The 1,153,433-nt window shown below is 43.7% G+C and overlaps 6 protein-coding genes across 80 annotated transcripts; 3 read left to right on the top strand and 3 right to left on the bottom strand.

Moving 5' to 3' along the window:
* The first annotated feature begins 164,003 nt into the window (after positions 1-164,003).
* CHD9 (chromodomain helicase DNA binding protein 9) lies at positions 164,004-252,739 on the top strand. 11 transcript variants are annotated; one of them, XM_084812917.1, is made up of 42 exons: positions 164,067-164,207; positions 179,841-179,913; positions 181,599-181,690; positions 183,581-183,767; positions 186,533-188,126; positions 200,440-200,777; positions 210,761-210,872; positions 211,010-211,156; positions 216,159-216,227; positions 216,319-216,374; positions 217,162-217,279; positions 217,641-217,727; positions 218,746-218,883; positions 220,842-220,963; positions 222,502-222,745; positions 223,336-223,512; positions 224,708-224,851; positions 225,742-225,997; positions 226,419-226,629; positions 229,084-229,279; positions 230,228-230,395; positions 231,017-231,196; positions 231,533-231,643; positions 232,416-232,612; positions 233,525-233,724; positions 234,297-234,456; positions 236,635-236,724; positions 238,550-238,653; positions 238,748-238,865; positions 239,705-239,762; positions 240,698-240,740; positions 241,519-241,738; positions 241,877-242,079; positions 242,506-243,405; positions 244,370-244,533; positions 245,588-245,860; positions 246,545-246,713; positions 247,791-247,930; positions 248,269-248,490; positions 249,141-249,269; positions 249,448-249,552; positions 250,304-252,739. In XM_084812917.1, exons 5-42 carry the CDS (start codon positions 186,696-186,698, stop codon positions 251,168-251,170), a joined length of 8,667 nt encoding a protein of 2,888 aa, XP_084669043.1. In that variant the 5' UTR covers positions 164,067-164,207; positions 179,841-179,913; positions 181,599-181,690; positions 183,581-183,767; positions 186,533-186,695; the 3' UTR covers positions 251,171-252,739. The 11 variants fall into 11 exon arrangements, with proteins under 11 accessions (XP_084669047.1, XP_084669044.1, XP_084669048.1 ...); XM_084812921.1 differs by lacking the exon at positions 183,581-183,767 and having other exon boundaries at positions 164,004-164,207; positions 244,373-244,533; positions 245,588-245,812; XM_084812918.1 differs by lacking the exon at positions 183,581-183,767 and having other exon boundaries at positions 164,004-164,207; positions 244,373-244,533.
* Positions 252,740-258,672: 5,933 nt separating this feature from the next.
* Positions 258,673-293,602, top strand: RBL2 (RB transcriptional corepressor like 2). Its single transcript, XM_084812928.1, has 22 exons — positions 258,673-259,209; positions 262,092-262,222; positions 263,117-263,317; positions 265,541-265,605; positions 268,882-269,010; positions 269,728-269,888; positions 269,974-270,038; positions 271,305-271,491; positions 272,490-272,656; positions 273,214-273,323; positions 273,704-273,807; positions 274,835-274,972; positions 275,074-275,238; positions 276,898-277,009; positions 278,717-278,992; positions 280,659-280,930; positions 282,586-282,762; positions 282,881-282,952; positions 284,276-284,366; positions 286,261-286,466; positions 290,885-291,049; positions 292,505-293,602. The coding sequence occupies exons 1-22, from the start codon at positions 258,868-258,870 to the stop codon at positions 292,673-292,675; spliced, it is 3,507 nt and encodes a 1,168-aa protein (XP_084669054.1). The 5' UTR covers positions 258,673-258,867; the 3' UTR covers positions 292,676-293,602.
* A 2,502-nt stretch (positions 293,603-296,104) lies between these two features.
* AKTIP (AKT interacting protein) lies at positions 296,105-319,935 on the bottom strand. Of its 50 annotated transcripts, XM_084812934.1 has the most exons (12): positions 319,861-319,935; positions 314,694-314,826; positions 312,794-312,910; positions 311,570-311,775; positions 308,927-308,991; positions 308,730-308,830; positions 306,482-306,570; positions 306,284-306,382; positions 302,298-302,405; positions 300,976-301,036; positions 299,529-299,694; positions 296,617-297,703 (listed from the first exon to the last, which is right to left on the bottom strand). In XM_084812934.1, the coding sequence occupies exons 3-11, from the start codon at positions 312,833-312,835 to the stop codon at positions 299,545-299,547; spliced, it is 921 nt and encodes a 306-aa protein (XP_084669060.1). In that variant the 5' UTR covers positions 312,836-312,910; positions 314,694-314,826; positions 319,861-319,935; the 3' UTR covers positions 296,617-297,703; positions 299,529-299,544. The 50 variants fall into 50 exon arrangements, with proteins under 50 accessions (XP_084669066.1, XP_084669077.1, XP_084669072.1 ...); XM_084812940.1 differs by lacking the exon at positions 299,529-299,694 and having other exon boundaries at positions 296,105-297,703; positions 311,570-311,778; XM_084812951.1 differs by lacking the exon at positions 299,529-299,694 and having other exon boundaries at positions 296,105-297,703.
* Positions 319,936-358,463: 38,528 nt separating this feature from the next.
* RPGRIP1L (RPGRIP1 like) lies at positions 358,464-466,919 on the bottom strand. Of its 16 annotated transcripts, none has more exons than XR_014784725.1 (27): positions 466,824-466,919; positions 455,553-455,635; positions 452,786-452,930; positions 450,324-450,700; positions 446,561-446,669; positions 441,192-441,335; positions 436,917-437,022; positions 433,752-433,898; positions 432,837-432,910; positions 425,170-425,309; positions 420,688-420,794; positions 420,388-420,438; positions 417,807-417,986; positions 415,595-415,712; positions 414,825-415,277; positions 412,370-412,506; positions 410,381-410,744; positions 405,521-405,717; positions 400,172-400,255; positions 399,688-399,725; positions 399,149-399,229; positions 397,711-397,873; positions 394,947-395,041; positions 385,682-385,862; positions 373,983-374,067; positions 365,963-366,096; positions 358,464-364,627 (listed from the first exon to the last, which is right to left on the bottom strand). XR_014784725.1 is itself a non-coding variant. In XM_084812906.1 (26 exons), exons 2-26 carry the CDS (start codon positions 455,626-455,628, stop codon positions 364,509-364,511), a joined length of 3,867 nt encoding a protein of 1,288 aa, XP_084669032.1. In that variant the 5' UTR covers positions 455,629-455,635; positions 466,812-466,919; the 3' UTR covers positions 358,464-364,508. The 16 variants fall into 16 exon arrangements, 11 of the variants coding, with proteins under 11 accessions (XP_084669032.1, XP_084669035.1, XP_084669030.1 ...); XR_014784722.1 differs by lacking the exon at positions 399,688-399,725 and adding an exon at positions 388,592-388,661; XM_084812906.1 differs by lacking the exon at positions 399,688-399,725 and having other exon boundaries at positions 466,812-466,919.
* FTO (FTO alpha-ketoglutarate dependent dioxygenase) lies at positions 466,442-833,206 on the top strand. The gene is made up of 13 exons (XM_084812875.1): positions 466,442-466,453; positions 466,572-467,265; positions 531,468-531,517; positions 531,991-532,068; positions 540,576-541,236; positions 558,802-558,930; positions 560,639-560,782; positions 567,678-567,757; positions 573,971-574,114; positions 579,966-580,109; positions 586,864-586,983; positions 636,818-636,942; positions 832,783-833,206. Exons 1-13 carry the CDS (start codon positions 466,442-466,444, stop codon positions 832,922-832,924), a joined length of 2,523 nt encoding a protein of 840 aa, XP_084669001.1. The 3' UTR covers positions 832,925-833,206.
* A 177,769-nt stretch (positions 833,207-1,010,975) lies between these two features.
* On the bottom strand, positions 1,010,976-1,018,275 carry IRX3 (iroquois homeobox 3). Its single transcript, XM_084812411.1, has 4 exons — positions 1,017,539-1,018,275; positions 1,014,400-1,015,588; positions 1,012,898-1,012,964; positions 1,010,976-1,011,350 (listed from the first exon to the last, which is right to left on the bottom strand). The coding sequence occupies exons 1-4, from the start codon at positions 1,017,758-1,017,760 to the stop codon at positions 1,011,296-1,011,298; spliced, it is 1,533 nt and encodes a 510-aa protein (XP_084668537.1). The 5' UTR covers positions 1,017,761-1,018,275; the 3' UTR covers positions 1,010,976-1,011,295.
* Positions 1,018,276-1,153,433: the final 135,158 nt, after the last annotated feature.

Below are 1,153,433 nucleotides of genomic sequence, written 5' to 3'. Positions count from 1 at the left end.
TGTCCGGCCGCTGGCGGAGCCGGCCGGCGGCTCCGCAGAATTCCTGCGGAGCGGACCCGGCCGGACAGAATTTTTGGGGGGAGGGACAGAGTGCCTCCCCCACCCCGGCCAGAATTTCAGGAGGGAGGGACGGAGCGCCTCCCCCCCGCCTCGAATCAATTTCACTAAAAATGATAAGATCTTCGGCTTAGAAATGGAGATGAGCACCAGACCCTAGAGTCAGACACGACTGGTTGGGGATACCTTTACCTTTTTTTTAATGAAGTGAAGACAAGTCAGGTGATGCTTGTCTTCTAAATGTATTCTGAACTGCCATGGTTGGGGGAGGGGGAAATATCAGGCTGGATTTGAGTTGAATGTAGTCATACTTAGAGTAGCCCCATTGAAATCAGGGCTAACTTAAATCCAGTTGGCTTGAATGGGTCTACTCTCTAGGTGTGACAAAATCCGGATCCAACCCATCACTTTTGAAGTGATGTAGAAGCCCTTTCTGGAGCTTGATGATCATGGCTGACTGGTGATCAATGGAAAAAGGATTGTTGGCTGGACTTGGGGCCTTGTCTTCATACCAGCAACACAGTAAATTGCTTTATACGAGGGATGACTCAGCATTGTCTACTCTGACTAACAACAGTTCTCCAAGGTCTCCAGCACAGGTCTTTCTCAGAGCCTGCTGCCTGATTCTTTTAACTGGCAATGCCAAAGACTGAACCCAGGGAATTCTGCCTACAAAGCACATGCTCTACTTTGGGATGTATGAGAAATTTGTTTCAGTTGATTTTTTAGCAGGATTTTACCCAGTTTGCACCTTCTGGACCAAACATAGACTCAGACGCAATCTGAGATCGAGGTCCATACATTTCCGAGCTTGCAATGTGATTTGCAATGTGACCAAAAAACATGCGTTTTAAAAAAAAGCATACTTTGGGGAAATGTGCACAAATATGACTGAAGCAATGGGAGAAGAATGCATACATTTCAAAGATGCACACAACTGATGCAGACATTTCAAAAATATGCATGAAAATGTGCACGGATTTTCACACAAAAAGAAAAACAACACCCTTCGCAAACTGGTGTGGACCTGAGTTGAAACGAGCTTCAAGATGGAATTTGGGGAACTTCAGGGAGGGTGAGTTTTGTCGATTTGCACATCCCTACTACCAAGCTATGTTCTGTGCCCTGAGAATTTTTGGAGGTACTACTATCTCTAGCTCCCTGACCTCACCTGGGATTGAATTAAAAAAAAACCCTCCCAATCAGCAGATGGAGCCAGAAGCACTCTGCCACCAAACTCAAAGTTAGAAAGATGCTTTGTACCTGGGTTATTTGTCCTTCTGATCAGTATTTTCTGCTCTGACTGACGCTAAAGCTATCAATGGCTACTTGTCATGATGGCTATGTCTTTCTTCTAGGCTAGCAACAGAAGCAGTATGCCTCTCAATACCAGTATCTGGAGAACATGAATGGGAGAATGCTATTGCATTCATGTGGTGCTTGTGGGCTTCCACTGGGCATCTGGTTGACCAGTGTCTACAATGCTGGACTAGATGCACCTTCAGTCTGATCCAGGGTGGCTCTTTTGTGTTCTTATAATCTTATCGAGTGGTTGTAGTTTAATGGATAATTGCTGTAGCTGTTCTAAATGTTGTCTGTTTTAATTCTATTTTAAGTGAATTTGACCCGTGGCCTCTAATCCCCTTGAAAAGCCATCAAAATTGTTGGCCATCAGTACAACTTGTGGTAGAGAATTCCATAGCATAACTATGCAGGCAAACTATATGCATTTGCAGATCATAATTTCTCCCTTTTGCCTTCAATTTCCCTTTTTCTTTTTTTACTTCTCTTTTTTGTGGGCTGGGCTGGAAGGCGTTGGTTTCTCTCCCCTAACCACAGTATTCAAGTCCTTATTGCTCTATCACATTTCAGCTGTGACAAAACCTAGGACCTTGCTTAGCAGGCATCCATCTAATAACTAGTCTTGGTGGCAGGTTGCACTCACATGCTGGCTCAGCATTAGAATTTCAAGTGCCCTGTTGAAAAGAAATTTGCATTCTTAAGTGTTCTGTTTAAATGGGCAACTATAATGAGCAAACAAACTACAAAAGAAAACATTGGGGGGGGGAATGAAGCATTTGCTCTTCAGGCTTTTAATAAATCTAAAGGGCTGACAATCTGAAAGTGGTTTCTGCTGACTCCACAATTAGTGTTCCAGATTAACACACATACCCACAGCCACACACACAGTGGCAATGCCAGCCAGAGGAGCCATGGGGAATGTTGCGCAAGCAACAGAACTTAAAGCCCAACCCATGAGTCCTTAGGAGAGGACACAAAAGAGTTGAAAGGAAATGCCTCCACAGATCTGCATGTGAAACAATCCTTGATGCTGCAACATAACCAGGCATCAGCTGCCGTGAGACTTGTCTGAACACCATTTTGGTCCTGTGAATGTGTGTCAGTTGTTCAGACCCCAGTGGGAGATAACCAGAGTCGTTCACCTTGGCTGTCATTCAAAAACAGCCAAGGTGTTTCACCTCTGAATAACCCTATTCCTCTTCCATAGTTCTTCCCCTCTGCCCTGACTTCAGCTCCACCATCAGCTTACCTTCCTTCTTGATTTCCCCTTCTGTCCTATATGGAGAGGCATTCTTACAACATTTCTGTCTTCCATTCATTCTCCCAGGGTCCCAGTGCCTGGCTTGTCTCCCTCTTGACTGGTGATCCCTCCACATATCTAATGCCAGCCATCATCCAGCAAGGTATGGCCACACCATAATCATATCTCAAACTTTTCTCCAAATGATCACATCCATGGGTATCTATCCTGTCACTATGAATAGGATCACCTCAAGAAATACATTGTTTCTACAGCTGTGGCAAGCATGACCATGGAAAGACCAGAGAACATACGAAGCTGCGTTATGCTGAGTCAGACCTCTGGTCCTCCTAGTTCAGTAATGTCTGCACTGACTGGCAGCAGCTCTACAGGGTTTTAGACTGGAGTCTTTCCCAACCATACCTAGGGATGCCAGAGATGGAACCTGGGACCTTCTGCTTGCAAAACATGTGCTCTACCATTGAGCTGTGTCCCCTCAGAAAGTGCAACTAGCATTCAACTAGCATGGACATATGTTCCTACCCATTGCTTTGCACAATACATTTCTCCATGGAATCCCAAACCCAACTGTGAGATTGCATCAAGGCACTGCTTTTTTTTTTACTTTGTGAATAGACCTTACAACATTTGGTTGTCTGCCCTAGAATATACACAATTTGAAAACAAATGCAAAGTTATCCATAGTACTCTGGTATAAAGCCTGTCATTCAGTGAGCTCTTTGAGAGCATGTGATTTTACACAACATTGTTGTGTTCCAGAAAAACATCTATTTCTGCTTCACTGACTATGCTAAAACCTTTGATTGTGTGGATCATAACAAACTGTGGCAAATTCTTAAAGTGATGGGAGTACCAGACCACCTTACCTGTCTCCTGAGAAACCTGTACGAGGGTAAAGAAGCAACAGTAAGAACCAGACATGGAACAACCGAGTGGTTCAAAATTGGGAAAGGAGAACGACAAGGCTGTATATTGTTACCCTGCTTATTTAACTTATATGCAGAGTACATCATGAGAAACGCCGGGTTGGATGAATCACAGGTCGGAATTAAGATTGCCGGGAGAATTATCAACAACCTCTGATATGCAGATGATACCACCCTAATGGCAGAAAGCGAAGAGGATCTAAAGAGCCTCTTGGTGAGGGTGAAAGAGGAGAGTAAAAAAGCTGGTTTGAAACTCAACATTAAAAAAACTAAGATCATGGCATCTGGCCCCATCACTTCCTGGCATATAGAAGGGGAAGAAATGGAAGCTGTGACAGATTTTATTTTCTTGGGCTCCAAGATCACCGCAGACGGTGACTATAGCCATGAAATTAAAAGACGCTTGCTCCTTGGGAGGAAAGCTATGGCAAACCTAGACAGCATAGTAAGAAGCAGAGACATCACCTTGCCGACAAAGATTAGTATAATCAAAGCTATGGTTTTCCCAGGAGCAATGTATGGCTGTGAGAGATGGACTATAAGGAAGGCTGAGCACCGAAGAATTGATGCTTTCAAACTGTGGTGCTGGAGAAGACTCTTACGAGTCCCCTGGACTGCAAGGAGGTCAAATCAGTCCATCCTAAAGGAAATCAACCCTGAGTGCTCATTGGAAGGACAGATACTGAAGCTGAAGCTCAAATATTTTGGCCACCTCCTAATGCAAAGAGAAAACTCTCTGGAAAAGACCCTGATGCTGGGAAAGACTGAAGGCAAAAGGAGAAGGGGACGGCAGAGATGGCTAGATAGCATCTCCGATGCAATAAATATGAACTTGAGCACGCTCCGGGAGAGAGCGCAGGACAGGAAGGCCTGGCGTGCTATGGTCCATGGGGTCACGAAGAGTCAGACATGACTGAACAACTGACAACAACAAAATTGTGTGTGGCAGTGCAGCGCATAGCTAGTCCCTTTAGTGCAGGACAGGGAGGTGGGGAAACAAATTCAGACATCAAGTTGGACAGGTTATATAATTGGCGATAACTTTATTGGTTATTTATAGAGTTGGCGGGGGCATAGGTCATGGATCCATTAATCGGACTACCCGCCTGCAGTCCAATCCCATCAACCTGGCCTGCCTGCCAGGTGCCTCATTGTGGGAGGCAGGTGTCAGAGGCACACCCCATAGTGCAGACTGTTGAAGTGAGACCCTTTCTGCCTCCCTGGGATGTGGCCCAAATTGCAGCCCCATACTGAGCTGTGTCTTAAAGCCACACTCCTCATGGTCCCTTAAGGGAGACCCCCTCTTGAAGGGGGAAATGGGGCACCCAATCCCCTTCCTAATGGATCCAGCCCGATGCCTTCCACACCTACACAGTTGAGACTTAGAACTGAAAGTTTTATAACCACCCTTACAGTTATACTTGTCAAGCCAAACAAATCACATTATCACTGTTAATATTCTTGCAATGGAGAAGGTGACAACCCTGCACACTAGTGCCAATCTGTGTGCAGGTAAAATTCCTTCCCAGCCCCATTGACCAGCAACTAACCGTAATCCATGGCAAGAAATTAGTTACCCTGGAATGGGTGGGTGGGTGGGTGGGTGGGGAAGATGACAATGCCAAAGCCACGTGGGAGGCCCCGCTCTGAACAGCCTCTGGCGGACTAGAGGGAGGGAAGCTTCCCCTCCAGTCCACCAACAAAGCCCTCTTCCCGCCAAGCCAATTTAGCCCTGATTGGCTCCCTGCCTCCCAGGGGTGCACACTTGGCGCTGCTGCCACGGCTCAGCTGCCCCTTCCCTGCCTCCCCATCGGGACTGCGTGCCACCACAACATCGCTCCCCGGGTAAGCTGGGAGCTGCATTTCTAGGAAGGTGGCTACATCACAGAGAAATGATGTGCTTCACACACACACACACACACACACACACCTATTCAAAATATTTCCAGCTAGAGAAACTTTTGGCAATACTGATTCGTTCATGATTTCCACCGTACATCTTCTATTCCTCCTAGGACTGGGGCTCTCCTCTTTTTCTTTTCTTTTTTATGAACCCAGTAGTAACATTTTCATTGTGCTGCCATTGGCTTTTGTCTTATATTTATTGCAGGTCTTCAATTTCATCTCTAATTTAGAGAGCCAGTACTTTTCAAAAGGCACAATGGCTGCCTGCTCAGTGGACTGTCTCCTGTCAGTTCTTGATTGTCTTGTGCCTTCTATTCATCACCGCTTCAATTTATCCTTTGTACACTGTTGCCAAAACCCAAAGGTGAGGAATAGAGGGAAACAGGAGAGAACCTATTTGCTGTTAACTCTTTACAGCACAAAAGCAAGCCATGGCAACTTGCTGTGTGTAAAGAAAATTAACCTTATCAGTTGAGATCAAAGATCTTTTTGGCCTCTTCAGCTTAGGAAACCAAAAAGGAAAGCAGAAAAAAGAGACAGGATACCATTATACAAACCTATTGGAGGTAGTAAAACAGAATGTATTTCTGTATTTAGGCCAATACATTTTGTGGGTACAAGAACAAACAAAATGGACAGTAATAAATGTAGATAAGAAATTAGAATAAGCCCGTTAACAGTTTGGGTTCATCTACATATTTACCTTCATCATTTTGGACAAGGATGGGTAACTTGTGACCCTCCAGATGTTATTGGACTCGTCTCAGCCCTAGTCAAAATAGCCAATGGTGAAGGATGATGAGAACTGCAGTCCAACAAATTGCCCACCCCTGATGTAGGGCAAGTGGTTGCAAACTGACTTCACATGTTTTCTGGCACCTGAATTTGATAAATGGCATAAGAACATAAGAGCCATGCTGGATCAGACCAAGGGTCCATCTAGTCCAGCATTCTGTTCACACAGTGGCCAACCAGCTGCACAGGAAACACACAAGCAGGATATGAGTGCAACAGCACCCTCCCACCCATGTTCCCCAGCAACTGGTGGACATCGGCATACTGCCTCTGATATTGGAAGTAGCATATAGCCATCAGGACTAGTAGCCAGTGATAGCCTTCTCCTCCAGGAATTTGTCTAACCCCCTTTTAAAGCCATCCAAATTGGTGGCCATCACCACATCTTGTGGCAGCGAATTCCATAGTTTGACAATGCACTGCATGAAGAAGTCCTTCCTTTTATCTGTCTTGAATCTCCCACAAATCAGCTTCATGGGATGACCCTGGGTTCTAGTATTATGAGAAAGGGAGAAAAATGTCACCCTATGCACTTTCTCCACACCATGCATAATTTGGTACACCTCTATCATGTCTCCGCTTACTCTCCTTTTTTCCCAAGCTAAACAATTCCAGCAGTTATAACCTTCCCTCACAGGGGAGTTGCTCCAGCCCCTTGATCATTTTAGTCACCCTTTTTGGCACCTCAAAATATTCTCCATTTCAGGCATTGAGTCTCACCAGAGTGTGGAAACCATGGGTGCAGCTAGAGGGGGGAGTGGAAGAGAAGGAGATGTAAATATTGATTCCTTAATTTGTTACTGCTTCTTTTAGCCACTGCCTTCTATTACTTAAATACTTCCCTCTTTCATACTATGTAATCTTGCCTCCTCTTCTTTCAACAGCTGGACATCAGGATTCTAACTTTCTCTAATGGGCTATGTTCTTGGAACTATACCTGTTAGTTCAGTCTGGAGAATCATGCACACAGCATGAAACTTTCCCAGCCACCTTTGGATATGTGTGCAGAAGACTGATTTCTAAACTGAGATAAAGCTTTTACAATAGCATCACAGAATTGGACTATTGGAGCTAAGTTCATATGTATTTCTCTTGCCACCAGATGTTTCTGCACTCAGAACAGCAGTGTCATAACCACCACATCTGTCAAGTTATCCAAAGATAAGGATGGATGAGAGTTTAATTTTAGTTCAGTTTTGATAAGAGTTTACCAACCTCACATGGTAATGCTGTAAGCTGCTGGGGTGGTGGGGATTGGAGTGGTGATACTGAACTTAGGCTCCCAGTGGTCAGGACCTGGAGCCTTGCTCCTGCATGCAAGGTGATCCATTTCCACAGCAAGCCTAGCAGCCTGCCTGAGCATTCTGTCAGTGGCCAATCCTTGGGCTTCTTCACACAGAGCTTTTATCCTGCTATTGAGATTGCTCACTCAGAAGTGTGTGGGTCCTTTTCATGATGTCGTCAACCTGCAGGGCACATCCAGAGGTATTTCCTGGTTATTCCATCTCAAAAAGCTCTGGAAAAAATGAACTATCTATTTAAGTCAGATTATTATGCTGTTAAAACAGCCACTAGATGGTGCTGAAAATTAAAATCTTCCCCTCTCAGCAATCATGTGGTCGCCATCTGGGAGTCTGCTGTGGAAAGACTCTGCAATGGGAGGTCTGCGGGGGGTTTCGTTAGTGCAAAGGCAGGCCTTGTCTACCAGGTTCTATAAATCAGCCCCAGCCACAGAACGTGCTCCTTACTGGTAGCAACTTGTCTCATGAACCTACCCCTGGGCTGGCAGATAGCTAGTCAACCAGCTCCCATAGATTCCAGTGCCTTTTTTGAACCTGGCTCTACAGATGCTCAGAAATGACATCACATCTTGATAGAGACCATTCATTGACATTGGATATGCCCTTGGACTTTAATATTGAATGCATCTGAAGAAATTTTGTCCAGAAGGCAGGTGTAGCCCAGTAGTAAGCCTGCTTCTGTGCGTAGCAGATCATCAGAAACCTGTGGAAGTTATGCCCCCCTCCTCAAAAATGTTGCTATTTCAACAATCAGATTACAGTGTGACAAGCCTGTTTTGAACCTTTTGTGGCACTGTGCTGAGTTAAATTCCTTTTCATGAACCCTCTCAAGCATTCCTGATTTTTCAAGTACTCCCCTGATTGTTCATTCAGAGTTATTTCAATCCACTTTCTCATCTGTGGTTTGTCTCATTAAAACCGGGCACTTCAGAAATGATATAAAAGTTTAAAACACATCCAAGAAGCCCTCAAATACACCACTTTCTGAGCCTTTATTCCTCCATTTCAAAAGATACCTCTAATTGTGGTCTTTTGTCCCTGGGGGAAAAAAAAAATTGGTATGGCTTTGCCTGAGCAATGCCGTCATATTGCTATTATGAGGGTTTTCTGTCCTGCTGATATTATGTATGGTCTCGTGCTGGAACACGATATGTATAATGATCAATCGCAAAACCATTCCATTTTTGTGTCATTAAAATCCCTTTGTAAGTCACCTTGTTCCTTCCCTTCCCCCCTTCCACACAACTTCCCAATTAAGTTGCAAGTTGTAGTTGAAAGTAATTGACATCTATTTATCTGTAGGACTGTGGCAGAAAGAGCTTTCAAATACTGGTTTGATTTAAAAAAAAATACTGAAAAGGTTAGTTGGTAAATCTACATTAAACTATTTACAGACAATTCTCAGTCAAAACCCAGAGTGTGGACCCAACGTTCCTGTAGTTGCCTAACACCAATTGGTATCCTTAGCTAGGAATAGGCAAATCTATCACTTTCTTCCTCACTCGTTTGTTTTTTTTTTAATCTCAAATTCTTTCTCTCCCGAGAACTCTCAAGCAGCGCCTTCCAGATGTTGTGTTCACTGTCACTGTATTACTACCTAGGGACAATTTTTCCAGGGATCTCCCCACCACCACCCCATCTCTATTCTTCAGGTGTCCGAGTTAATTATGAGAGTAATCTCCAGATTAAAGCAATCTTTGTCAATTCAATGTTGGATTAAATCTGCAAAAAATTACGCACGGATAAAAACAACAGCCAGTAGGGAAACAAGAAGCTTCTTTCCTTTGCTTTTACATGATGCACATATGTGCCATAGCAGGTATCACCTCAGAAAAGGCATTCCCCCTCATTTGAGGGGGGAAAGGATGAATACCTCAGTGAGAGGAATTGAACAGGGGTGTAGACACTGAGCAATATCCAGTGCTCTCGCAGTGCTGGCGCTGCTGACAATGACACGCCTTGTCCATTGCGTGGGCAATGGTAGACTTCAAAGCAAAGTGGTCTCAATAAACAGACCTAAGTTATATATGAATGGATAGCTAAAGCAAACATCACAAGAGCTGCTTCTGACTTGACATGTTGTATTCATGTCACTGAATTCATATCGGTGACACTGTGTTCACTGGATATTGCTCAGTGTGGTGTAGTGGTTTAAGTGATAGACTGAGACTAGGGAGTCCCAGGTTCTAGTCCCCACTCAGCGACTTTGGGCCAATCACGGACTCTCAGCCTAACCTACCTCACAGGGTTGTTGTGAGAATAAAATGGAGAGGAGGAGAACTATGTAAGCCACCTTGGGCCCCCCACAAGAGGGACCCGAGGTGGGATATAAATGTAATAATAAATAAAATAAATCATGTGTGGTTTTCTTCTGAACTGTTGTTTTTATCCATATACAAATTATGCAGATTTAAACAATTTTGTAACCGGTTAATTGATTCAAGCTGAGGTGATTAATCAGCTAAGATTTCTTGAATCAAATGTCAGACCCAGTCAGGAAGGGTGTCCTAGCAATCAGTGACTTGGGAGGTCCAGGTTCTAGTCCCCACTCAGTCATGAAGCTCACTGGGTGGCTTTGGGCCAGTCATGGACTCTCAGCGTAACCTACCTCACAGAGTTGTTGTGAGGATGAACTGAAGAGGAGGAGGACTGTGGAAGCCGCCTTGGGTACCTTGCAAGATGGGGAAAAGTGGGATATAAATAACTAAATCAAACAAGTAAAGGATAAAACAGGGTCCCCAATAGCATGAAATGTTCTACTCATGTTCAACTGAACGTGGGTAGAACTCCCCTTCAGACATTGCCATGCCAAGCAAAAAGGAAGTGGGTCCTGGCAGACACAGGTATCTGCAGTTTGGGACGGCATATACAGTCCCATCCCTCTCCCCACTTTTAGTTCTCATGCTTTCTCAATGAAATACAAATATCCTAACATTGCTTTTTCAGTGGTGGCACCCCAAGTGTGGAATGTTCTCCCTAAAGCAGCTCACCTGCCTCAGTGGCAGGTGAAAACTTTGGTATTCTTCCAGGCATTTTAAAAACTGTTTTTGGTGCTTTTAGATCACTGCACTTTTATTGCTCCGGGGTTTTCTTTGTTTTTTACAGGCTGGAGTATTTTTACTCTTTGCTGTTGATTTTATGTTGGTTTGATTATGTGCTGTTTTTATTCTTGTTTCGTTGTTTCTGTTTTTAATGTACTGTACACTGCCCAGAAAATGTGGGATGTTGGGCAGTTTAAAAGTAATATCCATACATACATACATACATACATACCTATCTCATAGTATTTAGCACTTCAGTACACAGGTTTGTTTATTATTTTATTTCATTTCATTTCATTTCATTTTATTTAGATCCTATCTTTCCTCTAAAATAGTGTTCAAGTCAGATAACCATAATAAAATTTTACATAATTAATTTAAAACATAATCACAGCAATTAAAACATGGGACTTAAAAACACATTCATAAAAACACATCAGTTAACAAGAAAGATGAACTAAACAGCACCCACCAGTTAAAACCTGCAGACCTGTTCAGCAAATAAGATGGCGTAATAACCCAAACCCTGCCTGAATGAAAATGTCTTTGCCTGGCTGCAGAAGGGCTATAGAGATGAACCTAGCCTTGCTTCCCTTAGCAGGGATTTCCAGAGCCTGGTAACAACCACAGCCATTTGTGCAGGAACTATTTCTGGAAATACAGCAAGTTGCAATTTTAACAATGGCAACTCCCTGGAACAGAGAGCTGCTGGCGCGTATCCCAAGGGCCCAGGAACTGGCAGCAGCAACAACTCCCTGGAGCAGGAAGATGGCTGCCAGCATGCGTCCCGAGGGCCCAGGAACTGGGGGCTCACGCGTCACAGCAGTGGGGGGGGGGCAAAGTGGAATTTGGCCATCCAACTCCTGCTTCAGCTCCAGAGGCTGAAGTGGGCTGGGGGCCCTGAAGCAGCCTGAAGTGAAGCAGGCCCATCTTGGAAGCCCTGAAGCAGCCTCCGAAGTGGATCGGGGGGTCCCTGCACAGTCCTTGTATCCATATCAGAAGGTTGCTGGAGAACAAGGGTGGGAGGGTGCTGTTGAGCTCATGTGCTGCTTGTGGTTTTCCTGTGCAGCTGGTCGGCCACTGTGTGAACAGAATGCTGGACTAGATGGACCCTTGGTCTGATCCAGCAGGGCTCTTCTTATGTTTTATTTATTTGTGATATTTATATACCGCTAAACATAATAAAATCCCTAAGTGGTTCACATATAAATATTAAAATCACATTTAAAATACAATATTAAAAACACAACAGAACAATTCCAATTTCAATAAGGGCAATGCAAGGAGCAGCAAGATGGAGCAGCATGATTAATTTAATTACAAGCCGGGGAAATTCTGGGTGAATAAGTGTGGTTTCAGGAAGCGTTTGAAGACACCACATTTTCTGTCTCCCGAACTGCACAAGGGAGGGCACTGCTACCGAGAAGGGCCTCTGTGGAGGTCAACATTTCATTAATTTCGGAATGACCAGCAAGGCCTCCTCTGATGATCTTAAAGGTCACCTGGATACGTATAAGAGAAGGCAGTCTGCTAGGTATCTTGGTCCCAAGTTGTCTGGGCATTGTATGACAATAACATAACCTTATACGTGGCTCGGTAGCGAACAGGCTGCTAGTGCAGTTCTTTTAACACAGATGTCATGGGAGCATAGCTGGGGGTCCCAGTGAATACCCCAGCTCCTGCATTCTGTTATTATGTTCTTATTCATGTGTCATTGTGGCCAGATCCAACAATTTCAGGAATGGATGCATTGATGCACTAGTCTTACCCTTGCAAATGCACTTCTGGACACCTCCAAAATTTGGACATCCAGGTTCAGGGCTGAATCCAGGAGTACACCTGAACTGTGAACTAGAATCTTCAAGGGGAGTGCAACCCTATCTATCACAGGCAAAGTCCCTATGCCCTGATTTGTCTTTTGACTGACCAGTTTGAACTTGCGCTGCCTATGCCCGGGAAAAAACCTGAGCAAGGGATGTCCAAGGCCAACTTGTTGTTTAAATAAAATATTCCAAAAAACAGATGACACAATGCAGAGCATTCATCAGAAAAGAGATTAAATTTAAAGTACCTATGACAAACAAAGACACCAGGGCTCAAACTAATCCACTAATGTATTTTTTTTTTCAAAAGCCAAAAGCCCTCCAAGGATTTTTATAAGCACTCATGATATCCCCATGTGCTAGTCTTTGCATTTGGATCACTATAGAGCCAGGAGATCTGTAAAATGCCATGTAACCAAAGTGCTTCCTATTTGTTATACAGGAGGAGGCTCCAGAGAGTAAATTAATCCATTCAAGGTCAAGTGTGTTTTATGTTCAGTAAATTGACTTGAGCTTTATTCTGATGCCACACTGAAGTTAAGCTTGCTGCTAAAAGCTTGCAGAAAGAGGCACGTCTCTGGACAACTTTTTCTCCACTTTGAAAGAACTGGCACCCCAAATCCAAGAATCAGGTGGAATAGCGCAAAACATTAATGACTTGTAAGGGGAAGAATGACAGACTTAATCTTCCCATTGAGACACTAATGCCTTTCAAAGAATCTGAAGATAAAAAATAAACATTCAGATAAAGTAAAGTTTTCTCTGACATATGCATCTCATAAATAATATGTCAAGAATTAGGCTGCAACATTTGGTTGATTAATATTTTAGATTAATTTATTCAAAACATTTTGGTTAATTTTAAACCGGTCCTGATGAATCAAGCAGCAGACTTTAATTTTTTAATTATATTTTTAATACAAGGACTAGCATAAATTAGGGATAGCAAATGCCACCATAGAAGGAGCATTCCTCCTTCTTTCCCACAGGAGATGGAAGGCCTCTTTTTAGATGGTGCCTACTGGAATGCATGCTGGGATCCTCTAACAACAATGGAGCCAGTGTGGTGCAGTGGTTAGAATGGTGGACCGGGACTCAGGATATCCGGGTTTTAGTCCCCACTCTAGCCATGAAGCTCACGGGATGACTTTGGGGCTGTCACTGACTCTCAGCCTAACCTATCTCTCAGGGTTGTTGTGACAATATAAATGTATATATAAATGTAATAATAAATAATAATAAATAAAATAAATTATGTGTGTTTTTCTTCTGAGCTGTTGTTTTTATCCCTATACAAATTATGCAGATTTACTCTATTGTGTAGCCAATTAATTGATTCAAGCTTAGATGATTAATCAACTAAGATTCCTTTAATCAAATGTCAGACCCAGTCACGAAGGGTGTCCTGGCAATCGGGCACAGGGTTGAATCCAATGTCAGTCTAACTTAAGTAAGTCCCATTCATTTCAATGGGTTTATTCTAAGTAGGGCTAACATTGGATACAGCTGATAGGAATCTTGGGTAATACATCAGTTTATCAGTCCCCTTGGGGATCCTTAGCTTCCATTAGGTTTTAGCTGTTCTATCCAACCATATATCATGGTTTTTATATATATCATAGAAAAGTCACATGACACACATGCATGTGTGAACTGACCCCAAGTGGCAAGTAGTGAACTGATAAGAAATCAAGTGATGGAGATGTGTGTGAAGCATCAGTCCATTGACTTAAAGTTGCATGTCATTGCTGCTGCCATATTCAGTTTTAAACAAGGTCTTTGGGGAAGAGGGAAATAAGTGGCATTTAAGCTGTGTTGCTGTTGAAGGGGGATTTCAACTGGTTGGGTGTCATTATTGCTTTTCAGTGATGTGTTTTAATTGCATTTTTAAACCTGTTTTTATGTTTTAATTGTATTTTTCTTTTCATTTGAATTTTACCATTGTTAACCACCTTGAATGTCATTTTTTGGTAGAAAGGTGAGATATAAATTTAATTAATAAATAAGGTTGTCAGGGTTCCCCGTATGACCTGGACCCCCCGAGCAACTCCTTAAGAATCTCTTGCCTCCTTGAGAGTCCCACCTTTCTTCTTTTAAACTTCCCCTTCCCAATAACATGTGGTTTAGGCTGTAGGTGTTGGCTGACTGACACTCCAGACACAGGGTTTAACCACAACAGTTTACTGGTAAATTAAAGCAAGCAAATCAAGACTAAATGTATTTACACAATAGAGCTGAGCGATACAAAAGGAATTAGGAAAAAATAAAAGTTGCAAAATGCAAGTTCCTTTACTCTAGCTGTCCTTAGACTCCTCAAGGCTGCTCCTTCCTGCTCCAGACTCTGCTCTCACTTCAGGATCTGGCTGTCTCTCTGCTCTTACTGGCTCTTTCGCTCTCTTTATATGCCTTCCTCCCTCGAAACCAAAAGTACTGCGTCAAACCTGAATAAATGAAACTTAACTGGAGAAATGGAACTACTCCTCTCAGGGATACCCCCTCCCCACAAAAAAAACTCCAGGCCTCTAAGCCTGACCTTTTTTCCCCTTTGCCTCTGTAGGCCTCAAACCTTCACAAAGCTCATTATAGGACTGGATGAGATTCTGAGCACAAAATGGTGAAAATATCACCAAGATAAAAATAGTACGAAAGCAGAGAACACCCATTATTGCCTGGCACTAAAAAAACCCTTCCGGGTTAAAAATAACATACAAGCAATTCAAAGTAAAATTGTGGATATAAGGGCCAAAACAGACATAATTATAACCTCACAATTAGTAACTGCATAATGTTTTTAAAAAAAAAGATAGCCAGAGCATTCTGGATTAGAACTACAGTGGAGGCAACGGGTTAAATACCCTCTTCCCCACCCCCATTATGTAGTCTTGATCTGATATGAATCCCTATCCACCATCACCACATACACACATACAAGCTATCAATGCCATTTGCTTTTTAAGAACAATCCCACAAATACTAATTGCATGTTTATCATCACATCTGTTTGGGCCTAAGACTGCTAGTAATTTCAGCAGCCTAGTCCCCTACAGCACGATTGCAAATCTTGAAAGCAATAATATTTTGAGCCAAAATCAGTTGCAACCTTAGCGATACACACCAAATGCTTGCAAATCTTGGACCTCAAGAAGAAGAGATTTAAAAAACAGTAAACATTCTCACGTATGCAGATGAAAACTGATTCATTTTCTAGACTCTCTCTTCAGATACTTTGCCTTGGTGCCAGCATATTTAAATCCACGCAGTATGTTTATTCCCAGACATAGAACTATCATGAAACATAGCCCAGCATAACTTATCAAAACATATTAGAAAACACTGAGATCTCCAAGTCTGCTGTTCAATCTGCATTTACTGCACGGTGAATGTTATTGCACATGCCTCTCCGAGTAAAAAGAAACCACTTTTCACTGTCCAAATGAATTGTTTCATTCAATGCATCTTTAGGCAGGTTTGATCAGTTACCTGAAATGCATAGGGCTCTCACCCTCTGACAAAGCGACATTGATTGGAAAGATGTAAAGGTTAAGAAAAGGCAGTTTGACTACACAAATCTCCAGCACACACTTGATACCGCTTCTGCACTTTCCCTGTTCATTGGCTAGCCAGATGTCAAAGAATGGCTGAAATGGGACAATGCCTAGAGCTGAACCAAAATGCCCCCCTTCATAAATAGCTAAAAACCAGCTGAAATAGCCACACCACCATTGGCGGCAGCAAAATGGAGTTGGCCATTTCAGCTATTTGTGGCGGCGGCGGGGGGGGGGGGATAGGTGAAATGTTTTAGGGGCAGCATGCCACTTACTTTACTGTTTTTAAAAGTAGTCCAAAAAAAGTAGTGGTGGATACTTCAGTGAAAATGTTGACCCAGTGTGCAGCTGCTGTGAAAAGGATGAATTTCATATTGGGCATATAATTAGAAAAAGAACCGGATATAAAACTGCCAATATTTATGGTCTCATAAATATATTGTATATACTTGGAATACGGTGTACTGTTCTGCTCACTGCAGCTAAAAAACGGTATTGCAGAGTTGAAAAAGGTGCAGAAAAGGGGCTACTAAAATGGTCAAGGGGCTGGAGCAACTCTCCTATAAGGAAAGGTTTCAATATCTGGGACTGTTTAGCTTAGAAAAAAGGTGAGTACAGGGAGACATGATAGAGGTGTACAAAATTATGCGTTGTGTGGAGAAAGTGGATAGGGAGACATTTTTCTCCCCTACTGTAATACTATGTAAGAATGTAAGAAGAGCCAACTTGGGGGAATCCCATAAAGCTGATTGGTGGGAGATCTGAGACAGATAAAAGGAAGTACTTCTTCAGACAATGCACAGTTCAACTATGGTATTCACTATCACAAAGATGTAGTGATGGCCACCTATTCAGATGGCTTTAAAGGGGGATTAGACAAGTGCATGGAGGATATGGAGAAGCCTATTGGCTGCCTAGGTCACCTGACTCATGCTGAGCAGTAGATGCAATTTCCTGCTTCCACAATGTTGGTACTGAGGAAGGGCAGCAGCTCCCTCCCTCTTCTGTTGAGCTATCACAGTGGCACAAGAGAGGGGCCCACTTCCTGTTGCCGGTTCCCATGTTTCCAGACTTCAGTTGCCTTACAACTGGTTAGCTAGGCAGTACCATATCCACCGAACACTCCACAGATGAAGGATTTGAATTCATGAGTGCAGGCATACTGGTGCTATCTTTGTGGATGATTACTTCCACCCAAGCACATACATATTACCCATGCATATGTTCACATGATGAAATCTAGTTCTCTAAAATGTGTCAGTACAGTCCTAACCCTAAACCCTTGCTTGTTCCCCAGCTTTTATCTAGGTGAGCCCATGCCTTGGACATCACTTAATCACTTAGGGTGCAATCCTATCGAGATAGGCAGCTGCCTCCAAACTAGGAGGTGACCGCCTATCCAATGCAGGGCAGGAGAAGCACAGATGGGATCATTCCCTCCTCACTCCTCCTGCCCTGCATTTTCGGCTAGACAGCCGATTGTGGCTGTCTGGCCACAGGAGGATGGAGCGGGTGAGGAGGCTGCTGTACGACACATAGGATGTGTCATACAGGCATTTCCGCCCTCCCCACCCCGGAATGCCCCCAGACACGCCCCCTTTAATCAGGTCCTTTTGCGAGTGCAGAGGACGGGGCTGTTCCATGCTGCCTAGGGATGTTGGAGAAATCTTCCACAGACTCCAGTGAGGCCGGATTCTATTGAATCCAGCCCCCCGAAGTCCGTGGAGGATTAGATCTCCTACCTTTTCTTCCAGCGTGAAGTCCTCACTGGCGGATCCTCCATGCCACCAGCTCCAAAGACCCAGCGATATGGCCGCCATGGCCATATCGCCGGACTGCGGACACAAATGGCGTCCGCTACGCCATTTGTGTCCCTGCACTTTAACATGATAGTCTATGTAAATCTTTACGTAGCCTATCATGGTAAAGTGCAGGGACGCAAATGGCATCCGCTACGCCAGATGCCATTTGTGGACGCAGACCGGCCACGGCCGGAAGTCCAGCAGCGGCCGGCCCTGGCTGGCGGCACTGTGGACTCGTCATGGAGTGGAGCTGGCCAGGGAGGATTCCAGGGGGAGGACCAGATTGCCCCCCTCCCGCGGACCCCCCAGCGGACCCAGGTAAGTGGGGTTCATACACACCTAGTGCTGCCTCTGAGGAAGCACGGAAATGGGGGGAGGTCGGTTCTCGGGGAAATGACCTCAGAGCATGGGCTCCTAGGTCGGTTCCCAGAAAACAAGATATCCTATGGCCGTCTAGCCGCTGTCTAGAGGCCATAGGATTGCTGCTTCCATCACTTAATAACTGGGCTTAAAGGACTGGTCAGTTAATCAATCTCTCCGTCCAGAAGGTTGACAATCATATGTATTTATTCTTTCGAAGACCATCCAAGTTTAAGTATAAAAGGAGGCATGGTCCCCCAGTGCATCCCTTTCTACCAATGCCATGGCTAAGAGTGATACATCATCCGTGCGCTAACATGCTGATGATGTGTTACACTAATACATCCTTACATTGGCAATGCTCTAATGATCTGTCTGGGCATTAAATCAGCACTGTGCTGTCAGCCTGATGATGTGTTACCTCAAGATACAGCTGTGATCAAAAGAAACTATCAGGAGACTCAACAATGGGAGAATTATATTTTTAGATTTCAAGAATTTGTTGGGTTTAGAAAGAAGAAGAAGAAAAGGACTTCTGTTTCAGAAAGTAGGAGGGGTGGAAATGAGGGCTGGTGTGTGTTTTCCCTACAAGTAGGTAGTTAGCTTCATGTTCATATTTAACATTTATTCCATTCTGTTGAAATGCCTTCTAAATTTCTCATACAGCCTGCATTCCTAGTAACATATGCCACTAATACTACATCTCCACAATCATTGAATTGATTAGATTGTATGTAATCTTAGAATCCCATCAATTAATACAATATTCAGTGGACTAGAAAGGATGTGCTAAAGACGCAACATTCAGTAAGGGTCTGAGGAAAGGAGACAGAAAGAGAAGGAATCTCTTAAAGGAAATAACCTCTTAGAGGTGTGTTCAGGTTCAAGAACCTCTTAAAAGTGATGCTCAGGCTTAAAATCAGGCTCAGAGAAATAAATAGCTAGCTTTATTTTGAGCCTAATTCTGAGGCAAATTGGATACTGTTGTGCCCTGACAATGACACCAATAGCACAACAGGGTTCAATCCCCTCCTGCTGTCCCTAGAGTGAGCTTCCAAAACCCCTCCCTCACATCCAGGGCCAGCATTAAAGGTAGGCATAGATCAGCACCTGCTGAGGGCCACACCCCAGCAGGGGCCCACTGATAAGAGCCCCCTGGAGTTGTTCCTCCTCTTCATCATTGCAACCTGCTTGTTCATCTGCCTCTTGCTTTGGCCTAGGCAATGGTAGTGAGGAGGAGAAGGAGGAGATGCTATTGTTTACTTGCTCCCTGGCTCTCTGCCTGACAAGCAAGCAAGTGGTAGCAACAATAAGAGGCTGAGGACCAATAGCAGCTGATGACAATCATAGAAAGGAGGTTAACTTACTGAGGGAGGAGCCCACTGAGGGTGTCTTGCCCAAGGGCCCATAGAAACCTGGAGCTGGCATTGTTCACACCCTACCTATGTACTTGACTCCTTCCCTCCCATTCATCTACCCGCTTGCCTGCTCTGGTGGAACGGAGGGTGAAAGAGAGGCTCCTGGCATGCTGCTATGGCTGTGAGCCAGGCACCAGGAGAGCTGGGAACTACAGTTTTCCAGCGCTACCAACAACTGTCAGTATGGCATGCAGGGAGGCGTTAAATTCTGGCTTGGATTTCACTCTGAGAGGGACTTTGGGGACTGCAATGTCCGTCCCTTCTCTACCCTGAGCCACGGTTTTGCACCTGGCTTTGCTTGGCAGGCCTTGAGTTTTAGTAAAGAACAACAACGTAGATCCTGCAAGCCTGAAGCCTGCTCACCATTGCCATTTAGAAAGTGCAAATAGGTGATCACTCAGTAACGTAGTTGTACATTCTGAAGTGCAGGCTTTCATCATGACAGTCCCCATAGCTACACCCCCAAGGGGAGTATCATTGTGAACCACCCAGAGAGCTTCGGCTATTGGGTGGTAGAGAAATGAAATAAATAAATAGATACACAGATGGGTGTGTTGCTCCATATCAACAAGCTAGTTCTAGCAGTTCTCATCTTTCTCAGGAGCAGTTGTTTTCTAAAGCATGGATCTTAAATCCCCATTCAAGACCGAGCCACCCCAAAATACCTTGAATTCAAACAGAGGTAGCTTACAACAATATATTGTTGCTGGAAAATCATTCCCCACACCCCACAGCTACTAAGTCCAAAGGGAAAAAGGGGAGAGGGATGGCAGATGATGTCAGTGTCCCTGCTAATCAAAAAGTCCTGGCACTTCAACCCTGCGAGCCCTGGCTCCATTACACCACTACGATCACTTGATTCGTGTTGCTAACAGAAGTCCTGTCCCTGTTTTGAACAGAGACGGTATGAAGGTTTGAGGCCTACAGAGGCAAAGGGGGAAAAGGTCAGGCTTAGAGGCCTGAAGTTTTCTGCTGGGAGGGGGTAACCCTAATAGGAGTAGTTTCATTTCCCCAGATTAGTGTCAGTTTCATTTCTCCACTTAAGTTTCATTTCTTCAGGTTTGAAGCAGTACTTTCAGTTTTGAGGAAGGAGGGCATATAAAGACAGCGAGACAGCCAGTGAGAGACAGACAGACAGAGCCTGAAAACAGAGCACGAAGAAGCAGCCTAGAAAAGTCTAAGGACAGCTAGGGTAAAGGAACTTGCATTTTGGTAATTTTATTTTATTTTCATGCCATTTGTATCACTGAGCTCTATTGTGCAAATACTTTTAGTTGTAAATTGCTTGTTTCAAATCTACTAAGTTAATCGTTGTGGTTAAACCCTGTGTCTAAGTGTCAGTCACCCCATGTCTACAGCCTAAACCCCATGTTACTGGGAAGGGGAAGTTTAAAAGAAGAAACGTGGGACTCTTAAGGAGGCAAAGATCCTTAAGGGCTTGCTTGGTGGATCCAGGTCATAAGTGAAACCATGATAGAAGGTATGTGGTGTAGTGGCTAGAGTGTTAGACTGGGAGCCAGGAGATCCGGGTTCTAGTCCCCACTCGGCCATGGAAGCTCACTGGGTGACTTTGGGCCAGTCACAGGCTCTCAGCCCAACCCACCTCACTGGGTTCTTGTTGTGAGGCTAAAATGGAGAGTAGGAGGGTTATGTACGCCACCTTGGGTTCCTCAAAAGAGGAAAAAAAGTGGGATATAAATGTAATAAATAAATAAAATAAAATAAATACTCTTCTCTATAGAGGAAGCCTTTCTCCTTTTCCTTTGGAGTGAGCTGATTGGCTCCTCCACTGAAATTAATGGGTCTCCTCAGATCTATTATTTTATCTATTAAAACATTTTTTAAAATGCCCTTCATCCGAGAGGTGGTGGTCTACAAATATAATTTAACTTATACAATACAATAAAATAAAAATTATGCAATAGAAAGACAATAAGCACATCATCATAATGAAGAAGGCAACAATGCAATACAACAGACAAACAGAGGCATCGTGTCAGTCCTGGACTTTAAATTGGGATGCATATGCTGCCACCACCACCCTTCCTCCCTATTTTTATCCACCCATCCTGATCCCAGACAGCAGTTTACACTTACAATTAAGACTTCCATTCAAGTCAGTTTTAGATTTTCAGAGTGAATGAAAAAATAAAAGGGACGTCAGGTGCAAAAATGAATATCCAATTAGATTATAATTGAAATGAATTGTGCATCTATATTGAAAAGCAACTCCTTCAAACCATTATCCCCATACTGGGGAAACTCTGCCCTATGAGCACACATACACCTCCCAGTTTTAGCCTCATCCCATTCTTGCTAACGTTCAGAAGATCAAATTCCTAACAACTACAAGAGGTTTTTTTAATGAAGTAATACACTGATAGATTAGAATCTGAATTTAGACTGGATACCTGGATTCAAATTTCCACTCAGTCATGATGCTCACTGGGTGACCTGGAGCCAGGCAACTATCTCTCAGCCTAACCTACCTCATAGGATTGTTGTGATGGTAAAAGGGGGAACACCATGTACACCACACTGAGCTCCTTAGAGGAACAGCGGGGTAAAAAGGAAATAAATCAATAACTGTATTTCATTTACCAAGCAATCCTAAGGGGTGAGGAGCCCCGTCATTTTTTGCCTTTCCGTCCTCCGAACAGGGGAATTCTGTTCGATAGGCCTTAGAGCCCATCTAACATCCCCTCTGTATCAAGGGTGTGATGGGAAGCTGGGAGAATATAGGATACCTTGGATCCTCAGCCACTCCCTACCCATCCATCGGTATGCCTGTGACGCTGCCATTATCAACCCTCTCTGAGGTCGGAGTTCCAACCTCATAGAAGAAACTGCTGCAGAAACCTCCATGGTGGCTAGGAGGAGCCCCTCCAAGGTCAGATATTTGTCTAAGACTGCAGAGAGGAACAATCCTATGGCCCCTGGGATACAATGGGATTCCCACCCCCCACTATTGCTGTCAGTGGTGGGAATTGTAAATACATGGATCTGCTGGGCTGAACAGCTAATTGATACGCCCCAAAATTTTTGTGCTGGCCAGGTGAGCCACTGGGGCTGGGGATAAGGTGATAGATCTACCTTGCCACTTTTCATTGCCCCCTACCCAAGATTGCTCTATTAATTGAGGGTTTCTTTCCCCCTCTGTTCACAGTTCTATGCTATTCTTTTAGAGAAGTTTGCTGCTTTTAGAAAGTTGTTTTAATGCTTTAACTGTTTTATTTTGTTTTGATTTGTTGCTGCTGAAAGCTGCTCTGAGATCTTGCTTGAAAGGCGAATTTCTATAATATGAAATAAATAAAACAAATAAACAAACTAGGCTTGAGAAACAGCTATCCCTTCACACAGCTCTGTGTTGAAAGTAAATTGAACACACAGAGGGACAATTCCGTATCTCTCAGGGCTTCTGTGTGCCCTATTTTAAACAACAAAGGCATGAGAGTTAAGAAAATATTGGAAAAGGGAACTGCTCATTTTGATTAGGCATATCTGTTTGATGTCAGCCACATCAAATTGGAAAGAACAGTCAGCACTGAAGCCATTCCACATGTGAACTTTGACAAATTATTGAAACTTACAGTGTCACACCAATTCTTCTTTTAAGATTCTTTATCTATAGCAAAAAGTAAAGACCGAGGTTAATAATAGCACTAATGGTAGCATCCAACAGGCTTTACAACTTGATTTATTGGATGGGGGGGTGAGGAAAGGGGAAGAAAAGTCTTTGGAAATGGAACAAAGAGAAGGTTGAATTCATATATATATATATATATATATATATACACATACATACATACAATGTTCCTTTAAAAAAAATTCTATGAAATTCTTAAGAAAATGTGTTTGTTTCATGTCAAGCCCTTTTGTGTAAAGGCTGGCTTTTTTCATAACTAGACTTTAGCTTTTGGAACAGGCTTTCACGTTCAGAACAAAAGGTAATTTTGCTTTCTTTCATACAAGGCCATTAAGAGCAAAACAAACAACAGACACACCCTTGGGTTGCTGAATTGCAGGTGCTGTATAGTATAAGAATTTCTTGGAGATATGCATACTAATAGTAACAATGAATATTTCAATTATTATCATTTTTTTGCCAGTACTGATTTTTTGCCAACTGTTTTTCTATTGGTGTACTTCTTTAGACTTACGAATACAATTATGAAAAGAGCACGCAGACAGGCCCATCCTGGGAGCTGCCTATATCAAGTCAGAGCATTGGTCCATCTAGTTTAATATTGTCTCCACTGACTGGCAGCGTCTCTCCGAGGCTTCAGGCAGGATTCTTTCCCAGCCCCACTTGGAGATGCTGCCTGGAATTGAACCTGGGCTGGGACATTCTGCGTGAAGGGGGTGGTCTTCTTTTACACAGGTCAGTCCACAGGTCAGAAAGACTGCCAGTGCCAGAGGATTATCTTCCATTTTGAAGGCAGCCTCCATTTGAAGGGCCGTCCAGGCCAAGGCCAGATCTACACCTTGCATCATATCGTTACGACCCCATCATAATAACACTGTCTCTCTTGCACAACTATACCTCGTAGGACACACAATGCCATTTGTTGTGGTATTTTGGATAATGTGGAATAAAAAGCAGGAAATAACACTACTATAGTAGTATATAGAAAGTGTAATGTGCCCCAACAATTATCAGTGCACTTCAATACCGCTACAAAGCAGTAGTGTAGATCTAGCCCAAGTCTGGTTTAAAGATGAAGAACCATGGGAAGGAATCGCTGGGCCTTGAAGTTGCCCATCAACAGACTGAGCAGGCAGACACAAAAGGTCAACCGGTAACAGTCTCCTACACTATGGTGAGATGTCCTGCATTTCTATTTAAATTATAATAGTTATTTCTAAATTTGCATCTATATATATTAGCATATGCAAATTTTATGCATGTGTCCTCTTCCATCCTCTTCATTGGGGGCTATTCGTAAGTGGCCACCCTATCTGTAACCCTCTGCAGTGCAGCCATCAGTTGGAAAGCCTAGAGCTCAACATTTTTTGGGGGGGAAGGTTTGGTTCTGAGAGGAGAGATAGGTTCTGAGGGGTCTGTGAAAAGGGAGGAGGAAAACATTCTGAGGAGACTGTGAGGAGAAAAAAGGAGACAGAGATCACAAAGGAAGTTTCTGAAGAAACTCTAAAGATGGAGAGACAGAAACAGAAAAGAGAGGTCCTGAGGAGGCTGAGAAAAAAACAAGGAGAACAGCAGCAGTAGCATTCTGCCCTCTGCTCCACAACCGACACTAACTGAGTCTACTGACACTGTGCCCGACAACCCACTGAGGCCTACTGACACTGTGCCAGACTGAAGTCTATGCTCCTGACTGAGGCCTGCTGAGGCTACATCTGACTCCTGGACTACACAGCTAGAGACACCTCTTAAGAAAGAGCCCTACATTTGAGGGCCATATAACTATTAGACTCTGTTCCTTCCATGTCATTGTTTAGAGACTTTACATTGTTTATTCATGAGAACGTTTATTTTGCTTCCCCGTTTTTCCCCTTTGCCTGATAAATAAATACTAGTTCTTGTTTCTTTATATATATCCCAATAATTTGTTCATTTATTTAAAATATTTATACCTCACCCTTCCTCCAAAAGGAGCATGGAGTGGCTTACAAGAGCTAGTCGGTCTCTAACGTGAGGGATCTGCCTAACCCCTCCATCTTTTCCCCCGATTTCTGCCTCAGATCTTTGGCCTTGACTAGTCTCGGCTAGGCCTCTGGCATTTGTTTGCTGCTCTAAGATTGACCCTCCCTGCCTTTTTTGGGCCACACACCTGCTCTTGACCCTCTTGGGCGGAGAGCCAACTCCCCTGGAAATTAATGGCTTGGATCCTGACCTGTGCCAAGACCTGGAAGTAATTCACACAGAAACATAGAGGCTGGACCTCTCTCACCAGGTCAGGTAGCTCATAATTTTAAATGCTCTACATGTTTGGAGGGGTTGAAAAATACCTCCAATTTTAGCTCAGAAAAGTGTGTGTGTGTTTCAGCTGTGAGACATTTGGGTGTGCACTAGTCTAGAATAACATGTCAATGAATGTATCACTCATATTGTAGTGAGACAGCAAAACCTGCAGTTCTCTCTCTCTCTCTCTCTCTTTGTTACCTACAATTTATTTGAGGTTCCATGGTCGTCCCACTTTGAAGATCAGGAAGAAAGATGTTGTGTTCAATGAAAACTATTTGAACTGCCCCTTTTCTTGCAGCTGCATCTTTTGTCAATACATGCAGTGAAGAAGGCAAACAAACCTCATTGTGAGGCTCATCTCGCAGCACCAGAATGCATCTGCACCCACCCGATCATTTCCCATGGTCTTCAATGTATTCTTTCTATTATTCATAGAACGCAATGTAAATGAAGCTATAAATTTTGCCACATACTAAATGTGGAAAGGAAATAATGGAAATGGTGAATTATGAATGAATCACGGGTTACTGTAATTCCTGAAGGGTTCTAATGGAAATGATTGCAGCCATGCAATGATACAATTGTCTAACTTATATATTGATCCGAGTGATTCCGAGAAAGCTATAATTAATAAACACAATTTATGCATTTAATTTTCATGCAGGTGCTGATGATTATAACGATCAAAGACAAGCACATGCCAAAGCTACCCAGGAGCCGGCGTATACCATTGCTTGGGGGAGTACTGAGTTGGGAAGAGGCATGTAATACCCTGAAAAAATATGTCTCCACCCATCCCCCCAAAATGTTCTTCCAAATTTTAACCGGCCTCAAGCAAACTGCATGGCATATTCTACAGCAAAAATTTTAGTCTGCAAAGAAATAATTTGCTCTGTCCTGTTTGTATAAATGGATGAAATAAAGACCAATTTTGGGAGGTTTCTTTTTCTCGATTTTAAAGGGGAAAGAAAAGTTTTGCTTAATTAAGATATGAAACATAATACACATATGAAAAAAAAAAACCCTGCTGTTCTGAGCAAAGGATTCTTGCTAGTAATTATGCACAGCTTCACAAAAGTGGAGTGGGAGAGGTGGCAACATACAGGTCTTCTGGGCGGAAGTTCCGGGCATAAAGGTAGCATTGGAGAATGGTTGAAGTTGCTTACAGCTGGACTCCTTTCCACACTTTTCTGGGAGTCGAACGCCATTGAACTCAATGGGACTTACTTATGAGTAGACTGCACTCCAATGCATACTTTCCTGGGAGTAAGCCTCATTTAACTCAATGAGACTAACTTCTGAGTAAACCAGTAGGTATAGGATAGCACAATTAAACATTCAAAATACAAGATAACTTAAATTTGGTGTCACAGAAAGAGAGAAATCCACCTCCAAGGCATGGTTAAGGAACTATGGCTTTCCAGCCATTGGTGGACTCTAACTCCTACCAGTCTCTGCCAGTATGGTGAATGATCAGGGATGATGGGAGTGGTAGTCCAACAACTTCTAGAGGGCCACAGGTTCCCCACCACTACTCTGTGGAGTGTATGCTCCTTGGGGCGGTGGACTGTATTTTTCTGGCTTCGGCAAAACAGTACGTGCATTGATTGTGCTGCATTAATCTTATTATTAATAACAATAATAGTAATAATAATAACAATAATTACAGTATGTGTGTGTGTGTGTGTGTGTGTATATATATATATCTATATATATATATATATATATATATATATATATATATATAATTTATTATATTTCTATACCGTTCCATAGTTGAAGCTCTCTGGGTACAATGTTGTTGTTCAGTCATTCAGTCGTGTCCGACTCTTTGTGACCCCATGGACCACAGCACGCCAGGCCTTCCTGTCCTCCACTCTCTCCCAGAGCGTGCTCAAGTTCATATTCATTGCATCGGTGATGCTATCTAGCCATCTCATCCTCTGCCGTCCCCTTCTCCTTTTGCCTTCAGTCTTTCCCAGCATCAGGGTCTTTTCCAGAGAGTTTTCTCTTTGCATTAGGTGGCCAAAATATTTGAGCTTCAGCTTCAGTATCTGTCCTTCCAATGAGCGCTCAGGGTTGATTTCCTTTAGGATGGACTGATTTGACCTCCTTGCAGTCCAGGGGACTCGTAAGAGTCTTCTCCAGCACCACAGTTCGAAAGCATCAATTCTTCGGCGCTCAGCCTTCCTTATAGTCCAGCTCTCACAGCCATACATTACTACTGGGAAAACCATAGCTTTGATTAGACGGACCTTTGTCGGTAAGGTGATGTCTCTGCTTCTTACTATGCTGTCTAGGTTGGCCATAGCTTTCCTCCCAAGGAGCAAGCATCTTTTAATTTCATGGCTACAGTCACCGTCTGCAGTGATCTTGGAGCCCAAGAAAATAAAATCTGTCACAGCTTCCATTTCTTCCCCTTCTATATGCCATGAAGTGATGGGGCCAGATGCCATGATCTTAGTTTTATTAATGTTGAGTTTCAAACCAGCTTTTGCACTCTCCTCTTTCACCCTCACCAAGAGGCTCTTCAGATCCTCTTCGCTTTCTGCCATTAGGGTGGTATCGTCTGCATATCGGAGGTTGTTGATAATTCTCCCGGCGATCTTAATTCCGACCTGTGATTCATCCAACCCGGCGTTTCTCATGATGTACTCTGCATATAAGTTAAATAAGCAGGGTGACAATATGCAGCCTTGTCGAACTCCTTTCCCAATTTGGAACCAATTGGTTGTTCCATGTCTGGTTCTTACTGCTGCTTCTTGACCCTCGTACAGGTTTCTCAGGAGACAGGTAAGGTGGTCTGGTACTCCCATCTCTTTCAGAATTTGCCACAGTTTGTTGTGATCCACACAATCAAAGGCTTTAGCGTAGTCAATGAAGCAGAAATAGACATTTTTCTGGAATTCTCTTGCTTTCTCCATGATCCAGCAAAGGTTGGCGATTTGATCTCTAGTTCCTCTGCATCTTCGAAACCCCACTTGTACTTCCGGTAGGTCTCGGTTCGCATACTGCTGAAACCTAGATTGTAGGATTTTGAGCATCACCTTGCTGGCATGTGAAATGAGCGCAATTGTGCAGTAGTTTGAACACTCTTTGGTGTTGCCCTTCTTTGGAATTGGAATGTAAACTGACCTTTTCCAGTCTTGCGGCCACTGTTGAGTGTTCCATATTTGTTGGCATATTGAGTGCAGCACTTTAACAGCATCATCTTTTAGGATTTTAAATAGCTCAGCTGGAAGACTGTCATCTCCTCTAGCTCTGTTGTTACTAATGCTTCCTAAGGCTCACTTGACTTCACTCTCTAGGATGTCCGGCTCAAGTTCAGTGACCGCACTATCATGGCTATCAGGGACATTCAGATCTTTCCTGTATAGTTCTTCTGTGTATTCTTGCCACCTCTTCTTAATCTCATCTGCTTCTGTTAGGTCCCTGCCTTCTTTGTCCTTTATCATGCCCGACTTTGCACAAAACGTTCCCTTGAGATCTCCGATTTTCTTGAAGAGATCTCTAGTCTTTCCCATTCTGTTGTTTTCCTCGATTTCTTTGCATTGTTCATTTAAGAAGGCCTTCTTGTCTCTCCTTGCTATTCTCTGGAACTCTGCATTCAGTTGGATATATCTTCCCCTTTCTCCCTTGCTTTTCGCTTCCCTTCATTCGTCAGCTACTTGTAAAGACTCATCAGACAGCCACTTGGCTTTCCTGCATTTCTTTTTCTTTAGGATGGATTTCGTTGCTGCCTCCTGAACAATGTTATGGACCTCCGTCCATAGTTCCTCAGGCACTCTGTCTATCAGGTCTAATCCCTGAAATCTATTCCTCACCTCCACTGTATATTCATAAGGGATATGATTTAGGTCATACCTGAATGGTTTAGTGGTTTTCCCTACGTTCTTCAATTTAAGCCGAAATTTTGCAACAAGCAGCTCATGATCTGAGCCACAGTCAGCTCCAGGTCTTGTTTTTACTGACTGTATAGAGCTTCTCCATGTTTGGCTGCAAAGGACATAATCAATCTGATTTCGATATTGACCATCTGGTGATGTCCATGTGTAGAGTCGTCTCTTGTGCTGTTGGAAAAGAGTGTTTGCTATGATCAGCGTGTTCTCTTGGCAAAACTCTATTAGCTTTTGTCCTGCTTCATTTTGTACACCAAGGCCATGCCTGCCTGTTATCCCGGTGATTTCTTGACTTCCTACTTTAGCATTCCAATCCCCTATGATGAAGAGGACATCTTTTTTTGGTGTTAGTTCTAGAAGGTGTTGTAGGTCTTCATAGAACCGATCAACCTCAGCTTCTTTGGCATCAGTGGTTGGGGCATAGACTTGAATTACTGTGATGTTGAATGGTTTGCCTTGGATTCGTACTGAGATCATTCTATCATTTTTAAGATTGTACCCCAGTACAATCCCACCCTTTTGTTGACTATGAGTGCTACTCCATTTCTTCTAAGGGATTCTTGCCCACAGTAGTAGATATGATGGTCACCTGAATTAAATTCGCCCATGCCTGTCCATTTTAGTTTGCTGATTCCCAAGATGTCGATGTTCAGTCTTGCCATCTCATGTTTGACCACCTCCAGCTTACCTTGATTCATTGATCTTACGTTCCAGGTTCCTAAACAATATTGTTCTTTACAGCATCGGATTTTCTTTTCACCACCAGACACATCCACAGCTGAGTGTCCTTTCAGCTTTGGCCCAGCCGCTTCACTCTTTCTGGCGCTACTTGGAAATACCCTCTGCTCTTCCCCAGTAGTATATTGGACACCTTCCGACCTGAGGGGCTCATCTTCCGGCGTCATATCTTTTAGCCTTGTGATATGTTCCATGGGGTTTTCTTGGCAAGAATACTGGAGTGGGTTGCCATTTCCTTCTCCAGTGGACCACATTTTGTCAGAACTCTCTGCCATGACCTGTCTGTCTTGGGTGGCCCTGCATGGCATAGCTTATGGCTTCATTGAGTTACGCAAGCCCCTTCGCCACAACAAGGCAGTGATCCTGGGTACAATATACAAAGTTTAAAAACCATTTACATAAAAACAATATATACAAACAGCATATAACTAAATATATACAAACAGCATATAACTAAAAGCAATTTTGAACTAAAAGCATTTTAAAAAAATACACATATACTGTACACACACACACACATGCACATTTGAAAGTTAAGCAAGAAGTATTGCATGGGAAAGTGTTACTTCATTCAGCCAAATGTCCATTTTTCCCTTCAAACAGTGTGTTCACAGCAATTGTAGCAGAGTTCAAAAGATATGAACCCAAAAGCATAGGGAACATTGCCACAGCCCAGAACTATTTCATTTTATACTTTGTTCAAAGTTCACTTACAAGGTGTGCTTGAGGAGGCTCTGTTCTATTACTGCCACTGGTACAGTGTGTTCTTTTAGTTTACATTTTTCCTCCATTTGTCCAGAGAAATCCATTTCGTCAAAACATACCGCCAGTCTTCTAAAATGTGATTTATGGTACCATTTAGCCACTTCTCACTGGTTGGTGTGTTTCCCTCTCTGCCCCCTCTCCATTCCAACATACCCAGCCGTATTTAACTCCAGGGCTGCAGCACAGTGGGTGTCTCAGCAAAGCAAACATTTTTAATTTACAGCCACCTTTGATTTTTTTCTTATAAAAATATGATGCTCCCTGCTTCCACATATATAAAAATCATAACACAAAAACGAAGAGGAAAGAAATAAAGAAAATGGCATTATTCACCAGAAATGTTCTCTCTTCAACATGGTTTCAGAAAAGACAGCGTTGCCACAGTACTATTGTAGGATTATTTGAGGGAGACAATAAGTGTGTAGGCCAGGGATGTTGAATATCTTTCAGTCCAGAGGCCAAATTTATTTTCAGAGAAGCTCTTGGGGGCCACATTGCAGACGTGGGCAGAGCCAGAGGCAAAGGGGAGGCAGGACCAAATTCCCAAAAATACCAGCATATTTTAGCTTAAAGCTCTTCCTGACATTAACTAAGCCTTAGGAGAGGCATTTCCACCTTTTAGAATTGAGTCTCCCAGTTGGGTTATGACAATTTTGGATATATGAGAAAAGAAACACATCTGGCTTCCTCTGCTTCTATAGGTGCTCTCTGCTTTTACCTTGATTTTAAAAAATTCTATCTAGACCATACAGGTCTGAGCAGGGAAGTACTTCACAGTATTCACACTAAGCATATAGTGAGCTTTATTTGAAGCAAAGCTAGTGGGAATTTGGTAAACAATGGGGAAATACTAGTAAAACCAACATTATTTCTTTCTCTTACCCCAATATGTCCTGACTGAAATTATTTATGACTTTGGATCCACATTGACGCAGACAACTGAAGTCCCGTAGATCTGCCACTGAGGAAGACTAGTCAAAACGCATCTGGCAAAGAATGTTAAGTTCCACAGATAACTTCTGGAATTTGATATCGTAACAGGATAGAGACACGATATGCCTGACTGTATAACTTCTGTAGGCTTTCAAGTAGTTGTCCTAAAATCGATTTTTATTCACACCTCTTGTACAATTTTAGTGATGTTTTTACGAATTCTTTTAAAAATCTCTTACGGGGTTTTACACTTTATAGTACTGCCTTTTACCTGCAATGTTTGTTGTGCAACTTTAAGTTATATTTTATAAGTTTGTATAATAATTGACAAATCTCGTTGTTATAGCTACTTGTGCGTAAAAACTTGCATACTGTCCTGACCTTTTATCTTTATCTGATCAGGGGCATTGAACCTCTTTCAGTCCAAGGGCCTAAATTCAATTTCATAGAAGCTCTCAGGGGCCACATTGCAGAGGTGGATGGGGCCTGAGGCAAAAGGAGGCAGGGCCATATTCCCCAAAATACCAGCAGAGTTTAGCTTAAAGCTCTTACTGACAATAACTAAGATTTAGGAAAGGCATTTCCATCTTTTAGAATGGGGAAAAATGTGCAAAATCCAGGAAACCACCAAATAATCAGCCATCAGGGGGACAGGGTGGAGCCGGGGGAAGGGGTGGAGTCAGGGGGTGTGGCCACCTCAAGATCCCCAGAAGGCTCAATTGGGACCCCAGGCATGCCAAATTTGGTCTGTGAGCTTGAGTTTCTGCAGCCCTGCTATATCTGCTCCATGTCAAGTTCTCATGTATTCTATCATAAATCTGTCACATACAATTTCTGCATCATTCCGCAATTTAAACTAGAGCTGTGCACAGATGGCCTCTCAAAATTCTCCAGCCTATTTGTGGGCAGAGAAACTGGGGACACAATTTCAGCAAATTTCTCCTAGGGGAGGAGAAATTCTCCAACCGTTTCTCACAGATAGGGCTCACTATTGGCAGGGGTTGTAGCACAGCTTCTTTCTTTTTTCCTCAGGGTTTTTGGTTTATTGCACTGGTTCTGTAGGTGGCAACAGCATCAACTGTGTTGAGGCTTCTACTTTTTTGAGGCAGAATTTTGAATTTATTTTTGAACTTAGCGAGTTGGCCGAGGGCACTGTGTGTGTTTTCTCTCTCTATCACACTTCTTTCCATTGCTCTGCAGCCTCCCAAGCCACCTGCCTTTCCTGAACTGAAAAAGGCCCATGGGAAGAATTGCCTCATGATGTCTTCTTCATGATGGCTTTAACTGAAGTGCAGAAAAGCAAGGAGGCTACAGGCTGCCACAGAGATTATTGTGCAGTGACAGACAGGACACTCAAGCATACTCCTCAGCAATCTCATAAGTAAGGTAAGCACAAGAACCCCAAACCCAACCTATGAGAATTTCTCTGAAATTTCTCCTCCTTTCAATTTCTTTTCAAAAGCAATTTCTTTTCTATCGAATGAGAATGGTCAAAAAAAGTGTGGGAGAAATTTTTGAAACAGCACTAATTTAAAGACACATATACAATCACATTGATTTTTCTATGCAATTTTCCCTAACAGATGCATCTTATATGCATTTCTCCCCCATATATACACATTTTTTGGCATGTATCTTTTCCTAATATATGCCTTCTTATATTCAGCTTTCCCCAAGGTACATCTTTCTGAATGCATTTTTGGAGCCAAAAACTGCAAAAAAATGGAGAAATGCAGAATCCAAAGGATAGCCATGTTCCAACCCACATATTAGTCCAGAAAGTCTGACTTAGGTCAGTTCACTTCAAATGTGGACCAAATGAAATTCTCCAAACTAATTAGGAGTAGTGGGTTTTCTAGTTTTATCACAACTTATTTGGCTTCCCTCAAAATTCCTCAGTAAGGGCACCACCCTATGCATGATTAGACAGAAAAAAAGCCCCACACCTCCCAGCATTTCCCAGCCAGCTATGCATGTTAACGCAGAAAAAAGTCATACAGCTCCAAGTATTCCTCAGCCATCTCTCCCTTTCTCTCCTCTAGCCTTGCTCTTTCTCTCTTTCTACCCCTTTGCCTTTCTATTTCTCCCTCCCTCCCAGCCTCTAGCCTCACAATTTCTCTCCCCCACCCTTCTTTAGCTCATTTTTGACTACCCAGGCCCCCATGGCAGCCATTATGTGATGAGCCGTATCCTCTGTGGGAGCCATTTTGTGGTGGTGCCCACAGCAGTTTATCAAATTCCCAAATGAGCATATGGGTCCAAAAAGGTTGGAGACCACTGCCCTAGTGGAAGAAAAGCAGAATAGACATTTTAAAAAATAAATTAATACACACACACACAAATGCAGCAGAGGCCACCCTAGATAAACATGTCAAGAGCATGGGGAACTTCTGTTCACCTTCAGAATTTGAACTAGGTGGGAAAAAAATTCTAGAGTGTATCTGTGTATCCTAAGGTGTGAGGGTTTTTTTTTTTCATTATTCACTTTATATTCCATTAAACTGAAGACAGGAGGGGCAATAGAGGCTGGAGACTGTGTTAATGAGCAGAGCAGAGTGTCAGTTACATCGCTAGATGAAAGAGTTCCCTGAGCCAACAAAAGAAAGAGCAGGGTTGAAAAAGAAAATGGATAAAAGTCCCAAGTCTCCTGGGCTTTAACTTCTAGACTGAGAGGTGGTTATTCTCTAAGATGAATCTGAGAGAAAGAGAGAGAGAATTAAAATGTCTACTTTATGTGCAAGTTTGTGTTTCATTCTGCCTGTATTTCATCTGTACCTAAAATAACTTGTTGACATCCAGAACTGTAACTCTGAAATAGACTTCTGACACCAATTGGTGCTCATTCTGTGGCATATTTACTGCCATTTTTCCCTTGGGATGCTTGCAAGGCAGCCTGGGAGAGTGGCGTGTTAACTGCTTCTGTCCTCTTAGATCAGAATCCCTGAACTGCACTCTATGAGAGACGTTCTGCTGTGGGCAGGGGGCGAAACTAATTGTATAATGGGAGTCCAAATGTACCTAACCAAAGAGGAGGCTCACGAAAGAGATCCAGTGGTCCATATCCATCTGTGAACTGCCATGACCTGAACCTCAAGCAGTAGCCAGGACATAAACACTGGGGAGTCAACCAAGTTGGGTGAGCTAGCAAGGGAATCACTACATTCAACCCCCAATGCCAAGCCTAAACCTGACAGTAAGATGGCCAGGTATCCTACTTTACAGAGGACATTGCTCTATTTGAAGCTCAGAGGGCTTTGAAGGTGTTCTCTATTTGAATGGTTGTCCGGTCCAAGTCCAGTTTAATGATAAAGGATGATAAGAAGGAACAGTGGAGGCCATCTATAGTTAGACAGCAGGCCAAACAAGCACACAGGTCACTTGTCACAGTCTTCCCCACTATGGGGAAATGTATTGCATTTCTAATTAAATTATAGTGATTATATCTATATTTGTGTTAGATATAAATTAGCATATGTAAATTTTATGCAACTCTCCTCTCTCTCTTTCTTTTGGTGATGCATTTCCTCTTTTAGGATGATGTGTACTGTAAGTGACCACTCCTACCTGACAGCCAGGGGCCCCTGGGACACCAACCCCCTGAACTAGGACACCCAGAACAGTATCCCCTGTCCTGAACTTCCTAGAGGTGCCAGAGCCCTCCTCGCCAGGTACCTCATACTTCCCAGTCCCATCCTACACAGCACACCAGGTGGGAGTGAATTGAAAGGCAATGGAATGCTTGGCTGAAGCAGAGGTGGTTCTATACTGAGGGGAAATGGAGCAGTGACCCTCCACCTGTTCCCCACCCACTTGTGGCAGAGAGATCCTCCCACAACCAGGTACATGTGGGAGTGCTACATATGATCTTCTCCTGTTCTGCTCCACTGCTGGAGGGTGTGGAATCTGGAAGTTGTGGACAGGGCCAAGAAGTATGCAAGAATTCAGCAGGAGCTTAGACTCCATTTGGGACAAGCAATCAACTCCCAATGCCCTGACCAGGCTCTTGAAGACCCTGTATCTCACCACCCTTGTCCTTGCACTACGTTCTAGACCAGAACCAAACTTTTCCCTGAAAATAATTTCCTCCCCCTCCTCGGAGCATATTCACTTAAAATACCTCCTCCACCAATTTTGCCATCCACAGACATGGTGGAGAATTTCAGACACAACTGTGAATCCAGTTTTAATATTGTTTAGTATCATTTTAGTGTTGTTGAAGGAAGCAATGGGCTGGGTTGCTACTCCTTCCAGCCCTCCTCTGTTAACAAAGCTGAAATTTCATAAGAGAATTTCCTTTTCCACCCATCCAAACATTTGGAGAATTCTGCCTCCCTCCACCTGAGAATATTCAGTGCGATAACCTCCCCCAACCCTCCATTTCATCACCCACAAATAGGGCAGAGAATCTGGGAAGGCTATTTTCATTAAACATAACATTCCACATTATCCAAAATACTGCAACAGATGTCATTGTATGTCCTATGAGGTATAAATACACAAGAGGGATAAAACATTACCATGATGGGATCTTAATGATATGACAAAAAGTGTAGATCTGGCCTGTATCATCTAGGGATGAGGGAGAAATTCATTCAATTCACATTTTAATGTACACTTACCTAATTTTACACTTTTGAACCAATATGTGAACCAACATTCGGCTATCCTTCAAAATTTGCAGTTCCCCAAATTTTGCTCCAATCAAAAGATGCATACACAAATGCATAAATTAGGGGAAAGTGCACATGAAAAATGCATATATTAGGGGAAATAACATTCAAATGCATTATATTAAAAATTGCTTGCAAAAATGTGCATATTAGGCAAAATTGAGTACATAAATATGTGCATTAGGAGAAACACAGACAAAAATAGATATGAATTTTCATGCAAACCTTTAAAAGAAATTCTCTAAGTTCAGGATGAACTGAACTTGAAACTGGAAAAATACTCAAATTTCAGGACTTAACAGATTTGTTAAAAAATTAACAGATTTGTTCATCCCTAGTATCATCTGCCTCCTGTAGACCAATATTCAGGACTGGGAAAGAATTCTGCCAAAAGAAGTTTGGCTTCCACTCCAGATGGTTTAGCTGTTGTTGTTGTTTTAAGATAAAATAAAATTCTGCTCTACTGTTCAGCTTGATTCACTTGCTTGCATAATTTGGCCCTCTCTGCTCTAAACCTCAAATGTTACACTTTTAGTGGATACATATTCAGTTGTGAATTATCAAGAGCTGGTTCACACATGATGGATACCAATTGATTATTCATTATTGTATCTTTGATGATGGGGAGATAAATGTGTGAGCTGACTCCAACTGCTGTGTTGGAGGCAATACAAGAATTTGACCTGTGGCATTATTACCTGTGAGGGTCCATTCACACATACATGTTTTCAAGCGATGAACGTGCTTGTGTGAATCGGCCTTCTGATGCAAATGAAACTCTTGTTTCCAAATTTCCACACAAAACTATATAGAGCAAATGAAAACAGAACAGTTCCCCACTGGTGCATTATATTGTCCTCCATCACACCCAAAGGGTTAACGAGAGAGTGACTTGGGTTTACTAGTATTAATCCTGTACTCTCTGAGATAGGCATGCTTTGAACTGTCCGGTGCATTAAGCATGGCAGGCTTCCAAATAAGCTTTTCAAGCTTATGAGCTCTTCTACCATTTACATACGCAACATAATTCAAGCTACATTAAGAACTGCTCAGCAGAAGAAGGTGAAATTTCAAAATCCTTGTTTTTCTTTCACTCCCTGTCCCAGCGGAATGTTAAGTACTTTTTTAAAAAATAATGTTGGAGGGATTGATTAAAATCCAGTAAAGCAATCCATTGCCACGCTGTTTAATTCTCTAAATTGCAATCAGGTACAAAGTATACATCATACTACCTAAATAGAAATACAAGACTAACTCCTCAGAGAGTAGATTAGATCCACAGTAACAGTGACGCTCTACGACGTAACACACATCTCAGCCAGAGAAGGATAAAATGGGACAAATATGGGCAAAGCTTATGAATCTTTATTTTACTTTGATGTTAAAAGCCTGATTCTAAATCCATGCCTTTTAATTGCGGGTACATTTTAAGAAAATACAAAAAGACCCTACATAAAACTGGTCTTCCCATGTAATTTGTTTCTCAGTAATCAGCAGTCTAATCTCCATCTCATCCAGATTAACCAAACAAAGCACATTTCGGAAAGATTCAGGACTACAAACCTTTACACCAACACATAGGGTTTCCCCAAGACATTTTTAAGCAAAGGAATAAAATGTCCCCCCTGCACTCTAGATACAAAAGCCATCCAAATTGCCAGTTGAATGAGACTGTGTCCTCCACTGCACTTGAGGGCAGTGGGCTAATTTACAGGACAAAGGCAGGCCATGTGGCACACACAACTCTATCCTCCAAACTCTACCCACCATGTTCCATCCCACAGCACCCACTGCCTGAGGCAACTGCTTCACTGCCTAATGGTAGGGCTGGCTCTGCACACACAATTCCTCTCTTTCCTAATCAATTCCTTTGTCTCTCTTTTGGCCAATGCCACAGAAACTTCTCACAAATCTCTGTGGAGGTATCCCCCCACCCCATGCTAAATCCACCTTTCATCTCTCCCAAGTGTTAGATAAAAAGTTCTTGCTTCCGGTTTAGAAGAAAAGGATGCCAGGCAGGCAGCAGTGGATCCAACACTATTTTATTGAAACGTTTTGCAAAACAGGTGCAGAGCAGTCTGGACCCCGAGACACGTATGCAAAAGCTTTTTATACCATATCATTTCTATTGTTCTTGCCAGTAACCAATGAAACAGTCAGTACATCAGCTTACCAAGTCAATAGCCAATAAACAGTCAGTATCAGCTTACCAAGCCGTTAGTCATGAGCGCGTCATTATGGTTCTCCTTTTTGCCCCGCCCACATTTTTCCCACCACTCGGGCTCCTACATAACTGAGGCGCCAACGGTTATGGAGTCTCTTTTTCTAACAATTCCCTCCTTTAAGTCTTTACTCACATCTTAAAGCGTTTAAAACGGAGCCTCTTTATTGGTACAATAAAGCAAGAGCATCTGTTTTGACAGAGAGCGGTTTCTATCAATCGCTGGGATAAGCCTCTAACACAGGGGATAATGCAGCAGCCAAATAATACCAGAACTCCTACTACCACTACAAGCGAGATAAGGATTGAGGCTGCTAGGTGTTTCCATTTTCCAAACCACTTTTCTAGCCAGGCAGTCAGGGGGTTGTTAATCCCTGAATTCTCGGCTAACTCCTCAGATAAGGTGGTGAGACCTTGTAATGCTTTTGTTACTGTGCCGTCTGGGGCAGTGTTGTTAGGGATGAAGGTGCAACACCGCCCACCTAACATAACGCATGCCCCTCCTCTTTCTGCTAACATCATATCAAGAACACGCCGATTTTCCTAGGCAATTTGGCTAGTGGCATCTAGCTGCTCAGCCAATCCTTTTACAGCATCACGGGTATAATTTATAAATCTTTGTTGATTATAATAAATGTAATTGATCCAATCTACATTTTTGTTAATGGTTGCCCACCAAAACAGGGTAGACTCAAATCCTGCAGCGATTTGATTTCTCCCTTTGAACTCATCTGGCACTCCCCTTGGCACCCCTATAGAGTCAATGTATATTCGATTATCAAAAGGGGTTACCGACCGTTTCTGTCGGGGTTGGCTAGTCTCCCTTGTTGGATGAAATGCGATTGAAAAGGGGACTGCCAACTGGACCAGTCCACAAACTCCTGACCAATTAAAGGGTAATACTTCATACAACTCTAGACCCCCACAATACCACCAGAGATCAGCCCGTGGGATTGGGAGGGAGTCATTTTTAAAGCTAGTGGAATTAACACATCTCCATTTGTTTGTCAGGTTCCCTACAGGCTCCCCTCCCCCTATAAGATTTTGGTATATCTTACCGATTTTCGGTATATCTTACACGATTTTCTAATTTGAGGGGAGGGTACAACTTATTGAGAGTCTGGCACTCCTCCTCTCCCCATGCGTTAGGGTGCTGGAACAAACGGATCACACAGGTGAGGAGGGAGGGAGTGTCCCATCCCAGAGGAAAAGGCAGTACCCTTGCTACCGATCTTCCTGCAGCACAAATAAAACAGTCAGACTTATTTAAGGAATTCGCGGTGTACTTTACCCATTCTAGCCACACATTATCAGTTTCTTCTGTTATTGGGACCCCTAATCTGGCTTTCCAGGGGCACTTCTCTATCTCTGGGAACTTTATTAAGGGGGGCAGACGTGGGGCTGCAGGGGATAGCCTGGCTTGCTGTACAACTTGCTTAATGGTCTGATGGACCCGCGGCGGGCTCCATCGATCTAATCCCCACTGCCCTCCCTTAGTGAGGCAGACTTTGGCCCCTTGTGGTAATTGGCTTTTCCGAGTACCAGTATAATAGGTGTAGGGTTTGATTAATTGTATCTCAAAAACCTTCTTTCCTAAGCAAGTGATAGACTTCATGGATTTGTAGTATTCTGTCCCTAGAAAAGTTCTGAAGACTGTGTTTTCCCCTTCTTGGCAACAAGATTGTTTTGATCCCATTACTCCATAGGTAAGCAATATTAGGATCCACAGCCACTTCATTTTAGCAAGAGTAGCTATTCTATCAAGCCCAATTAAGTCGGATCTTGGCCTTTTCTAGGTGCTGGGATTTATAGACAAGAGGCGATTGTGGCTCCTGGATGGCTTCTTCGCCTGTGTCCCTGGCAGCTTCCTGCGGGGTGCCAGGGAGCAGAGGACCGTTGCCCGTGTCCTCCTATTCTCTCCGGGTGACAGGAGGAGGCAGGGGTCGTCTAAATGGCTTCGACCGGCTGCAGTGTGTCCATTTGCTAGAACCTACAAGTTTTACACATGAATGGCTGGTTGGTCCCACTAGGTAGGGTCCTTCCCACCCTTCCTTTAAAGCTTCTTTATTCCATTTTTTCAGCAGTACTTCATCTCCCGGTTGGAAGAGATGGATGGGAGCATCTAGTGGCAATCTCTGGAATGGAACAGAGTAGGCTCGTAGCTGTGAAAGAACAGACTGTAGAGAAATCAACTGGCCCCTTAACATCTGATCTCCCATTTCCCATTTGACCTTCTCCCTCCTTCCGCAGTGTACCCGAGGCGGGAATCCAACCATTAGTTCAAAGGGGGACAGCTTTATGTCTTTTTTTGGCATTTTTCGAAGCTTTGTCAAAGCTATTGGCAGAGCCTCAAGTGAGTCTTACCCCTTGCTGGAGCTTGGTTAGAGTCTCCTTGAGACTCTGATTGGTTCTTTCAACATGCCCACTTGCCTGGGGTCTCCAGGGGCAGTGTAAGTGCCACTCTACCCCCAGAGCTCGTGCCAACCCTTGCGTAACAGCTGAAGTGAAATGTGAGCCCTGGTCGGATTCTATAACTTCAGGCAAGGAGAACCTGGGCACCACCTCCTGTAACAATTTAGCAACTACAGTTTTTGCTTGACAGTTCCTGCATGGGAACGCTTCTACCCACCCTGTCATTTGACACACTATTACAAGCAAATACCTGTAACCCCTACACGGTGGCATTTCAGCAAAATCAATCTGCACCCTCTGGAAGGGATAGTACGCCCATGGTCGCCCTCCTTTTAGTGGAGGGGGGGCTCTGAGGGAATTAGTTTTCTGACAGACCTTGCAGGTTGCGGCTAGTCGATGGGTGCGTACAGTTAGGCCAGGGGAGACAAATAGCCTTTTGCAATAGTCAGTCATGGCTGATGCCCCAGGGTGTCCAAGAAAGTGATGCACTTGTTCCAGGATAGCTCCCTGCAGGGTCTGTGGAAGAAGCAGTCTTCCATCCGTCATCTGGATCCATCCATTATTGCGAGGACTCACTTTGTGTTCTTGTGCCATTTGCAACTCAGAGGGGGAGTATGTGGGGCGCTCCCCCCTTCTGGGTTAGACAAGGAATGTTCCTTGGATTCCTTCCCTGGCTGCTCTCTTTGCAGCCTCATCAGCTCTTTGATTTCCTTGCCTCCACTTTTCCTCTTTTTCCTTTCCATGGGCTCAGACGTGGATAACTGCCACTTGTAAGGGTAACTGGAGGGCATCCAAGAGGTCTACGATTAAGCCGCCATTGGCAACTGGGGATCCATTTGCTGTAAGGAATCCCCTCTCTTTCCATAACTGTCCGTGAGCGTGCACAACAGCAAAAGCATTCTTGCTGTCAGTGTAAATATTTACCCGGCTTCCTTTGCCTGCCTGCAAAGCTCTTGTCAGGGCCACCAGTTCAGCGGATTGGGCGGAAAAATGAGGGGACAGTCGTTCTTCATGGACACTCTCACTATGGGTGACGACAGCCGCTCCTGTGTAACGCTTCCCGTCTAGCATATAACTGGACCCATCCACAAACAGATCTTCAGCCCCCTCCAGTGGTTCATCTTCAAGATCTGGCCGACCCTTGGTGTCCAAGTCTAGTACTTCAAGACAATCATGATCTGGGAGCCCCGGCCCACATGTGGCCTGTATTGCCGGTAACAGGGTGGCGATGTTGAAGCTAGAGCAGGCTTTGAAAGTGAGGCTTTCGTTCGTTAACAAGCCTATTTCATATCGGGAGTGCCGAGCCGGGTTGAGGAATTGCTTCCTCCCCCTGACCCTAGGATTTGCAGCACCCCATGTGGCACCCAGACCTCGATGGCCCCTCCCATTGTCATTTTTTCCACTTCAGTGCAGATCAAGGCTGTCGCTGCTACCGCTGTCAAGCAGCTCGGCCATCCTCGTGCTACAACATCAAGGACTTTGGAGTAGTAACCCACTGGCCTCCAGGAAGGGCCCGTCCATTGGGAGAGTACTCCCGAGGCTATGCCCTTATTCTCATGCACATAGAGTCTAAACGGTCGACTGGGATTTGGCATGGTGAGGGCCGGTGGTGACACAAGAGCAGCTTTAAGGCTGAGGAAAGACTTATTCATTTTTTTAGTCCATTTTCATTTGTCTAATTTATCCTTTTGCAGTGCCTCATATAGAGGTCGTGCTATTTCCCCATAGTTGGCTATCCACAGCCGACAGAATCCAGTCAATCCCAGGTAGGCCCTTAGCTCATGGGGGGACGTAGGGACAGGAGTGTCACGAATGACTTCGACTCTTTCTGATCCCAAGCTTTGGGTCCGCTTGTCTAAGTGGTAACCTAAGAATTTTACAGTTGGTCGGACTAGCTGCACCTTCTCCCTTGACACTTTATAGCCTCTCTCTGCTAGATGATTAAGGAGGGAAATTGTCCCATTTAGGCACATATCCTTAGCCTTGGCTGAGATCAAGAGGCCGTCACAATATTGGAGGAGATGCACCTCAAGGTGCTGATTGACCCAAGGCTCGAGGTCCTTTTGAAGTTGCTGACCCAAAACGACGGGTGAAAGATTGAGCCCCTGAGGGATCACTGTCCATGTTAGTTGAACCTTTGACTCACCCTCTGGGCTTTCCCACTCAAAGGCGAACAAAGGCCTCGAATCAGGGTGGAGTGGGATGCTAAAAAAAGCGTCTTTTAGGTCTATGACAGTAAACCATGCATGATCTTCTGGAATTCTTACGAGAAGGGTGTGTGGGTTAGGGGCCACAGGGTGGGGGGCCTCTATTTGCTGGTTAATGAGGCGGAGGTCTTGCACAATGCGAAACCCTTTGCCCCCCCTTTTGATACAGCAATAATGGGCGTGTTGTAGGGGGACATTATCTCGATGAGCCGGCCTTCCTCTCGGAACTTCGTTATTACTGGTTGTAGACCCAGCTTCCCTTGGCGGGAAAGGGGGTATTGTTTCATATGAACTGGTTTCGCCCCTTCCTTGAGAGGAATTTTGTATGGTGCCGCCGATTTGGCACGAGAGGCCCCTCCAACCCCAGCCCAAACCAGTGGGTTGACTCTGTTTTCTATTAAGCACCAGTGTTCATTTGCCTCTGAGGTGGGTTCCTCCATGGCTTTAAAAAGGGCCATTTGATAGTTGCTGCTCTGTTGCTTGGGGAGTCGTACTTCCATTCTTCCATCAGGGGTGAAAGTGATCTCAATTTGGAGCTTAGTCAATAAGTCCCTCCCTAACAATGCCACCGGACAGGAGGGGGTACAGACAAACGCGTGTACTAGGTGTGTTTCTCGCGTTGCCCTTTCCTCGACCCCCATTATGGTGGTAGTTCCCCCACTTCCCGTTGGTGGCTTGTTAAGGGGGAGTATGGACAAGGCAGCCTCTGTATCTACAAGGGCATCATAGGAGCGACCCCCAACTTTAATTTTGACCATGGGGTCCCGTCTTGCCTCGGAAACGGCCAAGAGGGGTCCGGGCCCCGGTCTGTCCTAATCTCTTTCTTGTTCATACAACACTCTTTGTTCTTCCCCCCTGCTTTCTTTCTCTTTCTGTTTCAGGGCTTCACAGTCTTGTTTCCAATGCCCAATCTTCCTACAGAAAGCGCACTGATCCTTTCCTAAGGGAAGCCTTTTTCTGTTCCCCTTTCCACCCTTCTTAGTCCCTCCTTTCTCTGGCTTGAGAACGGCAGCAAGTAGTTTTGCCTGCCTTTTATCTTTTTCTTTTTTCTCTTCTTCCTCTCGTCTTTCATAGACCTTCTGGGCTACCTCAACCAGGACTCCCAAATCAGCCGCCAGTCCTCCTTCGACTTTGTAACTTCTTTCTAATATCTTGGCAGCTATTTCCTACAAACTGCGTTGTGAGAATTCGTAGGTTATTTGGGTCATTCAGGTCGATGTCAGTATATTTAGCAAAGGCTTCTCTCAGCCTTTGGAGGAAGACGGCGGGGGGCTCGTTTTTGTCCTGTTTCAATGTCAAGACCTTTTGCAGATTGGGGGCCCTTCGAGCAGCCTGTTTCATGCCCGCTAAAACAAGCCGAAAGTATTCAGCATGTAATTGCCTTTGCGCTGCTGTGGCCACTCCCCAGTCAGGCCTCCCAATAGGCAAAACCTCTGCCATTTGCTCCTCAGTCGCCTGGGGGTTCTCTTCTCTAAATCTAGTTTGCGCCCCCGCAAGAATAGTTGGCTTTTGACTAAGGAAGCAAGTGTTTAACAGCATCTGTGTGTCATCCCAGGTAGGATTGTGTGTAAGCCTCACATTTTCCATTAGGGACAACAGCGGACCAGGGTCCTCTTCAAAGGGAGGATTGAACTGTTTCGAATTGTACAAATCAGATGTCGTAAAGGGAACGTAAACAAACAATGTCCCCTGTGGGTGTTGGGCGGTAGGATCGGGGACCTCTCTAATAGGGAAGGTCAATTTCACTAGTGGCTGAGGGTCCTTTCGTAAGTTGTAATTAGGCCCTCCTTTGGTTTCCCCCTCTTTATCAGGCACCTTTTCCTGGGTTCGAGGCCCCCAAGCACCCTTCATCTCTTTGAAATTTTTCTCGAGGCAGGGCATCCAAACGATCTTGGAGAGTGTCCTCGAACCCAGTCATAGACCCAATCTCTGGAATTTTTAACGGTTGCAACTCTTGGGCAGGCTCCCTTGCTTGGGCAGGCTCCCTTGGGGGGGTGGGGCCTGGGGCGGGCGTAGTCTCCCCGCGACAGTAGTCCCGTAGGGAGGAGGAAGCAACGGATCCTCAGGGGCCGTCGCTACCACCCTAGGTATTCCCTTCCTCGTCAATTTTTTTTTTAGTTATCACAGGGAGGGCCAAGGACATACATTTAACTACCCACGGGGCGGGCCTGCCACCGAGAGGTACACAAGTTGCCCATGAATCAATATAGGGAAACTGATCCCAACTACCCCTTTGCATTACTATTATGCGCACAGCAGATACCAGGGTTGGGTCAAAAGACCCCTTGGGTGGCCATTTGGGTTCTAATACCGGCCATTCCCGGGCTCAAAGAAGGACAAGTTGATCCTTCGTCATCTTAGTTCCATAATCCTGCTTAAAATGTGACCCGTTGCGCAAACAACACTCCAAGGGTGTATGGGACTCTTCCGTGAGCCTGGATTGGGACCCGCCCATGACGGTGGGATTTCACTCAACAAATCTCGTGCTTCGCCCTCCTCTGACCCAGCCCGTCGCCGAGACAAGGAAATGCAGATCGGGGCTCCTCACTCGCTTTGCCCGTAGGTGTCTCACACAATCACAAACACACCACCGTCCCGCGTGTATCCCCCAAAGTAAGCTGTTTCACTTACCCCGAGGCCTCCTCTGTCCCGCCCGCAGCCGCGTCCAGCTGCCTATTGATCCACTGCCGGTGCCAAAAAGGTGTGATCACGTCTCCCTCTCCCTCTGGCGTTGGTCCCCAAGCGCCTCCACCGCCCCCGTCGTGAGGAGAAGGCAGTGTAAAACAACCGCCTGTGGCCACTTCTCCTCCTCAGCCCCTCGGCTCAGCGTGAAGGGGACATGCCCCGAAGCAGGATCCAAGTCACAGCACCAAATTGTTAGATAAAAAGTTCTTGCTTCCGGTTTAGAAGAAAAGGATGCCAGGCAGGCAGCAGTGGATCCAACAGTATTTTATTGAAACGTTTTGCAAAACGGGTGCAGAGCAGTCTGGACCCCGAGACACGTGTGCAAAAGCTTTTTATACCATATCACTTCTATTGTTCTTGCCAGTAACCAATGAAACAGTCAGTACATCAGCTTACCAAGTCAACAGCCAATAAACAGTCAGTATCAGCTTACCAAGCTGTTAGTCATGAGCGCGTCATTATGGTTCTCCTTTTGGCTCCGCCCACATTTTTTCCGCCACCCGGGCTCCTATGTAACTGAGGCGCCAACAGTTATGGAGTCTCTTTTTCTAACACAAGGAAGCTTACATTTTATCAATGTTCTATGTCTTAGTGCTGGAATGTTCTCTGTACCAAGCCTTGAGGAAATTGTGCCCAGCAGCAAACGGGAGTGTAAGGCACTAAGTGGGTCAAACCTGTTATCCCTTTTCATGTCCCCCAAATCACGAAAATTCCCCCAATCTTTGTAGCCTGTGAATAGAGTAAAGGGGGGGATTTGAGGCCTTTTGACTCACTGTTACTATGACTAGGCCTTCTCCATCAGAAGTCAGAGTATTGATGAACATTCTGTGACCCAAAATAGATGAGCCATTGGCCAGGAGGTTGTGTTTACAACAGATTACGAGCAGGTACTTTTAGCCCTATATATATGTGTATATATGCAGAGACATCTGCACTCTACCCCTCTTTTTTTAAGCAAAGGGGTTTCTGCATTTGCTTTGCCTACCTAGGATAGCCCCCTTAAATTGTTTATAACAATAGCTACTCAGTGACTACAAACTAGCAAAACCGAGTCAATGGGACAATTTAGGGTCTACTCATTTAAAATCTTCATGGATTTCACAAATGATTTCACATCTCACTGATTTTCACAACTAGCTTTTGTATATCTGGACTAGTAGGTAGACCTTGCTAATAAATGTCAGAGCTCTTAAGGGAAAATCACATGTGATCCATAACCTGTGGGGGGAAATTGCACCCTTGTGCTGGAAGAGGTTATCCACATCCATCTGCTTATAAGAGATGACACCAAATTATTTAGGGTGGTTAAAACAAAAAGGGATTGTGAAGAGCTCCAAAAGGATCTCCAAACTGGGAGAATGGGCATCTAAACGGCAAATGTGGTTCAATGTAAGAAAGTGTAAAGTGATGCACGTTGTTGCACTGTTTTAAATCTGTATTTTAAATTCTTGCACTGCTGCTGGATTTTATGGTGGCTGTATTATTATATTGTGGTTTTAATGTTCTATATATTTTAAATTGTTTTATTGTGTGCTGTTTGGTTTTAATTTTTGTGAACCGCCCAGAGAGCTTCAGCTACTGGGAGGTATAGAAATCAAATAAATAAATAAATAAATAAATAAATAAATAAATGGGCTTTTGAGCCCATCTAGTGAGGGTGCTTTGGAGGGGGAGGGAAGGAGGCTGGAGGAGGCTCAGAATAACTCATATCCTGGCCTCTCTAGTCTCCTCCCCTTGCTGCCCACCAAACACCCCCTTTCCTGAGGCTCCAAGGTTACCTTTCCAACCTTGGCAAAGAGGCAGCCAGTGCAGTTATCTCTATGCTGGCTGTGAGGGGGAGGGGTCTGGGGTTGGATCTCCGCCTCCCCTTCTGAGGTCAGAGTGCTGTCTCCAACCACAGAGGGTTTTTATGAGCCATCCCCTGGTCCCTGGGACACTCTCCAGGAGACTATAGGGTTGTTCTGTTAGAGCTTTAAAGGTTAAAACCAACACCTTGGATTGAGGGCAGAAAAGAATTGGCAACCAGTGCAGATCTTTCAATATAGGGGTGATATATTCACAATACCGTGCACCAGTTAGCAGCCTAGCTGCCACATTTTGCACCAATGGAAGCTTCCAGACGCCCTTCAAGGGTAGCTCCATGTAGTACATATTGAAATTACCCACTTGCTCTTAAGTAAGCATGCATAGGATTGCAGCCTCCAGGTTCCATTGGAGCACCTCCTAGTACGAATCCAAACAGGGCTCTGGGTGAATTGAAATGGACACCTCTGGCAGCCCTAAAGTATTCTAGGGAAGTTTTATTGTATTAGTCATTTTTCCCTGTCATTTTGTATTAGTGTCATATTAGCCTAATGCAAGACTAACATGATACTGAAATGTTAGCATATTACAGATTACTCAGTGTGCCAAGTTCGTACCTGATCATATTATTCTGCAGTGTATATTTGTGGGCAAAGCTGAAAACTGGGGGTGAGGGGAAGCCGTCGTGATGCTGTGGCATGGATATTCTGTAAGGCAGAGCTTTCCAAACTGTGTGCCGCGACACATTAGTGTGTCGGCGGCAGTGAGTAGGTGTGTCGCGCGAAATGCAGAAAATGGTGCGGAAGGGCACCGCGGAGCTCCCTCACTCGCGTCTGCTTCCCTTGGCCCCTCCCCCGGAACTTCCTAAAGCAGCTAATGTTAAAGCAGCTACGGCTTAGCTGCTTTAACATTAGCTGCTTTAGGATCATGTGGCATCTTGACGTAGGATGCACGTGATTGGCGGTGTTGGAGCAGTACGGCGAGGTAGAGGCGTGGGGCAAAGAGAAGAGAGGGGAGGGGAGGCGCTGCCCTGGGAGCAGAGCTTGGCCGATACCGGTGTGGAGAAGTGGCAGTGGCCACCAGCCCTGCGAGATTTCGAGAGCGCCCTTCGTGGACTTCTGCACTGTGCTCCTGCGTGGCCAGGCCAGAGTAGCACGCAGGTGGAAACGCCGCCTGGGGCTGGGACTGCACCAAGCGGGCCGTCCGCCATCTTGGCCAGTCGGAACAGAGCTCAGGGGAGGCCAGAAGCCTCAGAATCGGCGTGCTCCAATCACCCGGGCGAGCGCAGCTGCAGGCTGTCACCCAGTCAACCCACCTGCTGCTGGCTGAAGGGAGGCCACCCTCCCAAACCCAATGTGGCAAACAGCAAGCCACCCACCACGTGGCACTTATGATTTGATTTCTGCCATTTATTTTTATTTTTACTCTGCTGTAATTGTGGATTAACCACCCAACGGCAGTGTACCACTGGAGAGTGCTCGAACTGGACTCTGGACATAGGCATTGCAAATATTTACAGCAGTATAGCCTTGTAGTGAGACATATATTTACACCATTTTTGTTGGACTTTTGCTTCTCTACTTCATGTGTTTTTGCAGCTGAGCTTCTACCTGGGCCGATGTGTCCTAATATGTATTGTAAATACTTTAGTTAATTTTGTTTATTTTTCACATTTTCTTGCACATATTTACATACTGTTACTCATAAATGACAACAATGTATGTTATTATCTTAAAAGGTAAAGGTAAAGGCGTCCCCAACCAGTCATGTCCGACTCTAGGGTGCGGTGCTCATCCCCGTTTCTAAGCCGAAGAGCCAGCGCTGTCCGAAGACGCTTCCGTGGTCATGTGGCCGGCATGACTGAACACCGAGGTGCACGGAACGCTGTTACCTTTCCCGCCGAGGCGGTACCTATTTATCTACCTGCAAGTTCTTGCTTTCGAACTGCTAGGTTGGCAGGAGCTGGGACTGAAGACGGGAGCTCACTCCATCACGCAGCACTCGGGTCTCGAACTGCTGTCCTGCCGACTTTCCAGTCTGCAGTTCAGCGTCTTAACCACTAAGCCACCACGGCCCCTTCTGTTATTATCTTATAAATCATATATTTTAAAAAATATAAATGAAAGGTTTTCATGAGATACATTCTATCCCCATACATTTCGTTATTACAATTTATGTGTGTGTCCGTATCTCTTATAACGGGTTAGTTTAACCTCCGGTTTGCTAGTAAAACTGAATTACCGTGTCACGAAATGATGCATGTCTAAAAAGCGTGTCACTAACATGAAAAGTTTGGAAAGCTCTGCTGTAAGGCTTCATAAGAGGCTTTAACCTTGGTTGCCAGACATGTAACCTGTTAATTGTTAAGAAGTTTTTGAAGGCGCTGAGTCCAAAGTATAGATTTCTTAGAATAAACAAAGCTTGAGTCTGCAGTGTGATGTACACAGCAAGCCTGCATACAAACAAAGGTAGCTTTTATAATGGCACTAAGGATTCCTGATTCAGAAAGAAAGTACTAGCATTCTGCTCAGTATCCAATTTCTGCAGTGAGAGCAGCCAGAACTGAAAGCAACATTTTCGAACAAGGACTCACTGCTCCCTGACGCCAGGCATGTAGGGATTGGCTCTGATAATTTTGTGTTAAAGGGAAAGCACTCTGTAAAACAGAGGTGTTGAAGATCAAGCCCCCAGGCCAAACCAGGCCCACTTGAGGTTCCCTAGATAACCCGGCCCACTTCCCTTGCCCCCGCCTCCTTTCCCTCACCTGCCTATCATTCGGCGTTTCCAAACTGTTGTGCAGTTTTACTTTCCCATTCTAAAAGGCTGAAATGCCTCTCCTAAGGCTTAATGACAGGCAGCCAAGAGCCTCGCTCTGCGTTACACTAATTGCATAGCGTGTTGCTGAAGTTTGTCTCTCTCCTTTACTCTACTTGTAAGCACGTGCTCTGAAAGGGAAGGGTTAAACAACCCTCTAGTTTCCTCCAAAATTCCCCCCCCCGCAAGTGCGTGTTGTTGTTGTTTTTAAGTAGCCACTGGAGTCAATGGAGCAGTTGAATTCTGTACTAGATGATGCTTCTGAACTGTTTTCAAACCGGTTTCGAGGCTAGCCCCACATAGAATGCATTGCAGCAGAGGTGGGAAACATTGGATGGTTGGGGGGCTACACCACTGGTAGAAGTGGCCATGCTGCCCAAATCCCAGCAGAATGGAGCTCCCAACAGCCCACCAAACAGCAGTCAGGAGCCCCATTCCGCAGGGAAACAAGGCACGTGATCTCCATGCATGGAAATACCCTACTGGCAAACAGGGTAAATGGGCGACAGCACCGTCTTTCGCAGCACAGTTGTGCCCTGACAGCCTGCCAAGCAGCTGTTTGATGGGCTGTTGTGAACCCCATTCTTCTGGGAAGCAACGCGCATGCTGCCCAAGCACCTTGTTTCCCAGCAGAATTTCTGGGACTTCATGAGCACGGGGACAGCTGTGGTGGTGGCAACCAAGGGGACGCACAAGTGTCTGTGGCAAACTGGATGAGGCCTGTGGGCCTCATGCTTGGTTTACTGGTTGGGGCCTTTCCTGGTGAGGAAAAGCTTGCCATGGCGATCCATGCTCTTGGGTTTCTAGTGGTAATGTTGGATCCAGGAGCACGCCCCAAGTTGCACACATATTCCTGCAGGGGGAGTGCAGCTCCATCTAGGACAGGTTGCACACCAACATTCTGGACCCAGGAACCATCTGCACATAGTGACCTGGTTTGCACAATCACTGCAGCCCACTGTGGCTCATTTAAGCCCTGGTGGGTTGCGTTGCCCATGGGTGCCAGGTTGCCAGTTCACGCTCCCACTGCAGCTTCTCATGTCGGCCAAAGCCAGCGAGGGTGGCTTGCCGAGGTGGTTAACAAACTGCTCCACAACCCTACAACAGGCCATGGGTTCTGGGTGGTTTGTTAATCACCCCAACAAGCCACTCTTGCCTGGTTCCCATGTCACAACAACCCGTGTCCAGCAAGGGTAATTAGGGAACTGAGCCAGCATGTGACTGGCATGTGCATGGGTGGTTAGCAAGCCACTGTGGCTTGTTAACCATCCTCGAGTCATGCAAATCCGGCCAGTGCCTCCATCACGCTGGATTCAGCTTTAGTGTATTACCATATGTTCAAACACGTTTCTTCGTATAGTTCTGCATGATATTGTGAGTGCAGTCAATGAAACCAGCTGAAAATAAAGTACGTCTATGAAGATGCTGCTGCTGGGAGATAGTTGTTTTCTGGAGCCATGGCTTATGCTTTTTGGGTGAAAGACTGCTGGCGTGAGATGGGTCGCACCTTATGAAGACTGGGAAAATATGTGTTTGCCTGAAGAATAGTGAGTTTAATCAGGAGAGCTTTAAACTGAATCCTGTGGGGGTGGAGATGAAAGCCTAAAGATAAGGGCTACAGAGAAGGGCTCATACACCGTAGCAGGACTCTGGAAGAGCAGCTGTAGTGGAGCCTGTTAAACATCTTAAGAAAAATGCAGGGAGGTCACTGGAGCATCAAGTTCATGGCTTCTGATGTCTTTACACTAATGTTCAGAGTATGGGGAATAAACTGGACAAGCTTGAGGTCTTGATCCAAGAAGATTAATATGACTTAATAGGTATAACTGAGGCTTGATGGGATGACTCCCATGAGTGAAATATAGCTATTGAAGGATATTGTTCAAAAGGAAATGAAGGCTAAAGTTCAAAAAGAACAGAAGCCATAGAAAGGTGGGAAGGAGTAGAACTATATGTTAAAAATGTACACGCCTGCACAGAAATTCAAGAGAATGAACATGGTGGCCCAGTTGAAGGCACCTGGGTTAAAATGCATGGAGGAAGGAATAAAACAGTGCTGTGGTTGGAGTCTACTACTGACCACATGACCAAGGAGAAGATATGGATGATGCCTTCCAAAAGCAAATTGCGGATATTTCAAGGAAGTATGAAGTAGTAGTAATGGGGGATTTTGATATATGTTGGGAGGTAAACTCTGCCAAACGTGGTCTCACCAGGAAATTCCTGACTTGCCTTGCTGACAGCTTTCTCCTTCAGAAGGTGGAGGAAGGAACAAGGGGATCAGCCATCCTTGACTTGATTCTGACCAATAGGGAAGAGTTAGCTGATGAGGTGAAGGTAGCAGGAACTTTGGAGGAAAGTGATCGTGTCATGCTCAAGTTCTTGATTTTACGGAAAACTAATGCTAAGCGTAGTCAAATGTGTACCTTGGACTTCAGGAAAGCTGACTTTAATAAACTCAGAGCAATAATAAGAAAGACTCCATGGCAGGAAAACCTAACAGGAAGAGGGTTCAAGAGATATGGAAGTTCCTGAACAAAGGAGATACTAAAGGCGCAATCAAAAACAATCCCAATGAGGAAAAAAAATGGGAAGACTACACAAGAAACTAATGTGGCTATACAAAAAGCATAGTGATCTAAAAATCAAAGGGGGCATATATAAAAGGTGGAAGGCGTTCAAAGTAAAAGGAGATCAAAAGTAATGGTAGACCCCCTGCTCAGCAAAGATGGCAAAATGGTGAGAGGTGACAAAGAAAAGGAAGAACTGCTCAATTCCTATTTTGGCTCAGTCTTCTCCCATGCCCCATCTGGCATATGTGACAAACAGGCTGAAGAGGTAGCAGTGCAGCTTGAGGTTGCCACATAGATGGACAGGGAATATCTAAGCACTTTAAATGAATTCAAGTCCCCAGGTCCAGATGAATTGCATCCTAGGGTGTGGAAGGAGCAAGGGGATGGACTCTGGGAACCTATATCTGTTATCTTTGAGGAATCCTGGGGAATGAGGGGAAGTACCGGAGAACTGGAGGTGGGCAAACATTATCCCTATCTTCACAAAGAGCAAAAGGGAAGAGCTGGGGAACTATGGACCAGTCAGTCTGACATCAATATCTGGGAAGATCCTAGAGCACATTCTAAAGCACTCAGCCTGTAGGCACCTTGCCACTAGTGCAGTGATCTCTGGAAGCCAGCACGGATTTGTCAAGAACAAGTCCTGCCAGACTAATCTTATTTCATTTTTCGATTAGGTACCTTCCTTAGTAGATTGTGGAAATGCTGCAGCAGGGCAGCCCTCCCATGAGGTGGGGGGAATTCCCCACATCAGGTGGCAGAGCAGGAGGGGCAGCAAATCGTGCAGTCCCTCCACCAGGAGGGCCTGCTGCCACCACCGCCACCTCCAGTGGCACTCTGGAAAGCCCTGCTGGGCACTCTCCTGCTCTGGCATTTGCTACAGTGTGAAAGGTGGGCCAGCGAGGCTCTCCAGAGCTACAACCCACCCAACAGCTCTACAGTGAGTGTTCCAGAGAGCCCACCAGTCCTGTTCTTCCGCTGTGGCGAATGCCACCTGCCCTCTGGCACAGCACAGCACATCCACAGCACAGGCAATCTTCTGGGACACCGCTCCAACAATGCCTGGCTCTGCCCCTCAAAGCCAGCCATTTTGGCCTGGCCAGTTCTCCGAAGAGTTGTGCTAGCTGCTTCCTCTGGCTGACATGCCTCTCCTGAAGGCAGGTGGCAGAGGCAAGGGGAAACGTCCTAATTGTCAGAGCTGTCAGACAATGGAACCAACTGCCTAGGGAGGTGGTGGGCTCTCCGTCACTGGAAACATTCAAGCAGAGAGTGGACAGCAACCTGTCAGGGATGCTTTAAACTGGATCCCTGCTCTGAGCAGGGGGTTGAGTTTGATGGGTTGAATGGCCCTTTCCAACTCCATGACTCTATGAATGTGAGTGGTCGCCATCTTGCCCTTTGCCTCAGGCAGGAAAATGTCTGGATTACAACCCACCACTGAGTTGTGGGTTGCTGGATTACAACCCACCTTCCCAAAGTCTCCTTATCATTAAATCTATGGCAAATCTATGGCACACCAGCCATGAAGGCTGCTCAATGCCAACAGACGATCCCAGTGAGCATTTTTAAACCAAGGTGTGATTGCTGTCATTGCCTTTGTAATTTGTTGTGTGCGTTTTTAGATTGACTGATATTATTGTTGATGACGTTTTTATGCTTATTGGTTTGTTAGCCGCCTTGAGTGAGTGAGTGATGTTTTCTTAGCTAACAGATGTCAAGAAAAATCATTTAAGCCAGCAGCATATGCTTTCACGTTATCCATATCTCATGCTGCTTTTATGGAATTGCAGGTTGTGAATTGCTCTCGGGACTCCTAGGATAGCTAATTCTGGTTGACACAAGCTTTGCCCATCAGTTGTATGGCAGGAGTTTTACCTATCATTGTATGTACTGTATTGTTAACACTTCTCTTATGGCCTGCGGCCAGTATGGAAATAAAACAGAACTGTTATCCTCCTTGGCTGTGTTTATAGAAAAGGGAGGAGGAGGAGGGATATGGGAAATAAATAATGTAAGTGGGAACAGCAACCAAATGTTGCAGAGTAGGGTGATCCCTGTTCAGGATTCCAGCCCCTCGATTCCATTCCCCCTGCCCATGCCCTGGTTTTCCGTTTTTTCCCCGCAACATTCAGTCAGCATTCCATTCCATCTGAGCATGCTCATAGGCTGGCCACCTAGACATTGCCAAAACGGAGGATAAAAGAGGACACTGATTTGCATAACAGATTCGCATAAAACATTTTAGTTTTTTGCTTTCTGTTTTACACTTGATACTGCATTTTAAATCTTCACACTGCTGCTAGTTTCTGTTTGGCTATTTTTTACTTTTTAAAATACTGTCGTTTTAAACGTTTATATTGTTATTCTATCGTCTTGTAGTTTATGGTTTTAATTGTTGCGAACTGCCCAGAGAGCTTCAGCTACTGGGTGGTACAGAAATGTAATAATAAATAAATACATACATACATACATACATACATGATTAAAATTTACATGTGCTAATTTATATGTATAGATGCATATTTAGAAAGAATGACTGTAATTTAAATAGGAATAGAATGCACCTGACCATAGCGAGTGAGCTGTGTGCCTTCTCAGGCAGCTGTTGTCTAGGGGCTAACTGTTGATGGGAAACTTCAAGGCCCTTACACTCCCTCCCTTCTTATGGCTCTTTGGACTGTACAGCCCTTCAAACAGATTACACCTTCAAACAGAGAACTCTCCTCTGTAGTGGGACACATGGCCACCCCACATGTTCTGTCGGGCTCAGTTGCTCTTTTCTCAAGTTCCTTTGCGCTTCTGCAAACCTTGGGGTTCCCCTGAGATGGCTGATACCCCCTTCCTCCTCTTGCCTAGGTGGTTACAGAGGAGGCTGGTGGCTCCAATTTCGGTGAGGCTATAAATCCATTCCAGGTTTCAGTCAGAACCAGCCAGAACCCTAAAAGAGCTATCCAAGGTGCTGAAGCTATTTGGGATTTTGGTTTCCTAAGCAATGGCACTCGGAGAACTGAGTTTGCAATGAGTGTGTTCTGCAACAAAATGTTGCAGTGCAGAGTGCTCCGGTTCAGGAGGCTCTATTCTATTCCCCCTCCCACCCCTTTTTCTGGGTTTTTTCCCCCAACAGTCAGTTTGCACTTTGTGGCACTGAAAATTCCTCATTGGACTATTTTGGAGAGCTTCCCACACATGCAAACAGATGCATGCACACACACGCACACAGATGCATGCACACACACGTGGCTTTTTCTTTCTTTTTTTAATATATATATTTTTTTATTTTATCTTTATAAACACTACCAAAATTACCAACAACCTACTCAGTACTTCAATTCTCAACCATACAATATTTTAGTTAGGACACCATAATAACAGAAAGAGAAGAAAGAAAGGAAAAAAGAAAAATAAACTCCAGCATCTCCCAACCTCCAATGGTATTCTATTTTAAAAAAACTATATCTATTATACAATCTTACAATTCAGTAAAACACTCTTTTATATCAATGCAACAGTTCTACACTTCATTCCCAAAAGCCTGAATATTACACGTGGCTTTTTCTAAATATTTGTTGTACTTCTGCAAACCTCAGGGTTCCCTTGCACCTGGTGATCCCTCCCTCTTGGGTATGTATGTTGCTGTTGTGGCAACATTAAGAGCGGGCACTCGCAGAACAGAGATCACTGTTAGTATATCTGACGATAAACAGATAAATTGTTTACATACAAGCAAGAGAGTTAAATGCCACCTATAGGAATACAATCATTCCATATTGAGTGCCATCAACAAAGCCTGCTAAAAATACATCATTTTAGGTTCTTAAAGGTATTCAGGAGATCTTTATAAGAGTTCCATGTTATCTGGGCTCTTTAAATGTTAAACGACAACAAAACACCTCTCAGCCCTACTCCTGGATTCCCTTGGCTAGCATCTCTTCCCCATTCTGTAATCACACAGCAATGGCAGCTGAGGTGTTCATACCATACCCACGTGTACTGCATGAGCAGTAAGTATGTCACTTGATGAAGAGAGCTTTATGGAATTTGGATAAATATTTAAAACTTTTTGGAGCAGAGGGGAAACCAAATGCATGCAACACAGATTTGATCAAGCTGCCACCTGCTGGTCAGCCCCGATATTCCTAAGAGGAAGGAGCGGGAAACAAAGCAGTAGACAAGTCAGCATTTGCTAAGCAGAATTGTGCAAACCCAAAGCCTAAAAGTAAATATGGGAGCCTGGATCATATTTGTATCCGATGGAGCTCAGATACAAGATGTGGTGACGGCCATTGGCTTGGGTGCAGGGCTGGCATCAAGGGTAGGTATGGTTGGGCACCTGCCAAGGGCCCATCTCCCAACAGGGGCTCACTGACAAGAGCCCCCTGGACTTGCTCCTCCTCTTCATCATTACAGCCCATTTCTTCACCACCCTCTTGCTCTGGCCAATGGTGGTAGTGTGGAGTAGATGCCACTGCCTAGTTGTTCATTGGCTCTCCACCTATCAAGCAAGAAATAGCTGATGACAATGGTGATGAGAAGGTAGACTAACTGAAAGTGGGTGCCGCTGAGGGTGCCTTACCCAAAGGCCCTCAAAAACCTGGAGCTGGAACTGTTTGGGTGACATTAGAAAAATCCATGCTCCATTGATGGCTGCTATAGCAATGTGCCACTGTTGCTGGGAGCAACAGGACAGGGGGGATATTGTCTCTATGCCCTACTGATGGGCTCTGCAGACATACATGGCTGACCATTGTGACAAATGCTGGCATTGGCCTTTAAAGGCCTAAATGGTTTGGGTCCAGGTAACTTGAAGGACCGCCTTCATCCATACCGACCTGCCTGCACAGATTAGCACAGGAGGCTCTGCTTCTGTGGAAGAGCAATTCGGCTTGCTGGCACAAGAGACAAGGCCTTCTAGTTGGTGGGCCCCCACTTCTGGAAGTCAGTTCCAATTGACATGTGCCAGGCCCCACCATTACAGGCCTTCAGACAGGGTCTAAGGACTTACCTGTTCACCTTGGCCTAGAACTCAGTTAGTTTATAGGGTGCCATTGTGTATATGGTGCTAGCTGCTTTTAATGGTTAAGGATTATATTTTATTTTTATTTTTATCATTGTTTTATTATGTCTTTATGGGTTGATTTTTGTATGCTGCCTTGGGAGGGGATAGCCTAAAAGCTGGTCTATAAATCTAATAAATAGATAGATAGATAGATAGATAGATAGATAGATAGATAGATAGATAGATAGATAGATATAGACAGACGGCCCTTGTTATGTTCTAGGTTCTTTTAAATAAATAAGTTACTGTGTTCTAGGTTCTGCATCCAGACATGACCAATGGACCAGAAAGACAGATTGTAGTTCAGGAATGAAAATCTGACAGCAATTTCTGCCTACCCATGAGAATTGGAAAAGTTTGGCCTATATCAATTTGCTCCTGCTGTAGTAATAAATTAGATGGTGAAAAAGGCAAATTCTGTCATTAGGAAAAGGATGGGAAATCATAGAATAGTAGGGTTGGAAGAGGCCTACAAGACCATCGAGTCCAACCCCTTGCTCAATGCAGGAATCTAAATCGGAGCATCCCTGACAGATGGCTGTCCAGCCTCATCTTGAACACCTCCAGTGTGGGAGAGCCCACCACCTCCTTAGGGAATTGGTTTCATTGTCATATTGCTCTAACAGTCAGGAAGTTTTTCCTGATGTTCAGCTGCAATCTGGCTTCCTGTAACTTGAGCCCATTATTCCGTTTCCTGCACTCTGGGATGATGGAGAATTGATCCTGGCCTTCCTCTGTGACAACCTTTCAAGTACTTGAAGAGCACTATCATATCTCCCCCTCAGTCTTCTCTTCTCAAGGCTAAACATGCCTAGTTCTTTCGGTCTCTCTTCACAGGGCTTTGTTTCCAGTCCCCCATCATCTTTGTTGCCCTCCTCTGAACCCTCTCCAGCTTGTCTGCATCCTTCTTAAAATGTGATGCCCAGAATTCGACACAGTACTCCAGATGAGGCCTAACCAGTGCTGAGTAGAGTGGAACTAGTACTTCCCGGGATTTGAAAGCTATGCTTCTATTAATGCACCCCCAAATAGCATTTGCCTTTTTTGCAGCCACATCACACTGTTGGCTCATATTCAGCTTGTGATCGACAGCAATTCCAAGATCCTTCTCGCTTGTAGTGTTGTTGAGCCACGTAACCCCCATCTTGTAACTGTGTATTTGGTTTCTTTTTCCTAGGTGCAGAACTTGGCAATTTATCCCTGTTAAATTTCATTCTGTTGTTTTCTGCCCAGCACTCCAGTCTATCAAGATCACTTTGAATTTTGTTTCTGTTTTCCAAAGTATTAGTTATCCCACCCAATTTTGTGTCATCTGCAAATTTGATCAGCATTCCTTGCACCTCCTCCTCCAAGTCATTAATAAAAATGTTGAAGAACACTGGGCCCAGGACTGAGCCCTGTGGTACCCCGCTCGTTACCTCTCCCCAGTTTGAGAAGATCCCATTGATAAGCACTCTTTGAGTCCGATTCTGTAGCCAACTGTGGACCCACCTGATCATTGCTTCATCTAGCCCATTTTGAGTTAGTTTGCTCATCAGGAGATCATGGGGCACTTTGTCGAAAGCTTTGCTGAAGTTGAGGTATATTATGTCCACAGCATTCCCACAGTCCACAAGGGAGGTTACTTGATCAAAACATGAGATCAGATACATCTCATCTGGATAGCCAGATCCTGATCTGCATACATCTGGCAGGATTTGTTCTTGACAAATCCATGATGGCTTTGAGTAATCACTGCATTGTTTTCAAGGTGCTTACAGATGGATTGCTTTATAATCTGCTCCAGAATTTTCCCAGGGATTGATGTCAGACTGTCTGGTCTGTAGTTCCCAGGTTCCTCCTTTTTTACCCTTTTTGAAGATAGGGACAACATTAGCCCTCCTCGAGTCATCTGGCACTTCACCCGTCCTCCATGATTTCTCAAAGATAATAGACAGTGGTTCTGAGAGTTCTTCTGTCAGTTCCTTTATTCTAGGGTGCAGTTCCTCTGGCCCTGGAGATTTGAACTCATTCAAAGTAATTAGGTGTTCCTTGACCATATGCCTATCGATCTCAAGCTGCAATCCTGCCCCTTCAGCCTGGACTTCGCCTTTGCCAGGGGGTCATAGACCCTCTTTTGGGAGAAAATAAAAGTGCTAGTGTCATAATGCTCTTATATAAATCTATCATGCAATCACACTTGGAATACTGTGTACAATTCAGGTCACTACATCTCAAAAAGGATATGGTAGAGCTGAAAAAGGTGCAGAGAAGGGCAACCAAATGACCAAGGGGCTGGAGCAACTCCCCTGTGAGGAAAGGAATTAGGGGAGAGAAGGTAGCTTAGAAAGAAATGTGAGTCAGGAGGACATAACAGAAATGTATAAAATTATGTATCATGTGGAGAAAGTTGGCAGGGTAATTCTGGACAGGGTTCTCATAATACTAGAAGCCAACAGAGTCATCCCATGAATCTGATTGGTGGGAGATTCAGGACACATAAAAGGAAGGGCTTCTTCACACAGCACCTAGTTAAACTCTGGAATTCGCTACCACAAGATGTAGCGATGGCCAACCACTTGGATGGCTTTAAGGGGGGATTAGACAAATTCATCGAGGATAAGGCTATCAGTGGCTGCTAGTCATGACATACCTCCTGTATAGGAGGCAGTATGCCTCTCAGCATCAGTTGCTAGGGTACACAAGCAGGATGTTGCTATTGCATTCATGTCGTACTTGTGGGCTTCCCATGGGTGGCTGGTTGGCTACTGTGTAAAGAAAATGCTAAACTAGATATGTCTTTGGTCTGATCCAGCATGGCTCCTCTTATGGTGTTGTGGTGAACAAGTTTTTGAAACCCAGCTATAATATGTTTCGAAACCCTGACTGGAGAATGTTCTAAGCATGAGAACTAAAGATGCTGTACTTTTTGGCTGCCTATGTGAGTTACATAAGTCCACTTTGTATTGTTTTGCTATGCCCCGAGAACAAAATAACGAACATGTCTGAGATCCAGGAGTTTGGGGTAGCAGGCGAGAAACTCTATCATTTCTGCAATACCTAGATCAGAGAGGCAGACGGTGTCCCAGCTATGAGATCTTGACATGTAGCAATCTCTGACTATCCATGATACCATCATACAGTCCCATGAACCTGGAGAGCCATCTGTCAGGGATGCTTTGACTTGGATTCCTGCATTGAGCAGGGGGTTGGACTTGGTGGTCTTATAGGCCCCTTCCAACCCTACTATTCTATGCTTCTATGATTCTGTACACTCCAGGGAGCACAGGGGAGTGTGGCTTGCAGGAGCAATGATATTATCTTCCAGAATGAGATGATAATGAGGCTTTCATGTTTTACTATGGTTTGTGATGGATCAGCATAGAGGAAGTCTGAGAATGAGGAACATAATCCACCAGACACTGGCTCCTTCTTTCCTTCCCCTTTATGAGGTTCCTATTTCACACTAGCGGTTTGAATGGCAACACTTCTTTGCCGGATTGTTTGCATTGCTCTGCAAGATGGTTTGCATTCTTAATTCAAAGCTAAAGGGTTGCATTTCAGTTGGCTGAAGATCTGTTCTTAAAGCTGAATGGGTTTTACAAGTTCAGCCTATGAAGTCAGAAGCAAGCATCACTGAGTTCTACAGAGCTTATTACAATCGTTAACCTTAAGCTTAACTGTGAGATTTTATTAGTAGTTTGTTCATTTTTGTTATCTGTATTTTATGACGGGGGGTTTAACCAGGGTTTTAGCTCCTTTGAGCATAAAGAATACAAATGCTCTCTCTGTGTGTAGTAGTAGTAGTTAGGGTGTTGGACTGGGACTGGGCGGATCTGGGTTCAGGTCCCCATTCAGGTCCCCATTCAGCTCACTGGGTGACTTTGGGCCAGTCACTGACTCTCAGCTTAACTTACCTCAGAGGGTTGTTGTGAGAATTTTATTTGATTTGTACCCCACCTTTCTGCCAAAAATGGCACTTAAGGCAGCATATAATCACTGATAGAAACAACAATAAGCAACTACATTAAAACACAAAAACAATTAAATAAATTTATAAATAAAAAAGGATAAAATGGGGAGGAGGCGGATAATGTATACTGCCTAGGGCTCCTTGGAGGTAATGGCTTTAGATGTAATAAATAAATAATAATAAATATGACTATAGACTAGGGGCAGGATTATGGATTCTCCTTTATGGATTATGGGGGCTGTGCTAATGAGCTTCCACACTTCAGAATTTACCAGTACACCACTAATAAGCACAGCCCGCATCATTTGGCCTCTCATAGAAACATAGGAAGCTGTCTTGGTTCATCTAGCCTGGTGTTGTCGACATCGACTGGCAGTGGCTCTCTAGGCTTTGAGATAGTAATTTTTCCAACCCTACCTGGAGACACCTAGGATTGAACCTGCGACCTTCTACATGCAAAGCAGGTGCTCTAACACTGAGCTAGGGCCCTCTCCGAAAGGGGAGAATGGGATTATGTATGTTGCCATCCCTGATGGTCACTGGCTCTGCAGTGTCTCCAACAAGGATACCTTCAGCTCTTGTTAGCAGTGATTACCTACCTGCACGTAATGAAGATTGATTGTATGCCATCAATACTAACTTCAAGAGATTGACATGCTGGAGACTGTCATGTTTGGATCCTGCCACTTCTCTCCGAGTTTCAGCTGAACCCAGATTTTGGAAAGTATGTTTCAGTAACTGTCGGAAAAGATCATTAGAGTTCTACTCACCTAGACCTTTCCTTTCTTGTTCAGTTTTTCGATCCACTACATCTTCAAAAGTGGCTGCCTCAAATAGATTCCCTTTTAACCTCAGAATCTATATGCTTGTCTGTAAAACAAAAAGGAGATAAACTACTCAATGCTCAAATTAAATGGAACTTGGCTCTTCTTTTCCTTTCTAAAAGGCTTTATTAAGATCCTCTGTGCTAATCCCTTCAGACTTGTTTTCCTAGTTACCTGCAGGCCAATGCACAACAACAAGCCTAGGCATGAGGAACCTGATAGGTTTACATTAATGTTATTGAAAACTAATAAACCATTTTAATAAAATAAAATATTGGTCCAGTTTTTTCTATGCCAGGTGATGGTGCAAAGAAAACTTCCCAAGGGAGGAATTTCCAAAGCTAGTTGTCCATAGATCCCCAATGCAGCTGATAACCATAAAAGGAAACAATTAAAATAATCATCCCATCAATAAAACTGAGAATAAGATATTAAACAAAATCCAATAAAAACAGCTAAGCAGTGCAAGGTAAGATAGGAATGAAAAAGAGTCATATAAAATGGCCTGTTCCCCGAAGACCTGGTGGAACAGGAAACCTTTAACTTGTTTCCTAAAGTTTCTTTAAAATCTTGCCTCGCAGGTATTTAAAGGCAGAGTTTCAAAATGAAGGTGCCACCACAGAGAAGGTCCCACTGCTGGTGGTTGCCAATCTAATTTCTGATAGAGACAGTGTAAGGTTCTTCATAGTCTCAGGAAAATAACTTTTGTTATTTGCAGCATTAAAGGCAAAAGGCATTTTTAATCAAAACAACTTTTAGTCCAAACACATATGACTCTGGCTTTCCAGAATCTTTCATGACTGCCTGACTAGGTGGATACATAAAATCCAGAACTAGTAGAAAGTATGGAGTCGACTCCTAAATGTTACAAAAGAGATCAGGAGCAGGTCCCTACCCAAAAATGTTAATATTCGGGGAGGTTAATAGGGGAGAAGATGTTCTTGGAGGTAGGTTTGGCCTTGGTGGACCAAAACAATGGAGGTCAAATCTTCACCATTCATCATTTGTCGCTGGTAAAAAATCCTTTTTCACAAGGTTTTTCAGGACAGAAGACAGGATAGAGCGTGTCTCCTCCACTTTTATTATCATCAGGAGTGCTGAAGCAATGGAGCCAGATTGTGTGAGTTTTCTCTCAGCTGTGTCTTTTTTCTCCCCACACAGTGTCTAAAACTGCACATTCAGGTCTCTCTAAAGAATTACAGAATAATCATCTTCTGACAGATGCTCACAAAATCTGCCGCCATTTTAGTCTGTGAGCAAGGGGCCATTAAATTTGTGGTGAACTGCAGGAGAGGAAAAGGAATGCACAAATTGAAACTTTAGGGAAAAAAAGAAAAAGCCATCTCAATAGAATTGGTGCACAAAGCTTCATCCATGCATACTGCGGTTATATATCACCGGACAGAATTAAGTGGTGTTATAGTTTTGCAGCCATAGAGCTTTATGAAACACTTGTGTAATTTTTCTTTAGGAGGAAGTCATCCATGACGGCAGAGGAAATCGTGCTGGTCCCAGTCAACTCCTGCTCTCCGTTCTCTTCTCTCTCTTCCAACTTTAGAAACATTCTTGGGGCAATATGGTGGGCTAAAATTCTGTAAATCAGTCTCCCTCAACTTGGTGCCGGGGTTTAATTTTGGTGGTGCACTAGGTAAGAAAGACTTTGGATGCCAAATTGTGAGTATCACCTTGGAGCTGGGGAATGGAACCCTCAGTGCAAAGGCCCTGTTCAGGTGGTGGAAAATCTTCCTCTGGCTTTGATAATATAAGGACTGTCCTGTTGCTCTGTAATTCCACTCTACGCCAACCCAGGTGTGTTTCACCCAAGGTGAGAGGCAAACCGGGGTTTATGTTTTCAGAAATGGGGAGCAGTAATTGCTTCTCTCTCCCAGAAGGGATTGCTAGGTGTGATCTCATACCTGCTACACCGGAGTGGGGGACCTCAGGCAAAATCCAGTCCTCCTTGGTTCCCACTGTGGCCCTCACAGGTTCCACACCCCTTCCTCTGGCTCCACCTGCTTTCCCCCAATCACCTATCGTTTGGTGGTTTCCCCACTTCTGTGCAGATTTTTTCCCATTCTAAAGGTTGAAAGACAGACTTCTCTTAAGGCTTAGTTTCTGGCAGGAAGAGCTTTAGGGTGCAGTCCTATGTCCCCTAGACAGTGTCTGGGAGACATAGGATATTTCGGTTTCTGGGATCCGACCTCGGAACCAGGGCTCTGACCTCAGAGCCCAGAAACCACATTCCCTGCCCCCTCTCCCACCTCCTCATAACCAGCATGGTTCTGTCCACACTGGCTACATCTCCACACTCGGAAACGGAGCACAGAGACGGAGAAAAGGGGTTGGTCCTGGGGAGGGGGAGGGGAGGAGACCACAGCAGCCCTTTACATAGCTTCCTTTGCATGTCCTGGTCTCCTTCCCTCCATCTCCCCAAAGCCAGGCCTAGACAGCCAAGATCACCTATCTAGGGAAAATGCAGGGCTACCAGAGCACGGAGGCAAGGATCGCCTCTGCATTCCAGCCACCCTGCACTGGATACTCGGCAGCCTTCAATGCCGAATATCAAAATGGGATTGCACCCTTAAGCTACAATATGCTGCCATTGGGGGGGCTTATCCTTGGCCCCACGCCTTTTGCCTTTAATCCCACCCATTGGAATGCACCTCCCTCCCCCAGAGAGCTTCTCTGAAACTGAATTCAGCCCTCGTTGGTAGGTCCCTGTGCAGCACCTACCAACAACAAAGGCATCCAGTCTGCAGTGCTCCATTTTGAAACTGGGTCTAAAAGGGGAGTCCTCATGGCTGCAACATCTGGCCAGCTGTGGGACTTTACTGTTTCTTCCCCCATCCCCTGCTTTTACAGTTCTGGATGAAGGGCTTTGATCAACCTACCAGGTGTTGCCTCCTGCCATGCAGGCTCCACTGCTATCCTGCTAAGGTTTGCCCTGACTCCAAGTCTCTGCTCCCAAGTCTCACGGCCTCAGGAGATTCTTCTACCATTTATTTATTCATTTGTTACATCTATATCCCACCTTTTTTCCTCTTGCAAGGAACCCAAGGTGGCTTACATTATCCTCCTCCTCTCCGTTTTATCCTCACAACAACCCTGTGAGGTAGGTTAGGCTGAGAGTCAGTGACTGGCCCAAAGTTGCTCAGTGAGCGTCATGGCCGAATGGGGACTAGAACCCAGATCTCCCAAGTCCCAGTCCAACACTCTGACCACTACACCACACCGGCTCTCTGTTTCATCATCCATGTGACCATCCTACCCAGCCACATGGCCGACAGGGGCCAGTGTGAGACAGGCAAGATAATTCCACACTCCAGGCTTGTTGGTGTTTCTTTGTGGTAGTTTTTTGTTTGTTTGTCTGCACTGAAATATGCAGGTTGATCAAAGTATAAGCACACCAAGACCCTTGTATATCGCAGTGCACTCACAATGGCGCACCGAATGTTAGGCAGTGTTGATAAAGTTTCTAGGCAAGAAGGATACCAGTTGTGTCAATATTTCCCAAGATGCTGTAGTAACACATATTCATCTTGTCATATCACTGAATAAATAGATGGGGAGGCAAAGCAACATGAGAGGCACAAAGTAGGTAAGGTGATACATGGCATTTGTTGTACTTCAATTACCTCCTTTGTATAATGTCAGGAGGTAAAAGCTAACAAACCATAACTTTTCCTGACATTTCCTCCCTCTGGTGACCAATGATGGATTTGCCTTGAAAAACATTCATCATTTTGCAGCATTGTAAAGCCTATTTAAAAAGGAGGCGGAGGAGGAGGAGGGGGAGGAAAAAGGTAAAGGAGAAGGAGGAAGAGTTAAATACAAAATCTCAACACTTATCTACAAAGATGACAAGTGTGATTCAAAAAGCCTTTTATGCATTCCCCACGATCTCTCCCCCCCCCTCACAAAAAAAGCAATGGCACGAAACCCTAAGTGGACAGATGGTTACTTTCGGCAAGCTTCTTTATCAGGCAAAGGTGATCACCATGGGAAGACAACAGTTATGGGACATGCCTCATCTTTCAGTGTTAAAGCCTGATCCACCCATGTAGCAGGAAAAGGTGAGAAGGGCCAAACTGCATACAAAACTCTAAATAGCAGGCACAAGAGGGTGAGGAAAATCAGGACTGGACTGTGGCATGTGGGGAGAGGTGCTAACCCTTTCCTTCCCCACTGCGATCCTCATGAGAATTCTCCCCAAGCTGCTGTCAGCCACGTATTCATATACAGTTATGAAGACTCACCAAAAACAGGATTCATCTGTAATGTCTATGTCTTTTTATCTACCCTTTTCTCTTTCTTCTTTTCTAAGGAGCAACATGGCTCCTTATTATTTATGTATTTACTTGTTTATTTGTTACATTTATATCCCACCTTTCCTCCAAGGAGGTCAAGGAGGCATATATGATCCTCCTGTTCTCATTTTAACCCCGCAACAGCCCTGTGCGGTAGGTTAGGCTGAGAGTCAGTGACTGGCCCAAAGGCACCCGGGGAGCTTTATAGCTGAGGACTAGAATGCAGGACTCCCGAGCCCCAGTCCAATGTTCTAACCACTACACACCACTTTCTCTGTCATTAAATCCTGTATGGCCAACTGCACAAACACTTAGTTCCACTAAACAATATTCCTCCCCTGCACATAATGTATCCAACTGCATATTAGAATGCACAGTCCGGGTACCACTTTTGAATGCTCCCCCAATTTTTATTTTATTTTTTAAAAAAAAAACTCCTTCCACATAGAAACTAGCACATAAAGTAATGGGCTGAGCTGGAATCTTTCGCTGTGATGTGCTGAAGTTGTTTTACTCGCAGAAATTGTGGTTATACCCTGGTGGAGTATTCAAACAAGGTATTCCCCCACCTGCACCCTGAACTCTGAAGTAGTAAACTGTTCTCTCCAGTGTACAGGTTCTGAGTGCCATAATGCAAATAATCCTCTCTATTTCTGATATTCCATCTCTGAGTGCCGATGTGTATGTAGCCAAAGCTGCCCCACCCATGCACAAATGGAAAGCATCGGCAGGTTTGGGGGACCCCAAGCTTTTTAGAAGTACAAAAATAATTTAGACAAAAAACAAAAGGGGGACCCCAAAAAACCACCCGATAAGGACTGAAGATGCTCAGTGGTCACAGTCTGCTGACTGGCTGTTGGGCATGGAACTGGAATAGAGTAGCTGTAATCCTGAAAACGAAGCGCTCAACCCTTCGGCACTTCGTTGCAGGTCCCACTTGTCTGCTCTACCATCTCAGGATCCTGCTATCACATCCCACTGCATGTGTAGATCAGACCTAATCCATAAACCCCAGCAGACTGGGTCAGTTAATGAGTTATTACAGAGCAAAAGGTCTGAACGTAGGAATGGCATCATCTGAACATAGTGCAGTAGACACAAGTTGACCTTGGAGATTAACCTGCAAGAAGGGACAGATATGATGATGGTGATGGTGATGGTGATGATGGAATTCGCTACTACAAGATGTAGTGATGGCCACCAATTTGGTTGGCTTTAAAAGGGGGTTAGACAAATTCCTGGAGGAGAAGGCTATCAATGGCTACTAGAACTGATGGCTATGTGCTACCTCCAGCATCAGAGGTAGTAAGCCTATGTACACCAGTTGCTGGGGAACATAGGTGGGAGGGTGCTGTTACACTCATGCTTGTGGATTTCCCATGGGCAGCTGGTTGGCCACTGTGTGAAGAGAATGCTGGACTAGATGGACCCTGGGTCTGATCCAGCATAGCTCTTCTTAAATTCTTACGTTGTGATGATGATGATGATGATGATATGTCAAGGAAACCAAATCCTCCTCCTGCGTAGTGAGGCAACAGAGACTTGCTGTGCAATCCACAAACTCTTTTATTCTGATAATATCACCTCTTCACTTGAAGAGTGACTTCAAATGCTGGGAGCTGTCCTCTGGACCTGATTAGCTAAATAGTTTTGTTAAGAGAGCTACTGAAAGCAGGGCAATTGACTTTCAACTAATGGACAGGTTTCCTGCCATGCTCTACAGGTTTTTTCTGGGCTCCTCCCTTCAGGGAGGATCCTCTCGACCTAACTTCTGATGGGCAGCCAATCTGGTCGGACTCCTCCCACCTCCTCTCAGCTCCACCCACTTAACTCGACGGCAGGCTCTGGCATCTGTCAGTTCCACTGCTTCCTCCACCTCTGACAGAGGCTGGGTTCCCACAGGGAGGGGGGAAGAGGGTCTCTGAGCCTGGCCCTCCTGCTCAATAAGCCCCTGGGAAAGTTCTTTGCTGCCTCCTGGAGAGTCTTGGGGAATTTTCTCTCCCACTCTTTGTGTCTGCTGGGCTTCTTCTAGCTCCATCTCTGAATCTGAATAGGAGTGAGAAACCAAACAAGAGAGCTTGGGCCCAATTCTGACATGATGATGATTAGATGAATGCAACCTGAGTGTCAACATAATCTGCAAATCAGTTACGATAGGATAACTTCTGTGTTCTGAGATACCAGGCACTTTAAATACGCTGCTTCTGTAAGAGCTAATTTGTGAGGGTGTTAGAGAAAGAACATCTACTGGTGTAAAGTGACTTCTTCCACAACCTGACAGATCTGGAAAGGAGCCCCATGGACAGTTAGCAAAGTTGCATCCAAAGTGTACGGAGGTGTCATCTCAGTGTTCTGTACTTCCCTTTCTGAAAAGTCCATTAGAGGTGCCCCAAACGTTCAAACCTAATGCTCGTGCATCACCATCACACCATTATAATGACTCACTCAAAAAGTTTTGACTCTCATGCAAATTTCACAAGATCGAAGTCTGGAAGTTTACCAGAAGTTAAAAATACTTTTAATAGAATAGGCTTTTTAAAAGCCTGCAGCAAAATAATCTCCGTAGCAGCTTTCCCCAATCTGGGGCCTTCCAGATATTTTGGACTACAATTCCCAGCATTCCTGGTAATTGGTCATGCTGGGGCTGATGGGAGTTAACAACCAACATATCCAGAGGCCACAATGTTGGGGAAGGCTGGGATACAGAAAGAAAATGAATGAAAAGGCTGGGGAACATATGTTGCTTTCAGATCTGTAACACAGAAATTGAATTTCTTGCTTGCCACTGGGAGCTTCTCTCTTGATACAAAAAGCAGCTTCACGGGGGTAATTTTCAGCAGGACCATGGCAGCAGAAGAAAGGATTACATTCCTCCTCCCTGTTCTCCACAGTCCTGATCCTGATCCTACCAACACAGATATATGTTATGACATTAAACCACAGGTTCATTGTCACACATGTAGTTTGACCCTAAGTCTATCTGTTCCCCCGCCCCCGCTGCCAACCTGCAAGCATTTGAAAATTGAGATGCAGTTCAAATTTGATACTGGGGGGTGAAAACAGGGTGGAAATCCTTTCCACTTCTATACAGCATGTGTCACATCTAAACTGAGTTGCTATGTTTACATAGGCACTGTTAGGATGCTTTTGTAGCATACTCTTGCACCATGGATGCCAGGCACGCAAAAGCTTCAGGCAACATCGACTGTGGGCCCAATTTAACCAGAAGGCAGCCCCACGGAACACTGCACATGTAAGATGGATGGGTGGTTGGTTGTTTTATTCACCCAGCATCACACTAAAATTAGAAGCAGTTCTGAGCAACAGGACTACGTTGTCTCAGCAGGAAACTAATGCTAACCGAAGCCTTGTGTAGGCTAACAAGTGGTCAGCTGTGGTCAGCAACTAGTGTGCTAACTGCTAAGCACCTCCTGGAGCTGCTGGCTGGATTGTTAAAGGGCCCTTGCCTGCTTTTGAAGCCTGAGACTTCTGCAAGGCTGTGGAGATGTGGGTTCTGTTGGGAACTCATCCTTTGATCCAGGGGATGATAGCAGGGCTGTCCACCCCAGGGTTCACCAGCTCTGGACTCCCAACTTCTGTAAATTTCCCAGAGAGCTTCAGATTGTTGTTCTTTATTCCGTCAGTCGCTTCCGACTCTTCATGACTTCATGGACCAGCCCACACCAGAGCTTCCTGTCGGCCGTCACCACCCCCAGCTCCCCCAAAGTCGAGTCCATCACCTCCAGAGCTTCAGATATGGGGCGGTATAGAAATGTAAATAACAACAACAGGAGATCCAAGATGACCGAGGGAGGAAGAAGGGTGTGACTTGAGAGATGCTAGGGCACGACAAAAAGCAAAGTGGGAAAACTTAGGGGCAGGGCTCAGACACTCCACCTGGATAGCCACTCTTGGAAGCCAATGTAGGAGGGAGCCACCCTAAAGGAGGGGCATCGCTGGGCAGCTAGCTTGGCTGGGAGGTTCATAACCTAAACTGCCAGCAACTTTCTCTCCCACTGGTTTGTCTCCTCTGCTTAGAGATAGTTGATAATTTGTTTAGAGCCTGGGGGCAGCCTGAGAATTTTCCTTGAATCTACATTTGTAGAAAGATTAGACTTTAGCAAAATGAAGTCGTATTAGCCTGAAGCTTTGTCTGTTTTGGTGTTGATTGTGAAGGGAAAGGATGATCCAATTCCGACAGCATGGCCATCTGAGAGCGGGGGGGGGGCTGATTTGGCCCTCAGGATTGAGATTTCCTAACCCTGACCTAAGCAAAAGAAACAGGGGTAACTGCCTTGTCTATCTAGAGAACAGAAATGTTGGCAACTTTCAGAAGTATTATGCGATGATGATGATGGTGCATCCTCAGCATCATATCCCCAACTAGATTTGGAATTTTTGGAAAGAATAATTTCCATCACTATGGAACAGGAGAGCCAAGAGAAAATTATTTATGTCTACAGACTGCAATATACTTTCACAAAATCTGATATGGAAGAAACATTTTTTTTTTCATTTTTTTGCCTCTCTGCCACCTCTTTTAATGTCCCCAGAAGAACTCTGTCTACCACAGCTATCAGTTACATAAAAAAAATTCTGACTTATGAAATGGTTTAAGACCGTTCTCAGAGGCAAAGATGCTGGAAGAATAACATTTTCAAATTCCACAAGCTGAAAACAAGGAAACTGTAGCTAACTATATTGGCAACTGTGAGCAAAACTAGACATTAACTCAGAAAACATTAGTTCCCAACCCTGTATGAATGTGTGAAGTCACCTCTTCTCTTAGTGTTCCACACTTTGACCTCCCCCATTCCCATTTTTTATCAAACCCATATGAGCTATTTGTTATTTATTTCCATGCGCTTAAAGTGACATACAACCAAAAAACCAAAACTACTTCTAAAGATGAAACTTCCTATTGCAAGTGAAATATGGACCATTTGAAGGGGACTATTGACGAGCAGGGGGGGATGCTTAATCCCAGTCACTCTCTCCTATCCTTTCCAGAAAATGATAGCGAAGGAGGCATGTTAATAGCTATTATTAGTGTGTGTATTTACACAAAAAGAACTGTAACCAAATACTTATCTATGAAATACAGGTGGATAGTGAAATGCGGAGACAATTAATAAACCGAGCGCTCCTAAAATGGTGGCATGAACCAAATGGTATATAAAGGTTCAGAATTATTCTGTGTCTTAAACACCAACAGTGGAAATGAAGCTATAGACGCATAGCTGTTCGTTAAGGCAAAGGTCATAACAGCCCACCATAGTGGCTTTCCTAAGTTTGATGCTTGCACACATTGTACTGATGAACCACAGTCTGTTTGGGGCCTAGAAATTAGAAAAATTGTTCTGATGCAAAAGTTGTTTGTGACTTAGAATTGTGTACAACACTGTGTTAAGAGGAACTGGGTGAGAAGCGTCTGTGCATTTTGCCCCATGAGGAAAGACTCAGACTGTAAAAACCACAGAGAACAAATTAAGACATGTGGGGAGTTTCCGTAGCGATATATACTATGTCACTTCATTATTCACAGGACAAGTGTCCCTAAAAATAGAGGAAGGGTCCGCCAAAAAGAGCTAGACCACCAGTAAGGGTCCAATGAGCTAGCTTAAAATATTAAGGTTCCCATATATAGTAGTGCGCCTGACTTTTAGGACATCTGGCAAAGAAAGAGAGTATAAAGTCTGACCTCATATTAGCTTCAAAGTCTATTTCTTCTTAAATCAAAGACAGATCAAACCCCACAGCCATGCATAGGGGATTGTTAAGGGAAGTAGTCCTTTGCTGGCAAATTGTGTGAAGTTGTCTTTTATAATTAATAAAAGCAAACTCTACTCTTTCTATCCAGTTGACTAATTGTGGGTCAGTTCTTTTTAATGCCAAAGACAAGCCACTTGCTAGAACCTTCAGCTAGACATAACAGGAAGGGTGTGGGAGAATGCAAAAACTCTAGGAAAGCTTCTTGATTAAGCAACGGTATTTAGAATATTTCAAATTGTTAAGTAGCATTATAATTGGGCAAGGGTAATACCTTTTGAATTGTGAGTAACATATTGAGCAAGGAACTTATTGGAAGGACAGATACTTTTGGCCACCTAATGCAAAGAGAAAATTCCCTGGAAAAGACCCTGATGCTGGGAAAGATTGAAGGCAAAAGGAGAAGGGGACAGCAGAGGATGAGATGGCTAGATAGCATCACGGATGCAATGAATATGGACTTGAGCACACTCTGGGAGAGAGCGCAGGACAGGAAGGCCTGGTGTGCTATGGTCCATGGGGTCACGAAGAGTCGGACACGACTGAACGACTGAACAACAACAACAACAACAAATTTTTTGGGCAAGGGATCTGTTTACGATCCTTTGAAATTAAACATTTGTATCAGTTGGGCAAGGATCTAAGTATCTTTCAAATCATTCCCATATAAGATCCAGTGTGGTGTACTGGTTAGGGTGTTGGACTGGAACTCAGGAGGTCCAGGTTCTAGTTCCCACTCAGCTATGAAGCTCATTGGATTAATTTGGGCCAGTCACTGACTCTCAGCGTAACCTACCTCACAGGGTTGTTGTGAGGATAAAATGGAGAAGAGGGGGACCATGTGAGCCACTTTGGGTTCCTTGCAAGAGGAAAAAAGGTGGGATGTAAATGTGATGATGGTGGTGATGATGGTGATGATATCCTACTTCCCCAACTCCGAAAATCCCTAGTATACGCAAACACTTCTGCACCTACAGTCTCCATGCTTTCCTACCTTGGATTTTTTCCCCCTACGTTCCCCACTCCCCACCCCAATGGGGAGTGGGGAATCAGAGCTGAGCTAGGAAAGGGACATAATAAGAAGAGTCCTGCTGGACCAAACCAAAAATCCATCAACTCCAGCATCCTGTTTCCCACAGTGACCAGTCAGATACCTCCAGCAAGCTCTGGGAATAGCCTTCTCCCATTGTTGCTCTAGCAGCTGGTACCTAGTACCTTGAAGGTTCCACATAGCCATTGCAACTAATATCCCAGTTCTGTCCTCTACAATGGGGGTGCAAACCTCAGCCCTGTGGCCCAGATCTGGCCTGCCTGGAGTCCCAATCCAGCCCTCCAGGGTTATCCACCAATTATTTGGCAGTTTTCTGGCTTTTGTTTTTAGAATTATGATGCTATTGGTGTGTGTGTGTGTGTGTGTGTGTGTGTGTGTGTGTGTGTGTGGTGTTTATGGAGGTCGTTAACTGCCCCGGGCACTTTGTGGGGAAGTGGGGGATAGAAATGAAATAAATAGTATGTACGCATATACACTTTATTCAATTTCTCATCATTTGGTGACTATACACATTACATTTGTGTACAGTCATCACATGTACAGGAGAATGGGTTTGCATCCACTTTCCCCCATTATATATGTTCAGCTTAACAGGGCTTATGCATGCACGGCTTTTATGCAGAATGCAAACAGAGAAGGCATGGCCCACAACTATTTGTTTGCTTGATTATTTAGGTATTTATAGCCCACTTTTTGTTCCCAAAGAGCCTTGTGTGGCGCAGAGTGGTAGGCGGCGGTATTGCAACTGAAACTCTCCCCACGACCTGAGTTCGATCCCAGCACAAGCTGGGTCTCGGGTAGGCGGCTCAGGTCGACTCAGCCTTCCATTCTTCTGAGGTCAGTAAAATGAGCTTGCTGGGGGAAAGGTCGCCACGACTGGGGAAGGCAATGGCAAACCACCTCCCTATAGTCTGCCATGAAAACGCCAGCGAAAGTGGCGTCCCTCTAGGGGTCAGTAATGACCCGGTGCTTGCACAGGAGGAACCTTTCCCTTTCCTTTCCTTTTGTGCTGAACAGGACTCCCAAGGTAATGTACAAAATAAAAAAGAACATTAAAACAAACTCAGACAAATTCAACACGAGCCTGTTGTTCATGACACATATGTTGACTTTGTGTACATATGCGTGTACATCTGCACAGTACTTTCATGAGTAGCAGAATTTGAATGCATTAATGTTGAAGAAGAGGTAAACGCTGAGAGCATATTTGACATGGGAAGGGTTAATATATGTGTCAACATGCAAAGGGAATGTGAGTTAGCTAAGACTCTCTGGGGATAGCGTGGCAGTATCTGCATGATGTTTGTTCATTTCAGGGGGTGAGGGGAGAGAGAGAGAGAGAGAGAGATGCAGTTTTAATCCTGCAAAAGTTACATTTTAAGAAAATATCAGCCTGTAAACTGGTGGCACGACAGCATAGTTCGACATATGTCCTCCTGGAGATTGTCAAAAGGAGAAACAGCTTGGTTAACACAAATGGTTTTGAACCACAAGTTGAATACCCCCCCCACGCCATTTTAATAACTCCCAAAATTGTAGAGGGATATTGAAACAGCATATTAGGGGGGGGGTTGTTTTCTTAAGTAAGAATGATGCCAATATTTCCCAAGTGTTTTTTTTTTTTTTACATTTTTCTAAGAAAAGAACCTTCTTCCCTCACTGCAGAAAACAATGCCAGTTTCTCTCCATGTCCCACATAACCAGAGTCTGTTAAGATGTACACATTTTCTGTAAGATGTGATTCTGCCTGCAGATAAATAGGGGGCACCGGTGCACTGCTGCTCTCTTTCACTTATTTTGCTTTCTTGTGAGAGGTGAGAAGCCAATTGTTTTGGATGTTGGAACCTGGCAAAACGTGTCCTAGAAATGTAGCAAGTTCTACACAGCCCATCATGACTTTCGCCCTTTGTTTCTACCCACATAAAAGCCAGCCACAGTGTTCCTACGAGCACTGGCTTTTTTCCTTGTCCTTTCTTTTTTAATTTGGCTGTTATTTAAGGGCAATTTCCACAGCAATGCTTGCTTCTTGTTTTTTTAAAAAAACTCTCCACAGGTCTCTTCAACTTGCCATGCTGTAAGCATAACCAATCACAAAAGGTTTAGTTCCCATGACAGTTTAAGAGAGGCAGAACTCTTCTCTATCTTTCTCGGATTTAATTAAGCCTGCTGGAGTGGAAAAAACCAATAGAAAAGGGGTCCAAATTCTCTCTCTCTCTCTCTCATCTTTGCAATAAAAGTGACCCTGGATTTATACCAAACAAATTGAGGACCGCAAAAACTAAACAAAATGGGATAAAAGAGACTGTTGGGGATCGGAGTAGTAGAAGAACAGCTCCAATGCAGCCTTTGTTTATACAATTTCATCTCCCACCCTTCAGCTTGGTTGTGTTCCTTGGCTGCCTTACAGTTTAAGAAATTAAAAACCAAACAATTGTTGTTGTTGTTCAGTCGTTCAGTCGTGTCCGACTCTTCGTGACCCCATGGACCATAGCACGCCAGGCCTTCCTGTCCTGCGCTCTCTCCCGGAGCGTGCTCAAGTTCATATTCATTGCATCCGTGATGCTATCTAGCCATCTCATCCTCTGCCGTCCCCTTCTCCTTTTGCCTTCGGTCTTTCCCAGCATCAGGGTCTTTTCCAGTGACTTTTCTCTTCACATGAGGTGGCCAAAATATTGGAGCTTCAGCTTCAGTATCTGTCCTTCCAATGAGCAGTCAGGGTTGATTTCCTTTAGGATGGACTGATTTGACCTCCTTGCAGTCCAGGGGACTCTTAAGTCTTCTCCAGCACCACAGTTCACCAAACAATACAAACATCAAAGAAGCACAGTGTGTAACTAAGTTCAGCAACACACTAAAATGGGAAGGGAGGATTTTCATTAACAGCTTAAAAGGTCTGGGACTTTTAAAATCTCTTAGACTGGTTCTGAGAAGACCAAAGACTCCGCACTAGGGCATGTCTCCTTAGGGACAGAGTTCTATAAATGAGTCGCCATCCCCACTTAAAAGTCCCTCTTTACGGTTACTGCCCACCTCACCCCAGAAGGTGAGGGCGCTTGGGAAAGGCCCTCTGATCACCTTAGTGCACATGCATGCAGCAGCGGAGGCTGGGGGCTCTGATGTCAGTGGAGCGGTGAGTCTGCTCTGGGTTTCAGTCACAGCCAGTCAGAACCAGTCAGAACTCTAAAGGAGCACCTTGGATAACTCCTTTAGAGTTCTGACTGAAGCCTGGAGCGGATCCACTGCCCCACTGACATCTTAGTACACCGGCATGCTCATCTGGCAGTAAACCAGGGGTGCTGAACCTCAGCCCTGTGGGCCAAATCTGCCCTGCCTGAGGTTCCAGCCCGTCCATCCAGGATTGCCCTGAAGGTCATGCCTCTTCCCTGCCCTGGTCCCACCCATTTCCCACAACCTCCAATCAGTCAATGGATTCCCAGCTTTGGGATGTTTTCCCCCCATCCCAAAAGGCTGAAGTGGCTCTTCGTACCGGCAGTAAGAAGTTGTAGCTAAAACATGCTGGTGTTTGGGGTAATTTTGGCCCTACCTTTGCCTTTGGTCCCACCGCCACTGGAATTTGGCCCTCGGGCTGAAAGAGGTGCAACACCCATGCAGTAAATCAACCCGCTGAGTATTCTCTTCCAGCATTTCACTGGTGGCACAACGTGCACATAAAGTGATGCTTGCTTGCAACAACCCCCCCTGCCCTGAGCAGAACCAGACCCAGATTTGGGGGGCCTGGGGCAAGGTGCCCTCAGTGGGCTCCCATCTCCTCTCCAAGGCATCACTGCCCCTCTCCCTCTGGACCCAATACATGAAACTGACCAGGGGGGTGCACAAGGCAAGTAGAGGAGGCTGTTCTTTCCTCCCACCACTGGCATTGCTGGCATGCTCAGAGAGGGCAGGTGGACAACCAGGGACAGCAAAGAGGAGGAGCTGCTGGGCTGGAAGGCTGCAGAGAGTGGCATTCCCACCCCCCACTCCTGCAGGGCCTCGGCAGGTGCCCAACAGTGCCCACCCAGGTCTTAATCCCGAACGTTATTCAAGGCAAAATAAATGCCTTTTCCTCACCTTCTGATTATTTGGGGATCTATTTTTTTCCTTTTTTGAAGGCAAATTACACTGCAGTCATATGAACCTCTGGGAAAAATGTGCATAAACTGCAATGATTTAACCAAATCATACTGGCTTCGTTAGCAAATGTGAAATAGAGGAAATGCCTCACTGGGTGATAATCCCCGGGCATGCTTGTTATAATAATGCAGCAGTTAACGCCATGTGACAGCATGGTGGTGGGGGGATTCTTCCCACCAAAAATCCTGCTTTCGGGTTATTTAGGATCAGCCTTATAGCTTTCCCTCTACACACTTTTTCTTGCCGTTGTTAATTAAGAATGTGTACCACACATTGTCCTGAAAGACTGGGGTACCTTGTGGTGATATGGAGAAAGGCTCTCCCAATCTACGTGGTGAACCCCTACCAGTGCCAGCTCTAGGCTTTTGAGGGCCCTCAGTGGGCCCCCTTCTTCAGTGAGCCTACCTTCCCACCACCATTGCCACCAGCCACTGTTTTGCCTCATCCTCTTTCTCATCATTGCTATGACATGCTTGCTTGACAGGCAGAGAACCAGTGAGCAAGTAGGCAGGGGCATCCACTGCTCCTCCTTCTCACTGTCATTGTTGTCTGGACCAGAATATGAGGCAGGTGAACAAGCAGGTTGCGATGGTGAAAAGGAGGAGCAGGTCTAAGGCGCTCTCATCAGTGGGCCCCTGCTGGGGTGTGGGCCTTCGGCAGGTGCCCAATCATGCCTACCCTTGACACCAGCCCTGACCACTACACATGACCACTCGACCCTTCCTACCACTCGACCCTTCCTAACACCTGCTGTAAGGAGCAATGTGCAGACCAATCCTATCCAGACAGGGTGGCCACTTATGCATCACCAAAGAAAGGGAAAACATATTGCCAAAGAGAGGACACAAGAGGGCACAGATTTGCATGAGTTAATTTACATGTATATAGGCAAATTTAGAAATAGTCACTACAATTTAGACAGAAATATAATAGCTCAGTGAGAAGTAGGGATGTCTGTCACGGGGGAATCCAGCCCTTTTTGGGCCCACCAGCGTTCTGAGACATCCCAAAATTGTCTTGCATTTGTGAACCAAGCCGTGGATTTTCCCTGAACTCTGGGGACATTTTACGTATTTTTTGTGTGCGTCGGTCATAATTTACACAAATTACAGGCACAATTTAAAGATTCTACCCTTAATCTTCAAACTGGATTTGGATTTGACAAGCCTTCAGATCAGTGGGGCCATCAACACAGGATTTGGGAGCAGACGTCTGAGGCCCTGCTCATCCAGACAAGCAGGAGGGCCCCCAATGCAGCATGCCTGGCTTACCACATTCTGAAGTAAGCAGTACACATTACCATCTAAAGAAGTGGCCCCCCATAAGAACATTATGTCCAGGGTCTGAAATAATCTAACCTCATCACTGCTTCATATAGAGGACCCCCTTCAAAGATAGGGCTGTCCTCTGTAAAGTAGGACACAGGACCACCTTCTACTGTCAACATACAAGGCACTTTACAACATAACTATGAGGAGGACAAGTCCCAGCCCTGACGTGATTAACAAATATCTAGTCCGGCCTTCCCTAACCTAGTGCCCCCCCGATGAGTTGGACTGCAACTCCCATCATGCCCTATGGCCATCTTGGCTGGGAATGATGGGAGTTATAATCCAGCACAATGGGAATAATGGAAGCTGCAGTCAGTGGTGTAGCAGTAGATTTCGAAATGCAGGCACTTCTCTTGACAGTCCCCATAGCCACGTCCCCAAGGAGGGTCCAGAAATTCAGGCAGCTGTGTTGAACCATATCAACAAACCAGTTCTACCAGTTTTCATCACCATCAGGAGCAGGTCTTTTGTAAAGCTATTGGGTATTCATTGACCATTCAAGACCAGGCCATCCCAAAATACTTTGCAATACAACCGGGAACAATATATTGTTGCTGGGAAATATTGTTTCACCCAGCTACTATGAAGATTGCAGCTAAGCTCAGAGGGAACAAGGACATCTGAGCAGGGTAGCAGATGATAATCCCTGCCAATTAAAAAATGCCAGCACTGCATCCCTGGGAGCCCTGGCTCCACTACACCACTGGTTGCAATCTCAAGATATAGCGATAACCAACAACTTGGGTGGCTTTAAAAGGGAATTAGACAAATGTATGGAAGATAAGGCTATCAATGGCTACTAGTCCAGATGGCTATATGCTACCTCACTACTACGGGAAGTACTAGTTCCCCTCTACTCAGCCCTGGTTAGGCCTCATCTGGAGTTCTGTTTCCAGTTCTGGGCACCACCGTTTAAGAAGGATGCAGACAAACCGGAGAGGGTTCAAAGGAGGGCAACGAAGATGATCAGGGGACTGGAAACAAAGCCCTATGAGGAGAGACTGAAAGAACAGGCATGTTTAGCCTTGAGAAGAGAAGACTGAGGGGAGATATGATAGCGCTCTTCAAGTACTTGAAAAGTTGTCTCAGAGAGGAAGGCCAAGATCTCTTCTCGATCATCCCGGAGTGCAGGACACGGAATAATGGGCACAGGTTACAGGAAGCCAGATTCTGGCTGAACATCAGGAGAAACTTCTTGACTGAGCAATATGACAATGGAACCAATGACCTGGGGAGGTGGTGGGCTCTCCCACACTGGAGGCGTTCAAGACGAGGCTGGACAGCCATCTGTCAGGGATGCTCTGACTTGGATTCCTGCATTGAGCAGGGGGTTGGACTCGATGGCCTTGTAGGCCCCTTCTAACCCTACTATTCTATGATTCTACCTCCAATATGAGAGGTGGTATGTCTACATACACCATTTGCTAGGGAACATGAGCAGGAGCATGCTGCTTACTGCACTCGGGTCCTGCTCATGGGTTTCCCGTGGGCAGCTGGTTGGCCGCTTGTGTGAACAGAATGCTGAACTAGATGGACCCTTGGTCTGATCTGCCATGGCTCTTCTTTACGTTCTTATGTTCTTAATACATCTGGAGGACCCAATCTAGCCAATCTTCAGTTTGAGTTAAATACCTTCCATCTGGGAATTAGCTCTTCTTTTTTCACACATTCAAAGCAGCCCTTTTGTTATATTATCTGTTTTCTGAAATGTATTCCCCGCATCCCCTTTGAATGCTCATGGTCTAAAAAGAATTCAGCCAGGAATGTTAAAAGTTCACTTTTGCCTTTCATTATGGCTGACACTTCTCCTGAAAATTCTGTTTTAAGTTTCTGCCTGTGCTTTCATTAAGTTTTAAAGGGGGGGGGGGTCCCCCTCACACACAAAAAAATGGTACATGCATTTGCTTTTTGTTCTGAAATGGAAAATGGTCTTAGAACACAGCTTTCTGGAAAACATGGTCAGTCTTTTGTTGTGCTGAAATGCTCTCATATTATCATGGGAGGCTTTATATCCTTCTATTTTACTTCATAAAAGTTAGTGAGGGGTGAATGAATATGGCTGAAATGAAACTGAAATTCCATCCATACATTAAGCTGTATATCTAAAGAGTATTTTTCTCTCTGTGTTATTGCTTTTTCGGTTCTGCACGGATCCCTTCAGGAGTATGTCACTGTACTTTAGTGGGGACTTGAATGTAAACAACAGGGCACAATGTTGCACCCAAAGATGGTGAACGGTTATTTTGCGTGGCAGCTTTACCATTGTTAGATTATAACATTGTGGCCTAGTTCTCACTGAGGGTGTAAACCTGTGTCTGCACCACTTTAGGGCCAAACTCTGTACTACTTCTATAAAAGAAGAGCATTTATCAACTACAAAAGAGGGCCTTCTCTGTGGTGGCATTTCCCTCCCCTACGGGTGTTACACTAATGCTGTACTCTTTTCCAGCTTTTTTATTTGCATGGGCATTTAAAACATTGTTTATCCTTAAAGCAATCCATTCAAATACAGATTTAAAATTAAAAATATAATATTTTTCCCCTTTGATAAAATACCTTGCATTTAGTTTAACTGACTAATTTTGGAAGGTTTCATGAAGAAATAGATGAGTAATAATTTCTGCCAGAGCTGGAATCAGTTTATTAACTTCTGGAACAGATGATGATATTATCAAAACATCATTCAGGATATATTAATTTCATAGCATGTACACTTTTGGAAATCTATGTTGAAGCTATTCACTATATAGCTTCTCTTTGTCTGAGAAATATATTATTATATCCTTGAGAATTCTTATTAGATTTAACATTGGTAAGGAACCAATATTTTAATAACTATTTGCTTAAAATGCTGGTACTGATTATAAACTCCGTGGTATAGTATTGTGTATTATTAACCCATCCATAATGCTTCCCTTGATTTTATTAATTTTCTAACTTTATCTGCTATGCATGGTTTTATCAAATCTTTATTACATTTTAATAACTTGATTAATTCTGTATCTGTTAGAAATGATAAGGTTACTGGTTATGTTAAAAAAATATTTTACAACACTGAGGAGTTGTACACATTTATATCAATATTATACTTTAAAACTTCCAAAATTCAATAAAAGGATGTCAAGTTCTAAGGAAAAAGAATCATAGAATCAATAGAATAGTAGGGTTGGAAGGGGCCTACAAGGCCATCGAGTCCAACCCCCTGCTCAGTGCAGGAATCCAAGTCAGAGCATCCCAAAAGAAGAAAAGAAAGAAACATCACAATAAAACATAAAAGCAAAGCACTGAAAACTGAAACAGTGCAACACAACTATCAACAAATATGAAAATCTGTCAGAACAGAAAAGTCTGAGGGTGAAACTGACATAAAAGGTGCAATCCTATGCATGTTTAGACAGAAAAAAGTCCTACAACTCCCACCATTCCCCAGCCAGCAGAGCTGTATTATTTATTTATTTATTTATTTATTTATTTATTTATTACATTTATTGGCTGCCTTTCAGGGCAGAAGCCCTCCCAAGGTGGCTTACAGCAATAAAATACATACAAACAGCTAAAATATTAAACACAATAAAAACAATAAAAACAACAATAAAAGCAAACAATAAAACCAGCAACAATGACAAGGCAACAACGGCAGTCGTATCAAGAGGACACAGTAAAGTAATATGTTTTCAAGGTCTTCTTAAAAGCCTGCAATGACAGAGCATGGCGGACTTCCAATGGCAATGTGTTCTAAAGGTGTGGGGCCACTGCAGAGAAGGCCCTTTCATATGTAATTTATTTATTTATTTCATTTCTATACCGCCCAATAGCCGAAGCTCTCTGACTGCTCTCTAATCACCCATCTGACTGCTCTCATGGGTGGGCAAATGAGAAGGGCCTCTGTTTCTGATCTTAAATTGTGCACAGGCTATGGGTGACAGTGATCCTTCAAGTAACTTGGTCCCAAACTATTTAAGGCTTTAAAGGTCAAAACCAGCACTTTGAATTGTGTTGTTGGGGGTGAGGATCTGTCTAAATCAGCTGGGGAAGTCATTAATGGGATCAGAGCAGGGCTGTAGGGGGAATTAAACTCTTCTTCTCTCTCTTCTCTCTCCTGCTGCCATCCTGAAAAGAAAAAATACACCCTCTTCTGAATTTAGCATCTGCTTTAGTGGGAAATCCCCCGTTGATGCCGATTGGCTCCAGAAGCTTGGGGGCTCTCAGGAAAATGTTGTCTTGGGCCCCCTCCTAACCCAGGCATCTAGATGACGGTCTCCTTGGCAGCCATCACTGCAGCCACAATCTTTGTTTTACCCAAATGCAAAGTGCTGAAGGTTCCCTTTCTGGCGTACTGTGGGTAAACAAGGCTGGCCACTGCCACACACACGCATGCACACACACACACACCCTCAGACGGAGTAGCCAATATTTTCTGGCACATTACAGTTCAAGAACATAAAGTGCAGCTTCCAAGTACAGCTTCCAAGGGGATTCATTCATTTCATTTCATTAATTTGTTTATTTATTATTTATTTCTTTACAGCATTCATATACCGCTCCATATCAAAACCAGATTTCAGAGCAGTGAACATAAAAGGTAAAACAGTAAAAGGATAACAAGATTAAAGCATCATGTTAGAATTATGCTTTTAAAAAAACAGAATACCCAAACAACTGTGGCATGTTCTGTCTAAATATGCACAATTCTATGCATGTTTAGGCAGAAAAAAAGTCCTACAACTCCCATCATGCCCCAGCCAGCATGGTTAGCTGAAAGGATGCTGGGAGTTGTAAGACTTTTTTCTGTCTAAACATGCATAGGATTTGCACCCTTGACTTCCTTAATGCCCTACAGCCAAAGCTCTCTGGGCGGTTCACAAAAATCACAACCCCAAAAACAAGAGAATAAAAACAGAGTAAACATAATATTAAATCTTTTACATAATTTTTTAAAAAAACAATTTAAAACAGCTAAAAAACAGAGATCAGACCAAGGGGCTCATGTAGCAGTGGGCTCACATAACACCTGTCCCGCACAGGCATCACCACCAGTATGGACTCGAATGGTGGCCATGTGTCCTCTTTTACAGAAGACAGCTTGAAGGGCTGTCAGAGGACTGTCCACTGTTTTGAAGGCATCCACTATTGGAAAGGTTCTCCTTTCCAAGTCTGGTTTGAAGATAAAGTACCCTAAAAAGGGAGAGCGGAAACCTTGAAGTTGATGAAGTTGAAGAACCCAGACAGCAGACTCAACAAGCAGGCACGCAGGTCACCTGGTCACAGTACTGTGATTCTATTTAAATTATACTAATAAGTTCTACATTTGCATTTATACATGTAAATAAGCACGTGAAAATCCTCTGCGCATCAGTGTTGGCTTTTGTCCTCTTTCGGCAACATTTAAGTGGCCACCCTATTCCAATATTTGCTTGACTATGCTGTGTGATGGTGGTGAGCCTGGTCCCTTCCCTCTCATCACTTGGCCTATTCATATTCATATCCATGCATCCTTTGGTTAGAGCTAATGAAGAATAGATGTCTTTACTCTCAGGATCTCAAACCAGCAACCTTGTGGTCAGAGGCAACAATGTTGCCTGGGACTCTGTTTGCCTGGGTGTAGAAGAGGGGCCGTAGCTCAGTTGTACAGCTTATGCTTGGCAAGCAGAATGTCCCAGATTCAAGCATCTCCAGTTAAAGGCATCAAGTAGCAGGCAATGAGACCCTGGAGAACGGCTGCCGATCAGTGTGGACCATGCTGGGCTAAATAGCTATAAAGTCTGACCTGGTATAAGGCAGCTTCAGATGTTTCACAGTGCCCTCTTCAGGCCCAGAAGGGAATATGCGTGTGTAACATCAGCCCCTACCATTGGTCGGCAGTATGAAGCCACGGTATTGGGCAAACCTAGAACAAAGACTAGAAACCAGGCCTTTCCTGCTGGTCAATGGTGCAGTATCTTCTGCCTCCTGTGTTTCCCAGTTCCTGGAGAACATGCAGTATATGCCTGCATTTGGGAGTGGCCTGCCCACTGCCCTGGCTTGGAGAGCTGGCAGTTGCTAATTATTCTTCACACCACGTCTATAAAAGTAGCCAGTATGAAAAGCAAATCACATCTTTCCAAAGCATTTAAAATTAGCATTAGGTGGAATCCAAAAAGTCTTAGATCAGAAATAAATTCCTCCTGATGGTTCAAATCTCTCTCTCTCTCGGAATATATGTTCATGTCCCATGTTACTGAATATTAAATTAACTTCTAGTTGAGCTAAAGATAACATTGGCTTTATAGAAACATTTCCTTCCAAATTTCCAGTCATGAAACCAACCATATAGAGACATATGCCCTCACCCGGCGCCAGCTTGTCTGGCTAAAAGGGGGGGGCATTGCAGGAGGGTGGGGTGACATGACGCAGGGGCCTTTGATTGGTGCACCCCAGTGGCACCACCATGCAAGGAGGGGCAGGCTGAGTTGCCTTAAACTCAGCCCCCTTCTCAAACTCAGCTCTCTGGCTCAACGCAGCTAGAGAGAACTACAGCTCCGCCAGAAACGACGAAGGACGCCGGCCTGCTGGAGACCGGCGTCGTCGCGCACGCTGAGGGCCCCGGCTCTTGAGGCTGCAGTGCGCGCGCCCCCTCCTTTCTCCTCGGTTCACGACGAGGGACTTTGGCCTGCTGGAGAACGGCTTCGTCCTCGTTCCAGCCGCCTGGACCCAGAATGCTTCTGCACGCCAAAATCTTCGCTTGGTGATACTGTTCGCCTCTCTCCCTCCTTCGCCGGCTCCTTTCCTCTCGCCCACCCGCTCGGTCTCCTCGTGTACTCTCTCTCCTGCCCGCTCGCCCGCCCGCGCGCTCGCTCAACCCGCCAGCCCGCCCACCCGCCCGCTCGCCCTGCCCACACACCCGCTCACTAGGCCTGCCCGCACGCCCAGCCGCTTGCCTGACCGGCCCGCCTGAGCCGAGTCGGGGCGTGTATATCACAGCCCAATTGGTCGCCTCCCATGGGCTTGGGACGTCTCCCCCCCACCCAAAAAAGTAATAAAAATAGCGTTGCCCTTATTTTCGCCGTAGTCTACGTAAATCTTTACGTAGACTACAGTGACCAAAAAAGGAACGGGAATGGCGGCTCCCTATGGGGGCCGCCATTATCCGTACGCGCTTTTTTTTTTTTTTAAGTCACCCGTGATAGGCTACGTTAATCGTCACGTAGCCTATCACGGGGGCATTTTTTTTTTCTTTTAGTGGAATGGCGGGGGCGGCAGCCAGTCGAAAGACCGGCTGCCGCTCCCGCCCCGGACGAACACCCGCCGAACCGCCGGCCGGACCCGCCGCCGGGAGGGACATTCGGCAAAGGTAAGTCCCGTCCCGGCGGGGGGGCGGAGAATTTCTCCCCGAAACTTGTTCGGGGGGCCGAACACGTTGGTGCTCGGCCCCCCGAAGTTTCGGGGAGAAATTCTCCGCCATCCCTACTGCCAAGGCCCGATTCTGACTCTGATGTGGACGCAGACCCGGTACTGGCATCAATTTTTTCTCATTTGGAAGCTGCTGAGCGTTCCTCGGACATCCCTCCTCCTCCCCTGGCCAGGCACAAAAATCCTTGGTGGTCCAGCACAAACGAACATGACAGCAGACCCAACGCTCGTTGCTCCTTTCTATTTCAGATCGCCTGGACGCTATTGAGGCATCCACCTCCTCTTCATCGGCTCTTCCAGAAGGCTCATCGCCTTCAGCGGAGCTCCTCCCTTCTGCTGCCTCATCTCCCCTGGGCGCACAAGCAACAACCTCGTTTTTTTCCAGCTGGGGATCAGAGTGTGCCCACGATTGGTACAGCTCATCTCTGGGTTCAGGGCACCCCGACGCCATTGAGGCCTCCATCTCGCCTTTGCAGGTTCACCATGGCAGCACCCCACCACTGTAGGCAGTCCACCTTCCTGCGGCATCTCCGTCAGCAGTGATCCAAGCAACATCCTCCTCCTTGGGGTTTCGCCCAGGTGACACAGCACACCTGAAGGCGGTCCGCCCTCATGAGGCATCTCCATCAGGAGCAATGCAAGTGGTACCGCCTCCCTTGGTCCCAGGGACCCAGACACGGCTGCCCTGGATATGGGTGAGATGACTGCACCTCACCCCAGTTGTACAGACGGGTGACCCTTAGGGCTGTGGGGTTGCTGCCTTAGCTTACCTACCTGGGGGTGGCTGTCCCTCCCAATGTCATCTCCCTATATGATGCCCGGGCCTCCTGCAGCTCCGTCAGTCACACCCCAGTAACCCCAGCCGCTTAATGCATCATCTTACAGGGTTTTTTCCTGGATTAATTAGTATCCCTTGCCTGCCCCCGCCCGTTTTGGGCATCCATGTAAGGGGCATATCAGATCCCTATGCTAATCTGGCGAGTTGTATTGTCACCAGGGCTACTCCTTCTCGTAATGTCTTTCACCCGAGGAGGTGTGCAAATGGCTTGTTGAGGCCTCTCGCAGGAGGGCCGCCATTGCCCTTCGCTGCGTAAGGACCTGTTTGACCAGGACCTTTCACTCCAATTTTGACTCCTTCCCAGCTGGGGTCAGCAACAGATCTGGCAGTGGCCACATTCACCAGGTGGTCTCCCGCACTGGCCCTCGGCTTATGGCAGGTCCACTGCTTCACCACTGCTATCTGTGCTGGGAGTAAAGCCCCAATGGGCACATGCTCCCAGGACGTTTTCATCGTGAATGCTCCCTTGTAGCAGTCAGCACTCATGCACCTCTTGTCCAATGCTTGGGGAGGGTAGGGTCCCCTTGGAAAAGCTGAGGCAGTAGGAAGCTCTGGATGGCCAATGCCTAGTAAGGTTGGCGCCAATACTCCGGCTTTAAGACACTACCCAACTGGGGGAACGCGTCTTAACTTGGAACACGGTTTATGCTGGGTTCTAGGGTCCCCTAGCATTTTTTCTTTAGGTCAACATAGACCATCCCTACCTCGTAAGCAACATTTCTCCTCGCTAGGCATTGACAGGTTCAGGAGAGGTTAACAATGCAGTACTGGCAGAAGGGTTTTAGCCCCCCCCCCTTTTTTCCACACCCCGTTAGCTATTCTAGGGATCTCCCTTCTCGAAATGGTGCCCAGGAAATCCTCTAGGGAGTTTATCCTGATTCGTAACCTCTTTTTCCTGAGGGCCAGTCAATTATCACGAGATCCCTGATCATCTCTGCTCAGTGTGTCACACCTCTTCGATGAGGCAGCTGTCTTTGTCTGGGAACCCGGCCACGGGTCCCTGATGGGCATGTGCTACATGGAGTCCAAAGATGGTGGTCAATGTTCTGGCCTAACGCAAGTATTGCTTCCCTTTTCTGTTACTTCGGTGCCCCTTAGCTCACAAAGGCTGAGGGCCTGTCTCCCACAGCAACCTTCGGTGAAGCCAATCCGATACCCTTAGGTGTTATTCTCACCTCCCTCAGGACAATTTTCAGGTCCGTTAGGCACAGCTCCAAGTAGTTATACATCAGGCATGGCTTCAACTTAGTAGGGCTTTAATGGCACCTCCTTCCGGAAGCGTGAGCCTCTCCTCAAAGCCGGACTGCGGACTCACATGGTTCCGCCCCTACCCCAAGGGGTTTCAGATTCTTAGGGCAGGTCCAATCGTGCAGTGGGTAAAGGCCTGTAGAGTGGAGGCTGCCGCCCCCGCCAATCACATTGAGGGATAACCTTATAGCCAAGTCAGTAACCCCCCCCCTTCGCTATGACAACATGACCACGTTATGCATTCTCTGTCCTCCTGAAATTGGAGGGTCATGTCATGTGTCAGTGTGTTTGAGCTCCAGAGTCAGTATTACAACATCTGGTTCTGGGTCCACCATGTGCCGGGTTAGGCAAACCCAATTGTCGATGCGTTGTCATGAAATTAGGTCAACATCTTCTGGGCCTTAGCCCCGTGGGTGCTCCATTCCCAGATCCCATCCTTGCAGTACTATGGGAGATCGGGATACTGAAGCCAGGCATGCCAGCCTGCATTCCATGGCTCTCTGTACAGGAGCTGCCTGCGACAGAGCAGGGTGTGCGTGCTGCGCATTATGCAAAACCTCAGCGATAGGATTCATGGCCCTTATCTATAGATCATGGGCCACAATTTCACGCCTCCTTAAGGAACAACAGACTATTGGGACCATAAGTCGCAAGCTGGCCATTTAGCCTTCCAGCCCACAAAGGTGGGTTTCACTGACTCCATGTCAGAATTTAGGTTTCGGCGTGCAGGATAGTGTTGGGCGCAGATGCTTGCCTGCATTAGTAAATTAACCACCCTCTCTCTCCGGATACCCCTTTCGGGCTCCGGGGGTCATGGCCCTCCATTGGAGCTTTCCAATAAGATGTTTCTCTGTTCCACGTAGCAGCCCTAACGGAATGCAGGGTCGGTCTGGGCTCACAAGGCCGCCTTGTCCCGGAGGGCCTTGATTTGCTGCAAGGTACAGGTCTGGCCCAAGGTAATCCATTTACATATTTGGTGATCAAATTGATCGGCATGGCAAGGGCACGGCAGTGGCCCATGGCCAAACGAAGTTAACGGATTATGCTCTGGCGGCACCTTATGGGCTTTTATGGCATGCCACGGGTCTGAGGAGGGGCCTCCTTCTTCTTTTTTTTATCACTTCAAAGGTTTGCTGTTGACTTAGGGGCAATTGTGTAGTCTCCCTTAATGTGCTTCTTCCTGAGACCAGCAGACTCGTCGTACGCCGGTACGGGTGCTCTGACATGGGCACGTTTTGATGTCTGGAGCTGCATGAAGAGCTCGTATGTCTTCTTCAGAATTCAGCTTCTGTCACCCTGTCACATTAATATCCAGTGGCTCCATAGACGTGGCATACGTTGGGAGTCCCCTCCTCACTCTGTCCCACCAAGTTTGTCAGTCTTCCTCCGCAGGTCCAGGTGCTGCACATTGGAGGGAATGACTTCGGCTGTAAGCCAGGTGAGGACCTGATGGAACAGGCCTTGGTTGAGATGCAGGTGGTCCGGCATACCTGGCCGGAAGTAGCCTATTGCAGCCCTCACTGCTCCCATGGATCAATGGGAAGGAATGGAATGACGTTGCCAGTGGCAGGGCACGTTGGAAAGTGCACAGAGAAATGGCTTATTGCCAGGTGAATGAGGTGATGGATGCACCACCCGCCAGGGAATTCTGTGGACATGGAGGGAGCGTTACAGGTAGGACGGTGTCCGCCTGTCTCATTTAGTGAATAACATATGTCTGTCTGATCTGCAAAGGGGCCTGCGGGAAGTTCTTCTGCACAGGTGGGGGGAGTTTCACAAGCTCTAGGCTTGTGACTCCTGTGGCAGCTAGGATGGGCAAAACAGGAAAGTAGGGATGGTGTGCATGCAGAGGCACCTTATGGTGACAGGTGACGCCTGAGGGCCCCCCGAATGGGTTGTGCGGCTCGGCGGGGGGATAAGGGTTGCCTGGGAGACCAACCCTACTCACTCACCCAGGTGTTTTGTGGCACCAGTTTGGGGGTGACACCGGAAGGTCTACCTCCCCCAGAAGGGGCAGTCCGGAGGGATGGCGAGATCACCGCCACCCCTCAGGCTGGGTATGTTTTCGCCCAAGAAGTGCCAGCTAGCCACTGACACAGTTAGATGCCCGTCCTACTTACCCCTTTGCAGCTATTTCAATAAATGTGGCCCAATTTTCAACCCAAGCTTGTTGTCTGCATCTTCTTTAACCCATCTCCGCTCGCAAACTCGCATGCACGCACACACAAACGTTGCATAATCCAAGGGCCTGTATTGACAAAAATAACTGCTTCCTTATACTTCCTAGCATTTCACTTGCTTTTAGGGTTGTTGTTGAGTTTTTCTTTTCTTTCCCCCTCCTCCCTCTATGATCATTTTTGGGCACATTTTCCTCCAATTATTATAACAAAAGCACCTTTCAGTCTACAGAAAATGATGCTATTTTCTTCTGGGAGCTGGCAGCTTTCTCTCTCTCTCTCTCTCTCTCTCTCTCATACACACACACACACAAGCAGTGATGCTAAACATTGCCCATGATTGTTATGGAAATCCATTTCTCTGTATGCTGTTGTCATGGCAGCTGAAGATCAAGAAAACGCATGTCACATACAGTAATTTATACTGATTTGAAAGAATGTTTGGGGAAAAACATTTAAATGCACTACCAATTTCATTTCAAAACCCCAGCCCAATTTAACTTCTTGTTGTTGTTGTTGTTGTTGTTGTTGTTTTAAATACACTCCCTTTAAAGTAAGATGCACTGTCTGGTTTGATCTAGGTTTATGCTATTATTTATGCTCACTGAGTTACTTTAATCGCCAGGGTACTGGCAATTTTATTACTTGGACATGGAGAATCTGCTTATAAGAGGAGGAGTTGTTCTTTTGGTTTTGTTAAATGCTGGTCGCAATTTAGTTGTAGCTCTGTTCCTGTCCACATCAAAGGCCATGCTTCTCCCTGCCCCATGTAGTACAAATTACAGGATACCAAATTACTCTCTTTTACTGAATCCACTATGATTCATAATCTGGTGTAGTGGTTCAGATTAGAATGTCCCCTTCCAAACACATGGAACCCATCTTCAAGTTCTGAATGAATTAAAGGCATTCAGTCTCTCCCGCAATTTCTGTTAGTATAACCACCATCGACAGCAAAGCAAATGCTATATTTCAAAATACTTTCAAGCAACAGTGCCTTCCAATAATAGCCTTTGTTTTTCTTCTCTTTTTCAAACAGGGAAACTGTCATTCCCACTGTAGTGCTGGGTACAACAAGCATGTTTTTCGCCATCTATATGTACTTTGTTGTTGTTGTAGAAATAGATATTCATGGTAGTATGCAATGCCATTCAGCGATGTGGAAATTTCTAAAATAGGATCCTATCGCATGAGCTGCTCTGCACCTGCATAAGGACAGTGCAGAAAATGACTTTTTAAAATGCAGACTTCTGACTGTTTTGTGCTCCAGTTTTTTGCGTTGGGGTTACCCAGTTCATTGGTTAGATCAGGGATGGGAAACCTCTTGCCCAAAGGCTAATTCAGCCCAGTGAGTTCTCCATTGAGTCCACAGAGGTTCTCTCCCAGGTCCTGCCCCCTCTCCCAGCACTAGAGAAAGGTTCTCCATTGAGTCCACAGAAGTCCTCTGCCAGGTCCTGCCTCCTTTCCCAGCCTTTCCCTGCTGTGGGGAGAGGAGAGGAAACCTCCGTTACTGTTTGCCACTACTGTTTGGAGGTAGGAGTGGGGTTCCCTCTCCCAGGGGTAGAAACAGGCTACATTTCTCTACCACTGAGAGGGGTTGCCCTTTTCTCTGTGCAGAGGAAGGCACAGAACCTCTCACTGCCTGGAGTAAAAGAGCTTCTCTGTGCAGAGTAAAGCAGGAGTGATTGCTCTTTGCCTTTCTCTGTACGGAGAAACTCCCCTATGTCAGGGGTGGAGCTTCAGGGGAAGAGGCAGTACTTCCGAAAGGAGGGTCCAATCCCTGACATCATCCAGACTGCAGGGGTGAGCTAAGCACCTCCCCACCCCTGCATTAGATGAATCAATGGCTTAAAACATTTTGGCCAACTGACAAAAGTGACCTTAATTAATCTGTCAACAGATATATAATTTGAAGACAGAATCATTGAAGGAGGGGAGCCATTGAGGGTGCCTTGCCCAAGGGCCCCCCAAAGCCTGGAGCCAGCACAGCCCAACTTAGTGCCCTCCAGAAGTTTTGGACTTCAGTGGTCAGAAATCCTGGGGGTTATGGTCCAAAAGACATCTGGAGGGCACCAGGTTGAGGAATGCTGCTGTAAGGCTTTGAGAAGCCCAACTATGAACTATAACATTTCCTATGCATTTACAAGAAAGGCAGATATTGCTCCAGATGTAAGCAATATATATATAGCATGCAATGATCGATGGCTATACTTAAGGGTGGCTCAAGCACATCACAATTAGTCATCAGTATCTCTTAAAAATGTGGCATTTCCAAAAGAGGCTTGCCCCCAAACTTGCCTTTGAAAAGCATCTCCCGAAGAGTGGAATTAAAATGGAGAGGTTGCTGTAACCTCAAACAATAATGGTATGTTAATAGCATTCTAATGAGAAGATCATAAATGAACATTAAAATCATTTTGGCATTTGCTAATTCGGGCTGTAATGGCTTCCAAATGATAATTCAATGGATTCCACTCTGCCCACCATTTAGCTGAAATTGTTTTGGCATTGTGATATTGTACCCTAAATGCACAGTAATTGGATCATATTATGTTCCCCATAATCCTGTATTGAAATTCTTTGACTGTTATAATTTCACAGAGATGACGTCCAAGGGTGAGTTGCCTTGAAAAGGAAAGACAGTCAGCCTAGACAAGAAAGTGAAAGGAAAACTTCCCTAGGAAACCACCACCATCCCCCCACCCCAATCAAAACCCAGGAACTATAATGTCAAAAATATATTTATATAGCATGAAGAAGAGGTTGGGAAGCTCCTTTGGTTTCAGCTAAAGGGAAGACACCCACACCCTCCACAGTGACCTCTTTCCTCTCTCTTTTATATGTGATTTTTCAACTGCATCAATTTCCTAGCCTCTTTGCCTTGCTCATCAGTAGGCTCTTACTCATGAGCAGGCCTTTACTTGGAGCAAAGGGAACCAGCCAGCAGGAGGATCCAACTGCCCACCACATCTAGAGGAAGACTGCTCCATCCTCCGTGATACCTTTCCGTGTTCAGCCTTTCACTTTCTTCTTCCTCTCCTGTCATGGAACCCGCTCACACATCAAGGGATTTCAGCGAAGGGTTTAAAGCAGAAGAGTTTTACACCAGGCATGGGGAACATCCAGTCCATGGGCCAAATATGGTCTGTGGAGGTTCCCCATCCAGCCTGCCCACTTCTTCCCCAGACCTCGCTACCAGAAACTGATCTCTGCAACCCATATGCTTGCCCTGCTCAAAACTGCTCTGCTGTGACTTTCAATATTCAAGAGGAAGAGAAATCAACCAGTTCATTTGGCACAAGACCCGAGTTGCATATCACTTCGGGTTGGCTGAAACCAGGCAAAAAGCAGCCAGAAGTAAAACAAGCACCGTGCATCTGTGGCTTTCGAAACTTCTTTTCCCACTACTCGGTATTATGCCAAAGGGGGTGGAGGGTGTTGTAGATTTGTCAGCTTCAAAATAACCAAAGGGCAAAGCCAAACAAGCAAACAAACAAATACCCACTTAACAATATTAAGATTTATTTAGGAAAAACTAAACATGAATTTGGATATACTGGCAGGGACATAAAACAGCATTCATTCTAATTCACTGACCCACAGCCAAATTCTGCAGACATTTACTCAGATGTAAGGGAGTTCAGTGGAACTTACTGCCAAGTTAAGGGAGGGTTGCAGGCTTAGCTTGAGATGTTGAAAACTATATGGCAGGGCGAATACCTGAAAGTTACTGAAGCCACTCAGTCAATTTACCAAGTAAGCTGCCCAGAATGCTGCCAACATACTCCTGCTCCCATCCTTTTCTTCTTTCTAACATCATCTTTTTAAAATTCTGAATTTCAGAGTCTTCATATTAGGGGTTGCGGTAGGCTTCAGGGGTGGGGAGGAGGAAATTACAAAGAGGGCTGAAGTGAGGAGGATATATTGCTTGTTTTGTTTTGTTTTTTGCAAGATGTTATAGATGTACAAAATATTCATTGGGCTGGATCCAAAGAACCATACATAGAAGAAAAACAACCATTTGTGCTGTTCTACAAACTCTTGTGCAAGAACTTCTGCAAGAACCTGGGTCCCAATCTGGCCCTATGGGGTTCTCCATGTGAACAAACATCCTTCCCCTGGCCCTACCCATTTTTCATCAACCACTGGTCATTTGGTGGTATCCCGGCATTTGTGCAGTTTTTTCTCCATTCTAAAAGGTTGAAATGCCTCTTCTAAGATTCAGTTACTGGCAGTATGACCTCAAAATATGCTGGGATTTTTAGCCCTGCCCCTTTTGCCTTTAGCCACACCCACCACTGGAATACAGGCCCTGAGAGCTTCTCCAAAATATAATTTGTCCCTCAGGTGGAAACAGGGTCAACACCCCTGATCTATAGTTATTCTCGCATTCCTGCAAGAGTTTTCTTTCACAGTCTCTTCCACAAACAGAATAATATTGTTGAATTAGTATCATTTTTCTTGCATGGCCCTCTAACACAAGGTGTAGAATAGCCCTTCTGAACCTGTGGCATTCCTGCCTATTCCCAGGGAGAATTCCTCTTCTTTAAGGCCTTTCTCACCCCAAGCAAGAAACACCTTCCCCACACATAATCATGCAGCCACCAGGGCCTTTAAGGGTCAGGATCAACCCACACCCAGTCCTCTATCTGCGAGGACACAGTCATTTATAATATCAACTGTATTGTCTCCTTTATTACTTTCCCCCTTCTGTAGCCAAGAGCAGAAGGCGTAGGTTTGGCTAAACCAATAAACTTTATTAATTATGGCAAATAAGTTATTGAACTGTAAATAAGCCACTGTAAATGGTTCTATTAATATATGTTCCTCATACACCATACACCAGATCACACTCTCAAATCAAACACTTCACAGTCACCACAGATTTCTCTCTCTCTCAGTTCTAAAATCTTAACACATCAATTCCCTATCTCTGAATAGCCCAATCTGAAGGGCCTGTTTGGATCCAACCCATTAAATATTACAAATTGTGGGGGTGTGGGAAGGCAGCAGCATAATGCCTTCCACTTAATGTATTTCCAGGATTTATTTTATTTTATTTTTTTATTATTTGTTTATTTATTTATTTATTTCATTTCTATACCTCCCAATAGCCAAAGCTCTCTGGGATTCTCCTCCAACAAAACAATCCCAGCTCTAGCAACTGGAGGTGCATGGGAGAATACCCTCTCAAGATCTAGAAGCAGGTATGGGTGCTTACGACTCTAGCCTGACCATGACAGCAGCCATTTCTCCATTGAGATTACAATCTCAGGTACCAGGGCTGGGCACCTTATGGCCCTTCAAATGTTTGGCCTGTAACACTCATCATTCTTTTCCACTGGCTGTGCTGACTAGGGCTGCTGGGAGTTTTAGGCCAAAACCTTTGGAGGGCCATAGGTTGCCCATCCCTGCTATAAACACTTACCCAGAAACAATTCCCATTCTTCGCAATGGGGCTTACTTCTGAGTAGACATGAATAGGATTGCACTGTGAAACATCCTTGCCCTGATGCTTACAACTGCACAAGGTGTATTACAAAACACATGAAAAACAATAATGGAAAATAATTAGTGGGAAACACCAGTCAGAAATGAGAATGATCATTGAGCCTAAATAAATGCATTCTGCACCTTTTGAAGACAGTAAACTTATGGGGGTGGGGGGGAGAGAGCCATTCCCCAAGTCTTGCTTCAATCACCATTTTCATTTATTACATTATTTAATGAGCTTCTTTAGGATTTATTCCTGGCTGTGATATGACTTCTTCCCCATTCATCCCAATTAACTCAAGCATTAACATTCATTTTATATGATTAGTCAAAGGAAAGATCAAAGCAAAGATTCACAGTGCCTGCGTTTACATAATACTCGATGGTTGTTGAAACTGATCCATTTAACAGCAGGGATACAAATTCATTTATGTCAATATTACGTAACAGAGACAGCCAGTATGGTATGTTAAGAGGATGGTTTTACAAAGATATTAGTTTGTGGACAACTCTAGTCTGGTCACCAGATAGTGACACTTTCTAAGCTCTTTATACTGGAAGGCTGCCATCTGACCCATTCTCCTGACCTATGGCAACACATGCCAAAGCAGATCATATTGATTTCCTTTGGAACACACTTTGGAATTCAAATCAGAGTACTTCTGGAGTGCTGATTCAAATTATTATTCTTTCCCCTTTTTAATTTCTTTGTGCAGCCTAGGATCATAGAATTTTAGAGCTGGAAGGGGTCTTGGAGGCAGGTCCAACATGAAAGGTAGGCATCGTTGGGCAGGGTTCCACCGACAAGAGTCCCCTGGAGTTGCTCCTCCTCTTCACCACTGCAACGTACTTGTTCAGTTGCCTCTCACTCTGGTCCATGCGACAGCGGTAGTGGGAAGGAGGGGCATAGATACCCCTGCCTCCTTGCTCACAGGCTCTCTGTCTATCAAGCAAGTGTGGTGGCAATGATGAGAAAGAGGATAAGGAGCAAGAGCAGCTGGTTAAAATGGTGGTGAGAAGGTGGACTCAGTGATGGAGGGGCCCACTGAGGGTGTCTTACCCAAGGGCCCTCAGAAACCTGGGTCTAGTACTGTGTAACATATGCACAGTCATGTACACGTTTTGTGTTTTGTGTTGTAAGATTTTATCCAGGTAAGTTAGGGTTAATGGAATATTATGGTGGGAGTGATAGGTGGGAGGGGCTTGTGAGTGAGGAGAATTCTAGGGGGCTTAAAATTGAGAGTCTTGACAGTTTAATGGTCAGATAGGGTTTAGGGATTCAGCTACTAAACATCTAGTGATAGGAGATTGGGTGGTGGTTTTAGAAGGGGTAGGTAGGTAGGATAGGACTAAGAATAAGATAATTAAATAATAACCTCTATATACCTTCCTGTATATAATAAAATTTTATATGTTTTATTATTTATGTATATTCCACATGGCAGCTTGGTTTGTTAACACTACCAAATAACAAAATCTATTTCCCTGCTATTACACCTACATCAGTCGAAGGAAACCAGTTAGCCAGTGTGTGCCTCCTTGGCACAAGGTAAAAGGACTGAAGTTTCGGGATTCACTGTGGACAACTAGCCAGAGCTGAGGTAGATGTCCTAGGGGTTTCCAGTTCCAAGCATGCGGCAACTGGGGAAAGAGTAACCCAGACAGGAACGTTATATACTGCATAGAGGTCATCCAGTCCAACCCTTTGCTCAATGCAGGAATCTTGCAGGTACAGCATCCCTGACAGACTGCTGTCCAGCCTTCACTTAAATACCTCCAGCAAAGGAGAGCCCAACACATGGAGCTGCCTTTGAAGATGGTTCAGAAGCTGCAGCTCATGCAAAATGCAGTGGCTAGATTGAAATCAGGGACAAGAAGGTCCGAACAGATAAGACCAACTCTGGCCCACTTGCACTGGCTGCCTGTATTTTCCCGAGCCCATTTCAAGGTGTTGGTTTTTTAAACATGGCTCAGAACTGATGGAGCGCCTCTCCTGACATGAACTGACCCGAACACTACACTCAGCATCTAAGACCCTCCCCACGTGCCTCCTCTGAGGGAGGCTCGGATGGCAGCAATAAGGGAGAAGGCCTTCTCCATGGGGCCCCTCAATTACGGAACAATCTCCCTGACAAGGCCTGCCTGACACCAACGTTGTTATCTTTTCAGCGCCAGGTTAAGACCTTTCTCTTTTCTCTGGCATTTGGCAGCATATGAGTTTTAATCAGGTCCTGGATTTATCTTGATAGCTTCAAGTTGTTTTTAGATCTATGTTGTCTCTGTGTGTACTGTCTGTTTATGTATTTTTATGTAAATGGCTTTTAAACTTTGTTACTATATTTTTAATGGTTTTTAATCTTGGTAAACTGCCCAGAGAGCTTTGGCTATGGGGCGGTATAGAATCGTAATAAATTATAATAGAATAATAACACCTCCCAAGGCAGTCCTCGATGACGTCAACATTGTTTTTTACCACTAGGAAATCTCCTTTCATGTTTAGCCAAAGCCTGCTTCTGTGCCATTTCCATTCACTGATTCTAGTCTTGCCCACTGCAGCAACAGAAAACACATCTGCTTCGTCCTCTGCTTAACAGCCCTTCAGATTTTTGAAGATCACTATCCTATCTCCCCTTAACCTTCTCTTCTCCAGGCTAAGCACACCCAGCTTTTTCCACCGTTCCTGTTAAGTATGGATGGGTGAACCCCCTGAAGTCCGATCCGAGGGGGTTCCGCTGCAGGGAAATCTGGGTCACTTGGGCTCACCAGATTTCCCCAGAGTCCTACACACGCACCCACCAGATTTCACAGGGCACATTTCCGATTTTAAAAAGACATGGTTGACTGCCGTTCTCAGACCTTGAGAAAATAATGGCTGTAAATGGCATATTTTACACCATTTCTGGCTGTAAAACACTTACATCTATGTAAATTGCAGCCATATAAGCCTTTCTATGGCAGCAATTATGTAGATATAAGTGCTTTACAGCTGCAAATGGCATAAAATATGCCATTTACAGCTGTGATTTTCCCAAGGTCTGCAAATGGCAGCTGTGGACCTTGTCTTTTTAAAACCTGGAAGCTGTCCTGCATGCAGGCCGGTGGGCGCTGAGGTAAGGGGATCCGGTCCACTGTAAACTCCACAGATCGGATTCTTGGGAATCCAGCCTTACCTTATTTGAGTCCACGGTGGATTTCTCCAGCATCTCTAATCTTCGGGCAGAGGTATTGAACCTCTTTCTGCTTGAGGACTGAATTCCATCTCAGAGAAGTTCTCCCGTGCCACATTCCAGTGGTGGGCAAGGAGGAAAACAAAAGAGGGATGGGCCAAAAATTCCACAAGAACCATCATATTTTAGTTTACAGCACTTACTGGGAGTAACTAAGCCTTAGGGGAGGCATTTCAACCTTTTTGGAATGGGAAGAAAACCATGCATCTGGTCACAGTCTTCTGCACTATGCTCCGATGTACTGCATTTCTGTTTAAATTATAAGAATTATTTATGAATTTGCACACATACATACATACATACGAATTAGCATATACACATTTTATGCAAATTGCTGTTCTCTTTTTTGGCTGTTCATAAGTGGCTATCCTAAATTTTGCACACTTCAAACCTTTTGGGAATGATGAGTGTGAAACCACAGCAAGGTTTTATCCAAACGGGAAAAGAGTGGTTGTGTGAATATCATCCTAAAACAAATGTCTGGTGGCTGCGTTATAGGTCTGGTGAGTAGGCGGAAGGAGCTTTCATTCAAAATATTACTATTCTTTAAAAAAAAAAAACCTTGACAGCCATGATATTTTTTTCACTACAATTGTCACGAAGCCTAATAAATCATTATGCAGAGTTTTATACAAGCACTTGTATTCCCGAAGCAGTGCTGATCTGGAGCACTGCTAATTTAAGCAGCCTCAATTCATCTCTGCTCTTTAGAGTACCAAATAAAGGGCATTCTCCAAAGGGAGGGGTGTAGAGGGCAGACGTAAGCAGATGATAAGTTATGGTTGAATAAAGGTGTCCCCTCCACAATTCAAACATGTTTTTGAAGCTTTATGTGACTTGTCTCAACAAGTCTGAGGCCTGATCCAGAGCAGGGCAGGTCACCAGCAGGCATTGCATGCTGGGAGCAAGAAAAAAGATACCTGAGCGAGCCTGGCCTCATACTTTCATATGCTTTCCTTATGCAACACTACAGCACAGTGATGGAGCACAGTGCATGGTTAAACTATGGAATTGCTAGCACAAGATGTAGTGATGGCCACCAATTTAGATAGCTTTAAAAGGGGCTTAGACAATTCCCTGGAGGAGAAGGCTATCAATGGCTACTGGTCCTGATGGCTATATGCTACCTCCAGTATCAGAGGCAGAATGCACATGTACATCATATGTACATCAGTTGCTGGGGAACATGGGCAGGAGGGTGCTGTTGCACTCATGTCCTGCTTGTGGGTTTCCCGTGGGCTGCTGGTTGGCCACGGTGTGAACAGGATGCTGGACTAGGTGGACCCTTGGTCTGATCCAACAGGGCTCTTCTTGTGTTCTTATACTTGGCATGCAAAAGATCCAGATCCACTCCCCGTTATCTCCAGGTAGGACTGGAAAAGACCCCCTGTCTGAAACCGTGGAGAGCCACTGTCAGTCAGTGTACACAGTACTGAGCTATATGAACCAATGGTCTGACATGTTACAAGGCAGCTGGCTATGTTCCATTGTCTTCTCTACTTAAGAGATGCTTAACTCAGCCTGGGCAAGGTCTCTTCTTGTGACTTTCACATGCTGGCACCAGGCTCACTAAACCAGGGATGCAATACCTCAGCCCTCAGGGTAAAATCCAGCCCATCCAGGGTCCCCCACCCTCCAGGGTTTCCCAGATGGCCCGATCCCCTTTCCCCAAATCACCTATTGTTTGGTGGTTTCCTGGATTTTGTGCAATTTTTTCCCCATTCTAAAAGGTTGAAATTAGAATAAGGCTTCGTGACTGGCAGGAAGAGCTTGAAGCTAAAACTGCTGGTATTTTTGGCCCCACCTTTTTTTCCTTTGGCTCCATCCACCACTGAAGTGTGGCTCCTGAAAGCTTCTCGAAAATGGAATTTGGCCCTTGGGCTGAAAGCGTTTCAACAGCCCTGTAGCAAATGGTTCTGGGCTAACTAGGTATAAGTCAGCCTCATCTGCTCATATAAACAAAATAAATAGTATTCATTAAGAACATAAGAACATGAGAAGAGCCATGCTGGATCAGACCAAGGGTCCATCTAGTCCAGCATTCTGTTTGTACAGTGGCCAAACAGTTTTCCACAGGAAACCCACAAGCAGGACATGAGTGCAACAGCACCCTCCTGCCCACATTCCCTAGCAACTGGTGTACATAGGCATACTGCCTCTGATACTGGAAGTAACACATAGCCATCAGGACTAGTAGCCATTGATAACCTCCTCCTCCAGGAATTTGTCTCACCCCCTTCTAAAGCCATCCAAATTGGTGGCCATCACTATGCCTTGTGGTAGCAAATTCCGTAGTTCAACTATGTGCTGTGTGAAGAATTGGCAACACAGATTTAAAAGAAGCAGCACTACTAGGTGTTTAAGGGTGTGATGGTCTGAAATACAATGAAGTCCCCCTGATATCATAAGAACACGAGGAAAGCCTTGCTGGACCAGACAGAACATCCATCTTGTCAAAGATTCCAGTCTACACAGTGCCATCCACTTGCCTCCAGGAAGCCCACAAGCAGGACTTGAAGGCAAGTTGTTGCTTCCTAGCAACTTGTTGTCAGTGGCATATTTATTTAAGAACTTTGTATCCTGCCCATCACCAAGAGATTCCATACTGTCTCCGAACATGGTTCAGTCATGATGAACAATCTTCTATAGATCTCTCCATGAATTGGTCCAATCCCTGTTTTAAAGCCATCTAAGCTAGTAGTCATGATCATCACATCTTGTGGCCATGGGTTCTGTAAATTAATTATCTGTTGTCTGAAGCAGCCTTCCCCAATCTGGTACCCTCCAGATGTTTTGGACTACAGCTCCCAGAATTCCTGACCATTGGCCATGATGGATACAAGGGAAAATGGAAGGGAAATGATCAATAGGAAAAAGATGAACATCATGGTTAAAGAATGGTTCAGCTGTACTTCTATATAACTATTCAGAGCAGCGGCGTCAAAAACAAAAATAGCTGTAAGGATAGCTAACCTCTGATAGGAGGTGGCACTTTAAAAAGAAGAAGGCCATGGTGACTGGGGCTGATGGGAGGTGAAGTCTAGAACATCCAGAGAACATCAGGCTGGGGAAAGTTGGTTTGAAGAATCCAGAGTCTTTGACTATTTTTATATCACGTTTTTCTGACATCTTCCAGAATCATAAAAAGGCCCCGGTCTTTGTGTTCAGGCTGAATTCTCAGTGACCATTCAATGGATATGCAGATGCAAGGTATTCTGAGATTGAGCAGGATTTTAGAAACCCATTGAAAGCTAACAGTGGTAAGAAACGGTAGCATTTGGTAAAGATAATAGAAGGCTGTAAAAACAGTTGAGTCTTATTGACTCTGGAGGTGGTCCCTAAGGAGGAAAAAAAAACCCATAATGAGTTTATGCCAAGTCATGGGGGGAAGTGTGCTAGTGATTATTTGGGCCCTTTGCAATAGTTTAGCAGCCTGAGCCTCACTAGATTAGATAAATGAGATCGTTAGAGATGGTTTGGAAACCTTGCTAATGACTGCAGACACTGAATGAGCTTTTTATTTACTGCATTAGCCTCAAAAAGCTATTGAGTGTGTATCATTTTAAACTACATGCCTTAAGCACATGTGAGCAAGCTACAGTCATAGTAGGTTCAAGGGTTCCAGTAGTACTGAGCCAAAGGCTATATTAAAACTGGTTGATCTGATGAATCCCAGGTGCCCTCTTTTCCATGTAGCATTTGGAGCAGGAGTCACCTGAAACACTACGGGCCACTTTTCATGTTTTTGTTGGATGCACACACATGATAAGGTTAAAAAATAAAATACTTCCTTATTGAGAAAGACTAGCTGTCTGTCCTGTCCTATACCCTGACAGTGTGATGGTGGTCTGACCAGATTGACTGAAGAAATTGCATCTTCTATAATAATGTCCCACATCTATCTGTCCACCTTCTCCTCCCAAATCAAGAGCGGGAAAGGTATTGTCACGAAGCTGAGAGAAAAGCTAATAAATCATGTTGAAGGACCATACTATCTTTCACTTAGGACACACACACACACACACACCAAAAATGCCCCTACCCCCTAGGAAGTGTCCAGGGGAATCGTTTTGCTCTCTCCTGTTTTAGGGATGGATCAGTGCCTTTGTGATATCAACAGCCATTACTACAATTCCCATGCTCATCTCAGACCTATTTGCCTGCTTAGCAACCAACACATCTCATACTAATGAGATCAACAAGTTTGAAAGCAAATCACCAAAGGGTGCATGGAGGCATACAGAGGTATTCAATAACCGTCACAGCTGCTTTCTAGAAACACAAGAGAATGATAGCACAAGACTTGGAGGTGGGGGAAGAATATAAACAAGGATTCTAAGGGATAAAGAAAGGGAGGAACAGAAGCCAAGAGAAAGGAGGGTAGAGTTAAGCCAACCGGAAAGGGAAGTTATGGCTTGCTCTAGTCCATCTCCATTTCTATATATATCCTTGCACTTGATAGACATGCAAACAAATGTTTCTAATGTCTTCACAATATCTACAGTACCATTTGCATACTGCCTACATGGATCATTTGCTTCAGTATTCCTAACTATGGTCAAATCTACACACATACATCAGGATGAGATAGGAATGGGGTAGTACTAAGAACTCTCCCACTCCAGAATGCAACTGTTTAAAATGTTCCCTTGCACAAAAATTCCCTGAGAGTAGAAAACTAGCACAGCAGATAGAGGGCTAGATTACAACCTTTCTCCCTGATGTGCCAGATGCCTACTAGCAGGGTGTTGGTTTTCTGTTGGGGGAACATTCAAAAATAGCATCCCTGCAACCTGAAGTGGTCCAATCCACTCTGGTACTTTATGACTTTACCACTGCCACCTGGTCCACTGCAAGTGGCAAAAATGCTTCAAGCTTTTCCATTGTGTCTCTGTCTGTGTTTTTATCCCTCGCCATGTTACTCATTTTCATGCTATTTTTCCCCCAGTTGACCCCATTTAGCAGGGTGGAAGTCAAGTTTACCGGCCTTATTAAAACTTCGATAAAAACCATCCATTCATAGTTAACCGAAATTGTACTCACATTTAGACCTGAATATTAATTGTCTGATAATGAGAAGATAAAGCTACTACTCTGTGCAGGTGCACCAATCAATTTTAGTGAAAATCGGAAACATCTGATGTGGGGGGGATGGTTTTTCCCTCTTATTGCATGTGAAATTAAAAAGTGATTTATATTTTCTAATAAAGTGCTTTTCATTGATCCCATTCTGCAAATGTATGGTTTCATTTGCGCTCTTTTAAATTACAACAGTTTTTGGTTTGTGTAAGAATGATTTTACCATTACAATTTTTGGCCTCCAATTGATTATTAGCTCTAAAGTGGCTTTGGAAGATTTATTTTTTTAAAAACCATCAATTTTTTTTTTTTACTTTTAATAAACTTTAAAATACATGATCAGCAAAATGATTCAGCTAATGTGCAATCAGATCAGACAGTTCTTTAAAACTTTAAACATTTAAAGAAATGTCTCTATCGGCATAGACATTTTCATCAGCATACCATGTTTTACTCTGTTATGACCCCTCACTCAGGATGATAAATTATTTACTTACATATAAGGAAATGCCTAAACTTTCTTTAGACATTTGAATTAGTCCAAAAGAGATGCACTGTGGTTGTGCTAACCAAGGTGGGGGATATCTATTTGGTGTCCCTCCATTAGGCTTTTGGTCTGATTCAGCAGGGCTCTTATGTTTGTATGTTAACCAAGCCTTAATTTGCTTGGCGTGGTATCCAACAGGTATCCCTCTGCTGATGGAAGTGGAACAGGGTGATTTTCAGTGATTTTCCCTCCTCCTTTAGCCCCCATCTAAAGGGTGAAGGCTAAAATGATTTTCCCCCATCTCCATGCTGTTCTGAAGGGTCCCCCAACTGTCCAAAAGCATATGGGAGGCTGCAAGGGGAGGAGGAGGAACTGCTGAAATTACCACATTTCACTGACAGATGCCTTCCATCAGCAGAGGGATACCTGTTGGATACCACCCTAAGCAAATTAAGCCTTGGTTAACATATGAGGGTTTTTTTTTTAAGTTCACATGAAAATTTGTGGGCATTTTTGTGTGCATTTCTCCTACTAGACACAGTTTTGTATGATATTTTGCCCAACATACACATTTTATAAGCAATTTTCCTACTATAATGCATTTTTGAACATTTTCCCTAATATACACATGTTTGTGTCAATTTTCCCCTCATATGTGCCTTTTTGTACCATTTGTTTTGTATTGGAGAACTTCATTGCAGAATTCAGAGAAGCACGAATTTCGAAGGATAACCGAGTTCCAGTTTGCACGTTGGTTCAAAAGTGTGAAATTAGCGGACGAATTTCTCCTCAATCCCATCCATCAAGCCGAGTATGGTCTACTCCAACTGGAAGTAGTTCTCCAAGGCCTCAAGCAGAGATTTCTTCCATCATCCTCAATCTCAGAACCTTCGAATGCAGGGGTAGGGAATGTGTGGCCCTCCAGATGTTGTCAGACACCAGCTCAATGAAGCCCAGCCAGCATGGCCAATAGCCAGGTGTGATGGTATTTTTACTGCAACACCTGGAGGGCCACAGGTTCCTCACCCCTATTTTAACAGATGTCAGGGATTGAACCTGGGACATTTTGCATAGAAAGCACAGACTCTACCACTGAGCTAAAACCATTCCCTTGACACTATGCTCCCTCACCTCCATGACACCACCACTACTTCCTACTTCAGTTTATTAGGCTCAAAAAGTGTTAAAGCGTCTTCTCTTCTGGCCAAAATATACCTCTACCTTTGAGGGTTAGTAACTTTGAGAGAGATCTCTAACCATACTTTAAAAATACTTATGAATAAGTCATCAGCATTTTTTTCCCTCCTCTGTGGTATAAATCTATTTCATACGAGGAATTTTTAGCTTCTTAATGATATAGTCTAGCCATACCATATTATTGCACATTTAGAAGTAATTAGTTTTCCAACTGCAGTAGAGGAAAGTAATGCATTTAAATTAAAATTGATTTTTTTTTCTTTTTAAAAAAACTTACTTGACATTTCTAATGGTGGGGAGGGAATCAAGCTTTCTTTTACAAGTTGAAAAGAAAAAAGTTATCTTTTTATTTTTTAAAAAATGGGGAAATGGGCTTTTTGTGCTTAGTTTTCATGCTAACTAAAACAGAGAAAACCAGCCATATTTTTTTTCTTATTGAAATGCAGGGGCAAGTAGATTCACAAACTGTTTATGTATGTTTGGTGCCATTTAAATTAAGTGGCCCATCAATCCTTTATCTATGACTCTATTGAAATCCAAGCAAAGGTCTGCATTCTTGAAAGTTTTTTTTTTTTTTTAAGATCAAGAAATGATTATAAGTAAGGGGAACAAAGGGGAATGCCTTATTAAAAACCCATATAAACAGTTACATACTGCTAGAATACTTAAGGGCACAATCCTATGGGGATGGCCGTAAGCCTCCAGACTTGGAGGCTTATTGCCATCCAGTGCAGAGCAGGAAGAGCTGTGCAGGTGATCTTCACCTCTGCACTCCTCCCATTGTGCATTTCAGCTAGACAGACTTTTTTGCTGCCTTGCTGATGTGTTGGGGAGGGGATGGGGAGGAGGCTGGGGAGGCTGGAGGATTCCTTGTAAGCCAGACTCCTCAATCCCCTCCCCTCCCTGCCCACAGGAACACCCCCTTTACCTTCCCACCAAGGTCGCTTTTGTGACCTTGGAGAGACAACCAGTGTGGTTCTCTCTGTGCTGGCTGCAAGGGGGAGGGGGTGCAGAGCTCAGACTTCTGGGTCCGAGGTTGGAGCACTGACTCTAACCTTCGGTCCAGGAATCCAAACTATTCTATGCCCCTCTCTGCCAGATTGCTCTCTAAGCTAATTTATCAAGAACAATTCACAAAAATATAAGCATGAATGCCATCTTCCAAGGGTGTTCTCCTACAGGCCCAATGAAGTATGAGATGGGAACAACCTGGGAGTGTTATTTATTTATTTATAACATTTATAGGTCTCTTTATTTGCTAAAAAAAAAATCCATCAAAGCAGTGTACAACAAGATAAAACAATAAAACCTAAAAGGTAATGGTATCTTCAAATGGGCCTCTCCTGCAGATCTTAATGTCCAGGTGGGTTCATGAAGAGACAGCCAGGTCCTTAGCTGTTTAGAGCTTTAAAGGTTAAAGCCATCACCTTGAATTGAGCCCAGAAAGTAATTGGCAACCCGTGCAGGTCTTTCAAGACAGTTATAATATGTTCCCTAAAACATGCACCAGTTAGCAACCTTGATGCCACATTTTGCAACAATGGCTCCCCAACACTTCATATGCTTAAACATGAACATAAAGAGCTATACCTATAACCTAGGTAGAAGTATGGCCACCACCCTTTGGAGCTCCGCCAGTGACAGCAACTAACCAACCATATTGGGGGGAAAGTTTTTACACCTTGTCTCCTAATTTGGGTAATGTCAAATTAGGATATTATCAAATTTCATGGTATTATGGTGCCACCTTCATGCATAGGCATGGGGTAGAAATCAATTCAGCTTGCATTTTAATGTGAAATTGCCTAATTTCATACTTTTTAACCACTATGCAAACTGAAATTCAGTTATCATTCAAAATTCGCACTTCTCCAAATTTTGCAAAGATGAGTGTACTTGGGAAAATAATGTCAAAAATGCATATGTACCTGCCCAGACCCTAAGATCATCTCCAGGGGTGGGAGCCCCTGCCAAAGGAAATGAGGCAAGTGGCTATCAGGAAGAGAGCCTTTTCTGCTGTGGCACCCCGATTGTGGAATGAGCACCCTAATGAGGTTCTCCTGGAACCTACGTTGGTGCCAGGTGAAGATCTTTTTATTTTCCAAGCATTTTAGTATTTTAGCATTCTAGTATTTTAGCTCTGCTCTTTTAAATCTGTATTTGAGATCTCTGCATTGCTGCTAGGTTTTATTCTGGTTGTATGTTTATATTGTAGTTTTAAGCTTTTATATTCTATATTGTTTTATGCTGTACTTCTGGTTTTAATTTTTGTGAACCACCCAGAGAGATTCAGCTATTGGGCCGTTATAGAAATGTAATCAATAAATAAATCACATTAAGAAATTTGCTTTCAAAAATGTATATATTAAGCAAAAATGCATACCAAAATATTTGTATTAGGAGAAATATGCACAGAAATGCTTAAGAATTTCATGCAAACTTTTATAAAGCAAATTCTCAACATTTGGGACGAACTGAATTGACGACTGGAGAAATTCTTGAAGTTTGAAATGAATTGAACTTAATATTGGAAAAATGAGAACCTGAGAGAAATTGACATATTTGTCCATCCCTAGTTATGGGGTCTTGGGACCTTACTAGAACCATTTCTTGATGTCCAGAGACCTTGTCCATTATCTCAACAGAGCCAGGCAAATAGATGCATCTTCTGCTGTGCTGTCCTGCCTGGCTGTGCTATGGACTTCTGTTTCCTAAGATGGCTCTTTGTTCCTTAATGGCTGAGACCTAGCCCTAAGTAGATATGCTGGCTGGGGCTGATGAAAGTTGTATTCCAACACATCTGGAAGGTAACAAGTTGGGAAGATTCCAAAAATGGGTATGTAGAGCTCCCCTCCCCTGCCCCATATGTATAAAAGGAAGGTTTCTTCAACATCACAGGGAGAGGAGGGGACAAGAGCTTCATTTTCAAAAAGATACACACTAGATAGCTTGTCAGCTAAAGTAGACATGACAGTGGCAGATACACTCCCATCAGGTAGGAACCAGTGGCATAGTGAGTCTCATTTTAGTAGCAAAAGGTATATGCAGGTCACAAGTGGGGGTTCAGAACCAATCCACTGCCTGCTGCTTAACCCCATGCATCCCCACTTTCTAAATCTCTTATTTTTCAGCAAAGCTGCCTGGAACAGATTGCGAGGAGGTAAGCTTGGAGGGGAGAGGTTTTGCACTCTTCACCTGCATGCCCCTTTTGCTGTTAAAAATTGGCAGCCACCACTGCTGCCTCCTCCTCCTCCACATGCTTGAGGTAGACCTGAGTTTAAATTGGATTTGTTGGATTGGATCCAGAATTAGTCATACTTTCAGTAGACCAATTATGAAATCAATCAGACATGTTAGTCATGTCTCGCATAAGTCCCACTGAATTCAGTGGGTTTACCTGAAGCATGATTAAGTCTGGATACAACTCATTGCATTTACCACATTCAACTTTCTTCCAGGAACAAGAATTAACCAATCATATACATCAGGGGTGGGCAACTTGTAGCCCTACAGATGTTTTGGCCTATATCTTCCATCAGCCTTAGCCAGTACAGCCAATTGAGAGGGAGCATGGGAGCTGTAGACCAAAACATCTGGAGGGCCACAAGTTGACCACCCCTGATATACATGTTTAAACATATAGATCAGTTGCCATCATGTGTGATTTGGTTCACAATGATATAAAGCCAAGTTTCATTGATGTCCATCAAGGATGGGGGAGAAATTTGTTTGGTTTGCTTTTTAATGTGAACTTACATAATTTCACACTTCTGAACCAATTGTTGTTCAGTTGTTCAGTCGTGTCCGACTCTTCGTGACCCCATGAACCATAGCACGCCAGGCCTTCCTGTCCTGCACTCTCTCCCGGAGTGTGCTCAAGTTCATATTCATTGCATCGGTGATGCTATCTAGCCATCTCATCCTCTGCCGTCCCCTTCTCCTTTTGCCTTCAGTCTTTCCCAGCGTCAGGGTCTTTTCCAGAGAGTTTTCTCGTCGCATTAGGTGGCCAAAATATTTGAGCTTCAGCTTACACTATCCAAAACTCAGTTATCCTTTGAAATTTGCACCTTTCCAAATATTATGATGGAATTCTCCAATCAAAAAATGCATGCAAAAATGATTATATCAGGCGAAAGTGAAAACAAAAATGTGTATTTTAGAGAAAAAAAAGTTTCATAAATCTATTGTATTAGGAAAATTATATATTAGGCAAAATTGTGTATAAAATGCATGCATGAGGAGAAATGCATGTATTAAGAGAAATGTGCACAAAATGCATATGAATTTTCATGCAAACTTTAAACTAAAATCTCAAAGTTCGAAATGAACCAGACTTAAGATTGGAACAATTTTTAAAGTTCAGGACAAACTGAACTTTGGAAAATGAGAAAGCAAAATTTATAGATTTGTCCATCCCCAGAGCCCATATACCAGGCTTCCATATAAGACAATAAATCTTCTTTAAAGGAAATATACACATTATCTGTAATGTCTGTCTATTATCATAGAATCATAGCATAGTAGGGTTGGAAGGGGCCTACAAGACCATCAAGTCCAACCCCCTGCTCAATGCAGGAATCCCTGACAAGTGGCTGTCCAGCTTCATCTTGAATGCCTCCAGTGTGGGAGAGCCCACCGCCTCCCTACGTCATTGGTTCCATTGTTGTATTGCTCTAACCGTCAGGAAGTTTTTCCTGATGTTCAGCTGGAATCTGGCTTCCTGTAACTAGAGCCCATTATTCTGTGTCCTGCACTCTGGGATGATCAAGAAGAGATCCTGGCCTTCCTCTCTGTGACAACCTTTCAAGTACTTGAAGAGCGCTATCATATCTCCCCTCAGTCTTCTTTTCTCAAGGGTAACTTGCCCAGTTCTTTCAGTCTCTTATGTGTGCTGCTTTCCAAATACCACCATAATGGATTGTTAACTGGAAAAGGCCATCCCTAAGATCTTGGCATTTGTTACAGATGCAGGGAACTCTAATAAGCACCTGGAGTTCTCATAGCCACAAATGCTAACCCAGTGATTTCAAGGGAAACGCAAGCTCACATCTTTCCATGCACAAATGTGCATCTCTATTGAATTGAATGGACAGCCTGAATGTGCACATAGAACACAGAACTGGGACTACTGACTCCACAAGCCACTATTACTGTGTAAAAGATCCCATTCTGTTAAAAACAAACAAACAAACAAAAACATTGTCAACATCTCTTTGATGTGCTGAAGCATTAGTAAGACATTATCCAGGCTCAGGTATTGAAACGCTTGCATGGTTAATTAAATTGGTTTTTATTTGAGCTCCTTTAATTCAGGACATCTTCTCATTCTGTTTCTCACAAAAAAGGTGACAGGGGGAACAGGGGGAGAGCTGAGTTTTTAAATGCTGAAAAGCTTGTACTCCAACATTACAGACTCATTTGAGTCCATTAAAAAAATAACTAGGGCTTCGCCATTTAGTTGATTAATCAGTTAAAATAATCAATCGAAAACATTTTGATGAACTAAAAGGGTGCCTCCAATTAGCGGAGAGGGACCATAGCTCAGCATGGCAGAGCCTGTGCTTTAGATGCAGAAGGTCCCATTTTTGATACCTACGATCTCCAGTTAAAAAATTATCAAGGAGCCGTTGGTGGAAAAGACCTCTGCCTGACAGAGCAGATGCCAGTCCAGATTAGAATAGAAGAGGACCAATGGTCTCATTCTGTATTCAGCAGCTTCATGGATTTCAAGGGGTCTATTCTAAGTATGGATAGGGCTGGATCCAATATTAGATGCAAATTTAGAAATAATGTTACTATGATTTAAATAACAACAAGAAGAGCACATGCCAGTCAAGAGTAGAGTAGGCAGTACTGGAGTAGAAGAGGACCCATGGTCTTGTTTGGTATAAGGCAGCTTCAGATGCTCACATGATTAGGTGAAGGGACCATAGCTTATTAGCAAAGCAGCTGCTTTGCATGGAGAAGGTTCCAGGTTCAATCACTGACATCTCCAATTAAACATGTGAAGGGATAGCAAGAATGTGTGGGTTAGAAGCCAGACACCATGTGGTCCATCACAGTTGCTGTTCATGTGCCAGATTCCTCTGTTGAGCAGGTTTCCCTCTCTTCACTTGGAATCAGCAAAACATAAAAATGCTTAGGCTTGTCTGAATCATTTTTAGAGATTTTAAACCTTTTACAGCTCAATCCTGTGCATGTTTACTCAGAAGTAAGCCCGGCTGTATCCAGAGGGGCTTACTTCCAAGAAACGTTTTGAATGGCAGCCTTGATTTCATTTGGCTTCATGAAATGATAGCAATATTCATATTGTTTTTCCTTGGAAAATGTACTCACTAACACAGCTTGGAAAATAAAATTATTTTTTTAAAGACTGGGATTTTTATATTTATATTGCAGTATGAATTTTAAGGGGACAATAGATGCAACTCTGAAAGAGCACCAATTTGTGTGTAGGGAGATAATGGAGGAGAACTTTCATGCATAACAATACATAGGGGTCTCATCATTGGGAGTTTAATTCCTTTTACATCACTGCCATCTAGCGTTGCTCTTCACAATCATCCTGAGCAGAAGGCCCATGATTTTGCTTCAATGAGTTAGAATATTGCCAATGGACTTGCAGGTTTGAATAGCTTTGTATTCAATGGATATTTCATAGCTCGGGGAGTGGGTGGGGGGGCAGATAAAAGCTGTTCAGAGGGTTAGCTGCCTGCCCATGACAACATGTTTACTTGGCAGGTTCACTAATGAAGTTTTCAAAATGAAACAGATTATTGAGATATGGCACATTGACTTCACCACCCAATCCAAACATATTAGATTGATTGGTTTCACTCACTAATAGCATGCCCCCAGACATGTCAAACAATGATTCTTGTTTTGCATTCCTTCACCTCTCCAAGGCTGAAACTCCATGTTATGCCAGCAAATGTGGGTTCTTGAGTCAACCCTATGTTTGTGGGAAAGGAGGCATTTGCAGAGGAGATCTCTACAGAAGCTTCCAGATCATCAAGGTGGCAACCCACTCCAGTATTCTTGCCAAGAGTGTTCAAACTACCGTACAATTGCGCTCATTTCACATGCCAGCAAGGTTATGCTCAAAATCCTACAAGCTAGGCTTCAGCAGCATGTGAACCGAGAACTACCAGAAGTACAGGCTGGGTTTCGAAGAGGCAAAGGAACTAGAGATCAAATCGCCAACATTCGCTGGATCATGGAGAAAGCAAGAGAATTCCAGAAAAACGTCTATTTCTGCTTCAGTGACTACGCTAAAGCCTTTGATTGTGTGGATCACAACAAACTGTGGCAAATTCTGAAAGAGATGGGAGTACCAGACCACCTTACCTGTCTCCTGAGAAACCTGTACAAGGGACAAGAAGCAACAGTAAGAACCGGACATGGAACAACCGATTGGTTCAAAATTGGGAAAGGAGTACGACAAGGCTGTATATTGTTGCCCTGCTTATTTAATTTATATGCAGAGTACATCATGAGAAACGCCGGGTTGGATGAATCACAGGTCGGAATTAAGATTGCTGGGAGAATTATCAACAGCCTCAGATACGCAGACGATACCACCCTAATGGCAGAAAGCGAAGAGGAACTAAAGAGCCTCTAGTTGAGGGTGAAAGTGGAGAGTGCAAAAGCTGGTTTGAAACTCAACATTTAAAAAACGAAGATCATGGCATCTGGCCCCATCACTTCCTGGCATATAGAAGGGGAAGAAATGGAAGCAGTGACAGATTTTACTTTCTTGGGCTCCAAGATCACTGCAGACAGTGACTGTAGCCATGAAATTAAAAGACGCTTGTTCCTTGGGAGGAAAGCTATGGCAAACCTAGACAGCATAGTAAGAAGCAGAGACATCAACTTGCCAAGAAAGATTCGTATAATCAAAGCTATGGTTTTCCCAGTAGCAACATATGGCTGTGAGAGCTGGACTATAAGGAAGGCTGAGCACCAAAGAATTGATGCTTTTGAACTGTGGTGCTGGAGAAGACTCTTACGAGTCCCCTGGACTGCAAGGAGGTCAAATCACTCCATCCTAAAGGAAATCAACCCTGAGTGCTCATTGGAAGGACAGATACTGAAGCTGAAGCTCCAATATTTTGGCCACCTAACGCGAAGAGAAAACTCCCTGGAAAAGACCCTGATGCTGGGAAAGACTGAAGGCAAAAGGAGAAGGGGACGGCAGAGGATGAGATGGCTAGATAGCATCACTGATGCAATGAATATGGACTTGAGCATGCTCCGGGAGAGAGCGCAGGACAGGAAGGCCTGGCGTGCTATGGTCCATGGGGTCACAAAGAGTCGGACATGACTTAATGACTGAACAACAACAAGGCATTTGCAGAGGAGATCTCTACAGAAGCTTCCAGATCATCAAGGTACATACTCATAACAACATAGGCCCATGTTATTTCTCCTTGTTTTGCCCTTCTTCATCTGTGTGCTTACTTGTGTTCCTCTTGGAAGTCTAATTGATTTCAATGGGTCTACTCAAAGTATGGCTAAATCTGGAACCTCTTGGAAGCATCTGGATGAAACCTATGGAAAGTAGGATGCTGGACTAGATGAATGGATGGGGGATAAATTTGTTAGCTTTGCATTTTAATGTGAACTTACCTAATTTCACACTTTTGAACCAATATGTGAACCAAAACGCAGTTATTCTTCGAAATTCACACTTCTCAGAATTTTGCAATGGAGTTCTCCCATCAAAGCATGCACACTAAAATCAGTTGGAGCCAGATTTAGCCATACTTCAAGTAGACCCATTGAAATCAGTTGGACTTAAGTTAATAATGACTAACTTGTTGATTTCAATGGGTTTAATCTAAATATGGCTAAATCTGGATCCAAGCCAATGTGCACATGAGTGAAAATCATGTTCAAAAATACATTATATTAAGAAAGTTGCTTGCAAAATAATGTGTATATTAGGTGTATATTAGGCATGGCTGTATACAAAAAGGCATGTATATGGAGAGATGTGCACAAAAAATATGTACCAATTCTCAAAATTCAGGACGGACTGAATGTAAGCTTGAAAAAGTGAGAAACTGAGAGAAACCAACATTGACAGATTCATCCATCAGACCTAATAGATGGAACTTCGGTCTGATCCAGCAGGTCTCTTCCTTTGTTCTTATGCTTTGCTTCTGCCTTGGTTAACCACACTGCACCTGGCTTTGCCTTGCCCTCAGTACTTTCCCCCCTCCACTCAAGGTGACAGGGCCTGTATCTGACACCAATTATGCAGTAAATATGAACATCAACCCTCCTCCCCACCTCTGTACACGATCAAGATCATGCTGTTTGTGAGTTTACCCCTAAGATTCCACCTTGTGTATAGTGCCATGCAAAGAGTTAATGTTTTCCTATAGGCCCTGGATGAGTAATCATTCAATGTTTTACTGGGGGGGGGGGAATGTGGGTGGATGCAAAATAAAAGCTAATATCACAGGCATGTTGAAACTTGCCTAGCTGGAACAAGTAGGAGATAGACAAAATGCCCAAATTAAGAGCCCGGGAAGTCTACGTGCATTGCCATGCATATTAATGAACCAGATCATCTACCCCCTGGCAGGTATATTGTTCAAAAAGAATGCTGGTGTAGTGGGTTGACTTAGGGCCAAACTATGCATGATGAATTCACCCTTGTTTGCTATTCAATATAAAAAGCAGTGGCCATTGAAAGGTGCATAGGGGTGAGGGTAGCTGTCCCATAGCTTGGTGTAAAATACATGCAGATGGTTCCAGGTTAAATCCTCTGGTAAAAAGGATCGGGTAGCAAGTGATCGAAACACCTGTCTCTCCCAGAGATCTGCTGTCTGTCAGAAAGACAGTGTTAGGGCATATGGACAATTGCCTGACGTGGTAGAAGGCAACTTCCTATGTTTCCAATAAAGGAGTACCTTTTCCCCCACGTCATGACCAGCAGAGTCCAGCAGTGATCTAGACATGGACTAAGAGGCTGAGGAATCAGTGGTGCCAACAGAGGAGGTCCTGGGCCCAAACACCAGTGGGGAATCAGAGAACCCTAAGCTCTAGTTGAATGTATTTTCTTAAATCCATTCTGTCTAAGTTTCATGGATTGTTAGTCGTCTTTCATTCTGTCGTCAGCTCATTGATAGAATCAGAATTTTTTTTTAGGGATGTACAAGAATTGAGTTTCCGTTTGCAAATGTTCACTTGTGTGAGTGCACATTTGCATGAATCTTCCCCCCCTCAAAGTTAAAAAAAACAACAACAACTGGTCTGCAAGTCCATAGAATTCATACAACTTGGAAAAAGTTCTGCTGCAGAATCTGTGGGTCGGATCCATAGAAATCTGAACTCATTGGAATCCATTGTGGATTTCTTCAACACCCCTACCCTGAACCCAAGGTGCCAGAGACCCCAGAACCAGTGGCCCTTGAGCCTCGATCGCCAAGTGGACCACAAGCCTAGGAAAGAGTGGAGTCTGAGAGGGGGCTTCTGAACTGACACTTCCAGACTGACACCCTAAACATCTTGGGATCAGGATATTTGAGGTAACGCCTCCTCTCTTACCAACCTGCCTGGTCACTGAGGTCATCAGATGAGGCATCCTGGTGGTTCTGTCTGGACCTGCAGTCTGTTTGGAGTCTACTTGGAGTAGGGGCTTTAGTGTATTGGCTCCCTCTCTATGGAACTCCCTGCCTGTTGATGTCAGACAGGCACCGGTATTGTTTTGTTTTCAGTGACTGCTGAAGACATTTTTATTTAAACAAGGCTTACCTGATTGACCACAGTTTTATTGGCATCATTGGATTTTACATGATTTAATTCTGTATTTTGATTCTTTCTTTCTTTCCTGCTCAGGAATCTTGTTAGATATCAAGCAGTATATAAATGTTGTAAGTAAGTAAGTAAGTAAGTAAGTAAGTAAGTAAAAATAAATGGCTTCAGTCAGATAGGGATGGGTGAACCACCCTGTGCCCACCCTGTGCGCAACTTGCCAGACCTCTGCCACTTACCCATCTCTGTTCAGCTCCCTGGTCGAGCCAGTGCGTGGTCCGCAGGCACACAGCAAGCAGTACACGGCCCACCAACTCCTCAGTGAGTGGCCATTTTGCGTAAAAATTGTAGCTCATTGTTTTATGTAAAAGACGTTTTATGTAAATGGCAGCCATAAAGTGGCTATTTACACAAGATTACAGGCATGAATAGACCATTCATGCCTGTAATCTTACATAATGGCCGCTTTACAGCTGCCATTTACATACAACTTTTTACGTAAAACGAGCGGCTATTTTTATGTGGACCGCCTGCCAGTTCAACCAGCGAACCAAAGATGACAGGTAAGTGGCAGAATGTGGATGGGAGTCTGGGGAGGCCAAGCAGGGGAAGGAGGGAGTCTGCTGGACTCCCCCCCCCGCCCCTCTGGGACTCATGCAACATCCCTAGTCTCAGACCTTGTTGGAGCAAGTTGCTCACTAAGACCTTTCCTAGGCGCTGAAACATCCAATTGGCCTTGCACCCCTGCTTCAGACCAGAACATGACACCCCATCAGAAGGATTATGTGTCATGAAGTCATGGGCTGGTGGGGGGATATACCCAAGTTCTCCTCTGTTTCGCTTTCTAGAGTGGAAGTAACTTGTCCCTGTACAATCACTGCCAGACTGACTGGATACAGATGCTTATAACATATAGTTTAAGTACATAGAATCATAGTATAGTAGACTTGGAAGGGGCCTATAAGACCATCGAGTCCAACCCCCTGCTCAATGCAGGAATCCAAGTCACACCATCCCTGACAGGTGGCTGACCAGCCTCGTCTTGAATGCCTCCAGTGTGGGAGAGCCCACCACCTCCCTAGGTTATTGGTTCCATTGTCGTATTGCTCTAACAGTCAGGAAGTTTTTCCTGATGTTCAGCTGGAATCTGGCTTCCGGTAACTTGAGCCCATTATTCCGTGTCCTGCACTCTGGGATGTTCGAGAAGAGATGCTGGCCTTCCTCTCTGTGACAACCTTTCAAGTACCTGAGAAGCGCTATCGTATCTCCCCTCAGTTTCTCTTCTCATGGCTAAACATGCCTGTTCTTTCATTCTCTCCTCATAGGGCTTTGTTTCCAGTCCCCTGGAAACATGACTAGGTAATACTCTTTAAAGAGAAGTTCATGCAAATCCAGTCTCCCCTTCACCCACCCACTCCTAAGGGTGGATAAATCTGTGAATTTTGGTGTTGCTCAATTGCTCATCTTTCCAACCTTAAGTTCATTTCCACATCAGTTATATCAACATGAATATTTGTATGCATTTTTGTCCACATTTTTCCTAATGCACATATATTCCCTAATATACACATTTTTGCAGGCATTTTACCCTAATATAGTGCATTTTTAGTGCATTTGTATGTTATTTTCACTCATAGATGCATTTTTCTGCACAACTTCCCTTAATGTATGCATTTTTGATTGGCACAGTGCATTACAAAATTTGGAAGTGTGACTATCAAAGTCTGTGTTTCAATTTGGGCATAGTTCAGTAAGTGCAAATTAGATAAGCCTGCATTAAAATGAGAACCAAACTAGTTTCTCCCCCACCCCTATTAGCATGTAGGGATTAACTGATACATACATTTAAACACAGGTTTTATTAGGATGCATGTTTTACAGAACTTGGCATGCCTGAGATGTGATGCATTTTGTATTTCAATTCTCTAAGATGCTTTTGGAAAAGAACATCTTCTCATTTGAGCATCACTTCCACTCATTTTAGAGGGATTTGGGCTGGAGTGAATTCTGCCAATGGTTTGCAGCAGAAGGGTGTCTCTTAGTCCCAGTGAAGCTCAAGTGCCTAGTATGCAGATGTCATGGATGGGGCCATGGCTCGTTGGTAGAGCACCTACTTGCATGCAGAAGGCCCAGGTTATATCCCCAGGTTCTCCAGGTAGGGCCAGGAAAAAAAATCCTGCCCGAAACCCCAGAGAGTCACTGCCAGTCAGTGTCGACAATACTGGGCTAGGTGGACCGATGGTCTGCCTCAGTATAAGGCAGCTTCCTATATTCGTATAAGTGGATTTAGCCTTTGTTCGTAGTTCTTTTTCTTTTTTACCAAAGTATCATTTTTACTATTAAAAATATAGGCTAATGTCAATTCAATTTGAATTCAGTTTTATTGTGTGTGTGTGTGTGTGTACCATCCACACACCAATTACACAAAGTCTACAGAGTTAACCAGAGCAATGTACAATCCTTCGAATGAGTCAGATAATTTGCTGTTGACTTGGAATGATTATATATTTCCTGCTAACAATGATTATATATTTCCTGCTAACAATTTGATGGGGAAAACATAGCTAAGTGTTGTTTTTTTTACCCCCTGTAACATAAAGCAGCATATGGGATGCTAACACATACACCTGTCATGACCGGGGGTGGGCATGTGGTTGGCATTAGTCTAAAGGGAGCCGTATGTATACACGTAGGTCTTCTACCCTAGGTATACAACTGTAGGAGCAGAGTGAACCAGAGGAGAAAGATAAGGGAAGGCAGCAGAGCAGTGAAGGCAAAGAAAAAGAGGCAAAAAGAGGCGCACCCAACCAAAAGGAAATAGCAAATTTCAGCAGCAAAGGTCCAAGAAACTGTGAAAGCATCTGTCACTCTCCTAATAACTGTAACACTGTATTTGTAAATAATGATGTTTAAGGATTAGTTTTTTTTTCTTATATTGTATTATATTTGGTGTTTAATATTACTACTCATCAAATATTTTAAAGCTAAGTAAATATATATAGATTCCTAAATGGTTGCCAATTTGATCTTCCTCATCCTGATAAGAGACTCCTGTGGTATTACACATAATTATGTAGGCTCCACTCAGATGGATGATCAGCATGTGTCAGCTGGGGCCATGACAGTGTGCGTGTTGACGCTAGCCCATACATTCTCAGTAGCTCTTTTATGGGTTCGGTACCCCCAGAATCATAGTTTATTCAGTCTGAAAATGTTACAGTGCCTGATATTGACAATGTTTTCTTAGTGTGTGTGCGCGCGTGCGTGCATGTGCATGAGAGATTGAGTGAGAGAAAAAGAGAGGAGGTTTAAAATCTGTGATCCCATCTCAGATTTAGGAAGCCATTGAACACCTGTTTATGATTTGTGGCTGTTAATTTGAACATAAAGTCCGGATTTTATCCACTGTATCCAAACATGATATTAAAGATTAGTAAAGCTTTCATTAGCATTCATACTTCATTAACAACATAACTGAACTATGGCATTACACTGCTTTTAAAAAAAGAAATCTGGTCAGACTTTTGCAAGACCACACACTCTTTAAACGCATCAAAATACAACTTAGCCTTCAGTGGTCATGTAAAATTAAACAGGTTAGAGAATTGAGATCAGAATACTGGCTGCCTTTGATCAAAGATGGTGACTTATATTTTATTTGCTCCTTTTTAAATCAAGTATGTTGTTTCAAACCTGGCCCAAAATGTCTGGAAAGAGCACTTTAAGGCATTTGAAATACCTCCCCACTCCACTGAGCAATTTCACTAGTTGTGTCATAACTTCTTTGGCCTCCACTGAAGTTCCTTAAATCTTTTGTCCAAAGACGAAACTCAAAATTATTTTTCTCTTTTCTTTTCTTTTCTTTTCTTTTCTTTTCTTTACTCTTCTCTTCTCTTTTCTTTGTGTGTGGGGGGGGATTTCATTTTGGATGAAATCCTGTGGCAACCAAGGCTACATGGAACCATTCTGAGACCATGGCTTGGCTTTTTTGAAATTCCCTTGGAAGTCCTCAGATCATCTGCCCAAGTGGGAACCTCAAAATTTGCTTTGAATTTCACATTGGGCAAAAATTAGGTGGCAACTCATGTGGGCTTGGCAGCAAAATTAGTCCATTTCTAGTGGTAGCCAAATCTCCTTTGGATTTCATTGCAGAAAGATGCCCGGCTCAAAATAACACATCTGAATGAAATAGCTACTTCCAGAAAGATCCCTTGAGCAGTCTTTGAGGAAAATGTCATTCATTGGGGAGTTTTTCTTTTTCCCCACAACCCGAATTTGGCAAGGAATAAAGGCATTCCACTTTGTCATCTGACATGCAAAGAAGGCCAAATAAATAAGTTCATCGATCCAGTCATGGCGGGACTAATTTTGGGGAGGAGATATCTTCCTTGCTTCAGCTTTCACAAGTCCCACCTTGGGCAGAGGAGTTTTGGTTGGAATCCACCTTTGCCTCTTCGCCCTGGTTATTTTCTTCTCCCTGAGTTTGGTCTTCTGGCTTTTCAGCGATCTCCACTACTTTAGCACTCTTGCTGACGGTGCACCCCATTGTGGTCTTCAGCGACCAAAGCCAAAGTCTTTTTCGGCAGACCTCTGAAACCCAGAAATGGCAGGATCTGAGGGCTGTGGGCATCTGAGTGTTTTCCTTTGTTGTTCAGAGCTAAATAGCCCTTCCAACTGGGAACTGCAGAGCTGAAGGATGTTTGAGTTTCTTTGACAACTTATAGATGTTGCCAGTCAAATCCTGCTGCATAAAGGCCGGTCGGTCTCTGCGTCTCCCACAAAGCAGGTTCACAAGCTAAGAAAAGAAGCTTTCTTTGTGACAGCAAATGTTCTAGCCCACTGGTTCACAATGGTTGCGCCCAAAAGAATTCTGTTTAATTTTAACTTTCGAAAAGCCCCGAGGCCTCGCTACTGACAAACATTGGCGGTTACAGTTAAAGAACCCTTGTTGCCACAGCAACACATTGTCCAGCCTTGTAAATATTTGCAGTATCTAATCTTGATACAATCTGTGGTGTGGCACAAATATTTCTGTCATAAAAGCACATAAGTCACAGTCAAGTAGAGGTTTACAATTTAGCAGGATTTCATCCCCTGCAGGGGGCAAAGACTATGACACTATTATATATATTGATTACATTTTTATCCTGCCCTTTTCCCAAGAAGCTCAGGGCAGGAGTTGCATATCAGGTTCCTTCTCCCATTTTATCCTCAAACAGCCCTGTGAGGTAGATGATGATGACGGCAGTGGTGGTGGAGGTGATGACCCAGTCTTTCAGAATAAAATCCTACCAAGGCAACTTACCAGTAAAACAATGATACATTAATTTAAAAACACACACATGAAAAACAACATGAAAACAAACTCATAAGGATCTGTTCCACAGTGTAGTTATCATCATCATCATATTTATATCCCCCCTTTTTCCTCTCACATGGAACCCAAGGTGGCTCACACAGTCCACCTCTCCATAGTATCCTCACAACAACCCTACGAGGTAGGTTAGGCTGAGAGTCAGTGACTAGCCTGAAGTCGCCCAGTGAGCTTCATGGCCAACTGGGGACAAGAATCCAGGCCACCTGAGTCCCAGTCTAACAGTCTAACCACTACACCACACTGACTCTTGCTGAAAGCAAATTTCACACACACACACACACAGTGTGGAGGGGTGGAATTCTGCCCAGCACGAATATAAATTGTCTTAATAAACAGACAAAATGTGGGCTGCGGACGCAGAAAATGTTGAACTCTACCATCGATGTGATGAATTTTGTAAACTGCCTTGGGAAGGGTTTCCCTAAAAGTTATAGTCGATTAATTTGCATCCTGCATTTTCCGTATTTCATTGTGCTCAAAACTGTTCCCAAAACAAACAAATATAACTGCCATTATTATAATGCAGTACAATACAAAATTAACTCAATTACAATTCACTTAAAACATATCAAAATTTAAATAACCACAAAACATACCAGCATTGTTAATGTACCATTATCAACATCCAATACCAATAATAACATATAATCATATTAAACAATTCACTGAACTGCTCTTGTTAAGAGACGCAACAATGACATACCTCATCAGCCTCGAACTCACAGCTAAAGAGGGAGCGTGGGAAACTGCCTTATACTGAGCCAGGCCGCTGCTCCATCTAACCTGATATTGTCGACACTGACTGGCAACACGTCTCCAGGAATTCAAGAACATAAGAGCCACCATGCTGGCCCAGACCCGGGGTCCATCTAGTCCAGCATTCTGTTCACACAGTGGCCGACCAGCCGCCCATGGGAAACCCACGAGCAGGACACGAGTGCAACAGCACCCTCCTGCCCACTTTCCCCAGCAACTGATACTCATAGGCGTGCTGCCTCTGATACTGAAGTTAGTATAGAGGCATCAGACCTAGTAGCCATTGATGGCCTTCGCCTCCACAAATTTGTCTAACTCCCTTTTAATCACTGTGCCATCACTATGTCTCGTGGTAGCAAATTCCATAGTTTAACTATGCACTGCATGAAGAAGTCCTTCCTTTTATCTGTCCTGGATTTCCCACCAATCAGCTTCATGGGATGACCCCGGGTTCTAGTATTATGAGAGAGGGAGAAAAATGTCTCCCTATCCACTCCACACCATGCATAATTATGTACACCTCTATCTTGTCTCACCTTATTCACCTTTTCTCCAAGCTAAACAATCCCAGATGTTGTAACCTTCCCTCATAGGGGAGTTGCTCCAGCCCATTCATCGTTTTGGTTGCCCTTTTCTTCACTTTTTCCAACTCTACAATATCTTTTTTTAGGTGTGATGACCAGAACTGTACACAGTATTCCAAGTGTGGTCGCGCTATAGATTTGTACAAGGGCAGTTTGATATTGGCAGTTTTATTCTCAATTCCTTTCCTAATTATGTCTAACATGGAATTTGGCTTTTTTCAGAACAGCTGCACACTGGATTGACATGGGGTTCAGGCAGATGTTTTTCCAGCCCTACCTGGAAATGCTGAGAATCGAACCTGGGACCTTCTGCATGCAAAGCAGGTGCTCTACTGTTGAGTCACAGCCCGTCCTCTAAAAGAACACCACAGGGCACTTTAAACGGCCCACCCTCAAGCAGCAGAAAGAGACCCTCCTCTCACCAGGGTCCCATGCCCCGAGCAAAGAAAGGGCACCTTCATTCTCATGGTATCTTCCCTCCTGGCGGTCTCTTGGCGGCTTATAAATTAGATAGATAGATAGATAGATAGATAGATAGATAGATAGATAGATAGAACCTCAGCGCTCCACCAGTGGAACTGTTCTGTCCCCTAACCTCTGACCATGCCAGGAACCAAACTCATCTATTGATTAATTAATTACATTTCTATACCCCCCCAATAGCCAAAGCTCCCAAAATATGTCAGTTTGCAACAACACACATCTGGAAATTCACGTTTTCCATGGGCTATTGTGCTGGCCCAAGACATTTTTCTGCCTGTTTCCCCACCCTCACCCTGTGCAAGGGCCAAACCTCTAAAAAGTCTTGCTGCACCAGTCACACATCAATACATGCTGTCATCTCCCCCTCAAAATTATGCAGCTTGGAGTAGCCCAGCCCTGATGGACTACCACCAAAGAAAAGGTAGGGTTGTGTTTTTTTTAAGTCATCCACGAGGCAAATAATGATTATAATAACAAAATGTTTGGGATGGTTTAAACCTGGCTAAACAGCACACTGAGCTTTGTTTGAGTAGGCATGTCTTTAGATTAGTTTACAGCAAGGGCAGATGAATCAAGAACTACAAACTAAATTTCAAGCTGATAATGATGCCTTGATGTAGAAGTGGTAGAATTTGGTTAGGAAATAACTGGCTTTACAGCAGGCTGTATTTTTCTATTGCATTGGGTAGCAGTAAAAGGTACAGAAGCCCTGTGGAACAACCACAGTGTCAGAGGCCTTGAGCCAAACAAGGGTTGGCTAGAGACATTTTGCTTCCTGAGGTGAAGGATAAGATCCCCCACCCCTGTTCTGCATACAGAAGTTGACCAGACTGGCAGCTGAATCGTATTTCATCACTGGTGTTGGGACATAGTTCTCCACCACACCTAGCTTAAGGGGAGAAGGGGAAGCCATGTAGAACACACAGTTCTGTCCTCCAACACTTTGCCACCAGTACCCACCCTGCAGCATTTGCCACCCGTGGCATCCGACTAACTGATGGCAGGGACGTCCCTGAGCCAAACACCAGACATGATATTAACTGCTTGACCATAGCAGCTCCAGATGCCATTTTATTTGCAATTCTTTTTTTTTTAAAGGGGGGCCCCATCAAATTTTGGAGGGAGGTTGGAGGTCATCTGTATAGCCCAATGTCATTTTCAGTAACAGAATGCCACTGTTGGATACAACCCATAGTAAGGTTGGCACCAGGCAAATGGCTTTGGGAAAGGCATTCCAAAGTTGGGGTGCACTGCAGAGAAGGCCCAAGCCTAAATCACCACCCAGCTCACCTCATTTGGCAGGGATACCCAGAGATTGTATAAAATAGTTCCCATGTCCTAAACGGGTGGGCAACATGCAGGCTGAATGTGCCCCCCCACCTTTTTTGAGGCCCCTACACCCCAGATGTTGCCCACTCCTCTTCTAACCCCATAGCCACCAATATGTACTACAATGATTCCCCACAAGATGGCCTCCAACCAACCAACCAACCCACCCACCCACCCACCTAAATCTCATTCTGTGGCCTACAATCTTTGTTATTTGGACATTTTGTGTCAAACCTCTTCTCCCACCACCACCACCCTACCGCCACACTTGCTATATATTATTTATGTTTATACCTGAGAAACAGCCTTTTGTGTACCAATGTGTTACAAACACTTCACATAGCAACAGCCAGCTTGAGCTGGCTCCAGCGAACCCCTGTTCCCATAGCAACACAACTCGCGTTTTTTTCTCTCCATCCTGCATTTCCAGTTCTCAGAGGAGAGACGCATAATAGCTCAACAAACGAGAATGCATATGGCGTGGTCAACTTTTTTAAAAAGCAGCTATACTAGTTACCTGTTTGGATACAGCTAATAACAAAAATAAACTCCTTCTATCTTTGTGCTGGCTCTTCAGACAATACATTGCATCTGTGCTTTACAAACACCAAAGGAAAGGAAAGGAAAGGAAAGGAAAGGAAAGGAAAGGAAAGGAAAGGAAAGGAAAGGAAAGGAAAGGAAAGGAAAGGAAAGGAAGAGAAATGGTAGCAGTTGCTTCTGATGAAGTTCTTAGCTGATGAGCACGTTTGTGTGGGAGAAGGAGGCTCTTCAGATACCACGGCCCCCAAGTAATTTAGGACAGGGGTGGACAGACTTCAGGTTTGCGAGATCTGTTTTGTTTTTTTACTAGAACATCGAGGTCTACCAACCAGAGCCAGGCACAAATGGTGGCTCGGGGCAAAGTCAAGTACCTATTGTCATAAACCACACACTGGGACAGTGGAGTCTGGTGGCTCTGGTTTCAGTGGGGCTGTGAATCCATTCTAGGTTTCAGTCAGAACCAGCCAGAAGTCTAAAGGAGCGATCCAAGGTGTTGAACCCATTTGGGGGATAGGGTTCAGCACTTTGGATAGCTCCTTTAGAATTCTGACTGAAACCCAGAATGGATCCACACCCTCACCGAAATCAGAGCCACCAGCCTCTGCTGCACTGGGATATATACACAAACTACATGTGAGTTACCAGATGGCATGCTAAAAGTGGCCAGCAGAGCTGAATAAATGCTTGGTCAAAAGCAACCAGTTAGTACTCCCATATTACAGATGAGGAACACTGAGGCTGAGAAAGAAGCCATTAGCTGAGACATAGGCAAAGGAGAGCTCACGTGCAGAGGACTCCTCAGGAGTAAAGACCTCCTTGTGAGCAAGGTCATCCTCACAAGTGGGACTTTTACTAGCTGGCACTCCTTCGCCTGGCCACGGTCTTAGCTTGTTCCTTCAGGTGCCAGCATTCTCAGGGGCTGGGTGGTGACTCAGGAGCAGAACTTCCCACCTTTCAAGGGCCCCAGAAACGTCTTGGTCAGCCCCAGGGCCTTATAGAATCATAGAATAGTAGGGTTGGAAGGGGCCTACAAGGCCATCGAGTCCAACCCCCTGCTCAATGCAGGAATCCAAGTCAGAGCATCCCTGACAAATGGCTGTCCAGCCTCGTCTTGAAGGCCTCCAGTGTGGGAGAGCCCACCGCCTCCCCAGGTAATTGAAGCCACAGGTTCCCTGGGGACACCTGGCACAGGAGGCTCCACATAATCTTCTGAAGAGGATTCCTCCAAGGAGGGAGTGACCTTGGCGGGTGTCAAAAAAGGTGTCCGGGGGCACATCAGTGTCTGCGAGCACCACGTTGCCTGCCCCTGTACTCCAAGATGGGGTGCAGCTGATGAAGCAGCCAAAGCTCATGGAAGGTGCTGTGAGATGCTGGTGCCACCTGAGCATCAGGTAGTAAAGCTGGATCAAGTGGCACCAAATCTGACTCTTGAGAGGGAGTGCGGCCCCGCCCGGGACAGACTCAATGCCACTTCCTTGTATTGATAAACCTGGTATTCAAAGACCCATTGTGCCTTTGTCTTACCTAGGGGGTGTCTCCATGAACAATTTACTCCGAACTGGCTGCATGTGGCGGTCATTAGGGATACATGGCCATCCAGCAGCTGCCCCAGAGTTTATCATGGAAAAAACGGATTTCCTGAGACTGCTTAAAGTCCGATTCTGTTCCTTAAGTCAGGCTCTCCCCGGTATAGTTGTTGTATCCCCCAACCCCTGCATTTGTATGCCCCAACCCTCTCTGGTATGCTACCCCTGCCCAGGGGTGTACCTTTCACCGTGACCCCAGTCAAGGGGTGCTTCCTCCCATTGTGCTGAATGAGGCTTGCCCTCTCAATGGCCACAGAAATAACAGAGAAGCCCCTCAACTGACACAGCACATATGAAAGTCCAATTCCTTAAATGCAGTTGAGTGCAATCTCGAGACTCCGATCCATTGCCTTAGGACATAACTCCTTCACAGCTTCATTATAGAGATCCTGTGTGTTAAAATGGGGGCTGGTTTTGGTCTCTTTCCCACAAAAAAAAGTTAGTGTCTCCTCAGAAGTAACTCCCATTGCGGTCAGTGAGGCTTGTCTTCGAATGCTCACATCAGAACTTACAGAGATTCCCCCTCAATTGAAATGGCACACTTTAAAGCCCAATTCCTTCAGTGTGATTAAGTGAACAAGCACGATCTCAAGGCTCTGATCCATTGCCTTAGGAAATACTTCACAGTTTCATAGATTTCTTGCGAGTTACAATGGGGGCTGGTTTCTGCTTTGGGTTTACTTGTCTCTTTCCCACAACAAACCCATTACTGTCTCCTTAGAAATAACTCAGTGAGGTCCTGTGGGATAAAATGGGGGCTGGTTTCTGTCTTTGTGTTCTCCCCCCCCCTTTCCCAGCACAAGCATATGTGTGTCTACTTGGAAGTAACTCCCATTGTGCTCAATGAGGCTTGCTCCTGAAATGCAGGTGCATCTGGACTTTCAAGGGAAAGCAGAAAGGGGGGAGAGAGGGGGGCGCCTCTCCTATTGGTTGAGCAGCCCCTGCCAGTCAGATGACGTTCACTCCAACCCCCACCCGCACCAGGAAGTATGTTCTGTGAAGCGATTTTTACTGCTGCAGAGAATCTGCTGGTAGAACTGTGCTCACAGAAAAGGCGATTCCTTTTAAAAATTCCAGTACTCCTCCATTAGCTTCTCCTTCCGTGGTTGTGGAAACATGGCCCAGGACCGAGCTTCAGTTTGTTAGTCCTCATCCAGCCCATTATTGCCCCAGAAACCTGGTCAGGGTATCCACAGGCACACCCAGGCCATGTCAAAGGCTCCTTGGAGGCCTCTCTCAGTCTAATCCAGTAGCCAAGCCCAGACACAGACAAAGGGATTCTTTTCAAAGCTTTATTCATCTTTTACAACTTAACAACTCTACTGTTAGCAACTAGATATAAGCAGCAGAGTACCTATGCCCTAAGTTGGAACAGTTGGTCCCCATTTGAAAGGGAATCACTGGCAGACCCTGAACTTATGGGCTAGGGAGAGTCCCTCCCCTTTTCCCTTGGATCCTCTGGGCACAACCGTTGTTTGCGCACCAACCGGGCACTACGCCTCCTTTCCGCACCCTCCATTTGGCGCCGCTCTCTGCGTCAGCGTCACGCGTCCAGCAAGTCTGCTTCCCGTGCTCTATCACTCCCAGGACTGCTATCTAAGCTAGGAATGCCGGTGGGAGGAATCCCTGCCAGCTGTTGGCCCTGGGAAGGATGAGCGCGCTCCTCTCCCAGGAGCGGCTGCTCTTCCTCAGAATCAGAACTACTCTGGGATTCTATGGGCTCAGTGTCCACCCTGACAGGCCAAATGTAAAGGAGAGCTAGAGATATGCAATAAAAAGCCACACTATTATTAGGAGGTCATAATTCAGCGGTAGTGCTGTCCATCCCTGTAGAGATGGTAATGTGTATTTCAGAGGTGTGGAATTGCCTGGGGTCCAAATCTGGTCATCCAGGGTTGGTGGTTTCCCAGCTTTTGTGCAGTTTTATCCCCCATTCTAAAAGGTTGAGGCCTCTCTGAAAGCTTTATTACTGGCAGTGAGAGCTTTAAGGTAACATGTGCTGGCATTTTCTCTTAAGTTTTTCTCTGTCCTTTTTGCCTTCGGCCCGACCCACCACTGGAATGCAGACCCTAGTAGCTTCCTCAAAGTGGAATCCAGCCCCCAGGCTGAAAGAGATCCTGCATCCCTTGTTCTAAACCAAGACTTGTTCTCCTGTTGCTTTATGCTTTCGTGCCACCATCTCTGAGACTCACTCCCCAACCCTAGTGCTGTCTGTGTTATCTTCTTGGCACCAGGTGAAGACTGGGGTTTTTTGGTCCATTCAGGCTTTTTAGGATGTTTAGTTTGAGTGATGGATTGATGTCCTTCTGTTTTATTATATTAAGTTTTATTGATGCTATATTGTTTTAGAAATTTTAGGGACTGCTTTGGGTGGAGATGGTACCTGAACCCCTGAATATAAATGCTTAGAAAGAAGTACATATTATATCACTACCACCTCACTCTTGTGGCTATGCAGTTTTCATTTTATGCCATATCACCTCTGTTGTACCTTTCAAAGACAGAATATTAAAATCTTCAGACAAATCCAGTGTCCCTGTTATTAAATTCTTTTTTTCACTCTCTCTCAGAGGTCAGATGGTTTTCCCTTTCCATCTATTTATTTCAAGCAACTTTGACTCATTTTATTCCCCTTCTGGATAATCCCCCTTTCTCATTATATATTTTGGGGTTCTTAATTACTTTCCCCGCTTTTCAATCCCTGAATCATCTCAATCCTTATTTCTTTTTTGCCTGTGTTTTATGATGTTTCATTGTACATGCAATATACATGTACAATGCTTTCATGGTTTTTTCGTCTACTTTTGGTGTGTCACCTTGGTGTGTCACCTTCCAACCTGCTACTTTTGCAATAATATTAAGTTTCATAAGAGCACATATTTCCTGTAACCCAATTTAATGAAGTATTAACTCCGCTCATCACACTGACCAATAGAAGCTCTTCGGGAGGTAATGCAAGAGCCCCCTCTGGTGGTCATCAATGAAACGGCTCATGCACATCGGGGAGACAAATTATTTCCATTCACTGCAAACACGCCGACTTGTGTAAATGCCATAAATAATACACACATAATTTGTGTGATTCTTTGAATGTGGATACAAAATATTTTCAGCAGAAGTAGCTACAATTTATTTGAGACAGCGCCATCCATAGATTAGGTATTCCATATCCACCTCCCCCAACAACACATTTAATTTCGGATTTCCTCTTGCCCCTAATAAGTTTAATTCCCCATCCACATCATTTGACCAAATGTATTGCTTTATTCACAGTATTTTTAATTTTTATCCTGCCCCTCAGCCAAAAAGGCTTGTGAAGTGGCTTAAATATAATCAGTAACATGGGCTTGCAATCTAAAAAGACACGACACATGAGGAAAAGGAATGCGGAGGGAAGAGAGCAGGAAATTAAATCTTTCAACAGGGCTGGTGGAATGGCCCTGAATTAGACATCTCTACAGACAACTCATCAAAGGAACAGGGTTGATTCAGCAGAGAGTAATTTTAGTCTCTAACACACCAATTTCCTTTTGTCCAATAAGCATGGTAAATAGCTGGGGGAGGGGTCATCTTCGTCTTTACAGCTGGCAGCATCCTTCTGCCTTGAAGCTTGACTCGTGAAAGAGCAATAATAAATAAAGATGCAATCCTACGCATGTTCAGACAGAAAAAAGCCCTACAACTCCCAGTATTCCCCAGTCAGCATGGTTGCCATTGTCATTGTTGCTGGTGATATTGTTTGCTTTTATTGTTGTTTTTATTGCTTTTAATATTTTAGGGTGCAGTCCTATCAGGATTCATGAGAAATGCCGGGTTGGATGAATCAGAGGTCGGAATTAAGATTGCTGGGAGAATTATCAACAACCTCCGATATGCAGACGATACCACCCTAATGGCAGAAAACGAAGAGGATCTCAAGAGCCTCTTGTTGAGGGTGAAAGAGGAGAGTGCAAAAGCTGGTTTGAAACTCAACATTAAAAAAACGAAGATCATGGCATCTGGCCCCATCACTTCCTGGCATATAGAAGGGGAAGAAATGGAAGCAGTGACAGATTTTACTTTCTTGGGCTCCAAGATCACCGCAGACGGTGACTGTAGCCATGAAATTAAAAGACGCTTGCTCCTTGGGAGGAAAGCTATGGCCAACCTAGACAGCATAGTAAGAAGCAGAGACATCACCTTGCCGACAAAGGTCCGTCTAATCCAAGCTTTGGTTTTCCCAGTAGTAATGTATGGCTGTGAGAGCTGGACTATAAGGAAGGCTGAGCGCCGAAGGATTGACGCTTTCGAACTGTGGTGCTGGAGAAGACTCTTACGAGTCCCCTGGACTGCAAGGAGGTCAAATCAGTCCATCCTAAAGGAAATCAACCCTGACTGCTCATTGGAAGGACAGATACTGAAGCTGAAGCTCCAATATTTTGGCCACCTAATGCGAAGAGAAAACTCCCTGGAAAAGACCCTGATGCTGGGAAAGACTGAAGGCAAAAGGAGAAGGGGACGGCAGAGGATGAGATGGCTAGATAGCATCACGGATGCAATGAATATGAACTTGAGCACGCTCTGGGAGAGAGCGCAGGACAGGAAGGCCTGGCGTGCTATGGTCCATGGGGTCACGAAGAGTCGGACACGACTGAACGACTGAACAACAACAACAACCTATCAGGATAGGCAGCTGCCTCCGAACTCGGAAGTGACCACCTATCAAATGCAGAGCAGAAGCAGCACGGGAGGGGATGGAGGTCAGTTCTCAGGGAACCGACCTGCGAGAGCAGGTTCCGAGGTCGGTTCCCAGGAACTGTCCTATCCTATGGCCATCTAGCCGCTGACTAGCTGCCATAGGATTGCGCCCGTAACTGTTTTTATGTATTTTATTGCTGTAAGCTGCCTTCGGAAGGCTTTTGCCCTAAAAAGCAGCCAAGAAATGTTTTAAATAAATAAATAAAATATAACTCTGCTGACTGGGGAATGCTGGGAGTTGTAGGGCTTTTTTCTGTCTGGACATGCATAGGATTGCACCTTTATTTATTACTACTCTTTCACGAGTCAAGCTTCAAGGCAGAAGGATGCTGCCAGCTGTAAAGACGAAGATGTCCCCTCCCCCAGCTGTTTACCACGCTTATTGGACATAAGGAAATTGGTGTGCTAGAGACTAAAATTACTCTCTGCTGAATCAGCCCCGTTCCTTTGATGAGTTGTCTGTAGAGATGTCTAATGATACTTACATTGACCTATATATAGAGAGAGAGGGAAAGGGCATATCTTTTCCATCTCATCTTCATCTTCACTAACAAACACTGCCTTTCTTGTATAGCATGTCCAACTGCCTTATATCGAAGGTATTCAGCCTCCTGTGATGCATCATGTCGATAGATTACTATACTATTCTATTATAGCAACAAAAATAAACTCTGCACCCATCCTCTGAATTGATGAAATTAGGATGGACTGCAATTCAGCGTTCTTCCAATTTAGATTACTCTGGGTTGGATCCAGACTAAGTGAGCTGCACGAACTAATCACAAACTAAGGGCTGATCTACACTTGTTTTTTCCCCCTCTTCCAATGAGGTTTCACCACCCGTCTTTCACACTACGCAGTACCCGCCTTGAATTGGAACCGGAACTTCCCACTTCCGTGCTACTGCTTTCAATACCCTGATATCCCGGTCTTTCCCCTTAATGTGCTCTGATTTTCCACGTTGGTCACCGTATCTGGTCGTAGTCCCCTCCCACACCTGTCCATATGCGGCGGTGTTTTTCCCTCCTATCTAATCACAGCTCTCGACGGCCCCATGTCATCTTCCGGCTACTGATTGCATAGCTTCCTCAGCACTCAACGTTTCCTCAGCAGCAAGCCAAGGGCTGGATGTGCGCGCGCTTGTCTGATCTCGGAAGCTAAGCAGGGTCAGCCCCACTTGGATGGGCGACTGCCTGGGAATCAGGCTTCCTGCACTGAGCAAGGGGTTGTTCTATCCTTTCAAATGAGACTAAGTTTTACCCCCTTCTATCCCCCGCTTCGGGGGGGGGGGTTTAAAAAAATTAAGGCGTTATCTTCAAATCTTCAAAGAAGTGAATCTTTGAAGAATCGTAGCTTCTCCAGCCCGATTGCTCCGCAAACTTGCTCAGGCAAGCCCAGGCAAGCGTAAATGTTTTCACAGTCCCATCCATGCTCGCTACACGGAAAGAAAAACACACACATATCCAGGCAGACAGTCCTCAGTGTCCATGGACTAACATCGATAAAAAAGTCCGTGGACAATTTTAATGTCATCTCAGGAGTGGGGGACAAACATAGCATGGTCTTCAAAGATTCGAAGCCGCTAGCAGCCCTCCCCGCAAACATGAGTGCTGGGTGCTGCTGCCACTGCCCCTCTTCCTTGCGCTGGTTGTCAAGGGCTGGCGCAGGGAAAAGAGCATTGGCAGACACCGCCCAGCCTCTCACCCTGGCCTCCAGCAGGTGGTGGGGGGGAAGAGGATAGGTGACTCCTTCTTCCCTTCACCCCCACCTGCTACAGTGGCAAGGGACAAGCTGGTCATTTCCCCTAAGGCCAGGAAAACGACCAGCTTCTCCCGTGCCACTGCTGCTGTAGCTATGATGGGGGGAGGATGAGAGGCGCTGCCTTCTTCCCCTCTTCTTGCTGAGGGAACTGGTGTGTGAGGGGGGGAGTGGTAAATTCTCACAGGGCTTTGAGCCCCAACAGGATGCTCGTGCAATCCCTACACACACACAGGGATAGAGGAAGAGAGGGACGGTGGGTGGGGAATCAGCAGAAACAGCAAGAGTTTCTGCTCCTCCAATGAGAGCCGCTGTCTTTAAGAGCAGGAAAACAGCACAGCGCTCGAGTGTGAACCGTGCTTGCGCATTTGATGAAGCACTGCAATGGGGAAACAGGGTGAGTGTGGATAATCATGTTTTAATGCAATGGCATTTACCTCACCAGTCTACTGAATTCGATGTGCTAGCAGACGCAATGTAGATTGGCCCTAAGTTAGGGTGCAACCGTATGCATGCTTAGACAGAAAAAAGTCCTACAACTCCGAGCATTCCCCATCCAGTATGGCTGGCTGGGGAATTCTGGGAGTTGAACTGTTTAAACATGCATACAATTGCGCCCTAAGTTGCATTAACTAGTCATTACACAAATTAAATTAAGTCCCATTGATTTCAATGGGAACAAAATGCCACCTTAGTCTAGATCCAAGCTTTCCAGGGGATTTCTGCGCCTCCGTATGTCAGTGTTGTACTGATGAAAACAGGGGTGGGATTCCAACCCAAAAAGAAGGTAGGCCCCCACAGATTATGGGTTGGGATTTAGTCACACTTAGTGTAGACTCATTGAAATCAATGAGACTAATGTTAGGTTCCAGAATTAGTCATATTTGGAGTAGACCCATTGAAATCAATGAGACTAATGTTAGGTTCCAGAATTAGTCATATTTGGAGTAGACCCATTGAAATCAATGGGACTTAAGTTTGGTTCCAGGTGAAGCCATATTTAGAGTAGACTCAATGAAATCAATGAGACTAAAGTTAGGTTCCTGATTTAGTTATATTTAGAGTAGACACACTGAAATCAGTGTAAAGTTAGGTTCCTGATTTAGTTATATTTAGAGTAAACCCTGGTGAAATGAACAATAGAACTAGCAACATTTGGGATCTTCAGGCAAAGATGTAGGTGAGCAAATTTCAAAAGCTCTCCAAAAGAAAGCATGGGAGGAGAGGCTGTACAGAGCTAGGATTCAGAAATAATGCTCATCCTTTTATGACAAACTTTGCAGCCCAACCCTGTGCATATATTCTCTCCATGTATACTCCTGAAGAAAAATCTGCTGTGTGAAATAGGGCTTGCATCCCAAGGATGCAATCATATACACCAGCTTTCTCCAACCTGGTGCCCTCCAGATGTGTTCAGACTACAACTCCTAGCACTCCTGAACATTGGCCTGCTGGCTGGGGTTGATAGATGTTGAAGTCCGAAACATCTGAAGGATGCCAGGTTGGGGAAGGCTGATTTACCCACTTCCGATGGAGCAAGTACCATTGAAATCAGTGGGACTTACTTCTGAGTAGGTATGCATGTATGAGTGGGCAGTGGCCTTTACAGAGGCCTGAACTCAAGTCTCCCGACAGCCAAGACATCACATTGTGTTCATGAATCCTGCTTCACATCCTTGTCTACAGGAACCAATCCGTACACTACACTCAGCATCTAAGGTCCCCGGCTCATAAGGTGGCACCAAGGCAGGGGGACTTCTCAGTGCCCCCTCCCCCACACACAATTATAACCACTTAAGACATATTTTTAAATATGGACAGCAGCGTATACCTATTTAATAAATAAATATGGAATGAACTCCACAGCAAGGCCTGCCTGGTACCAACATTGTTATCTTTTCAAGGCCAGGTTAAGACCTTCCTCTATTTCCAGGCATTTGGCAGCACAAGATTGGCTTTTAATCAGGTCTTGGGATAGTGTGTGTGTGTGTGTGTGTGTGTGCTGTCTGTTTGCAGCTAAACTGTTTTTATATTATGCACAATATTGTATTTTGTAAGGTTTTTAAACTGTGTAAACCACCCAGAGATTGGGCAGTATAGAAATGTAATTAATGGGATGGAATGAATAAAAGAATGAATAGCTGTTGACTTCAAATGGAAGGATCCAGAGTTTTCAAAGGCACAGAAGGATGGTTCTAGAACACTTCTGAAGACACTACATTTCCAGATTGTTTATGCTATAAACCATGCACTGAGGGTTGCCTTTATAGCTAACGGCAACGTTTGCCCTTGAAACATATTATATGGATTATGCAAACACATCCAGGTGCACAAGTACAAATAACCCTAACAAACCTTTAATGGAACAGTGCTTGCAATGGTCAAATCTTTACTTAACAGGTGTGTTAATAAATAAACTTCCATCAGTATCCAGGTGACATATTGTGTACAGAGAGAAAGAGACCTGCAGAAATTCAGGAAAGAAAAACAAGTCAGGTTTTCAAAATATTCAGTACCACCACAAGGGGGCATCCAGAACTCAGAGCTGAATGCTAGTGACTGACTGAGTGAACTAGATTTAGTTTCATTTTTGAAGGCACAGATATGGCACGATCCATTCCATGGAACACGTCTGAGCTTTCCATAGCCACAGGCCTTGTTCAAGTAGAAAAGAGAGTAGAATTCCATCTTGTTCATTTGATAGAAATAAATATTATTTATTTATTTAAAACATTTGCATCCCATCCTATATCATTAAGATCTCAGGGCGGCGTACAGACAAAATCAATTTAAACAGTATAAAAATAAATAACTTAAACAGCTAAAACATATTAAACCATTAAACAAGCTAATACCAATTAAAATCTAAAACAATAAAACAGTTAAAACAGTGTGCTACTTTAGGGAATAGAAACAGGACCTGGTTTGGATTAAGATGGCCTTAAACTGGATTGAACGTAGCTGTTATAAAAACATAAGATCCGTGCTGGATCAGACTAAAGTTCTCTGTTGTCCAGCACTCTGTTTGCACAGTAGACAACCAGATGCTTATGGAAAGCATGCAAGCTGGAACATGAGCACAATAGCATCGTCCTACTTGTGTTCTCCAGCAACTGGCATACAGAGGCATACAGCCTGTGATACTGGAGGTACTATATAGCCATTGTGGCTAGTAGCCATTGATAGTCTTCTCTTCCATGAATTAATCTAATCCCCAGCTGTCCAGGTTGGTGACCATCACTACATTTTATGATTGCAAATTCCATAGTTTATGCACTGTGTGAAGCCATAGTTCCTTTTATCTGTCCTGAATCTCCCACATTTTAGCTTCATGGGATGATTCCTGGCTCTGGTGTTATGAGAGAGGGAGAAAAACATCTCCCTATGCACTTTCTTCACATCATGCACAATTTTATACTCCTCTGTTATGTCCTCATTTAATCATCTGTTTTCTGCACTGAAGAGAGGAGCAAAGAATTCATTCATCTTCTCTGCAATCTCCTTATCCTCCTTTAATATTCCTTTAACTCTTTTGTCTTTCAGTGGTCCAACTGTCTCCCTAGTTGGGTTCCTGTTGCTGATATATTTAAAGAATTGTTTTTATTGTCGGCCTTAATGTTATTATTGATATGCTCCTCAAAATCTTTTTTTTTCTGCATCCCTTATTATCTGCTTGCATTTCCTTCATCCAAGTTTGTGTTCCTTTTTGTTTGCCTCATTTGGACAAGACTTCCATTTCCTGAAGGATGCCTTTTCTCTAATAGTTTTCTTGACAGTATTTGTTACCCATTCTGGCGACCAGTTGGACTTTGTGCTGCCTTTCCTGAATTGTGGTATACATTCTAGCTGAGCTTCTTTTATTGTGGTTTTGAATAACTCCCCAACCATCCTGGAGATATTTTGACCCTCTTGACATCTTGAAGTTTTCTCTTTTGAAGTCAAATAAGACTTTGTTAGACTTCCTTAGCAATTTTCCACTTACATATATGTACCTTAAATTTGACAGCACTGTGGTCAATTTCCAATCATTTCAACATGCACATCTTCCACTAAGTCCTGGGCACCACTTAGGATTAAGTCCAAGGTCGCCCTGCCCCTACTTGGTTTCATGACCAAGTGTTCAAGGGCACAGTTGTTTAGGGAATTAAGAAATGTTACCTCCCTGAGCATTTTAGGGTGCATGTTTAGACAGAAAAGAAGTCCTACAACTCCCAGCATTCTCCAGCCAGCCATGAAGGCCTTTTTTCTGTCTAAAAATGCGCAGGATTGCACCCTTAGTCAGGGGAACAATAGGCAGCCCCACATACAGCGCATTACAGTACTCCAGCCTGGGCATCACGCATGCATGGATGACTGAGGCAAGGCCCGTCCTCTCCAGATAGGCCTGCATACCAGTCTGAGCTGGTAAAACACACGCCTGGACATTGCAGCCACCTGGGCTTCCCCAGTTAGTTCAGAGTCCAGGAAGACTCCCAGACTGCGCACTTTAACCCCCATCGAAGACCACTTGTAAACCTCCATCCAGAGTAGTTATTTTCCCAACCCACAGTACCTCCATCTTGTCTGGATTAAGTTTCAACTTGTTCACCATCATCCATCCCAAAACAGCCTCCAGACACTGGTTCAAGGGATCCACATCCTTGGGAGTGGAGGGATGTCTCAGAAATGCCTGGCTAATCTTGGGGGCTGTAGCCCATTCTGTCCTCCCCACTTCTGGTGTCATATATATATATATATATATATATATACACACACACACACACACACACACACACATACATACACCACACACACACACATATATGGGTAATGTTTATGAACAAATAAAAAATAAAAGAATATTTGGGTGTGCTGAACAGGGCATAGGTCAGGCCTGTACAAGTAGTAACCCACTGAGCAGAATGGATTATGGTCTGCTAGGCTGTCAAGGGCCCCTACAGCAAGCAAAAACTGGAGGTTTATTAACCCCCTGGTGAGTCACTGTATATGATCAGTAGGCTGTGTCTTGCTTGTAAGCTGTGTTGGGTCACAATCTGTGCTGGTCTGACATCGGTTCTAGAGCAGGGGTGGGGACACTGTGCCCCTTCAGATGTTGTTGGACTCCAGATCCCATCAGACCCAGCCAATGGCCAGGGATTATGGGAGTTGTAGTTCAACAACTTCTGGAGGGCCACAGGTTTCCCCCTCCTGTTCTAGAGTGATGGTGAAGGAGGTGCAGTTACCAAGAACAAAGGTTCTCAAAGCAAGTATTTTTGGAGAATTTTGCAGTATTCGCTGGACATTGGCTAGTAAACATGTAAAGTTGGCTTTTGTTTGAGCACCAGGTAACTAACTAGCACCCACTCACCAATTTTGAAAGCACTCACTCACGTTATTATTATCATCATTATTTATATATTTGATTTGTACCCTATCTTTTAACCAAGGAAATGGTACTCAAGGTGGCTTATAATCATGAACTAAAATATATTAAAATAAAAACTTGATTAAAACACTAATAAAACAAATACATTAAAACACAATTAAAAACATAGCGGAATAAAAACAGAACCCAACCCAACAGATTAATTTATATATCTATGGCCTGCTTGAATAAAAATACCTTTGCCTGCTGACAGAAGGACTGCAGAGAAGGGGCCCACCTAGCCTTCCCCAGCAGGGAATTCCTCAGCCTGGGAGCAGCCACTGAGAAGGCCCTCTCTTGTATCAATGTCCAAAGAATAGGTGCAAGAGGAAGGAGAGGCAAATTACTTTTTAAAAAGCACTGGAACTGGAACTTCAGTCATTCATCCTTAACTAGCTCTGCAACTGAACTTTCAGGACCTAGTCACAACCTTAGCTTGCGTTTAAGGTACGTGAGACACACAATAGAAATTTTACCTGTGTACCCTCTTCATCCAAAATAATGGTGTATGCTGTTTCCTGTGAGTCAAGTCACTAAGCCCATAATATACAAGTATTTGAAAGTTACACCAGAAGTGATCTAATTTCAGTCCAGACGATTGAATTAAATCCACATAATTTGTTCCTCACCATTTATGCTTCAGGAAGCAAAAAATAAATAAAAATCCTAAACTGGCTCAGTGTTAAAATTATTTCCTGTCTGGTCTCAGCCATTTATGACTGCAAAACAGAAATGTCAGGGTAATATTCATTACCACATTTTGCTCCTCTATCCAAAAGCAAGCAAACAAAAATTAAAAAGCGTCGTGCACAGTACATAAGAAGAGCCAGGCTGGCTCAGATCAAGAGTCCATCTCGTTCAGCAGTGCCGGCCTATCCATATTAACCCTGAAGCAAAATCCTACTAAATTCATCTGGACTTACTCTTAAGTAACTGTGCATAGGATTACCACTTTAGGCTAATTCATACTAGTCCCCTGGCAGCTGTGCTCGCTCCTGCTTTTCAGGGCCCTTGGTGCCTCCCCCCTCCCCCAGCACTGAGTCCACCTTCTCACCACCATTGTCACCAGCTGCTATTGCTCCTCATCCTTTTTCCATCATTGCTGCCACTTGCTTGCACAAGACAGCATGTGAGCAACTAGACACTGCATCCACTGCTCCTCCTTCTCACCACCATTGTTGTCTGGGCCAGAGCAAGAGGCAGATGAACAAGCAGGTTGCCATGGTGAATGGGAGGAGCAAGTCCAAGGAGCTCTTGTCAGTGGGTCCCCATTGGGATGAGGGCCCTTGGCGGGTGCCCCACCATACCTACCCTTGACACTGGCCCTGCCTGGCATGACAGAGATAACATAGATAATTAATTTAGTGAATTAATCAGTTTGTTTATTTATATTTGTCATTACAACATCCTGCCTTTTTTCCTCTCGCAATGAACCCAAGGTGGCTTACGTGGTCCTCCTCCTCTCCATTTTATCCCCACTACAACCCTGTGAGGTAGGTTAGGCTGAGAGTCAGTGACTGGCCCAAAGTCACCCAGTGAACTTCATGGCCTAGTGGGGACTAGAACCCGGATCTCTCAAATCCCAGTCGAACACTCTAACCACTACACCACACTGGCATTGATTGAAAACATTTTGATCAATGACAAGAGTGACCCCAATTAATTGGTCATCAGTCTTTTGAGAATATAATTGTTACTTTAAGGACATATACAAATCTGCAGGTGGTAAGTGCCATCTTAAGATGCATTCTAGTCTGCACAACGGGAAATGAGGAACGTTTCTTGTAAAACGATGCCTGCAGGTACAACTCACATGTGCATGATCTTCCCCCCTTTAGGACTATTTTTTCCATTGCAGATTCATGGAGATCTATTTCATTTCATTTTTTACATTTCTTTATTGTCCAATAACCAAAGCTCTCTGGGCAGTTCACAAAGTGATAAAACATAATATAAAACCTTTAACATAAAAAATGCAAAACAATTTGAAACAGTTAAAAACAATTCACAATAAAACTACCAGGACCTGATAAAAAATAACATTTAAAAGCTCCATCATATGCCATCAAATGCCCGAGAGTAAAGTCTTAAGCTGGCACTAAAAAGATGACAATGTTGGCACCAGGCAGACCTCACTGGGGAGAGCATTCCCTTGTTGCCATCCTCCAAATTTCCCTGGGAGGAAGAACATAAGAACGTAAGAAGAGCCATGCTGGATCAGACCAAAGGTCCATCTATTCCAGCATTCTGTTCACACAGTGGCCAATCAGTGTCGAGCAGGAACCCACAAGCAGGACACGGGTGCAGCACTTGGAGGAGGCCCTCAGATGTTGATCGTAGATCTATCAGCTCAATTAATCAATTCAATTAAATTCATATGATTGATTGGCCAAGATTATTTAAGTGAGATATTATTTATATTGTAGACTGATAAGTAGCCACTCACCTGTTCACCTGTGGTGAATCAGAACTGCTTCCAAACGACCAAGTGGAAAAGCCTTTGTAAACTGGCCGAGAATAGGTTTCAGCCACAAACAATTAACACTGGAACGCATAGTCAGGCTCATTGGTGGTACAAATTGTTACGAGCTAGTAACTTTAAAGGGCTGATTTACAAGGCTGCTTTTATATGTATACGATGAGCTCAGGACAGCCACTTATACAGCTCCAAAAAAGAGCCCATGCATCACCAAAAAGGAAAAAAGAAGACACCTATTTGCACAACATTTGCATATGCCAATGTATATGTATAGATGCATGTTTAGAAATTGTTATAATTTAAAGAGAAACGTAGTACATCTCACCACAGCGCGGAAAACTGAGACCAGGTGTCCTGTGTGACTTGCTCAGTTTGATGTCCAGGTGCTGTTGATGGGCAACTTCAAGGCCCCCTCTAATTTCCCTTCTGATGGTTCTTTATCTTTAAACTGGATTTGGACTGAACAGCCCTTCCAATAGAGGCCACCTTCAAAATAGAGGGCAGTCCTCTATAAAAGAGGACACATTGCTACCACCATCATGCAAGCTGAAATTCTAGAAGAGATACCAGGACTCAAGTCTATCTGAAAGTTGCAGCCTCTTGTTTAGAAGCTGTTCAACGAACCACTCTTAGCAGGGGTGGGCGACCTTTTTGCACCCATGGGCCACCCGTGGTAATGGGTGGTGGGTGCACCTGAAGCTGGCAGTGGATGAGTCCTGGGCTGGCTGTGGATGTAGTCAGGGCCAACATACCTTTTGCCTCTCTCTCTCTCACACTCACACACACACACACACACACACACTCTCTCTCTCTCTCTCTCTTTCTCACACACACACACGCACACACACACAGCTTCCCCCTCGCTCACTCTGACTCAAATGGGCAGACAGGCACACACACTTTTCCACCCCCAAACATCTCAGCACATGGGGATAGGGGGAGTTCAAAACCTCTCCGCTGTGTGTGCTGAGATTGCATCACGCCTCTCCCCTTAGTGCCAATCATCTGGGCAGGTGGCGTAGAGGCACCATTTAAATGAGGAGGATGGCACAGAAGGAGAATACATACCCCATCTTCCTCATTTAAAGCACGTCCACCCACCTACCACCAAACAGTGGTGCAGTGGACCGGCCAGAGCACAATTGTGCTGAAGAGGATGGTGCACAGAGAGTCGTCCCCATGCACTGTCCTCCCCATTTAAATCACAGGAGTTTGATGGTACTGGAGAAGGTGGTGCACAGGGGTGGTTCTTTCTGCATATCATCCTCTCCAGCATAATTGTGGCAAAGCTGGCAACGTTTGGCAGCAGGGAAGGTTTGCCTGACCTGCCACAGGCCACTCCGAAGGCCTCTGTGCCTGCGTGCGGACCATATGCCAGAGGTTCCCATAGTGCTGACTCCATGTTCCTGTAAGCCCTTGGGCAAGACACCCTCACTGGGGCCCTTCCCTCAGTCAGTCTAGCACCATCATGTCACCAGCTGCTACTGCTCTGCATCCTTTCTCATCAACTTTCTCATCATGCTACTACCCGCTTGCTTGCCAGGCAGAGAGCTAGTGAGCGTCTGTTGTTCCTCCTTCTCACCACCACAGCTGTCTGGGCCAGAGTGAGAGGCAGGTGAACAAGCGGGGGGGGGGGGGTTCTCCTCGACAACAGAAGGAGAAGCGAATGGAGGATTACCCAGATTTTTTTCAAAGGATCAGATTTGGTGCGCTTTGGTCCACACAGGGCTCCACCACGAGTGCATCGCACCGGTATAAGTCGCTTCACAGAACATACTTCTGGGTGGGGTGGGGTGGGGTGGGGGTTGGAGTGAACATCCTCTGACTGGCAGGGACTGCTCAGCCAATAAGAGAGGCTTCCCCCCCACCATCCAGGCTCCCCCCTTTCTCCTTTGATAAGATCACTCTCCTCTCTCCTCTGGCAATACGGCAATGGCGGACGCCATTACCATATCATGGGAAAAAACACAGACGCAAATGGCGTATTGGACACCACTTGCAGCCATAAAGTGCTGTTTTTACCTAAATGGAGCTGTAAATGGCTGCAACTAGGTTAAACTAAGGGCTTTACGGTCGCAAGTGGTCGTATTTGAGGCTGTATTCCTCCCAGCAATACGGAACTGGTGTGCGGCTCCGCAGAATCATCCCGACGCGGAGCCACTCCGGAGGATTCCGGGAGGAAGGAATGGATTGCCTCCCCCCCAGGCGGATTCCCCTATGGACTGGAAGGTAGGGAATCCACCCATCCCTAGGTATGACTGGTATAATGATTAAGGTCATTTAGACTAAGGGCTTATTCACCCACAGCTTTTATCCTGCTATTGAGATTGCTCACTTACGGAAGTTTGGAGGTCCTTTTCATGACATTGTCAACATTTGGGGCACATCCAGAGGTATTTCCTGGTTATTCCATCTCAAAATATCTGGAAATAATGGCTGCCTTTACACCAAAGAAAATCCCCGCAGTCCTCCCGTTGTGCAACCTTTCCGCATTTACAGCCGCGACCACATGATCGCTGAGATGGAAAGCATTTAATTTACAAGGTTCCATAGAACTCAATGAAACAGCACCATCTAGTGCTTGCTTTAACGGCGTAACGATCCAACTTAAACAGATAGTTCATTAGTTCCAGATCTTTTTGAGATGGAATAACCAGGAAATACCTCTGGATGTGCCCTGGAGGTTGATGACATCATGAAAAGGGCCCACAAACTTTGTAAGTGAGCAATCTCAATAGCAAGATAAAAGCACCGGGTGAAGGAGACCAATGAACTCTCTAAGTTGGACTGTTACACTATTAAAACAGCCACTAGATAGAGATGTTTCAGTGATTTCTATGGAACTTGAAAATAAAAACTTCCCCTCGCAGCAAAACATGGTTGCCATCTGGAAAGGCTCCACAAAGGGACGACTATGGGTGTTTTCTTTAACGTAAAGGCAGCCCAAGAGTTCTGAATCTGTAGATCCAGAAGTTTTCCCTTTTGTCAACCATGTCAGTGTCTTTTGTTTATTCTATTGAAAGCAACTGTAAATCGGAAAGACTACGTGAAGGCGAGCTGAAATGTTTTGCAACAGGCTACTACAGTTTTTGGTAAGAATTGTAGATTTGTGGTTATGGAATCTTGTTCTTAGGTCCATTGTCGTTTTCCCTACATATTGCATATGACATCCATATATGAATTATACATAAACTTCAGCAAAAGCAGACCAAATATCCACATAAGTATCCATTCACAAGTGGCATCTCTATACCACCCACTGAGATGCTGAAAGCATTGTTAGGTCCTCAGTCCATTGCATTATAGCTAGCTTATTACATAGCATCCAGGGGAGATAAACAGGGCTCTTGTACAGGGCTTAAGTTGTGAAAGAAGAGATGCTGGGACTGACATCTGCCTAGAACAGTGTTCCCCAACCTGCTGTCCTCCAGAAGCGTTGGACTACAATTCCCATGGGAGTTGCAGCCCAAGTCCAACAAATCTGGAAGACACCTGGTTGGGGAATACTGGTCCAGAAGCTATACCATCTGGTAAGCAATCCTTGCCATCTAATCCCAGATCCATAAGGCCAAACATGAAACACTGTTCTACTATAATTTATCATATAATACTTGTTTCCAGAAAAAAGAAACTAGGCTATTTTGGAGGAGAACATGGCTTGTTCTGAATTTCTCCAAGTGTGTGTTTACAGAAGCTGCAGCTTGTGCAAAATGCTGCGGCCAGACTGATAACTGAAGGTCAGAATTCGGCCAGAAGGTCCGAACATGTAAGACCAACTCTGGCCCGCTTGCACTGGCTGCCTATATATCTTTGAGACTGATTAAAGGTGCTGGTTTTAACCTATAAAGCCTTACATGGCTTGGGACCACAACACCTGATGGAACACCTCTCCCGACACGGACCTACGTATACTACACTCAGCATCTAAGGCCCTCCTCCGGCTGTCTACACTGAGGGAAGCCCAGAAGATGGCGACAAGGGAGAGGGCTTTCTCAGTGGTGGCCCCCAAATTATGAAATGATCTCCCCAACGAGGCCTGCCTGGCACCAACATTATTATCTTTTCAGCTCCAGGTTAAGACCTTTCTCTTCTCCCAGGCATTCGGCAGCATATTAAGTTTTAATCAATCCTACAATGTCTTATCGTTATGGTTGTTTGCTTTTGAGATTGTTTGAAGTTGTTTTAGATATATATTTCTTTTGTCTGTTCATTTGTTTTTATGTAAATGATTTTACATAAATTTTACATATATCGTCTGTTCATGTGTTTTTATGTAAATGATTTTTAATCTCTGTATATTGTATTTTAAATGTTTTTAATCCTTGTAAACCGCCCAGAAAGCTTTGGCTATTGGGCAGTAGAGATGTAAATAACAACAACAACGACACTAAGGGAAAGACTGTACTGCTTTCAAATTTCAAAGAAACAGGTTCAGAAGCAATAGTTTGGGATTGTGGTTCTCAAACTGTCAGTCCCCTGTTGTCCCCCCGACCCCAAAGGGGGGTGGGGAAGAACCTCAGTTGGAGGGCAGTGGCAGCTGGTGCTCATTGGGGCTGGTGGGGCAGAGGGCAGACATTCAATATTGTACTGAGATTGTCGGAGGAGGGCAGGAGGGTATTGTGCGTGGCAATCAGCAATTGGAAATCAGCAATTGGAGCAAATGGAAATGGTTGTGGGGGATTTCTCTGCCACAAGTAGGTGGGGGACAGGCAGGGGGTCGCCCCCCCATTTGCCCCCAGTATAGAGCTGCCTCTGTTGGAGGGGGCATGAAGCTCCAGGGTGGAAAACAGCAGGCAAAGCTCCTCCAGCTTTGCAGCAGGCAAAGCTGGAGGAGGTGGTTTCCTCCTAGCAGCTGAGGCTTCACGTTACATCCAGCCCAACCTGCTGTGTTGATTGTGAAAGCTGCAGAGAGGCAGGGAGCATGTGGGAGCCTCCGTTTAGAGCAGCTCCTCCTTCCTAGTCCTGCCTCCTTCCCCGGCTGGGTGGCTTTTTAGAAGAAAGTTCTGAGCTGCCCTGTTCTCCTCTAATGCTAGTGTTGGATTTAGGTCAGAAGGCTTCAGACCAGGAATAGGCAATTTGTGTCCCTCCGGATGTTTTGGCCTACAACTTGCGTGATCCCTCACCATTAGCTATGCTGGCTAGGGCTGATGGAAGTTGTAGGCCAAAACATTGGGAGACCTACAAGTTGCCTATGCCTGGTCTGAAGCCTTCCCACCTAAATATGGGCCCTCTGCTTCAGACACATCAGTTTTAAGAACAGGAGCCCCCTGGTGGCCTGCACAGGTGGCGCAGCCCTGTGTGGGAATCCTGTATCCCCTGTTCAAGCAGGGGGCATCCACACGGGTGATGCCCTTCCACTGTCCAGGGCAAGGAAGGGTTCACGTGACCAGGCTTTTGCCTAGTCCCTCTGTCCTGGCTTCTCCTCTCTAGTCAGTTCCCTGCCTTCAGCCAAGAATGAGCTTTCCTTCATTGCTCTCCAGTCTCTGTTACTTACCTTACTAGACCTTTACTCTGCCAAACTCCATTACTTACTAGAGCTTTGGTCTTCCAGACTCTGTTATTTTTCTCTTTTCACTCTCCTTTAAAGAAGAAGGAGGAGGAAACAAAAAAAAGATTATACTCCTTTATCGTCTTTTCTGTCTTCTTTCTATCTGCTGCTCCTGGGCAGTTCTTCGCCTATGTGAGCAAGGGTTTCTGTGCTTGAAAAACAGAAAGGGGTGAGGCATATCCTCAAAAGCCAGCGTGGTGTAGTGGCAAGAGTGTTGGACTGAGAGTCAGGAGATCCGGGTTCTAGTCCCCACTCAGCCATGGAAGCTCACTGGGTGACTTTGGGCCAGTCACAGACTCTCAGCCCAACCCACCTCACAGGGTTGTTGTTATGAGGATAAAATGGAGGAGGAAGAGGAGGGCTATGTATGCCGCCTTGGGTTCCTTCAGGAGGAAAAAAGGTGGGATATAAATGTAATAAATACATACATACATAAAATGGGCCGGGGAAAAAACAGGATTTAAAACAGATCCCAACCCCGCCAAAGTAGCCAGGGTACTCCCTTATCATTCTAAGAGTCCTCAGGACCACCAGGGTAAAACCTTCGCTACTGGTGAAAGCCACCACGTCAGTGTCACCATGGAGGCACCAGGGTAACCCCCCTTCCTCCCAAGTGTCTGCCACCCATCCACCATTTTGAATCTCACCTGGAGATGCAGGATGATGTAGATAGCTTTGGAATCATACACGCCCATCTACCATAGCGAACTGCTGTTTACCAGTCACAGAAGCCACAAAGGGACCCCATAATGTCCGTAGAAGGGAAAGTGCTAGACAATGAAATAGGTGCTAGGCAAAACCACACCTTCTTCATGCTGTGAGAATTGGGTGGGAAAATTCATTCCACACAATAGAATTTCCACTCCTCCCCACAACCCCACCCAATTTTGCCCCCTGCACTGGTGCTGTCCTGCTGGTATAGGAGTTATGCTGGCACAACAGTGTCATTGCGTTGCCATAAATCCACCACACTGGTGTAATGTTTTGCTCCACAGGTGCAAGGGAATTTAATTGAGATCTGATGTTTTATCCTTGTCCAACTGGCATAAAAACACATATTTTGTGTAGAACTCTGCCATTTCTTTGGGGAATATTTTGCTTTCTACTTTCAAGAAAAAGGAACAATCTTTTTTCCCCCACTTAAGTAATAAAGTTTGCATTTTTCTTCTGGGAAAATTCCCAGTTACGTTTTGCCTCCTGATGGTTTCAGCATATGGTCTCCATTTTAACATACAGTCTCCAGACCTCTCAACATCTCGTTACACAGAATTGGGTTAAAAAGGCTGTACATTTTCATGCTTAAAGTAGTTTTATTTTAAACCTCCTTTCCTCCATAGGTTTCACTTGTGCTGAGTAAACTCTTGTTCTATAGCAGGTTGTAGCCTCCTCTATCCCACCATGGGGCTGCCTTTGAAAACAGTCTGCAAACTTCAGCTGGTCCAAAATAGGGCAGTGAGATTGTTAACGGGGACTGGCCAGCATGATCATATTATGTCAGTACTTCTTCATCTGCACTGGCTACCAGTCCATTTCTGCACCCAATTCATAGTGCTGGTATCAACCTACAAAGCCTTAGATGGCTTTGGGCCAGATTACCTGAAGGACTGTATCCTCCCATCTATACCTGCCCAGACCCTAAGATCTTCTTCAGAGGTCCTTCTCTGGGAGCCCTTACCAAATGAAGTGAGGTAGGTGGCTACTATGAAGAAGGACTTTTCAGTTGTGGAACCCTGGTTGTGGAATGAGCTCCCCAGAGAGGCTTGCCTGATGTCTAACACTGCAGTCTTTTCGGCTCCAGGTGAAGACCTTATTTTCCGAGGCATTTTTACTCTTTCAGTTTCTGTCATTTTTAAATACGTTACTGACTTTTAAAACTTTGCACTGCTGCTATGTTTTATTTTGGTTTTTATTTTGGTTTTATCCCATAGTTTTAAACTTGCATATTATGTTTTATGGTGTTGTATTTTTAATTTTAAAAATTGTTTAAATTGTTGTGAACCATTCAGAGATCTTCAGCTATTGGGTGATATAGAAATGTAATAAATAAACAAACAAACTTTAAGCTCTCAGAAAATGTTTCCTCTACCTACCTTCTAATAATGCGCTGAGGGGAAAAAGTGACATGCAGTTTTAAGTAGAATTTCTGTCCGGTAGGCACCTCCCCTAAAAAACAGACACTACCAGCATTACCTTCAGCAATTCTTGCTGCAGCAGCTTTCTAAAATGTTACCACCAAAGCAGCTTTTTAGCTGCAAGCAACATGGATTAATTTCTGCAAACAATACCAAAACATCAGCAGAATAAGCCAGGAACTCACAGAGAAAATGTATCACTAATAGATCCTACACCTCTTTTAGGCCTCACAGTGTTATACAATCTTTCTGTCATTTACCTGCACAGCAATGCTGTGAATTAAGTCATGGATATTGCTAAGATTGCAGTCATATATGCACATTTATGTGGTTGGCAGGAAATCCCACTGAATTTAGTAGGACCTGCTTCTTAGTAAGCATAGACAGGATGGGGCTGCAAAATCTGCTTTCTCTAGCAAAAAGGAACTGAGGATTTCCTAAACCAGTGGATGGAGTAAAGGTATCATTTTGTGTCATCTCTAAAAGGCAAACCAGGCTGGCAAAAGGTTGTGGAAAAATGCACTATAATTTTGCTGTTTTAAACATGCATGCCTCGCTCTTGACAGAATGTTGTTCATCAGTTGTTAAGTCGTGTCCGACTCTTTGTGACCCCATGGACCATAGCATGCCAGGCCTTCCTGTCCTCCGCTCTCTCCCAGAGTGTGCTCAAGTTCATATTCATTGCATCAGTGATGCTATCCAGCCATCTCATTCTCTGCCGTCCTCTTCTCCTTTTGCCTTCAGTCTTTCCCAGCATCAGGGTCTTTTCCAGGGAGTTTTCTCTTTGCATTAGGTGGCCAAAATATTTGAGCTTCAGCTTCAGTATCTGTCCTTCCAATGAGCACTCAGGGTTGATTTCCTTTAGAATGGACTGATTTGACCTCCTTGCAGTCCAGGGGACTCGTAGGAGTCTTCTCCAGCACCACAGTTCGAAAGCATCAATTCTTCGGCGCTCAGCCTTCCTTATAGTCCAGCTCTCACAGCCATACTGTGAGATGGGAAACTACTGGGAAAACCATAGCTTTGATTATACGGACCTTTGTCAGCAAGGTGATGTCTCTGCTTCTTACTATGCTGTCTAGGTTTGCCATAGCTTTCCTCCCAAGGAGCAAGCGTCTTTTAATTTCATGGCTACAGTCACTGTCTGCAGTGATCTTGGAGCCCAAGAAAATAAAATCTGTCACTGCTTCCATTTCTTCCCCTTCTATATGCCAGGAAGTGATGGGGCCAGATGCCATGATCTTCGTTTTTTTAATGTTGAGTTTCAAACCAGCTTTTGCACTCTCCTCTTTCACCCTCAACAAGAGGCTCTTTAGATCCTCTTCACTTTCTGCCATTAGGGTGGTATTGTCTGCGTATCTAAGGTTGTTGATAATCCTCCCGGCAATCTTAATTCCGACCTGTGATTCATCCAACCCGGTGTTTCCCATGATGTACTCTGCATATACGTTAAATAAGCTGGGCAACAATATACAGCCTTGTCGAACTCCTTTCCCAATTTTGAACCAATCAGTTGTTCCATGTCCGGTTCTTACTGTTGTTTCTTGACCCTCGTACAAGTTTCTCAGGAGACAGGTAAGGTGGTCTGGTACTCCCATCTCTTTCAGAATTTGCCACAGTTTGTTGTGATCCACACAATCAAAGGCTTTAGCGTAGTCACTGAAGCAGAAATAGACATTTTTCTGGAATTCTCTTGCTTTCTCCAAGATCCAGCGAATGTTGGCGATTTGATCTCTAGTTCCTCTGCCTCTTCGAAACCCCGCTTGTACTTCCGGTAGTTCTCGGTTCACATACTGCTGAAGCCTAGGATTTTGAGCATAACCTTGCTGGCATGTGAAATGAGCGCAATTGTACAGTAGTTTGAACACTCTTTGGCATTGCCCTTCTTTGGAATTGGAACGTAAACTGACCTTTTCCAGTCTTGTGGCCACTGTTGAGTGTTCCAAATTTGTTGGCATATTGAGTGCAGCACTTTAACAGCATCATCTTTTAGGATTTTAAATAGCTCAGCTGGAATACTGTCATCTCCGCTAGCTTTGTTAGTAATGCTTCCTAAGGCCCAATTGACTTCACTCTCTAGGATGTCCGGCTCAAGTTCAGTGACTGCACTATCATGGCTATCAAGGACATTCAGATCTTTCCTGTATAGTTCTTCTGTGTATTCTTGCCACCTCTTCTTAATCTCATCTGCTTCTGTTAGGTCCCTGCCTTCTTTGTCCTTTATCATGCCCGTCTTTGCGCAAAACGTTCCCTTGAGATCTCCGATTTTCTTGAAGAGATCCCTAGTCTTTCCCATTCTATTGTTTTCCTCGATTTCTTTGCATTGTTCATTTAAGAAGGCCTTCTTGTCTCTCCTTGCTATTCTCTGGAACTCTGCATTCGGTTAGATATATCTTCCCCTTTCTCCCTTGCTTTTCGCTTCCCTTCTTTCCTCAGCTACTTGTAAAGCCTCATCAGACAGCCACTTGGCTTTCTTGTATTTCTTTTTCTTTGGGATGGATTTCGTTGCTGCCTCCTGAACAATGTTACGGACCTCCGTCCATAGTTCCTCAGGCACTCTGTCTATCAGGTCTAATCCCTGAAATCTATTCCTCACCTCCACTGTATATTCATAAGGGATATGATTTAGGTTATACCTGAATGGTTTAGTGGTTTTCCCTACGTTCTTCAATTTAAGCCGAAATTTTGCAACAAGAAGCTCATGATCTGAGCCACAGTCAGCTCCAGGTCTTGTTTTTACTGACTGTATGGAGCTTCTCCATCTTTGGCTGCAATGTACATAATCAATCTGATTTCAATATTGACCATCTGGTGATGTCCATGTGTAAAGTCGCCTCTTGTGCTGTTGGAAAAGAGTGTTTGCTATGATCAGCATGTTCTCTGGGCAAAACTCTATTAGCCTTTGTCCTGCTTCATTTTGTACACCAAGGCCATGCTTGACTGTTATCCCGGTGATTTCTTGACTTCCTACTTTGGCATTCCAATCCCCTATGATGAAAAGGATATCTTTTTTGGGTGTTAGTTCTAGAAGGTGTTGTAGGTCTTCATAGAACCGATCAACCTCAGCTTCTTCGGCCTCAGTGGTTGGGGCATAGACTTGAATTATTGTGATGTTGAATGGTTTGCCTTGGATTCGTACTGAGATCATTCTATCATTTTCGAGATTGTAGCCCAGTACTGCTTTTCCCACCCTTTTATTGACTATGAGTGCTACTCCATTTCTTCTAAGGGATTCTTGCCCACAGTAGTAGATATAATGGTCACCTGAATTAAATTCGCCCATGCTTGTCCATTTTAGTTCGCTGATTCCCAAGATGTCGATGTTCAGTCTTGCCATCTCATGTTTGACCACCTCCAGCTTACCTTGATTCATTGATCTTACATTCCAGGTTCCTAAACATTATTGTTCTTTACAGCATTGGATTTTCTTTTCACCACCAGACACATCCACAGCTAAGTGTCCTTTCGGCTTTGGTCCAGCTGCTTCACTCTTTCTGGTACTACTTGGAAATACCCTCTGCTCTTCCCCAGTAGTATATTGAACACCTTCCAACCTGAGGGTCTCATCTTCCGGTGTCATATCTTTTAGCCTTGTGATACGTTCCATGGGGTTTTCTTGGCAAGAATACTGGAGTGGGTTGCCATTTCCTTCTCCAGTGGACCACATTTTGTCTGAACTCTCTGCCATGACTTGTCCGTCTTGGGTGGCTGTGCATGGCATAGCTTATGGCTTCACTGAGTTACGCAAGCCCCTTTGCCACAACAAGGCAGTGATCCATGAAGGGGTCTTGACAGAATGCATAGTCCTAAAGATAAAGTTATGTTGTGTAGGTAGAAGGAATGACTAAAGAATCAGCAGGCCTCAAACACAACTGTTCTTAAATTCAGCACACACAGAAGTGACAACTTAGCAGAAGTTAACTGTAGCTATGCCACTGTTGCTACGCCCAGCTCTACAGGAGCTGCCAAGGTTCAAAACAATAACTAAGCCAGAGTACCCACCCCCCAGGATACATAAGATTCCTCCCCCGTTAGCTATCATAGTCTTCCAACCAAAAAGGAGGTACCCTTTCAGTAGCTGCTGTAGGTAGGGAAGGAGTATTGCTCCCATCACTTAGTGGTTCTGTTGCTTCAGCTGGCGGTGAGAGAAACACATCAGTTCCAGATAAATCTTCAGCAGCTACCTCTGCTGATGACAACCCACGCTGGCCAGAATGCCTTCTCAACTGGTCAACATGGTGATACCACACTGACCCATCTCCACACTGCACCTTGTATGACACAGGTCCAGTGACCTCAATGATAGAGGAAGGAACCCACCTCAGTCCAGCACCATAGTTCCTAGCAAACACCTGATCTCGTGGGGCAAATGAACAGAGAGTAGGAGTTGAGAAGGCAGCAGCTAGAGCTTGCTCCCATTTGCTTTGTAAGTCTTCAGCTAATTCTGGGTGGAGACAGTCAAGGCAAGTTTTTAGATGTTGCCCCATAAGTAACTCTGCAGGACTGACTCCTGTTGTTGCCCAAGGAGTAACATGTTGAGCAATGAGAAACCTGGCAAGGTGTGTTGGCCAGCCTCCTCCCGCAATGTGCTTCAGGGCATCTTTTGTTGTCTGCACTATCTGTTCAGCTTGGCCATTTGCTTGGGGATGACGAGGTGCAATGGTGACAGCCTGAATAAAGTTCTTGTCCACAAATGTTTTAAATTCAGCAGATGTAAAAGCAGTCCCATTGTCTGAGACTATAGCATCAGGCAACCCATGGGTTGGAAATAAGTGGCGCAGTGCTGTGATGGTTGCAGCTGCTGTTTGTAAAGGTACTAAGACTATTTCAAGCCACTTTGAGTAAGAATCTGCCACAACCACGAGGTATTTTTTCCTTGAAATGGTCCTGCAAAATCAATATGGATTCTTGACCAAGACTTCTTGGTCACTTTCCATGGAAAGATAGGTTCCCTTGGTGGATTGTGCCTAGTGGCTTGAGAAGTACTGCACTCATTTATAGTTTTTTCAATATCTGAGTCAATCCCAAGCCACCAGACATAGCTCTTGGCCAATGCTTTCATGAAAATGATCCCTGGATGAGCTGCATGCAGCGTGGTCAAGATGGTTTGATGACACTTATCTGGAATAACAGCACAGTTTCCCCATAGCAGACATCCCTTATGGGCAGACATCTCATGCTGACATAGTTTGGATGGCTTACATTTCTCTGGCAGTTCCTCATCTGGCCATCCCCTCCATACCCAGTTTAAAACACCAGCCAGTACAGGATCTTGAGCAGTCAGCCTAGCAATTTGATCAGCCTGAAGAGGTGGGTCAGGAAGGACTTTGAGGACTTCCAGTGGAGGAGGTACAACAGAATCAGGAATTTGAAGTGGTACCCGGCTCAATCCATCGGCATTAGCTATTGCCTTTCCTGGCTTGTACCAAGCGTATAATCATAAGCATTGTGGACAATGCTGCAACACTGCATGCAGGGTGATAGTATGCAGGGAATAGGCTTACCACAAGAGAAGATTCCTAGAAGAGGCATGTGATCCATGCGTATTTCAAAAGCATGGCCATAGAGATCGTTGTGGAACTTTTTGACTCCTGCAACAAAAGCCAAGGCTTCTCTGTCAATGTGTGCAAAGTTCTTTTCAGTGGATGACATAGTCCTTGAATAATAAACAATGGGTGTCTCTGTACCATCTAGAAATTTGTGAATTAGCACAGCACCAACCCCATAAGAAGAAGCATCAGTAGTAAGGATTAATGGGTTTTTTTCATCATAATGTACAAGCACAGAATTTGAACTCAACAAAGGTTTGACATTCTGGAAAGCATTGTCATGCTGGCTGGTCCATTTCCATGGAACTCCTTTTCCCAGAAAGTGATGCAGTGGCTCAGCAACAGTAGCCTTTTGTGGAAGAAACACATGGTAGAAACTGAGAAGTCCCAAGAAGGCTTGAAGTTCCTGCTTTGTTTTTGGAGCAGGTGCATCATGAATTGCACGTATTTTTTCATCAATGGGGTGAATGCCAGAAGCATCAATACAAAAGCCCAAAAATGTTATGCTGGAGGTTCCAGTTTCACATTTCTTCTTTTTTACATGAATGCCAGATGTGTCAAAACAATGTAGGACTTCTTGAAATCATTCAGCAAGTTTTTCCTCTGTTGATCCCATGAGCAGAACATTGTCAAAATATGGTACAACACCTGGAATTCCAGAAAGTAGGGTTTCCATGAATGGTTGGAACAGTCCGGAGGCCACAGAAGTTCCGAATTGCAGATGCTTTACTCGGAATGCCCCTCAATGAGTGATTATTGTTTGGGCATCTGCTGTAGAATCATCAATGACCAACTGTTGATATGCTTGGGCCAGATCAAGTTTTGCAAAGACCTTCCCTCCACCAAGAACAGTGAAGAGTTGATTGACAGCAGGCACTGGGTATGTATGCTGCTTAACTGCCTTATTCACAGTGCGCTTGTAATCACACCACAGTCTCACCTTCCCATTAGGCTTTACTACTGGCACAATGGGCGTAGCCCACTGGGTCTGTGTAACTGGTTCTAGCACATGTTGCTTGATGAGATGCTCAAGCTCTTCTTCAATTTTTTTCCCGCAGTGCAAAAGGCACATTCCTGGCTTTCTTGTAAATTGGTGCAATAGATGGATCCAGATGGAGTGACAGTGGCTTCTCTTTGTATTCTCCCAGTTCTTCAGAAAATACCCTTGGAAATTTATTAACAATTGCTGCAAGCCAACCTCGGGCTTGAATTCCTTGAACACTAATCTCTATTGGTGAAAACTAGTTTCTCCCCAAGAGGTTTTTCCTCTGCCCCTCCACAATTATAAGTGGAAGCTTTCCTTGGAAGGCGCCATACTGTATATCTACAGTGTAGCATCCAACAATATTGACCTTCTTTGCATTGTAATCATGCAGAATGCATGATGGACTTGACAGCTTTGGAGCAAAGGTCCCAGAAAATAGGTACTTGAAGGTGTCTCTGTTCATTATGGATACCCCAGACCCCAAATCCACTTCCATTTTGCACTTCTGGCCATTGATTAATACTGTTGCATACAACACAGAATCAAGAAGTTCTTTACCACAGACCTTCTGAATGTGATATAGCTGCTGAGTTTCATCACCCTGTGGATAATCAACCCAATGAGACACTAGCTGGAGTGACTCTTTGTTACAGTTCCTTGGCCTTGTGCTGAAAGATGTAGAACAACAGACTCACTCAAGGTGACCCTTCTTGCAAAACCTGCACTCAGCATCCTTGAATCTGCACAGACAGTGCTGATGTGGTCCTCCACAGCCTGAGCAGGAATAGGTAAGCCAGGGCCTATCTGCAGATTTTATGGAGGGTGCATTTCTTGTGTTCTGTTGACCTTGCTGCCCAGAATTCTCAGCCTGCTTGCTCTGGATGGCATGTTCATCATCTGCATTTCTCTTGAGTTCTGTGACATATAGTGATGCAGTCTCACTGGCTAATGCCTTTTCTCGAGTCACGGCAAATGTCAAATTTGGCTCGGACAGGCTGCGTCGTTGCAGTGCTTCATCATATCCACAGACAAGGCGATCCCTCAACATATCCTGTAGAAAACCCCCAAAGTTGCAGTGTTAAGAAAGATGGCGCAGTTCTGCAATATAAGTAGCAATGCCCTCTCCAAGTTGCTGCATTCATTTGTTAAATTTAAATCTCTGCACAATAACTGAAGGATTTGGTGAGAAATGTATCTTCGGTAATCGTAAAAGTTCATCATGAACTTAGTTCACCTTAGTTTTGGGTGAGGCAGGAACAGTGAGGGATCTTATTATGGCAAACGCCTGTGGCCCATAAGCAGTTAAGAGAACAGCTCGCTTTTGTTCAGCATTGGCTATCTTATTTGCTTCAAGATAGAATGAACGCCATTCTGTATAACAATCCCAGGAAGCTGGCTGACTAACATCAAACTCTTCCATATGTCCAAGAGCAGCCATTTTGATTTTAATTATCTTTTTAAAAACAACGCAGGAGTTGCTCAAATTCTTAAGTGGGTCTAGCTGATTGCTTGCCAGGTAGCTATGTAAATAGATTCACAGTCCTTGCTGCCTGTGTAGCTCTCAGGATCCCACCTTCATCACCACAAAATGTTGTGTAGATAGAAAGAATGACTGCAGAATCAGCAGGCCTCAAACACAAGAGTTCTTTAATTCAGCACACACAGAACTGACAACTTAGCAGAAACCTGTTGCTACTCCCAGTTCCAGAGGAGCTGCCAAGGTTCAAAACAATAACGAAGCCAGGGCGCCCCCCCCCCCCGATACATAATAATATCAGACAGGGCTTATAAATGGAGGGAGATCAAGAGACAGGGGAATTGCTAGACAGCCAGGCAAGGGGGCAGAAAGATCCTGGCGGAGAAAACGCACATAGGGGTTTCACGCTGATGTGGAAAGCAGTTTCACTTGTTGGTTCAAAATAAGCAGCCAATTATTTACATGCACTGTCAATATAAATAAAAGTTCAAAATTATGGCCCCAGTTCAGATATATACTGCATATGCAGTGTACTATAGATAATGTGCATCTAGAGGCAGTTGTTGGGAACAAACACTGAAGTTAGGGTTCAGGTTCAAAGAGGACAGGGCTCCTGAACCTTTAAGAGTTGTGTGGAAGAGGGGATTTAATTCCCTCTTCTAAACAACTATTAAAGGTGCAAGAGCTCTGTCCTTTTTCTAATCTGGCCACGTTTATTTGCAATGTGGGTGCAAATGTATACTTGCATTCCCTGCCGTGTAATGCAAAGGTAGGAGACATTGGGTGCCTTCCATCTGAACTCATAATGTGCATTTGCATGTTCATCCACATACTCAATCAAAAAAGTTTGTTTATTTATTACATTTCTATGTCACCCAATAGCCAAAGCTCTCTGGACGGTTCACAATTAAACTCACAACCTGTTCATGATCCAGTGAGGGCATCTGCACATAGAAGCTGTTTCTGCATACCCATCTCCTTTATCAGATAAGGTCCCCCAGACTTACAAGAGATAACAAACAGTATACTGTATGTTAATTAAACCATTTATTTTTCATTCTGGCAGGCCAATTATGTGGAAATAAGCTCTAATTAAGCTAATTGGGCTTAACTTCCAAATGTATTAGTTTAAAACTGGGAGGTGCCTATGTTTGTTGCCAAGAGTGTTATGTATTTGCAGCACAATCCTATACATGTTTATTTGGAAGCAAGTCCCACTGAATTCCATAAAGTTTACTCCCAAGTAATTGTGCACAGGATTGCAGCTGTGCAGTGTGAAGTAAGTCCTGTTAAGTTCAATGAGACTTACTCTGGAGTAAGTTTGTTTGATTGCAGCCATGCAGTGCAATCCTATGCATGTCTGCTTGGAAATACATTCCACTTAGTACATTGGGACTTATTCCCAGGTTAAGCATGCATAAAACTGCAGTCTTAGGAGACTTCTAGACTGATGGCTACTAGAACTACCAATCAAAAGGCATTGTGCAGCTTTCCCATTTTTACATCCTTAACAGATTTCCTGTGGAAAGAGAACGGAAGAAGAGGTGGGAAAATGCGGGAGAGGTACAAAAGGAAGACGTTGTCCAGACCACCGTAAAATTCTGTGAATGGGGCAGGGCAATTGAAGAATAAAAGCGTCACCTAGAAGCATCCAAAGTCAGGGATTATTGCTGGAATGAACAGCTAGCTTATCTTTGTGTATTTTGTAAGGCGCTTCTTTTTTTTTACTTCAGACTAAGTTCAATAAGGCCTATTTTCGTAGTATGTAAACATGGAGCGGCAGGAGTAATACCCTTTTGAAAATATCCCTGCTTGCAAAGTCCTGCTAGCTAGTCAGGCATGCGAGAGAAGGTTTTCTCCTGTATTGCTCCCAGACTCTGGAACACACTCTCCTTAGAGTTGCAACTGCCCCCCCTCCCACTCTGTGTGCTCAGGATGGAGGTCAAGATGCATCTTTTCAACTTGGCTTTTTAATTATTATGGTTCTTAATGTTGCTTTTATTAATTTATTGTGTTATATCTGATTACTGTTTGGTTTTTAATTGTACACCGCCTTGGTTTGCTTCAGAAAGGCAGCATAAAAATATGCTAAATAAATAAACAAGCAATGCAATCCTAAATGTATTTACTAGGAAATAAGCACCACTGACATCAGTGGGGCTTCAGGATCAGGTTTTAAAGCATATCCCTACCACCAACATAAACTGGTGTAATAGTCATGAATAGTCAGAGAACCCTGGAAGTTGCAGTACTGAGGCTAGAGAGCTCTAACAGAGATTTCAGCTCCTCACTAAACTACAATTCCAGGTTTCTTTCGAGCAGGCGTATGTAACTTCAGTCCCAGGGCCAAATCCAGGTCTCCTGGGATCCCAAACTGACCCTCTGGGTTCCCCAGAAGGCCATGTCCCTTTCACCTGGTTGTGCCCCCTTTCCCCCAACCACCAATTGTTTGGTGATTTCCCAGCTTTTGTGCAGTTTTCTTCCCCACTCTAAAAGACTGAAATGCCTCTCTTAAGATTAAAAGGTAAAGGTGTCCCCAACCAGTCGTGTCCGACTCTAGGGTGCGGTGCTCATCCCCATTTCTAAGCCGAAGAGCCAGCGCTGTCCGAAGACGCTTCCGTGGGTCACGCGGCACTCAGGTCTTGAACTGCTGACCTGCCGACCTTCCAGTCTGCAGTTCAGCGTCTTAACCACTAAGCCACCGCAGCCCCTTCTCTTAAGATTAGTTACTGGCAATAAGAGCCTTAAGTTATAACATGCTGGTATGTTGTTGTTGTTTTGGCCCCACCCATTTGCCTTTGGCCCCACCCACCACTGAAATGTGGCCCCCGAGAGCTGCTCTGTAATTGAATCCGGCCCTTGGGCTAAAGAGATTCCACACTTCTGTTTTAAGGGAAGCCATGATAGTTAAAGTGGCATAAAAATCATATAAAGCCTGTAGAGTGGATAAAGGATGAACATTTCTGAAATTTTGACTTTACTAATGAAAGCGCATTCATTTCCAGGCATTTTTGTTTTTTTCTTTTCAGAGTTGACCTTTTAAATTGAATACCTTTGGGTAGGCAAGAGCATCTGCTCTTTTATTTATAAAACAAGAAGGGACTTTGGATTTTTAGATAAACATGCAAAGCTGTGTCAAGATCAATAAAACTAAAGGTATACCTTTTGAGTATGTTTTAAAATGAGGGGAATTACATAGCAGGGAGATAGGTAGGTTACACAGATATCTCCACCCAAACCAGACACGCACACACATACACAACATTTTCCTTTCTTCGAGAGAGAACCTCGGAAGGGATCTCTTTACTTGCCTCCCGCTCAGCTGCCACAGCTGGAAATGCAGCCTGTGAGAGAAAGAGCATCCACCATAGCTAATAAGGCAGCAGGAACTGTGGTCGATGTCAGCGTGAGAAAAAGGAGGAGTGGTGGTGCGTGAGTGTGTCAGGCAGGGGGAGAGAGCAGCATGGCTGCTAAGTGCTTGCAAGCAGAACACCACAGGCAAGCAGAACTGGCTCTCTCCTTGGCTCTTCTCCTCCAGCATCAGTACAACTTAGCCGTATCACCCCTGTCACACAAAACCCATATCCTATAGCTTTCCCATTTGAAGCCCCAAGCACAGCTAGAATAACACAAGCTGCTGGTTATAACACATCCACTTATAGAAAGAGTACTCTGGCCTCAGTGACACTTCTATTGAAATTATAGATTTCTTCGCCCTCCCCAAAATCACACCTTCCCTGTCCCACCGTTGCCCTGTACTCATCTGTTTTTTCATCCATTAAGGGGTGGTGGTGGTAAAAACACATTCTTATAAAAGGGTATTAGACAATTTCATGGAGGACAGGGCTATTCATGGCGATTACCATTGATACCAAAGTGGAACCTCCCTCTTCAGGGGCAGTATGCCTCTGAATACTGCCAGTTGCTGGAGGGTAAACAGGGGAGAGTGGAGTTGCTTTCACATCCCGTCCATGGTCTTCCAGGAGGCACCTGGCTGTACTAGATGGACCCTTAAAGCCCAGTCTTAATGCATGCTTGCCCAGATGTAAGTCCCACAGAGTTCAGCGGGACTCCCTTGAGCATGACTGTGCACAGGATTGCTGGCTTAATCCGATTCAGGATTTCTGGCTTAATCCGATTCAGCTACAGGAAGGCACCAGGTTGGGAAACTCTGTTCTTAGCCACAATAGCTAAATGGAGTCTCTATGTTAATTGGTGGTATATCTCTGCATCCCACAGACAGTGGGGACAAACAGAGAACGGCATCTCTCATCATGGCCTGTTTGGGGCTTCCCAGAAGCTTCAGTGGTTGGCTGCTGTGTGAATAGTGGCCTAGATGTGCCCTTCGGCTTTTAAGAACACAATCTTATGCATGTTTAGGCAGAAAAGTCCTACAGCTCCCCGCACTCCCCAGACAGCCGTGCATATTTAGACAGAAAAAAAGCCCTTCAATTCCCAGCAGTTCCCAGTCAGCACAGCTGACTGAGGCATGATGGAAGTTGTAGGATTTTTTCTGTCTGAACATGTATAGGATTGCACCCTAATAGTCTTAAAGGGCTGTCAGCTCCCCGGGCAAACTCTGCACCCTTTCCACCTTTAGTCAGCTTCCACTGTGGTATTGCAGTGCTTAGACTAGAACTGAAGAGATCCAGGTTCAAATCCCTCCTCAGATGAAAAGCAAAGGCAGCCACGATGGCCGTAAGAAAAATACCAAAATCGTATTTGTGAAACACCTTTATTAGGCCAATTCAAAAGATCACACACACAAAAAGCACACAAGGTCTTGAGCTCTCCAGTTCTCTTCATCAAGCAAGATGTTGCAAATACAGGCCGGCAAGGGTGGCTGGGCATTGTTGCCGGATGCCTGCCTAGTTGGGAGTCTCAAGATGATATGGAGGAAGAGGGATTGCAGACTTTTTTGTGATTTGGATTGGCCTAATAAGGGCGCAATCCCACGCATGTCTAGACAGAGAAAAGTCCTACAACCCCCAGCATGGCTGGCTGGCCGGGGGATGCTGGGAGTTGTAGGACTTTTCTCTGTCTGAACATGCATAGGATCGCACCCTGAAGATATTAAGATTATATGGATTCTGGAACTTCTCAGGTGAAACTCATGGGGTGCGCTTGGGCCAGTCGCCGCCTCTCAGCCTTGCCTACCTCGCAGGGTTGTTGTGAGGACAAAATGGGCGAAGGAAGAACCGTCTATGCCAGCTTGACCTCCTTGGAACGTAAACGTCGTAAAAAATAAACAATGACGCTCCCCCGACCCCTCCCCTTGCCTAACGATCGCGCTTCTCCCCTCAGCCATTCTCCCCCCCCCCCCCAGGTAGTCCCGGCCAGCAGCCCCTCCCAGCACCCCTTCAACTTTCCCCCCTGCCACCCGCCGCCTCACTCCGGCGGGGCCCCCCTCCTTCAGCCAATCGGCGAGCGGGTGACAAATATGCAAATCCGCCTCCCTCCTTCCCTCCGCCCTTCCAGCCTCCTCGCCCGCTCTTACCCGCCAACGCGGCCCAACCGCCCGCTCTTCTCCCCTTTCCTCCCCCGCCTCCTCAAACAACGCCGTTCCGCCCCTTCTCAAAATATGTCCCCTGCCCGGGTTGGCTGGGGTCGCGGAGGAGGAGGAGGAGGCGGCGGCGGTTGATGGCGCGAGCCGCGCGCTCTTCTGCCATGCCCCCTCCCCTCGCGAAAGGGAAGGCGCGCGCCCGCCCGTTAATGTGCGTGCGTGTGTGTGCGGAGGGAAACTTCGCCAATAGCCTCTACGCAGACGACGACGGGGCGGAGACGAGACGAGAGGAGAGGGGAGGGGAGGGGAGGGGAGGGGAGGGGAGGGGGCAGAGAGCGAATCACGCCGCGTCGCGCCCCGCCCCCCTTTCCCCTCAGCCGCCACCGCGCCACCTCCGGCCTCAGGCAGGGCCTTTGCCTGCCTGCCAGCCAGCCAGCCAGCCGCCCTCCTTCTCCACAGCCGCACCCGCCGCCGCCCGGTAAGCGCTGCCCTCTCGCCCTCAGGCAGGAAGCGCTGAGGGAAGGCGAAGCCTGGGTGGGCGGGAAATTTTAGAAGGGCTGAGTAGGGTGGTGGTGGTGGGGGGGAAGCGTGTGTGATAGAGATAGGGGGGGGATTCCCTGAGGAAGAGGGGAGTGGCCGCCGCCGCCGCCGCCTCTACTTCCACCTCTCCCCCCGTGCCGCCCTTTACCGCACGGAGGCCGCTGGCCCCTCTCAGGCCGGGTCGAGCTGTCAAGGCGAGGCGAGCGCGGGGCATCGCCTCAGACGCCACCCCCGCCTCACGCGCGCGCAAAAGAGAGAGAGAGAGAGAGAGAGAGAGGTGGGCTGGTGGCGGGGTTGGTGAGTACGTGAGAAGCCGCGGAGGCCTTGCTGCCGTGCCCCCCCCATCCATCTCCTTGGACCAACCGCCAGGCGTCTGGACCCTGGCTGTGCTGCGGCTGGTGCTGCTTCCCTCACATCCACACGAGGGGAGGGGAGGGGAGGCGCGGCTCAGGCCTACTGCTGCTGCCCTGTCACACCTTCCCCGGCTCGCGCTCTTTCTCTCTCACCACCTCTGTTTCTTCTCCCCCTGCCCGTCGCTTTCCGCGCTTTCCCCTCCTGCTTTGCCTTCGCACCTTTTCTCCCCGTCCCCCCCCCATCAATTTTGGCCTCGAAACGGTTCAGAAACCATTCTCGCTGGTGTGTGTGTGTGTGGGGGGGGGGTGATGAATGAGCAACGATGGCCACCCCTCTCACCACGTACCTTCACAGACTCCCTCCCTCCTTGCCCTTCATTCTCCTTTAAGATAAGCCCCCCCCCCACACACACACACAGTCATGGGGCATATGGGAATAATGAGCACACGGTTGCCACCCTCCCCATGCACACACCTCAGTTCTCCTTGTAGACGTTTTCTTCCCCCGCACACGTGGGGCGCCAAATAAGGGGAGGCAAAGGACATCTGTGTTGGATGTGGAGGTGGGAGGCTGATGCAGATGCACGGGGAAGGGAGAGATGGAACTTGCCATGTGCTTCATGTCAGATTGGGCGGGAAGGTGTTTTTCTCTTTAGGTCTGGGTATTTTACATGGCTGTATGGAAGCTCCAGGTTCAGAGGCAGTATGCCACCGCATGCCAGTTGTTGTGATGGGGTCAGGGAAGAGGACTTTATGCCCTTCTTGTGGGCTTCTTGGAGATACCTGGTTGGCCACTGTGAGAATCAGGATATTGGACTAGATGGATCTCTGGTCTGATCCAGCAGAGCTGCTTTTTTGTGTTTGCAGGGATATTTTTGGGTGGTGGGGAGACAGTTAGGATGGTATGGATCAGGTCGCTACCAGATTTTGTGTTGCTTTTGTGGTGGTGGTGGTAGTGGTAGTAGTAGTGGTGGATGTAGTTGGCTGCCTTTCCCAGTGGTTAGCAAACCTTGTGTTCAGGTTAACCCATCCTGTCCCGGAGCTGAAAGTCACACATGCGTTTTATATATCCTTGCATATGTCAGGGTGGACACTGAGCCCATAGAATCCCAGAGTAGTTCAGATTCTGAGGAAGAGCAGTCGCTCCTGGGAGAGGAGCGCGCTCCTCTTTCCCAGGGCCAACAGCTGACGGAGATTCCTCCCACCAGCATTCCTAGCTTAGATAGCAGTCCAGGGAGTGACAGAGTGCGGGAAGCAGACTTGATGGACGCGCGACGCCGACGCAAAGAGTGGCGCCAAATGGAGGGCGCAGAAAGGAGGTGTAGTGCCTGGTTGGTGCGCAAACAACGGCTGCGCCCAGAGGATCCAAGGGAAAAGGGAAGGGACTCTCCCTAGTCCTTAAGTTCAGGGGTCTGCCAGTAATTCCCTTTCAAACGGGGACCAACTGTTCCAACTTAGGGCATAGGTATTCTGCTGCTCATATCTAGTTGCTAACAGTAGAGTTGTTAAGTTGTAAAAGAGGAATAAAGCTTTGAAAATAATCCATTTGTCTGTGTCTGGGCTTGGCTACTGGATTAGACTGAGAGAGGCCTCCAAGGAGCCCTTGACAGCATACTCCTTAGCGCAGGGCTGGGGAACTTGTTGTCCTCCATATGTTTTGGCTTGCCGCTTCCATCAGCTCTAGCCAGCATAGCCAATTGTTGAAGGATCATAAGAGTTATAGGCCAAAGCATCTGGAAGGCCGCAAGTTGCCCACCTTCGTGCCTTATACTGCATTGGCCCTGAGTCATGTTTCTGGCAAATTGGCAGCTCCTTGTCCATAAACTATATTCATTATCCACTAGAGCAGTGGTCTTCAACTTGTCAAGACCCACCTGGAACCCCAATCTGTAACACAGGACACACTTCCAAGAGCCCATGCACTTGGGTGGTGGGGCTCATGCATCCCATGCACTGGGAGTGAAGCACATGCACCTGAAAGCAGAGTGGAATATTAAAGAAAAGCTGTGTTAAGGTGTACTGTTTGTCTGCATGCTTAAGTTGTCTGCCACCAAGCAATCAGAAGGTCTGGTCCCAGGTGGAAACCTCACACAGCAACTTCACTTCACACCTTCTGCTCTCTAGCCTGTCTGCTTGCCTCACTGGCCATCTGGTTCTGTAGCGTCATGTATATAGAGGAGGAGACTAGCCTGTGGAACCTCTGCTTGGTCCTGAAGCACTGTGCAGAGTCACCACCTCCTTTCTTCCTCAGTCATGACTATCCTTCAAGGACAGGGATCTAGAGATGCAGCCTTAGAACAATGAGTTAGAGGAGGCCTCTGCATATGTCTAGTGTGCCACACTTTGGCCTGCAGTTAAGGCTTGCACTGGGTGAAGGAAGGATGAAACCAGACGGAGTGCAGCTGAGGCTCAGTTTCAAAGCATACATGCAGAGATCCATCTTAGCCAAGATGTGGTCATTGCCTCATACTCCTCTTTTCCTGAGCAAGCACTGCTCTTCCAGGACAAGAGGACAGCTCACCAGCAACATGTGCTTGATTTTCAAGTTAGAATGGGAGGAACCTCTTGTCATAAAGTAAAATGGCAGTGGCAGCACTGCCATGACCCACCTGAGGTTGGGCCGAGACTGACTTTTGGGTCCTGTGCACCTGTTGGAAGACCAGGGCATTAGAGCATCCAGACACTGGGAATCATTGTTGTATTGGATAGGCAGAGAAAAGGAGAAAAGGTATACTGGTTTACTGGAAAGTTGGAATAAATTTAAGTTGCTCTCAAGTGGGAAAAGGCAGCAGTTGATAAGTTTAGTGCTGGATTCCTAGATAGCACATAGGGTTGGAACTAATTCCCAGAGATATGGGGAATAATAGCAGCATCAGATTTGAACTTAGCTCTGTAGAGGTTAGAGGTAACTTTTCAGCAGAACTGAAGGTAGGGCATATGTGGGATCAGCAGACTCCGTGCTCATTTAGACTATGAGAACTGTGGTGCTGGAATTGCTGCAGCACTCTAGATGGTAGACAATGTGGTTCAAGAAGGTGAATTCACTATAGTCTTCACACAGCGCATAGTTAAACTATGGAATTCACTTCCACAAGATGTAGTGATGGCCATCAATTTGGACAGCTTTAAAAGGGGGTTAGACAAATTCATGGAGGAGAAGACTATCAATGGCTATTAGTCCTGATGGCTATATGCTACCTCCAGTATCTGAGGCAGTATGCCTATGTACACCAGTTGCTGGGGAACATGGGTGGGAGGGTGCTGTTTCACTCATGTCCTACTTGTGGGTTTCCCATGGGCAGCTGGTTGGTCACTGTGTGAACAGAATGCTGGACTAGATGGACCCTTGGTCTGATCCAGCATGGCTCTTCTTATTCATTTTTATGTCCCTTAAGTGTGCTTTCCTGTCTTTTTTCCCTTCATTGAGTCTATGACCTCATAAGATTGATCCATCATTATTTGTACAAATGGGGAAATGCAATACTTCGTTGAATGTTACATGGCATCTCTGAACTGAGATTTCAATCTAGGTCTAGGTGCAGCATAGTAGTGAACAACCTAAACAGATAAAAAGGTAAGTACGTGATAGAAAGGTCTCATAGCAGGATACAAAATGTTTGCAAGATAAGAACATAAGGTCAGACCGAAAGCCTATCTAGTCTAGCATTCTGTTTCCACAGTGGTCAACCAGATACCTTTGGAAAGCCCACAAGTATGACATGAACACAATAGCACTCTCTTGCTTATGTTCCCAGCAAGCAGTGTTGAGTGACTGCCTCTGATACTGGAGGTAATGTACAGCCATCATGACTAGTAACCATGGATAGTCCTATTATCCATTAATTTGTCCAATCCCCTTTTAAAGCTGACTTAGTTGGTGGCCACGACCACCTTTGGAAATGATCCATAGTTTATGTGCTGCGTGTCACAGTACTTCCTTTTGTCTGTCCTGAATCTTCCACCATTCTGCTTCATGGATTATGTTTTTCATAGCTACTGTGCACTGGGTGATGCAAACGTCTCTTGCTTTGGGGAAAATGGGTGTAATAATGGGGCTTTCATAATAAGTAGTGTATATGATGGTAGGGAAAAAAATTGAAGCTGAGGAGTATTAGGGGAATATTGGAGAAGGCTTCTTGTCAGGTAAGCAGACCAATGCAATTTGATAAAAAAAATTCTTCTACAGAGAAAAGCTGGGGATGAGTGGCATAATCTTTAGCATATAGAAAGAATATCACATGGATGCGGCTGAAAATTGGAATGGGATTCCAGGTAGTCTTGCTTGCATGCCAGAGACTAGAATTTTAAAGGTTTTGGATCATGTATGGTTTTCCATTGGTAATGTGTAGTGGAGGTAGTTGGCTGATACCTTATTGAAATGATAAGGTTTGAAAAGGTCTGAAAGTTGATCATCCTTGGGAAAGGTAGGTGGATATTGTGCACCTCCCTGTCTTTCATAGTTGTAATGTTTGTTTGAAATTGATGTGCTTCATGTATGCCCATACTTCATGATCAAAAGTATGACTATGGGAGCCTGGACACTGAGCAGGTCAAAAAATATTGGAGAAGTATTCTAGAAGTATATGGCCATAATTCTGGGCAATTATGTTTATCTCTTTCCTTGGAGTCTTCTCATATTGCTGCTTTGTAGCTCCACCTGTTGTCACATCTGACTTTTTCCTCATCATTTTAGCCTGTATGGTTCTACATACAGTTGTAAACATGAATACTACTGACGTTGCTTACTTTACAGACTTACTGGCACAAATTTACTTTAAATCAAGATTGGGGGAACCTTTTTTGGGCTGGGAGCCGGATTACCCATTGGACCAAACCTGTGAGCCAGATGACATCAAGGGGGCAGGGCCACCCCCAATTCTTTCCCCAACATCATCTGCCCCCACCAATTTTCCTTGCTCCATGAATAGAGAGGTACAGAGCTCCGTGCCTCTCTGCATGAAGAAAGGGACTCAGCCAGCATTTGGAGGAGCTGCTCCTGCAAGCACTTGCCGAGTTCAGCACTGGTTGGGGTGGGGGCAGGACCCACAGAGGGTGTCCAAGTCTCTGCAGGCCAGATGGGGAACCTGCGTAGGCTGAAGGTTCTCTATTCCTGCTTTAAGTGGTAGATGAAATCTTTAAATATGATTTCATATTTAAATTAAAATACCAGAAATAATATCTGTCCCAGGTATATCCATATGACCTCCCAAAGAAGGACTGGAACAGTCCTTCTAGTCACCAAGTATTTGTTTTGCTTCCAGTATTGTCCGCAGCAGTGCTGACATTCTTTTTCATTTTAGATATAAGTATAGAAATTATTCTTATATTACTAGTAAATGGAAACCTACCTTGTCAAAACCTCTAATTAGCACTTAGTTTGTGGCTATTGGCCAGTTGTATTGGTTTCTTGTTTTTGCAAAAGTATTCTAATATGTATGTGTTTGAAATACATTTTGGATGATATTACATTAATACTTAGAATAGAGTCGGAAGTTAGACGGTCTTTATTTTTTCTAGAATAACTTAAATATTGCCCTATTTATTTTTAATATTTTTATTGCTTTCTACAAAAGTTACCAAATAGTTCAGAAGTCACCTTCAGTAGTTTGATACAAAATCATTCAAGATAATGTCTTATTGCCATTAATAAATATAAAAGTAGTGTCCTGCATTCTCATCCCATAAAAACAGTACTCCTTTTCAGGGCTGGAGCAGGAGCTTTGTAATATTGTTCAGGTTCTCAGCAGTCAACACTTGTGGTGGGTGGATTTTCAGGAAGGCGGAAAACGACTCTTTTGGACTTCCGGTTAAACCTGAGCACTCTATTGCTGAATATGTGGCGAGGGTGCTGGTGGTAGCGTTCTGGAGCATACAAAAGGTGTTCTTTTTTCCTGAACCATTCCTGTATAAGCTGTCAGGGGCTTCAGCAGGCCAATATCTTCTCTCCCCCTGCTCCCTGATTTCTCCCCCGCCCTTCAGCTTACACCCTAATATTCTGCGTCTCAGCTGCTCTTCATTAGACTTCACTAACACACATATTTTCCCTGACTTCTGGTTTGTTTGGCCCCCTTTTTATTCTCCCTAGTGCAAAAGTGAAAGCTGCCCTTAGAAGACAAAGATGAAATCCAGGATTTTAGCATCGTTGTGACTGGGCAGCAGTATGTGTCCATCCCCTACAAACATATCAAAGGCAGCAGCCAAGACAGTGATCCTGGAAGTTCCAACTCCAGATAATGGGGTGACTTAACCTAGTATTTCTTATCTCTATGGCAGGGGTGGGCCACTTGTGGCCCTCCAGATGTTTCAGCCTACAACCCCCATCATTCCTTGCCATTGGCTATACTGGCTAGGGCTAATGAGAGTTGTAGACCAAAACATCTGGAGGGCTACAAGTTGCCCACCTGTGCTCTATAAGCTTTGTATGCTGCCTCTGATCCTAGAGGAAGCATATAGCCATCTTGATTAGGAGCCATTGATAGCCTTATCCTCCTTGAATTTGTATAATCCCCTTTTAAAGCCGTCTAAGTTGCTGGCCATAGCTGTATCACCAGTCACCCTGTGATTTCAGAACTGAAAGGAAGAACGCTCTGGCCTCTACTATTGGCCATGGGACTAAGGACTACTGGGAGGCTGCACTTCCTGCCTCACAGGAAGAACACTGCAGCAAGGGGAAGATCTGTCTGATCCCATCCATCAACCAGATGACTAAGGGTGGTTGTATGTGAGGACGTTTTTATTATTACGTGTTCCTTGTAAGCTGCCTTATGATTAATTTGATTGAAAAGCAGGGTAGAAAACTTCAAATGAATCAATAAATTGCCATCAATGTTCTGTAAATTCTGGAAGCTCATACGTCTTTTTGGACAAACTAGGGCGAGTTTTTTTTTTAATGTTATTTAATTTATATACATTTGTACACAAGGAGTACTTTTTCTGCCTTAGTTTTGGGTGGCCCTGTTTGCTTCCAGACTGGTAGCACTCAACCACTCAAGTTTGCCATTAGAGAGAATGATGTACGAGAATGTCAGCAAATGTTATAGCTTCTAACTCTGTACAGTCAAATGTATAGTTCAACATACTTCTCTTATTTTCTGCTTTTTCTGTTTGTTGACATAAAACCACTGGTTTGAATTCAAAGGTGCATGCATGTAGTGTAAGTCCCATTAATGTCAAGGTCTTTGCTGTTCTAGAAATCTCATGACGTTGCTTAATGGATGAGAATTAGTAGGGGAAATGGATGTGGTGTAGCAGTATTATTTTTAAGACAACAGTTGCTTGAACCACCAGCAGAGATTGTGGAAATCTTAAATCTGACATTCTCTGCACCTTTCTGTAAGAGAGATACATTAACTGAAAAATGAAAAGGGAACTTGATATAGAGAATGCTGTATCCCTATGACGTAACCATGTTTAGTTTCCAGCCTTTTTTACCTCAATATATTTTGGGGGCATGCTCAAACAATTCCACATGCTATCCACTTATTGAGAGGTTTTACCATTTCATAATCTTAATTGACAGATAGCAAAATGACAAGGTCTAACTGGGAAGTCTTTATAAGCTTAGAGTTCTTTAATGCCTTGCTCTGTGAATTAACTCTGCTGTATCTCTTGGATGGTGATTTGAACCTGTGAAGTCTAGGTTTAATTCATGCTAGTCGACGAAAACCCTGGGTGGCCTTGGCCAAGTCACTCTCACTCAGCCTATCATGTTGCACAGGGTTGTTAGCCTAAATGGCGAGGTCCTTGGAGAAGTTTGGGCTATGCTTGTAACTAATAATAATAGCCATCTAAAGGGTCAGTGTTACTATTGAAAAATTAGGTTGTGTGTATAATTTCTATTTTACCTGTATAAAATTAAAAGTCTTGCGTTTAATTTATGTGTATGTAATCACTCTACTTACATACTGCCTTATATTGCCATCCTAAGCTTGTTTACACAGAAGAAAGTCCCATTAAAGTTCATTGGGGTTTAGGATCACAGTCTTAGTGTATGTGTCCTTTGAAGTATGGGTTCTTATTAATAAAAATTTTGTAAATAGCACATGCTATTTTAAATAAACATTTTTTTCAATGCTTTTCCTTTCTCTGAATTACTTCTGTTGGTTCTAATAAATCTCTTTATTTTTAAGAAATCATTCTGTTGGGAGTTGGATACTCTGGGGTTTTTTCCTCCCAAAATATAATTAATTAATTTAATTATTAAATTAAATATAATTAAGTGACAAGAGTTTAAATATGAGGATTCTGAGTGATTTTTTTAAAGTTTGCCAACTGCAGGATGACTTGTTTTTGAGATCAGTGTTTAAGAGACTTGTTATGTAGAGCCTGCCTTTTTTTCTTGAGTGTCAGATTAAAATCTCTTGATTTTCCATCTAATTTTTGTTGACATGTAATGCTAGTACTCATTGCTAATACTCAGTTCATGTGTATCTGGAGAGATACACACTAGATAGAAATATTATGAGCTGTTGGCAACCTTTACTTAACATCTTTCCTTTGAATATTAGTCAGCAGGTCATTTAGCTTTTCATTTACCTAAGTTTGCCTGTTCGGTTCTTTTGAGGAACCAGCACAGGATTACAAATATACATTATAAATAATTGTACCATGTGCAACATGGCAAATGAATGTATATCCTATTCAACTTATAAGCATTTACATTTGGGTGTGCCATGCATTCATCATGATGATTTTATAGCTAGTATATTTTCAGTATGGTATATTAGAGTTGTAATAGTTATTAAAGGTGTCTAGTTCAGAAATATTAGAAGCTGAAGGTTTTCAGATGACCCCAACAAACCCAAATTCGGAGGCAACAGATGTAGAGGATACAGCAAGGATATTAAACTCCAATGGGTCAAAGGGCTAAACAGATGCTCAGGGCCACTCATATCTTTCACCAGCTTGTGCAGGGGTGGGCACTTTGAGGTGGTCCAGATGTTTTGTCCTACAACTCCCATCAGCCCTAGCCAGGATAGCCAGTGGTGAGAGATCATGGGAGTTGTTGGCAAAAACATCTGGAGGACCACAAGTTGCCCACATCTGAGCTAGTAGTTAACGTCTCAAAATAAACACTAGAACATACAAAGAGCCTAAGGTCTATCTAGTCCAGCATTCTGTTTCCTCAGTGGCCAACCAGATCCCTTTGGGTACCCCACCACAGGGCATGAATATAATAGCATCTTCCTGTTTGTGTTCCTGAGCAACTATACAGAGACATGTCTCTGATACTGGAGGTAATACATAGCCATTATGACCAGTTGCCATTGGTAGCCTTATTCTCCATGAACTTGTCTAATCCCCTTTTACAGCTGTCCAAGTTAGTGGCCATCACTACATCTTGCGGTAGCTAATTTCATAGTTAATTATGCACTGTGTGAAGAAGTACTTCCTTTTATATGTCCTGAAATTCCCACCGTTCAGTTTCATTGGATGATCCTGGGTTTTAGTATTATGAAAGATGTAGAATAACATCTCCCTATCCACTTTCTCCATACCTTGCATAATTTAGAATTCAACCCCAATGTGCCTCCTTTTCACATCTTTGTTGTTAAAAGTCTTCACCAGCATGGATGCTGTCCCCCACCCCCACATTTCTGACTTCTCCCCTGACCCAGGTATGAACATTCTACAGTCTCCCATTGCCATCTAACTCCTACCTTCCATGTTACTTTGCTTAACCTCAAAAATCCTTTCACATTCCAAATTATCTCTTCCCTACACACCAGTCTAAGATTCCCTGCTGCCTGCATTACTTTTGGTACTGATTCCCCGACTATTCCTTCTTGTCTGCATATGCTGGCAAATAGTAAATGCCACCCTCTTTGAAACCTGGACTGCTAATTTAAATGAACTTGGAGAGGTTCATTGATTGAAGCAAGGAGTAGCAGCCATTGGTAAGTTGATCCTTCTGCCCTACTAAAAAGTACACTTTCCCACCTCTGCAGATGGTTTTGTAATTTGTGTGACGTATTGTAGAGATGCAATGGACCATACTGGAGATCCCAGAAATCCTGAAAAAGTTCCTGGGGTTTATGTTTTGATACCCTTGGCATAGAGAGTTCTTTGGTCCCCATTCTGACTCATATTGCCAACAAAGATAATCAGTTTGATGCAAGCACCTGTCACTACCAGGTTTCCAACTCAATTCACAGTTTCCATTTTGGGGCTAGCGGATTGTGGCAATTTATATTTCTACTGCTATATTAAAATTCTGAGTAAATTTTGGAACTTTAAACAATATTTTTTCCAAAATATTTTGTTTCAGAGTTTCTAACTATATTAGAAGTCACTGAGCAATGTTCAAGAATAAATTGTTATCGTGTGTATAGATAGTGAACTTATTTTCTGAGAATGGATTCTTCTGTTACCAAGATGGCACAATCCATACTCAAGAGGAAGGTATAAGTAGACTTGGGGAAATCCTAAGGTCTACAGAGGTACAAAAAAATCCTGAAGAGAACAATCCTTGGGGAGGGGACCCCAGGAACAGCCAAGTGAGGGCTGAGCATGCTCAGTCAGTACAGAATGCTGACTGACTGTTGGAGGCGGAAGATGGAAAATGGTGGGGAAGAGAAACAGAATAGAGTATTATGGAAAAGGGCAGGGCTGGTTGTCTGAAACCCTGAACAAGAGTCCTCTGCACTGCAACATTTTGTGGCAGGTCCCACCTGTTAAAAACCAAAGAGCAACTTCATCAGTGTGACAACATATATTTCAGATTACTAAAGCAATTTATTGTTTCTTTAAAAGCTTTAAAAATGTTTCTGTATTGTGACATATCAAGGGGTTCTAGGAAAGTATTCCAGAATTAATATTGGGTGTGTGGTTGTGTAATTGTTTGTGTAGGTCAGTGTGTAATATTGAAACTTGGGATTTTATCTGGGAGTTAGAAAATTCTGTAAATAAGAGCCCAATCCTATGAATGGCTGTGCTGGTAATATAAGTGTTCAGGATATGATACAACAGTTTCTGTCTTGGTGTGTTGTTATACACTATTGTGTTAGGATGGTGCTGAGATGAAATTCAGGATTTTGTGTCAAAATAAAAGCATGTATTAATGCTGCAGTGCTGGAGGTATTTCAGCGGCTACCACGTTGAGTGGAGAGCAAGTGGAGGGGAGGGAAGAAGTAGTTCCAGCATACTCCAGCCACTTGCCCTTTTGTTCACCCACATGCAGAGTCCGCAATTTGTCTTTGGGAAATTGAGAGTAAGTGCACCCAAAATACTTCAACAAAATGGCAGACACAACAGAACATTTTTGTGACTCTTCCTCAGAATGCATTGTGAAGGACCAGTGAATGTTGGTTAAATTAAATTATCATGTTAAGGGTCTGCATAATAGTAGAAGAGAAGCATTGTTGAAAAGAAGTTTAAAGAACATTAGCAGATTTCTTCGCTAGAACAAAAAGGCTGAGAAATAGGTTAATTTATTTGCCTTTATCACCCAAGGAAAAGTTGGACTAGAAAAAAATGTAGACTCCTTTACTATTTATCCAACACAGTGTCTGCACTCTTGATGAGAAATTATGAAATATGCATTTGATTTGTGAATAATCACCAATAAGAGGTTATGTGTAGAAACTAATCTGTTTGATTAGGTATTTGTGGAAGGAGCCACAACTCATTGGTAGAGTCCGTACTTTGCTTGCAGAAGTCCCATATTCAATTCTGGGGATCTCTAGCTCAAGGATTTTGGGTAGCAGGGCTTGGGGGTGGGGCGAGGAAACACTCTGTTTGAGAGCTTTGAAAGAGACTGCCAGTGAAAGGAAATAGTACTGTCCAAATAGACCAACAGTTTGTCTAGGTGTAAGGCAGCATAGTATATCATGTAATCAGTAATGGCTTTTCATTAAAACAATCTTAAAATACTCTCTGATGCAGGCAAGCATAATCCTATTTTTGAATTTAGGGGGTCCTTTGATTATTAAAAACAAATGAACTATTGATAATCATTAGAAAATAAAATAAAGACTTTCATCTACAACTTGGAAAAAAGAGAGAAAGTAGGCTCATCACATTGAGAACTGTAGGGAAGGTTATAAGCTTTTCTAGCTCAGTTCTAGAAATGCTAGGAACAATATCCTATGCAGTAGCAAATAAGGTAATTTTGCAGTCATAATGTTATAGAAACCCATGTTGTCTTGGTTTCTAAAGGGCAAATATATGTTAAGAAAGCTTTATTGGGTCAGCTCATTGGTCAGTTTGTTTCCAGTCATAGCTATTTCCTTTTATACTTTTAGGTTACATTTTTTATCAGTATAAGATACAAGTAGAATATTTCTACTCTGCTGATCATTCTTGACAGACTAATGTTGGGGAATCAGCTCCTACTTACCTGTTAGCCATTGAGGTTCCTTTCTTCAGTTAATTTATCTTCTTTTTTTAAGATTTAGGTATATTGTATAATGTTCAGTAATTTGGCAGTGTGAGTTCCATAGATCAGTTGTTTTCACTTTGGGGAAAAAAAGAATGCTTTATATTTAGTAACAATTATTGTTGATTTACAAAGGCTGTCTTAAAATGAGTCAGACTTTTGGTGCATTTAGGGTGCAATCCTATGCATGTTTCCCCATGCTGGCTGGGGAATGCTGGGAGTTGTGGGACTTTTTTCTCTCTAAACATGCATAGGATTGCACCCTTAGCCAGCACAGCCTACTTTGTGTTTATAATATGGCACACTATAGTTTTATATAAACTCCTACCCCGCCAACACCCACTTGAACTCATCTTATTTTTGTCTTGACACTTTGAGATATATATCACAGTATAGTTAAATTCAAGGAAGCTACAGTGGGTATCGGATTTTTTTTTATTACTGTTTGATTATATCTTGCCTTTTAAAAAAAAGATTGCAGAAAGAAAGCTTACAGTTCTTTTTAACAATATCATCATCATAAATATAACATGAAACCATTTCATCATCATGAAACCATTAAACTTAAAACTACAGTAAAAACGCAGGCTGCATATGGAAGTATCTAGTTACTATTAATTAAAAGCCTAAACAAATAATAAAAAGGCAATATTGGTCTGGTGCCTAAAACTCATTAAAGACGAAACCAGTTGAGCAAACCTGAGGAGAGCCAGGGGACGACTCCAGAAAAGGCCCTTTTCTTGGTTACCAGCCACTAGGGATGTATGTGACATTAGTTTCAGTTCATTTTTTATCAAAAATTACCCAGTGTGAACCTTCCAGCCTGAACATTGACTCAAACACAATATGAGGTCTAGGTCCATACATTACCAAGCTTGTAATGTGATTCATGGCCAAAAATAATGCATTCAACAGAATGTGTACATCTGACAAATGTGCATGAAAAATGCACACTTTTGAAAAATGTATACAAACATGCTTTAATTAGTAGCAGAGAAATGTGTACATTTTAAAGATGTGCCCAATTTATACAAACATTTGTGCATATTTTTGTGCATATTTCTCAAAATTTTCATGTGAAAACAAAAGATCACAATTTGATACAAACATGAAATCGAATGAGCTTTGAAGTGGACATTGGCAAACTTTGGAATGGAAGTTGGAAAACTTCAACAGACTCAAGTTTACTTGTACACACATCCCTGCCTACCCAGACTGTGAAGGTGGAGGTAGCTGAGAAGGGCCTCCAAACCTTTTAACAAATGAGCAGGTTACTATGTTTTACTAAATCTTTTACTAGTTCTGATAGATACTTCAAAATGTCTTCCAGCTATCAAATACAGCAACACTGTTTGTCAACAAGGCTATTTCTGCTAAGACTGTTTTTTGTTAAAGCAAATGCTTACCCCATCTTCCTTTAGCCAATAAATGTCTCCTTAAATTCAAGAAAGCAAAATCCTTTTTCTTTTCAATATTAGAATAATGGTTCTGTGTAACCAGTTACAAATGTATGCAGTTAGTAAAACTTGATCATTTTGAAGAGTTCATGTTTAGCATCTCTTGCATGTTTGGTGTACATTTGTGGAAACGGCTACATTTGGATGGTTTATTGTTACAACAACAAGCCTAGCCTCCATCCCCTGGGCTCATGTGACCACTCCCCTCTCCTCTGGTATGACTGTGAGGTGGAGTTTGGAAGCTTCTATTATACATAAACTGCAGTGTAGCATGTTTTCTGGATCCTAAACTGTGATTAATCTTAACTATTGTTTTTTGGCCCATGTTTGAAGTTGGCTTATTTCAGACAAACCATAGGTGAAATTAACTATAGTTTGTAAGTTTCAAAAGACACAACAATGCATAGTTAATTTAAAAAGTGGAAGAGAAATCTTCCAAACTACTCTGTCCACACTGAGGGAGGAGAGGGGATTACGTGAGCTCAAGTGGAGGCTAGGCTTATTCCCATCACAATAAATGATGGCATATCATGGTGTCCCAATGAAGTCTTTGTCTAAAGTGCTTGTACAGAAGTGTGTACCTATGTATTTGTTATTTTGCAAAAAAGATAGAGCAAATAGCCTCCAGATTTCCTAATCTCCTTTGTATTACTTCCCTGTTTTAAGAAGTGTGTGTTAAAAACAATCAAGTTTATTTTATCATCTCTTGGTCCAAAATTACAATTTACAAGAACCATGCTGGATCAGACCAAAGGCCTATTCTGTTCCTTCAGTAGCCAAGCAGATGCATATGGGAAGCCCACACACAGGACATGAGTGCAGTAGCAACCTCCCACATGTTCCCCAGCAACTGTTACTCAGCAGCATACCACCTCTGATACTGGAGATGATAGTCTTATCCTCCATAAATTTGTCTAATCCTCTTTTAAGGCTGTCCAAGTTGGTGACCATCACTAGATCTTTGGTTAGTGAATTCTATGGTTTAATTATGTGCTGCATAAAGAAGTACTTCCTTTTATCAGTCCTTAATCTCCCACCATAGCTTATAAGTGGCCAATAACATGAAGATTTCTAGATAAATGTGGATTATAGTATAAACAGCAGTGAAAATTGTGCTGGTTTTATTTTCATTGAGCTTGATTCATTTGAGATTATGCAAGTGTGTTTTATATTATACATAGATACAAAATTATCTGGCTAACATGTTGTGTACTTTGCCTACATTATACTCATTTTAGGTGTAACTAAAAAAAAAAATCAACAAAGATACCAGCACCTTTTAGCTTGTTTTGTGTCTGAAACTAGTTATATGATGGCGTTGTCCTAACCTGAATAATATTTCTTTTCTTTTTCTACTCCCACTTCTGCTGACAATATTGCTACAGGGAAGTGTTTCTGATAGACAGTAATGTGACAAGAGTGCACCTCACATAAAGCAACCAGTTGTTGCACCAAATGGTAAGTTTTCTGTTAAGGTGATTGTTCTGAAGCTATAATATGTTTATCTGCTATCTTAGAATAATTGACATAAGGTGTCTAAGGTGTAATCCTATGTATGTTTAGGCAGAAAAAATGCCTACAACTTCCAGCATGCCCCAACCAGCATGGCTGGCTGGAGCATGCTGGGAGTTGTAGGACCTTTTTTCTGTCTAAACATGCATAGGATTGTTCCCTTAATTACGGAGAAGACTTATGATGTTGCAGATGATCCATATTTTATCTCTGGTAATGTCAAATAATGGCTGTCATGTCTTTATTGCAATATGATGGGGGGGGGGGTCAACTGCCTGCTCTTCAGTTTCCTCCAAGCAATTGGCCAAATAGTGTCTCATAAAAACAGCTTTGTAGGAATTGGGCAGATTTTTTAACTGTTCACCTTTGACAAAACATAAAGATACTTTATACCGAATATACACCTTGTATGCACATAAATTTTATTTGTGAACCTTGCAGCTGAAAATGACTGGTTTTACTTGATGACTGAAAGAGCCCCTGGGATACATCCTGAGATATTCCCCTGTAACTTCTGAAAATAATCTGAGGGAGACAGAAACAGAAAGTCTGGATAATTTAACTAGTTCCCACTGTGCAGGGCCTTGCTGCACAGGGTTAGGCCAGTTTCCTAAATATATGTATTAAAAGCGGTGGTCATCAAATCTGGGGCTTAAAAGGAAGGGTAGATCTAGAGAAGTGTGAGTGTTGTTCTGCTGTCATAGTGGGGCTTTGAACTTTTCTCCTCCCTGCTGTAGCCATCTGCAACCCCTGATAATCTTCAGGGGGGTTGGACTCGATGGCCTTGTAGGCCCTTTCCTACCCTACTATTCTGTGGTTCTCTTGAGGGTTGGAGGAACCCTTTGGAACAGCATGGGGGGATGGACTGGGGAGTGGAAGCTGCAGAATTGTGGGGTGGACACCATGCCTGAGCACAAGGCACTTTTGGATGCAACCCAGTGTGTTCAGAACTGTGATATGAAAAGCTATGCTGGAAGAGTAACTGCTCAGAGAGAACTTTTCAGCATTAACTATAGTGTAGCATTATGTTGTACTGGGGTATTGTACTATGCTATGAGGTAGCATAATGTTATAATTAACATAGTTACTTTTAATCAGAATGTGCAAACCAGCTTCAAATCCTGGTTTTAAAGCTCTCAAGTGAGCAAGTGCACAAGCCCAATGGGCATTCTAAATCTCATAATCTTTCCTGATTTTGTTTTGTTTTGTTTTAAAATGAGCCATGGTGCTCAAGTATAGATTTTTCAAGAAGCAATACTTGCCTTGTTTAATTAAGATTTGCTTTTGGTATTTTTTAGAGTGATTTAAGATTTACAGTGACAGCACATGTGCTCTGAATGAGACTGAAATATAGCTGTTCCACCAGTGCCATATGATAAAACATGATGATATCTACTAGTACAAATATTTTGGATCAGAGTGTCAGTTCGCTGACAGTTACACTTTATACTTGCAGAAATGTGCAATATCTAGTTTGGGTATCCGAATTTTGTACTTTTAGACTGACATATTTCATGTAGCCTTCCTGAGCAAATGTATGGCATTTGAAAGCAATTAAAGGCAAAATTGTACAGTAAGCAATTATTCTGAGAATTGGTGGTTTGTCTCCAATACTGTAATTTGTCTTTCAGATCCCTAAAGCTAATGAACTATCTATCCGGGACCAGCTATTTCCCAGGGTTATGTAAAACATTTGCAACAGAAATGTGCTATGTATTGATGGGTAAGGATGCTTTTTTTGCTTGGTTGTGTCTATTCATCAAATGAAGTATCATCAAATTCTAATTTATCTGACCACTAACCATTTTATACAACTTTTGTTGTATAGTTTTATTGTGGATCTGCCATATAACTTTGTTGTCTAAATTTGGATGGATTCAGATTACCAATTTTTCTACTACGTGATTGACTTATGAACATTACATATAAGATTCCATGGGAATGAGGTAATTTGTGTTCCTGACCCCTTCACTTTTCTTCAGGGGAGTCATGCTTTTTGCTTTGCTAGATTAGGAGTTGATTTTGTATCTGATCCCTTCATGGAGCTTAGTTCATCTAGGATTCCTGCAAGGACTGAACTAAACAACTTGTGGACAACATCTCTTTTACACTACTTTCTTAAATACCGTGGTCAGGATTTTAAGAGCCCAGTGTGCATGCTCAGGCAGTTTTTTACACAGATACACACTTCCCAGATTTTTCCTTCTGAATTCAGCTCTTCACACTACATCAGAGGCTATTCCAAGGGGTCCCCCAAGTGTCCAGCAAAAGGTCACAAGGGCTGCAGTGGGAAGGAGTGGCCCCTTAACTGAGCCTCCAGAAATTCCACCTGAAGCTCACTGGAGTGTTAGTTGAAGAAAATGCCATTGATTTCAATAAATCTTCAATTTAAACTGCTTTGTGTTACTATTTACTTGGAAATAATTTACATTTAAAATCCCAGGAAAGATGTCCAGGATTATAGCGTGTACTTTTTTTAATAGGATGAAATGTTAAGCAACTTGAAATTCTGGGGAAGAGTATTGGAGTAGATGGCATTGATATTTTTTTTAGTATGTTGGATTTTGTGGATTAGTTTGTTGGACATGATTTAATCTTTTGAGTGAAGTGTCCAGTCTGGACCTCTTGTATAAATACTTGTGATTTGGGGACTTTAATGTTCATAGTGAGCTCCTGTTATCATTGCTCTATATTGCTAGGAACACTTTTGTTCTTTCACATTTCTGCAAACAGGAGTTGTATTACTTTCAGGTAACAATAAGTCTGTATTGATATTAGGATTTTGACAGAACTGTTTGAAATTTGCAACCATAGTTGTAGCACCTTTCAAGGGGATGAAGCCTGCCAAATTTCAGTCATATAGATGCAGGGGTGTTTGTGCAAGAGCAACCTTTTCAGTTTGGGGGTTTTCAAAAAGGGATTTGCTCTCCCACCCCCCACCCCGAGTGTTATGGGGCAATCTCTGTGAAAATGACAAATATCATAGGGATACCCTAGGGAAGAAAAGATTCAGAAGCATAGGTTATAGGTTTTTATGCTAGATGCCTTTAAAGTTGGGAGTAGGGGTGCTAAAAAGAGATTGGCTTTCCTCCACTGTGGTTTCTGGGCAAATTGTATACTCAGGTACCCCTGAGTAAGAAAGCTGCAAAATTTCTAATGGTCTGGTGTAGGATTTAGGGAGGTATGATTGAATGAAAAGTTGTTTTAGGGTTTTGTTTCTTTTTTTGTTTTATACTCAGTTGACAGAACCAAAGTCATAGAAATGTTTAAGTGCTTCATCCTTAATGGAGTAGATGAATGGATGGCACTTTTTGAGAAAATATATGGAAGTGTACACTGGCTGCAGACACTGTATAGTGCAAGGAGAACCTTCAAAGTTTGGGCTGTTTTTTATATGAATAACCTTCCCACTTCTGTAGGCAATTTGCTGCGTTTTTTCTGTGACTGTGTTTTACACACACACACATACACACACACACACACACACACACACAGAGTAGTGCATTATGAAACCTTAAATCCACTTGCTTGTAAAGCCCGCAGAGCATCCATACATCTATATTCTTTCAGGCACAAAGGGAGGATGTATCCTTCTCTCTTTTTTTTTCACCAGAGGCCTAGCTCATCACTGGATTTTACCTTAAGCAGTGGAAGAGGAGGCAACAGAGGGGGTAAGAAAGCTCTTCCCCCATCCCAGCTATGCTCCTGCACAGAATGCAAGGAACAAGAGCTGCCTGTGATATGTTCCTTCTACAGCCTTCGCCAAAGCATTGTGTTTGAAAGTGAAAAGGAGAGCTCTGGTAAGGTGTTCTGGTTGGAAGCTAGAGCTGTCCATCACAGAATTATGCCCACCCATCCCCAGTGTTTTCCTTGTTTGGAGAGCTTGGGGGAAAACGTATCAATTGTTGAAGACAACTGGGTGCTTCCAGACAGAGAGCTCCTGGTGCTAACATTCAAAAGGCAGTTATTCCTACTTTTTCCCCCCTTAACATATGGGGGGGCAGGGTGGGGATAAGAAAAAAGACAGAAGAAGGGGTGGGGAAACATGGAAGGACAATAAATGGAAGACGTCATTTTGATCTCCCATAAAATGCTTTGAATGAGGGAGTGCAATTGCACAGTAAAAGCATTGTCTAGAAGAACCTGCTGTCTGTGTCTCTGCATCCCTCCAAATTGCTCACAAAGGCCCAGATCCATTTTGAAGTGATTTGAAGGATCTTTGCTTTGGAATAATCTCTGATCTGCTTGAATCAGTTTGGGATTCAGCCAAATCCAAAGCACACCCCTAACTGATACGCATGAGGTATAGTAGGCAGCTTGCTATGTGTTAAGGGATGCTTCCATTGGAACAATTTCCAGAGAGGTAGTCATGTTAGTTTGTTGCAGCAAAACCAGCAGTCTTGTGGCACCTTAAGGACTAGCAAATTTATTGTGGCCTAATCTTTCATGGATTAGAGTCCACATCATTGGATAAAGTGTTGCCCAGCTGACAGGTAGAGAGAAAAAAATTCAAACAGTGACCTCAGATGGAAATTAAATGCCTATGTTGATAGTTTAAATATATGCAAAATAAGCAAGGTAACAATTTACAAAGGCAATTGCTTCTGTTGGCTTGATGTTTCTAGATTGACTTGGACTTTTGGATCAGATATACATTATTTTCTCTTTCTTATATATGATTAACTGAAATGTCCTAAAGAACAGTACTGAAGTCAAGGGACATTACATTATTGAGAGCTATAGAATGGACATATTGACATAGTTTCTGGTGGACATAGCTGGGGAGCTGCCACTGATAGTTAAATTAACTGATGTGGTTAGCTTTGTCTTCTACAATAGAAATCCTATTGCAAAAATGTTAGATAACCTGTAGAACGTATTGTGTGTCTCCTTGACATGAAAATTCTTCCTGAAGAATGTTGAATGATATTTTAAGTGTGTCTATACATACTTGGAATGTGAGTGGATGAACATAATAAGATTTCAAGTTTTTTGTATAAATCTGCTTGAAATTTCAGCAACTTGGTAGGGATTACACCACAATTAAAAAGTCTACTCATATTTAGAGAAAAACAAAGTTGTAACTTTGACAAGTGAAACCACAGCATTGTAAAAAGCAAATACTGATCCACATTATCTTGTAATTTCAATTCATTACAAATAAATTCCAGTTTTCCAGGCATTGGTTATAGTATCTCTGACAAAATTATCCATCTATGTGTCTTGGAATAGGCCAAGAAAATAACAAATTTCTGAAAGGCTTGTGTTTTATAACAGGAGCCTTTTGAGATAGAACTGATGTTGGGTTATAATACAACATGTGCTCAGCTCATGTGATAGGGCAGGTTACAAATCTAAATAAAACCATAAAGTATACTAAGGAAAAATCAAGATAGACATTGTTTTTCATTAATTCAACTTACATTGCTTACATTTTTATTTAACCCCTATGTAAAGGCTACTAAATTGCTGCAATTTACAACCCATTTATTTTAGAATGGTCCTGTTCAAATTAATGGAAGTGTTCCAGAGAGATTTTGTTGCAGATTGCAGTTTAAAAAAAAAAAAAATTCTACTAGAAGTCCTTTATATGATATGTACTATGGCGTGGCATGCAGATTTCACAGAAAACACTGTCAACTTGTCTGGCCCCATAAAACCAAGGTGAATAAAAATGATATTTTCAAAAACTGTTCTTTTTAATTGTCATATATATATTACATCTCCCTTTAAAATACCTAAATATAATACAAACATATAAAAATCTACACTTGCAACCTCTTAAAACTGAATCCATCTTCCTGTCAAACACATTGAGTCTAAGCCTGCTTCTTTGTCTAAAAGAATCAACCGGGCAAAACATTGAAGTCAAGTATTACAAATATGACACGGTCATTAACTGAATGTATTATTATGCAGACTATGAATATTTATGCTTTCAACCACAGAGTAGAGACGCTTATTTTCCATGTCATGGAGCAACTACCAGCCCTTGCTTCTGGAAAGTTCTGGGCACTGAGTATTCAAATAGGTGATCTTGCTTAGTGTCCTTACATGTGAATATTTATAGCCAAATAGAAATGCTTAATTTGGCAACTGCTCCCTAAACAGATATAAATTCTGTAATGCAGAAGGCATGTGGGCTGCATAACCAAAGATTTTGGATTATATTCCTGAATAGCTAAGCAAGTGTGCGTGTGTATCAGTCTATATCTATTTATTTATTTGTGCGTGTGCACACACACACGCACACACACACATATAAACACACATATGTGTATATGTGTGTGAGTGTATATATACACACATATAAATATGTATTGATTATTATAGCAACCAATTAATATGCATGCTTGTTCAGATAATATATGATTTAGAAAGTTGGAAACTTGGTTTAAATCACCATGATTAAAATCAATCCATCCTGTAACAACTTTTCAGTATTTAACGGTCACATGATAGGAGATAAAAATGGGGTATGGGTGATGATGGGGGTGATTAAAAACATATTCCATACATTAAAACTTAAAGTAACTGCTTAATTGCTTTTTCCCTTCTTGCCTAGGATATTTTAAACACTTCAAGACATTATTTCTTCAAAAGTGCTAGTGGATGTCAGCATGGCTTAGATAAGGTGTTAACCACTGCAAATTATCAGTTGCTGTGTGCTGCCTAGAGGCTAGCTGACTCCATTTGGAGTACTGTCAAAGTAGCACAGACATATCAAGATGACAGATCCTATGATGGACTTTTTCGATGAGGCCAACCTCTTTAGTGATACCTTAGAAGGTTTGTCAGATGATACCTTTGTGCAAACTGGACCTGTTTCACTCGTTGACGAACTGAACTTGGGTGCAGAGTTTGAGCCTTTACACATCGACACATTAAACCATGTGCAGGAAACACAAACTCAACAAAAGATGAATGAATTTGAACAACTAAATCAGTATGATTCACTGAAACTTCAAGTAAATCAATCCTTCAGCAGTCCAGGTGAAAATGTTTTATCACCGCACTCTGAGTTTAATTGCTCTCCCATTCATCCCCAAAGCCAAACCAATGGGATGTTTCCTGATGTGGCAGATGGAAGCCCAATGTGGGGACACCAAACTTCTAGCAGTGTTTCTAATCAGAATGGGTCCCCTTTTCACCATGGACGTTCACAGTCTATGCAGCAAAATAAAAGCTTTGTAGCACACCACGATTTTGCCTTATTTCAGGCCAGCGAACAGCACCTTCCGTGTGCCTCATTGCAGTCACAGCAAAACAGAAATGGCATTATTACAGGAGAAGACACTTGCAATCAGTCGGAAAACTTCATGGAGGTTAATACATCTGTTCCACGTAGAGCCAGTGTTCCCCATCCATCTCAAGCTACTAATCTGTCAAACTCACAACAGTCTATATCAGTTCAGTCATTTTCTCAAACCACAAGTGACTCGCCCCACTTTTGTGGGAATCAAGAAGGAAACTTTGATGGACATTCTCCTACTATAACACCGTGCTCTGTTGTTAATACACAGTTTTCTCCTCCTTTTTCCTACTCTAGTAACCACATCTCTCCTACCAGTCTTCTGCAATCTTCTACAGCTCTTTCAGTTAGTCAGCAAACTCATTCTCTGTCTGATTTTCCTGGGAATGATGCCTTTGTGCCACGAAGAGGGACCAAACAAGAAAATACGGATAACATCCTTAATTCAAGTACATCTTTGAGTTCAAATAATTTCCATGTATTGCATTCAGCACATCCTCAGGGCAACTTCAGTAGTTCAAAACTATCTGCAGTGAACATTAATTTTTCTACTCCTGCTGGCTCTGGTCCTCAGTTGAGCCATTTCAGTGATCCTACAGAAGGCAATGGTTTTTCGTCTTTGGATGAGAACTTGCTTCATCAAGTTGAGTCTCAAGCTGAATCATTTACAGGACTTGATCCTGAAGCTCTCCTTCAAGAAGATCTCCTTCCCCAATTTGATGAATCTGCATTTCAGGACAACTCAAGTAATGAGTTAGAACATCACCTAGAACACCGTGTTGTCCCACAAGTAACACAATCCTCTCAACTTGCCCGGACTCAGTCTCAAAACTGCAATCATCTTTGGTATCCTTCTGGTTCTAATCAACATTTGCAAGAGCGAAAGCGTATAAATGCTCAAGGGCAGGTATGTAATGCTTTTCTGGGAGGATTTTACTATTCTACAAATTTTTTGTTCTTTAGTTTGACCATTAGTCAAAAGTAATTAGTAGGTCAACCAACTTAAGGGCGCCAAACTGTATTTCCTCAGTGAGAAGAACCCCCAGCCTAAAATAAGTGTGTGTGTTTGTGCGTGTGTGTGTGAGAGAGAGAGAGAGAGAGAATATGTAGGATTGTGTAAGAAGAGTTTGGGGGAGTTTGGGTAACTTTTTAGCTATTTGAGATGGAATATGGAATACTAAATAGCATTATAAATCCTAACTCTAAAAATCTCACCATGTCCATTTAAAAAAATACAGCAATCTGCTGTATTCTGCAAAAATTGAGCACACATTTTCAGTTTGATCTGTGTGACTTGGCAGACTGCTGTTTGTATTTGTGCTTTCAGTTCTGCCAACTATTGAGCTTTCTGGTGTAAACTGGAAGAAAAAACAAACATCCCAAAAGTATTGAGAGTTAAGCTTTAGCATGCTGAGCTAAGCTTTAGAATTTCCCTGTTTCATATGTGTTGAAGTTATAAAAACACCTTCAGCATTTTCATACCTTTAGGTATGTCTCTAGCTATACCTTGCTATCATGAAGTCTTTATTTAGAGCTGTCAGTATTTAAAAGTTGAACTAGTTCAGTGTCTTAATCAAAATATGTAAAACAAATGCAGCAAAAGTCAATAATATATACTCTTGATGGAATGCTGGCTTCCTGATTATCCATTTATCTTCATGGCTTTAGCATTTTAATACTTTTTGCTGAAAAGCTAATATTTATTTTCAAAACACTTTGGTATAAATTGTGATGTAATTTATTTCTATTGATTATCAATAGCGATTACTATTTCAGCATAAACTTTCTAAAAAAGGAATCCTTTTTTGCACTTTTGTATGACCAGATAATAGATTTTCTTAGTTTACAGCTTGGATATATTCTTTATATAGAATGTGACTATTTTCTATTGGGCTACTGCATAGAATCCCTTTTCTTGAAATCTGAAGCAGGAAATCTTGATCCTAGGAGGATGTTCATCTTTTTCTGAGACAGCAGGTATAGATGGTAAGCAGTACTCCCAATTGCATAACAGTGGTTAATGGCACAGAAGTTAGATTTGGCAGGGGGACTCTGCTCCTGAGTCATGAAATCTTTAAAGTTACAATGATTAATATGTGTCTAATTTGCAAGATGACTGAATATCTGAACGTCTGCACAGGAAAACTTTTATAAGATCTGAAGTTATCTTGTAAGCATTACTTACCCATGCTGACAACTAAATCTTCTATTTAAATCCTATTAAAGGGGTCGTAGCAGCTTAAGTCCTTAAAAGTTTTTTACTATCCCACCTGCTCATTCACATCTAGGTTGGTTATGCGATAGCCTGAAAGGGATAAAAATTAACTCTCATTTACTTATTTATTTACCTACCTTCAGGATTTATACGCCACCCAATAACACAAGTTCTCTGCATGGCTTACAATAAAATTAAATACTTAAATATAAAAGTATTACCATAAAATCTAATGCAGCATAAAATCTGCAATTGAGGATGAAATAACACAACAAAGCCCACAGCAACACCAGAATAAATTTTAAACCTCCACAAATGTTCAAAAGATATATAAATCACTGAAAGGTTCACCTGGCACTGAAAATGTTACAATGTGGGCTCCAGGTGAGCCTCTTTGGGGGAGAGCATTCCATAAGTGACATCCCACCACTGAAAAAGCCCCTTCTCTCGTAGCCACCAACCTCATTTAGCAGAGAAACCCAGAAAAGGGCCTCAGAATATTATATCTTCCAAAAGCAATTCTTATTTGTCATTTGTGACCAGGTGAATTGTTACTTCGAACTTGCTTCTCACAAAGGTGTGTGTTAGGAATTATACCTGCTAGTGTAGGAAGGAAACAAGAAGTTTCCCCAGTAACCTGGTACAGGGTTGAGCAAGGTTTAGAATGTATATAGATTGTCACTGTATGTGAGACATGCAGAAGTACTGACATTGCTATTGCTTGAAATGCTACTGTCTTGATCAGGATGCGCCCTAGCTGCCTCTTACAGTCTACTCCAATAGCCAACTCAAGACACAGACAAAAGGATTCTTTTCAAGGCTTTAATCCTTTTACAACTTAATGACTCTTTCAGATGCTAATCACCAGCAACTAAGCAAGGAACAGTACTGGGGAAAGATAGCAGAGTAGCCTATGCTCTAGGTTAGGCAGTTGGTCCCCGTTTGAAGGAGAATCACGGGAAGACCCTGAACTTATGGGCTAGGGAGAGATCCTCCCTCTTTCCCTTGGGTCCTTGGGGCGCGACCGTTACTTGCGCGCCAAACGAGCACTATGCCTCCTTTCCGCACCCTCCATCTGTCGTTGCTCCCTGCGTCGGTGTTGAGCGTCCAGCAAGCCCCCCTCCAGCACTCTCTCGCTGCCAGGGTCACTATCTATCCCAGGAATGCTGGCAGGAGGAATCTCTGCCAGCTGCTGTGCCTGTGAGAGATGAGCGAGCTCCTCTCCCACAGATTGCTGTTCCTCCTCAGAATCAGAACTGCTCTGGGGTTCTATCAGCTCAGTTTCCACCCTGACACTTCTAGAGACTAGTTTCCAGCATGTTATAAAAGTCTGATAAACATTAAACAAGATGCATTAGATATGTGGAAGCATCTGTGAATGCTATAAAGTAGCATGCCTATGGAAATGATATCTTATGCAGAAAATCAATGGGAGCTATGATGGTTAATAGGTGTCTCTTTCTGAAATCACAAACAATATTTTAAAATCTACAGATACTGGTACAAGTTTTTAAAAAGCCAACATTTAGGTGGAGCTTGCCAAAAACTAAACAGTTCATTTTTCTTGTTAGCGTCAGTGGGGGAGAGGAAAATAACATTTTCTAAATATGTATGGAAATCGGTGACATTTAGCTTGTCCTCTTTTATAATTCAAAATAATAATTCCATGGCACCATGTATTTTTTTGCCATTTTTAAAAACACTGTTGCTTTACATTTCAGCCTGCATAAATTAAATCCTGCATCCATAATAGTATGACATACTTAAAAGTAAACAGATGCCAATTCCCCCGTTAATGCTCTTTCAAAACACTTCTGGTACATGGACACCTTTCTAAACCGTAGTGTATAGCATAGAAGTCAGCCATTATTACACTGTAAGTATATGACAGAAATGTTGATATGCATTTTTATTAATACAGCCCTTCTAAAGTCCAAAGATAATCTCTAGGGGTTGCTTGTTGTCTCTCCTGTCAATTCTTTGTTAGCAAAAAGCCTCTCTGTCCTGGTTTTGCATGGAATAGCAGCCAGCAGTGAAATATGATCCTAGCTATTACTTGGTGTACTGTACTGTACCTCAGAGGCTGCCTAGCATGCTGCCAAGAAACTAAGTAACAGAAAGCAGAGTTGTTAACAGTAGCTTTCGTGGGATTGGCCCCTTGTGTGCATAGGTAAGACAGAGGACAAACAGGAAGTGGATTTCAGGAAGCTGTTGGGGAGGGGAGAGAAATAGGGTGGAATTCATAGGTCACTGCAGTATATAAGGTGCACGTGGTGAGATCAAAGCCAGACTACACAGAACCGGAAGTTACTAAATACTGCACTCAGATCTTTTACAGAGTTTAACATTTAAAATAATTGAGTTGAAGAATAATATCCTGAAACAGACAGAGGTAGAAGATATTCCAATATCTAGACAGTAGGTTGGTTCCGATGTCCATGGTTTATCATGATGGGAGCAAGTAGCAACGAGCCTTGGGTTTGTATTCCCCCTCTCTGGTGTGGCCGCAAGGTCACAAGATTGGAAATTTTTTCTTCCATTTCTGATTTTTATTTATTTATTTAATTTATTTAAAACATTTCTTGGCTGCCTTTCAGAAGCTCTCCCAAGGTGGCTTACGGAAGTAAAATACATAAAAACAGTTAAAATATTAAAAGTGATAAAAACAAAAATAACAATAAAACCAGCAACAGTGATAACGGTAGTAACAGCAACAATAGCAGTCATATCAAGAGAAGGCCATGATAAAATAATATGTGTTAATGCCTTCTTAAAAGTCTGCAATAATGGAGCATGGCAGACCTTCAATGGCAACTTGTTCCAAAGGTGTGGGGCCACTGCAGAGAAGGCCCTCTCATGTATGATCACCCACCTGATAGCTCTCATGAGTGGGCAAATGAGAAGGGCCTTTGTTTCTGATTTTAAAGCGCAAGCAGGCTGATATGGGTGAAGGCAGTCCTTCAAATAACTTGGTACCAAATCATTTAAGGCTTTAAAGGTCAAAATCAGCACTTTGAATTGGGCTCGGAAACACACCAGTAACCAGTGCAGCTGGTGCAGTATAGGCATTATGTGATCGAATTGCCTTGCCCCCACCAGTACTTGGGTGGCCAAATTCTGCATGAGCTGGAGTTTCTGAATCTTCTTCAAAGACAGCCCACATATAGTGCATTACAGTAGTCCAGCCTGGACTGACTAGTGCATGGATAACTGAGGCAGGATCCGTCCTCTCCAGATAGGGCCGCAGTTGGCGTACCAGCCTAAGCTGGTAAATAGCACTCCTGGACACCGCAGCCACCTGGGCTTCCCCAGTTAGCTCAGAGTCCAGGAGAACTCCCAGACCGCGCACCACAGTTGTGCATTACCTCTGAACCCTGAACTGTGATTTATCTTAATCATAGTTTGTTGAAACAAGTCAGCTTCATAATCCACAGTTTGAAGTTGGCTTCTGTCAAACAAACTATATTTAAGATTAATAGTAACTTGTCAGGTTCAGATGCAATGGCAAGCTGTAGCTATTCTGGGGGAGGGGAGGGTGGTGCCTGTGAACCCAAAGCTTATAGCAGCCCATTCCCATAATGACAAACCATGGCTTTTTTTGACATACCAACCAGCTCACAATCATGTGTGTCCTATTTAACAAAGTTGCACTGATTCTTCACAGTTTTGCCTGTTAACATTGCTGATAAGTGAAACTTTTCTGATGTGTTCAACTTTTTTGGCTTGCGTTGTGTGAAGGTCTAGAATGTATAAATGAATTAATGTTTCCATATAACATTTCTTCCAAAATTAGTTGAAAGAGCTAAAAAAAAGCTAAGACTATGATCCTATGCACACTTACTAGTAAATCCCATTATATTCCATAGAAGTTACTTCTGAGTAAATACAGATATAATTGAACTGCATATGTATGTAAGTATACTGAAAATGTATTGAGCAAGCTGTGAAATGTAGAATTTCTATAGAATGGGGGGTTTAATAAAGATTTGATATTAGAAATATACTTTTTAAATATATAGTTGTGAATGTCAAAAGGTAACTTGTTTTTGACTCTCAAATTTGATGTAAATCGATGTAAATTTCTCTGAGTGATTATGTGATTTGATCAGTTCAAATCATGTTAAATCAGGGGTGTGGAACTCGTGGCCTTCCAGATGTTTTGGCCTACAACTCTTATCACCTCACACCATTGGCTATGCTGGCTAGGTCTGATGGTAGTTGTAGGCCAAAAGATATTGTAGGTCATATGTTGCCCAATCCTATGTTAAGTGAACTGGTGTAAAGGACACTATAAGCTTTACCAAACACATTTTTCTCTCTGAGACCCATTAGTAAAAATGCATTGTGACTTCAATACTTCTATTGGATTTGTGCATTATTTTTTTCTAATAAATACTGCCAAGTGGGTTGAATTTACATATAGGAACCTTTCCTTTCCTTTCCTTGTTTACTTTTAGGCATACCTTTTGTACACTAGACCATGTCCTTTATACTAGACCACTGAGGAAGACTTTTATGTCGAAACGTGTTTTGTTTATTAGGTATTGGCTATCTTTGGTATGGTTAGGCTTTTACAGCACAACAACATTGTATTCTCTCTTATTGTTTTGATGTATATTTTTAAACTACACAGATTAAAAAGAAATTATCATTAGATTTTGCTGTACATATTTATTATCACCGATAAGCCCAACCCAGTTGTTTCATTACTGTTAAGCACACCATGCAGAGAGGAAATCCATCCAGTGTAAGCAAGGGCATGGTTGCCCTGACATAGCTATTCTGGCATGCATGTAGTAGAGCTTTGATGCACATTGGGAGTTCTACATGATTGGAGGCTTTCCTATTCACTCTTGTATATCAGTAATGCTCTGTGTATATAATCCTTGTTTCCGGAGAGCATTCCATAACTATAAAGTGCCTGGGGAAATCCTTGCTAACACGAGGCTATGTGTGGACAGTGAAGCACTGAGTAGCTCTGGATTTGACAGTATTACTATTATGCATCTATATCACGTGTTGGTTTTGTTGTATACCTTCATTGTGTTACTGCTTTAGTTTTAGATCGTGAAAATATTCTGAGTAGTTCATTATAGCAACTATATTATAAATTTATTTTTGGATATTCAATCCACTATGTGAATAGGATCCACTTCCTGTTAACGGGAACGAAGTTAAATGAAAGTAAAGATAAATTGTAAACAGAGATAGAGATTAACTTCATCAATAATTAGTTAACTTGATAAAATAGAAAAATTATTTGGCCTGTGTTTAAGTAAAATATTTTAAACCCACGCTTCTTGAAACTTGGGTGTTTTCCAACAATTAACAATAGAAATAGAAATAAAAATGGTGCATTTAAAAATAATAAAATCACACAGTGAGCCAATTATTCAGTTAAAAGCTTTCATAAACAAAAATAGCTTAGCTTATTTCCTAAAAGCCAGCAGTGCCATCCCACCCTCCCAGGGTGGGAGCAACCACCCTGTTGCTCCCAGCTGATGGACTTTGTGGGAAAGTAACAGCTGGAGGAGGGCCTGTCTTCCATAGAAATAAATAATAATGATCTCATACTTAGGTGGGCTTTTATGGAAGAAGACCTTGTGAAGGCATGCCAAGTTTAAAACCTATTTTTTTCATTATAGTTTGTAATCAATACCATTATCTCTAAGTAGGTGTTATGTCTATGGCACCTCATCCCAGTTAAAAGATGGTCAGCTGCAGTTCCATATGCTTTTCAGGAGTAGCTCCATGTAAATTACATCATGCTAGTCAATGATAGTGGTTACAGAAGCATCCACAATGATTGCAAATCTTTATTCTCCCTCATTCCACAGCCACCAGATTGTGGTCCAGATTTTGGTCACCACTTGTAGATGTGGTGTAGAAGAAAAATTGAGCTGCATATTGTTAGCATACTTCAAACTGATCCTTCAGATAAACCAAAAGCTTGCTTGAATACTGCTTCTGAATATGGGGCTTTATTAATTATAATTTTATATAACCAGATTCCTGGCCAAACAAAAACAGGATATTGGGTAGGATACAGTATTGCACTACTGGAAGTGTGTTTGTGCAAGGGATTCCCCCCCCCCCCCATCTGCTCTGAACAGTTCCACAGCTTTCCGGATCAGATTTTGAGGGTGCGCAGGGAGGCAGAAATTACCGCTCCCGTAGCACTTATGGAAGCAGTTCCATCAGTGGGAAAACTTAAGGATACCATCCATTAAAAACATTAAAAAATTGCGTTACATTACAGTTCTCACTTACAATCATACAACACACTAAAACGCAGTAGACCCACACAGAGTGATAAAAGATTACAGCATCAAGCTCACATTGCTTAATATAGATGTGAAATATTAGGAGAGTAAGATGAAGCCACAATAAAGCACTCTTTAATTCTTGCATAATTACATTGTTGGAGCCACAGGATGTTTTTATCTTCTGTATCAAGAGCCAGAAGATAAAATCTGATAGATCCAGAAGGATCTGCATGGAGATATCCTGTTGACCTCCAAATGAAGATCATCAGCCAGGACTGCTAAAGCAGTCTTTGCTCCAGTACCAAGCCAAAAACTGCAGTGGAGTCTGTTTTTAAAACCTTGCATCTCTTAGGAATGTCTGAAGTTGCATTGTACCCCTTCTGACATGGAAACCAGAAATGTTGTAGCCAGAAATGTTATGGTGAAGGTGCTAAATGGTCAAGGAATCACTGCAAGTAAACCAGAACCTAAATATAGATGTACTGGTGTTTAAAGTTATTTAATTGTATTAAATATTAAAATAAGGTTCCACTGTTTGTATTTTTCCCAGTGTCTCTGGGATTTTATTTTGAAAAATAAAAAATAAATATTTAGGGAATGGATGAGCTACAATACCTGGAAGGGGCCAGACCCACACAGACCTCCTGTGGCCGTGGCCCTGAACACAAGTAAAAATGATACAAACAATTGCATCAAGAGCCTGCTTGAGACACCTCCAGTAGAGGAATTGTCTCAGAGGTAGGGGATATCCAAATCCAAATGAATCCTAGGCTGTAATCCTATATACGCACTTAGCCAGGAGTAAGTCCCATTGAACTCAATGGAACTTACTTCTCAGTAGACAGGTATAGGATTGCACTGTCAGGGCACAATCCTATGCATGTTTAGGCAGAAAAATGTCCCACAACTCCCAGCATTCCCCAGCTAGCCATGGCCAGCCAGAGTAGTTTATTACATCCATCAGAATTTTGGGAAACAGCTAGATCCATAAGTCTATGGACCAACTTAATTGGCTTCCCATCAGGGGTCCACAAATTCTGGCTGGCCATAGTAGCCAATCATTTTCTACTTTCCAGTGATGAAGTCCAATCCTGCTATGATATTGTATGCATTTTCAAAACAGATACAATTTTCACCGTTTTGAGTGAAGCTGTGTATGAATAAATTGGGCTTTATCTAGATTGATGAATACATGAAATGTTTTCTTTTTAAAAAGTTTACTTTTAATCTGTGATCCATTTCATGGCTTCTAACTATTTTTTTCCCTTTATAATAAATAACTGAGGTTGATTTCCCCTCTTCTCCCACAATTATATCATGTAATTGTTATTAAAACCAACAACACCATTACGCATTCTTGTACAGAACTGAAAATATTGGTTCATATGGATTTTGACCAGTATGATGCCTATTTTAATTCTTTTCTTGTCCCAAAAAAGTATTACAAAAATGGAGATGGAAGAATATTATAGATTAAAAGGGATTAAACCATGTCAACCATGGTTTTAAATACTACGGCAAAATACCGTCTGCTCACATCTTCTGTAGTTCTTTCCTAAAATATCAAGGAAGTGTTGCCATAAAAAAGTGAGACTCTAGATTTTGTTACAGCAAATATCTAGGTTTAGAATCTTTTGCAGTCCCTCAGCTTCTAGAGTTAAAGATTTGCGTTCCATCTACCTAGTAATAATAAGCTGCAGCAAAGATGCATTGAAATGAATAGTAGTCAGATTTTGGTGTGTTACTTTTGTGTACCGTACACTCAAGTATTATTTCAACTACTGCAGGAGATGGAAGAATAAGAGTTAACCACTGTACCACATGTAGGGAAGAGCAGTCCATTGAGGGTTAAATTGCAGAGTCTAATGGAATAATAACTGGTAGCACCATCTGCTGGCCTACTTCCGCAGAAGGAGTCAGTATTTTTAACGACATCTCTAATATTCATGCTGATGCATTTTGATGCTTTGTGCATTCATTTCTTTCTGTGTTTTGTTGGAATCTGGCTATCTGCTTACAGCTATTGTTGAAATTGTGCCGTTACGTGGAGGTTGACGGTTTTTCGTGTGGTAGATAAACCAGGAGACTCATGCTTGTCAAGGAAGGAATATGTTGATAAATCACAATGTGTATTTGTGGAAGGTTGTGTCTATCTTGGCTTTCGGCTTGCTAAATAGGCCATTTAGCAATCTTCTTTCAATGCTTTTCTCTTGAGCACTACCTCGGGTGGTGAAAAATCAGAGGGCAAGCCTTTGTCTAATGCCAAAAATGTCTTCAGTGAAGAGGCCAAGAGGAAGGGTAAGTGAAAGCTTGAATGAGTGGGAGGAGGAGGGGTTCTTTGGGCTAAAAGGCTAATGGGATTGAATAACCTTCCTTATTACTGGCTGCTGCTACGGGAGTCGTGCTGCATCGCCATCTTGAGCTTGTTGCTGTTTTCTCGAGTCTTGATGATTTGTTGTAGCCTGCAGGCCTTGGGGTGGCATTTACTTAGCTATCATAAACCCTGCTTTCTTCTTAGCGCTGCAGCACTGCTGTTAAGCTTTGATGAGGCACGTATAGAAAAATGTATCCAGTGAAGCGAACTGGATTTGGCCTGAAAATGTGTTTGGAAATACCTGGCTTTCCCCCATGCTGTAGTCAGAGGCACATTTATGGGTGAGAACATAACAGAATTGTTATCTGCTTTTCTTTTCTTTTTTGTCTGTTTGGATAGGAAATTCTTTCCATTCCTTACGTTGTTGTTTTTTTTAAATGTCCTCCATGAGATCGCAGAGAGGCTGCTATAATTGTTTATGCTAGAATCAGGAATTTCAATCTGCGTACAACAACCAAACAAAGGAACTGTTTAACTGTTTCCTGTGATCAGTTAAACATGAAATTCTAAACAAAGGGTATTTTTTTTGTAACTAATTGACTGAGATCATTTTAGTATAATAAGCACAGCTTTCCTGTGAAAGCCAATTCTGCTTAAATATCTTGCGTCTAACTATAAAACAACGCTTTATGTACAGATTATGTTATGACGTTAACTTTTATGTTATGTAAGTCTGTATAATTTGCTGTTGTTGCTTCGTCAGTACATGGTTTCTGTATCTTTGGCTATGTAGGCATTCAAGGTTGGTAAAGCAGAGTAAACCTACCTTTTTAAATATATAAATGTTCCTTTTACATGAGGGTTGTTTATAATTATTTGGGTCCTTGAATATTTTAAAAGATCTTTCTGCCATGAAGAAAACATTTTATTACATTTAAAAATGCAAGGGAGAAGATAGTGAGAATAACCAATAAGCAGCTGTATAAATAAAAACTCATTTAAATTATGCTGATATGTTTTATGTACAGTGATGTAGCATGAGTAGGCCTGTAAATGTAAATTCATTTACAACTGGAGTAAAATAGAACAGAAAATACAGGAGTAAATAAGGGAATAAAAAGTAAAATGGAGAATGTGAATAAATGCAGTTGGAGTAAGAGTGATATTATGGCCCACCCACATCAGTGCTTGAAGACTGGAAATTGGACCCTCCCCAAACATAGCTACTAATCTAGTGAGCTATGTATATGCACTCCCTTTTCTTCTTTTCTCTTTTTACAAGGTTGTAAACATTTCAGATCATGAAAATTATACGGTAGAGAATTTTCAGACTTGGGATAAAAGTTTTTAGAATTTTCTTTTTTAATACGAACAGCTGCCATCTCTTATAACAGAAAAAGCAACTCTGAATAGTTTTGATGTTTAACATTTAAATGTATGTTTCCTCTTCTGTCTTTTTATTACACAAGCAAAAACTGTCTGGCCTAATATTTAGTAATTTTGGTATGGCCAAAAGATATGGCTATAATAGGTACCACACATTTTTCTAAATATTGGTTATCATGAAGAATACAGAGAGAAGTTTTTTGGATTTTCCCCGTCAGTAATATAGCTTTAGCAAATGATGTTTTTATACTGGCTTCTTATGAATTTGTTACAAAATTTAAATGTTTAATTTTATTGCACTTGCTTGCAAATATCTAACTTTATTCTATATGAATAACTATATGACTAGATTTGGGGTCTAGGTTGCAATGAAAATATCCCTCTACCAGCTCCAACATGGGGCATGTCCACCTTGGCAACAACAATACATCCACAGAAACTCCACCGGTATAGATCTGCCGACAGCTGTATTAGCACCAGCAGTAGGACCCAAAACAGGGCATTCCAGGCATGGGGAGGAGGCAGACTCTGATCTGTTGGATCCAAGGGTTCTTCATTCCCCTGAGAGGCCCCAGGATTAGGCCTGTCACCTATGTCAGCCTGGAACTGGCACAGGTATTTTCCTTCCTTTTAAAAGCAACGGGAGTGATCATTTTAAAAAAAGAACCACCAGGGGAGAAAAAAGAAACAACACTCCCACCTGTTCTGGCTGGTATGAGCCTGTAGGGCTTTGGAAGTGGCAGACAATCCACCATTTCACTGCCCCACACACACACCTGCAATTAGGATTGTTCCATCTGGCTGCAATCCTAAACACGCTTACTAAGGAATAAGCTCCATAGAACACAGTGGGGCTTACTTCTGAATAAACACAATGGATTGCGCTGCCTGGCTGGAATTATATGCATATATACTTGGGAGTAATCTTCATTGAATACACTGGGATTTCTGGGTAAACATGTATAGGCTTGCACTGCAAATCTTCAGTATAAGACAATGTATTTGCCTTAGATTATTAACCTATTTTTTTTTCTTGCAGCCTCCTTCCACCAAGAAAACAGATGGTTCGGGGACATATTCTAAGTTGCAGAATACCCAGGTGAAGTCTATGTCTGAGAAGAAACAGAAAAAAAAAGTGGAATCTGAAAGTAAGCAGGAGAAAGCTAATCGCATAATATCGGAGGCAATAGCAAAAGCAAAAGAGAGAGGGGAGAGAAACATTCCACGAGTAATGAGTCCAGAAAACTTCCCAAGTGTTTCAGCAGAAGGAAGAGAAGAAAAGAAGGGCAGAAAAGTTAAATCCAAACCAAAAGACAAAGAAAGCAAAAAGCCCAAAACTGGTTCTTCTTCGAAAACTAAAGAGAGAGCAAAAATTGGGTAAGTAGGCTAACATTCTCTTTTATGAAAGCTTAACACCCTGACCCTAACCATGCCTATGTGGAGGTAACTCCCTTTGTTTTCAGTGGGACTTGAATCCAAGAAGGTATGCATGAGATTGTAGGCATTTGGAAGAGTTGAGATATTACAGTGAGGGTTCATGAGGGATTTACAAGGGTTCATGACGTAATTAGATAAATTCTATGAACATCTTGTTGTCTATATTTTTTCTTTGTCATTGGATGGCACTGCATGGATGCAAAAAGTCCTGGGGATACTTAAATTACCACAGCAAGTGTTGGAATCACTCATTTAAGTGGCACATTTGCTGCTGATTTAGTACTAATCAAGTCCTGATTGAGATAAAATACAGCATTTGTGTATTCATTCTTAAATGAAGCACATATAAAACAAAATCTCAGGTCTTGTGATATTTTCCAGTCACTATGGGTTTGCTGGTTGTTGGGGTTTTCTCCCCCTTCTAAAGAATGATGACACATTCAATTCTAGCATCTTCAGTCCATACAGAAGCTGCCATTCCTCAAGCTTCTAAATAATGATATATAATTTGGACATACCTTATTTTAAAAATCCAAATCTTCATTGCACTTTTTTCTGGGGCATTTCTTTTTAATAGCACATATAATGATTTATTATTTATTCAATAAATTTATATCCATATTTCCACCAAAAAGTGGCTTATTTAAAATCTGAAGTATTTTTAGACTTTTATAATTGCTCCTGGTTTCTAGATGTCTCCTAGATTCTCTCTACAGAGAAAAAAGGGATATTTCTTGATATAATTTGTTCTTCCCTCTCTGCCAGAGCTAGTGAGTGTTGCCAGGATTATAGCCAAAATGGGGCTACTGAGAAACAGAGAAGTAACAATGTGCTTGGGGGAATCCTGAATCTTATAGAAGTACCAATATATATAAACACCTAAGGGGGGAACCTCCCACAAAACCAGCCCAATGAGGACTGAGCATGCTCAGTAGCCACAGAATGTATAGCAACAGTTGGAAAAGAAAAGCTAAACATGGTGGGGGAGGAGTGGAAGGTTTTTCTTGGAAGGAAAGGCTGGCTGGAACCCTAAACAGGACCATCCTTTTAGAAGGGAGGATATACTGAAACATTTTGTTGCAGGTCACATTTGTTTATATACAATATCCCAGGTTTAGTCAAAACCAGTGAAGTGTTGGCTTACTTTGTATATATTATAGAGGATGTCTCTGTACTGGCTTAAATCTTTCTCCTATTTAATATTTGTTCTATTGCATAATTTTGCAAGTATTTTTTCCACATTACAGCTTCTGCTTATGACCACTTCCTACATTTCCTATCATTTACATTATAACAATATTGTCTCTTGCTATAACATCTGCCTTCTAGACCACTAAAATGTACAGAAAGTATATAGTGGCCTTTGTAGTTCTTTTTGCATTGCTGGTGTATTTTAAAAACATTTTATTATCTGTCTTTGGTTTACTGCTTAATGATCTTTCTTAATGATCTTTCTGGTATTCCTTGCACAACTTCGAGTGACTGTTAATGCAAAACTTTTAAACAAATGGGTTGATGTTTGACATCTCCCTGGGACCTCTTGTATAATGGTGCTTCAAGGTTCGATTTCATCTGTGCTTATGCTCAAAGTGGAAATGAGGATGATACGGAGACTCTTGGAATAAGGGTCTCCATGGGTTTCAACTTCTGATAAAGTGTCTAAGTTTGTGGCTTGTATTTTTGTTACACAATGACTAAAATTTCATGGTGACTGAAATGTCCAAATGTAGAAATGGACAGAAATGCTTTCCATCTGACATGAAGTCTGCAGACTTTCCTTTACTTTCAGACCTATTTTCATAGAGAACATTGAAATCTATTGAAAGAAACTTGTAACCAAATGAATTTCAATTTGGAGTGTCGATAATCTTGCCCACATTTTTTTAAATGAAAATTAAACATGCTTTCATCATGGTGTACGCTTAATTTGTTATATACTTCGTCACACAATTCTACACAGGGTAGTCTTAGGCACTACCTCTGACTTCAGCAGAAAAATACTAATGCTATTGAGTTTGTATTTAAGTATATCATGCTTTCATAAGAATTATATGTACAAATACAGTGTCAGGTACAGTGAAAATCTAGACATTTTTAACAGCTGAAGAATGTCCACAGTACATTTGTGGAATGCCCCAGTGTATCTGCCTTTTTCTACTCTGCTTTTGTGCCTATGTTGCTTCCTTTGCTTGGAACATTCTTCAACTCTCTCTTGATCAAGCACATTTCTCTTCTTTAAGTTGTTTATTTGTATAGCATCATCTATGTATATGGTCCTTTACAAAGCACAAGTTAGGCAGATCAGGGGAAAGAGAAGAAGGAGAGGCAAATGGAGGCAGCAATAAACAGAGAAAAATAGGTAATTATTTCAGTTAACTAATTATGCTTAATTACAGTACTTAAGATATTAAACCTCAGTTCTTCATCATGACCTATTTATTCAGAAAAGCTTTCCCTTAACCACTCTGTAGACCCTGTTAACTGCATATTCATTGCATCTCCAGAACCCATTACCATTCCCCCAGCACATAGCTCTCTCCATCCACCTTTAATTTGTCTTGTCCATCTAATGTAGCTTGTAAGCAGCCTCTTGGAGACTCTGTGGTCTTGTTTGGATATAATGATAAAAACTAAGTGTGGTGCGACCACACTTGGAATACTATGTACAGTTGTGCTCACAGCACCTCAAAAAGGATATTGTAGAGTAGGAGAAGGTGCTGAAAAGGGCAACCAAAATGATCAAGGGGTTGGACCAAATCCCATATGAGGAAAAGTTTCACCATTTGGGGCTTTTTAGCATGGTGTGGAGAAAGTAGATTGGGAAAAGTTTTCCCTTCTGTCATAGTACTAGAACCCAGGTTCATCCAGTGACGTTGAATGGTAGGAGATTCAGGATAAATTAAAGGAAGTACTATTTTACACAGCACACAATTAAACTATGCAATTTGCTCCTACAAGATGTACTGATAGCCACCAACTTGGATGGCTTTAAAAGGGGATTAGATAGGTTCATGGAAAATAGGGCTATCAATGGCTACTAGTCATGATGGCTATATATTGCCTGCAGTATGCCTCAGAATACCAGTTGCTGGGGAACACAAGTGGGAAGATGCTGTAGCTCTCATTTCCTGCTTGTGGGCTTCCAATAGTCATCTGGTTGGCCATTGTGGGAATAGAATGTTGGACTAGGTAGGCCTTTGGTATGATCCATCATGGCTTTTATGTTTTTATGGTGTTTTTGTTACAAGAGTAAGCCTAGGCAGAGCTTGAGTTCATCTGCTACCCTATCCCTTCACCTCCTCCAGTCTGGCTGTGAATAGAAGGTTTCAAAGCTTTCACTTCACTTTTTGATTAGCCAAAGTTTAGTGTTTCATCTGAGCCTAGACAAACTGCTTAACTATGGTTTACTAAAGCAAGCCAACTTCAAACCTTGATTTATGAAGCTGGCTTGTATCAATAAGCCATAGTTAAGATTAACTAGAGTTTCATAAGTTACATTAAACTGTGGTTAATCAGCTGCATGGGCATATTGAAGGAGGAGAGGGAAGGGGGAGAACATGAGCCCAAGGCTCACATAGGCTCATTCTTGTAACAATACACCATACATCTGAACGAGGCCCATGTTGTCTTATTTTTATACAGTGCTTAGCACAACGTTGACCGTAAATAGATATGTTGTAGTGGTGTGAAAAGAAAGAAAAGAGAAATTATAAATAAAACTAGAATGGGAGTTTGGAGTTTGAATATGTCTCCTTCCAGGACATTATCCATGCCACATAGGGAAAGATGCTTCTCCTCAGTCTGATGAGGGGATGGGGTGGGGGAAGTCACTCCTTACACAATATATACAATCAGTCAAACTTAAAATTCTGTGTAGTGTTGGGACAGATGTTCCATTGCCAAGCTGAGGGGACTTAACCAATATGAGGGGACAGGTTGATAGTCCAAGAACCAATTATTTCTAGGGCGGTTACCCCAAATGAACAGTGTTAGGGCTGGCACAGGAAGCCAAAGGGAATCCAAGCTGGAGCTAGGGGTAAGTCAGGACACAAACAGACATAAGTGTAAAGAACAGGGTCTTGGAAGCAATACACAGTGGGTATTGCACAGAGCCTGTAGAAAGAGGAAGTTTATATAGGGACAAGGGTGAACTGTGGCCAACTAAGAATAGGAAGGTGGGGCAAGGTATGAGCTCTGAACTGAGGCTACCTGGGTGGTATATTATCTCGTCCCCAGAAGAACCCGAGTTAAGACCTTTATTGCCTTACAGAAGGCAAATCTGATCTATTAAGTGTCTCAGAGAAAATGTTGATATTGGGCAGATCTCCTCCCCGTGATATCCAGTCTATAGATATAATAGTTCTTAATGCTGCAGAGGAAGGGGTATTTGTGCGACAACTAATGCACCAAAAGGAACAGATTCTTTATAAATGTATCCAGATCTGTTTCAAGACCAATAATAGCCTGAACCTATGCAGAGTTAGGTGGTCCTAAGCCTAGAGATGTGAAGGCTTGGAAAAACCCCCCCCCCAGACAACTTAGGGAAAAAACGGGAGGGTTTCTGGGGGGGGGGGTTCCAAGGACACTTTTTCCCTTAAAATTTTGAAAAAATGAACCTTTGGATTATGAAATATTTTCTTTAAGAATTTAAGTCAAGGTGTTTATATATTGTTACTGAGCTCCTACTCTCCCATAAATGATTTCTAAAAACTATGTATTAAGTCTTTTATAGAAAGACTAGAGATGTAAAATGTCTGGAAATAATGAAGCCAAGGGGAAAAAATGTTTTTTAATCCTCTCTATAAGATTCTCAGCATAGTTACTTCCATTTCTTATTCAAATCATTGATTCAATGCATCTTTTATTGATAAATATTTTGGGATGCTCCAAGTCATTCTCAGTACATTCTTGACAGTTTGAATTTTGTTCTATGGGGTCCTGTGTTTCTAAACTTGTCTTCCTCTGCCTCCCATTCTTCTGCTTCTTCTGGCTCCTAGAATGATTCAGATGTTTCAGGGACTACTTGCTGAAGTTCCTTCTGGTCAGACATAAACTAGGAGCCTAAAATAAGTTATGTATAACTTGGCTTGTTCATAAAATTAATCATGTTTGGTATATCAAAAGTTCAGACAATAATTACAAATTTACTGAGTTCACTTTTTAACGTTTTCAAATATAATGATAATTTTAAGAGCAAACCAAGTTATAAATAATATAATTTTAGGAACATAAAGCCTGCTTTATGTTCCTAAAGCGGCCTTCCTCAACCTGGTGCCCTATAGATGTTTTGGACTACATAAGAACATAGGAGCCATGCTGGATCAGACCAAGGGTCCATCTAGGTCAGCGTTCTGTTCACACAGTGGCCGACCAGCTGTCAACAGGAAACCCACAAGCAGGACATGAATGCAACAGCACCCTCCTGCCCATGTTCCCCAGCAATTAGTGTATGTAGGCTTACTGCCTCTGATACTGGAGGTAGCACAGAGGCATCAGGACTGATAGCCTTCTCCTCCAAGACTACAATGCCCAGCATTCCTGACCACTGGCCATCCTGCCTGAGGCTGATAGGAGCTGAAGTCCAAAATATCTGGAAAGCACCGGGCTGGGGAAGGTTGTCCTAAAGCAACAAAGTTGCTTTAGATCTGTAAAGTGTGCTAAAAAAATAAGTTCCTTATTTTTCTATTTTTCTAAAAAAAAAAATTTTTTCTGAAAAAAGGGGGGGAAACGGGCTTTTTCTATTGCTTCAAAATTTCTGGAAATCTTACATTTCTGCCTAAGTCCGTTCAAATCTGGCATTCTTAGGCATACTTAACTTCATAAGATTGGGCTGTAAGGCAATTCAATCCTACAGAATGAAATTATTTATAAAAAATTAATGTATTAGTACTTTATAAAGCACTCTATATAGTGTTCATAGGAGTTCATATGTATCTCATGAACAATCCTGACAACAAGCACTGTAAGGTAGATCAGTATTATCCACATAATCAAAATGGGAGGCTGAGTGTAACTGGCTTGCTACCTAGTGTGTCCATGGCTAAAGTGAGAAGTTAACCACTTCCCAAATCACACCTTTAGCCTCTACATGATACACACGATCTAAAAAATCCTCCTGATTTACAGCTTCAACTTGTTAATGGATACCCCAGAAATATGTTTGCAATGGTGAGGTTAAAATCAACTGCATGTAACCATGCAGGGAGATAGTAGCACAAATTATTTGTCACATGCAACGTCCTGTTCTTGATTGTGGATCAAGCCCACGTAGGGATTTCCTGTGTGAAATGTACTTAGACACGGGTTTGGACTATATGACCTTCAGGTGCATTTCAGAATTATGAGTCATAAAATTGGCAAGACAAATCATGTGCAATGTGGAGGCTTGCCGGAATGGTCTGGCTGCAGCAGCTGTAGCATAATGAGTAAGGGACAATTTTCTTCTTTAATGAAAAAAGAAAAGGAAGTGTAGAAGATGTGGGGATATCTGTTGTTCAAAGCATATTTTCAAGTGGGGGTTAATTATGTGTTTGTCAGCGAATGGATGTAGTAGGATTATTAATGTATCTTAGTGACAATTCCTTCTGAATTCTAATCTTTACAGTTCATCACTTATATGCATATTTTGGAAAAAGCAGTGTTGAGGGATATTGTGTGTGTGGCTGAATGCTAGGCCTTTCGCTTGTTCTGTGTTCGCATACTTTTGTGAGTGGATGTCTGCAAGCAATGATGCCCAAAGTTTTTAAAAATGTTTTTGAGGGACCTTGCCTGGATCATGATTGGAGTTTGGGCATAGATCTTCATTGAATTCAACAGAGGCTATGAACAAACAAAAAGTCTGTTTCAATATATGGTTCTTTTCTATTTGTTTTTTTTAATGATAAAAGTTATTGCAAATAATTTTTATATTCTGTGACTCTTGAATTCAGGTGGAGGTGAACAATAGAAATGCAAGAAGGCTTTACCATGCTGCCGATTTGGATATTGGTCCCATGGAGTTACATGACCTCTCTTTAATTTGTTGCAAATGTGGTGGTGGTATCTTTTGCTCTTTGCTGAGATTTTCAAAGTGTCTTCCTTCCATTGAGAAAAGATTCCTTCAATGCTGTGGTACATGTGATAAATCTGTCTTTTCACCTGATTGCATAGTAGGACAGTATATTCATTTGTGCAAGATTCTCTCACCCAGTTTGACATCTCTGTCTATTTATGTGCAAAGCTAGCCCATGTGTATTTAAAGTAAGCTAAAATTAATTTGGTTGACTTGGTGTCTTCAAACATCTTGGAATTTTGATGGCTACAAAACTTGCTTAATTGGCTAGTGTTGAGTGGAAGACCTGATTTTACAGTAATAAGTTGGTAGCATTAGCAGACAATTTTTTTCGAGGCTTTCATTATTGTGTTCAACAGGGATCTAATTAGGTTTTTCACTGCTTTTCAGAGCTGGCATCTATCTGCTATGGGCTTCCTTGACTGATTATGCAGAATAATGCCAGTACAATAGTAAGCCTTAAGGTTCATTGATAACGAAAACTAGGCTTCTGTCAGAAGAATATTGTAATGAGTTCCCTGGCTTGTCCTTTATTTTAAAAATGATTTGACATTAAAGAATGATTGTTCTTTATTATAGCCATCCAAATGTGACTCCCACTTAATGTAGGAACCTAATGACAAGTAACATGCTCTGGTAATGTAAATAATAATGCAAATAAGATCAGGGTGCTTTCATTAAGTGTTTTTAGTCTTTCCTGTTCTTATAAAGGCCTCTTGCAAATTAGACTTAAGCTTGCCCAGCACGATAAATCGATGTGCAAAAAAAATACCTTTCTACTTTGAGAATGTTCCAGAAAAATGTCAGGTTTTTTTAATCTCCATCTGAGAATAATAAAAGGGCTTTCATGAAAAATGGTAGGTACAGTGGCAACCTTTAAAACAGTTGTTTCTAAGAGAGCACTTAATGGTAGGCAATAGCTAATAGCCATATACCTGAATTTTAACAAAAGGGATAAAAGCGGCCCAGGTGACCACTAAGGATAGTTTGAGACCAGAAAGAAAAATGTTTTTTACTGGAAACCAAAGACAGTGGTAAAAAAGAAAAGAAAAAAGGATTTTACAATAATTAAATATATACTTTGAGACTAGTCATTATGTATTGCAGATAGTCCCAGTTCTGTGAAGCATCAGCATCCCAGATGTGTACATGCCTAATATGACTAAAATTGTAACCCTAATTTCTGCCATTTTGAACCACACTACTCATACATATTGTTTATATACAGTGCTTTACTCTCACATTTTAAGTTGTTGGTACTTAAGGTGAAGAGTTCAGAGAGATGCTCTGGAAAACAGTACAGAGACTTGTATATTTGGTTTTGTATACAAACGGTCTGAAATGGCAAGTTTAGTGTGAAAACAGAATCTAGGAAAAAATTGCTACAGGGTGTAGACTGTTAACTTTTTAATCTCTTTAATGTGTGAGAATGTAGAATAGGGTAGGCAAACTTGTTCAGCCATGTAGGCCATGTTAAAACCTAATGAACCAGGAGGGTTGTAGCTACTTTACCTGTTAAAGATTTAACAGGGATCTGCTTTGGGACAGTAGCAGAAGGATCTCCTGCTTGAGCATATAGGACAGTGTAAGACAGGGGTAGGCAGACTTCAGGTTTGCAGGATCCACTGTTTTTTACTTGAACCCAGAGATCCACCAACCAGAACCTAGTGTAAAAGACATACACATGTTCCTCACAGCATCTGGGGTAAAGACTGTATGTGTTCCACCTCCCACATGCATTTTTAAGTTTTTGTTAGGGGCCCAAATGTTCAGCCCTGAAATAGCCGGTAGAAGCATCTGTCATTAAATCGTCCATGTTCAGAACCTGTAAAGTTACACAACAGAACATACTTTTTATACATGTTCCTATAACATGTATAAAAATGTATATAATAAGATTTAATGCTGTGAGCTGGTAAATTTTGTAATCTCTGTAGATTGCTGCTTAATTCTAACATTATTCGCTGTTTGCATATGTATGAATGGGTGCACCACTTATTTAATCCAGTTTTATCTAGACATTTCTGTTTTTAAATATGCTACAGCTAAAATTGGTTCAGTTAGCCCCTTATCACTACTCTTAATTATCTTCCAGTGGCCAGTCATGTTTACTGTTTTTGATGTATAATAATTGCACTAAATGAATAAGGCCAAAGCTTTGGGGGTGGGTGTGTCGGTGTCTGTGAAGCAGCAGAAATTTCTATTCTAAAGCAATTCTCTCACTGCTACATAGTAATTATCAAATCTACATTATGTAAAGTATGCATCTAAGGACATCTCTTTATCTGAATTTGAGTTTGATTGTAATCACATTGTGATTATTTTGAGAATGCATTGAAAAGCAGCACTTGTCATATTTTAAATATGGAAAATTATATGTATTTGCAGCCCTCTGATTAAAACTAGATGGAGTGATATTAATATTGCCCCTTTTTCTGTAACCCTTTGAATATAAACTCAGAAATAATTAGCACTGTTGCATTAGGAATATAATCTCCCCACAGTTCTGTAGTCATTATCAGTTGTTACTGCTGAAATTGTTTCTGTACTACTTGGTGTTTCAAAATTCTGAATTGTCAACTTGAAAATGTTACGGGTATGCTTACTCTGTATCGTATATAAAATAATAAAATTATATAATAATTTTTACATCAATAACTTGTTTCATGTATCGAATAATTAGCATTTCCAGGCATATGTGTAGATCTTCTCCTATAGTTGTCTATCCTTCCAGTAAAATAAACCATATTTCCATGGAGGAAAACTGAAATCTTCCTCCTTAGTCCAGCACCTCAGCAGGATTAGGAGGAAATTTTTAAATAGTATATCTTTGATGTTAAATCCCCCCCAACTTTGTCTTTTGTTTCAACAGCAAGCTTATTATTACTCTGGGTAAAAAACAGAAGAGAAAAAATGAGTCTTCAGATGAAATGTCTGATGCTAAGCAGGCTATTCAGCAGCCATTCAAAGATGAGACATCTCAGGTATTTGAAAATTAATGCTTTTAGAAAACTTTCTTGAAGCATTAACTCAGTCCCGCCATCCATATTCTGCCCATCCACAAAAAGTTTTGCAGATGTTTGTCAATACACTATTTCAGTTTTATACAATTCCATTGTAGAAGAGACGATCAAACCGACAAATTAAAAGGAAGAAGTATGCAGAAGAAGGTGAAGGAAAACAATCTGAGGAAGAAGCCAAAGTTTTGGTAAAAATAAAAAAGAATTCTGCTCCTTTGCCTGCTGAACAGCCTTTACAATTATTTGTGGTGAGTATAACTCTGATTGTGGTGTTTACCTCTTGCAGCTGTCTATATTTTGTTTAAAAGGTTACCTCTACATGGTTGGCCTTATCTAGGCAATGCAAATTGCAGGTGCCATTTGCCATTAAATTTTGTGCAGTGTAGTATTGTGACTTTGCCTGAGGCAATATCTCCCATGCTGTGCTACGTGGCCAGTCTACAAATTGGAGGACTTGGCTTACTGAAGTCCCATCACCTTATACCCAAGAGCCAGAAATACAGAATAGTGAAAGCTGCAGTACTTCAAATTATTTTCCCTGTAATCCTTATTGAAATGAGTGATAGCTATAGGGGAACAGCACACGGTGCATTGCACTCTGTGCTCCATCTAGAATACTTTTGCTTAGTTTTAGTGATTCCTTGTACGGGTGAGAGCTCCTGTGCAAGTGCTCAGTGGAGTGGGTACCACTTTGTGTGCTCAGGACAATGAATGTGCAGAGCTGCACACTTCAGTGAAGTGAAAGAGAGTCTGCTTACTCTAAAGCACACATAGGGGTCTGCATCGATAATATGTGGCACCTGTACCATGTAATGGATTCTGTATGCAAGCAACTGAGAAATCTAAATATATGTTGTTGGTATGTGGAATATTAATTCTTTCAGCTGAATTAATATTGATGGCAGATCAGTACAGCAGAATAAAAGTGTATTTATGAGGATTTCTCCCTTAAAAAACTAGAAGCTGAATAACCAATGGCATTATGTTGAAAAGTCCCAAGGACAAATAATTTTCTATTTCGAGGTGATAAGAATTAATCCATAACAATAAACTTGTGAGGTAGGGGCAGAGATTAAATATGTCGCATTTTCCCTCCTCTTCTATTTCACTCCTTATTCATTTATCAGATAATTCATTATCAACAGGGTGAGGAGGCAAGGGTAGTCAACACTTTCCCACCTTCTGCTAGTAAATAACTTAATTTTTCAAATAAACAACAAAAACAACAAACAGCTATGGAGGTAGAAAGCCAGCAGAGGTGTGGGAGCTATCCAGTTCATTGCACTGTCACATGTACAACTATCTGCCTGCTGGACAGAAGTGTTGGTGTGTGTTTAGTGCAATGAGCTCCTGGCTCTCAAGGGATAGGTTTGTTCTATTTATCAGTGGCTACTAGTCTTGATGGCTATGTGCAACCTCCAGTACCAGAGGCAATGAGCCTAGGTACACCAGTTGCTGGGGAACATGGGTGGGAGGGTGCTGTTGTGCTCATGCCCTGCTTGTGGGTTCCTGGTTAACAGCAGGTTGGCCACTGTGTGAACAGAATGCTGGACTAGATGGATCCTTGGTCTGATCTGGCCTGGCTCTTCTTATGTTCTCTTGAAGCCAAAATTGGTAAACTGGAGAAACTGAATAAACCAGAGAGATTTGTGGACAAAACCTTTGGGGATGTGATAGCAGTGTCCCAATCCCAGGATGACAGCTCCTCTTGGGGAAGAAGGATGTAACTTTGAGGAAGAGAGAAATGATCCTTAGAAAGAATCCATTCTTTGGGGGATGAACAGATACCCTTCTGCACCAAGGATATGCAGTGGGGAATTCCATCATGACAAACATAAGACAGCTGGGGTTGTGATGAGCATGAAGACCACTTGATGAATTGCCTGCCTGGTGCAAAAGTTGCAGATAACATATCTAGCTAGCCTGGTAGTGCTAGATGGTGGGGTAGCAAGTAGGGGTTTAGATTTGTTAGGCACTGGAGAACATTTTGGGATAAGCCAGGCCTGCACAAAAGGGACGGGCTCCAATTTAATTAGAATGGAACCAGACTACCAGCGCTTAGTATTGAAAAGTGTCACAACAGCTTTTAAAATGAATGCTGACAGGAGCTGGGGAGCTTCTGGTTCAGGCTGAATCTTCCTTAGGGGATGAAGGCGAAAATGATTCCAATTGCTCAAGCAAGGACAGGGTGGAAATAGATTGCAAGCATAAACTAAACACATGATAGCCAGTCAAAGGGCCACAGGGGGAAAATGCACATGTCAGAAACATCTGGAGAAAGACACTATGTAAAGGTGTTTCTGTGCAAAGGCTAGAATCCCCCAAGCCAAGATGGGAGAACTGGAGCGCTGGATTTTAAAGGTGAACATAGATATAGTAGATATAGAGAACCAGTGGGATACAGTTGTCTTTGGATATAAAATTTATATGAAGGACAGGGGAAAGCATATTGGGGTGGTGTCGCTCAGTACATCAAATACGCTATAGTGTCACGGTAGAAACCTTAAAGGAGCAAACTCCTCCACAGAATAATTGTGGATGATAATACCAGGCCCGAAATATAATTTAGAACTGGGGACATGACGTTGTCCCCCTGACCAAATGTTCTTGGCAATCTTGAGATGGAGAATGAAATTAGGGAACCATCCAGAGGAGAAGGAGTAAATGGGTGATATCAGTTATGCAGTTTATCTTCACATAGACTGGATAAATGCATGTTCCGGTCTCAACAAAAAGGTGTAAAATTTCTCAATATCATAGAACAAATAGTGATGAAACAGTGGCTGTAGAATCAATTGGGGTGGGCGGGCAACCCTGGACTTAATCCTAAATAGTGCCCAGGACTTCGTGCAAGATGTGAGTGTTGTTGAACCGATTGGAAGTGGCAACCACAGTGCTGTCAGATATAATTTATAAGTGGGAAATTGCCAAGGAAGTCCAACACAGTCACATTTGACTTCAAAAGAGGAAACTTCTCTAAAATGAGGGTATTGGTGAAAAGCAAGAATAGAAAGGAAAAGTCAGGAGAGTTGAAACTCTCCAGAATGCTTGGGAGTTACTCAAAGCTACGATTATAGAAGGTCAGCCAGAATGTATACTGCAGGTCAGGAAAAGCAGCACAAAGTCCAAGAGGTCACTAGCATGGTTAACAAAGCTATTTAAAAAAAGATTTCCTTCAGAAAATGGGAGCATTACCCAAATGAGAAGAGCAAAAAGGAACACAAACTTACACAAAGGCAATGTAAGCAAACAATAAGGGATGCAAACAAGATTTTGAGGAGCATATCACTAATAATGTTAAGATCAATAATAAAAAATTATTTAAATACTTCAGAAGCAGGAACCCAGCAAGGGAGGCAGTTAGACCATTGAACGACAACAGGGTTAAAGGGGCACTAAAGGAAGATAATGAACTTGAGCACACTCTGGGAGAGAGCGGAGGACAGGAAGGCTTGGTGTGCTGGGGTCACGAAGAGTCGGACACGACTTAACGACTGAACAACAACAAAAGGAAGATAAGGAGATTGCAGAGAAGCTGAATGAATTCTTTGTGTCTGGCTTCACTGCAGAAAATGTAGGGCAGATACTTGTGCCTGAACTGATATATTTAAGAAGGGGAGTCTGAGGAAATGAAGGAAATAGTGAGATAAGTGCACTCAAATGTGATGTTGCTGATCTTGTAACAAAAATATGTAGTATGCCCCTTTCCAGAAGACTGGAATGTGGCCAATGTAATGCCAGTTTTAAAAAGAAGATCCAGGAAATTACAGGTTGGTTAGCTTAACATCTGTTTTGGGTAAATTAGTGGGAAACACAGTGAAAGATAAAATTATCAAGCATATAGAAGGACAAGTCTTACAGAAAAAGAATCAACATGGTTTCTGCAAAAGTAAGTCCTTTCTCACTAAACTTTTAGAATTCTTTGAGAGTGTCAACAAACATGTGGATAGAGGTGATCTGGTGGACATTGTTTACATGGACTTTAAAAAGGCTTTTGACAAAGTCCCTAACCAAAAACTCCTGAGATAACTTAGTTGCCATGGGATAAGAGGTCCTCTTATGGATTCATTACTGGTTAAAGAATAGAAAGCAGAGAATAGGAATAAATGGATAGCTCTCATAATGTAAATAGTGAGGTCTATCAGTTATCTGTATCGGGACCAGTGCTTTTTAATTCATTCATAAATTATTTGAAGCTAGGGGTGAGCAGTGGCCAAGTTTACCTGCAACATCAAATTTTTTGGACATCTCCAAACTGGGGCAAAGGGAGTTAAAATGGCAAATGCAATTCAATGTAAGCAAGTGTAAAGTGTTGCACATTGCAGCAAAAATCCTAATTCATGTGTACACTGATGAGGTCTGCCTGGTGGTCTCAGATCAGGAAAGGTATCTTGGGGTTCGCAGTCAGCGAGGGAGTGGAACAGGCAGGAAAGGGTTAACTCCCACCTCTGTGTAACAGCTCAATGAAAATGACAACCCAGTGTACAATTGCTGTGTAAAAGGCAGATTCCATGTTTGGGATCATTAGGAAAGGAATTGAAAATAAAACTGCCAATATCATTATGTCATTAAACTAATCTATGGTGTGACCACACTTGGATTACCATATATAGTTCTAGTCACTGCATCTCAAAACATAATTGCAGAGCTGGAAAAAGTGCAGAAACAAGTGATCCAAATGAACAAGAGGCTGGAGCAATTTCCCTATGGGTAATGCTTATAACGTTTGGGGCTTTTTAGCTTAGAAAAAAAGGGTGAGTAAGGGGGGACATGTTAGAGGGGTATAAAATTAATACATGGTATGTAGAAGATAGGTAATATTAGAAGCTGGGGTCATCCAATGAAGCTGAATGGGAGATTCAGGACAGATAAAAATAAGTACTTCTTCACACAGAACAGTTGAACGATGGAATTCGCTACCACAGGATGTAGTGATAGCTGTCAACATGACCGGTTTAAAAAGGGGATTAGACAAATTCATGGAGGATAAGGCTATCAATAGCAGTATGCCTCTATATACCAGTTGCTGGGGAACATGAGAGGGAGGGTGCTATTGCACTCCTGTCTTGCTTGTAGACTTCCCATAGACATCTGGTAGGCCACTGTGCAAACAGAATTTTGAATTAGATAGGCCTTCGGTCTGATTCACCATGGCTCTTTTTATGTTCTTATGATCTTACCAACAGCTAAAATCAGAACTGCCTTTATCGAAGTAAACTCTTTTCGTCTTTTCCCCACCTGTACGTATAGGAGAATCCAAGTGAAGAAGATGCAGCAATTGTAGATAAAATTTTATCTTCCAGAATTATAAAGAAAGAAGTGAGTAAACATGGGAGTATGGGTTTCTGGTTCACAATTATAAAATAATATAAATGAATCTTGAAAAACAGAATACTGTGTACTTTTTCAGATTACTGGGGGAGTGACGGTGGAAGCAGAGGAATTTTTTGTTAAATACAAAAACTAGTAAGTATTGCAGTTAAGTTGCTATATATTTCTGTTCCCACATTTTTGATGGCATATGGTGAGGTGTTTAATGCATCCCTTGAATTGACTATGGGTCATCACTGATGTTTTAGTTGTTTTATGGGGTGGTTCTATCTAGTGGATTAAGTCGCCTTGAGTCTTTTTTGAGAAAGGTGACTCAGAAATCTAATAAATAATAATGTGTTGTTGTTGTTGTTATCATCATCAGAGTTAAACTGCAGAATCTCTTCTAGTTTGATATTTTGTTAAGCCTGACCACAATCCTAAGGTCTGTGTGGAAGAGGTTTGTACATACAGTTTGGGCTTTTTTCCAAATGTTACATAGTACCAGCATTACCTCGTTTCTAAGTCTGCAAAGCAGACAGGCGGTTTTTGATATAACATAGTTCTGGTTCTGGAGGTTCTCTGTATGAGTAGAGATGCCACAATCAAGCAAGAGTCATTAACAAGTGGAACCATGTAGTTGTGCTCTTGCTTATGAGGGCAACAATCTTTGCTTTTTGCTTATATGTATTTTATTGTAAGATTCAGTTTTAAAATGAGGATATGCTGCTTTATGCAGGCTCCTTGACATTGTGGTTTCATTTCAAAGTTCAGGAAAATGGAAATAAGCACTCTAAATAAAATCTCTGGAACATAATATATCAAAAACTAACATGCAATTCACTTTGAGGGATTTATCTAATATTGCTTAGGCCATGTGATAAAATAAATATAACAGCCTATTCTTGGAGCAGTGTGCTAACATACTCTTTTGCAACTCTAGCTCCTACCTCCATTGTGAATGGGCCACAGAACAACAGCTTTTAAAAGATAAAAGAATCCAGCAGAAAATCAAACGTTTCAAGCTGAGGCAAGCACAGAGAGCCCATTTTTTTGCAGATGTGAGTATGTGTTAAAAAAAAAACCCTACTAAGCTAAATAAAACATTGATTTCCAGAAGCCTACATACACTTTGTTGTTGAGTATGTTGTGACATTCTGTGTGTGTGTGTGTGTTCTTATTTTACTTTTAGCAGTCAAATGATATTAAACAAATTAAATTTAGAAATAGTAATAGTTGTTCTTAGGTAATTTTATTGAGTAATGCTGACCATTCATTTTTTTATTTTTTCTTGTATATTACTGGCAAACCTTAAATAATCGTTAATATACATAAGTGCTAAATTATAGCATTCTAGATTTTAACATTGCCACAGTGTTGGATAGATCATTTAAGTAATTATAAAAACATACTCTATTTCAGATGGAAGAAGAGCCTTTTAATCCAGATTATATCGAAGTTGATCGGGTGTTAGAGGTCTCCTTTTGTGAAGATAAGGACACTGGAGAGGTATGGATCTGACCAAAAAGAACTACGTGTATATATAACTTCAGGCGCACATTTCACAGTCTCTGTCATTATCAACAAAGCATTTATTTATTCATTCATTTCATTTCTATAGCCGAAGCTCTCTGGGTGTTTCACAAAAATTAAAACCAAGGAGCGCACAATAAAACAATATAAAATATATAAAACATTAAAACCACAGTATAACAATACAACCAGACTAAAACCAGAATAGAAGCATCTTTAGAGTAGACACAGATATGCACATGGCTTATGTTGGTCTGCATGTTCAAATGGTAAGGTTACCTGAGCCGTAGGAGTAGGGCAGAGTAAACATGTAAGTAAATAAATAAATATGTAATACATATTCAGGCATACAAAGAATGGTGGAAAGCTTAAAGGCAGAATTGACGGAAGGAGAAAATAGGGGTGGGGTCAACTGCAAATGAACCTGAGTGAAGAAGGAAATATGTGGACTCTTTATCTGATTTATTTCCAACTAGGATACAATGACTACAGTCCTTATTAATCCTAATCACCATGAATATAGCCTTAACTCCATCTCCAATATTTGCCACATTTTCAATTCCCATTTAGTGCCATGCCATTGTAACTGCATGCAAATGGTACTCATATTCAATATATCTTAATTATTAAGACATTTTGTATTCCCTTTTATCTATTCTGTACTCTATCCCCAGTTATAATTTCGATTAATTCTGTACTAAAGGCATTTTCATATATTTTTTTCATATTATGTGAGGGAGATTTCTACATTAAAAAGAACAGATCATTACTAATATTTACCCTGCATGGAGGAGTAGTGTCTCAGTCCCTTCAGGATCGTTGTGAAGGACATGGTCTCAGACAATTGTAGTGTTGTAAATGTAGGAGCTCCTTGCCCTAAATTGAGGCGGCATATATTTTTCTTCAGTACATAGTTTAAGTTTGACATAATGTATGTTAGAATTCCACAAGGTAAATGGAAACCTGATAACATAAGTAATTTTCCCTACCACAGCCTGTTACTTACTACTTAGTGAAATGGTGCTCATTGCCATATGAAGACAGCACATGGGAGCTGAAGGAAGATGTAGACCAAGGAAAAATAGAAGAGTTTGAACAGCTGCAAGCTTTAAGGCCTGATTCAAGGCGATTGGTAAGAATAAATGTAGATAACTAACCACACATCTGAGAGAAATTGCCAGGAAGGGTATCTGCACCCCTCCCACTGCACGTCTTGTCTGAGCTGAAAGACAAGGTGCTGACCATCCTCAACCCCTCCACTCAGTGCTGTGTCCTGATCCCCAAAGGTGAGTGTGCAACATAATCATTGTTGTAGAATAAATTGGGTCTCTGTAACTGAATCTAAAGTTTGCTTGGAAGTAAGTCTCCACGAGGCTAGAATTGACAAGTTGTTTGTCAGCTTCAGTGCCCTTGCTCTAATGTAAGGCTCTTCAAACAGTTTGTTATCTCAACCGCAGTATCCATAAGCAAAGAGCAGGAGAAAGGAGTTTCTGGAACAGGTAGCTTTTGAGGTCTGAAGCAGCTGAGCTAAATCAACTGCCATAAAGTGTAAGTCTCAATAATTTTAGATCGTGTTTTAAGCAACAACCCCACTAGCCATTTGCCTTCCCTTGAAAATCTTGTAGCATGTAGTTTCTTTCCGCCGTTGGCAGTTAACAACACTTCCTTGACATCCTAGATTTATTTACATCAGCGTGGTGAAACCTTTCCCCCCTCAAGGGTTTCATTCCATCTAGGGTAATTGTTAGGTGCATGCCAGCAGTGGGTGGGACAGGTGCCAAAAGTGGGTAGAGCCCACTACCTCACAGATACACACACACACACACACACACACACCTCCCAGAAGCATTAACCATCTCAGATCCTCTGTCTTCACTTAACTTACACTTTGCCAGTTTAATATGCTACCCAAAGGCCACCCTACCCTTTTAAGAAGCCCTTTGACTCCCACTCCCAACTGCCTCTGTCAGGGTTTTTTTTCTTCATGCCTTGGATTTTTAGTCCATTGGAATGTGGATAGTTCTAAACACCATTGCCACCCTTTTCACTCTCTCCAACATTCTCCCCCAAGGAAAGCCATGCAGGGGTGGGGCAGAAATTGCATAAAGCAGCCCAAACAGAGGAATGGTTGATGGATGGGAGAAGCCCTCTGCAAGGACTGCTCAGCTGGACCAGTGGGTGGGAAAAAACAGCAGCTGCACGAGATTCTCCAGTGCATCTCCCTGCATTCCAGGAAGTGTAGCCACCTGGAACTATAGCTGGCTGGGAGGTTGCATCAGAGAAGTTTGCATTGCTGCAAGCAGTTGCATGAGGCTCCCCGCGCCTCCCAAGCAAGAAAAAGACAACCCTCAGTAAATAAGCAGCAAAGTAAGCGATTGGACTGAGGTGGAGGGGGTAGGGTCTAGGAGAGTGGTGGGCCAGATCAGAATGGTCTGTGGGTCTGATCCAGCCTGGAGGCCAGCGGTTCCCTGTCCTTGGTTTACATGATCAGAAAGTAAATTCATTCAGGCTTGATGTGAATTACTGAGGAAAAGAGACTTTAGATAACTACTTAATTGTTTGCTTTTATATATTTGTATACCACCCTTCAGTCAGTGGATTCCTGGGACAGTTAACAAGAAGGAGTTTTCCCCTCTTCTCTAAATACTCATTTTCTCTGAGGTGAAAGCATTATCACTGTTTGTAATACTGTCACTTTTCCTCTGTATATTTGGGTAAATACTGCATTTCACAGTGACCCAGGAATATCTAGTATATAAAATAGTAACTATAGCTATCACTGTAGAGAAGAGCAGAGGCAAAGGAGATGAGCAGCCATGGTAGAGAGGTTTTGTATTTTTGTAATATGAAACCTTTGAATACATTTCATGCAACATATATTGATTAGTCTCATTCATTGGTGTATGTAACTAATTGGTGTAGCATCTGTTTATTTTTTATATATGTAAAAAAGCTACAGGTATATACCACTTCTCCTATCCCTCACCCCCGTCCCCGTCCCCCAGGAAAACATAAAATCCCTCTAGTTTCATTGTTCAAGTAGATAGAATGGCAAGGATGTCTCATTTTATATTTTATTTTATATCTAAGGATCGACCTCCTCCTAATTCATGGAAGAAGATAGAACAGTCCAGGGAATATAAAAATGGCAACCAACTCAGGGAATACCAGTTGGAAGGGCTCAACTGGCTCCTCTTCAACTGGTATAATAGGTATGAGCTCCGAATGAATCAAAGCAATTTTGATGCTATAATTGATCAGGAGGAGGTGTATTTAAATGGAAAGTATTAAACTAAGAAATGTGGAAATTTATGTAAATGGACAGTCTATGATTTTTAGTCCTTTTTGATCCATACATTTATATTTGATGTAGTTTCATATCTGCAACAATTCCATGGAAACCTTGTTTGAACTGTGTTGGTCCTCCACACAATAAAACTATCAGCTTGCAATGGTAAGAATGCTGAAAAGCTTGGCATGTGAATAGAACTCATTTTTGAAAATGGGAGGGGGTTGTCTACCACAGACAGAATAGTTTCTCCAAACTGCTTATCTCTGCTCTATTTTTTTTAAACACTAATAATTCAAAGCCTTCAGTGTGGTGTCCCCCTTCCTATGGAATTCCCTGCCTTTGGAGGACAGGCAGGTGCCAATGTTGTGTTGCTTCTGGCACCTCCTGAAAACATTGTTATTTCAGGAAGCCTTCCTTGAGTGACTGGCTGTGGTTTTATCAGAACTCAGTTTTATTAGAACTCTATTTCTTTTTAAAAATGGTAATTATTTTAACATGGTGTTTTTATTCTTTTATCCTATCTGCTGTTCACCGCTCTGGAATCTTTTGGATGTGGAGCAGTATACAAATATTGTAAATAAATAATAATAAATGTGTTACTCTTTTTTGTTAATATAACTATTCTCTATTTTCACATATGATATGTAATGGTAAAGGGAGAAGGATTACCAACAAATAGTTTTTCAGTGATGACAGACTTTTCCTGTTGTGGAAGCACAATAAAAATAAAAGTTGGGGGGGAGGGTTAAGGGTAAGCTAAGGTTTAGGGTGCGGTCCTATCTGGTTAGTTGCCAGCCTCTGAAATCAGAGGCTACTGACTACCCTATGCAGGGTGGCTGGAGCACGGAGGATATCCTCTTCTCCATGCTCCAGCCACCCTGCATTTTGGCTAGGCAGGCAATTTCATCTGTCTAGCTGCGGCTTTAGGGAGGGAAGGAGCCTGGAGAGCCAATAGGCAGTTTCATAAAGCAGCTTCCACAGTCTCCTCCTTGCCCCTGGGACTGCTCCCTTTTCCCTGTCTCCGTGCTCCATTTCCAGGCACAGAGATGTAGCCAGCATGGAGAGATCTAAGCTGGCTATGAGGGGGTGGAAGAGGGGACGAGGAGCACAGTTTCTGGGCTATGAGGTTGGAGCCATGGTTCCAACCTGGGATCCCAGAAACAGAACAATCCTATGTCCCCCCCAGGTGCTGTCTAGGGGGCATAGGATTGCTCTCCCCCTCTATTATCATGTAGAAGTAAAATATCTGTAGATAGCATACAAATAAGGTTGACTTGGGTGCCAAATCCCCACTCAGAAGGGGGTAGAAATTTGTAATGTTCTTTTATTCAGCCCTTGCTACCTTTGAGGCTTTTCTAGCATTACATTCTTGCAGTATACAAAACTGAAAATCCTTCTAAAGTTATCCTGAATGTGTACCTCCTTGTTGCCTACTAACAAATGCTCTTCTGTTTTCAGACAAAACTGCATTTTAGCAGATGAAATGGGTCTTGGCAAAACCATCCAATCAATTACATTCCTCTATGAAATCCTCTTGACTGGTATACGAGGACCTTTCCTGATCATAGCTCCACTTTCCACCATAGCCAACTGGGAAAGAGAGTTCCGTACATGGACTGATCTTAACGTTGTGGTATATCATGGGAGCATGATTAGCAGGCAGATGATACAGCAGTATGAGATGTATTTTAGGGACTCGCAGGTAACTTTCTATATTGGTTTCTAAGTAGTAAACTATTATAAACAGGATAAATTCATTTGCAGGCGTAATGCTATTCCTTCCTTTTGTGACTTACCTGTTTCTTATCTAGTTGAGATTCAGTTTGGACCCCCAGTTTAACACACTGAAAACCACCAGTGATACATGGAGGCATCCAATTATACTGCTTCACAGCAAAGTGTATGGATAGAAATTTGGCAGCATGAGACTTTGCCATCATGCTGGTTGCACATCATGAAGGAGATAATGTATGCTGCCTTGGGTTCCTTAAAGAGGAAAAAAGGCGGGATATAAATGTAATAAATAAATAAATAATAGTGTGTTCGCATCCTCCCTTTGAATCCCCCCTCCCCCATTCATTGTGCGTGGCTTCAGTATGTGCTGTGCAATAGTACCGCTTTGGCACATGATTTTTCAAGGTCTGATATATAAATGTTTACCAGCCATACGCTCTCCCCATCCGTCCTAAGGAGCATCCCAGTCATTCTGGCATAACCTTCAACTGCAGATGCAATGAGGAAAGATTCAAGATAATGTTACAAATTGTGTTACATTCATTCACTCTCTCCTAGGGCCGTATCATTAGAGGTACATACAAGTTCCAGGCCATAATCACCACTTTTGAAATGATTCTTGGTGGCTGTCCAGAACTCAATGCAATTGAATGGCGCTGTGTTATTATTGATGAAGCACATAGATTGAAGAATAAAAACTGCAAACTCCTAGAGGGACTCAAACTCATGAATCTTGTGAGTGTCTGTTCAGTTGTTTAAAGTAATAAGATGTGACTAATTTGAATGAGGGTGAATACATATCAAATTAGGGAGCAATCCTATGAGGATAGGTGGCCGCCTCTGAACTGAGAGGCGGCCGCCTATCCAACGCAGGGTGGGCAGAGCATGGAGGGGATCTTCGCCTCTCGCCACCCTGCATTTCTGCCGTCTAGCTGCAGCGCTTTAGAGCGTGGGGGCTAGGGTGGCCGGACAATACATAGGAAGTGCCATACCGGCCTTTCTAACGTGCCCACCCTTCCCCACCCCCAAGAACGCCCCCTTTCCTCCCACTCCACATTGCTCTTATGAGTGCAGAGCCCGGGACAATCTGCGCCACCTACGGGGGGGGGGGGGGGGAGGCAGTTTTCTAGGAACCGACCTCGGAGTGCGGGCTCCAAGGTTGGTTCCCGAAAACCGCATAATCCTATGGCTGTCCAGCTGCTCTCTAGCAGCCATAGGATTGTGCCCTTAGAATGTTAAACTGGAAATATAGGGAATATGTTTCCCAAAACTATAGGTTTGATCCCTAGCTTCAGTGGATTGTATTACTCATGTTCTGTTTACAGTTCCTCCCTTCCCCCCTCCCTCTAAATCTGTATAGTTTATGGGGGGTCGGAGTGCTTAAAAGGTTATCCAATTTCCTCTACTCCCAAAGATCTACAGATATTTTGTAGCTTGGAAATCAGGGAGGGGTGTGTGTTCCGACTGTCTTAATGTTACTGTTGTTTTACTACTCCGCCTCCATATGTCTTTAATGTTACCATGTGTGAAATCATGTATTTGCAATATGGCCTAGCTCCTCCTGCACTATAAATCACTTATGCTATCTACTGCGTGTATATAGCATGTTATTTATTCTGTTGCTTGAATTCTTAAGACTTGCTTTGTAATAATGATATCTTCAAAGTACTTAAATTGGGCAATATCTTAGATTAAGGTTCAGGCCAAATCCCATTGAAAGCAATGGCATAAAATATTAATTCTAAGGTATTATATAATGTCTCAAAGACATAAAAAGTTACTAAAATACTTGTTTGAGACTTTCATTTATAAATTAGTGTATGTGTATTATGTCAGTACTTCCTGTTAAAGATTCTTACGACTTATCTCACAGTATAACGTCTTACCACTTGTACATTTTGCATGATACTCTAAAACGTATCTTTCATAGGAGCACAAGGTGCTGTTGACAGGCACGCCACTGCAGAATACAGTAGAAGAACTTTTCAGCCTTCTTCACTTCCTTGAACCTTTACGCTTCCCAGCAGAATCTACATTCATGCAGGAATTTGGAGATCTTAAAACAGAGGAACAGGTATTAAACATTTAATTGTGTTTCAGAATTCACTCAAATTCGATGGATTGTTCATCTTGTAATTATAATCATCTCAACAGATAACAGTAAATCAGTTTATCTCTCTGCTAATCTTTAGCACCATTTGAAAGCGATTTTACTGCTTTGTTTGTTTTAGCTGTTAGTAGTAGAAATGTGACAATTCACCATGGTTCCAAGAGAATAATGCAGAACAATCTTTGGGGGAAAACGTGTAAATCTGTATGCACTTTTGTCTGTGCAGAGTCTAAGTTCTTAGCTAATTTATGGGGATAAATATGTTGGCCAGAATCCAAAGAGCTACCTCTGGAGCAGCAAAGGATTTGGGCAAACCAAGAGGGGTTGTTTTTTTAAATGTACTTCTTTGGACAACAAACACCCATAACATTGCAAAACTGCTTTTGATATTTTCCCTTAGTTTCAAAAAGTGGCTTGCCAAGAATATTGCAAGGCTGCTGTACAAAAAATGCAAGGCCAAAGCTTCCTGTTGTGTGCAGAATCAGTCACATGGATCTTTGGCTCTTGCCTGTTATCTATGTTAAGAAACTGTGTTACCCACATGTATCAACCATGGAAATGTAATACTTTGTTCTCTGCTTCAAGTGGTTATTTCTGGATTTTCTAAAATTATAAAACATCCTTTAAGGGAAGCTAGTTATGAATCTATCAAAATGCCAATGTTATGAAAATGTTAGAATGAAATGAAGCTGCTTTTTTTTAAAGCTATAATCTACACCACCCACTTAAATGGCTCCATCTTTATGCCTTATTTATGATTAAACTACCTCTAGTTCAAGCATATTGACTTAACAATAGCTTGTGGACTTTTCTATTTATATAGGGGTTTTACTAGTTGTTTTTGTTTTATGTAGGTGCAAAAGCTGCAAGCTATCCTGAAGCCAATGATGCTGAGAAGGTTAAAAGAAGATGTAGAGAAGAAGTTGGCTCCGAAGGAAGAAACTATTATTGAAGTGGAGTTAACAAATATCCAGAAGAAATATTATCGTGCTATTTTAGAGAAGAATTTTGCATTTTTGTCAAAAGGAGCAGGGCAAGCTAATGTACCCAACTTAGTTAATACTATGATGGAACTCAGGAAATGCTGCAATCATCCATACCTTATCAAAGGTATATGTAAAAACATGAGTTTTTGTTACTTCAGGCTTGTATTTGGTGGAGTCTTAATTAGGATGAATTCTATAAGGACAGCCATAAAGAAGGCAACTATAGCTACCTAGGCCTTAATCTGTTCCATCAGATTTTAGAAAAAATCTTCCTTTGTATGTTTTAAATTTTTAAGAATTGAGTAGGAACTGAGTAAGAACTGCCATTCCACACACTGATAACTAATGTGAGAAATGTTTGTATGAAAAGTTATGAAGGGGCAGTTGTTGAAAGTGGAAGAGAATTTGACCATAAATGCAATTTGTAGAGTAGGCACTTAGATTATTATGATGTGTATTGCCAGTCAAAGTTGTATCAAACATGACTATATTTGAAAAGGAGAAGCAACATGCACACATTTTATATTGTATGCTTTATCTGACAGGTGCTGAGGAAAAAATCTTAGGAGAATTTAGGGAGACCTACAGTCCAACTGCTCTTGATTTCCACCTGCAAGCAATGATCCAGTCTGCTGGGAAACTGGTCCTCATTGATAAACTTCTTCCAAAAATGAAAGCAGGAGGCCATAAGGTGCTTATCTTCTCTCAGATGGTCCGCTGCCTTGATATCCTTGAAGATTATCTTATACATAAAAGGTACGATACTATTCATATTGCAAATAGCCATGTTAATGGCATATTAATGTATGTGCTTTTCAAGAGACTTGGTTCATGCACTTAGCTGCGAGTAATCAAGTGCTGAGAAATCAAGTGATATGCTTATGTGAACTGGCCTTTAAGGACTAGTTGTGCAATTCCTTGCACCACAGTTGAAAGCCTGCTTCTATACACCAGAGCAGCACAGCAGAGCCATGAGTGTTAGGTAACACTATTGAATAAATTTAAATAAATATTCTAGTGGACTGTAAAAAATGCAGTTTGTCTTTTAAAAAAATCACATTTGGAAGTAACAGTGTGGGATGTTAATGGAAAACACAAAAACATCCATATTCTTGAATACTTCTGAACATTAACACCTGATATAAAGTAATGGCTGAAACATATGGCTAATAATGTTTAGGCAACATATTTGGCAATATTACAGATGTTTTAGCCTTTGCATAACTTACTATGTAGAGATTTATTGACTGTGAGACCTGTCAAGTACTATTCGAGCTGATGCATTTAATAATCATGTCCACTTTTAGTTTTGTGATTCTTCTGTAATAGTTATGCAGAAAGACAGAATGCTTACTAAGCACTAATGCAATGCAAGTGCAGATGGAATTTCCTTCTTAAGGGCCCTGGAAGTGTGAACTTGCTTGACATTGCCCTTTGACTGGAAGTATCAAAGCTGATACAGTACAATACATTTCAAAATGCATAATTCTGGGAGCATGGCTGCCTGCCAAATGCCTGTGGGCTACTGGATTAACCGCTGTGCAGTTTTATGGCTGGTTAGTGGTGAAGAAAACTTACGGCACTTCTAACTAGTGAGTGAATGAAAAAGCTACATAGTAACCTGCTTACTACACACAGAAAGATTCTGATATTAGGGGAGCCAGAAGGCATTCTCATTTATATATTACAGGACTTATACAAGACAAAGTAAAGAAAAAAATTAATACTCTTAACTCTAATATACCTATTATATTCACACCGGAAGAAACTTCTCTTATTAGTACACAATCCTTTGACAGTGCAATCCTATGCATGTTTACTCAGAAGTAAGTCCCACTGTATTCTGTGAGGTGTACTCCCAGGTAAGTGTGCGTAAGATTGCAGCCTGAGTTGCATGGCCATGACTTCTTGGTTAGTCATAGAATAGCTACTTACACCACCTGGTTATAAATTTCTCTGAACATTTTAGAGATAACTGGGAGTGTAATACTTTGTACACCGGTTACTTTATTGGCTTTTTGTTTCTATATGTTCAATTGGAAGAGCTCAATTTTTATACACTTTTTTTGTAAAAAGTGCCCTTTTAAAGCAAATACATTTGCAAGTGTGACAAGTATCGAAGCGTGTTACTCTCTTGGGTTCAACACAAAAGCAGAATTGAGCTTTTGATGCCTATATGTTTCTCTTGGAAGAGTTTTAAGTTTTGTCTGTGATAATGATGAGCTTCTTTGATGAGCTTCCTGTGGGCTTTAAAAACCTGGCTGTTCAGGCAGGCATTTGCGGTGGGTTAGGGTTTTTTAGAGCAATGTTGTTTTGTTATTTTTTTTGTTCAGTTCATTATGTAAATTTGTTATTAGTAGAGTGGCTGGGTAGCCGGCCAGATGGACGGCTAATAAATCAATCAAATAAATAAACAAACAACAATATACGGTTTTCCAGGGTTCCGTAATGGATATATATCAAATGCCCAAGGAAGTTCTGAAATGCTTTAGGGGGCGGGGTAGGGTTTTATGTGCTTGTTATGAATACTTTCACGAAAGCATATGATGAGTGTTTGAGAGTACTAATGGACCTAGTTCACACATAATGCCAATTCATAGGATAAACAACCATGAATTGGTGGGGTCGCGCAGGAGTGCACAAGCAAGCATACTGCCCTCTGCCCACTCGCCACTTCCAGCTTTGTATCTGCTTTCCTAAAGAACCCAGGAGCATTCCTGGGCTGTTAGTTGTGACCTCCAAACCTGGCACTCTGGATTGTTGAGGGTTAAAGAACCCAGAGTTTTAACCCAACAACAACCCATGGGTTCAAACTATGGGTTGATCAACCCTCAACAACCCAGAGTGCCAGGTTCAGACATCACAACTAACAACCCAGGAATAAGACATTCCCGAGTTGTTTAGCAAAACGGAAGCAGTGAGCAGGCAGGAGGCAGTGCACACACTCACTTGCTTTCAGCCCCATGGGTTATCGTTATGTGTAAACCAAGCCCATGGTTTTACATGTTCACTTGAATGTGGATTGGAGGCATATAAACCCACGTTTAAGGCGATACATGACTGTACTTGAAAACCTGACAATCTGATACCTGCATCGGATTGCAACGTAGGTTGCTTTGAACACAGTAATACTCAAAAATACTTGGCTAGTTAAAATGTGGTGTGTATTTACAGGCTTTTCTTTAATGGCTTCCCTTTTGCACTTCAAAGGTACCTGTATGAGCGAATCGATGGAAGAGTAAGAGGGAATCTGCGTCAGGCTGCCATTGATCGATTTAGCAAGCCAGACTCTGATCGGTTTGTTTTCCTTCTCTGTACGAGAGCTGGTGGATTGGGCATTAATCTGACTGCAGCTGATACTTGCATAATTTTTGATTCTGATTGGAATCCTCAGAATGATTTGCAGGTAATTTTATTTGAGTAATAAACCCTTCTGCCTTTGGGCCTAAATACCTATGAGACATCTATAAATGAACCTGCTTCATCTGTTCCACGGTGAAAGAGCAGGTGTGAACAAGTAGGATTGCATGGAGGTGCTTGGAGGCTAGGTAGGTCATATAAGGAGAGACATTCTCAAACCTACAGGCCATTTGTAGTTTTATAAATTTATAAGAGTTAAAACAGATATTGAATAAAACATCCATTGAACAGATCTAGAAATTTTGGCAGGCCTTGATGGTCAGTGAAAGAATTGTGGTTGCCAGAACCATGTCTCTTTCCCAAGGAAGGGTGTTTTGTCTCTGACCTCACATTATTCCTCTGAAAGACAGCCTGAAGGGCCATACCCCTGCTCCCCTCTCCCAAGTCCATGCTTGACCCCACAGTTGCTAGGCACTTTGACTACCAGGCAAGTGTAGAGACAAAGGAAGCCTCTGACTCCCCTCTCCAGCTCTAAGGTAGAGGAAGGAGGCAGTTATGTGTGGGCTTGTCTCTGTACTTACTAGGTACTCCTGAGTTCCTAGCAAGCCCAGACCTGAAACAAATCCTATGCTTTCTCTGAACTTCAGGAAGGGGTGGAGAGCAGAGATCATCCTACTGTCTTTACAGCTCCGAGGCTGGAGGAAACCTGAGGTGTATTACACTTGCCAGAAGCTGTCTGAGTAGTTGCCATGGCGGGCAAAATTGTGAACCCTTGCTATACAATGTTGTAAAATACACATAGTTACAATATCAGGATAGTTTTCCTTGTCATTCCTCTTTCTAGAAAGCTTAATATATTCTAAGTGTTTTTTCATTTACAGCTTCATTTTAGTTATATTTTCTTTAAAAAATGTATGTAGCGCTATAAGAAGTTTCAAGAATGTACAATTATTTAACATTTCGACCTGATGATGTGTCTGTACCTTTTTCTCAGGCCCAAGCTCGTTGCCATAGGATTGGTCAAAACAAAGCAGTGAAAGTCTACAGACTGATAACCCGGAACTCTTACGAAAGAGAGATGTTTGACAGAGCAAGTCTGAAGCTCGGCCTAGATAAGGCTGTCTTACAGAGCATGAGTGGAAGAGAAAATAGTGTTGGTGGTGTATGTATCCTTTCTCCTTCCCCCCAGTTGCTTACAAGGAATAGGAATTTGAAAAGGAAAAAAGAAGAGCCATGTGATTTTTGCAGCCATTATTCCAAAGTAAAAGGGGAACAAGATCTTAAAGCTTAGCCAGAACAGGATCATAAAGCTTTGCACGACATCTTTGCTCTCTCCCATTATACCTATAAAGTCTTGTTCCTTTCGCAACCAATTTGTTTGAGCTGGAAAGTTGGTTATGTTAGAGAGGCAATACTGTTGTTTGAGGCTTTGTTGACTTGAAGGAGAGTTGGCAAAATATAGCTTGTGAATCCTTGAAATTTTACATGTAAAAAATTTTTACATGTAAAATATAAAATAGACATCCATCTGTAATAAAGAAATACGGATAAGTCTGAGATATCAATGTTAATGCAGTTGCACCTATAACAAATTCCATATTAAAATAATATGTTTTACAATGTCTCCACTAAAGATCTAAAGAAATAGCTTTACATTAAATATTGCACATTGTTGACAGGAACGTGGTGTCTTCAGGCAAGAATGTAACTAAAACAAAATATATGTGTTCCTTTTGTTAAGCCTTTAAAAGGCTCTTACAGCATTGAACTTTTATTTATACAGATCCAGCAACTTTCCAAAAAAGAAATTGAGGACTTGCTTCGAAGAGGTGCATATGGGGCCATTATGGATGAAGAGGATGAGGGCTCTAAATTCTGTGAAGAAGATATTGATCAAATCTTGCAGCGTCGCACAAAAACTATCACAATCGAATCAGAAGGGAGGGGCTCCACATTTGCTAAGGTAATTAAGAACTCTTTTCTGTGCAGATACAAAGTATCTCTTTTACAGAACACTGAGAAATTTCTAAGCATTCAGAACAGACTGGCAAGGAACCTTAACTTACCTAGTTCTTTGTATTGGTACCACATCCACACTGAATAAATTGCAGAAGGTTCATTTATGTTTGAGTGATATCTTCAGAAAACTCCGATAATATCTAATTGGCAGGATTGCCTTGAATGGGACTGGTGTTTTTCCTTCGTTTCTTCCTGGTACTGGGATGGCATGGTACCTAGCTTGCCAAACCATAAATGGAGTGAATGTATTGGTGACACTTTTATGTTGCATCATTTACAGGCTAGTTTTGTTGCATCTGGAAATAGGACAGATATTTCATTAGATGATCCCAACTTCTGGCAGAAATGGGCAAAAAAAGCAGAAATAGACATAGATGCCATCAGCGGTAGAGTAAGTACATATCTATATATCTATCTATATATATGTTTTTGCACTAAAGATGAAGTGAGTGTTTTTGCCTTTAATGGTCATATTCAGCTTTTTAAATACGTTGTGAAGTTTATCATGGTAGCAGCTTTGATGATAAAATTCTCACTATAGAAAACTTAATTAACTTATTTGGATGGCAATATCCTTATTAAAATATTTCATAAATTAGTAGATACAGGTCTGTGCATAGTGTGCTGTATATGCAACAATCTAAATTTATTCTTTCTATCTTGCATTCTATTGCTCCTTTGCAGCATCTCAAACTAGGTAGTGTCCAAGGGAGGACATGGCTTAAATAGATCACAAGCCTGATATAATAAAGCTCTTCTTGTTTTCTTTATAATCATAAGGCTACAAAAAGTGTAATATATTTAAAATATCTGCCTTTTTGCTGAAGCAGAGATTCTTAAACTGTGTCATGAGCTTAAATGTATTTTTTGTAACTTGAGAGAAAAAATGTTTAAGCTTCCTGAAGTGCAGCAGTATCTCCTGTCTACCTGTCTCCACATTCCCTTGCCCTACCAGATCATACTCTTGGGGGTGGGAAGTGACAGCAATCTTTTCTTTTGCCTAGCAGCCATAACCTGCTCCTGTAATCAAGGATGCCATATCCTATGCTGTATTTGTATAATTCTTGCAAGATGTCAGATGGAGAATTTTTAAAATAATCTTTTATCTTTTTTTGCTTTGAAAATATTTATTTCTAATGTCAAATATTTGCTATATTTTTCAGAACAGCCTGGTTATTGACACTCCCAGAATTAGAAAGCAAACAAGACCTTTCAGTGCTACAAAGGATGAACTTGCTGAGTTATCTGACATTGAAAGTGAAGGGGATGATAAACCAAAACTTCGGAGGCCTTGTGACCGCTCCAATGGATATGGAAGAACAGAATGCTTTAGGGTGGAGAAAAACTTGCTAGTTTATGGGTAAAAATGTTTTCAGTTACTTTGGGGTAATGTTAGAAATGTACATTTTCTGTATGGCTAGTACCATGCCTTAAACCAGCTAGTGCAGCCTTCCCCGATCTGGCACCCTCCAGGTATGTTGGACTACAACTCCCATTACTCCCCAGCCAGCATAGCACTAGGATGGAGAAAGCTGTGTTAGTGTATCTGACTCCAGCAGTGTACTAATGCTGCAGTACTGTTACAATGCAGTGTTTTGTGATTTTGAAACATAATGACCAAATTTACTTTACAGTTCAGAAAATTTTAAGGTCAGTCAGCATATTAGTTTATGGATTTGTTGACAGACAGCTCTTGATATTGTAGAACATATAATGTCCATATTTAAAACATTACTTTATAACAAGAATTATAATGATAAAGTATTGCAAAATATGTTATAATATATAATAGACTAGTAATTAGCAAAAGTTAAAATCAGCCTTTGGAGATGTTTAGACTATTTAGTTGTAGAGAAACTTGTGACGTAACAATCTAATACCATAGACACACAGATTTGCATATAAATAATGGTTTCCTGTAGTAGTTTTTGTGGTGATGGGAGAATAAAAACCTTTGACATTCACAGACAGTATGAAAGGAAATCCTCCTTTGGTTGCTACACTCTAGCTAACTCATAGCCCTCCAGATGATGTTGAACTACAACCCCCATCCCTGACCATTGGCTATGCTAGCTGGGGCTGATGGGGGTGTTGAAGTCTAACAACATCTGGAGGCTCTCAGGTTCCCCACCCCTGCAATAAGAGTTAAAGCATTAACAAAACCAGTCAAAATATTTCTTGGCCATTGAACTCTTTACAGTAAAACCAGCAATAGTTTTAAAGATTATGCCACTTTTGTTTAAAATGTTGATCAGTGTTAAACTTTAACTAGGTGGGGTCGTTGGAGAGAGATTTTGTCACACGGCCGCTTCAAGAGACAACTGAACGAACAGGATGTGGAGATAATTTGCCGAGCCCTCCTAGCTTATTGCCTTGTTCATTACAGAGGAGATGAAAAGATTAAAAGTTTTATATGGGACCTTATTACACCAACTGAGGATGGGCAAACTCGAGAGCTACAGAATCACCTAGGTAAGGATTTAAGTGTGGGTCTATTAGCTAAAGTTTACTTAAGTTTATGATGAAATTAAAGACACTCATATGGTACCAAAGGTACTCCCAAAATGTACCAAAGCTAGATATACTTCATAAAATGCAGTAGAGTAAAAATCCCAACATGTGCACTTTCATTCTTTTCATTCCCTATTTTGTGAACATATTTCTTATGAGCTGGGAAAGAAAGCAGCTGGAGGGGGCTGATTTTGAGTGGACAAATAACTGGGAAGGAAAGGGTTAAACAGTCCCCTCCACTCGGTCTTGAAGCAACTGCTGCTTTACCTCAGGAAAGAGGTAATTCTGTCCTCTGTGCAGTGGTTTAGTATAACTATTTAAATTCTCTGCCCTTTGGAGTGTAAAAGTTGGAATGCTGTGGAAAAACAGACAGTGTTTTTAATTCTCTTTCCATCTGAGCATTACACTTAACAAGGATTTATCCAAAATTTGAGTCTAGTAACTTGTGCATATAAATAAATAATTTTAAATATTCTAACAAGCAAGTGTTTTCCTGCCGTACAGTTGCTGCATTATATTCTTATGTTGGGTAGGTTTGTCAGCCCCTGTCCCCAGGGGCCGAAAAGGAAAGAAGGTTAAGACTCAGGCCAGCACTTTTGATATACACAAAGCAGAATGGCTTCGAAAGTATAATCCCGAGCATTTGTTGCAAGATGATGGCTATAAAAAACACATAAAACACCACTGCAACAAGTAAGTAGCAGTATAAATAACTTGGGCTATTATAAGCTAATGAAAATTCAGTGTGTGTGTGTGTGTGTGAGATTATGTGTGCAGTTTCAAAATAGGCCTCCTTGTCGTACAAATAAATCTCCTTGTTAAAAGCTAATAGGCTTCATCAATTTTGACCACCTAAGATTTAATGAAGTACAAATCTAGCATAATTGTAGGGGCTGTGTTGTAAATTAGCCCCTGTATTTATACAGTGGATATGTGATGTGCAGATCCACTAGGAGCAAAATGGGGGAGGGGAAAGTGCAAATGGTACCTTTTGGTAGAAACCCCCTACTTCTGCAGGAAAGTGTGTGCAGGGGAGGGACAGAATGGCATCCTCACCTGCCTTCATCCAAGTCCCAACTGTTGGGTAGTGGTGACAGTTATGCATTCACACTGCCCACATACTGACAGTAAATGTTTATTTCTTATTATTACATTTATATCCCACCTTTTTTTTCCTCTTGCAAAGAACCCAATGTGACTTATATGGTCTTCCTCTTCATTTTATCCTCACAACAACCCTGCGAGGTAGGTTAGGTTGAAAGTCAGTGACTGGCCCAGAGTCACCCAGCAAGCTTCATGACTGAGTGGGGACTAGAACCTGGATCTCCTGAGTCCCAGTCTAACACTCTAAACTCTATACCACACTGGCTCTCAGCAGAGAGTAGTGTACAGGTGCAAACCTTTAGGGGTGAGAGTTAAGCCTAAAGAGAGAGGTGAATTAGGTACACAGGATGTGTATTTAAAGATGAGTATACTTTAAATTTAAGGCCCCTCACAATTCAAATGATCATGGGGAGGGGGGAATTGGCTCCAGAGGGCACTCAGAAGTAAATCTGGGACTAATAATAGTCAAACATCTAGCACTGTCCTACACCATCTTCAATCGTGTTTATATTCTAAAATGGGTATATAAAGTGTGTATGTAAAAGGAGAAAGGACTCAAGAAAGGACTGCTCCAAGCCTTTGTATGTTTGAGTGCCTGTATTTACATAGCCTGTGTTTTACTGAACAGATACAAATAATATAGGATAGGATCTCAAAGATTGCTTGGTTGGTTCCTGACGCCAAGAGGGCATTTTGATTTGTGTTTTTGTAACAGCAGCTCCCTCCCTTCCCCTTTATCCCCTTCCATTCAATGTGGCAAGTTGCTTTTTCAGGCAAAGAAGATATGTTTTCCAAAAATATTTGTAATTTGGCCTTGTGAGCAGTTTGTTTTTTTACTCTCACTGAGTACATGCAACCCCTTGGGTATGCCTAAAAGTATCTCACTTTCATTTAACTTTTATTTATATATTGATGTATAAGATTTGTCCTCCACCTTTCCTTTTTTAATGAAAGGCTAATGGGAGCGAGTGCATTAAACAAACAAAGAAGAATATCACTTTTAATGTTTTAAATGTGTTTTAAATAACAGCTTTGATTTTTTTAAACTAGAAAATGGGTAAAATTTTAAAGCAAATTGTGGAGGAAGCAAAAAAAATAACATTAGGCAGGCTGAAGGCTTTCCAAAACAGACAAACCTTAAAAGGTGGTGGAAAACAAGCAGCGAGTAGGCCAGTCAGATTTCTTGGGTAAGGGAGTTTCACTCTTGTCCCATAATGGGACACAAAGAAGGGTCTCCCTCTCGGAATTATGAATCCCAACCATAAGCTGTAATGCTCAGACAAGATTGAAAGGTTATGTCAGCAGCATGTTGCTGCTGAAAATAACTTGCACATGACTAATGCTCTACATGCCTGCAAAAACATATGGAATAGTTTCCCACATGGAGATGCTGGATTGGTAAGTATTAAGTACCCATGCAACTTCACTTATGCCATTCCAGATACTCTCACAACTATGTGAAGTACTGGCCAAGTATAAGCAGTTCTCAACAGCAATCACACCACCAAGTTAACATCTGAATATGGCCACAGTTAGGTGGTATTAAAGTCCATTGAAGTCAGTAGAGCTTGAGTACACATAACTTTGTACAAGATAGCATGAACAGGAATTTACTTTACATTTGATCTTAAATGTGTTGATAATTGTGGCAGAATAATGCTGAACAGGTTTCCTGTGTATTTTAAAATTGCACCTAGTTAAACTAAAATACAGTCTGAATTAAAACCTTGGCTGAAGAATTAAGCATCTTCTGTATTTCATGTTTAGGGTCTTACTTCGAGTTAGAATGCTGTATTATTTGAAGCAAGAAGTCATTGGTAATGAGTGCCAAAAGGTTTTTGAGGGAGTTGATGCCAGGTAAAACAAACTGAGGTTCTTTCCTCTTTTACCTCTGTTAACTATTAAATAAAGTTATACTTCTGGATTCTTGAATTTAGCTGAATAGGATTTCTGATGCTTTATAACATGTAAATCCGAGAAGGTTAACCCATGGAAGGTTATCTTGTCGTCTGTTCGGAATTTTCAACCCATGATGGCTTATTTGGCCAGAATAACCCTCTCTGATAACCCACAGTCTATAGTAGGAATTATTTAACCCATTGTGGGTTATTGTGTTGTCCGGTGGTCACTGTGGTTTATTTTGGTCGCCTACAGAGTTGCGTGGCAGGAGCATTTGAGATTGCTCCCACTCTGCTCCTCACAGGCATTTTCTATTGGGAACTGTTCCCTCTACTGGGAACAGTTAAAGGGACTATGCCAGCAATGTCTATGGGGTGAAATGTGCGATTGCGCTTTACCAATTTAGCGCTTTAGCTCTACTGGGAACAATTAAAGGGGCTATGCCAGCAATATCTATGGGTTGAAATGTGAAGTTGCACTTTAGCACTAAAGCTATAGCACTTTAGCGATATTGAGAACAGAAGCATCTGCCAGCAATGTCTATGGAGGGAGTGCACATTTCTGCTTTAGCGCTATAGTGCTTTAGTGACATTGAGAACAGAAGCGGCTCTGTCAGCAGTGTCTTGGGGCGGGGCGCACAATAGCACCTTAGTGATTTTGAGAACACTAAAAGCATCTATGCCTACAATGGCTATTGGGGAAATGCGCAATTAAGGGGTTTGTAGGTACGTCAGGTGCCTCCCGACTAGGGGATGCTGCCTATGAACTTTTGTCCTGATCCTGCAAACCCCCAAAGGTTTATTTGTGCCACCCCCTTTTTGTTGCACCCAGGATTTTCCCTCCTCTGGGTGTAATTGTTTAGGGTTTTAATGGTACATTGGGTGCCTCCTGACTAGAAAAGACTGCGTGTGCTGGCTGGGAGAGAGGAGAAGCTGCTGCTAATTTGGGGTATCTTTAAACTGCAAAGCAAAAGCTTTTTCTGCTGCCGCTCCATTTCCCAGTGCGAGTTTCAAAGCCCTTCACTTGGCGCCCGCCCCCCTTATCAAATAGGCTTGACAAAGGCTGGGGAAAACTGTGCTGGAAAGGAGGGGGGAGTGGAAAAACTTGTGTATGAAGTATGGCGAAAGCGCCTTTTCTCCCAAAAGGGGGTGGTAGCTATAACTCCGTGGGGGTTTGCAGGAGCAGGACCAAACTTCATATGCAGCATCCTTTAGCACACGAGGCCCAGTGAAAACCCTGCGCAATCAGAGGGGGAGCGATTGAGGAACAGCACTGGGTTGAATGCCTTGCGAGCAATGCTGCTCCTGGCAGAGATGGGAGGCAAAAGAAAACATATCTCGTGCTGCTCCTGGCAGAGATGGGAGGCAAAAGAAAACATATCTCGTGCAAAGCTGGCCAATCGGAGAAAGGCAAGTGATGTAGCTGTAGCGCAAGGGCCAGCAGGATATATTTCCACAGCAAGGGATGATGGGACGCTACTGGGAGGACTGAGAGGGGGCAGGGGATGTATCAGACAACACACAGAAGCTTAATAAGCTACTCTCAGTAGCTTATTTGCTCATTCACGTGGCAGGGGACCATGGTCTATTTCAAAAATAAGCTGTTCTGCGTAGCTTATTAAACCATCATAGGTTATCATGACGTCTGAATGTGGCCTCTATAAGAATGAATGAATGAATGAATGAGAAAGAAAGAGAGAGAGAGAGAGAGAGAGAGAGAAGGAAGACAAAATGTATCTCATAATGGGTATACTTAACATCTGCTTTCTGGATAAACCTTTCAGTGAAATTGATATTTGGGTCCCTGAGCCAGACCATTCTGAGGTGCCAGCAGAGTGGTGGGATACAGAAGCAGATAAATCTCTACTAATAGGAGTTTTTAAACATGGTAAGTAATAATGATACAACTTTTTTTTTTTGCCTTTCATGTACAGATTGGTTGTCTTTTGAGGTAATACTTATACTATGTTTTTGTTTTCCAGGTTATGAAAAGTACAACACGATTAGAGCAGATGCAGCTCTCTGCTTCTTGGAAAGAGTAGGAAAACCTGATGACAAGGCAGTTGCAGCTGAACAGAGAGCAAATGATTATATTGATGGGTGTGTTTTTTTAAAACTACTATTTAAAGTGAATTGCCTTCCTGCAGTGAGCGTGCAAGCAAGAGTGTGAGAAGCCTGCATGGAATACAGAGGGAGGGCTTGATGGGCATGTAAGGTGCACACAGAGACTTCCCAGTTCCTGCAGTGCCTCATGCTGCTACATGGGCATATGCCCATGTTGGCAGGGGTGGGGGTGGGATTGGGAAAACGAGGTTATATTGTGCTCTGCGGGACTCCTGCGCATACTACACCTGGACTCAACTGAATTGGGCCATTTGTAATGTATTATCTCGCATGAAAGTACTAAGAAGAGACTATGTTGCTTTCTTGTGAAGTGCATGTTATCTCACATTTAAAGACAGAAAAGCGATGGGATATTAGCAACACGTTGTATGAATGGGATATTACAACATTCTGTATGAATGAATGCAAGGGAAGTTCATTGTCAAACTGTTTTAAGGAATTATCAGCTAGAAGCTATCTGCAAATGTGAAAGCAATCTGATCACAATACATTGGTTCAGTATATTGTCTTGCAATGTGATGACTGATTCTGCAGTACAGAAGAGCGAGGTTTTTAGAAGTATAATTTATTGCTCAAAAGGTTAAGATCACTTAAACATTTTGCACTTAATGTCCATTTATCATGATCCAGAAAGATGATGGCTGCTATTAATTAGGGCAGGATTTTTTTAAAAAATGACCAAGTAGGTAGCACCAGAATGCATATTCGTTGTATCAATTGTTTTCTCCCACAAATGAAGTTATTTTATAGTTCTCCAGTAGGAAAACAGTTGTATGGAAAACTTTACTGGCCTGTGCTAAATGTGTGTTTTTCAGGGATGTTGAAGATCCAGAATATAAACCAGCTCCAGCAATGTTTAAAGATGACACGGAGGTAAAGCATTTTCATTTTGTCATTAATTACCCATTTACCCCAAGCCTTACAGAATTGATGGGGCTATCATAGTTACCCTTGATTCTAAACTCAAATTCAAAGTGCTGGTTTTCATCTATAAAATTTACATGGCTCAGATACATGGCGCAATACCACAGGGACTGCCTCTCCCGTGTGAACCTGATCCCTGAGGCCAGCTTCAGAGTCCCATCTCTGTGTGCCCCCTCCAAGAGAAGCTGGGGGGGGGGGGGCGGTCAATTCAGAAATAGGGCTTTTCTGTGATAGTCCTATGTTTATGGAACACACTCACCAAGGAAGCTTGTCTGGTGCCGACACTCATCTTTTCAGCACCAGGCAAAGTTGTACTTATTTCCTAGTCATGGCCCAGTTGTTATGGGCTACTTTTGTGATGTTTATTCTAGGCTGTGAGTGGAAGGAGATTTTGTGGATGAATGCTTTTCATATTATATTGTTTTTATATTTTTTTTATGTGTGTGTGTTTTTCATTTTTATTTGTATGATTGTGCTGATTACGGTTTATATTGATGGGGGGGGGGTGTTCCCTGTTACATTAATCATGGATTTCTGTACTGTGTGTGTAATTTGTTTTGAACTGCTTTTTGTGGTAGAAAAATTTAAACAGCAACAACAACAGCAATAATAATGAATAAAACATTTACTCTGGCTGAACGTTTATTTTGACTTCAACAGTAATTTTTGGAATTCGTTTCTTAGCAACCCTTTTTCTGATTTAACAATGTTGCTTTTTATTTTCTGTTGAGACTGTGAGACTCTTAAATTTAAAAAGGAATTGACAGTAATCCATATTTAATATTAATATTTTTAGACTGTTTAGTCAACTGCAAGACGTGTGGTTTATGCTCTGTCTGAATTGTACCTCTGTTCATTCTGTGGGTTTTTGTTTCATTTCTTAGGATGATGTGTCATCACCAGGGGATCTCATAATAGCAGATGGAGGTAAAACCCTGTGATTTTAACTTATTACTCTCAGGATTCCCTTTGCCCCTGCTGAAAACTTCAAAAACCAAATCAGAACACAGACAAAAGCCTTCAATCCACGGCTTTTTAATCCACTTACTTCATTGGGTCATACAGATGCAAATTGTCAGTGACTCACAGTCTACAAAGGAAATGCCTTCAGGGAGTTCAAAAGAAAGCTACGAAAGTTGCCCACCGTTTGAAGAAAAGGCGGGCTACTATCCTAACTTAAGGGGTGGGAGGGATCTCCCTTTCTCTCATGAGACCTCTAAGAGCAGCTGTTCACGCCGGGCCAATCGGGCAGACTGCCTAAGCTCTGCCCCGCCATCTCTCTCTTGGCTCTGCGTCTGCGCCTGGTGTCTAGGAATTCAGACTCTCCAAGCCCCACCTCTCCCTGTTTGCTATCTCTCACAGGAGTGTGTGAAGAGAGGCCCTCTCCATCCAGCTGGGCCTTTGAAGCCTGAGGAGTCTGTGTCTCCATCTCTGGACAAGCCTGGGAACCTTGTCCCCCACGTCTTGCAATTTATTATTTATTTATTTATTTATTTATTTCATTTCTATACCGCCCAATAGCTGAAGCTCTCTGGGCGGTTCACAATTCTTTAGAATCTGAGCTACTGTGCCACTCCCTGTGCTCAGAGGCAACCCTGACAATTATTTGAATATTACTCTTCTGGAATAAAGCAAGTGTGTATTTTGTATGGTGCAGAATACAACAAATCAATATTGTTGTTTTCCTGAACTTTCTTAATTATAGACGGTCAGATGATTGAAGGGGACAAGCTTTACTGGCCAACTCAGTCTGCCTTAACAACACGTTTGCGTCGCCTAATAACAGCGTATCAACGTACTAGTAAGAACAGGCAAATCCAACAGATCCAACCCACGTTTTCAGTCCAAGCCTGTGTGATGCAGACAACATATGAAGAAGCTGCTTTAAATCCAAAAATGGCTGCCAAAATTGAAAGACAACAAAGGTCTGTGTAGGCTATAAATACCAAGTTAAAGACTTATAGATCACAAAAAGCCTTTTGACTTCTTCCTAATCAATCATGGTTTTGTGCTGTTCTGGGAAAGTTACTCAATTGTGACACTTTCCTTGGTTTTCAATCTAGATGGACAAGAAGAGAAGAAGCCGATTTCTACCGAGTGGTTTCCACTTTTGGTGTGGTGTTTGATCCTGATAGAGCTCAGTTTGACTGGACAAAGTTTAGAGCAATGGCGAGGCTACATAAGAAAACAGATGAGAGTTTAGAGAAGTACTTGTATGCATTTATGGCCATGTGCAGAAGGGTCTGTCGTCTGCCTTCAAAAGATGGTGAGTTAATAGTGGGGAAAAAAGATTTAGAGGCAACAAAGGCTTAAACACATATATGATTATAAAATGCCAAATTAAATAGTACTTTGCATGAGATAGGAGCCAAAATATACACACGAATGTGTCCCCAGCATATGAGGACTGGGGTCTTCATGTGCATAGGATGCTTCTATATCAGGCTGATAGTGATTTTGACATAAATCCATCAGACTACATTATCTTTAAAATGTTTTTTAGTATGTATTACTACTCTGTTTCTTCAAACAGCAATGGCTACTTCCCAGAAGTGTTTTAAAAATGAAGGATGGGGGAAAATGCTTAAGTGAGGAACAAATTTTCACATATTGGACCATTCCTAAGTTTCAAATTTAGCTTATAAATTAATGTTCTGAGAGTTGCTAATCTTTTTGTGTGTTTCCTTTGCAGAACTTGTGGATCCAAATATTTTCATTCAACCAATTACAGAAGAGCGTGCATCTCGAACCTTGTATCGTATTGAACTTCTCAGGAAGGTACGAGAACAAGCTGTCCGTCATCCACAGCTATTTGAGCGTTTAAAACTTTGTCAGCCAAATCCAGACTTGCCTGTCTGGTGGGAATGTGGGACTCATGACTGGGATTTACTGATTGGAGCTGCAAAACATGGAGTTAGCAGGACAGACTACCACATCCTTCGTGATCCTGAACTTTCATTTATGTCAGCCCAGAGGAACTACAGTCACAATAAAGTAACATTTTCAAGGACTTCTACCCCACTTTTTCAGATGGCATTGTCTGCATCTTCTCTTGCACCTCAGGCAAGGCTGCTAGATGTTAAAGGGAGCATGCTAGAGGATACAAAAGCTAAGAATGAAAACCATAAAGAAGAATGCCACTCTTCAGGAGAGGAGTCCATGTCTACTGAGGATATGCGAACGGGAGTAAAGACTGAACCTTTGAGCCCAAAGAATGGTACACCATCTCATGCTACAGACCACAAACCTGTTACGAAGGCAGATAATGACAGGCGTATGGTTGCAGCAAGGACAGAGCCTCTAACTCCAAATGCTGCTTCCAAAAAACAGAGACCTAGCAAGAGAGGTTCAGAATCCAGCTCCGATTCAGACTCTGATTCAGATAGGTCATCGTGTTCTTCCAGATCATCTTCGTCTTCATCTTCGTCTTCTTCCTCTTGCTCACGTTCCAGATCAGGATCCAGTTCTTCATCCTCTTCATCTTGTTCTTCAGCATCGTCATCATCTTCCTCTTCCTCTTCCTCATCATCTTCATCCTCCTCCTCTTCATCAGAAGAGAGTGACAGTGATGAAGAGGAGGCGCAAAAGAGACGTAAGCACTATTTCATTTTCAGCAGGGGTGGGCAACTTGTGACCCTGCAGATGATGTTGGACTGCAGCTCCCACCAGCCCTAGCCAGCATAGCCAAAGGTGAGGGATGTTGGGAGTTGCACTCTGACAATATCTGGAAAGCTACAAGTTGCCCATTCCTGATTTTAACATTGAAAAGACTCATTTGGTTTTAAACTTGTGCTGGCTGAAGGTTGACTTAAGCTGCTTTTACATGGGGGAAAAGGAATTGTTGGAGTCATAGGAAATGGTGGGCTATGTAAATGATATGTGCAATCACAAACTGGGGCTGGAACAATGTTGATCTTGCTCTGAGAACTATGAAAAGTAAAAGCGTGGCTTCATAAATGGTATAAGCTTCTGATGAAGGCTAGAGTAGAACACAAATAGCTTTTTGTCCCATATTTAACTTTTTCTTGTGGATGCAACTGTAAGAACATTGTTACCTAGCTATTAATATTTGATTTATGTAAATATGTACTGAGCCACTAGGGGTATTCAAGGATTTTCTTTGGCCCACATTTGAAAATGAATTGACTAATGTGCAGAATGGAATGCTGTTATCCTTCCAACTCTGCACTTCTCTGAATTTTGCAATGAGCAGCGCAGAGTGGGAGGAAAGGGGGCATTCCTGGGGGCCGGTAGGGGTGGGGACCTCGGGAGGGCCAGCGCAACGCTTCCTATGCATTGTCCACCTCCCCCGCTCCGAAGCACTGTGGCTAGACAGCAGAAATCGGCAATCCAGCCACAAATGCAGTGCGGCTGGAGTGTGGAGGTGAAGATCCCCTCCACGCTCTGCCCGCCCTGCGTTGGATAGGCAGTCACCTCCGAGTTTGGAGGCGGCTGCCTATCCCCATAGGATTGCTCCCCAAACTGCTATGTCACAGTAATAAGGTATACAGTACTGCAGATTTTAAGTTCTAATTATCTAAAATTGTTTCCTTCAGCAGAAGGAACTCCTCACTTGAACGCATATGATGAAGAGAGTGTAGCTTCCCTAAGCACTGTGCAGGATGAAACCCAGGACAGTTTCCAAATGAATAATGGAACACCAAATTCTAATTGTATCTTACAAGGTGGATATATGTTGGCTGCTTCCTACTGGCCCAAGGTAAGTTAGTAATGCCATATGCATAAAGCTCTAGATCAGTTTTCTTGCAAAATTATTGAATTTGTTAGGTTACTTTCTTCATACTTCTAAATCAGAGTAGTATTTAAGTTTGGGCTTCAGTTTTTACTTTCGCTACTGGGAAGCAAAGGTAGTCACTTCAGGTTGCATTTGCTAAAGTCCATTTTCCTGGTGATAGCTGCAGAAAGTTACTTTCCTCATTCAGCCTCAAGGATGCCCACTATGCTCTTCCTACTGGGACTATTGTGTTTTTTCTACAGTAGGCAATGTGTGTTGCTGCCACTTGGACTGGTCACCTCCTCTATAATTCTTCCAACATATTCATGGTTCTCATGTTAGGTATGTGATGGGAATATATTTTTCCTCAGTCACATGCTGGTAACAGCCTGTTCTTTGTCCAGATAAGCAATCATGGCACAGATCCAGTTGACTGCCATAAAATGTACAGTTACATTATCAGTTGGAAGAAGAGCCATCTGACTTCATTCTAGCAGCTGCAGCACCCAGTTCCATTTATCAATGAAGGAAGGATGGAAGTAGACAGAAGAATATCTTTATTAAAACATTGGCACTGAAGAATATGAAACATGGACAGATCCATCAAAGATGATGGGCCTGTTCAGATCTTATTTCTTTCCAAGCATTGTGCCCAATTTTACCATGGCCTGGAAGTAAAGAAACCTTTTGCTGTGGCTGGATGTGGACATGGGTAAGGCTTTTTCCCCATAGCACATCCATCTGAAACACTGACCATAATATCAGTATGAGTGGTCAAGTAATTTGAAACATAAAACATGACTCATGCATCAAAATCCTACGTAGTCATAGTATCCCTCTTCTGTACAAGGCAGGAGGAATAATAATGCTAAATTATTGTGCCCAAGGCCAAAGAGAATTACTTATAATGTGACAGATCTTAACTCTCCTCACCAGCCTGTTGTCATTCTTGTTTATTGGTTACTCTGATTTTTGCAAGTGGTTTTAGTGTTGATACAGGAAAGTGAGAGATTTCTAAATGGCATTCTGATTGTTCTAGGATCGGGTTATGATTAACCGTCTGGATAGTATTTGTCAAACAATCTTGAAAGGTAAATGGCCTTCGGCAAGGAGAAGTTATGACAGCAATACTGTGGCTTCCTTCTATACCACCAAGCTTCTAGACAGCCCAGGTGCAGCTGCAGAATACAGTGAGCCCAGTGTACCAACCCCCCCAAGTGCAGATGTTAAAGAAGAAAATGATGAGTCACCACAGATGTCAAAGGTGAAGAAGCATGTACGGGAAAAGGAGTTTACAGTGAAAATCAATGACGTATGTTTATTTTTATTGCCCTAGGACCTGATTGCAATTGCGGTGTGCAGCATGCTTTACCTACAAGTGGCTGCCTGCTCTCAGTCTTTCTTCCTTTACGCTCATATTTGTGGGTATTTTTGGAGCAATTTCTTGGGGCATTTTTCCCCCTAGTAAATGCTCATTTTCAGGATCCACCAACAAAATAGTATCTTTCCTTGGTCTTTTGAAGCCTTCCTGGTGAGATGCTTTCTCAAATGACTTTCTTATGCTGCTGCTAGTACTGTAGTTACTTTTCCAGAGTGTGGCTCTTCTGAGTTAGCCTCAAATGTCTGAAAACAGGAACTTTCAAATAGCTACAATTTTAAATGCCCCTAGAAAACAATCAGAGTAATTATCCCTCCCCATTTCCAGAATTCATTAGCCTTATACACTGAACCTAGATGGTAACACATACTAATGAATAGAAGCTCTTTCCTAATAATTGGTATCTTGATATCTGCATATTTATCTTTTAAATACATACATATTTATAAAATATTAAAATGCAGTTGTTTCTGAAACTGGCTAAATGCAATTACCCTCATGTGGGAGGTGGGGTGGTAAGGGATTCTTCCTGAAAGAAATTGCATATTAAAATAGTAAAATATGAAATTAATAACTTCTTCCCAAAGAAATCTGCTAACACCCATGTTTGTTTAACAGGAAGGTGGTTTGAAATTAATTTTTCAGAAGCAGGGACTTTCTCAGAAAAGGCCATTTGAAAGTGAAGATGGAACATTAGGACAGCAGCAGTACCTTGCCAGGCTACATGAACTTCAGAATGCTTCAGAGACATGCCTTGCCAATTTTCCAAAGACTTTGCCAGAGTCAGGTAAGCATTTTAGGTTTTTGAAAGTGACTGTTTAGTGCTAAAAGGCTTGCTACATAGGAATAGTATTTGGGATAGCATGTTGGGATTTCCAATAGTATGTTGGGATTTCCATTCCAGTTTGTCTGTCTGTTATCTATTAGCTTTTACTGAGATGGCAAGCTTGTGTCCGTGCTGTACCATTTCAGAGGGCAGGTGGGGGCTTGATTGATTGCTCCTTCATCCTCGCACAAATCCCTGCACATATAAAACTGGCATGTCAGAGAGAAGGCTAGGCTAGACCCCATCTCATGGACTTGGTAGTCTTTTGGGTGGATGGAATATTTTTTGTATGGCGGATCATTCAGTCAAGTGAGCCCTCATTTGCAGTCTGATGTAAAGTCCAGACGCAAACTTATGCTTTTTAAAATCTTATCAACATCTTTTACCGTTTTGATGTGATGTAGTGATGTGATCTAGTTAGATGTAGGAGACTAGCGATAGTTTAAGACTTCACTTATTTAATATTTTGATCATAGGTTTCATATACAAATATCCCAGTGTAGGAAAACACCATGGCAGTAGATCTAGAGGGGGAAATGATGAAATTGAGTTTTCTATTAATACTAGTGATAATTTTAACAAATAAAAACATATAATTTAAGTAAGCTGGCTAGTGTTCAGTTAGAAAATAATGGAAATCAGAAATAACATAATAGCTTCACAGAACTGAGTATCAAATATTTTAAGGGAGAGAATTAGCTGCAGGGTGAACCAGTGACAGTAGTAGTGAGCTGAGAGGGGTTTGAGCTTTTCTTTGGCCTTTCCATGAGATGCTAGGCTGCAGCTACCCATATGTCTGGGGATTTGTTATTCACCTGGTAGTGAGTTTTAATTCTGGAGAGAAGAGAATATAGGATCTTTGGGTTGGGCACATGGGAATTAATATTGATCCATATGCCAAATCATTTTAATTCTGTTAAAATCTCTATCTAGAAGTTTGATTTATTTTGCCATGGTGTTGCTTTTTCATTCAGTTGAACATATTAATTAGGAGCAAAGCCTGAGTTGTTTACTTTATGGAGCTGTTCATTTGATTAGGAACATCCAGCCAGTTGACAGCTAGTGCAAATGGCATAACAGTTGATGACCAGCCTGTAGTGAAAAAGAGGAGAGGAAGGAGAAAGAATGTGGAAGGAGATGATATCCTGTTTATAAACAGAAACAAAGCACCTAACCATGTAAGTAAATGTAAATTGATATTTGAAGGAGATGATCTGTTCTGATCTAAATGTTTTCAATTTTGCAGACTTTAATGTTTTAAGATTGACCAAACAGGTGTTTGCCTGCTTGCCTGGCTGCCTGACTTAATAGGTTTCTTGCTCAGTACTTACTAGTATGAGTTTTGGCACTGATCTCCACCCCACCCCAACTAACCTATTTAATCAGATTCATAAAATTTTGCAAGACAGATCGCTTTTTTTTAGCAGGGTTGAAATCTGAGTATGTCATTATAGTGTCTGATTTCCCTTAAACTTTTATCTCTAGCTATTTCTTATAAGACATTCTATTTCTTCAGGTTTGTCATGGCATAAATGCCCCTCAGGTTGCTCCTGGAATAAACCCAGTACTTCCATATGTACAATCCCAAGGCCTGTGTGATGCAGAAAGCCCAGTTCCAGTTATTAACTTGAAAGATGGAACCAGACTTGCAGGTGATGATGCCCCTAAAAGAAAAGATTTGGAGAAATGGCTTAATGAACATCCTGGATATGTTGAAGATTTAGGAGCTTTTATTCCTGTGAGTATTTTGTTGAGTATAATGAAATAGTGACCTTCAGTTTACCTCTGCTGTGATATTTGAATACAGCAAGTAAATTCTGTCTGATTCGCAACTTGGAATATGCAGTTGTAATTGCGAACACACACACACACCCCTATTACTTAATTATTTTAGCATGATTTGAGGTGATTTAAAATAGTTTGGGATTTCATATAAAATAATATATAGTGCGGGAATGATATTAAAGGCAAAACTGAAGTACTTTGGCCACATAATGAGAAGACAGGATACCCTGGAGAAGATGCTGATGCTAGGGAAAGTGGAAGGCAAAAGGAAGAGGGGCCGACCAAGGGCAAGATGGATGGATGATATTCTGGAGGTGACTGACTCGACCTTGGGGGAGTTGGGGGTGGCAACGGCTGACAGGAAGCTCTGGCATGGGCTGGTCCATGAGGTCACGAAGAGTCAGAAGCGACTGACCGAATAAACAACAACAATATATAGTGCAGCATATTTACTCAAATTAAATCCCACTTAATTTAGTGGGATTTAGTTCCAGGCTTAAGTGTGCATAGAATTGTAGCCAGAGGCATACATACATCATTTGTAAGTAGTTTTAACAACATTTAAAGGCTACTAATTTTTTTTGTAAAATTCTCCTATAATAGAAAATGCAGCTTCATGAGGGGAGACCCAAACAAAAGAGGCATCGTTGCCGCAATCCTAATAAGCTGGACATTAATAGCCTTACTGGGGAGGAACGTGTTCAACTGATCAATAGAAGGAATGCTAGAAAGGTAATTGTTTTCCTTTTGTTGTTCAGAAAGTTCTAGTTTGGTATTCTACCTTACCACTATAAGTACTTCACCACAAGCTAAAACCAGATGATAGCTTATTTTTGAAGATATGAATGTAAACTGAGTGTTGGATACATGCAATTAACTGATAAATGTTTATTTAATCCTTATATTTTAGGTAGGAGGTGCTTTTGCACCCCCACTGAAAGATCTGTGCAGATTCCTGAAAGAGAATTCTGAATATGGAGTTGCTCCTGAATGGGCAGATGTCGTAAAACAATCTGTGAGTACTTGTAAGGTGGTGGGAGGGTGTGTGTCATAATTAGTAGAAGCTCCACTTTCCAATGAAGGAAGACTAGCTTTAAAACACTAAGCCCCCCTGTTTAAAGCAGTTTAGAAATAATTTGGAAAATCTGAGCCTTGAAACCACACTTGTTTATTTGCATAACAATGATAAGAAGACAAGGAACCTGTCTTGTACACTGTAAAGCACCATTCACATTGAAAGTATTATATAATGAATAAAAATAATAATGAAAATAATGAAAAAAATATCTAAGCTAAGGCTGTCTTCTAAGAATCAAGTTGCTTGTCCCTAAACAGTTCAAAAACCATAAAATGGAGGGTTTGCAAATAATGATTTTAATTATAAGACTTGGCATTCACATTCTTCAGGCATTTAGAACATTCACATACATTGTCTCAGTAATCCTTACTGTAAAGTAAGCCTGTATTAGCCTCATATTGCTTATTTTGTTTGTTGACGCTAAGGGGGTTGAAGCTTGAGAGAACAGGGACTCCTTTAGGCCACCTAATGAGTTCCCAGCTGATGGGAGGGATTTCCTGGCTCCTAGTTCATGATCTTTACCTCTATGCTATAGCAAAACTAGCCTGTTATCAGGAGATTGCTATGTTGGAAGTTGATTTAAATATATATTTACTCATCTACACTATATCTTAAGATACAGGAGTAGGTAGCTGCATTACATTATGAAATTATTAACTAGGTTTTATTTTTTTATTTTTCCTCCCAGGGATTTCTTCCTGAAAGCATGTTTGACCGTATTCTCACAGGGCCTGTTGTACGAGAAGAAGTAAGCCGGAGAGGGAGAAGGCCTAAAAGCGAGATTGCCAAGGCAGCAGCTGCTGCTGCAACAGCAGCGAACATACCAATCAACCCTTTGCTAGCCAATGGGCTACTCCCAGGAGTGGATCTATCCACCCTCCAGGCCTTACAGCAAAACCTGCAAAATTTTCAGTCACTACAAGTGACAGCAGGTTTAATGGGAATGCCTGCTGGCCTGAACACTGCTGGAGAGGCAAAAAACATGGCTGCTGTATTTCCCATGCTGCTTTCAGGAATGGCTGGCTTACCAAATTTGCTAGGAATGGGAGGACTCCTAACAAAGTCTACAGAATCGGTTTCTGAGGAGAAAAAGGGAAATGACTCCAGAGAGCCTGATGGAAAGAAAGAGAGGACAGAGAGCCAAAATGCACATAATGGTGGAGAAAACTCTGTGTCGGGTTCTCCTTCTACATCGTCATCATCTGCTGCTGCTGCAGCTGCCAGCCCCTTAGCTCTTAACCCCCTACTATTGTCCAATATACTTTATCCAGGGATGCTTCTCACTCCAGGCCTTAATCTCCATATCCCAGCTTTGTCCCAACCTAATATTTTTGATGTACAGAACAATGAAAACAATGGCACAGGCTTAGCTAAACCTACAGAAGAAAAGGAGGAAAATTCTAGGGTTCAAGATCAAGAAGACAAAAGGGGAACAGAGCCTAGCTCTCGCAATGAAAATAGCACAGATGAGGGTTCAGAGAAAGTAGATGCTTCCTCTGGATCAGACAGCACGTCATCCTCGTCTGAGGATTCAGATTCTAGTGATGAAGACTGACCCCAGACTCTGCACTTAAATTATAAACTGATTTTGAATTTATTCTTTAATTATTTTGTTGTAAATAACCCAGTGTTGAGTGAGTGCATCAATAATTTACTGACCGAACATTTCAGTATTTGTTTAGAAGTGCAAACTGCTTTCAGAGACGTTTTGCATGTAATATTTCTTGAAGTTCATAAGTTTCTGAACTTGTATGTACTATCAAATACACAATTGTGTAAAAAGAATTACAGCATAAGGCATTATAATTTTTGTTGGGGGGGTTAATTTTTTTAATAGCTTAGTAAGAGCTGTATATTTAATATATTTGCAGTGAACACAATTCTTTATGCGCATTGATTTAATCTGAATATAGTTTTACAGCCTCCTTGACACGTATAATTTACAGATCAAAACTCAGCAATAATTTGGGCAGCTAATGAATGTCATGAAAGCTGTAGAATCTACATCACCATCCCTTGCTTTAATTACATGAAAATGCTCTAGTGTTGTGATGCACTGCTGATGTTTCCAATTCAGGTACAACTGTGTTTAAAAGAAAAGTTTCCCATTCAGCCAATTAAATTGGCTACTTGTTACCTCAGCTGAGTTAGTTTAGGAAGTTTACATTGGTTTCTCTGCTTGTTTTCATATTCTGCTTTGCTTTGTACAGGCATCCTGTGTATGTTAATTTGGTAAGGGAAATTACCATTACAGTTGCACTCTTCTAATAGCAAAGGGGAATTTTGCCACAAAATATCCCTTTCCTATCTTTCTTCGACACCATGGATACCTAATTTTAAAATCTTGCTCCTTCTTCGGCCTTCATGTTGTTGAGGAGCTGTATCCACAAGTTGAAATAACTCAAAGTGCCACGTTCAACACTGCATACTTCATGTATAAGGAGTAGATCCTTGTGAGAATGGCTTGTATGCTTCGTTTGTCTAGATTTCTATTTTGTGTTTGTTTGTCATGTAACCTCCTGTAGTTACCAGTTAATAATGGTAAGGGGAAATGTAGACATGTTAAAACTCTCATATTTCTCTACAGGTTTGAATCTGACTATACAGAAAAATGTTACCCAAAATCAAGATTTAGGGTATCATCAGTTAATTATAATAATGCTGAGTTGCCCAATAACTTAAAGCACTTTCAACGATGATGTGAGAAATGTGTTCCATGAAACCATGATAATAGTGCTTAAAAAGCATCTGTTTGAATACACATCCTTAGAACCTTACTACGTAAAATCAGTCTTAACATTTGATGCGTGATATAATTCCTTGTTCTGCTGAAGCTGCTATTACTCTGACATGGTAGAATCACAGTTCCACACCACATGGTGGAACTGACTGAGATTAGGTGTGAGCTTGTGTTAATCTCACTTATGGTCCAAGGATAGGCAAATGTTGATGGAATGAATAAAAGTACTGGCGATAGTCAATGACATACCTTTTCGAAAGGAACTAATTTAATAAAATCTGTATTTTGATATGGTTCTGTTGCTTGCTTGTACAGTGAACAAGACTGTGTTGTTTTTTACCAAGATCTTTACCAATAAAAATAAAGTTTGTACATGCAAAATAATTAACCCCCTTTACTAGAAAGCAGTATTACATGTAATTACACAGTTACAAAAGTATCATTTCGATTGTGCTGGTTATTGTATTCCCCACCCCCAAGGATAGTATGACTTGTTTGGCCCTTCATGCAGTGTCCTAGCAATAGTCAAAACATGCCACAAGAAAAGGGGTAGCAATTCTTCATCATGGAAGGATGTATTACATATTTAATATTTTGCCCTTTGTAATATAGCACTTTTGTTTATCTTGTATGTATCCATGATATAGCCAAAGTTTTCCAAACACAGTTGTTGACTTAGTCAATGGAGTATTTCAACAATACATCACTTTGCACCATCCCCCTACATACCTCCCCCAAAAGAAATCCTAAGCATAATTTTTAATAAATTTATGAAATAAAGTATTTTCCTAATTATGGTCAAGTGAATTTGCTTACCATTTAGTGATCTTCTCTCTCTGTAATAAGGCAATTTTACAGTTTCAGTGTCTGGCTGATACAGATTTGAATATGAAGTAAAGGTATGTTTTTTTAAAAAATCAGTATCAGTTGAAAGATGAGAAATATGTAGTTCTGTCAGCTAAACAATATGCAAGTGTGGCTGCATTAAGTCAAGGGTTGTAAGGAGCGTTCATTAGAATTACATTAATACTGAAATTTCAGTACAAAAGATATCCAAGATCGTGAAGAGGTGTATGTTGGTAGTGACTAAAAGAACAGTAGCTGTTATTGCCTTGTATTTCTATTCCTTGTTTCAGGCTTCATGATCCGTCTTAGTCCTGTTTTTCTTTTGGACATTTTGCAATATTTGCCAGTTGTGTTCTGTGTAGTCTGAATTTGCTTTCTTGTAGTTGAACAAGCGTCTTAAGTCATTTGTAATTTATTGAATTACTTTCTATGATGTTCTATAGAGCAAATGGAAGTTTAATTATTTTTTATTAAACATATTCTTTGACAACCCATGAAGTTGGCCTCAGTACATTAAAAATGCCTTTTAGTTGTCACACAATGCAGTTAAACTGGAGACTGAAGCAAGTAATCGCTACAGTGGTTTTAAAGGAATTAACCACCTGAAGCTATTCACTATTTAAGGAATTTATGGTTAATAATTTTCTGCAAATGCATGAGAGATGCTCAATGTGCAGGTACTATGAGCTGTTGAAACATCTTGCCTAGCAGAGGTTTACCTATAGATAATCAGTAAAGTTTTGTATGAAAACATCCGTAAATATCTTGAAAGCTACAGTTTAATGTTTAATGCTAGAAAAGGTTTCTCTACATCCTGCACTGGTTTGGGCAATAGCAGGGAACATACTTCTTCCCAAAGGTTCATTCAGTCATGTTTTCTCAGTAGAGTTTCTGGGGAGCATTGTAGGATTAATGCAATGTGCAACTTTACCTTGGCATTTGCCTATTACCTGAAAATGTGGAAGCAAACTGCTTCAAACAAAGATTTTAAGTGCTAGCTCACTTCTCTGTGTTAGGGGACACCATTTTGAATTCATGTATTGTGTAAATTACACTACAAAGTCCCCTTGGGTTTGTATAACTAAATTGAATGGAATTGACTCCACACATCATGGGTATATGTGTGTGAGCTTACTATGTATAATGGTTATTCAGTATTTTATTTTTGACTAAGTTGTTTCAGAAGCAGCTTCTGATGCAACTGAAAAGAATTGAATTTAACCAAAGGAAGTATAAAGCTGGATTTTGCCGGGTACACCTCAGTTTTTGCCAGTATATAAGCAATTATTAATTGCAGTATCATGTTAGGAAAAAAAAGTGATATAAATGCCTTTTGTTGTTCAGTCGTTCAGTTGTGTCCGACTCTTCGTGACCCCATGGACCATAGCACGCCAGGCCTTCCTGTTCTGCACTCTCTCCCGGAGTGTGCTCAAGTTCATATTCATTGCATCGGTGATGCTATCTAGCCATCTCATCCTCTGCCATCCCCTTCTCCTTTTGCCTTCAGTCTTTCCCAGCATCAGGGTCTTTTCCAGAGGGTTTTCTCTTCGCATTAGGTGGCCAAAATATTGGAGCTTCAGCTTCAGGATCTGTCCTTCCAGTGAGGAGTCAGGGTTGATTTCCTTTAGGATTGACTGATTTGACCTCCTTGCAGTCCAGGGGACTCGTAAGAGTCTTCTCCAGCACCACAGTTCGAAAGCATCAATTCTTCGGAGCTCAGCCTTCCTTGGATAGTCCAGCTCTCACAGCCATACATTACTACTGGGAAAACCATAGCTTTGATTAGACGGACCTTTGACGGCAAGGTGATGTCTCTGCTTCTTACTATGCTGTCTAGGTTTGCCATAGCTTTCCTCCCAAGGAGCAAGCGTCTTTTAATTTCATGGCTACAGTCACCATCTGCGGTGATCTTGGAGCCCAAGAAAGTAAAATCTGTCACTGCTTCCATTTCTTCCCCTTCTATATGCCAGGAAGTGATGGGGCTAGATGCCATGATTTTAGTTTTTTTAATGTTGAGTTTCAAACCAGCTTTTGCACTCTCCTCTTTCACCCTCAACAAGAGGCTCTTTAGATCCTCTTCGCTTTCTGCCATTAGGGTGGTATCATCTGCATATCGGAGGTTGTTGATAATTCTCCCAGCAATCTTAATTCCGACCTGTGATTCATCCAACCCGGCATTTCTCATGATGTACTCTGCATATAAGTTAAATAAGCAGGGTGACAATATGCAGCCTTGTCGTACTCCTTTCCCAATTTGGAACCACTCGGTTGTTCCATGTCTGGTTCTTACTGTTGCTTCTTGACCCTTGTACAGGTTTCTCAGGAGACAGGTAAGGTGGTCTGGTACTCCCATCACTTTAAGAATTTGCCACAGTTTGTTGTGATCCACACAATCAAAGGCTTTAGCGTAGTCAATGAAGCAGAAATAGACTTTTTCTGGAATTCTCTTGCTTTCTCCATGATCCAGCAAAAGTTGGCGATTTGATCTCTAGTTCCTCTGCCTCTTCGAAACCCCGCTTGTACTTCCGGTAGTTCTCGGTTCGCATACTGCTGAAGCCTAGCTTGTAGGATTTTGAGCATCGCCTTGCTGGCATGTGGAATGAGCGCAATTGTGCGGTAGTTTGAACACTCTTTGGCATTGCCCTTCTTTGGAATTGGAATGTAAACTGACTTTTTCCAGTCTTGCGGCCATTGTTGAGTGTTCCAAATTTGTTGGCATATTGAGTGCAGCACTTTAACAGCATCATCTTTTAGGATTTTAAATAGCTCAGCTGGAATACTGTCATCTCCGCTAGCTTTGTTGTTAGTAATGCTTCCTAAGGCCCACTTGACTTCACTCTCAAGGATGTCCAGCTCAAGTTCAGTGACCGCACTATCATGGCTATCAGGGACATTCAGATCTTTCCTGTATAGTTCTTCTGTGTATTCTTTCCACCTCTTCTTAATCTCATCTGCTTCTGTTAGGTCCCTGCCTTCTTTGTCCTTTATCATGCCCGTCTTTGCACAAAACGTTCCCTTGAGATCTCCGATTTTCTTGAAGAGATCTCTAGTCTTTCCCATTCTGTTGTTTTCCTCGATTTCTTTGCATTGTTCATTTAAGAAGGCCTTCTTATCTCTCCTTGCTATTCTCTGGAACTCTGCATTCAGTTGGGTATATCTTCCCCTTTCTCCCTTGCTTTTCGCTTCCCTTCTTTCCTCAGCTACTTGTAAAGCCTCCTCAGACAGCCACTTGGCTTTCTTGCATTTCTTTTTCTTTGGGATGGATTTCGTTGCTGCCTCCTGAACAATGTTACCGACCTCCGTCCATAGTTCCTCAGGCACTCTGTCTATCAGGTCTAATCCCTGGAATCTATGCCTCACCTCCACTGTATATTCATAAGGGATATGATTTAGATCATACCTGAATGGTTTAGTGGTTTTCCCTACATTCTTCAATTTCAGCCGAAATTTTGCAACAAGAAGCTCATGATCTGAGCCACAGTCAGCTCCAGGTCTTGTTTTTACTGACTGTATGGAGCTTCTCCATCTTTGGCTGCAATGTACATAATCAATCTGATTTCGATATTGACCATCTGGTGATGTCCATGTGTAGAGTCGCCACTTGTACTGTTGGAAAATAGTGTTTGCTATGATCAACGTGTTCTCTTGGCAAAACTCTGTTAGCTTTTGTCCTGCTTCATTTTGTACACCAAGGCCATGCCTGCCTGTTATCCTGGTGATTTCTTGACTTCCTACTTTAGCATTCCAATCCCCTATGATGAAGAGGACATCTTTTTTTGGTGTTAGTTCTAGAAGGTGTTGTAGGTCTTCATAGAACCGATCAACCTCAGCTTCACCAGACACATCCACAGCTGAGTGTCCTTTCGGCTTTGGCCCAGCCGCTTCACTCTTTCTGGCGCTACTTGGAAATACCCTCTGCTCTTCCCCAGTAGTATATTGGACACCTTCCGACCTGAGGGGCTCATCTTCCGGCATCATATCCTTTAGCCTTGTGATACGTTCCATGGGGTTTTCTTGGCAAGAATACTGGAGTGGGTTGCCATTTCCTTCTCAGTGGACCACATTTTGTCAGAACTCTCTGCCATGACCTGTCCGTCTTGGGTGGCCCTGCACGGCATAGCTTATGGCTTCCCTGAGTTACGCAAGCCCCTTCGCCACAACAAGGCAGTGATCCATGAAGGGGATAAATGCCTTTAGATGACTTTAAAAGGGGGTTAGACAAATTCCTGGATGATAAGGCTACCACTGGCTACCAGTCCTAATGGCTATATGCTACCTCCAGTAACTGAGGGAGTATGCCTATGTACACCAGTTGCTGGAGAACATGGGTGGGAGAGTACTGTTTCACTCATGTCCTACTTGTGGGTTTCCCATGGGCAGCTGGTTGGCCACTGTATGAACAGAATGCTGTACTAGATGGAAACTTGGTCTGATCCAGCATGGCTCTTCTTATATTCTTATGCTCTAAACTGTTTCTGCATACTGTTTAAGCTGTAGATTTAAACTTTTAGTATATTGTTAATTTATCTGATAGTGATGCCATTTTGAGTACATTTTGCCATTTTCTAACTAACGCAGACTCCATGAAATTTATTTTTAAAGGGGGAGGGAAAATGGTTGTTGAGAGTTGTGTCAGAGATATATTGGAGCACCCTCCATCTTGGTTGGACTTAGCAGAAGAGTTGTTATTAGGCAGGGGGGTAATGTAAAGTCATGACGGCTACACATCTTAGTCCATGTTCTCCTAAACAGTGGCTGAATGAGCCCAGATTTATTTTAAACGAATTGGGAGACTTGGTAAATATCCTTAGTGTCCAAATTATGAAGATGCAAATCCTGTGCACTTAAATTGGCTTTGGTAATGAGTGTTTGCTCTGCTTGGTTCTGAGCAGGGGCAAAGTATGCTACAGTTTAGAAAACCGGAATAAAATATGCAACGAAAGAAGATTTTAAATAGAATCTTAAATGGTCGCTAGAATTACTCCGGTTCCAATTGTATGTATAAAGTTCTGGGCTGCAGCTTAGTGGAGCTTACTTCTCTGAAAGGACGCATAGGGATGTGTGCTGTTCATTTCCTCCTTTTTCTAAATAGATACCGAAATAGTATGCAATCATGACTGCATTTTGTAGAGAAATATGCGATTAATCACTTAAAAGTCAGCTAAGCTGCTCTGAAAAAGGTTTTAAAAACACTTCAAGCCTGCGCAACCAGAGGAAAAAGTAATGGGCAGGAAGAAAACAAGCATACTGAGGCACCAGTTCTTTGAAGTTCTTGAGACCACCAGCTGGAAAGTAAAAAAAAAAAGGGGGGGGGCAGAGTCCAACCCGCGTTGTTTACATTACTCTACCCTCTGCGAACCCGAGGCTTCATGGGAATTGTAGTACGCCTTCGACGCGTAAGCCCTGTGATTGGCTTGGAGGCAGAGCGCTGCCACGAATGAGCAGAGCCGCGAGAGGCGGAGCCGAGAGTGACGAAGTGTTTGGATTCGAACGCGGCGGCTGAAGTGAGGGGGGCGGCGGGCCGCGCCCACCCCTTCGGCGCCGCCCCCTCTCCCTTCAAACGCACGAAAACAATCCGCCGCGCAGGCGCGCTCCGTGCCCGCGCGCGAGCCGCGTCTCTCGAGCGCGGCGCCGGTGCTCCCCGTCCGCCTTTCCCCTCGGGGGCGATGCTGGGCGGCGACGAAGGGGGAGAAGGGGAAGGCCCTGTGGCCGCCACCGGGGGCGCTCCTCCGCCGAGCCCCGCCGCAGCCGCCTCGCCCTCACCCTCACCCACCGGGGAGGCGGGGGCCGCCATCATCGCTGCCCACGCCCAGGAAGAAGCGGCCGACGATGAGGAGAAGAAGGACGACGACGAGGCGGAGGAGGAAGAGGCGGAGGCCGCGGCGGAGGCGGAGCGGGACACCCGGCAGCGCTACGAGGAGCTGTGCAGCAGCCTTAACATGGACGAGCGCGCCCGAGCCGAGGCCTGGCTGAGCTACCAGAGCATGAGGCGGAATTACACTCTGGAGGTGGGGGAGGGGCGTGGCCGGGCTGCCGGGGGCGGGGCCTGAGGTGGACCCGCACCGCCCCTGGGAGGGGGAGGAGCTTTGAGAGGGGTGGGCGGGAGGGGGGGCTGGCGGGGGCATAAGGTGGCATTGTACCGCCCCTGTCGGGGGAAGGCCCAGCTGTATAGGGTGGCGGGTGGGGGTGGGCTGTGAAGAGGGAAGATTCCGTGGGAGGAGGACCATAAAGAGGGAAGAAGGCCAGATGAAATTTCGCGAAAGAACAAGCTGTCTTCTCCAGGCTGGTGCCCTCCAGATGTGTTGGGCTACAGCTTCCATCATCACCAGCCACCCAGGCTTTCCTTTCACGGAGGACAAGGCTGTTCATGGTTGCTAGTCCTGATGGCTATATGCTGCCTACCGGATCAGAGGCGGTGCTTAGGCACTCCAGTTGCTGGGGAACACAGGCACTCATTGTGGGGAACACTATTGCACTCATGTCCTGCTTGTGGGCTTCCCGCTGTGTGAACAGAATGCTGGACTAGATGGACCTTGGTCTGATGCGGCATGCCTCGCCTTGTGTTCTTATGTAGCCCGATATATCCAGAAGGTACCAGGTTGGGAAAGGCTGCACTAGAGGTTAAGGAAAGGGCTGTGACAGGGCAGGGGGGCAAGACGAGGTGTGCTGAAGGGCTGAAGCCAGCTATACTGAATGAGGGAGGGAAGATTTTGTGAGGGGGGCAGCTTGAGGAAAAAAAAGGGGTGCATTATGATACAGAACTACCATGGAGTGGAAGTGCCAGGAGTGCAAAAGGAGACAACCTGTAGCGAGAGGGAATGGAACTTTATTTTTTTACTTAAAGCATTTATATCCCATCTTTAGCCAAAAAAAAGCTCCCAGAGCAGCGTACAAAGTTTAGGTGAGCCCTGAACTACCGACCTAGTAACCTCACTTTACTTGCCTCTCCATTGCACATACACACAGCCCAGGTATTTGTTAAGTGAATCCGTGCAACTAATTGCAAAGTGGTAACTTAATATAGTGTGCATGGATCCACTTGGTAAGCCCACTACCTGCATTGTTCTGATGTGTTAAAAATCTGAAAACATTTCTGCACCTGGTTGGCATTCAGTAATTTACCTGTTGTTCTGTATCACTGAATTCCTTATCTGGTGCTGGGGTGGTGGTAAGATTTTCTTCCCCACTTGGCAAGACAGACTTACTATGTGGTTAAGTTACTATTTGGTAAATGGCTGTCTGTATTCAGCCACGTAGGGAAGCAAGGGAGTGGTAATTCTTCTCATTGCTTGGCAGGACAATAGAGATGTCCCATTTTCCAAGTGGCTGCATGCTCACTGTAGTAATCTATCATTTGGAATGGTTGCCAGAATTTACTCTCTGTGATTTCCCAACCTTCCCTTCCTCTCCATCCTTATCTCACCCCGTATATATGAATGCAGCACCCTTGTGCCCCCATTTTTGTTAATTCAGATGTTAATGATAATAAAACTAGAAATGGTACTTTTGATGTAGTAGAAGGAATGTTAAGGTGTGGAAGAGTAATAATAAAGCACTATATATGCTTGGAAAAGTACTATAGCAGGATCAGGCAACCATTTTTGGCCCTGATGACTTCATGCAGTACCAGGTGGTGGATCAGGGTCTGCACGCATGTGTCTGCACATGCAAATATACACTCTTCCACCCACCCACTCGCATCTCAGAACAGGGATGGAGTGGTTTAAGCCTCCCTTTCCTGCCCACTGAGATTTCTCAGCCTCTCCCCCCTGCTCCCCCTCTAAGCTATCCCGGTCCAGGTAGCTGTTTCCCAGCTGCTATTAGCTATGGGGGAACAGTGATCTCTGTTTCCCAGTAAGGTTAAAGCCTCCTGGCCCCACGATGCTGGTAAAAATTGCTATCCCAATGCTGTTCATCGGCTGATCAGCAGGGGAAAGTGTGTGGGTCCCCAGGGCTCCTGTAAGCCACATGGAAAGCAGCTGAATGTGGGCAGTTGCACTATAGGAATTATAAGAATGAAGTCTGGCTTGTGAAAAGAATGGGCAGTCAGAAACGTGATTACAGCGCTTCTGATTATGAAGTTACTCTTTATATGCAAGACCAGTTACAACAAATTTGATTCTTGACTCCTAAAAATATGGTCTCTTTTTGAGGTTGTCCTGTCATGCTTTTAAAAAATACAGCTTAAGAGTAGTGGAATTCAGCAGTGAACCCCATAGAGCCCACAACAGCTTTTGTTTTCAAATTCTGTTCCCATGTCCCATCTTCAACCTTATACATCAGCAGAGCTGGACCAGATTTAAACCAAATCTGAAGACTGCTAACACAGCCTCAGCCAGTGAAGGTTGTCTGTTTGGCAAAACTAAAAGAGACAGAAATAGGAGGTGAACAAGATAGGTATCTAAGAAATCTCTTGGGCTGTGTGTGCGCGCACATTTGCATAAGAAATATTGAAGCCACTTCCTATTTTTTTGTTTTTAAAAAATGTAGTCTTGCAGTTGCTTCCATGTCTGACCTTGTCCGTTCATAGCAATTTCATATCACTGAATACCACTACAGTTACATAGTTTGTTAATACACGCTGTTCGATTTGCAAGTACTTTCCCAACATACAGGCTGGGATTCGAAGAACCATACAACTCATTCTGTTTGCTGAAGGGGGCTTTTAGCTAGTGTTTCTCCAGTATCAATATCCCCCACTCCCAATACCAAATGGCAAATTATATTTGAAACTGAGGGAACTTTAAAAACCTCTCTGTTACATTGCACAGGTAGGATCATGGTTGTAATTCCTAGTCATGCATTCTAGGTGTAGCAGAAGAAAGAAGTTATTTCTGTTGCAGACATTAGAGATGGGTCAGCTTCTTTTCTTTCTTTTTTAATATAACAGGGAAATGATCTACATTGGCTAGCATGTTCCTTATATGTGGCTTGCAGAAAAGCTGTCCCAACAGTTAGTAGAGGAACTGTTGAAGGAAACTATGTATCTTTAATAAGAATATTACGCTGCTCAGGACAAAGGTAACTTCTCTTTTAACATTTTAGAAAGTATTAGAATTTTTAAATTTCAGAACCATCACTGAAGAAATCTTGTGTTCTGATAATATATGAATTGCTGTAGTAGCTAGTGATACTGTTACCATATATATGCTTTCTGGGATTTAGTTGTATGGAAATCAGGGATGAACTGTTGATTAGAATATTTCAAATCACTTTAACAGATTACTTAAATTTTATTTTTTGGCCTGTGTGAACTCCCTTGCAATGTTGACCCCTTGCAACAACAGTATACTTTTATTTCCTGTCAGGCATTTGATTAAGTGCACTGTACAAGCCAATAATGCATGAACATATAAGCTTCCTTAAATGCTGGCATTGATAGATTTTGTAATGAAAAGGCATTTCACTTCCATTGACATAGTTGTCAAACACAGCTAGTCCTAAACTACTTTTAAGTTGGAAATTTTCTTCTATCAAATTCCTCTCAGGTAGCCTTAACATTATAAGATGCTACAAAGCCTTTCATAGGATTGACTAACAAAGAAGTTCTTCAGGTATGTGGTATTAAAATCTGTGCCACTACAGAATTACAAAATACGTGACTACACCATAGTACAGTGGAGTTGGAAGCAGAAACACCACACACATTTTATGAGGCAATAAGGAATGGATATCTTTCTACTTAACTAAGTAGAAAAAAACACTCAAAGGAGCAGACAGCATTACATATCAGTGTCCATAGCTACCTGAAATTTGATATAAAAAAGAATTATAGAAATGTTAAGCTTAATATTTCTTGCATACTTCCTATTATTGGCATGCAAGGTTACATCAATTATGATCAGTTTTCAGCAAGATGCTTTAGAATGTTGACATCTAATAAGAGTAAATTTCTGATAATCTAAATGTCTTCAGTTTGATAGAGTTTTTTAACAAGATGAAGAAATGGGAAGATATGGCAAATCTACCCTCCCAGTTCAGAGAACGTACCACAAGATTAGAAAGAAACTTTACAGTGTCTGCTGTAATTTTTAAGAAGTATGAACCCATTTTTCAGGACATTTTCAAGTACCCTCAAGATGACCAACCACGCCAGCAGAGAGGAAGAAAACAAAGGTATGAATTCATTATGTATACTAAGATTTTAACTTATTCAGCTGTAACTTCTGTTTTATGTTACTTTAAATTCATCTGTATTCTGACCATAGTTCGTTGGAAGTAAGTGGCATATTAGTTCAACTGTAATTTACTTTCAAGTAAATATGTCTAGTAGTTTGTGTCAGCCTTGTAAATAACTGCTCAGGAAATGGTCCCCCACCCCTAGCTCTGCTCACCTATACTGGTTCACCTTTCTATATTCCCACCACCACTACTAGCTCAGGTGTCTATCGAGGCTTGCAGTTGATATTGGAATTACAGTCAGGGCCAGAAATATTGGAACAAGGATAACTGTTTTGGCAGTTGGCCTCTGTACACCACCACGCTGAAGTTGAAAGGAAACACACCCAGATGGGAGTGAAGTCAGGACTTTCAGCTGTAATTCAAGGGGTTTGACAAAAGTGGGGCACTAACCATTCAGGAAATACAGCCAGTGGCATACACACACACCCATCATTGGTGGCTCATAAGTAATGGAACGAATGGATGACAAGCAGCTGCATGGCCAGGTGTGGCCTGTTTCCTGGGTACCCCATGACCAATCAAGCAGAGAAAAGGTGTAGAGGTGGTTCTGAGTGTTACATTTGCATTTGGTAGCTGTTCACTGGAACGCCCAACATGAGGTCCAAAGAGGTGTCCATGCGAGTGAAGGAGGCCATCATTAGGCTGAGGAAACAAAATAAAACCACCAGAGAGATAGCAAAAACAGTGGGAGTGGCCAGTACAACAGTTTGGAACATCCTGAAAAAGAAGGAATTAACTGGCAAGTTCAGCAACAGCAAAAGGCCTAGAAGACTACAGAAGACGACTAAAGTGGATGACCGCAGAATTCTGCTCATGGTGAAGAGGAACCATTTCACAACATCTAGCCAGGTCAAGAACGCTCTTGCGGAGGTAGGCATGTCATTGTCAACATCTACAGTCAAGAGATGGCTTTATGAATGTAAATACAGAGGCTTCACAACAAGGTGCAAACCATTGGTAATGCTCAAGAACTGAAAGGCCAAACTAGCCTTTGCCAGCAAACACCTAAAAAAGCCTGCCCAGTTCTGGAATAAGATTCTTTGGACTGATGAAACCAAGATTAACTTGTGCCAGAATGATGGGAAAAGAAAAGTATGGAGAAGGAAAGGAACAGCCTATGATCCAAAGCATACCAATTCATCTGTCAAACATGGTGGAGGCAGTGTTATGGCATGGGCATGTATGGCTGCCAATGGAACCGGGTCACTGATGTTTATTGATGACCTGACTGCTGATAAAAGCAGCAGGCTGAATTCTGAAGTGTATAGGGCTATACTTTCTGCTCAGATTCAGCCGAATGCTGCCAAACTGATAGGGCACCGCTTCATATTGCATATGGGTAATGACCCTAAACATACAGCAAAAACTACCCAAGAGTTTCTCAAGGCAAAGAAGTGGGATGTTCTTCAGTGGCCAAGTCAGTCACCTGATCTCCACCCAATAGAGCATGCTTTTCACTTACTGAAGACAAGACTGAAGGCAGAAGGGCCCACAAACAAGCAGCCCCTGAAGGCAGTAAAGGCCTAGTAAAGCATCTTAAGGGAGGAAACTCAGCATTTGGTCATGTCCATGGGTTCCAGACTTCAGGCAGTCATTGACAGCAAATGATTTTCATCCAGGTATTAAAGGCGATCCTTAAGTTTGAAATGATGTGGGTTGGTTCCATTACTTATGAGCCACCAACGATGGGTGTGTGTGTATGCCACTGGCTGTCCTTCCTGAATGGTTAGTGCCCCACTTTTGTCAAACCCCTTGAATTACAGCAGAAAGCCCTGACTTCGCTCCCATCTGGGTGTGTTTCCTTTCAACTTCAATGTGGTGGTGTACAGAGGCCAACTGCCAAAACGGTTATCCTTGTTCCAATATTTCTGGCCCTGACTGTAGGTGCTTTTGCACAGGCTCAGTATCACTGCTCTGTTTAACAAAAGGAAGTGCTATGAAAGCTTCATGTGCAGCATATTCTCCTTCTTAGCCTGAGGGCTCCCAAACTGTCAGCTTAGTTTTCCTTATTCTTTCCCTTCTATGTGTGCAGCTTCCATAGCACAGCCCTGAGTATGTCTTACTGAATTTCCAGTGGGGTTTATGTGTGGATTTTTGAGGCACTTCATTGTATTAATGAAAATATAACACTTTTTTTATGGCTTCAATTCTAAAAAGGAGACAACCCTGCACAGTCTCTGAAGTTTTCCAGTTTTGCTGGGTGCTGTTTGTTTATGCAAAAGGTAAGAACTGATATTTAGTCTAAATTTTTACTACTTAGCCTTCATTATCTAAGAAGTGTAAAGACAACAGGGCACCATAGTAATTGCCCTGGGGGCTGTTGGATGATCGTAGAACCTCTTCCTTACTTGCTGTTAGGAAAGATTGCACTGCACAACTTTCTCATTTGGCTTTTGGTTTGGCTGGCTAGTCTCTTAGAAAATTTGTTAGGTTAATGAGGGGTGCTGTTTCACTTCTTATGATGGTTTTACTATGTTGTGATTTTAATTGTTGCTTTTCCCTAAGTCACCTTGAACTTTGAAAGATAGCATGAAATTGTTTTTAATCATCAATTGAATTTGCCTTCATAAGGCCTTACTCTTATAATCACATATAAAATTCACACTTTTACTTTACTTTCCTTGGAAATATTTATAGTAGAGCCCATATTCTCTGGCAACCATGGTTCTACAGACTCTCAAATTGCACAGCGTTCTGGTGTGTTGCTTGTTCCAAAGTCTAAATTTTCTGATACTTAATTGGATGTTCTGTTCATATTCTAGATTTGTAAAATTTGATAATGTGCATTGTACATTTAGGAGGAAACTAATTGTTCCATGCTATGCATGTCTACTCATAAGGAAACCTCATTTCATTTAGTGAAATATTCTCCCAATCACTATGTATAAGATTATATTCTTGCAGCCCAATCCTGTGTGTATTTACTCAGAAGTAAATCCCACTTCTTTCATTGGGACTATCCAAGTAAGTATGCATAGTTTTATTCATTTTTGTTCAGAAGTAAGCCCTATTGACCTGGTTCGCATGGTGCAACTTGCCATGGCGCCTGCGGGTACCACTTTGCATATCCAAGTTCCACTTGAGGGTTGTCATGTCATCCAAACCCAGCAAGTGTGAGTTATGCAAGTGTTAAACAATCCTCACATAACACATGGTCTGTGCTAGGGTTTGTTTAAATCCCGCATAACCCACGCCAGGTTTGCACAAAAAGACAACCTCTGAGTGGGGTTGAATATGCAAAATGGCAGCTGGATGTGCCCTGGATGCACCACAGCCTCACTGTGCATTAAATAACTTATGGTGGGCTGTCAAGTCATATGAACCAGCCCATTGAGTTCATTGAAGCTTACTCCCAGGTAAGTATGCATAAGATTGCAGTCAAACCTTTTTACAGTCTTGCCTTAACTGATGTTTGTGTTTCTGTGTATGAAATGAAATTTTTCCTTTTTACATCTTGGTGTAGAATTGTTAACACATTCTTCTCTTTAACATTATGGGGATTATGGCTTGTATTTGTCAGACTGGACATCACAGTTGTACCATACTGTGTAGATTTATCTGGAGGTATGAAGTGCCTCTATAATTTATAGAAGAAGCTTTGGTTAACACCAGTTACAAACTGTTATGCTGACCATTCTTACCTTCCAGATGGTTTAACAGAGAATATAACTACAAATACTTAAATTTTGTCTAAATTGAATGTTGAGTTTTTCTATTCGTTTGAATCAATCTAGTCCTGTTATATGCGCCACTTAGGTTTGTAGCGATAGCAAATGGGTATTTAGGCATGTTGTCAAAAAGTTTACATAATCTATTACAATGTATGAAAATAATGTGAACTTGTCAGAGCTTGTGAGATACCTTTCCTAGAAGATTTAATCAAAACGGCTGTTTCCTGTTCAAACTTGCAACATATTTTTAAAGAAATAATGTGTAGAGTTATGTTGTTACTAAGGTTTCTGTCAGTAGAGTACAGAATAATTTGCTCAAACAATCTGTATATAAAATGGGAGGTGGATGAGAGCAAATGGACTAGGATTATAGGATTTAGCCTCAAAGAGTGGCAAAATACAAAAAAGACGTTTCTGTGAAGTCAGCATTTTCCCCTTTTTTGCAGTGTTAAAATCTTCCCATTTGCTGAGCACTGTTAAGGAACTGCCCTCTCCTAGCTGATGCTTCTGCCAGTGAGAAGCACTGGAATGAATTGCTACTTGTTGACTAGAATGCCACAGACATGTCCCATGTAATATACAAGGCTTTAAAAGGAGAAAGGTGGTTTGTACTACTTGTAAACTCTGAAACTCAGAATCTGACATGCATTCATTTGGTCTTGACAATTAGGGGAAGTGGGATTTTGTCTGCTCTGTTTTTGAAGGTTTCTGCTACGCTTATCGTGGTAACCAAACCACAAGGACAAGTTTGGGCATGTCTGTGTGACAGGCTTCCTAGCTTAAAGAACAGCGTTTGCAACTTCCTTTCTCTGCACAGAAAGTCCTGCAGATTTACTGCTTACTACTTCTGGTGCAGATGAATTAGCTCGCTGCCAAATGTGAATGGTAAGACCAGTATTAAGATACTGTAAACCAGCACAATATTAGCAGTATGGTTGATGATTAATTTTTCTCCTGGCTTTCACATTTTAAATAATGCAGCATTATCTGTGGTTTATTTCAGTCTGGAACACTCCTTACTTAAGTCTGTCATTAAATGGTTGCAATAATCTTTCTTTTTCCTGTTTAACTTTTTTGAAGGAAAATTGGTTAATTTAGAAATGAGACAGTAGTCAGTCAGAACTTGGAAATATCACTCATTAATGTTTGTCTTATGGCTTTATTCAAGTTATTTTATATATATATATATATATATATATATATATATATATATATATATTAAAACCTAGAGTGTGTGTGAGAGAGAAATGCATACATATGCACATGGAACTGCTGTTTACCAGTCATTTACAAATCAGTGGTTGGAGTCCTGAGGTCAGCACATGCCAGATCCATACGTCTGTCCAGAAAGTATTTCCATAGCAGCTCCCAGGATTGCTCGTTCACACACACTAACGATTATGCTATTGGAAACTCAAGATTGTGCCCATTTTGTTAATTTTTCGAGCACTTCTGAATCCATGTTTCTGTAAAGTTACATTGAAGGGTATCTTAGTATAAATTGATGTTAGAAACATTAGATCAGACAGCTAAAACATAAGTGCAGTAAACGTAGGAAGAATTAATACATTTATATTAACCTTGGAACATACTCCCCAAAAAGGAATTAAAATGTATAAGGGTGCAAATTGACATATTCATCTGCATTTTGCTGCTTTATTATTTTATAATTGGATATTTTTTACACTGGCTATTGATATAATAGATGGTTCTATTTATGCAAATGTTGTATTTGTTTATAACAAATTTAGAAATTTAAATGCAGTTTCTGCCCAGATTTCTGAACATTACTTAAATGTAATCCAAATCCTGATTATAATCTCACAGGCAATTTCCCTATGATCAGTGACGACTTGGTCAATTCCTACCATCTCTTGTTATGTGTCCTTGATCTAGTCTATGGAAATTCTCTTCAGTGCCCAAATCGTAAGGAGCTTCTGAATCCCAGTTTTAAAGGTATGTTAAAAATATCCTTTTTGTGATGTTGCTCCAGGTATTGCACTAAGCAACTAATTTAAATTTGCCTGTTAAAGTTAATTTTGGCTTTAAGTGTAAAATGAAAGATTTGAATTTTCTTTATTGCCAAAAGTGATAAGCCATCACAATTTGATATATTCAAAATAAATTACAAATAGGACAATAAGCTAAAATGGAATACCATAAAATACAGTAGAAGTGGTGAACAGAAATACAAGAGTAAAACCAGTATAAAAATGCAAGATCAGTGCTTTGAAAGATTGGTTGTAACACATGGGAAAGAACTCAGAAAAGGATTACATTTTAAGAGCAGGGTGTTTTATCTGTACATGTTGTTTTATCTGTACATGTAATTCTCTAAATTTACCATAGGAAACCACATCAGCCATGAGAACAAATTGTTTGCCCATACCCAAGTTTCACTTAGCGAAAACAAAGGCATTGAACTTGACTAATAAAAATGAAGGGAGGGAACATGGCATATTACATAGTTTCCAAGACAAAAAAATCTCAACGTAAAACAAATTCTTCTATTGAAGAAATAGCTCTATTGATTCACACACAGCAGAAGCGCAGGTGTTGATAACTGTTTGCCAGATGATTTTGCATATTTACATTTTGGAGGGGAAGAACACATGCAGAATATTTTAACCTCTATCTCTCCTCACCCCCATCCCTCTGTGATTAACATCACAGGGCTTCCTGAAGATTTTCATAGTAAGGATTTTAAGCTATTGTCTGAGCCTCCCTGCATCATTGAAAAGCTCTGTTCCTTACATGATGGATTGGTATTGGAAGCCAAGGGCATAAAAGAGCATTTTTGGAAACCCTACGTGAGAAAACTTTTTGAGAAAAAGGTATGCAACTAATTTTTTTATGCTCCATAAACGACTTGGCAATGTTCGACTGCTTACTCTTACCATCAGTTCTGTTCTCTTGTAGATTCTAAAGGGAAAAGAAGACAATCTGACAGGGTTTCTAGATCCTGGAAACTTCGGAGAAAGCTTGTGAGTATTGTGAAGCAATAGCATCAGTCATTCCAGAATGTGCTGATTACAGAGGCTGCATTATTCTGCTCTCCGTCTATCACAGAGCCCCTCACCATTCACGCTGGGCTTCACTGCACCTGACAGCACCACAGCCTTAACATCAGTGCAGATACAAACCTCATACTATTCTCAAACCACCAAATCCTCCGAATGGATAAATGTGTATTGCTATTTCCATAATCTCTTCTATGCACAATATAGATTAAAAAATTGCAATAGTGAATCAGTATTTTTCTTTTGTCCTGAACACCTGGGGCAAGGGGGAGGTTACATGTAGTATTTATCATGGACAGCTGAATGGTAAACCATTTTTAATTACTACTTGAAATCCTGGATTATAAATTTTCAGCCTCTTGCCATGGATTATATCAATTTGAGCTATTTTAACAGAGCATCATTGTAATCCTCCTTGAGGGAAATGCCTAGTTGTTTTTACTCTGTGCTATTCATTGCCCTTTTGAACGTGCACCAGAAATGCCAAGATTTGATTATATAGGCTTGAAATAGAGCAAGAGAGGAATGTCTTAGGCCCTCCTAATAATTCTCCCACTGAAAGATTAAAACTCATTGACTTGAATCCTCTAACTTAACTTCTGTGAATGGAACAGGGCTTTCCCACCTCCCCCTTTCCTCTGCAGCCCCTTGTGACCCCCCCCAATTCTACTCTGGGGGTTGGGGAACCCTTGGGAATGGTGAGGTTTATGGGTAGGAGGGCTGCAAATGATGGGAAATTGGAAGAAATCCCAACGCCCTCTTACATGAACAGAAGAGCAACTTAGAATCCAAGCCATTATTTCAGCTGTTTCAGCTTATATTGCTAGGTACGGTACCTGCCAGTTACCTTTTATTATGCTTTGTTTTGGAATAGTAGCCTTTCGTTTTTCTGTTCATTTGTACATTATATCGCAATACTTAACACTAGTCGGCTTGATGCCAAGGTTTGGCACAAGCCACTTTTTTATTACTTTGAGGGAAGATGTGTTAACTTGCCAGTACTTCTTTGTAAAAGATCTCACAGATGAAACCAAAGCTTCAGCTATTTCTGTATTAAGACTTTGAAGAGGTTTTAATCCAATGTGACATTTTTCAGCAAAGGACCTAAGGAAGGTCTTTTCACTGCAATAGAGGCTACAGGCACTTTTGCTTACACACACTTCTCACTATTTTTGAAGTTATTTATGATTTTGGTGTTCAGCACTTGTATTTTTTCCCTGTGTACTGTAGCAAAGCCATCAACAAGGCATATGAGGAATACATATTGTCAGTTGGAAACCTAGATGAACGAATATTTCTTGGGGACGATGCAGATGAGGAAATAGGAACCCTGCGAAGATGTTTAAACACAACCTCAGGAATGGAAACAGCTGAAAGAGTGCAAGTGAAATATAATCTGCAGGAGCATTTTGAACGAGTGAGTACAGCACAGTCTGTTGTGTGCTCTATTGGATGAATTGTTTCCTTACAGCAGTCATATTTCCCACAAATTGTTCAGAAGATGCCAGAATTTCATTTCTGGCCCTATATTTGTGTTTCCCTAGTCGCACAGCAGTTGCAGCAGCAGCATGTCGGCTCACTTTGCCAGGGGCCCCTGAAACGCCCTGGACCATACTGGAGAAACCACACTTTGGCTTCTGCCCACAGCAGCATTAACCACTGAAAATTGGGTTAACGCTGCTCTGAAGAGAGGCTGCACCATTGGTTCCTCCCATGTGGTCCAGACTTCCAGTGTTATCTTGGTCGCATGGGAAATAGCTGAATTGCTGTGGCTGCTATGTACTCGAGTAATATGAGTATCCATCCTCTGGAGCCAAGCTGATCTAGATATAGTAGATTTCCTGCGAATGCATGTATACAGCTCCAAGTTCTGTAGAGGAATGGTGGGATAGAAATGTAACAAATAAACAAATAATTCCTGCCAACTAGTTTCCTGTCTATTAGCAACAGTGATAATGATTATACTTAAGTATGTTTACAGGTATGTTCTGTCTGAATACTTTAGTGGACAGTCTCCAGTGATGGATTATGTTTCTTCCTTAGGCAGAGGCAGGCTCAACTTGATGCATATTTGTATCCAGTCCAGAGCTCTGTTGTGATTGGCAAGGGGAGGGGGATTTTCTCAATCTAGAATTTAGTTTAAAAATAAGAAATGGAGTATTCACTATTCACTAGAGACTTAAGGTGTCTGTCTGATGCCACAGTGGCTCTAAGGATAATTTTTTCCTATTCCATGGTACATGCTCTATCAGCAACATGGAATTTATCTGTTAGTTTCATATAGGCGAATGTTGTCATCCTCAGCTGGATGAATAGAGGCTCCAACTGTAGACAAGGAGGTGTTGATGCTAAAACGTTTTAATGTAATAAATTGTAACTTCATTACTATAAACATTTTTTCATGTTTTTGATTAGGCAAAATCCTTTAGAATTTCTACACCTCTTACTGGCCGAAAATACATAAAGGAGAGCGACTGTTGTGTGAGTCCCATTTCCATAGCTACATACAGCTTGACACGACTTCATACAATGCTTACAGGCCTGAAAAATGCCCCTAGTGACCATCTGGAGCAAATTCTCAGGTCAGTCAAATCACTTGCATGTGTAGCTTTGAAAATGGTGTGTTGGTTATAGCCACCTTGGGCTCCTTGCAAATAAGGCCAAGATGTAAATAAAAATAAATATGCAACAGAAAATAATATGAGTTTGGTGCATGAGGCTTGCACTTTACATCCCAAGTGGTTCCATTGATTTCATGGGGGGGCGGGGTATGTGCACTAGAATAAAGAATTTTAGGATCCCAAGTAGCCATATCATGGCAGGGAGGGAAATATATTCTGTGTGCTTTGAAGGGCCACACGGCTCTTGGACCGAAGGGTAGCTCCTGATTATAACTCTCATTTAATGTAATGTAGCAAATCAGTTTATTTGGGAACAATACAACACAACAATATGAAGTAAACTTGCAAAACCAAACATGCAAGTTTCACTCTGTTCTCAATAAATTATATATAAAGTTTCTATGAAATAAGCTTGGATAAAAATAGCATTGCTACTTTGTGAACAAAAGGCTACTTTTTATATAAGGAACCATATCATCCCTTGCATAATTTGCAAATCTTCATTTGTTCTTTGTCAGGGCATGTTCTAGGGATCCTTCGATGTCAATTGCCAACAGAGTGAAAGAAATGTATGAAATTTATTGTAAGAGGACACAGTCTCGGGGAGAACCTGGTAGCTTCTCCAAGGGTAAGGCCATAGTATGTTCACACGTAAAACAACTTTCACTGTGTTTTGGTGTTTCCAGGAAGTCCTGTACAAAGTACAACAGGTTTTGAGATGCACTATGCCATTGGATATATGATCTGAATGAAAATAGTTTTCTCTGGAAAAATTCAGTGCAGTTTAGCTCATAATATGTGTTTGTACCATCTGTTTTTGGGGGACTTAGAATTAATTATCAATGTTTGGAATCAAAGGAAGCAAACTTCATGGGTTTTGTGCATGTGCACCTTTTTTCTTAATGGCTGTTTAATGGTAATTGATGAAACCTAACCTAAAGTCTAGCTCTTAAATTTCTTTTATTAATATGGGTGGCTGATAATTCTTTTGTTTTATAATTATTGCAGATATTGTTGGCAAACACTTTCGCCTTGCTGAGGTCCTTTACTATAAAGTATTAGAATCTGTCATTGAGCAAGAAAAGAGAAGACTAGGAGATGCTGATTTATCTGTAAGTGCGTTCAGCCTAGTGATTCGCATAAATACTCAACTTTTATTTTAAAGTAAATTAACTAATTGAGCAAAATAGTATATGCAAAAGTATGAGGAGAACACAGTTATAATGTGAAATGAATCAACAAGCCATAGGCTGGTATTTATCAAGCTGACACAACACATCCAACCTGCAGTTTAGTCATTGCTTACTCCAGGTTTTTAGGGGTTATCTAACATGGTAGTTTGTGCAGACATACTGTCTAACGCCTGTGAACATTCTGTCACAAATCACAGTTTTCCATGTTCTGTACATTTATTTAACCCCCACCACAAATTTGCTACATGTAATCTCCTTGAGGGTGAATAAGATGATCCATTTCTAAAGCCAGGTGTAATCCTTACACAAAACAGCACTATTCTTTTTCAAAAAGAAAAACAAGCAGGATTAAAAATACTTAACCATGTTGACAGGTATTGTCAGCCCAGTTGTCCCAGAATAACTGAACCGGTGTTGGCTCACTTCTAATACAAAAGCACCAAAAGAGCATGTGGCCGGACAAATGTGTACAAACAACTACGAGATACTAGTGCAAGTAAACACCCATTCTTGCAAGTATGATGGTTCCATTGCCTAGAAGGAGTCATATCAGTAGAAGGCATGATTCATGTGTATTCTTCTGTACATATTGAGCATGCTCCCTCCCTCAATTGAAGTTAGTTGGAAAGTCCATATGTGCACGAGTCTTCCTATCATAGCGATCATCCATAATCGTGAGCTTTAGGAATGAGAGATCCATGCCCATAATCGGGATGTTCTCCTTAGTCTACCCAGTCACGCCTTCCACCTGAATCTTCTTGTGTAAGTTAGCTAGTGGGCAGGTAGTATTGTATGCATGAGAGCTTTGAAATTACTTATCTCTCTGTTGTCTCATGCAAGCAAGAGACACTACTAAAGTTTTTCAAAATAAAGAGAGTTGGTTTGCATTTTTATGCTGAGCAGATCTGATTCTTTACTGTGCTGATAAATACTTTTTTTATCATAGGCAATCCTGGAGCATGACGTGTTTCACAGGTCTCTCATGGCCTGCTGCCTTGAGATAATTATTTACTCTTACAAGGCAGCTGACTACTTCCCTTTCATCACTGATATATTTGATGTCCCTGCCTTTCATTTTTATAAGGTAAATTCTTTAGACTAATTGACAACTTTAAATTGCTGTTGTATGTTTTCATGAATTATAAAATTCATGTTCAACATCTAAACTTGTAACATTTATTACAGGTGATAGAGATTCTGATTAGAGCAGAAGATGGCCTTTGCAGAGAGGTGGTAAAGCACCTCAATCATATCGAAGAGCAGATTTTAGAAAGTCTGGCATGGAAAGAGGAATCTCCATTGTGGGACAAAATCAAAGAAAATGAAAATAAAGTTCCAACCTGTGAGGAGGTAAAACATCAGCTTTGTTTTCACTTCCTTTTTAGTCTGAAGTAACTTATTCTGTATAAGCTGCCTCTTGCATTTTAATAGAAAACTTCTGGTAAACAAGGAATGAATGCTTCTAAAGGTAAGCTGAAATAAATTCTAATCCAGTCACTTTACTAATTGGTCAGCAACTCATGCCCCACAGGCTCAGTCCAGGCTGTGGAGGGTTGCCATGTCCTAAACCCTAATTTTTCCCTACCATCCTTCGTTGCTACCTGAGGATGATGTTCATTTCCCCCCTTTCTTCTGCTGAGGCAGGGGGTGTTTCTTTTTTCACTTAATATGCATCTTCAGATTTTCTTCAGACATTTGAAGCTTAAGTCTCCAGCCAGCAGGGTCTTTTCTTACTGGTCAGGCTCATATGGAAATCTGTAGAAATGTTACCTAGCAACAGTCCCATTTGTTTCTCTGCTTTCATAATCTTGAGAAGTAATAAAGGAGAGGACAGTTATTAGACAGCAGTTCCTCACACCTGCAGTTAGCCCTCATGCCCTGTTACTCATCAGAAATGAGTCTCATTTACTTTCAGTCAGCAGTTGATTGGGCAAAAACAAGGAGATCCTGCAGAATGAGAGCAAGGTAGTGAAGGATAGGTGCGTAACCCTGGGGGGAGTACTTACCAAGCAGGCCAGCCGTATAGGTAAAGGCTCACTTTCCTGGAGATCTAGTACAGTGTCCCTCACCACTTCCTTAATATGTAAGAAAATACTGTGCCAATAATAAGAAAATGTGAAGATGTCTATTAAGTAAAAAAGAAGAAGCAATATCCCCTTCCAGTGTGGCCAGTTGATGTAGACGAACTAAAACATGGCCACCAAATTGGCCACCAATTTGAATGGCTTAAAAGGGGGTTGGACAAATTCATGGAGGGTAATGCTGTTGATGGCTACTAGTCCTGATGGCTGTATTCTACCTCCAGAATTAGAGGTAGTGTGCCTATGTACACCAGTTGCTGGGGAACATGGGTGGGAAGTTGCTGTTGCATTCGCGTCCTGCTTCTGGGTTTCCCGTGGGGAGCTGGTTAGCGGCTGTGTGAACAGAAAGCTGGAGTAGATGGACCCTTGGTCTGATCCAGCAGGGCTCTTCTTATGTTCTAATTTCACGGAAATCTATTGTTGTAGTTTAGGATGAATAATACGGTTTCCGGCATCTGCATTGGGTATCTAGTCATTATTTAACTGTCACTAAGGCTTAATTCAAATATTATGTTTCCTAATTTCCACACCAGGCTGTAGGATTGTGTGCTCCTTCCTCTCCCTGACATATTGTAACTCACCTTTCCTTGATTTGCTATATAACCGTAACTTGCTATTATGTCCAAATTCAAACCAATTATGGCAGGGTTGCCCAAAATCTGGGTTTGAATCATGCTTTGTAGGCAAGCCTGGTTTACATTTAACCATAATTAATGCTACGTTAAAACTGTGCTTTGGGGTAATTTTAGTAAGTGCTAGCTCTGTTTTGGACATAACTGCAAACAATTGGAAAGTATGTGGAATCCACAAATGGGCAGTGGGGAGGAAGAGTATATGAACCCACAACATTCTCTTCTAACAACAGACAGCAGTGTCTAAATAACTAGATTTTGCAAACAATAAAACTGCATAAACCTTATGTTTTTAGGTAATGCCGTCTCAGTATTTTGAAAGGTCAAATGGGAACAGTGTGGCAGGTTCCCCTTTAACCCCAAGGAGGCTAAATGAGGTTCGTGCTGAAACTGGAGCACTGGGAAAGGGTAAGAGTTTGCAAATCTACAGGGGACGAAAGGTTGTCTGTTGAGCAGAAATGACAAGCTCTGGATATTGAATTCCAGCACACAGAAAAATGTTTCAAATGCAGTAATATCTTTCGAAAAACTCAGGCTTTCAGAGATGTAGATTATTAAAAGCTTCAGTTGCTTGGTAGGTTCTGATAAATATGGAGATAAGTTTGAAAGCGGTGACAAATCTAAAAAAAAGTACCTGTCTTTGTCCCATTCAGGATCCTTGTTCTACCATATGAATTGCACCCTTTATCTTCTTTATTCCTTTTATCATCCTACTCAATAATAATGGAAAGGTTCCTCCTGTGCAAGCACCAAGTCATTGCTGACTCCTAGAGGGACGCCGCTTTTGCTGGCGTTTTCATGGCAGACTATAGTGGGGTAGTTTGCCATTGCCTTCCCCAGTCGTGATTACCTTTCCCCCAGCAAGCTGGGTACCCATTTTACCGACCTCGGAAGGATGGAAGGCTGAGTCAACCTGAGCCGGCTACCTGGGACCCAGCTTCCGCTGGGATTGAACTCAAGTCGTGGGGAGAGTTTCGGTTGCAATACTGCCTGCCGCCTACCAGTCTGCACCACACAAGGCTCCTCAATAATAGTACAAGGACACAATCCAGCCCCCAGCAAGGTGTGTGCTGAGCTCACATTTCCAAGCAATCTAAGCGCTGGAACGAGCAGCCACACGTGTCTACCCTGATCAATCTCTGAGTTCAGTGTGTGTGAAGAGCCCTCTACCTCTGCCATGCCTAGCAAACCAGGGACATCCTACTACCACCAGGGAATCAGGCAGCCTGGGAGACTGTTGGGCAGCAGGGCAGATGCAATTCTAACAGGATCCCCATCCTGTCCTGAGTGTGTGTGTGTGCATACACACACACGCACACCACCCAGCAAAAGCTGGATGGAGCATTTGGTCAGGGTGATGGAATTCCAGTAGATCACCCCACCTCCTGATTCCCAGGTCAGGCCTCCAACTTGTGCAACTCCATCAAACATGTATAACTAATCAATAAGCTAGGGCTTGTAGACGGTTGGTATTAATATTTCAATCCTTTCAGAATTTCTTCTGCTATTTTTATGTCTAGATACCCATTTTATTTTTAACAAAAGTTGAGATTTAGAGGATGGGAGCTTACATCTTGGAGAGCCAAGTACATGGCCAAATTAACATCAGTAATTGATGTAATTCTTTGTCATTATCACAGGGTGCAAAATCAGTATTTGTCTATAGTAGAAGATGCAGATTGGCTGTGACATGTGTCCCGTCAGTAAAGATTTTGCACACCGCAAGTGCACTTTCCCCATGAAAAAATATGTTCCGTTAGTCTGAAAGGTTGATTCATGTCTATTTGACACACTTTATCACAGGGAGTCTTGTGTTAGCGTTTTCACATGGAAATTATTACTTCTTAAGGCAACCCTATGTAACAGTAGGTGGTATTATATTGGGGGTAGGCGGGGAGGACTGAGGTTTGATCTGATATAACCTGTCACTTTGTGAGGGCATATTCATAAACATTATCCTCCATGAAATTGACAAGGTAAAATAATCTGACAGTCTCACCCAATGCACAGTGCGATTTAACGTTTAGTTTGGTCTCTGAGTGGGATTAACCTTTTAACAAGAAGCCATTGCTTGTAATTCCTGGACCCCTTTTTCTTCTTCTGTAACATCTGCAGGCCTTTCATCTTCTCCGTCCACACTTTATGAGAGATACAGCTCCCCAACAAGTAACCCTACTAGGAGAAGGTTGTTTGTTGATAACGACACGCCAGCTGAAGCCACTCGTACCCCTGTGAGGGTCTCCCAGCAGCCAGTGATCAATGCGATGCCTGTACAGAATGTCTCCTCAGAAACGATACCTGTCACTCCAGTACCTGGGCAGACTTTAGTAACTGTAGCAACAGCAACTGTAACTGCCAATAATGGGCAGACAGTTACAATTCCAGTACAAGGTAAGGGAGGAGTTTGATGATGAATGCATGGTCTTTGTAAGTGATGGGAAATGCCCACTGTGGTGGCTGTCAGGCTTATAGGGATGTGGGCCAAAAGGAAAATGGCAAAGTAAAGGTGTGTAACAGAGCTGTTGAACATACAACACACTGCTGTTGGACCCAGCCGCAGTGGTTCATTCATAAAATAGACATACTTTTGGTATATATATTTTTGTCTTCACTGAAGAGTTGGCTGTAATGCCAAGGAGTGTGAATAAGTGAGTAAATAATTCTGTCATTAATATTTAGGTTTTCTGGTATGTAAGCTGCTTCCAGTCCCAGGGGACATTGACCTTATTTTTTCTTTTGAAATTACATACATTGATCATAAGCATCTATTGTTCCAAATGTGAGTGTTATAAGCAGCCTCCCACAAAACCCACCCACCAACAAGTCAGGAGTGAGAAAGGCTTTCGTCTTGGCTAGTAAGAATGTCTAGGGGCCAAATATCATAGGAGCTGCCTTATACTGAGGCAGACCATTGCTCCATCTGGCAGTGGCTCTCCCCGGTTTCAGGGAGGAGTTTTTCCATCCCTACCTGGAGATGTCGGGGATTGAGCCTGAGACCTTCTGCATGCAAAGCATGTGCTCTACCATTGAGCTACAGCCCTTCCCTGAGTGGGAGGAGGGTGCATTGCAGCCCCTAAATTAGGCTGCCAGACAGCGTGATGTGGCTGTTCGGCAGAGCGGGTTTGTGTTGTGAAAGAATGGCATCCTTCTATCCCCTCTGGCAAGATCTGTCCCTCACCTGAGTTCTGAATGAACCTCAAAGAATGTAAAGGTGGGGAGGTGTGTGTGCGTGCGCATGCCTGGTCAGAAACATTTGCCCAGCATTAGGAGCACAATTGGAGTATTTATTTCAGGCACTCTTAGCTATCATGTAATTATTTGTGCAGACGGAATTAGCTTACTAGATGGAAGGAGAGAAAGAAAAAGCGTCTGTCCCAATTTCCCCTTCTTGTAGGTTGGCATTAAAACAAAGAGAAGAGGCACTGTGGAAAAAGTCCTGAGATCAGCTCCCTGCTACTAAAGCTTGCTTTCTTTTAAAAGCTGCTCAGGGCGGAGGCTTGGAGAAGGTACAGAAGTTAGTAATTAATCATGGCTTCTATGCTAGACTCTTAGACTGTGCGTACTTTGGAGTAAGGCCCACAAAAAGTGCACGCAACGTCTGAAAGAACTTGCCTAGAATTCCACTTCGAATCTTTTAAAGCAGTAATATTTATTTATGAAGTGCCTAATATGACTAGAAATCCATTTAAAGTGTTATCCAAAGCATCCTTGCCTGGAAGGAAGGCCTACTGAAACTCTGGTGGATTTGGATTTCGCAGCTGGCTGCTAGACAAAATTGTTGTTCAGTCGTGTCCAGCTCTTCGTGACCCCATGGACCATAGCACGCCAGGCCTTCCTGTCCTGCGCTCTCTCCCAGAGCATGCTCAAGTCCATATTCATTGCATCAGTGATGCTATCTAGCCATCTCATCCTCTGCCGTCCCCTTTTCCTTTTGCCGCTAGACAAAATACTTTGCCCCAAAGTGTAAATCCTTAGTTGGAAACCATTTCTGGATCCCCCTATCCCTCAGCTATTCATTTGCAGCATTGTATTTACTCCTTTCCTCTTACGTGTACAGGCATTGCCAATGAAAATGGAGGAATAACATTCATTCCAGTCCAGGTCAGTGTAAGTGGGCAGGCTCAAACACTATCCAGTTCCATCCAGCCTCTCAGTGCACAGACCCTTGCTGGGACTCTGAGTACTCAACAGGTGGCTGGTACAGCTCTTCAGTTACAAGGCCAGTTCCAACAGATTGCCCCTCCTGGAGAACAACGACAAAACCAGCAAATGGGCAGCACTTGTGGTAGATCCCGGAAGGCTGGCTCACTCTCACTCTTCTTTAGAAAGGTATATTATTCAGTGTGGAAAGTCTCATGTGTCACTGCATTGTGGGCTTGACTGGAAATATTATTTTATTTTATTTTTATTTATTGCATTTATACCCCGCCTTTCTTCCTCTCGCAAGGAACCCAAGGCGGCTTACATTATCCTCCTCCTCTCCATCTTATCCTCACAACAACAACCCTGTGAGGTGGGTTGGGCTGAGAGTCTGTGACTGGCCCAAAGTCACCCAGTGAGCTTCCATGGCCGAGTGGGGACTAGAACCCGGATCTCCCAGCTCCTAGTCCAATACTCTTGCCACTACACCACACTGGCTCTCAAATACAAACAACCCTTCCCTCTTTGGGGAATAATCTGGTCAGAGAGCGTATCATTCAGAGAAAACTGAAAAGATACACTGAGACCATTTTTTTTTCTGGAATACCCTGCCTGCAGTAATGGGAGTGTAAAAGCCACATTGTTCTGGCTGATTTGATGGTAAAATTTGTGAACTAGAGCATGGGATGAACGAATATCCAAAGATCTGAACTTTAATGTGTGGTCTTCTGAAGTCGGCCTTCCCCAACCTAGCGCCCTCCAGTTCTGTTGGACTACAACACCCATGATCTACCATGCCAATGGCCATCTTGGCTGGGGATGATGGGCATTGTAGTAAAATACATCTGGAGGGTGCCAGGTTGGGGGAAGGCTGCTCTAAGTGCTGAGACATATAAGGATCCTTAGGCTGATCTTTGTGTAATCTCCAACCTTCCTTGATGCTGTTTTAGAAGGGCGGAGCTTTGTACCTCTTCACCAAGTAGGGATGTTGGAGAAATCCGTTTGAGGGGTGGAGCTTGGTGAGGTCAGTGGCTCGGCCCCCTGGAGTTTGGCTTGATCACCCGCAAGTTGGCCCAACTCACTGTGAAGTCAGGCTCATTCACAGGATTTGGGGGGGGGGGGGAGTGCAAATCACCATTCACGCAAAATGGCCTGTCATTTTGCGCAAAAACCCCTCAGCAACGTTCCTGGGTTTCGGGAACTATTTCACAGCTCGGCAAAAGGGCCGGATTTCGCTGTGATGGGCAACCCTAGTACCAAATGCTGTTCCACAACTTCATTATGTCTTTCTAAATCCACAAAGGGCATCCTAGCCTGTCACCCACTTAGATGTTCCCCCCAGCATGGTTTCTTCCCCTCTCATCTCTTTTTACCCCATATGCATTCCCTAATATTGCTGCATTGATTCTAAGAAAGGACTCCATTGTTCTTTCCATACTCTTTCAGCACCATATAGGCCTATGCAGCCACCTTCTTGAGAAATATTGGATAGCTGAATTGAGTTTTTGAAATGGGAGCAAAAAGGATACCCTCATAAAAAAGTAATGGATATTTTAGGGCTGTAGCACTAGATAAGTAATGGCTATTTGCGAATAGCTGCTGTATGATGGGATGGCTAAGTTAAAGGGAAGTGACATTTCTGTGCAAACCTCTTGAGGATCAGGTGGAATTTTGTGGATAAAATCAGGTATACACAAGTCTGCTAAGTAAGACCGCTCATATACTTTTGCTAACCAACGTAAGAGGGGTTTTATAATTAAAGAATTCACATCTTTGATATGAAAAGCAAAACTTTAAAAACACCTAGTCTTAGGCTAGTTCTGAGTGTCTTCTCCCTCCAACAGGTGTTTCACTTAGCAAGTGTCCGTCTACGGGATCTCTGTCTCAAACTGGATATTTCAGATGATCTGAGGAAGAAAATCTGGACATGTTTTGAGTTCTCACTGGTACAGTGCTCTGAGCTCATGATGGACCGGCATTTAGACCAGCTCTTAATGTGTGCTATTTATGTAATAGCAAAGGTAAAGCTTCACAAAAAGTTTATAGGTTGGGCTAAATCCCTCTAAAGGCAAGAGATCTAATAGTACAAGTACTAGGCAATACTTATAAACCCAAATGAATTCCCCTTTTGTATCCTAGGTTACAAAAGAAGACACATCATTTCAGAACATCATGCGCTGCTATCGGACCCAACCGCAAGCTAAGAGTCATGTAAGCATATTTTGTTTGAATATAACATTTAAACCACATTCTCAGTTCGGGGTGAGAAAGCATCCAAGAATGGGTTAACTCCACCTATCCCCCAGGAAAGGCAAGAATCACCTGCTAGAGAAACATTGAATTAGGCTGACTACTCTCTGGCTCCAACCCCACACCTTCCCTGCCTTCCATCCAGGATAGAGTGCTTGCTCCATTTTGCTCCCTCAAATCTTTGACATGATTCTAGAGCCTTACTCTAGAATTTGAGGGAATTTGCTCCCTCAAATCTTTGACATGATTCTAGAGCCTTTTTCCCCTTAGTGGTCTCTCTTTCTTCTAACTACATAGCACCCTCCCCCCAGTCCAATAGGGAGACCTGTCAGCAGTTCCAGCAGTACTGTACCCCCTGGGGGGTGGGGGAGGCAGGGGGAGAGTCCGCTTTCTTCATTTCTGCAGGGGGGTTTGTAACACTATTCTAACATCATCCTCGGTTTATCTGTCTTCAGCTTGGCCACAGGATGGAACTGGGAGGTAGACCCAGAAGGTAGTCAGCCTAATGCAGAGTTTTCCTAGGTGATCCCTGCCTTTCCTGGGGGTGGGGGTGGGGAGTGAGGAGTTAACCCATTCTTGGATGTCTTCATCACCAAACCAGAAGGAGCCTTCTCAGTAAGTGACCAATGTTCTGTTCAGTATGCTTTATTGAATGTTTTCCAAATTGGATATTTCATTTCAAATCAGATTTTGGTTATTGGAAAAATTTGAGATACTTATACAGTATGTAAAATTAATATGGCATACTTTAGACTCTTGCACTGCTGCTAGGTTTTATTGTGGTTGTATTGTTATATTGTGGTTTTAATGTTCTATATATTTTAAATTGTTTTATTGTGTGTTGTTTGGTTTTAATTTTTGTGAACCGCCCAGAGAGCTTCGGCTATTGGGCGGTATAGAAATGAAATGAAATGAAACAAAATGAAATAAATAAATAAATAAATAAATAGTTTTGTTTACTAAATAGAAATCAAAACATCAGACCCTGGTCAAATTAAGGCATTGGAAAACTTTTATTTTCCCCCCAGAAAATCCATATCACTGTATACAAAACATGCAGAAATGGAATATTGCTCACTTGGAATGCCCTATTCATTTACGTAGAGGAAGCCATTCATGCAACTCCATTGGAATGAATGGCGCAGCACATGCTTGCAACTGTTCCATGTAGCAAGGCATGTGTGGAACTTTCTGTACAAATAATTAAGAGTAACATTTTACATTCAGAGCTTTTGTTTATATGAGCGGGCTTCTATAATCTACCACAACTTTGGCTTTTTGAAGGTGTATCGAAGTGTCTTGATTAAAGGCAGAAGACGAAGGCATTCAGGCAGTAGTGACAGCAACAACCAGCGGCATTCCCCAACGGAGAGAAGTAAGTGGTTGCAACATTAAAAAAAAAAAAAAAACAATGGAAAAGGTAAAGCAAGCATACAGTATCTGCCAGGTTTGATTTTTACATTAATCTGGTGAACATACAACTTAAAAAAAATCCCCCCCCAATCCTTTATTCTCCCTCTTCTTTAAGCTTACTGATATAATTAAAAAAACAATTCTAGAAATGTATGGAAGAGAGAAAACTGTTAGGTAATTAAAGTAAATAGGGAAACACATTCTTTAGCTGTTTACTTGAACTTCCAAAAGGTTTCTGACAAAGTCCCTCACTAAAGACTCCTGAGCAAACTTAGCAGTCATGGGATAAGATTAGAGGTCCTCTTCTGGTTAGGTTGGTTAAAAAACAGAAAGCAGAACAGGAAGAAATGGTCATTTCTTGCAATGGAGCAATTTAAAGTCTGGGGTCCCCCAAGAATCTGTTTTGAGACCAGTGCTTTTTAATTTGTCAATAAATGATCTATAGTGAGGTGGCCCAGTTCATTTAATTGCGCAAAATTAAGTAGAGTGATTAAAATAATGGGGTTGTGAAGAGCTCCAAGAGAGTCTCTAAACTAGAGGAATGGGTATTAAAATGGCAAATGCAGTTCAGTGTAAGGAAATGTAAATCCTAATTTCTTTATATGCTGTGTGAGCTGGTGGTGACTGACCAGGAAAGGGATCTTGGGATTGTGGTGTATAGCTTGGTGAAACTGTCAACCCAGTGTGTGGCTGATGTGAAAAATGCAAATTCCATGTTGGGGCATTGTTAGGAAAATAATAAAGAATTAACTGCCAATATCATAATGGCATTGTATAGATCTATAGTGGAATCATATCTGGAATACTGTATACAGTTCTGGTCACTGGACCTCAAAAAGCATATTGTAGAGCTGGAAAAGTTTCAGAAAAGGGCAACCAAAATGATGAATGGGCTGGAGCAATTTCCCTGTGGGGGAAGGTTACAACGTTTGGGCTTTTTAGCTTAGGAAAACAGATGAGTAACGGAGAGTCATGATAGAGGTGTATAAAGTTACACATGGTGTGGAGAAAGTGGACGTAGTAATTCTGGATCGCGTTCTCAACTGAGGTAATCCAGTAATGCTACTACTTCACACAGCGCGTAGTTCAACTGTGCAATTCAATACCACAAGATACAGTGACGGCCACCAACTTGGATGACGTTTAAAAGGGGATTAAACAAATTAATGGAGGAGAAGACTATCAGTGGCTACTAGTCCTGATGGCTGTACGCTACCTCCAGTACTGGAGGCAGTATGCCCCTGTATACCAATTGCTGGGGAACACAAACAGGAGGGTGCTATTGCACTCATGTCCTTGTCGTGCTGGTCTAGATAGGCCTGTAGTCTGATCCAGCATGTGTCTTATGACGACATGACTAAGGCCGTAATCCTCTGTACACTTAACTTGGCAGTAAGCCCCATTGAACACAGTAGGTTGTAGTTCTGTAAACATAAGTAGGATTGTACTGCATGTGTAGATGTGAGCCACAGAAATCCAAATAGACATAATGGTCCATGCTTGTCTAAATGGTATAAGCAACTTGTTGAACAGAGAGATGTACTTAGACCGTTTGACCATCATACTGTGTAGCTTTTAGCTTCACAACCATGAGGACTAGAAACATATTGGAATTCTTTTTTTAAAAAAAAACACTATGAAAGAGTAACTGGGTTGCAGCTTAGCTACATATGCTGTGAGGACTTACTAGGAAGAAGGTCAACTACCCCAGTCTGTGCGGGGATACTTTTGGGAATCTTCCAGTGGCAAAGAAAAATGTAGAATAAAAGATGTTGTGATTTATTTATTTGCTCAGTAGGTTCTTAAAAAATCGTAGCCAGTGAGCATTGTTAAAACCGTGAATTATGCCTTCATAGCAAGCAGAGACTCGAGTCCAGTGATGAGATCTAGTAGCACCTTGCCAGTACCGCAGCCCAATAGCGCCCCCCCTACTCCAACACGCCTGACTGGAGCCAACAGTGATATTGAGGAAGAAGAGCGTGGGGACCTGATTCAGTTTTATAATAATGTCTACACTGACCGAATTAAAGACTTTGCCCTGAAATACTCCTCAGCCAGTGGAGTAAGTAACCTTATTCTCCATAATGACTAAGTTGCAGTCTTACTGTCTGATGCTGAAAAGCATTTGTGTCATCCTGTCTACTTGGAGGTCCTTGAAGCACAACCCAGTGTTGCTTAAAAAACAGTACATTTAGCTGTGAAGAATAAATGCTCTCGGTGTTTTGTTCATTTGTTTTTATCGGTGGACCCTTCAGAGTAGATTTGGGGGCATGTGCGATGGGAGGGGAGGATGGGGAAGCCCTGTTTTGCTGGCAAAACAACTAAGTTGCATGCAACGCTGGATGCCAAGAGCCTGCCTGAATAGAAAGATCTTTTCCCATCAATGGAATAACAGAGCTGGCCTGGCAGGGAATTCCTGTTTACGCTGGTAGGGGTGGGGTGCGACCAGTGTATTAATCCCATAGTCAGGTCCCTTATTAAAATGGTCTACATCTATCTCTAGTAGTTGTGTTGCTAGCAGGATATTTATGTACTCTGTGTGTAGAATAGCCTGTTATGTTAGGTTTAGGAATGGATAAACAACAGAACACAAACAGCAAAGAGTTTTGTGGCACCTTAAAGACTAACTGGGAGTGTTCAGATGATCAGTGGGGGAAACAACGCAGCGTTGGTTGTTTCCCCCGCCAATGCCAGTCGCAGGATCAGAATTACTCCAATTACCTGCGCTGCATCATCCAAACACGGTGCAGCTGTAGTGACTTTTCACCCAGCCTACAATCCCTACTGCAAGCCATGGGTTGTACAGTGTGTGCAAAGTCACCGTGGCCATGCTGCACACTGGGTTTGGATGACATGGCAACCTATGATGCAATGCAGGTAATGAGGGTTCATTTTGGCACAAATATGCATGGATTGTAGTCCACTTCAGCAGATGAATAAAGTGTTACCCTGAGTTACAGATACATTTGCATATATTTGGGGTGGGGATTGTAAACAGTGAGGTCAGAGGAAAATGAAATGCAGAAAATGCAGAGAGTGACAATCACGTTATTGGCAGTGGCCATTTGCAAAACAGTTGTAACTGGCATTGATACCCAATGCCAGGATATTTGTGTTAAACTAATTAAACATGTACTGTGATTTCAACAACAACAGTAAAACCTTTATCCCAGTTCAAACTGCAGGAGATAGAGATGAATGTCTTGATGACTCAGCAGTCTTTTGTTGTAATCTTCCTTTGAAGTTTCTTTGCTGTATAATGGCCACTTTAAAGTCAGTAACAGAGTGTCCTTGGTGGCTAAAGCGTTCTCCCATTAGTTTTTGATACTGACATTTCCGAAGTCATAGTTGTCCATTTATTCTTTTGCACAGAGACTGGCCTGTTTATCATATGTAGAACACAGAAAGGCATTGCTAGGAGATTCTGGCATAGAGAACATTGGAAGATGAGCTGGTGAATGCCAGATGTTGTGGGTCCTGTGATAGTGTTGCCAGGATAGATATGCAGGCAGAATTGTCACCTTGTTTTTTTGCTGGGTTTGTCCCATGTTTGTATCCTTGTTATGTGGTCTGTTATTGCTGGGGAGTAGCTGTTTAGTAGGGAAAACCACTAAACCGTTCAGGTATGACCTAAATCATATCCCTGATGAATATACAGTGGAGGTGAGGAATAGATTTCAGGGATTAGACCTGATAGACAGAGTGCCTGAGGAACTATGGACGGAGGTCCGTAACATTGTTCAGGAGGCAGCAACTCAATCCATCCCAAAGAAAAAGAAATGCAAGAAAGCAAAGTGGCTGTCTGATGAGGCTTTACAAGTAGCTCATGAAAGAACGGAAGCGAAAAGCAAGGGAGAAAGGGGAAGATATACCCAACTGAATGCAGAGTTCCAGAGAATAGCAAGGAGAGACAAGAAGGCCTTCTTAAATGAACAATGCAAAGAAATCGAGGAAAACAACAGAATGGGAAAGACTAGAGATCTCTTCAAGAAAATTAGAGATCTCAAGGGAACGTTTTGTGCAAAGACGGGCATGATAAAGGACAAAGAAGGCAGGGACCTAACAGAAGCAGATGAGATTAAGAAGAGGTGGCAAGAATACACAGAAGAACTATACAGGAAAGATCTGAATGTCCCTGATAGCCATGATAGTGCGGTCACTGAACTTGAGCCGGACATCCTAGAGAGTGAAGTCAAGTGGGCCTTAGGAAGCATTAGTAACAACAAAGCTAGCGGAGATGACAGTATTCCAGCCAAGCTATTTAAAATCCTAAAAGATGATGCTGTTAAAGTGCTGCATTCAATATGCCAACAAATCTGGAACACTCAACAGTGGCCACAAGACTGGAAAAGGTCAGTTTACATTCCAATTCCAAAGAAGGGCAATGCCAAAGAGTGTTCAAACTACCGCACAATTGCGCTCATTTCACATGCCAGCAAGGCGATGCTCAAAATCCTACAAGCTAGGCTTCAGCAGTATGCGAACCGAGAACTACCGGAAGTACAAGCTGGGTTTAGAAGAGGCAGAGGAACTAGAGATCAAATCGCCAACATTCGCTGCATCATGGAGAAAGCAAGAGAATTCCAGAAAAACGTCTATTTCTGCTTCATTGACTACGCTAAAGCCTTTGATTGTGTGGATCACAACAACCTGTGGCAAATTCTTAAAGTGATGGGAGTACCAGACCACCTTACCTGTCTCCTGAGAAACCTGTACGAGGGTCAAGAAGCAACAGTAAGAACCAGACATGGAACAACCGATTGGTTCAAAACTGGGAAAGGAGTACGACAAGGCTGCATATTGTCACCCTGCTTATTTAACTTATATGCAGAGTACATCATGAGAAATGCCGGGTTGGATGAATCAGAGGTCAGAATTAAGATTGCTGGGAGAATTATCAACAACCTCCGATATGCAGACGATACCACCCTAATGGCAGAAAGCGAAGAGGATCTAAAGAGCCTCTTGTTGAGGGTGAAAGAGGAGAGTGCAAAAGCTGGTTTGAAACTCAACATTAAAAAAACAAAGATCATGGCATCTGGCCCTATCACTTCCTGGCATATAGAAGGGGAAGAAATGGAAGCAGTGACAGATTTTACTTTCTTGGGCTCCAAGATCACCGCAGACGGTGACTGTAGCCATGAAATTAAAAGACGCTTGCTCCTTGGGAGGAAAGCTATGGCCAACCTAGACAGCATAGTAAGAAGCAGAGACATCACCTTGCCGACAAAGGTCCGTCTAATCAAAGCTATGGTTTTCCCAGTAGTAATGTATGGCTGTGAGAGCTGGACTATAAGGAAGGCTGAGCGCCGAAGAATTGATGCTTTCGAACTGTGGTGCTGGAGAAGACTCTTACGAGTGCCCTGGACTGCAAGGAGGTCAAATCAGTCCATCCTAAAGGAAATCAACCCTGAGTGCTCATTGGAAGGACAGATAATGAAGCTGAAGCTCCAATATTTTGGCCATCTAATGCGAAGAGAAAACTCCCTGGAAAAGACCCTGATGCTGGGAAAGACTGAAGGAAAAAGGAGAAGGGGACGGCAGAGGATGAGATGGCTAGATAGCATCACGGATGCAATGAATATGAACTTGAGCACGCTCCGGGAGAGAGCGCAGGACAGGAAGGCCTGGCGTGCTATGGTCCATGGGGTCACGAAGAGTCGGACACGACTGAACGACTGAACAACAACAAGCTGTTTAGTTGGAGGCGGGGGCTGTCTATAAGCAAACACAGGTCTGCAACCCAAGGTCTGTGAGAGGGAAGTGTCATTGCCAAGATGGGCTGATCATACATTTGAGTGGTTTTAGATGGAAGCTGTAGGTGACAAAGTGATGTCTGTCATGTTCTTTTCTAGGCCTGCCCTGCACTAAATTATTCATGGGTAGAAGTCTGGCCTTGTAGATCTTCTTTTCCCCGCTTTTCCCCCCTTTATTGGGTGGGTATTGTAGTTTGGGCATTTCTCAATGCATAAGTTGTGGGTCTATCAGAGCTTGAACACTACAGTTATATTGCAGGATTTGGATATAAGACAATAGATTTTGTGGTGTGTTCTGGGTAGAAGCTGGAAGCATGAAGTGGACTCTGGTCCATGAAAGCTTATGTCATAATACATCTGTTAGTCTTTAAGGTGTTTATTTGTTGCAACAAACTTACATGGCTATCCCTCTGGGAATCGTTAAAATCAGAACCCAGCACTCACTTTGTATTTGAAGTGGTAAATTCTTGTGTCCTAGGTCTTTGAAATATGGTTTTGTCACAGCAAGAATCCTGAATTCATTCCGAAATAGTTATATTATGCAGTCCCAAAAATAGTACGTCAGCCTTATTGATGCAAAAGCAAAGTATATCCAGTCAGAATGCAAAATGCTATCCTACTGATGTCCAGATCTGTTTGCATCATCACAATATAAATGCATGACACTGTAATTTCTCTGCTTGGTTGATAACCACATATTAATGTTATTGCTTTTTCATGATAGGCTGAAGCTCCTCCCCTTTCTCCATATCCTTTTGTAAGAAGTGGCTCTCCACGCAGAATACAGTTGTCTCAGAACCACTCAGTTTACATCTCCCCTCACAAAAATGAGTCTGCACTTTCTCCACGTGAGAAAATATTCTACTACTTCAGCAGCAGCCCATCAAAGGTAAAAGCTGATCATTGATCTCTAAAATTTGCCATTAGCCATCAGATATGGTGAAAGTTAAAGTCAATGAAACAATAGTTACATTATTTCACAAGACATATATCCTTTTCTTTGTAAATATTCTTGCCTTGAGACTGCTTGTGGGTTCTTCCTTTTGTACGTGTGACATGTGAAACGATTACAGAAAACGAAATACTAATTGTTTGCATTTGTTTTGATTATTTCCCAGTAAGATTCAGTCAGGACTTGATGCCAGAATTTAGGTGGTAGTTAGAAACTGCTGCAGCGAAATGTAGATAAGCTCAAGATCTGGAAAAAAGGTTAATACAATCCCATTTTTGTTTGGGATCTGTAACGATCTTAAAAATATATGTTCTGTTTAGCGACGCAGTACTTGGTTATGGGACATATTTTAGAGCTTCTGAGCTTAGCCCTCTACACATCAAAAGGTTAGAGGATTTTAAGAAAAATGCCTTTAGTTGTCCTTGCCTACCGAATGTGACTGTGATTACTTCTTTGTTCATGGCTCTTACAAACAACCAGAGACTTATTCTACCTTTACTCTCTTAGGCTGCAGTTCTAGGCATGCTTACCTGGGTGAAGGCCCCATAAAATAGAATGGAATTGCCACATAATCATAGGACCAAGTTATAAACGGAGTGTCTTCCCTTTCTGGAGAAAAATGTGGGCTTGTTATGATTCCTGTTGTAAAACAGATTTGGTTTCAAAACCGATGCCCCCTTCCAGACTGTCTCCATATAAGCAGAAAACCTCTCTTCCAACCAGATTAATTGCTGTGAACCAAGAGAGCTTCAGCTATTGGGCAGTATAGAAATGAAAGAAGGAAAGCCTTCCAGCAGACAGACCCAACAACTGAAGAGATACCCATGCCTAAGGCTTTAAATCAAAATCAACACAGCATTGAACAGTTGTACAGATAAGCCTGCAAGGTTCCTGCTCATGGTGGCATGCAAAACATATCTGATGCAACTTCCAGCAGGGGTGGCCTGCATGCGTCCCCCTCTGCTCCCTGCCACACACCCCAATATTTAATTTAAACAAACATAATGGGATTATGGAGTGCTAAAAGAGACAGGTTCAGTGGTGTGCTGCCCATTCTTTTTTTTTTAAAAAAACTGTTTTAACAATGTGGCCTGCAGGGGAGTCTGGGGGGGCAAAAATGGCCCCCAGACCTCCTGCAGTTGTGCACCCTCGATGTACAGTAACCGCTGTCAGATTAGTCACCTTTAGAGCTCCTACAACAGCTCTCGGGCCGTGGGCTGAAAACCACCAGGTTGAGGATATATACTATGATACAGTACAGCTGTACTGTGGAAGCTTCATAAGTAGATTTGTCTCTAGGGCCAGGTTCTCAGAGGAACAAATGCTCTATTTAACTTGAATAACTAGTAAACTGTAGCGCTCACCGTTTTACTTGTTGATGGTATGTTTCAGAGGCTTCAAGAGATCAACAGTATGATAAGAACTGGGGAGACATCAACAAAGAAGAGGGGCATTGTCCTGGAGGAGGGGGCAGAATCACCGGCCAAGCGTATGTGCCCAGAAAATCACACTGCCCTACTGAGGAGATTACAAGATGTGGCAAATGACAGAGGCTCCCATTGACCTCAAATCGACTAACTTGGGGTTGTTTGTTTTCTGTGTGTTTTGTCCTCCGGAATTTGGCCAGCAGTGATAGGCCTGGCAATCTCCACCTCTTTGAGGCACTTTCCATGGAGAAATGAAGGATTTTTGAGCCCCATCCAAGGGTGTGCTGCTTCTGATACCAGCTGAACTGCAACTCTTGAAGAAGCCTTAGTCGACCTTGTAGCAGAGGACTGCAGCACTATAATCCTACTTGGCTGGGAAGAGTGGAGACTATTTCTTTTATTGTCTTAATGCTAGAATGGAAAATGCCACACCAGTCTTGCTTAGGTGTATTCCAAGGGAGCGTTGACAGCTGCAGTTTTCGGACTACAGCATTTTTAACTTATTTGGCAGAAGTGACTGATAAATACTTAGTCCAGTAGGAACTGGTGATGAGTAGTATTCTTACATTAGTTCAGAGAGCTTTTTTTTAGCTATTTGGTAATCTATCAGTGTAATGCTTCGAATTTCTAGCATTGAAAAAAGATACATTTGGAAGTAAGTCAAACAGTGATGATGGAATTGATGCTATGACCTTGGCTACCTGCTCCAGGGAACAGACATTGTACCCATTTTAAAGTGGGAGTGCTAAAGGCTGCAGCGCAAAGTAGTTAACACTACACTGCAGCTAGAAGAGAACAGTATTTTAGCAAACCTTCAGGAAAAATTAAATCCGCTCTTTTCTAGTTTTCTTTCATGTGCCCTTCAAGATATTAAGTGTCCCCATGTTATGTATATACAACACTTTCAGGTTGTTGTTTTTAGCTGTGCAATGTTTTAAGAGAACTTTATCAAGAAGGTAGCACTTCAGCTGCTCTAAAGCATTGTTTTGAAATGCAGATTAGAGAGTTGGCTACTTTGCAATGGCACTTTTAAAAATATATTTTAAATAGCCAAACCATAAGATACGTGTTTAATTGCTTGAATTCTATTTATTTTGGAAGTGCACAGTGGTAATATTCAACTTGTAGACATTAGTTTTTAGGGTATGTCTTCCTTGTTCTCCAGCCTATATAAATAGTTGCAGGCTGTGTGTCTCCAACAGCCCTTCTCATATTAAAATTACAGTAGGCTTAGCGTTACTGGACAACATTGCAGGTAGCCAGTGCATTGTAATGCTTAACCTATGTTATGGAGAGACTGCCATGAATTACTGCTTTCAGGAAGAAAACACTGTACATGGGTGATATATGCTTCTCCGCATACACAGAGTTTGACTAAGGCATAATAGCTCCATTTTAAGTTATCCTACTTATATGGAAGTATTAGGCAAGTGAAAATAAAAGGCAATGAAAAGTAGTACACAGCAGGCAATCTAATGGCCAGTTTTAGGAGTAGTAGACTGGTTTTCAAATACTGCAACTGTTGAAGAGAGCCCTATTATGCATTATTGATGGCTGTGAACACAGAGTTGACAGCAAATCTGTGCTTCTCTCTAACCGTATGCTTCCAAGAGAACCTAAACCTTTATATCCTTCAGTAGGTTTGCAGAGGGTTTTTTTTAAAGTTCTGCTTTCTGAATTTCCCACCAACCTACACCTTATATGGATTTCTTGCTTGGGGGATGTAGTACACATTTGCAATGTAAGAACTCTTGAGAAATGGCAAAAATCAGCTTTGCTTTTGTAGATCACTTTCCAACACTACAGTATAAAACACATTTAAAAATGCTTAAATTGGCTACTTGTTTTTGAAGAAAAAGCAGCCACATGGCATTTATACTCCTTTCCTGCTGAAAGTACCTCCCCTTTCACCTGCAAACAGCTTCTGGAGAAGAGGGAGAAGAACCATTTGTAGTGTGAAATCAGGGTCCCATGGCTGCTTTTACTTCAAATTAAAATGGCCACTTCAAACATACTTCAAGAAGCATGCATATAGCATTATTAATTTGAGTTTTATCCCACCTTTCCAGCAAGAAGTAACACTCGAGGTGGTTATTAATAACACCAAGATTAAAATGAACTTAATTAAAACAAAATTAAGCATAATTAAAAGCACAACAGTAAGATTACGAGTAGGTTAGCTTTTAGTGATGCATTTCAACTGAGACAAATCCATTGTAGGCTGGTGTAGTTTAGGTGATTCTTCTAGTACTTCTAGTTTCTGTAAGTCAACCGTACAGGCTCATTGAGCTTGATCCCCTGCTACTCTGAGTCAGTTGACATCCTGTACTGACCTGTGTGTGTTTGGGGGGGGGGGGGGAGATCCACAATGAATGTTGAATTTGTGTACTATTGTCAATTGTGTTGAGCATAGCAGTTTTAAGGCTGAATATGTACAATGACCTGTGCTTTGGAAGACAGCACAAAGTAGTCACCACTTGTCAGTAATCTCAGTAGATCTCACTATATTTGGAAAAAGCAATCAGTTTGGGAAAAGTTTAAGAAAAAAATGAAGCTGCCTTATAAGCAGCCATGCTGTGGTGCTATATGAACAAGCCCTGGCATTTTTAGTTAAAATGAACTTGGGCAGCCTCAGGCATCTGTGCTCCTTCCTCCCATTGCACAGAGAAGTTTCTCTGCCCTGGTTTGAGACAAACTGGTAAATAGTGGTTTGCCTCAAACAAGGGCAGCTGCTTTACTGTTCATTCATATAGCACCAACCAGTGGTTTGCTATTTTTTAGAAGGAGCTTAAGGCAGAGTACATCATTTGATCCTAATTTTTATCTTAACAACCCTGTGTCTTATGTTAAGCTGAAATATTTTTATAGGCCCAAATTAAGTTTCACAGCTGAGTTGGGATTTGTGCCTGGATTGCCAGAGGTTTAATCTAAGCCCGTAGAGCACACGGGCTTCCTTACTCAGTTTAAGCCAGTAGCATCTACTGTGACTAGCAGCAGTTGTTCAACATCTGCTAATCCTGCAGCCCAAGATCCCTTTAACCAAAGATGCCAACCTTCAAATGTAAGCCTCTGTGGTGTACAAAAAGTGTGCTCTACAACTGAGTTTAGTATCTTGTTTAAAGTTATGCTCTCTATTACACACCCCGCTGCTATACAAAAGTCTCCTTTCTTGCAGAGGGTAAATACAGTGGGGATCTACAAGTTTGTTTCATCATCACACAACCACTAGGGATATTTTGGAATACAAAAACCACGGAAGTTGGAGATGGATTCCCCTCAAGAGTAAATGCTCATCTGACAGACAAGTCTCCATTCACTAAAAAGCTATATAGGAAAGATGGATCAGCCCTGCCCAGTAACAGCTGCTTGTACCAGAGAAGAATGCTGGGCTGGACAGTAATTAAAGAGGTAGAGAATGTTCAAAGCATCTTTACACACCTATTCCTCTTAAAGTAGAATACCTTCTGCCTTTTTTTCAAATCAGACTGATCATAACACACCCTGGGATAAAAGGAGAAAAAAGATTTCTCTAACACCAAAATAGACACCTTTTTCTGTAACTAAATTGAGGCAATGTGTCATGAGGGATTGCATCAGCCTGCAGGACCAGGCAGGTATACACTCTTAAAAATAGTAAATCTTCAGGCTTGGCTGTGTTACAGGCTGCCACACCCAGATAACCTGCATAATAATTGCTTTCAGGAGACAGAGGAATCTGTGTCCCACCTGGTAAGGTCTTGTCTTAAATTGGGGATGGACAACATCCAACATGCTGAACCTTAGCAGCACTTTGGATAGCTCCTTTAGAGTTCTGACTGAAATGTGGAATGGACTCGCAACCCCATTGAAATCGGAGCCACCAGCCTCCATTGCTTGTAGCCCCAGGGTGAACTGCAAGAGCTACCTGCAAGTGAGCAGTGCAGACTTCCACAAGAGCAATCTGTTCATATGCCAGCAGCCCACTGGGCGGGAACAAAGAAGCAAGCCAGTGCTGGTGAAGGCATCTGCATCCCCCTTAGACAGCTATGTATAACCAGTAATTCATGCAAATAAATACTGCCAAAGGAAACATATTTTACCATGATTGGTCTTTTATTTTTTTTAAGATGTCACTAGTAACACATTAGCCATCTCATCGTCTAGTGTGATCATTGCAGCATACCAGGGTCCTCTTAAAGATTCTATTAAACCAAGAACTGTACACCATTAAGAGCTTTACTTTTGTTCTTGTGGTAAGACAGCCCTGCTTTCCTGACTAATGTGCCATTAAGGCTGCCTCTAATATTACTTTGACACATCTTAACATCACTGGTTTAAGATGCGTGCAAACATCATGAAGAAGGGTTACATATGTATTCTCTTGACAATCGTGATTTGCCAGTTGTGCGTCTTTGTAATAAAAATGTCAGTTTAATTTTTCTCCTGTATGACACTTGCAGGCAATTGGGCTGTAGGTGTAAAGATTGTGGAGCAAGTTATATTAGGAGCAGCCTGTAGTGACAACCTCTACTGGGGGAGGGAAATATTAGATACACATCATCATACATGCCAATCTCAGCCTTTCTGCCCCTAAAAGGGCTAGAAGGAATCAGAACCAACTATTTACAAATTCCATATCCTAAATGTATTTACAGTAGAAACCAATGCATTTAAAAGTTTTAAATATAGTATTTTACTCTGCTATATTAGTTTACATAAACACAGATTACCTCTGGAACAAGTTTTTCCTGCCTGCTCTTTACATTTAAAAAAAGCTTTAAAAGTCACCCAATAAAGAACCTCAGGCTATATTAGAACCCTGAGGCATTACCCACCCACAGTGGACTTCGCTAGCAAAAGTCCAACCTTGTTAAGAACTACTTCCAACCTGCAGGCTGCAGTTAAAACGCACGTGTAAAATATCAAGAAGAGTCCGAGCAATCCCAGTGAGCAGGTTTACTTGAGTCAGTGCTAGCGTTTACTCTTAACTAATCCAAAGTCAAGAAGGAAAACCACCGCTTTGCTGTTTGGCTGTTATATTCCCTCTTGCAGAAAGTGTTGAGTGCTTCATCATTCACAGGAGCTAAGTGGGCAGAGTCTTTTCCTCTTTGCTGAAAGGCTGAACTGAACCAGGCTTCACCCACGACAGGCCTTGCATGCTTTTGCAGTGTTGATCCTCTGCCTTCTAGGAAGAAAAAATCTGAATCAAGAGTGCTTGCTGGGATGGTACTCTCAACTCAAACTCCTGTTCGGCAAGCGACCTTTCCCACTTCTGTCTCGCACAGGAACACACACCTGAAAGGAGACCCTTCCACTACTCAGTTTCATCATCTAACATCTTACTGGTTCCAGAAAAAGTAACAGAATGGTGTATCTTTAAAACAGTGTATCTTTAGGGCATATCTGCATATGAGTTTCCTGCATCTCTAGGAAATTGAGCACTAAAAATAGAAAAGCAGGATGAAAATCTGAAAAGGGTAGGTATGATGCAGCAAGGAGCCTTCTACAGCAACATCACACCTTATGAGACTATGCTGGCTGGGTCTCTTGTTCTTGGGGAACCATGTGGTCACCACTTAGGGATGTGTATGTGCAAAAGAACAACCATTTCCTATACCTAAATAAAAACAAAAACACTGCACGGACAGGCATAAAAACTGCCAAGAGCGACACTTGATCACTTGTTTAGAGACCCACTTCTACATTTAGTCAGCGGTTTACTGCAACAAACCCTAGGCAACTGGTTTACTGATTCATGCCAATCTGCAAATTAACCTTTGCCTGTCAGCAGTATCTTGCTGCTGGATAGGAAGTGCCACTTCTCGGAGTAAGGCACTGCCCCAATCCAGAATAGCACAGGGTTTAGCTTGCTTCAATAGTAGGTAGAGCAGACCACAAGAATACAAAACTCCCATTCTCATGACATACCCCAGATTGAGTGTGTAAGCATGGGGATGTGTACACGGTTACGTTTGCATGGAGTCTTCTGGAATACAACAACTGCTTTTCTAAGATTCCTGATCATGCAAAATGCATTTTACATGTACCAACTTTATGCCAGCATCCAAATGGGTGTGCACAGAATTCCTCCCCCAAGCATGTCAAAGGTCAGCCTATATAGGTCATGAGAATAATGCCCAATTTGACTGCATTATGTGGGCAGGGAGTCCCTTTCCACAAAACAGGCAGGCTAGCCTCTAGAAAGGGGAAGCTGAGCTCTTCCTTGGTGACCAAGCCAGGTCTCTTGGAGTGATTACCTGTGGGCACTTATTTACTTCCAAGGGTATGCGGAGAAAGGTGCTGGAGCTAATCCCTACATGGCTTCAAATTAAAAGCAACAGACTGCATGGTGAACTGCCTATCGGCATCTGCAACCTTGCCCAACCTGGTACCCTCCAGATGTTTAGGATAACACAGTGGAGACTGATGACTCTGATGTCAGTGGGGTGGTGAATCCACCCCAAGTTTCAGTTGGAACCAGTCAGAACTTTGCCACCTTGGATAGCTCCTTTAGAGTTCTGACTGGTTCCAACTGAAACCCAGAGCGGATTCATCACCTTACTGACATTTGAGCCACCAGCCTCCACTGCGACTACAATTCCCAGGATTCCTGGCCACTGACCATGCTGACTGGGGCTGATGGGAATGGAACTCCAAAACTTCTGGGACTGTTACTGCATCACCAGCTGGGATTGGGCCCCTCGTCCCCTCAGAGGCCATGAACCAGCTGCCCAGCCAGCAGGAGAGAGAGAGTAGTAGCTATCAGTGCCACTTCTTTCTATGATTCAGTTTTCCTGCTTTAGTGATACATTATTACTGACCAATGACAAGCTGCTTTTGGGAGCCCTGTCAGCTAGAGTGGGATAAAAATGCTTAATATAAACAATGTTGAAGGGTTACAATTGTTTTAGCCAAAGGAATGCTAACAGGCTTTTGATAACAAACGAACAAAAAAACACAAGCAGCACAAACAGACACACTGCTAGAAAGACAGCAGTCTGGGTTCTTACCTGGTACATGGTCTGGTCATAATATGTTCATCCACCAGTCTGAATAGGTAAGTGAGTAGGGTCCAGCCTTTGAGGGTGGAAGCAGCTCTGCTGAAGGCTTTGGGGAATAAGAACATCCCACCAGCCCCAGAGAGAATTCCAGAGCTCTAAAGACATACATATAACCCTAGCAATGATAAACGAAAATATTAATACCCGACTGGTGGATGAGCCTATTTGAGAAGACATGGGGGTAGGGGTGGAAAAAGAAGAACTAGTGCTACCTATTACGTCAGTATTATTCCCAATACACCACTGAATTCTACCAAGCAGAAGGATGACTCACATGCATACAGAAAATTAACTTTGAAAATCTATGTAGCAACCCTGGACCAAGAGAAGTTGAGCATGTCAGTTCAGGTTCCTGAGCCAAGAGTAACACAATACTGTAAGAAGCAGATGCTGAAAGACACATATTCACTAGCACCTTCCTCAATAGCATGAATACTGCAGCTTCTGAAGCAGCTAGCCATTTAGGCATTAGCCTGTAAGAAGACTAGCCAAGCTAATGCTAGTTAAAGGAGGATAAAAAACCTTGGTTCGTCTGCACTTTTTGAAATTCAGACAGTTTAGGTGCCTGTCCAACATTTTACATCTAATGTCAAAATGCTGACATATAGATAGATGTAAAAGGACCCGGCTTTGCACAGGTTGGAATAGGCCTTTGATACAGCGAAGCCTTCAAGCAAATTTACACAGCTGTTGGAGCCAGACACACTGGACCATTCACCCAGTGAAGGCATGCCTGCTGGCTTCCCCAGACACAGCTCCTGCCATGGTGCATCCCCATAGCCCCCTCAGGGGGGATCTGTCCATTCCCCTGGCAGGAGGGGGCAGGCATGTAATTCTGCATCTCAGCCTACTAATCTCCCCGGCTTTGAACTCCATGGACTGGCTAGGGAAGACTGCCCATTTGTGAACTGCCCAGAGAGCTTCAGCTATTGGGCAGTATAGAAATGAAATGAAATGAAAAAATAAACAAACAAAGAAACATAGTGGCTGGAGCTGTTACTGCAGGCTTCAACCACATGGACACATTTAAAGCAGTTGAAACTAATGTATGTCTTTGCACACACCCAGGGTCCCCTTAGTATGCATGCCAAATTTCAAGTGTTTAGGTTTCATGGTCTTAGAGCTAACGGACACACACCCACTTTCGTTATTTATATATGAGAAAGACGCGTGTGTGCATGCCCGCGCGCACACACACACCAGGAGCGAGTTACTCCTCCCTCTTGTTTCAAAGGCAGTGCTATGCAAATTACCTTGTGCCTGGTACTCTTCAGTGAGAGCAGCTTCCCGCCGTTTCAGCCTTGCATGCTTCAGAGCAACAGAGCTCCCCGCCCCCATTTTTACAACCCCAACTATTCAGAGTCCTACTGTAACAAGGAAGATGGATCCCTCTTACCTTCTGAGTCAACATCTTCTCTCTAGCTTCATCATGTATAGCTGGATTCCAAGGAGAAAAGCTATAAGATGCAAGAAGAATATAAGCCTGGGATGTTGCAGAAGCTTGATTTAAGAGGCACACAACAGTCCACAAGAGATAGAATGGTGCATAGGACTGGGCCCTAAGAGTATCTACAGGACACAGCAAATACATGTTATTAAGAAGAATTAATTAAAAGACTTTGAGCAATACGACTGTGGTGAAATGGTTCTTCACGCCACAGATAATCTGTCAACTGAGTTGGTTGCAAAATTCTTAAGGTGTATTCACTTATGCTGAAAGGTTAGCCCAACGCAACCTCTGAAGATTGGGTTGCTGCTGTAAAGTCAGCCTGTAGAAAGAGAGAAAGTGTGGGAGCACAGAGTTGTGAGTGAGCACAGCACACGTGACTGTAGATAGCGTGAGCACCTTTGGCAGGTCTGGGGGCCCATTTCCCACCACCACCAGGAGTTGTACCACCTGCTACCATGCTGCCAGTTTTACCATCAACATTTGGTGGCATGGCAGTAGCCAAACTGCAGTTTTCCCTGAGAACGAGGCATGTGTGGGGAGCATATACCTTGTTTTCAAGCAAAATCGTGCTCAGGGAGGCTTTGGAGCATGAAATTTCACTTGAAAACAAGACGTGCACTCTCTCTCCAAACACCTTGTTTTAAAGCAGTGATATCAAACCTCTTTGAGCCTGAGGGCAGAATTCAATTTCAGAGAGGTTCTTCGAGACCAAAGACAAAAAGGAGCAGGGCCAAAAATACCAGCATATTTTACTGTAAAGCTCACTAAGCTTTAGGAGAGGTATTTTATCCTTTCAGCATGAGGAAAAAACTGCACAAGAACTGGGAAACCATCAAATAATTGGTGGTGGGAAAGAGGGTGGGGTCAGCGGAGAGGACATGGCCAGCTAGGGACCTCAGGCAGGCCAGATGATGTGCCTGGACGTGAGGTTCTGCAGGCCTCTTTTAAAAGAAAATAGCCCCTTTTCTGGTGCCACTGGCAATAGGAGTGGTGGGGCAGTGGAGGCCATAAAATAGGCCAGAGGAGAATGTGGCCTTCGTGTTGCTCACCTGCTGTTGAACGTATTTACTACCATACGGAATGGAACTGAACGAGGGCACTTTAGCCTACAATTCCCATGCTTTCTGGTGCATGTAAAGATTTAAAACCCTCAACTTGAGAGGAGTTTCAATCCTAGGATCATAAGATATCTATATATACTGCTAAGAGAAGCATCCTGTGCCATGTTGCAGTATGTGGCATGGTAGAATTGTATTGCAGCTACCTACCTAATTGCATAGGGATCCTCTACTTTGGGTGGATCAAATAAGTGACTGCTGCATAATTTGACACTGTCAACCACCTTACTCTTGAATAGCTGAATATCCTTTTCATATCTATGAAGGAGAGAGAGAGAGAGAGAGACCAAGACAAATATACCTTAGGACTCCATCTGGAACAATGAGAACATTCTAGGAGTGCATGAAAAGCACAGATTTCTGAGCTTGCTTTACTCACAGAAAATACTTCAAGTCTTTTGATAGAAAAAGAAAGAGTTGGATTATCCACAAGGCCAAGTAAAAAATAGCATAAGGGCCCAGGTAATATGCCTTCAGACTGATATGCTATTCCATAACAAAAAAGAGAAGACAAAGGCCATATTCCCCCAACTTCTCAGTTGTCCCCAATTAAGAGAGCTGTGAACACTTGGAAAGAGCAAGGCTCTTTATCAAAATGCAATATATTTGTTACAGTGCATGACAAAATACATCTCAGGTGAAGAGAAAGAGGCTGGATCACATATACCAGACCATGCTAAACTCTGAGGTTTTCCTACCAGGTTTGATCCCCCCTATGTATGTCTCCCTCTTTCATGGATCACTACCTTGTTGTAGCGAAGGGGCTGGCGTAACGCAGTGAAGCCATAAGCTATGCCGTGCAGGGCCACCCAAGACGGACAGGTCATGGCGGAGAGTTCTGACAAAATGTGGTCCACTGGAGAAGGAAATGGCAACCCACTCCAGTATTCTTGCCAAGAAAACCCCATGGAACGTATCACAAGGCTAAAAGAGATGACACCGGAAGATGAGCCCCTCAGGTCGGAAGGTGTCCAATATACTACTGGGGAAGAGCAGAGGGAATTTCCAAGTAGCGCCAGAAAGAGTGAAGCAGCTGGGCCAAAGCCGAAAGGACTCTCAGCTGTGGATGTGTCTGGTGGTGAAAAGAAAGTCTGATGCTGTAAAGAACAATATTGTTCAGGAACCTGGAATGTAAGGTCAATGAATCAAGGTAAGCTGGAGGTGGTCAAACATGAGATGGCAAGATTGAACATTGACATCTTGGGAATTAGCAAACTAAAATGGACAGGGATGGGCGAATTTAATTCAGGTGACCATTATATCTACTACTGTGGGCAAGAATCCCTTAGAAGAAATGGAGCAGCACTCATAGTCAACAAAAGGGTGGGAAAAGCAGTACTGCGGTACAATCTCAAAAACGACAGAATGATCTCAGTACGAATCCAAGGCAAACCATTCAGCATCACAGTAATTCAAGTCTATGCCCCAACCACTGATGCTGAAGAAGCTGAGGTTGATCGATTCTATGAAGACCTACAACACCTTCTAGAACTAACACCAAAAAAAGATGTCCTCTTCATCTTAGGGGATTGGAATGCTAAAGTAGGAAGTCAAGAAATCACCGGGATAATAGGCAAGCATGGCCTTGGTGTACAAAACGAAGCAGGACAAAAGCTAATAGAGTTTTGCCAAGAGAACATGCTGATCACAGCAAACACGCTTTTCCAACAGCACAAGAGGCGACTCTACACATGGACGTCACCAGATGGTCAATATCGAAATCAGACTGATTATGTCCTTTGCAGCCAAAGATGGAGAAGCTCTATACAGTCAGTAAAAAGAAAGACCTGGAGCTGACTATGGCTCAGATCATGAGTTGCTTCTTGCAAAATTTCGGCTTAAATTGAAGAATGTAGGGAAAACCAGTAAACCATTCAGGTATGACCTAAATCATATCCCTGATGAATATACAGTGGAGGTGAGGAATAGATTTCAGGGATTAGACCTGATAGACAGAGTGCCTGAGGAACTATGGACGGAGGTCCGTAACATTGTTCAGGAGGCAGCAACTCAATCCATCCCAAAGAAAAAGAAATGCAAGAAAGCAAGTGGCTGTCTGAGGAGGCTTTACAAGTAGCTGAGGAAAGAAGGGAAGTGAACAGCAAGGGAGAAAGGGGAAGATATACCCAACTGAATGCAGAGTTCCAGAGAATAGCAAGGAGAGACAAGAAGGCCTTCTTAAATGAACAATGCAAAGAAATCGAGGAAAACAATAGAATGGGAAAGACTAGAGATCTTTTCAAGAAAATCGGAGATCTCAAGGGAACATTTTGCGCAAAGACAGGCATGATAAAGGACAATGAAGGCAGGGACCTAACGGAAGCAGATGAGATTAAGAAGAGGTGGCAAGAGTACACAGAATAACTATACAGGAAAGATCTGAATGTCCCTGATAGCCATGATAGTGCGGTCACTGAACTTGAGCCGGACATCCTAGAGAGTGAAGTCAAATGGGCCTTAGGAAGCATCACTAACAACAAAGCTAGTGGAGATGACAGTATTCCAGCTGAGCTATTTAAAATCCTAAAAGGTGATGCTGTGAAAGTGCTGCACTCAATATGCCAACACATTTGGAACACTCAACAATGGCCACAAGACTGGAAAAGGTCAGTTTACATTCCAATTCCAAAGAAGGGCAATGCCAAAGAGTGTTCAAACTACCGTACAATTGCGCTCATTTCACATGCCAGCAAGGTGATGCTCAAAATCCTACAAGCTAGGCTTCAGCAGTATGCGAACCGAGAACTACCGGAAGTACAAGCAGGGTTTCGAAGAGGCAGAGGAACTAGAGATCAAATCGCCAACATTCGCTGGATCATGGAGAAAGCAAGAGAATTCCAGAAAAGCGTCTATTTCTGCTTCATTGACTACGCTAAAGCCTTTGATTGTGTGGATCACAACAAACTGTGGCAAATTCTGAAAGAGATGGGAGTACCAGACCACCTTACCTGTCTCCTGAGAAACCTGTACAAGGATCAAGAAGCAACAGTGAGAACCAGGCATGGAACAACCGATCGGTTCCAAATTGGGAAAGGAGTATGACAAGGCTGTATATTGTCGCCCTGCCTATTTAACTTATATGCAGAGTATCATGAGAAACGCCGGGTTGGATGAATCACAGGTCGGAATTAAGATTGCCAGGAGAATTATTAACAACCTCAGATACACAGACAATACCACCCTAATGGCAAAAAGCGAAGAGGATCTCAAGAGCCTCTTGGTGAGGGTGAAAGTGGAGAGTGCAAAAGCTGGTTTGAAACTCAACATTAAAAAACGAAGATCATGGCATCTGGCCCCATCACGTCCTGGCATATAGAAGGGGAAGAAATGGAAGCAGTGACAGATTTTACTTTCTTGGGCTCCAAGATCAACGCAGTGACTGTAGCCATGAAATTAAAAGACGCTTGCTCCTTGGGAAGAAAGCTATGGCAAACCTAGACAGCATAGTAAGAAGCAGAGACATCACCTTGCCGACAAAGGTTCGTATAATCAAAGCTATGGTTTTCCCAGTAGCAACGTATGGCTGTGAGAGCTGGACTATAAGGAAGGCTGAGCGCCGAAGAATTGATGCTTTCGAACTGTGGTGCTGGAGAAGACTCTTACGAGTGCCCTGGACTGCAAGGAGGTCAAATCAGTCCATCCTAAAGGAAATCAACCCTGAGTGCTTATTGGAAGGACAGATCCTGAAGCTGAAGCTCCAATATTTGGCCACCTAATGCAAAGAGAAAACTCTCTGGAAAAAACCCTGATGCTGGGAAAGATTGAAGGCAAAAGGAGAAGGGGACGGCAGAGGATGAGATGGCTAGATAGCATCACCGATGCAATGAATATGAACTTGAGCACGCTCCGGGAGAGAGCGGAGGACAGGAAGGCCTGGTGTGCTATGGTCCATGGGGTCACGAAGAGTCAGACACGACTTAACAACTGAACAACAACAACAATGTATGTCTCCGCATAGCAAAGGCCAATTCCAGGAACTCATTGCTCAAATGCTATTCTGGAACCAATGCACGTAGAGAAATCCATGAAATTTAGCATTATATAGGTGCACATGAGTCAAACTGGAGAAGCTGCGGTCCACAGTTATCATTCAGTTTAAGGAATTCAGCTTTTACAATGCCCCCATAGAAACTTACAACACAGCAGCCTCAGGATTCAGAGGATTGGTTGTGTCAATCTTGTAGAAGACTCTGCGAGCGTACATCAATATTTGCCATATGTGATTATGGTTTCGCCTTTAGGAGAAGCACAAGAAAACCACACTAGTGCCTTGAATGAAGCATCTACACATAATGTCTCTGATCAGTACTGACATTCTAGCACATCACACTGACCTCCACTTGGCAAATGCTCGTTTCACATCCAGTTCACCTGAGTCGGGATCTACGAGCGGGTGGAAGATAGGCAGATCAAAAACCAAGCGCTGAGGGGGAAGAGAAAGGAGACTAAAAACCAAGTGGATCACCAACCTTACAGATCAGTCCACAAGGGATATTAGCCCATATGCCCACCCACCCCCCCGCCCAGAAGAAGCAACCTGCTTCCAAATTATAAGTGCTACCTCTCCTTGGTTAGAGGAGCGATTCTTATGTGGCACAGTCAAATGGCTATTTACAAGTTTAGAATAATGTCCCACAACGTTGGTCTGCTAAACTATACACCAACCTTCCCCAACCCGCTGTCCTCCAGATGTGCTGGACTGTTACTCCCATCATTGATTGGAATGATAGGAGCTGCAGTCCAACACATCTGGAGGGCACTAGGTTAAGAAGGCTGCTGTCCATTCATGGGTGTCACCTTTTTGTGTCTTTAAAGAATCCAGGTCTTCAAAGGGCACACTTCTCAGCGGACACATTGCATTACATTCGATGGCATGAGAGACCAGGCCTAATTCATTCAATTAATGAATGTGAGGCATTTATATCCCATTTTGCCAGCAAAGATTGGCTCTCAAGGCAGCTTACATTTCAATTCACACAGATACAGTATAACTGGGAACAGGGAGAGGCAATTCCCTGGCGGTTGCCAAAAGAGTTTAGATATAGATTACAGACTCTTCTGTCCAGAGAAGGGGAGAAGAACCTTCAGATGGACTAAGTGGATAACAGGTGGTAAAGATACCAACCCACAAACGCATCCCTTTTGTGGGTCTCCAGACATCGGAGTCACTTATGCATCCTGATACCTGGGACATACACATCCAAAGCAGTAACCCATGGATCTCGGCTGCAGTCACTTCTGCAGACCTGACCAGAGGCGAGATCCATGTAATTCAGCATCACATATTAAGTTTCTTCATGTCGATCCATGAGCAGCTCCCATGTATGCCCCAATAGCACCTGTGAATTTAGAAATAGTATATGTTCCTTTCTGCACTGCACAAACCCTGATATGTTGAGTTCTCTGTTTGTAATAGTCAAACTGAAACCTTAATATAAACACAGTTGAAGGAAGGAGGATATGAAACAAACTCAACTTGGCTTCAGGGGTCCTTCTCCATGAATTGCTGGCCAATGCTGTCTTACATTAAAGGTATTTAAATACCATTAATTCAGTTTCCTTCAAAGGTTTCAAAGCAGTCTCCTGCACTTAGAGGCTTACTGCCTGCAAAAGTCTGCCAAAAGCTTCTCTGCCCATTGCCATAAAATGTCCAAGCCCGGCTGGATCTCTTGCCTTTTGAGATCCGCCAGAGGCAACAGAAGTGGTAAACAAGAATGTTCTGCTACTTGTTCCAGGGAGACAGAGTTCAGGAACAGAACTCAGGGGAAATAAAATCATAGCTGTGCACAGCAAACATAGCCAGATCATTCCATTCTCACATACACTGAGAACAAAGCTAAGGCAAACAGCAGATGTTTATAAGTGAATCCGAAACAATCTCACTTGCTAAGAGCAGCTAGGACTCCTACCACCGTAGAAGCAAGAAATCATCCTCTACTGACAATAACTGGGAGCTTTAGAGTTAGTGTCATATAATGACTAAGAGAATGAGCTCTGATACAAAAGACCATTGGTTCAAATCTCATCTCAGCCACAGATTCACTGGGTGGCCTTAGGCCAGCCACTGCTTCTCAGCCTTCGCTCCCTCACCTGGAATATGCAAATAATTGCATATTTACGGCTATAAGAAAATAATGTGAAGCAATCCTGAATGTTTTAAAGTGTTCTATAAGTACAATTGTCAATTTGAGCAAAGTCCTTTCCAGGGACAGATGTATTACACACCCCATGACCATTCCATCTGCTCTGCTAAAACACCAGCTTCATTGGCCTTTCTTCTCCCTGAAATTCCATTCCAGCTGGTCATTAGAAGTGCTGTGAAAATGTAAGAACTGGTGCCTGAGTTGGCTTTTTTCCTTTCCCCCCTCACCCCTTTTTCCTTTTGTGTTGTGTCATTTAGATTGCAAGACTTCAGGCAGGAACTGTCTTGTTTTATTGACTGTATGTAAACTGCTTTGGGAACTTTTTTGGCTGAAGAGCAGGATAAAAACACTGTAAAATAAATAAATACATGAATATCTAATAACTACCCAAATAAGACAATGACACAAGTGTTGGAAGTTTCACTTCATTACTACTTACTGGGCAGTCGCCATCTGGGTAGTTGTCAGGGATGTAAACCGTAAATTTAAACACGCCGTCCTGGTACAGCCCATGCCTTATGAATATTACTCCAAACCACACTAAGAATAAAAAGGATGATGATGATGAGCAGGTGCAAAATAGTGGGGGGGGGGTGCTTTAACATATGGAAGAAAAATCAGAATTTTCAAACTCACTTAATGCCGATTGGTAAGAAGGTTGCACATAGACTCCTGGCAGCTTCTGCTTCACAACCAAGGTACTGTAAGGCAATGAAACTCACCTAGTTAGCAATAAAGTGACATAAAAAGCACTTCCATCAAGGCTCTCAAGATAATACAGCTACCTTTGCAGTGTTCCTTTTACTTTAACAGCTAGGAAAATCTTATCCTCACCACCGAAAGGCTCAGATACTGCTATTCCTATCCCCATGAGCAAGACTTTGGCTTGGAAGCCTCTCCCTTCCCCGTAGCTGTACACCTGTACCTATGTGTGTACACACACACGCGCGGGGGGGGGGGGGGAGAGAAAGAGGAAAAGAGAGCACATGCACATTCTTTAATGTATCCAGAAGTACTCTTTAATTTATGCCGTGAACCCTGGAATGCAGAATTGAAGTTTTCCCTGTTGCCCCGAAGCAGCCAGCAGCATGAACAAGGCTTGCAAGGGTTTTCCTGACATCAAAGAAGCTGAACCAATGACAGCTACATGGCAGCCACCTCACATGCAAGAGTAACAAAGATGCACTTTAAATATAAACAGCAGGTTGCAGGCCAGCAATGAACATAGCTAATAAAACCCGATTGGCTTTTGGGATTTGCTTGGTAAGAGTAAAAAGCCAGGTAGGCAAGAGAAGCAGACGCCAAGGCAGGAGGCAACAAAGGGACAGCATGAGAATGAACCATAGGCAAGTAGAAGACAAAGGGGGCCAGGGGCAAGACAGGGCTATGGCCTCTGAAGGCACACACAGCAGCCTTGAAGCTAAGCAGGTCTATGTCTGGTCAGTGCCTGAATGGCACACGACGTGGGAATCTTATATGCACCACCTTGCGTTCCATGATGGAAGAGTGAAATATAAATGAAATAAAAACAGTGCACTCCATAAGGCAAAGGGGATCTCTCTTCCAGCAATTAAATTTGTACAGAAAGCTTCCTAGTAGCCCAGGCTTTTGATCCAAAGACTAAAGAACAGCTTTGCTTTCTAGTCCCACTGGCAGCAGTGTGAAAGAAGCCAGAGGAAACACAATAACGGATGCATCGGGGAAATAAGAAGTTCACCCATTTGTGCTCAAAGACAAAGTTAAAATCTATGTTTGGAGAATGGCTTAAGTTCTTCTGGCCATTTTTCACTTTTTAGAACATATTACGTAACATGACCAGATTGCAGTCCTAGGAGAGGACACCCAAGGCTTCATCTCTGATACAGGACAACTATGAGAACAAGAGGGAGCTGTGTTCCTAACACAGCAGCATTAACAAATAGAATTTTACCCAGCCATTCTATGACAGTACAACACTGAGCATAGGCAGCATTTTGCCAAAGCAGCGTGCCTCAAATAAGCATTCATAAATAAGCTTTTGATTAGCTGAAGCATACATGCCTGTTTAACTGAGCAAAGCCAGTCAACAAGACAGTAGCAAGTCCCATCACCAGCTGTGCCCTGGCAACAAAGCCTGTATCATATAAAACAATATGAGCTCTGCAAGTGTTGGCTTATAACACTCATTTCCTGCTCCAAGTTAAATTTCTACAGCCACACAAGAAATGGATTAGTATTTACTAAACTGGCTTGTTTCCCTTTTAAAGTCACTTCCCTGGTAATTCTGCAGCCATACCGAGGAGAGATCTACATGGAAATACTGAACTTATGGAAGGGCCTACCTCACATCCAGCTTTAGGCCAGCCAGGAAGAAGACAACCTTAACCTAACTTGCCATTTTGCTGTGTCCCAGCTTACAACACAGGCCTTTACAATAACAAAATCTATGTGGATATTATTTCAGGACAATAGGCATTCACACACACTGGCAGAGAAAATCACCCACATCTATCTTTAGCCAGCAGCATATTCAGATACTGCTATCCATTTAGTCCATTTCAACACATAGTTCATCTCCTTTTCAGTCATTTTACTAATGAAGTATCAGTTATGATATGCAGCTGGACAGGGGATGAGAGAAAGGGATCATGCCTATGTAGGTGCTTTGTATACAGTAATACATCACTTCCCACCAAGGGGTCCCTGCAGGAGCACCTACCATCAGGGATAGGTTTTGCCCTCCTTCAACTATGCCCTAGATTGCAGCCTTTGTCCCATAAAACAGAATGGGAGCCACTGAGACCTCAGCCAGATCGTAACTGCATAGCTCCCAGCTCTTCATTTATATAGTCCCACCCCAGGTACAATTCCTTGGTTATGCTGCACTGTGACAAATACGGAACATGACTCTTTACATGATAAAGAAAATAGGTTAATTTTTTCCATAAATCCTGAAGCATGGAAAGAAAACCCTCAGAAGAGATACTAATATTGATGGTCAATCCGTCCCATGCAATGATGTTTCAGAGAGCATTTGAGAAGTATACTCTTCACTCCTCCAAAGAATTTTATGAAATCCTTCAAGCTGCTTAAAGAACTACGCTTCCAACTCCTGCATAGAAAATTAAACCTTAGGAAACTGCCCCAGTTCACTACTACTGAAGTGAATGCAGCATGCAAAACCTGCTAGGCGACTAGGCTGACACTCAGAAAACAGACAACTCTGTTGAAAAGGAAGCAGCAAAGTAGCAATTCTATATAGTACAAAGCACTGCACTTCTAGATTGAAAACACACATACAATTCTGCCAGGAGGGAGTACTCTAAGTAGAAAGGCCCATAGGAGGCATGTGTTCCATTTGTAGACTGGGCTGAAAGGGCAGGAGAAGCAGATTTGGTCATTGGCATGGCATTTTTGGGAAGAGAAGGTAGCTGCTTTTTTGAAGCGGTGCGTGGAGGACTGTTCTTCAGCTCACCAACCACAGCCTTTTCTTCTGTTTCAGGTCTCTGCTAGAAAATACAAAACATGAAAGAGAAAGTTTCATTCCAGTTGTATTCAATGAGTAACAGTACAATTCATTCATTCTCACTCTCATGGCATGAAGCGTTAACCTCAAATTGGCAGATTTATATACACATGCTGGGGGCTGGAGAAGGGAATGTAAACCACGTTGACAGAGGGAACTGAAATGCAATAAAAACAGACAGTGATAATTACCTTAACAGTTGCCATTTACAAAATGTTGTTGGGCGATACGGCAACTGTTAAGGTATTATCACAGTCTCTACTTCATGCATTTGAATTCCTTCTGACCACATGGCTTACATCTCTCTCTCCACCCCCACATGTATATATAAAACTGCCAATTTGAGGTTAATACTTCCTGCATGAAATAAAGTGGGCAGTATCCACAGAACCTCACACCAGAATACATTTGTTAGTCTTTAAGGTGTCAGAAGCTCTTGTTTTTGCTGCAACAGACTAACACAGCTACCCCTCTGGAATTAATATACCCAGTTGCTTTACTGAATTTGGCCGTAGTACAGAACTGGCTACTGTGAACCATGGGACTGGCTGAGGTTTCACAGAAAGTTAAGCAGGACACCTAAATCTACTTTTAAGATGAAGGGCAACATATTTGCCTTGACCAATGCTCCCTTTAAGCTGCTGCCCAGTTCTAAATGGCTGGGAAGACCGATGTAAGCAAAATAACTTTGGAAGAGAATTCAGTCAGGAAAATCATTCTGAGAAGTGCTGTTATTATACCAGTACTGAAACATCAACCTGAACTTCCTTGTATTCAGATTATGCTTTTGATTCCATAATCCCAATTTGTAACCCACATCAAGGATATTGCTAAGAATATGTTAAAGCACAAGGAGTGGGGATGGGGGAGTCTTGGCACAGCATTTATTTATTTATTTAATGTCTATACCACCCAATAGCCGAAGCTCTCTGGGCGGTTCACAAAAATTAATATATTTCATTCATCATTGTCTGCCTTCCTAATCAGTCATACTCCACCTTGCGTGTAGAACTTGTAGACATGCTCCAGAAAGGGTTCATAACGTGTATTCCAAGTAGAGGATGGTAAATATGCTATGCCTCCCAAATGTCCAGCTTTCTGGGTTACTTTCTGTCCTAGAAACACAGAAGTGAAGTTACCAACTCAGTGTCTTTTCAGTCATATGGCCATTCCACCTTAACATGAAGAAACCCACCACACATATACACACATATTTTATACAAACTGAATCACTTGTAGATAGTCTCTGTACACCCTCACAGTTCTCTTTGAAGGTATTGGCCTGCTTTCATAGTCACTTAACAGGCCTTTTAAGTTGTGCTGTTTTACTAGAGCCAAACAAGATGACTAGCTTGCCAGCCTGTCTTTTTAAGGCTTGCTCAAAACAGGTAGAACTTAAGTAACATCATCCTTATTTTCACATCAGGAACCAAATTAAACTATCCAACTACAACCAGGAACTTTTAGTGGCTGTCTTAAGTCAAACAGCAAAGCTCTTTCAACACAGGCTCTGCATTTTTCCATTCCCCTCTGACAGAGCAATGGACTGCCTAGCTTCCCCCTCCCCTCCCCAACATACATATATATATATATATATATATATATATATATACACACACACACACACACACACACACACACAGTTTAACCACTCAACTCTTTACAATTTTGCTCAGAGTAACCCACAGATAGTTAGACAAATTTATTTAGTGTGAATTTATTGCACTCAACTGGTTTCTCAGGGCAGAATTACATGTTATCCTGGCAGAAGCACATTCCCAAACCCTTTAGAGGGAACAAAAAAGCAGGGGCCAAGGACTTGCATAGCAAATCAGTGGGCACTGGCACGAGAGTTGCCTTCCTCCACCAGGCTTATTTCTGGTTTCAGAGCATGGTGAGAGAAAAAATTATTTGCAATGGCCTGGAGGAGAAACACTGGTAGTAGAGGATCAGCAGATGTAGCAGGGTTAAAATACTCCCTTTGGGGCTGCTGATTCTCTTCTGCAAACACCCTGCATAAGCATTATGGAATGGACTTAGGAATCCCATATTTCAATTGCAATATGTAGTTCCACCTTCAGCGAAAGTGCTTACAGCTAAACAAGCTATAGAAGCCAGGTAGCAAAATGTTTCCATAACTGTGGGAATAATGTGTGCACTGTTACATGAATCTTCTCACCTTAATTTGATAGTCTTACTAAATAGCAACTCAGGCTTCAGAGGAATAGCATAAACACAAGAGTGTCACCTTATTATAAATCTATTTCCTGCCTCCATCTTATAGGCCCAGAACATTCATTGCATCCAGCAGCAGAATGTATATGCAGTGAAGATGTTATTACCCTTCTAACATCCCACATAGGTAGTATTAAGATGGGATTTCAAAAGTTGACTATAGTGTCTCCGGCCATTGCCACATGAAACTTTTACAGTAGTCTTCATCACCTTTAATTCACAAGTATACTTAGAAGATAAACCCATTCAATCAGCCTTTGAATGTAAAACTTCCTGTGTCACTCTTCAGAGATCAGACGAAGCCTCAAATACATGAGCCTACTGTAATGGAATATAACTTATGTTGTTTGTGCATCCTGCTCATTGCAGTTATCACTGTTATAGTCACCACACTGAACTGGAATTTGGTGCTGACCAGACATTCACATCATGCTTCAAAGATGGGTACCAAACACTAGTGGCAATTTTAGCCATGCCCTCCTTAAAAGCAATGCTATTTCTTTAGAATCAGTTGTCCCACTTAATACCCAAGTAAGTTTGCACTACATACAAAGCTTTCTTGAAGTTTCCCTTCAGGGAAGCTTTGTAATGTGCCCCCACCATAACAAAGGTTAACAAATCTCCCATGAAGACCCCAACATAAATTTGACTTGAACAACTCACATGTGTGGTGTCTAGCTTCCTCTATCCCAGGGGTACCAGCAATAAGACTAGCCTTCCTCAACCTGGTGCCCTTCAGATATGTTGGACTTCAACTCTCATCAACACCAACCAACATGGCCAAGGGTCAGGAATGCTGGAAATTGTAATCCAAAACATCAGGAGGGTAGCAGGTTGGAGAAAGCCAAGTAAGAGCAAAGCACAAATAACTCCTAGTCTATATAAAGACACCACACCAAAGTGTATTGAACATCTGAACCTATACACAGTGCTTTTCCAGAGTAACGACATATCAAGGATAGAGACATTCGAACAGAGTACTCAAATATATTTACTTCTAACCCATTCACAGGTACCAAAAGTAGCAAACAGTACAAGTGTCTTTGCACTTCTGTAAAAAAGAAGGAACACAGCTTAGATAAACGACTTTGGATTCAGTGTAGGCAATCTTTGCTAGAGCTTCATTATGAAAGGGGAATTCTATAACACAGATATAAAATAATCCACTGCTTTTTTTCTTGCCTGGAACCATGAAGTACTTCTAAGAGAATCTTAACAAACTCCTGACATATACGCTGCCCTCAACTTACTGTCTCTTCTTCCACACGCAACAAGCAGAACTCAACAATATGGTCCACCATGGAGAATTCAAACTGAACACACACGGGGAAGTTGATGGGCTCATAACTCCATCACCATTAACCACCACTGTCACTCAGAGTGCTCTCTTACTTAGATAGCAATCCTTAACTCATTCTTGAACGTTCTTAAGGTTCAGGACTGGAGCAAGGTACAATCAGAAGTTTTATCAAACATTTCTCCCAGTTAGTTTTACCATATATTTCAGAAAACAATCCCTTAGCCTGTTTAAATTATTTCTATATAGCGTCACTTAATTACTATGCCTCCAAGAGCAAGAAATTGTGTGTGTGTGTGTATCACTTGAGTAGGTGAACATAAACAGTACCCAATATGAATGGCACCAGCATTTCCGTCTTCAGGTCTGTTCACCATTTTGTTACTATTGTCGAGCTGTGCCTGTGCAGTTGCATTTCAGGTGGCTAAACTGTGGATGGGTGGTTGCATGTGTGAACTGAACCTAAAGGAACACCACCTGAGTGCTTCCCCTGAACCCAACTTGATTTTCAAATCCTAAACTGAAGTGTGTGAAACAGTTAATGAGAAAATGTACATGGCTGCTCAAACACTTGTATATCTAAATTGTTCTTCGCTTGCTTGGGCCACTCACCACCTGCAGTAAGTGCTCATCCATTTGTTGGGCCAGCACCAAGAATCGGCATGGTCAGGTGCCTGCTGAGAGCCCAGATCCCACCGGGGGGCCCTGAACTTATTCCTCCTCTTCACCACTGCAACCTGCTTGTTCATGTGCCTCTCACTTTGGCCCAGACAATGGCTGTGGTGAGAAGGAAGAGCAACAGATGCCACTACCTGCTTACTCAGTGGCTCTCTACCTGCCAAGAAAGCAGTAGAAAAGGTGAGAAGGAAAATGAGGAGCAAGAGCAGCTGGTGACAACTGTGATGAGAAGGTAGACTCACTGAGGGAGGGGCCCCATTGAGGATGTCTTGCCTAAGTGCCCTCAAAACCTGGAGGGAGCACTGTATTGGGCAAACACAGAGTGTTGGAAAGAGAGACTAATGAACACATGCAGGCACTCAGATTGGGAACATAATGCAGTCAGCACTCCTGTTATCCACTGTCCGTTCATTTCAGAGGTGTTTGTGCAGGCTCCTGCAAGCCTGATTGCTCAGAAACCAATGTTTGCCCCCTTTGTCCCATATTCGTTATCTGGTTCCTTGTAACCTTTAACAAGGTTTATCATCTGCTGACCCCCTATTTGACTTCCTTCTCCCTCTCTCTCTCTCTCTCTCTCCAGAGTTTATATATAATTTTGCAAGGATCATGTACACCATGCCATGCTCAAGAGACATGAGCTCACCTAACGAGCATGTAACATAAAAATAGGCCAGTTGAGAAATAGCAACAGGTTAGACTCGTCTACCAGCTCCACTGTAAGAAAATGTTGGCACACCTTTATCTGAACATCTCTTAATGACTTCCTGTAGCAACACTCCTCACATATCAGACTCCAGAAACCTTTATTCTTCCATCATCAAATTATTTAGTTAAGAACTGTAAGGGCATACACTAAGTCAAGTGAACTCCTTATTGTTGCAGAAAATATAAGCAGAACTGGGTCCAATGAAGTTGTGTTGTCTTGATAAGCCTTCACAAGCAGGTAAACCCCAATGCGAGTTAAGAGAAAGAAAAGGTGAAGAGTTCAGAAATAGGCAAAGGCCAAAAAGAAAGAAAACCTGACCAGAATTGTTAAGAGCACTAGAACTGCAAGCCCAAAACTATGCTTATGAAGCAAGTACATTTTGCATGTAGTGGAGATGAAGTCTCCCCGTATCTTCCATTGTTGGACAAGTTTCTCTCTCTAGCCTGCCATTTCCTGCTCGCAGTAGCAGCCTCGAAAACCACATACACGTTTAAAGGAAGTTTTCATGCTACGAATCTCTTGATATGAGTGTAAGAATAGCCTTGTGATATAATCAACACAAACCCTCACAATGGAGTTCTATGGTACCAATGCGCATGACATCACTAAATCCCTGGTGACTTAACATTGGACTAGCCCTGTTAGATCAGACTAAAGGTGTATCTACTCCAGTACCCTGTTTCCCAAAGTGGTCAACCAGATGTGGCAATCACCCTCTCCCACTGCTGTTCCCCAGCAACTGTTATTCAGGGACTTGGAGAACCTGCATCATCAATAAACTTGAGACAGCGCCCTCTCCTTTATCAACCCACCCAGTCACTGAGTTCATCAGATGAGATACTCCTGGTGGCTCCAAATGGCCCAACAGCCTGGTTAGAATCCATCTGGAGTAGACCCTTCATGTGGTAGCCCCTGCTCTGTGGATGTCCCTGCTCTGGATGTCGGGCAGGCACCAACATTGTTGTTTTTTTCCAATGCCTGCTCAAGACATTTTTATTTCAACAGACATCCCCTGACTGACCAGCCAGTTTTTAATCCATACTCTGTTTTTAAAATAACTATTAATATTGTGTTGATTCTTTTTCTCTTCTATTGTTCTCCGCTCCAGAATCTGTTTAGATGTGGAGTGGTATGTAAATATTGTAAATAAAATAAATATACCATCACACTACTACAAAAGGTGTTTACAGAGAATTAGCACAATACCCCAGACATAGAAACACAAAAGACAAGAGTGGGTGGTGGCAAGAAGGCAGCACAGCATGTGAGGTCCTTCAGCCAAAGGTCACATAACTGAAATGAGCCTTTTGATGTGAACCTTATGCACCGCCATCCTATCTACATTTCCTTACCTGTCTCTCTAAATGCCTAACCAGCCATAACAGCCTAATGCTCAATACAACCCTCTTGCTACTTACCCCCTTACCCAGAAATGAACCCTCTTTTTGCTTCACTCTGGGGCAGGCTTGCCCTCCTGAAATGACAACATCACCCCTACACACCCAACAATGATGCCTATTGTTTACTCATTTCCCCTTTACATCTAGCAGCCCCTACACCTATGTTTTGCTTCTGCCAGAAGAAGCAGCCACCCACACCAAAGGGAGATAGTTTACCCAAAGCCTAATGATGGGTCCCATGCATCCTTCACCCCAGTCATCTCCCAGTACGCACTATACCCTTTGGAACAGAACTCCTCTTGTACCTATTCCCCCACACCTTCCTCTCCCCCATACTTGACATCTTCTCCTTTGAATCCCAGAGAAACCCATAGTTTGGCCAAATGTTCCTCACCAACATCTGCACCAATTTCTCGAGACAGACACTATTCAGATACATTTCACTTCCAAGAACCAGTCTCTTCTGACTTCCCAGTTCCCTTCCCTTACTCTGCATTTGCCACCTGTTTGTTTGGTACTGACCCAACTCCTGTACCCATATGGTCTTCCCAGAAGGGGGATACAGAGGTAGAGCGCTTCACCAGCTGAACTTCTGAAAAACTGCCGGTCTAAAGGCTCAGGAGCAGGACTAGTATAGACTTACCACTTTTAAATGCTGGACTGGCACCTGTGTGTCAACATCTTAACAAGTCAACGCTTCCCCTGCTAGATTTACTTCCATCATTTGTATATGTATAGCAGGCTTCAGTGTAAGCTTCACGTACTACTTGCCAAAAGAGCCAGCTTCTTGACAAGCCAAAGTACAGCCACGTCTGCCTTCTCAAAGTGGTAAACCCGAGCAAGCCCTGCCCCTTTACACCAGTCGTGAGACAAGCAGAAGTTCGGCAGGTAAAGCTTTTTTTCTCTCACCAGCAAATAAAGAGAAAGAGGGCAGCTTCATCTGCTGAATTTCTGCTTGTCAAGCTGTTGACTGAAAGCCTCGGCAGCACAGCCAGTATGCGGCTAGCCCTTTTTTTAAAAAAAAGGCGGCTTTGCTCCTGTGAGCCGGCATTTTGACAAGCAGAAGTCCAGCAAGCGCAGCCTTCCCCCTGCCCTCTTTTACCTCCTGCCCCCCTTTCAGGAAAAGAAGAAGAAGAAGAAGCAGCAGCAGCAGCCTGACCTGCTGAATATCTGCTCGCCAAGCTGCAGGCGCCCCTGTGCCTCCAAACTAAGAAGTTCAGCCGGTGAAGCTCGCTCCTTCGACTAGGAAAGGGGAAAGCTTGACCCGCTGAATTTCTGCCTGCCCAGCTGCCGCTGGCTCAGAAGCGCCGGGGGAGCTGATGGGGCAACCCCAGCCCTCTCCCCACCCACGGCAACCGCCCCAGGACCCTGAGCCCCGGAACCTCTCGGGCGTCCTCGCCGCTCCCCTCACAGCGAAAGCAGCGCCCGCTCCATCCCCTCCCCGACCCGGCTCCTCCCCCCGCCCCCCGGGCAGACCTTCGGCCTCGAAGGCGGAGAGCCTCCCGCACCCGCCACCGCCCTCCAGCGCAGGCCGGGCTGTCAGCTCCAACAACCGCCTTCGAGTCCCTGAGGGAGGGGGGAGGGGGGAGGGGGGAGGGAAACTGGCCCTCCTCAGCCACCGTCGCGAGGGCCGAGCCGACGCTACGCATGCGCACTCTGCCCGTCTCCGCCACCCTTCCGCCGCCCTCGCCAGCGGCGCGCGCCCTGACTCCAGGTGGCCCGCGCGCGCGCGCCTCACCCGCAGCTCACCCCGATCCGCTGCGCCGCCGCCGCTCTCCCCTGATTACCCCCATCTGGCCAGCTCGCGTCTCCCCAACCGCGGATATCCGGCGGAGGCTGGATGCTACCATTGGTCCGCGCGCCGGCCAATCACAGGCCCAGCCCCTCCTCCAGCCGTCGGGCGCGCGCGTGACGTCCGTAGCAATCTCCCGACGCCCCCTTGTGAGGGAATGAGGGCCGCGGCGGCGGGCCTCCAGCCTGTTACTAAGAGGCGGGGCCTGACGACGGAGATCGGGATTGGACGGCGGACCTGCCCACTCCGAGGAGAGGGTGAGCCCGGGGGACTGGCAGGAGAAGAGGCGAAGGACGCCATGAGATTGGCCGGCGGCGCGGCCAATCGTTGGACGGGTTTGAGTGGACGGGCGCGAGGGCCGCCAATGGAGGTTTCGCGGCTGGGAGGGGGGAGTGGCTGATTGGTGTAGGAGGAGAGGCGGGGCGCGGCGCGGGTCCGTGAGGCGAGGCCGTGAAGGGCAGGAGAGGGGCTGAGGCCCGCGCTAGTCGCCTCCTCCGCCAGACTTCCCGTTCACACGGGCAGGGGAGCCTGGCGGGCGGAAGGCCGCGATTCTCCCGCGGACGCTCGCTTGAGCACCGGCTCGCGGGAGTGGGGATTACTTCCTAATTACTCAATTAGTATCAATACTTCGATGATAATGAAGATATTGGTTATTAATAATTAATAGATTCGGTAATTAATAGATTCGGTAATTAATAGATTCGTGCAATATATTAATAAGCAACAATATTCTGCTTGTTTTAGTTTTTAACTTACTGCAAGCTACTCGGAGATCGACGATGAAAGGTGGAATAAAAATGTTGGGAATAAATATGAATTGTATGTTCATTCCTGGCAAGGGAATCATTCTTGCACCGGCCTCCTGAAATGGAGGTTTGTCCACTATTTCGTTTGTGCATACCCCACTCTTAACGTTAAATTTGCTGGTGCTGCTTTAATGCGAAATAATAGCTGTGACAGTAGTAACTGCACCCCCCAAGGCAAAACTAGGGAACTTTCCTGCTGGTTCCTCCTCCGCTTCCCCGCCCCGCTCTCTTCTGAATTCAGCCCACAGGCGTCACAAGCCAATTTCTCCCCCAGTGCCAGCTCCAGGTTATTGAGGACCCTTGGACAAGACCCCCTCAATGGGCTCCCTCCCTCAATGGTTCTGCCTTCTCACCGCCATAGCCACCGGCGGCCGTTACTCATCCTCTTCCTCGTCGTTACTACCTCTTGCTTCCTTGACAGGCAAGAAAGCCAGTGAGCAACTAGACGGTGGCATCCGCCGCTCCTCACCACCACTGCTGTCTGGGCCAGAGCAAGAAGCTGGTGAGCAAGCAGGTTGCAACGGGGAAGAGGAGGAGCAAGTCCAAGGAGCTCTTGTCAGTGGGTCCCTGCTGGGGTGGGCCTCGACAGATGCCCCGCCATGCCTACACTTCACACTCGATCATCCCAGAGTGCAGGACACGGAATAATGGGCTCCAGTCACAGGAAGCCAGATTCCGGCTGAATATCAGGAAAAACGTCCTGACTGTCAGAGCAATACGACAATGGAACCAATTCCCTAGGGAGGTGGTGGGCTCTCCCACACTGGAGGCGTTCAAGACGAGGCTGGACAGCCAGCTGTCAGGGATGCTCTGACTTGGATTCCTGCATTGAGCAGCGGGTCGGACTCGATGGTCTTGTAGGCCCCTTCCAACCCTACTACTCTATGATTCTAGCCCTGTTCTCCGCACTACCCTCCTCCCTGGCTTCCTCTTTGGTTAAAATTGTTTTTCATTTACAGGTTTAATCTATGCTGTGTCTTCATTTCACCATTCTTGAAATACAGCTCCTAATAGTACCTTGCTGGGGCTAAAGAGATGGTTAGTTGTTCTGCAATATTACTGGAGTTCATATGTCCAGGTTCCCACAAACATAGACATAATTAAATGTGAACCAACACCTTCCTTACACCTTCTCATCTAAAAAAATAAATGTATATATACATGCCAGGGGGGTTTAAGTAAATACAAGAGGTTTTCATGGTGCTTGACCAACTCGGTTTCATCTCAAAGTGACTTGTAACGGCACATACTCAGTGAATCGGAGCGCCCTTGTAATGGAATTTGCATCGATTCTTATCAGGATAAAAGAAACAGATTAAAGATAAAACCAAAGGGAATTGACAGCATCCTGGCAGCCACCAAAAATGTGCAACAGACCCAATACATTACTTCAAAGGCACCACGTCCATAAGGAAGAATTTCAGGGAGTGCCATCCAAATAAGAAAGCGGGGATGTTGTTTCACCAGCAAATATATCACACCATTGTAATTAAAAAAAAGAAAATATTTCAAGGTTTCTATTAATTTGTCTCCTACATATGGATAAGCAGCTAACTAACAAAGAAAATCTGTAAGGAATAAAAAGTACTGTTGTGACATATTATAGGGAAAGAGGGGCATTTGGGTATAAATGTGTCTATAATGCTAGTGTACAACATACATTGGCTAGAAGGTAGCTTCTGTTCCACATTAATGGCTTAAAACAAGTGTATGATTTCACACATTACATGGACCAAAGTTGGTTTGCCATGGAGTGTACACTCCACAGAGAGCTGTAGCCAATCCTGGTTTCCTGATGAGCATAACTCTGATATGTGTGTTTGCAAATGCGTGCTTTGATACATTCATGCTATAAAGCAGGAGTGCAGAACCTCAGACCTGTGGGCCAAATCTGGCCCTCCTGGAGTCACAATCTGGCCCACTGAGGTTCCGCAGATGGCCATGCCCCCTTTTCCTCGCCCTGCCCCTTTCCATTGAGGCCCAGCAATAATCAGTTAGCACAATGCTATAGCTGAGAATTTTTTTACCCGCATCTTTAATTGGCATTGCTCAGCTATTGAGATTCAAAACTCCTCGCCGATCAACCGCAAATCACGCAGAGATCTACCAGTAGCTTCCAGTTTACTTTTTGCCCACCTCTGCCTTTTTTTACTGCACTTCCACAAGGAGGGATTTATGAGCATTAGATGCAACAAGCACAAGACATTTCTTCTTTTTAAAGAAATATTTCTGATCCTCTATTGTTATAGGTGTTCATCCAAATTACTTTACTTACTGCTATTTTAGTGTATTAGTATTTTATATCTTGCTGCCTATGTACTGATGTATGATGTTTTGATTAGTTTATGAACCCTGATATGAAAAAGCAGTATACATTAGAGCTGCAACATTTAATCAGTTAAGGTAACAGATTTTTTTTAAAACACCTTTTAGGGTGCAGTCCAATGCGCATTTAGACAGAAGGACTTATTTCTGTCTAAATGTGCACTGGATTGCAACCTGAGGGTGAAATCCTATTGGTTACACCCTCAATATTCGTAAGCTTCCGAAGGCTTACAAGCATCCAGTACAGACCGGGAGGAGTGGTGGGGGTAATCGTTGCCTCCCTGTCCTCCCGCTCTGCATTTTTGCTAGATGGGCTTTTCTGACCATCTACCTGGGGTGTTCCAAAGGGGGAGGAAAGGAGGCTGGAGATGCCTGGGGATAGCCACCATAATAATAATAACAACAACAACAACAACACATATCCCTGACCTTAGAGCTGTATGATTAAAACACAACAACTTGGAGCTATGTTTATAAAACTATAAACTCAGGGTGTTTCTGCAGCATAAAGAGTTCTATAATCAAATGACTGTCCTTATAAATAATTTTGTTTCCTTAAAAAAAAACACACCCATAAACAATGGCAAAATGTGACCATGAGCATCTCTACACCAGCCTAAAATCCCTCATTTAAAATGGGGCTTTCTGCTTCCATTTTAAATGCAGGATCACAAGGGACTCCCCTTACACGTGCTTCCTTTCCCCCTTCCTTTTCCCGGTTATCGGAGTCTTCCATGTGTTTCATTATACCACCGCTAAATGGCGCTGTGTTGCTGGTTTTCCCCTTTTCATGAGGGAATTCAAGCAGAACTCAAGCGCTGTAATTTGGAGATAATGAGCTATCAAACTTTTTACAAATGGAATAAAGGTCATTTAGTGTGGGAGATGCCTGGGAGGTTGACGACGTCTTCTAAAGGACTCGCAGACTTCTGAGAGTAACCAATCTCAATAGCTGGATAAAAAGCTCTCTGTGAAGAAGCCCTTAAAGAGTACCAGCAAGGGTGACATAATCCAAACATTGACTGTGATGCAAAAACTCCATACCAGTTGGCTCTTTCCTGAAGGCATCCTTTTCTCCACTTGGGTTTCTGTTCCACAGTGTAAGGTAAGGCATGGAGGATGCTACCAGGTCAAGACAGGCAGGTTCAGGGTTGCTTCATATGTGGCATTTTTTCCTACAGAGATGTAAATCTGTGCCAGAAAAGAAACGTTTGTTTGCTGCCACATACAAAGCGCAGCATCTAAGTTTATTTCCCCAACAAAACATAGATCAGGGCAGATGCTTTGGGCACAAACTGTCAGATCCATGTACTGGTGGTGAAATAAGCTTACACTGGACTTCATATGTGAGTTTACATACACTTTTTCTATACGTGGAGACTGCCCCCGCACAGAGAAAATGTTATGGTACGAGCTCTATCTATGCATACATACAAACAAAACAAGTGGGACCTGTAACACTGTTTTGCAATGTATAGTACTTCTGTTCAATGTTCCACTCACCTAGCCAGCTATGCCTTGTACCAGAATATTCCATTCCATCCCCCAGTTTTCCAGTCCCCCCCCCCAACCCCACAACAGACATTGAGCATGTTCAGTCCTCATTTGACTGCTTTGGGCAGGGGGTAGTTTTAAAGATTTGTTGCATTTCTGGAAACATTAGGGTTTCCCTGAGCATACTTATACCCCCCTGCTGCACATAGGTAGTGCCGTTTTAGCTACATGAGGATCGGCACTCATCCCCCGAACACCGCTAATAGTGGGAATGATATTTACATCCTTGGTTCCCTAGTCACAATCCTTGGCTTGCATTAACCTCTTCACTTCATCTATAAACTTGCCTTCAACCCTCTTTACCAAATTTACACACACACACACAAGATTTGTGAATATTTATTTTAAAGTTAATGTTGCAGAATATGTTTCTATTGTTATACAGTCACAATACCTGTTAAGAAGGAAGGAAGGACAGAAGGGAGGAAGGATGGACATCCCAGTTCATCCAGGGTCCAAGAAATGCAACCCTTTTCTACAGCGTAACACTCCAGTTGCAAGTACAAATTGGTGATGGAGTCTGTATCTGGCTTCCCAGCCTGCCTGAAGTGACCCCGGTTTATGTGTCCAGATCTGCAAAGAAACATCAAACGTAGCATTCCCAAAATTGTTGATTTCACTACAGGAAATAAAAGGCGCCACTAGGTGGTGCTGTGGAGCTGTCCTGTTGGCACAAAATAAAACAGCACATTTCAGTGGCAGAACTTTCTGACTGAATTATGACACGTGAACAGTCTTGGTTCAAACATTAGATCATAACAAAAGATCAGTCCAGAAGTCCATCTAGAGCAGGCTACTGTTCTTCACAGCGGCCAGCCGGATGCATCTGAGAAGCCCTGGGGCAGTGAATAAAAATGAAAGCCCCCATTTGCTGTTTCACCCCAGCAACTATGCTCTGAGGTATACTGCTTTTGACCCTGGAGGTTCCACTTAGCTATGAAGGCTAACGGTCATTGATAGACCTATCCTCCATGAATATGTCTAATCCCCTCTTATAGGGAGCTATTCTTTCATAAGAGTAGAAACAATAGCACTTGTCTATTGTTTCTCCCTGACCCTGCCCCTCTATCAGCTAGCAAGAGGAGGTACCTCTTAACCTAGAGAATTCTGTTTAGCAGTCATGGCAAACAAACCAGAAGCAGTCTCCATGGCTTGAACATCAGCCACTCTCTCCCCCACCTCTTTGTGTATGTGTTATCATCCTTTTTGATGAAGAGTTCTGGAGAACGAAAGCTTGCCCAGTATTCTGTGACTTTTGAATTTGCCTAATAATTAAATTACAGTTATAAGGATTTGGGATTTTTTCTTTTGTGTCTAGGACTGCAGCCTAAAAAAATATGGGCGGAGGTGGTGGATCACTGCTTAGAGCAGCAGTGCAAAACCTCAGGCCCAGGGGCCGAACCTGGCCCTGCAGCATTCTCCAGAAGGCCACGCTCCCTCTCCCCCAACCACTGATCGTTTGGTGGATTCCCAGCTTTTGTGCAGTTTTTTCCCCATTCTAAAAGGTTGAAATGCCTCTCCTAGGGATACCAGCAATAAAAGCTTTAAGCTATAATATGCTTGTGTTTGGGGTTTTTGGCTCGGCCCCTTTTGCCCTCAGCCCTGTCTACTACTGGAATGTGGCCCCCAAGAGCTTCTCAGCCCTCGGGCTAAAAGAGGTTCTGCAACCGCAGCTTAGAGTCAAACAGAGGATCCTAATTGGCTTAACTTGTAGAATCAACACACATTGCGGCACCTGCATTACGGTATGATGATTAGCTACAAGCTAGGCAAATCAGAGAACACAGCCCTTGTAAACAGCCTTTGATCAACTGCTTCTATAATATAATTACCAACTTTCATGTATAGCTGTGATTGTACTGTGTGATGGGTCGTAGCCAGTCTGGAAACCAATTTGAAACTGTGTTCCAAGTGAAAATTAATTTGCTTGCGTGTAAATGAAATGCCGACATAATTTTAGAGATGATCAGACATAATACAACTTTAAAAATCTTCTTTCAAAAAGTTAGTGTTAATGTGCGTACGCAGCCTGATTTCTACACAAAAGTCACCTGCCTGCTTTCATCTATTTATTACCTCCCCAGTGTAGTGACATACAGAATAGGCTTGTAAGAGCTTGATAAATGGGGGGAGGGGAGTGCATTAAAAAAAATTAAAAGAATTCAGTTGATCAAAGCTCCAAATATCAAGGAGTAAGCTCAATGGACTTTGGAGAAATATGTGGGACGTTGGTGGGGGAACTAAAATCAAGTTTATTGGAAGTACCAATAGAGTAGACATTAAAAGAAAATGTCTAGCTTAATTAATACATTTTCAAATCAACATATCTTCAAGCTCTTCATTGCCCAACCCCAGGGCATGTTTATTTGAACCATGCTGAAGGAAGTTTATTCAAGGTAAGTGTGCAGAGGACTGCAGCTAAATAACCAGAATCTTTGCATATTCATTCAGGAGTAAATCCCACTGTGGGGGTTTCCAGACAGACAGTTCCCTGTCTGTCCATTCCCCGCCATTAAAAGGCATTGTGCAGCTATTCCATCTTTTAATCCTTAATGGATATTTTGTAGACAGACAGACAGAGACAGACAGACAGACAGACAGACAGACGAAGCCTTGGGGAAGCATGGGAGGGCTACACATTGTCATCTGGACCTCCAATAAACATTCTGTGAATGAGGCAGGGCAATTGCACAATAGAAGCCTCATCTGGAAGCACCCCATGTTTCAGAGGACATAATCCCAGGGAGTGGGCATGGGATGTGCATAGCCTTAATCGTATTACAGCATTGGTGCGACAATTTGACTGAACCCTTCAAACATGACTCCTCAGATTATAGCAGTCTTCCCCAGCCTGCTGCACTCCAGATGTTTTGGGCTACAACTCCCAGCATTCCTAACCATGAGCCTGGCTGGCTGGGGGCCTGGGCTAATGGGAGCTGAGGTCCAAAACTTCTAGAGGGTGCAAGGTTGTGGAAAGGCTGGCTTATGACAAGCCACCATGTCAAAAGACTATCCACCAAGTCTCTTTGCCCATAAATCAAGAAAGTGGAAGGGCAGTACCACAGTGGAACAATTGGAATTGGGCTCAGCAAACGAAGCTCTTTTCCAAAAGACTAGGGAAACAGGTTCCCCTCACCCCCTATTGCTGAGACTAGTTCTGATTTTAGACCACATTGTGCCCCTGATGATGTTGGGACCAAAAAAAGGGCCAAGTGACTCCTGCACCCCCGGGAACTCTCCAGTGATCCCCTTAACCCTGCATTGTTACCTCTTCCCTTCTCCCAAACTTACTTGGTGGTAACAGGATAGCAGCAACAGGAAAAATCTCACTGGAGGACTTCCTCATGGCAGCTGCCAAGCAACATCCTAGGTGCCAGGGAGCTTGGTAAATGTAGTTCTAAAGGAAACTAAGCCCATTCTGTGGATGTCAGATTTATATGCCCCATAACTCCTTGTGCCTCAGATGTAGTTGAGCAGGCTGCATGTAGTTTCCAGGGTGCACAAAGTCCATACTAAGTAGTTGGGGGCCCTGGGAAAATTATATTGCCCAGTTCCCTGGCACCTGGGACACTGCTGCAGCACCATTTAATGCACTACGATGTAGGCTCACTGGCTTAGATCCAAACCAGATAGGAACGTCTGAGCGGAATTGTGCTTACTTTGCAATTCAGCTGATCACCACGAACTGGACAAATACATATTCCAAACCAAGTAAGTCCTCTTTGGATGGATTCTGAATGTGAGAATAATGGGCTGTATCCAATGAGACCCAGTGTGGTATAGTAGTTAGAGGGATGGATTGGGACTCAGGAGATCCAGGTTCTAATCCCCACTTGGCAATGAAGCTCACTGGGTGACTTTGGATCAGTCAGTGGCTGTCAGCATAACCTACTTCACAGGATTGCTGTGAAGATAACATGGAGAGGAGGAAAATCATGTAAGCTGCTTTGGGTTCCTTGAAAGAAAAAGGGTGGTATATAAATGGAATAATAAATAAATATTAGTCTAATGTAAGTTCCATTCATTTCAATGGGTCTACTCTAAATAAGGCTAACATAGGATACAACCCCATGCTTGCTCAGCTCAGTCAACCCATCGTTCCATGACAAGGGGCTGAAAAAGACATATTATAACTAGGCTTCAGACATATTATAACTAGGCTTCAGCGTTTTGCCCATAAGTTGGTGAGAATACTTAATTAAAAGCTTCCCCCAATAATATGGGCAGCAGCTTTTAAAATCAATGTTTTAAATTATTTTTAGTTGAAGTCCTTACAAAAACCAAAGATGACTTGGAAGACATATTCACACTTCCCTCCTCGCATCGTTAGGCTTCCTCCAAGAGCTATGCTACGTCATGTGTGCGCATCATCTAAAAACCAGAGTATATTTTCCTCCACAACTATTGTTTATCATATGTGGATAGCTGCTCAATTAATCTATTTTAACTCATAGAATTAACAGACAAAGTTATCTTTAATCAGTTGACAGCCCTGCTGAGAACAAGAAGGGAGCACAACCATTCTGCAAAAGGCTATTCCTGCTGCCTTGTAAAAACCGAGGGTATGGTCTGAACTTTTTATAGAGCCTTTAATATTCATTTCCCTCTTGGCAGACACCCTACTGCTAATCAGAACGGGCAAAAAAGGTTATTTTGCCTAAGGCGGTCACTGTTATGCAGAAGCGCTGCATAAAGATTTGATGAACAAGCAGAAGAGTTCCCTTCAAGGAAACAAAATTGGTACAACACAATGTGGGCAGCAAGCAGTACTACTCAGCTTTTGCACAGATCTCGTTCATTTCAAGTGGCTTGCGCATAGATGTGAAAAAATACCTTTTGGGGAGATTATGTCCAACATTCTTACGAGGGCATCAACCCAATTAAAGAAATATTAATCACGTAATCATCTGCATCTTAGTCTATCAATTAAATTTGCATGGATTTGCATATGGGTAAAAAGAATATTAATCTAAAGGCAAAGAAGTATATTTTCTTTGTTTTGTAGATGGTGCACTCATGAGTCATGGGAGCATCAGTTTAGAAGAGGCATCACCCCCTGTATATCAGTGAAGGCAGCATTTATAAGAATGTGTATTAATGACAGTATGCTGCCCAATAAATCAAGTACATCTTTTTAGTCAATTAAAAGATGCTTTAAAAAATTGCTTAAAATTGCTGCCCTATTTTTACCTCTTTTGGAGGTTCACCTCTGTTGAACATTTGGGTAGAATCCAACTAAAGTTCTATTTAAAGTAGATCCATTCAAATGAATGGGACTTAAGTTAGTCATGACTAACTGAAGTCCCATTCATTTCAGTGGGTCTCTAAGTAAGACTTCAGTTGGATTCTACCCTCTGATTTGAACTGAGTTCAACTAGTTTTCACAAACATACAGAAAGATATTCTGATCCCCTCCCTCACATATCCCTAGCACCAGCCCTGGGGACGCTTCAGGATGGGGCCATTTTTCTTGCCAGGGCTTTTGATGGGTCAGTTCAAACGCACCCTCATGGGTTAGTCAGCTGGGTGGTGGCATGGCAATCAGATATGTGTCTGCATGTTTCTGCAGCTGCAGAGAAGAAACCTCTTTATTTATGTATATAATTTACATACCGCCCTTCATTATCAAATCTCAGGGCAGCATACAAGATGCATTAAAACAACAATAAAATATAAACAACTGCAAAGAAAATCATCAAGCTGGGTATTAAAAATCAGCAAATGCCTGGGTATACAGATACATTTTCAACATGCACCTAAACACTGTCAAGGATGACGTCTGCCACACTGCTGTGGCAGGGGCGGGGGGAATTCCAAAGGTGGGATGTCACAACAGAAAAGCCCTACCCCTGCTTGCCATCTGATGTACCTGTGCAGGCAACAGGACAACCAGGTGTCTGATCTGTAGATCTCAGTGAATGGGCAGTTTGGTATGGGAGAAAGTGCTCATTCGGGTAGCCTGTCCCTGGTGGAAAGTCTGGTGTGACTTACGGCAGAGTTGCTTTATACAGCGAGACACAGTGTGGCAACACAGCATTTATTATAGGAGGCAATAATCACAGACTAGAGCCAGTTTTAAAGAAATTCAAAATCCACTTACTTTATTAGTGCTTTTATACACTTGTCAGAGAAGGCTTTCAAACACTGTTTAACTACAACCACCCCCTAAAGCTGGGTGCGTGAGTGTGGGTAAGCCAAGGCACGAGATACGGTTACTGGCCTCCTGACCACATAGCACTTCTTGTTACAGAAGCAGAGGAAAGGGAGGGAGAAGGAAAAAAGAAACTGATCCAACAACAAGGGGGATGAACAAGACATTCTCTATCACCCCCTAGTGTCTGGAAGTGTGCAGAGTTGTTCCTATTATCCAATGGTCCCAAGTTGCTTAAGGCCTTGTATGTCAATAGCCTTCTAATATATTGGCAGTTCTCTGAGCAAAGGAATTAACATGCTCACAGTAGACTGTTCCACTCAGCAACCGAAGTGCCTGATTCTGCACTAGCTGCAGTTTCCGGACCAGCATGAAGGGAAGCCCCACACAGAGTGCACTGCAGTAATCCAGTCTTGTGGTTACCAGTGCATGGAACACTGTGGCTTGACTTAATCAAGGAAGAAACAAGTATATTAAATGGGTCCAGAGCCTCAACACCGTTCCTGGCAGGTTTGCAGCCTGTGCCTTCTGCAACGAGAACAGACTCTTGAGCTAAGGTATATGAGTAATGCCATTGAAGTCTATGCTGCACAGTGCATGTGCCAGAGAGTCAGCTCATCTGAAGCTCCCCTGGATCATTATCATTCATGTACAAAACTGGGTACATGCATGGCATCTCACCACAGGGCCCCAGTGGTGCAGCTAGGGTGGGACTTCAGGGCTGAAGTCAAGGGCCCCACAGCTAAGAAGACTGCCGAATGACCACCCAGAATGTGACAGAAGATGGGGCAGTGGGGTGGTACTGTTCACTGCAGCACCCTCTCTGTTTCTCATATATATATATATATATATATATATATATAGAGAGAGAGAGAGAGAGAGAGAGGGTCATTGGCTAAGGAAATGTGTTTAGAATCAGGACAGTGGAAGAAAACTTCCATTTTATTCCAGGAATCACAGTGGTGCTATGATTTAAGTGGATTTAAAATGCAAAACTACACATGCTCAGAGCATTTCTTCTTCTTGCTTCCTGGCCATCCAGCATGTGCTGATGGCTACCAATTTGGATGGCTTTAAAAGGGGTTGGACAAAATCCTGGAAGAAAAGGCTATCAGTAGCTACTAGTCATGATGGCTATGTGCTACCTCCAGTATAAGAGGCAAATAAGCCTCTGTACACCAGTTGCTGGGGAACGTGGGTGGGAGGGTGCTGTTGCACTCATGCCATGCTTGAGGTTTCCTGGTTGACAGCTGGTCAGCCACAGTGTGAACAGAATGCTGGACTAGATGGGCCCTTGGTCTGACCCAGCAGGGCTCTTCTTATGTTCTTTTTAATCAGGGTAATGGTAAACAGGTTTTTTGTTGCTGTTCTAACAGCACGAATAGAGAAGCAGTGGCAAAGCATGGAACGCTGGTGCAGAGGGGAGAAGAGACATGTTAATTGGGTGTTCACAACTGAAGTAACACACACGACCCTTCACATGCCCAGCAAGGCCTACTGACAATGTAGCACCCCCAGAACCTTTAGAATGCGCTGGATTCTGGTAAGTTCAAACTGGCCTCTGGAATTGTAAATCTGGCATTTTGCAGATAACTAATCTTTTTGGGAGTGAAAAAAGAAATCAGGTGATTCTTTCCATGTCTAGTAGAAGCATTAGGGCAGCCTTGTTTACTGTTATTTTATTTTATTTTATTTTATTTTGCTCCCCCCACCCCTGCTCCATTCCCTTTCTGATATCTGTATCAGTAAATTTGAGCTTTAGCTCTTGCTTGTTTCATTACAGCAAACCAGTTTGCGCTAACTATGATAGGGATGTCAGAGAATTCCACCACGGATCTTGGTGAGGCCGAATGCCAGTGGATTTGGCCCCCCGAACTCCGTGGCGGAATGGCCTGCCACCCCCCCGCCACCCCGCGGATCCCCCCCCGGGACGAGACTTACCTGGGGCGGATGTTCTGGGCGGCGGTGGCGGCGACTGTGGCAGCTGGTCTTCCGACCAGTTGCCGCCGCCGCCATTTGCAGCCTTGACAGGTTTTTTTTTTTTACAAGACGTGATAGGCTATGTAAAGATTTATGTAGCCTATCATGGCTGGGTAAAAAAAACAAAAAACCTGCGTACGCAAATGGCGGCGGCTACGGCCACCGCCATTTGCGTCCCTTATTTTTGGCCATCTTAGTCTACGTAAATATTTACGTAGACTATGACGGTGAAAATAAAGGGGAACGCAAATAGCGTAGCGGGCGCTATTTGCGTCCCTTTTTGATTTGCCGTTTTAGCCTACATAAATATTTATGTAGGCTAAAAAGGTGAATCAAAAAGGGACGCAAATAGCGCCCGCTACGCTATTTGCGTTCCCCTTTATTTTCGCCGTCATAGTCTACGTAAATATTTACGTAGACTAAGACGGCCAAAAATAAGGAACGCAAATGGCGGCGGCTGTAGCCGCCACCATTTGCGTACGCGGGTTTTTTGTGTGTGTTTTTTACCCAGAGCCCTCCATGGCCAGAAATCCAGCTGCGGACAGCTCTGGCCTGGGCCTGGCTGGCTGCTCTGCAGAGCTGCTGTGGAGCACAGCTGGCTGTGGAGGATTCCGGGGGGAGGTACGGATCGCCTCCCCCCCCGTTGAGGATTCCGGGGGGAGGGACGGAACGCCTCCCCCCCCCACCATCAACATAATCCGCGGAAAGGTAAGTGACTTTCGTACATCCCTAAACTATGGTTTAGATTCCGAACCATAATTTGTGATCCACATGTAGAGACACAAAGCTCTTTTTTCTGGTCTTCTCTGAGAATCCCTGGATGTTATCCTAAACAATGAACTTTGAGGGCAGAGCAACATCCCAACCTATGGTTTGTCAGCTCACATGTAACAGCAGAACCATAGTTTGTCCAAATTGCGGTTTGTAAACTACCTTCCAACTGTGGAATTAGATTCTGGTTGGGCAAGCCACTTGTAAACCATAGTTTGTCATATGATGTTGATTCAGACATCACAACAAACCAAGGCTTAGCATTGCCAACAATGACTTGGCATTATATCTGAACTATCTGTCTGGCTTCCATCCTCCCAAGAAGATGGCCTTTTTTAAACTTTGTGCCTTTAAGCGTTGTTCATGCATAAATGGTCCTTTTTGCATATGTTGTTTTTTTCCATGGGCCACAGTGTCCAGCTAGCCTACAGATAAGCCAAGCACGAAGGCTTCATGTGCAGAACAACAACAGATGCAAGAAGCTTTGATTTCCCAGAAAACTAACATTCTGGCTCAGCTCCTTTTCAGCTGGTTAACTTTTTGAACGGATTCTTTTCATAATTCTGGATCTCCAAAACTAGGTTTTAAATGGCAGTTAAAAATTGTATGCGGTGCTTCCCAATGCAATTGAGCCTGACAGCCTTGCCATCGAAACTAAAAATAAATGACTTCACATCCAAATAATAAGTAATAACAATGTTAGCCTGCATAGGAATTGCAGGAGCAGATTCAAATACAATATTAATTTTAGGGATATGAGTGACTAGGGAGACAGAGGCAAAGAAACAACCCCTTCATATAGCCAGATTCTCATCTTATCCCCCAGGCAACGGGCTGCCTTTCACCTCGGTGGTGCAGCAATTATGTGGCATAATGACTGCACTGCAAATAAGCAGGGAGATTTTATTAAACCAAATGAGCAAATCATCTGCGTCTTATTGCGGTTTGATTGACAGTGACAAGTGTCGAGCAGACACGGATGTGAATATGATAAAGAAGCTCGCCCGAAAGCTCTTGATAATGTTACTCTTGATAAAGTTGCTTCGGCAAACCTTGCTGAGTAAATAAAAGGGAAAGAAATATGATGCATATTAATTCACGTCATTTGCTATCCGATGCTGGATGGGAGGGAAGAATATGGTTGAGGGAGCAGAGGGTGGGGTGGGGGGATCTTGCGGAAGGTTCGGCACATTGGCATTTCATCTGAATTCCAAAATTGCATTCATGAGTCACACAGACTTTACAATAATATATTAATATTAAAAGTAAAGGTCATCCCACATAACAGTTAAGCTGCCTGAGCCCCAACCTTTCCATCAGTAACAGGCTTATAGGGGAAGGTGAGAAGAAAACAAGTGGGAATGAACTGCATAAGGGATGAGGCAGCGAGGAGAGTTACATGGAAGGAACATGCGATGATGGGGGTAGGTAACCTTTTAGGGCCAGTGGGCACATTTGGCAATTTGGGAGAAATGGTTGTGGGTGCCACCACAAAATGGCTGCAGTGGGAGGCATGTCTAGACCTGCCCAAACAACTGCGTACAAGGCAAAGGTGTGGTCTGAGCCACAACACACTCAACAACTCCAGGTTAGAGAAGGAGAGTAATTCCCAGGCCCCCTTCTCCTCTCAGCAAGGGGAGCCCACACTCCACACTCCAGGAGGCAAGCTGGGTCTGTTGGAGACAGACTGTCTGTTGGAGACAGACCCAGACTATCTGTTGGAGACAGACCCAGACTTAAACATGTTCTAGGTCCTAAACTTTCCCTTCCATGCTCTGGTGCTTCCCTTCCCTCTGCCCAGGTTTTTGAAATGGCTCCTTTTAAAGGAGATGTTTGTGTGCAACTGGGCAGCCTCCTCTTTCCCTGATGATAGGCCCTTCCGTGCATTAATTTATCGGGAAAGAGAGGACAATGCAGGAGCCTAGAGGATTCCCAAACTGTAGACCAAATAGAAGTCTGGCAAGAAAGGAAAGTTGTCTGAGAAAATTTGTAAACCAAAGCAGTTTTAGAGAAACCTTATGCCCTTTGTAACACAGAGAGCTTGAGTATGGCATTGCTCTCTCAACCCCAGAAATATATTTAAACTGAACATTTTGGTTTCTGGCCTCATCAGTAGCTGTGCTGTTAACTGGGTAGGAGCGGAAGTTTGGAAAGTTCCTTAGGAGCAAAAACAGGCATGAGTGGTATAATGTCTATGAATTGTCCTCCAAGTTAAGGCCATTGGGACTAAGAGTTCTCAGTCTATAGATCCAGAAATTTTCCCTTTTGTCATTGTCTTTAGTTTGTTCTATTGGAAGCAACTGTAAATCCAAGAGACTATGTGCAGGAGAGTTGAAATGTCTTGCAGCAGGCTGCTCCAGGTTTTTTTGGTAAGAGTCGCAGATTTGAGGTTATGGAATCTTGTTCTTAGGGCCGTTGTAGTTTTTCCTACATATTGCATACGACATCCATTTTTTGTTTTGTGTTGTTTTCAAGCTAATGTTGACCCTTTTGGTGCTCAGTAGTAGCTTCAGAACACTAAATGGGTAAAAAAAAAAGACTTCAAAATGACTGTTCCAGATGCTTTTTTAAAACCCTTCTATTTGTTTTTACTGTTTGGGGGCCAGTTTCACATTGCCCACGCCTGCCTTAGAGATAAAATTGCTGGGACCAACCAACCTTCCCAAGTTCTTAGCAATCTGCTCCACCACTACTGCCACAAACAAACAAACCCAGAACACCTCCTGGTTGAGAAACTGGGTGAATGGCATATTCCCACTGTACTTCCTTATGGCAGGTCCAACCTGGCACTGAATTCCTGCAAAGTACACATGCGATTTCATAGGTGGTATATGGCTTTTTTTTTTTTTTTGCTTTTTTTTTTAACTGGAGAGATCTGGGGACAGATTCGTGCTTGACCATGGGGCATTTCTGGGTGGTCTTGAGAAAAAATATTTTCTCTCAGCCTAATTAACCCCCGAGTTTCAAGGACATAAATACGTTAAATAATATGTTAAATAATAATAATATATAATAATATATAATTAATAACATGTTAAATAATATGTTAAATAATATAATATAATATAATATATATAATTAATATAATAATATGTTACATAATATGTTAAATAATTGTATTTTTGGTCTTAAAGTGGACATTTCAGAGAGTATATTTGCTAGGGACAAGGCTTCCCATGGTGGTGGGTGTCTCAGAAGTATCACAGGCAGTATGCCTATGTACACCAGTTGCTGGGGAACATGGGTGGGAGGGTGCTGTTGCACTCATGTCCTGCTCGTGGGTTTCCCATGGGCAGTTGGTTGGCCACAGTGTGAACAGAATGCTGGACTAGATGGACCCTTGGTCTGATCCAGCAGGGCTCTTCTTATGTTCAAAAAATACTGTAAAGCTGTATATTTCCCTTAAGGGTCTTAGAGCAGGGGTGGGGAACAACCCTCCAGATGTTGTTGGATTACAACTCACATCAACCCTATCCAGCACAGCCAATACTGAGGGATGATGGAAGTTGCATTCCAGCAACATCTGGAGAGCCACACATTCATTCCTCATCTCTGCCTTTATGGGATGTATCACTGATGTTAGCTGAATCACTAGTGTTTTCTTGGATATCTCTTATTTTATTCCCTTTTTGCCAGGGCTTTATTTAATTTTTTATTTATTCCCAAGTCCTTTGAGAAACTTAGGAGAGAAGGTATTTCTCATTGCAAGAAAGCTGATCGTACATTGCTATAGTACTCACATATCAATATAGTTATCCCCATCCTTTGGGAAGAAAACATAAAGAAGGGTTTCTGGAACCACTCAGATATTTCGTGCAATGATTTGTCCATACGTTCATTAGGCACTATTGCTTCAACAGCTTTGCCCTCTCTGGTGCAGCCTTTGGTTGCTGTTTCTCTTAAGGACCTCCAAAAGGTTGTGTCTCACACATGAAAGAATCAAATCCCATTCTGAGAATGGAAATGTACAGTAAGTAAAAAACACACACATTTATTTTTACTCTTATTCTGGGATGAGCACACCAGCCACCTATACAAAACTGACAAAAATCTATGAACAGACCTTACTCTTTCCTGTGAGGATGTGAAATTAGACCCTTTACTGGGGTAATATAGGTCTGGCTGTGGGCACTACTTTAAAAAGTAGCACTTGAAGATTTACACCAAAAGCAGAATTAATTAAAACAACCACCACCAGATACAGCAGCAATCAGATTGTAGGCTTCAGGGAACTGTAGTGTGAACCAATCTGTGCAAAACTAATGGCAAGTCATAGTTTGAAATTCAAGCAGTGGTAAACCGAGATCTCAGAATGTTTGCAGGGATGAATGGAGTACTAGCAGGGGTCAAGCTCTTATCTTGCTTGAACCCCCATTTTCCTTCTGTTTCTGCTTACATGGGGGAGGAGAGAAAAGGGCCCAGGTTCAGAGGCAGTATGCTATTGAATGTCAACTGCTGGGGAATTCTTTTTGCTGCTATCCCTTGCATCTGTTCTGTTCAGCCTCTGTCATGGCAAGGGCTTAGCATTGTCAGGTGCTGTTGACGTCTGGATTACAGGGTTCTGCTATGGATCAGGTATTTACCAAGGTTTGGGGCAAGTTAGGTTTCTCAAGGAGGCAGGAACAGGACAGCACCATGGAGAGTTCCAAGAGATGCTGGGGCTGGAAGCCAGAGAAGTTAGTCAGTATGGTGCTCCCAAAAGCAGTAGATCATGACGGAGTCTTAAATAAGTGTTCAGCTTCTTTTAGGCTGGCTGAATAAGGCCTTTTCTCTTAAAGGAGCCTGGTGTGTTTTAGCAGCCACAGGCTGCAACAGTGCTGGGTCTTCATGTCTGGAGTGTCTTCAGAGTGCTAGTGTCTTTATAGCTGGAGTCCTCAGAGTCTGAGGATGGCAATGCAACCTCCTCTGGATGCATGGGGGCAGGTTCCTGGGGTCTTCCTGGGAAACTGGGTCCTGGAGAGGTAGAAGCCCCATGACACCTTCTTATAACAGAGTCCTCTCCCTGAACTGTTAACTCAGGAGCCTTTTCTTCCAAGGGTGAAAGGTATGGATCTTGGACCATGACAATATATGGGATCCCAGGAAGCATCTGGTTGAACCCTGTGGGACTACAAAAGAGAAAGGACAAGATCCCCCATTACAACTCAACAAAAACCCACAAGGTGCAAGAGACCTTACAGAACTGCACTAAATCACTGTATTATTTAAAGGAAGTACATTTATAGTGGTTTATAAGATTTGTGTATAAACAAAGAAGGCACAATTGATTGTGCACACCAAATTGCAGAGGAAGGTAATATTTCCAATGCGCATATATATCTATATGAATGAGGCATATCAATCTGCTATCAAGCAACTCTAATACATGCACATCATATCAAACATATCAGTCCAGTCTTCCTCAGGAGCTATGTAGACCACTCTTTTTAATTATGTATATAACGTACTATGAAAACTGTCACAAGGGGGGAAAAACACTTCCTCTATATTATACATTTTCAGTGGTGTACTGGTCAATCGAATCAATCAAATATATTAAAAATCGTGAATGAAATCATTCATCTGGAGAAAACGTCACTATTGCATTGAATGCAGAAATTCTGATTTTCTTCAACTCACTCTTCCCCCAATGCGCTTGTGCTTCGAAAACCAGTCACCACAAAAGAGATAATGCTGCCACAGCTGTTGTTGATCACTGTGGGAAGCAGGATGCTGGATGGAATGGACAAGCCGTCTGATCTAGCAAGTGACTTCATACAGGACCAGAGTTGGCACCTGGTATGCATGGGCACCTGCCGTGGGGCCCAATATCTTGGCAGGACCCAAAGCTGACACCTGTCCTGTCCTCCCCCCCCTTTTAAAGATCCATAGCTTCAAGCAGCACTGGACAGCTAGTTCTGGGTGCCATTTGAATTTTTTGCAGTGCCCCTGATGTAGTGACGCTCTGGGGCATTGTGAAAAATTTAAGTGATGCCTGTCAGCCATACCTGCTTAGAGCCCTGCTTACAGGTCAGCCCACCAAGAGCACTCCAGAAGGCACTTTGCTAGCCTACCTCCACTCAGATTTGGAGCTGGCCCTGTCTTTGCATGTTCCTATGAAGCAACAATAGTTCTCATCCAACTATTTCTGCCTACCCAGGAACAGAACAAACTATACTGTTTCTTTCATCTTCTCCCGTAGGGCTGACACACAACTGTCCCTCCATATTTAGAGTCTTCTGCTCAACTGCAGCCAGATCATTTGGAATGCTCTGATCTCTTGACTGTGTATAACAAGACACAGTGAGAAGAGAGGAAGAAAAAGACAGCATTCTAATCCAACCACAGTTAATGGTACTTAAGTCCTATTGAAATCAGCCAGACAAGTCCTATTGAAATCAACCCCATTTATCTCAATGGGACTAAGCACTGCTCACTGTGGTTTGATCTGGACCAGTATCTTGCCTTTTATGGCCTCTGAAGTTACACATTCTGTTGATCATTCTCTCCTCTTATAATTTTGTGATTGTTTACCTCTTCAGTAATAACGTTAAGCCAAGTTGTCATTAAAAAAAAGAAGCTTTAGGCTGTAAAGTCAAGGGATGTCCCCCACCCCACCCCACCCCTTGCAGAATGGCTGATTCTAGCCCTTTAGAAAAATCAGCTTACTTATGAGATATTAGAAGCATTATTGCCTCCTTTAATATTCGTGACCGTCTCCAGGAAATGTATCACAACTTGGCATTTATTAGTGCTAGGCACGAGTAAGGGGCATGTTATTTGATTTGAATAACAGCTTGGAGCTACCGTTTGAGTCGAGAAATATATTAGTCAGAAACAATCTCATTTAATAACACTGAAACTAATAAAAGGGGGGGAGAAAGTATCCAACTTCTTCAAAATTGAATTTATGAATATTGCTTAGCAGGATTAATGATTTAAAAAACCAAACCTGTTTGTCATGTTATTACCGTATTTTTCCATTTAAATGCAAAACCAGGGAGTCAATGAGCCCATTGGGTTACATAGTGCACAGAAGGAAGCCATTACGCACACACACAAGCTTGGAAACCAGTGATGAACTTTAATTACGAGGTCAGGTAATCAAACTATAATCAAATGACCTTGCATAAAATCTGTGTTTGAAATTAATCGGATGCAATTCTACAATTCCGTACTACTGTTTTTCTAAAATGTACGGGGAGACATTTCATTTTCATTTAAAAGTCACCTTAAGGACTTTTGCCTTCAATCTTCTACGTAGCTTAATTTGATTTTGAAAATTTTGCATTTGTAATAATGTCTGCCTATCATCTAGATCAGGGGTGGGCAACTGGTCGTGCTCATAAAGTTGTCGGATGGCAACTCCCTCAGCCCTACCCAATGGTGTGGGATGATGAAGAATTATAGGAGTAAAAAAAAAAGAAAAAAAGAAGGCAACATTTTAGGTTGATTTTTTTAAATGAGGAAATATTGTTTAATAAGAAGGCATTGTGAATGCCAGAACATGGTATTCATCATGGAAATATACTTGCAGCAGAGCTGAATAATTCTGCAATCTTAAACATGCCTACAACTCGTATGTCCTACACAGGACAAAATGGGATGATATTGTAATGTTATTCTTCCGTAAACCATCCTAGAATCATGGTCAAAGGGCAGTCAATGTATTATATACATACATACATACATACATACATACACTACTACTAATAAAAACTCCCTGGAAGTAGAACCTTTTCTCCTGATGTGCTAGCTTTTTATTTGCAGGGAGATGTTTATGTAGGGGAGCATTCAGAAACAGCATCTCTTAACGCACAGCTTGAATTTGGTATGGTCCATTCCATCACGTTCTGCTGCATCTGTAATCCATGCCTTGTTTCTCACAGTACACATACCGAGGAGCAGAATGTAAAATATAGCAAAACTATACTGAGTATTTGGGCTATGTGCACCCCAGATATACTAATGCTGTTGGGTCAGGGTTGGATGCACGATCTGCCTTCCTTGAAAGGAAGGGCTACGCTTATGAAAGATTGCTCTGCCTGACTTTCGGGAATCTGCCACAAACATACACACACCACAGCTCACCCCATTCAGCGGATTCTCCTGACTCTCTGTGTAGCATTTTCAGGGGGCTGGAGGGGCTGCTGTGGGAAGGAGGGCGTGCAGAAGTCGATTTCCATCAGCACAGTTAGTCCAGTGTAAATCTGGATCCAATCCGCATTTTTAATGCTAAGGAGTCCAAATTTCCCCACATTTTAATTTTTTTTTTTTTTAGAGATTGTTTGTTTTCCAAATAGTAAGTTTTCCAAATATTGAGCATATGTTCAGGTTCACCCCATTGCCCCTCTCCCCTTAAAAAAAGTCATAAGCTTAGGAAATGAATAGAAAACTGTCTCTCCAAAGGAAGGGAGTGGCCCCCGATCAAATCATCCCAAAAGAGGAAATGCATCCTCCAAAAAGAGGAAAAATTGAGGACACAGATTTGCATATGCTAATTTTATATGTATAGACACACCTTTAGAAATGATTGTTATAATGGAAAGAGAAATGCAATACATCTCACCCTAGTGGGGACGGCTATGGGCAGGTGAGCTTTTGTGCCTGCTCAGTCTGCTGTCCAGATGCTGTTTATTTCATGGGCAACTTCAAGGCCCACCTCTTCCTTCCGATGGTTCTTTATGTTTGTACTCGCCTTTCACATGCCTGACTATTATCCTCAAGCAGCCCTTTAAACAGAAGACTGTCTTCTATGATGTAGGACACAGGGCCACCACAGAAGAAAGTAAGATTCTGAGAAGTTAACAGCATAATCTTATACATGTCTACTCAAAAGTAAGTCCCATTTAATTTGACGGGGCTTACTCCTGGGAAACTGAGTACAGAATTGCAGCTCAAATATAGGAAGGCAGTATTGCAGTCCACATTTACAAGAAAGAGGCCTTGTATTTAATCAGCTGGGGTGGGGTGTGTGTGTGTGTGTGTGTGTGTGTGCGCGTGCATGTACAATTTATTTTATCTAGGCTGTAGATGGAGCCATAACACAATCTTTAGGCAGAAGCATCGTACTTTGTGGCAGAAATACTTTAACAAGGCATCCTGCATGGGGGGGGGGGAGGCTTAACTGGACCTAAATTTAGGCATGAGTGCCTCATTAAAAACAAAAATCTTTGCTTTAAATATATATATATATATATATATATATATATATATAAAGGCAAAGGTGCCCCCAACCAGTTGTGTCCGACTCTAGGGTGCGGTGCTCACCCCCGTTTCTAAGCTGAAGAGCCAGCGCTGTCCGAAGACGCTTCCGTGGTCATGTGGCCGGCATGACTGAACACCGAGGTGCATGGAACGCTGTTACCATTCCCGCCGAGGCGGTACCTATTTATCTACTTGCAATTTCTTGCTTTCGAACTGCTAGGTTGGCAGAAATATATATATATATATATATATATATATATATATATATATATACCCATTTACAGTTCTAATCCTCTTCAAGTCTGCTCAGACACAACCCCTACTGAGCATGCTGGGGGCTAATCCCAGGTAAATGGTTACAGAAATGCAGTGTTAGCTAGGTTAAATATCTTCAAACAAAGCCCAGAAGCAGCGGAGGAAAGGCCCTTTCATTCTGTCCAGCAATCTGGCTCTCCCTGTAACGATTTCTCCAGCCATGGCTCCATATTTGGGGCGAATGGGGCAGTTACCCTCTTCCCCACCCCCTTGTGGCAGAGAAACCCCAGTGCAAGCAGACACATTTGGCAGGGCATGCAGCTGCCGATTGCCCCGTATGATCTTCTGCTCCTCTGACCATCCCTGCCCCAGCAGCCCTGATGGGCACCAGCCACCACTGACTGACCAAAGGCATGTCCCAGGGTAACTGTCTAGCAGATGTTGGGAGGGGGAGGGGCACAAGCTAAGTCAGGGGAATCCCCGAGTTTTCTCAATCTGTGGTTGGAGAAAAGAATGGGATTCCCCAGCACAACCCTCGCCCTCTCCATTGGGAGTGGTGCACAGGGAAATCCCCTTGCTGTTTCCAGTCACAGATCACAGATTCCTATCCTTGCCTGTTCCGGAAGGTCCCAGTAGCCCCCAGGCTGGGGGTGGGGTGGGGGGCTATGAAGGCTGCCCAAGTTTCCACAGGCTGGATGGGGAACCCACCTTAAAGACTAACACATTTATTCTGGCATAAGTTTTCAAGGACTATAGAGCCCACTTCATCAGATGCTTGGAATATAATGGAGAGTTTCATTATGGAGAATTTTGTAAGACTCTATGTATCTGAAGAAGTGGGCTCTGTAGTCCACAAACGCTTATGCTAGAATAAATTTGTTAGTCTTTGGGCTTTTCTACAGAAGGCTTTTAACCCTCACCTTTACGGAGGCTTCTGCTTCCAGATTTTTTTCTGGGATTAAGATTGGCTCCTTTACAAGTTTTTTTTTTTCCCCCCAGGGAGGGGCGGGCGTTCTCTTCCTGTCTATATGTTCCATTATACAACCACTAAGAGGCGCTGTGGTATACCAGATTGCACAATTATACTAGGTTTCTATAACACCATTCAGAAAAAATACTAGACTTTCCTCCTTAGGACACACACACGCCCGGGGATAATGGCTGCAAAGCACGGGAAAGGCCCTGCAGGATGACGACATCATGTAAAGGACCCGCAAACTACTGTGTATGAAGAATCATGAGGACACAATAAAAGCCTCACGTAGAAAGGCTCTTTAAGGTGCCCCAAGACTCTTTGTTGTTTTTGTTGCAATAGATGAACACAGGTACCCTCTGGAAAATAATAATAATAATAATAATAATAATAATAATACCCAGAATACTTATAATATTAAAGTTGCAATCCTACACTCACTAACCTTGGAGTAAATGCTATTGAACTCAATGTGATTTACTTCTGAGTAGACATGAATAGGATTCTGCATCACTCTTTTGCCAGAGAGAATGCAGTGTGTTTTCAGTGTCATGCACGATTAGCTCTCTCCTATTTATTGTGACTCCCCCATGGATAATGTGTTAAAATCTCCACTGAGAATCTGCTTGGAAAATGTTTGTGGACTATGGATATGAAGCAGGAGTTTTGGCAGCCGACTGAGGGCTACAGAACATAACTTCGTGCTTTTCTCTTAATGCTGGCCAGAGCTCTGCAAATAGCCCAGGCCAGGCTCTGCATTGCACTGAGCTAATGCAAGCCTTGATGTGGCTTTGGTGGGAGAGATGCATGCCTCAGCTATACCACACACACTGCCATGATGTAGTTAACTCAGTCTTGACCCCAGGGTCCCCAAATGTTCTGGTCATGGGATACCAAGAAGAGGGAATGAAAGATGGCTTGCTTAGCAGGGGTAGAAAGTAACAGCCTGTGGTGGCATTCCCTCTGTGTGGCTTCTGCCGTTCCCCATACAGCTCTCTCCTGCTTTGGATGTTGCAGCCAAGCAATAAAGGGTAAGAGCACTCTATCCCATCCTCTCACAGCTGAGTGTACCGATAACTCGTTGTTGGTTTTTAGTTTCTATTCAGTCCTTAAAACGTGTCTGTGTGCTCCTCATTTCCATGAGAGGCAAGACATTCCAAGGACGTATCTGGGGCTGGTTTCCTTGCAACAAGAGAACACTGGAGACTTAAGGTGTCTTTGTATCATATAGAAAACAGAGACAGCGATGCTGTTTTGTTAGGGGGTGAGGAAATCCAAGAGACCCAAGTAACAATAGCTTCATGAAGACCAGCCAAAATTCCACAAAAGTGTGCAAGCTTTCAAGTTCTCCAGGATTTTTCATCAGGCTAGGTGGTACAAAAAGCAGGGGATGGGGGAAGTCCAAAAACAGCAAAGTCTAAAAACACATGGTCTGCTGATATGGTCTGCAGATTAGATAGACTGAGTCTGAACTTGAAATCTCCATAGATACCAACAGTTATTCATATCTGTCTCAAGCACTAAGAGACACACATGACCCTGGTGTGGCGGAGAACAGAAGTAAAGGGGAATGTGATAGTTCTCATATGAACAAAATGGAGTTTAATTTTAGCTGATGCACTAGTTCACATCAATAGAAGCCAAGCGGGGTAGTATTACCTTAGCTAGTGGTTGGAGGGCATGTATCCACCACCAAAGCTAAGAGCCATTGTTAAACATAATCTTCCTCTGGCTTTAGGATCTCTCTCCTGGATGGCTAAAGGAGAGTAGAGGGGAAAGTTGAAAGTATAGAGGAGGAAGATAAGTTGAGTTTGCATCCTTCATTCCCTCCAGATTCCTGTCTTTTTTCTTTACTTCTGAAAAGAAAAGTCTGAAGACTTCAAAAATATGTAAGGGCACAATCTTATGCACATTTAGACAGAAAAAAGCCCTACAACTCCCAGCATTCCCTAGCCAGCTATGTTGGGACTTGTAGGACTTTTTTCTGTCTAAACATGCATAGGATCGCACCCTAAATCTCCATGTGCTTTTAGGGATTCCACACTGATTCCCTTTTCATCCTTTTTTGGTGCTTTCCAATTGGCACATTATTAACGCATAATGAGCAACTAGTACTTAACTTTTGGCAGGAACCCTTTTGGGGTAAGAATGTATATAGACAGATAAGCCTATTATTGCCAGAAAGTCTGTCATGTTCTTAGAGCTGCTGATTAATTATGAACATGCTTACTAAGCCAGATTCCCAGTTTCCCTCCCTTTAAAAATATCCCATTTTCTTAATACCTGGATTTCAAATAATAGGCTGCAACGAGTCCAAATCCATAAATGGATTGTTACAGAGCTTGTAGTATTAGTTTTTATTAGACATTACGGGAAAGCCAGAAATAAATTTGACCTGATAAATTCACAACATTGTTCTTCACTGAAAGATGATAAAGAAAAAAAATAGTTGTCAAGTAATGATTGCAGAGAGCATATCATGTATAGAGACTCAAGAGCTGGAAGGCACTGAAAGGAATCTATGTGCTTCAATGGGATAATACATCTACAAGTCTCAATCAACCTACACAATCCAGTTTATAACGTGTCACTCACAGAAAGCAGGTGAGCAACAGGTTATTATATGGATTATATTGTTGTAAGCCATCTTGGGAAGGCTCATGCCCTGAAAGGCCACCTTGAAATATAATAATAATAATAATAATAATAATAATAATAATTTCATTATTATTAAATAATATGAGGTAGGTTAGGCTGGAGAGATAGTGGCTGGCCCAACACCATGCAGTGAATCTCATGGCTGAGTGGAAATTTAAGAACATAACAAGAGCCCTGCTGAATCAGACCAAGGGTCCATCTAGTCCTTCATTCTGTTCATACAGTGACCAACCAGCTGCCCACGGGAACCCACAAGCAGGACAGTAGTGCAACAGCACTCTCCCACCCATGGTCCAGGCAAGTGGTGTACATAGGCATACTCCCTCTGCACTGGAGGTGGCATCAGGACTAGCAGCCACTGATAGCCTTCTCCTCCAGGAATTTGACCAACCCCCTTTTAAAGCTATCCAAATTGGTGGCCATCACTATGTCTCGTGCTAGCGAGTTCCATAGTTTAACTAGGCACTGTGTGAAGAAGTCCTTCCTTTTATCTGTCCTGAATCTCCTACTCCTTCCCAGTTCAAGTCCAGTGTTAAACTGGGCATTAAACATACTATCAATACCCACTCCACCACACTGGCTCTTGATGGAGATGGTATTGATAAAGGACACATTAGTTGTGTGTGTGTGGTGTCCGTGTGACTGGCATGGTTCTTCCGGTCAGGACCAGCCTATAGCCATGGGTAGGAGGTGGCCTTACCCAACAGACCTGGAGTTCTGTTTACATTAGTACCACACAGAGACACCATGGGTGTACCTGATGGCAGTGCAGAGCAAGAGCAGCCATGCTCCAAAGAGTGCCAGGCAGTGGGGTAAGCCACCACCATGTAATTCTCCACAATGCCCTGGAGTGATGCTCACTGGGGCACCAGGGAAACAACAATGATGTGTGTCCTAGGGCAAGCATCAACAGTGGGCCCTGCGACCTAGCAATTGCCTGAGGGTGCCATGTAGCCAGGGCAGGCCTGACCTGAAGGGTATGTTCTCCAACTCAGGCTGTCTGTCAGATGAAATAGCAACTGGAGAAACTGGACCCCGAAGTATAGCAGAGAAGGCACTCCTCTGCTGAGTGGTCAAAGCCAGGCTCTGAGTATTTATACCAGGCCCAGCCATTCCAGAGGCCTCATACTGCCTGCCAACCACAGGGAATAATGTTGCAGACCACTGTTCCCTTCTGAGGAGGGCTGCAAGACCTGATGCATAAGCATCCCTAGGGTACTCTAGGCCTCAGACTGAGACAAAAGCTGGGCCAAATATCCTACCCCCCAGGTTTTGTGGGTCCATTTCTTCCCTGAGAAAGGGTGGGCGATGGTTATTTATTTTATTATTACATTTATATCCCACCCCTTTTCCTCTTGCAAGGAACCCAAGGCAGCTTACATGGTCTTTTCCATTTTATTCTCACAACAACTCTGTGAGGTAGGTTAGGCTGAGAGTCAGTAACTGACCCAAAGTCACCCAGTCAGCCTCATGGCTGCGTGGGGACTAGAACCCCGATCTCCCAAGTCCCACTCCAACACTCTGACCACTACACCACAATGGCACTCATTTGTGGACTTTCAGGGGGAAACCACCTTTTATTCCCAAAATGTAGTGTTGTTCTTGTAGGATTGTGCCTTAGGAATGTGGCCAGGCTGTTGAGAGCAGCAAACTTCTTCCTTTTTTTTTTTTAAGAAAGAAAGGGTGCCACCTTGTATTTAAAGGTAAGACCACCACCCCTGAACATGCTTAGAATTCACCCCACCCCACCCTCCCTGATTCATCCAATCCTTGGTGAACGTTTTTCCCCACTTCCTGGAACTGTTTCAAATACTTTGGTCCCGCACGACCTGAGACCATGATCTCACCCCGCACCATCCCAAACTCAACACATTTCCATTGTGTTCCTGCCCAGTTGGCTTATGCATGCCCATTTTACCAGCAAAGTGGGATGGAACGATGGCTTCAGAGAGCTACCACCCAGACAGTTTTGGCTAATGGGAGGTACAGAAATGTTATAAATAAATATTCAGTCATAACTAAGCCCCATTGAAGTGGAACTGAAGTGCGCTCTCTAAAGTGTAGGTGACAGGGGTTTCAAAGGGATTGAGTTGCAACTCACTTCTCTAGGATTGTTCCCAGAGCTGACACTGCTGTCCTACCCTTCCTCTTTTCTGGTGTTCCAACAAAAAGCAAGGTGGCAACCATTGTTATTGCCTGCAATGCCCTGGAGTGACCCTGACTATTTCTGTGTTCAGGTGTCACATCAAACAAACCTGGAATTACCTCCGGGGTTGTTAATTAAGGGTGCAATCCTATGCATGTTTAGGTGGAAAAAGGTCCTACAACTCCCAGAGTTCCTCAGCCATCCATGCTGGCTGGGAATTGCTGGGAGTTGTAGGGCTTCTTTCTGTGTATACATGCACAGGATTGCACCCTAAAGCTTGTTCAAAATAGAAGTGGCAAACACTGGAGTCAGCACTTTCATTCCCTTGCTTGTGGCCCCAGCAACCCAACAATAAATGAGAGGAAGGGAAGTTTTACCCACCAGCACTGCAGGAGGGATCCACCAACATGAGGGAACAGTAGAGGACCTCATGCCAAGGGTGCCCTCCAATCTTGAGCCAGCTCTGTTCCCAAATGCAGTGGTTCCCTCTTGGTACACCAAACCGATTAATGCACCCACAGAAAGTGTATAGAGTTTGTTTGTACACTGATGCAGTGGAAGACTGGAGAAGCAACTGGTTTCAGAGGACAGGGAAAACAAAGCAGGATTTGTGTGTGGGAATGGCTCTTAGGCAATATTTTGGTGCAAAAGGATGTTGACAACTTTTGCATTTCCATTTCACATTTCTATCCAGACTTCTTTCGCTGAATAGCTGATAGGAATCGAGGCCAGAAATTGCATGGATTAAATCTCAAACCTCTTGCTATTTGGGCTTTAGGGTATGTTGTACATTTTCCCTGCCCAGCTTTTTGAATTTTTCTGTGCAAAATCAGATGTTAACTCTGTGAGCGAGGCTATGTGCAAAATTTTTTTTGTTCATCAGAATAATGACTGCAAAACAAGCAGTAAGCGAAAGAAAGTTACATGCTACATTAAATGTGTAGCTGATCATAACCTTTTTATTTTACTTTAATATAAGCATGTAAAGGCCAAATATAGATTAGGTCCAATGTGTGTGGGTACATGGGGTTAAATCTTCAAACCCAGCTGCTCCCCCCCCCTTAAATTTCCCCCTTGTAGGGGGCGAAAGAAAGAAAGGAAGAAAGGAAAAACCTCAATTGGCTCTGAATTTGTTGCAGTGTAAGCAAAACCCCTGAAGGGAAACAAGGAGCGCAGGGAGAGCGCCCCTTGTTTGGAAGCAGAATCATGCCCCCAAGAGGCTTCCAGGAGGGTGATTCTGCTTCCAAACAAGGCGGCTACCCCCACATGCCTTGCGTTCTTCCACAATCATTGCTTTTTTGCCACTGCGCTGGTGACAAATTTGGCGGTGGGATCTGCCCCCCCCCAAATGGCCAGCAGGGGGCAACATGTGGTCTGCGTCTTGCCCACCCCAGGCCTGGAGGGAGAGGTCAAGAAAATGGGTAATGGTGTCAGTGGCAAGAAGGAGGTGGTTCCACTCATGGAAGGGAAGCCCACTGAGTGCACCTTGCCCATGGGCCCTCCAGAACCTGGTGCCAACACTGGGAGGGAGGAAAGGAGATTAATCCTGGTTGTTCCACCAATCAAAAAGGGAGACTTTACAGCTGGATGTTTCCTTGTGCCTATAACATTTTGCTGAAACACAAGGATGTTTCCTTGTGTCTATAATGTTAGTAAATGTGCTGAAGTTTATAAATCCAGGGCTGGCCCTGCCATGGAGCAGGGTGAAGTGTTCTGTTCAGGCGGCACCAATGAAAGCGGAACAGATGAAGGCAGGAACTGTTGTCTGACTAGTGGAGTAAGACTTTTTGAAGTGTTTGCCCTAGCAGTGGCAGGGAGGATGGAAAATGTCTTGGGTGGCACTGTGTATGACCCAGAACAGTCAGAACTCCAAGGGAAATTAAAGCCCCTTTCTTTAGCCTGAGTTCAATTATTATATTTCCCCTCCCCCTCCCCAAACCTTCACCAGATGGAAAAGGGGGCCTGCAATGAATATCTTATTAGTCTGAAGACAGCAGAGGGCAGCTTTCACCCACAATTCATATTTATACCTTCTGAGATCAAATATAACGATGAAGTATGGAACAGGTTGCCTCACAACCTGGACACTCGTTCTAGAAAAATGAGGAGCAATGCCTCAGTATGAACCAAACAGCAGCTGTTTATTAGATTCGGAGATACCTGCACCGCACATGCCAAGATGCTGTATGCAATGGAGCCCCCTGGTAGGGATTGTTCAGGATTGTAGTGGCATCTGTTTGTTTGTATATTTTATTTATTTATGGCAAAACAGACTAATTCAAGACATGTTTTTTGGGGAGGGTGGGAATGACTTCCTGAAAGCACCAAACCTTCTGGATCTTGTTAAAGGCTGATTATATATAGACACTCACAGAAAGAAAGGAGAAGTCTATTAAGGCAAGCGTCCAAATCCCATGGAGGGAGAAGTGTTGGGAAATTTCTGCAGTGCTTCTGTTCTCCCATGCTCTGGTGGGAGCCGTCTCGGGAATAAGTGACTAACCTCCTGGATCATCAAGGCTCGAACATCTGCCTTGTGAGACAGAGATGCAAATAAGCAAGATCTGTTCCTATTGGATAATGGGAAGGATACCAGTTAGATCTACCAAGAACTTTGACTGGAGTTTTGGAAAAAGAGCTGGGGTTGGATCCAGGATCTGCCTTCCGTGAGAGAAAGGGCTCCACTTGTGGAAGGCCCCTCAAACCACATTCAGATTCCCTCAAACCACATTCAGATTCCCTCAAACCACATTCAGTGTAGCATTCAGCAGGGTCTCCTGACTCTCTGGACCAGTTTGCATGACACGACAGCTCATCATGGGTTTAACCCTCAAGCAACCCCCGCTGGCTGGGTCTGCATGACACGACAAGCCACTGCAACTCCTGGCCAGGGCTTGCATATTCATAATGGCGGACGACCTGAGCTGTGGCGCCCCGAAGATTAACTAACCCACGGTGGACTGTCATGTCATCTGAACCAGGTCTGTGTGTGTAGCATTTTCAGGGGGTCGAGCAGCTGCCACGGGTAGGGGAGAGGGCCTGGAAGTCTGCTTCCGTCACTGCACTTGATCCAGTGTAAATCTGGATCTAACCCATGGTGTTGGAAGACCAGCTACACTGGTCCTAGGGATGAGTAGGTTTCCCCTTTTACATTTCTCGCCCCCCCACCCCGGTTCATTCTGCCCTGCATTCCACACCTCCTGAATTCCGGCTTAACTCGGAAGCAGTGGGATCCTGCAGCTCTCCAGATGTTGTTGGACTCAATCTCCTATCAGCCCTAGGCAGCATGGATGGTGGCTGGAGATGATGGGAGCTGTAGTCCAACAAGAACTGGAGGTTCACAGGCTCCCCATTCCTGAGCCATTAATTCAGGAACTGGAATGTGTACTCATGGCTGTTCCTCTCAGTTCATTTGCATCTTTACCATCTTTACATTACTAATGTACAGTGATAAAACCATGCCAAACAAACACACCAGTGTTTTTCCATTCTGGGTCATTTTTGCATATGTTCACCCATAAATCCTCTCTGTCATGTTTCTGCATTAATCTGCAAATGTTAAAAACATGCAGGAAAATTCACATTCAAATAATATATTTTAAAATGCATTTTCCTCCCAAAATATACATTTCTAAATGATTTTCTCTCAAAATTTATATTTCCCCATGTATTTTCCCCTCATAATATGATTTCTAAATGTAATTTCCTCCTTAAAAGATTTCTAAATCAACGTCCTCTCAAAATATACATTTCCAAATGTATCTTTTCTCTCAAAATATGGCCTTGAAGGGCTCAATCCTATGCATGTTTAGACTGAAAAAAAGTCCTACAACTCCAAGCTGGCTGGGGAATGTTGGCAGTCAGGACTTTTTTTCTGTCCAAACATGCATAGGATTGCACTCTAAATGTATTCTCTCTCAAAATATTTATTTATAAATTAAATTGAGATCCTGTCTTTCTGCCACAAATGGCACTCAAGAAGATGGGTAACAATGGTAATGTTCAAATAAAACAGAAATACAATTTAAACAAAAGCAGATTAAAAACATACAGGCAGAGAAATCCTACGATCCTTGGGAGGGTGTCCCAGTCACCATAGGAGGGTGTAGAGGGGCAGCAAAATACACTCACAGACAGTGCCTCTTGAGGCAGTGTATAAGTTGTTCCTTTACAGGTGCTGCCCAAGGTTAGAGAATCAGGGTGTTTGCTTATTGTGATTGTTCTTGTTGTTTTTATTTATTTATTTGTTACATTTACATCCCCCTTTCCTACAAGGAGCATACATGATCCGCCTCCTCTCCATTTTATCCTCATAACAGCTCTGTGAGGAAGGTTGAGGTGAGACTCAGGGACTGGGCCAAAGTCACCCGGTGACCTTCATGGCTGAGGGGGGACTAGAACCTAGTCCCAGCCCAACACTCTAATCCTACACCACACTGTCTCTCTTTATTATTACCACCATGTTATGTCCCCTTCTTCATCATCTATGTATCATTCAGAAGATGTGTTTGCATTTGATTCTAATCATGATCATATATTCCAAGAGGTAGAATGAGGAGCCCCTAATTACTCAGGGGCTATTTTATTTTATTTTATTTTATTTTAGCTAACACCATTTTCAACCTAAGGTGGATCACAACCAGCATTTTATTTTATTTTTCAACATGCTTTAATGAGAAGGGGTTAGAGAGGATAAAGCAGAAAGCTGGGAGGCATGTGGAGAAATAAGGAGAAATTGGGGGTGTGCGGGAGGCAGACATATATGGTTTTAAAAAAGAAGACCCCCCCCCCTCCATGTAGCAGATCTGAGTTGAATGTGGGTCCCTCCCAGTCTGAAAAGGGTAAAAATTACTGCTTCAGTCTGTGATTGTCAAACCGTGCAACCCTATGGATGTCTACTCCAAAGTAAGCCCCATTGAATTCAATCAGCTGTACTCCCACGTAAGTGTACATAGGATTGCACCTTAAGTCAATCAGAAACAACTCAGAAGCGCTTTTCACAAGACGGAGCATATGTGAATACAAATTCCTGATTATCTATCATCACACCACGTACAACAGGTCCATGTGTATAAATCACAGACAAGACAAAAAACTGTATCTGAATGGAGCACATATTTACACCTTAAGAAAAGGATTAGCATATATTTACAGTGGCTGGTTAGGATTAAATACATGCAATCTCGGTTACAAAATATCAAGGGCAGGATGGTTTTACTTAATCTCTGCTCAGTGTAAGCTAATAAATCCGTCAGATAATGCTTCTGTTTAATTAGACAAACACTTGTGGGTATTTTGATAGAACAAATACCATCTAATTTAGGGGCATAATCATGGCCAAACTCCTCAGAAATGGCTCCCAAATGATGCTGTTTCTGATGTGCTCATATAAACAATGGATCCGTAGAGCAAAGCAAAAGGATTTCTCGCTACTGCATGCAATTGTGTTTGCTTATTGTCTTTGCCCACTCTTTTACAGTGCAATCCCATCCATGACTACTCAGAAATAAGGCCTCCTGAATCAGTGGGACTTGATTCCAGTTAACTGGGTACAGCATTTCCGTCTTATAAGGTATAACATCTTGCACTGCACTCCTATACACATGTACCTGAGAGAAAGCCTCACTGAAATTAACAAGACTTACTTCCGAGTAGACATGTATAAGCGCGCACTCTTAAGCTGCAGTCCTGTGCATCCTTACTTGGAAATAAGATCAGTGTGATTTACCTCTGAGCAAATGTCGCATTGTGATTTACCTCAGGCTGAGCAAATGTCGCATTGTTAGTGCATTTCTGTGAGACATTCAGCAGTATTCTTCCTAGACCTTAGTAGAAAAACTGGTTATTCACTTGCTCGTAATCAGTCAAATATTGCATTTCTCTTAAACACAGTAGCCAATGGCCTGCAGGAATGGATGTTTTATTCTGTAGAGAAATGATTATTCAGCCTAATATTGATTGGCCATGGGCATTCAGAATCCAGAGGCTTCCCATTGTTGGTTTCAGAACGATATTTCCTTCAGTAGTGAAGTCTCCCTTCAGGGGGCGGGTGTCCTCTTTTCTTTTTGCTCTCTTGAAACATAAGGAAATAATTCTACATTCTATCCCGGTGCCAGTTTGACTGAATATATTAGGAGGAGGAAACCCTGTATTTTACCAAATCCGCAAAAATCCTGGGCAGATTGTTATTCAAACATGTGTAAGTGATGTTTTGTATTTGAAACCACTGATGTTGGACTGCTAACAATATTGTCATGTTGTTATAAGAAGATGTGAGTATATGTCAAAAAGGTTCTTAGTTCTTTACTCACACGTATGAGAACTGTGTGGATCATAGATACTATGGATACATAGATATTTTCAGACGTTCCTACCTGGCTTAATATGCATACAACTCTTGCTCAGGCACAGTTATTTGCATTTCCCTTCACACAAGCCGTAATTTAATGAGGAAGCCTCTAATTAACCATAATTCCCCATTTTGTCAGAACCACAAAACTATGGTTACCTGCTTTGGAACAAGCCAGGATATTACACAAACTTCATTCTGTGGTTTAATATCCTGGCTTGTTCCAAAGCAGGTAACCATAATTGCCTGGTTTGGATGGAATGGAAAACTATAATTAATTATGGATTGATTGCTCACACTTTGAAGGGAGGAGTGAAGGGCCTGAATGTGTGGGCAAAAGTCCCGTGTATATCTTGGCTTGATAAGCTGAGATATGATTGTCTGAATCAGGCCTACAGGTTTACCACAGTCATGGCTAAGCTGAATTTAGTTTAGCTCTTATCTAACCCACACTGTCTGCACTGTTTACATCTGGAAATCAAGGTTGTTGTGCTACCTTGGCAAAGAGGCATTTTTCACTGAAAGGTTACACAATGTAAACAAATGTGTGGGAGGTGAGTTTACATCAGCATTTTTCCTGATGAAGGCAGTTTTGTTGTTGTTGTTGTTGTTGTTGTTGTTGTTCAGTCGTGTCCGACTCTTTGTGACCCCATGGACCATAGCACGCCAGGCCTTCCTGTCCTGCGCTCACTCCTGGAGCGTGCTCAAGTCCATATTCATTGCATCAGTGATGCTATCTAGCCATCTCATCCTCTGCCCTCCCCTTCTCCTTTTGCCTTCAGTCTTTCCCAGCATCAGAGTCTTTTCCAGAGAGTTTTCTCTTCGCATTAGGTGGCCAAAATATTTGAGCTTCAGCTTCAGTATCTGTCCTTCCAATGAGCACTCAGGGTTGATTTCCTTTAGGATTGACTGATTTGACCTCCTTGCAGTCCAGGGGACTCCTAGGAGTCTTCTCCAGCACCACAGTTCGAAAGCATCAATTCTTCGGCGCTCAGCCTTCCTTATAGTCCAGCTCTTACAGCCATACATTACTACTGGGAAAGAAGGCAGTTTTACACATCTCTAATCCTTCTGTGTTTGAAGTTGTGTATAAATATCTCACCTTCCTCCCTGTTGAAACATCACGTGTTCTGTTCTTAACTGTAGGGTGACTATGGGCCGGTTCGCATGTCGTGACAAGCCATGCTGAAAACAAGCCACGGTGGGTTGCTCAATCGCTCACGAAGCCACACTGCTGCTGACAGATGATCAGGTGCTCGCCAGCTTGCTGTGGTTTGTTTTCCCCTTCATCCTCCTGCTGGCTCCCAACATGCATCCCAGGGGCCTTTGCAGCAGAACTCATCTTTCCCCCACCCACTTTCTTGCTTTGTGAAAGCACCTGTGTCAGCAGTGCTGGTGATGGGCAGTCTTGAAGCTGCCCATCACCAGCAATGAGACAGCAGACTGAGCAAGGCACACACAGGTCATCTGGTCCTAGTCTTCCACACTATTGTAAGATGTACTGTACTTCTGTTTAAATCATAATAATTATTTTGACATTTGCATCTATACATAGCATAACATATGTTAGTGCTGTACTGAAAATTTCTCCCACATTTTTTTCGACCATTCTCAATTTGATAGAAAAGAAATGGCTTTCAAAAAGAAATTCAAAGGAGAATAAATTTCGGAGAAATTCTCATGGGCTTCATGTCATTACTTTACTCAGGAGGTGGACATAGAGCTTGATTTACCTATGAGGTGGCCACGAAGTGTACAGGGATTCATTGTACAATAATCTCTGTGGCAGCCTGTAGCTTCCTGAACTTCAATGAAAGCCAGCATGAGGAAGACATCACGAGGCAATTCCTCCCATGGGTCTTTTTCAGTTCAGGAAGTGCGGGTGGCCTGGGAGAGGCTGCAGGACAATCATAGAATCATAGAATAGTAGGGTATAGTATAGTACACAATGAATAGTACACAATGGGAAGATGTGTAATAGAGAGAGAAAACACACACAGCACCCTCAGCCGCCTCAGTGATTAGTGAAGCTCAAAAAGACCACCAAAAGAAATTCAAAATTCTGCCTCAGAAAAGTGGAAGTCTCAACTTGGTTGATGCTGCTGCCCCTGGCAGGAGGAGTGCAATAACCCCAAAACCCGTAGGAAAGAACCTGTGCTACAACCCCTGCCAATAGGAAGCCCTGTCTGTGAGAAACTGTTGGAGAATTTCTCCTCCACTAGGAGAAATTTGATGAAATTGTCCCCTCGATTTCTCTGCCCAGAAATAGGCTGGAGAATTTTGAGAGGCCATTGCACACAGCTCTAGCACATATGCAAGCTGTCTGCAAACCAATGTCCTCTGTTGTCCTTTTTTTTTGGTGATGCATGTCCTCTTTTTTGGCAATTCACAAGTCGACATCCTAGGTGGTTTTAAATGCAGATTAGACAACGCCATGGAGGATAAGGCTATCAATGGCCATTAGTCATGATGGCTATATGCTATTTCCAGGATCGAAGACAGCATGCCTCTGAATATGGATCGCTGGGGAACATGAATTGGAGGGTGCTATTGCCCTCATGTCCTGCTTGTGGGATTCCCATAGGTATTTGGCTGGCAAATGTGGGAAATATGTTGTTAGACTGAAGAGGACTTTGATCTCACCCAGCAGGACTCTTTTTAAAAATCTGTCATTATACCTTCCTCTCAGGTCCCAGGTGGAGGCCATTTTGCGTGCAGTCCTATGCATATTTAGACAGAAAAAAATTCCTACACCTCCCAGCATGCTGGGAGGGGTAGGATTTTTTTTTTTCTGTCTGAACATGCATAGAATTGTGCCCTAAGTCTCTTATGCTAAGATTTTAAATTGGCTGGCTTTGGATTTTGAATTTTTAAAATGTACGTGTTTGTGTGCTGTCTTACTGAATTTGTATTGGTTTTAATATTCTTGCATTTATTGATGTACACCAATTTGAGTATTATTATTATTATTATTATTATTATTATTTTGTAGAGGGTGGTGGGGGGGGTTGTTTACAAACATGAACAAACCAATCTGTTTATAGTAAAGTTCACTTAACATTACTTGTGCAAGTTGCTTTATATAAAAGTTGAGTCCATAGTTCATGCTGTTGAGCTCATCTCCCACATCGAACCGATGGTGTTTTTTTATCTGTGTATTTGTGCTTTCCTTGTGCAATTGTGCAAAGCTTTAGTCTCATGCAAGATATATATGGAGAACCATTGCATATCAACACTTAGCACCTGACAGCAGACTAAGCAAGTGTACAGGTTGCCTGGTCACGGTCTTCCTCACTGTAGTAAGATGTGCTGCATTTCTATTTAAATTATAGCCATTATTTCTACATTTGCACCTTTGCATGTAAATTAGTATATGTCAATTTTATCCAAACCCATGTCTTCTTTTGTCCTCTTTTTTGGGCAGCGTGTAAGTGGCCATCCGAGCTGTTTCAAATCTACACAGCAACGTTTAGGTGTAATGAAGCTTTGATCGTAACTCTATTCGGCTGATTTCTCCCAGGCGCCTTTCATAAACTGATATAAAGGAAGCAGCAGCAAACCATCATAAATTGGAAGTTGCAGTACTGCTAAACCTCCAAAGAAAAAAAAATAATAATCTGAATAAACCACATTTGGTAACCATAATAGCTGTTGGGTTCCCCCACTCCCCACCTCTCTCAGTTTACATGACAGTGGCTGGGAACTATTATCTACCACAAAGAGTAAGGTTTGGGAATTAACACTAGAATGTTTCTCACATCCATTCAGCAACTGGGCTTCTGTCCATAGTTCTCTTTGCTGGATATAGGGAAGCATGCAAGGGAGGGGGTGTAGTTCTCTTTGCATGCAAAAGTTCCCAAGTTCAGTCCTCTGTGTCTCTTGGTAGGGCTGGGAGATATTCCTGCCTGAAACTCTGGAAAGCCACTACCAGGCAATGTTGACAATACTGAGCTCTGAACCAATGCTCTGAATTGCTTTAAGGCAGCTTCCTATGGTATCAGTGCTCACACAATAGGTTGCTTCACATGTGGATCTCTTGATTGGGCACATACCTTTGGTATTCAGTCGAGACAGGGCCTTTTTGGTGTTGGCACCAAGCACCTGGAACGCCTCCCCAGGGGCGTGTGCTTGCCGGCAACTATGTTGTCATTTAGGCACCAAGTGAAAGCTATTTTATTCTTTATTCTGAGGGGGGTGGCAGATGCCATCAGCATCCCTCCTAATAAAGTGTGGACACCACGTTCCTGTGAGCCCTGGCTCCACTACACCCCTGCCTCCAGGAAGACCTGAAGCAGGGGATGACAGCATCGTTCCACCCCTGTTGCTGCTCCCCAGAAACTGCTGTTCGAGAATACTCCCTCTTACCATGGAGGTTCTATCTGGCCATCATGACCAATAGCCACTGATATTTGTGGCTTAGGCTTAGCAGCTGGGACAATGTCACATGTATACAATGAACAATGGGTTGGATCCATGTTTACAATGGATCAACTGCACTGATGGAAGGGGATTTATTTATTACATTTCTATACAGCCCCATAGCCAAAGCTCTCTGAGCAGTTCACAACAATTAAAACCATAAAATACAGGATGATAAAATACAATGTAAAAGTTTAGAAGAACTACAGCATAAAATATAAAGACAATAACCAAATCAAACCTAGGAGCACTGCAAGATTTAAAATACAAGACTTCCCTGCCCTCTCCTTCCCACGGCAACTCTTCCAGCCCCCTGAAAGTGCTACACAGAGGGTCAGGAGACAGTCTACTGAATGGGGTGAGCTATGATGTGTGTGGGAGGGGGGAACCTCAAAAATCAGGTAAGGGACCTTCCGCGAGCAGAGCTCTTCCTGTTGCAGAAGACAGATCCTGGATCCAACCCGAGGCTTCTCTGCCTCAACCTGTTCTTCCCCACCATCTCTCACTGATTGCTCGTATCACTTCTTGTTTTCTTGCTGCAGTTTCTGTACTCTCTTGCATATGCCCTTTGCCTTCCACCATAACCAGGAAACTGCTACTTCCTAGAAGCTTCAGCGAGAAAGAAACTTTTACTGCTTGCACTCAATGCTCTTTTTATTGCGGGCTGGGCTTATGCATATTGAGGGAAACATGACAACCTTGTGGCTGCATTTGAGAAAGATTGATAAAGGCATATGCGTTGAAAGTAATCTAAGGTGTTTTCTCCAAAACCACTAGGGGTGGAAATGTCGATGTACATGCAGATCGGTTTTTCCTTGGAAATGGTTTAGATGCACAGCGAACTCTGAGACTGGACTTTGTGTGGCTTGGACAGAGCATATGGTGGGGGAAATCCTGTTAAACATCCTGTCTGTTTTAGTCATAACTATGGAGTGAATTAAAATAGCGGGGGCGGGGGGACCCTTGAAAAAATATTTTAGTCTAGAAATGTATGCCACAATAAATTTTGTTTCCTTTAAGGTGCCGCAAGACTCTTGGCTGTTTTTGGCTGTAAAAGGCGAACAAGGTTATCTCTCTGGAAATGGTTAAGGCATTGGATTTAGCTATATAGAGTAGAAATCACACTCCATATACATCTGATGACATGCTCTCTAGTCCATGAAAGCAGGGGTCATAACCAAACTGCTTAGTCCTCAAGGTGGCCCAAGACTCTTTGTTGTTTCAACTTTAACAGTGATATATGTCCAGTAACCCGACATGGCTGAACACAGTTAATATAGAAAGATGCCTTATATTGGGAACCTGGTCTGTAAAGGTTGAAGACCACTGGTGTAGACAATTCTAAGCTAGACAGACCAATGGCCTGCCTTATACTGAGGCAAACCATTAATCCATCTGGCTTAGCATTGTCTAAACTGCTAGTTTTGCAGCCTTTTCAGCCCTGGGCCCCACTTTTAGCTCAAACATACATTTGGTGACAGACTTTTCTTTTTTAATATATTGATATGGTGGTAGTGCTGCTGCGGTGACCCCACCCTTAGGTCAGTCTACAGCCCAGTAGTGGGTCTCCTAATCCACATGTTGAAGACTGCTCTGATTGGCAGGGGCTATCCAGGGTTTCACACATGGGTCTTTCTCAACCCTACTCGAAAGTCCAGGGATCTTTTGCAAGTAAAGGAGGCACTCTGTCACCAAGCGATGGCCCTCCTCCCAAACCCAAAGTCAACTAGAATGTTTTGCTATGTTTGCTCTTGATGAAGTTATGACAACTTCTACACTTCTGCCCTCAGATGGTGAAGATTAAACACTGAGGAGGCCTGACTGGCCATTCCATGTCCAACAGAATGTCACCACGCAACATGTCGAAAGCAGGCCTTCCCAGCAGTGGTATGCAGCCTCTGGAATACCCTCCCCCATAGTTCTGGAGGCAGAAAATGTGATGTGTTTTAAATGCCTCCTGAAAACCTTCTTGTTTATGCAAGCTTTTCCTGGCTTATAACTGATCATCATGATACAGCTCTATTTCACTGTCTCTTTCTATCTTATCCTTGTTGAATTGTTTTACAGTGTTGTATTATATATGTATTTTAACTGTGGTTTTTTAAATATTTTGTATGTAAATTGCTTAGAGATTTTATTATATGAAGTGGTATACAAATACTACTACTACTACTACTAAATTGAAAATATTTAAGCGAGTTCAGCAATACTGACTGCCTAATTTTACCATATAGTACAGCAGGGATGGACAAATTTGGGCAGTTCAAGGACCAATTTCAGCCCTTGGACTCTCCGGGGGCATGGGGACGTGTGTACTCCTGCTGCCAAATTCAGTGGCAGACCACTGCAGAGACTCGAAAGGGCCACACTTTGCTTGAAAACAAGCTAAATTTGGCACGTCTGAATGTGCAGTGGTTTGCTGTCGAATTTCGGTGGCAAACCACTGAGGTTTTTTTTTTCCTGCTACACAACCAAATTTCAACCATGCAGGGGTGGCAGCATTGCACTTAAGGCCATGGGGGGGGTACATGTGGCCCATCCCTGTAGTACAGCTTAAAACAGGGGTGGGCAACTTACGGCCCTCCAGATGTTTTGGCCTATGACTTCCATCAGCCCTAGCCAGCATACCGTGGAGGTTGTAGGCCAAAACATCTGGAGGACCACAAGTTGCCCACGCCTGACCTAAAAAGATCTACAAAGACCACAGAAAACAATATTCTTGTTACTCACTGTGTGGCTAGTGATTATATAGTTTAGTTACTAGGTGTCACTGGACTTGGTTGCATGTAGGTGAAGACAAGAATTGGCCAGGTTTCTGGCCTATTTCTTGTTTGAGAGACAATAACATTCTTCTCTATCTTCCTAACTGGTGAGTCCCCCAGGCCTTCCACAACACAGTTACACTACAGAGTTCAACAAATAGTTGGGGGAAAAGGCTCCATGTTCACTTCTTTATAAGGAAGAGATTTTGTTTTGGGTTGCAAAATATTAGGTGAATAACACAAACCTCCTGCTTAAATACCGCAACTCCATTTCTGAAAAGCCACTTGGTTAATCTTGGTGTCGAATCAAGCTGTTTTAAATTACTGTAATGTATAATAACAACTCTTAATGACAATACAGTTGTGTGGAGCCAAAGAACACTAGGAAATATGGGCCAAAAATGATGAGCTAAGAACCAGAGCAAGTGAGAACACAACTTGTGCCTGTTTACTAGGAATGGAAGGAGCTTTGGAATGTCACCGTCTGCGGTCACTAGAAATGTTCCATAGGAATAAATTGTTGTGAGAACTTGCCGAGTTCTCTCCTTGGAGATAGCTGTCCCTTAAGATTAGGAACAAGGGAGTGGGAATTTAATGGCAGAATTCAGGGATTTCTGTGGTCAAAATATATTCGGCTGGCCTCCTGATGTACATCAACAAATTAATATTGTATGGCTGCCATTTCAAAGCCTGCTCAAGGCAGAGAGATGTATCTGAACCATTAGAGCACAGATGGTTCAAACTATATGCAGATATTCATACTTGTGCTTTTTCTTTTGCATTTTGTCTGAGTTGTTTTTTTTTTTTGGCTGTTGAACTGTAATGAATTGTCTCATAATCTATTCCATCTTCTTGCCATTAGCAGGCTCTGAATGTTCACAAATAGGAGCAAAGAACTCATTTTCCAGAGCTTTAATCACACAAAGAGGGAATGCCTAATTCTCTAAATGAAATGGTCTGTGATCACTGAAGCAGAGATTTAATATATCATGGCAAATTAGGTAGATTTTAATAAATTACTTATCTTTCTGAATACTTTACATATGCTTACGAAAGAAATATAGCCTGTTTTGCAAATAATGGAAAGCCCCTCTACATATAAAAACCAGTTTAAAAGAAACTAAAAAAAGATAAGAAGTATATATTCAAAAATAAAACATTACCTACCACATATGAATCTCATCTAGATACTTATCTTGCAGTGGTGATCCACAGCTTCATTAAAAACAAAACAAACAAAACAATTAAATTCTGCATCACCATTGGTAGAGAGCTTGAAAAATTGAGTTTCCAGGCTGTTTTCAGTCACTGGTTATCAGGATATAACTATTTCTTGTTCAGGTTTTATGTAAGTTTTAAATGTGATTTAACTCTCTCTCTCTGTGTGTGTGTGTGTGTGTGTGTGTGTAGGGGAACCAGTGGCCCAGCATGAAATGTAAGATAATCTGATCGATTCTTTTATAGTTTAATCTTGCACTTTGATAGCTATTAGTACAAATATGTAAATCTCCTTTTTCTTGTAGATGGAAAAAACAAAACAAAAAAATAAAGGGATTTATGCAATACCCTCCCTTCAAAACTTGATAATCACAAACAACTAATTATAATGTTAGCAGAAGGGCAAAAGTTGTGTGTTTCTTTTTATAAAAGCTTGCAGTAATTTAATAAGTCTTGGGACCAGTCTCGTTCTTTATATTTAATTGATAGAAACGGCATGCATCAAAGAAAACGCATACTGGAATTTAATGTGCATAAAATGGATATTAGCATTTTAAAGAGGCAGATTAACACATTAATCCAAGTAATTTTCATATATTGCTTCTAATAAAAGCTTCACAGTATAAAATTCTTAATGAGGCTAATCGCAGGCATTCCATTTAGTGGGGTGATTAGGGATAACATAAAAGTATTTTTTAATCAGTTTTCTAAGGCTTAAGTTTTTTTTATTAAAAATTAAAAATTTGACTTGCATTTTTATTACTGTTTTATGTAAGGCAAAAAAATGTTGAAAATGCAAATAAAGCACATCATTCAATCATGTAGGTATTAATTATTTACAAGCTGGTGTCCATTGTGGGTGGGGGTTATAGTCTTAGGGAGGGAGGGAATATAAAAAAAAATCCAGACGGAAAAATATATAAACTTTACAACTGCAAATTGTGCATCCTTTACATATAAATTATACATTAAATATACTGTAGTATCTCTGTATCTTCCAAGAGCTATCCAGCATTGGTTTCGCTGGGAGAAGGCACGTCTGTAGGCACAGGTTCTTATTTTCTGGCCTCCTGGCTGTTTCCAAGTTCCTCATAGATTGAGCACAGAGCATGGAGGGCTTCCACTGTTACTTTCAGCTTTCCAATTACTGCTCCATCATCCTGCGAACTGATAACTAGGAAAGGAAAAAAAAAAGGAGGGGAGAATAACATTATTAGCAAGATCACAGACCCTCTCCTTCCACACCTTTGAGTAACTTCCACTTCAGCAACTGATATGAAAAGAAGACCTTCTCATACACGCACACATGCACGCACGCACGCACGCGCACACAGACACACACAAAACGGGTGGGTGTGGAACTAGCAATAGAACTCTAGGTCCTTTCTGGGTGTCAGGTGTGCTGATGCTGCACATCCAAGAACTGCAGTCAGCTATCCCCTTGAGATCCAGCACTGATCCTCTGAGAGATGCCTTGAAGGCTACTGTGTCAAAACGTAGTGGCACTGCTGTTCCTTTCTGGGTAGCGGCGGGGTGGGGTGGGGGGAGCGGGAATGGCAGCTGGTAGCAAGCTGTCTTCAGGAGAGACGGAGGGGGGAGGAGTATGCACTGGGTGGGGGGGGGGGTTAGTCAGACTACACTTTTTTTTCTTTCTTTTTTTTAAAGGAATGTACCCCACATCCTTCATCCAGCTCCCACTTGCCCCAGTTTAATGTTTTTCTGATTCACCAAGGATCAGTGTCCAGCATCATGGGAGTTGGACTGGCCTAGTTCAGATGTTATGACTGTGGTCTAACAAACCACCGTTTATTAGACCGAGAACGAGCGTTTTGCCTACGCGCTCCACCCTCGTTCCTTTCCTCCTCCCCTCCCCACTTTTATTAAACCACAGTTTTCTATTACATCTGAATTGGGAAACTAGTTTAATTTTGGTTTAAAAACTAAGATATGAAGCCATGATTCTATTAGGCACGTGTCTAATGAAAAACTGGGAGCCAGTGCAATGTCGTCACTAAGGTGTTTGACTCTGGGAGACCCACTCAGCCATGAATCTCACTGGGTGACCCTGGGGCAGTCACCTGTCTCTCAGCCCTAACCTAACTGAAAGGCTTGTTGTGAGGATAAAGACGAAAGGAAAGATAAACAACAGCAATCTACTTCTGACCTAAGATTACCAGTTTGAGAACAAATGCTTCTTATCTTGCTCAGAAGCACATGAATTTTACCAGGGAGATGAGGAGGTCTGACTATTTTATGAGTTGTAGAAAACACCTTCCCTAATACCTTCAACCATTAGTGCACTTTTAAACTGCATTTCAAGTAGAAGGCTTGGGATAATACCATGAGAACTACCACAATTCAGAATCCATTTTCACAAAGGCATTCATCCATCTGACACAACTGCCTGTACAAAAAATTAACAGCTCCGGGGTTGGGGACCCCAAAGTCAGAAATAATTTGGAAACTGAGAGGTGTGACAAGGTGGAACTAGAAACCACCCTGAACTCACTATCGATGTCTTGTTCTGTGATGTCTTGTCTTTTCCGAAATATCTTGCTTAGCCTGACATACGCAAAGCCAATATCTTCACACTCGAGATCTTGTTCGTCCTCTGGAGGGTCGCTTACCACTGTGAATTGTATGCTGAGAAACGGGTGGGGAGGAAAGAAACAAAACAAATGGACCTATTAATTTTTGGTACCTTGAAACTTCTCCTTTTAGGAATCTCTGGGCCAAACTAAACATTCAATATTCACACTTTTAAAAAAGCAAGCTTAAACTGGGCATTAAAAAAAGGGGGGGGGAGCTGTAGGGACCTGATTTAGAGCAGCGGCCCATGCCAGTTTCCTGCTAAAAGTCACCACACCCCTGTGGTTTCCCCTAAAGGGTTGGGAATATAACCTGGATCAAGGCCCCATAGGTGTTTTTTCTTCAGAAGCAGACAGTATAAATACATTTTTAAAAAGAGTGACTAAGGGTGTAATCCTATGCACCTTTAGACTGAAAAAAGTTCTACAACTCCCGCAGCCAGCCTTGGAAGTCTCCATTTTTTTCTCTGTGAACCTTAGAACAGCCACAGTTCTGTCTTTGTGGTACTTCCTATCTCTTCAAAACACAGAACTCCAGCTGTCCTGGGAGGCCACACATGCTTCTGAAGAGACTCATTCCAAACACCCAGTGAGTTGATCTTTCACTGCTTTTGTCATCCCAGGAATTTCTGTTGAGTTTTTATCCTCTTTCAACATTTGGGGCCCAGTCAGGTGTGCAGGTGTGGTCGGTTGTGCCAGATAAGCTCAACAGGGAAAGGGAATTATATCCGCAAGTTGCCATTGAACAGGATTATGTCACCCCTCCAGTGTGAGGGGTGCTACCAAGCTGCACTGAGGTGACCCCCACGTCACTGGCATGACATAAGAAGGGGGATACAGTCTTGTTTTTAGATAATAAAATATGGCTTTAGACCAGCAGTTGTCTCCTCGTTCTGAATTGAGAGCTTCAGCTATTGGGCGGTATAGAAATGTAATAAAAAAATATAAAAAAATAATTCTATTAAGGTAGGGCTGCCTCTCCTACATTGAGATAAGAGCTATGACATGTTGGTAACTGTTGAGATATCCCCATCTCACTCAGGAGACAGACCTTCGTTAGAATTTCTCACAAACTGAGAACCCACTTTTTGAAATGCAGAAATGAGTTAACTCTGGCCAGGATGCAAAGAACCATGTCGATCCCATCCTACATGCCCAAGGTGGCTTTGGGACATGTTTCTAAAGCAGCAGGAGCCCCTGCCACCATGATAAACCACTCAGGGACATTTCAAAACCAGCGTGTGGTATCATGTGTGTGTGTTCCAAGATATAAAGGGGGGAAAATCCCATTTGGCCAGCTCAAGGCCTTGGGCAAGCTTCAAGTAGTTATTTGATTCCTGCCCTATGGCTCCAGTCCTTAGCACTGTATAACATATTTGGCGGCCTGCAGCCAGTGGTGAGGATGCAAGGGAATGCACAACCAGCTCTGCGTACTGAAATAGGGTTTGGACTTGAGTTTCTAGAATAGCAATTCCCCACGCTGTGTGGCAAACCTTTCCTTTAAAAAACAAAACACAGAGAGGTGTGTGTCAAAGCCCATTTGCGATATGGCATGTGGCTTAGCCTTTCTAGCAAGGAATGCCAGAAATTGAACAAGGGTGTTTTTAAAGCCTTTGAGCATGCCAAAGTAGCTAATATACATGCGCATACATACTCACACATACACACCCTATGTATCTTTTATCTACTATACCCTTCTCTCTTTCTCTCACAGACACAACAAAAACTTGTGGGTTGGATTCAGGATCTGCCTTCTGCGAGAGGAAGGGCTCTGCATGCAGAAGGTTCCTCTGCCCGATTTTTGGGGATCCCCACACACACCACAGCTCACCCCATTCAGCAGAGGGTCTGCTAACTCTCTGTGTAGCATTTTCAGGTGGCTGGAGGGGCTGCTGTGGGAAGGAGGGGGCTGGGAATCCACTTCCGTCAGTGCAATTGATCCAGCATAAATCTGGATCCAAACCATTGTCTTAACAACAGGAGAAAAAACTTGTAGAAGAGGTCTAAGTCATGCATGTAAAATATATGACAGTGTCATTTAGTTGTACACATTCATTATGGCAGATTATGTGTGAAGTAGTTTAGGCACAATCCGAAGAGGCAATAAAGCTATTTACCGAAGTACAAGGAGTTGGAACAACCCATTCTTTGGAATGCACAGCTCACTTGTGTGTGTGTGGGGGAGTAAATTTAAAAGTACATTATCCTTTAACGAGCAGACAAATAACCCACTTCCCGCTACTCTACCCTGCCATGTTAGCCTGCATTTGTTTACTTGAAAACATGGAATGGCACAAAAAACATGGAAACACATGTAATTTATTACTTTCCTTGGCACCTTAGCTAACTCCACAACCAAGAAGGTCTAGCCAGACCACAGAATGTTGGCTTTGCAGATTGTCAAGTATGTTGTGCATGTCAGAAAATGAAATCTATAAAAACATCAGTGTCAACGAGAATTAATTCCACTGTTGATAGTGCAGATGCTGCTTTAGAAAAATAATTCCGCTTCTAAGCTGCTCCGAAAGATCAAAATGCTCATGTTAAGAGGACGCACCTTTCTACATAGGAAGGGGCCGAAATCAACCCCCTGCTTTTTTAAAAAAGAAAATGCCAGAAGGTTAAAGCTGGGATATACTATTAATCACACCATATTTCACACAGGCATGGAGGTTTGCCAAGAGTGTGTGTTTGCCCTGTATCAGTTCCTCTGACAATATCCACATCTCATTTCTTTTTTGTTCCTTTCAGTCTTCAAAGTGTTCTGTTCAAAGAAACTCTTCCTGGCCTCGCATATATGGCTTAAGACCTCCAGATTTTAAGTCTGTAAAGCTAATTAAAGTGTTATTATATTTTATTTATTACATTCCTATACCGCTCAATAGCCAAAGCTCCCTGGGTGGTGCACAACAATTATGGCAGCATTCCTGTTCATACTTCCCTGGAAGGGAGGTATGAACACTGAACTCAGTAGGACTTGCATCAGAGTAGACGTGTATAAGATTATGCTATCACTTGTTAACCTGTTGGGGGGGGGGGCACCTTGGAATCAATTCGTTTGAAAGTTTACATTTATTTTGGGTGGCTGCTTTCGTTCTGGTTTGTGCTGCCATCGATTTAATAAGAAAAGGTTGCATTGATCTATTATTTATATAGTATATTCCAAGCGCTCAAAACATGGCACACATATTAGTTCAGTAGTCCTTACAAACTACAACCTACCAAGATAGGCTAGTATTATTACAACCTACCTTCATCCCCACTGCTGACAAAGTGGGAAGGAGGGCTTTGGGACAAACAACACGACTGAGCGCAAGTGTGCTGTAGTGGTCAGAGTGTTGGACTGGGACTCGGGAGATCCAGGTTCTAGTCCACACTTGGCCATGAAGGTCACGGGGTGGCTTTGGGCCAGGCACTGACTCTCTGCCTAACCAACCTCGAACAGTTATTGTCAGGATAAAATGGAGAAGAGGAGGATCATGTACACCGCCTTGGGCTCCTTGGAGGAAAAGCGGGATAGAAATGTAACAAATAAATAATAATAAAGTGAAGGCTCAAGTTTGTAAGCCATACAGCTTTAGTGTTTGTCTTCTCTTCCACAGCCTAAGTACCTATAATTTTATTATCACTGATTTATCCTACCACAACAGCTAGACCATGTGCAGCCAATTTAGACTGATATTTTTATTCTTGGTCTTTTGGTTTCCTAAACTTTAAAGTTTAGTTCCTGCTTCAACTGAAAGAAGAAGAAGAAAAATTCTGGTATTATTATATAAGGCATTGTGATAGGAAACATGTGCCGAGGGAGCAATGCAGCCAGCTTTAAAATGTGCTGTGTCTGTGTGCTCGAGGGCTGCATTTCCTGCATTTCCTGTCCTGATGGCCCACCTTTAAGGTTGGGCCAGAGCAAGGAGGCCTTATTGATGAGTCTGTCAAGGCCTGATTTGTGTGTTATGGTGGTGGCATGATAACAGCTGAAAAATGCTTCCATGTGGGGGAAGCCATTTGCAGATGCTGCAACAGATGGGACTGGCTTCTCATGTGGATCTCTCTGACCAGGTCTCCATAGCAATGCCCCATGGGAGGGGATGAGCTGGTATCCAGTCTTGACGTGGAATCAGACAAATCTATATGGAAAGTAGATTACGGGTTGGATCCAGGATCTACCTTCTGCAAGATGAAGGGCTCCTCTGGTAGAAGGTCTCTTCCCACAATTTTTGGGGACCCCCCCCCACAGCTCACCCCATTCAGCAGGGTCTCCAGACTCTCTGAGTAGCATTTTCAGGGGGCTGGAGGGGTTGCTGTGGGAAGTCCACTTCCATCAGCACAGTTGATCTAGCATAAATCTGGATCCAACCCTAAATCCGTCATGGCATTCTGGCAGTTAGGCTGCCACTGGTATGAAGCATCTTTACTTCTCCGGTGCTCCACGTAAATCACACAAAAGTAGGATCTCCAACCCCATGGGTCAACAAACCAGACTGCTAGTAGGAGGTAGAGACTTCAAAATGGAGAACTACGTGCAGCTAAACCATCCAACCTTAACCTGGTGCCCTCTACATGTGTTGGACTGCAACTCCCATCATTTCCAGACAGCATGAGTTAAACACTGTTCACTGCTGGGATGCTAGAGAAAAGAGCATCTTGTCTGCAGTGAGAGCATGGCACAGGTTTATGTGATTTTACTCAGCTCTTAGGTGACCTCACTGGAGGTACTGCAAGGAGTTCTGGCCATCATAATGTAACAGCATATAAATATGCCTTGTAGTGAGTTAGACCACTGAACCATCCAGCCCTGTAGCATCTCCTATTAACTGGAAGTGGCTCTCTAGGGTCTTTCCCAGCCCTGAGATTTTCTGCATGCAAAGCATGTGTGCTTCCACTGAGCTGCAGTTCAAGGATTTAGTCTAACTAAGGGAGTGATAATGAGTCTCTAGAAGATAAGGAAGCTTGAAGGAACGAGATGCATTTAGAGAAATGGAACATGTAAACCCTTTTCATTCACATAAGAAGATGTCAGCACTAAGAGAGGAAACCTACTTTCAGCAGTGTTGGTACAAACAGCGGATTTAAACTATAGCTAGTATATTAGATTTAAAATTATCATTTCTTTATTTTTGAAATTATACCCTGCCCTTCCAAACTTAACTCAGGGTATGTGTGTATAATTGTGAGCATATGTAGGAAATGCCTCCTCCATATGCCCACAATTATGTGCACTGGAATCCCATGAAAATACACAAGACTCAAACACAACTAGCTGGCTGTGTTTAGATGCAACAATAAGTCATGGTTCCGGAGAATCCTAGCTTATAGTTTACCAGCAGCATGCTTACGGTGGGAACGCCAACTTGTCTCTCCTCAAACAAACCAACAACAAACTATGGCATATGACTCTGGCTTGTTTGGGGGGAGACGAGACATCATTCTCGGTTCAGACGTCACAATAAACAAACCATGGATGGAGGCTTTGAGGTTTGTTTAGCTGCTCCCCCTTGCAGAAGGAACCAAGCGAGATTAATCGGGCAGCATGCACCAGCACAGTGGCATGTGAACTGGCCCACAGTGATGTGTTATGAGCAATTCAGCAATGGAATTTGCTACCTGAGGAAGACATGGACTGTCTCTGGAAGTTTTCAAGGCAAAGATGGAGAGGAATTAATCCAGGATGTTAGAAAAAAGGTATCTGGCTTTCATGCAGGGGCTTGACCTGATGGACCCTTACTACCCTGACCCAGGCAAAGTTAAGCACTTTTAGGTCCCACTGATTTCAGTGGGAAAGAAACTAAGCATGAGTTTATATCTTCTGCCTTTGGAATCAGAGGGACTTATAAGTGTTTGGCTGGATTGTGCACTCTGATTCTATAGCAGCAGCAAGCTGATCGGTGAGGGATTTGAGTTCAAGCAAAAGAATTCACTTGAATTTATCCTATGAAACAATGACCTGTGCCACAGAATATATCATGACTGGGAAATCTGTAACTTCTTGCTAGCCCCAGCATGTTATCCGTCTTACTAATGTATGCGGTAAATCTGGAAGTCCTTTGCTTGTTTGCTGAAATGAGAATAGATAAGAAAAAAACTTTCTGAACTTCGAAGTGCTTTAGATGTGATACATGCCTGCTCTTAAGGGATCACTTTATGGGACTTCCTGTCAGATTCCATTAGAAAATTGTGCACTGGCCAACGTATGAAGCTCAATTTTAAAGTAAAATGGAGGAAACAAAGATTACTGCCTTATTACCAAGTACTACCCTCGGGTCTGCACTGCTTGTCTGTAAATACATGGATAACGAAAATGGTGCAAAAGGCTGATCAGTAACTCTTACACTTCAAACTGAATCAGCACATATTCCAACCAAGGTCAAAATGGCATGGATCTGAAAATCAAGAATTATTCTATGTCAGCCTTCCCCAGGGGGGCATCCTCCATAAGAACATAAAAAGAGCCATGCTGGCTCAGACCAACGGTCCATCTAGTCCAGCATTCTGTTCACACAGTGATCAACGAGCTGCTCATGGGAAACCCACAAGCAGGGCACAAGGGCAACAGCACCCTCCCGCCCATGTTCCCCAGTAGGTGGTGTACATAGGCATACTGCCTCTGGTACTGGAGGTAGCACATAGCCATCAGGACTAGCAGCCACTGATAGCCTTCTCCTCCAGGAATTTGTCTAACCCCCTTTTAAAGCCTTCCAAATTGGTGGCCATCACTACAAGTTGAGGTAGCGAATTCCATAGTTTAGCTACGTGCTGTGTGAAGAAGGCCTTCCTTTCATCTGTCCTGAATCTCCCACCAACCAGCTTCATGGGATGACCCTGGGTTCTACTATTATCAGAGAGGGAGAAAAATGTCTCCCTGTCCACTTGCTCCACACCATGCATAATTCTGTACACCTTGATCATGTCTCCCCTCACTCGTCTTTTCTCTACGCTAAACGGTCCCGGATGCTGAAACCTTCCCTCATAGGGGAGATGCTCCAGTCCCTTGATTATTTTAGTTGCCCTTTTCTGCCCTTTTTCCAACTCTACAATATCCTTTTTCAGGCGTGGTGACCAGAACTGCAGATAGTATTCGAAGTGTGGTCACACCACACACTTATGGTGGGACTATGATATTGGTAGTTTTATTTCAGATTCCTTTCCTAAGTATACCTAACATGGAATTTGCCTTTTTCACAGCAGCCACACACTGTGTTGACATTTTCATCGAGCTTTCCACCGCAACCCCAAGATCTCTTTCTTGATCAGTCACTGTTAGCTCAGATCCCATCAGCATGTATATGAAGGTGGGATTTTTTGCCCCAGTGTGCATCACTACACTTGCTTACACTGAACCACATTGGCCTTTTTGATGCCCATTCTTTCATTCTGGAGCTCCCTTTCTGTTTTAACTACCTTAAATAACTTGGTGTCATCAGCAAACTTGGCCACTTCACTGCTCACCTCTAATTCCAGATCATAAGATGAAGAACACTGGTCCCAATACAGATCCCAGTGGAACCCTGCTGTTGTGTTGTATTACAATTCCCAGCCATGCTGGCTGGGGTTGCTAGGAGCTGTAGTCCAACACATCTGGAGGTTGCCAGTTGGAAGGCTCCTCTACATGGATAATGGTTGACCTCCAAAAAGAAAAACACACACACCCCAGAACAGATAGCACGCTGTTGGAATATTACAATTAAATCTGGTGGGAGCAGTTTCCATATAAACTCCCTTAAGTATGTAGATGGTTCGCGTGTATCGCATGGAAATACAAACAGATAACATTGATGCCTACTGCTGGAACAATGTACCTCAGTAAAATAACAGGCAAGCTTTCCAAATTATTTATGCATTCATTTATTCATTCTTCTTTCCCTTCAGATGCAATTATAAATCAATTTGCATGGTAAGGACAGTAGGGCAAAGTGTTTGGATACGTTTTGCTCCTGAACTTACCTTCCAGGGCTGGGCTCGGATCCTTGAAGCACGGCTTTGAGGAAATCTCGCACTGCTTTATTGTTTGCCTGATCCACGTGTATCACTACAAAGCCAAACAGAAACGGCAGTGTGTGCCATCAGTTGCAAGCAAATAAACGGAACACTTTTGCTGGCTATGTGTTTTCAAAGTAACTTCCTTTTTTTCAAAGTTAGCAAAAGTACATATTGATCTCCCCAAGCCCATATTTACAAAGAAATGCCACTGTGTGAAGATTTCCTGTAAATCTATAATAATAATAATAATAATAATAGGGGTCCATCTAGTAAAGCACATACACAAACACTATGTAATTTTAGTGGAAGAAATTCCCATAGCGTTATGCTTGCATGACTATATGGAAGCATATAGACTTGCAGCATACAGGCCTTGTATATAGGAAGCATATAGGCCTTGTAGGCCCCTTCCAACCCTACTATTCTATGATTCTATGATATCTGTATTCCACCAGTAGAGTTTATGCCTCCAGCAAGGTACAGCCAGTGAGGGAATGTCCACAGCTAACCACTCCTTTTTATAATTCAGATGAGCATTCATAAAGTGACATGATGTAATTTACTTTTTCCTTTCTATCTGGACAACGGTGAGGGGCCACCACTTGCCGCTAGAGCACATGCTTCTATTCACAAAGTCTCAGGTTCTATCCATCTATCCGTCCATCCATCCATCCATTGAAAATATTAATAAACCATCCTTCACCTTATGGAAATAGGGAGGTTTTAAAAAGTGTAATTAAAATAATCCCGATAAAACCACAACAAGCTACAAGGGGAACAAAGGCATAAGGTACATAAAACAGGCAGCTATGCCAGCTGGCTTCAGTACCTGTCATCTCCTCTTACAGGACCTCTGGTAAGGGGCCTGTGAAAGACCCCTTAGCCTGAGGTCCTGGAGAACTACTTTAAATCTGAGTGACAATGCTGGATTAGATCAGGGTTTGGCAATGTGTGGCCCTGCCACCACACAGTTGTAAAAGAAACCAACCAACCAACCAACCAACCAACCTCCAAAATGGCATCTGCAGCAGCCATTTTGAAGTCTTTTTGATCCTTTCAGTGCTCTATAGCTACGATAGAACACCAAAGGGGTCAAAGTTAGCTTGAAAACAAACTAATTTTGACCCTTTTGGCATTCTGTAGCAGCTCTGGATGCCATTTTTATATTTTTAATTTTTGGGCACCAAGTGTGGTGGGGGGGAAGAGTGTGCCCTGTGGGTGAGTCCGTGGGATGAAAATGAGCCCCGGACCTCCTGAAGTTGCCCACCCCTGGCTCGATGGACCAGTAGACTGACTCAGTATAAGGCAGAGTCATATGCATCAGGGAATTCTGTCCCCTTGCTCATTAAAACCCCAATGAGCATACGTGAAAGGGTAACCTTGGTACATTAAAGGATCTTGTGTACCTGGGTTTTGTTTTGTTTTAGAAAGATAATTTGGGGAGAGGGGAAAGGGAAGGGAACAGGCTGGAGGGTGAACAAATTGTCTCTTTCAGTGCTTCCTAAAGGACATCAACCACGGAAACTGGAATTGAAGTCAGAACTGTCATGTGATCCAATTGTCATATCGCTGGCAGGTTTACGTGCATGCTGTCAGAAGAGATACAGGCAGCATCTAAGAATGCCACACAGCTGTCATTTCCTGTTAATGGCTCTGGCAGTCATGATTGTAAAAGCCAGTGGCTTTTATTGCTTTGCAACGGAGGGGATTTACGGTGGTTTCTTTCACCCGGTGAAAGCTAGTGATAGCGATAATGTATGGCAGAGCACTTGTCCTTTCTGACAGGCCCAGTAATTTAATCCTCCTCTCCTGCCACAACAGGCAATAAGAAAGACTTCTAGACCAGCAGAGTGGGAAAAGCCACAGACCGACATCTATCTATGTTCAAACAAAAAACAAACATTCCCATCCCCCCAAATCAGGTTACAGCATTGACACCATTTTAGAGCATCTTCAAGAAACTCAGGTGTATCCCTGAAGTCGCAAATAAAAGTATTACGACAGAGTTTTGAGTTGGACTGAAAAAGTACTCAGTCACAAAGACCACAGGAAAACAAATGATAAATGCACAGTGGCTGCAGGGCACCTGCCATGCCAGCTATTTATAAGCGAGTGACAAGTAAGAAACTCTCCAGTGTGGCCTTCCAGATGTTTTGGCCTACAATTTCCATCATCCCTAGCCAACATACCCAATGATGAGGGTTGATGGGAGTTGTAGGCCAAAGCATCTGGAGAGCCACAAGTTGCCCACCCCCATTGTACAGGATTACAATTAAATAATGCCTGCTCTGAATACTGAAAGGGCTATACTAACATTTTAATGTATTTATTTACCCAAGCTTTTCATGGTGTTTAAGCGTTTGATTTCATCGCTGTTTTTAATCTGTTGAAGGTTGTCTGTTGGTATTGCAAACATCGGTAATTGTATGTCATATAGTTGGCTTGTTTGGTGTGCGTCTGTGTGTTTTAAATGTTGTAAATTGCCTCAAGAACTATGGCTTGTTGGCTGGATATAACACTTTTAAAGAAATAAATATTTCTGCCTGCTCCCAAGATCTCTACCTCCACTCATCCACATTCCCTTAATGCTGGCACCCACTAACAAGGAATATGGGTAGTCCAGATGAACCACATTGCATTGCTTAATACACGTCAGATGAAGAAAATCCTCCCTTTCCCCACATATTGCGAACTAAATCTTATGCACGGTACTTCTAATCTTTTCTGTGAAGTTTCATAGGCTTCTGCTTGTTTGAAAAGGAAAATATGAGAAGTGTCATTTTCACTTCCCTTTAAAAAAAAAGAAGCCAAAACACCTCAGCAGCCTTAAAACTTTCTGAACTGCCAATGTCCAGTATGAAAAAGTGTCTAGGTTAAAAAAAAAAAAGAAGCAAAAAACACAAATACGCCCTGGAAAAAGGTGAAAGGGTTTTTTGTAAATTCCATGGGAAAGAGGAGTTTTGGGTGGTGGGAGTGGGGAGGGGAAGGGGACGTGGATGCATTATACCAGAGAATGATCACTCAAAGCCCTGAAGGGGTTTAATATTTAAGGAAGAAGTGCAACAGTTTAAATCTGGTCATGAGAAATGGAGCTTGGGCGGATGTGTGGAAATTAATAGGAAGGTTTATACCAGTCAGTCAGTTTATTCTTTCTACCCTACTTTTCTATACCTCCCTGCCCCCAAGAGAGAGATAAAATGTATCTCGATAAAAACACATCAATAAATAATCCAAAATGTAAGATCAGGCATTAAAGCAAGGCGTTAAAACAGACAGCAGTAAACTTTAAAAGCTGACTGGAATTTTTTAAAAAAAGGTCTTCGGTAGTCATCTAAAGACAATTTACCAGGGAGAACTTCACTGGCAGGGAGTTTCATAGTCACAACATTGCCTCTGAAAGTACCAACAAGTGAGAGTCCTGTGGGATAAACCTCAGGTCTCTACCTCTCCCTGCCCCCCCCCCCCCCGCCTTCTCCTTAAAGAGATGTGCAAATCTACTAAGGGCCCAGAAGACCAAATGTTACCTTTGGCTCAAGAGGCACTCTTATTAGCTGCTTATCTAGCACTTTTCATATGCAAAACGCTTTACACTCAGCTCTGTATCTGATCCCCAAATGGCCCTGTTAGATAGGGCTACTGGCACTTACAAACAGTAGAACTAAGAATAAGAGATGGTTACTTGTCATGGCAGTAGTAGTACCCAGCAAAGTCAAGGCAGTTGCTTGGGATCCATGGATGTTGAAGGACTTACTGAGCCATGTTTAAAGCGTGGTGTGACCCCTAAAAATCCACCCCACTCCTCTTCCGGTATGCTGGAGACTACCAGAGGAGTTGGATCAAGGATCATGAAAGTGAGTAAGTGGCACACTCCTTGCCCCCCCGCCCTCGAATAAACCTCAGGACTTTCCCTGCTACTTTCCTAAAGCTACAAAGTGAGCCCACTTCTACCAGGTTTCCAAGTCCAATTACTCACCACCAACCTGTCTTTCAGAAATTACTCTATATACTTGGACAGTGAACCACTATTAGATACCATGAGCCTTGAGGAAAAATGGAAACATATTGTGAAAGAATGCTTTATTTTACTGGCGTTCTTATTTCTGGAGCCTTCAGCATTTTGCTATCTACAACCATGAGGGCTAGAAACAGAAATGAGGGCTGTTTTCTTCTTTTTTTTTTCAAAACAGAAAGCTAGAATTTTCTTAAGTTGGTGACAAAATCTGTTCCCTGTTCTGAATCAAGTCCTGAACATGGAAAAAAATAGTTTTAGAGGATTTTCTGCAGTGTGTACCTTATAAAATCCCTTTCGTCTATCATACTATTCTAAATCCAAAACATATCCAGCCATTAATTTTTTCCCCTCTCTCTCTTTTTTCCACTTCAATGGCCTTAGGTAACTACAATTTGTCCAAATAATCAACTACTCACTCCTTGGAGCCAAAGGCTTCTGATCTCTATATAAATCTCATAAAAAACTTTGGAAGATTTCATTAATCTTTCCCCTTTCTATTGTCAATTCTCAAGCAGGTTTATATACAGCCAAGATAACATTCTTTAGGCCTGTGATCATTAATCTTATTTCCAGGCCCTTTTCTTGCCTTCTCAGCATTCTCGTGGCAATATTCTTTCAGCCCTATGAAATATAAATGCTATTTCCTTGTTATCAGTGTCTATCAACTGAACTTAATCTTTGTTATTTCAATTATGGTGGCCTTGTCCAGGAAGGAAAAAAATCATTTTGTCAAGGTGAAATTAAGAGACGACCCCTACAGTGTAACTATCTATTCCAAGTTCAAGAAAGTAGAAGGCCAGTTTGCTTGCATCTACAATATTTCCCCCTTAGTGTTAGAATTATTGCTAGGTTCAATTTGAAAACATGGGCTTTACACACCTGCCTGCTTACTAGTGCATTCCCATCCCCACAGCTGAGAGATCAAACTTAAAGCCCTATTCGCAGTGCTGTCTCCAGATTTTGGAGAGCCCATGGGCAAGGCAACCTCAATGTCCCGGCTCCCTCAGTAAGTCTACCTTTTCATTGCCATAATCACTAGCTGCTGTCGCTCCCCATCCTCTTTCTCATCATGGCTACCATCTGTTTGCTTGCTTGACAGGCAGAGTCAATGAGCAAGCAGACAGTGGCATCTGCTATTCCTCCTTCTCACCCACCCCTATTGTCTGGGCCAGAGCGAGAGGCAGGTGAACAATCAGATTGCAATGGTGAAGGAGAGGAGCAAATCCGGGGAGCTCTTGTCAGTGGGCCCCTAGTGGGGTATGGGCCCTTGGCAGGTGCCCAAACATGCCTACCCTTGACACAGCCCTGCCTATGCAGATGTCCTGAACTGCCACAGATATGCTGAATAGGGTTAATACAAATAAATGCACAGAAGTGGTTGGGGCTGTGTGTGTTTGGCCCTACATTGATTAGCTTTGTGCACACAGGGCCTACATCCAACAAGCTGTACAAGCAACTGCCAGGTTGAGCCAAATCCCCACCAGTAGACAGAGGGAAAGGCAAAGAAAGTGGTGGCTGCTGCTCTTTTCTGCTCCCAGGTGTTCACACACCTGGTCTCTCCATCCAGGCCAGAGGGAACGGGGAGGTGAGTGGGTGAGTGCATGGACAGTGAGAAAGAGGAGCAGCAGGGCCAGGGAATCAACAGTGGGGCTAGGGAACGGGGCTCAGCAGGTGTCTGATGATGCTGATCCCTGGTGCTTGCCCAGGAACCTATGCTTGCACAGCTTGTACCCAAGTAGGAACTGCCCACATAGAGCCCGATACATGGAGATCAGGTGCAGGGCCTGCTTCCACAATCCGAACTTCTCTCCAGGTGCTGATTTTACTCCTCTTTTAAGTTTTGAATAGAGCTATAGTCCTTTTACCCAATGGCCAGTCCATTCACCCCAGGATCTTATTCTGCAGCAGATATGGGATATTACCTACTAAATAAACATACTGGTTTTCTACCAGTCTAAACCTATTCCCCCAAGAAGCCTGTGAATTGTATTTGGATGAGGGTGCTCAGAGATATCTGAGACTCCTAGTCCTTTTGCACAAAACCAGTTCCAGGGTTCCCTGTGAAGCAAAATAGCTGAGAAACTAGTTTTAGATCTGTAGTGCAGATACACTTATGGTGCTGTGAGCGATCTATCCTTTTTATCAGAGCTACAACTGGTAGCACATATACTAAATACCCACTATCTATCATTTCTGTAAGCATCTAAGTTTCCTGCAAAGCCCCAATATCAAACTTCCCTAAAAGTGAAGAAAAGCAGAATCACAAGTCTTATTTGCCCAGCCAGCAATGTTCCATGTGACAAAATACATATGTGTAATTAAGAAAATCCTGGTCCCCATGCTTACTTTTCCTACCTGTCATATTCCAAGATACCGTTTTTAACAAATTGTTGTGACATGTCTGCTCTATTCAGACCAATACAACCATTTGATGGATTCAGTTCAGAGCAGGGATCATCCACGAGATCATCATTGGAGAACACTGGGCTCCTAGATCATGTGGTACAAGGAAAGAACAAGCTCTCCATTCCTAAGCTGTCTGCAAATCCTTCCTTGGTTTAGCAAAGCTGAATTCCTTGGTGGCGGTGGCAGGGGCAGTGGCAGGGGGATGGGTTACCCTCAGGCAGCAAAATGTCTTGGGGTGGTCCTGTGGTAGCAGCATCTCAACTTTGGCTTGGAGCTACAGAGAATATAACCTTCTGGATACAGGGCCAGTTTGGATGCAGTTCCTAAAGCTGGATCAGAAGGTCTTCATGGGAGGTGGGACTCGGGGGCTCAATCATATGTGACTATTATTAAGAGTTCAATTCTGCGGCCCCTTCCTGTATGAATATACTGTATTTATCTTTACCTTGTCTCCCCAGAACTGTCCAATCAGAAACTGAACATGAGTCAGCCACCTAGGTTGCTCATACGAGATAAGCTGTGGCATGGGTAGGTTTGCATCACTTTTATTTAACGCGGTGAATAAATGCTGGAGTTATCCGTCACCCCAGAAGTTGTGTCTTCACCATCTTTTGATTTTTTTTTTTAAATATAGAACTATAGCAAAGATTATTCTTGGATGGAACACTGACCATCCTATTTTTCTAAAAAAAGTTCTTTCTATTGGTAGAGCAGTCTATATTAAAAAAAGAATTAAAAGATAATCTGGATCCATTATAGTATAATAATAAGAATTAATTTATTAATTGTCAAACTATGTTGCTTCTACCTATAGATTAAAAAAAATCACAAGCTTGGGGGATTGAGAATGCTAAATCATTACAATAAGTGTTGCTTATTATGCCAGAATTCCAAAAGGTCTCTTTGTCTCAGCTAAAATATAAAGCAGGTTTTTTTTTAAGAAAACCAGTCACAGTGCTAAGATATAAATATAATAAGAGAACTCAATAAAAAAGGTATTATTTACCAAGAAATAATGATTTCTCAAATTACAACAGGATTTATCATGATTTTTTCATACAAAATCCAAGGGACTACTAGTTTCCCTCTAAGCTCAAAGTACACTTCCTTCCCCAATCATGTAAATCTCAATTTTATTAAAGAAAATATTCAATTAACCCCAAATATTCTACATACCCAAATCTAATTAGGCATGAATAAGAAATGGAGTAAAGCTATAGTAAACACACACATTCTGACTTCATTACTATTAGATTATTGGCTTTTTCACTGACATTATCAAACAGCAAATTCATTAGGACATTTTCCTGAAATGATGTTCCCTTACAAGCAAAGCTGGCACTGAGGAGAAATTAGATGGCCAGTTATTTATTCTAGGAAAAACAAAGCAACTATGCTGGAAAGACAGTTCTGAATTATAACTTTGTGGCAATTATGCATACACCCCCCCCCCATATCTATATCTGTATCTCCCAATGGAGAGAAAATAATGTATTCCTAGTTGGAAGACTGATTATGCAACAGATCTAAATCCCAGGCTGCCACATAGCTAGGGTTCACGATAAAAACAAGATGGCGCACAACGTGAGAAGACACAGATGGGCTCTGCCAATTCAAGATGTCTAAATAATTACAGTTTTTGGATAAGCCAGAATCAATTGTTCATGTTCTGCACAGTCCCTATGAAAGTAATTAAGTAAACAAATACTGGAACGATTCCTAATCATCAAACTGCAATACAACTGGATCTTTAGAAAAAACACCACCACCAATATAGAGAATTGACACTATCAAGATAAAGGCACATTTGACCATAAATGTCCATTCTCAGGGGATCCGGGGTGGGCAGTGTATGTGTGGTTCATTATGGTCTCATTCTTAACTTTGGCTTCCTTTGAACAAATTTATTAATAGTTATGAAACACAACAATTATTTTGTCCTTTTAAAAATGGTTTTATATCCCAGCCCTATGAGTTGCAGTAAATGAATGTTTCGGTGCAGAAAAACACTTCACCTGCGCAAGTGAAATTGCGCTGACCTTGTGGATGGACCTAGGATAAATATAATGATAATGCAGCTAATCAGGTCCACATTGCTAAGATGGCTCCACACAGCATCGCCAGATATGCTACTGCAAACATCAACGGCACATCACAGACCTGTTTCCAAAACAGGGATCAGCGGGTCTCTTTAGGCATGGCACCCTAAAGGCAACTTGGTTACTGTCAGCATAACCCTTCATTCCTAATGTTTGGCAATACGTTTACATCATGGGATCACAACTGCACTAAGGCAGTTGGCCTTGCCTCGTTTGATCTTTACAGAATGTCACCCTCGCTAGATCAGTGCTACCTGTTCTGCATTTATCACTACCCCAGTGCATTATTTATAAGACTGGTTTCTAGTCTATGGCAGCCTTCCCCAACCTGATGCGCTCCAGATGGTTTGGACTACAATTCTCAGCATCCCTGACTACTGGGCATGCTGGCTGGGGCTGATGGGAGTTGAAGTCCAATTCATCTGGAAGCCACCAGGCTAGGAAAGCCTGGCCTAAGGTCAATGCCGGCCCAAGATATTTTGCCGCCTGAAGTGGAGCACAAATCCCCTATCCTGCTAGGGCCAACACTGAAAACATCTTGGTGAACCATTCAGACATCAGTTCTTAGCTTCATCCATCCTTCTCCCTGCTGCCCCCTCCCCATTGCACTGCATGAAGCAGGTTGCTTCACCCTGCTGCAAAGCAGGACCGGCCCTGCCTATGCTCAGGGTACAAAGCTCCACCTGGGTGTCCTGTGCACGCATGTGGCTTTTTGGGTCTCCCTTCTGGCAGCAGGCCCCCTGCACATCCTCCCCCACAAGGCCTTGAGTAGCACTGCATGCATGCACAACTAGGATTCTCTGGATTCTGGCCTGTGCAGACTTAGTGCCCATGGAGACCTTGGTGCCTGCTAGGTTCCCTGAACCTCCTGATTTTTATTTCTGAAGATTTAAAACAATACATTATTTTTTTAAAAAATAGCAACAGGGAGGCCTGCACAGTGAAAGGCTGCCTTCCAGCGCCATCTTTGTTCAGGTTCAAAAGAGTGTGTTTTGGAGCTCAGGAAAGACAGATATACAAGCCAGAGCATTCAAAAACAGGTGGAACTACCACACCTGAAACAAAATATCTGGAACAGGGCAACAGTGTGCAGAAGTTACCTCATTTTAAAATGTGGTTTGCCATGGAGTGATAAAATGATTTTTTAAACAAAGGATTAGCATGCTACAAAAAAAACCTGTTCAACATCAGTTCAAATAAGATTTTTGAAGTGCTAAACTGAATAATAAAATGAGGGGCTGTTTCTTTTTGGAAGAAAAGTTATAATAAAGCTGAAAAGGCACATTCCTTTTTTCAAGTTTGAACTACTAAGTAATAAATTTAGAGACCTAGGATTAAGTCACTGAGCTTTTTTATAATGCCTGGAAACAGGAATGCTGCTATAATAAACCAAGTTGGCCGATAACAATTTCACTCCCACTTGCAGTCATCAGACACTCAAACATACAGAATGGATAGAGTGCAGTCAAATAAATAGCAACGTTACTGACACCAACAGCTGGATGAGTTCCTACCTGGCAATTAAAAAATAAATAGATTGGTGCCTGGAGCAGTATTTTGTGTTCCAAGGACGCACACAAGTTTAACTATAAACTACCTTATTGGGAATGTCTGAATGTTGGCTTTTGTGCAGTCCTATGGGTTCTTTAATCCACAGATGTTTTCTGTATTTTACTGCATGACAACGCGCCATCAAAATTTATTACTGCCTGGCATAACGAACAGCACTCATCTGCTTATATGCAACACTCTAGCATTACATATAAAAATTATTTGGACGTACAATTTGCCAAGCACTGGAACAACTGATGCTTCTCTGTTTGCTTGCCTTGTTATCCTTATTCTACAAATCCTGGGTAGGAAGATTTAAATTACAAATAGCTCAAGTTGGGTACCGTTCTTGTGAATATGATGGAGGCCCATCTACTCCCTGATGGCCCAAGTTCTGCTTATTCTTATCTAATGGGTCTGAGAATAATAATAAAATGAACTGAACTGAACTACTTATTCTTAACAGAATTCTTATGCTGCAATTAAGTGTTGGAGGATATGCATCAGCCTTTTCTCAAACTGTGAAACCTTAAGTCTAAAAAAAAAAGTTAGTAATTTTGGGGTCTCTTTTGCCTTTTGTCTGGTTCTGTTGTTTTCTGCTGCCTCGTTTTCAAATGTATCCCTGCAACAAAATGGAATGAAAACTGGGATTCCTATGACTGTAATGTGCTGTCGTGTTCTGGTCTAAAGCAGGAGCCCAAGTGGCTCGGTGCAGAGAGGCCAGCCAGATGTTGCAGCACCTAGGAGAGCTCCTAGTGAGCAAATTGCTCTGCCGAGACTCAAGCCCTTTCTGCTTCAGTCCAGAAGCCCCATTTCAGACTCCACCCTTTCCTATGAAGTGGAAAGCCTGAAAGGGACAGTTCTATGGCCTGGGGCACAGCAGTCCTCCATCTCTCCAAGAGCTCATGCCTGGCGTGCTGCTGGCATTGGTGCGCTGGCTCTGTGGAACATGCAGCTCCTGGAGGTGGGCCCAGTGCAGGAGAAAGGCGTGGAGGTTGCAGCTGTTGGTCCAGGCTTGATGGTCTTGTGGGGCTCAGGTCCAGTGCCTCCTCTGTTGGCACCACTGGTTCCCTGACTTCTGAGTCCATGTCCAGGTGACTGCTAGACTTGGGGGTCATGACCAGGGCTCCGGAAGGCTAGATGTTACTACTTTGCCTACCCTGACCTAATCAACCAAGTCTAAAATGTTCCAGGGGTCTGGAATTGGGGTGCTTTGGTCTGTTTGCACATAAGAGCGCAACAACACCTTGAATGTGGTTTGGTAGTTCATAGGCAGCCAGTACAGTTGTTTTAACAAAGGTGCAATATACGGGGGGGGGGGGAGGGAGAGCGAGCTAAGCATCCTAGCTGCTGCATTCTGCACTAGCTGCAGCTTCCAAACCAGGTGCACAGGTAGCTCTACACAGAGTGCAATACAGCAGCCTAATCATGAGTTTAGCAGTGTATGAATCATAGTAGCTCAGCTACCCCTGTTTACAAAATGCCTATTAGATATCTTCAACAGGAATTGCTTAAAAGAATAATAAGATGCACAGACAGACATGTATCTGGGGGACTTGGAATCATAACAAAATACAAATTGAATGAATCCATACCATGGCTACAATTGTAGGAGATCCACTGCCCGCTTCTGGGTTTTGGAAGTGATACCGGAGTTTCACCTAGGAAACTGGAGAGCTTGCACTCTACAAATAGCCTTTTTATTGTGTTATCCATTGCAATCTGGGAGTCTGAGAGACTGAGTGATACTATTTCAATCCGGATTTTTTCAGCAGACTGTTTAAAAACACAAAAAACAAGCATATACTTCTTGTAACTCCAAAGTGTCACAACAAACATGCAGATCATACAAGATGTTTTGGATGATAAAACATGACTGGCAGTTTATGACAGAGTTACAATGAGGTCCTAAGACCCCAGGGTTTGTAGTCAACACTGTCATTACAACAGGTGAAGGCTTTATATTTTATGCTGAAAATTCTCTTTCCCAGCCATGCTGCCTGGGAACCTTTTAACTAGAGATGCTGAGCATTGACCTTGGGACCTTATATGTGCAAGGTATGTGCTCAGCCATTGACCCAGTGTGTGGCTGCTGTGAAAAAGGCATATTCCATGTTAGGCATAATTAGGAACGACATCATAAATAAAACTCTGATATTATACTCCCCTTATACAAATCTATTGTGAGACCACACTTGGAATACTGTGTACAATTCTGGTCACTGCACCGAAGTAAGAATATTGTAGAGTTGGAAAAAGTGCAGAAAAGGGCAAATAAATTGATCAAGAAGCTGGAGGAATTTTCTTATGTGGAAAGCTTACAGTGGGCTGATTTGCACAATCCAACAAGCTTGTTTAAATTGGCGGTGCATGCCATTAGCCTAATAACTGCCCAGCTTGTCATGTCATCCGAACCCAGGCGGCATGGCTTGTTAGAGGGGGAAACAACCCTCAGATAAACCAAATAAATAACTCAAATAAGCCATAGTGACTTGTTTAGATTGTGTAAACCATGTCAATGTCTGGGACTGTTTGGCTTAGAAAAAAGGGTGAGTAGGGGAGACATGATAGAGATGTACAAAATTACGTATGGTGTGGAGAAAGTGGTTAGGGAGACATTTTTCTCCCCCTACTGTAATACTGTGTAAGAATGTAAGAAGAGCCATGCTAGATCAGACCAAGGGTCCATCTAGTCCAGCATTCTGTTCGTACAGTGGCCAATCAGCTGCCCATGGAAAACCCACAAGCAGGACATGAGTGCAACAGCACCTTCCTGCCCGTGTTCCCCAGCAACTGGTGTGCATAGGCATACTGGAGGTAGCATATACCTATCAGGACTCGTAGTCATTGATAGCCTTCTCCTCCATGAATTTGTCCAATCCCCTTTTAAAGCCTTCCAAATTAGTGGCCATCACTACATCTTTTGGAAGTGAATTCCATGGTTTAACTATGTGCTCTGTGAAGAAATCCTTCCTTTTATCTGTCCTGAATCTTCTACCAGTCAGCTTCATGGGATGACGCCTTTGGGTTCTAGTATTACGAAAGGGGGAGAAAAATGTTTCCCTATTCACTTTCTCCACACTATGCATAATTTTGTATTCTTCTAAATGTCTTCCCTTACTTGCCTTTTTTCTAAACTAAACAATTCCAGATGCTGTAGCCTTTCCTCATAGACTAGAACCTACTAGAACCTCGGGTCATCCCATGAAGCTGATGGACGGGAAATTCGGGACAGATACACACAGCAAATGGTTAAACGATGGAATTTGCTACCGCAGGATATAGTGATGGCCACCAACGTGAATGGTTTTCAAAGAGGTTGGACAAATTCATGGAGGTTAGGGCTATTGATGGCCGCTAATTACAATGGCTACGTACACCAGTTGCTGGGGAACATGAGTGGGAGGCTGCTATTACACTCATGTCCTACTTGTGGGTTTCCCAAAAGCAGCTGAACCAGATGGACCCTGTGTGAACAAGATGCTGGACTAGAGGGACCCTTGGTTGGATCCAGCAGGGCTCTTCCTATGTCTCTATGAGCTACGGTTCCACAGCACTTGCACAAGCATGAAGATGATTGTATCACATCTGAAGACAGTTTGCTGGGCCATATGTACTAAATATCCATGCTTTTGCTTAAGGTCGCCCCCTCTGCCATGCTTTGCCAGTTAGCTGCCATTCAATTTGCCACTCATCACTACCTAATCCACTAAACAAAACCACATCCCAGTTTACTGTTGAAGAAATTATTTCATTTTGATTCCTTCAATTACCTCCTCCAAACCGTGGTCTAGTACAACTGGTATTTTCACACATGTTGGTTGTCATCATAAACACACTACTCTGCAGATATCCCTTAATGATTTTAAATGGGATACAGCGCATACAAATAATTTTTAATCAGCTAGCTCAGACATGACATGCATGAGTCTGCTCCCCCCACCCTCCATCTGGCACAGCTGTAATGGGCTGGAAGCCTCCATTTTAGTTTTCAATGCACCCACAGAGTCACTTTGTCCAAATCAGAAACTGTAATTAGTTTTAACGAATACTTAACCCCAAAAGCCAGTATTTAGCAAATACTTAACCATGGTTTGATCTTGGCTTGTTTAGACATCCTATAGTTTAAACTACACACAGTTTGTCTTAGTTTAGATAAAAAGTGATTAGCTTCAAATGGAACCGGATGCATCCAATCTTCTTGCGGCTTTGCCAGAGAAGGAGAGGGAGGTGGCCACACACAAGCTCAAGGCTTGTTCATGTAGCAATAAACTATGGTTAAGTGTTATGCCTGAATGCAGTGGATGTGTCCAAAATGAACCACAAGGTCAGTTTCCTTTACAGTTTCCATCGGGCACGAATACATCCGTGCACATCCATATGCTTGAAAGGCCTGTAATTCTAAGCATATAATCCACATGTTTGAGAATTTCAGCCAATTGTGGTTCCTTGGTGTGTCCAACACATATCCCAAGCATTTGGGAACATACATCTCTCTTTCATACCAATAGGTTTTCCTGTTCCAGTCCTCAATGGTGAATGAACTCTGGTTGCCTTTGAGATCGCTGGGTTTTCCTGGATGTAGTAAAACAATTCATTTTGCAGTGGGTATGTTAACAGAAGAGCTTCACCATGTGAAGATTGCAGGGAAAAGTCACATCATGGCGACTTTTCCCTGTGTCAAAAATGTGCATGCAAACTGAACTGTATCCAACTGTGTTTATGGTTTGAAATGCACTGTGCCCTTATTTGAAAGGGGATGCATGTCAAATATTAACAGGATAGCACACAAACATTCTCCTGAATAAGTCACTGGTTTCAAAGAACGCATAACCACTGTGATTTCAAAATTAGACTACAAAGAAGAACATTCAAAAGAAGAGATTCTGCTCTTCAAAGACCAAACCAAGCACCTTGCAGATCTCAACTGTCAAGTTCTTCTTAACTTTTCTCTTTATGCTTCATCCTCTGCATTAAAGTCTATTTCACCAGCGTGGAATCTGAAGGCTTTTTGGTTGTAAATTCAAATCACTAACCTTGCAGTAATACAGAATTAAAATAACAAAAAAGGGAGTTCAGCTTTTGAGAAGTTGGCATTCAAACCGCAAATCAATACAATATTCAAGTTCAACATGGCAATGGATGTGTTTTTTGAAAGTATCTTCTATAATTAATCAATTGAAAAGCCCCCAATATCCCACAGTAAATAAATATATATCCTTCATAAAGAACAATGCTCACTGCTGTCAACCTCCTTCAATATTTTATGAAATAACTTTACCCCCACCCCTTTCAAAAGGCATTTTCTTTTATTATGTATCCTAAGACACCTTAACTAAAAACCCAAATCTGAATATTTCAATAAGGTTGTTTTATTATTCAGTAGATTCATGGAAATTTTACTAGGATGACAGAGAAAATTCCACACCATTCTGTCTCTGCTAATACAGGTACACGGCTTCAGCTGGCAATATTACTAGGATTAGCATAGTATGATGAAATATTTAAAGGAATTCTTTTTCTAAAAACCTAATAAATCAAATGACTGCCAAATGTCATTAAAGTGATGGTCTTTGACTTGAATATGCTTTTCATATTCAAATTTGAAAAGAAAGAGATGAAAGCCTGGAAAGGTTACTCAGTTTCAACTAATAACCTCAAGCACTCTACATTCACATGCATAAAAAATGAAATTGCCTCTATTGTCTAATTTTACTTTAGAAACAAACTGCTTCCACTGTACAGATATATTAGAAGTATTTTTAAGTGATATTCAGAGTAATTTCCCTTCCAAATATTTAACTGGGCTGTCAAAACCCGCTCGTGCCTATATGGCAGTTTGCAAATGAAGTCCAAATGTAGGATGTATATGTAACAGAGCCTCTTAACACTTGATGGAGGAAAAAAAAAGGTACTTATTTTATGTTAAGCAAAGAAAGAGCTTGTAGTGGAGAAGCAGGCAAGGCAGATGGATAAACAGATTCCATAGGGTTGGATGGCATGTCCCAACAAAGTATCTGTCAGGTAAATTTTGACCATGATCTCAAGGGCCCCTTTTCAGCAGGGTAGGCATGGTCAGGCAGCAACCAGGGGGCCACACCCCAGTAGGTGGACAGTGACAAGAGTATCCTGGAGTTGCTCCACCTCTTCACCACTGCAACCTGCTTGTTCACCCACCTGTCTCTCTCTGGCCCAGACAACGATGGTGGTGGTGAGGTGGAGGAGCTGCAGATGTCACTGCCCGTCCAGCAAGCGAGCAAGTTGTAGCCATGATAAGAAAGAAGATGAGGAGCGACAGCAACTAGTGATAATGGTGATGAGAAGATAGACTTACTGAGGAAGGGGGGCATTGAGGGTTTCTTGCCCAAAGACCCTTAAAAACCTGGAGCCAGCACCTCCAGGAATTTGTCCAATCCCTTTTTAAAGCCATCCAAAGTGGTGGTCAACACTACATCTTGTGGTAGCTAATTCCATAGTTTAACTGTGCGCTGTGTGAAGAAGTCCTTCCTTTTATCTGTCCTGAATCTCCCACCACTCAGCTGCATGGGATGACCCCTTTGGGTTCTAGTATTACGAGAGAGGGAGAAAAATGTCTTTCTATCCACTTTCTCCACACCATGCATCATTTTGTACACCTCTATCATGTCTTCCCTTACTCACCACATTAAATTAGGTGTAATAAGCTTTTAAAAAAAGACCTGGATAATTAAAAAGGTTCTCAACTGGTGCTGGAATAATATATTTGACACCAGGCAAGCTTCCACAGGGGAGAGCATAGTATAGATGCAGAACCATGTTTTCCACTCACCAAACCGCAAATGGAGGGGGCAGACAGAGAAGGGCCATAGTTGGTACATGTCTACTGAGAAACAAGCCCCACTGAGTTCAGAAAGACTTGTTCCCAGTTAAGTGTGTATAGCAGCCTTCCCCAAAATGGTGCCCTCCAGATGTTTGGGACGTCAACGCCCATCAGGCCCAGTTAGCATGCTCAATGGCCAGGAATGCTGGGAATTGTAGTCCAAAACATCTGGAAGGCACGAGGTTGGAGAAGGGTTGTGTACAGAATTACAACCTAAAGGACTCGGCTTGTTCCTGCTCCCAGCTGCAGTCACCTTGCTTCACCTTGACCTAACCTGCTCAGCCTCTTCCTCCTTGAACCTTACAACTTCCCCATCCCTGCTCATAGGGCAGGAGCCCCACTTGACATGTAGCAGCTAAGAAAAGGCATTTGTCAAATTATCACCAAAGAGCTTTTGAATGATAAAGGATTAAATGATAACTCCATAGTTCCTTTCTTTTTAGTGTGGCTGTGCCTGAGCCAAGTGTCCTACCCAAGCATCCTCTGTAGAGAAGGGACATATCTTGGGGGGCACCTGTCCCCAGGACAAACCAGGGAATGATCAAGGAAATGGGGATCTATTAATGTCTCACATCAAGAGTTACAAGAATTACAATTACACCACTGTAGAATGGGAGGTGGGAAAGAAAATTCTTTACGGGAACGCACTGTTCAATGCCAGTCCAGGAGAGCATTTTAAAAAGGATGATTTTAGTAGTCGATTTTCAACAAATGTTTTACATTAGTTTACCCCCCCCCCCCCCCAGCTTGTGTCGTGATCTGTTTTGCTCACCTTTAGGCTAGGTGGATCAGGCAGGTTTTAGAAGTCTAAACAACCCCCCTTAAAAGAACAACGAAAAAAGGCAAATGCTGGTTCCCCACAAGCAAGACCTCCACTTTTTATTTGTTTTACCTTGCTTTTTCTTTTTCTTTTGCAACATATGGTTCTCTACAGTAGAAACACAGCCACCTGGAAAGTCTAGCTTGTGCTCTTTCAAGAACGCCTGATGTCAAAATTAATTAAGAACCCTAAGATCTTAATTTAAGGAAAGTGATTGTGACAGTTTTCACTAAACTGCTATTAGTGCAAGAAAAGCACAAAAAGACTATCTATAATGAAGGAGAAAAGATGTAAACACACCTAGAGGAAAATGAGACCACCATTGAATAAATTGGTTTTGCTAAGATTTGCCTTGTGGGCACATTTGAAGATAACTTGAGAGCTGACAGCAGTAAAATTTTATTGTGATAATTGAAAGTTATATTATTACTCAAAAACGATCAAGTGCAGAGGTGGGGGGATGAGAACAAGCAACTGTTAATTTTATTTCCAGTTTAGGCTTTGCACAAGCAAATGCAAATTTCCAGTTCTGATGTCTACTTCGAGGGTCTGTAACAAGGCTTTTAATCAATGTATTATACATCCAATTGATAATGTTAACTTCTGATTATTCAAATGTATGAAATATTCATAAAGAACCGTCCAAAGTTTTATATTTCCCTGATTTTTTCCCTCCCCCTTCAATTAATTATCATGCCTAGAAGCTTTTTTAGCAAAAGCACCAGTCATCATCTTGACTCAACCTGACAAGCTAGCAAGGCCCAATTACGTTGGCACTCTGTGGCACTTTGATGTAGTGGAAACGAAAAGAGATAGGGGCAAATTGTATAGCACATTATGTTAATGACATGATTTAATCCAGCCACTAAACTTTATGTAGCCTGTTAAAAAAGATGCTAACACTAATTACGCCACTTTGGAAAGGAAAAAGAAGGGGACAGGCATTTCCTACCGACAAAGCGAAGCTCATAAATGTTGTAAATGCAATGAAACAAAATGAAGTAATCTATGATTAATTATACATAACAGAGAAGAAGAAAAAGGAGGAAAAAAAGTGAGTTGTATAGCTAAATCCTGGGGGGAAAAAGTGATAAGATCCCTTTTATTATCAACATATCTAAGAAATAACCATGGACTGTCTGATTTGCAACCTGTAAAAAAGGAACAGCATAATCTTAAGTGGCTGAAACAATGTAGTGTGCGGTTTGAGATTCATGGGGATAATTAGCAAAGCAATCTTTAAATAAAATCAGAAGTTGTGTTTACAGTGTCTGGATAGCTGTGGGGATATTTATCTCACTGATGAAAAAGAAGTTGGATCTTGAACAAGAGATTCTGCTTCAGTTTTTTTCTAAAACTAGGCATTTCTGGAGTAATTAATGTAAAGATTCTGATCCTAGCTGTGATAGCATAAGCCTCACTGAAATACGCAGGTTGGGCCTGCAAATCAAGCAGTGGATATTGCAAACACTTTGGCAAGTGGCCACAACCACAGCAACTTCAATGAAAGGGCCATAGCTCAGCGACACAGCACATTTACGCTCAGATATTTCTGCTTTAAAAACACACACCAAAGGTCTCGGGAAGCTGTTTATAATTTTTAAATATTGATGATATTTTAAAATGTTTTTATAACGGCTATATGCCACCTTGGGAAAACTTCTATGTTTTGTTTTCAAGGGTGGCATAGAAATCGTTGAAATAAATAAATAAAATATCCTTTAAATAGACTAGGTAGTGGGATAACAATTGCATCTGGAATATTACAGTTCCAGCGTATACAAAGAACGACTGGGATGGGGATATTAGGCCCATTTTAAGAGACCTCTTCAGCTCAATGAGGTTTGCTTCCAAATTGAGTCTGAAGTTAAGCATGCTTAAGTCCTATTGATTTCAAAAGAGAGAGCTGAAGCATGTTTCTAATATTGACTTATTGAGATCAGTGAGACTTAGAAGTGGTTAACTTTGGCTGGATTATCCCCATTAATTTGAAGCAACCCTCATGAGTTCAAGGGGACTTACTTTCATGTAATAGTCCTAGTCCATCAGTTGCTTAAATGCGAGTAAGCTCCAGTGCATGCAAGGCCTTCTCCACCCACATCAATGTGAACTGAACAAAGTTGTTTGCCTTAACTTATGCCCAAGGAGATATGGTCAAATAATTATCACCAGCTAGTTTAATAGATGCCATGAGCATAGGATTCCTGCTACATCTTTGTATGCTGCTTTGCCTCTGACACTGAAGTAAGCGGGGCTCATGAAGCTCTTTTGGATGCTGGACTGTGCCCCCTGGCACAGTTGCTACATTTCATTGTGAGCAGATCACAGGAGAAAAAGAGAAATAAAAAGATCCTCATGCTAACCCTTTTAAAGCTGCAGGATATTTTAAGCCTTCTTAAATCATTCTGGTTATAACAGAGTACAACAACACTAGAGATTTGTAGACCCATCTGCATTTTTGCAGGGCTCATTGGCGATGAGTAATTTTCCTATTTGGCTCACATTGTTACAGCTTAAAAGAATTTGATGGCACTGAATATGCCGTTAATCATAATATAGTTCCACCTATTAAAATAATTTCTCTTTCTCTGGTTTGGATAGGTGGCAGCATTTCAAAATCCTTGGGAGGAATGATGAATAGATAAGAAGCCAATCAAGCACAAAACATTGCTTAATGTAGCTGGCTACATTCTAAGATGTTGCACATGCGTTACTTTTTAAGCCAGTGCTTGAACGCTATAATCAGTTTGGTATTGATTAATGTATGGTCACTAAAAAAAAATAATCAAGCCCAGATTTTAAAAGAAGACATAATAGCATGAAATGAGTTAACTGACACAATACCTTCAACCAAACAAGAACACACACACTACTGAAATTCTGTTCTCAAGCAGGATTTACAAATTACTATTTGAAGCTGCACATCCTTCTTGTTACTTTTGAGCATTGGTGCGGAAGGTGTGGTCCTCCAGATGTTGCTGGACTTCACCTCCTATCATCCCTGACCATTGGCCATGCTGGCTGAGGCTGATGGGAATTGTAACACTTGGAGGACCACAGGTTTCCTACCCCTGTTATAGAGCAACATCACTGGGGGTTGCCAGGTGGGGGACAACCACTTAAAAATAAAAAAAGGATTTGTGAAAATCCCACCCCACTCCCACCCTATAAAATAACTAACCTGATTAAGGCTCGTGGACACTGAGGTTGGAACAATACAGTCATCACTATCTATTACAGATTCAACAGCATCAGTTGTCTGTCTATCATCTTGTTCTGTTGCAAAAGACATTTGGAATTTATTTTGTTTTATTTACACAAAATATAAATACACAGTGCTAAGTCCAGCTGAGATTGTTAAGGGAAGCTGTTAACAGTGTAGTGCAAAAGTGAATGAAAACAGTTGAACATGGCAATGCACAATTGCTCTTTCTCTTCCTTGCAGACAAAACGCGACCCTGGCCAATCAATGATCATTAAATGGTCTGCAGAGTCATCCGATTTCTCTTCAGGGCTCGTTTCGCTTTGATTTGGCACTTGGACGGCTGCAGTATTACCAGTTCTCTCACACTAAGAGATTATTTTAAAAAAACCAGAAGCTTTAGTATGGATCCCTAAACTGCACTGAACTGTGTATATTGACTTTGCTTCGAGTGGATTCAGACAGCTCTGGTCCAGGGACAGCCTGGGCTGCTTCACAAACTGGATGCTACAGCCTGCGCTGGTGTTGCTAAGCCTGGGCCCACGGGGCTCTGGCCTCGACTCTATTTCCCAATGCTCCAGATATATTCCACAGAGCCCTGAGTGTCCACTGGTGCCATTGGAAGGTTCTTTTCTCTCCTTAATTGCCATGTGAGGAGGGGGGGATTTTTTTTAGGGGGGATTGCAGCTAAGAAGGGAAGGGTTAACTCTCCCCTTCCCACATGCTGCAATACCGCACCCCCCAATAAATAAATAAATAAATCCCTGCACAACAATTAAGCTTTAGGGGAAAAGTTTTCTGTTGGTTTGGGATGATCTGAGGAAGGATGCATATATATTAACTCAAGAACGTCCTTTATGTGAGATTATTTGGATGAAAAATTAAGTGGCTGCCTTTGACTCCTGTGAAGTTTAAATAAATCCTAGCACTTATTTCTAAATTTGCATATATAGATATAAATTCACATATGCAGATTTTCAACCCCAATGCAGTGGTCCTCCAGGGAAAGAGAGCGTGCACAGGGATGACCATGCACACCCTTTTCCCCTGCAGCACGGGGTTCTTGCCAGACCGCCATGAAACTGTTTGGTGGACTGGCAGGAGCCGGATGCTCCAGGGAAACACCTTCGGCAGCAGCAGCAGTGGCGGGGGACATTTGGGGGGCTGCAGAAACAGCTACGGAGGGCAACATGCATATTGCCATTCCCCGATTTAAATAGAACTTGAATGGGATTTGTGCCTGCAGTAGAATTTACCTTTGTTTATTCATTTGTTCAAAGTATTTTCAAGCTGCCTTTTTTGGGCTGAAGTGCTAAACAAAGTGATGTACAAAGAGGAATGATACCAGATACAATTAGGCCCGTAAGACAGGTGTACAGTTACTAACAGGAAAACTGCTGTGAATCACACATGGCATTCACATGCTTAAGGAAAGGCTGCTGTGAAGGGATACGCTTTCAAAGCCTTCTTCAAAGCCTGTGCCAAAGGGGCGAAGCGTAAATCACCTGTAAGGGAGTTCCATTATGGTGTGCCCACTACCAAGAAGGTCCTGTCTCTTGTGCTTGCCAACCTAACCACTTTTATTGGGAGGCACACATAGCAGGGCTTCCGAAGCCATACGGGTGAAGGCAATCCTTAAGGTAAACATTTAGGCAAGGGTGCAGAACCCCTTTCAAGCCTAGGCACCAAATTCAATTTTGGAGAAGCTCTCAGGGCTGCATTCCAGTGGTAGGCAGGCCAAAGGCAAAAGGGATGGGCCCAAATACCAAAAATACCAGCATATTTTACCTTAAAGCTCTTTCAGCCGGTAACTAAGCCTTAGGAGAGAGATTTCAACCTTTTGAAATGGGGGAAAAACTGCACAGAAGCTGGGAAAGCACAAAGCAATTGGTGGTTGGTGGAAGGGGGTGGGCCAGGGAAAGGGGTGTGGCCTTCTGGGGAAGCCTGGAGGGCCAGATCAGGAACCCCCAGAAGGCCGGATTTAGCCCCCGGGCCTGACGTTCTGCACCCCTGATTTAAGGCTTGGAAGGTTAACACAAACACTTTTGAATTGGGTCTGGAAATATACTGGTTGCCAACGCAACTGGTACAAAAATGTTTTTTATACATTCAGACTTTCTGGCCCCCATTAGCATCTGGGCAGCCAAATTGTGCACCAACTGAACTGTCTTCAAAAGCAGCCCCACATCAAGGGCATGAGAATGTCTCTCAGCTCACTGCCTGGACAGTGTACATATAATAAAAGAAGAGTGGCTGCGTGATCTGGGATCTTTACATTCTTCACATTGAGCTGCCTCCAACAGCTTTCATCCAGAGATGTGCGATAAGCCACATACTAGCCGCTCGTTGTCTGACACGCCATCTCTTTCTCCCTTTGACATTATGAGTGGCTGCTCTCGGCAGACAAAAGGAGCACGTGCTTTAAAATATTCTTCAGAACAGTGAACTTCTGAAGGAGGAATCTCTCTTGTGAAGAAGAAATATAAAGACATTTTAAAACAGAAGCCAGTTGCCTTTTATATTTCATGGAACTAGGTTGGAGATGGGATTCCTCCCACCCCTCTTTTGACAATTATTACAAAGCTGCAAGTTATTCTTTTAGCGTAACACACGAACTATCCCAACTTGGCTATAGCTGTGAGGGAGATCAAAACAAAGGCCTTTGCTGAAGCTCCTTCTGCTGTCAACAACATATGTTTAATAAGGAGTAAAGCAGACAGACAATGTGTAAGTAGATAATTACCTTCTGGTTCCAATTCCTCAGTAATTTCAGTTTCGTCTCCTGAAGTGGCTGAGCTATGGCCAGCAAACTGACCTTCAGAGAGCTGAGAGAGATCCACGTGTTCCTGTTGAATCTTGGCCACAGATTTGCTTGTTCTGCTGTCTGCTTGTGTTTCTGGTATGGCCTTGAGTAAAATGGGGATAATACACATGTTCATAGATAGCATATTTATAGCCATGGGGGGTGGGGTACAGTTAACGCTTAATTTTACACCAGGGGTGGGCAACTTGCGGCTCATGGGCCACAGCTGGTCCTCCCGGCTTTAAGTGCCCCCCCCCCCCCAATTTGCTGCTGTCACCAAAATTCAGTGGCATAGTCCCTGGGGGCTTGAAATTGGCTTCTGGAGCTCCCGAAGTTGCCCAGTCCTGTTTTACACAAACAACAGGGGTTTGTTTTGTTGTAAGAACACCTTAAAACCCGTTACTTTAAGGCACAATTTCCAATCTGCTCCATTCAACAGAAAAGATGTTCACGTATACTCTAAAAGTGGGTTTAAAATCTAAGGGGCAGGGGAGAGTTCCACTTGATGGCTGCGTTGTGGATATGTTAAAAATGCATCGAGTCTTAGCGGCAGGTTAAATGCATGAATGTTTCCAATCCTACACTCTCATGTTGGGAATGCGTAGTGCTGTGAATGCAACTTCCAACTTGGACAGTTGCCCACAACAGAAGCGTGACGGAGGCTGAATCCGTGAATTCTAATCTGTCTTGGCATTGTACTCTTGGTTCTTTAATATATAACATGACATGTCTTGTAAACCTGTATAAAACCATTCACTAAAGGATTCAGTGTGCAATGCCTAGCTCTTCCTTTTCCTCTAGAATTTTTGCGATGCATTTCTGAACGACATGAGATGAACAATCCATTGCTAGGGGGCAGGCGGAGAAGAAGAAAATTATTTTCTCTTCTTTAATTAAGATCCACCTGTCAAATATCTTAACCTTCTTTGTGCACGGTCAGTCTGTTAGCAAAGTGGACAGGAGGGTGTTACTCTCATCTCGCTCCACACTGGAGGATCTGCTGTGACTTGTTAAAACAGAGTGGAGCATAATATATCACAGAGGCAATTATCTTGAGGTGATTATCTTGAGAATGTTTAGTGAAGATATTGGATGATTGCTACTAAACACCACAGACAAGGTGTGTACTATGTGGAAAAATTCATCTAACATACATCCCTTGTGCCCAGAAGCATAATGGAACGGTATCTAACAATCCCATCAGCTATTCACAAGGTATAGCTCTAAGGCCAAATGAAAATCAATGTTTCAAATCCCAAATTAATGAATTGAGTGACTGCGCAATCAATTAATGCTTTGAACTCCAAATTAAAACAATAGAGAGAAATACAAACCTAAACTGGTTCAGGACTTGGTGAAATATCAAATTGCCTCATACCTGAGGAATGCTTGAAACAATAGGCTTTTCATCTTTAGTTTTCTGCTCAGTGTCTTTATGTTCTTTTTCAGGAATGGGACTCTAAATTTATTAGGATTAAACACAGAAAATACAGAAAGAATTGTCACTTTGTAAGAGGTAAAACACTCAGCATGGGTTGCAGTGGGCTTTGTTTTCTACATGCATTTCTTTTCAATATATTTATACCCCAGTTTTTATCATTACATTCTAAAATGCTAACCATTTGGTTAAAAAAAGCACACATATCTTAAACATCACCCTGAGATCTACTAGTCAATCCTGATAAAACTGGGACTGACCACAGAGAGAGAGAGAGAGCGAGAGCGAGAGAGAGAGAGAGAGAGCCTCCTAGTGGTGGCAGCCTGAATTGTGGAATTCCCTCCCCAGAGAGGCCTGTCTGGCTCCCATACTATTAACCTTTAAGCACCAGGCAAAGGCATTCCTATTCCTCCAGGCTTTTCAATGCATTTTAATATTGTTTTTAGCACACTGCTATTTATTACTTTTTTGTATATTACCTTGTTTCTGTAAACTTCTTTAGCAAAAAGAAGCTTTGCTAGAGGGAAATATATACAAGTTTCAAAATCAAACGAATAAATAAATATCCTTTGGTTTAAAGCTCTTCTCTGTCCTGGAGCCATGGAAAGAAGGGCAAGTAATGTCACAGCACATCCATCTGAGATGAGTGGCCACTAATCTTACACTGTAGCATGTATCTTTCCGCTGAATGTGACAAAAGAGAATTCCCCATTATTAAGATCTTTGGCAAAAGGAATTGGGAGAACAGTTTGGTTCTGTGGGGGCTGTCTGCTTCATTACTTTGATCCCTATTCACCAACCTTTGCTTCTTAGGGGAAAACCTTAAGGATGGTGAGACATCACATAGTCCCTAGGTAGAAAGGAGTACAGCTATTTGAAGAGCTGAGGTTCAAATGTTAGTTTACATTGTTAAAGAAATTAGCTCAGTACACATGTGCACGCAATGAAAAAGGCCATACTTACAGGATTTGGTAGCGTGGCCACATCTACAAAAGACACTTTCTTGTCCGCTGCAGGTAGGCGCTGTCTTGGCTTAGGCTGCGGCCTCTAAGGAACCAAGAGACATAGTGATATTAAACATAGTTCATAATAACCTGGTTTGTAAATCAATTTTACTGTCTTCAAATGATCAGTTTATATCAGCCTTCCCCAATATGGTGCCCTCCAGATCCTTTGGACTTCAATCCCCATCAGCCCCAGTCAGCATGGCCAATGGTCAGGAGTGCTGGGTATTGTAGTCCAAGACATCTGGAGAGCATCAAGTTGGGCAAGACTAGTTTATACAGAACAGGGGCCTCCAATGTGGTGCTCATGGGAACCAATGCCCCTGCAGATATGTCTCCTGGCACCCATTAGGCTCCTGCCCCTCCTGAATTCAATTTTATTTCTTAAGAATGTTTAAAACTTTAAAAAAAATCTTTAATCTCAGAAGCTGGCATGCTGCAAAGTGAAGGGCTGCTCTCCGACACCATCTTTATCAGGGTTCAAAAGAGTGCTTTTGTATTTTGGACCTGAGACCCCACCTCTGCCTTTTACTTAGGTTCTTGGGCAAATTACTTTCCTTTTAGCTCCACCAGTTTGTCTTCTAGGAAATGAGTGTTTTGTGACTGGCCATGTCCACCATTTTATAAATAGGCAAGCCCCCCCATGTCAACCATTTTGTGAGAACACCCACAACACTCAAAATTCTAAATGTTCCCACTGACCCAACAAAGCTGGGGGCATAGAAGGTGAGCACCATCTCCCCCTGAAATACTTCTCTGTCTCAGTATAGTAAACATGCCTGGAATCATATACAAAGGAGAGCCAGGGCCTGCAGGAGAGGCCACCACCACCACCACCGGGGAAGAGGTGTGCCTGTTGCTGCTGGGCCTGCTGCTGCTGCTGCTGCCACCGCCGCTGACACTACTACCACCACCACCACCAGGCCTTCCCTGTAGACTTCTGCCTGGCAGACTGCCAGTCCCTGCAGGACCAGGCCCCCAGGTACCCAGCCAGCTGTGCTGCTCCACCTGCCCCTCCCTGGAGGGGCCACATAAGCTGGCTGGCTGAGGTGGCCTGGGAGAGCCAGGGCCTGCAGGAGAGGCCGCCACCACCACCACCACCACCGGGGAAGAGGCGTGCCTGCTGCTGCCGGGCCTGCTGCTGCCACCACCACCACCACCAGGCCTTCCCTGTGGACTCCGGCCTGGCATTATTTTTAAGGGGATTTTTAATTGTTTTGTTTGTTTGTTTTATTTTGTTGGGGGGGATTTTGTTGTGTTTTTAGGGGTGGGTAACCTGCCTGATAGGTGGGGGCGAGGGGGCATGTGTCCACCTGATGGAGGCAGTGGGGGGAGTGTTGGGGGCCAGAACATACTGAGGCTGGGCGGCAGGCGCTGGCGGAGCGCTAGGGGCAGGCCATGCCAGGTAAGGGGAACAAGGGAGAGATGTGTAGTATCTGTCCCCTGCTCCGGGCCTGTCCAGAGCCAAAGGATGGCTGGGGGAGGCGTGACCCCATCTTCTGGCCTTCGTTTGCTGCTCTGCAATGCCAGGTCTGTTACCCAGAAAACCTCCCTCATCCATGACATGATTCTGGATGAGGGTGCAGACCTGGCATGTATTACGGAGACCTGGCTGGCCGAGGCTGCTGCTCCAACCCTTGCAGCCATGTGTCCAGCTGGATTTTCGTATGCACAGCAGCCGAGGGCTGGGGATCGGGGAGGGGGAGTGGCTGTTATTTACCGAGAGTCCTTGGTCTTCACCAGGCCCCCTCTCCGGGAGACCAAGGCTGCTGAGTGCATGTACTGGAGGTTGGGCCCGAAGGGCAGTCTGGGGATTCTGCTCGTGTACCGTCCACCCCACTGCACGACTGACTCCCTGGCCGAGGTGCTGGAGGTGGTCTCTGATGTGCGTGTACAGTCCCCTAACTTATTGGTGTTGGGGGACTTCAACGTACATTCGGAGACCATCCTCACAGGAGCACCTCGGGACTTCATGGAGACCATGGCCTCCTGGGAGCTGCACCATATTCTAACTGGGCCCAACCATGTAGCCGGACATGCACTAGCCCTTGTGTTTGTTTCTGGAGAAGTGGGGAGTGATCTGGAAGTCAGGGGTATATCCACCACCCCCTTGTCATGGTCAGATCACTATCTGGTGACGTTGGACTTCTCGGTTCCACAACCCCTCCGCAGGGGTGGAGGACCCATTAAAATGGTCCGCCCCAGGCGTCTTATGGATCCAAATGGATTCCTGAACGCGCTTGGGGATTCTCTGGGGCACACCAACGGCCACTCGGTCAAGACCCTGGTGAGTGGCTGGAATGCTGCAATCACTGGGGCATTAGACCAGGTGGCTCCGAAACGCCCTCTCCCCCTGAACAGGGCTCGGACTGCACCATGGTTCAATCCGCGGTTACGAGCTCTGAAACAGGAGGTGAGACGGCTAGAGCGCCGGTGGCGGAAGTCTCGCTCCAAAGACGATCAGACACGGGCTAGAGCTGTATCTTCAGCCTATCACGTGGCGGTGAAGGCAGCAAAACAGGAATATTATGCTGCCTCCATTGCGTCTGCAGAGTGCTGTCCCAGGAGGCTGTTCCAAGTGGTCCGGAGCCTGGTCGGTCCTGTGGCTCCCGAACCACTGGAGCATTCTAAGGCCTCCTGTGAGGCCTTGGCAAGGCACTTTGCAGATAAAATTGATCAGGTTAGGTGTTACTCTGCGCGCTGTGGATACAGTTAGCGAGCAAGAGGCGGCCTGTGGCAAACCGGTTTTGTGGGATCGGTTCCAGCTTCTTCCTCCTGATGAAGTGGACAAGGTGCTTTCATCTGTAAGGCCGACCACCTGCTTACTTGATCCTTGCCCATCTTGGCTCATTATGGGCTGCAGAGAGAGACTGGGTGAGGGGATCAGGGCGGTGGTGAACGCCTCCCTTGAGGAGGGAGTGATGCCATCAGCCCTCAAGGAGGCAGTGATAAGACCGCTCTTAAAGAAGCCCTCCTTGGATCCTCAAGTTCTGAACAACTTTCGCCCAGTCTCAAATCTGCCATTTTTGGGCAAGGTGATTGAGCGGGTGGTGGCGGTGCAGTTGAAGGCACACTTGGAAGAAACTGATTATCTAGACCCATTTCAGTCGGGCTTCAGGCTTGGGCATGGGATAGAAACGGCCTTGGTCGCCTTGGTAGATGATATGAGGAGGGCTCTGGATAGGGGTGAATGCTCCTTCCTTGTTCTCCTCGACCTCTCAGCGTCTTTTGATACCATTGACCATGGTATCCTCCTGGACCGCCTGGAGGGATTGGGCATTGGAAACACCGTATTGCAGTGGTTCAGGTCCTTCCTCTCCGGCAGGTACCAGAGGGTAGCACTGGGAGAGGAGGTTTCAGACCTGTGGCCACTCACTTGTGGGGTGCCACAGGGTTCCATCCTCTCCCCGATGCTATTTAACATCTATGTGAAGCTGCTGGGGGCTATCATCAGGAGGTTTGGGGTGCAGTGTCATCAATATGCGGATGACACGCAGCTCTACCTCTCATTCAAATCTTCACCAAGGTTGGCCGCAGAATCCCTGTCCAAATGTCTGGAGACGGTGAGTGGCTGGATGGGGAGGAATAGGCTAAAGCTGAACCCTGACAAGACCGAGGTACTTTTGGTGGGAGACAAGAGGAGGCTAAGGGATGTTGACCTGGTGTTGAATGGGGTACGGCTACCCTTGAAAGACCAGGTCCACAGCCTGGGGGTCATTTTGGACTCCCAGTTGTCCATGGAGGCTCAGGTGTCAGCTGTGAGCTGGACAGCGCTGTATCAACTCCATCTGATACGGCGGCTGCGCCCCTTCCTTCCCGACCATCTGCTCCCATCGGTAGTACATGCCCTGGTCTCCTCTCGTTTAGACTACGGTAATGCGCTCTACGTGGGGTTACCCTTGAAGACGGCTCGGAAGCTGCAGCTGGTACAGAACGCAGCGGCTCGCCTGATTAAAGGCAGCCGCCGGCGAGATCACATCACTCCAGTGCTGAAGGAGTTGCACTGGTTACCATTTGTTTTCCGGGCCAAATTCAAGGTGTTGGTTTTGACCTTTAAAACCCTATATGGTTCCGGCCCAGCCTATCTTAAGGAGCGCCTCCAGCAGCACCAGACAGGCCGCTTAACAAGATCTGCCTCGGATGGCCTTCTCTCTGTCCCATCAGCCAGGACAGCTAGACTGGTGGGAACGAGGGAGAGGGCCTTTTCTGTAGTGGCCCCCACTCTGTGGAACTCCCTCCCTAGGGAACTCCGTCATGCCCCCTCTTTAATGAGCTTCCGTCGTGCATTAAAAATGTGGCTGTTCAGGCAGGCATTTGGGGTGGGTTAGGGTATTTTAGAAAATGTTTTTATTGTAGAATTTTATTGTTTTATTGTATGTTGTACATCGCCCAGAGTGGCTGGGTGACCAGCCAGATGGGCGATTAATAAATTAAATAATAAATAAATAAATAAATTTATATTGCACTCTATACCACAGCGCATTCCATTTAACCTCAAAACATACAACACAATAATATAAACAAAGTCAAGAATTACTCATTAAATAAACTACTAATTAAAATTGTAACTACTTACAAGCAATCAATTAAAACAACAATTCAATCTGAAACCCAATTACAAACCGATTATTCCTCACGCCATACACCAATGCTTTCGGGTCCAATCTATTGAACTAGGAAGCAATGGGAGCTGCATTTCTCAGGAATCTCAGTGCTCCAGTGAACATGTTCAAGAGTATCTACTGTCATTGGGATTCCTGGGAAATAAAGTTCTCAATGCTTCCCACTTAATACTTTGGGCCAGTAACTACATATTGGGCCTGAAGGAGCATCCATGCCTTTGGCGTGATTCCTGAACTGCCGAGAGGCCTCACTGCTCCCCAACAGGTTAAGGTTTGGGAAAAGGGGCAGTGGGGAGTTCCTGTAGAGATTGGTAGTCCTCCAGACCTTTTCATATTCCCAGTGCCACTATTAAGCATATGATGGGGCGTTCTCCTGGAACAAGGCTGAGCTTAAATGAACTAATTCAAGCTCAATCAGAACTGAGCCTGAATTAACTTGATTGAGATGAGAGCATTATGAATACAGTTGCAGGGTGGGGTGGGGGAGCTTGCCCATCAAGAGTCAAGATACGTTTCAGTTATCACCTGCTGGCCTTACAGATGATTTCATTTTGCACATTTGTTTGTTGTTTTCGTAAGAGACAAGGGGCTCTAATAACTGAAGACTGGGGGAAAAACAGACGTCCATTTAATTCTGTTTGGAGAAATGTAGACTCTAGTATACAATAAAGGCTTAGATGATATACCATTGGTGACGAGGAGAAAGAAGGAGCCAGGACTGGACCTTCCCCTTGCCCCTTCACTGGTTTCTCATTCTGGATGTAATCCGCTACATCTGCTGCTACAATTGAGCCAGCTGGCTGAAGGTAGGCAAACTTCCATTTTAGTTCAACGACAACTGTACCAGTGGAACAACCTTCATAATCTGTAAGTTCAAAGGTACCTGAAAATCAAGCACAAATGTTATTTATTTGATTTGTACCCCACCTTTCTACCAGGAAAAATGTCACTCATCAGTGCAAGATAAATGCATGAGTTTATCTTCATAATATTCTCTGTGTTGACTAAACAGGTTCCACAATTACTTTCTGAAAAAGTCAAGACCTTCCCCATCTAATGCTTATAGCCGGATGAGCGTGTGGGTGTTGAGCCTCTTTCAGCCCGAGGACCAGATTCCATTTTGGAGAAGCTCTCAGGGGCCGCATTCCAGTGGTGGGTGGAACCACAGGCAAAAGGAGTGGGAACAAAAATACTAGCAGATCTTGGCTTAAAGCTCTTACAGCCAGGAACTATGCCTCAGGAGAGGCATTTCAACTGTTTAGAACAGGGAAAAAACTGACGAAAAGCTGGGAAACCACTCAATGCTTAGTGGTTGGAGGGAAAAGGGTATGAACATCTGAGGAACCCTGGAGGGCTGGATTGGGATCCCAGGTGGGCCAATTTGGCCCCTGGGCCTGAGCTTCTGCACCCCAGGTTTATAGCATATATGAAGTAGGAACCTACATTATATATTGGGTAAATTAATTCTACCTGCCTTTCTGCTGCTGCGCCCCCCCCCGCCCCAAAAAAGGGACCTTCAAGGAAGGATTTTGAAAGAAGGTCAGAGATCTAAGAAAATAAATTGGGTGGTGGTGGTGGTGCAGGTGCACGCTGGGCGGCATCAACATATTCAGATTCGTGAGGGTGCCTCTGTCGTTTTGGTAGATGTCTTTGACATTTCTCTTGTACCAAGGGAACATCCTAGCGCATTTCGATATCCTGAAGTCTCAATCACAGTTTGGAATGGAATGCACTTGTTTTATATCACAGACACTGGACAAAACGAATATGCCTCAAGCATAATTTTATGGCATGACCCTAAGAGTCTACTTGAGTTCTTGGTTCTAAGGGAAGCAAAAGCCGAGTGTAGTCAAACACGTACCCTGGATTTTAGGAAAGCTGATTTTAATAAACTCAGAACAATGATCAGTAAGGTCCCATGGCAAGCGACGCTAACGAGAAAAGGAGTCCAAGATGGGTGGGAGCTTTTAAAAAAGGAAATTCTCAAGGCACAATCACAAACAATTCCAACAAGAAGAAAAGGTGGAAGACAACAGAAGCAGCCAATGTGGCTTCACAAAAAGCTTAGGGATGACCTGAAAACAAAAAAGGACACATATAGGAAGTGGAAAGAAGGCCAAGTAACAAAGGAAGAGTACAGGCAGGTAGCACAGAATTGTAGGGATGGTGTCAGGAAGGCTAAAGCTGAGAACGAGCTGAGGTTAGCAAGGGATGTTAAAAACAACAAAAAGGCTTTCTTCAGCTATGTGCATAGTAAAAGGCAGAGGAAAGAAATGGCTGTTCAGCTATTAAATAAGGATGGCAAAACGATAACAGATGACAAAGAAAAGGCAGAGGTGCTCAATTCCTACTTTGGCTCAGTCTTCTCCCAAAAGAGGGTCTATGATCCCCCTGGCAAAAGCGAAGTGCAGGCTGAAGGGGCAGGATTGCAGCTTGAGATTGATAGGCATATGGTCAAGGAACACCTAATGACTTTGAATGAGTTCAAATCTCCAGGGCCAGATGAACTGCATCCTAGAGTCATAAAGGAACTGGCAGAAGAACTCTCAGAACCGCTGTCTATTCTCTTTGAGAAATCATGGAGGACAGGGGAAGTGCCAGATGACTGGAGGAGGGCTAATGTTGTCCCTATCTTCAAAAAGGGTAAAAAGGAGGAACCTGGGAACTACAGACCAGTCAGTCTGACATCAATCCCTGGGAAAATTCTGGAGCAGATGATAAAGCAATCCATCTGGAAGCACCTTGAAAACAATGCCGTGATTACTCGAAGCCAACATGGATTTGTCAAAAACAAGTCCTGCCAGACAAATCTGATCTCATTTTTTGATCAAGTAACCTCCCTTGTAGACCGTGGGAATGCTGTAGACATCATATACCTCGACTTCAGCAAAGCTTTTGACAAAGTGCCCCATGATATCCTGATGAGCAAACTAGCTCAAAGTGGGCTAGATGAAACAACGATCCGGTGGATCCACAGTTGGCTACAGAATCGGACTGAAAGAGTGCTTATCAATGGGACCTTCTCAAACTGGGGAGAGGTAACGAGTGGGGTACCGCAGGGTTCAGTCCTGGGCCCAGTGCTCTTCAACATTGTTATTAATGACTTGGAGGAGGAGGTGCAGGGAATGCGGATCAAATCTGCAGATGACACAAAATTGGGCGGGATAGCTAATACTTTGGAAGACAGAAACAAAATTCAAAGTGATCTGGATAGACTGGAGTGCTGGGCAGAAAACAACAGAATGACATTTAATAGGGATAAATGCCAAGTTCTGCACCTAGGAAAAAGAAACCAAATGCACAGTTACAAGATGGGGGATACGTGGCTCAACAACACTACAAGCGAGAAAGATCTTGGCATTGTTGTCGATCACAAGCTGAATATGAGCCAACAATGTGATGTGGCTGCAAAAAAGGCCAATGCTATTTTGGGCTGCATTAATAGAAGCATAGCTTCCAAATCCCGGGAAGTACTAGTTCCTCTCTACTCTGCACTGGTTAGGCCTCATCTGGAGTACTGTGTCCAGTTCTGGGCACCACATTTTAAGAAGGATGCAGACAAACTGGAGAGGGTTCAGAGGAGGGCAACAAAGATGATCAGAGGACTGGAAACAAAGCCCTATGAACAGAGACTGAAAGAACTGGGCATGTTTAGCCTTGAGAAGAGAAGACTGAGGGGAGATATGATAGCACTCTTCAAGTACTTGAAAGGTTGTCACAGAGAAGAAGGCCAGGATCTCTTCTTGATCATCCCAGAGTGCAGGACACGGAATAATGGGCTGAAGTTACAGGAAGCCAGATTCCAGCTGAACATCAGGAAAAACTTTCTGACTGTTAGAGCAATACGACAATGGAACAAATTACCTAAGGAGGTGGTGGGCGGGCTCTCCCACACTGGAGGCATTCAAGACGAGGCTGGACAGGGATGCTCTGACTTGGATTCCTGCATTGAGCAGGGGGTTGGACTCGATGGCCTTGTAGGCCCCTTCCAACCCTACTATTCTATGATTCTATGATTACCTACTCCCATAGCAGCTTTGAGCTACACTGGCACATTAGCTAGCATGGAGGAGGGTAACCAGATTTTGTGCGTGTGTGTATTTACAAAAAATCCTATACTTGTGTACTTGGAAGTAAGCTGCATTGTTTCTTCAATTGACACCTACTTCCAGGTAAGCATGTTTAAGATGGCAGCCCTAGAGCAGGAATGGACAGACTTCAGGCTTGTGGGAGCTACTTTAGTTGTTGTTTTTTTACTAGAACTCCAAGATCCACCAACTGGAAACTGTGCAATTAAAGCATTAGAGCATTCTGAGCCCAGGAATCTGTTTTGAGTTTCAGGACTGAAGAGAGCTCACAGTCCTTCCAGACAAAAATCCATCCGGGTTACTCAAAAGCGTTCCTAATTGCAGCAGTATAATTTAGGGCAAGGAGTGGAGTCATTTTGTTGCTGCCAATCACCTCGAGTTTAGTAGATCTCCAGATCTATTTCCTGCCTGCCCCTGCCCTAGGGCACAAACTAACTGAAGTTCCCTCTTGCATTAAGATGGGAAGGGCCGTGGCTCCACGGCAGAACAGCTGCTTTGCATGCCGAAGGTCCCAAGTTCAAACCTCGGCATCTCCAGGTGGGGCTAGGAAAGAATCCTGCTTGAAACCCTGGAGAACCGCTATTGTTATCAGCGTTGACGATACTGGGCTAGTTGGACCGATGGTCTGACTCAGCATAAGGCAGCTTCCTATGCTCCTATGTAATGTGTATGGAAATAGATGGGACCTGTGCTATTCTCTTGAGCAGCTGCCATTCATTTCAGTGTAGGCTGAAGAAAGATAAAGGCAGCGTGTAGAAGCTACGTTTGAATTCAAAAGCGACACAAGATCTACAACATGGATGCAATACTGTTATCAAAAGCTGGCAAAGCAGCAACGAACAAACCGAGCTCAGTATTTCAAATAAACCAAGGTTAAGGAACATGTGGTCCTCCAGATGATGTTGGGTTGCACTCTCCCACACTGGAGGCATTCAAGATGAGGCTGGACAGCCATCTGTCGGGGATCCTCTGACTTGGATTCTTGCATTGAGCAGGGAGTTGGACTCGAGGTAGGCCCCTTCCAACCCTACTATTCTATGATTCTATGATCCCATCAGCCCTAGCCAGCATAGCCAATGGTGAGGAATGATGGGAGGTACAGTCTGACAACATCTGGAGAGGAGCACACGTTCCCCACCCCTGAGCTAAATGCACCATTTGGAACTCCAACTGAAAACAGGGTTTGAGAAATTCCTGGAGGAGAAGAAGGCTATCAGTGGCTACCAGTCCTGATGGCTATATGCTACTTCCAATATCAGAAGCAGTATGCCTATGTACACCAGTTGCTGGGGAACATGGGCAGGAGGGTGCAGTTGCACTCATGTCTTGCTTGTGGCCAGCTGGTTGGCCACTGTGTTAACAAAATGCTGGACTAGATGGACTCTTGGTCTGATCTAGCACAACGCATCTTATGTTCTTATATAACGGTATACCTTCATAAAAAGGGCAAGTTCTTACCTGAGATGTATCTGTCATGTGCTAATGAAATTAAGGGCACATGTGCTTTTCCCATATAAACCCCGTCTTCTGTTTCGTTATCATCAAACACATACAGGCTCAAGGATTCAGATTTCAGGTACCGGTCAAGGTCCACATTCATTGGCACCGGGAAGCACATGTGATCCTCAAACTGTGGATGGTTGCTGTTAGGAATGATGGCAGTATCGTGGTCCGCGAAATCAAAGAACTTGTAGACAACATAAGGATTTGGCTGGAGGTCGCTCTTTCGGCATGGAAGATTGTTGCAACATTTTATGGTAATGTGGAGCTCATTTAAGTTTCCATCTGCAGAAGTGCTGACTTGGGCAGGACTGAGCACTGGCTGTTTTAACAGGAGTGGGAAAAATGCTAATTAATGTCTGTTTGGTAAGCTCACGTTTTTTAACTGCCAAGAAAGACGCATCCCAGAAAGCTGAAATGCACCCAAGTATCAAACTGACATAACTCCTCCTAAGTATCATGCAAGTGCCACTCTGACATTCTGTACCAGGACTGGGGAGATGCAGGGTCAAATGCCTACTCAGCCATGAACCTCATTGGGTGATCCTGGACCGGTCACTCTGTCTTAAAGTAACTTGCTTCACAGGGTTGTTGTGAAGATAAGAGGGAGAGCTACGTAACAGCCCTGAGCTCTTTGGAAGAAGGACAGGATAGAAATGTAATAAAACAGATAACTAATGAACTCTAGTTGATGTATTCCAAGATTTAGAGAGTGTGAGACACTGTTTCTTATCTGGCATCTTCATTTCCTAATAGACAAGGCAATGTGTGACTATGTCCTGGCCTCTTGTTTGCATGTTTCCCAACCAGTCAACTTTTTAAGCTGGGGAGGAAAGGCAGAGTTTTCCTGGCTAAGCTGCTGGGAGTAATGTCATGCAAGCAAGCTTAGCCAGGGGGAACCTAGCCCTGCAAATGCAAGAAGGTGGCCATCCCCGTCTTAAACTCTGAAGATCCACAAACAGAATTTTGTCTTTGTTTCCTGCTGGTTCAGAAGTCCTCTTCCTTTTCTTCTTCTTGTTATTTGTCCTCTAGAGATCACAGGTGGGGAACTGTTTTTGCCCTGGGGTCTGGATTGCCTGCCAGGACACCTCTGGGGGCCAGATGACATCAGCAAGTAGCCTCTCCCTCCCAAAGCTCTACCCCTTCCCCAAAGCCAAGCCCCCTGCTATCATTAGTTTCCCAGGTCAGCACTCCAGAAAGCCAGCCAGCGCTGAGCTAGGAAACTGTAATGGGTGTCTCCTAGTTCTGCTCTTATCTCCTATCAGAGATTACTGATCAGAGATGAGAACCTTCCCCCAGCTCAACACTATAGAAAGGGCTGCCTTTCTGTATCGCCGAGCTGGGGGAAAGCCTGGCTCTTATCTCCAAACAGTGATTAGAGATAAGAGCTGGGAGTTCCAGCACGTGTTACAGAAAGGCAGCACTTTCTGTAGCATTGAGCTGGGGAAACAGATGGGGCTTAGGAAAAAAGCTGGTGGGCTGGATGGGGAGCTCCTGTAGAGCAGAGATTCTGCATCCCTTCTCCAGAGGAACTGGTGTTCCACCATGAACACCATTATATTCTGTGTCTCTTCTAGACTCCTTCCCCATAGGCTCATTCCCATAACTAAAGGTTGCTAAATAGGATGTAGCTATGTTATTATATCTTGCTATAATCAACAGAGTCATGGATTTTGGACCCTGGTAACAAACGTTTGACTGTAGGAGCACCTGGGCTGGCTTCCCTGTGTAAGCCACCATAGTGCATAGGACATGTGTGAACAAATCTATAAGCTCAAGTATAAACAAAGGATTTAAGGGAAAACCAGGCGTTCCATAGGAACGAGTCCTCATGAAACAAAACCAGCATGCAACAAAGTGCTATGCAATCTGTGCTACATGAAATTAAACAGAATGAAGGCAATGACAATAAAGTTAACTAAATAAAATGAGAACCCTTATGCTTGCCTGATCTTTCAGATTTGTTGTTATGTATCCGAGGGCTTTTGCCCGTTCTTTATATAGTCTGATAGCTTGGTCCATGGGAACTCTTAACCTGACCCAGTATTCCACGGTGCCATAGTTTTGGATTTCTCTTCCAACTCCTAAAAGTCAGATGCTTTTATCATACATGTATCATACAAAATTGGAGAGTCAAATGTTTCAGCCTTCAAGCAGGTAAATATGATCTATAATCACAGCAAAGCCAAAACCCAGATTCTGGGTCTCTCACTTCTGGATCTAGTTTTGTCAACAAATGAGAACCACCACCACCCTTCATCTTGTGCATCGAACAATCCAGAGATCTTCAGAAAAACTTACACAGTATTAGGTAATAAAACACCCCATTAAAGCACTGAAAATCTGATCCTCTGCAGTAAAATCTGGCAGTCATCCTCTTCTTTGAAAAAGTCAGATGAACTGTTAAGTAACCTTTGCTGAAGGGGATCTGACCGTGTACTATTTTATTGAACAAGATGTTTAATAAAAATGGAAGAGGTGGGTGGGTCACCACAGCTCTGAACATACTGTCTCAAAAAGATAATGAGTCTGGCACAACAATAATAGAAACTGATCTTTTACATTTGGATGGTACAGTTAACGGACACTTTTAATGTGCTTTATGATCTTGATTTCATATGGAGCAGCCTTCCCCCAAATAGCACCCCCCGGATATTTTGGACCACAACTCCCAGCACTGTAGTCCAATACATCTGGAGGGCATCAGTTTGGGGAAGGCTGCTTTAGAGCCTGGTCTTGTTATACTCTGCTGTTCCATATGAAAAGACAACACTTGGATCACTCCTTGTCCCCTTGCTCCAGCTCTACAAGCCAGCCTTGCCTCCTGCTTAGCCATTGTTTAGGACTGGTAGTATTATGTCTGTATAGCAGGGATGGGTAACTTTGGGAGGTCCAGGGGCCATTGGGAGGTCCAACTTTGGGAAGTCCAGGTTGCACCTCTCCCCTACAGTGCCCATCATCATCACCACCACCACCACCACCATCCTCACTACCATCATCATCATCAAAATGGCATCTGGAGCAGCTACGGAGCACTAACAGGGTAAAAATTAGCATGTTTTCAAGCTAATTTTGACCTCTTTGGTGCTCTGCTCTGTAGTTGCTATGGAGCACTAAAAAGGTCAAAAAGGCTTCAAAATGGCTACCCTGGATGCCATTTTGTTTTTATTTTTTTAATGGTTTTTACATTTTTAAAGACCAACAAGGGTGTCACATTCCCTACCCCTGCTGTATAGGCTCTCAGTATAGTAACAGAAACATTGTTTTATGCCTGAAAGAGAGGTTAGTGGATGCTAATTAAGGGTCTTCTGTGTTGTGCACCCAGACTAGGGAACTCCCTAAGTGGGAGACTGGGCTGGCCCCCTCCTTGATGTTCAGATACGAAGTGAAAGCTGTTTTGTTCTGGCGTGCCTATAGGAATGACCACCTTGTAATTTTTTTTACTCCCCTTGCCTTTTATTTTAAACAAACAAACAGATGAATAGTCTGGCATGTAAACTGCTTAGAGATTTTGTTATATTAAGTTTGATACACGTATTATTAATGCATCAAATTAAATTATTACTTGTAAAGAACTACAGTCGAGACTACAAGCTCAAATCTGTAAGGTTCTTTTTAAATAAGTACACTAGTAGCAGTAGGAGTTGGTTCAGGATTGTACACTGAAGCCTAATTCTTATTTACTGGTAATGGGATTGTTTTTAATTAGGTCATATTTTTAATGCTTCTGTAAGTGCAGCTTTCTTTAGAAAGAAAATATCTATCATAAGCCATCAATAGCCAATAACTAGGTAAACCATAATGGGAATTTGATATTTCCCTGGGATTTATTGAAACTAAACTTGGCCTGCATATGGAATGTTCTGACATAAATATTGATGTATCCATAATTCACAAGCAGAAACATCCTTTTGATGGTGGTGGTGGGGGATATCACAATAGTGTTTTATTGTGTGCTGATCTCAAATCTGCCAATGGCAACTGTCAAATCTGCCTTGAAAACTGCAAGGAATTTATTCAGCTATCTAATTCAGGCTGCTGATAACATATAAGCTTTTTCTATAGTTAGATCAAAATGTGTGGTGCCTCTTCTCATGTACACAAGGTAATAAGTATGCATTTGTCATTGCGTGATGAGTGAAATGACACCAATTTATGGGCTGTTTTCACTTAAATCTATGTAACATACATATAAGTAAGTGACTATGGTAACTGAGTCCTCCCTTTCTAGTGTGAAGGAACACTCGTTCACCAAAAAGACTAGATGGATTTAGACAGTCATCTTTCCTACCATGCACGGCTTGCTAAAGGGGCAATATTTCTTGTTAAGGATTCATACTTATAATAGCGAACAAACACACACCTGCAGCTCAATATTGCAAAATACATAACTGAGACTCACCAACCAAAATGGCTGAACTATAGATCCTGCCATTCTTCTCCAATATTTCATGGAATCTCAGCCGGCAGGTACCTGCTGTCTCAAAGTCCATCCCATAGGCATGATGGACCTCAAGCATGGCACCATTTTTCTGGATGTACTGTAAAAAGAAGTCGTCAACCCGTACGAGATACTGAGAAGTAAAATTGTAGGCTGGGCTAAGGCCCCGGATGACTGGAGTTGTCTGTAGTTCAAAATCATAGAATGCGTAGGTACAGAACGTTGCAGGCTCCTGATCGCCGAAAGACTTTGCAGCTTCTGCAGAAAACATCACTCGGCTGATGTGAATTTCAAACAAGTTCTCTCCTCGTTCTAAATGGGCGGTTTCATCAAACTTATCAACCGGATCATCTGGCATGATTTCTGGTCTGAATTTATACTGTTTGGTACCATAAGCAATATCCTTCAGCTGGGCTGTAAAGCAAATAATAGGAAGTTGTTGTGGTGGCTGCTTAATCTCCTCCTTGCTGCCTCCCATGAATCTGATGATTCTAGATGTAATATTCATAGTTAATACAGAGTATATCATAGGCCATATAAGAACTAGAATCACTGGTAATATACAAAGCAGTTAATGTGTCCCCCACTCCAAAAACCTGAAGGAACAAATGAGGATTAAAATCATCATCATCATCATCAAAGATGTTTTTCCATCTTTCTATTCTATCGGCCAGGTCCCAATCTAACTGCAAATATTTTCTGCCATTAAAGTCAGAGTTCTGACAATGTACCTTCCAATTTTCGGATACGTGCTGCTCTAACATCAAGAAGGTGGACATATTGTTCCAGTTTTAACTCATAATCTTGCTGCAGAGCTTCCATCTTCTGTGTCACAGATTCAACTTCCACCTGATGATGTAAAGAAGAAGGTAAAATGAATACCCTTATTTGCGTAGAATCTGTGTGCTAGGTACTTGCATAATGGAATGGGAGGAGACTGAGACGCTGTTCAGATGATATTTTCTCTTGCAATTATTTGGGAGTGGGGTGGGGAAAGAGACTGGCAAGGTTGTGTACCACCTCTCCCATTATACTAACAGCAGGGAGAAGTGAATTAGGAAACTGCATTCAAAATTTCATGGACTCCTCAAGAATTGAGTCCTCTTAGGGTGCAACCCTATTGGGTTGCTGCATGCTAGATGGAAGCCTCCATTCTTGTAGGAGTCTGAGATTCCTATGCCCTACCAGGCTACTGCCAGCAGAGCGGGATGAGTGACAGAGGCAATTTTCGCCTTTCTGTCCTCCTTTAATTTTTTTCCACTGGATGGGCCTTGGAACCTGTCTAGTGGATTTGTGCTGGGGCTGGAGAGGCCACAGGATAGTGTGTATCCTGGCCTCTCCTCTCCCCTCCCCACCCACTGGAATGCTCCCTTTCCCCTCTCCCCAAAGTCACATTTCCATGGCAGCTGCGAGGGGGTGGAGGGAGGCATTGGAATGTATAGCCCCCCTCCTGAGGTCATAGCAGTGTCTCTGGCCTTGGGATGGGGACTCCAAAAAATCCTATGGTCCCTGGGATGCTCTCCCATGACCATAGGATTGCGCCCTAAATCAATTGATGCAAAATGTGGCAGCTAAAAGACCCTGATGCTGGGAAAGATTGAAGGCAAAAGGAGAAGGGGACGGCAGAGGATGAGATGGCTAGATAGCATCACCAATGCAATGAATATGAACTTGAGCACGCTCCGGGAGAGAGCGGAGGACAGCAAGGCCTGGCATACTATGGTCCATGGGGTCATGAAGAGTCGGACACGACTTAACTGAGCAACAACAATGCTGCTAACGGTATCGGGACCATATTGCGCCTGTCCTGAAAGACCTGTGCTGGCTGCCAATTCCTTTCCAGGAGCTATTCAGGCTTTTAGTTTAAAACCCTAAACAGTTTAAGACCTGGCTATCTAAAAGACTGTCTTTCTCGCTATGGATCTGCCCAGGTGTTAAGATCTGCAGGAGACACCCTTTTGGGGGTGCCATTATAGAGGCCCATTTGTCAGGCACACATGAAACTGCTTTCTCCTGTCTTGCCCCCAAGCTATGGGATGCGCTCCCTCAAGATCATGATTGACCCCCACTCTCTTGGCCTGTAGAAAGGGTACAAAGACACATCTCTTCAATTTAGCATTTGAAAACGTGTAGTTTTTAATGTCTGGTGCTTTTTCAAAAAGCTGTTTTTAATGTTCTTGCTTTTATTGTGTTAAAGTGTTATTGTTTTAAATTGTTGCACACTGCCTTGATGGCTTTTTAGCAGATCAGGTGGTATATAAATGTTAATAATAAACAAACAAATAAAGCTCATTTAATAAGCCGTCTTCATTACCCAGGGTCAGGGAAAGTTTGAACTCAGAATTTCCTGGTTTCGTTGTGCACTCCTCTCCATGATGATGTGGAATGAGGGAGAGCCATCTGAGGAAATGTAAGAGGCCTGATCTCATTCTGGGTGCTGTCCTCAGCAAAAATATAATCTGAACAGGTGGGGAGATGTTCTCCTAGGTGGAGAAATGTTTATCTCAGACCATCTTGTGCAGTGCAGCCTCAATGTTGTACCATTTATTCTCTCCTCTTTCCTTTCCTTTTTATCATCAATTTAATTAATTTGGGGTCTTGAGGCGTGTTCTTGAGGTGTGTTCATGCCCAACCTCCCTGCAAATCACCTGGCAACCTTGCACAGGTTATGTGGCTCTCTGTAGACTGGTTTGACAAATATTTCTTGGCAACGTGTGCTGGAGTGAGGTGAACGGGGGGTTACAGTATAGAACTTACTTCAACAGCAAAGACTGACAGATTTTAACTAATTAAGATTTGGTTAGTTACCACACAAAATCTTGGATTCATTAATCTTAATCATCAGATTCTACAAAAAATAAAAAAAATAAAAAGAGAAGAGAGAGAGAAAGGCAAAATGATAGAGATATTAGCAGTCAAGTGCACAGTGAGAGAATTAAATACCTGGTAGTCTTTGTTAATTTTATGCTGTACAATTAGCATATTGCGTGTCTTTTCAAGTTCCTGAACAGTTTCTACGTGGGTTGCTTGGAGCTCACGCATGGAACGTTCCAAGTCCTTATGGATGTCGTCTTCTACTTTCTCCAAAAACGTGAGGTCTCCACTTGCTTCCTGTCTACGAACCTGAGCCGTAAAAATTGACAGCTTCATAATTAGATTTCCCCCCCCACCAAAAGTTTAATTTTAATTGAAACAGATGAACCTCTCTCTTTCTGCCATTAAAATAAATGTACGCTTGGAGACCAATCTTGTAAATGTCTCAGTGCTCCATGGGAGGGAGTGAAAACAACTCAGAACACTTCATAACCTGGTTAGCAGCCAGATCTTATGTATTTTTATTTAATTATCAGTAATACTTATATACCACTTAATATAATAACATCTCTAAGTGGTTCACACATAAATATTAAAAATCACATTTAAATACAGTATTAAAAACAATTGCATCTTTATTAAGAAACAAGTTTCAAATGCATTCAATGGGACATGTTTCAGCTAAATTGGATGTACTGTTTGTGGCTAAGAGGTTGAGCCTGCAATCCTATGCATGCCTACTCAGAAGAAAGTCCCACTGTAATGGAACTTACTCACAGGTAAGTGGTTATAGTATTGCAGTCTGAACTACTAAGCAGGAAGTTCAAATATTACCTCTGCCATAAACACATTGGGTAACTTACAGTGCAATTTTAGGAATGTTTACTTGGAATTAGATGCACTATGTTCAATGGGGTTACTCCCTAGAAGTGTGCTTAGGATTCCAACCTTAGAGAACTCACTCTTCTCTCAGCCTCATCTGCAACATGGGTATGATAACACTGATCTAACTTAGAGGGTTGATGTAAGGGTTACAAGGTAATGTATACAAGATAATATATGCAAACCGCTATATAAATGCTAAATATTACTTATTCACATCTTCTCCTTCCTTTTCTTCTTCACATATTATGTGGAACATGTGAAATAACCCTTAAGTCCCAGTGACCATTCAGAACAGCATTAATAGGTGGTTCTTAACCAATTACTCCGCCACTAAAGATGTTAAAATTAGATTAGCAAAGCTAGGAAAAGGTTGTGCTATTACCCATCACCATTGCTGTGAATGGTCACTGAACGTCTGCTGCATCCTTTTAGAATCCTGTATACAACAAATTGTTATTAACTGAACTGTTCGCATTCATGGCCTTTTGGCCCCAATGTTGAAAATCATGGCTGATTTTTCTTTTTCTCTGTGCACATGTGTGTATATATGTGTCTATAAAATATTGTGTGTATACAAACACACACGCTATATACATACATGCACACAGAGAGAGAGAGAGAGAGAGAGAGAGACCAACTGAGGATAACATTTCATGCATCTGACAAAGGGAGCTCTAGTCCATGACAGATTATGCCATACTAAATCAGTTAGCCTCTAAAGTTCCACAAACTGATTTGCTGGTTTTGAGGTGAAGAGTCAATTATACTTCCTTAAATAAATACATCAGTTGTATGCCGAAGCAACATGAATCCACGCTGATGAACGTGCAGGCATACCAAGTGATCACTGCACGAACTGCTCAAGAGCAAATCTACTTGAAGGAACTGTGACATCACCATCAAAGTCAAGCTCTCTTACCTCTGTTTCACCTTCCCCCAACCAACACTGGAGGAATAGGGAGTGGGATGACTTGGACCTCACGCATGGAAAGGACCACTGGGAATGTTGACCAAACATGACATTGGCACAGGGTGCGGTGAGAAGGGCCCCTCAAATGAACATTCAGTCTTAAAAAGGGGCTTCCTCTAACAAACATTTTAATATACATTTGGTTATGTTAAAGGAAGGCATAGCATTATCTGTAATTATTCAAGAAAATTCGAAACGCTACAGGGAGAAAACGACAACTAAACAACATTTAAGGCCAGAAACCAAATCTTTTCCATTCATTCCTTTTTCTTTCACATCATTGCAATTCTGCTGTAAGCAGTGGAATTACAAACTAGGTGAAACGGGAAAAATGCATTTCCTTCTATAGTGCTTTTATAAATAAGCAACTAGCAAGCATTCAGGTACAAGGAGAACAAAAAATGCTTATGTTTCCAGAGTGTAACATTTTAGTTTGGCATCTACTTTTATATCCTGCAAAATTATTTCATACCCTTCAGATTGTGTAAACAAAAATTTGTTTTGATCAGACCTGTAGTGGGACAATGTGATAATGGAAAAGGCAACTGTTATCGCTCAATCAAAAGAGGGGTAGGAGAGAGGCTTTAAAGCAAATCCATGTAGGTTGCAGGTTAATTCACTTTTGATTTCACAGTGAAATATGCACATAACCTTAAAAAGTTCTACCGTACCATTTTTTCTCTCTCCCCATCTCCTGCTTTTCCGAAACCGAACAGCGACGTATCTGATACATGCAAGCAAGTAGCATTAGCACAAGAAAAGGCCTTCCCAGAAAGCTGGGTGCGCTGTGAGAATAATGTTGTGTGCGGACTGGAGGGTTTGTAAAAGCAGTATGGCACAGTTTCTGTGAGTTACCTTTATAAGCATCAGAGCTTCACTGAGTTCAGCCACATCAACATCACTCTCCTGAAACACAGACAATCAACAGGAAGGCATCGTTCAACGGGAATGAATAATGGAGTGAGACAGTGAGAACACACAGTGCATTCACACTAAAACATGACATTTTGCCGGATATCATGAATAAGTAAACGCTGTCATATCCCTGTGTTCTTTTGCTGTGGCTTTTAAGAATCTGTATAAGATATAGAAAGCTTCCCTTCCCCTCCACTCCCACATTTTGGGTCATTTTCTAAAGAAGAAGAAAAAGTTTACCTTGGTGAAAAACTTCATGCGGTCCTTCAATTCATCCAGCTGTTGCTTCTGCTCCAGATAGCACAACTGTAGCTCTTTGTTCTCCTGGGTCAGCTTTTCATTTTGGTCTCCAAAAGGGAAAAAAGTACGTATTCTATTTAAACACAGTGGGGCCATAAATACCACCACTGTGGTCTTCATATCTACCTTTCTTGCAGCAAATTTACAGGAAATATATTTATCAAATGTATTTTAAAACCAAAACAAACTTTCAGTTCTTTCCCATGTACTGACTGGGATCCAGAGAGCCTGGGGTAGATGGGTGGTTCGGAGCTCTACTCTGCACGGAGCTTCCATCTGGGGCTTTTGAGCTCCCATCCAAACATCAACATTGTAGCTCCCTTCAAGGCCCTCAAAGCCAGAGGATTCCTCAGAATGGCTTCCAACTGAAGCAATGGGACTTGAAATCCAAGATGCCCATCTATGAGTGTGTTTAGGCATGGCCAGGCAACTTTAGATAGCACTTTTAAAGTGCCAGACTGGGGATAGGAACCATTTGCTCATAAGCCAGTTTCCCCCCTAGTCCATGCAATAAAGCAGGGATGCTGAACCTCAGGCACAGGGGCTGATCTGGCCCTCCAGGATTCCCCAGAAGGCCATGCCCCATTGCCCTGGCCTCAGCCCCTTTCCCCCAAGCACTGATGGTTCGGTCATTTCCCAGCTTTTATGCAGCTTTCCCCCCATTCTAAAAGGTTGAAATGTCTTTCTTAAGGTTTGGTTACTAGCAGAAAGAGATTTAAGCTAAAATAGGCTGGTATTTTCAGCCCCATCCCTTTCGCTCCACCCACCCCTGGAACGCAGCCCTAGAGAACTTCTCTGAAATGGAATTCAGTCCTCGAGCTGAAAGAGGTCCAACATTCCAGCAGTAAAGTATATTTGATTTCCCTACAGCCCCCCATAATTCAGGCTCCAGAAGGGGAAGGGGACTAAAGAAAGACTGAAATGGATTTGCTGTGAACTGCAATGCTCATGCATCTATTTTGTCCTCACAGCCACCTGTGACTCTGGAAACATGGGCTTGAATTCAATGGAGCTTTCTCCATGGTAAGTGGGCAAGGCCGGCCCAAGACAGAGCAGCAAATGGCACCCACCAAACTACCGAAATCATGGCGCATGGTGCCCAAAGCCAGCCAAGTCATTTTGGTACATGAGGCACAAAATCCCATAGGCACCTCTCCTCATTTTTGGCAGTAGAAATACAATAATCACAAAGTAAATAACTAACGATTTGCTGACCTTTTGTGATACCCCAAATCTACTACTTCCTGCGGTGACTGCATCACTCTGGTTAATGGTTGGGCTGACCTTGAACATGGGTATAGGATTGCATGCTAAGTTTGGGAGGTTGGGGGACAGTGGGTGATCACACACACACAGATGCTTTACTGATCTGCTACATGGTGTATCTTTCTGATAAGAGAGGTTTGTCCACTGGAAATCTACCCCATTTTCTTGCGGTTACATACCTATACTCTGGATTATCCACCGAGTAGTTTGTGTGTGTGTGTGTGTGTGTGTGTGTATGTGTGTGTGTGTGTGGGTGGGGGGTTGTAAGATCCATTGTTTTTTCCCCTCATATTAACTGTACTTCTTAACATGAATCGTTAATAAAAATCAATAAAATATGCTTTTAAAAACAGTGTGGCGCAGCGTGGTAGGCGGCAGTATTGCAACTGAAACTCTCCCCACGACCCGAGTTTGATCCCAGCGGAAGCTGGGTCCCAGGTAGCCGGCTCAGGTCAACTCAGCCTCCCATCCTTGCGAGGTCGGTAAAATGAGTACCCAGGTTGCTGGGGGAAAGGTAGTCACGACTGGGGAAGGCAATGGCAAACCACCCCGCTACAGCCTGCCATGAAAACACCAGCGCAAGCGGTATCCCTCTAGGAGTCAGCAATGACTCGGTGCTTGCACAGGAGGAACCTTTCCTTTTTAAAAACAGTAGTGCCTCTCTATTTATTATGAGTGTATACATTCCTTTTCTAGAATAGAGACATTTACAGGTTTATAGGAACATTGTCAAGTCATTGTGCAAGCATTAGCTTAGGCCATTTGCATTAGAGCTGGCAAGAGGTAACTGACTAAGTGCGTCTTACGAAGGAAATAAATGGATGCCCACTTAGGCTGCAATCCTATACACACATACCTATGACTAAGTTTAAACACTTAGTTTTGAGTAGAGCTGCATAAGGTTGTGCTGTTAATCTTTTAGGGTGCAATCCTATTGGGATGCCCATCAGCCTCCAAACTCGGAGGCTGACGGGCATCCTGTGCACAGTGGGAGGAGCGCAGAAGTAATCCTCGCCTCTCTCCTCCCCCACCCACCCACGCAAACCTTTGAGTTCACTCCTTTGTCAGGACTGAAAAACAAAGGAACTCTCCACAAAACAAATGGGGTGGGGTGAAGAATTTCTTTTTTTTGCTAGGCATTAGAACCTGTATCTTGTAGTAACAATTTTAAGATAAAAAGATATGTTTTACTATCCCTGTTCCACTGTACCAAACACAGCTACTTGTGCTTTTTGTCTAACTTAAACAAGATTCTGCACTGTGTACGGAGAATCTTTTCCTGCTCATACAAAATAATGGGGGCTTAAGAAAACAAAGATTGAGATAATCTACTGGTAAAACAAACAGCTGTCAAAACCTGTTTGCGCAATATCATCATCTGTAATCAATATGCACAGGGTGCTGACCTACGCATTCATGTTAAAAAGAAGAGGAATTGGAATAAAGAGGCCCTTAAGCCTGCAATTAATTTAAACATTAAGCTGCATTTAAATGTTCTAACCAAAAGGTTCACAAAACCTGAAACTAATCTGCACATTGAACGGGGAGCAGAGGAAAGCAAGCATGGAACCAGAGCGTTTCTGCGTTATCTAAATGAACACAAGGAGTTTTGAAATGGTAGTTCACTAATGGTAAATTGAAGGAAGGGGGGTTGGAAGAGACAGGAGAAACAATCACAATTTGTAAATCAGCTTCTGTGGAAAGAAGCTGGTGAACTCCAGGATCCACTTTTTTTATCAACTCCCTTCCTATCACCTTGTCCATGGTGGACACAGAAATACAACCATGCCAGGGTGAAGGCTAGCCCCTTCCCCCTGACATCCAAGGAAAGGAGGGTGTTTTTTTTTAATTTAGTACAGAGAAACATTAAATCTTGTGAGACCCCACTTGCAGTCTGAAATGGTACAGCCCAGCTACAGCAAGGGTGTGCAATCTTTTCAGCCCAGAGGGCTGCATGTGATGCTGGCTCAGGGTCTGCGGGCCACACACATGTACACACATACACACTCCAACAATTGCTCTTTCCTTGTTGTTAGCAGCAGTGGGAAAGAGTGATCTGTATGAGGATCTCTGGGAGAGGGAGTGGGGAGTACCGGGGTGGGGGGGAATTTGGCAGCACTGGGTGTGTGTGTGTCCAGGGCACTGTTAGTGGGCCACATGCGGGTTGTAGACCTCTGAGATACAGGTTTACCACCACATCTGCTGCTTGGGAGAACAAGGCCACCCAAGACACACAGCCCTGTGTGCATAATTGTCTCTGTATCTCATCAAGACACACCAATGCTGTTCTCAGCCCTATGCTGTCCCCTCTGCTAGTCTGCTCTACAGGGGCAGGGGACCGTGAGGTCAATGGAGGAGGTAAAATGGACATACCCACTGAGAAAGATTGTCTACGTGGGATGCTCTGCGGTACACCACCTCTCTGTTTTTGAGAACACTCTCTTGTGGTCCCGTTGTGTCACTGAAGGCCCAAGTATAGGAAGCTGAGGGAGGGACCCTCAGTAGTCAGGCACCTGGGAGAAGGTCTCAGGTTCAATCCCTACAAATCCAGTTAAAAATAATCAGGTAGCAGGTGATGGGGAAAGGCTCTGTCCAACGTCCTGGAGAGCTACTGACAGTCAGAATACACCAGGGTTGGGGAACCTCTTTCAGCCTGAGGGCCGAATTCAATTTCAGAGAAGCTCTTGGGGACCACATTCTAATGGTAGGCGGGTCCCGGGGGAAAGGGGGTGGAGCCAAAGGACAAAGGGGTGGGGACAAAATACAAAAAAAATATCAACATATTATAGCTTCAAGCTCTTACTACCAGTAATTCAGCCTTAGGAGAGGCATTTCAACTTTTTAGAATGGGAAAAAAAGAAACTGCACAAAAGCCAGGAAACCACTAAACAATTGATGGTTGGGGAAGGAGCGTGGCCATCTCAGAAATGCCAGAGGGCCAGGTTGGGATTTCATGTGAGCCAGATTCGGCCTGCAGGCCTGAGGTTCCTTTCCGCTGGAGTAGACAATGCTGGGCTAGATGGACTAACAGCCTAACCTAATACAAGACAGATTCCTATATCCCTGTATACACACCTTTCCTCAGTTAAAAAGCGGAAACCCGTTCGCAAACCTCAGACGGGGCAGTTATCACTAACTTCCTTTGCAGCACTGTACCTTGTTCCGCTTTGATTCTGTCTAGGATGTCGTTTTTGTCTGCTAAATCCGACTTTAGAGCAGCCTCCAGCTGAGCTATCTGCCGCTTCAGCTGCTGTTCCTTTAACTTCCATTGCTGGTCACGGGTCATGCCGAAGGCACTGAGGAATTAAGAGGAGGGTGGGGAGTCCCCCCCCCCCGCCAAAAAAAATATTAAAGAACAACACATGGCATGTGAGGAACTCTCAGAAATCAGCTTCACCAGAAAATAGTAAAGACGGAGAAGGGGAGGAGGGGAAAGCGATGTTAGTGGCGGAGATCATTGTCATCATGTCTTAGGAATTAAGTAAACACATGCTGGTCTGCTGCTGTTGAAACCGAGGCGCCTTTCTCAGGCTGCGGTTGTGGGACATGAAAGGGTTTGTGGGATGAGCAAAGGGACTGGCCTCAATTTAGAGTTGCAGAGCCAGAAATGTTGGCAGCGTGCAAATGCTTGTGGGGGCTAGGAAAGGAATTCAGGGGTCTGTTCCAGAGGAATCCAGCACTCGAAACCTCAGCAACAGACTACTGACACAACCGTCCTTTCCATGCAGAGATCTCTCCACACAGAGGCCTGTGATTATCCACCTGATCCATTTTGAAGAACCAGGGTGGGTGGGAGGGAGGGAAAGGGAGAAAGCCCAGAGGCGGTTGCCTGACCAAAGAAATGCTGGCAGCAAAGTCGTGGTGCTTCTTGTATCATAAAACAGTTCCTCTGAAATGTATTAAAACCTCTTTACACTTTATAGGCTTATACCAAACGTGTGCATCATTAACAGGACCAGGAAACCAGGAGCAGAACATTTGAAGAAAGCTTGAAGATGGTTCAAGAAAACAGGAGTCTACATCGAATGATTCACAGCTCAAAAACCAGCATGAACAACGTGTGCTACTATTTAACATCCTTGCAGGACAATACTGGGGTTTCACAAAGATGAAGCTAAAGAACAAAACAACAGCTGAAGGAACCACTGAAAGTTCAAAGTCAGAGGGTGTTCAGGGTTAGCGGCACCTTGAGATTTGCCAGTGGTTTCGGAATTGCACGCTGGTCCTAGAGCAGCACTAGGGGTTGGGTTTGATTCAGCCTGGTGAAGAAATCCAGAGGGGTTACTATAGCCTACAAGACTAGTAAGGGATACCTCCCAAATTAAGAACATAGCATGCTGCCTGATCCTGAGTCAGACCCTTGGTCCATCTATCCCAGTATTGTCAACACAGACCGGCAGCGGCTCTCCAGGGTTTCAGGCAGGATTCTTTCCTAGCCCTACCTGGAAATACCAGGAATGGAACCTGGAACCTTCTGCATGCAAAGCAGGGGCTCTGCCGCTGAGCTGCGGCTCGTTCTCCTCATACAAGTATCTCCCTGGATTTTGAAAAGGGAACCAACGCACTAGGAACTCTTCTTTGGTCAGCTTATTTCGGGGTTTTTAAATAGATTACTGAGCATGCACAGTTTGCTAAAGCTGTTAGGCCCTTTGGTTCATTTGGGCCTTTCCTCTCCCTGTCATTCCCTATGTGTGTGTCACATTAATAAAACACCATAAAAAGGAGATGCGATTGTATGTATGGGTGCATCAAGTCTCCTTTTGCTCTCTATTTTCACCAGTGCATATGTGCCCTGGTGTGCATCCAGAAAACACTGCAAAAAGCAACACTGATGTGCTGTACATAACTGTATCAAGGTGCTTTGCATGTCGTGTTTTACGAAGGTACAGGCGCGCACATGAGCACAGCAGTAAAATGCCTCACAGAAACGAATTTTGATGTATTCAAATATACGATTACATCAAACATTACTTCCCCCCTCTGCAGTGTTTTATCAGTGCAATGTGTGTGGGGGGGGGGGAATTCAAATGCACTGAAAGCTGTGACAAACTGTTCATGTTTCAATTCTGAAATTAATTTCAGAAATTCTTGTAGTTAAACTAGAATCCCAGAGAAGTGGAGTGCGGGGTAGAGAAAACCCCCAGAACAATAAAGAAAAAGGAATTTGGGGTGGGGGGTGGGATATGTTCATGCCGACAAAAACTTTCAATAGGCTGCCTACCTAAATGTATCTGTGTTAGTCATTTGTGGCCCAAACTGGGGACAATGACGACGACACCAAGGCAACACACCCCACTTTTGTGACACTTCACTGCCTGGTCATCTAGAGGTGATTTTTTACTCACCACAGGTCATCAGGTGCGTGGCAAAGTGCCTGGTTTGATGACACTTATTAGTTACCTGCCTGCTCTGCTGCAATGACATATAAATCTTCCTAAACAGCTTAACCTGCTATCTGGTCTTTGGAGCACTGACCCTGCTTTGCAGTTTGGTGGTGTACCTCAAAAATAACACTGATACTCAACGAAAGGTGCCCTGCTTGGCCATGGACCAGATGATTTTGGGCAACTTGTTATTGGGCAACTTGTTCTCTCTCTCAGTCTCTGTTTCTCCCATCTGTAAGATGGGAGTAACAGTGATCACGTCAACATAGCTTTTGTAAGAAGAGATACAGAAACACATTCCATCTTGCAACTTAGGGTGGGCTGAAAACCTGAACTAATAAGGAGGAACCAGTTGCAACTATTCCAGAGCACTGTTGCAATGTAAGGTCACAACTATAGTTTTCACTTGTCAGAAAAGCTTGTGTACATTCACTCATATGGCCATTTGTACATTTCCCCAAAGTAACCTTGGAATCTGGCCCTGGTTAAATTCAGAGCAATTTAGGATTCACTTTCTCCAAATCCACATAATGCTAACTTTCAAGATGCACAAAATCATTCTGAAATTTATTCTGCAGCTATCGTCTCTTTTACATTTAGGACTTTATTCCACTGGAATCCATGTGGAATCTCTTTGGAGCTCACTTTATCCTGCTGCATTTTGAAACCATCTGGGTATGTATAAATGGCTGAGCGTGCAGCATACCATGTCCTTTACATGGACGGTATGCAGGACCAGATCAGCATTATGGGATTAGAGGAACACAATGCCTGAAATTCGTCTGTTCAAGGGGGATTGGTTTCTTGGATTCCCCCTCCCTGCTCCAAAGTTATATAACTAACACCACATTTGTTGTCCATCAGATTTTGCAGTTGAATCAGACGTACTGTGGACTTCTGCAGCTTTTTTGGTTTTGTTTTAAAGAGCAAAGCTCAGTTCATAAAACTACTTTTTCTTCTCAGTGTCCTGGCTCATACATTCAGTTGGGGGCAGAAAAGAAATGGCATGCTGGAAGAGCAGCACAATCCCTTCTCCTCCATGGCACTGAAAAACTTGTGCGTGAACACACAGGAACTTGGGAGGCCTGGGACACGTTAGGTAGTTCCTTGAAGGATTTGATCTCTGTGACTTCTCATACTTAATGTCCTGATCTGCAGCTCTCGGATGAACGTGCAGACCAGAAGTCAGTTACTCAACAGATCAGCCTTTCCCAACCTAGTGCCCTTCAGATGTGTTGGACTTCCACCAGCCCGAGCCAGCATACCCGATGGTCAGGAATCCTAGGAGTTGCAGTTCAAAATACCTGGAGGGCATCAGGCTGCAATAGATTTTGTGCACCTCCTAATGTTGCACTGCAGATCTCAGCAGTTTAAACATATCCAAAACCTGCATTTAAATACATATAATTTGCATGTAAATAGATAGATTGAGATGATAAATGCAGATCAATGCAGAAACAGAAAATAATGGAAATGTGAGTAAAAACATGCAAAAATGACAAGGAGGGACTGTAGTTCAGAGGTAGCGCAGATGCTCTGGCAGGTAGAAAGTCCCAGGTGAATCCTTTGCATCTCCAGGAAGAGCTAGGAAAGAATCCTGCGTGAAACCCTGGTGAGATGCTGCCAGTCAGTGTAGACAATATTGAGCTAGATGGATCAATGGCCTGACCTGTTATACGGCAGCTTCCTATGGACCAGAGATAGAAACATTTGTCCATCTCATTGATGTGATCCCTCCTCCCCTCCAAACAGCAAGGAGGACCATATGAATAAGGCCCCAACATTATGAGGAGCACACATGGCACGCTCACTTCACTGTAGGTGTTACCTGCCTAGTGGTACTCCTCCACTATGGTACTTCAGGACTGCCCCTTGATGAAACTAGAAATGTGGGCCAGTAATCTCGCAAGAACACTCTATCCTGATAGACAATACTGAGCTAAATCGACCGGTATTGGATCAATACAGAGCTAAATAAACCACTATGGTATAAGGCAGCACCCTGTGTTCCTGTGATATCATGCATTGACCTCCGATCCAAATGGAAGTTTGAATGAATAAGCCGCAGTGGTCACAACTGCGGTCTTGTCTCTAAAGGTTATGCAAAACAGGGTTGCAAAATTTAAATAGTAGATAAATCAAAAAGAACTTGGTGGGGCCCAATTTTCACTGGAGAGGGCAATTTTTCATCAAAGGCACAAATTTATTTCTTTGAGGTTATTTTGGTTCATAAGAGGAGATGGAAAAAAAAATCAAAGATAGGTGGCGGGGGGGGGGGGGGGGCTAACAACCAGAAGCAGCATTTGCTTATTAGATTGTTTCATCTCCTTGCTTTCTCTCCAATAAGCAGTTATACAGAGGTTCTCGTAATATGCAGATTTACTTGAATTTAATCAGTTAGTTAAAGGGCAGAAGGAGTGCCTACTCCCATATCAACTTGTCCATGTTCTAAGGAGGTCCTTCTCCAAGTACCTGTTCTATCCAAGGGGCTATGGACATTCACAGGAGAGAGGGCCATTTTGACAGTGGTGCCACTGTTATGGAATGCCCTGCCCAAGGAGGTTTGCCTGGTGCCTGTGCCAATACTGCTATCACTTTGGTGCCAGGCAAACACATTTTTGTTTACCCATTATAGGCTCTTCTTTTCTTTTGTTAGAAATTCCTGTGGATTAACTTCAGCCATGATCCATAGAACTGCCAAACTAGCTAGGCATTTTAACACATTTCAACTTTCAAACTGAGCAAGGAGTTATTCGAGGGTTTTAAAGATTTTTATCTGCTGCTTTTATTCCTTTTCGGGGGGCGGGGTGTTATTGTATTGGTTTTCATGCCGTACATTGCCATGAAATCTCATATGACAAAGGGCAGTATATAAATGTTTTATATAAATAAAATAAAGATTAAGCCATTTATAAGCTCTTGCATTGGTTGGTGCCCTAGACATAAGGAATCACATTGTCACCTCCGTGTCTTGTAAAAGGGTGCAATCTGGACTATGCTCCCGTACCACATATACTGGAAACATATGCTGATGTTTCTGAAGTGGAGTTTAGAACCCCGAGCCCGGGGGCTGAATGTGCCCCTCCAGGGTCCCCTAGAATGCCATGTCCCCTTTCCCCAGCCCCACCCACTTTCTCCCAACCATGATCATCTGGTGGTTTCCCAGCTTTTGTGCAGGTTTTTTTTTTGCCCTTTCTAAAAGGTTGAAATGCCTCTCCTAAGGTTAAGTTACTGGCAGGAAGAGCTTTAAGCTAAAATAGGCTGCTATTTTTCACCCCACCCCCATTGCCTTCAGCCCTGCCCACCACTGGAATGCGGCCCCCGAGAGCTTCTCCGAAATGGATTCCAGCCCTCGGACTGGAAGAGGTTCTGTACCCCTGTTGTAAAGCAACCTGGCAGGCAGTTACACTGGACATGACATGAGGCCATAGGAATAAATATATATTCCTCTCTCCCACATCCCCACAACAAAAAACCTTTGCATTTGAAATATATTAACACCATCTTCAATGGAACAGGAAGAAGTTATCTTCTCCTTTGATCAAGAGCACAACTCACATCTCCTACAAATGGAGGATTCTTCTCCCAGTCAGTCCTGCTCCATGGTCAGGTGTTTCCTCATTAAGCCTCTGCAAATTGACTGTAATTGCTTCAATTTTCTCTTCGGCACCAGAAAATGAATTCAATGCCCTATCTCGTTTCATGTTCACTAGGTTTAGCCTCCTAATTTTTTATTTATGTGATATTAAGCATTGCTGACAGAATTTACACAGGCTATTACCTTGGAGTGTCTTTACATAAATATCAAGTGTGTAGCCACAGTGCCAGCCTCAGGCGTCTTGGCACCTGAAAAGTCAAAACGACACCCTGCGCTGCTCTGGACCGGGGTCCTTTTTTAAAAAAGGAAACAGAGACATTGAGGTCTAAGGTGGAGGCAAGGAAAAGTGCCCTGTGCTCTGCTGTAATTTGCTGTCTGAAATGGACTGCTTCACGCATAAAGGGACAGTTGCATTTAAAACCAGTAACTCTGGAAAACAGTGCCAAAATTGCTGCAGAATGCAAGGCCCAATTCCCTTCTGTTCCAAGGCTGCAAAACAATGACTAACATCATAGGGCTCTCTTTTCCTTTGCTAGAAACTCCTGTGGATTAGCTTTGGCCACGATCCAAAGAATCGCCAAATTAGTTTGGTCAGCCCTGGGGTGGGAGTGGGGAGGTCTTTAGACTCCCCCCCCCCCCACACCAACTGGGACCAACTGCTTTTGCAATTGAGAGAGCTTACAAAGCAGCCTGTGATACAACGAGGAGTCCGCAGTTGAAAGTGGAGTGGGGAAGTGGTTCCACTCCAGTGGTTCAGCGCAACCACATTCCAGTGGTTCAGCGCAAGCTCCTTGAGTGAGTGGCTTTGGTACTGAGTACCAAGAGCTGCTTTAATCACTTTGAGGCGCTATAATAGTAGCATATAAGTCTAAAAATAAATGGATATTTTAGGTTAGCCCAAGGACTTGCACACACCCAGCAGGATTTCTTCTTCTTAGAATAACAGACCTCCTCGGTATATTGCAAATGGCATTTGCAACTCCAATCAGTTTTCAAAAGCCTTTTATCATGCAGTGTTGGGCAGGGCTGCTGTTCTTGAAACCCAAGTCTAAAGTATAATTAGTTATGCAGAACTCATTGAGCCCACTGATACATTGGACCTTTACCATTATTGTAATCTTCCAAGCATTTTTAACAATGCTTTTCAAACCAGAAGATCAGTAATGGCAAAGAAGTGTGCATTTAAGACGGTTTTCTATCATTACTGAGCTGCCCTCCACCCAGTGTTTCTCCTTCTGTCTTTTTCTCCAAACTCTATTCTCCCTATTCTTGGAGATGACTCTACACACACACGCGCGCGCGCACGCACACACACACACACACACACACACACAGAATTGATGGCATTGCTGCTTGTAAGACCCACCACAGGAAAGGGGATAACCCACTTGTAAAAGCTGAAGACCAATGAACTATGGCACACTCAATTCATATGGGGCCAAAATGATTCCCCAAAGAACTGCCCAGTGTCCTGCTTGAAGTGTGTGCCTACTCTAGAACAGTTCCCACAATCCTATGTAACATGCATGGGTTAATTGGCAGAAAAGCCAATGTGGAAGCAGTACCCTGAAGATAGAAATTCTAAAATCTACTGTCCTAGGGCAGGGGTGGGCAACTTGTGGCCCTCCTGACAACTCCCACCATCACTCACCACTGGCTATGCCAGCTAGGGTAGGTGGGCACTGTAGGCCAAAAGATCTGGAGGGCTACAAGTTGCCTGCTCCCATTACAGGGCATTAGTAACTGCTTCCACAATTCCCAACCCACATGTCATCTAGTCCCACTCTGCATGCCCTTACCCCATAACGCTGTTAAAACAATTGCTATCATTTATAATTTACCTGTTATATAATTTATCATAGTTTTCTTTTAAAAGGTCCCTTTCTTTTTCCAAATCATTAATTCTATCTTGCAGCTGGAATGAAGAAGAATGTTAGAAGTGATGCAACTGAAAACAAAAAAGTAACCATTACCAACATGCATATGTTTTTTTGGCTAGTGTTTGGGGTGTATGGGGTGTTTTCATTTTCTTCCAGTGAGTGACTGATTAGCTCTCACATCACATTAACTGCTCTGATTTCACAGAAGAGCAAGGCAGACTGGGATGGCACACCAGTCGAGAAGATTAACAAAAAATGTTTTTTTTTTTACTAAGAAATGTATGCCCATGTTTGAACAACTTTCTCCTTTTGTGTGTATAAACATGTTAACAGGATGGGATGAGTCATGTTGTTCCCCCAAACCTTAACATTTCTTCGGCTCTATGGGTGGGAGTCAGATGAGTATTTTCCACCCATTATATATACAATTACTTTAGCTATAGGACTAAGTTAGCAGTAGACTTCAGCAAACGACTTTGACAAATATAGTGCCTACAAAGGGCCAACTGCCTATGAGGAGCTCCAGGATATCAACCACATAGACTTTTGTATCAACCAGATAGTCTTTTGGGTGTTTGACCCATTCAGATGGCTCAAATTCATATGGATCTTACTGTATAGTAACAACAATCAAAACAGAGGTAGGAATAATATACATAGTATGGAAAATATGTACTGTGAATGAGCTGTAAGAACATCAGAGGATAAGTATTGTAAATCTGCCAGCTATGCATTTGCCAGATTTCTGCTAATAAGCCAAATAAGACCCTCTTACTCCATGGTCCCTGGCACAAAACAAAACCTACCCCCTGCAGCCTCAGTTTAGAGCACTGTAGAAAGACTCTGTTAACATTTGCCCAGAAGACTTCGCCTCACCTCTTCTAAGCGTCGCTTTGAAAACATTGTGGCCTGCAATTCTCTCTCAAGGTGGAGGCACTTGGCACGCTCTTCTTTAAGCTGCAAATTGAGCTCGTCTCCCTTTGCCATTAGTGCATCATGACTTGCTTTAAGATTCTTTTGGTTCTATGGTGCACGATGGGGGAGAGAAAGCAGTCAAAGTTGGTGCTGGGTGAATAATGTTTGGTTGTAGTCACTATCCTTGGATATAGGATATGTATTCAGAGTCAAATGTTTTTTTCTCAACGTTTGAGGTGCAATCTCAATCCAGTCAACAGGAGATGCTCTTGCCATGGGTTTGACACAATGTCATTAGATATGGCAAGTAAGAGGGTGGATGGTGTCCTTCCTTCCCTCTCTTTTGAACGCTAACCCCTCCTAGTTCAGCTGTGATGAGATGAACCAAGACAGACATCTGTTTAGCAATTAAAGCATTTTACTGTGGTTGCTGTGGTTTGGACATGCTGACCAAAACACTACAGTAGCTAGCAAAAATGAACCTGACCACAAATATGTCCATGCAGCTCTTGTCATTTCACTGCTAACCCACTAGCTGATGTTTCATTTATGCTCTTAATTCCTTTCAACAGAGTTGCATTGTTAAGATTTAATTAAAAGAAAGTTAGTGTCTTTTTAAAAATCTGATTCCACTCTGCTGTAGGACATCTGAAAAGTTTTAGCTGTGTAACCTCGTTTCAAAAATCTGCATGTCTGGTTATTTTGCTTTAGACATTACTGTGCACATCACAATTTGCAGGGCTTTGATAACACCGGAGTTCTTAGAACATCAGTTGCTACAAGTCCCAGATAGAGTAATGGGGCTATTGTGCTGTGGTGTTTCAGGTCCGTTGGCTATTTCATATTGCCATAGTGATAATCAGCAGACAAATATACAAGCCTGCAACTGATGGGGCTTTGGAGAGAAGAGAGGCTTCAAATCTTCCAAGCAGCTATGCCATGACAGTATTACTGGTATAGAGTTTGTAAGCTATAGAAAAATGTCCTGATAAAACACGAATTAACCAGTGCATGGTATCGGGGCCATATTACACATGTCCTGAAACACCTGCACTGGTGGCCAGTTGCTTTCCAGGTGCCATTCAAGGTGCTGGTCTTACACCCTAAGGGAGCAATCCTATGGAGGCTAGACAGCAGCTAGACGGCCATAGGATATGTTGTTTTCCGGGAACCGACCTCAGAGCCTGCGCTCTGAGGTTGGTTCCTAGAAAACCAACCTCCCCCCATGTCTGCGCTGCCTCGCAGGCAGTACAGAGAAGCCCTGTGCTCCGCGCTCAGAAGAGGAGTGTGGAGCGGCTGAAAAGAGGCAGGGCTGGGGGTGGTCTGGGGCAGGGAGAGCAGATCTGCGTGTACAACACATCCTATGTGTCGTACAGCAGCCTCCTCTCCCACTCAGCCCCCCTGTGGCTAGACAGCTGAAATCGGCTGTCTAGCAGGAATAGCACGGCAGGAGAGGCGCAGAGGGAACAATCCCCCCGTGCTTCTCCTGCCTTGCTTTGGATAGGCAGTTGCCTCCAATTTTGGAGGCAGCCGTCTATCTAGATAGGATTGCACCCTAAGTGGTTTAGGAACTAGCTATCTAAGGGACTGCCTGACTTGCTATGAATCTGCCTGAGTATTAAGATCTTCAGGAGAGCTCTTTTGAAGGCACCATTACCCACAGAGGGCCATTTGTCGGGCACGCATGAAAGGGCTTTCCCCTTTGTTGCCCCAAATGACGGGATGTGCTCCCTCAAGAATTATGACTGGCCCCCACTCTCTTGGCCTTTAGAAAGAGTGTCAAGATACATCTTTTCAATTTAGCATTTAAAAATGTGTTGTTTTTAATGTTTTAATGTTTTAACGTTTTACTGTTTTTAATATTCTTGTTTTTATTGTTGTAGGGTTTCATTATTTTTAATTGTTGTATACCACCTAAGAACAAAGCATGCTTTTTTTCCCCTTCAAAATGATTGGCCCGGATCCAAAAAGCTTCACAACTAGTTCTATGACTAGTTTCAGGTGCAGTTTACTGTATGGCATAGAGATCTGATGTTCAAAGAAAAAAAACAAACCATGGGGCCTTGAACTCACCTAAAGTAGTTCTTGAGATCCTGGCCATTGCTTCAGTCATATACAAAATTATACACATTTAGGGTGCAATTTTATGCATGTTTAATCACAAATAAGTCTTACAACTCCCAGCATTCCCCAGCCAGCCATGCTAAACATGCATAAAACTGCACCCGTAATCAATTAATTGTATGGATTACAATACAATTAATTGAGTAAGGCTGTAATCCTATGAATGCTTACTCATGAGTAAGCCTCCACTGAACTCAGCTGGACTAAACTTCCATATAAATGTGCATAAGATTGTACATTTTTAGTTCTAAAATTTTTAGTTCTAAAAATTCTGCGACAGTTCTAAAAAGTTATGAGATAGGTAGATAGTATATTCGTATTGTGTTTTAACCTTTTTAAAAACAACAACAACCTGTAATATCTAACTAAAAGTATTAGCTACTATGGGTGCTCTACTTTGGAGCTGAAATGTGGAACAGAAATGTTTTAATAAATACATAAAATAAATATTTATAGTTGGATGTTTTATACAATCAGTGTTTGCATTTCAGGCTGCAATCTATATACCAGGGGTGAGGAACATGATGCTGAATTCCAACTCCCATCATTCCCAGACAACATGGCCGATAATCAAGGATCACGGGAGTTCAGTCCAAAAACATCTGGAGGCACATAGGTTCCCCATCCCTGCTGTACACACACTTACCTGGGAGTGAATGCCATTAAATTCAATGGAGATTGTTCCTGAGATGTATAGGACTGCATTGCTAGTATACATACTCATCTGTTCCTAAGTGTAATACATACATTCTAAATTAAATTTTATTTACAGTGCGTTCCTAAAACTTGTCTACTCAGAAGTAAGTCCTCTGCGTTCAAGGGGACATACTCCCAGGTAACTATATATAGGACTGCAGCCTTGATGTGTAGATCAGTATTGTACTTTTGCCCATGAAACAAGGAAGTCTCTCTCTAAACATGTTTACTCTGAAATAAGTCCACTGGAGCTTAATGGAATTTACTTCCTAGTAAGTATGCATAGAATTCTATGTCTTTCCATACCTCCTGAAGCTGCAGAATTTTTTCTTCCATTGCTGCAAACTCATTGCTTTTCTCTACCAACTGTTTGTGGAGCTTAATCATTTCAACGTTGTCCCGAATGCTTAACCTTCAAAATATATATTTAAAAAGAGAGAGTCTTGATGAGATCTATACTACAATCTATAGTTGTTAGTTTTGCCCTGGAAAATTTAAGACCTTTGAAAATTGATTCTTCATGGCTCTTTAATTCTCAGATAGAGTCGGGGAGAGGTGTGTAATTGCCAACTTAATTTCTTTCCTTAAAATTCAGTATAATATAGATTCTTAAATACGTCCACATTTTACTAGAAGATATTTGAACAATACTCATTATTTGGATGCATTGGTTTATTCAGAAGTAGCTGGCCTAATGCCTTCTAGGTGTTTTGGACTACAGCCCCCATCAGCCCCAGCCAGGATTATCAATGGACAGGGATTATAGGAGTTGTAGACCAAAACATCTGAAGGGCACCAGATTGCCTACCTCTGTTTTATGCTATCAAACATAAGCCGATACTGTGGTGAATGGAACAAGCTTATGCTTACAATAAACAGATAATTTGTTTTTAATATCTAGCCACTTTCTTCTAAACTTCTGATGTCAGGGAATTACTATTTACTGTAGTTTCCTTCTGGAACTTAAAAAAAACTTTCTGAAAGTATTTCCAAGGCAAGTGACTTAGCATTTTACACAGATAATGCCCTGAGCTTGGCATTCAAACAAGCTGCAGATGTATCTTAACGATGACCATCTTGACCGAAATTCTATATGGCTGAGATTCTGTTATAAATTTCCCCTGCCAAGATTCAATTGAAAAGTCACTATTTAATCTTGTTAAAAGTCATCACACAGCTAAATACAGATATGCTTTCAAAAATGTATCCCTTGAATGGTGCTGGGGGACCTCATTATTATTGTTTTTGCATGTATTCTGAACAAAAAAATGTTTTAAAGGAAACCCTGAATTGATTTTAACTGCTAATACCAAATAAAGCGTGATAAACATCAGAATAGAATCTCACATCTTGAAATACATGGTTTCTCCTCCATACTTATCTGTTATAGACATATTGGAAAAATTGTCCCATTGCCATGCTAGAACCAGAAATTAGACTACAAAGCTTGCACATCTGTAAACCAGCTGAGGACTTGAAATACTGTTTTAATCTCTCCCCCCCCCCCCCACCAATCTCAGAGTCCATTGTGTTTTGGCTTTACCCGGTCAACTCTCCTTACAGAGAAGACTAAAAACTTCACAAACCAGGAATCCTGCCCAAGAAACTGCTCTATTGCAGCCTTAAAACAGTTGTAGCAAGCAGAGAGACAGCAACATTGTCTGATGCTAACACTAAAAACTTTAATGCAAATCCATATTTTTATTAATCTTGTTCCTTACATCAAACAAATCGCAAGGATGTCTTCGAAGAAGCTTTACAGGAGTTCCTCCTTATTTTTAAATAAAAGGAGTGGAAAAGAATGACATTCATGGTGTGCAGATGTAAGCACAATGACTCCTGGTAATCAACATTAACCAGTATATTCAACAGTCGTTGGCCAGGTTCAGACGTAGCAGGAAATCATGGTTTCCCGCTACAACAGGATGGGGAACATGTGGTCCTCCAGATGTTATTGGATTGAAACTCCCATCATTCCTCACCATTGGCTGTGCTGGCTAGGACTGATGGGATTTGCAGCGCAACAACATTTGGAGGGTCAAATGTTCCCTACCACTGCGCTAAAAGAACAAGTTGCATACTTTGCCCTCCCCTCTCCTCCTCTTTTGTGTGGCAGAGGAAAGAGATAAAAAGTGTCTACTTCTGATTTTAAACTAATCAGAGTTCCTCATAACATCCAAAGTCAGGGATCTGTCATTTGATTAAACTTTGGTTAATGAGAACAATGCAGGATCAAGCTATGTCTTCATATCCTTGCTTGTTGCACTTCGTTGTTATTCAGTCGTTAAGTCATGTCTGACTCTTCGTGACCCCATGGACCATAGCACGCCAGGCCTTCCTGTCCTCCGCTCTCTCCCGGAGCGTGCTCAAGTTCATATTCATTGCATCGGTGATGCTATCTAGCCATCTCATCCTCTGCCGTCCCCTTCTCCTTTTGCCTTCAATCTTTCCCAGCATCAGGGTCTTTTCCAGTGACTTTCCTCTTCGCATTAGGTGGCCAAAATATTTGAGCTTCAGTTTCAGTATCTGTCCCTCCAATGAGCAGTCAGGGTTGATGAGCAGTCAGGGTTGATTTCCTTTAGGATGGACTGATTTGATCTCCTTGCAGCCCAGGGGACTTGTAAGAGTCTTCTCCAGCATCACAGTTCGAAAGCAACAAATTCTTCGGTGCTCAGCCTTCCTTATAGTCCAGCTCTCACAGTCATACATTACTAATGGGAAAACCATAGCTTTGATTATACGGACCTTTGTCGGCAAGGTGATGACTCTGCTTCTTACTATGCTGTCTAGGTTTGCCATAGCTTTCCTCCCAAGGAGCAAGCGTCTTTCAGTTTCATGGCTACAGTCACCGTCTGCTTGGAGCCCAAGAAAATAAAATCTGTCACTGCTTCCATTTCTTCCCCTTCTATATGCCAGGAAGTGATGGGGCCAGATGCCATGATCTTAGTTTTTTTAATGTTGAGTTTCAAACCAGCTTTTGCACTCTCCTCTTTCACCCTCAACAAGAGGCTCTTTAGGTCCTCTTTGCTTTGTTGCACTAGCCATAGTCTAAACAAACCACAGTTCCCTGAGTTCCCCTGTTGTGGGGAACTATGGTTAAAGTGATATCCTTCTCTGGCATACAAAAGGTGGGGGGAAAGGGGGGAGCATACAAGCCAAGGCTTCTTGTGGCTTTTTCTTGGAGCAGGAAACCACAGTTACCTCTTACATTTCACTGTCTGATATATACTGATTTTGTAAGTGTTTCATGTGTGCCACAAGGAAAGTAAAATATTTTGATTCTGACTTTTAATTCTGACAACTATAGCAACACAGAACATCCTGCATGTTCTAGCTACAGAAAACAAATTCCCTTCTGGGGGAAACGACAACATGTGGCCAAGAAAGCATAATATTCCCACCTTGCTTCTCCATGGCTATGGATTAAATCACCCTGATCTGAAAGATCTGCAAATTAAGTGACCTTGGAGATTAGCAGCTTGCAAAAATGTAGCCAGGCAGAGTTAAAATGTTTTAGCTTGAGCACTAGTCCCCAGCAAATAACAGAACCATGAAATTATCATGAAGGAAAAACAAGTAGCCCAAGAAAGCTGTGTTATGCATTTAGAAAAAATATATATTGCCAAATGCTCCAGATGAGCAAATCACAAGACAGGTTCATCCAGCATTAATCATCTGCTGCTCTGAAAAATCCAAGATGACCAGAACCATCTGCATGCTAGCCATATTGCCCAGGGATTACTTCTTCTGCATAGCATGATACTGGCAAGAGTTCATGATGGGCTGATCCAGGGCAGACTTTTGCAATGTGTGAGAAAGGTCACTTGTGGCAGGTTTCTACAGGTTCTGCAGCAGCAAATAAACGCCTCAGATCAGGCACCAGGCTTGCATTTCTAGCGTTATTGGGTCCTGTGGAATTGTGCTGCTGCTGCCAACTTACTGTGGATGTTATGCCAGAGCAGCAACTTGTACAAGCAAATGCCTTGACAATGACAAAGTGTCAATGTCCCCCTCCACAGCATTCGCATCTTGGACCTGACAAAGTAAGATTCCTGTTATTGTGCCCTTTTGTGCATATGTATGTCAGAGTGATTGGGCAGTATCTAATGTGGCCACTGCGCTAGAGGGAACAACCTCTAGCACAACTGGAAACTAGCCAAAACTACTGCTTCTAGAATGGGACAAGTCAGCAGAAGTGGTAGTTTTGGCTAGTTTCCTGGGTTGCGCTAGCAAATGCTAGCTTCTGGCTGTGCTCGTTTCCACTAGCGCAACATGTTTAGAGCTGGTGAATTGGCAACACTGGATACTGCCCATTATGAAACTGCATTCATTTGCTTGGAATAACTTAGGTTTGGCACTGTTAGTTCTGCCATCAGGACAGTGCCCTCAATGTATGCATTGACTAGCAACAGGTAAAGCAAGGCCCCCGATGTTCCCCATGCAAATGCTACATGAAGAGTTAGGGGATGGACACACACACACATGCATATACACACGAGCACAATTAATGTTTTACTGTCATATGATCTGGTGCCATCATAACATATGTGCTGGGAACATCTCCAGTCTGTTTTATCATACCGTTGGCCTGTTGCTTGCTGCTCTTTGAGTTGCAGGAGCGCTTCTTCAAAGTCCTCCTCTTTCTTCCTTATTTCATTTCTGAGCATTTCTACTGTATGTGCTAACTCCTCATTGTGTGCCCGTAGCGATTCGATCTCATTCTCTCTGCAAGTCAACAAAGCAACGAAGTACTTTGATTTTCCTGTTCAAAAGCATAAGGGCGATCTATAATAATAATGGAGGATGCGTATCTGTTTGTCGGTGCCATTGCTCCAAGAGGGTGAAGCCTAGACACCTGAAACTTAGCATACATACTAAGGGGAGCCTAGGAATATGCATCTCAGGGTTATTTGGTGTTTTTTTTTAATGCATTAATTAATTTTAATGTGTCTGAGGCCTGCAGTACCATCTTCAGTCACTAGGTGGTGGACTTTCCTAATCAGCACGTAGCTTTGCAGTTGATACAGTCTTAGTTGTCCAAGGAACAGAGTTATACAGCTATCCACCTCATCCCCTCCCCGTGGGGCAGTAGAGTAGCCCCCTTGCAATCAATGGGACATGTCAGTCATAACTAATTTAAGTCCTATTGATTTCAACAAGTCTACCCTAAGTTATAACTAAGTGTGGTTCCATCCCAAAGGCAATTGTATAATGGGAGTTCAAACTGTACCTTTTCACTCTTTGAAATTAACTGCAATTATTTTCTAGGCCTACTGGTCAAGTAAAATAGACAGCCATTAGTCATGGCACTGACTGATTTATACTTTTGGGCAAACTTCTAAATTGTTATTTGAATCAGTACCCTAGCTCAGCTATTTTCAAACTTTCTTCCTGCATGGAACCCTTCTACATCAACTTGTTTGCGGAGAACCTCTGCATGTTGCAGAGGATTCGAATGTAAGTTCTAGAGTGTCTAGTCAGTTTATGTGAAGTGCTAATTGCAGGTCTGTTGGGTCTCACAAACTGAGAGTACACCCTACACCATCCCAGACACATCAGTGCACTACAGGCAAAGATGAATCAGTAGTACTGGACAAGAAGACTTCTAAAATAAACTTGACTGCCCTAACTAAACTTCTCATTGACAAATCTCTGATAAGCATCCAAAGAACCCCAGAATTCACTGCAACACAATTTGAAGTACTGCCTGCATCCATTTAAACCCACCCAGATAAGGAGATTGGCTTCAGAGGCCCTACTCTCTGGCCCAGTGTTAGGGAAGATCAAGTTAGCAGGTACCAGGGACAGGCCTTTTCTGTGGTGGCCTCTGCCTTTCGAACACCCTTTCGCCAAGTCCCTTGTCTTGCTGTTTAGATAGATCCCCCAGGCTTTTAAAAAAGATTGCATAAGGCCTTCTCCAGGTGATTTTTATGCTGGTTTAATAGGTTTTATAACAAATGTATTTTAAACACTCATTGTGATGTATTGTGGTTTTAACGAATTTCTTTGTAAGCCATCTTATCCTTAACAGTGAGATATAAACATCCTAAATAAATAAAACTGAAACCTGCTACACTAGCTTCTGTTCATGATGCTTTTCAAGTTAACACTGATTTTAGCTCAGTAATACTGCCCATGGAAGGTCTCCATGGGAATTTGCTAATAAGGATATTAAGATTTAAGAGATATTTGTATTATTGTATTGAAGCATTTGTATGCTTCTGAATATGCATGGTTAAATTAACCATATGGCATACTGTGATCCACTCATTTTTCATAAACGTTATAGACTCATTATTAAGAGTTCCATCAGACATGGTTATTTTGGACTAGTCTCGTGCTGAGTTGTTGTACAAGGAATTTGTGCGTTGACTGTAGAACTGTATATCTGAAATAAATTGCATCATACCAGAAAGGACATTGCTTGTACTGTGCATACGGCTACCAGAGCAATCCTGTATATGTTGACTCAGACATAAGCCCCACTGAGTTCAATGAGGCTTACTCCCTAAATGAATTATCTTATGGAATTGCTTTTGTACAGGCAACTGATTAGCCAATATTCTATGTTTATTAATAGCACTCTCTTGGACTGTTGATTTGATGTTATCTGCTTGCTGCTGTTTTTCTAGATTTATATTTATTCTGAATGTTCGTAGATCTGTTTTATTGCCCTTATTGTAAATGTTTTATCTGTAAAATGCTGCCTCAGACAATAATTTTTGCAAGACTAGCTTATAAATATCGCAAATAAATTTGGGGATAACAATACTAGCAAACCTTAGACCCACTTGAAATGTGTTATATAAATGCTATTATTAATCATTACGGCTATTGTATAATATACATTCAAATATGTGGTTGCCATATTAGGTGATTCAGAGATGGATGAAAGGAAAGCACCATATTCACTGGAGTCACATCCAGCTTGCGTGCAGTTGTGGATGAGGTGAGGAAAAGGAAGAGGGGCAGTAAGGTAAAGGCAATGTATACTCAATAAAAGAAGGTTCCCTAGTTAGGAACATAGGAAGCTGCCTTATCCTGAGTCAGACTATTGGTCCATGTAGCCCAGTACTGTTGACACTGACTGGCAGTAGCGGCTCTCCATGGTTTCAGGTAGATGCTTTTCCTGCCTTACCTGTGGAGATGCTGGGGATCAAACCTGGAACCTTCAGCATGCAAAGCATGTGTGCCGACCATTGAGCTATGGCCCCTCCATGCTCAACCTAGCAAGCAAAGTGGATCCAGAAGCTTTTAGAGGAGGCCCTTCAAGTACTTGAAAGGTTGTCACAGAGGGGAAGGCCAAGATTTCTTCTAGATCATCCCAGAGTGCAGGACATGGAATAATGGGCTCAAGTTACCGGAAGCCAGATTCCAGCTGAACATCAGGAAAAATGTCCTGACCGTTAAGAGCAATACGACAATGGAACCAATTACCTAGGGAGGTGGTGGGCTCTCCCACACTGGAGGCATTCAAGATGAAGCTGGACAGCCACCTGTCAGGGTTGGTCTGACTTGGATTCCTGCACTGAGCAGGGGGATGAACTCGATGGTCTTGTAGGCCCCTTCCAACCCCACTATTCTATGGTTCTATAAGTTAGAGAATATCACATGACTCTCTCTGGCCTATTAGTGTACAGAGGCTTCCTCAGTGGGTGAGGCTGATTGCCCTGCAGTTCCCTCCTTCAGTCAGAGCACAGGAAGAATCCCCCGAAATCCTTCAGGTCAGGAATTCAAGCCCTGTCATGGGTTCAAATTCTGACAACTGGAGATTCAGTGGGGAGGACAGCGGGGCAGGGGGGAGAAAGCACACACACATAAAAGCACATAACATGCCCCTGAGCTCCAAAGGGGTGGAGAGTTATAAAGATCAGGGCAGCAGATGAGTCTACAATATCTCAGGCACTGGTGGCAGACTGGTAGTGAGGAGAGCAGGATATTTAGATAAAGCCCTTATCTCCTAAATCATCCTGAACGCACAGATTTGTATTCTTTTTTAAATACTTCTTCCTGAAGCAATCCCATAATTGTTCCACCGCATTTATGGGAGTAGTGCCTTGTTGTCTGTCTTTACTGAACTCCCCCCCCCCCACTATAAACCATTTTTTTGTGAGTTGACTACAGTTGGTACCTATTAACTTGACTAGGCTATATACAGCCTCACGAATTTCTGTGATCAGATGTTTGCTATCCAAGGTGACTATCACAGGTGCCCAAAGCTGAGATCAAGCTGACAGTTTACTGCTGTATAATGCTGTGAAACTTTGTGTGTGTGTTTCAATGGTGCTTTAAAAACAACAACCTTGATTTGTATGTATCATTGTAACTCCACTACCCAAAGGATGCTGCCACGATGTTCTTGTGGTCAGAAGTATTAAGATTCATGAGCTACCTTGTCCTCCTACAATTGCCAGGGATGAACCAACCTCTGGCTTCTCCAAGAGCCAGTTTGATACTAAAAGCCATCCTCATCAATTTGTGGAAAGCCAGTCTGGTTTATTTGAGAGTGCACTTTCACTCTGGGATGTGTGTGCGTGGCCTGTTCAGCTCTCTGGGCGGTGGAGAGAGGGGAGTGTGTCCAGCCCTCCGGGGGGGTAGGTGGGCTGGGGCGGGGAGAAGCCTACTAGCCCTGGGGGCAGCGGGGGTGGGGAGCATGTCCTTCATTTCTGGTCATTTGGGGGCTTGCCCCCCGGAAATGCTACAGCACTGCTGTGTGTGCACCGGGAACCAGTGGTGCTCACCGCCAGGGTTGGGCACTGTTGGATCCTACCTACAGTCTCACTGAGTGGCCAATAGCAAATTGCTCTCTTCCATGCTTCAGTTTCTCCGATGTGAAATGCAAATGCCAACAGCTATTGCAAAGACACACAGAGTAAAAGACTGAAAAGTATTTTCCACATTTTAAAGCTTCCTACATGAACCGTACCTTTCAAACATTTTTCTTTCACATGAGGCATGTCCAGAACTTCATTAGTAACTCGATTTTGTTGATGCTTCCAAACCTTACTTCTCAGGGAAACAAAAGCTGGACACTTTCCCTTCATTGGGAACAGCTAGTATGCAATTTTCTACCACCTTACCCTAGCAGCTGATCATACAGGACCAATCACAAAGGGAATGTTTTAAATATGAACTAAGGTTTCTAGTCAAAGGAGGAGTTTGTAGCAGTAACACAAAAGGCAAGTACAGTGTAAAACCCTAGGTTTCAAATCCTGGTTATGTGGGGAACCAGATTAGTGATCAATACTGACGATCAATGGCAATGCATCTCTTAAGCATGATTACAGTTGGTCAAAATTTTCTCCAGGGAGATGTGCTGGGGGAAAAAGTATGTATTCCTATGATTAGCTCCTGACCTCTTAATCTCGGCTAATTGATTTGAGGTGTTACATCTGCACCACTAGCAAGTACAAAAGCAGGTATAAAACTAAGCAGTTTTTTTTAAGCTGTGCCTCTCACACCGGTATGCGTAACATGAAAACCAGTCACTGGACACATTCCGCTGTTAACATCTTATCTAAGATAATGGAGCTTGTGCAATCCCATTTTAATTTTGTCTAGACTAGGGGTGCACAACTTTTTTGGCCCTGAGGCTGCACCAGATGGTGCCAGGGGGCCACGTACACACACACACACACACACACACACAATCCTGGGGATTTCCATCCTTATCTCTGATCTCTCACCTGAGATCTCAGATAAGGAAGAGATTACCTTGTTAGGCTGGGAAACCCCAGACAATGCCACTACTCCACATATGCAGGGAGCTTTGGCAGGCCGCACTTTTGGCACCACTAGACTATTTAACTTATATTTATTTATTTAAAAAGTAGTTTTAGGTTGCCTTTAAGGGTCAAACCCTTTCAAGGCGGCAGTTAACTGACTGACAACACTAGGCAAAGGAGAAATCAGTGATGATGGAATAATGAAGAAATATAGAAAAGTCATACAAATTTCTTATCTCTGTTCTTGCTTCTTCAAGTAAGTTTTGTCCATATCTGGGGGGCAACGCTTGCAGAGATTTCAGTGGTTGGATTTCTACATCCTGCAATCTCATTCCTAAAATGAGAGGGAGGTGGGTAGGATGATAAACAGAGAAGTATATTTATTGAAAGGTAAATGACCACAAGAAGACAAAAGCAGGCAACAGCAGAATTATAGGAATCATAAAACTGAGGATTATCACTCCCTTCTATATTTATATGGTGAGGAGCCTATGTGTGGACACCCCAGAAGCCTAAACAGGGCAGGAGAAGGACTCTGTCTATAGTAGAGACCTCTTACCCTTGCAGAAAAACCACTGCTATCTCCTCCAATCCTTAAAAAGCGGTGGGAACCACGGGATACACACATTCACCGTTCTCATAGTGGTAGGGAATCTTGGCAGTGGAGAGCAATGCCTAAGTCCTCGGAGCTGGAGGACTCTGAGACTGGGTTCACACAAAACACTAACTCACACTCAGGGCTTGTTGTTGAACCATGGGTTGGCATGTTGTCTGAACCCAGGACATTTTCTGCAGGGTGGCTCGTTAATCATGCAGTGTGGCTTATTTTTCTTGAACAAGCCACCTGAGAACCCATGGCTTGTTGTTGGGTTGTTCAGGATGGTTAACAAGCCACCCTGTGGAAAATGTCCTGGGTTCACACAACATGCTAACCCCCAGTTTATTTATTTATTAGATTTATTAGCTGTCCATCTGGCTGGGTACCCAGCCACTCTAGGCAGCTTACAATACAAGTAACATGAAATACAACAACCCCCCCCCCCCAGTTCAACAAGAACCCACACTCAACCACTGAGTGTGGGTTAGCATGTTGTGTGAACAGCCCCACTGCAAGGATTACTGGCCTTCCATGGGTGGGGGAACTGGCTTCCTCTGAGCCTAGTTTCCCCTTCCCCAATCCCTTGGGAAGCAAGGTTGGCTTGCTGATGACCGTGCTCATGAAAGATGTACAGATAATGATTCATCACTCTAGACTCCATAATGCAGGGGTGTTGAAACTGTTTCAGCCCAAGGGCCAAATTCAATTTTGGAGAGGTTCGGGGGTGGGGTGGGGGGAAATTCCAGTGGTGGGGAGGGCCAAAGGCAAAAGGAAGTGGAGTCAAAATATCAGTACACTGAAGCTTAAAGCTATTACTGCCAGCAACTAAACCTTAGGAGAGGAATTTCAATTTTTTAGAAGGCGGAGGGACATGAAAAAGCTGGGAAACCACCAAACGATTGGTGGACGGTGGAAAGGGGGTGGGACCAGGGTACATGGCCACCTGGGGAACCCTGGAGGGCTGGACTGTAACCCCAGGCAGGTCAGATCTGGCCTGTGGGCCTGAATTCAACAGCCCTGCCATAAGAGAAGGTCCCCAGCTCCGTGGGAGAGGACATGGTGTGCAGACAGGGAGCCCCTGGTTCAAAGCTGACAACTAAATGCCCATTAAGAATATATTAAGTCATTTGTTGCTGTCAGACCATCTAGCCCAGTACAGCCTTATTCTGACTGGCAGCCTTATTCCCCAAGGTCTCAGGGAGAGGTCTCCTTGAACCCTGCTACCCAAGCTTCTTTATGGGGAAGGTCTATAGCTCAGTGACAGAGCATGTCTCTAGTTCATATGGAACTGCCTTGTACCAAGGCAGACCATTAGTCCATCTAGCCATGTACACTGTGCACTGACTGACACTGGCTCTCCAAGGGTCATGCAAAGGTCTTTTCCAGCCCCACTACTTGATATTCTTTTTAGCTGGAGATGCTAGGGATTGAACCGGGGACCTTCTGATAAATTGGTTAAATCTAGCCTAGTATTTTCTATTCTGAGCAGCAAGGGTCTCTTCAAGGCAGGGGCAGGGAATCTGAGGCCTTCTAGATGTTGCTAGACTCCAAATTCCATCAGTCCCAGCTAGCGTGGATCAGTGGTCAAGGATGAAGGGTCAAACAATGGGGCCTCAGGCACAGGTCTTTTCCAGCCTGGCTATTCTTTCTACATGCTGGGTTTTGGAGGTGGGATGTTCCTCATTCAAAATATGATTACCGTTACATGTGAACCAGCCCGCTGTCTAAAATCAAAGGAAGCATCCCTTCTGTTTCAGAACTGTTGTTTTTACCCATATGCAAACTGATGCAAATTTAGAATTGATTTAGGGTGCAATCCTATGTGTGTTTAGACAGAAAAAAGTCCTAGAACTCCCAGCATGCTCCAGGCAGTTATTCTGGCCGAGGAGTGCTGGGAGTTGTAGGACTTTTTTTTTCTGTCTAAACATGCATAGGATTGCACCCTAAATCAACTAAAACTCATATGATTAATCAGCTAAAACTTCTTTAATAAGGTGATAGCCCTACCTCTCTGCCATCTCCTACCTGCTTCAACTGGAGGAACTCTTAAGGGACTGCCAGTCTCATAACCTGCGTGGTTATCGAGATCCGAAGAAGAGGCTCTCTCGAGGTCACAATTACCCACAGAGGCCCACTTGTTAGGCATGTGTGAAAGGGCTTTCTCCTGTGAAACACACTGACTGTGATTGGCCCCCCACTGTCTTGGCTTTCAGAAAGGGTGTGAAGATGCACCTTTTAGCTCAGCCTTTTAAATTCTGTAGTTATTTTAACATTTTGGCTTTTTATTGTGTTAAAGGTTTTTATTTATTTGTTATTTATTTGCAATATTTGAATACTGCTCCATATCAAAAACAGATTTCGGAATGGTGACAGTTTTCTGGTTTTAAGTTGCTGAACACTGCCTTGATAGGATTTTTTTCTGGAAATAAGGAGGTATATAAATGTTAATAAAATAAATAATAAGAAACTGGCTGTCCTCCTTAATGCTAATATCTGTGACAAATGGCCCATTCATCTAAGGGCCTGACCAGCACTGTAAAACTGTTTCTAGGGCACCCAATGGATACACAGAAAGTTTTAACTGTTTGCAAAGGCAAGGTTTAAATTGGTCATCCTACTCTGAGGCTCAGTGGTAGAGCACTGTCATGTTTCCTTCGTGCTCTCCTTTGCAATCAACGCACTCCAGGAAACAAGGCTTCGAGTTACACTACTTTATTAGTTAATGACTAGCTTCTTGACAAATGCAGATTTTAGGAACCTCTCAGATTGCAATGAAACAGTTAATCCACACATCTACGAATATAAATAGAGGAGACGAAGTGGAAATTAGAGAAGTTGCCAGCAGTCTGGACAAGAATTTCTCTGCCAGATTTTCACTGCAGGGATGCCCCTCCCTTAGGGTGGCTCCCTCCTACACTGGCTTCCATGAGGGGCCAACCTGGCGGAGCGTCTGAGCCCTGCCCCTATCTTTTCCCATTTCGCTGTGTGATGGACCCCTCAAGTCACACCCCTCACTCTCCTCCTCCTCCGAAACCTGGGTTCTCATGGTGGAGGAAAGGGGGAGCCATTCAGACTGTGCCACCTGTGTGTCAAGGTCTTGGGAAGAAAGTCTCGCCATATCTGGGCTCTCTAGGGAGGTTGCCTCCCTCTGTTTTGGTTGTTCCCATTCTGATGCCGAATATGAGCTGCCAGACAGCTCCACACGCTCAGATGCATTCCTGACAAGCACCTGCTTTGCATTCAATAGGCCCCAGGTTCAGTCCCTGGCATCTCCAGGTAGGGCAGGAAAAAATCCTACCTGAAACCCTGGAGAGCTGCTGCCAGTCAGTGCCAACATCACCAGGCTAGATGGATCCAGGGTCTGACTCAGCTCCTGAAGTTCCTATTTACCTTTCTTTGTGCGCTCTTGGGCTCCAATGCCCTCAGTGGTTTTTTTGAGACCCGTATTAATGCGCGCCTGGACATAACTGTAGGGCATGTGCCTGTGCCCTTGAAGCTGCAGCTGCTGCTTGGTTGAAAGAAGTCGGTTGCGGATGGCTTCATTTTGTTTCTCCAGGTCCCGAACTTTTTCCTGCAGCTGCTCGATCACTTCCTCCATCTCTACATCCTGGCCCAGCCGCTTGGGGCCGCCACTGAGCTGTTCGGCTTTTTTCTTGTCGTTAACAAGCCGTATTAACTTGGTGGCCATCCTACAGGGAGTTGAGGGGTGAACAACATACATAAGATGGAAGGCCGGCGGGCGGGGGGAGATCAGCATAAAAAGCGTTCTGTTGAAAGGAACATAATCACTGTGAAGACTTCAGTACAAAACCTGAATAATAAATTTCAGGTTTTGATATAACTATTACTGCCTGTGAAGAAGTCTTTGAAGATAATTGAAACCACTGGGTAGCAATCTGCTTTATAGCACTGACAAATAACAGTTTCCTAAGGCTTATCATTTAAAGTTTAGTAAAGAGGGAGGGACGCATATTTACTCCATATGCTGCTCAAATTTGGAACGCATGACCTTCCCAAGGAACTCTGCATGCTGTTAAGGATAGTTACAGATTGGGGATGTGGTGGGGCCACGTATAAAAGCTACAGATCCATATGATATTAAGCTATCCGACGCATGCTTACAATATGTAACACATTCCATTGATGTAGTGCTTCCAGTTTGAGTGCAAGAGTGGAAAGGGGGATGGGGTGGAAACCCACACATCTCAGTTCCAAAAACAAGTAGGTGGGCAGGCTCAAAGAGGCAGGCTCTTAATGGCTCATGTCGCCTTGCTACATCTTATGGTTAGCAAATAATACCAACGTGCTTAAGAGAGGTTTAACAGTTAGCCGGGGGATATAATTGGATGCAGGAGGCATGGTTTTCATCTAGCTTTAAAAGGATACAAATTTTGCTTTTGGCATCTCAAGAGTTGTACCTTTTGATTTCTCTTAGTTTTGATAAACATGGAGAAGCCAGAACAAAAGGCAGAGAGGGCACCATGGGGGTGATGTAATATACAAGAACAGAAAACACTTCCAGCAATGAATTTGGGGGTAGCGGGGAGAAACTTGGCATACAAAGAAAGAAAAGGTGGCTTTGATGGAGGAGAGAAGTTCAAGACTTTACAAAATTGGTCGCACATCTTCAAGAGCTGCATCTACTTTACAGGGAGGCGTTTTTTTAATTTTTTTTTGCAGAGGTCCAGACGGGAGACTGAAAATAGAGACACACTTCATTTGTCTAAAAGGGCTTCCTTTCTTTTAGTACAGTATACTCAGAAGCTTTTTACTAAAAAGAACAAAAGAGTACGTGTGGGAGGAGAACCTTAATAGTTTCGAGATGTCACAGAACAAGTAACTTGCCTGTAAGCTATGGTCTAAAATGTGCAGTAGAAACACAGGAAATCGGTTTACGAAGGGAGGGCACATAAAAGTCAATTGCGGTAGTGGACAAAGATGGTAAAAGCCCAATGACATTACAGGCAGGATGCTGCATCCTATATCACACAGCTGCTAGTCCATAAGAGGTGAAGAATGTAAACAGCTCAGGTAACAAGAGAGGGCCCATCACAATCATTACCATGAATTGCCATTTCCTGTGCCCGTTCCTAGAGATGTCTGATCTACCCACGGTCATGCATGCCTTAGTTACATCCCATTTGGACTACTGTCACATGCTCTGTGTAGGGCTGCCTTTGAAAACTGTTCAGAAACTTCAGCTGGTCCAAAATGCTGTGGCCAGACTGTTAACCAGGCCTGGTTACAGAGCGCACGCAACTCCCTTGTTATAACAGCTTCACTGGCTACCAGTCTGTTTCTGGGCAGAATTCAAAGTGCTGGTTATGACCTATCAAGCCCTATATGGCTTGGGACCAGGCTACCTGAAAGACTGCCCTCTTTCATATGAGCCTGCCCAGTTCTTAAGATCTTCTGGGGAAGCCCTTCTTTTGAGACCGCTGCCTTCAGAGGCAGTTTTGGTGGCAACGTGACAGAGGGCCTCCTTGGTGGCTGCTCCCTGGCTGTGGAACTCCCACAAGGCTAGGTTCGCTCCCTCTCTGCTGTCCTTCTGCTGGCAGGCAAAGAACACTTTATTCAAGCGGGCCTTTCATGTGTTAGCAGGTCTGTTGGATTGGAGACTCTTTTTACTCTGTTATTGTTGTGGTTTTAATTGTTTTTAATCATGTTAATGTATTAGTTTTATTATTGTTTTTATCAAGTTTTATTAGTGATCGTAAGCTGCCTTGAGTGCCATTTTTGGTAGAATGGTGGGCTAGAAGTCAAACAAATAAATAATTGCATGATAGGGTACGTTCACCCTGTTGTTTTTTGCTTTAGAAGCAATGTTTCGGAGGAGCACAAGGAAATCGGACCTTTTAATTTTATCCTCTTGCTTATGTGCATGTTGCTTAAGTAAGATGTTCTCATCGTGCAAGCGAAGGTACCGGTCTTCCAGCTCTTCGTGGCTGAGGCGTGAAACAGCTTGCCGAGCCTTCACATTCTGGGTGGCTGATGGCTCTATGGAAGAGAAAGAAACTGACACAAAGGCACCAATTTTTCTATGGCTTACAAACATCCTGAAGTTGCTGAACACAACTGCTCTGGCATTTTTGGCTAGAGTAGCCAAGCTGGGAAGGATGGGGGTTTCAGTCCAGCACATCTGGAGAGCACCAGGTTGGCGAATGTTGGGTTAGAGGGTTGGAATCACAGCAGGGGAGACCCAGGTTCAAATCTCTCCTCAGCCATAAAGCTTCATGGGTGACCTTGGATCAGGTATTATTTGTCTAACCAACTTGTAGGAACAAAGTGTGAGGACCATGGATGTTTTTCTAAGCTCCTTGGAGGTTGGGCAGGACAAAAGGAAGAGTTACAAGCATCCTAAAATGTCTAAATATGGATTCGAGTTTTGCAATCGCTCTGTAATTTGTGTACCTACAGTTTCTAAGAAGAAATGTCTTGCTCTCTTTTTCTGCAATGGTCAACAAAGAACTCAGGCTGTATAAATAGACCAGTGAATTTAGCAAAATAGCTAACCATGCAGTAAGTTGTATTGACTTCCTACACTTGGCAACATTATTCCTTTTCTGAAAAGGGTCTGTGAGTGGTTCGGCGCAGGGTTACATACAGCCATTAAAAATGGTGTAAAGAGGCACAAAATCCTGAACATCCACCTTCTTGATTTCAGCTCAAGTTTTCCTTGCTCTGATCCTGACCAAATCTAGGATCCTCCTGGGCTTCTCACACACCCCTTCCTCCAGGGATGACTTTTGTCCTGTCTGCAGTGCTTTATCAACTCTCTGCTGGATCACCTATTTTTAGTCACTGATTATGTATTTATTTTTAAAAATATCCTGCATTCAAGCTAAATAATACCTAAAGTGATTTACAACAGATTCTATAACTCTATATTGAGTTGATTCTATAACTCTATAAAAAAAAAGTTGGGGGTAGTAGTCGTTTATATTGAGTTATAGAAAACGACTACTACCCCCAACTTTTTTTTATTAAAACAATTAAATGTTTTCTGCCCTTTAGTGTATCTGCCTTCACTGCCAATTACAAATTATTATTACAAATTAAGACACCAACAATCATTCATATATATAGAGAGAGAGAGAAAGAGAGAGAGAGAGCGTGCGCGCGTGAGCAACAGCAGATGAAAAAGTTTGTAAACAAACCCTAGGGACATCCAAAACCTGACCGGATGGAATAAATTAAGTTTTTAGGGTTTTCTTAAGAACAAATAAGAGGGGGCCATACATATCTCCCTGGAGAGGAGAGTTCCAAAAGGATGGAATCAGCATAGAAAATGTGTCTAAGAGAGCCTAAGAGAGATGCTGGGGGAGCATGATGTTAAAGCCTTGTTAGTTCTGCCACTGCTGGTGCTGTATTTACTAGCTTGTGACAAGCTCAGGAAAAATAGCATTGTGCCCCCACCCCCCACAAAGTAGAGATGTAAGTCTCATTCACGGGGGCGGGGGTGTTCTCTTCATGTAAGCTGGATGAAATGTAGCTCCTGACTCATCTTTTGGTGGTAGGGCAGTTATGAATGGAAGCAGAGCCCTGCTGGATCAGACCAAAGGCCTGCCTAGTCATAAATACATAAGAAGAGCAGTACTGGATCAGACCAAGGGTCCATCTAGTCAAGCATTCTGTTCACAGTGGCCAACCAGCTGCCCACAGGAAACCCACAACCAGGACATGAGTGCAACAGTACCCTCCCGCCCGTGGTCCCAGCAACTGGTGTACATAGGCATACACTCTGATACTGGAGATAACATATAGCCATCAGGACTAGTAGCCACTGATAGCCTTCTCCTCCAGGAATTTGTCTAACCCCCTTTTAAAGCCATCCAAATTGGTGACCATCACTACATCTTGTGGTAGTTCAGCATTCTGTTTCCACAGTGGCCAACCAGATTCATCTGGTTGTTAACAGAAAAGCTGGGGGTGGGGGTAAGGAAAGACACACTGAGTTAGAAGCCTTTTCACAATGCTCTGCTGTTTCTTAGGGCCTGTGGCAAACCCAGGGGAAACAGTCCCCCACCAGGAAGTATGCTCCCATGCAGCACCACAAGTAAATCCATTAACATCTGATCAGGGTGCCAATGCGTGCTTTTCAGACTATATGCTGGGGCTGGTAACTTCTTCGGTCCCATGGGCTGAATTCAGTTTTGGAGAAGCTGTCAGGAGGCACATTCCTGTGGCGGGCAGGGCCAAGGGCAAAAAGTGCGGGGCAAAAAATAATAAACACCAGCATATTGTAGTTTAAAGCTCTTATTGCCAGTAACTCAGCCTCTGGAGAGGCATTTCAACCTTTTTGAATGGAGAAACACTGCATGAAATTTGGGAAACCACCAAAAGATCGATGGTTGGGGGAAAAAGGGTGGGCCCATGGGAAGGGGGCACAGACATCTTGGGAACTCCAGGGGGGGCAGATTGGGACCCCAGGAAGGCTGGATTTGGCCCCCAAGTCTGAGGTTCCCCACACCACTCTATACTATCCAGAGTGTTATGAAGCCCTCTGTTCCATAAGTCCCATTTTCTTAACCCTCTGTGTGAATTTATCCAGAGAACCATTCTATAATATAAGCATTTCAAGGAGCCAAATGATCAAAATGCGTAATAGGTGGTACAGACCATGTAGCCCTCCGAAATTCAGGCCTACATCTCTCACTGGTAGGTCCTCCGATGTTTCGTCAGCTGCAGCAGACATGGCTGAGCTGTGGATGACAAAGCACAAATGATTTATTTCTCTGTCTATAACGTAAATGGTAAAATCAAAGTAAATTGCAAATTGCCTGAGATAAAATTAAAGAGAAAGGTAATGACAGATTCTTGTAGAACTCTTTTACCCCCTCCCCACCACACACAGACTTCAACACTGTGGGCATAATCAACATCCATTTGAAAAGTTACTTTACGCATAATCATATTCCTTCCTCTAGACAGGCGCCTATAATTTATGTTTAAATGTAGATTTTAACGGTCTAACTCCAGATACACATGCTCATGTACAACGTACTTCTAAACAATCAAAACGACAATGTGGATGCAAGGATCTGAACTAAAATATGCTGAAAATAATACCCAGGTGCTTCAGTGAGTTGGTTTGCATGAAATGCTAACCATAGTTTAGCATTATGAGAATGAGCCATGAAGCTGGCTTGTTTGGATAAAGCACAGTTAAGATTAACCACAGTTTAGGGTGGGGACAACATGTTAAGCTACTATTAATCTACTTCCGAACACCTTGTGGTGCAAAGGAAGAAAATAAGGGCTGGGGAGTGTACAAGCCTGAAGCCTACTGCAGCTCCTTATTGTCATGTAAAACTGTGGTTTAGCATCACATCAAACTCCCCCATGAGTTTGGACTTAAATTACTGTTTTTTATTTATTTTTTCAAACAGGGAGTCATTTCAGTTTCAGTAGGCTAGACAAAATTCTCAGCAAAGTTTAAAGGAAAGCTCCTTGGATACATTCAGGATTAATTTGAGAAAAAAAAGTTTTAAGAACATTTATTTTGTGGGTGCGTGTGTGTCTTATTATGAGGTTTACCTCATTACCTTATCCTGTTTTCCGACCTTGGTTTGCTGGTTCACCCAAACCACAGTTTGAATGTTAAGATGTGATGGCAAGTTAGAGTTTGACCAAAAAAAAGTTATCAATCAAGCAGTTCATGCAAGGAGGATGGGACAGAGTGAGTTTGCAACCACAGAGTTTATGTGTGATTTTGTGTTACATCTGAACAACCCAGAGAGCACGCAGAGAAAGGCAACTGAAACACTAGGTTGGTGGAACAGACTGAGGCTGCTGCAGGTACTGTACTCTTCAATATATTCATGCTTTTAAAGGCACACACTCATTCCTCAGGGTTGGGATCTGTCAACGCCACAAACAAGTTAAGTTATAGCTACATGCTACGGACAAAGATAACAGAAAAGAAAGAAACTCTAGGGCAATGGTGCAGAACCTCATTCAGCCCGAGAGTCGAATTCCATTTCAGAAAAGCTTTTTTTTTTTGGGGGGGGACACATTCCAGTGGTGGGTGGAGCTGAAAGCAAAGGGGGCAGAGCCAAAATACAAAAAAAAATACCAGCATATTTTAGTTTCAAGCTCGCACTGCCATTGACTATACCTTGGAGAGGCATTCCGACCTTTTTGAACAGGGAAAAACCTACATAAATGCTGGGAAAGTGCCAAACAATTGGTGGTTGGGGAAAAGTGGGGGGGGGCAACCCCCACTCCAATCTGCAATTAGGCTTGGAAAATTCCTTCCATTAGAGCCAATGGATTTTTTTTTTGGCCAGCCTGTTTTTGTCTAACCTTATTCCACACAGATGGTTCTCAAGGCAAGGACCCTCCTTAAAACAACTTGTTCAACTTAAAACCGCTACTGCTAATAAGCTTTCAGGAGTCTACAATTTTTGTCTGCCCTTTCTGGCCATGCCAAAAGTTATACTTGCCAGCTCCTAGACACCATGTGAGCAAGCCCACTCCCACCCCTGCTGGTTTTCCCCAAATTGGGCCCTGAACACCTTCAAGCAGCTGTGTTCAACTCCCTCCCTGCCCTTCCAGAGGGAAGTATGGGCAAGTTGTGTGTCCCTGCCTGAAGGTGCACTGAGCGCTTTCAGGCAGAAGCATCCAATGTTGTCTGGGCTGCCTTTCCTGACTGGAGCAGGAAAGACTAGGGGTGGGATGGGGACAGGTTTGCTGGTTTTGCTTTGCTTGCCCAAGCCAAGGTGTGGCAGAGCATCTGTATTGGCCCCAGGAGCGTAGCCAAGTCATTTATAGTGTTAGAGGGGCCTAGAGATCCATAATGCTTGCTTAAGTTCATTATTGGTGCAATTCCCTTGTTAGTAAGCCTCTGAGCATGTGCAGATGAGTCAAAAGGTCAATAACAGCCCCAGAACATTCCATACTAATGAATGCTAGAAGGCCACATCAGGCTGTGCCTGGGAAAAGAAGCTATGTGTTTATGCTGAGATACAGGTGACTGTGATGAGAACATAGTGCTGTTAGTCTAAGCTGGGAATGAACGCTAGGGGCGCTTGCTGCTGTTATGATGCCTTACTGCTAACATGTATTGTATAAAACCCATTGTACCCGATGGCTCTTGGTTCAGAGAAGCTGTCTGATCCAACCATTGGGTACACCTGTGTGCTGTAAGTTACCCAATAAAGTCCCCTTGTAAATAAACCTTTGAATCTGATTTATCACTATCTTGGCACCTCTAACCTAAGAGTTCAGTGCCCATGGCCAGGACAACACAGCATCTGCTTTGAATGCAGAACGTCCCAGGTTCAATCCCTGGTATCTCCAGGTAGGACTGGAAAAATGTCTGCCTGAAATCCTGGAGAGCCACTGCTGCCTGTCAGTGTTCAGTGTTGACAATATTGGGCTGGATGGACCAATAGTCTGACTCAGTAGAAGGCAGGTTCCTATGTTGCGTAAAGCTTTCCAGATGCCTTGGCCATGCACCTGGGCCGAACAGCCCCCAGCTGTACTCTAAATTATCAGCTATCTCCCTAGCAGTTGTGTAGAGATTGCTACACAACTTCTAGGAGGACCACTGCAGCTTCATAAAAGGAAGGCTGGCCACTCATCACACTTGTCAGAAGGTGGTACCACACTTTCAACGGCGAGTGGAATTACTGAAGCCCGTAAGTATTATATGGAAAGCAAACCCATGACTGACAAAACAGAGATCAGCATGAAAAAGACATCAAGAGATGGAGGCTGCAATCCTATGCACACTTATTGGGGAATTAGACCCACTGAATATTTGTGGGTGGGGGGACTTACTGCGGAGTAAACATGCTAGGGTTGCACTATAAGCTGATGATTAGAAGTCTTTGAACTTAAGTGATCTTTTGCAAGCTATGATCTCTCACTCAGCTCCTGAAGCATGGGTATAATAATAATGACCTATCTTACAGACTGTGAAAAAGCACTATATAAATGCCAAGTATTATTATGAATATTATTATTATTATTCATTCTTATTCATCATTGATCTTACAAAAGAGTAAGCCCCAGTGAACACTGGGACTTACTTCCAAGTAACCATGGACAGGATTGCATTGTCAATTAAACACATGGATTTTAATTAATTGGTTATACCTGCAAAAAGCTGCATGTAAATAAAACAATCATTTTGAAAGCGAAAAAGTAGCAATTTTAATTTTATTTTAGACAATGCCTGTATGTGCCAAAGCAGGTGTCTTCTTGGAAGAAGCACTGGCCTAGTTCAGATATAACACTAAACTATGGTTGAGCATTACAACAATGAGCTCTGGAAGCCTGTTCCATACAAGGATAGAGACTGAAAGCTTCCACCGTTGGTTTTGGATAAACAGCAGTTCCCCCTTATGCCTTACCTTGGAAAAAACTTGTTTTAGTCTAACTGTAGCAACCAGGATCTGAAACCACAGTTTGAGCCTGGTTCGCTTGAACTAACCACAGTTTCCCAAATTTGGGAAACTGCAGAATATGGAGGGGGTTCCATATAGCCATCACATCCAATAGCCAAACACAATTTTAATAGATTGACTAAGGATTAAATCCTATTTGTTTACTTGGGGACATGTCATACGTATAGGATTGCACTGTAAATGCCATACAATTAATCAGATAGCCCTGCAATCCTGTGCACACTTACTTGGGAGTAAACTCCATTGAACGCAATGGAATTTACTTCTGAGGAAACAAATAGGATTACACTGCACAATTTTTAAAAACCGAGAGGCAAGACTGATTTTAAATAATATGATGACAGAACTATGCCAGTCCTCTCTTTTGGTAACCCCTGACATCAGACACACACACATGGTTCGCAAGATCAAATAAACCATGGCGTTTGGCAGGCACCATTTACCTAATCGGTTGCCTAGGCATGGCTTTGAATATGTCATCCAAATACAGGTAGCACGGCTTGTTTGAGGGGGAAACAACCCTCGAATAACGCATGGCCTTTGTAGGGTTACCTGGGTGGGTAATGGCAGCCAGCATGCATTGCTGATTAAAATAAGCCACCATGACAAGCCACTTATTTGATTGTGTGAACCGGCCCACAGTGGGTGGCAGAGGAGAGGTTGTTTTCTATTGTGGTACCCCATTGCCTCCTCAGGAATCTCACCTTGACTGGGTCGCACGACAGAACAACCCATCATGGGTAACAAGCCACAGTGGGTTGTCATGTTGTCCGAACCCAGACCGCTTCCCACAGCATGGCCTATTTTGGGGCAACAAGCCACCGTGACAACCCATGGCTTGTTCTAGGGGCTGTTCAACCCGTGATGGGTTGGCACTTTGTCCGAACCTGGCAGAGCCAACCCACTGTGGTATACCCACTGACGATTGGGTATACAGCAGCATCCCCTCTCCCCGCTGCTAATCCTGATTGTGCCCACCTGTGCTGCCTCAAGCCTCCCTTGTCAGTGACTGCCCCTCCAACGAATGCCAAACGGCTCTTTGGCATTTGCTGGGGCTGTCACTCATTTGCTAACCCCCCCTTTTTTGTCCCCAAGAAATTTTTTTTTTTTTTTGAAGGGGTGGTGGTCTTTCAGAGGTGTTCAAGTGTGCACTTAAGGCTGTCCAATATGTATAGCCTTGCTTGTCAATGCCCTTGTATGTTTCAGCTGTCAAAGGGAATTAAGTGCAGTAGGGCACATACAAGGAAATTGACAAGGAGAGATGGCTAATTTATGCACAGTTGACAGTGACAGGTTGGAAAAGGGAGAAGTTTGGGAGACGTTCACAAAAAGGGAGTAGGGACAATATCACCCACTTAGCAAGTTGATCCTCTGAGTTTTAAGTGATTAACTGACACTTGTCAGTGTACTGTTTCCATTCAACTCAAGCATATCACGCACATACGTTCTGATTACATTTGATCATATATACATATATCCATGTAGGACACACACGCACATATAATTTATTTATATAAATTATATATATAATTTACACACACATATCACAATACATGTTTATGCACACATCCACACGTTGATTGCGTGTCTGGAACACATACAGGTATACACACATATATACACACTCTCACACACATTATATAACATATATATACACACACATTATATAACATATATATACACACACATCACACACACATTCCGATTATATTTGATCATACATACATATATCTAGCCCCTTCATGGATCACTGCCTTGTTGTGGTGAAGGGGCTTGCGTAACTCAGTGAAGCCATAAGCTATGCCGTGCAGGGCCACCCAAGACGGACAGGTCATGGCAGAGAGTTCTGACAAAATGTGGTCCACTGGAGAAGGAAATGGCAACCCACTCCAGTATTCTTGCCAAGAAAACCCCATGGAACGTATCACAAGGCTAAAAGATATGACGCCGGAAGATGAGCCCCTCAGGTTGGAAGGTGTCCAATATACTACTGGGGAAGAGCAGAGGGTATTTCCAAGTAGCGCCAGAAAGAGTGAAGCGGCTGGGCCAAAGCCGAAAGGACACTCAGCTGTGGATGTGTCTGGTGGTGAAAAGAAAATCCGATGCTGTAAAGAACAATATTGTTTAGGAACCTGGAATGTCAGATCAATGAATCAAGGTAAGCTGGAGGTGGTCAAACATGAGATGGCAAGTTTGAACATCGACATCTTGGGAATCAGCGAACTCAAATGGACAGGCATGGGCGAATTTAATTCAGGTGACCATCATATATACTATTGTGGGCAAGAATCCCTTAGAAGAAATGGAGTAGCACTCATAGTCAACAAAAGGGTGGGAAAAGCAGTACTGGGGTACAATCTTAAAAATGATAGAATGATCTCAGTACGAATCCAAGGCAAACCATTCAACATCACAGTAATTCAAGTCTATGCCCCAACCACTGAGGCCGAAGAAGCTGAGGTTGATCGGTTCTATGAAGACCTACAACACCTTCTAGAACTAACACCAAAAAAAGATGTCCTCTTCATCATAGGGGATTGGAATGCTAAAGTAGGAAGTCAAGAAATCACCGGGATAACAGGCAGGCATGGCCTTGGTGTACAAAATGAAGCAGGACAAAAGCTAATAGAGTTTTGCCAAGAGAACATGCTGATCATAGCAAACACTCTTTTCCAACAGCACAAGAGGCGACTCTACACATGGACGTCACCAGATGGTCAATATCGAAATCAGATTGATTATGTCCTTTGCAGCCAAAGATGGAGAAGCTCCATACAGTCAGTAAAAACAAGACCTGGAGCTGACTGTGGCTCAGATCATGAGCTGCTTCTTGCAAAATTTCAGCTTAAATTGAAGAACGTCGGGAAAACCACTAAACCGTTCAGGTATAACCTAAATCATATCCCTGATGAATATACAGTGGAGGTGAGGAATAGATTTCAGGGATTAGACCTGACAGACAGAGTGCCTGAGGAACTATGGACAGAGGTCTGTAACATTGTTCAGGAGGCAGCAACTCAATCCATCCCAAAGAAAAAAAAATGCAAGAAAGCAAAGTGGCTGTCTGATGAGGCTTTACAAGTAGCTGAGGAAAGAAGGGAAGCAAAAAGCAAGGGAGAAAGGGGAAGATATACCCAACTGAATGCAGAGTTCCAGAGAAAAGCAAGGAGAGACAAGAAGGCCTTCTTAAATGAACAATGCAAAGAAATCGAGGAAAACAACAGAATGGGAAAGACTAGAGATCTCTTCAAGAAAATTGGAGATCTCAAGGGAACGTTTTGTGCAAAGACGGGCATGATAAAGGACAAAGAAGGCAGGGACCTAACAGAAGCAGATGAGATTAAGAAGAGGTGGCAAGAATACACAGAAGAACTATACAGGAAAGATCTGAATGTCCCTGATAGCCATGATAGTGCGGTCACTGAACTTGAGCCGGACATCCTAGAGAGTGAAGTCAAGTGGGCCTTAGGAAGCATTAGTAACAACAAAGCTAGCGGAGATGACAGTATTCCAGCCGAGCTATTTAAAATCCTAAAAGATGATGCTGTTAAAGTGCTGCATTCAATATGCCAACAAATCTGGAACACTCAACAGTGGCCACAAGACTGGAAAAGGTCAGTTTACATTCCAATTCCAAAGAAGGGCAACGCCAAATTGCGCTCATTTCACATGCCAGCAAGGTGATGCTCAAAATCCTACAAGCTAGGCTTCAGCAGTATGCAAACCGAGAACTACCGGAAGTACAAGCTGGGTTTAGAAGAGGCAGAGGAACTAGAGATCAAATCGCCAACATTCGCTGCATCATGGAGAAAGCAAGAGAATTCCAGAAAAACGTCTATTTCTGCTTCATTGACTACGCTAAAGCCTTTGATTGTGTGGATCACAACAAACTGTGGCAAATTCTTAAAGTGATGGGAGTACCAGACCACCTTACCCGTCTCCTGAGAAACCTGTACGAGGGTCAAGAAGCAACAGTCAGAACCAGACATGGAACAACCGATTGGTTCAAAATTGGGAAAGGAGTACGACAAGGCTGCATATTGTCACCCTGCTTATTTAACTTATATGCAGAGTACATCATGAGAAATGCCGGGTTGGATGAATCACAGGTCGGAATTAAGATTGCTGGGAGAATTATCAACAACCTCCGATATGCAGACGATACCAACCTAATGGCAGAAAGCGAAGAGGATCTCAAGAGCCTCTTGTTGAGGGTGAAAGAGGAGAGTGCAAAAGCTGGTTTGAAACTCAACATTAAAAAAACTAAGATCATGGCATCTGGCCCCATCACTTCATGGCATATAGAAGGGGAAGAAATGGAAGCAGTGACAGATTTTACTTTCTTGGGCTCCAAGATCACCGCAGACGGTGACTGTAGCCATGAAATTAAAAGACGCTTGCTTCTTGGGAGGAAAGCTATGGCCAACCTAGACAGCATAGTAAGAAGCAGAGACATCACCTTGCCGACAAAGGTCCGTCTAATCAAAGCTATGGTTTTCCCAGAAGTAATGTATGGCTGTGAGAGCTGGACTATAAGGAAGGCTGAGCGCCGAAGAATTGATGCTTTCGAACTGTGGTGCTGGAGAAGACTCTTACGAATCCCCTGGACTGCAAGGAGGTCAAATCAGTCCATCCTAAAGGAAATCAACCCTGAGTGCTCATTAGAAGGACAGATAATGAAGCTGAAGCTCCAATATTTTGGCCACCTAATGCGAAGAGAAAACTCCCTGGAAAAGACCCTGATGCTGGGAAAGACTGAAGGCAAAAGGAGAAGGGGACGGCAGAGGATGAGATGGCTAGATAGCATCACCGATGCAATTAATATGAACTTGAGCACACTCCGGGAGAGAGCGCAGGACAGGAAGGCCTGGCGTGCTATGGTCCATGGGGTCACGAAGAGTCGGACACGACTGAACAACAACAACAACAACATATATCTAGGTAGCACACACTAGTATACACACACACATATATATATCTCACATACATATGTATACACACATCCACACATTGATGACATGTATGTGTATGTAACACATACAGCTACACACACACACACATACACTCTCTCTCACACACATTATATAACATATACACATATACATCACACACACACACTCCGATTGCATTTGATCATACATGCATAGATCTAGGTAGCACGCACAAGTATACACACACACACACATCGCTCTCTCTCTCACATCATATCACACATACATATGTATACACACATCCACACATTGATGACATGTATGTGTATGTAACACATACAGCTACACACACACACACACTCTCTCTCTCTCACACACATTATATAACGTATACACACATACACATCACACACACACACTCCGATTGCATTTGATCATACATGCATATATCTAGGTAGCACACACAAGTATACACACACACACATATCTCTCTCTCACATATCACACATACATATGTATACACACATCCACACATTGTTGACATGTATGTGTATGTAACACATACAGCTACACACACACACATACACTCTCTCTCACACACATTATATAATGTATACACACACACACACACACACACACATCACACACACACACACTCCAATTGCATTTGATCATACATGCATATAACTATGTAGCACACACAAGTACATACACACACACATATATATATATCTCACATATCACACATACATATGTATACACACATCCACACATTGATGACATGTACAGTATGGGTATGTCACACATACAGCTACACACACACACACACACACGCACACACTCTCTCACATACATTATATAATGTATACACACATACACATCACACACACACACTCCAATTGCATTTGATCATACATGCATATATCTATGTAGCACACAAAAGTATTTACACACACACATATATATATCACACATACATATGAATACACACATCCACACATCGATGACATGTATGTGTATGTAACACACACAGCTACACACATGCACTCGCTCTCACACACATTATATAACACATACACATCACACACACACACTCCGATTGCATTTGATCATACATGCCTATATCTATGTAGCACACACAAGTATTTACACACACACACACATCTCACATACATATGAATACACACATCCACACATCGATGACATGTATGCGTATGTAACACACACAGCTACACACACGCACTCTCTCTCACACACATTATATAACACATACACATCACACACACACACTCCGATTACATTTGAACATACATGCCTATATCTATGTAGCACACACAAGTATTTACACACACATCTCACATACATATGAATACACACATCCACACATCGATGACATGTATGCGTATGTAACACACACAGCTACACACACGCACTCGCTCTCACACACATTATATAGCACATACACATCACACACACATACTCCGATTACATTTGATCATACATGCCTATATCTATGTAGCACACACAAATATTTACACACACACATCTCACATACATATGAATACACACATCCACACATCGATGACATGTATGTGTATGTAACACACACAGCTACACACATGCACTCGCTCTCACACACATTATATAACACATACACATCACACACACACACTCCGATTGCATTTGATCATACATGCCTATATCTATGTAGCACACACAAGTATTTACACACACACACACACATCTCACATACATATGAATACACACATCCACACATCGATGACATGTATGCGTATGTAACACACACAGCTACACACACGCACTCTCTCTCACACACATTATATAACACATACACATCACACACACACACTCCGATTACATTTGAACATACATGCCTATATCTATGTAGCACACACAAGTATTTACACACACATCTCACATACATATGAATACACACATCCACACATCGATGACATGTATGCGTATGTAACACACACAGCTACACACACGCACTCGCTCTCACACACATTATATAGCACATACACATCACACACACATACTCCGATTACATTTGATCATACATGCCTATATCTATGTAGCACACACAAGTATTTACACACACACCTCACATACATATGAATACACACATCCGCACATCGATGACATGTATGCGTATGTAACACACACAGCTACACACACGCACTCCCTCTCACACACATTATATAGCACACAGATAGATACACTCGTTTCACACGCATGTCCTGGTGACGTTTGATTGTCTTACGCCCTGGGAGCCGCCCCAGAACCGCTGGTCGAAGGGCGGCAGGGAAATCCTCCAAAGAGATCAGCGGCGCGCTCCGCACGCAGCTGAACAGGTCCCCCGGTGCCAACAACGAGGCCACAGACGGACTCCCGGCGAGAGATGCGCGGAGAGAGCGGCCTGCCCGGCTGCCTGCTCCCCGCGGTCTCCTCAGGAGCAGCCGCGCAGACACCGGCCCCACTCCCTCGGCCCCGGCCCCCGGCCCCCGGCCTACCCGCGCACTCACCGCCGCCCAGGCCCCCTCCGGTTCTTCTCCGCCCTCTCCGCATCCTACGTTAGCAACCGCCGCCGTTGCTACCCCTCCAAAGCCACTTCCGCCCTCAGCCAAGGAAGAGGAGCTGGTTTCCGACTTCTCCCGGAGCCTGCTGGGAATTGGAGTTCGTGGAAGGAGGATCCCCGCGCTCAGCTCACCGGGCGCGAAGCGAACGACTCGGCTTACTTCGCCGACGGCGGCTGCGCGCTGCCTCTCGGGAGTTGTGGTCCGCGGGGGACCCAGCGAAGTTGCCTGTGCGGTGAGTATGCGCGACTTCGAGGAGGCTGGCTGGTTTTACCAGGAAGGAAGGAGCTTGCTCCTTTTTCGCTGGCGGGCCTTTTGCATGTGAAGCGCTTGCAGCGGCAGCAGCGTGATGAAGAGGAGAGGCGCAGGGGAAAGAGAGAAGGATGCCAAGGTAAATCATAATCCTGATGAAAGACACCAAGATCGAACACAGGTGGGAATAGGGGCATCTTTGCAGCACCCCCCTGTCCCCTTACGCACAAGAATTAGTTCCTACACGTGTCTGAACAGTGCAACCCTAGGCATGTTTACTTTGATGTAAGCCCTGCTGACTAACACTGCAATCCTGTGCATGATTACTTGGAAGTAAGCCCCACTGAGAGTGCCCATGAGCCTGAGGTTCGACACCCCTGATGTGCAAGAAGGACTGCTAGCTCTGAGTTGGAGCTTTGGGACATTTTTTTTTTGGCGGGAGGGAAGGGAGAAGTTTTTATTTATGGTTGTTTCATAGCTGTCTTGAACATTTTGTCCAGTGCTTCCATCCTTGCTTCTCAGACCACTTCTTGGTGCTTATTTTATTTATTTATTTATTTATTTATTGCATTTATACCCCGCCTTTTTTCCTCTTGCAAGGAACCCAAGGCGGCTTACATTATCCTCCTCCTCTCCGTTTTATCCTCACAACAACCACCCTGTGAGGTGGGTTGGGCTGAGAGTCTGTGACTGGCCCAAAGTCACCCAGTGAGCTTCCATGGCCGAGTGGGGACTAGAACCCGGTTCTCCCAGCTCCTAGTCCAACACTCTTGCCACTACACCACACTGGCTCTAAATTGCTTAGCAGTTTGCCTTTCCTTTGTCTATATGGCCTGGTTAAAACTTAATGGGAAACCGTGGTTTACCATTACGTAAACAAGCATACACAATGTTTGTGCTCGCAAGTCCTCCCTTTTCCTCTTTCACATGCCAGAGGAGGAGACTGGAAGCATCCAGTTTCAATCAAACTAAAGTTCCCAGTTACGTCCATAGCAGGGGTAGGCAACCTGGTGCCCTCCAGATGTTTTGAGCTACAACTCTCATAAGCCCCAACCAACATGGCCTCTGATGAGGGATTATGGAAGTTGTAGTCCAAAACATCTGGAGGGCACCATGTTGCCAGCACTGGTGTCTAGCCTTCCCCTCCAGAGCTTTTGGATGACATAATTCCTGACTATTGGCCATTCTGGCTGGGGTAATAGGAGTTGTAGTTCAACAGCATCTGGAGGGCACAATGTTGGGGAAGGTTCTGAAACCATGGTCTGATTGTGGCTTGTTCCCTCTAACCATGGCCTTAGGTAAATAAGGCCATGGTTAGGTAAATAAGGCCATGGTCCTCTCAGGCCCTCCATAAAACTATGTAGGTACTGCTGAAAAGGTTAGAAACGTCTCAGGATGCAAAAATTTTATTTATGGAAAGTCTAATGCATATTTTGGCTTTAAAAATTAAATGAGAGGCCGAAACACATTGGGCTTTACATACATAAAATGCCTCCTCAGTTGCTGTGCTCATCAAGAGATATCTTCTTGGCGGTACCCAAGATTTTGGAGGTTTGGTACATCATGGCTTGGAATTAGGCCTTTAGTGTCATAGCATCCATTATCTGGAACTCCATGCCACTCAGAATGAGGCAGGTGCCAACCCTCCTGGGTTTTCAGTGGCTACTAAAAGCATACCTTTTCCAACAAGCATTCCAAGGAAGGTAATCTTGTCCTCTGTACATTGCTTAGAAATTTCTTTAATATAAGTGTGACAAAATCACTCCATGTGGAGTCTATATTAATGTTCATATGTGTTTGCTGTGTTAAATAGAACCCAGGTAAGTTAGGGTGAACTGCTTGGTAGAGAGTGAGTGAAAGGTGGGAGGGGCGTGTGTGGAGACGGAGTTTATGGAAAGCAGGCAGTTAGTGGGTTAGATAAGGCCTTAGGGTTTGATGAAGCTACATTTAGATAGTGGGGTTGTGGGCATAGGAGTTAGAAGGGGTGGAATAGGCAGGGTAGGATCAAGAACTGAGTGATTAATTATGAGTTACAACATCTCATGTATTACATAAACTTTAATTTTTTGTTTTTAAATTATTAAATCCCACCCGTCTTGTTAATCTTTCTGTGCTCCCGATAGTGTTCATATTTCTGGGTTGTTGTCCTGGTTGGGTAAAGGGAACCAATTAGGCCTACTGGGTGTTTCTTTTAGCTGGTGAATTTAGGGGCTGAAGCTTGTGGGACAGTGAGGACAGCTGTCCCAAAGCGGAGGCAGATGGACCTGAGGGTAGGTTATGTCACAAATAAATGAGTCATAAATATCATTAAATAAATAAGATAATGGCTGCCATGGTGGGCATGGGTGACCACAAAGCACTCCTTTCCCAGAAGGCAAGCTGTTGAGAACACAAGAAAGCTAACTTGCACAAGAACCTAAGTACAAGGCAGACGTGAGGTCTGAGCTGCAATACCACTCTTTTGAACCCAAATAAAGATGGTGCTGATGGAGAGCCCTCCGCTTTGTAGCATGCCAGCCTTCCAGGTTTTTTTTTTTTAATCGTTTTTAAAAAACCTAATAATTGAAATAAAAATCAAGAGGGGCAGGGAGCCTGGCGGACATCAAGGGAGGTGTTGGGGCTACCACATTGGAGGCCCCAGAAGTATAAAGTCCTGCATTAGATGGACCAATGGCCTGACTCCAGTAGAGACTGGTGGCTCAGAGTTTGGTGGGGCTGTGAATCCATTCCGAGTTTCAGTCAGAACCAGCCAAAACTCGAAAGGAGCTATCCAGTGTGTGGAACCTATTTTGGGGATAGGGTTAAGCCCCTTGGATAGGTTCTTTTGGAGTTCTGGCTGGTTCTGATTGAAACCCGGAATGGATGCACAGCCCCATTGAAATCGGAGCCACCAACCTCCACTGTCTGACTCTGTGTAAGTCAGCTTTACATGTACTCCTCCCAGTCTTCTGTGTGACTGATCCCTCTCTGTCTTCCCCAGCATAAATTACCCTCGTGTTACGATTTTTTGTCAAGGGAAGTTGTGGAGATGCTTCTGTCAATGGAAATTGTCCGGTGGGATAAGGCCTGATGCCACGTTATTGGCCCCAAACGCTATTAATGAGACAGCTCATTGAGAAATAGTGTCTGTCCGATGTAATGCATCGCGTATGTGTTAGAAATCCGGTGCACAGATTCGGGGGGGAGGAGGAAAGGGAACTGGGAGGGGGACGAAATGCAAGATGGAGAGCGTGGCAAATGTTCTGTGCTTTAAAATTCATCACACCGACGCTAGATCAAATTGCCCCAGCTGTTAATGCTGGGACCATTACAGTAATGGCCTCTGCAAATGAAGGAGAACCAACACACACACACACTTTATTACCAGAGGGGTAATTTTCTCTTCATCTGTAATAGCAGCACAGCCTCGTATTGATCAGCCCATCAAGATTCTAATCCTCTGTAAAATTACTTGTTATAACTGAAAATGTGTTAATCCAAATCAGCCAGTGTCCCGACTTTCTGCTTGCTATTGAATACAGGCCATTAGATGGTTTATTTTTCATGATTTAAGGCCTTTAAACATTGATAACAGTTGGATCTTCTTTTGCGGGAACGGGCTCTTAATCTTTGCTTATAGCCCAAGGATGTCTTATGGTCTTAAACAGAACATCACCCGCTTAATTAAGGAGCAATGTCTGTCTTGCTGTCCTGAATAATGTCGCTGCTTTAGGTTGCATAGATTTATTAAGAGGCTAAATATAAAAAACTGGATGTAAAACTTCTGTGTGTATTTATGTGCTCCTGGTTTTTTTTTAAAAAATTATTTATTTATTAAAGGTATTTTTATTCCACTCAGTCAAAAAACGGCTGCTGGAGCAACTTACAATCAGTCTGCAAAGAAGACAGCCCTTGCCTGCAGGCTTACAATCTAAAAAAGACATGACACACGAGGAAAAGGGGATGAGGAGGGAAGAGGAAAAAATAAGACTTTCAGCAGGGCTGGTGGGATGGCTGTACTTCCCCTCTCATTGCCCGAGTTGGGGGCAATCCATCTGGAGCAGGCCCTGATGTTTCCTCAGCCTGCTCCTGTCTTTCTCACTCCTTGTAAATAGGTCCAGGGTGAATCTTACATACATTTAAAGTCTGCATATGCAAGGGTTATCAGAAAGTTCTGAGGATGTAAATTACTTGTTTTTATTTATTCCAAGTTTCACTCACAATTTGTGTTTTCTTAAATCAACGTATGAAGATCCATCTTATGTTAAAATTAAAAATCTATAATAATAAAAGAGGATGTCTGTCTGTCTGTCGGTCTGTCAGCACCATAGGCCAAGACTGTGAGACGTAGAAACGTGGCATGCAAACTAGGGGTGTGCACTTCAGGCTTATTTTGTTTTTAAAATACATGAATTAATTGTAATTAATCTGAATGAGTCCATGTGGTTGAAGCCTGCAGCAACATCTTGAACAACTAAGGGAGACTTTCCTAACCAGCACATAGCTTTGTAGTTCATACAGTTTGAAGCCAGGGGAAATTAGTAGGCCAAAGGACATTGTTACACACCTGCCCCCTCCTCCCTGCTGTGGGGCAGCCCCCATCAGGGGAATGGAGTGGGCAGGCCCCTCGGTTAGGGGGCTGTGGGGTGAACCTGCTGTCCATTCTAGAATATGTCCCAGAATCGTTAGCAACACCTAAGTTTCTTTGGCAGACAAGTTGGCACCCTGGGATGGTTTCTTATGGTTTCTTATTATGCCTGAAGCAACTCCAGTCTGGCAAACCATGATTGGCGAGTGGCCACCAAGCAAGGATCTGAACCCATAGTGCAAAGCTGATTTGCAAACCTAATTCAGAAAAAAATGTGGTTTGGTGTTACATCTCAACCAATAAACTATGGTTTGCGATATTCTGTCACCCTCAGAGGCTGCTCCATGGATTAGCATCTGAAAGAAGGCAAGGGAAAGGGAGAGTTTGGAAAGCATAGTTTGTGCAGGGATGTCCCGAACACACATAATCGCTTGGGACTGTATCCAATATTAGTATAACAAGTCCCATTCATTTGAATGGGTCTACTCTAAGTAGGACTAACATTGGATACAACCCTTGGAGTCTCACAGTTAGCACAAGCCATGCTTTGGAATTATGTCTGAACAACACTGCTGTAAAGGCTGACTATCTTAATTTCTCAGGCTTAATTTGATGCGATGTAATATAGCCAGGAGATCACTAGGATTGACCGGCTGCCATAACTTTGAAGCTTCAGATGTTTCCTTCAAAGTGACTGTTCTTTAGCACCACCCAGGAGACACGTGTGACTTAAGGAATGTCACGGACGCGAACAGTCATTGTCCCCCAAATATATATATATTTGGATACCTATAGATACCCGTATTTAGGGGGTATCTATAGGTGTGATGACAACTGAAGTAAAAAACTATATCTGTAACCTAGACATATGTTTGTAATATTCCTGTCTATATTTTGTATTTTACATTTCATATTTATTATGCTCTATGTTTTTATTTTAATGCTATGTAAATGTGCCATACGATAAATAAAATTAATTTCTCAGGGACTGTATTTAGTAGGTATCTATAGGTGTGATGGCATGTGCCAGTTTGCCCTGATGTAGCTATAACAAATTACATTCTTCTAGTAACTTACATAGTTGCTGCATCTATGTGGCATTCCCAGGTTTTTAAAATTTTAAATGGTAAAAGTTCTGAAGTGAGCGAATTTGCACTGTTTGTAGTTCAGCAGCATTTCTTTCTTTATGCAATAGCTGCACATCGTCTACTTCGTTTAAGAATTGTGTGTCTGTCTGTCTCCCTGTCTTTTAATTTTGCTCAATTTCATTTTTCCTTTTATCTGTGGCTCATCCACTGCTTTTATTTAAGGTGATAAAGTTACTTTAGTGCAACTGCTATTGTCACCCTTGCCCTCAGCTAATCAAATACTTTAGCTGGAGGGAAGCATTTATCTCCCACTTTCATTATTATTATTTTTGTAGCTGTAAAGATATATATATATATATATATATATATATATATATATATGATGTCAGGAGAAGGCTGTAACGGTGAAACGAGGTATTGATCTGCTGTATTTGGCAATTTCTTTCTACCTTGCCATCGATATCATGTCAGCCTCTGACTGTACTGTGGTTGACCTCACAAACAGCTAGCTCTTTATGTTCCCATTGGATTCAAATGATATACTATGTTGAAGACTAAATCAATGAATGCTTATAAAGTTTTGAGTATTATTTCATGACCCTGAGGCAACCGGTGCTTTATGCGCTGAATGCTTGAAATGATACCTCATGAGGTAAAGTAGATGCTCCAGTTTTGAGGAGAGATTGGCCCTGCTTCTCACCTGACACATGTGGGCTGTGCCACTTCCGACCTCAAGGGGAGACTTTGCATGACTTAATGCCCCTCTGTCTAATCTCTGCAGTGCTGTTCGTGTGTGAAGCCAAAGGTAGATGAGATGGAGTACGTGTCTAATCAGAGCCAGTAAAGGCTGATATTCCCTGGCAGAAAAATCCCAGCCTAAATGCTATTCAAGCAGTTGTGAGAAAGAACAAGATAAAGCTTATAATACACAACTGTGATGTGTAGAATGTAGGAAGCTGACTTATACTGAGTTAAACCATCAGTCCATCTAGCTCAGTATTGTCGATGTTGACTGGTAGCAGTTCTCCACGGTTTCAGGCCGGAAATTTTCTTTCCCTACTCAGAGATGTTGGGGACTGAACCTGGGACCTTCTGAATGCAGAGCAGGTGCTCCACCATTGAGCCATGGCCCCTTCCCAAAAAGTTGCAGTGTGGAGTCCTCCTGTTCAGTGTTCTGGTCAGCCACCTATGCCCTGTTCCATGACACTCCATTCCATCTCCCCTCCCATTTTCCATGTTTTGTCTCCTTCTAGCAGGCCATAATCCTGAGGTCCCCAACATGACACCCATGGGCTCCTTTAGTGGCACCTGCAAAGGTGTCCCCAATGTGGTGTCTCTGGGTACTTGACATTTGATTTTGTCCCATTTTTTTTAAAATAGACGTACATGGATTGTATGAAATGCACACAACTTTCTAGCAATTATGGGTTTCAACAAGAGCGGACCAAATATCCAAATAAGTATCCATTTCAATGTAGTCTCTATATGCCACCCATTTAAATATTGAAAGCCTTGCAAGGTCCTCAATCCATTGCATTACAGGAGGTGAGTGTTTATCCTTCCAATGTTGAAATAGCAGCCTTTTAGCTGTCAAAAGGATGCAGAGAATCCATTTATGCTGACCATTTGTTAATTTCCATGAAGAAGGTAAATAATTTAAAAGGGAGTGTATGTGAGTGAACATTAATGACTGTTCCAATAAAAAATGTATTTGTGTAATAACCTCCCCACAAAAAGAAGCAACTTGCCAACACATATGTTTAAAAGAAGCATTCGCTGTATTGCACTGCCAGCGATTAGCTGAATTAGACAATCCCTTATTAAAGAGACGTGGTGTTTCTAATAGACATGAAACAAAAGGTTTTGCTGAATAAGACACAGCTTAAGGTCCATAGACGTGACAGGTAGATGCCAAAGCGGTGATCCACTGATTAGGCATTTTGTGATGGTGCCCACAGCAGTTTCTCAAATTCCCAAATGTGGCCATGGGTCCAGAAAGGTTGGGGACCCTGCCCTAATCTGTTGTTGAGGTTCTCCCCTTAGGTCCAACCTGCCCCTTTGTTCCATAATGTTTTAGTATACTTCTGCAGTCCTTAGTATTCACCAAAGTTGGCATCTACCTTACTCTTTTGTGTGGACAGTGCTGTTTTGGCTGTTTAAGGATCCACGCTTGAAGAATGAATTGGGTATTAGTATGTAGCATCAGAAGTGGAAGAATGCCAGTAACACATGGAAAATAACTTCATGCACTTATGAAGTACTATCTTTGCCTTTCCACCATACTTATTAGAAGGGTGTAATGTGCTACCTATCTGAAAGCTCATAAAGGGCTAATCTTCTCTCTGTCTGCTAAAATTTAGTGTCAGGCCTACGTTGAATTGATAGGAGGGATGGAAGGCACTGATGTTTATCTAATAAACAAGATCCCCCCTTCAAGTATTTTATAGGTTAATGCAGGCAAAGTTAAATGATTTCCTATCATTTAGATGGAAACAACAGACATACAGATATTGGGTTGCAACTGGTTTTAAAACGAGGGAGGCATGTGTTATGCAAAATAATGCCACACATTGTTTTATCATCTGCTGGGAATCATAACTCTTCTGAAGCAGTGCTTTGACATAAATAGTTAAATTTTGCTGCCAACTCAATATCTAATTGAAATTATTAGGCTTTCCTTTTTATAGCATGGTACAAAACATTGTTTTAGTTTTGTAACAAATAAGGTATTTTTCTAACCTTAACATGCACACTCATCATGAAAGGGTTTTAAATATTCATATTGGCTAGGAAGAAGAGGAGGGAAGGCAGGCCCTTTTTACCGTTTTACGCCTTTGTGCTAGAGCAGGGGAACACATCCTTTTTGACCCCGAGGGCCGCATTAGGCAGTAGCAGAGAGCTGCGCATGTGCGCGCATGCACACATATACATGCTCACACTCACACACGAACACAAGGGGCTCCCTTGTAAGTGCTAGCAAGGAAACCCCTTTCTTATCTCTGATCTCTCCACAGAGATCAGAGATGAGGGAACTGATCCCCTTGCTAACGCTAGCAAGAGAAATTCCAGGCAGTGCCGCCATAACTTTTCCAGCAATGGCTTGGCTGACCGCATGTGGCCCATGGGTTGTCCTTTTTTCACCCCTGTGCGAGAGTTTTACCCCAAAACAGTGAAACTGAGTCTGAAGGTGTTCTTGCACAAGAGCTTGTGTGTGAATTGATGTAGGGCCTACCTTTTGATCACAACACTGGAGAGCAGTGTGGTGCAGGAGCAGAGTATTAGACGAGGACTGGGGAAAATAGTTGTTTCCTTATGTATGTCATTGTTTCAATGCAACCCACTGCTCATGTTATTTATTATTTACTGCATTTTTATCCTGGTTTTCAGACCATTCTTGTCTCCCAAAGCGCCTCACATCATTAAAAACAAGAGACAGGCCCTGCAAACTGGCTTATAAACTTAACAGACATGACATACAAGGAAAGGGGAGTGGAGGGAAAAGGAAGATTTGGTGGCTCAAGATGTGAAGTTCGCAGTGGCCGCACCCATACTCTGGAATTGCCTGCCCAGAAGGATCTGCCTTGCCCTTTCCCGGATGGCCTTCTCCACAATATAAAGACCTTCCTTTTTTGGAAGGCCTTTGGTGTTAGTAGTTTTAGTAAACTTTGGTTGATGGGTTTTTATAATTTCCTTTTCCTGCTTTTTGCCTCTCTATTTCTTCAAGTAAAAAATGACATTTTAGTGTTATTATTGTATCTTGATTTTATTTTTATTTTTAAATCTTTCTCCATATATTACCTTTTTTTTTTGTTAGCCACCTTTAACTCTTTGGAAAGGCAGGATAAAAACATGTATAGTAAACAAACCTGACCTTACTCAATAGTAAGCACAATAAGTCTAAATAAAACACGCATACAAAACATGGACACAACACATGGGAAGTGATTTTGCTCCATAAATAGGAATTGGAAATGTTTGGCGCCTTCATCTGGTAGCAGACCGGCAGCAAATAATTACTGTAAAATTTTCAGGTCCATCAAAAGAAAAGTCCTCATTTGCCCGTCCACATTCCAGCAGAGATTTGTAGCACAATGATAGTCTGAAAGGGGCTCAGAAATTCATTTCAGTTTGAAAGAAAAATTTGTTTCAATTCATTTTTTATCAGGATTTACCCAGTTCCCTCCTTCTGGACCAAGCATTGATTTGGATGCAATATGCCGGTGAAGTCTGTAAATTTCCAAGATTGCAATGTGACTCGCAGAACAAAAAAGGTGTATTCAACAGCATGAGTACATTTGAGAAATGTGCATGAAAAAATGTGTTCTTTTGAAAAATGCACAAAAATAAGCTTTAATCAATGGGAGAAGAATGCGTACTTTTCAAACATGCACACAACTGATGCATACATTTGGAAAAATATGCATGGAAATAGGCATGGATTTTCATGCGAAAAGCAAAAGGCAAAACTTATGGACTCATATGGACTCAAGTTAGAATGAGCTTCGAGATGGAATTCGGAGAACTTTGGCAAGCTCAGGGTTAGCTGCTTCGCACATCCCTAGCTCAGGGGAGGGGGGTCTCTTCTCATTTACAAAAAATTATCTACATGTTCACCTTCAGTAATAGCAGGTAGACAGTGGAAGAACATAAGAATACAAGAAGAGCAGCTCCACAAGTTATTTCCCTTGATAAAAAATTGTAACATGGGGTAATTTATGTTCAGGAAGGTGGAGGGAAGGTGTTTCTACTTTCATAAGAAGATAAGAGCCATGCTGGATCAGACCAAGGGTCCATCTAGTCCAGCATTCTGTTCACACAGTGGCCAACCAGCTGTTGACCAGGAACCCACAAGCAGGGCATGAGCGCAACAGCACCCTCCCACCCATGTTCCCCAGCAACTGGTGTAAAGTTGTTCAGTGACTGTGGTGGGTTCCGGGGGTTGAGGAGTTGTGTGATCGCCTTACTATTAGCTTCTAATAAGGAATGGTGGGATTAGACTATCTATGGCTGCTAGTGATGATGGCTACATGCTACCACCAGTATCAGAGGCAGTATGGCTGGGGCAGTTGCTGGGAAACATGAGTGGGAAGTTGCTATTGCACTCATGTCCTACTTGGGGTTTCCCACAAGCAGCTGGTTTGCCACTGTGTGAACAGAATGCTGGACTAGATGGACCTTTAGTCCGATTCAGCATGGCTCTTCTTATGTTCTTATGCCAATGGAGAAATGGCTAATGTTCTACAATTTGCATTTAAGTTTGCTTAGTATTTCTTTATCTGGGACAAAATGCAACCCTCATAATCAAAGGCACTTGCTGGAAGTGTTGAATTTTGCTCACGGTGGTGGTTTATTACCTGTTGTTTTCTAAAATAAATGAGATTTTTTTTTTAAAGCAAGTTTTTAGTTCTCTTTCTTTAACACACACACACACACACACACACACACAGAGAGAGAGACAGTGAGAGAGTTTTTAAATTAATAAAAACAGCTGCCAACAGGCTGTACTTAACCGTACACTTTGCATGCATTTGTAATCTGAAATAGGGGGAAAAAACCCTCCACAGACCCACTTGAAAGAGACAGCTTGAATGGCATACTGTCAGTTGTGCTGTTCATGAATTGGCAGTGGTCTCATTTAGGGCCTTTGGATATGTGTCTGCCTGGACAGAATGAGAACACTTTGCATGTTCCTCCAAAGACAACCACTCCTTGCTGCTTTGCAGCATGCAGCGGAGCATGACAGTTGCCCTTCAGCACTGTCTTCTCCGAGCTTAACCTTTGACCCTCCGCTTAGTCGCCGCGCAACGGTTGCAGCAGGCCGAGATGTTCACGAATTGACGGGCATCGGCCTGCAACGTGCTTGTCATGATTTGACTGTCAGAAGTAGTTTGCTGTGGGGCTCCATCAAGGTTTGAAACCTATGTGCAGCAGCCCATAATACCTAACTTCCAAAGCTGTCAACGGGACGACCAAATGTACATAGAAAAATAGGCACGTTGAATTGTATCTTCAATTGTATCTTCAATTGTATCATTGGATATTCTTCTTTTCCCACCCTCTCTTACTTTCCTTGTGGCTGTGCTTGCTAAATGTATGTGGATAAGTTAATTTGGACCAAGAGGATGAATCTGTTGCCAGGGTGGTATCTTTTTTTTTTTTTTTTTAAGTATGTGGTGGGGAAAGCAGTGAACTGTTCTCTCTTGTGGTCTAAGTTTCAAGTAGCACGCGATTGAGATTTGAGTAGCTCTGCCCGTTAAACTCTCATCTTGACTTGCCTATCGTTTCGGCTTTCCAACTGTCGGTATAAGTAGCTAGATACTAGACTAATGGTGCCTGAGGTTAGCTGTCAAAGTGGAATGTTCATGTTGGAGTGCTCTGTAATATGATACTAGGGAGAGGGGAAGAGAAAGAGAAAAGGGTCAAGCTCGTGCGATTCGTAAGTCTCCGTGAAAATTTGAAATGTTGAAAGTATTGTTTTTCTTCCAAGTACAGAACTTTTACTTGTACTTTTACAAGTACAGTGTATTTCTTGCCTCCCCTCTGCCGCCCCAGTCTCTTCTTCCCCTCCTCACTGAGGTCTCCCAGTTTCAGAAACTGAATAAATGGCACTAAAATAGTCCCAAACTGTTAACAGCCCTTAAAACGAAAACCAAAAGTAGGATATTGTGCTTAGTGATGATTAAAAGTTCAAAACAGGAATTGCTATCTATGCTGTTCTATTTATTGAAATGATTTTTATCCCACCTTCCCCTATTTTTTTTTAAGGGCAGCTTATCTCCATAAAAGTGCAGCTATAATATAAACAGCAAGGTCTAAAAAAGGCCTTAAAAACCACGATCAGGCAGCAGAGGGAAATTTGAAACACATGGTGAACTAATAATAATAAGAAAAACATTTACAGCCTGCTTAAGAACTATGAGAGGTGGTCCATGAAACCTCTTTTAGGGAGTTCCTTGGTTTGGATGCCATCACCAAAAAGGCCATGACTCACATTCCAGCTAGCTCATATTTCCGAAGGCTGTGGGATTTGGAGCAAGGGTTCATATGGGAACTGCAGTGAATGGGCGGATTTGTACGGGAGAAGGGATCCTTCAAGTATCCTCGTGCCAAATCATAATTTACAATTAAAAATGAATTAAAATATGTCAATGAAATAATTAAAAATATTAAATCTGCAGATGGCAGGCACCATCGCATCACTCCCCATGTGAGAGTGAAGGGGGAATGTTTCTTCTAAGATGGCACCTATTATGACATATAAATGTACCACCTAAAACAAAGGAAGTATTTTTTTCCCCTTCAGAATTCTTGTTTTAGTTGTAGGCAAATATATTCAGATTTACTCTACGCTAATCTGATCAATATGGTTTTTGAACTGGCATCAGCCCTGCCTATTTGTATCCTGTTTTTTCCTCCAGAAATTCAACGGTGCGTGCATGGTACCCCTCCCCCGTCCAGTAATTTTATCCTCACAACAATCTTCTGAGGTAGCTTAGGCTGAGAGAGAGAAGCTGGCCCAAGTTTGCTCATGGCTGAGCGGGAATTTGAACCTGGGTCTCCCTGGTCTAAGCCCAACACTTTCAACAAGCTCAACACTATACAGATTCCCATTTGCTGGGACTTGCAGTGTAATAAATTGGTAGCACAGTTTTGCAAATATGATCATGAAAGTTACTAGCCAATCTGACTGCTCATCTGTTAGTCACCTGGAGCATATTCACATCATCAAAGCAAAAAAAGGGACTACATTCCAGTGTTCAAGACCATCCATCCTTGGTTGTGATCCTTGCATGCCATGGGCTACCAAATGAATGGCTATGAACAAACCATGTATAACAGGAAAAATCCTCATTGAGAAAGTTCTTCTTGATGGTATTAGCCCAAAGCTATTCTAGTCAATGTGGGTTTTGCAGCTCACTCCACATTAGTGGTAGGTAGAAATTTAGACAAAAAGAGGAGCAGCCTAACGTATATTGCAGGGATAAGGAACCTCCGGCCCATGGGCCGAATTTGGCCCGCCAGGTCATCTCATTTGGCTTGCAGGTCCTTGGGCAATGCGGACGATGAGTGGTAGGTGAAGCCAGAATGCTCTTCCAAGCATCAGCCGAGTCCCTCTCTTTGTGCATAAAGAGAGTCTGTGCCTTTCCCTGCATGAAGAAAGATAAAATGGACATCAGAGAGGGGCTTGATGATGTCAGGGGAGAGGTGAGGTTTGGAGGTGGGTTCCCATTCCCTGATGTCATCCGGTCCACTGTACTGGGGCTAGATTGCCCAGGGGGGGAATCCCGACTGGGACAATCAAGTTCCCCACCTCTGATATATTGGATGAAACATGCTATTGTTAGTCCTTTAAAAATACTTTTGAGCTCCCCTTCAAGTTGTATACTTGGCTTGTTCTTTTGGGGCTTGCGTTGTATAGTCTGATGTACGCTCAGACCAGAAGTCTGGATTTGGTGACTAGCCCTGTACAAGTAATGTAGTCACTGCGAACTGTGCCATGATACTGGTGGTGGCCACAGAACCTAACTTTAAGGTTATCTCCCATTCTAACTAGTCAAGATAATTTCATCACCATGGTTGTCCAGGGTTATCACAGGCCCCTCCTGGTCCATAGAGGTAAGAATGAGCAAAGAAGATGTCTGAGTTAGGAACCTAGGAAGCTACCTTATACCGGGTCAGACCCTTGGACCATTTAGCCCAGTGTTCTCTATGCTGATGGCAGTGACTCTCCAGGGTTTCAGACAGGAGGCTTTACCTGCCCTGCCTGGAGATGCCAGGGATCGAACCTGGGACCTTCTGCCTGCAAAGTAGGTGCTCTACCACTGAGTCCTTGAGGTGGTCACGTGTATGTCTGAGCAAGGGTGTGATCGGAGGGCTTGTGATGCAGACATTTGCTAAAGCTAGCTGGCCTGGGTCTGGTCCATACAGAAGCTAGTTGGTCCTCCTGGGAACACTACGTATGCCACTTTGAGCTCTAGGATGGAAGAAAGGTGGGATGTAAATGTAGGAAGTAAAATAAATAAATGCAACTGTTGAAATAATAACACCACCCGTTGGTGGAATATACAGAACTATGGTGGCAAACCCTGAACTTCAGCTACTAAAAAGTCTGATAAAAATAAGTGCGCCTGATTTTTGTTTTATAGTCGTGAGCAGCCCTGGCTTTGCATGGGTTGGGATAGCCCTTCATTTGATACAGTGAAGCCTTCAAGACGACTTACACCTAGTTGTGCAATACGCTTCTGAGAGAGGCTCGCCTGGTACCTATGTTGTGCTCTTTTCGGCGCCAGGTGAAGACCTTCTTTTCCCAGGCATTTTAGTCTTTCAGTTTCTGCTGTTTTAAATCTGTTACTGTATTTTAAATCTTTGCACTGCTGCTAGGTTTTATTTTGGTTTTTATTTTTATTTTACACTGTAGTTTTGAACTTTTAAACTTTTATATTGTATTTTGTCATGTTGTATTTTACGGTTTTAATTGTTGTGAACCGCCCAGAGAGTGTATGGCTGAGCGGGAAATTGAACCTCGGTCTCCCTGGTCTAAGCCCAATACTTTCACCACAACACTATACAGTATAGCTCCCAGTTGGGCTGTTGTGCGGTATAAAAATGTAATAAATGCATACCCCTTGCCAGGGTGCAGCCCTATAGCCTCCTAATGGAGGGGTCTGTGCACTTGGGGGGGGCAAGCTTATAACTGTGCCTTGGCCTACTAATCTCCCTTGCCTTCAAATTTTATGGACTGCAAAGCAATGTGCTAGATAGGGAAGGCTGCCCCTAGTGACTGAAGCTGTTACTGCGGGCTTCAACCACATGGACCCCAGGATCCTTTAGTATGCATGCCAAGATCTACGTACCTAGGTTTCACGATCTGGTGCTTTGGTGCAGACAGACAGACAGACAGACAGAGACAGACAGACACAGCCTCTTTTATTATTATAGATACAGCTGAGATATTTGCATAATAGCATTGATTCTAAGAGTCTGGTTGTCACCCTTGGGGTTGCAGCATGCCTTTCTCCAGATATTGTTTTCCCATTCCATAGGCATCTTCCATTTGCTTCCTTCTTCAGGAAGTCATCAGCAGCATCCACCCTTTTCTAAGAGGTCAAAGACACATAATTCTGTGTTGTGCCTCTAGCACCAAACCAAAGGTGATATCTTGGGGGAAGCAATCTGTTGTCAACCACACTGTCATTGCACTACAAATGTCGGCATGCTAAGAAGGTTAAGACCTTTGTAGTGTTGATTTCCGAGGGCACAAATCTTTGCTTCTCTGTTGGCTTTAATGCACTAACAGTAAAACGCCTGCATTAAGTAAAATGGAGGCTAAGACACCTTAAGGGTACTTGGTTCTTATCATGTGTGTTTTTGAAGTAGCAGAGGTGTCAACACACACTAAGATGAGATGATTTCTTCTCTTTGATAAAAGTAAAATGACCTGCTTGCTGTGAATTGCGATAGAATTGCCCAAGGCAGATTATATTGTCACTTTTTTTTTTTTTTAGTATCACCCCGTCTAAAAATATATATAATAATAAAAGGCCAGAATATTTCCGTTTACTATGGAAGTATTTCACATTTCTGCTGGTAGATAAAATATACTTGGGAGTGGGGTAGAAGCAAGAAATTGGTGTTGCAGAGCCCACTGGGGCTTTGAAAAAAGAAAAGAAGAAGTGATGTTTATTGAGTGAACTCTTGCTATCAAAACCCTTGCCGGGCATGCCGAGAGATTCCATCTCTTGACCTTGGATGCACAAGGTTCAAGAACCCCATTTAACCCTGGTTTTCCTTGGTCTTGGGCCTGCTTTAAACAAGCACTTTGACATCACTTGAAACAAGAGCTGATACTCTTTAGTCTGTTAAATATGGAGACATGTGCAATTTAAGTTTTATTAAATTTGCAGTATATTTTTTAAGCAGATGCCGATGTAGGATAACAGGAGGGCCACAGCCATGGGGGGACGGACCCTTCCTTAGATATTCCCTAGATTTTCAGCTTTAATTTTTTTAAAGAAAAAAGAACATATCTCTAGTCCAGGAGTGGGCAACACATGGAACGCTTGCACTGTCCTGGCCTTTTGGGGCCCTTTCCCCACTGAATTTTCCCCCAAATCCGGTGGTATGGCAGCAAAAAACAGCAGTTTACTTCTAGTTTTCAAGAAAGATCAGCCCTTTTTTTTTGCTGCCACACTGCCACATTTTGGCACCACAATCATGGGTGCAATGGTGGGGACAGGAGCAGCCCCTGGTGGATTTCTGGGGAGGGGGGGCAAAAGTTCCCCATTTTTTCTCTAGTCCTTTGACTTTGGCAGGATTCTCTCCAGTTGCTCAATAATGTTAGAAAAAGAGACTCCATAACCGGTTGGTGCCTCAGTCACGTAAGAGCCCAAGTGGCGGGAAAAATGTAGGGAACCATAAAAGGGAACCATACTGATGCGCTCATGACTAACGGCTTGGTAAACTGATGTACTGACTGTTTATTGGCTATTGGATTGGTAAGCTGATGTACTGACTGTTTCATTGGTTACTGGCAAGAACAATAGAAGTGATAAGGTATAAAAGGCTCTTGCACATGTGCCTCGGGGTCCAGACTGCTCTGCACCCGTTTTGCAAAACGATCAATAAAATAGTGTTGGATCCACTGCTGCCTGCCTGGCATCCTTTTCTTCCAACCGAAAGCAAGAACTTTTTATCTAACAATAAGAAGTAAGCTGCCCCATATTATGGCATATACTAGGCCTGCATTTTAATCTATAATAATAATAGGGCAGCAAAAAAGAGTCATTTTTTTTCTTGTTTTCAAGAAAGAAAAGCCCTTTTTGTGCTGTCACACTGCCAAATTTTGGCACCAAATTCATTGGCAATAGGGGGACGGGGACGGGGGATGCACCCCCAGTGGGTTCTAGATGTGCGTGTTGAAAGTTTTCCATCCTTTCTCTAGTTATTTGACTTTTGGCAATTCCAAAAAAAAGTGTGTGTGGGGGGTAGAGTTCTATCCAGTTGCTCAATAAGAAGTAAACTGTCCCATATTCTGGTATATACTAGGCTTGCACCTTTTAACCTTACAAAATTGTTGTTGTTGTTGCCTGAGTAGGTGTTTGGCTACAGTTGTCAAAGATCTCTCATTTCCCAAGAGAACAATATAATTCACATGGAAGTTCTATGCTAGAAAATCCTACATAGTAATAAGTATGTGGATGCTTATGTAGCCACCCACGCACAGGAAGGAGGGATCAGCAGGGCTGATGGAACCTCGAGGTTTGCAAAGGTATTAAAAAGTTAAGGGGAAGAAATCCTAAAAGGTTTTTAGACTGAGTGTGTTTGGTGGGCATGGAATGCTGACTGACGGTTTGGGGTGGGTCGGTGGGATGGAACACTGGGGAGGGGAACGGAACAGATTATTCTGAAAGAAGGCATAACTAGAAAACTGAACAGCAGTAATCCACACATCAGTGTTTGTGTGTCTGTTACTCTTTCTGCATCTCCTGGGATAGACTGATCGAGGTCCCTTGCTGTCTGGATGTGGCGTGATCCAAAGCTGCCTTACCTCTCCACCCACTCGCCCCAATGGAGTTGGCAAAAATTGCATTTGGAGTTCATATCAGTTTAGCTTTACTGGGGCAACTAGGAACATTTTTCAGACTTACCTGGTGGTAGAGAGCTACTTAAAACCTGCAGAGAACCTAGTTCTGTGGTGATCTTAGCAGTGAGCTGGAGTACCTTGGGGAACCTCTCGTCCCATATAAGCCCCTCCAAGCCCCCAGCCCACCCCATGACTTGAAAACTGGCAGAGATTCAGGACATACCAAAGGAGGGACTTCTTCACACAACTCTTAGTTAAACTGGAATTCGCTACCACAAGGGATGACATGGGACACCAATCCAGATGGCTTTAAAACAGGGGTGTTGAACCTCAGGCCCGCAGGCCAAATCTGACCTACCTGGAGTTTCCCAAATGGTCACATACCCTCCATCGCGTCCAGAGATGGTTCCTGCCTTTTCCTCTGATTGTTTAGCGGTTTCCTGGCTTTTGTGGATTCCTACCCCCCCCCCCCCCCCGTTTCTAAAAGGTTGCAATGGTCCTTCTCTGGGAGCCCCCAACAAAGGTGAGTGGCTACTTAGAAGAGGGCCTTTTCTGTTGTGGAATGAGCTTCCCCGAGAGGCTCGTCTGGCTGCTTTGTTGTACACTTTCTGTCACCTTTTTATTCCTCAGGCATTTTAGTCTTTCTGTTTTAAATCGGTTACTATATTTTAAATCTTTGTACTGCTGCTAGGTTCTATGTGGTTATTATAGGTTTAAACATTTATATTGTATTCATCATCTTGCATTTTATGGTTTGAATTGTTGTGAACCGCCTATAGAACTTTGGCTATTCGACGGTATAGAAATGTAATGAAGAAATAAAATGCCTTAGGGCTTAATTACTGGCAGTAAGACCTTTAGGGCACAATAAGACCATTAGGGCTATCTGTGCATGTTTACACAAGTCCTATAACTCCCAGTATGCCCCAGCTAATATGACTTGCTGGGGCATGCTGGGAATTGTAGGACTTTTTTTCTGCCTAAATATGCATAGGATTGCATCCTCAAGCTAAAATATGCTAGTATTTTTGGTCTCACCCCCTTTTGCCTTCGGTCCTGCCCACTACTAGAATGTGGCCCCGAAGAGCTTCTTTGAAAATGAATTTGGCGGAAAGAGGTTCAACACCCCTTGTTTAAAGGGAGATCGGACAAATTCATGCAAGAGAAGGCTATCAATGGCTGCTAGTCAAGATGGCTATATGCTGCCTCCAGGATTAGAGTGCTAGTTGTTCTGAATTAGTGTATCTGAATGCCATTTGCTGGGGAACAATTGTGGGAGAAGGTGATTGCCCTCATGTCCTGCTTGTGGGCTTCCCATAGACGTCTGGTTGGCCGCTGTGGGAAACATGATGCTCCCCTCGATAGGTATTTTGTCTGACCCAGAAGAACTCTCCTTATGTTCTAGAGCTGGGATGCAGGACCTCTTTCAGCTCAAAGGCCAAATTCCATTTTGGAGAAGCTCTTGGGGGCCGCATTCCAGGGGTGGGTGGGGCTGAAGGCAAAAAGGGGCATAGAAACATAGAATAGTAGGGTTGGAAGGGGCCTACAAGACCATTGAGTCCAATCCCCTGCTCAATGCAGGAATCCAAGTCAGAGCATCTCTGACAAGTGGCTGTCCAGTTTCATCTTCAATGCCTCCAGTGTGGGAGAGCCCACCACCTCCCTAGGTCATTGGTTTCATAGTCGTTATTGCTCTAACAGTCAAGACGTTTTTCCTGATGTTCAGCCGGAATCTGGCTTCCTGTAACTTGAGCCCGTTATTCCAAGTCCTGCACTCTGGGATGATCAAGACGAGATCCTGGCCTTCCTCTCTGTGACAACCTTTCAAGTACTTGAAGAGCTCTATCATATCTCCCCTCAGTCTTCTCTTTTCAAGGCTAAACATGCCCAGTTCTTTCAGTCTCTCCTCATAGGGCTTTGTTTCCAGTCCCCTGATCCTCTTCATTGCCCTCCTCTGAACCCTCTCGAGTTGGTCTGCATCCTTCTTAAAGTGTGGTGCCCAGAAATGGGCAGGAACAGAAATGCCCCAAATACCAGCCTGTTTTAGTTTAAAGCGCCTACTGACAGTAACTCAGCCTTAGGAGAAACATTTCAAGCTTTTTGAATGGGGGAAAAGACTGGACAAAAGCTGGGAAATTACCAGACAATCAGTAGTTTGGGAAAGAGGGGTGGAGACAGGGAAGGGTTGTGGCCATCTGGGGAACTTCTGGAGGGCTAGTTTGGAAATCCAGGTGGGCCAGACCTGAGTTTCTAGACATGTCCTCCTGTTCTAGAGGCCATTCAGAGTTCCATCTCCCTTGCCAGCATGGTATTTCAAAATGTACACAGATCTCAGGACCACAGCCTCCTTAATTTGGAAATATCGCTGGATCACAACTGATTTCCCTTTAGGCTTCAATCTTATGCCCATTTAGCTGGCCGTAATCCCCGTTCAACTTACTTCTGAGTAAATATGCATGGGCTTCAGCTCTAAAATGCCCAAGGCTGCAATCCTGTATAAAATTATTGAGGACTAATCCACACTGATATTGTGGGATTTACTGCTGAGTAAAGGTGCATGGGATTAAACTGTGTGGTGCTTGGAATATTTAAAGAGGATTTATCTCTTTAAAGAAATAAATGAGGACTTCTTTTCACTTTCTGTTTTGAGGACAGCATCATTGCTCTTTCCCCCTACACTTTGGGTCACACAGTATCTAGAAATCTTAACACGAAATCTCTTGAAACATCTTCTGACAGCTGGCATGGCTTTTTGCCACCAAGCTTGCAAACAGCATGTATCACATCTGTAGTTACCTGCGATGGGTAGGTCCGGGACACAGTACATGCTTCTAGTTGTGACTTGAAGCAAAGATAGCTTTGGCAATGCTGCGCAGCTCCGTTATATACCAATGTAATGAACCGCAATGAATTTGTTAATAATTGCAAAGCGATAGATGGAATGTGTAAAAATGTAGCACATTATCTAGCTTTTTAAAGGGTGGCGGGGTGGGGGGAGTTCTTCCAAATGAAGTGTGTAAAATATATAGGATGGAATTTAATAGGCTGAAATTTAACAGGAGTGCTAATGTGTATCGGTGGTGAAAAATCACAGATTAGCTTTTCTTAAATATATAAAGAGTAGGATTACAAAGTAGATATATTGTTACAGTTGTCGCCTGGGCTCTTTATTATTACTCAATATGCCTCTTGCAATTTTCTCATTTGCAACTGTTATTGAGTAATAGATGGAATTACTCCAAACCCCATTTGCTTTGCTTCAGAGGCTACGGAAACATTAATGTTAATATTATCATCCACTTCATATATGTGGATGTATAATACGGCAAATGGTAACATTTTATGTAATGTTTAAATTTCTATGGAATGGGATAAATAGAACCGGCACTCTGCTCATAATGAATTCAGTTTAGGAAGCAGCTGGAGAATGAAAAAAAGTCTGTTCCAGACCAAGGAAGCATACTGTCCCCATAGTGGTATTACTGTATATGAATAAATGAAACTCATCCGAAATCGCATAGTCAAACAGGCTGCCCCCCCCGCTTCCCCCCCTCCCTTTGGTTGGGAAACAAAGAAGTCTGAGTATCCATTTTATAAACTTAATAAAACAGGTTTACTGTATTAACTCCAAGTAGCTAAAGAGATGGGGCTGGGATTGCATGTAGTTTGAAGGTTGAAATATACATAAAACATTAGATCTGCTAAACATAGTGGAATAATTGTTAGAGCATTTTCAAGTTTTACTTCCCCTATGGTGCAGAATGAGGGATTGCTCTTTTTAGAGGCAAATGCTCGGCACCAGGATTTTACATGTGCCGTGCTGTGCATGCAAAGGCCTTTTCAGACAGTACTTGGCTCCAGAGGTTCACCCAGAGTGAGATCAGAATTGGCCTTTGGCCTCATGTGCTTCCCTTGCCTCCTGCATGTGAGCTTGCCAGAGGCATCTGGTTGGCCAATGTGACAAACAGAGTGTTCGACTAGACTAACCTTTGGTCTGATCCACCGGAATCCATCTTCTTAGGCTCCCTTTATCACAAATTGCACTGGGGGGCATCTCCCACACCCTGATGGATGGGGAATGGATGAGCCTGTGAAGCCCATGGTTTCCATAAATATAGCCATTCCCATTCATTTCAGTGGACACAGCTGATCGTTTTGGTAGTGATTGTATTTTTAGGATTTTAAGACTGCAACCCTATACCCACATATCTGGGAGTAAGTCCCATTGAATACCATGGGATTTCCTAGTAGTTCTTACATCCCAGTGTTAGTCTTTCACAGCTTTGTTTTGTTTGTAATTAATGTATGCAGCTTCAAACACTTTCTAGAGGAAACTGACTCACAAACATAATAAATAAATAAGTGTATCACACAAAATGTTTTACAGTCCTTATCCTGTATTGCAAGTTTGTGAAGGTAGGTTATTCCCATATCAAAGAGGTCAGTATTCTATTTACTGAAATACTTTGGTCCATATTTTATTTGTATATATATAGAATGAAAAACTGTTTTGTGGTCTAGCTTTGTGGTTTAACCTCTTTTGCAACATACTGACCTAGTTCACCTGCACATTTCTTCAGTTGTGTTCCCCCAGTTCTCCTGTTATATATTAGCACTTCCTCCTTTGTACTGTGCCCTAGCTGATATTGTCATCAAAATTTAATTGGTGAATGAAAACGGATGTGTTTCTGTGCAACTCGGCTTTCCTAGGATTGCTCCACACTGAGATTGACTCAAAGGGGCAAGAATAATTGGGAAAACGTTGTTTGGCAGCACAAAATGCCATTTTGGCGTGGTTCATCTTCTACCTCTCAGGCATTGTCTTAAGATACTTTAAGTGGAGAACAGCAATGTGTAACTGGCAAAATGAGCAGACAAGATGCATTTGATGTTTTCAGTATGATTTTTGGTGTCTTTTAGCATTCCTTATGGTTAGTCTACCGGTTCTCCTGCGCCCCCTCCCTGGATTATGCTTACTGTAGCAAAATTACATCAAATGCAAGATAACAAAATACTGTCAGGCTGGGATTGTTTTATATGGACAGCATTAGACAGGAGCAGAAAGATCTGATGCACTAATAGGGAAACTCACATGAGCGACCTAGTCCATTGACAGATTTTCTCTTTGTTCTCTCACTCGACCCACTTTCTGCCAGAGATTTGTGACATATTTCGCAAGAGATCAAATAAGCCCTTGACACCTGATTGCGATGTAGTGCTTGTTTACAGTTGCATTTTTTTTTGAAGGACCCTTAGACAAGATGGAAGGTTTTAACTTGAAGTAATTAAATTTGCATCTGGACTGTGACAGGTGTTTCCTTACATATGCATCCAACTGAGCTCATACCATAATGGGCTTCCAAGGCACCAAAAGAAAGGCAGGGTACTGGAAGATGGTTACCTTTCCACTATTGTTATCTGCTATTTGAGTCTTGTCAAGTCACGCTGTCATCACGTGCTGCGTGTAAGCTTCCCAAGGCATTCATCTGGCTAGATGGAGCCCTGGACCAATCCAGCAAAGCAATTTGTCTGTGCATTTGGCAGAATGTTGGTCAGTGTCTTCACAGTGAAATGGTTTAGTTCTAAGTGACATCCACATGCTTAAGATGTGAAGGCAGCATTATAATTGAAGGGCAAGGTGGTGTCATGATCCCCCAGCCCCTGGACCTTCTGATATGTAGCAGAGGATTTTGATGAGGATGAGGCAAAGGCTAGTTCCTTGGAGGTAGGACATTCAGGACCTTATTCAGGGTCCTCTCAGCCAGAGGGCACAGCCCTGCCATCGTTCTCTGGCTCAGAGGATGACTCCCCAGCAGAACATCCATCTCCCCAGCCTCTCAGAAGTCTCCGTCTACAAAATCAGGTGAGGGATATTTAACACCCTTGTCACTTTCCCCTTCTATATCATATCTGTTAAATTGTAAGCCATTATTTCAAACTCTAAACCACCTCCAGGAGGGGCAGAGCTGACTACACTACAGGTCATATCAGCCTACACAAGTCTTCAGTTGGCCTTAGTTCCTTGCTGAGACAACATGCTCCTGTAGTTCTAGTAGTAGAGGGTTCCAGCCAGCAGGGCCCATTTGGAGCTATCCAAGTTCCTAGTTTCTTCTTACTTTGCTCTGACTGCCATCAGATGCTACAGCTCCCCCTGCGAGCCTCAAGGATCCACAGAAAGGGATGGGCTAGGCCTGTAGTTGCTGGCAGCTGCCATGATCCAGCAGTCTGTTGAAACTGGGGGCATTGGTTCAGCAACCAGATGAGGTGGCATGAAACATAGGATGTGAGGGGTCTAGTATTACCCAGAAGCTGCCAAGAATCTGGGGTGCTGGCTTGAGGGACTAGCCCACAAGCAGGAAGAATGGAGGAAGTGGGATGGGGGTCATGAGCCTGGATGCAAAGAACAGAAATTATTAGTTCCATGTGCCCAAAGAGGGCTTTGACACCAATTTGCTATGTGGTTAGTTTGTCATGTGGAAAGGCAGGAGTGAGGTATGACTCCGCTTTTTTTTTAGTGGTTTAATTGTAATATCTAGGAACTGCCTTTCTTGACAAATTTTATTTATATAGCTCCTTTCTGCCAATGTGCTCATGGGGGTTTATGGCTTGAAATAATGGTGAGCAATTTAAGATGCATGATACAGAAGGGGAAAGTGACAGGTAAGGAAGGGGTTACTAAGCAAATTCAGGTATCTTAACAACTGCAGAAGATAGTTCTAGGAGAGAGAGAGCCAAATGGCTGCAGGGCCCAGTCAGGCCAGTGGAGGGTGCCTTGCCGTCTCATAGATCCCTCTTGATGCATCCAGGTGGAATGGCTGCTGATGGATGCAGTTCTGGGAGAGGAGAGGCCAAATGGCAGCAGTGGTCTTACCCAGGCTGATGGAGGGGCCTCACCATCTCACCTAGCGAGGCTGATGGACAATGCCCCTATCTCCAGGAAGAGGGCCTTTTCTGTTGTGGCACCCCAGCTGTGGAATGAGCTCCCTAGAGAGGTTCGCCTGGTGCCTGCGTTGTATTCCTTTTGGTGCCAGGTGAAGACCATTTTATTTTACCAGCATTTTAGCACTCTAGTCTTTTAGCTCTGCTGTTTTAAATTTGTATTTTAAATCTCTGCATTGCGGCTAGGTTTTATTCTGGCTGTACTTTTATACTGTAGCTTAAGCTTTCATATTTTATATTGCCTTGTGCTGTACCTTGCAGTTTTAATTTTTGTGAACCACCCACAGAGCTTTGGCTATTGGACGGTGTGTGTATGTGTATGTGTATATATGTGTGTGTGTGTGTGTGTATATGTGTGTGTATGTGTGTGTGTGTGTGTGTATATATATATATATATATATATAATCTTGCCACTCGCTCTACTGCAGCCAGGTGAAATGGAAGGATGTGACTATTCAAAGGTGGGGGGAAGAAGGCAAAAATTCTACTGACTGGATCCAGATTTACACTGTGCCGATGGAAGAAGACTTCTGCTTCCGCTCCTTTCCATGGCAACCCCTTCAGCCCCCGGAAAATGCTATACAGAGTGTCAGAATGGGGTGAGCTGTGGTATGTATGTCGGGGATCTTTAAAAATAGGTTGGAGAGGCTTTCCATGGGACATTTCCTCTTGTGGATGACAGATCCTGGATCCACCTGTGTGAAGACCCTTGGGCATGTCTGAAGTAGCTGTTTGTATTCTGGCCACATGTTTGAATGATGGTACTTGGATATTTCAGCGTGCTACAGAATAAGTGTGCCATTAAGTTTTAGGATAAATTATGGTCCCATATATCTGATGACACCTCTTCCTTCCCTTAGTTGAGAGACGAAGTACCACACTCAAAGAAGTCTAGGAAAGATCATTTAAAGCAGCTAAATGGGAAACAAACATTATATGCATGTTTCTTGACCTTTCCTTATTGCCAGCCTTGTGTACAACATAGGTTAGGAGAAGTAATTATTTTCAGCCCAGTGACTACGCACAAGATTAATAGCTTCTGAAAGGACTATAATGATGGGCTGACCCAACTGGCTCTTGCATTATCCCTTGTTTATACTCCTCTCATCTCTTTTCACCTTTGGGCTACAACAAAATGTAATTTATGTTTAGCATTGCTACATAGGAGATGAAGGGTCAGTGTTTAATGAGGGGCAACCATGATTGGTATGTAGGTGTAAAAAATCTTACATGGTGGAAGACAGTCAATAAAACATCTCTATGCAAGATGTATCAGCTGAAAAGCACAGAAGATAGTGTTGTTCAACAACAACTCCCCGTTTCCTTTTAATAACATATGCTGTCGGGTGCAAGAAATAATACTCCAATTAACTGGAAGCCCAGTTCCTGATCGAAACAGCAGGAACAGTTTTACTGGTCCACTCTTGCAAATCTTAATGATTCCTTTGGTTCACAAAAGTCATTGGAGTGTGTTTGCTGATCTCCTCCCATTTCTGTTTTGTGAATGTCAGGAACATTTGACTCCTGCAGACGTTTTTCTAATGAGCCAAGCAAGGGATGATCTAACCTGTGTGGGATATGTAGAATATACATTTCTGAAGATGATTAACATTACTTCTCGAAGTTGTTGTCACATTCCCAGCTTGTCTTGAGGAAGGTGTAATATGTTGTCATCGTTATAGCGGTGTTACTTTAAATCTATGGTGTCCTTCGTTAAAAACACAACAAGAGCCCTTCTGGATCAGACTAAATGTCCATCTAGTGTAGTATCCTGCTTTTTAGTCCAGCATCCTGCTTCCATCAGTAGCCAACCAGATGCCCGGGAAGCTCACAAGCAGGGCTTTGAAGACACTGGGCTGGTTTGGATGTAACAGTAAGTTGGAATTCTTCAGAGCTGTTGGCCATACCATCAGAATTCTGACTTAGTGGGAATGGCAAGCATGCTGCATGGTTGTTCCTGCTTGGATCCTTCCTGCATGAGGAGCTAAACAAATCAGGAGACATTTGTCCATGGCTTTATTTAGCATTGTGTCAAGACCGGGATCCTTGATTTGTTGCTTTCCTAACTAACTGGCATTATACAGTAAGCCAAGAACAAACCCTGATGATCTCCTTTAGCAGGAGATAACCATCTTCAGAGGTTCTACAGTAGAACTCTTGACATTTGTGTTTTGTCCTCCGGGACACATACTAACTTTAGTAACTCAATAACTTTCTTAGCCACCACACCTTGAGCTTGTAAGCAAGTCTATTTATGCTATATGTGTCCATGTAAAGCATTGTGTGTGCGCATGTGTTTTGAATCAGGGTTCTCAGCAGTGTTCTGTCATGGCAAGGGCTTAGCATCATTGGGTGCTGGTGTGGCCTGGCTTATAGGAGTTCCACTATGGATTGGGTCTTTGCTAGGGTTTGGAGGAAGCCAAGTTTCCCAGGGAGGCAGGAATGGGAATAGGACAACACCACAGACTGCTCTGAGTGGGGCTGGAAGTCAGACAAGCTTGTCTGTATGTTGCTCCAACAAGCAGCAGATCATGACTGAGACTTAAGTAGGGGTTTGGCTTCATTTAGGCTAGTTGGCCCCACTTCCGCATAAGGTCTTTTCTATTAAAAGGGACTGGCCTATTTTAGCAGCCTCAGGCTGTGGTGATACAGGCGTGGCTGTGGCATGCTGATGTCTTCATGGCTGGAGTTCTCCGAGTCCAAGAATGGCAATGCAACCTTCTCTGGATGCAAGGGGATGGGTCTCTGAGGTCTTCCTGGAGAACTGGGTCCTGAGGAGTGGAAGCCTTGTGACACCTTTCTGTGACTCTCCTCTGCCTGAACAGTTAACTCAGGAGCCTCTTTTTTCAAGCACGAGGGGTTGGTATCCTCTGAGGACGAGGGTTCGAGGTCCTGGTCCAGCTTCCTGTGCTATCAGCATTTTGTTTCCACAGCAAGCCTGGCAGTCAGCTCTGTGTTTCAAGGGTGCAATCTAGGCTGCTGGTGCACCAGCCTGTTTGAATATTCAGTCAGCTGACTCCAAGAGCCAATCCCTATCAACTAATCTCTATAAAGCCCCAGCATCTGAGCTTGCTGCTCATTCCAAGCAACTTTCATCTAACATGTGGATTCTGTCCAGCTCCTGTTCTCCGTTGCTGCTCTGGACTTCACCCTGCCTGGTGTTGACTGTGCCTCTGTCCTTTCTGATTTTCAGTTGCCGTCTTCGAACCACCGGCACTCCACATCAGCACCCTGCCCCCCCACAACCATCTCTGGTTTTTGATTTTGACTGTCTGGAGCCTGACCCATATGCAGTCCTGATGGTTCCCCCTTCAAAGTTCTGTTTTTAAACTTGAGTATTTGTGTAGCCCAGAATTGCCCCTAATTCTGAGCATGAAAGAAACTCGAAGCCACTAATCTATGTTCCATTGCAATTGCAGAACTGGAGAACTGCTTCCAGTCCAAATGACAACATAAGACAGAATCCTCCATGAATCTCTCTTGAGGAAGCCTAATTTCAGTGAATGTGGGCTGTATGAGAGCGCACTTTTGGAAATCCCATCTTTTTTCTTCTTCCTGAGACTTGTCCAAGAGTGGCCCTTAGTGAATTGTAGCTCTGTTTATTACGCAATAGATACCAGGTCACTGTCTTAAGCAAGACATGATTCTGGTCAGCCGTTGTTACCTGCTTGGCATTTGTATAGCATCACAGTGGTTTAATTGTCGCAAAATCCAGAGTAAAACAAACCCAAACCAAAACACATTCAATTACAATTGGGTGTAGTTCAGTCACTGAATTTGCTAAGGATGCTCATGTCAGTGACATGGACTCTTTGTGTTTGGGTGTGTGGACAACACCGCAGTTCCTTTTGAGACCAACATATATTCATCAGCAAGACCTATTTAAAATTTCCCATAGTCTACACTTATGGGTTTCAGTGAATGAGGCAGGCCCTTGCGCGTGGTGTTTAATAAATTATTGAACTTTGAACAAGTTTTGAGAATAGGAGGCTCTGTGTGACTGAGCAGGAGACATGAAAAATGTGCTCTATCCTCCAGAGTATCTAAGAGACAGAAATAGATGCTTGATCAGACAATATGAGCACTGAGTGAAGGATGGTATTAACATTAAATATTTACATGTGTAGGGAGCATCCTGACAGGAGAGAAGAGTCAGTGTGCTTATTGTCAAGTTGAGTAGAGCCAAATGCAGTGGAGTTGACTGCTTCTGTAAGGTTGCCTTTCTTGACTAGCCGGGGAACTGTATTTGTAAGAATAAGGAATCCCTCTTAAAAGGAACCCTTTGGTATTGAGAATGCTTATAGGCAGAGGATAAGTTAATAATCACATTGAAACTGTGGTATAAATGCTTAGAGGATTGATTGGTGATATGAACCCATAGGCTTGAATTCAGAAGAAACCCCCAGATTTATAGGCCTATTTATTATCTGCATGTGGACATTTATAGTGGTCCCTTCCACAAACAGACATTTGGTAGAGGAGGATAAATTTAGGTTTTAATTCTTTGTTAAAATGTCTTTATGGGATTGGTTTATATTGTTAAGTTTTTGAATGAATTTTAAGCCCTTTATGAGACTCCCATAAAGGAACAAACAGTGAGATGAAAATTGTATACATAAATTAGATTGTAAGTTCCTTGATCAATCTCTCTCTTTTTGACCTTAGAATATTTTGTGAGTGATCTGGCCATCCGTGTTGTTGCAAAGTTAAGATTAGGGCAGCCGCTTGTGAATTGCCAAAAAAGAGGACAAAAGGGGACACTAATTTGCATAAAATTTGTATATGCTACTGTGTATGTATAGATGCAAATTTAAAAATAATTATTCTAATTGAAATAGAAATACAGTGCATCTCACTCTATTGTGAAAGGCTATAACCAGATGACCTTTGGGCTTTGGTCAGTCTGCTGTCCAGGTGCTGTTGATGGGCAACTTCAAGGTCCGGCTCTTCCTTCTTCTTCTGTATCTTTAAATCGGACTTGGACTGGACACAGCCCTTCACATAGATCATGTCTTCAAAATAGAGGATAGACCTCTGGTAGCCCTTCAAATAGAGGCCTGTCCTCTGTAAAGGTGGACACCTGGCCACTCTAGAAGATCCTAATGTCCACTTAAAGTCTAAAACCTAAAGGAGTCCCCTGGGTACTTTCATCACGGAGATACACACCCCTTGGTATCTTCCCGCCCCTAGGATATATCATGAAGTAGAACTTGCAGTGTGAATCAGGGTTCTCTCATATCGAGTCTCCATGCCTGTGTAAGGTATTAGCAGGGTTGGAGGAAACCTCGCTGCTGATGGCCTTGATTCTTGGGGGAAGGTCTGCTTCATTATATGTCTAGTGGGATCAGAAATTCGTATTGGTGAGCCCTAGCGCTATGGGGAAATCACCTTAGATATCAGTCTAACTACTATAAGCTTTGAATAGTTTAGTGTCCTGAACTGTGCGTTACTCTGGTTATTTTGCTATATGGAGCATTCCCACCATCGAAGTGTTGCCCAGGTGTAAACGTTTTTGCAACAGATCTTTTCTGCCTTGTTCTCCTCGTGCAGAAGTCCATACAGTTCCCTCCCTTTTCAATACGTTCCCATGAATTTGCAAGCTACTGTCTTATAACCGGCCAGAATTGCTTGAAATGCTTTTTTTTCTGATGCAGGCCATTCTTAGATGCAGACTCTTTAGTGGAAATCAATATATTGGTAGAGTTTCAAAAAGGGCCATTTTTATAGCAAATCTGGAGAAAATATGTTGGAAGTTTATCATATAAACATGCCATGCAGGTATGATTTATAGGAAATAAATACCAAAGAAATATGATAGGGTTAGGGTTATAATGATTACTGTTTTAAGGCATGAAGTTTGTCTTACTGTGATAAACCCGCTTGGATTTAATGATCTGTCATGCTGAGCAATTGAAAGCAAGTTATTAATACTGGAACAGAATGACATTAACATGTTTTTCCTTTCTTAATGTATTTTGCAATCGACATCAAAAGAGACCAGCCATAGCTATTTAATATATAGTGTGCTGTTTCAGAATTTGCTGATGTTTTTGTTTGTTTTTGTAACAAGCATTCTGTTTGCTGGAGATCGCTTTGGTGGCATTGAAGAGGAATCAGTGTTTTGATGCAGACCGAATGTTTGGCCTTCCTGTCATTAATTGCAGTCTGTGCTGCCGTTATGTTTGCAGATATTCTGTGATTTATCTAAATATTACTCTCATGTCTCTCTTGTATATTATGTGTTATAGACAGGAGTGCACAAGAGCCATGACACCCAGCTCTGTCTCTCCTTTCCACCCAATCCATATCGTGCAGTCTTTGAGTCTGCCCAGTGTTTGGACATCTATGGAGGCTGGATGTAGATATGCCAGTTGAAGCTAGATATCACGTCTGATATAGTATTGATTAGAAGGCCTTGTGGCCTATGGAGGCTAGGCATGACTTGAATCATGGGTGGGCCTCCCCTCCATTGGCTATGCAAGCATTTAGCCTTTGGATGCTCCTGGATGTATCTCTCCACCTCAAAGCTAAAGTTTTGGCACAGGGCATCAGTGACTTTCACTACCCTTATGTGAAGGCCGTAGCTCAGACTTTATGGCTGCCTTTCATACCTTCATAACATATATTTGCCAAGCACATACGAAGAGGCTCTCTTATTCCCCACAATTGTAGAACTCCCTAGCCCTAGAGAACATTCCAGAGCCCTAGCCTGAACATATTTTTATTTGCTCTGGCTTTTGGTATCTGGAGATTACACTGCTGGTAAAGTGTATGTTTGCCAGGACTTTAACAAAATAAGAGAGTTTCTCCCCACCCCTTGCCCCCCCCCCCACACCAATGCCCTACAGATCAGGAGGTGGATCTACTCCACACACTAATAAAAATGGTCCCCAAGGATAAATGGGATCCCTGCAAAATGCGATGAATTATTCTGTTGATTCTCTATACCACCAATCAGCTGAAGTGGGGGAGCATGCAGCAATATATGTGATGATGATTGAATGAACGAATTTGTTAGACACCTTTCTTAAAAAAAAAGAGAGAAAAAAAGACCCAAAGCATCTTGCACCAAATTAAAGTTGCAAATTGATGTGTGTGTGTGTGTGTGTGTGTGTGTGTGTCTTGGAGGGCAGGGGGAGAGAAATGGGCCCACTCAAGACATATATTAAAACCGAAGTTTTGGAGGACGGGCAATCTAGAATTGAGCTGTGTTAGGAATTGGTTGTACCCACCTAGGAAATACAGTACCTATGGAGACCTGGAGATAAAGTTGTGGTCTGTCACATTTTTATGGTTCTTCTCTCTCACAGGCCCAACGTCCTTGGGTTTTATTTTATTTTGGGTTTGTTGAGTAACTGGTTACAACAAACTACAGTTCCTTGAGTTTAGACCTAACGGGGAACTATGGTTTCTTCCAAAGGAGAAGTATGTGAGCCAGTGTTTCACTGTGGCTTGTCACATCTAGTTCCCGATTACTTAAATCAGGATGGGGAATGTATGGCCCTCCAGATATTGCTGAACTGCAACTCCCATCATCCCTCACCAGTGGCTATGCTGGCTAGGGCTGATGGGAACTGTAGTCCAACAACAACTGAAAGACCACACGTTCTCCACCCCTGACTTAAATGATGGTTCCAGTGATCGCTTGAACTGGGGTGATGTATTGAAGGGTGGGATCCAAAAGTATAAAATAAATAAATAAATGTATTTTGTTGATTAACTATGTGCTGATAGATAGATAGATAGATAGATACACACACACACACACACACACACACTGATTTTTTCCATTAATGTATATTTAAATAATTCTACTTAACATTTGAATTAATTAGTTGATTTATAAGTCTTATTAATTGCCCCTCTAGCTGCATATAAAGTAAAGGATTAAACAATGTCCCTTTTAAAAACAAAGCAACATCTTAAGGCCAGCGCAAATTGATTATTCATTTATTTATTACATTTCTCTACTGCCCAATAGCCAAGCTCTCTGGGTGGTTCACAACAATTAAAACCGCAAAACAGATAATAAAATACAGTATAAAATGTAAAAGTTTAAAACTATAGTATAAAAGTATAAACCAAAATATAACTTGGCAGCAATGCAGAGATTTAAAATGCAACAACAAATTTAAAACACAAGAGATAAATAGCTAAAATGCCTGGGGGAAAAAAGAAAGAAAAGGCCTTCACCTAGTGCTGGAAACAGTACAACGTAGGCACCAGGCATTCCACAGCCAGGGTGCCACAGCAAAAAAGGCCGTCTCTCTGCTAGCCACCCGCCTCACTTCCTTTGGTAGGGGCTCCCAGAGTTGGATCACTGAAGATGATCTTGAGGTCTGGGCAGGTACATATAGGAGGAGACAACCCATGTAATGACCAAGCTCAACATGCCCATACAGCTGTACAGTTTTAAGGACCTTTCTGAGGTCTGATAAAGCAGCAAAGGGATGGAGCCTGATGAACTTCATGGGATATTGTGTTCCACAGGGAAGGTATCTCTGTGGTTAAAGCCCTGCTCTGCACCCTCCTAGTTCTAAGCCAACCTTTCCCAACCTAGTGCCTTTCAGATGTTTTGGACTTCAACTCCAGTCAGCCCAAGCTAGCGTGGACAATGGTCAGGAATGCTGGGAGTTGAAGTCCAAAACATCTAGAGGGCACCAGATTGGGGAAGGCTGTTCTAAGCAATAAAGGACGGTATGCAGAACAAGTCCTCTGATGTGAGAGGGTGGGCAAGGCGTGACATCGTAGAACACTAAATTGCTTTTTGGTGCACTTGTGTGTTCTTATTCTGGGTTTTCACTCTGCGTTTCATGTCATGGCAACAGAAAGATCAAGGTTAATTCATTCCCATAAATACTCCTGTTATGTTCCTGACTTGCAGAGGGAAAAGGCAAGTATCACATTACACTCTATCATTTCTCCCTGTAATGGTGGAGATGCCTCTTGGTTCCACACTCCGTGGCTACATACTCTTGACTAAATTAAACGTTCAGCTTCCTTGGGTTGAGAGGATGGAATTTGTGTGTACATCACTAGGTGGCACTGAAACTTCACTCTACTGAGTGAAATCTCGAGTCCTTCCTCTCCACCGCTCCAGCTGCTTTGGTTTCTAGGTGTCAGGGAAATTGTTTTATTGTTAAAGGGCATAGTGTAATATATTCATCTCCATCCAAGGCAGCCATTTAATGCCCTGAAACCTGCCCCTCTCACAGCTCTGGCCTGTTAACTATGCTTATTTGGTGTAATAATTAGCAGGATTTCTCACTAACAGGGGCACTTAACAACGCCTCACATTTTTCCTCTGTGTTTTTGTACGTGACGGATTGCGCATTCTGTGAATAAAGTTAAGCGGGTCAAAACCTAAGCCCTGTACGACACTGCTATTTTCCGCACAATTGTTTTCGAGCGGGTGTACATTAACCTCTTCCTGGATCCTTGCAACGTCTAATGCAAACAAGTTTTGGGCTTTTGTGTAATAGGTTGGCAAAGGTTTGCAAACACAATGCTGTTATCTTTTTTTCCCAACTTGGGTGGGAAAGAAAGGAAAGAAATGAATGGCTATGGGTCAGAGGGTGGGGGAAAGGAAAAGAGAATGGATTCCACTGGCACTTTGTCACTGAAGAATACACTATGATACGTTGTGGATTTTTTGCATCATCACCTAACCTTTCACTCAGTCAAGAATGAAAGTTCCAGATGCATAGTAATTTTAATATTTCTGCTTTTAGCAACCAAAATAAGCCACCTCCACAAACAACTCTTCTCTTCCTCGGTGCTCTGAAGGATAGCATTAGTAGGGTTCACATCTTTGCCTGCCTTAGCCTCATCTTTGCATTCCTCAAGGAAATGGGTGATTTGGGGACACAGGAAGCTGTCTTATAACAAATCAGACCATTGGTCCATCAACCTCAGTGTTGTTTACGCTGACTGCTAGCGGTTCTCCAGGGTTTCAGAGAGGAGACTTTCCCACTTTTACCTGGGGATGCCAGGAATTGGACCTAGGACCATTTGCATTCAAAACATGTATTCCTCCACTGAGCTAAAGTTAAAAATTGTTTTCCTCTGGTTGATGTTGGATGCCTCCTGGATTTATTAAGTTTGGCCTCTGAAATAATATTTACCAGATACAGCAAGAAACAGGAGCAGTTTGGATCTTGTTATTGTACCAGAGTGCTGTCTACCTTGGGCCCACCTTCAGAATTCAAGGGTTGCTTAAATTATGACTCATCCCTTCTTAACTTGTGGTAAATAATTAAAACTGCATCTGTTAATGTTTTTACTTGAACCCATTGACAAGAAACGGATCTGTTCATTTTGTCCCTCTCTGGGCTGTTTGGGAATCCTAGAAAAAAGGATGGGCTTCTCCCCTGTGGTCACAATGGCCCAGCTGGGTCTACACACTCTCTTCCATTCCACCATTGGCTGGACTGGGGATGCACCCTGTGATTCTTGGGACCCAGGTACCTTCCCACATGTGGCTGCCCAAATGCTGAAGTCATCTTCAGAGATCCTATTCCATAGTAGGAAAAAACGAACACAAGGCAGAAGCTAGTTGGTTAGTGTTCGCATCTTATTCCAAAACATATATTTAAAGCAAAAAACAAATGGACAAAAACCAAAACTAACCCCCATTTATTGATTTATTATGTTTATTAAGATTCATATACCACCCTATATGCTAAAAAGCCACTGAGAGCCAGTGTGGTGTAGTGGCTAGAGTGCTGGACTGGGTGTCAGGAGATCCAGGTTCTAGTCCCCATTTGGCCACGAAAGCTCACTGGGTGACTTTGGGCTAGTCACATACTCTTAGCCCAACCTTCCTCACAGGGTTGTTGTTGTGAGGATAAAATGGAGGAGGAAGAGGATTATGCACACCACCTTGAGTTCCTTGGAGGAATAAAGGTGGGATATACATGAAATAAATAAATTTAAAAAATGTCACATGCCCCCTTATCTGGAATTAGCATGCCATGACTAGAGAGAGAAGACCTTGGGGAACATGAGCAGGTGGGGTGGGGTAGTGGTGCTGTTGCACTCATGTCCAGCTTGTGTGTAGGCCATGGGCATCTGGTTGGCCTCTGTGTGAACAGAATGCTGGACTGGATGGACCCTTGGTCTGATCCAGCCTGGCTCTTCTTATGTTCTTATGCCTTGTCAGTTGTGGTAGCCTGTCTGTAGGATGCCTTTTCCATGGAGACACACCTGTAGAGATGTGAAGGCTTGGACCCCCCCCCCCCAGCTGAGAAATTGAAAAATTCTTCTTCTAAATTCTCCAAAAATCCTTGGAATAATAATAATAATAATAATAATAATAATAATAATAATAATAATAATTTTTTCATTCCCTCCTGCCCCCCTTGGTTTCAGCTGGTGCCAAATCTAATGTCTTTTCATAGCCAAAAACTGTTCTTATTTACTCAGCCTTTGAGCATGTCTTCTGTGTGGTTTAAACTGATAATTTACACTTGTATTAATTGCTCTGATTCTGTTTTATTATCTCTGCTGTGTCATATTTTTCTGTTGCTCTTTTGTGCTCGAAATTTTGTGAAGGATGTGAGCCACACAGGGAGTTTTGTTAGGTGGAGGCCAGCATACATATATTCTAAATAGTTAAATTCTAAACTTAAAAAGAAAGGTAAGTGCATTTCTGTGCTTGGATCTTGAGTTTCTGTGAGTGGAAGTATGCTCACAAGATGCTCTCGCTGGAGGGAGGCAAAGTGAAGCTTACTGATTCCTCCTTCCCACTGCAGCCATGTGTTTGCCTCTTCCTCCACTGCAGCTCAGTCCCTTTCATGAAGAAAGGGAGATTTCCTATATTTGGAAGGGATATTGAGGATCCAGTGCCTAGAATTCAGTTCATATGTGCCTATCCCATTCCACTGAGCCTAGCAGAGCTTCAGCTATTGGGAGGTATAGAAATAAATAAATAAATAATAAAAAAGCAAAAAACCCTGGAAAAAGGCAATAGCTGGCTTCATGACATCCTCCCCCCCCCCCCCCGTTCCAGGAAACTGGCCATTGAGTAGATGTGATCACCAATATATCCTCATTAATTTTAGATTAGGATTAAAATGAGGTGCTTTATAGTTCTTCACATCCATTTGTTGGTTTCCATTAGGGGTGGGCAACTTTGAGGGCTCCAGGGGCCAATTTCAACCCTCTGGAACAACCTGGGAGCCACATCCCCACTGTTGCATGCTACCAAATTTCAGCAGCAGCAATCAAAACAGTGTTTCACCAGCAATGTTGGGTATCAAACCACAACGGTGGTCTAAAAAACCACAACGGTGGCCTAAAAATGCCAAATTTTGCTTTAAGCCAAGGCTTGAAAGCTAAATTTGGCCATTTTAAGCCACCATCATGGTTTGCCGCCAACACTTGCTGGCAAAATGCTGATTATCGTGCCACTGCTGCTGCCACAGTAGCAACTTCGACAGTGGCGAGGGGCAGCAGTATGTGGCAGGTGCCTCATCGAAGGCCAGGGTGGGAGTATGTGGCCCATGGGCCGTGTGTTTGCATTCACAGCGATATAAAAACTCTGCAAGCCACGTGTTCTTACTATCTCTCTCTTCATAATCACTCCTCTTTTTCCCTTACAATGCTTTCAGTATTTAAACAAGTGGCATATAGACACCACCTTCAAATGGATACTTACTTGGATGTTTGATCTGCTTTTGTTGAACCCTATGTATAATCGTTATAAAGTTATATGCATGTCATGTCTATTCTTTGCTATGCATATATACAAATCCATGTACTTTTTTTTAATGGGACAAAATACAAGAAATACAAAGTTTGCAGGTGCCGGCCGGTGACACATCGGGGCTTTCTCTTCCTCTCTACAGCCCCCCCCCCCACTTTATCTTCATAACAGGTAGGCTGAGAGTTAGTGATGGCTCAGGGTCACCCAGTGATTTGGAGCCTGGTCTCCCCAGTCCTTACACAGAACTCTAGCCACTACACCACACTGTCTCTATATTGCAGGGTGTTGTACCTCTTTCCACCCAAGTGCCAAATTTCATTTCAGAGAAGCTCTTCAGGCCACATTCCAGTAGTGGGAGGGGCTGAAGGCAGAAGGAGCGGCGCCAAAATATAAGTAGTAGTGATGGGTACCAATTGGACTGGCTTTAAAATAAGATCAGACAAATTCACGGAGGATAAGGCTGTCGATGGCTACTAGTCCTGATAGCTGTATGCTATATGCTTCTTCCAGTTCCAGAGGCAGTGAGCCTATGTACACCAGTTGCTGGGGAACATGGGTGGGAGGGTCTGTTGCACTTGTGTCCTGCTTGTGGGTTCCTGGTCGATAGCTGGCTGGCCACTGTGTGAACAGAATGCTGGACTAGATGGACCCTTATGTTCTTATCCCCAACATGTGTCCCATATATTCATATGTTATAGCCCGGTTCAGACTTGAAATGTGGTTTTATTGTGGTACTGCTCACAGGGATTTTTGTTGGGCTACCGTTTTTTAATACTTCTACCATCTCTTTGATGAATTTGTATATGTATTATTGTTTTTCTTATTTTCTTTTTTAAAAGCATTTTCTTAGCATTAGCCACTTTGGCTTCTTTTTGAAGATAAAGGGGGGTATTCATTTCTTAAAATAAACAAGGGGAAACATTGGCTTCCCATTACAAAACAGACACCATGGTGAGCCTCTATCCTTGTCCCTCCACCTTAATTCACAAGTGGAGGAGATTGAAAGCTTCTGGGTAATGTTTTGAATGAACCACAGTTTCACAGGTTTGGATGTTAAGAGGAAAACAGGGGAACCATGCAAGGCTGAGGTTCGCTTTGGTGCATTCTCATAATGGGAAACCATGATTCCCATTAGAACTGAACAAGGCCTATATGCACTGCACATCGCTGAAAGTAAAGAAATCCTAGGACTTCCTTGACAAGATGGAAAGGAAAGTGTAAAGGGATAAATAATCTCTTTATGCCAGAAATGGGGAACCACTTTCAGACTGAGGGCTCAATTCTATTTCTGAGAAGTTATTGGAGGCTGCATTCCAGTGGTGGATGGGGCCAAAGGTTAAGGGGGAGGAGCCAAAGGCAAAAAAACCAAACCCCTCCCATGGAGGAGGACCATGCAAGCCACCATGGGTTCCTTGCAAGAGAAAAAAGCCAGGATATAAATACGTTGGTGTTGTTAATATTGTAACTTAAAGCTCTTACTGTCAGTAACTGAGCACTAGGAGAGGCATTTCAATCTTTCAGAAGGGAGAAAAACTGCACAAAAGCCAGGAAACCACCAAATGATTGGTCGTTTGGGGAAAGGAGGTGGGGCCATCCGGGAAACTGGATTTGGCCCCTGGGCCTAAGTGTCTGCACCCTGCTCTGTTGACTCAGGCCAACCTAACAGATCTACCAGCAACAAATCAATGAGTGAAGGAAAAAAAGGGACAGAGGGTCTTGTCTGTTGGGTCATTATAATACCATAGACGTGGTCAGTTTTGAAGGGCAGGTTGGCATTCCTCTATTTTCAAATCCTCCAAAAGTGTTTGCTGGATAAAGGATCTGGGCCTACATTTGCCTAGGGTGGCCACTTGCACATCACCAAAAAAGAGGACAGAAGAGGCAGCGATATGCATAACATTAGCATATAGTAATGTATATAAGAACATAGGAAGAGCCATGCTGGATCAGACGAAGGGTCCATCTAGTCCATTGTTCTGTTTACACAATGGCCAACCAGCTGCTCATCGGAAACACACGAGCAGGACATGAGTGCAACAGCACTCTCCCACCCATGTTCCCCAGCAACTGCTATACATAGGCACACTGCCTCTGATACTGGAGGTAGCATATCAGGACTAGTAGCCATTGATAGCCTTCTCCAATAATTTTTCTAACTCCCTTTTAAAACCATCCAAATTGATGGCCATCATCATGTCTTGTGGTGGTGAATTCCATAATTTAACTATGTGCTGTGTGAAGAACTCCTTCTTTTTATCTGTCCTGAATCTCCCACCAATCAGCTTCATAGGATGACCCCAGGTTCTAGTATTTTGAGAGAGGGAGAAAAATGTCTCCCTATTCACGTTCTCCACACCATGCCTAATTTTGTAGACCTCTATCATTTCTCCCCTTGCCCTCCTTTTTTTCCAAGTTAAACAATCCCAGCTGTTGTATGTATGCACATTTAAAATAGCTGAGATAATTTAAATAAGATATGTCGCCGATGTGATGTGCATGACACAGCACTCCAAAACAAAACAAATGACTAACAGTAGTGCAACCAGGTTATAAATTTATAACCTTCTTCTTTACCAAGCTGCCTGGTCACTGAGGTCATCGGAGGGCTTGCTCCTGGTGGTTCCACATGATTCTACGGCCCGAACAGCCTTCAGTGAGGTATCCCCCTCCCCCTGTGGAACTACCTGCCTTTGAAGGTCAGGCAGGCGCCAATGTTGTGTTGCTTTCAGCGCATCCTGAAGATACTATTATTTCATAAGGCCTTCCTTGAGTGACCAGCCATGGTTTATTACGTTTGGAATCTGTTTCTTTTAAAATGTTTAATTGTTTTAATATTGTGTTTTATTCTTTTATCCGTTGTTCACTGCTCCAAAATCTTTGATGTGGAGCAGTATATAAATACTGTAAATAAATAAATAATTACATTCTTCAAGTACTTGAAAGGTTGTCACAGAGAGGAAGGCCAGGATCTTGATCATCCCAGAGTGCAGGGCTCGAAATAATGGGCTCAGTTTACAGGAAGCCAGATTCCGGCTGAACATCAGGAAAAACCTCCTGACTGTTGGAGCAATATGACAATGGAACCAATGACCTAGGGAGGTGGTGGGCTCTCCCACACTGGAGGCTTTCAAGATAAAGCTGGACAACCATCTGCCAGGGATGTTTTGACTTAGATGCCTGCATTGAGCAGGGGGTTGGACTCGATGGTCTTATAGGCCCCTTCCAACCCTAGTATTCTATGATTCTATGAAAAATAGAAACGTATTTATAAATGTGAAATGTTTTGGTATAAAACACCAGCTTCAGTCACAAATAAAAATATGCTACAATACCACTTATAATTTAAACAGAAATACAATAAATCTTGCCATAGTGGAGAAGACTGACTCGGTGATCTGAGTGCCTGCTCAGTCTGCTGCCAATGTGCTAACTATGGATGGGAACTTGAATGTCCCTGCTGTTCTCCCTCCTTATAGTTTGTTGACTTTAAACCACACTTGGACTGGACAGCTCATCAAATAGAGGACTCTTTCAAATGAAGGACTGTCCTCTGTAAAGTAGGACAGCTGGCCACCCTACACTTGCCCTGTCCATCCTAACTGGGCACTTAGTACGACAGGAGAACTGGGAGTTGAGAGGGTGGAACAGTGATTAGCTGTGACAATAGCTTGGCTTGTATCTTGGGCTCCAGACATCTAATATGAAGTGTTGACCTTCTTATTCAATGTTTTGTTAGCCAGCAATGGGACAAGATGGGATTTAACGTCTGTGCCAAGATAATCCTGTTTCCTTTTTTTGCCAAAAAAAACCCAAAACAAAAACAAAACAGAAACAGAATTTGTTGACCTGCATACACATTTGGACAACCTCTCATTTTCCTTTGTGTGTGTATGGGGGCAAGGTGGTGGTGGGGGTATGGGGAGCAATGTATGGTACTTGAAATCCAGTTCCCAACCAATAGAAACCTTATTCAGCCACCCCTTTAAGCTTCTGAGACCTCAGCATACATTGTCCACATACTTTCAAACACATCTTAGCTATAAGGGCTATAAATAGTAAAAAAAAACACACAACATCCCCGTGAGATTTTCGATAACATGAATTCTGCGCCTGTTCCAGATTCTGCTAATGGTTTCTGCACTTTCCATGCAATCTTGGCATATATCATTTTGGGTTTAAAAATTGGGACGAAGAGTTTTGTGCTTCATTTGTTTTCTGCCTTCAGTTCTTACGATGGAGCAAGCTATGAATCAAATAAACAAGGTCAACTCTCAGATGTGGAACAAAATGGCTGAAAATGAAAGTTTTTTTGATTTTCAAAATAATATCTTTTTTTCTGTCCCTTTAATCCATTACATTGATCAGTGGGCCAAAGAAAGCAATAATACTGAAGTTGTTGTGTAACAACAGAGGTATTCTTCAGGCAAGTTACTGTTGATGAAGAAGAGTGATTCCTTTGTTTTGCGGAATGTGCCTCGGTTTGGCTTCTGTAGTACATGCTTTTGCAGATTTCTACTCATTGCATAATAGATCAATGCCCCATTGTCTTTTCATCTCCTGGACCATTTAATGTTACTTTTTTGGACTATTTGACCAAAGGAACTTGCAGCAAGACTGAACAGAGAAATCTCCCCAAATTTGCTTTCCATAACGGAAACCTCCCTTGTACAAATTCTTACCATACTTAAGTATTAATGTGGGCTGCAGTGTGTATTTTCTTCATTAAAATATTTCTATCCCACCCTTTTGAACAGGACAATCTAGAAGGTGGCTAATAATGTTTAAAAACCAAGTACATATTAAAACAGCAATTAAAACATAATGCACAAGCAAAGAAAGCATAAGCAAGCAGAAGGGGGAAAAAAAGCTAGCTTTTCAAAAAAGGAGTAAAGAAAACACACACACACCCTGCAAAGAATTCCTTGGTACCCCCCAACACACACACATGCACGCACGTGTGCAGGGCAGTATCCAATGGTACTCCTACACTGAGTAGACCCATTGAAGTGAATGGGCCTAGTCTATGTAGGACTATCATTGGATACTGCCTACACAGATCATACCTTAAATATCAGGAGTACACAAAGTAGGGCCTCCAGGAAAGACCTTAAAATTTGGGTAGCTCAGAAGACAATTCTTCAGGTCACTGGCTCTCAGTCTCTCTCTCCCCGCCCCCCCCCGCCTGCTTTATGGACAACTTGAACATTTATGGAGGGGTCTCCACAGACTACTCAATACATTTTTTTGGTTCTACAGATCGAAGCACTCATTTTTAGCAAAATTTTTTCCCCTTCGGCGCCAGCACCATCATCAAAACCAGTGAACCATCGAAACCTTCTGAAAATCACAGTCCCTGGTTCAGGGGTCTCACTAGCTTGCTTGATACTCTGGTCCTGGGCAAAATGGCCTGGATCAAAATCATTAGAAAAAAATAAATTAAGAGCTGGGCCAAGTACAGATATCCTTGACTGTTCCTCAACCTTTCTGCAGACCATCCTAATGGAGTGTGCAAGCCACAGTTTGCAAACTTCTGCTTTAGGTTTCCAATCCCCAAACTGTTTAGTCCAGGAGTGAGCAAATTGTGGCCCCCCAGATGTTTTGGCCTGCAACTCCCATCAGACCTAGCCAGCACTGCCAGTGGGTAGAGATCATGGGAGTTGCAGGCCAAAAGTAGCCCACCTCTACTTTAGTCCATTTACCTTTCCTTTCCTTTTCTTTTTTGATAGATTCAAAAAGGTTTTGAATTTATCATTGGGCAGATTCATTGGGCTGTTTTTTTTTTAAGTTAAGTGCTTTTAAGTGCTTTTAAGTGCTTTTAAGTCCTTCCTTCCTTCCTTCCTTCCTTCCTTCCTTCCTTCTTTCTTTCCTTCTTTCTTTTTCACGCAAGTACATACAAATCCACGGATGACAAGTGCCTTCTTAGAAGAGGCATTCCTCTTCTTCTTTTGCAGGAGGGAATGTCACATGCATACATCTTCTAAAAATAATGAAAGAATGCTCCCCCACCTTCTGTCATATCCTTATGCAAATGTATGCACGTTAACAGCACAGTTGTGTACATTTCTCAGAATTAATTCTGTGCATGTCTTCTCAGAATTAATTCCCATTGAATTCAATGGGATTTACTCCTTGGTAAAAATGTATAGATTTGCAGCCTAAATTAATTCCCATTGAATTCAATGGGATTTACTCCTTGGTAAAAATGTATAGATTTGCAGCCTAAATCAATTAAGTATTGAATGAGTCATCTACTAAGGTTTTGTTTGTTTAAAAGCCTTAGTATTATGTTCTACATTACCCAAATCAAGTGATGATCATAAATTATAACCTGCCAGCAATTATTCAGTGATTGTGAGCTTCACTCTTTCAAGATAGGTATTGTTCTTGGATCACTTCTGGTTCTTGTGCATTTCTGGTTCTTGTGCATTTATAGCAGCCTGAAAAGACATGGAGCCTGCTTGCTTTTCCTATACATGCCTACTTACCCAGTGGGGTGGCCATATTGAAAACATAGAGGTCTAGTTAGATGTGGCCTTGCTTAGCCAATTGCCTATTTCTGGTCTATACCGAAAAGTCCTTGTGCACCAGGAAACCTAGAATGTTGTTTAGCAGGCTCATCCTGTTAGGGAAGGTTATAACAGCTGGGGTTGTTTAGTTTGGAAAAAAGGAGGGGAGACATGATAGAGGTGTACAAAACTGAGTGGAGAATGTGGAAAGGGAGACATTTTTCTCCCTCTCTTACAATACTAGAACCCGGGGTCATCCCACGAAGTTGATTGGTGGGAGATTCAGGACAGATAAAATAAGTACTTCTTCAGAGAGCACATGGAACCATGGAATTCACTACCACAACATGTAGTGATGGCCACCAGTCTGGATGGCTTTAAAAGGGGGTTAGATAAATTCCTGGAGGAGAAGGCTATCAATGGTTACTAGTCCTGATGGCTATGTGCTACCTCCAGTATTAGAGGCAGTATGCCTACATACACCAGTTGCTGGGGAACATGGACAGGAAGGTGCTGTTGCACTCGTGTCCTGCTTGTGGTTGACAGCTGGTTGGCCACTCTGTGAACAGAATGCTGGACTAGATGGACCTTTGTTTTGATCCAGCCTGACTCTTCTTCTGTTCTTATCCCCAACATATTTCCTGTATATTCATATGCTATGGCACGGTTCAGATTTGAAATGTGGTTTTATTATGGTACTACTCACAGGGATTTTTGTTTGGCTACTGTTTTTTGGTACTTCTACCATCTCTTTGATGAATTTGTATATGTATTATTGTTTTTCCTACTTTCTTTTTTTAAAGCATTTTCTTAGCATTAGCCACTTTGGCTTCTTTTTGACGATAAAGTAGGATATACATTTCTTAAAATAAATAAGGGGAAACCATGGCTTCCCATTACATGGCCTCTATCCTTGTCCTCCACCTTAATTCACAAGAAGAGGAGATTGAAAGCTTCCAGTTAATGTTTTGAATAAACCTCAGTTTCACGGGTTTGGACATTAAGAGGAAAACGGGGGAATCATGCAAGGCTGAGGTGCTCTATAGTGCATTCTCCTAATGGAAAACCATGGTTCCCATTAGATCTGAACAAGGCCTATATGCACCACACAGCCGCTGAAAGTAAATAAATCCTAGGGCTTCCTTGACAAGATGGAAAGGAAAGTGTAAAGGGATAAATAATAAATGACATCTCCCTCTTTTTTGATAAACTGTGAAGTTACTCACACGGAGCTAGATTTGTGACATCCCTCAATCTAACCTCATGGTGGAAGTGAAAACCAGGGAGATTTCACATTTTGCTTCACAGTGAAAAATGTCAAGAGGCAGCCATTTTGTAACTGCCTGTGAAGATGTTCAAACGCTATGTAATGGGCATGACAGCTACAGTATATGAAATTTAATGCTCTGGCTACTTATTGATCTTCTCTTTAGCCAATGGTGTGGGCACAAGCATGAGCGCTTAGCACCTGGTCTTAGTGCTAATGTACGATCTTAGAGCGGTCATCAAGGACAACTTTGTAAAGCTGCACTCTGCGACAATTAGGAGGCTTTTAAAATGCGAAGAAGAATTTACAGAACATGATTTATTTTCTTTATGATATCAATATGGTCTTTAGGAAGGTTTTAAGCCTCTTAAAAAAAAAGAACAAAAAAAGAGAACAGTACTATATTTTAAATTGTTTAATGATTATTTTGACTTTGAGAAAACATTTTTCCCCCAGTCTGGTCTCCGTGCTATGTAATGAATGATTCTTATAAAATCGCATTCCAGACTAAATTCCAAAGAAGGATTTTACAAGGGCATACAGGGAAAAGAAAAGCTGGATCATAAAAACATAGGAAACTGCCTTCTACCAGTTCAGACAATGTGTCCATCTAGCTCAGTATTGTCTACTCCAGGGGAAGGTAACATGGTGCCCTCTAAATGTTTTGTACTGTAACTCCAATCAGCCCCAGCCAGCATGGCCAGTGGTAAGGGATTGTTGGAATTGTAGTCCAAAACATCTGGAGGCCCCCAGCAACTCTCCAGGGACTCAGACCAAGAATGATCTTGTCCATCAGCTATTACCTGATCTCTTTGAAATGGCGATGAGGGGTCATTCTGCATTAGAAGCATGTGCTTATTCTGTTAGCCTCGAGAAGACTTGAGGGGAGATATGGTAGCATTTTTAAGTACTTGAAGGGTTGTCACACAGAAGAGGGATGCAACCTGTTCTCTGTCATCCAAGACTGTAGGACATGAAATAATGGGCTTAAGTTACAGGAAGGCAGATTTCGGTTGAGCATCAGGAAAAGCCTCCTAATGGTCGGAGCAGTCAGACAATGGAACCAACTGCCTAAGGAGGTGGGTTGTCCATCACTGGAAGCATTCAAGCAAAGACTAGGCAGCCATCTGTCAGGGATGCTTTAAATTGGATTCCTGCACTGAGCAGGGGGTTGGACTCGATGGTCTAAATGGCCCCTTCCAACTCTGTGATTCTGTGCTCTGCCACAGAGTTGTAGTCCCTCTGAATTTGAAATATCCGAATGATTGGTGGGTTGGAGAGGGCAATCTTCTCCTCTGAGTAAAGGCTATGCCTGGGCGGTGGGGTGGACTCAGGACACCCTGTATTGGCTTTGGTCCATCTGAGCATGGAAACTACAATCGTAGGGAGCCTACAAGCATGCAATTTAATGTGTGTAGGCCAAGTTGGGTGGCAGGTTTTTGGGTTGGGTGTGTGATGTGGGTCAACATTTATATCCACATCTGTACATCCTACAGGTCTATAGATGAGACAGGAAAGTGGAGTCTTGCTCCACCACTACACAGAGCCTTTATTTGAGGAGATCATCCAAACTGGCTTAGTAATGTTTGCATGGCCATTTTCTCATTGCTTCTCCCTCCATTGTTTTCATATTGCAAGTGGGGAAAATCAGTGTGACAAGGGGCGTTCTCCCCTCTTCAGTAAAACATTTATGGAATTCTCCTGACTACCCCCTTCCTGAGTTTCCCATCTGTAAAGTGGGAATGATCTTATTTTGTTCGATGTCACTGCAGAAATGAATGGATAGAATAAGGTGTGGAAAACAATTAGCACACTAATGCCCCAATCCATAGTGCCCCTTTGTATTGCCCAGTGAATTCTCATGAGGATTCACCATTATGCTTATAAGCAATGTTTACTTCTTCGCTGAAGAGAATGCAGAAGCTCTTACAGGTGGGGGACCACTCTGTGCATGTCAGAGCCTCCTGTACCTGTGAAAGATCACCAAATCAAGGGCTGGCTCCAGGTCGGAGGGAGCCCTGAGCAAAGTGTACTCAGGTAGGCCCTCTTCCTCTGTTAGTGGCCCTGGCAGGATTATCAGGCTGTGCTGATTGGCTGTGTGTATTCGCACTTTACTTTCCCATAATGGCCCAGAATGACACTAGGCCAGGGGCACTGTGGGAAATTAGAAGGGTGGTTAGAGTGCTGGGATCATGGTAGCTGTTCATGGCTGTCAGATGCTGATGGTAGTCCAGGCTTGATTGAGCTGTAAATGTACTACATGAATGGCTTGGTAATAATAATGTGGCGGCAGCTAGAGGTTCTTATTCATCTTTCAATTGTTTTCGTTTCCCTTTGTTTCTTGGTCTTGTTTTTTTTCCTACAGGGGTTTCTTGTTTCCATCTCAGTGGAAGACAAATTCAAATAACATCAGGCAGATCTGAAGCAGCCTCCTGTTTTCAATCCTCTCTACCTCTGAACTCTGACTGTCAGTGGAGGCACTGTTTAGAACAGTCTTACCTTAGTGAAAGGGCTCATCACACTTTTTTTTGTTGCCAAAAGTCAACTTTCTTTGAGCATTAAATCTTTTAGCTTGGCGCGATCTCTTTAATAATTTCAGTATGTCAGAATTCACTTGACAGAATGCTATCGGCATATAGTAATTCCCCCTCCTCGGCCACCCAGGCAGCTATGTTGCTTAAGAGTGAGATTTTTTTTTTTTTTCAAAGGATGAACCTTCTCATCCATGTGCCAGATATACCAGTGTGCCGATTAGAATTTGCAAACTTTCTGGATGATTTATGACAACATTTGAAGTTGTTTGGTGTCCCCTCTCTCCTATTTTTGGATTAATTGAAGGGGCGGGTGGAAAGAAGTGAACAAATTACTGTGTTCAAAATGAAGTGCCTGATTTTTAAAACGTGTATAATTATATTGTGTATAATTGTATAATTATAATATTTATGACAGGGGATGTATAACCCATGAAGGAACCTAACAAATAGAACCCTGGTTGGCAACTGTTTAGAAATTTCAGTTATTTGAAGATATGGCAGCCAGATTGTTAATTGGATTCTTGTAGTTTGAAGTCTCTCCTGAGATCAGCAAAAGCACTTGAAACCACTTCATTCTGACATGCCACAGCAAATTTCTATTCCTTTACCATAAAAGGAACTTGTTGAATCACACCCATTAAATGTGGGGAGACCAGTAAGAGTAGTGCATACTTTGTGGCCTAGAGCTACAATGGCATTTTGCAAATCAACAACATGGCATTGTTGATCACTCCCCCAGTGAAAGTATCAACCTACCCTTGTGCTTGAAAAAGTAGAGTATCATCTATCTGGTCAAGCTTTAACACTAAATATTCAGAATACAGTGGCTAGGTGGTTAGATGGGACTTGCCATACTGAACTTATTACCCCAGGGCTTGATAGGTTTTCATTGGCTTTCCATTTGTTTCTAGGCACAATTCAAAGTGCTGGTATTTTGACCTCTTAACTCCTGACCAGCCTAGGGCCAGGATGTCCTGCTTTGCTGTGGCAAATTCTAACTGCAGTGAAGTCAGCAAACATTCAAGCCTACAGGTGGTTATCCGGTGTGGTTCAGGCTACAACAGAGGTGATCTAAATCCAGGCAGAAGTCAAAACACAGGTAGTCAGTCAGGCAAAGAGCATCAGGCAGTGGTCACAATAACAAGCCAGAGGTCAGACACAGTAAATCAGCCAGGTATGTTATGCAATCCAGAAGCAGGGTCATTAGGCATAGAATCATAGAATAGTAGGGTTGGAAGGGGCCTACAAGACCATCGAGTCCAACCCCCTGCTCAGTGCAATCCAAAAGTTTAGGAAACAGAGCATCAGTCACAGGACACGGTTCAGTAGGCAAGGTACGCGGCACAGAGGCTGGATGGACAATGTTGTTCCAACCCTGGCTGGGTTTTCAGTGAAGGCTTTTAAGCCCAAAGCCTGCTGGACCCCACCCAGAGCTTAGCTACAGTAATCAAAGCTCCCTTTCCAAGCCTTACTCCTGAGGAGACACTTTCTCCCAATGAGATCTTTTCTGGAGGTGAGCACTCCTTTGCACAGGAGCCATACTAACCTGTTGCTTGCGGTAACAACACTCCTGGGGGTCAGGGGGTTGCCCAGCCTCCGCCTCAGATGTAGACTCTCTTTCTCCTGACTGGGATGGCCCTGCAACAATCTCCCCTGAGGATGCAGGCTCCTGTGGGTCTGATGGCAGTCCTGGGGTACCTTGGGCTTCTGGGGCCTCTTAGCACTTTCTCTGAGGAGGACTTCTCCAGGGAGGGCATGACATTGGGTATCTGAAATACCGCCTTCTCCCATATGGACCTACCGTTTTTCTGATGTCACTATCTGAGGATCTGCTCCAGGTGAACCTATCTTCAGAGTTTAGGTGGGTCATCACCCAAATCAGGGCTTTTTGTTTACTGATGTCCAAGTTGTGTGATGCTCTCCCCAGATAGAGCATTCCCCTACCCCCATTCTTTTTTTAGTACCATGTTAAACCTATTTACTTTACAGAAGCTTTTGATGTAAGGTACTCAGGGATTGTTTTTCCGGTTATTTTCATTTACAATGCTATTTAATTGTGCTACTGCAATGGAAGGGCTATAGCTCAGTCCTTGGTATCTCCATATAGGGCTGGGAAAGACCCCTGTCTGAAACCCTAGGGAGCTGCTGCAAGTCAGAACAGACAATACCGAGTTAGATGGGCCAATGGTTTGACTGGATTAGGCTCTTATGGTGGTCTCTTTTGTATGTGTGCGTCTTTGCCTTGTTGCTTTTTGTTTTGTTTTTATTTTTGTCATTTTTTTCTGTTTTATTGTTGAATGGTATTTTTAACATCTTGCGTTGGCCACTTTGAAAGACTGTATTGTTAGTTAGGAGTAAGAAATATTACAAATAGTCCAGTCTGACAAGAAAACCGCTTTCAGGATAGGATGGGAAGGCCCAGCTTTCAGAGTGGACTTCCTGGAAGGCACATTGCCATAGTTACCACTCCTTCCAAACACTCGTCTTACTTCTGGTATGGCAACTCTGTGTGTGTGTGTGTGTGTGTGTGTGTGTGTGTAGGGGCACAGATTGTGACTCTTGGTGGCAGATTTGGCTAGGGGCATCATCTGCTGATCCTGAAAATCTATAGTGCTGTCAAGATGTTCATGGTCATGCCTGTGGTCAATTTGATCGGGTACATAGGAACATATGAAGCTGCCTTATACTGAGTGAGACCATTGGTCCATTTAAGTCCAGTATTGTCAATACTGACTGGCATCAGCTCTCCAGGGTTTCAAGCAGGGTTTTTTTCAGCCCTACCTGGAGATCCAAGGATTGAACCTGGGACCTGCATACAAAGTGGGTGCTCCACCACTGAGCTACGGGTATTCTTGGGCAGGGCAAGAGGCCATTTGCCCAGCAAAGAGAGGCCATGTTTGAATGATTTATCTTCTTTTCTTTTTTTTTAAGTTTCCTATTATAATTATTTCACGGACTAAATCAAACGTAACAAATCTAACAGTCGGCTAGACAAGGAGATTGGGCATCCCATTTCATTAGTGGCTACTGGTGTGTGTGTGAGTGAGAGAGAGAGAGAGACTGAGAGAGAGAGAATATAACTCTTTTTTCCCCTTTTCATTTAAAAACAGCAATTAGGGAACTTTTAACATTTACAGAAGCAAGGTTCTGTGAAGGGAAACCGCTAATAAAGACATTTTTCACGTGTAGCAGAGCTGTTTCAGTGCATAAATTAATTCTTGGCTCGGTTATGTTGGGCAAGGAAATTGTGCATATCCTTGATCAGGCTTCTCTTTTTCTCTCTTTGTATATCAGCTGAAGCCAAAAAGTTGGTTAACTGGTTTACAAGGGGAGGGGTTGAAATTTAGTAAGCAAAATCAAACTATATCACGAAGAGTTGGACACGACTGAATGACTGAACGACAACAACAACAAATGCTATTGTAGGTGGTAGACAGCTGTTCCACTTTAAATGTGGGTGTTTATAGGCTTAATACTAACATGTCCACCAAATAGTAGGAATGCATTTTGGAGTAACTGTGCTATATTTTGCACATCTCTGCATCCCCACATCCATTCTAGACCTTTTGTTTTGATAGGCATGGCAGTATTTGATAGGCATGGCAGGAAAGCCCTTTTCCTTAGTATGCAATGTTTTGGTTGCTAGGCATGCCAGTAGATCTGAGAGGAGACTGGAGATTGGTGTAATGGCTGCCGATGTCACAAAAGCACAGATGAATCTCTAAAGCAGGGGAAAGCAGTTATATTTCCATGTGCAGTCCATAGGGTCTTTCCCAAGTGAAAGGTTGTGGGTTACCCCAAACAGTTTTACTTTCCATTTTTGCCCATGTGGGTTTCTGACCCCACCTTTCCCATCCTGGCTGGCCAAGCAGTTTGGAAGAGAAAGCAATGAAACAGACTTGCAGATAGAAGGTACAAATGGGACCCTCCACAAAATGTGGCAGTGAATCCTCACCTCTTAGCAGGAGTACTCCTTTTCAGAGTTCCAGCCAGCTAGCCATTTCCTCTTTCAGGCTACTATAAACTGTAAGGGAATCCCCCTCATCAGTTTTCTTTTCCAACTGATGCTTAACATTCTGTGGCTGAAACTTCATTAAGCTATTTGGGAATGGGGGTTACCCTCTTAGGAGCCCTGCCCCCCCTCGGCCGCCACCTTTGGTGGTACTTCTGCAAATCTCAGGGCTTTTCCAAGCATGCTGATTTTTTATTATTATTTTTATTTATTTCATTTCTATACTGCCCAATAGCCGAAGCTCTCTGGGCAATTCACAAAAATTAAAACCACAAAGTACAACATCAAACAATCAGAAATATGAAAGCTTAAAACTACAAAATAAAAGTACAACCAGAATAAAACCTAGCAGCAATGCAGAGATTTAAAATACAGATTTAAAACAGCAGTGCTGAAAGACTAGAGTACTAAATAATAAATACATAAATAAATGCTGGGAAAATAAAAAAGGTCTTCACCTGGTGCCAAAAGGAGCACAATCTAGGTGCCAGGCAAACCTCTTTAGGGAGCTCATTCCACAGCTGGGGTGCCACAGCTGAAAAGGCCCTTATTCTGGTAGCCACCTGCCTCGCTTCCTTTGGCAAGGGCTCCCAGAGAAGGACCTCTGAAGATGATCTTAGGGTCCAGGCAGGTACATATGGGAGGAAACGATCCTTCAGATAACCTGGCCCCAAGCCACTGAGGGCATTGAATGTTAATACCAGGGCTTTGAATCTGGCCCAGACATGGACTGGCAGCCAGTGCAGCTGGAAAAGTACTGGCGTAATGTGATCTCGTTGGCCAATCTTGTTGGCTGATTGGGAAAGCGGGGCCGTTCTTGTTTATCAGTGGCTGCATTTTGGCTGCATTAGTGTTGACACTCACCACATGAGTTCACTATTAGAGGGAGTGATATGACACAGGGAAAGGAGAAAGTCTATAAAACAGCAGAGCCCATATGCTTTGCAGGCAGTATAAATAGGCAGGAGTCAGGGAGATACAGTTAATGGGACACAGGTGGGCCATGAAACATGCTTCCCCCCTTCTCAAATTGTGTATAATTTTATGATGTTGGCACATTATTCGGTTACTCCATCCTGAGCACTTATGTCCTCTTATAGCAGGCCTCAGATTTAGACCACAAAGGTTGGCCGAGGGTCTCCAATGTGGTGCCCATGGGGGACCTCCAGCAATGCCTGCAAAGCTCTCCACTCCCTGCCTCCTTCAAAAGAAAATTTGCAATAAAAAATTGAAAAATGCTAGGGCAACAGTTTCTTCTTCCTGTTCCTGAAGCTGCTGCTGATCAGCTGTTCAGTGAGCAGGAAGAGAAAGCAAGGCAAAGGGATAGAGGGGAGAGAAAGAGGGCGGCTAGAGGCTAGGAGGGGGGAGAAACAGCAGGGTAAAGCAGTGGGGCAGAGAAATAGGCTAGAGTCTGGGAGTGGAGAGAAACAGCAAGATAAGTGAGTGAGTGGGAGAGAAAGAGCAAGGTTAGGGGCTAGGGAGGGAGGGAAAGAACAAGGCTAGGGATGGGGAAGGGTGAGAAATCGCAAAGAAAGCGGTCTCAGAGAGAGAAATAGTGAGGCTGAGAGTGGAGAGAAAGAGAGTGAAGGGGAAAGGTGTGTGTGGGCAGAAGAAGCAACTCTTCCCATTTCCTTCTCCCTCCCAGCCTCTAGTCTTGCTATTTCTCTCCCCCACATATAGCAGACCCCCATGACAGCCATTATGTGACTAGCCACATCTTCCATGGAAGCCGTTTTGTGGCGGTGTCCACAGCAGTTCTTTATGGTCTCTGTGCATCACACATATGAGCTTTACGCCTGCGTGAAGCCTCTATTTGGGAAACGTCTATAGCTGAGGAAATTTTGGCGAAAACCCCTCCCCCGCCATCCCATTGTGCACGCTGCAGCGGGTTCCTGCTCAATCCCACAGTGCATCATCGATCGCCACTGTGATAGTACTCGCTTGAAGGGACTTCTCGTTTTGGATTTTGCTGAGGAGATTTCTCATTTTTTTTTCGTGCTTTCTCTTCCTTCCTTTTCTAGTTTTTTTCTTCCTTGTACAGTTTATTTGTTTTTAGTTACACTTTATTTTGGTCCTTTGCTATCCTTTGATCGCATGGCACCTTCGGGCATATGGTCATTAAGGCCCCTTTTTGGAAGTGTGTTCATTGTGGGGGAAAGCTTCCACCCACGGATGGTCACTCCTTGTGCCTTCTCTGTCTGGGTGAAGGTCATATTGTGGCGCCCGTATGTGTGAATGCACAGATGACCTCTTGAAGAACTACAGTTACAGGTAAGCAACCTGACTTTTCTCAAATTCCCAGGTCCAAAAAGGTTGGAGATCCTTGGATTAGGCTATGTCTGCACCAGTGCACAATGCTCCAGCAGTAGCACTCTGTCTGAAACCATCAAGCGGGCCTGCATCAGCTTGCAATGTACTGGCAGGATGCCCCACTAATACCTGCCTTAACTGCTCCACCCCATTGAATGTATTTCTGGGTTCCCCCAACATGTGTGTTCCTCCAGGACAACCTTCCCCATCCTGGTGTTCTCCAGGTGTGTTGGACTACAAGTCCCCATCCTGGTGTTCTCCAGGTGTGTTGGACTACAATATGCAGAGGTACTGTTAGTGGGTGGTTCGTCTGCCCGGCTAGGTGATATTCAACCTGTTCTGGAGGGGGTTGCACTCCCCCTAAAGGATCAGGTTCGTAGTTTGGGGGTGCTCTTGGATCCAGAATTGTCACTTGAGGCACAGGTGAACTCAGTGGCACGGAGCACTTTTTATCAGCTTAGGCTGGTATACCAACTACGCCCTTATCTGGACAGAGACAGCCTAGCTACAGTTATCCATGCTCTGATAACTTCTCGTCTGGATTACTGCAATGCGTTATACATGGGGCTGCCTTTGAAAACGGTCCGGAAACTTCAGCTGGTCCAAAATAGGGCAGCAAGATTGTTAACAGGGACTGGCCTGCGAGCTCATATTACGCCAGTACTTTTCCAGCTGCACTGGCTGCCAGTCCATTTCCGGGCCCGATTCAAAGTGCTGGTGTTAACATTCAAAGCCCTTAACGGCTTGGGGCCAGGTTACCTGAAGGATCGCCTACTCCCATATGTGCCTGCCCGGACCTTAAGGTCATCATCAGAGGCCCTTCTCCGTGAGCCCCTGCCAAAGGAAGTGAGGCGGGTGGCTACTAGGAGGAGGGCTTTTTCTGTTGTGGCACCCCGGCTCTGGAATGAGCTCCCTAGTGAGGTTCGCCTGGCGCCTACATTGTACTCCTTTCGGCGCCAGGTGAAGACCTTTTTATTTTCCCAGGCATTTTAGCTTTCTAAATTTTTATCTTTGCTGTTTTAAATCTGTATTTTAAACTCCTGTACTGCTGCTAGGTTTTATTGTGGTTGTATTGTTATATTGTGTTTTAATGTTCCATATATTTTAAATTGTTTTATTGTGTGTTGTTTGGTTTTAGTTTTTGTGAACCGCCCAGAGAGCTTCGGCTATTGGGCGGTATAGAAATGAAATGAATAAATAAAGAAAGAAAGAAAGAAAGAAAGAAAGTCCCACCATGCTGGCTGAGGATTGTGGGAGTTGCAGTCCAACACATCTGAAGGACACCAGATTGGGGAAGGCTGCTGTAGGGCATTGTGGGAAATTAAAATGGCATCTGTCGGCCACTCAGTGCTCTGCTGCTGCCACCAACCACAGCTACTGCTGTGGCCAGCTAAGATTGCTATGGGCCTCTGCTGAATTCTCTGGCTATCAGTTTTTACTGTTGCACTTTAGAGATGCTCACATACACAGAACTGAATTGAGAAACCCTTGAGGGTGGAAGAAATAAAGTCTGTTCATACTAGGAGTCTCCCCACGAGGGACAGATGGATCTTGGCATCTAGTGGCAGGTCTTGGTAGCCATCCATGCAACTGAGCCAACTCATGGAGGATAAGGCTATCAATAGCCAGTAGTCATATATTACCTCCAGTATCAGGGGCAGTATGGCTCTGTATACCAATTGGTGGAGAACATGGCAGGAGGTGCTCTTGCACTCATGTCCTGCTTGTGGGCTTCCCACAGGCAGCTGGTTGGCCGCTGTGTGAACAGAACACTAGCCTAGATAGGGTTTTGGTCTGATTCAGCATGTTATGTTGTTCTTATGGATGGATTTGACCCAGTATAAGGCAGTCTTTACTTTGTGCTTGGGTGTGAGAGACCCAGTATCAGAACTGGTAAACTCAAGACTGGAAGACCTACCTGTTTTGGTTTTTTGTTTTGTTTTCAGTTTGAACTGAAAGCATGTTAATAGTGAGACTGGTATTTATAGACCATTGTGTGAGAATCAATTGGCGATGCATTTAGCTTACAAGCTTGGGTGAATCTCAATATGCAGAATAGTTATTCTGCTATTAGCATGATTGACTTTCCATCAGACAAGCCAGCACAAGTACATTTTCAGTAGTTACAAAACGGAGAGGGTAAACGGCAAAGACACAAAGTACACACGCTGCAACAACATCAAACACAAACTGACAAAATTACACATGAAGTTCATTATGGCAATCAGTAAGTCATGCCAAGAAGCCATCAGGGCAGAAAGCAAACTTGTTAACTTTTGGGGACTCTCTGGTGTGAAGATAAATAAAACGCACGTACAACATCTCCCTCTGAAAAATATTTGCTTAATATTCATCAGATTCTCGAGACGCTTCACCTTTCCAATCAACCACAGAGACTATGATTTGGTAACAATATACCTGTACTATGTTTGCTTTGTGCCAACTGCAAAAAGGCAGTTCAGTGATTTAGGGTGATCAATGATTTAAGGGTGGTGGTGGTGGGAGATATTTCACCTCTTGAGTGGGGGGAGTGTGGGGGGGGAGTCTTTGGGGGTGTTTACTTGTATGGTGCTGCCAATGAGAGACTGGGATGGCAATCTTCTAATGGGCCAACGTTCAGAAGCAGCAGCCCTTAAAAAAAAAAAAAAAAGGCTTTCAATTATGGCTGTGTTTACACAGGTGAGGAGAGAGCTTATCCATTTCAAATGCTGGCACACAGAAACCAGTGTATCTCACATCCATGTTGCGTAGACAGTTAGGAGGAGGGAAGAAAGGGAAGCGTTCACATGCCAGCAAAATTTCTTGCCCATGAGTGAAATACACATTTCTAGTTTCTTGCCCATGAGTGAAATACACATTTCTAGTTTCTCACCCTGTAGCAGTTTCTCTTGGGGTGGGGATGGGTGGGGAACCTGAAATTGCCCATTTACGTTGATTTAATTTTGGTTGGCTGTACTTCAGCATGTGCTGATTAATACATGTTTTCATTTGCCTTGCACACAGTGGCTGGGTTCATACAACATGGCAACCCACAATCAAGGCTGAGTGTGGGTTGTCATTGAACCATGGGTTGTTTTTGAACTGTGTGTTGTTGTGTTGTGTCATGTGAACCCAGCCGTGCTAACAAACCATGGTTTGTTACCACGGCTGGGTTCACACAGCACAACAAACCACAGCTCAGCAACAACCCATGGTTCAATGACAATCCACACTCAACCTTGAGAAATTTGTTCCTCCCACCCATGCTGAGTGCTGTCTGGTACTCCTACCAGAGACACTGCTTAGGAACATAAGCAGTGCCCTTTTGGATCAGATGAAAAGTCCAGCATCCTGTTTTCCACGGTGGCCAACAAGGAAGACCACAAGCTGCGTATCGGAGGCAATTGCTCTCTCCCACAGTTGCTCTGAAACACCTGGTGGTCTTTAGTGATATTTTGCAGCCTTCCCCAACCTGGTGCCCTCCAGATGTGTTGGACTGCAACTTCCAGCATCTGCCAGCCATGTCTAGCTGAGGAGATGCTGGGAGTTGTAGTCCAACACTTGTGGAGGACACCAGGTTGGGGAAGGTTGACATACTATGTCTGATATGTTAGCCATGGCTAACAGCTGTTGATAGACCCTCCCTTCCTGAATTTGTTCTTTTAAAGGCAGTCTTGTAGGGGTGAATTCCATAAATTTAACTTTGCACTGTGCAAACATGTCCTTTCGCTTGTTGGCATCATTGTGGGCTGTATTCTCATAGAATGGCTTGTAGGGTTAAAAGGAATGAAGAGGCTGTCTCAAGGTACCCCAGCCTTTTTGGATCAGTGGGCCCATGTGGAAGGTTGACAGAGTGCCAGGGGCACTCTCACAAAATGGGTGCTTGCCCATTCACAGAATGGCCAAGGTGGGATCTGAGCTCCAAAACACAAAACCACTCTTTGGGACCTATGTTTGTTTTCTGCTCCGGCACCCATTTCACAGAAGGCAAACTGCTGAGGCTGAGAGACAAGGGACCCAGACACATTCTTGGAAATAAAAATGGCACTGGATGCTGACGCTTCCATTTGCAGCATGCCAGCCTCTGGATTGTTATTTTTAATCAAATTTTTAAAAATAAAATAACAAGGAGCCTTGTGGGCAGCAAGAGAGTTGTCTGTGGGCACACTGGTGCCCGTGGCTACCATGTTGGAGACCCCAGGGCTATCTAGTCAAACCCTTGTGCAGGACCAGCCATCCACACACACACAAGCATACACAACTCAGCCTGTCTTGCTTGACTTCCCAGTTCCTGCAGCCTTGCTTGTCCTGTCGTATCTCCTTGTGTCCCCTCTCTTCATCTCCTCCAACATAAATGGTACTTAAATCCATCTATAACCCATTATGCATGTGCCCTCAATGCCTGCACTGCATTGGCCTGCTTAGGTCTCTCTTGGAAAAAGTTTCCCCTTCTGAAAGCTTTTTACCTGTTGAGATTTCTGTAAACACAACACTCGTACACACAGCCCAGCCATCTGGCAAAGCTGGCCTTTTTAGAAATTATTTTCTTGCCTCTTCTTTTCCTTTTATTCCCCCCACCCACCCCCTTTGGTTTTGTTTTGGAGGAATTTGCAAGGAGCTTGATGTATTTGACACGTGTGTGACAGCTCCCTGTGTATGAGAAGAGCTGTGTGTTATACCACCTGGCTGTGTGTGTATTTGTCTGCACATCAAGCAGAAGAGCATCCACTTAGTCAGATCTGACAATCAAATGTGAGCTGATACTGCCTCCACTCCAGAGTGCATTTGAATGCTGTGTGCTTTTGCCAAGAGCTTAACATTTGACAAAGAAATTGTCAGTATATATATATTGTTACCCCATGCATTTGAAATATATTCTCTCTACCAGCTCAACATCCTTTTATTGTACAAACATGAAAATAGCCTTTTTTTCCCAAAGGGTTTTGCTAAGCTCTGTTCCAAGGGTTCCAAAAACCAGACTAATAATTTCAGTGTGTTTAATGCCATAAATAATGTTAATATATCTTCTTTCCCTGCAATATAGTTTTATTTTAAATACATACTGCAGCTTGGAAATCGCACAGCACACTAATGGGTTGCCTGCCAACTTAATCTAAAGTTGCATTCCACTTGCTTTCACCAGTGACTCCATGTCAGTTTTATAATGTGTCCCCAAAGAAGACTGTAAACTGTAAACTCCAAGAGATCAGGCTACATGCCTATTTTATAAATTGTAATGCCGTGGTTGTCAGTCCACTTAGGATCAGTGAGTTGCTGTTAAGGAAGTGTGGAACGGATTAGTCAATGCTACCTGGGCTTGATTCAAAACGACTAGCCGATCTGTTGACTTGTGCTGGCCCAAACTGCATTTGAAAATGGAAAAAAGGATGACGGGGACTTGCTCTTTGTCCATCTCTGACCTTGAACTCCCAACCTCTTGTTTCCATAACTTGACCTGTTATGAAATTAAAGCAGGAAAAAACTAACACAGGGCAGATGCTAGTAGGTTAGTGTTCGCATCTTATTCCAAAACATATATTTAAAGCAAAAAACAAATCGACCAAAACCAAAACTAACCCGCCACTATTTATTTCTTTATTTATTATGTTTATTAACATTTATATACCACCCTATATGCTAAAAAGCCATTGAGAGCTGGTTGAGTGTTAGACTGGGACTCAGGAGATCCAGGTTCTAGTCCCCACTCGGCCATGAAGCTCACTGGGTGACTCTGGTCCAGCCAGTGACTCTCAGGCTAACCTACTTCACAGGGTTGTTGTGGGAATAAAATGGAGAGGAATGCAGGGAATGCTGATAAAATTTGCAGATGACACAAAATTGGGCGGGATAGCTACTACCCTGGAAGACAGAAACAAAATTCAAAGTGATCTTGATAGACTGGAGCGCTGGGCAGAAAACTGCAGAATGGAATTTAGTAGGGATAAATGCCAAGTTCTGCGGCTAGGAAAGAGAAACCAAATGCACAGTTACAAGATGGGGGATCCTTGGCTCAACAACACTACAAGCGAGAAGGATCTTGGAATTGTTGTCGATCACAAGCTGAATATGAGCCAACAATGTGATGTGGCTGCAAAAAAGGCCAATGCTATTTTGGGCTGCATTAATAGAAGCATAGCTTCCAAATCCCAGGAAATACTAGTTCCCCTCTACTCAGCACTGGTTAGGCCTCATCTGGAGTACTGTGTCCAGTTCTGGGCACCACATTTTAAGAAGGATGCAGACAAGCTGGAGAGGGTTCAGAGGAAGGCAACAAAGATGATCAGGGGACTGGAAACAAAGCCGTACGAAGAGAGACTGAAAGAACTGGGCATGTTTAGCCTTGAGAAGAGAAGACTGAAGGGAGATAGGATAGCGCTCTTCAAGTACTTGAAAGGTTGTCACAGAGAAGAAGGCCAGGATCTCTTCTCAGTCATCCCAGAATGCAGGACATGGAATAATGGGCTCATGTTACAGGAAGCCAGATTCCGGCTGAACATCAGGAAAAACTTCCTGACTGTTAGAGCAATATGACAATGGAACCAATTAGCTAGGGAGGTGGTGGGCTCCAGTGGTCCACACTGGAGGCATTCAAGACGAGGCTGGACAGCCACCTGTCAGGGATGGTCTGACTTGGATTCCTGCATTGAGCAGGGGGTTGGACTCGATGGCCTTGTAGGCCCCTTCCAACCCTACTATTCTATAATTCTATGATAGGAGTGGAACCATGTAAGCCAACTTGAGTTCCTTGCAAGAGGAAAAAGGTGGGATATAATTGTGATAATATATAAAGGTAATAATCAAAAATAAATTTAAACAGTAAGATTTTAAAACAATAAAAACAAGAACATTAAGAACAGTAAACATATTACAGTATCACAACTGAACATTTTAAAAGCTAAATTGAAAGTTTGTGTCTTGACACCCTTTCTGTAGGCCGAGAGAGTGGGGCCAATCGTAGTTTTTGAGTAAGCACATTCCACAGTTTGGGGGCAACACGGGAGAAAGGCGTTTCATGTGTGCCTAAAAATGGGCCTGTGCAGGTAATGGTGTCCTCCAAAGGCCCTCTCCTGCAGATCTCAATCAATCAGGTTCATAGCGAGACAATACATTCCTATACTACAGGATCAGGATGCAATTCTGTGCACATTACTTGAGAGTAAGCCCCTTTGAATACAGTGGGGTTTACTCCTTCCCTAAACATGCATAGGTTTCTGCTGTCTATAGCCATGCCTTCTTCCCTGGGGAGACCTGGGAACTGTCGGTCTGTGAAAAGAGCGAGGAATATCTCAGAGAAAATTCCCAGCTCTCTCGCAAAACTACAGTTTCCAGGATTCAGTGAGAGAAGGCATGATGGATAAACTGGTATAAAAATGATACAGCGGCTTTTTCTGCTGTGGCACCCGTTGTGGAATGCCCTCCCCTTGGAGGCCTGATTGGTGCAGACACTGGTTTCATTTCAGTGCCCAGTTAAAACATGGCTTTTTATCAAAGCCTTTGAGGGCTAATTGGATTCCCTGAGTTTGCACAGTGTGCAAGAGTTTGCACAAACTTTCTTATTGTTTTAGATTTTAAATTGGTATTAGCTAGCTTAATGATTTAATGATTTAATATGTTTTTAGCTATTTAAATTATTTATTGTTTTATACTGTTTAAATTGATTTTATCTGTATGCCGCCCTGAGATCTTAATGATATAGGGTGGGATACAGATGTTTTAAATAAAGATAAACAAAATAAAAATACACATATGTACTGTAGAGATATCTTCAGATGCTTCATATTGTCTTGTTTTAAGACTGAAGACTATATTTAAATATCTTTTTTTCTGCTATGCTTGCAAACGTTTTAATCTAGTCTTTGCTGTGAACTGGCAAGCTCAGCTCCTGCACAAACCTCCTACAATTGCTAATAGCATTGCTAGGAGGCTAGAACGTTGGAAGCTGGCTTATTCTGAGTGAGAGCAAATATGCCCCCTGAGGTCCCAATCCTGCCCTTTGGGATTCCCCAGATGATCCTTTCACTGGCCACTGATCATTTGGTAGCTTCCCAGCATTTGTCGTTCCCCCACCCCCAATTCCAAAAGGCCGAAATGCTTCTCCTAATGCATAGTTGTTGTTCAGTTGTTAAGTTGTGTCCGACTCTTCGTGACCCCATGGACCATAGCACGCCAGGCCTTCCTGTCCTCCGCTCTCTGTAAAAGCTTTAACCTAAGATATGCTAGGGTGGTGGGGTGTGGGTTTTTGTTGTATTCTGACTCCGCCCCTTTGCTTTTGGCCCCTCCCACCACTGGCATGTTGCCCCTGAGAGCTTCTCCAAAACTGAATTCGGTTTTCGGGCAGAAAGAGGTTCAACACCTGTGAGAAGCCCTGTAGCATGACTGGCACAAGGCAGAGCACGAAATCCCCAGCACCGCCTTCTGGAATTGCTTTATTATTGCCTTATTTGGTATTTTTATTCCAGAATACAAGCATTACTGTTGTTCTGGTTGAATTTCAGTGGTATGTTGAGTTCTCCCACTGAAGACAAAGTCTGGATGGTATGTAAATGACAACAGATAAGCTTTCTTTGAGCATGTAATTCTCGATCTGCACGAGGGAAAGGCCAAGTTGATTGGAGCGGAAGACTGACTGCTTTGGGGGTAATCTTTTTCTTTCTTTGTGGTGGCAGAGACTGTGTGAAAAAAACACTTAGGCCAAAGTATGGGTGTTCAAAGCAGATTCAACCAGAGAAATGTTGTTTCCCTAAGTATAGTAAGGTTTAAAAATCCATTAGCCCTGTAACATGACACAGAAAATAAAGATAAGCAAAAGAACGTGAAACAAACCCAGAGATGTAAGCTGGGAAGAATTGTGTTGGATTCTTCATCAGAAAATTGAGTTTTTGTTTTTGCTTTCCTTTGCTCTTTTGCATAACAAGAGATTATTGTGTGTGTAGGGGGGGGAGGTCCTCCAAGGCACGACCAAGGATCTTGAAAAGCAACACACACATAGGCTGCAAACCTATGTAGACATGTTTACCTGAAGGTAAGCCCCATTGAACACAGTGGGACTTCTGAATAAACATTCATAGGATTCTACTGCCTTCTTTCTATGCATTTGGATCCAGACTTAGTCATGCTTAGAGTAGACCTATTGAAAGCAATGGGACAATTTAGTCATACCTAACTTAAGTCCCATTTATTTCAGTGGGTCTACTCTACCCACTTGCAGCAAGTCTGCTGTAAGCATGACTACATTTAAATCCAACCCATAATCCCTTCTTCTTCATCATCATCATCTTCCTAGCCTTATGCATTAAGTAGCAAACTGAGTCCTAGAGTCTGGCTAAATGGGAGGGGAGGGGGAAATATCTTTGAGGCTGGAATACTGAGATAAGAGGGAGGGATCATGAGCGAGTGTTGGGGAAGGACCTCTTGGGAATTGGCGGATAGTGGTTCTGGGACCACGGTGGATGGGGTTCTTGGGTTAGGACTAGGAATGTCTAGAGTAGACCTATTGGGCCAACTTAGTCACACGTAACTTTATTCATTTTGGTGGGTCTACCCTTCCTAATTTCAGCAAGTGTACCCTAAGCAGCCATGTTGGCTGGGGATGCTGGGAATTGTAGTCCAACACACCTGGAGGGCATCTGGTTGTGGAAGGCTGGTCTAGGAGATGAGATGGCCTGTTTTAAAAGTTTCTATGTAAAAAGAAGAGTTTAAAAAATAACACCCCCCAAGAAAAACACAAAGCAGAAGCTCATATTAGAAGTAATACTGCACTCACCAGTAAACTTAGTGTTAACTATATTTGTTTCCCACTCTCTCATGAATAAAATCTCTAAAATCTTTAATCCTATTCTTTCTCCCACAGAAGTAACGTTTCAAGGGTTTGAACACCCTCCCCAAAGTAAAGTATTCACGGTGAGACCCTGACAATGTTGACTTAGAAGTAAATTGTACATCTTGATTCATTCATTCTAAGTATTTTTACCCCTCCCCACCTTTGGCCCAGGTGGGACCCAAGTTGGCTGTATGTTATTTATATCAAGTGAGGCGATAGCTGCAGTTAAGAGCACAGAGAATGACAAAATCAGAGGTTCTAGACTCGTCTCACTTTCAGTCCTAGGGTAAGTGACTGGTTGAAGAAAACCACGAGTTAGCTCTAGCCTGATGAGGTAGTGCGTAGTGCAGGGCTGGGCAAATAGTGGCCCTCCAGATGTGTTGGCCTACAACTCCCATCAGCCCTAGCCAGCATAACCAGTGGTGAGGGATCATGGGAGTTGTGGGTCAACACGTCTGGATGGCCACAAGTTGCCCACCCCTGATAGTGTTAAACATGAGTTCAGACAGCTTGCAAATCAGCTCAATGTAAAATGTGAATTTTGCATCTTTAGAAACGGAAGCTCCTGGATGAACTTGGAGGGAGCTGGCTCCCATATTTGACGCCGAAGGATGATGGCTTCCATCAACTGGTAATGCTTAAAAACATTAATGCTATATATATCGCGAAATGTGGTCTATCAACTTGATTGTTTTTCTTGTTTTTTTAAGGGTACAATCCTATGCATGTATAGACGGAAAAAGGTCCTACAACTTCCAGCATTCCCCAGTCAGCTATGTTGGTTGTGGCATGCTGGGAGTTGTAGGACTTTTTTTTCTGTCTAAAGATTTGTAGAATTTCGCCCTAAAAAAAAATTCTTGAATTCTCCTGTTCACGGCATAGACTGTACAGGAGAAAATTGCTGTGGAAAAACGGAATGAGCTGGGTTAACAAATGAATGAGTTATTTGTGTAAACCTTGGACTTAACACGATGTGAAGATAAGAAATGGTGGACAAGCCACTTGAAAGATTGGCAATGGCAGATAGTCTTGACTTCCTTTGAAATTTCACAGCTACTCAGGAGTGTGGGCTGTGTCAGATCTAGGGTATACTCGTTCAGTTCCTTGATAGTGTGCAGTAGAACACTTTTCTGTTTTGTTTTCATTTTTAAAACAATATTTATTTAATTTTGCTTCTGTTTTAATTCCCCTTGCTTTCATTTTATCTTCGTTTTTGTTTTTTCCATTGATTTCAATGGAGACCCACCCTATTTATTTATTTATTTATTTAAAACATTTTTGGCTGCCTTTCAGGGCAGAAGCACTCCCAAGGCGGCTTTCAACAATAAAATACATAAAAAACATTTAAAATATTAAAAGCAATAAAAACAAAAATAAAAGCCAACAATAAAACCAAAAACAATGTTAACAGAAGCAACAGCAACAATAGCAGACATATCAATAGAAGGCCAAGGTAAAATAATGTTTTCAAGGCCTTCTTAACAGTCTGCAATGATGGAGCATGACAAGACCTCTAATGGCAGCTTGTTCCAAAGGTGTGGGGCCCTTGCACACAAGGCCTTCTCATTTGTGGTCACCCACCTGACTGCTCTCACAGGTGCGCAAATGAGAAGGGCCTCCCTTTCTGATCTTAAAGGGTAGGCAGGCTGATATGGGTGAAGGCAGTCCTTCAAGTAACTTGGTCCCAAGCCGTTTAAGGCTTTGAAGGTCAAAACCAGCACTTTGAATTGGGCTCAGAAACACCTGCTGTCTTTATGCCTGCAGTTTTGTTTTTCTTTGATCCAAATAGTATGAACTTTGCAGGCATTCTACTGCTCCTCCAGGGCATCAGACCTGCCACATTTCAGACAGCTTGGACAAAGTGTCACTATTTTAGGGGCAATTAAAAAAGTGGGGCATCTTATAAGTCTCGTACTACTTCCAATGGAAAACCCACCTAACTTCGGTGTTTTCCATCCAAATGGCATGACATTTTCAGGCATTCTAGTACCACCTGCCCCCAGGGTATTGGGCCTGCCAGACTTCAGATCAATTGCACAAGCCCCCCAACAAAGCTGAAAAAATAAAAAATGTGAAAATGCACCTACAGTCAGGGTCAGAAATATTGGAACAAGGATAACTGTTTTGGCAATTGGCCTCTGTACACCACCACATTGAAATTGAAAGGAAACACACCCAGATGGGAGCAAAGTCGGGACTTTCAGCTGTAATTCAAGGGGTTTGACAAAAGTGGGGCACTAACCATTCAGGAAGTACAGCCAGTGGCACACACGCATACCCATCGTTGGTGGCTCATAAGTAATGGAACAAATGGCTGACAAGCAGCTGCATGGCCAGGTGTGGCCTGTTTCCTGGGTACCCCATGACCAATCAAGCAGAGAAAAGGCCTAGAGGTGGTTCTGAGTGTTACATTTGCATTTGGTAGCTGTTCACTGGAACTCCCAACATGAGGTCCAAAGAGGTGTCCATGTAAGTGAAGGAGGCCATCATTAGGCTGAGGAAACAAAATAAACCCATCAGAGAGACAGCAAAAACAGTGGGAGTGGCCAGTACAACAGTTTGGAACATCCTGAAAAAGAAGGAATTAACTTGCAAGCTCAGCAACAGCAACAGGCCTGGAAGACCACGGAAGACAACTAAAGTGGATGACCACAGAATTCTGCTCATGGTGAAGAGGAACCATTTCACAACATCTAGCCAGGTCAGGAATGCCCTTGAGGAAGTAGGCATATCACTGTCGACATCTACAGTCAAGAGATGGCTTTATGAATGTAAATGCAGAGGCTTCACAACAAGGTGCAAACCACTGGTAACACTCAAGAACCAAAAGGCCAGATTAGCCTTTACCAGCAAACACCTAGAAAAGCCTGCCCAGTTCTGGAATAAGATTCTTTGGACTGATGAGACCAAGATTAACTTATGCCAAAATGATGGGAAGAGAAAAGAATGGAGAAGGAAAGGAACAGCTCATGATCCAAAGTATACCACATCATCTGTCAAACATGGTGAAGGCAGTGTTATGGCATGGGCATGTATGGCTGTCAATGGAACTGGGTCACTGGTGTTTATTGATGAACTGACTGCTGCTAAAATCAGCAGGATGAATTCTGAAGTGTATAGGGCTATACTTTCTGCTCAGATTCAGCCGAATGCTACCAAACTGATAGGACACTGCTTCACATTGTAGATGGATAATGACCCTAATAATGACCCTAATGTCATGCCGGCCACATGACCACGGAAGCGTCTTCGGACAGCGCTGGCTCTTCGGCTTAGAAACGGGGATGAGCACCGCACCCTAGAGTGGGACACGACTGGTTGGGGACACCTTTACCTTAATGACCCTAAACATACAGCAAAAGCTACCCAAGAGTTTCCCAAAGCAAAGAAGTGGGATGTTCTTCAATGGCCAAGTCAGTCACCTGCTCTTAACCCAATAGAGCATGCTTTTCACTTACTGAAGACAAGACTGAAGGCAGAAAGACCCACAAACAAGCAGCAGCTGAAGGCAGCTACAGTAAAGGCCTGGCAAAGCATCTCGAGGGAGGGAACTCAGCATTTGGTCATGTCCATGGGTTCCAGACTTCAGGCAGTCATTGACTGCAAAGGATTTTCATCCAGGTATTCAAGGCGATCCTTAAGTTTGAAATGATGTGGGTTGGTTCCATTACTTATGAGCCACCAACGACGGGTGTGTGTGTATGCCACTGGCTGTCCTTCCTGAATGGTTAGTGCCCCACTTTTGTCAAACCCCTTGAATTACAGCTGAAAGTCCTGACTTTGCTCCCATCTGGATGTGTTTCCTTTCAACTTCAGTGTGGTGGTGTACAGAAGCCAACTGCCAAAACAGTTATCCTTGTTCCAATATTTCTGGCCCTGACTGTACATTCAGTTTTCATGTTTGTTTTTGTTTTTACGTGTGTATTAATGTAAAACGAATGCAGACACATTTATTTTGTTTTTCATTCATTTCTAAAATGAATGCATACCTCTCATGGGGAGCATTCATTCCTGTGATCCCTCACCTGTAGTCTCAAATGGTGCAGTCTGCAAAGAGCTTTTACCATGTGGCCTGCTCTTTGTGATGACGAAGCCTTACTTGCTCACCCCTGCAAGTTCTGTCATCAGTATGTCATTTTTGTTTCTTACATCTGATAGGGACACACTGCAGTCTTGATTATGGGTTAATCTGTGTATGTGTCAGGGGGAGGAAGTTGGTTGAGAACAGTGTGGTTTGGGGTTGATAACCTCCTGGCCCTCCCAGTCATACAATCCCATGACTCTTAGTAAGAAAAGAAAATCTAGCCTGATAATACACATTTACATAATCCGAACTGGTACAGAGAAGGAGTGTTACTGAAGAAACGGAAGACTATGCTAAGTCTGTCTTCGACAACACTCTGGTCAAATGTGAAACACATGGAAAGACTTGGGTAAGTTCAGTCAAACTAACTTGGAACATATTGAGTGAGATGAAAGACATGAAAAGGAATCTCCTACTTAGTTTGAGCAGCTACAGCAGGAGTTCCTACATTATAGCCATGTCAACTTCCTTGTATTGACATGTGGCCGAAAGATGCATACAAAGTAGCATCTTTTAAAAAATGGTCTCATTCCCCCCACCCACCCACGATACAGGAAGGAAAGAACTTCCCCCTCTCTTTTTCTATTTCTTTGTCAAAGTAGACTGAAAGTCTTCTTTCTCTTTGTGTTAAAGTACTGAACTTTCAGATTCTATTATGTCAGTCAAGAGAAAGAGTGTCACTCAGCGGTGGAGCACATGTTGTACACATTAAGGGCCCCAGTTTCAATCCTAGGTAGGGCTGGAAAAGACTCGTGCCTGAGTTGCTACCAGTCAGTGTAGACCAGAGGTGTTGAACCTCTTCCATTCCAAGGGCTGAATTCCATTTTGGAGAAGGTATCGGGGGCCGCATTTCAGTGGTGGGCAGGGACAAAGGCAAAATGGTGGGTGTGGGGGAAAGCTAAAGTACCCAAAATACCAGTGTTTTTCAGCATTAAGCTCTTCCTGCCAGTAACTAAGCCTTAGGAGAGGCATTTCAACCTTTTAGAATGGAGAAGAAATCACATTGAAGTTGGGAAACCACTAAATGTTGGGGGAGTGGTAGGGCTGGATTAAGACATGCTGAGGCCCTAAGCCATGTCAAGATTCAGAGGCCCCATACCATAAAAAATAAAGAGAAAAACGTATATTGCATTATAATAGAAAGGTATACCGTTACATTTACATATATACATAGGCAAAGATGCAATGAGAAACAACTAAATAAAAGATACTTCTTGCAGAAAGCTTTATTTGCATTATCAAGTGCCTTCTGATTTCTTCATCACCATACATGAAACTGAAGACTTATAATTTATAGAAACATAAGAGCAAATACAGAGAACAGAACTTAGTTAATGGAAGTAGCAATGTAGATTGTAATGAAAAATTAATGCTGAAAGGGAAGTATTCCAGTAATACTGGAAGGAAAAGGCCGTTGCTTAGTGTGAAAGAGTGCATGCTTTGTATGCAGAAGATCCCAGGTTCGATCCCAGGTTCGATCTCCGGCTTCTCCAGGTAGGGCAAGGAAAGAATCCTGCCTGAAACGTTTGAGAGCCGCTGCCAGTCATGTTGACAATACTGGGCTAGATGGACCGATTCAGTATAAGGCAGCTTCCTATATCCTCTTTTCGAGGGAGGGGCCATAGCTCAGAGGGGCCATAGCTCAGTGTGGCAGAGCACATGCTTTGTATGCAGGAGGTCCCAGGTTCGATCTCTGGCTTCTTCAGGTAGGGCAAGGAAAGAATCCCACCTGAAACCCTCAAGAGCCATTGCTACCAGTCAGTGTCAAAAATACTGGGCTAGATGGACCCAGGGTCTGACTCAGTATAAGGCAGCTTCCTATGTTCCTAAGGTGATAGGATTGATTGTGGGTTGGGATGGGGAGGTCAGGGTTTCAGAATTTTGTTGGTGAATTGTATATGAAAAGTTATTTAAGCCAAAGTGATTTCAATTATAACAAATCATAGTTATCTCCAAAGTATTTAGAGGCCCTTCATAATATGAGACCCTAAGCCATGGCTTACTTGGCTTGTTCCTAAATCCAGCACTGGTGAGCAGGAGCCACCTGTTGACATGGGGAAGGGTGTGTGGTCATCTGGAGACCCCCTGAGGGCTGGATCGAGACTCCTAGATGGCCAAATTTGGCCCTCAGGCCTGAGGTTCAGTTCCTCTGGTACAGACAATGCAGAGCTTGATGGACCAATGGACTGACGTGGTGTAAGGCAACTTTCTATGTTTCTGTTATTGATGAACAGTATTTATAGGCTGTCCTGTAACAGAGTTCTCAACCTGGCTCACAACAAGAGATGAAACAATTTAAAATGCTAAGAACAAGAAAGCAAAACACAATAGAAGTATAATGCAGCATGAAAATGCATGTTACAGGGAGCAAACCCAGCTTAAAGTGAAGACATTGAATTCATCCTAAGATGTGGGAAAGATGGGGTGAACAGCCTGCCACATAAAGTTTATTTATTTATTTAAAACATTTGTTTACCTCCCTATATCATTAAGATCTCAGGGCCGTGTACAGATAAAATCAATTTAAACAGTATAAAACAATAAATGATTTAAGCAGCTAAAACATATTAAACCATTAAACAAGCTAAGACCAATTAAAATCTAAAACAATCAAACAGTTAAAACAGTGTGCAACTTTAGGGAATGCATTTAGCTCTCAAAGGCTTTGGTAAAAAGCTATGTTTTAACTTGGTGCTGAAATGAAACCAATGTATGCATCAATCGGGCCTCCAAGGGGAGGGCATTCCACAACTGGGGTGCCACAGCAGAGAAGGCGCTCTCCCACGTCCCACCACAGTGTATGCCTCGCACTGGTGGGACACAGAGGAGGGCCCCTCCAACAGATCTCGGCCCTTGGGCAGGTGTATATAGGGGGAGGCGCTCCCTCAAATATTGATAAGTTGCCATATTGGTGGTGACATCATCATGAATAAGCTACCCAGCAAATCATGACCATTATATAAATGTCTTCCTGGAGTGGAACGTTACTGTCTCACAGTGTAGCGCTGAAGTGCCAACTTGTTTATCCAGAGATTAGCTCACTGATTTGTGGTTTGCTGTTGCCACTTGAGTGACAAGGTCGTGTTAGCTCCCTGGAAAAGAAGCTCTATGATTTGTAGATTGCTGAAAATCTGTAGCAGGGCTTCTGGTTGCTGCGGGTGTGTTAAATTTTCTTCTGGGATAATGGACATGTTAAAAAATTAAGCATGAAATGTTTTGAATGCTTTTTGGCAGCATCCAGTCACATGATTGCTTTTATCTGCCCGGCGAGTGAGTTGACCTTTAATATTAGCTGTCAGAGATACAGCAAAAACTACATGATTTTTGTTCCTTCAATCCATAAGTGTCCAGCATGAGCTTCATGGTGTGTGTGTGTGTGTGTTTCCCCCTTCCTTTCCGTCTTTTCCTCTTTCTTTGTCTTCTGATCTCTTAATGCTTTCCTTATGTAGGACATAGCAGGATGACTGGCTGGAGAATTAAAGAAGACTGACCGGTATTTTCAGACGATGTGTTGGAAATGTGTTTCCATTTCCTGCTTCTTTCTTTCTTTCTTTCTTTCTTTCTTTCTTTCTTTCTTTCTTTCTTTCTTTCACATCTGAGATACCTATGTGTGATTTTTTTAAGCGCGCGCGTGCACACACACACACACACACTCTTAAGGTTCCTTTAAAGAGTAGAAACCCCACAGACACCATTTATGATATATTGATAAAATGCGTTCAGAGCATGTACTCTTTAGTTCACAAGCCAAAAAGTAACGTGCCTCTCACTAGACTGGCATTAAAATGTGGAACCTATTAGCTCCCAGTTTTAACAAGGGAGTGAAATGTTACGGCCTTTGAACAAGTGAGGCATGTTTCCCTTTAGATGTATCGTTATGAGCTTTCTTTCATTTTTTTCCAATGCCTTCTGTCATTCCTCCTCTTCTTTGGAATAGATTCACACAACCACTCACTTGATGGCGATTTGTGTGTGCCTGGGGTTGGTGGGACTGGCCTGACATGTGATGGGATTGTGGGCTGTCAGAAACACTGGCTCTCTCCCAGCGCAGGTCCTTAGTTTGCACCGTCTGTTCCGGTAGCTTCCAGTCTTTATGAACCTGGGACCCACATTTAGCCCCAACCTACAACAGTGGGACCTGATGTTAATGTTGACATGTTGGGCTATAACAGCATAAGAAGAGCCATAGTGGATCAGACCAAAGGTTCATCTAGTCTACCATATGTCTTCCTAAAATGGCCCAACAGATGCCTCTGGGAAGCCCTCAAGCAGGACATGAAGGCACTAGCCTTTCTCCACTATTTTCCTCTGTTAACTGGCGTGCTGCTCTGAACATAGTGGTTCCATAAAGCTGTTGTACCTAATAGAATTTGGTAGACCTATTTATCCACGAATTTGTGTAATCCCCTAATAAGGACATGAAAAGTACACCACAGTTTTGTCAAAGCCTGGCATTGAACCAGAGCCTTTTAGGTCTTCTGCCTAATGCTCTCCCAGCTTAGCTACCTTGGCTGTCCCTTCAGTATTTTCTGTTCTTTTATCTTCCACCGCCCCCACACAGGTTTTCGACTCCCCCCCGCCGCCACTGTCTCATTCCTTCCCACCCTACTTCCCCCTTCTTTCTCTTCTTCTCTTAGACAAGCATCTAAAAAAGAATAGAAATTGTGGTGCCAGGCCTGGTGAAACCCACATTAGGTTAGGTCATGAACCAGTTGTGGATCAGGACCTACCAGCTGAAGATCAATATTCTAAGCTTACCCAGCATTGTTTATCCACCTTTCTATGGGTAGCAACCAACCTCTCCCATCCCAAGGCCTGTTCTGAGATCCACCTACCATTCAAAATCTTCAGCAACTTTTGGTGACAGTTATTCATCCCGAGCTTTCAGAATGTTTGGGAACATGCTATCCATCCATCCATCCATCCATCTATCTATCTATCTATCTATCTATCTATCTATCTATCTCGTGAATGACTTATAATGTAGACTTCAAGTATGCATCTGTTCTAGGTTTAAAATAAATCCAATGTGATCCCACCCCCTTTCTTTTTAGTGGAAGACAAAATATTCGAAATTCATCTTCAGAAACGCTGAGAAGATTCCCAAAGAGGTCCACAAAGAAGTTCAAGAAGCTTTTTTGACTTTGCAAAAGCATGCTTGTTTCTTCCAAGATCTTGTAAGGATCAAAGGGAAAGATTTTGTTACCCCAGTATCTCGTATATTAATTGGAAACCCAGGATGTACGTACAAATATTTGAGCACAAGGTTATTTACGGTCCCGTGGCCTGTGGAAGGTTATGAAATAAATTATTCCCATTCTGAAATATCCAAGGCTTGTGAGACATTAATCAAACTTAATGACTACTTGCACAGAGAAACTGTCCGAGCTTTGCAAGAGCAGAATTTGGCCGAGACAAAAGAAACTGAAGATTCTGCTGTCACCGATAGGCATCAGGATTATGCTACTTCCATTACCGAGATGAGGTCCGCTTTGCAAGATCAAAGCCCTTCTCATGTCCCGAAGACTGACTGTACCGATCTGAAAGAGAGAACATCTTACAACCTGACGTTATTAAATTATATGGATCCGCAACAAATGCCATTCTTGAAACAAGAGCCGTACTTTGGAATGGGGAAAATGGCTGTGAGCTGGCACCATGATGAAAACTTAGTCGAAAGGTCAACGGTGGCTGTCTACAGTTATTGCTGCGAAGGTGGGTGAAATGTGTGTGTGTGGGAACCAAATAATAAACTGGGTCTCACTTGAACCCCCTAAGCTGTCTTGCCTCTGGCTGTGTGTGTATAAAGAGGCATCTATACCTGCCAATCTTCCTTTGTAGGGAAGGACTGTAGCTCAGTGGGAAGAGCACCTTCTTTGCATGTAGAAGGTCCCTCAGGTTCCATCCCCAGCATCTCCAGGTAAGGCTGGAAAAACTCCTGCCTGCAACCCTGGAGAGCCACTGCCAGCCAGTGTCAACAGTACTGGACTACTTGGACCAATAGTCTGACTCAGTAGACAGCAGCTTCTTATGATCCTGAGCCCGGCCTTTGAGCCCAGATTTGCGACATGTTAGCGGCTTTACCCTGTGATATGCAAAACCATGTTTCCCCCTGTGTGAGTGCTTATTTGTCCTTCTCTGTCTCTCTGGATATCAGGGTTGGGTTTGGGGGCAGCAGGAGGGAAAAGAGAGAGAGAGGGAGTGTGTGAAACAGAATGAGACAAGCTACATTTGCTGCAGCTGGCCTTATCTGGAGCACTTTTAAGTGGATTGAAAAAGTTGCTATAATTAACCTACTGATTGGGAGCCAAGAAAACACAATCTGTCAAATCTCTGCTCTTCAGGTTCCCACAGATACCTATTTCCAGGGCTGTAAAATGTGCTTTTTAAACACACACACACACACACACACACACACACACACACAGTGGTTTGACATCTCTCCTTATCAGGCGGCTTGTCAAATACGAACTTGTTCCAGGGCTGGTTTTCTTACTGTCTTTGCTTTGTGCAGAATACGCTGCCATAGCTCTGGAGGAAATTCTCCCATTTACACAACGTTGCATAGATTCTTGTCCCAGCATGCTAAACTGTTACGGTCCTGTCAGATGCCGCACCTTGGAACTTGGCAGACCCGTTGACAGGAAAGCGGTGCCCAGTTTCTATTCCGATTTTTAAAGAAAAACACACTTACGATGTTTATATCCTGCCTGGTCTGAGTCAGTCAACCAGGCACCCTGCTGTCAGTACCTTCTGAACTGGGACTTCCAGAGACAGTAATTCTTGAGCCTGTACCCTCCCCAGGAGAACTAGCCCCCAAACCAGAGATCCCACACACCTGTGCCTGCCAGTTGGGGCTAGCAAAAAGCTTGAGGCTGCCACTTTAAGGCCTTCCATTTCTTGGGGAAGGGGCAGAGTCCGGAATGTCGGAAGCTGCCTTACACCGAGTCAGACCCTGGGTCCATCTAGCCCAGTATTGTCGACACTGACTGGCAGCAGTGGCTCTCCAGGGCTTCAGGCAGGATTCTTTCCTAGCCCTATCTGGAGAAGCCGAGGATTGAACCTGGGACCTCCTGCATGCGAACCATGTGCTCTGCTACTGTGCTACAGCCCCTCTGTGTCTGGGAGGGGTGATCTGGTCCTGGAAACATAAAAGTCCTCAGTTGTGCTCTAAGCTGCATCAGAGCATGGTGTTCACTTGCAGTCTCTGAGGTTCTGCAACTCCGGCCTGCCTTGCTAGCTTTCCCATGGGCTTCCACATTAGGTCTGGACCAGATAGTTTAGCCAAGGGGTATTTTTATCCTGAGGCAACCTTACAGTTAATGGCCACATTCAGATGCCACCAACCCTATGTGTGTGTTTTGACATCTGAACCTGTGAAAAGTTCACAGTGTAGTTCATGATGGACTTCAGGTAGGAACATCTGAACCCGTGAAAGCTCACAGTGTAGTTCACGATGGACCACCAAACCAGGATAGCAAACTGTGGTTTGAGGCTGGTTTTCGAACTGCTTTTGTGCTGTGTTTTGCCGTTACGTCCAAATTCACAACCTGTTGTCAAATTCTGGTTATGTCTGTTGCTTTTCCTCGACAGACTGTTGCACCATGGGGACCGTGGAGTGAACGTACGGGCTTAGCAAGTGGAGTGCAGATGGAAAGCAAAAGCAGACAAGTAACTCTAAACTATAGTGTGCCTGCTGCACATTTCGAAGTTCAAACCATGCTGTGGGTCCTTCACTGTGGTTAGCACAAACCATGGTTAGGTGTGATGCTTGTAGTGAACCAATGACTCTGCTTGGCTCCACATGCTGTTATAGAGGTGCTTCTTGCCTAACGTCAGATGTATGGAGAATAATACTTGGCTGGACCAAAGCTAGATGTGGGACACACCATTCATGCAGACTACAACACCCTCACCACTTTTACCCACTCCGTGACAATTTTGTGAAATCTGTCCCCATTCCTGAAACAAGAATCACCCTTTCTGCTACAAACGAGGTACTTGCCAATAGGGTGGCCGAGTGGTGCACCAAGAGCTTCCCCAACCAGAGGTGCTGGGTGGAAGGGGGATCCTCTCCCGGGCACCTTAGACGGAGAAGCATTCAGTGTGTGTGTGAGTTCCCTAGCTAGAGAACGCTTGGGTGGAGCGACGCCAGCCCAGCTAAGTTCTCTTCACTGCTGCAATGGGGACTGAGCCTGCTTAGAATCATAGAATCATAGAACAGTAGGGTTGGAAGGGACCCACAAGACCATCACATCCAACCCTCTGCTCAATGCAGGAATCTAAGTCAAAGCATCCCTGACAAGTGGCTGTCCAGCTTCATCTTGAATGCCTCCAGTATGGGGGAGCCCACTACCTCCCTAGGTAATGGGTTCCATTGTCGTACTGCTCTAACAGTCAGGACGTTTTTTTCCTGACTTCCTGTAACTTGAGCCCATTGTTCCGTGTCCTGCACTCTGGGATGATCGAGAAGATATCCTGGCCTTCCTCTCTGTGACAACCTTCCAAGTACTTGACGAGCACTATCCTATCTCCCCTCAGTCTTCTCTTCTCAAGGCTAAACATGCCCAGTTCTTTCCGTCTCCCCTCATAGGGCTTTGTTTCCAGTCGCCTGATCATCTTCGTTGCCCTCCTCTGAACCCTCTCCAGTTTGCTTGCCACAGCCTGCCCTGTATCCTCCCCAACGGGAGAACTCACAGGAAACACAATGCCATCCCCAGCCAACGTGACTTTGGCAAGGGCAGCTTTGTTGCATGCGAGCCTCCCCAGTGGGCAACAAAGCTGGGTCCCCAGTCAAGGCACCTCAGCGGGGAAGCAAATGGCATCAGGGGGTGTGGCTATGCCCCCTTGTGTCATTTGGCCTGCAGAGGGCTGGGAGTGGGGGTGGGGATATCGTCTGTCTCCCACCACACCCCAAACTATTTCCCCATCCTACCAGTGGTAGAGCACCTGCTTTGCGTGCTGAAGGTCTCAGGTTGAATCCCTAGCATCTGGGAAATCTCATAAGAACATGAGGAAGAGCCCTGCTGGATCAGACCCAGGGTCCATCTAGTCCAGCCTTCTGTTTACACAGTGGCCAACCAGCTGTCGACCAGGAAACCCACAAGCAGGGCGTGAGCGCAACAGTACCCTCCCACCCATGTTCCCCAGCAACTGGTGTACATAAGCTTACTGCCTCTAGAGAAACGGTGCCAGTCAGCGTAGGCAACACTGAACTAGATGGACCAGTGGTCTAACTCAGTATAAGGCAGCTTCTGATGTTCCTACTTGCGGGCTAGACAGGCACATAGTCCGACTTGACAAGAGTCGACTTCCTATGTTCCTCTGCTCTGTCACCACTGCACCCCCAACTTCCCACCCCTTTTAGTTCCTGCTTGTGTGAGTCCCCCTAGTGGTAAGGCTTATTGAGAGAGACCCTTGTGAGCAAGTAGTGCACTGAGCTGGCGCAGGATGCACCCCATCCCAAGATTAGTACTGAGATAATGGGGGGCGGGGAAATGAAATGAGAGGCGATAAGGAGCATGTGTGGAACCTGCCCTCTGAGTTAATGTGGGAGGGAAAGTAGAGAGTGTGTGCAGTTACACTTCTTTCTTTTCCCCCTTTTTTTTTGAAAGACTACCTCTGGAGTGAGTCGTTTGTATATTGTCCTAATGATTGCATAAGCTTGAACTTCGGTGCCTGTGTAAATGGTGATACTTTATGAGGTCTGTAACAGGAGATTCCTCTTTGCTGAAGGATTTCTCCACTCACCCCCTTAAGAAGGTGACTTTGGCTAAATCGGGACTTCATTTTTCGAGGTGCTGAGTGCTTCCTGAGCAACGCTGATATCTCTTCGGCTTGTCCAGACATTATTGGGAGCACCAGAATCTCAGGATCTCTCCCTTGCAGGGGAGCGCACCTGGAAGAATATGTACTTGCCGTACTGTTATATGATAGCATTAACCTTTACAAAAGTCTCTTTGTTTCCCAATTTACTCTGCACAGTTTGATCAATAGATGCCTTGTGTTTCTCTGCTCGGCTGAACGTGGCAGTAACCCATTCATTTTGCAAATCCAAGGAAACTTTTCAAAACTGTTGCTCCTTGCTAATAGGTTGATTAAGTGGAGGCGATTAGCACAATTGAATAGAATGTCAGAATGATCCCTGTATCAATAAATGCAGAGTCCTTTCTCTGTGACTGTTGTGGCAATTGTGAGTAGTTATGTAGGTTTCTTCTTTCTTTCTTTCTTTCTTTCTTCCTTCCTTCCTTCCTTCCATCCATCCATCCATCCATCCATCCAGTGATCTTTTTCAAGAAGGCTTAGCCACAGAACTAATTGTAGAAGAATAGAAGCAAATGACTTTGGTTTTGTTCCAGTCTATATTGCTAAGTTTTTTGATGCTGTGGCTAGTCCCAGAAGGTTGGTGGTGGCTGAAGCCAAGGGTCAAAGCTGTGTGAACTGACATGTGAAGTGAGTGGAAGTGTCTGGGTGCTGGATGGGGATTTTGAGATGCCAGAGACAGAGCTCACGGTGAACCAAAATTATGGCAGGCTGTACCAGCAGAGTTAGGGCAGCACGAATAGGGTGTAGTGTCCATGACCACCCCTGTAGCCTGTATAAAAGAGTAGCACAAGGAGGTAAGAAATGGGCCACTGTGGAAATAACACTCTTTGGTTGAGAATCGTGAATACGTTATGTCTATGGATGAAATAGACCCAGCTAGACTTGAGGCCTCAGGCATGGTTGAAAAGGGAAGCCTACTCAGAGCTTCAACTATTGGGCGGTATAAAAATGTGATGGATATATAAATAAGGGTGCAATCCTGTGGCCGATAGACAGTGGCTAGAGAGCTGTAGGATTTTTCAGTTTTCAGGAACTGACCTCAGAGGTCAGTTCCCAGAAAACCACCTCCCTGGCCCCTGCCCTGCCACATTGTAAGCAGTGCAGATTGTCCCGGGCTCCACACTTGGAAGAGTAGCGCTGAGTGGGAGGAAAGGGGGCATTCCTAGTGGTGGGGATGGCAGAAGTTCATTACGACACTTCCTGTGTGTTGGCCGGCCGCCCCCCCCGCTCCGAACCGCTCCAGCTAGACAGCTAAAATTGGCCATCTAGCCAGTAATGCAGGGCAGCTGGAGTGCAGAGGAAAAGATCCCCTCCGCACTCCGCCCACCCTGCATTGGATAGGTGGTCGCCTCTGAGTTTGGAGGCAGCCGTCTATCCTGATAAGATTACTCCCTAAATAAATAATTACATGTTTCCCTGCACCTCTAGTACAAAAGCACTAGGGTCACATTTGATCTTGGAAGCTAAGCAGGGTCAGCCCTGGTTAGTACTTGGATGGGGCACCGCCTGAGAATCAGGCGTCCTGCATTGAGCAGGGGGTTGGACTCGATGGTCTTGTAGGCCCCTTCCAACCCTATGATTCTATGATCTCTCTGGCCGCAACCCCACCACTCATCACTCTTAATTTGTACAACACACTTATAGTATATTTTACAAACATAGTACAGAGATTATTTAGGTGCCACTTTGCTGCCAATGCAACTACGTACTTCTTAACACCTCCCTGGATGGAGGGAGGCTGGCTCCAAACACATGGGGATGGGGAAGATGAGGGGGGCCTGGCTGGCTGGGATGGGAGGTGGGGGTTGAAAACTATATTACCCACCACCTTTTCCCCATGGCACCACCGCCTTTTCCCCATGGAAAAAGGACGGCCAGGAGTGCAATGCTGAACTCCGGATTGCGCTCCCTCAGCTCCAGTGTGACGGCTGGACTCCATCAGCCAATCCAAGCTGCAAGGTGGGGGAAATCAGTGTGGTCAGTGTTTTGCATCTGCGGGCTCATTTTTAAATGATTTAAAACTCAAAACAGCCTTGTGTTACTCAGGACCCTTTGGGGTTTAGGTCCTGGGAACAGAGGGCTTGTAAGGAAGCTACGGAATGGAATTGAATGGGAGTAAAACTTTTGTTCACAAGCAGGCCTGCTTGCCTTGAGGACAGAAAGTTTTTGCTGCCTGGAGTCTGAGATGCAGACAATCATGCTAAAACGCTGTGGTCAAGTTGTGGAACAACGGACCAGTATGAGAAGAAGTTACAACGTTGGTTACTCCCTGCAGCTCTATGAGTCCGGAATGTTTCCATGTACCCTGATAAGGTCTAGGGTAACATCAACTGCCTAAAACTATGGGGAAAGACAGTTTTTTTTCAGGTTTCTGACCACTTAGTATGTCTTTCTCCAATTTAAAACCAAATTTCTAGTTGGCAACTAGGAAGAAGAGAAAAAGCCCATCAGAATGCAGGAAAATATACGGGAGACAGCGAATGAAAAAGCGACTGCACCCTAGGAGAGGGACTTTGTTCACGTCTTTCTTTTGTTTTTCTTTTCCGTTTTGCATAGCTTCATTTTTTGCTAACAGATTTTTGCTAGTTTTGGGGCCTTTGGGGCCGTAGTTTGTATGTTTGCCTTCTTTCTGAGAGAACACGGATTTTCTTACTTTGACCAAATCCGTTCTTCAGTGTTTTTTTTTAAAGACTGCAGCTTGCCATCGTTTCTGAACTAGCTTTTGGGGGCTAGATGTTTGGCTCCTGAGTAATTTGGAACACTTTCAGTTTCCCCCCACTATTTTATTTTTACTCACTGGCTTCACCACCTTTTCCATTTTAAAACATTTTATTCACTTTGTACCTGGATTAATCTTCCTATCTGGACTTTGCTGTCATACACTTTGGACTGTGGGAAACGTCTCCTCCAATCTTCTTCTGGGTCCAAAAAAGCCTGTCCCTTAGATCTCTGCTTGGGACAGGTAGCTATAATTTTCCTTTTCCCTAAAGGTTTGAACTATACTGTCAAATAGCTGGATGCTTTAAGAACTGCATTTAATTAGTTTGCACTGGTGGAAGTTTAAGTGGAGCTAAGTAAGAATTCAAACTGCTGCTAGTTTGGCCTACTATAGGTTTTGTATTCCATAGCTATTTTATTTGATGCTCTAATATAGTTTTCCTAATATAGTTTTCTAATAGGCCTCAGCTGTAGTTTATTTTGCATAGTGTAATCTTTGCATGTAACAGTCACAAGGCTTTTTGGTTCGTGGATGGAAATGTATATTCTCTGTAATTGTTGCATGTTCCACATTTTTTACTTCTGCTTGTAATTTTTTTTTCATTTACTTTTCTCTATAGATCACTAATATCTTTGTTTCATGTGTAGCATGTTTCCTTTTGTTTAACGAGTTGAAAGGCATTTAAAATATAATTTCAAATGTATTGAACTCTTAAATAGCCTTTAGTCAGCTCTGGTTACACTCTCTGTCCTATTGGGGCAAAGTCAGAACCTTATTTTCACTTCGTTTTTCATGTGGAAGAAGATCTGACTTAGAAAAAGTAGGAACTCCTGTCTTTACTGCTACCTTTTGTTTTTGGAGTGGGATGCTACTGAATCGGAGCTACACTAGATTTCTGGATTTGGTGTGGAGAAATATCACTTCTGCTCTTCAGACAATGGAATTGTTAGTCCACCTTTTAATAAATCTACAAGAAATATGACTTTGTAAGTGTAGAAGTCACCTTTCTGAGCCACAGAGATATAGTCATGAAAAATGATTAGACTGCAGGCGCAGTCCTGTAGATATGCTGTCCGAAGGACAATAGCGGCCTTCCAAACCTGGTGCTTCTAGATGTGTTGGGCTACAAGCTGTGCTGGCTGGGGAATGCTGGGAGTTGTAGTCCAACACATCTGGAGGGCACCAGGTTGGGGGAAACTGGGCGACGGGATATAGCAGGAGCCCCACTACGCTGGCACAACACAAGAGACACTGCTACCATGAAAGGTTCTCCGTTGCTCAGATCTGCTGACAGAGCATGTGACTGGTGCATCAGTGGAGCAGCACATTTACACACTGTGTAATCTCTCCAACCATTGTCATGCTCCCAACAACTGCGTGACCTCACACCAGCCACAGAGCCTGCCCTGTGCTAGCTGTATTAGAAACATAGGAAGCTGCCTTAAGGACATAAGAACATATGAAGAGCCATGCTGGATCAAACCAAAGGTCCATCTACTCCTCAACAGTCAACAGGGATAGGCAGAGTCTCTCTGGGGTTTCAGGCTGGATTCTTCCCTAGCCCTACCTGGAGATGCTGGGGATTGAACCTGGTACCTTCTACATGCAAAGCAGGTGTTCTGCCACCAAGCTATGGCCCCTCCCCAAAGTTTAAGTTATTTTGGTGTCTGCCATCAGCCAGAGGACCTGGGGCCACTGGGAGTTTGTGCCCGCCGCTTCCTAGGAATAACATCAAGCTAAGGCGGGGTGGGGTGGGGAATCAACCTGGCCCATCCATCGGCCAGAGAAGGAGCAGTTGCAGGGAGCTCATTTCTCCCTCCAGAGAAATGAGCTCCCTGCCAGAAAGAACACTGGGCTCCAACTGACATAGGGAAAGAACGCTCTGTTCTCATCCATCAGCCAAAGGAATAAGATCCATCCAGTGCTATTCAGGCAAGCACACCAGCAAGGGAAGGGCCCAGCTCCATGGCAGAGCACCTGCTTTGCATGCAGAAGGCCCCAGGTTCAATCTCTGGCATCTTCACCTATGGCTGGGAAAAGACTCCTGCCTGAAACCCTGGAGAGCCGAAGGAACAAGAGCCCCATTCAAGGGAGAACACCAGCAAGGCAGGATCAGCCTGGCCTGAATGCCTGCTACTAGCTCATGACCTTGTGGCCTTGAAAAAACGATCTCCCTCCTCTTCCTTTCCTCTCCACTCTCCTTGGGTGTCTTGTCATTTTAGGTTGTAAACCTGATGGCAGGGCCTGCCTCTCCTTTTTTCATGGATGTGAGCCACTTCGGGAGGTAATAATTGTCTGAAAAGCATGATAAAAATGCAGAAAAATATAAAATGTACTCAAGGTGGTCCATAGTTTAAAATGGTGGCTTACCATTTAATAGACATGATGTAAAATAGAAAAAGGACAGGGACCGAAGAGAAAATAAGCCAGTTACTTGATGTACCACATCTGCAGTGGTTGGTTCCAGCCAGAGTGATGGAGGGGGGCATGTTGTTTCATCTGTGTGATGCATCCAGATGGAATGGCTGTCAATGGAGGCTGTACAGAGTGGGGAAGACCCACAGTTGGTCCCAGCCAGACTGATGGAGTGGGCATTGCTGTCTCACTTTTCCATCTACTACAAGGGTTCCCAATCTGTTTGGATTGGTGGGCACATTTGGAATTTTGAAAGAGTGTTGTAGGTGCTCTCACAAAATGGCTGCCATGAGTTTGGCTTGCCCATTCATAAAATAGCTGCCATGGTGGGCATAGCTGGACACAAAACAGCCCTTTCCCAGAAGGCAAAATGATGAGGCTAAAAGAAAATTAACTTGCCCAAGAATATTCCGGTATAACTGTGTTAACCTTCTGTTTATGAATACAAGGGTTAAGTGTAGCACGAATATAGACTGTTTTAGTTGTAAAAATATTTTAATAAATTAGCATGAGTTTTCGTGGGTTACAGCCCTTTTCATCAGATGCTGTAAGAACATATTGCCCAAGAACCTAATGCAAGGCAGAGCTGGGGTCTGACCTCCAAACGTCAAGACCATTCTTTCGACTTGAATAAAAATGGGGCTGGAGTGTAGCACTTCACAGCATTCCAGCCTCCCAGTTTAAAAAAGGTGGTAATTATGGGGGGGAGGTGAGAACACTTAAGGAATAAAAATAAGGAGACTGGTGGATCACCAAGAGGCACATGCCAGGCACATTGGAGCCTATGGGCACCATGGTGGAGAGGCCAGTTTTGCTTCCTCCATGTGGAATGGCCACTGATGGGAGGCTGTTCTGAGAAGCAAGGAGCCAGTATTTCTATTATACTTGATCTCAAGGGCATTTTGGGACAATGTGACAGCCCTTCCTCCTTTGATTGAATGCTGCTACAATAAATATCTTCCTGCCCCGATGTTATTGCATTCTCCGAGCAAGGGCTCTGCGGGCGTACCTTTTCGGGGGTCACCCTGATCCTTAAGACCAGCGATGCCCGCTGCTGAAAACACGTCACACCAGTTTTCTCCCAACAGCTGCTTCAACTTCCTGTTTGCGTTTAGGCATACAATTAAACTTGTTGACATTGATCTATGTGGTTCCTTATAGCTTGAGTCTTAGCAGTTGGAGGCTGCCTCCTATTTCATGTTCTCTCATGACAGGTGGAATTCACTAGTCTGCTTAAGCTAACAGCTTTTGGGGAACTGGGAACAAGAGCCGTGAATTTAATATTTGCCCGCCACCACTAGTCTCAACAGTCTAAGGCCGTTGCCTTGAAATGGCATTCTGCCATAGTTCTGTAGGGGGCAGTGGTTCTCTTCGGGAGTAAGTATACCCTTGGTACTGCTTTTATCATTGTGCACACTGTATTTCTTACTGACTAGCCACTTGAAGCCAAAGATCTGGTTTGGAATGGATAAGTGCCATTCTGTCTGTTATCGACCCCTCGCCACCCCCAGCTCACAGCCATTTTTGCTCCTTGGCTGTGTATTTGGTTTACTTTCCTCTTGTTCTCTCCCGTGGTTGCTGCCGGTGCCTCATTATTATTAGCTGATTGAAATAGCCATTCCGGGAGCCTTTTTTGGCTGAGGAGCAGGATAAAATACCTGAATTTAAATAAAACAATAAATAAATAAAGTGGTAGAATAATATTATTAAGGGAGCAATCCTATGCCCCCCTCCCAGACAGCATCTGGGGGGCGGCATAGGACAGTTTGGATTTCTGGCTCCGAGGTCAGAAACTGTTTCCGCCCCTCCCCCTCATAGCTGGTGTGGAGAGATCCATGCCAGCTTCCTTTCTGCGCTTGGAAAATGGAGTGTGAAAATGGGGAAAAGGGGGTGTTGCTGGGGGCAGGGCCAGGAGGAGACTGGGGCAGCTGCAATACGCTGCTTGTCTATGGCCACCCCAGCCTCCTCCCCTCCCCCTCCAAGGCACCATTGTTAGACTGGCAAAATCACCCATCTAGCAGAAACGCAGATCGCCTCCACCGTCCTTCCGCCCTGCATTAGATATTCGGCAGCCTCCGAGTTCAGAGGTTGTCATATATCCACATAGGATTGTGCCCTAAGAATAATACAATTATTGTTAAGAATATGATGATTCCACTTCAACTAGAAGTGATATATTTATGGCTACCAGGAAGAGGGCCTTTTCTGCTATGGCACCCTGGCTGTGGAATGAGCTCCCCGGAGAGGTTCACCTGACGCCTATGTTGTACTTCTTTTGGCACCAGGTGAAGACTGTTTTATTTTACCAGCATTTCCATTTTAGCATTCTAGTCTTTTAAGCTCTGCTGTTTTAAATCTGTGCAATAAACCTCTGCATTGCTGCTAGGTTTTATTCTGGCTGTACTTTTATATTGTAGTTTTACGCTTTCATATTTTATATTGTTTGATGTTGTACTTTGTGGTTTTAATTTTTGTGAACCTCCTAGAGAGCTTCAGCTATTGGGCGGCATAGAAATGAAATAACTAACTAACTAACTAACTAACTGAAGCAGGTTTCGCTGTTTTCCAGCATCCACCAACCTGTGAATTATCACCAGGTGGGGTTGAAGATGGGCATTGTCTGTGGGTCCATAACTGATAGTAGGGCTTATCCCCTAAAATTCACTGAGCAGGCATTAATAACTACTGCAGAATGCTATTTTGTGTGAAGTTTCCACACACACACACACATACACACACACACACACACATACACACACACACACACACGATAGCCTGTTTCAATGTGAAGAAGGAGTTTTCTTCTGGGCGGATGCTTTGACTGGTATTGTTCTTGGCCTGCTGCCCCCAAAGGCTTACTTGAGTGTGTAAATCTTAGAGTAATAAACAACTGGATCTGTTAGTTGACAAGTTAATGTTTAACAGGCTAACAAACCAGTGATTGACTGCAATGGTGACCTGTTGTGAAATTCCTATTACTTTTGATTTTCGTAACGTACAATTTGTATTTTTTTTTCTGCGCAGCATACTTTATTATTATTACATAAAAAAAATATATCTTGGCCAAGCTGAGCAACTGCTACTTAATTTCCAGTGCAGCTGTGTTTGGGTGGGGAAACACTGACAGCTTCTTCGTTGCTAATGACTTTATAAACCAATTGGAATGTTCCCGTGGATTGATAATTGACCAGTGGCTTCCCTGTATTTGCTGCTTAATAGATGCAAGGTCAGTTAACAGTAATTTGTACAGCCTGCAACGAACTTGTTTTTGGTGACTTTTACCCGCTCCCAGGAGTAGTAACGTGTTTCAAGATGCCACCTCTGGAAAGACCAGGAGATAATTCTTATAATAGCAAAACCTTAGGCCCAGGAGCCAAATCCTCCTAGGGTTTGACAAATCTTCATTTCCCCGTATCCTGGCCCCACCCCTTTTCCTTCAACAATAATTTGTCGGTTTCCTGGTTTTTGTGCCATCCCCCCCCCCCATTCCAAAAAGTTGAAATGCCTCTTATATGGCTTAGTTCCTGGCAGTAAGAGCGTTAAGCTAAAATATGGTGGTGTCTGAGGTATCTTGGCCCTCCCACCACTGGAATGCGGGTGCCAAATTGTAGGGGCATCTGCCTCAGCTATGTTATATGTCTTGGAAAAGGAACCTGTGTCTACACTTCTATGCGGGATGCAAAGAGCAGGGCCAGCCCCAAACATTTTTTTCTGCCTGAGGCAATGGACAAGATGGCACCCACTCTCATTCCATGTACAAAGCCTGACTGAATGTTCAAAGGCTGAATCTTTTTTCGACATTGGCCATGGGACAGCATCCTCTGCTGCACCTGAAGGCAACGGGCTAGCTTAGGAGGTGCAAAGCAAGCTGCATGACACACACAGCTCTCTCCTGCAACACCTTGCTGTCACCTCCTAGCATCTGGTGCCTGAGGCGACTGCCTCCTCTGCCTAATGGTAGGGCTGGCCCTGGCATAGAGGCCGCTTAGTAGATCATTGGCTAAGAGATCTTCCTCTGCCACCCGCCAATAACCTGCCTGGTTATTGTTCGTTATTGTTGTAAACGCAGATTGTTTATTATATTTTTAAGTTGCCCTTCCCCAAGGAGCAACATGCATAGACTCCCTTCCCCCATTTTATCATTATGACAAACTTGTGAGATACGTTAAGGCACATATGTGCACATTTGTGGAGGTGATGGATTCGACCTTGGGGGAGCTGTGGGTGGCAACGGCTGACAGGAAGCTCTGGCGTGGGCTGGTCCATGAAGTCACGAAGAGTCGGAAGCGACTGAACGAATAAACAACAACAACCGCATGTGCAGGACATCAACCACAAGTGAACAGCATTTGTTTGCATTCTTATTACCTATGCCTTTCCCTTCCCCCCCAACTGCACTCAACCCATTTTCCCCAAATCTACGGGGTAAGTTCCTTGGGACAAGAGACTGACCTACAAAGCAGGAAGTGACCAGTTCGATTTCACTTCTACCTTGAACTCAAATAGTTGGCCTTAGGCAAGCCCCTTTATTTCAGTCTCAGCCCCACAGCCTGCACAGTAATACTGTGCAGTATTACTGACCTACCTTACAGGGTTGTTGTGAGGATGACAACAAGCTGATGTATGCGGACACTCTAAAGCGCTGTATACATATTAATTATTGAATAATGTCATCTTTGGAAGGGGTTTGAATTTTTATTTTTCAGCTTTTAGAAGAGGATTTTTTTATTGGGGGGGACTGCAATGTTTAAATCTATCGATCAGTTAGATTACATTTATTAAAACTCAAGGCAGCAATCCTATTCACAGTTACCTGGGAGTAAACACCATTGAACTCAGTGGGGCTTAGTTCTAAGTAGAAGTAATACGTCACTGTTAATAGACTAACAAGATTTATGCGATACCTGTCTGTCTGTCCTGTCTATCTATCTACATAAATCTATGTATATCTTATATGTACCTTTTTGGTCTATTTTAATGCAAGTTCTTATAAAAGGAGATGGAGAGTACAATCTTAACATTCATTCTTACCCAGAGAGATGTCCTTCTAAAGTCATCCTGCTGTCACCTAGGTGCAATATATTAAACAAACAAAAAACAAACAATGGATTTTTTTTTTGCTCCAAAATGATTATTATTAGCTACATGCAAAGTTAATAGATCCATGAAAATGCATACAGTTAGTCAACGCACAGTTGATTATCCAGGGTGAGCCCCTGATTTTCGTTTTTGTTGTTATTGGGAAGGGTCTTCTAATGAGCGAATATCCACTGCATAGCTGTCCTAATCTTTTAAAAAAGAAGTCCTAATTAGATAAGTGAGTTTGTTTTGTTGCCTGTGCAAACAGGTGTCAGTGCAATATTGTCTGCAAGTTTTTGTTATCCTTATTAATCTTCAGCCCCCAAAACTTGATGGAGGGAAGATTTATAGCTTTCATTATTTCATGCACACAGACAGACCAACGCTGACCTCCTGGCTTCTCAGTATTCAAGTCATCCATCACGTGAGTCTGGTGCAGTGTTTATTTAGGTTGGGGCTTTACAAGTCAGTCATAAAATATGAAAATAATTCCCCAGCTGATTGTAGGAACAATAAAAAGGTACCCAAATATACTTTTTTTAAGAAGTGTTCATTTGGAATCCTGGAGTTGGCTCTTCCCCCCTGAGAAGGAATGAGCTCGTGATCGCTCTGTACTTTTTGACACAAGAAGACCCCAGTAAGATAAGTGACACTAGCAAACAGTTTAAAAAGCATCGCCACCCCCAAAATCGATACCAGCTATTTTCATATTTTCTTGTTTTCGGATGAATCGTAACTTAATATTAAGAATGGGGAAACGCTTTTTGAAAACTACAGGTACAGTTGCTTTCCCGTCACTTCGAATGCGATCCGACCTGGATCGTGTATGAAAGTGGGTCACCTTTTGTGAGTTAATTTTGCCTGTTATTCTGTTTTCCCCATTTGCACTCACACCCGTACCCTGTTCACAATATGGTCTCAATAAAATATGGAACTACAATCAGAGACAGACATTTCAGTCAGTGCTTCCTGGGGTTCCCTCGTAAATCCAGCACCTTTGGAATGTGCTCATTAAAACATCTCTCTCTCTCTCTCTGCAGTTTGATATTTCTCTCCCCCCCCCCCTTTTTATTGCTTAAGCATAAAGTTCAAATGGAGCTCACACGCTGCCATCCCCACCGCTCGCAAATAACGTGGCTTGTAATTATCCTTGACAATTGAATCTGATTACTCCCACTGTGCTATTTTGGAAATGATAGGAAGCAAGTTGCTACTTGCTTTCAAAATGTCAGTTGCTCCAAAGTGATAAAAACTTTGGGCTGTAGCTTGAAGGAGGAGCACTTGCTTTGCATGCAGAAGGTCCCAGCTTCAATCCCTGCCATGTCCAGGTAGAGCTGGGAAAGATCCCTGTCTAACTTTTATGTTTTTAAAGTACAGTCCAGTTCATGTTTAGACAGAACAAAGTCCTACCATGCTGGCTGGGGAATGCTGGGAGTTGTAGGACTTTTTTCTGCCTAAACACGAAGAGGATTGTGACCTTAATGTTTTAATGTTTTTACTGTTTTAACGTTCTTGTTTTGATTGCTGCAAGGTGTTATTATTTTAAATGGCTGTACACCACCTTGATGGCTTTTTAGCAGATAAAGTGGAATATAAGTATTAAGAAATAAACAAACAAATAAATAAATCCCTGGGGAGCTGCTGCCAGTCATTGTAGACCAAGGGTGGGAGAATGTCTGGCCCTCCAGATGTTGTGGGACTTGCAACCCTTAGCCAGCCCTAGCCAGCAACATCTGGAGGGCCACACATTCCCCGTCACTGGTGTAGACAATGCTCAGCTAGATGGGCCAAGGGTTTGATTTGGTATAAGGCAGCTTCCTGTGTTCCTGTGAGAAGATGTTGCAACATCGGTGATGTTATTTTCAGATTTGCTAGCAAAACCCAACCCAAAATTAATCAAAATTAGGGGGATATTTGAGCTAGGGTGATGTTAGATTAAGATTACTCTATTTAAAATAAAAACATTTGCCTCCATCTAAGTCATCTTCCATGACAGGAGGTATTTCTGAGAGATCCATAAATATCCTTCTTACACTGAAAGTTTTTTATTTTGAACTTCAAAGAGGTGTAAAACCTTTTGACGGCGGCAGGGGTATGTGTGCAATATTCAGACCATCAGACGCGGCTTGCTCATTTCCAACATATTCAGCGGGGTTAAGTGTTCTAGCCTGCACCCAGATTGTCTAGGTGGTAAGACTGTAGAGCACTAAAGGAAAACAGCATTTCACTAGTAGGTTTCTGTGTTCAAAAACTTGGGATATGTACCTCATTTATTTAACTGCATCCTACCATTCTCCCATCATGGAACTCAGAATGGCACACACGTAGTGCCAGCTGCAAGTCTCTGAGTGCCCTTGAGCAAGGCCCGCTGCCTCAGTGAGTCTGCCTACTCACCACCATTATCACCAGCTGCTATTGCTCTTCCTCCTCTTCCTCATCAATTTGTTTGTTTGTTTATTACATTTATCTCCCACCTTTCTTCCATCATGGAATTCAAGGTGGCTACATGTGGTTCCCAGGTAGTCTCCCCTCCAGGCACTGACCAGACTCAAACCTGCTTAGCTTCAGCATGGTGGCTTCTTCATGTGCCTTCAGACTATGCCTTGGGATCATGGCTTCCACTTGCTTGCTTGGCAAGTAGGCAGGGGCATCTACTGCTCCTCACCACCACCACCATTATCTGGGTCAGAGTGAGAGGCAGGTGAAGCAGGTTGCAGTGGTAAAGAGGAGGAGCAACTCTGGGGGATTGTTGTCACGGAGACCCTGCTGGGGGTGTGGGTCTCAGCAGGTGCCCAGCCATGCCTACCTTTGACTCTAAGGCCGCATACATGGGGGTTCCCAGGAGATTGTCCATCCAGGCAGTGAACAGACACAGACTTGCTTAGCTTCAGCATGGTAGCTTCATTCTGTGCCTTCAGACTATGCCTTGAGAGCATTTGTGCTCTGTCATTTATCCGAAGAAGCAATTATGACCAAAGAAGATGTTTGTTTCCTGGGATGCTCAGGGATGTCCTTGAGTTGACTCTCCAGTAGGTATAGACTTTGCACTGGGACATCCCCACTTGTGCTCCCAAAATTATTCTTGTTAACAATATAAGCTTGTGCTCACCCAGACATTAATACACACAAGCAAAATGTTATAGAACGTAATTACAAGCCAGAAAAAAAGCTGTTGACAATTTTCTGTAGTTCATCTGAGCAGTCTTACTTCTAAGCACTTCTTACTCAATTCTCTTTCCTAGAAAAAAGAGAGCTTTGCATCACAAATCAAAGGGCAATTAATCCAGTCCCTAAAGTACCAGTGGACGTGGAAGAGAATATTATGGTAGTAAAGAAGAGAATGATGCCAAGAAACACCTGCTGCAGTCAAGGCAAGGTGCTGGAACAGAGGGCCGCGTTCACTTTCAGATATGTTCTCGGGGCCAGATTATGGTGTTGGAGGGGGGGAGGCACAAGGGGTGGGGCAAAAACACTAACAAAATACCAAAAAATTCCAGCATATTTTAGCTTAAAGCTCCCACTACCAACAACTAAGCCTCAGGAGAGATATTTCATCTTTTTAGGAAGGCGGGGGGGAGGGGGACTGCGCAAAAACCACCCAATAATCAGCAGATGGAAATAGGGGGAAAGGGAGAGGGGGATGTGGCCTTCTGGGGAATCCCAGAGGGCCAGAATGGGACCCCAAGAGGATTAGATTTATCCCATGGGCCCAGGGCTCCCCACCCTTGTGGTTCAGCATCACAAAATCTGTGATGTTGCACCATATTACAGGGCTGGGGGGAGGGGGCAGGCTCAACGAGCTGTGACGTACCCTCAAGAATGGATGCTAGTATTTGATCTGATGTGCTTTGATGTGGCATGACTGAAGAGCAGAATTAAGTATTGGGAACACCTATAAGGCTGGCATGCTGCAAAGTGGAGCGCTGCCCTCCGGCACCATCTTTATTTCAGTTCCAAAGAGTGGTTTTGTCTTTTGGAGCTCAGCCCCCACCGCTGCCTTGTACTTAGGTTCTTGGGCAAGTTACTTTTCTTTTAGTCTCACTAGCTTGCTTTTGGGAAATGTGTGTTTTGTGATTGATCATGCCTCACCATAGCACCATTTTATCTATGGGCATGCTCCACCATGGCAGCCATTTCGTGAGAGCACCCACAACCCTGTCTCGAAATTCCAGATGTCTCCACCAAACCAAACAAGGTTGGGAACCTCTGGATTAGTGTTATGTCTCAACCAGCTCATAAAATATAGCATTGTAAAATATTGTTAGAACCACACAAGTCAAACAGTTTGTTACCCTCTGTGAAAATAAAACTGCCAGTATCGTACTATCATTATACACATCTATGGTGCACACTTAGAATACTGCATACATTTCTAGTCACTGGACCTAAGAAAGGCTGTTCTAGAGTTGGAGAAAGTGCAGAAAAGGGCAACTAAAATGATCAAGGGGCTGGAGCATCTCCCTATGACAAAAGGTTACAACATCTGGACTTCTTAGCTTAGAGAAAAGGTAAGTGAGGGAACACAGGACAAAGGTGTACAGAATTATGCATGGTGTGGAGAAAGTGGATAGGGAGACATTGTTCTCCCTCATAATAGTAGAACCTGGGGTCATCCCATGAAGCTGATTGGTAGGAGATTGAGGACGGATAAAAGGAAGTACTTCTTCACACAGAGCATAGTTAAACTGTGGAATTCGCTACCACTAGATGTAGTGATGGCCACCAACTTGGATGCTTTAAAAGGGAATTAGTGGCTACTAGTCCTGATGGTTATATGCTACCTCCAGTATCAGAGGCAGTATGCCTATTTACACCAGTTGGTGGGGAACATGGGTGGGAGGATGCTGTTGCACTCATGCCCTGCTTGTGGGTCCTGGTCGACAGCTGGTTGGCCACTGTGTGAACAGAATGCTGGACTAGATGAACCTTGGTCTGATCCAGCATGGCTCTTCTTAAGTCCTTATCTTCTTTCAGGTCTCTCTTAAAGCTGATATGGAACAGTGTTTTCTCCTTTAAATCAGCAATGCCCTTTTGCAAATAAGATTGTTTCCAGATCCATTGAGTTCTTTTCTTTTTCAGAACCTGACGTTGATATCCTTGAGGGACAGGCTCCTCATGGCAGAGACCCAGCTGTCTGGCATGTTGCTTTGAAAGTAGCTTGGGACATAGAGACCCCAGGATTCGCTATACCCCTTCACCAGGGAGACTGCTACTTCATGCTAGGTAGGGATGGACAAATCTGGCAATTTCAGTTTCCCCTTTCCAATCTTAAATTTAGTTCATCCCGAACGTCATGGAATGTTTTCATATTTCAGGTTTGTTTGTAAATTTTACATTTTTTTAAAGGGTCATACCAAAATCTGTATGCATCTTTGTGTGTATTTCATCTAATACATTCATTGTTGCCTAATATATACATTTTTTGTATGAATTTCCCGTTATATAACCCACTTTTAAAGTGTGTTTTTTAAATGGGAAAACTCCACTGCAAAATTCGAGACATGTGAATTTCAGAAGATAACTGAGTTCTGGTTAGTTTGAAGGTGCCAAATTAGATCGAACTAATTTCTCTCCCCGTCTTAATTCTAGGTAATATTCAAATGTAAGAATTGTGCCCATTCCATTTCTCTTTTCCCCTGCCTCCTGGGAAGTTCATAAAAACAAGGACAGCCATAATCAAAAACTGTAAAAGTAACAGGGGAAGTAATAGTGGCTTCATCTTTCTCCCTCACAATTTGCAGGCTCTACAATACTAATGATACTGTGTGCCTAAAGGCCTATGATTTATCTCACGTGATCTATGGAACCATTTTTGTGGCAGATAAATTCCATGAGCGGCACCTTGATGCACATGAGCTTCCCTGGTTTACATTATGTTTTTCATCTTTTCGTCCTGGTTTTAGATCGGAATTTCCAGTGAGGCAGAGGGAACAATCCTATGGGGATGGGCGGCCACCTCTGAACTTGGAGGCAACTGCCTATCTGCCCTGCGGAGCTCGGAGGGGATCTTCTCCTCCATGCTCCAGCCACCCTGCATAGATGACTGTTTTCTGCTGTCTAGCTGCGGGACCTCTGGTAGGAGCAGGGGGGGGCTGGAGGATGCATAGGAAGCGTTATACTGGCATTTCTTTGCTCTCTGCCCCTCCCTGCCCCTGGGAACACCCCCTTTTGCCCCGTTCCGCACTACTCTTCCAAGTGCGGAGCCCAGGGACGATTTGTGCTGCCTACAAGGTGGGGGTGGGGGGCAGGGAGGCGGTTTTCCAGGAACCAACCTCGGAGCCTGGGCTCCAAGGTTGGTTCCCGAAAACCGAACAATCTTATGGCTTTCTAGCTGCTGTCTAGCGGCCATAGGATTGCACCCTTACAAACAAAAGCAAAATAAATAAATGAAATGAAATACAAATTACAGTAAAAATGTTAAGGACAAGAAGGAACTAGCAGGAAATACTAAAAATGCCATGGAGTGGCAGCTCTAACATCAATGGGAGGCCTGGGCAAATTAAAAAGGCTTAGCCTGGAACTAAAACTAACCAGACTAGATGCCAGACGAATAGCCCAGATTCCACAACTGAGGTGCCACCACTAAAAAGCCCTTTTCCTGGTTGCCAGCCTCCTAATTTTTCCCAGGGGTGGGCACCTGAAGAAGGGCCTCTGATGCAGTTGTTAATGGCCGGGCAAGTTCATGTTGTTCATTTAAAGTAGGGGTGCAGAACTTCAGGCCTGTGGGCCAAATCTGGCCCACCTGTGTTCCTGATCTTGCCCTCTGGGGTTCCCCAGAAGCTGCCACCCTTTTCACCTGACTGCTGATTGTTGTCTGGTTTCCTGGCTTTTGTGTGTTTTCCTCCTAAGGTTTAGTTACTGGCAGTAAGAAATTTAAACTAAAATATGGTGGCATTTTTTCTATTCTGGCCCCACTCCCTTTTGACTTCTGCCCAGGCCACCGCTGGGATGCGGCTCTTGAGAGCTTCTCCAAGATTGTATCTGGGCTGTGGGCTCAAAGAGATTCAGCACCCCTGGATTAGAATTCCAACATGCAACAGGGAAGGGTGCTCCTTCCTTTGCCCTACATCATGGGCATCCTAGACTTGGGCTCAGACACTGTCCTCTGAGTATCTTCAGTTTCTGACCGAGATGCAAGAGAGCTGCATGGAGACACTGGTGGATGTGGCAAGGAAACGCTGGCAGTCCTCTATGTGGGATTGGGGAACTGGGGGCTGATTAACATATAAACCTGTGCAAATACGCAGCTTCCAGATTATATATAAAAAGAGGTATGCTATGTACATGAACTTTTCATATATAATAATAAAAAGGGTATGTGTTTGTACATCCATCTATTCATCAGTGCCATAGTGCCAAGAGTGTGAATGAAGGCACCTGAAACTAGGCATGGACTCTAGGAGGACCCTAAAGGTGTTCCGCTTGGGGTTATTTCATTTTTTAAAACACATTAGGGCGCAATTGGCTGCTAGATAGTGGCTAGATGGCCATAGGATTGGTCAGTTCCTGGAGAACCGCCTCCCTGCCCCTCCCCCAGTGCCTCGTAGGTGGCACGGATCGTCCCTGTGCTCTTTGCTCATATGAGAAGTGCAGAGTGGGGCAAAAGGGGGTGTTCCCGAGGATGACGAAGTGCTGGTACGATGCTTCCTATGCATTGTCCGGCCTCCGTGCTCCGAAATTGGCCATCTAGTTGCAAATGCAGGACAGTCCGGCCCCTCCGCACTCCTCCTGCCATGCATTGGATAGGCAGTCGCCTCCGAGTTTGGAGGCAGCCGCCTCTCCACATAAGATTGCTCCCTTAATTATTTTAAATTGTGGTTGAAGTCTGCAGTGCCATCTTTGGCCACTAGGGGCAGGCTTCCCTAACCAGCACATCACTTTCCAGTGCATAGAGACTGAAGCCAGCAGAGATTAGTAGGCCGAGGCACAGAATTATGTATCTGCCCCTACTCCCCTGCTGTGGGACAGCCCTCCTCAGGGCAATCTAGTGGACAGACGGCCCCGTTGGGGGGCTATGGGGTTGCACCATGGCAATGGCCATGCCTAGGAGTGCCAACAGCTTTACTCAGATGGGGTGGGCACAACGTGTCCAAATCTGACCACGGTGTAAGTTTGCCTAAAGGCGTTGCTGTTTCAAACTGAGGGCTATTTCAACCCCTGTGAAGCCTGGTCCATTCACTAGTCATTAACAAAACGTCAGAAAGAAAATAATGGTCACAGCACACATCTCATCTTCAGCCAGTTGCACAAATATCAAAATAAGTACTGCAGCCACTGTTCTGATAACGATATTTTGAAATGTATCAGTACATAATCAATTATTTGAAACAGGTAACTGGGTGTATCAGCCACTGCACACTTCCCACATAAACAAAATAAATCCTTCTGCATCGCCCCTCAGCAATATAAATGGCATTAATTGGTCAAATTCATGTGCTCAGGATGTGCCCGTTTCAGCGCTAGAGACTCTGCTAATTCTGGAAGTGGCATTGCTTCCTCAAATGTTTCTGTATTGTAAATGCCAGAAATGATGTATTGTGACAAGCTGAGTGGGGGAACAGCCTCCCCGTTTCTTTCAAAGAAGTGGGAAGAGTGCATGCATTTTTAGTATTTTATTGCTCCCCCCCCCCAAGAATTCCTTAGGTCTTTGGAGCTCTGGCGCTAGGGAATATAATAAGACTCTTTGTTGCACTAAGCGGGTGGAGGGGGGAAGTGTTAAAGTTGAATTTTTAAAGGTTAGTTCAACACCTGCTTCTTAAGCCCTTGCCTTTATTTTTTTTTCCAGGTGAATATCAAATCACACCTGGAACTGTGCAGTTTGCACTGAGCGTGGATGATCACGTCTTTCCATAATATAAAAAAATGAATTGTGTAGTCTTAAACTGAATAAATGTTGTCCCTTTCCCTGCTTCTATAAAATCTCGCCCCGCCCTTGATAAGTGAAACCTGATCTTCATTGCCTATGTGAAAGAGAAACTCTTTATCTCAATTTATGAAAATATACTCGACTGCAGAGGTAGTTTGGCTTGAACTCTGCAGTTACTAGTAGTCTATCAAATGTATTTGATGCAAAACGTACTTTGGGGTGGGGGTGGGTGGGCGTGCAATAAATCCCCAGCATGTGGAGACGACTAGGATGGATTCCTCTGCTCTGCCCTACAGCAGGCAGAAATCAGGTTGTCATGGGCTTAGCATTCAGTTGAAATCTCTTCCACCCCTCCAATCGTTAAGGGGTACACACGACTTCATTTTGCAAGCAGATTTACAATTGTCCCTAATTTTTCCTACTGTGACTTCAAAACACATTGAAGTAACATATACCTTGGGCCCATTCAAAGAGGGAGGACTTAACTTTGCCACAGCTGTTTCCTACAGATCAAATGTGGCTAGAAGGTTAGGGGTTTAAACGTGGCTTGAGGATGAATTCACTGGCCCCTTTTTTGGGTGGGGTGGGGGCTGTTGGCGTGGGCAGGGGATAGAGCAAATTATAGTTCAAGGAGCATTAAAAAAATATTTTCATTAACAAGAAGGTGGGAGCTCACGTTACTGTGGATGGGCTGTGTTTGGGGAATCGCAGCGTTAAATAGGGAAACCCTTAATGGGTTTAGCTTGCTTAACGGTTTAATATGTTTTTAGCTGTTTAAATTATTTGTTGTTGTATACTGTCTAAATTGATTTTATTTGTATGCTGCCCTGAGATTCTAATGATATAGGGCGGGATAAAAATGTTTTAAATAAGTAAGTAAATAAAAAAATAATTAAAAAAATCCTTCCATATGTACGGTGCAGCTCCTTCATATTTCCTTCCAGCTAATTTGCCTCTGAAATTTGACCCTACATTTGATCTACATACTTTCTGTATCTTTATTTGCTAAGGCCCATGAGCCTTTGGAAGTTACTTGTTGTTGCTCAACTTTGATCATGCAAGTTTTGTAAATCTACTACATCTTGTTCAATTGTCTGCTAATTAATCATGTGGGGTTTCTCTCTGTTCCACTCCCCCTACCTTTATGCATACTTTTTCTGGTTGTTAAAGAATGATTACTTATTAGGGTTGATTCACACTTTGCGGGGGCTGATATATTTTGCTGCCCTTATACCGAACAAGAGGAAGGCCTGCTGGATCAAACCAAAGGCTCTGTCTAGCCCAGTATCCCATTTCCAACAGTGGGCAGCCAGATGTCCAGGCAGGGCATGAAGGTGATAAGCATCCCCTGTTTTCCTCCTTCCCCACCAACTCGTATGCAGAGGTACACTGCCTCAGAACATAGAGGTTTCATTTAGCTATCATGGCAAAAGAGCATATGGGGAGCACGTACAACAGGGGTGCAGAACTTTAGGCTTGCAAGCTGCAATCTTCCCTTCCAAGGTTCCCCAGATGGCCATGCTCCCTTCCCCTGATCTCCAGTTGTTTGATGGTTTCCTGGTGTGTGTGTGTTTTGCGTCATTCTAAAAGGTTGAACATTTTATTATTCCAGTTATATCCCACCTTTTTTTTCCTCTTGCAAGGAACTCACAGCAGCTTACATAGTCCTCCTCCTCTCCATTTTATCCTCACAACGACCCTGTGAGGTAGTTTAGGCTGAGAGTCAGTGACTGGCCCAAACTCATCCATTGAGCTTCATGGCTAAGTGGGCACTAGAACCCCGATCTCCCAAGTCCCAACCCAACACTCTAACCACTACACCGCACTGCCTCTCCTAAGACTTAGCTACTGCAGGAAGAGCTTAAAGGTAAAATATGCTGGTATCGTTGGCCCCACCCCTTTTTCCTTTGGCCCCACCCCAGATGGACACTCCCCCTCTCCCTTTCCCCGATGACTGATCAGTGTTTTCCCACTTTGCACTGTTCCCTCCCACCACCCCCCGGCGCCATTCTAAAAGGCTGAAATGCCTTTCATAAGGCTTAGTTACTTGCCGTAAGAACGTTATGCTCAAATATGCTGGTATTTATGCTCTGCCCCCTTTGCCTTGAGCCTCGCCCGCTACTGGAGTCCGTCCAACTTCTCTGAAATGGAATTTGGCCCTTGGGCAGAAAGATGATCTACACCCCTGATTGACAGGTTAGCCGTGCACCTCCAGACCCTCCAGACTGACACAGGACAGCCACAGTTAACCACGGCTGCTTGGTGTGCGTGTTGCATCTTTAGAGTCACCCATCTCCCTTTCACAGTTTCATGTGTTTCATGTGGGGACCACGAGTGTAAACACAACAGACAGACCTGGCTGCTGCTCTATATGTATTTATTTATTACATTTAGATCCCACCTTTCCTCCAATAAGCTCAAGGAATCCTCCCCTCTCCCCATGTTATCCTCACAACAACTCTATGAGGTAAGTTAGGCTGAGAGAGGGTGACTGGCTGAAGCCATCTAGAATGGCTAATAACTCCCAACAGACCACTGTCGTGTGAAACGTAGCAACAGCAAATGTCACTGCGTCACCTGTTGTACCAACTAAACTGTTGTATATTTGTAGCTATGCTTGCGTCTTCCTTTTCCAACAACGAAAGCTCCCTCTGGCAGCAGCTTCACCGCAATACAATACTTGGTCTCTGTACTGTCAACACGGGGTAAAATTCTGCAGTTTCTTTTCTCCGCTGTTGCCAGGTGGAGAAGTACTGATGACCCCAAGTTCCTTTGCAATGAGTCGTGGAGGATGGGAGATATTGACTTAAAGAGGGACATTCTGCCCAAATATTTCTGCTCAGGATGACAGAGCTAGCTATACTCCCCCCCCCCCATAATTTCACTTTGCTGCTTCAGAATTGGAGGATGCAATTAGGAAGCAAGAATAGACACACAGCTCAATGGTAGAGCACATGGTCTTCATGCAAAAGGTCCTAGGTTCAATCCCTGGGCTCTTCTGGTAGGGCTAGAAAAGAATCCTGCCTGAAATCTTGGAGAACCACTGCCGTCAGTGTCAGCAGTACTGGGCTAGATGGGCCGGTCTGACTCAGTGTAAGGCAGCTTCCTGTGTTCAGACTTCCATGGACATGGATACATCTTTGCTCCTACATAACTCTGCTGTCCTCTTAATTTCAATGAGACTTCAGCTCCAGCTATATAAACTTTTGCCCACCTCCACAGTTGATTATACTTTTTATTATCTGTTCCCAGGTGATCTGAATATGACCCACCAGCATTGTGTCCTGGCTGGTTTGCCACCGAGATTTAGCTCAACCCACAGGGTAGCAGAGGTGAGTAAGAGAGGATATTGAGTTTCTTCTTTGTCGTCTTCCTCTCCTCCTCCTCCTCTTCTTCTTCTTCTGTACTTTTGGGAGTGGCCCAAATAATGACAGTAATTGTATCTTCCTCTGATCACGGCTGCCCTTCTTGCAGCAGCAAATTGCATATTATAGTAAATGTATAGTCTTGTATTGTGTGTAATTTTAAAAACAACAACAACACTGTATGTAACAGCCACAGGGTGAGGCAATCAGGATCAGGACCATGGTTGGAGTTTTTTTTTTTAAAAATCTTTCCTTCGATGTCCCAACTTGGAGCCAGAGGCAGTTTCACTCCTGGGACAAATAACAACTTGAAGTGAGAGGGATTTTTGTCTGGACTTCAGTGTAGGGAGAGAAGGATCTAAAAAACCCTTTGCTGTGTTCCCAATCCCATTCTCCCCCACCTTTATTTAAAGTTTTTAAACAAACAAGCACACAGCACCAAATTATTGGTGTTTCGGGGGCAATGTTGCTTTTGGAGTACTTTGTCTTATGTGAAAAATCGCAGGATTCCCCCCCAAACAGTTATTTTCTTCTCCATTTCACTCAACTTTCTGATGGCACTGTATTGAATTGTGTTTGTCATTTGTGTTTGCAAGAGAGGTGAGGGAAGAGGAGTATGGCATGCTAAGGTAAGTTGGAAGGAAGATTTGAAGGGAGCATGGAATGACAGTTGGGGTGGTAGTGGGACTTATGTCAGTTGATAGTTTGGAGAGGGAAGAATGTGGTAGGTTTAATGGTTTAGTTGGGTGAGAATGGGTTTAGGGGAATGACTCGTCGTAATTACATTCTTCCCAGATTTCAGTTTACTGTGAATTTGTTTCCATTGTTTCTCAGATAAAAACTCTATCTATTGTTAACCCTGGGTAATAGTCTGTGAAACCCATGCTTAAAGGGTTTGAACACCTACCCCATACCTACACAGTATCCGTTCCTACACAAAATCTGTTCCATCTGCATTTCGCAGATTGTCAGGTGCCTTTTATTCCATTGTCCACTCATTGTCGGAACTGGATTTTTTCCAATTTCCCAAATTTGCACAAAATTCAGACTTGCAAAAATTTGCACCCCCCCCCCCCCTTGCACATGTTAATGATTTAGCTTATGGGGAAAATGTGCATTTTCGGCCTGTGGTTTTTTTAATTTTTAAGTATTTTTCCATGACTAAATTTGTCTGAAATACCAGAAAGTAAAAAAAAAAAACGGTCCACAAGTCCGTGGAATCTGTGCGACTCGAGAAAAGTGGAATCTGCAAGTTGGATTCATAGAAATACAAATTCATTTGATTTTGTTGCAGATTTCTCTGACATCCCTATTACACGGCTCTGTTAGCATTGTAAGACTGTCAGTACCTTTTCTGCCCACGCTGGTGAAGTATATACACCTGTACGAACATCTTAAACATCATTCTAAGACCCATCCAAGCCAAAAGTATCTTCCAATAAACAACCCAGAGTTTAGGCTTGCGAGATCTACTTTGCTTTTCACTAGAATTCTGAGGTCCACCAACCATGTGCAAAATAGCAGCTCAGGAATGGGAACATAAAATTGAGGAACGGGGTGCTTCTGAGCACATGCTCAGCCCAGGAATTCATTTTCTCTACCAGAACTGGAGGTTGCACACAAACCCTTTCACACCCACATCCACCCCCTCATCTTCAACCCCCCTCCCCCTAGTCTTTCTTGATTTCAGCAGCCCAACTGAGGAAGAAGAAAAGGGTTTTTTTATTGTCACTCTTGTTCAACCATTTGAAGCTAGAAAACCTTGCTGATCTACAAGAGGTCTCTTAGTAGATCCCTACTTCCCTTCTGCCTGCCCCTGATCCAATGTACGCATCATGTTAATGTAATAGCATAATAGTATTATTAAAACTATGATCATAGTAATATAACCCTGCTAGTGTAATAGCATTCTAAATGTCACAAGTCTCGTTATTTGTACTTGGCAGTGAAGATGGAACTTTCTGACCCCAGTACTGTGTTATTCTGATATTAAAATGCACATTTACTTACAGAGCCACACACACAAAAGAGCTTCCTCTTTAGAAGCTCCTTCTTTGTTTTTATAAACCTCTGTGACCTCACATTATATAGTATGGAGATTTTCAGTACAAAGAATTAGAACACCAAGAGGTCCTTTCTCAAGGTTATTCTTGGGGATCTAACTGGACTTATAAATATTTAACTGAAAGGCACTCTGATAGAGACACATCCTTGTGCTCCCCCCACCCACCCTCTGAGAAAGAAAAGGCTATTTTATGTTTTGTTTGTTCTTTCAGTACAGAAGGAAGCTTTGCGGAAAGGCATGGGGGGTGGGGGATTGCGGTCCAATCTATACATATTTGTTCTCTTCATTCTCTTCATCTGTGATGCATTTTGTGACACGTATTTTGTTTTTTTCTTCGAGTGCTTTCATACATTCCCCACATATGGGTGATGTGCCCCCAAGGACTGTATTAGGCGGGATATTCTAGAATATAGCCACCAGGTTCAAGGAGGACCCTTCCCAACCCCATCCCTCAAAATGTTGAGATCTGTGGGTGTGTTCATATCTGGGTAGGAGAGCTTCCTTCTTTTTATCTTTGCTTAATTAGGTAAGAACAGGTCAGATCAAAGGCCCATCTAGCCCGCCATCTTGTTTCCTGCAGTGGCCCCATGTATGCCTGTGGGAAGTCCCACAAAGACAGTATGAGGGCAACAACCTTCCCCTCACTGTTTCCCCACCAGCAGTTAGCATTCAGTAGAATACCAACTTTAGACATAGTGCTTCCATGTAGCCATCATGGTTAATAACCATTGATAGACCATCCTTCTTAAATGTCTCTAATCCCCTTTTAGATTGGATTCAGGAGGGTGCTGTTGCACTCGTGTCCTGCTTGTGGGTCAATTGCTGGTTGGCTGCTGTGTGAACAGAATGCTGGACTAGCTAGACCCTTGGTCTGATCCAGCAGGGCTCTTCTTATGTTCTTCTTATTTGTAGCCATCGCCCATCTGAGAAGCTCATGATAGTAGAACCTCAATATCTTTGGTGATTCAGTCTGAGGCTTGGGCCACATCTGGTTGAGCTACCATGAAATGGAGGGGTCCCTGCCCTTTTTGGGTCAGTGGGTACATTTGGCATTTTGAGATAGTGTTGTGGGCACTCTCACAAAATGGTTGCTGTGGGGGCTTGCCCACTCATAAAATAGCTACCATGGTATGCATGGCCAGTCACAAAACTCTCATTTCCCAGAAAGCGAACTGGTGGGACTAAAGGAATAGCAACTTGTCCAGCAAACTAAGTAAGGCAGAGGTGGTATCTGAGTTCCAAAACCAAACCAAAACTTTTTTGAACTCAGACAAAGATGGCACTGGAGGGCAGTGCTTCACTTGCGGCATGCCAGCCTTGCTGGTTTTTTAAATAAAATAAAATCTTAAGAAATAAAATAAAAACCAGGCGAGGCACAGAGTCTCCTAAGTACCGAGGGAGGTGTCCATGAGCACATTGGTTCCCACAGGCACCATGCCGAAGACCCCAGTTGGGCTCTCATCAGTGCCCCCCAAAATGGAATAGTGGCTACACAGCATTGGTGGTTGGCAGGCAGTATGAAGTGTCTGGATTGGCCAGACCTGGTATGACTATGAGGAGCCTGGCCTTCTGTTCTTGCTTGATCAGTGGAGCAGGACCTTCCACCTGCTGTTCTTCTCCCTGGGATACATGAGCCTCTCCCTCAATACCAGCTGAGCTGACATTCCCTTAATTAACCATCACATCCATTCAAATTACATGGCCAAGTACTGAGGCCATGTGGATGTGGGAAGCTACTTTATACTGACGCATGCCACTGGCTCCTCTAGATCAGTTTTCCCCAACCTGGAGTTCTCCAGATGTGTTTAACTGCAACTCCTACCATCCACAGCCAGTGTGACCAATGGGCAGGGAATGATGGGAGTCGTAGTCCAACACATTTGGAGAGCTCCAGGTGGGGGAAGGCTGCTCTAGACCACATAATACCCTGCCTTAAACCTTCTGGGCAACACATATGTGCCCTGCCTCTGAGCTACAGACCTTCCAGCTTGAGCCACTGAGTTCAGAGGCTGTGAGCTGCCGTAGCTCAGTGCTAGAGCACCTGCTTTGCATGCGGAAGGTCCCAGGCATTTCCAGGTGGGGCTGGAAAAGCTCCTGCCTGAAACCTTGGAGAGGTTGTCTCCTGTCAGTCCATGTTGATAATACTGGGCTAGATGGACCTGGGGTCTGACTGAGCTTCCTATGTTCTATGAGCAGGAGAACATACCCTCTAGGTCCAAATTCTGCTATGGCTGACTAGAGTTTAGATCAGTAGTGAGTGTGTTCTTACTACTGCACAGGCATTCAGTTGTGGGACTCTTCTCTGTCCTGGATTAAGCCTTGCCTACAAGAGCAATTAAGCTGGATGCTAGAGCTTCTAGAGCAGGGTTCAACAACCTGGTGCCTTCCAGATGTTGTGGACTACAACTCCCAGAATCCCTGGCCACTGGCCATGTTGGCTGGGATTATGGGAGTTGTAGCCTAAAACTTCTGGAGGGCACCAGGTGGTCAACCCTTGTTCTAGAGTGTTCAAAGCGCTTTACGTTACATTACCTCAGTGTGATCCTTGCGTGTCAGGGAGGTGAGTGTTGTTATCTCCAGATGTCAGGTAGGGATATGAGACTGAGAGAGAGCTGAGCTGCTATACTAGATTATCTTTAAATAAGCCGGCCCCTTCAATCATAAATATTGAGGCAATCTGACCGGCCTCCAGTATTAACTACCTGTGCTAGCACATCTGTCTAGGATGCCAGCATAGTGTTGTGGCAACATTGGTTTGCTCTCATGTTTTGAGCTGCTAAAGATGCTGCTACGTGTTTTGGATCTTAAGCTTGTCTTTGTTGCTGCAACAGTCCTAAGAACTGGGCTATTGGCTTGGATTATTTACCTTATATTTCAGTTGCAGAGTTCTTGTTGTTGCTGGGCTGTACAGTTTTCATAGTGCAGGTGCGAGATCAACCTGGGGAGACATGCAAGAAGTTCGCCTGTCAGTGACAAGTTCTAGGTTGGCCCTGACCCTAATCATTTTGCCTCTGCTGGGAATTCGTTAGAGCTCTCGTCGACCATGTGAAATGGTACATCCCAGCACCAGATGTGTTTAAAAGCCTGTGGGAGAGGGGCAATGTGTGAGTGTGAGTGTGTGCACGTGTGGCCCCACCCACTTTGGGATGTAGTCCCTCCCACTGTGGGCATGCGGCCCCTGAATTGCTTGCCTAGAATCAGTTCGACCCCCTGGCCAAAAAAGTGCCCCACTTCTGTTGTAAAGCTTATGCTTTTTTAGTTAGCTCATTTTCTGACTTTAGTGAGCAATAGACCTGCTAAGGACTTCTTAAACATGTAACTTTCATTGTGTGTTTGTGTGGGTGTGCGTGTGTGCATGCATATGTATATGACTCTATATGTGTATTGGGATAGGCAGCCTTTTTGGGCCGTGGGCCCATTTGGCAATTTGAGAAACTGTCCTGCGCAAAATGGCTGTCATAGGAGGCGTGACAAAGGTCAAGAAGCCTGCCCAAAAGACTGAGTATGAGTCAGAGGTGGGATCTGAGCTCCAGCACACTGAACAATTCCTTTGAATCCACAGTTTTCAACACCAACAGAAATCTATTTCTCAGCGAACCCAGCTGCCATTAAGAAAATGTGTTGACTGGAAAAAAGTAAGGAGGGAGGGATGGGGCATCTTGGTGGGTTCTGTGGGTTGTTTCCAATGGGCTATATCCAGTGTTAGCTTAACTGAAGTTCCATTCATTTCAATGGATCTACTTTAAGTAGGACTAACATTGAATACAACCCAAGAATGGTGTCTGTGGGCACATTGGTACCACATTGCCTAACCCTGATGTGTGAGTTACCTATAATACGACTTTTCTAATAGTTTCTAAGGATGCAATCCTATGCATGTTTAGACAGAAAGAAGTCCCACAACTCCTAGCATTCCCCAGCCGGCCATGCTGGCTAGGGCATGCTGGGAGTTGCGGGACTTCTTTCTTTCTTTCTTTCTTTCTTTCTTTCTTTCTTTCTTTCTAAACTTTCATAGGATTGCACTCTAAATGACTGAGGTTGGTTTTGCTGGTATGTTTGTTTGTTTGACTTTGTTTGAAACTAAACTTTCTTTCTATGTTCATGAATTCTTACAGTGCTCACAGGGGACATTGTCTTATATATTGGGCCAATGCAGCAAAGCAGTTGAAAACTTACTCGTCAACACTGATGTGAGATTTCCCACTTTGAAATCGCTGGATGTCGAAACTATAAAACGAGTGGAAGAAACCCATAATGAGGTGAGAAGAAAGTGCATGGAGAACATGGAACTTCAATTTCCTATAGGTGTTTCAGTTAGTGAGGGGCCATTCTTAGAATATAGGACATCTATAGCTCAGTGGTAGGGCATGTACGTTTCACTTAGAAGGTCCCAGGTTCATCCATTGGCATCTCCAGTCAAACGGATCTGGGGGTAGTTGATGCAGAAGACCTCTGCCTGAGATCCTGTGGAGCAACTGCCTGTCAAAGTAGGCGGCATGGTGTTAGATGGAAAGATAGTCTGATTTGGTATAAGGCAGGATATGATACGATCTAGAGCAGCCATTCCCCAACCTGGAGCCTTCCAGATATGTTGGACACTCCCTCAAGCAAGAAGGAGGAGAACCCTCAATAAGAACCACCAAAGGAATCAATGGACCCACAGTTGTAGCAAAAAGCAGAAACTCAGGATAAGAATATGTTTTATATAGTAAAAATGTAGGTACATGTACACCAAACTAAACTTGCTGTGGTAAGTGAAAGCACAATGTCTCAAGTTGACATAGAACCATCTGTGTCTTGAAAGTACAACCAGGTGTGGTAGCATCCAGTACAATTAAATGCAAGACACTCTGTGTGACAAGCGTTCCAGAAGATAGTTAATGGCATATTATCATTTCAGACTCTGTGTTTGCAGCACTGCTATTTCTGTTTTCCAGGTATCCTTGTCACATAGAGTTTCTTGCATTTAATTGTATTGGATGATACCACACCTGTTTGTACCTACTGATCAACAGTGCTACTGTACTGCACCCCACCTTCTGTTATCACCCCCTCCTTAACTTCAATTTGTACACACTGTTATAAAAGAGAGTTGCCCGTTTGCAGGGTTTTGATCCTCCTCCCTGCCCGTTCCCCAGGATTAGTTTCTCAGTCAGCAAGGGGGTTAATTCCACACGACAGCTGGCTTTTTTCAGCAAGTTTGCTCTCTGCCACACATGTGGGCAAGTTATCTGTGGTTTACATTGCTGAGGAGATGCATTTCTTTGCTGAGTTACTGCTGTAGACTGGAAGCCTCAACATCTGCAGTGCTAATGCAGGTCTTTGATTCATCCTTAAAAAAAAGAAAGAAAGGAAAGGAAAGGGAAAGGGGGGAACCACATGTCTTTTGTCTACTAATTATAGGGTAACGTTTGGTAGGTTCATGGCCTAATACGACTGGTATGTTCCTAATCTGTGAGGCATATGTTTGAAGAAAATCTCAGTTTTACATCCTAAATCCCAGAGATACTGCAGTGTTTCTCTGAGACTTGCTCTGGAGCGGAAAATGTTTTGCCAGTAAGAACAAAGGAAATAGTGAGAGGAGTATTGATATCAATGGGTCTTTTTTCACTTTTCAAAGAGAAGTGGGTGTAGAGCGGAGGGGCAAGCTCAGAGGGTCCAGGGGCCAATTACTAACTCCTGCAACTCTCTGGGGACTGCACTGCCCCCCACTTCTGAAATTGTCATTGCTGCTGAATTTTCGCTAAAAAAAAGAGGCGTTGGAAGCACGCATCTTGTTTTAATGCAGAATCGCACTGCTGGAAGCTCCAGTGGCAATATGCTGGTGGCAGTGACTCAGAGAGTGGCTGAAGCCATAAAAAAGGCCAGGGAGGGCCCACATGTGGCCTGCGTTTTCCCTACCCCTAGCGTAGAGTTTTGTTTGTTCGTTTGTTTCCTGTAGGGTGAGTTTTGCTTTCCCCAGTCTTGCTCCTGGAATGACACAAGTACAGCCTCCAAATCCAGTGCAGCATGTGTGAGTCCCTTACTCCTCCCCGTGCTTTAGGTAGGCTGTCTTACCTTGTTTTGGGTCCCCCTGCCCCCAGTATTTTGCGTGTATTTTTGCTCAAACATTAATTCAGCAAAAAGGAAGAAGCCCAGCAGCAACCCAGACATCGATATGGAGGGTGAGGAGACCGTGGTTCTGACAGCGGAGGCACTGAGCCCACCTCTAATCCTGAGTCCAGAACCTGAGAAACCCTGGGTCTGAAGCCCTATAGGCTATAGCCACTTCACCTGGTTCCATCAAGAGGACAGCACAGACTTCAAGAGACTCTTCAAATAATGGCTGTCCTCTGTAAAGTAGGACACCTGGCCACCCTGGGTAGGGGAGGTATTGCAATCAAGTAGGACACCTGGCCACCCTGGGTAGGGGAGGTATTTCAATCAAGTAGGACACCTGGCCACCCTGGGTAGGGGAGGTATTTCAACCACAAAGCCTTGGGCACTCTCTTGCCAGCAGAAATTGGACCAAAAAAGGACATTGCCACTCTTCTCTTTGTATATCTCTGTGTCCGGCATGGCAATAACCCCACCCCATAACTTTCACTTGACAGCCTGAAAGACTGGCCAGTCTGTCTGCAAATTGCATCTTGCTAGACTGGGATCCTGGGACCTGTCAACCCTTTGACTTGAGCATAATCATGTACTCTAATTGGAGCTCATCTGGATTGCACTGGGGAAAGAACTGCGAGATTGAAAGCCTCATCAAAACATCACAGATTAACACACGTGTCTCATGCTCCTATTTTAAGATTAACAAAACTGTGCTTGAAATACTTGTCTGGCATGACGCATATTGACCAATAGTGTGATAAGCTTATTCAGGTAATTGCCTGGGTAGCTCTATTGAAGTGCAGCCGTCTTTACAATAAAAAGAAGAAGAAGCAATCACACACATCGCTGTTACAGAACGAATTAAGTTACCCCTTCAAGCAAACAGGTGATTGTTTGGTCATTAGTAATTTACACTGAAATATGTGATCTGGCACCATGGAATGAGTGCTGAGCTGTCAATCTGGCCAAGGCATTCCCAGCAGTTGAGGGAGATTTATTCAGCTACTGGGGGATGTGTTTAGGATGGTTCTCCAAGATAGTTGGGGAAAACCGTTCATCGCTGAACACCATTAAATGGGGAAAAGAAAATAAGTTTGTCAAGCTTATTTCATTCATTCATTCGTTTGTTTATGAGTATTTATTAACCACTTACATCTACGGGGTTAAAAGTGGTGTACACATATAAAAACATAAATGTATGAAACCGATACATAGGATGTGTTGTAACTACATATGCATAACACAGTAGGCTATGGGTGCGATTCTATGCATGTTTAGACAGAAAAAGGTCCTACAACTCCCAGCATTGCTAGCTGGGGAATGCTGTTTGCTGTAGGACTTTTTTTTCTGTCTAAACAAGCATAGGATTGCACCCTAAATGACACAGGAATGTCTTCAACATGCGCCTAAAGATAAAAAAGTGTTGGCACATGTCTGATCTCAGGGGGAAGATTATTCCACCTAGCGGGCACTACTATGCTAAATGCCTCGCTCCGAACAACTGCGGAGTAGAGATCCGGAGTATGAGGCACCATGAGGAGGGCCTCACCAGATGACCTCAAGGATCAAATAGGTCTACAGGGGAGAAGGCAGTTGGGCAGATCTATGAGAATGTAAAGTCTCTATGGTAAAGAAGCAAAACTGAATACCACTCTCATTTTTGTTTATTACTATTATATCCTTTCTTTCCACCATGGAACACGAGGCTAGGGATGTATGGACTGTGTGAAATCTGCTCCGTCTGTGTTTCGCTGATTGTCAGGAGCCTTTTGTTCCATCATCCGCTCACAGACAGATGCAAATTTTTCTTCGTCATGTGGAAAAATACGCGAATAATTACATAAGAGGTTTCGTAACAGTTTACATAATTTACATTAGTACGTAACATTTAGCGTATTGTCCCCCATTCTATTCCACTTTTCCTCAGCAGAAACTTGCATATTTTCCTATGAATAAATATGCGTAAATTTTGGAAAGTTAAAAAAATATATACCTGAAAATCCACAGACTCTGTGCGGCCTGTGGGGGTCGCTCCACTGCAGATTCTGCAGCTTGGATTCTTAGAAATCTGAGCTCATTTTAGTCCGTCTTGAATTTCTCCAGCATCCCTACACAAGGCCTGATTCCTGCAATGTGCTGCTGCTTAGGAAATGATTTGGCACTTTTCATAAGGTGCTTTCAATCTGGCCCACTGGTGGAGAGAGCATGGAGTGGCAAAAGCCCAAGCCCCAGTCAGCTCGTCATGATTGTTGGTGTCCTCAGGTGAGATGCTATGGAGGCAGGGGGACCTGGAATTGAGCTCTGCTTTCTGGAGTGGATCATGGGTAGTGTCATGATCCAGGATCTTGAACCCTTGTCCTCTGAAGAAGAGGCTCTAGAGTTAACAGTTCAGGGAGAGGATTCAGTCATGGAAAGGCATCACAAGGTTTCCACCTCCCCAGGGCCCAGTTCTCCAGAAAGATCTTGGGAGTCAGCTTCCCTGCATCCAGAGGATGGTATCTTTGGGCTCTGGCCATGATGACGCTCATATGGCCAGAGCTAACCGCACTTGTGGGGCCACGGTGGCTTAGTGGTTAAGACGCTGAACTGCAGACTGGAAGGTCGGCAGGACAGCAGTTCGAGACCCGAGTGCTGCGTGACGGAGTGAGCTCCCGTCTTCAGTCCCAGCTCCTGCCAACCTAGCAGTTCGAAAGCAAGAAATTGCAGGTAGATAAATAGGTACCGCCTCGGCGGGAAAGGTAACAGCATTCCATGCACCTCGGTGTTCAGTCATGCCGGCCACATGACCATGGAAGCGTCTTCGGACAGCGCTGGCTCTTCGGCTTAGAAACGGGGATGAGCACCGCACCCTAGAGTCGGACACGACTGGTTGGGGACACCTTTACCTTTACCTTTAACCACACTTAGCTGCAGCTTGAGGCTGCTAAATGAGCCAGTCCCCTCTAAGAGACAAAAGCCTCAGTCAGTGTGGAAGTGGAGGCAACCAGCCTAAAGGCGGCCAAACTCTTATTTAAGGCTCAGTCTTGATCTCCTTGCTGGAGCAACGTACAGACAACCCTGTCTAGCCTCCAGCCCCACTTGGAGCTTTCTGTGGATCTCTTCCTGTCTTGCTTCCTTGAGAAAGCTGACTTAATCCGCCCTCTGTTAAAGATCTGATCATTAGCAGAGCCCTGCAACCCAGACTACAGCACAGGGCAGCAACAGAACCCACGGCCTGAAATGGTGCAGGGGGAGGGCTGTCTGGCACTGCCTAATAATAGTTGGGCCTTGATTCTGAAAGAGAGCTCCATGTCAAAATATTTATTTTTATTTTATTTATTTCATTTCTATACCTCCCAATAGCTGAAGCTCTGGGCATGTCACAGTTTTTTCCCCCTCTGAAGCTGTGGCTGCAGCTCCGCTCAACCACGCACCATTTGTTTGCTTGTTTGATCATATTTTTCACTCTCTCCTGTAGGCTCAGAGTGGCTTACCAAAGTTTTCTAAACGTTCGGAATCCTGTCACCTAGGGGCTCACAGGTTATTGAATGGTTTGGGGGATGAAAGAGACCTGATGAAATCAGAGCAATGTTGCAACCATAGAAATCTATGTTTTTAAAAGAACAAACCATAAGAATAGCCAGTCCAAAAGGCCATCTGAAGGACAGGACTTTTTTTAAGGCAGTCACCTGCTAATGGTGCGTATCTGTTAAAGAAGAAACGAAAAGGGTGATGTAAAGTGGGTGGGATGGCTGGGGTGCAGAGCTAAGTCCCAGGTATGGCCGTGATGATGGTGTCTCACTCCCAGACGGTGGAACAGTGGAGGCTGGTGGCTGCTATTTCAGTGGCACGACGAATCCGCTCTGGGTTTCCGTCAGAAGTCTAAAGGAGCTATCCAAAGTGCTGAACCCTATCCACAAAATGGGTTCAGCACCTTTGATAGATCCTTCAGAGTTCTGATTGAAACCCAGAGTGGATCCGCCACCCCATAGGAGCCACCAGCCTCCACTATGCTGGAAACCTCCCCTTCTTCACCAGCAGCACCAGTTGTCAGCGGCAGTCATTGGAAAAGGTGCTGCAATTGGAAGCGGGACTCTGTCTCAGGTGTGGCCAGTGGCTGGATCTTCACTCCTACTCTTCTCCACCAGCAGCACTGTCAGCAGCAGCCATTGGGAAAAAAAGGTAATGCGGAGTGCGTTAAGTATTTCTTGCCAGTGGGGGTGTTGCTAGGCCTGGGCCCATGGGGCTCTAGCCCTGAATCTATTCCACAGAGCCCTGAGTGCCCGTTGGTGCCAATGGAAGCTTTTTCTTCCTCTTTCACAGCTTACTTGCCAAATAGGGGCAATTGTCAAGGGGCAGTGTAGCTGGGAAGGGTTAACTCTCTCCTTCCAGCATGCTGCAACACCCGCAGAAAAATCTTCCTTTGCATTGCAATTAAGCTTGCGGGGGGGGGGGGACGACTCCCAGCAACACTCCCCTCTCCCAACCTTGGGTGGAGCTGATCTGGGTCAGGCTGCAGATTTATTTTATTGGAGATGATTTGGATGAGAAATCGTTGGGCTGCCTTTGCTTCCGGTGGTATTGAAATAAATCCCAGGGATTATTTGTAAATTTGCATATATAGATCTCAGTTAGCCTATGCCGATGTCACACAGATTTGTGTCCAATGGCCCCGGGCCCCAAATCTTTTACGCCTCTACCTAAGCTTAACGCACGCTGCAGAGGTGTGGTGTTGATGGACTGTTAGGTCATGCTGGGACGAGTGTCGATGTACGCAGCCAAGGTAAGGTGAATGTGTGTGTTTAGTGCATTACACCGAAATGGCAGCCACAGTTGGGGGGCAGGCTGGCATTGAGGAGAGGAAATATAGATCACCTACGCAGGTGGCATTTATTAAGCCAAGTGCCTTTAAATAATTGACTGAGGACCACCACCACCCCCGGCTCACCAAATGTCAGCCGGCGGCCGTTGGCCTTTTCCCTGCGCCCTATTGACTGTTACTCTCAAAAGTGTGCCTTTAATAATAGCTCAAAGGGTGAATGGAGAGGGGTTGATGTGATGCCGGGGTAAATCCGTGCTGCAGACAGAAGGAGATCAAGACAAAAAAGTGTGCAGCAGTATGTTGCTTTGCTTTTACAATGCATGCTGGGGGTGGTGCCATTCAACTCACTGCTCTGGCCTGATCCGGCTTTGGTAGAAATGATTTCCTATTGAAAAACAACAACAGTGGCAACAAACAACCCTTTTTTATGAACACACAAATGGAAAAAGAGTATAAAATGCCATTTGTTCATAATCTGGATGCAATATATCAATGATCCATATCAGAGGTAGGCAAGCTGATGCCCTCCCATTGTTTTGGACTACAATTCCCATAACAGCTGACCTTTGGCCATGCTGGCTGGGGCTGATGGGAGTTGTAGCCCCAAATATTTGGAGGGCACTAAGTTGATTACCCCTGTTCTAGATCAAGCATGGGGAAGGTAAAGCTCATCAGGTGCGTTCACCTCAATGTAGTTGAGGCTTCCCCAGACTACAAAGAATCATAGGTTTGAAAGGGGCCTACAAGACCATCGAGTCCACCCCACTGCTCAGTGCAGGAAGCCTGATTGCCAGGCGGAATCCCATCCAAGTACTAACCAGGGCTGACCCTGCTAGGTGACAAGATCAGGCACAAGCATCCCTTTGCGCATTCTCACCCTGCATTGCTGCCACTACTGTGGCAATTTGCCCATTTTAGGTCTACCATTCCATGCGAAAAGGGAGACAAAGGAGAAAACCTTACCAGACCTGATACTGCTGTCAAGTCTTGTGTTGCTTGCCCATGTCTTGATCAAAAAAATAGCTCAGTAATTGTTTCTGCCCCCATAGGTGACCTCTACTGACCAGTAAGCGAACCCCATCACTACTGCTCTGAACATCCTCAAGGAAAGTTGGGATAGCAATTAAACAATGAATAACAAATGGTTCGGTGTGCACGTGTGTGGAAGAGAGAGATGGTTGGGCCAGGGGACATGTTTTTGGCTTTTTCTGCTGGCCTATTATGAAAAGTAACTCATAGAAAGTGGAAAACCAAATCAAAATCCATTCAACACCTAGATTTTCATGACAAAAGCTGAATGGGTTGGATCCAGGTTTAGTCATACTTTGGATCAACCCATTGGAATCAATGGGACATAAGTTAGTCAATGGGTCTTCTCTAAGTATGACTGAATCTGGATTCAACCCAATTTTTTTCATGACCCAGAGGAGCCTGCCTCACACACGGACAAACACAGTACCACTGTTTTCAGGGTCTGTGGGGAAGCTGGTTGTCAGTCTGTTGGGCCAGAGGTGAGCAGCATGGTCCAAGGCAGGCTTGGGTCATGTTCCAGAAGGTGAGGTCAAAAGCGGTCAAGGACAGGTAATGCAGTCCAAGCTGAGCAAGAAGTCAAGGCAGCAACAGAAGGTTTGAAAGGGCCATAGGTGGTGGTGGTGGTTCCAAATGGCAGTGGTACATGGGAAAGAAGTTGAGCCAGGAAGGCAAGCTGCTCAGAGCAGTGAAGATTGAACTTTATAGGGCCTGGTGAAGTGGCCTTTGGAGTCAGCTGACTGAGTATTCGGCTAGATGAGCAGGAGGACCCTGCAGCCTAGAAGGATAGTTGCCTTGGGACTGGAGAGGAGAAGGGAAACACTTCTGCCATCAGCTGGGGAACTTAGAGCTACTCGGAGGCTGCACCCCCTGCTTCCCAGGCATAATGTCATGCCCAGGAGGAGACCAACCTGGCCCATCTATCGGCCAGAGAAGGCGTAGTTGCAGGAGCTTGCTTCCCACTCCTTGTCAGAAAGAACCCTTGGCTCCAACTGACAGTTGCCCTGGGATTGCAGAAGGAAGGGGAAAGAACACTCCAACCTCATCCATCAGCCAAAGGAATAAGATCCATCGAGTGCTATTCAGGCAAGCACACCAGCAAGGGAAGTGCCCTAGCTCCACGGCAGAGCACCCGCTTTGCATGCAGAAGGCCCCAGGTTCAATCTCTGGCATCTTCACCTATGGCTGGGGAAAGACTCCTGCCTGAAACCCTGGAGAGCTGAAGGAACAAGAGCCCCATTCAAGGGAGAACACCGGCAAGGGAAGATCAGCCTGCCTGCTTCTAGCTCTCCACCTTGTGAACTAAATCAGCCTTGAAAAACCAATCTCCTTTGTCTTCCTTTTCCCTCAACTCCCTTTCCCTTGTGTGTCATGTCATTTTAGTTTGCAAGCTGGAGGGCAGGGCCTGTCTCCCAGATAGATAGATGATAGATAGATAGATAGATAGATAGATAGATAGATAGATAGGGTAAAAATGCAGTAAATAAATAAACAGACGGCAGTCTTGAAGCACAGAGCTCAAACTGCAAGGATTTTAAGTGGCCCACAGCTCTGGTGGGGCAGGAGGAAAGGAGTCAAGAGTCTAGTGGCTGGGGATCCCAGTTTGAGATTCCCTCATTCCTCCAGCACCATACATATTATCATGGAACCCAAGTTAGTCAAAGCTGCAGCTATTTATTTATTGCATTACATTACCTGAAACTATCAGATATATTAGAACTCCAACCACTTAGGGTTGTGGTGGTTGATGTTACTGGAGAAACAACTAACCCTTACATATGGCTAAACTTTAGCTGAACTCTGTTGGGGAAGGACATACATTTTTAAGCCTGTATGCGAAGAGAAGTTAAACTATTTGTGTAACCTTTCTTTCAAAACATCTAAGATCTACCTCTGTTAACTGGTGTCCACTAATCCTGCCAATATGTTTTACCAACAGGGTTGCTTTTTTATTATTATTATTTTTTATCTATAGCCTTTTTTGTTTAAACAGCTTCTATTGAAAGCAGTTACACACATCAAACGGGTGTTTAGCGACTGTCAACTAAAATCACTTTCAGACTTTTGTATCTGTTCTGTTTTAGCCTTGGGGAGGAGGAAGCGGTGGAGGGGTGTGTGGCAAAGAGAGACTATTCTCAGGTGAGGACTTAATCGGGTTTTTTGGTCAATGTTGCTCCCTCCACAAGTTTCTCTTTGTTTGGCCCATCACAGTTTAAATAAGGGTAAACAGAACAAAATTCTTTGTGGTCACAGGTGAAGACTGAAATGGGATTCAAGTCTGTGTATAAAAAAACACACAACTACCGTACCAAAGATAAATACACAGTTCCAATTGACCAGAACTTCAGATCACTTGAAATAAAAAGAGAGAAGGAAGGCAAGGCAGTGGGAAGAGGGTATTACAAAGGAAAAAAAGAACCATGCTTGAAGATTAACCAGTAAGCTCTCTGAAGTTGCATTGTTGTTCCCTAACTACAGTAGTGGCAACACAAGAGGCTTGAGTAAGGATTTTTTTTTTTTAAAGGGAGGTGTGTTTTGGACCTACATGTCATTGTGAAGGTACCACAAGTGATTGTGGGGTCGACTGGAGGGAGCACACCAAGAAAGAACAAATCCGCCCAAAGTCATGTGGTTCTAATTTATTTATTTCATTAATATGCCAGTGATTGGGCGAAAGCAGGCAAAGAGATTAAGAGCCGAACTACGTGTTCAGCAAACTCATCCGATGTACCCAGTGCTGGGTAGTACCACTGCAAATCCCTTTGTTCTAAGGTGGCCTAGCAAGACTTTGACTTTCTTAGATATAAGGGGTCCCCAACCCCTTTTTGGATCGGCACACACGTTGGAAATTTTGATAGAGTCTTGTGGGCACTCTTACAAATGGGCTTCCATGGGGGGGGGAGCTTTCTCATTTGAACCCAAGTAAAGATGGTGCTGGAGGGCTGCACTTTACTTTGTAGCCTACAAGCCCCCCAATTACAATAAAACTTAAGAATTTTTTAAAATATAAAATCAGGAAGTGGGCACCAAGAGATGCCCATGGGGTGTCTGTCCATGGGCACATTGTCTGGGCACCATGTTGGAGGCCCTGATTGGTGGGTTCAAGTGATGAATCTGTCGCTGGGCTGTAGTGTTTCACCCATATTAATTATTCCCTGCAAGTAAAAGCTAGCTGGATCCTTTTTGCTTGGCATGCTACTTGTCTAAGCGCAGGTGGGAAAGATAAAGGAGTATTCAAATACATTGTTCCCCTATCTTCAGCCTGAAGTGGTACAGCCCAGCTCCAGATACATCACGTGAGTTGTTTGGTCACATCTCTTGTCTCTATGAACATGAACTCTTACAATACTGTACCAGACCAATGGTCCATGATGCTCAGTCGTCCTGTGCCTGAACCCAGAAGAAGGGACAAGAAGAGGATAATAGTCACTTCCCAGTTTGTTTCTAGCATCTGACAGTCGGAGCTTCACTCTGCTTCTTTAACATGGAGGTTCAATTTCTAGCTACCAAGACTAACAGCTGCCACTGGGCCCACTGAGAGCCAGCGTGGTGTAGTGGTTAGAGTGCTGGACTGGGACTCAGGAGGTCCAGGTTCTAGTCCCCACTCAGCCATGAAGCTCACTGGGTGACTTTGGGCCAGTCACTGACTCTCAGTCTAGCCTATCTCACAGGGTTGTTGTGAGGATAAAATGGAGAGAAGGAGGACCATGTAAGCCTCCTTGGATTCCTCGCAAGAGGAAAAAAAATGGGATATAAATGTAATCATCATCTCCAAAGTTGCCTTGGGACTGTACAGCTGAAGTAAAGCATACTCTGGCCTCTGCCATCAGCCAAGTGCCACTGGGAGGTTACACCTCTGGGAAGAATGTGGCAAGGGGAGGCCAGACTGGCTCCCATCGATCGGCCAAAAGGAGGAGCAGCTGAAGATAGCTTGCTTCACCCCTCCGTGCCAGAAAGAACACTTGGCTCCAACTGCCAGTTGCCCTGGGACTACAGAGCTGGTGGGGAACACACTCTGGCCCTTCCATCGGCCAGGAGACCAAGCGCTATTGGGTTGTGTAGGATTTGGGCTTGTGCACAGGTGTGTGGGTATATGATTATAATCTATTGTAGGCTGCCTTAAGGATCATACAGTTGATAAATGGGACATAAATAAATACATCAGCTAATCTTAAATCACCCAACCCACCATTGCTGGAGCAGAAGGCCATCAATGGGTCCTAGTCCTGATGGATCTATGCTACCCCCAGTATCAGAGGCAGTGAGCCTAGGTACACCAGTTGCTGGGGAACATGGGAGGGAGGGTGCTGTTGCACTCATGTCTGGCCTGTGGGCAGCTGGTCGGCCAGTGTGTGAACAGAATGCTGGACTAGATGAACCTTGGTCTGATCCAGCAGGGCTCTTCGTATGTTCCCAACATAATTAATCTTTTTTACCCTTTGCTCATGTTGAACCTGCTGATGAATGAGCCCAAATTTTGAGAGAGAGAGAGGGTGAATAATTTCCACCCTTTTAAAGATGTGAATCGAGGCTGAGAGGTGAAAGGGTGTTGACCCTCAGGCCTGCGGGCCAAATCCGGCCCTTCAAGGTTCCCCAGATGGTTGTGCCCCCTTCTAGCTCACTTCCTTTCCCCAACCACCAATTGTTAAGTGGTTTCCAGGCTTTTGTGCAGTTCCCTCTGCCCTGCCCTATTCTAAAAGGTTGAAATGCGTAGTTGCTAGCAGCAGGAACTTTAAGCTACAATATGCTGGCATTTTTCGGTATTTTGGCCCTTTTGCTTTTGGCCTCTTTGGAGTTTGCCTCAGTCCTCGCCCACCACTGCAATGCAGCCCCTGAGAGCTTCTCCAAAATTGAATCCGTCCCTCAGGCTTAAAGACCTTCAACACCCCTGCCTTAAAAATAGCCAGTAGCTAAGAAGGGATTTGAACCCAGATGTTCCTAGTCCAACAACCACAATATTTTCTAGATCCCATAGAGTTGATTTTCCATTGTTTGCTACTTTGTTTGGTGTTTGAATGAAAATTCCAGTGGAGAAAATTTCCGCCATCCATTTAGGGGGAAAAAAATGCTTTTGTGTTTTCACAGGTTGAGTTTGAATGGCTACGACAATTTTGGTTCCAGGGTAAACGTTACAGAAAGTGCACTGATTGGTGGGACAAGCCAATGGCAGCTCTGGAAGAACTCTGGAAAAAGATGGAGCTCATGGTATGTACCAGTCATTGGCTTTACATCTGACCGTATTCTGAGCCTGCATTTCCTGCAACTTCCCAGTTGTCGTATGCAGTGTCCAAGAACTGGACATTTAACTTCTGTCATTTGAAATTTTCTTTAATTTTTGTAACAAGATGAGCAAGCTGGTTGACTTTATGATAGATGCTGGGGTGGTTGATGGTGGTACCATAAAGCTTGCAACTCCATTGAGAAAATGTCCAGGGCAAAGTTGCTGAATTTTGTTTTGAAAGAGTAAACATTTCTAATCACCATCACCATAATCTGCTATTTCAAATATCTAAACTATTGTCAGCAACTAATAGCTGCTGGACCAAACCTGCAAACCAGGTTATTTGGCTCTACAGTTATCAAACCAAAGGGGAAAGAGGAGCACAGAGAGTTTTACCTGTCCTAACAAGACAGGCTATATAGTGGTATGTCTCTTCTTTTTCCTATTTGCCTTCCTTCCCCCATCTTTACAGTCCTCATTTCTCCTGAAGCCTTTGGGGGAGAGTCCGTAGCTCAGTGGTAGAGCACCTGCTTTGCATGCCGAAGGTCCCAGGTTCAAACCTTGGCATCTCCAGGCAGGGCTAGGAAATAATCCTGCTTGAAGCTATGTTTTGAACTCTTACTGCATCATGTAAAAAGCCATTAAATAAATGTTGAACTGCCTCTTGCGTGCCCAAAGCCCAACTGCTCACAGTGGAGGCTGCCTCGCCATGTCCCCCTACTCTGGTCTTCTTCCAGTAAGCCTCCAAGTGGAGGCGAGCAATTCTGCCCCATTGATTCAAAATTGATTTGAATCATTCAGTGAGTCACTCCTGGCTCAGAGACACAATCAGATTGTGAGACCTCAAAGGAGGCTGCCTGTTTCATCCCTGGGAGAATCTCTGCTTTGGTCTTCCTTACTTCTAGCCTGCCTCTGCTGGGAGTTGTAATTCTGCCATGTGTCTCCATCAGGTATGATTGGATCAGTCAGTCATTCCCCATGCAGAGATGCAGCAGAATTAGCCACCCAGAGGTGTTTGCCTTTTAAGAAGCCACACTCTTCAGGCAGGGGGTGGAGCTTTGAAGCTGGAGGGAGGGGCTTATAAGACCTTGGTCAGCCATCATCTTTTGCCTGAGTAACTTGTGCAAACGGAGCTGTCCGAAGTGCTGAGATTCCAGCCAGCTTGCTTTGTGGTCTCCTGTTAAGGACAGGTCAGAACAATGAATTGATGACAGCGTTCAAGGCTCATGGCCGGAGAGGTGCCCCTTTAAGGGTCTCCCCTCTTCAGGAAGAGGCAGAGTGTGGGAGGGATCTGTCATACTCACTTGTGGTCAGGACAGGGTACCGCCTTCCAATCGCCCTCTTCTGTGGGCATCTCATCCTGCCACATCTCTGTGTGTGAATTTTAGAGTCGGATGATCTTTGGAGATCATCTAGTGCAACGACAGCATCCCTGATGTATGGCCGTCCAGCTTCTGCTGAAATACGTCCCATGAAGAAGAGTCTGAGGCAGTCTGTTCCGCTATCAAACAGCTCTTACCATTGGGAAGTTTCTCCTTCGCTTTAGTCCAAATCTGCTTCCCTGCAATTTCCACCCACTGGCATCAGCCTTGCCCCTCTGGAGCAACAGACAAGTCTGTTTCATCTTTTGCACAACAGCCCTTCAGATCATAGAACAGTAGGGTTGGAAGGGGCCTATAAGACCATTGAGTCCACCCCCCTGCTCAATGCAGGAATCCAAGTCAAAGCATCCCTGACAGGTGGCTGTCCAGCCTCGTCTTGAATGGCTCCAGTGTGGGAGAGCCCACTACCTCCCTAGGTCATTGGTTCCATTGTCGTATTGCTCTTAACAGTCAGGAAGTTTTTCCTGATGTTCAGCCGGAATCTGGCTTCTGGTAACTTGAGCCCATTATTGTGTGTCCTGCACTCTGGGATGATTGAGGCGAGATCCTGGCCTTTCTCTCTGTGACAACCTTTCAAGTACTTGAAGAGTGCTATCATATCTCCCCTCATTCTTCTCTTCTCAAGGCTAAACTTGCCCAGTTCTTTCTGTCTTTCTTCACAGGGCTTTGTTTCCAGTCCCCTGAACCTCTTCGTTGCCCTCCTCTGAACCCTCTCCAGTTGGTCTGCATCCTTAAAGTGTGGTGCTTCTTACTCTTCTCTTCTGCAGGCAAGACATTCCCAGGTCTTTCAAACATTCCTCATAGAACACAGGAGTCAGAATTTTGGGCTTGCCCCCTTCCTGTTATGAGAAGGCATGACCAGATGAGCACCTCATGCAGAAACAAGAGTCTCTCTCTCTCTCTCTCTCTCTCTCTCTCTCTGTATGTATGGTGTTAAGTTGTATTTTATGGTTTTAATTGTGAACTGCCCAGGGAGCCTCGGCTATTGGGCAGTATAAAAATGTAATAAAGAAATAAGTATATATGTATGGCAGGGGTGTGTGTGTCCTCTGAGAGTTGATGATTTTTAAAATAACTTTTACTGATTCTAAAAACAGCTGATAGTCTTTGAGTGTAAGAGTGGCGCGTGTGTCCAATTTGAATTGTGGGGGGAGTGTTGCAGCTGTCAGTGGTTTGGGAAATACTGATCTAAGTGGTTCGCTTTTCTCCCCACCCCACCCACTTTTTCTTTTGTGTGTGTGTGTGTGTGTGTGTGTATATGTGGGGGTGTGGTGGGGGCTTTGTTGGCTCTGCAGTCACAATTTTCCCCCTTGTAACGGTGGTGCTTAGCAAGGCAAAAGGCAACACTGTTTGATTGTTACTTTATCTCCATGGTGTGTTGAGAACATGGAAAAAAAAACCCTGCATACCCAGAGAATTCTCAAGGGCTGAGTTGTCTCCAATTGGTGTGACGTTTCCATGTGTGTCTAATTAGAAACATGGCACTGTCAAGTGTATCTCCTTTCAATGGGACTTGGGACGATATTTATCAGCAAGCTCACAAGCCTTTTTTTTTTGTGGGGGCGGCAGCCAAGACAGAAGCTGCTTCTAATTCAAATCTTAAAGAGCGGCTATAATGTTTATGACTTCTAACACATTAATCACAATTAATTTGAGCTATTGAGGGAGACAGAAGAGAATGTTAATTGGTAATGTCTGTTGTTGGGTTTTTTGTTGAGTCTCTAAGTAAATGTGGGTGTTTATTAGAGCTGGGATTCTGATTTGCTCTCCCCCGCCCCGCCCCCCCCCCCCCCGCCACTCTGAATCTGTTATATTCCTTTCATACCTGTCCTGAGTCCCAAACCATTAAGGAAAACAAAAACAAAAACCGGTACCTTCTGACAGCAGGGGGCACTGTTGAGCTACAGTGTTCAGGTAGACTTCCAAGGACTCCACTTGAGAAAATAATGCTTCTACATGGTGGTATAAGTATCAAAAATTTACCCCTGTTTCTTCAAGTTAACCATAATCTCTAAGATTTCGTAATACAGGAAATCAATTGTGGGCTAACAAATTCAACAGCAATTTAACATAAAAAGTGCAGTGTGTTGGAATAAAGATCTGGTTTCTATAGAATTAAGCCATTTTTAAAACAAAACAAGAAAACACTCCGTGTTTCACATAAAGAGAATGGATTTGTTTAAATGATAAAGACTGATCAGTTTTTAAAATATAATATGTAATTTCAAAAAAAAAAAATAGGAAGTTACTTTCCTCCTCCAACAACCTTTTAAGTTTTTACCCCTTCTTAGAACTTTAGTTGACTCTCCTGTTAATAGACCCCCCCCAACCCGTTAACAACTAACTTGTTCTCTAATTGGTCAAATGGCTTTTGTTATTATTATTAACTTTTACGTATATATACTTGGCACTTTCTAATGGCAGGTCTCCTTCTTCTTTCATTCTTCTTCATTTATATATTTAAAAATGGAAATCAGCAAGCATTACTTCCTTATGTTATTTCATGTATGCTAATTTCCTTAGCATCCTAACGCAGCATAATATATTTTTTTAAAAGTTTACCTCACTGTCTCTTGTAGCTCATGGATGTCTTAATTTTTAAGTGTTTTTTTTTATTTGTACATTACAGTAAGTGTATAGATTTTTTTTTATTCTAATGTTTATTCTTGGTATTTCTTTCCCCAAGGATGTTTTTCGCTCTCAGCTCACTCTTGTGATGTAAATGTTAAACCTTTCATTTGAATGACATTCTGATAAAACTGCATTCTCTCACACCTCCTCCAGCCTCCCCACTATTTCTTCATGAATTTATGAACGGTTATAGCCAAAGCAGTTTAAACTTTGGTTGTCCTCCATTTTTTTCTCTACCCTCCTTATCCCCTTTAAAAATATGAAAGCAATTCAAATATTTGTATTTTTTTTAATTTTAGTCACCCAAGATTAGCACGTTATCATGCTCAACATCAAGATAAAGTTCTTGGTGAATTCAAAGGCAGAGTTACCATTTGAAAGGGGTTATAGAAGCTTTGCTTTCTGGGTAGAGTCTGTTCTGAAAGGCTGAAATCTCATGTGATGCTGAGAGAGCTTTGCCGAAGCTGTTCTGAGATTCAGCACAGAGACAATTTGTCTCCCAGGGTCTAGTCTCATGCAAAACCGCGCAAAACTGACATTTATTTTACCTATAAAAATGTTTAACGTTGCGTTGAAGATGGGGGAAGCAAGGAAAGATGAAGAGAGAGCGAGCGAGCGAGAGAAAGAGCAAAAAATTAAAAAGACCAAGAAGAGTCTCAACCATTTTTCCTTAATGCAAAAATAAAATGATTCACACTAAAATAACGTATTTTGTTTGCAATGTAAACTTTATATAAACCTTAAAAGAAAAAGAACTGACCAAGGAATGACTCACTCCAACAGATCTTTTTAGCACATTCCACTGCGTGTATTATTATTTTTTAAATGCAAATCATGTTGTATGGTATGAACCCCCCCCTTTTCATTTGACAGTCCATTTAACGATAGAGTGGTGTATTTAGAATGCTGTTGGCCTGGATGACCTTTTTTCCCTTCAGTGCGTAAAGAGCTGTTATTAAAATGTACTGGTTTTCTTGCAGTATCAGAATCTCAACAAACGTTCCTTATGCTAGGTAGGCTAAGATCCAATTAATCCAAATGATTTGTGGAGGAATTTGGTGGGTGGTTCTGATTTTACAAACCTTTGACTAAACAGTAACCTTCAAGGATATGAATGCTTTGCTTGCCACAAAATATTGCACTCATCAGAGAGGAAGATGCAAGCTTAGACTCCTATTGCTTTTTGAATACAGTAATTTGGTTTCTTGCTGTCTGGTTGAGACTAACATGGCACATGCATTTTAAAACATGTTAATTATTGCCTGAAAACTTTCCCCTTGATTCAGTGAATGGTTTGTAGCCATGATTAGAGCTTCCATCACGATAGTGGCACGAACCTTTTTAGTGTGAACCAATGCAACACTCTTGTCCCAGCCAGTGTTGAGGAATGGTTGCTGACGTGGTTGGTGGCAATGCGTAACCCCAACCTTTCTATTTCTTCCACTCTCCCCCCTTTCTGCTGTCCAGAGAAACTGGGCCTTGCAAGTTTCCCTACTATAATGTTGGGAATAATAATAATATATCAAGTCCACGTGTACCTGCACTAATGTGTGTACATGCTGTTTTGAAAAAAGAAAACAAAAGTGAAAACCAAAGACCAGTACGCTGAGGACAGGGAGATTTGATTTGTTTAATTTGTTATTACATGTATATCCTGCCTTTTTTCCTCTTGCAAGGAAACCAAGGCGGCTCACTTGATCCTCCTCCTCTCCTCCTCACAACAACCCAGTGAGGTAGTTTAGGCTGAGAGTCAGTGACTGGCCCAAAGTTACCCAGTGAACATCATCATTATATCCCACCTTTTCCCCAATACTGGGACTCAAGGCGGCTTCACAGCATTAAAAACGTATAGAGTTAAAACATATAAATAGAAATATACAAAAGTTAAAAATATAATTAAATCATCAATAATACTAAAATTGTTTAAAATACAAGAATTTAAAAATCAACAACAATATAAACAATAGTACCAATCCATCATATTCTCATAGGTCCAGACTATTTATCCCCAAAGGCCTGCAGAACAAAAAGGTTTTTTCCTTTATGGCAGAGTGGGGACTAGAATAGAATACTATACCACAATGGCGTCAGAACATCAACTTGAGAACTTGGGGTTCTCATGTGAGGGTGAGAACATGGCCATTCTTGCTGCCCCTACACTCTTTGTTAATCCCTCATTCCCTTTGTTACATGGTATGTAGTTCACTATATTGGCTGCTGGGCTGGTATATAAGTGCATATTTTTGGTTACAATACAGGTTGCATTTTATTATCCCCTCGTTTGTTTGATATATTTATGGTTCTTGTATTTATTGACTGACTTGATGCTTCAGATCTGTACAGAAAGTGGGTTTATAGGTTTATTTAGTATTTGTTATTATTAGATCATTTTTTCATAGTGTTGTTTTTGATGTTTTATTTGATAGCGTTGGCTCTGTTCTGTATGATGCTGCTGCTAGCTTGGGGCTTCTTTCTGGAGCGGAAAGTGAGATAAGAGTAAATGGTGGTGGTGGTGATGATAACCAGTGCTGCCTTCCATGCATTGGGTAGTTGTGCAGGACACGGAATAATGGGCTCAAGTTACAGGAAGCCAGATTCCGGCTGAACATCAGGAAAAACTTCCTGACTGTAAGAGCAATACGACAATGGAACCAATTACCTGGGGAGGTGGTGGGCTCTCCCACACTGGAGGCCTTCAAGAGGAGGCTGGACAGCCATTTGTCAGGGATGCTCTGACTTGGATTCCTGCATTGAGCAGGGGGTTGGACTCGATGGCCTTGTAGGCCCCTTCCAACCCTACTGTTCTATGATGCTATGACTTCTGAAGTGGGGATCTTGCTGTATACACAAAGGGTCCCCTGTGTAATTTAGAGCCCTGACCATGCAGGGTCTTAAGTTGTGCCAATCCCCTAGAGGTGAAGAGTGGGCCAGTGAGCTCATCCCCACTTCGTCCCTAATGCGATTCTGTTTGTGTGACAAGACAGTCCCTGGCCGCAGGCCTACAATCTAAAAAGACATGATACACAAGGAAAAAGGGAAGGGGACGGAAGAGTGGAAAAATTAAGTCTTAAGAAGTTAAAGTAGAATGGCTCCGCTTCCCCCCTCTCATCTCCCCCAGTACAGCCTGCTGGAATGGCTGATGGTGGGGACAGTAAGGGAAGAGGAGCCTTCATGGAGCTGGTCTTCCGCACAGCTGGTGGGATGGCCCTTCTTCCAGCCATCATCCCCTTACTGTACGTCGTATACATTTTAGTGTAAACTGTTGAGAGTGTCTATTATATTAAGTGAAATATCAGTTCTATGAATGAATAAATAAATAAATAATAAATAGGGCATAGGCTTGGAGAGGAGAAAATCTGTTTTCTGGGTTAAGGAGTGACAAAGGGAAAAGATGGCAGAATCGCCCAGCTCCTTGGCTGGTGCGCAGAGCTGCCCCTTCAGTTGAGTGGTTCTGGAGCATGTAACTCTGATGAAGAAGAGTAAAAGGAAGGAGGTTCTATAAAGGGTCCTTTGAGGGGTGGTCAGCAGCTGCAGGGTGGGAGCTCTGTGCTTTGGCAGCCACCCGGGGGATTACGGTTATTCATTCTTCAGGGTAGTATAACGAAGAGATGAACCACACCAAATATACTCCTGCCTTTTACCCCGTGAACATTTTAAGAGCAGATTTAAGAGCCCATGGCAATGGATGAATGTGGGGTAGGCAGGCAGAGGATAGAGGAGGAGGAGGAGGAGGAGGGGAAAAGGATGACTGTGGGATGAGCTGCTGGCGTATTGTTTCCAGGCCTGATTCAAGGTGCTGGTTTTGACTTATAAAGCCTTTCATGGCTCGGGACCACAATACCTGACGGAGCGCCTCTCCCAGCATGAACCTACCCATACACTATATTAATCATCTAAGGCCCTTCTCTGGTGCCTCCTCAAAGGGAGGCTTGGAAGATGGCAACAAAGGAGAGGGGCTTCTTGGTGGCGGCCCACCAATTATGGAATTAACTCCCCAGCGAGGTCCCCCTGGCACCAACATCGTTATCTTTTTAGCATCAGGTTAAGACCTTCCTCTACACCCAGGCCTTTGCTAGCATATGATAGGTTTTTAATCAGGTCATGGGATATGTGTTTGGATATGTGTGTGTGTGTGTCTGCTGTTGGTTGCAGCTGAACTGTTTTTATATTATGCATAATGTATTTTTATGGTTTTAAATCCTTGTAAACTACCCAGAGAGCTTTAGCTATTGGGCAGTGTAGAAATGTAATGAATGAATGAATATTATACAAAACTAAAAATGAAGCCAAAAGGTGGTATAATGTTATTTAGGAGCAGAACTGAGGCAAATTCAATTCTGTTGGGTGTTCTCACCCATTTGATCCAGGCTCCCAGTAAGAAGGATTTAACAGTGATTTCTATATAATGAGAGGGGTCAAAATATTGGAGGTGGGGGTGGGTCCCAAATATGTAAGGCTTTATAGAGGATGGTGGTGGTTAGGTGTACAAAATTATGCATGGTATGGAGAAAGTGGATAGGAGAGATATCCCCCCCTCCCCCCGGCTCTCTCTCATAACACTAGAACTGGAAACATAGGACTGCACTGCATCATCTGTCCCCCTTCATACAAAAGGGAGGGAGAGCATGTAACTAAGTGACAGGGTCCAGGGTAGTCAGAGGCAAAGAGCGTGGTACAACCAGACCAGTGGCCAGTCCAGAGTAAGATGTGAGTGATAGGAATTGGAGGTGTACAAAATAATGCATGGTGTGGAGAAAGTGGATAAGGAGACATTTTTCTCCCTCTCTCAAAATACTAGAACCTGGGGTCACCCCATGCAGCTGAGTGGTGGGAGATTCAGGGCAGATAAAAGGAAATACTTCTTCACACAGCATAGTTAAACTATGGAATTTGCTACCACAAGACATAGTGATGGCCACCAATTTGGATGGCTTTAAAAGAGCGTTAGACAAATTCATGGAGGCTAAGGCTATCAGTGGCTACTAGTCCCGATGGCTATATGCTGTCTCCAGTACCAGAGGCAGTATTCCTATGTGCACCAGTTGCTGGGCAACATGGGCGGGAGGGCGCTGTTGCACTCACGTCCTGCTTGTGTCTTTCCCGTGAGCAGCTGGTTGGCCACTGTGTGAACAGAATGCTGGACAAGATGGACCCTTGGTCTGATCCAGCAGGGCTCTTCTTATGTTTTTATGTTAAATATTAATCCCTGCAGTAATGGGCAAATTGCTTTTCCACCCCTTTAATTTAAGAGCAGCTTGTTGTTTGGTTTTTCATTTTTAATTGTCCTGGGTACAAGATGTCCGTCTTTGTGGCTGTTGCTACAGTTTAAGATCGTATTGCAGCTACTGTGTGATTGTCAGACCCTTTTGTAATAATAAAAGGAAAGTGTTCTTGTTAACACTTTCAAGCCTACGAAGTGCTTGGAGCTCCAGTACATGCATCTCCAGATTTTGAAAACTGAGAGACATATTTATGGTAAACACATATCCCATTTTATCAAATAACCGATGCAGCAGAAAGGGAACCTTTCTCTACCATTCTTGGTGGATAGTTTTTAATGAAAAAAAATTCAGTGTAATTAAGATTGAGTTAGGAGCATCATCATCATCACCATTTTATTTCATAATTATATTCTTTTCTTATATTATTATTATTGTTTACATTTCTTAGAGACCTTCCTTTAAAAAAAAAGACTCAAGTCTCAAATATATATTAACAAGTCAGGTATGTATTGCTGTGATAGCACAAAGTAGCATGGGATTGCCAAATATTGGTAAACACATATTTGACAACAAGAAAAAAGAAAATCCTGAATGCTTTCAGTGTTTTATATTCTTACTGAAATTGCTATGACCATCTTATGGAGGACAAGACCAGCCAATTCCATCTACCTAATGACTTCGAAATGGGCTGAGCAGTAGTCCTTAAACACGTTTACTTAGAAGTTAGTACAGCTAACTTGCATGTAACCTGCTGTCAAATCTATTTACTGGATTGTAAATAAATGGCCAAGATTCTAAAAGATTAATGTTTGGGGCAGGGGGCGGGGTTATCTTTATCTGCTTGTTCCAGATTCTGAAGAGCTCTGATTTAAATGTCTCAACATAAAGCCGGGCTTTATATCTATGAGGTGAGCAGTAATCTTTTTTTAAAAAAAAATGGACCTTAATTGAAAAGTTAAACTCAAGACACAACGTTTGTTTTCTTCCTTTCTCACCTGGCAGCCCGATTCAATTAACACGTTGCTCGAAAACGTTATTCCTAATAAATATGCTTTTAAGGACTGAGGCGATGACATTGTCAATCTCTATAAACGCGGGAGAAAATTCAGCACTCTCCGGTTGCTGAACAACTACCCTTAAAAAAAAAAAAAAGTTGCCTACCACATCTCCCTCATATAGACATATTTACAATTCTGAGCGAATTCAAAGCTAAGCTTCCAAAGCAAAATGTGCGCTCAGAGCACAAAGGTTTGTGTTTATGATTCTCTTTGAAGTGGTGGGGTTTTGTGTGTGTGTGTGTGTGTGTGTGTGTGCGGGGATGGTTGCAATAGGATAAGGAAATTTTTTAGAAACTGTCTGATAGTGTTCAGGGTAAATACTTAAACCCCTTTAGAGAATTTCACACACAGATACTGTGCAGTAAAAAAAAAGGATACTTATGTTTCCTAAAGCTGCTACAGCCTACAGCTTTGTACATAAAGACAGAGGTGTTGAATAGAATTCTACCGAGGATACATCCAGTGACAATATCTACAGGAACATCAGTGCAAACCAATGGATAGCACATCCTTTTTTTCTTCTTTTTTCTTTAACCCTTCTGTGAACTAGTGGAGATCCATGTCGGTGCAGAGGGCTGTTTCTTTCTCTAGCTAGAATTGATCAGAAGGGCACCTTTGCTTACCTGGGTGAACCAGACAATGCAACAATATCCAACCCCTGCACCACTGTAGGGTGAATACATACTTCCAAGGGCTAGTAACCTACCAAGAGCAGCCGTGTAATTACTTGGTAAGTCGGTTGTCTGGATTGTCTTGCCAAGTGGCTGAAATATGTATGTATGTGTATATATATATATGCACACTTCTGCATCTCATCAGAAACCTGGGCAATGGTAGCAGTTTTCTTCCCACTTGCAGGCAGATACGGACAACTGGCTTACCAGCATTGTTTGGTTGTATGTACTTTGTTGGAAGTTTGTTGTTCAGTCGTTAAGTCATGTCCGACTCTTCATGACCCCATGGACCATAGCACGCCAGGCCTTCCTGTCCTCTCCCTGAGTGTGCTCAAGTTCATATTCATTGCATTGGTGATGCTATCTAGCCATCTCATCCTCTGCCATCCCCTTCTCCTTTTGCCTTCAATCTTTCCCAGCATCAGGGTCTTTTCCAGTGACTTTTCTCTTTGCATTAGGTGGCCAAAATATTTGAGCTTCAGCTTCAGTATCTGTCTTCCCAGTGAGCACTCAGGGTTGATTTCCTTTAGGATGGACTGATTTGACCTCCTTGCAGTCCAGGGGATTCGTAAGAGTCTTCTCCAGCACCACAGTTCGAAAGCATCAATTCTTCAGCGCTCAGCCTTCCTTATAGTCCAGCTCTCACAGCCATACGTTACTACTGGGAAAACCATAGCTTTGATTATGCAGACCTTTGTCGGCAAGGTGATGTTTCTGCTTCTTACTATGCTGTCTAGGTTTGCCATAGCTTTGCTCCAAAGGAGCAAGCGTCTTTTAATTTCATGGCTACAGTCACTGTCTGCGGTGATCTTGGAGCCCAAGAAAATAAAATCTGTCACTGCTTCCATTTCTTCCCCTTCGATATGCCAGGAAGTGATGGGGCCAGATGCCATGATCTTCGTTTTTTTAATGTTGAGTTTCAAACCAGCTTTTGCACTCTCCACTTTCACCCTCAACAAGAGGCTCTTGAGATCCTCTTCGCTTTCTGCCATTAGGGTGGTATCGTCTGCGTATCTGAGGTTGTTGATAATTCTCCCGGCAATCTTAATTCTGACCTGTGATTCATCCAACCCGGCGTTTCTCATGATGTACTCTGCATATAAGTTAAATAAGCAGGGTGACAATATGCAGCCTTGTCGTACTCCTTTCCCAATTTGGAACCAATCAGTTGTTCCATGTCTGGTTCTTACTGTTGCTTCTTGTCCCTTGTACAGGTTTCTCAGGAGACAGGTAAGGTGGTCTGGTACTCCCATCTCTTTAAGAATTTACCAGAGTTTGTTGTGATCCACACAATCAAAGGCTTTAGCGTAGTCAATGAAGCAGAAATAGACGTTTTTCTGGAATTCTCTTGCTTTCTCCATGATCCAGCGAATGTTGGCGATTTGATCTCTAATTCCTCTGCCTCTTTGGAATCCAGCTTGTACTTCTGGTAGTTCTCAGTTCGCATACTGCTGAAGCCTAGCTTGTAGGATTTTGAGCATCACCTTGCTGGCATGTGAAATGAGCGCAATTGTACGGTAGTTTGGACACTCTTTGGCATTGCCCTTCTTTGGAATTGGAATGTAAACTGACTTTTTCCAGTCTTGTGGTCACTGTTGAGTGTTCCAATTTTGTTGGCATATTGAGTGCAGAACTTTCACAGCATCATCTTTTAGGATTTAAATAGCTCAGCTGGAATACTGTCATCTCCATTAGCTTTGTTGTTAGTAATGCTTCCTAAGGCCCACTTGACTTCACTCTCTAGGATGTCCGGCCCAAGTTCAGTGACTGCACTATCATGGCTATCAGGGACATTCAGATCCTTCCTGTATAGTTCTTCTGTGTATTCTTTCCACCTCTTCTTAATCTCATCTGCTTCCGTTAGGTCCCTGCCTTCTTTGTCCTTTATCATGCCCATCTTTGCACAAAACGTTCCCTTGAGATCTCCGATTTTCTTGAAAAGACCTCTAGTCTTTCCCATTCTACTGTTTTCCTCAATTTCTTTGCATTGTGCATTTAAGAAGGCCTTCTTGTCTCTCCTTGCTGTTCTCTGGAACTCTGCATTCAGCTGGATATATCTTCCCCTTTCTCCCTTGCTTTTCACTTCCCTTCTTTCCTCAGCTACTTGTAAAGCCTCATCAGACAGCCACTTTGCTTTCTTGCATTTCTTTTTCTTTGGGATGGATTTCGTTGCTGCCTCCTGAACAATGTTACGGACCTCCATCCATAGTTCCTCAGGCACTCTGTCTATCAGGTGTAATCTCTTAAATCTATTCCTCACCTCCACTGTGTATTCATAAGGGATATGATTTAAATGGTTCTCTGGATTCTGCCACAGTCTAAACCATGGGTGGGGAGCATGGTCAGTGGTTGGAGGTGATAGATCCAACAGCATCTAGAGGGCCAGCCCTTGTCTAGAGTCCCTGGTGGCATATGCTAGGGATGTGCGTTGCTGTGGAATCTGGCCCTTTGGTGGCGAAATGGACTTTTGATGAGCATCCGACTCTGCTCTTATTTGAGGGCTGAGCCACAGGGCTTTTCCCAAAATGCGGGAACTTTTTCCTTAAAATAAAAATACATAAATAAAAATATGCACAAATGGCAGCTTCAGTTTGCACAAATTATGCAAATTATGGCCGGAATGTGCTGAAATCACGCAAATTTTGCCCCACAATTTGAACACATTTCCATTTACTTAATTTTTTTTTTAATGGAAAAATCCACTCAGCTGGCCCTGGGAAGAACAGCCAGACTTCTCAGCGCTGGCCAAGCCCCTGGCTTTCTGCAGCACGCCCCATTGGTGTGTGCTCTGTGAAGCCACCTGGCCAGCTCTGGGAACAGTGGCCTGTCCTCCCAGTGCCAGCTGAGTCCCCTGCTACCCAGGTCCTCACTGTTATCTCCATTCTCCAGTTGGAGATAACAGCAGGGGTTCCCCTGCATGCTGCTGCCCCTCCCAGTTGATTATCAGAGATCACAGTGGTCCAGGAGAAATTCCTGTAGGATCCCATGAAAGCTTTGTCGGCTGGATTATTCCCACAGGGCCAGAGCTTCCACATTCCTGGCCTAGACAAAGATGTGCTTGAACTAGCTGGGTCTGTTCAAATGTGTACATTAAGGAGGGGATTTGGGAACATAACAGGTCTCTCCATGGATATGAGCCGTGATAGCTACACAGGACCTTCAGGTTCAGAGGCAGTATTCCTCTGAATACCAGATGCTAGGGGGCTGGGGGGGGGGGACACAAATAAAAGAGAAAGGCTGTTGGCTGCATGTCCTGCCGTAAGCTTCCCAGAAGCATCTGGCTGTCCCCTCTTAGAAACAGATGCTGGGACAGATGGATTTCTGGACTGTTCCACCAAAGCTCTTCTTCAGTTCTTGCAGTTATATGCTATAGGTCTGTGCAGCATGGCAACCAATGCAGAATCCACCGGTTCTTTGAAGGCCACTGGAGGACCTGAGATTTTGTTGAAATAAAAAGCAGTTTACTAAACTGCAGGTTTATGGGTAAAGCTGTAGGGATGACGTGATGGCAAGCCCACTCTATTAAAAATAAAAAGTCTATTTTTTCTTAATTTTTTTTTACTAAAATAAGGCACACCTTTTCCATTAGGTCTTTATTTGAGCGTTTAGTGGGGCTGCTTTGATGCTGTGTTAGAAGTATTACCTAATTGTATATTTTTAGCCTGTTTTTAAATCATATCCCCCCCCCCTTATGATTTAAACCTCTTTGAACCTTCAGGGAAAATGATAAAGAATTATTGTTACTGTTATTGTTGCTGTTAACTGTGTGACCCGAGAACCAGTGAGAAGCACCTGCTGCTAACGATGAGAACATCTAATTAAACAGGCTTATGTAATTGCTTTTCTTCTGCAGTCATGCGTTCTAAACACTTGATACCTAGGACACAATTTTATTTTCTAGATTAAAATTAGGACTGATGTGAAATGGCATGAGAGGGTGAAACTTGGGGGCTTCCTAATGGCAGTAAAAAATGGCAGCTGCTAAATGGCAGTCACTGCAAGATCTCCAGTGCTGTGAAGCTGGTGGTAGCAACAACAAAAACGTAAACTGTGGAGTGTTTTCATACATACAGATCTCCTCCCTGATTCCTCAAAATCCGAGCCACAAGTTTGCACTTTCCTGGATCCCCCCTCCCCCCTGCCTATCAGCTGTAGCTGTAAGCTGTATCAAGGAATCCCAGTGCATCTTGATTCCATCCTATGGTATTAAACTGCTGTCCCAAGTGTGGGAACGTGATCAGTTCTGCAAGGACCTGCTGGACCTCAGGGGCATTCAGGGATGGAGACACCCGATCCAACATGGTGCTTTAATTTTTCAAGACATATAATTACTGGACTACAGATACACCCCATCAGCTACCCTCTGCTCCTCATCTGCCTACTCACCTTCTGATTGAATGTATCAAAAGTTCAGTGTTTTTGGAAACCCATCCCTTTAGCTAATGTTGACCACAATCCAGAGGACCGTGCACCGTACAGAGTGTTTTTGTAGACGTTTGTTTGTCTCCAGCTGCTCCCACTAAGCACTGAAGAATTTAAAATTAAGCTTGTTTATTTTATTAATTTTATTACAGTTATATCCCACCTTTCTTCCATTATGGAACTCAGGGTGGCTACATGTGGTTCCCGGGGGGTCTCCCCTCCATGCACTGACCAGACGCAGACCTGCTTAGCTTCAGCATGGTGCCTGCCTCATGTGCCTTCAGACTACGCCCTGGATTATGTTTGTCTGCTATGGGTGATGCTGTCGCAGTGAAAATGCAAATGGACACAGCTGTCCCATGTGTGAATAACCCCCATCACACACATTTAGGGCTGCCACAGTCCAATCTTGTTGGATTTTTGACAATTTGACCAGTTGAGAGACTCAAGCCCCCTCCCCACAATATTGATTCTAGACTTGCCTTGAGGTCCAGAGATTTAAAGCAAGCTGAACATGGAGGTAGCTATATGAAAATGCCATCAAGCTATACCCACTGTTAGCACTGTCTTTGACAAGCTGGCCAGGGTATTGCAGTTTTGTTTTAGATTGTGTAAATTTAATATAGTTTAGAAGTGAATGCTATCATAGGTCAGCCTTCCCCAACCTGGTGCCCTTCAGATGTTTTGGACTGCAGTTCCCAACAGCTCCAGCCAGCATGGCCAATGGTCATGGATGATGAGAGTTGTAGTCCAAATCATCTGGAGGGCACCAGGCTGGGGAAGGCCGTAGGCACAGATGGGGGTGGGGGTGGTTAGCTCATTTGCGTTAAATACACTGATTAGGATGGCGCTCCTTCTCCTATTGCAGGAAGTACTGCAGGAAATCTTTCGCCCTGGAATCATCCTTAAAGGCACTTTGTCATGCATTGTGTTTTCTGTGTGTCTCCTGTCACTTAGAAATCATTGGGGAAGGGGAGAAAGGAGAAGCAGGGCATTGAGATACCTTGCCCTGCTTGTCAAAGCTGTTTACCTTCCTTGTGTCAAAGGGAAAGATGCAGTCAAGGAAACGGTTAAACAAAAAGTCCAGCCCTGGCCATCTCAGCTCAGCGAGGAGCAATTATTGTTAGAGATTTCTCTCTCCGATATTAACTTTGGAGTCTCCGTGTCTGGAAGCGGCTCGCGCAGTCGGGTTTAAATCGAATAGGCAATAACAGCATCATTGATGTTGGCTGAAATCAAGATGTTTTTATGCTCCCCCCCCCTTCGCTTTTCTGCGTTTAACATCACTAAAGTGTTTGTTAAACCTTTGCACCCACAAAGGCACAAATCCCCCCCCCCAAAAAAAGTGGGAGAGGGAAAAAAGATTTTTTTGTACTTTCTTTATAGAAAGGTCTAAAAGGCACGTCGAAGTGCTTATCTTTGCTTCTCCCGGTGCAAGGGTGCTGCACTGTGTCTCATAAAGATTTCTGGCACAGTGAGAAAACCTGGTCAATTTCAGATTCTTTCTTGGGACCTGTCTGAAGTGTTGACAAGTGGCTCGCCTGAATATTAATACACTCTCCATCATCAAAAGCTGTTGCATACCCAACGGATGAGAAATATTTTAATCAGCTTTCAGCTTGTCTAGCAAGAGTCAGTTTATTCCATTGGGATTATACATTCGTGCACACAGTTTTTTGTTTTTTTTTTATTTTTGGTCTCTGCGCTCTCTCTCTCTCTCTCCCCCTGCTATTTTGAAAATTTGAGCAATGGAAACAAAATTTTGCCATTTTCTTGGGCTGTCTTGTGATTCAATTAAGAATTTTAAACAAGAAAATCTTAAACAATGCATTATTATTATTATTATTATTATTATTATTATTAACTTGGGGAAACCACTGCCTCCCCGCCCCCAATTCATTTGTTGGAGATGCAAGACCAAAGAAAGAGGCTGAGGCACAGGCAATTGCAAGATGAGGCAAAAGCTGTACTTTGAATGCCTCCTATTCTGGTGTATGTGCGCATCATAACTTGGCCTAGAGGTTAATCAGAAAGCCTTCCCTATTTCAGTCCAAGGACTGCTTTTGTTCATTCAGAACAGGAATGGGGACCCTCTGGCCCATGGGCTGGATGCGTCCCTGAGGTTCCCCATCCAGCCTGCAAGCTTCTTCTGCTGTTTTCTCCAATCAGTGATCAGAGATAAGTGGGTATCTAAAGGCAATTAACATTTTAGTCCTGCTGAGTGATTCAGTCCTGCTTACTTCTGAGCAGACATGCAGTTGTCTTGTCCTGCTTACTTCTGATTAGGGTTAAAATGGTGCTAATTCCACAGATGGAATGTGGGCCCTGAGATCTTTCACATTTTGTAATTTAGCCCTTGGGCTGAAAAAGATTCCCCAGCCTTGATTTTAAGATTTAGGTTTACCCCTAAAAATGTAGTGTGCGAATGAGGTATACAGATGCTTGAAAACACATGTCTCATACAGGTATACTCATTGCAGAACTGGGATTGTCTGCAGCTCCTTGTGAACGTACACATGATGTCAGACCCAGCCTTCTAGCTGTGTAATGTGTGAAACCGCAGTAATACAATGGCTTGGATCCCTGGTGAGCCTAGGCATGCTTAAAGGACTCAACTCATCATGAATTCCGATGTGAACTGATCTGATCCGCATTTCTCAAACTGATGTGCAGATCGGACCTTAATCCTCTGCTTGCTTTCATACTTGCTGAATGTTCCAGCACAGTTCTCGGCTAAAAAGCAGACATCAACATATCAGAAATGTGTATTTTGAGAAAAAAGTTTAAAAATATGTATTTAAATGTGAATTTTCATGCCAATGAAAACACTGTAAGTTATGGGAGAAATGGGTGGGAAAGACTTATGGGCAAACATGTGAAATAATACGTTTTTGTTGTTGTTGTTACTCTAATTATTTTAAAGTTTTTAACCCACCTTTCAGGGCACACTGGCCTCACAAGACGGATTACAATATTACAAAGACATGAACATATAAATTACAATTAGCCTTGCTGCAGTTCCATCCTTCAGACAGAGCTGGGTGGTGGCATATCAGGCCACCTGGTATCTTTAAGGCTGCCAGTTCAAGACCTATGTTGTGCTGGATTTCTGATGCTGGTTTACAATCACCCCAGCTGAAATCAACAGAACGTTGTATTTAATGTGTAGTTAAATGTTCTGGGGTGAGGTGGGGGTTACAAAACAAAATTTCACGAACAAAAGGTGGGAGTGTGATTCCCCCCCCCCCACAGGTCTACACTTGTTCATTCTGTGTTCAAAGCAGGCTATCTGGGAATGTGAGTGATGCTGAAAGTGGGAAGGAACCTCTTTATAGGTACCTGTAGCAGATGTTGGAACCCCTAGCTGCCACAGTCTCCCAGAAACTTCTGATCATATGGAGCCTTTTTCAAGGGCTACTCTTTGAACTGGGACATGGTCTCAGTGCCACCAAATCAAAGCCACTTTTGCTTAATTTGTAGGTCACGCCCAGTTGGGACTGAACAAAGGAGGTAACTTTTGTCTAAGTAGCATAAATTTCATTGTTTTAGCCCAGGAGAGGAGAGAATCTGTTTGTAAGATGCATGGAAATATAATGGATTTAAATACAATCTAGATAATGTGGCTGGATAATTTCTGCAGCTGTCTTGCATTCAAAGATTGATAGGTATTAAGCATTTCTGAATAAGGCATAAGCTTGGAAAAGAAGTTAGGCAACTAGAGAAAATATGCATGAATTTAAATATTAAGACATCCTTCATAATGTTACAGAAGATTCAGCCCTTTCAAAGTGGCATAGTATTTTAAAGAGTTTCTCTTCCTAGCATCTCTCACTGTTTGTGCCATTGAGCAGTGCTGGGGTCTCGCTTACATGAGGTGTTACAATTTCCTGATGACTGGTTATATTATTTATGATGCAAAGAGTGTTAATCCTGCAGCAATTAACACCCAATTTGACTCAACAGTGTGGTGATGGTGGTCAAAGATCTTTTCCCCCCTGGTTTTGTTTAGATTGCATGTTCAGTGTGTGTTCCTTTTCAGCTATATTTACTTTTGTTGTTTTTCAGGATCAGCATTTCTTTTTGATTTGCAAATTGATGTATCTTTCTTATTATTATATTCTCTTCTGTATAAGAATCTGCTTAGAACCTTCCCGTAGTTTTGAGTTGGTCAGACACACGTAACTTCTTTGACCTTAAATAATATGTTATCTAATCAACACCGGTTGTAGCCAGATGGCTACATATGGAGAAACATTTTCTTCAATGTAAAAACAAACAAAAAACATCTCACTCTTTTGACAATTCCCCCTTAAATGCTTTAAAAAACCCTTCACTGCTTCATTTACATTGCCCTCTTTTGTGTACTCTTCTCTCTCTCTCTCTCTCTCTCTCTCTCTCACACACACACACACACACACACACGTGACGTTATTTTGTCCTCAGTGACCTCATCATGTAGCAATAATCTAACTCATAGTGTGATCCCCGATTAGTTGGTCACCCATGTGACTAACCCAGGAAGCATTGCCCTCACACTCAATTGACTTCATATTTATTATTTATTTAATTTCTGCTCTGCCTTTGGATCCAGAAGGATTCCCAAGGCAGCAAACATAAAATAATAAAGCACACTTAATTGGGGGCTGCTTCCATTTCCCCTAACACGTATTATTGCTTTGGGGTGCCCCTCCAACCCACAGTTCTCTTTAGGGTGATCCAGAAAGTTCAGAAAAATGAGCTGCTGAGCTATGCTGGTTGTATACCTTCTGTCTCCCATTACATATGAAATCTGACTAGCTTTGTAGCGTCATCCTGTTTGCTATGTGATCCCTAACTGGACGGGATCACCCATTTTACTAATACAGGAAGGAGAAAGAAGCAATAATTCAGGGGAAAGTGCTGCTACAATGGCAGGGGTGGGACAAAGTAGCACTGAACTGGATCAAGACAAGGTGAACATTCTCCCAAATAATGCAACTGGTTTCAACAAATATTTCTGCCCTGAAATTGTTATTCTTGGCCTGGAAACAGAAATGGGAGAATATTAGATGCAACTCTTGAGGTAGGTGATTCTGGAACATCAGGAGACTCCCTCCAAAATAATTTTCATGCAGATCCTTTACTCATGGACCTGTGTCTCCATTAATGTTATCTCCTGTGTACTGCAGTTGTTGGAGCATTTCATCTGTAGATAGATATGAACAGGACCCACTATTTAAGTATAGCTTAACCTCTGAAGGTTGACTACTTTAGACACAGGACAGAGGGACAAGGGCCAATAGTAATTTCTCTTCTCTTGCACAAAGGACATTGCAGCAAGGGGTATCATAGAATAGTAGGGTTGAAAGGGGCCTATAAGACCATTCAGTCGAACCCCCTAGGGATGTATGGATTTTGTTAAATTCATTTCATCTGTGTTTTGCGGGTTGTCAGGTGTCTTTTATTCAATCTGCTCATTGATGGAACAGTTTTTTTTACCAGAATTTTATTGTACTTGTGCTAATTCACATTAGCACTAGTGCACATTAGCGCTAATGGTCACTTGTGCAAATGTGCCAATCCGCATTAGTTAATGCACATCAGCACTAATGTGAATTAGCGCATATCCTCCCCCAAAGTGAAAAAGTGGTCTGCAAGTCTGCAGAATCCATGTGACTTGGAAAAAGCTGGTCTGCTCCAGAATCCCCAGGTCAGATTCAGAAAAATCCGAACTCATTTGAATCCATTGTGGATTTCTCCGATACCCCTAGGAAGACCAGCCTGGGCCCAGCTATTGGCCAAAGAAGGAGCAGCTGCAATGAGCTTGCTTCTCCCTCCCTGCCAAACCAACACCCAAATCAACACTCTGATCCAACTTCCAGTCACCTGTGAACTGCTGACATTCTGGCCTCTCCCACTGGCCAGAGGACCAAACGCTACTCACTAGTATTGGTATTTGTCAGAATTACGAGCCTTCCTGCCATGCAATCACCCAACCTTCAAGTCAATAGCCCTTTAATATGCTAGCAAGCTAGTCTTTTAGACAATACAGACTTGGTACTTGCCCAAAACTGCCCCGGGCCTAATTAGCAAATCCTGAGTTCTCTAATAGAGAAAGACTTCAGTGGAGTAAGAGAGTTGCTGCTAAACTAACATTAGGCCACTTACACAGAACTTGAAGGGCTTCCTCAGGGAGGGTCCTCCTTCTGTTGACTCTAGTGAGTGACTAACCTGGCAGAGTGTCTCAGTTCCCCCATATGCTCTGCCCTCTTTGACTGACAGTAGACTCTTGTGTCTGCCACATCTTGCCCCTCCCTCTCTGTGAGTCGCTTTCCCACAGAAGGAAGAAGCGGTATCTGTGCCTGGCCCAACTGGTTATCATGCCCTTGACACTTGGAGTCAAGTGTTTCCTCCCTGGCTCTCTGACCCAGCTCTCCTCCTCCTAACTCTCCTTCTGAATCTGATTCCAAATCTTCGGATGCCACAGGAGGCTTGGGCCCAATCCTGACAGTATTAATGATTGTAAACCACCTTAGAGACAGAGGTGTACAAAATTATGCATGGTGTGGAGAAAGTGGATAGGAAGAAGTTTTCCCTCCCTTTCCCATAATTTTAGCTGAATGGTGGGAGATACAGGATAGGTAAAAGGAAGTATTTCTACACACAGTGTAAAGTTAAACTGCGAAATTCGCTACCACAAGTTGTAGCGATGGCCACCAACTTGGATGGCTTTAAAAGGGGATTAGACGTATCCATGGAGGATCCATGGAAGATAAGCATATCAATGGCTACTAGTCATAGAATCATAGAATGGTAGGGTTGGAAAGGGCCTACAAGGCCTTAATGGCTGTATATGAATTCTAGTATGAGGCAATATGCCTGTAACACCAGTGGCTGGGAACATGAGCAAGAGGGCGCTTCTGTACTCAGGTCCTTATTCTGGGCTTCCCACAAGCACTGGTTTGCCACTGTGTGAACAGAATCCTGGCCTAGACAGGCCTTTGGTCTGATTCTGCATTGCTCTTACATTCTTAGAGTTAATAATTTGATTGAATGACAGGGTGTACATTTTTTAAATTAACAAATGAGGACTGCGCCAATGGAGAATAATTTCTAACTGGTTTCCGACCACTTCACTTTGACGTCACAGGGAATGTTGGAAGCTGCCTCATACCGAGTCAGACAGTAGCTCTGTATTGTCTGCACTGACTGGCAGCAGCTCTCGATGGTTTCAGACAGGATCTTCCCCAGCCCTACCTGGGGATGCCATGGTTTGAACCTGGCACCTTTTGCTTGCCAAGCATGTACTCTTTTATCACTGACAAGGGATGGGTGTGGCAGCATAGCTGCAGGGATGGTGGGCAGGTTGGAAAGGGAGACGTTTAATGAAGCACTGGGTTTCTTCTGCTCAACCTGCCAGGCTGCTCTATTATCACTACTAAGGGGTTCTTCCATGGTAGGGGTGTTGGACCTCTGACTCCCAATCCAGCCCTCCATGGGTAGTTTCCAATGTTAGTTCTGTGTAGAGTAAACCCATTGAAATGAATGGGACTTAAGTTAGTTACAACTAACTTAAGTCCCATTCATTTCAGTGGTTCTACTCTAGGTAGAACTAATATTGGCTACTACCCCAAGATTCCCCGAAAGGACATGCTTCCTTTCCCCAACTTCTGACTGTTCAGTAGTTTCCCACATTTCACATGTTCTCTCTCCCCTGCCCACCCCTTTTTGCCTCTGGCCCTGCCAGCCGCCAGAATGCAGCCCCCATGAGCATCTCAGAAATTGAATTCAGTGCTTGGACTGTAAGAGGTTCAACAACCCTGCCCCATGTAGCCCCTTCAATTGTTCATGCTCTCTCCCCTCTTGCTGGGACTCATCTCATGAGGCCTCACCCAGCACGGGCATTCCCCCAAGCAACGCTCTGCTGCCAAGCCCTGGTGGTGGGTTTTCTCCTCTGGTTTCTTGGCCTGCACTCTGTCCTTTCACAATGGAATAGGTATGTAGGAACCCCGGTGTACAGAATAACATGCAAATGGCTATTACTTTTGGCCCAGCTGATATCATCATCATACAGGCTAGAGTTTCTTTGTGCCTGCTGAACACATATTTTTTTAAAAAGTCATCATCTTTCAATTCGTCATTAGTAAAGTTGGTATTTATTTGGCTAAATCACATTAAAGATTTAATTTGGGTTAATTAACCTGGTTAAGGAAACTGAACACCTTACTGATGAAACCAAGACCACTCACAGGAGGCTGAGAAGCTGAGCATTGTAGCAAATCAATTCCAGATTTGCAGCGTAGCTCATGAGTAACTGGAGACTTGGTCTGCAAATATTTCTCCAGAGTTAAAGGATGTGAGGAACTCCGAAAATGGCTCATTTGCCACCAACTGTTCCAAATAGTCTCTCTTGAAACTCTGATCTTACTGTCTGTTGGCAAAAGCCTGGACCCATCCTGTTTCTCCCCATCTTATGATTAACGTGCCTTCCCAGTGCGCTGAGCGGCCCTGTGCATATGACTCATTTGCTACCTTTCGTACATGTTGACCTTGATGCTTGATCCTGTTCCTCATAACCAAGCTCGGATCTTTTCCAAGACAGAACTATACATGATGAGCAAAATGCAGTTGCCCCCCAAAAGCGCAGACCTGTGTTGCGTTTTCCCCGTCCCCTGTAATGTGTGGTAAAGCTGTTCCCATTCCCTGACATGGTTACATCATGCATTTCTCCTGTCTGTCAGACACATATGATGCTGTGTAGCAGAGGCAGGGAAAGGCAACGTGGGATGTCAGGGCAAGGGGTAGGTTTTGCTATGTACAAAACCTCTTTTAGCCCGAAAGCTGGATTTCATTTCAGAGAAGCTCCGGGGGACGGGGGGTGTCACAATCCAGTGGTGGGCAGAACTAAAGGCAAAAGGGATGGGTTCAAAAATAACGATGAACAAAATATTTTGACGGAGAGCTCTTATTGCTAGTAACTCAGCTTTTGGAGAGGCATGTCAACCTTTTATAATGGGGGAAAAGCTCCACAAAAGCTGGGAAACCACCCAACAATTGAGGTTTGGGGGAAAGGGTGTGTGGCCTGGGAAGGGGATGTGGCCTTCTGGAGGGCCAGATTTGACCCCCGTGCCTGAGGTTCTGCACCTCTGTGTTACGTACTGGAGGAGGAACTATCCTGGGCTTGACAGTTTTGATGTTAGCCTCGTGTTTCTTGTAATTGGAGTTCTTGCCCTCAGAAGCATTTCAATAACTATATATCCCTCTTTTCTGCATAAAATACTCAAAAGTGCCTAATGATCTCAGCATAACAAAATAATTATGAAACAGAAAGCCTGATTAAATACTTTAAACATATTAAAACATTGCATGCCGTCAGTAGTTTCAGCAAAGCTAAAATGCAGGAGTCTAAATTTACAAAAATAAATAGGTGTTAACTGCCTGTCGGAAAGTAAGCAAAGATGGAGTTAGGCAGCTCTCTCCTGGGAGGGCATTCCTCGATGGTGGTGCCACAACAGAAAGGGCTGTGTCTTTCCCATGCATGCTTGCTGAACATGTAGGAACTAGGGACAGGGCATCAGGGACTCTGAGCTTGATTTTAGTGCTTGAGCAGGTTCAAGTGGGACTTTGAGAAACCCCATGTTCTTTGTCGCTCTCAGAACAGGTTTGAGATTAGGCTAACTAGATTTCACACTGGCTTCACACTCACTTGGCTGTCCACAGTAGGAAACAGGATACTTAACTGGGTGGTCCTTTGCACTGATCCAGCAGGATTCTTCTTCTATTCTTATGGTAGCTTCCTTTTTTTCTTTACAGCCAGATGGATCTAGATTCATGCGAGTCTCAGCAATGAGGACTACAACTGACGCAGCTATATAAACTCTTTCTAATTCATCTCGGGACTAGGATGGCTTTTCTGATATATGGCTTGCCTCTCCACTTGCCCCATGTACAAGTTCTTGTTTTCCTGCATGCTTAGACATGCCAGCAAAGCTTGGCCAAGACGGACTCTGGAACAAACTTACTGCTTATGTAAAGCCCACCTCAAAACAAAGGGTGAGCTTAAGGGTGAGCCCCCAGATTTCTTCTCTGGCTTGGATCAAAATCCAAACCTAGGAAGAATCCTGGGGTCCCCCTGATTCCAGCCCCAAATAGGCTTTCTTTCCCCTTCCTGCAGATTGGTGATGGCTTGGGAGCAGCCGCAAATGTGGGTGCCAAGAGGTGAAGGCGGTCGTCTTCCAACTCGCCTTTGCTGCTGCTTCTAAGCCACTGACGATTTAAGCGAAGGGAAAAGAAGGCGAGGAGCGTGCTTGCAAACTGGCTGGGCTTGCTTGAGGCTGACCATTTCCTGAGGTTTGGATTGGCTTGGGAATCTTTTTCCTGATCTCTCTCTCTCTCTCCCCCCGCCCCGGAACTGCAGAAAATTCCTAGTCCAATCCAAAGAGAGCTTCAGAGAGCTCACCAACCTTTCAGTGACTTTTGTGACCTGTTGCAGTGCTTTCCCCACTCTTGCCCCGCCAGCCCCAATGTTCAGAACGTCTGTCATTTGTGTCTGCAAAACCAAGGGAAGCTGCAGGATCTACAATTCGCAAGCATGAAAGGAAGCATCTTTACACTTCAAGCAATTAGCCCCAGTTGGCGGGGCGACAAGCAGAAATCCTTACTCCTCCTTTCTGTTTTGCTTTTACCTAGATACGCTTAAAAACATACCCTTGCATACTGGGCTGTGGCTTCCAGCATGATTTTCTGTTTAAGGATATTTTACTGCTGTCTGCCAGTCCGCTGTTGGTTTGTGGTTAGTTATATTTTTCTTGTACAAATACGAGACATTCTTTCTGGGCTTTCGCCCCCGCCCCCCCAGCACACACTTCTCCTTTCCTCCTAACTTTCAGTCTGACTTCGTTAGCTGTGCTCTTGCTCATAAGGAGGTGACCTACGCTTCTGTTGTTTTCCTGATAAGCCTAGGAAAGGAGAGAGGGAAGGGAAGAAAAGAAAAGAAAAAGAAAGGATAGCATTTCCAAAACCACGGAAAGCACAAACACAATAGATAATTTAGACAGATGTATTTGAGATGTGTGACTAGAGCACTGGGGACTCGTCTCAAGGCTCCCTAGAAGCTTTGTCTTTATTATTTATATAGAACCATCACTGCGTATGGAGCACAAGGGAACAGATCTCTTCCCCGAGGAGCGTACAGTCTAAAATTTGACATGGGGAAAGCAACAGAGGCGGTGGAGGGAAGTAGAGGAAGGGGCAAACAGAGAAGGAATACGTGATCATTCCAGTTACACGTACTTAAGTTTGGTTGCAAGTTTATTTGCGGTAGGGACCGTGGTGGCTTAGTGGTTAAGTCGCTGACTGCAGACCGGAAGGTCGGCAGGACAGCAGTTCGAGACCCGAGTGCCGCGTGATGGAGTGAGCTCCCGTCTTCGGTCCCAGCTCCTGCCAACCTAGCAGTTCGAAAGCAAGAAATTGCGAGTAGATAAATAGGTACTGCTTCGGCGGGAAAGGTGACAGCGTTCCGTGCAACTCAGTGTCCACGGCCACATGACCACGGAAGAGTCTTCGGACAGCGCTGGTTCTTCGGCTTAGAAATGGAGATGAGCACCACCCCTTAGAGTCGGACACGACTGGCTGGGGACACCTTTACCTTTTTTATTTGCGGAAGGGTGTGGGAACTAGAAGGGTTGTGCCAGGGGTCCCCAACCTCTTTGGACTGGTGGGTGCTTTGGGAATTTTGCGAGAGTATCATGGGTGCTCTCACAAAATGGTTGACTTGGGGGGGATTGCCCATTCATACACTGGCTGCTATGGTGGGCATGGCGAGTCACAAAATTCTCATTACCCAGAAGACTAAAAGAAAAATAACTTGTCCAAGAACCTAAGTAAGGCAGAAGTGGGATCTGAGCTCCAAAGCAAAACAAAAACTTTTTTGAACGCAGACAGAATATTTTAGAATGCAGTCACCAGGTTCAAGGAGGAGCCTTCCCCACCCCATCCCTCAAAATGTTGAGTTCTGTAGGCATGTTCATATCTGGGATAAGAGAGCTTCTTTCTTTTTATCTTTGCTTAGTTAGGTAAGAACAGGAAGTGCCCTGCTGTATCAGACCAAAGGTTCATCTATCCCACCATCTTGTTTCCCATAGTGGTCCACCATATGCCTACGGGAAGTCCCACACAGACAGTATGAGGGCAACAACCTTGCCCTCGCTGTTTCCCCACCAGCATTTAGCATTCAGTGGCATACTGGCTCTAGACATAGTGTTTCCATGTAGCCATCATGGTTAGTAACCACTGATTGACCATGCTTCTTAAATGGCTCTAATCCCCTTTCAGACTGGGTTCATTTTTAGCCCATCGTCCATCTGAGAAGCTCACAGAAGTAGCAACTCGGTAGCTTTGGTGGTTCGGTCTGAGGCTTGGGCCACATCTGGTTGAATTATCATGAATGGGAGGGTTCCCCGCCCTTTTTGGGAGAGTGCACACATTTGGCATTTTGAGAGAGTGTTTGTGGGTGCTCTCACAAAATGGTCACCATGGTGGCGTGCCCATTCATAAAATAGCTACCATGGTGTGCATGGCCAGTCATAAAAGTCTCATTTCCCAGAATGCAAACTGTTGAGATTAAGAGAAAAGGAACTTGCCCGAGAACCAAAGTACAAGACAAAGGTTTGGAGCGCCAAAACAAAATCTCTCCTTTGAACTCAAATGAAGATGGTGCTGAGAGCAGCTCTTTGCTTTGCAGCATGCCACCATACCAGTTTAAAAAACAAATTAATTTTTAAGATGTTAAGAAATGAAGTTAAAATCAGGCAGGGCAGAGAGCTTGGCAGGCACCAAGAGATCTCAGGATTGAGCCAAACGTATCACAGAAAGGTGGCATTTGGAGGATTTGAAGGTAGTACGAACATGACTTTATGCCGGTGTTCTGGGAAGCGGTTCCAGGCGCTTAGCATGACTGGAGGGAACGGGGCGAATACTATGAAAACATTGTTTTCGTCCGGTGCGGCTATGAGAATGAGTTCTCAAACTTCGTTAATAAAACAAAGTTAATAAAAACATCCATCCATGCTTTATTAACTGCAGCTTGCCGTGTCATCTTAACCTGGACAAACTGTGAATAATCCTAACCAGGGTTAGTGGAAACATGTCATAGTTTATGTAGCTGGCTTGTTTTCACAAACCATAGTTAAGATTAACCACAGTTTAGAATTTGGATGATATACTAAACTGTAGTTAAGCTAAAATGGAAGGGGAAACTTCTAATCTCTTCCAGGCTGTGCTGGAGGAGGAGTGGGGAGCAGGAGTGCACAAGCCTGGGCAGAGTCTAGGGACATTCTCATAATGTTAACCATGGTTTAGAATCATGTCTGAACACAGTCATTGAGTCAGTCCATTAATCCAGCTAGCCTAGTATTGTCTACTGCAGCCTTCCCCAACCTGGTGCCCTCCAGGTGTTTTGGACTTTAACTCTCATCAGCTCCAGCCATCATGGCCAATGGTCACAGATGATAGGAGTTGTCCAAAATATCTGGAGGGCTCCAGGTTGGGGAAGGTTGGTCTGCTCTGACTGACAGCACCTCCCCAGGGGTCTTTCCCAACCTAAGATCTTTGTAACTGGGGCTGCTGGGACCATATATGTAGAAAGCACGTCTGTCACTGAGCTGGCGCAAGGTCCCTGGTTCCCATTGAGTTGATGAGGGCTTTTATCAACAACTATCCTGGATCTCAGCCCTGCAACCTGAGGCCCCTTTCCACTGCCAATGCCTTGGCTAAATCCTGGGACCTCTGGCATGTAAAGCACGTGCTTCATCACATCAATTCCCACATGGATCATCAGGACTGGCATCAGAGATAGGCATGGTCAGGCACCCACCAAGGGCCCACAACCCAGCAGGTGCCCACTGACAAGATCCCCTTGAACTTGCTCCTCCTCCTCAGCATTGCAACCTCCTTGTTCACCAGCATCTCGCTCTGGCCCAGACAATGGGGTGGTGAGAAGGAGGAGCAGAAGATGCCACTGCCTACGTGGCTCATTTGCTCTCAGCCCATCAAGCAAGCAGGTGTCAGCAATGATGAGGGGGAGGAGAAGGAGTAATAGCAGGTGGCAAGAATGGCACTGAGAATGGTAAGCTCACTGAGGGAGGGGGCCCAGTGCCGGTGTCTTACCCAAAGGCCCTCCAAAACCTGGAGTTGGGGCTAGGGATCATGCCCAATGTGAATGAAAGAAAAATGTTCCATAAAGGAAAATTGGCTTACACAAGACAGCTATCCAAAGACAGGGCCATCCCTGCCTGCTCCACTCACTGAAGGGAGATTCTAAGTGTTTCCTCTTAGCTCTCCTGCAGTCCTTTGCACCGATCACACAAAGGCCAGGTATAGGGCTGGCGGAGATGTTAGGGGCGAGGCTTGTGGAGCAGGCTGGGACATTAGGGGCGGGCCTTATGCACGTAGCGCCGCACCCTCTTCATGAGATGTCCATGCTATTTTGAAGTAATGCTTGGATAGGGCTACGGTGTTTGTTTTTGTTGGCAGCCCAAAGTCGTCATTATTACCCATTTATTGGAGTTTACGGTGGTCTCTCTCTTTCTCTCACCTCCTAAGAGACCACCTCTCTCACAGAAAAGCTTTTTAAGGCAGGGGTCGGTGCAACCTGGTGCCCTCTAGATGTTTTGGATGACAACTCCCATTAGCCTTATGGGTGGGGATTATGGGAGTTGTAGTTCAAAACATTTGGAGGGCACTAAGTCGCACCCAGCCCTGTTTTAAGGAAACAGGATTTCTGCACCAAAATGCATCCAATTAAAGTAATGCCTTTTGTATGAATGTGAAGGGGCGGAAAGTAGTTTTTGAAGAATGGGCTTCCAGATTCATAGAGCATTTCTATTCCCATTCATGACTGTATTTCTGAACCCTGCTATAACTCCTTGATTCCCATCACCCCCGCATCTTAGTCCTGTTTACACAGGAAAGAAACACTCCTTTTAGGCTTCATTAGATAACAGCTGTTTTGAACTTTCCAGTGTTGTATCTGTTTAAAGAGGACTCCATTCTAATTGCGCCAGATGATTTTTCAAATCTTTGTTCATGGGGGGTGCGGGTGGATTGGGGGTGAGCAGGGAGAACTTCTGGAGATGATATCGCTGGTATATCTGAATGTAAAGATGTTCTGAATCCTGTTCTTTCAAGTAAGTTCTCAATCTGACACAATAAACATCAGGCGATTGAATTCACCTAATATATTCTTAATCTCAAATAGGGAGGAAAAAATGAAATGTGAAACGATTCCCATTGGGGCTGCTGTAAATCTTACAAAATACATACGTTTTCTGTTTCAGCATACATCAAAGCAAGGTGGCTCAGGAGATTAGAATATGTTTTTAATCTTAGTTTGATGAGCAAAACTTTCACTGTAATATTTATTATGAGTGGCTTTGCTTGTACTGCCTCTTTCCTTTGTTCTGTTTATACACGGCTTCCTTGACTTCCTGCAGAAAAAGGAGTAGGAAGTATCACTTTCACAAAGCCCAGTGATAGTGCCGCGGTTTGTTCATTTTTTAAGCCCAATTGTAGGCCCACGTGGCAGATACAAACTTTCCTTTTATTGTGCTCACTCCCCAAGGGAAACTCTGCCTTTCCAATAGCTTCCTATGAATGCTTTTCATTTGCGGAGGCGTATCGGTGGGTTCAGATGACTGTGGGAGGATCAAACAGGCAGGGGGAATGGTGGGGTTGGGAAAAGTCGCCAATATCTTTTTGTTGTTTCCTTAGAACTTCTGTTTAGCTGCGTATGCTTTTCCTCCAGGGCTGTGCCGCAGGAGAGAGGAAAAGGAGCCATCAATGTTGTGCTGCGTAGTGCAGCCTTTGTGGATGTTGCCCTTTCTTTTTTTAAATCAGGCTTGAAGATCCAGCAATAAGACGTTCTGTTGAGCGCCTCCCATCGCTTTGGGTGGGGTTTGCACTAAAGAATGTGCTTATGAGTGGTACCCTGTTAAAGCACACATGGCTGTACCTTTATTGCGTGGGTGGGGAACCTCAGGCCTGGGCGCCAAAGCTGGCCCTCCTGGGTTCCCAGTCTGGACCTTCACGGGTTCCCTAGATGGCCATACCCCCTTCCCCTGGCTTCTCCCCCTTTCCCCAACCACCGAAAAGTTTCCCAGCTTTTGTGCAGTTTCCCTCCTCATTCTAAAAGGCTGAAAGGCCTCTCCTGAGGCTTAATTACTGGCAGTAAATGCTTTAAGCTAAAATATGCTGGTATTGGGGGGGGGATGTGTTTTTGGCCACAATGTTTTTCATTTGCCCCCACTCACCACTGGAATGTGGACCCTGAGAGCTTTGGCCCTCAGGCTGAAAGATGCTCAACACCTCTGCTTTATTGGCATTGAAGGTGAAAGCCAATAACATAGTGGTACAGCACCATCTTTGCAAACAGGAGTTCTCATGTTCAGCCCCTGAAATGAGATGGAAGAGGACCATGCATGTGTAAGGTCTCCAGTTCAATCCCTGGCGTTTCTCGTGGAAATGATCACTGCAGAAGTTCTCGCTTGGAGTGCTGCTGCTGACAGGAGTCAATAACACTCGACTGGCTTGACATAAGATAGCTACATGCTCTGAATGCATGCAAGGGATCGCTAATTTGAAAGCAAGGCCTCCACGTCAGAATCTCCCTGCACAAGGGAAGTATACATGTCAAGCAGAAGGTGAAAACGTTGTGTGTAGGTCTGTACCATATGTGTCCCTGACTGTTTGAATCAGCTCTTTCTCTCTTTTGACATTCATTTTATTTTTATCTCTATACTGCTCAATCTCTGGGTGGTTCACAATTTGTTGTTGTTGTTGTTGTTAATTTTATGCCCCTTTCAGGATGCACAGACATTAAAACCCATAAAGTATGACTTCAATAGAATATGGAGAACCAATGTAGTGTAGTGGTTAGAGTGTTGGGCTGGGACTCGGGAGATCCGGGTTCTAGTCTCCACTCAGCCATGAAGCTCACTGGATGACTTTGGGCCAGTCACTGACTCTCAGTGTAACCTACCTCACAGAGTTGTTGTGGGGATAAAATGGAGAGGAGGGGGGCCATGTAAGCCACCATGGGCTCCTTGCAAGAAGAAAAAGGGGAAATATAAATACAATTATAATTATAATAATAAACATGTTGCCAAGTAAGCACTGTTGAGTATTCCTATGCGTCCCCCAAACCATAAAAGAATGGAGAGACTCTATATGAGTCTTTCCCAGCCTGCTGCCCTCCAGACATAATGGATTGGATCTCCCGTCATCCTCAGCCAGCATGGCCATTGGGGATTATGGAAGTCACAGCCCACCACATCCAGATGGCAACAGGTTGGAGAAGGCTGCCCTGTACATATGCCATCAGGCCCAGAACAACTTTTAACTATCTTTACTCTGGAATCTCCATTTTACTGGGCGCGTGTTGCACAGCTGGATGGCTCGGTTGACTGGTCTGACTTGGTTTCAAAATTACATTCTCCTGTGACTGAACCTCTGATGATAATTACAATAACAACATCTTTATATTTATTGAGAAGCTTTTTAAACACATTAAATATGATAGATAGATAGATAGATAGATAGATGATAGATGAACAAACGTGTGCAACATATCAAAATGTTGCCAGTGTAGTGTAGTGTAGTGGTGAGAGTGACGGACTGGGAGCTGGGAGATCCGGGTTCTAGTCCCCACTTGGCCATGGAAGCTCACTGGGTGACTTTGGGCCAGTCACAGACTCTCAGCCCAACCTACCTCACAGGGTTGTTGTTGTGAGGATACAACAGAGAGGAGGAGGATAATGTAAGCCGCCTTGGGTTCCATGCAAGAGGAATAAAGGCAGGATATAAATGCAATAATAAATAAATAAAATAAAACCAAATGCTCAAATAGAAACAAAAGGAATGGAGGCTGATAAAGTAAAACTGGGAGATGGATAAGAATTACCAGCATAGAAGACTGGCATCTGCAGTTGATAGGTTACGTGGAGGTAAAATCAGTTCAAAATGTTTTATGTTTCAAAGCATATCTTTGAATTGATGGATCCTGGTTGAATAAAGTAATAAATGAGAACCATTTATTATTTGCATTTTTATCATCTTGGCAAGAGAACAGGTCACGGAAACATGGTAAGCAGCGGACTGTGCATCCAGTTCCATCTTTCCAAAACTTCCCACAAAAGCATACTTGTTTCCTGATTTAAAATGGCAGGCGCACTACACGTTTATACTCCATAAGGCCTTTGGGAAAGGTGTTTCGCAAAGAGCAGTTGCTCCCTAATTTCCACATTCCTGGTATCCCACCTAGGCTGGCCCTGCTGTTCTACATTCCAAATAGTTTTGAATGTCCTCTGTGGTCAAGAGAGAAATGAAAGAGAATTTACTTACCGTGGATTCTTGTTCTTCTTGACCAGTAGAAGACATTCCACCCGCCCTGGGCTGGGAGCTGGACTTGGTGTACCTATATCCTTAGTAACTTCTGCCTCTGTGGTACATATGAGGGCAGCAGGCAGAGACTCCTGGGGTTTCATTCCTTGTTTTCTGTCACCCCCCCCAGTTTTTGTTTCAGTTTCCTGATGACAGCAATACAATGCAGTGGAGGCTGGTGGCTCCAATTTGGTGGGGCAACGAATCCATCCTGGGTTTCAGTCACAACCAGCCAGAACTTTAAAGGAGATATCCAAGGTGCTGAACCCTGTCCACAAAATAGGTCCAGCAACTTGGGTAGCTCCTTTAGATTTCTGGCTGCTTCTGAGTGAAACCCGGAATGGAAACACAGCCCCACCAAAATCAGAACCACCAGCCTCCATTTATTTATTTATTATTTATTACATTTATATCCTACCTTTTTTCCTCCTAAAGGAACCCAAGATGGTGAACATAATCCTCCTCCTCTCCATTTTATCCTCACAACAACCATCCTGTGAGGTAGGTTGGGCTGAGAGTCTGTGACTGGCCCAAAGTCACCCAGTGAGCTTCCATGGCTGAGTGGGGACTAGAACCAAGACCTCCTGACTCATAATCCAACGCTCTAGCCACTACACCACACTGATAAAATGTATATCTTCTGAGAAAAGGTTGAGGGGTTCTTCTGCACTTCCAGTCCTGTCTGAGAGGCTGGGGGGGTGGGGGTGATGGCCCCTCCTCCTCTTGAGGGAGCAACTGACATTTCTGGACTCTGCCTATTGCTGGGGGAGGAGTCAACGGATGTTTTGGACCACAACTCCCATAATCCTGGCCACCGGCCATGCTGGCTGGAATTGATGGGAATTGAAGTTCAACAACATGTGTAAGGCCACAGGATCCCCCCGCCACACACACACACACACACCACAAGGGATTACAGGGGAAGGGTTGTAGCTCAGTGGTAGAGTACTGGCTTGGCATACAAAAGGTCCCAGGTTCAATCCCTGGCATCACCAGGAGGATGTTGGCAACCTTGGAGAGCTGCGAAATACTGAGCTAGATGAACCAACGGTCTGCCCTAGTATAAGGCAGCTTCCTATGTACCCAGTGTCAGAACAGTCCGCTCCTTGTGTGCCTACATAAATCACCGTTCTAGATTTGCTGCCTGGTTGCAAGGAGGCAAGCCCAGAGCATTGACTTGCACAGGGGTGCAACAGGCATCCTGCTGTCCTTCTCCATATTGGAGATGATTAAATGCCCCAATCACATCTGATGCAGAGACATGTACCACCCCCCCCCCCCCCGAGTGCCATTTTTTGGTAAAAAAAGGCAGGACACAAATGAATAAATGAATGAATGTTACAGTGACTTGGGACCAGCAGAGGCTGATGGGGAAGACGAAAAACCAGAACGGTCAATAATTCGGAGCCTCCCCTGTACTTGGAGTTTGGGAATTGCAAGAGCCTTTGTTTGATTCGTTTATATTTTGTGGTGCACCATTTGGGAATTGCTTAATTAGCTTTACTTAGGCTACAACAGCAGGCCTACGTTCCTTCTACAGCAACAGACATAAGGAAAGGAAAGGAAGAAAAGAAAAAGGGAAGGAAAAAGGATCTTTAAGGTCAGTAAAATATATCCCAGGTCAAGAGATCAACAAGTTTGTGTAGGAGTACTTGTAGTTTCAATCGCATGTTTGCCTAGTTGAAGCTAGGGAGACTTAATGTCTAAGATTTTGTATCCTTTTTGTTTGCATTATGTACCTGGGCAAAGCAACATTTATGCGCGTCTCCAATCCAGTTTTATTCTTTTGTCGTCGTCCCCCGCCCGCCGACTTTTCCCAAAACAAGGGGCTCATGCTTAACAATAACTACAAAGAAGCCAAAATGAGATGCCCAGATGGTGATACCTTGTAATGTGGCAAAGCATATTGTATGAGAAAACTACCAGGCATAAATCGGACAATCTGCTTCTTCCCTCCCTCCCTCCTTCCTTTGTCTGGGTTTTTCTTAATAAACACTTAAAATGTTCAAGTTGTCGGGGTAAAACACGCACCATCTTTAGAGGTCAGATGGGGCTGAAACTCGAACAGCTGTCCAACAAACATCCTAGATTGTTTTTAATTGTCTTCCCTTTCTCCAACAGCAGTAATTCTTGTTTATATTGTCAAGAGCCCTTTTCCCTCAGCACAAGTGCACCATACTCTGAGGTCGCATGCTTAACCCTTTGGCATGGCTACGTTATAAATGGCCCCCTTTTGTTTTCATTAATGTGTATCCAAAGCGAAATACAGGCAGGATGCAGGAGCGTTCACAAGGCTTAAATAACTTATTGTTGAAAAAAAGAAGTCACAAAGGAGAGCATATTTTTTTGTCTCCATCCCGTGGTTGGTTAGCATTAGCCTTGTGTGTCCGACTACAAGTCAGTTGATTGATTTGCCAGTGGAGAGGTTCTTTGTGTGCCATGTTGATCTCTTGACCTGGAATATATTTTACTGACCTTACAGATTCTCTCTCTCTCTCTCTCTCTCTCTCTCTCTCTCTGTAAATGGCCTTCATTATTTGAATACTTTCAGATCAGTAGGAATAACCAAGTTTTGCTTGTTTTCTGTGTTAAGGCTTGCATTCCCTTTGGGTCTCTTTAACACCTGATGTGCCATCCAATAAAACTGTGTCAGTAAAATTTGGCCTGGAAACATAAACAAGGGGGATGGACACACCATTGCAACGCTTTCCTCGTCTCCATGTGTATTCAGAGAATACAGAGTTGGGCAGCCTTTGGACTTCCGGCATATACTTTCTCCCCCCAAAACCCCAAGGACCACCAACTAATAAAAAGGTGAGAAATAGTGGCTGATGGGGTGCAGACATACACCTGGGAGAACAAAGGAAGGGCACATGGTTCAGACTAAGAATTTGTTTTCAGTATTAGAACTGAGCTTCCGGGCACACGAAATTGCTATTGCCCGAAGCGTTGTGCATTTCAGCAGCCCAATTTAGAACGTGTCTCTGTGTGTGGGGAGCCTTTCCACTGGTGCTGTTGTTAAACAATTGGGAGTTAGAAACACATCCCGATCTACTGCAGATCACCCAGAGATAATACCAGTAGATCCTGATCTACCTCCTGCCCACCCCTGCCATGGCTGAATGAAGGTTTGCAGCTGGCAGTGGATCTCTTAGCACAGAGTTGAAGGGGATCTGCCAGTGGTGCTGTGTTTTCCTTCTGATCTCCCAGTTGGTACTGCTTTGAGTGATGCTCTGTTGCAGGCAGTGAACCTCAGGCCTGGAGGCCTAATCGGGCCATTGCAAAGTTCCCTAAATGGCTATGTCTCCTTCCCCACATTACCAGGTGGTTCCCTCTTGCCTAGTTCCCATCACTGGGTGCACTCTAGGCTTTTGCCCATTTTCTCCTCATTCTAAGAGGTTGAAATGCCTCTCCTAAGGCTTTGTTTCTGACAGCAAGAGCTTTACGCTACAATAGGCTGGTATTTTGACCACTCCCCCTGTTTGCCCTTGGCCCTGCCCACCACTGGAATGTGGCCCCTGAGAGCTTCTCTGCAATTGAATTCGACCCTCGGACTGAAAGAGGTTCTGCACCCCTGCCTCATGGAGATGCATCAGAAGAACATAAGAAGACCCTTGCTGGATCCGACCAAGGGTCTATCTAGTCTAGCATTATGTTCACACAGTGGCCAACCAGCTGTTGACCAGGAACCCACAAGTAGGACATGGGCACAACAGCACCCTCCCACCCATCTTCCCCAGCAACTGGTGCACATAGGCATACTGCCTCTGGTACTGGAGGTTGCACATAGCCATCAGGACTAGTAGCCGTTGATAGTCTTCTCCTCCAGGAATTCGTCCTGTTTCAGAAAACAAGAATCTACGAAGAATTCATTCCATCCCCCATTCAGCCACACGGAAGATGGCAAGGAGCTAACATGTAGGCATAACTACCGAGAATTAAGGGAAGTGTTTCACTTTCAAGTTGGGATAGAGCAAAGGCGAAGGAAACGTCAGAGCCTGCTCCAGTGGGGATGTCCCCTTTCCCGCCACAGAGTTATCTACCACAAATTGCTCTGTGGGAAGGAAGATCAGGTGCTCAGCATCTGGTCCAATGGGATTGTTTTGTTTTGAGCACGTGGTTCTTGGTGTACCTGTTGTATTTTATGAATGTTGTATGCTACTTTCAGGACGCTAGTCAAAAAGTGGGATTTAAACCTGCCAAATAAATAAGCCAACATTCTGCCCCAGTGTAAAATGTGGGTGGCGAGAAAGAAAGGATCTCCTTTACAGGCATGGATGTGGTGGTGAAACAAGTTTTATGTTATTACTTTCCAGCCCATTATTAGAAATGGGATGGGGAGTACTCCTGATGATTCAAATATGGGCTTTTGCACAGCCACATCTATGAATGAATAGGTCTCACTTTCAGCTAGGAATCTCCCTTGCCTCGCAAAACATTGACACCATGAAAAGCTAAGTGGAGCAAGGTGAGGTAGACTATCATTTGTTTGTTTATATCTACATCTTGTGGTTTTAATGTTCTATATATTTTAAATTGTTTTATTGTGTGTTGTTTGGTTTTAATTTTTGTGAACCGCCCAGAAAGCTTCAGCTATTGGGCGGTATAGAAATGAAATCAATCAATCAATCAATCAATCTTGCCCTTCCTTGCAAGGAGCCCAGGCTGGCTAGCAACCCATATATAAACAATACAACACATAAACACAGTTAGAATCATAACTCAAAAATTTCAAATCCACAATAAAATACAATGAAACCATCACTACAACAACAGACTACAGGGGTGGGGGGAAACCACACCGATAACCCCAAAGTGTGTACAATATGACTTTAACAAGCACCTGAAAGACAATGGCATGGGGAACTGCTGAATCTCTACTTGAAGGGAGTTTTAAAGTCAGGGTGCCATCACCGAGAAGGCCTTGCCATGTGTGGTCAGCCCATGGACCACATTCCTCAAGGGCATGACAACCAAAGCTTCCCCAGCCGATCTTAAACCCTGAGTTGGTTGGTATGGGGGAAGGTGGCCCTTCTATATGAAGTGTCTGCTTTGTGTGTGTGTCTGTGTATGTGAATCTTTTGGAAGCAAGAAAGCAGAAAAAAAAATCTCAAGAGGATTCAGCTGAGAAACAAATAACTTTATTTGAAAATGTGCTGAATGCAAGGTTCCGTCATGCCTTCTTGTTCCTAGGTCTCAGCATCCTTAACCCCAAGGCTGCCTGCATGGCTGAACATATATGTTCTCTGCTCAAGAAGTGAAGCAGAAAAAAGAAGTTATGTCCTGCCCCTGCCTGACCTCCACATATTCAGTGGCTCTTCTTCACAGACATGACACAGATAGTAGTATAGGCATAGGCTTACTCCACACCCTGCAGAGTCCCTAATTTCACTATTGAAAGGGGAGGGGCTATGTGCATATCAGTTGCACGTGCTTAAGCTCTGTGCTGAATAACAGATTCTGCTCCCTCTAGTTAGGGATGTACAGAGTGTGTAAAATCCATTCTGTCTGTGTTTCGTGGATTGTCAAGCACCTTTCATTCTGTCATCCACTCATTGATGGAATTGGATTTTCGTTGCAGTTTCCAAATTTGTGCAAATGTGCAAATCCACACAAATTGTGCAAATCCACACACAATGCACGTTTTCACACTTTAGCCTATGAGGGAAATAAGCATTTTTGGCTGGTTTTTTAAAATTTTGCATATGTTTCTGTTTCTCAATTCGGCAAAAGTCAGAAAAGTTCGGGAAACAATCCACAAGTCCACAGAATCTGCTCGACTGTGGAAAAGCTGGTCTGCTGTGGAATCCACAGGTTGGATTCATAAAAATCCAAACTCACCTGATTCCACTGCGGATTTCTCCAACATCCGTTACTCTAGGTTTGGACAAATTTGTCTATTTCTGATTCTCTCAGTTTGTCATTTTTCCGTAAAAAGAGCCATGCTGCATCAGACCAAGGGTCCATCTAGTCCAGCATTATGTTCACACAGTGGCCAACCAGCTGTCGACCAGGAACCCACAAGCAGGACACGAGTGCAACAGCACCCTCCCACCCATGTTCCCCAGCAACTGGTGTACATGGGCTCACTGCCTCTGCTACTGGAGGTAGCACATAGCAGTCAAGACTAGTAGCCATTGATAGCCTTCTCCTCCAGGAATTTGTCCAACCCCCTTTTAAAGCCATCCAAATTGGTGGCCATCCCTACATCCTGTGATGGCAAATTCTATTGTTTAACTATGTGCTGTGTGAAGAAGTACTTCCTTTTTATCTGTCCTGAATCTCCCACCAATGAGTTTCATAGGATGACCCTGGGTTCTAGTATTTTGAAAGAGGGAGAAAAATGTCTCCCTGTCCAGTATTAAATGCAGTCTGTCCCATCAGTTTTCATATTAGTTTCAGGGTTTTTTTAAAAGCATGAAAATCAGTAGGTGTATTATTGTGCACTTCTAATATGCACATTTTTGCAAGCTATTTTCCCTATTATAATGCATTTACATACTTTATTTTCACAAACATATGCATTCCTGTGTATTTCCTACATTTGCATTTCCCCTAATATACACATTTTTGTACACTCTTTTTTAATTGGAGAACTGCATTGCAAAATTTGGAGGAGTGAACACTTCAAAGGGTGACTGCATTTCAGTTTGCATATTGGTTCAGCAAGTTCAAAATTAGGTAAGTTCGCATTAAAATGTAAACCTAACCAAATTCTCCTTAATCCCTAGCTTCCTCCCTCCACATGTTTAATATTCTCTGTTTGTCTGCATAAGTAGGACTTAGGTTATTAAGGTTCCATTTTATAGATCCATACCAGGGTGTCTCTTCATCTGCAATTAGGTAAACAAAGGTCAGTACCAAGGAAAAAAGAAAGAATTTTGTTTTTACCCTGATTAATGCAATTTGGGGGGAGTTGCTGTGGGGAAGAACCATAAACTACTGTTGCTTCTGGCATGAATCCTCACTGAAGTATAACATGCAGTTTTTCAGAGCCGTGTTCTGCTTTGATAAGCATATATTATTGGCTCATCTTCTCAAGATAATAGCTTCCTTTGCCTTCCTCAGTATATTTATACATTCCATTTACACAGAGGAACAATTGCAAAACGAAGCTTTCATATAAATACAGAGGGCATATTCCTCAGCTGGGTTTGCTAAGGATGAGCGAGTCTGTCTTTTAGAAAAACACACTTGAAACACTTCAAGGAGTTCAATGGTTTTAAAAGAGAAGCCCCAAACCCTAAATTCATATTTATACTGTCAAATATAAACAAAACAAACAAACACACACACACACCCCAAGGGGAGGGGAACAGCATTACAAAAATGATGCTCTGGAAACATAGGACTGCACTGCATCATCTGTCCCCCTTCATACAAAAAGGAGGGAGAGCATGTAACTAAGTGACAGGGTCCAGGGTGGTCAGAGGCAAAGAGTGTGATACAACCAGACCAGTGGCCAGTCCGGAGTAAGATGTGGGTGATAGGAATCGGAGGTATACAAAATAATGCATGGTGTGGAAAATGTGGATAGGGAGACATTTCTCTCCCTCTCTCAAAATACTAGAACCTGGGGTCACCCCATGCAGCTGAGTGGTGGGAGATTCAGGGCAGATAAAAGGGCAGGGCAGATTCAGAAACACCCTCTCTTGCATTTGAGGGTATTTCCAAGTGTCAGCCCAATCCCAAACAGAGAATCTCTCACAGGAAAAATAGGACCTGTTCACAGGGGTTTAGACTTAGCAGTTTGGTGTTACATTAGTCCAGACTTGCATATCAGACCTGTTGGTCTGTGCTGGCGGCAACAGAACCAGCACCCACCCAAACGAGTTGTGGATTCCCCCACCCCAAAAACACGCCCACAGTTTTGGCAGCCATTTTGTCCCAGGGCTCATGTGAATGGACCTTTGCTTAAGTTTATAAAGATTTTTGTTGCCCGTGCCTGCATATTTTACCACCTTTAGTAGACCTATATCCTTAAAGAGAGATCCCTCTGAATTAAGTAGAATGTGTTTCTGTGTTCATGTTCTTGGGAGCACAGTTTTTATATTTATCTTTCCCACCTTCTCAAAATACAGAGCCTTAATAAGCTGACTTTTCCACTGACGTCTTGAGAGAGGAGACTATTTATGGATTTTCCCATTTGACTGGACCACTATATTGGTTAGGTTGTTCAGCAGCATGGGAAACTTCCACCTCCAAGGAATGGGATTCCTCACTATCAGCTTCCTTAGGGAGCAAGTGTAATACAGACAGCTACATTTTTTAAAAAATAAAAATTAAGTCTTCCTAAGTAAATATTTTAGATAGTGGAAAGTGCCAGGAATAATGTTTCTGCCTGCATATGTCAAATCCTGCCAAAACTTTACAGAGGGATTAAAAAAAAATTAGCACTGTCATTTCAAGTTGCTTGAAAGGCAAACAGTATTCTTTCTCCGTTGGCATTAACTGAAAAAGATATTAGCAACAGTTTTTTAAAATAAAAACAAAACAGACTTTTTTTTCAAGAATCTGACATGTATGTTGAGTATGCACCTTTCTTCCTTCCTTCCTTCCTTCCTTCCTTCCTTCCTTCCTTCCTTCCCCTTCCCCTCTATCCCATGATATAGTCATTTTAAATATTTTGTAACCACCCTTCATCAGAAAGATACCTCTCTAACTCTGTGTGCCTCCAACAATAAAGGTATCAGTTATCACGTTGACCTTGAACTTCCTTCCCACTCCAAAGCTGTTGGGGCCAATTAGACCCCACATCATGTGAATGGAGGAAAAATGATATAGTAGAAGGCTAATCTGGTGAAAATTCTCATTGCATGTGGCAGCTGAGAAGAGATAATGATTGAAGATAAATGGTGTAGTGGCCAGAGGCCGGCCCAGCCCAAGACATTTTGCTGCCTGAGGTGAAGGACAAGATGGCACCTCCTTCCATTCCATGTACAAAAGCCGGCTGGACTGGGAGTTGAACAGTTCTTTGATACTGGCAATGCAACAGCATCCACCATCACACGTGAAGGCAGTTGGCTAGCTTAGGCAGTCAGGGTAGGCTGCATAGTCCACAGCCATCTCCAACACCTTGCTGTCACCTCCCAGCATTTGCTGCCTGAGGTGACCACCTCACTCTGCCTAATGGTAGGACCGGCCCTGGCCAGAGTATGGAGCTCAGACAGGCACAACCTGGGTTCAAATCCCACCCACCTACTACTGTTATGGGTTGACATTGGGCCAGTCATTAACCCTCAACCCTACCAACCTCACAGGATTGTTGTGAGGATGGATAAAAGGGCAGCACGTAACTAACTGAGCTCCTTAGAGGAAGAACATGATTTTTTTTTAAAGACTTTATTTTCTTTTTAGTTCATACCTCCAGGACATTTGGGCTTTAGGAACGGGTGCATGAAAAGATGTGGGGAGGGATCATAGCTCAGTGGAGTCTGTGTTTTGCATGCAGAAGGTCCTATTGCCCATCCTGGAATCTCCAGTGTATTTTTTTTTTTAAATGATTAGGTAACAGGTGATGGCTTTCTCTTCCCATAACCATGGAGAGCTACTCCGAGTCGGAATAGACAGTACTGTGGTAGATGGATAAATACTGCCTAGAGAGCTTCAGCTATTGGACAGTGTAGAAATGTAATGAATGAATGAATGAATGTCTGACCTGGTATAAGGCAGCTTTCTATGCTGCTAGCCCAATAGAGCATTGAAAGACCCTATAGAAATCAACACTGGGGCCATTACAAATCTTAGAAGCCATCTTGCATAGTTGTATCGCTGTAATATAGCCAGTACTCCTTAATACCTCTGAGTGCCCTCTCCGGCTTTATCTACACTACTGCTTTATACCGGTATTCAAGTGCACTGATAACAGTTGGGGCACATTCCAGATTCTATATACCTCTGTCGTAGTGTTATTTCCTACTCCCCCCCCCCCCGCATTATCTAATACACTGTAACAAATGTCATTGAGTGTCCTATGAGATATAAATGCGCAAGGGGGATAAACGTAGCATTATCATGATGGGATCGTAATGATATGACACAAGGTGTAGGTCTGGCCCTAATCTGGAGAGAGTCAGGTGGCAATGGGAGTCTTTTCAGCTGGGGCACCTTGTTTGAGGAACTCTCTCCTCACAGAGGCTCATCTAGTGCCTACACTAATCTCTCATAAATGCCAGGAAAAGACCTCCTCCTCCTCCTCCTGTGATGGATTTTTCTTCTTCTGTGATAATTTTTAATGCTGCTTTTTTTGTTTTATTAGTCACTAGCGAATAAAACTAGTGACTAATAAATTAGGTTGGAATAGTCCTAATTTGTTACAGCAAAGTCTTCAAAGTTATGCAGCAGTCTGAGTTGGGCAAAGCTGTGTGCTAGTTAGGGAAGCCTGCCATCTAGTGACCAAAGGTGGTACTTCAGGCTTTAAACACATGGGCTCATTTAATTTAATCAGTGTGATTTAAAAACCAAATAATCCTAAAGTGAACGCTCCTAAGATCCCCTTAGTGTACATGCCAAGTTTCAGATGTCTAGGTTTCATGGTTGTGGAACTATGGTACTGACAGACGGATAGATATCTTCTATTATTATAGATTGTAAACTGCCCTGGACATTTTTTAATTGAAGGGTGGTTTAGGAAAATTTCAACTTAAATAGATAAATAAAGAAAGAAAGAAAGAAAGAAAGAAAGTAGAATTGCATATTTGAACCCATTGTCCATTTGATCTCATTGCCTTAAAAAAGAAAAAGAAAAAGAAAAGATGACAACTGGGGTCTGTTTGACCTCAATGTCAGATCAGTAAAGTTTCTCCACCCCCCCTTAAAGTACAGCAGAGTAATTGTATCTTTCAAAATAATTTCAGGGATTCTGGAATAATACCAGAATACCCTTAAATAAAGTGATCTTGTTTCTGTAATGAAACCTGAAGATTGCTCCCCTCGCCTGATAGAAGCAAATCTGTGTGTTGTTATTTCTTTCCTCCATTCCAATCTCCCCGCCCCCATTTTATTTTTGTTTTGTTTTATAGGTTCTTTAAAGGTATCTGATGTTTTTAGCTGTCACTGTGATTTCTATGACTCCAGGGGAGAAAACACTTAATAATAATCTCTTGCCTCTCCGCTCCCCTGAGTCTGTCTTCACTGTACAGGCTGCATATCGGAACTAGTAAGGGTAGGACATACTGAGCCTTAAACAAGTCTATTAGGTTCACTGCAGCAAGGCACTTGGAAAAAAATGCAGCAAGGAAAAGAAGAAGGGGAGGGGAAAGCAACAATTTTGTAAACCCTGCAAAGGTCAGAAAAAGGCTTTTGGTAAGTATGCAGAGGCTAGAAATCAAATCCCATTTCCTATCATAAGAAACCAGTTGTTTTTAGCAGCAGTGGTTAATGTACTGTATGTGAAAGATTTAAGACTCGCTGGAAAAGCTTTGCTCCTGTTTTATTGGGCTGCTATTGAAAAGCCAACAGCATAACTTCAACTAGGTGCTTTGAGATTTCTTAATGGGCTGTCAAGGGCAAGACACCAGGTCTGTGCTATACTAGCTCTTTCCTGTACATTAAAACAACAGGGGCCAAAATGATCATATACAGAAGTATGAATTACTTGATGCTTTCTCTGTTCCATATGGCCAGCCGCGTCTTCGGCAATTAATCATGTTACAGAATCAGTTGAGTGCTCTCCAAAGCATTGGAGTCAACATTTTAGTTATACCTGTGCTAGGCAAAGTGTGTGTGTGTGTGTGTGTGTGTGTGTGTGTCAGGGTGGGGAAGAGGTAGAGGGGGTCGCCGGCATAAAATAGCAGGATGAGAAGCTGCTGGCGCCAATGTCTGAGCAGCTGGCTTCTATAAACATTTCCCCCCTTCTTTCCGCATCACTCCCCTCCCTTCCTCTCTTAGCTTTCTTCCACAAACAGGGGCCATTTTTCAACATCATCCCCACCCCACCCCCAAAACACACCCACAAAAGTTGTTGAGTGAAACTTTGATATCAAGCATGGTGTGCTAATCAACAAAATAGGTGAATGTTTCAGCGTAATGTGTCCAAATTACTGGGCGATCACTTAAAATATACTGCTGAGTTCCACCGTAGCATTGTCAACAAGGCACCTCAATATGCCATGTCAATGGTGGGTGGTGGGGGAACCCTACTGCTGATACTGATCAGGTACCATTGACGTACACCAGTCAAGCCCTAGCCAACATGTATGCCTTGTCAAGATACTATCGGTTCCCACGGTAATAAGCTGTGGGCTGGATCATAGGAACATAGGAAGCTGTCTTATACTGGGTCAGACGGTGGGCCCATCTAGCCCAGCATTGTCTACATTGATCAGCAGCGGCTCTCCAGGGTTTCAGGAAGGAGTCTTTCCAGCCCTACCTGGAGATTCCAGGGATTGAACCTGGGACCTTCTGCATGCAAAGCAGGGGCTCTACCACTGAGCTACGGCCCCTCCTGAATGCAAGATCTGCCTTCTGCAAGAGGAAGAGCTCCACTTCTTTTTGGGGAGATCCACCTACTCCCCCTACAAACACACCACAGCTCACTCCATTCAGTAGAGGGTCTCCGCTGATGAGCTGCCATGGGAAGGAGGGAGTGGGGAGTCCACTATGAGTTGACCCAGCATAAATCTGGATTCCCCCCCCCCAATTATTACAAGATGGATAATTAGCAGAGGTTGGAATAGGTGGACCTCACAGCTTGCAAACTCAGCTTCTGTGCCCGACCCACCCTGGCCACACATTTGTTTTCTGTTGATTATTGGTTGTTGGACTGCTTTCCTAGTGAAAAGAGCTTAGCAAGGGCTCAGAGGTTTATCCCGCTAATCTCTTTGGAAAGACTAAAGAGTACATTAGATCTCCTGGTGAAAACCTCATTTGTTGACAAAATAAAGCAGGACTCTGAAAATGGAACAGCCCTGTTTGCCTGTTTAGTTTTGGCAATGGCAAGTATTTGTGTGCAATGTGGAATGTGTGAAATTGCAGCACTGTCCTGAGGGAAGGGCTGGGGGGAGTGGTCTTGACAGGAGGCCTGAGCTTCTTCAGGGTGCAAAGTTATTGATGAGAATAATTACTCGCAAGAAAACTGGCTGTGACCTTCCAATGGCAAGCTGTGGTTTGTTATCTCTGTGTTGGGTCCATTCAGGATGTGCTTTCTCCAGCACAGGGAGCAGAGGAAAGATAGCTTCAACGTATCCCAAACATTAGCGCCCTCGGAAAATTCTCTGCTGAGAGACTGATGAGATAAGACAAACCTGCATGCCCTGTTTGTTTATTCTGCTGACCTCCTGTCCCAAGCATCTCTTGAGGAGGAAGAGGGAGACCCTGAACCAAAACTGAGTCTACTTTTCAGAGCTGAAGGCTTCACTCAGCATTGGGTAAAACAGGATCTCTGTAGACAATTATCTGTCATTAAAGATCATTAAATGAATGAAGAATCTAGAGTTGACCTTTCTTTGATAGGACACATGACATTCAAAAGAAGATCTTCACATCTTTTAGAGACAGGAGTTGTACCAGCAGTTTTTGATTGATTCTATTTTTTTATCAGTGTTGATTTGAGGTAATGGCTTTCCCAGTTGATAAAATCTTTGACCAAATTTCTTGAACCCCTGCCCTCTGACTGTCAGGGCACATCTTTTCACCTTCTAACCTTTATTTAACTCAGGTTCCTAAAATGGGGAGAACACCGGAAACTCTTCAGCGCACCATATTTATTCACTTAAGCTGTAATCTTGCCCTTAGTTTCAGTAGTGAATGTCCCATTGCAATCAGTAGGATGCAGCCAACTCAACCACAGTTATGAACAGGTTTATTTTTGGCTTTGTTTAAAACGAGGGTGGGGAACCTTTAGGTGTTTTTGGGTTACAACTCCCACCAACCTTGGCCATTGGCTATGCTGGCTGGGGCTGATGGGAGTTGGAGTCCAACAACACCTGTTGAGCCACAGGTTCTTCCCCCCCCCCTCCCTGATTTAAAGCTTTGGATAATATGTTCTTTATTATTGCTTTTATAAATCATTTCTTAGGGTACATTTTGTAGGCAACTGAGATATAACGTGTTGTTGTTGTTGTTGTTGTTGTCGTTGTCATTGTCGTCATCGTATCATCATTTATTGCAACTTTCTGTTCTTACTAGGGATGCGTAACAACCTCCCCCCCCCCCGCCGACTTAGTTCTTGGGGATCAGAAAAGATCCGCAAACCAAACAGAGCACTTGGGTTGCCCCACCCTCTGAAACAATTTATTTATTTATTTATTTATTTCTATACCACCCAATAGCCGAAGCTCTCTGGGCAGTTCACAAAAACAAGACAGTCAGTCAGATACAAGGTTTGCAGAATGGAAGTGCTCCCAGGAAAACAACTTGTCCTGACAACCTTCAGAGCAGAACTCATAGAATCATAGAATAGTAGGGTTAGAAGGGGCCTATAAGACCATCGAGTCCAACCCCCCCCAACTGACTTCTCCGTAATTGTGTAAGTCCTGAAAGTTGCCTCAAGCTCTGCCTCCATTCAGTGAAGAATAGATTTCATAAAGAGGTCATGCACGCTGTATTCTCTTAGTGGACCCACTGGTGTATAAATGATAAGCGATAGGTAAACATGGCATCTTGGGCAGTTGTCAGGGTGGCTTCTCGGTGTCTCAGTTTGACACACTGGATGGTCTGGGTTTCTGGTTCACATTGGGCAAGGAGAACTCATGAAGTATCAAGGACTCTTGTCATCATTGTAAGGGTTTCAAAGACCCTGGATGGTTCTATGAACTCTCTCACCCCACTTCTTCCTGGTCCATGTTTGAGTCATGGCCAGAGCTGGAGAAGCAATGCATCCTCCAGTCCATGTTTGGTTTGCTGGTTGGATCTGGATCTGTATTATCTCCAATAAATGGGTTTGGAGTTTAGGAAACAGCATTGCATCGTTTTCTTGGCATGTCTGGTTGACAGTGGGTGGAGAACAGATGCTCAAGATAGCAAAATTCAACTTCTATGTGCATATAGTTCAGGGTTGTAGAACCTCTTTCTTGGGTGGGGGTCAAAAGCAAAAGGGGGTCAAAAATGCCCCCAACAGCAGCATGTTTTTGCTTAAAGCTGTTACTTCCAGTAACTAAGCCTTAGGAGAGGCATTTCATCCATTTAGAATGAGAAAAAGCTGTGAAGCCAAGAAACACCAATCAGGGGTCAGAGGTGGGGCCAAGGGAAGGGTGTGCGGAGCACTGGATCAGGCCCCCAGATGGGCTAAATTTGGTCCACGAGCTTGAGGTTCAACACCCCTAATAAAGCTGGACTGACTGTGTAAAGACTTATGTAGGAATACCCCCCCTTCCCGCCACTGGCTCACTGCTGAGTAAAAATGCATAGGATTGAGATGTAAGACTGATTTATATTTGATACATTCAGATCAAGAAGAGTTACTGTAATTTGGCTAAATGGGACATGCCTATATTTTCTTCACCATCAATATTATTTCCCAGGGATAACATTGTTTTGTTAAACGTTTTGTTTTATTGGAAGGGAACAGAGAAAGGGGATGGAAAGAAGAAAAGGAGCAAGATGTAGAAAATCTGTGTACCAAGCTGCAGTATATATAGCCCTAACTCAAGAAAAGCCAAGACATTTCTTTGCAGCCACTGGGATGGGGAGGCAAGCTGTATGCATAATTTCTAATAATAATTCGCCCACACAGGACAAAAGAAAAAAATAATTCTGTCTGGCAAAAATGCAGTCAAGACTGCCCAGTCTGTTATGTTACTTAGGGCAACGAAGCTTTAAGGTTTTACCTTACATTCCATGTACTTTGATTAAATACCAAAGAGATGGTGGCCATTTTTGACCATCATTTACTGTATTGATTTGCACGCAGTGGAACTGTAATAAAAAGGGCCATTGATTTACTGTCCCGATTTGCTTATGGGCTTTTTAATTAATTTTATGCTTTGTTTCCTATTTTTGTTTTGTAATATTTATGGTGTTTTCTCTCCTCTCCTCTCCCCGCCCACCCCCACCCCTCTCCTCCCCCACTTTCAAGACAAGTCTACTGCTCGGTGAATTCCGAAAAGAAGAACAGATGGAGGAACAAAGAAACGATAGAATCAGCTGCGTCTTGCCCCACCTTACAGAGCGCCAGGAGTTACGGCAGGAATGGCTTGCGAGGTGAGAAAGCGAAGGAAAAGAAAAGTATAACAGGTCCATCTTAGAAGAAATAAAAATAAGTTAAAATGCAAGTGTGTTATGTGGGGAGGGGGTGGGGAATCCAAAGGGAATGCAAGCAGCTTCACCTACATTTCTGTAGGACTCATGAGGTGTGATATCAAAAGCTGCCAGATCATTTCTATGAGCTCACGGACACTTTGGCCTAGTTCTCCAGTTTCCAATGGAAGGTGGTGGCTCTGATTTTGGTGGGGCTATAAATCCATTCTGGTTTCAGTCAGAACCAGCCAGAACTCTGAAGTAGCTATCCAAGGTGCTGAACCCTATCCCAAAATAGGTTCAGCACCTTGGATAGCTCCTTTAGAGTTCTGGCTGGTTCTAATGGAAACCCACGATGGATTTACAGCCCTACTGGAATCGGAGTCATCAGCCTCCACTGCTAGTTTCTGGCTTGTACCACTTCAGATTGCAGGTAGGGGGCTCACATGATGGAATGTTCCTCGGGGGGGGGAGGGGGTTGGATTCCTATGCGCACTGAACATTGGCACAGCAGGGTCACAACCTTTCTCCTTGACATCCACTTTTCTGTGTAGGGATCTTGTGTGTGTGTGTGTGTGTGTGGGCTGGGGGGCATAGAGGAGGATTCAATTATATGTGCCCCTCCTGCAGTCAGAAGTGGCATAGCCACTTTCCCCCCACTATTGAGAACTGGGCCTTTATCTCAAATGACTGTAGGTCCATAGCCAGTCATGTGGTGGTGGTGGTAGGGGCTAAGGTGACACTGCAGGGATATTGGTAGCCAAAACATTAATTTATGTTAACTAATGCATTTAAAGTTACTGGTTTTCTGAAATAAAGTTTAATGCATTTTCACTTTAATGAAAAAGGCAGGCCAAAGATCTGGTTGTCTGCAAAACATATTTGCAGATGCAGACATGTGCCAGTGATGCATTTTTGTATGTATGTAAAATGAACACAGGAGTACTGAGGCTGCATTGAGCAGGGACTAGATGATCTCTGGGATACCTTCCAACTCTGTGATTCCATGATTCTGTGTGTAAAGCTACAGGCAATAGTATTTGGCCACTATTGCGGGGTATGTCCTTATCCTAAATTTCTTCTGAAGATGTGATGATGACCAAACTTCCTGAATTTCAGGTGCCTCAGAACATACTTTGAGGAAGGCATGGCTTGACGGCATGTGTATTTGAAATGCTGCCGGTATTGTTGCTTTTAAGTCTGCACATAATGTGACTGGTATTTATGGACATAATTTTTCCCTGGTGTGCAGCATAGCTTGCTTTCTACTATTCTCTTTTAGTGTTGTGGTTAGTGAGGAGACATTCTTGTCTTAAGGTACCTCGCTTCACCTTCCATTGCTACCATGTGTAAAACATATAGAATATGAGATGTTTTTCAAAGCACTCACAAAAGAATCTGGGGGGCGCGGGGAAGGGTTGCCCTCTGTATTCACAGCAATACGTATCAGCTGGTCAGTTGGCCCTATTCCGGCTTTGAATATATGAAGGCAGATGCCAGTAAAATTAACGTGAGTCCTACTTCTAGCATCGCTGGGCCTAATGGGTGGATTCCTGTGAGCCTTTGTTGGCGTGATTCCGGCTTCTGCCAGGATACACCAGGTGTGCCATGTCCAATTTAGCAGTTCCGACGGCCACTGCACATAATGCACGATTGTCCCTGGTTCCTTCAAAAAGCCGTCACAGCTATCAAATGTGACACAACATCTCAGCATGATGGGCCTGTGTGGATTTCGAGAACACTGAAGAGCACCTCTCTCTCTTTCTCTCTCTCTCTCTCTGTCACACACACACACACACACACACACACGGTGAAGTGCTTGTGGTACCAATAGCCGTTCCTTTAGCAATGTGAGGTTATTTCTCAAGAATTTGTTGTACTGTAGAGGGAAATTGATATTATAGATGATAGCCACTGTGGCTACTGCAACAGTCAAACACTATGTATTATTTATTTTATTTATTTAAAACATTTGTATCCTGCCCTATATCATTAAGATCTCAGGGCGGCATACAGATAAAATCAATTTAAACAGTATAAAACAGTAAATAATTTAAACAGCTACAAACACATTAAACAAGCTAAGACTAATTAAAATCTAAAACAAAATAACAGTTAAAATGGTGTGCTACTTTAGGGGATGCATTTAGCCCTGAAAGGCTTTAGTAAAAAGCCACATTTTTACTTGGCGCCGAAATGAAACCAATGTACGCATCAATTGGGCCTCCAAGAGGAGGGCATTCCACAAAAGGGTGCCACAACAAAGAAGGCCCTCTAGCCAATCCACAGCACTAAAAATGTATGTTTCTGCTCATTATCAGTATTATTTTTTTAGTTAGGGGAACACATGTTCGCAATGCTGATCAGTTGCGTTGCTCCTGGCTCAGAATGGTCAATGCCCTTGGGCTGACATACACATCTTATAGAACAGGGATGTTGAACCTCTTTCAGCCTGTGGGCCAAATTCCATTTCAGATAAGCTCTTGGGAGCCACATTCCAGTGGTGAGTGGGGCCAAAGTATAAAAAAAATACTAGTGTATTTTAGTTTAAGGCTCTTACTGCCAGGAACCATGACTTAGGAGAACCATTTCAACCTTTCAGAATGGGGGAGGGGGGGACATGCAAATGTCAGGAAACCACCAAAACATCATAGGAACATAGGAAGCTGCCTGATCCTGAGTCAGACCCTGGGTCCATCTAGCCCTGTGTTGTCGATACTGACTGGCAGCAACTCTCCAGGGTTCCAGGCAGGATTCTTTCCTTGCCCTACCTGGAGAAGCCAGGGATCGAACCTGGGATCTTCTGCATGCAAAGGATGTGCTCTGTCACACTGAGCTATGGCCCCTCCCCAATCAGCAGTCAGAAGAAACAAGAGTGTGGCCAGGGGAAGGAGGTATTGCTGTCTGAGGAACATAGGGCCTGAGGTTCAGCACCCCTACTGCAGAACATGGGCAAGAAACCTTTTTCCTGTTTTGACATCCACATTACCTCAGTCGAAACCTGTTAGTATTCCAGCAGTGGGCATGGTCAGAGCCAAAAGTGGGTGGGGCCAGAGCCAAATGTGGGTGGAGCTATGGATGTGACTCCTTCCCCAACTTGTGCAAGGTTCCTTCCATCAGCTTTGTAGTTGTGGAACACAGCAGGGTGGGGTAAATTATATCAGCAACCTAGAGCAAGGCCAGTGAGGAGGCATGGCCTAGGGAGAGTGGGTGTGGCTTTGGGAGAATGGGTGTGGTCTGAGTAGAGTCTGGAGATCCAGACTTGGCCCACAGTAGAGAATTGCCTAAACCCTGCTATAGCAGTCAATATCAAAATGGCCCCATTTTTAAAATGATACTGAATGTTTAAGAGGGGGCATTAGGTGCATTCATGGGGAAAAGGTCCATGCATCGCTATTAGCCATGATGGCAAGATGGAACCTCCATGATCAAGACCAGTATATCACTGAATGACAGCCTTCTTGCCTTGCTTGTGGGCTTCCTGTAGGCATCTGGTTGACCACTAAGGGAAGCATGATGGCGATCTAGCTCTGTTCCAGGACAGCGTCTATTTTTATGCATTGTGCCATTCTTCTTTTGAAGGATGTGTGTGCTAGATTTATTAGTTATGAAATGCCGTCGGTGCATTTCACAAAGTACCATAAGCAAAATGGCAGGTACCTGCCTCATGGGCCTTACAGTCAAAATTTCAGCAGCAGGGTGCAAAGGAAGATGATTATCTGTCAGAGAGGTTGAGCCATCAGTCAGGTGGGATGAAGGATAAACTGTGGTAATGAAATGTCTCTTTGCTACTATTCCAAGGTTGATTCAGAGAGATTAGAGCAGGGATGCAGAACCTCGGGGATGCAGAACCTCAGGGATGCAGAACCTCAGACCCAGGGGTCAAATCCAGTCCTCCTGGGGTCCCCAAAGGGTCATACCCCCTTCCCCTTCCTTTGGCCCCACCTCCTGTTAACTGGCCATTGATCTGTTTGCTAGTTTCCTGGCTTTTGTGCATTCCCCACCCCACCCCAAACACACACACACTCTAAAAGGTTGAAATAGCTCTCTTAAGGCTCATGGAGGATAAGGCTATCAGTGGCTGCTAGACCTGATGGCCATATCCTAACCCCAGTATCAGAGGCAGTATGCCTATGTACACCAGTTGCTGGGGAACATGGGCAGGAGGGTGCTGTTGCACTCCTGTCCTGCCTGTGGGTTCCCTGTGGGCAGCTGGCTGGCCACTGTGTGAACAATGCTGGACTAGATGAACCCTTGGTCTGATCCAGCCAGGCTCTTCTTATGTTCTTATGTTAGTTACTGGCAATAAGAACTTTACACTAAAAGATGCTGGTATTTTTGAGAACTTCTCCAAAATTGAATTTGGCCCTCAGGCTGAAAGAAGTTCCAAACCCCAGGCCAGAAACCTGGCTTACCATGCAAACATGGGGCCAAAGAGTTGAGGCAGAGTGTTCCACCTGGGTGGGTAGATATTGGCCTCTGTAACCTTGTTAAATGGATGATATTCTAGAGGTGACGGACTCGACCTTAGGGGAGCTGGGGGTGGCGACGGCCGACAGGAAGCTCTGGCATGGGCTGGTCCATGACGTCATGAAGAGTCAGAAGCGACTGAACGAATAAACGAATAAACAACAGCAAGCTTGTTAATCGGTTCCCTTTCAGGAAACCTATTTCCGCACATGGGTTCTATTCACTGGACAGCAAATATCTCCCAAATTGCCCTTGTTCAGGGCGAGTGTTGTGGGTTAGAAATGTGTGTGTGCGTGCCTGTGTGTGTGTATGCGTGTGTGTGCGTGTGTGTCTGTGTTTGTTACAGCGTGTGATAAGAAAGCAAATGGTAACACAATGAGTGGATCAGTTCAGCAGAACAAATAATCAACAATCAGCAGCAGTGAGGCAAGGGGGTGGGAGAAATGGAAGCCCTCTTGGAACGAATCCAGTTACACTGTTTTCTGGCTTTTTCCATACAACTACCAATTTACTCAGAAGCTGGAGCCAGTAGACATAATTTAGCCACTAGAACAAAAATGTTAAGTACTTTGCAGGCACCGGGGTAGGGTGGAGAAGTGGAGGAATGGGTTTGGGGGCGGGAGGGAGGGAGGCTTAGCAGCAGACAAAATGCAGGCCTCATTAAAGCTAAACACCTGAAAGAAAATTTCAAGAGTATGGTGTCTTGAAAGCCTTAGAAAGACAGTGCCCTAGAGTATTAAATAACTGTAATCGGCTTCCCCTCCTCCAGCTCCATTTGATGTTTCCCATCACGTTGACCTGTCTTAAAGCTCCCCAACCACATGATCCACATAAACAGACTGTTACCATATACCGCTCTTTTACCTCATCAAAGGTTCAGAGAAATGTCTGGAACGAAGCCCTGGCGATAGTAGCCGTCGAGCGCACACGGCACACAGTGGTGAAAGTTATAAAACACCCGCCGCGGAGCAAGCCTGTGTTTTAGAGATCAGCCTATTGTGTACTTTGGAATTACACGAGGAAAATGTGCTTCGACAGGAAATAATTAGCGCTTGTCAAAGGCCAAGCAATAGGTTATAGTATTTTACTTTCAGCAAGCTATCAGGGGATCAGCTAGATTAGATAATAGATTCCCCCCCCCTCCTCCCACTCTCCTTCTCTGGAAGTTAAATACAGATGACTTTAATTACCTTACGCTGCACATTAGAGACGACATATTATGAACAATGCAACGTTGAGAAATTTAGGTCAAGTGGATGAGAGAGAAAGCAGTCAGTGGTTGAAAAAAAGTAGACTCTGAAAGTCTTTAGGTGAATTTTGGGCAAGGGAACAGAACCTTAGGCCCAGGAGTCCCAATCTGACCCACATGGGGTCCCAATACAACCCACATGGGTTCCCAGTCCAACCCACATGGCGTCCCAATCCAACCCACATGGGGTCCCAATCTGACCCACATGGGGTCCCAATCCAACCCACATAGGGCTCCAGTCCAACTCACATGGGGTCCCAGTCTGACCCACATGGGGTCCCAATCCAACCCACATAGGGCTCCAGTCCAACTCACATGGGGTCCCAGTCTGACCCACATGGGGTCCCAATCCAACCCACATAGGGCTCCAGTCCAACTCACATGGGGTCCCAGTCTGACCCACATGGAGTCCCAATCCAACCCACATAGGGCTCCAGTCCAACTCACATGGGGTCCCAGTCTGACCCACATGGGGTCCCAATCCAACCCACATAGGGCTCCAGTCCAACTCACATGGGGTCCCAGTCTGACCCACATGGGGTCCCAATCCAACCCACATAGGGCTCCAGTCCAACTCACATGGGGTCCCAGTCTGACACACATGGGGTCCCAATCCAACCCACATAGGGCTCCAGTCCAACTCACATGGGGTCCCAGTCCGACCCACATGGGGTCCTAATCCAACCCTCTGGAGTTCCCCAGATGGAGATGTCCCCTTGCCTTTACCACCCATTGTTTGGTAGTTTCCTAGCTTCTGTGCAGTTTTTTCCTCATGCCAAAAGGTCGAAATTCCTTTCCTAAGGCTAAGTTACTGGCAATAAGAAGATTACGCTAAAATATGCTGGTATTTTGAGTATTTTTCATCCTGCCCCTTTTGCTTTCAGCCCAGCCCTGCTTGTCCCCACCTGCCACTGGATTGTGGCCCCCAAAGGCCTCTCTGAAATAGAATTTGGCCCTTGGGCTGAAAGAGGTTCAACACCCTTTTGTTCCCCATTCTCATCCTGACCCCCCAACAGTGGTCGTCTGTCTGGGCTGGCTGTTTTGTTCCAGGCAGCAGTCAGAGCTGAGTGATGTTTCGAGCCTGCGTGGGGCTCCTATAGAGCTGAGGTCTGAGCAGCACCTTGGAGAACGCTGAGTGGCATCTTAGGTTGGATGGTTATCTCCGCCCCTGCTAGGGGGATTCTCCTGTAATTAAAGTGGCCTTGCCCAATTTTGCAAGTCGTGGGAGTGGGGTGGGGCTTGAAGGGACATGTTGCCCTCCAGACGTTATTTGCCTGCAACTCCCATCAGCCCTAGCCAGCATAGCCAATAGTGAGGCAGGATGGGAGTGGCAGCCTGAAAACATTTGGGGGGCTTCATGTGCCCCATCCCTGGAGAAAATGTTGGCTCTGACAGCGTTAAGCAAGGGGATTGTGCCTTGCTTGCTGCTTATAGTTTGGAGTTGTTGGACTTCAACGTTGAGGGTAGCATGAATGCCTCAGGCCGGGGTGTGTGTGTGTGTGTGTGTGTGTGTGTGGCAAGATGGCCTCCTTGTGTTCCACATGTGCTGGGGCTTTGGGGAGACTCTGGGGGAGTCCAGGGTCAGTGTGAGGGCAATGCTCGCCCTCGTTCTGTCTCCTTCTCAGAGTCCCCAGGCTCATCCCCTGAACATGGGGAGCTCAACTCTGGGTTGACAATGGCTGGTGCTCAGTGTAGTATGGAGGAACAAGCTCAGTATGAGCATGTCAGTCTGGGCTTGCCATGAAACCTGCAGGAGTGCAGAAAAAGAACAGCAGCTGCATGGGAGAGCAGCAGTGAGAACGGCCACTTTCATTGCAAAAAAATTAAGTTTCTATACCTGGTGGATGTGAAGATAGATAGGCTTGAAAATGTGCACACAATGGCTGCTGAAATTTCAGAAGCCAGCAAGATGGCTGACAACTCACAATGTGCAAAACCGGAATAAATTATGCAAAATCAGAGGGGACATCTGCATAATTGGCTTAAGGTTGCAGAATCCTGCTGCTGCTGCTGCTGCTTCCCTTTTGCTGCAGAATTTGGATTACTCAGGCACAAATTAATTATTACATTGATATCCTGCCTTTCCTCCAAGAAGCTGAAGTTGATGCACATGCTTCTCTCCCTCTCCCTGGTCATTTTACAAAATGCTGTGAAGTACCTAGGCATAGAGACTGGTCCAAAGTCACCCAGTGAGATTCATTGCCAAGTAGGGATTTGAACCCAAGTCTTCCCAGTCGTAGTCCAACATTGTAACTCCTACTCCACCATGGCTGTTGCTCATCCTTGTTTTCCATTCAAAGAGAACTGAAAGGGGGCCTTGCTCAGTGGCAAAGGACATATTTTGCATGCAGAAGATTCCCACATTCAATCCCTTGCATGTCCAGTTAAAAGATCTAGAGCAGACTGGGAATGGGAGCCACTGCCTGTCAGACTAGGGAATCGCAGGCTAGATTCATATGTTCAAAGCTAGTTTTCCATCTCCTGTAGGATTAAGCACAAACTGATTTTTGAGTTGCTAAATTGTGATTGATTGATTGATTGATTCTGTTGATTCCGCCTGGTTTTTCATCTTGCATATATTACTTTTAGCCATTGGAAATCATCTTGGTTTTCTGTGAATTTTGCAAAGGACTGGTTCTTTCATCCTAGCCAGGATTCCAGAAGGTCCTGATCCAGCGGCTGGTCCATTTGCCAGTCTTCTACTGCACAGGTAGGGCAGAGGCCATTCTGGGAAATGGAATTAGGGGGTGCTTTAGTGTCATGGATCCAGAGCTGATGAAACTGCCCAGCGTTTGTTCTCAGCCTTGATGTCTGAGCACCCCAGAAAACAGAGAGACAGCAGTTATATGAAGAAGAGAGGGATATAAATAGGTAGCGAGGATGTGAATATGCTCCGAGTGTTAACAGAATCAACCCAAGGGTGCCTAAAGGCTGTTGTTTGTTTATTCTGAGAGATAGGGTCTGATGGAGAGATTGTTATAGCTGTTAAAGAGCTTCTCGGGCCCTTCAAACTGACCTCTTACTGACCTCTGCTTGCCAAGGGTCATCGTTCTCTTAATAAAGTAAAGGCAGTTTCTTGCATTCTACTGTAGAGTTAGAAAGCTGAAGAGCACGGCTCTGAATTTCAAACCAGCCATGCAAAAATTAAAACAAATGAAGCGGGGGGGAGGGTTGTTGGCTTTTAGGGTTACTGTCTGATAATGAAAATTATTACCAAATTGTATGGAGGTTTAACTGCAATAAGCAAGCACGGAAAGGTAGGGCCTAGTCTATTTGGTTTGATAAATGAAGTGTGAAGTCACCCATCTGGCTCAGGACCGCTCTGTCTCTTGCGCGCTCTCTGTTTCCCCCCCTTTGACCAAAGGGAAGCATTTAAAAATAACCATGGTACATATAGAATCAATGACCCATAAGGAAAGCTGGAATAGATTAAGATTTAATGGTGACTGTGGAAGAAATGGTCACATGATCAGGGAGACAAAGAGAAGAGAAGAACGTGCAGTTTAATGCCTCGTGCCTTTTTAATTTATGAAACTTGTGCAGTGCTAGCCTGTGTGTGTCTACTCAGAAGTAAGTCCCACTGAGTTCTGTGGGACTTAGTCCAAGTAAGTGTGTATAGGTCTGCAGCCTTAGTATTGTGTGTTGTTGTTTTTACATCAACAATAATAGTTTTGTTATTTACTGTTGTCCATGGAGACCAAGATCCATTTGATGTATATTAAAGATGGAAGGAGAGGATTATTCTGCCATTTAGGCGGTAAAATAACCCCCATATTTGGGCTGAGTTTTTATAAGCAGAGATGATATGTTAGTGAAAAAATGCATAACAGAAAAGAATAAGGAATTTCAGTTAAAAATTGTGTTTTATGTATAATTTGGGGATGGCCGTTGTGGGGAAATACAGCCCTTTTTAGGCTTGCTGGATTTTCCCAGAGCCCTCGGCATTTGCAAGCCGAGCCAGGGGCTTTTTCCTGAAATCCGGGCACTCTTCTTGGTTCCCCCCCCGCCTTTAAATTGCCATTTTTGCAAATTGCGGCTGCCATTTGCATAATTTGTGCAAATGTCAGCCGTAATTTGCTTAATTTACACAAATTGCAGTCATAATATACTTAATTTACGCAAATTACACCAGCAAGTTGTGCAAATTGCGGGCGCAAATTAAGCATATTGGACTGCAATTTGAGCAAATGGCAATTTAAGAGAAAAAACTCACCTGGAAATCCACAACCCAGTTGAGCCCCCTCACGAGTAAGTGAGCCAAAGTCCAGAGGGCCAAGCTGATGGAAGCTCAGTGAACTTCACCCCCAGACAGATTCCTCCAGTGTCCTTAGTATAACTATGTAGATTTCCTTTAGTTGTGTCACTTCCATCAGTGGTTTAAGATGATATTCCCAGAGAACAAACTATATGCCATCATAGGCATCTTTTCATTTAGGGGACAAAACGTTATTTAATTCACTGAAATCGTTTTTGCTATGCTTATTAAAAACTCATCCGATATGTACGTGTGTGTGTGTGTGTGTGACGTGCTTGTTCTTGAATGATTGGTTCGAGCAATGATTCTGAACAGGAGTTAACCTGTGGTTCATGCGTACTTGAAATAAGAAACAGAAACACACTCCATGTTTTACATCAGGGCTGGGCAACCTGCAGCTTGCAGGCTGCATGCAGCCCTTGCTGCCCCCCTGAGCAGCCGTCCCTGCTGCCGCAGCCCTACTGCTGAAATTCGCTGCAGCAGTGGCAACCCCCGCCCCCCAATACATAATGCTCCAGTTGCCAAATTTCACTTGTTCACAAGCTAAAGTTGGCTGTTGTAGCATTCCGTAGCAGTTTGCCACACAAAATTTATTTTATTTTATTTATTAAATGTATTAATCACTCATGTGGCTGGTTACCCAGCCACTCTGGGCGATGTACAAAGTATATAATAAAACAGTTTAAAACAATAAAATTCTACAATAAAAACATTTTCTAAAATACCCACACCAGATAATTGATTTTGTTTTTCTGCTGCTGCCCCCTGGAATTCCACTGGTGCCCTGCGAAGTGCAACCCACTGGGGTGTATGGTTGTGTGTGGGGTGGTGGTGGTGGTGGTGGATGGGCCCTGGACCTCCTGAAGTTGTTCATCCCCTTTTTTATATGAAGTTGAATATGCTCAACAAATCGTTTACAGATTGTGTTACTGTAGCAGAATTCTAAAATTCTCAATTGCTATGCCAGTGGCAGCATTGACTAAATTAAATTGCCTTTAAGTTTATTTCAGGAAACTGTGCATGAGCTTTGCCACTGTTCAAGTGTCAGCAGAGCTGCAGTCAAAGCACCCTAGTAGTGTTCCCATTCACTGCAGAATGGCCCGATGAGAATGTCACTGGTGCGGCTGACTGAGTGCATGTGACGTGTACTGCCGAGTCGGGATATGACCCTCTGTTGCCTCGTCTTAAATAACAATAAACACCACCACCCCAACAAAAATGAACAGATTTCTCTCGACCCCTGAAAATTATTACAGTCTTATTTACTAAATTATTACCAACCCCTGAAACCAATTAAGAAGCTCTGGGCCAAAGACTCCACCCCAACGTTTGGTTTACCACTCTCACCTGTACCTTCTTCTGGTGATTTCGAAGATACGGGTTTGACTACGATTCATGTTGTTCAGGTATAAAGCCTGTTTCGCAGATGCTGTGTCCCTCACTTTTATTTCTTGTCCCTTGGTGACCCCAAACGTGGCAACTTGCAGCTGAACCTGTGTGGACTGACCCCTTTGAAAACTGCTGAATTTGAGGGGCATGTGAGGTGTGATATCAAAAGACCTGTCTATGGTGTTGACTGATTTGCACATACAGGCTGCTGCTGGATGGCTTCCTCAGCCTTGTAAATAAGCCCACAGAAGTTACTAGCCTGCAGTACGTATACATAACGGGCTTAAGTTATAGGAAGGCAGATTTTGGTTGAACATCAGGAAAAAAGTCCTAATGATCAGAGCAGTCAGACAATGGAACCAACTGCCTAGGGAGGTGGTGGGCTCTCCATCGTTGGAGATATTCAAGCAGAGACTGGGCAGCCATCTGTCAGGATGCTTGAAAGTGGATTCCTGCACTGAGCAGGGGGTTGGACTCCATGGCCTAAATGGCCTCTTCCCACTCTACGATTCTATGATTCCTCTTCTCTCCACCATCGCAGATAGCCACTGCCCATCCTTTGCCCATGGCAGATGCGTGCACACACTTGTGCTTTCTGCAGCTTTTTGCTCTCGTGCCTTGCTCAGGAATTAGTGTTAAGGAGAGGGCTACTTTGGGGATGGGGTGGTGAGGCAGCTCCACCTCTCCAAAGTAGACTGCCAGGAAATCTCATTCTTACAGCTAGCACTGGATCCGGACACCTTTCTTAATCGGGGGACAACTGATATTCCTCAGATTTGGCTCTGGGACGTCTTGTTGCCAATCTGTTCTCTAGTGGCTAGATGCTGATGTCCTCCCCCCATCCCTTGTCCATCCACACACAAGCGTAACAATAGTATAATGGTATGAGCATATGCACTAAAAATCAGCACCAAAGGGATTATCCTCTTTATTTGGCACTGGGTTGAAGCAGCTCTTTTTTCTCTGACATAAATCAGCATGCCTCACCTCCCCGCAAAAATGCTACTCGACTGCCCCTTCTAGCAAGTATCCAAAAGTTTTGTAATTCATAATGTCAATTCCTTCTGTTCCTTACGTACACCAGCTTTAGTTAGTGCAGTACACGAAGGGTGTTTAGAGCTGGCTGGCTTCCGGGTAGCCTGGTGACATGTTTTCTTCCCTTTCCATTGGGACCCCTCTGAGTGCAGGGAACTCAAATTGTTGGGCTTCCTGGCCGCGTTGGATGGCGAAAGCTTGGTACATCACAGGGATGACAAATTTATAATCTGTGGAGACAAGAGTGTTAGCTCCATCATCTGACAGCTGAACCACAAAGTGGCATTAGTATCAGCTGTCAGTGTGCCTGTTAAAGACAATACTGTCTGCCAAAGGCAGCCGGGCCAGAAGGAGAAGATGCAAGGAGTAAACAGTGTGGCTTGTTTATGGCTTGGTCCCTGTCCATTTTCAATAACTGAATTGGCGTTTGCTACTGGGAATAAGGAATGCCTGTCTGGGGAAGGAGGAAGTATCCTAGATTTATTTTTAATCCATTTGTCGAGGATTCTGATTTCCATGACATCAATCTGTGCTTTCTTCTGTCCCTTAGCAGAATGTCCTTTGTGCCTCATAACCTGATATCTCCATAAAATCCAGCTCGCATGCTCAGCACAGAGTGAAACTCTGTAGGAAAACAGTCGTTTAGGATTAAACGCTCTCAGAGATGGAATTACCTTTTTCCCTCCCAAGAAATGATCCCATTATCTTGGTGAAGTTCAGAGCTGGCACTGCTGTTGGCGCTGTTACTGCCGTTCGTAATAAATGCCACTTTAAGTGGGATAAAGTGTATAGGAGCTCTTGAGCAAGCTGAGTTAGTAGACCAGCAGCCATACACTGTTCCTTGTGTCCAACACAACACTGGACACATGATTTTGCTTTTATGAACCCTTCCCTCCACTCCACATCTGCACATAGTATTTTGTGTGTGTTTGTAAAACCACAACCTGGGTTCTGACTTTCGGGACTTTGGTCATGCAGCAATTTAATCGCTTAAATCACTCGACGCAAACTTGCCCCTACAAGATCAGTATCACGTTCTGTCGAGGAAACAAAGATGGAGAGGTGCCCATTATTAACGTGTGGCAGGGTCAGACCTACCATTAGTCAGAATGTAGCAGTTGCTTCAGGCAGCAGATGCTGGGAGATGGCAGCAAGGTGTTGGAGGAGAGAGCTGTGTGCCAAGTAGCCTGCCCTGTGCCCCCTAAGCTAGCCTACAAGGGCACTGGAGGAAGCTGTTCCCTTGTCAATGTTGAAGAAGCAGTCCACTTGGCTTTTGTACATGGAATGGGAGAGGGTGCCATCTTGTTTTTCACACTCGGGCAACAAAATATCTTTGGCTGGCCATGGTGTGTGGGGTGGTCTGCTTCCAAATTTTACATTTCCTAAGGCTGGAAAAAACAAGGCTTTGGGAGGAATTCTTTAATATTTGGCTCAATTTTCTTCCTGAGTCAAGAGGCAGGTGTTTTTTGTTGCCACAAGTGAGCTGAAACCATGTTCGCTCTCATCATGTCCCAGGCATGGGAACATGCCCAACGATACAAAATATAGGCTCATGTTATACTTTAATGACCTTCTCTTAAGATCCCTAAAGGAGGAATCCCAGGATAGCAGCAAAGTAACCGAAAGAAACCTTGTACAATAAATAAATTAAACATTGTAATTGGTCTGTTGGCTACGATGGAGAACATATGGCCATCAGTATTAACTCTGGTAAGCATTAGCTTAGTAAGGCATAGTGTGATAGTTCATGCCCTACATCCTGATGCAATTGAGACCTTTGGGGGAAAAATATATATCTTGGCTGATGCCTTTCTATGAATGTCTCTCTTGTGTTCTGAAAACATTGGCAGTATGGCAACATGAATTCTACCCACTGGCTGCCATTTCCATTTGACCATTGTTATCAGTGGCAGCTAATGACTAGAGCAGGAATTCTTTGGAATTCACCAGTGCCTTCATTTGCCTTTGGTTTTTATCAGCTGTTGCTGGCAATTTTGTTCCTATCTGAGGCTCAGTCCACAAGGGGCATCTTTGCCAATCTAATCCCCAGTATATGGACAAAGGAAGTCAAGACCACTGTTTTGGTCTGCAGAGAGTACATATGCATCTGTGAGGTTTTACTTTGGTCGGTCTCTGAGCAATTTTCTTTGGCCAAAGGAAGACCCTATGATATTTAAGCAGGATGGAAGAAGAACAGCTGACTTCCTTCCTTATCCATCTTTACTTTGCAAGACAGAGAGAAGAGGCAGGTGTACTGTTTTATTCCTTTATTTAAAATATTGATATGCCAACTTTTCATCATACTGATCCAGAAAGCAAACATAATTAAAGCCAGTCTGAAATAGAACAACAGCACAGAACTAATAATGACAATACACGGGCTTAAAGCAATCAGAAAACCAGAACAAGGCAGGGAATAGAAAAGTATGCACTGGAATTCTCAAAAGCTCTACCAAAAAAGAAGAAGTAACGTTCCGATGTGAACAATAAAAATCAGTGACCCGATTCACACATAGAAACAACCCACAGTTTGTTAAAGTGTGGGTTGTGGAGAATGAAGCAGAAGCAAGTGGGCATGCTAGTTTTAACCTCCTGAACACTCCCACTGCATCTGGGTGGAGCTAAACAACTCAGGGACATTCCATTTCTGAGTTGTTTATCATGATGTCCAAAACTGAAATTGTCAGTTGTTGGGGGAGAAATAACCCAGATTTGTAATCCAAGAACAAATCATGGGTTCCAACTCTGGGTTGATCCTCCCCCAACACAATTCCAGGTTCATACATCATGATGAACAACCCAGGGACAAAGCATCAACGGGAGTGACTGGGTGGCCAGGAGCCAGCACTCTTGCTCGCTCCTGCTTTTTCATGGCTACCCATGGGTAGCCATGATGTGCAAACCAGACCAATGACTAATGAGCTAGGCAAACCTGCCTTGGAAAAAAATTCCACAATCTAGGAGCCACTAATAAGAAGGAGCCATGCCTTAAGGGTGTCTACCACAAAGTTGGGCAAATTGTGACCCTCCAGATGTTTGGCCTACAACTCTCATCTGCCCTCACCTTTGGCTGTACTGGTTAGGGCTGGTGGGAGTTGTAAACTAGAACATCTGGAGGACCACAAGTTGCCCACCCTGGTCTACCGTCACTCAGATGATGAGCGCATTTGTTGCAAGTTCTCCAGAACCGATCTGAGTGATTGGGCAGGTTCATATGAGAGTAGGCAGGAGTCAAGACATCCTGGCCCTAGACCACTTAGAGCTTGTGTTTTTGTCGTTTTGGATAATCAAATGCCAAGCTGAAGTTATAGACAGATGGTGCTGGGTTGAATGAATGGGATGTCATATTGGGTGTCATCGTTTATTGGGCCAGTCTCTGCTGGCAAAGGAGTTGCGAGCTTTTGAATCACATAACTCTTCATCAAGATAATTCCAGTGCTTGGATACAGAAGCTGATCCTGTAAAAAAGCTCAGCTGACAGACTCAGTATCCCTCATAAACTGGGAAAGAGGCCACTTGCAAGATGCTCTTAGAAGCTGTGGAGTTCAGGTTTTGTTCCTTTGAACACTTGAAGGATTTTCATGTTCCCACCATTTCACATTGGACATGCCATTTTAATTTATCTTTATTAGGGCTCTGACCTTTAGTGATTTTATTTGTTTTTTGATTGACGGAGAGACTTTTGATTGGCTGAAAAGACACCCCTCTTGAATGGGGTAACACAGTTTTTATTTTATTTTTAAATTGTTTTTCGTATAAATACTTATAAAAACTGCAGACGTCAAGTGCCATCTTGGGAGAGGCATTATGCCTTCACTCTCACGCAGGGAGGAGTGCTTCTTCTAAGATGGGAGCTGTTGCAACATATACACCAGAGGTAGGTGTATACATGGCAAATGTGGGCACCCTTGCACACCCTCCTTGGAGTCTGTGGAGGTGTCCTACCCTTCTCACTTTCTATTTTTAATCGTTTTAATCGTTTTAATCGTTATTATTAGCAGGTGGGGTTGTTTCAAAGCAAAGCAAAGGCACCTAGCTGCTCCTACCTTCTTTTCCCTGGGCCACACGTGGGGCTCAGAGTCATTTCTAGGAAATGAAGATGGCAGGTGGCTGCAGGCGAACGTTTTAATCTGCAGCACACCCCTTTAATGGTGGTGTCCAGGACAGTGTCTCAAATTGCCAAATGTCCCTATGGGCCCCAAATAGTTGCATGCTCCTGATGTACACACATCATCTAAAACCAGGGCTGTTGTTTTTTGGTCCATAGATCAGTGGCAGAGCACTTGCTTTGCATGTAGAAGGTCCCAGATTCAATCCCCAGCATCTCCAGGTAGGGCTAGGGAAGAATTCTGCCTGAAACCCCGAAGAGCCGCTGCTGCCAGTCAGTGTCGACAATACTGGGCTAGATGGACCCAGGGTCTGACTCGGTATAAGGCAGCTTCCTAGGTTTCTTCTTCAAAACCAGTGTTCCTATGTTTCTTCCTATGTTTCTTCCTATGTTTCTTCCTATGTTTCTTCTTCAAAACCAGTGTTTTATTCATATGCAGATTTACTCAACCAGTCAATGGGTTGATTAAAATCCATTTCATGAATTTAATTTCATTCATTTCATTTCTGTACCGCCTAAGATCCAAAACTGTCTAGATGGTTCACAGTTCCATATGCTTATGTGACTAAAATCTCTATAGTGAGAGGGTGATTTTTTGTTTACTCTTTTCAAATTTATATACCATGCTATCTGCCAAACAAACGGCTCCTGAAGCAGTGTATGATTTAAATAAGAAAAGTATAAAAGATACCAATAATAAAATACTGTGAGCACAATACAGCCAAAGTTAAGTGTGTTTTAGTCTAATTGGTTTCAGTGGGACAGAACATTCCTTCCCCCCGCCCCTTGAAATCAAGGAACCATAAAATGCTGATGTCTGGAGGGGGTTACGATGAAGCACCAGCAGCCCTTTGCCAGCCTGCACTTGTAGAGAGAAGCTCTGACGGTGGTTAGAAGGGGTGAAATCTGCCACAGCGAAAGCCCCTGCTGTACCTGGGTAGCAGAAAGCTGCACCGGGCAGAAACAGGGCGTCATTCCATGTAGGGATGTGTGAGAACTTCTTTTCTGCTCGCAAAAGATGTGAGCATGCCCTGTTCGCAAACCTGAATGTGAAGGTGAGAAGAACACAACCTCCGAAAATGTTCACAAATTCTCAAACGTTCTTGCATTCAGTTCGTGCAAATTTCCCCATTCAGTTTTGTGCAGATCTCAAAAATGTGCAGATCTGTAAATCACTCACACAGCATTTTTCTGAGCTGGCTTTTTCTGAGTCATGTGGATTATTTGTGCTAATTTGTACTTGCGCTAATGTGCTAATCCAGATCAACACAAGTGTGAATTAGTGCAAGTAGAACAAAATTAATGCTTTAGTCTATGGGGGAAGTTGGTGCAACTTTGGAAACGTATGCAAATTTTGGATTTTTTTGCACAACATTCACGTTCGAAAGCTGCTTTGCACAGTTTTCCCATTCACGCAAAATGAACAGTGATCGCAAACAAGAACACAAATCGAGGAGATGCGAGCAGTGAGCTGATGTTCAGAGAATCTTGGCATTGCTCATTCGCCTGTCTCCAGTTCCAGGAGCATTGTCAGACCCAGCTTTGGATCTACTGGATTCAAAGGTGACCCATTCCAAAGAGAGGAGCCAGATACTGGCCCCTTGTTTATGCCAGCCTGGAGATGTGTAGGGAAATTCCCTCCAGTAATGACCACCAGGAGGGAAACTGTAAAAGGAAGAAATATCACCACCTCCACCAGGAGGGAAAGGCTGTAGATAGCGCAGTGGATCTGCCTCATTCCTCCCTCCCTCATTAGTCTTGCTCTGTAAGTGATGTGGTTGAGTGAGGACTTGAACCCAGGTCTCCCCAATCTATGTCCAACACTCTAGCCACTGCAAAGCAAAGGGCATGAGGTATTTGACACACATACCTGGTCAGCAGGCCATTTAAGGGCCAAATTACATGTTACCTTAATTGCATAGCATGTAGCTGAGCCTGATAGTTTTCTTTACTTTTGTGTAACTGTGCACAGCCAGAATTTGGATCAGGTCCACCACATACTGGGAGTAGAGTATTCCCTGCCCTTTAAAAAGTGTGTGTGGGGGGAGTCTCCATTGGAGTCAAAGCATGCTCCCCCCCCCCAAGCATATTTCCCCCCTCTTTCCCCCATGGGTGCAAGGAAACAGCGATTGCATTTGCAAGGAAACTGGGTGGGGAGAAAGTTTAACCCTCCCCTCCCAGTGCACACTGTTCTCAATCTGAACTGGGGCCACACACAGTTACAGTAAAGTAAGTTGTATGTAATGATCACCATTCACTGTGAAACCTGAGAGATATATAGATGCTCTCAGATGAGTCCACAGCTGCTCCTATTTGCCTGTTACGAGTAGGGATTGCTTTTTAAGAAAAGAAAGCTTTATAAAAGTGAGGAATTTTCTTAAACCCATAGATGACTGACATACAGATCTTTGGAAATCAGTGAGAGAGAGAGAGAGAGAGAGAGAGAGAAATAGCTCTCTCTCTATAGAGAGAGAGACTTAGGGCCAAACACACATTACTTCAAATGTGGTTCTAGCAGCTATGTCACCACATTTTTTTTTACTCTAGAGTAGATGCAGGGCCCCTGATCCAGATCTGAAAAGCCTCTGTACCGCCCCATGCTAGGGTCCTGATCCAGATAGAGGATGCTGTGTGTATTCTAAAGTAAAATAATAATAATAATAATTGTAAAAGGTGTACCTGCTAGACACAAATCAGGCCTAGGTGTTCCAGAGAAATGATCCTATGTGGAATCTGAAGCACAGGGCATGATCCCTATGCCGCCTTTTCTAAGAGTACTTCTGATTTAACTATTAAAATAACATTTTTTTTAAAAAAAATAGGCCGCTTTCTGGCTGGTAGCAAAGCACTGTTTTCGGAATTTCACACAGACCATTCCCCATAGGTTTAAAAAAGGGAAAGAAGGAGAAACAATCTTTGCTCTCCAAAAACGAAGCAGTGACCAAGAAATCTCTAGTGCAGACTAGGTTGACAAGATACACTGGTACGGAGTAATGGTTCTTCTTTCCGTTAAGATGTTACTTTTAAAGCAATGATCTCAATGACCCCTGAAGAATTATTTATAGCAACAGCCAAGAACTGCAGGAGGGAGGAAGGAGGTGGAGACAGAAGGTGACATTGGAAGATGAGCATTTTTATAACCCACTGGAAATTCTGGAGAGCCATACCTTCGGAGAGGAGACCTTTGGAAGAAATTCCACTTTCTTTTAAACTCCTGATTGTACCCAGGGTTGTAATATTGCTCAAATACTTCTGTTGTTCTTCTATTGCTTTACTGAATATAAGAATGATCTAAACTGGTAGTGAAGATTGAAAGAGAACAGGCTGGAGAAATTTTTAAAATATGAAAGTTCCCCTGCTGTAACCCCCCCCCCCCAAAAACCTCCAAACTCACCAACCTCAAGAATAACTAGAAAATTGAGAAATACAAGAAAGTAGGGATGGGCGAACAAGCGATGTTCAATAGCACCAGGATTCTCCGAACATCGCCTTGCTGCTCATCTCGTGCCCAATTCCCGTTTGTGTTTGTGATCGCTGCTCACTCTGCATGAATGGGAAACTTGCGCAAATCAAGCAGGAATCCAACAGGAGATTTGCGCAAATCTTCCCAAATGTGTGCAAATTTCCTCCATGGACTAAAGTGGGACTGATTCAGTCTACTGAGGAAATTTGCGCATATTAGGAAATTTGCTGAAATCAAACTGGGACTCATGAATGAGACGAGCATGTATTCCACAATTTGCGAATATTTTCCGCAGACATATGCTCACACTTGCATTCGGAGCTTCGAATGGGACAGGATCACGTGTTTTGGAAACAAAATGAAATTCTCATACATCTCTACAAGAATAATTTAATTTAAATTATTGATGAAATCATGCCAAGAAAGAGAAGTTAATGATTGTGTACTTGTAAGAAGAGATGGAGAAAAACAGTCTGACCCTGTTATTCTTTCCATTCTGCACCATCAAGGTTGATATTGGGGTGGGATATGGTAACACACCATCCCAATTCTTTTCTGGATGGCTTATATCAGCCTTCCCCAACATGGTGCCCTCCAGAAGTTTTGGAATACAACTTCCATTGGCTGGGGCTGATGGGTATTGAAGTCCAAAACATCTGCAGTGCACCAGGTTGGGGAAGGCTGCCCTCAATCATCCCTTTTCTTTTCAACAGATGTAACTGAGTCTAGCTTAACCACGGCACATCTTGTTTTCTCTATGTCCTTCAGAACCATCCTACTTTTTGTTTTATCCCACTACAAGCACTTCCTCAAGTGATATGGTGAGTGCCTGCATACCATGGAGGGGCTGTAGCTCAGTGGTAGGGCACCTACTTTACATGAAGAAGGTCTCGGATCTAATCCCCAGCATCTCTGGGTAAGGCTAGGACATCTTGCCTGAAGCCCTGGAGAGCTGCAGCCAATCAGTGTTGACAATGCTGGGCTAGGTGGACCAAGGGTCTGACTTGGTATAAGGCAGCTTCCTATGTTCCTAACGATCACCACCTCTTAATTTGCTTTTACGTAATTCATGTAAACATATGTAAAATCCAAAATAGACTACTGACTTGCCAATGAAAATCAACTTGTGCCCAAAAGAGTGGAAAAGAGATCATGATGGACTCATATGAGATTATTTTAGATTAAATTCACGCTTCATCTTTAAAACTAAAGATGAAACGTGAATTTAATCTAAAATAATCTCGTATGAGTCCATCATGATCTCTTTTCCACTCTTTTGGGCTGGTTGTTGTAACATGTTGTCAAGGTTCCACTTGTGACCTGGAGTCCCTGAGTAACTCCTTAAGGATCTCTTGCCTTCTTAAGAGTCCCACCTTCCTTCCTTTAAACTTCCTCTTCCCAGTAACGTGGGGTTTAGGCTGTAGACGTGTGGTGGCTGACACTCAAGACACTTGGGGTTTAACCACAACAGTTTACTGGTAAATTTAAAGCCAGCAAATCACAACTAAAGGTGTTTACACAATAGAGCTGAGTGATACAAAAGGCATTAAGAGAAAATAAAAGTTGCAAAATGCACGTTTCTTTACCCTAGTTGTCCTTAGACTTTTCTAGGCTGCTTCTTCCTGCTCATTCTTCAGACTCTGCTCTCTCTCTCTGGCTTTCTCTCTCTTTCCCTGACTGCAGCCTGGTCTTTCTGACTCTTAGTGGCTCTCTCCCTCTTTATATACCTCCCTCCCTCAAAACCGAAAGTACTGCTGAAGCCTGAAGAAATGAAATTTAACTGGAGAATTGAAATAAAAACTTAGCCAAAGAAATGAAACTACTCTTCTCAGGTTTACCCCCCTCCCAACGGAAAACTCCAGGCCTCTAAGCCTGACCTTTTTTTCCTTTGCCTCTATGGCCTCAAACCTTCACACATGTAGCAGACTAGAGAGATCTGCAGCTAATGCTTACTCATGGCATACTCCTATATAACTGTACATAGGATCACAGCCTTACTTGTTTACCTTTGCTACCTTGCCCTCTGCCCTCAAAGAAAAAGGAGAAAACCCAGTGTGTACTAGAAGAATGGGATTTATGTTACCATAAACTACCTATTAAAATAATTTCATCTTTCTTCTTTGATCACAAAGTCATCTTGCAATGGATCACAGTTTTCACAAGATCATTAGTTTCCCAAAATTATTTGCCAAATCGTTAATGCCTAATATTTGCAAATGAATAATGAGCATATAGCTAGGTAAGAATAATGTTTCATAATGGCCTTCCACAGATTTAGACTGGCGTTCCATTTATATCCCACATTTTCTCGAAAGGAGCTCAGCTGTGGTGGATCTTCACAACCCTTGGCCAAACCCAGAGGTTCTTAGCTTCAAAGCTGGAATTGTGCTAGGGCTGCAGTCGGACTTTGCACTCTTACCTGGGAGCAAGGCCCAGTGAACACATTCGGAATTACTTCAGACTAACATGCACAAAATTGCGTTGATGTATGTTTCTTCAGCCCATTCTCTTGGCCCAAATAAGTACTTATTGCTGCCAAATGGCACTTTCTTCTAACCTATATTCTGGAAACTGAGGACATAAAGAAAAGATGGTTGCTCCTATCTAGAAACGTCTTGAGTACATGGGAGTTCTGGGGCAGTATTCAATGCTGCCATGGAAACGAATACTAGTGCAACAGGGAGCCAAGGCTAGCTAGTGCAACTTTGGAAACTAGCCCAAATGAGAGCTTCTGGAATGGGACAGGTCAGTAATGCTCATGGAAGCATTCCCATACCTGAAGTATTAATTTGAGCTAGTTTTTGGAATTGTGCTAGCAAGCATTAGCTCCCAGTTATGGGAGCATTCATTTCTACTAGCGCAAAGTATCTAACGGTAGTGGACTGCCAGGACTGGATACTGCCCCATATTATTTATTTAAGCTACTTACATACTGCTTGATATAAGATCTTCAAGCAGTTTACACAAAAGATATGTGCACATGAACCATCCATTATTTCCAGTGTCATGACATGTGGACATGCATATTTCTCTTGAAAGCTGTCCTGACATCCCAAGATAGGTGAGAAGCCCACATATGAAGTAGGAGCTTCATGTAGCCATCCAGAGAGCTCCTGGAGATTTGAACTGGTCTCGAGAGATAGGGGGAAAGATTTTCTCATGCCAAGCAAACATGATCATTCTATGAAGATCTCCTTTCATAATGTGCATAAAAATATTCACAGCTACCAAATATTTGCTGGGTGTTTTGTTTTTCTCTTTTCTGAACTTTGCTCCTCCACTTATCATAAGCTTGGCTTGTAAATATTTTTAGTTACTGGACTGGTAGATTCATGGATAATGTTTTCACAAAGCTGGTGAATTATGTAGGCTTTCTGCTTGATGTTAAGGAGAGCTAAGTGTACTTTCGACGCCCCCAAATTTGTCTTTCGCTGCCGTGTTAGTCCTTTAATCAGAATGATTTTTGACCATCATGGTCAAGGTTGATTTGAAGAAATGCCCTGGAGAGGAAAGGTTAGCAATTTGTCCGCCCCATAATGGATTAATCGCTAGCCGTACAGTGTGTTTATCTTAAGAAGACCATTTACCACACATGAAGCGTAGTAATTTTATTTTATACTAGGGGTGTCCCTGGTGTATCTTAGTCATTTCCTTTGCCATGTATTTTCCAGGTTATAGATAAAGTCTAAATTCAGCTGTCAACTTGGGGAATCGGCTGAGGGTGGAGGCGGTTTATTAACTGCTTATCTTGCCTGTAGGTGACACTGTTCCATCATTTATCAAATTGTTTTCCAATATCTTGTCCAGGGACAAAAAAAGTTATACTGGGAGGGGGATTTTGAAAGATACAAATGAATACCTTCAGCTTCTGATCATTGGTTAGTGAATGGAGAATTAGATTGTCTTCCAAGCAGCCTTTTGTAACATTGGTTCTGAGCTTCATTATTTCCATTTGCTTTCCTCCTTTGATAAATACGATTCTAAGACAATAACTCTTTAGCAGAGGGGTGGGCAACATGTGGACCTCCAGATGTTTTGGCCTACAACTCCCATTGTCACTCACCCTTGGCTATGCTGGCTAAGGATGATGGGAGTTGTGGCTCTTCAGATGTTTTGGCCTACAAGTTGCCCACCCTTGCTTTAGCACTTCTTAAAGCAACTGCTATAAAACAGGTGAGATGAGGAACATACCAGTTGCACGTTTTAATTTACAGCCAGGGTGGTGGTATCCTGCTCTAGAGGTGGTATCCTGCTCTTGGCTGTTCACAAGCTAGTACAGGGAGCTAGGCAATAGAGGAGTCAAGTTGGCAAGCAAATAGTCAAGCACACAGGTTTCAGTCCATGGAGTTTTAAGTTAAGGCGGGAGTGGTCAAAATCCAGGCAGAGGTCAGAACACCGGCAGTCAGGCAACAAGGATGAGGCAGCAGTGGGAGTAGTCAATATAACAACAAAGAGGTCAAACACAGTAAAGCAGTCCAGTACATCACACAGTCCAGAAGCAGGGTCATTGAGCAGTCCAACAGGTCAGGAAACAGAGCATCAGACACTATTCAGGAGGCAAGACAGCCAGCAGAGGCTAAAAGAACCAAATTGTTCCTACACTGGCTGGGTTTCCAGTGAAGGCTTTTAAGCTCCAAGCCAACCAGACCCCACCCAGAGCTCAGCTGTAGCAATCAGAGCTCCTGTCCCAGAGCCTACTCCTGAGGAGTCCTTTCTCCTGAGGAGACCTCTTCTGCAGGCAAGCACTTCTTCACACAGGAGCCCTGCTAGCCTGCCTCTTGAGGTGATGATGCTCCCGGTGATCAGGGGGTGGCTCAGCCTCTGCCTCAGAGACAGAGCCCCTCTCCCCTGACCTGGATGGCCCGGCAGCCACTTCCCCCAAGGGTTCAGACTCCTGTGGGGCTGGTGGCAGTCCCTGGTCTGGGGTATCCTGGGCTTCTGGGGCCTCTAGCTCCTTCTCTGAGGAGGACTTCTCCAGTTGGGCATGATGTGTGGCTACATAAAGAGAAGTCCGTATGGTTTTGTATGCTCGAGTCATTTAAACGGTGTGTGCCGTTAAAAGCAGACCCATCCTTACCATCTTAGTGCTCCTTAGATGTTGGCTTAGGTTGCTCCTCTGTTCAGGTAAATGAGAGGGGTGGGAGAATTTATGCCAGCACCCCTCCCCCTCTCCATCCACAGCTCTCACACCATTCCCGAGGGTCCACAGCAGATTTCCTGAAGGCTCATGAGGCTGCAGAGGGAAGCGGGAAGAGGGGAAGCTCCCTTTCTGTGAACTTCATTCCATTTATGGAAGGAAAGTTAGGATCCAAAGAAAGTTAGGATTCTTAATGGAACCCCCCACCCCTACCCCATAGTTCTTAGGAACTTTCATGCTCATCTTGGCTAGTCTTCTGGCCGAATGGAGCTTCCTTCATTCTTCCCTATTTCACCAGCTGCATCAGCCACACATGTTTCCCTGTACCTCTGGATTCCTCCTGTCTCTTGGCAATCCCTGACTTCTGGGTCTTGGTGGGTTGCAGCACTTTAACCACCCAGGCCTGCCATGTGGATCCTCCCCTACTCTTTTCCACTGGGTCACTTCTGAGAGCCCAGTAGAATTTGTGGTGTCCTTTCTTTAAACACCTGACCAGAAGCCCATGTTCCAGTATGGTACTTCAAGGCTCTAGGGCAGGGGTGAGCAACCTGTTTGGGTGGTGCATTATCCCCCTCCCCCATGCCCAAGCTCACTGTGGGCTACACTGTGGCCATGCCACCACTAGAACTGGTGGTGTAACCAGATTCCCAGTGATTCTGCTGGGAAACAAGGTATGAATTTCCTGTGCACCTTGTATCCTGGCAGAATCGCTAGGAATCTGGCGGCACCGCAGTGGCAGGGGACCCAGCGGGGGGCTGCAAAAACCTCATGGGGGCCACATGCGATCTGTGGGCTCTAGGGTAAATATGTCTCAAACCAGATTTCACTGGTGCCTTATCTTCTACGCAACCAGCAGGTGCTCAGGCAGTCTGGAAATGCACTCTCGATCATACAATGGAAGTCTGGAAAATTGAGTTCTGGGCTTCAAGGGAGCCATCTACTTATTTATTTAGCTGACTGGGTTGCATCACCAGCCTTTCTGAACATCCAAAGCTGGATTAGACTCTAAGGGCCATTTGCAGTGTACCAGGCTCTATAAAACCCTGGAGTCAACTTAGTCTGAGTAACTCTTCTCTGTCATTAAGACTCCTGCTCCCTTTTTCCTGATTTCTGCTTTTGATCATGATCTCTGCCTGCCTTTGATGATGGGTCTGCTTCTGGCTGTTTGATCATCCATTGCTGCCTTGAATTTGGACCTCTTCCAGGCACTGACTATGCATCACCTGTCTCTAATCTTTCTTTGCTGCTGTGGAACTCAACCTGTGCCTAATTTGGACCATTGGGCGGTGGCTGCTTGACTTGAGTGGACAGTCAGTTCCTTCAATCGTGGAACTTGATGTCTTGGAGCCTGTTGAGCCCTTGTGAGGCCTGACACTTAAAGGAAGTTTTCTTGGATCTAATGCCACAGCAAAAGTGCCATATCCTATGGCATGCAGCCCTAGACAATACCGTTTCTTGAACTCAAGCAGAAATCCATCGTGCAAGGCACCAAGGTTGGCCAAAGCTGAAGAACCTTAGAGAGTTTCAAAGTGAGTGATGTGCTCCACTGAAGTCTGGGGTTCCTGAACTGAGGTCCTTTATCTCCACAGGGCTGGAACATATGTCCCAAGCTCTGCTCCGTCTTTGATTGGAAGGCTTTCAATTGGCAGTCATCTGGCTGGAATGGAGCATGGATCAACACAGCTGCCTGAATATTTGGACACTCCTTGGGGGTATGGCTATGGGGACTGACATGATGAGTGCCTGCACTCCAAAATTTACACTACACCACTGGTGTGTGTGTGGGGGAGCTAGTTCCTCAGGGGGTGTAGGCTCAGGGGTTACTGTCTTTGGAGGTCCCAATCCTGGGAAAGGAGACTGGATCAAGGCTGACCACCTAGGTGTGATGTTGGGGTCTGGGTTCATATCCAGAACCTCTACCCCTGGTGCTGCTGGTCCAACTGATCAGGCTGGCTCTTTGTCATCTGAGTCGAAGCCAGGATCCATGCTGCTGCTTAGGGTGGGCACCATAACAGATGGCCACCTAGCAGCGAAGGAAACTTTTAAGAAGAATTGTTCCCTCTTAGTGTACAAAGGACACAATTTGTGGAGACAATGAAAGATTCGGCAAGGCTTCACCATTCATCAGTGGCGTCCTTGGAGCCAGATGTTGAGATGCTGCCATGTTTGATACATATGTCTCTTCCCAGCAGATGCACATACCTCCTCCCAGGGACACACATCCACTTTCCATCAGAAATGTGTACATTGGAAGGGGAGTGTAATTAACCCCGGAACGCACTGGTTTTGCTCAAGTGACGTGCACGGTAACGATATTGTTACCCCCCCCTTAATTTCCAGTTTCACTATCAATTATGCCATGTGTTTCACCCAGTTGGTGCTACCCTCCCAGTGTTAATTATAACCTACAAGACTGTTACAGTTAATTTTATGGCCAGCATATTGTCTCTTCAAGGCTCCGGAGTGGCTCATAAATTATCTTGAAGGTAAAATGCGACTTGGGGAACTAGTTATGAAAATTCCATCCATCTCGCTTAGGAGGTGCAGCTGCTACTGTCAGCTGCCTTGCTGTTGCATTGTGAAGGAATTATGGAGGGTCAGGTTTAAGAGGCAAGGCCTGGGCTGTCACCGCGGAGGAAACCTGTCCTGGCCCTGTCAGACAAGTACCTTCTGCCGATCCCTTGTGGTTTTGCTTTTCAAGCAGTAAAAGGCAGGCTGGTGCAGGTGGATGGTCCCCAAGCTGTCTCTATTCATTACTTTACAGAAACTTGTTTTAGGTAGGCAGGTACGGAGACCTTCTACCCCTCCTACCCCCCACTGTTCAGCGTTGTCATGATGGTTAGAGGCATCATCTGAAAAGTGTAAGAGAGAGAAAGCAAGTCACACGCACACAGATTAACGTAGTGCAGTATGATGGCAATGGTTATGCAAAAGAGGGGGGGTGTTTGTGTGGTAGTGGTGGGGGAGAGCCAGGATTGGATGGAGGGGGTGGGGGTTGAAGACACAAATGATTAGCCCCGTAAACACAAACACAGATGTGCACTCGCACGCTGGAGCAACTCACTGGTCTGTAAAATCATTGTTGGTTTAATTGTAGGGAGGAGTGGGTTTGGAGAGGAGGGGGACATCTGTTTGCTTCGATTTTCACATGCACACGTTGAGCTTTTGTAGTTTGTACTAGAAGTTTCTCGGTAATTACTTTTAGCACTGGTGTATGTTGTGGAATATTGTATCACGAATTAGCCCCCAGTCACATCTCGGAAGAAATTCAAGTGTTATGTCTCTTTGCAGGTGTGCTTTTTTGTTCCTCTTCAGTTCCCCAACTTTCATATTACAGTTCAAGATAAATCAATATAAAATCAGCTATAGAGGTGAAATACCTGACCAATGACAATACACATATGAATTAAAAATGATGCGTTTAATATTAAAATAATTAAAACATTAAAGAATAATTATGGAATGTTTGTTCGTATGTTGCTTTTTGGTTCTAAAAATGTCTTCCCAAAGCCGCTAATTAGAGCAAAGTAATGTTAAGCCAAACACGTAATGCACTTCCTCCTCCTTTCATTAATCTTATCTCACTCTTGAACAAGATTTGTCTTCGTAGTGTCTCCATTTGTCTAAATCAGTGAATGCAAATTTATCTGTATTTAAGAAGGGAAAAGGAGACATATTTCTATGTTGAGAAGGAAAAAAAAAAGGTTGAATGATTTGTTAAGATGTAAAGTGATCCTGGAGATTCTTTCCTCCACCCACCCATAAATCCTACTTCAGAAAGCACAGCAATTTATTATTTCCAACGGGGAAAAGATAATGTCTTCTAATTTAAATGAAGAACATTTATGTAAAATGATTCCTTATCCTGGATCAGTTTCAAGTTAGCTCACCAAGGTGTGTGATCAACTTCTGTGAAACTTGAAATGTAGTTCTTCTACACCAGAGAGAGAGAGAGAGAGAAAGAGATTATCTTTTCCCTGTTGGAAATAATAAGTTGCTATGCTTTCTAGAGTGTCCTATCCCATTTCACCATTTTTTGTTTTACACTTTACCACCAGCAGTAATGGTTGCATGTGCTTTACTGTGTTAGGCTGCAGGCAGAGGGCCAGTGGGAAGCTGCATGGGTTCCATTTCCCCAGTTAAGCTTCTAAGTAAATCAATACCTGCCTTCTCATCTGCCGTCTTGAAAATCTGCTTAATGAAAACACTACAGACATGAACATTATTTTTGTGACTGCTGATACATAACCTTTGATGCCTATTTTATGCCGCATCCAGATCGTGCCCCAAGTGGGTGCCCTCCTTTAGTTATTCTGCTGTAACACCACCCACTATTTAGGGAGGGAAAAAATGATAAAATTTGCTAGTTTAAAAGTCAGTGTTAAAACCTGGCTAATTGGAGTCTACTGGCACATATGAACTGTGAAATATTTTTAGTGAAATGCATGTACAAGTGTGTACTTAAAGAAAAAAAGAAAAGAAAGAATGCAGTGGAAGGAAATAATAGAAGAAAGAAGAAACAGTTCCAAATGCCCTGTTGTATTCTGTTGCATCAACAATCCAGGAAGAAAACTGCATTTTCAAGGTAGGGTCAGTATCAGGTCAAAAATACATATTGGAAATTGCTTTATAGAGAGAAACCCTGGCCCTGGGAAAACTTCCATTGATTTCACTACGAACTAGGTTTTATTTTATAGGATCTTATTTATGGATTTGCAGATTGCAAAATTGAGATCTGTCTTGACATTTGCTCCTCCCACCTTCCCCCCTTGTCGGCAAAGAAGGCACTTCAGACAGGCAAAAAACAAAAACATAAAAATAAATCCTCTAATTCTAAATAAATGCACCCAGCTAAAAAAGTTTATCCAGTAGCTCCCCCCTAATACAAATCTCCGTTATTTAAATTAATTGTTGATCCATATCATTATATTGTTGTGGCATTAATTTATTGGGTGTTCTGGTTTGAGACCCTATACAGCCCAAGGTGACTTTTGATGCACAAGGTCATACTGCATAGGAGGTAAAAGGAATAGGACAAAGAGGACAAATGGTTGCCCCCTAGATATATTGGCCCCAATCCACATAGAGTTAGTTGTGCAGACCAAGCCTGTATAGGTCTACTAAGAAGTAAGTCCCACTCAGTTCCATGGAACTTTCTCCCAGGTAGGTATGCAGAGGTTTACATTTGAAGTCCCATTGAACTGATTGATGTGCTGCTTTAATTATATATTATTAGCTGCCTTGGGTAGTTTTTACAAGAAAAGTGGGATATATAATTCTAAAATAACAACAATAATAAATTGGAAGCATGGGGACTTAAATTAGTCATGAGAAACTTAATTTCTTTTGGTTTCAACAACATGGTCACAACTAACTTTATCTAGATCAAAGCCGTTCTTGCTTTTCATCAAATGCCTTCAATATTAACCCTGAAACAGGCTATAAATGTACATGATTAATCTTATCCACTCTAATCTTATCTACTCTACAATTACAATTAACAAAAAAAGAAAGAAATGCATAACATACAAAAAAACAAACAACACAACTCCAGGCACATTCCTATGCATGTTTAGACAGAAAAAAGTCCTGCAGCTCCCAGCATGCCTCAGCCAGCATGGCTGGCTGTGGAATGCTGAGAGTTGTAGGACTTTTTTTCTGTCTAAACATGCATAGGATTGTGCCCTAATAGTAATTATTTGTATCTCAAAGACTCACATGCTTTTAAACTCTCATGGTCCGTTAACAAATAAATGAATTCCATTCCATCCTCCCGCCCCCAAAGGAGCTCATGGAGCACCCATGCATTTCAATATGGTCAATTTATCCTTAAACATTGTTCCACATAATCTTTGTAACCATTCTTTTGTCAGAACTATAGTTACCGATCTCCCATTTTTTGGCCATACTTAATCACTCATCGTGGAAGATGCAGCCTGTCCAAGTACCTGATAGTTCTGAAATGGTTGGTGCACGTCACATGGACTATGTATGTATGTATGTATTTATATGTATCTTCCCTTTGAATGCTGAGAGTGGCTCACCTGGGTCTTCCATTGGTCTCCCATCTACACATGGATCAGGTCCACCCTTGCTTGGCATCCAAAATGCTACGGCATTGGGTGCATCCAGTCTATTTATTTCGCTCCTGTAGACATTTTGGTGTAGAAATAAAGTATGCTTCAAGGTAACAGTATTGCTTATGAAAATCTTGTATACATCTGTTTTCCTGTATGCTGGGAAACCATTACCATTCACAGCTTCCCTTTTCTCAGAGGGCCTTCTCAGTGGTGGCCCCCCATCTGTGGAACAAGCTCCCCGATGAGGTCCGCCTGGCACCAACATTATTATCTTTTAGGTGCCAGGTTAAGACCTATCTCTTTTCCAAGGCATTTGGCAGCACATGATGAGTTTTAATCGGTTCTGGACGTGTCTTTAGTTATGACTGACAATTCAATGTTGTTTTTAGTATGTATGTATGTATGTATGTATGTATTTATTTTCTATACCACCCAACAGCCAAAGCTCTCTGGGCGGTTATATGTTGTTTGTATATATTGTCTGTGTGCTTTTATGTGCTTTTTTGTAAATTACTTTAAAAGTTTTTATACTGTATTTAATGTTTTAACTACTGTAAACCACCCAGAGAGCTTCAGCTATGGGGTGGTATAGAAATGCAATGAATACATAAATATATAAATAAAATCCATGTATAGAAGCAGTGCACGCGCGCACACACACACACACACACAGGTGATCTTTACTTATGACAAAGATGCACATTTTTCCTACGCTTGCTAAGGTCAATACTACATCCAAAGTAGCCTTAGATATCGTACATTTGTGCAACTCGGGAAACAAGATTAAGTGCAAGATGCCCGCCATTACTTATAGAGCAGAGTGATAGAAACAGTTTTATTTTGAATGTGATTTCTTTTTTAAAGATGCAATGATTTGAGTGATTTTTTTTTAATTTCACATGAGAATTGTGCAGAAATGTCTTGCTATTTGTGTATGTAGCAAAAGGATGTTCATGCTTTATAAGAAACTAAATACGCACTCAGAGATGGCTCTGTTCAGGTGTGATTTTAATTATGAAGTATAGGAAAGCACAACACATTAGGCAGTCTTCTTAATAAATGTCCTCAAGCTTTTGTCTCAACATCTCAAAAAGCCTTTTTATTGAGCGATCAAAATATATTTTTCTTTTATTAGTTTTTCTCCTCCTTCCCCAAAAAAGGGTGGCGGCAGGGGGCAGGGGTGCTTTGAGGGGATTACGAAGTCAACATCTATAAATGTGAGTTAATATTTACTGTTTTTCTGAATGGAGGAAAAATACAATTTTGGAGGGGTTGTGTGTGTTTGTGTGTTTAAAATCTGATCTCCATAGAAAGGTGACGTTTTGCAAATACAAGAAATCTAAACAATTGTGATAATTAAAGATAGAACAGCCTATGCAAAGTATACACAATAGCACACACTTTTCTTTTCCATCTACTTTGTGTGCGCTAATGTTTTTGGTGGCAGTAGCAATTAAAAACAGGCCCAGAGAGACATAAATAGAGAAAAGCAAACCTGTTCTCTTTAACAGGCAGACTATTAAAAGTTTGGGACATGGTATATATAATTAAATTAACAAACATTATCAGAGTTAAGAGAAGAAAGGAAGGAAGGCAGTTAATCAAATTACTAAGAAATGGAGCATCTTCCTACTGTTTTGGAATAATAAGGTACACAACACTATGCCTTATTGATCCTTAACCTTATATTGTATTTGGAATCATATCAAGGGAAATTCAGTGTAACTTGTTATGATTTGTATGATTATCATTAGTTTGTTTTCAGTTCTACCGCCGTGCTCAAATTGTATTATTGTTATTCTTTTTAAATCTCCTACTGTGTTCCTTGGATTTCTTCGTTTTATGAGAAGCTTTAATTATATTTTTAGTGTACATTGCCCCAGGTGCCTGGGAGGTAGAGGAGGCAATTTATAAATTTAATAAATAAACGGCCACTGTAATTGAGTTATTACGCACAATTTTTTTAAAAGTATAGGAAGATCATAGAATCATAGAATAGGTTTGGAAGGGGCATACAAGGCCATCGAGTCCAACCCCCTGCTCAATGCAGGAATCCAAGATATGTATAGTAAGTGGCTCTGAGGATGCATTTGAAGGGGTGGAGTATAAATTCCTATAATATATAGATAAATAAAAACAGGGAGACACAGAAGAGAAGGCAATAGAATTTAAGCCACTGAAACATTTTAAACCTAGGTCGTTTTGCAGCATTCTCTTGAATAAGGCAACATTATGTTATGGCTTTATTGTTAAAAATTAGTCATATATTACAATAATGTTATACTGTCTCTCCCTTAGTGGGGAATTATGAGGGCCTCATGTTAGGACCTCGGTGTCCTGACACAGTTAATTATCCATAGATAATGGTTTTCAGCAGTAGCTGCTATGAGCTCACCAGACTCACTATAGAGGGCTTATTAAGAGAGGGAAACCTCAGGTGTGTCACACCTATGTACTTCCCCTGCTGAAGCAAAACAGCTGTGTTTTCTTTGCAGTATTATACATCACATGGAGCATCTCGTTTATTATAGCAAAAGCTAATGATGCAAGTGGAAACTTGTATGTTGTCCCCCCAACCCCTACGCCATAATGTGGCAATATATTTGCTGTAGATACGTTCACTTAGCTTCTGTAAGTAATTTATTTCTCCTAACACCAAATGTATCTTTTATCTAAAATGCTCCTGCTCTGAGTTTCATTGCTTCAATCACAGCTCATTTAGATTGTTCTTTCCCTCCCCATCACCACCACCATCTCTCCTTTCTCTCTTTCTCTCTTCCTTCCTTTTTTAAAGATGTTTCAATGACCATAATAAAACAACACCACTGTTGCATAAAGAAACCTAGGCAGTTTGGTTTTCTAGTATTCCCAAGTCATGGTTGCGTTAGCACTTTTATTCTTGATCATGTTAGTAAGCAGCAGCGCTGTTCCTGGATCAAATAATATCCAAGGCAAGGAGCATCTTCAGCACCTTCTCCCTCTATTTGTTCCAACTGCTGACTACCTTATCTTTTATTGCATGTGTAGCCCATTTCACAATTTATATGCACCATTTGCATGCACACATTATCGTTCTCATCTAAGAGGATAAAATGGCATGAATAGGTCTGATCTCAATTGTTTACTCGTGCACGCTATTTGTGGACACTGGTTTTGTGAACTTTTCCATGAGTAAAGAAAACAAAAATGGTTGTGACCATAATGCTGGCCCCACAGGTCACAGTTTCCAGCTTTACAAGTGGCAATGATCAGTTTGTACTAATTTTATTTAAGCTGTTGCATGGAGTGGGTCCTTTTTGTCCAGTTATGATGAATACTTTTCTGTTTGTACAGCCTGGGGATGTAGACTTGATTCTTGGAGATGCAAGACCTACCATATGCATGCTCAACCCAAGGGATTGGGGAGAATTAGTTATATTTACATAATAATGTGAACTTACCTATTTTCACACTTTGAAACCAATACATGAACCGAAATTCAGTTAGCTTCTGAAATTTGCACTTCTCCAAATTTTGCAGTAGAGTTCTCCAATAAAAAATGTGTACAACAGTGTATATATTAGGGCAAAGTCCAGACAAAAATGCAACTATTAGTGAAAATAGCATTCAAAAACACATTATATTAGGAAAATTGCTCGCACAAGGTTTGTATATTAGGCAAAATTGCATACAAGAACGTATGTATTAGGAGAAATGCACACAAAAATGTGTACACATGACCATGCAAACCTTTTTAAAAAAACCCTCTCGTTTTGGTTCAGACTGAACTTAAGACTTTAAAACATTCACAAAATGTGGGATGAACTGAATTTAAGACTGGAAACATTACAAACTCAAAGTAACTAAAATTGACAGATGTGTTCATCCTTACTCATCCTTGTTTGTCCTGGGGTTGCTGCTGCTGCTGCTGCTGCTGGTGCTTCCTCCGCTTCCTCCTCCTCCTCCTCCCCCCGTTGTTGCTGCTGCTGCTGATTTTCTAAAAAGCTATCAAGGTGGGGATAAAAGCTGCCAGGGAAAGGGGAATGGCTGAGTGGGTAAGGGCTGCGGTGAGTGCCTCTCTGCAGAAGAGGTCGTGGTTCCATTGTGCCTAAAAGTGGTGATGGTAAGGCTTCTGTTAAAAAAGACCCTCCTCGAACCTCACCATATTGGATAATTTCTGGACAGTCTCCAATATTCCATTCTTGCGTGAGGTGCTTGAGCAAGTGTGGGCATCTCAGCTCCAGGTGTTTGTGGATGAGGCAGATCCATTTCAGCGCAGTGTCAGGGCTGGTTGTGGGACAGAGACAGCTTTGGTCCCCTTCATGGATGATTTATGTTTGGAACTAGACAGGAAGAATGCATCCCTTTTGGTTTTTCTGGACCTCTCTGTGATGTTCAATACCATCAACCATGGTATCCTTCTGGACTTGGATGGGAGGCGGAGGCACTGTTTTATTGTGGTTCTAGTCCTACTTGGAGGGGCAGTTTTAGAAGGTGGTGCTAAAGAGCTTTTGTTCAGCTCCTTAGTCATTAGCCTATGGTGCCCATCATAATTCTGTCTTGTTCCCCATACTATTAACTGTCCACATGAAACCTCTGGGGCAAGTTGTCTGGGCGTTTTCCATCACCATCTCTCTCTCTCTGTCTCTGTCTCTCTCCCTTTTCCATCTGAATCCAAGGAATCTATTCAAGTCCTGAATCAGTGTGTGACATTGGTAATGAACTGTATAAGGGCAAAACAGTAGTAGTAATAAATACGATGCTTAATCCATACAGATCAGAGGGGCTCCTGATCAGTTGAAAGGTAAATCAAGGAATACAGTTTCAGCATGTCTTGGGTGGGGTTACACTCACCTTGAAGACTCAAATGTACAGTTTGGATGTACTCCTAGATTAATCCCTGAGCCTTGATGCCCAGGTCTCAATGGCTGCTACTTTTGCACAGCTAAGCGTAGTGCACCAGCTGTGGTCAAACATCAGATCTCGTCTCCTCCTGAATGTGCAGATGTGAGGAGGCAGGGCAAGAGGACACACAGAGGTCAGTGATGGGGGTCTCTCATAATAAAACCGCAACAGGCATTTTTATTGGGCTGAAATGTGGGTTATGTCGAATATGGGCATAATTCTGTAATGTATTTATTTTCTTCGGGTGGGGGAGAGAAACATGGAAAAGATTTCCATCTTCTTCATTGAAAGAACAGTCCTGTGTTGAATTTCCTTCTGCCCCACTGTAATGTCTTGTACAACTTAGGTGGCACTGTGCATTCTCCCACCCTCTGCTACACACCATTGTCTGCTACTGGCAGGGGCATGGAAGCCCTCCATGGCTAACCGGTTTGGGTTGCATGGTGAATTGCAATACATGTTACAGAGCGAGAGTGGGGGATTTAGCACAGGACTATGTGTTCAGCGGCAGCCTCCCCCTGTTCCTTGTAACCTATTATTTGGCCTTGAGAGAGAGCCACAGCACCGAATTTTAAAGTTCCCCACTGTTTTAACCCACAGCCCTTTGGTTTGTTAGCAAGCTGTAACTGATCTTGATCTGTATTTTGTTTTTAAATCTCCAATATAATCAAAACAAGAAGCATTTGGCCCATGAAAGCAAATGCTTTTCGATCCTTTGTTGTCAGATCCACACAATTTTCTCTCCAGCAGGATTAGATGAAACAGAAAACCGATATACCGAGCCCCTGGAATTGCAGGCTTGTAATTTAGAAATATCCATTTTATCCCATGTAATTTCTTTGCTAAGATTCTTTTAGTCTGAATCTGATACAGGTAGGAGCCAAGACAAACAGTAACCATTTATAGTCATTCAGACCAGTTTGGATTTCACTGTAATGCAAAGCAAAGAGATATCTTGGCTCAGTTTCAGGTGTGTAACAGGGGCAGAAAATGCATTTCAAATTTAGCATCAAATGTTGCCACATGTTTCTTTAACAATTGCAGACGTTTCTATAATGCAAGTTGTAATGTAAGCACGCTGGCATCTCCATTCCTTGAAAGTCAGGGTCCATCATTAGGGGATTGCAGGTGAGCACTTAATTTAACCAAATAAAGATCCAGCTTTGAGGAAATATTGCAACCGATGAAGCAGGCGATTTACCCTTAATGCTGAGAATGGCCACAACTTTGGACAAATTCAAAGCAAGTAGCAGGGAGCTTAGATAGACTGTTAGGGTGAAAAGATTCCAGCCCCAGATAATGATACATAATTCCATCAAATGAAAAGCAGAGGTGCATCTCCATGGGCATTTCATGATGGGAACTGTGAAGGTAAGAGTTGTGAGGATTAACTAGAACGTGAGCCTTCTCTCATTGGTGATCATATGCCCTGCCTCCCCAGTAGAAAGCCCAAAGAAATCTGAGACTGGAATCTCATTGTTGTATTAAGGCCAATTCAGATGTCCATTGGCTGAGATGGTACAGCCCTCTTTTGGGACTGTACCGCTGCAATTTTCATGTTGGGCACAACCTCTTTAAAAGTGCCCCTTCTGGGATCCTCTAGGCCCATGTGCATAAAGCCACATGGTTACCTACCTCTTCTGTGGTTGCTCCCACATTGTCCCAGGGTTAAACTCATGATCCAACTTTACAACATGTTTATTTATCACATGAGCGCCACATCTCCCAAGCGGAAGGCACTCTTTGAAGTCATGCCTCCTAATATAGAAACAATTGTATTAATGGTAAGATTAAATATCAGCCCCTGTGCATATATTAAGAGGGAATCTGCTGAAATGTCTCCAGTATGTTGCTGCCTGTCGGAAGTTCTTCACATCCCACACCAGGGATGGATAACCTTAAGACGACCTTTTCACATCTGGGGCTATGTCCTAGCAAGCGTTGTCTTACATCCGTCAGCTTCAGCTGGACTGCCGTTTCTGACAGACGTGTAAACAGATGCAAGTGTTGTTGCTAATGACAGGTGATTATAAGTGGCGTGGGTGCCAAAGTAATTAAACCGCTCTTTGACAGGAACATTTGGCGGTGCGGTATTTCAGCATTAGAAAAATGGTTACAACACATTTCCCCCCCTGCTAGGCTGTAAGACCTGAATACCATTAATTATGATTCTGGGGGCCATGGTGCTTGTTGAAGTGTCTGTTTCTTTGATCTGTAGCCACTTTATGGAAGCCAAGCTAAGACTGGGAGCGTAGGAAACTTATATGAAGCTAGATTATTTTTGCCCACAGGTCTCCAACTTTTTTAGGTTGGTGGGCACATTTGGAATTTTGAGAGAGTGTCATGGACACTCTCATCAAATGGCTGCCATGGGGTGCTTGGCCATTCTCAAAGCACTCATTTCCCCAAAGGCAAACTGATGAGACTAGAAGAAAAATAACATGCACAAGAACCCGATTACAAGGCAGCGGTGGCGTCTGGGCTCCAAAGCACAAGACCACTGTTCTGAACCCAAATAAGGATGGCACTGGAGGACAGCATTTTGCCTTGAAGCATACCAGCCTCTATGCTGGAGACCCAGGGATACACAAATATGTATCTTAAATAAATCAATGCATTTGAGAAAGGCCATTCCGAAGCACTGCCGTCTTGGTATGAGCACACATTTACTGTATCCATTTCCATCCCTGGGGCTAAGAATGTCAGAACTTGGTCAGTAGCTAGATGGGGAACCAGCTGGGAGCCCCATGCACACCAAATAGAGTGTTCCAGATTGCTTTTAACGTTATTCTGCTGCTGTGTTGCCTTCCTAGCTATGCACTTTAGGGATGTCATCATTCCCTGTGCCCTATTGTGATCTTTAAGACCAGCCAGAAGTGCCCTTCTGATTAAGCCACACTCAAATGAAAAGGTGGCCACCGAGAGGCATTCTTGGCAGCTGCTTTACCATTTGGGGCTGCCTAGAATTTAAGGACAAACATCTTCTGGAAAGACAAGCAAAACATGCTTTGTTTCAATGGGATTTGGTGGCTGTATGAAGCTAAAATTGGCTTGGTTAGGGATTTTAACTCTTTGCAGTTTATAGAACTGAGCTTTATATTATTTATAAGTTGTTGTTTATCTTTCATGTTGTTACTTGCCCTTAATATTGAGGGGGGGTTTCTAAAAAAGAAGAAGTTTGGATTGAAGTCTAAATATATACAGCATAGTTTATTTTAAACATCTATATCTATATTGGACTTGAGCGGGTTTGGTACCGATTCCTCTAGACGTTTGCCTTCGTTTTAGTCCTGATGTGGGCCAGTGCTTTTCCAAAGGACATCAAGTATGGATATGTTTTTTGTGTGTGTGTTTTTAAAAAATCTGCCATTCACAAAGTTCTAAATATTTTGGCAGTTCGTTGTGGTGATGGCAAGTAAAAACATTAAACGCCCCCAGTCTTGTAAAGGACTCCCATTGTCTTCTGCCTCTGTTGCCATGGGGAATCTTTCTAGCTTTGCCGCAATACTTCCCTCCGTGTAATGTGTCACGAAACATTTCTTGATAATGACCGATGCTGAATATGAGTTGACAGGACCTCTGACTGGGTAGAATGGGTTCAGTTACCAGAGATGTGGGGTTACCTGAGATAGAGAGAGAGAGAGAGAGAGAGAGAGAGCGCAGAATGACCAATTGTACTTGATTTTTGACCTCTCAACTCAGAAGTGAAGTGGCAACAAAGACAAAATGGCTGATTATCAGCTGCCTCTAACTCTTCTTTTTTAATGTGGCAAATAGGTTTGGCTTTTTCATATTTATGTTATTTTTAATATTATATATATATATATATATAGTTATATTATTTTATATTATATTATTATTAATATATTTCTTCAAGGGAATTCGATGATACAACCACAGCCACTGGGACAGTCCCTGTTTTCATCTCTTCCCGACATGAAGCCGAGCCTAAGAGCTGTTATTCTATCTTGTAAAGATATCTGGGACATAGTGTCCCAAAATCAATACAAGATAAATGATTGGTCTCTTAACCTCACCTTTCTTCTTCTTGTAGTGGTTACATTGCTCCCATTCACCTGCAGCCAACCTGACGCCAGAGTCAATGAAAGGATCTGCCATCAAAAGTATCTCCTCTTTCTCTCGCTTTCTGACTTGGGACTGAGCTGAGTTTTGCACTTGTTCCTTGTCCGCTGCCTACTAACTCCCAGATAGAGTTATAGCAAACTGCCTAATTAAACTGTCGCTGTCTGCCTTCACTTGACTGCCTTTACAAAGTCGTTTAACTAACTGACATTCCTAACTATTAAAGCTGGTTGCAGCGTGTCTCCATCGCTGGGGATAAAAATGAATGAAATTTGTTAATGCTCGCTGACATTTGATCCTAGATGTTGAACTAATGCTGTAGCACCGGAACTCCCCCTCCCCCCGCCAAACAACAACACCTTCATTGTAATTACTTCCTATGTTTGTTATTACCTATAATAAACTGGAGAAAATTGCAACAGGTATTATGTTCTTCACCTTGATTTATGAGTGCCCAGTGAATGTGGTATTCATCACATGCCTCTTTCGAGAACGCACTTCTGTGTGTGATTAGAGACCCGATGGAGGATTATTATTTTCCCCCCACTAGCCTGAACATACAGTAAGTGCGTGATGAATTTTCATCATGTAGGAACAATAGGATTATTTCTTTTCTTCTTTTTTAAACACTGAAACCTTAGTCATCAAGAACAACCTAGCTCTTGTCAGCACATACTGATTTTAAATGTAATATTTTTGAATTCAAATTTAATAGATATTTAAATACTATGTCCACAGCACTCCATGCTGCTGAGAGCATTTTTAAAGAGCTAAATCTGCACAGTAAACATTCTCCCCCCCCCTCTCTCTCTGCAAGAGCCAGTTTTCAAAAGTGGCATTGGTTTATTTTCATTCTCCTATCCAGTGCTGGCTCCCAAGAATTATTTTAGGGTGGGGGCAGGGAGATGTGCTCATGCTTGAGAGCCCCTCCATAACCTATAAGAAGGGAACGGGGTTGCATAACCCTAGAATTGCACCTTCTTGGGTGCTGTAGGCAAAGTGAGAATGGTGATGGTATTGGAGTGGTGGGCTCTTTGCCAGCCAAGAAATGTTTACCTTCTGGGAATTGTGATTTATTTATTTATTTCTGTATTTATTTCTATACTGCCCAATAGCTGAAGTTCTCTGGGTGGTTCATGAAAATTAAAACCACAAAGCGCAGCACAAAACAGTATAAAATATGAAAGCTTAAAGCCACAATATAACAGTACAACCAGAATAAAAACCCAGCAGCAATGCAGAGATTTAACATACAGATTCAAAGCACCAAAGCTAAAACACTAGGAAGCTAACGTGCCAAAATACTGGGAAAACAAAAAGGTCTTCACTTGGCACCGGAAGAAGTACAATGTAGGTGCCAGGCGAACCTCTCGAGGGAGCTCATTCCACAACCGGGGTGCCATAGCAGAAAAGGCCCTCTTCCTGGTAGCCACCCACCTCACTTCCTTTGGCAGGGGCTCACAGAGAAGGACCACTGAGGATGATCTTAGGGTCCAGCAGCCACATATGGGAGGAGGAGATCCTGAGCCTATTTACCCTCCATCTTCTTTCCTCTGTGACTTGATGGTTTCACAGTGGGATAAGGAAGAGACTTCCAGAGCCTATAAATGGATTGCATTAGGGCAGGGGTGTGGAACCTCTTCCAGCCCAAGGGCTGAATTCCATTTTGGAGTAGCTCCTGAGGGCTGTATTCCAGTGGTGGGTGGAGCCATAGGCAAAAGGGGTGGGGCCAAAATACCAGCATATTTTAGCTTGACGCTATTACTGCCAATAACAAAGCCTTAGGAGAGACTTTTCAGCCTTTTAAAGTGGGAGAGAACTGCACAAAAACCAGGAAACCACCAAATGGTCAGTGGTTAGGGAAAGGGAGTCGGGACAGGAAGGGGGGCTGATCATCTGGGAACCCCAGAGAGCTGGATTTAGCTCCTGGGTGTGAGGTTCTGCACCCTTGCATTGGGGGATAGGAAAGTCTCCCGTTAGGCACTCTGGGTTTGAACCAGCTGGATTAGCTTCCTGTTTGATGTAGTGATGGCCACCAATTTAGAGGGCTTTAAAAGGGGATTGGACAAATTCCTAGAGGAAAAGGTTATCAATGGCTACTAGTCCTGATGGCCATGTGCTACCTCCAGTACCAGAGGCAGTGAGCCGATGTAAACCAGTAGCTGGAGAACATGGGTGGGAGGGTGCTGTTGCGCTCGTGTCCTGCTTGTGGGTTCCCAGCCACTGTATGAACAGAATCCTGGACTAGATGGACCCTTGGTCTGATCCAGCATCGTTCTTATGTTCTCTGTGCCACCATCCAGATCCATTAGACTCCAGAGGCAGACTATCCATTTGGTACTGCACTACAGAGGGGAAAACCTACCGTAAGTCTAATTATCATCAGGAGGTGATCTGACCATGACAAGGGGACTAATTCAGAATCCCCCACCTTCAGATCACCATCTCCATGGTTGGCTGAAAAGACCAAGTATAGAGTGTGTCCTGCTACATGTGTTGGGCCAATGACATGTTGATATGTGTTATTATTATTTATTTGATTTATACCCCGCTTTTCCACCAAGAAAATGGTGCTCAAAGTTGATGGGCCAATGACATGATCTAATTGCGAGACTCTTCTTGTCTCCCCTCTAGCTTTTCAGTTCTGTGACCTTACCTCCTACCGACATTAAATGTGAGTTTATCAGTTAAGGAAAAATCCAAGCATTGATTTCATTTTGGTTGGTTGGTTGGAGTCATATGGATCTTCTTATTCCACAAGCATCTTCCTTTGGTGAGGCCCAGCTTGGATTGATTTTTGTGCAGATGTGAAGGCTGATGGGTTTATGGTCCCAGTTAGACTAAATGGTATTTTTGCCTCCCCCAACTCTTTTTAACTGATGTAATTCTGACTGGGAAGGTGTGTTGTCCTCAGATTGCTGCGTATTTATCATCATCATCATCTCTCCTTCCTGATCAGAAGAAGCCACACCTTCATTCTAAAAATATCTTAGAACTAAAAGGATCCTACTGCAAGCATTGGGAAGGAAAGGTTTGTTTTAAAAGGCTGTCATTATATCGAAGTGAAGTAAAATCACCAAACCTATATTCTTGAAGAAAGGATATATTCAAGATGCTGAAACTAAGGCTTTAAATTAAACAGAGTGAGAAACCAAAAATAAATAAATACATTTACAGGGGAAGAGACAGTACTATAATTTGAGTAATAGAACTGTTTAGACGTGCCTGGAGCAAGGGTGGAAATACAATGGCTGTGCATGCAAAGAAAGGGCTTTTGGCCGCGCCTGCCAATTTTCCAGACTTTACTGAGCTAGTAAATTACAATCTTTATAAATAATGCTGAAAAGTGGAGGGGGTGTTGTTGTTGTTTGCATTGCAGACACCACAATTACCTAATGCCCTATTTTTAGAGAAGTGAAACAACCTTGGGTGTGATCATGAAAACTGTTGATTGCACAAAGAGCGTTGAGTCTCTTCTGAAGTGTCCCTGCCATTCAGTTTAACAGACCTACTCCCTCTTGTTTCTCCTCTATGTCTTCTACAAAAATGTAGATGTAGCTTAGCCCTTTGGACCTGAGGGTCTGGGCAAACCCTCGTGTCATATTGCCAGCCACATTAGAAAGACCCCTCAGTTTCAAAAGTGATTTTCTAGGAGGCTCTGAGGGCAAGGGAGGGGCTGCTAATAGAGAAACCCATGCCTCCAACCCATTGGGTGTGTGGAACTAGTATGCATCAGCAAAAAAGAGACAAAAGAGGACACAGATTTGCATAATATTTGCACATGAGGACCGCCTCCCTCAACCAAGAGTTTTGGACTACAGCTCCCAGAATTCCTGACCATTGGCCATGCTGGCTGGAGCCTATGGGAGTTGATGTCCAAAACATCTGGAGGGCACCAAGTTGGTGGAGCCTGCCTTAAAGAGATATTTCTGCATACTAAGCCAGTAGCTGGCTGCCTGGGACAGCAACGTGCAGAGCTGTGGGTTCCTTGTTCTAACCCTGGTGCGCTCCTGGAATTGTCACAGCATCCAGCAGTGCTGAATTCCATCCGTTAACTAGACACCGTGGGATGAAATACCTTTTCTCTCTCTCTGTCTTATACTTTCAGCCAGTCTGTTTTAGCCGATAATGACAAGTTCTGACAGTTTAAAAGGCTGCTCCAAAGAAAATGCTGTTTATCAGACCCAACCCATGTGTAATAATTTGCAAGATGGTGCAGGGGTTACATCTGAACATGCACAAGAGAAGTGTCACCAATTAAATGATGCTTGCATCATGCATGACCAAGTAGCCCTTGGAGTCTAAACTACAACGCAGGGGTGACTGTAGAGTCCTCTTCTTGCAGAAAGCCACAGGCGTGGATTGGCATGTTATTTTATTTTTATTTCTTCTTTCCTCCGTGCAATTCCTCACTTCCTTGCTAGGCACATAAAAGGCAAGCAGCCACTTCACTAAGGGTGCCACATCTGATGTCCAGCCCAGGAGGAAACACTTCCTTGCCAATGCACCGAGGAACAATATCCTGCCAAAATCCACAGGGGAAATAGTTCATTTTCCCTGTGTGTTGGCTCCAACAATAACACATCCGAACGAAATGCAGAGTTAACTTCCTGCATTTGATGCCTTCGTCCCAAAGTCCAAGAAACCTGGAGTTCTTCAGTGAAGGCAAATGGTATAATGATTGACATTTTTAATCTCTCCCCAAAACGTGTCGTTGCCTGAACTGAACTGATGCTGCTTTATTCTCTTCTTACTGCTTGCTTTGAAGGCTCCCATAATGCCTGAGATGGAACCTCATGCCGGGCTTCCATTGTCAGCACTGACTTCTAATGTTGTTGTGATGATGACGATGACGATTCAACCACAAGGAACAGTACACTTTTATCCTCCATTTCCTCCAAATAGCTCCAACTGTTGTACGTGGGTACTCCATCCTTTACACTGACAAGAATTTGAAAGCGGCAGCTTAGGCTGAGAGACCATGATTAGAGGCGGGTGCAAATGGTCTCCCTACAGGTGCCGAAAGGCCACGTGGGGGAGCTATGGGGCCATGTGTGATACCCCTGCCCGCTGCCAGAAAAACACACTGTCTCCCTACTCCCCTCACAAATGCCCTGTAGGCATTCTTGAGAAATCTTGTGCCAAGATTTCCTACATTCCAGGAAACATCGTGCCCCATCAGGGAAGGTTGCTGAGAGACCACCCTAATTGGGGTGTCATGGGTGCGGGGGTGGCAGCATGTGATTCTGGCAGTGAGCGGGTTAAGCCTGCATGGTCCCAAGAGCCCCTTCGTGTGGTTCATTGAATGTGTGGAGGGATTCACGTGAATCTCCCTAATGTGTTAAGAGCTGCCGGAGTTCGAATTGGAACATCTGGAAACTTTTGATTCTGTGTGTGGCTTCCCCGTGTGGTGAGCTTATGAGAACTGCAGCTTGGAACATCCTCCTGGACACAAAGGGCTATAAAAGGTTTCCTGGATATGAGGGTGATCTGGATGCGACATCTGTCACCCCATTGATCACCAGAGTTGATCTGGCTGGTTAGGCGGGTGCCCCCTTCCTCCCTCACTGCTTCATGTGTGTCCCTCATGAAACTGCATGCTCGATGGAAGAGGACAGGCATCCCAGATAGAAGAAGTGTATCGTTCTCCAGTCAAGGGTATAAAGGGCTTCCTGTTGGGGCTGAGACCTTGCCTGAGCCACAGCAATACACCTAGCGGTGATGTGGTCTTCTGCTCTGGCTCCTGGTTTTGTTCACTGGCTCATCCCTGCCCTCAGCTCAGCCTCGATACAGACCTAAGTTCACACACTAAGCTTTGTAGCTGAATGGGGATTTGAACCCAGGCCTCCCTGGTTTAAGTCCTGTTATTATCACACCACACTGGCACTCATGCATTAACTCTCAGCAGTCCTTTGCAGCAGCTCCATAAGATCAGATATTTCAGAAGGGTGGGAGGGTCCGAGGATAAGAGATAACAATTGCATGCTCAAGAATACCCTAGTATAGGGGTGCAGAACCACAAGCCAAGGGGCCAAATCTGGCCCACCTAGGTTCCCAATTTGTTCCTCCAGGGTTCCCCAGATGGCCATGCAGCCTTTCTGCTGACCACTGATGGTTTGTTTCCTGGAGTTTCTGTAGTTCCCCCTCCCCCATTTTAAAAGGTTGAAATGCTTAATTACTGCTATTAAGAGCTTTACGCTAAAATACGCCGGTATATGCTCAGTTTGCATTCTAGCACCCATCCTTTTGTATGTGTACAATATGTTGTCTTATTGCAGTACAAGAAATGAATCCACTTCAGTTTCTGTGAACACCAGGTCCTCCTTTGGGGGGACAATTTTCTCTGTTCTTCCCAAGTTTGCTGACTTTGTGCAATTTCTCCAGTGTCACTGGCCCTGGGAATTAATAAGAGTTAATCTGGCCATCTATTTAGCTTTCAGACTGATACCTTTCATTTTATTTTTTAAAAAAACACCAAAACATTTCACAGATCCTCAATATAAAAAAACAAACAAACAGCCTGTCCTCATAACAAATTAATGTCTGCCATGTAATATTTCCCCCCAAAAAGTCCTCTCTAGAAGTGGGGAAATGTATGTTATTCTGCAATTGAAAAGCATTACGGAGCACAGCTATTTGGATGGTTAAGTGATCATAGGCAAGGCATTTACATACTAAATCTTGACTGGGAAGTACCTTTGAGGGAAACGGGGTTTAAGCTCCTCTCTTTGTTTTAAGATTAAACCTTGAAGTTACGAAGCTTGAACTAAAACGAAGCTTTTTTTGCAAACCAGCCAGGGAAACATATGATGCCATTTGCCTTGCAGAATGCAGCCTGCTGTTCTTCTGTAATTATAATGGCCTAAGCCATGTGAGGTTGGCTAGCCTTCCTTAACAATCATTAATCTACTGAGTCTTCGTAACAGCGGCCCATCTTGGAGAACAGCAGTCCTTGGCACAAGAGGCCTCCATAGCAAGCGAGGGATTGCCTTCTTTACTTGCGTGCTGCCGCTTGCCAGTCCTGGAGGATTATGGGGTGGAGTGGGGGGGAAGCTATTTTTCCTTACCCCTCTCCTCTCTCTCTCTCATATCCTCTTGATAGCCGCCTGGCCTCTCCAGCATGGTCCCTTCCTTTCTCCTTGTTGTGGAAAGTTTCTTTCTGTGTGACAGGGAGCCTGTTTAGCAGACCATATTGCCAGTGAAGGTACATCGTTTGTTGCGTGATTCTGGCAAGGCCTGGGCAGTCAGCTGGGATGTAATTAAGACTCGGAGAACAGGCTGTCTTCGCCACAGGAAGGGCATGTTAGATGTTGCAGGGATTTGGGGCTGTCAGTTTGGCCAAAGCTGAAGACAGAGAGCCAGGGACAAGCGCTCTCTTCCCTTTCATTTATAATCCCTTTATGTACAGTGTATGCACTTGGCAAAGTTTACATCTAACCTATTGGCTTTCGCTGGTGGGCCAATGAGGCCAGATTAGCATATGTTACATGTATATTTTAGTAATATTTTAAAAGCGAGCACACACTTCCAACGTGAATTATGCATGTATGACAGAAGCACGGTTGTGTTGCATGGGGTGTCAAATCCCACATCTTTTTGTTAAGGCTATGAGTTGTACATTAAAAAAGCAGAGAGACTAAACGAAGTAAAACAGTGTTAATTTTTAACGGTTTTGGTTCGGCCTAAGGATCTGCTCTCTGACAGTTTTAACTGACATTTGAATAATTGGATTAATTTAGAATGGGGGCAAATCAGGTTTTGATGGTTGTGTGTGTGCCTTCAAGCATGCTATATATAATGTATAGAGAAATTTAGGGATGGGGATGTACTATTTAATTATTTAGGGTTAGCACTGCATGCAAAACAAGATGCTGCGATTTCTAAACTTTAAACTAGATTGGAGAGGGGTGGAGGAAATGCGGTCTTTCTCTCTCTCTCTCTCTTTCTGTGTGTGTGTGTGTTTGTGTGTGTGTGTGTGTGTGTGTGTGAAATACCAGATAATGTTTCAGAGCCATTATGCTGTTGAGCACAGGAAACCTGGATCCATATATCCCAGTTCAGCCATGGCCCCATTGGTTCACCATGAACACAGAATATTCCTAGGAACAGAGTCTAGACCACTGACGCAAGACAAATGAAGTTATAATTTTATCCCTTTAAACAATATTATCTTGTTTTTGTTCAGGGTACATAAACTCTCTCTCTCTCCCTCTCTCCCTCTCTCTCTCTGTGTGTGTGTGTGTGTGTGTGTGTGAAATACCAGATAATGTTTCAGAGCCATTATGCTGCTGAGCACAGGAAACCTGGATCCATATGTCCTCTCTCTCTCTCTCTCTCTCTCTCTCTCTCTCTGTGTGTGTGTGTGTGTGTGTGTTCCCTTTTCTATAGCAGGACTTATGGACTATGGAACCTAGCATTGTATTCTAAAGGAACACAAGCTTCCTGATCTGGAGATTCATGTATACTGAAATACACACATGACTCTTCTTGAGCTCAAGGATTGCCTAGTTCTTTTTGTACATACATCCCCTCCATTCACATCCATCGACAAACTCTTAATGTATTCACCATGCATATACCCAGACATCTGCACCTGTAAGAACTTTCTCTTTCTGTATCTAGCACCATCATGTGTTTTACAGAGGACCATGGACAGATCCCTGCCCCCAGGAACTTGCAATGTAAAATTCAACACAGGGAAGACAGCTGAGAAAGGGGAGGGAAAGGGAGGCAAGGGCCAACGGGGGAAAGTTGTGTGTTTATTTCAGAAGGGCAGGGGTGGACAACATCTGCATTGCCCCCTGGAACCTGCTGAGGGCTGCACCATTTCCTCACCACTAAAATTGCCCCCCCCCCTGCTGAATTTGCTGCGGAGGAAGCAAAGGAACAGTGGTTTTGCAACCAAACAAAGCACATCAGGACTGCACACCTTGTTTATAAGCAGCATCTCATTTCTGGGAGCAGAATTCTGCTTCCAAACAAAGTGCATTCTCCATGTGCATCTTGTTAGGTTTGGGCCAGTTTGTCTCATGACTCGTGATGCTTGTTCATTTCTGCTTAGTCTTTCACCTCTTTTCTACTGCTCACTGGTCTTCCCTGCCTTTTTTCGTTAAGTCAACCCCTTTGTCTGCCAGCAGAGATCACCCTGGCATACCAAAAGACTCCATCGTTAACAAAATGGTACTCTTTGTGTGGGTCTTAAAGAGCTGGAAAACACTGTTGAGCGGGACTAGGATCTGCTTTGCAGATGGGATGCACAGGCTCTCTTGTAACCAGGCGTACACTCCTTTGGGCATTCTCAAAGCCTTTTAAAATTATAGGCTTCCCCCCCGCCCCCCCGGGGCAGCCAAAGCAAGCCCTGGGAGTGATGTTGCCATCTGTCCTTTTATATTAAAAGGCTCCTCTATATTATATACCTGATGGCCTTTTTTCCAGAGATAAATGTTGCTAATTAAAATAAAGCATTTGTCCTTTGTCTTGGACTAAAGATACCTTCCAATCTCAACATGCTTAGACAGACAGACAGATCTGTGTAGTTTTAGGAGGATTTTTCCTGTTTATTGAATGGATTTGCTAGACCTCGGGATCTTTGTGGACTTTCATCATATTCCACATTAAAAAAAAAAAAATCCCTCGTTTAAGATTAGAGTTAAAGCATTTACCATTTAATCCATACTCCAAAAAGTGAGGGGAAAATACTTAAGGCATCTAACTAGTGAAGACTTTGTATAGTCCTGCATATTATGTTAACTTAAAATTGGGCTCAACGCACCAACATTTTGCCTTGGGCTGTCGGGATATGTCCAGGCAGAGATTTAACTGGGTGCTGCCACCTACAAATCTGATAAATTTCTGCCTGATACATCCACACAAGATGCAGTGCTTCCTCACAACAGCAACAAGTGTAGGAATGCCCAGGCAGAAATTCTACAGGTGCAGCTGTCTCCCCAAACACTTGCTAAGGATGCACCTGATGAATGTTTGCCTGACACATCTGTGTTAGGCACAATGCTTCCCTCAAAATGCTACAGACTATAATAATTCTGCTCTAAACAGTTACTTCATATTCTCATTCTCTTTCTTGTCTGGCCAGATTTCAAAGGAACTACTCAAATGTTTGGTACAATATGGGCAACCTGCCATTGCACCATAGCTTTCATAATCTACTGCCTTCCCTGTAATTTTGGGTTTATTTATTGTCATTAAGAAAGGCATGTTTGACAGTGTCTTTTGGAACCAACCATGTGTACTTTAAAATCTGGTTTAGAACATGTATTAGGATTAGTATCATCTAAGAGTAACAAAGAATAGTATTAGAAAGATCTCACATTTCTCTTCTTCATTTATGGTTTTGCAAACTTTCTGAGGCACAAATAAACTTTCCAGGGACAAACAAATCAACGTGAAGGCGGTGATTCAACAGCAGCTCCTATATATACATGGAACCCAGATTGTTTCCTGCTTCTGTCCCTGTCTGCTCTTGAAGCTTGAATAAATTCAACTGTCATGATTTCTCCCCACAAGTAACCTTGGGAGCTGTTGTTTTCTGAAGGGGGCAAAAGCTGCAACTACTTTCCCCCAAGATTCCATGAGAGCATCCACACTCATTAGGCCAGACTGAACTTCTTGAAGACTATGTTCCTTTGTGGGGAACAGATGCTTCTGGTTTATGTTAGCTGCTGCAGCTTGGTCCTAGGCTGCATAGTTTATTCCCAAAAGGTATCAGGTTTAGTATAATCTCCAGTTAAAATGAGGCCCATGGGGGCTCTGCATCCAGCCTATGGGGACTTGGGCTATCTCCATGGGGTTGGTTGCCCAAGCCCCTAGGTTGCCTAAACCCCTCCTCTCCCAAACTCCACCCCCCACCAGGGCAGCTACCTGTAAGGAACGCCTCTGTCGTCTTCTGAGCCCTCCAATAGCCAGAATCAACAGTCAGACAAAAGGGCTGCTTTCCAAAGCTTTATTTCCATTCAACCTAATGAGGCTTACAGATTCTAATTGCCAGAGACTCAGAGGAAAGACAAAGGAACAGCCTACCAGGGGTTTCTAAGGGTTAGGATGTCAGTTGGTCTCTGGAGAAAAGCACGGAACTCTCTGAACTTAAGGAGTAGGAGGGGAAATTCTCCCTCTTTCCCGTGGGGCCTTGGGGCGCAGCTGCTGATGTCGAGCCAAACGGGCTGAGTGCCTCAGCTCGGCTCCCGCAACCTCTCGCTTATGCCTGCACCTCATGTCTAAAAGCTCAAGTTGTCCCTCACTTTCCATGCCAGGGTCAGTATCGCTCCCAGGAATGTGAGCGCCCCCCCCTCCAGCTGCGCCTCTGAAACCCGAGGGGATTCCTCTCCCATGGACTCTATCTCCTCCTCAGAATCAGAGCTACTTTGGGACTCAATGGGCTCAAATCCAACCCTGACACTACCAGAGGCTTGGGCAAGAATCAGGAGAGGAATATGTGTTCAGAGATAATAGCAGGGCACAGGGGATTCCACAGTGAGGCAGGGAAAGTACTCCCCAATCTCTGGTCTGTATAAAGGAACTCCAATAGAAGGTCTGGAAACAACCTCACTTTGATGTCCATTGGAAGGTGATCCATTGAGATATCTCAACGAAGCAGTTCCTTGTGTAATCTTAAGACTGATTGCTCGGTGTTGTCTTCAACACAGACACCCAAGGTTACATCCATTCACGGCATAGTATGTGTTCTTCAAAAAGATATCCAAATGTCTTAGCAGGACGAATGTATATTTCTAATCTTTTGTTTGTTTCTAAAATTTCAAACAGAGTTCTGCACCAGAAGGCGATGTTTCAACTGCTGCTGTTGCTGTTAATCTAATTGTTTACAACCTGGAGAGGGTAATATACCATAATTAGAGGGGAATGCATGTAGATAGCGGAATCATATACAATTTGGAATCAACACGAGAAATCGGGGCAGCTCCATATACCCAAGTGGCATGTTGCTTGCATTCTGTAGAAGAGGGACAAAAAGGCTTTTCGGGGGAAATGACTGTATTGCTAAGGGCTGTTTCTGTCCTCTGTAATCAGAGATAGTACAAAATATGTGGGATGCTGAGCTTGCATCTGCCATTGCGGGGAACAGCGTAATGTGTTTCATCAGTTCAAACTGTGTGTGCAAACTGTCAGACAGACCAAGGTTCTTCTGAAATTTCACACTATATAAAACAGGCTAAAGAAATCATTCTTGTTCTACAGACATGGGAACAATGGGAGAAAAGCCTAAGGAGTATATGTGGTTGCGATTGTGCCATAAATCATTCAGCTGGCTTCCTAATGCAAAATATAGCACAGCTCATTTAACTCTTTTTTTACATTGCTTTTATTACTGTGTTTTACCTACCTTGTTTTTTTTTGTATTTTATTGCTATTTTATTGCTATTTTATTTTATTTTTTTACTGTATTTGTATTTTATTGCTGTTAGTTCTCAAGGCGGCTATTTGATAGAAAGGCAGAATAGGAATTTTACTAATGGAGGTAGCAATCCTATGGACACTAGACAGCGGCTAGACGGCCATAGGATATCTTGTTTTCCAGGAATCGACCACTCCCCACTTCCACGCTGCCTTGGAGGCAGCACAGAACAGCCCTGTCCTCTACGCTTGCAAGAGGAGCATGGAGCGGCCGAAAAGGGGCGTGTCTGGGTGCACTCCGGGGCAGGGAGGGTGGAAATGCCTGTACGACACATCCAGTGTGTCGTACAGCAGCTTCCTTCCTCGGTCAGCCCTCCCGTGGCTAGACAGCCACAATTGGCTGTCTAGCCAAAAATGCAGGGCAGGAGAAGCACGGAGAGAACGATCCCCTCTGTGCTTCTCCTGCCCTGCATTGGATAGGAGGTCGCCTCCGAGCTTGGAGGCGGCCACCTGTCTAAATAGGATTGTGCCTTAAGAGCATAAGATTGCTCTGTCGATAGACAGAGGGCTCTGAGATCGGAGCCCTCTGTCTATACAAAGCTCTGCTGGCAAGGGAGAGAAGGAGGAGGACAGAGGCCTTTATAGCCTCCCATTCCTCTGATGTTGTTGGTTTGAGTTAAACAGGCCAATGTTACTCTTGCGACGTTGGTAAGAGGGGCCAACCATGGAGCTTTCCATGGTTGCTACTGGGCAGGAGGGGGGGAGATGATCGGATCTCCTCCTCCATGTTCATAGCTCTGTCTACAGGCACAGAGGAGGAGATCCACAGCATCCTTTGGTACCCCAGATGCTGTCTAGGGGCCATAGGACTGCTCTGTAACTCACTAAAGAACATCTGGTGACACAATAGATGTCGTTGTCTCTTCATGTCTGTCACAGATGATATGTTTCTGGACAAACATATATCTATACTTCCTTCCAAGTAGTGTTGTTGTTGATTTTGTTTGTTTTGTAAAATTTAGAAGCCAGCAAGATGATTGATGATCCTGAGCTGCGTACATGTAGTGAGTTCTCATTCTTACCAAGGAGTCAAACTGAACCTGAACCAAAACCTAGAATGGACTTTATTTTTTTCCCCTTGACCTGGAACATAATTTGGGAGTATTATGTCAGGGGGAGCGGGGTAGGGAGAGAACCAGTTGCCCTATTCCCAAACTGTGTAAAAGTAGACAGCGACTCTCTGCTGATACGTTGCAGGTCCATTTTCAACAACAGTTGCTACCTGGCAATTCCAAATGCTGTGGGCTTGTTGCTGGCATTTTGTGTTCAAAAGGCCTGCACTGAATGGTAATAAGTGGGTTATTTTAAATGTCACTCCTCAGTTTCTTGGAGTTGCAAGTTTAGAGCTTTAATATACCATTGTTGGTTATTATAGGTACCGGTCCAATCCAGTACGATGAAGTCATCCTCCCCAAACTGCATGCACATATGGCAGTTTCTTCCTTTCTTGAAACCACACTGGCCAATCTTCCAATCACCAGAAAGTAGAGAAGAATGTTTAATCACCTCGAGATACTTACACAAAAAAAACCCCTTTTCTCAGATTTATTTTTCTGCAGTAGCTGCTTGTGCCAGCCTTGAAGTGGCTTGTTATTTTAATGCTCCCATCATGTCAGTATTGATTAAACAGCACAAGGTTTTGTTTCAGTTTAATAGGGGTGGACACATCTTTAAATTTAGGTCATTAACATTTGCAAAAGCTTTAATTGTTGAACATAATGATTTTATGCAGGTAAAGATCCAGTGGCTTCAATTAATTTACATTAGAAGTGTTCAGGGCTTTTTCTTTTTCTTTTTGCAGAGGCTATTTGCATAAAACTTTTAAAGGTCCCAGAAGGAATTAGGTTTGCCAACTATGCCTTCTTTCGTATCTTCTTTCCCCCTCCCTTTGCATGATTTCTTCAAAATTAGATTACAAGTGCATTCTTGGTTAAACTCATCACTTTAAAAAATAGAACTGTAAGATCTAGAGGGGACTAAAGAGAGGGGAAAACATTTTCTATAGTTGCCAATGGATTTTTTTCTTTTCTTTTTTGTAACCAGCCATGCCTACCATGACACCATTTATGAATGGGCAAATCTCCCCCATAGTGGCCATTTTGTAAGAGTGCCCACAACGCACTCTCAAAATTTCAAATCTGCCCACCAACCCAAAAAGGCTGGACGCCTCTGGAGTAGATGAACCTTTGGTCTGATCCAGCAGGGTTCTTCTGATGTTCTTATGAATGAAAGGTTCCATAACCTGTCTTCTAATCTGGATAGATTCCAGTTAGGAATAGAAGTTCTATAACATAGCGGGCATGATACGAGAACCAATTCCTCTTTCCCTCTCCATGTGTTATGGGTTTTGATCCTCAAGGCCAAACGTGACATTAATCTCATAGTTTACTCCTGAGTGCAAGTTTTTTCTTTCATGATTTGCCAGAGCAGAGGGGAGGAATGCTGGATCAGGACCCTGGCATGTGCGGTAGGGGGTTTAACCTTTGGCAAACCTAATTTGCATTGGGGTTGGGGGAGGCTTCCATTGGAGGCCTTGTCCATTAACTCCGCAGTCCTAGGATAGCGCTGTTCCATCTCTCCAAGTGTTAGGTTCTGCCTTGTAGGATGGTTCCTTTGCACTATAATAGCTGAAGCGTGACCTCAGTTAATAGAAGACTGCCAGGATGTGTGTCTGTGTGTGTAACAAAACTGCCCAAGACTTTTACATGTATGTACCTCCTAGTTATAGAGTACCAACTGTGTTTGATTGTTTAATTCAGGGGTGCAGAACCCCTGGCCTGCGGACAGGCTCCCCAATTCTGCCTACAGTGCCTCCTGGGGATCAATATCAGATCAGAGACACAGTTGGGATGTGGGCAGGAGGAATTCTCCATGCTGGGAGAGGCATAGAATGCCCATGAAGGTCATATGACCTGCTGTGGGCCTTGTGTGTGTGTGTTGGGGGCGGGAGGATTCACCCACCTTTAAAAGGTTCTGCACCCATGATTATTTTATCAAACTTTTAAAATGGATTTTAATACGATCACCATTTCAAAAAGCAGAGGAGGTGTGGTGTTGAGTATTTTACAGCACAAACATTTCATCCTCATCAGGTCAAAAACCAGTGGGGGCTGGTGGCTCCAATGTCGGTGGGGCTGAGAATCCATTCTGGGTCTCGGTCAGAACCAGCCAGAACTCTAAAGGAGCTATCCAAAGTATTGAACCCAGTTTGGGGATAGGGTTCAGCACTGTGGATCGCTCCTTTAGAGTCCTGGCTGTTTCTGATTGAAACCCAGAATGGATTTATGGCCCCACTGAAATCAGAGCCACCAGCCTCCACTGTCAGAAACATACAATTTCCAAGCATCTGTTTTAAAAACCAAATCAGATTGAGTAGCTGAGAGAGAAAAATGGAAATGTGTACACACAGCCCCCTGCAAGGTAGTAATGCCCCTGTGAGGTGCCTACAATCCTGGTGATCAAACCATATTTGGGGGAAATGTTTGTTTACTCGGTGATCATGCTGAATGGTAGAGAGACAGACATTTTCAAAATGCCAGAGCTAAGAGTGTGGAAAATGGAACTGCAGCGTTCCATCAGGTGTCTTGCCACTCAGAATTCTCTGCATGCGTGACCCTGGATATATTGCTAGAGGAAATTTGCCAGCGGTACAGTCCAGGCTTAATGGAAGCTCAGTTGTTTACCCTGAGGCTGTTCTGTAGCCTTCAGGATCCTCAATCCTGGCATGGATAATGAGCATCTACATCCTTTCCTCAGGATCCCACAACTGAGGAAGTCAAATCCTGCTTTCACAGAGAGGCGTTGGCTGTAGCCTTATTTGTCAAACAGAGTGTTGGAACAGTCTAGACTTAAAAGTGGAGCTTATTTGAGGTCTTCCTCTTCCTTTCCCCCTTCCTCTTCTTCTTCAGTTTATTTAAGGTGCTATCCTATGCATGTTAAGACAGGAAACTGTCATACAACTCCCAGCATTCCCCATCCAACAATATTGGCTGGGGAATGCTGGGAGTTGTAGGACTTCTTTCAGTCTAATCATGCATAGGATTGTGCCCTTGATTTATATCCTGCCTTTCCACCCCAAAAATGATGCTCAAGGCAGTTAACAATAAAATACAGATTAAATACAAAAACTACATTTAAAGACAACGTAAAAACAAAACATTAAGAACGCAATTAAAACACACACACACAATAAAAGAAATAAACCATGGGTTTATTTATTGCCAGGATGTAGCTGTGAAATGTGTGAGGCAGGAAATAGAGCAGGCGCTAAGTGCTTTCTGTGAGCTGAGTAAACTCAGCAGTGTACGTATGTACCCCCAAAATAAGATAAAAATAAAAGGGTTGAAGTACTGTTGTACCAACACCCTCTCCTCCTCCTGATCTGCACTTGAAGAATGAAAATGTTCTGCAGTTAACTCCCCAACAAATAATAAATGACAGAATGTTGTTTTAAAGGAGAATCTAGAAATTACTTGTTAGAAATTATGTTTTGTGTTTTTAATATCATCTTTCCTCCAGGGAGTTCAGGATGGCTCACATACTCTCTCATTGAATGCTCACCCCCCCCCCCAAAAAAAACCCTGTTAAGTAGATTATTCTAAGAGAGACAGAGGAAGTGACTGGCCAAGGCATGCATAAACATCCTGATGTTTGCCACCCAAAAAGGGGTTCAGCCTTTAGAGCAGCCTCCTCCAACCTGTTGCCCTCTAGATGTTTTGGACTTCATCTCCCATCAGTCCTGGCCAGTACAGCCAAGGACCAGGAATTCTGGTACTTGTTGTCCAAAGCATCTGGAGGACACCAGGTTGGGGAAAGCTGCTTCAGAGGGTTCAAAGCAAATGCTTGCAAAGGTTTGATGTAAGTGTGCCTGTGTGTGTGCCTCTGTGTGTGTGTTTGCAGCTAATGCTTGGGGAGCAAGATTTAATGGTAATCTCTATGCACCAGCTACCACCACCTCCCCCTTATCCTTGCTCCCAAGGGCCCAGAAAGCATATCTGGTGCAGAGCAGAGGAACGTTGCAACAAGAGCTCTGGAATAGGGTGGCCATCTGTCCTACTTTACAGAGGACAGCTTTCTGTTTTAAGGGCAGTCACAAGACAGTCCTTTATTTGTTTATTTATTACATTTCTATACCACCCAATAGCCGAAGTTCTCTGGGCAGTTCACAACAATGAAAACCATAAAACACAAGATGATAAAATGCAATATAAAAGTGTAAAAAATAAAAATAATCACTAAATAGAACCTAGCAGGAGTGCAAAGATTTAAAACACAGTACCAGCTTTAAAACATAAACCAAAAAAACTAAAATGCGCGGGAAAATACAAAGGTCTTCACCTGGTGCTCAAAAGAGCATAATGTCGGCACCAGGCAACCCTCTCTGAAAAACTCATTCCACAACCGGGGTGCCACAACAGAAAAGGCCCTCTTCTTAATAGACACTCACTTCACTTCCTTTGGCAGGGGCTCCTGGAGAAGGACCATTGAAGATGATTTTAGAGTCTGGGCAGGTGTATATGGGAGGAGACAGTCCTTCAGGTAGCCTGGCCCCAAGCCGTTTAGGGCTTTGAACGTCAACACCAGCACTTTGAGTCGGGCCTGGAAACAGACTGGCAGCCAGCAAAGGCTATTTAAAGGGCTGTTGGGTCCAGGTCCAGCTTAAAGATAAAGACCCTAAGAAGGAAGAGTAGAGGTGGCCTTGAAGTTGCCCATCAACAGTTAGCACCTGGGCAGAAGACTGAGCAAGGCACATAAGTCACCTGATCACAGATTTTCCCGCTGTGGTGAGATGTGTTGTATTTCTATTCAAAGTATAGTCATCATTTCTGAGTTTGCATCTATATACATCTAAATTAGCGCATTTAAATTTTATGCAAATTGGTGCCCTTTTTTGTCGTCTTCCTTTATTTTGTGATGTGTTTTCTCTTTGGGGGCACTGCATAGGTGGCCACCCTACTCTGCAGGCCCCCAAAGAGTATCTTTTTACCACCTGGGATGAGAGGTAATCCCAGTCGCAGTCCCCACCAAGGCTGCAGAGTAGCCGTTACCACTAGTGCTGTGCTGAAAATTTCTCCCACTTTTTTTTGACCGTTCTCATTCAATTTGATAGAAAAGAAATTGCTTTTGGAAAGAAATTCAGAGGAGGAGAAATTTCAGAGAAATTCTCATGGGTTGGGTTGGGGTTTCTTGAGCTTACTTGACTTATGAGGTGGCTGTGGACTGTGCATGCGTGTCCTGTCTGTCATTGTACAGTCATCTCTCTGGCAGCCTGTGGCCTCCTCGGCTTCCCACACTTCAGTTAAAGCCATCATGAGGAACACATCATGAGGCAATTCCTCCCATGGGCCTTTTTCAGTTCAGGAAGTGCAGGTGGCCTGGGAGGCTGCAGAGTGATAGAAAGATGTGTGTGTGAGATAGAAAATACACACAGCACCCTTGGCCACCTTGTAGTGATTAGGTAAGCTCAAAAATACCACCAAAAGAAATGTAAAGTTCTGCCTCAAAAAACCAGAAGCCCCAACACAGTTGATGCTGTTGCCACCTGCAGAAGCACTGCAGTAAACCAAACACCCTGGGGAAAAAGAAGGAACCTGTGCTGCAGCCCCTGCCAATAGTGAGCCCTATCTGTGAGAAATTGTCAGAGGATTTCTCCTCCCCTAGGAGAAATTCATCGAATTGTCCCCTCAATTTCTCTGCCCACAAATAGGCTGGAGAATTTTGAGAGGCCCTTTGCACACAGCTCTAGTTCCCACTGTCCATGCCAGCTAAGTTTCCTGCTCCCTTGAAGGCGTCAGAAGCCAGTGATGGCACTCTCGGGATCAATGGGGGCAGAGACTGAGCAAGGATTTGAACATAGGCCTCTCCAGTCCTATTTCAGCACTCCATCCATTATACCAGGGGCGTTGAACCTCTTTCATCCCGAGGGCGAAATTCCATGTCAGAGAAGTGCTCGGGGGCCGCTTTCCAGTGGTAGACGGGCCCAAAAGCGAAATGGGGCGGGATCTAAATATCAGAAATACCAGCATATTTTAGCTTAAAGCACTTACTGCCAGTAAGGAAGCCTTAAAGGAGGCATTTCAACCTTTTAGAATGGGGGGAAAAATCTGCACAAAACCCAGGAAACCCCCAAATGACTGTCGGTTGGGGAAAAGGGGCCTGAGCATCTGGGGAACCCCAGGGGGCTGGACTAGACCAGGGGATGGGACGTGTGGCCCTCCAGATGTTGGACTACAACTCCCATCATCCCTAGCCAGCATAGTGTATGGTGAGAGATTATGGCAGCTGTAGTCCATCAACATCTGGATGGGCACAGATTCCCCACCTCTGCTCTAGATGTATCATACAGTTTTTATGTGCATAGTGGTGAAGAGGCTTCTAATTCTGAAGATGCCAACTGGTAAAAAAACAGTAACATTTTGAATAGGAACCTTTTATTATTTTCTTAAATAACAACAACAACCCCCCCAAATAGCTGTGTGTGTTTTTGTGATTGCAGCCTCAAGTTTCTTAAGGGCTTCTGCTAATGTGAAAAATAAGAATATTTACTGCTGAGGGACTGAGATCCTCGCATAGATATTTTATGAAGGAAATAAATATTTTAAGATGCAAACACTGGAGTGTGTTGGCACTTCAAAACAGGGTCAGAGGATTTGCTCATCTTTCAGAAGTGTTGGTGTTTTAATGTATATCACTGCAAACAGTGAGCCTTTCATGATAAAGTAACGGCTCTGTTCCTTTTGCCAATTTGGGAAAAATACACACACACACACACACAGCGCTCCTTTTTGTTTCAAAAGATCACACAAGATTTCTAGTTCTAAAAATAGTGGGGTAGGAAGCTTCTTCATACTGAAGATGGAAGTTTTCAGGAAGACAGTTATTCTATCTGGATCCCCACAGGAAAGACCACCGGAAGAGTATCTCCCAGACAAGTTAACTTGTGTTCCTTTTGATAAAGATAATTTTATCAAGATGAGCCACGACAAGGCAGCACCTTCTGTCAGTCCGTGGCAGCACATGCCTGCCGTTTTGGCGTTGGCCATTTGGACGTTAAAACAAAGGCTGAAGGAGGATTTTGATAATTCAGCTGCTGGAAGTGAACTCCCACTTTGCCAAACTGAACTGAGCCATTATCAAACTGAACCCCCAACCCCATTCCAGGTTTCGCCTCAGCTCGTAATGGCTCAATGCCCAGCCTCTCATCCAGCAGTTCTCCTCTTTACTCCCTTTCTCACAGGTCCGTAAACAGCCTTTGAAGATGGTTCGGAAACTACAGACTGTACAAAATGTGGTGGCCTGATTGATAGCAGGGGCCAGAAGGTCTGAGCATATAACACCTATTCTAGTCCATTTGCACTGGCTGCCTGTATGTTTCCGAGCCCAGCTTAAAGTGTTGATTTTTGCCTATGAAGCCTTACATGGCTCGGGACTGCAATACCTGTGGAAGCACTGCTCCTGGCATGAACCTACCTGTACAGTACGCTCATCATCTAAGGCCTTCCTCCAGGTGCCTCGTCCGAGGGAGGTTTGGAGGATGGCAACAAAGGAGTGGACCTTTTCGGTGGAGCCACCCCTGATTGTGAAATGCTCTCTCCAGTGAGATCTGCCTGGCCCAAACATTGTCATATTTTTGGCACCAGGTTAAGACTTTACTCCTAGACATCTGATGGCATGCGGTGGGGCTTTTTAATGTTAGTTTGTTATCAGGTCTTGGAATCTTATTGTTTTTCATTGTTTAAAATGGTTTTAAATCTTTCTATGTTTTAATCCTTGTTGTAAGACATTTTGAGTCTTTTTTTTTCTGAGAAAGGTGTCTAATGAGAAGAATAAGAATAACAACAACAGTGATGCAAAGTTGCGGGGTGGGGGTGAGGATGCAAAAGAACAGCCAAACCAAAGCTGAAGGCTGCTTCTGGGTTGCTTCTGTACTCTAAGCTGTTTGAATGCATGTGAACTTTGGGAAGTGTAGTTATTAATTCCTCCCAACTCATTGAGCAGGAGGAATATTAATTATACTATATTCTCAGACATCCCAAGGACAGTGGAGAGTTCAAAATCTTCACTGCAGAGATATGGAAACTTAGGATAAGTCCTTTGCTTTTGCAAGCCATCTCAGCTCCTATTTGCCTTGCTTTTGCAAGCCAGCTCCACTCTTGTTTTCTGTGCTCCTTGCCTCCGTGCAGCTTGCACATTTCAGAAAGCAGGGGGAGGGTAACTGACAGATGAGAGGACTGAGGATTGGAGTTTGATTTTGGATAATTTGGAGGGAAAACTGGGTAACTTTAGAGAAGCTTTCCCCAACGTGGTACTCTCCAGATGTGTTGGACTTTAACTCCCATCAACCCCATCCAGAAGGCCAATGGACATGCTGGCTAGGGATGATGGGCATTGCAGTCTGACACATCTGGGGGGCACCAGGTTGAGATAGGCAGCTCTCTGTGCATTGTAGAGCAGTCCTGGGTTAAAGAAAGGGTGAGATCCTTGCCAAAGCAAACAGGGATGCCTCACAAGCATGAAATCTGATATCTGGCACAGCAATTGAAACCAGAGATGAGCCAAAACAGCTCACTTCATTATGAGTTTCTTTCCATGAGCGTCAAAAAGTGGCTTCCATTTCCAGTGATTTTTCTGTGTCCGTGCCGAATGTATTTGCATTGCTTTGATGCCAACTTCTCTGTGCTGTTTCTCTTTTTCTTCTTTGCTGCTCTCTTTGGCTTTATGTGCCCACACTGTGTAATTATATTACCTGTGACGATTGTTCTGATGATGTCATGACGTTTGACACAGGCACTCACAGGCACTCACGTAGGCTTCCACTGCCCAAGATGGTGTGAACCACAAATGCATCATTAATGCATGAGATTCGCTGCACTGAGACAATGGCAGCTACCTGAAATAGCTTTAGAAGGGGAGTAGACAAATTCATGGTCCTGATGGCTCTATGCTACCTCCAGTATCAGTTGCCAGTTGCTAGGGAACATGGGCAGGAAGGTGCTGTTGCACACATGTCCTGCTTGTGGGTTTCGGTGGGCAGCTGGCTGGCCCTGTGTGAACAGAAAGTTGGACCCTTGGTCTGATCCAGCAAGGCTCTTCTTGTGTTCTTATGTCCACGGATGGCTGCTTGTCATGACGGTTGTAGGCAACCTCCAGGTTCAGAGGTAGCATGCTACTGTATACCACTGTATTTCTTGGGAGCATCATTCAGAGAGTCTATTGCAGCCTTCCTCAACCTGGTACCCTCCAGATGTCCTGGACGTCAACTCCCATCGGCTCCAGCCAGCGTGATCAGGAATGCTGGGAGTTGTAGTCCAAAACATCTGGAAGGCACCAGGTTGGGGAAGGCTTGTCTGTTGCCTTCAAGCACTGTTTCCTGGGCTGCCGCGAGGTATTTTGTTGGCCACTGTGGGAAAGAGGAGCCTGGATTAGCTTAGCTTTCCCCAGCCTGGTGCCCTCTAGGCATTGTGGTCCAGAGTTTTAAATTAAGTTGCTCTGTTATGAGGGAAGTTGTTGGAGTGAAAACGTAAATGGACACAGCCTCCCCACAGATGAATGACCCCAATCACATACTTGTAGGGCTTCCTAGAATGCAGCCCTATTGGATTTTGAAAATTTGACCAGTTGAGAGACTTCCCCCACTCCCAATATTGACTCTAGACTTGCCTTCAGTTCCAGTGATTTAAAGCCAGCTGAATGCATAGGTAGCTATGTGAAAATGTCATCAAATTATACCCACTATTAGCATGCCATTTATACAAAGAAACAAATGCAGCTGTGTTGGTCAGGAAAAAAATCCAAAATCCATATACTGTGTAATACCTTTATTAGACCAACTCAAAGATCACAAGAATGTGCAAGCTTTCGAGATGTCTAAATCACTTCATCAGGTGAGATGCTACAAAAAGCAAGTTGGCAGGGTTGGGATGGGGTGGGGAAATAGGGGGTAGAAAAGACTGACTGGATATAGTAGTCAAGATATGCATGGTCAGAATCTTAAGATGATATGGAGGAAGAGGGTTTGCAGACATTCAAATGGGACGCTGCCCAGCAAAGTGATGCTTTCAGGTTTCAGTGCCCCCTATGACCATTGGGTAGAAGAAAGTCTCCGACAATTGTAGATCCGCCATTTTCCAAAATATAAAATCTAGCTGTTCACCCAAAATTGTCTCCATCCAGAGCAAACCAGACAAGCTTATGTCACTTTCAATTTAGATCCCATAACTTTAGTACAGTTTAGAAATGAATATTACCTTAGGCGAACCTCCCCAGACCTAGTGCCCTGCAGATGTTTTGGACTACAACTCCCATCAGCCGAAGACAGCATGGGATAGATGGACCTTGTAGCTGTTCCAGCAGAGCTTTTCTTACCCACTCTTTGTTGAAAGGGGCAAATGTTCAGGGAGCTCTGTTATGGTAGCAAGAGTCAAGCTCATGACCTCCTATATAACCTGAGCCAGGAGAGTATGTGTAGGATTTCGTAGAGGAACATGAAAAGAAATGAAATAGGAAGACCAGAGCTGCTGTCCGATTTGTAACATTACTCAAACTGTAATCATGTTGATTGTATTGCATTAGCATTCTAATTTCCAATTTGGGGTTTTGCTACATAATCTCCAGTAGAGTACATCTAATCTTCATGCAACCCGAAGTCTTTATATAAACTCGACGGATTTACCTCCATGTGTCTCTGCTAAACTGAGCTGTGTCTTCTGGCTGAGCTGTAGAGACTTTAAATTACTAAGTAAATCAATACAGCATTGTTATGTCACTGTATCTTTTTCAAAGACTAGCTCAAATTTTGTCTGCTGTCTCTTTGATCCATTCCATTTAGTTCTAAGTACACTTGTTATTATAGTAACTGTTGTTTGTATGTTATTTTAGCTTTAAAAAAAAATGAAGTAGCTATTTAGCAATTTAAATGAAAATGTAATTAGGTTACATCTGTTTTACATGCACTTAATACCACGCAGATGTAAACTTCTATTAAAGCCATATTTTCTTTCGGGCAAACTCCCACCCTTTCACCCTCCCCCTTCCCCAAATTTTAGCAATCAAGGAACAAATATTTCTTCTTTTTTAAAAAAGAAAGAAGTAATATATACATAGAACTTATTTAAGTCTGATGGAAGCAAAGGTATGTATTTCTAGAAGAAAGCAGACATGACAAAATAAATATGTTAATTCTTTTATTTATGAGCATAGCTTCAAATAGAAGCCACAGTTTTTGAATAATTAAGGCACATGCATACTTTTCCTTTTCTCTTCCGGGGACTGGGAGGGGAAGCTCTGTCAAACTCTATTTTCATATGTTAATTAATTTAAATGGCATTTGAATTTAAGAGGCAAAGGAGCAAGAGAGCGAGCGAGCAGAAAAATGGGAAGTCAATGGGTGGATTACATGTTTTGGCATTGGAGGGTTCTAGATTCATATCCCACCCTGGTTTAACCACAAGCTCACTGGATAAATCTGGGTGTCATTTCCCCCCTTCAACTTGTATTTTCCTACCGCAAAAGAAAAGAGAATGGCTTGAATTTGGGTTGTTCAGAGGTTGACTGAAATAATGTTGGATGCTCCAGAAATGGTTGTCTCTAGTAGAAGCTTTGATTGCACATTCTACAGTGTGCAATCATTAAAAGCATTTTGAAGCTATGGAATAATACTGGGGTTCTCAAGCTTTCTACCCTCGGGGGACCCTTTGAGAGAGCTGAAAAAGACTGAGGCCCATCAGTCACAAAATGGTAGTTCAGGGGCAGAGCAGCCAGTCACAAAATGGCAGCAGATGGAGGTGGGAGTTATCATTATCAGCCAGCAGTTACCAATATGATTTTATATTGATACCTATTTCCTTTTTGGAAATGGTTCACTTCTTTGCCGCAGTGATTTCTTTGTGGCAAGGAGTTCAGCTTTCATTGAGTTAACTACAGACATTGGCTCAGGAAGTATCATGACTCAGCCTCTTAATTTTAGGCAGAATTTGCTGATCCAGAGGTTCTAAGTGGGCAACTTTTTATTTTATATATTTTATATAAATATATTTTATATTTATTTTATATTTACCAAAACGCCCCTACATTGAATAATTGCAGCATTGAGGCACACCTGACAGTGGGCTGAGTCCCAAAGGTGGTCCCCAGCCCACTGTTTGAGAAACATTGGAATGATAATAAGGGAACTCCTGCTGCAATGTTCCTCTGCTCTGCATCAGGTAAGCTTTCTGGGCCCTTGTGATTCACACCATTGGATGGTGTATCCCAATATTCTCCAGTTGGCAGTATCTTTCCAGGGTCTCAGGCAAGGAACTCTCCCAGCCCTGCTAACTTGAGAATAGGGATGGAGGAGAAATTTGTACAGTTTCCATTACTTACCTAATTTGTAGGGATGTACAAAAGTCACTTACCTTTTCGAAGGGTGACATTCACGGTGGGGGGGAGGCACTCCGTCCCTCCCCCCGAAATTCTCCCTGGCTGTCTCCGCTCCGCGCCAATTCCACGGAGCCGCCGGCCGGGGCTGCCTACAGCCAGACATCTGGCTGCTGGGCAGACTGCACAGGGACGCAAATGGCGGCCGCCGTAGCCGCCGCCATTTGTGTCCCTGTATTTACGTAAATATTTACGTAGCCTCTCATGGCAAAAAACAAAACCAAAACAGCGAACGCAAATGGCGGCGGCTATGGCGGCTGCCATTTGCGTTCCCTTTTTTTACCGCCGTGATAGGCTACGTAAATATTTACGTAGCCTATTAGGGCAAAACAGAGGGGTGCAAATGGCGGCCACTACGCCATGTGCACCCCTCTGTTTTGCCGTGATAGGCTACGTAAATATTTACATAGCCTATCACGGCAGAAAAAAAAGGGAACGCAAATGGCAGCCGCTGTAGCCGCCGCCATTTGCGTTCCCTTAGTTTTGCCGTGATAGGCTACATAAATACTTATGTAGCCCATCACAGCTTCCGCAGGGACGCAAATGGCGTTCCTGCGTTAGCCGTGATAGGCTACGTAAGTATTTATGTAGCCTATCACAGCTATATGGAAGAAGCGAATGGCGGCCGCATATGCGGCCGCCATTCGCAAGTCAGCGCGGATGGCAGCAGGTAGGTGGTCTGTTCCGGGCCCATTTTGCAGGGTTGGGGGGCAGAGGGGCTTCGTTCTGCCATGGATTTCAGGAGGCCGAATGCACTGGCATTCGGCCTCAGCGAGATCTATGGCGGAATTCTCTGACATCCCTACTAATTTGACACTTTCAAACCATATGCAAACCGAAATTCAGTTATTTGCACTTCCCGGAATTTTGCAATGGAGTTCTCCAATGAAAAACATGTTTTCAAAAATGCATATATTCATGGAAATGTTTTATATATATATATATATATATATATATATATATATATATATGGAAAATTTCTTGCAAACGATGTGTACATTAGGCAAAAATGCATGTATCAGGAGAAATATGTGCAATAATGCTTACAAATTTTCATGCAAATGTTTTTAAGAAAACAAACATCTCAAAGTTCGGGATGAACTGAATGTAAGATTAGGGATATATGTCACTTGGAAAACTGACCCTTTTTGGACTCGACGGACTTCCACTGCCCGTCCAACTCGGTTTGCATTTGCGAGCCGAGCTGTGGGTTTTCCCCAGACTCAGGAGACTTTTCGCGAATTTTGGGGGTGGGCTCAGGCTGCAATTTGTGCAATTTATTGTCTGAGTCAGAGAAGGAGGAGAGTGAACAAGCAGATTGCAATGGTGAAAAGGAAGAGCAGGGGTCTTGTGTCATTGGGCCCCTGATGGGATGTAGGCCCTAGGCAGGTGCCCGACCATGCCTAGTCTTCAAGCCAGCCCTGCTGGGCACCTATTAATGAGAGAGAGAAATTCACTGGGTTCTACAGTTCTCTGTACCTCCTTGCTATAGGCAGGTGCCTCTCCCCCATCTGGCGAGCACCCGTGTTCGCAGCAAAAGACCTGCTTGTGGGAAACTGCTTCTCCTCTTCCATGGTTATCTAGGGGGGAATGAATTTTTTTTTTTTTCTCTCCTGAAAGCTGAGCTTTTGTTGGGAAAAAGGGGAGATCAGCAGCACCTCACTGCTGTTCTCTGCAAGCATCTGACAGAAACAGAGCAAACTCACCTTCCCCTTCCTATCCTGTTCAGTTTTTGGCAGGAGACAGCAGAGAGATGCTGCTGTTTTCTCCAAAAGCCCAACTCGCAGGGGAAGGAGAAACTCACCTCTTCCCCCCACCCTGGGACAGGGAGGAAAGGAAGGTAGTTTTCCTTTGAGTTGGACGCTTTTTTCAAAAAGTGCTAAACATGCCTCACTGCTCCTCCTTGCAAAAGTCTAATGGGAAAGGAAAAAGAGCCACCACCCTCCTTTATTCACTGTCCTCTGCAGGGAAAAGGAGTGGCTGTTGCTTTCTCTTTAGTTTTAGTTTTTGTTTTTGCAGGAGGCAGCAGGAAGGCCCGGCTGGTGCTTTCAGCTGAAGCTCCACTCAGGGTAGGAACAAACCCATCTCTTCTGTCCTCCACGGAGAACAGAGAAAGATGGAGAGGGGACTTTTCACCCTGCAGGAGTTGTGCTTTTTGCAGAAAGTGCCAATAGTGCCTTGTATCTCCTGCCTTGAAACAACCTTTTCTTTTCTCCAAGGATAGCTGTGGTGGGGTGGTGGTGGTGAGGAGGGAAGGATGGTTTCTTTCCTCTTGGGATCTTGAAACAGCAACAGTTTATGGGGAATGCTTTCTCCAAAAGCACAACACCCAGAATAGAAGCTACCCCTTCTTTCTCTCCCTGCACTTCCCATGTAGAGGAAGGGATGGGTTAGTCTCTCCTGCTTCCCCTTGAGCTTTTTCAGGTGGTAGCAGCAGTAAGGCGCAACTTCCACCTTCTGCAAAAGACCGGCTCATGGGCAAACACACTCCCTTCCCTGAGTTATCTATGCACTCCCAGGGAGAAGGGAGGGTTCAGCAGCAACACGAGGAAAGGATTTTGGCCAAGCCAATATTTGTTGACCACTGGGTCTAACATTAAATTCCTTTTGTGCCTCTGCATACAAAGCAGCCAACTTCAGGCATCTGGTTTGCTCAACACAAACCAAGCAGAGGGCTGGCCCTACCATACGGCAGAATGAAGCAGCTGCCTCAGGCAGCAGATGTGGAAGGGCAGAAAACAGTGGCTATGGTGTTGGAGGACAGAACTATGTGTGGCATGCAGTCTACCCTGCGTCCCCTAAGCTAGCCTGCTGCCTTCCAGTGCAGTGCAGCCCGCTGTCTTACTGCCAGTGTCAAAGAAATATTCAGCTGCCACTATATTCAGATTCTGTATGTGGAAGGGGGGGGGCATTTTTTCCTTCACCTCAGGCAGCAAAATGTCTTGGGCTGGCCTTGACCATTTCACAAATTCTCCTTGAATGTGCCAGTCCCAACTTTTGAAAGGAAATGGTGCTCAGTTCATGATATAGCCAAACGTTATGAACTGGGCAAACCAGTCTTCGGAGCCAAGTCATTACTACCGTTAGGTATCCTTGCTAATTGCTTCATATGCTCAGGACTGGACCCTGGCATTGACAATAGGTTTGGGGGAATAAGCCCCCCCCCCCGTCAGTCCCGACTCAGATGAAGCCCTGACTGAACTCAACCGTTGGCTGTTGTTCTATTAAAGTTCTGTTGTTTGTTTACTTATTAAACACAGCACACTGCTTGTTTTCTTTTTACTTTGGGAGTTTAAATAAAGCTGTTAGACGTGTCTGCCAATAAAAGATTGTTGTTGTTGTTCAGTTGTGTCCGACTCTACGTGACCCCGTGGACCATAGCACGCCAGGCCTTCCTGTCCTGCGCTCTCTCCCAGAGCCTGCTCAAGTCCATATTCATTGCATCAGTGATGCTATCTAGCCATCTCATCCTCTGTCGTCCCCTTCTCCTTTTGCCTTCAGTCTTTCCCAGCGTCAGGGTCTTTTCCAGAGAGTTTTCTCTTCACATTAGGTGGCCAAAATATTTTAGCTTCAGCTTCAGGATCTGTCCTTCCAATGAGCAGTCAGGGTTGATTTCCTTTAGGATGGACTGATTTGACCTCCTTGCAGTCCAGGGGACTCGTAAGAGTCTTCTCCAGCACCACAGTTCGAAAGCATCAATTCTTCTGTGCTCAGCCTTCCTTATAGTCCAGCTCTCACAGCCATACGTTGCTACTGGGAAAACCATAGCTTTGATTATACGAACCTTTGTCGGCAAGGTGATGTCTCTGCTTCTTCCTATGCTGACTAGGTTTGCCATAGCTTTGCTCCCAAGGAGCAAGCGTCTTTTAATTTCATGGCTACAGTCACCGTCTGTGGGGATCTTGGAGCCCAAGAAAATAAAATCTGACACTGCTTCCATTTCTTCCCCTTCTATATGCCAGGAAGTGATGGGGCCAGATGCCATGATCTTCGTTTTTTTAATGTTGAGTTTCAAACCAGCTTTTGCACTTTCCTCTTTCACCCTCAACAAGAGGCTGTTTAGATCCTCTTTGCTTTCTGCCATTAGGGTGGTATCATCTGCGTATCTGAGGTTGTTGATAATTCTCCCTGCAATCTTAATTCCGACCTGTGATTCATCCAACCCGGCATTTCTCATGATGTACTCTGCATATAAGTTAAATAAGCAGGGTGACAATATGCAGCCTTGTCGTACTCCTTTCCCAATTTTGAACCAATCGGTTGTTCCATGTCCGGTTCTTACTGTTGCTTCTTGACCCTCGTACAGGTTTCTCAGGAGACAGGTAAGGTGGTCTGGTACCCCCATCTCTTTAAGAATTTGCCAGTTTGTTGTTATCCACACAATCAAAGGCTTTAGCATAGTCAATGAAGCAGAAATAGACGTTTTTCTGGAATTCTCTTGCTTTCTCCATGATCCAGCGAAAATTGGCGATTTGATCTCTAGTTCCTCTGCCTCTTCGAAACCCAGCTTGTACTTCTGGTAGTTCTCAGTTCGCATACTGCTGAAGCTTAGCTTGTAGGATTTTGAGCATAACCTTGCTGGCATGTGAAATGAGCGCAATTGTACGGTAGTTTGAACACTCTTTGGCATTGCCCTTCTTTGGAATTGGAATGTAAACTGATCTTTTCCAGTCTTGTGGCCGCTTTGAGTGTTCCAAATTTGTTGGCATATTGAGTGCAGCACATAATAAAGCATCATCTTTTAGGATTTTAAATAGCTCAGCTGAATACTGTCATCTCCGCTAGCTTTGCTGTTAGCAATGCTTCCTAAGGCCCACTTGACTTCACTCTCTAGGATTCTCTGGAACTCTGCATTCAATTGGATATATCTTCCCCTTTCTCCCTTGTTTTTCGCTTCCCTTCTTTCCTCAGCTACTTGTACAGCCTCCTCAGACAGCCACTTTGCTTTCTTGCATTTCTTTTTCTTTGGGATGGATTGAGCTGCTGCCTCCTGAACAATGTTACGGCCCTCCATCCATAGTTCCTCAGGCACTCTGTCTATCAGGTCTAATCCCTGAAATCTATTCCTCACTTCCACTGTATATTCATAAGGGAAATGATTTAGGTCATACCTGAATGGTTTAGTGATTTTCCCAACGTTCTTCAATTTAAGCCGAAATTTTGCAACAAGCACCTCATGATCTGAGCCACAGTCAGCTCCAGGTCTTGTTTTTACTGACTGTATAGAGCTTCTCCATCTTTGGCTGCAAAGGACATAATCAATCTGATTTCGATATTGACCATCTGGTGATGTCCATGTGTAGAATCGCATCTTGTGCTGTTGGAAAAGAGTGTTTGCTATGATCAGTGTGTTCTCTTGGCAAAACTCTATTAGCCTTTGTCCTGCTTCATTTTGTACACCAAGGCCATGCTTGCCTGTTATTCTGGTGATTTCTTGACTTCCAACTTTAGCATTCCAATCCCCTATGATGAAGAGGACATCTTTTTTTTGGTGTTAGTTCTAGAAGGTGTTGTAGGTCTTCATAGAACTGATCAACCTCAGCTTCTTCGGCCTCAGTGGCTGGGGCATAGACTTGAATTACTGTGATGTTGAATGGTTTGCCTTGGATTCGTACTGAGATCATTCTATAGTTTTTAAGATTGTACCCCAGTACTGCTTTTCCCACCCTTTTGTTGACTATGAGTGCTACTCCATTTCTTCTAAGGGATTCTTGCCCACAGTAGTAGATATGATGGTCACCTGAATTAAATTTGCCCATGCCTGTCCATTTTAGTTCGCTGATTCCCAAGATGTCGATGTTCAATCTTGCCATCTCATGTTTGACCACCTCCAGCTTACCTTGATTCATTGATCTGACATTCCAGGTTCCTAAACAATATTGTTCTTTACAGCATCGGATTTTCTTTTCACCACCAGACACATCCACAGCTGAGTGTCCTTTTGGCTTTGGCCCAGCCGCTTCACTCTTTCTGGCGCTACTTGGAAATACCCTCTGCTCTTCCCCAGTAGCATATTGGACACCTTCCGACCTGAGAGGCTCATCTTCCGGAGTCATATCTTTTAGCCTTGTGATACGTTCCATGGGGTTTTCTTGGCAAGAATACTGGAGTGGGTTGCCATTTCCTTCTCCAGTGGACCACATTTTGTCAGAACTCTCTGCCATGACCTGTCCGTCTTGGGTGGCCCTGCACGGCATAGCTTATGGCTTCACTGAGTTACACAAGCCCCTTCGCCACAACAAGGCAGTACACAATTAATAACAATTATGGAAAGAGGTTTCTCCCCCTCTCCACCCCCACTTCCTTTTTTTAAAAAAATCTATATTTATTTTATTTTTTTATAAGTGAAATAAACATTACCAACAACATAATCAAAATCTACAGTTTCCAACATTACAGTATTCTGGGGAAGAATAAGAAAAAAAGAGGAAAGCAAAAGAAGAAGAGAAAGAAAGAAAGAAAGAAAAGAAAAATATTATATCTAAGCTTCAGTGAAAGCAAACCAAATATCCAAATATAAGTCCAATTGCAAATTATACCTATACAGCACTCTTCCAAACATTGCAAATATTATCATATCTTCAATCCGCTGCTCCATAAACTGTGAGCATTGTCTTTCAATGTTATAACCTCAGTCTTATAGCAAATAAGCGGGAGCAAACAGTCCATTTCCATTAACCATATATTACCATTCCATTGACACATATTAGTAAACATTAAAAGTAAACCCACCCCCCAGTTTCAACCAACACACAACATCTTTGCCTGCATGTGTTATGACAACCTCGGTTGCTGATAAGGTAAATGAATATCTGTTGTGACTGCCAAAGTTGGAGAGAGGGCATGTGAGACTTGGATGCAGCAACAGTTCATGTTTCGCCGACAGAACGCGTTTGATTTATTGCGTTACAAGTAGGTGAAGTGGATCCTAAATACCACTCTACCGCTTTGCCCCCCCCTCCCCTTGTCTGTTAAATATGCAAGTACAAACAGCTTTAACACAGCTCTTTACCTAGAAACAAGCCTCAGGCATCACCCACATACTTTTAACGTATGAAAATTAAGCAGCTTTGAACTTGTAGGTTTTTGATAACTGCTTGGTATGCTTCCTTGACGTTCACCTGCGGGGGGCCCTTTCCCCCCTTCTTCTTTCCAAGTCCTAATCCCTTTGATTAAGTGCCAGGACACTCAATGAATAACCCCATCTCATAATTCTTCCTTTTTTCAGAGTTGAAAGGGACGCCCACTTGAGCGTTCAATAGGTAAATCCTCCGATTTAGCTCGAGCGATTCAGGCTCCTCGAGACAGAGAAAGTGTTTCATTCCAAACTTACGGTTCAGATGGGCTACCAAATGTTGGCATACTGTTTGCTTCCAGATGCTGTGGGATGGGGGTGGGGAGGGGTGCCTTTTATTTTTCAGGAAGTAGGATTAGAAGAAGGAAAACTTTGAGAAGCAGGAGTCTAAAAGATCAGCTGGGTTAGAAAAAGAAGGCTAGGGTCAGAAGTACAAAGTTGGGCTGTACATTATACCAGGGGTGTTGAACCTCTTTCAGCCCAAGGGCTGAATGCAGTTTTGGAGAAGCACTTGGGGGCCGTGTTTCAGTGGTGGGCGGGGCTGAAAGCAAAAGTTGCAGGCCTGAAAATACCAAAATAATAGCAGGTGTTTGCTTAAAGCTCTTACTGCCAGTAAATAAGCCTTAGGAGAGGCATTTCGGACTTTTAGAATGGGGATAAAACTGCAGAAAAGCTGGGAAACCACCCGATGATAGTGGTCAGGGGAAGGGAATTGGGCCCCTAGGCCTGCACTCCTGTGTTATTTGATATAACCAGTATACACTATTCACTATACACAGTATAATGTAGAGCCAGTGTGGTGTAGTGGCTAGAGTGTTGGACTGGGAGTCAGGAGACCCGGGTTCTAGTCCTCACTTGGCCATGGAAGCTCACTGGGTGACTTTGGGCCAGTCACAGACTCTCAGCCCAGCCTACATCACAGGGTTGTTGTTGTGAGGATAATATGGAGAGGAAGATTATGTATGCCACCTTGAGTTCCTTAAGGAGGAAAAAAGGTGGGGTATAAATGTAATAAATAAATAAATGAGGGGAAAATCTGGCTCTCTAGATGCTGTTGGACTATAACTCCCATCATCCCTCACAATTTGCTATGTTGGCTAGGGCTGATGGGAGTTACAGTCCAACAACATCTGGACGGCTACCCATTCCCCACTCCTGCAGTATGGTTTAGTGCACCCTTCACCACCATGGTACCCTCCAGATGTGTTGGGCTATGGTTCCCATGAGACCTAGGCAGCATGGTCAGATGATTAGGCATGATGGGAGTTGAAGGTCCAAACATCTGGAGGGCACCAGGTTGAGGAAGGCTGGTATAGTGATTAGATTGTCAGATTCAGACAGTGGAGACCTGAATTTAAATTCTCACACAGCCATGAAAGATTCTGGGTGACCCTGGACCAGTCCCTGTGTCAATCTCAAGGAACAGGAAGGTTAATCCCTGTGTCCCAGAAGAACAGGCCTGGAATGAATTTCATTGGCATGAAAAATCCATACAAGGAGGACTGGGGGCAGGAATTTAGACTTCTACTTGCAGGTCTTTCCTGAAAAATCATACGGATATTCCAGTCCAATGCCACTCATTCCATCCCTGTTTTTCTCTGAAGGAAAAACTTTAACATCAGAATTGCCCTTCTGTAACTGCAACTGTTATCAGATGTCTTCCATATCCCTCTAACACTTAAGCCACTTTTATTTCAAGTGTACCCTCCTCGACGGTTGTCTTCCATGCCAAACCTTCGCTCCACTTTGGAGGTCAGCTAGCCACTTATTGACTAGGTGTTGACCTGCTTTAGGCTGCGAGGTTGGCCTAGATCTTGGCATTACGACTGCATTAATTGATTATTTTAATAAGTCAGTCCAGTAAATCTTCAGGTTACTATAATAGAGGATGATCTGAAGGCTTCTCACCCCCCCCCCGCACTCTCTGTTTGACAGGGCAATAACAGTAGCGTGGTTTGAATTAAACCTGAAGGGATAAGAATTGGAGGCCTCCTTGTTAATACCTCATTAACAAGAGTCTCCATTAAGTTATTATTATTATTGCCCTGAAACAAATTCTCACCTCTGAACCCCAATCAGCTAGGGATATTTAATGAAAGTGTAATAAATTTTAAAAAGTAGCAGATAGCAGAATGGAAGCTATAAAATCAGATCAGATGAAAACAAGGAGTGCTTGAACTGACATGGCTCAACAATTTAGCCATTTGTATGCCTAGGTTTATAACAAACGCCCTGGATCAGTAAGCCAAGATTTGGCATGTTTTATATTGTAAATTGCAGACGGTATTCATTATTAAGATATGCAGTTATGTTTTTTTTTTTTAAAGGTTTGCTTCTATAACAATTTTTTAAGTATCTGATCAGCAACACAGTCCTCTACATGTCTACTCAGAAGTAAGTCCCATTGAATTCAACGGAGCTTACTGTCAGGGAAATGGAGATATAGGCTTGCAGCCTAAGGCAACATTTAAAGTAAGTTCTACTGGGATATGGATGTCCTATTAGTCTTCCATAATATTAATAATTAAAAAAGAGAACCCATTCAATATAAAACTTGATGACATGAGTTCAGTGAACCACAGGCTTTTGTAGGTAGAGTGGCCAGTTACATGCATTGCCAACAAAGAGGGCAAGAGAGAGGTACAGAAAAAATGCATGCGTTAACTTATATTCTAACTTATACATGCACATTTAGAAATAGGGGACAGTATCCAATGGTCTCATTCTGCAAACTCAAATAGCGCTAGCAGAGCTCTTCCAAATCTTCCTGCTGTGCAAGCAGTTATCCAATATGCTTGCACAACGCGTTGCACAAGAGTTATGCGCAACAGGTTGCACAAGAATCATGCGCAACAGGTTGCATAAGGGGTTGCGCAAGGGTATTGCACACCAGCTTGTGCGAACATGACTTGAGTTGGATTCTCCTCTCGCGCATCGTTCAGAATCTAGTTTCTGCCTGTGCAACGTCATTTGTGCTGACTGAACGACACAGTTGGATACTACCCAATTACTATATTTTAAACAGAAGAACAACACACCTCACCATAGTGGGGAAGACTGACCATGTGACCTTTGTGCCTACTCATTCAGCTGTACCCCAGGTGCTCACCCTTGAAGGGCAACATCAAGGCCCTGGCTCTCCCTCCCTTCTTGTGGTTCTTCATCTTTAAATCTGAGCTGGACTGGGAACTCAGCACTCAGAGGACTGTCCTTTGTCGGACCTTTAAAAAAGAAGACCGCCCTTTGTAAAATAGGACACCTGGCCACCCTGTGGCTACCATCAAGCATGATTACTTACCCTTTGCTTAGACAAGCCTTCCCCAACCTCGTGACCTCCAAATGGGTGGGACTACAGTGCCCATAATTACCAGCCAACATGGCAATTGGCTATGCTGGCTGGGAGTGATAGGAACTGCAGTCCAACCTATATGGAGGGCAACACCTAATTACTTTTGAAAACAAAAGAGCACACATACAGGAAGTGGAAAGAAGGCCAAGCAACAAAGGGAGAGTACAGGCAGATAGGACAGAATTGCAGGGATGGCTAAAGCTGAGAACGAGCTGAGGTTAGCGAGGGATGTTAAAAGCAACAAAAAGGCTTTCTTCAGCTACATGCATAGTAAAAGACAGAGGAAAGAAATGGCTGTTCAGCTATTAAATAAGGATGGCAAAGTGATAGCAGAGGACAAAGAAAAGGCAGAAGTGCTCAATTCCTACTTTGGCTCAGTCTTCTCCCAAAAGAGGGTCTATGACCCCCCTGGCAAAGGCGAAGTGCAGGCTGAAGGGGCAGGATTGCAGCTTGAGATCGATAGGCATATGGTCAAGGAACACCTCATTACTTTGAATGAGTTCAAATCTCCAGGGCCAGATGAAATGCATCCTAGAGGAAAGAAGGAACTGGCAGAAGAACTCTCAGAACCGCTGTCTATTCTCTTTGAGAAATCAAGGAGGACGGGGGAAGTGCCAGATGACTGGAGGAGGGCTAATGTTGTCCCTATCTTCAAAAAGGGTAAAAAGGAGGAACCTGGGAACTACAGACCAGTCAGTCTGACATCAATCCCTGGGAAAATTCTGGAGCAGATGATAAAGCAATCCATCTGGAAGCACCTTGACAACAATGCAGTGATTACTCGAAGCCAACATGTATTTGTCAAGAACAAATCCTGCCAGACAAATCTGATCTCATTTTTGGATCAAGTAACCTCCCTTGTGGACTGTGGGAATGCTGTAGACATAATATACTTCGACTTCAGCAAAGCTTTCGACGAAGTGTCCCATGATATCCTGATGAGCAAACTAGCTCAAAGTGGGCTAGATGAAACAACGATCCAGTGGATCCACAGTTGGCTACAGAATCGGACTCAAAGAGTGCTTATCAATGGGATCTTCTCAAACTGGGGAGAGGTAACGAGCGGGGTACCGCAGGGCTCAGTCCTGGGCCCAGTGCTCTTCAACATTGTTATTAATGACTTGGGGGAGGAGGTGCAGGGAATGCTGATCAAATTTGCAGATGACACAGAATTGGATGGGATAGCGAATACTTTGGAAGACAGAAACAAAATTCAAAGTGATCTGGATAGACTGAAGTGCTGGGCAGAAAACAACAGAATGACATTTAATAGGGATAAATGCCAAGTTCTGCACCTAGGAAAAAGAAACCAAATGCACAGTTACAAGAGGGGGGATATGTGGCTCAACAACACTACAAGCGAGAAGGATCTTGGAATTGTTGTCGATCACAGGCTGAATATGAGCCAACAATGTGATGTGGCTGCAAAAAAGGCAAATGCTATTTTGGGCTGCATTCATAGAAGCATCGCTTCCAAATCCCGGGAAGTACTAGTTCCCCTCTACTCAGCATTGGTTAGGCCTCATCTGGAGTACTGTGTCCAGTTCTGGGCACCACATTTTAAGAAGGATGCAGACAAACTGGAGAGGGTTCAGAGAAGGGCAACAAAGATGATCAGGGGACTGGAAACAAAGCCCTGTGAAGAGAGACTGAAAGAACTGGGCATGTTTAGCCTTGAGAAGAGAAGACTGAGGGGAGATAGGATAGCGATCTTCAAGTACTTGGAAGGTTGTCACAGAGAAGAAGGCCAGGATCTCTTCTCGATCATCCCAGAGTACAGGACACAAAACAATGGGCTGAAGTGACAGGAAGCCAGATTCCGGCTGAACATCAGGAAAAACTTCCTGACTGTTCTAGCAATACGACAATGAAACCAATTCCCTAGGGAAGTAGTGGGCTCTCCCACACTGGAGGTATTCAAGATGAGGCTGGACAGCCATTTGTAAGGGATGCTCTGACCTGGATTCCTGCAGTGAGCAGGGGGTTGGACTCGATGGCCTTGTAGGCCCCTTCCAACCCTACTATTCTATGATTCTAAGGGTCTAAGGCTTAGACCTTTGCCCCAGCTGGCTGCTACTTTCACATGGTGGAGGAGCTGGAACATAGGAAGCCACCTTATACCAGGATCAGGGAACTGTTGGTGAGAAAGACCCTATGCTTAAGGCCCTGCAGAGATGCTACCAGTCAGTGTAGACAATATTGGACTAAATGGGGAAGCAGTCTGACCTGGCACAAAGGAGTGTCCTATGTTCCTCTAGATTTGGTCAGTTGCTGCCCAATGCTAGCCAATGGCTGCTGAACACAGTAGTCACAGGCTAAAGAGTCAAGGGAATCCTGTGGTGCAACACTTGCTGGACTGTACTACTAGGCCAGAGGCAGGGGACCACATGTATGAATGCTCCTGTTGCGTCAGAGACGTATGCTCCCAAGTCTTGTCTCTGCTCCCAAGAGATGAAAAACGTGACCACGGACCCAAATGTCTGAATCAGTCCGTGCTTCCTGTAATCTAAAAGTATTGGCTCCTATTCTAACCGTTGCAGGCTGGTGAACATTTGTTCTCCATCTTCTTCTTTTAAGACAATTTCCAGCAATTATATACAAGCAGATTCGTTTTCTGCTATCCAAAATAGCTGTCTCAAAGGGGACATTCCCAGCACCCGCCACCCCGTATTCTGAGGGCTTTTTGTTTTGTTCTGATAAAAGATTGCCTGCTGAGTGTTTTTTCATGTGTGTGAGAGAGTTTAAAACACATACACAGTTAGTGTTAAAAGAGCTGGAGTCCCTGTGTTTAGTCATCTATTCCAGAGACCTCTTTCTTCCCAATCAAATTAAGTTGACCGTATGCATCTGCTTCTCATCACAGAAAATTCTAAGCTACTGGAGAACAATATTGTCATAGAGCTAAAAGCTCTTCTTCCAGGAGCAATAGCCTTGAGTAGGCTTATGGGCTAATTTGTTTGACTAAATGTTGCATAATTGTGGTTTGGTCACCAGAATCACATTTTTAACCTGGAATTTACTGGGATGCAATTTGAACTTTTGTGGTGGGGGAGCACTATTGTGGCCCATTTAGATGCTTGACCTGGTCCTGGGTCTTTGGAACATGCATGCTTAATTCTGCGCAAATTATGTTGCTTCGGAACTAGCCGATTCACCCAGTTTTATATTACCGTTCTATCCCAGGCATATGTTTGCACTGAAACGTTAAACAGGCATTTTCAACAGTTCTTTGCCCTCAGAGAATTCTGGAAACTGTCATTCTGTCAAAAGGCTAAAGCCCTGTTCACCAATCAGTCTCTGTGCATAGAGGTAGCGAATGGAAGAAGAGCAGGGTCGCACCGGGTTGCTACACCCACAACGTGCCTCACTCACCCCACCCCAATGATGCCCATATAGTTAATGCAGATGTCTGCAAAGGAGTGTCAACATGTGAGTATATTTCAGCTAGGTGTCCTACTTTACAGAGGACAGTCCTCTATTGTGGAGAGCTGGCAGAAGACAAGTCTTCTATTTGAAGGTGTTCTCTATTTAATCACCTGTCCAAGTCTGGTTTAAAGTCAGAGAACCATAAGAAGCCAATGTTGCATGGTGGTTAGAGTGTTGGACAGGGACTCAGGAATAGTCGTGTCTTGATTTTGTGAAATCCGCCCCGCATGTGTTTCACGGATTGTGCGGTGTCGTTTGTTCTGGCATCCGTTCACAGACGGATTCAATTTTTTTTCCATTATGCAGAAAAATACACAAATAATTCCATAAGAGGGTTTGCAACAATTTATGTAATTACATTATACGTAACATTTAGCATATTGTCCCCCATTCCATTTAGTTTTTCCCTGTGTATATTTTCCAGGATGGCATATGTCTCAGCAGAAACATGCGTATATTCCTACGAATAAATTTGCGTGAATTTTGGGAAAGTAAAACAAAAGATCTGAAAGTCCATGGACTCTGTGTGGCCTGAGGAGGCCGATCCGCAGTGGATTCCACAGAAGGTGGATGTTCATGTACACCACCTTGGGCTCCTTGGATGAAAGGTGGGCTATAAATGTAACAAATAAACTATTAATAAATAATAAATAAAGAGGGAGGGCCAACAGGGGTCTCGAAGTTGTCCATCAGCAGTGCCTGGACAGCAGACTGAGTAGCAGACATACAGGTCACCTGCTCAGTCTTCTCCCCTATACTGGGTTGTATGGTATTTCTATTTAAATTATACGTATTCATTTTAAATTTTCACCTGTACATATAAAATTGCATATGCAAATAGGTATTCTCTTTTGCCGTCTTGTTTGGTGATGAAATTCCTTCTTTGGCAACACATAAGTGGCTGCCCTAAGTCAGTAGCTGCTCAAGCGTAGGCATTCCAGCACGTTTGGGACTCCTGCACAATCAACACATAGACATCAGGAGCAGGGCCAGCTGTGAGTATGATATTGAGGGAGGGGCGGTCCCACTCTGCCTCCATCTGTTAGCCCTCTGAGTGCAGGCCAATTCATCGTTGTTGTTGTTGTTGTTGTTAATAACAATAATTTCATTTCCAATATTAATTAGAAGTTGCCAAGGTCTGAGAGATAAAACGCTCAGTATCTAAGGTCCTCTTCCTTGTGCCCCCTCCAAGGGAAGCTCAGAAGGCAGCAATGAGGGAGAAGGCCTTCTCAGTGGCGGCCTCTCATCTGTGGAACAAGCTCCCCGATGAGGTCCGCCTGGCGCCAATATGGTTATCTTTTCGGTGCAAGGTTAAGACCTATCTCTTTTCCCAGGCATTTGGCGGCACATGATTACTTTTAATCTGTCCTGGATGTGTCTTTAGTTATGACTGACAGTTCAAAGTTGTTTTTAGTTATATGTTGTTTGTGTCTATTGTCTGTGTGCTTTTATGTAAATGGCTTTTAAACTCTGTTTATTGTATTCTAAAGTTTTAACTTCTGTAAACCGCCCAGAGAGCTTTGGCTATGGGGCGGTATAGAAATGTAATAAAATAAATAAAATAAATGAGGTGATTGAGGATGACTAAGTTGTCTACCATCTTCATATGTCAAGTTGCTGCAAGATGGTGCATTCTTGAACCCTTGCTGGGACCCTGTCCTGGGAGATCCTGACTCAGGTAGTGGACAGGATAGGTCAGTTAGTGTTTTATTGTTTTGCTTGGGATATTGTGGCAATGGTTCTCTATAACTTTTTGTTTAACTTTGATTTCCTTTCCCTTTCTCCCCTTTCCCCATCCAAATAAGCTACTTATCTACCTCTAGAGCTGAGGTTGCTTTCTTGTGGGTTAACTTCAATGCTAAGTTCAGTACCTCTTGGCTGAGTGACTGGCTACCGTGTAATGTTTGGGCTTGAGGACTAAAATAGAGAGTGTCAGCTTGAGCCCTTGTTTTAGTGGTCCCCAAGCATAGCCAAAGGTCCAAGAATCTCCTGACTCAGACTGGACTGGAGGAATCAGGGGTGGGGGGAGCCTGTTGACCTTTGGAGATCCCTGCTGGAGTCTGGGATAACTCTCATTGTCCCTTCACATGGCAATATTAATAGAGCTTTAATATTTCTAATACAGAATTCTCAGCATCTTCACAAAACAAGGTTCCACCGGAGAATCTGTGACCATTAAAGGGCTTTAAAACTTTTTGTTTTGTTTTGTTTCATAAGTAATGTAGTTGTAGTCCAGGTATTGCATGGGCAGCTCTAAAATGTACTATGATTCTGTAATGTAAGCACCACTCAAAAGTAATGTGATTAACAGCTGGTTTAGTGGACAGTTGTATTATTTATTTCATTTATTTAAAACATTTTTATACCATCCTTCATTCTGCTTAGATTTTGGTGGCATTTATTTATGAAATCATATGGAGAACCATAACTATCAAATGAGACTGCAGCACATTTTATATATGGTGGAGCTGTTCCCGCTATGCCCACACTCCTAGCTATGAGGTGTGTCTCTTTGATAGGTGTGTCTGCTGTATTTAATAGACTTTAAATTTTTATTGTATAATTTTTATGCATTACCATGATATTTTAGCTTAAAGAATAATTGCACGTAATGACCTAAGTGAGATAAATGCATGTAATCACATAATTAGAACATGCATGTGTATTTTCCCCCTGCTGTAAAACGGCTTGCGGAAAATGTAAACATTACAAAACAGAAGGGGTTGCATGTGTACTTTGGGCGAATTAGACAAGTTCTTGAAACAGCAGATGAGGTAATAAATATGTCCCTGAGCTGTACCACTACAAACTGCAGTAGGGGCTCTCACGACTGAATGCTCCTCAGTTCAGTGAACAATCCCCTGCATGTAGAAAGCTTGCAGGTGAGCGAGGAGGGTTCAAGCCCTATCTTTCTCACTGTCATATCAATCTCATGGGTGGAGGGAAGGAGCATCGAACTGGACTACCCACATGTGGTCTGCAATGGAGGAGTCAAAAAATACCTTCATGGTTGACTTCAGGTTTGAGCAAACCTTTGGGAAAGTGTGATGAGGTACGCATGGAATGCTTACCCAGGAAAGGTCTTTAGCCTGCATCCAGGGCCGGTGTCAAGAGTAGGCATGGTCAGGCACCTGCCGTAGGTCCACATCCCAGTAGGGACCCACTGACAAGAACCCCCTGGAGTTGCTCTTCTGCTTCTCCATGGCAACCTGCTTGTTCACCTGCCTCTTGCTCTGGCCCAGAAACAGTGGTGGTGAGAAGGAGCAGCAGTAGATGCCACTGCTAACTTGCTCTCTGTTTTTCAGTTTCAAACAAGAGTTAGTAATGATGAGAAAGAGGATGAGGAGCAAAAGCAGCTGGTGACGATGGTGGTGAGAAGGTAGGCTCACTGAGAGAAGAGGCCCATTGAGGGTGTCTTGCCCAAAGGCCCTCAAAACCCTGGAGCTGGCACTGCTTGCATCCCATAAAAGCTGGACTGTCATGGCTTCCCCCCCAAATTTTGGGGATTGGAGTTTGGTGTGAATGTGAGAAGTCCTCTTCCCCTTTGTAGGTCTACAGTTCCCAAGATACCCTGGAGAGGAGGCATGCCAATTAATCCAGCTTGTCTAGAATGCAGATATGACAAATGACACACAGGAAAGTTCAAGGCCATGAAGGTTCATAAGAATATTTCAAGGAGACATCCCTCTTTCTCCCTTGCTGCTTTAATGCAGAAGCCGAGTGTAACGGAAAACTCTTAAACTACCATTGTCTTCAAAATGCTGTTATTCAAAGGACCTGAGGTATTGGCGGAACTTCTGGGGATAGAAGGAAATCTGTGAATCAGGGGGAAATGTTGGTATGCAAGATTGGAAGATAGGGCAGCTGGTATCCATCTTCAGCTGGTTACTGGAGGGCCAGGAAGAAATTAGTCTCACAGCACAGTTGAAAGAACACCTGGGCTTTTACCTGGGGCGCTGATTCACTTATGAACAAATTTATCTTTGTTTCCTTCCCAAACACACTTAGGAATTAAGTAATGGCCTGGTTTTGTAAAGTGGGGGGATGGCACCCAACCCATACCTAAACCTCAAACTGGTGTGACTCAAAGCTCTAACTCGCTCACTATTACTCCATACGTTATTTTATAGAAATTGTTAGTAACCGTTCCCCTGCCCGCACTCAAAAGTCCAGCTACTGGAGTTACGTCATCTGATCATGCACACATTTCAGGTAGTGAGTAAAATACCTGTGGTTTTTTTGTCTCTGGTGAGGAGCGGGAGGCTTTGGACAAAAACACACACAAGACAAAACAAAACAAAAACAGCTGGTGGCGGGGCTTGGACAGGTGAATAGAAAAGTCTCTTGGACAGGGCTAGCTCCAGACATTTTGCTGCCTGAGATCAAGGACAAAATGGCACCCACCCCACATTCCGTGTACAGAAGCCAACCAGACTAGTGTTGTTACTTCAACACTAGCACTGGGACGTCATCCTCTACTGCAGCTGAAGACAGCAGGTGGACGTAGGGGTCAAAGGGCAAGTCGCATGGCACACAGAGCTCTGTCTTCCAAAATCTTGCTGTTCTTCCCTGCCCTCAACATCTACTGCCTCTGGAGGTTGCCTCACTCCACCTAATGGTGGGGCCAGTTCTGTTCCTGGATAAGCTATCATTGCAGCCAGGTTTTCTTCACAAGCTTAGTTAGGCTTGCCTTTGGGTAAGAAACAGGTAAGCTGGAGAGGGAATGGCCCTTGGCACGCTGTGCTGTAGTAGTGGCCTGGCTTGGCAAGTACTTCAGACTCCTCCCACTGCCCATTGGTCATGCTCCCTTCCCTTGGCCCCATCCACAGCTTTTGTGCAGCTTTTCACCATTCTCTTTAAGCTAAAATACGCTGGTATTTTTGGCCCTACCCCTTTTATCCTTGGCCCCACCCACCACAGGAAAGTGGGCCTCAAGGACTTCTCCAAAAAGGAATTTGGAACCTCAGGCTGAAAGAGGTTCAACACCACTAATGTAAGTGTGTGGTCTACCACTGAGATACAGCTCCTCAAGCCTCGATTCTCCCTGTATACACCCACTATCTTCTACATGACAAAGGGCTTTTCTGAGTGTTGCAGTCTAAAATGTACAACAGGTTTTGCTTTATAATGGGAGGACATTACTTTTCTCCCTGTTAGTGTTAGGCCTGTTACTAATCACAGCCAACCAGTTTTAAGAAAATACAAATGGTACATCAGTCTGTTCTTGAAGTCTAACTGGGAATTTGAGCAGCTGACTGAAGGTTGTATTAATATTGTGTGTGTTGAGTGGAAACTATTCTAGAAGTATAGATCATTAATAATTGCTTAGCTTACCAATGGTTCCTTTCTGATGCATTTCAGGATTCTTTTCCTCTCTTTGTTTTTTTAATTAGCCTTCTCACTCCATGTTCAGGTTTCCTCCAATATTCTTTCTGCTAAGACTTTCAAGCTAACCCCAACAGATTTACCTACTCAGGTAGCATTAAGCTAACATCTACTCAGTCAGATACTCATGATATAGTGCTCTATTTTGGGACCATTCTTCATTTGCATGTTGCCTGCATGCTGAAGACATATATTTTATCCCTCAATCAGGTCATATCGGCACATGAAAGACACTTCCTATAAATTCTTTACTACAGCTTGTGATCCAGGAAATATTTTATGGAAGACATATTTTAGGTTGTCCGTCCTTTGATTTCCCCCAGAAACTAATAAATAATCAACAAAAATATGATTAAAGGCATGTCTTGTGAACTCACATCCAGAAAGGGAGACTAGCTGGTAGAAAAATCTTTCTGATCCATATCCATTTATTCTCAGAAACAGAATTCTAACTTAGGTTTTCAAAAACCTGATGAAAGGTTTGCCTAAGTTTTCACATCAGATTTACATCCTCAAAATATCTGTTGGAATGAGGAGGGGAGAGTTTGGATCTTGAAATTATAGAAAGATGATGTGCTTAATAAGCAGGAGAGGCAAATTACTTGTCTGTAATTGGAATTACCTAAAACAACACACACATATTCAACCAGTTTTCAATCAAATGTCCACGTGTATTTGGCTTTAACCCTTCCTAGATGAAACTGTAGGTATTAGGCTCCCCGTAAGAATTTTTTATGAATAGGTTGAGATCCTATATATAGTATTTTGACTATAAATGTGTCATGACCATCAGCCCTCAGACCTTCCAGCACGGAGCAAAGGATTCTGGTTAGGACAAGGCACAAGCTATTTCCTTGGGGGTATGACTGTCAATGCCATATTCAGGACCCTCCCAGCCAGAGGATCCAGTCCTGCCATTGTCTGCTGGCTCAGAGGATAAGTCCCTGACAGAACCTCCATCTTCACAGCCTCATAGAATTGTTAGAAGATGGCCTCTTAACGGTCTAGTCAACTCCTCCAGGAGGAGTGAAGCTGACTACGCTACAGGTCTTGTCACCCTACAGAGGGCTTCATTTGGCTTTAGTTCCCTGCTAAGACAACGTCCTCCTATTGTTGTAATTTGAGAGTTCCAGCAGGACCCACTTTGAGCTAGCCAAGGTCCTGTTTTCTTCTTGACCTGTTCCGACTGCCATTGGATGCTATCAGTTTCCCCTGCAAGCCTCAAAGAACCACAGAATGGGACAAAAATGGGTCACTTTAAAGTCAATTTAGCTTTTGTTAGGAGCAGATCTTTGAATATAAAAGGAATGGTTCACATCTGTTGGTGTATCATGGTATAACTTGCAGCTGGCTTAATGAGTATGCTGGCTTATAGAAAAACATTGTGTCAGAAGTGATAAGTATGTGCATGTGAACCAATATAAACGTCCTATCTATGGTGTTATGCCTGTGATGGTCCACTCACTCATAGAAGTTGCCACTTAATGCTGTAGCTGTAATACAATGGCTATTTATATTTTTAGACCCACTGGGAAAAGTTGACCTAAAACACTTTTTCTGTTGATATAATATGGATGGAACTCTTTTTCTTCTAGACATTATGCAATCAATCCATGCAGAAAGAATATGTAAAATTTAAGACATGCGTTTGTCCAATCTCCTGGACATATCACTAAATATTGTCATGCACGCTACTCCCAGGCTACGTATCCTGACCTACGTTGTTCCTGTTGATCTGGTTGAAACGTGATGCTGTCTGCATGGAACCTCAGGAAATCCCAGCCATGGTGTTTTAATATGTCTAGTGTCATGTTCAAACTGGGCCTTTATCACCCTTCCTATTGAGCTTAAGAGGTGAGGGAGATCAGACATTTGCATGTTACATTATAAGCTCCTTGGGGCAGGGGCCTATTTTTGCCAGTGTAATTCTGTAAAGCCCCATATATATTGATGGCACTGTATATAATAATAACAACAATAACAACAACACCCAGGAATAGCTAATCTTGGATAACTATTTATTTATTTATTTTGATACTGCCCAATAGCTGAAGTTCTCTGGGTGGTTCACAAAAATTAAAACCACAGAGCGCAGCATAAAACAATACAAAATATGAAAGCTTAAAACCACAATATAACAATACAAGCAGAATAAAACCTAGCAGCAATGTAGAGATTTAAAATACAGATTTAAACCAGAGCCAAAAGACTAGGAAGCTAAAATGCTAAAATCCTCCGAAAATAAGAAGGTCTTTTCCTGGTGCCGAAAAGAGTACAACATAGGCACCAGGTGAACCGTCTCTTGGGAGCTCATTCCACAGCCAGGGTGCCACAGCAGAAAAGACCCTTTTCCTGGTAGCCACTCATATGGTTGTATGATCATAACATATCAGGGTTCTCCTTACTAATTATTAGAAGCAATATTTCTTCTGTAAAAGGCTCCATTTGTTCTATCTGTATTTTCAGTAATATCTGTGCCCTTATTAGATATTACATGGTGGGGGAGAATTGTGTGAATCATGTGTATTAAGCACCCCAGCTTAGGGATGTTGGAGAAATTTGAGATGCACTAAAATGAGCTTGGATTTCTAAGAATCCAACCTGCAGAATCTGCTATGGGGTGACCCCATCAGGTTGCGCGGAGTCCGTGGACGTTTGGATTTTTTTTAAAATTTTCCTGAAATGTACGCATATTTATTCGTAGGAAAATACGCAAGTTTCTGTTGATGAAAAGTTGAATGGAATAGGGGACAGTACACTAAATGTTATGTACTAAGGTAAATTCTGTGAATTGTTATGAAACCTCTTATGTAATTATTTGTGTATTTTTCCACATGATGAAAAAAATAGCATCCATCTGTGAGCAGACAAGGGAACAAAGGGTGCCTGACAATCCACGAAACACAGACGGGGCAGATTTTACACAGTCCATACATCCCTATCCTAGCTAAGTTCCACATGGGGCTCATTAATAAAGCAATTGAATCATCACCGTTTTGGATTGGCAGTGGTGGTAGAAGGAACTGAGTTGCATTGCTTTTGCCAAAGAACGACGGATAAAATCCTCTTTGAACACTCAATAATTTTTTTTAAAGAAAATATTTTTTTAAAAAAAAGCCAGTGCAGAAAGGTTGCATTTATATTTGGCTCTCTAGCCCTGTATCTTGACCTTCCAATTACTTTATTTGAAACAGCACTGAGGGTATAATAAAACTGGAGGTTGTCTCTCGTTTGCTTTATTCATAAATTAAAGCTGTTAGCTTGGCGAGGTGAAAGTCGAGGCAGGGTGTTCATTACCACACAACTGACGGCTTGTCAATAGCGCTGCTTTTTAGTTTGTTCTAGTCAGCACTTGTGTTCATTTTGTTGGGCCGTGGGGAAATAAATACAACAAGATTATACATTTGGAAATACCACAAGAGTTCATGGGGAAAGGAGGGAGGGGTGGGGGGGTGGAAGAAAGAAAAAGAAAAGCAAATGATAAATTATACACTGGGTAGAAAGTGACATGCTATCTTGTGCTATTAACAACCGGAGATAATTGCAGGGAACTGTAATTGCAAGTTTTGCAACTTACAGTACACAGAGCCCAACATCAATCTTAATAGGGAACAAAGCAATTTGTATTAAAACTTAATTCGCTTGGTAACTTTCTGCTGTATACAAGAGAGCTAACAGATGTAGCTTTTCAGGAAGTTCAAAGGCACCGGGAACATGGAGAGACATGCTAATGCAGCAAGCCTTGGAGAAATATTGCATTACGGCTTGTAATGAAAACAAATGTATGCCATTATATCCTAGTTTGTGTTTATTTAATAAAATATATACAGTTTGCACGTTGAGGAATTTAGTGTCCCTGAATGGGAATGGATTCAGAGATCAGACAGGGAAAACCATCATGCCTCACGTGTAAAAATGAGATTTCTACTTATTGCTTCTATATTACATGTTTAACGTAATGGTATCGGCTTTTTGATGGAACGGAATACGAAAATGGGGCAGATGATTCTTTGATTGGAATTCCTTACATTTAAAATTTCATTCTGAAATAATATGATGAGGCAGGAAAGGAAAGGAAAGGAAAGGAAGGTGGGTGCATTCTTTTGTCTGTGACACATCATTGCCACATCTGTGAGATGTAGCTGAAATTAAACACGTTGAAAAATTGCAGGTAGATGATCATCTTCCAACCTTGAGCAGATGGAAAATCCTTATTTCTGTTCAAATTTTGGCCAGTTGTATTTTCACTGCCATTCCTTCAACCTTGTATTGTATTATGCCTGTGGACGATAAACTCTTGCCATGAATAGCATATGCTGGAGGAAGGGTTACGAGAGCGAGAAAGACATAAGACCTGCCTTCCCAAACCTGGTGTCCTCCAGATGTTTTCTGCTTTAACTCCAATCAGCCCCATTCAGCATGGCCAAGGGTCAGGAATGCTGGGAGTTGTAGTTCAAAACCCAGGTTGGGGAAGATTGACATAAGTTAACTTGGGGGGGGGGGGTAAGCCCCAGTTCATGTATTTGCATCAGAATCTCCTCCACTCTCAATCTCATGCCTCCCCTCTAAGAATGTCTGCAGCTCCTCGGCAATGAAGCAAACCTACACTATGTCTTTCTCTCTCTTGGGGAGGGGAGAGAAATTCTGCAAAGAAGACCATCACCAGGATTGGGTATGATTGTAAACATACCCCCCATATATTCCTCAAGTGGTGGGATGGAGGGGTGCCTCAGAGGGGTGTTCCTCAAAGGGATGAAGCATCTCCCCTATGAAGGAAGGTTACAACATCTGGGATCATTTCACTTAGAAAACAGGCGACTAAGGGGAGACAGGACAGAGGTGCACAGAATTATGCCTGTTGTGGAGAAAGTGAATAGGGAGACATCTCTCTGTCTCTGTCTCTGTCTGTCTGTCTCTCTCTCATAATACTAGAACCCAGGGTCATCCAATGAAGGTGATTGGTGGGAGAGTCACGATAGTAAAAGCAAGTACTTCTTCACACAGCGCATAGTTAAAGTATGGAATTCACTTCCACAAGATGTAGTGATAAGTAACAATTTGGATGGCTTTAAAAGGGGATTGGACAAATTCCTGGAGGAGAAGGCTATCAGTGGCTACTAGAACTGATGGGTATGTGCTACCTCCAGCATCAGAGGTAGTAAGCCTATGTACACCAGTTGCTGATGAACATGGGTGGGACGGTGTTCAGCTTGTTGGACACTGTGGGAATAGAATGCTGGACTAGATGGACCCTGGTCTGATCCAGCAGGGCTCTTCTTATGTTCTTATGCCCAACCACTCCTATCCTACATGAGAGGCTCCTGCAATATATAGATGGGGCAGAGGTGGAAAAGAAGTTTGGAGAAAAGAGAGAGCCCGGTAATGATGATGACAGTGTGTGTTAGAATTTACCAGTCAAAGCTTTGGCTGCATCCCTTGTGTAGGGATGGTGAAATAGTCTATTTCTGTTTTATTGTTGCATGTAATCACCCACAAGTCCATTCCATCCTGTTTCTGCATCCCAAAACATCCAAAACATTGCATTTTAAATAAATCTGCAAGAAAATTCACATTTAAATACATGTTTAAATGCATTTTTCTAACCGTGCTTTCTCTCAAATTCTCAATTCTAAAGTAGTCTAGCATTTTTTGAGCCAGAAATGGTGTCAGAACATTTGAGATGTTGTTATCCCCTACAAATACCAGTGGATAACAACATTCCAACCCACCCATTAATTCACAAAGTATGGATCAATTCATATCGGAATTTGGAATTATCAAATTCCTGAAGCATCTCTACCCTTGTGATGGCACTATCTTGCCTTTTTCCAGAAGCCCTGGATGTTTATTTTCTATGTATGTGGTTTGCTTACAGTTACACTGCATCCTGGGTTTTGTAGTCTTAAAAAAAAAGCAAACTTTAAATGGACATTAGACAATGTAATGAATAAAGAGAAAGACTTTGATCAGGGAGAGGTGCATTCAAATCTTCATTCGGCAATGAAGTTCATATAGTGGCTTTGGGCAAATCAAAATCTCTGAGCCGAATGTACCTCATAGGGCTGATGTGATACCTCTGGGTGCACCTCCCTGAGCTCCTTGGAGAAAGGATAGAAGATACATGTAAAGTGTAAAATACAAATATAAAAGATGTATGCTGAAAATGTTCTCTGTCTGTGACCCCAGAGATCTCAATATCCAGTTGAAATAGCCAGTACTTTTCTAGATAGACTACTGGTTTGTCTCAATAGGAATCAGCTGCAAAACTAGGTCAAACTAGACATCATGTGTAGACCAAGTGGGCAGTCTGGGCGTCCACCTGGACTCTGTGCTAACTGGGGAAGCCCAGGGGGCTGCAGTGTCCAGGAGTGTGTTTTACTAGCTTAGGCTGGTACATCAGCTGCAGCCCTATCTGGAGAGGACAGACCCTGCTTCGTTTATCCATGCACCAGTGATGCCCAGGCTAGATTACTGTAATGTGCTGTATGTGGGGCTGCCTTTGAAGATGGTCCAGAAACTTCAGCTGGTACAGAATGCAGCCACCCAAGTGTTGATGGGGGAGAGGTGATCCTATCATAGAATGCCTGTACTCCAGATGCACTGCACACTGTGTTTGCGAGCCCAATTGAAAGTGCTGGTTTTGACCTCGAAAGCCTTAAATGGCTTGGGACCAAATTACTTGAAGGGCCACCTTCACCCATATCAGCCTGCCTGTACTTTAAGATCAGCAAGAGAGGCCTTTCTCACTTGCCCACCTTTGAGAACAGTTAGATGGGCGAGTACATGAGAGAGGGCCTTTTCTGCAGTGGCCCCACAATTCTGGAATAAGTTGCCATCAGGGATCTGCCAAGCCCCATCATTGCAGGCTTTTAAGAAGGCCCTGAAGATTTACCTGTTTACTCTGGCCTTCCTCTGATTATGTTTTACCAAACTGGGTTATAACTGCAGTTGTGTTGTAGGCTCTGCCTTATGCTGGAGCCTGGTTTTGTGGAACTTTTGCAGATTTTATTACTGCATTTGGTTTTTTATTATGAATTTCATTATATGCATTTTATTGTTATACATCGCCTTGGGAGGGCTTTTGCCCTGACAGGTGGTCTATAAATATTTTAAATAGATGACAGATGATAGGTAGGTAGGTAGGTAGGTAGATAGATAGATAGATAGATAGATAGAGGTAGATGTTAAATGCCTCAGCCTGGCTGGCAACCAGCTCTTCTGAAATGGCTGTTTTCATTGGGAGGAAATCTTCCATTGGTGCCAATGAGCTATTTCCTCAGCTTCAGAGGAGCAGCTTTTGTCAATACCTTAGCAGGGGAGGAAAGGGTTCACATACATACACACACACCTCCCTGGTGCAGTCCTGATAATTATTCCCTTCTAGGAATGGAAGAACCAGGGATGCTTGAACTTTCTGAAATTCTCTAAACTTTACTTCAAGGTTTGGTTTGGCTCGTTCTCATTGGCAACTGATTTTTCGGTTCATTTGAACAGGGAAAGTTTACATCCCGCCCCCCCCCCCCCTTGACTAAAGCATGAAAATGTGAATTTTTAAAAAATGTGTGTTTTTAAAAATTCCCACTTTCAAAAATTCACACTTCAAATTGTGCCTGTTTTAATCTGTGCATCTTTTTAAATTGTGCATTTCTTATATGCATTTTTTTTAAAAAAGTGCATGTTTTTTAAACTGCAGATTTTGCGAATGCAGGTTTGGGGGTTTTCGGAAAACATGCACTCCTGTTTGCATTCAGGTTGCAAATGGGACATTTTCAAGAGATTTACAAACCAAAACATAATTCTTGTACATTCCTATTCCCTCTGCAGCAGCTGCAAGTTGCGTTTTAGAAAACAGGATGTTAAATGCAAAATGCTGCAGTGTTCCAGGGTCAGGATTCCAGCCAGCCAGGCCTTTGTCCAGAATACTCTATTCCCTTTCCCATCTCCCATACTGTGGCCACTGAGCCTGCTCAGTCCACATTGGGCTGATTTGGGGGTTCCCTCTGGGTTCTAAATATTTTTTTTTTAACCTTCTGCAAGCCTTTGGGTTCCCCAAACCAACCTCTTGTGCATGGATGGTGCTGTTTTGGCTACATAGGGAATTATACGTGGAGAATTTCATTCACTCTTAGTATCTATGATGGAAGGCCACAACAACAACAACAAATCTTTCCACCGCAGAGATGTCCACCAGTGTAAATGGAACCTAATTACAGAAGGCCAAGATTACTTGGAGAGAGAAAGCTTACTTGGAGAGAGAAACAGGGATCCTGATTTGATTTTCAGAGACAGGCCAGACTATGTTGAAATTATTTATCAGAAACAAATTACTGAGTACAACACAGTAGTTGTTTCAGAGAGCCTGAATAAAAACGGGAATGCCAGGCATTATCAAAGAAGAGCCCGAAAGGATAATCAAATCATTCTAGAGAATAAACACTCTGGGGATTGGATTGGATGAAGAGAAGTTTGGCTTATTAAATCAAGTTCCAGCCATTCTTTTCTTCTTTGGCTCGCCCAGATATTTGCCATAAGTTCTGTGAAGTAGAAAATGGAAGGAAAGTAAGCCATGAAGATTTCCCTTTTTTTCTTTTCTTTTCTGGATCTCTTTTTGCAATGCAATGGGAGAATCAATACAAATCTTTGCAGTAATCACATATTGATTTCCCTAGAATATAACTTCATTTAAAACATTTTTTATCCCTAAGAAAGGAAGCACTGGAGGCTATCAGAGAAGGAATGAAGTTCCCTTGACCCCATGTGTGGTTCAAAATTGATTAAGAGAAGCTACATTAGAAGGAGAAGGAAGAGAAGAAGATAGAGGGAGGATAAAAAAAAAAAAAGTTAGGGTCACAGAAAGTTTAATGAAATATAGGTAGACTCATGACTGCATTGTATTAGGGTTGTGTTTTGGTTTTGATTTTTTTTAAAAAAAAATTATAGTATTGTAAGCTTAATAAATGCCTTCTTATGGCTTGAAGAATGTGAATCCTCTGATATGTAGCAACTAAGGGTTTTTTTCTGATGTTCTGTGTCCATGGGCTGATTTGAATAATGTTTCAGGGGGATGAGTCCATAAGTAGTATCCTAGAGTACATGATATTATACCTACTATGATATCTATAGATGCTTCCAGACAGAGGGCTCCTAGCACTAACACCCAAGAAGGCATTGGGCAGCAATTTCGTTTTTTTTTGTCCTTCATGGATTTGCCACAGTAAGGAAAGAGATGGAAGAAGCATTGGGAACACATTGCAGAGCTATGAGTGGAAGATGACAACAACTGGATCCCCCAAAATATTCTGTGAATGAGGCAGAGTGATAGCACCATAAGAGCTGTGTCTGAAAGCACCCTAACGCTCACTTTCCATGATATGGATTGGCACTACATGCAGCATTATTCTTAGTCTTATTAATAAAAATAATATGTCAAAATATCTCTAAGAGGTTTACAGAGAGATTATAAGGTATTGCATTTAAAAAAAAATAGTACTCCAAACCTTCTGGGGATTACAGGCCTTATGTCTGTATTACTCAGCATCACTTAGCCCCACTCTTCATTGAAAGAAAGAATTGATGAATGCTGCCAAGAGGCCGTGATTTGAAACGATAGGTGGTAGGTTTGAGGCAACCATTAGAAAACCCTGTAAGAGCAGCTTAGCCTCTAGAAAATGATGCAGAAATCTCCATCCCTTTAAGGATTTTTTTGTGATTAGGTTGAGATGTGATTAGAACTGTCAAGATGGAGTGGTCCATGTGATGTATTTTAGGTACAGCATCTCATGCTTCAGAGCCTGAGGGAAGAATTCTAAGTCATCTAACTGGTCCATTAGAGCCCAAGCATTCTAACTGTCTTAGCTGTCTCCATATCCCATCTTATAATTTATAGAATTGTTCAGTAGGCTTATATCAGGGATGCTGAACTTCAGTGTTGAATTCAACCCAAGGGCTGAATTCAGTTTTCAAGAAGCTCTTGGGGGCCGCATTCCTGTGATGGGTGGGGCCAAAGGGGCAGGAGGAAAGGCAAAAGGGGCATGGCCAAAACACCAGCACATTGTAGCATAAAGCTCTTACAGCCAGTAACTAAGCCTTAAGAGAGGCATTTCAACCTTTTAGAATGGGGAAAGAACTGCATAAAAGTTGGGAAACCACCAGACGATTGGAGGAGAGGGCAGGGAAAGATAGTGGGGCCAGAGAAAGGGATGTGATCATCTGGAGAACCTCAGAAAGACTGCCGGGGACCCAGGAATGCCGGATTTGGCCCCCAGACCTGAAGTTTTGCACCCCTGGATTTCATTAATTAAAAGAAATTGCAGTAAACAACTACCAATGTCCAGCATCCAACGCAATCACTCCACAGAGCTGGAGAAGTACCTCTGATGATAATTGTAATAAAGAGGTGGATTTGCGTGGGAGCAGCCAGTCTTTTAGATACCTGGGTCCCAAACTGCTTAAAGACTTTTATGGACCATTAGAATTCTATAACAATAAACACACACACACACCCTTACCGATCCTTCTCTTAATTTTTTTCTCACACTAATGTATTATTGACTACGACAGACTAACCTTCCATTACAGCATCTTGCATCTCGATACTTTAAATGTTGCTTAACAAGAAAAATATGTCAATAGACAATGAAAGCTTTCATTTTTATGCTTTCAACTTGAGCAGACTGCTCCGAGCGGTGCTGTAAATTACCCCCAAAGAATGCAGAAGCGGGCAAAAGAGAGAACAATTTTAGTGACATTGGACGTGACTGGCTTAGTAATTAGTCACATTTAACAATATATTAAGTTTATCTCCTCTCTGTCCCAGTGTCATCCCCACCCCTTCCAGCTCTGAGTGAGGCTCGCCTACCTAGCCCATAAATCAAGCCTCAGTTTTGTCAGCAGGTTACATCTATGTTATTTAAAGAAAATTACAAAGTGAACTCCTTGTTCAAAAATTTGGTGAGGATGCATTACAGAATGGGAGGATCTTTTAATCAGGGCTCTGTGTGCACTTAGGAGGAAGGGGGCAGGTTGAATGGGAAAAGGGCTTATTAGTATTTGCTCAGAAGTCCATTGCAACATTTGCGAATGGTGCTTGCCAGTTGGTTGGACCGTACCGCTGTGATCAGAACCAGGTAGTAGTGCCAGGTAAACACTCTGCCTAAAGTGCTTGTCAACTCATGACAGATGGGACAAATCTGATTGCTTTATCAGAACATTTATCTCCAGTCTTGATTAGTAAACCAACTGAATTCACAAGAGTGCTGCTGACAGAGAAGGGACTGTATCTGACAACGTGTGTCATAGTTTCGTTTGCCCTGAAGCAAGGAAACCCCAAAGTTGCTAGCAGAGCCAACAGTATCAAGTGCAACATTCTGTGAACAAAGGCTCACCTGCATGTGCGTCTTTTTGATTTCATTTAACGGCTTAGCCACAAGAGTCTGGCCTCACGCCACAGAGAGAAGGCAAGAAACCGAGGTGATGCTGATAAACAGGCAGTGGAGAATATCAGCACCAAGGGCTATTCAGATGAATATATGGAGCTCCCTTCAATGGACTTATGGAGCTCCCTTCAATGGACTTATGGAGCTCCCTTCAGTGGAGCTCCCATCAATGGACTTAGTTCATAGATCCATCTCAGTGGAGGCTGGTGGCTCCAATGTCAGTGGGGCAGTGAATCCGCTGCAGGAGCACCTTGGATAGCTCCTTTAGAGTTTTGACTGGTTCTGACTGAAACTCAAAGTGGATTTACCACCCCACTGACATCAGAGCCACCAGCCTCTGCTGGGCCATCTAATTCAGAATCACCTGCATTGACTGGTAGGGATGTTCTAAGGTAGCCTTGGTCAATCCCGAACAGCCAGCTTTTGCCCCTGGGCGTGAGGTTCTGCACCCCTGCATTATACCGTCTATGGCAGGGAAGGGAAAGTGTGGCCCTCCAGATGTTGATGAGCTGCAATTCCCATCATCCCTCACCATTGGCTATGCTGGCTAGGGCTGATGAGAGTTACAGTCTGATAACCTCTGGAGGTCCCACCCCTGCAGTATAGTTTAGTGCACCCTTCACCAACATGTTGCCGTCCAGATGTTTTGGACTTCAACTCCCATGAGCCCCTAGCCAGCATGGCCAGGAATTCTGGGAGTTGTGCTCCCCGTCATGTGGCGGGCAGTGGCACCAGATTGGGGAAGGCTGCTCTAGGGTCTCAGGCAGAGGAGGTATTTCCTAGCGGTGCTACCTGAGTTATTTTTAACTAGAGTCTACTGGGATTGAAGCTGAGCCCTTCTGCACGCAACACACGTATCAACCAAATAAAGGAAGTTGGGCAGATCAGTCTGTTTCTAGTTCACATCACTTTCCTGTGTGTTCACCCATAAATCGGTTCTGTCCTGTTAACACATTAATCTGCAGGTTTAAAAAAAGAAAATACACAAACAAATTAGCATATAAATATGTGTTTTTAAACAGATGGTTTCTCAAAACACACACTTCTAAACCTAATTTCTCTCAGAAAACACATTTTGATTCTTGATTTATTTTTTGAGCCAGGAACTTTGTCAGAATGTTTGACAAGTGGAAAGGCTGGAATATAACTAAGTTCCGATCCATATGTTAGTCCAGGAGGTGCGAATCAGGGTTAGTATCCAGGGTTAGTCCTACTTAAAGTAGACCCGTTGAAATGAATGAAGAAATGATTTTTTTCCCATGACTTAAGTCTCATTCATTTAAATGGTTCTGCTCTATGTAGGACTAACATTCGATGCTACCCTAGATCCGTTTGTATTGGAATTTGCAAAAAGCATCTCTACCACGAAGCAATGTCATTTGACCTCCCAGGCCTCTGCAGAGAGTTGTGTCTCTCCCTAAGTCACCGAGGAATAAAAACCACATTTTAATATTATTTCGAGGGACACTGCTCTCTGTTTTTAACCAGTTGGTGCCATTCCACAGTATGCATGGGTATTAAAAAATAGCAGGTATGTTATATTAGTGAAAAACAGTGCTGCCCCTTTTCCATAGAAGCTTACCTCAGAGCTCTTATTGCCACCATTCTGCAAGTCAATTTATTACGTGTCCCATGTTTTATGACCTCCCCCCATACACACACACACACATACGCACACACCCACATTTTAGCTGTCCCGGCTGTACTTCTGAGTGCTGAAAGGTTAAAAGGTGTGTTGCAAAGGCCTCTGGCATAAAAGCACATCAAGGCGAAAGTTTTGGGGCCGCTCTAAACGAGCGAATAAAATTCAAGGTGTTTATTTCCTAACTGCTAAATGCAATTTTTATACTTTGTGGTTTTATTCCAACATACACTTATGCGTCTAAGTAGGTTCTGTAACCAACTTTACTTGTGCCAGAGTGTTAATAAATGCTAAATTGCACATGGAAAGTTGGGGTAGGACTTCAGTTGATCAGATTTTCCATTTTAAAAGTGGATCTGAATGAGTTTGAGAATCTAAAAGGGTGTGGGTGTGTGGGGGGGGTGTTTAAAAAAAGAACGCTCCCTCTCCTACACAAATTTACAACATCAAAATGGTGTCCTCTCTCCCTTTCCTCCCCAGATTCATAAATATAATCATGGCTTTGTGCTCTTATTTGATTAGATAGATAGATAGATAGATAGATAGATATTCCCTTAAATTAACATTACATCTTTTATCCTGAAGATCTCAAAGTACTTTGGGGAAACAAATTGCTATATAGACAGTCAGTGTGGTGTAGTGGTTAGAATCTCAGACAGGAACTCAGGAGACCCAGGTTCTAGTCCCTGAGTGTCAGTAACTTGCTGAAAGTCACCCAGCGACCTTCATGACCAAGTGGGGACTAAAACCTGGATCTACTGAATCCCAGTCCAACACAATAACCACTACACCACACTGGCTTTGAAATAACTTAGAATTTAGGTATATTGGTGTATGCAATTATTTGTAAGAAAAAAAGCATCTTATTTATATATGATGGGATATCCAGTACCCCTTATGAAATCCTGGCCTGGCTTTGATTGGTCTCACTGCTTAACCCTTGACAAGATAAATGTGCGTAAAGGAAGCATTTGGATATTGCTGCATTCACATTTTACAGCACAATCCTGTGGACATCTACCCTGAAGTAAGCCCCATTAATATCAATGAGGGTGACTTCCAAATAAGTGGGTATAGGATTGTAGCCTTAATGAATATTGTGGAACAGAGATATGCAGAAGGTAGATGGTGAGGGCCACTGGCCAACTTCTGATAACCACCTGAAGCAAGTGGATGTTGGGTTTCTTGCAAAGAACAAATAAGTAGGTGAACCTCAGCCTTATCTAACAAGGTGCTTCCTATGATCTTAAGCAAGATAGCATTCTGGTAAGATCTCTTACCAGTTAAGTTATAACTAATCTGTATTAGCTATTGGGGGATCCTGAGTGTGCATCCTTGCTTTAGATATTTAAAATGCTTCAGTGAATCATGGGAATTCCAGTAAAATAAGTAGGATCACTCAAGACTAAAGTAATCCCATGACCATTGTAGTACCCTTTCATTTCAAATCCATAGAATTCTTTTCTCAAGTAGAATTACATGTGAACTGGACCAAAGTTCACAAGTAATTCCATCTTCCATTCTCCCTTTCATCCTGGCTCTTATTACAGTTATCCTGCATCCCGTTGCCTAAGTGAAATAGATATGCATGGCTTGTGGGATGGTGGCAGTCTTAATTTTAGCATGCATTGATTGGCTGAAATTGGCTTTAGCCCCAGTCATTATGCAAGATGCAGCCTTCAGAGTAGGCTCTCCTCTTACAGACCACTGTATGCTTTAAGAAAGTAAGGGTTTCCCCCTGCCCACCCTCAGTTAGCTGTGAAACATTTTGCAGTTTGGGGATTTAGTTACTCCATGGATTCAGGAGGCCAAAAAGATTGCTACACCATCTAGAGATGCTTCCCTGAAGATGTACATATTTTTTTTCCAGAGAACTCCTAAAGGTCCATTTGTATTGATGTTCAATCATCTGTATATGAAATAGAATGTTCACGAGGAAGAAGTCTGGTTTGAAATGGGTAAATGAACTGGCCTTCATTGAGAAAGACACTGTGGCCCTGTTCACACATAACATTGAGTTGTGGTGGTTGGGGAATTTTCGGTAACCACGGTGGCTTAGTGTGTTATATGGGAGGAGAAAACCATGTTCTATGTGGTTACTAAGCCACCTGGGTAACCACCCCCTGCAAAAGGGTTAAAGGACCCCAGGGAGGCTTACCATGTCATCTTTTGGGCTCCCCAGTGGTTAAAACTGGCTTTGGAGGACTTCCAGGCCACAACCATAGAGACCGCCAGCTAGAGCATCCGCCACTGCAGGTGACGCTTTCACCGCTGTGGACTTTCTCTAAGGTGTCGCAGCCATTCAGGACAATGGGTGGCTGCTGGGAGCCCATTTGCATCATGGAGGATATGGGGATGCACACAAACCACTCAGGTAAGCTCACCTGATAACTATGTGGGGATAGGGTTAGTGGAACCACATGGCGCCGCGTTGTTCCTGGTCATGTGACAGGCCTGCGTGTAGTGTTTTGCTAACGTCCCACCCTCCATAGATACCCTAACCACCCCCTATCTATGTGTGAATAGGCCCTCTATGTTATAAGACTGGGTTCCTCTTGATTCAGGACCCGGATAGACTTAATTCCGTTTCCAGTTGTATCTGGAATGGCTAGATTGTCTTTTTTTAAATCAAATGTCTTTGTGACCTTCCAAATTTAAAACATTGTCACCTCTAGATTTTCACGTACAGTGCTTTAATACTATTTTATTTTGTGCATTTTTATTGTTACGTCATCATATCTGTGTAATATGTTTTGATTCTTTTCAAGGGCTGCCACACGCATCAATTTTGTTGGTATTATGCATTCATACCTCGGTTTGCAAGTACCTCTGCACAATGCTTTTAATGATCGGCTTGCCCAGGAAGGGGTAAAATCATACCGTTGATGCTACAACCCGATCCCTCACCTTTGCTGCAGCCTCATATCCAATGGCCTGGGACTAAGGTCCATTGAACTCTATGGCACATAGTTCTGAGTGGACATAGGAAATTGCCTTATAGTGAGTCAGAACAGTGGTTGATCTAGCTGAGTATTGTCAATACTGACTGGCAGCAAATCTCTAGAGTTTCAGCTGCCCTACCTGGAGATGCCAGGGATTGAACCTGAGACCTTTTGCATGTGAAGCATATATGCTACCTCCCCACTGTAGGTCTGCATTGTAAGTCTTTTCTTCTCCAGCAGGAGAGGGCTTGCATCCGATTTATTCACTACAACATCCCTCCATACAATGGGGTATATTTTCTCCTAGTTTTTTACAGTATACAAGGGGGGGGGGGATCATTTCTCTCTAGTTTTGCTGCAGCTTTTGGAAGGGGTGACTCTCCCATGACCTGGGGGTGCTACTGAATCTGGGGTTGTGCTCTCTCTCTCTCTCTCTATATATATATATATATATATATATATATGTGTGTGTGTGTGTGTGTGTTATTAGTCACAAAATATTGCTTAGACAGTACATTCTGTCTGGAAAATCTTGTTTGCATTATCATCCAGTCTGTTTTGAAATGAAAGCATTTGGCTTGGCCATGTTTCTTTCCTTTTTTTTTTAACCACTCCACCCAACTCTCTTCCCCTTAAAAATATGAAAAGACTGCTTGCTTCCTGAAGCCTTGTTGTGATTTACTGTTGTGTTTTGAGTGACTTTGCAGACCTGCTAGGGTGAGGCAGAGATGAAATAAAAGCATAATGAAGAACTGAAGAAACCAGAACTGCTTATGCGCTAATTCACTGTTCATCCTTTTCAAAGAGAGCTCTTGTATTTGCAGCACTTGGTTAACCTTACAATAACCTTTATTATCTTTAACCTTTATTATCTTTAATTGACACAGTTATTACTACTACTACTACTACTATATTTTTGCATATGCTGGAGGAAAGAAGACATATTTTGCTATGGCAATTCACAATAATATGAGTAATCAGATATTTCTCAATTAGCTCTTTAAAAGAGAGAGAGATAATCCATTTCATAGGTAGGCTTATTAATAATGCCCAAAAAAGCTTTTGTAATTTGAATTACAAAATTACTATTCTATGATTCTATGAATTTATAAAACAATTTAGCACAGAGATATACACAGTTTTCAATATAAAAAAGAATATATCAGGACTGAAAGGATGGGTCCTTTAATCAGTGTTATTAATTAATTCATATACTGCATATCTACAATGTGGACTTTAACTGATTTTTAATCAAGGCTGTGGCATGTGGAAAATTGTAAACAATCAACCCGGTCTAGGAAGCCACATGTACGTAAATGCATACATGGACCTCTTACATGCCCCACGGTCCCCATTTTTATCATTTGCATGTACTGGGGGTGGGAAGGACCATAGCTCAGTAATAGAGCATATGGTTTGCAGCATGCAGAATATCCCAGGTTGAATTCCTAGCATCACTAGATGTTTTTAAGCATTAGATCGGAGGTGATGTGAAAGGCCGCTGACTGAAAATGTGGAGATCTGCCGCCAGTCAGAGTTTACCCGCCTTCCCCAACTTCAACTCCCATCAGCCCCAGCTAGGATGGTCAATAGTCAGGAATGTTGGGAATCATAGTTCAAAACATCTGGAAGGCACTAAATTGAGGAAGACTGGAATAGACACTACTGGGCTTGATAGACCAATGGCCCAACTCATTGAAAGCTCCCTGTGTTCCTACATCCTTGTACACAAAGGCATGAGTCATCTCCCTGCACCAAAATGAGTAGAGAAGCTCTTTGGGGTGGGGGAACTTTGTGTCACATTGTAATCCCCACTCCTCAAACAGATTGAAGGATTGGGACAATTTAGTATCTCCCCCTTAGTTCATGGGCACTATCCAATTGGACACTGGCACTAACGTAAATTACATTGTGCTAGCATAAGGGACCCCTGCCACAACGACAATGGCATTAACTGGTGCAACAGGATTCCCCAGAAAACCCATGTGCCAGTTAGTGCTGTTGGTGTTGCACTAGCATCCCCTCACTTTAGTGCAGTGTAGTTTATGTTAGCACCAGTGTCTGATTGGATACTGCCCAATGCTTTTAATATCATTTATGACACCATGGATTGTGTGCCAGTGGGTTTATAACAGTGGTTCAAGGAATCGCTTTGCCACCTACTGCGGAAGCCCTGCATTTCTACCATGGAGCCCCTGCGTGTTGCAGATAATCGTAGGATGGGTTCCAGGGCCTTACCATTGCTCTGGCTGAACTGAAGACTGTGGCCGGCACTACGTCTTGTGGTAGTGAACTCCATAGTTTAACTAGGTGCTGTGTGGAGATGTGTTTTTTTTTTATCTGTCCAGAATCTCCCACCATACAGCTTTATTGGATGATCCCTGGCTCTTAATATTATTGGAGGAGAAGAAAAACTTCTCCCTACCCACTTTCTCTACACCACACATAGTTTTGTACACCTCTTTCCTGTCTCTCCTTACTTCCCTTTTTTAATTAATTTTTAACTCCTTATAGAGGAGCTGTTCCCCTTGATCATTTTGGATGCTCCTTTCTGTACCTTTCCCCGTACTTTTCTGCACATAGTTATCATCCCTCAGCAACACAGACAAGGGTGTGGCAAAGTCTGAGGCCTATAGCTTCAGCTCAGGACCATGTAATCAGAGACAGATCTAAAAAAGTAGTCACTCACCTGTGGATCAATGAATAACTGGATTCCATCCCCTCCTATTTTGGTGCTCTGATACTAACCTTAAATTATATACCCATCTGAGTTGTTCCTGTTGCGTCTTCCCCTCTTTCCCCCTCCTTGTTATGTAAATCCTAGTTTTTTGCTTTTCTACTCTGGTACGTTTTCCACTAGTTTCCTCCCTACCACCTCCTTTCCAGAAACATGTGGACTGAAGGTACTGTGTATTATTTTGGGACTTGGCATTTCCCCCCCTCCTCTATCCCATAGCTGTTTGAACCCAGGTTCTTTAGGGAAACACTCAATGGTGTGTACCTGCTAGCATTATTGACGTTGCGTTAGCATAAACTAGGGATGTACGGACTTTGTAAAATCTGCTCTGTCTGTGTTTCGCAGATTGTCAGGCACCTTTTGTGCCGTTGTCTACTCACAGAAGGATGTGAATATTTCTTTTTGTCAAGCGGAAAAATACGCAAATAAGTATGTAAGGGGTTTCATAATAATTTACATAATTTACCTTAGTGCGTAACATTTATCGTATTATCCCCCATTCCATTCAACTTTTCCTCAGCAGAAACCTGCGTATTTTCCTACGAATAAATATGCGTAAATTTTGGGAAAGTAAAAAAAAAATCCAAAAGTCCACGAACTCCGTACAGCCTGATGGGGGCGCTCCACAGCAAATTCCACAGGTCGGATTCTTAGAAATCCAAGCTCATTTTAGTCCATCTCGAATTTCTCCAGCATCCCTAGTGTAAACCAACACTTGTACAACATAACTAGTGCAATGGGGAAAAGTGGTGATTCGTTGCCAAAATTCAGTGGTGGTGCTGAATTTCTGTAGCATATCGCTGCTTCTTCCCATTTCACTAGTTGCACAAACATTAGTTTACATCAGCACAACATCAAGTAGCACTAGAGGGGGTGCTATTGGATCTTTCTCATGGTTCCCTCCACAATTAAGGGTTGCTTAGGGGGAAAGTGGAGTTACATTTTAATTTGAAATAGGTTAAAAACTAGCAAGCCAATAACCATAATATCTTCATTGGTTGACCATAACTCCGCTTGTTATAAGAAGAAGTAGATCCGAATGACATATGGCAGGGTATTTCTCCTCTTAGCCACATTCCAACTCGATGATAAGAAGACGACTAATTGGTATGCTGTTTGAGCCATAACACATTTGTCTATCAGTACAAAGGGAGCATTAACAAGGGCTACATTGTTGCCATTTCTTGGCATGTTGGACCTGAAAGTTACAGTGCAAGGTATAAGTTCTCCTGTGCAGAAACAATAATTGGGGAGAAGAGACCTCTGGCATATAACACCACTCCCCCCCTCCGGCCCAACACACACTCCCCCCATGCAGAGAATGGGGGGAGATTAAGGTGTTCTGTAACACTAATGAATATGATACATCACTTTTGATCAAAGCGATCATCAAAGCTGGATGGGTTCAGTAGCTGCCGCCTAGCTTTGTTAACGGCTCTCACTGCCCACTTGTCATTGCACTGCAGAAGAAAAGTGACAAGGTAACCAGATACAAAGGCCATTTTCCCAGACACAGTCATAATAGTTGAGTTTCCAGGTCATTCTTGATACCATAGGTCAATGTACGAATCCGAACTTAAAAACAATGTACCCAGTTTCACAGATATTAAAGAACTTACTTTGGGGCTACATTCAGCTGGACCGGTACCCTTATCATGCTTCCCCCCCCCCATTTTTTTCTCTCTCTTTGTCCTTGAACAAGTCTGGACTTGTTTGGGGACAGACAAAAGGAAATGTTTCTTCACTCAAGGCATAATTCATGTATGGAAGATGTGGTGATGGCCACTGTTGGGTGTCCTTAACTGTCGGCTAGACATAGAGGATCAGTCTATCAATGGCTTCTAGTCATGATGGCTATATGGAACCTTCATGTTCAGAGGCACTTAATATCAGGGGGAGGGGTATTAAGTAAACAGCTGTTTCTTTTCTGCTCCGCTTTGTGGGCTTCCTAGACGTATCTGGTTGGTCACTATGGGAAACAGGATGCTGCACTAGATAAAACTTTGGTCTGATCCAACATGGCTCTTGTTATGCTCTTATTTCTTCTTCTTAGTAAATGATCAACGTGTGTGCTTGAATTCCCTGTACTCCACTCCAACAATCAATATGATACATTTTCAGAGCTGGCTTCAGGGTTTTCAGGATGCAAGGATGTCATTTTTCAGAGCCCAAGATAATAGAAGGAGGTGAGCATCCAAAGTAGCTCACAAAGAAGAGAAATGGGTTCTCAAGATGCACAAATAAATTTTTTGAAAGAAGCCCAACGTGTTATTTTTGCATCTTGAGGACCCATTTCTCTTCTTTGCGATCCATTTTTCAGAGCCCAACACTGATTGTGGTGGTGGTTGTGAGGATTTAATATATGTAAAAAGGTAAAGGTGTCCCCAACCAGTCGTGTCCGACTCTAGGGTGTGGTGCTTATCCCCGTTTCTAAGCTGAAGAGCCCGCGCTGTCCGAAGACGCTTCCATGGTCATGTGGCTGGCATGACTGAACACCGAGGTGCACGGAATGCTGTTACCTTTCCCGCCGAGGCGGTACCTATTTATCTACTTGCAATTTCTTGCTTTCGAACTGCTAGGTTGGCAGAAGCTGGGACTGAAGACGGGAGCTCACTCCCTCACGTGGCACTCGGGTCTCGAACTGCTGTCCTGCCGACCTTCCAGTCTGCAGTTCAGCGTCTTAACCACTAAGCCACCGCGGCCCTATATATGTATGTTTGTGTGTGTGTGTGTGTGTGTGTGTGTGTGTATATATATATATATATATATATATATATATGTATATACCACTTAATATATGTAAAGAATACTTCTAAGCAGTTCAGAAATAAAGATAATTAAAGTGCATTAAAATACATTTATATAAAACATTAAAACTAATTACTCACAATGCTGTGATTGTTGTGCATAGGGCTCACTTCCCCAACAGCAGAGTTACTATCATGTTTTAACATTTATTTATTGCATTTGTTTGATCTTTCTCCCAAGAAGCTCAAGACAGTGTAGATAGTTATCCCACCACCAACTGGACACACAGTTTTGTGGGGTAGGGTAGATGGAGAGATAATGATTGGGCCAAGCTCACCCAGCGAACTTCATGCCTGTAAGGGGTTTTGAACCTGGGCCTCCATAGTCCTTGTCTGACACTTCTAAACATGAGACCACGCTGGTTCTTAACACCGCATGCAACACCCATGATTACAGCTTTCCCCAGTCTGGTGCCCTCTAAATACATAAGAATGGGAGAGAAATCTGTTTGTTTGCATTTTAATGCCAGTTTACCACATTTCACACTTTTGAACCACTATGTGTACTGAAACTTGATTAGCCTTCAATATTCACAAGTCCCTGGATTTTACCATGGAGTTCTCCAATTAAAAGGTTTATTTATTTATTATTTCATTTCATTTCTATACTGCCTAATAGCTGGAGCTTTCTATTAGGGACAATAACGTTCAAAAATACATTGTATTAGGAAACTGGCTGACAAAAAATGGGTATATTAGACCAAAATGCACGCAAAAATGTATGTATTGAAAGAAAATGCACAAAAATCATATGAATTTTCATGCAGACTTTTGAAGAAATTCTCAGAGTTTGGGATGAACTGAACTTAAGACTGGAGAAATTCTCCAAGTTTGAGACTAAACGAACTTAAGACTGGAAAAATAAGAAATAGGAGAAACCAAAATTGATAGATTTGTCCATCCCTACCTCCAGATCTGTTGGACTGCAACTCTCCTCATTCTCAATCAGCATGGCCATTGGTCTTCAAGCATTGGCTATGCTGGCTGGGAATGATAGGAGTTGCAGTTCAACCCATCTGGAGGGCACCAGGTTGAGGAAGGCTGCCCAAGACTGTCAGAGGCAGCAATTGAGGTTTCTTCATTTGCCCACCCTCCTTCTTCTGTGTTCCGGGGCCCCACTGACATTCCCTTTCCTGATCTCCCTCCCCAGTTCCTCGAGCCACTTGGCCGGTCCAGTCTGTCAAGGTGGGAGTGTCAAGGAATGAGAAATATTGAAAACGGGAGCTGAGCTCCAGGCTCTTGTAGCATAGCTAGGTTTTCGTTTCTATTAAAGAAATTAGCAATTGAAAATAGCTACGTGCATGGGTACATTTGGCACTTCTGTTTCTCCGATGAATGAAAAAGAGCACTTGGACAGAAACCCTTTCAGGAAAAAGAAAGAGAAAACATATGTTAGTTATTGTATTTTGGTGGCTGCTTCATTAATAACTCTGACATGTCACTCCAATTCTGGTGGGTCTGATAGATTAAACATGAGCCTCTCATTATTCAAGGTGGTTAAATATTTTGGCTTGCTCTACCATCCTAATATTTATTCTTCTCACAGTCAGGCTACCAAAATTGACATCTTCTTTTTAAATTGTTTGGCAGTGGTAATTTTTTCCTCTCTCCCTCAGAATTGCCACTGATGTAAAGTATTACTGGCTGGCATCGCTTCTATCCCCCTTTTAATTATTCTTGACACCGTAGAGAAACATCTAATATAAATCTATAATGCCTGCTGATGACAGACTACACGGTTGGAAGACCATGTAATCTCTCCACAATTAATTAAAGTGCATGGAGTTGTTGGTGTGTGTGTGTATGTGTGTGTGTTTATCTAGCATCCAGATGCCACTGACTGGCTCAAATAATACTGCTGTCAACTGTAAAAAATTAAGATCCAGACCCTAAGAAAGATATTTTGATAGAGAAACCAGATGCCTTGTTATTTTCCTTTTTGGGGTATCATTTTGTTGGAAGCTACCATTGTTCAACAGCTGTAGCTCTGCATACTTAATTACTCATGTAATTTAGCAAATCTGTCAGTGAGGTTGCCCCCCCCAACCCAACAAGTGTGAGTCACTTTGGTAGTTCTTTTGTTATTATTATTTGTTAAAAACAGCAACAACTGAATAATGCTAATTAGCATTGCCGAGGCTTGAGTCCCCCCCCCCCACCAGGTGGAGGGGAGCGGGGAGGTCAGAATCTGAGTATGTGATGTTCTAGCAAGTGGATGTTTGTGTTTCGGTATGGATGTGTGTGTTTGTTTACAAAGCAGTTCAATCTCGCGCTGGAAGCATTTAGCCTAGCTGTCAGGCTGATATTAACACCTGGGACTGATCAGCGGCAAATTTGAGTGTTCATTTTCAAAACTGTAAAGGCACTTCAATCCAAAGCTGTAAGTAAGGATATCATTGTGACGTCGACTTGGTTGATGATGTGGTTGTAACTATGTCTTGATTAAGGACTTTGCTGCTTTTGAAGTCACTGTGTACATGCTCACATTGGAACATGAAAAGCCTATCTGCTAGTTCTCTCAGTTTCGCATTTTTCCAGCCTTAAGTCTGGTTCATCCTGAACTTTGAGGATTTTTTTAAAAGTTCGTATGGACATTTGTATGCATTTTGGGAGGGCATTTCTCCTAACACATGCATTTTTTTGCCTGCAAAAAAAAAATATTTATCTTTTTCCTAATATACCTATCTTTTGCAAACAATTTTCTTAATATATCCACCCAGAGAACATCGGTAATTGGGTGGATTAAAAATATAATAAATAAACAGAATGCCTGTTTAGCACTATTTTCAGTAATATATTCGGTTTTCTATGCATTTCCCCTAATAATACACATTTTTTTATCAAAGAACTCCACTGAAAAATCTTGAAGGATAACTAAGCTTCGGTGTTGTACCAATTAAAAAGTGTGAAGTTAGGTACGTTCACTTCAAAATGTGAACTCAATAAACTTTCCCTCCATCCCTGCTGTCTGCTGCTGTGAACATAAAAATGGCCTTGTTGAATTAGACGAAAGGACATTGTACTCCAGCATTTCACCTACAGTGATGAGGCAATCGGATGCCTCTGGGACATATCATGGAGAAAGCCATCTCCTTGATCTGTAGCATGGTGGTTTGGTTATTTTGCTCCCCTTGTCACTGAGAGACTTGTACCGTATGAATTTGTCTAATCCAGGCGTGGGGAACCTCTTTCAGCCCAAGGGTTGAATTCAAATTCAGAGCAGCTGTTGTGATTGCATTCCAATGCTGGGCAGGGCTGGGGGCAGTCCTAGGGATGACAGAGAATTCCACCATGGATTTCAGTGAGGCCGAATGCACTGGCATTCGGCCCCCCGAAATCCGTGGTGGAACGGCCTGCCCCCCCACCCCACCCCGCGGATTCCCCCAGGACGAAGCTTACCTGGGCGGATGTTCTGGACAGCAGCGGCTCCGGCGGCGGCGGCTGGTCTTTCGACCAGCTGCCACAGTCACCATTTGCATTCTGGTCTTTGCCATGATAGGCTATGTAAGTATTTATGTAGCCTATCACGGCAAGCCAAGCAAAACAAAAACAAGAAACAACAGTGTATGCAAATGGCAGCAGCTACGGCAGCCGCCATTTGCGTTCCCTATTTTTTGCCATTTTAGCCTACGTAAATATTTACGTAGGCTATTACGGCGAAAAAAAGGGGGAACGCAAATAGCGTAGTAGGCGCTATTTGCGTTCCTTTTTTCCCCATCGTTTTAGCCTACGTAAATATTTACGTAGACTAAAACGGCGAAAAATAGGTAACGCAAATGGCGGCCGCCGTAGCTGCCGCCATTTGTGTACGCCTTTTGGTTTGTTTGTTTTTTTCCTACCATGATAGGCTATGTAAATACTTATGTAGCCTATCACGGCAGCCTGGCTGGACGCAAATGGCGGCCGCTACGGCGGCCGCCATTTGCGTCCGCACCAGCCAGTCCGCAGCCGGACGTCTGGCTGTGGACAGCCCTGGCCGGCTGCTCCGCGGAGCCACCGCGGAGTGGAGCCGGCCAGGCAGGATTCTGGGGGGGAGGACCAGATCGCCTCCCCCCCCATCGAGGATTCCGGGGGGAGGGACGGAGAGCCTCCCCCCCCACGAATCAATCCGCGAAAAGGTAAGTGACTTTCGTACATCCCTAGGCAGTCCAAATACCAGCATATTTTAGCGTAAAGCTCTTGCTTTCAACCTTATAGGATTGGGGGTTGGGGAACGTTCAAAAGCTGAGAAACCAGCAAATATTTGGCAGTCAAAAGAAAGGCTGTGTAGCCAGAAAAAGGGGTATGGGCATCTTGGGAACCCATATTCAGACCATCCACTCATTCACTCCTGGTGTAATCATTTTAAAGCAAGTTATATTAGTCACCATCATACTGTCTTGTGACAATAAATTCTGTAATTTGGCTATATGTTGCATGAAGGAAGATGCCCTGTTGGTTTTTTCTTTTCTTTTTTAGTTGCAACAACTACTGTTTATTTTAGAGCTGTGCGCAAGTGGCCTCTTGAAATTCTCCACTGTACTTGTGGGCAGAGAAATGTGGAGGACAATTTCACTACATTTCTCCAGGGGGAGGAGAAATTCCCAACAGTTTCTCCCAGGTAGGGCTCCCCATTGGCAGGGCTTGTAGCACAGCTGCTTTCTTTTTGGTAGAGGTTTGGGGTTTTTTCGTGCTGCAACAGCATCAACTGCCTGGCCCCCAGTTTGCATCCACTGCAGGGCTGGTGGGGGCAGTGTGGTGTCCAGCTCCAGGGATAAGGTGGAGTGAGTGCTGTGCCGAAATCTTTCCTCCAATTTTCTGAAAGTTTTCTCCCCCCATGAAAGAGGATTCCATCATTCTGCCTAACTCAGGATGTTTTATAATTATTTTGAGGTGTTTTTGAGCATACCTCCCGGGCTGCCTGCACGCCCTGATCTGAAAAAGCTCCATGGGAAGAATTACCCCATGGTGCCTCAAACTGGGCTTTAATTGAAGAGTAGGAAGCTGAGGAGGCTACAGGAGGACAGAGAGAGGATTGTACAATGAAAAACAGGACCCTTGTGCTCACTCCCTGGCCACCTCCTAAGTAAGGTGAGCCCAAGAAACCCCAACCCAACCCAGGAGAATTTCTCCAAAATGTCTTCATCATTGAATTTCTTTTTGAAAACAATTTCTCTTCTGTCAAATTGAATGAGAATGGTCAAAAAAAGGTGGGAGAAATTTTTGGCCAGGAGTAGAATCATAGAATAGTAGGGTTGGAAGGGGCCTACAAGGCCATCTAGTTTATTTAGCAATAGCCATTCAAGGGGAACTACTCAGAATGTGGCATTCATGCGCCCCAAGAGTCTTACACTCTGAGGCTAACAATCCGATGCATGCTGAAAGCGTCTCTGAACATGGTGGGACTTCCTTCTGAGTCAACGTGCATAGAATTGCACTGCACAGCTTGAATTGCGCCTTGTCTCTGTGGCGCAGTCAGCTAGCACACGTGCCCCCTAACTGAAGCGTTGGTGGTCTGAGTCCACTGAGGGTCATGGTGGGCATCCACCCCTGCTTTTTAAGGAGGGATCATAGCTTGGTGATAGGGCACCTGATTTGTATGCAAAAGGCATTTCCCATTAAAATGATCAGGTAATAAATTATGGGAAAAATCTGCTGGAGATCCTGGACAGCACAGTTAGTACAAGGATACAGTACTGGGCTGGATGGATAAAGAGTATGACTTTGTATGAGCCATAGTTCCTTTTGCACAATGGGGCTTTCTCATCCATCTTCATGCTGCAGCACCTCAGGCCACTGAAAAGCCACTCCTGACATTTGGGGGAGCTTTTTGGAGTGGTGTGCAGTGTGAGGGACTGCAGATCGGGGGAACTAGAAGGAACCAGTGAACACTCCCCTCCCCTTTGTGCAAATAGAAAGTGGTGCACAAAAAGAGGATATTTGGATCCAAGTCTAAGTAAATAGGGGAAATCCCAAACCACAAACTTTAAACTGAGTTAATAGTCATTCTCCCTTACCAGCCTGCTCACACTCTGAGGTCAGCAGAGGCTTTTCTCATCTGCCCACCACCAAGAGTTGCTAAGTACAAGGGAGAGGGCCTTCTCAGTGGTGTTCTCACACCTCTGAAATCAGCTTGTATTGCGGGATGTGTCAGGCCCCTTTTTTGTAGGTCTCCAGGAAAGTTTGAAGATCCATCTGTTTTTGGTGGCCTTCCCATAGTTCTTGGGCTGCTGGTTCTATTGGTGAGTTTATTAATAGTTTTAAATCAGTAACATTTGTTTTTGATGAATCTTTAATACAGAAGTATTAACTGAATTTCATTGTATCCGTTTTTGTATGATTTTTAAATGTTGTACACTGCCTTGAGAGGGTTTTAGTCTTAAGGAGACCTAAACATCATTTTAAATAAAAAAAATTCCAACAGAATTCCTAGTACCCTCATAAAAAATGCAAATCCCAGAATTCTCGGGTGTGAATTCTCAGTCATGCGTGCCAAACTGATATAAAGCTGATAGGGCGGATCTACACTGCAAATAGCTGAGAGTCAATTGAAGTGGCAGGAAGTAACATAGGAACATAGGAAGCTGCTTTATACTGAGTCAGACCATGGGTTCCTCTAGCCCAGTATTGTCAACACTGACTAGCAGCAATGCCTCTCCAGGGTTTTAGGCAGGAGTTTACCTAGCCTTACCTGGAGATGTTTGGGACTGAACCCGGGACCTTCTACATGCAAAGCATGACTTCTCCCACTAAACTATGGCCCTTGATCAGGAAAAGCTAATGCCAGGTGCATCGTATGTGTCTGTAAGCAACTGCAGACTGTTGGAAGATCCAGATTTAATTCCCAGTACCTTGAGTTAAAGGACCAGAGCCATGAAAGAGCTCATTCTAAGATCTTGCGAGTCTGTTGGGTTGGATCGGCCTTTTGACTGAGTGTATAGCAACTCTGCAGAGAGTCCACCTTATCTAAAATTGAACCTTTTTTAAGGCAGGAAATAATTTACTGAACTAGGCTGTGTCCATGTACGCTTCCCCTAATTTTTGTTCAGCCAACTTTCAGGGAAATTTTAATGATCACCAATAGTTGTAGCCCTTCCAACCATGTTGACAGTTCCATTTGCATCTGACCAGTAGTTTATGATGCTCTGTGGGTTTTTGCACTTGATTACTATGCAGTTTTTGAATCATTGAAATCATTTGACTTTTGACACCTCGAAGGCAAGGGTTAGTTCCCAGTAAGCGTGTGCTTTGTTTGATGTGTTTTATTGTTAAATTACATAGTACATGCAATATTTCATTTTATCCAATACAAATCTTTTTTTTTATTTACTTAAAAGGAGGCAGGCTATCTTATTTATATGTCCTTGGCTCACAAACAAAGGAATTACATTCTTTTAAAGAGGTGTTTTATGATCGCAGAGAGAAAATGCAGCCTTTTAAATAGGCATTTATATATGTGGGATCCATGTCCCCACTCTATTATATATTTTCAAATAAAAAGGGGGTTACGTAGCAGAATTATATCATTAGAAAGTATTGTGGTGGGGTGAGATGCACAGCACATGTTCTTGAAACCAGTAAGGAAAACTTTCTTCTATTTAAGGGTGTGGGGAGGCAGAAGAAAGTTTTATTCATGCCATTTCATTTCTGTTGATAAGACCAGCATGCATGAGAATAGAGGGGATGTATAACTTTTTGACGGTAAGCTGTTCGTCATTGAGACATTCAGCTGGCACAGATTCAAATCCCCCTTTGATTACACAACTCAATATGCCTTTTTCCCTCCTCCCATGCATCTTTTTTCCCCTTACAGTTTGGTTATTTGTTGTAATTACCTAGTTCATTTTTGTCTCTAATAGATGTGATTAAGTATATTTAGCAGTATGTAATGGGTTTTCTGCCTGGTTGCATCCCAGCTAATATAGAATCCCTCGGAGTACCTTTTGACAGATGCTCTGAATCCCGGGTTGGGTATGGTCGCTAGAGACTTCTTCCATGAATCGCTAACATTAGGGGAATTAACTCTGTTAGACTAACCAGAAAATCCAGGATGAAATTTGATTATGAATAGATCTTGAATTAACTTTGAGCAGCTCCGAAGACTTCTGGTCTTTTTTGAATGAGAAAGATTCAACCCCCTGTCGGCAAAAAAATGAACAACAACAACCCAACAACACCCAGGGAGGGAACGGAATCCTCCAGCATCTATCTCTGTTGAAGTAAAGACTGGATTAATCATTATGTTAAGCATGTTACAGAGTAAGGGCCCTGACTATATTGTGGCTACTGAGATAGCTTCTGTGTGGAAACTGGTCTATTCTGCCCCTGGTATACAGTCCAAGGCATGGGAGCTATCTTTAAAAAGAGAATACACAATAAATAAAATAAATAAAACTCCCCCTCTGCCCCAAATCAGATAAGCAGCACACAAACACATCAGTAAAATGCAGACTGAAACAAAAAAAGTTCTCAAGATACGTTTAAAGGCAAATAAAGATGAGTCCATATGGGCCTATTTAGGGAGAGAATTCTGAAGATGTGGGGCCAGCACTGAAAAGGTCCCATCTCCTGGTACCCACCAGTCTTATGGATCTTGATGGCAGGACAGTGAGTAGGGCCTCTGAGACTGATCGTAGGGACTGGGCAGGTTTGTACGGATGCGAGCAGACATTCCTGTATGTACACAAGCCCCATTTGGATGGCTTTTCCTGCATGGATGGTGGAGACAGGCCAGCATGCTGCCCACAGTATAGTGCTGGATTGGAACTTTGAAATATTGTCTGAACTGGCCCAATCACAATCCTTTTCTATGGGTTCTGTTCACACATTCAACTCAGAGCCATCAAGTGATCAACATGAAGGTGTGAATCAGCCCCAAATCTGACTTTTATTTATAAGAACACACTTCCTTGTTTGTTCTTCCTGCCTGTGTCCTTGGTCACATCCACTTTGGCCCTGAATCAACGTGGCCATCTGTCCTACTTTACATGACTTTTTTGAAGGGCAGTCAGAAGACAGTCCTCTGAAGGGCTGCCCAGTCCAAACCCCGTTTAAAGATAAAGAACCCTAAGAAGCAGAGAGAAAGGAGGCCTTAAAATTGCCCATCCACAGTTAACACCTGGAGAGCAGACTGACCAAGCACACAAGTCACCTGGTCTCAGTCTTCCCCACTTTGGTGGGCTGTGCTGTATTTATGTTTAAATTACTGCCATTATTTCTTAGTCTGTGCATTAGCAAATGCAAATATCACGCAAATATGTGTCCTCTCTTGCCCTCTTTTTTGGTGATGCATTTCCTCTTCTTCGGTGATGAGTAAGTGGCCATCCTATCCGACTTAATTTAAGGCAGTTTCATAGATACACATGGTAACTTTCTCCACAGCCATATTAGCGATAATAGCACCCTGGTTTGGTTCCTTTGTGTGTTGCCTTTCCTACACGTTCGTGATGTGCTAGTTTTTCAGTCTTTGGCCCATACTCTGAGCATCCCAGTGACTTCCTATTTTTCTCATCAACTTCCTGGTTTGTAGTGCTGAAAAAAAATGCTGTGAACAATTAGCAGTTGGCTATGTGTTGCTGTTCTGGAGTTGCTGGGCAACCGAAGCAGAAGCCTCCACCATTGCAGCCTCTTCATCGAGTCTCCGGAAGGGGGATACAGAGACAGGAAGATAAAATTAACCCACTTTCTGTGCATTTTACTTGATTAGGGGATGATAACAGCTGTCCAGTTCTTTTGGCCATGGGGAGAGCTTCTTCTAAACACCGGCTGAAAAAATAAGCTCTTGGCTTTCTCCAGCTGTAAGAAGGAAATGCACATATAAGCGAGCAGAAATATATTGGCTTGCTACATATGAGTTAACGTTTATATTGTGAGATATTATTTCTCACAGTGAAAGAGATCTCCTGTATTTCAGATTCTATATAAAAATAGCAAACTCTTGGAGGAACATAGGATGCTGCTTATCCTGAGTGGTCCATCTAGCCCAGTATTATTGATACTGATTGTGGCTAGATCTACACAAGTGCTTTCTATTGATACTGAAGTGCACTGATAACTGTTGGGGCATGTTACGTATTCTGTATACCACATTTCTAGGATTATTTCCTGCTTTGTATTCCGTAATATCCAAAATATTATGTCATTTTGTGTGCTACAAGGTATAAATGCGCAAGATGTACATAGTGTCACCATGATGGGATTGTATCGATAATGACACAAGGTGTAGATCTGGCCTGGGTTTCAGGTATGAGTTTTTTTCCTTCCCTACCTGGAGATATCGGGGATAGAACCTGGGACCTTCTGCCACTGAACTACAGCTCCGAGTGTGAAGCCAAAACAGTACCATCAATACACACAGCAGAGAGGTAGCAGCAGGCTTTGGGGGAACCCAGGATTTTCAGAGGTACAAAAAAATATTTAGGGAGAAAAAACCCTCGGGGGAAGCCCACAAAAGAAGCCTAATAAGAACGGAGCATGCTCAGTAGCCACGAAATGCCAAAATGGAATGGAGTATTGTGGAAAAGGGCATGGCTGGCACCCAGAACAGAAGCACTCCAAACTGCAACATTTTCTCATAGCCCCCCCCCCTTGTGACATGTCTATCCTATCAACTGAGCATAAAATTAATAGGAAAGGCCAGTGTCCTCCCCTCTCCCCCAACCCTTATTGCACAGAATTGAATTATTGAATTAATCACTTTCTCTCCATAATAAAGTTCACAAAAAATTGGCCCAGGTGCCCAGTTTCTTTCTTTCAACCAGCACGCCAATCCTAAATGCTTTTGTTCTGTCCAGTTGCTCTGATATGCATACGCCCCATGCAATGTGTTCAGTGGCAATTATGTTTGCATTAGACATAGAAACCCGAAATTCAAGTCCCCACTCTATGGAGCCTACTGCATGGCTACAGAGAAGTCACTGTCCCTTGACCGAACCTGCCTACCCAAAATACCAATGATATCTCCTTGGAGGAAGTGCTCCTTATACATACGGCAAGCAAACAACTGTTTCCCCCTTTGTTCTTGCCTGAGAAAGAAATGCCTGTTCTATATTCTGCCATTTAAGTCATACATATCCAGGGTGGCTTAAATTATTATTATTATTATTTATTATTTATTTCATTTCTATACCGCCCAATAGCCGAAGCTCTCTGGGCGGTTCACAAAAATTAAAACCAAACAACACGCAATAAAACAATTTAAAATATATAGAACATTAAAATCACAATATAACAATACAACCACAATAAAACCTAGCAGCAGTACAGGAGTTTAAAATACAGATTTAAAACAGCAAAGATAAAAATTTAGAAAGCTAAAATGCCTGGGAAAATAAAAAGGTCTTCACCTGGCGCCAAAAGGAGTACAATGTAGGCGCCAGGCAAACCTCACTAGGGAGCTCATTCCAGAGCCGGGGTGCCACAACAGAAAAAGCCCTCCTCCTAGTAGCCACCCGCCTCACTTCCTTTGGCAGGGGCTCACGGAGAAGGGCCGCTGAAGATGATCTTAAGGTCCGGGCAGGCACATATGGGAGGAGGCGATCCTTCAGGTAACCTGGCCCCAAGCCGTTAAGGGCTTTGAATGTTAACACCGGCACTTTGAATCGGGCCCGGAAATGGACTGGCAGCCAGTGCAGCTGGAAAAGTACTGGCGTAATATGAGCTCGCAGGCCAGTCCCTGTTAACAATCTTGCTGCCCTATTTTGGACCAGCTGAAGTTTCCAGACCGTTTTCAAAGGCAGCCCCACGTATAACGCATTGCAGTAATCCAGACGAGAAGTTATCAGAGCATGGATAACTGTAGCTAGGCTATCTCTGTCCAGATAAGGGCGTAGTTGGTATACCAGCCTAAGCTGATAAAAAGTGCTCCATGCCACTGAGTTCACCTGTGCCTCAAGTGACAGTTCTGGATCCAAGAGCACCCCCAAACTACGAACCTGATCCTTTAGGGGGAGTGCAACCCCCTCCAGAACAGGTTGAATATCACCTAGCCGGGCAGACGAACCACCCACTAACAGTACCTCCGTCTTGTCTGGATTGAGTTTCAGTTTATTAGCCCTCATCCAGTCCATTACCGTGCCCAGGCACTGGTTCAGAACAGCCACTGCCTCACCTGGTTTTGATGAGAAAGAGAGGTAGAGCTGGGTGTCATCCGCATATTGATGGCACCTCAGCCCACACCTCCGGATAACCTCCCCCAGCGGTTTCATGTAGATGTTAAACAGCATGGGGGATAAAATAGAGCCCTGTGGAACCCCATGGCACAATTGCCATGGCACAGAGCAATAATCCCCCAGCACCACCTTCTGGAATCGGCCATCCAAGTAGGAGCGGAACCACTGTAGTGCAGTGCCTCCAACTCCCAAGCCAGACAACCTATCCAGAAGGATACCATGGTCGATGGTATCGAAAGCCGCTGAGAGGTCCAGGAGAATCAACAGGGTCACACTCCCCCTGTCCCTCTCCCGGCAGAGGTCATCCCACAGGGCGACCAAGGCAGTTTCCATTCCAAAACCAGGCCTGAAGCCCGATTGAAATGGATCTAGATAATCCGTTTCATTCAAGAGTGCCTGGAACTGTCCTACAACCACCCGCTCAAGCACCTTGCCCAGGAAGGAGATTTTGGCCACTGGCCTATAATTGTTAACATCCTCTGGGTCCAGGTTAGGCTTTTTCAGGAGTGGTCTAATTACTGCCTCTTTTAAAGCAGCAGGCACCACTCCCTCTCTCAAGGAGGAATTTACAACCTCCTGGACCCAGCCGGACAACCCCTCCTTGTTTGATTTAATAAGCCATGAAGGGCAAGGGTCAAGCACACAAGTGGTCGATCGGACTTGGCCAAGCACCTTGTCCGCATCCTCAGGCCTCAGTAACTGAAACTCATCCAATAAAACTGGACTTAAAGCAGATTTGGGAAAGACCTCTGCTTAAGGAAAGGGGCTGGGGCCAGGAGAATTGGCATGGCCATCTGGGGAACCCTGGAGAACCCAGGTGGGCCAGATTTGACCTGCATGCCTGAAGTTGTTCATACCTGGTGCCCATTATGTGAAAGAAAAAGCTCTCTTAGGATATTACAGAGAGAAAGTGATTCATTCAATAATTCAATTCTGTGCAATAAGGGTTGGGGGGGGTGAGGACGTTGGCCTTTCCTATTAATTTCGTGCTCAGTTGATAGGATAGACATGTCACAAGGGAGACTGTGACAAAAAGTTGCAGTGTGGTATGCTTCTGTTCTGGGTGCCAGCCAGCCATCGACTCATGCCCTTTTCCACAATACTCCATTCCACTTCAGCATTCCATGGCTACTGAGCATGCTTAGTTCTTATTGGGCTTCACACCTGGTGCCCATTATGTGAAAGAGAAAGCTCTCTTAGGATGTTCAGTGAGCATGCGTAGGGAGAAGGGTAGCATGGTGGCAAGCTCTTCCCCAACTGTACACATGGTCCTTGGGCACATTGCTTTCTTGTGAAGGACCATGGATATGATAAATAACGTGTTCACTGGATGCATAGAGGAGACCCAAACACAGCTGGCTCCAGATTAGGGATGTGCCCTAGCCTGCTGAAGTTCTCCAAATTCCATCTCAAATTCCAAATTGAGTCCGTATCAGATTGCGAGATTTGTTTTTTCTTTTTGCATGAAAATCTGTGCGTATTTTTGTGCATAGTTTTCCAAATGCACGCATCAGTTGTGCACATCTTTGAAATGTACACATTCTTCACCCATTGATTAAAGCGTATTTGTGTGCATTTTTTGAAAGTATGCATTTTTTCAGCAGGCATTTTTCAAATGTGCACATGCTGTCAAACACGGGGGGGGGGGTGCGTGAATCACTTTTCAAGCTCAGAAATATATGGGCTTCGACCACAGACTGTGTCTGAGTCTATGTTCGGTCCAGAAAGTGCGAACTCGGTAAATCCTGATCAAAAAACAAACTGAAACCAATTTCTCATACATCCTACTCCAGATTTGAGGGGGTCCTAGCCAAAGTGCCCTCTGGCGTGCCGCCACCTCTGTCATGGCTCCTGGCCATGGGCTTACCTGGCAACACATGCATGTTGGGTCAGCAAAGGATCACTGTCAAGGGCTCCTTGGAGGGCTCTCAGTCTAATCCAGTAGCCAAGTCCAGACGCAGACAAAGGGATTCTTTTCAAAGCTTTATTCTTCTTTTACAACTTACAACCCTACAGGTAGCAACTAGATCTGAGCAGCAGCATCCCTATGCCCTAAATTGGAACAGTTGGTCCCCGTTTGAAAAGCAATTACTGGCAGACCCCTGAATATAAGGACTAGGGAGAATCCCTCCCCTTTTCCCTTGGATCCTCTGGGCGCAACCGTTCTTTGAGCGCCAACCGGGCGCTACGCCTCCTTTCCACGCTCTCCATTTGGCGCCGCTCTCTGCGTCTGCGCCGCGCATCCAACCAGTCTGCTATCGGTGCTGGGTCACTCCCTGGACTGCTTTCTAATCTAGGAATGTGGGTGGGAGGAATCTCTGTCAGCTGCGGGCCCTGGGAAAAAGGGGCGCGCTCCTCTCCCAGGAGCGACTGCTCTTCCTCCGAATCAGAACTACTCTGGGATTCTATGGGCTCAGTGTCCACCCTGACAGTCAGCTGGGTCAGCAAAGCACCATTCAGAATTTCCCACAATGCCTCAAAGTAATGCTACTTTGGAGGCATTGTGGGAAATTTAAAATGGAGGCTTGCAGACCGATTTGCCAGCATGGGAGCTTACTGCCCCCTTTCAGCGTGCAACTCCTTTGCTGAGGGAACTGCATTGGCTGCCTATTTGCTACCGGGCCAGGTGTAAGCTTTTGCTACTAGTGTATAAAGCCCTAAACAATTTGGGACCAAGATACTTGAGAGATTGCCTTCTCCTTTATCAGACTGCCTGGTCATTGCAGTCAGCAGATGGCATCCTCCTGGTGGTTCTGTTTGGACCCATAGCCCAATTGGAGCCCACCCGGAGAAGAGCCTTCAGTGTGGTGGCCCACTTTCTGTGGAATTCCCTGCCTCTGGAGGGCAGGCAGGCACCAACATTGTGTTGTTTTCAGCACCTCCTGAAAACATCTTTATTTCAGGAAGCCTTCTTTGACTGTCCAGCCATAGTTTTTACTGGTATTCTGTTTTTAAAAATAACAGATTTTTAATATGGGGTTTTATTCTTTTATATTTTTATCGCCTAGTGTTCACTGCTGTGGAATCTTGTTTAGATGTGAAGCAGTATATAAATGTTGTAAATAAATAAATTAGTACTGGTGGACCCTGTCAGGGAGTGGGGGCCCTGACAGCTGGCCAGGCGTCCCTGGTGCAGATGCCAGGCCTGCCCCTAAACATTTGAAGAGGGCTTGAAGCAGTGATGTCAATAGAAGTTACTTCAGAGGGGTAACTGCAGCTCTAAGGTGAACTTCTGCAAAGGTCTGAAGATGTGCAGTACGTGTTCCCATATGGCTGCTGCCAACACAAGTCAACAAAATGGTGATAAAGTTGTGGCACATAGGAAGCTGCCTTATCCTGAGTGAATCCATTGGTCCATCTAGCCCAGTATCATTGACACTGCCTGGTTGTCCAGGGTTTCAGGCAGGAGTTTTCTAGTCATACCTGGAGATACCAGGGGCTGAACCTAGGAACTCCTGCATGGAAAGAATCTGCTGTTGTTGTTGTTGTTGTTGTTCAGTCGTTCAGTTGTGTCCGACTCTTCGTGACCCCATGGACCACAGCACGCCAGGCCTTCCTGTCCTGCGCTCTCTCCCGGAGCGTGCTCATGTTCATATTCATTGCATCGGTGATGCTATCTAGCCATCTCATCCTCTGCCGTCCCCTTCTCCTTTTGCCTTCAGTCTTTCCCAGCATCAGGGTCTTTTCCAGGGAGTTTTCTCTTCGCATTAGGTGGCCAAAATAGTTGAGCTTCAGCTTCAGTATCAGTCCTTCCAATGAGCATTCAGGGTTGATTTCCTTTAGGATGGACTGATTTGAACTCCTTGCAGTCCAGGGGACTCGTAAGAGTCTTCTCCAGCACTATCCTCCCCAATGCACTTCATTAATCAGCATCAGCTGCAATCTGTGCATATACCCCCCCCCCTTTGATTTAGGAGATTACTCCACATGAAATAAGATTATTTTCTTCCAGCTCTGTTATCCACCAAATAGCTGTTTCATATTAGCAAGCTCGCAAAGTGCTAGTATTTTGTATTACACTGTATATCCCTAGTTCCAAAACCTTTGAAAAACAGCCAGCTTAAGAGTCTTTCAGCAGAGCAGAGTATCGCCCCACATTACACAATTCGGTGCAAAATCTCAGTCTCTGGGAGACCAGGCATGTAAAATGAAGCTTGAAAGAAGTTGATCGAGATATATATTCAACTTTGCAAAGGGAGCTCTTATCTCCAGCAGCCAGCAATGTGCTGGGCTTTTCCAAAGTGCAAAGGATCATTACTCCTCGCCAATGCTGCTTTGCAATTAGTGTTGAAGCCCCAAGATAAGGTGGGGGATATATAAGGAATTAAACACAGATAATGTAAATGCTAACAAAGAAACTTAATCCCCTTGACTTTGTTTTTTGCTTGTTTACTTCTGATTGGAATCTTGACATTTAAAATGAAGAAGGGAGAGAATCAAGTTGCATTTCAATAAAGGTTTGGTTCTGTTTTGTTGTTGTTGTTTTACAAAGACCAGAAATGGGCAAGTATATGTCTTTACACTCCATACAAATACCTAGACATTCTCATCCTCTTCTTTTCCCACTAAGGTTTATAAGGTTAGGAAAGATGCTGAAATAACTGAATCTGTAATCAAAGCATCTTTTGTTCACATGGAAGTCTGCTGGTTCATATTTGGAGGAAGGTCAAATTGATAGACAACACCTAACTGTCTAGATAATGACTTGATCAAACTAATTCTTATAGACAGACTTGTACAATGAATTACTCTTCTCCTGGATTGGATGGGTTTTGACCTTTGTGACCCAGGCGTTATTGCTGATCGTTATCGCCAAACGGTTAGTACCAAACCTTTCCATTCCATTATTTTAGTTTAGGGTGGGTTTTTATTGTTTATGTTTTGCATTGGCTGGATTTAAGCAAATGCCTTTTATATGCCAATAGCCTTCACATCAGTGGGGAAAGGAGTTGTTTGCCTTAAAATATTTTTTTTCCTTGTCAAGAAGTTTGTTCATTAACTTAAAACCTCCACCCTCCTATAGATTCACCTTAATATAGATTGCTGCAGTTTGATTTCTGCAGAGTTTTTTTTTAAAACATATGCATTTGGGGGATAATGGTTCTCTTTTTTCCCTCCCCTAGGTAGGGGAAAAATAATTGGTGCAGTGCTTGCTTTTTACAAAGTGCCCCATAAGAATCCTGGAAATGAGCCTGCATAAAAGATGGGTCTATTTTGTATATAGCATATTGCTTGTCCTTTAGATCTATGTCTTTTGCTTATGGAATCAACCCAAGCCAGGGAGATAAACTAATATTTTGTATAAGCTGAGCCAGACAATACACATGATAAAGATGTTTCATCTTCTTATGCATGCAGAAAAATATGAAAAATCGTAGTTTACACATATCTTCTCCCTTCCAGAGTAAAATTGGACCCCTCAATTGCCCTGGGCCAATGCGGGCGGCGTTAAGGAAGCCGGATTTACCTAGCAGCTGAGTGAAAAATGATCAAAATATTAGTCTGATCTGGGCTGCATTAAGGAGCCATTGCATTTCCTGACAATTTTCGGCAATCTCAATATGAAAACAGAGCAATTGTCAGCTCATATCAGGTTATGATCGGCAATTATAGTTGCATAATTCACCTCATCGTCTCTTTTCAGACCCTTTATTTTTCCTCTTGGTGACATTCCTGAAGTGCCTGATGAAAATGTCATATATCATCCCAGCTTTAAAACTCGTAAGGGAGTGATCAGCTATGCCTCGCCAAGCCTGTATTCATCACTGGGTTTTTTTATTTATTTATTTTATTTTATTTTATTTTTTCTCAGAGCGAGGTCACGACACTCATAATTTCCTTTTTGATATTGTCCTCACTTGATATGACAAGGGGCCGTAAAAGCTCTATTGTATGCTGCGGTTAAGAGCTGTTCCAGAGGGGCTGATCACGAGCAATAACACTGCATTACTGGGGGGATTCGGCGGTAGTTGGCCGTTTCGAAGATAATTAGATTTGATGTCAACATTTCTTTATCACCTGCATCCTTTTGTGCATCTGCGTGTCAAGTTGTTATTTCCGGATTTATTAGCACCCTCAGAGCTACTATCTATCTGTCAGCTTGCACGATGTCTGTGTTGACAGTTGTAAAGTTAATTACTACTACTAATGAGCAGTGGGCTTTTGGTGGACATGGTATTTTGGGCATTTAAAAGGATAATTAGATTCTTGCTTTCCCATCACCATCACAGCCAGAGAAAGTAACAGCGCAGTCCTATACATGTCTACTCAGAAGTAAGTCCCATTGAGTTCAATGGGACTTACTTCCAGGTAAATGTGTATAGGATTGCATCTTAAATCTCAAAAATATCAACTAAAAAGAAGTGAGGAACCTCCAACTAATCTTAAACATAAGGCCAACTTCCGTCTTGACGGTGATTTTGCCATTATCTTATCTTTTATTCAAACACTCAGATCTGTGTAGTTTGAACCCAGCCTTCCTCCAGTCTCTTCTGTTACATCCATCTTCTTAACCTGGAGACATCCAGACAGATTTCCCTCCCTCCCCCAGCCACTGCAATCCAGCAGTCTCCTGCAGGCATAGAAGTGTTTTTTGTTTTTTTTTAAGGGCTGTTTAATACGCAAGGCACTAACATAGCCCAGATTTTGCCCTAGGAAAAGCAGGATTTTTGCAGTCTGTATAAATTAAGCACCTTGGACAATGTTGCATCAGTCAGCATCCAAAGTCTCCCCAGGTGTATGCCAGGTGGATCAGCCAGTTCTCCCTTCCTGCTGCATCAGATGCTACTCCAGGTGGTCCCCCAAAGTTTAAGGGTTGCTTTTAGGGAGGAGCATGAGGGGATGAAATAGAATGCCCCCTTCTGAAAAGCTCCAGCACATATGTGACCCTTTGGATTCCGGTATTTATATGTTTATCTTGCATTGTTTAGGTTGAAATCCTGTGCACACTTACCTGGGAGTAATGATCAAATCCTCTCCCCTGCCCTGCAAAAAGAAAATCCCTTCCCCACAAGTCCTGTGCATGCTCAGTTCATGTATAGAGGTTTGCCTTCAGCTCTCTATGCATTGCTCAGAAAGCTGGACAGAGCCTACACGTATTGGTCTATGGCAAGGTTGGGAAACTTCAGGCCCAGGGACCAAACTCGGCCTTCCTTGGGTCCCTGTCTGACTCTCCAGCACTCCCCAGATGGCCATGCCCCCTTCCCCCCACCCCCCACTGTAAAAGTTTGAAATGTTTCTCCTAAGGCTTAGTTACTGGCAGTAAAAGCTTTAAGCTGTGTTATTCTGGTATTTTTGGCCCTATCCCTTTCATTTATTTATTTAATTTTTATACCACCCAATAGCCGAAGCTCTCTGGATGGTTCACAAAATTAAAACCACAAAAATACAACAGAAAATACAATATAAAATATAATAGATTAAAACTACAGAATAAAAATACAACCAGAGTAAAACATAGCAGCAGCACAGATATTTAAAATGCAACAGGAGGTTTAAAACAGCAGAGCTAAAAAAACTGGAATGCTAAAAATGCTAGGGAAAATAAAACGGTCTTCACCTGGCACCGGAAAAAGTACAATGTAGGTGCCAGGCGAGCCTTTCTAGGGATTTCATTCCACGACCATGGTGCCACAGCAGAAAATGCCCTTTTCCCGATAGCCACATGCCTCACTTCCTTTGGCAGGGGCTTCTGGAGAAGGACCCTAAGATGGTCTTAGGGTCCAGGCAGGTACCTATCCCTTTGGCCTTTGCCCATGCCCACCACTGGAATGTGGCCCCCGAGAGCTTCTCTGACATGGCATTCTTTAACCCCTTGGGCTAAAAGGGGTTCCCCATCCCTGGTCTATACCTTGCATACAGATTTTTTGGACAGAGGCATGCTCCCTCCGCGTGTTCATTACACAATGCCAAGTCATCTGCACAGGTATATCGAAAGGTCATATGCCAAGAGGAAGCGTTGCAGCCTAGCCTCTTTCTTGAAATTCTAGTTTTCGATATGGAGAAGGAAAAAAAGTTGTGTTTGTACAGAGGTGCATTCAATCATGCTGTCCCTTCACCTGCAGAATGAAGTGGTTCAGCCCAGACACGTGTGACTGAACACCAAGTCCTGTGAAGAACGGTTGAAGGAGTTTGGTATGTTTAGCCTAGACAAGTGAAGAATAAGGGGAGAAGTGATAGCTGTCTTCAAATATCTGAAGAGCTGTCATGCAGAAGATGGAGCAGACTTGTTCTCTGTTGCTTCAGCAGACAGGACGTAGAACAAATGGGTAGAAATTGCTAGGAAGCAGATTTTGGCTAAATGTTAGGAGAAACTACCAAATGATAAGAGCTGTTCGATGGTGGAACAGATGTCCTAGGGAGGTGATGGGCTCTCCTTCGCTGCAGGCATTTGAGGCTGGATGTCCCTCTATTATAGGGACGTTGTAGTTGCATTTTGCATTGTCCAGTGGGAGTGGACTTGATGACCTCTAAGGTCACTTCCAACTCTATGATTATGTCATTTGCACAGGCCTATGGTGGCTTAGTGGTTAAGACGCTGAACTGCAGACCGGAAGGTCGGCAGGTCAGCAGTTCGAGACCCGAGTGCTGCGTGACGGAGTGAGCTCCCGTCTTCAGTCCCAGCTTCTGCCAACCTAGCAGTTCGAAAGCAAGAAATTGCAAGTAGATAAATAGGTACCGCCTCGGCAGGAAAAGTAACAGCATTCCGTGCACCTCGGTGTTCAGTCATGCCGGCCACATGACCACGGAAGCGTCTTCGGACAGCGCTGGCTTTTCGGCTTAGAAACGGGGATGAGCACCGCACCCTAGAGTCGGACACGACTGGTTGGGGACACCTTTACCTTTTTACCTTTTTTATCGAAAGTCCTATGTCAGGATGAAGGGTTCCAGCTTCGCCATCTCCCTGATGTGTTAGCTTTCTATGTGAAGGGGATTAATTAATTAATTGCTTGATTGATTTGTGTGGAAGTGCATTCAATCAAGCGATTACAGTATTAAGTGGTGCAGCATAGACACACAGCTAACTAGATGGAACATTGGGAGAGTGGATGAAATTTTGGGGACTGGCTCATCTATAATTATAAAAGAGGATGTATGATATTCGTCCATCGTTCATCACTGGAAGTGCCAAGACAGTGAAACCGCGACAGCTGAAACATAGTATGAATACTACGGGGACCCTAAGAGTGTGCACTTCAGGGTCATTTGTTTTTAGAACACATTTATTAATTGTAATTAATGTGAACATGGCATTGTATCAAACTAAGGGTTATTCCAGTCCTTGCAAAGCCAGCTCCATTTGCTAGTATAGATACATAGATACCAAAATATATTAGAGTGAAGGAAAAGTCAAATGAAACTTTACACTGAGCTCCACTTTATCTCTCCCCCTACACACACACACACACACACACACACACGGGATGGACAAATCTTGTCATTTTCGTTTTCTCTGTTTCTCATTGCGTCTCGATCTTTGAAATTTTCTCCAGTCTTAAGTTCTGTTTTTCCCAAACATTGATAATTTAGTTTCAAATGTTTGCCTAAAAATTCACATGCATTTTTGTGCACATTTCTCCTAATGTGCATCCTAATGCATGTATTTTTGCCTAATACACACATTTTTTGCAAGCGATTTTCTGAATACAATGCATTTTTGGATGTTATTTTCCCCAGTAAAAGCCGTCTAGCACAGATTTTTCAACTGGAGAACTCCATTGCAAACTTCAGGGAAGTGTCAAATTTTGAAGGATAACTTAGTTTTGGTTCACATAGTGGTTCGGAAGCACAAATGTGAACTGAATTAATTTCTCTCCCGTCCCTACCACTCCCTTTCCGTGCCAGTTCTTTTTACTTTCTGTCCACTGTTTACATCGTTCCTCTTTTACTAAGCAGTTATCTGTCCTGAGCATCAATCATCTGCAAAAAAATAAGAAAATAAGGTCTTTGGCTCAGAGAAGTTTTCGTCCCTGGCATTAAAATGACGAGAGAACCGTTTACGTCTCTTGTGTGAAACATTGAGATTTATTGAGTTTTGATGGAGTGCAGTGCAGGCAGTCCCCTAAACAGACTCCCACATACATTCATTCTTATTGCATTTTGCGATTCTGAATGGAACCCTTCCAGTCCCTGGAGAATCTCTCCCCAGCTTAGGCGGGGCACTAAAACGTCAGCGTTATTAGTTTATATTAGATAAGGAAAGAATGTGCACAGAAGTATCTGGTGATTTTTTTTTATTTCCGTTTAGCAGCAATGACAGAATGTCATAGTGAAATGACTTCAGAGTCATTTCTCCCCCTGCTCCTGGCCTGATTCTGCAGCCGTGTCCCTGGAGGGCACTTCCATTGTATCCTTATATTAATTCTGCTAACTTTCGGACTTCATTGCTGACAATAGACCCTTTAGCTTTCTTTGGCTATTACATTAAATTTCCTATCAAACCGTGTCAGCCTCTGAGGTCAGAGAGTCCATGAGAAGCTTTAGATATTTTGCCTTTTTGACTTCACAGGCAGGTGTTTTTCTAAATTGCTTCTAGGTTTATTTAGTGTGGAGGGTTTTTTTCTTCCTTCCAGATTTTTTTTTTAAAGGAACATGCTAGGCCATTTTACAAAGGCAGACAATGAAAGCTCACCCAAAGATCAACAAACACAGGGTTCTGCTGTAAGAAATCTGGTACTACCATTATTCCAGCGCTCCTATGGTAGGCCAGATAACATCAGAATTTGGAACAAGGATGGGCAATCATTTTTCTGTTGAGGGCTGCATTATCTTGAGGGCAATCTGTTGGAGGCAGCATGCTGGTGGTGGGAGTGGCTGAAGCCAGCAGTGGGTGGGGCCAGGGCCAAAAGTGGGTGGAGCCGCCCCTTTTCTCTCTCTTTCTGCCGCCTCCTTCACTTTGTCTTTGTTCACGACCTCCTTCACTCTTTGCACCGACACCCCCTTCTCTCTCTTCCTCCCAGCCCAGTGGACTGCCAAGAAAACTGCCACGGCTGCCCCCCACCCCCAGCATTTTCCATCTGAGGCAAATTTGCCACCTTTTCTGCAGCAAACTGTAGTTTGGATGTGAACCAGGGTTAACCATTTAATTCAGCAGTGAAAAGGCACATGATTAATTAACTTTTTAAAAAAGGTAGCTAGGTCTACTGTAGGCTACTGGTAAAAATCCTGCTGATCTTACTTTCAGCACAATCCAGCCATAAGGGAAATACATTGAACAACAGATTTAAATGAAAGTAGAGATTAACAATCCCAACACTAACTTACTTTGTTAGTGTTGTGATCGGATAGTTCTGCCTTTAGAAAGAAAAGAAAAGAAAAGAAAAGACTACACTAGGTTATTTCATAATAAGACAAGGAGAATGGGAATTGCACAAAGGAACAACTAACCTACTGAAGGAATCTCTTTCTCTCTCTCTCTCTCTTTCTCCCTCTTATCCCATTTCTTTCAAGAGCTTGAAACGGTAGCAGTCCCAATTTAATTTAAATTAGGTATTTGGGCTATGCTTGTAGGCAGCAACTCAGACCAGAGACAGGAATACTATGGGGGCAGGGTGGGAGGCAGCCAGACATCCTGCGCATTGCTACTACCTGCTTGCATTCATCCAGAGAGGGAATCATTTGTGACACTCCGGGGACAGTTTTGTCACCCTGACAGTAATGCTGTTATGCACCAAGTTGACACAGTGGATGAATCCATAAAGACAGATAAGTAACTGTGAAAGTGGCTAGGGATCAACCCGAGTGCTACCACTCACCTGCAAGTGACAAATAGAGAGTCATGAAGGATTGAAAATCCAGCGCAACACAGAGATGTGTCAGTCCAGAGTTAAAATACTGCATGGATACATGAAGGCTGGTGCACCAGGGCCCCAGGCGACTATGGGAAAAGGTTAACTTCAATGTACACCATTTCTTTTTCTTCTTTTTCCTTTTTTGGTAGCTACATATATATGTATCTATTTATGGCGCACGTGTGTATATATCTATGTCTATATTATAAATCATCCCTGTCTTTAACACACCAGGAAAATTGTGGTACCTGTTGTTGTCCTCTGTGTCATCAGACTTCCTGCTCTCCATTGTTTTGCATCAGATTACATTAGAATCTGAGCCAAATTAGGATAGGTAGGGGCGAAGGCTTCCTTTCCCCAACCTTCTGCCCTCCAGATGTTTTGGACTTTGACTCACATCAGCCTCAACCAACATGGCTAATGTTCAGGAATGCTGTGAGTTGTCATTCAAGAGATTTGGAGGGCACCAGGTTCCAGAAGGCTGGGTGAAGGTTATTTATGTATTGAATTTATATACCACCCAACTGGCAAATGCCCTCAGGGCAATGTACAAGGATAAAAACACACAAAAGCAACAGTAAAATAACAACTAAAACAAGGAATACAACAATGAACATATCAACATAATATAATAATGGAGTATTAAAGACATTAAGAGTGTAATCCTATGGTCCCTGGAGAGCAGTTCTATGGACAGGCTTTTTATTTTTTGCATTCCCCCTCCCATAACCATAGACACTGCTGCAACTTTGGGAGGGGGACCCCAAGATCCAATACCTCCACCCCCTTGCAGCTGCTGCAGAAAGAACCACGATGGCTGCTTCCTGAGGCTGCAAAAGCAACTTCGGGGACACAAAAAGGTGGGTGTTCTGTAGGCAGGGAAGGGAGGGGAAAGGGAGAGGAAAGGCTGGGTTACACAGTATCCTGTGGTCTCTCCAGTCCTGGCCCCACCTCCAGCAGTGCAACCCTTCTACACAGGCTTAGAAGCCTGTCTGGCAGGAAAAAAAAAAAAACGAGGAGGAAGGAGAGGTGAAAATCACCTGCACTGTTCCCTCTGCTCTGCCAGGCACCTGCCAGCGGAGCACTGAATATTCGGAGCACTCTGACATCAGAGCATTGCTTCGAAAAGCATAGGGTCGCACCCTAAAAAAATTAAAGAGCCAGGGTAAAGTTAATAATCAAAGCAACAGATTAAATAATAAATGCCTGCTGGAAGAGGAGAGGCTTAGCCTGACTTCTAAGTGGATACAGGAAGAAGTCAGGCATCTCTCTGTGGGAAGGGCATTCCACAGATGGGGAGCCAGCACAAAGAAGGCTCTTTCCCTGGTAGCCGCCCACTGCACCATAGTGGGTGGCAGCACCGAGAGCCGAGCTTCCAAAGATGATCTTAGCAGTGGGGCAGGAACATATGGGAGGATGCCCTCCTTCAGGTATTATCATCTAAACAAATAAGAATAGCCCTACTGGAGCAGACCAAAGGTCCAGACAGTTCAGCATCCTATTTCCAATCACAATCAGGCCACATGCCTCTGAAAAGCCCCAGAGCAGGGCACTACAAGGTTCCCCTGCTCTTTGCTTCCAAAATCTGATACTGCCTCTAAACACGGATGCTCCATTTAGCCAGTGTAGTGTAGAGGTTAGAGTGTGGGACTGGGACTTGGGAAACCCAGGTTCTGGTCCCCACCTGGCCATGGAGCTCCCTGGGCCAGTCACTGACTCAGCCTAATCTGTCCCACAGGGTTGTTATGAGGATGAAATGGAGAGGAGGGGGATCATGTATGCTGCCTTGGGCTCCTTGTAGTAGGAGTGTCAAAAGAATCCGTCCACTGGGGGTGAAGCTCACTGAGCGCGGCCCCCTGGATTTTGGCTCGCTTTCCCGCGAACTGGCCCGGCTTGAGCTGCACTGAGTCAAGATAGTTTGTGGATTTCAGAGTTTTTTAAAATTTGCATAAAAAACAATTTCATAAAAATTCCAAAAAGTACAGAAATTTGCTCAAATTACAGCCAAAATTAATGTAATTTTCACACATCGCTTTTTACACCATTTTTTAAAAAAACCAAAAAAGTTCCCGGATTTCGGGAAGAAGCCCATGGCTCAGCTCGCAAATGCAAGCCAAGTTGGGGGCACTGCGGAAATCCAGTGAGCCCCCAAAGGGCCAGATTTCCCAGCAACAGACATTCCTACCTTGGAGGAAAGGCAGGATATAAATGTAAGCAATAATAATAAATAGCTATCGTGGGTATTAATATGTATGGATAGTCTTCTCCTCCATGAATTTGTCTAAACCGCTTTCAAAATCATCTGCAGCAGGGACCATCTCAGAACTGTGGCAGGGAATTTCGTACTTTAGTTGAGCATTGTGTGACGATACCGTAAGGCTGAAATTCTGCACTGTAGTCACACGGTCTGAGCAGCCTTAGCAAGTGCCGTGCGTACTGCTACACCGGTGGGTGTGGAGCTATGCTTGCGGAGCGATGCACTGGCAGAACTCCCACCAGTGTACCTGTGGTATATTTGTGGCCTGGTGTAAATGTGAGTATTGCAGCCGTTCCCATCCTGCTGCCCTCCAGATGTGTTAGATTAAACTCCCATATTCCCCCAGCTAGCTATGGGAGTTTAGTACAACACATCTGGAGGGCACCAAATGGAAAGGCTGGAGCATAGGATTGCTGTGTCTGTCGACAGCCAATCAATTTCATTGTGTACACCCATGTTCTAGTGTTACAAGAGCAGGTGAGGAAAAAAAAAACCACACACCTCTGCCCACTCACTCCATATTCCTAATTTTATAAACCTCTGTCGCGCCCCCCACCTCAGCAATCAGTTTTCCCCCCTAAACTAAAAATCTCCCCAAATTTCTCTGTTATTTCTTTAAAATGATGCATTTTCTTTAGACCAATAGAGGTCCCCATCTGCAAATCTAATGAAAACAGATGATGATTGTTAACTAAGAAGGAAGGGAAATGAATGAGCCTCATAACTCCAGGTGCCAATAGCTAACTGATGGAGTCAGAAAATACCTTCGTGTTTTCCCCTTCATTTATTTCACATATGTTGCAGAAGGATTATCAGGGATTTGGCAAATCAGAAAGATGATTCTTTTGGTGTGTTTCAAATACCTTTAAATAAAATAAAATAAATGGAGAGCTGTTCTATAACAAGCAGATCAGAAATAATCAAATGGCTTTTCACAGAGATTAAACACATCGATAATCTGTCAGTAGCAAAAGCCTAATGGTGGTGCTGGCCCCAGGTTTTGGAGGGCCCTTGGGGAAGAAACCTTCAGTGGCCCCCCTCGCTACTGCAAGGTGTAGTGATGGCCACCAATTTGGATGGCTTCAAGGGGGTGGGGTAGACAAATTCCTGGAAGAGAAGGCTATCAAAGGCTACTAGTCCTGATAGCTATATGCTACCTCCAGTATCAGAGGCAGTATGCCTATGTACACCAGTTGCTGGGGAACATGGGTTGCATGTTTCATGGTTTCCCACGGGCAGCTGGTTGACCACTTTGTGAGCAGAATGCTGGACTAGATGGACTCTTTGTCTGATCCAGCATAGCTCTTCCTATGTTCTTAGGAGTGAGCCTACCTTCTCATTGCCATTGTCACCAGCTGCTAGTGGTCCTCTTCCTCTTTCTCATCCTTGCTACCACTTGCTTGCTTGACAGGCACAAAGCCAACGAGCAAGTAGGCAGTGGCATCTACTGTTCCTCCATCTCACTACCACCGTGGTCTGGGCCAGAGTGAGAGTTATGTGAACACACAGGCCAAAGTGGCAAAGACGAGGAATAAGACCAGAGGGATCTTGTCGGTGGGGCCCTGCTGAGGTGTGTGCTCTCAGCAGGTGTTTGACCATGTCTTGATGCCGCCTCTGCTGAATGGTACCTCCATGTTGAGAGGCATCATATCTCTCAGTAACAGATGATGTAGACCACAGGTGGCGTGCATGTAGCTCTCGGCCTAATTTCAAATTAGTTCAGACCTCTGGCAAGAAATTTGATCTGTTCCTCCCCTGGCAGCCCCAATGGGCAGGGAGGGAAGCAGTTGCCCCACCCACTCAGTGCTCTGGCCCCATCCACTGCAAGCGTGCAGCCCTCGACACATTACCCACAACGAAATGCAACCATCGACAGAAAAACAAGTTCCCCATCCCTGCTGTAGATGGAGAACGTGGGTGGGTGGGTACTGTCTTCTCAAGGAGAGGAACTGATCGAGGAATTGCTGCATATGGCCAGCCTCCAACGTTATTGCTTTGCCAAGCAGCAAAATGCTGCTAAAATGATAAATTTAAAGAGCCCCTACAAAGAGTAGGGGCTGCGGTGGCTTAGTAGTTAAGATGCTGAATTGCAGACCGGAAGGTCAGCAGGACAGCAGTTCGAGACCCGAGTGTTGCTTGACGGAGTGAGCTCCCGTCTTCAGTCCCAGCTCCTGCCAACCCAGCAGTTCGAAAGCAAGAAATTGCAAGTAGATAAATAGGTACCGCTTCGGCGGGAAAGGTAACAGCATTCCATGCACCTCGGTGTTCAGTCATGCCGGCCACATGACCACGGAAGCGTCTTCGGACAGCGCTGGCTCTTCGGCTTAGAAACGGGGATGAGCACCGCACCCTAGAGTCAGACACGACTGGTTGGGGACGCTTTTACCTTTTTACAAAGAGTTAGCGGCTGGCAAGAGGGAAGTGAGTTTGGTATGGGAAGGAACAATGGGATCAGATGAAGCCAGGAGCCAACCACACTCAACTGGCTCAGTCACACTCACCAGTGCCGTCTCACTACTGTATGAATTCTTCCTTGCTCTTCACCATTCACAGGAGAGCCTTATGCATGTGGATTCCACGGAGTGAACTCTTGCATGCTGTGTATTACAGATGGCAGGGCACTTGTAAGTGCCACTCTGAGGCCTGGGAGGACAAAACAGGGAGCCTCATTATGTCCCGTGGCAATTCTGCTCCATTCTGATCCTAGACACAAGCCCTGAAAAATTCTGTAGCATCCCTAAGTGAGTAAAACTGGAAAGCAGTCAAAGCCACAACAGCAGGGGCTTGGGATTAGCTTCCCAACCTTCTCCTTCTATGCACCTCTGCTGTGGGACCTTCCCTTTTGTTGCCAGTGACCAAATTACAAGCAATGTTTTCCAAATTCCATTACAAGTTGCAATCCAAGGAGTTTATTTGGTATGAATAGTATATTTTCCTTTGGGATCTGGTTTTCCAGAGTCTCAAACTGGCACATGGTTCACAAAGCTTCTGATGTAGAGGAAGCCATTTTGGACTCACCTGATTTTATTCTTGCTGCGGGCGACTTTGGTCTCTGAATTCGGGGAGGGGGGGGGATAGAGTGCAGAATTCAACCTTTATTGCCCCATACCTGAGTACTTTCCTTTGTGCACAGAGAATTTGGAAGGCAAACCAATGTAGCGAAGTCACCATGTACTCACAAAGGTCAAACCTCTAATTACTGCCACTATGGAACCGAAATAGCACACAAAGGTCAAAATCGTATTTCTTCCTCCCTTTGTTAATTATGATGGGCCAGCCATATACACCCCTAGTCTCCAGATTGGAAAAAAATGTATGGTAGGGATCCTTTCCATGCAGTATGAATATTTGTTTTGTTTTTGTTCTGCCTGGCAAATGCAGTACTTTTTTTTTTTTTAGTGGAGTTTTCCAAACTTCCACCCTGCATTTTCTCGCTAATTTGTTTCAAGCACACTGCATTTTATTGGCTTATCTCCTAATTCTTTTGATCAAAACACAAGCAAAAACCAACCAACTTGAACAGGTTGAATGCCACATCTGTGCCGAAGATAGTGGCACGCGTATTTATTGCTCAAAGAAACGGAGCCCAAATTAAGCTGCCGATTGCCGTCGAGTGGATAAGCGCCCATTATGAATTATCCTTAATTATAGCGATTTCCTAAACTAATAAACCTGCTAAATCTTTATTGCAAAGGTTAGTTTACACAGTGCATATAAAACCCGCATGTGCTACGCATCAGCCACCAGCTGTCTGACGGTGTGTTGCTATTGCTCTGAGTGTTCTCATAAATTTTATGTTGGTTATATTAAGAGTCAGTCCATATCACTACCCACAGATGCCAGCAGACATAAAGATTGCTCTCCTGCGAGTCTCAATATCCCTCGAAGCTAGTTGCGGCTAATGTTCCATGTAGTATTTGTACGTGAAAGCAGCAGATTGAAGAGTTATTTACAGATGAATATTTCCATCCAAGTAAGCTCATAGTGGCCTACTTAGCTTGTTTTTTTCTGCCGGTTTATTTGTATGCTAAATAATTCACCCCAGCTCCTTGTTTACCTTCAATAGTACTTTTGGTGAAATGCAAACAAGGGAGCCAACTTCAGGTGTTCAAAAGGCTAAACAGCTCTCTTCTTCCCCCACCCCCTTTTAAATGCAGGTCAGATCAGCCAAAGTAGAATCCCACAGATGAAGCCTCGCTTGCATTTTTATGAGTATTTATTCAATTTCTATAGCCCTTTTTAAGCATACTGCGTACACATTATGATGCTTAGCACATTTATCCTCAAAATAACCCTGTCAGTTAAGCATGGGGGGGGGGTAGATTTCCCAAACTCCAGGCTGGAGCACTATTTATTTATCAAATCTACTCATAGCACACTCATTCTCCAAGTGTGGATCCTTATGTAGCCAAAATGGGACCATTCTCACGCAAGAAGAAGGTATCAGCAGTCTCAGGGGAACCCCAAGGTTTGCAGAAGTTACCTCCCCAGGTTTTTTTTTTTGGGGGGGGTGAATAAAAACCTAAAGGGGGGGAACCAAAAACAGATGGATCAAGATTGAACATGCTCAGGGTACAAAGAATGCTTATCAACTCTGAGGGTGGGGACACAGAAAATGGGTGTGTGTGCAAGGGGGAATGTAATGGCATATTCTGGAAGAAGGCATGTCTGGCTAGCTGGAATCCTGAACAGGAGGGCCGTATACTGCATTTTGTCACAGGTGCCACATGCCTATTTAGAATACTTATATCTGACTTTATATTGTGAAGAGGCTCCCCAAACAGTTCACAAAAGATAAAATCACCATAAAATCACACCCAAACCTAGTACAGGACCCAGAATTATATGTGGTGTCCTTAGGGTCTTGTGTTTGTTCAGGGAGCATTTCCTGCCCTCGTCCCTGGTCTTCCTTGACATCGGTCACCACCGCCACACAGCAGCTCTCACCAAGGTCCTCTGATGGTTACACTACACGTTATATTAAAAATGTCGTGCGCAGCTCCCCGCCACCACACTTCTTATTTACTGCAAAGTAAAGGCACAGGGTCCCATGCATGGGTGGTCCTGATCCATCCCACCCCAGCTGCTTCCCTCTTGAAATTGGGGGGGGGGGGTTGGAGGTCAAACCAAAGAAAAAATATCCATAGGTGCCAATGGAGGCTCCCCGCCCCCTTTTTAAACCCAGGCATGTTGCTTTAAATCTGGCTCACATGGTGACCTAATCCAGCCCTCTATCATCATCAGCAGCAGAAACACTTTTAATTTGTATGCCACCTTTCCACACAATGTGCCCAAAGCAGATCACCACACAAGTACAATACAAAACAAGACTGTATATAGAATCATAGAATAGTAGGGTTGGAAGGGGCTTATAAGACCATCGAGTCCAACCCCCTGCTCAGTGCAGGAATCCAAGTCACAGTATCCCTGATGGATGGCTGTCCAGCCTCATCTTGAATGCCTCCAGTGTGGGAGAGCCCACCACCTCTCTAGGTGATTGGTTCCATTGTTGTATTGCTCTGATAGTCAGGAAGTTTTTCCTGATATTCAGCTGGAATCTTAGTTCCTGTAACTTGAGCCCATTATTCTGTGACCTGCACTCTGGGATGATCGAGAAGAGATGCTGGTCTTCCTCTCTGTGACAACCTGTGAAGAGCACTATCATATCTCCTCTCAGTCTTCTCAAGGCTAAAGATGCCCAGTTCTTTCGGTCTCTCCTCATAGGGCTTTGTTTCCAGTCCCCTGATCCTCTTCGTTGCCCTCTGAACTCTCCCCAGCCTGTCTGCATCCTTCTTAGTGTGGTGCCCCACATACATTATCTTAAAGTGTGATAATGTATATCAATGTATATCAATACATTGATAATGTATATCAATACTTTCAGTGTAAGAATACACCTTTATCATAAAAATCTAATCTGGCCTTGCAGGGTTCCTTAGATAGACATGCCTGCCCTGCTCCCTCTGGCACCACCCATTTTCCCCTGCCTGCTGATCGTTGGGTGGTTTCTTGGCTTTTGGTTGATTTCTTTTCTCATTCAAAAAGGTTGCAATGTCTCTCCTAAGGCTTACTTACTGACAGAGCTTTAAACTAAAATATGCTGGTATTTCTGGAAGTTTGACTCCGCCCCTTTCCCCTTGGCCCCTCCCACCACTGGAATGCAGCCTGTCCGAAACACTGCAGCCCTAATAAACAATAACAATATCAGTAAAAACAATTAATAATGTTTTTCCAGCCTGCTTTCTGCACCTTCCTGCATTTGTCCATGGCTGGGCATTGCATCTTTGGGAACACATACGCTCCCTCTAGCTAATTACACACTTTTCATTCCTTTGATCAGAATACTTTTCAGATTCTGCAAATTTTCTTCAGATTCATGGCTACTTGGGCGGGGGGGGGGGAGTTGCTTCTAGTACAAAGTGCAAGACTCCTTGGATCGTAGAGCGTTTGCCTGCAATGCTAACTTTTTGTTTTACGGCATTGATTTCCATCATTATTATTGCTCGCCCTTAGAATTGCTCTATTGATATGTACTCAAATTCTTATTGTACAAAAGCTGTAGACAACTCAGTTACAGCTATCGATATATGTCTCTTGCTAGCTATCTCTGCCGTCAGCCCATTTCAACCAAATATTATTCAGATGCTGCTCATGTTTCTTGCTATTGATTTTGTATTGTATTCATTACATACTTCCCAGCTCATGTATTGAGCCTTCCTATTGCACGGGTTTTCAGATGATAGTTCAGCACCCACAAGCGGGTCACACCCCAGTCTGAGGTGGATCCCACAGCTGGCACCATGATCATATTTTGATTTTGTTTTTTCCTAAGAGAAAAAGAAAAGAGAGAGATTCAAAGAGTGAGTGAAAATGTACCATCCACAGTTATATGGGAGAGGGAATTTTGCTATAGGTTTTCATGCAGGGAAGAGAAAAACAGCAATTGTGTCTGGGCTGAGTTATTGGCAGCTGCCAGAGTTGTGCCAGGGGATCAGAGCAGACGAACATAGAGCCAGGAGCCAGAGTTGAGCAACAAAGCCAGGAGACAGAACAAGGAAGACCACTGTTGCCCAAACACACCCATCTTTAACTGGAAACTTACTGTATATCCCATCCTGCCCAGCGACTAGCCTGGCTGTGCAGGGCCAGTACAGAAGCTGAGAACACTCTACTTACCCCAACGATGCTCCAAACTGCCGTCCTGGTGGAGTGGCCATGTGCAGAGTTGAGCATTCCTAGTCCAGTTCCCAGTTGTTCCTGACAAACTCCCAGAATCTTTTTTCCACAATTCTGACATGTAGTGGTGTCCCCCTGTCCAACTGGTCACCCTGGAAAGAGAGAAACAAAGGGCAGTATCCAACTGTGTCGTTCTGTTAGCGCAAATGTCATTGCACTAGTGGAAGCTAGATTTGGAACTATGCACAAGAGATGAATCCAGCTAAAGTTACATTTGCACAAGCACATTTGCATAAGCAGTTTTGCATAACTCTTGTGCAACTGCTTGTGGACTGGTTGTGCAACTGCTTGCACAACCAGTTGCACATGAGTAATGTTTCTTGCACAGCAGAAAGATTCAGCATAGCTCCCCTAGTACTATTTGAGTTTGCAGAATGTCCCCATTGGATACTGCCCAACAGCGGATGAATATTATATATTTTTCATTGTGGGACCCCAAAATTAAAAGTGTGTCCCACAGTGGGGCAAAAAATGCCCCCTTCTCCCAATCTGATCAGGTTGATAAGTATTAGTCTAGAATGTCTATTTGGAGCTATGATTTAGAGGAGCGGTTCGCTACCCTTGTTGCACCGTTCCTGCCAGTCAAGAAGGTTGACTTAAGGATTAATTCATGTAGCTCTTTTCCCCATAGTGATTTTTTGAAGTCCTCTGGATCATGGTGGAGATCCACCTGCATCTAAGCTCTGGGAAAAGTCTAGCACCCCTTGTGACTACAGAGAAAGGCAAAATTGGGCAACCCTCGTCATTAGGTGTGCTAAACCTACGCCAGCCTAGCAATCCAATTGGTTGGTTCAGACCTAATGCAAAACCATACCTTGCACTAACCATAGTTTACACTCTAAACCATGATCTGTTTTCCTGATAAACACACAACCCATAATTTACGGATGCAGTCCCAAACAGTAGAGCAACATCTTAAACCGTTGTTAGCCTGTTCAGATACAAACCAAACCACAGTTTGCTCAAACTGTGGCATGTAAACCAGCTTCAGACCATGGTTTCAGATCCGCATTTGACAGCAACTTGCATTTTATGGGTTGTGTCGAATCCTAGTTTTACTTAGAATAGACCCATTGAAGTGAATGGGACTTGTTTAAGTTAAGCAAGTGAATGGGACTTGTTTAACTTAAGTTAAACTTAAGTTAAACTAATGTAGAATACAATGCGATGGTTTTGTATTACAACCAACTCATCTCAAAATGTTTGGATGATGTATTTTTAAAGGTATTTATTCTTATACCGTATCTTATATAGTAGGGCAGGCAAAGGGTGGATTTGGATCTACTCGTAGATTGCTGGCTGATTTGCAGTAGTTCAGTGAGGATTTCTAATTTCCAGTACCTTAATGATAACAAGTAAGATTGCAATACGTGTGTGTGTGTGTGTCTTTGCTGTGTCTAGTCATGTGCTAATTGTTTATATCTCAGTGTTCTTCATCTATAAAATATGAATATTAATTGGTGGTGAACACCTCCCTTGAGGAGGGAGTGATGCCATCAGCTCTCAAGGACGCAGTGATAAGACCGCTCTTTAAAAAGCCCTCCTTGGATCCCCAAGTCCTGAATAACTTTCACCCAGTTTTGAATCTGCCATTTTGGGGCAAGGTGATTGAGTGGGTGGTGGCGATGCAATTGAAGGCACACTTGGAAGAAGTCGATTATCCAGACTGATTTCAGTTGGGCTTCAGGCCTGGGCATGGGACAGAAATGGCCTTGGTTGCCTTGGTGGATGATATGAGGAGGGCTTTGGATAGGGGTGAATGCTCCTTCCTTGTTCTCCTCGACCTCTCTGCGGCTTTTGATACCGTTGACCACGGTATCCTCCTGGACCGCCTGGAGGGGTTGGGCATTGGAGACACCGTATAACAGTAGTTCTGGTCCTTCCTCTCTGGCAGGTACCAGAGCATAGCACTGGGAGAGGAAGTTTCGGACCCGTGGCCGCTCACTTATGGGGTGCCACAGGGTTCCGTCCTCTCCATGATGCTATTTAACATCTGTGTGAAGCTGCTGGGGGCTATCATCAGGAGGTTTGGGGTGTGGTGTCATCAATATGCAGATGACACACAACTCTAATTCAAATCTTCACCAAGGTTGGCCATAGAATCCCTGTCCAAATGTCTGGAGATGGTGAGTGGCTGGATGGGGAGGATTAAGTTGAAGCTGAACCCTGACAAGACCGAAGTACTTTTGGTGGGAGACAAGATGAGGTTGGGGGATGTTGACCTGGTGTTGAATGGGGTATGGTTACACTTGAAAGACCAGGTCCGCAGCCTGGGGGTCATTTTAGACTCCCAGCTGTCCCTGGAGGCTCAGGTGTAAACCGTGAGCCGGACAGCATTGTACCAACTCCATCTGATACGGCGGCTGCGCCCCTACCTTCCTGACCATCTGCTCCCATTGGTAGTACATGCCCTGGTCTCCTCTCTTCTAGACTACTGTTATCCGCTCTATGTGGGGTTACCCTTGAAGACAGTTCGGGAGCTGCAGCTGGTGCAGAATGCGGCGGCTCACCTGATTAAAGGCAGCCGCCGGTGTGATCACATCACTCTGTTGCTGAAGGAGTTGCACTGGTTACCAGTTGTTTTCTGGGCCAAATACAAGGTGTTGGTTTTGACCTTTAAAACCCTATATGGTTCTGGCTCAGCCTATCTCAAGGAGCACCTCCAGCAACACCAGACAGGCTGCTCAACAAGATCAGCCTCGGATGACCTTCTCTCTGTCCCATCAGCCAGGACAGCTAGGCTGGTGAGGATGAGGGAGAGGTCCTTCTCTGTGGCCCCCACTCTGTGGAACCCATCCCTAGGGTTCCCATCCCTAGGGAACTCCACCATGCCCTCTCTTTAATGAGATGCCGCCATGCATTAAAAATGTGGTTGTTTAGGCAGGTATTTGGGGTGGGTTAGGGTATTTTTAGAAATACGATGTTTTAATGTGGAATTTTATTGTTTTAAACTGTTGTATTATTGTACATCACCCAGAGTGGCCAGGTGATCAGCCAGATGGGCGATTAAGAAACTAACTAACTAACTAACTAACTAACTAACTAACTAACTAACTAGGATGCCTTTGACCAAGTCTTTGTTCAGCTCAGCAAGCTATTATAGAGTTGTGTGTTAGAATTCAGATCTATAGTAACTGTCCTGAGCACACAGCTGTAGCAAGTTAGCTGGGGTACACAGCGCATAGGATATGTGTTGTTCCAGCCGTGGATAGACTGGAGCTGAAGGCTTATATAGCCTGCTCTTCAAAGCCCCACCCAGACCCACTGCAACCGTTAATGCAGTTCCCCGAGCTTCCTACTCATGAGGACTCTGCTACTCTAGAAGAGCCCTCCTACTTCTGAGAAACCTTCTTACCCCTGGGGAGTCTCATTTCTTTGGGCCATCAGGTATGCACTTTGCTGATGGGTTCAGACAGTCATAGGCAGGCTAAGGATGGAGTTACAGGACCTTGGACAGCTCCACACAAATAACTTGCTCCAACAGGCTCTGGAGCTTGATGGTGGCCTTTTACCCCTCTTGGGCCAGACATACCCTCCCAGCCTCCTCCCCCATATGGAAGGGTGGCGAGCCAGTCCTCTGGCCTCAAGCCTAGTACTCTGTCTCCTTTCATTTGGGTTGTGTCTTGTGCACTGGCTGTGCTGGCAGGCACTGGGGGTAGGGGGCTGTATTGGCCCCAGGAGCATAGCCAAGTCATTTGTAGTGTTACAGAGGCCTAGAGATCCCTAATGTTTGCTTAAGTTCATTATTGGTGCAATTCCCATGCTAGTAAGCCTCTGAGCATGTGCAGATGAGTCAAAAGGCCGATAACAGCCTTCTTGGTGCATTCCTTGCTAATGAGGAGAGTCTTTCTCTCTGATGTGCCTGAGAAGCAGAGTTCGTTTACCTCAAAGCTGCAGGTGGCTATGCTTGAGAACCAAGTGCTGTTAGTTTATGCTGAGAATGAACGCTAGGGGCGTGTGCTGCTGAAACACTGCTTACTGCTAACCTGTAGAGTATGAGAGCCTCATGCGGCGCAGAGTGGTAGGCAGCAGTATTGCAACCGAAACTCTCCCATGTCCTGAGTTCGATCCCAGCTGAAGCTGGGTCCCAGGTAGCCGGCTCAGGTCGACTCAGCCCTCCATCCTTCCGAGGTCGGTAAAATGAGGACCCAGCTTGCTGGGGGAAAGGTAGTCACGACTGGGGAAGGCAATGGCAAACCACCCCGCTATAGTCTGCCTTGAAAACGCCAGCGAAAGCGGCGTCCCTCTAGGAGTCAGCAATGACTCGGTGCTTGCACAGGAGGAACCTTTCCTTTGGGGCCACGGTGGCTTAGTGGTTAAGACGCTGAACTGCAGACTGGAAGGTCAGCAGGACAGCAGTTCGAGACCCGAGTGCCGCGTGACGGAGTGAGCTCCCGTCTTCAGTCCCAGCTTCTGCCAACCTAGTAGTTTGAAAGCAAGAAATTGCAAGTAGATAAATAGGTACCACTTCGGCGGGAAAGGTAACAGTGTTCCGTGCACCTCGGTGTTCAGTCATGCCGGCCACATGACTACGGAAGCATCTTCGGACAGCGCTGGCTCTTCGGCTTAGAAATGGAGATGAGCACCACACCCTGGAGTCGGACACGACTGGTTGGGGACGCTTTTACCTTTTAGAGTATAAGACCCATTGTACCCAGTGGCTCGGGGTTCAGAGAAGCTGTCTGATCCAACCACTGGGTACGCCTGTGTGCTGTAAGTTACTCAATAAAGTCTCCTTGTAAACAAACCTTTGAGTCTGATTTATTACTTTGGCACTTCTAACCTAAGAGTTCAATGCCCATGGCCAGGGCAACACAGGGGCATGAGCCCCCTGGTATAAAATGGGCCAGTTCAGGGGGTACTGTCTCTAGGGGTCTCAGTTCAGAAGCCTCTCACTCAGGGATGGGCAACTTGTGGTCCTCCAGATGTTTTTGCTTACAACTCCCATCAGCCCTAGCCAGCATAGCCAATGGCGCAGGAATTGTAGGCCAAAACATCTGGAGGGCCACAAATTGCCCATCCCTGCTCTAGCTCACGGGACCCTTGGCTGAAAGGCTCTGGCTCAGGCTTGGTGTCTGGTCCTGGAACTGGGCTTAGCAGCTCCACAGCTTGCACCACTGGTCTTTGTGACCCATCTGGTTCCTCCCCACCTACTGTATGTCAGAATCTTGGCTGCTGACAATGGGTAATTGTTATGCTCATACGCTCTCCAAGTTAACCTTTTTGAATGTATGAATCAAGCACGCCTCAGATTACAGTTTTGGGGGGTAAGGAAGTTGTTCATCAAGAGTTCAACAGTTATCAAGAGTTTGGGAAAGCCTTCTTTAAATGGACAGAAGTCTGGCAATTGGCTTGCTTGGACGTCACTTCCCCCAGTCAAGCTGGCAAGCATCCTAACCCAACTAATTCACTGACCCATCACATTTTTTTTAACTGTCTAAGACATGCCTAACAGCTACATGCTAGCAACTTAGAGGAAACACTCTGGACAGAAGAAAAGAGGAGAGAAAGAGAGAGAGATTGGGGATAAAGAGAGATTACTAGGAAGCCCATCTTCTAGAGCCTTGAATGGAACACCTGCCACCTCTAGGTATAAGCTAGAAGAATCCTGGCTTCATGACAATCATACAGGCCAGTTTATTACAAAAGTGTGAAGGAAGCAAACTCAAACCTTTTCCTCTCATCTGACACTATGTCAGAATCATCAGTTTCAAGAAATCTCATGGACAGAAGAATGAGGCTGAGCCGAGTGTAAATGCTAACAAGAAATAAAAAGCAGGAGGAGGAGGAGGAATCAGAAGCATGCACATGTTTGGGGAGCTAAATGGGCTTCCCAACTGAATAGCTAAGGAAAAAAGAGAGAATGCAACTGTCGGGTGCATTTCCGCAGTGCTGTCAAGAAACAAACTCAGTGTGTCTAACAGGGTGATGAGAAAAACATAATAATTGGGAGCCTGTTGGTTCCCTGCAATGGTTAATCTTCTATTTATACCAGTGGTGGCCCAGCCTTTCTGGTGGGTGTGCCCCAAGTCCTGTCCAAAATATGAATACCAGTCCCATCTGTGCTGATAGTCATCCTTCTGTACCTCTAGTCCAGTTTTCCAGCTTTTGTGCAGTTTTCCCCCATTCTGAAAGGTTGACATGCCTCTCCTAAGGCTTAATTCTTCGCAGTAAGAGCTGACAGCCAGAATATGGTCATTTTTTATTATTTCTGCCCTGCCTCTTTTGCCTTTAGTTCTGCCTACTATGGGAATGCAGCCCTTGAGAGCTTCTCCACAATGGAATTTCACCCTCAGGCTGAAAGAGGTTCAACACCCCTCCTCTAATCTATTCTGTTGAGCTGGTGAGGAGCAATACCAGCTACCAATGCAACCAAAGTTTGTTATTGCCAATTACCTTTTTCAGTATACAATATTATTTCACTCCTAAGGCCGCCAGGATCCCTGGGAAATGCTCTTTTCCAGGGCTTATGAATTCTTACTCTGAAGTTCAGGTGCCCTGGAAACTGCATGTCAACTCATCACTACTAACAGCAGAAATGTAGGCAGGACCCTCCCATTCTTATCCAGATGTGACAGAACCTGCTAGTGCCTGTGCCAGAGGATAGGCACCAATGAACTCCAAAGAGCTTGAGTTCCAAAGCTTGAGTTTCAAGGAGCTCTTATCAACACACTTAAGGACCTATGTACATACAATGGGATTTTTGAGCAGATTCCTATATTGTAAGCTCCTTCGGCTTCAAAACTGCTTTGCTAGACTGCTTAAAAAAGAAGGAAAAGAGGCCTAAGTCAACATTCTCCCAGGCTGCACAGAGCAAGTTGTATGATCCTTTGGAGACTGTCCAGCCCTTTATAGTAATGATGAGGTTAACTTCTAGCTTTGCCCAGCCTCCCTTGGAAAATGTACCAATAGGGTGTATTCATGTAATGGGCTGTTTTGGACATTGATTTTTGAAGGTTCATTAGATAGATACTGACATCACAGATTGATGTCTCTTTAAAACAGTGTCTAGCGCATAACCATTGGGAGAATAAAAAATATTGACTTACCGTTTTCTTCGAGGACCCGCTAGAGGCTTCCTTTGCATTAATAGGATCCATCAATTTAGGTGTTTCTTAATTATTCTAAATCTGCCTCTCAATGCCAAAAAGGGCCTGTTCAGCTAATTTGATCCAGTACCCAGGTAATCAAGCAATCTGTCCAAGAAAACAAATAACATAAGATGTGGATGTTGTTTTTGTTCACCCCATCATGCTGTGATATCTTCTTTTAAAGTCAACAAATTTTGGAATATCTTTCTAGGACAATTGACTCACCTGGCACAGTGATGACATTGATTAGCAGGATAACTCAAGGCAGCCCAAAAAAGCAGTTGGGTTGTTCAGTGAAATTCATGTGGGCGAAATAAAGTTGATGGTTTTTTGTTTGTGTTTAACCCCTCACCCTAGTACCATCAATAGACTGAAGACGTCGTTTGTATCTGCAAGTGTTTCTTTAATTAAGACCTTTTAAAAATCTTTGCTATTGATTCATTCCATTATCTTATTGATTAACTGCACTGGATCATGTACTTGGTCTTTAGTGGAGAGAAACAGGCTCAGCCCTGCTGTCATTACCAACAGATGCGAAGTGTAAGCAGTGCTCAGCATCCATGCCTGCCAAAGCATCTTGGGCTTTAATGAAGTATTGGCTGCCATTGCCTCCATGACATGAGAGAAGCCAGTTGTCTACTGCTCATGGTGAGACCAAGCATAAAGGTTCCTTTCCAGTTCTTTAAAGAGAGCTGCTTACCAGGAAATGGTGGGAAGGTGTGCTTTGCTTTTGTAAGTTAGAATGCAACCCTTGACTAGCAGGAGAAGCATATGAAAAAGGGATGGAAAAAGAAATGAAATTCTCATGAAATGAAATGTTGTGAGCAGAAATGAAATTATTTATTTAATTTATACCACACCTTTCTACCAAAAAATAACACTAAGGGAGGCTACATTCCTACATACATCCTTAACATATTAACAGAGGTGACTTGCATATGTCATTTCTTTGTTCAGATTTCCATATTGAAGAATTAGGGGAGGGTTCTGCCCTTAAAGGCAACCTCAAAAATATCTATAATCATGAAAGAGGATGTGTGTCTGTCTGTCTGTCCATCAGTGCCACAGCAGCAAGACAGTGACACCTAGACACTTAAAACTTGGCAGGCGTGCTAAGGGAACTCTGAGGGTGTCTACGTTTGCTTGAAGGTTTCACTGTGTAGGGATGGATGAGAATTTCGTCCTGTTCACAAAACATGTGACCATGCTCTGAAAATTGTTTTGGCCCATTTCCACATCAGTTTGTGAATGTGGCCAAAAAACAGTCTGCATGAAAACTGGTACGCATTTTTGTATACATTTCTTCTAATGTATGCAATTTATATGCACTCTTCCTAGTGTGCACACTTTTTGCCATAATATAATGCACTTTTGTGCATACTTTCCCCGAGTAGATACAGTTTTGTGTGCACATTTCCTTAGTATGCACATTTTTCTGTGCATTTTTTTGAGTGGTGAATTACATAACAAAAAGTGCTGATTCCTGTGTGCTGGTACATTCCAGTTCTCATATAAGTTCAGGCAATGCGAATCACGTTAAGTTTGTATCAAAATTCGGACAGAATGACGTTTTCATCCATCCCTATCTACAAAGCATTTTGACTAGGCTTGACTGAAAATTGCTGCTCAGTAATGCGTGAACCACCTTTAAAACTATTGCTACCACTTTTTGTGGGCATTTAGCATGAAAACATTACCAATTGGATTATTACAAGTATAGTTTAGTCCTAAACTGTTTTGTTTAGTTAAGGTTCATGTTTCTGTTTCTGTGTGCTGTCAGTTATAATCCCCAGCCGTCAGCTGTAGCTTGGCACAGAAACGGATGTTACCAGGTTCCCTCTATTCTGTTAAAAGAGTTGAGTGCTCCAAGAATCTCCAAAGGACAAATGACTCTTTTTACTGCATACTTTCCTGGCTCCTTGGTGAATGAGTCAGGCGCCACTTCAGCTTTTGTGTAAGGGTTTAACATGGCAATTCTGGAGTTTTCCCGCTTGTTCATAGCTGCACAAATGCCAGAATGAGGTCATAAAGAGAAAAACACCTGTCCAGAGCTTAGAGCATAGCTCTTGAAAGCCTCTTGCTTGCGGAATATGGAGCAGTCCTTTTGCATTCTGCAAGATAAGATTAGGCTGCTATGTTTAAAAGCTTTAGTGTACACATTAAGTGCTTTGATCAGTGGCTGATACATGTTTTACTCTAATGATGCATATACTGCTTGCGTAGGGCAATAGCCTCTGACCTGCTGTCTTTGGTGTGTATACAAGAGGGTGAGGAAATCCTGCTTTTCTTCTGGCATTCTTGAACATTGCCTTCCATCTCAATAATGGCATGCCTTTCCCTCCAAATAATTGCAATCAGAACCAGTTTCAGAATTACAGATGTGAGAATGAAATGGTGTTTGCAGTAGGGAAGAAACCCATCGGAGGCTTCTTGGTTTCATTGCATCAGTAGGTCAGGCATGAATTCAATTCATTAGAACAGCTCTGGGATGGATCAGGTGATTCTTCTCCCCAACTTGACCCATAAACATAGAAGGGAGCAAGAGTGTCCCTGCTTCAGTTCTCACATCCCCTGCATCCACATATAACATCCAATGCACATGGGTGGGGAACTTGTGGCCCTCAGATATTTTGGCCTACAACTCCCATCATCCCTCACCATTGGCTATGCTGGCTAGGGCTGATGGGACACCTGGGGGTTCATAAATTGCCATTGGCAAAAATCATGCTTGTGGTTCTCTTAAAAATCCAGTTATCAGCCATGCTATTTTGGCCTCCTTAAGTTGGATTTTAGGCACGTGGGCCTTATTTGGGATATTCCTTCCCCTCATAAACATTGCTAGTGCTGGGGCCCGGCTTTCTGGCAGACTGAGCTGTGGTCAGATTCTGGCAAAGTTAGATGAGGCCCAGTGGGCTGGAGGCAGAAGAGTCAGTCCTGTGCTTGGGAAGTTGGAGATGAAAGGAGCAGAGGTCAAAGAAGGGCTGGAAGTCAGGGGAAGTGAGGCAAGGAAAAGCAAGTCCTCAGTTATATCCAGCCAGCCATGCCACTATTGGTCCCTCAGGTCACATGGTCATGCCTGGGCAGAGGATCTGCAGTTCTAGCTCTGGCCACCATATGGCTTCAGGATAACAGAGATTGTACTGGCAGGACCTCAGTTTGAGAGCTGTCCTAGTGGTGCAGGGAGAAAGGTGCCTGGGCAACACTGCCCAAATCTCTGGTTCAAATCCCCCAGTGCCTTATAAGCACTCAGGGATATTGGAGACAGTGCAGGTGACCTCTTCCCACTCCATATAATGGAACAGACTGGGGGAGAAATACCATCCACATGCCCTCTCTGGGAGACTAGCATCAGACTTTTCTGATCTGACTGTAAGGTGACTGGAGTGTTAGTTCACTAGAGTCCCTAGAAGTCGGGCACAGACACTCTCTGTCCCACTGTAGCATCTTGCTAGAGCCTGCCCTCTGAGACCATGGGTTCTGCCTAGCCCAGTATCGTCTGGTCCCTCAACCTGAGTGCCTCCAGATGTTTTGGTCCACAGTGCCATTGGCTGCAGTTAGCATGGCCAATAGCTCTGTATGATGGGAGTGGTATTTATTTATTTATTTATTTATTTATTTATTTATTTCATTTCTATACCGCCCAATAGCCGAAGCTCTCTGGGCGGTTCACAAAAATTAAAACCAGACAACACACAATAAAACAATTTAAAATATATAGAACATTAAAACCACAATATAACAATACAACCACAATAAAACCTAGCAGCAGTACAGGAGTTTAAAATACAGATTTAAAACAGCAAAGATAAAAATTTGCACAGAGCAATAATCCCCCAGCACCACCTTCTGGAATTGGCCATCCAAGTAGGAGCGGAACCACTGTAGTGCAGTGCCTCCAACTCCTAACCCAGACAACCTATCCAGAAGGATACCATGGTCGATGGTATCGAAAGCCGCTGAGAGGTCCAGGAGAATCAACAGGGTCGCACTCCCCCTGTTCCTCTCCCCGCAGAGGTCATCCCACAGGGCGACCAAGGCAGTTTCCATTCCAAAACCAGGCCTGAAGCCCGATTGAAATGGACCTAGATAATCCGTTTCATTCAAGAGTGCCTGGAGCTGTCCTACAACCACCCGCTCAAGCACCTTGCCCAGGAAGGGGATGTTGGCCACTGGCCTATAATTGTTAACAACCTCTGGTAGTCCAAAGCATTTGAAGGGACCCAAGTTGGGGAAGTCTGGTCCAATCCAACTTGTAGCAGCTTTTGGAAGTCTCAAGCAGATGACGTTCCCAGCCCTGCTGGGGACACTAGGACCTTCTGCTAGTACTCTGCTGTTGAGAGGCCCTGACCCATTTATTCGAGTCGGTATTGCACAGCAGGCTGCAACCTGAATGGGTTTCCTTATTTGTTTGTTTTCTTCATATTTCTAATCTACGTTATGTAGCTGCACGCACACATACACACGCACGCACACATCTTTATATCATCATTAGCCAATGCTTCTGGAAACACCAATTCCATTGTGTTTTCCCTGTTAATTTAATGTTAAGCAAACTGCAGTTAGCCTGATGAACATCAATGTGGCATATTGTCCTTCTTTCCTAGAGCTACAAAGAACTTTTAAAACTGTTACACTTTAAAACACACACAAACACAAAGATGTATTGGAAAATAGACTCTGACACTGTAAATCTTACCCAAGTTAACATTCCCCAGATGCTACCAGCATTTTATTACAATTATTAAAAAAAAGACAATCACTCACCTAGCCCAGTTTTATATTGTTTTGATTATTGAGATTTGCCACAGAACAACTGAGCAATTAAAATCTCTAAATAACGTGGCCTAAATTGTCAGACAAATGATGAGTTTCCCAGTAGGGAAAGGCTTATTTTTAAAGTGGATCTTTCTATCTGACATGTCTCCTACCAACAAATGATTTCACTAATTGGAATAAACAGAAATATTTTCACCAGCTTAACAATCCATGACATCCTAATGTGACAGGAATTTTTAAAAACATGTTTCTTTCTAGGCAAGGTGAAGTAATTTCAGCATGTTCATCTGTTGTAGCAAAACAACTGAAGAACGCGGTGGCAATGAAATCAGTAGATTCACGTGATAAGAGTTGTTCCTGGACTTTACCACTTCAGACTGCAAGTGGAGACTGTGGATAGGGAGGCATTTTTCTCCCTCTCACCTAATAACAGAGCCCAGGGTCATCCCATGAAGCTGACTGGTGGGAAATTCAGGACAGATAAAAGAAAGTACTTCTTCACACAGTGGGCAGAGTATGGAATTCCCTACCACAACATGTAGTGATGGCCACCAATTTGGATGGCTTTAAATGGGGATTAGACAAATTCATGGAGGATAAGCTATCAATGGCTACTCATCCTGATGGCTATGTGCTACCTCCAGGTTCAGAGGCAATATGCCTATGTATACTAGTTGCTGTGGAACATGGGTGGGAAGGTGCTGTTGCACTTGTGTCCTGCTTGTGGGTTCCCAGTTGACAACTGGATGGATCCATGGTCAGATCCAGCATGGCTCTTCTTATGTTCTTAACTGTGGGATTACATTTTTGAATGCTCTTCTTTGTTTAAAAAATAAATAAATGCCTACATGTAGAAAAATAGCACATCATGAAAACTGCTAAAAAAACAACAACCCAGGACCAGGTAGCAGGTGCAAATTTATATGTATAGGTGCATATTTAGAAATAATAACTATAATTTAAATAGAAATTCTATGCCTCTCACCATATTGGAGAAGACAGACCAGGTGACCTGTAAACCTGCTCAATCTCCTGTCAATGTGCTACCTGTTGATAGACTACCTTAAGGCCCCTGTTCTCCCTCCTTACAGTTCTTTGACTTTAAACCAGACTTGGACTGGACAGCCCATCAAATATAGGACACCTTCAAACAGAGGACTGTCCTCTGTAAAGTAGGCCTCCTGGCTACCCTAGTAGACGTTACTGTGAGTAGATCAGAGACTGGGAATATGTAGCCCTTCAATGTTGTTGGACTATAACAACACCGTTGGTTATGCCATATAGCTGCAGTCCAATAACATCTGGAAGGCCATGCATCCTCCACAAGTTGCCATTGGGGGTGGGCAAGTTGTGGTCCTCTAGATGTTTTAGTCTACAACTCCTCTCATCCCTTCCCATTGGCTAAACTGTCTAGAGCTGATGAGAGTTGTAGGCCGAAGCATCTTGAAGGCCACAAGTTGCGCACCCCTGGTATAGACAGACAAATAGTCTGACCTCGTATAAGGCAGCTTCCTATGTTCCTTCCTCTGTCCTAAATCTGCTGCCCTTCATTGGGTAACCTCACATTCTAGAATTTTCTTTGCATGTTTCTAGTGTGCGGTTATTACCTGTGTTGTAACTCTTTCTAGGACTACCCCCATTAACCCCGTTGCCCCATTGCTTTTGTAGTTAAAAGAATATGTGTTCTGTTGCACCATCAAAGCAAAACAGAAGGGCTGGCACTTTCTCAACTTTAAAGACAACATAATGAGATCGGAGATTCCCCACCCCCGCCCTGGTTTTCTTTTTTGCTTGCAGCAGGATTATCTCATGCCTAATTTATGAAAAAGTAACCTTAAGCAACAGGCATGTTGCCAGCAAACAGGACATGGTAATAATGAATGGGTAGAAAAGAACAGAATGGCTTCCAAGAGCTCAAGAAAACGGCCGAGGAGTTTGTGAACAATGCTGCTTTCAAAACTGATGTCAAATTCTTCAGATGACCAAATATGTCCTTATCTGTAATAGAGTCTTTTACAAGCTTTGCCCGCCCTGTAATTTTCTGTTCAATTTAGATAGCAGATTTAATTAACTGTTGGTGAAACAACTGTTCTTTAATAAACCTGTAATAAAAATTGAATTTATTCTACATGGAGCTTATCCTAACAAACTGTTATGCACTTTGGAATTCCAATTCTAGTGAGACAGCCAGAATTTTATCCTCCCCCCACCCCCCAAGAACCAAACCAGGTGAAAATACTAAAAGTGGAGCACAAAGAGAGAACTTATCCAGTGTATTGCTTTAAATTAGGTTTCTTGCATTTAGATTCTGCTCTTCCTTCAAGAGCAGGGTATCTGAAAATCTTCCATTTTATCCACACAACAAACCTATGGGGTAAACCAGGCTTGGAGAGAATGATTGGCACAAGCGTGCCAAGCGAGCTTCATGGCTGAGTGGAGACTTGAACACAGGTCTGCTGGCCCAAGTTCAGCAATCTACTCCAGAAATGAGGAATGTATGCCCCTCCAGATGATGTTGGACTACACCTCCCATCATACACGACCATCACCCATGCCGGCTGGGGGCTGATGGGACTTATGGTCCAACAGCATCAGGAGGGTCACATGTTCCCTAACCCCGCACTATACCATTTATTTATTTATTACATTTATATCCCACCTTTTTTCCTCTTGCAAGGAACCCAAGGTGTCTCACATTGTCCTCCTCCTCTCCGTGTTATCCTCTCAACAAACCTGTGAGGTAGGTTACGCTGAGAGTCAGTAACCGGCCCAAAGTCACCCAATGAGCTTCAAGGCTGAATGGGGACTTGAACCTGGATATCCCAAGTCCTAGTCTCCCAGTCCAACACTTTAACTACTACACCACACTGGCTATCATAAGCCTTGTGTAGAAGTTTGGTGAGTGTATGTGTGGGAACTGGGATTGCGTCTGCTGCCCTTGGGTCCAGCCTCTGTGCATTAATTTATTCAGAAACGACTGCACGCCCATGGGGCCTGGAAGAATAAACAGGATCCCTTCCTTCTGTGTGGAAAGAGTCTGTGCACATACTACTTGTAGTGATGATACCAGACACTATCACGATTCTTCACCTCCTCCATCCATGCCTTCACTGATTTCAAGTATTCGTGCATTTCAGCTCTTCATACATTATCTTAGTCATCCATAAACGACCCTGGTGCCATTTCCAAGCTGGTGCCCTTCATATGTGCTAGACTACCACTTCCAGCATCCCCAGCAACTACTCTCCTGTTGCTACTTTGTAGCAAAGAAATGGTCCTGAGAGTGAAGTTCCATGCGACTGTAATGTGTAGTTTGGCCTTACAGGTCGATCCAAACAACTGGTTTATCAGTGTATTTTCCAATCAAAGGAGACCTCCTCCTCCTCTTCCTCATTATGCAGAGAATGAATGCGGGCATGGAAAACCTGTTGCATGCCTTAATGAGAAGCATATTTCCATACCTGTGAAAATTCGCACTTTGTAGACTATTAAGAACAACAACAAGATGGGTGCAGTGAAAAGCAGATATCATTCTTACTCTGTAATTATATTTCCTAATATTAGCAGGACAGAACAAGTTGCCACTGAAAATGGCAGCTCTTTGGTGTTATCCTCTTTTCCCCATATTATCTAAAGATACTCAATCCATGATGTGACATAATTCAGTGGAGAGTTGCCCTTCCCCTACAATGTGTGTGTGTGTGGGAGGGAGGTGTCAGCAAACCCGTTTCATGATGATGCCATGATTCCCTAAGTAATATAATAGTCATGCTTGAGATTTATATGGTGCACATTCAAGTGTTTAAAGCACAGCACATGTATTATCTCTGCAACAATCCTGTAAGGTGAGTCAGCATTACAGATGGAGGCTGAACCAAGGCTGAGAGAGAATGGCTTACTTAAGGCTACTTAGGTGAGTTTACAGCACCAGAGACTTCACAATTTGTACCTGGTGCTGGAGAAGACTCTTACGAGTCCCCTGGACTGCAAGGAGGTCAAATCAGTCCATCCTAAAGGAAATCAACTCTGGCTGCTCATTGGAAGGACAGATACTGAAGGTGAAGCTCAAATATTTTGGCCACCTAATGCGAAGAGAAAACTCCCTGGAAAAGACCCTGATGCTGGGAAAGATTGAAGGCAAAAGGAGAAGGGGACGGCAGAGGATGAGATGGCTAGATAGCATCACCGATGCAATGAATATGAACTTGAGCACGCTCTGGGAGAGAGCGCAGGACAGGAAGGCCTGGCATGCTATGGTCCATGGGGTCACGAAGAGTCGGACACGACTGAACGACTGAACAACAATAACAACTCTTAGCCACTGTGCTGCAACAACTCTCATTGTGGGTGAGATAAGGGAAGAACACACCAATCAACTGTTTTGGGGAGCAGGGCCATGTTGTTTACAGTATCTGGTTTCACCTAGGGATGGAAGACTCCATCGATTTTGGTTTCTTTCAATTCCTTATTTTTCCATTCTGAAGTCTGGTTCTCCTTGAACGTTGAGAATTTTTAAAAAACAATGTTTGCATAAACATTCATTAGTATTTTCTGCACGTTTCTCTTAATATATGCATTTTGCCTAAAATAGACATTTTTACAAGCAATTTCCCTTTGTTGATGTTTGCTTTTTCCCTAACATACACATTGTGTATGCATTTCTTGTTTGTTTTGTTGTGCACAGAATTTGGATAAGTGTGGATTTCGAAGGAAAACTGAGTTTTGGTTCACATAGCGGTTCAAACGTGTGGAAATTAGGTATGTCTGCAATAAAATGTGAACTGAACGAAGGTCTGTCTCATCCACAGTTCTGGTGACAGTGCTTGTCATTCTCCAGAACTTCAGCAGTAGTTGTAACTGAGTGTTACTTCTACAGAATATGTACTTTGAGGATAACCTAAATTGCACACCATGCTGGGCTTCCCCCTGACACACACACTGCCTAGCCCTATGGCTCTAGCACATTGAGAAGTCAGCTGTGAACCATCAACCCCCATTTCATCTGCCCTGTGATATGTTTGATCTTTTGTAGGATGCTTGCACATTTGAAGGAACATCAGCTAGATTTGTCATTGCCTTGGTCGCCGCTGTTCTTTGGGATTTTCCTACCCAGGCACCTGTTTTCAAACTTTGCGTGCCAGCTCGTGTTTCCTGTGTAGTACACTTGATCTGAGCAATGTTTCCTCATTGAACAGGTTGCTCTCATCCTCCTTTTGATGGAGAGATGCCAATAAGAACAATGCATAGAGACAAACCTGATACATTGTGTCTATGCTCAGGATTTAATGGGGATTCTTCTTTCTTCCCTCCCCACTCCTGCTGCTTTTTGCCTCCCTAATGCATTCTGAAGTCTTCTCAGACCGACCAGCCCCTGTCCTTCTGTCTTTCAGAGTTAACTTCAATGGGAGCAATAAAAACTGGGGTTGCTTTTTAGAGCATTAAATCTGGCAAGCTGAAATTTGTCATGATGTCTATTCGGGAGCGCTAGGTGTATGTCACCGAGCGGGAAAGTTACTCTGCAGGTAACCCAAAGCTCTGCAAGCAAGCAGAGTACATGAAGAAGCCATTTGTATCCCACTGAGTCCCATAATGTCGAGTTCGTTCTTGAGATTTGCACAAGCCTGATGGAAGCAGAGGATGAGTTGGCTGCCTCAGAGTGGCAATAGGATGACCTGAATGACTGATTGTTGTTGTTGTTGTTTTAATGCCTCGGAGACCCTGGTTGTAGCTCTAGATTCTTTTCTCTTCCCCCTTCCACCTCCTCGGGTCACAGTTTGCTGTGAAGGGGTGCATTTGATTCAAGGAGGCAGCTGAAAATCAGTTAGGTGGAAGAGCTCAGGAAGGGAAAGCCAAATGCCTCTTGGGTCCACTGTGGAAGCAACGGGTCAAAGGTAATGTATCGGCAGAGGGCCTGAACATTTGGTTATTGCGTACATTTCTGATGGCAAGGACCCAATGCTTTTAGACAGAAGTATTGTCAATGGCATTGATCAGTGGATCTGATAATCCAGCAAGGCTCCCTGATGTGTTAAATGTCCTTCTTCCATGTGGCTCTAAGTGTGGAAGGAAGACTCTGCGGCTGCAGAAGCAAATCTCAGTGGAGTCCCCAAAGTACCACTGCCTGTGATCAAACCGTGCTGTGCATGCCAATTCCAATCCATCATGTTTGCCAGCCGCTAGGTTAGCCCCTCTTTTCTGAAGCTGTATCTTACCTTTTGCTTTTCCTGCGTGACTTGGTTTAGCACAGGTTTATTCTTCTGCATTTATTGGGGTAACTCCAACGGGGTGTTTATGGCATGATTGTTTCTTTTGCTTTTATTTTTATTTATTTTTTAGCAGGAGAATGTTTCATTGTTAAATATGGACCATGCCTTTCCATAGGTGTATTTGAGATGCTAACCAAAAATTAAAATCTGTATATCAACAAAGAAAGGAAGATCAGTGTGTGTGTGTGTGTGTGTGTGTACAAACACACACATAGCAAATGAATAAGTTAAAGTGTAGTTTTAGATATTAAAATGTTGCCAACACCAGCATAATCTCAATGGCTCTCTTCACACTGGCAGGCCATAGTTTAGTTGTTGATCGGTTAGTTGTTGACCAAGCTGCCTCCTCTGCTCCCTTCTCCCCTCACATGCTCAGATGATCTCCCACACTTCTTTGTGGAAACTGTCATTTGCCATTACATCTGAACGTTACATAATTGTAATGTTTAAGCTGTGAGTGCTGTTGCTTATGTAGCCAAAGTCCAAGAAGGAGGCATCAGCAGGCTTGGAGGAACGCCAAGGTTTGTAGAAGTACAAAAAACCCTCATGTGGTAGCCTCACACTTAGATTATTGTAATGTGTTTTATGTGGGTCTGCCCTTGTGCTTGATCTGGAAGCTGCATCTGGTGCAGAATGTGGCAAGCAGGATGCTGGGTAGCGTGTCTGGCTGTGCACATATTACAGTGGTGTTAAGGCAACTGCGCTGGCGACCTATTAGCTACCGAGCCAAGTACAAGCTCTTGCTGTTAGCATATAAAGCCCTGAACAGCTTGGGACCAGGGTACCTGGCAGATCGCCTTTCCTGATGCAGACCCATGCAATTATTAAGATCATTGGAGGAGGTTTTGCTGGTTGTACCACGACCTGCAGATTGCCATCTTGCAGCAACCACGAAGTGGGCCTTCTCCATGGTGGCGCCCAATTTATGGAATGGTCTTCCCCCTGGTATTCAGGAGGCACCAACTTTATCATGCTTTAGGCACCAATCAAAGACCCGTTTCTTTACTCAGGCCTTCCCTGAGTGAATGTGCCACTCAGTCTGTTTGTTTGTAATTACGGTGTCATTTTAATTCATGTTAATTTATTGTAATGTATTTATTAATTTTTATAAGACTGTTTTAGCTATTTTTATGTATTTTAATTGCATTGTAATGTATTTTGTGAACTGCTTAGAGATATTTTTAAATATGTTCAGTGGTATAGAAATCTATTAAATAAATAAATATTTTTTTAAGCCTTTAAAGCCCTAAAGGGGGGACTCCCCAAAACAGCTCAGTGGGTTGGTAAATGGCTGTTCTGTGACTACAGTATGCTGACTGTTGGGTCGATAAATGGAAAACTGGGCATGGGGAGGGAGGGATGGACTGGCATGGCCGGAATCCTGACCTGGGAGCACTCCATGCTGTGCCAGTTTTTTTCAGAAGATAGGTAGCTCCTAATTCTGGTTTTCAGACAACCTATGGTCAAGATGATCCAGATGTCATGGCAAAGTATGGGTTACACAAACGAGGAAGTGAAGGAGAGCACTGAAGCGTATGAGGGGAGAAAGAGAGCAGTTTCTAAGCCTGAAGCTTGGGCACCAACAGCCAAACTGTGGTTTGCCATTAGGTGTGAGTCAAGCCTATGACTCCAGTGGAACTACATCACTATGACTGGTTAGTGGTTTTCCTGCATATATGTTGTAAGGGAAAAACTGGAAGCTAAAATTTCAGGACGCCAGAAGATGAGCCCCTCAGGTCAAAAGGTGTCCAATATACTACTGGGGAAGAGTGGAGGGTATTTCCAAGTAGCGACAGAAAGAGTGAAGCGGCTGGGCCAAAGCCAAAGGCCACTCAGCTGTGGATGTGTCTGGTGGTGAAAAGAAAATCCGATGCTGTAAAGAACAATATTGTTTAGGAACCTGGAATGTAAGGTCAATGAATCAAGGTAAGCTGGAGGTGGTCAAACATGAGATGGCAAGATTGAACATCGACATCTTGGGAATCAGCGAACTAAAATGGACAAGCATGGGCGAATTTAATTCAGGTGACCATTATATCTACTACTGTGGGCAAGAATCCCTTAGAAGAAATGGAGTAACACTCCTAATCAATAAAAGGGTGGGAAAAGCAGTACTGGGGTATAATCTCAAAAACGACAGAGTGATCTCAGTACGAATCCAAGGCAAACCATTCAACATCACAGTAATTCAAGTCTATGCACCAGCCACTGAGGCCCAAGAAGCTGAGGTTGATCGGTTCTATGAAGACCTACAACACCTTCTAGAACTAACACCAAAAAAGATGTCCTTTTCATCATAGGGGATTGGAATGCTAAAGTAGGAAGTCAAGAAATCACTGGGATAACAGGCAAGCATGGCCTTGGTGTACAAAATGAAGCAGGACAAAGGCTAATAGAGTTTTGCCAAGAGAACACGCTGATCATAGCAAACACGCTTTTCCAACAGCACAAGAGATGACTACACATGGACATCACCAGATGGTCAATATCGAAATCAGATTGATTATGTCCTTTGCAGCCAAAGATGGAGAAGCTCTATACAGTCAATAAAAACAAGATCTGGAGCTGACTGTGGCTCAGATCATGAGCTTCTTGTTGCAAAATTTCGGCTTAAATTGAAGAATGTAGGGGAACCACTAAACCATTCAGGTATGACCTAAATCATATCCCTTATGAATATACAGTGGAGGTGACGAATAGATTTAAGAGATTAGACCTGATAGACAGAGTGCCTGAGAAACTATGGACGGAGGTCCGTAACATTGTTCAGGAGGCAGCAATTAAATCCATCCCAAAGAAAAAGAAATGCAAGAAAGCCAAGTGGCTGTCTGATGAGGCTGTACAAGTAGCTGAGGAAAGAAGGGAAGCGAAAAGCAAGGGAGAAAGGGGAAGATATATCCAACTGAATGCAGAGTTCCAGAGAATAGCAAGGAGAGACAAGAAGGCCTTCTTAAATGAACAATGTGAAGAAATCGAGGAAAACAACAGAATGGGAAAGACTAGAGATCTCTTCAAGAAAATCGGAGATCTCAAGGGAACGTTTTGTGCAAAGGTGGGCATGATAAAGGACAAAGAAGGCAGGGACCCAACAGAAGCAGATGAGATTAAGAAGAGGTGGAAAGAATACACAGAAGAACTATACAGGAAAGGTCGGAATGTCCCTGATAGCCATGATAGTGCGGTCACTGAACTTGAGCCGGACATCCTAGAGAGTGAAGTCAAGTGGGCCTTAGGAAGCATTGCTAACAGCAAAGCTAGCGGAGATGACAGTATTCAGCTGAGCTATTTAAAATCCTAAAAGATGATGCTTTATTATGTGCTGCAGTCAATATGCCAACAAATTTGGAACACTCAAAGCAGCCACAAGACTGGAAAAGGTCAGTTTACATTCCAATTCCAAAGAAGGGCAATGCCAAAGAGTGTTCAAACTACCGTACAATTGTGCTCATTTCACATGCCAGCAAGGTGATGCTCAAAATCCTACATGCTAGGCTTCAGCAGTATGTGAACCGAGAACTACCGGAAGTACAAGCTGGGTTTCGAAGAGGCAGAGGAACTAGAGTTCAAATTCCCAACATTTGCGGGAACATGGAAAGCAAGAGAATTCCAGAAAAATGTCTATTTCTGCTTCATTGACTATGCTAAAGCCTTTGATTGTGTGGATCACAACAAACTGTGGCAAATTCTTAAAGAGATGGGAGTACCAGACCACCTTACCTGTCTCCTGAGAAACCTGTATGAGGGTCAGGAAGCAACAGTAAGAACCAGACATAGAACAACCGATTGGTTTCAAATTGGGAAAGGAGTACGACAAGGCTGCATATTGTCACCCTGCTTATTTAACTTATATGCAGAGTACATCATGAGAAATGCCGGGTTGGATGAATCACAGGTCGGAATTAAGATTGCAGGGAGAATTATCAACAACCTCAGATACGCAGACGATACCACCCTAATGGCAGAAAGCGAAGAGGATCTCAAGAGCCTCTTGTTGAGGGTGAAAGTGGAGAGTGAAAAAGTTGGTTTGAAACTCAACATTAAAAAAATGAAGATCATGGCATCTGGCCCCATCACTTCCTGGCATATAGAAGGGGAAGAAATGGAAGCAGTGACAGATTTTATTTTCTTGGGCTCCAAGATCACCGCAGACGGTGATTGTAGCCATGAAATTAAAAGACGCTTGCTCCTTGGGAGGAAAGCTATGGCAAACCTAGACAGCATAGTAAGAAGCAGAGATATCACCTTGCCGACAAAGGTCTGCATAATCAAAGCTATGGTTTTCCCAGTAGCAACGTATGGCTGTGAGAGCTGGACTATAAGGAAGGCTGAGCACAGAAGAACTGATGCTTTCGAACTGTGGTGCTGGAGAAGACTCCTATGAGTCCCCTGGACTGGAAGGAGGTCAAATCAGTCCATCCTAAAGGAAATCAACCCTGACTGCTCATTGGAAGGACAGATACTGAAGCTGAAGCTCAAATATTTTGGCCACCTAATGCAAAGAGAAAACTCCCTGGAAAAGACCCTGATGCTGGGAAAGATTGAAGGCAAAAGGAGAAAGGGATGGCAGAGGATGAGATGGCTATATAGCATCACTGATGCAATGAATATGAACTTGAGCACACTCTGGGAGAGAGCGCAGGACAGGAAGGCCTGGCGTGCTATGGTCCATGGGGTCACGAAGAGTCGGACATGACTTAACGACTGAACAACAACAACAGGCACACCTACTTTAAACTGCCTCAGCTTGGCCCTGACGTTGTAGGTGAGGTTCCTTTGGGGACCAAGAACAGAGTGTTCACATTCACTCAGATTTACTTAAATTGTACAAATAAGGACTAAAACTAGGACATAAGCTAAATGCATTTATTAAAGATAAATAAAGGCAACATTTAACAAGCACACAAACCAGCTCTGTTCTTCACCTTCCAAATGTCCTGTGATAACCTTCTACTTAGAGCCACCTCATTCTTAGAGATATATGCAATCCTGTGTGGGAGCATACATGATATCAGTTGAACCCCTTATCCCATTACCTCTCTAAGCTCTAGTAAGCAATGAACATACCCATCTTCCTACTTGCCCCATTGCAACACAAGCATTAACCCTCTATAAGCATCATTTCTTACCCCCTTAAACTTTAAGCTCCCCCTACCCCATATCATACCCAAATGTAAAATTGCAAGGCCCAAGAAAATCCTTACAATGTGTATACATGTATGGATATATGAGTGTTTTATCTATGTTTTATCTATTCACACATGCATGTTCATCACTGGATGACTTGCGATGTGCTGATTCTCAGCTAAAGGTGTGAGCTTTTTCCATTGAAAAGACCTGTGTTTCAGTTAACGTCAGGTGATGCCAAAGTCTCATCCATGTTGATTGATCTCACATTGCACACGCAAGATGCCACTTCATAGTATGGAATTTAGCATGCATCCAGCTTCCTGCTCTTGGATGGCTAGGAACGTGTAGCTTTATCAGAGGTGCAGAAAGTAGAACATAACTAATTTAGAACCTTGAATTTATTACAAGCAGGGATTCCACCTCTTCCAAACTTTATTCTTGGCTTTAACTGACTTGCAATGCAATCCTATAAATGTTTACTCCATTGAGTTCAGTGGGGCTTACTCCCAAATAAATGGTTGTGGAGTGCAAACTCAAAATGCACTTACCTGGAAGCAGTACAGGGATATTGTGAGCATAAACGTTCAGCCTGGTGCCTTATTGGCATCACTAGTTCATCTCTCACAGAGGACAACCAGGTGCCTCCAGGAAGTCCACCACCAAAGCATGAAAGCAAAAACTTTCCTGCACTTTTACCCCCAGCATTCAGTAGCATAACTTTACCTGAACATGGAGGTTCCAGATTGTTCTGGCTTGGCTTGATGCCCAGGGAAAGGAGCCTGTAGCACAAGCACTCATTGATGGTTCATTGTATGGTAGAGAGGGGTCAAGTTTGATAAAGTCAGAGTCACCACATGGTAAGGGACTATAAGGACCGTATTTAGAAAAACATCTCCACTTGTGCAATTATCATTAAACCTCTGGTAAAGCAGCAGCGGCATCCAAAGGAAATGAAGTAGAATCCTTTTGTGTTTTGCTGAATAGGCTGGTTGTATTGGGACCCATGCTAGATAATGTTAAGTAGGATTTTATGAATCGTTGCATGTAAAGTCCTAAAAGCAGCTTTGTGCCAGAAAGAGGTTTCTGCCAAGGTACCTAAGCTTGGAGTGATGGATATATTTTTGGTATGGATACACCACCCCAATCCTCAGATCATGGAGGCTGCAGTGATGTTCCTGCTATATTACACTGAAGCTCCAATATCTAAACTGGCTTCCTTTGTTGTTAAGCATGGTCTGGTGCAGGAGCACAGGGTCACTGCAAGGAAAAGAATAATCGGGACCCTGGGCGGTGTACTGTAGGGGAAGCTCACTTGACTGTTTCCTCCCAGGGGAGCTGTTGTCCAGCAAGGGAATGCAAGCAGCCAAGTCCTTGAGAAGGTTGGCACTCCTAGCCTTCTTCAGGGGTTCCATCCCTGCTAGATACAGCGGCAGCCCTTAAAGCTCACTCGACTGTTTCCTCCCAGGGGAGCTGTTGTCCCAGCAAGGGAATGCAAGCAACCAAGTCCTTGAGAAGGTTGGCATGCCCAGCCTTCTTCAGGAGTTCCACTCCTGCTAGATACTAGCTGCAGCCCTTAAAGGGCCCACAATTATTTCTGTCACCTCATGCGACTGAGCGACTGAGAAACAGGAGAAGCAGTTCATCCTCAGAGTCTGAGGTTGAGGAGCAGGGCTACATCCTCAAGACTGGAAGGTATCTGATGAGGTGCCAAGGGTTCCTCCTGAAGTTGGGTGGCCAATGGCTCATCGCCATCATAACTAGTAGACATCTAACCTTGTAGCTCTTATATCTTGTGGCAGTGAGTTCCATCAGTTATGTGTCATGTGAAGACATGCTTCCTTTTCTCTGCCCTGATTTTCCTGCTAATTGGTTTCATTGGCTGACTCCTGAGTCCTAGTATTATGAGACTGGGAGAAAATGGTTTCTCTATCCACTTTTTCTACACCATGCATCATTTTCTGAAACCTCTGTCTTGCCCCTCCCACATCCACCCCAGCCATCCTTATTCATCTTTTTAAAATTATTTGTAACTAAAAAGTCTCAAATGCTTTAACCTTTTCTTATTGGGTTGGTGCTTCAGCATCAAAATTGGGGGTGTCCTTCACTCTACCCTCCAAAAGATAAGTATGCATTGTCCTACTCGGCTCCTGTAGTTACAAGCATTCTCCTTGTAACTATGGCCCAGTTAATATTGCCTCCTGCAGCATGTCATCTCCTTTGGGGATGGATTCAAGCCTCCAACTTGAATGGTTTTAAAAGGAGATTATACAAGGATAAGCCTATCAATGGCTTCTAGTCACATTGGCTAAATATTACCGCCAGTATAAGAGGCAGCATGTGTCAGGGGTGCCTCTGAGCATAGGCAGTGGCAGAGTAGCTCACATTCTGAAGAAGAACCACAAAACTTGGGGGAGGAACTTTCCCAGACTCTTCCAGACAGGGAGAGACCGACTCCTCAGGCTTCAAAGGCCCAGCTGGACGGAGAGGGCCTCTCTTCACACACCCTTGTGAGAGATAGGGAACAGGGAGAGGTGGAGCTTGGAGAGCCTGAATTCTTAGACGCCAGGTGCAGATGTAGAGCCAAGAGAGAGGTGGCAGGGGCGGAGCTTAGGCAATCTGCCCGATTGGCCTGGTGGGAACAGCTAAGCATAGAGACCTCCCGAGATAGAGGGAGATCCCCACCTCACCCCTTAAGTTAGGAAAGCGTGCCTGCCTTTTCTCAAACGGTGGGCAACTTTCAACCTTCGTAGCTTCCTTTTGAACTCCCTGAAGGCTTTTCCTTGAAGACTGTGAGTTACTGACAATTTGCATCTGTATGACCCATTGAAGTAAAGGATTAAAGAGCCTTGGATAGAAGCCTCTTGTCTGTATTTTGATTTGGCTATTGAAGTTCAGCAGGGACAAAAGGGAATCCTGACAGCATGCCTCTTAATACCAGTTGCTGGGGAACATGAGTGGGAGGGTGCTCTTGCGTTTCTGTCCTGCTGGTGGGCTTCCCATAAGCATCTTGTTGTCTACTGTGGGAGCAGAATGCTGGACTAGATAGACCTTTAGTCTGATCCAGCACAATTCCTCTTACATTAGGCGTCCCTGACCTTTTGGGGATGGTGAGCACATTTGGAACTTTGAGGGAGTGTTGTGGGCACTCTCACAAAGTGGCTGCCATAGTGGGGCACGCCCATTCACAAAATTGCTTCCATGGTGGGTGTGGTTGGTCACAAATCACTTATTTCCCAAAATCCAGACAGCTGAGACTAAAAGAAATGTAGCTTGCCCAAGAACCTAAGTACAAGGAAGAGGTGGGGTGTGAGCTCCAAAACAACCCCCCTCTTTTGAATCCAAATAAAGATGGTGCTGGAGAGCAGCTCTTGGCTTTGCAGCATGCCAACCTCCCAGTGTTTTAAAATAAATATTAGATCAATAAAATAAAAATTGGGAGGGCGGAGGGAGCCTGACAGATGCCAAGATTGGTATACATGGGCACCATGTTGGAGAGCCCAGTCTTACATTCTTAGCCTAGTCACTGAGGCGTAAGGAACTTTGCCTTCTAGGCAATGGAAATGTTTCTCAGCTTCCGTCAGGGCTGGGCTGTGGTCAGCACTCTGATGTGAACCAGGAGCTGGGAACAAGGAGCTACAAATCAAGCCAGTAGTCAGGACCAATGAACAAGTCTGGACCAGAGAATAACCAAGGATACAGGAATACACCAAAGCTCAGGTAGACCTTCTTGCTCAAACAAGGGTCAGCTGTAACAGGAGGCCATCTATACTATTTCCTGCCCAATGGCAAAGCTGTGTGAGTGGAGTCAGTCCAGGGCCTGAAGGTAGTTCACGGAGAAACTGCCACATGCAGTTCAGTGATTCACCAGACAAGACAACTACTTGCAAGATCCAGCAACTTCTGATGGATTCCCTCCAGGCCTGTTTTCTGTAGCATGGGCTGCATCAGAGAATCCACAGACACATACTTCCACTCTCTTTTGGGATGATGCCACAGCCCATATAGTGACAGGGGTAGAAGGCAGTGAGGTAAGTTCTGCCTGGGCACTCCTTGCTCTGAGGGCATAGAGTTGTGGATGCGTCCAACATGATAGTATAATGTTTCGAAGCACACTTCAGCATCTCTCACGGCACAGTAGTTTACCCTGACAAACAGTTTGGGAATCATTGATCCAAGAAGCCCAAACGCAAAGAATATGGGGTGGGGACTTCTTGGTGGTGACACCCAAACTTTGGAATTCTCTTCCATAGGAGACCAAGTTGACCTTCTCTCTGTTTACATTATGGTGTAGACACACATTGCATCAGGCACTCCCTGATCATCTGACATTTGATTGTAAACCTTTTTGTTGTTTGACTTTGTTGTATGATTTTCATTGTTTGATAATGGTTGTTAGCTGCCTCAAGAGTGCCTTTTTTCTGGGATATTAGTCTTTGCATAAATAAATATCTGTCAAGAATTGATGGCACTCGTGGGGTTAACGGCCTTTTACTTCCCTCTGGAAATGCACAATTAAGAGCCAGATTAGCAGAGATGAAAAATGCATTGTGGAACTGCCAAAGTATTATGAGAAGTAAAACGATTTCTCCAAGAGGTATAGCTCGGTTGCCATAATCCTAACGATAAACTCTGTTACACTAATAATAGGAGGGGAGGGGGGGGACTAATTGCAGTGAAGACAGGACAAATCTTTTTTAATCCCCGTTGTCATCTCGACTAAATCCAAACCTATTTGTATTAACCTTTGCTGACAGAGTCACATGACGGACATAATTTCTTGTAATTTACCAGCAGTAGATCTAACCTTTCTTCATCAAATATTCATAAAGGCGCAATTCCCAATGATTTTCTGTCTCTTTAAATATTTACAGCTTGTTGTCTGCTTCCTTTTTCCTGTAATTTGAACACAATTGAAGTCAGATGAAATTAAAGTTACATTTCTTTTGTGGATGAGATACCTGAAGGCAAAGAGGGAGGCAGGGGCATAAGCCGCTGGTTCCCAACAGGAGTTATGCTACAGGGTGGTGGCGAGCTACCCTGCCTAGAACAAGTGCTTTCACTCAAGCGCATCAAAGGTTCAGCCCTTAACTGTCTTTAGGGCAAGGGTTGGCCACATGCACCCCGCAGGCTGCATGGGCCCCCCCATGTTTTTTTGTGGCCCCCACTTGATCCTCCACTGTCACCACTGTGGCCATCAGATTCCCAGCAATTCTGCCCCCAACCCACCAAACTTGCCCACTCCTGCTTCAGGGAGTTGATACAGGTGAGGCTGCTCTGCTGGAGATCGTTAATGGATTTGTCACAATTTCTTCTGGCTTCAGTGGAGGACTACGTTAGGCTGATATACCGACTGTGTCCTTATCTGGACAGAGACCGCCTAGCTACTGTTATCCATGCTCTGATAACCTCTTGTCTGGATGACTGCAATGGGTTATATGTGGGGCTGCCATTGAAAATGGTCTGGAAACTTTAACTTGTCCAAAATAGGGCAGCGAGATTGTTAACAGGGACTGGCCAATGAGATCACATCACGCCAGTACTTTTCCAGCTGCACTGGCTGCCCGTCCATTTCTGGGGCCTATTCAAAGTGCTGGTATTAACATTCAAAGCCCTAAACGGCTTGGGGCCAGGTTATCTGAAAGATCGCCTTGTCCCATATGTACCTGCCCAGACCCTAAGATCATCTTCAGGGGCCCTTCTCCGGGAGCCCTGCCAGAGGAAGTGAGGCAGGTGGCTACCAGGAAGAGGGCCTTTTCTACTGTGGCACCCCAGCTGTGGAATGAGCTCCCTAGAGAGGTATGCCTGGCTCCTACATTGTACTCCTTCTGGTGCCAAGTGAAGACCTTTTTATTCTCTCAGTATTTTAGCATTTTAGCTTCCTAGTCCTTTAGCTCCAGTGTTTTCAATTTGTATTTTAAATCTCTGCATTGCTGCTAGATTTTCTTCTGGTTGAACTGTTTTTTTGTGGTTTTAAGTTTTCATATTTTATATTGTTTCACGCTGTGCTTTGTGGTTTTAATTTTTGTGACCCACCCAGAGAGCATCGGCTCTTGGGCAGTATAGAAATATTAATAACAACAACAACAAACTATGTAGCGACCAATAGTCATGATCAGCCATGAAAACTGAGCAGATATGGTGTGTGGGGGGGACATTTTCTCCTTCTCTCATTTCATTAGAACTTGGAGCCACCAAATGAAATCGGTATGCAGTAGAATATTGTTAGGATACATCCCACATCTCCAGGGGTGCACCCTGGTTTGATTTCCTTTGGAACAAGGCCACTGGAGGCTTCTTGTTAATTTTGTAATACTTGAGTTTATTCACAAATATACAGATTGAACATAGATGGAGGCATGGCTTAAGCCATCCTTCCCCAAATTGATACCTTCCAGATTGATGCCTTCCAGATGTTTTGGATTACAACTCCTAGCATTCCTGACCATTGGGAATGCTGGCTGGAGATGATGGGAATTGAAGTCCAAAACATCTGGAGGGCACTATGTTGGGGGAAGCTGGCTTAAACGCTCCAACAGTCCACTGTTTATGTATCAGATCTTCAGTGAGACAGCCAGCTCCCAAAGATGCTTACAGAGCCCAAACCCAGCTCTCTGTGTCTCCCTCCATCACTCAAAATGTTCACACCCAGATCTAGCTTGCCTCCTCCCACTGGCTAGAGGGGAGATGAGAATGAGTCCTACCATCACATAACCTTCGTGGGCCAACTTAGCTCCTATGGACAGGGTTGCCCTCAAAAGTGGGCATGGTCGGACACCTGCTGAGGGCCTACAACCTAGTGTTGGCCTATTGAAAAGACTCCCCCTACCCAGGACTTTCTCCTCTTCTTCACCATTGTAACCTGCCTGTTCACCTGCCTCTCGTTCTGGTCCAGACAATGGAGGTGGTGAGAAGGAGGAGCAGTAGATGCCATTGCCATCCTGCTCGCTGGCTCTCTGCCTGTGAAGCAAGCAAGTGGTAGCAATGATAAGGAAACAGAGGAGGAGGAGTCATAACAGGTGGTGACAATGGTGATGAGAAGGTAGACTCACTGAGAGAGGGGGCCCATAGAGGGTGTCTTGCCCAACAGCCCTCAAAAGCCTGGAGTCGCCACTGCCCAGGGAGACCCATCAACTGAATATAACATGCTATCCATGCTCTTTTCTCAAGTCGGAGACACTGGCCAGGTATTGCCTCAGGGCAACCCACATTGATAGCCCTTCTCGCAGAAATCTGATTGTAAACCTAGAACAATATCGTATGTGTAATAGCCTCATTAAAACAAAAACAAAAAATGAAATATTTAGGATAAAAAAAATGTTTGGAAATAGATTTAGGGCAAACAAAGTAACCTTTATCAGACACAAGTACAAGAAATACATACATACATACATACAAATAAATAAATAAAATTTGGTGCCCCAAGAGGTGTGGATGACCACTACCTGAGATAGCTTTGAAAAGGGATTAGAGAATTTCATGTAGGAGGAGAACTCTATCAAAGGCTATTAGCCACAATGGCTGTTTACCTTTATGCAGTGTTCATGGGCTTTCTGGAGGTATCTGGTTGGCCACTGTGGGAAATATGATTCTGGACTAAGTGGGGTATTGCTCTGATCCAGCGAGGCTCTTTTTAAGTTCATGATAGTAGTACTGAACATGTATACAGTGTTGTTAAGAGTGTTCAGAATGCTTCACATATTTTGTCTCAGTAAACAGCCCTCAGAGAGCGCATCAGTATAATCATCCTCATACAGCAACGGCAGTGGTAGAGTCAAGAGAACTGCAGTTTCCCTAAGGCTGCTGAGTGGATCCAAGGCTGAGGCGTCACTTGAACCAGCATCTGCCTGGCTCACAGCTTAGTCTCCTGGTCATTGCACTCTGCAAGCTCTCTTCAGTCCTGAATATGTCATCTGAATTCCCTGGCATTTTATTCTGCCAAGCTGTTCGCTTGAAGAAGAAGAAGGAGGAGGAAAACGTGCAAGTCTCAACTTAGCAGTCTGCCGAGCAACTTGACTTTCCATCAAGTCCAGTCGCAAGGGCACAAGGTTATTGCTGCTAATCAAGTTGTTTGTGAGCAGTTACAGGGTAACAGTGAGGCCCGGTGGTTTCCCAGGTGACCTTGGGGCCGTAATGCACTGTTCAGACTGCTTTCCCCATTAATAGTGTTTTGAACAGGCAGATGATGTCCTTTGATTTAGTATGACCTTCTCAGTTTGCACAATTCCAGGGCTCCTTAAGCTGAGAAAGCCATATAGGAAGAGCTTCCCTTCTCCGGTCAAGCATCTTTTTGTAAACATTACCTTGAGAAATTAGGGTGGGCAATGATCTTGACATTTGTGTCTTTTCATTTATTCTGGATCGTTGGCACCAGCTAGTAATTTTGGAACACGTTTATTATTGGTAGCGATTGAAGCGAGCCTACTGTGTTTGTGAAAATGGTTTAATTAAAGGGGAGAATGAGCATCCACATCTCTGTACCCCCAGTTTATTATTATGTTCATAACTGGAGAGATGGTCGAGTCTGGTCTGAGGCATTTATTTATTACCACCGAACGAACCCAGCTTCACACAGGCTGGAATAGTTCTCAGCTTGATACATGGAAGACTTCAAGCCAACTTATGCACCTGTCAGAGTTGGCCACATTGTGCCTGCCCCATTCTAGTGAAGCCATGCCGGCTGGCATAGTCTGTGCCATGGTGCACCCCTACAGCCCCCTGAGGGAGGGGTCTCTATTCCCCTGAGGAGGGCTGCCTCACAGCAGCGGGGAGGGACAGGTGGATAACCCCGTCTCTTGGCCTGCTAATATCTCCTGGCTTCAAACTGTATGGACTGCAAAACTATGTGCTGGTTAGGAAAATCTCCTCCTAGTGGCTAAAGATGTTACTGCAGGCTTCAACCACATGGACACATTTAAATTAATTAAAATGAATTCGTGTGTTTTAAAAACAAAATAACCCTGAGGTGCAGACTCCTAGGATCCCTAGGGGTCTGCACCACAGCTAGAACTGGATCTCAGGGCCAAAGTCCAGGGCCCTGTAGTCCGGGCAGGGAGAGACACAAATGACTGCCCAGAGAGCATCAGATGTTGGGGGCAGCATCAAATTGGCTCTGCATCATTACCTGGGCTAGGATGGGCAAGTCAGGGATGCTGTTGCTTGCTGCAGCATCCTTTCGTCCTTATTTTTAAAACCCTGTTATAGTCAGTGGGATGGCTGGTTAGGCATGTATATGGTTACAGGTGCTCATTTTATGATTTTTACTAGATAGATAGATATAATACTTGGAGATATCTGTCAGTCTGTCTGTCTGTCTATCATCTATCTATCTATGTCAAGTAAATGTGTTTAGCATCAGGGCAGCGGAGGGAAATATTTATCCTGTGTATTTGTGGGGGTGCTATGATTTAAGTGGGTTTAAAATATGAAACTGCAAGTACTGCGAGTATTTCTTCTTTTTAATCAGGATTAGCAAACAGTTTTGTTGTGGTGGTTTTGCTCTAACATTCCAGGAATGTAGAACCAGTTGTAAAGCATGGAATGGCAGACAGTTGGTAGGATATGAGAAATGTTAGTTGTGTGGTTCATAACTAAAGTTATACATATGGCCATCTAAAGGGGTCCGCCTATACATCCAGAGTCTAGCATTACCCATTACCACTGCATTACCCATTACCACTGCATTCCTTCTTCTGTGGGATATCGGATGGCCATATGCCCTAGTTTACTGAGGACAGTCCTCCATTTGAAGGCAACCTCTATTTGAAGGGCTGTACTTTCCAAGTCTAGTTTAAAGGTAAAGTACCAGAAGAAGGGAGAACAGAGCCTTGAAGTTGGCTATCAACAGCTAGCACCTTGATGGCAGGCTAAGAAAGCACACGGGCCACCTAAACAGTCTTCTCCAGTACAGTGAGAGATATTGCATTTCTATTTAGATTTTGGTCATTATTTCAAAATGTGCATCTACATGTACAAATTGGTATGTGTATATTTTGTACAAATTGGTATCCTCTTTAGTTCCCTTTTTCTAGAAATACATAAGTGCTAACTACTAGTGGGGTAGAAAGAGGAATGCTTTTTCTAAGATGACATCCACTGCAAATTGTGTTCTGCAACCTTTAAAATTAAAGTATTTTTTCCCTTTAGAAGGGGGGCAAGCAACTTGTGGCCTTCCAGATGCTGTTGGCATAGAACTCCCATCAAGGTCTGCAGCTCAGTGGTAGAACTAGGGATTGTGAAGAAATCTGAGGTGGACTAAAATGAGCTTGGATTTCTAAGAATCCGATCTGTAGAACCCACTGAGGAGCGACCCGCTTAGGCCGCACAGAGTCCGTGGACTTTAGGGTGTGGGGTTTTTTTTTTAACTTTTCTGAAATATACATATGTTTATTCATAGGAAAATACTCACGTTTCTGCTGAGACTGATAAATATACGTGGGGAAAAGTTCAATGGAACGGGGGACAATACGTTAAATGTTACATACTAAGGTAAATTGTTGCGAACCCTCTTACGGAATTATATATGTATTTTTCCGCACAACGGGGGGGAAAATCAAATCCGTCTGTGAGCGGACGATGGAACAAAAGGCATCTGACAATCCATGAAATGCAGACGCAGCAGATTTTACACAACCCATACATCCCTAGATAGACCACATGCTTTGTATGCCGAAAGTCCCAGGTTCAGTCCCTGGTATCTCCAGATAGTACAGGTAAAACTGCTGCCTGAAACCCTGGGGAGCCATTGCTGCCAGTCAGTGTCTACAGTACTGGGCTAGATGGACCCACGGACTGACTCATTATTAAGGCAGCTTCCTGTGTTCCTATCATCTCTCTCCATTAGCTGTACTGGCTAGGGCTGATGGTAGGTCAAAAGATCTGGAGGGCTGCATGTTGTCCACCCCTGCTTTAGAACGATAGGTTTTATTCTCATATGCCAAACTATGCAAAAGGAATCAATTAATCCATTTATCGAATTGACCAAAAGTCATATGATTATTCAACTAAGACATCTCCAATTGGGTGACAACTGTAGTTCTTGCTGCTGCTGCTGCTGTAATTCAAATGAATTCAATGCTATTCAAAATAGTATGGGTTTGCCTCACTGATATTTGCCTGTGTGTCTCAAAAATTCAGCCAGTGAACCCATCCCAAACCCTCAGGTATGGGATTGTACAACAGTCAATTAGAACACAGATGTGAAAAAAAGTATCGATCCTAGTCTCATTCCTTCCAAACCTCTTAGTGTATAGCAAAGGCCTTTTCTAATTAGAAAACACCTCCACTCATGCGATTAGCTTTAAACCTCTGCTAAAGCGGCGGCAGTGTCCAAAGGAAGTTAAGTAGAAACCTTTTGTGTTTTGCTGAATAGGCTGGTTGTATCGGGGCCTATGCTAGATAATGTTAAGTAGGATTTATGAATTATTGCATGTAAAGTCTAAAAAGCAGCTTTGTGCCAGAAGAAGGTGGCTGCCAAGGTACGTAAGCTTGGAGTGATGGATATATTTTTTGGTATAGATAAGCCTCCCCATATAGATGATCGATCCTCAGATCATGGAGGCTGCAGTTCTTTTCCTCCTTATTAAGTCAGATCACTGAGAGCACATTATAGCGAAGCTCCAGCACAATTCAACGTGCTAGTTTTGACCCATATTATCCTAAAGCCTTTAGGTCACCATACCTCTTCCTGCTTTACAATTCATTGCTGTCCTGCTTTGGCTCAATATCTGTAGCATGTGCACTCACGGATGTTGTAGTGTCGGGTAGGGAAGGGTTATGTCTTGTAAAGCACAGTCAGATCCAGGACAACAGGGTCGCCATAAGGCAAGGAATTGTCAGGACCCTGGACAGTGTATTGTAGGGGATACTCAAGGGACTGCAAGCAACTGAAGCCAAGTACGGGTGGCAGGCACAGATCTTTGAGAGGCTCCAGCTGTGCTGGATGCTAGCTGCAGCAAGGGCCCACAGTTATTTCCCTAGCCTTGTGTTTCTACATTGTCAAGGGACAGGAGTGTGCTGTTGCACTTGTGTCCTGCTTGTGGTTTCCTGGTCAACAGCTGGTTGGCCACTGGGTGAACAGAATAGTGAACTAGATGGACCCTTGGTCTGATCCAGCCTGGCTGTTCTTATGTTCCAAAAAAGAGGACACAGATTTGCATGTTCTGATTTACCTTTATAGATGCAAAAATGGAAATAATTACTATCATTTAAATAGAAATACAATACGTCTTACTACAGCAGGGAAGACTGTGACCACAGGAACTCTGTGCCTGTTCAGTCTTAAACAGTTGGGGGGGAAAGGAGGGTAAGGGGAGACATGATAGAGGTGTACAACATTATGCAAGGTATGGATAAAGTGGATAGAGAGACATTTTTCTCCTTCTCTCACAATACTAGAACCTGGGGTCATCCCACGAAGCTGATTGGTGGGAGATTCAGGACAGGTAAAAGGAAGGGCTTCTTCACACAGCACGTAGTTAAACTGTGGAATTTGCTACCATAGGATGTAGTGATGGCCACCACTTTGGATGTCTTTAAAAGGGGGTTGGACAAATTCCTAGAGGAAAAGGCTATCAACAGGTATTAGTCTTGATGGCGATGTGCCACCTCCAGTACCAGAGGCAGTGAGCCTATGTACACCACTTGCTGGGGAACATGGGTGGAAGGGTGCTGTTGCACTTATGCCTTGCTTGTGGGTTCCTGGTCAACAGCTGGTTGGCCACTGTATGAACAGAATGCTGGACTAGATGGACCCTTGGTCTGATCCAGCATGGCTCTTCTTATGTCCTTAAACCATGGGGAGTCATCCTCAGAGTCTGAGGTTGGGCGTGGGGGGACTATGTTCTCAGGCCTGAAAGGTATCTGAGTGGGTGCTGACGGATCTTCCTGAAATGGGGAGACCAGTGACAGATTGGACTCTGAGTCCTCCTCAGGTACTGCTGAACCTTGGAGCCTGGGGGCATGGCAATTGAAACCAATTATATTATGGGTGGCTGACCTGCAACATGAGTGGCACAAATGGCACTCAAATGGTTTCAAGGTAGTGGGTGGTTGCGGTATGCTTGGATACAGGGCTGATGCAAGACATTGCGTCGTTTGAGACAGGTCATCGCCACCTCCTTCCACCTCCCTTCTCTTCTCTTCTCTTCTCTTCTCTTCTCTTCTCTTCTCTTCTCTTCTCTTCCCTTCCCTTCCCTTCCCTTCCCTTCCCTTCCCTTCCCTTCCCTTCCCTTCCCTTCCCTTCCCTTCTCTTCTCTTCTCTCTTGTCCTTTGGAATTGTTTTTGCTCATGTATAAATGGTGGCAGTGGCATTGTCCCCCAGGTATCTGCCCTCAGTGTCATCCTCTGAGGAAAGGAACCTTCCTCAGAGCAAGGCATTGTAGGCCCCAGAGAGCACCTGCAGAACCACTGCTTTGCCACAAGGGCAGAAAATACTGTTTAAAATATAAGCCTTTTAAAAGTTTAATCATTAAAGGTTCTGTCAGTGGGCAGGGCTAGCCTGTGTGACCCTGTGAACCCCTCCGCACATTAATTGAAGACATGGAGGGGTTCGTGTGAACCCCCTTAATGATTCCATCTAACAAGAGTTTTCAGAACCAGGCAAACCATCTACTGAAAGGCAATTTTGTCATTTCAGTCCAGGCAAGGGCAATTTTAAGAATAACACCCATGTTTACTCCGAAGGTCATTTCAATCTTCCATAGATCTCGAGATATTATGTTACCTCTTCATTCCCGCCGCCCCGCATCCTCAGCATAAGAAAGAATGACTTAAATTGGATGTTTGAAGTGTCTGTAGATGGACATCAGACAAGCTCAGGCGTAAAGGAAGCCTTCACCATTATTTGCTCTTTACTGTCCTAAAGTGAAAGAGAACAAAGCATCAAAGCTCTTTGTAGTGGAATGACTCAGAGCCAGCGGTGTATATAGGAACCCATAAAACAAATGGCTTGGTTTCTCACAAAGGATACAGAGCAGGACTCTATAGAAACCGTGCCGGAATTCCAACCCCAAAAATATTCATGCTGTAATATGTGGAAATGTAGGTTTATTGGACTAAATATGGCAACTGTCCTAATATGCCACCTTTTGGTTATATGCATCTTCCTTAGCCATAGCACAGTTGACTTTCTCCTAGTGCGCCCTTAAAAAAGATCCAAGGCAACTTAGAACAAAATTATTAAAACATATAAAATATCAAATAGCTTTTAAAAATGCCATTAAAGTACCAAAGCATAATAAAACAACTAAACTGTCATTATGGACCATAACCAAAACAACTCATGCCTGAAAAGCTCAATATATCCTTCAAATGCTTGGGAGCAGAGGAAAGTCTTGACCTGGCACCGGAAAGGTGACAGTGTTGGCACCAGGTAGACCTCAATGGGTCTACCTGGTGCCAATAGAGCCAATAGACCTCAATAGAGCGTTCCACAGTCAGGAGGAGCCATCTCTGAAAAGGCCCTCTCTCTCGTTGCTGTCCTCCGAACCTCTCTTGGAGGAGGTGCTCTGAGGTGGGCCTCAGATGTTGATTGCATTATACGAGCAGATTCATAAGAGAAAAAAGATGTTGGGAGATGCAATCATGGCTCTCCTACCTCACTTCTTGCTTGGCCCAAGTCAGAGTGCCATCTGCTCTGATGGCTGTCCGAAGTGTTCAGGCAGAGATATTTTCTGGTCCTCTGCCTGAGATCCACTGGCTATGGATGCTGGAAAGTGAACCTAGGACTTTCTGCATGCAGCGTTTTTGTGCTCTTCTTTGCTGTTCCACTGAGCCATTCCCCACACCCTCGCCCCATTCCTAGTGGATAGGATTTCATAAGCATTCATCTGCTTTCCATTTCTCTCATGGTTTATTTTATAACCAAGCAGCAACCGCCTCAGATCTCAGGTATGATCATGAGCAATCAGGGACATTAATTTACAGCACTGGCTGTATAGTAAACCTTGCATTTTTGGATTTTAAAATTCCCCCGACCTTCTGTTTTTCAGTGTTTCACTAGTGTGATGTGGATCTTTGAGTCAAACCAATACAAACTTTAAAACAAGAATGATTTAAAGAAAGGAGCGAGGAGGGTAAGCTCCTTATGTCATCTGCTCCTTTCTGGTGCCAATGGTGGAACATTCCCGACATGCTTTTCAAATGTCCAGATGCTTTGACCATAATGGAGGGATGACAAGATATGTTCAAGACAACTGTCTGGAAGCCACTAATAGGCTATGTTGTGAAATGAAAAAGCAACAGGATAGAAATCCGCATTTGCTCCAGGTTAGCCAAACTGCAACATGAAACAACATGAGATAACGGAGGGAGAAAAGGGAGAGACAAAAGCCCTGCTGGATCAGAGCAAAGGTCCATCTAGTCCAACATCCTGTTTCCTACAGTAGCCAGCCAGATGATCAAATGCATGTTCTTCAGTTTAATTTTGGTGTGGGAACTACGGGCTTTGGCCAAGGGCTTAAGTCAAAGGTGTTCACTGGAGAGTAGTGCCTTTGGAAACTTTTAGAATGTCATGAGAGATTCCAGAAATCACATTCTCTGCACTGTGAGCTTAGTCCACCTTATCTGCCCTCTTGGACATGCTCAGATCTTGCCAAATGTCCTCAAAAACATAATTGCTCTGACCGTATCAGACTTAGTCCTCTTCATGTGACAATCACACATTGTATATGTGTGTGGGAGGGAGGGGGTTCATGGGGGGCAGCTCCTCCCCAACCTTCATTCACTCTCTCAGCTGAATGTTCAGTTCCTCCCTGCATAAAGATGATACACACAGTTCTGGAAGTTGCTTTTTGCAAGATCCTTGACTGCACATACAGAGACTGTGCAGAGTTTGTATGCACGTAATAGTGCATATGTGTGTTGTTTGGGTGGGGCGTATCATCACATACTGCCCCCCTACATGGCAGTCATGGAGAGGACTACTGCCAGTTCTAAATGGGCAGGATGTGGAGGACCATAGATCACTGGTAGAACCCATGCTTTTGGAATGCAGAAGGTCCCGGGTACAATTCCTGGCAACTCCAGTTAATTGTTTAGATAGTAGGTGATGGAGAATACCATTCTCTTCCTGCGGCCCTGCAGAACCACTGCCAGTTAGAGTAGACTAGAGTATTGGATGGGGAGAGAAATTTGTTCACTTCTCTTTTTAATGCGAACTTACTGAAGTTCGCAGTTTCGGACTACTGAGCAAACCAAAACTGTTATCCTTCGAAATTTACACTTCTCCAAATTCTGCAATGGAGTTCTCCATTTGTCACATTTCCTTGGCCCCCTCCTTCCTCATGCACACACACCAGAAGAGAGGCTTCAGTCTCACACCTTTAATTCACTATCAACAGGTTCATTTCTGATGCAAATCCTCGAAGACTCTCAGGCTACAAAGGAATGACAACAGGGGATCCAAATGGGAGCTACAATGTTGCCAGCAGTTTGAACAAGGACTTGCTGGCTAGAATAACTTAGGGAGGGAAACCCCTCCCTTCCAGTGATGCTCCCCTACATCGACCCTCACGCATCTCCAACCGGGTCGACCGTCTGAGCTCTGCCTCTAACTTTTCCCACTTCACTCTGCGCCACAGTCTAGCATCCCTCAGGTCACACCCTGTGCTCTCCTCCTCCTCCTCCTCCTCCTCCTCCTCCTCCTTCTGGGTTCTCACGGGGGGGGGGGGGGCTTCAGGCCCAGCCATCTGGGTGTTAGCATCTTGAGAAGCATGCCCCTTCTGAATCTGAACTGCTATCCATACACTCAGAATCAATCCTGACACCATTAAAGAAATGTGTACAAAATGCATATATTGGAGGAAACAACATTCAAAAATGCATTAATTATACTAAGAAAAGTGCTTGCAAAAAATAATACTAGGCAAAAATGCATGTATTAGGAGAAATGGGCACAAAAATGTTCATGAATTTTCATGTGAACCTTTAAAAAAAATCTTAAAGTTCAGGACAAATTGAACTTAAGGTTGGAGAAATGCTCAAAGTTCAAGACAGACCGAATTTAAGATTGGAAAAATGAGAAACTGAGAGAAACCAAAATGGACAGAGTTGTCCATCAATAGCTTGATCGACCGGACTCATTATAAGGCAGCTTCTTATGTCTATCCCCAGCCTTCAAGGATCTCCCCCCTCTCCTGTGTTTTTATTTCCATTTCTCTTTTGCTTTCCATTATAGCGTGAGAACAAAAGGAAGGTCTCTGGACCAACATAAATACAACCCCAGTGAAATAACTTGGGCAAGTTCACAGCTCCCTTGATGCTTTTGCGTCAGTCCTTTTGGCTGCTGCTGAAAGAACAGAACTCCTAACATTGTCCAGGCTATCTTCATGACCCAGAGGAAGAGAAATGCTGGTGATGATTTAAAAACACACACATGGATCCTGGTTGTTAGTCCTTCTCAGCCCCAATACCATGACCTTATCTGCATTTCTGGAAGTAGCATCCAGGCTGATAATACAAAGAGAATGGAAATACTTATTTTTAAAGCACATAAAGTCAATGCTTGGGGCAAATTACATCAGTGGTATATTATACTCTGTATTTTTGTGAACAGTCATAGGAGATATCAACACCAGCTGATTTTTGTATTTGCCATTTGAGTTCATCAACTCCAGGCTTAATACTTAATACAGTATGGCAATACCTTCATTAGGACCCACCGAAATGTCACAAAGTTGTGTTCAAGGTTTCAAGTTGTGGTCAAGGTTTCAAGACAGATTACAGGATGTATCGAGAACCACTGGGACGAAGAAGCAGTAATGGCTATTCTCCATTTTTAACCAAATATTTGTTTAGTTCTATCTCCAGCACTAATCAGAAGACACAGATCCCTTGTGAGGCAGAAAGCAGAAGTCAAGAAAAACATGGTAGTCTTTATATTCACAAAGCTAATGGAGATCAATTTTCACTTAGTGCACTAAGTCCAAAGTCAATAGAAGCCAAATACAGTCTTAAGTATTAATGCTTAATGTGATGTGCTGTTCTGCTTTATGTTCTTCTGATGGGGTGGGAGTCGGTGCTCGAATGGGAGTCAGAATGTTCAGAATGTTCTTCTGAATGTTCTTCTGAATGTTCTTCTGAACATCAGAATGTTCTTCTGATGGGGTGGGAGTCGGTGCTCGGTGGGAGTCGGTGCTCAAATGCAACACTCACAAAATGTGGACCAATTTTTAAGGTGATCACAGCAGTAGACATTCAATATTCCTTCCTCCCAGTCCATTGTCCTGTCCTCTTCCTCCTGCAAACTTTTCAATCTTTTTTTTAAAATGGGATTGTATATGTGTTGCACCTTCAAAGTTTTATCTCTGCACTACAAACATATATCACCTTAAGGCTGGTTTAACTGTCACGACTTCCCCCAAAGACTCCTGTAAACAGTAGTTTGACAACTAATGCTGATAACGTTGGAGATTCTGCAGCCTGCTTCATTGAACCACAGCTCTCAGAATTACCTGGTGAGAGGGAAGAAGGCCTATAAATCTGGCTTGTAAATCTCTGCCCCTTCTGGCATCTCCTTAGGGTGTCCTGCCTCAGACACATGCAGAATACTGGACTTGCAACTAGGGTGGCCACTAGGGTGGCCAAAAAAGAGGAAATGCATCACCGAAAAGGAGGACAATAGAGGACACCGATGTGCATAAAAATGGCATATGCTGATTTATATGTAGGAATGCAAATTTAGAAATAATTAATAAAATTCAAATAGGAATATCATGCATCTCAGTGTAGTGTGAAAGACTGTGACCAGGCAACCTGTGTGCCTGCCTGCTCAGTCTGCTGTCCAGGTGCTGTTGATAGGCAACTTCTTCCTTCTGATGGTTCCTTATATTTAAACCAGATTTGATCTGGACAGCCCTTCAAACACAGGACACCTTCAAATAGAGGACATTCCTTCAAATACAGGACTGTCCTCTGGAAAAGAGGGTACATAGCCACTTTACTTGCAACATTTGGGTGTTCTTTGGTGAGAACCAAAATTATATTTGGAAGCTGAAAGATAATCTTTTGAGATAAAGTTTGGGTTGTTTTTTGTTTTGTTTTTGTTTGCATTGTCTAAAATGGCTTCAGAGTAGAAAAGGATTTGCTGCACAGCCACCTCGCCAGGCCCAAGAGGTTTCTCATGGAAATCCAAAGCTTTGCCAAAATACGTCCATAATTGATTAACACTTTAGTGTGATGATACAACAGTCTATATGGAGAGGGGTGTGTGCATGCATATGCATTGTGTTCTCCTCATGCATTCCAAACATATACCTTCTATTGGTATGATTGTAAAACTCTGTGAATGGAAATGGCTTAAAGGCCTGCAGTGGTCTACAATGTAAAGTTTGCAGTTTAGATTGAATACAACTTCATGTTTCTGCAAATGCCATGGCATTTAGTATTGTTAGATGACTGCGATTTGAACCCCCACCCCATAAAAAAACAGGCCTTTGTTCTCCTCTTCTGTGTATCACATAGATGCAAAGCAATAGAAGCCATATATAATCAATAGAAGCCAAATACAATATTAAGTATTAATGCTGTGTTCTGTCCTGATTTCTGTTCTTCTGATGAGGTGGTGGTGTGTGTGGGCAGGGGATGCAGCTCAGTCTTTAGGGTGATCATAGAAATAGTCATTCGAAACTTGCTTTAATGGTTTACTATCTCGCAATAAAAATTGCAGGTGCAGGGCCCCAATCGGAACTGGGGCCCCTGTCCTTCCTTAATAGAAAAATGGGGGTGGGGAGGGGAGAAATATAGCTGCTGGCTACATCTTTAAAGTAGTGTTTGGTTTGTCCCTGAGAAAAGGAATTGCTGAATTATTAAATGCAGGACAATACTATTTTGGCATTCTTACATGTGAGATAGTGACCACTGACAGTTGTTGGGGTCACACCTGTAGGCACTTCACCCCACCCCACCCAATCTTCTTCACATAATATCCAAACTTTGTTTAGGGTGGCCATGTGTCCTCTTTTTACAGAAGACAGTCCTGTATTTGAAGGACTGCGAGAGGACAGCTTTGAAGGCATCTTCCATTTGAAGGGCTGTCCAGTCCAAGTCCAGTTTAAAGATAAAGAACCATCAGAAGGAAGAGCTGGGCCTTGAAGTTGCCCATCAACTGAACCTGAACAACAGACTGAGCAAGGCACACAGGTCACCTGGTCACGGTCTTCCCCAGTATGTTGAGATGTCTTGTATTTCTCTTTACGTTATAATAACTATTTCCAAATTTGCACCTATACATATAAATTAGCACATGCAAATTTTATGTAACTTGGTGCCCTCTTTTGCCCTCTTTTTTGGTGATGCATTTCCTCTAGTTGGTGCTTCATAAGTCAGCACTCTAAGTATGCTTGGCTTTTTATAACACAGCGGTGAGGGACAGATGCCATGTATCAGGGCCCACTCCAGGTTTGAAGCGGCCCATGGCATAGCTTCAGCAAAGTCACTGCATTATATGTCTCCAGATCACATTCTGGGGCCTATGAAATTGAGACTCATATGGGTGGAAAGGGGAGATAAAAATGCTTTAAATACATTAAAAAGAACATGTTCACATTTTTAAATACCAGCCTTGAGCTTGCTCAGGCAGGGATAATTTACAGTCCCAATAAATAGATATTTAATGTATACACTCACCCATGTTAAGGTGAAACATAGGTAGGGCAAGAGCCCCTGACTATCCAGGGACTCTTTGCTCCATTGTTAGTTTCCTGAATTCTCTGAACATTGCTAGAAGTTGATGTGAATGGAGTAGGGAGCCCCTGCTGAATGAGGTGAGGCAGTGGCTACTCGGGAGAGGGCTTTTCCAGTGGTGGCCCAGTTGTGGAATGACCTCCCAAGAGAGGCTGATCTGGAACCTACACTGCGGTCAGCACCGGGTGAAGACCTTTTTATTTCCCCGGGCTTTTTAGCCCTTCGGTTTTAAAAATTGTGCTAGTTCATTTTTAGATCCTTGCACTTATCTTGGTTCCTACTTTGGTTTTATTCTGTCTTAAACTTATGGTTTTATCTAATATTTTGCTGTGTTATTATATTTTATGGTTTTAAGTTTTGTCTTGTAAACTGCCCAGAGAGCTTTGGCTAATGGGCAGTAAAGAAATGAAATAAATAAACAAATAAAGTAATCAAGCTCATACGCTTTTCAGCTTGAGCCTTGGATTTTCATAAGACCTCCTTGGGACAGACTGGGAAAAGATGTTGTTGGATACCGTCGGCCCATATTAGAATTCTTATTACACAGAAGGGAAGGCATAAATGAAATCCCAGCGGTAGAGTCACCATTCCATCCAATGTGTTTTGTTTTCATTGTTGCTGTGGAAGAACACTGCATCCATTCTAGAAAGCAGTGAGGAAAGTTACTTTATCCTCCTTTGAAATCATATCCCCTTTGTTGGGCACATTTCTGAAGTTGTTCTACAGCTTTTGTGCAACAGAGCTGTGGAATTCAACACAGCCATACCCTCCAGCTTTTAACTGGGCCACCTCAGACATGATACATATAATCACCCGAGCCGTTTGACCTCTATATTGTTGCATGCGGTCAGGTAGGAGCAAAGTGAGTTTCAGGTGACCCTATCATGTGACTGAGATCAGAGGTCACAAAGTCCTAACTGTTTGATTGTCAAGGTAGCTCATTCATCATGACTGTTATGTAACTGACATGGTGACAAATAGACCTGGTATATAAAATAGTTATCTGTCTACTACTTGAGGGCCCTAAACCTTAATTGGCTGCCATAAATTTTCACATGTGAACAGCTACTGTGACCAAACAACTGAGAAAGGTAAAAGAGAGAAAGAATAAAAAAAAATAGGTATATCTTAATTTGTTAAATGGTTGGTGTCATAATAAATGTGCCTACCATGTTGCCTGGCAAATCTCTTTCTTTTTCTTTTTGTTATTGTTTGCTACATTTATATCCCACCTTTCCTCTAAGGAGCCCAAGGCAGCATTCATGGTCCCCCTTCTCTCCATTTATTCCTCACAACAACCCTGTGAGGTAGGTTAGGCTGAGAGTCAGTGACTAGCCTAGAGTCACCCAGTGAGCTTCATGGCCAAGCGGGGATTAGAACCCAGGTTTCCTGAGTCCCAGTCCAACACTCTAACCACTACACCACACTGTCTTTCCCTTCCTTCCTTTCACTTCCAACCCAGGTTATTATGTTAGATAAAGGGATGTGTGGGAATGTTGATTCAGTTCAGTTTTGATAAGAATATACCAAAATTTGCAAAGTATTCAGGACAACAATAACTTGAGATTTTAAAAGGCCAAATGTGGGAGAAAGTGAAACTCGTCCATCCAGGCCCAGGGCAAATTCATCCATCCAGGCCCAGGTCTCTGAGTACTTAGCTCTTAAAAGTCTGGCTTTGATTCCCTGTCTAGTCAACCACATTTGTGATGCTGAATTAGGGTTGCCACCTCATTTTTTCTGACATCTTCAACAGCTGTATGGCAGGCAGACACATCATGGTCCTTGCCATGCCGGGAATAGCTATACCTTTTGTATTTGGCTGGTGCAGATGGGATTTCAGTTCATTTCATTTCTGATAAGAGTTTGCCAAAATTCACAAAGTTCTTAATATTCAGGAGAGAAAGAACTTAAGATTTAAAAAAAGTAATGCAGGGGAAAGCGAAACTGACAGATGTGTCCATTCCTAGCTAGGTACGTTTTATCCTACTGACACTTCATATCCCATAAGAACACATAGTCCAAGTTAACGGTGGCTCAAGAGGAGTAGAGGACTCACCTTGATCCTTGTCACACTAAAGTGAGGTCCACATTTTTAGAGCCAGTCTTGAATTTCTTTGAGATTTTGTCCCCCTGACTTTGATTTGCCATGATTTGCCTTGGTAGCCACTAAATTATTATTACTATTATTTATTACATTTCTATACCACCCCATAGCCAAAGGTCTCTGGGCAGTTTACAGAAGTTGAAACATTAAAATACAATATGCAAAATTTAGAGGCCATGTACATAAAATATACACAAACAACATTTAACTAAAAACAACTTTGAACAGTCAGTCTTACTAAAGACACATCCAGGACCGATGAAAACTCATCATGTGCCGCCAAATGCCTGGGAAAAGAGATAGGTCTTAACCTGGTGCCGAAAAGATAACAATGTTGGCACCAGGCAGACCTCATTGGGGAGCTTGTTCCACAGGTGGGGGGCCACCACTGAGAAGGCCCTCTCCCTCGTTGCCTCCTTCTGAGCTTCCCTTGGAGGTGTCAAGGGCTCCTTGGAGGTCTCTCTCTGTCTAAACTAGTAGCCAAGTCCAGACACAGACAAAGGAATTCTTTTCAAAGCTTTATTCTTCTTTTACAACTTAACAACTATACAGATTGCAACTAGATCTGAGCAGCACCGAACCTATGCCCTAAGTTGGAACAGTTGGTCCCCGTTTGAAAGGGAATTACTGGCAGACCCCTGAACTTAAGGACTAGGGAGAGTCCCTCCCCTTTTCCCTTGGAGCCTCTGGGCACAGCCGTTGTTTGCGCGCCAACCTGGCACTTCGCCTCCTTTCCGCGCCCTCCATCTGGCGCCGCTCTCTGCGTCTGCCTCGTGCATCCACCAAGTCTGCTTCCCGCACTCTGTCACTCCCTGGACTGCTATCTAAGCTAGGAATGCTGGTGGGAGGAATCTCCGTCAGCTGTTGGTCCTGGGAAAGAGGAGCGCGTTCCTCTCCTAGGAGCAACTGCTCTTCCTCAGAATCAGAACTCCTCTGGGATTCTATGGGCTCAGTGTCCACCCTGACAGGAGGAAGCACCCAGAGGAGGACCATAGATGCTGACTGTAGAGTACGGGTAGGTACTAAAGATACATCTGAAATAGTAATCCTTCTTCTCTAGTTGTTTGGGGGTGCTAAAGATTAGGAATAAAGAACCAAACTGTACACAAACATGTTTTTACATCAAAGCTGCGGGGGGGGGGGGTGGATCAGGATAAGTGGTGCTGGGAAGGGGGTATTTTGCTTTCTAAATTGCCTCCCTCAAAGCTGTTAATTGTCTCATGTGGGAAGAGGAAACAAAGACTATGGGTGTCCCATCATCTCATTTAGTTTGGCCCAAATCTGTTCAGCCTAAATTGTGCGTTGTAGCAAATGCAACATTTTGTGCTGTTATTGAGTTTGGAACAGATTTTGTATATTTTTTTAATATTGATATTAATTATAGTCATGTTTCGGCTAGTGGTCTATGCCTAAAACCCAGAGAGGTGTAATGCTAAAGTGTGGAATATCGCTTTCCCTTATAGCATTAGGAAACAATCTAAAGAAAACTACCAGAGCCAGTGTGACACAGAGCTTAGGCTGTTGGACTAGGACCTGTTGGACTGAGTTCAAATAGCCCCTCTGCCCTGAAGCTCATTGCATGACCTAGGTCAACCATTGTCCTTCCGGCTAACCTACTTCACAGGGTTCTTGTGAGGATAACACCAGGGAGTGGAGAACCATGTATCCCACCACAGGTTCCTTGGAGGGATGATGATGACGACGATGATGATTTATTGGGTTGGACTGCCAAGGGCCATATAAAATTGTTTCAGGGACCACATCAAGCCCCTTGACCATCAGCTGACCCATCCCTACTGTCAATCAACCTTTGCAGTCTGAACCCAAATGCATCAGAAGTAGGAACTTGGCACACACGTGTGTAAAGGAGTCAGCAAAATAAATGGCTCCAGATAAGAATATAGCAAGAGCCCTGTTGGGTTAGATCAAGGGTTTAGCTAATGCATTATCTTGTTTCTAGTCTATTTCCGCTCTGTGTCATTTTTGTACGTGTTAATCCACAACTCCATTCTGTCCCATTTTTGCATTAATGTGCAAATATTTCTTTAAGAATTGGAACGTGTTTTCTCAAAAAGAATGCATTTATAAGTACTTGTATCTACACGAACACATTTCTAACTATTTTACCCTAAAATCTGATCCTAAAATATGCAGTTGAAAACACACTTTTGTATGTTTTTTAAGCCAAGAACAGCACCACAAGATTTGAGAAGTATGGCATCCAGTCAGTGCCAGCTCCAGGTGTTGGAGGGCCCTTGGGCAAGACACCCCCAAAGGGCCCCCTCCCTCAAAGGGCCCCCTCCCTCAGTGACTCTAGCTTCTCACCGCCATTGTTGCCAGCTGCTCTTGCATCCTCTTTCTTGTCATTGCTCCACTTGCTTGTTTGGCAGGCAGAGAGCCAGGGAGCAAGGAAGCAGTGGCATCTGCTGCTGCTCCTTCTCCACACCACCGTTGTCTGGCCCGGAGGAAGAGGCTGGTAAACAAGCAGGTTGCAGTGGTGAGGAGGAGGAGCTATGTCGGGAAGCTCTTGTCAGTGGGCCCCTGCCAGGATGTGGGCCCTTGGCAGGTACCCAACCATGCCTTCCTTTGATGGCGGCACTCAATCCAGTGGTTAATTATGTTCTGATCTGCAGGAGATGCAGACCAGGTCAGCTCATATTTGAATTCACAAAGCTTGAAATCCTGAAGCATTCCTACCAGCTTGTCACAGTGACCAGTCAGATAGAGGTCTCTGGGAAGCCCACAACCAGGGCATGAAGGTATCTGCCCTCCTTCATGGTTGCTCTGAAGTAACTAGTGTTTCATGGCATACTGCTTCTGAACATGGAGATTCCATATAACCATTGGATGTAATAGCAAATGGTAGACCAATTGTCCATGAATGTATCTTATCCCCCTTTAAAAAATATCTAAGCCTTTGCGGTCGCCACACCTTCTGGCAGCAAGTTCTGTACATCAGTCCTATACCGTGTGAAGGTGTACTAGCTTTTGTCTGTCCTGAATTGACTCTCTCAATTTTCTTAGTAGACCCACAAGTTCTAGAATAGTGGAGAGAGGTTATCTATCCATTTTCTTAACATCATGAATGACGGCATAAGCCCTTTATCATGTTCCCCCATTCCCCCACTTTTTCCTCTTTTGGAAAGGTGCTCCAATTGCAGAATCATTTTGCATGCCCTTTTCTGACATGGTTACAGAGCAATCCTGCAGCTCCACAGATGATGTTTGAAGAGCCATAGGATAGGGATTTCTCCCCTCCCACAAGGCCGTAGACAGAGCTATGACCGTGTGTGTGTGTGTGTGTGTGTGTGTGTGTGGAGGGGGAAGTCCAAGCAGAGATTAGCCACCACACAAACTCTGCAGCAGATTCTCTTCTGAGGTTGCAACAATGACCTTGGAAGAGGGCTGGGGAGGGAGGAAAGGGAGTGTGATGGTTGGTGAGGAGGAGAGAGGAGAGACATGGATCCACTAAATCCACAAGCCTTTCCATGACCCATCTTGCCTATGGCAAGGTAAGTCAGCTAGATGGGCTGAGAGGCCCCTCTAGCTGAAAATGTTCCGTAACGTAGAAAGGTAGGGGGAAATGCTTCCGTTGTTCCACCCACCATGCCTGGCTCCTGCAGTCCTTTAGGATTGCACTCTTAGACCACAATCCTATGCATGTTTAGACAGAAAAAAGTCCTACAGTTCCCAGAATGCTGGGAGCTGTAGGACTTATTTCTGTCTAAACTTGCATAGGATTGTGTCCTTAGAGAACTAAGCTAATACAATGGATTTATATTGTGGTCCAAAACGGGGCAATGGCCGAGCCCCAGAACTCTAAAATGTACATTGAGAACTATTTGTCAACAAGGGGTGGGGGAAATACCCAATGGCTTCTCCTCTTTATCAGCTGCAGATGTTAGCCAGGGAGGGGGCAGAAGGTGGGGTGGAAGAATAATGTTTTAAAATAAATGGTTAGCACATTAGTATAAAACCTATTGATTAAAAACACCAAGCATAATGTTAGTCTTTAAGTCTCTTGAGTGATGCAATCCCGAAATAAATTTATCCCTTTGACTCTTGCATTAACCTTTTATTGACTGCTTGCATACCCATAATTAACACACACTTTAGCTAAAGTGGTTAATTTTAGCATCGTGACCAGTGTCTCCTAATGTAGTTGACAGCCCCATCATCTAAATGTAAGTAAAGGCACAGAGAAAATAACCAGCTGCCTCTGCCAGATTCTAAAGGAGTAGCTATCTTAGGCCCCGTCTACACATGCAGCAAAATGATGTGGTAGGATCTTGAGGTGGTGGAGTATTCTGGTCTGGAAGTCAGGTGGGACCACATCACAGTCTAACTCTAGGGGCCCTGTCCAATGTTACCTCAGTGGTGTGGGAGTTGTTGCAGTGTGCGTTCTTTCCAAGCTTCTCCAAGCATGCTGGAATCTACAAATCCCTCAGAAAAAGCCACCAGGGGAGCTCCTTCCCTGGGCCCATTGTTAATTTACACACAGAGAGAGACAGACACACACACACACACACACACACACACACTGGTGTGCAATGCTGTACAGCTGCCATTTTAATTTCCCACACTACCCGAGAGCAACACTAGGTTGGGGCATTGTGGGAAATTAAAATGGCAGCCACCCAGCACAAATCAGAGGAGTCTCAATTAGGGATGTGCAAACCCACCCCCATCTGGTTTCTCCAGGCACCCGGCCAGCCCCTGTTCGCCAGTCCCCAGACCACTCTCGAGCCCCTCCCATGTTCAGCAAGCAGCCCATACTCACCCTGGCAGCCTTGTCAAGCTCCACAGTCACTATTTTTTGAAAAATAAAATGGTGATCGCAAAATGTGCAAATTTGTATAAGTGCAAAAATGTGCATTTTTATGAATGCACATATTTCATGTGCACGAAAAATTGTAATTTGTGCAGATGAAAATATGCACATTCGGAAAACACACATTTTCACATCCACAAATATGTGCATTTGCTGGGGTGAGTGTGAGCCACTCAGTGAGTGGGGGCAGAGGGTGAGCGAGGGCAGGGGTCGGCGAGTGGGGCTCAGGGGTGCAGGCAAGGGGGGTTCCACCAGATTCTCAGACAGAATCGGGTGCTCACATCATCCCTAGTCCCAACTGTTCAGCAATAGCAGTAACAAAATGACACACACACACACACACTCACACACACATACTGATGCCACCCCAAATTGTACTGCTGAAATGAAGAAAGCTTGAGGTAGCCAGGAGTGGATTTTTGTGTGGCTGGGCAGTGAGCTGCATTCACTTCTGCACCTAAAACAAATATATGGGCTCAGAATCTTTAATTCTGTATGTATGTTTTTGCACCAGGCTCTGGTTGGTGGATCTCAGGGTTCCAGTGAAAAAACACAAAGTAGATCCTGCACGCCTGACATCTGTCTGCCAGTGCTGTAGCTTGCCAGTTTGTATGCTGCTGTGCCTTTTGCTGGCTAAGAAGACCCACAGGTCATCATCTCGAAACTGTAAAAATCAGAACAGGGCACCCCAAAAAGCCAGGAGCAAGCCCCGGTAGGGAACATGTAGAGAAAAGGGCAACCAAAAAAGATTAGGGATTGGAGGATCTTCCTGTTAGGAAAGAGCTACTGCATTTGAGGCTTTTTCGTTACAGGAAAGTGATGAATTGAGGGGGGGGCATAAAATTATACATGACATTTAGAGAGTGGACAGAGAGCAGTTTTTCTCCCTTGTTCATAATACTAGGAGTCATCCATCGGAATTAGTGCGCAGCTGATTCAAGACAGTCCATCACTGGCTACTTATCATGATGGATAGATAGGATTTCCACATTCAGAGACCACTGAATACCAGTTGTTGGGGATCAACAGTGAAAGATGTCTTGGTTCTGGACCTGTCATAGACATCTGCTTGGTCATTGTGGGAAACAGAAAACTGGTCAAGACCAGCCTTTCCCAGCGTAGGGCCCTCCAGATGTTAGAACATAAGAAGAGCCATACTTGATTAGACCAAGGGCCCATCTAGTCCAGCATTCTGTTCACACAATGTTTTGGACTTCAGCACCCTTCAGACCCAGCCTACATAGACAATGATCAGGAATGCTGGGTGTTGTAGTCCAGAACATGTGAAGGGCACCAGGTTGGGGAGGGCTTGTCTGTACTGACCTTCTGTCTGATCCATCAGGTGTCTTATGTTCTTATGCAGGCATTTCCATTGATTATTTGATATCTGGCTGTGGAGTAGATCAGTATCATCAGTATCCATAGTGAGGATCAGGCTGAGAGATTATGTCTAGCCTTAAGACCACCAGTTGAATTTATCACACATGTGAATTAGCTATTCCCAAGTTCATCACTCAAATACTTTACCACCATGTGCCACAACTACCCTCCCTTCCTTCCTTCCTTCCTTCCTTCCTTCCTTCCTTCCCCCCCCCGCTCTTTCTAAAACTTTTATTCCACTTTTCCCCCAAGCAACTTGAATATACATACAAGAAATATACATACCATAACAGCACATACACAGCCCCCACACCCAAAGTGAAGACACAGTGAAAGGAAAACAGCCATAACATATTCATAACAAGTAGATAAAAGCTTTTCAGGTGACAGCCTTTCCAAACAACCAGGTTTTCACCAAATGCCTAATGCCATTTGGCAAATCTCAACCATGAGCGCATTCCACAGGATGGGTGCCACCAGTCAAAAGGCTGTATTGTTTGTTACTGCCCACTGGGCCTCCAACAGCAGAGAAATCTGGATCATAATACTTTAGATTGGGATGGTATACAAATGTGCATAGAAATCCCTTCAACTTAAATACTTCACCTAGAATATCTAACAAATAGCATATCATTCTTCTATAACCAAGATAGAACATGAAGCAAACTCTTTGTCAGAAGCTGTAATTAGCGCCAGACTTATCTGCATATTAACAGTGTACTTTTTTTTTGGGGGGGGTAGAAATCTCCAATGCCAGGCTGTGCAATCAGTTAAGCACCACTGAGAACCTCTACACTAAACTGTGTTTGCTCAACAACTATTTTGAAGCTGCCTGCACAACAAATCCACTGTTCTCCTGCATGGTGTAGCTTATCAATGCAAACAGTTTAATATTTATGCTAAGAGGATTGTCAAAAGTAGCTTGTGTTCCTTTAATTCTTGTTTTAAATAAATAATGAGAACATTTGAACACATTACTCTTCTCGGAGGGCCTGAGGTCGGTTAATCTTATTATTTATGAAGTGATGTGCTACATAATAGTGCTTAGTGCATGTTAACAGACGCTATTATCACAGACTGATGTGTGGAGCTGAAGATATATAGGAATGTTACGTGTTAATACTGTCCTTGCGCTGTAATGTACGATGGATTGAGTGCATGGGGAGGCTAGAGCCGCAATTAACCGCACACCGACATGGGTGTAAAGTTGAAGTGTGTTTTCTCTTGGGTTTACTGCTGCCATCAATAATTCCCAAGAGGGAAGATGACCCCTTTCGTCTGGGTTCTGTTTCATCATTTCCTCAAAGGGGTCAGGGAAGGGAAGGGTCCAGAGAGTTGTGTGTGTTAATCATTTTAGCAGTGCTGAAAGCATTAATCGGTTAATTGCTGGGACAAGTCAGTTATCTCCTCCATCGCAAAGAAAGATGTGGTGTTTAACGTATATTTTATTTTACACTGCCCCCTCATGCAAAAAAAAGTTCTATTTGCATCATCTGATGTAGGCATTGCATTTTTAGGTAAAGACGGTTGAACAGTATTGTACATGTTGTTTCATTTAATGTTCTTAATTGTTTTAAGATTTTATTTTATTTGCTGAATTTCATATACGTAGAAAACTATAAATCTCTTGTATCTTGTACTTTGCCAAACTCCATTGTTCTTTCAGAGTGTTGCTTAAACATTGTTTTTGTCTTATATACATATACAGTCAATAATAGCCACTCTTATTCAATGCACAAGCTGGACTACCTTATTTTAATGCATCTTTGTATAGTCTACAAACCAATGTGCTGCATAACCTTTTAAAAGACACACACAAAAGAGCTTTTAGAAATACCTCATTTCTGTGGGTGATGGTTTTCTTTTAGGGTTTTTTTTTTTGCGAACATATATAATAATATGTAGGTTTCTTCAGCTTTTAACTTCATTCTGACATTAGGTAATTAGCCAGCAGCTGGCATTTTTTTAAAAAAACAAACTTAAACCTGAAACCAAAAAACACTGAATCACTACAAATTTCCTAATGCCGGACAAGTAAGTGGCAGTCTTTATTACAAAGTAATCTTATGAGATGTGTCGGTTTACTACTCATAAAATCTTCCTGTGCAAGACTGCCTTTTTAGCTGCTTATTATAATTAGACTTCTCACTACTATTGATGAAGAATCCATTTAATAAGAAACACTGTAATTCAAAGGATTTCTCTGGAGACTTAGCAAACACTAACCTCTTAATTTAATTTTGTTGAAGTTTTGCCCATCTATTCATCAGCAGAAATTGTTATTAACCTTCATTTGCATCTTTCAACAGCGCCCTTACTTCTTGCTACTTTCTCCAAAGCTGATGGACCTGTAAACCTCTCAGATTTACAAACCACGTCCTGTGATATTGTTTAATCTATCCTGTGACCTTAATGCAGTAAATTTGGTTTAATCTCTCTCAATAATCTAGTAATATTAAACAAAAACCCACAAGCAATGGCATAATGCACCTACTTCAAATAAGTCTTGAGTTAATGAAAAAATAATTCACCATCAAAAGGTGTGCTAACTGAATTTCCTTTGTGATTGGCTTTCTCAAAGATCCCACTAGGAAATAGAAAGTCTGCATCAGAAGAGAAAAAAGCTGGTGACTTCACATTAAGTAGACAATCATTGGGTTGGATCCAAATGTAATCATGTTTAGAACAGGGATGGGGGAGAAATTTGTTCAGTTCTCATTTTGATGGAACTTACTTAATTTTGCACTTTTGAACCAATGCTTGAATTGAAAATGAGTTATCCTTCGAAATTTGCACATCTCTGAATTTCCAGGCAAACGTGCTTAGAAAAAATGTACATAATAGGGGAAAGTGCAGACAAATTTGTGAAAATAACATTAAAATGCATTATATTAGGACAATTACTTGCAAAAAATGTATATATTAGGCAAATTGTGTACAAAAATGCATGTGTTTAGAGAAATGCACACAAAACCATCCATGAATTTTTATGTGAACTTTTTAAAAAATTGTCAACATTCAGGATGAACCAAAGTTAAGATTGGAAAAATGAGAAACTGAGAGAAACCAAAATTAACAGATTTGTCCGTCCCTATATTAGAGTGAACCCATTGAAATCAATGGGACTGAAGTTAGGCACAACTAACTTGTTAAATTGATTTTAGTGGGTCTACCCTAAGAATGACCAAGTCTGGATCCAACCCATTTTATCTACATTCATTCCCCTTTGTTTTTGTTTCTTTGTATGAATGAAAAAATGTATTGCATCCTGAGAAAATAGATCACCAAATGCTTCCATGACTCATTTCTAATTTTACTGCTTTTAGGTGCCATTCACAACTTGCAGAGAGCCTACCGGAAGATGAGAAGCCAGAATGCCATCCTTACTGGCAAGAGGATGACTCCATGCCACTGCCCTTCAATCTTGAAGATATAATCACTGAGCTTCAAAGTTTCCTGGGGGACTAGAAGGGAGGCTTTCATCATAAAGTGGCCAACGATTCATTGCTAGCCTTTTGCAAAGACATTTGCTCTGTAAGAGGGACTAGATCTCTCTAAGGAAACAAAACAGCCAATGGGGTTATTCTGGAGTAAATAATATTGTGGTTGAATAATCAGTTCAGAAGTTAAGTAAAATGAACATCATAGGAACAAGAAACGGTATTTGCGGGTTGTTTTGAATTTGGGAAAGCAGGCATCACCATGCTGTGTTTCAGATGAGCTGTATGAAATAAAGAACCAATTACAAATTGTTTCAGTGTAAACGTTTCCTTTCGGATGACAAACAAAGCAATGCTGAATTTCAAGAAAACGTATCTAGTAATCAGTGCAAGCACTAAAGTTGCCTTCAGCTGCAATCCTATGCACGCTTACCTGAAAATAAGTCCCTTTGATCCCAGTGAGGCTTATTTTCGAGAAGACATATATAGGATCATCTGCTGTGCCATCCTGCTGCCTGCAGGTGCAGTGGAGGATGTTGTCCCATTGGCAATGTGGGAGAAAGGTCAAGCTATCAGCAGAGGTGGCTCTATATTGGGGCAAGTACGGCAGCGACCCTCTGCCTGTCCCGCATCCGCTTGTGGCAGAGAAATCCCCTCACAAACAGGTACATTTGTTCCAGGTCATGGCATGCAATTGCCAATACCACACGTGATCTTCTCCTGCTCTCTTCCAGCAGTCTCAGTAGAATATGGAGTATCTGCCCTGCCCCACCAGCTCCAGTGAACACCACCACTGACTGCCAGTCCAGTCAGCTTTTGAATATGGAATGGGAGGGGGTGCCATCTTGGGCTTCGCCTCAGGCAGCAAAATGTTCCTTGGGCCAACCCTGATGGTTACAATTTATGAACACCAGAGTAGGGTTTACCTCGGGCTGACAAACCATGGATTATTGGCCTGAAAACGAGCTGTGGGCCCACACGTTCCCTTCTCCCCCGCTCTCCATCACCCTTTGTGTACCCGGCTTTGGCACTGATATTGAGGCTTTTGTTTTCATTTTTCATTGACACATGTTGATGTTTCAGTTATAAGTTTGTATGTTATTGTTGTTAGCTGCCTTGAGCACAATTTGTAGTGGAAAGGCAGGATATAAGTTTAATACATAAACAAACAAACTACAGTTTCCCGTTACATCCAAACTGGGAAATTAATTCTGGCTAACTAATCAGGATACTAAATCTGGAAAAGGGGAAAGAGGTAAGGAGGGAGCATGCGGGAACAGAAGTGACAAATCACAGTTTAATGGCCTGAGATTGTTTATGTCTGAACTGGGTCATAGAATAGGTCTTTGGATCCCAGCCATAGTATTGTTCTGTTTTGTGTGCATCTTGTTTAGTTGATTGTATTGAGATTGTATTTTCCAGTCTTATTATCCACTGCCAAAGCTTTGAGAAAGGACAGAGTCAAAGTGAAATAATAAATTCCTGGGGTCATGAAAGAGAGGAAGGGAGGGGGGAGATATGCACCCCTCTATGGATTAGAACCAGTCTTAGTCATACTTAGAGTAGAACCATTGATTTCAACCCATTCTGGCAAGAAGCATTTAAGCCATTCAAATGCCTTCAGCATAAGATGTCTGCCCATAAGGGATGTCTGCTATGGTGGAACCGTGTCATTATTCCAGATAAGTGTCATCAAACCATCTTGACCACACTGCATGCAGCTCATCCAGGGATCATTTGCATGAAACCATTGGCCAGAAGCTATGTCTGGTGGCCCAGTATTGACTCAGATATTGAAAAAAACCTAAATGAGTGCAGTTCTTGTCAATCCACTAGGCATAATCCACCAAGGCCACCTATCTTTCCATGGGAAGTGACCAAGAAGCCTTGGTCAAGAATCCATATTGATTTTGCAGGACCATTTCAAGGAAAAAACTTAGGTATGGCCAAGTCCGGATCCAGCTGTATGTGTCCATATACCAGGAATTTTGAACCTCTTTCAGCCTGAGGGCTGAATTCAGTTTTGGAGATGCTCTCAGGGGCCTCAGTCCAATGGTGGGCATGGCCAAAGGCAAAAGGGGTGGGGCCAAATACCAAAAATACCAGCACGTGTTATCTTCAAGCTCTCCCTGCCAGTAACTCAGCCTTAAGAGCAGCATTTCAACCTTTTAGAATGGGGAAAAAACATATGCCAGAGCTGGGAAACCACCACACCATCTGTGGTGGTGGAAAAGAGGCGGGGCCAGGGAAAGGGGCGTGGCCTTCCAGCATACCTCCAAGGGCCAGATTAGCATCCTAGGCATGGCAGATTTGGCCCATGGGCCTGAGGTTCAACACCTCTACTGTATACTTACATATATGCTCTTGTGTCAAACATGTTTTTTTAAAAAGGGCTCTCCATCCATAGATTGATGGCTCTCCATCCAACCTCCATGCATTCATGTCATTTCATGCAATGCCACTGTTTATATTATTATCATCATCATCATCATCGCTCTACCACCCCATAGCTGATGCTCTCTGGGCAGTTTGCAAAGATTAAAAACATTAAATACAATATGCAAAGTTTAAAAGCCATTTACATAAAAGCACATAGACAAAATACGCAAACAACACATAACTAAAAACAACTTTCAGCTAAAAACAGTTTAACAAAAAATCCAACAATAAAAACAACACAGCTTAAAAACAGTATGCAAGAGTCAGCAAAAGGAACGAGAGTTCTCAAAAGGGAAGGCCTGCCGGAATAATAACGTCTTTAATGCCTGCTGAAAGACCTTCAACAAGGTCAGCAGGAGCATTTCAACTGGCAGGTCATTCCACAACTGAGAGGCAACAAATGAAAAGGTCCTCTTATGTGTGTCTGCCAGTCTCACATGATGCAGCTACAGCAGAGAGCCCCCAGAGGTCCTTAGGTGGCAGACTGGGACATAGGGAAGAAGGCTCTCCCTAAACTTGTTGTTGTTCAGTCGTTCAGTCGTGTCTGACTCTTCGTGACCCCATGGACCATAGCACGCCAGGCCTTCCTGTCCTGCGCTCTCTCCCGGAGTGTGCTCAAGTTCATATTCATTGCATCGGTGATGCTATCTAGCCATCTCATCCTCTGCCGTCCCCTTCTCCTTTTGCCTTCAGTCTTTCCCAGCATCAGGGTCTTTTCCAGAGAGTTTTCTCTTCGCATTAGGTGGCCAAAATATTTGAGCTTCAGCTTCAGTATCTGTCCTTCCAATGAGCAGTCAGGGTTGATTTCCTTTAGGATGGACTGATTTGACCTCCTTGCAGTCCAGGGGACTCGTAAGAGTCTTCTCCAACACCACAGTTCGAAAGCATCAATTCTTCGGCGCTCAGCCTTCCTTATAGTCCAGCTCTCACAGCCATACATTACTACTGGGAAAACCATAGCTTTGATTAGACGGACCTTTGTCGGCAAGGTGATGTCTCTGCTTCTTACTATGCTGTCTAGGTTGGCCATAGCTTTCCTCCCAAGGAGCAAGCGTCTTTTAATTTCATGGCTACAGTCACCGTCTGCGGTGATCTTGGAGCCCAAGAAAGTAAAATCTGTCACTGCTTCCATTTCTTCCCCTTCTATATGCCAGGAAGTGATGGGGCCAGATGCCATGATCTTAGTTTTTTTAATGTTGAGTTTCAAACCAGCTTTTGCACTCTCCTCTTTCACCCTCAACAAGAGGCTCTTGAGATCCTCTTCACTTTCTGCCATTAGGGTGGTATCGTCTGCATATCGGAGGTTGTTGATAATTCTCCCAGCAATCTTAATTCCGACCTGTGATTCATCCAACCTGGCATTTCTCATGATGTACTCTGCATATAAGTTAAATAAGCAGGGTGACAATATGCAGCCTTGTCGTACTCCTTTCCCAATTTTGAACCAATCGGTTGTTCCATGTCTGGTTCTTACTGTTGCTTCTTGACCCTCGTACAGGTTTCTCAGGAGACAGGTAAGGTGGTCTGGTACTCCCATCTCTTTAAGAATTTGCCACAGTTTGTTGTGATCCACACAATCAAAGGCTTTAGCGTAGTCAATGAAGCAGAAATAGACGTTTTTCTGGAATTCTCTTGCTTTCTCCATGATGCAGCGAATGTTGGCGATTTGATCTCTAGTTCCTCTGCCTCTTCTAAACCCAGCTTGTACTTCCGGTAGTTCTCGGTTCGCATACTGCTGAAGCCTAGCTTGTAGGATTTTGAGCATCACCTTGCTGGCATGTGAAATGAGCGCAATTGTGCGGTAGTTTGAACACTCTTTGGCTTTGCCCTTCTTTGGAATTGGAATGTAAACTGACCTTTTCCAGTCTTGCGGCCATTGTTGAGTGTTCCAAATTTGTTGGCATATTGAATGCAGCACTTTAACAGCATCATCTTTTAGGATTTTAAATAGCTCAGCTGGAATACTGTCATCTCCGCTAGCTTTGTTGTTAGTAATGCTTCCTAAGGCCCTCTTGACTTCACTTTCTAGGATGTCTGGCTCAAGTTCAGTGACTGCACTATCATGGCTATCAGGGACATTCAGATCTTTCTTGTATAGTTCTTCTGTGTATTCTTTCCACCTCTTATTAATCTCATCTGCTTCTGTTAGGTCTCTGCCTTCTTTGTCCTTTATCATGCCCGTCTTTGCACAAAACGTTCCCTTGAGATCTCCAATTTTCTTGAAGAGATCCCTAGTCTTTCCCATTCTGTTGTTTTCCTCGATTTCTTTGCATTGTTCATTTAAGAAGGCCTTCTTGTCTCTCCTTGCTATTTTCTGGAACTCTGCATTCAGTTGGATATATCTTCCCCTTTCTCCCTTGCTTTTCGCTTCCCTTCTTTCCTCAGCTACTTGTAAAGCCTCATCAGACAGCCACTTGGCTTTCTTGCATTTCTTTTTCTTTGGGATGGATTTCGTTGCTGCCTCCTGAACAATGTTACAGACCTCCGTCCATAGTTCCTCAGGCACTCTGTCTATCAGGTCTAATCCCTGAAATCTATTCCTCACCTCCACTGTGTATTCATAAGGGATATGATTTAGGTCATACCTGAATGGTTTAATGGTTTTCCCTACGTTCTTCAATTTAAGCCGAAATTTTGCAACAAGAAGTTCATGATCTGAGCCACAGTCAGCTCCAGGTCTTGTTTTTACTGACTGTATAGAGCTTCTCCATCTTTGGCTGCAAAGGACATAATCAATCTGATTTCGATATTGACCATATTGATTGATGTCCATGTGTAGAGTCGTCTCTTGTGCTGTTGGAAAAGAGTGTTTGCTATGATCAGCATGTTCTCTTGGCAAAACTCTATTAGCCTTTGTCCTGCTTCATTTTGTACACCAAGGCCATGCTTGCCTGTTATCCCGGTGATTTCTTGACTTCCTACTTTAGCATTCCAATCCCCTATGATGAAGAGGACACCTTTTTTTGGTGTTAGTTCTAGAAGATGTTGTAGGTCTTCATAGAACTGATCAACCTCAGCTTCTTCGGCATCAGTGGTTGGGGCATAGACTTGAATTACTGTGATGTTGAATGGTTTGCCTTGGATTCGTACTGAGATCATTCTATCGTTTTTAAGATTGTACCCCAGTACTGCTTTTCCCACCCTTTTGTTGACTATGAGTGCTACTCCATTTCTTCTAAGGGATTCTTGCCCACAGTAGATATGATGGTCACCTGAATTAAATTCGCCCATGCCTGTCCATTTTAGTTTGCTGATTCCCAAGATGTCGATGTTCAATCTTGCCATCTCATGTTTGACCACCTCCAACTTACCTTGATTCATTGATCTGACATTCCAGGTTCCTAGACAATATTGTTCTTTACAGCATCGGATTTTCTTTTCACCACCAGACACATCCACAGCTGAGTGTCCTTTCGGCTTTGGCCCAGCCGCTTCACTCTTTCTGGCGCTACTTGGAAATACCCTCTGCTCTTCCCCAGTAGTATATTGGACACCTTCCCACCTGAGGGGCTCATCTTCCGGTGTCATCTCTTTTAGCCTTGTGTTACGTTCCATGGGGTTTTCTTGGCAAGAATACTGGAGTGGGTTGTCATTTCCTTCTCCAGTGGACCACATTTTGTCAGAACTCTCTGCCATGACCTGTCCATCTTGGGTGGCCCTGCATGGCATAGCTTATGGCTTCACTGAGTTACACAAGCCCCTTTGCCAGAACAAGGCAGTGATCCATGAAGGGGCTCCCTAAACTACCTTGGGCCTAAACCATGTAAAGCAGGCTTTTCACCAGCAGCTACTGCATGCATTTTGATCATTGTTGTAGCAAGTGCTGTTTAATTTCTTTGAGATTGCAAGATAAGCCCATTTTCTAGAAGATGAGCGAGATCCTGCTTTGGGAAGAAAAAGAAAAGGCAGCTCCTCTCCATCCTGATGAAGCAGTTGCCTTTCAACAAAGAGTGATGGATCAAAAGAAACTGAAGTGGTTACATGAAGAACAAAGCAACTGCATTTCTTTTGCTGTTGATTTATGATTACATTTCTGTTTTAATTAAGCATTGTTGACAGCTGTAATGTTCACAGTGGCAAAATCCACTTGACACCCATAAAGGGTACCAGCAAATGCAACATCGAGGATATTTGTATGGAAATAGAAAGCCTTCTCTAGGGAAGAAAGGAAAGATGGAGCAGGTTAGTGATTATTTATTCATTTAGCACTACTTATTTTCTTTTGCATCCAGATCCTAGTAACTGACTATCATAGGATTTAGTTAAAACATGGGAGTCTTTTCCAGCAGTAATCTGTGAACTGATTGTCAGAGTCTCTTCAATCTACTTTGCAATCAGTAGATTGCAAGATATATTTTTTTCTTACTAAAAGCAATGAAGAGTCTTGTGACATCTTAAAGACTCACAAATTTAGTATGGCACAAGCTTCTGTGCCTGGACTCCACTTTGTCAAATAAATGAAAGATTATCCTAGGTTTCCATGTGTATGTACTCAAGGTTGGAAATGTGGATTTTAAACTCTGACCAATGAGGTCAGAGGCAAATTAAATGCAAAAAGTACAGACTGTGTCAAAGCTTGACAGTGCAATCCTATACGGGTGTACTAAGAAATAAGTCCTGCTGAATTCAATAGGGCTTACTCCCAGATAAGTGGGTATAGGATTTCAGAATAACAGAGCATTCCTATGCCTGTCCAAAGAGAGGTCCAATGTCAGAATGCTCCGAACATCCTGTGCTTTTCTGGTAGACGTTCAGCAGAATAGGAGGAGTGATGGAGGCAATCTTCGCTTCTCCATCCTCCTTTCTCTTGCTTTCCCACTAGATGCACTCCGATCCAGCAGATCCTTGGTGCCTCACCCTCTTCCTCCTCATTTGAATCTTCACTTCAGGGCAGAGCTCCAATCTTGGGTGAGGAACCTCCCGTGGTGCTTTCCACGGTGCTGCAAGGAGTGGAAGGGGCAAGCTCCCAAGGCTGTAGCAGTGTCTATGGCCTCAGAAGGAGAACTCCACAACAGCCTATGGTCCCTGGGATGCTCTCCCAAGTACCATAGAACTGTTTTCTAAATGTATATAAAATGAGCAGAATGACCATTCTGTGCTGAACAAAAATATCCTGACACTTGTAAGTTAATTGCAGCTTAGCAAGTAGTTCAGTTCTATCTGCATTGAGCAGGGGGTTGGCCTCGATGGTCTTCTAGGCCCCTTCCAACCCTACTATTCTATGTTCTGTGATTCTATCTCTTGTGGCCTGAATCAAGATTATGTTTTTTTAATCCTGTTACAGGTGTTAAATAGCCTTCTAATGTCAGGAAGTTTGTGTTATCATCCACACTGCTTTGTGAATGGTCACTGTGTTTATTTCACATGCATTTGAGCTTTCACTTCATTGCCACAGTCTGTTCTTTTTGCATTTCATTTCCCTTTGATCTCACTCCTCACCATTCCACCACCCACCCCACAAGCATGTGTAGATAGGCCTGCCAACTTAGGATAACACTTCATGGATCTGTAAAGTGGATTCTTATCTGGAAACGCTCATGCCATAATAAATGTGATAGTGTTGGATCCAGGATCTGCCTTCTGTGAGAAGTAGGGACTTTCTGGGAAAGGAAGGGCTCTGTTTGCAGAAGGTCCCTCTGCCCAATTTTGGGGGATCCTGCTCACACATATATGCACACACCACAGCTCACCTCATTCACTGGGGTCTCCTGAGTCTCTGTGTAGCATTTTCAGGGAGCTGGATGGGCTGCTGTGGGACAGAGGAGCAGGGAAGTCCACTTTCATCAGTGCAGTTGATCCAGCTTAAATTTGAACCCAACCCCTAGTTTTTAAGGTGCAACAAGACTCTGTGCCATTTCTGTTGCAACAGATGAACATGGCTACCCCCTCGGATATTGGTTGCTAGATTCCTTTGTACGTGTATCCACACAAACCTTTGTTATACCTTTTACTATTCCTAACTCTTTGGTTTTTTTCCCTTAATGCTTATTTGTTCATTTATATACTTTGTTATTCTAAATTGCATCACACATAATTTATCCCTTTAATTTATTTAGGTTGCAGTCCTATGCATATTTAGACAGAAAAAAGTCCTACAACTCCCAGCATTCCCCAGGGTGCATAGGATTGCACCCTTAAATATTTATAAGCCATCTTTCTGGACCAAGTCCACCCAAGGCAGAGAATGAAATAGAAGTATAAATTTTTTTAAAAATACAATGATTTAATAGTATAATAAAACGTTAACATTTCAGAAATACAAAAAGCTAATAATACATTAAAATATAACGTGACCAGTATAAAAGCATTTTTGACATCCCGAAAGCCCCAGGACTCAAGCCCAGAAGCTGCAACAGAACCACCGTCCTATTCCCGCCCCCAGAGCTGTTAGAACCAATGCCTACAAATGGTCTTCCCCAGTGAAGGCGGAGCTAACTATCCAGACCGAATGCCAGCCCAATTTAAGCTTCAGAGAACTTGTAGACCACCGCTGAAGCAACGCATTTCAGATTTCTGTGCTTACGTGCAAGTCTCTAGCCAGAGTTCTACTTGGCGCTGTCTAAGGTTCCGGTTTGAACTTTTGCAGGAGCCCCTACTTTGACCTTGAAACTGTGACTGGGCTGCAAATACTCCCCCCATTTTCATGGTGCCATTCATCTACTGCAATAGTGTGTGTGTGTGTGTGTGGGGGGGGGTTACTTTCAGAGATTTGGGAGGTGGGTGAAATTTCTTTTTAAAATGTGTGTAGGGGGGTACCATTGATATGAGACAGTGGAGTGTTGCAGGCATTCTTTCACTTTTTTCTTAAACCATAAGGAAAGCATCACTGCCACTTTAAATGGCTTTTTTTTAAAAGGAAGATCACAAAGATAAGTGGGGCTTGTTTTCACCCTTCCAAATCTCCAACAAGACTAGGCCAACAATTTCAGCCCAAAGCTACTTGAAATACCATCTGGCTCTGATCTTCACCTGGAACAGAATGCTGGGACAATGCCTTCCTCTTAGGGATATGCAAACTGGCAAAAGGTGCTCTAAATTCCACCTTGAAGCTTGTTCTGACTCGTGTCCATGCCAGATTGTGAGCTTTGTTCTCACCCAGGAAAATGTGTGCATATTTTCATGCAAATTTTTCCAAATGTATGCATCAATTGTGCACATTTTACAAATAGATGCATTTTTCTCCCATCAATGAAAGCATGTTTGTGTTCATTTTTCAAAAGTGCACTGTTTTTCATGCACATTTTTCAAATGTGTGCACTTTTTCAAATGAGTTCCATTTTGTTCACAAATCGCAGCCTCAGAAATGTACAGAGTTTGACTGCAGATTGTGTTCATGTCTGGGAGGTGCGAACTAGGGAAATTCTGGCCAAAAATAAACTGAAGAATAGCAGAGATATTTTAATTGTAATGTTACCCCTAGTTATTATTATTATTTCTTATTATTATATTTATTTATACCCTGCCTTTTTCCCAGTACTTGGACACAAGGTGGCTTACAAACATTAAAACATATTCAATTGAAACATATGAAAATATACAAAAGTTAAAATACAAATTAAACAACAATACAATTAAAATTATATTAAAACAGCATTTTAGCACAGCTTTTTAGAACACCCCCAGGTTCCAACTATGTCCCAAAGTCCTGCTGGAACAAGAATGTTTTAGCCTGTCTCCAGAAACACATCAAGGAGGGAGCCATCCTAGCCTCCCTGGGAAGGGTGTGCCACAGCTGTGGGGCAGCCACCAAAAAGGCCTGCTCCCAGGTTCCCACCAAATGTGCCAGTGGCAGTAGTGGGACTGAGAGAAGAGCCTCCTCAGAAGATCTCAGAACACGGGCAGGTTCATAAGGGAGGATACGGTCTTTCAGATAACCTGGACCGGAGCCGTATAGGGCTTTATAGGTCATAGCCAGCACTTTGAATTGTGCCCAGCGAAGCCAGCGAAGCTGTTTTAACAAGGGAGTTGTTGGAGGTGTGGAGCCACCAGAGGCATCTACCTGTATATGTGGTGGAATTGCCCAGTGGTGCAAAGATTTTGGGTCCAGGTCTTTGCCTTTGCCAGTGAGGTCACACAGCAAGATATAACAGTATATGCAAGACTGGGACTACTGTATCTTTATATGGACTCTAATACATGAATATGACATAAATTGCTCCTGACTTTTTTCTGGACAGCAACCAGGTTGGTCATAGCTGCTAACTGGAAATCAGCAAATATCATGTGCAAACAGAAAATTTGGGATCTTGTGCTAATGGAGAAACTCACTAAACATCTTCAGGTACAAAGAGGCTCAGTAGAAATTTACACTTTTTACGGAATATGGTGTCCATTTATTGAATTCGCTAATGTTAAGAAGAATATACGACAACCTCCAAAAACTTGCAGAACTCCATGGCGTGATCCGTTAGGATGATGAGTGATAACTTTATCAGATAATCTTGCTTGTACCAAATAGAGATCCTGAGTGATCAGAAAGACTGTAAAGAAATTGACTCACATGTGGTGTATTTGGATTTGTTGTTACTTCGAAAAATTCAGTTTAAAAAAACTGAAATGAATTTGTCATACATTCCTATTTACTCTCTCAGTGCTATTCCCTCTCCCCACAGCAGCTGTGAGTCAACACTGTGTGGGGCATGGCCTTGGGAACACATCATGGTATGACTCGCAGCAGTTAATTGGCCTCCTGCCATTTTGCCAGCTCCACAAAAGCATTCTTAACACAACCTTGCAATGCCTGCCCTCTGTCTGGTGTGTGTTTATTGACTCGGAGTCCTCCTGCTGCATGAGGAGGACCAGGGTCAGGTGGAGGAGAGACGCTTCTGTTTAGTTACTTTCATTTGATGGCAACGGGTTCCTTGCAAAAATGAAGTTCATGACTTTGCCCGCATTTACTTTTCATCATCGCTGAAAGAATTGCAGCGGAATTGGTCCCCCGCACATGTGTGTCAGGCTAAATGGATTACGGAAGATACAGATCTGTTTGCTTGTCTGCACTTGCCTTTAGACAATATTCATCAATTTTACAAAAAGCTCTCGCCTAACATGGAGCCAATACAAACGTGAACACTCAAAGCAAAGGGACTCTTTTTTTTCTTTTTTGGTCTATATATAACAACAACAAAATCAGATCCACAGTTGATTTTACATTAGCGGAAGGAAATTGTTGGCAGAAAATTAAATCCCTTTATCGTTTCACTAGTCCAAAGGTAGGAATCCTAAAGGAAATTATTTAAGGTTTGTAGTGAAAAGCCTCTGGTCATGTCATTTTCCCTATTCATGATACATATCTATATTAATAAAGCTAACTTGGGCCATGATCCCTTGTTGGTGGAATGTGATGAGGCCTTTGGTTTAACCTGCCCCATTTGGCAGATTTTTGTTTGTTTGTTTGTTTGTTTGTTTGTAACTTGACACCTCCAGGCAGTGAAGTGTTCAGCGTGTGTTCAGTATGCAATTCTACATTTCAAGTCTGAATACTGAAGTGGAAAAATACCACTTGCATTGTTAGCATGGGAATGTGTTGCTGAGGTGCTGAGAGTCACGTAGGACGTCGTGATTGAATCGGTACTAGAGGATGGTGGCTGATTAACTTACTGTGCATGAATCACAATGCTTAGCAGGGCCCTCATCTCTGGAAACTGGAAAACTTCCTCTGAAGGAAGTTTGTAGACCCTTGACTCAGTGCTGCACCAAATACTGACCAAAGCCTACCTCACGTGCCTTGTTTACTTGTTTGTATAAATATTAAAGTTGCCTTCTTTTCTGGGTTCAGTCCTGAGGGGCCACATTGGCAGCTCTTGACTGCACCACACCTTGGTGTTCTGGTAATAAATATCCACTCAAACAAAAAATAGGTTTCTGTTCTCTGGCCAAGCCCGGCAGAAGGGTAAGATTCTGCAACAATACCAACTTGACAAGTGCATCACTTATGTATGTATGCAGTGATGCTGAGCCTGAGGACTGAATTTTGGAGAAGCCCTCAGGGCTGCAATCCAGTGGTGGGTGGAGGCCAAAGGCGAAAGGGCCACGACTGCCAGCTCATCGTAGCTTAAAACTCATCAGCTTTAGGGATGGGTGGATTACTTGCCCTGTTCTGGGTGGGGCGTCCGCTGGTGGGGGAGGCAATCCATCCCTCCCCCCGGAATCCTCCCTGGCAGGCTCCGCTCCGCGGTGAGTCCGCAGAGCCGCCAGCTGGGCCCGCCCGGAGCCAGACTTCCATCTGCTGCCGGGCTGTGGCCGCAAATGGCGTCCGGCGTAGCAGGCACCATTTGTGTCCCTGCGTTAGCTGTGATAGGCTACGTAAATACCTACGTAGCCTATCACGGCTAATGCAGGGAGGCAAATGGTGGCTGCAGACAGGGGCAGCCATTCGCGGCTGCAGACCAGGGCAGCGGATGGACTAGACCAGCCGACACCAGGTAGGGTCCATCCTGGGAAAATTTTGCGGGGGTCGTGGGGGGGACTGCTGCATTCCACCACGGATTCCGGGGGGGCAGATTCTTTAGAATTGGAGTCCGTTGGAGTCTCGTTGGAGTCCGTGGCAGAATTCTCTAACATCCCTAATTAGCTTAAAGCCTTAGGAGAGGCATTCCAACCTTTTAGAACCAGGAAAGAACCTGCACAAATGCTGGGAAGCAACCCGACAATCAGTGATCAGAAAGGAGAGGGGGCCAGGAGAGGGAGCATGGCCATCTAGGGAATCCCAGAAAGGCTGAATTGGGATGCTAGGTGGGCTAGATTTGGGCCTCGGGCCTGAGATTCTGCACCCCTGATTCAAAGCATCTTTACTCCTCAAAATCTCCCACAGTGGCTAACAAACATTAGAAACAAAACAGCCTCTGCCTGCATGCTTGCCATCTAAACAGCAACACAAAAGGAAAGGGGGTTTGGAGGGAGGAGGAAACAAAAAGGAAGATCAGACATGGTCTTCTTAGTTACAAAGGTCATGGAACTGGTTCTAAGCACAATGAAAGGGCTGCTGCTTTCTCTCCCGCTGATGGCCTTAGCAGTGACAATTGGTAGCAGGAGAGAGGACTCTCAGTTGGAGTTGTATACAGACTAGGGATGTATGAATTGCATAAAATCCATTCTGTCTGTTTTTCAGATTGTCAGGCGCATTTTGTTCATCCATTGGCGGCATTGGATTTTTTTAGTTCCTGAATTTGCACAAATTTGCACATGCAGAAATGTGTGAATTCCCACCCCCAATGCACACATTCCTCCAAAATGTGCATTTTCACATTGTAGCCTATAGGGGAAATGTGAATTTTCACTGAGTTTTTTTTTGAATTGCCTATTTTTCTATGACGAAATTTGTGCAAAGTTCCCGAAGGTTAGGGAAACGGTCTTCAAGCCAGTGGAACTGGGGTGCCACAGCAGAAAAGGCCCTCTTCTTGGTAACTACCTGCCTGACATCTTTGGCAGGGGGTCCTGGAGAAGGACCATTGAAGATGACCTTAGGGGCTGGGCAGGTATATATGGGAGGAGATGACCCTTCAGATAATCTGGCCTCAAGCCGTTTAGGGCTTCGAATGTTAATACCAGCGCTTTGAATCAGGCCCAGGAATGGACTGGTAGCCAGTGTGATGCAAACGTACTGGCCTAATATCATGTTGGCCAGTCCCCCAGTAACAGTCTCGCTGCCCTATTTTGGACCAGCTGAATTTTCCAGACTGTTTTCAAAGGCAACCCCACATATAAAGCATTGCAGTAATCCAGTAATCCCATGCAGTAATTCTCAATGTTCAAGACAAACTGAAATTAAGACTGGAAAAACGCGAAACCGAAATTGACAGATTCATCTGTCCCTATTAGGGCTGTGCACCGCTTCAGCCCAAAGCCTGAATTCTGAGTCGAAGCGCAGTGCCTCAGGCCACTTTGGGCCACCTCCGAGTCGAGGTGGAGGGGGCCCAAAGCACCTCGAAGTGGATCTGGTCACTCCAAAATGCTTCGGTGTGCTTCAACAGCAGCAGCCCCCCCATGGAAGAAGGGCCTAGGTAAGGAGCTGGGGCCTGGGCAACATGTTAGGGGGGCTGAAATGGGATTCGAATCTCTGAATCCTACTTCGGCTTCGTAGGCCAAGGTGGGTCATGGGGGGGCATGCACAGCCCTAGCCCCTATATCGAAGTAGGGCTGGGAAAGGCTCCTGCCTGAACCCCCAGGGAGCCACTGCTGGTCAGTGTCAACAGTACTGGGCTAGATTAACCAACGGTCTGACTTGGTAAAGGCTCTTCCTATAGTCCTATGGAAATCCACTGGCAGTTGGAATATCCATCAGCTTTCCTTCGTGAGGAAGGGTGGATCGTTAATATGCAATTGGAATATGCATATTGGAATATGCATATGCAAATATGCAATTGGAATATGCATATTGGAATATGCATATGCAAATATGCAATTGGAATATGCATATTGGAATATGCAATTGGGATATCCGTCAGCCTTCCTTGGTGGGGAAGGGTGGATAGTTCATTCTGTGTGTGTGGAGGTGGTGGGAGGGTGCTGATTCACACTAGGCGTATGGAAGATCAAGTGTTGCATTCTAGTAGCGGTTAATCCTTTTTTGCCTTTCACTCCATGTTTGCTTCCATAAGTAACTCTGTATGGCTCGGGCTAGATTTTAGCCTCGCCGCAACATCTTTTGTGCATCTTCAGATGTTTGCTTCTCTGTCCACAATATTGATCTGATTAGTTGCTTTGATTAGAGTCCTACCAAAAGCAAAAGAAAGAATCTGGTGTGTAGGATTTCTGTTATCTCTTATTTCACTGTGTAGGGTAATGCTGCTGAGTTGAAAATATGAACAATCGGGTTTCATTTTCTACTAAACCACCAGTATTCTTTAAAAACAACAACAACAACAATCCCAAACCACAGCTCAGCTCTGTGGTGTTTTTCAAACATCTTGCCTTGATCAATGAAACATTTTCTTAGGGAAAAAAGAAAGAAAGAAAAGAAGCCTCCATTAAGTTTGAATGCATTTGATGCTTAAACTATCCCACTACTTTAACAGCTACAATGATTGGCTTAATATATTGGGCCATTGATTTCTTTCTGTGAGCAATAACATATCTTTGAAACTAAGTGTGCCTGATGACTTGGGCTCCATTAACTCTCCCCAGCATGCCCTAGGAAACTTGATTTTGCTTGGCAACATTTGTATCTCTCCAACCTTTCTAACAAGGTAGAGATCAGCCCTGTATGGAGCACCACAGATTGTGCTCCCATTTACTTGCACTCAATGGATGCAAAAAAATGAATGTTTAGATTAGCTAAGGCCCTCATCGGATTGGTTTGAAATGAAGCATTCCATAAAAGTCACCATATTCTTATTGCCATTTTGGAAGCTGGGAGAGAACATTTGTTTGTTTTTAAACATTTATAACTCACCTTTTCGCTTAATTGGCCTCCAGCTTGGAACAAATTAACAATAAAAGCCACATAACAATGCAAAAATAAAATAAAATAAAATAAAATAAAATAAAATAAATAATCTTAAACATCCAATAAACTAGCAACCAACAGCAGCAGAAGGAACAATACAAGCAAACAGTTACCAAATGTGCAAAAGCAAATGTGCAAAAGCAAACAGCACTGCAAATGTGCAAAGCTAGTTGCAGAGTGCATGCTTTGAATGCAGTAAATTCCACACTCTACCCACAGCATCTGCAGTTTTTTGTTTTGTTTTGTAAAGATCAAGTAGCTTGGAAGTCCTAAACCTGGGGAGAAATTCAAATGGGGAGACTTCCAGAACTGTCCCTATTCAAGATTCCATCCCGTTTCATTGGCTGCCACTGGAAGGTGGATGTATTGCGTTGACATAGGTTATAGTGCAAATTACATGGGGAAAGAGGGAAACCTTGTGCAGAACTGTTGGATTTGGTGGTAGGACTGTGTTGATGTAATATAGGGGTGTGCAATGTTTGGCCCTCAGCTGCATGTTCCCCTCGCTGGCCCTACACTTCCCCCCAAATTGTTTTTAAAAAACAAAACAAAAATGCCATCTGGGGTGGCCATTTTGAACCCTTTTCTTACCCTTTTAGTACTCTATAGCTACCGTGGACCACCAAAAGGGCCAAAATCAGCTTGAAAACAACTAATGCAACCTTTTGGGGATGGCATAGTGACTCTGGATGCCAGGTTGTTTGGTACTGGCAGGGGGCGGGTTCCAGGGGCAAAAATGGCCCCTAGAACTCCCAAAGACGCTCACCCCTGTTGTAATATGCAGTTTTACCTTTATTTAACCAGGAGTTTGCATACACTGAAGGCAAAGTGTTGGGGTTCTTTAGTGGCACAGCACATAATAGGTTTCCATGAGCTCAGTGTCCCCACTGGACATGTAAAAAGGTTTCAGGGTCATAAACTATTATGTTTAGCAATATGGCAATATGACAAAAAAGGTGTAGTAACAACCAGAATACACATCTCCCAATCTGCTTTGTCAATGGATTCAGGAGAGTTTCTGGGCTTACTTAGTCTCATGCACAATTCTGTTTTCTACATCAGTATTTCCTAAACTTGGACACACCCAGGTTTTTCTCTCCCCCCCAGGGGTCCAGAACCTCTGGCTCATGGGCCAAATCCAGCCTGCCAGGAACTGTAATCTGGCCCACGGAGCCTCTGCTGGCAGGGCTGAAGCCATGCCCGCCTGATGTCATACAGGCCACAGAGGGCTGGGCTGGGGGTCATCCAGCCTCCCATCCCAGTCTGGTTCTGCACCCCTGCTCTACCTCAATTGTAATTAGAGCCACATTCTACTCTATTCACAAAAATGTAGATGCATTCTCTCAATTAGCTCTGAGAACACTGGGCAGGTATCTCCCCCGCGCCCCAGTGCAGGATAACCCAGTTAATATTGACTCCCAACATCCTCACCTCTTCTCTGCACAGGCAGGGATGTGTTAATGCTTCCCTTCAAAAGGTTGCTGCTTCTGGGATGCCCCTGGATCTGTCAGCTGTAATATGAGCATCATAGTGCGGAGAGGCCATAGCTCAGTGTGATGGAGCACATCCTTTGCATGCAGAAGATTCCAGGCTCAATCCCCGGCTTCTGCAGGTAAGGCAAGGAAAGAATCCTGCCTGAAACCCTCAAGAGCTGCTGCCAGTCAGTGTCAACAATACTGAGCTAGATGGGCCAATGGTCTGACTCAGTATGAGGCAGCTTCCTATGTTCCTATGTTCCTGTGTTCCTATGTTCCTATGTTCCAGTGCATCTGTCCTCTCTCCCTCAGGATTATGCTGCTGCTGCCCATACAATGACAGAGGGAGTGTGTGGAGATATTTGCCACTCTTGCACTGGGATTCCCCACTCTGGAAGGCATACAATAATGGATACATCCAATATGGCCACACACTTTCAGCCCTTCTCACAGCACAGCTGGTCTGAAAGTTCCCGAAGAAGAACTTTTGCCTGAAGTTGGGGAAGGGTTCAGATTGAAACGAGAGTGTGTATGAAATCATGCACATTTTGTAAGGTGGGGTGAAATTGATGTAGGTTTGAAATTCACCAGCCCCTAAGATGATGGCTGCCAACTGAGAGCCACCATTTTTTTCCTCCAACAGTCCCTGCATATTCTTTGATATGATAATGTAGAAACACACTGATGTGGCCTATAGATTTTTTTTTAAAGTAGTAGTTCTGGGAGAGCCACATTTTTTATTTTATTTTTACCCAGAAGCCATGACACATGATCACGTAGTCATTTTCAGGAGCTGTTTGTGAGAAGTACCATGTCAGGAACCAGTGAGTTTCACCCCCAACCAGCCCTGAACATCCTTGACACCCCCCTCACATTTATGTCATTCGAAAGGAACTGCAAAATGTGTGTGTGTGCGCGTGCGCGCGCCAGCTATACAAGATATGGCTCTGCCCTGACACAAACCATGGGAATCATTCACGGCTCTCTGTGTGATCTCTGTGTTAGCATGAATGGCTGTTGGATTTACTTATTTATTTTATTACTCAAATTTATATACCGCTTTCCACAGAGGTATCAAAGCGGTGAACATAAAATACAATGGCATCAAAATGACAATACATATAACAGTAAAACAACATGATACAAATTAATTAGCAATAAAAATGCACATGTTACTGCGAGCTACAAAGCATGGCTGACAGAGTCACATTTCAGGGAAAGCCTGTATGAAGAGTTTAGTCTGAAGACAACATCTCAATATCAGACCTTGTACTGTGTTCAAAATACAAGTGGAAAGCTCAAGTTTCCAGCTTCCTTCTGGAATTCATAAATTAGAGCTCCATCATTATCCTTTTTGTAGTTAGATACTAATTAGTAGGCTGAATAAGTAGGCTGAATACAGAGCACTTGGGTCTATCAAGTTTTCTTATTTTCTGTTTACAAGGCTCTTACTAACGTCTAGTAAATTTTAATGACCTCTAATAAGAGGGGGAAATGAAATCCTGTGTAGGGAATGCATAGTTTTTAATGCATCTTGTCATTTTATGAGCGTTTCAAGCTCTAGGAAGCTAAGAGCTACTTATGGAGTTGTTGCCAGGTTCAAGTTACCTGTACACACACACACACACACACACACACACACACAACATTAACATATTTTTGTTTCTTTTTACATTATTGCTTCAACCTCTAGGACTACCTGATAATGTAGTCACTCCAGAACATTAAACCTTACATGGTTTCATTTGATAGAGGTAGGGCAAGACTCTTGTTGTTTGCTATAGATTTTTTAAAATCATAATTTAAAATCTAGAAATAGGTTGTGGTGTGACCTACTTATTTTAAAGAGCTCAGCCATTTCCGTATAAACACACACACACACACACCATCCCTCCTGGCTGACTGTAAGAATCCTAGCGTTGTCGTTTCACCAACAGAATGTACCTCCATAGGAACATAGGAAGCTGCCTTATACCAAATCAGATCCTTGGTCCACCTAGCCCAGTACGGTCAACACTGACTGGCAGTGGTTTTCCAGGTTTCAGGTAGGATTCTTTCCTAGCCCTACCTGAAGATGCAAAGGATTGAACATGGCACCTTCTGCATGCAAAGCATATGGTCTACCATTGAGCTGCAGCCCTTCCCCCAAAAAGTATGCAAGGAACACAGCAAGCTGCCTGATCCTGAGCCAGACCCTTGGTCCATCTAGCCCTGTGTTGTCGACACTGACTGGCAGCAGCTCCCCAAGTTTTCAGTCAGGAGTTTTTTCTCCCCCTACCTGGAGATGCCGGGGATTGAACCTGGGACCTTCTGCATGCAAAGCAGGTGTTCTACCACTGAGCCACAGTAAAGGATGTGAAATCAGTGAGGAGACTTGGTTGGGCCAGCACCACTGTTAATAAAATGAGGTTTGCAATGGTTAGTTTGTGTACCATTTCCCTTTAGCTCTCCTCCCTGCCGCCGCCACCATCACCATTCCAAACAATTGGAAGGAGCCAGGTAGCGATGAGTAATAAAGAGTGAAAAAAAATCTGTTCAAACGTAAGGAAGGATTTCTTTACAGCAGGGGTGGAATACTCGTGGTCCTCCTGCTATTGCTAGATTCCAGCTCCTATCAGCCCCAGCCAGCATGACCAATGGCCAGGGATTAAAGGAACTGCAATCCAGCAATGTCTAGAGGGCCTCAGGTTCCTCACCCCTGCATTACAAGATTAAAGGTGTGGGTAACCTGTCCATTGCATTATTACTATCCTGCATCAGTCACCAGGACCATCAATGCACCAGGAGCGCATCATCTGGTTATTCTTCCCTCTCTGGGGAAGGATAAAGTGTCTCCCCTCTCTGGGGCTGGCCAGACAGCTGCTGGGTAACGGATTAAAAAGGTAAAAGGTAAAGGTGTCCCCAACCAGTCGTGTCCGACTCTAGGGTGCGGTGCTCATCCCCGTTTCTAAGCCAAAGAGCCAGGGCAGTCCGAAGACGCTTCCGTGGTCATGTGGCCGGCATGACTGAACACCGAGGTGCACGGAGCGCTGTTACCTTTCCCGCCGAGGCGGTACCTATTTATCTACTTGCAATCTCTTGCTTTCCAACTGCTGGGTTGGCAGGAGCTGGCATCTCCAGGTCAGAAAGGGCCCAGCAGAAACCCCCTGTACTTCAAGCTGTTTGACTGGTGATCCACTCATGTCTCAACTGGCCCAAAGATGTAGCATGATTCCAATGTGGTCCTATGCCTGAGCATCAGTTGGCCTTCATGTGCTGCTTGTTGGCTTCCCAAAAGCATCTGGTTAATTACTGTTGGCAGCAGGATTTGGGACCAGTTGGGCCTTTGGCCTGATGCAGCAGGGCTCTCTGTATATTCTTGTGGTCTGAACCTTAATCTTGTAATCTGGGGTCCCCAACATGGTGATGGTGGGCTCTTGCCAGGCTGCCTGCCCCTCCTGGTTTTGAAAGTTCTTGGGCAAGTGACCTTTCTTTTTGCCACACTAGTTTGCCTTCTGGGAAATGGGTGTTTTGGGATTGGCCATGCCCACCACAGCAGCCATTCTGTGAATGGGAAGTCCCTATGGCAGCCATTGTGTGAGAAGTATCCACAACACAGTCCCCAAATTCCAAATGTGCTCATTGGTCCCAGAAGGTTCATCAATCTTCATAGACAGTGATTTATAAAGCATGTAATGCCAGGGCTCAAAATCAGCTTTCCATTATTTAATGGTTGCCTAATGCCGAACCCCTTTACTCGCATATCCCTGGCTGATGCTGGGTCGTGAATGGTTCTCCTGTGGCTTGATGTCTGTAGTTCAAAGTTACTTCTGCCTCTCTGAATAATGGGGTCAGAACAGTTCCTTTTAGAATAGATTGCCAGTCCCTTGGGTGAAAAAAGACTTTTGAGAGACATGCCACAATGAGAGGGCTGGCTGTTAAATAACATTTGATGCGGCTCAAGGGAATGATAATTACAGCATTTAGTTACGATGATTCACGGAGGTAAGAACCACATTCCACAAGACATGGGCTCTTGAGTGACCTTTCCAAGAACGTAGGTCAGAACTCATCGATTGTCTCTGAAGTAGGTGTATCAGGTCACATCTTTGTAGGCAGAAAGGGGTCAGGGGGATGGATGGGGCTGCCCATACACCAAATTCAGACAACAATGCCAGAGAGAATCATGAACTGGTGAGTGAGCGATATCAGGTGGGGATTCAGCCTGTACACCACCCATCCAGTTATGGCCAAAGGAATGAACTACAGCAAGATCAGAAATGCCAGCTTGGAAGCCTCTTTCCACAAATAGGCCATAGCTCAAAGGTGCAATGCCTCAAGCCGGGGGTGGGGTAGGGCAAATCCAGACTTCCTGGGGTCCCAGTCTGACCCTCCAGGGTTCCCCAGAGCACCATCACCCTTTCCCCAGGCCCCACTCTCTTTCCTCTAGCCTCCACTCATTCAGTTGTTCCCCAGCTTTTGTGCCATTTTCCCCCATTCTAAAAGGTTGAAATTCCTCTCCTATGGCATAGTGGGTTGGGTGATGTTCCGTTATTTGTTTGTTTGATTGATTGATTGATTTAGTTATTAGCTGCCCATCTGGCTGGCTACCCAGCCACTCTAGGTGGCGTACAATACAAATAACACAAAATACAACAATTTACATAATCAACTGAAGAAAACAACATCGCTCTAAAAAACCCTAACCCACCCCAAATGCCCACCTAAACAGCCAGGTTTTCAAAGCCCAGAGGAAGCTCATCAAAGAGGGGACATGGCGGAGGTCACTAGGGAGGGAATTCCACAGACTGGGGGCCACCACAGAAAAGGCCCTCTCCCTAGTCCTCACCAGCCTAGCTGTCCTGGCTGATGGGCCTTCTGAGGCCGATCTCGTTGAGCAGCGTCCTTGGTGTTGCTGGAGGCACTCCTTAAGATAGACTGGGCTGGAACCATATAGGGATTTAAAGGTCAATGCCAACACCTTGAATTGGGCCCAGAAAACAACTGGTAACCGGTGCAACTCCTTCAGCACTGAAGTGATGTGGTCTCGCCGATGGCTGCCTTTTATCAGGCAGGCTGCTGCGTTCTGCACCAGCAGCAACTTCTGAACTGTCTTAAAGGGTAACCCCACATACAGTGCATTACAGTAGTCTAGACAAGAGGAGACCAGGGTATGAACTACTGATGGGAGCAGATGGCTAGAGAGGTAGGGGCGCAGCTGCTGCATTAGATGGAGTTGGTACAGCACCGCCTGGCTCACGGCTGACACCTGAGCCTCTATGGACAGCTGGGAGTCTAAAATGGCCCCCAGTCTGTGGACCTGGTCCTTCAGCTGCACCCCACTGAAGGCCAGGTCAACATCCCCCAACCTCCCCCTGTCTCCCACCAAAAGGTATGTTCTGGCCCCCAGAACTGACCCCACTGCTTCTGCCAGGTGGACACATGCCTCCCTTGCTTCTGCCTATCAGGTGGGCAACCCACCCCTAAAATCACAAACACAACCCCATAAGCCCACCACCCACCAACAATTTTTAAAAGCTACAACCCAGGCCCTATGCTCTCTTGTGGCACCCCTGAGTGGTTCACCCAAGTAATAAGCCTTTCGGGGTTGACTGAAAGCTGTGTGTTCTTTCTAGCACGGAGGGGTGGAGCGAGCTCCCTGCAGCTCTTCCCACTCTGGCTGATGTATAGGACGGTTTCCCCCTTGTGATGATGTTCTTCCGGGAGGCAGGAGATGCAGCCTCCCAGTGGCCCTTGGTTCTCCAGCTGATGGATGAGGCCAGACACTGCAGTCCCAGGGAACTGTCAGTTGGAGTTGCCCGTTCTTTCTAGCAGGGAGGGGTGGAGCAGACACCACATTTTAAGAAGGACATTAATAAACTGGAGCATGTCCTGAGAAGAGAGGCCAGGATGGTGATGAGTCTGGAAACCAAGTCCTATGAGGAACAGTTGAAAGAACTGGGTATGTTTATCCTGGAGAAGATTACGGGGAGACACGATAGTGGTCTTCAAATATCTGAAGGGCTGTCATCCAGAAGATGGAGACTCATTACCTGTCATTCCATAGGGCAGGACTAGAACCAATGGATGGAAATTGCAGGGGGGCAGATTTCAAACATTAGGAAAAACTTCCAAATTGTAAGACGTGTTTGACAATGGAACAGACTGCCTTAGGAAGTGGTGGGCTCTTTACTGGAGGCATTTAAGCAGAGGCTGGATGGCCATGTATTAGGGATGATGTAGCTGCATCCTGCATTGTAGAGTCTACACTGAGCAGGGGGTAGACTAAATGTTCTCCAAGGTCCCTTCCAACTCTATGAGTCTATGATAGTCCCAGAAGGTAGGAGAGCCTGATGCTTGCTGGTAAGGATGTCATTCACCTTGCTGCATCCATAAGAGGAGCTGTGCCTAATATCTACAGACAGGGAATTGAAACCCCTCCTTCCTATAGAAGGCGGGTGGGGTGGCGTGTGGGTGTCCCTCAGTGGGCTCATAGGCATCCCAATGACAGGCTCCTGCACTGCCCCTGGACACAGGTCAAAACCCTATGTAAAACTCAAAGCTGTCCCCCATCCTTTCCATGATGCCATAGTGAAACTTTGGTCATCTTGGCACCCACAATTCCTCCTTGCTCGCACACAACAATACCATTTTTCCTTAGTTGCTTCTGCTGCCAATATCTGAATACCAACCAAATTCCAGACCCTAAATTTTCTCTTGTCCATCCCCTCTGGCTACAACTCATTTTGAATTAGGGTGCTCAGTGTTTACAAAGACAGATATTTCAACCTCTAGATAGACTTCAACAGAGAAGAATTACGTTGTGCCAGAAGGTGATGGCTATATTGCTTTACTGATCATCACCCTCCATTCTGGCAAGTCCCCAAACATTTTTTTCTTGAAAATCCTACATGTTTATAAGGCTAAATCTCCTCACTTAACTTCCCCATCATTGAGCATTTGTTGTTGTTTTTAGCAAAATATGTCAAAATCTACTTGAGAACTCAATAAACGTAGAGCAATGTTGCAATGGGAAATGTCAAGGTAGGTATAGATCTTTTCTCCCCCTCTTTTTTTGGGGGGGGTTTCATCATGTAGCTTTATTTATGCAGTTCTATCAGACTTGGACAGTGCATGAACAAAATTCCTACTGTCAAGTGCCAGTTTTCTAAGTGAGTTAACACTGTGTTTCTGGCTGAGCTTATTTAAAAAGTCTAACACATGCATGTGTGGGCATTCATGTACACGGTGATTATATAGAGTTGATCATAATGGGCCATTCTGTCCCTCATACATGGCCAAGTAGTTATTTGATTGCTCCATTGTATGGACAGATTGATTTTCCACCTGTGGTAAGATGTGTGGAAAGTGCTTCATCAATTGACAAACCACCAGTCCCCTGAAAACGTCTCCGAAATGAGCCTGCCCAGGTTTTAATATCTTTGGTCCCACCAACATCTGAGCTATGTTTGGGTTTCCCACAGGCAGCTGGTTGGCCACTGTGTGAACAGAATGCTGGCCCAGAAGGGACCTCTTTTTAAGTTTTTCTTATGGGTACTCAGGAGAGGGCCTTCTCGGTGGTTGCTCCCAGGCTCTGGAGCTTCTTGCTGAGTGGGGCCAGTCAAAGCCTCTCTCTGATGACTTTCCATCAAAGAACAAAGATGTTTTTATTTAGACGGGCCATTGGGCTGAGAAGTGGATTGGTGTATTGCCATGCTGAAAGTCGTTGTTTGTATAATTGGTTGCTATTTTTGTTTGGGTTTTAAAATTATTTATCTGCTCTGTGTGTGTGTGTGTGTGTGTGTGTGTTTCTGCTTTGATAGTTATTCTGTTTTATTCTCTACTTCAGTTTTGCTGTTTAGCCATCTTGGGTTAGGATGGCCATGTGCACAACTTTACAAAGGACCATCCTCTATTCAAAGGCATCCTCTATTTGAAGAGCTATCCATTCCAAGTCCAGTTTTAAAATAAAAAAATCCAACGAAGGGAGAACAGGGGCCTTGAACTTGCCCATCAACAGTTAACATCTGGACAGCAGACTGAGCAGGCACAGAGGTCACTGGATGCACCCAATCTCGTCTGAGCTCGGAAGCTAAGCAGGGTCAGCCCTGGTTAGTACTTGGATGAAAAAAACACAGCAGAAAAGGCCCTCTTCTTGGTAGCCACCTGCCTCACTTCCTTTGTTAGGGGTTCATGGAGAAGGACTGCTGAGAATGATCTTAGGGTCTGGGTAGGCACATATGGGAGGAGGTGATCCTTCAGATAACCTGGCCCCAAGCCGTTTAGGGCTTTGAATGTGAATTCCAGCACTTTGAATTGGGCCTGGAAATGGACTGGCAGCCAGTGCAGCTGGAAAAGTACTGGCATAATGTGAGCTCATTGACCAGTCCCTGTTAACAATCTCGCTGCCCAATTTTGGACTAGCTGAAGTTTCTGGGCTGTTTTCAAAGGCAGGCCCACGTATAATGCACTGCAGTAATCCAGATGAGAGGTTATCAGAGCATGGATAACTGTGGTTAGGTTATTTCTGTCCAAATATGGGATGTAGTTGGTATATCTATGCCTCAGAGCCAGTGTGGTGTAGTGGCTAGAGTGTTGGACTGGGAGCCGGGAGATCCGGGTTCTAGTCCCCACTCAGCCATGGAAGCTCACTGGGTGAGTTTGGGCAAGTCACAGACTCTCAGCCCAACCTACCTCACAGGGTTGTTGTTGTGAGGATAAAATGGAGAGGAGGATAATGTAAGCTGCCTTGGGTTCTTTGCAAGAGGAAAAAAGGCGGGATATAAATGCAATAAATAAATAAATATCACCCTAAGCTGATAAAAAGTGCTCCATGCCACTGAGTTCACCTGTGCTTCAAGTGACAGTTCTGGATCCAAGAGCACCCCAAAATTATGAACCTGATCCTTTAGGCAGACTGCGATGCCCAGAACTAGTTACATCCAGAGTGGAATTCAAGGTGATGCTCAATTGTTTGGTGAGTGACTCTACAACCTTTAAAAAAAACAAACACCAAACATTTTTATCCAGAAGTCAAAAGCTTCACTTCAGAATCAATCATCCCATGGATGCACCAACAGATCTAGCTTGCCAATCACGTGCAATAGCTAAATAAATATCATTAAGTTAGCATTCCCCATCTATCCTCTCTGGTAATTAGAAGGGCTCCTGCAAACAGATGTAACCTTATCTATTTATCTAAGGCAGAATCTTTATGGTAATTTCCAGGGCAGAATCCAATCGCTTCTTAAGGCAAGCCACTGACTGGAGTAGCATGAGAGCTGTAATTACTGAAACTGTGAGGTAATTGCTGTTTAGTGCTTATTTACAGCACACATATTCCTAGGGGTACCCAATGGGCTTTTTTTTTTTTTGGTTAAAAAAATGGGATGGCCTATAAAAGAAAATACATTTATGTATTAAAAGAGTAATGAAAATGTATCTCCACTAGTCCGGATTAGTGCTTTCTCTGCTTAGAAGCCTCTGTGTTATTCTTTTTGCAGAGACATAAGGGGTATATGTAAAACATCTTTCAACTGAAAAATAAATAAATAAGGTAGGTCCAAGGTAGTGCTTAGAATCCTCTTTAAAGCTATCTTTTTTAATAAAGGCTGACACTCGGTAGTAGTAGTGTTTTGAAATCTTTTCTTCTTCTCTTTCCCTGCCAGCGCTCAGCTCTGCTGAGAATCTCTGAAGACAAATCCATCCAGAGCAAGCCGAGCAAAATTCAAGTTTTCCGTGTTGTATGTCAGGGTTGAGGACAACTTGTCAGCTCTGCCACTGTCAGGTTTTATCTTCAAATATGACAGGCAATTTGTTCAGGGAGCTCTCCTGAATGACAAGATAGAGCAGGGTTGTAAAACATGGGCACCTGCGTGGTAGGCTCTGCTTTTGCGGACATCAAAGGTGATTGTTTTCTTTTGCTATTAGCTCAGTGATGCTGAGCAATTTAGGAGAAGAGCTGTAGCTCAGCGGTAGAGCGCATGCTTTGCATGCAGGAGGTCCCAGGTTCAATCCCCGGCATCTCCTCTCTGAAACAGGAGAGCAGCTGCCAGTCAGCGTAGACCAGGGGTCTTGAACCTCTGGCCAGTGGGCCAAATCTGGCCCACCTGAGGCGCTAATCTGACACACTGGGGTTCCCCAGATGGCTATGCCTGCTTCCTCAGGCCCCTCACCCTTTCCCTGACCAAACATTTGGTGGTTTCCCAGCTTTTGTGCTTTTTTTCACTATCCCAAAAGGCTGAAATGTGTCTCTTAACTCTAAGCTAGAATATGCTGGTATTTTGGCCTTGCCCCCATTGCCTTTGGTCTTGCCATTGGAATGCAGTCTTCAGGCTGAAACAGGTTCAACACCCTTGGTGTAGACAACAGTGAGTTGGATGGACCCATAGCCTGCCTCAGGAGAAAGCCGCTCCATGTAAAAATACCACATATATCAGCTATTAAGGAGACAACCCCCCCTCATCTTTTTAAGGGAGGACTGGGATTACCCAAAAGGTAGGCTATCTACCTTCTCTAAAATGGTTGGATCCAGACTTAGTCATGTTTAGAGTAGACCAGAGGGCCTCAACTGTTTTGGTCAGTGGGCACATGTGAGTGTTTGCACAAAATGGCTGCCATGGGGTTGTGCCCATTTATAAAATGGCTGCCATGGTGGGAATGGACAGTTACCAAACACTCATTTCCCAGAAGGCAAACTCATGAGACTAAAAGAAAAGTAACTTACCCAAGAACCTAAATACAAGGCAATGGTGGCGGTACCCCAAAATGATTTTAAACACACACACGCACACGCTCTGGTGCTCTGTAGTGGCTCTAGAGCACCAAAGTAGACAAACTTAGTGTCAGGGTGGACACTGAGCCCATAGAATCCCAGAGTAGTTCTGATTCTGAGGAAGAGGAGCTGCTCCTGTGAGAGGAGCGCACTCATCTTTCCCAGGGCCAACAGCTGCTGACAGAGATTCCTCCCACCGGCATTCCTAGCTTAGATAGCAGTCCCGGGAGTGACAGAGCCCAGGAAGCAGACTTGCTGGACACGCGATGCCGACGCAGAGAGCGGCGCCAAATGGAGGGCGCAGAAAGGAGGCGTAGTGCCTGGTTGGCGCGCAAACAACGGTTGTGTCCAGAGGATCCAAAGGAAAAGGGGACGGACTCTCCCTAGCCCATAAGTTCAGGGTCTGCCAGTGATTCTCCTTCAAACGGGGACCAACTGTTCCAACTTAGGTACTCTGCTGCTCATATCTAGTTGCTAACAGTAGAGTTGTTAGGTTGTAAAGGAGGAATAAAGCTTTGAAAAGAATCCCTTTGTCTGTGTCTGGACTTGGCTACTGGATTAGACTGAGAGAGGCCTCCAAGGAGCCCTTGACACTTAGCTTGTTTGCAAGCTAAATTTGCCCATTTTTGTGCTGCTGGACACAACAGAGTGGTTTGGAATGGCAAATTTTTCTTTCATCCTGCCCTCCTCCCATATGGCCTGTGGGGGGGGGATGTCTGGGGGCAAAAATGCTTCCGGACCTCCTGCAGTTGCTTCCCTTTGCTCTAAGTAGAAGCTCTAAATCTATTTTTAACCAAATCGTGATGGCTTCAGGGTCTGTAATGACAGCTTAGCCTCTGTTCAGTCTCCCTGCCCTTGCCATGAATACCAGGAAATCAAGCAGCAGGAAAACAGTCATCTTGGTCAGGATTGCTGGGTGGGGGAGGCGTTAACCTCACCCCCCTCCCCTCAGTGATCCTAATGCAATATGCCTGTGTGCTTGCTCCTGCACCCTGATTGATGCATTTGGTCAGCAGATAGAAAGATATCAAATGACTCCAGAGATCTTTGCCCCAAAGGAAATGGGCCCTTAAACACCACCCTAAACTGCATTGACATTTGGCCCTTGTTAATCTGTCCATTCCTTTTCCTTTCCCTTCCCTTCCCTTCCTCCTCTGTTACTCAGTATTGAAACTGTAGGATCCTTGAGGTGGGGGACTTGTCATCTTGTTTATATTACTTTCTAAAGTGCCCTGCCAGTGATGATACTATATTAATGAGTTAATAATCAAACTGCTTTAAAAACAACTTCTAGGCTGAGAGAATAACAGACATGCCTCACTAATCTCTCACTTTTTGGTTGCATCACAAAAATGGTGTGACCATTATTCTAGTCATCTTCAATCCTAGTATACATGGCTGTGACTTCAGAAGATGATGCCTCCGACGTTTTGGAGCGGTAACATCGTTACTAGGGCTGTACACTGCTTTGGCCCGAAGCCTGAACTCTGAGCTGAAGCGGGGCGCTTCAGGTCGCTTTGTGATGATTCCAAGGTAGGGTGGAGGGGGCACAAAGTGGCATGAGGCAGGTTGGGTTGCCCCAAAGCACTTCAGCATGCTTCAGGGCAATCCAGAAGCCCAGCCATTCTGGAAATCTAGGGAGTCGCCATTTTAAAAATGGCAACTCCCTGGAAGAAGAAGACGAGAGCCCAGGTAAGGAGCTGGCAGTGACGGTGGTGGTGGCAACGGCTCCCTACCTCACACCAGAAGAAGAAGATGGCTGCAGGCGTGCATCCTGAGGGCCCAGGTAAGGAGCTGGGGGCTCTTGCTGCATGGAGGGGGCATCTGGGGGGGGAAGCAGGATTCGGACATCCGAATCCCACTTCACCTCCAAAGGCCGAAGCAGGTCGGCGGGGGGGGGAATCAGCCTGGGTTGGGCCTGCCTCAGAAGCCCTGAAGCAGCCTCCAAGGCAGGTCAGAGGGTCCCTGCACAGCCCTAATCATTACGCTCTGATGAGAAATCTTCCATGCAGGTCTCTCAGTGTGTTATGGCATGCAGAGGGTAGGCCAACCATGCTGATCTCTGGTTATTCAGTGTCCGGAGACTGCAAAGTGCTGCTTCTCCTCCTCCTCCTGGCCTTGAACGACAGCTGGACCGTCTGTGATATGTTAACTCCATAATGGAATCTAACTCAAAGGGCTTTTAAAAACAAGGAGAAAGATTTTATTGTAGCTAATAGTGATGGATGGATGGGGCAGTCACGTGGCGTGTCATAAATCTTCCTGGCTGTGCCTAGTGCTAAAAAGTAAGCCAGCACAATGGCAGAAGGATCTCATGTACTTAAGCATCAGAGCTTGTTTTTCTTTTTCTTTTTGGTGGAGGGTGGGGAGGGAGGATTTTAGACCTCATCTGCATTAGGAGGCCAGAGAAACGTTCAATGAAGTCACTTTGCCTGCCAATCAGTGATAATGTGTTCTGGAATTAAGTACTGCACTCCGCAGTCATGCTTGTGACCCTGAACAGGAGAAAATACCGGAGAGAGAGAGAGAGAGAGAGACTCTTAAGGCTGCTTCACATGATACATGTGCCAATAGGTTGCCAATAAGCTACCGGGCCAAGTTTGAGCTGTTGTTGTTAACATATAATGCCCTGAACAACGTGGGACCAGGCTACCTTAGGGATCACCTCGCCTCTTACGTCCCTCCCCAGTCTCTGCAGTCTTCAGAGGGAGCATTTGTGATGGTACCACATGGTCCTGAGGTTCTCCTCAGGAGCACTTGAGCAGAGCATTTAGTGGTGCAGTGTCCACCCTCTGGAATGCACAACCAATTGACATTAAACAGGCGCCCATTCTTTTGATGTTCAGACATCTTCTTAAGACCCATCTCTTCACACAGGCTTTCCCTGAGATGTGACCCAGCCAGATATAGTCTCCAGTATGCAGCAGGGTGTATAGTAATCTATAATAATTTATTTTCATTTTCATTCATTTGTTTCATTTATATACCACCCAATAGCCAAAGCTCTCTGGGCAGTTTGCAAAAATTATTTTCCATCGCTAATCAGAAATTATTTTTTATTGTATTGTTTCATTGTTGTGTTTTGTTGTTATATTTCAGAGGTAATTATATGGTATGTTCTCCACTTTGAAAACTTTGTGCAAAGTGGTATAGAAATTTGTATAATTAATTAATTAATTAAAATACTACATCTTTTTAGGTGTATTAAGGGTTTTTTTTCCATTGCACCTGAAAATATAAAGCATGGATGAGTCTGGAAGTACAAGTTACACCAGCCTTGCCCAACGTGGTGCCCTCCAGATGTGTTGGACTACAACTCCCATCACCCCAGATGCCCCTCAAACAAAATAGCCATCTTATTCTGCAAAGTAACCCAGGGTTGGGAATTTGTTTGATGGTGTAACTTAGCCTTCCCATGCTGGCTTGGGGCAAGAACATAGGAAGAGCCATGGTGGATCAGACCAAGGGTCCATCTAGTCCAGCATTCCGTTCACACAGTGGCCAACCAGCTGCCCATGGGAAACTGACAAGTAGGACATGAGTACAATAGCACCCTCCCAATCATGTTCCCCAGCAAAATAAGCATACTGCCTCTGATACTGGAGGTAGCATATGGCCATCATGACTAGTGGACATTGATAGCCTTGTAGGGCATGTAGTCCAACCGATGTGGAGGGCACTAGACTGGGCACAGCTGAGTTACACCAGAGTTGGAAGGGACCTCAAAGGTCATCTCAGTAGTCCAACTCACTGCTGATACAGAAAACCTGCTGTTATAGCATTCCTGATATGTGGCCACCCAGCTTCTCTTCAAAAACCTCTGATGAAGAAGAGAGACCACTACCTTCTGAGGCAGTCTGTTCTCCTTCTGAACGCCTTCAGCCTTTCCTCTTAGGAAATTATCTCCAGGCCCTTCACCATCCAATGATATGCTGGGAAACCTGGGTAAATTAAAACCAAATCCTTGCATTGCAATGGAAGGACGTACACTTAGGTGCCAGATGATCCTCTTTGGAAAGGTCATTGCTTTGCAATGAAAGGACATACATTGCAAGCCAAGTCCTTGCCTTGCAATGGAAGGATGTACATTTATATGGCAAATGATCCTCTTTCAGAAGGTCATTCCATATGCACAGCCCTAACTGAAAAGCCCCTCTATCTGGTCAACACCTGCCTCACATCAGACGACGGGGAGATTCTGGATATAGAGTGTGTGCAAGAATCATTGGGTTGGATCCAGACTTATTCATAATTAGACTAGACCCATTGAAATCAGTAGGACTTAAGTTAGTAATGATGGATGCAAATCTCATTGATTCTATTCTAAATATGACTAAGATGAGATCCAGTCCTACATTTTTTGTCATGCCTGTTAGTTAAAAACTGCATTAGTTATTCATTCGTTAAGATGACATTCATTTTGTTACTTGCATTGCTTTTATCTCTTTTCCCAAAATGCTCCTGGGAAATTTTCCCTTCTGGGAAAAAAACATAGTGGCAGAAGACAGACACTGAGATGACCTGCACACCCACCTGAGAAGGTTAACAGCCCACTCACACACACATGCACACATCTTCAAATGAATAACAAAACCATATTCCAGTGGTTACTTTTAGCCATTTCAAAAATGGAATCCAGTGGGACTCATTTAGATCAATTTTTCATTCATTATTAAATGAATGCACAACCCTACTTGCAGAAGGGTCTCTGACAATGACCTTAATATCAGGGCAAGCTTTTGGTCTTGCTGGGCTTCTGATGCAGAACTCCTGGCCTCTAGAAGGTACACAAACACTGGAAGTCCAGCATGACCAACAGACTGGGAGGAAGGGGAAGTGACCCTGCTCTCTTCATGCCAAGAGAGACATTGCCTCCACCCAATGTAAGGTCACAGCAGGCTTGCAAAGCACTCTCTTCCTAGAAATGAGGGAGAAATTAGTTCAGTATGCACTGTAATGCAAACTTCCCTAATTTCATTCTTTTGTACCACTATGTGAACCACTGTGAACCACCCAGACAGGTTCCCAGGCAGTATAGAAATGTAATAAATAGCTGAAACTCAGCTATCCTTCAATATTCCCACTTCTCTGAATTTTGCAAATGAGTTCTCCAATTTTTTAAAAAAGAAGAACTGTATATTAGGGAAAATAACATTCAAAATGCATTACATTAGGAAAATTGCTTGCAAAAATGCAGAAATGTTACGTTCCTGATTCATGTAGGGGTAGGGGAGAAATTAATTTTGTTCACATTTGAATGCAAATTTACCTAATTCTGTACTTTTGAGCCACTATGTGAATCAAAATTCAGCCACCTTCAAAATACGCTCTTCTCTGGATTTTGCAGTGCAATTTTCCAATAAAAGACTGATATACTGTATATATATGAAAATAACATTAAAATGCATATTATGAAAATTGCTTGCAAAAATGTGCATAGTAGGCATATCTGCATACAAAAATGTATGTATTACAAGAAACCTGCATGAAAATGCTTATGAATTTTCATGCAAACTTAAAAAAAAGTCTTGACATTTGGGATGAACTTAAGAATGGAGACATTCCCAACTTTCGAGAGAAACTGAATTTAAGATTGGAAAAATGTGAAACTGACATTGACAGATTACTCAGCCCCTGCCTCTTCCTCCCTTTACACCGGGCTTGGCCTCTGCAGAGAAAACCTAGCATCCAGGACAGCGGGTATTGAACCTCTTCCAGACTGACTGCTGAATTCCCTTTCAGATAAGCTTTTGGGGCTGCTTTCCAGTGGTGGACGTGGCTTTGGCTTAAGGCAAAATGGGTGGGGCCAAAATTATCAACATATTTTAGCCTAAAGCTCTTACAGCCAGTAACTAATCCTTAGGCATTTCAGCATTTTAGAATAAAGAAAGATGCACAAAAAACAGGATACCACCAGACTATCAGTGGTCAGGAGAAATGGGGTGGGGCCATGGGAAGAGGATGTGGCCCTCTGGGAAATGAATCTGGCTCCCATGCAGACCGGAGGTTGTGCATCCCTGCTCCAGGGACTAGGCTAGGACAGGCCACAGCAGTAAAACTAGCCTCCCTGGCTCGGGAAGGCCTCCCTGGCCTCTGGCCTGGGAAGGCCTCCCTGGCTTGGGAAGGCTTTGTCCTCTGGTTGTGTGGCCTCCTACAGAGGAGCAGGATGCACACCAGGATACCAGAACATGGGCATTTTTTGTGCTCGTCTTCTATTAATATTTAGTTGTCTCACTCAATTAATGTTTCATGACAGAATCCAATTCAGGCAGGAGTGGAATCTTTGCAATATAGGAAAAAGCTCCAGGTGAAATTGGCACTTTATTTATTTTTCATTCATCTCTGGATTGTAGTCGTCTCGGCTCCAATTGGGGAGGTTAGTTGCAGCACCTACAGCGCCCTTGGCTATTGTTGTCGAAGCCAGTGCGGGAGCTCACACTCCTTTACTGCCATGCATGCTCCAGGAAATTGGCATGCTTTTGTATATTAAAAACGGAACACCTTCTCCCTTGGAGGAAAAGGAAGAGAAAAAAAGGCTCTCAGCTCCAACTGTCTCTATGTGTCACTCTTGCTAGGAAGACAGTTATTTTGACAGGCAATTTTGCTTCTGATGTTTACAACGTTAGAGGCTTGGTTATGGAAACTGGCAAATACCCCAACCTTGATCTACTGGCATGTTCAAATGTGAGCAGAAATTTAAGCAGCCACTTTCAGATTTTAGAATTCAAAGCAGTGAATCATCTACTGAATGGGGATTTGGAAGTCAGCCTCAGTTAAGGCCCAACTAGTTGCTCAAATCCCCTTGGGCAAGGACCCTAGCTCAGTGTAATAGCATAAGCTTTGCATGCAAAAAATTCCAGGTTCAGTCCCCAGGTAGGTTGGGAAAGACCCACCAGAAATCCTAGAGAGTTGCTGCCAAGTCAGGTTGGACAATACTCAGCTAGATCATAGAATAGTAGAATCATAGAACTGTAGGGTTGGAAGGGGCCTATATGATGGTCTAATAGTCTGACTTAATATATTCAGGGGCATGCGAATCAGCAAAATGTGAGCTCACTGAAGTTCTCCAAATTCTCAAACCTTGGTCTGACTCAAGTCAGTATCAGATTGCGAGGTTGTTGTTTTTTTCCTTTTCACATGAAGATAATCTATATTTTCCCAAATGTATGCATCAATTTTGTGCATCTTTGAAACATACACATTCTTCTCCCATTGATTAAAGCATAGCTGTGTGTATTTTTCAAAAGTACACTTTTTTCATGCGCATTTTAAAAATCTACACGTGCTGACGAACATGGTTTTGGGGGTTCATGAATCACATTGCAAGCTCGGAAATGCCCGGATTTCATCTGCAGATTGCGTCCAAGTCCGTCTTCGAAATCCTGAGTCTGTGGGTAAATCCTGATCAAAAATGAACTGTAACAAATTTCTCATACATCCCTAGGTATAAGGCAGCTTGCTATGTTCCTATTGGGCATGATATGGGTTCCACTTTGGGTACCCCAGCACAGAATAGAAAGAATTGTATCATGCAACAGCCAAAGGGCAAGTTACCTGAGAACCAGTACATGAGGGTTGCAACCTGGCAACCTTAGCTCCAGCTCACACAGGAAATGGGGAAGAAAGATCCACGTGGTGAGAAGCCTCCGTGTCCCAGTAGCAGTTAGCAGTTCCAACAGGTACCTGATGAAAGCACTCCTTCAATCTTCTCTCAGAGCCACTGCTGCCATTCCCCCCCCCCTTCTTGCAGCAATGCCTGATTATTTCTTGTACAGCAGAGCATAGAATAGCAAGGAAGGCATCTGAGGGGGAGCCGGCAGGTGTGTGGAAGCTGATGGTGGAAGGGGGTTGGAATGGGCTCTCTGTGAGTGGCTGGGAGCTGTTGTTGGGATGACTAGCTGCTACAATCACTTGGAGACTTGGAGACTTCTTGTCTCATTATGCCCATTCCCAGGCTTCTCTGTGGACGGACCAAAGATTTCAAGATTTCTGAATTGCTATTGCAGAAAATCAACTAAGTATCAAAGCATGGCAGATTTTGTGTGTGTGTGAAGATTGTAGCTTTCAGATTTGTTTTACAGATCATCTGCTGTTTCTTGCTATAAAGTCAATAAAGTTTCATTCTCATTCAAAGCTGTATTTTAAAACGTGTCAAACTCTACACACCTGAGAAAAATGTAATCTGTAACTTACAAGAAGCAATGTGGCATGATTAGATTTGATCTACACTGTGTGCAAGTAATCTATGGATATTTATATTAGGATAAGTGGAAATGGCAAATTGCTTTTGTTGTTCCTTTCAGATGTCATTGTCATGTTTGCCAAAGCCTAGAGGGGAAAGTGAGAACAATGATAATTACTGTCACTTTTACATGTAGCGGGCCTGTTGGTAATAAGCTACAAGGCATTGCTTATTGCTCTTTTCCCTTATATTTAGTTAAAGAGTCCCCCCCCCCCCGCAACATCCCCAAGATGGTTCATCTTTATTTTCTGTAGCTCTCAATGAAATCAAAGGAATAGCTGTCAAAATATTGGCTAGATAGCAGCTTTACAAATTAATCCCATTGCTTGATACCTGTAAACAAAGGTTGAAGTCTGTAATTGGCGCTTCAAATGGTAATTAACTTATTAAGATCATGCCGGTGGTTTGAGTGTGCAAAACAGCAGCAGGTGTGCAAGTTGGTTAGAAATGTGACGTCCTGCGTAAAATGCACCTCTGAGTTTTCAAAATGCACCTTCATGCTGCCAGGTGCCAATTTGATTGGTTAAATAGTTGTGGGGGCGGGGGCGCGAGTTGGGAAGGGTTGTGGGGAGGGAAAAGAAGCTGAACAATATTCCTTCTTTTGGATTGATGTGTTTATTACTTTTTGTGACAGTCCATCCCAAGGCAGATGTTCAATATAGAAACAAGCTGCTACAGAGTGGAGCAAAGAGAGAGGGGTGGTGTAGATGCAGGAAATTGGGAAAGTTATCATAGGCACAGAGATGTTATTGAAGATTTTGCTCCGAGCATTTGTAGCTGTTGTGTTATATGCTCTTCCACAGACAGTAATCTAACAGGGAATTATTGAAAGCTGACTGCCAATATCTTTAAATTGCACTGTGTGCTCAGGACCTGCTACTCAAACAGGCTAGGCTAATGTCTTGCGGGGAGGAGGGATGGGGGGGGGTGGCAGGCAGAATCCCGAACTAGAGCTATTTTTGCCTACATGAGTTAGTTAAGGCGACCAAAGAAGAAACAGGCTCCTAGACTTTTTAAATAGTTGTTCAAAAGAGGGAATTTTAGACAATGTTGCTTTTCTCACTCCTGTGAGACAAGCTGCACCTGGCGATACATGTCCAGGGGTATCTATAGTACCACCATTTAAAATTATTCTGGTTGTTCTGGCAGTGTGCTCCCTTCCCTCCTACCAATTTCTTGTGTGATGAGATGTCTCAAGGGTGGTGCTATTCAGGTTTGGTTTCCATTGGAAGAAGAGACCTATGGTCATAGAATCATAGAATAGTGGGGTTGGAAGGGGCCTATAAGACCATCGAGACCAACCCCCTGCTCAATGCAGGAATCCAAGTCAGAGCATCTCTGACAGATGGCTGTGCAGCCTCATCTTGAATGCTTCCAGTATGGGAGAGCCCACCACCTCCTTAGGTAATTGGTTCCATTGTTGTATTGCTCTAACAGTCAGGACGTTTTTCCTGATGTTCAGCTGAAATATGGCTTCCTGTAACATGAGCCTATTATTCCATGTCCTGCACTCTGGGATGATTGAGAAGAGATCCTGGCCTTCCTCTCTGTGACAACCTTTCAAGTACTTGAAGAACACTATCATATCTCCCCTTAGTCTTCTCTTCTCAAGGCTAAACATGCCCAGTTCTTTCAGTCTCTCCTCAATGGGCTTTGTTTCCAGTCCCCTGATCATCCTTATTGCCCTCCTCTGAATCCGCTCCAGTTTGTCGGCATGCTTCTTAAAGTGAACTGGAAACCCAGAACTGGAAACAGTACTCAAGATGAGGCCTAACCAGTCCTGAGTAGAGGGGAACTAGTACTTCACATGATTTGTAAGCTATACTTCTATTAATGCATGTGTTTGTAGTATCTGCAGTAGTGCTGTGCTAACAATTTCTGCCACATTTTTTTCGACCATTCTCATTCCTTTTGATAGAAAAGAAATGGCTTTCAAAAAGAAATTCAAAGGAAGAGAAATTTCGGAGAAATTCTCATGGGTTCGGTTTGGAGTTCTTGGGCTTACCTGACTTATGAGGTGGCTGAGGAGTGTGTTCGACTGTCCTGTCTTTCATTGTACAATCATCTCTGTGGCAGCCTGTAGCCTCCTCAGCTTCCCGCACTTCAGTGAAAGCCACCATGAGGAAGAGATCGTGAGGCAATGAAAAAGCCATGGGGCTTTTTTAGTTCAGAAAGTGCAGGAGGCTTGGGAGGCTGCAGAGTGATGGAAAGATGTGTAATTGAGAGAGAAAACACACACAACACCCTTGGCCACCTCACAGGGATTAATTAGACAAGCTCAAAAATACCACCAAAAGAAATTCAAAATTCTGCCTCAGAAGTGTGGAAGCTTCAACACAGTTGATGCTGTTGCCACTACAGAAGCAGTGCAATAAACCAAAAACCCTTAGAAAAAAAGAAAGAAGCTGTGCTACAACCCCTGCCAAAAGTGAGCCCTATCTGTGAGAAACTGTTTGAGAATTTCTTCTCTCCTAGGAGAAATTCGGTGAAATTGTTCCCCCAATTTCTCTGCCCACAAATGGGCTGGAGAATTTTGAGAAGGCATTTGTGCACAGCTGTAATTTGCACTAATATTTCCTGCACGGAACTGGAGAAGGAAGAGATGGGGCCTGTGGAGGAAGCTCACAGGCCAGAGGGGGAACCTCCATGGGCCAAATCTGGCCCACAGGAAAGAGGTTCCCCATCCCTGAGTTACAGATACAAATGCAGCGCATAAGGGGAGATGAATAGCAGGTCTTCCTACAAGGCAGTAGAACCACTGCCAGTGTTTTTGTGGAGCCAGGGCTCACAGGGTCAAAGCCCTGAGACTTTCTGATTAGCAGTAACGATGACATCTTCTGCCACTCCCTTCAGGCTTCTCTGTTCCCTCTGAGCTTAGCTGCAATCCTCACAAAAGCTGGGGCAGGGGATGGATTTTCCCAGTAAACATATATTGTTGTGAGCTATCCCTGTTGTGAATAATGCAAAGTATTTGGTTGTGGGTTGGTCCTGAATGGGCAGTTAAGGCCCGTTAGCTTGACAAAAGACCTGCTCCTGGTGGAGAAAAAAGCTGCTAGAACTGGTTTGTTGAGATACAATGGATTGACGGAGCTGCCTGCATTTTGGACTCTTCTTGGGGGTGCCGCTATGGGGGCTGTCCTGATGAGCACCTGCACTTCAAGATTTGCCGATATGCCACTTGCACTACCCTACATTAGATTTCCAGAGACATCAATGTGCCACACCTCTCTTTCTCTCTCTCTCCCAACCTGCAAACTGCTGTGTGTACACACACACACACACACCCCCCTACCTTAGCTCTCTCTGTGAACTTACCCAAATGCTGGGTAAGGCAACACAACACAACTCTTTGGCAACACAATTAAGACTAGACTATGCTACAGAAAAAGTAAAAGTTTTTTGTTTTGCTTAACACTGACTGGGGCTATATCTACTCAATTTAAATTAGTTTTGCCTGGTTTTGTAAAGTTTCTAGGCTGCCTTTGAGGGCAGAAACTTTTGGATTTCTTCCTTGGCTTATTGTCTTTCAGTCATTCTTCACTGTGAATCTGCCCTCAAAGGCAGCCTAGAAATATTTGAAATAAATTAAATAAAAATAAATTTACAGTATGTGAGCAGAAACAGCAAGAGCGGAACAGTGAGGGGATAAGATGTGTTTTTATTGGATGTGTTTGTAACTGATGAGTTCTAATGTTTTAATTATAACTGTCATTTTACTTTTAACCACTTTGAACACTATTTTAGTGGAAAAGCAGTTAATAAATTTAATAAATACATCACTTGTGACAAAAGTGCCTCCTGTGCAAGCACCGGGTCATTACTGACCCTTAGAGGGACACCGCTTACGCTGGCGTTTTCATGGCAGACTATAGCGGGGTGGTTTGCCATTGCCTTCCCTAGTTGTGACTACCTTTCCCCCAGCAAGCTCATTTTACTGACCTCAGAAGGATGGAAGGCTGAGTCGACCAGAGCTGGCTACCTGAGACCCAGCTTCCGCTGGGATCGAACTCAGGTCGTGAGGAGAGTTTCAGTTGCAATACTGCCACCTACCACTCCTGAGGGACAAATTTTCTGACTGATGCTGGAGAGCCTATTTGAAATAAAAAATACTCATGCACTGGATGCTGTTTGAAAAGACAGGCCAGGGAACCTATTTTCAAGTAAACTTTCTCATGGATAGGTGCAACAGCTTGCTCTTTAAAATGGCAGGCTAGGGTGCCTATATTCAAGTAAATTTACTCAGGGTAGATGTGGCAGTTTGACATTTACAATGGAGGTGTGAAGGGCAATGTTGCTTCCCATGTGCATCTGGTCCTCATGAAGGAAATTGCAAGAATGTATGAACGTCTTTACTGGCCTATGGTGAAACAATAAAATAGTTACTGTAGCAAAAATGGATCCCCAAAGTGGAACCCTAATCAGAAACATTCTTCAAGATGAGGTGCAGACTCCTCTAGGTGTTTGAAGTATGTTCTGGGTCATAGCTCATGGAAAACAGGTCCTCTGTGTGCAAAGAATATTGAGAAACTACAGGCTTATTGCAGCTTTTCTTTTGTTAATAACACACTGCATCATTTGGATGTCTTATTAGGTAAGGCTCTACCATATAATTAATTTCATTCTTTCTTTAAAGTTGCTGTAAAAAATTTATAATCAGGACTCTAAATCATAAAATGATGAGTCGTATGTTTCTCATTTCCATCTAACCGTAATTGTATTACTGTGAGCTGGTGAGATGAAAGGAGGGAACCTACCAGGTCCAACAATGTGTGTGTGTGTGTGTGTGTGTGTGTGATTGATCTTTAAGCATCTGTTTAATTGGTATTAATTGTGGTTGTGTACAAAGGTTGCCATAGTTCCAAGGGAAATCTAACTTTATTTTAGACATTTTTGTCCCATTTTCTTCAGAAAAAACCAAAGTGGCTAACAGTAAAAACAATCAAATACAACTTATCATAGGCACAACAATAAAACTGATAATAAACTAAGAGTGCATCAGTCAGCAGAAGAAAAAACAGAAGAAGCAGGGACAAAACAAATGTCAGCATAAAAGGGGGAATCAGCCTCTATCAGAACCAGCCCAAAGAAATCTAGATATATTAAAGATTCCCCCTCCCTCCATTTTGTTACTCCATCAGAGATCTCAATTGTTTCATGAGTTATTGGGGGGGGGGACCTTACATTTGTGTCATCATTTATTTATTAACTTCACATTTGTTTCATTGCTCACATTCATTTTTGTTCTTTTCTGTCATAATTTACCCCTGTCTTTAATTATTTTTGTGGCTGCTTGTGGCAGGGGCAGCAGCAAAGTTGATTTCTGCAGCTGTTCCAGCTGTGATGTCATTCTGAGGTATTTGAGAATAAAAATGGCAACTGTCAAAAAGAAGGAAAGGAAGTGGCAGCTGCTGCTTCCACCCGGAGTGCCTCAGAAGGACATAAGGTCTGGGAATTCTGGGAAAATTCTGATGGAGGTGAAAACTGCTAGAACTAGTTTGTTGATATGAATCAACACAGCTGCCTGAATCCCACTCTTCTTGGGAGCGTGGCTACGGGGACTGTTATGATGAGTCTCTACACTTCAACATTGATCAGTAGATGGTAGCCTTTCCCCAAATAAGGCCATCAGGACCATGTGAGGATTTTAACCTTATAGCACAATCCAATACACATGTACTCCGAAGGCAGTCCCACTGAGCCCAATGGGTCTTATTCCCAGGAAACTGTGTATAGAATCACAGCCTTAGATGACAATGTGGTAGAAGCGGCTGTCCTAGTAAATATCGGACAGTGGCAAGTTAGACACAAGTAATCAGATGCTTTATTATTGGTTCAAGAGATCTGAGTTGCTACCAAGTCAACCACAGTGCAGAGAGCCGTGGGCCAGTGTTTGCTAACACATTAAGGTGAACGCACACACACACACAGCGCTTACCAGTCACACAGTAGTCTGAGACTATCATAATGATAACATTTCTTTTTGCAAAGCTTAGTCTAGAATAAGGCTCTCCTGCCTTTGGCTCCTAACTAAAAAATATTAAGGACCTCTTTGCCTTACCTATATAAACATTGAGATCTTTCAACCTTTCTGGCTGGAAGGAAGCCCAGACATTTCATAATATTATTTCTTCTGCACTGCAAGAGTTCGAAATATTGTTTGGAGTGATCAACTTTGCCTCAGCAGGTCAGGGTAGATGTTCTTTTTATACAGCTCTTTAATATAAGCAATATTCTCTCTCGCCCCTGACTCATAAGGCAGCCGTTTCCCTTTCAAAGTGTAAATTAAAGTGATGTCACAAGGGTCATTAATGGACTTAGGAGTGTCAATATGGAGGCCATCATGTCTCTCTTGTTTAATATTAAAAAACTGAAGTCAATAAGAGCAATGCCCTTAATATACAAGGGCCTTTTTGAAAACCAGAGAGACACCGCGAGGTGTGTTTAAGCTTAGGAGATGAAACGGAGCTGACAGGGTTTGCTTCTGTAAGCTCCAAGAAACTCCAGGCCTGTTGGTACAGGTCAAAAAGCTCTCAGCGAGGATTAGAAATACTTAAGCCAGTGTTTCCCAAACTTCTTCAATACCTGGGCACAGATGTTCCCCCACCCCATGAGCCAAAAAGAGAGATGTATTTTCTCAATCAGATCCCAGAAGAAGAGGTAGCCGCAATGCCAGCTTCGGGTTTTTGAGGGCCCTTGGGGAAGACACCTTCAGTGGGCCCCTCTTTTAGCAAGTCTGTCTTCTCACTGCCAATGGCACCAGGTGCTCTGGCTCCTCTTCCGCATCATTGCTACCACTTGTGTGCTTGACTGGCAGAGAGCCCGTGGGCAAGTAGGCAGCTGCCTCCACTGCGCCTCCTCCTTACCACTACCATTATCTGGGTCAAAGCGAGAGGCAGGTGAATAAGCAAGTTGCATTGAGGAGGAGGAACAAGTCCAGGGGGCTCTGGTCAGTAGGCCGCCACTGGGGTGTGGGTCCTCTGCAGGTGCCTTCTGGGAAATGAGTGTTTGGAGACTGGCCACACCTACCATGGCAGCCATTTTATGAATGGGCAAGCCCTTCCCCCATGGCAACCATTTTGTGAGAGTGTCCACAACACACTCTAAAAAATCCAGATGTTCCCACTGACCCAAAGAGGTTGGGGGCCCATGCACAGTTAGCTCCTCTTGCGATTATACTAGTATGCACAAACTTTGGAAATCACTGGCCCTAACCCATTTCAGACTTTGGATTTTTAAAAATCCCTAATGGAGGGAACATATCCAAAGGAAGAATTGAACCACTAATATCCAAACTTCCAGATGCAAAGACCAGTCCAGAGAGTTCCTTCAGACATACCCAAAGGATACACCTAGTTTTGATTTTATCATTGAACAGTAGACGCTTCCCCCATTCACAATACTGTGTCACAAACTGTTTTGGAAACTCGCCACAGTTCTCAAAGCTAATTGCTGTACAGCATGGGGAACTGGAAGTGTGTGCTGCTGTTCTTATTTATTTATTTATTTATTTATTACATATCTAACCCCCCCCCCCCCCCGCAATAGCTAAAGCTCTCTGGATGGTTCACAACAATGAAAACCACAAAATACAGCATAAAATACATTATAACAATGTAAACGTTTAAAACTACAGTATAAAATAAAAGTAAAAACCAGAAGAAAGCCTAGCAGCAATGCAGAGATTTAAAGACAAGAACGGATTTAAAACAACAGAACTAAAAGACTAAAATGTCTGGGAAAATGAAAAGGTCTTCACCCGGCACCGGAAAGAGCACAATGTAGGCGCAAGGTGAGTTCTTGAATCACTGGATCAAAGGCTTGCTGCTGATCTGGTTTTCTTAGCTGTGACCAAAACTCTTAACTAAAATGGAAAGATCTTAAAATCTGGAGTACAAAAGTTGATATGCAGGTCCCAGAAGTAATTTTTGAAACCCGAAGCTATCACATTGCCATTTAAGTTAAGTATGAACCTTCCTGTACATGTCAATCAACATCCAAGGCCCTCCTCTGAGTGCCTCCTCTGAGGGAGGTTTGGAGGATGGAAACAAGGGAAAGGGTCTCTTTGGTGGTGCCCCCCCCCAATTGTGGAATGCTCCTGGCAGTGAGGTCTGTCTGGTGCCAACATTGTCTTTTCAGTGTCTGGTCAAGACCTTCCACTACTCTACTGATAGCATATGACGGGGTGGGGGATAGGGGGTCTGGTAGTTTTATTGTTAATTGTTTTTAAGTGTTGCAAACTTTTCAAGTTTTATATGTAAAAGCTTTTATATTATGTTTTATCATGTTGTGAACCACCCAGAGAGCTTTGGCTATTGGAAGAATTAGTGAGTGAAGTTTATGGAAGAAACTTACTGGACTGCAGACTGCAGAATCCCAAACCTTATATTGGACGGCAGACAGGGTTTGGGATTCGGATTCACTGCACCCTCTCCAAGTCCAGCTTTAGTCATGTCCAACAATTAGTGGGCCTAGATGGGAATGTGCATGACATACATGCTTCCAAAGAATGTATAATTTCTGAGGGAAGCAAATGAGCAGAGGAGAAACAGATTACAAAACTGCATGAATTTAATAAGGCCTGATGCATTTCAGAATACAAATTTCCTCCCTCTGGAGCATTCTAAAAGCATAAATAAGAATACATGAAATTTCATAGAAGCATATACTTTAAAAATTAATAAAACTAAAACCTCAACTATTTTATAGACTGTTTAAAACCTATACCAAATTATTTTCTTGTAAGAACAACCAACGTAAGGATGTATCACCTGTTTATATCAGGGGTGATATAATGTTCATATCAGGGGTGGGCAACTTGTGGCCCTCCAGATGTTTTGGTCTAGAGTTCCCAAGAAGCCTAGCCAGCATACCCCATGGTGAGGGATGATGGGAGTTGTAGGCCAAAACTTCTGGCGAGCCACAAGTTGTCCAGCCCTGGTTAATATTACCTCGTAAAACAAACAGCACAATCCTATACATGTCTACTGAGAAGTAAGTCCCGCTGAGTTCAATAGCTCTTCCTCTCAAGTGAGTGGATTCAGGATTGCAGGTTTAGACAATAATTTTTCAGTTAAGGATACAGTGCTGATTTTGTTGGAAACATACAACCAATCCCATAAAAACTAAACTGAATCCATGCAAAACTCCAGATTCTTAGAAACTTCAAACTAAAGCTGCTTAAAAAAGGGAGAAAACAGTTATTTCCAAACTCCTCTTGCAACCTGCAAAATTAAACTCCTTAGCTCTTTCATTACAGAATGAAACAAAGAATGAGAAGGACCTGACCTAGCTTTACACACCTAAGAGATGGCAGGTGTACCTGGAAGATACCATTACATCCAGAGAGAAGAACTGTTCCTTGGTATTGGTTTAGCCTCATGATAATTTGTATATGGGCCAAAGCTCATCGTCAAAGTTATTTATGGGCCAAAGCTCATCATCAAAGCTCAAAGCTCATAGCCAAGTACCCTGCAGATATTTATGGGCCTTACCGATATTGATGGGCCAAAGCTCATCGTCAGAGCACACAAATGGGACTCACAATGAAATGTTGCCATGAATCCTCACCCCCTAAGAGGAATGCTCCTGTTCAGGCTTCTAGCCATCTACCTATGCCTTCCTCCAGGATACTATAGGTTAGGGATAGGCAACCTGGTACCCTGTAGATATTTTCAACTCCAAATCCCACAATCCACAGTCAGCATGGCCGCCATCATCATCATCATCATCATCATCATCATCATTTTATGACATTTCTATACCGCCCCACAGCCAAAGCTCTCTGGGTGGTTTACAGAAGTTAGAACATTAAAATACAGTATACAAAATTTAAAAGCCATTTAGATAAACACAGAGAAACAATATATACACACAACATATAACTAAAAACAACTTTGAACAGTCAGTCGTAACTAAAGACACATCCAGGGCCGATGAAAACTCATCATGTGCTGCCAAATGCCTGGGGAAAGAGAGAGGTCTTAACCTGGCGCCAAAAAGATAACAATGTTGGCGCCAGGCAGACCTCATCAGGGAGCTCGTTCCACAGCTCAGGGATCATGGGAGCTGTAGTCCAAAGCATTTGGAGAGCACCTGATTGGCCACCCCTGCTGTTAAGGGCTCAAGCAGAGCATTGCTCCACCACCGCTTAATTTCTTTTCTTTTTAAACTGACACTCAACATTCCATGGCAAATGAGCATGTTTGTCCTCATTGGGTTGGGATTTTTTGCCCATTTAATTTTTTTTAATGGGGGTTTGTATTTCAGCAAATCTAGGGGTTCCTCCAAGCATGCTGATACCTCTGTCCTGTTTTCAGTGGCCCCATTTTGACTCCTTTTCTGTTGGCACTCATCACCACGTTTGCAATTAGAGAGAGTGATACTTTGCATGCACCAGGTTCAATCCCTGGTACTTTCAGCTAAACAAACAAACACACACAGATTGGGGGGGATGAGAAGAACCTCTGCCTTTGAACTAGGGCTCTGCATGGACCCCCTTGATCCAACTTGGAGGCTGCTTTGCGGCTTCCGAGGAAGGCCCGATTTGGCTTGGGCTGATTCCCCCCTGACCCGACTCAGTTCGGCCTATGAAACTGAAGTGGGATTTGGACATCCGAATCCCGCTTTGCCCCCGCCAACACGCAGCATGGCTCCCAGCAACTTACCCGGGCCCTGGTTCCATGCGGGGGCTGCCACCACTGGGGGAGCTGCCACTGGGGGAGCCACTGCCACCAGTGCTGTTGGGGGAGCCGCTGCTGCCCCAGCTCCTAGGCCCTCTGGATGCACGCAGACAGGCGTCTTGTTGTTCTGTGAGCAGGGGAGCCATTTTCAAGAGGGTGACTCCTTGTATTTCCAGAAATACAGGGAGTTGCCATTTTAAAAATGGCTCCCCCCCACTAGAACAACAAGATGGCCGCTGGTGCACATCCAGAGGACCCAGGTAAGGAGCTGGGGGCTGGGTGGCGGCAGTGGCGGCGGTGTGGCAGCTGGGCTTCCGGATCATGCCAAAGCTCACTGAAGCGCTTCAGAGCAAACTGCTTTGCTTCAGGCCGCTTCTCATCCCCCTCCACCTCACCTTGGAGGTGGCCCGAAGCAGCCCGAAGCACCCTGCTTCAACTGTGAGCTCAGCCTTCAAGCCGAAACAGTGCAAAGCCCTACTTTGAACACTGCTGCCACTCAGAGTGGACAATGCTGAACTAGATGGACCAATGGGCTGAGTCAATATAAGGCAGCTGTACAAGTTCATAATAGTTTGAAATATTATGAGGGAGAGGGACAGGGGGAGTGCGACCCTGTTGATTCTCCTGGACCTCTCAGCGGCTTTCGATACCATCGACCATGGTATCCTTCTGGATAGGTTGTCTGGGTTGGGAGTTGGAGGCACTGCACTACAGTGGTTCCGCTCCTACTTGGATGGCCGATTCCAGAAGGTGGTGCTGGGGGATTATTGCTCTGTGCCATGGCAATTGTGCCATGGGGTTCCACAGGGCTCTATTTTATCCCCCATGCTGTTTAACATCTACATGAAACCGCTGGGGGAGGTTATCCGGAGGTGTGGGCTGAGGTGCCATCAATATGCGGATGACACCCAGCTCTACCTCTCTTTCTCATCAAAACCAGGTGAGGCAGTGGCTGTTCTGAACCAGTGCCTGGGCATGGTAATGGACTGGATGAGGGCTAATAAACTGAAACTCAATCCAGACAAGACGGAGGTACTGTTAGTGGGTGGTTCGTCTGCCCGGCTAGGTGATATTCAACCTGTTCTGGAGGGGGTTGCACTCCCCCTAAAGGATCAGGTTCGTAGTTTGAGGGTGCTCTTGGATCCAGAACTGTCACTTGAGGCACAGGTGAACTCAGTGGCACGGAGCACTTTTTATCAGCTTAGGCTGGTATACCAACTACACCCTTATCTGGACAGAGATAGCCTAGCTACAGTTATCCATGCTCTGATAACTTCTCGTCTGGATTACTGCAATGCGTTATACGTGGGGCTGCCTTTGAAAACCGTCCGGAAACTTCAGCTGGTCCAAAATAGGGCAGCAAGATTGTTAACAGGGACTGGCCTGCGAGCTCATATTACGCCAGTACTTTTCCAGCTGCACTGGCTGCCAGTCCATTTCCGGGCCCGATTCAAAGTGCTGGTGTTAACATTCAAAGCCCTTAACGGCTTGGGGCCAGGTTACCTGAAGGATCGCCTCCTCCCATATGTGCCTGCCCAGACCTTAAGATCATCATCAGCGGCTCTTCTCTGTGAGCCCCTGCCAAAGGAAGTGAGGTGGGTGGCTACTAGGAGGAGGGCTTTTTCTGTTGTGGCACCCCGGCTCTGGAATGAGCTCCCTAGTGAGGTTCGCCTGGCGCCTACCTTGTACTCCTTTCGGCGCCAGGTGAAGACCTTTTTATTTTCCCAGGCATTTTAGCTTTCTAAATTTTTATCTTTGCTGTTTTAAATCTGTATTTTAAACTCCTGTACTGCTGCTAGGTTTTATTGTGGTTGTATTGTTATATTGTGGTTTTAATGTTCTATATATTTTAAATTGTTTTATTGTGTGTTGTTTGGTTTTAGTTTTTGTGAACCGCCCAGAGAGCTTCAGCTATTGGGCGGTATAGAAATGAATTAAATAAATAAATAAATAAATAAATAATAAATTATGGTGGCCATTTTTTTCCTCAGTAAAGTTGTTAACAAATGCGTGTTTAGGAGTCTCCCTTTTCCCTTGTAGAAGTCTTCCTTTTCACTGATAAGAAGTCATTAACACCAAGAAATCACTCCCCTTCTGTTGGCCTGAGTGTCAACAAATGTCTTTCTCCCTTTTCTTGCTGTTTTAGAAATTATTTACTGCGCTCCTCCAAACCACACATTCCTCAGATTTGCATATTACTAGAGCAGGCTGTCTGGCTCAGAATTATGGGACTAGTAGTCCAACACTCCTGGAGGGCGCCATGTTAGGGAAGGCTGATCTGGAGTGTCTTATCTGATCACTCAATAAAAATTAATTAGTGTTGTCCAATGCCTTTAGGGAACTATGTATTTAAGAGGAAGATCTCTCTCTTTCTCTCTGGTGTTAATATGGAGCCCAAATGGAAGACGGACAGAAGGTTTTTAATATTGCCAGCTATCCACTGAAAATCCACCAAGTTAACATGTACTTGCAATTTTGATACCACATCATGGTCCTTGGACCTGACAATCCGATTTAGAAGCATCACTAAATAACTTAATCAATGCTACTAAATTAGCAGAGAGGCGAGCTTTGACACCATGTTCCTTGTTTATGCTTATCATTTTTAATAAACTTTGAAATGCATTTACAGGTGTGTGAGGGAAAGGGTGCCTTATGGAAATGGTTTTCATAATCGGCAGTATTTTGCATTAAGATGTGACAGACCCAGAGTTCCCCTTTTCACTGATTCTCTGCCAAGGTGTCAGAAGTGCCTGCGATCTCTTGATTGACATTCACCAAATAGCTTTCCATATTGGCCTTGGAGTAATTGAGATGTCAAATAACTTCAAGCTTGGCTCATTGATTCCATAAGGGACCTTGAATAAATATTTTGAAGGGGGGGAGATGCAGTCTGATAGAAGGAAATATTAATTCTCTTTGGTGGAAAAAACCACAGACCTGCTAGAGAAGATCTATATTGAATTGTGGTTGTGGCAACGAAGCCTCTGACACCAATTGGCTGAGCTGGTATAAGGGCACAGAACATTCCAGCTACCGAAGGATCAAAAAATGGGAGAAAGGCAAGTTGTTGCTTTGGCTGGGATTAAAATGTGACAGAGGCCCAAGGGACAGACATAGCTTTGTGGGATAACAGACATCAGGTCCCAGGATATATTGAAGGAGACTGAATGAAAGGTAGGACCTAGCCAATAGACATGACCATGGTCTACAAAGTGAGAACCTGAAGAAATAATGGGTGGTGGGGACATTAAGAAAGGGAAAGCCAAAGGGAAAAAAATAGGGCTGGGCCCAAAACGTTACATGAGATGTAGGAACAGGAAGCAAGTAGAAAGATAAAGGAGATTTGGAAGGCTGGAAACTGTTGGTTACAGAAGCCAAGACAGCATACGGTTGTTAAATGTTCAGTGCCATCCTCTGCATGTTTACGCAGAAGTAAGTTTCACTATGTTCAATGAGGCTTAGTTCCTAGTAAGTATGGGCATAGTAGATTTTACCAACCTGTTGCTCTTCAGGCATTTTTTTACTATAATTCTCATCAGCACCAGCTAAGTATGGCCAGTGGTCAGGGATTGTAGGAGTTGTAGTCCAAACCTTCTGGAGGGACCCAGGTTGGGGAAGGCTGGTGGCACATAGGATTGCACTCTTGCAGCGCAATCTGAAGTATGTTTACTCAGAAATCAGTCCAACTGGGCAAAATGGGGCTTATTCTTTAGTAAATATGCACAGGTTTACAGCATTGTATGTCTTCTTAGCCTGCAGTTCTGTACCCACCTACCTGGCAGCAAGCCCCATTGAACACAACAGGACTTACTTCTGAATGGACATAAGATTGCACTGTTTAGAACTTATTTATTTATAATTACCGAAGAACTTCTGGCTCTGTTGTTTTAAACCTGTTATTTTAAATATCTGCATTGCTGCTAGATTTTATTTTGCTTTGTACTTTTATACTAAAGTTTTAAGCATTTACTTTTAATATTCTATTTTATGATGCATTTTGTGGTTTTAATTGTTGTGAACCGCCCAGACAGCTTTGGTTATTAATTGTTGTGAACCACCCAGAGAGCTTTGATACAGAAATGTAATCATGGATGAGAAGGCCGATCTCGTGTGTATTATTGTGACCTGGGTGGGTGAGCTGAGTGGGGTTGACCTGACTCAGCTCTGCCCCCTGGGTACTCAGTGCAGCACCAACATAGGTTGGAGGGCTGGGTGGAGGGGGTCCCAGTGCCTCTTGAAAACAGCACTGTTCTAGGAGGCATTCCTTAATTGACCAGTTATGGCTTTTATTGGTATTGTGTTTTTAAACAAGTATAATTTTAATGTGGGGTTTTAATCTTTATATTCTTTTACTGTTTTATTTCTTGTGTTCACCACTCTGAAATCTGTTCTAGATATGGAGCGGTATATAAATACTGTAAATAAAATAAAATAAAATAAAAGTAATAAAAATAAATATATAAACAAACTTATTTATAATTTACACAGTTTATAAGCTGCTGTATAACCAAAGGTTTCTGTGTGGCTTCCAGGGATTAAAACAAACATAACAAACAATGAAATACAACCAATAGGACACCATTATAAAATCACAAATCACTTTAAAATAGAACAGAGGAAAAAGAACAGAAACAAATCAATTTAAAACAGAGGGCAGAAGAATCAAAACTAAACATTGCACTTCATACAAATAAGATCTGCTAAAAAGTACATTTAAGAAGTCCAAATAGGCTGTTCACAGGGGGAAAATTTCATTGATTGATTTTTCTCTATTTTCTGATTCTGAATAAGTGATTGTGCTATATGGCTGAACTGAAATGAGTATGTCCAAGCTTCTTCAAAGTTACTCTTTGTACTTCTTTCAAACCTAATTTGGTTTGTTAATTTTGTCACTTCCACAACATTCCACAAAATATCTGTCACCCAATCTCTCATAATTCTAGAATAATACTAGAACCCAATGGTTGTAGTATTCTAGTACTGAACCCAATAGGTCATCCAATGACGTTGAAAGGTTGGAGATTCAGGACAGATGAAAGGAAAGACTTCTTCACAGCACATCATTAAACTATGGAATTCACTTCCACAAGAGCTGGGAAGGCTCTGAATTCCATCGACTGTTTGGAACTAACCAATTCATTCTTTAGCTGCAGGCTTCTACTAGTCATGAAATGCTCCGGAGTTCCTTTCACAGAGCGTCTACAGATTGGGTTGACCTTTGTTAAGCATCTCTGAGTTTGTGTCCTGCCACCTTTTAGCATCTTTGCGTTTTCGTCCTGATTTCCTTTAAATAGAAGAGGATAGGAGCACTTTTTTTCGCACCAGGCTTTTAGCAGGCATCCCATATTCAACGTTCAGATTGAACGGTTTCTCACTTTGATGAGGGAGATGTTTGTCAGGCCACACTTCCCACCCTTCACCTTGCTTTAAAAAACCTACCACACTCATAGCTGATATTGCATCGAAAAAGCCAAGCAAATGACTTACACCATAAACAATGCAGAAGCTCATCAGACCTGGGCCAAGGCAAATGCCCCAGAGAACATGTTCTAGGTCAGTATCAGAAATTAATCTTAAGCTGACGGTTGAAGTTAAATCAGTGCACAACAAACACTATGTATGTGGGACTGGATCCAAAGAACCACTGAAAGCAGAAGAAAAATGGCCTCTGGTGCTATTCTACAACTGTTTCTGCAACCAAAGCTCACAGAAGAGTTTGTGCCAAGCTATCATAGGTAGGTTTTAGTGCTGGGTTGAAAATCTGAAGTTTCAGCCTGAATTGAGTGGGATTTGGGGAGCAAAAGGGAGTGTGCAGTGACTAATAGGAACATAGGAAGCTGCTTTGTACTGAATCAGACCATTAATTCATCTCGGACAGTGTTGTCGACACTGACTGCCAGCAACTCTCCTGGGTTTCAGGAAAGATTGTTTCTCAGCCTTAGTTGGAAACACCGGGGAATGAACCTGAGACCTTCTGTATACAAAGCAGGAGCTGTACCACTGAGCTATGCCCCCCAGCTCCTTTTAATTGTCTTCACGTCCTCCTGTGCTTTGTGGCAACAGTCCAAATGATCTCCTTGGTACTTTCTGTTTGGTGGCTGCCATTTTGTTTTTCCCAGAGTAATCCCCCTGTATGATGCCCCCCCCCATGGCTGAAATGTCCCCCACCCCATATTTGCCACAGCTATTGGGGCAGAAAAATAGGAGGGGGACATTTCAGTTCAGTACTGGATAGGTTCTATAGCATTTTGAAGTTGACAGACATCTTGGGTAAGTGGCAGAACAGCTTTGGATTTAGCTTCACCTGGGTGGCACAACATTTGCGCGAGGTGTAAACAGCTCTCTGGAGAGCAGATGGCCCTTTCCATATGTGGAAGAGCATCCTTGTTTGGATCCAATCCAATATGCAGATGGAGCTTTTCATATCATCATGTGCTGTCATCTCCAAAACAAGACTTTTCAGTGGAGACCATTCACACAATAAGCTAAGGGTCATCAAGTGATGAAAATACAGGTGTGTGCCAGCCCTAAGAAGATTGACCTCTGGTTGTATCCGCCATTGCCAGATATGCTAAATCTGTGGAATAATAATTTGGATTCAAGCGAGTTCATGTGAATTGGGGTTGCCACCTCAACATGCAGCACAATCCTATGCACATTTGCTCAGAAGTAAATCTTACTATTTGCTTATTGACTGCTGCATAGGGATGGGTGAGAATTCTGTTTCAGTTCGGTTTTGATAATAATTTGCCAAAATTCACAAAGTTCTTCATGTTTGGGACAAAAAAAACTTGAGATGAGGAGAATGTGAATGTGGGAGAAACCAAAACTGACAGATTCTTCCATCCAGAGCCAGGGCTTTGAGTACTTAGCTCTTAAAAGTCTAGGCTTGAATCCCTGTAGATTCAACCATATCAGTGCTGAAGTGGAGTTGCCACCTCTTTTTTCTGACAGGCTCCTCATTTTTTAACAGCTACATGGCAGGTATGCACAACATGGTCTTCTCCGTGCTGGGAATAGCTGCACCTATTGAATTTGGCCAGTGCAGATGGGTGGGAATTTCATTCTTTGTGTGTGTGTGTGTGTTTTAATAGGAGCTTTATTTATTTCCAACTTTTGTACACTGCGCCACATCTAAACAGATTCCAGAGCAGTGAATAACAAGAGATACAATGAACGAAACATAAAAAGAATAAAACATGATATTAAAATTATTCTTTAAAAAGCAGAGTGCCAATAAAACCAAGGCTGGTTAACCAAGGAAAGCATCCTGGAAAAGAGCTGTTGTTGGAAAACAACCCAATGTTGGTGCCTGCCTGACCTCCAGAGGCAGGGGGTTCCATAGGAGAAGACTCTTACGAGTCCCCTGGACTGCAAGGAGGTCAAATCAGTCAATCCTAAAGGAAATCAACCCTGGGTGCTCATTGGAAGGACAGATACTGAAGCTGAAGCTCAAATATTTTGGCCACCTAATGCGAAGAGAAAACTCTCTGGAAAAGACCCTGATGCTGGGAAAGACTGAAGGCAAAAGGAGAAGGGGATGGCAGAGGATGAGATGGCTAGATAGCATCACCGATGCAATGAATATGAACTTGAGCACGCTCCGGGAGAGAGTGCAGGACAGAAAGGCCTGGCGTGCTATGGTCCATGGGGTCACAAAGAGTCGGACACGACTGAACGACTGAACAACAACCACACTGAAGGCTCTTCTCCAGGTGGACTCCGGTCGGGCCATAGGTCAATGTGGAACCACCAGGAGTGGGTCCTCCAATGACCTCAGTGATTGGGCAGGTTGGTAAAGGAGAAGGCACTCTTTCAGGTTTCCTGGTCCCAAGCTGTTTAGGGCTTTGAACTCTAGTAAATTTGCAGATTTCTTCATAAACAGTATGGAAAGAATGTGAAATTAAAATTTGAAAAAGGATGTGGGAGAAAGTGAAGCTGACAGATTCATCATCCCTAGCACTTTGAATAATGAACAGATGACCACTGTAACACTGCATTTAAAATTGTTTAAACCTAGTGGTGTTAATATAAAAGGAATTATGCAATGCTTTCAAAAGAGATAGTTGCATGCTTGCTGGAGATCAGTTACTACTGTAGCCCCATGACGGAGCTGTACTCAGTTTGTATGATTGTCATGCAAAGCACTGCTGAATTACTATTCGCTTCGATTAACTTTCAGTGACCATGTCCAGAGGCTGCTCTGTTAATGGCTTTCTGTCAATACCGTAAAAATGCTAACCTGCCTTTACATCTAATCAATGTTAAAATGGCTCTTTACATAAATGGTCTATCCCTTTTCTTCATTTAAAAAAAGCAATCAAACTGGATTGAACTGAACAAGGAGTTGCAGTTGTAAAGAGGGGGAGAGAGAGAGAGAGAGAGAGAGAGAGAGAACTGAAATACAATAATTAATTTTGAGACAGTGCATTTTGAGGTAGTTGTCCTTGAATATTTTCTTCATCACCATCTTTTTAAAGAGCATTGACAATCAATGTTTCACTTTACTATCATCCATCTTCATAGAGTAATAAATTAAGTGGGAAATATTGATAGTTTTGACTGAGCTTTTAAAATTTACATACTAATGACAGTTGCACCCTTGTGACTTTTTGATTTCTGTTGCTGTTTACTGTTAGTGACTAGACGGGACTTTTAACCACCCGGGAACCATATTTTCTCTTCTAAAGGGAAAAATGGTGCCATTTTTCCATTAAATATTCCATGTGAGTTCTTTTGCTGTCTGATCTGCTTCCACTCATTAGGAGGGAGGCAAACCTCATGTTTCTTTATAGGCAAGGCCATCATAGTATACCAAATGGGCTCCACTTCCAGGCCTGGATCAAAAACTCAAATCTTGTATGTCTTCCCAGGAAAACAAGCACCCAAACATTCCTTTATTGTTTATTTTTTAAAATTAATAAATTTAAAAGCCTCCCTCCAGTGCAAGGTTTCCCGGGTGATGTACAATAAACCCAATAAAAAGCAATACAGTAAAATGCCACATAAAATTAATGAAAATCAGAGAAGCTGGCCAAGAACCAGTAGAACTGGTAAATCTATAAAATCCATAAAACCATGAAATACATAACTGATTACCAGCTATAAAACATGCCTGGAATGCTCAGGTAAGAAGAGGAGGAGGAGGAGGAATTCTGTCAGCATCCAAAAGACATTAAGGTTAGTCCCAGGTGAGCTTATCTAGGGAGGGCATTTCATATACAAGATGTCACAACCAAATAAGTCCTTATCTCGGTCACCACCCATCTCCTTTCAGATGGTGAAAACCTGGAGGAGGGTTTTCAATGGGGAATAAAGCATTTGGGCAATCTCATGTGATAGAATGTCTGCCTTCAAATAGGTGAAGCCATTCATGAATTCAAATGACATTTCACATACTCACATGCTACATCTGGCAAGTGTCCAGGTGTCAGGAGCTACTGGGACCTGAGCTGGAAAGGTCCTTCACTACCGTGTGTGGCCACCCTTGTGGTGAGCTGTCAGAACTGAAGCTTGGAACATGTTCCTGGCAGTGAGATATCCTCAGGCTCTGAACTGGCCCCGCCCAAGCTGCTCATTGGGCCCTCCTGAACAGGAAGAACTATAAAAAGATTCCGTATTTGGGCTGAGATGTTGCCTGAACAACAGTCTTCCTGGTTTTGGTGTTTCTGTGCATCCTGGCTTGATCCCTCAACTATGTCTCGCTGGCAGCTCCTCATTTCTGGATCCCCCCAAGCTCTGTTCAGGTGTTCAGTTTGAAAATCATCTAGCAGGGGACACATACTCTGCCTCACCCACTAGGGATGTATGGATTTTGTAAAATCCATTCTTTCTGCATTTCAGGGATTGTCAGGTGCCTTTCATTTTGTCCTCCACTCATTGGTGGAATTTCCCAATTTTGCACAAATTCACATTTGCACAAATTTTGCATTTGCACAACGTGCAAATCCCCCACCCCACCCCAATGCTCAAATCCCCCTCCCCAAGGCACATTTTCATGCTTTAACCAATGGGGGAAATGTACATTTTCAGACAGTTTTTTTTTTTAATTTTACATATTTTTCTATGACTGAATTTGCGTCAAATTCTGGAAAGTAAAAAACCCAATCCACAAGTCCCCAGAATCCATGTGATTCAAGAAAAGCTGGTCCACTGTGGAATTTACAGATCTGATTCACAGAAATCTGAACTCATCTGATTCCATTGTGGATTTCTCCGACATCCCTACCACCCACTCTGCTCCTGACCTCCCTGTGTTGACGGGGAAGGTGTACAGAGAAAATATACCTGTGTTCAAGTGAATGTGATTGCGAAGGACTGTGTGATTCGGAACCCTGATAAGGAACTTACAACTTCATTGCAGACCTCCTCCTGTGGGAAGGTGGGAGTGAAGATAGCAGTGGTGGAGTGTGCCCCCTGGCTCCCTTTACATGATTTCAAAGTGAGTGCCTGAATAGGCCTAACAACAGCTGTCTATGGTCCAGCGCTGACACCAGGAGAAGGAAATAACAGAGCTGAAAGGCATATACAACAACAACAACAACAACAAAGAAAATGTCCTGGTTCATGAAGAGCTTCCATGCCACTATGTGAAATTATAATCACTGTGGAGCTGCTACCATGTCATTGGAACGCAATCCCTTGGTGGCATGTTGGGTAAATCCCTGGATGGCATACTCCTGTGACATGTTTGCCAACAGCATGGGTGTTGAACCTCTTTCAACCTGCAGGCCAAATTCCATTTCAGAGATGCTCTTGAAAACCACGTTCCAGTAGTAGGCGGGGCAGAGGGCAAAAGGGGCAGGACCAAAGGGGCAGAACCAAAATACCAAAAAAGACCAGCATATATCAGCATAAAGCTCTTCCTGCCAGTAACGAAGCCTTAAGAGAGGCACTTCCACCTTTTAGAATGGGGAAAAAACTGCACAAAAGCCTTTGTTGTTGTTGTTCAGTCGTTCATTCGTGTCCGACTCTTCGTGACCCCATGGAACATAGCGCGCCAGGCCTTCCTGTCCTGCGCTCTCTCCCGGAGTGTGCTCAAGTTCATATTCATTGCATCGGTGATGCTATCTAGCCATCTCATCCTCTGCCCTCCCCTTGTCCTTTTGCCTTCAATCTTTCCCAGCATCAGGGTCTTTTCCAGGGAGTTTTCTCTTCGCATTAGGTAGCCAAAATAATTGAGCTTCCGCTTCAGTATCTGTCCTTCCAATGAACAGTCAGGGTTGATTTCCTTTAGGATGGACTGATTTGACCTCCTTGCAGTCCAGGGGACTCGTAAGAGTCTTCTCCAGCACCACAGTTTGAAAGCATCGATTCTTCGGCTCTCAGCCTTCCTTATAGTCCAGCTCTCACAGCCATACATTACTACTGGGAAAACCATAGCTTTGATTAGACGGACCTTTGTTGGCAAGGTGATGTCTCTGCTTCTTACTATGCTGTCTAGGTTTGCCATAGCTTAACTTCCAAGGAGCAAGCATCTTTTAATTTCATGGCTACAGTCACCGTCTGCGGTGAACTTGGAGCTCAAGAAAGTAAAATCTGTCACTGCTTCCATTTCTTCCCCTTCTATATGCCAGGAAGTGATGGGGCCAGATGCCACGATCTTTGTTTTTTTAATGTTGAGTTTCAAACCAACTTTTGCACTCTCCACTTTCACCCTCAACAAGAGGCTCTTATATCCTTTTTGCTTTCTGCCATTAGGGTGGTATCGTCTGCGTATCTGAGGTTGTTGATAATTCTCCCAGCAATCTTAATTCCAACCTGTGATTCATCCAACCCGGTGTTTCTCATGATGTACTCTGCATATAAATTAAATAAGCAGGGCGACAATATACAGCCTTGTCATACTCCTTTCCCAATTTGGAACCAATCGGTTGTTCCATGTCCGGTTCTTACTGTTGCTTCTTGACCCTCGTACAGGTTTCTCAGGAGACAGGTAAGGTGGTCTGGTACTCCCATCTCTTTAAGAATTTGCCACAGTTTGTTGTGATCCACACAATCAAAGGCTTTAGCATAGTCAATGAAGCAGAAATAGATGTTTTTCTGGAATTCTCTTGCTTTCTCCATGATCCAGCGAATGTTGGCGATTTGATCTCTAGTTCCTCTGCCTCTTCGGAACCCAGCTTGTACTTCTGGTAGTTCTTGGTTCACATACTGCTGAAGCCTAGCTTGTAGGATTTTGAGCATCACCTTGCTGGCATGTGAAATGAGCACAATTGTACGGTAGGTTGAACACTCTTTGGCATTGCCCTTCTTTGGAATTGGAATGTAAACTGACCTTTTCCAGTCTTGTGCCCATTGTTGAGTGTTCCAAATTTGTTGGCATATTGAGTGCAGCACTTTAACAGCATCATCTTTTAGTATCTTAAATAGCTCAGCTGGAATACTGTCGTCTCCGCTAGCTTTGTTGTTAGTAATGCTTCCTACGGCCCACTTGACTTCACTCTCGAGGATGTCTGGCTCAAACTCAGTGACCGCACTATCATGGCTATCAGGGACATTAAGCTGTTTCCTGTATAGTTCTTCTGTGTATTCTTTCCACCTCTTCTTAATCTCATCTGCTTCTGTTGGGTCCCTGCCTTCTTTGTCCTTTATCATGCCCATCTTTGCACAAAACGTTCCCTTGAGATCTCCGATTTTCTTGAAGAGATCTCTAGTCTTTCCCATTCTGTTGTTTTCCTCGATTTCTTTGCATTGTTCATTTAAGAAGGCCTTCTTGTCTCTCCTTGCTATTCTCTGGAACTCTGCATTCAGTGGGATATATCTTCCCCTTTCTCCCTTGCTTTTTACTTCCCTTCCTTCCTCAGCTACTTGTAAAGCCTCATCAGACAGCCACTTGGCTTTCTTGCATTTCTTCTTCTTTGGGATGGATTGAGTTGCCGCCTCCTGAACAATGTTACGGACCTCCGTCCATAGTTCCTCAGACACTTTGTCTATCAGGTCTAATCCCTTAAATCTATTCCTCATCTCCACTGTATATTCATAAGGGATATGATTTAGGTCATACCTGAATGGTTTAGTGGTTTTCCCTACATTCTTCAATTTAAGCCGATATGTTGCAATAAGAAGCTCATGATCTGAGCCACAGTCAGCTCCAGGTCTTGTTTTTACTGACTGTATGGAGCTTCTCCATCTTTGGCTGCAAAGGACATAATCAATCTGATTTCGATATTGACCATCTGGTGATGTCCATGTGTAGGGTCGCCTCTTGTGCTGTTGGAAAAGAGTATTTGCTATGATGAGTGTGTTCTCTTGGCAAAACTCTATTAGCCTTTGTCCTGCTTCATTTTGTACACCAAGGCCATGCTTGCCTGTTATCCCGGTGATTTCTTGACTTCCTACTTTAGCATTCCAATCCCCTATGATGAAGAGGACATCTTTTTTTGGTGTTAGTTCTAGAAGGTGTTGTAGGTCTTCACAGAACCAATCAACCTCAGCTTCTTGGGCCTCAGTGGCTGGGGCATAGACTTGAATTACTGTGATGCTGAATGGTTTGCCTTGGATTCATACTGAGATTATTCTATTGTTTTTGAGATTGTACCCCAGTACTGCTTTTCCCACCCTTTTGCTGACTATGAGTGCTACTCCATTTCTTTTAAGGGATTCTTGCCCACAGTAGTAGATAGAATGGTCACCTGAATTAAATTTGCCCATGCTTGTCCATTTTAGTTCACTGATTCCCAAGATGTCAATTTTCAATCTTGCCATCTCATGTTTGACCACCTCCAGCTTACCTTGATTCATTGATCTGACATTCCAGGTTCCTAAACAATATTGTTCTTTACAGCATCGGACTTTCTTTTCACCACCAGACACATCCACAGCCGAGTGCCCTTTCGACTTTGGCCTAGCTGCTTCACTCTTTCTGGCGCTACTTGGAAATTCCCTCTGCTCTTCCCCAGTAGTATATTGGACACCTTCCTACCTGAGGGGCTCATCTTCTGGCATCATATCTTTTAGCCTTGTGATACGTTCCATGGGGTTTTCTTGGCAAGAATACTGGAGTGGGTTGCCATTTCCTTCTCCAGTGGACCACATTTTGTCAGAACTGTCCGCCATGACCTGTCCATCTTGGGTGGCCCTGCATGGCATAGCTTATGGCTTCACTGAGTTACACAAGCCCCTTTCCCACAACAAGGCAGTGATCCATGAGGGGGGCACAAAAGCCTAGACACCATCATACAACTGGTGGTTGGAGGAAAGGGGTGGGGCTAGAGGGGTGTGTGTGGCCATATGGGGAACCAGCTTGTGACCCTAAGCAGGCCAGAATGGCTGCATAGGATGGCCAGATTTGGCCCTTGGAGCTGAGGATCTGAACCCCCGGTGTACCGTCTATAAGACTGCTCACATAGATAAGAAAAGGCCATCAACTTGGATCCATTCAGTTCAGATCAGATTATCAGATTACTTTTTCACCCATTGGCTGTAAAAAAACCTAGAGCTGTGCAGCAATGGACCTTAAAAATTCTCCAGCCTATTTGTGGGCACAGAAATTGCGGGGAGACAATTTAACCAAATTTCTCCTAGGGGAGGAGAAATTCTCCAACTTTTTCTCACAGATAGGGCTCACTATTGGCAGGGGTTGTAGCACAGCTCCTTCCTTCCTTCCTTCCTTCCTTCCTTCCTTCCTTCCTTCCTTCCTTTCTAAGGGTGTTTGGTTTACTGCACTGCTTCTGTAGGTGCCAACAGCAGCAACTGTGTTGAGGCTTCCACTTTTCTGAGGCAGAATTTTGCATTTATTTTGGTGATATTTTTGAACTTACCTAATCACTGTGAAGTGGCTGAGGGTGCTGTGTTTGTTCTCTCTATTACACATCTTTCTATCACTCTGCAGCCTCCCAGGCCACCTGCACTTCCTGAACTGAAAAAGCCCCATGGGAAGAATTGCCTTATGATGTCTTCCTCATGATGGCTTTAACTGAAGTGTGGGAAGCCAAGGAGGCTACAGGCTGCCACAGAGATTACTGTACAGTGACAGACAGGAGACTCATGCACAGTCCTCAGCCACCTCACAAGTAAGGTAAGCACAAGAACCCCAAAACCCAACCCATGATAATTTCTCCAAAATTTCTCCTCTTTTGAATTTCTTTTTGAAAGCCATTTGTTTTCTATCAAATTGAATGAGAATGGTCGGAAAACATGTGGGAGAAATTTTCCCGACAGCACTAAAAAAAACCCCTAAACCAGTATACTAAAAGTAATCAGATTGGGGAATAAAGAAAGAAATACATACCAAGGAACCCCATGAAGTAGCAACTGTCCACTGGCAATGTATGCTCAACAGCAAAGGTTAACATTGATTCTCTATTACATTTATACCCCACCTCCATTCCATCATCAGAGTAAGGCAGTGTTCCTGGGGTTCCAGGTGAACTTTCATACAGGCACTGACCAGATCCAGACCTGTTCAGCTTCAGCAAGGTGACTGTATCAGGTTCACTCAGAATATGCCTTTTGATTAGAAATCAACATATTTTTGGTGTTACTTTGCAACTACCAAGGCGAAAGTAGCCGCTGTAGGGTAACCTCCTTGTTGCTATTGGCCAGGAGAATCTCTAACTTCTGTTGGTTGGACCAGTACATAGTAAACCCTGATGTGCAATTTCCCATACCTTTCCCCACCTGCCAAAGAATAGTTTTGTCATAAGGACTAATTTGCAGAGTAATATTGATCTCCTGCAGGGCACTCAATTCTGGCTTAAAACTTGAAAGCACGAAGGCCTAGTTGCTCTGTTTTGGAACGTGAAGGGTGCTCGAGAAGAATTAAAAGATCTCAACATGCTAACTGTATCTTACCTGTGATTTCCCCCTTGGCTTCAAAAAAAGGACGATGGTTTTGTTTATATTTTTGCTAAGACACAGCAACAAAGGGCATGTTTAGAGACGATGGGAAAGAGAACTAGGTGCCTCTCAACCAGGCAGATATCATTCAGACGCGCATTGTGTGGACACACTGACACCGCAGGAAGATTAGCCCTCCTTTTTGTGAGCAAATCTTGAGGGTCATTTGTGGGGGATTAGGAAAAAAAAACAGTGGCAGTAAAAAGTCGGGGATGTCTCCAGTTCCCTTCCTTGGTGGCGAATTCTCCTTTAGATCAAGCTGACCAGGAAGTAGTGCACAGCACTGTCTGTTTGTAGAAAAGGGAAATATGAGAGGTTTGGCGAAGGACTCGTTTTCATCAAGCTATCCGTTTCCTCCCATGATAGGGGGTGACAGGGGAAGGGAGTCCACAGCGTTATTGTATTACACATTCCACACAAGCATGGCTTGTTCCTCGTTGGAACTTACATATATAATTTTAGAACTAAAAGGCACTTCCAAATTGTGCTGTGAGGCAAATTCCTTAACAGTATAACAGAAAATGTTAGACAATATTCCTTGCTGGAGCTATTGACATTTGGGTAGCCGTCACACTTTGATTTTTTTTTTTTTTCTGCCCACAAAACACATAGATCAAGCTTGAGTGTATTACTGGACAGGAAGATTCGATGAAAGCCTTGCCTTTATCTCTCTTTGTATTCTCTCCCCCCACCCCCCAACATGCACACATCTCCTCTGTTTGTTCCTGACTTCCCCTCTGACTATAATTGTGGTTTTCTTATGCTGCCCAGGGAGTCGCTATTGCCTCACTAAATATTTCATAGCACACAGCGCACTGTACCTGCCAACTGGTCTTACTTGTTAGTTAGATGGATAGATTTTAAAAGGATAAAAATAAAAATAAATGACAAACCTGTGTAAAAGTGTACGTGTGTGTGATGCTTCAAACATTTCAAGCTACACAAGATGTAATTTTAAGGTGTCAAATTAAATGTGAAGCCTCTTCCCCACCCTCTTTTGGGGGGCTTGACAGTTGGACTATTTTCTTTTTTAAAATCTCTCTCTCTCTCTCTTTGTGCGTGTTTCTCCTCTCTGTGATTCCGAGCGCTTGTTTCCTCACAGTTTCGTTTCCTATTTGTTCAAAAGGGAAAAGTTCAAAGGTGATTCTGGCAGCCGAGGGGGAAAAAGCTTGCAGAATGCTAACCCTCGCGTGTCAGCCTTGTCCTGACCTTGAGAAAGTAGCAGTAAACTGTTCTCTTGCAAACACTGCATATGTGTTTTGTTAGACCAGGTTAGGAGGGGGTCACCCTGCCTCACCTGAGGCTTGGACTGCCGCCTTCAACTGCTATTCAGTGGCATAATGCATTTTTAAAAAGGGACATTCACCTCTTTGTCTGAGTCCAATATAAGCGCTCTCTCTCTCTCCCCACTCCCTCTCTCTTTTAAAAAACGAAACCTGTCAAAATCCCAAGCACACACTCCATAAAATATAAATAAGTACTTACTGTTTGCAGATGTTGCTTGTTTTTTTTTCATAATGTTTGCATTTGAAGTCCTGCATCTCTGCCTCCCATCAGAGCTAGGCCAGTTCCTCTAGTCCATTTATTTCGAAAGGAACTTCAAAACACAGTTTGTCAATGAAGACAGTTTCTGTCAAAGCTGTCGACATTCTCAACACAACCCTTCCCCCACCCCGCACCCCAAAAAACAAGGCTAGCATTTATGACTTTGCGCGTGCACACACACACACACACACACACACACACCAATTATAGGTAAGAGCTCCTGACAGTAATTTTAAAGCTGGTGTTTATGTATGTATCACTTAAGCCATTTACATGGCCCTTTTCTTCATTTAGTATGCAGGAGCTTTGTACCATTTATGCCCCCATCCAGGGCATAAGTGTTGCAAATTTATGCCCTGTGTTGGCAAAGCAGAAACACTGGATCTTGGGGCTCCCCCAGGTATAGGGTATGGATATCTATTTTTATTAATAAGCAAAATGTGCAACGGTGTGTGTGTGTCTATACTGCAAGGACCTTAGTAGAGGGAGCAAGAAGAGGGATTGCTGCTCATGAGGGCCAGAACAGGTGGAGGTCAGCTTCTGCTCTCTGATTCTATAATGGTTCTTTTGTTTGGGAGGAAGTAAAGCAATGCACTCTGGGAGCAAAACATGCTTGCTGTGATGACTCCAACCATGGAGATTCAAGCCTACTCTTACCTGCATAGCCCTGCCACCAGGATGTGGCAGGATTGCTGGCCCTGGCTTACACATCATCAGGCATATATTTCATAACTAGCTTTCTTTAACACATATACCCAAGGTGAGTTACATATCCATCCAACATAGCCCATGTCCATAAAACAACTTAACAATAATGCAGTAAACCTATAAGAAAACACAGCACAATTCTTATTATGGCACCAAGCCACTCAGTATACCTTTTGAAAGATCTCTGGAAGGTATACTTCCACTGTCTTTCAGAAGGTCACCGAAGATTGAGCCAAGACTGAATTTTGTGGGGCAGAAGGCTTTATAGTTGTGTGGGTCATCCCTTGTTGCCAGTAACCTAAGCCAGGGTTCAGTGGGCATATCTGGAATTTTAAGAGAGTGGTGTTGGCACTCTCACAAAATGGCAGCCATAGTGGGGCATGCCCATTCATAAAATGGCTGCCATGGTGAGCGTGGTCAGTCACAAAACACTAATTTCCCAGAATTCAAACTAGTGAGACCCAAAGACAAGCAACTTGTACAAGAACCTAAGAATAAGGCAGAGTAATAAAGATGGTGCTGGAGAGCAGCAGTTCACTTTGCAGCATCCCAACAACCCAGTTAAAAAAATTAAAATATCTTAAGAAATTTTTAAAAAATCAGGCGGGGCAGGGATGGCCTGGCTGGTGCCAATAGAAATGTCTGTAGGCACTTCTCACTCTTTCGTATCCTCCAAGAGTTCATAGATGGGTGGAAAAAAACCAAGACAGCTCTTGCGTTATATATATCCCCTGCTTTCACACCAAGGATCATTCACCTGAAGCCTCCACTCCATAGGTGGGGAAAGTGTGTCCCTCCAGATGTTGCTGGACTGCAGCTCCCATCAGTCATAGTCAGCATAGCCACTGGTGAAGGATGATGGGACTTGCAGTCCAGCAACATACGGAGAGGCCTCATGTCCCCCTTCCCAGCTCTACACATTGTTTAAGGTTCTTCTGTGCCAGACATATTCCATTTTCAGTCAATAAAATAGATGATAACATGCAATATAAAAGTTGAAATGTTTAAAACTACAATATAAAAATAAAAATAACCAAGCAGAAGCTAGCAGCAGTGCAAAAATGGAGAATACAATACCAGATAGAAAACAAACTGAAAAGCTAAAATGTCTGGGAGAAGAAAAAGGTCTTCACCTGGCACCAAAACAAGTGAATGGAGGCACCAGGTAAACTTCTCTGGAAAGCAAATCCCACAACCGGGGTGCCACAGCAGAAAATGCCCTCTTCTTAGTAGCCACCCACCTCACTTCCTTTGGCAGGGGCTCTTGGAGAAGGACTGCTGAAGCTGATCTTAGGGTCCAGGCAGGTATATATGGGAGATGATCCTTCAGATATCCTGGTCCCAAGCTGTTTAGGACTTTGAATGTTAGTACCAGCATGCTGAATCAGGCCTGGAAATGGACTGGCAGTCAGTGCAGATGAAAGAGTACTGGCATAATATGAACACATTGGCCAGTCCCTGTTGCTGCCCTATTTTGGACCAGCTGACATTTCCGGACTGTTTTCAAAGGCAGCCCCATGTATAATGCATTGCAGTAATCCAAATGAGAGGTTACAAGGTAACAATGCACATTTAGAAAAACAGCGCATCCAGGGCCAGCATCAAGGGTAGGCATGGCTGGGCACCTGCTGAGGGCCCACATCCCAGCAAAGGCCCACTGGCAAGAGCGCCCTGGAGTTGCTCCTGCTCTGCACCATTGCAACCTGCATTTCTCACCTTCCTCTTGCTCTGGCCCAGACAATGGTGGTGATGAAGAAGAGGAGCAGCAGTAGAAGAGTGTTCAGCGTGGTGACCCTCTTCTGCTGAGCCAGAAGTGGTAGGAATGAGAAAGAGGATGAGGAGCAATAGCAAGGAGTGACAATGGTGTTGAGAAGGTTCACTCACTGAGAGAGGGTATCAAAACCTGACGCTGGCATTGAGTACATCTCACCATAGTGTGGAAGTCTGTGACCAGGTGGCCCGGGTTGCCTTGCTTATTCTGCTGTCCAGGTGCTGTTGATGCGCAACTTCAGGCCCAGCTCTTCCTTCTGATGATTCTTTGTCTATAAACTGGACTTGGACTGGCAGCCCTTCAAATAGAGGACTGTCCTCTGTAATAGAAGACATTGCCACCCTAGCAATGCCACCCTAGCATTGCCACCATAGTGTGGAAGTCTGTGACCAGGTGGCCCGGGTTGCCTTGCTTCTTCTGCTGTCCAGGTGCTGTTGATGCGCAACTTCAGGCCCAGCTCTTCCTTCTGATGATTCTTTGTCTATAAACTGGACTTGGACTGGCAGCCCTTCAAATAGAGGACTGTCCTCTATAATAGAAGACATTGCCACCCTAGCAATGCCACCCTAGCATTGCCACCATAGTGTGGAAGTCTGTGACCAGGTGGCCCGGGTTGCCTTGCTTCTTCTGCTGTCCACGTGCTGTTGATGCGCAACTTCAGGCCCAGCTCTTCCTTCTGATGATTCTTTGTCTATAAACTGGACTTGGACTGGCAGCCCTTCAAATAGAGGACTGTCCTCTGTAATAGAAGACATTGCCACCCTAGCAATGCCACCCTAGCATTGCCACCATGGTGTGGAAGTCTGTGACCAGGTGGCCCGGGTTGCCTTGCTTCTTCTGCTGTCCACGTGCTGTTGATGCGCAACTTCAGGCCCAGCTCTTCCTTCTGATGATTCTTTGTCTATAAAGTGGACTTGGACTGGCAGCCCTTCAAATAGAGGACTGTCCTCTGTAATAGAAGACATTGCCACCCTAGCAATGGCTACTAATCATGATGGCTATTACCCACCTCCAGGATCAGAGGTGGCCTGGCTCTGCTAAAGTTGCTGGGGAATGGCAGCCGGAGAGGGCTATTGCGTTCATGTCTATAGGGAAACAGAATGCTGGACTAAATAGACTTTGGGTCTGATCCAGCAGGGCTCCCCTTACAGTAGTATGTTCTTAAAAAACACACTCCTGGGATAGGCAACTATGGAAACATATTTCGATAGATCAGGTCGCTGGAACTGGATATATATATATATATATATATATATATATACATAGACACACACACATTTTGCATCGTCTTTAAAGCTTCAACCCTTAAAATCAAGATGAAAATAGTTCAGCCCAGCACTTTACCAATCGCTGCCAAGGCTCGAGGGGAAGCTGACAGGATGACTTTTATAATAGCAGAACGTTTAAGGTTATAGAAATAAAAGGAAGAGGATGAAATCTCTCGCACTGATCTTCGCCCGCAGGCTTTCTCGGCTAACTCGGAGCTCCAGCAATTATTTCTGCTCTGGCTTCTCCTCCTCCTCCTCCTCCTCCTCCTCCTCCTCCTCTCTCTCTCTCTCCCCCCCCGGCCCCCCTTCTGTTTGAAATGAAGCAGAACCAGGCATGGGAAGCTTATCAGCAGTCGTTAGTTGACAAGGAGCACCTCACACCTGCTTTTACTTGCTGCTTTTCCCAGGCACTTTATGCCACTGAAGAATGTTGATTTTGTTCTTATAATGTGTAAAGATTCATTTATTTCACCTTTTGAACTTGGCAGAGCCGCTTTGGCTTGAGGGGAGTTTCTCTCTTGTGCTGGGCTTCCCCCCACCCCACCTTTCCTCCCCCCGCCTTTCCTACCATGTATTGGATGATGGCCCAAAGCTGCCAGGATGACACCAAAGAGACAAACTGTGGCAGTACTACTACTGATTACTGCTGCTGCTGCTGCTAATATGCCTGGTGTGGAGAAACTGGATAGAGAGACATTTTTCTCCCTCTCTCACAATCTGAGAACCCAGTGGGGTCATCCCATGAAACTGAATGGTTGGCGATTCAGATAAAATGGACTTCTTCACACAGTGCATTGCTTAACTGTGGAATTTGCTGCCACAAGATGGAGTGGTGGATGCCAACTTGGGTGGCTTTAAAAGGGGATTAGACAAATTCCTGGAGGAGAAGCCTATCAATGGCTACTGGTCCTGATGGCTATGTGCTACCTCCAGCACCAGAGGCAGTGAGCCTATATACACCAGTTGCTGCGGAACATGGGCAGGAGGGTGCTGTTGCACTCATATCCTGTTTGTGGGCTTTCCATAGGCAGCTGGCTGGCCACTGTGTGAACAGAATGCTGGACTAGATGGTCCCTTGGTCTGATTTACCATGGCTCTTCTTACATTCTTAATAAAAAGCCTTTGAAACCTGACCAGATCTGCTGAAAGGTTACACAGGCGATCTTAGAAGACAGGGAGTTTGAGTTCCATTTATGGCATAAGAAGAGCACGGGGGATTCTACAGATCCCAGAAGAGCCCTGCAACAGCTCGGGGAGCCCAGTCTGTCCGTAGCTGAACGATGTTGAGCAGAGCCTCAACCTCAGATGTCGAGGGTCACCTTCTGACATGACACAACACACACCTTAATTTTCTTTCAGGAATGCTGCTATCTGGAAATAAATCCTTCATTGTAACACATGCCCATTTCGTAAATGTATCAAAGAAAAGGCATGTTCAGAAGAATCTTCCTGGACTGTGATTCCTCTTCCTACATGTTCAGAAGAATATTTCTGGACTGTGCCATTTCAGGAGGAGAGATCGCTAGTTTGTCTCCTCCATAAAATCAACTCCCTGCACAATGAAAAGGTGTGTGTCAGGAAGAAGGTTATGCTTGAATTCTTCTTGCCAGCTTCCTAGTTTTCTATGTGCAAGAGTGTGGTTAATGAATCATATAAAATGAGTGGGACCTGCAACAAAATACTGTAGTATATCCTCACCACCTAAAAGGAGTGTTGCTGTTCAAGGTTCCAGCTAGCCAACCATGTCTTCCTCTGGTATACAATGGGCAGCATCCAACTGTGTTATTCCATTAGTGCAAATGACATTGCGCTAGAGGAAACTAGGTCCTGAACTCTGCGCAAGAGAAGAATCCAACTAAAGTGAAGCCGCAAGCACGGTTGTGCATTATGCTTGTGCAACCCATTGTGCAACCAGTTGCACATAGCTCTTGTGCAACCCATTGTGCATTCTGCTTGTGCAACCTCATAGAATAATAGAATAGTAGGATTGGACAGGGCCTATAAGACCATCGAGTCCAACCCCCTGCTCAATGCAGCAATCCAAGTCAAAGCATCCCTGTCAGATGGCCGTACAGCTTCATCTTGAATGCCTCCAGTGTAGGAAAGCCCCACACTGTTGTGCAATTGGTTGTGCTGCTGCTTGACAACCAGTTGTGCAAGTGCAATGCTCAACCACTTGCACAATGGAAAGATCAGGTGGAGTTTCACTAGTGCTATGTGAGTTTGCAGAATGACACAGTTATACCGCCCTGAGAATACAAGTAGGCCATACTTCTCTCCTTCCCCTCCGGTTTTCAATTTTTCTTTTCCAATTGACCCTGAATGGTGTAGCCTCAAATTGGTACTTAAAAATAATGATTATTGATAAGTTTCTGATACACTGACTATGCATCTACAAAAGCGAGGGCCTTCTCATTGGTGAGGCCCCAACTTTAGAATGCCCTCTCAATGGAGATAAGATTGGCACCCACTCTATATTCTTTTTGGTGCCATATTGACATGTTTCTGTTTGGGCATTTCAAAGAGAATTTTGAAAATTTGAAATTTTAAAATTGATTTTAGGTTGGTTATTTTTTGTTTGCTGGTTTTCTGGTGTTTATGTCTGTATCTAAGTTTGCTGTTATAGTCTATTGTTTTTATAAGTTTACGTACACTGCCCTGGGAACACCTTAGGTGATGAAAGGTGGGTATAAAACATTTGAAAACAAGCAAATGAACAAACATTCTCTGGCTCAAGGGAGATCACTGAGTATGCTCAATCTTTATTGCCCCCATTTTTGGGGGTGTGTGTGTTAAACTTTTTGTTTTGTTTTGTATTTTTGCATATCTTGGGATTTACCTGACCAGTTCAATATTAGAAGGAGTGATAGGGCAGAGGATCAAGTAAGATTGATGTAAGCTCACATGTCCACATGATACAAGCTCATATGTTAACTCAAAACTGTCTGGAGTTCTCAAAAGTTTGCACATTTTTGGGGTAATCTTTGAGTTGGCCTAATAAAGGTACTAGACTATATGGATTTTGATTTTTTTTCTTATGGACAACACAGCTGCCTTTTAAAAAATGTCTTGGAAAATACCTACCTGTTCAACAGTGGGACTCTACACTGGAGGAAGAGAACTTGAAGCTGGGACTTTATTCTCCAGTGGTTCATCCGCTCCAGCTAAAACTACCCAATTTGACTTCTATTGGCTCTTCTTTTTTTAACTAAGCCCAGCATCTCAATTTAGCTCCAGGTTTGCTAATATAAAGACTGCCTAGTTGACCTCTACTTCTGTTTCCCATCAACCAAGGAACTTGTCTGGTTCACCCAGGACGGAGACAGTTTTGAGTTATCAGCTGGATTTTATATTTTCATATACGAAGGATGAACCATCTCTCTGTTACCTCCTTCTTCCTAATGGTCATAGGGGCACTGAAACCAGAAACCATCACCTCACCTGGCAGAGCCCAGTCTGAATATCTGCAATCCCTCCTCCTCTATATCATCTTAAGACTCTGACCATGCCAACATCCTACATGACTTCAACATCAAGTTAGCCTTCCTTCCCTCCTGTTTCCAATTCCCCCTGCCAACCTGCTTTTTGTAACATCTTATCTGATGAAAAAAATCTGGAGATCTCAGAAGCTTGTGCATTTTTGTGATATTTGAGTTGGGCTAATAAAAGTATTACACTAATATGGGTTTTGAAATTCCCACATGGGTCTCCTTATACATGCTTCAGTAGAGGGATCTGATCTGCATGCGCAAAGGACACCAGAAGTGCATCGGCTCCCTGCATTAAAATGAATGGTGAAGTTATTCCATGCAGGATGATTTTATGAACACACTGGAACTTTTGTGCACAGAATAGATTGCTAGATCAGGCCAATTATGTATTCCATACATTGGCAGATCTGTTATCCAAACTATGAAATTTTCCAAATCATAGGGCCATCATATGCAGGATGATCTCTAAGCCTCAGTTACCATTCAGTGATCTGCTCCAGCCAGCCAACATAATATGTTACGTGCACCCATAAAATATACTTCTGTGTGCCAGAAGATGGACTGCGCTATGAATATTTATCTTCTCTCATTGTGGTGAAATGTTCAAGCCAAGTGAACTGATTGTCAATTATATGAATGTTGTGTTTTTTTATTTGTTGCCATTTTTTTCTTTTTTAGCAGCAATATAAAAAACCGAGCCACCTTTTCAGTTGATATCGTGTTCTGGAAAGCCAAGGAAAAATAAAGCTGAAATCAGTGGTGAATGTATATGAAATTTAAAACGGCAACAGCAAAATGCCAAATTCACTGCAACCCAACCATAATAAATTGCTGGAGACAATACTGGGATAGATGCCTTCAGTTATTCACATAGAGAGCAATCCTCTGGCCGCTAGACACTGTCTAGAGGGCCATAGGATATGCTCATTTCCAGGAACCGACCTCAGAGCCTGCGCTGCAAGGTCAGTTCCTGGAAAACTGACTGCCCCTCTCATCCGCACTGCCTCCGAAGCAGCACGGAGAATCCCCATCCTCTGTGCTCTCAAGAGGAGCACGGAGAGACTGAAAAGGGGTGGGGCTGGGGGGCGCTCTGGGGTGGGGAGAGCGGAACTGCATGTACAACACATCCAATGTGTCGCACGGCAGCTTACTCTCCCGGTCAGCCCCCCTGCCGCTAGACAGCTGAAAACGGCTGTCTAGCAAAAACGATCCCCCTGTGCCTCTCCTGCCTTGCTTTGGATAGGCGGTTGCCTCCGAGGTCAGAGGCGGCCACCTATCTAGTTAGGATTGCGCCCTTAATGTCTTTCACACTTCAGGCCAAACTAAATGTGACCCATTCATGCAATTAGCAATTGCATGAATGGTTTCTGAAGTGTCCATAGCAGGTGCAAGGGGCGGGGTGCGGGGTGATTTGGAATCTCTGGGCGGGGGCAGTCAGGATCCTGTTGGGGAGGAGCTCTCTTTTGGTCCCAATCCAGATTGCCCCCCTCCTGTCTTTGTGTCTGTTGTTTTGCACTGGAAGGAAAGCTCCGATTCATGCCAATGGAAGCATTCATCCCAGCACAAATAGAAGTATAGTGGGGCCAAAGTTGATAGGATTGAAGCCCCACGACATTTTGATTAACAAGACTTGATGTCATCTTTCACCCCATTCAGACTTCCCTGTTCCCTCTGAGTTTAGCTGCAATCCTCACAGTAGCTTGGAGGAAACTGATTTCCCCAGCAGCAAAATATTGTTCTGAGCTATCTCTGTTGAAATGCAAAGTGTTTTGGGTGGCCTGGTCTGGAATGGTCACAAAACAGAAGAGAAAAGAAGTTCTCAGGTGCCTGAATGAAATATTTTATTCTGCCTGATGCCTTTTGGAAGAAAGTCCCTTGCTTAGGGGCTGCAATTAAAACACCACCATAAAACAATGTTAACACTTCGTAAAACGCCTAAGAAACAAAACACACAAAAAATTGTGTTAATTGACGTTGTCCACTCAACCCACATTTTGTACCATTCATACAGCATGTACCATTAAAAGAAATCATTGTGTTTAAACTATGGTTTGTTATAAACTCTTATTTCTTGCATCCACCTACTGGTGTGTAAAATAGTTAGCAAAGCTTCCCTTCCATAAAACTACTTGTGAAATTATCTGAAATAAAACTACAATTATTCTGTGTTGGGCGGAATAAAATGTTTCTTTCAGGCACCTGAGAACTTCCTTTCTCTTCTGTTTTGTGATATATAAATGTCTTTCCCTCTTGCTATTTTTCTGGTCTTGAATGGTCAATTCAGACCTATTATACACACACACACACACACACACACACACGGATCAACGTAGCTGCCTGCGCTTTTGGACCCTCCTTGAGGATGTGGCAATAGATATGGCAGGCTGCCGCCCTTCAAAATATACCATTACACCACTGAGTACACATAACAGGTGTGAAGCGCTTGATCTGAATCTGGACTCCAGCGGGAGACAAATGGTTTAAACACACACACACACACCAGGGTAAATCACACTTGCTATTGACACTTTAAAAACATGTGCAATAGCTAACTGCGTGTGTCGTATTTATTTTTGGTCACTGAGCTATTTCAATTGGCATCTTTTTTTTACTGCATAGCGAATAGAAATTGTTCACTTCGTGCCAAAAAAGCCATCAAATAGCATTTGGGGTGGGCACTCCATAGGAGGGAGACCCAGGAAAAGGTTGATCTTAGTTTGGGGGCAAGTTCATGAGGTATCAGGCAGCCCTTAAGGTATCCAGGCCCCAAGCTAATTAGGGCTTTAAAACAGTATCCAGTTACGAGATGCCATCTTGGTTTTGTGTTGATGGTAATGTTTGGTGTGTATTTGCATAGGTGTATTTTGTAAATCATAATCAGATCTGTGGCTGAATGATAGGACTGGCTACATCTCCTCGTAGTAACAGAAGAGAAACATAGGCTGGATTTTTTTCCCTGCATCCAGTGGTTCACCTAACCTAGTCCTTTCCACCTTGAGCGGTGATGGCTCTCCAGGGTCTCAGACTAAGGTGGTCTACTCAAAATGTCTTGCATCTCTACCTTCCAGCAAGGCAGAACAAAGACAAAACTGGAGGAAAAATGCTCCTATGCTATTTTGGGGTGCAATCCTATGGCCACTAGACGGCCATAGGATTTTTCATTTTTTGAGAACTGAGCACAGAGCCAGTGCTCCAAGGGTGGTTCCCAGAAATCCGACTCCCCGTCCCCTTCCCTGCTGCCTCATAGGAAGCATGGTTTGTCCCTGGCTCCACACTCGGAAGAGTAGCGCAGAGCGGCTGTAAAGGGGATGTTCCTGGGGGCGGGGACTGGGGAAGTGCCAGTACGATGCTTCCTATGCACTGTCCAGCCTCTCCTCCCACTCCAAGGCACCCTGGTTAGACAGCCAAAAGTGGCCATCTAGCTCCAAATGCAGAGTGGCCGGAGCATGGAGGAGAAGATCCCTTCCATGCTCAGCCTGCCCTGTACTGGATAGTCGGCTGCTTCCATGTTCAGAGGCAGCTGACTATCTCCATAGGATTGTAGCCTTAGGTTATTTACCATACAACTAGGGTGCAATTTTTATTTTTGGTAAACTCAGAGGAGTCATATTGGACAGAGGGAACACTTTACCTTCCCAGGTGCCATTTGACTGTCCCAGTGTTTTAGGTGCCAATGGTTAACAGCTCCTGGATTTTTTCAAGCCTGGCTTAGAGGCAAATAGACTGAGCCCATTTTAATAAGCATGGATTCTTGCTTAAATTATAGTAAGACATTGAGGTGGCATCCTACACGCAATTACTTCTGGGGGTAAGCCCCATTGGACTCAGTGGGACTTACTTCTGAGTAGACAAGTATAGGATTGCGCTGTATTGCTGGAAACCTTAACTAAACAAGGAACACTCTGAATGTAATGGAGTTATTGATTTGGATGTTCTGGCTTTCCCTTCACAGAACGAAATAGTTGGGTGAAGAAAGAGAAAGTGAACATTTGGTGTCTTTCCAAGGCCTGGACATCCCCCCATCCCTGCAAACACACACACACACACACACACACACACACATACACACAGTCTCTTCATATGTAAAGCTTCACTGTAGAAAATAAATGCATCACTGGCTTGGTTGTACTGCACATTCTGAGAAAGAAACCCACCTGCAACTGCCTCCTACTTTCTGTTTGAAGATGGTGACTAAATACAATATCAGGTTAATGTTGATCTCTCTCCTCTATCCCGTGGAGGCTGGTGGCTCCAATTTCAGTGGGGCTGTAAATCCACTCTGGGTTTCAGTCAGAACCAGTCAGAACTCTAAAGGAGCTATCCAAAGTGCTGAAACCAATCCCCAGAATGGGTTCAGTGCCTTGGATAACTCCTTTAGGGTTCTGACTGAAACCCAGAGTGGATCCACAACCCCACTGAAACTGGAGCCACCAGCCTTCACTGCCTTTAGGCCTGGCTTTGCATAACATCCAGCCTGATGAAGAACTCGGACAACATGAAAACTTGCTTACTATTTTGTGACATTCTGGTGGGCCCTAATAAAGGTCCAACCTACTGTGGATTTTGGAATGTACCTCAGCTATTTTTTTCTGTTAAAATTAGGCTTATGTCCAGGGCCAGCTCCAGATTTTGGAGGTCCCTTAGGTAAGACACCTCAGTGGCCTCCCTCCTTAAGTGATTCTACCTTCACACCACCATGGTCACCAGCTGCTCTTGCTCATCATCCTCTTTCTCATCATTCCTACCACTTGCTTGACAGGCAGAGATCCAGTGAGCAAGGAGGCAGCGGCATCAACTGACATCAGGCACTGACTTAGAAAAACAGCTTCCTTGGATAATACATAATTCATTTAGGGAATTAGCTACCACAAGATGTAGTGATGGCCAGTAACTTAGATGGATCTTAGGCTTGCAGGATCTAGTTTGTGTTCTCCCCCCTCCCCCCGAATGCTGAGATGTACAAAACTGGAGCCAGACCCAAAATGGTGGCTTGCGGGGATAGAATCAAGTCTCTAGTGCACCCCATGAACCAAACACTGGCATATATACAAACCTACATGAGAGTTCCCAGAGAACAGGGATGGTTCTAACACAACACTCTAAAATTGGCTAGCAAAGCCGAATAAAAACCTGGTCAAAAACAATCAAGTAGTCCCATTTTACAGATGAGGAATACTGGAGCTGAGGAATGTCAGACATCCCCCCCCCCCCAAATGTACTTGCTCCCAAAATCCTGGGGAGTCAGAAACTCTTGGAGATTTACTGCAAATCATCCAGAGATCTACTGGTGGATGCTGATCTGCCTTCTTCCTGCCCCTGTCTTTGATGGCTTTAAAAGGGGATTATACAAAATCGTGGAGGACAGTTCTATGGCTAAATGGAACATGATGGCTAACTAGAACATCCATTTAGTAATTTCCCATTAAATAACAGCTACCGGGGAGCAATAGAGGGAAAAGGATGTAGCCATCATGTCCTGCCACCTTCCTCGAGGCTCCTGGTTAGCCATTGTGAGAAACAAGATGGACCTTTTTTTGGTCCAGCAGCCCAGTCGTTATGAAGTGGAAAAAGGGGTTCAGGGGTCAAAAGGTTCATTTCTCTGTTCTAATCTACCTTCAACCAGTGGTGACCAGGTGCTACGTGCCAAGCCATTTTTTTAAGGTGCTAGTGTAACAAGGGGAGTACTACATCCCAGGTCATATAAATTAATATGTTTATTTTCATTTGAATGATTCTAACACTCACTCTCTCTCACACACAGAGGTTTTTTGCAGTGTATATTCAACAGATTTTTTTTCTGTAATTCTACTAGACTGCCTCTGAGTGTCTCTGCAGTTCATCTCCTCCCAGAAATTACACAACCAGGAATAATGCAAAAGAAATGAGTCATTACAATTTATTGGTGTCAGCTTGACTTTTTTTTCCTCCTTGCTCATAACGTCTTTTACTATTTATTTTTTTTAAGGATATCACAGATTGAAAACAAGGGAGGATCAAGTGTCCCAGTTGTGTTTTCAAGGAAGTAAATCTTGGAGAAATGATTGCAGAGCAGATGTTAAATAAATGATTTTGAGTTAAGATCTGTGACAGAATGTTGCATCAAGGGAAGCTCTTTAATAGTAAAAGGAGGGGGGAAACCTGCCCTGCTGTGAATACAGCTGAACTGAAAGGAAAGCAAACACAGTTGGATTTGCTAGAAAAGCACAACATTATAGTTTAATGAAGTTTTTCAAGAAAATGAACTGTTACAGCTTGGCTGTGATTTTAAGTGATACTCCACCGTCAGTCATTTTAGGCATAACAAAAACCTCTGAAATAAAATGAACCACTGTGAAAATGACAAACGCTGGTTGAAGCTAACAGCTTATCAAAAATCTTTCAGAATGTATCAATCACACACAGCACACTGGGGTTTATTCCTGGGTAAGTGTGCACAGGATTGCAACCTACATTTCAACACGTAGACTTCCCCCCGCCTTTGTCATGTAAAAATGTAACATCTAGGAAAGCCTCTTTGAAACACATACCAGATCTTTGTGAGAACATGAATAGATGTCTTAGCGATAGCATCACTCCCCCAGATAAACATTTCCAGATACATGCAAACGTTTATGACTTTGGAACTGAAGTGGTAGTTCTTTAAAGCTATAATTAAGGGAGGGGATCAGCAAATATGTCATGACCGTGTTGTTTCTCTTTAATTTAAGCCAGAGGACCGGCTCTGAATTGTTCAGAAATGTTGGTCTGTTCTCCCTAGCTCCTAACCATTCTCCTCTATATCTAAACCATGCAAGCATGAAATACCCTGCATGCTTGCTAGCCTTCTAACACTTAATCCCACACCATCGCCATATCACAGGGGTGTTGAACCTTTTCAGCATAAGGGCCAAATTTAATTTTGGAGAAGCTCCCAGGGTGAGTGGGTAGGGCAAAAGACATAAGGCGGGGGGAATACCAGCATATTTGAGCTTAAAGCCCTTACTGCCAATAATTAAGCCATAGGAGAGTTATTTCAACTTTTTAGGATGAGAAAAAAGGTGTAAAAGCTGGCAAGCCATCCAATGATCAGCAGTTGAGGGAAAGGGGGGCAGGGCCAGGGGAAGTGGGTGTGGCCTTCTGTAGAATGCTAGAGGGCCAGACCTGGCCCACGGGCCTGAGGTTTCACATGCCTGCTGTATCACCTGTGGTTGCTCTGCTGTTTGCGTTGTGCTTGCTGGCTGCTACTCTGATACATATTGTAGGCCTAACAGATAACTCCTCAGAAGCCCATCCTGGCTATCTGGTGGCAACTAGAGCTGGCCCTTTTAATGCAGATGTGGCAAAACAATTTCCTTGCAGTTTTCACTTGTAAGGAAAGAAAGGAATGAGCCCCTGTGCATATTTTGTATCTGTTTTGCGAGGGTTGGTTATGGCTATCTCAGTGTCATGAGCTGCCGGGACAACTGTTTCTTCCTGGTTTTTGATGTGGGTAGGCAAAGCCATTTCTATTTGCTTAACTTGTTGTTTCATATAACCAGCACCTCCACATGATCCTCACTTGGTTGTGTCCTGCACTGTCCCCACAGGGCATCATGTAGAGACCACTGAGTGTCCAAACTGGCTCAGAGTGTGTGCTGCAGAGTATGAGGCAAGGCAAAGACAACCTGTAGTCTGCTAGAACATAAGAATATAAGAAGAGCCATGCTGGATCAGACCAAGGTCCATATAGTCCATCTTTTGGCCAACGAGTTGACTGTGGGAAGCCCACAAATAGAACATGAGTGTAATAGCCCCCTCTTGCTCATGTTCCCCAGCAACTGCTGTACCCAGGCCTACTACCACAGATACTGGAGGGAGCATATAGCCATCAGGACTATTAGCCATTGATAGCCTCCTCCTCCATGAATTTGTCCAACCCCCTTTTAAAGCCATCCAAACTGGTGGCCATCAGTGCATCTCGTGGTAGCAAATTACATGCAATGTGTGAAGAAGTAATTCCATTTATCTGTCCTGTATTTCCTACCACTCAGCTTCATGGGATGACCCCACTGGGTTGTAGTATTATGAGAGAGAGAGAAAAATGTCTCCCCATCCACTTTCTCCACACCATGCATCATTTTGTACACCTCTATCATGTCTCCCCTTATTAACCTTTTCTCTAAGTTAAACAGCTCGAGATGTTGTAACCTTTCCTCATAGGGGAGTTACACCAGCCCCTTGATTATTTTGAATGTCCTATTCTGGACTTTTTCCAACTCAACAATATCCTTTTTTAGGTGTGGTGACCAGAACTGTAAATATTATTCCAAGTGTGGTTGCACCAGATTTGTATGAGGGCAGTATGATATTGGCAATTTTATTTTTGATGCCTTTCCTAATTCTGCTTCCTAGTTGCCCAGACAAATGAACAAGCCTGGCCTGGGGGTATTGAGAGTGGGGTCAGAGAGTGTCAACTGATCTGCTCTTCTCTGTTGGTGCAAGGAGGCCTTCTTGGGTGCTGGTGGTGTACAGCAGGTGAGGGGAACCTTTTGTCTGTCAACTAAGAGAAAAAGAAAAGGGGGTGTCAGAAAGAGAGGGGGAGGTGGAAGAAAGAAAGAAAGAGTGAGGGAGGGAGCTAATCCCTTGAGGGCTGCATGTGGGCAGAGGGTGGGGCCAGAGCCCAAAGTGGGTGGGGCCACTCATTTTCTCTCTCTTCCACCTCCTTCTTTCTTTCTGACCCCCCTTTCTCTCTTTCTGATATCCCTTCTCTCTCTCTCTTTCTGACACCCTATTATCTCTCTCTCTCTTTGATACCCCTTCTGTCTCTCCCTTTCTCGTTCTTCTGCCTCCCTTTTCTCTTCCTCTTCCTGACAACACTTCTCTCTCTTCCATACCTTCACTGTCTCTTTAATACCCCACCCCTTCTCTCTTCTCTTCTCTTCTCTTCTCTTCTCTTCTCTTCTCTTCTCTTCTCTTCACCATACAGTGGGCTGCTGCAGGGAGGGACAGATTGCCCTTGCCAGAGGTCTGAAATGATCACTTGCAAAGGGCTTTTGAAATTAGGCTGAGGACCCCATGAAATTAGGCCGAGGGTCTCAGGTTTCCTTGCCCTGGTGTACAGACTAAAACCCCTCCTGTCCCTCTGTGGGTCAAGACCAACTTTGGGTTCAAGATTTGACATGATAAGAAGAGGATATACACTTACTGAGCCTCCCTAAATAATCAAGAATATTATGAGAATTAGAAAAGGGCAAGTTCACCTCAGATTGATTCAGAAATTAGCTGATTTTTTAAATAGTTAGAAATAATCCAGCTCATTTTCTGAGCAATCTGATGTTTGTAAAGTGCTCACTTTACTCACCCATCCATCCTGCATCCCCAAATCACCTACCCCTTCTCTTTCAGCACAACATACCCATTTGAGGGAGGCAGTAGTGGTGCTACATATATAATAAAAGGGAATGAGGGACATCTGACCTCCCAGCCTTTTCTGATGCACTCGCTGAGGGTTCCAGGAGAAAAAGGCACAGCAGTGCTTGGGAAATGTCTGCTTTCCCAAGGGTGGCTGCCATTGTGGCTTGGGGGCTATTGGAAGAGGAAGGGGGATAGGCTGGGAATTCTTTTCCAGTTTAGATTAATCTGAGCTGGAGAATAATATGGGGGCTTGTAAAGCTTGCCTCTCCTTTGATGTATGCATTAATAAACCCTCAAAGTTTGAATCAAAGACCCAGACTGGAAAGCATCCCTAATGAGAATTTGAAATGTGTTGTTTTACTGTGCATTGATATATTGGTATGGAGATCTTTATCATGAATATTATGAGAATTAGAAAAGGGCAAGCTCACCTCAGGTTTGGTGAGCTGGAAAGTTTTTGTGAACCGTCCAGAGAACTTCGGCTATTGGGTGGTATAGAAATGAAATGAATGAATGAATGAATAAATAAATAATTTCCATCAGGATGCAAACACTCTTTCTCTCTCTGTCTCTCTCTCTCTCTCTCTCTCACACACACACACACACACACACATAGAGAGAAACACACAAACATGCATACACAGAGATACACTCACAGAACATACAAACCCACAGACATACAAACCCACACATGCAGAGACACACACACAGATGGTCATACAGCAAGTTTTCCTTATTGGTGAATTGCATGTCCATTTTTTAAAAAGACGTCTGATTGCAGAAATAAGGACCCCGTGTGTGTATTACACATCTACATGATTTAAGAAAACCCATCTGACACATCCTAATGTAATTCAAAGTCCCTCCAGGGTTCACTATGTGTATTTGAAATATCCGCTAAACATGTGTTTTTCTGAAGCTGCGTTATAAGCCTGTGACACATAATGAACGAAAGGGATACAAGAGCACCATTATGAGGCTCTCATTCTCTTTAATTTTTTTCACTTTCATCACATGGGGAGTAAAGAGGCACAGAAAACATGAGCCTTCCTTTTTGGAATTTTAAAGAGGTGCTCCGAGGTTACCCAGAGTTGGGAACGGTGTCAGAATCATTTCTGATTAGAATTCCAGACCCTGCAAAACCTTACACAGCCTGAGTTCCTTAGATCTTCGGAGCTGGTAAAGTTTGCCTGTGTGCTTCGAAATCAGCTCTCATCTGACCTTTCGGGTTACAATTCCAGCAGGAAACCTGGAGAAATGGTAAACGCTGGAAAAATGTCAATAGTCGCTGGTATTTGCAAATGGGTTATTCTAATTTTTGATATTTGCCCCATATGTCTTTAAACAGCTCTTTATAATAAGAACATAATTGGGAGCAATAGTGCAAAGTAAGGTGTGCTGATGAGGGGATGTAGCTCAGTGGTAGAAGGTCTGAGGTTACATGTAGAAGATCCCAGGTTCAATCCCAGGTATCACCAGGTAGGGCTAGGAAAGAATCCTGCCTGAAAACCCAGATAAATGCTGCCAGTCAGGGTCAACAATACTAGGCTAGATGGATCAATGGTCTGGGTTGGGAAGACCCAGCCTCCCGGGTAGAACTGGGCAGAAACTGGGGCCTTGGTAAAGCCCAGCTTGGCCAGACAGACTGAACAGGAGAGCAGGATGGCTTGCTGAATGTCTTTGAGTGTACCGGATGGATGGGGGAATGCTTCAATTGCACATGAGGGTTAGGGTTAGATTTCCGGAGACCTGGCTCCCTGGGAAGGAACTGGGGCCTCAGTAAATTTGTCAAAAACAAGTCCTGCCAGACAAATCTGATCTCATTTTTTGATCAAGTAACCTCCCTTGTAGACCGTGGGAATGCTGTAGACATCATATATCTCGACTTCAGCAAAGCTTTCGACAAAGTGCCCCATGATCTCCTGATGAGCAAACTAGCTCAAGTGGGCTAGATGAAACAATGATCTGGTGGATCCACAGTTGGCTACGGAATTGGACTCAAAGAGTGCTTATCAATGGGACCTTCTCAAACTGGGGAGAGGTAACGAGTGGGGTACCGCAGGGCTCAGTCCTGGGCCCAGTGCTCTTCAACATTTTTATTAATGACTTGGAGGAGGAGGTGCAGGGAATGCTGATCAAATTTGCAGATGACACAAAATTGGGCGGGATAGCTAATACTTTGGAAGACAGAAACAAAATTCAAAGTGATCTGGATAGACTGGAGCGCTGGGCAGAAAACAACAGAATGACATTTAATAGGGATAAATGCCTAGTTCTGCACCTAGGAAAAAGAAACCAAATGCACAGTTACAAGACGGGGGATACGTGGCTCAACCGCACTACAAGCGAGAAGGATCTTGGAATTGTTGTCGATCACAAGCTGAATATGAGCCAACAATGTGATGTGGCTGCAAAAAAGGCAAATGCTATTTTGGGCTGCATTAATAGAAGCATAGCTTCCAAATCCCGGGAAGTACTAGTTCCCCTCTATTCAGCACTGGTTAGGCCTTATCTGGAGTACTGTGTCCAGTTCTGGGCACCACACTTGAAGAAGGATGCAGACAAACTGGAGAGGGTTCAGAGGAGGGCAACAAAGATGATCAGGGGACTGGAAACAAAGCCCTATGAAGAGAGACTGAAAGAACTGGGCATGTTTAGCCTTGAGAAGAGAAGACTGAGGGGAGATAGGATAGCGCTCTTCAAGTACTTGAAAGGTTGTCACAGAGAAGAAGGCCAGGATCTCTTCTTGATCATCCCAGAGTGCAGGACATGGAATAATGGGCTGAAGTGACAGGAAGCCGGATTCCGGCTGAACATCAGGGAAAACTTCCTGACTGTTAGAGCAATACAACAATGGAACCAATTACCTAGGGAGGTGGTGGGCTCTCCCACACTGGAGGCGTTCAAGACGAGGCTGGACAGCCATCTGTCAGGGATGCTCTGACTTGGATTCCTGCATTGAGCAGGGGGTTGGACTCGATGGCCTTGTAGGCCCCTTCCAACCCTACTATTCTATGATTCTATGATTCTATAAAGCCTAGCTTCATCAGACAGACTGAGTGGGTGACGAGGATGGCTTGCCGACTGTCTTTGAGTATTCCCAGTGGGTGAGGGGATGTTTCAGTTGCATGTGAGGGTTAAGGTTCAGCCTCAAGTTTCGGTTAGGGTTTGGGAGACATGGCTCCCTGAGTAGGAACTGGGAGCTCGGTAAGGCCCAGCTTGGCCAGAAAGACTGAATGGATGAGTAGGAGGAATGGCAGACCGCTTTTTACTATATGGGATGGGTGGGGCAATGCTTACATTGGAAATAAGGCTTAAGGTTAGGGTTGTGGAGACCCAGCTCTCAAGACAGGAACCAGGGCCTTGGTAAAGCCCAGCTTGGCAAGACAGACTGAGTGGGCAACCAGGATGGCTGGCTGACTATCATTTAGTGCACTGGGTGGATGGGGGGATATTTCATTTGCATCAGAGGGTTAAGGTAAAGCCTCTGGTTAGGGTAAGCATTGTGGAAACTTGGTTCCCTGGGCAGGAACATGGGCTTCAGTAAAGCCTAGCTTGGCTATGCAGACTTGATGAGCAACCAGGACAGCTTGCCGGATATCTTTGTGTATACCAGACCGATGGGGGGATATTTCCATTGCATGTGAGGGTTAGGATTAAGCATCAGGGTTGGGTTCATATGGAGGGTGAGGAGGGCCATTTTGCCCCAGCCTCACATTCATGGAGCCTCAGACATTGCGAGAAAACTATTTTTTTCCAGAGCGATTGGCAAGTTTGTAAAGAAAAAAAGCTAGAAAAGCACTTGTTAAATAAAACAGGAGCATTTCTTACAAATTATTGCTTTGTATTTGTTTTGTGTTAATTAGTTAAAGGTAAACATTTAAACGGGGCCGCAGTGGCTTAGTGGTTAAGACGCTGAACTGCAGACTGGAAGGTCGGCAGGTCAGCAGTTCGAGACCCGAGTGCTGCGTGACGGAGTGAGCTCCCGTCTTCAGTCCCAGCTTCTGCCAACCTAGCAGTTCGAAAGCAAGAAATTGCAAGTAGACAAATAGGTACCGCCTCGGCGGGAAAGGTAACAGCATTCCGTGCACCTCGGTGTTCAGTCATGCCGGCCACATGACCACGGAAGCGTCTTCGGACAGCGCTGGCTCTTCGGCTTAGAAACGGGGATGAGCACCGCACCCTAGAGTCGGACACGACTGGTTGGGGACACCTTTACCTTTAAACATTTAGAATATACCAAATCTTTTGTAACCTTGTTTTGGCATTTCTTCATTTTTTTAATATGCTGGGAGCATCAAAAATGGAAGTGTCCCGGGCCTTCCTCGACTTTTGAGAGGGCCTGGGTGTGACTCGTTAGAAGGCAGCTTCCTATGTTCTTCAGTGGGAAGTATACATTTAATCAGGGGCAGGTAACTTTGTGCCCTCCTGATGTTTGGGACTAGAACTTCCATCATCCCCAGCCAGCATGGCCAATGGCCTGGGTTTATGGGAGTTGTAGTCTGAAAACATCTGGAGGTCACCAGGTTGCCTACTCTGGCAATCAACTATGAGCTGGTTCACATAGCCAGGCAGGGATCCTACGTGCATGGCAGAGGATCAGGCACCACCAACCTGGCACAATTTTGGAGATAATGTGCAACACAGGGTGTGGGCTAAATTGTTTAGAGATATGTATTTTAAAATATGGTAGGCAGCATATGATTTCATCATCATCATCATCCGGTACACCTGGGCAGGGAGCAGGAAGAGAAAGAGAATATGACAATGCTGAAGAAAAAGAAGGAGGAGGAGGACAAGAAGAAGAAGAAGAAGAAGAAGGAGAAGAGAACTCAACAATATAATTGGGATGGGAGGCCCTGGGCAGTGATTTCTTGGCCTGAGACGTATCCCTGTTTTTATCTATGGAATATTGGATCGTATGCACAGTTATATTTGTAAGCTGGGTTTTTAAAGATTTAATTCGAATGAGTTTGGTGAGACCTTCAAGATGCTTCCAATGTAGAACGATACACCAATGAGGAAGTCAGCTGACCTGGAGAATGAGCCTAATTTCTTCTAGACCAATTGCATTTCAGATTTTCACCAGGCAAGTATCTAGGGCTAACATGGTATATGCTCCATTGATAGACATGCAGAGAGACCCCAAAGAGATCCAACACACCAGTAAGGCCTCGCACCCTTTGAAATGGAGCCTCTCTCTCCAGAAAGGCACTGGAGAGAGTGCAAAAGCCATAAAATATTCAAAACTCACCCCTCTCCATATCAGAAAATGAATATTTTATGGCTGGAGTTGTTTACGTTTTGTGTCCCCAAATAGCCTTTAATTGCTTCTTTCCCACATTCCCCTCTTGGATTTAATTTTCTTTCCCTGTCTGTCAAAACCTCGAATGAACACCTCTTATGTTTGCTTTCTTTCAGGTGAGCTTTGCATTGTCCCTCTTTCATGCTGTTGAGGATAGCTTTATGGAAATCATTAAGACACCCATTGGCTACTATATGCTTTCTCCCATCCCAAAAGATAGGATTGGGGAAAACTAATGTCAGATTCACATCAGATGTGACATTCTTTTCTGCATCCCACTGTATTTGAGCTCCCACTTCTTTTGTGCAGGACAGCCATCAATCCTGCAGTTCTATACATTTTAGCCATGGTTCTGTTTAAACAGGTTGTTGGGCATCTCCGACTAGTGCAAGGGAGCAGAACCTCAGGCCTGGAGGTCAAATCTGTCCCCCAAAGGGTCCTAATCCTGCCTCCAGGATTATCTTAGAAGGAAGTACTTCTTCACACAGCGCATAGTTAATTTGCTACCAGAGGATGTAGTGATGGCCACCAACCTGGATGGCTTTAACAGAGGGTTGGACAAATTCCTGGAGGAGAAGGCTATCCTGATGGCTATGTGCTACCTCCAGTACCAGAGGTAGTGAGTCTATGTACACCAGTTGCTGGGGAACTTGGGTGGGAGGGTGCTGTTGCAGTCATGTCCTGCTTGTGGATCAACAGCTATTTGGCCACTGTGTGAACAGAATGCTGGACTCGATGGCCCTTTGGTCTGATCCAGCAGGGCTCTTCTTATGTTCTTATCTTCTTATGTTCCAGATGACTACGCCCCTTCCGTTGGTCCCAAGCCCTTTCCCCCAACCACCTATACTTTGATTGTTTCTTGGCATTTGTGCAGCTTTTCCCCATTCTAAAAGACTGAAATGCCTCTCCTAAAGCTCGGTCACTTGCAGTTAGAGCTTTACGCTAAAAGATGCTGGCATCTTTGGTATTTTTGTCCTTGTCCCTTTCACCTTTGGCTTCACCTACCATGCTGCCAGTGGAGGCTGGTGGCTCCTATGTCAGTGGGGCAGTAAATCTGCTCTGAGTTTCACTCAGAACCAGTCAGAACTCTAAAGGAGCTACGCAAGGTGCTGAACCTACTTTGGATAGCTGCTTTTGAGTTCTGACTGGTTCTGACTGAAACCCAGAGTGGATTCACTGCCCCACCGACATTGGGGCCACCAGCGTCCACTGCTTGCCACCCTTGGACTGACAGAGGTTCAACATCCCTGGACTAGTGTGTGTCCATGATACCACAAGCATATCTGTCCTCCAGTCCCTGGAGCAGTTTTGCACTCACCGTAACAGATCAGGTTCATAGTTTGGTGGATGCTTTTGGATCCAGCACTGTCATTTTTGGATCCAGCACAGGTGGCCTCAGTGGCACAGAGCACCTGTTATCATCTTAGGCTGATATAGCAACTGCAATACTAGTATCTGGACAGCGATAGCCTAGCCACAGCTATGCATGCCCTGGTAAACTCTCTTTTGGATTACTGCAATGTGTTATACATGGGGCTGCCTTTGAAAAATGGTCCAGAAACTTCAGCTGGTCCAAAATAAGGCAGTGTGATTGTTAATGGGGACTGGCCCATACAATCATATTACACCAGTGCTTTATGATCTATGCTGGCTGCCAATCCATTTCCATGTCCAATTCTAGAGCTGGTATGAACCTACAATGGCCTAAACGGCTTGGAGCCCGGTTATCTGACGGATCACCTCCTCCCATATATACGTGCCTGAAAATCATCCTCAGAGGCCTTTCTCCCAGTGCCCCCACTGAATGAAGTGAGGCAGGTGGCTAGTAAGGAGAGGGCGTTTTCAGTGGTGGCAGTTGTGAAATGCCCTCCCCAGAAAGACCCACCTGGTGCCTACATTGTGGCCTTTTTGGTGGCAGGCGAAGACCTTTTTATTTTTTAGCCTTTCAGTTTTAAAAATGGCCTTAGCATGTTTTTTAGTTCTTTGCACTGTCACTGGCTTTAATCTTGGTTCCTGCTTTGGTTTTATTCTGTTATAAACTTATGGTTTTTATATTCTGCTTTACTATGTTATTGTATTTTATGTTTTTAAGTTTGTGAACCATCGAGAGAGCTTTGGCTAGTGGGCAATATAGTAATGTAATGAATGAATGAATGAATGAAATGCTTGTGACTTCAAAAAAATTGATTAGGTTAAATAAATATATGGGTTTTTTTTGAAAAAATTAAGACTACTCACCTCATCTATAAAGGATGAAGGGTGGCTGGCATTAGGAATTAATGAATCTGTCAGTTTCTTTTTCTCCTGAATTCCTTTAAAAAAAAATAATAATAATAATAATAATAATAATAATAATCTCACATTCTTTTCATCATGAATACCAAGAAATGTGTAATTTTTTTAAAATAAAAAATGAACTGAACTGCTCACCCAAATTCAATAAGTACAGCTATTCCCAGCATGGAAAGGACCATGATGTCTGCCATATAACTGAGGAGCCTGTTAGAATAAAGAGGTAGCAACCCTAATTCAGTGCTAACATGGTTGAATACAATGGGACTCAAATCCAGTTTTTTAAGTGCAAAGCACTCAATGCCCTGGTCCTGGATGGCCGGATCTCTCAGTTTTGGTTTCTTCCAAATTCAGTTTTGTAAAAAATCTCAAGTTCTTTGCATCCTGAATATGAATCAGATTGAGATTGTTTATTTTGGTCATAGACCAGCACCCTGAAGACATCTGCAATTTTAGGTAAATTCCTATCAAAAATGAACTTTGACAAATTCTTGCCCATCCCTAGCTGGCATGCCTCTTTTGCATGAGACGCAGCTCACCTATCCAGCATTTTGATATGACAACATGTATGCCTGTAATATGGGATTATAAAATGGGCTCAACAACCCACTGTAACCACCCTTAGAATGCTACAGCTGCATTCATCCTTATATGCAACTGGGAACCGGTTGGGAAATTGTCATGGTCGAAGTGTGTGTGTGTGTGTGTATCTTTGTGTTGGAGAGATTGACCTTACAGGAAATATGGCCATCGCAGTTTAAAGGAGTATATAGAGGAAAGGGGTAATTGGTCTGGGAGGATGCATAGTCCCCAAGTCCTGTTCTCTGCCTTCTTAAGTCCCAGGATGGGAGTCGCTTCCTTGCAACTTAACTCCCTGCACCAGCCAACTGAGAGCTTGTGCCTGAAAGTACATGGCACAATTAATTTATGGAACCGACTGCCACAGGAGGTGGTGACAGCCAACAGCTTAGTTGGCTTTAAAAGGGGATTAAACACATTCAGAGAAGACAGGACTGCTGATGGCTGCTTGTTATGATGGCTACCGTCACCATGTGCATAATTTTATAAACCTTTGTCACAGGGGTGTTGAACCTCTTTCAACCCAAGGGCAGAATTCAATTTTGTAGAAGCTCTTGGGACCTCTTTCCAGTAGTTGGTCAAGCCAAAGGCAAAATGTGCAGAATCAAAAATACCAAAAACACCAGCATATTTTTGCTTACAGCTTTTGCTGTCAGGAACTATGCCTTAGGAGAGGCATTTCAACCTTTTAGAATGGAGGAAATCCCCATGCAACAGCTGAGAAACCACCAAACAAATGGCAGTGGGGGAAAATGGGGTGGTGCCAGACTGGGGGAAAGGTGGGCCAGATTTGGCCCTCCGGCCTAAAGTTCAGCACACCTGCTCTAACATCTCCCTCCTCACTCGTCTTTTTTCTAAACATAGTAGCACAAAATCTAGTAGCTTATCCTCATAAGGAAGATGAGCCAAGCCCCTAATTATTTTCTGCACCCAATGATGCCTTGGGGGTGGGAGAAGTTAATGGCATCTCCAGTTATGGAATCTCAGGTTGTGCAACTGGGAAAGACCCTTGCCTGAGACTCTGGAGGACCACTGCCTGAGGATGATAGACTGGTGGTCTCACTTAGTATAAGCCAGCTTTGTGTTCAGATGTTTTCTTTGCACATTGGAGTATCCATCTGAAGATGCTTTACTGTTTAATAGAGCAGTAGCTCCATAATGAAAGCAAAGCCAATGAATAACTAACAGTTTAAAAGATAGCAAATAAAGTGTTCTTGATCCATTGATCCAGAAGTAATCGATGTTGTTCATCAACCAACAGACAAAACCAATACATGCTGATATCGTTGTACTTTGCTTTTCCCATTGAAATAACTTAGCAATCATTTTCCAAGACACCGATCTAATGCAAAACAAGAAAAGGAAAAAAAAGATGTGTGTGTGTGTGTGTGTGTGTGTATGCTAGTTTGTGTGCAAGGGGAGGAAGAACTGCCTTTTCATATTTCCTGCACATAAATTGTTTTTGTTCAGCATTTCATGAAAATTCATGTTCTCAACAAGTAATACTTGTGTGTGCCTTTTCCGATTAAAATTGCAAGCAAATAAACCAGTCCTCCATGCCAGTTTTCTATTTTATATGCAAGAAATTATAAGGCCTTGCATTTTCACTACAAGCGACCCTTTATCAAATTGGAAATGGTTTATGATAATGTGAATATAGAGCAATGCAAACTTGCACACCGTGTAACTAACCAGAGATTAGAGAGGGTTGATTTTATTGGGGGGGGGGGAGTACTTTGTTTTGGACAGAAGGGCATGATCTCCCAAGTGGAACTGCTTTCACCTTTGAGTTAGATGGATGCAATTTAAAGTAACCCAGGGTGTTCTTCTTGTGCTATTTATTTAAAAGTACATTTATCCCACAATGAAACCCACTGAGATGAAACAGCAGATACAGAGAGTGCCCTCTCTGTAGCAAGAATTATTATATATTGATTGGTATTGCAGAAGGCTGATGGCAGGTCACCTTCTCAGCATTGATTGCTGATTGTTGTATCCCAGGCTGCCAATTGCAACTGTATTAATGATGCAGTACGACCCAGGAACCTTCTTTCCAAGCCACCTTTTTTTTTCTTCATCCATTTTTCATCACTGAGAGAAATGTTCCCCGACATATCAGAAGGAAAAGTTTGAAGGCAGGTATAGGAGAAATGGTAAAGATCTGATCCCATCCTTCTCCTGTGTGGGCCATTAGGTGTGCACAGCTCTCCTGTAAATGCAGCTCTCCAAATTAGGGAAGGCAGTCAATAATGGGAACCCCACATACAGGAAGGGGGGGGGAAATCACTGCAGTCAGTGCCGGCTCCAGCTTTTGCAGGGCCCTTGGACAAGACGCCCTCAACGGGCCCCTCCCTCAGTGATTCCAGCTTCTCACTGCCCTTGTCGCCAGCTGTTATTACTCCTCATCCTCTTGCTCACTGGATCTCTGCCTGTCAAGCAAGCACAGTCAACTTCCTGACCCTGCCTACCCTGGGCGCTGGTCCTGTCCTCTGCCATACCCATAGGCAGCCTTATGCAAGCCTCTCTCTCTCAGCCTCTGCCCCTCATCTTTTAAGATGCCAATAATGTGATGTTGCAAGGATTAGCACAAGACATAGTGATGGCCACCAACTTGGATAGCTTTAAAAGGGGGTTAGGCAAATTCCTGGAGAAGGCTCTCAGTGGCTACTAGTCCTGATGGCTATGTGCTATCTCCAGCATGCCTATGTACACCAGTTGCTGGGGAACATGGGCGGGAGGGTGCTGTTGCACTCATGTCCTGCTTGTGGGTTTCCCGTGGGCCACTGGTTGTCCTCTGTGTGAACAGAATGCTGGACTAGATGGACCCTTGGTCTGATCCAGCAGGGCTCTTCTTATATTCTTATGTTCTTCCCTAAGGTAGGGGTATGAAAACAGGCACAGGGTTGTTATAATCAATGTTTGAAGGTTGTATTATACAAAAGGTCCCCAACCTTTTTAGGTCAGTGGGCACATTTGGAGGTTTGAGAGAATGTTGTGGGTGGGGGCTTGCTCATTCATAAAATTGCTGCCATAGTGAGCATGGCTGGTCACAAAACACTCATTCATTTCACAAAAGTCAAACTGGTGAGACAAACAGAAAAGTAACTTGCCCAAGAACCTAAGGCAGAGTTTGGGTCTGAGATCCAAAACACACACACTTTTCAACCCAAATGACACTGGAGGACAGAACTTCATTTTGCAATATGTCAGCCTACCAATTGAAAAATAAAATTAACAAATCTTAAAAAATTAATAAAAAAATGGAGATTTGGGGAGCCTAGCAGGCACTAAGGGTGATGTCTGCAGACACATTGATGCCCATGACCACCCTGTTGGAGACAACCAGAATTATACAGTTCCCTACATTCCATTGTGTTTTTACAGTCGGATCCAAAGAACCACGTCCTGCAAAGCACTTGTGCATGAATTTGTTTGAGAGTTCCTGCAAAGCTGGCAGAGGGAGATTTTCTAGAAGTTCTTGTGCCAAAATGGAATCTTTACTCTTCATGTGCAAACAGTTGAATTTCTGCCCATCATGTAGATGTTCCTATGTGCAAGTACCGGGTGGGGGACTGGGAAAGAAGCAATTTCTTTGCATAAAGCATGTATCACAGATTTGCTTTCACAGATCTGTCTTCCTTTCTAAAGAAAAAAAAAGAATGAACCAGTAATGTTCCCCCTAATGTGAATTGTTTTCTAATGTTCTACTTTTTATTTTAAATAAGCACACCCTAAATTCAGTCACCAAAGTGATCAAGTAATCTGAATATGATTATTAGTTTTATAAAGGTTTTTGTAACATCCTTAATGTTTTGTTCATTTTTTATTCTGTCTGGTTACCCAACAGGGAAGTCACAGGGGACTTCTATTAAAATTCAGTTCAGCTCTTCTTTCGCATCATGTTAATGCTGAATCTATGCTTCCATGGAGTGTCATGGATAAAGAGGGTAATGATACTTGTTTAGCACTTTATCCACGTATGAAATTGTTGCCTGTAAAAATTCAAGAAGTATGAAAAAATATGATTGAGTCGTTTAAAAGAGAAGCATAAAAGGGTGAGGGATTTATTGAACTTTAGGGAATAGTCAGCTCGCTTGTTTTTCGTTGGTCTGTTTGTCTTTTTGCTTAGAATGTACTCAAGACCACAAGTCTAGATAACTGCAAAAGATTATGTAGATTTCAGACTCTGTTACATGTCAACTTCAGGGCTGTTAATGATACTTGTACAAGGTAGGTGAGATCTCTGTGAGATACAGGTGTTCAGTCCTCATGTAATTAGAATTGTATGAGTGGGACTGAGGACGGGGTCCATGCTCACTGGCCTGGATTCTTGCATCACATCCATTTTTGCCCAGCTCTGCCACCCTGCATGTGTTGATGGAGAAGATCTGAAGCCGGGAGCTGTATGCATGCAGGCTCTCCACACAGTTTGGAACCCTGCACAATCAGGGTTCTAAAAAAGACACAGGGTCAAACGACATGATATGTTAATTGTGCTGCATGTAGCTGAGGATTATCTTCTTTAAAAACCCAGGGTAAGCATGTGTGGCCCTCATCCAGATCAGGACCTTGTGCACCAGGAGGGAGGATTTATTTATTTAATTATTTGCTGCATTTCTATACCTCCCAATAGCTGATGTTCTCTGGATGGTTCACAACAATTAAAGCCATATAATACAACATGATAAAACAGAATATACAAGTTTAAAAGTTTAAAATGACAGTATAAAATGAAAATAACAACCAAAATAGAATAACCAAAACCTTCCCCTCCACCATTTCTTTTCTAAAATTCCCCCTCGTCAATGGCAGCTCTCCCCGTTTGTAACCCCCATGCAGTTAAAAAAGGAAGCGAATTTGCAGAAGCCAATGGTAGGGTGGGAATATTTAATCTTCCCTTCCCAAGGTGCAGTGCTCCTGATACAAATTGGTCTCACACATGCTTACACTAGAGTAAAAAAAGAAAAAGAAAAGATAATTTGCAGCTAAACATGACACAATTAATGTAACATGTCATTTGACAGAGGAAAGTGAGAGAGAGAGAGAGAGAGAGAGAGAGAGAGAGATATTTCATGTTTCACACTGAACATTTGTAGAGGAGGGAGTGGGATTGTGTCCCAAATATGCTCCCTAAATGCATTCAACATAAGGTGTGAAAGAGCATATGCAAAGTGTATGCATGTAGGTTTTTATAGGCAATTAGATCCGTTTGAACAGACAGTCTTGTGTTGCTTATACTGTGCACATATGAATATACTTTGCATGTGTGTAGGTTGTTTCACTAGGGATGGACGAAAATTTCATTTGGTTCATTTTTTTCTTCTTAGAAAGACTCCTTATCTTGAACAGCTACATGGCAGCCAGGTACAATATGGTCCTTTCCATGCTGAAAACATCTGTATCTATTGCATTTGGCTGGTGCAGATGGGCGAGAATGGTCATTTTTCAATAAGAACCTACCAATGTTTGCAAATTGGTTCATAAATGGGATGGCAAGAACTTGAGATTATATGAGAGAAAGCAAAATTGACAGACTTGCCTATTCCTGCATTTCACAGGTTTTGCTGAATGAATACTCATTCAGTGTGTAGCTGGTGAGACTGAGCAGGGACAATGCTGCTTTATTCTTTAAATGTGTGTAACATCATAGGTAAAGAGTCCAGAGAGAGAAGAGCAAGAGGAACATATACATTTTTTTAAAAAAATGAAACTGGTTCCTGTGTTGTAGGTGGGGAAGGTAAAGGTGAGTCCAGTTTGAAAAGGTTGAAGAAAGATTTAATACGGGGGTTCCCAACCTCTTTGGGTTGATGGGCATATCTGGAATTTCGAGAGAGTATCATGGATGCTCTCACAAAATGGCTGCCATGGGAGGTCTTGCCCATTCATAAAATTGCTGCCATGGTGGGCATGGCCAGTCGCACAACACTCATTTCCCAGAAGGCAGCTGCTTAGACTAAAAGAAAAGTAATTTGCCCAAATACAAGGCAGGTACGGGACCTGAGCTCAACACACAAAACCAGTTTTGAACCCAAATGAAGATGGTGCTGGAGGGCAGCCCTTTGCTTTGTAGAATGCCAGCTTCCCAGTCAAAAAGAGTATTTTAAAAAATCTTAAGAAATAAAATAAGAATCACAAGGGCCATGGAACCTGGTGCCAAGAGAGCTTCCTATGGGCACATTAGGGCTCAAAGGGAAGCACATTGAAGACCTCAGGCCTAATAGAAGAGCATGGAATGAAGCCATTCCTTTCCCTGGTAGTTGATTGCACTAAGTGGGTTGAAGGAATATCCTCCAGTCCTCTCAAATAAATAGAGCTGGACTAAATTTCCTTTGCCTGGCTCACTTGGGTTGATATAGTTAAGGTGAATTCCCAAGATGAATAACAAGATGTGTAGGAGTGAGCCTTTGGATGAAATCATCATCACCACCACCACCACCACCACCACCATCATCATACTGGAAGCCCAACACTGAATTTATGAGGTCTTCACTGTATTTTAATATCATCATTTGATATTGTTCCATATAAACCCTTCCCACCTCTCTCCCATGCATATTTAGATAAATTAATTCTAAATGGGGAAAAAAAGGAGGGTTAGAGAGATCAAAAGTAAAATATACTGCTATAAATTCCTGGCTTCTTGTTCTCCCAAGACCAGCAATAATGTCAATCAGCCAAAGATTTTGGCCAGAATCCGAAGAAGGATTAAACTAGTTCTACAAGTTGAAGTAGGTCTCAGTCTTGTATTTCTTGAACCACAATCCCCCCACTCCATGCTTCAACCTGTCTTGGATGCGGTTGCATCCCCCTTGAGGACTCAGAGTTCACTGTTTATGTGTACTCCTAGATTCAGCCCTGAACCTGGATGCCCAGGTTTTCACAGTGGACAGGGGTGTGTTTGCACAGCTGAAGCTCCAACTGTTTCTGGAATGCTAAATCTGCCCACAGTGACACATGCCTTAGATCAGGGGTGTCAACTAGTGCTGTGCTGAAAATTTTGAGTCTTCCATTTTTGGCATTTTGTGTGTGGGGGGGGATTAAAACTCTGGAGAAAGAGGATGGGAGGGGTGAGAATTTTGGAGAATTTTCTCTTGTGGAGGGGGACAGGGTTTCCACATACCTTTTTAAATGTAGGCAATTCTTGAAGGGATCTTCTTTCTATTTTTTTTTTAAACACCCCCTGCACTTACAGGAGCCCAGGCTTCTTCTCCAGCATGGCAGTTCTTTCTGAACTCCCAGGAGACCATGTGACCTCACCGTCTCCAATAGGCATTCAGGAAGAACTCCCATTTGGATAAGAGTTCTGGGCTCCTGCAAGCGCAGGGAGTGTTTAAAAAAAAAAAAATAGAAAGAAGACCCCCTCAAGAATTGCCTCCACTTAAAAAAGGGGATGGGGAAACCCTGTCCCCCACCCCAAGGAGAAAATTCTCTGAAATTCTCCCCCTCCCTGACAAAGAAGCAGAAAAACAATGCCTCTTTCGCAGGGAGAGAAGAAGTTCCCCAAAATAGGGGGCAGGGTTTTGCACAGCACTAGTCTCTCCAGATGTTTTACCCTACATCTGTAGCCAATGGGAGATGTAGGCCTCAGCTCCTGGAAGTGCAGGGGGTGTTGTTTTAAAAAATAAAATATAGAAAGAAGACCCCTCAAGGATTGCCTACACTAAAAAAGGGGATGTGGAAACCCTGTCCCCCTCCCCAAAGAGAAAATTCTCTGAATTCTCCCCCTCCCTGAGAAAGAGGCAGAAAAAACAATGCCGCTTTCTCAGGGAGAGAAAAAGTTCCTGAGGGGGCAGGTTTTGGCATAGCCCTAGTGTCAACTGTCAACCCTCTTTCAGCCCAAGGGCCAAATTTAATTCTGGAGAAGCTTTCGGGGACCACATTCCAGTAGTAGGCAGGGCTGAAGGCAAAAGGGGATGGGTCAAAGGGCAAAAGGGGTGGGTTAAAAGTACCAAAAATACCAGCATATTTTAGCCTAAACCTATTACTACCACTAACTGAGCCTGAGGAGAAGCATTTCAATCTTTTAGAATGGGGGAATGTGCCAAAGCCAAAAAACCACCAAGTGACCACCAGCAGTTGGGGAAAAGAGAGACCAAGGGAGGGGGCATGGCCCTCTGGAAGCCTGAACTGAGACAGCAAGTAGGCCAGATTTAGCCCGCTGGCCTGAGGTTCAACACCTCTGCCTTTGCAGTATTTATTTATTTACTTTTATACTGTCCAATAGCCAAAGCTCTCTGGGTAGTTCACAAAATTAAACCACAAAACGCAGCATAAAGTGATATAAAATATGAAAGCTTAAAACCACAATATAACAGTACAGCCAGAATAAAACCAAACAGCAATGCAGAGATTTAAAATACAGATTTCAAACACCAAAGCTAAAAGACTAGGAAGCTAAAATGCTAAAATACTGGGAAAATAAAAAGGTCTTCACCTGGCGTTGGAAGGAGTACAAAGTTGGTGCCAGGCAAACTTCTCTAGGGAGCTCATTTTACAACCAGGGTGCCACAGCAGAAAAGGCCCTCTTCTTGGTAGCCACCTGTCTCACTTACTTTGGCAGAGGCTCATGGAGAAGGTGCTGAAGATGATCTTAGTGTCTGAGCAGGCACATATGGGAGGAGAAGATCCTTCAGATAACCTGACAGAAGCCATTTAGGGCTTTGACTGTTAATACCAGCACTTTGAATTAGGCCCACAAACATCTCAATACACCTTATTTGATAGTAATTTGATACATCTTATTTAGACTACTGTAGTGCATAGTATACCCCTTCATGGATCACTGCCTTGTTGTGGCGAAGGGGCTTGCATAACTCAGTGAAGCCATAAGCTATGCTGTGTAGGGCCACCCAAGACAGATAGGTCATGGTGGAGAGTTCTGACAAAATGTGGTCCACTGGAGAAGGAAATGGCAACCCACTCCAGTATTCTTGCCAAGAAAACCCCATGGAACGTATCACAAGGCTAAAAGAGATGACACCGGAAGATGAGCCCCTCAGGTCGGAAGGTGTCCAATATACTACTGGGGAATAGCAGAGGCAATTTCCAAGTAGTGCCAGAAAGAGTGAAGCGGCTGGGCCAAAGCTGAAAGGGCACTCAGCTGTGGATGTGTCTGGTGGTGAAAAGAAAGTCCGATGCTGTAAGGAACAATATTGTTTAGGAACCTGGAATGTCAGATCAATGAATTAAAGTAAGCTGGAGGTGGTCAAACATGAGATGGCAAGATTGAAAATCGACATCTTGGGAATCAGTGAACTAAAATGGACAGGGATGGGCAAATTTAATTCAGGTGACCATTATACCTACTACTGTGGGCAAGAATCCCTTAGAAGAAATGGAGTAGCACTCATAGTCAACAAAAGGGTGGGAAAAGCAGTACTGGGGTACAATCTCAAAAACGATAGAATGATCTCAGTACGAATCCAAGGCAAACCATGCAACATCACAGTAATTCAATTCTATGCCCCAGCCACTGAGGCCCAAGAAGCTGAGGTTGATCGGTTCTATGAAGACCTACAACACCTTCTAGAACGAACACCAAAAAAAGATGTCCTCTTCATCATAGGGGATTGGAATGCAAAAGTAGGAAGTCAAGAAATCACCGGGATAACAGGCAAGCATGGCCTTGGTGTACAAAATGAAGCAGGACAAAGGCTAATAGAGTTTTGCCAAGAGAACATGCTGATCATAGCAAACACGCTTTTCCAACAGCACAAGAGGCGACCCTACACATGGGCATCACCAGATGGTCAATATCGAAATCAGATTGATTATGTCCTTTGCAGCCAAAGATGGAGAAGCTCCATACAGTCAGTAAAAACAAGATCTGGAGCTGACTGTGGCTCAGATCATGAGCTTCTTGTTGCAAAATTTTGGCTTAAATTGAAGAACCACTAAACCATTCAGGTATGACCTAAATCATATCCCTTATGAATATACAGTGGAGGTGAGGAATAGATTTCAGGGATTAGACCTGATAGACAGAGTGTCTGAGGAACTATGGACAGAGGTCTGTAACATTGTTCAGGAGGCGGCAAATCAATCCATCCCAAAGAAAAAGAAATGCAAGAAAGCAAAGTGGCTGTCTGATGAGGCTTTACAAGTAGCTGAGGAAGGAAGGGAAGCGAAAAGCAAGGGAGAAAGGGGAAGATATATCAGACTGAATGCAGATTTCCAGAGAATAGCAAGGCAAGAAGGCCTTCTTAAATGAACAATGCAAAGAAATCAAGGAAAACAATAGAATGGGAAAGACTAGAGATCTTTTCAAGAAAATCAGAGATATCAAGGGAACGTTTTGTGCAAAGACGGGCATGATAAAAGACAAAGAAGGCAGGGACCTAACAGAAGTGGATGAGATTAAGAAGAGGTGGAAAGAATACACAGAAGAACTATACAGGAAAGATCTTAATGTCCCTGATAGCCATGATAGTGCAGTCACTGAACTTGAGCCGGACATCCTCGAGAGTGAAGTCAAATGGGCCTTAGGAAGCATTACTAACAACAAAGCTAGCGGAGATGATAGTATTCCAGCTGAGCTATTTAAAATCCTAAAAGGTGATGCTGTTAAAGTGCTGCACTCTATATGCCAACAAATTTGGAACACTCAACAGTGGCCACAAGACTGGAAAAGGTCAGTTTACATGAACAAAGAGTGTTCAAACTACCGTACAATTGCGCTCATTTCACATGCCAGCAAGGTGATGCTCAAAATCCTACAAGCTAGGCTTCAGCAGCATGTGAACTGAGAACTACAGGAAGTACAAGCAGGGTTTCGAAGTAGGGATGTATGAAAGTCACTTACTTTTCCATGGATTATGTTCATGGTGGGGTGGAGGCATTCTGTTCCTCCCCCTGGAATCCTCGATGGGGGGGGAGGCAATCCGTTCCTCCCCCCTGGAAACCTTGACGGCCGGCTGTGCTCTGCGGAAGCTGTGCGGAGCAGCCGGCCAGGCCCAGGCCAGAGCCGTCCGCAGCCGGATTTCCGGCCGCGGAGGGCTCTGGGTAAAAACAAAACAAAAACACGTACGCAAATGGCAGCGGCTACAGCCGCCGCCATTTGCATTCCTTATTTTTCACCGTCTTAGTCTACGTAAATATTTATGTAGAGTATTACGGCGAAAATAAAGGGGAAAGCAAATAGCGTAGCGGGCGCTATTTGTGTCCCTTTTTGATTCGCTGTTTTAGCCTACGTAAATATTTACGTAAGCTAAAATGGCGAATCAAAAGGGAACGCAAATAGCGCCCACTACGCTATTTGCGTTCCCCTTTATTTTTGCCGTAATAGTCTACATAAATATTTACGTAGACTAAGACGGTGAAAAATAAGGAACGCAAATGGCGGCGGCCGTAGCTGCTGCCATTTGCGTACGCATTTTTTTTTTACCCAGCTGTGATAGGCTACGCATGTCTTTACGTAGCCTATCACATCTCTGTAAAAAAAACAAAAACAAAAACGACAAGACTGGAAATGGCGGCGGTGGCAGCTGGTCGGAAGACCAGCCGCCGCCGCCACCGCCCGGAACATCTGCCCCAGGTAAGTCTCGTCCCGGGGGGGGATCTGCGGGGTAAAGGGGGGCAGGCCATTCCGCCACAGATTTTGGGGGGCGGAATTCTCTGACATCCCTATATCGAAGAGGCAGAGGAAGTAGAGATCAAATCGCCAACATTTGCTGGATCATGGAGAAAGCAAGAGAATTCCAGAAAAACTTCTATTTCTGCTTCATTGACTACACTAAAGCCTTTGATTGTGTGGATCACAACAAACTGTGGCAAATTCTTAAAGAGGTGGGAGTACCAGACCACCTTACCTGTGTCCTGAGAAACCTATACGTGGGTCAAGAAGCAACAGTAAGAACCGGACATGGAACAACCGACTGGTTCAAAATTGGGAAAGGAGTATGACAAGGCTGTATACTGTCGCCCTGCTTATTTAACGTATATGCAGAGTACATCATGAGAAACGCCGGGTTGGATGAATCAGAGGTTGGAATTAAGATTGCTGGGAGAATTATCAACAACCTCAGATACGCAGACGATACCACCCTAATGGCAGAAAGCGAAGAGGTTCTAAAGAGCCTCTTGTTGAGGGTGAAAGAGGAGAGTGCAAAAGCTGATTTGAAACTCAACATTAAAAAAAACTAAGATCATGGCATCTGGCCCCATCACTTCCTGGCATATAGAAGGGGAAGAAATGGAAGCAGTGACAGATTTTATGTTCTTGGGCTCCAAGATCACCGCAGACGGTGACTGTAGCCATGAATTTAAAAGACGCTTGCTCCTTGGGAGGAAAGCTATGGCAAACCTAGACAGCATAGTAAGAAGCAGATACATCACCTTGCCGACAAAGGTTCATATAATCAAAGCTATGGTTTTCCCAGTAGTAATGTATGGCTGTGAGAGCTGGACTATAAGGAAGGCTGAGCGCCGAAGAATTGATGCTTTCGAACTGTGGTGCTGGAGAAGACTCTTACGAGTCCCCTGGACTGCAAGGAGGTCAAATCAGTCCATCCTAAAGGAAATCAACCCTGACTGCTCATTGGAAGGACAAATACTGGAGCTGAAGCTCAAATATTTTGGCCACCTAATGTGAAGAGAAAACTCCCTGGAAAAGACCCTGATGCTGGGAAAGATTGAAGGCAAAAGGAGAAGGGGACGGCAGAGAATGAGATGGCTAGATAGCATCACCGATGCAATGAATTGAACTTGAGCACACTCCAGGAGAGAGCGGAGGACAGGAAGTCTTGGCGTGCTATGGTCCATGGGGTCATGAAGAGTTGGACACGACTTAACGACTGAACAACAACAAGCACATAGTATGTTGGGCTGCTTTTGAAAAGTGTTCAAAGACTGTATCTGGTTCAGGATGTGGCAACAGCCTTTTGGCTGAGGCCAGTTATAGAGAGCACGAGACCCTCATGTTTCAGCATCTTCACTGGCTCCTGGACTCTTTCTAGGCACAGTTCAAAGTTCTGGCTATGACCTGCAAAGCCCTACGTTACTTGCAACCAGGTTATCTGAAAGGCCATGTTCTCCCCTATGAGTTTGTCCAGGATTTTCAGATCCTCAGGAGAGCCACTTCTTTCTGTCCCACCACATCTGAAGCACATTTGGCAGGAACTCAAGTGTCGGCCTTCTCAGTGGCAGCTCCCAGGTTCCTGGAACCCCTTGCCAAGGGAGGCCCGGCTAGCATCATCTCTGATTTCCTTCTGGAAGCAGGCAAAGACATCTTTATTTGGAGTGTAGGAAGCAGGATGCTGACGTAGTTAGAATGAAGAAGAGGAATTGCATCACAAAGAAAGAGGATGAAAGAGGACACCACTTTGCATAACATTTGCACATGCAAATTTAGAAATAATTGCTATAATTAAAATAGAAATACAATGCATCATGGTGGATATGACTGACCTGGTGACCTGCTCATTCTGCCCTTATTTATTTATTTCATTTCTATACCACCCAATAGCCAAAGATCTCTGGGCGGTTCACAAAAATTAAAACCAAACAGCACACAATAAAACAATTTAAAATATATAGAGCATTAAAACCACAATATAATAATACAACCACAATAAAACCTAGCAGCAGTGCAGGAGTTTAAAATACCGATTTAAAACAGCAAAGCTAAAAGTCTAGAAAGCTAAAATGCTAAAATGCCTGGGAAAATAAAAAAAGGTCTTCACCTGGCGCTGAAAGGAATACAATGTAGGTACCAGGCGAACCTCACTAGGGAGCTCGTTCCAGAGCCGGGGTGTCACAGCAGAAAAGCCCTCTTCCTAGTAGCCACCTGTCTCACTTCCTTGGCAGGGGCTCACGGAGAAGGGCCACTGACGATGATCTTAAAATTCGGGCAGGCACATATGGGAGGAGGTGATCCTTCAGATAACCTGGCCCCAAGCCATTAAGGGCTTTGAATGTTAATACCAGCACTTTAAATCGGGCCTGGAAATGGACTGGCAGCCAGTGCAGCTGGAAAAGTATTGGCGTAATATGAGCTCACTGGCCAGTCCCTGTTAACAATCTTGCTGCCCTATTTTGGACCAGCTGAAGTTTCCGGACTGTTTTCAAAGGCAGCCCCACGTATAACGCATTGCAGTAATCCAGATGAGAAGTTATCAGAGCATGGATCACTGTAGCTAGGCTATCTCTGTCCAGATAAGGGTGTAGTTGGTATACCAGCCTAAGCTGATAAAAAGTGCTCCGTGCCACTGAGTTCACCTGTGCCTCAAGTGACAGTTCTGGGTCAGGTGCTCACTGACAAAGGGCAACTTCAAGGCCTCTTCTGCTCTCCATCCTTGTACTTCTTTGACTTCACACCAGACTGGAACTGGACAGCCCATCAAATAGAGGATGCCTTCAAATAGAGGGCTTTTCTCTGGCAGCGCTCCAAAATAGAGGACTGTCCTCTGTAAAGCAGGCCACCCGGCCACCCTATGGTTCACCATATGTTCTTTATGCAATTTGTATTACTGTTCAAAGAAAAAAAAAAAGGTCAAAAATCTCATGGGTATGCCTGAAGGAGTTCTTGGGATCTCAGCCTGAGCTAGGGAAGCACGTAGCTTTTCTGGCCTTACTCCTTTAACAGCACTCTGGCCATCATCACACAAAATTAAGGAGGCGAAGCTTTCCCCGTCAGTATGTGAGGGGGAAAAAAAGACTTTGGTAATAGCCTGCTTAATTTCCGGATGTCAGACTGCTGTGGAAGTCATAGCAGCAGGGTCAGAGGAATGAAGGTGTCTGTTCCAGGCTGAACCCACCAGTTCCAGGCTGAACCCACCAGTTCCAGGCTGACCCCCCGGCCGCATTTTGTTCTTTATATGGAGAAGCCACTCTCTATCCAGAGCAAAACAGAAGCCCTGAACTGGACATCTGAAAAATGTGACATGTGAAACGGCTTCGGCAGTCGAGAGTTTTGTTACAGAAGAGATAAGGGGCGGTGGGAGGTGTGGTGGGGGACGTACTGAAAGAAACGAGAGCTTATTTCCCCCACACATTTTGCATTAGAAATGTTGCCGTTAAATGACTCAGAGCCTGTGGTGCAAATGCGGGCTCCACATCCTGACATTTCCCTTTGAAATTAATATAGGGGGCTTGGAATGCACCATATCGTTAAGAAGGGATTACATAGCTCTGAGACAGCATAACGTAACACCGGCTGAGGAGCCGCTAGTCGTTAAGCTAATTGGACAGCCAGGGCTCTGATAACTGGGAGCTGCCATAAATAAGCAAAGAGAGAAGCATTGGGAGGTACTCCTCCAGAGTCAGCCCCTCAGGGAAGTCATTAAAATTTCCATTGCCACCTCCCACCTTGGAAACAAACACAAACAAAATTGACTGGACATCTCTGAGACATCAGGATCTAAAGGATCTCAGCCCTAACCCTTCCAGAATTTTCCACCGACGCCTCACTAAGGCAGCCGTGTTAGTTTCTACTAATGGCATCGACTTTTGTAAAGAGGTGAGTTTCTGTTTTAAGTAGTTGCTGAGGCACCTCAGTTCCACAGTCACAAAGTTTAGGAGGTGCTTTGGAGACAACTCGGGTCTTCTGACCTCCCGTATACACACTGAAAGATCGCTTGGGCTGCTCTGCTTTGAGGAACAACCTTAGCTCATAGATGATGTGCTTTTGCATGTAGAAGATGCCAGAATGAGTCCCTGGAATCGCCAGTAAAATATCTCGGGTAACAAACCTGGAAAGAATGTCTGCCAGAGACTGGCTGCCACTCAGAGCAGCTAACATTGGATGACATTGACCGACCAGTCTGACTCGGGAGAAGGTGGCTTCATATGAGGCAGTGTGGTGTAGTGGTTAGAGTGTTGGACTGGGAGTTGGGAGATCCGGGTTCTAGTCCCCACTCAGCCATGGAAGCTCACTGGGTGACTTTGGGCCAGTCACAGACTCTCAGCCCAACCCACCTCACAGGGTTGTCATTGTGAGGATAAAATGGAGGAGGAGGATAATGTAAGCTGCCTTGGGTTCTTTAAGGAGGAAAAAAGAGGGATATAAATGTAATAAATAAATAAATAAATTCAATACATCAGACCCCAAGAGAGTCAATGGATGGAACTTTTGCTGACTTTTGGAATCTAATATATCAGGCGTCATTTTGTTGTTGTTGTCCTTACTGTATGTGGAATATGAATTTTAGTATACCTGGAGAGAGACCAGAGCTCACAGGTATCGGACATGCTGTGTAATGCATGCAGAAGGTCACGGGTTCAATCCTTAGCATCTCCAAAGGTTTTTTTGTAATTATTATTTTTTAGAGATCAGGTAGTAGGTGACTCTTCTCAGCCTGAGATCCTGGAAAGTGTCTGCCAAATCAAAGTAAATGCTGTGCTAGGTGGACAAATAGTTTGACCTAGAATCAGGAAGCTTCATATGTTCCAAAATGGTCAGAATGTTTGCAGTCCAGCTTCGGTGAGGGAAGAGTAATTTGTTGAACATGGAAGATTGTCTAAACCTAACACCTTTTGAAGCACAGCATTCCATGGATTCAATAGGCTGATTTTTATGAAACATTGTACACTAATGTATTCATAGCATGCTTTTGAAAAGCTGTGTTTTAAAAAAGTTTTTTTTTTTTTAAGAATGTTCTACACGCACAAGCAAAAAGTATTTTTTTTAAACAAGGAGCACTGGGTTGGAACCCACATGTTTAGATATAGAATAGAAGTTTTTAACTTCTCTCTCTCTCTGTGTGTGTGTGTGTGTGTGTGTGTGTGACTTTATGGATGATCCTATCCTGCAGTCAGGCATAGTCAGGCACCTGCTGAGTACCCACACTTCAGAAGGGGTCCACTGACAAGAACCCCCTGGAGTTGCTCCTCGTCTTCACCATTGCAACCTGCTTGTTCACCTGCCTTTCAGTCTGGTCCAGACAACAGTGGTGGTGGGAAGGAGGAACATAGATGCCCCTGCCTACTTACTTACTGGCTCTCTGCCTATCAAGCAAGTGTGGTGGCAGTGATGAAAAAGAAGATAAGGAGCAACAGCAGCTGGAAGCAATGGTGGCGAGAAGGTAGACTCACCAAGGAAGGGCACTAATTGCGGGGGTCTTGCCCAAGGACCCTCAAAAACCAGGAGCCAGCATGGGCAGAGGTAAGATATGATTCAGTCTCTTAGACATTCCACTGCAGCAATTTCCCCTGGTCTCAAGATATAAAGTTGCAGTAGAAACAGCAATCCTCAAATGTAATGTCTATGCAGCATCCAAGGCTTCCCTCAGAATGCCACAATGATGCTCCTGACATGTTTCTGGCAATGGAAACATGTCAGGAGCTGCCAAGCTGAGAATGTGCCACTCCTCCAGGAACAGAGGCAAAGTGGAACTTCAATGTTCATTTGCTGTGCCAATAACTTACAAGCTTCATACTGTGGCCTACCAGCCAACACACCTGGACTATCTTGGTTTCCATCTATTTTCCCCTATGGGGATGGATTGTCGGTTACATATAAGTATGATTTATGCGGCGAAGAATCTGTTTCTTCAGATATTGATCAGCGTATCGAAGTCTTTACGAAATTATATGTTGTGTACAAGCTGGGTGCCCGGGGACAAAGAGCAATTATTATGTATTTAAAACAAACGGTACCTAAAAGGCTCTCTACTTACTGTTCCATTTTCTAATGGATGCATAAAACCCTTGTCTGCCTGTGTCATGTGTAATATTTTCATTTGTAATCTTGGGCATTGCTGTTGCTTTAAAAATGACACCAATGTTACTTTGGAATGGGGTGAGGTTTATTCTGCAGAGGTTCTGTTTGGCATTTGGAGCTCCTAGACCAGCCTTCCTCAACCTGGTGTGTTGGATTTCAACTCCCATAATTCTCAGCTAGCATGGCCATTGGCCACAATGGCTGGGAATTATGGGAACTGCAGTTCAACACATCTGGAGGGCAGCAGATGTGGTGGCTGGGGCATGGCTTGCTGGAACATGCTGGGAATTCTAGGCCTTTTTTTCTGTCTAAATATACATGGGATTACACCCTTATAGTATTTTCTTCTGAGTAGATGTGCATAGGATTGTACCTGCCATATGTATTTCTAACCATTCTTCTTCTTCTTGGTGAGTACTCAGAATGGCTTATGAAAAGATATAACACTACGGGAAATAATAACATACACTATTAAAACCAATAGGTTAAAACAACCAATTATTAAATGTAGCAGTACAGATGGGCCAATTGGTAAGTTTTGCTTTTTTCCTCATTCAGTTTTGTTTCAATCTCACATTCTTTCTCTCCCGAATATGAAGGACTTGGTGAATTTCAGTAAATTCTGATTTTAAAAAAATGAACCAAAAGTAAATGCTCACCCATCTGCACCAGCCTCATTCAATAGGTACTACTATTCTCAGCGTGGAGAGGCCTATGATGTACATGCCTGCCATATATCTGTTAAAGATGAGGAGACTGTGAGGAAAAACAACAACAATTGGCAACTCTAATTCAGCACTAACATGACTGAATGAATGCACAGGGATTCGAACCCACATTTTTAAGACCCAAGCACTCAAAGCCCTGGGCCTGGATGGGCAAATCTGTCCATTTTGGTCTCTCCCTCATTCCACTTTTTCTGATTTCAGGTTCTTTTTATCCCAAATGTGGATAAATTTGCAAATTTGGGGAAATTCTTTAAAAAACTGGACTTGAACCAAAATGCTCACCCATTTCTACCTAGCAATCAATATGCAAGTAACCAGAGTTGTTTTTGTTTTTGTAATTGCACCAGTCTAAGTCTGCAATTGTATGCACACTTACCATGAAGAAAGTTCTGCTGAACACAGTGAGGGTTGCTTTTCAGTAAACATACATAGCATCATTCTGTTAGGCAGCAATGATAAAAACATTTCCTAATGAGTAAGGGCTTCTTCACACGGAGCTTTTATCCTGCTACTGAGATTGCTCACTCATGGAAATTTGCGGGCCCTTTAGATGATGTTGTGAACCTCCAGGGCCTCTCCTGCATTAAATGACCTTTATTCCATTTTTAAATAGATCGGAGATAATGAACTATCAAATTACCCTGCCTGTATTCCACTTGAGTTCCCTCTGTGAAAAAGGAAAAGCTGCAAGAAGAGGAGTGAGACCAATGAAACATATGGAAGACTCTGATGAGGGGGAGAAAGAGAGGGAAAGGGAGGAGGGGGAAAGGAAGCACATGTAAAGGGAGTCAGTTGTGATCCTACATTTAAAACAGAAGCAGAAAGCCCCCTTTTAAATGCGGGATTTTAGGCTGGTTTGGAGATCCTCTAAGTCCCATTGACCTTAGTTAAATTGTTTTCTTTTAAAAGTGTGGGTGGGGCCTGCAAGCTTTGCTGGCTGGCTGCCATGACACTTTGCCAGTGGGGCTGGATGGGCCAGGGGAGGAGGAGGTGGAACCCCAACCCTCACGAGGTGTTATATATATATATATATATATATATATATGAGGGAGGGAGCTTCTGTGGGTGGGTGGGGGCTTCTGCAGGCAGGCAGCCAAGGGGGGCTTTAGCAGTCATGGGGGGATTCGGCTGTGGATGGGCTTCAGCTGGTGGGTGTTGGTTGGGAGCTTTGGTGGGCAGGTGGTGGGCAGCAGCTGGGGGATGTCTTATGTAGGCTGTCAGGGGTCTTGGGTGAGTGGGCAGGTGAGTGGGTGAGGGGCTCGGGCGTTGGTGGCACCATGGGCCCATAGGCAGCACTATGCAAGGGCCCACTGGAATCTGGCACCAGCCCTACCCATCATCCCCAGCCAGTGTGGCCAATGGTCAGTGATGACTGGAGTTATAGTCCAACTATATCTGGAAGTCCACAAGGTTTCCACCCCTGCTCTAATCCTTTTCTATTTCAAACTGATGTTGTAAATTGCAATCCATGCTGGCGAACCATCCAAAGATCCACTCAGCCCTAAGAGAAGTGCCAGGTAATTTGTTCCAAAAGATCTCATTTCCCCCCCTCTCCCTCCCTCCCTTTCTTTTTTCCACCACAGGCATGGATCAAACCATCTGGTATCTAAAAGGCTGCTCACAGTTAGCAACAAATCCTAGCCAAATTGCTCTTAACAGGAGATGTATGGAGCTTTCCCACCAAGCCAGCTTCATGCCACATAGTGGACTGCAACAATGCACACACACATAGCTGGGAAACGGTCTGCATCACTCAGCCACAGGGTTTCGCTTTCAGGCCAGCATTTGCTCCTTCACAACATTCTGAACAAGAATCCAAGGAATGGCTTGCATTCCAACTGTGTTACTTATGTACCAAGTCAGCGTCAACAACAACCACCTCTTCATTTCTTTGGACATGTGGTGTTAGAAAATTCATAGCATCTGCCTGTTTCAAGATTGTCAGATACTGCAGCAGGATCAATAATTTAGAATGCTTCTTTGACAGTCTGTGCTGGGAAAGAAGCCATTGTCAGTTTTAATTCTGAAGTGGCTAGCTACCCACAACACCATTCACCCAGTGCCCCCACCTGCTGTGGCAGGAATATTCCTGCTTCCTCCAGTAGGCGGGAGTAAAGACAGTGAAGCCACACAAGTGGACTGGGAAAAGCCTCAGACCACATCTCCAAGTTAGAATACCTGCTTTGTGAGCAGAAGGTCCTAAGTAGGGACAAGTGAGAATTCCATTGGGTTCGTTTTTTTTTAGCACTTATCCAAATCCATGCACTTCGTCATAAATCGCACAGAAAGAAGTTGAGATTTTAAAACATTTGAATGTGAGACAATTCAGAACTGACAGAGTCATCCACCCAGCCTCGGGACTTTGAGTGCTTAGATCTTCGAAGTCTGGGTTTGAATCCCTGTGCATTCTGCTATGTTTGTGGTACTGAATTTGGGGTGCCATGTCTGACGAGCTCCTCATCTTGAGCAGTGACATGGTCGGCAGGCACAACATGGTTCTCTCCATCCTGGGAAGAGCTGTACTTATCGAATTTGACCAGTGGAGAGGGGTAAGAATTTCATTTTCTTTGCTTCTGAAAAGCGTTTATTAGAATTTGTGAATTTCTTCATCAGTAGGACAGAAGGTACTTGATATTAAAACAATTCAAATGTTGGGAAAACTGAAACTAGCAGATTTATCAACCCCTAGTCCCAGATTCAGTCCCTGGATCTTCAGTTAAAAGGATTAGACAGTAGATTATTAAACAAACAAACAAACCAAAAACACGCTGCAATAGACTGTAGAGAGCAGCTGCCAATCAGAGTAGACAATACTGGGCTAGAGAACATTATTTATTGAGCAGATTAGAAATGTAAATAAATAAATAAATAAACAAACAAACAAACAAATGGATGGCTAGTCTGACCAAGGATCACAGCAGACAAAAAGCCATTAAAAGGATCTCACATACCATTAAAAGCAGAACAGATTTTGCTTGGCACCTAAAGGATAACCATGTTGACACCAGGCAAATGTGTCACGGAGATAGTTCCACAATTTAGGCACCCCCATAGAAAAGGCCCTCTCTCTAGTAGTCATCTGCCTGACTTCAAAATAAGTTTTTAATTGCTGGGTGTTTGTGACCATTTCACGCTGTCAGCAATATAGATGAGAGTTTGGCATTCTGAACAAGAAGGAGGTGAGCATGTGTGGGTATAGGTAATTGTTCCTCCAAAGTGTGCTGTTGAAAAACCTTGTGGTTGGGAATACCAAACAACTACCATCAATTCTGCTAGCAGCAAAGCTTCCTTGTATCAAAATTAACATGCTGTGGAAATCAATCTTGTAACAGATTTGATGCTTCCATATGCTGGGAGAGCTTCCAGAAATGGAAGGCATCATCTGAAAAGAATTTACAAACTCAAGGTGAATATTGGTAGAAAGATGTTAAGTCTCTGATTCATGTTACAACTTCTTTAACTGAAGAAAGTTTCCAAGCTAAACCCAACAGGGAACCAAGGCTGAAATCCTGTAGTTTCTGGGAGCATGTCCAGGACCATAGGATATTGCAGAACTCCCACTCTACCCACTGGGGGCAGATAAGGAAGTCTACTCACCAGAGGACTTCCTGCAGTAGCAGAAACCTATGGCATCATTCCTCCCTCATCGTTGGTGTTCTGACAGTGGTAGAGGGGAAAAGGAGGCATGACCAGGGGGTAGAGCAGTGGGGGTGGATTGAGAGAGGCTTCCCCTCCCTCAACATGCCCCAAATATGGGAGGAAAAGTATGCCAGCCCTGGAATGGATCTGGGAATCTTGGTCTTGCTGAGGTGTTCAGTTTTTTAAGGTCAAGCTCATTCTGTCCCATTTCTGCACAAGTTTGCATCCCTCCCTCCCCGGTCCTGCCATTAGATTGCATTTCTTAAAAGAATCTCCACTGATAGAGATGTATGAGAATGTCATTTCAGTTCACACATTACTCAAAAATGCCCCATTTCTAATCCTGAACATGAACGGTAGCAGGAGCGCATGCCCTCTGAAAATGTCTGCAATTTCCCCAAACTTGAGTCCACATTAGCAAAATGTGCACTTTAAAAAATGCACCTTTAAACATACACACTTTAAAATGCACAACTTTTGAAAATACACACTTTTCCCTTTCGAAGAAACTGAAAAATGCTCATTTTTCCATTTCGAAGAAACTGATAAACGGGTCACAAATGAGAAGGCGAGTGAGCCATGCCAAACCGAGCTTTGAAGTAAAGTTTGGAGAATTTCAGTGAGCTCAAGCATCCCATCATCTCTATCTACTGGTGATGCTCCTGGGCAAGACCAGCTCAAGTCATTTTGATGCCTGAGGCAAAGCAGAAGATGGCACCCCACTGTCCCCTTCCACATACAGAATCTAACAAGACTGGCAGTTGAATCTTACTTCAACACTGGTGTGAGACGGGGGCCCTACTGCACCTGAGGGAAACAGGCTGGCTTAGTATGTGAAGGGCAGATCATATGGCACACAGCCCTGTCATCCAATACCTTGCCACCACTCCCTGCCCCTCAGTATCTGCAGCCTGAGGCAGCCTGCCTCACTCTGCCCAATGGCATGGCTGGCCCTGCTCAGGGTTGTGGCCGCAGGGATGGGCTCTCTCCAACTGAGCGGGAGTCTTTGCCCCAGTTTGGGGGGAGCCTCTGACACTGATTCTGAGTCAGAAGGGGACACTGTAGACTCAGGCCTAGCTGTGGAAAGCCAGGCACCCGAGAACTCGGTTCTACCAGGCCTTCCACTAGCTTATGAGCCAGGAGGGGGTGAGATGCAGGGAATGGATACGGCCTATCTCCCACAGCCAGAAGGCATGACCTTGCTGGAGGGCCCTGCTTCTCAACCAGAGATATCTTCCATGGGAACAGGGCAGAATGAGGAGGTCTCTGCAGGAGAAGGAGTTTTGGGGGTGTCTCCCTTAGTCCAATGTCAAGTAAGAGGTAGAACAGAGGTGTTCTGTGAGCTGTAGCAACAGTCTAAGAGTCGGGTTTCCTTGCCATGATGGAGTGTCCAATATTGATCTTTAGGGGCCACTCCTCTGTATTTCAACCACAGCAACCAGAAGTTGACTTTGTTGGAAGCAACACTTTGATCATCTCAAAAAGCGTCCTGCTTTCACTAAAACTCTGGATCTGTGTGGTTTTATTTTGTGAGCTGTACCTCGGGCTGTTTGTCTGTTTCCTTGTGATGCTCAAGGACTGCTTCTGCTCAAGGACTTATGTTGTGAACTGTGCTGTGGATCTTTATTGGGACTGTAAAAGCTGATAGCTAATTACTGGAAGTGCTACAGTAAAAGGGTTTACTTTGACTTGTGCCTTGCCTCTGAGAGGCTCAGGGATGGGGCTGCTCTGGCACATAACCATGATGTAATTTGGTGGGTTTTTTTTATGAAGCACTAGAATGAGAATCATATCCCTTATGAATATACAGTGGAGGTGAGGAATAGATTTCAGGGATTAGACCTGATAGATAGAGTGCCTGAGGAACTATGGACGGAGGTCCGTAACATTGTTCAGGAGGCAGCAACTCAATCCATCCCAAAGAAAAAGAAATGCAAGAAAGCCAAGTGGCTGTCTGATGAGGCTTTACAAGTAGCTGAGGAAAGAAGGGAAGCAAAAAGCAAGGGAGAAAGGGGAAGATATATCCGACTGAATGCAGAGTTCCAGAGAATAGCAAGGAGAGACAAGAAGGCCTTCTTAAATGAACAATGCAAAGAAATCGAGGAAAACAACAGAATGGGAAAGACGAGAGATCTCTTCAAGAAAATCGGAGATCTCAAGGGAACATTTTGTGCAAAGATGGGCATGATAAAGGACAAAGAAGGCAGGGACATAACAGAAGCAGATGAGATTAAGAAGAGGTGGAAAGAATACACAGAAGAACTATACAGGAAAGATCTTAATGTCCCTGATAGCCATGATAGTGCAGTCACTGAACTTGAGCCGGACATCCTCGAGAGTGAAGTCAAGTGGGCCTTAGGAAGCATTACTAACAACGAAGCTAGCGGAGATGACAGTATTCCAGCTGAGCTATTTAAAATCCTAGAAGATGATGCTGTTAAAGTGCTGCACTCAATATGCCAACAAATTTGGAACACTCAACAGTGGCCGCAAGACTGGAAAAGGTCTTTGCATTCCAATTCCAAAAAAGGGCAATGCCAAAGAGTGTTCAAACTACCGCACAATTGCGCTCATTTCACATGCCAGCAAGATGATGCTCAAAATCCTACAAGCTAGGCTTCAGCGGTATGCGAACTGAGAACTACCGGAAGTACAAGCTGGGTTTCGAAGAGGCAGAGGAACTAGAGATCAAATCGCCAACATTCGCTGGATCATGGAGAAAGCAAGAGAATTCCAGAAAAATGTCTATTTCTGCTTCATTGACTACGCTAAAGCCTTTGATTGTGTGGATAACAACAAACTGTGGCAAATTCTTAAAGAGATAGGACTACCAGACCACCTTACCTGTCTCCTGAGAAACCTGTACAAGGGTCAAGAAGCAATAGTAAGAACCAGACATGGAACAACCGATTGGTTCAAAATTGGGAAAGGAGTATGACAAGGCTGCATATTGTCACCCTGCTTATTTAGCTTATATGCAGAGTACATCATGAGAAATGCCGGGTTGGATGAATCACAGGTCAGAATTAAGATTGCCGGGAGAATTATCAACAACCTCCGATATGCAGACGATACCACCCTAATGGCAGAAAGCGAAGAGGATCTCAAGAGCCTCTTGTTGAGGGTGAAAGAGGAGAGTGCAAAAGCTGGTTTGAAACTCAACATTAAAAAAACTAAGATCATGGCATCTGGCCCCATCACTTCCTGGCATATAGAAGGGGAAGAAATGGAAGCTGTGACAGATTTTATTTTCTTGGGCTCCAAGATCACTGCAGACAGTGACTGTAGCCATGAAATTAAAAGACGCTTGCTCCTTGGGAGGAAAGCTATGGCAAACCTAGACAGCATAGTAAGAAGCAGAGACATCACCTTGCCGACAAAGGTCCATCTAATCAAAGCTATGGTTTTCCCAGTAGTAATTTATGGCTGTGAGAGCTGGACTATAAGGAAAGCTGAGCGCCGAAGAATTGATGCTTTCGAACTGTGGTGCTGGAGAAGACTCTTACGAGTCCCCTGGACTGCAAGGAGGTCAAATCAGTCCATCCTAAAGGAAATCAACCCTGAGTGCTCACTGGGAAGACAGATACTGAAGCTGAAGCTCAACTATTTTGGCCACCTAAGAGAAAACGAAGAGAAACCCCCCTGGAAAAGGCCCTGATGCTGGGAAAGACTGAAGGCAAAAGGAGAAGGGGACGGCAGAGGATGAGATGGCTAGATAGCATCACCGATGCAATGAATATGAACTTGAGCACGCTCCAGGAGAGAGCGCAGGACAGGAAGTCCTGGCGTGCTATGGTCCATGGGGTCACGAAGAGTCGGACATGACTGAATGACTGAACAACAACAAAGAATGAGAACATGAAGAGATTACAGTAGTGGTGATGAACCTCAGGCCCACAGACCAAATCTGGGGTCCCAGTCTGGCCCTCTGGGATTCCCCAGAAGGCTACACTTTCTTCCTCTGGTCTCACCCCTGAATGCCAATCCTTTGGTGGTTTCCTGGCTTTTGTGCATTTTTCCTCAATTCTAAAAGGATGAAATGCCTCTCCCGAGGCTTGGTTGCTGGCAGGAAGAGCATTAAGCTAAAATACATTGGCATTTTTAGCCCGGCCCCATTTTTTGTCTCTGCCCCTTTTCCCTTCAGCTCCACCCACCACTGGAATCCAGCCACTGAGAGCTTCTCCAAAATTGAATTCAACCCTTGGGCTGAAAGAGGCTCAACCCCCTGGTCTACAGGTTGTCTCACCTCATCCAGTATGTCCCATCTAGTGGACATTTGAGTTCCGGAACCAAGGTAAGTAATTTAGGGCACAATCCTATGGCTGCTAGTCAGCAGCTAGACAGTCATAGGATAGCTCAGTTCCCAGAGAACCAACTCCCTGCCCCACTCTGCCTTGTAGTCAGTGTGGATTGGCCCCACGCTCTGTGCTCCTAAGAGCAGCATGGAGCAGTGAAAATGGGGTGTTGCTGGGGGCGGTCCAGGGCAGTGAGGTCGGGAGTGCTGGTATGACACATCCCATGTGTCGTCCGGCCACCACTTCCCGTGCTCAGAGGTCCCGTGGCTAGATAGCCAAAAACGGCTGTCTAGCCGTGAAAGCCAGGCAGGGGGAGTGAGGAGGAGATCCGCTCCTCACCAGTTCTCCTACCCTGCACTGGATAGGCGGTTGCCCCTGGGCTCAGAGGAAGCCGTCAACCCAGATAGGATTGCTTCCTTTGTCCCTTAAGCCACCCAACATCTTGTGCTTGGCATTCCTTAAACACATGGTAACTTGTGCTTTCCCCCAAGAGCTTAAAAATGCTGTTTTAGCAGCAATGTGAGACAGACAAAAAGTCCATACAATACAGCCAATTCAGCTTGAAATCTCAGAGTTAGCTTCTAATACCATTACCTCATGTAAAGAAGAAAATGTAAATTGCAAATATGCTGGCGATTATAACCTTTCTTCCTGACAGGCATTGTAATATAAATGCAATAAATTGAATTTCTTCTTGAAAGAAATTTGAATACCTTTGGAGCATTTTTCAGCAAACCATCTCCAGCTTTTATGGCATGACTTCAATGGACTGCAGAGAAGTCATCCGCCGATGGCACAGCTTCTGCAACAGAAGGATCTAGTGCGGCAAAGGTATGCCAAGAAAAATAGAATGTACTTTATTGATATTCAAAATTTATTTTTATTAAACTTGCACAAAAGACTTAAAAATGGAAGTGGCTGTTATTAGAAATGGCATTCAAGTCATTAACTCTCTCAGTGCTGCATTTCTCTGTTGGAAATAGTGTATGTGGAGGAAAGATGCCATTTTAAACATTTTGAGTCTGCTGTGCAGAAGAACTACAAAAACAGCAGATCACATGATAAAGCCATGCTTGGAGTGTAGTGTGTGTGTGTGTGTGTGTGTGTAAATGCAATTAATCATATGCTACTTCGTCTTGCTCTTCCTTGTATTGCTCTGTATTGTTATTGCAGCTTGAAACTGTTTTAATAGCGTATTTAAATGTGATTTTTAACATTTATATATGAACTGCTTAAAGATGTTCTTATATTAAGAGGTATATAAGTATTACTACATTAAATTCTAGTAACATGACAAAAACAAAGGATCTAATTTAATTGAGTATCCAGTTTTTTTCACCATTGGTATCTTTATCTTTTTTCTATTTTTAGCTAATGGGCAAACCCATTACATATGATAGGAATCTACTTTTAGTTTAACAGTTCCAACACTTTGAACTATACGTATTATTTATTTTGTGAATCTTTACTGGTATAATATATCATCTTGTCATCATTTTTAAAAAGTTCTCCCAAATACTTATATCCAGAGAAAAATTGAAACCAGCTGATCTCAAATACTCCCATGCTGACATTATACCATACTGGCTGGGGCATGCTGGGACTTGGAGGACTTTTTTTTCCTGTCTAAACATGTATAGAATTGCACCTTAATTCTGATTTTGTTGTTGTTGTTCAGTCGTTCAGTCGTGTTGGGCCCAATAAATCACAAACTCTTTAACTTGTTCAAATTGTAGAAATCCTTTTATATTTTAGATAGCCTTCCACAATCTGGTGCCCTTCTGATGTGTTAGACTAAAACTCCCATCATCCCCAGACAGTCTTCTTTGGGTGGGTCAGAAGTAACATTGTCCTATGTAGTCATTTGGAAGTTTTAGAAGAAGCTAAGAAATTTTCTCAAAATGCATCAGGAAAAATGCATTGGTATAGCTGTCCCTTTTTTGTTTGAGTTTGGCTTTTACAGCTGTTTGTTATCCCCTTTGTAAAAGCTATTTTAAACAATAGATGTTTGTCATTTATGCTTTCATATTTTGTGAGTTTCCTTAACTCAAATTTATTTGCCCATAAAAAGGACCTGACTCATAAAGATTCTAACCATGTAGGATTATTTCCCTTCCATTTATTTTTTAGGTCCCCATATAATACAATTTTAAATTTATTGTAGGGTGTTGATAAATTTCATATTTCTTCCATAAATTAAATTGTCCTATGTCCAGATTAAAATCTGGATCCTGGATTACTGCTGCTGATTTAACATGGTTTATCCTTCTTTTCAACTTTTGTTGTTGTTTATTCGTTCAGTTGCTTCCAACCCTTCGTGACTTCATGGACCACACCAGAGCTTCCTGTGTCAGCCGTCGCCACTCCCAGCTCCCCCAAGGTCGAGTCCGTCACCTCCAGAATATCATCCATCCATCTTGCCCTTGGTCGGCCCCTCTTCCTTTGGCCTTCCACTTTCCCTAGCATCAGCATCTTCTCCAGGGTATCCTGTCTTCTCATGATGTGGCCAAAGTACTTCAGTTTTGCCTTTTTGATCATTCCCTCAAGTGAGCAGTCTGGCTTTATTTCCTGGCATATGGACTGGCTTGATCTTCTTGCAGTCCAAGGCACTCTCAGAATTTTCCTCCAACACCACAGTTCAAAAGCATCTATCTTCCTTCGCTCAGCCTTCTGCCTTCCTTATGGTCCAGCTCTCGCAGCCATAGGTTACTACAGGGAAGACCATTGCTTTAACTATGCGGACCTTTGTTGCCAGCGTGATGTCTCTGCTCTTAACTATTTTATCAAGATTTGTCATTGCTCTCCTCCCAAGAAGTAAACATCTTCTGATTTCCTAGCTGTAGTCAGCGTCTGCAGTAATCTTTGCGCCTAGAAATACGAAGTCTGTCACTGCCTCTACAATTCTTGGTTAAATTAATCAATTCAAAGACACTCTTTAGGGCTACACCCTCCCAAAGCAATGTGAAAAACAAGGTACAAACACAGGTTACATCATCAGAACAGATACCCCAAAATGACTTCTGAAGCTGTTCTGCCAACATATGGAATCAATCAAAGGCAGCCTTGAGGAAAAAGGTCTTCAAAGCCCTCCTAAAAGCCAGAATTGAAGGGGCAAGCTGTAGGCCAATTTGAAGGGAGTGCCAAAGGGGGCCACTGTGGAAAAGGCCCTGTCACTAATGTAAACCAACATTACAGATCTTAATGACAGGTGCTCAAGAAGGACATCCACTGTCTGTGCATGGTGGGGATTTTTCATGGGAGAGCATTCCATTCAATCACATGGATCCTCTAGTCCAGGGACAAAGTTATACATGATATTCAGGTTGGCTAATTCTTAAGTGCTAGCTCTTCATCAGCTTTGTGGGTTGCTAAAAGGAGGTAGTCATCCTTCAGATAAGAATTATTCAGTGAGGTTCTACCCAGAGGGAGGAATGTAACATATTTAAGGAATCTTGTACTAATGAATGCCTGCCCCATTAGTGGGTATTGGCCATAACCCATTTTCAAGTTAATTCAGTGCAGCCTTTCCTGGATAGTATCAGACTGTCAGCATCCTGTCATCAAACAGAGACAGGAGGAAAAGCAAAAAATGCTTCATTTCCAGGGCTAGACCAAGATATTTTGTTGTTCCTACATGTGTAGTCAGAGAGGCTCATGCCCCAAGGTTCTGTTGCAGAAGGTAGAGATGTATGAGAAATTCATTTCAGTTCATTTTTAATCTGAATGTAGCCAGTTTGCTCAGTTTCCAAGTTTGCACTGCAATTCATAGAACAACAACAGCAACAACAAAAATGTGTTAAAAATGTGTACATTTGAAAAACACACACAAGCACACTTTAATCATTGGGAGAAAAATGCATACATTTGAAAAAATGTGCACAATTGATGCATACATTTGGGAAATGCACACAAAAATACACACGAAGTTTTACACAAAAAGAAAAACAAAGCTCACAGTACGATACAGACATGAGCTGGACAGAGCTTCAAGATTAAAACTGGAGAACTTTGGTGAGCTTCAGTTTTGCTGAGCCACATATCCCTAGCAGAAGGCACTGGAGCTCAAGTTTCAGATCACAGGTGGCCTTATTGCTGCCCCAAAACAGATAGCCACCCCAAGCAAATCAGCTGATCTTGACTTGGAGACATGGCAATGAGTTTACAGGGCAGGGCTTGACTTGTTCTGAAAAAACCCAACTCCTGCTGGAAAGGAAGCTGCCTAATCTCCAAATATCTTGGGCTACAACTCATACCTGACCATTGGACATGCTGTCTGGGGGTGATGGGAGTTGAAGTCCCACATATCTGGAGGGCACTATGTTATGGAAAGCTGCTCTAAACCAGGGGTGGCAAATCTCCTTCAGCCCAAGGACTGAATTCAATTTTGGAGAAGCTCTTGGGAGGTGCATTCCAGTGTGGAGGGGGGCTGAAGGAAATGGGGCAGGACCAAAGGCAAAAGGATGGGGTGGAGGAAAACACCAGCACATTTTAGCTTAAAGCTCTTCCTGCCATTAACTAATTCTTAGGAGAGGCATTTCAAGCCTTTAGAAAGAGGGAAAACTGCACAAAAGCCAGGAAACTACCAAGTGATTGGTGGTTGGGGGAAGGGGTGGGGCCACCTGAGGAACCCTAGAAGGCCATACTGGAACCCCAGAAGGGCCAGATTTGGCCCCTAGGTCTGAGATTTTGCATCCCTGCTCTAAACCATGATCTGTGCTCTCAAATTACCTACAACTGGGTAGTACCTGCAACCTAAATTTCATATGGGAGGGAAGAGAATGTGGGGGGCTGTGGAATGACAAAACCATGATTTGGAGAGTTGTCTGAATGCAGCCACAGAGTAGGTGGTCATCTGAATTGTCTTTCAGTCTTGTCAGAATCAACCTCCAAGGGAGAATGCCCCTGGCTAGCACCTGCAAATCGCCAATACTTTATTTATTTATTTGTTTGTTTGTTTGTTTGTTTATTTACAGCTTGACCTGAATACTGCTGTGTGTGTGCCTAATTTATTATAAGTTTGTGGGGCCTGGAAGACTTGGCCACTGATGTGCTGTGGTTCTACATGATTTGAAAGGTAAGCTGCTGCCCACAAAATTCTTGGGTTCTAAAAGTTAATTCTGCAGTGAAATACTGCCCTTAATCTTTGGCCTCAGCATATGACCAACTTTCCCAACTCTGAGCGCTTTTAGAAACTGGTAAGATGCTGTAACCACTCAATAAATATGATGTATATGTGTCTAAGCACTGCCCCAGTCCTGCCATTACAGTTAATGGCCTGTATATGTTTCCATTTCTGTTGTAACCCCATATTTTTTTTTCTTCAAGGGGTTGGTAATTCATGCATAAACATTTCCTCATGGCTGAAACTTGGTATGCACCATCAACCGAGGAATATTTTCTTTAAAATAAAATCTGTTTTGACGTGTGGTTTACAGGTCTAGGGCATTATAAATAAAGGAAGGCAAAGACGTCTTGTTTCAAAACTGGAGGTTGTTTTGCAGGATGGTAAATAATCTATGCCTGGCATTCATACTTGATTAGGAGGAGAGCATGACTGCATGGCAGGACTATTGTGGCATTTTCTATTCCGTGTCTGTGTGTGTGTGTGTGTGTAGAAATTCATTTGGTTTGCATTTTAATGCATTAATTTCACACATTCAAACCACTATGCAAACTGAAACTCAGTTGCATCCGTAATGGGACATTCTCAAATGTCATGGAAGCACAGGATTAGTTCATATGAGAGCCAGTGTAGTGTAGAGGCTAGAGAGTTGGACTTGGACTTGGGAGATCCAGGTTCTAGTCCCCACTCCACCATGAAGTTCACTGGGTGACTTGGGCCAGTCACTGTCTCTCAGCCTAACCTATATCGCAGGTTGTTGTGAGGATGAATTGAAGAGGAGGAGGACTATGGAAGCCGCCTTGGGTTCCTTGCAAGAGAAAGAAGGGCAGGATATAAATGTAATAAATACAGGTCAAGAAAACTTTGGTCAATTGTCTCTAGCAATGTTCCCCGTGTAAACAGTTGTGCAGAGCATTTCCCATATGAACCAACTTCTCTGTGGATAAAGCCATTGCTTTTTGTGATCACGTTAACACAATTCTTTTTCCAGTCACTGTGATGGTTGCTTCTAAGATGGCTGTTTCTGTGGCTATCCCAGATCATATGAAACAATGTCTCCACTTCAGTCCAGTAGCCCTGATTAGAGCCTCTATATCTTCAGAAGCATCCAGATGACTGTAGAAGCTCTTGGTTCTGAAAGCTGCCATAACCACCCACAGAAAGCCCCTTCCAGACCTTTCTGCTGTGCAAAGCTAGCCCAAGATATTGTGCTGCCTGAGATGAAGGACAAGATGGTGGCTCCTTGCCATTCCATGTACAAAAGCTGGCAACTGGCAGCTGAATCTTGCTTCAACACTGGCAATTGAGCAGCATCCTCTATTACACCTCAGGGCACAAAGAAGGTTGGGTGGTCCACAGCTGTCTCCTCCAACACCTTGCCGTCACCTTCCAGAATCTGCCATTGATTGATTGATTGATTGATTGCATTTATATCCCACCTTTTTTCCTCTTGCAAGGACTGCCTAATGATAGGTCAGTCCCTGGGCTTTGTGGGACTAGGCATTGCATTTTATGTGTTACATTTGATTTTATGTGTTATATATGTATCAGCATTTATGTATCCACAGTATGTATTAGATTTTAGTTGAATGGGTTCCCAGGGTTCCTATAAAGCCGTGACCTATGGAGTATTGGTGGTCTCACAAATCATGCCAAAGGAACTTCTGAAAACTGGGTGAAGAGGCCCTCACAGAGTGAGGCTGGTGATTGCCGTGTCAGCAGTTATAGCATCCTGTAGAACAACAGCTCAAAATAGCCATTGTAACATCCTATGGAATAACAAGTAGGCTTGTGGTCAGCCCACCCCAGAGCACTGCACCCTCAGCAATAAGACAATCTCTTTACTTGTGAGTCGAAGGCTAAAGATCTGTGAGGTAATGCAATGGCTAATAGACATGGGTCAACAGCCAGCGCAGTGACTGTGGACCAATAGATATAAAAGTGAGTCTAGGAATAGAATAGCCCATATTGGAGTTCTTGCAACATCAGGAAGGTGCGTACCTTGAGACCCCATAATCTCTGGAGCAAAGTCTGTCATCCAGTACCTTGCCACCACTCCTGGCTCCTCAGCATCTCTGCCACCTGAGGCAAAAATCACGTGAGTAATTGCACAGGGGACCCATACAAGAATACCACATAGTGTCAGAATACTACAAGGGATGATAGGAGTTGTAGGCCAATAACAGCTGGAGGACTACAGGTTCCCTACCTCTGCTCTAGATAGATAGATAGATAGATAGATAGATAGATAGATATAGAGATAGATAGATAGATAGATAGATAGATAGATAGATAGAACATTGGAAATTGTAGTCTGAGAAGGGACATGAGGATCTCTAACAGAGAGTTACCAGCACCTCTGCAAAACTACAATTCCTGGGATTCTTTGGGAGGAAGCAATGACAATTAAAGCTGAGAGACATTTTATAGTGTAGATAGTCTATAATCTAATTGCATCTTATGCTGTATTTTAAGTGCATTAAGCAACCCTGATAAGAATTCTTTTAAAAACAACAACAACAACACACATACAGTTTCATAAAATGAGCTAAAGATGTACCTGCATAGAAAACCTGGGTATGTATCCCAGCAACCTAGACCTAACACTTGAAAAGGACAGAGGAATGGCTCCAAGTCTGATACCCTAGGGTGGCTGAATTGTGAATTGGCAGAACTTTTGAGGGTAAAACTAACTGGGCTTCACATAATACATCAAAGATGCTTAGCACTGGATGTAACGTCTGCTGGGTGTAACCTCTATTGCTATTGACATTGTGGGGGTTGTAAGTATGTCTGTAAAAACAGAATTATTGAAACATGTGAAATTACTTCTGTAAACCGCCCAGAGAGCTTCGGCTATGGGGCGGTATAGAAATGCGATAGATAGATAGATAGATAGATAGATAGATAAGAAAGTTTGCAGGGGTGGGGTGGGGAGACAACCAAGCCCCAAGATTCATCCCAAGATCAGAACACCTATAAAGATGTTCAGCTAGAGATATTTTTTAATCAGGGTCATACAGTATAAAAAGCTGGGGGTTATGACAGAAATGCCAAGAAAATGTCAGCTCTGCCACAAATACTATCCCTCAGTACACATGGAACATGACATACCTAATATCTCGGTTTCTTTTAAGGGGCAGCTCAGGCTGGAGAAGAACTTGGCTATGGAACTCCAGGCTTCAAAAACAAAACAAAGCGCAAAGATTTGAGGGAAGAGTACAGAGTCTGTAATAGCAACCCAGTTCTTACGGTTAAGAAGGCTGGCATTTTGAGGCAATGCCAACAGCATGTTCTCATTTTCACATCAACCACTAACTGGGGTTTTACATATGTACTGTCAGTGGAGTGTGGTTTTGCCATGTAGCTCCGTGATTTATATTGATTCAAAAAATGATGTAAAAGCACACAGACACACAAATACACACCAATACTTTTATATATTTTTTGAGATCTATAACACTGGACATTCACAAGTGTTTGTATTTATATACTCTTTGAACTTTGCTACATTGGACAAACACAAATGTTTGTAATCATGATCCCCATTGCAATGTTTTGTCATTTCTTGTGGGCTAAAGTAGCTCCAGTCCTAATCCATCATTGCCCGTCCTTCTGGATTAAATTGTTTCCTACATCCACAGCCCTCTCTCAATATGTACAGGAAGCTTAGAGGGCCCATGCCCAGTTGTGATGGTGTCTGCTCAGTGGGGTTGGAAGCCTTCTGCCATCCCTGGACATGGCATGGAGGTGGGCCCACCCAACCTGCAGGTATTTCTGTGGAGGACAGAACTTCATCCTGGGGCAAAGAGGATGGGAATATCGCTAGCCCCTGATGCTTCCCTTCTATTGGCAACTCTGGTGGCTCAGTTGCTTCAGAGTAGGACTGTGTACCACTTTGGCCCAAGACCTGGGCTCTGAGGCAAAGCGTGGCACTCCAGGCCACTTCGGGCCACTTCCAAGGTGAAGAGGAGGGGGCACGAGGCGGCCCAAAGCGAAGCAGGTCACTATGAAATGCTTCAGAGTGCTTCGGAGTGATCCAGAAGCCCAGCTGCCACGTCGCTGCCACTCCCGCTGCACAGCCCCTGGAAATACAGGGAGTTCCTGTTTTAAAAATGGCTCCCTCCTCCCCAGAACAAGACAGCTGCTGGCGCACACCCAGGGGCCTAGGACCTGGCGGCAGCAGCGACTCCCCTGGCAGCACCGGCACCAGCGGCTTCCCTAGTAGTGGTGGCAGTGGCGGTAATGGTGGCGGCAGCGGCAGCTCCCCCAGCAGCTCCGGTGGTGGATCCCCTGGCAGCAGCTCCCCCATGGTGGCAAGGCCCCCCACGGAACAAGGGCCCAGGAAAGGAGCTGGGGGCTGGGAGGCATGTTTGGGGGCAGGACGAAGTGGGATTCGGATGTCCTAATCCTGCTTTGGCTTCATAGGCCAAAGCGAGTCGGGGGCTTCCCGAATCAGCCCGAGCCGAATCAGGCCTGCCTTGGAAGCCCCAAAGTGGGCTCTGAGTCAGATTGGGGGGTCCATGCACAGCCCTACTTCAGATACACTCTCTTGAGGTGTTTCATGAACTCTAGTCTTAGGAACAAGGAAATTGCTTTATCCTGAGCCAGACCCTTGGTCCATCTAGCCCAGTATTGTCAGCACTGACTGGCAGTGGCTCTCCAGGGTTTCAGGCAGGATTCTTCCTTGCCCTACCTGGAGAAGCTGGAGATTGAACCTGGGGCTTTCTGCATGCAAACAGGTGCTCTACCACTGAGCTATAGTCCCTTCTCCATCTTCCTTGACATTGAGCCCCTCCCCGCACAACCCAGTCTATCACATGCAAGCTGAAAATTATGCTGTTATCCTTGTGAGAGATAAATAGCACAATTTCTAGTTCACTGATTATAGATCATCTTTCTGAGGGATAATAGCACAAAGGGGAAATTGCCAGCAGGACACGCATTTGGGCTTTACCTGGCTAAGCCCTTTATCTTAGCACAGAGGGGGAACAGGAAGCGCTACCTCATTAAAATGGTACTTCCTGTTCCAGGGTTCTAACGCTACTGTGGCACTCAGAACTCTGGATTAGAGCTCAAAAGTCTCTTATGTGAGATCAGTGAATCCAATTTTTTTTTTTTCCCAAAAAACCCCACCTCACAGAACAGCGAAGACTTATGGGAAGAACTTTGGAAAAAGAACAACTTATCAGTGTTGTTAATATTAAACTAGTTCAACTGTATTAATGCATGTGAAGAGAGAGAAAAAGAAAGAAATAATTGGAGTCTGTTTTTCCATTCAATGTGTTAAGGATTTACACAGGTAATTCCTGTTAATGCTAATGGGAATGAGGTACTTAAATCTCTTCTTTGCAGCAAAGATAGAGAAAATCTTTGTGCCCATCAAGTGGAAAAGGGATCATATCAGAATAAGGAAATAAAACATTTTCTCCATGTGCCTAAGGAGCTGTTAATATCCACAGACTCTTTGAATGTGGTAGCTAATCACCAGTCAGCTAATACTCAGCATTTAAGAAACCAGCTGAGCACCAGAGGAGAGGGAGGGAGAGAGGGTGTGAAGCATGCCCAATTGTGGAACAGCTGCAGAATTTTGCTTTTTCACCAGCTGTGACTTTTGCTTGGATCGAGTGCAAATCACATTTTAGAGAATCTCATGAGCTGCTGGAATTATACTTTGATGCCTTTCTCCCTGCCCCCCTTTGGTGCTAAGGCACTAATAAAAAGCAAATTGAACACAAATATTATTTCCTTAAGTAGATGGTATTAATATCCTGTTTAAATTGAGCGGTCTGCAACTGTAAACCTTTCCCATCGACTTCCTGTCAGCTAAGTTGGCAGGGATGTTTCTGGTGAAATGTGGACCTGAAAAAGAATCTGGGTCTGTTCCTACAACCATCTGGACTCAGAGAGAGGCTTTAGCACAGCGGTAGGTTGCATGCTGAAGTTTGCAGGTTTGAACCCTACATTGTTAAGCCAACCAGGTCATCACAACACTGAAAGCAAATAAAATCAGTATGACAGTAAGTAACACAGCATCCACATTGCAGATCTAAAAAGAGCAAAACATGGAGAAAAAGATTACTAAAACTGGCAATTATTTTTATTGGCTTTCATGTTTATTTGACTTTGACTGCTGTTAGCTACCTTGAATGGGGTTCTTTTTGTAAAACAGAAAGGCCAGATCAAAATGTGCTTAAATACATTTTGGAATTTCATGATGGCTCCCCTCAAAACACTGGTGGTAGCAGTGGTGGTGGTGGGGATGTTTTGAAATTGTATTGCATGGAAGGCCTTTTGTAAGAGAAGATGTCAAATCATAAAAATAGTGTGTTAATTTGATGTAATGAAGATATGGTGAACACAGCAGTGTCTAAAGAGCATCATATCCTGGAGAGCATAAACCTCCCACAACCTGGTTTTTGAATGAGTGTGTACATACCTGTTCCAGGCTCCAATTTCTTAAATTTAGAAGTCAATACCAAATGCCTGCATTTTAGTTTTACACTTGGGGCATCCAGTTATGCTGATTTATTTACTTGGCCTGCTCCCACAGGCATTTCTGAGAGTCTCTTTTCCTCCATTCTAACCAACTTACAGTAGTAAAGATTGGCATGAAAATGTGCAGCTGAAAAAACATAGGCTGCTGTCTCATATTGAGACAGACCATTGGTCTATCTCCAGCCTACCCCAACCTGATGCCCTCTAGATATTTTGGACTACAACTCCCATCATCCATAAACATTGGCCATGCTGGGTGGGGCCAATGCTAGGGATGCAGCCATAGATCTTCTGCATGCAAGGCTTTGGCCCCTTTGGTAGCAAGTGTTGTGATGCTTCATGAAACATTCACACAAACATGAACAGAGAACTAAGCCATTCAACACATATTAAAAGCATTTGGTGAAAAGTGTTCTAGATCTTAGTGTCACGCTGTCCCTCCCTCCCAAATTGTGTCTATAGGCCAGCGTTCTCCAACCTGGTGTCCCCCAGATGTGTTGGACTACAACTCCCATGTTGGCTGGGGATGCTGGGAGTTGTAGTGCAACACATATGGGGGACACCAAACTGGGGAAAGCTGCTATACACTATGGCAAGAATCAGGGCTGCTGTTTGGTTGATTATTGTGTAAAACATATCATCCAAGAGATGTGGTCACCAAAATATGTATTTTGATGTTCTTGATGTGGCCGCATACCATTCTCGAGCTTTTTGGCTCTGTGTCCACTGTGTGGCTGGTGATGACATTTTTTATACTAGCAGAATATATACTGCTGGAGGGAAAGAGTATTAAAGTGAAGAAGCGGACAAGATCATCTCCTTCAAGTCCTGCAGCAATATATGGCAACATTAGATGGGGAGTTGAACCATTTTGTTCCTGAATACTTTTCAAACATTTCAGTTTGCAATCTGCTCAGTTCCAGATCTGTAAATGTGTTTTTCAGGTTTGATGTTGTGTCACTGAAAACCTCCAATTGGTCAGTAGCCACCTGAGAAGGATTAGGACTTGTATCTGCTGCCTTATACCAGGTCAGATCAGATGATTGGTTCATCTAGTTCAGTATTGTCTCTTCTGACAGGCAGTGGCTCCTCAGGCCTCAGGCAGAGCTTCTAGTACTGGGGGCCCCAGCGTGGTGCCCATAGGCACCAACATGCCCACCAGTGCTGGCTCCCGGTATGGGCCCCCTTCGCTAAGCAAGTCCACCATCTCACCACCATCATCACCAGCTGCTCTTCCTTTTCTGCATCATTGCTACCCCTTGCTTGCTTGACAGGCAGAGAGCCAGTGAACAAGCAGGCAGGATCATCTACTGCTCCTCCTTCTCACCACCACCTTTGTCTGGGCTAGGGCAAGAGGCAGGTGAACAGGCAGGTTGCCATGGTGACACCTCCCAGGGCTCTTCTTAGTGGGTCTCTGCTGGGTTGTCAGGTGTCTGACCATGCTTGCCCTTGATGCCAGCTCTAGTGCCCAAGGATACCTCTCTCCTTATGGCCACCAGGCTCCTTGCCCCTCCTTATTATAATTGTATACCTTACGATTAAAAAAAAATCAAATTATTTTTTAACTGGTATGCTGCAAAGTGCTGCCCTCCAGAGCCATCCATATTTGGGTTCAAAGTAGTGTTTTGCTTTATTTGTTGTGTTTCGTTTTGTAGCTCAGACCCCACCTCTGCCATGTATTTAGCTTCTTGGGCAAGTCACTTTTGTTTTAGTCTCTCCAGCTTGCCTTCTGGGAAATGAGGTTTTGTGTGTGTGTGAGAGAGAAAGAGACTGGCCATGCCCACCATGGCAGCCATTTTATAGTGGGCAAGCCCTGCCCATGGCTGTCATTTTGCGAGAGCATCCATGACACTCTCAAAATTTCAAATGTGCCCCCCAACCCCCCAAATTGGGGACCCTTGTTCTAGCATCTGACCATTTTTAAACTGGAGATGCCTGCGACTGAACCTTGGACATTCTGCATACAAATCATGTGCTCAACCACTGAGGTATGGTTGTGAGAAGCTCAGTGGTTTTCAAGTGGTATAGGTCTGTTCCATGGCCAACAAAGAGTAGAATTTTGTGGGCATCTTCCATCCATCAAGGCTGCTTCCAGATGAGTCTTACATTGTACAATTGCCCTACCTCAAACATAGAATCATATGGGGGGGGGGGACAAAGATGCTAGTGTCTTCCATTTGTAACTCTCCCATGTTTTCCTGCCCTTTCTTCCACCATTTTTCTTATCACAAAAAATCCAGTAAAGATGGTAAAACAGAATAGCTGCATAATCCTGTTCACTGGTAGTGCTAGGAGTTGTCTGACTGGAATGACCCCGAATATTGGTTTCTTTTGATGTAGATCTTTTCATGCAGCAGATATGAACAAGGGGTATACTCCAACCTACTGTACTTTTTAAAGAATGAAAGTATTAAAGAATGTTTAAATAATCCCCCCACCCATCTGGCCTCCCAGACCCTGCTCGCTGGGTTGCTTCATTGATCGGCCCTTTACATTGTAATCTTGAGGCATTACCCCTTTAAGGCAGCCACAGACTCAAGTTTAAATGCATGGCAATAAACAGAGCAGGGGACAGACGGCCCCACAATGCTTTTGGGGCAGTCGCTGAGCCATCCTGTATCTCCTGCTGTGCAGCTCATGCGGATAGGCAGCAAGGAGGGCTCATCAACTGCCTGAAGGGAGCGGATGGAGGTGCGTCTGTCTATCCTTACTTGTGTCCATATCAGATGGCGTGATTCGCCTTTTCTTTTAGCACAAATATGCGTGCGTGTTTTTGTGTGCATTTTCTGAATGTACACCTCAGTTGTGCACCTTTTTGAAATGTATATGTTTTCCCCCTCTGATTCAAGCATGTTTGTATGCTTTTTTCAAAAGTGTGCATTTTTTCATGTGTATTTTTCAAATGCATTTTTGTTCTTGTGTGAAGAACATTGCAAGCTCGGAAATGTATGGGGCATTAACCTCAGTTTGCGTTTGGGCCTGCATTCAGGTCTGCATTCAGTCCTGGTAGGTGCAAATTGGCTACATTTTAGTAAAAAAGGAACTGAAATGAATTCCTCACACATCCCTGTTCTTTACAAAGTTAAGTAGTTTGTCAAGATTCTCTCTTAAAGGGGTCAAAGCAGGGAAAGCAAGCTTTAATGAACAAGACTGTAGTGCTTCTTGACATATGTTTTGGCTTGTGGACAGATATGAGAAGTTTCCATGCCACAGATATGTGTGTGTGTGTGTGTGTTTAAAGAACACACACACCCAGACACAATGAACTTCCTGAGCTGTCATCCCTTGAAGCTATCAGTCAAGACCCTCGTCATTTTGTTGCACTCTCTTGTGGCGTTTTATCCACCTCCCTGAATTTTATTGTAGAGGAGCTCAGCAAAATCTTAAGTGTTTCTTCTCTCATTCCCCCCTCCTTTGCTCCCTACACAGCTGTAATCTCTTTTACATCTGTGTTAGACTCCAGAAAGCAAGAAAGGGTGAAAATGGATCAATCCACAGCAAGGCAGTAGGAAAGCTATTTAGGACAGCGCTGAAATAACACCTGTCCGATCCTGACAGATTTCAGTACAATGAGGTGTGGAAGAAGAAGGAGAAGAAGAAAAAAACACACGTAGAACATGAGGTAATCTGAAGGGATTTTTTCTTTCTTTCAAATGTAAGTATTGATATTCCCTCTTGGTATATTTCTGAAACTGTACATATGTGGGTTCTTTGGAAATATTTAGAAGAAACAGCTGGATATTACAAGGGAACTGTCTTTTATACTTAGTCTCTTTATAAGGCTGAGTTCATGCTTATGGATTTTTTTTTTCTCCCTCCCTTCAGGTTTTTCCTCAGACCTGTGGCTTTCCCCCCTCTGTGGCTTGCATATGCGAATGTTACCAACTCAGTCTCAAATTCCTTGCTCAGGTTGAACACAGGGATCAAGATGGATGCTAGGTGAGATCATACGATGTTGATCTGCTGTTTACGGACCAATCCTATGAGCTGCTTCACAACGAATATGGTTGGTGTTATGCCATTGTGTGAAACAGTGGAAAGTGGAAACATGAAGCCAACTGAGGATATTTCTCTCCCAGGTGAAAGTGAAAATGACTGCATAGCTTCATCTGCATCTTCTGTCTTCTGTATGGATTTATAATGAATAGGAGTAAGGTTGCAATCCTATATCCATACTTATCTGGGAATAAGCTCCACTGAAGGAAGCTCTCTCTGCCCTGCTGTTCCAATTCATCCCAATTTATCTTCCATAATGGAACACAAGGTACAGAGAATTCCAAGGCCGTCTCCCATCCAGGCACTGACATGCTTAACATCAGCAAGGTTGCTGCATTATCTGCCTTCAGGCCATTATCTGGGACCCAGCTTTGCCCATGGCCTTCCCTCATTCAGCCCTATCACCTGTCCGATGGTCTTTTACTCCTTGCCAGTGGAGGCTGGGGGCTCCAATTCTGGTGGGGCGGTGAATCCACTCTGTGTTTCAGTTAGAACCAGCCAGGCCTCTAAAGGAGCTATCCAAGCTGCTGAACCTATTTTGCGGATAGGGTTCAGCACCTCAGATAGCTCCTTTAGAGTTCTAGCTGGTTCTGACTGAAACTCAGAATGGTTTCACAACCACACCAAAATCAAAGCCCCCCAGCCTCCACCGGCACTCCCTGCACATTCTCCCTTGCTGTTCTTTGTCCTTGAAACACGCTCCCTGGACACCTACATGGTACAACCTCTCCCTCTCCCCCTTCCTTCACACCCGCTTTAAAATCCAGGGATCACATGTGTTGTTGTTTTTTAATGAATACTTGTAAAAATTGCAGATGGTAGGCACCTCATATGCAGATCTACGCAGGTTTGATCAATCAATAGTCAATGCGTTGATTAAAACTCTTTTGTTTAATCAACCAAGCCTCCAATCATAAATGCACCTTCGCCCCATCGAACACTGGGGGATTTGCATCTGAATAAAGTTGCATAGGGTTGGCCCATACCTTTTCTTGAATCAGGTGACAGCACTAAAGAAATAATAAAAAATAGGACTTGTGTCTGCATAGGGTCAGGCTGCAAATCAAGTCTTATGACAGATACACTGAAGTTTGACCCACAGTGCCACTGACAAAATACCATTCAATCATTTTAACTGGGCTCAGAGTAGTTATACTGTTGTCCCTGCTGCTGTTCGATCATAACCTGGCAAAAACTCCGAGAATCCGAGGAGGAATTTTTGTATACTGTTTTCTAATCAATCTATTGGACCAGGCAGTCAATGTAGGGTTGTTTGTTTGTTTGTTTTGCAGGGGGCAGGGATGAAGGAGATGGAATTAATCTTTTCAGTATTGCCTATCCAAACAGAAAACAACCACACATATCTCCTCTTTTGTCACTGGCCCAGAAGAAAACACTACAAGACATTTCCCCAAAGCATTGCAGAGAAATGATGATGCAGTTCTAGGAGATTGTAGATTTCTATTGCCACTAAACTAATCCACTGTTGTTTTAGCTGGGATAGGATAGAGCAGTGGTCTCCAGAATGAGTTCTCAGGAACACTAGAGCTCCCTGGAAACTTATCAAAGGTTCCTCAATGAAGGGAGCAGTAATGACAGAAAAGCTTCTCTCATTAGGTGAGGGGTGGATGTTACACCTCAGTGGTAGAGCAGATGTTTTGCATGCAGAAGGTCCCAAATAGGGATGGGCAAGTCCCCTAATGTCTGGTCTGGGGTGGGGGTGGGGGGTTCGTCCACAGGGAAATCCAGGCCCCTTAGGGCCCAGCAGATTTCCCAAGAGTGGCCGTAAAGCACTTCCTTTTTCACCACAATTTATATAGAAGGAAATGCTTTATGGCCACAAATGCCATAAATTATGCAATTTACAGCTGCAATTTTCCTGTGTTAGGCTAATGGCGAGTGCCATTAGCCTATTGTGCCTTTTAGACAGCTGGAGAGCCACCCCACAGACTACGGCAGACATGCCAGGTAAAGGGTTGCCAGTCTGCAGAAGAATCTGTAGGTCGGATTCCTGGGAATTCAGCCCCATTTGGGTCCACAGTGGATTTCTCCAGCATCTCTAGTCCCAGGTTCCTGATATCTCCAAGTAGGGATATCGCGGATGCTTGACTGGGTCCCAGAGTCCATTGCCTCCCCCCCCCCGCAAGCCCCAGACTATGCCTGCCAAGCCCCTGCCCTTGCTCATGCCCATTCTCACCCCCCCCTGACTAACCATGACCTGTCCAGTGCCCGTCATTTTGCTGCCTTTTTTTTTTTTAAAGAAAAAAAGGAGTTTAAAAAATACATATATTTAAATATGCACAGTTTGGGGCCAGGAAAGCTTAACATGCACATAATAGAGTCATTATGCACATTTTAAAACTCCTTTTTTCCTGTAAAAAAAAATGGCGGCAAAATGGTGGGCAGTCACCGGACAGACCCAGGGTGAGTGCAGGCAACTTGCCGAACTTGTGGGGGCTCGAGTGCGGGTCTGAGGCAGGGGGCGAGCGGCGGCGGTGGTTCAGCGGGTGCCCAGAGAATCTGAGCTGGGGTGTGTTCACACATCCCTATCTCCAAGAAAGGCTGGGAAAGACCTCTGTCTGGAATGGTGCAGAGCTGCTGCCAGGAAATTTAAACCAGCTTTCCCCAAACTGGTGCCTTCCAGATATTTTGGACTACAACCCCCATCATCCCTGATCATTAGCCATGCTGGCTGAGATTAATGGAAACTGTAGTCCAGAACATCTCAAGGGCACCATATTAGGGAAGGCCGGTGTAGATGATACTGAGGTCGGTGAAACGATGGTCTGACATGATATAAGGCAGCTTCCTATGTTCCTAAGCTTCCCTGAAAGACAGCTTGCCCACAACCGCTGATCTTTGCTAGTCTGCACAGATACCATATTTTGCCCTAAATTCACACAGAGCAATGGTGAAGCACCCAGCTGGAACTGACTGTGACCTTGACCACTTCCCAGAATGCTCTTTGGCCAGCAGGGCCTCCATGGGGGATATCTGGTGGTTTCTCAGTAGATGTTAATGTGTTTTCTGGAAGGTAAAAAGCTTGACAATGACTGGGATAAACTCATCAAACAAGAAAGCTGCTAGGAAAACCAGAAAGCTTTAAAAGAAAATCTTTATATAAAAAGCATGGAAGGGAAAGGAACATACAAAAAATGATGGGTTTTGGGGGGGGGTTGGTTTTAGAAGAGTAGTGATGTTAATCTGTGTAGCAACGAGAAGAAGATCACTGTTGTGGTACCTTAGAGCATGGATGGAGAACATGTGGGGCCCTCCTGATGTTGTTGGATGACAATTCCCATTGGCCATGCTGGCTGGAGCTGATGGGAGTTGCAGTCCAACTGCATCTAGAGGGCTATGTAATCCCCACTCCTGGTTTAGCGATTAAAGATGAAATCCTAAACATATTTACTTGGGGGACTAAATCCCATTGACATCATTGGTACCTACTTCTAAGTAAGTTTAGGACTGGGCTGCTAGGCTGCAATCTTGTGCATACTTGCCTGAGCAAAAGACCCATTGAAGTCTGAGGAGCTTACTTCTGAGTAAATGCACACAGGGACACAAGACAGTTTACATGCTTCTCCCCTGCCCATACACATTTTATCCTTATGACAACCATGCGAATCAAGTTAGGCTGAGAGTTAGGTCAGTGACTCACTCGAGGTCACCTACGGAGCTTCATGGTCATACAGGGCTTTGAACCTGGATTGCCCTCATTTCAGTCTGAACACTCTAACCACACTGGCTCTTGAGTTCTTACAAATCACCCTGTCCCAACTGGGAGCCTTCCAGATGTTTTGGGCTTCAGCCCCAGTCAGCATGGCCAACTGGCAAGAATGTTGGGAGTTGTAGTTCAAAACACTCGGAGGGCACCAGGCTTGGGGAAGACTACAGCGATCTTGTAAGACACAGAGGGTATTGTTGGCATCTCTATTTAGTGGGGAAGGGCAAAGTTAGAGAGATAGGTTCCTTAAGACCACTTTTCAGTTCATGGCAGCTGTGGGATTTGAACCCAGGACTTCCTGATTTGTGGCTCAACTTCCTGGCCACAAAGCTGCCCCAGCTAAAGATCCCTGGCTGATGGCTGGCTGGGGTCAACCATCAGCTGCTAAAAGTGATCCTGTCTTCCATTGAGATTAATCCACTAGATTTCTAGAGTTCAGCAGGAACTAGCTGTTCTTCAGCCAGGATCTAATCTCCTCCAATGTACTGAGAAATCTGGCAGACTATATATATATATATATATATATATATATATATATATATGCGCGCACATATAAAATATCCTGGAGGAAATTATTTTCTTTGGCATATCATTTGGAAATCGCACACCGTATCATTGCAAGTTAGCTGCGATGGGTTGTATATGTTAAACAGATTAGATGGGAGTTAAGTTGGGCTGTTGTTGCTGAGGTTGTTGGCACAAAAGCCAGCTTCTTGAGAATAGATTTGGTCTACTTGGGCAAGAAATTTATATATTTCACAAGGGTCTCTTTAGCTCAAGTTGCAAACTCTAAAACCATTTCCTGTAGAGCAATGCCACCTAAAATGGATATACTCCGGTATATGATTTACAAGATGCAGATGCAGTGTTCCAGTTCCCTTTCAGAATACAAACCCTCTGGAGGTGGTTTAGAAGTAACATCAAAAGGCATTCATAAAATACCAATACACAATATCGAAGTATAACAAGTCCTCAGGATCCTTGGTCACAATGACCACTGGAATGCGGTCTCTGACAGCTTCTCTGACATGGAATCCAGCCCTCAGTCTGAAAGAGGTGTAACACCCCTGGCTTAAACAGAAATACAGTACATCTCGCCATAGTGGAGAACTGTGACCAGATCACTTGTGTGCCTGTCTGTTCAGTCTGCTGTCCAGGAGCTCTAGATGGGCAACTTCAAGGTACAGCTCTTCCTTTTGATGGTTCTTTCTCTTTAAACCAAACTTGGACTGGACAGCACTTCAAGTAGAGGACACCTCCATAATACAGGGCAGTCATCTGTAAAAGAAGACACATGGCTAGGCATGTCGGAGAAATCCACAACAGAATCAAATGAGTTGGGATTTCTATGAATCCAATGTGTGGATTCTGCAGTGGACAGCTTTTCCCGAGTTGCACAGACTTATGGAGCAGTTTTTTGTTTTTGTTTTACTTTCCAGAATTTTACACAAATTTGGTCATAGAAAAATACGTAAACTAAAAAACACCAGCTGAAGATGCATATTTCCCCAACAGGCTAAAGCATGAAAATGCACATTTTGGGGGGATTTGCATATTTTTAAGGGGGGATTTGTGCATTTGTGTATTTGGGGGGGATTTGTGCGTTTTGGGGGGTTGTGAATTTTCACAAGTGTGAATTTGTGCAAATGTGAATTTACATAAATTTGGGAAAGTGGGGGGGAAAGCCGATTCTGTCAATGAGAGGACAATGGAACAAAAGGCACCTGACGATTTGTGAAACACAGATGGAATGGATTTTACAAAGTCCACATATCCCTACACATGGCCATCCTAAGGATCAGAGTGGCCACATACGCATCACCAAGAAAGAGAGAATGCGTCACCAAAAAAAGAGGACACAAATGTGTATAAAATTTGCACATGCTAATTTATAGTTATAGATACCAATTAGGAAATAATTACTATAATTTAAATAGAAATTCAATACATCTCATTATAGTGAGGAAGAGTGTGACCAGGAGAGCAGTGTGCCTGCTCAATCTGCTGTCCAGATTGCTGTTGATGGGCAACTTCAAGGCCCCTGGGCTCTCCCTCCATTCTTATGGTTCTTTATCTTTCAAGTGGCCTTGGACTGGACAGCCATTCAAATAAAGGCTGCCTTCAAACAGACAACTGTCGTCTATAAAGTAGGGCATATGGACATCCTCTTGTGTTCACTGAACATGTGTGCATGTGTGTGGGTTATCTGAACACCCCTTTAGAAGTACATATATGACCTCAAAATACAATAATTGCTAACACGTCACCAGCAAATGGCAAAGGGTGTCTCGTTTTTTTTCATAGAAATGTTTCCAAAATGGAAAGTATATGTATAATTACAGTTGAAACCAGAAAACTGATTTCCTTGACCACAGTCAATGTGTCACATCTTTTGAATGCTCCCTGAGTCTGTGAGCAGAGAGGCCTGTCGGTGTATCACAGAGTTCTCCCTTTTACAAAAGAAAAACGAAGATAGAAAATAACTTTTTGATGCAGGTGCCAATACTCAAGGACTGATTTGGGCCATGCAAAATTACTCTAAGTGGAAGAGACCAAGTCTAATGTAATAACTTGAGTATGTTAATGATACAGAAGCTTTGACATGGTTCCAATTATCAGCCTTTTTAACTTGACCATCTTTTCAAAGGAGATGACAGATAATAGGAGGAAGTCAGATATGTTAAAAATATACTTAGTTTTAACGGCAACGAGACACTTAACTTGTCAGCAAACCAATTATTAATCAGTTTAATGGACTTTTGCAAATCCACCGCATCCCATGGACAATTGATTAGTTTATGTTTCATGCATACCGAATAAGGTTTTTACTTGCTATGGGATCCATATAGATAGATAGATATATCTCCATCCAAGGTTGACCTTACCAATGTCAGGCAATTGTCTAGGACAGTTCTTTGCAGGAGGCAGGGATTTTTCTACTGTAGTAGATGGAAGAGGCTTCTTCTGCTCAATGGTTTCTTATCACATGAGCTTCTCCTGTCTGAATATCAGCAGATTTAGGAAGGGTAGTGTTAGCTCCTTGTGGGATCCGGCCTGCAGGTGGTCAGGAGGGCACAGGAGCCCATAAAACAGCTACTACATCTGAAAAGTTGTTCAAACTGAGAAACCAAGCTTGAAGGCTCACCAGGCCCCTCTTGGCTCTCTGGATCATCCTGTACAGCTGGGATGATGACTTGCACTACCCGTCTCTTGCCATTAACTGGGTGCTGCTGTAGTGCATCAGTGATCAGGCTAATGACTCCCCTGTCTCAGAGCTGCCTAGCCTAGTAGTGGCACAGGAAGTAAGGCATTTGGGCCCTGTTTCCAGGTTTCCTGGTTCAAGTTACCTGAATCCTTTCAGGTAGAGTGGATGAAGTAAGGAAGGGTCGAGGAGCCAGAGAAGGGGTTTAGTGTCCCCCAACATCACGTCAGTGCTTAGGGATGGAATGGATCAATGGAGGTGTATGGGAAGATGCAATACTACAAGTACAATTCTGTTCCATAATTGGTGAGGAATGAAGAAGGACTCAATAGCGGGCCATTTATACATTAACTGGAGTGGAGTGGTCACTGCTTCTTCCATAATGGTTTTTACTAGTGCTGTGCCGAAAATTTCTCCACATTTTTTCCCATCATTCTCATTCAATTTGATTAGGGATGGCGGAGAATTTCTCCCCGAAACTTCGGGGGGCCGAGCGCCAACGTGTTCGGCCCCCCGAACAAGTTTCGGGGAGAAATCCTCCGAACCCCCCCGCCCCCCTCACCCCCCCCCCCGGGATGGGACTTACCTTCGCCGAATGTCCCTCCCGGCGGCGGGTCCGGCCAGCGGTTCAGCGGGTGTTCGAGCGGGGCGGGAGCGGCAGCCGGTCTTTCGACCGGCTGCCGCCGCCGCCATTGCAATAAAAGAAAAAAAGAAAAACAATGCCCCCTGATAGGCTACGTGATGATTAACGTAGCCTATCACGGCTAAATTTGCAAAGTCAGCCGTGATAGGCTACGTCAATCGTCACGTAGCCTATCACGGGTGACTTAAAAAAAAAAAAAAGCGCGTACGCTAATGGCGGCCCCCATAGGGAGCCGCCATTCGCATTCCTTATTTGGTCGCTGTAGTCTACGTAAATCTTACGTAGACTACAGCAACCAAATAAGGAACGTGAATGGCGGCTCCCTATGGGGGCCGCCATTAGCGTACGCGCTTTTTTTTTTTTTTTAAAGTCACCCGTGATAGGCTACGTGACGATTGACATAGCCTATCACGGCTGACACGGCTATCCAGCATGGTTCATCTTCTGTTCTTATGAATGATACTATGTGGGGGCACTGGGTTAGATTAAAGTGGCAGCTCCATTAAGGTTCTCTCACTGGGTGGAGGGACTGGTGTAGAAAGGGGGACACTAAAAGACGCTTTGCCGAGCACTCCCTCCCCCTGGAACCTCAGTAGCCAGCTATGCCATGTAGTCTGAGTGTGGAGGGCTAGATTATCAAAGTGGTGCCCTCCAGACATTTTGGACTACAACTCTCATTGGCCCCAGCCAGCATGACCAATGGTCAAAGATGATGGGAATCATAGTCCAAACCATTTGGAAGGCATCATTTTGGGTAAGTCTGGTCTAGAAGCTCCTAAAAGAAATCAAAGAGCAGAAGTCAGTTGGCCACTTCCATGTATGCCCAGCAGCCCTTGAAGAAAAACAACACTAGACACTCTTGTGACTTGTCTTAATATATGGACATACATTACAAAGCTTGCCAGGGCATTAATAAAAAATAACATGAAATCAAAACAGCTTGCCTAATTGCTTCTTTTGTACATATTATGAAGCTTATGGGATAGCTAGTCAAACAACAAAGGGATCAATAATGACCCCAGATGTCAATGCTACGTCCAATAATTGATTCATCTGGACATATGATCTTGCCGGTGTTCACCTAGTCTTATTTACTGTGGGTTTCTCTAGGGTACACAGAGTTCATGGATGATTTTCCACTATAGTTAAGAATGGACTTTATTATCACACTGTTACTTTTTCACATCTGGAAGAAGGCCCACATGGGTCCCATTTTTTGTGTTGGCCTCAACTCATTATCCAAATCACAAGCCAACATGAATTCAACAAGACCTTAAAAAGCAAACAAACCAGGATTGTTGAACTGTTCACAAGACTGGGTTGTATTTACTTATTTAAAGAAGTTTTACTTAGCTTTCAGGGCACACTGACCTCACAAGGTGGCTTAAGAGGCTCCAGAACATATAAAAATGCCATTACAATTTCATCATGTAAAACTCAAAATTATTATAAAGCAAAGCAAATAGCTGCAGCTAAGGTTTTATACAAATACAGCACATTTCAACCAAATGCAGACTGGAATAAATGTGTCTTCAGTGGGTTTCTTTCTTGTTTTTGTTTTTATTAAACACCCCAGCAGGGATGAGGCCAGATGTATCTCCCTGGGAGGGAAGTTCCAAGGTGTGGGGCAACTACTGAAAAAGCCCTGATGCTAGTACCTGCTAGCCTAACAATTCTGAGCAAAGAGCAGGGCTTCTGACATGGATCTTAATGCTTGGATAGGCTGTAGATGGTCCTTCAGATAACATGGCCCCAAACCATATAGCATCTTGAATTGGGCCTGGAAATGGGTAGCCAATGCAACCAATACAGAATAGGTGTGATATTATCTGATCACCTAGCTCCCAGAAGTGTTCTACCTGCCAGTTTCTGTACCAGTTGTTGTTTCTGAACAGTCTCCAAGGGCAGCCCCACACTAAGTACATTACAGAAATCTAACCTGTGGATTACCAGCTGCCCTAAATTATATTGCTGCGGATTTTTTTTTTAAAAAAAATCTGCCTCACAATGGGATATTTCAGTGCAGAGATACGCAACACCTAATGTAGTGGGCCAAACATCCTAGGAGAGGAATTTGGTGAATGCACAGATAATTACTTGTACAAGCATGAGAACAAACCCATCAATAGCCACACAATCACATTCATTCTATCCTCTTAGTTCAGCACTTCAGCACTAAACAGAGAATGGGTTGAGCACCCTGGAAAACATAAAGTCCAAACTTCTAGAGATTATTCTTCAGAGGGCATCTCTACACCAGCCGAAAATCCTGTATTTAAAATGGGGCTTTCTGCTTCCGTTTTAAACGCAGGATCGCAATGACTCCCTTTTTCATCCGCTTCCTTTCCCCCCTCCCCTTTCCCCCTCCTTCTCCCTATGTCTGAGTCTGCCATTATCTGTCATTGATCTCGTTCCTCTTCTTGCCGCTTTTCCTCTTTTCACAGAGTAACTCAAGTGGAACACAACGGGGTAATTTGATAGCTCATTATTTGCGATCTATTTAAAAATGGAATAAAGGGCATTTAGTGCAGGAGATGCCCTGGAAGAACACAGCATCATATAAAGAGCCTGCAAACTTCTGTGAAGGAGCAATCTCAATCGCAGGATAAAAGCTCTGTGTGCAGAAAGCCTAAGAAAGGGGCTTTGGAGGGAGTTAATACAATGTCATGTTGTAGGAACACCTTCCCCTACAAGACTTCCAAGCCCCCATGCATGCAAGCATCTTGTTCAGTAGAGTTTAGGATTGAACATAAACTCCACTTGCTGTGCATCCAGCAAGAAAAGAATACTGTCTGGACATCTTTAATTTATATTTTGCAAAACATAAATCTGTGCTATTTGAAGATTTGTTTACGACTGTCTGGAAACTTAATCCCCACTAAAAACGCAAGAGATTTTAAAACATGTCGAGTCATCTTAAATCTGTATCCTAGATGGAGGACGTTCTGTGTGTTCACGAGAAATTCATTTCAAGTACTACAAATGAGTCCTTTAGTAATACCCAGGAGTCATAATGTCTGTGACATAACGAACCCTCCTAAATTACAGCCTACACTAATTAGATCAGCTATTGCTACATTCCGATCTCTGAAACAATTTGCTTAAAGTGGTAGTTACCTTTAATGAAAAGACACATAACCGAAAATGTCAGCAACCTTTTCGATTCCGCGTGACTTATGGTAAAGACTCTGTTGCATAAAGTACCTACTCTCTTGCTGGATCTTTGCGCCCAATGGGGGCTGAACTTCTCATAAAAGAGCTAGTTTATGAGTTGTAGAGAATACATTATTCCCGCAGGGAAGGCCGTTTTCTTCCACCTGTTCCTTTCTCCCCCCCCCACTTTTTACTGCAGTCTAAGTGTTTCCTAAGATTTCATCTTGACTTCCTCTTTAATGCATTTTTGTAAAAGAAAAAGAAAAAAAGACTTCATTTATGTTGTTAATAGCCTCTTCTTCCTTTTTCCCCATTTAAGTTTTGCTCATGTCTTCCATTCTCTTTCTGCAGTAGAACATTTTAGATTGGTTATCGATATTTTGCAGCCTTCCCTGAGAATCAGTCACTGGAATCGCCAATTGCAATGGACAGCTGGTCACAGCACTGGGGTGGGGGGAAGTATCGGGGTCTACTTGTAGAGAACAGTCTCAGACAGCTATTGATAGAAATGCTGTCTTGTTATTAAGTGGCTTTATCTGTTAACTAATAACTAACTAGCCAGCTGTCGGTGGGGAATGAATGCCATTTTATATTCAAATCTGATCTGGGGCAGGGGTATGCCTTTTCTGCCACATGGCTCTCAAAGCAGCATGCTGTAATTTATTTTGTTTTCTATATTTGTATCTAGCTTTTCAGCAGCAAAACCATTTCAAAGGGCCTAAAAGATACATGAAAAGCAGTTAAAATGGATTACAAGCTCTTAGCAGCAAACAAACAAGCAAATAAACAAACAGCAACACAACCATAGCAGCAAAAATAAAAATAAATTAAAAGTTAACGTCTAGTTTAAAACCACATCTGCTTAAGTTGGCTTTTAACTGTAATGATGGCTGCTATGATTGTTCTATTTTTTTTTTCTGCTGCTGTGCTTATGCAGCTATTTCATTTTGTATGTTGTTTTGTGTTTCTTCTTTTTTTGCTGGTTTGTTGCTGCATAACCAGCTTGCAATCTGTCCATTTTAACTGTTTTGAAGTTCTGTGCAGTTTACAATTTGTTTTAGACCCTTTGTTATACAATGCCTGCGTGAATATAGGGTAATAACCCAACCGTAAAACAACTTCATTTAAAGCCACCCATTAAATGTTATAAAATATAATACCATGACAATTTAATACCAGTGTTCCATTTTTTTCTAGTTGGGCCCTTACTTCAACTCGGTTGTTCATAATTCCTGTATAACGAGCCCAGACTTTGATCTACTAAAATGCTAATGTCTTTGTAATTAACAGAGAGATTTATTACAAGTTAATTTCTGTTTTCTACACCTGTGCAGGATGCATGGTTGGCACAGCTAAACAGCAAAACCCTGCTAGACCTCCCTGGTCCAAATAAAGAACAGGGACAACCGATAGGAGATGCAAATCAGGATGGTTGAGAATTTAGTTTCAGTACATTTTTTTTTATAAGAATTTACCAACATTCACAAATTTCTTTACAAATGGAATGAAAAGCACATGGATTTTTTTTAAAAAATGTGAAAGTGGAAAAAACTGAAATGGAGAGATCTATCCATCCAGGCCCAGAGTTTTCATTGCTTAGCACTTAAATGTCTGGCTTGGATCCCTTGTGTATTCAGCCATGTTTGCAGTGCTGAATTAAGGTTGCCAACTCTTTTTTTCTCCGTATCTTTAACAAAGCAGGCAGATACGACTTGGTTCTTCCCATGCTGGAAACTGCTGTACCAAATGAATTTGGCTTGTGCAGATGGGTGAGGATTTCATTTCAGTTCAGTTTTGATCAGAATTTACCAACATTTGCGAAGTTCTTCATATTCAGGAAGGAAAGAGCTTGAGATTTATAACATTTGAATGCAAGAGAAGATGAAACGTACAGATTCGCCCACCTCCTAACTGCAGTATGCGGAGTCCTTGATGAGCAGGGAACATCGTTGCTGCTTCTGATACATGTTTCTTCACAGCCAATACCTCCTCCCCTGTGGCTCCATGTCGACCTACTTAGTTTGTAAATAAAGCGCATGTGATAATGGCCAGCTGAGGACGTGCCATGGTGCTTGATGTTGTGATGCACAGGGGTGGGAAAAGCATGTTGCATTAAGCACACCCCATTCCCAAGATGCACTTCAGTGAGGCACATGATACAGGGCTAGTGTCAAAGGTAGGCATGGCACCTGCCATGGTCCTATACCCCAGTAGGAGCCCACTGCAAGAACCCCCTGGGTTTGCTCCTCCTCTTCACCATTGGAACCTGCTTGCTCACCTGGCTCTTGCTCTGGACCAGACAACAGTGGTGGTGAGAAGGAGGAGGAGCAGAGGTCATGGCCTACTTGCTCACTGGCTCTCTGTCTGTCAAGTAAACAAGCGGTAGCAATGATGAGAAAGGGGATGAAGGGCAATAGCACTTGGTGACAATGGTGATGAGATGATAGACTCACTGAGGGAGAGGTCCATTGAGGGTGTCTTGCCCAAGGGGTCTCCAAAACCTGGAGCTGGCACTGAGAACCAATATGTCATTACTGATCTCCTGAAGTTCTCAATGGTGCAAGCCGGGCAGATCTTCTTGGGGAAGGAGTTCCAGGTCCCAGCCCAGAAAAGGTTCTGAGCTGTAGCTTTGGCACATGGGGAAATAATTTCCCAGATCTAGAGATTTCTGGCTCTAGATCCAGTAGCTTGTGACACCAGCCACCACACAGCTGACATGCAGAGCAGGGCCTCCAAGAAGGATCTTAATTGCAGGTAGGTCCATTACTGACTTTATTCAGATATGTGTTTGTGTGTGTACATCACCTTGAACCCTTACTGCTGGAAAAGTGACTAACATTGATAAACAAATAAACATTTATATGCCCCCCCTTTCAGACCAAACAAGCCTTTTTTTAATCAATAAAATAAAATAAAAGATATGACGGGGTGAAACTGCCAACTCCCCTTTCTGGGTAAGAAGAAGTAAATTGGTTGAGCCTGCCATGGTTTCTGATTGAATGCCCTTTGAAGTAATGATAGCTATAATTTAAAGCAACAGTTACCATATTTTCATCTCTTTTCCCCTCCCCTTCCCGCCCTTGTGAGTCTTTTATGCTGTTAAGTATAAACCTACTGAAAAATAACCGTAGCTGTGCTTGAACATTCAAGCGGGGCCCTTAGAGGTTGTGCCTCTAATTGCCATCATATGTAGCTAATATTGCAAACATAACTGGCTAATGATAAGGTTACTGCACATAATTCCTTGACAGATGAATGGTAAACTGAGAAAGAGAGGCATTTGGATTCCTTTTCTCCCCCCCCACACACACACTGCCCCTGCCCCCATGCTGTTGCTGAAACAAACCTTTTGAAAATAAATTATTTCTAATTAATATAGAGTTCTCTCCATGAAAATAAAGATTCTCCAGGCCTGGCATTGAACACATGAATTGCAGAGAACACTGCTACATGGTGGACTTGGAAGTTCTGGATGTTTAAAGCCATCTGCTCCAATCCATCAGCTGTGATCTGTGCACACAAAAGGGTCTAGAACAGCCTTCCCCTACCTGGTGTACTCCAGATTTGTCAGATTCCAAGCCCCATTGTCCACAGTGAGCATGGCCTTGCCCAGGGCCCACCCAAGGTATTTGGATGCCTGAGGCAAAGAACAAGATGTCGCTTCTCCCAGTCCATGTCCAAAAGCTGCCTGGACTGGCACTTGAAACATGCTTCAACGCTGGTAATGGGACAGCATCCTCCACCACACCTGAAGGCATCTTAGGGGTCACAGGGCCATCTGCTTGGCATGCAATGCTCTCCTCCAACACCTTACTGCCACCTCACAACACCTTACAGTCTTGGGGGACTTTCATGTTCATTCTGCGGCTACTTTGTCAGGAGCGGCTCAGGATTTCGGCTGCCATGTGAATGATGGGCCTGTCTCAAATAATATGTTGCCAAACACATGTGGCAGGACACACTTTGGACCTGGTTTTCTGTGCTGGATTGGGAGAAAATGATCTGTGAGTGGGGGAGCCAGTAGTGACTCCTTTGGCATGGACAGATCATTATCTGATCACTTTTGACCTTCAGGCCACCTGTAACCTCTGCAGGGGTGGGGGACCAAATTTGATGGTCCACTTCTGGAGACTGATAAATCCGGATGGATTTTTGAGGTCTCTTGTGGATTTTTCTGCAGTCTTAGCTGGAGGTCCTGCCAAGGTCCTGGTCACCACTTGGAATGAGGAGATGACCTGGGCTATCAATATGATCGCTCCCAAACGTCCTCGACCTAGTTGTAGAACTATGTCAGCTCCTTGGTGTTCTGAGGAGCTGAAGGTGATGAAACAACTGTGTCGATGATTAGAGTGCAAATGGTGGAAGACTCAGAGGCAGGACATATTTTTATTAATTGATTGATTGATGGATTTAAAATTATTTTAGGCTGCCTTTAATGGTAAAACCCTCTCAAGGTGGTGTACAGAATAAAAATCATACAAAAATGTACAGATAAGCAATAAATATGCAATCAAATACTGTAAAAAGGTTTTTTAAAAAAACAGTTATACCAATACAACCGGCAGCTCACGGTTTATGGGAATGCCAGCAAAAACAGGGGCTCATGTTTGTTCATTTGCCTTTGCTCAATATACAGTGGGCGAGTGAGAGATCACCTTTTCCGCAGTGGCCCTAAACCTCTGGAATGGGTTTCCATCAGGGGCCCATCAGGGCTCATCATTGCAGACTTTTAAGGCACACTGTGAAGACTTACCTGTTTGTTCTGGCCTTCCCCTGGTTACATTTTACAGGACTGTTCTGGTTTGTGGCTGCAGTTGTGTTGTAGGCATTTAGTACTATAGCCCAGATGTTTTATTGCTGGTGGTATTTTTGTTGTTAATGAAGTTTTGCTGTTTTATTACTGCATCGGTTTTCATTTTATGGGATTTTATTGTTGTAAGCCGCCTTGGGAGTGCTGCTGCCCTGAAAGGTGGCCTAGAAATATCATCATCAGCAGCAGCAGCAGCAACTACATAAACAACAACAACACTGTGGTAGCGGCCAGAAGACACAGGGAACAGAAAGCGGAAGGAAAATGGACAACTTCCAGTTGGCAGTTCAGGAGACAAGGCAAGTCTGAGAATAGAATTACATTAAGGCATGGTCTGAAGGCACATGAGACAGCTACCTTGCTGAAGCTAAGCAGGTTTGGGTCTGGTCAGTGCTTGGAGGGGAGACCACCTGGGAACCACATGTAGCCACTCTGAGTTCCATGATGGAAGAAAGGTGGGATGTAAATGAAATAAACAAATAAATAAGAGTTGTTCTACCTACCTATTTCAGAGAATGAAGTTGGGTAGACTATGGTAGGGCTATTCTGGATTGTACCACATCATATCATATTTTGGAATACTGCTCCTTGTAAATAGTCTCCAGCATACAGTAAATTAGCATAATAGGAAGAAGGATGTGCTAAACTTTTTGGGCTTTTCTACACAAGTTTGTTAATTGGTTGCTAATCTGCTGCATCTACTTTCAGATTCATTGCAGAATTGAAATCAGAGCACTGTGTGAGGAGTGTTTCCTTTCCTGCTTTTCTACTACACACCCTCCAGGTGGCACTATGCTATAGTGGAATAGTGCAAACACATAAGAGGAAATCACGCTTTCTTTCACTTTCACAAGAAAATGCCGCATTTTCCCTGCTCTAAAAAAACTCACCAGAAATGCTGGTTAGACACAGAAGGGAAACTGGAGGGTCACAATGCCATCTAAAGAACCCGTAAACAACTGTGAGATGAACACATGACAAATGCCTCCTGTAGAAAAGCCCTACATCCTAATAAGTTTTTTAATTATATGCTCAGAGTTTACCTACACATTAAGCAGAATGAGGTGGGAATGACACAATAGAATGGACTATACTGCTTTTGAATGGTCTCCCAATCTAAACAACAGTAAACAAACAATTCCCTGAAAACAGAATACTAACAATCCAGGTATAGAGGCTCAAGCCCAGCTTGCCTAGAAATAGAAAATTTACAACATAAGGGAGCATTTTTAACATCAGATGGCCATTCAAAAATGTGTACCTTCTCCCAGCAGTCTTAAGTGGTACAGTCCAGTCTTCTGCACATGTATAGTGGTCCAGGCCTGCAATTCTGATCTGCTGTCAATCAGCTTTACACTCCTTTTAATATACCACATATTTCTCTTGCAAAGTGCCTCACTGCACCCATTCTTTTAAACTCCAGGAGTCGTGAGGTGTGGGGACAAGATGTGCCAAGGTCACATTCGATCCATAGTATAAGTGGTGCCACATCTCACTGTCTTCCCTGAGAATTTTTGTGTGCTCTTGTAAGATGCTGTCCCCATTAGCTCTCTCATGAACACTCTGGCAAGACTGCAGTAACTAAGCTCTTTACAGCTGTGGTCTATCAAGAAAGCTATGCTGGAGTCCCTGTGATGTTTTTCCCCCATGAAATTTTTCAGAAAGGGTATGTAAAGAATGCTTGAGTGACCACAGATCTGTTGCCCTTTCAGCGCATGACTGTTGTTTAATTCAGCATGCAGTTATCTCTCTCCCCACCCCCCACCCCAAACAAGAAAGAAATGCACACAGTCAGTGGAGAACATGTCTTTTTAAAGCCATAGCCTGAGTACATGTAACCGCCAATAGGATGTTGGCTGGCATCAAATTTCAGAATTGCGTTAGTCCCTCGCTGTACCAGGTAGAATTCAAGGAGGGGCCATAGCTCAGTGGTAGAGCCCCTGCATTGCATGCAGAAGGTCCCAGGTTCAATCCCTGGCATCTCCAGGTAGAGCTGGAGAGCTGCTGCCAGTCAGTGTTGACAATACTGGGCTAGATGGAACAGTGGTCTGCCTCAATATGAGGCAGCTTCCTATGTTCCTAGGGTGCTGGTTAGTACTCAAAAGGATATGTGTGTGCATGCGTATGTATTGAGTGATCAAAGATCATGCTAGTTTAGGAACTGAGTTAAGGATATCCCACGTTGGCTCAAGCTCCACAAAGCCAGGAAACTGGAAGCTATGGCTGATACCTTAACTGATGTGCCACGCAGTTAGTAATAATGTTGTGCAATATTACAAATTGTGTTTGCTTACAACTTACCCTCCATGCACCCATACTTTCCCTTGGTCTTTCAACCCAAAAAATCCAGATGGGGAGGATGGAGTGCATGGGACCAGCAAAGATGCCTAACTTTTCCTGGTCCTTTATTGCTTTATGAAGCATCCGAGCCTTACTGCTTTGCTAGAAGAATCCTCCTGTGAGTTGACCCATGCCTGTGTCTTGCTTGCATCAGTCATAATCTCCTCGAGCTCCTAGAACAGTGAGCAAGCAGTGTCCCTTCTGTCACAGGATAGCCCAATTGATATTGCTTCCTGATGTTACATCCTTTTGTCATTAATGTAAAATTCAACAAAAATATTTTTAAGCAACAACTAGGGATGTCAGAGAATTTCGCCACGAATCTCGGGGAGGCCGAATGCCAGTGCATTCGGCCCCCCGAAATTGGTGACGGAACAGTCTGCCCCCCCCACCCCCCCGGGATGGGACTTACCTTGGGCGGATGTTCCTGGCGGCAGCTCCAGCGGCAGTTCAGTGGCGGTTCAGCGGCAGCAGCTGCGGCGGCCAGTCTTCTGACCGGCTGCTGCTGCCGCCATTTCCAGTAAAAAAAAAAACAAAACAAAAAAATGTGATAGGCTATGTAAAGATTTACGTAGCCTATCATGGCTAGATTTTTAAAAAACACCGTGATAGGCTACATAAATGTTTATGTAGCCTATCACGGCTGATTTAAAAGAAAAAAAAAATGTGCGTACACAAATGGCAGCACCCATGGGCGCCGCCATTTGCGTTCCTTATTTTGTCACGTCTTAGTCTACATAAACATTTATGTAAACTAAGACGGTGAAAATAAGAGGAACGCAAATAGCGTAGACGCTAAGCTATTTGCGTTCCCCTTATTTTCGCCGTCTTTGTCTATGTAAATGTTTACGTAGACTAAGACGTGCCAAAATAAGGAACGCAAATGGCGGCCCACGGGCGCTGCCATTTGCGTACGTGCATTTTTTTTTCTTTTAAATCAGCCGCAATAGGCTACATAAACATTTACGTAGCCTATCATGGCTGACTACAGGGACGCAAATGGCGGTGGCTACGGCCGCCTCCATTTGCGTCCCTGCTAGTCAGCGGCCGGATGTCCGGCCGCTGGCGGAGCTGGCCAGCGGCTCCGCAGAATCCCTGCAGAGCGGAGCCGGCCGGCCAGAATTTTGGGGGGAAGGGAGGGACGGAACGCCTCCCCCCCGGCCAGAATTTCGGGGGGAGGGACAGAGCGCCTCCCCCCCACCACGAATGTCACCCTTCGAAAAGGTAAGTTTTCGATTTTGGAAAAATCGGGATTTTGTATATCCCTAGCAACAACAACAACAAACGAATTACAAGGTTAAAACATGCACATGGATATAAATCATGTAGTTATTCATCAGATGAATGTTAAGTGCTGATTTAGGAGCAATTACCCAGAATCATCCAGACTCATGACCTAATTCAGCTTATTTGAAAAAAAAAATGTAAGCCTTGGTCTTATCAGACTTAAGGTCTGCACATATAAGACCAACTCTGGCCCACTTGTTCTGACTGCCTATATGCTTCCGAGCTCAATTCAAGGTACTGGTTTTAACCATAAAGTCCTACACAGCTTGGGACCGCAATACCTGATGGCACGCCTCCCCCCAGATGAACCTACCCATATTCTGCATTCAACATCTAAGGTCCTCCTCCGGATGTCTCCTCCAAGGGAAGCTCGGAAGGCAGTAATGAGGGAAAGGGCCTTTTCAGTGGTGGCCCTCCATCTGTGGAACGAGCTCCCCAGTGAGCTCAGTGGCATCCACCTGATGCCAAAATTGTTGTCTTTTTGGCTCCAGGTTCAAACTTATCTCTTTTCCCAGGCATTTGGCAGCACATGATGAGTTTCAATCAGTCCTGGATGTGTCTTTAGTTATGACTGACCGTTCAAAGTTGTTTTTAGTTATATGTCATTTGTGTATATTGTCTGTGTGCTTTTATGTAAATGGCTTTTAAATGCTGTATATTGTATGTTAATGTTTTAACTTCTGTAAACCGCCCAGAGATCTTCGGCTATGAGGTGGTACAGAAATGTAATAAATAATAATAAGGCACCCATTTTATTATTCTCAGATTTTGATTTAACTTGTGAATGTGGCTTATCCTTACTCACATGCAAGCTTCTGACCCACTCCAGAATTGTGTATGCTGCATTAGTGGCCCAGGGTTACCGCAGAATGGATATTCAATGAAGACAACCCATGAGGACAATTTATCAGGCTCTGCTTGTGTACAAACAAATCAGTGCAGAATCTAGTATCTAGTGTTCCTTGGCCCACAGACTCTACCAGTACCAAAGCAACCACACCTCTCAGTTCCTTGATCCATATGCTCTGCATGATGCTTTTCTCCACCCAAGCTGAACTGTTGCTGACACTTTCACCCTGAGCAGTCAGAATGTTCCCAAAACTTCCATAGCTTCTCAGCAGTGCAGTCAATAGCAAGGGTGCTCATATATAATTATAGGAAGAGGAGGTGTTCTATGAGCTGATTGAAGACTCCCCCCTGCCACCAGTATAAATAATTCAGAAGAACCAAACTTCCCCTAGAAGTTGTACCCTTTCAAATGGAGTAGTTTCAAGAAAATTGGTTGACTCTATTGCCAGATGAAAAAGATTCCCTCGAGGGACAGGGCTCCCCCATTTTCTTGCTGATTTATCTTATCTGCAGATGGGACTGGAGCCCAGCAAGAAGCTTTTTGCCTTTGGACAAACACAGAGAGATTGAGAGAGAGAGAGAGAGAGAGAGAGAGAGAGAGAGAGAGAGAGAGAGAGAGATGAGGTCAGCTGTGAAAGGAAAACCGAATGTAGAAAACCTGGCTTCTGGCAGTAATCTTTCGCCTCCATCAAAAGCTGGATTGTTCCCCCTCCTCCCCTCCCCTTTAAACTATCTCCAAAGAATTCAAAATGTGAGACCTTTACTTCCAGGCATAGACCTTATCGGGATGGATCTCTGTCTTCCTGGCCTCAAGGGCTGGATTATTGTAATGTGCTGCTCCTCAGGATGGCACCTGCAGCTGGGGAGAGGAGCAGAAGGCAGCACGGTAAGCGCTCTGGGGCCTACACCTGTGGGAGTGGGTAAGAAGGGCCTTCCCTCCTCTGAACAGCATAGACAAGCACAAATCAAGGCCTTTGGACCATCCAAAAAGCAATACAAGAAACACAGGCACTACACTCTAAGATCTGGCTGGTTTGCTCCCATCAGCATATGCAATGCTGATCAGCGATCAGCCTATGCAAACTACAACAGACCTAAGAACAAGATTCCATTACCACAAATCTGCGACTCTTACCAAAAGATCAGAGCAGCCCGTTGCAAGACATTCTAACTCACTTGCACATAGTCTCTCAGATCTACAATTGCTTCCAATTGAACAAACAAAGGATGCTGACATGCTTGACAAAAAGGAAGACTTCTGGATCTACAGACTCAGAACTCTTAGTCGACGTGGGCTTAATATGGAGGATGATTCGTAAGCATTAGACCAGTCATATCTCTGTTTTTTTCTCTTCAGGATTTTTTCTTATCACCCAGCACTCCAAATTGCCACTCTTGGCAACCATTTAACATCACAGATACTGATGAGGGCAGAAGCAGAAATGTTTAGCCTTAAATATATTTTGAAATTACTCTGTTGTTAAGCAATCTATACACACACACACACACACACACACACACACATCTGAAACTGCTTATACAGACAGATTTCATCCAGCCCAGTATTGTACATACTATGCATAGATGCCAATTTAATAATAATTGGCTCAGTCTTCTCCCAAAAGAGGGTCTATGACCCCCCTGGCAAAGCAGAAGTACAGGCTGAAGGGGCAAGATTGCAGCTTGAGATCCATAGGCATATGGTCAAGGAACACCAAATTACTTTGAATGACTTCAAATCTCCAGAGTCAGATGAACTGCACCCTAGAGTAATAAAGGAACTGGTAGAAGAATTCTCAGAACCACTGTCTATTCTCTTTGAGAAATCATGGCGGATGGGTGAAGTGCCAGATGACTGGAGGAGGGCTAATGTTGTCCCTATCTTCAAAAAGGGCAAAAAGGAGGAACTTGGGAACTACAGACCAGTCAGTCTGACATCAATCCCTGGGAAGTTCTGGAGCAGATTATAAAGCAATCCATCTGTAAGCACTTTGAAAACAATGCAGTGATTACTCAAAGCCAGCATGGATTTGTCAAGAACAAATCCTGCCAGATGAATCTGATCTAATTTTTGGATCAGGTGACCTCCCTTGTGGACTGTGGGAATGTTGTGGACATAATATACCTTGACTTCAGCAAAGCTTTTGACAAAGTGCCCCATGATATCCTGATGAGCAAACTAGCTCAAAGTGGGCTAGATGAAATAATGATCAGGTGGATCCACAGTTGGCTACAGAACCAGACTCAAAGAGTGCTTATTGATGGGATCTTCTCAAACTGGGGAGAGGTAACGAGAGGTACTGCAGGGCTCAGTCCTGGGCCCAGTGCTCTTCAACATTTTTATGAATGACTTGGAGGAGGAGGTGCAGGGAATGCTGATCAAATTTGCAGATGACACAAAATTGGGTGGGATAGCTAATACCCTGGAAGACAGAAACAAAGGGCAACAAGGATGATCAGGAGACTGGAACCAAAGCCCCATGAAGAGAGACTGAAAGAACTGGGCATGTTTAGCCTTGAGAAGACTGAGGGGAGATAGGATAGCACTCTTCAAGTACTTGAAAGGTTGTCACAGAGGAAGGCCAGGATCTCTTCTCGATCATCCCAGAGTGCAGGACACGGCATCATGGGCTCAAGTTACAGGAAGCCATATTCTGGCTGAACATCAGGAAAAATGTCTTGACTGTTAGAGCAATACGACAATGGAACCAATGACCTAGGGAGGTGGTGGGCTCTCCCACACTGGAGCCATTCAAGATGAGGCTGGACAGCCACCTGTCAGGGATGCTTTGACTTGGATTCCTGCAGTGAGCAGGGGGTTGGACTCGATGGTCTTGTAGGCCCCTTCCAATCCTACTATTCTATGATTCTATGATCATAATTTATGTAGAAATACAGTCAATCTCACCATAGTGCAAAAGACTCTGGCTGGGCAACCTGTGTGCTTGCTGCCCAGGTGCTACCTGTAGATGGGCAGGAGTTCTGATGATTCTTTAGCTTTAAACAGGAACCAGGCAGGATGGCCTTCAAATCCAGGATACCTTCAAACAAAGGACAGTTCTCTTGGAGCCCTTCAAACAGAAGACTGTCCTCTGTAAAAGAGGACACGTGGCCACCCTAGCAGCAGCAAACACTCCATCTGTCTCTATTTATTTATTTAAAACATTTCTTGGCTGCCTTTCCAGGCAGAAGCTCTCCCAAGGCATCTTAACTGCAATAAATACATAAAACCAGTTAAAATATTAAAAGCAATAAAAACAACAATAAATGCCAACGATTTTACCAGGAACACTCCCTATTTTCTGACCCTGGAAACTCACCCTCCCTCTGGGGGATGCTCTCTTAAGGTTTAGTTAGTGTGATTTGCTAGCACAGCCTGGTGTCCTCCAGATGTTTCAGACTACCACTCCCAGGACTCCTGACCATCGGATATGCTGGCTGGAGCTGATGGGAGTCAAAGTCCAAAACATCTGGAGAGCACCAGGTTGGACAAGGCTGTGCTAGCATGTTGTCATCCTTCTGTGATTCAGGTTTTTCCTGGAGGCTCAACCTAGTGCCCTCCAGATGTTATTCAATGGCCCACAACATGCTCAATGGCCAGGGATTATGAGAGTGGTCATCCAAAACATCTGGCAGGCCCCGTGTTCCCTGTTCCTGGTTCTAGAAGTGAAATTCCTGGATGGGTGGCTGGATGCATCTCCACTCCAGTGTGCATGCAGGTAAAAGCATGCACGTGAACAGCGTGCTGTTACACATTTAGCTGCAGCTGCTGTGGTATGGCTCACCTGTTGGGACCGCTCGGGCTGCTTCTACTTTTTTGCTGTCATGGCTGCTTGCCTGCCCTGTCTGATCTAGACAGGAGAGATGGGGACAAGGGAGAGCAGGAGAAGATGGGCCCACTGCAGAAGTGGGCCCACGGAGAAGTTACAACAACTGGAATTGTTTAGCCTGAAAAGAAAGGAGGGTAAGGGGAGACATGATAGAAGTCTACAAAATTATGCATGGTGTGGAGAATGTGGATAGGGAGACATTTTTCTCCCTCTCTCAAAATACTAGAATCCAGGGTCATGCTATGAAGCTGATTGGTGAGAGATTCAGGACAGAAAAAAGGAAGGGGTTCTTTACACAGCACATAGTTAAACTATGGAATTTGCTATCACAGGATGTCGTGATGGCCATCAATTTGGATGGCTTTAAAAGCGGGTTGGACAAATTCCTGGAGGAGAAGACTATCAATGGCTACTAGTCCTGATGGGTATGTGCTACCTCCAGTACCAGAGACAGCGAGCCTGTGTGCACCAGTTGCAGTGGAACATGGGCAGGAGGGTGCTGCTGCACTCGTGTCCTGCTTGTGGGTTCCCGGTCGGCAGCAGGTTGGCCACTGTGTGAACAGAAGGCTGGACTAGATGGACCCTTGGTCTGATCCAGCAGGGCTCTTCTTCTGTTCTTATGAGCGTACCGTGTGGCCAGGTATCCTGCTTTACAGAGGGCAGTCCTCAGCTTGAAGGGTTGTCCATGCCAAGTCTAGTTTAAAGATAAAGAACCCTTAGAAGGGAAAGCAGCAGGGGTTGGAAGTTGCCCATCAGCACTTACCCCAGGACAGCAGACTGAGCAGAAGGTACAGAAATCACCTAGTCACAGTCTTCCCCACTAGGGTGACATGTACCACATTTCTATTTCAATTATCGTTATTATTTCTACATTTGCATCTATGCACATTTGTGTCCTCTCTTTTGATGATCACCCTGTTTGGGGTGATGCTGAAGTGAGCACCCTCTCCACTTTTCCCAACATGTAAGGAGAGAGTCCAGCATTCTGTTCACGCAGTGGCCAACTAGATCCCTCAATTGGCACCCTCCCACTCATGTTCCCCAGCAACTGGCCTACCTGAAGCCATCAGCATTGATGTCACCCTTGGCTATCATTTCTCAGTATGAAACATGTACCCAGTGGTAGCCAACTGTCAAGCCAACAGCAGGTCCAAAGGCCTGCAGGACAGGCAGCTCTGGTGTATGGGACAGTTCCGTAAAATGATGCGCTGTACCTTTAAAGGCAGAACCATCCAAGAATCCTCTTGAACAGCAATAGGCTGAGGCAGGTTATGTGATATGGCCTGGCCCATATAAAAGCTGTGCTGGTCTTATGGTGGTCATCAGACCTTCTTTATAGGAGAGTGTCCTCTATTTGATGGGCTGTCCAGTCAGTCTAGTCAAATACAAAGAACCATCAGAAGGAATAGCTTGGACTTGAAGTTACCCATTAACAGTTAACTCCTGTACAGCTGATTGAGCAGGCACCGAGGTCACCTGATCAGTCTTCCTCATTATGGTAAGATGTATTGCATTTTTGCTTAAATTATAGCAATTCTTTCTAAATGTATATATTAGCATATGCAAATGTGAGTCCCCTTTATCCTCTTTTTTGGGGTGATGAGTAAGTGGCTACCCTGGTTGGTCTCATTCTATGATCATGGTAACAATGAGATTAAACTTGCCCCTTCCTTATTCCCCAGGACCTTGCCTGCCTGATCGCTCCACCCACCAACATTGGCAGGAAGTACTATCTCTGTCATAGATGAGAAATTGCAGGGAAAGTACCATGAAAACAAATCCCTAGCTTCAACCTCTTCTTTGGGGCCTTCCAATCTGTCTTCCTTAACATTAACAGCAAGAAAGAATGTCTTCTTCATTTGCAGGCAGCTCTGAGATTCTGAACAGCACTGTTAAATAATGGACAAAGATGTGAAAGGGCCATTCTGTTTACTTGTTAGTGAGGTGCAAGGTAAAAAGAGCAAAGCACTCATTCCTCTACATTTGTGAGGCTATGCTCTGCCAGCCCAGTAGGATGCAGATACAAGCGCGCAATATATATCTGCCTAAGCAGCTGAGCCAATCAGCTAGCCAGATATTATACTATGTACTTGTTGTCATTGGCTGGTTTGTTTCCCAGATCAGTCACTTGCAGATACATGCACAAACGTTCTATATTTTGGAAAATAATGACAGAACTCTTAAGTCAAATAAACCTAAGTCAAACACTTTAGCACAGAGCTTTCAGTGGGTCTAAGTCTGCATTGCTCAGTCTCCTGAGGTTCTGAAATTGAGTCTCGGGGGGGTGGAGCTTGGAGCTGGGGGTGGAGCATAGTGTGGTCAGGCTAGACACTACTAGCATATGGGAAGGCCATCACCTGGTTGGTCAGAGGACAGAGCCTTGCTGTGCCTGTGCGTCAGGGCTGGAGCTATGGTCAGTCCTGCCATTCAGGAATTAGTGTCTGAAGAGCACAGCCATTCTGAGGGGTAGCAGTTGACCCGAGCAGGGGAAGGGGGTGACATTTAGGTTCTTCCTGCCACACGAAAATGTTGTGTGAGCCAGCACTGGGTGGAGATTATGGCAAAACATCTGAAGCCAGTCAGAAAAACAGCTTGTTCTCTTGCTTCTAGCTGCTAGTCCTGAGGCCTAAGTACCCTTTTTCCTGGGGATTCCGAAAAGAATGGCAAAATGTCAGGTTAAGTGTGAGACCTACCTACCTTGCCTTAAGGACCTGTGTGCCCATACGGCAGCCTCCCCCGTAAGGCACAGCTTTACTGGGCTTTCTCTCTCTCTCTCTCTCTCTTTTGGGTGGGGATGCCTCCTTAGGATTTTTTCCCTCTGCAGATTTGCTGTATTTCTGCAAATCTCTAGGCTCCCCCATGTTCTTGTTTCTCACTGGACCTGTTTTGGCTACAATCCTGGCAATGCTACCCTCCTGGTGGCAATCACCAGCTGAGTTTGCTATTAGCATACATGATAATCAGCCTAAATTCAAAGGGCACGTTTCCATATCCACAGTTGTCCTGTAACTTAAGTAAAAAAATCTCTGAAGGGCCGAGAAAAGCCCAATCTTGTAGAGGAAGGGACAATGAAAACTCAAGAGAGCTGATTGGTCCAACGTCTTACTATTCTAATTTGGCAAAACATAAAAAAAAAAAGCTGTTCCCTAACCTCCTTGGTGATGAAAGTCATCAGTTTACTCTCATCTCATCCCAATGGCTAGAATAAGTCCTTATCCAGTCCTGGTCTTCTTCAGAAATGTAACTTTTCAGAAAGGAATGCAGAGTTGGGAGTTGGATAAAAGAACAAAAGTTGGGAGTTGGATAAAAGAACAAAAGTAGAGTATCTTGGTATTTGTAAAACAGAAAATCAAACTAAAGAAAAATATGTTTTCACCTATTCAGTGAACAACAACAGGTCTGTTCTCTATTTTTGTAGCATTTATTAATCATCATTATTGTTAATAACAAATAAGTATTAATAACTTTAGTAGTGGTTGTAATTAATAACATAACATTTATTATCTATTAGCAGGCTCACCAAGGCTGCCCACAATTTGTAGGTTTTATTCCAACTGCAAGAGAAGGGCAGCCTCTTAGGGGGTGTCTCCAAGAGAGATTTACTGTGAGTTTGATGCATTTGGAAGTTGTTCAGGGCACATGATATCGTGGCCATCCCACAGCCACCCTGGAGTTTTGAGCTGAAAAACCAGTTTTTCTGAGGCTACTTTTAGTCCGATTCTTTTCCTTAATTCGGCTTGTCTGTGCTTCTGATGCGGTGTGCACCAACCCTCCACATTTACTCAGGCATTATAGCCCTGCCCAGGGGTGTGTCTTTCACCTGGCCATGACCTCACTGACCCTGGTCAAGGGGTGTTTCCCCAATGTTTTGTCCGCCTGTGTTTCCCTGATGTTTCCACCATTTTGTGCATTGAGCGGGAGCAGCTATACCCCATAGCATTACAGCACTATCGCAAAATAGCGCATTTGAACAGGAATATCATGAAATAGCGCATTTGCATGGGAGCAGCTATACCCCCTATAGTGCTATAGGACTACAGCACTATTGTGAAATAGCTCATTTGAATGGGAGTAGCTATACCCCCTATAGCACTATTGTGAAATAGTGCATTTGAATGGGAGTAGCTATACCTGCTATTGCACTCCTGTGGTTTTAGAGGGACAGTAATAAAAAAATGGGGGGGGGAATTAGGCATAGGTTGCAGAGACAGGTGCTAACACACACTGGCCAGAGAAAGCAGAAAGGGCAAAACAAGGCGATAGTGGGAGGGAGAGAACAGGCTGCCTAGGTGATGATGTGGATAAGACTCTACCTGGTAGCCATCCAAACAATCCAACATCCAGATGGAGCAGATTTGACTCCAGTAAAAACTGCAGCAAAGTGGAGAGCAAACTAAATCCGCCGTGGTGGAGATCCCCCTAAATCATTTGAAGATCTTGCTGTCTAGAGAATTTTTTGCTTAGATTCTTTCCTCCTATAAAACTTGCCTAATAGATGTAGTTTTTCTTTTTTTTGTCTTGGAAATCATGGTGTTACCACCATATTTCAAGATATAAAATCTCCTCCAAGACAAGTATTTCCTCCTTAGTTTATAACCACGCTTTGATTCAACCCTTGTGATTTTGATAAGGTGCCATTACCAAAGCATGCTAGAAAGTGAAACCTCATTTGCCTTCATTTGGCTTCTCTGACTCTTAAAAAAAATCTCAACAGGGCAAGCTTTTGTGTTCAAAAAGGGCAATTGGGAGGGCCTTATAAAAGGATTGCAAGATGTGGATCCAAAGAGCTGCAACAGCATCAAAGTGAGACCAGCAGCACAATAGAGATGACATCTTACATCTCAGAGCTTGGATGGGCGAATGCACTGTGTCCATAGAGGTGTCACCAAGCAATGAATAAAGTGGAACAGGGGTGAAGCCACAAGTCAAAAACGCTTTAGTGGTGCTCTCCCTAAACTGATGTAGCAGTTTTTCAGTCTTCATCTGGAAAAAACCGATGACTTTCTTTAGGGTAGCCATGTGTCCTCTTTTATAGAAGATAGTCCCCTATTTGAAGGCCTGTCCTGTTCAATTCTGGTTTAAAGAGAAAGAACCATAAGAAGTTGTGCTTCAACAGTTAGCACGTGAACAGCAGACTGAACGGGAAAGCACATGGGGTCACCTGGTCCTGGAGGAATCCTAGCTATTATCTCTGATCTGAGATTGAAGATAACAGTGGGGATTACCCTGCATGCCAGTCTCCCTCCCATGCCAACTGAAATTCAACATTCCATGGCTATTAACCATGCTCAATCCCTGTTGAGCTGATTTTGAGACAATTGCCCCACTGGTGTGTGTGTGCGCGCGTGTATGTGCGTGTGTGTGTGTGTGCGTGTGTTTAACCAATATTTTTGTACTGCAAAGCTCAGGGTTTTCCCCAGCATGCTCCACCTTCCTCTTGTTTCTCAGTGGCCCCATTTTGTCTCCATTTTTGTTGGCAATCACCACCCGAGTTTGCTATTTGAGGGAGGGAGTGCTAATAGCTGTTGGTAGAACTAGCCTTGGTGAGTTTGTCTAATCATTTTAACAATAATTTACGGTAGTGATGGACATCATCACGTAGAGAAGTTAATTGTATGTCATATGAAAAATCTTCTGTCAATCAATTTCACTGGCTGATTCTTGGTTCTGGTTTTATGCGCAAAGGGAATATATATATATATATACACACACACACACACACACACACATACATATATATAAATCTCTCCCCTGCCCATTTGGGGTTGCAATCCTGCTTTGCATCTAGCAGCATTTTGCATTTGCTTATCATATGCATTTCTTTTCTTCCTTTCCAGGAGCATTTGGAGGTTGCTTGGATTATTTATGCAGGCAGTCATAGATTAAGTGTGGCTGCTGTGGCAATTATTGGGCTCTTTGGGCTCATCATTATTGAGGCATTCTGCATGGTGGCTAGCTGGTGCATCCATACAGAAAGTAAGGTATTTCTTCTATACACACACACACACACACACACACACACCCCTCTTATTTTTTTTACGCCCTCCACCTTGGCTGTTTTGCTTGAAAATAAAATTTAATTTCGAGATGTTAATGTGGCGGAAGCTTGAGTTGAACGTGTAGCTCGTAAGTAATTGTATTCCCATCTTAGCAGGCTGGCCTACTGACATGCATTTCCACTGGTGCTAAAAATAATGAGGGATTCAAGTGACACCCATTGATGGCTCTGAGTGCCATCACTTTCCTTGACCTAATTGATTGTAGCTATGCACCTCTGAGTGCTTTGCATAACCAGCTTAGACAGCAGGAACATTTCCAACCCGATTGATTGACATATTTTATTTCTAACTTTAAGCTTAATCATGGCAAAGAAATGATTCATTTACACCTTCCAGACTTTTGGAACTTGACACAAAAGACAACCAGGCTACAAGCTCCTTGACTAAGCAATGCAATGGCTGTCTGAGCAAAACTGTATATAGATATTATATATATATATATAAAATATTAACTTAGTTTATGAACTTGCTGTAACTGCTGAGGATGATGCAATAAAATAGATTCATTAAGTGGCAGAGGAAGTTACTTTATGTTTTAAAACATATGTCAGATGAGGCATTTTCTAAAAAAAACCACACAACCAGTTACAGTGAAAAATAAATACATTACCCATTACACATGCAGGACTTAATTTCAGCAAAGTTCCATGTGGGTTTTCTTCTGTCACCCCCCCCCCCCCGTTACCATTAAGACCTGAAATATGTGAAAGTAAGAAGAGTCATAGAGTGCGTGCAAAGTGTATTTATCTCTGTCTCATGGCTGGCTGGGGTATGGTGGAAATTGTAGAACTTTTTTCTGTCTAAATATGCATAGGATTGCACCTTGAGTCACATGGATCATCCGGCCGAATCACAATGCTACATCTGATGTGATATCTTCACCAGAGGTCAACCAAGAAAATGATGTGGATTGACACAAGTGGTCAGATTGGGCTGCTACTAGGGATGTACGAATCCCTTACCTGGCTCTGCAGTGGGGGGTCCGCGGTGGGGGGGAGGCGCTCCGTCCCTCTCCCCGGAATCCTCCCTGGCTGGCTCCGCAGAGCCGCCGGCCAGGGCTGTCCGCAGCCAGAATTCCGGCTGTGGCGAGGCTGCTGTGGCGACAAATGGCGGCCGTCGTAGCAGCCGCCATTTGTGTCCTTCCAGGCTGCCGTGATAGCCTACAGAAGTATTTACGTAGCCTATCACGGTTAAGACAGCCACGCAAATGGTGTAGTGGCCGCCATTCGCGTGGCTGCCTTTACCGTGATAGGCTATGTAAATACTTATGTAGCCTATCACGGCAGCCTGGAAGGATGCAAATGGCAGCCGCTATGGCAGCTGCTATGACAGCCGCCATTTGCGGTCGCAGCTGCCTGGCAGCAGCTAGAGCTCCGGCTGCGGACGGCCCTGGCCAGCGCCTCTGCGGAGCCGCCGCGGAGAGGAGCCGGCCAGGGAGGATTCCGGGGGGAGGGACGGAGTGCCTCCCCCCCCACCGCGGATCCCCCACTGCGGAGCCAGGTAAGGGATTCGTACATCCCTAGGGATCTACTTAATGTTTTTCCTACAACCCCAAGAACAACCAAACAGTTGTTGGTCCTAGTGCAAAACAAATGCACTTAGAATTAAGAGATTCTGAGCCCAGGACTTGATGACACATCAGATGTAGCATTGTGAGTTCCAGAATTGAACAGAGCTCACAGTCCATCCACCCAAAACCCCATTCCTGGTTAACCCAAGATTCTTTTTTTCATTTCAGCAGTATAATTTAGGGTGATGAGGGGAGGCAATTTGTTACAACTGCTTAAAAAAATTGGGTACCAGAAATCCTTGCCGATTTACTGCACATCACCTAGAGATCTACCACTACATCCAGATCTACCTTCTGTCCACCCCTAAGTAAAAGGCATAAAATGAAGAGCACAAACATTTCTAAGTGTTGGGCCTAATAAAAGAGGGCAGCCTATATTAAAAGGGACATTTCCTCATGGGTGTTTGCGTGTTCCCTCCCTACTACGAATGTCCTTTAGCACTTTTTAAACCATATTCTCTAGTGTGTGTGTGTCAGCAAAAGAGGCTCTGTCAGAGTATTTAACATTGCTGGGAGCGAAAGAATGAAGTGGAGTCAGTGTTGATTATTAGTCATTAGCCACAAGGACATTCACTTAACATGTGAATAAATGAATGGCACCATGTCGTAATGGGAATGGCCTCAGTGTACCTTAAAGCAAAATGTTGTTTAATATCCTTCATTTGCTGAATAGTTAAAGAGGCCTGTTGGACATACATCCCCAGCAAGCAGCCATTGTGAACACTGGTTGCCCACTTAGCATTTAATAAAAGGGATTTTGTCTTGGCAGTTTTCTCCAAAGACTTTCTGGTCCAGAAAAATTAAATATTCTTCTTTCACTGTGCTATGGAATGTGACTTTTTGAGGATTTTTTTTTTTAAATAGAAGGGAAGGGTTAACATCTCTGTAGCTTAAGGGAAGGGGGTCGTAGTTAAAAGGGGCCAGTACCTTGTTCTTGTTCTTCTGCTTTGCATTCAAAGCATTTGGTATAAAGAACCTTTGATATCTTTATTGGTTTTTCTTAGATTAAAAAGCAATCAGGCTATAAGCCTTAATTTTCTTATAGCTGTTTGTTAACAGGGGGAGATAAGGCTTTCAAAATCTCTTGATTAGCATTTATTTCCTTCATAATATCCCTGGTATGGTTTGAAGTGCACATATCCTTTATTAGATTTATTATTGTTCGTTTGTAACATCTATTACATTCCTGATCAGAATCATACTTTCTTTCTTTCTTTTTTTGAAAGCCCCCAAACTAAGTAACATTTTTTAAAAATAAAACTATTCAGCATGGAAAGTACATAATTTACATTGAATTTTGAATGTGGTTATGCCTGGGTGTAATTTTGAAAATATAAATAATGTTCACCATTGCTATGAAATGTACTGCTATGTTAAATGCTAATAAGAAAGAAAGAAAGAAAACAATGTATTAACCTGAAAATCACTCGTGGCTGCACAGCACAAACCATCTACTCCAGAGTCATCCCTTACAGAAAATGGGTCTGCTTTGGAGCAAGAGTGTCGTGACCAGAAACAATCACTTAAATCAATACACTGTGGTTCTTGCTTTTGTGAGTCACCCCAGCACAATTACTACAGAGTCTGAATGCAGTGTTACCATATTAAGGAGTGCAAGAGAAGATTATGTTTTTGTACCGTCAAATACCACAGCAATCCCACTTTGACACACACTCCTCTTTGCAGGAATAAAATGTACCAGCCATCCCCAAAAAGAGAAAGACAGCCAGAAAAATATGTTTCAGCTTATTTTTATTTTATTAGCAGACATGACCATAAACACTTTCTCTTCAGTTCAGCATCTTTTTTTGGTTAAGTTCACTTTCTCCCTTAATAAATAACAATAAAAGACACAAAATAGTGAAATAGATGGAGGAGGAGGAGAACACACCATCTCTGGAACTGTCTCCTCCAAAGCGATGTGCCTGGTGCCATACTGGTTATTTTCCCCCACACCTACCCCAATGTCATGTGAAAAACTTTGTCCCTTTGGCTTTTAAGCCCTCAAAGGTTTTATGGTGGCATTCTACTTATTAATAGCACACTCATTCCCCAAATGCTGATCCTCATGTGGCCAAAATAACACTATCCACACACAGCAGACAGGTATCAGCAGGCGCAGAGGAACTCTTGAGCTTTGCAGAAATACCCCCCCCAATACTTTTAGGGGAATCTTAAGGGGAGGGGGCTCCAAACACAGACCGAGGAAGACTGAGCATACTCAGTGGCCACAGAATGCCACGTGTCTGTAGGGGTGGGATCAAAAAATTGGGTGGGGGAGTAGGAGTAGGTAAATGGAATGGAATCTCCTAGAAGAGGGCATGGCTGGCTGAAACCCTGAACAGGACCATTCCACACTGCAACGTTTTGTTGCAGGATCTGCCTGTTTTATCTTATTGTGCTGTTCTGCAGTGTCTTGTTTTACTGTGATATTATTATACTTATTACTGTTTTAGGATTTTCAATTTCAGTTCTAATTTTATTTTTTATTTTTTATTTTTTATCATAAGCTGCTCAAGGCTGTTGAAGAGCAGCATGTATATATTCCAAATAAAACAAGCAAGCAAATAAATCCATACAGGCTGGAAGGCAACCGGCTGGCTTTTCTGTGTTTCTGTCGCCTTCCCCAAATGCTTGTGATGGGTACCTTGGTCTGCAGTAGATAGGAAGCGGAAGAGATTCTCACTGAAGCTGTTGCTAACAAGGGGGGGGGGCGTCCTGCTTTTGACAACCCACAGGTCTCAATCTCCTGCCAAGCCTCCTTCCTTCTATCTGAGCCTTGTGGAGGAAGGGAGATGATTACATCAATCAGTGTCAGGTCTGGATGCAGTGATTTATGAATATGCATAATGAGCTCTCACCTTTGAGAAGGACTAGCTCAGTAGATAATTGATTAGACAGGAAAAGAGCAGCCAAGAAAATGAGGGAGGGGACAAGCAGCTAGGCTAAAAGCTTTCTCTGGCTAGCAAGGGCTCTGGCAAACCAACTATCATCTGAAGGAGAAAAAACATTTCCAAAGGGTGAGCCTCACACTGGAAACATATGCATAAATCACAGGGGCTAATCACGGTGCTGCTTTGAGAGACCATGGGATTCAAACCAGGAATACTGGCAGCTAAGAATTCAGGGCCCTGTTCCCTGCACCACCAAGACAGGTTACCAGAGGAGGGAGCCATGGCTATGGCGACAGTTATCCACTGTTCTTGGGTGCCACAGAGGCAGGGGGCCAGGAGGAGGTATTGCAGGCACAGCATATCAGGTGTCTGCTATGTCCATGCTTCTGATGCAGCAGTGACCCAGAGAACCACTGATACATCAGCCTGCACTGTACAGCTCCCAGAACAGAGTTGAGCAACTAGTGGCCCTCCAGATGTTTTGGCGTAACACTCTCAACTTCCCTCACCATTGGGTATAATGGCTAAGGCTGATGGGAGCTGCAGACCAAAACAACTGGAGGGCTACAAGTTGTCCACCCTGCTCCACAACATACTCCTGCTAGTCTTTACTCTGTCTCTCTGGTAAGGGTGACATTTCTGCTTTGCAATTCAGCGATCTATCTCTTTGCCGGCTTCTGTCGTCCATCTCCCCACATCTAATGGACCCTGCTGAACCATAAACGGGAGATCAGCTGATACCATTTAGATGAGTTTAAGCAGTTCATTTCCTCCTCCTCCTCCTCCTCCATTACACCCTGAGCCTCATGCACATGACGCCACATAGAGGGCATTTACCCATGATCTTTAGGTCGGTATACTCACACCAACGGCAACTTTGCGCATCACCTTTCAACCCATATGATATGAGCAAGGTGTGTGGTGATGATGTATGCTGCTTGACAAGTGCTGCATCCAGGGATGCAGAACCTCTTTCAGCCTCAGGGCCAAATTCTATTTCAGAGAAGCTCTTAGGGGCTGCATTCCAGAACTGGGCAGGGACAAAGGTAAATGGGGTGGGGCCAGAAATACCAGCATATTTCAGCTTGCAGAGCAGATGGGGAACCCCTGGGGGCCACATTTGGCCCACGAGCTGGACGTTTGCCATCACTGATATATATGTTTGCAGTCTTTCAGCAGAATTCTACCTGCAGTTACACTGGGGAGGGGTGGGTGGGGGAAATACGCTGCTGGAGCATGTGCCAAATCCATTGCCCTGCTGTTTCACTGTGGCCAGAGTGGTAGGTGGTGGTGGCAGATCAGCCATTTATGTCTGCCTCTCATTGACTACAATGGGTGGGACTAACTAAGCAGATTCCATGTGCCTGCTTTCCCCCTGCACCACTGGTAGAACTCCTCCAGTGGGATGTTCGCACTGGCGGAGTATTCTGCCAGCATACTGGGGATCCTCTACAGGTGCAAATTCCATCCTGCCAGCGGGCCTGTATTTCCACCAGTTGATTGGCATATACGCTGCTTCCGAAGGGCCTAGCTGTCCTCCTAGGGAGGTTATTTATTTAAAGTCTTTTCATTCTGGTCCTCAGCAAAAAAAAAAGCTCCCAGACAGTAGTGCAGCAGCAAATTCAGAAGTGCAGGGTCCCTTCGTGATAGCCACAGCCACAGTCATAGCCACGCCATGCCCCCTTCTATGATTGTACAGCCCTGTAAGATATACAGCCTTCAGCTGGGATCCCCAAACAGTGCAGCTGAGAGTAACGCAGAGGTATTTCAATTGGACGTCTGGGAAAAAATGCAGGGGTGTTAATCTTTTTCACTCACTCACGCAACACAAACTTTTTAGGTTTTCAAAATGTGATACTTTGTGGAAGCTTCACCCCCCAACTCAGCCCTCATGGACAGATCCCTTCTCATTTAAACAGCCCCCTTGCACACTCCCTTAGCGCCTGAACATTACCTGAACATTAGCCTTCCCTGAGCTCCTTCATTATATCTCCCCCCTCCCCTTCCAACAGAAACATGAAACATCCACACATCCAACTGGATTGAACTACACACACACACACACACACACTCACTCACAGAGTGGTAAATTTGGAAAGGCAGGAGCTCATTGTGACAGTTTCCAAGGGCAGTCCAAAATTTTCAGGCCGCTGTGTCGATCCATATCAACAAACCAGTTCTAGGAGTTTTCATCTCCACCAGGAGCACATCTTTGGTAAAGCAAATAGGTCTTAATTGCCCATTCCGGACCAAGTCATCCCAAATACTTTGCATTCCAACATGGAACAATATATTGTTGCTTGGAAAATTCATTCCCCCCACAGCTACAGTGAGGATAGCAACTAAGCTCAGAGGGAACAAGGAATTCTGGGGGGAGGGGGTGGCAGATGACATCAGAGTCCCTGCTAATGAAAAAGTGCCGGGGCTGCATCCCTCTGGGCCCTGCCTCCACTATGCCACGGCTCCCAGACTGGCTTACATGCTGTCAGTAAAACAAGATGGTTTTAAGCCTGGAGGCTTAAGAGTCTAAAAAGACATTACACACAAGGAAAAAGGGCTGGGTAGGGAAGAGGAAAAAATGAAGCAGTCTTTTAGCAATGCTTGGTAGGGATGGGAGAATTCACCTTAGCCTGCCTCATGTGCTGTGCGCTGGACCCCAGCTGGCCACCTGGCCCTGCTCACTGCACGGTGAGCTGCCAGGTGGTCTGCAGGCATACAGCGAGTGGTGCCCAGCCGCCCACTCCCCCATCGAGCCACTATTTTGTGTAAAAATGGTGGCTTGGCCTTTTACATAAAAGCTGATTTTGTGCAAATGGTGGCCATAAAGAGGCCCATTTACACAAAATCATTTATGCCTGTAATTTTGCATAAATGGGCCTCTTAACAGTCCCCATTTGCACAAAATCAGCCTTTACATGAAAGGCTGAGCTGCCATATTTACACAAAATGGCAGCTTGTCAAGCAAACAGGAAGCCGTGCACTTGCCTGACTCAGCATGTGCCAAGTTGGGCAAGTGCTGGGATCCACAGTTTGGTGTCCACGGGGCTGAGCCAGCGAGAAATCGCTGAGCCTTGAGCCCCAACTGGACACCCGCAACATCCCTAGTGCTGGTGGAATGGCCCTCATCTCCCTCTATTGCAGCCATAGGTTAGACAGTTGTGGGTTCTGTTGTGTTAGGATTGTGCCTTTCGTCTCACTGGCTTCATGGGGTCTGTGGACCAAATCTTCCCCTTCTGCAGCGATTAAGAGGGCAACTGCTTGGAATGGCCCAAAATATCCCAGTGACTTCAGTAAGCTTTATCAAGAGCAGCAAGGATGCAGGAGTGTCATAAGAAATCTGGGTTTCCTGGGAGAGCCCTGGGATAAAAACCAGGATGATGTGGTTTTTAGAATACTAGACTAGGACCAAATTCCTACTCAACCATGAAGCCCAGTGGCTACTCAGCTTAGGGCACAATCTTATGCATGTTTAGACAGAAAAAAGTCGTACCGCTTTAGCCATCCATGCCAGCTGGGGAATGTTGGGAGTTGTAGGACCTTTTTCTGTCTAAGCATGCATAGGATTGCACCCTTAACCTACCTTACAGGGGTTGTGGGGTGGGTAGGGAGAACTGGGCATGTATTGCACCATGAGGTCATTGCAGGAAGGCTGGGATAAAAAAGTAATAACTAATAAAAAGAAAATATGGGGAAAGAGATGGAACAAACACCTTCACATTTACATCCCTCCCAATACATTTTTTTTAAAAAAATAAACAAACAAACATTTGTATCTCCTGGACTACATTTGTATACAGAACCAGACCTCTTACAGAAATGGCTGCATAAATACAGACCTTCAGGTATGTTCACTTTATACCCACTGTGCATCTTACAAGAGAGAGAGAGCGAGATGAAAAAAGAAAAATAAGGGGAAAATCTTCTAGCTTTACAAAGCTCCAAGATTTCAAATGTGGTTTATCGGCCTCCTGTAACCCAAGCCTATAAATAATACATTCCTATCACCGTGACCTCAAAATGTCAATACTGCACACCCCTCTGCATTTGCATAACTTGTACTGTCTAAACTTGAAGCATGTCACCCTGGGTGCTTCTCTGTGTTGGTACTTTTAACTTGCGTTAACTCTTCACACCTGGCAGCCTTATCAGTTCTGTTAAGAGATGCAGTGGGGCCCCTGTAGAGGTGTGTGTGTGTGTGTGTGTGTGTGTGTGTGGAAATCTACTCCAGCTCTTCTGGAGACATTTCTCTGTGATTTGCCTAAGGAAGACAGCTTTCCCCAGCCTAACACCCCCTGGATGCAACAGACTCCAGGTCCCATCATCCCTAGCCAGTGTGGCCAACTGCCATGCTGGCTGGAATGATGGGAGCTCTAGTCCAGATTATCCAGAGATGCCAGGATGGGGCTGTCTTAAGAGTTATCTAGCAAGGAAGACAGACAGACAGACAGACAGACAGACAGACCAAGTGGCTTACCTTTTCATCTCTCTTCACATCAAGGAATCAGTTCGGACAATATATTTGTGGTGACTGAACTCGCACATACACACACACGTGTGCATTTACATTTGTATGAGGCATTATCATCAGGTGTCTCCCAGGTCATGCATCAGTCAGGGCTGTATGGACTGCGTAAAATCCACTCTGTCTGTGTTTCGTGGATTGGCAGGGGCCTTTTGTTCCTCCATCTCCATCTGCTCACAGATGGATGCGAATATTTTTTTTCGTCATGCAGAAAAATATGCAAATAATTCCGTAAGAGGGTTTGCAAAAATTTAGATAATTTACCTTTGTGCATGACATTTATCAAATCGTCCCCCATTCCATTCAACTTTTCTCCACCTATATTAAGCAGTCTCAGCAGAAACGTGTTATTTTCCTATGAATAAATGTTACATTTCGGGAAAGTAAAAAAAAAAATTAAAAATCTGAAAGTCCATGGACTCCGCATGGCCTAAGGAGGTCGCTCCGCAGCGAATTCTGCAGGTCGGGTTCCTGGAAATCTGAGCTCATTTTAGTCTGCCTTGAATTTCTCCAGCATCCCTAGTGTCAGCTGTGTTTTCACCATCAGTATCCCTGCAGGTATGTACAGTTTTTGTACATGTGTAGACTCTGTTCGGAAGCTATGATAAACACATGGAGGGTGTCAGAGCAAAGCCAGCAGCTGTGATCCTCCCCAGCACGCACGCACGTGCGCACACACACACACACACACACACGTACACCATGAATGTTCAGATACTGCAAGTAAGTGATGAACAGGAATTATGTCAGTGACTGTAAGGCTTTTGCTTTGAGGGAATTCTTACGTCCTAGACAAGTTTGACAAGGAACCTCTGCCTGTGTTCTGGAACCCTTGTGTGTTGTAGAGGATTTCAGGGAATCTATTCTAGGGTGCCCGCACAGTTCCTAAGGGACACTGGCACAGTGTTGGGCCTCAGTCTTGATCTGCATGAGCCCATCCAACACTCCCCATGGGCCAGGACCAGCCCTACCATGAGACAGTAAGGCAGTCGCATCTGGTGGCAGAAGCTGTGAGGTGGCAGCAAGGTGTTGGAGGAGAGCGCTGCATGCCTAAGCTGCCTTCAGGTGTGGTGCAGGATGCTGTCCCATTACCAGTGTTGAAGCATGTTTCAAGTGCCAGTCCAGGCAGCTTTGGGGCATGGAATGGGAGAAGCGCCATCTTGTTCTTTGTCTCAGGCATCCAAATACCTTGGGTGGGCCCTGGGCAAGGCCATACTCACTGTGGACAATGGGGTCTGTAATCTGACAAATCTGGAATGCACCAGGTAGGGGAAGGCTGTTCTAGACCCTTTTGTGTGCACGAATCATGGCTGATGGATTGGAGCAGTTGGCTTTAAAAATCCAGAACTTCCAAGTCCACCATGTAGCAGTCTTCTCTGCAATTCATGTGTTCAGTGTCAGGCCTGGAGAATCTTTATTTTCATGGTGAGAACTCTTGATGTTAATTAGAAATAATTTCTTTTCAAAAGGTTTGTTTCAGCAAACAGCATGGGAATGAGGGGAGAGGGGGAGAAGAGGAATCCAGACTCCTCTCTTTCTCAGTTTACCGTTCATCTGTCAAGGAATTATGTGCAGTACCCTTATCATCAGCCAGTTATGTTTGCAATATTAGCTACATACTAGATGTACCTGTTGCAAAAATGTTTGCAATCATGTGTGTGTAACTTATGATTTAGTAACTTCGTTAATCAGCTGGTTTACTCAATCTTGAGATTTCACAACTTCGTATTAAATTTGCATTAAAATTGTATTGCATTCCCATTCGGCTCATGATTATAGACAAATTATTATAAGCTTTAACAACTAATTACAAAGCTATCAATTTATTTTGGGGGGGCGTGCAATTATTTTTCTGCTAATCATTGGCAGCTTTAATTTGAGACCATTCCAAATTCGATTGGATAATATTTAGGGGTTAAAATGGTTCGGCTCCACAATACAAATTACTATAAGCTTTAATGATTAGTTGTGAAGCTGTCAGTTTATTTTGGGGTGTGTGACTATTTTTCAGCAAATCCAGGCATCGGCAGTTTTGAGACTGTTCTGAACTTGATCAGATAATATTTAGGGGTTGAAACGGTTCGGCTCTGCGATACAAATTATTTTAAACTTTAACAATTAATTGTGGAGCTGTTAATTTATTTTTTTCAGATGCTATTATTTTTCTGCAAATCTAGGCATCAGCAGCTTTGAGACCATTCTGAACTTGATAGGAAAATATTTTGGGGTTGAAATTGACTGAACAAAAATTCGTGCTCCGTATATACAGAATGATAGCAATTAGAGGCACAACCTTTAAGGGTCCTGCTTGAATGTTCAAGCATAGCTACAGTTATTCTTCAGTAGGTCTATACCTGCTGCACTCTGGTGCTGTGGAGGGTGCTGTCCCATCAGCAGTGTACACATAAGATTCAACTGCCAGTCCAGTTGGCTTTGGTACACATATCCAGGTAGGGTGCCATCTTGTCCATCACCTCAGGCTCCAAAATATCTAGATCCAGCCCTCTCTCTGGCTCAGCATTACTGGGGGAAATCAGTTGACAAGCTGTCTTTCAGAAAAGTTTGTTTGCCATCACTGCTCTTCTGAGGATGCCTCCTCCGATAAGCTTTCATGATACCCATAGTTCCTCAGGGTAGTCTGAAAAATCACCTGCCTATCTTGCTTCTAGGGATGGATGAATCTGTCCATGTCAGTTTCTTTGAGTTTCTCATTTTACCAACCTTGAATTTGGTTCATCCCAAACACTGATAATTTGTGTGTGTGTGTGTGTGTGTGTGTGTGTGTTTAAATGCATGAAATTGACATGTATGTTTTGTGCATATATGTATTAGGAGACATGTGCACAAAAATTCATAAGCATTTTTGTACACATGTCTCCTAATACATGTATGCATTTTTGCCAAATATACACATTTTTGTAAGCATGATGCCTTTTTGAATGTTATTTCCCCCTCCCTCCCCCAATATATACATCTCTGTACACACTTTTTGACTGGCAAACTCCATTGCAAAATTTGGAGAAAAGCACATTTCAAAGGATAATTGAGTTTCCATTTACACAAGTGGCTCAAAAATGCAAAATTAAGTAAGTTCCCAATTTCTCTCCCATCCCAAGTTGCTTCCCCCTTCCCTCTCATTTTCACCTCTTTCATCTTCAGAAACCTATTCCCTGCCCTTTCCCTCCAAAGTCCTGCTTGCTTCATCCCCCCTTTCCACCCACTCCTTGAAAAGTATAGCAACTGAATCTGTAGTCCTCACTGAAAATTCTCTGCAGTCACAAAATTACATTTCCCAGATTCCTTGAGGGTACAATGACAATCCAATTGGGTTTTCTTCCAAATTGCCATATGTTTGTAGAATATACAAGTAAAGAAAATGGAGATTTGGGGCAGTGGGGTGGAAGGGAGAGAGAATGCAGAAAAAAAAAGTCACATTTTGCATTTCCCATAATTTCAAATGTAAAACCTAGAACATACATTTGGTTTGAAAATGGCTCTCTTTTGTCCCACACAAACCTTTACAAGTGACACATCCCAGCATAAAAGGTGTTCGTGGAATGCCCTCGCAATACTTACAAGCTTCCTTGCATCTTGTCTAAAATTCTAATGTAAAACCTATATAGGCTGGAAAGCACATTCAGTTTAATAATGGCTTCCCTCACCTTCTATCTCTGCACACATAAACACTTTCTGTCTTGGATTAATAACATTCACACATGCTCTGAGAGAGTATCAGAGAGGCTCAAAACCATTTTGAAGGCAGAACAATACATTACAAGAGAAACACAGAGATGCCGCTGAAAATGACATGCACACATTTACTTCTCCAGTAATGCATAGTAAGAAATATATTAAATGTAACCCCATGTCCCAGGATCATTATAGAGTGCGTTTCCCGCCCTATCCTCTCCTGATAATTGGATACTGCTCATGGAGATGTGAAAATGCCCAACATGCTGTCATCAGGACATGGGTAAGTTTTACTACTTGGTATGGAAGTGGAGAGCTCATTTTCAATGGCAACCCCGTATCTCTTGTAATGTGAAAGTCCATGTGAAATGGCCCTAATTGTAAAAGGTGACAGCCTCATTGTAAAATACAGGTAGTCTAACACACACACACACAGCCAGTTTTATGGCACAATCCTATGCATCCAAAGTAAACCAGACTGTGTTCAATGAGGTTTACTTCCAGGTAAGTTGCACAAAAGTTTACAGTCTAGGTATCTCTTAATCCGAATGCTGCTGTAGCTGATTAAAGACACCTGGATTTCAAAGTAAGCAGCACTTTAAGCATTCAGATATCCCAATAGGAGTACTTATCAATTCTCCTCTTTGCTCAGCCAACTAACACAGCTACCAGCTTTCTCATGCTTTCTTTTAAACGTAATAAAATACATACATACATACATAAATTTGGCAACCCCAGTTTATCTGTACCCATCTTGCTTTATTAGATCTAACAGGGCCTTGGATCAACCTCATTACAGGCCTGATTTGTAGTTTGGTTTAATATGTAATATTCCATAATTACCAAACTTGGAAGCTAACCACCAAAGAAATAAATGGATTGGGCAAGAGGGGGGTGGGGGAGTAGAAAAACTTACAGAAAGGGAGAGTTAGGAAGTGGAGTGGGTCTGGGATGGTTTTGATTTGATTACACACGACTTCCTGATTCCTGAATTCTAAAGCTTAGAAGGAGTCAGAACTACCAGAGAAGTGTCTACTTTAATTTTCTTAATGGGCACAGACAACTTTAGGACCCCCTCCGCACTTTTTGAAAAAAAAAAATCCCTCCCCCTTTTTCTAAATCCACAATTCTTTTCAGGCTGAAAAAGCTTTATTTTTCCCCCTCCAGCCCTCTCAAACTGGCAGGTAGAACTGAAGTGACTTTAAGCGGTTTGACCTCTGGCAAAGCTGGCCAATTTTCAACACTTTGCCAAGGAAATGGAGCTGATTTTCTCCCCTCCTCCCTCTTCCTCTCTCTTTTTTGGGGGTGGGGGTACTGAAGCTTTAGATTCACATGCAAAACTTTGCAGATTTTTAAAATTACAGCCAAATTTGGGAAGGGAGGGGAAAGGGAGAGTCAGCTGCAGCCTAGTCCACCTTCCCCCTGGTGTCCTCTATATGTGTTGGACTACAGCTTCCATTGACCCCCTCCCCAAACATGGTCCATGCTGACTGGGGGTAATGGAAGTTGTAGTTCAGCACATCGCAGTGGGGGGACTGATGCCAGTTATTTTCACCGGATGAAATGCTATGTGCACATACTTGGGAGTAAGCTCTATTGAGCACAGTGGGAATTACTTCTGAGTAAGAATGCCCAGGAATCTGCTGTGACATAGGAAGGAAGGAAAGTGGTTAGATAGATTGGTAGGCAGTTCTCTCCCCCGCTCCCCGAAAGTGAAACTGAGGTGGTGGGCGAAGGGGGCGGGCTGGGAGAGCTGCCTTATGAATGAAAAATCTATGACGTTTTAACATTCCAGCCAATCATGTTTGAACAACGGAATATCCACAACCAGTTCCAACGTTGCAATTTTAACTGATTTCTCTTGAGCATGCATGGGGTGGGGGTGGGGAGAGAGACTTAATGAAGATTTTTAAAAAATACTGCCCAAGGTACTTCCAGTTGCCTTCCAGGTTCATTGCAGAGAGGGGCCCCCGAGCCTCACATCATGTTTACTCACAAGTTTACTTAGTTCAGTGGGGCTTACGTCCAAGAAAGCATGCCTATGATTGTCGCCTTCTTAACCTTGAGGGTTCTCCTAACAAATGGAGCAGCCTCTTGTTCTAAATTAGCATTACAAAGCCTAGGATAGATAGATAGATAGATAGATAGATAGATAATAGGCTTTGTACTAATTTAGAGCAAAATACTCCGTTTGTGTATATACATACATATGCATATATATAAATACACACACACACACTTCTTTCACACTTCTTTCACACTTATCGCAGGATGTTCAGAAGTTAAACGCTAAGTGAACCCCCGTGTTTGGCTGTTTGCCTTTGATGCGTCTCTTGTGAACACACGAAAAAGCTCTGTTTTTCACTGCGAACATCATGAGCACGCCCAGCCAAACCTCAAAGGAAAGCATCGCAGTTTGCGAAATGGCTCTGTTATCTCTTGCCATTCTGCACCCTTTTAACCAACGTATTAATTTTTCCTTACCAACACAACAAAGCTCTTGCAGGACTGTTCTTTCCTCCAGACGTTAACATCTCGAGAAGTTTTCTTTTTCTTCTAATCTCCCCACCACCCTTCCCCGGACTCGCTCCATATCCGGGCGGGGAGGATGAAGGGAAATCAATAGCTAACAACACCGGGTAATAAGGTCCTTGGGGTGTCATAGATCATATTGGAGGCGAATTTTAGGTTGCTCCTGGCATCTTCCATCGCTCACCAGTTCTCTCCAGAAGTCCACAAATGCTTCCCTGGCCTACTACACTAGACTGCAGAATTCTCCCTCTCTTTCCACCCCCCCCCATCCCACTTAGAGATGTATCACAGGGTAGAATGGGGGGGGGGTAGTTGTTTGTTTTGCACCGCAAATCCCGATGGGAAAACGACCAGAGAGCCTTCCTTAAAAGAGGGCAAAAAACACACTTCCAGAAGTCGCAGGAAAACAAAACGAATGAAACGGATCTCCTGCCTTTGAAGGTGGGGATAAAAAGAAAGATTATTAAGGAAGGAATGCAGGCAGGAAAGGCGAGGAAAGCAACCGAGGCTGCAAGCCCATGCAGACTTACCGGGGAGTAAGGTACCACTGGTTTTATTGAGACTTACTCCCGAGTAAAGATGCAGAGAGTCTTAGGTTGCCCATCCCAAGAGGGTACTGCAAAACTGTCCGGGCGCTTTCCGCCTGCAGAGGGCGCTGGAGTTTCAGGTTTCGCTCCAGCTCCCTCCCTCCAACAAGTCAACCTAGCGGATTCTTGTCCCTCTCTCACTTTCTGGGGGCTTTTTTTATTAAATAGAAACGGTTGGATAATGAATATAAAATTATCACAGGAGATAGTGATCCTGCCTTTTTCCCAGCCCCTCCCGTTCGCTGCTAGTTCAGCCAGCAACAGACTTTGCTCTTAATCCAGATCTCTTTCAAGAAGAGAAGGAAAAAGTGGGGAGAGTCTTTCTTTCTTTCCCCTACTCCCCCTCTCCCGCCCCGCTCCGACGTTGTGGCTGTTTAGCAGGGGGAAAGGACAGAGAAGAATACACGCGTGACTTTCTCAGCCTGTCTGTCCCCAACCAGCCCAGGCAACAGCTGTCTCAGAGCGACAGCCCGATCCATAAACTCCCCCGGAAAAGAAGAAAGGGGCTGAAAAATAACAGCAACACCTCGAAGTCCTTGGCTTTTAAAACCGGTTTAAACAATCCCATAGAGAGAACAACGGTTGGCTATGGATACGGAGGCTACACACGGTTGCAGATTTAAAAACAAAACACACACACAACTCAGAGCGTTCTCGCCTAGGAACGTGCAACTTGGAAGTAAGGGCCATTTAAATCGGAGGAACGTGCTTTCAAGTAAAACGTCTTTGAACAGAGCAATGAGAGGTGTTTCTAGATCAGGACAGAGGGTCCCAGTGCGATTTTTTATGCATAATAATAATGCATAATAATAATTATGCATAATTAAGCATTGTTATGCGGGATGCATGATGATGTTGTTGTTGTTGTTGTTGTTAACAACAACTTTGCTACAGCAAATAGACCAGTGCTGGCAAACATGAAACGTATTCTCTACATCAAAAGAAAATCTGTTTCACAAAAACTTGATTTTCTTTCTCATTGATAATGCTTTTTCAGTCCCCGCCCCTGCCCCCCCCCCTATGCACATTCACACAACAGACCACACCACACCACATTTCCTTGTAGTCCATAACTGCATGCTGGACTCAGAATTCCTACTGATATCCATTCACAAAATTATAGAAAGTCAAGACATCTAGTTTTGGCAACCTTTGAATGCAATGAAAAATCTTTCAGAACTGGTTTAAAGATTTCATACTAACACCGTAATAGTAATAATTCCAGTAGGTATCAGAAGATTGTAGTCAAAGTGGCAACAGTTTATTAGCCAAAAATATATACTTTCTTGTACAATTTGGTTCACACGTATGTACATTTTTTTAAAACTATATATACAAAAAAAAATTAAAGATGCCTATTTCTCACTGGACTTCCAAAAAACCTCACAAATTCAGCTAATCCAGATGATAGTACAGATACAGAAGCAGGGGTGAGGGAGGGGGTCTTGGCTTTTGTATCTTTTTTTTTTCCTTTTCATTTAATACATGGGCATGCGTACAAGTTGTAACTATACAGAGAATTTTATTTTACAATCATTAGAACAATAATTAAAAAAATTAACTATGATGATGACAACGCAGATAGAACCATAGCTGCATCAAGTTGGTTTTGAGGCCTAGAAGAAAAGGGACACAGAAAATATGTGTGTGTATATATATATATATATATATTTGTGTGTGTGTGTGTATCTTGAATAGTGATTTAACTGGTCATCTAATATGCAAGATTGCATCGCAACTGAGACTTTCTTTAATTGGTAACAAAAGTCTTTGCAAATATTGAAAGCAATTATCAGCAATGATTCTAATTTTATGTGGAATTTCATGGCATCCCAAAGATTAACAGATTTATTGGGGCATCGGTTTTCATGGATTTTTGGAACCCCCTTGGTCAGCTCTTCCCTATAGTCCATAAAACCTGATGCCACAGTACATACATTAGTCTTTAAGGTGTCAGAACACTCTTCGTTATTTTTGCTGCAAGACTAATACAGCCACTTCTCTGCAATTTTATAAGGAGTTCCAGTACATTACGGACATGATCCTTATTTATTTATTTATTTATTTATTTTGCAGGCCAAAGAGTCCTGACTTTTTCAGCAGTTTCAAGCAATCTTGGGCATAACACTGTTTCACTGCTATATTCTACTCAGTATCTTCCATATGTATAAACCACAACACAATCCATTGATTCCAATGGGCTTACAGATACTTAATTCTGTCTTGAATCAAACTGATGCCTGTGTGCGCGTGTGTGTCCATGTGTGTGACAGAGAGAGGGAGGGAGGGAGAGAGAGAGAGAGAGAGAGAGAGAGAGAGATTGTGTGTGTATACACACACACAGTTTATAGCCACTATAGACTTTACCTGTAGGAGCTATAGGTAAAGACTATATTATACAGCTATGAACTCTCTGTGTGTGCATGTCTGAGTGTGTATATAGAATTTTTCTCTCTCTCTCTCTCTCTCTCTCTCTCTCATATTCACACTCACACATACACAATAGGTGTTTATGTGTGAATATAAATACACACACATCACACCCACCCACAGGTATCCCCCTCCCCCCGTTCACATTAATCTGCCCACTCTGCTTCATATATAGTTGGCCATTAATCCGATCCTTAAATATGGCCAGTTTTGCACTGCATGATTAAAATGGAGCTGGATGGAGGATGGAGGGAATGCAGAGTTTTCTGTCACCCAGTATGTTCTAGCAAAACTAAAAAAAGACACAGTTACAGATATAAGACCTTTGCATCTCACAAGCCCTAGTTTTTAGGAAGTCTATCAAACTGACATTTGATCTTTTCCCAATAACCAAATTTCATATCACACTACAAGGAACAAAAGCCCACTACAGCAGACTTTGAGCAGAAACTCAAAGGGGTGGAAAATTGGCCATTTATAACTCTCCTCCAATCCTAAATATGCATGCAGCCAAATCTCTTGCATGGTTGCTTGGAAGTCAATCCCAGTCAATTCAATGGCATTTACTCCCAAGTAAGTGTGTATGAGATTGCAGTTTACATGGCAACAAGTCCCATTGATTCCAGTGAAACTCGTTTCTAAACAAGCTTCTCTCTCTCTCTCTCTCTCTCTTTTTGGGGTTGGGGGGAGTCTGTCTTTTCATGTATCCTCTAGGACATAGATAATCTCTTACCGCCTCTGAACTGGTTGGAAAGCTGTCTTTATTAACTTTTTCTCTACTTCCAAGGCACTAGATCGATCTAAAACAAACAAAAGCAAACAAAGAAAAAAAAGTTCCTTTAAAAAAAAAACACCTTGGATTTGCTACTAACAGGCCCTGAATTCAAGCCACTGTTAAGAACTCAGTACATTAAAAACAAACAGAAAACAAAAACCAACTGTTAGAGAACACAGACTCAAGACACTCCAGTATGAAAACAGATCCCTGATTTCAGTGGGAACTGTTTGACCATTTGGGCTGGAATCTATACATATTTACCTGGGAGTAAGTCCACTGAATTCAGCGGAGCTTTCTTCTGAGTAGACATGTACAGGATTGCACTGCCAAGTGTGTATAACTAAGGTTACAGAACACCTGGATCTCCAAACACATTTTACTTGGAAGTAAAACCCCTTTGATTTCAGACTTGGAACTTCTTTCCAAGCAGATAGAATCGCAGTGTATGTGGTGGGGGTGATTTAATGTGCTGCCTTTCGCTCTTTTCTTTTTAAGGCAAATGATGCCATCATCAACAACCAGTTTTGACCAAAGTGACTAGCGGCTCTATAGTAGGGAGAGACTGGAATCTCCCCCCACCCCACCCCACTTTCGGAGCCCAATATACTCTCCCGAAGGCCCACGTATAACCTTTCTGATGTATCTATTTTCTTAAAGAACCGCCAGCGAGTGATCGAAGGTCACGAGTGTGGCTCGCAACCCCATCAAACACGAGAAAGGAACCGATCCAGGCAGGAGGGAAAGTGGGTGAGAACTTCAGGTCTCTTTCTGAAAAAATAAATGAAACTTTTCGTGTCTGAAGTTTAGACGAATGACAAATAAAGCTAGATCTTCCTTGGGAAATTATTTTTTGGGGGGTGGGCGGTTAGAGAGACCAGAAACTGGACTATTGAACCTGCCTCGCCTTGTTCCCACGTTCAGCTGTTGTTGAGTCTGAAACTCTTGAGGGTTTTCTTTATTTTATTTTTTCGGAATTGTTTGGAACGCTTCTCTCTCCCCCCCGCCCCCCGGTTCTTAAAAGATGAGCAGAGGTGTTCCTTGGGGTGTTTACTCAGAAATAAGTCCCTGGAATTACATTTGCATGCTTCCCCCCGCCCCGTCAAAATGAAACTTCAATCTTGTAACTTTAGGATCCTGCAGTCCTGCTGCAACGTCTTCCACGGAACTGATTTTCTGAGCAAACCTGAATCCAGAGGGACGTCGTTTAAAATGCGCTGAAACGCCTTCAGAAGAACGGCCTGCGTGTGCGTGTGCCCGTGTCCCGCCCCATATCTGTATCTGCTTTGAGAGACTCCAGAGGGTCATTTGTTTAAAAAATGGGCCGAATCGCCCTCGGAAGGAGGAAGTCTCAGTCTCCCGCCCCCCCGCAATATATTTCTAGATCCCCCATGGCCCTGTTCTCCCCTCTCCTCGGGTCCGTCCGCCTCCTCTCTCTCATCCCCGTCGAGTAAGGTTACCTGTTCCGGAGGACTCCGCGCTCTGCGCTTGGTCCGCGGGTCCGGAGAAAGCAGCAATCGCCGCCGCCGCCGCGTTGGGGGCCGCGCTAGGATTGGCCCCCCCGAGTCCCAGGAGATGGGGAGTGTTCAGTAAGGCCAGCGGGTGGTGGTGGTGGTGGTGGTGATGGTGGGGGGGCTGGGCCGAGAACGGGCGGCTGGGCCAGCTGGCGAACTTGCCAAGCGGGCAAGCCGAGACCAGTCTGTGCGCGGGGCCCGGGGCTGTCGGAGGGGCAGCGGCGGCTGGGGGCGGCTGGGGGGCTCCCACCAGCTGGAGGCTCTGAGGGGTGGCCGCGGCCGCAGGGGGGGAGCAGCCGCCGGGGGGAGATTTCCGCGACGGGTTATCCGGGCTGGTGGCCGTCTCCGCTAAGGACCAGATCTTGGGCTTCGCGGCTGGCTGCGGCCGCGGCTGCAAGGCTGGGCTGGGAGCCGTCGGGGGGGTCCGCGGCGAAGAGGGTCGGCGCGGCTGCAGCTGCAGAGCCAGCTCCCGCGACGATGCGCGCCGCCGGGCCTCCAGGGCCTTCAAGAAGCGCTCCTGCGCGCCGGGCAAGTCCTCGAAGCCGCCGTCGGAGCCCTCGGAGTCGGTGCTTTTGGCGTCGGAGGGCAGCAGCGCCGAACGCGCCGCCGCGTCCTCGTCCCCGTCGTCGTCGTCCTCGTCCCCCTCGTCGCCCCCCCCGCCCAGGAGGAGCTGCCCCCCCGCGGCCCCCGGCGCGCCGCTCTCCGCGCTCTCCGCGTCGAGGTTCTCCAGGTCGATCTCCTCGTCGTCCGGGCCCCGCCTGTCGCCCTCGCCGTCCTCCTCGTCGTGCTCGCTGCCGTGGGAGTCGCCCTCCTCGTCGGTGCGGCTCCGCGGGGCCCAGGTCATCTTGTTCTCCTTCTTGAGCCGCCGCCGGGCGTTGGCGAACCAGGTGGAGACCTGCGTGAGGGTCATCTTGGTGACGATGGCCAGCATGATCTTCTCGCCCTTGGTCGGGTACGGGTTCTTGCGGTGCTCGCTCAGCCAGGCCTTGAGGGTGCCGGTGCTCTCCCGCGTGGCGTTCTTGGGCCTCGACGGGTCGCCGAACTGGTACTGCCCGTAGGGGTAGAAAGCCGGGTGGTGGTGAGGAAAAGCCGGGTGCTGCACGCCGGGGCTGTCTTTCAGCTCATACTGGGCACCCTAGAAGGGAGAAAGGTGGGAGGGGGTTACCCGGAGAAACAAGCAGGCCACGGAAAGGGCCTCTCAAGGACCCTGCGTGCGTCCGCGCGCGGGGGGGGGGGGCTACAATGGCCCACCCTAGTCCCAAATAGTGGCAGATACACAGCAGGTACAACGATATATTCGAGGGGACCATGTTAACTTGTCCTTCTGCGTGGTGACGAAGACTGCTGTGAAACCCGAAAGCGGATACCTCTTTTAAGTCCGCAAAAAAAATTTTTTTTAAAGGGGGGGGGGGAGGAGAAGATCCACTTTCTGTTTTTATCTCCAATTTTCGGGGTGGTGGTGGTGGTAAGAGATGGAACCGAATGAAATGTGTGTGTGTGTGTGTGGGGAATATATCCATTATTTCTATCCACCCCAAATCCACACAGCCATCTCCACGTGGAATAGAATTCTAAAAGTTTCCTAGCCACGTTTAATTCACTCACCTATATCTATACAATATATATGTATATGTCTGCCTGTCTGTCTCTCTCTGTGTGTATTGCGTCGTGTTAAAAGGGGTTTCCTCCCTCCTGTCTTCAAACTCCTTCGGCCTTTCACGTTCGAGCGTCGGTTCCAGATCTGAAGAAACACCGTCTCGAAACAGCTTCAAATTTGGGTTGAATGGATTATTCTTTCATAATATATATTCATAATATATATTCTGAGAACGAGGCGAAATGGGCCTTATACCTAATGCCCTTTAGAACTGGTGAGTATTATTGGAGTTTTACATCCGCTGCTTGTAACTTTGCAGAAGTAAAAAGTAGCTTACGGTCTGTAGTGTGCAGAATCCCTGCTAGGATTTCGGTGCCTCACCTCGTCTCTCTACAACCCCCTTTGGATAACGCTGGTGTTGCTGATAATCCCTTTTAAAACTGCCTCACCCGGGGGGGGGGGGGATACAAGCAGATATATCTGCTTCCCCCCCCCCTCTCTCTTGCTCGCTCTCTCTGTGTTAGGGTGTTGGATTGTATATGTATGGGGGTGGGGAGTTGTTAGATTCCCCCCAGCTTTCATTTGAAAAACAAACATAACACACAGGCCTAGAAATGGCCTTTTGCAACTATATTTTTAAACCGTGAATATTTGTTGTTGTTTTTAAAAAACAACAACACAAACTTTTAACAACTCTCTATTAAAAACAGACTCCCCCTTCAAAAGAATAAAAGAAACCTAAGGCCCCACGTTTGCATTATATAATGATATTTCTTGGATTCCCAAGCCGGATACTTTGGCTTACAAGGTAATAATAATAATAAATAATAATTTTAAAGACAGAGTTCCCCCCACCCACCCTTCCCGTGCCTATTAATAACAAGGAAAGGGGCAAAAAATGGGATTGTTCTTCAGTTGGGAAAAGACGATCAAATGCGATCGTGGAGGTGTTTCCTTCCTTTTTAGAGCGTCTTCAGTTCAGCCCCCCCCCCCCCCCATCATTCATACACCCGGAATGATTTGGAAGCTGCCTTGGAGTTAATGGGACACTTTACTTCCGACTAATCGGTGTTATTTTTTTAAGGATCCGGGTGGTGTTTTAAAGCACAACGCCACTCACTCCCAGGTCTCTCCGGAACTGTCTCCGAACCGCTTCTGCGAGTTCAAAAATTAAAAATAAATAAATCCAAGCCGGGCGATTTTTCACAAACTCGATCGTCTGCCGAAAAAAAGGGACTTTCTCTAACCAGACTGAGAGAGTCAGACAGATCGAGCTGGTCAATTGCTAGTGAACTCTGGTCAATTTCACCCTTTGCCGCCGCCTCTCTTTGCGTTCGCTGCTGTACAAAGTCACATCGCGGAGGGAAACACACGGAGGGAAGAAGGGGGGGGGGGCTTGCTTTTTTTTTTTTTTAAGGGGGAGCTACGGAGTTGGAGATCAAGGGGTGGGGGGGAAGAGAGAGGGGGAGAAATCCGTGCTTTCCTTACCAGCTGCGGGAAGATGGGTAGCTCCGCGGTGTAGGGCAGAAAAGCTCCGTATCCCTGAGCAGCCGCGGCTGCTGCGTAAGGCGCTCCGTACATGGAGGAGAGTACGTTGGTAAGCGTCCCTGACGGGCTAAGCTCTGCCCCGTTCCGGGAGCTGCCGTTCCCTTGGCGATCCGACGGGTAGATCGGCCGGATATACTGGTATCCCAACTGGGAAAATGCCATGGCGGGGTTTGTGGAGAGGGGTGGGGTGGGGTGGGGTGGGGTGGGGTGGGGGGAGAAGGAAAGGAAAGGGGGGGAGGAAAGAGGGGAGGGGAAAGAGGGAGGGGGGAGGAAAGGAAAAGAGAGAGAGAAAGGAGAGAGAGAGAGAGGCAGAAGCAGAAAAAGAAGCCGGATCCTTCGCCTTTGCTTGCCTGCACTTTTTAGTATCTCTCAGAAACTCTGCCAGACATTGGTGGTGTTGGGTGGGTTAGGGGGATGGGGGTGGGGAGGGAGGAAGGTAGGGTGGAGACCAGGCGAGGCCGGGGGGGGGGGAGTGTGCCTCCTCCTCCGCCTTTTCCTCCTCTTCTTCGTCCTCCTCCGGCCGCTGCTGCGTAACGATCCTCCGGCTCTTTCTCCCTTCACTTTTCCTATTGATCTGAGTGGACTGCAGGTCAGGTCCTAACAGATTGCTGGAGATTATTGGAACTCCCGCCTTTGATTGACAGTCGGAGTCTCTCTCGTAAGCCCCTCCTCTTTCTTTTAAGTCAATCTCTCTCTCTGGGTTTCTCTCCCTGGCTCCCTCCCCCTCCCGCCCTCCGTTTACTGACGTCGCTGGCTTTCATTTGAATGCTTTTCAAATCTGGTTGAAAATCGCCAATCAGTTCGGTGTTTTACACAGCTTTAACCCTGCCCCAGAGTTGTTGCTTTAAATAAAGTATTATTATTATTATTAGTAGTAGTAGTAGTAGTGGTAGTTGTATCGTTATTTCTCTCCCTTCACTGGAAATTGAAGCAACTGTGTCTATTGGGGAAAAACAGGGTGGAGAGAGTTAAGACAGTGATTTGTATAGAACTGTGGATTTTTAACGTTAATCATCATCCAGTTTATTTATTGCTGGTAAAAAAAAAAAGAAATGTTGAGAGAATATTTCCGTCAACCACCCACTCCACAAATTCAGCAATCTATTCCTGTATATGTTGGAGTTACCTCCACTAAGACAGATTGAAAGTCTAGTTTCATTCTCTTACGCCCCCCGCCCCCATTAAGTCTCTTTCGCACCGAATTTTGGAGTGGTTTCTCTAACACAGTAGGGCAAGAGATACAGTAAGGTGGAGAAGCTGAAAACTAAAATAAAAACGTGTGTGCCAGGGAGTAAAATTAATTTCCCCTCTAATAAGGAACTTCAAAGACTTGTAGGTCAGTTTTTTTGACATCAAAGGCGAGAAAAATAAGGCAAATTAAAATTTTAACAAAGGAGACACAGAGGTAGCCCCGTGGGCCGTTGGTAAATAAGTGGTGTGAAAAAATGGTGTGTGTGTGTGTGTGTGTGTGTGTGACACACACACACACACACACACACTGACAGGCATTTCAATGCAACTCATTAAGACCTTTTTGTCTTGGTGCGAAATCTCTAATTAGGAAATTTATCCTAGTTTTCCTCAGTTCCTGGGTTCTCTAGCGGTACACGTCAATGAAGACAGAGACGGGTAGTAATACCTGAGCAGGAAAAAATGCAAATTAATAGTTATTATTATTATTAATAATAATAATATGAGAGGGAAAATAAATGTATAGGGAAGTCAACATTTTGCTTTCATTATTGCTAAACTCAATTGAATGTTGTGTTTTTGTGTGTGTGTGGGGGGGGTTAACTTAAGAAATTACTCTTTCTTTCTTTCTTTCTTTCTTTCTTTCTTTCTTTCTTTCTTGGGTGGCATTTAATCTACCCCTGCAGTGCAATCTTATACATGTTTAGTCAGAGGTTAAGTCCCAGTATGTAGGTAGGATTGCAACCTTACTAAATTAATTTACACAACCGAGGGCAAAATTATTTGTATCAGGAACTTCACAAAGACTATTTTGGTGTCTGGGGGAAGGAACTAAAAATTGAGCACTTTTTCTACCCCCCACTCCCCAATACAACCTTATACTTTATATTTCATGTATAAAATATGTAGAAAGGATAGTTTATATACCTTCACTGCCTTCTCGAGTATTGGACCTCTCCCGGTGTACATCTGACATTCGTGCGCACACACACGATGCACATCACATACTGCAGGATATATATGATATACACACAGGCTCATGCACAGATATACCACACACAGATATACAGTTATCTGTTTCGGAGCGACTTTACATGAAAGATCCGACAGTTTTGTTCAGAACCCCTCCCCACCCAATATTACTTCCCACGTGGTAGAATTTCAGCTTCCTGTTGTTTTCCGAGGGGCTTCAAAGTCTGAGCACCCCAATTTCGCCTCCGTTCCCCTGAACCCGTTGGATTTCTTACTTTTTTCAACCATATATCTTAAGCTCCCGTATATAATCGCCGATCCCTCCCTCTCTCTCCTCTTACCCCCCTCAAACCCCGTCTGGGTTTTATTTTATAACTCTATTCGTTAAAAAAAAATATTAAATACATGTCAGATTAAACAGTTCGAGAAATCGACCTTGATCACTTCCTCTCATAAACCTCTCTCATCTTGTAATAAGTACGGATTATGTCAAATAGCAAGAGTCAGAATTAAAATTCTCTGAATCAATATAGAGAAATCTGGAAGAAACATCTCTAATCGTATTACGCCCGTCTTGATAGCTTCGCCTATCTGCTAATCTAATGCAGTCCTCTCCACTCCCCCCGCCCCTATTCCCATCCTCAACTTTAGGGTTGGGAATAATTTATTCCGCGCCCCCTCCCAGCCCCTCCGACTTTCTCTTTTGTAATGGGGTTTTAGAAATCTCGTGTAATGGGGGAGTTAACAATATGCAATTAAATTCTGGGAATAATAGTAAAAATTCTAATAATCGTGGTCGGGTAGCGAAGAAGGACAAAGACACAGCAATCGGGACAACACCTTCCTCTTCCTCCCCCCCCCCCTCTCTCTGTGTGTGCATAATTACTTGCAAGAACTTAATCCCATTCATAGGATAGGGCTGGGAAAGTGGGAACAGCGGATTATCTATATATCTATTCAGGTAAGGGACAAGGGGAACCAGAAGGGGGAAAGGCTAAAACCGGAGGTGTAATTTACTCGCGAGTAATCCTGGCCTCCTGGCCCCGTCTACCGATTTCAGAAAGAGACCAACAGTGCAATCCTATGGATATCTACTGAGAACTAAGCACCAGTGAGTTCATTGGAGCTTGCTCCCAGTTAAGTGATCGCATCGCAGCCTATCTATCCACTCCTAGGGATGTCTGCTCAGTCCCAGTGAGTTTAGTGGGGTTTATTCACAGGGAAGTGAGTATAGGATCGCAGCTCAGCCAAGGATTACTAGGGATGTCTACTCAAAAGTAAATTCCATTGAGTTCAATGGCACTTAATCCCGGGTAAACGAATACAAGATCATAGCCTAATCGCACACTCCTGGGGATGTCTACTCAGAAGTAAAGCACTGGCGCGTTCATTGGGGCTTGCTCCCAGATAAATGAGTGGGATCACAGCCTAACCGTGCACTCCTAGGGATGTCTGCACAGTCCCAGCGAGTTTAATGGGGTTTATTCACAGGCAAGTGGATATAGGATCGCAGCCTGCCACCTTTCCTCGTGGGAATTCCTGGGAGTAAGCACTATTGAGGCGAATAAGACCTAATTATTCTGAGTGGACATTCATAGGAGAACGCTGCGATCTTTTCCAGAGGGGTAGTGGCGTAGCTTCAGTCTTTTGCAGCAGGAACAACCGAGAAGAATCCGCGTGCACCTTGTTCGTTCCTTAAGATGCCGCAAGCGGCTGCTGTTTGTCTTTCTGCTTGAAGAAACACCAGGGAAAGGGGAAACCGACGGAATTCACCAAGGACAGCAGGGGCGAGATTTGGGGACTCTTGATTTCTGGCGTCTGGTTGGGATCCAGACCTCAACGCACTCCGTGGGAAGCAAGGCTGCACCAGGGCCCTATAACTGGAAGTCAGTTCCCTAAGGGCGCAGTTCTATGCATGTCTAGACAAGGAAACAGTCCTACAGCTCCCACCATTCCCCAGCCAGCATAGCTGCCTGGGGAATGCTGGGAGATATAGGACTTTTTTTCCTATCTATTCTAAACGTGCATAGGATTGTTCCCTAAAGAACTCAGAGAACCTTAGAGTGCAATCCTATACTCACTTAACTGGGAGCAAGTCCCACTGAACTCAATGAGACTTACTTCCAAGTAGACGCGTATAGGATTGCTCTGTTACTTTTTTTAAAAAAAACAAAACAACAACAAACACTGCGCGTGAAGTGATACCATCGTCCAAACAGCCTTGTCTAATCGTGGGTGCCCATATAGTGTTGCATTACAGCTCCCATCATCCACGGCCAATGGTAGAGGATGATGGGAGTTGTAGTCCTCCGAGCTCTGGCGACCCAGGACTGGGAAAGGCTGCCCGGTCCAGAATTTGATGCTCTGTCTCCCAGCCTTCGGATCCGAGACAGTTCTTCACCTCGCAGCCGCCATCACATTAACCTGCCTCACAGGGTCGTTGTGATGTAAGGCGCGTTGAACACTGAAAAAGCGCGACATGATCGAAGCTTCAGAGTTCTTCGCAGAGTTACGTGCTCACGCTATTAGCGTGTAAAATAAACACGCGCCAATGTACACGTGAAAAGAAGAAGAAAAAGAAGAAAGCGTTGGCCAGTGCGCGCGATGTTGTAGGTGACGTCTCGGGCATCTAGAAAGCCGAACTACACAGGAGATGCGTGTCACAGTCTCCCTACCTACGGAATCCAACGTTTAATGAAAAGCAGCAGGCTGGACGACGAACTCTGGCTGGGGGGGTGTGATTAACCGTTTCATTTCCGGCCGTTCCCCCCTTCAAAGTGCCCCCTCCCAACAGTTTTTCGACCAACGGGGAAACGTGTGCATTATATGTGCCAAATGCATTTATGTATGTATACACGTATCTTCATAGAGATGGCATAGTTTATAATATTAATTCATGAATCATTCTATAACATACTGATTACATGCCCAAACCTACATATTCACACATGAGACGTGACATCTTCATGCCAGTAACTCACACACGCATTGTACTAATGTATGCGTCTGTAGTCCACAGCAAAAGAGGAAAGCTCACTGTTTCAGACCTGAGAGCAAGCATAATGTCCTCCTGGCTTATCTCCTAACCACCCAACTAAAAATCTTGCAATTTCCCGAATTCCAACACCGCACCACTTTTCATAATAATATCATCAAGGCAGGATTTGTGTTTGTTTGTTTGTTTGTTGGTTTATTTGTTTATTTGTTGTTGCTGCTGTTATAAATCAATATGGGTTGAGTCCTTAAAGGGAAAAAGAGCCATGTGGATGTGTTCTACATGGCTTGGAAGTCGGAACAGTAACCAATTACCTTCTCTTTCTTCCTCGGTTCAAGTTCTAGGGCGTAGCGTAAGAGAAGGAAGGCACAGGGCATAGAGACTTTGGTCCCAAACTGCCCAAGCTCACGCTCTGGGCCAAAAGCCTTTTGGCAAACATTCTGGCCAAAACGTTTAGAAGAGAAGAGAAAAAGGTTAAAGGCCTAAAGAGAAGAGAAAAGGTTAAAGGGGTGCCTGGAGACTTCAGTTCCCTGGTAATCTAGCAGAAGCCAACCTGGGACACTCCAAATATTTTGTACTACAACTCCCATCAGCTCAAGCCAGCATGGGTGCCTGGAGACTTCAATTCCCTGCAGCCCTCCAGATGTTTTGGACTGGGGCTCCCTCCAGCCGCAGACAGCATGTCCAATGGATGGGGATAATGGGTGTTGTAGTTCAAGATATCTGGAGAGCACCAGGTTGCCTAACCCTGCTACCTCTCTCCTCTCCCCAGCCTGCTCTGGTGGTGATTTCGAAAGGGGAGCCCAGTCCCGGCTCTTTTGAGTTGGAAAACAAGTGTGTGTGTGTGTGTGTGGGGGGGCCTTGAAGATAATCTTTTTATTATTATTTTTGCAGTGGCCAAGTGGGAAAGACGAGGGATGAATGGGTGCGCCATGAGTTCAAGTCCACAGCTCGAGCGTGAAGGATTGGTGTATGCATAAGGAAGGAAGGAGCAGAAAGTCCAAGGAAGGGGAACCGGACCGATTCGGGGGTGGGGGAGGTTGTAGGGAATCTGAGAAGATATGGAAGGGGTCGGGGTGGGGAGACCTGAAGGCGACCCGAGCAGGACTGTAGGAGTGGAGATCTACAATCATCAATCCGCATAGCACATGGAGATGCGTTCCCCTCGCAAGGTGGAACTTGTGAAAGGTGGAAGAGGCATTGGGGGGGGGGGTCATGGAAAACGGGAGGTGTCAAAAAAGGGTGGAAGAAAAGGTTTCCTTTGTGGGGCGGGCGGCGTTTCTTCAGCCAACCCAGCAGGAAAGAACGGTTCAAGTTCTGTTGTGACAGGACTAAGAAATGTGTCTTTGACCAGCAAGCTGCAACTTTTTGCCAGATTTAGGGAAGGAGGGGGAGAAAGCTGACCCCACCCCAGCCACGTGTCTCCTGGCTGGGATCTGTCCAAGTGGCAAGGGGGTTGCACATCCGGATTTATTACCCCAAGACTAAATAATCCTTCTTTCCTCGTTTGGCTTTTCTCTCCCCAGCCTGGCTCGGAAAAGGACCAATCCGAATCTAGCTCCCCGTTTGGAGGGCATCTTCACCACCACCATCATCATGACCATCTTCATCATTTGAGGCTCAAGCGGGCCTAGAAATCACACTGTGCCCCCATAGGCTTTGCAACCCAATTGTAGATAGGTGGTTGATGTCATGGTTACAGGACCTGGAAGAAATGGCACTCTGTGTATGCTCAGAATCTTCTTCACTTTCACCATCGTCCAAACATGAAGTAAGTTAGGCTGAAGCCCAGTGACGTGTTAGATTACAACTCCCCTTGTTCTCAGCCAGCGTGGCAATCAATGCCAATGGCTATGCTGGCTGGGGTTGATGGGAATTGTAGTCCAATACATCTGGGAGGCACCAGGATGGGGAAGGCTGCCTATAGAATATGTGGGTATGGTGTTTTAGGGTTGCGGGGCTACATAAGAGACCTCCATTCCAGGCCTGAGTGCTGCATTGAAACAGGCACCAGGCAGTTTAAGACCTGGATCAAAATGTTAAGCCCCTTTCCTGCCTTAAAGAGGGAGAGAATCTGATGGACTCTTCCTTACACTCCCACACCATGTTTTCTATTGGGCTGATAATTCTTTGAGAGTGTTTTTCCCCGAGGCTCCTATGCTTGTAGTAACTGGCAGACTTTGGGCCAGCCCAGTCATAAGAACATCAGAAGAGCCCTGCTGGCCCAGACCAGGAGTCCATCTAGTCCAGCCTTCTGTTCACACAGTGGCCTGGCCAACCAGCTGCCCATGGGAAACCCACCAGCAGGACACGAGTGCAACAGCACCCTCTCAATAAGTAGGTTAGACTGAGAGTCACTGACTCTCAGACTAACCTACCTCACTGGGTTGTTGTGAAGATGTAATAGAGAGGAGGAGGGTCGTGCAAGGCCCTTGCGTTCCTTGCAAGAGGGGAAAAAGGTGGGAAACAAACAAACAAACAAACAAACAAATAAATGGGGTCATTTCTGGCTGTCACATCATCCACTCAAACATGCAAATATACTGGGGAGGAGAGGGGATCTTTAAAAGTCCACCAACCCATCTTGCACATTTGACTTGGTTGAAACAAAATACAGTGATGATAACCTAGGAAAAGTTTGTATTGATCAACCCCGCTCCCAGCTTCTGACCCCCAAAGCAAGAATTGAAGAGAAAGATGGGATGAATGGGTAGGGAACAGTTAAAATCATCAGCATCCATCATCAGCCTCAACCTTGCCAGTTGCCAATTGCCCCCCCCCCCATGATTTCAAGGCAAGGGAAGAGAGAGAGCAAGGTCTCCACATTCCTTTATCACAGATGGAACCAATCTCCTGATGCCCAATTCCTTGATCAGAATTCACTAATTGCAGTCACATCCAATCAGGACAAGCAACACAAGGACAGACAACCTCCTTTCCTAGCCAAGAAGGTGTGGACCTTAGATCAGCCTTTCCCAACCTGGTGCCCTCCAGATGTGTTGGTCTGCAACTCCCAGTATTCCCTAGGGATGCTGGGAGTTGCAGTCCGACCCAACTTGAGGGCACCAGGTTGGGAAAGGGTGCTTACGTCAACATTTAATGTGTGTCTTTGATTACACACACACACACACACACACACACACTTCATTTGTAAACAATTAGATAGAAAGGAAGCATCCTGAAAATACCCATGGTTGTTATGTCTACTGCTCCTTTGCTTCCCCCCCCCTTTTCTTTCCCCTCTTCTTTCTTTCTTTAAACAGCAAGGGTGCCTTAGGAGTAATGGGGTGGTTGGTAGTAGGTTAATAATAAAAAAGTGCTTTTATGTTTCTTTGAGCACTGGCCACACTCTGACTTTATTCAGGATCTTGTATGTGAATCTGGTGATGAAATATCAGGTAAAGTGGTGGTAGGGAATGATTTACACTTCATCTGTTGTTGTTATTGTTATTGTCTGTGTTATTATTTTACTTTTATCATTATCAGTTGTGGTAGCCTTAAGGGAATTTACCAGGAGATGGTGGTACCTATTTGAAACAGTAAATAATTGGTTGTATCCAATGTTAACCCTACTCAGAGTAAACCAGTTAAAATGAATGGGACTTAAGTTAGACTAACATTGGATACAACTCAGTTTAATTCCCTGTGTACCATCACACAAGGAGGTAAATGCCACTCAAGCCAATGGGACTGATTTCAAAGTTAGTGGTGTGGCATGGTGGTGGGTTGCGTTTTATTTCTGACATTCACGGCTGGTGCCTTCTCCAAGGATGGGATGCATGGGCGCTGTCCCATGTTATCCTCACAACAATTTTGTGTTGGGCTGAAAGACGGGGGAGTGGCCTAAGGTCACCCAATGAGCTTTATGGCTGGGAGCCATGAGTCAAACAATGGGAGGGCAGAGCAGGAGCTGTCCTCCCTTAACTACTGCCTGAGTAAGGGGGTGGTTAAAATTGGGGGAGGAAGTCAGGGGGTGGGGCTTGTGGATTTCCTGAAATGTTCACCTAACATTTCTTCTTAGCATTAAGAAAAGAAAAGAAGAATATGGGATCTGAGTTGTATCTCAAACTCCTGTTCATTTCCTCCTAGTGGGAAAAGTACACTTTTTTTTCATGAGCATGCCTTAGATCTTCCAAAGCATGAGGATAGCAGAGGTTGGATCCAGATGGTTTGTTTGCCTTCTGGAAGGAGAGAGCGCTTCTTCCCCTTGTCATTAAATATAAAGGCAAAGGATTTTCTTGTGTAGGTGGGGAGTTCAATTGAAGGTTATAAAGCCCCTATTTTAATAGGATCGAAGTGAATTTAGTTAATCGGAAAATGCCAGCCAACAATGGCTTCAGGAGTCTTAAGTGCTTTCTAAGCCATTTAAGGAAACAAAAACAAAAGAGGGGTGGCAGTGGGCAGACACACTTGCCCAGAGAATGGCAAGCTGCAAGAAAAATGTGTGAACATCCCAACCAGCTGCGCTGTAAGGAATTTTGTTCCTGATCCTAAACAGCCCCATCTTCAAAAATACAATGTTGGCCAGTGCCTGAAAGTATACATTCAGGGTGCCCATGGTGAGTCAACATGAAAAAGCAAACCCGCAAAACAGGGGTGGGGAACTTGTAGCCCTCTAGATGTCTTGGCTTAAAACTCCCATCAGCCTTAGCCAGTGGTGAGGCATCATGGGAGGTGTAGGCCAGAACATCTGGAGGGCCCTGCCCTAAATAGATATGCTAATCCTATGCATGTTTACTCAGAGGTGAGTCCCAGTGAATTCAGTTGTACCCTAATATGTTAGATTTTAATAATAATAATAATAATAATAATAATAATAATAATAATAATAATAATAATAATAATAGAAGTGCTTGACCAAAGGCAAAAGGGATGGGGACAAAAATGCCAGGATATTTTTGCTTAAAGATTTTACTACTGGTAGGTAAGCCCTAGAAGAGGCATTTCAACCTTTTTAGAATGGGGAAAAGCTGCACAAAAAGGGGGCATGGCCTTCTGAGGAACCCAGAGGGCCAGATTGGGACCCCAGGAGGGCTGGATGTGTCCCTTGGGCCCTCACTTCCCCAGCTCTAGGTTGGAAAGTGGTCTTCCCTCACATGCTATCGTCTGTCTTTCTTAAAAATTCCAGTGGTGTTAATAAAAGCTTTCCTTTCCTGGAAAAAGTTCAGAAGCAGAAAAGGGGAGGAAGAAATACCCCTTCCTGCAATATTTTATTTATTTATTTATTTATTGCATTTATATCCCGCCTTTTTTCCAGTCACAGACTCTCAGCCCAACCCACCTCACAGGGTTGTTGTTGTGAGGATAAAATGGAGGAAGGAGGAGGATCATGTATGCTGCCTTGAGTACTAAAATCAAAAACAAAAAATGTTGTTTTTTTAACTGTATATTTTAATTTTAATAGTTTGCATTGTTCTATAGGGCATTTTCCTGCTGTATTTATTCTGTGAGCTGCCCAGATAACTTGTGTTAGGAGGCTGCTATGTAAATACAGCAAATTAGTAAATAAATAAATACCCTCCAAAATTCCATGAACAAAAATAGGGACACACTCATAATAGCCCTCCTCCCCAGTTTTCATACCAAGGATGACTGCCCTCACCACAACTCAAGGTGGTCCCCTGGCATGCGCCCACTAAGCTGAACCTTCTGCATCATGTACCATCAGACCATATCTGTAAAGTTCATTAAGAGCTGATGCCACAATTTCCCCTTGGAAACAGGAACAAGGGTCTAACTGTCATGAACCAGGAGCCCATCCTAGTGGACCAGTTCACCCTTAGGTTCAAGCCCCTGATGCATGCTGGAGAAAGCCCATAGCAGAAAGTATTGATTAAGAAGTCTGGTGTGTGTGTGTCTATGTGTGTGTTGTGTGTGTGTGTGAGAGAGAGAGAGAGCAAGAGAGCGCAAATGCCCTTTAGGGCATCTACATTCTCTTTCTTTGTCAATATTAGCTTGTTGATCTTGGCTGAGCAGGGCTTCTTGGGTTTTATTAGGTCTTTTAAATCCGATTATTCTCTTTGTGCCTTCCCCCCCACTCCTTCTCCGTGGCTCCCCGCTTCAGTATTTACCCTTGTGTGTTCCCGATGAACTCTGGCACTTGCTCTAAGTTGAACATGGTCATGTTGTGGGCCTGGGGGTGGGGTGGGGGGCGGGAAGGGCTCTTTCTCATCTCTCATCTCTCTCCTCTTCCCTCACCTCCTCAATGCCAGCTATAGCCAAACAATGCAGGGACATGTCAATTGATCAATGTAAACAGAACTTTGTGATGGGGCAGAGAAGGTAGCGGTTTAAAGCCTTTTGTGCCTCCATTACGGCCTCATCTGGAGCAGCCAGAATAAGAAACTCATTTCCATCCCTGAGATCAAGGACCGTAGGAAGAGATCATGGGAGGCTTGAAACCAAAGCATATGAATCTTTTCCCCACCCTCCACAAAAAAAGGCTTTATACAGTATTTGCCCACAACAGCTCCTATGCAGATGCTACCAGAAGAGCAGACTCCATGAGCTGCGTTACTTAAAACCAGTCAGGATCCAGCCTAGGGTGTCCACATTCCTGCCCCCACCCCCAAAAAGAGGATAACAGAGGGGGGCATATTTGCATAATATTTGCATATGCTAATTGAAATGCATAGATGGTGCTTTGGAAATCATGACTATCATTTAATTAGAAATGCCATACATTTCACCATTGAGGGGAAGACTGTGACAGGTGACCTGTGTGTGTGTGCTCAGTCTGCTCTCCAAGGATGGACAACGTTAAGGCCCTGCTGCTCTCCCTTCCTCTGGTTCTTTATCCCTAAATTGGACTTGGACTGGACAGCCCTTCAAACAGAGCAGCCTTCCTCAAACTGGTGCCCTCCTGATGTGTTGGGACTGCAACTCCCAGAGTTCCTAGCCAGCATGGGCAATGGCTATGCTGGCTGGGAATTATAGGAGTTGCAGTTCCAGCACATCTGGGGGCACCAGGTTGAGGAAGGCTGAAGTAGACGATGCTTTCAAACAGAGGATTGTTGGACACATGGCTGCTCTAATCTGACTAGAAGTCTAGTGGAATTTCTAACCACATTCTGCAGCCTCTTTTGCCACACACGCTGAGTCAGAAGAGTGCATTTCTAGGGAAATGGTGAGCTGAAAATCAAGGTGATGAATTAGTATTGATTTTTTTTTTAAGAATCTCTCCCCAGTGTCTACAGTGTGGCAGAATCCTCACCCAAGTTGTCACTCATGCCTCGAGCTGCACTTTATCCCTCCCAACTGCTGGCCAACAGGATCCAAAAAAATGTTCAACATGTGCACCTAAAAACTGCTTAGGACCAGATTAGCTTAGGGACTGCTTGCTTCCACATGGACCTGCCCGGCACTTGAGATCAGCATCAGAGGTCCTGCTCTCCAGCCTGTCATTATGCAAGATCAAATCAGTGGGCATAAAAGACAGGGCTTTTTTGGTGGTGGCATCAAGATGGTGTAATACCCTTCCTGTGAAGATCCACTGGGCTCTGTATCTTTCCCTTTATAGATGGCTTTGGAATACTTTTTTTTTTAACCCAACTTTTAATATCTAATTGGTTTTCCTCCTGCTCCCAACAATCAGTCAGCATTCCATGCCCACTGAGGATGCTAGAACTGGGGTCATCCCATGAATGAATGGTGGGAAATTCAGGACAGATAAGAAGAAGTAGTTGTTCACACAGAGCATGATTTAAACATGGAAATCTCTATTACAAGATGCAGTGATGGCCACCAACTTGGGTGGCTTTAAAAGAGGGTTAGACAAATTCATGGAGGATAAGTCAAGATGTATCTATACCTACATCTCCTTCAGTATGGGAGGCTATATGCCTCTGAATACCAGTTCCTGGGAAACTTGAGCAGGAAGCTGCTGTTGCGCATGAGTTCTGCTTGTAGAATTCTTATAGACATGTAGCTGGCCAATGAAGGAACAGAATACTGGACTAGGTAGGTGCTTGGCCTGATCCAGCATGGCTCTTCCAATGATCTTATGCTCCTAAACCAGGGGTGCAGCACCAAAGGCCCAACGGCCAAATCTGGCCCTCCTGGGGTCTCAGTCCAGACCTCCAAGGTTCCCCAGATGATTGTGCCCCTTTCCCCTTTTCTCCAGCTCACAATTGTTTGGTGATTTTCTAGCTTTTGTGCAGTTCATTTTCCCCATTCTAAAAAGGTTGAAATGCCTTTCCTCAGGCTTAGTTAATGGTAGTAAAAGCTTTTGGTTACAATAAGTTGTTATTTTTGGCCTCTCCCCTTTTCCCTTCGGTCCCACCCAGCACTGAAATGTAGCCCCTGAGAGATTCTCCAAAATGGAATTTGGGCCTCTGGCTTAAAGAGGTTCCCCCCCCCCCCCATCTTGTGCATGGATGGTGCCATTTTGTCAAGCACTTGGAGAATTGAGATTGCTATTAGCATATACTGCAGGTGGGCAGTGTGCGGCCCTCCAGATGTTTTGGCCTACTGCTCCCATCAGCCCTAGTCAGTATAGCTAGTGGTGAGGAATCATGGGAGCTGTAGGTAAAACATCTGGAGGCCCACAAGTTCCCCACTCCTGATAGGTAGGTAGGTAGGTAGATAAAATCAGGTGTGAGCATCAACCTGATGGTTTTGATTGTATCAGGTTTGGGCAACTGTTAACCTCTGTCCTGATGTGACCCTCCCCAAAACAATTTTAATTGCTCCCTTGAGGTACTATCACCAAGTTGTGGTGAAGTGTTCCTCAAGTGGAAGTTCGGCAATTGTAATGCTCCTTCATCTGCTCTTCCAAAGCAGCCCAATTCATTTTTGACTTGCTCTATCTTACTGATTTTATTCAAAAGAACAGTTCTCCACCCCAATCATCTTGCCAACCCACATACTCAGCTAGGATATGGCCAGGTTGATTCAGAAACTGTCTCCTTTTCTCCCAAGCTGGGGGTGCATTGCATTGCAAGGCAACACCTGGGGGGGGGGGATGACAGTTCTCTTCTTTGCAGCCAGTGATCTGGGTTTGGCTGGGTTGGTTCTGATGCTGATAATCTGCCGTTTCCATATCAGAGCCATTTGGAGTTTGCTTGGCCAGATCCCTTCTCACATCCTACTCTAAACTCTGGGTTTACACTTCATTCCATAGATGCTGCCCCCTTATATCAGTAACAAACAAGCATTGATTTTATGGTAAAGTCACTTTGGGATGGGAATGAGTAACTCCAGGCAGTGCTATCACTGTATTACATGGAAATGGCCCAGGTAACAAGATGAACATTGATTCAGCATTATGTTTGATCAATAATGAAATAAGTAACTTCAGGGCCAAATTAAAATGCAAGCTGGCTTAACACTGCCAGCTTCTGGGCTAAGTGACAAGGCTAATTCAGCAGGGAAATGGCAATATTTGCATTAGAGGCTGCATCTGTTGTCTAGCAGAAAACGAGGTTGGAGGAGTGTGTATGTAGGGGCGGGGGGAGGCTTGGATCCATATTGAGACTACATGAAATCACTTCAAAGTACTGATGCTCACTTGGGGGTGTATGTGATTGTTGTTGTACAGTACGATCAGGCAGAGTACTAGCATTATTTATTTATTTATTTTAAAAAATTATATATCCCATCATATATCTATATCCATATCTATATCTATATTTATCTATCTCGAGGTGGCTTACCAAGCTTTCAAGGAAACAATAGACAAAACAAGGCTGTTGATATACAGAAAGTATTTAAATAGAAGTATTTTTTTAAAATTCCTCCAAAATATACCACCCACTTTTGCACCCACAGCGGCAAAAGGAACAAAAAGCAGCAGAAGTTCATTGGTTCAAGATGAGGCTGGACAGCCATCTTTCAGGGATGCTCTGACTTGGATTCCTGCATTGAGCAGGGGGTTGTACTCGATGGCCTTGTAGGCCCCTTCCAACCCTACTATTCTATGATTCTATGATTCTAAGTACTTTTTCACACAGTGCATAGTTGAACTATGGAATTCGCTACTGCCAGATGGCCACCAATTTGGATAGCATTAAAAGGGGGTTGGACGAATTCATGGAGAAGGCTATCAATGGCTGCTGGCCCTGATGGCTATATGCTGCCTCCAGGATCAGAGGCAGTATGCCTATGTATACCAGTTTCTGGGGAACATGAGCAGGAGGGTACTATTGTACTCATGTTCTACTTGTGGGTTTCCTACAGGCAGCAGGTTGACCACTATGTGAATACCAAAATGCTGGACTAGATGAATCCTTGGTCTGATCCCGCAGGGCTCTTCTTATGTTCTCAGCATCAGATTAATAACTCAAATCCTGAGCAACTTAAAAACAAGTCTCTGCTTGGCACCTACATTTCATGAAACTAGGAACCAAGTAGGCTGCTCTGGGGTGAACATTCCAAAACCAGGGTGCCACCATGGAGAAGGCCTTCTCCCCCTCACCACCCACCTAATCTCCAAAGATGGAGCACTTTGGAGATGTAACAATTTGGGCCTAGTGCTTATCAGTTATCCTAGTGCCTCTGCACTCATTAGCCAGAAGTAAGATTCAGTTGATAGTCCATTTGGCTTCTGTATGCAGAACTGCGAAGGGCATGCCATCTCGTCCTTTGCTCAGGCAGCAAAATATCTTGGGGCCCGCCCTGGGCAGTGGGGAGACTAGAAAGCCACTAATTCATCCATGAAATGTCTGAACTTAATATTCAGCTTAGGAAATGTCCTGCAAATGCCATCAAAGATGGCCCAAGGCATTTCAGTCTCTTAGGAACAACATTCAATGGTGGCACTTGGGCAGTCCGTTCCTGTTCTCCAGTCCTGTGATTGCCAGTTCAAATCCCCGTAGAACTGCAACCGGAGAGGTGAGGAAGGCTGTATCTTTTGGGAAGGACCATACCACAGTGGTAGAGGACATGCTTTGCATATAGAAGGTCCCAGGTTCAGTCTCCAACATCTCCAGTTTAAAGGATTACACAGCTGTGAGGGGAAGGATCTTTGCTGGGATGAGCCACCACCAGTCAGAGAAGCCAGTAATGGGTAAAATGGCTACATAGTCTAACCTGGCATAAGTCAGCTTCCGAAGATGACAAGATGTACTCACTAATTGACAATTTGCTACTAGTACCTTGCAATCTGCCACCTGATGACCTCCAGCGTCTTGCCTAAAGGAATTCCTCCTCCCACATCAACCTGCCTTTCTATTAAGATCTTCATCCAAAGTCCTTAAGAGCTTAGCAGGGGGTCACTGTGAAAAGGGCCTTTTCTGTGGTGGCATCTCAACTCTGGAATATCTTCTCTCCCAGTGCAAAGTTTACTGAGTATTAGGTGCCAGGCTAAGACTGTTGTGTTTGTTTTCCCAGGCTTTGTCTAGCTACCTTGTGGGACCTAGGCCTAAAAGGAGGGGTATAAATATTTTGAATAAATGATATTTATTAATGGATTTGTGCTGCTCTTTAAAACTTACTGTTTTACTGCCTTTGTGTACTCTTTGATTTGTGTTTTATGGATTTTATTTGGTTTGTGTGTTGTTGATGTTTTCTAAAAAAAATCTGATGTATTATTTTAAGTGTTGGGTGCTGCCTTGAAACATTCTAAAGTATATTATAATTCTTATGAATGAATGAATGAATGAATGAATGAACGAATGCAAGACCACTGCAAGGCAGTTAAAAGATTTGGGGCCCAGGCCCACTGGACAAAAATCTGCATAATATTTGGGTATGTGAATTCATAACTATACATGTAAAATTAGAAGTAATTGCTAAGATTTATTTAAATTTCACAGAAGGCCAACCAGCCAATTCAGGACTCATTCAAACTACCTCAAATAAAATAAATTCCTCAATTGATTAACACCCTGCCCCAGTTCATCCCAAATCAGTAGGTCATCTTCAATTTCAATTAATTGGCAATTGCTCCCTGCTTCTTGCTTTTTTGCTCATGGAGGAAAATTGCCCTGACTCCATGCAGCTAAGCTTGGAAGAAAAGCTTCCTTTGGCACCAATGGAAGTGTTCCCCACCCCAAGTTTAATAGCTGTGCAGGGGGAGCTTGGGTGTGTGTGTTCCAACATGTGACAAAGAGAGGGTTAACCCTTTCCTCCCCAGCTTCAATCTCCCTTGAAAATCACCCCGGCCCCCCTACTCCTGCATGGCAATTAAGGTAAGAAATCATTAATCCACTGGCATCACTGGAGACTCAGGGCTCTGGGAAATAGATTTGGGGCCCGGGCCCTATGTGTCCGGGACTAGCAGTGTCCCTGAATGAATGAGCAAAGGACTGGGATTGTATGACATATAGAATCTCTGCCTCCTGCATTTCATGTTGCCCTCTATGAAGGGGTGTGGATGAGAAAGGCTACAAGGGAAAATATCTGCTTTGGATGCTGAAAGGCAAAGTGGTTTAGGAGATGAGCAGGGGCCTGAGTGACGCTGCCTCCTTTGATGGCCTTTGCCCTGGTTCCTCCGCTGTTTTCTCCATGGCTAATTTTTACAGGCCCGCCATCATTACTGACAGTGTGACCCACATTGATTTCCAATAGAGGTTTTCGCCTCCAACTGGAGAGAGAGAGAGAGAGAGAGAGACAGAGAGACAGAGAGGCCAGACGGTGGGAGATGGAGAGAGTTACCAAGTGCAAAATCCCTGGCAGGGGAGAGGAAGGGAGAGAGGGCCCAGCATGATACACAAATATTGGACCAGACTCCGGGTGTGATTTCAATGAACAAATGAAGCCACCCTTGTTGTTCATCACTAAACAGGAATCAGAAAATAATAATAATAATAATAATAATAATAATAATAATAATAATAATAATGATGGCTTGTTTTGAAAACCCTGGGCAGGAAGATTCCTGCCCATTCAATAGCAACAGGGCACAGATGGGCTTGTGGGACGGGAGGGAGCGGGATGGCGGGGGGAGAGCGACATACATTTTGCCCTTTGAGGTTGCCCAAAGAGATCCGATGGGGTGTTTGTATGTGGTTCTAGTTCCAAGAGAGTCAATTCACTTTGCATTTCAGGAACCTTTACTCAGACACTCAAAAGGCAAACCCAGTTTGACAAAGTTTGGTGAGCATGCTGAACGTGAAAGTTCTTTTGTTCTACCACTTTATAGGGCCTTTAGCAATTGCTCAATTAGTGTATGAAGACATTTGGAGGGACTTGTGGATGCAACAGGGGCCGCTCGGGACAGTTTGCTCATCTTCCAGCTGAGATGGCACTACCTTGGGAATTATGAGAAGCAATAACTAAAGATGCAATCCTATGCATGGCTGGAGAATGCTGGGAGTTGTAGGACTTTTTTCTGTCTAAACATGCATAGGATTGCACCCTAACTAACTTCCTTCTTTTATCTCATTTCCCCTTCCCTACATTCACCAGTTTTCTTCTCTAATATTTCTAATCTATCTAGCCTAATATTTGTTCATTTTCTAAGTTTTTGCTTCTATTAATAAATTTATTTCCTTTCTCTAGAATCTGTCTATCACTTTCCCTTCTCCCTGTTCACAAGTTTTCTTTTCTAATATTTTTACTCTAGTTATCTAGTTCTAATATTTCTAATATTTTTATTCTAGTTGTGTTTTTATTTTCTGCCTCAATTTCTTAACTTTTTAGGATCTCTTGTGTTTGTGTCTGTCTGGTATATCTACTCTTCCTCCCATGAATGTTTATTTATCTACCCTAATAGCTTTATTTTCTAGGATTTTGTCTCCAGTTCATTTTTCCGATCATGTTATTCTCTTATTTGTCTGTCTGCTTATCCATCCTTCCACCCCTCAAAGGGTTCCCCTGGTAGAGAGTATTATTTACCAGTCAGCTGCTACTAACCCTTGAACTCACCTTACCTCTTTAAGACAGTCTCAGTGTAGGCTCTGGAGAAAAAGATTAATTTCCCAGACTCTATTGATTGGTGGATTGCTTTCATGCAATGATGTGGAGGAGTTTCTTGGGGAAAGGCAGCTGCTTATCCAGGTGGAATCACTGACACACCCAAGGCCTCTCTGAATTCTCTCTCCACGATGCAGCACAATCAACATTTCATTTAATTTGAAATATTGTTTATTTTTGTTTCCTTCATTAAAATAAGATATGCAAACAAACCTGATACATGGGATTGTTGAAGAAGGTGGCTGATAACAATTACTGCTGTTTTCTTAAGCAGGTCAAATGCAATCGTTCAGTGTTATTGATTCTTCCTCCTCCTCCTAAGGCTCCTGGCTGCCTTGAAAGAAAGTAAGAGAGGAAGGGAGACTGGAATGGTGTGTGTGTTTGTGAGGGAGGGGAGGTAGTTTATTGGAACATGGCACCCCTCCATTAATTTTTTTTTGGGGGGTAGGGGTGATTTCTTGAAGACAAGAAGGAACGTTTACCAGTCATCACCAAGTAACAGCAGATCAGCCTTCCCCAACCAGGTACCCTTGCAGATGTTTTGAACTACAACTCCCATCACTCCTCACTATTGGCCATGCTGGCTGCGGCTGATGGGAGTTGCAGTCCAAAACATCTACAGGGCCCCAGGTTAGGGAAGGCAGAGATAAGTTGTCTGCTCTAGCCTTCCCCAGCCAGGTGCCCTCCCAATGGGTTGGGTTATAAGTCCCATTGTCCTCATCCTGGAGAGAATAGGAGTTGTAGTCCAACATGTCAAGTGGGAACCAGGTTTTGAGTGGAGGCTGTCAGATTGTCTCCCCTCCTCCAGGCTTGCAACTGGGCAATTTTTCTGCAAGCTGATGTTTAGCCAAGCTCCTTTTCTCATGGTGGGACACTTCATTGATCATTATTTAGTTTATTTTGGAGACACTGGAAATGAAATGTTTAACATTAGTGACTGTCATGTTTGGTGATGGGGAAGATTGGTAGGGGAATGCTTTTGCCCTTCCTCCTATTGAATTTTCCTGTCTTACAAAGGAGTCATTCACTAATGCTGGGGCATGCTGGGAGTTGTAGGACTTTTTCTGTGTAAACATGTATAGGATTGCACCCCGAATCCTATAAAATGGATAAAGCCGCAGGATCAAACACAGCAATTTCTAAAAATGACCTACTTGTCTTTTAAACCCCAATCCTTTTTGTACTCAGAATGTCCAGGGAAGAGCTGCTGACCTGTCAAATATCACTTTTCCCTTCCTTCCTTCCTTCCTTCCTTCCTTCCAGCATAAGCAATGAGCATGGTACTTCGCACGTTACAAGAGGTCAAGTCTTTGCCTCTAGGTGTATACAATTCAAACGGCTACAGGTGTTTATTTGTATGCCACTCTCCCTCGCAAGATTGCGCTCAACACGGGTTAGATAACAGACACTTTTCCTTTTTCCTTCCTTACCTGCTGCGGGAGATTGTTCCGTGTCAACCACGCTGAGAGTCGTCTGAATGAGGCGTGCCGTTTTTAGGGATTCCCCCAACGCCGCCAGAAGTTAATCAAGTCAGGGCACGCAATTTCCCCCCAGAGCTAATGGAACGAGTCATCGACAGAAGGGGGATTATTCAAAGCACCGCGCGAGTCTATCATCGTGTGTACGTACACACACACGTTATTCTCTATCGGAAAGCTGTCTCTGTGCCGGCCTCTTCTAATCCTCCCGACAAGGCACCAGGCGAGGTCCCCGTGTGGAAATTTAGCAAAGCCAAATCGGCAGAGCTCTTCGCATCGAACAATAAATCCCGAAGTTATTTGCCACCACATTTAATTAAATATTTCGAAAAGAAAACCCGCGTGATTGATTGGCCTGCCATATCGATCCGCGATCAATCCTTCCCTTCCCGTGCGCGGCAGCCTCGCCAGCAGAAGCGCTAAAAAGGGAGGGGGGAAAGAGACGATGCTCCGACGGCTTCGTTAAATCCCCCCCGCCCCGAACCCCAAACGATTACGAAAAGACTCTGAGGTCCCCAGAAGAACGCATTTGCGTTTTGGGTGAGAGCCCCAGCCTTCTTCAACCTGGGGCCCTCGAGAGGTGTTGGACTATAAGTCCCATCATCCCACAGCCAACTGGCCGTGGGATGATGGGACTTGTAGTTCAACACATCTTGTAGTCCAACGTATCTGGAAGGCTCCACGTAGGGAGAGGCTGGATTAGAGGAAAAACTCCGTGGCCAGGAAAACACACACACACACACACACACACACACGACAGCGCACACACAAACAAACCCTGATAGCTTTGGAAGATAGACAGACGGACAAGCCACACAACGCAACATCCTATAGACAGGCCTTCCTTCCTAAGCGGCGTGGGTGGCAGTCAACTGCATAAAATTGACAGCAACTTGATTTCGCTGTTAACACCCAGGGTCTCTCGACAATAACCAACAAGCATACAATAATTCAGCATTCCTTACAACAGCCCTATAATGTTGGCCAACAGGTTCCTCCTCCTCACATGACAGGTTCGGGGGGGGGGGTGAGGCTGAGAGGGGCTGGATTGTCTAAACTTGCAATCCTATGCTCACTTCCTCGGGAGTAAACAGGGTTGAACTCGGTGGCTTGGGTCATATTTAAGATTAGGCTCCTTGAAAGCAGTGGGACTGAAGCCAGTCGTGGTTAACGTCAATCCCACTGATGTCAATAGGTCTACTCTAAGCATGACTAAGTCTGGATCGAACCCCTTTGGGAATTTCTCTCGGAGTAAACACGCCTGGGACTGTGTGTGTGTGTGTGTGTGGTGTATGTGTTCATGGATATATATTATATAATATGAGGCCGTCCAGGCGTTCATTTGCACTTGTTCACGTGTCCGATAACCACGTGTAGAGGAATCCGTGACATACACCAACTCCCTCGGTGCTTGGGCTACGGTCAAAGAAAGAATGGTCCCACGTTTACTCCGAGGTAAAAGCCCTCTGCGTTCAGTAAGTAGAAGGAACCGCGCCCTTACTAGGTATGTTTCTAATTGCAGCCCGGAGGCCCGATCCTATGCAGGTTTATTCAGAAGCAAGTTCCATTCCATTCGATAAATTTTACTGCCAAGTAATCTTACAGAAGATTACCCTCTTTAAGAAAAGAAATTATGAACAGGTTAAGAACTTTTGCCAAACTGGGTTGGTCTTAAGGCAAATATCTTTCTTATTTTGATATTTAAAACATGGGGTGTTTTGTACCCAGAAAAGTGTGCTGCCTTGGCAGACACCAGCCATTCATGCTCCTGTTTAGAATTCTTACAATTGATTGTGTAAATGGAACTAAGTGTGGCTCTTTCAGGAAGGATCCTCCCCTCTCCCCACCCCCAAAACTCCCCATCAGATAATGAAACCTACGTATTTGGGATCTTCGGCATAATCCAGATTTGCATAATCCGCATTACAGGAATTCGAACTGAGATGCCTGGGTTCATTTGTCCCTGTTTGTACATGTAAACGATACATATCTTTATTCATATACGGAGGTAACACGGGGGAAAAGATAGACACGGTTTAGCAAAAATTGAGTACTTTATATTCCAACCGTTTCCACTGGAAAATATGTGAGCACGTGGTCTACTCTCCGAATGGGACTTAAAAATGCTCATCTTTGGCCGATGATGTTCATTCTGTTTGAAATGCTTATTTCTGAGTATGAATAACACCTCTGTGTGTGTGTGTTAGACAGAAACATGAGCTGGTTCACAAATGCACAAATTCTCTACAACATCATGTGATGACTTGTACATATGAATCCGTTATCAGCCGTCTTAACATCACCTATCTCAAATGCGATGCTTTGAAGTGGAGTCCGTTTACACGTCCAGCCTCCCGTGTACGGCAACCAAGTCTAGAGAAAACAAAGTACAGACGTGCACGTGCGAACCAGCCTCTCCCAGATGCAGGCATCTTGGGAGTCATTCGTGGCGACTCTCTCTATGGGCCTTTCTTTTTGTTCCTGATAGAGAACATCCTGAGTTGCTTCTTCTGTCTTCCACCTTGGCCAGAGATGCTAAAGAAGCGGCGAAGGAGGGTCCTTTTCTAACATTAGGACTGCAGCCATAAACACGCTGACCGAGAGAGTAAGCCCCCACTTGAACACAACGGGAATGACTTCCAAGGAAAGGCGCACAGGGGCACGTAGGGTAGCTTGGTGATGAGAAGCACGTCGTCTGTACATGCTCAGGGGCACTGCCCAGCCAGCCAGATAGGAAGAAAGGGTCACCCCACCCCACTTCCTGCCACAGATGATCCAAGTGGTCTGTGGATCAGGTTACCATTTTTATATAATGGAACGGGGTGGGTGTATGTTAAGGCGTGGGTACCGAGACAGGTCCCGGGGCTCAGCCATCGCTCAAATAAAACCCTGGTTGCGCGTTGTTGGTGGGAAAGACAGCCACGCCCCTCGCTTTCTGGGATGAGCAGTCCTCCATACGTTTTGGCCTACAGCTCCCATCAGCCTAGCCCACATATCCAATGCTGAGGAAGGATGGGAGCTGTAGGCCAAAACATCTGGAATACCACCAGTTGCCCAGCCCTGCTTTAGACTGTATCCATCACGGCTGTCTTTTCAGGAAGGAGCCTTCCCCACCACAACCCTTTTTTCCCAATTGCCCCGAAGTCCGTGCTGGAGCATAAGCAAAAAGGTGCCTCTGAGCATGCACAGACTAGCTTTGCCTCACTCACGCTGGGCTATCCAAAGCTGGTCCACACACGCACACATGGGATCCAAAGGGCTGTGGGCAAGATGACTTGGGAGGAGCCCCACGAAAAGAAGTGGGTCACCCTCTGACTTCTGAGTAAAAAAACAAAAAAGCACGTGCAAAGGATCGGGGCTGTTCGTCTCCCTGATCCGAGGCGGGTCGTCCAATGACGCACCTCCCGGACCTTTGTACCTCCCCTGCAGCCCGCTTCTGTGCGAACCTTTACTCAGGAGAAAGTCCACCGAGCGCAACGGGACCTGCTTCGAGTAAGATGGCTGAGGATCGCAGCGGTGCGGCCTGATCCCATGCTTCTTTGACACAAAGGTAATGTGTTCAATGAGCTCACTCTCAGGAAAGTGTGCCTAGAGTAGCAGTCTCCTTCGCTGCGTTTACGCTGCATAGAGATACCTATATACAGGCAATATATATTAAAATGTGAAGGAACACAGAAAACCCGCACACAACCCCCCCTTTAGGAAACACCAGTTTCAAGAGCGTCAAGAATCCCCCCAGCTCCTCAAAGGTCCTAAATTCCTCTCTCATTACTGGCTCCTCCTGCCCTCTTCCCCCCCCCCCACGCGTCCCCCCCACGCCTCTCCTCTCTAGCCTGCCTATAAACGCCGGGGCACCCTGCGAGGCCTCGGGGCTTCGAATTCCTATCAAGGGTTTATCAATCCTATTTTAGAAGCACATTGATCTTTGCAGAGGATCTAATCCGAACTATGAAGTTCAATAACAACTCCATTACCTGCCAGGTTGTGATTGGAGACTCGTAATGCCAAGATTAGTGGCAGGCAGCCTGGCCTGCCAACACTGATTTGCGCGCTGGAATCACTTGTTTAAGGGGCGAGGGAAGGAGAAAGAAAGAAAGAAAGGGGGGCAAAGCAAGAAAAAGAAAAAAAAAGTGTTTGCTTGGTAATTGAACATTTTTACCTGCTTCTTTTTCTTTTTCTCTTTCTCTTTCTCCCTTTTCTCTTTCTCCTACTTCTCTTTCTCCTTTTCCTCTTTCTCCTGCTTCTCTTTCTCCTTTTCCTTTTCCTCTTCCTCCTGCTTCTCTTTCCTTTTCCTCTTTCTCCTGTTTCTCTTTCTCTTTCTCCCTTTTCTCTTTCTCCTGCTTCTCTTTCTCCTTTTCCTCTTCCTCCTGCTTCTCTTTCCTTTTCCTCTTTCTCCTGTTTCTCTTTCTCCTTCTCCTTTTCCTCTTCCTCCTGCTTCTCTTTCTCCTTTTCCTCTTTCTCCTGTTTCTCTTTCTCTTTCTCCCTTTTCTCCTGCTTCTCTTTCCTTTTCCTCTTTCTCCTGTTTCTCTTTCTCTTTCTCCTGATTTTCTTTCTCCTTTCTCTCTTTTTTACCTGCTTGTCTTTCTGTTCTCTTTCTCCCCTCCCTGCACTTCTGCATCAGATCAACTGATGCATTGATTAGATGCCTGTTTATGTTAGAGATTATGTAGTAGAAAAGGTGTGTGTGTGTGTAAAAGCCCAAGTGTTGCTTATTTGATTATTATTTTTAAAGAAGCGTTTTAGCATGGGAAGGCATTGATTAGATGCAGGGTGATGTTGGAGGTGATGTGTTAGGAAAGGGTCCAAGAACTGCCTCCTTCATTATTATTTTTAAATAAATGTTTTAGCATTAGATCAGCTGATACACCGATGAGGGTGGGGGTAGATGAGATGGTGTGGCACCTAGGTAGAATCCTGTTGTAGATGCATCGTTTTAGGTTGCCGCCTTCCCCAAGCTGGTGGCCTCCAGATGTATTGGACTACAATTCCATGCTGGCTGGGGATGACTGGACTTGTAGTCCAACGCATCTGGAGGGCGACAGGCTGGGAGAAGCTGTGTGTTAGTGGGTGAGGATAAGGGTTGTTTTGCATTATCTGTCTAGTAATTGTTCTGTCTCTGTCTGAAGAGCATCATCATAGGCTTAAAGAAATGTCAGTGGATGGATTGTTGTCTTTTAACCAACTCATCAATTAGCTGATTGAATTTAAATGTATTTGCATTTGACCCAAACCTCAAAGATTAGCTTTTTGGACAATATTGGAGGAGTAATTGGGGGGAGGGGGAGAGTTCACTGTTTAGTATAAGCAAAAACTATTACTCACTGGTACAAACCATCTTAAATATTTTTCCCACACAGTAACAACACATATGAATCAAAGCACACAAACACATTGTTAACTGCTCTCATCCCACTAATTACAATATCCTCCACTGAAGTTACAATCCTATCCACCCTCACCTGGAAGTAAGTCCCATTGAACTCAACGGGGCTTACTTTTGAGTAGATGTGTATAGTATGGCACTGTAAATTAATCAACTAAAACTGCAACCCTACAGATATCTACTCAGAAGTAAGGCCTATTGAGTTCAATGGGGTTTACTTCCAGGTAAGTGTGTATAGGGTTGTGCAAGAAAAACTATGATCCCACCCATATGTAACTAGGCATAAGCTCCGTTGATCATACTCAGAAGTAAGGCCTATTGAGTTCAATGGGGTTTACTTCTAGGTAAGTGTGTATAGGATTGTGCAAGAAAAACTGCAATCCCACCCCTATGTAACTAGGCATAAGCTCCATTGATAATAGGAAGACTGACTTCTCAACAAACATAAATAGGATTGTGCCACAGGATTGCTATTTAAGCACATTTATTTGAGAACTGAATTAGAGTGGGGTGTTACTTTGGAGTAAATATGCATATGATGCTGCTTTAAAGATATTAATTACACACATACACACAAGTTAGGTGTTTACATGCATAAACTAAACCTAAGCATGCGTAACACAGTCATCCCTTCTAGACCCCTCTCTCCCCTCCCAGCTCTCTGGGGTTTCGCTGATACTGATATTTAGTTTGCAAACTCCTTGGGGTAGACACCTGCTGTCCTTTTGCTTCTGTTACTTTGTACAGCTCAGTGCAAAAAACTGTGCTTCTATCTGTCTGCCTCATATAGTAATACACACACACACACACTCACACTCACACACACACGTTTGATTACTATGAGGTGTTCTACATTGGGCCGCCCTTCAAAAGACTTTGGAAACTGGCTTGTACAAAATGCAGCATTCAGACTCTCTGGGTGGTTCATGAAACAAAACTTAACCCCATAAAATACAATCACATACTAAAACATAGTATAAAATCCCATGAATTTAAAACAATAAAAACAAGTCAGAACCAAGATAAAAGCCAGCAGCAGTACAAGTGTGTTCTTAGATCGTTAGAACACTGTTTTTAAAACCAAAGGGCTAAAACGGCTGGGAAAATAAAAGGTCTTCACTGGCACCCCGAAGACCACAATGTAGGCTCCAGGTGAGCCTTTTTAGGAAGGGCATTCCACAACTGTGGGTGCCGCCACAGAACAGGCCTTCTCCTTAGAAGCGACCTATCTCACCTCATTCAGCAGAGGCATCTGGAAAAGGGCTGCTGAGGATGATCTTCAAGCAGGTATAGATGGGAGGAGACGATCCTTCAGGTAACCTGGCCCCATGTCATTTAGGGCTTTGTAGGTTAATACCAGCACTTTGAATTGATCCCAGAAATGGACTGGCAGCCAGTGCAGATCATAAACACTGGCAAAATATGATCGTATTGGCCAGTCCCCATTAACAATCTTCTGTGTTTGTAGGGTGTTTTTTTTTTTTTTTTAAACAGTATAGAAGTTTTTACTCAGTTTTTATTGTATTTTTATTGTAGATCTCTCCAGGGCATCTGATCGGTAGAGAGTACAATTCATAAATCTATGTAAATAAATTACACACAGACACACACACTTATATACTATATGAAATATGTTAGTGCTTATGTGTCTATGTCATAAAATGTACTGTGGCCTACCCCCCCCCCACTCCCCCTGCGAACCAACAGCCTGCAATCAATGGCTCTTTCCCCTTTTCTTGCCCACAGAAAAGCGGCCCCTTTGCAACCCGCAAAATGGATGGTTTCACAGCCAGTTACCCTTAAGTAATAGATACATTGGGCCCAGCCTAGCAGAAGAGACAGCTCATTCATTTCTCTCTCTCTCTCTCTTTTTCCCCCTCCTTCTTCCAGTGCCAGATTATCCAGGTTAAATAAATGAAACAGACTGTTTTGCTCAGCCATCACAAAGCCAACCGAGAAATGGATGAACCCATTTTCCTTAATGCATAACATGAATGTTACACTCGTCTTCCCCCCATGGTAGGGTTACAGGTTAATGAAATCCTCATTTTGCCCAGTCGTTTGTTTTGTTTTTTTCCTGCAAAGTTCTGATAAGTAGCTAACCAACGAAGCTTGTAATTATAATCTTACAGAAACCGGCCCGATCTGTATATAAATCTCACCATCCAATTACAAGATGTAATAATTTTGCACTCAAGCTAGTAATGAGGTCTAATACTCGCACACGTGATAATCCCCTCTGGATGCTGGCTTGATCAGATGTTGCCTTTGTAATTAGACTGGCAGAAAATCATTATTTCATGTTCAAATAGAAAATGAGGTTGGTGGGAAGTTAATTTCTCTACGCTCTGTGAAGCGTAGACAAGAATTTAATGATTTAATTACAGTTGTAAGCTCTTTGCATGAGACTTAAATGGAGCTGAGAATCCCCCCCCCCCCAAATTCATACTGCCATATGAGGAGGACTCTGGGCATATCAAAGCTCTTTGGACATGAGTTTCAAATACTCTTTTTTGATTTGGGGAGAAAGGAGGTGAAGTATTATTACTTCTCACTCCAACATGGATGATTGCAATGTGGGTCCCCAAAGAAGAAAGGAAAATAAACAAACAGGAATGACTGTTAAGGAAAAGAAAGAGGATTGGCAGAGGAAATCATTCCCCCCCACCTTTTCAAACTTCAATGTAAATATTTTCTTTAGAAGATTTCCCTCCCCACTCCCTCCTATATTTGAATTGAGGGGAAAAAATCATTGGGCTCTGCAATTATCTCTAATGTGACTGACTGCCCATAATTTTCACATGTTGGGGTATTGGAGGAAGGGAGCCTTTTTTCAGAGTTGTCATCAGATATTGAAATTAGAGATGAATGAGATAGATAGACAGACAGACAGACAGACAGACAGACAGGCACACATATACACGCACACACCAGTTTTAAATTACACAGAATTCTGCTTTTGGACATACACATTTTCAGTTTTTAAAACTTCCTTTTTTCATACAAAGGGGGAAAAAAAGGAACTAGCAAAGGAACCTAGTTTTTTCTGCAAAAAATGTTTGCATATTTAAACAACAAATTGATTGCTCCAGATTTCAACACAACACAATTCCACTGCGAAGTTGAAATCCAGATGTATGCCCCCCCCACTTCCATTTAAACCTGGGATACAATCATAGTCATAATAGTAACAATAATAATAATTAATAATGCTGAAACTCCTACCATCCATTCCAAACATTGGCTTGTGTTTGATCCAGAAAATTGCTTTATGCTGGAATGGTATATACATGGAGATTTTTTTTTAAAAAGTACGCACACATGGGTTAGTTTCCAGAGGGGTAGCCGTGTTAGCTGTGTTGCAGCAAAAACAACAAAGAGTCTTGTGCCATCTAAAAGACTAAACAATTCTGTTACGGCATAAGCGTTTGTAGATACTGTCCACTTTATTGGATGCATGAAGTGTTAACCTCAGATTTGCAGACATGTGTGTGTTAGTTTTGCCTTCCCAACTTTGCAAGGGCTGGTTATCAGACACTGTTTGCATGGGCTGGATATTAATTCATGATTGCTGTTTTCAGTTCAATCAGAAATGGGTAAACTGAACTTTTAAAATTTATTTTAAGGAATCAAATCACATGCAACACTGTCACCCAGCTGCCTGCAATGCACTCACCATCTAACCCCTTATCCAGGGCTGGTGGATTTGTCATGTCATATCCTATGACAGTCAGATAATCATATCTCACCCTGGATAAGATGCATGGATTTTAAAAATGTCAGTCAACATGACGGATTTTTTTTATTTAGCATTTCAAAATCCCCTCCACCCCCTTAGTATTTTCACCTGTCTATTTTTTTTTAAACCCTCTAGGCTTCAGGTCTTTATATGCCATCGCTGGGAGAGATGAATATGTTGGCTTATTGGACAGTAAAAGGCCAATCTCTGGTGACAATTGGGTGGTCATTATTCAGCATTTTCTTCATGCATATTTAAAGGATGGAAATGAGGAGCTTTGCATTGTTGCATGAAAATGGTCAATTCCCCGCAGTTTTGATGGAAAGGAAGTGAAACATTTGAGATAGCTAAGTGTCCGGTAACAGCTGAGATTTCAGATTATACGCTTTTGCCTATCAGGGGCACTCTGTCCTTTCTAAAGGGTCCCTGAATTTGATCATGATAGTGGGAACCAAACTCCTCTTGCCATTATTCAAAACCTTATTGGCACCCAACATTATCTAATGATCGACTGGAAAGACAGAATTGGTGGAATATCCATTTCTTGTTTATGATTTACTGCCTGGACTGAATTCTGATTGCATTTACTATCCCTGTGCTGCTTCAGGCAGGAAGGTGAAGTTTGAGACAGGGAGAGACTCTAGGATATAGACAGGGGAGAAATTTGTTCAGTTTGCATTTTAATGCGAATGTACCTAATTTTGCACTTTCTTTTAGACCATTGCTATGTGAACGAAAACTCAAAACTCCTTCAAAATTTGTACTACTATGAATTTTGCAATGGAGTCTTCAAATGGAAAAGAAATTGTACAAAATGCATATATTAGGGGACATAATGTCCAAGAACACATTATACATTGCTTGATCGCTGCTGTGGTGTAGTAAGAGCCAATGTGGTGTAGTGGTGAGACTGCTGGACTGGGACTCAGGAAATCCGGGTTCTAGTCCCCACTCGGCCATGAAGCTCGTGGGCCAGCCACTGACTTTCAACCTAACCTACCTCACAGTGTTCTTGTGAGGGTAATATGGCGAGAAGGAGGACCATGTAAGCCACTTCGGGTTCCTTGTGAGAGAAAAAAGGGTGGATATAAATATAATAATAAAATAAATAAATACATTTTAAATGCAAAATGCAGGTATTAAGAGAAATGTGCACACAAATGCTCATGCGTTTTCCTGCAAACCTAAAAAAATAATAATCTCAAAATTGGGACAAACCAGACTTAAGACCAGAGAAATTCTCAAAGTTTGAGATGAAAAGAATTTAAGATTAGGAAAACGAGAAACAGAGGAAAGCTGAAATTGACAGAGATGTGTACATATCACATCCAGGAACACTTGCAAATGCTGCCTGTGAACACCTGAAGTTGTCTTATACTGAGTTAGAGCATTGGTCCATCTTGGCCAGGATTGTTCACTGCATTGCCTCAGCCAGAGGTCTTTCTTTCCTAGACCTAGTGCCTGCTGTCAGAGATCTGTTTAACTGGAGATGCCAGGGACTGAACCAAGCCAAAGTGCATGGGACATTTGGCTTGTAAAGCACAGTTCTAGGACTGATGTTGCTGGGGCATGCAGCTCTGGGACCAGTGCTGTAGTGAAGCCAGGGCTCACATGTTTGAAGCACCAGGACTTTGTTAGTAGCAGGGATGATGATACCATCTGCCCCCCACCCCCATGGCTTCCCTCTTCCCTCTGAGCTTAGCTGGGATCCTCACAATAGCTGGGGGGAAATGGATTTTCCCAGCAACAATATATAGTTGCATGGTATGGAGAAAGTGGATAGGGAGACATTTTTCTCCCTCTCTCATAATACTAGAACCCAGGGTCATCCCGTGAAGCTGATCGGTGGGAGATTCAGGAGAGATAAAAGGAAGGACTTCTTCACACAGCACATAGTTAAGCTATGGAATTTGCTACCACAGGACGTAGTGATGGCCACCAATTTGGATGGCTTTAAAAGAGGGCTAGGCAAGTTCCTGAAGGAGAAGGCTATCAGTGGCTACTAGTCCTGATGCCTTTATGCTACCTCCAGTATTAGAGGCGGTATGCCTATGTACACCAGTTGCTGGGGAACATGGGTAGGATGGTGCTGTTGCACTAATGTCCTGCTTGTGGGTTTCCCATGGGCAGTTGGTTGGCCACTGTGTGAACAGAATGTTGGACCTTTGCTCTTATCCAGCATAAGAATACAACTTCTTATGTTCCTAGTTGTGAGCTATCACTGTTGCAATGGAAAATATTTTGGGGTGGCTTGGTGTTAAATCAGTAATTAAGTCAGATTAGTTTTACAAAAGGCATTATAAGAGAGAGAGAGCAAGAGCGAGAGCGAGGGAGAGAGAGAGAGAGAGCTGGCTACATTTTGGGACTCTCCTTGAGGGCATGTCTATGGGAAGGCATGCTGACTGCCTCCGCTACACCACTGCCTGGGATCACATAAGGCGCAATCTGCACCACTGCAAGGGATTCTGGGATGCAGTTCTTGTTTTGTGCGGTGCAGTTTCTGATGGCTGTTGTTCACAAACTGCGTGACAGCCAAGTCAGGTTTGCCACTGGAGTGCACACCCAAACGGCAGCTGCAGCTGATCAAAGGCTCACTGCTGAGCATAGCAGCATGCTCCTGTAAGGTGGTAGATGTGTATGAGTTGCCAGGAGCAGCCCGCCCGTTAGGCAGAGTGAGGTGGTTGCCTCAGGTGACAGATGCTGGGATACAGTAGCAAGATGTCAGAGGGGAGAGCAGCCTGCCTTGTGCTCCCTAAACTACCCTGATGCCTTCAGGTGCAGTAGAGGATGCTGTCCCATCTGTGTTGAAGAAAGATTCAGCTGCAAGTCCAGTTAGCTTTTGTAAACAGAATTAGAAGGGGCACCATTTTGTTCTTTGCCTCAGGCAGAAAAATGTCTTGGGGCAGCCCTGTTGGTTGCATTCATCCTTATTGGTGTACATCTGTGGTAGATGCGTAACAAATGTAATGTGTGAATCAGCCTTGATTTTAATGAAGTGTCTTGGGCCAGTACTGGAGTACTGGCCCATTTCAATAGGGCCTAGAGAGCACCTCTGGGCATATATAGAATTATATTCCTTCACTGCTTCCTTGAGAGACACTGTACTTGTCAGACAGACTATCAATCAGGCTCTTGAACTGAGACATGGGCAGGACCACGGCGGACAGCCCCAGGAAGACCGACCAACAATTCTTCTTTAATGTTCAAAGAAGTCTGTTTAACACACACACACCACTGCACCAACTGTTATGATAATGGCTGAGCTTATTTGTCCAGGTCTTCAATGGCTGTGTTAAATATTACTTTCTCTCCCTTTTTTTCTCTTTGTAATTAGGAAAAAGCAATGGCTTCTTTGTTGGGATAAATGCGACTTGTTTACTTTGCCTGCATGCTAAGCCAATATTTACCTTTCACGATTGGAAAAAGACCACATGCTTTATACTTGACCATGTGTAGGTCAAAGCAATGGCGCCATTTGGGAAGGAGATGCAATTTGTGGATCTGTGTGTGGTTTTGTTGGATCTGTCTGAGTGTAGTTCTGTTAGGGTTTTCTTTTTGCCGTCCGTTTTGTGTGTGTGGATAGACACACATATGTATATGGAAAAGAGCCACCCAACTGACCTTTCCGAGATCCAGAAACCACAAACAGGGTTCAATGCACACTTTGAACCCATGCTCCTGGAGTCACACTTGAAGATGAGAGAATTGTATGTGGTGTGGTGCAAGGGGTTTTAGAATGTGTGTATAGGGAATTGGTGGAAGTAACTGATCCTCTACCCTATTTACATGGGCACTTTAGATTCAACCTTCCCCTACCCCAAATATTGAAACCCACCCTTCAGGAGAAACGGTAACACTGTCCATATAAAAATCACTCAGATGCAAACAGTTTAATAATAATAATAATAAATCTCATTAAAAAAAATGATGCTCTATAACAGGGGTGGGTGACTTCAACAGGTGCGGACCACTTTTTCACCCCCCACCCATGGGCTGCAGTCCTGCTGCTACTGAATATGGATGGTGTCATTTGAATATAATTGAATATTATAGATGCCATTATGTACATATTACTCCTGAGTAGGCGTTAGCATGTTAAAATGACTGAGACAATAAAGAAGGTACACTACTGTTTATTGTTTATTGCTTCATCTTGCTTTTACCTAGTGGATTGGGGACATGTAGGACCTTATGCTTGTCTGGTCCACCTAGGCTAGGATCGCCTGCTCTGATGGGCGGGTGGGGGGTCCTCAAGGTCTCAAGCCAAGACCTTTGCCAGTGCTGCTATCTGAGGTCCATGAAGCAGAGATGCTAGGGCTGGAGCATGGGCAAGGATGATGAGGAGTGGCTGCCAAACAAATTAGAATATAACAAGATGTACATGGATTGGAACATAATGAGAGGCTGTCTCTGTGGACTGTCCTGTGTCACAACCGCTCTCCCCATATTTCAAAATAAGAACAGCCATGGTGGATCAGACCAAAGGCCCATCTAGTCCAGCATTCTGTTCACACGGTGGTAAACCAGATGCTCACAGCAGGGCATTAATGCAATAGCGCCATCCTGCTCATGTTGTAGTTTTAATCTATTATACTTCATATTGTATTTTCTGTTGTATTTTTATGCTTTTAATTTGGTGAACTGCCCAGAGAGCCTCAGCTATTGGGCTGTATAAAAATTAAATAAATAAATAAATGAAGAATGTTCCCCAGAGGCATACTGTCTCCGATGCTGGAGGTAACATATAGGTATTATGACTAGTAGCCGTTGACTGCCTTATCTGTCATGAATTTGTCAAATCCCCTTTTAAAGCAGTCCAAGTTGGTGGCCATCACTCCATCTTGTGCTAGTGAATTCCATAATTTAACTATGACTGTGTGCATAGTTACATAGTACTTCATTTTATCTGTCCTGAATTTCCCACTGCTCCTCTTCATGGGATGATCTTGAATTATATTATTATGAAGGAAGCTCTTCTCCCTGTCCATTTTCTTCAAACCATGTATAATTTTATAGAGCTCTATCATGTCGTCCCCCCCCCCGCTTTCCTTTTTTCTAAGCTGAAAAGCCCCAAACATTGTAATCTTTCCTCATAAGAGGGTTACTCCAGTGTCTTGATCATTTAGGTTCCTGTTTTTGGCACTTTCTCCAGCTGTACCATATCCTTTTGAGGTGTGGTGGCTAGAACTGTATACAGTATTCCAATGTGGTCACACCATAGATTTGCCATAGACACCCAGTATGGCTTGAAATGTACACACATGATGTACACATTTTTAAACATACGTATTTTCCCCAAGTACTTTACATTGCTGAAATGCAGTTTTGAGTGCACATTTCTCAAACATATGCATTTTCTCTGCACTTTCCCCTAATATGCACATTTTTCCTGAGACAAGATACATCAGAAAGCTTGCAAAAATGTAGATTTTGGAACTCAGGTCTGTCTTGGCTTGCTAAAAGGCTCAGGATTTGCGAATTGGGTAAATCTATTAAAAAACCTCAAAGGAGGGAATTTCTCGCCCATACATACCACAGATATGACTTTTATTGAACATTTATAGTGGCATTCCCGAAGCTGAATCCTTGCTTATGACTTGGCATCAGTGAATCTGGTATAAGGGAACTGTGCAACTGGGTCATCAAAGCAGCATTAAGAATGAAAACACCATCAGCCCCTAAGTGATATGCTTATTGATTTAGTTTCTAGGTTGTTTCCAAATCAGGACCTCTCCAGGTGATAAGTATAATCTATAATCCCTTGTTTATTAATGACTATGATCTGTAAAATATTTAGAGAAGCCAAGTCCTCCAGGGTTTCTGAGCATCTGTTCTGAACAATCTCAACACACTGAGGCATTCACTCTGATAGGTTGGAGATTAATCTTCTATTTTTGTTTGTACCTTTGCCTTGTGTCCATATTAAAATTCTGAAAGAGACACAGAGTAAATTGGAGGCAATATCTGTTGTTGGGCAAACTTGTTGTGAGGAAAACAAAACAAAAAGAAAAGAGCTTTCCACTTGTCAGGCTGCTTGAAAAGTTTGTTTTGCCTCCACATTACTACCAAGAAATCATTCATGCAGAACTTCAGGCTTACAGAGTTCCCCCAATGTCCGTGCTCCTTTCCTCTGGTCCCATCCATTGGTGCTTTAGATAATAGATGGAGATCCCCCCAAGTTAATTAAGAACTGTTAATTAAAAAAGGACTGACTGACTGAATAACTTTATTGAATAAGTCTTCTATTTCAAACATAATAATAGAAAAAAAACATTGAAAATAAGACTTTACATTAAAATTAGTAATATTACATTAGAATTAAATATTACATTAAAGTTTAAAACATGTTGACATCAAAACATTACAATAAAAAGCACTAAAAGCACTAAAAACAAAACAAAAACAATAATACCTGGTGAGAGATAAAAACGGCAATAAATAAAGCCCACACATTCATTTGAATCTATCAGACAGACTATTTTTCCAATTCCTAATTAAAACAAACAAACAAACAAACAAACAAACATGGGAAGATTACAGTTTGGGAGTATCACTATGTATGTATTGGATATATATATTTATCCAGTTATTATTAATATTTATATACTGCCTTATCTGCCAAAAAGCCTTCAAGGCAGTATTTAAAACAATAAAACAGTGCAACAATACAAAATACAAGATTAAAAATGACACATTTAAAAAGGCTAAATCTTTACACTCTTTTGAAAGGCTATGAGAGCAGAGGGCCAATCATTATTCTTGAGGGAACACATTCCATATTTCGCAGGCAACACAGGAGTGTATTGCAGCAGTGATAGGTTTCATGGTGATATCCCATCTAAGATAACCTGGCAATGTAGTTTTCGGAGGGAGCAATCCTATGGCCTCTAGACAGAGTGGGGGTGGGGGTGGGGAATAATAGAATAGTTTGGATTCCTGGATCCGAGGTTGGACACAGCTCTCCAACATCGGAGCCAGGAATTCGATTTCCCCTCCCCTTGCATCTGGCAAAGAGATAACCTCACTGGCTGCCTCTCCAAGGTCTCAAAGGCAACCTTGGAGGAGGGAAATGGGGCGTGCTGGTGAACGGGCAGGGGAAGGGACCGGGGAGGCTGGTTTACAGTGCATCCTTGGGCATCCCCGGCCTCCTTCCCTCTCTGTGGAGAGCCCCAGCTAGATAAATGCAGAGTGGGAGGAATGCAAAGATTGCCTCTGCTCCTCCTCCTGCTTCATTGGATGGCCGTACACCTCCACATTTGTAGGCTTATGGCCATCCCAATGGGATTTATTTATTTATTTATTTATTTTTCATTTCTACACCACCCAAGAGCCGAAGGTCTTGTAGGATTGAGCCGTAAGAGGGGTGAGGCAAGGGATCTCCTAACAAGAGAATTTGCAGTGCATCAGGATTCCCAGGATTCTTTGCAGGAAACATTTACTTATTCATTTCATTTCATTTCAATACTGCACAATAGCCAAAGCTCTCTGAGTGGTTCACAAAAATTAAAACCAAAGAGCACACAATAAAACAATATAAAATATATAAAACATTAAAACCACAGTATAACAATACAACCAGAATAAAACGTAGCCGCATGACAGTGAAAGCAGCATAAAACCAATCTATGTTTATAGTGTAGCAGATGCATGGCTGGTAAAATACTCTCCTGCTGGATTTCTGCAGATGAAGCAGGAATGAAAGGCACCCAGCCTCAGTCTATGAAAAGATGGCAACTCCAGCCCAATTTGCCAGTGAGTATGCATGGCCCAAGCGGCTAGTGTGGATATTACTGTATACCCCTTGTCTCACCATGATTGTGAGGTTCAGAAGAAATTTCAATGTGACTTATCATGAGGGACTCAAGGGGCCATAGCCCAGTGAAAGAAAGTTGCATGCAGAAGGTTGAAGATTTAATCAGGGTTGGCCCAAGACGTTTTGGCCTGAGGCAAAGGATCAGATGCTTCCCCCTCTGTTCCAAATAAAGAAGCTGAATGGATTGGCAGTTACATCTTTCTTCAGCTGTGCTCATGGGACCACATCCTCTGCTGCACTCAAGAGCAGCAGGCTAGCTTAAGGGGTGCATAGCGCCTCTAGCACTGTCAGTGCCCCTCACCTGTCAGGATCTGCTGCCTGAAGTGGCTGCCTCAGTCTGCCTATATGCTAGGGCTGGCCCTAACCTGGTGCCTCCAGTTAAAATGGTGCAGATGATGGGAAAGACCCCTTCCAGGGATGCTAGAGAACCACTGCCAATCAGAATAGAATACTAGGTGGACCAATGGTTTGAGGGCTCCTTCACACTGGGCTTTTATCCTGCGATTGAGATGGCTCCTTCACGGAAGTTTGCGGGCTCTTTACATGACGCCATGAACCTCCAAGGCATCTCCTGCACTAATGCCCTTTGTTCCATTTTAAATAGATTGTAGATAATGAGCTATCAAATTACCCCACTGTGTTCTGCTTCAGTTTCCTCTGTCAAAAGAGTTAAAGCGGCAAGAAGAGGCGCGAGATCAATGACAGATAATGGAAGACTCAGGGCATTTCTGCACCAGCCTAAATCCTGCATTTAAAATGAGGCTTCCTTCCTCCCCCTTTCCCCCTCCTTCTCCCTGTATCTGAGTCTTCCATTATCTGTACCCTTCAATTATCTATACCCTGAGTGGGTATAAGGATAGTTTCATATCATTTGGATGATATGGATTCCTGCTGGAAGGCAAACCAGCAGTTGTTTGCTGCTGAAATGGCTGTTTTGGACCAACTAGGAGCAGGTATAACAAGAATGATGACCAACTTCTTGAAAGAGGAGATGGTTGTTATAGCTACTGATTGAGATAGCCAAGTGTTAGCGGAATGCTGAATGTAATTCTGACAAAGTCGCCCTGGAAGAATGCAGGAGGTTGCAACATGCCTGTAACTATCGGTAATTATGTTATGTCGGGAAAGCCTCCCTACTGACATGACTCCAATTCAGTTCAGTTGGAGTGGGCTGGAGAAGAGATCACTCCTCATTCGTAAAGTCAACAGGAAGTGACTAAATCAGCCTTCCCCAACCTAGAGCCTTCCAGATGTTTTGGACTTCAACTCCCATCAGCCCCAGCCAGCATAAGGAATGGTTTGGAGTCCTTGGAGTTTTATCCAAAAACGTCTGAAGGGCACCAGGTTGGTGGAAAGCTGGGCAAAATGTTCATTGGGAGGGAAGAACAACACGGAACTAGCACCCATCTAAACAAACTAACGAAATAAATGCCAAACAGTTACTGTTTCTATGGAAGAATGATTAACTTCCTTTTCTGTTGCATGGTGTGAAATCTAGAATTTTGACAATATGTTTGATGCCTTGTGTAAAATCCCATTTTAATCAGCAATGACAGTTTGACATTCCTCCAGCTGCTTGGATGCACCAGACAGTCAAATATCACAGTAGGCCATGGGTTGGCATGCTGGGATGTGTGTAAGCTTTAACATCCTCCCACTCATTGGCTTACCATGGTTTTTTTCAACAAATGTAGAAAAGAGAGGAGGAGGAGGAGGAGGAGGAGGAAGAGAAAGGCAGAGAGAGAGAGAGGGAGGGAAGGAGGGAGAGATGCTCTTTGCCTGTTCCATACCAGCTTGTACCATCTGTGTATTTTCACCCTGGCTCGCTAGAAAAGCAAAATCTTCCCTATGAAACTGTATCCAGATGCTTCCCTTAATATTATCATCCATAGCAGCCGGAGAGGATTTATACAGTGGTCCTGCCCCCTCTGAACCTCTCGTGGTTTCTCACGCAATAAATAACAATTAAAACTCACTTTAAAAATGCTAAGAAGCTGGAAGAAAATGGTATCCATTTATATAAGGGCAGGAGTGGCAAGGCTGAAGAATGGATGAGAGATAAAATCAGTAATAAGACATACTTTGGGAGCGGGGCGAGGGGAGAAAATGCAAAAGAAAAGGTATTTATGGAAGCCCTTGGAGACTGTGGTGGAGATGAACCAATTCCACAGTTAGGAAGGAGGTATGGTAATGGACTACAGATAAGTGTAAGTGGGATTGGAAAACAAGACTTTGCAGTGGGGCATGCTGCTGTTTAGGATTCCAACCAGTGGAGGCTGGTAGCTCCAATTTCAGTGGGGCTGTGAATCCATTCTGAGTTTCAGTCAGAACCAGCCAGAACTCTAAAGGAGCTATTCAAGGTGCTGAACCCATTTTGGGGATAGGGGTCAGCACTTAAGATAGCTTTTTAAAAAGTTCTGTGTGGTTCTGTCTGAAACCCAGAACGGATTCACAGCCCCACCAAAATTGGAGCTACCAGTATCCACCAATTCCAACCATTCCATTCCATTCCTGCTCCCTGCTGGTTTTCCATATCCCCCACCTTCCCCCACCCACCCTACCAACAGTCAGTCAACATTCTGTACTCACTGAGCATGCTCAGTCCTCATTGGGCTTAGGTGTTTCTTTTCCTAAAGATTTATTTATTTGTTTATTTATTACGCTTCCCCTTTTCTCTTGACCTCTGTGATTTGTACAACTTCCCTATATATGCAAACCAGTTTCAAATTAGTTTGTAATTTGGGAAGAGTGCCAAGGAGAGTCTATTAGAAGAGCCTAATGGTGCAATCCTATGCATTTCTACTCAAAAAGTAAGCTCCTCAGAATTCAGTTCGACTTATTCCCAGGTAAGTGCACGTAGGGTGATGGTGATGACATTTCTATCCTCCCTTTTCTTCCTCTTGCGAAGAACCCAAGGTGGCTCACATAGTCCTCTTCTCCATATTTTCTTCACAACACCCCTGTGAAGTAGGGTAGGCTGGGAGTCAGTGACTGGCCCAAAGTCACTCAGTGAGTTTCATAGACAAGTGGGGACTAGAATCCAAGTCTCCTGAGTCCAACACTGTAACCACTACACCACACTGGCTCTCTCAACCTTATAGTGTCTTTGAAGAACTCTCAGAGTTTGAAAGGGAGCCAAAGCCAAACTGATCTGATATTTGTTTCAATTTGACTGAATAATTTAAAATGAAGTGAAGTGTTTGGGCAATTCCACAATTCCACGTCAGGAGAAATAGTCAGGCATTTAGTATACAACCCATGTAACTCTTGGCTCTGGAAATGCTTTAGAGATTTCTGCTAATGGGTTCTCCCAATGGACAGCATTAGCACATCGATTACACCCATGTTAGGGAACCCTCTGAGGAGAAGCACTTCTCATCATAAAGTTTCAGTGCTGACCGACTAACCTGTGTAATTTACTCTGAAAAACACAGGAAAATTGAATGTTTTTATGACAACAGAGGGATTATGTTGGCATTCAGCATCCCATATAGAAATTCCCAGAAGTCCAACTAAGTAGATGCCACTTACAAAAGATGGGAGAAGAAGGCGCAGACAGGAAGAAATGGGTTTGCCCAGTTTGACATAAATAAGGCATACAAATGCATAGTGTTTATAGTGCAATTCAGGTGTTCAATGTGCTCCCATCCATGATCTCCGAAATCCTTATCACAGCTTTGGAAAGAAGACCCTATATTTTCATCCCCATATTGCAGATGGAGAGACTGAGGCGCAGATAGGGCCTTGAGTTTGTGCAGCTAAGGTGAGCTTTGAAATGAATATTTCCCAACTTTTACTATTCATTGGGGTGGAAACACACTATTGTTGTAAGTGTGTACCCCATTTCTGAGGGGTGAGAAGTTTCAGGGGTTCCAGCACTTACTCAGGGTTCGGTTTCCTTACAAGGTGGTCACTGGAGACTTATGGCATTTCTGTGGTTGTTGTTGTTTATTCGTTCAGTCACTTCCGACTCTTCGTGACTTCATGGACCAGCCCACGCCAGAGCTTCCTGTCGGCCGTCACCACCCTCAGCTCCCCCAAGGTCGAGTCCGTCACCTCCAGAATATCATCCATCCATCTTGGCCTTGGTTGGCCCCTCTTCCTTTTGCCTTCCACTTTCCCTAGCATCAGCATCTTCTCCAGGGTAGCCTGTCTTCTCATTATGTGGCCAAAGTACTTCAGTTTTGCCTTTCATATCATTCCCTCAAGTGAGCAGTCTGGCTTTATTTCCTGGAGTATGGACTGGTTTGATCTTCTTGCAGTCCAAAGCACTCTCAGAAGCATCTGTCTTCCTTCGCTCAGCCTTCCTTATGGTCCAGCTCTCACAGCCATAGGTTACTATGGGGAATACCATTGCTTTAACTATGCGGACCTTTGTTGTCAGTGTGATGTCTCTGCTCTTAACTATTGTATCAAGATTTGTCATTGCTCTCTTCCCAAGAAGTAATTTCTGTGGTATATAGGGATGTTAGAGAATTCTGCCACGGATTCCATACTGCCATAGGATTGCCTGCAGAAAGCAAGTCCACTCTCTCTGCCTTCATTTCAGATCCAGTTTCAGCACAGTTATATCTATCTATGTATCTATACCCACCCACACACACACACACACACATGATGCATGCACACACATGCACATTGCTTCTATTGTTCTCACTCCAGACTCAATTTGCACATTTCTTAGGGAGTGGGGGAAGAGAAAGGTAAGCCCCCTTCCAGAACAGTTTATTTCTGGCCATCTCTGAGGACTGCCACCATTCAGCTAGTTTCCATAACAGTAGGGAATCTGCCAGGCTAAACTTGCCCATCTGGTTGACTCATTCTAGTAGTCTCATTTCACAACCACAGACTCACAGGGTTCGGGGGCAGGATCCTTGAGAGATCATTCAGACTACCCCCACCCCAAATCTCATTACACAATATACCCTCCAGCTGTGCAGATTTAAACATGGGTAGTTCCTATTTTCCGGTTCATGGTAAATCACTGTCCCTGTTTTGTCCCTCTTTTGCCTTTTGAGGATTCCTTGCTGCTATTATTATTATTATTATTATTACTATTACTGTGAGTTGCCAGAGTTGTCATTCTTCAGGGTTAAGCTCCCTCTCCAGGGTGTCTAGAGGCAGGTTGTCTCCAATCCACACACATGTAAATACACCACACGTGCATGAACATTGCAGTTCCATGCAGTGCACAGTCAACCATTTTGTATACATGTGACAGGGTCTGTTTTGAACTCGTGATAACTTACTGGAGGACAGTGATGTTTCTCTAGGTTAGCAGATCTGTCACCAAAAGAACAAACCTTTCCTTAGCTTTTGAATCAGTGAAAGACATGCTACTGCAGACATCTAGATTCCAGAGCTACCTTCCCCAACCTGGTGTCCTCAAGATGAGTTGGACTACAAATCTCACAATCCTTAGCCAACATGCCAAATTGGCCGAGGATGATGGGGGGCACCAGGTTAGGCTGCTCCAAAGTCTAGAGCAGGTGTGGGCAACCTGTGGCCCTCAGAATAATTTCAAAAGCCATCTGCAAGCAATCAGTTTAGACCTCTCTGGCAAAAATGATGTGTTCCTCTCTAGGGATGTACAAAACAACTTACCTCTTTCGTTTCGTGACATCCGCGGTGGGGGGGAGGCGCTCTGTCCCTCCCCCCAAAATCCGCGCTGGCCGGCTCTGCTCTGCGGCGACTCCGTGGAGCCGCCAGCCGGGGCCGACTGCAGCGACATCCAGCTGCTGCTGGGCTGCGCAGGGACGCAAATGGTGGCCACCGTAGCCACCACCATTTGTGTCCCTTTTTTTCGCCATAAATATTTATGTAGTCTATCACGGCAAAAAAAAGGGAACGCAAATGGCGGTGGCTATGGTGGCTGCCACTTGCATTCCCTTTTTTTGCTGTGATAGGCTATGTAAATATTTACGTAGCCTATCACGGCCTCCGCAGGGACGCAAATGGCATCCCTGCATTAGCCGTGATAGGCTACGTAAGTATTTACATAGCCTATCACGGGAAAAATCGTGAAGCGAATGGCGGCTGCAGACGCGGCCGCCATTCGCAAAGCAGCACTAATGGCACCAGGTAGGTGCTCCGTTTCGCGCGCCTTTCGCAGGGCGGGGGGTCTTCGTTCCGCCAAGGAATTTGGGGAGTCGAATGCACTGGCATTCGGCCTCACTGAGATCCGTGGCAGAATTCTCCACCATCTCTATTCCTCTCTCAGTAGTGCACCCAGCTTGGAGGAAGAGGAAGAGAGAGAGAGGGAGGGGGTGGCCCCAGGGGCAGCTCCAGGTTTTTGAAGACCCTTGGGCAAGACACACTCAATAGGCCCCCTTCACTAAGTGAGTCTACCTTCTCACCACCATTGTCACCAGCTGCTCTTGCTTCTCATCCTCTTTTCTCATCATTGCTGCCACTTGCTTGCTTGACAGGCAGTGAGCAAGTAGGCAGTGCCATCTACTGCTCCTCCTTCTCACCACCATCATTGTCTGGGCCAGAGTAAGAGGCAGATGAACAAGCAGGTTTCAGTGGTGAAGAAGAGGAGGAATTTCAGAAGGCTCTTGTCAATAGGCCTCTACTGGGGCATGGGCCTGACCATGTCAACTTTTGATGCCAGCCCTGGGTGGCCCTGCCTCCTTTTGACTCCACCTCTGCGCACCACTAGCTTTGGTCCCTCCCATCACTGACATACCTTCTCTGACACATATCCCTAAGGCGATTTTTCGACAGAAAAAAGTATCGCCACTGGTCTAGAGAGTAAAATATCTGAGTCAGGAGTAAATGCAATCTGACTGTACCATACATACATGCTTTGTAAATAGATGTGCACTAAACAGTCTACAGCTGTTGTTATAGATCATCTCCTTCCATATATACATGTCCATACCCTAACATCATCTTTAGAGGCCTCTGAATAAGATGAGACAGGTGGCTACTAAGGAGAGGGTCTTTTCAGTGGTGGCATCCCGCTTATGGAATGCTCTTTCTAGAGAGGCTCACCTGGCACCCACATTGTGGCCTTTTCAGGACCAGGAGAAGACTTTTTTTAAGTTTCCCCAAGCCTTTTAGTCCTTGAGTTAAAATAATAAAACTTCAGTGTGTTTTAGATTTTTGCACTGCTGCTGGCTTTTATTCTGCTTTTATTCTGTTTTAAACTTCATATAAAGTGTTTATATTATGTTGTACTGTGTTTTTATATTTTATGGCTTTGCATTTTCTTTTGTGAACTGCCCAGAGAGCTTCAGCTATTGGGCGGTATAGAAATGTAATGAATGGATGAATGAATGATATCTATTATGAAGAATTCCAAACATACTACACATTGTAGGACATTGTATGCTCACCCTCCACCCTCGTGTATCTAATGCAGTTAATAAAAATTCTCTTGGCTTTTAGAACAGCACAGGACAAGCTAAATCAGAATAAGTTCATACAGAAGCTAGCATACAGAGTGGAGCCTTCAGCAATACGTCAGGGTGACAGAATCCCAGCAATTACTTGATATGAATATAGGGGTGTTACAAGGATATATCTCTTTTCATGTGTACAATGTTGGGGAGTAGTGAAGTGGGATAGAAATTAGGTCTCTGGTTTCTTGAAAATCAGTTTGCGGCCTGTGAATGGAGTGGTTGGGATCAGCTCCAAGTTTGGTTTGGGACCTCTTGTCCACTGCTGCCTCAGTCCCAGGCTGTTCACATATCTCTAAAGAGTCTAAACGCTGAATATGATAGGCCACTAAGCACTCAAATGCTTCGTGGCCTATCGCTAAGTGGCAAAACAGCAACAACATAAAAATAAACAAAGATTGGTGTGTGATGTCCTTCGTGGAATGCCTCTCCCTCCCAAGATGTGTGTTGATACAGATAAAATCTTGCTCATGGCTACATAGAAATGATTTCCATAGTGGTGTGAAAGCAGCCTCTCCGGTGTGGGAAGCCATTTCAAGCAGCCTCCCTGTGGCAGCCATTTTGTATGCACAGACAGCCCTGATTTGAAACCTTATGAATACAGTTTATAGTTCTTAGAAAAATTTCACCAGCCTGGCAGAAAGTGACTTCCGCTCGATATTGTGAGCACTGGGGGAGCTATTTTATATATTGCTCTCCAAGTACGCCACTTTCCCCTCAAGGCTGTGACAGGTTAGTCACAGGTCAGCCAAAAGGCAATATGAGCAATAACATATGTTTGTTTTGTAAAATAGAATGTATACACGTGGCCATAAAGCCAAGTCCACCTAACAGTCAACTGTGGCTGTCCAGGACCCCTTGATATCATATGTATTTTTTTTTAATGTATTGATTTAAAAAAAAAAAAAAGAAAGAAAAGGAAAGGAAAAAGCCTCGGACACTCCACACTCTTCTGTTATTCTGTTTCTATTTGCTCATAAGACTTTTGTTCAATTCCCAAGGGAGAGATGCTTATTAAGGTTGCAGTGGTAAAAGTAATGTTTACGGCAGGGATTTTTAATGGGGTAAGAATATTGTTCTTTCAGACTATTGGTGGTTCCATGGTTAGCATGGAACATATGCGCACTTGCACAGTCTCTCTCTCTCTCTCTCTCTCTCTCATAGTGATCTCTGGTGGTGAGTACTGGCAGAAATAGAGCCAAAAGGGGGCCACTGAGGAAAACGAGGGAAGTATCTGCATCCCTGAGGGAACCCCAAGATGGACAGAAGTAAAACAAATTAAAAAAAAATAAAAATGTTAAGGGTGTAACCCCTCCCCCCAAAGCCTGAGTTCTGAGCATGCTCATTAGCCATGGAATATTGACTGTCACCTGGAAAAGAAAATGGAATATTGCAGGACAGGGAGTGGAATGTCCTATGTGAGTTGCTTACATCCTACTATATCCTGAAGGAAGACATAGCTGGTTGCTTTAACAGGAGGTCTCTTGCTAGGAGATGAGGCTAAACTGCAACATTTTATTGCAGGTCTCACTTGCAGCTCTGTCCATCTGCCCATCTCTGAAAGAAATGTCAACACAAGATCACTGAATATAGGCACTTAATGTTATTTTCATATCTGCTTTTTATGAGGAGGACACACTAATCAACATTATACATGCTTTTTCAGTGCAGAGGGGGCAGTGGTTGTAGCTGGGGAATATGCTGTCTGCTTCTCTGTCTAAAATGTCAATTAGCAACCAATAATACATGTTGACTGGTTCACACAACATGCTAACCCACACTCAGTGGTTGAGTGTGGGTTGTTGTTGAACCATGGGTTGTTCGTTGAAACCCAGGACATTTTCAGCAGGGCAGCTTGTTAACCATGCAGTGCGGTTTATTTTTCTAGAACAAGCAACCTTGAGAACCCATATCAGGGTAGTTAGCAACAGGAACCCATTGATGAAAACCACCTGGATTTGCTCTTCCTCTTCAGGTAGGGATGTATGAGGAAATTTGTTTCAGTTTGCCTTTGATCAGGATTTATCCAGTTCACACCTTCCAGACTGAACACAGACTCAGACGCAATCTTCGGTCAAAGTTCATACATTTCCGAGCTTGCAATGTGATTTGTGGACCCCACAAAATGTGTTCAACACTTGACAAATGCACATGAAAAAATGCATACTTTTGAAAAATGTGCAAAAGTATACTTTCATCAATGGGAGAAAAATGCATACATTTCAAAGATGCGCAGAATTGATGTGTTCATTTGAAAAATAAGCATGAAAATATGCACAGATTTTCATGTGAAAAGAAAAATAAAATAAAACTCACAATCTGATAGAGACTCGAGTCAGAATGAGCTCTGAAATGGGCTTGAGTCGGAATGAGCTTTAAAATGGAATTCGGACAACTTTGGTGAGCTCTGATTTTGCTGATTTGCATATCTTCAGGCAACCTACTTCTTCATCTGCCTTTCACTCTGGCCCAGACAATGGTGGTGCTAGAAGGAGGAGCGGTAGTTGCCATACCTCCTTGCTCACTGGCTCTCTGTCAAGCAAGCAAGTGGTAGCAATCATGAGAAAGAAGATGAGGAGCAATAGCAGCTAATGACAATGGTGGTGAGAAGGTAGGCTCACGGAGGAAGTGGGGGCAGTGAGGGTGACTTGCCCAAAGGCCCTCAAAAACCTGGAGGTGGCACTGCTTGCAATATTTCTGTATGGCTTTCTGTATGACCTTGGACAAATTCACCTTGACCTTGGTTCCATAAAATGGCAGTAATCTTGATCTGCCCCATCTAGTTTAATAAATACTGGACTGGATCATATTAAAATGATGCAAGCAAAATAAATATTGCAAAACACTTAGCATATACAAGCAAATAAAATTTGATCAGAATTTGCTTAATATTAATACTGGATCTTCAAACATGCGTTTTTTAAAATAACCCTCACCATTGCCTTTGAAATCACAGGTTTTATTATTATATTCTGGAATTTAAGCCACAGAGGTCTAATAATTAAAACAACACCAACACCTAGTCCATCTGTTTTTAAAAATATCCCTCTAAGCCTGAGGCTGGTGGAAGTTAAAACCCTTGTCTGAGAGTGTTAGAAAAAGACTCCGTCAAGGTTGCGTTTTTTAACAGGTCATTGATTTCATCTTGTGGAGATGATCTATGAAGAATATATATAACCTTTTATGGCACATTACGGTAAATGAAAACAAACGGCGTACCCTTGGGTTTGTTAAGAATTCCATTCTAATGAGGATGTACTGTTGCAATGCGAGGACAATAATTTATCCTGTACTTGGGCTGGTGATGCTCATAGCTTTTAATGTGCTTGTTTGTCATCTGTGTGTACACACAGGCTGGGGATATGAAAGCACAGATCAATACATTACGGCAATTTTGGAGCATCTATGTGGTGGGCAGCCTTAATCGTGAGTTGCCATGTAGGAAGGCTTTTTGCATGAGCATACATCAATGCGGGATGCCTAGGTGTAATGTATTCTTCTCCAAGCCCCATATTCTCTGCATCGAAGGTACTTATTATTCCATTAGTAAGCCACCAGAAGCCCCTTCCCAACATCAGTTCCTCAGCATGCCAATAGTCAGATGCTGTACTTTGTAAAGGATCAGCTGTGGAGAGTGAGGAAGCATTCGATAAAAGGACTGAGGATGGTTAGGGCAGACATCTCCAACCTGGTGCTTTGCCCCAGATGTGTTGAACTACAATTCCCATCCTTTCCAGCCAGCATGGTCATCCCCATTAGTCATGCTGGATGGGCTTGATGGGAATTGTAGTCCAACACATCTGGAGCAGGGCACCAGATTGGGGAAGGTTGCATTAAGGAGATGCAAACAAATAATCAAGATACTGTTATGGATATCACAGGGCTCTACCAAAGCCATGTTTATATTATTTCAGATGGCACTATTGTTGTAATTGCTCTCTCACCCCCATTATGGAATGCCCTCCCCAGCAAAGCCCATCTGGCGCCAACATGGTAATCTTTTCAGTGCCTCTATTTCCAGGCATTTTATTTCATACGATAGGCTGTTTTAATGCATCAGTTGAGTTGTGTGTTTCATTGTTTATGGTTGTCACTGATGCTCTAGTTGTTTTATGGGGTGGGTGCATTTTAGTATGATGGATAATTGATTTAGCTATTCTAAATTTGGTATGTTGCAATTCTTTTGTAAGTCAACTTCTGTCATTTTTTTGAGAAAGGTGTCTAAGGTGTCTGAGTTTCCTGTGCCCTGCCAGGCTGACACCAGCAGGGCGGAAAGAACAGCGGAGGTGATCTTCACCTCCCTGTTCTCCATCTTGGGTTATATTTGCTAGACGGGCTTTAGCCTGTCTAAGGAGGGCACATTGGAGGGGGAGGGAAGGAGGCTGGAAGAGAGTCAGGATCCTGGCCTTTCTGGTCTCCTTCCCTCCCCACTCACTGGAGCGCCCCCTTTCCTCTGAGGTAGCTTGTCCAACCTCATAAAGGCAATTGGCACAGTTCTCCCCACTCCAGCTTTGAGGGGGAGGGGTCTGGAGGAAGATCTCTGGCTGGGTTGATTCCAAGGTTGATTGGAAGCTGATTGATTGAAGCTGATTGGTGGGAGATTCAGGACAGATCAAAGGAAGTACTTCTTCACACAGTGCATACTTAAACTATGGAACTTGCTACCACAGGATGTAGTGATGGCCACCAATTTGAATGGTTTTAAAAGGAGGTTGGACAAATTCCTGGAGGAAAAGGCTATGAATGGCTACTAGTTTTGATAGCTATGTGCCACCTCCGGTACCAGAGGCAGTGAGTCTATGTACACCAGTTGCTGGGGAATATGGGCGGGAGGGTGCTGTTGCGCTCATGTCCTGCTTGTGGGTTCCTGGTCGACAGCTGGTTGGCCACTGTGTGAACAGAATGCTGGACTAGATGGACCCTTTGTCTGATCTAGCATGGCTTAAGGTTGGAGCACTGTTTCTGACCTCAGAGGGGTTTTCCAAGCCATAGGGACCATAGGATTGCTCTCTCAGAAATGTAGTAGTAGTAGTAGTAGTAGTAGTAGTAGTAGTAAATTAATTATTCATTCATTGCCAATATTTAGATACTGTTTTTTCTAGAAATATAATCAAGGCAGTTAACAAGGATGTAAGGCTATCAATCACATACTGATAAAAACAACAAAACCAAGGAGAAAATGTCAAAGAATAATAATATAAATACTTCAGTGATTGGTTGATTATTAATTGATTGACTTGGTGTTGTGGGCTTAGGACTGCTTAGCACACATTTATGAGGCATATGACCATAAGGTGCAATCTGAGGGTTAGATCCAAAGATGCCCTTTCACAAGTTGAAGGCATCTTCTGCTCACGGAATTGATGTTTCACATTTCACTTCATAGCATCGTGTGCAAAAATGTGAAACTACATTGAACCATAACTCAGTGGTAGAGCACATGCTTTTGTATGCAGAAGATCCCAGATTCAATCATTGGCACCTCCAGTGAAAAGGACCCAGTTGCAAGTTATGTGAAAGACCTCTCCCTGTTGGCCACTGCTGGTCAGAATAGACAATGGTGAGGTAGATGGACATATAGTCTGACCTAGGGATGTACGAAAGTGACTTACTTGTTCGCGGATTATGTTTATGGTGTGGGGGGAGGTGCTCCGTTCCTCCACCCGGAATCCTCGAATGGCCGGCTGTGTTCCGCAGCAGCTCCGCGGAGCAGCCAGCCAGGCCCAGCCAGGCCAGAGCCGTCCGCAGCCGGATTTCTGGCCGCGGAGGGCTCTGGGTAAAAACAAAAACAAAAAAACCGTGTACGCAAATGGTGGCGGCTATGGCTGCCGCCATTTGCGTTCCTTATTTTTGCCATCTTAATCTACATAAATATTTACGTAGACTATGAAGGCCAAAATAAAGGGGAACGCAAATAGCGTAGTGGGCGTTATTTGCATCCCTTTTTGATTCACAGTTTTAGCCTATGTAAATCTTTACGTAGGCTAAAACGGCGAATCAAAAGGGGACACAAATAGCGCCCCCTATGCTATTTGCGTTCCCCTTTATTTTCGCCATCATAGTCTATGTAAATATTTACGTAGACTAAGACGGCTAAAAAGAAAGAACGCAAATGGCGGTGGCCATAGCCGCCGCCATTTGCATACGCGTTTTTTTTGTTTTTGTTTTTACCCAGAGCCCTCTGCGGCCAGAAATCCGTACGTGGGTTTGCGTACGTGGGTTGTTGTTTTTTTTTTAAACCCACCCAGCCATGATAGGCTACGTAAAGATTTACATAGCCTATCACGTCTTTTTTTTTTTTTTTACCAAGACTGGAAATGGCGGTGGTGGCAGCCAGTCGGAAGACCAGCCGCTGCTGCCGCTGCAGCTGCCACCAGAGCCACTGCCGCCCGGAAGATCCGCCGCAGGTAAGTCTCGTCCCGGGGGGGATCCGCGGGGGGGCGGGGGTGGCAGGCCGTTCTGCCACAGATTGCACTGTGCATTCGGCCTCACTGAGATCCGTGGCAGAATTCTCTGCCATCCCTAGTCTGACCTTATAGAAGGCAGCTTACTGTGTTCCTAGCCAGTATTAAACATCTCCAAAGGTACATGAGAAGGTCTCATGAGAAGAATAATTAGTCTGTTGAACCTGGAAACAGTGCTGAAAGAATAATACAGATGTATTATAGAAAAAAACTCCAAGGGGCTATTTTAAAAAGCAATACCTTCATTAGGAACAAAACAAGGTTCACAATGTGGTTTTGTGTTACACAGGAAATTTGGATATACCTTTGGGGTTCTGACACATATGGGTCTTCTCTCAGAGAAAGATGTTAATTTTGGTCTTCCTCCATGGGACTCAGGGCCACATGTATAGATCTTCTCCACTCCTCTAGCATTTTATCTTCATGCCAACAGCAACTGTGACTGTGACTCTTTGGAGTGTGTGTGTGTGTGTGTGGGACCAAAATGGTAAGAACCTGTGGTTATATGCAATAGCATTGACTGACTGACTCCCGCCCCCACCCCCGAGCTGAAACAGAGGTCCAAGTTCATCCAGTGAGCTTCATGTCTGAGTGGAGAAATCTGGGTTCAGAAGTCCATTCAGCCATGAAGCTCAGCTTGTCTGAAATTGCCATATGTCAGCCTCTCCCCAACCTGGTGTCCTCCAGATATTTGGACTATGGCTCCCCGAATTCCCAACCATTCACCATGCTGATGTGAGTTAGGAACATAGGAAGCTGCCTTATACAGAGTCAGACCCTTGGTCCATCTGGCCCAGTATTGTCAACCCTGACTGGCAGCAGCTCTCTAGGGTTTCAGGCAGGATTCTTTCCTAACCTTACCTGGAGATGCTGAGGACTGAAGCAGGGACCTTCTGCATGCAAAGAAGGTGCTCTACTACTGAGTTATTATGGCCCCTTCCAAGTTAAAGTAAAAAACTTTTGGAGGACACAAGATTGGGAGAGGCTGCCTTATGGCTTTAAAACAGGGGTGCAGAACCTCAGGCCTGGGGTCCCAATCCAGCCCTCCAGGGTTCCCCAGATAGATTTGCTCCCTTCCTTCGGCCCCACCCCATTTTCCCCAACCACTGATCATTTGGTGGTTTCCTATCTTTTGGGCTATTTCTTCCCCATTCTAAAAGGTTGAAATGCCTCTCCTAAGGCTTAGTTATTGGGCAGTAAGAGCTTTAAGCTAAAATAGGCTAGTATTTTTGACATTTTGGCCCTGCCTGTTTTGCCTTTGACCCACCCATCGCTGGAATGTGGCTCCCAAGAGCTTCTCTGAGATGAAATTTGCCCTCAGATTGAAAGTGGTTCAACACCACTGCTTTAAACGTATGATGATGGTGAAGATGATGATGCCCCACCTTTCTTCCATCATGGAACTCAAGAGATTCCAAGGTTGTCTTTCCTCCAAGCAATGACTGGACCTACACTTACTTAGCTTTAGCAAGGTGGCTGCCTCTCATGACTTCAGACCATTCCTTGTGCATAGCAATCCTTCAGCAAGAAGGGACCAAAGCTATTATTTCCAGTACTCAGTTTCTGGGGAGGCAGGGGCAGTGCCACCATGGTATTAAAATGGTATCAAACTAAGTGTGCCTCTGCCCACCTTATTGTGTGAAACTGGCCTATGGTTTTTAGCTCCTAGAAATATCCTTTGCATACACGGATCAAGACTGTTCTAGATCAATGCCAGCATGTTTGAATTGTGCCCTAAAGGCAATAGGGAACACTTGTAGACTTTAATGCAAACATACCTAATAACAAATGTTAATTACCACTTCCCCTCATTTCTCTCTCCCCCCCCCCCAAGTCCCTTCTAAAGTACCTTGTCATCTGGTTGCATTTCAGATGGGGTTTGTTTTTTTTTGCGGGGTTTTTTGCAAGGGAGGTTCGGGGGGGAGGGGAGAATATGACACTTTTGTCTAAACATAAGTAGCTTACATTGTTGTACCAAAGTGAGCATGAGTTAATCTACACTGGCAACGTTTGCACAGGGAACCATCTGCAGCCTTCGTTGTCTGAACATCAGTAATATTCCTCTGTGAATATCTCATCTTGATGGCCGAGGGAGAGAGCGAGCTCTATTCAAGGGTTCCATAAATGCTTATAATTGCCACATTAAACTTCAGTTTATTATTTTCTCCGGGTGCAGGTACGCAGATGATATGAAACCTCGCTGCATTTACATACAAATTGAAGATTTTCTCCCTCCCCCCCCACCCCTTTCTTATTATTAATCAGCCCAGTAACAGGAATTCAACGGCAACTCTCCATCAGGTCCTTAAATACAGTTGGTGACATTTTTACCATGCATTAGCATGATAGGGCAAGGCGAATATAATGTACCAATGATTGCTTTCCCATTGAAAGCACAAACAGTTTCATTTTTCCTGTCATCTCAAATAAGTGTTAAAGAGGGTTTGGAGGCTATTGTGTACGTTCCGTATGCTAGGGACTTCTAAACATTGATGGCCACATTAAATAACCATTAGTGGCTGGGCTCAGATCGTCGCGACATCCCTCCTCTTCAGAATTTATTCTTTGATTTAAAGTGAAAGCAGTCGGCAACCCTTGTCATAAAGGCCTTCGCATGCACGTACCCCCACCCCTTCTATTTCCACCTCCCTCCAAAACACACACACGAAATGCATTACAATAGTAATTTTATGACTGTTAAGATAACTGTCGTTAACAAGCCACTTAATTAAAATGTACAATAAATAGAAGGCCTCAGCCTTATCTTTGCTCCTGAGTTCTCAGCAGCCTAGACTCCAATATCTAAACTGGCTGGGCTCATTTACAGATTAATTGCTCCCCACCCCGCTTTTCTTCCTAGCTGGCAAAACCAGCTTCTCCTTCCACCAGATCGTAAATGACCAGATAGGGACTTGATCAATCAAGCACCCTTTTTCTCTCTCTGATCGCTTCCATTGAACACTCTCTGAATTTTTCATTGAGGGGGAACAGAAGTGATGGAGAGAGGATTTAACAGCCCTGGTTTTGTGCATTTGCAATTTATGATAGAAATGGCCCCATTTTGGCACTGTTTAATCTTTCCATATGACAACCCTCGGAATAAGGCACTTGGCTGCTCCTGGGTTGAAATTGTCCCTAATAAGCGGGGCTGGCCCTACCATTAGGCACGGTGGGATGGTGGCCTCAGGTGGCAGAAGCTGGGAGGCAGCAGCAAGGTCTTAGAGGCGAGAGCCTTGTGTACACAGCCTGCCCTGCAACTCCTAAGCTAGCCTGCTGCCTTCAGGTGCAGTGGAAAATGCTGTCCCATCACCAGTGTCGAAGGATGTTTCAAGGGCCAGTCTGGTTGGTTTTTGTACATGGAATGGGAAGGAACATCAACTTGTTCTTTGCATTAAGCAGCAAAATGTCTTGGGCCAGTCCTGTTCATATATGCTGGGAAGAAGAATATAGAAGAAACATAACAGGTGTCTTGATTTATAGGACAAGATTTACTTCCTTCATAATCCCCACTGTTGAGGTATCCAGCTTTCTTTGTATGGATAGTGATGGACTGGGCTATGGTATGTGCCACCTCCAGTACCAGAGGCAGTGAGCCTATGTACACCACTTGCTGGGGAACATGGGTGGAAGGGTGCTGTTGCATTCGTGTCTTGCTTGTGGGTTCCTGGTCGACAGCTGGTTGGCCACTGTGTGAACAGAATGCTGGACTAGGTGGACTCTTGGTCTGATCCAGCAGGGCTCTTCTTCTTATGTACTACCTGTGGACATGGTAACCTAAATTCTGTGGCAAAGACTGCAACCTGAATATAGTATCATATATGTTAGATATTATACACACGCACACACACACGAAGGTAGCCTTGTTGGCCATAAAAAAAAAAATACAAAATCCATATTAGAGTAATATCATTATTTGGCCAACTCAAGGTCACCAAAATGTGCAAGCTTTTGAGATATCAAGATCTATTCATCAGGCAAGTTTTGACAACTTACCTGATGAAGAGAAACTTGCATGTCTTTTATAATTTTGAGTTGGCCTAACAAAGGTATTATCCTATTATGGATATTTTGTAATACATACATTTGAGTGCTACTTGAAGAGAGAGAGAGAGAGAGAGAGCGAGAGAGCACAACTGCGGATTACAGTTCATGCATCTTATGGTAATAGTTATTACTTCACTTGCATAAAATAATCTTACATGGGGCTCCTTCTCTAGATGGTAACATGTATTAGCCAGTGTGGTGTAGTGGCGAGAGTGTTGGACTGGGAGCTGGGAGATCCGGGTTCTAGTCCCCACTCAGCCATGGAAGCTCACTGGGTGACTTTGGGCCAGTCACACACTCTCAGCCCAACCTACCTCACAGGGTGGTTGTTGTGAGGATAAAATGGAGAGGCGGAGGATAATGTAAGCCGCCTTGGGTTCCTTGCAAGAGGAAAAAAGGCGGGATGTAAATGCAATAAATAAATAAATAAATAAATAAATAAATAAATATTACTTCATTTACCTCAAAATGTGGCAAGTCAGTCCTGCTGCATTTGGGGGCCCTCCAGCTCCTTCGGCTGAGTGGAGCCCTGGATTTCTGCCCCAAAGTCCTACCCTGTCAGTACCAAGTTTCTCAAGATGCTTTGTTGTTTTTTCTGGAAGACAGTCTAACATGGCTACCCCTCTGGAAATTGAATATATTATGAAAAACTAAATGAACTCATTATCTCCAACAGTTAACAGATACAGATAAGAACATGATCGTAACACCTTGGTTTTCTCAGGGGTGGGAAGGGACCATCACTTGCTGGCACAGCATGTAGTTTGCATGCAGAAGGCACCAGGTTTAATCCCTGGTATCTCCAGAGAACAAATCAGATAGCATGTGATGGGAAATATCCCTGCCAGGGAACCTGTCCCATTCCATGGTCCCTTGAGGCCTGCAAGGGAAGCTGGTAGCACCCGATGATAGTTGGAATAAGGCAAGAAGAAAATAGGACCCTGGATATCTCCAAGTGGGTCCTGCTGGCTGGAACTTTCTCCTACTATATCAGTAGGAGGATGTTGTCTCAGCAGGGAGCTAAGGCCAACTGATGCCTTTGTAGGCTGAAAGATAGTGTGGCCAGCTATGCCCATCTTGAAGCAGCTGACTGGACTGTTAAATAGCCTCACCTGATGTTGTAGCCTGAGACCTCTGCGAGGCTGGGGCGATGGGGAGTTCCCATCTGTTTGCTGAGAACTCATCCTCTGAACCAGAGGACGGTGGCAACACTGTGTCCTCTGGTCAGGAGGGCTCTGAATAATGCACTTACTGTCCTACAACCAAGGATGTAGACTGTGCCTCTTTCTCCAAATCCTATGCTGCACACTGGAAGGTTGGAGGGCTGGGGGTCATGACAGAGCCTCTGACAGTCAACATAGACAATACTGGGCTAGATGGACAAATAGTGCAAACAGATATAAGTCAGATACCGATGACCCTCCACCAAGAAGCACTGCCCAAGCTCTTCCCCACCTGCTCTGTTGGTTTACTCTGCAACAGTGTCCCCTCCGATGCTTTAAAAACCAAGAGTAGAGCTGACTCAAAATTTCTCAGAGTACTTTTTTTTTCCCTGAGAAGCTTTCTGAGTTTTTCATTCTCACATTTCACCTATAAAAAGACAGTCACTCCGCAGAATTCTCTCTCAATATTCTTCATTGGTCTTATAGGCCCCTTCCAACCCTACTATTCTACGATCACATGATTCCACCTTTTCATGTGTGTTTGTGTGGAGGCTGCCATCCCACCCACAAGGACAATGTCTTGGAATGACTCTAGGTCTGGGGCATTGTGAGGATGCAAAATGGCAGCCAGGCTAGACACAGTTGCTGCTGCTACCACTTGCAGTGGCAGCAAACAACAACAACAACAAACAATCAGGGAAAAAACCCCCAAAGCTCTGCTACTTCCACTGCTAACGGTAAGCTGCACCCCCAAGGAACTGCTGGAGAGTTTCTCCTACCATCAGAGAAATCCCCACCACACCCCGTTTACCTTCTCACAAACAGGATGGAGAACTTTGAGGTGCCATGTGTGCACAGCTCTAGCCTAGAGATACTTTGCTCTTTTTATTAAAGATATCACAGAAAAATAAAACCATAGTTTCCCTTAGATCTTTTATCAGCACTTCAGAACACAGCAGTTCACTTTGTGAAGTGGTAGGAATTACAATGTCTGTGTGCATCCATTTGCATCAGGGGTGTCAAGCCTCTTTCAGCCCAAGGGCTAAATTCCATTTTGGAAAAGCGCTTGGGGGCTGCATTCCAATAGTGGGTGGGGCAAACGGCAAAAAGGGAATGCCTTAGCAGGGGTATTTCAACCTTTAAGAATGGGGGAAAAACTGCGAAAGCCAGGATACCACCAAACAATTGGCAGCTGGGGAAAAGGGGGTGAGACCAGGTGAAGGGGGTGTAACCTTCTGGGGAACCTGGAAGGCCCGATTGGGTGGGTCAGATCTGACTTGTGGGCCTTAGGTTCATCAAGTATTTACATGTATGCATGCTAGGGACAAGGTGGATGCTAGGGACATCACCAGCCCCAGAGACTTAACTCCTAGACCTCCTAAAGAGAATGGTGTAGGAGCTCAATGTCACTTGTATTTACTTACTTTTCCCTTCCCAATTATTTACAACAAGTACAAAGCCCTAAACAACTTGGGACCAGGATACATGACAGAGTGCCTTCTCCCTTACCAACCTGCCCAGTCACTGAGGTCATTGGAGGGCGTGCTCCTGGTGGTTCCACATGGACCTATGGCCTGACTGGAGTCCACCAGGAGAAGAGCCTTCAGCGTGGCAGCCCCCTTCTTTGGAATTACCTTCCCCTGGAGGTCAGGCAGGCGCCAACACTGTGCTGTTTCCAGCATATTCCTGAAAACAGCACTGTTCCAGGAGGCATTGCTTAATTGACCAGTTAACGGTCTTTATTGGCACTGTGTTTTTAAACCAGTCCGGGAGAGAGCGCAGGACAGGAAGGCCTGGCGTGCTATGGTCCATGGGGTCACGAAGAGCCGGACACGACTGAACGACTGAACAACAACAACAACAAATTTTAATGTGGTGTTTTAATCTTTTTATTATTTTACTGTTTTATTTCTTGTGTTTACCACTCCAAAATATGTTCTAAATATGGAGCAGTATATAAATATTGTTAATAAATGAGAAATAAATTATTTAGCATTCGTATTATTTTCATACCAGTTAGCAATTTCTTCCTCTCCCTAGCAGTTTCCAGGCACATCTATTCTGAATAGATAACAATTGTTTCAAAAACGTTGCCTCGTATAAATTTAACGGTCCGATTTATAGCATAAACTTTATGGATTTTTTTTTAAAAATGCTGCCACTTTCATAAAGCTTGATTGATTTTTCAGTCAGAATGTATTTTTCCGCCTTCAGAATCTCACTCCAGCAATAATATGCGGAGTTCAAGATGAATGTATATAGAATTTTCACTCCTCTGGAAATTCTATTTAGATCATCGCACAATGGAAGTGTGGTAGTATCAGGCACAATAGATTAACTGTGCACTATCCCTTTAAGTAGAACTCTCTCCTCCCTTTCTTCCCCTGACCTTGGCAAAATCATGCTACAGGCCTGCATTAAGAAACCTACCGAGGAGTTGTATAGGACCTCATTAATAAATAAGTGTCATTATCAACAACTGGGGGGACCCTGAATTCTATAGTCAAAGTTCAGCAGAGAGACAACACCATAGGCAAAATGATACCTCTTACTGGGCTCATGTAAGTTGGTGCAGATTCCTGAGTGCCACAAAACTCCTCTATCCCCATAACACAGAATGAAAGGAACCAAAATTTCAGGTAAATAAAAAGTGCCAACTGATGATGCATCTATCCTTAGGGACCAACAGAATCTCCACCACATATTAATCTCAAGCAGGTGTGGCAATCGAGACCCACCTATTTTCTGCTTCACCCATAACTTGGGCTATTTATATACTCATAAATGAAATGAACATGTCAACCAGCCTTTAGAGGGCAGGTTCTTTCAGAGAAAAGAGAACTGGAAACTTTGTATGGTGGCTTTGTAATCAGCTGTTTGTTTGCAAATATACAGGGCAAACACATTTTATGGGGTGCAGCAGCAAGCACAACAGGTAGTACTAGTTCCATAGGAACATCAGTGCAGTTTCCCCAAATCCAAAACTGCTGCATTCCAGCTCTCATTTTGCACACATCCAGTATGCCCAGCCACTGGTAAACTACCCTACAGATGGATGGAACTCAAAGTGCATTCCAGGTCCCTGACCAGCCCAGGCTGGCGTGATCTGCCGAATTGGTTGCCCAGTAATTCGGGTCTGATGCCACCATCAATGACTAGGCCATGCCACATCTAGGAGAGAGTCATTTCCCCACTTTGTATGCAACGATAGAAGCAATCATATGAGTCGCTACAATTCCCATTGTGTTATCCTGGTAATGTTTAGTGATGGATATTGGTGAAGTTTCGCTAGAGCTCCATTATATTTTTCTGATACTCTGCAGTTACCGGTTCCTGCTGAATGTCATCATTATACATTTGCACAACAGAACTACATGACATGCAACTCCCTCTCTCTTTCTCTCTCTCCCTTTGGCTGTAGCAAGGTGTGTTGTTTCACATTACCTGCTCAGAATGTAAAACAAATCTTTATTTGATTTCTTTGGCTAGCTAAGTCAAGAGACGGGGTTCCACTTGGAGTTCTCTCCATGTGCATGTGATAGTAACTTTGAAAACACACAATATTAACTCCAGCTTGGCTTCTGAATACATATGAAGCTTTAGCATCCAACATAATTTGTGTGGCTCTTTCAATGCCATTGCCGAGGTGAGCTTCTTCCAAATAAAAATATGCTCAGCGGTGCATCAGCTACACTGAATGTTGACTTGTGTGCATCAGATGAGCTTTTCTCAAGGAAAAGAGGGGGAAATGCATGTAAGTATGCCAACATGAAGTCCTGTCCCCAACAACAGTGCATCAACTTATGTTGACAACAGTGGAGGCTGGTGGCCCCGATGTCATGGGGCATTGAGTCTGCTCTGGGTTTAAGTCAGAACCAGCCAGAACTCTAAATGAGCTAAGCTGCTAAACTCATTTGTGGGATAGAATTCAGCTCCTTGGATAGCTCCTTTAGAGTTCTGACTGGTTCTGACTGAAACCTAGATCAGATATACCACCCCGCTGACATCAGAGCCACCAGCCTTCACTGGTGAACAACCTCTAAGGCTGCTTTGGTGAACCCTCAAGAGACTTGTGACTATGGGACCTCCTCAGAGAGCATTGTTTAATGTCTGAACCCTCAAAACACAAGGCAAGCCTTCTCCAAGCTGGATGTGTTGGGACCCAACTCCCATTACTGCAGTCAATAATGGCCATGCTGGCTGGGGGTGATGGGAGTTATAGAGCATCATCCGTTGCACCTGGAGGGCACTAGGTTAGGAAAAGCTTAAAAGTGAATGAAAGGAAATGCAGTTCTTACCTGGACAAAACCATTAGCTGTAGAACTAGCTTTTGCTCTGAAGGACTCCTACTAGTGTTTTGCAACAGCCATATTAGGACCTCACACTGAGCCACATGACAAGGAAAAGCCACAGTGAGTCTCAGGCTCATATACTTGGAGGAGACAGACCTGGTGTAGGCAAACTGGTGTCCTTCAGATGGTTTGGACTATGGTCCCATAAGCCCAAGTCAGCATAGCTAATGGGATGATTGAAGCTGTAGTCCAAAACATCTGGAGGGGACCAGGTTGAGGAAGCCTGGTTTAGAGTGCAGTCCACATCTGGGGTTGGCATGTTTTCCCCTGACCTCTGCTCCTGCATCTTTAACAGCAGCCTAGGATGCCAAAAGTAAGGAGTAGATGCTTTCCCCATCCCCATGACTTTGTATCTCCATGCTAGGAGAAGCTTCTCCTAAACAAGGTCTGTGAATCCAGGGTGCTGCTCAAGGCACAAGAGCAGGGCTAGGAAGAAAGTGGTAACCTTAGCTTGGAATGACAGTTAACTTCAGTCTTTTTCCTCCGGTCCAAAATGTTTACCTCCCTGTTTGTTTCCTTCTTGGAAACAAACGAGCAAAAGTTTTCTCCTTCATCTATTTAATGACCAACAAGCTGCAAAATGGCTTTTCTGATTTAGTTTTACCATACCAGAGACAGTGAAGGACATAAATTACCTTCATGTCTTCTTAATGTTGTCTTTGCCACAGCAGGATTGCCTAGTACTACTGACCATTACCCCTAGGGATGTATGGACTGTGCAAAGTCAATTCCGTCTGTGTTTCACGGATTGTCAGGCACCTTTTGTTCCATTGTCTGCTCACAGACAGATACGGATTTTTTTTGGTCATGCGAAACATACACAAATAATTACGTTAGAGGTTTCATAACTATTTACATAATTTACCTTAGTACATAACAATTAGTGTATTGTCCCCCATTCCATTCAACTTCCCCTCAGCAGAAACTTGCATATTTCCCCACAAATAAATATGCATACATTTTGGGAAAGTAAAACAAAAAAATCTCTGAAAGTCCACGGACTCTGCATGACTGGGGGCGGGGGGAATTCCGCAGGTTGGATTCTTAGAAATCTGAGCTTATTTTAGTCCGTCTCGAATAAGTTGGTCATGGGTCCTGTTTTCACAGCAGTCTTCCTACTTGAATGCATCCTCTTCAGATAGAAGGACTGTCCCCAATTTGATGCCTTCCAGATGTTTTGGACAACACTTACCATCTTCCCTGACCATTGGCCATGATGTCTGGAGGTGATAGGAGTCGTAGCCAAATACAACTGGAGAGCACTGCCTTGGGGAAGGCTGCTCTGTTTCAAGGGCTGTCTCTGGTTCAAGTCTTGTTTAAAGATAAAGAACCTTACAAAAGGAGAGCAGGGATCTTGAAGTTACCTATCCATAGTTTGCACATGGACAGCAGACTGAGCAGGCACAGAGGTTACCTGGCACAGTCTTCCCTAGTATGCTGGTGGGATATATTGTATTTCTATTTAAATTATAGTAATTACATTGTGATTTGCATCTATACATATAAATTAGCATATGCACATTGTATGCAAATCTTTGGTCCTTTGGGGGGTGTAATGACCAAATGGCCAGTCCACCCCCATGCCTCTTCTAATGCAGGCCAAGTTAGAAAAATGCCTGTCGGGAGGTTGCCCCTGCTGCCTTCTGAGATCCTCAGGAAGCCAGAATCAACACGCAGACAATAGGGCTCTTTTCCAAGGCTTTATTTCCATTCAACCTAATGAAGCTTACAGATGCTAATTGCTTGATCCTACAAGTGAGACTTAAGACAGCTGCTTACTCGGGGGTTCTAACCTTAGGAATCAGTTGATCTCTGTTTGATGGGGAAGGCGGGAAACCTCTGAACTTATGGGCTAGGAGGAGAGAGTCCACCCCTTTCCTGTGGGGCATCAGGGCGCCGCTGTTGCTGTCGTGTCAAGTGGGCTGAGCGCTTCCTCTCAGCGCCCGCCATCTCCTGCTTGACACTGCGCCAGCGCCTAGTGTCCAGAAACTGCTGTTGTGCCTCCCTCTCCCTGCCAGGGTCACTATCACTCTCAGAAATGTGTCCCGGGAGGGGCTCTTCCCCTGGCTGCGCCTCTGAACAGCGTGCGGGTTCCTCTCCTGCAGTTTCTTTCTCTTCCTCAGAATCAGAACTGCTTTGGGGGTCTCTGGGGTCTGATCCAACCCTGACATCACCCCTCTTCTGCAGTCAGCCCAGAGCTCTGTGGCAGAGCAGATGTTCTGCTTGCAGAAGGTCCCAGGTTCAATCCCTGGCATCTCCAGGTAGGGCTGGGAAAGGCCCCTGTCCGGGACCGGAACGTGGGAAGTTGTTGCCAGTCACTGTCAACAAACGCTGAGCTAGATGCATAGACTTTCTATGTTCCCAGCTGAACTTGCTATGTTGGCTACTGAATACAGACTCTCCACACTGAAACAGAGGGCTTGGAGCATTAACTGATTAATGGGAGCAATTAAGTGATTAATGGCTTGATTGGAGGCTAAAAATACAACTCTGATTAATCAGAGCTAGTCATCTCCCACTGCCTAGATCTGTTCTTCTGTCTTCTTTCTTTTGTTTCCCTCTCCCTCCGTCTGGAAGCTCAATCTGGACTTTAGGTAGATTTGAAGGCATGAAGGCGGCAGAAGCAGAGCTGGGGAAGTTTTTACCTACATGATACGCAGTGATAGGAACAAAGCTATTTCTTATAAGTGCTAGGAATTCTCAGGTGTGAACTTCCTCCACTGTGAACTGGAATTCTTTACCTAATAATGTTTGCCTGGTTACTTACTTCCTTATTCTCATTTTGGGAGGGATTTATTAGGGCTGCAACATTTTGTCCAAGGGCGGAGAAACTTTCTCCTGTCAAAGTGCACCTTACTTCAGTCAAATATGCTGAGATATGCCTTCCAGCAGCAGAGGTGGACAGAGCTGAATGTGGATGGAACCACCAGAGCCAAAGTGGGTGGGCTTTGCCAAGTGGGTGGGGCAGTGATGTAGTGGAGCTGGGCCTCGCAGGGATGCAGCACCAATACTTCTGTATTAGCAGTGACTCTGGCATCATCTACCACCCTGCTCAGACGTTGTTGAGCTTAGCTGTAATCCTCTCAGTAGCTGGGGGGTGGGGGTGGATTTTCCCAGAAACAATCTATTGTTCCCTGTTGTAATGCAAAGTATTTTGGGCTGGCTTGATCTCAAATGGGCAATTAAGACCCATTAGCTTTACAAAAGACCTGCTCCTGGTGGAGATGAAAACTGATCTGTTGAGGTGGATGAACATCACTGCCTGAATTTTTGGACTCTTCTTGGGGCATGGCTATGGGGATTGTCATGATGAGTGCCTGCACTTCAAAATTGACCACTACACCACTAGGGCAGGGTTCCACGCCTAGACTGAGGACTGCATGAAATTAGACCACGATCCATGTGTGATCCTTGGGCTGCAGGTTCCTTGGTCTCACCATCATCATCATAGAATGACCCTGGAACTTGAGGAGACTTTGGAGGAAGAGGAGGAGGAGGATCCTGTCACTGGTCCTAGTGGTTGTGATGGTCAGGGAGAGTCAGAGGATGCTATAAGTCCCAGCCAGCATGGACAATGAAAGGCCATGATGGGAGTTGTAGTCCAAAACACCTGGAGGGCATTAGGTTGCCTACCTCTGGGATAGACCTCTGCTTTGGTCTGATCCAGCCAAGCTCTTGCATTCTCCTGTTCTTTTTATACTTTTGGAGCTTTCCCTGGTATCTGGAGTCATAGCATCACAGTGGGCATTTGAAAAGTTCTCCTCTTCACAATTTATCTTTGTTCACAGACTGGTTGAGGTTGAATGGATTGTGGGAGGGGGAATGAAAAGAGAGGTGACAGTTGCTTCAGAGTGAGACATATACAGATTGTCGAAAGCACACAAAGGCCAGGAAGGAAGAGCCACAAACGGGATAGGAAGAATGGTTTTCCGACCAAAGGGGAAGTTGTCACACAATGAAAGTAATACTAAGGCTCTCCAAAGTAACTGTTAAAAAAAGAAGAAGAAGGATTCCAGTTCTGCACAGGATTTTTTTTTTTTTCTTTGTTGAAAGTTCCTTGTGAACTCTGAAGAAAACAAGTTAGGAAAATTAATGGGGGGTAGTAGACCTTAGTGTCCAAACTGACAACCATAGATGAGGTCAAAAGGGACTTCCTATCCTGTCAGTCAAGATAGCTGAATAACTGTTTTCTCTTATAAATACCTGTAGTCTACGATACACTGAACTGAGAGAGTTGGCTCCATTGCAGATACGATCTACAATAACAGTGGGGAGTATCCAATTTGAAACTGCCACTAATGAAAATTATGTTTCACTGATGTAAGCATCCTCTAGTACAATGCCAATAACATTTGCTGGTGCAATGGGTTTTCCAGTTGTGGGGGTTGGACACGATGGCCTTGTAGGCCCCTTCCAACCCTACTATTCTATGAAATACTATTGACATTGCACTACAGGTCGCTTATGCCAGCACAAAGAAATTTACATTAGAAATAGTGTTGAATTGGATACTGTCTAATGGCCACAAACCAATACAGAGTTAAGCCCAGTTACAGTGCAATCCTATGCATGTCTACTCAGAAGTAAATCCCATTGAGTTCAGTGGTGCTTATTCCCAGGTAGGTGGGTATAGGATTGCAGCCTTAAGCTCCTTAATTTCAACATGCTTGTCTTGGATTGTGGCAAATTTTATGTTGTGTGTGTATTGTTTCATTTTATTTATTTAAAAGATTTATATACCATCCATCAGCAATGCTTCCAGGGCATTGCAATGGAATAAAATGCAGCATGTTAACATAATAAATTAAAAAAGCCTAGGGCTAGGAGTATCAAACCATCTTTGCCTGGAGCTGAAAGAATAACAATGTTGATGCCAGGCTACTATATATAAAAGGTAATTAAAGATAGTTGCCCTATTGTATCCTATTGTGCTCGTTTAACGGAAGCCATTAATTCTCTAGCATGCATCACATTCAGAAAACCACCCAATCTGTGTAAATTGTTAGTTAAAGCTGCACTTAAACAACCCAGGATCATACTATTGTAAATCGACACATTGCATTACCTGCAGTTGCCTCCAAGAAACCACTTCTTTCTGGAGCACAGTTACTAACAAAACTTATTGCATTAGACCGTCATTAATAACATGCACTTCTACTAATATGGTTTATTGAATTGAGTGTAAAACAAAAAGGATGTTGTATGCAATATGTAGGGAAAACTACAATGGACCTAAGAACAAGATTCCGTAATCACAAATCTGCGATTCTTACAAAAAAAATCCCTAGCACAGCCCGTTGCAAGACATTTCAACTCTTCTGCACATGGTCTCTCAGATTTACAGTTGCTTCCAATAGAATGAACAAAAGGCAATGACATGCTTGACAAAAGTGAAAATTTTGGGGTCTATAGACTATAGAACTCTTAGTCCCAATGGCCTTAATCTGGAGGACAATTTGTAGGGATTATACCACTCATACCTCTGGTTTGTTTGTTTGTTTGTTTTTCTCCTACGGAACTTTCATGTCCAGGCATTCCAAACTGCCACTCCTGATATCCATTTAACAGCACAGCTACTGGTGAAGGTGGAAGCAGAAACATTTAGCTTAAAATATTTTTTTGAATATTCTGTTGTTAGTCTTTCTATCTTTCATATATATATATATATATATATATATATATATATATATATGTGTGTGTGTGTGTGTGTGTGTGTGTGTGTGTGTGTCTATAATTTTCCAGTGCTATATGGGAAGACCCTTCCCCCTGAGGTAATATGGGAGGTGACCAGAGGCGTGGATAGGCCTGTGGTGTAATTCAGCAGGGGTCCAGGGTTTGTTTTTGCCAGTAGACATAGAAGAAAGACAAGAATGTATTTTAGTATCCATTGTTCTACTTCTCTTCAAATGTTGGTTGACATTGACTACGGTTATCCAGAATCAAGACAAAATCAGACATGCCAGCACTTCTCTGGAATCAGTGGGGCAAACATTTAACTCTTGACAAAGTCTCATAGATATAAATGACAGTTGAGTGGGCCTGACTTAGATCTGGAGTGTTAAAATATATTGCACAATATGGCCTATCCATTATTTATCAGGTGAGAGCCTCTCAAAGATGCCGTTGGACCCCAATCCTAGGGCCAATCTACATTGCGCCCACCATCGCAATGAATTCGGTGTCCTGTCAGGTTAAACGCTCTCGCATTAAAACGTGATTATCCACATTCACCCATTTTCCCTGTTGTGGTACTTCATTGAATGCGCGAGCTAGGTTCACACTTGAACACTGTGCTGCTTTCCTGCTCTTAAAGATGGAGGCTCTCATTGGAGGATCAGAAACTCTTCCTGTTTCTGCTGATTCCACGCCCACCACGCTCACAGCTCTCGACGGCCCCATGTTGTCTTCCGGTTACTGATTGCATAGCTTCCTCAGCACTCAATGTTTCCTCAGCAACAAGCAAAGGGCTGGATGTGCGTGCGCTTGTCTGATCTCGGAAGCTAGGCAGGGTCAGCCCCGGTAAGTAGTTGGATGGGCGACCACCTGGGAATTAGGCTTCATGCACTGAGCAGGGGGTTGTTCTATCCCTTCAAATGAGACTAAGTTTTACCCCCTCCTATCCCCCACTTCAGATTTTTTTAAACAATTAAGCCGTTATCTTCGAAGAATCGTGGCTTCTCCATGATTTTTTTCCTAATTCAGGCATGATCTTCGAAGATTTTTCGAATCTTTGATTTGAAACACCACCATATATGGACAGGCAGGGGAGGGGACTACTACCAGATATGGTAGCGAAGGTAGAAAATCAGAGCACATTAAGGGGAAATACCGGGATATGAGGGTATTGAAAGTGGGAGCACAGAAGCGGAAAATTCCGGTTCAAGGTGGGTACTGCGTAGTGTGAAAGACAGGCGGTGAAACCTCATTGGAAGTGAAAAAACCCGTAAATGTAGATCAGCCCCTAGTTGACTTTCTTTGCAAAAATGGGATTTTTCATGAAACTGGATTTGTGTGTGTAGATGTGGGTGAATGGTGATGTATACATGGCTCCAAATTCCATACAGATAATGCTTTCCAGGAGCATTTCCTGAATGTGGACTTGATTTGTACTAATCTTTGTCCATATACAAGAAATGCATGGCTCTGCCTTTTTAGCAGGTTAAAAATAATGATATCTAATTCATACCAAGATGGAAAAACCAGGCTGTCTCTGGCACGCATCACAAGCATTTTGGCCGACAAGATAGCACAGACAAATATGGGGATGGGTGAATTATCTGACAGGAAGATCCGTCCAAGGGGGGTGGATTGGCTTCCAATAGCCAGAGTTGCTTTGGCTTTAAATGATTTATAAACTGGCAACATGATAAATGCTTTTTTAAGTGGACAAATCACATTGGGGAGGTGTAACTTGGTGTCAGTGAGTAACGCGATCACTTCTCTTCAGGGAAGAATAACAATCATGAAGTACAAGAGGTGTGAGGAGTTCAGGAGAGGACTTCACAGCCCTTCTGTCCATAATAAATCATTAGTGGAGAACTTGCCTTCTTCCTTAACATCTTTAGATGCCCCTTCAACTTTTTCCTTCTCCTCTTGCGAGAGCGTGCGCACACACGCACGCGTGTGTGTGCTGTTTCTAGCATTTCCCCGATTCTTTGGAAAACAAAGTCCTCCCATTGATTTGTGCCATGGTTTCTTCATAAATCTAGAAGGCCTGTCTCCATCAAGCTGTATTTTCCATTAAAATATGGTTCCTAACTGATTTCCCGTTCAATGAAAACATGCTGCCATAAGTCTTTTCCAGACTGTTCACTATCTGTTTAGGTGCTCCCAGTACCTAGGGCCTGTTATCATATGTAATGGAATAAAAGTGAGCATTGTCCATAGATCAGCTGAAAGAGCTGGCTTGGTCCATTTTTAAACATTAATGTTTCATTTGTTTTTGACAAATTTGAGAATTTAAAGTGAAATCTTCCACTTCTAGCTACCTGTTCCAAATTGTAAGTGGAAGTTGCATGCATATAGAAATAGGGATGGGGGAGAAATGCATTTAGTTTACATTTTAATGCAAACGTACAGATTGTTGTATTTTCCAAATAATATCTAATCCGAAATTCAGTTATCCTTTGACATTGGTACATCTCCAAATTTTGTGATGAAGTTTTCCAATAAAAAAAAGTGTACCAAAATGCATATAGTGTGGAAAAATGAACACAAATGTGTATATTAGTGAAAATAATGTTTAGAAATGCATTATTAGGGAAATTGCAAAACTAGGTATATTAGGCAATTTGTATACAGAAAATGCATGTTTTAGGAGAAATGTGTACAAAAATGCATATGAATTTTCATGTGAACTTTAAAAAAAAATCTCAAAGTTGGGGATGAACTGAACTTACACCTAGAAGAATGAAAAATGGATAGAAACCAAAACTGACAGATTCATCCGTCCCCAAATGTTACGTTTATCAGTCAGTCATGAGATGCACATTCACACACCCCAGATGGAGTAAGTCTCACTGAAGCCAATAGGACTAATCATTAGTAAATGCACATAGTTGTGTTTTTATGATAATGCTCCTCCACCATAAAATTTGAGGTGCTTTTCAAACATATCTTTCCAGAGGATCTTTGCTCCACAAGCTAGACAGATCTTCAAAGAAGATGGATTTGGAGATATGGAAAGAACCGGTCTGAAATAACTTCTCATATTCATCCCAAGTATTTCTGAGGATAAAGTTGGCCAAGAAGTTGTGCTGAAATGGCCTCCTCTTCACAACACCAGAAGTTTCCATTCAAACAACCTGGAACTTTAAAGTAGATAACTATGACTGGCAACAACTATGGGATAAGCCTCTGTATAAATCAATACCAGCCCGAACTAGAGTGCTGTCACTGAAAATAGTCCATGGGTCTATAGTCTATGACTCCAAGGCATCTCTCATTTATGACACACTCAACTTCTCCTCAGTGTTGGAGGGGGTGCCAGGAGTCAGGAACGTACCGGCACACGTGGTGGGATTGTGCAGAAGTCCAACCATTCTGGCAGGCAGTGGCAGCAGAGATTGGCCATATTACAAACCAAAATATCCCACATATGCCCAGTCTAGCAGTACTGAATTTGTGTATAGGGGAGGCCAGTGCTTTAAACTGTAAGGAGCTGATTACTCATTTACTTGTAGCTGCCAGATCCACGATAGCTAGGTTTGGGAAGGGATTCACCTTCCAGGGATTAGATTATTGGTATGCCATGGTCTGGCAAATTGCCACAATGGGAAAAAAATACATTGCACAAGTTGAAGGTGGCCAGAGGTCAAAGCAAACATGATTCATTCCATGTGATATGGTTTGACTTTACTGCATATACGAACAGAACAGAACATCAATATTTGATTCCCTCACACTATAAAACCCTATGGCTTTTATAAGGAAGAAAATAGATGAAGAATAATCTTGAGTCCAACTGATAAAATGTCTAGTAGCACTGACAAGAATCACCTGTGACCTCTGTACACCCATTAAGACATAACTGTATGGTAAGAAGATGTAATCCTGATGGAATTTGTTTTATTTTAGTTTCTATTTTGGTATGGTTTTCTTTTGCTTTGTTAATATTACTGAAATTCAATAAAAAATTGTATAGGCAGTAAGCCTATGTACACCAGTTGCTGGGGAACATGGGTGGGAGGGTGTTGTTGTGCTCATGCCCTGCTTGTGGGTTCCTGGTCAACAGCTGTTTGGCCACTGCACTGTGTGAACAAAATGCTGGACTAGATGGACCCTTGGTCTGATCCAGCAGGGCTCTTCTAATGTTCTGATGTTCTTATGATCTTCTATTGAATGTTTGAGTTTGCTGCTATGATGCTAAGACTTTCTTGCCATTATACTTTTTGGACTAAATTGTTAAAAGAAAACACTCACAGAGCACAAGAGTGAGGCTGATAAAACCTTCTTTTCTTAGGACTTCTTTATATGGAGCCACATGGATTTCTCTCCTTAATATTCTGTGGCAGAATCCAGGGCTTGTTTAATTATAATCTGAGTATCAGAGGTTTTGGAGTGTGTATGTGGGTGGGTGGGAGGGCTGAAAGCAATTATGTGGAATATTTACCATTCCTAACTAGGGCAATTATAATTGGAAAATGCTAAAAATGGATCAATTTCAGATAATGCTGGAAGGATGTGTGCCACATGGGGTATGGGGCTGTGTGTGTGTATGTGTGTGTGGTAGTGCTTAGAGGTTGCATAGAACTGATATCCTAGAGAGGTGAGAATGCTTCATGCTTCCACAGAGCTGACAAGATCAGAGTTTGGTTTCCCATAAAGCCAGGGGTCTTAAGAAATCTCTCTTTTTTATTGAGCTTGTGCATGGAATCCTGTGCATGGTCATAGATTTTAGAATTTTAGCATTAGAAGGGAGCTTGGCAATGATTTAGTCCAACCCTCTGCTCAGTGCGTGTATCTTGTACCTACAGCATCCCTGACAGATGGCCAGGATCTAGCTTGCACTTAAATACCCTGATCAAAGGTGTTTAAGCTTAGTTTAGCTTAGAGAAAAGGCGAGTGAGGGGAGATGTGATAGAGGTGTACAAAACAATGCATGGTGTGGACAGAGTAGATAGGGAAACATTTTGTCTCCTCTCATAAAACAAGAACCCAAAGGGGTCATCCCATGAAGCTGATAAAAGGAAGTACTTGTTCACAGCACATAGTTAAACTATGGAATTCACTACCACACGATGTTTGTAGTGATGGCCACCAACATGGATGGCTTTAAAGGGGGATTAGAAAAATTCCCAGAGGATAAGACTATCAATAGCTACTAGTCCTGATGGCTATATGCTACCTCCAGTATCAGAGACAGTATGCCTGTGTACACCAGTTGCTGGGGAACATAAGTGGGAGGATGCTGTTGCACTCATGTCCTACTTGTGGACTTCCACAGCTGATTGGTGACTGTGTGAACAGAATGCTGTAGATGGACCTTTGCTCTGATCCAGCATGGTTCTTCTCATGTTCTTATATTCTTAAAGGAGAGTCTACCAGTTCCTGAGCCAGTCAGTTCCACTGTTCAACAGCTCTGACTGTTAGGACATTATTCCCAATGTTTTGCCAAAAATTACTTCTTTGCGATTTCCACCCAGTAGTTCTAGTCTTAGTCACTGGAGCAGGTGTGACCTGTGGGCCAAATGCACCCTGGCTTTTTGTGTCAAGGACGTGTAGTCCAACACATCTTGAGGATGCTAAGTTGGGGAAGGGTGATATAGCAGAATCCATTATAATGGCAACATTTGCTGTTAGACACTCATCTCTCTCTTGTTTTAAGGCTTCTCTACTCCAACCTTGTGCCCTCCATATGTTTTTGACTTCACATCCCTTCAGCCTCTGCCAGCATGGCCAATGGCAAGGAATACTGGGAGTTGTAGTTCAAAACATCTGGAGGCCACCAGGCTGGGGAAGCCTGTTTTAAAACCATTGAGTTGAGCTGCTGAGTCTCCTCCTATAGCAACCTGGGAGGTGTCATTATTTTTAGGAGGTATCTTTGATGAACTGAGTGAGGTTGAGTTTGCAAATCATTTCCATCCTGCAAGGTCACTTTTTGTTCCACCAGGTTTCCAAATTAGCAGGTGGGTAGGAAGACAAGCTAGTATCTCTCCCACTCCCCTTATGGTCCCCATTACTCCCTGAAGTCAGAAAGAGATGCCCTCCTCTGCATTCCATTTAGCTGAGGAAGATAAATCAGCAGGGGTATGGAACAGATTCCCCCCTCCCCCCTTTCAAGAAAGGTTCCATCTTGAAAGAAATCTACCACAACCCATGTGCAAGAATGTTCAAGTCAAGAAGGGAGAAAACACTGAGGACAAGAATTTGAGGGATGATTGCTGGTGGTTTTGTTCTTTTGCCTGTTTTATGTTTTTCTTTCTTATTGTTTTTTTAAACACTTTTAAAACAAAGCATTTATTTTTAAGGACTTACGTATACTTTTTTATGATGAAAAAAAGATGGGCTATACATTTTCTATAAGCAGACAAACAAATAAATGTTGAGCAGAGCTCCATGAATAATATATATTTTTTAAGAAACTCAAACTCTGTTAACTTTGTAGATATCACTGAAGCTATGTTGTCTTCTTCAGTGTATATACAAGGCGAAACATTATGTCATTGGGTTAGACAGAAAGGGAAACACGCCAAAAACTGTCGCTGACTAAGTTCCTGCATAGCTTTGGGGAAAACGAGATAACCTCCCAGTTCATCAGCTTTCCCACCATTGGGTTTGCACTGCCTACAAGATCACATGAGCATGTGGTTAACGTTTCGGAAGGAAGCCTGCAACCCCCAATGAGGTACTTGGGATAATCCTGTTGAAATTACATAGAACTTCATTGATATGGGGATTTTAAATTGCTTTGCCCTTCTTATTTCTTCCCACCAAAACCTCAGGAGATCATAGGGATGCTGGGGAAATTCAAGATGGATTAAAAGGAGCTTGGAATTCTAAGAATCCGACCTGTGGAATCAGGCTGTGCAGAGTCCATGGACTTTCGGATGATTTTTTTAAAATTTTCCTGAAATTTATGCATATAAATCTGTAGAAAAATACATATGTTTCTGCTGAGGAAACGTTGAATGGAATGGGGAACAATAAACCAAATGTTACGTACTGAGGTAAATTATGTAATTACTTACGTAAATACTTAACATAAATATTTACGTAATTATTTCTGTACTTTTCTGCATAATGAAAAAAAATATTTGCATCCATCTGTGGGTGCATGATGGAATGAAAAGCGCCTGACAATCCACAAAGCACAGACAGAGCAGATTTTACACAGTCTGTACATCCCTAGGAGAGCGGTGCTTGTTCTTTCCATTTTACAGATGAGGAAATGAGGCTGGAAAATAGCAACACACCTAAAGGCCACCTTAGGCTAAGGCTCAGCTTGCATCAGTGCTGGTTCCTGGTTTTTGAGGGGCCCTTGGGCAAGACACTTCCAATGGGCCCCGTCCCTCACTAACTGCCAGGGTCACCACCGGTTATTGCTCCTCATCTTCTTTCTCATCATTGCTGCCCCTTGCTTGCTTGACAGGCACAGAGCCAGTGAGCAAGTTGGCCATGGCATCTACCACCATTGCCTGGGCCAGAGCAAGAGCAAGAGTTTGGAAATTAGGAAATTTACATGAATGTAGTGAATTTTGCGCAAATTTCACAATCAATCATTGCTTGATTTGTGCAATTTCCCCATTTGCACAGAGCATGCAGAAATTGTAAACGTGGACAGGAATTAGGTATGAGATGAGTAAGGAGCTGATGTTTGGAGAGTCCTGGTGATTTCAGACCTTGCTTGTTCACCTATCCCTATTCACAGTTCATTCACTTACCCATTACACTCTGCTAGCTAGGGATGGCAGAGAATTCTGCCATGGATCCCAGGGGGGCTGAATTCCAGTGAATTCGGCCCCACGGAATCCGTGGCGGAATGGAGCAACCCGCCCCACCACCCTGCGAAAGCCCCCCGGAACGGAGCCTACCTGGCGGCGGCTCTGGCTTCGGCTTCGGCTCCAGCGGTGGCTTCAGTGGCGGTGGCAGCAGCTCCAGCTGCCGGGCTGCTGTGGATGCAAATGCCATCCTGAGTAGGGGATGCCATTTGCGTCCCTATGGTAGCCCGTGATAGGCTACATAAATATTTACATAGCCTATCACGGCTAAAGCGGGGATGCAAATGGCGTCCCCTATGCCATTTGCATTCCTGCTTTAGCTGTCATAGGCTACATAAATATTTACGTAGCCTATCATGGAGAAAACAGGAACACAAATGGTGTAGGGGACGCCATTTGCGTTCCCTTTTTAGCTGTTGTCATAGGCTACGTAAATATTTACGTAGCCTATCACGGAGAAAATGGAAACGCAAATGGTGTAGGGGACGCCATTTGCGTCCCTGCTTTAGCCGTGATAGACTACATAAATATTTATATAGCCTATCACGGGCTACCATAGGGACGCAAATGGCGTCCCCTACTCAGGACGCCATTTGCATCCGCAGCAGCCCAGCAGTGGCTGGAGGCCGCGCTGCGGGTTAGCCTGGCCAGCGGCTCTGCAGCCTGGCCGTGGAGCAGAGCTAGCCAGGCAGGATTCCAGGGGGGAGGAACGGATTGCCTCGCCCCCCATTGAGGATTTCGGGGGGAGGGACGGAGCGCCTCCCCACCACTGCGGATGTCCATGGATGAAACTAGGTAAGTGTTTCATACATCCCTACTGCTAGCTCATGCAGAGATCCCTTTGTTACTTTGGGGATCCAACTCCTCTTGCATTTGCACAAAGGACTGAAAACAAGAAACATCCCATCTGTTGTATGCATATGCCATTTTTATTTATTTATCATAGAATTTATAAACCGCTCCACACTGAGAGATCTCAAGCAGCGTACAACAAATTAAAATACAAATAACTTGTTAAAAAATGAAAACAGAAACATCAATAAAACAATGGCTGGAATTACAGGGCTATAGTCATGACCCTATGTTAAAGCTGAATCACATTCCACCATTATAATCAGAAATTGGGGGTGGGGATGGGGGAAGGGCAGTAGGTTCTGTGGCTTATACTGGGAAAACTGCTCAATGGACTGATCTGAAACTTGGCAGTGTCAGGGAGGTGCGTTTGAGGATGGTCTATCACCTCCAACTCTGTCATTCAATGTGGATGGTATTGTTTGCAGTTGGGTACTTTCAACATGGAATGGTAGCTTCAGTTGCATGATAGCTTCAGTTGCATAGGCTTCATGTGTCTGTTCCAATGAACAGCTAAATTTGAGACTTAAGTACACCGTTCCGCCACTGACAGCCATCTAGCTGCAAGGTTGTGGTGAAACTGGAACTAAGCACAGCATAAGATACCATACCATGTGCATATTGCCTAAATACCATGTCTACTAAGGGCATGGCCCTTAAGAGCTGTAATTTCCTAGCATTTTGAAGCTTCAGTGAACATAAGAACATAAGAAGAGCCAAGGGTCCATCTAGTCCAGCATTCTGTTCACACACTGGCCAACTAGCTGCCCATGGGAAACCATGTGCAACAGCACCCTCTCACCCATGTTCCCCAGCAACTGGTGTACATAGGCATACCACCTCTGATACTGGAGGTAGCATATAGCCATCAAGACTAGTAGCCACTGATAGCCTTCTCCTCCAGAAATTTGTCTAACCCCCTTTTAAAGCCATACAAACTGCTGGCCATCGCTATATCTTGTGGTAACAACTCCATAGTTTAACTATGTGCTATGATGAAAAGCTCTTAACACAACTTGTTAAAACAAAAGGTTTTTTACTTATTTAATTTAGTCATTCCTCAGGAACTGCTTGCCTAAAAAAAAGTCTTCAGTGAACACTGAAAACAAAGTAACATAAGTGCATGCCTGATCTCACTTGGAAGGGCATTCCATAGGGTGGGAGCCAACACACTAAAGGCCCTACTCCAGGTGGTTTACATCTGTATCTCTGACCCATGAGTCAGACCAGAGACTCTCTCCAGTTACCACCTGCACCCCCCTCAGTTAGCAGAGGCACCCTGAGAATGGCTTCTGTAGCTGATCTTAATGATTGGGCAGATTGATTCATAGGGGAGAAGATACCGCATCGAATCGAATAGAATAATAGTAGTAGGGTTGGAAGGGGCCTTACAAGACCATCGAGTCCAACCCCCTGCTCAATGCAGGAAACCAAGTCAAAGCTTTCCCGACAGATGGCTGACCACCTCATTTGCATGTTTCTTTGAAAATGGGTGTGAGAATTCAGCCACTACTGGAACCTGAAATGTTAAATTCTGTCCTGGTTGTGTATACCAAATTTCATTCCAATGTCTCCAAGCTAAATGGAGTTATCACACTTCCAAAACAACCAACGGAAGGTCAGAACAGGCGAATTTAGCCAAAGACCCAGCCCTGCCCTTACTCACTGTTGTGGTAGGATAAATTAATATGTATTATGTGAATAATAATCATATGTGTCATGCTGTTAACCAAGAATTTTTATGGCATTTATTAATGTTCTGTGTTAGAACATTCAAGCCATAACAAGGCTATCTTTAATTATAAACAACCCTTTAGCTGTCGTATATTAACCACACTTGTTTTTTAAAGGGTGGAGTGTAATTTATTAAGCATTATTTAACCGCTTTATGAGTTGACTTTGGGGTGGAGTTGCAATAAGGAGCTTTGTGAAGGTTCCTGATGCCTGAGGTGGTAAAGATAAAATGCATCTGGGGAGCTTTCTAGGGTTGGTCCCTGGATGGGAAAGGGACCATTCCTGATTGACATGTTGAGGACACTGTGCTAAAGATAACAATATGCTGAACTAGGCAAAGAGCAAGAGGTGGAGAAAAAAAATATAGAAGAGAAGTTTGTTGTACTGCACACTGTGAGAACAAGATGCTAGACTAGATGGATATTTTGTCTGATTCAGCAGGGCCCTTATATTCATATGTTCTTCAATGTATCTGGATTTCTGGAGGAAGCTAAATAGATATATTAGGGTAGTCACACTGACTGACACAGGAACAAGCATGTCCAGTATTCATGCTTGTGTTCCTTGTTGCTGTCCTCTGAATGGTGACATTAAATATTGACTGCTCCCAGACCTGTTCAGCAAAGTTTCCATTGCTCTTTTCCTTTAATATGAGCTCTGTTGGTTGCTAGGCATGCAAATAGGCCTTAGAGGAGGGTGGGGATTGGTTTAATGGCTGCTGATATCATGCAGGAAATGATGGCTTCCTAAAGCAAGGGGAAACAGTACAATACAGTTCCTGGGAGGAAAATGCTCTCTGTGGTTCTCCCACATTATTTGCAGCTCTCTCTCTTGTGGTGAGTCCCCCAACCATGGTGTATTGACTCTGGTTTCGGAAGAATGACAAGGAGTCAGGGGTGAACTTACACAGAGTCATATTCAGATATCAAGGGAACATTTTGTGCAAAGATGGGCATGATAAAGGACAAAGAAGGCAGGGGCCTAACAGAAGCAGATGAGATTAAGAAGAGGTGGAAAGAATACACAGAAGAACTATACAGGAAAGATCTTAATGTCCCTGATAGCCATGATAGTGCAGTCACTGAGCTTGAGCTGGACATCCTAAAGAGTGAAGTCAAGTGGGCCTTAGGAAGCATTACTAACAACAAAGCTAATGGATATGACAGTATTCCAGCTGAGCTATTTAAGATCCTAAAAGATGATGCTGTTAAAGTGCTGCACTCAATATGCCAACAAATTTGGAACACTCAACAATGGCCACAAGACTGGAAAAGGTCAGTTTGCATTCCAATTCCAAAGAAGGGCAATGCCAAAGAGTGTTCAAACTACCATACAATTGCACTCATTTCACATGCCAGCAAGGTTATGCTCAAAATCTTACAAGCTAGGCTTCAGCAGTATGTGAACCTAGAACTACCGGAAGTACAAGCGGGGTTTCGAAGAAGCAGAGGAACTAGAGATCAAATTGCCAATATTCACTGGATCATGGAGAAAGCAAGAGAATTCCAGAAAAACGTCTATTTCTGCTTCATTGACTATGCTAAAGCCTTTGATTGTGTGGATCACAACAAACTGTGGCAAATCCTTAAAGAGATGGGAGTACCAGACCACCTTACCTGTCTCCTGAGAAACCTGTACGAGGGTCAAGAAGCAACAGTAAGAACCGGACATGGAACAACCGATTGGTTCAAAATTGGGAAAGGAGTATGACAAGGCTGTATATTGTCGCCCTGCTTATTTAACTTATATGCAGAGTACATCATGAGAAACGCCGGGTTGGATGAATCACAGGTCGGAATTAAGATTGCCGGGAGAATTATCAACAACCTCCGATATGCAGACGATACCACCCTAATGGCAGAAAGCGAAGAGGATCTCAAGAGCCTCTTGTTGAGGGTAAAAGTGGAGAGTGCAAAAGCTGGTTTGAAATTCAACATTAAAAAAACTAAAATCATGGCATCTGGCCCCATCACTTCCTGGCATATAGAAGGGGAAGAAATGGAAGCAGTGACAGATTTTACTTTCTTGGGCTCCAAGATCACTGCAGACGGTGACTGTAGCCATGAAATTAAAAGACGCTTGCTCCTTGGGAGGAAAGCTATGGCAAACCTAGACAGCATAGTAAGAAGCAGAGACATCACCTTGCCGACAAAGGTCCGTCTAATCAAAGCTATGGCTTTCCCAGTAGCAACGTATGGCTGTGAGAGCTGGACTATAAGGAAGGCTGAGTGCCGAAGAATCGATGCTTTCCAACTGTGGTGCTGGAGAAGACTCTTACGAGTCCCCTGGACTGCAAAGAAGTCAAATCAGTCAATCCTAAAGGAAATCAACCCTGACTGCTTATTGGAAGGACAGATACTGAAGCTGAAGTTCAAATATTTTGGCCACCTAATGCGAAGAGAAAACTCCCTGGAAAAGACCCTGATGCTGGGAAAGATTGAAGGCAAAAGGAGAAGGGGACGGCAGAGGATGAGATGGCTAGATAGCATCACCGATGCAATGAATATGGACTTGAGCACACTCTGGGAGAGAGCGCAGGACAGGAAGGCCTGGTTGAAATGGCCCTTCACGGCCACTGTTGTTCACTGCAGTAGATCTATGTAAAATACAGAGTCCCCATCTTGCGCTAAAATGGGGCTTGCATGGAGACCAGGTAGGCAGCCAAACAGATGGATGCCCCATGCTGCTGCTGAGCCCCCCATGGCCCCATTGGCTTGCCCTGTGCTGCGCCTGCTCACCAGGTCTAGTAAGAAGCAGGAGTTCCACAGGCAAAGCACAGGGAGAGCACAGGGGGTTCCGGCCATCCCCATGTACAGGTATTCAAAGACAAGACAGTCCCTGCCCAAAGGCTCAGCATCTAATAACAGACATGAAACAAAAGGGGAAAAAGGAATGTAGGGATGGGGGGAGGAAAACAAGTGTTGGGACAGCAGCTCTTTCTCTGCCTGATGGTTGGAGACAGTCTCCCTCTTGCCTTGATATTCATTCTGGAAAGCAGGGGGTACAGCTTCCCAGTGGCCCTTGGTTTCCTGGTCAATGGATGAAGCCACAGTATACTGCCTGTCACCTCTCTCCAGCCTTAAGGCAACTGAAGTGCATGTTTGAATGACCCTTCACAAACTTAACATAACATGCAGTTGGTTAAATCACCACCTAAATATAATACTTTTCGCTGGAGGCAGTTCACACATTCAACTGCCAGTTGTTGCCTGGTACAAAGTATTTATTGACTGACTGATTTGTGGGATTTTATACCCTGCTCTTTAATGAGTTCCTTGGGTGACTTACAAAGAATTGAAATTATAATTAAAGCAATATACACCAAAAACATTGAGAGCAGCACAGTTGTAAAAACGAGCAGCAGGAAAAGCCATCAGCGGAGAGAAAATGGCTTGGATTTAAATCTTGGGTAATGAAAAAGCTCTCTGCCTTAAACCAAAATTACACTCAAGTAGGCACCAGACCAGGTTTGTCTCTCTGTGAAGGGCATTCCACAACTGGGGAGCCACCACTGAGAGGGCCTTTCCCCCAGTAATTACCTGCTGCACAAGTAGTACCTCTGAAGAAGATCTGAGTGTGTGGATAGGCACAGATGACAGCATGTAGACCTTCAGGTTTCCTTGCCCTTTGTCAGGGACCCTGTCTCCATGACCATGGAAGGGGAAGAAAATGGTGGTTTACCTGGATTTTTCTTGGCTTTGGTCTGGGCAGGGCTCCAAGGACGGGTGCATGGAGCAGTATAAATCACTTCATAGAACATACTTCTGGATGGGGTAGGGGATTTGAGTGAACATCATCTGGCTGGCAGGGCTGCTCAACCAGTGAGAGGATTTCACACCCCTCCAGGCTCCCCCTACCGTTGATCCCAGGAGGTTTCCTCTGGTGTCACTACATAAATCCTTCTTTGTCTGTCTGTCTGTCTCCCCCCCCCTGCCCTGCCCCCAGCATTATTTACTCTGTCAAAGAACAATCACTAAAGGTACACAGTGTTCTCCTTCCCCTGAAACTGACAATGCTGGGAACAATCTCCTTCTCCCCCCCACCCCAGAGTTATTTACTCCCTTAAAGAACAATCACTAGAGGAACACAATGTTCTCTCTGCCTCTGATGCTGCAATCAATTGAAGCTTCGAAGCTTCAGAGCTTCGACATTAAGGTTTCTAAATGCATTATTTCAATTAATGGGAATCTAGTAACTTCAGGAGTGCACATTTTGGGGACAAGCCTAATTGATCACAATGGGAGTGACTTCGGAGTAGACACACACATGTTTGTGCTGGGAAAGACAGAGGGGAAACAAAGGGATGGGAAACCCTTTCTAATCTGATGCTGCACAGGATCCGGTGATCGAAGGTGGAAGTAGTTACTTCTGAATGGCAATAAACCAAACAACAGAGAATCACAGCTTCAGGAAAGCACTTTACAGCCTTTAGGAAATTTGTGCTTTAAAATCTTCTATTTCAATTGAGGGGGATCTCTGTAAATGCTGGTATGAACATTCAGGGGACAAGCCTCATTGACCACAATGGGAGTTACTTCTGAGTAGACACTAATTGGTTTGTGCTGGAAAACACAGGGACAGGAAACACCCCTTGACTGGGGTCACAGTGAAAGGCACACCCCTGGGCAGGGCTAGCATGCCTGAGGTAAATGCAGGGGTTGGGGCACACAGCAACGATATTGCGGAGAAACTGACTTAAGGAAAAGAATTGGACTTTAAGCAGACTCAGGAAATCCAGCTTTTCCCTGATAAGCCTCAGGGTGGCTGCTAGATGGCCACAACATCATGTATCCCTAATGACCTCCAAACACAGCCAGCTCGGAGTAAATCACTGGTGGAGACACCCCGAGGATGCAGAACCTCTTTCAACTGAATTCCATTTTGAAGAAGCTTTTGGGATGCAACTGGGACTTTGAGCATGTGGAGGATTTGTTTGTTTATAACATTTGTATACAGCTCCACCTCTAAATAGATTCCAGAGTGCTGAACAAGAAGAGCTCAAATGAACAAAGGATAAGAAGAATGAAACATATTAAAATTATTCTTTAAAAAACGGAGTGCCAATAAAACCGAGGCTGGTTAACCAAGGAAGGCTTGCTGGAAAAGAGCTTGTGCTGTCTCATGCCTATGTGCCCCGCATATAGACACTTTCAGTTAGTTTAACTCAAGCCTCTCTTTAAATCCAGTGAACAGTTCTTTATTGAACAATCTCTTTCAGTGGAACAACAAAGGAATAATAACTCACAGCCCACAGGAAATAAGGAGGTTGTCACAAATGCAGGTTGGGCCCAGTGGGAAATTATTGGTGGATGCTGGATAAAAAAGGGTGAGGCCTGGTAAAAACAAAGTATTCCCTCCCAGCTCTTCTGGGCCTCGTGCTTCTTTTCTGGCTAGGCCGAAAGTAAAGAAAGACTCCTGCCCAAAAGGAAGTGTCTAGTAGTTCATCTCAGACTACTAGGATCCAGCTAGCAGATCCTTGATCTCTCCACCTACAGTATAAACGTATACATTTCTTATACTTTAATACAATTCAGAGCTGGGGGCAGCACAGAGCTGTTTTCAGGAGATGCCAAAAACAACCCAGCATTAACGCCTGCCTGACCTCCAGAGGCAGGGAGTTCCATAGGAAGGGAGCCACCACACTGAAGGCTTGTCTCCTGGTGGACTCCAATCAGGCCGTAGGTCCATGTGGCGCCACCAGGAGCATGCCCTTTGATGACCTCAGTGATTGGGCAGGTTGGTAAGGGAGAAGGTGCTCTCACAGGTATCCTGGTCCCAAGTTGTTTAGGGCTTTGTACACTAGTACCAAAACCTTAAACCTGGCCTGGTAGCGAATAGGCAGCCAGTACAGTTCCCTCAGCAAAGGAGTTGCAGGCTGAAGAGGCTCATATCCTGACAACAGCCAAGCTGCTGTGTTCTGCACTACCTCCAGCTTCTGGAGCAGCCTTAAGGGCAGTCCTACATAGAGTGCATTGCAGTAATTCAGTCTTGAGGTTACTAGCGCCTGTACCACTGTGGTTTTGGCATGAGGCCAGTAGGCAAAATCCTGATTTCCCCCCTGTTCGCTCTTTCATTTTTATTTTTTTTTAAAGACAATTATATGGAATGCATATGTTTTGTACAGGGCTGCAGCTTTACAGTAATCAAGTGATGCAGAACTCAAGTAACTTCCATGCATGTGCAAACTAGCCCTGGGATGATGATGGTTTAGAAAAAAAAGGTTTCTATTGAATCTGCCACCATTCCACACCGCCACCCACAATCAGATCACATGGCCCACAGAACATGGGATCTGTTGTGGCTCAGTGTTCACATGAGTCCCAAATTAATTGGTACACCTATCTATGCCTCTTTTCAAACAAACAGCCTTCGACCTATGTCTTGCTTTTGTTGTTTCTCTAGGGAGGACCGGGATTCGCTATGGGAAGTGATTCTCGGGTGATGTTCGTGCTTGTGGACTGGAGCTCGTATCGAACTCCAAATGAACTTTGAGGAGCTTGATTCACTGCTAGCTGCTTGGAAGGGAACAGCTGGGTTCAGTTCCCTGAAATTCACTGCCTCCCAAAGCCTTCAGGGTTCAGGCTTCTTCTTCCCACCTGGCACCTTTTCCCATGTCAAAACAAGGAAGGCATCACAAGCTTGATTTCAACATGTTTTGATGTTGTTGGGTTCCTGCATTTTTTTTGTTGAGTGCCAAGAAACATGAGTTGTGGTATTATGAAACCACTAAGAAGCATTTGCTCATACAAATTACTCATTTTAAGAGTTTACTAATTAAATGGAAGCATGCAGCAGCTTTGGATACTGGGATATTCTCACTTGCTCTCTCCTGGTTAATGCTGTGCTCCAACATGAAGATCTTTTGCCCCTGTCCTAGTCCGCACCCCTTCTTCTCCCCCACATGTTTGGCACACATTTTAAAAACCAAACACATCTCACTATGTGCTGCTCATGTCCCAGCTTTCAAAGGGAGCGCTCCAAAGGTGCGGTCGGCCCGTACAGGGTGTGTGCGACTTACATTTGCTTAGTCAATTTGTTGAGAATGCAAAGAGATAATAAGTGTTCCACCGCTCTGATGCCTGTACATAATTCCAACACAAGATTGGAAAAGCGATAAACATCTGCTATGTTACAACTGGCCACACCTGAGAATGCACAGGCTGGAGAAGTAAACACGACAGCCAAGTAGCAAATTTGTATTTTTAATTGAAAGAGGTTGGGATATGTCCTTTTTTAAAAAAATAAAACAACAACTATTTGATATTATCTGATATGTTTTAAGGATGGTTTTCTCACCGCTTCTTGCAACCCAACAGTTTAACTTACTGGCTTAACTTACTGGTTGATCGTATTGTCCTGTTAAACCATGCTGTAGAGCCTACAGTGAGGACTTTAGGTTTTACCATTTACTGTTTTCAATTGTTTTAGGGTAAGCCACTGTGGCTGCCCTTGGGGGATGGGTGGGTGCTGAGCCATTGCGAGGCATAACATCGATATCCTAACTTGAAGAATAACATTTCTAGGGAGGAGGTGGGCTCTCCCACACTGGAGGCATTCAAGATGAGACTGGACAGCCATCTGTCAGGGATGCTCTGACTTGGATTCCTGCATTGAGCAGGGGGTTCCTACTATTCCATGATTCTATGATTATGGCACCATGGTTTCCATTCATTTCCTATGCTGAAGCACTTCAAACTTTTGATAAAGTTCCAACAAAGTACGGTTATCTGTAGTTTTTCTGATTAATACACACAACCACACAATATGGCATACACTTACACACACTCCTTTTATAAGTTGTAGAACTTTTATTTTTACTTTAATTAGATATTGAGCTCCTATCTAGGTTGTTTTATTGTAGATGTTCCATAAGCATACCTGTTACAGACTAAGATGTATAATTAGTGAATTCCTTTGTTTCTTTAGTGATTTTGATTTATTATTACATATGTTCTTTTTGTTGCTTTTATTAACTTTATTTTGAAATAAAATAAAATCTTTAAAAAACCCAATAACAGGGTTGAACATAGGAAGCTGCCTTCTATAGTGGAGACTATTTGTCTATCTAATCCAGTAATGCTTGTTCTGACTGGCAGGAACTCTGCAGGATCTCTGGCAGAGAAAAGGCATCCAACCTTTTAAAACTGGAGACTCCAGGGATAAACAGCTAAATGTGGCTGAGCATTTAGTTTCAGTTTGGTTTCGATAAGAATTTTCCAAAATTCGCAAACTACTCCATATTTGGCACAAAAGCAACTTAAAAAAATCCAATGTGGAAGAACCCGAAACAGATGTATTCATTCGTCTGGGCAAAGAGCTTTGAATGCTTAGCTCTTAAAAGTCTGGGGTTGAATCCAGTGGCGGCTGGTGACTCCAGTTCCAAAGGGATGGTAATTCCAGTCTGGATTTTAGTCACCACCACCCAAAACTCCAAGGGTGCTATCCAAGGTGCTGAACCTTATCCCCAAAATGTGTTCAGCTCCTTGAATAACACCTTCAGAGTTTTGGCTAGTTGTAACTAAAACTTTGAATGGCATCACTGCCCCTCCAGAACAACTGCCACTTGCCACTGTTTGAATCCCTGTATATTCAGCCATGTTAGTACTTACTTAGGGTTGCCACTTCTTTTTTTCTGGCAGGCTCTTCATCTTCAACAGCTACATAGCAGGCAGGAGGTACAGCATGATCCTCTCCATGCGAGGAATAGCTGTACCTCTTGAATTTGCCTGGTGCAGATGGGTGAGAATTTTGTTTCAGTTCATTTTTGATGAGAATTTGCCAAAATGTGTGGAGTTCTTCATATTCAGGAGGGAAAGAACATGAGATCTTAAACATTTGAATGTAGGAGAAAGCAAAACTGACAGATTCCTCCATCCCTGGGCATGGCACGGCATTCATTTTGCTTGGGTTTAAATGAAATCCCAATGAAGTCCATGCTGTTGCATTAAAAGATACACACAGAATATATTCCTAGGAGATTGCAGAAGTGAAGCTAGTAGTTCATAGAATCATAGGGTTGGAAGGGGCCTACAAGACCATCGAGTCCAACCCCCTGCTCAGTGTAGGAAGGCTGATTCCCAGGCAGTTCCCTATCGAAGTACTAGCCAGGGCTAGACCCTGCTTAGCTTCTGAGATTAATGGCAGAGCACATGCATTGCATATGTAAAGTTCCAGGTTAAATCCCTGACATTTTGATTTAAAAGGATCCCAGCTTGCAAGGCTGAGACCCACCATTTGGAGTAGATAGGCTGGGCTAGATAAACTAATACTCTGATTTGGTATAAAGACTGTTATTTTTGTAGATGTGTGCATTGCAAGATGGCTGAATTATAGTTGGCTCTATACTGTAGAACAGAGCTGGGCTGAAGGAAGATCTTCTTCTATTGCTATACCTCTGGGTCACTTGCAGTTTCGTCAGCAAGGATTTCTGACTCCCAATTGTTCAACAGCGGCAGCAACAAAATGACACCTCACCTCCTGCCCTATACTGTACTGCTGTAGAAAGCTTTTGGATTTTTGTGTGTGAGTTCTGTTCAGTTCTGGTGCTCAAAATAACTTTCCTGGGCTCAGAATTCTTTAATTCTAACCATATGTCTTTTGTGCCTGGTTGGATCTTGGGGTTCTTCTAGGGAAAAGGAAAGTAGAACCTGCAAGCCTGAAGTCTGCTCACCCCTACTGTAGAAGGCAAAGACCGCCAGCTTTGTGTCAGATTTAGAGGTTCACAGTGGTTAACGAAAACATTTTGAAGACTCCTAGGTGTTAATTAGCCTTTTCTTCCAACATGATACACATACACTAGTAGCAGGAGTAAGGTTGGAGGGGGGAGAGAGAGAGATCATGGCTCCTAGTGAATTCTAGAATCCTGCTAGGTCTTTTTATGGTGGGGTTTTTTTGTTTGTTTGTTTACTGTTCTGTTTTTGTTGTGACATTTCTTCCTTTGGCTAGCCAGGGGTGCTTTGAATGCAGAAGCTTTGGCCTCTCTCAGCTAATAAGGGAAGGACTTTTTATGCAGCAAGGTGCTAATTGACATTAACACTCAAGCCAGGAAATGCTGACCCAATTTAAAATTAACACCCTGTCAATATACTGCTGACCTGTGTTAAACCAGTGCTTTATCAAACTCTTTGGGATTAGATTGTAATGCCAAAATGGAGGGCTCTTTGCACTGGCAGAGATTTAAATGTAATAGTTTGTGAAATAAAGTGGAGTTCTTCTAAAGGAAAACGGTTGCTGTTGCTGTTGGCCCTATTGGGATTTTAAAATTTTCTTCAAGGAGGGATGTGTGTGTTGGGTATGTGGAGGAGGAGAAGTCTAAGCTGACACCTCAGGGTATGAACTAGGAGTTAACCTGATTAGCACTGAGTGTAGTAGATGTTTCAAAGTCCAAGCATTCAGTGTTGGAACCAGTTTTACATATACAGCCTCCAATGTTTTGTAAATGAGAACAGGGACATATTTATGTACCACCTCTATTCTCACTGCCTGAGCAACCCCGCCCCCCTGCACATAGGGATGGATGAATCTGTCCATTTTGGTTTCTCTCAGTTTCTCATTTTTCCAATCTTAACTTGGGTTTGTCCTGAGCTTTGAGAATTCTTCCAGTCTTTACTTCGGTTTGCCCCAAACTTTGAACATTTTTTTAAAAAAAACTTACAATGAAAATTTATATGCATTTTTGTGTGAATTTCTCTGCTTTAAAGCCCTGGGGAGACAGCAGAACTCAGAAAAATGACAATGCTAGCAACTCAGAGTAAGAAAGTTTTATAGCAAGGTATCATCTTCAAAAAAGGAAGACTAGGGACAAAATAGGGATAGAAAGCAGAATAGGGATGCACAAATCAGTCAATTTCGGTGTCTCTCAGTTTTGAACTTTCATTTATTTTATTTATTACATTTCTGTACTACCTAATAGCCAAAGCTCTCTGGGTGGTTCACAACAATTAAAAATACATAATAAAATACAATATAAAATAAAATATTTCTAGTCTTAAATTTGGTTCATCCCAAACTTTGAGGGGGTTTATTTAAAAAAGTTTGCATGAAAAGTCATGTCCATTTTGGGGTGAATTTCTCCTAATACAAATTTTTGTATTCAATTTTGCCTGCTATAAACATTTTTGCAAGCAATTTTCCTAATACAATGCATTTTGACCATAATTTTCATTAATATATGCATTTGTGTGTGGACTTTCCCCTAATATATGGACATTTGCTTGTATTTTTTGATTGGAGAACTCCACTGCAAAATTTGGAGAGATGTGGATTTCTAAAGATTGACTGAGTTTGGGTTCATGTTGTGGTTAAAAAGTGTAAAATTAGGTAAGCATGTATTAAAATGCAAACTGAACTGATTTCTCCCTTGTGCCTAGAATACAGCAATTCTCCCTTGTAATTAAACAGGGACATTTGATGGTGTGTGAGTCTTCAATGCACCACAGAAGTCTGTGGTGGCGTTTCACAGTGTACCATGGGCGTAAGAAAAGCTTACAATGTATGTTTTTAAAATTAGGGAAATAATGGGAAGACAAGGACAAGGTAACAGGATGATGTACACATGAATTTCCATGTACTCTGGCTTCCAAGCAGTTGGAGTTAGGGATTCTGGAGAAATTCAAGATGGACTAAAATGATTCTGGATTTCTAAGAATCTGACTTGCAGAATCTGCTGCAGACTGACCTTCTCAGGCCACGCAGATTCCGTGGACTTCTGGATTTTTTAATTTTATTTTTTTAGTTTACTGAACTTTATGCAAATTTATTTGTAAGAAAATATGCAAGTTTCTGCTGACACATATGCCATCCTGGAACATATATGTGGGGAAAAGTGGAATGGAATGGGAGACAATAGGCTAAATGTTATGTACTAACATAAATCACGTATGTTGTTGTGAACCCTGTTATGGAATTATTTGTATATTTTTTCTGCATAATGGAAAAAAATGAATCTGTCTGTGAATGGATGCTGGAACAAATGACGTTGTGCAAACACTGAATGATGAAATACACACGGAATGTATTTCGCAAAATCTGGACATCCCTTGTTGGAGTATGTATGGTGTGATCCGTAGCATATTCAGTTCCTCCCCCCCCCCCCCGTGACTCCTTTTTCTCTTATATTTCTCTTCCTCTCATGCTTTGGGCTCAATTAGGAACAGGCCACTCCAAAAGGCAGTCACATTTGTCTATAGGTGTGACAAAGGACAAGCTCCAAAATTTGTATGAAGCAAGAGAGAAGTTCTGCGGAGTTATTTGCGAATTCCTACAGTGGTATCTCCAGGTTTTTTTTTTTTTAAAGAACAGAAAAAGAAAAGAACCCTTTGAGTGATCTTGCTGTATTATACCGTGTTACGGAGTTAATAGCTGGCCTTGTGGGACTGCTGTTCTGAGCCAAAGGAGCAGGATAATGAAAATTGTAAATTAAAAATAAATTTCAGCTTTTGGCCTTTTCCATTGAAACCTATTAGCAGAGTGGAAGACTTGGAGCAAAAATAATCAGCGGTAAATGAGGCCTGGGCTCAGCTCGGCTGTTTTTCAAGCCGCCAGCTCAGAAGAAGAAATTTGATATTAAGAGGCCTTCTATTTCCGAATGAGAACTAGACAGGTAGATCATTCTTGAGGACAAAACAAAACTTGTTATGGCTATGTACAGCAGGGATAGGCAACCTGGTGCTCTCCAGATGTTGTCAGGCTACAACTCCCATCAGCATGGCCAATGGCCAGGGATTATGGAGTCATTGTCCAAAACATCTGCTGGGCACCAGGTTACTTGCTCCTTTTTTACATTAAGCCAGAATCCTGTAGCACAGGTGTGGGGAACCTCAGGTTGGGGGGAGCAAATTCAGCCCTCCTGGTGCCGCAGATGGCCACGGCCCCTTCCCCTGCCAACAGCCACCTTTCCCCAACCAATATGCTACATGTTTTGCATTTTTTATATTTTATATTCCCCACCCACTACTGGAATGCAGCCCCCGAGAGCTTCTTCAAAATTGAATTTGGCCCTTGGGCTGACAGACATTCCACCACCCCTGTTATTACAGCTACAGAATAAGGGAGCATCTGCAGAGCAACAAGTGGTCAAGCACATTCCTGCATGCAGAAGTTCCTGATGTCTTCAATCCCAGGCACTGTCAAGATCTTCTGCTCTTGCTCCCTAATCCAGGCTCATCAGAAGATGTTGGATTACAGCTCCTCAAATCCATGGCCATTAACCATGCTGGCTGGGGCTAGGGATGTGTGGATTCCCCACCGTCTCTTCCAGTGGGGAATCCGCAGGGGTGGGGGAAGTGATCCATTCCTCCCTCCCCCCCGGAATCCTCACGGAGCAGCTCCACTCCGCGAGGATTCTGCAGAGCCAAGGGCTTACCTGAATCAGCCAGAGCCCTTTGCCTCCGCGCAATCGCCATTTAAAAAAAAAAGGTGATTGGCAGGATGTCCCCATAGACTTATATGCAAAATAGAGCCGTGAATCTTCTGTATAAGTCTACGTAGACTTATTTTACACAATTTTGCGTAAAATAGAGCCCTTATATGCAAGTTTCACAGCTCTATTTTGCGTAAAATAGAGCCCTTATACGCAAGATTCATAACTCTATTTTGCATAAGATAGAGCCACGAATCTTACGTATAAGTCTACGTAGACTTAAACGCAAGATTCATGACTCTATTTTGCATAAGATAGAGCCGCGAATCTTGCGTATAAGTCTACGTAGACTTATATGCAAGATTCACGACTCTATTTTGCGTAAAATAGAGCCCTTATATGCAAGATTCACAGCTCTATTTTGTGTAAAATAGAGCCCTTATACGCAAGATTCATGGCTCTATTTTGTGTAAAATACAGCTGCGAATCTTGCGTATAAGTCTATGTAGACTTATACGCAAGATTCACAGCTCTATTTTGCATATGAGTCTATGGGGACATCCTGCCGATCGCCATTTGTTTTTTTTTTAATGGCAATCGGCTCGGAGGCGAACGGCTCCTGTTGCAAGGAGCAGCTGTGCCATCCCGTGTGGGATCCTCCAGGAGAGGAGGTAAGTGGGGGCGGTCTGCCGTGGATCTGCCCAAAGAATCCGGCCTCATTTGAATCCACGACAGATTTCTCTAGCATCCCTAGCTGGGGCTCATGGGAGTTGGAATCCAGCAACATCTAAAGGACCACCTGTTCCATGTTCCTACCCCAATCTCAAACTAGTTGCATTTACTCATTGCTGAGGAAAAGAAGCTTTGTGTAAGTGGGAAGGCACTCTGTTTTTTCTTTTAAATTAATGGGACTATCTGCCCAATAAAGATTTTTCTAAAAATGATTAATCTATTTGTCTGGATAAGGGAGCAATCCCATTGGGACAGGCAGCCACCTCTGAAATCCAATGCAGGGCAGGCAGAGCATGGAGGGGATCTTCTCCACTGTGCTCTGGCCACCCTGCATTTGTGGCTAGATGGCTGATTTCGGCTGTCTAGCCAAGGGACTTTGGAACCAGGGGGCATGGGTGGGGGGAGAAGGAGGCTGGATGATGCATAGGAAGTGTTGTACTGGAACTTCCGCTCTCCCCACCGCCCCTCCCCACCCCTGGGAATGCCCCCTTTTGTCCCACTCGTTGTTGCTCTTCTGACCCCAGAGCCCGAGGACAATCGGCATGGCCTACAAGGAGGTGGAGGAAGGGACAGGGAGGCAGTTTTCCAGGAACTGACCTAAGAGCATGGGCTCCGAGGTCAGTTCCTGAAAACTGAAAAATCCTATGGTCATTTAGCCACTGTCTAGCGGCCATAGGACTGTACCCTAATGGGCTAATCCTAAACATACTTAGTGAAGCTCCCCCACCACCCTGAGCAAAAGTGCTTAGGGGTCCAGCTGCCAGACTAACAATGCGTGGGGAAACAGCTGACTGGGTACCAAACAAGTCTCCTCCATTTATCCTGCCTCATATATTTGGGTATTGGGAGGAGCTAGGACCCAAGCAAGGCTGAGTAATTTCCTGACTTCATGGTGGTGGGTGGGCGGGTCTCTAGCATTACCTATATAAAGGCTGTCGGTGGCTCAGGTCTAGGAAGAGCGTTAGCTGAAGGCCTGGCCAGGAGTATTTAAAAGTGCTGTGATGGCAGTTGAAGTAAAACCTGCCATCTTCTTTTCTTCCCTCTACTAGCTTTTAGGGTTGACTTCTCAGGCTGCCAGTGGCTAAAAAAACCCTCTCCCACACTGCAAGATTTGAAGAGCAAACCACACAGAAGTGAAGGGTGGCCTTTATTTTGAGTGGCTAATTTAATAACTGGCCAAGGTGCAGACAGAAAGAGGCAAGCGAGCTGAGAGAATTTGCAGTAGGAAGCACTTCGTATGCACCCATAACAGCGATTGCACAAAATGGATGCAGTGTGTACACATCTGGGGCCAAGAGTCAACACACCTAAGGTGTTAATCATCGAAGCTGATGCCAAGGAAGAAAGGGGAGGAAATGGGGTCAGCTACTGTTTCCTGATCGAAATGTTCCTTTTTAAAGACTGGTCAGAGCAGGAAAGGGGGTCAGTGGTTTTTTCTTGCCTTTTTAAAAGCCTCAATATAAAAATGCATGCACTTGGAATTTAACATGAAACTCACACAGACAGAAGGACAAGGAGATAGCAGCTGTCATTTTTAAGTGCAGTATCAGTAGAACACCTGAGGGCAAATTTTGGGGCAAAGGTACAGAGAGGGATTAAAACCTGGGATGGGGGAAAATAGGGTGTGTGTGTGTGTGTGTGTGTGTGTTTTAATTCACAAGCAGTTCACAAATCATTCTCATGGGGGAAAGGCATGTCTGCTTAGACTTTAGCATCTACTATTTTTCTCCATCTTTAATTTTCCTTCTGATTATATCAATTCTAAGTTGGGATGGGTGAGTAGAAGGTGGTATACCCTGAAAATGTTGGCCCTCTTTAAGCATTTCAGGTGACCATCAAAACACCAGAAAGGGAGAGGCTGATGTTTAAGTGAATGCTCAATGGGGCCCAATTCTCCCCTCCCACTTTGTCCTGGATCCCAAGGGGAACATTTTTCTTGGGGGCCAGGATGGGGGGGCAGGTAGTGGCAGGTCTTGTGATGGCTTCTTCTAAGACAGAAGAGGCCAAGTGGACTTCCTTCCATCGTTACAATCCTGAGGAACATACTTCCAGTATTGCATGCAACACTGGGGGTTATAGTTTCCCTGGGGGCCAAGGATGGGGTGATGTTTGTTTGTGAGACAGAGTAGAAACAAGGTGGGTGGCCCACTTAAGCTGGGCTAGATGTTTGCCTATGTGAGTAATGGCTTGAGGCCAGGTTATCTAAGGATCTCCTCCTCCCATATGTGCCTGCCCACCCGGACCTTAAGATCATCCTCAGCGGCTCTCCTCCATGAGCCCCTGCCAAAGGAAGTGAGGCGGGTGGCTATGGCTACTAGGAGGAGGGCCTTTTCTGCTGTGGCACCCCAGCTGTAGAATGACTTCCCCAGTGTGTTTCTCCTGGCACCTACATTGTATTCCTTCCAGCACCACGTGAAGACCTTCTTTTTTTTTCCCCCAGGCGTTTTAGCATTTTAGCTTTGCTGTTTTAAATCTGCATTTTAAATTTCTACATTTCTGGTAGGTTTTACTCTGGTTTTATTCTGGTTGTATTGTTATATTGTGGTTTTAATGTTTTTATATTTTATATTGTTTTACTGTGTGCTTTTTGGTTTTAATTTCTGTGAACCGCGCAGAGAACTTCGGCTATTGGGCGGTATAGAAATCAAATAAATAAATGAAAATAAATTTCTCATGACACCCCAATACTAAGACCCAGTTCACACATGGACGTTCATCACTTAATGACTTGCCCATGTGAATGAGCCCCTGCAGGTTAAAGAACACCCCAGACAGAACTTCTGTATCACTTTCCAAACCAAATGTTTTTCAGTGAAGCATACGTTTAGCTGCCTTTCCCTGTGTCCCTGGGGATCATCTCTAGAGAAACCAAACAACGTCCATGCAGGTGTGAACCAGCCCTAAGTGATGGTGTTATTATTTGGTATGTATTGAGCATTTTGATCAGACAAGTCAGCCGTTCCTGGTTCCCTTAAGCATTCTCACCTGTAAAGTGCAAGCTGAACATGCCTTTGCTTTTAGGAACCCTTTTCCCATTGCCTGGGCCCTTCTGTCAATTCGCCCAATGTGGCAATTACAGCATTTCAGAGATGAGACTTTTTAATCCTATTACTCATTCATCAACCTGCAAATGATAGCAGAAGCCCGATCGAACAGTGCCAAAAGAGCAACAGGGGCCGTCTCCACTGCTGTGAATCTAGGCTTAGCTCAGGCACAATAAGTGTGTAATTTTAAGGTTTTGTTGAGCTGAAATCCAATCACATACTTGACTGGTAGATCACAGAAAGATGCAGGCTAAGAAGAAGAAGAAGAAGAAGAAGAAGAAGAAGAAGAAGAAAGGAGGAGATGTTCCTGCCTCACAGAAACAGAGTAATCCAGATTTAATAACAAATCAACCTCACCAAGTGTTTACGCTATCTTTCTTTACACCAAAGGAGTAGAACAATATCATACCCCCTTTGGGTCATCAACTTGTGATATTGCAATAGCTGTTGATAATAGACTCAGGGCTACAATTCACTGGGAAGGTTCCCCTTGCATTTCATATAGATATGTCACCTGAGTGAAACCCTCAAAACTCATGTCAAATTTCTCAGTAGGGAAAATTCAGGAGCAACTCTAGTCAGAAGCCAAGAATGGAATGAGTTACTGAGGGGCACCCACCGAATCTGTCGTTGAGCTTATTTATACATTAGATTTGTATTCCACCCAGTTCCAAGGAGATTGGTGTGATGTACATGGGGATTATCCCCCATGTAGGTCAGAGAGCCAGATTCAATTTCAGAGAAGTTCTCGGAGGCCACATTCCAGTGGTGGTCAGAGCCAAAGGCAAAAGAGGCGGGTCCAAAATATCAGTATATCATGGTTTAAAGCTCTCACTGCCAGTAACTAAGCCTTAGGAGAGGCATTTCAACCTTTCAGAATGGGGGAAAAACTGCACAAAAGCCATGAAACCACCAAATTGGGGGAAAGCAGGTGGGGCTAGGGGACGGGGAATGGCCATCTGGGGAAGCCTGGATGTCTGAATTTGCCCTGGTCTCAGGTTCCCCACTCCTGCTTTGGGTTATAACAAGCCTGGCAAGTCTCAAGCTGGTGCCTGAAAATAGGAATTTATTATGTGAAGATTGCCCAACCTATTTCGACCAAAAATCTTCAGAGGGAAAAGTTCTCCATGTATTTTGTTTTTGTATTATTTTATTCTTGTCCACCAGTTAAAATGATATATCTCTACCATCCCTCAGTGAAAACACATTGGACCATTCTCACTAGTGTGAGAAGTGACCATATGATCCAGGCTACCTGGGTGATCGAAACATCCATATGTTACAAATGTGATGCAGAGCCAGCCCATAGGAAGAGCTACGATGGCATAACAATAACAGTTTGGTTTTGTTATGGCAGCTGGATGCCAAGTTCTTTGGTTATGCAGCTCACTCGTTAATAGCCCATGATGGGTGTCCTCAGTGGGAGCTAATTGTTAGGATATAATTGGAGATTTCACTGAATTAGAATGAAATACCCATCACAGCTTCAGAAGGGTCTCTCCCCTGCCACCCCATACACACACATACACTCCGCACAGCAAAGGGGCAGGTGTGTGGTGAAAAGAAATAGTAATTTTGCTATTTAGAAGAGACAGTGCCAGTGAGAGGGGTGAGAATTGTCTGAAGGCACTTTGGAGGTGCAGGGCCTCCATTTGGGACTCTGATATAGGATAGCAATAGGTATGGATTGATCTGTTGATGTTCTTCTCACTGAGATTGTCTGATGTTCTGGGTTAAGCTCATCCTGTCCCATTTCCACATATGTTGATGAGATTTTCTAAAGAAGTCCACATGGAAATTTGCCCTTTTTATGTGTGCATTTTTTTGGAATGCACATTTTGAAATGCACATTTGAAATCCACTTAAAATAAATAAATAAATAAATAAATGCACATTTAACAACATCAGAACATAAGAAGAGCCCTGCTGGATCACACCAAGGGTCCATCTAGTCCAGCATTCTGTTCACACAGTGGCCAACCAGCTGCCCACAGGCAGGACATGAGTGCAACAGCACCCTCTTGCCCATGTTCCCCAGCAGCTGGTGAACATAGGCATGCTGCCTCTGATATGGGAGGTAGCACATAGCCATCATGACTAGTAGCCATTTCTGTGTGCATTTTTCAAATATATGCATTTCCCCAAGTAGCTGTTCATTGACATAATGCAGTCTTGTGCGCACCTTTCTCTAATGCAGTATGTATTATTTCCACACTTTCCATTAATATGCACAATTTTGGCACACATTTTGCCCTTGACAAACTGCATTGCCATGCTTGGAAAAGTGCAGATTTCAGCACACAACTCTTCCTTGGCTTGCTTATTGGCTCAGGAGGTGCAAATTTGGCAAATTTGTATAAAAATCTTGATGGAATGAATTTTTCACTCATCCCTAGGTAGCAGATCTGCAACTTCAGTGCCTGATGTCTGTCCTACTCTGATTGTATATTTGTATGCTCTGTTTGTATATTTATAAATAAAGAAAATATTATTTATTTATTTATTTGAAACATTTGTATCCCACCCTATATCATTAAGATCTCAGAGTGGCATACAGATAAAATCAATTTAAACAGTGTAAAACAATAAATAATTTAAATAGTTAAAATGAAATCATTAAGCAAGCTAATACCAATTTAAAATCTAAAACAATAAAACAGTTAATCTAAATCTAAAATCTAAAACATATTACTAAAAAGCCCTTCTCTAGATCCCTCTCATACAACTGAAACTAAGCCTGGGTAATAATATAAATAATAATAAAGCATTTGTTGTTTCAACCAATGGTTACAACAAGCATACAAAACCCATAGATGAACAAAACTGCGTAATACTTTGTCTGGAAGTCACTGCTTGGGAAAGTAGGGAATGCCACAACAGTATAAATTAGGCTGTCTGTCTTTTGGAAGTTGTAATAATGATCTGGTAATTGCAGACTAGAGTGTCTCCAAAGGATGAGATCCCCAAGGAAGCGTTAAGTTCCTCTCTTTTTTTCCTCTTCCCTCCCCATCCCTTTTTTCCTGTGGGCAGAGACCTTCTTGTTTAACTGATTGATTGTAAGCCACTCTAGGAGTGGGATAAAAATACTTCAAATAAATAAATATAAGTTGAAACCCACTTTGGAATAAGCGGGATTTTCTGTAGGACAACATGTCTTGCTCAATTCCTGTTCGTTTCCATAGAGCTTGCTCAGGACATTATCTAGTGTGTCCAACAACTGGCTGTGTGGGTATGTTGTTGCACGGAACAGTCTCACTCGCTTAAAGGTTCATATGAAACATTTTTGACAGTCCATCACTTTCTCCCAAGCTACAAAGTCCCAGTGCTCTCTGTAAGCCATTGATTCGCCAGTCGTACTGTTAGCCCTTTGTGAACAATTAAGCTGAGGTCAGAGGTCGCAATAGATCAATTTTGCTGACCGCGTTAATTTTATTTTTTACTGAAAGGAACTTTTTGTCTCTTTTATCGGGAGGAAAATTAAGCTGTTAACTGGAATTCCACCAGGCTGTCTACTGAGAAAGCCCTGCGGCTTTAGGGATTGGGGAGCGGTGGTAAAAAAAACACAAAACCCAACCCCCCTGGCACTCAGAAGGTAAATTTATTTCTTTTTTATTAAAAAGAACAATTTACGGCCTATATAGTATGTCTTAAGGACGGGACTTAACACAATGCACTGTATTTTCCCATTGCTCTTTAAGGGCTCAACCTTGCAAAGTTTTGGGTTCCCTTGGAAGCATGTTGATTTCCTTCAAATCCTCCCTTGGAGCCATTATGGTCTTAGGGTGTTCAGACCACAGAAGACGTTGGCAGCCCTTCGCTTTCTCTTGTTCTGGCAGTTAAAGGAGAGCAGAAATCAAAATGTAATCAGCGGTATGGAACCCTTTTGCAGAGATCACTAATAAACCGAGTCAAGGCAAATGGAACTGCACATCATGCGAAAACAAATATTGTCCCCACACCTTTCTGGAAGACCAAGTTCCTGTGCTTCAGAATCCCTGTATGATCCAGGTTTTCTACCTAGCATTGCCAACCAACCAATAAAAAATGAAATGAAATAGCATGGACATTCTTTATGTTTTATTTTTGCTTGGGGGTGGGGGACAGTTGCCAGAGAAGTTAGGGTTTTCCCCCTTCCTTCAAACTCCACACATTCAGCAGAAGGTGAGAACAAGGTCCTATGCATGGAAAACGGTATATGTAGGTTGGCTGCTTATAGACTGCCAGAAAGGGGGATGCAAGTTTGCGTAACATTTGCATATGCTCATTTATACATATACATGTAAATTCTACTTGTAATATAAAAGGAAATATGGTAAATAGCACCACAATGTGGAAGACAGTGATCAGGTGACCTGTGCCTGCCTGTTCAGTCTCCTGCTCTGGTGCTAGCTGTCGACGGGCAACTTTAAGACTCCTGCTCTCTCTCTCCTTTGGGTTCTTTATCTTTTAGGGATGTACGAAAGTGACTTACCTTTCCGTGGATTATGTTGATGGTGGGGGGGAAGCGTTCCGTCCCTCCCCCCGGAATCCTGGCCGGGGGGGGAGGTGCTCCGTTCCTCCCCCCCGGAATCCTGGCCAGCCGGCTGTGCTCCGCAACGATTCTGCGGAGCTGCTGGCCAGCTCCACCAGCAGCTGGACATCCGGCTGCTGGCTAGCAGGGACGCAAATGGCGGCGGCCGTAGCCGCCGCCATTTGCGTCCCTGCAGTCAGCCGTGATAGGCTACGTAAATGTTTACGTAGTCTATCATGGCTGATTAAAACAAAAAACAAAAAAACGCGCGTACGCAAATGGCGGCGGCCATGGCCGCCACCATTTGCGTTCCTTATTTTGGCACGTCTTAGTCTACGTAAACATTTACGTAGACTAAGACGGCGAAAATAAGGGGAACGCAAATAGCGTAGTGTCTACGCTATTTATGTTCCCCTTATTTTCGCCGTCTTAGTCTATGTAAATGTTTACGTAGAATAAGACGTGCCAAAATAAGGAATACAAATGGTGGCGGCCATGGCCGCTGCCATTTGCGTACGCGCGTTTGCTTTTTTTTTTAAGACAGCCGTGATAGGCTATGGAAAGATTTACGTACCCTATCACAGTGTTTTTTTAAAATTTAGCCGTGATAGGCTACGTAAATCTTTACGTAGCCTATCACGTGTTTTTTTTTTTTTTAACCTGGAAATGGTGGCGGTGGCAGCCGGTCGGAAGACCAGCCACCGCCGCTGCCGAACCGCCGCCAGAGGCGCCGCCACCAGGAAGATCTGCCCAAGGTAGGTCTCATCCCAGGGGGGTGGCGGGCCATTCCGCCATCGATTTCGGGGGGGCCGAATGCGCTGGCATTCGGCCTCCCCAAGATCCCTGGCGGAACATTCGTACATCCCTACTTTACATTGGAATCAGACAAGACAACCCTTCAAATAGAGGACACCTTCAAATAGAGGACTGTACTCTGTAAAAGAGTGCACATGGCCACCCTATCTTTGTATGCATAATCAGGAAACCTAACGGTGCAGGGTTCCTGATCATGTGGAAGAGTCTAGGCACATACAGACTGGTTCTTACCTTCCATGGAATGGGCGGGGATTCTGGGGGGCTGGAAGAGGCCTCATCACATTCCCCCCTCCATTCATTCAGTGTTTGCATGAACTGAAGATAAAAAAAAGGTTACCGTCTTAGTGCTATGAACATTGATTTTAAACATACCTTGACTAAAATTTGGCATGGCCATTAGAGATGGAGAAATTGTATTGGAGCCAGATCAAACCTAGAGGCCAGGGATGAGTAACCTTTTTCCTGTTGAGGTCCACTTGACTTTAATCAGAACCTGTCAGGGTCCTCATTTTGGCAGTAGGTGGGACCAGGGCCAAAGTGGGTGGGGTTTAAAATGAGGCCAAGATCTGCCCGAAACTCGTTTCTCCACCCCTACTATAGGTTATCAGCTGGCCATCTCTGAGTTAGGGAACTAATAGATTTAAGAGAAGCAATGCTTTTGTACGCACATGCATACAAATGTGAGAAAACTGGGCATGAACAATATTTGGAAAGACTTTGTTCTCATACAGGCTGTTGCTCTTCAAAAGGCACCAGGCCTAGGGAAGGCTCCAACAGCAGGATGAAGGAGGTTTGCTCTCTCTACCACTGTGACTGCTTGCAAGATTAAGGAGCTGCTGACCGCCTTAGCAGCATCTCCAGCAGTGAGCTGACTGTTGCTTTCTGCCCTCTAGCTCTAGGGTCACCAGTTCGATTCCTCATAGAGGTACTGCTGCAGGAAAAGTGGAGTCTGTACCTTGAAGAAAAAAGAAACTCAATGTATGGCCAAGATCCACAGTTCACTAGAGTATGTGCTTTGCATGCCGAAGATCCCAAGTTCAATCCCTGGCATCTCCAGTTGAAATAGGACAGCCACTTCTGCATCTCCAAAAAAGAGGAAATGCATCATCAAAAAAGAGGACAAAAGAGGACAGGTGTGAATACTATTTGCATTATGCTAATTTATGTGTGTAGATGCACATGTAGAATTAATTACTACATAGAACTTGTATAGAAATACAGTACATCTCATCAGAGTGGGGATGACTGTGACCAGGTGACCTGTGTGCCTGCTTGTTCAGGTGCTGCTGATGGACAACTTCTAGGCTCCTGCTCTCTTTTCTTTGGGCTCTTTATCTTTAAACTGGACTTGGACTGGACAGCCTTTCAAATAGAGGATGTCTTTAAAGAGATGAATGACCTCTCTAAGCGGGACACATGTTGAAAGTTCAAAGGAACTCACTATGGGGAGCTGCCATCAGTCAGAGCAGACAATACTCAACTGGATGGATCAATGATCCAGTTTAGTATAAGGCAGTTTTACATGTTCTACCTTGATATGCATTTTGCTGCACTGCCACTGCTTTAGATGGTTGGAGGAAGGTATTGCAGGTATCCGCCCAGGGGGGATCAGGTGAAGCAAGGAACCAATAGAATTCCACCTGGCCCTATAAAGCTACTGAGACTGGCCTGGCTTTTTAAGTCTGAGTCAGTTATTGTTCAGGCATAGACTGAGCTGCGTAAGAACTAAAGCATGAGCCCTGATACTCATAAGGGGTTGAGACCAGTGATTCTTCCTAAACCCAATCTTTCCAGCTTGGAAAAGCATGTCAGCAATATGTCATTCTCTGCTTCTTCTTTTTTTTTGCAGGAACAAATGCAACCCCAACCAAAGAATCACAAACAACAGCAGTGTTAAAATAAAATTATCTGTGTTATGGTTTTTAAGTAAATGATGCTCAACTAATAAATGCCATTAGCTGCTGCCATTTACTTTGTTGAATTTAGCCAATGTTACTGTGTTGATTTTAAGAGCTATCAGCTTAACTATAATAAATCCATTTGACATGTCTTTATTCTGATAAAACTTTAAGACTGCCAGTGTAGCAAATGAGATGCAAATGCTCTCTCTTTTTAATTTTAAGTATATTTAAAGCTGCCTTTTCAATGCAAATTTTACTGGGAATCCGACAAGCTAGGACAGACATCTTAGCTGTCAGCGTGTGACGGTGTGAGCACTTTCATTTGGATTGGGAATGGTTGGTGCTTTTTTCTTTTTCTTTTTTAAATTCCCCTGCAGACTGAGATAATTAAAACTACAGAGAGATGGCTTTAAATATACATGATTCACAGTTACTTAAACTGGGGCTAATGTGGAAAGGCAGCTATTAGCATTTTTGATAGCACAACAAGCTGACCGTACAAAGTAGTGGGGCAGTGATCTGCATCAAACCATTTCTGATCTTCACTAAATAATGTTGTACTCTTTTATGCTTTGTACCTGAACTGTGTACTAAGGGACAGATGCATCCCCTTGAAACATGGACCACGGTTTTCTTAATCTCCTCCTCCTCCTCCTCCTTTTTTTTTTTAAAGAAAAGTTACTGCTATTAACCCACATCTTTTCTTCTTCTTCTTTCCGTCTTAAAGAAAGCCCTGGCTCCTTTTTTGCCTTTATTTATGCCTTTTTTGTTTTCTGTCGGCAGCCTCTGTAGAATAAGTATCTATTTCAGCTTTGATTTGCTGAAACCTCCTGAATGAGTTTATCCAAACAATGTGAGTTTGCTCAGATCTCTCCAAAATCCCACATCTCTTGTGGTTGATAAAGCTGACTTCAGCTAAGAACAGTTGGATCATGGGCGATTTGGATTTTCCACTGTGGAGTGATAAAGGCTTTGCTAGAAATAATAAGCGCCTTCGAAAATACCGTGATGGGCAAACCATTTGAATGTAGAGGAAGACATTTAGCAGGGCTTCTTGCCCATGGCCTTCTGCTCTGGGTTTGATAAAGACAGTGATGGATATAGAGCTGGTTCCTGACATTTCCTCACTCCTGTAACTGAGAAATTGAAACCAGGGTGGGGCTATGCAGATGAAGGGGTGGAGCTATGCAGATAGGAGCAACAGATTTGATTCTCTGTGGCTCAGGTAATTAGGGGCAGGGAGCAGGGTTGGACTCCACTCCAATAGTGTTCCTTCTAAGTGGACCTCTTTCTTTTCCCCCATATAAGTGAATTAGTTGTGTTTGTTATTTGTGTTCACTCCAAAAGAGAAAAAATCAACTGCTACTCTTGAGATCACTGTCACAGTGAAAGGAAAGCCAGTCTTCAAACTCTGTCTGTGTGCACATATGCATATGTGTCTGTTCTTTACTGGAATTTTAGGAGGAGATAGGGTTCTACAGATTTTGTTAAATCTACTCGATCTGTGTTTGGTGGATTGTCAGGAGTCTTTTGTTCCATCATCCACTCATTGATGGAATCAGATTTTTTTTACCTGAATTTCATTCAACTTGTGTTAATTCACATTAGCACTAATTTGCACATGCACAGTTGTGCAAATGTGTGAATGCCCATTAGTTAATGCGAAGTAGTGTATTTTGTGTAAGTGCGCTAGTGTGCAGTTCCACTAATGCACATTAGCACAAATCCTCCCCCAAAGAGAAAAACCTGTCCCGCAAGTCTGTAGAATCCACGTGACTCGGGAAAAGAAAGGGATGGTACGGGCACCAGATTCCATCTGAGAATCCGGTGGAACCCCCCGCCCCCACCCACACCCCTGAGCCCTGCTTGCTGAGCCTGCATTCGCAAAAATGCACATTTTCATGCATATGCAAATATGCACATTTTTGCAATCGCCATTTTATTTTTCAAAAAATGGTGACCATGGAGCTCAACGAGGCTGCTGGGGTGAGTGCGAGCCACTCGCCAAGCGCAGGAGGGGCTCGAGCACATTCTGGGGACCAGTGAGTGGAGGCAGGGGTGGTTGGGTGCCCAGAAAACCTGGACGGGAATGGGTTCACACATCCCTAGAAAAAGACGGTCTGCTGTGGAATCCACAAGTCAGATTCACAGAAATCCAAACTCATTTGAATACATCAAAGATGTCTTTGACATCCCTAGGGGGATGAAATGCATCTCTCTGAGCACTCTGCATTTCAGCTTCCCATCGGGGACTTTGGAATATACAGTCCTTTCTTCTCTCTCTCTCTCTTTCTCTCTCTCTCTCTTTCTCTCTCTCTCTTTCTCTCTCTCTCTCTCTCACTCACACACGTGCGTGCACATGCACACGCACACTGGTGGGCTTTTCAGATCAGATAGATTTCAGATCAGATTGTTTTGACTATAGGTTGCAAGAAAAACCATAATTTACGATACAATATACAGAATGTTGACATCTGTGTTATTATTCAATGAGCATCTTTCTAGTAGAGGACAAAAGGTGAAGCAAAGTGGTAAATGTATATTAATAACTTACTCAGAGGGTATGGCTATGTGCAAAAGAAGAAAAAACAAAACATTCTGCAACTGGAACAAGTTCTGCACAGTGATGAGATTTGTATAAATGTATTTGGATCCTTCGTTCTGTTTCACAATGAGGGATTTGGGTTTTTTTTTAGAATGGTGTTTGTAATATTTGCATTCTGAGGGTATTGTGAGTCACTAGGATTTTGGGACTGATGACCCCTGCCCCCGAGACCTGGAACACACATGCAAGAGAAACTGATGCAGATTAGTTGCCCTTTATCCACCCTGGTGGTAGATAGCCATCATGATCATGACTATCTATCTATCTATCTATCTATCTATCTATTTATTACATTTATATCCCACCTTTCTTCCATATTGGAACTCAAGGTGGCTACATGTGGTTCCCAGGTGGTTTCCCCTCCAAGCACTGACCAGACCCAAACCTGCTTAGCTTCAGCAAGGAGGCTACTTGGCCTTCAGACAAGTAACTTTGGATAGCCTTACTCTTATGAATTTGGCTAATCCCCTTTTAATGCAATCTAGGTTGGTGGCCCCCCTTCATGGATCACTGCCTTGTTGTGGCGAAGGGGCTTGCGTAACTCAGTGAAGCCATAAGCTATGCCGTGCAGGGCCACCCAAGACAGACAGGTCATGGCGGAGAGTTCTGACAAAATGTGGTCCACTGGAGAAGGAAATGGCAACCCGCTCCAGTATTCTTGCCAAGAAAACCCCATGGAACGTATCACAAGGCTAAAAGATATGATGCCGGAAGATGAGCCCCTCAGGTCGGAAGGTGTCCAATATGCTACTGGGGAAGAGCAGAGGGTATTTCCAAGTAGCGCCAGAAAGAGTGAAGCGGCTGGGCCAAAGCCGAAAGGACACTCAGCTGTGGATGTGTCTGGTGGTGAAAAGAAAATCCGATGCTGTAGAGAACAATATTGTTTAGGAACCTGGAATGTCAGATCAATGAATCAAGGTAAGCTGGAGGTGGTCAAACATGAGATGGCAAGATTGAACATCAACATCTTGGGAATCAGCGAACTAAAATGGACAGGCATGGGCGAATTTAATTCAGGTGACCATCATATCTACTATTATGGGCAAGAATCCCTTAGAAGAAATGGAGTAGCACTCATAGTCAACAAAAGGGTGGGAAAAGCAGTATTGGGGTACAATCTTAAAAATGATAGAATGATCTCAGTACGAATCCAAGGCAAACCATTCAACATCACAGTAATTCAAGTCTATGCCCCAACCACTGAGGCCGAAGAAGCTGAGGTTGATCGGTTCTATGAAGACCTACAACACCTTCTAGAACTAACACCAAAAAAAGATGTCCTCTTCATCATAGGGGATTGGAATGCTAAAGTAGGAAGTCAAGAAATCACCGGGATAACAGGCAGGCATGGTCTTGGTGTACAAAATGAAGCAGGACAAAAGCTAATAGAGTTTTGCCAAGAGAACATGCTGATCGTAGCAAACACTCTTTTCCAACAGCACAAGAGGCGACTCTACACATGGACGTCACCAGATGGTCAATATCGAAATCAGATTGATTATGTCCTTTGCAGCCAAAGATGGAGAAGCTCCATACAGTCAGTAAAAACAAGACCTGGAGCTGACTGTGGCTCCACATGACATGACATGAGCTTCTTGTTGCAAAATTTCGGCTTAAATTGAAGAACGTCGGGAAAACCACTAAACCGTTCAGGTATGACCTAAATCATATCCCTGATGAATATACAGTGGAGGTGAGGAATAGATTTCAGGGATTAGACCTGATAGACAGAGTGCCTGAGGAACTATGGACGGAGGTCCGTAACATTGTTCAGGAGGCAGCAGCGAAATCCATCCCAAAGAAAAAGAAATGCAAGAAAGCAAAGTGGCTGTCTGATGAGGCTTTACAAGTAGCTGAGGAAAGAAGGGAAGCGAAAAGCAAGGGAGAAAGGGGAAGATATACCCAACTGAATGCAGAGTTCCAGAGAATAGCAAGGAGAGACAAGAAGGCCTTCTTAAATGAACAATGCAAAGAAATCGAGGAAAACAACAGAATGGGAAAGACTAGAGATCTCTTCAAGAAAATCGGAGATCTCAAGGGAACGTTTTGTGCAAAGACGGGCATGATAAAGGACAAAGAAGGCAGGGACCTAACAGAAGCAGATGAGATTAAGAAGAGGTGGAAAGAATACACAGAAGAACTATCCAGGAAAGATCTGAATGTCCCTGATAGCCATGATAGTGCGGTCACTGAACTTGAGCCGGACATCCTAGAGAGTGAAGTCAAGTGGGCCTTAGGAAGCATTAGTAACAACAAAGCTAGCGGAGATGACAGTATTCTAGCCGAGCTATTTAAAATCCTAAAAGATGATGCTGTTAAAGTGCTGCATTCAATATGCCAACAAATCTGGAACACTCAACAGTGGCCGCAAGACTGGAAAAGGTCAGTTTACATTCCAATTCCAAAGAAGGGCAACGCCAAAGAGTGTTCAAACTACCGCACCATTGCGCTCATTTCACATGCCAGCAAGGTGATGCTCAAAATCCTACAAGCTAGGCTTCAGCAGTATGCGAACCGAGAACTACCGGAAGTACAAGCTGGGTTTAGAAGAGGCAGAGGAACTAGAGATCAAATCGCCAACATTCGCTGCATCATGGAGAAAGCAAGAGAATTCCAGAAAAACGTCTATTTCTGCTTCATTGACTACGCTAAAGCCTTTGATTGTGTGGATCACAACAAACTGTGGCAAATTCTTAAAGTGATGGGAGTACCAGACCACCTTACCTGTCTCCTGAGAAACCTGTACAAGGGTCAAGAAGCAACAGTAAGAACCAGACATGGAACAACCGATTGGTTCAAAATTGGGAAAGGAGTACGACAAGGCTGCATATTGTCGCCCTGCTTATTTAACTTATATGCAGAGTACATCATGAGAAATGCCGGGTTGGATGAATCAGAGGTCGGAATTAAGATTGCTGGGAGAATTATCAACAACCTCCGATATGCAGACGATACCACCCTAATGGCAGAAAGCGAAGAGGATCTAAAGAGCCTCTTGTTGAGGGTGAAAGAGGAGAGTGCAAAAGCTGGTTTGAAACTCAACATTAAAAAAACTAAGATCATGGCATCTGGCCCCATCACTTCCTGGCATATCGAAGGGGAAGAAATGGAAGCAGTGACAGATTTTACTTTCTTGGGCTCCAAGATCACTGCAGACGGTGACTGTAGCCATGAAATTAAAAGACGCTTGCTCCTTGGGAGGAAAGCTATGGCCAACCTAGACAGCATAGTAAGAAGCAGAGACATCACCTTGCCGACAAAGGTCCGTCTAATCAAAGCTATGGTTTTCCCAGTAGTAATGTATGGCTGTGAGAGCTGGACTATAAGGAAGGCTGAGCGCCGAAGAATTGATGCTTTCGAACTGTGGTGCTGGAGAAGACTCTTACGAGTCCCCTGGACTGCAAGGAGGTCAAATCAGTCCATCCTAAAGGAAATCAACCCTGACTGCTCATTGGAAGGACAGATAATGAAGCTGAAGCTCCAATATTTTGGCCACCTAATGCGAAGAGAAAACTCCCTGGAAAAGACCCTGATGCTGGGAAAGACTGAAGGCAAAAGGAGAAGGGGACGGCAGAGGATGAGATGGCTAGATAGCATCACGGATGCAATGAATATGAACTTGAGCACGCTCCGGGAGAGAGCGCAGGACAGGAAGGCCTGGCGTGCTATGGTCCATGGGGTCACGAAGAGTCGGACACGACTGAACGACTGAACAACAACAACAAGGTTGGTGGCCACCACCACATCTTGTGGGAGCAAGTTCCATAACTTAACTATGCTCTGTGTGAAAAGGAATATCCTGTATCTCCTACCATTCAGCTTCACTGAATGACTGAAGGTTCTAGCATTGTGAGGGAGGGAGAAAAAAGTCTCCCTATCCACTTTCTCTATACATTTATTTATTCATTTCATTTCTATACCGCCTAATAGCCGAAGCTCTCTGGGCAGTTCACAAAAATTAAAACCACAAAGTACAACATGAAACAATATAAAATATGTAAGCTTAAAACTACAATCTAAAAGTACAACCAGACGCAGCAATGCAGAGATTTAAAATACAGATTTAAAACAGCAGAGCTAAAATACTGGAATGCTAAAATGCTGGGAAAATTAGAAGGTCTTTACCTGGCACTGAAAGGAGTACAATGCAGGTGCCAGGCGAACCTCTCTAGGGAGCTCATTCCACAGCCAGGGTGCCACAGCAGAAAAGGCCCTCTTCACATCATGCATCATTTAGTTTTAATTGTTGTTTGATGTTTTGTTTTATAAACCACTTTGGAGATTCCTTAGGACTGAAAAGCAGTCCCGAAATGTTTTTCAAAATAAATCATAGGAGAGATGCCCCAGCCCCCTGCTCATTTTGATTGCCCTTTCCTGGACTACTACCCATTCTATGATGTCCTGTTTAAGGTGCAGCAACCAGAACTGTGCAAGTGAGCTTGCACCCTAGATTTGTATATGATGAGGATGTGTGTGCATTCTAGTTTTCTCATGGCAATTGCTTTATAAAGTATGGCTCAGATGTGAAGAGGACTAGGAAGAGCATAGTCAGTGAAGAAATCTTGTGCTTGACTATTGACAGCTTTACCCATCAATAATATTGCAATCTGATTCCATTACAGCTTTTGATTTAGTAAGCAAAATGAAACAACTTTTTTTTTTTATTACTAAGATTATTTTTAAAGGGTATTCCAGTAAGCTAAACTTTCCCACCCTCCATTCATGTCCCCCCGCCCCATGTATTTTCTACACATAATGCTTCATTACCAGACAAGTATGTCATTTTAAGACACCCAGATTAATGAGGCGTTTTATGAGGCTAATACATTTAAATTTTTTAAACTCCAGAATGAGGCTCTGTAATTGTACAATTATGCGTTCATTTAGATTTTCATTCATATATATATATATATCTCTAATCATGAGTGACCAAAACTGTGCAGTAGTAGGAGGCAGGATTTATGATTCTCCCAAAGGAGCGATGTTAAATCATGCACAGGAGTTGAAATTGTGTTTTCCTATGACAGATCTCTCTGGCTAGGTTGGTCAGCCATCCTTTCAGATATAATGCTTTAACTATGATCATTATTACTATATGCACCCTTTCAGGCAGGACTATTATATTCCATTTCCCAGCATATATTATTCCTGCAAACAGCAAAGTCACTATTGTCTAATAATGCAAGGGCCCAAGGAAGAATATCATTAGCTCTTGCTATCCCGCCATCCAGAGCAGCTGGTGAAATATATCGCAACACCCAACGTCAAGCTTTATGTTAACATGTAACAAAAGCCCCAACCGCTCCTGGTTGACAGGACTTTACCCATGTAGTAATAAATATGCCTGAATTATTGATGGCGATCACCGCTAATATTATTATGACCTCAATTAAGTGCTTTTTTTTTGCAGACACATTAGCAACAAAAGACCGACGCTTTGCTCAGTGCTCTGTCTTGGAGGCCCAGTTTCCATTAAAATCGAATTGATCAAACCTATTTGCCATTTCGCCGTGAGTGGATAACTCTAATGGGTAATCTATCAGCATGGTGCTCCCTCTGTAAAGCTATTAACACCTTTTGTTGTTTGTCTCCAGTTTTTGAAACGTGCTGAGAGGTTCAAGAAGCCAAGGCCCTCCAATCTGTTTGGGGTTGGCAAAAGCTATGACTTCTTGGGTCCTCTTTTAATTACCAGTGTTCTGTCTACTCCGCCGTGTACCAGTGATATTTTCTGACACTAAGTAAGTCTTTTATTTACCGATGAAACACCGAGACAGCTAAATGAAAGCTGATTAGGAAGATGGCAGCGCGGCAGTTTGCTCAGCAAGGTGGGTTTTGAGCTACAACAACGTTTTGAGCCATTTTCTTCTTCTTTTTTTGCTCCTTCCCTGCCTCAAGCGCTCTGCTTGAGTCTTTGCCACCAGAGTTGAGATCACTCAGCAGCGAGGCAAATAAATGGAGCTTAAAGGTTTTCTGCCCTGTGGCAAATTGGCAAATTGTGTTAGTTACAGAGGATACATGTGTAAAGTATGGCTCCGTTGTTTGTTTGTCATGGGAGGAGGGGGGGCTTTTCCAAAAGGGCACAAGAAGTGAATTTTTGGGGACAGCTTGTTCGGAGTGCATACTTGGAAGCTGAGGGAACTGCACTCATTAAAATAAAAGGAAGGGCTAATGAGAAAAGATGAAGAGTATGTACACAAACAACCATACACGAAAAGCCGAAATGTCAACAGAAGATGATCTGTTTTCCCACTGTCAGCTTCTGGTCTAAGACATTCAAGCCACATTCTTTTTGTGGTTGTTGGGTTTTTGTTGTTGTTGTTGTTGCTTTTTTAAATAGCTCCTGGCAACACTATTATGCAATCCAGTACAGTTTTTTATGACTGTACCTTTAACACAAAAGCTGCTCTGTTATGCACACTAATGTAGCATTAAGTCCTGTGGACTTCAGGAGTGTCCACTTCTGAGTAAGCAAGTGGAACATTGAGCTGTGTGATTCACTTTTAAGGAGCATCCTGAACACTTCTGAACATCTGGAAAAAGGTAGCTATGGTACACAGCGTGTAGGACCTGTGTTGTTCCAGCAGTGGATAGACTAGACCTGAAGGCTTATGTGGCCTGCAAAAAAGGAAAAAAATCCAAAAGTACGCATCTGAGTACGCATTTCGAGACTAGGTCTCTTCCACATTGTGCATTTTAGAGATCCACATCAAAAATATTTTTATAGCGAGTATGAGTATTTTAGAGACTGCATACTAAATTATTATTATAGTTCATACTCAGAGGCACTTTGGGTCCGCCCCTTTTTTGATGTTTTATGTGTACAGTGCCTTCCCTCTTGGTTTTCCAATCTTCAGAGTCCCACCCAGACCCAGCTGCAACAGTTAACCCAGTTCTCCAGGCTTCCTACTCATGAGGAGTCCCCTACTCTTGAGGAGCCCTCTAACTCCTGAGAAATCCAGTTTCTTTGGGCCCTGAAGTGTGTGTTTTGACAAGGGGAAGCTGCCTGGTTTCTCAGCCTCCTCCCTTCACTCCAGGGGATGAAGTGAGTTCATCAGGAGTCCTGTCCATGGGTGCCTCAAAAATGCCTGTTGCTGAAGGTCCTAGTGTGGCCTCTTTGATAGGGTGGCCACTTATGAATTGCCAAAAAAGAGGCCAAAAGAGGATACCTATTTGCATATAATTTCCATATGCTAATTCATAGATGCAAATTTAGAAATAATAGTTATAATTTAAATAGAAATACAACTGTCAAGGTTCCACTTATGACCTAGATCCCCTGAGCAACCCCTTAAAGATCTCTTGCCTCCTTAGAAGTTAGGGATGTACGAAAGAGACTTATCTTTCCGCGGATTATGTTGATGGTGGGGGGGAGGCATTCCATCCCTCCCCCTGGAATCCTGGCCGGGGGGGAGGCGCTCCGTTCCTCCCCCCCCCGGAATCCTGGCCGGCCGGCTGTGCTCTGCAGCGATTCTGCGGAGCCGCCGGCCGGCTCCGCCAGCAGCTGGACATCCGGCTGCTGGCTAGCAGGGACGCAAATGGCGGTGGCCGTAGCCGCCGCCGTATGCGTCCCTGCAGTCAGCCGTGATAGGCTACGTAAATGTTTACGTAGCCTATCACGGCTGATTTAAAACAAACAAACGCACGTACGCAAATGGCGGCGGCCATGGCTGCCGCCATTTGTGTCCTTTATTTTGGCACGTCTTAGTCTACGTAAACATTTACGTAGACTATGGCGAAAATAAGGGGAACGCAAATAGCGTAGCATCTATGCTATTTGTGTTCCCCTTATTTTCGCCGTCTTAGTCTACGTAAATGTTTACGTAGACTAAGACGTGCCAAAGTAAGGAATGCAAATGGCGGCGGCCATGGCCGCCGCCATTTGCATATGCGCATTTTTTTTTAAAGTCAGCCGTGATAGGCTACGTAAAGATTTACGTAGCCTATCACGATGTTTTTTTAAAATCTAGCCGTGATAGGCTACGTAAATCTTTACGTAGCCTATCACGTTTTTTTTTTTTTAACCTGGAAATGGCGGTGGCGGCAGCCGGTCGGAAGACCGGCCGCCACCGCACCGCCGCTGCCGCACCACCGCCGCCGCCGCCGCTGCCAGGAAGATCCGCCCAAGTTAAGTCTCGTCCCGGGGGGGCGGGGGCGGGCCGATCCGCCACCAATTTCGGGGGGCTGAATGTGCTGGCATTCAGCCTCCCTGAGATCCATGGCGGAACTTTTGTACATCCCTATTAGAAGTCCCACCTTCCTTCTTTTAAACTTAAGTAACGTGGGGTTTAGGCTGTAGACAGGGGTTGCGTGACACTCTAGACACAGGGTTTAATCACAACAGTTTACTACTAGATTTAAAGCAAACAAATTACAACTATAGGTATTTAAACAATAGAGCCGAATGGCACAAAAAGGCATTAAAAGAAAATAAAAGTTGCAAAATGCAAGTTCCTTTACCCTAGCTGTCCTTAGACTTTTCTAGGCTGCTTCTTTGTGCTCACTCTTCAGGGTCTGCTCTCATAACAGGCTCTGGCTGTCTCTGTCTCTTACTGGCTCTCTCACTGTCTTTATATACCCTCTTCCCTCAAAACCAAAAGTACTGCTTCAAACCTGAAGAAATGAAACTCAAGTGGAGAAATGAAACTGGCACCTAACTGGAGAAATGAAACTACTCCTCACAAGGTTACCCTCTCCCAACAGAAAACTCCAGGCCCTTAAGCCTGACCCTTTCCCCCCTTTGCCTCTGTAGACCTCAAACCTTCACAACACTATATGTCATCATACTATGGAAGAATGTGGCCTGGTGACCTGTGACCAGGTGACCTGCTACCCAGGTGCTAACTGTTGATGGACAACAGTTCTTATAGTTCAGTATCTTTAAATTGGAATTGGACAGGGCAGCCCTGGAAGTAGAGGACTGTGGTTTGTAAAGGAGGGCATGTGGCCAGACATGACAGAAACATGATGTGATGTTGGAAATTTCTGCTTGCTGGTGGCTGATGGTTTAGTGGCCCAAAACCTCAAGAGCAGGCATCTATGAATGGACATATGCTCAACAGCTATTCAACAGAATACACAGATTCTGCTCCAGGCTTGAGGGGCCCCACAGCAAAGTGCCATCCAGCGGGGCCCATTACATTTTTTTTTGGTGGGGGAGGTTGGAGGACTTACCTTGGTGGCCCATCGAGAGCTGCAGGCAGCAGCCAGTTTTTCTCTGCCAGCTTTTTGCAGCAGAAGTCCTTTTCTTCTGGCAATGCCTTGAATGTTCAATAAGCTTCCAGTGCATAGCTGAGTACCCAGGGCAGGCATCAGAGGTGGGCCCTGCCAGGACTCAAGAGCCATGGCAGCTGCCCAAAGATTTCAGGCACTGATGCTGACTCTGAATTGAAGGACTCCAGGCTGTGCTGTGTGACTCACTTGGCTATGGAATTCAACTGAATATGATAAAAAAGATATTTCGGCTAATATTGGGGATTCCAGCACAGCAGTCTAAAACATGGGTGCAGAACCTCAGGTCTGGGGCCCAAATCTGACCCTCTGGGGTCCTCCAGAGGGCACACCCATGACTGCCAATCATTTGGTGGTTTGTCAGCCTTAGTACAGCTTCACCCCCAACCCCCATTCTCAAAGGTTGAGATGCCTCTTCTAAGGCTAGGTTATTGGCAGTAAGTGCTTCAAGCTAAAATATGCTGGGTGGTTTTTATTTTGTTTTGTATTTTCCCTTTGCCCCTCTGCCCCTTTTGCCTTTAGCCCCACACACCACTGGCATGTGGCCCTTGAAAGCTTCTCCAGAATGGAATTTGGCCCTTGAGCCGAAAGAGGTTCAACACCTCTGGTCTAGGGCACCCTTCTTATGTTACACTTGTGATATCATATGTGTATTTTTAAGGACTCCCCTTCTCTTCCTCCTGTATCTCTCTGGCTGTGTGTCACATTCCTTCTCCGTCACAATCAACACACACCAGGAAACAAAGCTTCAGGCCAACACTACTTTATTAGTAAATGACTAGCTTCTTTACAGATGCAGATTTTAGGAAACTCTCAGACTGTATAGAACCAGCTAATCCACACATCTACGAATATCAATAGAGGATACAAAGTGGAAGTTAGAGAAGTTGCTAGCAGTCCAGGTGTGAACTTCATGGCCAGACTTGCTTCAAAGGGATGCCCCTCCCTTAGGGTGGCTCCCTCCTACATTGGCTCCCACGAATGGCTAATCTGGCAGAGCGTCTGAGCCCTGCCCCTAACTTTTCCCACTTCGCTCTGCGATGGACTCTAGCTTCCCTCAAGTCATGCCCCTTACCCCCGTCCTCCTCCTCCTCTGAAACTTGAGTTCTCATGGTGGAGGAATGGGGGAGCCATTCAGGCTGGGCCATCTGTGTGTCAAGGTCTTGGGAAGAAAGCCTCACCATATCTGGGCTCCCTAGGGAGGGTGCCTCCCTCTGTTCTTTCTGTGCCCATTCTAATTCCAAATCTGAGCTGCCAGACATCTCCACATGGTCAGATTCATTCCTGACACTGTGTCGCACTATTTGATTCTCTTAGCCAGCCAAGGGTGGGCAACCTATAGCCCTTGGGCTAATTTAAAAAATGATCAGTGCAGACCTCTGGCAAGAGTGATCTGTCCCTCTCCTGGCAGACTGTCAGGTGGGGAGGAAGTATGTAAGAAAGAAGGAAAGAGAGAGGAGGGGGTGACAGAAAGAGAGAGAAAAAGGGGTAGCACGGCCTGCTTCTGGCTTCAGCCCTGCTCACAGCTGCCTTCAGCACTGTCCACCACTTAGCCCCCAACAGATTACCCCCTACAGAAGAAAAACCGAGGACCACCATTCCTGTTCTAAGCCAAGTAGTAGGAACATAGGAAGCTGCCCTGCACCAAGTCAGACCATTCTGTGGTTTATTTATTTATTTCATTTCTATACCGCCCAATAGCCGAAGCCCTCTGAAAAGAGTTAATGGCTCTTTTTATACTTTGGTCCCTTTGGTCTAGACACAGGGAGATCCAAAACTACAGTATCAGCAATTCTGGACAAGGAGAAAGCTGAATCTGCAGCATCTGCATTCCTTTTTATAACCTTTGACTGGTCACTTTCATACATACAAGGCCTAACACAATTCAAAGATCAATAAAACATTTCTTATCAGCCCATGCATTGCTTCTAATAAGCTTCTCATACGATGGATCTGTGCCTCTGTGATTCCCTGCTTGCACCTTGAGCCCTATAGCGTTACCCCCACTTTTATAAGTACTACTTAGGGATGTATGAAAATTTCGCCACGGATCTCAGGGAAGCCGAATGCCAGCGCATTCGGCCCCCTGAAATCGTTGGCGGAACAGCCTGCCCCCCCCCCCGGGACAAGACTTACCTTGGGCAGATCTTCCTGGTGGCAGTGGCTCCAGCACCGGCTCCGGAGGCGGTGCGACGGCGGTGGCCGGTCTTCTGACTGGCCACCTCCATTTCCAGTTTTAAAAAAAAACCCACAACGTGATAGGCTACATAAAGATTTACGTAGCCTATCACGGCTAGGTTTTTAAAAAAACTATGATAGGCTACGTAAATGTTTACGTAGCCTATCATGTCTGACTTTTTTTAAAAAAACAGAACAACGCGCGTACGCAAATGGCGGCGGCCACGGCCGCCGCCATTTGTGTTCCTTATTTTGGCACGTCTTAGTCTACGTAAACATTTACATAGACTAAGACGGCAAAAATAAGGGGAACGCAAATAGCGTAGCGGACGCTATTTGCGTTCCCCCTTATTTTCAGCGTCTTAGTCTACGTAAATATTTACATAGACTAAGATGGCCCAAAATAAGGAACGCAAATGGCGGGGGCTGTGGCCGCCGCCATTGCGTATGCTCATTGTTTTTTTTTTTAAGTCAGCTGTGATAGGCTACGTAAACATTTATGTAGCCTATCACGGCTGACTGCAGGGACGCAAATGGCGGCAGCTACAGCCGCCGCCATTTGCGTCCCTGCTAGCCAGCGGCCGGATATCCGGCTGCTGGCGGAGCCGGCTGGCGGCTCCGCAGAATCCCTGTGAAGCACAGCCGGCTGGCCAGGATTCTGGGGGGGGGGGAGGAACGGATCGCCTCCCCCCTGGCGAGGATTCTGGGGGGAGGGACGGAACGCCTCTCCCCCAACCATAAACATAATCCACGAAAGGTAAGTGCCTTTTGTACATCCCTAGTACTACTCCTTTAAGCCCCCTTCAGCATGCCATGCTAATAGGCTCTCATAGCCCTTACGCTGTCCTCCATCCCATAACCTGTGCCCCTCATCATATATGCATACCCCTCATAATATCTCTATACTAAATGAAAAAAAAACCAAAGGAAATAAAATCCATACAGGATGGATCCATCTAGCCCAGTATCGTCAACACTGACTGGCAGCAATGGCTCTCCGGGGTTTCAGTTTCCTGGAGACACTGAGGATGGAACTAGGGACCTTCTACCCCTGAGCCATGGCCCTTCCCCATTGTAGTTTGAATACAGATTGCTATTCTGTTGATAGTTGTACCTCTGCTTAATACCTGACTCAGAAGAAAGACTAGCAACTGTATGCTCCCTGAACCCACATGCAAACAAGAATATTATCTTGCTTGTGATGTGAGATGTGACTTCTTCCTGAACCACTGGGATACTGTAGGAAGCCCTGGGTCCCGTGGCAGGGGTCCACTCTCTAACTCACAGGCGGGGAACATGCATGCGGTTCCCCATGGTCTTGAATGCAGCCTCACATTCTGCTGCCCCTCTACTGCTGAAGTTCAGTGGTGCAGCGGCAAAAAAAAATCAGCAGTTCGCCTCCATAATTCAGCAGAAAACTCCTACAGAGACAAAAGTATATTTTTTTCCAGCCTCTGTAGCAGTTTGCCACCAAATTTCAGTGGCAACGCACCAGTTTCTTTGCTGCTGCTGGGAGTGCAGCCCCCAGGGAAGTCCAGGGGCTGGAAAATGGCTCCTGGACCACCCAAGTTGCCCACCACTGCTCTAGCTCCTTCCCTTGGTGGCATCGTTCCTCTTGGTGTGTGGCGCAACGCTGACATGGTCAGGAGCTGCAGCATGAACTCATCTCCTGTGACTCAGGGCTTCTTCCACTACCTCGGTTGTGGGTGGGGATGCCTGAGAAATCTGTAATGATGCAAATGAGTTTGGATTTCTATGAATCTGACCTGCAGACTGTGCAGCAGACTGCCTTTCCATGGACTTGTGGACTAAGTTTTTACTTGGGGGGGGGGATTTGCGCAGCAGTGCTAATGCACATCAGCACGAGTGCACACTTGTATGAGTGCAAACAGGTACAAAACCCTCATAAAAGAAATCTGATTCCGTTAATGAGCAGACAGTGGAATAAAAGATGCCTGACAATATGCGGAATACAGATGGAATAGATATAAAATCTGTACATCCCTAGTTGTGGGTAACATAAGAATGGTCTCTGAATTTGGTTACATTGGGAAATGTTATGTTGGGGTGGTAGTTGATGGAGTACTGATTTGGATTCCCCCCTGCCCAATTTTCCTAACTCAGTTCAGTTTTCCTAACTGGGATAATCTGTGCATCCCTAGTTGTGACTAACATAAGAATGGTCTCTGAATTTGGTTACACTGGAAAATGTTATGTTGAGGTGGTAGTTGATGGAATACTGATTTGGATTCCCCGTCCCTCAATTTTCCTAACTCAGTTCTGTTTTCCTAACTGGGATAATTGTGGGCATTACCTTAAACAAACGAGAATTGTCTTTTTGAGCCATTTTTCCTGAGGGGTTACCAAGGAAGCAGCTGGAGACAGCCCATCCATCTTATTTTCTGAAATGGAGATCTTCCCACTGGACCTCACGCAGGGAAGCACTTTAGAAGCCCACCTACAACCCTACACTTTTTCTTCAGCAAAGATTAATTTTTTTCTTCTTAAGGCATTAAATGGACGGGTATACATACATCACTAAACAGCAGAGGGCCGCTCACTTAGCACTGCCTTGCGATATTGATGGAGGTGACATTTCAACTAGCATAGTCTTAATACAGTCTGTCATTCATATGCCGTCTAGAGACCAAAATCAATAAAGAGTGAGAATGGACTTCCACAGTTTGCAGGAAAGGGAGAATAATAAAGAAAATAAAGCTGTAGCCCCCATCAGAGGGCTAGAATGAGGATTTTTTTGCATAGGGAATTGCTTCAAACTTGTGTTTTGAAAACATTAATTACTACTAAACATCCACACAGGAGCAATTGCGCTTTCCATTTTGCAGTAAAGAGACCACAAATTGAGCTAATGTTAGGCTGGATTCACACTGTTGTTGCTATATATCTATATAGGAGCTGTGGTTAGCACTGAATCCTCTGTGATGTTCCTATGTTATGGATCCATTGACCACTATCAGTTTTTTTTTTAGCCTGTGCTGAGAAGCCTACATCATGGGATGATGAAAGGATAATGTGACTAGGCCTTGGTCCTTGAAGCAACCTTCCCAGAAGCAAATTAGCCTGAGAGGTTGAAGTGTCTTGGTCTTGGATTTGGGCTAAGTAGGCAGGGAGAGAGCTGAATTGTCCTCAAGAGTACTTGGCTGTCAATTTCACAATTAAGGGGAGCATTCATCTTGAAACCTTAACTCACATCATGAACCTCATCCTTCCACCGGCCTTTAACCTGTTACACGTCCACGTTACCCGTGTGCTGATTCCATAAGGTTAATTCAGATGCTCATCAGGTACCCACTAGGTGCAGGGTCTTTTTGGTGGTGGTGGTGGTGACATTATGGAATGCCCTCCCCAAGAAAGTGTGGGTTCCAGATTCTTTTATGTCTTTGGCCCAAAGTGCACTTTTTCAGAAAGCTTTGGGTGACTCAGGCTTGCTGTTCTGTTTCAATCTGATTGTGGTTCCATTGCTTAACTTGCTGCTGTTTTACTGTGAAATTGTATGTTTGCACCTCCTGTTCTTTTTGTGATTGTTGATTTTGCATTTTTTTAGTTGTTTATATTTTATGATATTTTTCACTGAGTTTTTTTTAATCATGTAAGCCAATTTAAGTTTATTGGGAGGGGAGAACATCTGGATATACATTAGTACGACAAATGTTATTTAAAAAAGAAATTTACACAACCATTTTTTTTAACACGATGGGATGAAGCAGACTGTTGATGTGGCAGCTGCTGGTCCTGTGAATTCTCCAACCTGTTTTTGACATGTGTCAAGATCAAGACTCTCATCCATTGCTTAATCACCACAGTTCAGGGTTTTGTTCTTGGAGCTGATGAGCCCAAGATCTCTTTTCATCCCTGAAGTATTCATAAAACCAATTGCCACGCAGAAAAGTAATTGACTACAGATGTCGTTAAATCACATCATTACCGTATTAAAAAGTAGCCATGTGAATGGGCCTTTAGGCCAGAATTGTCAAGTAGTCCATAACTTGGCCATTCTATTGGGCTTTCTATACATTCCAGCGGGTAGTTGTGGGCAGGGGTGGCATTTGCTGGATTCCCCAGCATTGGAGTAGGGCCCCCACATTGTCACTATCACACTATATGTACCTCTTTCGCAAAGGTTAGAGGCGACATGAGAATTTCAAGGTTTGCATGCCAGGTCCAGATGAAGTGGTCAGTTTTTAAAGCCGTTTTGCTAAAGTAGCCAACATGGTTCTTTCAACAATATGGCCAATTGGTCTGAGACCCAGTTATTCTTTGCAGGCATGGATGCTCCATGGTACTCACAGAGCTCTTCCACCCCCAAGATTTTTTCCATTCACTTCAATGGAAGATACAATAGGATGGTCAGTCAGAACTGTTCCTTCCATGGGGAAGTCTGTGCATGCAAGAGCGATGTGGGATGATCTCTGGGGGATGGATAAGTTTATTTGGCATAATATCACTGTGCATCTCTGAGCGACTTCATATACACCAGGAGTGGGCCACATGCAGCCCCCTGGCTGTTTTTGTGGCCTCTGCAGTGGTGGCAAAGGAGTGGTTTTCCTATAAAACAAGTCCACCTTATTGGGAAGCAGAATCATGTTCCCAGAAGCCTCTCGGGAGTGCGGTTTTCCTTCCGAACAAGGCATGTGCTCCTTGTGTATTTTATGCTAGAGGAAAACTGCCCCCTTCTTTGCCACTGTGCTGGCAAAATACAGTGGCAATTTCTGATGGTGGTGGGGAGAGGGATGCTCCCCTAGTGGGTTATTGGGGTGGGAGAACTGGTCCCCAGACCCATGGAAGTTGCTCATCCCTGATATACATGGACCTTTCTGGTGTGACTGGAAAGTGGCCTGCTTTCTTGGCTGGCTCATCACACAAGCAAAGACGGAAGGGAAGAGGCCATTCTGATGAAATAACACCGTCCGAAGGTACAGCTGGGGAAAGACCATTAAGGGAAGCACCGAAGCAGCCACTCTGTGATGGAACACTCTGTCTTTTTAGTTCCCCACTGCTGTGTTTACTGCTCCTTAATGTGGCATTGTTTACTCACAATTAAACTCTTTACCATTAATTTAACTTTCAGATGTTGAATTGGTCACACGGATTCAAATCCCAGGGCTCGGACAGATGTGTTCTATACACTTGTTTAAACACGGCTCTCATTAGGAAGTAATGCATGTATTGCAAGCTGATTACACCACGAAGCAGAGGCGCTTTATCATGGGAGGCTCTCAGGAGGCACAGGCGGAGTTTGTCAGCTGCTGCTGTTCCTCTTCTGCCACTTGCATAATGAGTGACAGGGAAGACTCCGGGCCGACGATGTGGCTGCATGCTAGGAATCACATTGCTCCAGCCAGCCTGTCCTTGCCTCATCATTCCCTCCTCCTCCCTCCATGAAAGCTGTAGAGCTGCTGGGATAGGAAGCATTAATTGTTGTCGGCCTACATTTCACACCAAAGATAACAAATGCTTGCAACCAAGGCACTGTTTAAAGGAGATAAACAAACCCATCCCCTCTTTCCCTGATCCCCCCTCTCACTCAACCCCATGTAATTAAGCACAGACTGCCAATTGAATCAAGATGTTCACCAGAATATAGGAGCTGTGAACTGTTTAAGGGGCAGCTCTCGCTAACAAAGATTCCGGAGCAAAATAGGGTATAATGTCTTGGTAGAAATGGGCAGACCTGTCAAGTCTGTTTCCACGAACTTCCTTTTCCCAACGCTAAGTCTGTTCCATATTGGTTCTGTGTGGCGTTTAAAAACCAAAAACCAAAAACAAAACCTGTACATATTTTTGTATGCATTTTTCAAAGGGATGCATTAATGGGCATATTCCCCCCTTGACTGAAGTGTTTTGTACACATTTCCTAAATGCATGCAGCGGCTTTTGCATATGTTCAAAATATTGCACATGTTGTCATTTTTCTTTATTCTGTGGCATGCATCAAAAGCCTGGAAATATATGGATTTCCAACAGCAAATTGTGTCCATTTCTGCATTCTGTTCTAGGCAGTGTGGATTCATAAAAGCAAACAAATGCTCTTGACAGAGTGAATTTTTCATTCACCCCAATTGTAGGTGTCTAAATCATAGCATTATGATTTAATTCACCATGCTTTCTTTCAACATGCAGAATAATTAAATTGCACATGATAAAGCTGCAATAGCATTTTTCTGAACAAATTGTTGGCCCCAGAGACACAAAAATCAGTGTGCTGTATCTTTCAGTGGATCAAATAGCAATTTTCAAGATGGTGCTAGATTTGGAGTTTTAAAGAACTCTACGCTGGGTGTTCTTCCTAGAACGGGTCTGTTGGACAATGACACCGCTATTTATTTATTTATTTATTTTTTCATTTCATTTCATTTCATTTCATTTCTATACTGCCCAATAACCAAAGCTGTCTGGGAGGTTCACAAAAATTAAACCCACAAAGTGCAGCATAAAACAATATAAAATATGAAAGCTTAAAACCACAATATAACAGTACAACCAGAATAAAACCTAGCAGCAATGCAGAGATTTAAAATACAGATTTAAAACACAAAAGCTAAAAGACTAGGAAGCTAAAATGCTAAAATACTGGGAGAATAGAAAAGGTCTTCACCTGGCACCAGAAGGAGTACAACGTAGGTGCTAGGTGAATCTCTCTAGGGAGCTCATTCCACAGCTGGGGTGCCACAGCAGAAAAGGCTAGGGATGGCAGAGAATTCTGCCACGGATTCTAAAGAATCCGGCCCCCCAGAATCCGTGGCGGAACAGCCTCCCCCCCTGCGGAATCCCCCCAGGACGGCACTTACCTGGGGCAGATGTGGCGGATTCGGCAGCGCCGCGGTGGTTCTGATGGCTGGTCTCCTGGCCAGCCATGGCTGGGCTGCTGCCACCGCCATTGCTGTCCTTGCAGCTGTAATAGGCTACATAAGAATTTACGTAGCTTATCATGGCTGGGCAAAAACCCACAAAACCCAGCGTATGCAAATGGCGGCGGCTACGGCGGCCGCCATTTGCGTTTCCTATTTGTTGCCGATTTATCTTACGTAAATATTTATGTAAGATAAAACGGCGAAAAGAAGGGGAACGCAAATAGCGTAGTGGACACTATTTGCGTTCCTTTATTTTTCGCCGTTCTAGCCTATGTAAATATTTATGTTTAAAAAAAAAATTTTTTTGCCCAGCCATGATAGGCTATGTAAAGACTTACGTAGTCTATCACGGCTGCCTGGCTGGACGCAAATGGCGGCCGCTACAGCGGTTGCCATTTGCGTCCACACCAGCCAGTCCGAGGCTGGAAATCCGGCTGCGGACGGCCCTGGCTGGCTGCTCCGTGGAGCCACCTCAGAGCAGAGCCGGCCATCGAGGATTCCGGGGGGAAGGACCGGATCGCCTCCCCCCTCATTGAGGATTCCGGGGGGAGGGACGGAGTGCCTCCCCTCCCCACAAACAGAATCCATGAAAAGGTAAGTGACTTTCGCACATCCCTAGAAAAGGCTCTCTTCCTGGTCGCCACCCGCCTCACTTTCTTTGGCAGGGGCTCCCATAGAAGGACCAGTGAGGATGATCTTAGGATCTGGGCAGGCACATATGGGAGGAAGCAATCCTTCAGATAACCTGGCCCTAAGCCTACACATTGAGGTTAAATCTATGGCATCTCCAGTTAAAAGGATCTGTGGTAGGTAGCTTGGTTGGGAAAGACGTTTGCCACTCAGAGTAGACATTACTGGGCTAGATGGACAATGGCCTGACTCAGTAGTGCTGTTCAGGTGTTTGCCTGCATGCACTCTCAGAATGTGTGTAAGGAGGAGCAGGGATGCTAGTTCTACCCCATCTCCACCAGTTGCAATTATGCAGGGTACCTTATTGCATGGAGGATTCTAAGCGCATTCAGTTGAATGCACAAAGATTCTCCCTTCAGACTTTTTGATCAATGTGCCAAGGTTGTGGGTGGAGTCAACAAGGATGTTACAAGTAGGGTGAACATGTGCAGCACCCCTCCTACCTTCCTGTATTTTGAGAACACATAGAAGTGAACAGCCAAATAGGGCTAGTATATAATGCATATCCTATATCACTAGTACATTTAATCTCCAGTACCGCAAAGGAAAAATGCAAAGAAGAATCAAACAGATGATATATGAAAAAGAGCATGCAAATTCACTGGGCCAACACCAGGCGTATTTCTGTGTAACACATATGATCCACTTTTTCCTATTTGCCAAGGATAGTCCTGACTTTGTCATATGTTCCCTCTGCTAAATCACTGTTCATATTTTTGCTTTGTGGTGATACCTTGTTTACATGCTTGAATGCTAGAATTGCTCTTCCTTCTCCTCAGAAATTAAATCTCAGAGAAGGGAGTGAATGCAACTTGGCTTTAGGGGGTATGCTTGCTAATGTAAATGCATGGACACGAAGTGCAAAGCCTGGCATTTTGCATAACTCGTGCTGCTGAGATATGTAACTGTTGATGATGACAACCAGTTTACGGACAGTTATGCTTTTCTAGTATCCTTTTAACCAGAGCAAACACCCTTCTGGTTGTTAAATCAGTGGAACGTAGGTGACAGCAGGGTAAATGAATACATCATACAGGAGATAGTCTTTACCAATATGGGACATTAGTGTGTGGGGGAGGGGTGGTGCATGGGCATGATGTGAAATTTGGAGGTGTTACAGGCATGCCCTTATTTTTGTTTGTGATATGTTGAAGGCATTACCCTTTGGCAAGCTCCAAACTTAAGTCAAGAAGCTTTAGATCCTATCAATGTCAAGTGGAGAAATCTCCAATAGAAATCAATGGGATCGAAAAATGGTTTTCTTGGTCTGGATCATGCCCATTAATTCCTTTAAAAAAGGGGGGGGGGAGTTCTGCATAAAGTCCTCTTCCTATACTGCTTCACAGGATCTCTCTTTCTTGAATCCAAAGTTGTCAGTGGGGCCGATGCAAATTCATTTTAAGAGTTGGTTCCCTTTGAAATCTGATTGACTCCAGTGATGACTGCTCTGTTGGCAGGACCTCTCTTTTGTGAGCAACATAAAACTCTTCTCTTGCCCCCATTACTCTAACAAGGGGATCTGGATAACGGTACATTAAGCTTTTTGAAATGCCTTTTGCTAATTCTTGGGCATTGTGTGGCGTTGACTGGAGATTCTTCTATGGTGCAGAAGCCTATGCATTCAGCCCCCATGTGTGCACTTTATTAGGTATTGTCTGGCTGCCACACCTGCAGGCTTTAAGTGACTAACCTAAGTGTTAAAATGGTTGTGATTTGGTCAAAGCAAAAGCTCAAAGTTCAAAGGTCAGGCTATTGTAGATGGCTGCCGAAGACACAGAGGAGACGAGCTTGTTAATGATAGTTTTCCTATTCTGCCGAGGTGCTTTCTTCTAAGAGTCTGTGGTGTCAAAACACTAACCCGAGCAATGCTATGCATTGTCTCTTGAATAGGGGTTAAATTATTCTGTTTTGTCATTAAGTGATCCTTGATTGGCAATCTGACACACAAAAGGGTGATCATTAAGGGCCATAAAACTGTTAGGACTATTGAAAAGTGAATTGTGAATGAAGCAAGGGCTCAGACAGGGCCCATCTCTTTTGAGAAATTGCAGCTGCAGAAAGGTCTGCTCAAGAACTCCTTTAGAAAATGCAGTTATGTTTACGAAAGTTAATCTCTTTTCTTTTGCAAAGGACTGTGTGGCTTGCATTTTTTTTATTTCAGATGGAATATGATTGTATGGAATCATGGCTACTAGGGTTAGGATGGGGGATGCTGGGAGTTGTAGGACTTTTTCTATCTAAACATGCATCCATGGAGATTGGGTCTGATCAACAATCATTGCTAAATGGAACCCCACGTTCAAGGCAATGTAATGTTGTGGATCAGAAAACAGAGACAACAACAAGACCATGTTGCCTTCATGATCAGCTTGTAAGCTTCTTAGATCTGTGTTGATGGCCACTGTTCAAAACAGGATCCCTGATTAGTTGGCCCTTTAGTCTGATTTAATGATGCTCTTCTCACATTCAAGTACTGACATCTCAACCCCAGATAATTTTAAAAAACAAGCAAACCAGATAAGGTGATATCATTATTTATTACTAATTAAGTAAAAATAGTCTGTGCCTGCTTTGATCTATAGTCCCTAATCCAAGATGTTTGCAGGGAGGCTTTCAGTACAGAAGGAGCCTTGTGTGGCGCAGAGTGGTAGGCAGCAGTATTGCAACCGAAACTCTCCCCACGACCTGAGTTCGATCCCAGTGGAAGCCGGGTCTTGGGTAGCCAACTCAGGTCAACTCAGCCCTCCATCCTTCCGAGGTCGGTAAAATGAGGACCCAGCTTGCTGGGGGAAAGGTGGTCAGTGCCAAGTTAAAACATGGCTTTTTACCACAGCCTTTGGGGGCTAAATGCATTCCCTAAAGTTGCACACTGTTTTAACTGTTTTATTGTTTTAGATTTTAATTGGTATTAGCTTGTTTAATGTTTAATAAGTTCTCCCTCTTGTCCTACATAGGAGGAAACGATGTTGAGCATCGTGGTAGAGCAGTGGTAGGCAACTGTGGGAGACCTCAGGGCAAACTTTGCAGGTCCTAAAATGTTTTTAAAAATTAAATTAAAAATGGTGCCGGTAGCTTTATGGAGCACTAAAAAAGGCAATTAGCATGCTTGCAAGCCAAATGTGACCCATTTGGTGCTCCACAGCCACTGCAGAACTTGATTTTTGTAAGCCGCCTTGAGTCCGAGTACTGGGGAAAAGGCGGGGTATAAATAAATATAATAATAATTATAAATATAATTTAAAAATCCACCTCAATTTGGGGGGGGGGACAGCAGGGTGCCATGTGGCCCATGAGCTGCATGTTGCTCACCCCAGGAGTAGAGGATTTTGCTGCACACCTTTACAGAACACTAGTTCTCTCTAGTAGCCTTTTTTTCAAAGGACAAATCATGGTCATTCCAAAATAGCATGCATAAGCAGTCTGGTCCCATTTTGTTCCATCTACTGGAATTCAGTTAACTGTTGTTCTGCACTTTGCAAGCAGGGTAGAGGCCTATAGCACTGTCCTGCTAGGTATAACATCCTCCTGCTCCAAGGAAGTAACATATGAACTTTATCAAGCTTCTCCGCTGAGTCAGTCCATTGGTCCCTCTAGCCTGGTATTGTCTGCTCTGGCTCCAAGGTCCTTCTCAGTCCTGCTACTTCAGATGCTTAGAATCTAAGTGGAGACACTAGGGTAGGCTTGGCACCCTCGGGGAGTTGCTGGGGCCCCAGTCCCTCAGAAGGGCTCACCCACTGCAGACACCTGCTGTGGGCCCATGGGCCCACCTTAAGAAATCTCTCTCTCTCTCTCTCTCCACACGCACACATGCACACACTGTGCAGCAATTTGGGCAATTTGGATTTCCCACAATGCCCTGTGGTAGCATCATCCTGGAGCACTTTAATTTTTTTATGATGCCCTGAAGTGGCACCAAGTCAGCATTATTGTGGGGAATTAAAATGGCAGTCAGCTCCCTGACAGTGTTCAGCATGTTGCTGCCCATCACTGCCTCCAGGTGAGCCCACCAGGGTTCAACCATTGGGAGAGGGCACTGATGTAGGAGGCCTCCCTCCACTGCCCAAGAGCAGTGCCAGGGACTGAATCTGGGATTTCTGCAAGCAAAGCATATGCTCTAGCATTGAGATCCTGGTCCCTCCTCTGCAATGTAGATACAGTGGTTAATTCCCTTCCTTCCTTCCTTCCTTCCTTCCTTCCTTCCTTCCTTCCTTCCTTCCTTCCTTTCTTTCTTTCTAAAAGATATTCCCTTTCAGGATACCTAGCCTCAGAAATAAGATGGCATGGGGTCTTCTTCTTTTGACAGGAGTGCTGGCAAGTAAGGAGCATTTGTCTCATACTCCAACATTTTCCTCTTTAGTATTGTTGCACATGTTCCATTAAAAGTGGGTCCCCTCCAGCTTGGGGTTGAAGGTAATTTTTTAAAAAGCTGAAGATTACACAAACACACACACACACACACAGTTTTTTAAAAGTTGGCAGGCTGAGCAGTCTTTCTGAGATGAGCGGTTTGCAATTCCTCCAAGGCTGTCAAACCAACAGAGTCACAGCAAGCCCTTTTCAAACCTTCTCAAAGCATGGATAGTGAAAGTATGTATGCCTTCTGTCTGTGCTGCTAGTCTTGCACACTGACTCTCTCTGTGGACACAAAACCTGCATACTTACAGACATTAGGTACCAAGTCTCTCCATTGCTTGAGCGGGGACCTCGCTTTTCGCTGGGTTCCCATTGATGTGTACAGTGCATAGGCACATACAGCTTGTATGCACAGAGGGTTGGATCCAGATTAAATTGCTATCAATGGGGCCTAAATTAATGCCAACTAACTTAGTCTGGATTTAACCCTGTGCATACAGACGTAGTCAATTCATAGAGATCACGGGTGGAGAAAGTAGACACAATACCACTCCCTCCTGCACATGTTCACTATATGCATTTTTTGAAGAAAGAGCCTTCTCTGTAGTGCCTCCACACACACCCATCTGTGGAATGCCTTCCCGAGGGATATCCACCTGGCATCTTCACTGTATAGATTTAGATACCAGGTCAAAGCCTTATTCCATCAGGTATTAAATCTTTAATCTGTTGCTTTGGTTATTAACTTTACTTCTGGCTGTTAAATATTTTTTAATGTATTTTGACATTTTCGTTGTTATATTTATGATTATAATTTTATTGTTTTGGATTTTTTATTGTTGGAAACTGCTCTGAGGTCATCTTCCAGTTGTGCAGTATATAAATTTGATAGATAATCTGAAAAAGGCTACTGTGAATTCTGACATTGGTGCTCCCCCCAGGGACTAAATTAGCCATTCTCTTAAAAACGTTTTAAATTGATCTCCATATATATTTATTACACATACACCCCATTCCTTCTTCCAAAAGTTCTAAGAGCTGCAAGAACTAATTACAACAGAACTGGAGCCCGTGCGTGTGTGTGCCAAAAAGCCATAAATAGCATTTGAAGTATAAATGGCCATTAGGTTTGTTTATCTTCTGAGCTGGCCTCAAGATTTACCTCATGATCCATTATAATTAGGTCATTCTTGGGCCTGGTGGGTCACATCCAGAGCACAGAAGGGCGGAAGGGAAAACGCTCATCCAAAGCGAAGCCATTTCTCTCTGTGCATCCCCCCCACCCCAACCCTGAAGCTGCTAATCTTAATTGAATCAATTTCTTGGCATATGTTGACAGTGAAAGATTGCTTGAAGCTGGGAGGCCAGGCTGGACAGAGCTTCCAGAACAGTGTGTGTGTGTGTGTGTGTGTGTGCGTGCGTAATTTTCCTTTAATTATTAATTTGTTCATTCACTCCCATTTACTTCCATTCTTCAATGTCTTGGAAGATGTACCTCTTGCTACCTACCTCTCCAGCAATTGCTTCTAAGTGTTTCTCCCAACATCTGTGTTTGAAGAAGCTAATTTGCTTGAGATTAGGCGAATGGAGATGGTTATTTCTCTCTCTCCTCTCTCCCTCTCTCTCAAAGTCAAGCCCACTTTCTGGCTGATTAGAGCCTTATATTTGATTCACTGAACTTAAGTAGTGGTACTTAGAATCTGTGTCCAGACAGTAGTTCTGAAGTAAGGCGGGAGTGCATACAAACCCTGAAGTTGATAGGAGTTAAGTCTTCCATACCATACTGATTCTTTCTTTCTTTCTTTCTTTCTTTCTTTCTTTCTTTCTTTCTTTCATAAGCAAATTCTAATCTGCCCCATATGTTCTCTGGGCAGGTTACAACCAGTTAAAAAACTAAAATTTTAATGGTTTTTAATTTTTGTGAACTGCCCAGAGAGCTTTGGCCATGGCGGTATAGAAATATAATGAATGAATGTTAAAACACAGTTAAAAATATAAAATGCAATGCAACTATTTAAAAGAATAAAATACAATATAATGTGAAACAATAAACAGCACAGGAATCAATAAAACAGCTATAATAACCTAGAACTAGGACTCTAAAATGCCTGGGAGAAAAGAAACATCTTTGCCTGGTGCCAAATAGATAACAAGGTAGGTTCCAGGTGAATCTTTTCGGGGAGTTTATTCCATAAGTGGGTTGCCAACACTGAGAAGGCCCTTTCTCTTGTAATTTATTTATTTATTTATATATTAAATTTATTAATCGCCCATCTGACTGGTCACCCAGCCACTCTGGGCGACGTACAACCCACCATAAACAATTTAAAACAATAAAATTTTACCATAATTTTTTTTTAAAAAAATACCCTAACCCACCCCAAATGCCTGCCTGAACAACCACGTTTTTAATGCACGACGGAAGCTCATTAAAGAGGGGGCATGACGGAGTTCCCTAGGGAGGGAGTTCCACAGAGTGGGGGCCACCACAGAGAAGGCCCTCTCCCTCGTCCCCACCAGTCTAGCTGTCCTGGCTGATGGGACAGAGAGAAGGCCATCCGAGGCTGATCTTGTTAAGCGGCCTGTCTGGTGTTGCTGGAGGCGCTCCTTAAGATAGGCTGGGCCGGAACCATATAGGGTTTTAAAGGTCAAAACCAACACCTTGAATTTGGCCCGGAAAACAACTGGTAACCAGTGCAACTCCTTCAGCACTGGAGTGATGTGATCTCGCCGGCGGCTGCCTTTAATCAGGCGAGCCGCCGCGTTCTATACCAGCTGCAGCTTCCGAACCGTCTTCAAGGGTAACCCCACGTAGAGCGCATTACCGTAGTCTAAACGAGAGGAGACCAGGGCATGTACTACCGATGGGAGCAGATGGTCGGGAAGGTAGGGGCGCAGCCGCCGTATCAGATGGAATTGATACAGTGCTGTCCGGCTCACAGCTGACACCTGAGCCTCCATGGACAGCTGGGAGTCCAAAATGACCCCCAGGCTGCGGACCTGGTCTTTCAAGGGTAGCTGTACCCCATTCAACACCAGGTCAACATCCCCCAGCTTCCTCTTGTCTCCCACCAAAAGTACCTCGGTCTTGTCAGGGTTCAGCTTCAGCTTATTCCTCCCCATCCAGCCACTCACCGTCTCCAGACATTTGGACAGGGATTCTACGGCCAACCTTGGTGAAGATTTGAATGAGAGGTAGAGCTGAGTGTCATCCGCATATTGATGATACTGCACCCCAAACCTCCTGATGATAGCCCCCAGTGGCTTCACATAGATGTTAAATAGCATCGGGGAGAGGATGGAACCCTGTGGCACCCCACAAGTAAGTGGCCACGGGTCCGAAACCTCCTCTCCCAGTGCTACCCTCTGGTACCTGCCAGAGAGGAAGGACTGGAACCACCGCAATACAGTGTTTCCAATGCCCAACCCCTCCAGGCGGTCCAGGAGGATACTGTGGTCAACGGTATCAAAAGCCGCTGAGAGGTCGAGGAGAACAAGGAAGGAGCATTCACCCCTATCCAGAGCCCTCCTCATATCATCCACCAAGGGGACCAAGGCCGTTTCTGTCCCATGCCCAGGCCTGAAGCCCGACTGAAATGGGTCTAGATAATCAGTTTCTTCCAAGTGTGCCTTCAACTGCACCGCCACCACCCGCTCAATCACCTTGCCCAAAAATGGCAGATTTGAGACTGGGCGAAAGTTGTTCAGAACTTGAGGATCCAAGGAGGGCTTCTTTAAGAGCGGTCTTATCACTGCCTCCTTGAGGGCTGATGGCATCACTCCCTCCTCAAGGGAGGCATTCACCACCGCCTTGATCCCCTCACCCAGTCTCTCTCTGCAGCTCATAATGAGCCAAGATGGGCAAGGATCAAGTAAGCAGGTGGTCGGCCGTACCGATGAAAGCACCTTGTCCACTTCATCAGGAGGAAGAAGCTGGAACCGATCCCACAAAACCGGTTTGCCACAGGCCGCCTCTTGCTCACTAACTGTATCCACAGTGTGCAGAGTAACACACCTAATCTGATCAATTTTATCTGCAAAGTGCCTTGCCAAAGCCTCACAGGAGGCCTTAGAATGCTCCAGTGGTTCCGGAGCCACAGGACCGACCAGGCTCCGGACCACTTGGAACAGCCTCCTGGGGCAGCACTCTGCAGACGCGATGGAGGCAGCATAATATTCCTTTTTTGCTGCCTTCACCGCCACGTGATAGGCTGAAGATATAGCTCTAGCCCGTGTCTGATCGTCTTTGGAGCGAGACTTCCGCCACCGGCGCTCTAGCCGTCTCACCTCCTGTTTCAGAGCTCGTAACCGCGGATTGAACCATGGTGCAGTCCGAGCCCTGTTCAGGGGGAGAGGGCGTTTCGGAGCCACCTGATCTAATGCCCCAGTGATTGCGGCATTCCAGCCACCCACCAGGGTCTCGACCGAGTGGCCATTGGCATGCCCCAGAGAATCCCCAAGCGCGTTCAGGAATCCATTTGGATCCATAAGACGCCTGGGGCGGACCATTTTAATGGGTCCTCCACCCCTGCGGAGGGGTTGTGGAACCGAGAAGTCCAACATCACCAGATAGTGATCTGACCATGACAAGGGGGTGGTGGATATACCCCCGACTTCCAGATCATTCCCCGCTTCTCCAGAAACAAACACAAGGTCTAGTGCATGACCGGCTACATGGGTGGGCCCAGTTAGAATATGGTGCAGCTCCCAGGAGGCCATGGTCTCCATGAAGTCCCGAGGTGCTCCTGTGAGGATGGCCTCCGAATGTACGTTGAAGTCCCCCAACACCAGTAAGTTAGGGGACTGTACACGCACATCAGAGACCACCTCAAGCACCTCGGCCAGGGAGTCAGTCGTGCAGCGGGGTGGACGGTACACGAGCAGAATCCCCAGACTGCCCTTCGGGCCCAACCTCCAGTACATGCACTCAACAACCTTGGTCTCCCGGACAGGGGGTCTGGTGAAGACCAAGGACTCTCGGTAGATAACAGCCACTCCCCCTCCCCGATCCCCAGCCCTCGGCTGCTGTGCATACGAAAATCCAGCTGGACACATGGCTGCAAGGGTTGGAGCAGCAGCCTCGGCCAGCCAGGTCTCCGTAATACATGCCAGGTCTGCACCCTCATCCAGGATCATGTCATGGATGAGGGAGGTTTTCTGGGTAACAGACCTGGCATTGCAGAGCAGCAAACGAAGGCCAGAAGATGGGGTCATGCCTCCCCCAGCCATCCTTTGGCTCTGGACAGGCCCGGAGCAGGGGACAGATACTACACATCTCTCCCTCGTTCCCCTTAGCTGGCATGGCCTGCCCCTAGCGCTCCGCCAGCGCCTGCCGCCCAGCCTCGGTATGTTGTAACCACCTGCCTAGCTTCTTTTGGTGGGGGCAGCCAGAGGAAGGCCTCTGAAGATGACCTAAGAGTCCGAGCATGCAGGACAAGATGTACCTTTAGGTACTAATCTTTCCACCCACCTTCATCTTTGCATTTCTAAACTGTTAATATGCTAAGAATCCTCCACCCCACGCTGACTGGCACCCCCTCTCCTATTTCTATAATGGATTAATTACATTTTGCTCTGATCATTCACCTGCTTTTATTCTCACATCATGTCATAAATGTGCTCAGCCCAAGAAGGTACATATCACATCTTTCAAATCTGGAAGCCATTAAAACAGGGGAAGGGGACCTGTGGAATTCCAGATGTTGTTGGACACCAACTCCCTTCTAGAATCTCTCATAGTCCAGTATAAATTGAGGGCATGGATTAGCATATTTGAACTATGGAATTCACTACCACAGGACATAGTGGTGGCCACCAATTTGGAGGACTTTAAAAGAGGATTGGACAAATTCATGGAGGAGAAGGCTATCAATGGCTACTAGTCCTGATGGCTATATACTACCTCTAGTATCAGAGGAAGTATGTCTATGTACACCAGTTGCTGGGGAACATGGGTGGGAGGGTGCTGTTCCAGTCATGTCCTGCTTGTGGGTTTCCCATGGGCAGCTGGTTGGCCACTGTGTGAACAGAATGCTGGTCTAGGTAGACTCTTGGTCTGATCCAGCAGGGCTCTTCTTATGTTCTTAGAATATTGTGGGAGATGGGGCATCTCACAGCTGTCATTTTGTTCTAATTATACATCTTTATAGCGTAATAATTAAAATGTTTACAAATAATGGATGCTGAAGTTGTTCTACTTCTGGTAAAGGGAAAACACACACACTTCTGTATGTTAACATTTTGATGACAGCTTTAGGGCTATGAGGCAAATGACAAAGCTAAGAGTTATACCATGTGATAAAATTCTGCCATTCATTATAAAACACAAGTTTCTCCATACGAAATCAAGAAGAGATGTGGGTTGTTACCCAAGGGCAAAATTCATTCATTATGCATGCACATTAATCCTTAAAACACACACGTACGGAAATCCCAACCCAATAACAATCCTAGCCTGATATTGATAATACCTTTTCATAAGTTATTTTACATACGTTAGCATTTCTAGGCTATTTGCTTTTTTTAACAGCACAATTGTATTGGGTGTTTACTCAGGAGTAAATTCCACCGTGATCAATGAGGCCCAAGTAAGTGCATACAGGATTGTATCACAAACATGTTGTTGAAAAATAGAATAGGGTTTCTTTGGTTTAAAAGTGACTGTCAACAGCAAGATCTTGTAAAAGAGAGATTTTAATTCTTTAATGGGGTGAAAACTTGGAATTTAACCTTTATTTCATCCATCCATCCATCCATCCATCCATCCATTTTTTACTGAAATATTGATGGTTTCAGTTGGTAAATGTATCGCTATCTAGGGATAAGTGGGACCATGGGGGCCTGAACAATAGAGACCCTCCCAAAAGAGAGGATATATTTGATTTATCAAGCAACAAAGCATGTGAATCCTGTAGTTGTACATGCTGGAGGGTCCCTTTGTAATTCAAAGGAACTGGAGCAAAACATTAAGGTAATTTGGATGCTCTAGTTCTGGAAGGTCCTCTCAGGTTCAATCTGTGGTGGCATGAAAGAAAATGCACTGAAGATGAGGCACAGATGGTTTGTTATGCCAGTAAAACAGAGCTGTTTTCATTGTAATATGTACCCAAGTTGTTGAAGTGTGGAGTCAGCAGAGGCACCTGATTGCATAAGTGGTGGGAATGCCCACTGGTGCAAATGTTTTGGGTCCAGATCTTTGCCTTTGCCAGTGAGGTCACACAACAAGATATAACACTATCTGCAAGACTGGGATGACTATCTCTTTATATGGATTCTAATACACAAATAAGACAGAAAGAGGCCCTGACTTTTTTTTCCGTATGGCACCCAGGTTGGTCATAGGTGCTGCTAACTGGAAGTCAGCAAATGAACTTTGTCTTATCATATGGAAACAGAAAATTTGGGACCTTGCACTAACGGAGAAACTCACTAAACATCTTCAGGTACAAAGGGGCCGAGTAGAAATTGATACTTTTTATTGAATATGGTATCCATGTACTGAATTTGCTAATATTGAGAAGAATACATTGTTGTTGTTCAGTCGTGTCCGACTCTTCGTGACCCCATGGACCATAGCACGCCAGGCCTTCCTGTCCTGCGCTCTCTCCCGGAGCGTGCTCAAGTTCATATTCATTGCATCCGTGATGCTATCCAGCCATCTCATCCTCTGCCGTCCCCTTCTCCTTTTGCCTTCAGTCTTTCCCAGCATCAGGGTCTTTTCCAGAGAGTTTTCTCTTCGCATTAGGTGGCCAAAATATTGGAGCTTCAGCTTCAGGATCTGTCCTTCCAATGAGCACTCAGGGTTGATTTCCTTTAGGATGGACTGATTTGACCTCCTTGCAGTCCAGGGCACTCGTAAGAGTCTTCTCCAGCACCACAGTTCGAAAGCATCAATTCTTCGGCGCTCAGCCTTCCTTATAGTCCAGCTCTCACAGCCATACATTACTACTGGGAAAACCATAGCTTTGATTAGACGGACCTTTGTCGGCAAGGTGATGTCTCTGCTTCTTACTATGCTGTCTAGGTTGGCCATAGCTTTCCTCCCAAGGAGCAAGCGTCTTTTAATTTCATGGCTACAGTCACCATCTGCGGTGATCTTGGAGCCCAAGAAAGTAAAATCTGTCACTGCTTCCATTTCTTCCCCTTCTATATGCCAGGAAGTGATGGGGCCAGATGCCATGATCTTCGTTTTTTTAATGTTGAGTTTCAAACCAGCTTTTGCACTCTCCTCTTTCACCCTCAACAAGAGGCTCTTGAGATCCTCTTCACTTTCTGCCATTAGGGTGGTATCGTCTGCATATTGGAGGTTGTTGATAATTCTCCCAGCAATCTTAATTCCGACCTGTGATTCATCCAACCCGGCATTTCTCATGATGTACTCTGCATAGAAGTTAAATAAGCAGGGTGACAATATGCAGCCTTGTCGTACTCCTTTCCCAATTTTGAACCAATCGGTTGTTCCATGTCTGGTTCTTACTGTAGCTTCTTGACCCTCGTACAGGTTTCTCAGGAGACAGGTAAGGTGGTCTGGTACTCCCATCACTTTAAGAATTTGCCACAGTTTGTTGTGATCCACACAATCAAAGGCTTTAGCGTAGTCAATGAAGCAGAAATAGACGTTTTTCTGGAATTCTCTTGCTTTCTCCATGATGCAGCGAATGTTGGCGATTT

Source organism: Heloderma suspectum, chromosome 8, assembly GCF_057233095.1.
Source record: "Heloderma suspectum isolate Gila_16-S chromosome 8, 16-S_ref, whole genome shotgun sequence".
NCBI lineage: Eukaryota > Metazoa > Chordata > Lepidosauria > Squamata > Helodermatidae > Heloderma > Heloderma suspectum.
This window is presented reverse-complemented; position numbering and strand designations above follow the sequence as displayed.

Coding starts and splice junctions, on each gene's coding strand:
- IRX3 (XM_084812411.1), bottom strand. CDS start 1,017,760: ATGGCATTTTCCCAGTTGGGATACCAGTATATCCGGCCGATCTACCCG. Junction 1,015,589..1,017,538: donor TACCCATCTTCCCGCAGCTG/GTAAGGAAAGCA, acceptor TCTCCCTTCTAG/GGTGCCCAGTATGAGCTGAA. Junction 1,011,351..1,012,897: donor TTCCAACCAGTTCAGAGGCG/GTAAGAGATTAT, acceptor CTTTTCTTCTAG/GCCTCAAAACCAACTTGATG.
- RBL2 (XM_084812928.1), top strand. CDS start 258,868: ATGCTGGGCGGCGACGAAGGGGGAGAAGGGGAAGGCCCTGTGGCCGCC. Junction 269,889..269,973: donor GAAAACTTTTTGAGAAAAAG/GTATGCAACTAA, acceptor GTTCTCTTGTAG/ATTCTAAAGGGAAAAGAAGA. Junction 282,763..282,880: donor CTATTTATGTAATAGCAAAG/GTAAAGCTTCAC, acceptor TTTGTATCCTAG/GTTACAAAAGAAGACACATC.
- CHD9 (XM_084812916.1), top strand. CDS start 186,696: ATGACAGATCCTATGATGGACTTTTTCGATGAGGCCAACCTCTTTAGT. Junction 218,884..220,841: donor GGCCTGATTCAAGGCGATTG/GTAAGAATAAAT, acceptor TTTATATCTAAG/GATCGACCTCCTCCTAATTC. Junction 236,725..238,549: donor TTTGAGGGAGTTGATGCCAG/GTAAAACAAACT, acceptor TAAACCTTTCAG/TGAAATTGATATTTGGGTCC.
- RPGRIP1L (XM_084812906.1), bottom strand. CDS start 455,628: ATGTCTGCTGCAGCTGACGAAACATCGGAGGACCTACCAGTGAGAGAT. Junction 441,336..446,560: donor AGAACAGAGATAAGAAATTT/GTATGACTTTTC, acceptor GTTGACTTGCAG/AGAGAATGAGATCGAATCGC. Junction 395,042..397,710: donor TGAGGAATTGGAACCAGAAG/GTAATTATCTAC, acceptor CTTTTGCAACAG/AACAAGATGATAGACAGACA.
- FTO (XM_084812875.1), top strand. Junction 541,237..558,801: donor CTACAGTTATTGCTGCGAAG/GTGGGTGAAATG, acceptor TCTCTTTCCTAG/AAAAAAGAGAGCTTTGCATC. Junction 560,783..567,677: donor AGACTGCTACTTCATGCTAG/GTAGGGATGGAC, acceptor ATCTGTTCCCAG/GTGATCTGAATATGACCCAC.
- AKTIP (XM_084812931.1), bottom strand. CDS start 312,835: ATGAACCCTTTCTGGAGCATGTCTACAAGTTCTACACGCAAG. Junction 311,779..312,793: donor CTACAAGTTCTACACGCAAG/GTGGAGTATGAC, acceptor TGTATTTTCTAG/CAGAGACCTGAAACAGAAGA. Junction 301,037..302,297: donor GAGGATCCCTATGCAATTAG/GTAGGTAGCTGC, acceptor TGCATCTTATAG/CTTTTCTCCTTGGAATCCAG.